General features: G+C 40.7%; 4 protein-coding genes, 1 long non-coding RNA gene and 1 pseudogene across 18 annotated transcripts; 2 read left to right on the top strand and 4 right to left on the bottom strand.

The window, feature by feature from the left end:
- Positions 1 to 258,425: 258,425 nt before the first annotated feature.
- Positions 258,426 to 733,449, bottom strand: sema4ba (sema domain, immunoglobulin domain (Ig), transmembrane domain (TM) and short cytoplasmic domain, (semaphorin) 4Ba). 7 transcript variants are annotated; one of them, XM_072564765.1, is made up of 17 exons: positions 733,206 to 733,449; positions 556,553 to 556,665; positions 449,866 to 449,963; positions 369,758 to 370,114; positions 310,068 to 310,228; positions 307,749 to 307,811; positions 307,572 to 307,670; positions 307,364 to 307,475; positions 304,867 to 304,983; positions 302,428 to 302,585; positions 292,386 to 292,567; positions 286,111 to 286,261; positions 277,795 to 278,005; positions 271,147 to 271,262; positions 269,066 to 269,223; positions 265,465 to 265,559; positions 258,426 to 263,560 (listed from the first exon to the last, which is right to left on the bottom strand). In XM_072564765.1, the coding sequence occupies exons 4-17, from the start codon at positions 369,873 to 369,875 to the stop codon at positions 262,758 to 262,760; spliced, it is 2,544 nt and encodes an 847-aa protein (XP_072420866.1). In that variant the 5' UTR covers positions 369,876 to 370,114; positions 449,866 to 449,963; positions 556,553 to 556,665; positions 733,206 to 733,449; the 3' UTR covers positions 258,426 to 262,757. The 7 variants fall into 7 exon arrangements, with proteins under 7 accessions (XP_072420866.1, XP_072420868.1, XP_072420867.1 ...); XM_072564767.1 differs by lacking the exon at positions 733,206 to 733,449 and adding an exon at positions 732,600 to 732,616; XM_072564766.1 differs by lacking the exon at positions 733,206 to 733,449 and adding an exon at positions 557,978 to 557,994.
- A 52,429-nt stretch (positions 733,450 to 785,878) lies between these two features.
- LOC140469187 (U6atac minor spliceosomal RNA) lies at positions 785,879 to 786,000 on the bottom strand (annotated as a pseudogene).
- A 6,319-nt stretch (positions 786,001 to 792,319) lies between these two features.
- znf710a (zinc finger protein 710a) lies at positions 792,320 to 830,103 on the top strand. Of its 5 annotated transcripts, XM_072564773.1 has the most exons (6): positions 792,322 to 792,504; positions 792,687 to 792,818; positions 808,125 to 809,573; positions 818,813 to 819,004; positions 827,001 to 827,175; positions 829,489 to 830,103. In XM_072564773.1, exons 3-6 carry the CDS (start codon positions 808,164 to 808,166, stop codon positions 829,701 to 829,703), a joined length of 1,992 nt encoding a protein of 663 aa, XP_072420874.1. In that variant the 5' UTR covers positions 792,322 to 792,504; positions 792,687 to 792,818; positions 808,125 to 808,163; the 3' UTR covers positions 829,704 to 830,103. The 5 variants fall into 5 exon arrangements, with proteins under 5 accessions (XP_072420877.1, XP_072420876.1, XP_072420874.1 ...); XM_072564772.1 differs by lacking the exon at positions 792,687 to 792,818 and having other exon boundaries at positions 792,323 to 792,504; XM_072564774.1 differs by lacking the exons at positions 792,322 to 792,504; positions 792,687 to 792,818 and adding an exon at positions 795,310 to 795,329.
- A 12,248-nt stretch (positions 830,104 to 842,351) lies between these two features.
- On the bottom strand, positions 842,352 to 871,909 carry idh2 (isocitrate dehydrogenase (NADP(+)) 2). Its single transcript, XM_072564777.1, has 11 exons — positions 871,740 to 871,909; positions 866,842 to 866,933; positions 859,930 to 860,095; positions 850,829 to 850,989; positions 849,114 to 849,257; positions 847,543 to 847,679; positions 847,031 to 847,182; positions 846,233 to 846,345; positions 844,744 to 844,841; positions 844,199 to 844,291; positions 842,352 to 842,704 (listed from the first exon to the last, which is right to left on the bottom strand). Exons 1-11 carry the CDS (start codon positions 871,852 to 871,854, stop codon positions 842,617 to 842,619), a joined length of 1,359 nt encoding a protein of 452 aa, XP_072420878.1. The 5' UTR covers positions 871,855 to 871,909; the 3' UTR covers positions 842,352 to 842,616.
- A 45,987-nt stretch (positions 871,910 to 917,896) lies between these two features.
- Positions 917,897 to 938,412, bottom strand: LOC140469151 (uncharacterized). The gene is made up of 3 exons (XR_011955987.1): positions 938,280 to 938,412; positions 929,260 to 929,411; positions 917,897 to 918,178 (listed from the first exon to the last, which is right to left on the bottom strand). It is a non-coding gene; the product is annotated as an uncharacterized lncRNA (long non-coding RNA).
- A 37,117-nt stretch (positions 938,413 to 975,529) lies between these two features.
- On the top strand, positions 975,530 to 1,040,686 carry LOC140468759 (transmembrane 6 superfamily member 1-like). Of its 4 annotated transcripts, none has more exons than XM_072564780.1 (10): positions 975,530 to 976,371; positions 984,264 to 984,367; positions 984,491 to 984,588; positions 995,115 to 995,218; positions 998,664 to 998,746; positions 999,136 to 999,254; positions 1,012,968 to 1,013,072; positions 1,014,743 to 1,014,835; positions 1,024,396 to 1,024,515; positions 1,040,180 to 1,040,686. In XM_072564780.1, exons 1-10 carry the CDS (start codon positions 976,280 to 976,282, stop codon positions 1,040,204 to 1,040,206), a joined length of 945 nt encoding a protein of 314 aa, XP_072420881.1. In that variant the 5' UTR covers positions 975,530 to 976,279; the 3' UTR covers positions 1,040,207 to 1,040,686. The 4 variants fall into 4 exon arrangements, with proteins under 4 accessions (XP_072420881.1, XP_072420880.1, XP_072420879.1 ...); XM_072564778.1 differs by lacking the exon at positions 1,040,180 to 1,040,686 and adding an exon at positions 1,038,578 to 1,040,124 and having other exon boundaries at positions 975,534 to 976,371; XM_072564779.1 differs by lacking the exons at positions 1,024,396 to 1,024,515; positions 1,040,180 to 1,040,686 and adding an exon at positions 1,038,578 to 1,040,124 and having other exon boundaries at positions 975,531 to 976,371.
- The last annotated feature ends 541 nt before the right edge of the window (positions 1,040,687 to 1,041,227 follow it).

Below are 1,041,227 nucleotides of genomic sequence, written 5' to 3' on the forward strand. Positions count from 1 at the left end.
TTCTTTCCTCTTCTTTTCTCTTTTGTCTTTTCTTTTCTCTTCTTTATTCTTCTTTTCTCATCTTTCCTCTTTTCTCATTTCTCTTTTCTCTGCTTTTCACTTCTTTTCGCTTCTTTACTCGTTTGCCTTTTCCCTTCTTTTCTCTTTTCTCTTCTTTCCTCTTTTCTCTTTTCTCTTCTTTTCTCTTCTTCCTTCATTTCACTTCTTTTCCCTTCTTTTCTCTTCTCTCTTCTTTCCTCTTCTTTTCACTTTTGTCTTTTCTTTTCGCTTCTTTATTCTTCTTTTCTCTTCTTTCCTGTCTTCTCTTTTCTCTTTTCTCTGCTTTTCACTTCTTTTCTCTTCTTTTCTCGTTTCCCTTTTCTCTTCTTTTCTCTTTTCTCTTCTTTTCTCTTTTCTCATTTCTCTTCTTTTCTATACTTTTCTCTTCTTTTCTCTTTTCTCTTCTGTTCTCTTCTTTGCTCTTTTCTCTTCTTTTCTCTTCTATTTCTTCTTTACTCTTATCTCTTTTCTTTTTAATCTCCTTTTCTCTTTTCTCCTATCTCTTTTTCTTTCATCATTTCTCTTCTTTTCTCTTTTTTTCCTTTCTCTTTTGTCTTCTTTTGTCTTCTTTTCTCTTTTCTCTCCTTTTATCTATTCTCTTCTTTTCTCTTCTTCTCTCTTCTATTTCTTCTTTACTCTTTTCTCTTTTCTCTTTAATCTTCTTTTCTCCTATCTCTTTTCTTTCCTCATTTCTCTTCTTGTCTCTTTCTTCTTTTCTCTTTTGTCTTCTTTTCTCTTCTTTTCTCTTTTCTCTTTTCTCTTTTCTCTCCTTTTCTCTTTTCTCGTCTTTTCTCTTCTTTTCTCTTCTTCCTTCATTTCACTTCTTTTCCCTTTTTTTCTCTTTTCTCTTCTTTCCTCTTCTTTTCTCTTTTGTCTTTTCTTTTCTCTTCTTTATTCTTCTTTTCTCTTCTTTCCTCTTTTCTCTTTTCTCTTTTCTCCGCTTTTCATTTCCTATCTCTTCTTTTCTCTTTTACCGTTTCTCTTCTTTTCACTTTTCTCTTCTTTTCTCTTCTCTCTTTTCTCTTATTTTCTATACTTTTCTCTTCTTTTCTCTTTTCTCTTCTGTTCTCTTCTTTGCTCTTTTCTCTTTTTTACTCTTCTTTTGTCTTTTCTCTTATATCTTCTTTTCTCTGCTGTTCTCTTCTTTTCTCTTCTTTCTCTTTTCTTTTCTCTTTTCTCTTTTTTCTTTTCTCTTCTTTTCTCTTCTTTTTGCTTTTCCCTTTTCTTTTCTCTTCTTTATTCTTCTTTTCTCTTCTTTCCTCTTTTCTCTTTTCTCTTTTCTCTGCTTTTCTTTTTTTTCTTCTTTTCTCGTTTCCCTTTTCTCTTCTTTTCTCTTTTCTCTTCTTTTCTCTTTCTCTTTTCTCTTCTTTTCTATACTTTTCTTTTCTCTTTTCTCTTCTGTTCTCTTCTTTGCTCTTTTCTCTTCTTTTCTCTGCTTTTCTCTTTTTTTCTCTTCTTTCTCTTTTCTTTCTCTTTTCTTTTTTCTTTTCTGTTCTTTTCTCATCTTTTTGCTTTTCCCTTTACACTTCTTTTCTCTTTTCTCTTTTCTCTTCTATTTCTTCTTTACTCGTTTCTCTTTTCTCTTTAATCTTCTTTTCTCCCATCTCTCTTTCTATCCTCATTTCTTTGCTTTTCTCTTTTCTCTTCTGTTCTCTTCTTTGCTCTTTTCTCTTCTTTTCTCTGCTTTTCTCTTTTGTTCTCTTCTTTCTCTTTTCTTTTCTCTTTTCTCTTTTTTCTTTTGTGTTCTTTTGTCATCCTGTTGCTTTTCCCTTTTCTCTTCTTTTCTCTTTTCTCTTTTCTCTTCCTTTTCTTCTTTACTCTTTTCTCTTTTCTCTTTAATCTTCTTTTCTCTTTTCTCCTATCTCTTTTTCTTTCCTCATTTCTCTTCTTTTGTCTTTTTTCTTTTCTCTTTTGTCTTCTTTTCTCTTCTTTTCTCTTGTCACTTTTCTCTTTTCTCTCCTTTTCTCTTTTCTCTTCTTTTCTCTTCTTTTCTCTTTTTTCTTTTCTCTTTTGTATTCTTTTCTCTTCTTTTCTCTTTTCTCTTTTCGCTTTTCTCTCCTTTTCTCTTTTCTCTTCTTTTCTCTTCTTTTCTCTTCTTTTCCCTTTTTTCTCTTTTCTCTTCTTTTCTCTTCTTCCTTCATTTCACTTCTTTTCCCTTCTTTTCTCTTTTCTCTTCTTTCCTCTTCTTTTCTCTTTTGTCTTTTCTTTTCTCTTCTTTATTCTTCTTTTCACTTCTTTCCTCTTTTCTCTTTTCTCTTTTCTCTGCTTTTCACTTCTTTTCTCGTTTCCCTTTTCTCTTCTTTTCTCTTTTCTCTTCTTTTCTCTTTTCTCTTCTGTTCTCTTCTTTGCTCTTTTCCCTTTTTTCTTTTCTGTTCTTTTCTCTTCTTTTTGCTTTTCCCTTTTCTTTTCTCTTCTTTAATCTTCCTTTCTCTTTTCTCTTTTCTCTTTTCTCTTTTCTCTTCTGTTCTCTTCTTTGCTCTTTTCTCTTTTCTCTTCATTTCTCTGCTGTTCTCTTCTTTTCTCTTCTTTCTCTTTAGTTTTCTCTTTTCTCTTTTTTCTTTTCTGTTCTTTTCTCTTCTTTTTGCTTTTCCCTTTTTTTCTCTTCTTTTCTCTTCTATTTCTTCTTTACTCTTTTCTCTTTTCTCTTTAATCTTCTTTTCTCTTTTCTCCTATCTCTTTTTCTTTCCTCATTTCTCTTCTTTTCTCTTTATTCTTGTCTCTTATGTCTTCTTTTCTCTTCTTTTCTCTTTTCTCTTCTTTTCTCTTCTTTTCCCTTTTTTCTCTTTTCTCTTCTTTTCTCTTCTTCCTTCATTTCACTTCTTTTCCCTTCTTTTCTCTTCTCTCTTCTTTCCTCTTCTTTTCACTTTTGTCTTTTCTTTTCGCTTCTTTATTCTTCTTTTCTCTTCTTTCCTGTCTTCTCTTTTCTCTTTTCTCTGCTTTTCACTTCTTTTCTCTTCTTTTCTCGTTTCCCTTTTCTCTTCTTTTCTCTTTTCTCTTCTTTTCTCTTTTCTCATTTCTCTTCTTTTCTATACTTTTCTCTTCTTTTCTCTTTTCTCTTCTGTTCTCTTCTTTGCTCTTTTCTCTTCTTTTCTCTTCTATTTCTTCTTTACTCTTATCTCTTTTCTTTTTAATCTCCTTTTCTCTTTTCTCCTATCTCTTTTTCTTTCATCATTTCTCTTCTTTTCTCTTTTTTTCCTTTCTCTTTTGTCTTCTTTTGTCTTCTTTTCTCTTTTCTCTCCTTTTATCTATTCTCTTCTTTTCTCTTCTTCTCTCTTCTATTTCTTCTTTACTCTTTTCTCTTTTCTCTTTAATCTTCTTTTCTCCTATCTCTTTTCTTTCCTCATTTCTCTTCTTGTCTCTTTCTTCTTTTCTCTTTTGTCTTCTTTTCTCTTCTTTTCTCTTTTCTCTTTTCTCTTTTCTCTCCTTTTCTCTTTTCTCGTCTTTTCTCTTCTTTTCTCTTCTTCCTTCATTTCACTTCTTTTCCCTTTTTTTCTCTTTTCTCTTCTTTCCTCTTCTTTTCTCTTTTGTCTTTTCTTTTCTCTTCTTTATTCTTCTTTTCTCTTCTTTCCTCTTTTCTCTTTTCTCTTTTCTCTGCTTTTCACTTCTTTTCTCTTCTTTTCTCGTTTCCCTTTTCTCTTCTTTTCACTTTTCTCTTCTTTTCTCTTTTCTCTTTTCTCTTATTTTCTATACTTTTCTCTTCTTTTTTCTCTTCTGTTCTCTTCTTTGCTCTTTTCTCTTCTTTTCTCTGCTTTTCTCTTTTTTCTCTTCTTTCTCTTTTCTTTTCTCTTTTCTCTTTTTTCTTTTCTGTTCTTTTCTCTTCTTTTTGCTTTTCCCTTTTCTCTTCTTTTCTCTTTTCTCTTTTCTCTTCTATTTCTTCTTTACTCTTTTCTCTTTTCTCTTTAATCTTGTTTTCTCCTATCTCTTTTTCTTTCCTCATTTCTCTTCTTTTCTCTTTTTTCTTTTCTCTTTTGTCTTCGTTTCTCTTCTTTTCTCTTTTCTCTTTTCACTTTTCTCTCCTTTTCTCTTTTCTCTTCTTTTCTCTTCTTTTCTCTTCTTTTCCCTTTTCTCTTCGTTTCTCTTTTCTCTTCTATTTCTTCTTTACTCTTTTCTCTTTTCTCTTTAATCTTCTTTTCTCCTATCTCTTTTCTATCCTCATTTCTCTTCTTTTCTCTTTTTTCTTTTCTCTTTTGTCTTCGTTTCTCTTCTTTTCTCTTTTCTCTTTTCACTTTTCTCTCTCTTTTTCTCTTTTCTCTTCTTTTCTCTTCTTTTCCCTTTTCTCTTCGTTTCTCTTTTCTCTTCTATTTCTTCTTTACTCTTTTCTCTTTTCTCTTTAATCTTCCTTTCTCCTATCTCTTTTCTATCCTCATTTCTCTTCTTGTCTCCTTCTTCTTTTCTCTTTTGTCTTCTTTTCTCTCCTTTTCTCTTTTCTCGTCTTTTCTCTTCTTTTCTCTTCTTCCTTCATTTCACTTCTTTTCCCTTTTTTTCTCTTTTCTCTTCTTTCCTCTTCTTTTCTCTTTTGTCTTTTCTTTTCTCTTCTTTATTCTTCTTTTCTCATCTTTCCTCTTTTCTCATTTCTCTTTTCTCTGCTTTTCACTTCTTTTCGCTTCTTTACTCGTTTGCCTTTTCCCTTCTTTTCTCTTTTCTCTTCTTTCCTCTTTTCTCTTTTCTCTTCTTTTCTCTTCTTCCTTCATTTCACTTCTTTTCCCTTCTTTTCTCTTCTCTCTTCTTTCCTCTTCTTTTCACTTTTGTCTTTTCTTTTCGCTTCTTTATTCTTCTTTTCTCTTCTTTCCTGTCTTCTCTTTTCTCTTTTCTCTGCTTTTCACTTCTTTTCTCTTCTTTTCTCGTTTCCCTTTTCTCTTCTTTTCTCTTTTCTCTTCTTTTCTCTTTTCTCATTTCTCTTCTTTTCTATACTTTTCTCTTCTTTTCTCTTTTCTCTTCTGTTCTCTTCTTTGCTCTTTTCTCTTCTTTTCTCTTCTATTTCTTCTTTACTCTTATCTCTTTTCTTTTTAATCTCCTTTTCTCTTTTCTCCTATCTCTTTTTCTTTCATCATTTCTCTTCTTTTCTCTTTTTTTCCTTTCTCTTTTGTCTTCTTTTGTCTTCTTTTCTCTTTTCTCTCCTTTTATCTATTCTCTTCTTTTCTCTTCTTCTCTCTTCTATTTCTTCTTTACTCTTTTCTCTTTTCTCTTTAATCTTCTTTTCTCCTATCTCTTTTCTTTCCTCATTTCTCTTCTTGTCTCTTTCTTCTTTTCTCTTTTGTCTTCTTTTCTCTTCTTTTCTCTTTTCTCTTTTCTCTTTTCTCTCCTTTTCTCTTTTCTCGTCTTTTCTCTTCTTTTCTCTTCTTCCTTCATTTCACTTCTTTTCCCTTTTTTTCTCTTTTCTCTTCTTTCCTCTTCTTTTCTCTTTTGTCTTTTCTTTTCTCTTCTTTATTCTTCTTTTCTCTTCTTTCCTCTTTTCTCTTTTCTCTTTTCTCCGCTTTTCATTTCCTATCTCTTCTTTTCTCTTTTACCGTTTCTCTTCTTTTCACTTTTCTCTTCTTTTCTCTTCTCTCTTTTCTCTTATTTTCTATACTTTTCTCTTCTTTTCTCTTTTCTCTTCTGTTCTCTTCTTTGCTCTTTTCTCTTTTTTACTCTTCTTTTGTCTTTTCTCTTATATCTTCTTTTCTCTGCTGTTCTCTTCTTTTCTCTTCTTTCTCTTTTCTTTTCTCTTTTCTCTTTTTTCTTTTCTCTTCTTTTCTCTTCTTTTTGCTTTTCCCTTTTCTTTTCTCTTCTTTATTCTTCTTTTCTCTTCTTTCCTCTTTTCTCTTTTCTCTTTTCTCTGCTTTTCTTTTTTTTCTTCTTTTCTCGTTTCCCTTTTCTCTTCTTTTCTCTTTTCTCTTCTTTTCTCTTTCTCTTTTCTCTTCTTTTCTATACTTTTCTTTTCTCTTTTCTCTTCTGTTCTCTTCTTTGCTCTTTTCTCTTCTTTTCTCTGCTTTTCTCTTTTTTTCTCTTCTTTCTCTTTTCTTTTCTCTTTTCTTTTTTCTTTTCTGTTCTTTTCTCATCTTTTTGCTTTTCCCTTTACACTTCTTTTCTCTTTTCTCTTTTCTCTTCTATTTCTTCTTTACTCGTTTCTCTTTTCTCTTTAATCTTCTTTTCTCCCATCTCTCTTTCTATCCTCATTTCTTTGCTTTTCTCTTTTCTCTTCTGTTCTCTTCTTTGCTCTTTTCTCTTCTTTTCTCTGCTTTTCTCTTTTGTTCTCTTCTTTCTCTTTTCTTTTCTCTTTTCTCTTTTTTCTTTTGTGTTCTTTTGTCATCCTGTTGCTTTTCCCTTTTCTCTTCTTTTCTCTTTTCTCTTTTCTCTTCCTTTTCTTCTTTACTCTTTTCTCTTTTCTCTTTAATCTTCTTTTCTCTTTTCTCCTATCTCTTTTTCTTTCCTCATTTCTCTTCTTTTGTCTTTTTTCTTTTCTCTTTTGTCTTCTTTTCTCTTCTTTTCTCTTGTCACTTTTCTCTTTTCTCTCCTTTTCTCTTTTCTCTTCTTTTCTCTTCTTTTCTCTTTTTTCTTTTCTCTTTTGTATTCTTTTCTCTTCTTTTCTCTTTTCTCTTTTCGCTTTTCTCTCCTTTTCTCTTTTCTCTTCTTTTCTCTTCTTTTCTCTTCTTTTCCCTTTTTTCTCTTTTCTCTTCTTTTCTCTTCTTCCTTCATTTCACTTCTTTTCCCTTCTTTTCTCTTTTCTCTTCTTTCCTCTTCTTTTCTCTTTTGTCTTTTCTTTTCTCTTCTTTATTCTTCTTTTCACTTCTTTCCTCTTTTCTCTTTTCTCTTTTCTCTGCTTTTCACTTCTTTTCTCGTTTCCCTTTTCTCTTCTTTTCTCTTTTCTCTTCTTTTCTCTTTTCTCTTCTGTTCTCTTCTTTGCTCTTTTCCCTTTTTTCTTTTCTGTTCTTTTCTCTTCTTTTTGCTTTTCCCTTTTCTTTTCTCTTCTTTAATCTTCCTTTCTCTTTTCTCTTTTCTCTTTTCTCTTTTCTCTTCTGTTCTCTTCTTTGCTCTTTTCTCTTTTCTCTTCATTTCTCTGCTGTTCTCTTCTTTTCTCTTCTTTCTCTTTAGTTTTCTCTTTTCTCTTTTTTCTTTTCTGTTCTTTTCTCTTCTTTTTGCTTTTCCCTTTTTTTCTCTTCTTTTCTCTTCTATTTCTTCTTTACTCTTTTCTCTTTTCTCTTTAATCTTCTTTTCTCTTTTCTCCTATCTCTTTTTCTTTCCTCATTTCTCTTCTTTTCTCTTTATTCTTGTCTCTTATGTCTTCTTTTCTCTTCTTTTCTCTTTTCTCTTCTTTTCTCTTCTTTTCCCTTTTTTCTCTTTTCTCTTCTTTTCTCTTCTTCCTTCATTTCACTTCTTTTCCCTTCTTTTCTCTTCTCTCTTCTTTCCTCTTCTTTTCACTTTTGTCTTTTCTTTTCGCTTCTTTATTCTTCTTTTCTCTTCTTTCCTGTCTTCTCTTTTCTCTTTTCTCTGCTTTTCACTTCTTTTCTCTTCTTTTCTCGTTTCCCTTTTCTCTTCTTTTCTCTTTTCTCTTCTTTTCTCTTTTCTCATTTCTCTTCTTTTCTATACTTTTCTCTTCTTTTCTCTTTTCTCTTCTGTTCTCTTCTTTGCTCTTTTCTCTTCTTTTCTCTTCTATTTCTTCTTTACTCTTATCTCTTTTCTTTTTAATCTCCTTTTCTCTTTTCTCCTATCTCTTTTTCTTTCATCATTTCTCTTCTTTTCTCTTTTTTTCCTTTCTCTTTTGTCTTCTTTTGTCTTCTTTTCTCTTTTCTCTCCTTTTATCTATTCTCTTCTTTTCTCTTCTTCTCTCTTCTATTTCTTCTTTACTCTTTTCTCTTTTCTCTTTAATCTTCTTTTCTCCTATCTCTTTTCTTTCCTCATTTCTCTTCTTGTCTCTTTCTTCTTTTCTCTTTTGTCTTCTTTTCTCTTCTTTTCTCTTTTCTCTTTTCTCTTTTCTCTCCTTTTCTCTTTTCTCGTCTTTTCTCTTCTTTTCTCTTCTTCCTTCATTTCACTTCTTTTCCCTTTTTTTCTCTTTTCTCTTCTTTCCTCTTCTTTTCTCTTTTGTCTTTTCTTTTCTCTTCTTTATTCTTCTTTTCTCTTCTTTCCTCTTTTCTCTTTTCTCTTTTCTCTGCTTTTCACTTCTTTTCTCTTCTTTTCTCGTTTCCCTTTTCTCTTCTTTTCACTTTTCTCTTCTTTTCTCTTTTCTCTTTTCTCTTATTTTCTATACTTTTCTCTTCTTTTTTCTCTTCTGTTCTCTTCTTTGCTCTTTTCTCTTCTTTTCTCTGCTTTTCTCTTCTTTTCTCTTCTTTCTCTTTTCTTTTCTCTTTTCTCTTTTTTCTTTTCTGTTCTTCTCTCTTCTTTTTGCTTTTCCCTTTTCTCTTCTTTACTCTTTTCTCTTTTCTCTTTAATCTTCTTTTCTCCCATCTCTCTTTCTTTCCTCATTTCTCTTATTTTCTCTTTTTTTCTTTTCTCTTTGTCTTCTTTTCTCATCTTTTCTCTTTTCTCATTTCTCTCCTTTTCTCTTTTTTCTTCTGTTCTCTTCTTTTCACTTTTCACTTTTCTCTCTTTCCTATACTTTTCTCTTCTTTTCTCTTTTCTCATTTCTCTTCTTTTCACTTCTTTTGTCTTTTCTCTTTTCTCTTCTTTTCTCTTTTCTCTTTTCCCTTTTTTCTTTTCTGTTCTTTACTCTTCTTTTTGCTTTTCACTTTTCTCTTCTTTTCTCTTCTATTTCTTCTTTACTCTTATCTCTTTTCTCTTTAGTCTTCTTTTCTCTTTTCGCGTATCTCTTTTTCTTTCATCATTTCTCTTCTCTTCTCTTTTTTCTTTTCTCTTTTGTCTTCTTATGTCTTCTTTTCTCTTTTCTCTCCTTTTATCTTTTCTCTTCTTTTCTCTTCTTCTCTCTTCTTTTCACATTTTCTCTTTTCTCTTTTCCCTTCTTATCTCTTCTTTTCTCTTCTTTACTCTTTTCTCTTTTCTCTTTTCTCTTCTTTTCTATACTTTTCTCTTCTTTTCCCTTTTCTCTTCTGTTCTCCTCTTTGCTCTTTTCTCTTTTTTACTCTTCTTTTGTCTTTTCTCTTATATCTTTGGGGGACACGGTGGCACAGTGGTTAGCACTGCTGCCTCACAGCGCCCGAGACCAGGGTTCAATTCCCGCCTCAGGCGACTCTCTGTGTGGAATTTGCACATTCTCCCCGTGTCTGCGTGGGTTTCCTCCGGGTGCTCCGGTTTCCTCCCACACTACAAAGATGTGCAGGTCAGGTGAATTGGCCATGCTAAATTGCCCGTAGTGTTAGGTAAGGGGTAGATGTAAGGGTATGGGTGGGTTGCGCTTCGGCGGGGCGGTGTGGACTTGTTGGGCCGAAGGGCCTGTTTCCACACTGTAAGTAATCTAATCTTCTTTTCTCTGCTTTTCTCTTCTTTTCTCTTCTTTCTCTTTTCTTTTCTCTTTTGTCTTTTTTCTTTTCTGTTCTTTTCTCTTCTTTTTGCTTTTCCCTTTTCTTATCTCTTCTTTATTCTTCTTTTCTCTTCTTTCCTCTTTTCTCTTTTCTCTTTTTTCTGCTTTTCATTTTTTTTCTTCTTTTCTCGTTTCCCTTTTCTCTTCTTTTCTCTTTTCTCTTTTCTCTTCTTTTCTATACCTTTCTCTTCTTTTCTCTTTTCTCTTCTTTTCTCTGCTTTTCTCTTTTTTTCTCTTCTTTTTCTTTTCTTTTCTCTTTTCTCTTTTTTCTTTTCTGTTCTTTTCTCTTCTTTTTGCTTTTCCCTTTTCTCTTCTTTTCTCTTTTCTCTTTTCTCTGCTTTTCTTCTTTACTCTTTTCTCTTTTCTCTTTAATCTTCTTTTCTCCCATCTCTCTTTCTTTCCTCATTTCTCTTCTTTTCTCTTTTCTCTTGGGTTCTCTTCTTTGCTCTTTTCTCTTCTTTTCTCTGCTTTTCTCTTCTTTTCTTTTCTTTCTCTTTTCTTTTCTCTTTTCTCTTTCTTCTTTTCTGTTCTTTTCTCTTCTTTTTGCTTTTCCCTTTTCTCTTCGTTTCTCTTTTCTCTTCTATTTCTTCTTTACTCTTTTCTCTTTTCTCTTTAATCTTCTTTTCTCCTATCTCTTTTCTTTCCTCATTTCTCTTCTTGTCTCTTTCTTCTTTTCTCTTCTTTTCTCTTTTCTCTTTTCTCTTTTCTCTCCTTTTCTCTTTTCTCGTCTTTTCTCTTCTTTTCTCTTCTTCCTTCATTTCACTTCTTTTCCCTTCTTTTCTCTTTTCTCTTCTTTCCTCTTCTTTTCTCTTTTGTCTTTTCTTTTCTCTTCTTTATTCTTCTTTTCTCTTCTTTCCTCTTTTCTCTTTTCTCTTTTCTCTGCTTTTCACTTCTTTTCTCTTCTTGTCTCGTTTCCCTTTTCTCTTCTTTTCTCTTTTCTCTTCTTTTCTCTGCTTTTCTCTTTTTTTCTCTTCTTTCTCTTTTCTTTTCTCTTTTCTCTTTTTTCTTTTCTGTTCTTTTCTCTTCTTTTTGCTTTTCCCTTTCTCTTCTTTTCTCTTTTCTCTTCTATTTCTTCTTTACTCTTTTCTCTTTAATCTTCTTTTCTCCCATCTCTCTTTCTTTCCTCATTTCTCTTCTTTTCTCTTTTCTCTTCTGTTCTCTTCTTTGCTCTTTTCTCTTCTTTTCTCTGCTTTTCTCTTTTTCTCTCTTCTTTCTCTTTTCTTTTCTCTTTTCTCTTTTTTCTTTTCTGTTCTTCTCTCTTCTTTTTGCTTTTCCCTTTTCTCTTCTTTTCTCTTTTCTCTTTTCTCTTCTATTTCTTCATTACTCTTTTCTCTTTTCTCTTTAATCTTCTTTTCTCCCATCTCTCTTTCTTTCCTCATTTCTCTTATTTTCTCTTTTTTCTTTTCTCTTTTGTCTTCTTTTTTCATCTTTTCTCTTTTCTGATTTCTCTCCTTTTCTCTTTTTTCTTCTGTTCTCTTCTTTTCACTTTTCACTTTTCTCTCTTTTCTATACTTTTCTCTTTTCTCATTTCTCTTCTTTTCTCTTCTTTTCTCTTTTGTCTTTTCTTTTCTCTTCTTTATCCTTCTATTCTCTTCTTTCCTCTTTTCTCTTTTCTCTTTTCTCTGCTTTTCACTTCTTTTCTCTTCTTGTCTCGTTTCCCTTTTCTCTTCTTTTCTCTTTTCTCTTCTGTTCTCTTCTTTGCTCTTTTCTCTTCTTTTCTCTGCTTTATTCTTTTTTTCTCTTCTTTCTCTTTTCTTTTCTCTTTTCTCTTTTTTCTTTTCTGTTCTTTTCTCTTCTTTTTGCTTTTCCCTTTTCTCTTCTTTTCTCTTTTCTCTTCTATTTCTTCTTTACTCTTTTCTCTTTTCTGTTTAATCTTCTTTTCTCCCATCTCTCTTTCTTTACTCATTTCTCTTCTTTTCTCTTTTCTCTTCTTTTCTCTTTTCTCTTTTCCCTTTTTTCGTTTCTGTTCTTTTCTCTTCTTTTTGCTTTTCACTTTTCTCTTCTTTTCTCTTCTATTTCTTCTTTGCTCTTATCTCTTTTCTCTTTAATCTTCTTTTCTCTTTTCTCCTATCTCTTTTTCTTTCATCATTTCTCTTCTTTTCTCTTTTTTCTTTTCTCTTTTGTCTTCTTTTGTCTTCTTTTCTCTTTTCTCTCCTTTTATCTTTTCTCTTCTTTTCTCTTCTTCTCTCTTCTTTCCACATTTTCTCTTTTCTCTTTTCCCTGCTTATCTCTTCTTTTCTCTTCTTTACTCTTTTCTCTTTTCTCTTCTTTTCTCTTTTCTCTTTTCTCTTCTTTTCTATACTTTTCTCTTCTTTTCTCTTTTCTCTTCTGTTCTCTTCTTTGCTCTTTTCTCTTTTTTACTCTTCTTTTGTCTTTTCTCTTATATCTTCTTTTCTCTGCTGTTCTCTTCTTTTCTCTTCTTTACTCTTTTCTCTTTACTCTTCTTTTCTATACTTTTCTCTTCTTTTCTCTTTTCTCTTCAGTTCTCTTCTTTGCTCTTTTCTCTTCTTTTCTCTTCTATTTCTTCTTTACTCTTATCTCTTTTCTCTTTAATCTTCTTTTCTCTTTTCTACTATCTCTTTTTCTTTCATCATTTCTCTTCTTTTCTCTTTTTTCTTTTCTCTTTTGTCTTCTTTTGTCTTCTTTTCTCTTTTCTCTCCTTTTATCTTTTCTCTTCTTTTCTCTTCTTCTCTCTTCTTTCCACATTTTCTCTTTTCTCTTTTCCCTTCTTATCTCTTCTTTTCTCTTCTTTACTCTTCTCTTTTCTCTTCTTTTCTTTTTTCTCTTTTCTCTTCTTTTCTATACTTTTCTCTTCTTTTCTCTTTTCTCTTCTGTTCTCTCCTTTGCTCTTTTCTCTTTTTTACTCTTCTTTTGTCTTTTCTCTTATATCTTCTTTTCTCTGCTGTTCTCTTCTTTTCTCTTCTTTCTCTTTTCTTTTCTCTTTTCTCTTTTTTCTTTTCTGTTCTTTTCTCTTCTTTTTGCTTTTCCCTTTTCTCTTCTCTTCTTTATTCTTCTTTTCTCTTCTTTCCTGTTTTCTCTTTTCTCTTTTCTCTGCTTTTCTTTTTTTTCTTCTTTTCTCGTTTCCCTTTTCTCTTCTTTTCTCTTTTCTCTTCTTTTCTCTTTCTCTTTTCTCTTCTTTTCTATACTTTTCTTTTCTCTTTTCTCTTCTGTTCTCTTCTTTGCTCTTTTCTCTTCTTTTCTCTGCTTTTCTCTTTTTTCTCTTCTTTCTCTTTTCTTTTCTCTTTTCTTTTTTCTTTTCTGTTCTTTTCTCATCTTTTTGCTTTTCCCTTTACACTTCTTTTCTCTTTTCTCTTTTCTCTTCTATTTCTTCTTTACTCTTTTCTCTTTTCTCTTTAATCTTCTTTTCTCCCATCTCTCTTTCTATCCTCATTTCTTTGCTTTTCTCTTTTCTCTTCTGTTCTCTTCTTTGCTCTTTTCTCTTCTTTTCTCTGCTTTTCTCTTTTTTTCTCTTCTTTCTCTTTTCTTTTCTCTTTTCTCTTTTTTCTTTTGTGTTCTTTTGTCATCTTGTTGCTTTTCCCTTTTCTCTTCTTTTCTCTTTTCTCTTTTCTCTTCCTTTTCTTCTTTACTCTTTTCTCTTTTCTCTTTAATCTTCTTTTCTCTTTTCTCCTATCTCTTTTTCTTTCCTCATTTCTCTTCTTTTGTCTTTTTTCTTTTCTCTTTTGTCTTCTTTTCTCTTCTTTTCTCTTGTCACTTTTCTCTTTTCTCTCCTTTTCTCTTTTCTCTTCTTTTCTCTTCTTTTCTCTTTTTTCTTTTCTCTTTTGTCTTCTTTTCTCTTCTTTTCTCTTTTCTCTTTTCACTTTTCTCTCCTTTTCTCTTTTCTCTTCTTTTCTCTTCTTTTCTCTTCTTTTCCCTTTTTTCTCTTTTCTCTTCTTTTCTCTTCTTCCTTCATTTCACTTCTTTTCTCTTCTTTTCTCTGCTTTTCTCTTTTTTTCTCTTCTTTCTCTTTTCTTTTCTCTTTTCTCTTTTTTCTTTTGTGTTCTTTTGTCATCTTGTTGCTTTTCCCTTTTCTCTTCTTTTCTCTTTTCTCTTTTCTCTTCCTTTTCTTCTTTACTCTTTTCTCTTTTCTCTTTAATCTTCTTTTCTCTTTTCTCCTATCTCTTTTTCTTTCCTCATTTCTCTTCTTTTGTCTTTTTTCTTTTCTCTTTTGTCTTCTTTTCTCTTCTTTTCTCTTGTCACTTTTCTCTTTTCTCTCCTTTTCTCTTTTCTCTTCTTTTCTCTTCTTTTCTCTTTTTTCTTTTCTCTTTTGTCTTCTTTTCTCTTCTTTTCTCTTTTCTCTTTTCGCTTTTCTCTCCTTTTCTCTTTTCTCTTCTTTTCTCTTCTTTTCTCTTCTTTTCCCTTTTTTCTCTTTTCTCTTCTTTTCTCTTCTTCCTTCATTTCACTTCTTTTCCCTTCTTTTCTCTTTTCTCTTCTTTCCTCTTCTTTTCTCTTTTGTCTTTTCTATTCTCTTCTTTATTCTTCTTTTCACTTCTTTCCTCTTTTCTCTTTTCTCTTTTCTCTGCTTTTCACTTCTTTTCTCGTTTCCCTTTTCTCTTCTTTTCTCTTTTCTCTTCTTTTCTCTTTTCTCTTCTGTTCTCTTCTTTGCTCTTTTCCCTTTTTTCTTTTCTGTTCTTTTCTCTTCTTTTTGCTTTTCCCTTTTCTTTTCTCTTCTTTATTCTTCTTTTCTCTTTTCTCTTTTCTCTTTTCTCTTTTCTCTTCTGTTCTCTTCTTTGCTCTTTTCTCTTTTCTCTTCATTTCTCTGCTGTTCTCTTCTTTTCTCTTCTTTCTCTTTAGTTTTCTCTTTTCTCTTTTTTCTTTTCTGTTCTTTTCTCTTCTTTTTGCTTTTCCCTTTTTTTCTCTTCTTTTCTCTTCTATTTCTTCTTTACTCTTTTCTCTTTTCTCTTTAATCTTCTTTTCTCTTTTCTCCTATCTCTTTTTCTTTCCTCATTTCTCTTCTTTTCTCTTTATTCTTGTCTCTTATGTCTTCTTTTCTCTTCTTTTCTCTTTTCTCTTCTTTTCTCTTCTTTTCCCTTTTTTCTCTTTTCTCTTCTTTTCTCTTCTTCCTTCATTTCACTTCTTTTCCCTTCTTTTCTCTTCTCTCTTCTTTCCTCTTCTTTTCACTTTTGTCTTTTCTTTTCGCTTCTTTATTCTTCTTTTCTCTTCTTTCCTGTCTTCTCTTTTCTCTTTTCTCTGCTTTTCACTTCTTTTCTCTTCTTTTCTCGTTTCCCTTTTCTCTTCTTTTCTCTTTTCTCTTCTTTTCTCTTTTCTCATTTCTCTTCTTTTCTATACTTTTCTCTTCTTTTCTCTTTTCTCTTCTGTTCTCTTCTTTGCTCTTTTCTCTTCTTTTCTCTTCTATTTCTTCTTTACTCTTATCTCTTTTCTTTTTAATCTCCTTTTCTCTTTTCTCCTATCTCTTTTTCTTTCATCATTTCTCTTCTTTTCTCTTTTTTTCCTTTCTCTTTTGTCTTCTTTTGTCTTCTTTTCTCTTTTCTCTCCTTTTATCTTTTCTCTTCTTTTCTCTTCTTCTCTCTTCTATTTCTTCTTTACTCTTTTCTCTTTTCTCTTTAATCTTCTTTTCTCCTATCTCTTTTCTTTCCTCATTTCTCTTCTTGTCTCTTTCTTCTTTTCTCTTTTGTCTTCTTTTCTCTTCTTTTCTCTTTTCTCTTTTCTCTTTTCTCTCCTTTTCTCTTTTCTCGTCTTTTCTCTTCTTTTCTCTTCTTCCTTCATTTCACTTCTTTTCCCTTTTTTTCTCTTTTCTCTTCTTTCCTCTTCTTTTCTCTTTTGTCTTTTCTTTTCTCTTCTTTATTCTTCTTTTCTCTTCTTTCCTCTTTTCCCTTTTCTATTTTCTCTGCTTTTCATTTCCTATCTCTTCTTTTCTCTTTTCCCTTTTCTCTTCTTTTCACTTTTCTCTTCTTTTCTCTTCTCTCTTTTCTCTTATTTTCTATACTTTTCTCTTCTTTTCTCTTTTCTCTTCTGTTCTCTTCTTTGCTCTTTTCTCTTTTTTACTCTTCTTTTGTCTTGTCTCTTATATCTTCTTTTCTCTGCTGTTCTCTTCTTTTCTCTTCTTTATCTTTTCTTTTCTCTTTTCTCTTTTTTCTTTTCTCTTCTTTTCTCTTCTTTTTGCTTTTCCCTTTTCTTTTCTCTTCTTTATTCTTCTTTTCTCTTCTTTCCTCTTTTCTCTTTTCTCTTTTCTCTGCTTTTCATTTTTTTTCTTCTTTTCTTGTTTCCCTTTTCTCTTCTTTTCTCTTTTCTCTTCTTTTCTCTTTTCTCTTCTTTTCTATACTTTTCTCTTCTTTTCTCTTTTCTCTTCTGTTCTCTTCTTTGCTCTTTTGTCTTCTTTTCTCTGCTTTTCTCTTTGTTCTATTCTTTCTCTTTTCTTTTCTCTTTTCTCTTTTTTCTTTTCTGTTCTTTTCTCTTCTTTTTGCTTTTCCCTTTTCTCTTCTTTTCTCTTTTCTCTTTTCTCTTCTATTTCTTCTTTACTCTTTTCTCTTTTCTCTTTAATCTTCTTTTCTCCTATCTCTTTTTCTTTCCTCATTTCTCTTCTTTTCTCTTTTTTCTTTTCTCTTTTGTCTTCTTTTCTCTTCTTTTCCCTTTTTTTCTCTTTTCTCTTCTTTTCCCTTTTTTCTCTTTTCTCTTCTTTTCTCTTCTACCTTCATTTCACTTCTTTTCCCTTTTTTTCTCTTTTCTCTTCTTTCCTCTTCTTTTCTCTTTTGTCTTTTCTTTTCTCTTCTTTATTCTTCTTTTCTCTTCTTTCCTCTTTTCTCTTTTCTCTTTTCTCTGCTTTTCACTTCTTTTCTCTTCTTTTCTCGTTTCCCTTTTCTCTTCTTTTCACTTTTCTCTTCTTTTCTCTTTTCTCTTTTCTCTTATTTTCTATACTTTTCTCTTCTTTTTTCTCTTCTGTTCTCTTCTTTGCTCTTTTCTCTTCTTTTCTCTGCTTTTCTCTTCTTTTCTCTTCTTTCTCTTTTCTTTTCTCTTTTCTCTTTTTTCTTTTCTGTTCTTCTCTCTTCTTTTTGCTTTTCCCTTTTCTCTTCTTTACTCTTTTCTCTTTTCTCTTTAATCTTCTTTTCTCCCATCTCTCTTTCTTTCCTCATTTCTCTTATTTTCTCTTTTTTTCTTTTCTCTTTGTCTTCTTTTCTCATCTTTTCTCTTTTCTCATTTCTCTCCTTTTCTCTTTTTTCTTCTGTTCTCTTCTTTTCACTTTTCACTTTTCTCTCTTTCCTATACTTTTCTCTTCTTTTCTCTTTTCTCATTTCTCTTCTTTTCACTTCTTTTGTCTTTTCTCTTTTCTCTTCTTTTCTCTTTTCTCTTTTCCCTTTTTTCTTTTCTGTTCTTTACTCTTCTTTTTGCTTTTCACTTTTCTCTTCTTTTCTCTTCTATTTCTTCTTTACTCTTATCTCTTTTCTCTTTAGTCTTCTTTTCTCTTTTCGCGTATCTCTTTTTCTTTCATCGTTTCTCTTCTCTTCTCTTTTTTCTTTTCTCTTTTGTCTTCTTATGTCTTCTTTTCTCTTTTCTCTCCTTTTATCTTTTCTCTTCTTTTCTCTTCTTCTCTCTTCTTTTCACATTTTCTCTTTTCTCTTTTCCCTTCTTATCTCTTCTTTTCTCTTCTTTACTCTTTTCTCTTTTCTCTTTTCTCTTCTTTTCTATACTTTTCTCTTCTTTTCCCTTTTCTCTTCTGTTCTCCTCTTTGCTCTTTTCTCTTTTTTACTCTTCTTTTATCTTTTCTCTTATATCTTTGGGGGACACGGTGGCACAGTGGTTAGCACTGCTGCCTCACAGCGCCCGAGACCAGGGTTCAATTCCCGCCTCAGGCGACTCTCTGTGTGGAATTTGCACATTCTCCCCGTGTCTGCGTGGGTTTCCTCCGGGTGCTCCGGTTTCCTCCCACACTACAAAGATGTGCAGGTCAGGTGAATTGGCCATGCTAAATTGCCCGTAGTGTTAGGTAAGGGGTAGATGTAGGGGTATGGGTGGGTTGCGCTTCGGCGGGGCGGTGTGGACTTGTTGGGCCGAAGGGCCTGTTTCCACACTGTAAGTAATCTAATCTAATCTTCTTTTCTCTGCTTTTCTCTTCTTTTCTCTTCTTTCTCTTTTCTTTTCTCTTTTCTCTTTTTTCTTTTCTGTTCTTTTCTCTTCTTTTTGCTTTTCCCTTTTCTTATCTCTTCTTTATTCTTCTTTTCTCTTCTTTCCTCTTTTCTCTTTTCTCTTTTTTCTGCTTTTCATTTTTTTTCTTCTTTTCTCGTTTCCCTTTTCTCTTCTTTTCTCTTTTCTCTTTTCTCTTCTTTTCTATACCTTTCTCTTCTTTTCTCTTTTCTCTTCTTTTCTCTGCTTTTCTCTTTTTTTCTCTTCTTTCTCTTTTCTTTTCTCTTTTCTCTTTTTTCTTTTCTGTTCTTTTATCTTCTTTTTGCTTTTCCCTTTTCTCTTCTTTTCTCTTTTCTCTTTTCTCTGCTTTTCTTCTTTACTCTTTTCTCTTTTCTCTTTAATCTTCTTTTCTCCCATCTCTCTTTCTTTCCTCATTTCTCTTCTTTTCTCTTTTCTCTTGGGTTCTCTTCTTTGCTCTTTTCTCTTCTTTTCTCTGCTTTTCTCTTCTTTTCTTTTCTTTCCCTTTTCTTTTCTCTTTTCTCTTTTTTCTTTTCTGTTCTTTTCTCTTCTTTTTGCTTTTCCCTTTTCTCTTCTTTTCTCTTTTCTCTTTTCTCTTCTATTTCTTCTTTACTCTTTTCTCTTTTCTCTTTAATCTTCTTTTCTCCTATCTCTTTTTCTTTCCTCATTTCTCTTCTTTTCTCTTTTTTCTTTTCTCTTTTGTCTTCTTTTCTCTTCTTTTCCCTTTTTTTCTCTTTTCTCTTCTTTTCCCTTTTTTCTCTTTTCTCTTCTTTTCTCTTCTACCTTCATTTCACTTCTTTTCCCTTTTTTTCTCTTTTCTCTTCTTTCCTCTTCTTTTCTCTTTTGTCTTTTCTTTTCTCTTCTTTATTCTTCTTTTCTCTTCTTTCCTCTTTTCTCTTTTCTCTTTTCTCTGCTTTTCACTTCTTTTCTCTTCTTTTCTCGTTTCCCTTTTCTCTTCTTTTCACTTTTCTCTTCTTTTCTCTTTTCTCTTTTCTCTTATTTTCTATACTTTTCTCTTCTTTTTTCTCTTCTGTTCTCTTCTTTGCTCTTTTCTCTTCTTTTCTCTGCTTTTCTCTTCTTTTCTCTTCTTTCTCTTTTCTTTTCTCTTTTCTCTTTTTTCTTTTCTGTTCTTCTCTCTTCTTTTTGCTTTTCCCTTTTCTCTTCTTTACTCTTTTCTCTTTTCTCTTTAATCTTCTTTTCTCCCATCTCTCTTTCTTTCCTCATTTCTCTTATTTTCTCTTTTTTTCTTTTCTCTTTGTCTTCTTTTCTCATCTTTTCTCTTTTCTCATTTCTCTCCTTTTCTCTTTTTTCTTCTGTTCTCTTCTTTTCACTTTTCACTTTTCTCTCTTTCCTATACTTTTCTCTTCTTTTCTCTTTTCTCATTTCTCTTCTTTTCACTTCTTTTGTCTTTTCTCTTTTCTCTTCTTTTCTCTTTTCTCTTTTCCCTTTTTTCTTTTCTGTTCTTTACTCTTCTTTTTGCTTTTCACTTTTCTCTTCTTTTCTCTTCTATTTCTTCTTTACTCTTATCTCTTTTCTCTTTAGTCTTCTTTTCTCTTTTCGCGTATCTCTTTTTCTTTCATCGTTTCTCTTCTCTTCTCTTTTTTCTTTTCTCTTTTGTCTTCTTATGTCTTCTTTTCTCTTTTCTCTCCTTTTATCTTTTCTCTTCTTTTCTCTTCTTCTCTCTTCTTTTCACATTTTCTCTTTTCTCTTTTCCCTTCTTATCTCTTCTTTTCTCTTCTTTACTCTTTTCTCTTTTCTCTTTTCTCTTCTTTTCTATACTTTTCTCTTCTTTTCCCTTTTCTCTTCTGTTCTCCTCTTTGCTCTTTTCTCTTTTTTACTCTTCTTTTATCTTTTCTCTTATATCTTTGGGGGACACGGTGGCACAGTGGTTAGCACTGCTGCCTCACAGCGCCCGAGACCAGGGTTCAATTCCCGCCTCAGGCGACTCTCTGTGTGGAATTTGCACATTCTCCCCGTGTCTGCGTGGGTTTCCTCCGGGTGCTCCGGTTTCCTCCCACACTACAAAGATGTGCAGGTCAGGTGAATTGGCCATGCTAAATTGCCCGTAGTGTTAGGTAAGGGGTAGATGTAGGGGTATGGGTGGGTTGCGCTTCGGCGGGGCGGTGTGGACTTGTTGGGCCGAAGGGCCTGTTTCCACACTGTAAGTAATCTAATCTAATCTTCTTTTCTCTGCTTTTCTCTTCTTTTCTCTTCTTTCTCTTTTCTTTTCTCTTTTCTCTTTTTTCTTTTCTGTTCTTTTCTCTTCTTTTTGCTTTTCCCTTTTCTTATCTCTTCTTTATTCTTCTTTTCTCTTCTTTCCTCTTTTCTCTTTTCTCTTTTTTCTGCTTTTCATTTTTTTTCTTCTTTTCTCGTTTCCCTTTTCTCTTCTTTTCTCTTTTCTCTTTTCTCTTCTTTTCTATACCTTTCTCTTCTTTTCTCTTTTCTCTTCTTTTCTCTGCTTTTCTCTTTTTTTCTCTTCTTTCTCTTTTCTTTTCTCTTTTCTCTTTTTTCTTTTCTGTTCTTTTGTCATCTTTTTGCTTTTCCCTTTTCTCTTCTTTTCTCTTTTCTCATTTCTCTTCTTTTCTCTTCTTTTCTCTTTTCTCTTTTCTCTTCTTTTCTCTTTTCTCTTTTTTCCCTTTTTTCTTTTCTGTTCTTTTCTCTTCTTTTTGCTTTTCACTTTTCTCTTCTTTTCTCTTCTATTTCTTCTTTGCTCTTATTTCTTTTCTCTTTTCTCTCCTTTTATGTTTTCTCTTCTTTTCTCTTCTTCTCTCTTCTTTCCACATTTTCTCTTTTCTCTTTTCCCTTCTTATCTCTTCTTTTCTCTTCTTTACTCTTTTCTCTTTTCTCTTCTTTTCTCTTTTCTCTTTACTCTTCTTTTCTATACTTTTCTCTTCTTTTCTCTTTTCTCTTCAGTTCTCTTCTTTGCTCTTTTCTCTTCTTTTCTCTTCTATTTCTTCTTTACTCTTATCTCTTTTCTCTTTAATCTTCTTTTCTCTTTTCTACTATCTCTTTTTCTTTCATCATTTCTCTTCTTTTCTCTTTTTTCTTTTCTCTTTTGTCTTCTTTTGTCTTCTTTTCTCTTTTCTCTCCTTTTATCTTTTCTCTTCTTTTCTCTTCTTCTCTCTTCTTTCCACATTTTCTCTTTTCTCTTTTCCCTTCTTATCTCTTCTTTTCTCTTCTTTACTCTTCTCTTTTCTCTTCTTTTCTTTTTTCTCTTTTCTCTTCTTTTCTATACTTTTCTCTTCTTTTCTCTTTTCTCTTCTGTTCTCTCCTTTGCTCTTTTCTCTTTTTTACTCTTCTTTTGTCTTTTCTCTTATATCTTCTTTTCTCTGCTGTTCTCTTCTTTTCTCTTCTTTCTCTTTTCTTTTCTCTTTTCTCTTTTTTCTTTTCTGTTCTTTTCTCTTCTTTTTGCTTTTCCCTTTTCTCTTCTCTTCTTTATTCTTTTTTTCTCTTCTTTCCTCTTTTCTCTTTTCTCTTTTCTCTGCTTTTCTTTTTTTTCTTCTTTTCTCGTTTCCCTTTTCTCTTCTTTTCTCTTTTCTCTTCTTTTCTCTTTCTCTTTTCTCTTCTTTTCTATACTTTTCTTTTCTCTTTTCTCTTCTGTTCTCTTCTTTGCTCTTTTCTCTTCTTTTCTCTGCTTTTCTCTTTTTTCTCTTCTTTCTCTTTTCTTTTCTCTTTTCTTTTTTCTTTTCTGTTCTTTTCTCATCTTTTTGCTTTTCCCTTTACACTTCTTTTCTCTTTTCTCTTTTCTCTTCTATTTCTTCTTTACTCTTTTCTCTTTTCTCTTTAATCTTCTTTTCTCCCATCTCTCTTTCTATCCTCATTTCTTTGCTTTTCTCTTTTCTCTTCTGTTCTCTTCTTTGCTCTTTTCTCTTCTTTTCTCTGCTTTTCTCTTTTTTTCTCTTCTTTCTCTTTTCTTTTCTCTTTTCTCTTTTTTCTTTTGTGTTCTTTTGTCATCTTGTTGCTTTTCCCTTTTCTCTTCTTTTCTCTTTTCTCTTTTCTCTTCCTTTTCTTCTTTACTCTTTTCTCTTTTCTCTTTAATCTTCTTTTCTCTTTTCTCCTATCTCTTTTTCTTTCCTCATTTCTCTTCTTTTGTCTTTTTTCTTTTCTCTTTTGTCTTCTTTTCTCTTCTTTTCTCTTGTCACTTTTCTCTTTTCTCTCCTTTTCTCTTTTCTCTTCTTTTCTCTTTTTTCTTTTCTCTTTTGTCTTCTTTTCTCTTCTTTTCTCTTTTCTCTTTTCGCTTTTCTCTCCTTTTCTCTTTTCTCTTCTTTTCTCTTCTTTTCTCTTCTTTTCCCTTTTTTCTCTTTTCTCTTCTTTTCTCTTCTTCCTTCATTTCACTTCTTTTCTCTTCTTTTCTCTGCTTTTCTCTTTTTTTCTCTTCTTTCTCTTTTCTTTTCTCTTTTCTCTTTTTTCTTTTGTGTTCTTTTGTCATCTTGTTGCTTTTCCCTTTTCTCTTCTTTTCTCTTTTCTCTTTTCTCTTCCTTTTCTTCTTTACACTTTTCTCTTTTCTCTTTAATCTTCTTTTCTCTTTTCTCCTATCTCTTTTTCTTTCCTCATTTCTCTTCTTTTGTCTTTTTTCTTTTCTCTTTTGTCTTCTTTTCTCTTCTTTTCTCTTGTCACTTTTCTCTTTTCTCTCCTTTTCTCTTTTCTCTTCTTTTCTCTTCTTTTCTCTTTTTTCTTTTCTCTTTTGTCTTCTTTTCTCTTCTTTTCTCTTTTCTCTTTTCGCTTTTCTCTCCTTTTCTCTTTTCTCTTCTTTTCTCTTCTTTTCTCTTCTTTTCCCTTTTTTCTCTTTTCTCTTCTTTTCTCTTCTTCCTTCATTTCACTTCTTTTCCCTTCTTTTCTCTTTTCTCTTCTTTCCTCTTCTTTTCTCTTTTGTCTTTTCTTTTCTCTTCTTTATTCTTCTTTTCACTTCTTTCCTCTTTTCTCTTTTCTCTTTTCTCTGCTTTTCACTTCTTTTCTCGTTTCCCTTTTCTCTTCTTTTCTCTTTTCTCTTCTTTTCTCTTTTCTCTTCTGTTCTCTTCTTTGCTCTTTTCTCTTTTCTCTTCATTTCTCTGCTGTTCTCTTCTTTTCTCTTCTTTCTCTTTAGTTTTCTCTTTTCTCTTTTTTCTTTTCTGTTCTTTTCTCTTCTTTTTGCTTTTCCCTTTTTTTCTCTTCTTTTCTCTTCTATTTCTTCTTTACTCTTTTCTCTTTTCTCTTTAATCTTCTTTTCTCTTTTCTCCTATCTCTTTTTCTTTCCTCATTTCTCTTCTTTTCTCTTTATTCTTGTCTCTTATGTCTTCTTTTCTCTTCTTTTCTCTTTTCTCTTCTTTTCTCTTCTTTTCCCTTTTTTCTCTTTTCTCTTCTTTTCTCTTCTTCCTTCATTTCACTTCTTTTCCCTTCTTTTCTCTTCTCTCTTCTTTCCTCTTCTTTTCACTTTTGTCTTTTCTTTTCGCTTCTTTATTCTTCTTTTCTCTTCTTTCCTGTCTTCTCTTTTCTCTTTTCTCTGCTTTTCACTTCTTTTCTCTTCTTTTCTCGTTTCCCTTTTCTCTTCTTTTCTCTTTTCTCTTCTTTTCTCTTTTCTCATTTCTCTTCTTTTCTATACTTTTCTCTTCTTTTCTCTTTTCTCTTCTGTTCTCTTCTTTGCTCTTTTCTCTTCTTTTCTCTTCTATTTCTTCTTTACTCTTATCTCTTTTCTTTTTAATCTCCTTTTCTCTTTTCTCCTATCTCTTTTTCTTTCATCATTTCTCTTCTTTTCTCTTTTTTTCCTTTCTCTTTTGTCTTCTTTTGTCTTCTTTTCTCTTTTCTCTCCTTTTATCTTTTCTCTTCTTTTCTCTTCTTCTCTCTTCTATTTCTTCTTTACTCTTTTCTCTTTTCTCTTTAATCTTCTTTTCTCCTATCTCTTTTCTTTCCTCATTTCTCTTCTTGTCTCTTTCTTCTTTTCTCTTTTGTCTTCTTTTCTCTTCTTTTCTCTTTTCTCTTTTCTCTTTTCTCTCCTTTTCTCTTTTCTCGTCTTTTCTCTTCTTTTCTCTTCTTCCTTCATTTCACTTCTTTTCCCTTTTTTTCTCTTTTCTCTTCTTTCCTCTTCTTTTCTCTTTTGTCTTTTCTTTTCTCTTCTTTATTCTTCTTTTCTCTTCTTTCCTCTTTTCTCTTTTCTATTTTCTCTGCTTTTCATTTCCTATCTCTTCTTTTCTCTTTTCCCTTTTCTCTTCTTTTCACTTTTCTCTTCTTTTCTCTTCTCTCTTTTCTCTTATTTTCTATACTTTTCTCTTCTTTTCTCTTTTCTCTTCTGTTCTCTTCTTTGCTCTTTTCTCTTTTTTACTCTTCTTTTGTCTTGTCTCTTATATCTTCTTTTCTCTGCTGTTCTCTTCTTTTCTCTTCTTTCTCTTTTCTTTTCTCTTTTCTCTTTTTTCTTTTCTCTTCTTTTCTCTTCTTTTTGCTTTTCCCTTTTCTTTTCTCTTCTTTATTCTTCTTTTCTCTTCTTTCCTCTTTTCTCTTTTCTCTTTTCTCTGCTTTTCATTTTTTTTCTTCTTTTCTTGTTTCCCTTTTCTCTTCTTTTCTCTTTTCTCTTCTTTTCTCTTTTCTCTTCTTTTCTATACTTTTCTCTTCTTTTCTCTTTTCTCTTCTGTTCTCTTCTTTGCTCTTTTGTCTTCTTTTCTCTGCTTTTCTCTTTTTTCTCTTCTTTCTCTTTTCTTTTCTCTTTTCTCTTTTTTCTTTTCTGTTCTTTTCTCTTCTTTTTGCTTTTCCCTTTTCTCTTCTTTTCTCTTTTCTCTTTTCTCTTCTATTTCTTCTTTACTCTTTTCTCTTTTCTCTTTAATCTTCTTTTCTCCTATCTCTTTTTCTTTCCTCATTTCTCTTCTTTTCTCTTTTTTCTTTTCTCTTTTGTCTTCTTTTCTCTTCTTTTCCCTTTTTTTCTCTTTTCTCTTCTTTTCCCTTTTTTCTCTTTTCTCTTCTTTTCTCTTCTACCTTCATTTCACTTCTTTTCCCTTTTTTTCTCTTTTCTCTTCTTTCCTCTTCTTTTCTCTTTTGTCTTTTCTTTTCTCTTCTTTATTCTTCTTTTCTCTTCTTTCCTCTTTTCTCTTTTCTCTTTTCTCTGCTTTTCACTTCTTTTCTCTTCTTTTCTCGTTTCCCTTTTCTCTTCTTTTCACTTTTCTCTTCTTTTCTCTTTTCTCTTTTCTCTTATTTTCTATACTTTTCTCTTCTTTTTTCTCTTCTGTTCTCTTCTTTGCTCTTTTCTCTTCTTTTCTCTGCTTTTCTCTTCTTTTCTCTTCTTTCTCTTTTCTTTTCTCTTTTCTCTTTTTTCTTTTCTGTTCTTCTCTCTTCTTTTTGCTTTTCCCTTTTCTCTTCTTTACTCTTTTCTCTTTTCTCTTTAATCTTCTTTTCTCCCATCTCTCTTTCTTTCCTCATTTCTCTTATTTTCTCTTTTTTTCTTTTCTCTTTGTCTTCTTTTCTCATCTTTTCTCTTTTCTCATTTCTCTCCTTTTCTCTTTTTTCTTCTGTTCTCTTCTTTTCACTTTTCACTTTTCTCTCTTTCCTATACTTTTCTCTTCTTTTCTCTTTTCTCATTTCTCTTCTTTTCACTTCTTTTGTCTTTTCTCTTTTCTCTTCTTTTCTCTTTTCTCTTTTCCCTTTTTTCTTTTCTGTTCTTTACTCTTCTTTTTGCTTTTCACTTTTCTCTTCTTTTCTCTTCTATTTCTTCTTTACTCTTATCTCTTTTCTCTTTAGTCTTCTTTTCTCTTTTCGCGTATCTCTTTTTCTTTCATCATTTCTCTTCTCTTCTCTTTTTTCTTTTCTCTTTTGTCTTCTTATGTCTTCTTTTCTCTTTTCTCTCCTTTTATCTTTTCTCTTCTTTTCTCTTCTTCTCTCTTCTTTTCACATTTTCTCTTTTCTCCTTTCCCTTCTTATCTCTTCTTTTCTCTTCTTTACTCTTTTCTCTTTTCTCTTTTCTCTTCTTTTCTATACTTTTCTCTTCTTTTCCCTTTTCTCTTCTGTTCTCCTCTTTGCTCTTTTCTCTTTTTTACTCTTCTTTTATCTTTTCTCTTATATCTTTGGGGGACACGGTGGCACAGTGGTTAGCACTGCTGCCTCACAGCGCCCGAGACCAGGGTTCAATTCCCGCCTCAGGCGACTCTCTGTGTGGAATTTGCACATTCTCCCCGTGTCTGCGTGGGTTTCCTCCGGGTGCTCCGGTTTCCTCCCACACTACAAAGATGTGCAGGTCAGGTGAATTGGCCATGCTAAATTGCCCGTAGTGTTAGGTAAGGGGTAGATGTAGGGGTATGGGTGGGTTGCGCTTCGGCGGGGCGGTGTGGACTTGTTGGGCCGAAGGGCCTGTTTCCACACTGTAAGTAATCTAATCTAATCTTCTTTTCTCTGCTTTTCTCTTCTTTTCTCTTCTTTCTCTTTTCTTTTCTCTTTTCTCTTTTTTCTTTTCTGTTCTTTTCTCTTCTTTTTGCTTTTCCCTTTTCTTATCTCTTCTTTATTCTTCTTTTCTCTTCTTTCCTCTTTTCTCTTTTCTCTTTTTTCTGCTTTTCATTTTTTTTCTTCTTTTCTCGTTTCCCTTTTCTCTTCTTTTCTCTTTTCTCTTTTCTCTTCTTTTCTATACCTTTCTCTTCTTTTCTCTTTTCTCTTCTTTTCTCTGCTTTTCTCTTTTTTTCTCTTCTTTCTCTTTTCTTTTCTCTTTTCTCTTTTTTCTTTTCTGTTCTTTTCTCTTCTTTTTGCTTTTCCCTTTTCTCTTCTTTTCTCTTTTCTCTTTTCTCTGCTTTTCTTCTTTACTCTTTTCTCTTTTCTCTTTAATCTTCTTTTCTCCCATCTCTCTTTCTTTCCTCATTTCTCTTCTTTTCTCTTTTCTCTTGGGTTCTCTTCTTTGCTCTTTTCTCTTCTTTTCTCTGCTTTTCTCTTCTTTTCTTTTCTTTCCCTTTTCTTTTCTCTTTTCTCTTTTTTCTTTTCTGTTCTTTTCTCTTCTTTTTGCTTTTCCCTTTTCTCTTCGTTTCTCTTTTCTCTTCTATTTCTTCTTTACTCTTTTCTCTTTTCTCTTTAATCTTCTTTTCTCCTATCTCTTTTCTTTCCTCATTTCTCTTCTTGTCTCTTTCTTCTTTTCTCTTCTTTTCTCTTTTCTCTTTTCTCTTTTTTCTCCTTTTCTCTTTTCTCGTCTTTTCTCTTCTTTTCTCTTCTTCCTTCATTTCACTTCTTTTCCCTTCTTTTCTCTTTTCTCTTCTTTCCTCTTCTTTTCTCTTTTGTCTTTTCTTTTCTCTTCTTTATTCTTCTTTTCTCTTCTTTCCTCTTTTCTCTTTTCTCTTTTCTCTGCTTTTCACTTCTTTTCTCTTCTTGTCTCGTTTCCCTTTTCTCTTCTTTTCTCTTTTCTCTTCTTTTCTCTTTTCTCTTCTGTTCTCTTCTTTGCTCTTTTCTCTTCTTTTCTCTGCTTTTCTCTTTTTTTCTCTTCTTTCTCTTTTCTTTTCTCTTTTCTCTTTTTTCTTTTCTGTTCTTTTCTCTTCTTTTTGCTTTTCCCTTTCTCTTCTTTTCTCTTTTCTCTTCTATTTCTTCTTTACTCTTTTCTCTTTAATCTTCTTTTCTCCCATCTCTCTTTCTTTCCTCATTTCTCTTCTTTTCTCTTTTCTCTTCTGTTCTCTTCTTTGCTCTTTTCTCTTCTTTTCTCTGCTTTTCTCTTTTTCTCTCTTCTTTCTCTTTTCTTTTCTCTTTTCTCTTTTTTCTTTTCTGTTCTTCTCTCTTCTTTTTGTTTTTCCCTTTTCTCTTCTTTTCTCTTTTCTCTTTTCTCTTCTATTTCTTCTTTACTCTTTTCTCTTTTCTCTTTAATCTTCTTTTCTCCCATCTCTCTTTCTTTCCTCATTTCTCTCATTTTCTCTTTTTTCTTTTCTCTTTTGTCTTCTTTTTTCATCTTTTCTCTTTTCTGATTTCTCTCCTTTTCTCTTTTTTCTTCTGTTCTCTTCTTTTCACTTTTCACTTTTCTCTCTTTTCTATACTTTTCTCTTCTTTTCTCTTTTCTCATTTCTCTTCTTTTCTCTTCTTTTCTCTTTTGTCTTTTCTTTTCTCCTCTTTATTCTTCTTTTCTCTTCTTTCCTCTTTTCTCTTTTCTCTTTTCTCTGCTTTTCACTTCTTTTCTCTTCTTGTCTCGTTTCCCTTTTCTCTTCTTTTCTCTTTTCTCTTCTGTTCTCTTCTTTGCTCTTTTCTCTTCTTTTCTCTGCTTTTCTCTTTTTTTCTCTTTTTTCTCTTTTCTTTTCTCTTTTCTCTTTTTTCTTTTCTGTTCTTTTCTCTTCTTTTTGCTTTTCCCTTTTCTCTTCTTTTCTTTTTTCTCTTCTATTTCTTCTTTACTCTTTTCTCTTTTCTGTTTAATCTTCTTTTCTCCCATCTCTCTTTCTTTACTCATTTCTCTTCTTTTCTCTTTTCTCTTCTTTTCTCTTTTCTCTTTTCCCTTTTTTCGTTTCTGTTCTTTTCTCTTCTTTTTGCTTTTCACTTTTCTCTTCTTTTCTCTTCTATTTCTTCTTTGCTCTTATCTCTTTTCTCTTTAATCTTCTTTTCTCTTTTCTCCTATCTCTTTTTCTTTCATCATTTCTCTTCTTTTCTCTTTTTTCTTTTCTCTTTTGTCTTCTTTTCTCTTTTCTCTCCTTTTATCTTTTCTCTTCTTTTCTCTTCTTCTCTCTTCTTTCCACATTTTCTCTTTTCTCTTTTCCCTGCTTATCTCTTCTTTTCTCTTCTTTACTCTTTTCTCTTTTCTCTTCTTTTCTCTTTTCTCTTTTCTCTTCTTTTCTATACTTTTCTCTTCTTTTCTCTTTTCTCTTCTGTTCTCTTCTTTGCTCTTTTCTCTTTTTTACTCTTCTTTTGTCTTTTCTCTTATATCTTCTTTTCTCTGATGTTCTCTTCTTTTCTCTTCTTTCTCTTTTGTTTTCTCTTTTCTCTTTTATCTTTTCTGTTCTTTTCTCCTCTTTTTGCTTTTCCCTTTTGTTTTCTCTTCTTTTCTCTTCTATGTCTTCTTTACTCTTTTCTCTTTTCTCTTTAATCTTCTTTTCTCTTTTCTCCTACCTCTCTTTCTTTCCTCATTTCTCTTCTTTTCTCTTTTTTCATTTCTCTTTTGTCTTCTTTTGTCTTCTTTTCTCTTTTCTCTTTTCGCTTTTCTCTCCTTTTCTCTTTTCTCTTCTTTTCTCTTCTTTTCCCTTTTTCTCTTTTCTCATTTCTCTTCTTTTCTCTTCTTTTCTCTTTTGTCTTTTCTTTTCTCTTCTTTATTCTTCTTTTCTCTTCTTTCCTCTTTTCTCTTTTCTCTTTTCTCTGCTTTTCACTTCTTTTCTCTTCTTTTCTCGTTTCCCTTTTCTCTTCTTTTCTCTTTTCTCTTCTTTTCTCTTTTCTCTTCTTTTCTATACTTTTCTCTTCTTTTCTCTTTTTTCTTCTGTTCTCTTCTTTGCTCTTTTCTCTTCTTTTCTCTGCTTTTCTCTTTTTTTCTCTTCTTTCTCTTTTCTTTTCTCTTTTCTCTTTTTTCTTTTCTGTTCTTTTGTCATCTTTTTGCTTTTCCCTTTTCTCTTCTTTTCTCTTTTCTCATTTCTCTTCTTTTCTCTTCTTTTCTCTTTTCTCTTTTCTCTTCTTTTCTCTTTTCTCTTTTTTCCCTTTTTTCTTTTCTGTTCTTTTCTCTTCTTTTTGCTTTTCACTTTTCTCTTCTTTTCTCTTCTATTTCTTCTTTGCTCTTATTTCTTTTCTCTTTTCTCTCCTTTTATGTTTTCTCTTCTTTTCTCTTCTTCTCTCTTCTTTCCACATTTTCTCTTTTCTCTTTTCCCTTCTTATCTCTTCTTTTCTCTTCTTTACTCTTTTCTCTTTTCTCTTCTTTTCTCTTTTCTCTTTACTCTTCTTTTCTATACTTTTCTCTTCTTTTCTCTTTTCTCTTCAGTTCTCTTCTTTGCTCTTTTCTCTTCTTTTCTCTTCTATTTCTTCTTTACTCTTATCTCTTTTCTCTTTAATCTTCTTTTCTCTTTTCTACTATCTCTTTTTCTTTCATCATTTCTCTTCTTTTCTCTTTTTTCTTTTCTCTTTTGTCTTCTTTTGTCTTCTTTTCTCTTTTCTCTCCTTTTATCTTTTCTCTTCTTTTCTCTTCTTCTCTCTTCTTTCCACATTTTCTCTTTTCTCTTTTCCCTTCTTATCTCTTCTTTTCTCTTCTTTACTCTTCTCTTTTCTCTTCTTTTCTTTTTTCTCTTTTCTCTTCTTTTCTATACTTTTCTCTTCTTTTCTCTTTTCTCTTCTGTTCTCTCCTTTGCTCTTTTCTCTTTTTTACTCTTCTTTTGTCTTTTCTCTTATATCTTCTTTTCTCTGCTGTTCTCTTCTTTTCTCTTCTTTCTCTTTTGTTTTCTCTTTTCTCTTTTTTCTTTTCTGTTCTTTTCTCTTCTTTTTGCTTTTCCCTTTTCTCTTCTCTTCTTTATTCTTTTTTTCTCTTCTTTCCTCTTTTCTCTTTTCTCTTTTCTCTGCTTTTCTTTTTTTTCTTCTTTTCTCGTTTCCCTTTTCTCTTCTTTTCTCTTTTCTCTTCTTTTCTCTTTCTCTTTTCTCTTCTTTTCTATACTTTTCTTTTCTCTTTTCTCTTCTGTTCTCTTCTTTGCTCTTTTCTCTTCTTTTCTCTGCTTTTCTCTTTTTTCTCTTCTTTCTCTTTTCTTTTCTCTTTTCTTTTTTCTTTTCTGTTCTTTTCTCATCTTTTTGCTTTTCCCTTTACACTTCTTTTCTCTTTTCTCTTTTCTCTTCTATTTCTTCTTTACTCTTTTCTCTTTTCTCTTTAATCTTCTTTTCTCCCATCTCTCTTTCTATCCTCATTTCTTTGCTTTTCTCTTTTCTCTTCTGTTCTCTTCTTTGCTCTTTTCTCTTCTTTTCTCTGCTTTTCTCTTTTTTTCTCTTCTTTCTCTTTTCTTTTCTCTTTTCTCTTTTTTCTTTTGTGTTCTTTTGTCATCTTGTTGCTTTTCCCTTTTCTCTTCTTTTCTCTTTTCTCTTTTCTCTTCCTTTTCTTCTTTACTCTTTTCTCTTTTCTCTTTAATCTTCTTTTCTCTTTTCTCCTATCTCTTTTTCTTTCCTCATTTCTCTTCTTTTGTCTTTTTTCTTTTCTCTTTTGTCTTCTTTTCTCTTCTTTTCTCTTGTCACTTTTCTCTTTTCTCTCCTTTTCTCTTTTCTCTTCTTTTCTCTTTTTTCTTTTCTCTTTTGTCTTCTTTTCTCTTCTTTTCTCTTTTCTCTTTTCGCTTTTCTCTCCTTTTCTCTTTTCTCTTCTTTTCTCTTCTTTTCTCTTCTTTTCCCTTTTTTCTCTTTTCTCTTCTTTTCTCTTCTTCCTTCATTTCACTTCTTTTCTCTTCTTTTCTCTGCTTTTCTCTTTTTTTCTCTTCTTTCTCTTTTCTTTTCTCTTTTCTCTTTTTTCTTTTGTGTTCTTTTGTCATCTTGTTGCTTTTCCCTTTTCTCTTCTTTTCTCTTTTCTCTTTTCTCTTCCTTTTCTTCTTTACACTTTTCTCTTTTCTCTTTAATCTTCTTTTCTCTTTTCTCCTATCTCTTTTTCTTTCCTCATTTCTCTTCTTTTGTCTTTTTTCTTTTCTCTTTTGTCTTCTTTTCTCTTCTTTTCTCTTGTCACTTTTCTCTTTTCTCTCCTTTTCTCTTTTCTCTTCTTTTCTCTTCTTTTCTCTTTTTTCTTTTCTCTTTTGTCTTCTTTTCTCTTCTTTTCTCTTTTCTCTTTTCGCTTTTCTCTCCTTTTCTCTTTTCTCTTCTTTTCTCTTCTTTTCTCTTCTTTTCCCTTTTTTCTCTTTTCTCTTCTTTTCTCTTCTTCCTTCATTTCACTTCTTTTCCCTTCTTTTCTCTTTTCTCTTCTTTCCTCTTCTTTTCTCTTTTGTCTTTTCTTTTCTCTTCTTTATTCTTCTTTTCACTTCTTTCCTCTTTTCTCTTTTCTCTTTTCTCTGCTTTTCACTTCTTTTCTCGTTTCCCTTTTCTCTTCTTTTCTCTTTTCTCTTCTTTTCTCTTTTCTCTTCTGTTCTCTTCTTTGCTCTTTTCTCTTTTCTCTTCATTTCTCTGCTGTTCTCTTCTTTTCTCTTCTTTCTCTTTAGTTTTCTCTTTTCTCTTTTTTCTTTTCTGTTCTTTTCTCTTCTTTTTGCTTTTCCCTTTTTTTCTCTTCTTTTCTCTTCTATTTCTTCTTTACTCTTTTCTCTTTTCTCTTTAATCTTCTTTTCTCTTTTCTCCTATCTCTTTTTCTTTCCTCATTTCTCTTCTTTTCTCTTTATTCTTGTCTCTTATGTCTTCTTTTCTCTTCTTTTCTCTTTTCTCTTCTTTTCTCTTCTTTTCCCTTTTTTCTCTTTTCTCTTCTTTTCTCTTCTTCCTTCATTTCACTTCTTTTCCCTTCTTTTCTCTTCTCTCTTCTTTCCTCTTCTTTTCACTTTTGTCTTTTCTTTTCGCTTCTTTATTCTTCTTTTCTCTTCTTTCCTGTCTTCTCTTTTCTCTTTTCTCTGCTTTTCACTTCTTTTCTCTTCTTTTCTCGTTTCCCTTTTCTCTTCTTTTCTCTTTTCTCTTCTTTTCTCTTTTCTCATTTCTCTTCTTTTCTATACTTTTCTCTTCTTTTCTCTTTTCTCTTCTGTTCTCTTCTTTGCTCTTTTCTCTTCTTTTCTCTTCTATTTCTTCTTTACTCTTATCTCTTTTCTTTTTAATCTCCTTTTCTCTTTTCTCCTATCTCTTTTTCTTTCATCATTTCTCTTCTTTTCTCTTTTTTTCCTTTCTCTTTTGTCTTCTTTTGTCTTCTTTTCTCTTTTCTCTCCTTTTATCTTTTCTCTTCTTTTCTCTTCTTCTCTCTTCTATTTCTTCTTTACTCTTTTCTCTTTTCTCTTTAATCTTCTTTTCTCCTATCTCTTTTCTTTCCTCATTTCTCTTCTTGTCTCTTTCTTCTTTTCTCTTTTGTCTTCTTTTCTCTTCTTTTCTCTTTTCTCTTTTCTCTTTTCTCTCCTTTTCTCTTTTCTCGTCTTTTCTCTTCTTTTCTCTTCTTCCTTCATTTCACTTCTTTTCCCTTTTTTTCTCTTTTCTCTTCTTTCCTCTTCTTTTCTCTTTTGTCTTTTCTTTTCTCTTCTTTATTCTTCTTTTCTCTTCTTTCCTCTTTTCTCTTTTCTATTTTCTCTGCTTTTCATTTCCTACCTCTTCTTTTCTCTTTTCCCTTTTCTCTTCTTTTCACTTTTCTCTTCTTTTCTCTTCTCTCTTTTCTCTTATTTTCTATACTTTTCTCTTCTTTTCTCTTTTCTCTTCTGTTCTCTTCTTTGCTCTTTTCTCTTTTTTACTCTTCTTTTGTCTTGTCTCTTATATCTTCTTTTCTCTGCTGTTCTCTTCTTTTCTCTTCTTTCTCTTTTCTTTTCTCTTTTCTCTTTTTTCTTTTCTCTTCTTTTCTCTTCTTTTTGCTTTTCCCTTTTCTTTTCTCTTCTTTATTCTTCTTTTCTCTTCTTTCCTCTTTTCTCTTTTCTCTTTTCTCTGCTTTTCATTTTTTTTCTTCTTTTCTTGTTTCCCTTTTCTCTTCTTTTCTCTTTTCTCTTCTTTTCTCTTTTCTCTTCTTTTCTATACTTTTCTCTTCTTTTCTCTTTTCTCTTCTGTTCTCTTCTTTGCTCTTTTGTCTTCTTTTCTCTGCTTTTCTCTTTTTTCTCTTCTTTCTCTTTTCTTTTCTCTTTTCTCTTTTTTCTTTTCTGTTCTTTTCTCTTCTTTTTGCTTTTCCCTTTTCTCTTCTTTTCTCTTTTCTCTTTTCTCTTCTATTTCTTCTTTACTCTTTTCTCTTTTCTCTTTAATCTTCTTTTCTCCTATCTCTTTTTCTTTCCTCATTTCTCTTCTTTTCTCTTTTTTCTTTTCTCTTTTGTCTTCTTTTCTCTTCTTTTCCCTTTTTTTCTCTTTTCTCTTCTTTTCCCTTTTTTCTCTTTTCTCTTCTTTTCTCTTCTACCTTCATTTCACTTCTTTTCCCTTTTTTTCTCTTTTCTCTTCTTTCCTCTTCTTTTCTCTTTTGTCTTTTCTTTTCTCTTCTTTATTCTTCTTTTCTCTTCTTTCCTCTTTTCTCTTTTCTCTTTTCTCTGCTTTTCACTTCTTTTCTCTTCTTTTCTCGTTTCCCTTTTCTCTTCTTTTCACTTTTCTCTTCTTTTCTCTTTTCTCTTTTCTCTTATTTTCTATACTTTTCTCTTCTTTTTTCTCTTCTGTTCTCTTCTTTGCTCTTTTCTCTTCTTTTCTCTGCTTTTCTCTTCTTTTCTCTTCTTTCTCTTTTCTTTTCTCTTTTCTCTTTTTTCTTTTCTGTTCTTCTCTCTTCTTTTTGCTTTTCCCTTTTCTCTTCTTTACTCTTTTCTCTTTTCTCTTTAATCTTCTTTTCTCCCATCTCTCTTTCTTTCCTCATTTCTCTTATTTTCTCTTTTTTTCTTTTCTCTTTGTCTTCTTTTCTCATCTTTTCTCTTTTCTCATTTCTCTCCTTTTCTCTTTTTTCTTCTGTTCTCTTCTTTTCACTTTTCACTTTTCTCTCTTTCCTATACTTTTCTCTTCTTTTCTCTTTTCTCATTTCTCTTCTTTTCACTTCTTTTGTCTTTTCTCTTTTCTCTTCTTTTCTCTTTTCTCTTTTCCCTTTTTTCTTTTCTGTTCTTTACTCTTCTTTTTGCTTTTCACTTTTCTCTTCTTTTCTCTTCTATTTCTTCTTTACTCTTATCTCTTTTCTCTTTAGTCTTCTTTTCTCTTTTCGCGTATCTCTTTTTCTTTCATCATTTCTCTTCTCTTCTCTTTTTTCTTTTCTCTTTTGTCTTCTTATGTCTTCTTTTCTCTTTTCTCTCCTTTTATCTTTTCTCTTCTTTTCTCTTCTTCTCTCTTCTTTTCACATTTTCTCTTTTCTCTTTTCCCTTCTTATCTCTTCTTTTCTCTTCTTTACTCTTTTCTCTTTTCTCTTTTCTCTTCTTTTCTATACTTTTCTCTTCTTTTCCCTTTTCTCTTCTGTTCTCCTCTTTGCTCTTTTCTCTTTTTTACTCTTCTTTTATCTTTTCTCTTATATCTTTGGGGGACACGGTGGCACAGTGGTTAGCACTGCTGCCTCACAGCGCCCGAGACCAGGGTTCAATTCCCGCCTCAGGCGACTCTCTGTGTGGAATTTGCACATTCTCCCCGTGTCTGCGTGGGTTTCCTCCGGGTGCTCCGGTTTCCTCCCACACTACAAAGATGTGCAGGTCAGGTGAATTGGCCATGCTAAATTGCCCGTAGTGTTAGGTAAGGGGTAGATGTAGGGGTATGGGTGGGTTGCGCTTCGGCGGGGCGGTGTGGACTTGTTGGGCCGAAGGGCCTGTTTCCACACTGTAAGTAATCTAATCTAATCTTCTTTTCTCTGCTTTTCTCTTCTTTTCTCTTCTTTCTCTTTTCTTTTCTCTTTTCTCTTTTTTCTTTTCTGTTCTTTTCTCTTCTTTTTGCTTTTCCCTTTTCTTATCTCTTCTTTATTCTTCTTTTCTCTTCTTTCCTCTTTTCTCTTTTCTCTTTTTTCTGCTTTTCATTTTTTTTCTTCTTTTCTCGTTTCCCTTTTCTCTTCTTTTCTCTTTTCTCTTTTCTCTTCTTTTCTATACCTTTCTCTTCTTTTCTCTTTTCTCTTCTTTTCTCTGCTTTTCTCTTTTTTTCTCTTCTTTCTCTTTTCTTTTCTCTTTTCTCTTTTTTCTTTTCTGTTCTTTTATCTTCTTTTTGCTTTTCCCTTTTCTCTTCTTTTCTCTTTTCTCTTTTCTCTGCTTTTCTTCTTTACTCTTTTCTCTTTTCTCTTTAATCTTCTTTTCTCCCATCTCTCTTTCTTTCCTCATTTCTCTTCTTTTCTCTTTTCTCTTGGGTTCTCTTCTTTGCTCTTTTCTCTTCTTTTCTCTGCTTTTCTCTTCTTTTCTTTTCTTTCCCTTTTCTTTTCTCTTTTCTCTTTTTTCTTTTCTGTTCTTTTCTCTTCTTTTTGCTTTTCCCTTTTCTCTTCGTTTCTCTTTTCTCTTCTATTTCTTCTTTACTCTTTTCTCTTTTCTCTTTAATCTTCTTTTCTCCTATCTCTTTTCTTTCCTCATTTCTCTTCTTGTCTCTTTCTTCTTTTCTCTTCTTTTCTCTTTTCTCTTTTCTCTTTTTTCTCCTTTTCTCTTTTCTCGTCTTTTCTCTTCTTTTCTCTTCTTCCTTCATTTCACTTCTTTTCCCTTCTTTTCTCTTTTCTCTTCTTTCCTCTTCTTTTCTCTTTTGTCTTTTCTTTTCTCTTCTTTATTCTTCTTTTCTCTTCTTTCCTCTTTTCTCTTTTCTCTTTTCTCTGCTTTTCACTTCTTTTCTCTTCTTGTCTCGTTTCCCTTTTCTCTTCTTTTCTCTTTTCTCTTCTTTTCTCTTTTCTCTTCTGTTCTCTTCTTTGCTCTTTTCTCTTCTTTTCTCTGCTTTTCTCTTTTTTTCTCTTCTTTCTCTTTTCTTTTCTCTTTTCTCTTTTTTCTTTTCTGTTCTTTTCTCTTCTTTTTGCTTTTCCCTTTCTCTTCTTTTCTCTTTTCTCTTCTATTTCTTCTTTACTCTTTTCTCTTTAATCTTCTTTTCTCCCATCTCTCTTTCTTTCCTCATTTCTCTTCTTTTCTCTTTTCTCTTCTGTTCTCTTCTTTGCTCTTTTCTCTTCTTTTCTCTGCTTTTCTCTTTTTCTCTCTTCTTTCTCTTTTCTTTTCTCTTTTCTCTTTTTTCTTTTCTGTTCTTCTCTCTTCTTTTTGCTTTTCCCTTTTCTCTTCTTTTCTCTTTTCTCTTCTATTTCTTCTTTACTCTTTTCTCTTTTCTGTTTAATCTTCTTTTCTCCCATCTCTCTTTCTTTACTCATTTCTCTTCTTTTCTCTTTTCTCTTCTTTTCTCTTTTCTCTTTTCCCTTTTTTCGTTTCTGTTCTTTTCTCTTCTTTTTGCTTTTCACTTTTCTCTTCTTTTCTCTTCTATTTCTTCTTTGCTCTTATCTCTTTTCTCTTTAATCTTCTTTTCTCTTTTCTCCTATCTCTTTTTCTTTCATCATTTCTCTTCTTTTCTCTTTTTTCTTTTCTCTTTTGTCTTCTTTTGTCTTCTTTTCTCTTTTCTCTCCTTTTATCTTTTCTCTTCTTTTCTCTTCTTCTCTCTTCTTTCCACATTTTCTCTTTTCTCTTTTCCCTGCTTATCTCTTCTTTTCTCTTCTTTACTCTTTTCTCTTTTCTCTTCTTTGCTCTTTTCTCTTCTTTTCTCTGCTTTTCTCTTTTTTTCTCTTCTTTCTCTTTTCTTTTCTCTTTTCTTTTTTCTTTTCTGTTCTTTTCTCATCTTTTTGCTTTTCCCTTTACGCTTCTTTTCTCTTTTCTCTTTTCTCTTCTATTTCTTCTTTACTCTTTTCTCTTTTCTCTTTAATCTTCTTTTCTCCCATCTCTCTTTCTATCCTCATTTCTTTGCTTTTCTCTTTTCTCTTCTGTTCTCTTCTTTGCTCTTTTCTCTTCTTTTCTCTGCTTTTCTCTTTTTTCTCTTCTTTCTCTTTTCTTTTCTCTTTTCTCTTTTTTCTTTTGTGTTCTTTTGTCATCTTGTTGCTTTTCCCTTTTCTCTTCTTTTCTCTTTTCTCTTTTCTCTTCTTTTTCTTCTTTACTCTTTTCTCTTTAATCATCTTTTCTCCCATCTCTCTTTCTTTCCTCATTTCTCTCATTTTCTCTTTTTTCTTTTCTCTTTTGTCTTCTTTTTTCATCTTTTCTCTTTTCTGATTTCTCTCCTTTTCTCTTTTCTCTTCTGTTCTCTTCTTTTCACTTTTCACTTTTCTCTCTTTTCTATACTTTTCTCTTCTTTTCTCTTTTCTCATTTCTCTTCTTTTCTCTTCTTTTCTCTTTTGTCTTTTCTTTTCTCTTCTTTATTCTTCTTTTCTCTTCTTTCCTCTTTTCTCTTTTCTCTTTTCTCTGCTTTTCACTTCTTTTCTCTTCTTGTCTCGTTTCCCTTTTCTCTTCTTTTCTCTTTTCTCTTCTGTTCTCTTCTTTGCTCTTTTCTCTTCTGTTCTCTGCTTTTCTCTTCTTTTCTCTTCTTTCTCTTTTCTTTTCTCTTTTCTCTTTTTTCTTTTCTGTTCTTTTCTCTTCTTTTTGCTTTTCCCTTTTCTCTTCTTTTCTCTTTTCTCTTCTATTTCTTCTTTACTCTTTTCTCTTTTCTCTTTAATCTTCTTTTCTCCCATCACTCTTTCTTTCCACATTTCTCTTATTTTCTCTTTTTTCTTTTCTCTTTCGTTTTCATTTCTCATCTTTTCTCTTTTCTCATTTCTCTCCTTTTCTCTTTTTTCTTCTGATCTCTTCTTTTCACTTTTCACTTTTCTCTCTTGTCTATACTTTTCTCTTCTTTTCTCTTTTCTTCTCTGGTCTCTTCTTTTCTCTTTTCTCATTTCTGTTCTTTTCTCTTCTTTTCTCTTTTCTCTTTTTTCTTTTCTATTCTTTTCTCTTCTTTTTGCTTTTCACTTTTCTCTTCTTTTCTCTTTTCGCTTGTCTCTTCTATTTCTTCTTTACTCTTATCTCTTTTCTCTTTAATCTTCTTTTCTCGTTTCTCCTATCTCTTTTTCTTTCATCATTTCTCTTCTTTTCTCTTTTTTCTTTTCTCTTTTGTCTTCTTTTGTCTTCTTTTCTCTTTGCTCTCCTTTTATCTTTTCACTTCTTTTCTCTTCTTCTCTCTTCTTTTCACATTTTCTCTTTTCTCTTTTCCCTTCTTTTCTCTTCTTTTCTCTTCTTTACTCTTTTCTCTTTTGTCTTCTTTTCTTGTCTCTTCTCTTTTCTCTTCTTCTCTCTTCTTTTCTCCTTTCTCATTTCTCTTCGTTTCTCTTTTCTCTTGTTACTCTTCTTTTCTCTTCTTTTCTCTGCTTTTCTCTTCTTTGTCCTTTCTCTTCCTTTCTATCTTTTCTCTTCTTTTCTCTTTTGTCTTTTCTCTGCTTTTCCCTTTTCTCTTTTCTCTTCTTTTCTCTTCATTTCTCATTTCTCTTCTCTCTTTTCTCTTCTTTACTCTTTTCTCTTTTGTCTTCTTTTCTTGTCTCTTTCTCTTTTCTCTTCTTCTCTCTTCTTTTCTCACTTCTCATTTCTCTTCTTTTACTCTTTTTTCTCTTCTTTTCACTTTTCTCTTCTTTTCACTTTTCTCTTTTCATCTATTTTCCCTTCTTTTCTCTTTTCTCTTTTCTCTTATTCTTTTCACTTCTTTTCTCTTCTTTTAACTTCTTTTCTCTTTTCCCTTTTCTCTTCTTTTCTCTTCTCTTCTCTTTTCTCATTTGTCTTCTTTTCTATTCTTCTCTCTTCTTTTCTCTTTTCCCTTTTCTCTTCTTTTCTCTTTTCTCTTCTTTTCTCTTTTGTCTTCTTTTCTTGTCTCTTTTCTCTTTTCTCTTCTTTTCTCTTCTTTTCTCTTTTCTCTTTTGTCTTCTCTTCTTGTCTCTTCTCTTTTCTCTTCTTCTCTCTTCTTTTCTCTTTTCTCATTTCTCTTCTTTTACTCTTTTTTTCTCTTCTTTTCTCTTTTCTCTTCTTTTCTCTTTGCTCTTCATTTTTCTTCTTTTCTCTTCTATTCTCTTTTTTCTTTTCTCTTCTTTTCCCTTTTCTCTTTTCTCTTCTTTTCTCTTCTTTTCTCATTTCTCTACTGTCTTTTCTCGTCTTTTCTCTTTTCTCTTTTCTCTTCTCTTTTCTCTTCTTTTCTCTTTATTCTTTTCCCTTCTTTTCTCTTTTCTCTTTTCTCTTTTAACTTATGTTCTCTACTGTCCCTTTTATATTCTTTTCTCTTTTGTCTTCTTTTCTCTTCTTTTCTCTTTTCTCTTTTCTCCTCTATTCTCTTCTTTTCTCATTTCTCTTCTTTTCTCTTCGTTTCTATTTCCTCTTATCTCTTTTCTCTTTCCTCTCTTTTTCACTACTTTTCGCTTTTCTTTTTTCTCTTTTCTCATTTTTTCTCTTGTTTTCTCATCTTTTCTCTTCATTGTCCTTTCTCATCTTTTCTACCTTTTCTCTTCTTTACTCTTTTCTCTTTTGTCTTCTTTTCTTGTCTCTTTTCTCTTTTCTCTTCTTTTCTCTTCTTTTCTCTTTTCTCATTTCTCTTATTCTTTTCACTTCTTTTCTCTTCTTTTATCTTCTTTTCTCTTTTCCTTTTTCTCTTCTTTTCTCTTCTGTTCTCTTCTTTTCTCTTTTCTCTTTTCTCTTTTCTCTTCTTTTCTCTTCTTTTCTCTTCTCTTCTCTTTTTTCTTTTCCCTTCATTTCTGTGTTCTATTTTAACTTATTTTCTCTTCTGTCCCTTTTATCTTCTTTTCTCTTCTCTTCTCTTTTCTCTTTTGTCTTCTTTTCTATTCTTCTCTCTTCTTTTCTCTTTTCCCTTTTCTCTTCTTTTCTCGTTTCTCTTCTTTTCTCTTGCTCTTCCTTTTTCTTTTCTCTTCTATTCTCTTTTTTCTTTTCTCTTCTTTTCCCTTTTCTCTTTTCTCTTCTTTTCTCTTCTTTTCTCATTTCTCTTAACTCCTCTTTTTTCTGCTTTTCTCTTCTTTTCTCTTCTTTCTCTTTTCTGTTCCCTTTTCTCTCTTCTCTTCCTTTCTCTTTTCTCTTCTTTTCTCTTCTTTTCTTTCTCTTCTCTCTTTTCTCTTCTTTTCTCTTTTCTCTTCTCTCTTCTTTTCTCTTTTCTCTTCTTTTCTCTTTTCCCTTTTCATCTATTTTCCCTTCTTTTCTCTTTTCTCTTTTCTCTTTTCTCTTATTCTTTTCACTTCTTTTCTCTTCTTTTATCTTCTTTTCTCTTTTCTCTTTTCTCTTTTCTCTTCTTTTCTCTTCCTGTCTCATTTCTCTGTTCTCTTCTTTTCTCTGCTTTTCTCTTCTTTCTCTTCTTTCTCTTTTCTGTTCTCTTTTCACTTCCTTTCTCTTTTCTCTTCTTTTCTCTTCTTTTCTTTCTCTTCTCCCTTTTCTCTTCTTTTCTCTTTGCTCTTTTCTCTTCTTTTTTCTTCTTTTCTCTTCTATTCTCTTTTTTTCTCTTCTTTTCTCTTTTCTCTTTTCTCTTCTTTTCCCTTTTCTCTTTTCTCTTCTTTTCTCTTCTTTTCTCATTTCTCTTCTCTCTTTTCTCTTCTTTTCCCTTCTTTTCTCTTTTCTCTTTTAATTTATTTTCTCTTCTGTCCCTTTTGATCTTCTTTTCTCTTCTCTTCTCTTTTCTCTTTTGTCTTTTTTTCTAGTCTTCTCTCTTCTTTTCTCTTTTCCCTTTTCTCTTCTTTTTTCTTTTCTCTTCTTTTCTCTTTGCCCTTCTTTTTTTCTTCTTTTCCCTTTTCTCTTTTCTCTTCTTTTCTCTTCTTTTCTCATTTCTCTTCTCTTTTCTCTTATTTTCTCTTTTCTCTTTTCTCTTCTCTTTTCTCTTCTTTTCTCTTTATTCTTTTCCCTTCTTTTCTCTTTTCTCTTTTCTCTTTAAACTTATTTTCTCTTCTGTCCCTTTTATATTCTTTTCTCTTTTGTCTTCTTTTCTCTTCTTTTCTCTTTTCTCTTTTCTCCTCTATTCTCTTCTTTTCTCATTTCTCTTCTTTTCTCTTCTTTTCTATTTCCTCTTATCTCTTTTCTCTTCCCTCTCTTTTTCTCTTCCTTCGCTTTTCTTTTTTCTCTTTTCTCATTTTTTCTCTTGTTTTCTCATCTTTTCTCTTCATTGTCCTTTCTCTTCTTTTCTACCTTTTCTCTTCTTTACTCTTTTCTCTTTTGTCTTCTTTTCTTGTCTCTTTTCTCTTTTCTCTTCTTTTCTCTTCTTTTCTCTTTTCTCATTTCTCTTATTCTTTTCACTTCTTTTCTCTTCTTTTCCCTTCTTTTCTCTTTTCTCTTTTCTCTTTAAACTTATTTTCTCTTCTGTCCCTTTTATATTCTTTTCTCTTTTGTCTTCTTTTCTCTTCTTTTCTCTTTTCTCTTTTCTCCTCTATTCTCTTCTTTTCTCATTTCTCTTCTTTTCTCTTCTTTTCTATTTCCTCTTATCTCTTTTCTCTTCCCTCTCTTTTTCTCTTCCTTCGCTTTTCTTTTTTCTCTTTTCTCATTTTTTCTCTTGTTTTCTCATCTTTTCTCTTCATTGTCCTTTCTCTTCTTTTCTACCTTTTCTCTTCTTTACTCTTTTCTCTTTTGTCTTCTTTTCTTGTCTCTTTTCTCTTTTCTCTTCTTTTCTCTTCTTTTCTCTTTTCTCATTTCTCTTATTCTTTTCACTTCTTTTCTCTTCTTTTATCTTCTTTTCTCTTTTCCTTTTTCTCTTCTTTTCTCTTCTGTTCTCTTCTTTTCTCTTTTCTCTTTTCTCTTTTCTCTTCTTTTCTCTTCTCTTCTCTTTTTTCTTTTCCCTTCATTTCTCTGTTCTCTTTTAACTTATTTTCTCTTCTGTCCCTTTTATCTTCTTTTCTCTTCTCTTCTCTTTTCTCTTTTGTCTTCTTTTCTCTACTTCTCTCTTCTTTTCTCTTTTCCCTTTTCTCTTCTTTTCTCGTTTCTCTTCTTTTCTCTTTGCTCTTCCTTTTTCTTCTTTTCTCTTCTATTCTCTTTTTTCTTTTCTCTTCTTTTCCCTTTTCTCTTTTCTCTTCTTTTCTCTTCTTTTCTCATTTCTCTACTGTCTTTTATCATCTTTTCTCTTTTCTCTTTTCTCTTCTCTTTTCTCTTCATTTCTCTTTATTCTTTTCCCTTCTTTTCTCTTTTCTCTTTTAACTTATTTTCTCTTCTGTCCCTTTTATCTTCTTTTCTCTTTTGTCTTCTTTTCTCTTCTTTTCTCTTTTCTCTTTTCTCCTCTATTCTCTTCTTTTCTCATTTCTCTTCTTATCTCTTCGTTTCTATTTCCTCTTATCTCTTTTCTCTTTCCTCTCTTTTTCACTACTTTTCGCTTTTCTTTTTTCTCTTTTCTCTTATTACTCTTCTTTTCTCTTCTTTTCTCAGCTTTTCTCTTCTTTGTCCTTTCTCTTCCTTTCTATCTTTTCTCTTCTTTTCTCTTTTGTCTTTTCTCTTCTTTTCCCTTTTCTCTTTTCTCTTCTTTTCTCTTCTTTTCTCATTTCTCTTCTCTCTTTTCTCTTCTTTTCTCTTTTCTCTTTTGTCTTCTTTTCTTGTCTCTTCTCTTTTCTCTTCTTCTCTCTTCTTTGCTCTTTTCTCATTTCTCTTCTTTTACTCCTTTTTTCTCTTCTTTTCTCATTTCTCTTCTTTTCTCTTCTTTTGTCTTTTGTCTTTTCTCTTCTTTTCTCTTTTCTCTTTTTTCTTTTCTGTTCTTTTCTCTTCTTTTTGCTTTTCACTTTTCTCTTCTTTTCTCTTCTATTTCTTCTTTGCTCTTACCTCTTTTCTCTTTTATCTTCTTTTCTCTTTTGTCTTCTTTTCTCTTCTTTTCCCTTTTTTCTCTTTTCTCTTCTTTTCTCTTCTTCCTTCATTTCACTTCTTTTCCCTTCTTTTCTTTTTTCTCTACTTTCCTCTTCTTTTCTCTTTTGTCTTTTCTTTTCTGTTCTTTATTCTTCTTTTCTCCTCTTTCCTCTTTTCTCTTTTCTCTTTTCTCTGCTTTTCACTTCTTTTCTCTTCTTTTCTCGTTTCCCTTTTCTCTTCTTTTCTCTTTTCTCTTCTTTTCTCTTTTCTCTTTTCTCTTCTTTTCTATACTTTTCTCTTCTTTTCTTTTTTCTCTTCTGTTCTCTTCTTTGCTCTTTTCTCTTCTTTTCTCTGCTTTTCTCTTTTTTTCTCTTCTTTCTCTTTTCTTTTGCTTTTCCCTTTTCTCTTCTTTTCTCTTTTCTCTTTTCTCTTCTATTTCTTCTTTACTCTTTTCTCTTTTCTCTTTAATCTTCTTTTCTCCCATCTCTCTTTCTTTCCTCATTTCTCTTCTTTTCTCTTTTCTCTTTTTTTCTCTTCTTGCTCTTTTCTTTTCTCTTTTCTCTATTTTCTTTTCTGTTCTTTTCTCTTCTTTTTGCTTTTCCCTTTTCTCTTCTTTTCTCTTTTCTCTTTTCTCTTCTATTTCTTCTTTACTCTTTTCTCTTCAATCTTCTTTTCTCCCATCTCTCTTTCTTTCCTCATTTCTCTTCTTTTCTCTTTTCTCTTCTGTTCTCTTCTTTGCTCTTTTGTCTTCTTTTCTCTGCTTTTCTCTTTTTTCTCTTCTTTCTCTTTTCTTTTCTCTTTTCTCTTTTTTCTTTTCTGTTCTTTTCTCTTCTTTTTGCTTTTCCCTTTTCTCTTCTTTTCTCTTTTCTCTTCTATTTCTTCTTTACTCTTTTCTCTTTTCTCTTTAATCTTGTTTTCTCATATCTCTTTTTCTTTCCTCATTTCTCTTCTTTTCTCTTTTTTCTTTTCTCTTTTGTCTTCGTTTCTCTTCTTTTCTCTTTTCTCTTTTCACTTTTCTCTCCTTTTCTCTTTTCTCTTCTTTTCTCTTCTTTTCTCTTCTTTTCCCTTTTCTCTTCGTTTCTCTTTTCTCTTCTTTTCCCTTTTCTCTTCGTTTCTCTTTTCTCTTCTATTTCTTCTTTACTCTTTTCTCTTTTCTCTTTAATCTTCTTTTCTCCTATCTCTTTTCTTTCCTCATTTCTCTTCTTGTCTCTTTCTTCTTTTCTCTTTTGTCTTCTTTTCTCTTCTTTTCTCTTTTCTCTTTTCTCTTTTCTCTCCTTTTCTCTTTTCTCGTCTTTTCTCTTCTTTTCTCTTCTTCCTTCATTTCACTTCTTTTCCCTTTTTTTCTCTTTTCTCTTCTTTCCTCTTCTTTTCTCTTTTGTCTTTTCTTTTCTCTTCTTTATTCTTCTTTTCTCTTCTTTCCTCTTTTCTCTTTTCTCTTTTCTCTGCTTTTCATTTCCTATCTCTTCTTTTCTCTTTTCCCTTTTCTCTTCTTTTCACTTTTCTCTTCTTTTCTCTTCTCTCTTTTCTCTTATTTTCTATACTTTTCTCTTCTTTTCTCTTTTCTCTTCTGTTCTCTTCTTTGCTCTTTTCTCTTTTTTACTCTTCTTTTGTCTTGTCTCTTATATCTTCTTTTCTCTGCTGTTCTCTTCTTTTCTCTTCTTTCTCTTTTCTTTTCTCTTTTCTCTTTTTTCTTTTCTCTTCTTTTCTCTTCTTTTTGCTTTTCCCTTTTCTTTTCTCTTCTTTATTCTTCTTTTCTCTTCTTTCCTCTTTTCTCTTTTCTCTTTTCTCTGCTTTTAATTTTTTTTCTTCTTTTCTTGTTTCCCTTTTCTCTTCTTTTCTCTTTTCTCTTCTTTTCTCTTTTCTCTTCTTTTCTATACTTTTCTCTTCTTTTCTCTTTTCTCTTCTGTTCTCTTCTTTGCTCTTTTGTCTTCTTTTCTCTGCTTTTCACTTTTTTCTCTTCTTTCTCTTTTCTTTTCTCTTTTCTCTTTTTTCTTTTCTGTTCTTTTCTCTTCTTTTTGCTTTTCCCTTTTCTCTTCTTTTCTCTTTTCTCTTTTCTCTTCTATTTCTTCTTTACTCTTTTCTCTTTTCTCTTTAATCTTCTTTTCTCCTATCTCTTTTTCTTTCCTCATTTCTCTTCTTTTCTCTTTTTTCTTTTCTCTTTTGTCTTCTTTTCTCTTCTTTTCCCTTTTTTTCTCTTTTCTCTTCTTTTCCCTTTTTTCTCTTTTCTCTTCTTTTCTCTTCTACCTTCATTTCACTTCTTTTCCCTTTTTTTCTCTTTTCTCTTCTTTCCTCTTCTTTTCTCTTTTGTCTTTTCTTTTCTCTTCTTTATTCTTCTTTTCTCTTCTTTTCTCTTTTGTCTTTTCTTTTCTCTTCTTTATTCTTCTTTTCTCTTCTTTCCTCTTTTCTCTTTTCTCTTTTCTCTGCTTTTCACTTCTTTTCTCTTCTTGTCTCGTTTCCCTTTTCTCTTCTTTTCTCTTTTCTCTTCTGTTCTCTTCTTTGCTCTTTTCTCTTCTTTTCTCTGCTTTTCTCTTTTTTCTCTTCTTTCTCTTTTCTTTTCTCTTTTCTCTTTTTTCTTTTCTGTTCTTTTCTCTTCTTTTTGCTTTTCCCTTTTCTCTTCTTTTCTCTTTTCTCTTCTATTTCTTCTTTACTCTTTTCTCTTTTCTGTTTAATCTTCTTTTCTCCCATCTCTCTTTCTTTACTCATTTCTCTTCTTTTCTCTTTTCTCTTCTTTTCTCTTTTCTCTTTTCCCTTTTTTCGTTTCTGTTCTTTTCTCTTCTTTTTGCTCATCACTTTTCTCTTCTTTTCTCTTCTATTTCTTCTTTGCTCTTATCTCTTTTCTCTTTAATCTTCTTTTCTCTTTTCTCCTATCTCTTTTTCTTTCATCATTTCTCTTCTTTTCTCTTTTTTCTTTTCTCTTTTGTCTTCTTTTCTCTTTTCTCTCCTTTTATCTTTTCTCTTCTTTTCTCTTCTTCTCTCTTCTTTCCACATTTTCTCTTTTCTCTTTTCCCTGCTTATCTCTTCTTTTCTCTTCTTTACTCTTTTCTCTTTTCTCTTCTTTTCTCTTTTCTCTTTTCTCTTCTTTTCTATACTTTTCTCTTCTTTTCTCTTTTCTCTTCTGTTCTCTTCTTTGCTCTTTTCTCTTTTTTACTCTTCTTTTGTCTTTTCTCTTATATCTTCTTTTCTCTGATGTTCTCTTCTTTTCTCTTCTTTCTCTTTTGTTTTCTCTTTTCTCTTTTATCTTTTCTGTTCTTTTCTCCTCTTTTTGCTTTTCCCTTTTGTTTTCTCTTCTTTTCTCTTCTATGTCTTCTTTACTCTTTTCTCTTTTCTCTTTAATCTTCTTTTCTCTTTTCTCCTATCTCTCTTTCTTTCCTCATTTCTCTTCTTTTCTCTTTTTTCATTTCTCTTTTGTCTTCTTTTGTCTTCTTTTCTCTTTTCTCTTTTCTCTTTTCTCTCCTTTTCTCTTTTCTCTTCTTTTCTCTTCTTTTCTCTTCTTTTCCCTTTTTCCTCTTTTCTCTTCTTTTCTCTTCTTCCTTCATTTCACCTCTTTTCCCTTCTTTTCTCTTTTCTCTACTTTCCTCTTCTTTTCTCTTTTGTCTTTTCTTTTCTCTTCTTTATTCTTCTTTTCTCTTCTTTCCTCTTTTCTCTTTTCTCTTTTCTCTGCTTTTCACTTCTTTTCTCTTCTTTTCTCGTTTCCCTTTTCTCTTCTTTTCTCTTTTCTCTTCTTTTCTCTTTTCTCTTTTCTCTTCTTTTCTATACTTTTCTCTTCTTTTCTCTTTTTTCTTCTGTTCTCTTCTTTGCTCTTTTCTCTTCTTTTCTCTGCTTTTCTCTTTTTTTCTCTTCTTTCTCTTTTCTTTTCTCTTTTCTCTTTTTTCTTTTCTGTTCTTTTGTCATCTTTTTGCTTTTCCCTTTTCTCTTCTTTTCTCTTTTCTCATTTCTCTTCTTTTCTCTTCTTTTGTCTTTTCCCTTTTCTCTTCTTTTCTCTTTTCTCTTTTCTCTTCTTTTCTCTTTTCTCTTTTTTCCCTTTTTTCTTTTCTGTTCTTTTCTCTTCTTTTTGCTTTTCACTTTTCTCTTCTTTTCTCTTCTATTTCTTCTTTGCTCTTATCTCTTTTCTCTTTTCTCTCCTTTTATCTTTTCTCTTCTTTTCTCTTCTTCTCTCTTCTTTCCACATTTTCTCTTTTCTCTTTTCCCTTCTTATCTCTTCTTTTCTCTTCTTTACTCTTTTCTCTTTTCTCTTCTTTTCTCTTTTCTCTTTACTCTTCTTTTCTATACTTTTCTCTTCTTTTCTCTTTTCTCTTCAGTTCTCTTCTTTGCTCTTTTCTCTTCTTTTCTCTTCTATTTCTTCTTTACTCTTATCTCTTTTCTCTTTAATCTTCTTATCTCTTTTCTACTATCTCTTTTTCTTTCATCATTTCTCTTCTTTTCTCTTTTTTCTTTTCTCTTTTGTCTTCTTTTGTCTTCTTTTCTCTTTTCTCTCCTTTTATCTTTTCTCTTCTTTTCTCTTCTTCTCTCTTCTTTCCACATTTTCTCTTTTCTCTTTTCCCTTCTTATCTCTTCTTTTCTCTTCTTTACTCTTTTCTCTTTTCTCTTCTTTTCTTTTTTCTCTTTTCTCTTCTTTTCTATACTTTTCTCTTCTTTTCTCTTTTACTTCTGTTCTCTCCTTTGCTCTTTTCTCTTTTTTACTCTTCTTTTGTCTTTTCTCTTATATCTTCTTTTCTCTGCTGTTCTCTTCTTTTCTCTTCTTTCTCTTTTCTTTTCTCTTTTCTCTTTTTTCTTTTCTGTTCTTTTCTCTTCTTTTTGCTTTTCCCTTTTCTCTTCTCTTCTTTATTCTTCTTTTCTCTTCTTTCCTCTTTTCTCTTTTCTCTTTTCTCTGCTTTTCTTTTTTTTCTTCTTTTCTCGTTTCCCTTTTCTCTTCTTTTCTCTTTTCTCTTCTTTTCTCTTTCTCTTTTCTCTTCTTTTCTATACTTTTCTTTTCTCTTTTCTCTTCTGTTCTCTTCTTTGCTCTTTTCTCTTCTTTTCTCTGCTTTTCTCTTTTTTTCTCTTCTTTCTCTTTTCTTTTCTCTTTTCTCTTTTTTCTTTTGTGTTCTTTTGTCATCTAGTTGCTTTTCCCTTTTCTCTTCTTTTCTCTTTTCTCTTTTCTCTTCCTTTTCTTCTTTACTCTTTTCTCTTTTCTCTTTAATCTTCTTTTCTCTTTTCTCCTATCTCTTTTTCTTTCCTCATTTCTCTTCTTTTGTCTTTTCTCTTTTCTCTTTTCTCTGCTTTTCACTTCTTTTCTCGTTTCCCTTTTCTCTTCTTTTCTCTTTTCTCTTCTTTTCTCTTTTCTCTTCTGTTCTCTTCTTTGCTCTTTTCCCTTTTTTCTTTTCTGTTCTTTTCTCTTCTTTTTGCTATTCCCTTTTCTTTTCTCTTCTTTATTCTTCTTTTCTCTTTTCTCTTTTCTCTTTTCTCTTCTGTTCTCTTCTTTGCTCTTTTCTCTTTTCTCTTCATTTCTCTGCTGTTCTCTTCTTTTCTCTTCTTTCTCTTTAGTTTTCTCTTTTCTCTTTTTTCTTTTCTGTTCTTTTCTCTTCTTTTTGCTTTTCCCTTTTTTTCTCTTCTTTTCTCTTCTATTTCTTCTTTACTCTTTTCTCTTTTCTCTTCAATCTTCTTTTCTCTTTTCTCCTATCTCTTATTCTTTCCTCATTTCTCTTCTTTTCTCTTTATTCTTGTCTCTTATGTCTTCTTTTCTCTTCTTTTCTCTTTTCTCTTCTTTTCTCTTCTTTTCCCTTTTTTCTCTTTTCTCTTCTTTTCTCTTCTTCCTTCATTTCACTTCTTTTCCCTTCTTTTCTCTTCTCTCTTCTTTCCTCTTCTTTTCACTTTTGTCTTTTCTTTTCGCTTCTTTATTCTTCTTTTCTCTTCTTTCCTGTCTTCTCTTTTCTCTTTTCTCTGCTTTTCACTTCTTTTCTCTTCTTTTCTCGTTTCCCTTTTCTCTTCTTTTCTCTTTTCTCTTCTTTTCTCTTTTCTCATTTCTCTTCTTTTCTATACTTTTCTCTTCTTTTCTCTTTTCTCTTCTGTTCTCTTCTTTGCTCTTTTCTCTTCTTTTCTCTTCTATTTCTTCTTTACTCTTATCTCTTTTCTTTTTAATCTCCTTTTCTCTTTTCTCCTATCTCTTTTTCTTTCATCATTTCTCTTCTTTTCTCTTTTTTTCCTTTCTCTTTTGTCTTCTTTTGTCTTCTTTTCTCTTTTCTCTCCTTTTATCTTTTCTCTTCTTTTCTCTTCTTCTCTCTTCTTTTCACATTTTCTCTTTTCTCTTTTCCCTTCTTATCTCTTCTTTTCTCTTCTTTACACTTTTCTCTTTTCTCTTCTTTTCTCTTTTCTCTTCTTTTCTATACTTTTCTCTTCTTTTCTCTTCTGTTCTCTTCTTTGCTCTTTTCTCTTTTTTACTCTTCTTTTGTCTTTTCTGTTTTCTCTTCTTTTCTCTGCTGTTCTCTTCTTTTCTCTTCTTTCTCTTTTGTTTTCTCTTTTCTCTTTTTTCTTTTCTGTTCTTTTCTCTTCTTTTTGCTTTTCCCTTTTCTTTTCCCTTCTTTTCTCTTCTATTTCTTCTTTACTCTTTTCTCTTTTCTCTTTAATCTTCTTTTCTCTTTTCTCCTATCTCTTTTTCTTTCCTCATTTCTCTTCTTTTCTCTTTTTCTTTTCTCTTTTGTCTTCTTTTCTCTCCTTTTCTCTTTTCTCTTCTTTTCTCTTCTTTTCTCTTCTTTTCCTTTTTTCTCTTTTCTCTTCTTTTCTCTTCTTTTCTCTTCTTCCTTCATTTCACTTCTTTTACCTTCTTTTCTCTTTTCTCTTCTTTCCTCTTCTTTTCTCTTTTGTCTTTTCTTTTCTATACTTTTCTCTTCTTTTCTTTTTTCTCTTCTGTTCTCTTCTTTGCTCTTTTCTCTTCTTTTCTCTGCTTTTCTCTTTTTTTCTCTTCTTTCTCTTTTCTTTTCTCTTTTCTCTTTTTTCTTTTCTGTTCTTTTGTCATCTTTTTGCTTTTCCCTTTTCTCTTCTTTTCTCTTTTCTCATTTCTCTTCTTTTCTCTTCTTTTGTCTTTTCCCTTTTCTCTTCTTTTCTCTTTTCTCTTTTCTCTTCTTTTCTCTTTTCTCTTTTTTCCCTTTTTTCTTTTCTGTTCTTTTCTCTTCTTTTTGCTTTTCACTTTTCTCTTCTTTTCTCTTCTATTTCTTCTTTGCTCTTATCTCTTTTCTCTTTTCTCTCCTTTTATCTTTTCTCTTCTTTTCTCTTCTTCTCTCTTCTTTCCACATTTTCTCTTTTCTCTTTTCCCTTCTTATCTCTTCTTTTCTCTTCTTTACTCTTTTCTCTTTTCTCTTCTTTTCTCTTTTCTCTTTACTCTTCTTTTCTATACTTTTCTCTTCTTTTCTCTTTTCTCTTCAGTTCTCTTCTTTGCTCTTTTCTCTTCTTTTCTCTTCTATTTCTTCTTTACTCTTATCTCTTTTCTCTTTAATCTTCTTATCTCTTTTCTACTATCTCTTTTTCTTTCATCATTTCTCTTCTTTTCTCTTTTTTCTTTTCTCTTTTGTCTTCTTTTGTCTTCTTTTCTCTTTTCTCTCCTTTTATCTTTTCTCTTCTTTTCTCTTCTTCTCTCTTCTTTCCACATTTTCTCTTTTCTCTTTTCCCTTCTTATCTCTTCTTTTCTCTTCTTTACTCTTTTCTCTTTTCTCTTCTTTTCTTTTTTCTCTTTTCTCTTCTTTTCTATACTTTTCTCTTCTTTTCTCTTTTACTTCTGTTCTCTCCTTTGCTCTTTTCTCTTTTTTACTCTTCTTTTGTCTTTTCTCTTATATCTTCTTTTCTCTGCTGTTCTCTTCTTTTCTCTTCTTTCTCTTTTCTTTTCTCTTTTCTCTTTTTTCTTTTCTGTTCTTTTCTCTTCTTTTTGCTTTTCCCTTTTCTCTTCTCTTCTTTATTCTTCTTTTCTCTTCTTTCCTCTTTTCTCTTTTCTCTTTTCTCTGCTTTTCTTTTTTTTCTTCTTTTCTCGTTTCCCTTTTCTCTTCTTTTCTCTTTTCTCTTCTTTTCTCTTTCTCTTTTCTCTTCTTTTCTATACTTTTCTTTTCTCTTTTCTCTTCTGTTCTCTTCTTTGCTCTTTTCTCTTCTTTTCTCTGCTTTTCTCTTTTTTTCTCTTCTTTCTCTTTTCTTTTCTCTTTTCTCTTTTTTCTTTTGTGTTCTTTTGTCATCTAGTTGCTTTTCCCTTTTCTCTTCTTTTCTCTTTTCTCTTTTCTCTTCCTTTTCTTCTTTACTCTTTTCTCTTTTCTCTTTAATCTTCTTTTCTCTTTTCTCCTATCTCTTTTTCTTTCCTCATTTCTCTTCTTTTGTCTTTTCTCTTTTCTCTTTTCTCTGCTTTTCACTTCTTTTCTCGTTTCCCTTTTCTCTTCTTTTCTCTTTTCTCTTCTTTTCTCTTTTCTCTTCTGTTCTCTTCTTTGCTCTTTTCCCTTTTTTCTTTTCTGTTCTTTTCTCTTCTTTTTGCTATTCCCTTTTCTTTTCTCTTCTTTATTCTTCTTTTCTCTTTTCTCTTTTCTCTTTTCTCTTCTGTTCTCTTCTTTGCTCTTTTCTCTTTTCTCTTCATTTCTCTGCTGTTCTCTTCTTTTCTCTTCTTTCTCTTTAGTTTTCTCTTTTCTCTTTTTTCTTTTCTGTTCTTTTCTCTTCTTTTTGCTTTTCCCTTTTTTTCTCTTCTTTTCTCTTCTATTTCTTCTTTACTCTTTTCTCTTTTCTCTTCAATCTTCTTTTCTCTTTTCTCCTATCTCTTATTCTTTCCTCATTTCTCTTCTTTTCTCTTTATTCTTGTCTCTTATGTCTTCTTTTCTCTTCTTTTCTCTTTTCTCTTCTTTTCTCTTCTTTTCCCTTTTTTCTCTTTTCTCTTCTTTTCTCTTCTTCCTTCATTTCACTTCTTTTCCCTTCTTTTCTCTTCTCTCTTCTTTCCTCTTCTTTTCACTTTTGTCTTTTCTTTTCGCTTCTTTATTCTTCTTTTCTCTTCTTTCCTGTCTTCTCTTTTCTCTTTTCTCTGCTTTTCACTTCTTTTCTCTTCTTTTCTCGTTTCCCTTTTCTCTTCTTTTCTCTTTTCTCTTCTTTTCTCTTTTCTCATTTCTCTTCTTTTCTATACTTTTCTCTTCTTTTCTCTTTTCTCTTCTGTTCTCTTCTTTGCTCTTTTCTCTTCTTTTCTCTTCTATTTCTTCTTTACTCTTATCTCTTTTCTTTTTAATCTCCTTTTCTCTTTTCTCCTATCTCTTTTTCTTTCATCATTTCTCTTCTTTTCTCTTTTTTTCCTTTCTCTTTTGTCTTCTTTTGTCTTCTTTTCTCTTTTCTCTCCTTTTATCTTTTCTCTTCTTTTCTCTTCTTCTCTCTTCTTTTCACATTTTCTCTTTTCTCTTTTCCCTTCTTATCTCTTCTTTTCTCTTCTTTACACTTTTCTCTTTTCTCTTCTTTTCTCTTTTCTCTTCTTTTCTATACTTTTCTCTTCTTTTCTCTTCTGTTCTCTTCTTTGCTCTTTTCTCTTTTTTACTCTTCTTTTGTCTTTTCTGTTTTCTCTTCTTTTCTCTGCTGTTCTCTTCTTTTCTCTTCTTTCTCTTTTGTTTTCTCTTTTCTCTTTTTTCTTTTCTGTTCTTTTCTCTTCTTTTTGCTTTTCCCTTTTCTTTTCCCTTCTTTTCTCTTCTATTTCTTCTTTACTCTTTTCTCTTTTCTCTTTAATCTTCTTTTCTCTTTTCTCCTATCTCTTTTTCTTTCCTCATTTCTCTTCTTTTCTCTTTTTCTTTTCTCTTTTGTCTTCTTTTCTCTCCTTTTCTCTTTTCTCTTCTTTTCTCTTCTTTTCTCTTCTTTTCCTTTTTTCTCTTTTCTCTTCTTTTCTCTTCTTTTCTCTTCTTCCTTCATTTCACTTCTTTTACCTTCTTTTCTCTTTTCTCTTCTTTCCTCTTCTTTTCTCTTTTGTCTTTTCTTTTCTATACTTTTCTCTTCTTTTCTTTTTTCTCTTCTGTTCTCTTCTTTGCTCTTTTCTCTTCTTTTCTCTGCTTTTCTCTTTTTTTCTCTTCTTTCTCTTTTCTTTTCTCTTTTCTCTTTTTTCTTTTCTGTTCTTTTCTCTTCTTTTTGCTTTTCCCTTTTCTCTTCTTTTTTCTGTTCTCTTCTATTTCTTCTTTACTCTTTTCTCTTTTCTCTTTAATCTTCTTTTCTCCCATATCTCTTTCTTTCCTCTTTTCTCTTCTGTTCTCTTCTTTGCTCTTTTCTCTTCTGTTCTCTGCTTTTCTCTTCTTTTCTCTTCTTTCTCTTTTCTTTTCTCTTTTCTCTTTTTTCTTTTCTGTTCTTTTCTCTTCTTTTTGCTTTTCCCTTTTCTCTTCTTTTCTCTTTTCTCTTTTCTCTTCTATTTCTTCTTTACTCTTTTCTCTTTTCTCTTTAATCTTCTTTTCTCCCATCACTCTTTCTTTCCTCATTTCTCTTATTTTCTCTTTTTACTTTTCTCTTTCGTTTTCATTTCTCATCTTTTCTCTTTTCTCATTTCTCTCCTTTTCTCTTTTTTCTTCTGATCTCTTCTTTTCACTTTTCACTTTTCTCTCTTTTCTATACTTTTCTCTTCTTTTCTCTTTTCTTCTCTGGTCTCTTCTTTTCTCTTTTCTCATTTCTGTTCTTTTCTCTTCTTTTCTCTTTTCTCTTTTTTCTTTTCTATTCTTTTCTCTTCTTTTTGCTTTTCACTTTTCTCTTCTTTTCTCTTTTCGCTTGTCTCTTCTATTTCTTCTTTACTCTTATCTCTTTTCTCTTTAATCTTCTTTTCTCGTTTCTCCTATCTCTTTTTCTTTCATCATTTCTCTTCTTTTCTCTTTTTTCTTTTCTCTTTTGTCTTCTTTTGTCTTCTTTTCTCTTTGCTCTCCTTTTATCTTTTCACTTCTTTTCTCTTCTTCTCTCTTCTTTTCACATTTTCTCTTTTCTCTTTTCCCTTCTTTTCTCTTCTTTTCTCTTCTTTACTCTTTTCTCTTTTCTCTTCTTTTCTCTTTTCTCTTTTCTCTTCTTTTCTATACTTTTCTCTTCTTTTGACTTTTCTCTTCTGTTCTCTTCTTTGCTCTTTTCTCTTCTTTTCTCTGCTTTTCTCTTCTTTTCTCTTCTTTTCTATACTTTTCTCTTCTTTTCTCTTTTCTCTTCTGTTCTCTTCTTTCCTCTTTTCTCTTTTCTATGCTTTTCGCTTCTTTTCTCTTCTTTTCTCGTTTCCCTTTTCTCTTCTTTTCTCTTTTCTCATCTTTTCTCTTCTTTTCTATACTTTTCTCCTCTTTTCTCTTCTGTTCTCTTCTTTGCTCTTTTCTCTTCTTTTCTCTGCTTTTCTCTTCTTTTCTATACTTTTCTCTTCTTTTCTCTTTTCTCTGCTGTTCTCTTCTTTGCTCTTTTCTCTTTTCTCTTCTTTTCTCTGCTGTTCTCTTCTTTTCTCTTCTTTCTCTTTAGTTTTCTCTTTTCTCTTCTTTTCTCTTTTCTCTTTTGTCTTCTTTTCTTGTCTCTTCTCTTTTCTCTTCTTCTCTCTTCTTTTCTCCTTTCTCATTTCTCTTCGATTCTCTTTTCTCTTGTTACTCTTCTTTTCTCTTCTTTTCTCTGCTTTTCTCTTCTTTGTCATTTCTCTTCCTTTCTATCTTTTCTCTTCTTTTCTCTTTTGTCTTTTCTCTTCTTTTCCCTTTTCTCTTTTCTCTTCTTTTCTCTTCTTTTCTCATTTCTCTTCTCTCTTTTCTCTTCTTTTCTCTTTTCTCTTTTGTCTTCTTTTCTTGTCTCATTTTCTTTTCTCTTCTTTTCTCTTCTTTTCTCTTTTCTCTTTTGTCTTCTCTTCTTGTATCTTCTCTTTTCTCTTCTTCTCTCTTCTTTTCTCACTTCTCATTTCTCTTCTTTTACTCTTTTTTCTCTTCTTTTCACTTTTCTCTTCTTTTCTCTTTTCTCTTTTCATCTATTTTCCCTTCTTTTCTCTTTTCTCTTTTCTCTTATTCTTTTCACTTCTTTTCTCTTCTTTTAACTTCTTTTCTCTTTTCCCTTTTCTCTTCTTTTCTCTTCTCTTCTCTTTTCTCATTTGTCTTCTTTTCTATTCTTCTCTCTTCTTTTCTCTTTTCCCTTTTCTCTTCTTTTCTCTTTTCTCTTCTTTTCTCTTTTGTCTTCTTTTCTTGTCTCTTTTCTCTTTTCTCTTCTTTTCTCTTCTTTTCTCTTTTCTCTTTTGTCTTCTCTTCTTGTCTCTTCTTTTTTCTCTTCTTCTCTCTTCTTTTCTCTTTTCTCATTTCTCTTCTTTTACTCTTTTTTTCTCTTCTTTTCTCTTTTCTCTTCTTTTCTCTTTGCTCTTCATTTTTCTTCTTTTCTCTTCTATTCTCTTTTTTCTTTCTTTTCTCTTCTTTTCCCTTTTCTCTTTTCTCTTCTTTTCTCTTCTTTTCTCATTTCTCTACTGTCTTTTCTCGTCTTTTCTCTTTTCTCTTTTCTCTTCTCTTTTCTCTTCTTTTCTCTTTATTCTTTTCCCTTCTTTTCTCTTTTCTCTTTTCTCTTTTAACTTATGTTCTCTACTGTCCCTTTTATCTTCTTTTCTCTTTTGTCTTCTTTTCTCTTCTTTTCTCTTTTCTCTTTTCTCCTCTATTCTCTTCTTTTCTCATTTCTCTTCTTTTCTCTTCGTTTCTATTTCCTCTTATCTCTTTTCTCTTTCCTCTCTTTTTCACTACTTTTCGCTTTTCTTTTTTCTCTTTTCTCATTTTTTCTCTTGTTTTCTCATCTTTTCTCTTCATTGTCCTTTCTCATCTTTTCTACCTTTTCTCTTCTTTACTCTTTTCTCTTTTGTCTTCTTTTCTTGTCTCTTTTCTCTTTTCTCTTCTTTTCTCTTCTTTTCTCTTTTCTCATTTCTCTTATTCTTTTCACTTCTTTTCTCTTCTTTTATCTTCTTTTCTCTTTTCTCTTTTCTCTTCTTTTCTCTTCCTGTCTCATTTCTCTGTTCTCTTCTTTTCTCTGCTTTTCTCTTCTTTCTCTTCTTTCTCTTTTCTGTTCTCTTTTCACTTCCTTTCTCTTTTCTCTTCTTTTCTCTTCTTTTCTTTCTCTTCTCCCTTTTCTCTTCTTTTCTCTTTGCTCTTTTCTCTTCTTTTTTCTTCTTTTCTCTTCTATTCTCTTTTTTTTCTCTTCTTTTCTCTTTTCTCTTTTCTCTTCTTTTCCCTTTTCTCTTTTCTCTTCTTTTCTCTTCTTTTCTCATTTCTCTTCTCTCTTTTCTCTTCTTTTCTCTTATTTTCTCTTTTCTCTTTTCTCTTCTCTTTTCTCTTCTTTTCTCTTTTTTCTTTTCCCTTCTTTTCTCTTTTCTCTTTTAATTTATTTTCTCTTCTGTCCCTTTTGATCTTCTTTTCTCTTCTCTTCTCTTTTCTCTTTTGTCTTCTTTTCTAGTCTTCTCTCTTCTTTTCTCTTTTCCCTTTTCTCTTCTTTTTTCTTTTCTCTTCTTTTCTCTTTGCCCTTCTTTTTTTCTTCTTTTCCCTTTTCTCTTTTCTCTTCTTTTCTCTTCTTTTCTCATTTCTCTTCTCTTTTCTCTTATTTTCTCTTTTCTCTTTTCTCTTCTCTTTTCTCTTCTTTTCTCTTTATTCTTTTCCCTTCTTTTCTCTTTTCTCTTTTCTCTTTAAACTTATTTTCTCTTCTGTCCCTTTTATATTCTTTTCTCTTTTGTCTTCTTTTCTCTTCTTTTCTCTTTTCTCTTTTCTCCTCTATTCTCTTCTTTTCTCATTTCTCTTCTTTTCTCTTCTTTTCTATTTCCTCTTATCTCTTTTCTCTTCCCTCTCTTTTTCTCTTCCTTCGCTTTTCTTTTTTCTCTTTTCTCATTTTTTCTCTTGTTTTCTCATCTTTTCTCTTCATTGTCCTTTCTCTTCTTTTCTACCTTTTCTCTTCTTTACTCTTTTCTCTTTTCTCTTCATTTCTCTTCTTTTCTCTTTTCTCATTTCTCTTATTCTTTTCACTTCTTTTCTCTTCTTTTATCTTCTTTTCTCTTTTCCTTTTTCTCTTCTTTTCTCTTCTGTTCTCTTCTTTTCTCTTTTCTCTTTTCTCTTTTCTCTTCTTTTCTCTTCTTTTCTCTTCTCTTCTCTTTTTTCTTCTACCTTCATTTCTCTATTCTCTTTCAACTTATTTTCTCTTCTGTCCCTTTTATCTTCTTTTCTCTTCTCTTCTCTTTTCTCTTTTGTCTTCTTTTCTCTACTTCTCTCTTCTTTTCTCTTTTCCCTTTTCTCTTCTTTTCTCGTTTCTCTTCTTTTCTCTTTGCTCTTCCTTTTTCTTCTTTTCTCTTCTATTCTCTTTTTTCTTTTCTCTTCTTTTCCCTTTTCTCTTTTCTCTTCTTTTCTCTTCTTTTCTCATTTCTCTACTGTCTTTTATCATCTTTTCTCTTTTCTCTTTTCTCTTCTCTTTTCTCTTCATTTCTCTTTATTCTTTTCCCTTCTTTTCTCTTTTCTCTTTTCTCTTTTAACTTATTTTCTCTTCTGTCCCTTTTATCTTCTTTTCTCTTTTGTCTTCTTTTCTCTTCTTTTCTCTTTTCTCTTTTCTCCTCTATTCTCTTCTTTTCTCATTTCGCTTCTTTTCACTTCGTTTCTATTTCTTCTTATCTCTTTTCTCTTTCCTCTCTTTTTCACTACTTTTCGCTTTTCTTTTTTCTCTTTTCTCTTATTACTCTTCTTTTCTCTTCTTTTCTCAGCTTTTCTCTTCTTTGTCCTTTCTCTTCCTTTCTATCTTTTCTCTTCTTTTCTCTTTAGTCTTTTCTGTTCTTTTCCCTTTTCTCTTTTCTCTTCTTTTCTCATTTCTCTTCTCTCTTTTCTCTTCTTTTCTCTTTTCTCTTTTCTCTTCTTTTCTCTTTTCTCTTTTCATCAAATTCCCTTCTTTTCTCTTTTCTCTTTTCTCTTATTCTTTTCACTTCTTTTCTCTTCTTTTAACTTCTTTTCTCTTTTCCCTTTTCTCTTCTTTTCTCTTCTTTTCTCATTTCTCTTCTCTCTTTTCTCTTCTCTTTTCTCTTCTTTCCTCTTTTTTCTTCTCCCTTCTTTTCTCTTTTCTCTTTTAATTTATTTTCTCTTCTGTCCCTTTTGATCTTCTTTTCTCTTCTCTTCTCTTTTCTCTTTTGTCTTTTTTTCTATTCTTCTCTCTTCTTTTCTCTTTTCCCTTTTCTCTTCTTTTCTCTTTTCTCTTCTTTTCTCTTTGCCCTTCTTTTTTCTTCTTTTCCCTTTTCTCTTTTCTCTTCTTTTCTCTTCTTTTCTCATGTCTCTTCTCTTTTCTCTTATTTTCTCTTTTCTCTTTTCTCTTCTCTTTTCTCTTCTTTTCTCTTTATTCTTTTCCCTTCTTTTCTCTTTTCTCTTTTCTCTTTTAACTTATTTTCTCTTCTGTCCCTTTTATATTCTTTTCTCTTTTGTCTTCTTTTCTCTTCTTTTCTCTTTTCTCTTTTCTCCTCTATTCTCTTCTTTTCTCATTTCTCTTCTTTTCTCTTCTTTTCTATTTCCTCTTATCTCTTTGCTCTTCCCTCTCTTTTTCTCTTCCTTCACTTTTCTTTTTTCTCTTTTCTCATTTTTTCTCTTGTTTTCTCATCTTTTCTCTTCATTGTCCTTTCTCTTCTTTTCTACCTGTTCTCTTCTTTACTCTTTTCTCTTTTGTCTTCTTTTCTTGTCTCTTTTCTCTTTTCTCTTCTTTTCTCTTCTTTTCTCTTTTCTCATTTCTCTTATTCTTTTCACTTCTTTTCTCTTCTTTTATCTTCTTTTCTCTTTTCCTTTTTCTCTTCTTTTCTCTTCTGTTCTCTTCTTTTCTCTTTTCTCTTTTCTCTTTTCTCTTCTTTTCTCTTCTTTTCTCTTTTCTTCTCTTTTTTCTTTTCCCTTCATTTCACTGTTCTCTTTTAACTTATTTTCTCTTCTGTCCCTTTTATCTTCTTTTCTCTTCTCTTCTCTGTTCTCTTTTGTCTTCTTTTCTATTCTTCTCTCTTCTTTTCTCTTTTCCCTTTTCTCGTCTTTTCTCATTTCTCTTCTTTTCTCTTTGTTCTTCCTTTTTCTTCTTTTCTCTTCTTTTCTCTTCTTTTCTCTTTTCTCTTTACTCTTCTTTTCTCTTCTTTTCTCATTTCTCTTTTCTCCTCTTTTTTCTGCTTTTCTCTTCTTTTCTCTTCTCTGTTCCCTTTTCTCTCTTCTCTTCCTTTCTCTTTTCTCTTCTTTTCTCTTCTTTTCTTTCTCTTCTCTCTTTTCTCTTCTTTTCTCTTTTCTCTTCTCTCTTCTTTTCTCTTTTCTCTTCTTTTTTCTTCTTTTCTCTTCTTTTCTCTTTTTTCTTTTCCCTTCATTTCTCTTTTCTCTTTTAACTTATTTTCTCTTCTGTCCCTTTTATCTTCTTTTCTCTTCTCTTCTCTGTTCTCTTTTGTCTTCTTTTCTATTCTTCTCTCTTCTTTTCTCTTTTCCCTTTTCTCTTCTTTTCTCGTTTCTCTTCTTTTCTCTTTGCTCTTCCTTTTTCTTCTTTTCTCTTCTATTCTCTTTTTTCTTTTCTCTTCTTTTCCCTTTTCTCTTTTCTCTTCTTTTCTCTTCTTTTCTCATTTCTCTACTGTCTTTTCCCATCTTTTCTCTTTTCTCTTTTCTCTTCTCTTTTCTCTTCTTTTCTCTTTATTCTTTTCCCTTCTTTTCTCTTTTCTCTTTTCTCTTTTAACTTATTTTCTCTTCTGTCCCTTTTATCTTCTTTTCTCTTTTGTCTTCTTTTCTCTTCTTTTCTCTTTTCTCTTTTCTCCTCTATTCTCTTCTTTTCTCATTTCTCTTCTTTTCTCTTCGTTTCTATTTCCTCTTATCTCTTTTCTCTTTCCTCTCTTTTTCACTACTTTTCGCTTTTCTTTTTTCTCTTTTCTCTTATTACTCTTCTTTTCTCTTCTTTTCTCAGCTTTTCTCTTCTTTGTCCTTTCTCTTCCTTTCTATCTTTTCTCTTCTTTTCTCTTTTGTCTTTTCTCTTCTTTTCCCTTTTCTCTTTTCTCTTCTTTTCTCTTCTTTTCTCATTTCTCTTCTCTCTTTTCTCTTCTTTTCTCTTTTCTCTTTTGTCTTCTTTTCTTGTCTCTTTTCTCTTTTCTCTTCTTTTCTCTTCTTTTCTCTTTTCTCTTTTGTCTTCTCTTCTTGTCTCTTCTCTTTTCTCTTCTTCTCTCTTCTTTTCTCTTTTCTCATTTCTCTGCTTTTCTCTTTTCTCTTCTTTTCTCTTTTCTCTTTTCATCAAATTCCCTTCTTTTCTCTTTTCTCTTTTCTCTTATTCTTTTCACTTCTTTTCTCTTCTTTTCTCTTTTCTCTTTTGTCTTCTCTTCTTGTCTCTTCTCTTTTCTCTTCTTCTCTCTTCTTTTCTCTTTTCTCATTTCTCTTCTTTTCTCTTTTCTCTTCTTTTCTCTTTTCTCTTTTCATCAAATTCCCTTCTTTTCTCTTTTCCCTTTTCTCTTCTTTTCTCTTCTTTTCTCATTTCTCTTCTCTCTTTTCTCTTCTCTTTTCTCTTCTTTCCTCTTTTTTCTTCTCCCTTCTTTTCTCTTTTCTCTTTGAACTTATTTTCTCTTCTGTCCCTTTTATCTTCTTTTCTCTTCTCTTCTCTTTTCTCTTTTGTCTTCTTTTCTATTCTTTTCTCTTCTTTTCTCTTTTCCCTTCTTTTCTCTTTTCTCTTTTCTCCTCTATTCTCTTCTTTTCTCTTTTCCCTTTTCTCATTTCTCTTCTTTTCTCTTCTTTTCTATTTCCTCTTATCTCTTTTCTCTTCCCTCTCTTTTTCTCTTCCTTCGCTTTTCTTTTTTCTCTTTTCTCATTTTTTCGCTTGTTTTTCAGCTTTTCTCTTCTTTGTCCTTTCTCTTCTTTTCTACCTTTTCTCTTCTTTTCTCTTTTCTCTTTTGTCTTCTTTTCTTGTCTCTTTTCTCTTTTCTCTTCTTTTCTCTTTTCTCATTTCTATTATTCTTTTCACTTCATTTCTCTTCTTTTATCTTCTTTTCTCTTTTCCTTTTTCTCTTCTTTTCTCTTCTTTTCTCTTCTTTTCTCTTTTCTCTTTTCTCTTTACTCTTCTTTTCTCTTCTTTTCTCATTTCTCTTTTCTCCTCGTGTTTCTGCTTTTCTCTTCTTTTCTCTTCTTTCTCTTTTCTCTTCCCTTTTCTCTCTTCTCTTCCTTTCTCTTTTCTCTTCTTTTCTTTCTCTTCTCTCTTCTCTCTTCTTTTCTCTTTTCTATTCTTTTTTCTTCTTTTCTCTTCTTTTCTCTTCTTTTCTCTTTACTCTTCTTTTCTCTTCTTTTCTCATTTCTCTTTTCTCCTCTTTTTTCTGCTTTTCTCTTCTTTTCTCTTCTTTCTCTTTTCTGTTCCCTTTTCTCTCTTCTCTTCCTTTCTCTTTTCTCTTCTTTTCTCTTCTTTTCTTTCTCTTCTCTCTTTTCTCTTCTTTTCTCTTTTCTCTTCTCTCTTCTTTTCTCTTTTCTCTTCTTTTTTCTTCTTTTCTCTTCTTTTCTCTTTTCTCTTTTCCCTTCATTTCTCTTTTCTCTTTTAACTTATTTTCTCTTCTGTCCCTTTTATCTTCTTTTCTCTTCTCTTCTCTGTTCTCTTTTGTCTTCTTTTCTATTCTTCTCTCTTCTTTTCTCTTTTCCCTTTTCTCTTCTTTTCTCGTTTCTCTTCTTTTCTCTTTGCTCTTCCTTTTTCTTCTTTTCTTTTCTATTCTCTTTTTTCTTTTCTCTTCTTTTCCCTTTTCTCTTTTCTCTTCTTTTCTCTTCTTTTCTCATTTCTCTACTGTCTTTTCCCATCTTTTCTCTTTTCTCTTTTCTCTTCTCTTTTCTCTTCTTTTCTCTTTATTCTTTTCCCTTCTTTTCTCTTTTCTCTTTTCTCTTTTAACTTATTTTCTCTTCTGTCCCTTTTATCTTCTTTTCTCTTTTGTCTTCTTTTCTCTTCTTTTCTCTTTTCTCTTTTCTCCTCTATTCTCTTCTTTTCTCATTTCTCTTCTTTTCTCTTCGTTTCTATTTCCTCTTATCTCTTTTCTCTTTCCTCTCTTTTTCACTACTTTTCGCTTTTCTTTTTTCTCTTTTCTCTTATTACTCTTCTTTTCTCTTCTTTTCTCAGCTTTTCTCTTCTTTGTCCTTTCTCTTCCTTTCTATCTTTTCTCTTCTTTTCTCTTTTGTCTTTTCTCTTCTTTTCCCTTTTCTCTTTTCTCTTCTTTTCTCTTCTTTTCTCATTTCTCTTCTCTCTTTTCTCTTCTTTTCTCTTTCTCTTTTGTCTTCTTTTCTTGTCTCTTTTCTCTTTTCTCTTCTTTTCTCTTCTTTTCTCTTTTCTCTTTTGTCTTCTCTTCTTGTCTCTTCTCTTTTCTCTTCTTCTCTCTTCTTTTCTCTTTTCTCATTTCTCTTCTTTTCTCTTTTCTCTTCTTTTCTCTTTTCTCTTTTCATCAAATTCCCTTCTTTTCTCTTTTCTCTTTTCTCTTATTCTTTTCACTTCTTTTCTCTTCTTTTAACTTCTTTTCTCTTTTCCCTTTTCTCTTCTTTTCTCTTCTTTTCTCATTTCTCTTCTCTCTTTTCTCTTCTCTTTTCTCTTCTTTCCTCTCTTTTCTTCTCCCTTCTTTTCTCTTTTCTCTTTGAACTTTTTTTCTCTTCTGTCCCTTTTATCTTCTTTTCTCTTCTCTTCTCTTTTCTCTTTTGTCTTCTTTTCTATTCTTTTCTCTTCTTTTCTCTTTTTCCTTCTTTTCTCTTTTCTCTTTTCTCCTCTATTCTCTTCTTTTCTCTTTTCCCTTTTCTCATTTCTCTTCTTTTCTCTTCTTTTCTATTTCCTCTTATCTCTTTTCTCTTCCCTCTCTTTTTCTCTTCCTTCGCTTTTCTTTTTTCTCTTTTCTCATTTTTTCTCTTGTTTTTCAGCTTTTCTCTTCTTTGTCCTTTCTCTTCTTTTCTACCTTTTCTCTTCTTTTTTCTTTTCTCTTTTGTCTTCTTTTCTTGTCTCTTTTCTCTTTTCTCTTCTTTTCTCTTTTCTCATTTCTATTATTCTTTTCACTTCATTTCTCTTCTTTTATCTTCTTTTCTCTTTTCCCTTTTCTCTTCTTTTCTCTTCTTTTCTCTTCTTTTCTCTTTTCTCTTTTCTCTTTACTCTTCTTTTCTCTTCTTTTCTCATTTCTCTTTTCTCCTCTTTTTTCTGCTTTTCTCTTCTTTTCTCTTCTTTCTCTTTTCTCTTCCCTTTTCTCTCTTCTCTTCCTTTCTCTTTTCTCTTCTTTTCTCTTCTTTTCTTTCTCTTCTCTCTTCTCTCTTCTTTTCTCTTTTCTCTTCTTTTTTCTTCTTTTCTCTTTTTTCTTTTCCCTTCATTTCTCTTTTCTCTTTTAACTTATTTTCTCTTCTGTCCCTTTTATCTTCTTTTCTCTTCTCTTCTCTTTTCTCTTTTGTCTTCTTTTCTATTCTTCTCTCTTCTTTTCTCTTTCCTCTTCTTTTCTCTTTTCCCTTTTCTCTTATTTTCTCTTCTTTTCTCTTTTCTCTTTTGTCTTCTCTTCTTGTCTCTTCTCTTTTCTCTACTTCTCTCGTCTTTTCTCTTTTCTCATTTCTCTTCTTTTGCTCTTTTTTTCTCTTCTTTTCTCTTTTCTCTTCTTTTCTCTTTTCCCTTTTCATCTATTTTCCCTTCTTTTCTCTTTTCTCTTTTCTCTTTTCTCTTATTCTTTTCACTTCTTTTCTCTTCTTTTCTCTTCCTGTCTCATTTCTCTGTTCTCTTCTTTTCTCTGCTTTTCTCTTCTTTCTCTTCTTTCTCTTTTCTGTTCTCTTTTCTCTTCCTTTCTCTTTTCTCTTCTTTTCACTTCTTTTCTTTCTCTTCTCCCTTTTCTCTTCTTTTCTCCTTGCTCTTTTCTCTTCTTTTTTCTTCTTTTCTCTTCTATTCTCTTTTTTTCTCTTCTTTTCTCTTTTCTCTTTTCTCTTCTTTTCCCTTTTCTCTTTTCTCTTCTTTTCTCTTCTTTTCTCATTTCTCTTCTCTCTTTTCTCTTCTCTTTTCTCTTCTTTTCTCTTTTTTCTTTTCCCTTCTTTTCTCTTTTCTCTTTTAATTTATTTTCTCTTCTGTCCCTTTTGATCTTCTTTTCTCTTCTCTTCTCTTTTCTCTTTTGTCTTTTTTTCTATTCTTCTCTCTTCTTTTCTCTTTTCCCTTTTCTCTTCTTTTCTCTTTTCTCTTCTTTTCTCTTTGCCCTTCTTTTTTCTTCTTTTCCCTTTTCTCTTTTCTCTTCTTTTCTCTTCTTTTCTCATTTCTCTTCTAGAACAATACAGCACAGAACAGGCCCTTCGGCCCACGATGTTGTGCCGAACTTCTATCCTAGATTAAGCACCCATCCATGTACCTATCCAAATGCCGCTTAAAGGTCGCCAATGAATCTGACTCTACCACTCCCTCGGGCAGCGCATTCCATGCCCCCACCACTCTCTGGGTAAAGAACCCACCCCTGACATCTCCCCTATACCTTCCACCCTTCACCTTAAATTTATGTCCCCTTGTAACACTCTGTTGTACCCGGGGAAAAACTTTCTGACTGTCTACTCTATCTATTCCTCTGATCATCTTATAAACCTCGATCAAGTCACCCCTCATCCTTCGCCGTTCCAACGAGAAAAGGCCGAGAACTCTCAACCTATCCTCGTACGACCTACTCTCCATTCCAGGCAACATCCTGGTAAATCTTCTCTGCACCCTCTCGAAAGCTTCCACATCTTTCCTAAAGTGAGGCGACCAGAACTGCACACAGTACTCCAAATGTGGCCTAACCAAAGTCCTGTACAGCTGCAACATCACCTCACGACTCTTGAATTCAATCCCTCTGCTAATGAACGATAATACTCCATAGGCCTTCTTACAAACTCTATCCACCTGAGTGGCAACCTTCAAAGATCTATGTACATAGACCTCAAGATCCCTCTGTTCCTCCACCTGACCAAGAACCCTACCATTAACCCTGTATTCCGCATTCTGATTTGTTCTTCCAAAATTTGTTCTTCTCTTTTCTCTTATTTTCTCTTTTCTCTTTTCTCTTCTCTTTTCTCTTCTTTTCTCTTTATTCTTTTCCCTTCTTTTCTCTTTTCTCTTTTCTTTTTTAACTTATTTTCTCTTCTGTCCCTTTTATATTCTTTTCTCTTTTGTCTTCTTTTCTCTTCTTTTCTCTTTTCTCTTTTCTCCTCTATTCTCTTCTTTTCTCATTTCTCTTCTTTTCTCTTCTTTTCTATTTCCTCTTATCTCTTTTCTCTTCCCTCTCTTTTTCTCTTCCTTCGCTTTTCTTTTTTCACTTTTCTCATTTTTTCTCTTGTTTTCTCATCTTTTCTCTTCATTGTCCTTTCTCTTCTTTTCTACCTTTTCTCTTCTTTACTCTTTTCTCTTTTGTCTTATTTTCTTGTCTCTTTTCTCTTTTCTCTTCTTTTCTCTTCTTTTCTCTTTTCTCATTTCTCTTATTCTTTTCACTTCTTTTCTCTTTTTTTATCTTCTTTTCTCTTTTCCTTTTTCTCTTCTTTTCTCTTCTGTTCTCTTTTCTCTTTTCTCTTTTCTCTACTTTTCTCTTCTTTTCTCTTCTCTTCTCTTTTCTCTTTTGTCTTCTTTTCTATTCTTCTCTCTTCTTTTCTCTTTTCCCTTTTCTCTTCTTTTCTCGTTTCTCTTCTTTTCTCTTTGCTCTTCCTTTTTCTTCTTTACTCTTCTATTCTCTTTTTTCTTTTCTCTTCTTTTCCCTTCTTATCTCTTCCTTTCTCATTTCTCTTTTCTCCTCTTTTTTCTGCTTTTCACTTCTTTTCTCTTCTTTCTCTTTTCTGTTCCCTTTTCTCTCTTCTCTTCCTTTCTCTTTTCTCTTCTTTTCTCTTCTTTTCTTTCTCTTCTCTCTTTTCTCTTCTTTTCTCTTTTCTCTTCTCTCTTCTTTTCTCTTTTCTCTTCATTTTTCTTCTTTTCTCTTCTTTTCTCTTTTTTCTTTTCCCTTCATTTCTCTTTTCTCTTTTAACTTATTTTCTCTTCTGTCCCTTTTATCTTCTTTTCTCTTCTCTTCTCTTTTCTCTTTTGTCTTCTTTTCTATTCTTCTCTCTTCTTTTCTCTTTTCCCTTTTCTCGTCTTTTCTCATTTCTCTTCTTTTCTCTTTGCTCTTCCTTTTTCTTCTTTTCTCTTCTTTTCTCTTCTATTCTCTTTTCTCTTTACTCTTCTTTTCTCTTCTTTTCTCATTTCTCTTTTCTCCTCTTTTTTCTGCTTTTCTCTTCTTTTCTCTTCTTTCTCTTTTCTGTTCCCTTTTCTCTCTTCTCTTCCTTTCTCTTTTCTCTTCTTTTCTCTTCTTTTCTTTCTCTTCTCTCTTTTCTCTTCTTTTCTCTTTTCTCTTCTCTCTTCTTTTCTCTTTTCTCTTCTTTTTTCTTCTTTTCTCTTCTTTTCTCTTTTCTCTTTTCCCTTCATTTCTCTTTTCTCTTTTAACTTATTTTCTCTTCTGTCCCTTTTATCTTCTTTTCTCTTCTCTTCTCTGTTCTCTTTTGTCTTCTTTTCTATTCTTCTCTCTTCTTTTCTCTTTTCCCTTTTCTCTTCTTTTCTCGTTTCTCTTCTTTTCTCTTTGCTCTTCCTTTTTCTTCTTTTCTTTTCTATTCTCTTTTTTCTTTTCTCTTCTTTTCCCTTTTCTCTTTTCTCTTCTTTTCTCTTCTTTTCTCATTTCTCTACTGTCTTTTCCCATCTTTTCTCTTTTCTCTTTTCTCTTCTCTTTTCTCTTCTTTTCTCTTTATTCTTTTCCCTTCTTTTCTCTTTTCTCTTTTCTCTTTTAACTTATTTTCTCTTCTGTCCCTTTTATCTTCTTTTCTCTTTTGTCTTCTTTTCTCTTCTTTTCTCTTTTCTCTTTTCTCCTCTATTCTCTTCTTTTCTCATTTCTCTTCTTTTCTCTTCGTTTCTATTTCCTCTTATCTCTTTTCTCTTTCCTCTCTTTTTCACTACTTTTCGCTTTTCTTTTTTCTCTTTTCTCTTATTACTCTTCTTTTCTCTTCTTTTCTCAGCTTTTCTCTTCTTTGTCCTTTCTCTTCCTTTCTATCTTTTCTCTTCTTTTCTCTTTTGTCTTTTCTCTTCTTTTCCCTTTTCTCTTTTCTCTTCTTTTCTCTTCTTTTCTCATTTCTCTTCTCTCTTTTCTCTTCTTTTCTCTTTCTCTTTTGTCTTCTTTTCTTGTCTCTTTTCTCTTTTCTCTTCTTTTCTCTTCTTTTCTCTTTTCTCATTTCTCTTCTTTTCTCTTTTCTCTTCTTTTCTCTTTTCTCTTTTCATCAAATTCCCTTCTTTTCTCTTTTCTCTTTTCTCTTATTCTTTTCACTTCTTTTCTCTTCTTTTAACTTCTTTTCTCTTTTCCCTTTTCTCTTCTTTTCTCTTCTTTTCTCATTTCTCTTCTCTCTTTTCTCTTCTCTTTTCTCTTCTTTCCTCTTTTTTCTTCTCCCTTCTTTTCACTTTTCTCTTCGAACTTTTTTTCTCTTCTGTCCCTTTTATCTTCTTTTCTCTTCTCTTCTCTTTTCTCTTTTGTCTTCTTTTCTATTCTTTTCTCTTCTTTTCTCTTTTTCCTTCTTTTCTCTTTTCTCTTTTCTCCTCTATTCTCTTCTTTTCTCTTTTCCCTTTTCTCATTTCTCTTCTTTTCTCTTCTTTTCTATTTCCTCTTATCTCTTTTCTCTTCCCTCTCTTTTTCTCTTCCTTCGCTTTTCTTTTTTCTCTTTTCTCATTTTTTCTCTTGTTTTTCAGCTTTTCTCTTCTTTGTCCTTTCTCTTCTTTTCTACCTTTTCTCTTCTTTTTTCTTTTCTCTTTTGTCTTCTTTTCTTGTCTCTTTTCTCTTTTCTCTTCTTTTCTCTTTTCTCATTTCTATTATTCTTTTCACTTCATTTCTCTTCTTTTATCTTCTTTTCTCTTTTCCCTTTTCTCTTCTTTTCTCTTCTTTTCTCTTCTTTTCTCTTTTCTCTTTTCTCTTTACTCTTCTTTTCTCTTCTTTTCTCATTTCTCTTTTCTCCTCTTTTTTCTGCTTTTCTCTTCTTTTCTCTTCTTTCTCTTTTCTCTTCCCTTTTCTCTCTTCTCTTCCTTTCTCTTTTCTCTTCTTTTCTCTTCTTTTCTTTCTCTTCTCTCTTCTCTCTTCTTTTCTCTTTTCTCTTCTTTTTTCTTCTTTTCTCTTTTTTCTTTTCCCTTCATTTCTCTTTTCTCTTTTAACTTATTTTCTCTTCTGTCCCTTTTATCTTCTTTTCTCTTCTCTTCTCTTTTCTCTTTTGTCTTCTTTTCTATTCTTCTCTCTTCTTTTCTCTTTCCTCTTCTTTTCTCTTTTCCCTTTTCTCTTATTTTCTCTTCTTTTCTCTTTTCTCTTTTGTCTTCTCTTCTTGTCTCTTCTCTTTTCTCTACTTCTCTCGTCTTTTCTCTTTTCTCATTTCTCTTCTTTTGCTCTTTTTTTCTCTTCTTTTCTCTTTTCTCTTCTTTTCTCTTTTCCCTTTTCATCTATTTTCCCTTCTTTTCTCTTTTCTCTTTTCTCTTTTCTCTTATTCTTTTCACTTCTTTTCTCTTCTTTTCTCTTCCTGTCTCATTTCTCTGTTCTCTTCTTTTCTCTGCTTTTCTCTTCTTTCTCTTCTTTCTCTTTTCTGTTCTCTTTTCTCTTCCTTTCTCTTTTCTCTTCTTTTCTCTTCTTTTCTTTCTCTTCTCCCTTTTCTCTTCTTTTCTCCTTGCTCTTTTCTCTTCTTTTTTCTTCTTTTCTCTTCTATTCTCTTTTTTTCTCTTCTTTTCTCTTTTCTCTTTTCTCTTCTTTTCCCTTTTCTCTTTTCTCTTCTTTTCTCTTCTTTTCTCATTTCTCTTCTCTCTTTTCTCTTCTCTTTTCTCTTCTTTTCTCTTTTTTCTTTTCCCTTCTTTTCTCTTTTCTCTTTTAATTTATTTTCTCTTCTGTCCCTTTTGATCTTCTTTTCTCTTCTCTTCTCTTTTCTCTTTTGTCTTTTTTTCTATTCTTCTCTCTTCTTTTCTCTTTTCCCTTTTCTCTTCTTTTCTCTTTTCTCTTCTTTTCTCTTTGCCCTTCTTTTTTCTTCTTTTCCCTTTTCTCTTTTCTCTTCTTTTCTCTTCTTTTCTCATTTCTCTTCTAGAACAATACAGCACAGAACAGGCCCTTCGGCCCACGATGTTGTGCCGAACTTCTATCCTAGATTAAGCACCCATCCATGTACCTATCCAAATGCCGCTTAAAGGTCGCCAATGAATCTGACTCTACCACTCCCTCGGGCAGCGCATTCCATGCCCCCACCACTCTCTGGGTAAAGAACCCACCCCTGACATCTCCCCTATACCTTCCACCCTTCACCTTAAATTTATGTCCCCTTGTAACACTCTGTTGTACCCGGGGAAAAACTTTCTGACTGTCTACTCTATCTATTCCTCTGATCAACTTATAAACCTCGATCAAGTCACCCCTCATCCTTCGCCGTTCCAACGAGAAAAGGCCGAGAACTCTCAACCTATCCTCGTACGACCTACTCTCCATTCCAGGCAACATCCTGGTAAATCTTCTCTGCACCCTCTCGAAAGCTTCCACATCTTTCCTAAAGTGAGGCGACCAGAACTGCACACAGTACTCCAAATGTGGCCTAACCAAAGTCCTGTACAGCTGCAACATCACCTCACGACTCTTGAATTCAATCCCTCTGCTAATGAACGATAATACTCCATAGGCCTTCTTACAAACTCTATCCACCTGAGTGGCAACCTTCAAAGATCTATGTACATAGACCTCAAGATCCCTCTGTTCCTCCACCTGACCAAGAACCCTACCATTAACCCTGTATTCCGCATTCTGATTTGTTCTTCCAAAATTTGTTCTTCTCTTTTCTCTTATTTTCTCTTTTCTCTTTTCTCTTCTCTTTTCTCTTCTTTTCTCTTTATTCTTTTCCCTTCTTTTCTCTTTTCTCTTTTCTCTTTTAACTTATTTTCTCTTCTGTCCCTTTTATATTCTTTTCTCTTTTGTCTTCTTTTCTCTTCTTTTCTCTTTTCTCTTTTCTCCTCTATTCTCTTCTTTTCTCATTTCTCTTCTTTTCTCTTCTTTTCTATTTCCTCTTATCTCTTTTCTCTTCCCTCTCTTTTTCTCTTCCTTCGCTTTTCTTTTTTCACTTTTCTCATTTTTTCTCTTGTTTTCTCATCTTTTCTCTTCATTGTCCTTTCTCTTCTTTTCTACCTTTTCTCTTCTTTACTCTTTTCTCTTTTGTCTTATTTTCTTGTCTCTTTTCTCTTTTCTCTTCTTTTCTCTTCTTTTCTCTTTTCTCATTTCTCTTATTCTTTTCACTTCTTTTCTCTTTTTTTATCTTCTTTTCTCTTTTCCTTTTTCTCTTCTTTTCTCTTCTGTTCTCTTTTCTCTTTTCTCTTTTCTCTACTTTTCTCTTCTTTTCTCTTCTCTTCTCTTTTCTCTTTTGTCTTCTTTTCTATTCTTCTCTCTTCTTTTCTCTTTTCCCTTTTCTCTTCTTTTCTCGTTTCTCTTCTTTTCTCTTTGCTCTTCCTTTTTCTTCTTTACTCTTCTATTCTCTTTTTGCTTTTCTCTTCTTTTCCCTTCTTATCTCTTCCTTTCTCATTTCTCTTTTCTCCTCTTTTTTCTGCTTTTCACTTCTTTTCTCTTCTTTCTCTTTTCTGTTCCCTTTTCTCTCTTCTCTTCCTTTCTCTTTTCTCTTCTTTTCTCTTCTTTTCTTTCTCTTCTCTCTTTTCTCTTCTTTTCTCTTTTCTCTTCTCTCTTCTTTTCTCTTTTCTCTTCATTTTTCTTCTTTTCTCTTCTTTTCTCTTTTTTCTTTTCCCTTCATTTCTCTTTTCTCTTTTAACTTATTTTCTCTTCTGTCCCTTTTATCTTCTTTTCTCTTCTCTTCTCTTTTCTCTTTTGTCTTCTTTTCTATTCTTCTCTCTTCTTTTCTCTTTTCTCGTCTTTTCTCATTTCTCTTCTTTTCTCTTTGCTCTTCCTTTTTCTTCCTTTCTCTTCTTTTCTCTTCTTTTCTCTTTTCTCTTTACTCTTCTTTTCTCTTCTTTTCTCATTTCTCTTTTCTCCTCTTTTTTCTGCTTTTCTCTTCTTTTCTCTTCTTTCTCTTTTCTGTTCCCTTTTCTCTCTTCTCTTCCTTTCTCTTTTCTCTTCTTTTCTCTTCTTTTCTTTCTCTTCTCTCTTTTCTCTTCTTTTCTCTTTTCTCTTCTCTCTTCTTTTCTCTTTTCTCTTCTTTTTTCTTCTTTTCTCTTCTTTTCTCTTTTTTCTTTTCCCTTCATTTCTCTTTTCTCTTTTAACTTATTTTCTCTTCTGTCCCTTTTATCTTCATTTCTCTTCTCTTCTCTTTTCTCTTTTGTCTTCTTTTCTATTCTTCTCTCTTCTTTTCTCTTTTCCCTTTTCTCTTCTTTTCTCTTTTCTCTTCTTTTCTCTTTTCTCTTTTGTCTTCTTTTCTTGTCTCTTTTCTCTTTTCTCTTCTTTTCTCTTCTTTTCTCTTTTCTCTTTTGTCTTCTCTTCTTGTCTCTTCTCTTTTCTCTTCTTCTCTCTTCTTTTCTCTTTTCTCATTTCTCTTCTTTTACTCTTCTTTTCTCTTCTTTTCTATTTCCTCTTATCTCTTTTCTCTTTTCTCTCTTTTTCACTACTTTTCGCTTTTCTTATTTCTCTTTTCTCTTATTACTCTTCTTTACTCTTCTTGTCTCAGCTTTTCTCTTCTTTGTCCTTTCTCTTCCTTTCTATCTTTTCTCTTCTTTTCTCTTTTGTCTTTTCTCTTTTCTCTTCTTTTCTCTTTTCTCTTTTGTCTTCTTTTCTTGTCTCTTCTCTTTTCTCTTCTTCTCTCTTCTTTTCTCTTTTCTCATTTCTCTTCTTTTACTCTTTTTTTCTCTTCTTTTCTCTTTTCTCTTCTTTTCTCTTTTCTCTTTTGTCTTCTTTTCTTGTCTCTTTTCCCTTTTCTCTTCTTTTCTCTTCTTTTCTCTTTTCTCTTTTGTCTTCTCTTCTTGTCTCTTCTCTTTTCTCTTCTTCTCTCTTCTTTTCTCTTTTATCATTTCTCTTCTTTTACTCTTTTTTCTCTTCTTTTCTCTTTTCTCTTCTTTTCCCTTTTCTATTTTCATCTATTTTCCCTTCTTTTCTCTTTTCTCTTTTCTCTTATTCTTTTCACTTCTTTTCTCATCTTTTAACTTCTTTTCTCTTTTCCCTTTTCTCTTCTTTTCTCTTCTTTTCTCATTTCTCTTCTCTCTTTTCTCTTCTCTTTTCTCTTCTTTTCTCTTTTCTCTTTTCTCTTTACTCTTCTTTTCTCTTCTTTTCTCATTTCTCTTTTCTCCTCTTTTTTCTGCTTTTCTCTTCTTTTCTCTTCTTTCTCTTTTCTGTTCCCTTTTCTCTCTTCTCTTCCTTTCTCTTTTCTCTTCTTTTCTCTTCTTTTCTTTCTCTTCTCTCTTTTCTCTTCTTTTCTCTTTTCTCTTCTCTCTTCTTTTCTCTTTTCTCTTCATTTTTCTTCTTTTCTCTTCTTTTCTCTTTTTTCTTTTCCCTTCATTTCTCTTTTCTCTTTTAACTTATTTTCTCTTCTGTCCCTTTTATCTTCTTTTCTCTTCTCTTCTCTGTTCTCTTTTGTCTTCTTTTCTATTCTTCTCTCTTCTTTTCTCTTTTCCCTTTTCTCGTCTTTTCTCATTTCTCGTCTTTTCTCTTTGCTCTTCCTTTTTCTTCTTTTCTCTTCTTTTCTCATCTTTCCTCTTTTCTCTTTTCTATTTACTCTTCTTTTCTCTTCTTTTCTCATTTCTCTTTTCTCCTCTTTTTTCTGCTTTTCTCTTCTTTTCTCTTCTTTCTCTTTTCTGTTCCCTTTTCTCTCTTCTCTTCCTTTCTCTTTTCTCTCCTTTTCACTTCTTTTCTTTCTCTTCTCTCTTTTCTCTTCTTTTCTCTTTTCTCTTCTCTCTTCTTTTCTCTTTTCTCTTCTTTTTTCTTCTTTTCTCTTCTTTTCTCTTTTTTCTTTTCCCTTCATTTCTCTTTTCTCTTTTAACTTATTTTCTCTTCTGTCCCTTTTATCTTCTTTTCTCTTCTCTTCTCTTTTCTCTTTTGTCTTCTTTTCTATTCTTCTCTCTTCTTTTCTCTTTTCCCTTTTCTCTTCTTTTCTCGTTTCTCTTCTTTTCTCTTTGCTCTTCCTTTTTCTTCTTTTCTCTTCTATTCTCTTTTTTCTTTTCTCTTCTTTTCCCTTTTCTCTTTTCTCTTTTTTCTCTTCTTTTCTTGTTTCTCTACTGTCTTTTCTCGTCTTTTCTCTTTTCTCTTCTTTTTTCTCTTCTTTTCTCTTTATTCTTTTCCCTTCTTTTCTCTTTTCTCTTTTCTCTTTTAACTTATTTTCTCTTCTGTCCCTTTTATCTTCTTTTCTCTTTTGTCTTCTTTTCTCTTCTTTTCTCTTTTCTCTTTTCTCCACTATTCTCTTCTTTTCTCATTTCTCTTCTTTTCTCTTCTTTTCTATTTCCTCTTATCTCTTTTCTCTTTCCTCTCTTTTTCACTACTTTTCGCTTTTCTTTTTTCTCTTTTCTCTTATTACTCTTCTTTTCTCTTCTTTTCTCAGCTTTTCTCTTCTTTGTCCTTTCTCTTCCTTTCTATCTTTTCTCTTCTTTTCTTTTTTGTCTTTTCTCTTCTATTCCCTTTTCTCTTTTCTCTTCTTTTCTCTTCTTTTCTCATTTCTCTTCTCTTTTCTCTTATTTTCTCTTTTCTCTTTTCTCTTCTCTTTTCTCTACTTTTCTCTTTATTCTTTTCCCTTCTTTTCTCTTTTCTCTTTTCTCTTTTAACTTATTTTCTCTTCTGTCCCTTTTATCTTCTTTTCTCTTTTGTCTTCTTTTCTCTTCTTTTCTCTTTTCTCTTTTCTCCTCTATTCTCTTCTTTTCTCATTTCTCTTCATTTCTCTTCGTTTCTATTTCCTCTTATCTCTTTTCTATTCCCTCTCTTTTTCTCTTCCTTCGCTTTTCTTTTTTCTCTTTTCTCATTTTTTCTCTTGTTTTCTCATCTTTTCTCTTCATTGTCCTTTCTCTTCTTTTCTACCTTTTCTCTTCTTTACTCTTTTCTCTTTTGTCTTCTTTTCTTGTCTCTTTTCTCTTTTCTCTTCTTTTCTCTTCTTTTCTCTTTTCTCATTTCTCTTATTCTTTTCACTTCTTTTCTCTTCTTTTATCTTCTTTTCTCTTTTCCTTTTTCTCTTCTTTTCTCTTCTGTTCTCTTCTTTTCTCTTTTCTCTTTTCTCTTCTTTTCTCTTCTTTTCTCTTCTCTTCTCTTTTTTCTTTTCCCTTCATTTCTCTGTTCTCTTTTAACTTATTTTCTCTTCTGTCCCTTTTATCTTCTTTTCTCTTCTCTTCTCTTTTCTCTTTTGTCTTCTTTTCTATTCTTCTCTCTTCTTTTCTCTTTTCCCTTTTCTCGTCTTTTCTCATTTCTCTTCTTTTCTCTTTGCTCTTCCTTTTTCTTCTTTTCTCTTCTTTTCTCTTCTTTTCTCTTTTCTCTTTTCTCTTTACTCTTCTTTTCTCTTCTTTTCTCATTTCTCTTTGCTCTTCCTTTTTCTTCTTTTCTCTTCTCTTCTCTTTTCTCTTTTGTCTTCTTTTCTATTCTTCTCTCTTCTTTTCTCTTTTCCCTTTTCTCTTCTTTTCTCGTTTCTCTTCTTTTCTCTTTGCTCTTCCTTTTTCTTCTTTTCTCTTCTATTCTCTTTTTTCTTTTCTCTTCTTTTCCCTTTTCTCTTTTCTCTTCTTTTCTCTTCTTTTCTCATTTCTCTACTGTCTTTTCTCATCTTTTCTCTTTTCTCTTTTCTCTTCTCTTTTCTCTTCTTTTCTCTTTATTCTTTTCCCTTCTTCTCTCTTTTCTCTTTTCTCTTTTAACTTATTTTCTCTTCTGTCCCTTTTATCTTCTTTTCTCTTTTGTCTTCTTTTCTCTTCTTTTCTCTTTTCTCTTTTCTCCTCTATTCTCTTCTTTTCTCATTTCTCTTCTTTTCTCTTCGTTTCTATTTCCTCTTATCTCTTTTCTCTTTCCTCTCTTTTTCACTACTTTTCGCTTTTCTTTTTTCTCTTTTCTCTTATTACTCTTCTTTTCTCTTCTTTTCTCAGCTTTTCTCTTCTTTGTCCTTTCTCTTCCTTTCTATCTTTTCTCTTCTTTTCTCTTTTGTCTTTTCTCTTCTTTTCCCTTTTCTCTTTTCTCTTCTTTTCTCTTCTTTTCTCATTTCTCTTCTCTCTTTTCTCTTCTTTTCTCTTTTCTCTTTTGTCTTCTTTTCTTGTCTCTTTTCTCTTTTCTCTTCTTTTCTCTTCTTTTCTCTTTTCTCTTTTGTCTTCTCTTCTTGTCTCTTCTCTTTTCTTTTCTTCTCTCTTCTTTTCTCTTTTCTCATTTCTCTTCTTTTCTCTTTTCTCTTCTTTTCTCTTTTCTCTTTTCATCAAATTCCCTTCTTTTCTCTTTTCTCTTTTCTCTTATTCTTTTCACTTCTTTTCTCTTCTTTTAACTTCTTTTCTCTTTTCCCTTTTCTCTTCTTTTCTCTTCATTTCTCATTTCTCTTCTCTCTTTTCTCTTCTCTTTTCTCTTCTTTCCTCTTTTTTCTTCTCCCTTCTTTTCTCTTTTCTCTTTGAACTTATTTTCTCTTCTGTCCCTTTTATCTTCTTTTCTCTTCTCTTCTCTTTTCTCTTTTGTCTTCTTTTCTCTTCTTTTCTCTTCTTTTCTCATTTCCCTTCTTTTCTCTTTTCTCTTTTCTCCTCTATTCTCTTCTTTTCTCTTTTCCCTTTTCTCATTTCTCTTCTTTTCTCTTCTTTTCTATTTCCTCTTATCTCTTTTCTCTTCCCTCTCTTTTTCTCTTCCTTCGCTTTTCTTTTTTCTCTTTTCTCATTTTTTCTCTTGTTTTTCAGCTTTTCTCTTCTTTGTCCTTTCTCTTCTTTTCTATCTTTTCTCTTCTTTTTTCTTTTCTCTTTTGTCTTCTTTTCTTGTCTCTTTTCTCTTTTCTCTTCTTTTCTCTTTTCTCATTTCTATTATTCTTTTCACTTCATTTCTCTTCTTTTATCTTCTTTTCTCTTTTCCTTTTTCTCTGCTTTTCTCTTCTTTTCTCTTCTTTCTCTTTTCTGTTCCCTTTTCTCTCTTCTAATCCTTTCTCTTTTCTCTTCTTTTCTCTTCTTTTCTTTCTCTTCTCTCTTTTCTCTTCTTTTCTCTTTTCTCTTCTCTCTTCTTTTCTCTTTTCTCTTCTTTTTTCTTCTTTTCTCTTCTCTTCTCTTTTTTCTTTTCCCTGTTCTCTTTTAACTTATTTTCTCTTCTGTCCCTTTTATCTTCTTTTCTCTTCTCTTCTCTTTTCTCTTTTGTCTTCTTTTCTATTCTTTTCTCTTCTTTTCTCTTTTTCCTTCTTTTCTCTTTTCTCTTTTCTCCTCTATTCTCTTCTTTTCTCTTTTCCCTTTTCTCATTTCTCTTCTTTTCTCTTCTTTTCTATTTCCTCTTATCTCTTTTCTCTTCCCTCTCTTTTTCTCTTCCTTCGCTTTTCTTTTTTCTCTTTTCTCATTTTTTCTCTTGTTTTTCAGCTTTTCTCTTCTTTGTCCTTTCTCTTCTTTTCTACCTTTTCTCTTCTTTTTTCTTTTCTCTTTTGTCTTCTTTTCTTGTCTCTTTTCTCTTTTCTCTTCTTTTCTCTTTTCTCATTTCTATTATTCTTTTCACTTCATTTCTCTTCTTTTATCTTCTTTTCTCTTTTCCCTTTTCTCTTCTTTTCTCTTCTTTTCTCTTCTTTTCTCTTTTCTCTTTTCTCTTTACTCTTCTTTTCTCTTCTTTTCTCATTTCTCTTTTCTCCTCTTTTTTCTGCTTTTCTCTTCTTTTCTCTTCTTTCTCTTTTCTCTTCCCTTTTCTCTCTTCTCTTCCTTTCTCTTTTCTCTTCTTTTCTCTTCTTTTCTTTCTCTTCTCTCTTCTCTCTTCTTTTCTCTTTTCTCTTCTTTTTTCTTCTTTTCTCTTTTTTCTTTTCCCTTCATTTCTCTTTTCTCTTTTAACTTATTTTCTCTTCTGTCCCTTTTATCTTCTTTTCTCTTCTCTTCTCTTTTCTCTTTTGTCTTCTTTTCTATTCTTCTCTCTTCTTTTCTCTTTTCCCTTTTCTCGTCTTTTCTCATTTCTCTTCTTTTCTCTTTGCTCTTCCTTTTTCTTCTTTTCTCTTCTATTCTCTTTTTTCTTTTCTCTTCTTTTCCCTTTTCTCTTTTCTCTTCTTTTCTCTTCTTTTCTCATTTCTCTACTGTCTTTTCTCCTCTTTTCTCTTTTCTCTTTTCTCTTCTCTTTTCTCTTCTTTTCTCTTTATTCTTTTCCCTTCTTTTCTCTTTTCTCTTTTCTCTTTTAACTTATGTTCTCTACTGTCCCTTTTATCTTCTTTTCTCTTTTGTCTTCTTTTCTCTTCTTTTCTCTTTTCTCTTTTCTCCTCTATTCTCTTCTTTTCTCATTTCTCTTCTTTTCTCTTCGTTTCTATTTCCTCTTATCTCTTTTCTCTTTCCTCTCTTTTTCACTACTTTTCGCTTTTCTTTTTTCTCTTTTCTCTTATTACTCTTCTTTTCTCTTCTTTTCTCAGCTTTTCTCTTCTTTGTCCTTTCTCTTCCTTTCTATCTTTTCTCTTCTTTTCTCTTTTGTCTTTTCTCTTCTTTTCCCTTTTCTCTTTTCTCTTCTTTTCTCATTTCTCGTCTTTTCTCTTTGCTCTTCCTTTTTCTTCTTTTCTCTTCTATTCTCTTTTTTCTTTTCTCTTCTTTTCCCTTTTCTCTTTTCTCTTCTTTTCTCTTCTGTTCTCTTCTTTTCTCTTTTCTCTTTTGTCTTCTCTTCTTGTCTCTTCTCTTTTCTCTACTTCTCTCTTCTTTTCTCTTTTCTCATTTCTCTTCTTTTACTTTTTTTCTCTTCTTTTCTCTTTTCTCTTCTTTTCTCTTTGCTCTTCCTTTTTCTTCTTTTCTCTTCTATTCTCTTTTTTCTTTTCTCTTCTTTTCCCTTTTCTCTTTTCTCTTCTTTTCTCTTCTGTTCTCTTCTTTTCTCTTTTCTCTTTTCTCTTTTCTCTTCTTTTCTCTTCTTTTCTCTTCTCTTCTCTTTTTTCTTTTCCCTTCATTTCTCTTTTCTCTTTTTACTTATTTTCTCTTCTGTCCCTTTTATCTTCTTTTCTCTTCTCTTCTCTTTTCTCTTTTGTCTTCTTTTCTATTCTTCTCTCTTCTTTTCTCTTTTCCCTTTTCTCTTCTTTTCTCGTTTCTCTTCTTTTCTCTTTGCTCTTCCTTTTTCTTCTTTTCTCTTCTATTCTCTTTTTTCTTTTCTCTTCTTTTCCCTTTTCTCTTTTCTCTTCTTTTCTCTTCTTTTCTCATTTCTCTACTGTCTTTTCTCATCTTTTCTCTTTTCTCTTTTCTCTTCTCTTTTCTCTTCTTTTCTCTTTATTCTTTTCCCTTCTTTTCTCTTTTCTCTTTTAACTTATTTTCTCTTCTGTCCCTTTTATCTTCTTTTCTCTTTTGTCTTCTTTTCTCTTCTTTTCTCTTTTCTCTTTTCTCCTCTATTCTCTTCTTTTCTCATTTCTCTTCTTTTCTCTTCGTTTCTATTTCCTCTTATCTCTTTTCTCTTTCCTCTCTTTTTCACTACTTTTCGCTTTTCTTTTTTCTCTTTTCTCTTATTACTCTTCTTTTCTCTTCTTTTCTCAGCTTTTCTCTTCTTTGTCCTTTCTCTTCCTTTCTATCTTTGCTCTTCTTTTCTCCTTTGTCTTTTCTCTTCTTTTCCATTTTCTCTTTTCTCTTCTTTTCTCTTCTTTTCTCATTTCTCTTCTCTCTTTTCTCTTCTTTTCTCTTTTCTCTTTTGTCTTCTTTTCTTGTCTCTTTTCTCTTTTCTCTTCTTTTCTCTTCTTTTCTCTTTTCTCTTTTGTCTTCTCTTCTTGTCTCTTCTCTTTTCTCTTCTTCTCTCTTCTTTTCTCTTTTCTCATTTCTCTTCTTTTCTCTTTTCTCTTCTTTTCTCTTTTCTCTTTTCATCAAATTCCCTTCTTTTCTCTTTTCTCTTTTCTCTTATTCTTTTCACTTCTTTTCTCTTCTTTTAACTTCTTTTCTCTTTTCCCTTTTCTCTTCTTTTCTCTTCTTTTCTCATTTCTCTTCTCTCTTTTCTCTTCTCTTTTCTCTTCTTTTCTCTTTTTTCTTCTCCCTTCTTTTCTCTTTTCTCTTTGAACTTATTTTCTCTTCTGTCCCTTTTATCTTCTTTTCTCTTCTCTTCTCTTTTCTCTTTTGTCTTCTTTTCTATTCTTTTCTCTTCTTTTCTCTTTTCCCTTCTTTTCTCTTTTCTCTTTTCTCCTCTATTCTCTTCTTTTCTCTTTTCCCTTTTCTCATTTCTCTTCCTTTCTCTTCTTTTCTATTTCCTCTTATCTCTTTTCTCTTCCCTCTCTTTTTCTCTTCCTTCGCTTTTCTTTTTTCTCTTTTCTCATTTTTTCTCTTGTTTTTCAGCTTTTCTCTTCTTTGTCCTTTCTCTTCTTTTCTACCTTTTCTCTTCTTTTTTCTTTTCTCTTTTGTCTTCTTTTCTTGTCTCTTTTCTCTTTTCTCTTCTTTTCTCTTTTCTCATTTCTATTATTCTTTTCACTTCATTTCTCTTCTTTTATCTTCTTTTCTCTTTTCCTTTTTCTCTTCTTTTCTCTTCTTTTCTCTTCTTTTCTCTTTTCTCTTTACTCTTCTTTTCTCATTTCTCTTTTCTCCTCTTTTTTCTGCTTTTCTCTTCTTTTCTCTTCTTTCTCTTTTCTCTTCCCTTTTCTCTCTTCTCTTCCTTTCTCTTTTCTCTTCTTTTCTCTTCTTTTCTTTCTCTTCTCTCTTCTCTCTTCTTTTCTCTTTTCTCTTCTTTTTTCTTCTTTTCTCTTCTTTTCTCTTTTTTCTTTTCCCTTCATTTCCCTTTTCTCTTTTAACTTATTTTCTCTTCTGTCCCTTTTATCTTCTTTTCTCTTCTCTTCTCTGTTCTCTTTTGTCTTCTTTTCTTTCTTCTCTCTTCTTTTCTCTTTTCTCTTTCCTCTTCTCTTTTCTCTTCTTTTCTCTTTATTCTTTTCCCTTCTTTTCTCTTTTCTCTTTTCTCTTTTAACTTATTTTCTCTTCTGTCCCTTTTATCTTCTTTTCTCTTTTGTCTTCTTTTCTCTTCTTTTCTCTTTTCTCTTTTCTCCTCTATTCTCTTCTTTTCTCATTTCTCTTCTTTTCTCTTCGTTTCTATTTCCTCTTATCTCTTTTCTCTTTCCTCTCTTTTTCACTACTTTTCGCTTTTCTTTTTTCTCTTTTCTCGTATTATTCTTCTTTTCTCTTCTTTTCTCAGCTTTTCTCTTCTTTGTCCTTTGTCTTCCTTTCTATCTTTTCTCTTCTTTTCTCCTTTGTCTTTTCTCTTCTTTTCCCTTTTCTCTTTTCTCTTCTTTTCTCTTCTTTTCTCATTTCTCTTCTCTCTTTTCTCTTCTTTTCTCTTTTCTCTTTTGTCTTCTTTTCTTGTCTCTTTTCTCTTTTCTCTTCTTTTCTCTTCTTTTCTCTTTTCTCTTTTCATCAAATTCCCTTCTTTTCTCTTTTCTCATTTCTCTTATTCTTTTCACTTCTTTTCTCTTCTTTTAACTTCTTTTCCCTTTTCCCTTTTCTCTTCTTTTCTCTTCTTTTCTCATTTCTCTTCTCTCTTTTCTCTCCTCTTTTCACTTCTTTTCTCTTTTTTCTTCTCCCTTCTTTTCTCTTTTCTCTTTGAACTTATTTTCTCTTCTGTCCCTTTTATCTTCTTTTCTCTTCTCTTCTCTGTTCTCTTTTGTCTTCTTTTCTATTCTTCTCTCTTCTTTTCTCTTTTCCCTTTTCTCGTCTTTTCTCATTTCTCTTCTTTTCTCTTTGCTCTTCCTTTTTCTTCTTTTCTCTTCTTTTCTCTTCTTTACTCTTTTCTCTTTTCTCTTTACTCTTCTTTTCTCTTCTTTTCTCATTTCTCTTTTCTCCTCTTTTTTCTGCTTTTCTCTTCTTTTCTCTTCTTTCTCTTTTCTGTTCCCTTTTCTCTCTTCTCTTCCTTTCTCTTTTCTCTTTTCTCTTCTTTTCTTTCTCTTCTCTCTTTTCTCTTCTTTTTTCTTTTCTCTTCTCTCTTCTTTTCTCTTTTCTCTTCTTTTATCTTCTTTTCTCTTCTTTTCTCTTTTTTCTTTTCCCTTCATTTCTCTTTTCGCTTTTAACTTATTTTCTCTTCTGTCCCTTTTATCTTCTTTTCTCTTCTCTTCTCTTTTCTCTTTTGTCTTCTTTTCTCTACTTCTCTCTTCTTTTCTCTTTTCCCTTTTCTCTTCTTTTCTCGTTTCTCTTCTTTTCTCTTTGCTCTTCCTTTTTCTTCTTTTCTCTTCTATTCTCTTTTTTCTTTTCTCTTCTTTTCCCTTTTCTCTTTTCTCTTCTTTTCTCTTCTTTTCTCATTTCTCCACTGTCTTTTCTCTTCTTTTCTCTTTTCTCTTTTCTCCTCTATTCGCTTCTTTTCTCATTTCTCTTCTTTTCTCGTCTTTTCTATTTCCTCTTATCTCTTTTCTCTTTCCTCTCTTTTTCACTACTTTTCGCTTTTCTTTTTTCTCTTTTCTCTTATTACTCTTCTTTTCTCAGCTTTTCTCTTCTTTGTCCTTTCTCTTCCTTTCTATCTTTTCTCTTCTTTTCTGTTTTGTCTTTTCTCTTCTATTCCCTTTTCTCTTTTCTCTTCTTTTCTCTTCTTTTCTCATTTCTCTTATCTCTTTTCGCTTCTTTTCTCTTTTCTCTTTTGTCTTCTTTTCTTGTCTCTTTTTCTTTTCTCTTCTTTTCTCTTTTCTCTTTTGTCTTCTCTTCTTGTCTCTTCTCTTTTCTCTTCTTCTCTCTTCTTTTCTCTTTTCTCATTTCTCTTCTTTTACTCTTTTTTCTCTTCTTTTCTCTTTTCTCTTCTTTTCTCTTTTCTCTTCTCTCTTCTTTTCTCTTTTCTCTTCTTTTTTCTTCTTTTCTCTTCTTTTCTCTTTTTTCTTTTCCCTTCATTTCTCTTTTCTCTTTTAACTTATTTTCTCTTCTGTCCCTTTTATCTTCTTTTCTCTTCTCTTCTCTGTTCTCTTTTGTCTTCTTTTCTATTCTTCTCTCTTCTTTTCTCTTTTCCCTTTTCTCGTCTTTTCTCATTTCTCTTCTTTTCTCTTTGCTCTTCCTTTTTCTTCTTTTGTCTTCTTTTCTCTTCTTTTCTCTTTTCTCTTTTCTCTTTACTCTTCTTTTCTCTTCTTTTCTCATTTCTCTTTTCTCCTCTTTTTTCTGCTTTTCTCTTCTTTTCTCTTCTTTCTCTTTTCTGTTCCCTTTTCTCTCTTCTCTTCCTTTCTCTTTTCTCTTCTTTTCTCTTCTTTTCTTTCTCTTCTCTCTTCTCTCTTCTTTTCTCTTTTCTCTTCTTTTTTCTTCTTTTCTCTTCTTTTCTCTTTTTTCTTTTCCCTTCATTTCTCTTTTCGCTTTTAACTTATTTTCTCTTCTGTCCCTTTTATCTTCTTTTCTCTTCTCTTCTCTTTTCTCTTTTGTCTTCTTTTCTATTCTTCTCTCTTCTTTTCTCTTTTCCCTTTTCTCTTCTTTTCTCATTTCTCTTCTTTTCTCTTTGCTCTTCCTTTTTCTTCTTTTCTCTTCTATTCTCTTTTTTCTTTTCTCTTCTTTTCCCTTTTCTCTTTTCTCTTCTTTTCTCTTCTTTTCTCATTTCTCTACTGTCTTTTCTCTTCTTTTCTCTTTTCTCTTTTCTCCTCTATTCTCTTCTTTTCTCATTTCTCTTCTTTTCTCTTCTTTTCTATTTCCTCTTATCTCTTTTCTCTTTCCTCTCTTTTTCACTACTTTTCGCTTTTCTTTTTTCTCTTTTCTCTTATTACTCTTCTTTTCTCAGCTTTTCTCTTCTTTGTCCTTTCTCTTCCTTTCTATCTTTTCTCTTCTATTCCCTTTTCCCTTTTCTCGTCTTTTCTCATTTCTCTTCTTTTCTCTTTGCTCTTCCTTTTTCTTTTTTCTCTTCTTTTCTCTTCTTTTCTCTTTTCTCTTTTCTCTTTACTCTTCTTTTCTCTTCTTTTCTCATTTCTCTTTTCTCCTCTTTTTTCTGCTTTTCTCTTCTTTTCTCTTCTTTCTCTTTTCTGTTCCCTTTTCTCTCTTCTCTTCCTTTCTCTTTTCTCTTCTTTTCTCTTCTTTTCTTTCTCTTCTCTCTTTTCTCTTCTTTTCTCTTTTCTCTTCTCTCTTCTTTTCTCTTCTTTTTTCTTCTTTTCTCTTCTTTTCTCTTTTTTCTTTTCCCTTCATTTCTCTTTTCTCTTTTAACTTATTTTCTCTTCTGTCCCTTTAATCTTCTTTTCTCTTCTCTTCTCTTTTCTCTTTTGTCTTCTTTTCTATTCTTCTCTCTTCTTTTCTCTTTTCCCTTTTCTCTTCTTTTCTCTTTTCTCTACTTTTCTCTTTTCTCTTTTGTCTTCTTTTCTTGTCTCTTTTCTCTTTTCTCTTCTTTTCTCTTCTTTTCTCTTTTCTCTTTTGTCTTCTCTTCTTGTCTCTTCTCTTTTCTCTTCTTCTCTCTTCTTTTCTCTTTTCTCATTTCTCTTCTTTTACTTTTTTTTGTCTTCTTTTCTCTTTTCTCTTCTTTTCTCTTTGCTCTTCCTTTTTCTTCTTTTCTCTTCTATTCACTTTTTTCTTTTCTCTTCTTTTCCCTTTTCTCTTTTCTCTTCTTTTCTCATTTCTCTACTGTCTTTTCTCGTCTTTTCTCTTTTCTCTTTTCTCTTCTCTTTTCTCTTCTTTTCTCTTTATTCTTTTCCCTTCTTTTCTCTTTTCTCTTTTCTCTTTTAACTTATGTTCTCTACTGTCCCTTTTATCTTCTTTTCTCTTCTCTTCTCTTTTCTCTTTTGTCTTCTTTTCTATTCTTCTCTCTTCTTTTCTCTTTTCCCTTTTCTCTTCTTTTCTCGTTTCTCTTCTTTTCTCTTTGCTCTTCCTTTTTCTTCTTTTCTCTTCTATTCTCTTTTTTCTTTTCTCTTCTTTTCCCTTTTCTCTTTTCTCTTCTTTTCTCTTCTTTTCTCATTTCTCTACTGTCTTTTCTCTTCTTTTCTCTTTTCTCTTTTCTCTTTACTCTTCTTTTCTCTTCTTTTCTCATTTCTCTTTTCTCCTCTTTTTTCTGCTTTTCTCTTCTTTTCTCTTCTTTCTCTTTTCTCTTCCCTTTTCTCTCTTCTCTTCCTTTCTCTTTTCTCTTCTTTTCTCTTCTTTTCTTTCTCTTCTCTCTTTTCTCTTCTTTTCTCTTTTCTCTTCTCTCTTCTTTTCTCTTCTTTTTTCTTCTTTTCTCTTCTTTTCTCTTTTTTCTTTTCCCTTCATTTCTCTTTTCTCTTTTAACTTATTTTCTCTTCTGTCCCTTTAATCTTCTTTTCTCTTCTCTTCTCTTTTCTCTTTTGTCTTCTTTTCTATTCTTCTCTCTTCTTTTCTCTTTTCCCTTTTCTCTTCTTTTCTCTTTTCTCTTCTTTTCTCTTTTCTCTTTTGTCTTCTTTTCTTGTCTCTTTTCTCTTTTCTCTTCTTTTCTCTTCTTTTCTCTTTTCTCTTTTGTCTTCTCTTCTTGTCTCTTCTCTTTTCTCTTCTTCTCTCTTCTTTTCTCTTTTCTCATTTCTCTTCTTTTACTTTTTTTTGTCTTCTTTTCTCTTTTCTCTTCTTTTCTCTTTGGTCTTCCTTTTTCTTCTTTTCTCTTCTATTCACTTTTTTCTTTTCTCTTCTTTTCCCTTTTCTCTTTTCTCTTCTTTTCTCTTCTTTTCTCATTTCTCTACTGTCTTTTCTCGTCTTTTCTCTTTTCTCTTTTCTCTTCTTTTCTCTTTATTCTTTTCCCTTCTTTTCTCTTTTCTCTTTTCTCTTTTAACTTATGTTCTCTACTGTCCCTTTTATCTTCTTTTCTCTTCTCTTCTCTTTTCTCTTTTGTCTTCTTTTCTATTCTTCTCTCTTCTTTTCTCTTTTCCCTTTTCTCTTCTTTTCTCGTTTCTCTTCTTTTCTCTTTGCTCTTCCTTTTTCTTCTTTTCTCTTCTATTCTCTTTTTTCTTTTCTCTTCTTTTCCCTTTTCTCTTTTCTCTTCTTTTCTCTTCTTTTCTCATTTCTCTACTGTCTTTTATCATCTTTTCTCTTTTCTCTTTTCTCTTCTCTTTTCTCTTCTTTTCTCTTTATTCTTTTCCCTTCTTTTCTCTTTTCTCTTTTCTCTTTTAACTTATTTTCTCTTCTGTCCCTTTTATCTTCTTTTCTCTTTTGTCTTCTTTTCTCTTCTTTTCTCTTTTCTCTTTTCTCCTCTATTCTCTTCTTTTCTCATTTCTCTTCTTTTCTCTTCGTTTCTATTTCCTCTTATCTCTTTTCTCTTTCCTCTTTTTTTCACTACTTTTCGCTTTTCTTTTTTCTCTTTTCTCTTATTACTCTTCTTTTCTCTTCTTTTCTCAGCTTTTCTCTTCTTTGTCCTTTCTCTTCCTTTCTATCTTTTCTCTTCTTTTCTCTTTTGTCTTTTCTCTTCTTTTCCCATTTCTCTTTTCTCTTCTTTTCTCTTCTTTTCTCATTTCTCTTCTCTCTTTTCACTTCTTTTCTCTTTTCTCTTTTGTCTTCTTTTCTTGTCTCTTTTCTCTTTTCTCTTCTTTTCTCTTCTTTTCTCTTTTCTCTTTTGTCTTTTCTCTTCTTTTCCCTTTTCTCTTTTCTCTTCTTCTCTCTTCTTTTCTCTTTTCTCATTTCTCTTCTTTTCTCTTTTCTCTTCTTTTCTCTTTTCTCTTTTCATCAAATTCCCTTCTTTTCTCTTTTCTCTTTTCTCTTATTCTTTTCACTTCTTTTCTCTTCTTTTAACTTCTTTTCTCTTTTCCCTTTTCTCTTCTTTTCTCTTCTTTTCTCATTTCTCTTCTCTCTTTTCTCTTCTCTTTTCTCTTCTTTCCTCTTTTTTCTTCTCCCTTCTTTTCTCTTTTCTCTTTGAACTTTTTTTCTCTTCTGTCCCTTTTATCTTCTTTTCTCTTCTCTTCTCTTTTCTCTTTTGTCTTCTTTTCTATTCTTTTCTCTTCTTTTCTCTTTTCCCTTCTTTTCTCTTTTCTCTTTTCTCCTCTATTCTCTTCTTTTCTCTTTTCCCTTTTCTCATTTCTCTTCTTTTCTCTTCTTTTCTCTTCCCTCTCTTTTTCTCTTCCTTCGCTTTTCTTTTTTCTCTTTTCTCATTTTTTCTCTTGTTTTTCAGCTTTTCTCTTCTTTGTCCTTTCTCTTCTTTTCTACCTTTTCTCTTCTTTTTTCTTTTCTCTTTTGTCTTCTTTTCTTGTCTCTTTTCTCTTTTCTCTTCTTTTCTCTTTTCTCATTTCTATTATTCTTTTCACTTCATTTCTCTTCTTTTATCTTCTTTTCTCTTTTCCTTTTTCTCTTCTTTTCTCTTCTTTTCTCTTCTTTTCTCTTTTCTCTTTTCTCTTTACTCTTCTTTTCTCTTCTTTTCTCATTTCTCTTTTCTCCTCTTTTTTCTGCTTTTCTCTTCTTTTCTCTTCTTTCTCTTTTCTCTTCCCTTTTTTCTCTTCTCTTCCTTTCTCTTTTCTCTTCTTTTCTCTTCTTTTCTTTCTCTTCTCTCTTCTCTCTTCTTTTCTCTTTTCTCTTCTTTTTTCTTCTTTTCTCTTTTTTCTTTTCCCTTCATTTCTCTTTTCTCTTTTAACTTATTTTCTCTTCTGTCCCTTTTATCTTCTTTTCTCTTCTCTTCTCTTTTCTCTTTTGTCTTCTTTTCTATTCTTCTCTCTTCTTTTCTCTTTTCCCTTTTCTCTTCTTTTCTCTTTTCTCTTCTTTTCTCTTTTCTCTTTTGTCTTCTTTTCTTGTCTCTTTTCTCTTTTCTCTTCTTTTCTCTTCTTTTCTCTTTTCTCTTTTGTCTTCTCTTCTTGTCTCTTCTCTTTTCTCTTCTTCTCTCTTCTTTTCTCTTCTTTCTCTTTTCTCTTCCCTTTTCTCTCTTCTCTTCCTTTCTCTTTTCTCTTCTTTTCTCTTCTTTTCTTTCTCTTCTCTCTTTTCTCTTCTTTTCTCTTTTCTCTTTTCTCTTCTTTTCTCTTTTCTCTTCTTTTTTCTTCTTTTCTCTTCTTTTCTCTTTTTTCTTTTCCCTTCATTTCTCTTTTCTCTTTTAACTTATTTTCTCTTCTGTCCCTTTAATCTTCTTTTCTCTTCTCTTCTCTTTTCTCTTTTGTCTTCTTTTCTATTCTTCTCTCTTCTTTTCTCTTTTCCCTTTTCTCTTCTTTTCTCTTTTCTCTTCTTTTCTCTTTTCTCTTTTGTCTTCTTTTCTTGTCTCTTTTCTCTTTTCTCTTCTTTTCTCTTCTTTTCTCTTTTCTCTTTTGTCTTCTCTTCTTGTCTCTTCTCTTTTCTCTTCTTCTCTCTTCTTTTCTCTTTTCTCATTTCTCTTCTTTTACTTTTTTTTGTCTTCTTTTCTCTTTTCTCTTCTTTTCTCTTTGCTCTTCCTTTTTCTTCTTTTCTCTTCTATTCACTTTTTTCTTTTCTCTTCTTTTCCCTTTTCTCTTTTCTCTTCTTTTCTCTTCTTTTCTCATTTCTCTACTGTCTTTTCTCGTCTTTTCTCTTTTCTCTTTTCTCTTCTTTTCTCTTTATTCTTTTCCCTTCTTTTCTCTTTTCTCTTTTCTCTTTTAACTTATGTTCTCTACTGTCCCTTTTATCTTCTTTTCTCTTCTCTTCTCTTTTCTCTTTTGTCTTCTTTTCTATTCTTCTCTCTTCTTTTCTCTTTTCCCTTTTCTCTTCTTTTCTCGTTTCTCTTCTTTTCTCTTTGCTCTTCCTTTTTCTTCTTTTCTCTTCTATTCTCTTTTTTCTTTTCTCTTCTTTTCCCTTTTCTCTTTTCTCTTCTTTTCTCTTCTTTTCTCATTTCTCTACTGTCTTTTATCATCTTTTCTCTTTTCTCTTTTCTCTTCTCTTTTCTCTTCTTTTCTCTTTATTCTTTTCCCTTCTTTTCTCTTTTCTCTTTTCTCTTTTAACTTATTTTCTCTTCTGTCCCTTTTATCTTCTTTTCTCTTTTGTCTTCTTTTCTCTTCTTTTCTCTTTTCTCTTTTCTCCTCTATTCTCTTCTTTTCTCATTTCTCTTCTTTTCTCTTCGTTTCTATTTCCTCTTATCTCTTTTCTCTTTCCTCTTTTTTTCACTACTTTTCGCTTTTCTTTTTTCTCTTTTCTCTTATTACTCTTCTTTTCTCTTCTTTTCTCAGCTTTTCTCTTCTTTGTCCTTTCTCTTCCTTTCTATCTTTTCTCTTCTTTTCTCTTTTGTCTTTTCTCTTCTTTTCCCATTTCTCTTTTCTCTTCTTTTCTCTTCTTTTCTCATTTCTCTTCTCTCTTTTCACTTCTTTTCTCTTTTCTCTTTTGTCTTCTTTTCTTGTCTCTTTTCTCTTTTCTCTTCTTTTCTCTTCTTTTCTCTTTTCTCTTTTGTCTTTTCTCTTCTTTTCCCTTTTCTCTTTTCTCTTCTTCTCTCTTCTTTTCTCTTTTCTCATTTCTCTTCTTTTCTCTTTTCTCTTCTTTTCTCTTTTCTCTTTTCATCAAATTCCCTTCTTTTCTCTTTTCTCTTTTCTCTTATTCTTTTCACTTCTTTTCTCTTCTTTTAACTTCTTTTCTCTTTTCCCTTTTCTCTTCTTTTCTCTTCTTTTCTCATTTCTCTTCTCTCTTTTCTCTTCTCTTTTCTCTTCTTTCCTCTTTTTTCTTCTCCCTTCTTTTCTCTTTTCTCTTTGAACTTTTTTTCTCTTCTGTCCCTTTTATCTTCTTTTCTCTTCTCTTCTCTTTTCTCTTTTGTCTTCTTTTCTATTCTTTTCTCTTCTTTTCTCTTTTCCCTTCTTTTCTCTTTTCTCTTTTCTCCTCTATTCTCTTCTTTTCTCTTTTCCCTTTTCTCATTTCTCTTCTTTTCTCTTCTTTTCTCTTCCCTCTCTTTTTCTCTTCCTTCGCTTTTCTTTTTTCTCTTTTCTCATTTTTTCTCTTGTTTTTCAGCTTTTCTCTTCTTTGTCCTTTCTCTTCTTTTCTACCTTTTCTCTTCTTTTTTCTTTTCTCTTTTGTCTTCTTTTCTTGTCTCTTTTCTCTTTTCTCTTCTTTTCTCTTTTCTCATTTCTATTATTCTTTTCACTTCATTTCTCTTCTTTTATCTTCTTTTCTCTTTTCCTTTTTCTCTTCTTTTCTCTTCTTTTCTCTTCTTTTCTCTTTTCTCTTTTCTCTTTACTCTTCTTTTCTCTTCTTTTCTCATTTCTCTTTTCTCCTCTTTTTTCTGCTTTTCTCTTCTTTTCTCTTCTTTCTCTTTTCTCTTCCCTTTTCTCTCTTCTCTTCCTTTCTCTTTTCTCTTCTTTTCTCTTCTTTTCTTTCTCTTCTCTCTTCTCTCTTCTTTTCTCTTTTCACTTCTTTTTTCTTCTTTTCTCTTTTTTCTTTTCCCTTCATTTCTCTTTTCTCTTTTAACTTATTTTCTCTTCTGTCCCTTTTATCTTCTTTTCTCTTCTCTTCTCTTTTCTCTTTTGTCTTCTTTTCTATTCTTCTCTCTTCTTTTCTCTTTTCCCTTTTCTCTTCTTTTCTCTTTTCTCTTCTTTTCTCTTTTCTCTTTTGTCTTCTTTTCTTGTCTCTTTTCTCTTTTCTCTTCTTTTCTCTTCTTTTCTCTTTTCTCTTTTGTCTTCTCTTCTTGTCTCTTCTCTTTTCTCTTCTTCTCTCTTCTTTTCTCTTCTTTCTCTTTTCTCTTCCCTTTTCTCTCTTCTCTTCCTTTCTCTTTTCTCTTCTTTTCTCTTCTTTTCTTTCTCTTCTCTCTTTTCTCTTCTTTTCTCTTTTCTCTTCTTTTCTCTTTTCTCTTCTTTTTTCTTCTTTTCTCTTCTTTTCTCTTTTTTCTTTTCCCTTCATTTCTCTTTTCTCTTTTAACTTATTTTCTCTTCTGTCCCTTTTATCTTCTTTTCTCTTCTCTTCTCTTTTCTCTTTTGTCTTCTTTTCTATTCTTCTCTCTTCTTTTCTCTTTTCCCTTTTCTCTTCTTTTCTCTTTTCTCTTCTTTTCTCTTTTCTCTTTTGTCTTCTTTTCTTGTCTCTTTTCTCTTTTCTCTTCTTTTCTCTTCTTTTCTCTTTTCTCTTTTGTCTTCTCTTCTTGTCTCTTCTCTTTTCTCTTCTTCTCTCTTCTTTTCTCTTTTCTCATTTCTCTTCTTTTACTTTTTTTTGTCTTCTTTTCTCTTTTCTCTTCTTTTCTCTTTGCTCTTCCTTTTTCTTCTTTTCTCTTCTATTCACTTTTTTCTTTTCTCTTCTTTTCCCTTTTCTCTTTTCTCTTCTTTTCTCTTCTTTTCTCATTTCTCTACTGTCTTTTCTCGTCTTTTCTCTTTTCTCTTTTCTCTTCTCTTTTCTCTTCTTTTCTCTTTATTCTTTTCCCTTCTTTTCTCTTTTCTCTTTTCTCTTTTAACTTATGTTCTCTACTGTCCCTTTTATCTTCTTTTCTCTTCTCTTCTCTTTTCTCTTTTGTCTTCTTTTCTATTCTTCTCTCTTCTTTTCTCTTTTCCCTTTTCTCTTCTTTTCTCTTTTCTCTTCTTTTCTCTTTTCTCTTTTGTCTTCTTTTCTTGTCTCTTTTCTCTTTTCTCTTCTTTTCTCTTCTTTTCTCTTTTCTCTTTTGTCTTCTCTTCTTGTCTCTTCTCTTTTCTCTTCTTCTCTCTTCTTTTCTCTTTTCTCATTTCTCTTCTTTTACTTTTTTTTGTCTTCTTTTCTCTTTTCTCTTCTTTTCTCTTTGCTCTTCCTTTTTCTTCTTTTCTCTTCTATTCACTTTTTTCTTTTCTCTTCTTTTCCCTTTTCTCTTTTCTCTTCTTTTCTCTTCTTTTCTCATTTCTCTACTGTCTTTTCTCGTCTTTTCTCTTTTCTCTTTTCTCTTCTCTTTTCTCTTCTTTTCTCTTTATTCTTTTCCCTTCTTTTCTCTTTTCTCTTTTCTCTTTTAACTTATGTTCTCTACTGTCCCTTTTATCTTCTTTTCTCTTCTCTTCTCTTTTCTCTTTTGTCTTCTTTTCTATTCTTCTCTCTTCTTTTCTCTTTTCCCTTTTCTCTTCTTTTCTCGTTTCTCTTCTTTTCTCTTTGCTCTTCCTTTTTCTTCTTTTCTCTTCTATTCTCTTTTTTCTTTTCTCTTCTTTTCCCTTTTCTCTTTTCTCTTCTTTTCTCTTCTTTTCTCATTTCTCTACTGTCTTTTATCATCTTTTCTCTTTTCTCTTTTCTCTTCTCTTTTCTCTTCTTTTCTCTTTATTCTTTTCCCTTCTTTTCTCTTTTCTCTTTTCTCTTTTAACTTATTTTCTCTTCTGTCCCTTTTATCTTCTTTTCTCTTTTGTCTTCTTTTCTCTTCTTTTCTCTTTTCTCTTTTCTCCTCTATTCTCTTCTTTTCTCATTTCTCTTCTTTTCTCTTCGTTTCTATTTCCTCTTATCTCTTTTCTCTTTCCTCTTTTTTTCACTACTTTTCGCTTTTCTTTTTTCTCTTTTCTCTTATTACTCTTCTTTTCTCTTCTTTTCTCAGCTTTTCTCTTCTTTGTCCTTTCTCTTCCTTTCTATCTTTTCTCTTCTTTTCTCTTTTGTCTTTTCTCTTCTTTTCCCATTTCTCTTTTCTCTTCTTTTCTCTTCTTTTCTCATTTCTCTTCTCTCTTTTCACTTCTTTTCTCTTTTCTCTTTTGTCTTCTTTTCTTGTCTCTTTTCTCTTTTCTCTTCTTTTCTCTTCTTTTCTCTTTTCTCTTTTGTCTTTTCTCTTCTTTTCCCTTTTCTCTTTTCTCTTCTTCTCTCTTCTTTTCTCTTTTCTCATTTCTCTTCTTTTCTCTTTTCTCTTCTTTTCTCTTTTCTCTTTTCATCAAATTCCCTTCTTTTCTCTTTTCTCTTTTCTCTTATTCTTTTCACTTCTTTTCTCTTCTTTTAACTTCTTTTCTCTTTTCCCTTTTCTCTTCTTTTCTCTTCTTTTCTCATTTCTCTTCTCTCTTTTCTCTTCTCTTTTCTCTTCTTTCCTCTTTTTTCTTCTCCCTTCTTTTCTCTTTTCTCTTTGAACTTTTTTTCTCTTCTGTCCCTTTTATCTTCTTTTCTCTTCTCTTCTCTTTTCTCTTTTGTCTTCTTTTCTATTCTTTTCTCTTCTTTTCTCTTTTCCCTTCTTTTCTCTTTTCTCTTTTCTCCTCTATTCTCTTCTTTTCTCTTTTCCCTTTTCTCATTTCTCTTCTTTTCTCTTCTTTTCTCTTCCCTCTCTTTTTCTCTTCCTTCGCTTTTCTTTTTTCTCTTTTCTCATTTTTTCTCTTGTTTTTCAGCTTTTCTCTTCTTTGTCCTTTCTCTTCTTTTCTACCTTTTCTCTTCTTTTTTCTTTTCTCTTTTGTCTTCTTTTCTTGTCTCTTTTCTCTTTTCTCTTCTTTTCTCTTTTCTCATTTCTATTATTCTTTTCACTTCATTTCTCTTCTTTTATCTTCTTTTCTCTTTTCCTTTTTCTCTTCTTTTCTCTTCTTTTCTCTTCTTTTCTCTTTTCTCTTTTCTCTTTACTCTTCTTTTCTCTTCTTTTCTCATTTCTCTTTTCTCCTCTTTTTTCTGCTTTTCTCTTCTTTTCTCTTCTTTCTCTTTTCTCTTCCCTTTTCTCTCTTCTCTTCCTTTCTCTTTTCTCTTCTTTTCTCTTCTTTTCTTTCTCTTCTCTCTTCTCTCTTCTTTTCTCTTTTCTCTTCTTTTTTCTTCTTTTCTCTTTTTTCTTTTCCCTTCATTTCTCTTTTCTCTTTTAACTTATTTTCTCTTCTGTCCCTTTTATCTTCTTTTCTCTTCTCTTCTCTGTTCTCTTTTGTCTTCTTTTCTATTCTTCTCTCTTCTTTTCTCTTTTCCCTTTTCTCTTCTTTTCTCGTTTCTCTTCTTTTCTCTTTGCTCTTCCTTTTTCTTCTTTTCTCTTCTATTCTCTTTTTTCTTTTCTCTTCTTTTCCCTTTTCTCTTTTCTCTTCTTTTCTCTTCTTTTCTCATTTCTCTACTGTCTTTTCTCGTCTTTTCTCTTTTCTCTTTTCTCTTCTCTTTTCTCTTCTTTTCTCTTTATTCTTTTCCCTTCTTTTCTCTTTTCTCTTTTCTCTTTTAACTTATGTTCTCTACTGTCCCTTTTATCTTCTTTTCTCTTTTGTCTTCTTTTCTCTTCTTTTCACTTTTCTCTTTTCTCCTCTATTCTCTTCTTTTCTCATTTCTCTTTTCTCTTCTCTTTTCTCTTCTTTTCTCTTTATTCTTTTCCCTTCTTTTCTCTTTTCTCTTTTCTCTTTTAACTTACGTTATCTACTGTCCATTTTATCTTCTTTTCTCTTTTGTCTTCTTTTCTCTTCTTTTCTCTTTTCTCTTTTCTCCTCTATTCTCTTCTTTTCTCATTTCTCTTCTTTTCTCTTCTTTTCTATTTCCTCTTATCTCTTTTCTCTTTTCTCTCTTTTTCACTACTTTTCGCTTTTCTTATTTCTCTTTTCTCTTATTTCTCTTCTTTTCTATTCTTTTCTCAGCTTTTCTCTTCTTTGTCCTTTCTCTTCCTTTCTATCTTTTCTCTTCTTTTCTCTTTTGTCTTTTCTCTTCTTTTCCCTTTTCTCTTTTCTCTTCTTTTCTCTTCTTTTCTCATTTCTCTTCTCTCTTTTCTCTTCTTTTCTCTTTTCTCTTTTCTCTTCTTTTCTTGTCTCTTCTCTTTTCTCTTCTTCTCTCTTCTTTGCTCTTTTCTCATTTCTCTTCTTTTACTCTTTTTTTCTCTTCTTTTCTCTTTTCTCTTTTCTCCTCTATTCTCTTCTTTTCTCATTTCTCTTCTTTTCTCTTCTTTTCTATTTCCTCTTATCTCTTTTCTCTTTTCTCTCTTTTTCACTACTTTTCGCTTTTCTTATTTCTCTTTTCTCTTATTTCTCTTCTTTTCTATTCTTTTCTCAGCTTTTCTCTTCTTTGTCCTTTCTCTTCCTTTCTATCTTTTCTCTTCTTTTCTCTTTTGTCTTTTCTCTTCTTTTCCCTTTTCTCTTTTCTCTTCTTTTCTCTTCTTTTCTCATTTCTCTTCTCTCTTTTCTCTTCTTTTCTCTTTTCTCTTTTCTCTTCTTTTCTTGTCTCTTCTCTTTTCTCTTCTTCTCTCTTCTTTGCTCTTTTCTCATTTCTCTTCTTTTACTCTTTTTTTCTCTTCTTTTCTCTTTTCTCTTCTTTTCTCTTTTCTCTTTTGTCTTCTTTTCTTGTCTCTTTTCCCTTTTCCCTTCTTTTCTCTTCTTTTCTCTTTTCTCTTTTGTCTTCTCTTCTTGTCTCTTCTCTTTTCTCTTCTTCTCTCTTCTTTTCTCTTTTATCATTTCTCTTCTTTTACTCTTTTTTCTCTTCTTTTCTCTTTTCTCTTCTTTTCTCTTTTCTCTTTTCTCTTTTCTCTTCTTTTCTCTTCTTTTCTCATTTCTCTTTTCTCTTCTTTTCTCTTCTTTCTCTTTTCTGTTCTCTTTTCTCTTTTCTCTTCCTTTCTCTTTTCTCTTCTTTTCTCTTCTTTTCTTTCTCTTCTCTCTTCTCTCTTCTTTTCTCTTTTCTCTTCTTTTTTCTTCTTTTCTCTTTTTTCTTTTCCCTTCATTTCTCTTTTCTCTTTTAACTTATTTTCTCTTCTGTCCCTTTTATCTTCTTTTCTCTTCTCTTCTCTTTTCTCTTTTGTCTTCTTTTCTATTCTTCTCTCTTCTTTTCTCTTTCCTCTTCTTTTCTCTTTTCCCTTTTCTCTTATTTTCTCTTCTTTTCTCTTTTCTCTTTTGTCTTCTCTTCTTGTCTCTTCTCTTTTCTCTACTTCTCTCGTCTTTTCTCTTTTCTCATTTCTCTTCTTTTGCTCTTTTTTTCTCTTCTTTTCTCTTTTCTCTTCTTTTCTCTTTTCCCTTTTCATCTATTTTCCCTTCTTTTCTCTTTTCTCTTTTCTCTTTTCTCTTATTCTTTTCACTTCTTTTCTCTTCTTTTCTCTTCCTGTCTCATTTCTCTGTTCTCTTCTTTTCTCTGCTTTTCTCTTCTTTCTCTTCTTTCTCTTTTCTGTTCTCTTTTCTCTTCCTTTCTCTTTTCTCTTCTTTTCTCTTCTTTTCTTTCCCTTCTCCCTTTTCTCTTCTTTTCTCCTTGCTCTTTTCTCTTCTTTTTTCTTCTTTTCTCCTCTATTCTCTTTTTTTCTCTTCTTTTCTCTTTTCTCTTTTCTCTTCTTTTCCCTTTTCTCTTTTCTCTTCTTTTCTCTTCTTTTCTCATTTCTCGTCTCTCTTTTCTCTTCTCTTTTCTCTTCTTTTCTCTTTTTTCTTTTCCCTTCTTTTCTCTTTTCTCTTTTAATTTATTTTCTCTTCTGTCCCTTTTATCTTCTTTTCTCTTCTCTTCTCTTTTCTCTTTTGTCTTCTTTTCTATTCTTCTCTCTTCTTTTCTCTTTTCCCTTTTCTCTTCTTTTCTCGTTTCTCTTCTTTTCTCTTTGCTCTTCCTTTTTCTTCTTTACTCTTCTATTCTCTTTTTGCTTTTCTCTTCTTTTCCCTTCTTATCTCTTCCTTTCTCATTTCTCTTTTCTCCTCTTTTTTCTGCTTTTCACTTCTTTTCTCTTCTTTCTCTTTTCTGTTCCCTTTTCTCTCTTCTCTTCCTTTCTCTTTTCTCTTCTTTTCTCTTCTTTTCTTTCTCTTCTCTCTTTTCTCTTCTTTTCTCTTTTCTCTTCTCTCTTCTTTTCTCTTTTCTCTTCATTTTTCTTCTTTTCTCTTCTTTTCTCTTTTTTCTTTTCCCTTCATTTCTCTTTTCTCTTTTAACTTATTTTCTCTTCTGTCCCTTTTATCTTCTTTTCTCTTCTCTTCTCTTTTCTCTTTTGTCTTCTTTTCTATTCTTCTCTCTTCTTTTCTCTTTTCCCTTTTCTCGTCTTTTCTCATTCCTCTTCTTTTCTCTTTGCTCTTCCTTTTTCTTCTTTTCTCTTCTTTTCTCTTCTTTTCTCTTTTCTCTTTACTCTTCTTTTCTCTTCTTTTCTCATTTCTCTTTTCTCCTCTTTTTTCTGCTTTTCTCTTCTTTTCTCTTCTTTCTCTTTTCTGTTCCCTTTTCTCTCTTCTCTTCCTTTCTCTTTTCTCTTCTTTTCTCTTCTTTTCTTTCTCTTCTCTCTTTTCTCTTCTTTTCTCTTTTCTCTTCTCTCTTCTTTTCTCTTTTCTCTTCTTTTTTCTTCTTTTCTCTTCTTTTCTCTTTTTTCTTTTCCCTTCATTTCTCTTTTCTCTTTTAACTTATTTTCTCTTCTGTCCCTTTTATCTTCATTTCTCTTCTCTTCTCTTTTCTCTTTTGTCTTCTTTTCTATTCTTCTCTCTTCTTTTCTCTTTTCCCTTTTCTCTTCTTTTCTCTTTTCTCTTCTTTTCTCTTTTCTCTTTTGTCTTCTTTTCTTGTCTCTTTTCTCTTTTCTCTTCTTTTCTCTTCTTTTCTCTTTTCTCTTTTGTCTTCTCTTCTTGTCTCTTCTCTTTTCTCTTCTTCTCTCTTCTTTTCTCTTTTCTCATTTCTCTTCTTTTACTCTTCTTTTCTCTTCTTTTCTATTTCCTCTTATCTCTTTTCTCTTTTCTCTCTTTTTCACTACTTTTCGCTTTTCTTATTTCTCTTTTCTCTTATTACTCTTCTTTACTCTTCTTGTCTCAGCTTTTCTCTTCTTTGTCCTTTCTCTTCCTTTCTATCTTTTCTCTTCTTTTCTCTTTTGTCTTTTCTCTTTTCTCTTCTTTTCTCTTTTCTCTTTTGTCTTCTTTTCTTGTCTCTTCTCTTTTCTCTTCTTCTCTCTTCTTTTCTCTTTTCTCATTTCTCTTCTTTTACTCTTTTTTTCTCTTCTTTTCTCTTTTCTCTTCTTTTCTCTTTTCTCTTTTGTCTTCTTTTCTTGTCTCTTCTCTTTTCTCTTCTTTTCTCTTCTTTTCTCTTTTCTCTTTTGTCTTCTCTTCTTGTCTCTTCTCTTTTCTCTTCTTCTCTCTTCTTTTCTCTTTTATCATTTCTCTTCTTTTACTCTTTTTTCTCTTCTTTTCTCTTTTCTCTTCTTTTCCCTTTTCTATTTTCATCTATTTTCCCTTCTTTTCTCTTTTCTCTTTTCTCTTATTCTTTTCACTTCTTTTCTCATCTTTTAACTTCTTTTCTCTTTTCCCTTTTCTCTTCTTTTCTCTTCTTTTCTCATTTCTCTTCTCTCTTTTCTCTTCTCTTTTCTCTTCTTTTCTCTTTTCTCTTTTCTCTTTACTCTTCTTTTCTCTTCTTTTCTCATTTCTCTTTTCTCCTCTTTTTTCTGCTTTTCTCTTCTTTTCTCTTCTTTCTCTTTTCTGTTCCCTTTTCTCTCTTCTCTTCCTTTCTCTTTTCTCTTCTTTTCTCTTCTTTTCTTTCTCTTCTCTCTTTTCTCTTCTTTTCTCTTTTCTCTTCTCTCTTCTTTTCTCTTTTCTCTTCATTTTTCTTCTTTTCTCTTCTTTTCTCTTTTTTCTTTTCCCTTCATTTCTCTTTTCTCTTTTAACTTATTTTCTCTTCTGTCCCTTTTATCTTCTTTTCTCTTCTCTTCTCTGTTCTCTTTTGTCTTCTTTTCTATTCTTCTCTCTTCTTTTCTCTTTTCCCTTTTCTCGTCTTTTCTCATTTCTCGTCTTTTCTCTTTGCTCTTCCTTTTTCTTCTTTTCTCTTCTTTTCTCATCTTTCCTCTTTTCTCTTTTCTCTTTACTCTTCTTTTCTCTTCTTTTCTCATTTCTCTTTTCTCCTCTTTTTTCTGCTTTTCTCTTCTTTTCTCTTCTTTCTCTTTTCTGTTCCCTTTTCTCTCTTCTCTTCCTTTCTCTTTTCTCTCCTTTTCACTTCTTTTCTTTCTCTTCTCTCTTTTCTCTTCTTTTCTCTTTTCTCTTCTCTCTTCTTTTCTCTTTTCTCTTCTTTTTTCTTCTTTTCTCTTCTTTTCTCTTTTTTCTTTTCCCTTCATTTCTCTTTTCTCTTTTAACTTATTTTCTCTTCTGTCCCTTTTATCTTCTTTTCTCTTCTCTTCTCTTTTCTCTTTTGTCTTCTTTTCTATTCTTCTCTCTTCTTTTCTCTTTTCCCTTTGCTCTTCTTTTCTCGTTTCTCTTCTTTTCTCTTTGCTCTTCCTTTTTCTTCTTTTCTCTTCTATTCTCTTTTTTCTTTTCTCTTCTTTTCCCTTTTCTCTTTTCTCTTTTTTCTCTTCTTTTCTTGTTTCTCTACTGTCTTTTCTCGTCTTTTCTCTTTTCTCTTCTTTTTTCTCTTCTTTTCTCTTTATTCTTTTCCCTTCTTTTCTCTTTTCTCTTTTAACTTATTTTCTCTTCTGTCCCTTTTATCTTCTTTTCTCTTTTGTCTTCTTTTCTCTTCTTTTCTCTTTTCTCTTTTCTCCACTATTCTCTTCTTTTCTCATTTCTCTTCTTTTCTCTTCTTTTCTATTTCCTCTTATCTCTTTTCTCTTTCCTCTCTTTTTCACTACTTTTCGCTTTTCTTTTTTCTCTTTTCTCTTATTACTCTTCTTTTCTCTTCTTTTCTCAGCTTTTCTCTTCTTTGTCCTTTCTCTTCCTTTCTATCTTTTCTCTTCTTTTCTTTTTTGTCTTTTCTCTTCTATTCCCTTTTCTCTTTTCTCTTCTTTTCTCTTCTTTTCTCATTTCTCTTCTCTTTTCTCTTATTTTCTCTTTTCTCTTTTCTCTTCTCTTTTCTCTACTTTTCTCTTTATTCTTTTCCCTTCTTTTCTCTTTTCTCTTTTCTCTTTTAACTTATTTTCTCTTCTGTCCCTTTTATCTTCTTTTCTCTTTTGTCTTCTTTTCTCTTCTTTTCTCTTTTCTCTTTTCTCCTCTATTCTCTTCTTTTCTCATTTCTCTTCATTTCTCTTCGTTTCTATTTCCTCTTATCTCTTTTCTATTCCCTCTCTTTTTCTCTTCCTTCGCTTTTCTTTTTTCTCTTTTCTCATTTTTTCTCTTGTTTTCTCATCTTTTCTCTTCATTGTCCTTTCTCTTCTTTTCTACCTTTTCTCTTCTTTACTCTTTTCTCTTTTGTCTTCTTTTCTTGTCTCTTTTCTCTTTTCTCTTCTTTTCTCTTCTTTTCTCTTTTCTCATTTCTCTTATTCTTTTCACTTCTTTTCTCTTCTTTTATCTTCTTTTCTCTTTTCCTTTTTCTCTTCTTTTCTCTTCTGTTCTCTTCTTTTCTCTTTTCTCTTTTCTCTTCTTTTCTCTTCTTTTCTCTTCTCTTCTCTTTTTTCTTTTCCCTTCATTTCTCTGTTCTCTTTTAACTTATTTTCTCTTCTGTCCCTTTTATCTTCTTTTCTCTTCTCTTCTCTTTTCTCTTTTGTCTTCTTTTCTATTCTTCTCTCTTCTTTTCTCTTTTCCCTTTTCTCGTCTTTTCTCATTTCTCTTCTTTTCTCTTTGCTCTTCCTTTTTCTTCTTTTCTCTTCTTTTCTCTTCTTTTCTCTTTTCTCTTTTCTCTTTACTCTTCTTTTCTCTTCTTTTCTCATTTCTCTTTGCTCTTCCTTTTTCTTCTTTTCTCTTCTCTTCTCTTTTCTCTTTTGTCTTCTTTTCTATTCTTCTCTCTTCTTTTCTCTTTTCCCTTTTCTCTTCTTTTCTCGTTTCTCTTCTTTTCTCTTTGCTCTTCCTTTTTCTTCTTTTCTCTTCTATTCTCTTTTTTCTTTTCTCTTCTTTTCCCTTTTCTCTTTTCTCTTCTTTTCTCTTCTTTTCTCATTTCTCTACTGTCTTTTCTCATCTTTTCTCTTTTCTCTTTTCTCTTCTCTTTTCTCTTCTTTTTTCTTTTCTCTTTTGTCTTCTTTTCTTGTCTCTTTTCTCTTTTCTCTTCTTTTCTCTTTTCTCATTTCTATTATTCTTTTCACTTCATTTCTCTTCTTTTATCTTCTTTTCTCTTTTCCCTTTTCTCTTCTTTTCTCTTCTTTTCTCTTCTTTTCTCTTTTCTCTTTTCTCTTTACTCTTCTTTTCTCTTCTTTTCTCATTTCTCTTTTCTCCTCTTTTTTCTGCTTTTCTCTTCTTTTCTCTTCTTTCTCTTTTCTCTTCCCTTTTCTCTCTTCTCTTCCTTTCTCTTTTCTCTTCTTTTCTCTTCTTTTCTTTCTCTTCTCTCTTCTCTCTTCTTTTCTCTTTTCTCTTCTTTTTTCTTCTTTTCTCTTTTTTCTTTTCCCTTCATTTCTCTTTTCTCTTTTAACTTATTTTCTCTTCTGTCCCTTTTATCTTCTTTTCTCTTCTCTTCTCTTTTCTCTTTTGTCTTCTTTTCTATTCTTCTCTCTTCTTTTCTCTTTTCCCTTTTCTCGTCTTTTCTCATTTCTCTTCTTTTCTCTTTGCTCTTCCTTTTTCTTCTTTTCTCTTCTATTCTCTTTTTTCTTTTCTCTTCTTTTCCCTTTTCTCTTTTCTCTTCTTTTCTCTTCTTTTCTCATTTCTCTACTGTCTTTTCTCCTCTTTTCTCTTTTCTCTTTTCTCTTCTCTTTTCTCTTCTTTTCTCTTTATTCTTTTCCCTTCTTTTCTCTTTTCTCTTTTCTCTTTTAACTTATGTTCTCTACTGTCCCTTTTATCTTCTTTTCTCTTTTGTCTTCTTTTCTCTTCTTTTCTCTTTTCTCTTTTCTCCTCTATTCTCTTCTTTTCTCATTTCTCTTCTTTTCTCTTCGTTTCTATTTCCTCTTATCTCTTTTCTCTTTCCTCTCTTTTTCACTACTTTTCGCTTTTCTTTTTTCTCTTTTCTCTTATTACTCTTCTTTTCTCTTCTTTTCTCAGCTTTTCTCTTCTTTGTCCTTTCTCTTCCTTTCTATCTTTTCTCTTCTTTTCTCTTTTGTCTTTTCTCTTCTTTTCCCTTTTCTCTTTTCTCTTCTTTTCTCATTTCTCGTCTTTTCTCTTTGCTCTTCCTTTTTCTTCTTTTCTCTTCTATTCTCTTTTTTCTTTTCTCTTCTTTTCCCTTTTCTCTTTTCTCTTCTTTTCTCTTCTGTTCTCTTCTTTTCTCTTTTCTCTTTTGTCTTCTCTTCTTGTCTCTTCTCTTTTCTCTACTTCTCTCTTCTTTTCTCTTTTCTCATTTCTCTTCTTTTACTTTTTTTTCTCTTCTTTTCTCTTTTCTCTTCTTTTCTCTTTGCTCTTCCTTTTTCTTCTTTTCTCTTCTATTCTCTTTTTTCTTTTCTCTTCTTTTCCCTTTTCTCTTTTCTCTTCTTTTCTCTTCTGTTCTCTTCTTTTCTCTTTTCTCTTTTCTCTTTTCTCTTCTTTTCTCTTCTTTTCTCTTCTCTTCTCTTTTTTCTTTTCCCTTCATTTCTCTTTTCTCTTTTAACTTATTTTCTCTTCTGTCCCTTTTATCTTCTTTTCTCTTCTCTTCTCTTTTCTCTTTTGTCTTCTTTTCTATTCTTCTCTCTTCTTTTCTCTTTTCCCTTTTCTCTTCTTTTCTCGTTTCTCTTCTTTTCTCTTTGCTCTTCCTTTTTCTTCTTTTCTCTTCTATTCTCTTTTTTCTTTTCTCTTCTTTTCCCTTTTCTCTTTTCTCTTCTTTTCTCTTCTTTTCTCATTTCTCTACTGTCTTTTCTCATCTTTTCTCTTTTCTCTTTTCTCTTCTCTTTTCTCTTCTTTTCTCTTTATTCTTTTCCCTTCTTTTCTCTTTTCTCCTTTAACTTATTTTCTCTTCTGTCCCTTTTATCTTCTTTTCTCTTCTCTTCTCTGTTCTCTTTTGTCTTCTTTTCTATTCTTCTCTCTTCTTTTCTCTTTTCCCTTTTCTCGTCTTTTCTCATTTCTCTTCTTTTCTCTTTGCTCTTCCTTTTTCTTCTTTTGTCTTCTTTTCTCTTCTTTTCTCTTTTCTCTTTTCTCTTTACTCTTCTTTTCTCTACTTTTCTCATTTCTCTTTTCTCCTCTTTTTTCTGCTTTTCTCTTCTTTTCTCTTCTTTCTCTTTTCTGTTCCCTTTTCTCTCTTCTCTTCCTTTCTCTTTTCTCTTCTTTTCTCTTCTTTTCTTTCTCTTCTCTCTTTTCTCTTCTTTTCTCTTTTCTCTTCTCTCTTCTTTTCTCTTCTTTTTTCTTCTTTTCTCTTCTTTTCTCTTTTTTCTCTTCCCTTCATTTCTCTTTTCTCTTTTAACTTATTTTCTCTTCTGTCCCTTTTATCTTCTTTTCTCTTCTCTTCTCTTTTCTCTTTTGTCTTCTTTTCTATTCTTCTCTCTTCTTTTCTCTTTTCCCTTTTCTCTTCTTTTCTCTTTTCTCTTCTTTTCTCTTTTCTCTTTTGTCTTCTTTTCTTGTCTCTTTTCTCTTTTCTCTTCTTTTCTCTTCTTTTCTCTTTTCTCTTTTGTCTTCTCTTCTTGTCTCTACTCTTTTCTCTTCTTTTCTCTTCTTTTCTCTTTTCTCATTTCTCTTCTTTTACTCTTTTTTTCTCTTCTTTTCTCTTTTCTCTTCTTTTCACTTTGCTCTTCCTTTTTCTTCTTTTCTCTTCTTTTCTCTTTATTCTTTTCCCTTCTTTTCTCTTTTCTCTTTTCTCTTTTAACTTATGTTCTCTACTGTCCCTTTTATCTTCTTTTCTCTTCTCTTCTCTTTTCTCTTTTGTCTTCTTTTCTATTCTTCTCTCTTCTTTTCTCTTTTCCCTTTCCTCTTCTTTTCTCGTTTCTCTTCTTTTCTCTTTGCTCTTCCTTTTTCTTCTTTTCTCTTCTATTCTCTTTTTTCTTTTCTCTTCTTTTCCCTTTTCTCTTTTCTCTTCTTTTCTCTTCTTTTCTCATTTCTCTACTGTCTTTTCTCCTCTTTTCTCTTTTCTCTTTTCTCTTCTCTTTTCTCTTCTTTTCTCTTTATTCTTTTCCCTTCTTTTCTCTTTTCTCTTTTCTCTTTTAATTTATTTTCTCTTCTGTCCCTTTTATCTTCTTTTCTCTTTTGTCTTCTTTTCTCTTCTTTTCTCTTTTCTCTTTTCTCCTCTATTCTCTTCTTTTCTCATTTCTCTTCTTTTCTCTTCGTTTCTATTTCCTCTTATCTCTTTTCTCTTTCCTCTCTTTTTCACTACTTTTCGCTTTTCTTTTTTCTCTTTTCTCTTATTACTCTTCTTTTCACTTCTTTTCTCAGCTTTTCTCTTCTTTGTCCTTTCTCTTCCTTTCTATCTTTTCTCTTCTTTTCTCTTTTGTCTTTTCTCTTCTTTTCCCTTTTCTCTTTTCTCTTCTTTTCTCATTTCTCGTCTTTTCCCTTTGCTCTTCCTTTTTCTTCTTTTCTCTTCTATTCTCTTTTTTCTTTTCTCTTCTTTTCCCTTTTCTCTTTTCTCTTCTTTTCTCTTCTGTTCTCTTCTTTTATCTTTTCTCTTTTCTCTTTTCTCTTCTTTTCTCTTCTTTTCTCTTCTCTTCTCTTTTTTCTTTTCCCTTCATTTCTCTGTTCTCTTTTAACTTATTTTCTCTTCTGTCCCTTTTATCTTCTTTTCTCTTCTCTTCTCTTTTCTCTTTTGTCTTCTTTTCTATTCTTCTCTCTTCTTTTCTCTTTTCCCTTTTCTCTTCTTTTCTCGTTTCTCTTCTTTTCTCTTTGCTCTTCCTTTTTCTTCTTTTCTCTTCTATTCTCTTTTTTCTTTTCTCTTCTTTTCCCTTTTCTCTTTTCTCTTCTTTTCTCTTCTTTTCTCATTTCTCTACTGTCTTTTCTCATCTTTTCTCTTTTCTCTTTTCTCTTCTCTTTTCTCTTCTTTTCTCTTTATTCTTTTCCCTTCTTTTCTCTTTTCTCTTTTAACTTATTTTCTCTTCTGTCCCTTTTATCTTCTTTTCTCTTTTGTCTTCTTTTCTCTTTTCTCTTTTCTCCTCTATTCTCTTCTTTTCTCATTTCTCTTCTTTTCTCTTCGTTTCTATTTCCTCTTATCTCTTTTCTCTTTCCTCTCTTTTTCACTACTTTTCGCTTTTCTTTTTTCTCTTTTCTCGTATTAATCTTCTTTTCTCTTCTTTTCTCAGCTTTTCTCTTCTTTGTCCTTTGTCTTCCTTTCTATCTTTGCTCTTCTTTTCTCCTTTGTCTTTTCTCTTCTTTTCCATTTTCTCTTTTCTCTTCTTTTCTCTTCTTTTCTCATTTCTCTTCTCTCTTTTCTCTTCTTTTCTCTTTTCTCTTTTGTCTTCTTTTCTTGTCTCTTTTCTCTTTTCTCTTCTTTTCTCTTCTTTTCTCTTTTCTCTTTTGTCTTCTCTTCTTGTCTCTTCTCTTTTCTCTTCTTCTCTCTTCTTTTCTCTTTTCTCATTTCTCTTCTTTTCTCTTTTCTCTTCTTTTCTCTTTTCTCTTTTCATCAAATTCCCTTCTTTTCTCTTTTCTCTTTTCTCTTATTCTTTTCACTTCTTTTCTCTTCTTTTAACTTCTTTTCTCTTTTCCCTTTTCTCTTCTTTTCTCTTCTTTTCTCATTTCTCTTCTCTCTTTTCTCTTCTCTTTTCTCTTCTTTTCTCTTTTTTCTTCTCCCTTCTTTTCTCTTTTCTCTTTGAACTTATTTTCTCTTCTGTCCCTTTTATCTTCTTTTCTCTTCTCTTCTCTTTTCTCTTTTGTCTTCTTTTCTATTCTTTTCTCTTCTTTTCTCTTTTCCCTTCTTTTCTCTTTTCTCTTTTCTCCTCTATTCTCTTCTTTTCTCTTTTCCCTTTTCTCATTTCTCTTCCTTTCTCTTCTTTTCTATTTCCTCTTATCTCTTTTCTCTTCCCTCTCTTTTTCTCTTCCTTCGCTTTTCTTTTTTCTCTTTTCTCATTTTTTCTCTTGTTTTTCAGCTTTTCTCTTCTTTGTCCTTTCTCTTCTTTTCTACCTTTTCTCTTCTTTTTTCTTTTCTCTTTTGTCTTCTTTTCTTGTCTCTTTTCTCTTTTCTCTTCTTTTCTCTTTTCTCATTTCTATTATTCTTTTCACTTCATTTCTCTTCTTTTATCTTCTTTTCTCTTTTCCTTTTTCTCTTCTTTTCTCTTCTTTTCTCTTCTTTTCTCTTTTCTCTTTACTCTTCTTTTCTCATTTCTCTTTTCTCCTCTTTTTTCTGCTTTTCTCTTCTTTTCTCTTCTTTCTCTTTTCTCTTCCCTTTTCTCTCTTCTCTTCCTTTCTCTTTTCTCTTCTTTTCTCTTCTTTTCTTTCTCTTCTCTCTTCTCTCTTCTTTTCTCTTTTCTCTTCTTTTTTCTTCTTTTCTCTTCTTTTCTCTTTTTTCTTTTCCCTTCATTTCCCTTTTCTCTTTTAACTTATTTTCTCTTCTGTCCCTTTTATCTTCTTTTCTCTTCTCTTCTCTGTTCTCTTTTGTCTTCTTTTCTTTCTTCTCTCTTCTTTTCTCTTTTCTCTTTTCTCTTCTCTTTTCTCTTCTTTTCTCTTTATTCTTTTCCCTTCTTTTCTCTTTTCTCTTTTCTCTTTTAACTTATTTTCTCTTCTGTCCCTTTTATCTTCTTTTCTCTTTTGTCTTCTTTTCTCTTCTTTTCTCTTTTCTCTTTTCTCCTCTATTCTCTTCTTTTCTCATTTCTCTTCTTTTCTCTTCGTTTCTATTTCCTCTTATCTCTTTTCTCTTTCCTCTCTTTTTCACTACTTTTCGCTTTTCTTTTTTCTCTTTTCTCGTATTATTCTTCTTTTCTCTTCTTTTCTCAGCTTTTCTCTTCTTTGTCCTTTGTCTTCCTTTCTATCTTTTCTCTTCTTTTCTCCTTTGTCTTTTCTCTTCTTTTCCCTTTTCTCTTTTCTCTTCTTTTCTCTTCTTTTCTCATTTCTCTTCTCTCTTTTCTCTTCTTTTCTCTTTTCTCTTTTGTCTTCTTTTCTTGTCTCTTTTCTCTTTTCTCTTCTTTTCTCTTCTTTTCTCTTTTCTCTTTTCATCAAATTCCCTTCTTTTCTCTTTTCTCATTTCTCTTATTCTTTTCACTTCTTTTCTCTTCTTTTAACTTCTTTTCCCTTTTCCCTTTTCTCTTCTTTTCTCTTCTTTTCTCATTTCTCTTCTCTCTTTTCTCTCCTCTTTTCACTTCTTTTCTCTTTTTTCTTCTCCCTTCTTTTCTCTTTTCTCTTTGAACTTATTTTCTCTTCTGTCCCTTTTGTCTTCTTTTCTCTTCTCTTCTCTGTTCTCTTTTGTCTTCTTTTCTATTCTTCTCTCTTCTTTTCTCTTTTCCCTTTTCTCGTCTTTTCTCATTTCTCTTCTTTTCTCTTTGCTCTTCCTTTTTCTTCTTTTCTCTTCTTTTCTCTTCTTTACTCTTTTCTCTTTTCTCTTTACTCTTCTTTTCTCTTCTTTTCTCATTTCTCTTTTCTCCTCTTTTTTCTGCTTTTCTCTTCTTTTCTCTTCTTTCTCTTTTCTGTTCCCTTTTCTCTCTTCTCTTCCTTTCTCTTTTCTCTTTTCTCTTCTTTTCTTTCTCTTCTCTCTTTTCTCTTCTTTTTTCTTTTCTCTTCTCTCTTCTTTTCTCTTTTCTCTTCTTTTATCTTCTTTTCTCTTCTTTTCTCTTTTTTCTTTTCCCTTCATTTCTCTTTTCGCTTTTAACTTATTTTCTCTTCTGTCCCTTTTATCTTCTTTTCTCTTCTCTTCTCTTTTCTCTTTTGTCTTCTTTTCTATTCTTCTCTCTTCTTTTCTCTTTTCCCTTTTCTCTTCTTTTCTCGTTTCTCTTCTTTTCTCTTCGCTCTTCCTTTTTCTTCTTTTCTCTTCTATTCTCTTTTTTCTTTTCTCTTCTTTTCCCTTTTCTCTTTTCTCTTCTTTTCTCTTCTTTTCTCATTTCTCCACTGTCTTTTCTCTTCTTTTCTCTTTTCTCTTTTCTCCTCTATTCGCTTCTTTTCTCATTTCTCTTCTTTTCTCGTCTTTTCTATTTCCTCTTATCTCTTTTCTCTTTCCTCTCTTTTTCACTACTTTTCGCTTTTCTTTTTTCTCTTTTCTCTTATTACTCTTCTTTTCTCAGCTTTTCTCTTCTTTGTCCTTTCTCTTCCTTTCTATCTTTTCTCTTCTTTTCTCTTTTGTCTTTTCTCTTCTATTCCCTTTTCTCTTTTCTCTTCTTTTCTCTTCTTTTCTCATTTCTCTTATCTCTTTTCGCTTCTTTTCTCTTTTCTCTTTTGTCTTCTTTTCTTGTCTCTTTTTCTTTTCTCTTCTTTTCTCTTCTTTTCTCTTTTCTCTTTTGTCTTCTCTTCTTGTCTCTTCTCTTTTCTCTTCTTCTCTCTTCTTTTCTCTTTTCTCATTTCTCTTCTTTTACTCTTTTTTCTCTTCTTTTCTCTTTTCTCTTCTTTTCTCTTTTCTCTTCTCTCTTCTTTTCTCTTTTCTCTTCTTTTTTCTTCTTTTCTCTTCTTTTCTCTTTTTTCTTTTCCCTTCATTTCTCTTTTCTCTTTTAACTTATTTTCTCTTCTGTCCCTTTTATCTTCTTTTCTCTTCTCTTCTCTGTTCTCTTTTGTCTTCTTTTCTATTCTTCTCTCTTCTTTTCTCTTTTCCCTTTTCTCGTCTTTTCTCATTTCTCTTCTTTTCTCTTTGCTCTTCCTTTTTCTTCTTTTGTCTTCTTTTCTCTTCTTTTCTCTTTTCTCTTTTCTCTTTACTCTTCTTTTCTCTTCTTTTCTCATTTCTCTTTTCTCCTCTTTTTTCTGCTTTTCTCTTCTTTTCTCTTCTTTCTCTTTTCTGTTCCCTTTTCTCTCTTCTCTTCCTTTCTCTTTTCTCTTCTTTTCTCTTCTTTTCTTTCTCTTCTCTCTTCTCTCTTCTTTTCTCTTTTCTCTTCTTTTTTCTTCTTTTCTCTTCTTTTCTCTTTTTTCTTTTCCCTTCATTTCTCTTTTCGCTTTTAACTTATTTTCTCTTCTGTCCCTTTTATCTTCTTTTCTCTTCTCTTCTCTTTTCTCTTTTGTCTTCTTTTCTATTCTTCTCTCTTCTTTTCTCTTTTCCCTTTTCTCTTCTTTTCTCATTTCTCTTCTTTTCTCTTTGCTCTTCCTTTTTCTTCTTTTCTCTTCTATTCTCTTTTTTCTTTTCTCTTCTTTTCCCTTTTCTCTTTTCTCTTCTTTTCTCTTCTTTTCTCATTTCTCTACTGTCTTTTCTCTTCTTTTCTCTTTTCTCTTTTCTCCTCTATTCTCTTCTTTTCTCATTTCTCTTCTTTTCTCTTCTTTTCTATTTCCTCTTATCTCTTTTCTCTTTCCTCTCTTTTTCACTACTTTTCGCTTTTCTTTTTTCTCTTTTCTCTTATTACTCTTCTTTTCTCAGCTTTTCTCTTCTTTGTCCTTTCTCTTCCTTTCTATCTTTTCTCTTCTATTCCCTTTTCCCTTTTCTCGTCTTTTCTCATTTCTCTTCTTTTCTCTTTGCTCTTCCTTTTTCTTTTTTCTCTTCTTTTCTCTTCTTTTCTCTTTTCTCTTTTCTCTTTACTCTTCTTTTCTCTTCTTTTCTCATTTCTCTTTTCTCCTCTTTTTTCTGCTTTTCTCTTCTTTTCTCTTCTTTCTCTTTTCTGTTCCCTTTTCTCTCTTCTCTTCCTTTCTCTTTTCTCTTCTTTTCTCTTCTTTTCTTTCTCTTCTCTCTTTTCTCTTCTTTTCTCTTTTCTCTTCTCTCTTCTTTTCTCTTCTTTTTTCTTCTTTTCTCTTCTTTTCTCTTTTTTCTTTTCCCTTCATTTCTCTTTTCTCTTTTAACTTATTTTCTCTTCTGTCCCTTTTATCTTCTTTTCTCTTCTCTTCTCTTTTCTCTTTTGTCTTCTTTTCTATTCTTCTCTCTTCTTTTCTCTTTTCCCTTTTCTCTTCTTTTCTCTTTTCTCTACTTTTCTCTTTTCTCTTTTGTCTTCTTTTCTTGTCTCTTTTCTCTTTTCTCTTCTTTTCTCTTCTTTTCTCTTTTCTCTTTTGTCTTCTCTTCTTGTCTCTTCTCTTTTCTCTTCTTCTCTCTTCTTTTCTCTTTTCTCATTTCTCTTCTTTTACTTTTTTTTGTCTTCTTTTCTCTTTTCTCTTCTTTTCTCTTTGCTCTTCCTTTTTCTTCTTTTCTCTTCTATTCACTTTTTTCTTTTCTCTTCTTTTCCCTTTTCTCTTTTCTCTTCTTTTCTCATTTCTCTACTGTCTTTTCTCGTCTTTTCTCTTTTCTCTTTTCTCTTCTCTTTTCTCTTCTTTTCTCTTTATTCTTTTCCCTTCTTTTCTCTTTTCTCTTTTCTCTTTTAACTTATGTTCTCTACTGTCCCTTTTCTCTTCTTTTCTCTTCTCTTCTCTTTTCTCTTTTGTCTTCTTTTCTATTCTTCTCTCTTCTTTTCTCTTTTCCCTTTTCTCTTCTTTTCTCGTTTCTCTTCTTTTCTCTTTGCTCTTCCTTTTTCTTCTTTTCTCTTCTATTCTCTTTTTTCTTTTCTCTTCTTTTCCCTTTTCTCTTTTCTCTTCTTTTCTCTTCTTTTCTCATTTCTCTACTGTCTTTTCTCTTCTTTTCTCTTTTCTCTTTTCTCTTTACTCTTCTTTTCTCTTCTTTTCTCATTTCTCTTTTCTCCTCTTTTTTCTGCTTTTCTCTTCTTTTCTCTTCTTTCTCTTTTCTGTTCCCTTTTCTCTCTTCTCTTCCTTTCTCTTTTCTCTTCTTTTCTCTTCTTTTCTTTCTCTTCTCTCTTTTCTCTTCTTTTCTCTTTTCTCTTCTCTCTTCTTTTCTCTTCTTTTTTCTTCTTTTCTCTTCTTTTCTCATTTTTCTTTTCCCTTCATTTCTCTTTTCTCTTTTAACTTATTTTCTCTTCTGTCCCTTTAATCTTCTTTTCTCTTCTCTTCTCTTTTCTCTTTTGTCTTCTTTTCTATTCTTCTCTCTTCTTTTCTCTTTTCCCTTTTCTCTTCTTTTCTCTTTTCTCTTCTTTTCTCTTTTCTCTTTTGTCTTCTTTTCTTGTCTCTTTTCTCTTTTCTCTTCTTTTCTCTTCTTTTCTCTTTTCTCTTTTGTCTTCTCTTCTTGTCTCTTCTCTTTTCTCTTCTTCTCTCTTCTTTTCTCTTTTCTCATTTCTCTTCTTTTACTTTTTTTTGTCTTCTTTTCTCTTTTCTCTTCTTTTCTCTTTGCTCTTCCTTTTTCTTCTTTTCTCTTCTATTCACTTTTTTCTTTTCTCTTCTTTTCCCTTTTCTCTTTTCTCTTCTTTTCTCTTCTTTTCTCATTTCTCTACTGTCTTTTCTCGTCTTTTCTCTTTTCTCTTTTCTCTTCTTTTCTCTTTATTCTTTTCCCTTCTTTTCTCTTTTCTCTTTTCTCTTTTAACTTATGTTCTCTACTGTCCCTTTTATCTTCTTTTCTCTTCTCTTCTCTTTTCTCTTTTGTCTTCTTTTCTATTCTTCTCTCTTCTTTTCTCTTTTCCCTTTTCTCTTCTTTTCTCGTTTCTCTTCTTTTCTCTTTGCTCTTCCTTTTTCTTCTTTTCTCTTCTATTCTCTTTTTTCTTTTCTCTTCTTTTCCCTTTTCTCTTTTCTCTTCTTTTCTCTTCTTTTCTCATTTCTCTACTGTCTTTTATCATCTTTTCTCTTTTCTCTTTTCTCTTCTCTTTTCTCTTCTTTTCTCTTTATTCTTTTCCCTTCTTTTCTCTTTTCTCTTTTCTCTTTTAACTTATTTTCTCTTCTGTCCCTTTTATCTTCTTTTCTCTTTTGTCTTCTTTTCTCTTCTTTTCTCTTTTCTCTTTTCTCCTCTATTCTCTTCTTTTCTCATTTCTCTTCTTTTCTCTTCGTTTCTATTTCCTCTTATCTCTTTTCTCTTTCCTCTTTTTTTCACTACTTTTCGCTTTTCTTTTTTCTCTTTTCTCTTATTACTCTTCTTTTCTCTTCTTTTCTCAGCTTTTCTCTTCTTTGTCCTTTCTCTTCCTTTCTATCTTTTCTCTTCTTTTCTCTTTTGTCTTTTCTCTTCTTTTCCCATTTCTCTTTTCTCTTCTTTTCTCTTCTTTTCTCATTTCTCTTCTCTCTTTTCACTTCTTTTCTCTTTTCTCTTTTGTCTTCTTTTCTTGTCTCTTTTCTCTTTTCTCTTCTTTTCTCTTCTTTTCTCTTTTCTCTTTTGTCTTTTCTCTTCTTTTCCCTTTTCTCTTTTCTCTTCTTCTCTCTTCTTTTCTCTTTTCTCATTTCTCTTCTTTTCTCTTTTCTCTTCTTTTCTCTTTTCTCTTTTCATCAAATTCCCTTCTTTTCTCTTTTCTCTTTTCTCTTATTCTTTTCACTTCTTTTCTCTTCTTTTAACTTCTTTTCTCTTTTCCCTTTTCTCTTCTTTTCTCTTCTTTTCTCATTTCTCTTCTCTCTTTTCTCTTCTCTTTTCTCTTCTTTCCTCTTTTTTCTTCTCCCTTCTTTTCTCTTTTCTCTTTGAACTTTTTTTCTCTTCTGTCCCTTTTATCTTCTTTTCTCTTCTCTTCTCTTTTCTCTTTTGTCTTCTTTTCTATTCTTTTCTCTTCTTTTCTCTTTTCCCTTCTTTTCTCTTTTCTCTTTTCTCCTCTATTCTCTTCTTTTCTCTTTTCCCTTTTCTCATTTCTCTTCTTTTCTCTTCTTTTCTCTTCCCTCTCTTTTTCTCTTCCTTCGCTTTTCTTTTTTCTCTTTTCTCATTTTTTCTCTTGTTTTTCAGCTTTTCTCTTCTTTGTCCTTTCTCTTCTTTTCTACCTTTTCTCTTCTTTTTTCTTTTCTCTTTTGTCTTCTTTTCTTGTCTCTTTTCTCTTTTCTCTTCTTTTCTCTTTTCTCATTTCTATTATTCTTTTCACTTCATTTCTCTTCTTTTATCTTCTTTTCTCTTTTCCTTTTTCTCTTCTTTTCTCTTCTTTTCTCTTCTTTTCTCTTTTCTCTTTTCTCTTTACTCTTCTTTTCTCTTCTTTTCTCATTTCTCTTTTCTCCTCTTTTTTCTGCTTTTCTCTTCTTTTCTCTTCTTTCTCTTTTCTCTTCCCTTTTCTCTCTTCTCTTCCTTTCTCTTTTCTCTTCTTTTCTCTTCTTTTCTTTCTCTTCTCTCTTCTCTCTTCTTTTCTCTTTTCTCTTCTTTTTTCTTCTTTTCTCTTTTTTCTTTTCCCTTCATTTCTCTTTTCTCTTTTAACTTATTTTCTCTTCTGTCCCTTTTATCTTCTTTTCTCTTCTCTTCTCTTTTCTCTTTTGTCTTCTTTTCTATTCTTCTCTCTTCTTTTCTCTTTTCCCTTTTCTCTTCTTTTCTCTTTTCTCTTCTTTTCTCTTTTCTCTTTTGTCTTCTTTTCTTGTCTCTTTTCTCTTTTCTCTTCTTTTCTCTTCTTTTCTCTTTTCTCTTTTGTCTTCTCTTCTTGTCTCTTCTCTTTTCTCTTCTTCTCTCTTCTTTTCTCTTCTTTCTCTTTTCTCTTCCCTTTTCTCTCTTCTCTTCCTTTCTCTTTTCTCTTCTTTTCTCTTCTTTTCTTTCTCTTCTCTCTTTTCTCTTCTTTTCTCTTTTCTCTTTTCTCTTCTTTTCTCTTTTCTCTTCTTTTTTCTTCTTTTCTCTTCTTTTCTCTTTTTTCTTTTCCCTTCATTTCTCTTTTCTCTTTTAACTTATTTTCTCTTCTGTCCCTTTTATCTTCTTTTCTCTTCTCTTCTCTTTTCTCTTTTGTCTTCTTTTCTATTCTTCTCTCTTCTTTTCTCTTTTCCCTTTTCTCTTCTTTTCTCTTTTCTCTTCTTTTCTCTTTTCTCTTTTGTCTTCTTTTCTTGTCTCTTTTCTCTTTTCTCTTCTTTTCTCTTCTTTTCTCTTTTCTCTTTTGTCTTCTCTTCTTGTCTCTTCTCTTTTCTCTTCTTCTCTCTTCTTTTCTCTTTTCTCATTTCTCTTCTTTTACTTTTTTTTGTCTTCTTTTCTCTTTTCTCTTCTTTTCTCTTTGCTCTTCCTTTTTCTTCTTTTCTCTTCTATTCACTTTTTTCTTTTCTCTTCTTTTCCCTTTTCTCTTTTCTCTTCTTTTCTCTTCTTTTCTCATTTCTCTACTGTCTTTTCTCGTCTTTTCTCTTTTCTCTTTTCTCTTCTTTTCTCTTTATTCTTTTCCCTTCTTTTCTCTTTTCTCTTTTCTCTTTTAACTTATGTTCTCTACTGTCCCTTTTATCTTCTTTTCTCTTCTCTTCTCTTTTCTCTTTTGTCTTCTTTTCTATTCTTCTCTCTTCTTTTCTCTTTTCCCTTTTCTCTTCTTTTCTCGTTTCTCTTCTTTTCTCTTTGCTCTTCCTTTTTCTTCTTTTCTCTTCTATTCTCTTTTTTCTTTTCTCTTCTTTTCCCTTTTCTCTTTTCTCTTCTTTTCTCTTCTTTTCTCATTTCTCTACTGTCTTTTATCATCTTTTCTCTTTTCTCTTTTCTCTTCTCTTTTCTCTTCTTTTCTCTTTATTCTTTTCCCTTCTTTTCTCTTTTCTCTTTTCTCTTTTAACTTATTTTCTCTTCTGTCCCTTTTATCTTCTTTTCTCTTTTGTCTTCTTTTCTCTTCTTTTCTCTTTTCTCTTTTCTCCTCTATTCTCTTCTTTTCTCATTTCTCTTCTTTTCTCTTCGTTTCTATTTCCTCTTATCTCTTTTCTCTTTCCTCTTTTTTTCACTACTTTTCGCTTTTCTTTTTTCTCTTTTCTCTTATTACTCTTCTTTTCTCTTCTTTTCTCAGCTTTTCTCTTCTTTGTCCTTTCTCTTCCTTTCTATCTTTTCTCTTCTTTTCTCTTTTGTCTTTTCTCTTCTTTTCCCATTTCTCTTTTCTCTTCTTTTCTCTTCTTTTCTCATTTCTCTTCTCTCTTTTCACTTCTTTTCTCTTTTCTCTTTTGTCTTCTTTTCTTGTCTCTTTTCTCTTTTCTCTTCTTTTCTCTTCTTTTCTCTTTTCTCTTTTGTCTTTTCTCTTCTTTTCCCTTTTCTCTTTTCTCTTCTTCTCTCTTCTTTTCTCTTTTCTCATTTCTCTTCTTTTCTCTTTTCTCTTCTTTTCTCTTTTCTCTTTTCATCAAATTCCCTTCTTTTCTCTTTTCTCTTTTCTCTTATTCTTTTCACTTCTTTTCTCTTCTTTTAACTTCTTTTCTCTTTTCCCTTTTCTCTTCTTTTCTCTTCTTTTCTCATTTCTCTTCTCTCTTTTCTCTTCTCTTTTCTCTTCTTTCCTCTTTTTTCTTCTCCCTTCTTTTCTCTTTTCTCTTTGAACTTTTTTTCTCTTCTGTCCCTTTTATCTTCTTTTCTCTTCTCTTCTCTTTTCTCTTTTGTCTTCTTTTCTATTCTTTTCTCTTCTTTTCTCTTTTCCCTTCTTTTCTCTTTTCTCTTTTCTCCTCTATTCTCTTCTTTTCTCTTTTCCCTTTTCTCATTTCTCTTCTTTTCTCTTCTTTTCTCTTCCCTCTCTTTTTCTCTTCCTTCGCTTTTCTTTTTTCTCTTTTCTCATTTTTTCTCTTGTTTTTCAGCTTTTCTCTTCTTTGTCCTTTCTCTTCTTTTCTACCTTTTCTCTTCTTTTTTCTTTTCTCTTTTGTCTTCTTTTCTTGTCTCTTTTCTCTTTTCTCTTCTTTTCTCTTTTCTCATTTCTATTATTCTTTTCACTTCATTTCTCTTCTTTTATCTTCTTTTCTCTTTTCCTTTTTCTCTTCTTTTCTCTTCTTTTCTCTTCTTTTCTCTTTTCTCTTTTCTCTTTACTCTTCTTTTCTCTTCTTTTCTCATTTCTCTTTTCTCCTCTTTTTTCTGCTTTTCTCTTCTTTTCTCTTCTTTCTCTTTTCTCTTCCCTTTTCTCTCTTCTCTTCCTTTCTCTTTTCTCTTCTTTTCTCTTCTTTTCTTTCTCTTCTCTCTTCTCTCTTCTTTTCTCTTTTCTCTTCTTTTTTCTTCTTTTCTCTTTTTTCTTTTCCCTTCATTTCTCTTTTCTCTTTTAACTTATTTTCTCTTCTGTCCCTTTTATCGTCTTTTCTCTTCTCTTCTCTTTTCTCTTTTGTCTTCTTTTCTATTCTTCTCTCTTCTTTTCTCTTTTCCCTTTTCTCTTCTTTTCTCTTTTCTCTTCTTTTCTCTTTTCTCTTTTGTCTTCTTTTCTTGTCTCTTTTCTCTTTTCTCTTCTTTTCTCTTCTTTTCTCTTTTCTCTTTTGTCTTCTCTTCTTGTCTCTTCTCTTTTCTCTTCTTCTCTCTTCTTTTCTCTTCTTTCTCTTTTCTCTTCCCTTTTCTCTCTTCTCTTCCTTTCTCTTTTCTCTTCTTTTCTCTTCTTTTCTTTCTCTTCTCTCTTTTCTCTTCTTTTCTCTTTTCTCTTTTCTCTTCTTTTCTCTTTTCTCTTCTTTTTTCTTCTTTTCTCTTCTTTTCTCTTTTTTCTTTTCCCTTCATTTCTCTTTTCTCTTTTAACTTATTTTCTCTTCTGTCCCTTTTATCTTCTTTTCTCTTCTCTTCTCTTTTCTCTTTTGTCTTCTTTTCTATTCTTCTCTCTTCTTTTCTCTTTTCCCTTTTCTCTTCTTTTCTCTTTTCTCTTCTTTTCTCTTTTCTCTTTTGTCTTCTTTTCTTGTCTCTTTTCTCTTTTCTCTTCTTTTCTCTTCTTTTCTCTTTTCTCTTTTGTCTTCTCTTCTTGTCTCTTCTCTTTTCTCTTCTTCTCTCTTCTTTTCTCTTTTCTCATTTCTCTTCTTTTACTTTTTTTTGTCTTCTTTTCTCTTTTCTCTTCTTTTCTCTTTGCTCTTCCTTTTTCTTCTTTTCTCTTCTATTCACTTTTTTCTTTTCTCTTCTTTTCCCTTTTCTCTTTTCTCTTCTTTTCTCTTCTTTTCTCATTTCTCTACTGTCTTTTCTCGTCTTTTCTCTTTTCTCTTTTCTCTTCTCTTTTCTCTTCTTTTCTCTTTATTCTTTTCCCTTCTTTTCTCTTTTCTCTTTTCTCTTTTAACTTATGTTCTCTACTGTCCCTTTTATCTTCTTTTCTCTTCTCTTCTCTTTTCTCTTTTGTCTTCTTTTCTATTCTTCTCTCTTCTTTTCTCTTTTCCCTTTTCTCTTCTTTTCTCTTTTCTCTTCTTTTCTCTTTTCTCTTTTGTCTTCTTTTCTTGTCTCTTTTCTCTTTTCTCTTCTTTTCTCTTCTTTTCTCTTTTCTCTTTTGTCTTCTCTTCTTGTCTCTTCTCTTTTCTCTTCTTCTCTCTTCTTTTCTCTTTTCTCATTTCTCTTCTTTTACTTTTTTTGGTCTTCTTTTCTCTTTTCTCTTCTTTTCTCTTTGCTCTTCCTTTTTCTTCTTTTCTCTTCTATTCACTTTTTTCTTTTCTCTTCTTTTCCCTTTTCTCTTTTCTCTTCTTTTCTCTTCTTTTCTCATTTCTCTACTGTCTTTTCTCGTCTTTTCTCTTTTCTCTTTTCTCTTCTCTTTTCTCTTCTTTTCTCTTTATTCTTTTCCCTTCTTTTCTCTTTTCTCTTTTCTCTTTTAACTTATGTTCTCTACTGTCCCTTTTCTCTTCTTTTCTCTTCTCTTCTCTTTTCTCTTTTGTCTTCTTTTCTATTCTTCTCTCTTCTTTTCTCTTTTCCCTTTTCTCTTCTTTTCTCGTTTCTCTTCTTTTCTCTTTGCTCTTCCTTTTTCTTCTTTTCTCTTCTATTCTCTTTTTTCTTTTCTCTTCTTTTCCCTTTTCTCTTTTCTCTTCTTTTCTCTTCTTTTCTCATTTCTCTACTGTCTTTTATCATCTTTTCTCTTTTCTCTTTTCTCTTCTCTTTTCTCTTCTTTTCTCTTTATTCTTTTCCCTTCTTTTCTCTTTTCTCTTTTCTCTTTTAACTTATTTTCTCTTCTGTCCCTTTTATCTTCTTTTCTCTTTTGTCTTCTTTTCTCTTCTTTTCTCTTTTCTCTTTTCTCCTCTATTCTCTTCTTTTCTCATTTCTCTTCTTTTCTCTTCGTTTCTATTTCCTCTTATCTCTTTTCTCTTTCCTCTTTTTTTCACTACTTTTCGCTTTTCTTTTTTCTCTTTTCTCTTATTACTCTTCTTTTCTCTTCTTTTCTCAGCTTTTCTCTTCTTTGTCCTTTCTCTTCCTTTCTATCTTTTCTCTTCTTTTCTCTTTTGTCTTTTCTCTTCTTTTCCCATTTCTCTTTTCTCTTCTTTTCTCTTCTTTTCTCATTTCTCTTCTCTCTTTTCACTTCTTTTCTCTTTTCTCTTTTGTCTTCTTTTCTTGTCTCTTTTCTCTTTTCTCTTCTTTTCTCTTCTTTTCTCTTTTCTCTTTTGTCTTTTCTCTTCTTTTCCCTTTTCTCTTTTCTCTTCTTCTCTCTTCTTTTCTCTTTTCTCATTTCTCTTCTTTTCTCTTTTCTCTTCTTTTCTCTTTTCTCTTTTCATCAAATTCCCTTCTTTTCTCTTTTCTCTTTTCTCTTATTCTTTTCACTTCTTTTCTCTTCTTTTAACTTCTTTTCTCTTTTCCCTTTTCTCTTCTTTTCTCTTCTTTTCTCATTTCTCTTCTCTCTTTTCTCTTCTCTTTTCTCTTCTTTCCTCTTTTTTCTTCTCCCTTCTTTTCTCTTTTCTCTTTGAACTTTTTTTCTCTTCTGTCCCTTTTATCTTCTTTTCTCTTCTCTTCTCTTTTCTCTTTTGTCTTCTTTTCTATTCTTTTCTCTTCTTTTCTCTTTTCCCTTCTTTTCTCTTTTCTCTTTTCTCCTCTATTCTCTTCTTTTCTCTTTTCCCTTTTCTCATTTCTCTTCTTTTCTCTTCTTTTCTCTTCCCTCTCTTTTTCTCTTCCTTCGCTTTTCTTTTTTCTCTTTTCTCATTTTTTCTCTTGTTTTTCAGCTTTTCTCTTCTTTGTCCTTTCTCTTCTTTTCTACCTTTTCTCTTCTTTTTTCTTTTCTCTTTTGTCTTCTTTTCTTGTCTCTTTTCTCTTTTCTCTTCTTTTCTCTTTTCTCATTTCTATTATTCTTTTCACTTCATTTCTCTTCTTTTATCTTCTTTTCTCTTTTCCTTTTTCTCTTCTTTTCTCTTCTTTTCTCTTCTTTTCTCTTTTCTCTTTTCTCTTTACTCTTCTTTTCTCTTCTTTTCTCATTTCTCTTTTCTCCTCTTTTTTCTGCTTTTCTCTTCTTTTCTCTTCTTTCTCTTTTCTCTTCCCTTTTCTCTCTTCTCTTCCTTTCTCTTTTCTCTTCTTTTCTCTTCTTTTCTTTCTCTTCTCTCTTCTCTCTTCTTTTCTCTTTTCTCTTCTTTTTTCTTCTTTTCTCTTTTTTCTTTTCCCTTCATTTCTCTTTTCTCTTTTAACTTATTTTCTCTTCTGTCCCTTTTATCTTCTTTTCTCTTCTCTTCTCTGTTCTCTTTTGTCTTCTTTTCTATTCTTCTCTCTTCTTTTCTCTTTTCCCTTTTCTCTTCTTTTCTCGTTTCTCTTCTTTTCTCTTTGCTCTTCCTTTTTCTTCTTTTCTCTTCTATTCTCTTTTTTCTTTTCTCTTCTTTTCCCTTTTCTCTTTTCTCTTCTTTTCTCTTCTTTTCTCATTTCTCTACTGTCTTTTCTCGTCTTTTCTCTTTTCTCTTTTCTCTTCTCTTTTCTCTTCTTTTCTCTTTATTCTTTTCCCTTCTTTTCTCTTTTCTCTTTTCTCTTTTAACTTATGTTCTCTACTGTCCCTTTTATCTTCTTTTCTCTTTTGTCTTCTTTTCTCTTCTTTTCACTTTTCTCTTTTCTCCTCTATTCTCTTCTTTTCTCATTTCTCTTTTCTCTTCTCTTTTCTCTTCTTTTCTCTTTATTCTTTTCCCTTCTTTTCTCTTTTCTCTTTTCTCTTTTAACTTACGTTATCTACTGTCCCTTTTATCTTCTTTTCTCTTTTGTCTTCTTTTCTCTTCTTTTCTCTTTTCTCTTTTCTCCTCTATTCTCTTCTTTTCTCATTTCTCTTCTTTTCTCTTCTTTTCTATTTCCTCTTATCTCTTTTCTCTTTTCTCTCTTTTTCACTACTTTTCGCTTTTCTTATTTCTCTTTTCTCTTATTTCTCTTCTTTTCTATTCTTTTCTCAGCTTTTCTCTTCTTTGTCCTTTCTCTTCCTTTCTATCTTTTCTCTTCTTTTCTCTTTTGTCTTTTCTCTTCTTTTCCCTTTTCTCTTTTCTCTTCTTTTCTCTTCTTTTCTCATTTCTCTTCTCTCTTTTCTCTTCTTTTCTCTTTTCTCTTTTCTCTTCTTTTCTTGTCTCTTCTCTTTTCTCTTCTTCTCTCTTCTTTGCTCTTTTCTCATTTCTCTTCTTTTACTCTTTTTTTCTCTTCTTTTCTCTTTTCTCTTCTTTTCTCTTTTCTCTTTTGTCTTCTTTTCTTGTCTCTTTTCCCTTTTCCCTTCTTTTCTCTTCTTTTCTCTTTTCTCTTTTGTCTTCTCTTCTTGTCTCTTCTCTTTTCTCTTCTTCTCTCTTCTTTTCTCTTTTATCATTTCTCTTCTTTTACTCTTTTTTCTCTTCTTTTCTCTTTTCTCTTCTTTTCTCTTTTCTCTTTTCTCTTTTCTCTTCTTTTCTCTTCTTTTCTCATTTCTCTTTTCTCTTCTTTTCTCTTCTTTCTCTTTTCTGTTCTCTTTTCTCTTTTCTCTTCCTTTCTCTTTTCTCTTCTTTTCTCTTCTTTTCTTTCTCTTCTCTCTTCTCTCTTCTTTTCTCTTTTCTCTTCTTTTTTCTTCTTTTCTCTTTTTTCTTTTCCCTTCATTTCTCTTTTCTCTTTTAACTTATTTTCTCTTCTGTCCCTTTTATCTTCTTTTCTCTTCTCTTCTCTTTTCTCTTTTGTCTTCTTTTCTATTCTTCTCTCTTCTTTTCTCTTTCCTCTTCTTTTCTCTTTTCCCTTTTCTCTTATTTTCTCTTCTTTTCTCTTTTCTCTTTTGTCTTCTCTTCTTGTCTCTTCTCTTTTCTCTACTTCTCTCGTCTTTTCTCTTTTCTCATTTCTCTTCTTTTGCTCTTTTTTTCTCTTCTTTTCTCTTTTCTCTTCTTTTCTCTTTTCCCTTTTCATCTATTTTCCCTTCTTTTCTCTTTTCTCTTTTCTCTTTTCTCTTATTCTTTTCACTTCTTTTCTCTTCTTTTCTCTTCCTGTCTCATTTCTCTGTTCTCTTCTTTTCTCTGCTTTTCTCTTCTTTCTCTTCTTTCTCTTTTCTGTTCTCTTTTCTCTTCCTTTTTCTTTTCTCTTCTTTTCTCTTCTTTTCTTTCTCTTCTCCCTTTTCTCTTCTTTTCTCCTTGCTCTTTTCTCTTCTTTTTTCTTCTTTTCTCTTCTATTCTCTTTTTTTCTCTTCTTTTCTCTTTTCTCTTTTCTCTTCTTTTCCCTTTTCTCTTTTCTCTTCTTTTCTCTTCTTTTCTCATTTCTCTTCTCTCTTTTCTCTTCTCTTTTCTCTTCTTTTCTCTTTTTTCTTTTCCCTTCTTTTCTCTTTTCTCTTTTAATTTATTTTCTCTTCTGTCCCTTTTGATCTTCTTTTCTCTTCTCTTCTCTTTTCTCTTTTGTCTTTTTTTCTATTCTTCTCTCTTCTTTTCTCTTTTCCCTTTTCTCTTCTTTTCTCTTTTCTCTTCTTTTCTCTTTGCCCTTCTTTTTTCTTCTTTTCCCTTTTCTCTTTTCTCTTCTTTTCTCTTCTTTTCTCATTTCTCTTCTAGAACAATACAGCACAGAACAGGCCCTTCGGCCCACGATGTTGTGCCGAACTTCTATCCTAGATTAAGCACCCATCCATGTACCTATCCAAATGCCGCTTAAAGGTCGCCAATGAATCTGACTCTACCACTCCCTCGGGCAGCGCATTCCATGCCCCCACCACTCTCTGGGTAAAGAACCCACCCCTGACATCTCCCCTATACCTTCCACCCTTCACCTTAAATTTATGTCCCCTTGTAACACTCTGTTGTACCCGGGGAAAAACTTTCTGACTGTCTACTCTATCTATTCCTCTGATCATCTTATAAACCTCGATCAAGTCACCCCTCATCCTTCGCCGTTCCAACGAGAAAAGGCCGAGAACTCTCAACCTATCCTCGTACGACCTACTCTCCATTCCAGGCAACATCCTGGTAAATCTTCTCTGCACCCTCTCGAAAGCTTCCACATCTTTCCTAAAGTGAGGCGACCAGAACTGCACACAGTACTCCAAATGTGGCCTAACCAAAGTCCTGTACAGCTGCAACATCACCTCACGACTCTTGAATTCAATCCCTCTGCTAATGAACGATAATACTCCATAGGCCTTCTTACAAACTCTATCCACCTGAGTGGCAACCTTCAAAGATCTATGTACATAGACCTCAAGATCCCTCTGTTCCTCCACCTGACCAAGAACCCTACCATTAACCCTGTATTCCGCATTCTGATTTGTTCTTCCAAAATTTGTTCTTCTCTTTTCTCTTATTTTCTCTTTTCTCTTTTCTCTTCTCTTTTCTCTTCTTTTCTCTTTATTCTTTTCCCTTCTTTTCTCTTTTCTCTTTTCTCTTTTAACTTATTTTCTCTTCTGTCCCTTTTATATTCTTTTCTCTTTTGTCTTCTTTTCTCTTCTTTTCTCTTTTCTCTTTTCTCCTCTATTCTCTTCTTTTCTCATTTCTCTTCTTTTCTCTTCTTTTCTATTTCCTCTTATCTCTTTTCTCTTCCCTCTCTTTTTCTCTTCCTTCGCTTTTCTTTTTTCACTTTTCTCATTTTTTCTCTTGTTTTCTCATCTTTTCTCTTCATTGTCCTTTCTCTTCTTTTCTACCTTTTCTCTTCTTTACTCTTTTCTCTTTTGTCTTATTTTCTTGTCTCTTTTCTCTTTTCTCTTCTTTTCTCTTCTTTTCTCTTTTCTCATTTCTCTTATTCTTTTCACTTCTTTTCTCTTTTTTTATCTTCTTTTCTCTTTTCCTTTTTCTCTTCTTTTCTCTTCTGTTCTCTTTTCTCTTTTCTCTTTTCTCTACTTTTCTCTTCTTTTCTCTTCTCTTCTCTTTTCTCTTTTGTCTTCTTTTCTATTCTTCTCTCTTCTTTTCTCTTTTCCCTTTTCTCTTCTTTTCTCGTTTCTCTTCTTTTCTCTTTGCTCTTCCTTTTTCTTCTTTACTCTTCTATTCTCTTTTTTCTTTTCTCTTCTTTTCCCTTTTCTCTTTTCCCTTCTTATCTCTTCCTTTCTCATTTCTCTTTTCTCCTCTTTTTTCTGCTTTTCACTTCTTTTCTCTTCTTTCTCTTTTCTGTTCCCTTTTCTCTCTTCTCTTCCTTTCTCTTTTCTCTTCTTTTCTCTTCTTTTCTTTCTCTTCTCTCTTTTCTCTTCTTTTCTCTTTTCTCTTCTCTCTTCTTTTCTCTTTTCTCTTCATTTTTCTTCTTTTCTCTTCTTTTCTCTTTTTTCTTTTCCCTTCATTTCTCTTTTCTCTTTTAACTTATTTTCTCTTCTGTCCCTTTTATCTTCTTTTCTCTTCTCTTCTCTTTTCTCTTTTGTCTTCTTTTCTATTCTTCTCTCTTCTTTTCTCTTTTCCCTTTTCTCGTCTTTTCTCATTTCTCTTCTTTTCTCTTTGCTCTTCCTTTTTCTTCTTTTCTCTTCTTTTCTCTTCTTTTCTCTTTTCTCTTTACTCTTCTTTTCTCTTCTTTTCTCATTTCTCTTTTCTCCTCTTTTTTCTGCTTTTCTCTTCTTTTCTCTTCTTTCTCTTTTCTGTTCCCTTTTCTCTCTTCTCTTCCTTTCTCTTTTCTCTTCTTTTCTCTTCTTTTCTTTCTCTTCTCTCTTTTCTCTTCTTTTCTCTTTTCTCTTCTCTCTTCTTTTCTCTTTTCTCTTCTTTTTTCTTCTTTTCTCTTCTTTTCTCTTTTTTCTTTTCCCTTCATTTCTCTTTTCTCTTTTAACTTATTTTCTCTTCTGTCCCTTTTATCTTCATTTCTCTTCTCTTCTCTTTTCTCTTTTGTCTTCTTTTCTATTCTTCTCTCTTCTTTTCTCTTTTCCCTTTTCTCTTCTTTTCTCTTTTCTCTTCTTTTCTCTTTTCTCTTTTGTCTTCTTTTCTTGTCTCTTTTCTCTTTTCTCTTCTTTTCTCTTCTTTTCTCTTTTCTCTTTTGTCTTCTCTTCTTGTCTCTTCTCTTTTCTCTTCTTCTCTCTTCTTTTCTCTTTTCTCATTTCTCTTCTTTTACTCTTTTTTTCTCTTCTTTTCTCTTTTCTCATCTTTTCTCTTTGCTCTTCCTTTTTCTTCTTTTCTCTTCTATTCTCTTTTTTCTTTTCTCTTCTTTTCCCTTTTCTCTTTTCTCTTCTTTTCTCTTTTCTCTTTTCTCCTCTATTCTCTTCTTTTCTCATTTCTCTTCTTTTCTCTTCTTTTCTATTTCCTCTTATCTCTTTTCTCTTTTCTCTCTTTTTCACTACTTTTCGCTTTTCTTATTTCTCTTTTCTCTTATTACTCTTCTTTACTCTTCTTTTCTCAGCTTTTCTCTTCTTTGTCCTTTCTCTTCCTTTCTATCTTTTCTCTTCTTTTCTCTTTTGTCTTTTCTCTTTTCTCTTCTTTTCTCTTTTCTCTTTTGTCTTCTTTTCTTGTCTCTTCTCTTTTCTCTTCTTCTCTCTTCTTTTCTCTTTTCTCATTTCTCTTCTTTTACTCTTTTTTTCTCTTCTTTTCTCTTTTCTCTTCTTTTCTCTTTTCTCTTTTGTCTTCTTTTCTTGTCTCTTTTCCCTTTTCTCTTCTTTTCTCTTCTTTTCTCTTTTCTCTTTTGTCTTCTCTTCTTGTCTCTTCTCTTTTCTCTTCTTCTCTCTTCTTTTCTCTTTTATCATTTCTCTTCTTTTACTCTTTTTTCTCTTCTTTTCTCTTTTCTCTTCTTTTCCCTTTTCTATTTTCATCTATTTTCCCTTCTTTTCTCTTTTCTCTTTTCTCTTATTCTTTTCACTTCTTTTCTCATCTTTTAACTTGTTTTCTCTTTTCCCTTTTCTCTTCTTTTCTCTTCTTTTCTCATTTCTCTTCTCTCTTTTCTCTTCTCTTTTCTCTTCTTTTCTCTTTTCTCTTTTCTCTTTACTCTTCTTTTCTCTTCTTTTCTCATTTCTCTTTTCTCCTCTTTTTTCTGCTTTTCTCTTCTTTTCTCTTCTTTCTCTTTTCTGTTCCCTTTTCTCTCTTCTCTTCCTTTCTCTTTTCTCTTCTTTTCTCTTCTTTTCTTTCTCTTCTCTCTTTTCTCTTCTTTTCTCTTTTCTCTTCTCTCTTCTTTTCTCTTTTCTCTTCATTTTTCTTCTTTTCTCTTCTTTTCTCTTTTTTCTTTTCCCTTCATTTCTCTTTTCTCTTTTAACTTATTTTCTCTTCTGTCCCTTTTATCTTCTTTTCTCTTCTCTTCTCTGTTCTCTTTTGTCTTCTTTTCTATTCTTCTCTCTTCTTTTCTCTTTTCCCTTTTCTCGTCTTTTCTCATTTCTCGTCTTTTCTCTTTGCTCTTCCTTTTTCTTCTTTTCTCTTCTTTTCTCATCTTTCCTCTTTTCTCTTTTCTCTTTACTCTTCTTTTCTCTTCTTTTCTCATTTCTCTTTTCTCCTCTTTTTTCTGCTTTTCTCTTCTTTTCTCTTCTTTCTCTTTTCTGTTCCCTTTTCTCTCTTCTCTTCCTTTCTCTTTTCTCTCCTTTTCACTTCTTTTCTTTCTCTTCTCTCTTTTCTCTTCTTTTCTCTTTTCTCTTCTCTCTTCTTTTCTCTTTTCTCTTCTTTTTTCTTCTTTTCTCTTCTTTTCTCTTTTTTCTTTTCCCTTCATTTCTCTTTTCTCTTTTAACTTATTTTCTCTTCTGTCCCTTTTATCTTCTTTTCTCTTCTCTTCTCTTTTCTCTTTTGTCTTCTTTTCTATTCTTCTCTCTTCTTTTCTCTTTTCCCTTTTCTCTTCTTTTCTCGTTTCTCTTCTTTTCTCTTTGCTCTTCCTTTTTCTTCTTTTCTCTTCTATTCTCTTTTTTCTTTTCTCTTCTTTTCCCTTTTCTCTTTTCTCTTTTTTCTCTTCTTTTCTTGTTTCTCTACTGTCTTTTCTCGTCTTTTCTCTTTTCTCTTCTTTTTTCTCTTCTTTTCTCTTTATTCTTTTCCCTTCTTTTCTCTTTTCTCTTTTCTCTTTTAACTTATTTTCTCTTCTGTCCCTTTTATCTTCTTTTCTCTTTTGTCTTCTTTTCTCTTCTTTTCTCTTTTCTCTTTTCTCCACTATTCTCTTCTTTTCTCATTTCTCTTCTTTTCTCTTCTTTTCTATTTCCTCTTATCTCTTTTCTCTTTCCTCTCTTTTTCACTACTTTTCGCTTTTCTTTTTTCTCTTTTCTCTTATTACTCTTCTTTTCTCTTCTTTTCTCAGCTTTTCTCTTCTTTGTCCTTTCTCTTCCTTTCTATCTTTTCTCTTCTTTTCTTTTTTGTCTTTTCTCTTCTATTCCCTTTTCTCTTTTCTCTTCTTTTCTCTTCTTTTCTCATTTCTCTTCTCTTTTCTCTTATTTTCTCTTTTCTCTTTTCTCTTCTCTTTTCTCTACTTTTCTCTTTATTCTTTTCCCTTCTTTTCTCTTTTCTCTTTTCTCTTTTAACTTATTTTCTCTTCTGTCCCTTTTATCTTCTTTTCTCTTTTGTCTTCTTTTCTCTTCTTTTCTCTTTTCTCTTTTCTCCTCTATTCTCTTCTTTTCTCATTTCTCTTCATTTCTCTTCGTTTCTATTTCCTCTTATCTCTTTTCTATTCCCTCTCTTTTTCTCTTCCTTCGCTTTTCTTTTTTCTCTTTTCTCATTTTTTCTCTTGTTTTCTCATCTTTTCTCTTCATTGTCCTTTCTCTTCTTTTCTACCTTTTCTCTTCTTTACTCTTTTCTCTTTTGTCTTCTTTTCTTGTCTCTTTTCTCTTTTCTCTTCTTTTCTCTTCTTTTCTCTTTTCTCATTTCTCTTATTCTTTTCACTTCTTTTCTCTTCTTTTATCTTCTTTTCTCTTTTCCTTTTTCTCTTCTTTTCTCTTCTGTTCTCTTCTTTTCTCTTTTCTCTTTTCTCTTCTTTTCTCTTCTTTTCTCTTCTCTTCTCTTTTTTCTTTTCCCTTCATTTCTCTGTTCTCTTTTAACTTATTTTCTCTTCTGTCCCTTTTATCTTCTTTTCTCTTCTCTTCTCTTTTCTCTTTTGTCTTCTTTTCTATTCTTCTCTCTTCTTTTCTCTTTTCCCTTTTCTCGTCTTTTCTCATTTCTCTTCTTTTCTCTTTGCTCTTCCTTTTTCTTCTTTTCTCTTCTTTTCTCTTCTTTTCTCTTTTCTCTTTTCTCTTTACTCTTCTTTTCTCTTCTTTTCTCATTTCTCTTTGCTCTTCCTTTTTCTTCTTTTCTCTTCTCTTCTCTTTTCTCTTTTGTCTTCTTTTCTATTCTTCTCTCTTCTTTTCTCTTTTCCCTTTTCTCTTCTTTTCTCGTTTCTCTTCTTTTCTCTTTGCTCTTCCTTTTTCTTCTTTTCTCTTCTATTCTCTTTTTTCTTTTCTCTTCTTTTCCCTTTTCTCTTTTCTCTTCTTTTCTCTTCTTTTCTCATTTCTCTACTGTCTTTTCTCATCTTTTCTCTTTTCTCTTTTCTCTTCTCTTTTCTCTTCTTTTCTCTTTATTCTTTTCCCTTCTTCTCTCTTTTCTCTTTTCTCTTTTAACTTATTTTCTCTTCTGTCCCTTTTATCTTCTTTTCTCTTTTGTCTTCTTTTCTCTTCTTTTCTCTTTTCTCTTTTCTCCTCTATTCTCTTCTTTTCTCATTTCTCTTCTTTTCTCTTCGTTTCTATTTCCTCTTATCTCTTTTCTCTTTCCTCTCTTTTTCACTACTTTTCGCTTTTCTTTTTTCTCTTTTCTCTTATTACTCTTCTTTTCTCTTCTTTTCTCAGCTTTTCTCTTCTTTGTCCTTTCTCTTCCTTTCTATCTTTTCTCTTCTTTTCTCTTTTGTCTTTTCTCTTCTTTTCCCTTTTCTCTTTTCTCTTCTTTTCTCATTTCTCGTCTTTTCTCTTTGCTCTTCCTTTTTCTTCTTTTCTCTTCTATTCTCTTTTTTCTTTTCTCTTCTTTTCCCTTTTCTCTTTTCTCTTCTTTTCTCTTCTGTTCTCTTCTTTTCTCTTTTCTCTTTTGTCTTCTCTTCTTGTCTCTTCTCTTTTCTCTACTTCTCTCTTCTTTTCTCTTTTCTCATTTCTCTTCTTTTACTTTTTTTTCTCTTCTTTTCTCTTTTCTCTTCTTTTCTCTTTGCTCTTCCTTTTTCTTCTTTTCTCTTCTATTCTCTTTTTTCTTTTCTCTTCTTTTCCCTTTTCTCTTTTCTCTTCTTTTCTCTTCTGTTCTCTTCTTTTCTCTTTTCTCTTTTCTCTTTTCTCTTCTTTTCTCTTCTTTTCTCTTCTCTTCTCTTTTTTCTTTTCCCTTCATTTCTCTTTTCTCTTTTAACTTATTTTCTCTTCTGTCCCTTTTATCTTCTTTTCTCTTCTCTTCTCTTTTCTCTTTTGTCTTCTTTTCTATTCTTCTCTCTTCTTTTCTCTTTTCCCTTTTCTCTTCTTTTCTCGTTTCTCTTCTTTTCTCTTTGCTCTTCCTTTTTCTTCTTTTCTCTTCTATTCTCTTTTTTCTTTTCTCTTCTTTTCCCTTTTCTCTTTTCTCTTCTTTTCTCTTCTTTTCTCATTTCTCTACTGTCTTTTCTCATCTTTTCTCTTTTCTCTTTTCTCTTCTCTTTTCTCTTCTTTTCTCTTTATTCTTTTCCCTTCTTTTCTCTTTTCTCCTTTAACTTATTTTCTCTTCTGTCCCTTTTATCTTCTTTTCTCTTCTCTTCTCTGTTCTCTTTTGTCTTCTTTTCTATTCTTCTCTCTTCTTTTCTCTTTTCCCTTTTCTCGTCTTTTCTCATTTCTCTTCTTTTCTCTTTGCTCTTCCTTTTTCTTCTTTTGTCTTCTTTTCTCTTCTTTTCTCTTTTCTCTTTTCTCTTTACTCTTCTTTTCTCTACTTTTCTCATTTCTCTTTTCTGCTCTTTTTTCTGCTTTTCTCTTCTTTTCTCTTCTTTCTCTTTTCTGTTCCCTTTTCTCTCTTCTCTTCCTTTCTCTTTTCTCTTCTTTTCTCTTCTTTTCTTTCTCTTCTCTCTTTTCTCTTCGTTTCTCTTTTCTCTTCTCTCTTCTTTTCTCTTCTTTTTTCTTCTTTTCTCTTCTTTTCTCTTTTTTCTCTTCCCTTCATTTCTCTTTTCTCTTTTAACTTATTTTCTCTTCTGTCCCTTTTATCTTCTTTTCTCTTCTCTTCTCTTTTCTCTTTTGTCTTCTTTTCTATTCTTCTCTCTTCTTTTCTCTTTTCCCTTTTCTCTTCTTTTCTCTTTTCTCTTCTTTTCTCTTTTCTCTTTTGTCTTCTTTTCTTGTCTCTTTTCTCTTTTCTCTTCTTTTCTCTTCTTTTCTCTTTTCTCTTTTGTCTTCTCTTCTTGTCTCTACTCTTTTCTCTTCTTTTCTCTTCTTTTCTCTTTTCTCATTTCTCTTCTTTTACTCTTTTTTTCTCTTCTTTTCTCTTTTCTCTTCTTTTCACTTTGCTCTTCCTTTTTCTTCTTTTCTCTTCTTTTCTCTTTATTCTTTTCCCTTCTTTTCTCTTTTCTCTTTTCTCTTTTAACTTATGTTCTCTACTGTCCCTTTTATCTTCTTTTCTCTTCTCTTCTCTTTTCTCTTTTGTCTTCTTTTCTATTCTTCTCTCTTCTTTTCTCTTTTCCCTTTTCTCTTCTTTTCTCGTTTCTCTTCTTTTCTCTTTGCTCTTCCTTTTTCTTCTTTTCTCTTCTATTCTCTTTTTTCTTTTCTCTTCTTTTCCCTTTTCTCTTTTCTCTTCTTTTCTCTTCTTTTCTCATTTCTCTACTGTCTTTTATCATCTTTTCTCTTTTCTCTTTTCTCTTCTCTTTTCTCTTCTTTTCTCTTTATTCTTTTCCCTTCTTTTCTCTTTTCTCTTTTCTCTTTTAACTTATTTTCTCTTCTGTCCCTTTTATCTTCTTTTCTCTTTTGTCTTCTTTTCTCTTCTTTTCTCTTTTCTCTTTTCTCCTCTATTCTCTTCTTTTCTCATTTCTCTTCTTTTCTCTTCGTTTCTATTTCCTCTTATCTCTTTTCTCTTTCCTCTTTTTTTCACTACTTTTCGCTTTTCTTTTTTCTCTTTTCTCTTATTACTCTTCTTTTCTCTTCTTTTCTCAGCTTTTCTCTTCTTTGTCCTTTCTCTTCCTTTCTATCTTTTCTCTTCTTTTCTCTTTTGTCTTTTCTCTTCTTTTCCCATTTCTCTTTTCTCTTCTTTTCTCTTCTTTTCTCATTTCTCTTCTCTCTTTTCACTTCTTTTCTCTTTTCTCTTTTGTCTTCTTTTCTTGTCTCTTTTCTCTTTTCTCTTCTTTTCTCTTCTTTTCTCTTTTCTCTTTTGTCTTTTCTCTTCTTTTCCCTTTTCTCTTTTCTCTTCTTCTCTCTTCTTTTCTCTTTTCTCATTTCTCTTCTTTTCTCTTTTCTCTTCTTTTCTCTTTTCTCTTTTCATCAAATTCCCTTCTTTTCTCTTTTCTCCTTTCTCTTATTCTTTTCACTTCTTTTCTCTTCTTTTAACTTCTTTTCTCTTTTCCCTTTTCTCTTCTTTTCTCTTCTTTTCTCATTTCTCTTCTCTCTTTTCTCTTCTCTTTTCTCTTCTTTCCTCTTTTTTCTTCTCCCTTCTTTTCTCTTTTCTCTTTGAACTTTTTTTCTCTTCTGTCCCTTTTATCTTCTTTTCTCTTCTCTTCTCTTTTCTCTTTTGTCTTCTTTTCTATTCTTTTCTCTTCTTTTCTCTTTTCCCTTCTTTTCTCTTTTCTCTTTTCTCCTCTATTCTCTTCTTTTCTCTTTTCCCTTTTCTCATTTCTCTTCTTTTCTCTTCTTTTCTCTTCCCTCTCTTTTTCTCTTCCTTCGCTTTTCTTTTTTCTCTTTTCTCATTTTTTCTCTTGTTTTTCAGCTTTTCTCTTCTTTGTCCTTTCTCTTCTTTTCTACCTTTTCTCTTCTTTTTTCTTTTCTCTTTTGTCTTCTTTTCTTGTCTCTTTTCTCTTTTCTCTTCTTTTCTCTTTTCTCATTTCTATTATTCTTTTCACTTCATTTCTCTTCTTTTATCTTCTTTTCTCTTTTCCTTTTTCTCTTCTTTTCTCTTCTTTTCTCTTCTTTTCTCTTTTCTCTTTTCTCTTTACTCTTCTTTTCTCTTCTTTTCTCATTTCTCTTTTCTCCTCTTTTTTCTGCTTTTCTCTTCTTTTCTCTTCTTTCTCTTTTCTCTTCCCTTTTCTCTCTTCTCTTCCTTTCTCTTTTCTCTTCTTTTCTCTTCTTTTCTTTCTCTTCTCTCTTCTCTCTTCTTTTCTCTTTTCTCTTCTTTTTTCTTCTTTTCTCTTTTTTCTTTTCCCTTCATTTCTCTTTTCTCTTTTAACTTATTTTCTCTTCTGTCCCTTTTATCTTCTTTTCTCTTCTCTTCTCTTTTCTCTTTTGTCTTCTTTTCTATTCTTCTCTCTTCTTTTCTCTTTTCCCTTTTCTCTTCTTTTCTCTTTTCTCTTCTTTTCTCTTTTCTCTTTTGTCTTCTTTTCTTGTCTCTTTTCTCTTTTCTCTTCTTTTCTCTTCTTTTCTCTTTTCTCTTTTGTCTTCTCTTCTTGTCTCTTCTCTTTTCTCTTCTTCTCTTTTCTTTTCTCTTCTTTCTCTTTTCTCTTCCCTTTTCTCTCTTCTCTTCCTTTCTCTTTTCTCTTCTTTTCTCTTCTTTTCTTTCTCTTCTCTCTTTTCTCTTCTTTTCTCTTTTCTCTTTTCTCTTCTTTTCTCTTTTCTCTTCTTTTTTCTTCTTTTCTCTTCTTTTCTCTTCCCTTCATTTCTCTTTTCTCTTTTAACTTATTTTCTCTTCTGTCCCTTTTATCTTCTTTTCTCTTCTCTTCTCTTTTCTCTTTTGTCTTCTTTTCTATTCTTCTCTCTTCTTTTCTCTTTTCCCTTTTCTCTTCTTTTCTCTTTTCTCTTCTTTTCTCTTTTCTCTTTTGTCTTCTTTTCTTGTCTCTTTTCTCTTTTCTCTTCTTTTCTCTTCTTTTCTCTTTTCTCTTTTGTCTTCTCTTCTTGTCTCTTCTCTTTTCTCTTCTTCTCTCTTCTTTTCTCTTTTCTCATTTCTCTTCTTTTACTTTTTTTGTCTTCTTTTCTCTTTTCTCTTCTTTTCTCTTTGCTCTTCCTTTTTCTTCTTTTCTCTTCTATTCACTTTTTTCTTTTCTCTTCTTTTCCCTTTTCTCTTTTCTCTTCTTTTCTCTTCTTTTCTCATTTCTCTACTGTCTTTTCTCGTCTTTTCTCTTTTCTCTTTTCTCTTCTCTTTTCTCTTCTTTTCCCTTCTTTTCTCTTTTCTCTTTTCTCTTTTAACTTATGTTCTCTACTGTCCCTTTTATCTTCTTTTCTCTTCTCTTCTCTTTTCTCTTTTGTCTTCTTTTCTATTCTTCTCTCTTCTTTTCTCTTTTCCCTTTTCTCTTCTTTTCTCTTTTCTCTTCTTTTCTCTTTTCTCTTTTGTCTTCTTTTCTTGTCTCTTTTCTCTTTTCTCTTCTTTTCTCTTCTTTTCTCTTTTCTCTTTTGTCTTCTCTTCTTGTCTCTTCTCTTTTCTCTTCTTCTCTCTTCTTTTCTCTTTTCTCATTTCTCTTCTTTTACTTTTTTTTGTCTTCTTTTCTCTTTTCTCTTCTTTTCTCTTTGCTCTTCCTTTTTCTTCTTTTCTCTTCTATTCACTTTTTTCTTTTCTCTTCTTTTCCCTTTTCTCTTTTCTCTTCTTTTCTCTTCTTTTCTCATTTCTCTACTGTCTTTTCTCGTCTTTTCTCTTTTCTCTTTTCTCTTCTCTTTTCTCTTCTTTTCTCTTTATTCTTTTCCCTTCTTTTCTCTTTTCTCTTTTCTCTTTTAACTTATGTTCTCTACTGTCCCTTTTATCTTCTTTTCTCTTCTCTTCTCTTTTCTCTTTTGTCTTCTTTTCTATTCTTCTCTCTTCTTTTCTCTTTTCCCTTTTCTCTTCTTTTCTCGTTTCTCTTCTTTTCTCTTTGCTCTTCCTTTTTCTTCTTTTCTCTTCTATTCTCTTTTTTCTTTTCTCTTCTTTTCCCTTTTCTCTTTTCTCTTCTTTTCTCTTCTTTTCTCATTTCTCTACTGTCTTTTATCATCTTTTCTCTTTTCTCTTCTCTTTTCTCTTCTTTTCTCTTTATTCTTTTCCCTTCTTTTCTCTTTTCTCTTTTCTCTTTTAACTTATTTTCTCTTCTGTCCCTTTTATCTTCTTTTCTCTTTTGTCTTCTTTTCTCTTCTTTTCTCTTTTCTCTTTTCTCCTCTATTCTCTTCTTTTCTCATTTCTCTTCTTTTCTCTTCGTTTCTATTTCCTCTTATCTCTTTTCTCTTTCCTCTTTTTTTCACTACTTTTCGCTTTTCTTTTTTCTCTTTTCTCTTATTACTCTTCTTTTCTCTTCTTTTCTCAGCTTTTCTCTTCTTTGTCCTTTCTCTTCCTTTCTATCTTTTCTCTTCTTTTCTCTTTTGTCTTTTCTCTTCTTTTCCCATTTCTCTTTTCTCTTCTTTTCTCTTCTTTTCTCATTTATCTTCTCTCTTTTCACTTCTTTTCTCTTTTCTCTTTTGTCTTCTTTTCTTGTCTCTTTTCTCTTTTCTCTTCTTTTCTCTTCTTTTCTCTTTTCTCTTTTGTCTTTTCTCTTCTTTTCCCTTTTCTCTTTTCTCTTCTTCTCTCTTCTTTTCTCTTTTCTCATTTCTCTTCTTTTCTCTTTTCTCTTCTTTTCTCTTTTCTCTTTTCATCAAATTCCCTTCTTTTCTCTTTTCTCTTTTCTCTTATTCTTTTCACTTCTTTTCTCTTCTTTTAACTTCTTTTCTCTTTTCCCTTTTCTCTTCTTTTCTCTTCTTTTCTCATTTCTCTTCTCTCTTTTCTCTTCTCTTTTCTCTTCTTTCCTCTTTTTTCTTCTCCCTTCTTTTCTCTTTTCTCTTTGAACTTTTTTTCTCTTCTGTCCCTTTTATCTTCTTTTCTCTTCTCTTCTCTTTTCTCTTTTGTCTTCTTTTCTATTCTTTTCTCTTCTTTTCTCTTTTCCCTTCTTTTCTCTTTTCTCTTTTCTCCTCTATTCTCTTCTTTTCTCTTTTCCCTTTTCTCATTTCTCTTCTTTTCTCTTCTTTTCTCTTCCCTCTCTTTTTCTCTTCCTTCGCTTTTCTTTTTTCTCTTTTCTCATTTTTTCTCTTGTTTTTCAGCTTTTCTCTTCTTTGTCCTTTCTCTTCTTTTCTACCTTTTCTCTTCTTTTTTCTTTTCTCTTTTGTCTTCTTTTCTTGTCTCTTTTCTCTTTTCTCTTCTTTTCTCTTTTCTCATTTCTATTATTCTTTTCACTTCATTTCTCTTCTTTTATCTTCTTTTCTCTTTTCCTTTTTCTCTTCTTTTCTCTTCTTTTCTCTTCTTTTCTCTTTTCTCTTTTCTCTTTACTCTTCTTTTCTCTTCTTTTCTCATTTCTCTTTTCTCCTCTTTTTTCTGCTTTTCTCTTCTTTTCTCTTCTTTCTCTTTTCTCTTCCCTTTTCTCTCTTCTCTTCCTTTCTCTTTTCTCTTCTTTTCTCTTCTTTTCTTTCTCTTCTCTCTTCTCTCTTCTTTTCTCTTTTCTCTTCTTTTTTCTTCTTTTCTCTTTTTTCTTTTCCCTTCATTTCTCTTTTCTCTTTTAACTTATTTTCTCTTCTGTCCCTTTTATCTTCTTTTCTCTTCTCTTCTCTGTTCTCTTTTGTCTTCTTTTCTATTCTTCTCTCTTCTTTTCTCTTTTCCCTTTTCTCTTCTTTTCTCGTTTCTCTTCTTTTCTCTTTGCTCTTCCTTTTTCTTCTTTTCTCTTCTATTCTCTTTTTTCTTTTCTCTTCTTTTCCCTTTTCTCTTTTCTCTTCTTTTCTCTTCTTTTCTCATTTCTCTACTGTCTTTTCTCGTCTTTTCTCTTTTCTCTTTTCTCTTCTCTTTTCTCTTCTTTTCTCTTTATTCTTTTCCCTTCTTTTCTCTTTTCTCTTTTCTCTTTTAACTTATGTTCTCTACTGTCCCTTTTATCTTCTTTTCTCTTTTGTCTTCTTTTCTCTTCTTTTCACTTTTCTCTTTTCTCCTCTATTCTCTTCTTTTCTCATTTCTCTTTTCTCTTCTCTTTTCTCTTCTTTTCTCTTTATTCTTTTCCCTTCTTTTCTCTTTTCTCTTTTCTCTTTTAACTTACGTTATCTACTGTCCCTTTTATCTTCTTTTCTCTTTTGTCTTCTTTTCTCTTCTTTTCTCTTTTCTCTTTTCTCCTCTATTCTCTTCTTTTCTCATTTCTCTTCTTTTCTCTTCTTTTCTATTTCCTCTTATCTCTTTTCTCTTTTCTCTCTTTTTCACTACTTTTCGCTTTTCTTATTTCTCTTTTCTCTTATTTCTCTTCTTTTCTATTCTTTTCTCAGCTTTTCTCTTCTTTGTCCTTTCTCTTCCTTTCTATCTTTTCTCTTCTTTTCTCTTTTGTCTTTTCTCTTCTTTTCCCTTTTCTCTTTTCTCTTCTTTTCTCTTCTTTTCTCATTTCTCTTCTCTCTTTTCTCTTCTTTTCTCTTTTCTCTTTTCTCTTCTTTTCTTGTCTCTTCTCTTTTCTCTTCTTCTCTCTTCTTTGCTCTTTTCTCATTTCTCTTCTTTTACTCTTTTTTCTCTTCTTTTCTCTTTTCTCTTCTTTTCTCTTTTGTCTTCTTTTCTTGTCTCTTTTCCCTTTTCCCTTCTTTTCTCTTCTTTTCTCTTTTCTCTTTTGTCTTCTCTTCTTGTCTCTTCTCTTTTCTCTTCTTCTCTCTTCTTTTCTCTTTTATCATTTCTCTTCTTTTACTCTTTTTTCTCTTCTTTTCTCTTTTCTCTTCTTTTCTCTTTTCTCTTTTCTCTTTTCTCTTCTTTTCTCTTCTTTTCTCATTTCTCTTTTCTCTTCTTTTCTCTTCTTTCTCTTTTCTGTTCTCTTTTCTCTTTTCTCTTCCTTTCTCTTTTCTCTTCTTTTCTCTTCTTTTCATTCTCTTCTGTCTTTTCTCTTCTTTTCTCTTTTCTCTTCTTTTCTCTTTTCTGTTTTTTTTCTTCTTTTCTCTTCTATTCTCTTTTTTCTTTTCTCTTCTTCTCTCTTTTCTCTTTTCTCTTCTATTCCCCTTTCTCTTTTCTCTTCTTCTCTCTCCTTTTCTCTTTTCTCATTTCTCTTCTTTTACTTTTTTTTCTCTTCTTTTCTCTTTTTTCTTCTTTTCTCTTTTCCCTTTTCTCTTCTTTTCTCTTCTTTTCTCTTTTCTCTTTTGTCTTCTCTTCTTGTCTCTTCTCTTTTCTCTACTTCTCTTGTCTTTTCTCTTTTCTCATTTCTCTTCTTTTGCTCTTTTTTTCTCTTCTTTTCTCTTCTTTTCTATTTCCTCTTAGCTCTTTTCTCTTTCCTCTCTTTTTCACTACTTTTCGCTTTTCTTTTTTCTCTTTTCTCTTATTACTCTTCTTTTCTCTTCTTTTCTCAGCTTTTCTCTTCTTTGTCCTTGCTCTTCCTTTCTATCTTTTCTCTTCTTTTCTTTTTTGTCTTTTCTCTTCTATTCCCTTTTCTCTTTTCTCTTCTTTTCTCTTTTCTCATTTCTATTATTCTTTTCACTTCATTTCTCTTCTTTTATCTTCTTTTCTCTTTTCCTTTTTCTCTTCTTTTCTCTTCTTTTCTCTTCTTTTCTCTTTTCTCTTTTCTCTTTACTCTTCTTTTCTCTTCTTTTCTCATTTCTCTTTTCTCCTCTTTTTTCTGCTTTTCTCTTCTTTTCTCTTCTTTCTCTTTTCTCTTCCCTTTTCTCTCTTCTCTTCCTTTCTCTTTTCTCTTCTTTTCTCTTCTTTTCTTTCTCTTCTCTCTTCTCTCTTCTTTTCTCTTTTCTCTTCTTTTTTCTTCTTTTCTCTTTTTTCTTTTCCCTTCATTTCTCTTTTCTCTTTTAACTTATTTTCTCTTCTGTCCCTTTTATCTTCTTTTCTCTTCTCTTCTCTGTTCTCTTTTGTCTTCTTTTCTATTCTTCTCTCTTCTTTTCTCTTTTCCCTTTTCTCTTCTTTTCTCGTTTCTCTTCTTTTCTCTTTTCCCTTTTCTCTTCTTTTCTCGTTTCTCTTCTTTTCTCTTTGCTCTTCCTTTTTCTTCTTTTCTCTTCTATTCTCTTTTTTCTTTTCTCTTCTTTTCCCTTTTCTCTTTTCTCTTCTTTTCTCTTCTTTTCTCATTTCTCTACTGTCTTTTCTCGTCTTTTCTCTTTTCTCTTTTCTCTTCTCTTTTCTCTTCTTTTCTCTTTATTCTTTTCCCTTCTTTTCTCTTTTCTCTTTTCTCTTTTAACTTATGTTCTCTACTGTCCCTTTTATCTTCTTTTCTCTTTTGTCTTCTTTTCTCTTCTTTTCCCTTTTCTCTTTTCTCTTCTTCTCTCTTCTTTTCTCTTTTCTCATTTCTCTTCTTTTCTCTTTTCTCTTCTTTTCTCTTTTCTCTTTTCATCAAATTCCCTTCTTTTCTCTTTTCACTTTTCTCTTATTCTTTTCACTTCTTTTCTCTTCTTTTAACTTCTTTTCTCTTTTCCCTTTTCTCTTCTTTTCTCTTCTTTTCTCATTTCTCTTCTCTCTTTTCTCTTCTCTTTTCTCTTCTTTCCTCTTTTTTCTTCTCCCTTCTTTTCTCTTTTCTCTTTGAACTTTTTTTCTCTTCTGTCCCTTTTATCTTCTTTTCTCTTCTCTTCTCTTTTCTCTTTTGTCTTCTTTTCTATTCTTTTCTCTTCTTTTCTCTTTTCCCTTCTTTTCTCTTTTCTCTTTTCTCCTCTATTCTCTTCTTTTCTCTTTTCCCTTTTCTCATTTCTCTTCTTTTCTCTTCTTTTCTCTTCCCTCTCTTTTTCTCTTCCTTCGCTTTTCTTTTTTCTCTTTTCTCATTTTTTCTCTTGTTTTTCAGCTTTTCTCTTCTTTGTCCTTTCTCTTCTTTTCTACCTTTTCTCTTCTTTTTTCTTTTCTCTTTTGTCTTCTTTTCTTGTCTCTTTTCTCTTTTCTCTTCTTTTCTCTTTTCTCATTTCTATTATTCTTTTCACTTCATTTCTCTTCTTTTATCTTCTTTTCCCTTTTCCTTTTTCTCTTCTTTTCTCTTCTTTTCTCTTCTTTTCTCTTTTCTCTTTTCTCTTTACTCTTCTTTTCTCTTCTTTTCTCATTTCTCTTTTCTCCTCTTTTTTCTGCTTTTCTCTTCTTTTCTCTTCTTTCTCTTTTCTCTTCCCTTTTCTCTCTTCTCTTCCTTTCTCTTTTCTCTTCTTTTCTCTTCTTTTCTTTCTCTTCTCTCTTCTCTCTTCTTTTCTCTTTTCTCTTCTTTTTTCTTCTTTTCTCTTTTTTCTTTTCCCTTCATTTCTCTTTTCTCTTTTAACTTATTTTCTCTTCTGTCCCTTTTATCTTCTTTTCTCTTCTCTTCTCTGTTCTCTTTTGTCTTCTTTTCTATTCTTCTCTCTTCTTTTCTCTTTTCCCTTTTCTCTTCTTTTCTCGTTTCTCTTCTTTTCTCTTTGCTCTTCCTTTTTCTTCTTTTCTCTTCTATTCTCTTTTTTCTTTTCTCTTCTTTTCCCTTTTCTCTTTTCTCTTCTTTTCTCTTCTTTTCTCATTTCTCTACTGTCTTTTCTCGTCTTTTCTCTTTTCTCTTTTCTCTTCTCTTTTCTCTTCTTTTCTCTTTATTCTTTTCCCTTCTTTTCTCTTTTCTCTTTTCTCTTTTAACTTATGTTCTCTACTGTCCCTTTTATCTTCTTTTCTCTTTTGTCTTCTTTTCTCTTCTTTTCACTTTTCTCTTTTCTCCTCTATTCTCTTCTTTTCTCATTTCTCTTTTCTCTTCTCTTTTCTCTTCTTTTCTCTTTATTCTTTTCCCTTCTTTTCTCTTTTCTCTTTTCTCTTTTAACTTACGTTATCTACTGTCCCTTTTATCTTCTTTTCTCTTTTGTCTTCTTTTCTCTTCTTTTCTCTTTTCTCTTTTCTCCTCTATTCTCTTCTTTTCTCATTTCTCTTCTTTTCTCTTCTTTTCTATTTCCTCTTATCTCCTTTCTCTTTTCTCTCTTTTTCACTACTTTTCGCTTTTCTTATTTCTCTTTTCTCTTATTTCTCTTCTTTTCTATTCTTTTCTCAGCTTTTCTCTTCTTTGTCCTTTCTCTTCCTTTCTATCTTTTCTCTTCTTTTCTCTTTTGTCTTTTCTCTTCTTTTCCCTTTTCTCTTTTCTCTTCTTTTCTCTTCTTTTCTCATTTCTCTTCTCTCTTTTCTCTTCTTTTCTCTTTTCTCTTTTCTCTTCTTTTCTATTCTTCTCTCTTCTTTTCTCTTTTCCCTTTTCTCTTCTTTTCTCTTTTCTCTTCTTTTCTCTTTTCTCTTTTGTCTTCTTTTCTTGTCTCTTTTCTCTTTTCTCTTCTTTTCTCTTCTTTTCTCTTTTCTCTTTTGTCTTCTCTTCTTGTCTCTTCTCTTTTCTCTTCTTCTCTCTTCTTTTCTCTTTTCTCATTTCTCTTCTTTTACTTTTTTTTGTCTTCTTTTCTCTTTTCTCTTCTTTTCTCTTTGCTCTTCCTTTTTCTTCTTTTCTCTTCTATTCACTTTTTTCTTTTCTCTTCTTTTCCCTTTTCTCTTTTCTCTTCTTTTCTCTTCTTTTCTCATTTCTCTACTGTCTTTTCTCGTCTTTTCTCTTTTCTCTTTTCTCTTCTCTTTTCTCTTCTTTTCTCTTTATTCTTTTCCCTTCTTTTCTCTTTTCTCTTTTCTCTTTTAACTTATGTTCTCTACTGTCCCTTTTATCTTCTTTTCTCTTCTCTTCTCTTTTCTCTTTTGTCTTCTTTTCTATTCTTCTCTCTTCTTTTCTCTTTTCCCTTTTCTCTTCTTTTCTCGTTTCTCTTCTTTTCTCTTTGCTCTTCCTTTTTCTTCTTTTCTCTTCTATTCTCTTTTTTCTTTTCTCTTCTTTTCCCTTTTCTCTTTTCTCTTCTTTTCTCTTCTTTTCTCATTTCTCTACTGTCTTTTATCATCTTTTCTCTTTTCTCTTTTCTCTTCTCTTTTCTCTTCTTTTCTCTTTATTCTTTTCCCTTCTTTTCTCTTTTCTCTTTTCTCTTTTAACTTATTTTCTCTTCTGTCCCTTTTATCTTCTTTTCTCTTTTGTCTTCTTTTCTCTTCTTTTCTCTTTTCTCTTTTCTCCTCTATTCTCTTCTTTTCTCATTTCTCTTCTTTTCTCTTCGTTTCTATTTCCTCTTATCTCTTTTCTCTTTCCTCTTTTTTTCACTACTTTTCGCTTTTCTTTTTTCTCTTTTCTCTTATTACTCTTCTTTTCTCTTCTTTTCTCAGCTTTTCTCTTCTTTGTCCTTTCTCTTCCTTTCTATCTTTTCTCTTCTTTTCTCTTTTGTCTTTTCTCTTCTTTTCCCATTTCTCTTTTCTCTTCTTTTCTCTTCTTTTCTCATTTCTCTTCTCTCTTTTCACTTCTTTTCTCTTTTCTCTTTTGTCTTCTTTTCTTGTCTCTTTTCTCTTTTCTCTTCTTTTCTCTTCTTTTCTCTTTTCTCTTTTGTCTTCTTTTCTTGTCTCTTTTCTCTTTTCTCTTCTTTTCTCTTCTTTTCTCTTTTCTCTTTTGTCTTTTCTCTTCTTTTCCCTTTTCTCTTTTCTCTTCTTCTCTCTTCTTTTCTCTTTTCTCATTTCTCTTCTTTTCTCTTTTCTCTTCTTTTCTCTTTTCTCTTTTCATCAAATTCCCTTCTTTTCTCTTTTCTCTTTTCTCTTATTCTTTTCACTTCTTTTCTCTTCTTTTAACTTCTTTTCTCTTTTCCCTTTTCTCTTCTTTTCTCTTCTTTTCTCATTTCTCTTCTCTCTTTTCTCTTCTCTTTTCTCTTCTTTCCTCTTTTTTCTTCTCCCTTCTTTTCTCTTTTCTCTTTGAACTTTTTTTCTCTTCTGTCCCTTTTATCTTCTTTTCTCTTCTCTTCTCTTTTCTCTTTTGTCTTCTTTTCTATTCTTTTCTCTTCTTTTCTCTTTTCCCTTCTTTTCTCTTTTCTCTTTTCTCCTCTATTCTCTTCTTTTCTCTTTTCCCTTTTCTCATTTCTCTTCTTTTCTCTTCTTTTCTCTTCCCTCTCTTTTTCTCTTCCTTCGCTTTTCTTTTTTCTCTTTTCTCATTTTTTCTCTTGTTTTTCAGCTTTTCTCTTCTTTGTCCTTTCTCTTGTTTTCTACCTTTTCTCTTCTTTTTTCTTTTCTCTTTTGTCTTCTTTTCTTGTCTCTTTTCTCTTTTCTCTTCTTTTCTCTTTTCTCATTTCTATTATTCTTTTCACTTCATTTCTCTTCTTTTATCTTCTTTTCTCTTTTCCTTTTTCTCTTCTTTTCTCTTCTTTTCTCTTCTTTTCTCTTTTCTCTTTTCTCTTTACTCTTCTTTTCTCTTCTTTTCTCATTTCTCTTTTCTCCTCTTTTTTCTGCTTTTCTCTTCTTTTCTCTTCTTTCTCTTTTCTCTTCCCTTTTCTCTCTTCTCTTCCTTTCTCTTTTCTCTTCTTTTCTCTTCTTTTCTTTCTCTTCTCTCTTCTCTCTTCTTTTCTCTTTTCTCTTCTTTTTTCTTCTTTTCTCTTTTTTCTTTTCCCTTCATTTCTCTTTTCTCTTTTAACTTATTTTCTCTTCTGTCCCTTTTATCTTCTTTTCTCTTCTCTTCTCTGTTCTCTTTTGTCTTCTTTTCTATTCTTCTCTCTTCTTTTCTCTTTTCCCTTTTCTCTTCTTTTCTCGTTTCTCTTCTTTTCTCTTTGCTCTTCCTTTTTCTTCTTTTCTCTTCTATTCTCTTTTTTCTTTTCTCTTCTTTTCCCTTTTCTCTTTTCTCTTCTTTTCTCTTCTTTTCTCATTTCTCTACTGTCTTTTCTCGTCTTTTCTCTTTTCTCTTTTCTCTTCTCTTTTTTCTTCTTTTCTCTTTTTTCTTTTCCCTTCATTTCTCTTTTCTCTTTTAACTTATTTTCTCTTCTGTCCCTTTTATCTTCTTTTCTCTTTTGTCTTCTTTTCTCTTCTTTTCTCTTTTCTCTTTTCTCCTCTATTCTCTTCTTTTCTCATTTCTCTTCTTTTCTCTTCGTTTCTATTTCCTCTTATCTCTTTTCTCTTTCCTCTTTTTTTCACTACTTTTCGCTTTTCTTTTTTCTCTTTTCTCTTATTACTCTTCTTTTCTCTTCTTTTCTCAGCTTTTCTCTTCTTTGTCCTTTCTCTTCCTTTCTATCTTTTCTCTTCTTTTCTCTTTTGTCTTTTCTCTTCTTTTCCCATTTCTCTTTTCTCTTCTTTTCTCTTCTTTTCTCATTTCTCTTCTCTCTTTTCACTTCTTTTCTCTTTTCTCTTTTGTCTTCTTTTCTTGTCTCTTTTCTCTTTTCTCTTCTTTTCTCTTCTTTTCTCTTTTCTCTTTTGTCTTCTTTTCTTGTCTCTTTTCTCTTTTCTCTTCTTTTCTCTTCTTTTCTCTTTTCTCTTTTGTCTTTTCTCTTCTTTTCCCTTTTCTCTTTTCTCTTCTTCTCTCTTCTTTTCTCTTTTCTCATTTCTCTTCTTTTCTCTTTTCTCTTCTTTTCTCTTTTCTCTTTTCATCAAATTCCCTTCTTTTCTCTTTTCTCTTTTCTCTTATTCTTTTCACTTCTTTTCTCTTCTTTTAACTTCTTTTCTCTTTTCCCTTTTCTCTTCTTTTCTCTTCTTTTCTCATTTCTCTTCTCTCTTTTCTCTTCTCTTTTCTCTTCTTTCCTCTTTTTTCTTCTCCCTTCTTTTCTCTTTTCTCTTTGAACTTTTTTTCTCTTCTGTCCCTTTTATCTTCTTTTCTCTTCTCTTCTCTTTTCTCTTTTGTCTTCTTTTCTATTCTTTTCTCTTCTTTTCTCTTTTCCCTTCTTTTCTCTTTTCTCTTTTCTCCTCTATTCTCTTCTTTTCTCTTTTCCCTTTTCTCATTTCTCTTCTTTTCTCTTCTTTTCTCTTCCCTCTCTTTTTCTCTTCCTTCGCTTTTCTTTTTTCTCTTTTCTCATTTTTTCTCTTGTTTTTCAGCTTTTCTCTTCTTTGTCCTTTCTCTTCTTTTCTACCTTTTCTCTTCTTTTTTCTTTTCTCTTTTGTCTTCTTTTCTTGTCTCTTTTCTCTTTTCTCTTCTTTTCTCTTTTCTCATTTCTATTATTCTTTTCACTTCATTTCTCTTCTTTTATCTTCTTTTCTCTTTTCCTTTTTCTCTTCTTTTCTCTTCTTTTCTCTTCTTTTCTCTTTTCTCTTTTCTCTTTACTCTTCTTTTCTCTTCTTTTCTCATTTCTCTTTTCTCCTCTTTTTTCTGCTTTTCTCTTCTTTTCTCTTCTTTCTCTTTTCTCTTCCCTTTTCTCTCTTCTCTTCCTTTCTCTTTTCTCTTCTTTTCTCTTCTTTTCTTTCTCTTCTCTCTTCTCTCTTCTTTTCTCTTTTCTCTTCTTTTTTCTTCTTTTCTCTTTTTTCTTTTCCCTTCATTTCTCTTTTCTCTTTTAACTTATTTTCTCTTCTGTCCCTTTTATCTTCTTTTCTCTTCTCTTCTCTGTTCTCTTTTGTCTTCTTTTCTATTCTTCTCTCTTCTTTTCTCTTTTCCCTTTTCTCTTCTTTTCTCGTTTCTCTTCTTTTCTCTTTGCTCTTCCTTTTTCTTCTTTTCTCTTCTATTCTCTTTTTTCTTTTCTCTTCTTTTCCCTTTTCTCTTTTCTCTTCTTTTCTCTTCTTTTCTCATTTCTCTACTGTCTTTTCTCGTCTTTTCTCTTTTCTCTTTTCTCTTCTCTTTTCTCTTCTTTTCTCTTTATTCTTTTCCCTTCTTTTCTCTTTTCTCTTTTCTCTTTTAACTTATGTTCTCTACTGTCCCTTTTATCTTCTTTTCTCTTTTGTCTTCTTTTCTCTTCTTTTCACTTTTCTCTTTTCTCCTCTATTCTCTTCTTTTCTCATTTCTCTTTTCTCTTCTCTTTTCTCTTCTTTTCTCTTTATTCTTTTCCCTTCTTTTCTCTTTTCTCTTTTCTCTTTTAACTTACGTTATCTACTGTCCCTTTTATCTTCTTTTCTCTTTTGTCTTCTTTTCTCTTCTTTTCTCTTTTCTCTTTTCTCCTCTATTCTCTTCTTTTCTCATTTCTCTTCTTTTCTCTTCTTTTCTATTTCCTCTTATCTCTTTTCTCTTTTCTCTCTTTTTCACTACTTTTCGCTTTTCTTATTTCTCTTTTCTCTTATTTCTCTTCTTTTCTATTCTTTTCTCAGCTTTTCTCTTCTTTGTCCTTTCTCTTCCTTTCTATCTTTTCTCTTCTTTTCTCTTTTGTCTTTTCTCTTCTTTTCCCTTTTCTCTTTTCTCTTCTTTTCTCTTCTTTTCTCATTTCTCTTCTCTCTTTTCTCTTCTTTTCTCTTTTCTCTTTTCTCTTCTTTTCTTGTCTCTTCTCTTTTCTCTTCTTCTCTCTTCTTTGCTCTTTTCTCATTTCTCTTCTTTTACTCTTTTTTTCTCTTCTTTTCTCTTTTCTCTTCTTTTCTCTTTTCTCTTTTGTCTTCTTTTCTTGTCTCTTTTCCCTTTTCTCTTCTTTTCTCTTCTTTTCTCTTTTCTCTTTTGTCTTCTCTTCTTGTCTCTTCTCTTTTCTCTTCTTCTCTCTTCTTTTCTCTTTTATCATTTCTCTTCTTTTACTCTTTTTTCTCTTCTTTTCTCTTTTCTCCTCTTTTCTCTTTTGTCTTTTCATCTATTTTCCCTTCTTTTCTCTTTTCTCTTTTCTCTTCTTTTCTCTTTTCTCTTTTCTCTTTTCTCTTCTTTTCTCTTCTTTTCTCATTTCTCTTTTCTCTTCTTTTCTCTTCTTTCTCTTTTCTGTTCTCTTTTCTCTTTTCTCTTCCTTTCTCTTTTCTCTTCTTTTCTCTTCTTTTCATTCTCTTCTGTCTTTTCTCTTCTTTTCTCTTTTCTCTTCTTTTCTCTTTTCTGTTTTTTTTCTTCTTTTCTCTTCTATTCTCTTTTTTCTTTTCTCTTCTTTTCTCTTTTCTCTTTTCTCTTCTATTCCCCTTTCTCTTTTCTCTTCTTCTCTCTCCTTTTCTCTTTTCTCATTTCTCTTCTTTTACTTTTTTTTCTCTTCTTTTCTCTTTTTTCTTCTTTTCTCTTTTCCCTTTTCTCTTCTTTTCTCTTCTTTTCTCTTTTCTCTTTTGTCTTCTCTTCTTGTCTCTTCTCTTTTCTCTACTTCTCTCGTCTTTTCTCTTTTCTCATTTCTCTTCTTTTGCTCTTTTTTTCTCTTCTTTTCTCTGCTTTTCTATTTCCTCTTAGCTCTTTTCTCTTTCCTCTCTTTTTCACTACTTTTCGCTTTTCTTTTTTCTCTTTTCTCTTATTACTCTTCTTTTCTCTTCTTTTCTCAGCTTTTCTCTTCTTTGTCCTTTCTCTTCCTTTCTATCTTTTCTCTTCTTTTCTTTTTTGTCTTTTCTCTTCTATTCCCTTTTCTCTTTTCTCTTCTTTTCTCTTCTTTTCTCATTTCTCTTCTCTCTTTTCTCTTCTTTTCTCTTTTCTCTTTTGTCTTCTTTTCTTGTCTCTTTTCTCTTTTCTCTTCTTTTCTCTTCTTTTCTCTTTTCTCTTTTGTCTTCTCTTCTTGTCTCTTCTCTTTTCTCTTCTTCTCTCTTCTTTTCTCTTTTCTCATTTCTCTTCTTTCTCTTTTCTCTTCTTTTCTCTTTTCTCTTTTCATCAAATTCCCTTCTTTTCTCTTTTCTCTTTTCTCTTATTCTTTTCACTTCTTTTCTCTTCTTTTAACTTCTTTTCTCTTTTCCCTTTTCTCTTCTTTTCTCTTCTTTTCTCATATCTCTTCTCTCTTTTCTCTTCTCTTTTCTCTTCTTTTCTCTTTTTTCTTCTCCCTTCTTTTCTCTTTTCTCTTTGAACTTATTTTCTCTTCTGTCCCTTTTATCTTCTTTTGTCTTCTCTTCTCTTTACTCTTTTGTCTTCTTTTCTATTCTTTTGTCTTCTTTTCTCTTTTCCCTTCTTTTCTCTTTTCTCTTTTCTCCTCTATTCTCTTCTTTTCTCTTTTCCCTTTTCTCATTTCTCTTCTTTTCTATTTGCTCTTATCTCTTTTCTCTTCCCTCTCTTTTTCTCTTCCTTCGCTTTTCTTTTTTCTCTTTTATCATTTTTTCTCTTGTTTTTCAGCTTTTCTCTTCTTTGTCCTTTCTCTTCTTTTCTACCTTTTCTCTTCTTTTTTCTTTTCTCTTTTGTCTTCTTTTCTTGTCTCTTTTCTCTTTTCTCTTCTTTTCTCTTTTCTCATTTCTATTATTCTTTTCACTTCATTTCGCTTCTTTTACCTTCTTTTCTCTTTTCCTTTTTCTCTTCTTTTCTCTTCTTTTCTCTTCTTTTCTCTTTTCTCTTTTCTCTTTACTCTTCTTTTCTCTTCTTTTCTCATTTCTCTTTTCTGCTCTTTTTTCTGCTTTTCTCTTCTTTTCTCTTCTCTTCTCTTTTCTCTTCCCTTTTCTCTCTTCTCTTCCTTTCTCTTTTCTCTTCTTTTCTCTTCTTTTCTTTCTCTTCTCTCTTCTCTCTTCTTTTCTCTTTTCTCTTCTTTTTTCTTCTTTTCTCTTCTTTTCTCTTTTTTCTTTTCCCTTCATTTCTCTTTTCTCTTTTAACTTATTTTCTCTTCTGTCCCTTTTATCTTCTTTTCTCTTCTCTTCTCTTTTCTCTTTTGTCTTCTTTTCTATTCTTCTCTCTTCTTTTCTCTTTTCCCTTTTCTCTTCTTTTCTCGTTTCTCTTCTTTTCTCTTTGCTCTTCCTTTTTCTTCTTTACTCTTCTTTTCTCTTCTTTTCTCATTTCTCTTTTCTCCTCTTTTTTCTGCTTTTCTCTTCTTTTCTCTTCTTTCTCTTTTCTGTTCCCTTTTCTCTCTTCTCTTCCTTTCTCTTTTCTCTTCTTTTCTCTTCTTTTCTTTCTCTTCTCTCTTTTCTCTTCTTTTCTCTTTTCTCTTCTCTCTTCTTTTCTCTTTTCTCTTCTTTTTTCTGCTTTTCTCTTCTTTTCTCTTTTTTCTTTTCCCTTCATTTCTCTTTTCTCTTTTAACTTATTTTCTCTTCTGTCCCTTTTATCTTCTTTTCTCTTCTCTTCTCTGTTCTCTTTTGTCTTCTTTTCTATTCTTCTCTCTTCTTTTCTCTTTTCCCTTTTCTCGTCTTTTCTCATTTCTCTTCTTTTCTCTTTGCTCTTCCTTTTTCTTCTTTTGTCTTCTTTTCTCTTCTTTTCTCTTTTCTCTTTTCTCTTTACTCTTCTTTTCTCTTCTTTTCTCATTTCTCTTTTCTCCTCTTTTTTCTGCTTTTCTCTTCTTTTCTCTTCTTTCTCTTTTCTGTTCCCTTTTCTCTCATCTCTTCCTTTCTCTTTTCTCTTCTTTTCTCTTCTTTTCTTTCTCTTCTCTCTTTTCTCTTCTTTTCTCTTTTCTCTTCTCTCTTCTTTTCTCTTTTCTCTTCTTTTTTCTTCTTTTCTCTTCTTTTCTCTTTTTTCTTTTCCCTTCATTTCTCTTTTCTCTTTTAACTTATTTTCTCTTCTGTCCCTTTTATCTTCTTTTCTCTTCTCTTTTCTCTTTTGTCTTCTTTTCTATTCTTCTCTCTTCTTTTCTCTTTTCCCTTTTCTCTTCTTTTCTCGTTTCTCTTCTTTTCTCTTTGCTCTTCCTTTTTCTTCTTTTCTCTTCTATTCTCTTTTTTCTTTTCTCTTCTTTTCCCTTTTCTCTTTTCTCTTCTTTTCTCTTCTTTTCTCATTTCTCTACTGTCTTTTCTCTTCTTTTCTCTTTTCTCTTTTCTCTTTACTCTTCTTTTCTCTTCTTTTCTCATTTCTCTTATCTCCTCTTTTTTCTGCTTTTCTCTTCTTTTCTCTTCTTTCTCTTTTCTGTTCCCTTTTCTCTCTTCTCTTCCTTTCTCTTTTCTCTTCTTTTCTCTTCTTTTCTTTCTCTTCTCTCTTTTCTCTTCTTTTCTCTTTTCTCTTCTCTCTTCTTTTCTCTTCTTTTTTCTTCTTTTCTCTTCTTTTCTCTTTTTTCTTTTCCCTTCATTTCTCTTTTCTCTTTTAACTTATTTTCTCTTCTGTCCCTTTAATCTTCTTTTCTCTTCTCTTCTCTTTTCTCTTTTGTCTTCTTTTCTATTCTTCTCTCTTCTTTTCTCTTTTCCCTTTTCTCTTCTTTTCTCTTTTCTCTTCTTTTCTCTTTTCTCTTTTGTCTTCTTTTCTTGTCTCTTTTCTCTTTTCTCTTCTTTTCTCTTCTTTTCTCTTTTCTCTTTTGTCTTGTCTTCTTGTCTCTTCTCTTTTCTCTTCTTCTCTCTTCTTTTCTCTTTTCTCATTTCTCTTCTTTTACTTTTTTTTGTCTTCTTTTCTCTTTTCTCTTCTTTTCTCTTTGCTCTTCCTTTTTCTTCTTTTCTCTTCTATTCACTTTTTTCTTTTCTCTTCTTTTCCCTTTTCTCTTTTCTCTTCTTTTCTCTTCTTTTCTCATTTCTCTACTGTCTTTTCTCGTCTTTTCTCTTTTCTCTTTTCTCTTCTCTTTTCTCTTCTTTTCTCTTTATTCTTTTCCCTTCTTTTCTCTTTTCTCTTTTCTCTTTTAACTTATGTTCTCTACTGTCCCTTTTATCTTCTTTTCTCTTCTCTTCTCTTTTCTCTTTTGTCTTCTTTTCTATTCTTCTCTCTTCTTTTCTCTTTTCCCTTTTCTCTTCTTTTCTCGTTTCTCTTCTTTTCTCTTTGCTCTTCCTTTTTCTTCTTTTCTCTTCTATTCTCTTTTTTCTTTTCTCTTCTTTTCCCTTTTCTCTTTTCTCTTCTTTTCTCTTCTTTTCTCATTTCTTTACTGTCTTTTATCATCTTTTCTCTTTTCTCTTTTCTCTTCTCTTTTCTCTTCTTTTCTCTTTATTCTTTTCCCTTCTTTTCTCTTTTCTCTTTTCTCTTTTAACTTATTTTCTCTTCTGTCCCTTTTATCTTCTTTTCTCTTTTGTCTTCTTTTCTCTTCTTTTCTCTTTTCTCTTTTCTCCTCTATTCTCTTCTTTTCTCATTTCTCTTCTTTTCTCTTCGTTTCTATTTCCTCTTATCTCTTTTCTCTTTCCTCTTTTTTTCACTACTTTTCGCTTTTCTTTTTTCTCTTTTCTCTTATTACTCTTCTTTTCTCTTCTTTTCTCAGCTTTTCTCTTCTTTGTCCTTTCTCTTCCTTTCTATCTTTTCTCTTCTTTTCTCTTTTGTCTTTTCTCTTCTTTTCCCATTTCTCTTTTCTCTTCTTTTCTCTTCTTTTCTCATTTCTCTTCTCTCTTTTCACTTCTTTTCTCTTTTCTCTTTTGTCTTCTTTTCTTGTCTCTTTTCTCTTTTCTCTTCTTTTCTCTTCTTTTCTCTTTTCTCTTTTGTCTTTTCTCTTCTTTTCCCTTTTCTCTTTTCTCTTCTTCTCTCTTCTTTTCTCTTTTCTCATTTCTCTTCTTTTCTCTTTTCTCTTCTTTTCTCTTTTCTCTTTTCATCAAATTCCCTTCTTTTCTCTTTTCTCTTTTCTCTTATTCTTTTCACTTCTTTTCTCTTCTTTTAACTTCTTTTCTCTTTTCCCTTTTCTCTTCTTTTCTCTTCTTTTCTCATTTCTCTTCTCTCTTTTCTCTTCTCTTTTCTCTTCTTTCCTCTTTTTTCTTCTCCCTTCTTTTCTCTTTTCTCTTTGAACTTTTTTTCTCGTCTGTCCCTTTTATCTTCTTTTCTCTTCTCTTCTCTTTTCTCTTTTGTCTTCTTTTCTATTCTTTTCTCTTCTTTTCTCTTTTCCCTTCTTTTCTCTTTTCTCTTTTCTCCTCTATTCTCTTCTTTTCTCTTTTCCCTTTTCTCATTTCTCTTCTTTTCTCTTCTTTTCTCTTCCCTCTCTTTTTCTCTTCCTTCGCTTTTCTTTTTTCTCTTTTCTCATTTTTTCTCTTGTTTTTCAGCTTTTCTCTTCTTTGTCCTTTCTCTTCTTTTCTACCTTTTCTCTTCTTTTTTCTTTTCTCTTTTGTCTTCTTTTCTTGTCTCTTTTCTCTTTTCTCTTCTTTTCTCTTTTCTCATTTCTATTATTCTTTTCACTTCATTTCTCTTCTTTTATCTTCTTTTCTCTTTTCCTTTTTCTCTTCTTTTCTCTTCTTTTCTCTTTTCTCTTTTCTCTTTACTCTTCTTTTCTCTTCTTTTCTCATTTCTCTTTTCTCCTCTTTTTTCTGCTTTTCTCTTCTTTTCTCTTCTTTCTCTTTTCTCTTCCCTTTTCTCTCTTCTCTTCCTTTCTCTTTTCTCTTCTTTTCTCTTCTTTTCTTTCTCTTCTCTCTTCTCTCTTCTTTTCTCTTTTCTCTTCTTTTTTCTTCTTTTCTCTTTTTTCTTTTCCCTTCATTTCTCTTTTCTCTTTTAACTTATTTTCTCTACTGTCCCTTTTATCTTCTTTTCTCTTCTCTTCTCTGTTCTCTTTTGTCTTCTTTTCTATTCTTCTCTCTTCTTTTCTCTTTGCCCTTTTCTCTTCTTTTCTCGTTTCTCTTCTTTTCTCTTTGCTCTTCCTTTTTCTTCTTTTCTCTTCTATTCTCTTTTTTCTTTTCTCTTCTTTTCCCTTTTCTCTTTTCTCTTCTTTTCTCTTCTTTTCTCATTTCTCTACTGTCTTTTCTCGTCTTTTCTCTTTTCTCTTTTCTCTTCTCTTTTCTCTTCTTTTCTCTTTATTCTTTTCCCTTCTTTTCTCTTTTCTCTTTTCTCTTTTAACTTATGTTCTCTACTGTCCCTTTTATCTTCTTTTCTCTTTTGTCTTCTTTTCTCTTCTTTTCACTTTTCTCTTTTCTCCTCTATTCTCTTCTTTTCTCATTTCTCTTTTCTCTTCTCTTTTCTCTTCTTTTCTCTTTATTCTTTTCCCTTCTTTTCTCTTTTCTCTTTTCTCTTTTAACTTACGTTATCTACTGTCCCTTTTATCTTCTTTTCTCTTTTGTCTTCTTTTCTCTTCTTTTCTCTTTTCTCTTTTCTCCTCTATTCTCTTCTTTTCTCATTTCTCTTCTTTTCTCTTCTTTTCTATTTCCTCTTATCTCTTTTCTCTTTTCTCTCTTTTTCACTACTTTTCGCTTTTCTTATTTCTCTTTTCTCTTATTTCTCTTCTTTTCTATTCTTTTCTCAGCTTTTCTCTTCTTTGTCCTTTCTCTTCCTTTCTATCTTTTCTCTTCTTTTCTCTTTTGTCTTTTCTCTTCTTTTCCCTTTTCTCTTTTCTCTTCTTTTCTCTTCTTTTCTCATTTCTCTTCTCTCTTTTCTCTTCTTTTCTCTTTTCTCTTTTCTCTTCTTTTCTATTCTTCTCTCTTCTTTTCTCTTTTCCCTTTTCTCTTCTTTTCTCTTTTCTCTTCTTTTCTCTTTTCTCTTTTGTCTTCTTTTCTTGTCTCTTTTCTCTTTTCTCTTCTTTTCTCTTCTTTTCTCTTTTCTCTTTTGTCTTCTCTTCTTGTCTCTTCTCTTTTCTCTTCTTCTCTCTTCTTTTCTCTTTTCTCATTTCTCTTCTTTTACTTTTTTTTGTCTTCTTTTCTCTTTTCTCTTCTTTTCTCTTTGCTCTTCCTTTTTCTTCTTTTCTCTTCTATTCACTTTTTTCTTTTCTCTTCTTTTCCCTTTTCTCTTTTCTCTTCTTTTCTCTTCTTTTATCATTTCTCTACTGTCTTTTCTCGTCTTTTCTCTTTTCTCTTTTCTCTTCTCTTTTCTCTTCTTTTCTCTTTATTCTTTTCCCTTCTTTTCTCTTTTCTCTTTTCTCTTTTAACTTATGTTCTCTACTGTCCCTTTTATCTTCTTTTCTCTTCTCTTCTCTTTTCTCTTTTGTCTTCTTTTCTATTCTTCTCTCTTCTTTTCTCTTTTCCCTTTTCTCTTCTTTTCTCGTTTCTCTTCTTTTCTCTTTGCTCTTCCTTTTTCTTCTTTTCTCTTCTATTCTCTTTTTTCTTTTCTCTTCTTTTCCCTTTTCTCTTTTCTCTTCTTTTCTCTTCTTTTCTCATTTCTCTACTGTCTTTTATCATCTTTTCTCTTTTCTCTTTTCTCTTCTCTTTTCTCTTCTTTTCTCTTTATTCTTTTCCCTTCTTTTCTCTTTTCTCTTTTCTCTTTTAACTTATTTTCTCTTCTGTCCCTTTTATCTTCTTTTCTCTTTTGTCTTCTTTTCTCTTCTTTTCTCTTTTCTCTTTTCTCCTCTATTCTCTTCTTTTCTCATTTCTCTTCTTTTCTCTTCGTTTCTATTTCCTCTTATCTCTTTTCTCTTTCCTCTTTTTTTCACTACTTTTCGCTTTTCTTTTTTCTCTTTTCTCTTATTACTCTTCTTTTCTCTTCTTTTCTCAGCTTTTCTCTTCTTTGTCCTTTCTCTTCCTTTCTATCTTTTCTCTTCTTTTCTCTTTTGTCTTTTCTCTTCTTTTCCCATTTCTCTTTTCTCTTCTTTTCTCTTCTTTTCTCATTTCTCTTCTCTCTTTTCACTTCTTTTCTCTTTTCTCTTTTGTCTTCTTTTCTTGTCTCTTTTCTCTTTTCTCTTCTTTTCTCTTCTTTTCTCTTTTCTCTTTTGTCTTCTTTTCTTGTCTCTTTTCTCTATTCTCTTCTTTTCTCTTCTTTTCTCTTTTCTCTTTTGTCTTTTCTCTTCTTTTCCCTTTTCTCTTTTCTCTTCTTCTCTCTTCTTTTCTCTTTTCTCATTTCTCTTCTTTTCTCTTTTCTCTTCTTTTCTCTTTTCTCTTTTCATCAAATTCCCTTCTTTTCTCTTTTCTCTTTTCTCTTATTCTTTTCACTTCTTTTCTCTTCTTTTAACTTCTTTTCTCTTTTCCCTTTTCTCTTCTTTTCTCTTCTTTTCTCATTTCTCTTCTCTCTTTTCTCTTCTCTTTTCTCTTCTTTCCTCTTTTTTCTTCTCCCTTCTTTTCTCTTTTCTCTTTGAACTTTTTTTCTCTTCTGTCCCTTTTATCTTCTTTTCTCTTCTCTTCTCTTTTCTCTTTTGTCTTCTTTTCTATTCTTTTCTCTTCTTTTCTCTTTTCCCTTCTTTTCTCTTTTCTCTTTTCTCCTCTATTCTCTTCTTTTCTCTTTTCCCTTTTCTCATTTCTCTTCTTTTCTCTTCTTTTCTCTTCCCTCTCTTTTTCTCTTCCTTCGCTTTTCTTTTTTCTCTTTTCTCATTTTTTCTCTTGTTTTTCAGCTTTTCTCTTCTTTGTCCTTTCTCTTCTTTTCTACCTTTTCTCTTCTTTTTTCTTTTCTCTTTTGTCTTCTTTTCTTGTCTCTTTTCTCTTTTCTCTTCTTTTCTCTTTTCTCATTTCTATTATTCTTTTCACTTCATTTCTCTTCTTTTATCTTCTTTTCTCTTTTCCTTTTTCTCTTCTTTTCTCTTCTTTTCTCTTTTCTCTTTTCTCTTTACTCTTCTTTTCTCTTCTTTTCTCATTTCTCTTTTCTCCTCTTTTTTCTGCTTTTCTCTTCTTTTCTCTTCTTTCTCTTTTCTCTTCCCTTTTCTCTCTTCTCTTCCTTTCTCTTTTCTCTTCTTTTCTCTTCTTTTCTTTCTCTTCTCTCTTCTCTCTTCTTTTCTCTTTTCTCTTCTTTTTTCTTCTTTTCTCTTTTTTCTTTTCCCTTCATTTCTCTTTTCTCTTTTAACTTATTTTCTCTTCTGTCCCTTTTATCTTCTTTTCTCTTCTCTTCTCTGTTCTCTTTTGTCTTCTTTTCTATTCTTCTCTCTTCTTTTCTCTTTTCCCTTTTCTCTTCTTTTCTCGTTTCTCTTCTTTTCTCTTTGCTCTTCCTTTTTCTTCTTTTCTCTTCTATTCTCTTTTTTCTTTTCTCTTCTTTTCCCTTTTCTCTTTTCTCTTCTTTTCTCTTCTTTTCTCATTTCTCTACTGTCTTTTCTCGTCTTTTCTCTTTTCTCTTTTCTCTTCTCTTTTCTCTTCTTTTCTCTTTATTCTTTTCCCTTCTTTTCTCTTTTCTCTTTTCTCTTTTAACTTATGTTCTCTACTGTCCCTTTTATCTTCTTTTCTCTTTTGTCTTCTTTTCTCTTCTTTTCACTTTTCTCTTTTCTCCTCTATTCTCTTCTTTTCTCATTTCTCTTTTCTCTTCTCTTTTCTCTTCTTTTCTCTTTATTCTTTTCCCTTCTTTTCTCTTTTCTCTTTTCTCTTTTAACTTACGTTATCTACTGTCCCTTTTATCTTCTTTTCTCTTTTGTCTTCTTTTCTCTTCTTTTCTCTTTTCTCTTTTCTCCTCTATTCTCTTCTTTTCTCATTTCTCTTCTTTTCTCTTCTTTTCTATTTCCTCTTATCTCTTTTCTCTTTTCTCTCTTTTTCACTACTTTTCGCTTTTCTTATTTCTCTTTTCTCTTATTTCTCTTCTTTTCTATTCTTTTCTCAGCTTTTCTCTTCTTTGTCCTTTCTCTTCCTTTCTATCTTTTCTCTTCTTTTCTCTTTTGTCTTTTCTCTTCTTTTCCCTTTTCTCTTTTCTCTTCTTTTCTCTTCTTTTCTCATTTCTCTTCTCTCTTTTCTCTTCTTTTCTCTTTTCTCTTTTGTCTTCTTTTCTTGTCTCTTCTCTTTTCTCTTCTTCTCTCTTCTTTTCTCTTTTCTCATTTCTCTTCTTTCTCTTTTCTCTTCTTTTCTCTTTTCTCTTTTCATCAAATTCCCTTCTTTTCTCTTTTCTCTTTTCTCTTATTCTTTTCACTTCTTTTCTCTTCTTTTAACTTCTTTTCTCTTTTCCCTTTTCTCTTCTTTTCTCATTTCTCTTCTCTCTTTTCTCTTCTCTTTTCTCTTCTTTTCTCTTTTTTCTTCTCCCTTCTTTTCTCTTTTCTCTTTGAACTTATTTTCTCTTCTGTCCCTTTTATCTTCTTTTCTCTTCTCTTCTCTTTACTCTTTTGTCTTCTTTTCTATTCTTTTGTCTTCTTTTCTCTTTTCCCTTCTTTTCTCTTTTCTCTTTTCTCCTCTATTCTCTTCTTTTCTCTTTTCCCTTTTCTCATTTCTCTTCTTTTCTATTTGCTCTTATCTCTTTTCTCTTCCCTCTCTTTTTCTCTTCCTTCGCTTTTCTTTTTTCTCTTTTATCATTTTTTCTCTTGTTTTTCAGCTTTTCTCTTCTTTGTCCTTTCTCTTCTTTTCTACCTTTTCTCTTCTTTTTTCCTTTCTCTTTTGTCTTCTTTTCTTGTCTCTTTTCTCTTTTCTCTTCTTTTCTCTTTTCTCATTTCTATTATTCTTTTCACTTCATTTCGCTTCTTTTACCTTCTTTTCTCTTTTCCTTTTTCTCTTCTTTTCTCTTCTTTTCTCTTCTTTTCTCTTTTCTCTTTTCTCTTTACTCTTCTTTTCTCTTCTTTTCTCATTTCTCTTTTCTGCTCTTTTTTCTGCTTTTCTCTTCTTTTCTCTTCTCTTCTCTTTTCTCTTCCCTTTTCTCTCTTCTCTTCCTTTCTCTTTTCTCTTCTTTTCTCTTCTTTTCTTTCTCTTCTCTCTTCTCTCTTCTTTTCTCTTTTCTCTTCTTTTTTCTTCTTTTCTCTTCTTTTCTCTTTTTTCTTTTCCCTTCATTTCTCTTTTCTCTTTTAACTTATTTTCTCTTCTGTCCCTTTTATCTTCTTTTCTCTTCTCTTCTCTTTTCTCTTTTGTCTTCTTTTCTATTCTTCTCTCTTCTTTTCTCTTTTCCCTTTTCTCTTCTTTTCTCGTTTCTCTTCTTTTCTCTTTGCTCTTCCTTTTTCTTCTTTACTCTTCTTTTCTCTTCTTTTCTCATTTCTCTTTTCTCCTCTTTTTTCTGCTTTTCTCTTCTTTTCTCTTCTTTCTCTTTTCTGTTCCCTTTTCTCTCTTCTCTTCCTTTCTCTTTTCTCTTCTTTTCTCTTCTTTTCTTTCTCTTCTCTCTTTTCTCTTCTTTTCTCTTTTCTCTTCTCTCTTCTTTTCTCTTTTCTCTTCTTTTTTCTGCTTTTCTCTTCTTTTCTCTTTTTTCTTTTCCCTTCATTTCTCTTTTCTCTTTTAACTTATTTTCTCTTCTGTCCCTTTTATCTTCTTTTCTCTTCTCTTCTCTGTTCTCTTTTGTCTTCTTTTCTATTCTTCTCTCTTCTTTTCTCTTTTCCCTTTTCTCGTCTTTTCTCATTTCTCTTCTTTTCTCTTTGCTCTTCCTTTTTCTTCTTTTGTCTTCTTTTCTCTTCTTTTCTCTTTTCTCTTTTCTCTTTACTCTTCTTTTCTCTTCTTTTCTCATTTCTCTTTTCTCCTCTTTTTTCTGCTTTTCTCTTCTTTTCTCTTCTTTCTCTTTTCTGTTCCCTTTTCTCTCTTCTCTTCCTTTCTCTTTTCTCTTCTTTTCTCTTCTTTTCTTTCTCTTCTCTCTTTTCTCTTCTTTTCTCTTTTCTCTTCTCTCTTCTTTTCTCTTTTCTCTTCTTTTTTCTTCTTTTCTCTTCTTTTCTCTTTTTTCTTTTCCCTTCATTTCTCTTTTCTCTTTTAACTTATTTTCTCTTCTGTCCCTTTTATCTTCTTTTCTCTTCTCTTTTCTCTTTTGTCTTCTTTTCTATTCTTCTCTCTTCTTTTCTCTTTTCCCTTTTCTCTTCTTTTCTCGTTTCTCTTCTTTTCTCTTTGCTCTTCCTTTTTCTTCTTTTCTCTTCTATTCTCTTTTTTCTTTTCTCTTCTTTTCCCTTTTCTCTTTTCTCTTCTTTTCTCTTCTTTTCTCATTTCTCTACTGTCTTTTCTCGTCTTTTCTCTTTTCTCTTTTCTCTTCTTTTTTCTCTTCTTTTCTCTTTATTCTTTTCCCTTCTTTTCTCTTTTCTCTTTTAACTTATTTTCTCTTCTGTCCCTTTTATCTTCTTTTCTCTTTTGTCTTCTGTTCTTATCTTTTCTCTTTTCTCTTTTCTCCTCTATTCTCTTCTTTTCTCATTTCTCTTCTTTTCTCTTCTCTTCTATTTTCTCTTTTGTCTTCTTTTCTATTCTTCTCTCTTCTTTTCTCTTTTCCCTTTTCTCTTCTTTTCTCTTTTCTCTTCTTTTCTCTTTTCTCTTTTGTCTTCTTTTCTTGTCTCTTTTCTCTTTTCTCTTCTTTTCTCTTCTTTTCTCTTTTCTCTTTTGTCTTCTCTTCTTGTCTCTTCTCTTTCCTCTTCTTCTCTCTTCTTTTCTCTTTTCTCATTTCTCTTCTTTTACTCTTTTTTTCTCTTCTTTTCTCTTTTCTCTTCTTTTCTCTTTGCTCTTCCTTTTTCTTCTTTTCTCTTCTATTCTCTTTTTTCTTTTCTCTTCTTTTCCCTTTTCTCTTTTCTCTTCTTTTCTCTTCTTTTCTCATTTCTCTACTGACTTTTCTCGTCTTTTCTCTTTTCTCTTTTCTCTTCACTTTTCTCTTCTTTTCTCTTTATTCTTTTCCCTTCTTTTCTCTTTTCTCTTTTCTCTTTTAACTTACGTTATCTACTGTCCCTTTTATCTTCTTTTCTCTTTTGTCTTCTTTTCTCTTCTTTTCTCTTTTCTCTTTTCTCCTCTATTCTCTTCTTTTCTCATTTCTCTTCTTTTCTCTTCTTTTCTATTTCCTCTTATCTCTTTTCTCTTTTCTCTCTTTTTCACTACTTTTCGCTTTTCTTATTTCTCTTTTCTCTTATTTCTCTTCTTTTCTATTCTTTTCTCAGCTTTTCTCTTCTTTGTCCTTTCTCTTCCTTTCTATCTTTTCTCTTCTTTTCTCTTTTGTCTTTTCTCTTCTTTTCCCTTTTCTCTTTTCTCTTCTTTTCTCTTCTTTTCTCATTTCTCTTCTCTCTTTTCTCTTCTTTTCTCTTTTCTCTTTTGTCTTCTTTTCTTGTCTCTTCTCTTTTCTCTTCTTCTCTCTTCTTTGCTCTTTTCTCATTTCTCTTCTTTTACTCTTTTTTTCTCTTCTTTTCTCTTTTCTCTTCTTTTCTCTTTTCTCTTTTGTCTTCTTTTCTTGTCTCTTTTCCCTTTTCCCTTCTTTTCTCTTCTTTTCTCTTTTCTCTTTTGTCTTCTCTTCTTGTCTCTTCTCTTTTCTCTTCTTCTCTCTTCTTTTCTCTTTTATCATTTCTCTTCTTTTACTCTTTTTTCTGTTCTTTTCTCTTTTCTCTTCTTTTCTCTTTTCTCTTTTCTCTTTTCTCTTCTTTTCTCTTCATTTCTCATTTCTCTTTTCTCTTCTTTTCTCTTCTTTCTCTTTTCTGTTCTCTTTTCTCTTTTCTCTTCCTTTCTCTTTTCTCTTCTTTTCTCTTCTTTTCATTCTCTTCTGTCTTTTCTCTTCTTTTCTCTTTTCTCTTCTTTTCTCTTTTCTGTTTTTTTTCTTCTTTTCTCTTCTATTCTCTTTTTTCTTTTCTCTTCTTCTCTCTTTTCTCTTTTCTCTTCTATTCCCCTTTCTCTTTTCTCTTCTTCTCTCTCCTTTTCTCTTTTCTCATTTCTCTTCTTTTACTTTTTTTTCTCTTCTTTTCTCTTTTTTCTTCTTTTCTCTTTTCCCTTTTCTCTTCTTTTCTCTTCTTTTCTCTTTTCTCTTTTGTCTTCTCTTCTTGTCTCTTCTCTTTTCTCTACTTCTCTTGTCTTTTCTCTTTTCTCATTTCTCTTCTTTTGCTCTTTTTTTCTCTTCTTTTCTCTTCTTTTCTATTTCCTCTTAGCTCTTTTCTCTTTCCTCTCTTTTTCACTACTTTTCGCTTTTCTTTTTTCTCTTTTCTCTTATTACTCTTCTTTTCTCTTCTTTTCTCAGCTTTTCTCTTCTTTGTCCTTTCTCTTCCTTTCTATCTTTTCTCTTCTTTTCTTTTTGGTCTTTTCTCTTCTATTCCCTTTTCTCTTTTCTCTTCTTTTCTCTTCTTTTCTCATTTCTCTTCTCTCTTTTCTCTTCTTTTCTCTTTTCTCTTTTGTCTTCTTTTCTTGTCTCTTTTCTCTTTTCTCTTCTTTTCTCTTCTTTTCTCTTTTCTCTTTTGTCTTCTCTTCTTGTCTCTTCTCTTTTCTCTTCTTCTCTCTTCTTTTCTCTTTTCTCATTTCTCTTCTTTCTCTTTTCTCTTCTTTTCTCTTTTCTCTTTTCATCAAATTCCCTTCTTTTCTCTTTTCTCTTTTCTCTTATTCTTTTCACTTCTTTTCTCTTCTTTTAACTTCTTTTCTCTTTTCCCTTTTCTCTTCTTTTCTCTTCTTTTCTCATTTCTCTTCTCTCTTTTCTCTTCTCTTTTCTCTTCTTTTCTCTTTTTTCTTCTCCCTTCTTTTCTCTTTTCTCTTTGAACTTATTTTCTCTTCTGTCCCTTTTATCTTCTTTTCTCTTCTCTTCTCTTTACTCTTTTGTCTTCTTTTCTATTCTTTTGTCTTCTTTTCTCTTTTCCCTTCTTTTCTCTTTTCTCTTTTCTCCTCTATTCTCTTCTTTTCTCTTTTCCCTTTTCTCATTTCTCTTCTTTTCTATTTGCTCTTATCTCTTTTCTCTTCCCTCTCTTTTTCTCTTCCTTCGCTTTTCTTTTTTCTCTTTTATCATTTTTTCTCTTGTTTTTCAGCTTTTCTCTTCTTTGTCCTTTCTCTTCTTTTCTACCTTTTCTCTTCTTTTTTCTTTTCTCTTTTGTCTTCTTTTCTTGTCTCTTTTCTCTTTTCTCTTCTTTTCTCTTTTCTCATTTCTATTATTCTTTTCACTTCATTTCGCTTCTTTTACCTTCTTTTCTCTTTTCCTTTTTCTCTTCTTTTCTCTTCTTTTCTCTTTTCTCTTTTCTCTTTACTCTTCTTTTCTCTTCTTTTCTCATTTCTCTTTTCTCCTCTTTTTTCTGCTTTTCTCTTCTTTTCTCTTCTCTTCTCTTTTCTCTTCCCTTTTCTCTCTTCTCTTCCTTTCTCTTTTCTCTTCTTTTCTCTTCTTTTCTTTCTCTTCTCTCTTCTCTCTTCTTTTCTCTTTTCTCTTCTTTTTTCTTCTTTTCTCTTCTTTTCTCTTTTTTCTTTTCCCTTCATTTCTCTTTTCTCTTTTAACTTATTTTCTCTTCTGTCCCTTTTATCTTCTTTTCTCTTCTCTTCTCTTTTCTCTTTTGTCTTCTTTTCTATTCTTCTCTCTTCTTTTCTCTTTTCCCTTTTCTCTTCTTTTCTCGTTTCTCTTCTTTTCTCTTTGCTCTTCCTTTTTCTTCTTTACTCTTCTTTTCTCTTCTTTTCTCATTTCTCTTTTCTCCTCGTTTTTCTGCTTTTCTCTTCTTTTCTCTTCTTTCTCTTTTCTCTTCCCTTTTCTCTCTTCTCTTCCTTTCTCTTTTCTCTTCTTTTCTCTTCTTTTCTTTCTCTTCTCTCTTTTCTCTTCTTTTCTCTTTTCTCTTCTCTCTTCTTTTCTCTTTTCTCTTCTTTTTTCTGCTTTTCTCTTCTTTTCTCTTTTTTCTTTTCCCTTCATTTCTCTTTTCTCTTTTAACTTATTTTCTCTTCTGTCCCTTTTATCTTCTTTTCTCTTCTCTTCTCTGTTCTCTTTTGTCTTCTTTTCTATTCTTCTCTCTTCTTTTCTCTTTTCCCTTTTCTCGTCTTTTCTCATTTCTCTTCTTTTCTCTTTGCTCTTCCTTTTTCTTCTTTTGTCTTCTTTTCTCTTCTTTTCTCTTTTCTCTTTTCTCTTTACTCTTCTTTTCTCTTCTTTTCTCATTTCTCTTTTCTCCTCTTTTTTCTGCTTTTCTCTTCTTTTCTCTTCTTTCTCTTTTCTGTTCCCTTTTCTCTCTTCTCTTCCTTTCTCTTTTCTCTTCTTTTCTCTTCTTTTCTTTCTCTTCTCTCTTTTCTCTTCTTTTCTCTTTTCTCTTCTCTCTTCTTTTCTCTTTTCTCTTTTTTTTTCTTCTTTTCTCTTCTTTTCTCTTTTTTCTTTTCCCTTCATTTCTCTTTTCTCTTTTAACTTATTTTCTCTTCTGTCCCTTTTATCTTCTTTTCTCTTCTCTTTTCTCTTTTGTCTTCTTTTCTATTCTTCTCTCTTCTTTTCTCTTTTCCCTTTTCTCTTCTTTTCTCGTTTCTCTTCTTTTCTCTTTGCTCTTCCTTTTTCTTCTTTTCTCTTCTATTCTCTTTTTTCTTTTCTCTTCTTTTCCCTTTTCTCTTTTCTCTTCTTTTCTCTTCTTTTCTCATTTCTCTACTGTCTTTTCTCGTCTTTTCTCTTTTCTCTTTTCTCTTCTTTTTTCTCTTCTTTTCTCTTTATTCTTTTCCCTTCTTTTCTCTTTTCTCTTTTAACTTATTTTCTCTTCTGTCCCTTTTATCTTCTTTTCTCTTTTGTCTTCTGTTCTTATCTTTTCTCTTTTCTCTTTTCTCCTCTATTCTCTTCTTTTCTCATTTCTCTTCTTTTCTCTTCTCTTCTATTTTCTCTTTTGTCTTCTTTTCTATTCTTCTCTCTTCTTTTCTCTTTTCCCTTTTCTCTTCTTTTCTCTTTTCTCTTCTTTTCTCTTTTCTCTTTTGTCTTCTTTTCTTGTCTCTTTTCTCTTTTCTCTTCTTTTCTCTTCTTTTCTCTTTTCTCTTTTGTCTTCTCTTCTTGTCTCTTCTCTTTCCTCTTCTTCTCTCTTCTTTTCTCTTTTCTCATTTCTCTTCTTTTACTCTTTTTTTCTCTTCTTTTCTCTTTTCTCTTCTTTTCTCTTTGCTCTTCCTTTTTCTTCTTTTCTCTTCTATTCTCTTTTTTCTTTTCTCTTCTTTTCCCTTTTCTCTTTTCTCTTCTTTTCTCTTCTTTTCTCATTTCTCTACTGACTTTTCTCGTCTTTTCTCTTTTCTCTTTTCTCTTCACTTTTCTCTTCTTTTCTCTTTATTCTTTTCCCTTCTTTTCTCTTTTCTCTTTTCTCTTTTAACTTACGTTATCTACTGTCCCTTTTATCTTCTTTTCTCTTTTGTCTTCTTTTCTCTTCTTTTCTCTTTTCTCTTTTCTCCTCTATTCTCTTCTTTTCTCATTTCTCTTCTTTTCTCTTCTTTTCTATTTCCTCTTATCTCTTTTCTCTTTTCTCTCTTTTTCACTACTTTTCGCTTTTCTTATTTCTCTTTTCTCTTATTTCTCTTCTTTTCTATTCTTTTCTCAGCTTTTCTCTTCTTTGTCCTTTCTCTTCCTTTCTATCTTTTCTCTTCTTTTCTCTTTTGTCTTTTCTCTTCTTTTCCCTTTTCTCTTTTCTCTTCTTTTCTCTTCTTTTCTCATTTCTCTTCTCTCTTTTCTCTTCTTTTCTCTTTTCTCTTTTGTCTTCTTTTCTTGTCTCTTCTCTTTTCTCTTCTTCTCTCTTCTTTTCTCTTTTCTCATTTCTCTTCTTTCTCTTTTCTCTTCTTTTCTCTTTTCTCTTTTCATCAAATTCCCTTCTTTTCTCTTTTCTCTTTTCTCTTATTCTTTTCACTTCTTTTCTCTTCTTTTAACTTCTTTTCTCTTTTCCCTTTTCTCTTCTTTTCTCATTTCTCTTCTCTCTTTTCTCTTCTCTTTTCTCTTCTTTTCTCTTTTTTCTTCTCCCTTCTTTTCTCTTTTCTCTTTGAACTTATTTTCTCTTCTGTCCCTTTTATCTTCTTTTCTCTTCTCTTCTCTTTACTCTTTTGTCTTCTTTTCTATTCTTTTGTCTTCTTTTCTCTTTTCCCTTCTTTTCTCTTTTCTCTTTTCTCCTCTATTCTCTTCTTTTCTCTTTTCCCTTTTCTCATTTCTCTTCTTTTCTATTTGCTCTTATCTCTTTTCTCTTCCCTCTCTTTTTCTCTTCCTTCGCTTTTCTTTTTTCTCTTTTATCATTTTTTCTCTTGTTTTTCAGCTTTTCTCTTCTTTGTCCTTTCTCTTCTTTTCTACCTTTTCTCTTCTTTTTTCCTTTCTCTTTTGTCTTCTTTTCTTGTCTCTTTTCTCTTTTCTCTTCTTTTCTCTTTTCTCATTTCTATTATTCTTTTCACTTCATTTCGCTTCTTTTACCTTCTTTTCTCTTTTCCTTTTTCTCTTCTTTTCTCTTCTTTTCTCTTCTTTTCTCTTTTCTCTTTTCTCTTTACTCTTCTTTTCTCTTCTTTTCTCATTTCTCTTTTCTGCTCTTTTTTCTGCTTTTCTCTTCTTTTCTCTTCTCTTCTCTTTTCTCTTCCCTTTTCTCTCTTCTCTTCCTTTCTCTTTTCTCTTCTTTTCTCTTCTTTTCTTTCTCTTCTCTCTTCTCTCTTCTTTTCTCTTTTCTCTTCTTTTTTCTTCTTTTCTCTTCTTTTCTCTTTTTTCTTTTCCCTTCATTTCTCTTTTCTCTTTTAACTTATTTTCTCTTCTGTCCCTTTTATCTTCTTTTCTCTTCTCTTCTCTTTTCTCTTTTGTCTTCTTTTCTATTCTTCTCTCTTCTTTTCTCTTTTCCCTTTTCTCTTCTTTTCTCGTTTCTCTTCTTTTCTCTTTGCTCTTCCTTTTTCTTCTTTACTCTTCTTTTCTCTTCTTTTCTCATTTCTCTTTTCTCCTCTTTTTTCTGCTTTTCTCTTCTTTTCTCTTCTTTCTCTTTTCTGTTCCCTTTTCTCTCTTCTCTTCCTTTCTCTTTTCTCTTCTTTTCTCTTCTTTTCTTTCTCTTCTCTCTTTTCTCTTCTTTTCTCTTTTCTCTTCTCTCTTCTTTTCTCTTTTCTCTTCTTTTTTCTGCTTTTCTCTTCTTTTCTCTTTTTTCTTTTCCCTTCATTTCTCTTTTCTCTTTTAACTTATTTTCTCTTCTGTCCCTTTTATCTTCTTTTCTCTTCTCTTCTCTGTTCTCTTTTGTCTTCTTTTCTATTCTTCTCTCTTCTTTTCTCTTTTCCCTTTTCTCGTCTTTTCTCATTTCTCTTCTTTTCTCTTTGCTCTTCCTTTTTCTTCTTTTGTCTTCTTTTCTCTTCTTTTCTCTTTTCTCTTTTCTCTTTACTCTTCTTTTCTCTTCTTTTCTCATTTCTCTTTTCTCCTCTTTTTTCTGCTTTTCTCTTCTTTTCTCTTCTTTCTCTTTTCTGTTCCCTTTTCTCTCTTCTCTTCCTTTCTCTTTTCTCTTCTTTTCTCTTCTTTTCTTTCTCTTCTCTCTTTTCTCTTCTTTTCTCTTTTCTCTTCTCTCTTCTTTTCTCTTTTCTCTTCTTTTTTCTTCTTTTCTCTTCTTTTCTCTTTTTTCTTTTCCCTTCATTTCTCTTTTCTCTTTTAACTTATTTTCTCTTCTGTCCCTTTTATCTTCTTTTCTCTTCTCTTTTCTCTTTTGTCTTCTTTTCTATTCTTCTCTCTTCTTTTCTCTTTTCCCTTTTCTCTTCTTTTCTCGTTTCTCTTCTTTTCTCTTTGCTCTTCCTTTTTCTTCTTTTCTCTTCTATTCTCTTTTTTCTTTTCTCTTCTTTTCCCTTTTCTCTTTTCTCTTCTTTTCTCTTCTTTTCTCATTTCTCTACTGTCTTTTCTCGTCTTTTCTCTTTTCTCTTTTCTCTTCTTTTTTCTCTTCTTTTCTCTTTATTCTTTTCCCTTCTTTTCTCTTTTCTCTTTTAACTTATTTTCTCTTCTGTCCCTTTTATCTTCTTTTCTCTTTTGTCTTCTGTTCTTATCTTTTCTCTTTTCTCTTTTCTCCTCTATTCTCTTCTTTTCTCATTTCTCTTCTTTTCTCTTCTCTTCTATTTTCTCTTTTGTCTTCTTTTCTATTCTTCTCTCTTCTTTTCTCTTTTCCCTTTTCTCTTCTTTTCTCTTTTCTCTTCTTTTCTCTTTTCTCTTTTGTCTTCTTTTCTTGTCTCTTTTCTCTTTTCTCTTCTTTTCTCTTCTTTTCTCTTTTCTCTTTTGTCTTCTCTTCTTGTCTCTTCTCTTTCCTCTTCTTCTCTCTTCTTTTCTCTTTTCTCATTTCTCTTCTTTTACTCTTTTTTTCTCTTCTTTTCTCTTTTCTCTTCTTTTCTCTTTGCTCTTCCTTTTTCTTCTTTTCTCTTCTATTCTCTTTTTTCTTTTCTCTTCTTTTCCCTTTTCTCTTTTCTCTTCTTTTCTCTTCTTTTCTCATTTCTCTACTGACTTTTCTCGTCTTTTCTCTTTTCTCTTTTCTCTTCACTTTTCTCTTCTTTTCTCTTTATTCTTTTCCCTTCTTTTCTCTTTTCTCTTTTCTCTTTTAACTTACGTTATCTACTGTCCCTTTTATCTTCTTTTCTCTTTTGTCTTCTTTTCTCTTCTTTTCTCTTTTCTCTTTTCTCCTCTATTCTCTTCTTTTCTCATTTCTCTTCTTTTCTCTTCTTTTCTATTTCCTCTTATCTCTTTTCTCTTTTCTCTCTTTTTCACTACTTTTCGCTTTTCTTATTTCTCTTTTCTCTTATTTCTCTTCTTTTCTATTCTTTTCTCAGCTTTTCTCTTCTTTGTCCTTTCTCTTCCTTTCTATCTTTTCTCTTCTTTTCTCTTTTGTCTTTTCTCTTCTTTTCCCTTTTCTCTTTTCTCTTCTTTTCTCTTCTTTTCTCATTTCTCTTCTCTCTTTTCTCTTCTTTTCTCTTTTCTCTTTTGTCTTCTTTTCTTGTCTCTTCTCTTTTCTCTTCTTCTCTCTTCTTTGCTCTTTTCTCATTTCTCTTCTTTTACTCTTTTTTTCTCTTCTTTTCTCTTTTCTCTTCTTTTCTCTTTTCTCTTTTGTCTTCTTTTCTTGTCTCTTTTCCCTTTTCCCTTCTTTTCTCTTCTTTTCTCTTTTCTCTTTTGTCTTCTCTTCTTGTCTCTTCTCTTTTCTCTTCTTCTCTCTTCTTTTCTCTTTTATCATTTCTCTTCTTTTACTCTTTTTTCTCTTCTTTTCTCTTTTCTCTTCTTTTCTCTTTTCTCTTTTCTCTTTTCTCTTCTTTTCTCTTCTTTTCTCATTTCTCTTTTCTCTTCTTTTCTCTTCTTTCTCTTTTCTGTTCTCTTTTCTCTTTTCTCTTCCTTTCTCTTTTCTCTTCTTTTCTCTTCTTTTCATTCTCTTCTGTCTTTTCTCTTCTTTTCTCTTTTCTCTTCTTTTCTCTTTTCTGTTTTTTTTCTTCTTTTCTCTTCTATTCTCTTTTTTCTTTTCTCTTCTTCTCTCTTTTCTCTTTTCTCTTCTATTCCCCTTTCTCTTTTCTCTTCTTCTCTCTCCTTTTCTCTTTTCTCATTTCTCTTCTTTTACTTTTTTTTCTCTTCTTTTCTCTTTTTTCTTCTTTTCTCTTTTCCCTTTTCTCTTCTTTTCTCTTCTTTTCTCTTTTCTCTTTTGTCTTCTCTTCTTGTCTCTTCTCTTTTCTCTACTTCTCTTGTCTTTTCTCTTTTCTCATTTCTCTTCTTTTGCTCTTTTTTTCTCTTCTTTTCTCTTCTTTTCTATTTCCTCTTAGCTCTTTTCTCTTTCCTCTCTTTTTCACTACTTTTCGCTTTTCTTTTTTCTCTTTTCTCTTATTACTCTTCTTTTCTCTTCTTTTCTCAGCTTTTCTCTTCTTTGTCCTTTCTCTTCCTTTCTATCTTTTCTCTTCTTTTCTTTTTTGTCTTTTCTCTTCTATTCCCTTTTCTCTTTTCTCTTCTTTTCTCTTCTTTTCTCATTTCTCTTCTCTCTTTTCTCTTCTTTTCTCTTTTCTCTTTTGTCTTCTTTTCTTGTCTCTTTTCTCTTTTCTCTTCTTTTCTCTTCTTTTCTCTTTTCTCTTTTGTCTTCTCTTCTTGTCTCTTCTCTTTTCTCTTCTTCTCTCTTCTTTTCTCTTTTCTCATTTCTCTTCTTTCTCTTTTCTCTTCTTTTCTCTTTTCTCTTTTCATCAAATTCCCTTCTTTTCTCTTTTCTCTTTTCTCTTATTCTTTTCACTTCTTTTCTCTTCTTTTAACTTCTTTTCTCTTTTCCCTTTTCTCTTCTTTTCTCTTCTTTTCTCATTTCTCTTCTCTCTTTTCTCTTCTCTTTTCTCTTCTTTTCTCTTTTTTCTTCTCCCTTCTTTTCTCTTTTCTCTTTGAACTTATTTTCTCTTCTGTCCCTTTTATCTTCTTTTCTCTTCTCTTCTCTTTACTCTTTTGTCTTCTTTTCTATTCTTTTGTCTTCTTTTCTCTTTTCCCTTCTTTTCTCTTTTCTCTTTTCTCCTCTATTCTCTTCTTTTCTCTTTTCCCTTTTCTCATTTCTCTTCTTTTCTATTTGCTCTTATCTCTTTTCTCTTCCCTCTCTTTTTCTCTTCCTTCGCTTTTCTTTTTTCTCTTTTATCATTTTTTCTCTTGTTTTTCAGCTTTTCTCTTCTTTGTCCTTTCTCTTCTTTTCTACCTTTTCTCTTCTTTTTTCTTTTCTCTTTTGTCTTCTTTTCTTGTCTCTTTTCTCTTTTCTCTTCTTTTCTCTTTTCTCATTTCTATTATTCTTTTCACTTCATTTCGCTTCTTTTACCTTCTTTTCTCTTTTCCTTTTTCTCTTCTTTTCTCTTCTTTTCTCTTTTCTCTTTTCTCTTTACTCTTCTTTTCTCTTCTTTTCTCATTTCTCTTTTCTCCTCTTTTTTCTGCTTTTCTCTTCTTTTCTCTTCTCTTCTCTTTTCTCTTCCCTTTTCTCTCTTCTCTTCCTTTCTCTTTTCTCTTCTTTTCTCTTCTTTTCTTTCTCTTCTCTCTTCTCTCTTCTTTTCTCTTTTCTCTTCTTTTTTCTTCTTTTCTCTTCTTTTCTCTTTTTTCTTTTCCCTTCATTTCTCTTTTCTCTTTTAACTTATTTTCTCTTCTGTCCCTTTTATCTTCTTTTCTCTTCTCTTCTCTTTTCTCTTTTGTCTTCTTTTCTATTCTTCTCTCTTCTTTTCTCTTTTCCCTTTTCTCTTCTTTTCTCGTTTCTCTTCTTTTCTCTTTGCTCTTCCTTTTTCTTCTTTACTCTTCTTTTCTCTTCTTTTCTCATTTCTCTTTTCTCCTCGTTTTTCTGCTTTTCTCTTCTTTTCTCTTCTTTCTCTTTTCTCTTCCCTTTTCTCTCTTCTCTTCCTTTCTCTTTTCTCTTCTTTTCTCTTCTTTTCTTTCTCTTCTCTCTTTTCTCTTCTTTTCTCTTTTCTCTTCTCTCTTCTTTTCTCTTTTCTCTTCTTTTTTCTGCTTTTCTCTTCTTTTCTCTTTTTTCTTTTCCCTTCATTTCTCTTTTCTCTTTTAACTTATTTTCTCTTCTGTCCCTTTTATCTTCTTTTCTCTTCTCTTCTCTGTTCTCTTTTGTCTTCTTTTCTATTCTTCTCTCTTCTTTTCTCTTTTCCCTTTTCTCGTCTTTTCTCATTTCTCTTCTTTTCTCTTTGCTCTTCCTTTTTCTTCTTTTGTCTTCTTTTCTCTTCTTTTCTCTTTTCTCTTTTCTCTTTACTCTTCTTTTCTCTTCTTTTCTCATTTCTCTTTTCTCCTCTTTTTTCTGCTTTTCTCTTCTTTTCTCTTCTTTCTCTTTTCTGTTCCCTTTTCTCTCTTCTCTTCCTTTCTCTTTTCTCTTCTTTTCTCTTCTTTTCTTTCTCTTCTCTCTTTTCTCTTCTTTTCTCTTTTCTCTTCTCTCTTCTTTTCTCTTTTCTCTTCTTTTTTCTTCTTTTCTCTTCTTTTCTCTTTATTCTTTTCCCTTCTTTTCTCATTTCTCTTCTTTTCTCTTCTTTTCTATTTCCTCTTATCTCTTTTCTCTTTTCTCTCTTTTTCACTACTTTTCGCTTTTCTTATTTCTCTTTTCTCTTATTTATCTTCTTTTCTCTTCTTTTCTCAGCTTTTCTCTTCTTTGTCCTTTCTCTTCCTTTCTATCTTTTCTCTTCTTTTCTCTTTTGTCTATTCTCTTCTTTTCCCTTTTCTCTTTTCTCTTCTTTTCTCTTCTTTTCTCATTTCTCTTCTCTCTTTTCTCTTCTTTTCTCTTTTCTCTTTTGTCTTCTTTTCTTGTCTCTTCTCTTTTCTCTTCTTCTCTCTTCTTTTCTCTTTTCTCATTTCTCTTCTTTTCTCTTCTTTTCTATTTCCTCTTATCTCTTTTCTCTTTTCTCTCTTTTTCACTACTTTTCGCTTTTCTTATTTCTCTTTTCTCTTATTACTCTTCTTTTCTCTTTTTTTCTCAGCTTTTCTCTTCTTTGTCCTTTCTCTTCCTTTCTATCTTTTCTCTTCTTTTCTCTTTTGTCTTTTCTCTTCTTTTCCCTTTTCTCTTTTCTCTTCTTTTCTCTTCTTTTCTCATTTCTCTTCTCTCTTTTCTCTTCTTTTCTCTTTTCTCTTTTGTCTTCTTTTCTTTCTCTTCTCTTTTCTCTTCTTCTCTCTTCTTTTCTCCTTTCTCATTTCTCTTCTTTTACTCTTTTTTTCTCTTCTTTTCTCTTTTCTCTTTTCTCTTCTTTTCTCTTCTTTCTCTTTTCTGTTCTCTTTTCTCTTTTCTCTTCCTTTCTCTTTTCTCTTCTTTTCTCTTCTTTTCTTTCTCTTACCTCTTTTCTCTAATTTTCTCTTTTCTCTTCTTTTTTCTTCTTTTCTCTTCTATTCTCTTTTTTCTTTTCTCTTCTTTTCCCTTTTCTCTTTTCTCTTCTTTTCTCTTCTTTTCTCATTTGTCTTCTCTCTTTTCTCTTCTCTTTTCTCTTCTTTTCTCTTTTTTCTTTTCCCTTCTTTTCTCTTTTCTCTTTTAACTTATTTTCTCTTCTGTCCCTTTTATCTTCTTTTCTCTTCTCTTCTCTTTTCTCTTTTGTCTTCTTTTCTATTATTTTCTCTTCTTTTCTCTTTTCCCTTTTCTCTTCTTTTCTCTTTTCTCTTTTCTCCTCTATTCTCTTCTTTTCTCTTTTCCCTTTTAACTTATTTTCTCTTCTGTCCCTTTTATCTTCTTTTCTCTTCTCTTCTCTTTTCTCTTTTGTCTTCTTTTCTATTATTTTCTCTTCTTTTATAGTTTCCCTTTACTCTTCTTTTCTCTTTTCTCTTTTCTCCTCTATTCTCTTCTTTTCTCTTTTCTCTTTTGACTTATTTTCTCATCTGTCCCTTTTATATTCTTTTCTCTTTTGTCTTCTTTTCTCTTCTTTTCTCTTTACTCTTTTCTCCTCTCTTCTCTTCTTTTCTCATTTCTCTTCTTTTCTCTTCTTTTCTATTTCCTCTTATCTCTTTTCTCTTCCCTCTCTTTTTCTCTTCCTTCGCTTTTCTTTTTTCTCTTTTCTCATTTTTTCTCTTGTTTTCTCATCTTTTCTCTTCTTTGTCCTTTCTCTTCTTTTCTACCTTTTCTCTTCTTTACTCTTTTCTCTTTTGTCTTCTTTTCTATTCTTTTCTCTTCTTTTCTCTTCTTTTCTCTTTTCTCTTTTCTCCTCTATTCTCTTCTTTTCTCTTTTCCCTTTTCTCATTTCTCTTCTTTTCTATTTCCTCTTATCTCTTTTCTCTTCCCTCTCTTTTTCTCTTCCTTCGCTTTTCTTTATTCTCTTTTCCCATTTTTTCTCTTGTTTTTCAGCTTTTCTCTTCTTTGTCCTTTCTCTTCTTTTCTACCTTTTCTCTTCTTTTTTCTTTTCTCTTTTGTCTTCTTTTCTTGTCTCTTTTCTCTTTTCTCTTCTTTTCTCTTTTCTCATTTCTATTATTCTTTTCACTTCATTTCTCTTCTTTTATCTTCTTTTCTCTTTTCCTTTTTCTCTTCTTTTCTCTTCTTTTCTCTTCTTTTCTCTTTTCTCTTTTCTCTTTACTCTTCTTTTCTCATTTCTCTTTTCTCCTCTTTTTTCTGCTTTTCTCTTCTTTTCTCTTCTTTCTCTTTTCTCTTCCCTTTTCTCTCTTCTCTTCCTTTCTCTTTTCTCTTCTTTTCTCTTCTTTTCTTTCTCTTCTCTCTTTTCTCTTCTTTTCTCTTTTCTCTTTTCTCTTCTTTTCTCTTTTCTCTTCTTTTTTCTTCTTTTCTCTTCTTTTCTCTTTTTTCTTTTCCCTTCATTTCTCTTTTCTCTTTTAACTTATTTTCTCTTCTGTCCCTTTTATCTTCTTTTCTCTTCTCTTCTCTTTTCTGTTTTGTCTTCCTTTCTATTCTTCTCTCTTCTTTTCTCTTTTCCCTTTTCTCTTCTTTTCTCGTTTCTCTTCTTTTCTCTTTTCTCTTTTGTCTTCTTTTCTTGTCTCTTTTCTCTTTTCTCTTCTTTTCTCTTCTTTTCTCTTTTCTCTTTTGTCTTCTCTTCTTGTCTCTTCTCTTTTCTCTTCTTCTCTCTTCTTTTCTCTTTTCTCATTTCTCTTCTTTTACTCTTTTTTCTCTTCTTTTCTCTTTTCTCTTCTTTTCTCTTTGCTCTTCCTTTTTCTTCTTTTCTCTTCTATTCTCTTTTTTCTTTTCTCGTCTTTTCCCTTTTCTCTTTTCTCTTCTTTTCTCTTCTTTTCTCATTTCTCTACTGTCTTTTCTCATCTTTTCTCTTTTCTCTTTTCTCTTCTCTTTTCTCTTCTTTTCTCTTTATTCTTTTCCCTTCTTTTCTCTTTTCTCTTTTCTCTTTTAACTTATGTTCTCTACTGTCCCTTTTATCTTCTTTTCTCTTTTGTCTTCTTTTCTCTTCTTTTCTCTTTTCGCTTTTCTCCTCTATTCTCTTCTTTTCTCATTTCTCTTCTTTTCTCTTCTTTTCTATTTCCTCTTATCTCTTTTCTCTTTTCTCTCTTTTTCACTACTTTTCGCTTTTCTTATTTCTCTTTTCTCTTATTTCTCTTCTTTTCTCTTCTTTTCTCAGCTTTTCTCTTCTTTGTCCTTTCTCTTCCTTTCTATCTTTTCTCTTCTTTTCTCTTTTGTCTTTTCTCTTCTTTTCCCTTTTCTCTTTTCTCTTCTTTTCTCATTTCTCTTCTCTCTTTTCTCTTCTTTTCTCTTTTCTCTTTTGTCTTCTTTTCTTGTCTCTTCTCTTTTCTCTTCTTCTCTCTTCTTTTCTCTTTTCTCATTTCTCTTCTTTTACTCTTTTTTTTCTCTTCTTTTCTCTTTTCTCTTCTTTTCTCTTTTCTCTTTTGTCTTCTTTTCTTGTCTCTTTTCCCTTTTCTCTTCTTTTCTCTTCTTTTCTCTTTTCTCTTTTGTCTTCTCTTCTTGTCTCTTCTCTTTTCTCTTCTTCTCTCTTCTTTTCTCTTTTATCATTTCTCTTCTTTTACGCTTTTTTCTCTTCTTTTCTCTTTTCTCTTCTTTTCTCTTTTCTCTTTTCATCTATTTTCCCTTCTTTTCTCTTTTCTCTTTTCTCTTATTCTTTTCACTTCTTTTCCCTTCTTTTAACTTCTTTTCTCTTTTCCCTTTTCTCTTCTTTTCTCTTCTTTTCTCTTTCCTCTTTTCTCTTCATTTCTCTTCTTTTCTCATTTCTCTTTTCTCTTCTTTTCTCTGCTTTTCTCTTCTTTTCTCTTCTTTCTCTTTTCTGTTCTCTTTTCTCTTTTCTCTTCCTTTCTCTTTTCTCTTCTTTTCTCTTCTTTTCTTTCTCTTCCCTCTTTTCTCTTCTTTTCTCTTTTCTCTTCTTTTCTCTTTTCTCTTTTCTCTTCTTTTCTTGTCTCTTTTCCCTTTTCTCTTCTTTTCTCTTTTTTCTTCTTTTCTTGTCTCTTTTCTCTTCTTTTCTCTTCTTTTCTCTTTTCTCTTTTGTCTTCTTTTCTTGTCTCTTCTCTTTTCTCTTCTTCTCTCTTCTTTTCTCTTTTCTCATTTCTCTTCTTTTACTCTTTTTTTCTCTTCTTTTCTCTTTTCTCTTCTTTTCTCTTTTCTCTTTTGTCTTCTTTTCTTGTCTCTTCTCTTTTCTCTTCTTCTCTCTTCTTTTCTCTTTTCTCATTTCTCTTCTTTTCTCTTCTTTTCTATTTCCTCTTATCTCTTTTCTCTTTTCTCTCTTTTTCACTACTTTTCGCTTTTCTTTTTTCTCTTTTCTCTTATTACTCTTCTTTTCTCTTTTTTTCTCAGCTTTTCTCTTCTTTGTCCTTTCTCTTCCTTTCTATCTTTTCTCTTCTATTCTCTTTTGTTTTTTCTCTTCTTTTCCCTTTTCTCTTTTCTCTTCTTTTCTCTTCTTTTCTCATTTCTCTTCTCTCTTTTCTCTTCTTTTCTCTTTTCTCTTTTGTCTTCTTTTCTTTCTCTTCTCTTTTCTCTTCTTCTCTCTTCTTTTCTCCTTTCTCATTTCTCTTCTTTTACTCTTTTTTCTCTTCTTTTCTCTTTTCTCTTTTCTCTTCTTTTCTCTTCTTTCTCTTTTCTGTTCTCTTTTCTCTTTTCTCTTCCTTTCTCTTTTCTCTTCTTTTCTCTTCTTTTCTTTCTCTTACCTCTTTTCTCTAATTTTCTCTTTTCTCTTCTTTTTTCTTCTTTTCTCTTCTATTCTCTTTTTTTCTTTTCTCTTCTTTTCCCTTTTCTCTTTTCTCTTCTTTTCTCTTCTTTTCTCATTTGTCTTCTCTCTTTTCTCTTCTCTTTTCTCTTCTTTTCTCTTTTTTCTTTTCCCTTCTTTTCTCTTTTCTCTTTTAACTTATTTTCTCTTCTGTCCCTTTTATCTTCTTTTCTCTTCTCTTCTCTTTTCTCTTTTGTCTTCTTTTCTATTATTTTCTCTTCTTTTCTCTTTTCCCTTTTCTCTTCTTTTCTCTTTTCTCTTTTCTCCTCTATTCTCTTCTTTTCTCTTTTCCCTTTTAACTTATTTTCTCTTCTGTCCCTTTTATCTTCTTTTCTCTTCTCTTCTCTTTTCTCTTTTGTCTTCTTTTCTATTATTTTCTCTTCTTTTATAGTTTCCCTTTACTCTTCTTTTCTCTTTTCTCTTTTCTCCTCTATTCTCTTCTTTTCTCTTTTCTCTTTTGACTTATTTTCTCATCTGTCCCTTTTATATTCTTTTCTCTTTTGTCTTCTTTTCTCTTCTTTTCTCTTTACTCTTTTCTCCTCTCTTCTCGTCTTTTCTCATTTCTCTTTTTTTCTCTTCTTTTCTCTTTTCTCTTTTCTCTTCTTTTCTCTTCTTTCTCTTTTCTGTTCTCTTTTCTCTTTTCTCTTCCTTTCTCTTTTCTCTTCTTTTCTTTCTCTTACCTCTTTTCTCTAATTTTCTCTTTTCTCTTCTTTTTTCTTCTTTTCTCTTCTATTCTCTTTTTTCTTTTCTCTTCTTTTCCCTTTTCTCTTTTCTCTTCTTTTCTCTTCTTTTCTCATTTGTCTTCTCTCTTTTCTCTTCTCTTTTCTCTTCTTTTCTCTTTTTTCTTTTCCCTTCTTTTCTCTTTTCTCTTTTAACTTATTTTCTCTTCTGTCCCTTTTATCTTCTTTTCTCTTCTCTTCTCTTTTCTCTTTTGTCTTCTTTTCTATTATTTTCTCTTCTTTTCTCTTTTCCCTTTTCTCTTCTTTTCTCTTTTCTCTTTTCTCCTCTATTCTCTTCTTTTCTCTTTTCCCTTTTAACTTATTTTCTCTTCTGTCCCTTTTATCTTCTTTTCTCTTCTCTTCTCTTTTCTCTTTTGTCTTCTTTTCTATTATTTTCTCTTCTTTTATAGTTTCCCTTTACTCTTCTTTTCTCTTTTCTCTTTTCTCCTCTATTCTCTTCTTTTCTCTTTTCTCTTTTGACTTATTTTCTCTTCTGTCCCTTTTATATTCTTTTCTCTTTTGTCTTCTTTTCTCTTCTTTTCTCTTTTCTCTTTTCTCCTCTCTTCTCTTCTTTTCTCATTTCTCTTCTTTTCTCTTCTTTTCTATTTCCCCTTATCTCTTTTCTCTTCCCTCTCTTTTTCTCTTCCTTCGCTTTTCTTTTTTCTCTTTTCTCATTTTTTCTCTTGTTTTCTCATCTTTTCTCTTCTTTGTCCTTTCTCTTCTTTTCTACCTTTTCTCTTCTTTACTCTTTTCTCTTTTGTCTTCTTTTCTATTCTTTTCTCTTCTTTTCTCTTTTCCCTTTTCTCTTCTTTTCTCTTTTCTCTTTTCTCCTCTATTCTCTTCTTTTCTCTTTTCCCTTTTCTCATTTCTCTTCTTTTCTATTTCCTCTTATCTCTTTTCTCTTCCCTCTCTTTTTCTCTTCCTTCGCTTTTCTTTTTTCTCTTTTCCCATTTTTTCTCTTGTTTTTCAGCTTTTCTCTTCTTTGTCCTTTCTCTTCTTTTCTACCTTTTCTCTTCTTTTTTCTTTTCTCTTTTGTCTTCTTTTCTTGTCTCTTTTCTCTTTTCTCTTCTTTTCTCTTTTCTCATTTCTATTATTCTTTTCACTTCATTTCTCTTCTTTTATCTTCTTTTCTCTTTTCCTTTTTCTCTTCTTTTCTCTTCTTTTCTCTTCTTTTCTCTTTTCTCTTTTCTCTTTACTCTTCTTTTCTCTTCTTTTCTCATTTCTCTTTTCTCCTCTTTTTTCTGCTTTTCTCTTCTTTTCTCTTCTTTCTCTTTTCTCTTCCCTTTTCTCTCTTCTCTTCCTTTCTCTTTTCTCTTCTTTTCTCTTCTTTTCTTTCTCTTCTCTCTTTTCTCTTCTTTTCTCTTTTCTCTTTTCTCTTCTTTTCTCTTTTCTCTTCTTTTTTCTTCTTTTCTCTTCTTTTCTCTTTTTTCTTTTCCCTTCATTTCTCTTTTCTCTTTTAACTTATTTTCTCTTCTGTCCCTTTTATCTTCTTTTCTCTTCTCTTCTCTTTTCTCTTTTGTCTTCTTTTCTATTCTTCTCTCTTCTTTTCTCTTTTCCCTTTTCTCTTCTTTTCTCGTTTCTCTTCTTTTCTCTTTTCTCTTTTGTCTTCTTTTCTTGTCTCTTTTCTCTTTTCTCTTCTTCTCTCTTCTTTTCTCTTTTCTCATTTCTCTTCTTTTACTCTTTTTTCTCTTCTTTTCTCTTTTCTCTTCTTTTCTCTTTGCTCTTCCTTTTTCTTCTTTTCTCTTCTATTCTCTTTTTTCTTTTCTCGTCTTTTCCCTTTTCTCTTTTCTCATCTTTTCTCTTCTTTTCTCATTTCTCTACTGTCTTTTCTCATCTTTTCTCTTTTCTCTTTTCTCTTCTCTTTTCTCTTCTTTTCTCTTTATTCTTTTCCCTTCTTTTCTCTTTTCTCTTTTCTCTTTTAACTTATGTTCTCTACTGTCCCTTTTATCTTCTTTTCTCTTTTGTCTTCTTTTCTCTTCTTTTCTCTTTTCGCTTTTCTCCTCTATTCTCTTCTTTTCTCATTTCTCTTCTTTTCTCTTCTTTTCTATTTCCTCTTATCTCTTTTCTCTTTTCTCTCTTTTTCACTACTTTTCGCTTTTCTTATTTCTCTTTTCTCTTATTTCTCTTCTTTTCTCCTCTTTTCTCAGCTTTTCTCTTCTTTGTCCTTTCTCTTCCTTTCTATCTTTTCTCTTCTTTTCTCTTTTGTCTTTTCTCTTCTTTTCCCTTTTCTCTTTTCTCTTCTTTTCTCATTTCTCTTCTCTCTTTTCTCTTCTTTTCTCTTTTCTCTTTTGTCTTCTTTTCTTGTCTCTTCTCTTTTCTCTTCTTCTCTCTTCTTTTCTCTTTTCTCATTTCTCTTCTTTTACTCTTTTTTTCTCTTCTTTTCTCTTTCCTCTTTTCTCTTCATTTCTCTTCTTTTCTCATTTCTCTTTTCTCTTCTTTTCTCTGCTTTTCTCTTCTTTTCTCTTCTTTCTCTTTTCTGTTCTCTTTTCTCTTTTCTCTTCCTTTCTCTTTTCTCTTCTTTTCTCTTCTTTTCTTTCTCTTCCCTCTTTTCTCTTCTTTTCTCTTTTCTCTTCTTTTCTCTTTTCTCTTTTGTCTTCTTTTCTTGTCTCTTTTCTCTTTTCTCTTCTTTTCTCTTTTTTCTTCTTTTCTTTTCTCTTTTCTCTTTTCTCTTCTTTTCTCTTCTTTTCTCTTTTCTCTTTTGTCTTCTTTTCTTGTCTCTTCTCTTTTCTCTTCTTCTCTCTTCTTTTCTCTTTTCTCATTTCTCTTCTTTTACTCTTTTTTTCTCTTCTTTTCTCTTTTCTCTTCTTTTCTCTTTTCTCTTTTGTCTTCTTTTCTTGTCTCTTCTCTTTTCTCTTCTTCTCTCTTCTTTTCTCTTTTCTCATTTCTCTTCTTTTCTCTTCTTTTCTATTTCCTCTTATCTCTTTTCTCTTTTCTCTCTTTTTCACTACTTTTCGCTTTTCTTATTTCTCTTTTCTCTTCTTTTCTCTTTTCTCTTCTTTTCTCTTTTCTCTTTTGTCTTCTTTTCTTGTCTCTTTTCTCTTTTCTCTTCTTTTCTCTTTTTTCTTCTTTTCTTGTCTCTTTTCTCTTTTCTCTTCTTTTCTCTTCTTTTCTCTTTTCTCTTTTGTCTTCTTTTCTTGTCTCTTCTCTTTTCTCTTCTTCTCTCTTCTTTTCTCTTTTCTCATTTCTCTTCTTTTACTCTTTTTTTCTCTTCTTTTCTCTTTTCTCTTCTTTTCTCTTTTCTCTTTTGTCTTCTTTTCTTGTCTCTTCTCTTTTCTCTTCTTCTCTCTTCTTTTCTCTTTTCTCATTTCTCTTCTTTTCTCTTCTTTTCTATTTCCTCTTATCTCTTTTCTCTTTTCTCTCTTTTTCACTACTTTTCGCTTTTCTTATTTCTCTTTTCTCTTATTACTCTTCTTTTCTCTTTTTTCTCAGCTTTTCTCTTCTTTGTCCTTTCTCTTCCTTTCTATCTTTTCTCTTCTTTTCTCTTTTGTCTTTTCTCTTCTTTTCCCTTTTCTCTTTTCTCTTCTTTTCTCTTCTTTTCTCATTTCTCTTCTCTCTTTTCTCTTCTTTTCTCTTTTCTCTTTTGTCTTCTTTTCTTTCTCTTCTCTTTTCTCTTCTTCTCTCTTCTTTTCTCCTTTCTCATTTCTCTTCTTTTACTCTTTTTTTCTCTTCTTTTCTCTTTTCTCTTTTCTCTTCTTTTCTCTTCTTTCTCTTTTCTGTTCTCTTTTCTCTTTTCTCTTCCTCTCTCTTTTCTCTTCTTTTCTTTCTCTTACCTCTTTTCTCTAATTTTCTCTTTTCTCTTCTTTTTTCTTCTTTTCTCTTCTATTCTCTTTTTTCTTTTCTCTTCTTTTCCCTTTTCTCTTTTCTCTTCTTTTCTCTTCTTTTCTCATTTGTCTTCTCTCTTTTCTCTTCTCTTTTCTCTTCTTTTCTCTTTTTTCTTTTCCCTTCTTTTCTCTTTTCTCTTTTAACTTATTTTCTCTTCTGTCCCTTTTATCTTCTTTTCTCTTCTCTTCTCTTTTCTCTTTTGTCTTCTTTTCTATTATTTTCTCTTCTTTTCTCTTTTCCCTTTTCTCTTCTTTTCTCTTTTCTCTTTTCTCCTCTATTCTCTTCTTTTCTCTTTTCCCTTTTAACTTATTTTCTCTTCTGTCCCTTTTATCTTCTTTTCTCTTCTCTTCTCTTTTCTCTTTTGTCTTCTTTTCTATTATTTTCTCTTCTTTTATAGTTTCCCTTTACTCTTCTTTTCTCTTTTCTCTTTTCTCCTCTATTCTCTTCTTTTCTCTTTTCTCTTTTGACTTATTTTCTCTTCTGTCCCTTTTATATTCTTTTCTCTTTTGTCTTCTTTTCTCTTCTTTTCTCTTTTCTCTTTTCTCCTCTCTTCTCTTCTTTTCTCATTTCTCTTCTTTTCTCTTCTTTTCTATTTCCCCTTATCTCTTTTCTCTTCCCTCTCTTTTTCTCTTCCTTCGCTTTTCTTTTTTCTCTTTTCTCATTTTTTCTCTTGTTTTCTCATCTTTTCTCTTCTTTGTCCTTTCTCTTCTTTTCTACCTTTTCTCTTCTTTACTCTTTTCTCTTTTGTCTTCTTTTCTATTCTTTTCTCTTCTTTTCTCTTTTCCCTTTTCTCTTCTTTTCTCTTTTCTCTTTTCTCCTCTATTCTCTTCTTTTCTCTTTTCCCTTTTCTCATTTCTCTTCTTTTCTATTTCCTCTTATCTCTTTTCTCTTCCCTCTCTTTTTCTCTTCCTTCGCTTTTCTTTTTTCTCTTTTCCCATTTTTTCTCTTGTTTTTCAGCTTTTCTCTTCTTTGTCCTTTCTCTTCTTTTCTACCTTTTCTCTTCTTTTTTCTTTTCTCTTTTGTCTTCTTTTCTTGTCTCTTTTCTCTTTTCTCTTCTTTTCTCTTTTCTCATTTCTATTATTCTTTTCACTTCATTTCTCTTCTTTTATCTTCTTTTCTCTTTTCCTTTTTCTCTTCTTTTCTCTTCTTTTCTCTTCTTTTCTCTTTTCTCTTTTCTCTTTACTCTTCTTTTCTCTTCTTTTCTCATTTCTCTTTTCTCCTCTTTTTTCTGCTTTTCTCTTCTTTTCTCTTCTTTCTCTTTTCTCTTCCCTTTTCTCTCTTCTCTTCCTTTCTCTTTTCTCTTCTTTTCTCTTCTTTTCTTTCTCTTCTCTCTTTTCTCTTCTTTTCTCTTTTCTCTTTTCTCTTCTTTTCTCTTTTCTCTTCTTTTTTCTTCTTTTCTCTTCTTTTCTCTTTTTTCTTTTCCCTTCATTTCTCTTTTCTCTTTTAACTTATTTTCTCTTCTGTCCCTTTTATCTTCTTTTCTCTTCTCTTCTCTTTTCTCTTTTGTCTTCTTTTCTATTCTTCTCTCTTCTTTTCTCTTTTCCCTTTTCTCTTCTTTTCTCGTTTCTCTTCTTTTCTCTTTTCTCTTTTGTCTTCTTTTCTTGTCTCTTTTCTCTTTTCTCTTCTTCTCTCTTCTTTTCTCTTTTCTCATTTCTCTTCTTTTACTCTTTTTTCTCTTCTTTTCTCTTTTCTCTTCTTTTCTCTTTGCTCTTCCTTTTTCTTCTTTTCTCTTCTATTCTCTTTTTTCTTTTCTCGTCTTTTCCCTTTTCTCTTTTCTCATCTTTTCTCTTCTTTTCTCATTTCTCTACTGTCTTTTCTCATCTTTTCTCTTTTCTCTTTTCTCTTCTCTTTTCTCTTCTTTTCTCTTTATTCTTTTCCCTTCTTTTCTCTTTTCTCTTTTCTCTTTTAACTTATGTTCTCTACTGTCCCTTTTATCTTCTTTTCTCTTTTGTCTTCTTTTCTCTTCTTTTCTCTTTTCGCTTTTCTCCTCTATTCTCTTCTTTTCTCATTTCTCTTCTTTTCTCTTCTTTTCTATTTCCTCTTATCTCTTTTCTCTTTTCTCTCTTTTTCACTACTTTTCGCTTTTCTTATTTCTCTTTTCTCTTATTTCTCTTCTTTTCTCCTCTTTTCTCAGCTTTTCTCTTCTTTGTCCTTTCTCTTCCTTTCTATCTTTTCTCTTCTTTTCTCTTTTCCCTTTTCTCTTCTTTTCTCTTTTCTCTTTTCTCCTCTATTCTCTTCTTTTCTCTTTTCCCTTTTCTCATTTCTCTTCTTTTCTATTTCCTCTTATCTCTTTTCTCTTCCCTCTCTTTTTCTCTTCCTTCGCTTTTCTTTTTTCTCTTTTCCCATTTTTTCTCTTGTTTTTCAGCTTTTCTCTTCTTTGTCCTGTCTCTTCTTTTCTACCTTTTCTCTTCTTTTTTCTTTTCTCTTTTGTCTTCTTTTCTTGTCTCTTTTCTCTTTTCTCTTCTTTTCTCTTTTCTCATTTCTATTATTCTTTTCACTTCATTTCTCTTCTTTTATCTTCTTTTCTCTTTTCCTTTTTCTCTTCTTTTCTCTTCTTTTCTCTTCTTTTCTCTTTTCTCTTTTCTCTTTACTCTTCTTTTCTCTTCTTTTCTCATTTCTCTTTTCTCCTCTTTTTTCTGCTTTTCTCTTCTTTTCTCTTCTTTCTCTTTTCTCTTCCCTTTTCTCTCTTCTCTTCCTTTCTCTTTTCTCTTCTTTTCTCTTCTTTTCTTTCTCTTCTCTCTTTTCTCTTCTTTTCTCTTTTCTCTTTTCTCTTTTAACTTATTTTCTCTTCTGTCCCTTTTATCTTCTTTTCTCTTCTCTTCTCTTTTCTCTTTTGTCTTCTTTTCTATTCTTCTCTCTTCTTTTCTCTTTTCCCTTTTCTCTTCTTTTCTCGTTTCTCTTCTTTTCTCTTTTCTCTTTTGTCTTCTTTTCTTGTCTCTTTTCTCTTTTCTCTTCTTCTCTCTTCTTTTCTCTTTTCTCATTTCTCTTCTTTTACTCTTTTTTCTCTTCTTTTCTCTTTTCTCTTCTTTTCTCTTTGCTCTTCCTTTTTCTTCTTTTCTCTTCTATTCTCTTTTTTCTTTTCTCGTCTTTTCCCTTTTCTCTTTTCTCATCTTTTCTCTTCTTTTCTCATTTCTCTACTGTCTTTTCTCATCTTTTCTCTTTTCTCTTTTCTCTTCTCTTTTCTCTTCTTTTCTCTTTATTCTTTTCCCTTCTTTTCTCTTTTCTCTTTTCTCTTTTAACTTATGTTCTCTACTGTCCCTTTTATCTTCTTTTCTCTTTTGTCTTCTTTTCTCTTCTTTTCTCTTTTCGCTTTTCTCCTCTATTCTCTTCTTTTCTCATTTCTCTTCTTTTCTCTTCTTTTCTATTTCCTCTTATCTCTTTTCTCTTTTCTCTCTTTTTCACTACTTTTCGCTTTTCTTATTTCTCTTTTCTCTTATTTCTCTTCTTTTCTCCTCTTTTCTCAGCTTTTCTCTTCTTTGTCCTTTCTCTTCCTTTCTATCTTTTCTCTTCTTTTCTCTTTTGTCTTTTCTCTTCTTTTCCCTTTTCTCTTTTCTCTTCTTTTCTCATTTCTCTTCTCTCTTTTCTCTTCTTTTCTCTTTTCTCTTTTGTCTTCTTTTCTTGTCTCTTCTCTTTTCTCTTCTTCTCTCTTCTTTTCTCTTTTCTCATTTCTCTTCTTTTACTCTTTTTTTCTCTTCTTTTCTCTTTTCTCTTCTTTTCTCTTTTCTCTTTTGTCTTCTTTTCTTGTCTCTTTTCCCTTTTCTCTTCTTTTCTCTTCTTTTCTCTTTTCTCTTTTGTCTTCTCTTCTTGTCTCTTCTCTTTTCTCTTCTTCTCTCTTCTTTTCTCTTTTATCATTTCTCTTCTTTTACGCTTTTTTCTCTTCTTTTCTCTTCTTTTCTCTTTTCTCTTCTTTTCTCTTTTCTCTTTTCATCTATTTTCCCTTCTTTTCTCTTTTCTCTTTTCTCTTATTCTTTTCACTTCTTTTCTCTTCTTTTAACTTCTTTTCTCTTTTCCCTTTTCTCTTCTTTTCTCTTCTTTTCTCTTTCCTCTTTTCTCTTCATTTCTCTTCTTTTCTCATTTCTCTTGTCTCTTCTTTTCTCTGCTTTTCTCTTCTTTTCTCTTCTTTCTCTTTTCTGTTCTCTTTTCTCTTTTCTCTTCCTTTCTCTTTTCTCTTCTTTTCTCTTCTTTTCTTTCTCTTCCCTCTTTTCTCTTCTTTTCTCTTTTCTCTTCTTTTCTCTTTTCTCTTTTGTCTTCTTTTCTTGTCTCTTTTCTCTTTTCTCTTCTTTTCTCTTTTTTCTTCTTTTCTTGTCTCTTTTCTCTTTTCTCTTCTTTTCTCTTCTTTTCTCTTTTCTCTTTTGTCTTCTTTTCTTGTCTCTTCTCTTTTCTCTTCTTCTCTCTTCTTTTCTCTTTTCTCATTTCTCTTCTTTTACTCTTTTTTTCTCTTCTTTTCTCTTTTCTCTTCTTTTCTCTTTTCTCTTTTGTCTTCTTTTCTTGTCTCTTTTCCCTTTTCTCTTCTTTTCTCTTCTTTTCTCTTTTCTCTTTTGTCTTCTCTTCTTGTCTCTTCTCTTTTCTCTTCTTCTCTCTTCTTTTCTCTTTTATCATTTCTCTTCTTTTACGCTTTTTTCTCTTCTTTTCTCTTTTCTCTTCTTTTCTCTTCTTTTCTTTCTCTTACCTCTTTTCTCTTCTTTTCTCTTTTCTCTTCTTTTTTCTTCTTTTCTCTTCTATTCTCTTTTTTCTTTTCTCTTCATTTCCCTTTTCTCTTTTCTCTTCTTTTCTCTTCTTTTCTCATTTGTCTTCTCTCTTTTCTCTTCTCTTTTCTCTTCTTTTCTCTTTTTTCTTTTCCCTTCTTTTCTCTTTTCTCTTTTAACTTATTTTCTCTTCTGTCCCTTTTATCTTCTTTTCTCTTCTCTTCTCTTTTCTCTTTTGTCTTCTTTTCTATTATTTTCTCTTCTTTTCTCTTTTCCCTTTTCTCTTCTTTTCTCTTTTCTATTTTCTCCTCTATTCTCTTCTTTTCTCTTTTCCCTTTTAACTTATTTCTTTTGTCTTCTTTTCCCTTTTCTCTTTTCTCTTCTTTTCGCTTTTCTCTTTTCTCTTCTTCTCTCTTCTTTTCTCTTTTCTCATTTCTCTTCTTTTACTCTTTTTTCTCTTCTTTTCTCTTTTCTCTTCTTTTCTCTTTTCTCTTTTGTCTTGTTTTCTTGTCTCTTTTCTCTTTTCTCTTCTTTTATCTTCTTTTCTCTTTTCTCTTTTGTCTTCTCTTCTTGTCTTTTCTCTTTTCTCTACTTCTCTCGTCTTTTCTCTTTTCTCATTTCTCTTCTTTTGCTCTTTTTTTCTCTTCTTTTCTCATTTCTCTTCTTTTCTCTTTTCCCTTTTCATCTATTTTCCCTTCTTTTCTCTTTTCTCTTTTCTCTTATTCTTTTCACTTCTTTTCTCTTCTTTTATCTTCTTTTCTCTTTTCCCTTTTCTCTTCTTTTCTCTTCTTTTCTCTTTTCTCTTTTCTCATTTCTCTTCTTTTCTCTTTTCTCTTTTCTCTTCTTTTCTTGTCTCTTTTCTCTTCTTTTCTCTTTTCTCTTCTTTTCTCTTCTGTCCCTTTTATCTTCTTTTCTCTTCTCTTCTCTTTTCTCTTTTGTCTTCTTTACTCTTCTTTTCTCTTTTTCTTTTCTCTTCTTTTCTCTTTTCTCTTTACTCATTTCTCTTCCTTTCTCTTCTTTTCTATTTCCTATTTTCTCTTTTGTCCTCTTTTCTCTTCTTTTCTCTTTTTCTTTTCTCTTCTTTTCTCTTCATTTCTCTTTTCACTTTTCTCTTCTTTTCTCTTTTCTCCTTTCTCATTTCTCTTCTTTTCTCTTCTTATCTATTTCCTCTTTTCTCTTTTCTCTCTTTTTCTCTTCTTTTCGCTTTTCTCTTTTCTCGTTTCTCTGCTTTTCTCTTCTTTTCTCTTCTTTCTCTTCCTTTCTCTTTTCTCTTCTTTTCTCTTCTATTCTTTCTCTTCTCTCTTTTCTCTTCTTTTCTCTTTTCTCTTTGCTCTTTTCACTTCCTTTCTCTTTTCTCTTCTTTTTTCTTCTTTTCTCTTCTATATTCTTTTTTCTTTTCTCTTCTTTTTTCTCTTTTCCCTTATCACTTCTTTTCCCTTTTCTCTTTTCTCTTCTTTTCTCATTTCTCTTCTCTCCTTTCTCTTCTTTTCTCTTCTTTTCTCTTTTCTCTTTTCTCATTTCTCTTCGTTTCTCTTTTCCCTTTTCTCTTCTTTTCTCTTTTCTCTTTTCTCAGTTCTCTTCTTTTCTATTTCCCCTTTTCTCTTTTCTCTCCTTTTCTCTTCTTTTCGCTTTTCTCTTTTCTCTTTTCTCTTATTTATCCTTTCTCTTTTCTCTTTTGTCTTCTTTTCTTGTCTCTTTTCTCTTTTCTCTTCTTATCTCTTCTTTTCTCTTTTCTCGTTTCTCTTCTTTACCCTTTTTCTCTTCTTTTCTATTTTCTCTTCTTTTCTCTTTTCTCTTTTCACCTATTTTCTCTTCTTTTCTCTTTTCTCTTTTCTCTTCTTTTTACTTCTTTTCTATTTTTTCTCTTCTTTTATCTTTTCCTATTTCTCTTCTTTTTTCTTTTCTCTTTTCTCTTATTCTTTTCACTTCTTTTGTCTTTTTTTCTCTTCTTTTCTCTTTTCCCTTTTCTCTTCTTTTCTCTATTCTCTTTTCTCTTCTCTTTCATCTTTACTTTTTTCTCTTTTCCCTTTTCTCTTTTTCTTTCCTCTTTCCTCTGCTTTTCTCTTTTCTCTTGTTTTCGTGAATTTTCTCTTTTGTCTTTTCTCTTCTTTTCTCTTCTGTCCCTTTTATCTTCCTTTCTGTTCTCTTCTCTTTTCTCTGTTGTCTTCTTTTCTCTTCTTTTCTCTTCTTTTCTTGTTTCTCTTCTCTCTTTTCTCTTGTTTTCTCTTTTCTTTTTTCTCTTCCTTTCTCTTTTCTCTTCTTTTCTCTTTTCTCTTTTCACCTATCCTCTCCTCTTTTCTCTTTTCTCTTTTCTCTTCTTTTAACTTCTTTTCTATTCTATTCTTTTCTTTTATCTTTTCCCATTTCTCTTCTTTTCTCTTTTCTCTTCTTTTGTCTTCTTTTCTCTTCTTTTCTCTTTTCCCTTTTTTCTTCTTTTCTCTTTTCTCTTTTCTCTTTTCTCTTCTTTTCTCTTTCGTCTTTACTCTTTTCTCTTTTCCCTTTTCTCTTCTTTACTCGTTTCTCTTTTCTCTTTTTGTCTTTCCTCATTCCTCTTCTGTTCTCTTTTCTCTTTTCTCTTTTCTCTTCTTTTCTCGACTTTTCTCTTTTCTCTTTTCTCTTCTTTTCAATTCTGTCCCTTTTATCTTCTTTTCTCTTCTCTTCTCTTTTCTCCTTTGTCTTAATTTCTCTTCTTTTCTCTTTTCTCTTTTCTCTTCTTGTCGCATTTTCTCTGTTCTCTTTTCTCTTCCTCTCTCTTCTTTTCTCTTTTCCCTTTTCTCTTCTTTTCTCTTCTTCTCTATTTTCTGTTCTTGTCACATTTTCTCATTTCTCTTTTCTCTTTTCTCCTCTTTTCACTTTTTTCTTTTTTGTTCTTTTCCTTCTTTTCTCTTTTCTCTTTTCTCTTCTTGTCACTTTTTCTCTTTTCTCTTTTCTCTTCTTTTCTCTTTTCACTTTTCTCTTCTTTTCTCTTTTCTTTTCTTTTCTCTTTTCAATTATCTCGTTTGTCTTTTTTTCTTCTTTTCTCTTCTTTTCTCTTTTCTCTTTTCTCTTCTTTTCTCTTTTTTCTTTTCTCTTCTTTTCTCTTTTCTTTTCTTTTCTCTTTTCAATTATCTCGTTTGTCTTTTTTTCTTCTTTTCTCTTCTTTTCTCTTTTCTCTTTTCTCTTCTTTTCTCTTTTCTCTTTTCTCCTCTATTCTCTTCTTTTCTCTTTTCCCTTTTCTCATTTCTCTTCTTTTCTATTTCCTCTTATCTCTTTTCTCTTCCCTCTCTTTTTCTCTTCCCTCTCTTTTTCTCTTCCTTCACTTTTCTTTTTTCTCTTTTCCCATTTTTTCTCTTGTTTTTCAGCTTTTCTCTTCTTTGTCCTTTCTCTTCTTTTCTACCTTTTCTCTTCTTTTTTCTTTTCTCTTTTGTCTTCTTTTCTTGTCTCTTTTCTCTTTTCTCTTCTTTTCTCTTTTCTCATTTCTATTATTCTTTTCACTTCATTTCTCTTCTTTTATCTTCTTTTCTCTTTTCCTTTTTCTCTTCTTTTCTCTTCTTTTCTCTTCTTTTCTCTTTTCTCTTTTCTCTTTACTCTTCTTTTCTCTTCTTTTCTCATTTCTCTTTTCTCCTCTTTTTTCTGCTTTTCTCTTCTTTTCTCTTCTTTCTCTTTTCTCTTCCCTTTTCTCTCTTCTCTTCCTTTCTCTTTTCTCATTTCTCTTCTTTTCTCTTCTTTTCTGTTTCCTCTTATCTCTTTTCTCTTTTCTCTCTTTTTCACTACTTTTCGCTTTTCTTATTTCTCTTTTCTCTTATTTCTCTTCTTTTCTCCTCTTTTCTCAGCTTTTCTCTTCTTTGTCCTTTCTCTTCCTTTCTATCTTTTCTCTTCTTTTCTCTTTTGTCTTTTCTCTTCTTTTCCCTTTTCTCTTTTCTCTTCTTTTCTCATTTCTCTTCTCTCTTTTCTCTTCTTTTCTCTTTTCTCTTTTGTCTTCTTTTCTTGTCTCTTCTCTTTTCTCTTCTTCTCTCTTCTTTTCTCTTTTCTCATTTCTCTTCTTTTACTCTTTTTTTCTCTTCTTTTCTCTTTTCTCTTCTTTTCTCTTTTCTCTTTTGTCTTCTTTTCTTGTCTCTTCTCTTTTCTCTTCTTCTCTCTTCTTTTCTCTTTTCTCATTTCTCTTCTTTTCTCTTCTTTTCTATTTCCTCTTATCTCTTTTCTCTTTTCTCTCTTTTTCACTACTTTTCGCTTTTCTTATTTCTCTTTTCTCTTCTTTTCTCTTTTCTCTTCTTTTCTCTTTTCTCTTTTGTCTTCTTTTCTTGTCTCTTTTCTCTTTTCTCTTCTTTTCTCTTTTTTCTTCTTTTCTTGTCTCTTTTCTCTTTTCTCTTCTTTTCTCTTCTTTTCTCTTTTCTCTTTTGTCTTCTTTTCTTGTCTCTTCTCTTTTCTCTTCTTCTCTCTTCTTTTCTCTTTTCTCATTTCTCTTCTTTTACTCTTTTTTTCTCTTCTTTTCTCTTTTCTCTTCTTTTCTCTTTTCTCTTTTGTCTTCTTTTCTTGTCTCTTCTCTTTTCTCTTCTTCTCTCTTCTTTTCTCTTTTCTCATTTCTCTTCTTTTCTCTTCTTTTCTATTTCCTCTTATCTCTTTTCTCTTTTCTCTCTTTTTCACTACTTTTCGCTTTTCTTATTTCTCTTTTCTCTTATTACTCTTCTTTTCTCTTTTTTTCTCAGCTTTTCTCTTCTTTGTCCTTTCTCTTCCTTTCTATCTTTTCTCTTCTTTTCTCTTTTGTCTTTTCTCTTCTTTTCCCTTTTCTCTTTTCTCTTCTTTTCTCTTCTTTTCTCATTTCTCTTCTCTCTTTTCTCTTCTTTTCTCTTTTCTCTTTTGTCTTCTTTTCTTTCTCTTCTCTTTTCTCTTCTTCTCTCTTCTTTTCTCCTTTCTCATTTCTCTTCTTTCACTCTTTTTTTCTCTTCTTTTCTCTTTTCTCTTTTCTCTTCTTTTCTCTTCTTTCTCTTTTCTGTTCTCTTTTCTCTTTTCTCTTCCTTTCTCTTTTCTCTTCTTTTCTCTTCTTTTCTTTCTCTTACCTCTTTTCTCTAATTTTCTCTTTTCTCTTCTTTTTTCTTCTTTTCTCTTCTATTCTCTTTTTTCTTTTCTCTTCTTTTCCCTTTTCTCTTTTATCTTCTTTTCTCTTCTTTTCTCATTTGTCTTCTCTCTTTTCTCTTCTCTTTTCTCTTCTTTTCTCTTTTTTCTTTTCCCTTCTTTTCTCTTTTCTCTTTTAACTTATTTTCTCTTCTGTCCCTTTTATCTTCTTTTCTCTTCTCTTCTCTTTTCTCTTTTGTCTTCTTTTCTATTATTTTCTCTTCTTTTCTCTTTTCCCTTTTCTCTTCTTTTCTCTTTTCTCTTTTCTCCTCTATTCTCTTCTTTTCTCTTTTCCCTTTTAACTTATTTTCTCTTCTGTCCCTTTTATCTTCTTTTCTCTTCTCTTCTCTTTTCTCTTTTGTCTTCTTTTCTATTATTTTCTCTTCTTTTATAGTTTCCCTTTACTCTTCTTTTCTCTTTTCTCTTTTCTCCTCTATTCTCTTCTTTTCTCTTTTCTCTTTTGACTTATTTTCTCTTCTGTCCCTTTTATATTCTTTTCTCTTTTGTCTTCTTTTCTCTTCTTTTCTCTTTTCTCTTTTCTCCTCTCTTCTCTTCTTTTCTCATTTCTCTTCTTTTCTCTTCTTTTCTATTTCCCCTTATCTCTTTTCTCTTCCCTCTCTTTTTCTCTTCCTTCGCTTTTCTTTTTTCTCTTTTCTCATTTTTTCTCTTGTTTTCTCATCTTTTCTCTTCTTTGTCCTTTCTCTTCTTTTCTACCTTTTCTCTTCTTTACTCTTTTCTCTTTTGTCTTCTTTTCTATTCTTTTCTCTTCTTTTCTCTTTTCCCTTTTCTCTTCTTTTCTCTTTTCTCTTTTCTCCTCTATTCTCTTCTTTTCTCTTTTCCCTTTTCTCATTTCTCTTCTTTTCTATTTCCTCTTATCTCTTTTCTCTTCCCTCTCTTTTTCTCTTCCTTCGCTTTTCTTTTTTCTCTTTTCCCATTTTTTCTCTTGTTTTTCAGCTTTTCTCTTCTTTGTCCTTTCTCTTCTTTTCTACCTTTTCTCTTCTTTTTTCTTTTCTCTTTTGTCTTCTTTTCTTGTCTCTTTTCTCTTTTCTCTTCTTTTCTCTTTTCTCATTTCTATTATTCTTTTCACTTCATTTCTCTTCTTTTATCTTCTTTTCTCTTTTCCTTTTTCTCTTCTTTTCTCTTCTTTTCTCTTCTTTTCTCTTTTCTCTTTTCTCTTTACTCTTCTTTTCTCTTCTTTTCTCATTTCTCTTTTCTCCTCTTTTTTCTGCTTTTCTCTTCTTTTCTCTTCTTTCTCTTTTCTCTTCCCTTTTCTCTCTTCTCTTCCTTTCTCTTTTCTCTTCTTTTCTCTTCTTTTCTTTCTCTTCTCTCTTTTCTCTTCTTTTCTCTTTTCTCTTTTCTCTTCTTTTCTCTTTTCTCTTCTTTTTTCTTCTTTTCTCTTCTTTTCTCTTTTTTCTTTTCCCTTCATTTCTCTTTTCTCTTTTAACTTATTTTCTCTTCTGTCCCTTTTATCTTCTTTTCTCTTCTCTTCTCTTTTCTCTTTTGTCTTCTTTTCTATTCTTCTCTCTTCTTTTCTCTTTTCCCTTTTCTCTTCTTTTCTCGTTTCTCTTCTTTTCTCTTTTCTCTTTTGTCTTCTTTTCTTGTCTCTTTTCTCTTTTCTCTTCTTCTCTCTTCTTTTCTCTTTTCTCATTTCTCTTCTTTTACTCTTTTTTCTCTTCTTTTCTCTTTTCTCTTCTTTTCTCTTTGCTCTTCCTTTTTCTTCTTTTCTCTTCTATTCTCTTTTTTCTTTTCTCGTCTTTTCCCTTTTCTCTTTTCTCATCTTTTCTCTTCTTTTCTCATTTCTCTACTGTCTTTTCTCATCTTTTCTCTTTTCTCTTTTCTCTTCTCTTTTCTCTTCTTTTCTCTTTATTCTTTTCCCTTCTTTTCTCTTTTCTCTTTTCTCTTTTAACTTATGTTCTCTACTGTCCCTTTTATCTTCTTTTCTCTTTTGTCTTCTTTTCTCTTCTTTTCTCTTTTCGCTTTTCTCCTCTATTCTCTTCTTTTCTCATTTCTCTTCTTTTCTCTTCTTTTCTATTTCCTCTTATCTCTTTTCTCTTTTCTCTCTTTTTCACTACTTTTCGCTTTTCTTATTTCTCTTTTCTCTTATTTCTCTTCTTTTCTCCTCTTTTCTCAGCTTTTCTCTTCTTTGTCCTTTCTCTTCCTTTCTATCTTTTCTCTTTTTTTCTCTTTTGTCTTTTCTCTTCTTTTCCCTTTTCTCTTTTCTCTTCTTTTCTCATTTCTCTTCTCTCTTTTCTCTTCTTTTCTCTTTTCTCTTTTGTCTTCTTTTCTTGTCTCTTCTCTTTTCTCTTCTTCTCTCTTCTTTTCTCTTTTCTCATTTCTCTTCTTTTACTCTTTTTTTCTCTTCTTTTCTCTTTCCTCTTTTCTCTTCATTTCTCTTCTTTTCTCATTTCTCTTTTCTCTTCTTTTCTCTGCTTTTCTCTTCTTTTCTCTTCTTTCTCTTTTCTGTTCTCTTTTCTCTTTTCTCTTCCTTTCTCTTTTCTCTTCTTTTCTCTTCTTTTCTTTCTCTTCCCTCTTTTCTCTTCTTTTCTCTTTTCTCTTCTTTTCTCTTTTCTCTTTTGTCTTCTTTTCTTGTCTCTTTTCTCTTTTCTCTTCTTTTCTCTTTTTTCTTCTTTTCTTTTCTCTTTTCTCTTTTCTCTTCTTTTCTCTTCTTTTCTCTTTTCTCTTTTGTCTTCTTTTCTTGTCTCTTCTCTTTTCTCTTCTTCTCTCTTCTTTTCTCTTTTCTCATTTCTCTTCTTTTACTCTTTTTTTCTCTTCTTTTCTCTTTTCTCTTCTTTTCTCTTTTCTCTTTTGTCTTCTTTTCTTGTCTCTTCTCTTTTCTCTTCTTCTCTCTTCTTTTCTCTTTTCTCATTTCTCTTCTTTTCTCTTCTTTTCTATTTCCTCTTATCTCTTTTCTCTTTTCTCTCTTTTTCACTACTTTTCGCTTTTCTTATTTCTCTTTTCTCTTCTTTTCTCTTTTCTCTTCTTTTCTCTTTTCTCTTTTGTCTTCTTTTCTTGTCTCTTTTCTCTTTTCTCTTCTTTTCTCTTTTTTCTTCTTTTCTTGTCTCTTTTCTCTTTTCTCTTCTTTTCTCTTCTTTTCTCTTTTCTCTTTTGTCTTCTTTTCTTGTCTCTTCTCTTTTCTCTTCTTCTCTCTTCTTTTCTCTTTTCTCATTTCTCTTCTTTTACTCTTTTTTTCTCTTCTTTTCTCTTTTCTCTTCTTTTCTCTTTTCTCTTTTGTCTTCTTTTCTTGTCTCTTCTCTTTTCTCTTCTTCTCTCTTCTTTTCTCTTTTCTCATTTCTCTTCTTTTCTCTTCTTTTCTATTTCCTCTTATCTCTTTTCTCTTTTCTCTCTTTTTCACTACTTTTCGCTTTTCTTATTTCTCTTTTCTCTTATTACTCTTCTTTTCTCTTTTTTTCTCAGCTTTTCTCTTCTTTGTCCTTTCTCTTCCTTTCTATCTTTTCTCTTCTTTTCTCTTTTGTCTTTTCTCTTCTTTTCCCTTTTCTCTTTTCTCTTCTTTTCTCTTCTTTTCTCATTTCTCTTCTCTCTTTTCTCTTCTTTTCTCTTTTCTCTTTTGTCTTCTTTTCTTTCTCTTCTCTTTTCTCTTCTTCTCTCTTCTTTTCTCCTTTCTCATTTCTCTTCTTTTACTCTTTTTTTCTCTTCTTTTCTCTTTTCTCTTTTCTCTTCTTTTCTCTTCTTTCTCTTTTCTGTTCTCTTTTCTCTTTTCTCTTCCTCTCTCTTTTCTCTTCTTTTCTTTCTCTTACCTCTTTTCTCTAATTTTCTCTTTTCTCTTCTTTTTTCTTCTTTTCTCTTCTATTCTCTTTTTTCTTTTCTCTTCTTTTCCCTTTTCTCTTTTCTCTTCTTTTCTCATTTGTCTTCTCTCTTTTCTCTTCTCTTTTCTCTTCTTTTCTCTTTTTTCTTTTCCCTTCTTTTCTCTTTTCTCTTTTAACTTATTTTCTCTTCTGTCCCTTTTATCTTCTTTTCTCTTCTCTTCTCTTTTCTCTTTTGTCTTCTTTTCTATTATTTTCTCTTCTTTTCTCTTTTCCCTTTTCTCTTCTTTTCTCTTTTCTCTTTTCTCCTCTATTCTCTTCTTTTCTCTTTTCCCTTTTAACTTATTTTCTCTTCTGTCCCTTTTATCTTCTTTTCTCTTCTCTTCTCTTTTCTCTTTTGTCTTCTTTTCTATTATTTTCTCTTCTTTTATAGTTTCCCTTTACTCTTCTTTTCTCTTTTCTCTTTTCTCCTCTATTCTCTTCTTTTCTCTTTTCTCTTTTGACTTATTTTCTCTTCTGTCCCTTTTATATTCTTTTCTCTTTTGTCTTCTTTTCTCTTCTTTTCTCTTTTCTCTTTTCTCCTCTCTTCTCTTCTTTTCTCATTTCTCTTCTTTTCTCTTCTTTTCTATTTCCCCTTATCTCTTTTCTCTTCCCTCTCTTTTTCTCTTCCTTCGCTTTTCTTTTTTCTCTTTTCTCATTTTTTCTCTTGTTTTCTCATCTTTTCTCTTCTTTGTCCTTTCTCTTCTTTTCTACCTTTTCTCTTCTTTACTCTTTTCTCTTTTGTCTTCTTTTCTATTCTTTTCTCTTCTTTTCTCTTTTCCCTTTTCTCTTCTTTTCTCTTTTCTCTTTTCTCCTCTATTCTCTTCTTTTCTCTTTTCCCTTTTCTCATTTCTCTTCTTTTCTATTTCCTCTTATCTCTTTTCTCTTCCCTCTCTTTTTCTCTTCCTTCACTTTTCTTTTTTCTCTTTTCCCATTTTTTCTCTTGTTTTTCAGCTTTTCTCTTCTTTGTCCTTTCTCTTCTTTTCTACCTTTTCTCTTCTTTTTTCTTTTCTCTTTTGTCTTCTTTTCTTGTCTCTTTTCTCTTTTCTCTTCTTTTCTCTTTTCTCATTTCTATTATTCTTTTCACTTCATTTCTCTTCTTTTATCTTCTTTTCTCTTTTCCTTTTTCTCTTCTTTTCTCTTCTTTTCTCTTCTTTTCTCTTTTCTCTTTTCTCTTTACTCTTCTTTTCTCTTCTTTTCTCATTTCTCTTTTCTCCTCTTTTTTCTGCTTTTCTCTTCTTTTCTCTTCTTTCTCTTTTCTCTTCCCTTTTCTCTCTTCTCTTCCTTTCTCTTTTCTCTTCTTTTCTCTTCTTTTCTTTCTCTTCTCTCTTTTCTCTTCTTTTCTCTTTTCTCTTTTCTCTTCTTTTCTCTTTTCTCTTCTTTTTTCTTCTTTTCTCTTCTTTTCTCTTTTTTCTTTTCCCTTCATTTCTCTTTTCTCTTTTAACTTATTTTCTCTTCTGTCCCTTTTATCTTCTTTTCTCTTCTCTTCTCTTTTCTCTTTTGTCTTCTTTTCTATTCTTCTCTCTTCTTTTCTCTTTTCCCTTTTCTCTTCTTTTCTCGTTTCTCTTCTTTTCTCTTTTCTCTTTTGTCTTCTTTTCTTGTCTCTTTTCTCTTTTCTCTTCTTCTCTCTTCTTTTCTCTTTTCTCATTTCTCTTCTTTTACTCTTTTTTCTCTTCTTTTCTCTTTTCTCTTCTTTTCTCTTTGCTCTTCCTTTTTCTTCTTTTCTCTTCTATTCTCTTTTTTCTTTTCTCGTCTTTTCCCTTTTCTCTTTTCTCATCTTTTCTCTTCTTTTCTCATTTCTCTACTGTCTTTTCTCATCTTTTCTCTTTTCTCTTTTCTCTTCTCTTTTCTCTTCTTTTCTCTTTATTCTTTTCCCTTCTTTTCTCTTTTCTCTTTTCTCTTTTAACTTATGTTCTCTACTGTCCCTTTTATCTTCTTTTCTCTTTTGTCTTCTTTTCTCTTCTTTTCTCTTTTCGCTTTTCTCCTCTATTCTCTTCTTTTCTCATTTCTCTTCTTTTCTCTTCTTTTCTATTTCCTCTTATCTCTTTTCTCTTTTCTCTCTTTTTCACTACTTTTCGCTTTTCTTATTTCTCTTTTCTCTTATTTCTCTTCTTTTCTCCTCTTTTCTCAGCTTTTCTCTTCTTTGTCCTTTCTCTTCCTTTCTATCTTTTCTCTTCTTTTCTCTTTTGTCTTTTCTCTTCTTTTCCCTTTTCTCTTTTCTCTTCTTTTCTCATTTCTCTTCTCTCTTTTCTCTTCTTTTCTCTTTTCTCTTTTGTCTTCTTTTCTTGTCTCTTCTCTTTTCTCTTCTTCTCTCTTCTTTTCTCTTTTCTCATTTCTCTTCTTTTACTCTTTTTTTCTCTTCTTTTCTCTTTTCTCTTCTTTTCTCTTTTCTCTTTTGTCTTCTTTTCTTGTCTCTTTTCCCTTTTCTCTTCTTTTCTCTTCTTTTCTCTTTTCTCTTTTGTCTTCTCTTCTTGTCTCTTCTCTTTTCTCTTCTTCTCTCTTCTTTTCTCTTTTATCATTTCTCTTCTTTTACGCTTTTTTCTCTTCTTTTCTCTTCTTTTCTCTTTTCTCTTCTTTTCTCTTTTCTCTTTTCATCTATTTTCCCTTCTTTTCTCTTTTCTCTTTTCTCTTATTCTTTTCACTTCTTTTCTCTTCTTTTAACTTCTTTTCTCTTTTCCCTTTTCTCTTCTTTTCTCTTCTTTTCTCTTTCCTCTTTTCTCTTCATTTCTCTTCTTTTCTCATTTCTCTTTTCTCTTCTTTTCTCTGCTTTTCTCTTCTTTCTCTTTTCTGTTCTCTTTTCTCTTTTCTCTTCCTTTCTCTTTTCTCTTTTGTCTTCTTTTCTTGTCTCTTTTCTCTTTTCTCTTCTTTTCTCTTTTTTCTTCTTTTCTTGTCTCTTTTCTCTTTTCTCTTCTTTTCTCTTCTTTTCTCTTTTCTCTTTTGTCTTTTCTTGTCTCTTCTCTTTTCTCTTCTTCTCTCTTCTTTTCTCTTTTCTCATTTCTCTTCTTTTACTCTTTTTTTCTCTTCTCTTCTCTTTTCTCTTCTTTTCTCTTTTCTCTTTTGTCTTCTTTTCTTGTCTCTTTTCCCTTTTCTCTTCTTTTCTCTTCTTTTCTCTTTTCTCTTTTGTCTTCTCTTCTTGTCTCTTCTCTTTTCTCTTCTTCTCTCTTCTTTTCTCTTTTATCATTTCTCTTCTTTTACGCTTTTTTCTCTTCTTTTCTCTTTTCTCTTCTTTTCTCTTCTTTTCTTTCTCTTACCTCTTTTCTCTTCTTTTCTCTTTTCTCTTCTTTTTTCTTCTTTTCTCTTCTATTCTCTTTTTTCTTTTCTCTTCATTTCCCTTTTCTCTTTTCTCTTCTTTTCTCTTCTTTTCTCATTTGTCTTCTCTCTTTTCTCTTCTCTTTTCTCTTCTTTTCTCTTTTTTCTTTTCCCTTCTTTTCTCTTTTCTCTTTTAACTTATTTTCTCTTCTGTCCCTTTTATCTTCTTTTCTCTTCTCTTCTCTTTTCTCTTTTGTCTTCTTTTCTATTATTTTCTCTTCTTTTCTCTTTTCCCTTTTCTCTTCTTTTCTCTTTTCTATTTTCTCCTCTATTCTCTTCTTTTCTCTTTTCCCTTTTAACTTATTTCTTTTGTCTTCTTTTCCCTTTTCTCTTTTCTCTTCTTTTCGCTTTTCTCTTTTCTCTTCTTCTCTCTTCTTTTCTCTTTTCTCATTTCTCTTCTTTTACTCTTTTTTCTCTTCTTTTCTCTTTTCTCTTCTTTTCTCTTTTCTCTTTTGTCTTGTTTTCTTGTCTCTTTTCTCTTTTCTCTTCTTTTATCTTCTTTTCTCTTTTCTCTTTTGTCTTCTCTTCTTGTCTCTTCTCTTTTCTCTACTTCTCTCGTCTTTTCTCTTTTCTCATTTCTCTTCTTTTGCTCTTTTTTTCTCTTCTTTTCTCATTTCTCTTCTTTTCTCTTTTCCCTTTTCATCTATTTTCCCTTCTTTTCTCTTTTCTCTTTTCTCTTATTCTTTTCACTTCTTTTCTCTTCTTTTATCTTCTTTTCTCTTTTCCCTTTTCTCTTCTTTTCTCTTCTTTTCTCTTTTCTCTTTTCTCATTTCTCTTCTTTTCTCTTTTCTCTTTTCTCTTCTTTTCTTGTCTCTTTTCTCTTCTTTTCTCTTTTCTCTTCTTTTCTCTTCTGTCCCTTTTATCTTCTTTTCTCTTCTCTTCTCTTTTCTCTTTTGTCTTCTTTACTCTTCTTTTCTCTTTTTCTTTTCTCTTCTTTTCTCTTTTCTCTTTACTCATTTCTCTTCCTTTCTCTTCTTTTCTATTTCCTATTTTCTCTTTTGTCCTCTTTTCTCTTCTTTTCTCTTTTTCTTTTCTCTTCTTTTCTCTTCATTTCTCTTTTCACTTTTCTCTTCTTTTCTCTTTTCTCCTTTCTCATTTCTCTTCTTTTCTCTTCTTATCTATTTCCTCTTTTCTCTTTTCTCTCTTTTTCTCTTCTTTTCGCTTTTCTCTTTTCTCGTTTCTCTGCTTTTCTCTTCTTTTCTCTTCTTTCTCTTCCTTTCTCTTTTCTCTTCTTTTCTCTTCTATTCTTTCTCTTCTCTCTTTTCTCTTCTTTTCTCTTTTCTCTTTGCTCTTTTCACTTCCTTTCTCTTTTCTCTTCTTTTTTCTTCTTTTCTCTTCTATATTCTTTTTTCTTTTCTCTTCTTTTTTCTCTTTTCCCTTATCACTTCTTTTCCCTTTTCTCTTTTCTCTTCTTTTCTCATTTCTCTTCTCTCCTTTCTCTTCTTTTCTCTTCTTTTCTCTTTTCTCTTTTCTCATTTCTCTTCGTTTCTCTTTTCCCTTTTCTCTTCTTTTCTCTTTTCTCTTTTCTCAGTTCTCTTCTTTTCTATTTCCCCTTTTCTCTTTTCTCTCCTTTTCTCTTCTTTTCGCTTTTCTCTTTTCTCTTTTCTCTTATTTATCCTTTCTCTTTTCTCTTTTGTCTTCTTTTCTTGTCTCTTTTCTCTTTTCTCTTCTTATCTCTTCTTTTCTCTTTTCTCGTTTCTCTTCTTTACCCTTTTTCTCTTCTTTTCTATTTTCTCTTCTTTTCTCTTTTCTCTTTTCACCTATTTTCTCTTCTTTTCTCTTTTCTCTTTTCTCTTCTTTTTACTTCTTTTCTATTTTTTCTCTTCTTTTATCTTTTCCTATTTCTCTTCTTTTCTCTTTTCTCTTCTTTTCTCTTTGCTCTTCCTTTTTCTTCTTTTCTCTTCTATTCTCTTTTTTCTTTTCTCGTCTTTTCCCTTTTCTCTTTTCTCATCTTTTCTCTTCTTTTCTCATTTCTCTACTGTCTTTTCTCATCTTTTCTCTTTTCTCTTTTCTCTTCTCTTTTCTCTTCTTTTCTCTTTATTCTTTTCCCTTCTTTTCTCTTTTCTCTTTTCTCTTTTAACTTATGTTCTCTACTGTCCCTTTTATCTTCTTTTCTCTTTTGTCTTCTTTTCTCTTCTTTTCTCTTTTCGCTTTTCTCCTCTATTCTCTTCTTTTCTCATTTCTCTTCTTTTCTCTTCTTTTCTATTTCCTCTTATCTCTTTTCTCTTTTCTCTCTTTTTCACTACTTTTCGCTTTTCTTATTTCTCTTTTCTCTTATTTCTCTTCTTTTCTCCTCTTTTCTCAGCTTTTCTCTTCTTTGTCCTTTCTCTTCCTTTCTATCTTTTCTCTTCTTTTCTCTTTTGTCTTTTCTCTTCTTTTCCCTTTTCTCTTTTCTCTTCTTTTCTCATTTCTCTTCTCTCTTTTCTCTTCTTTTCTCTTTTCTCTTTTGTCTTCTTTTCTTGTCTCTTCTCTTTTCTCTTCTTCTCTCTTCTTTTCTCTTTTCTCATTTCTCTTCTTTTACTCTTTTTTTCTCTTCTTTTCTCTTTTCTCTTCTTTTCTCTTTTCTCTTTTGTCTTCTTTTCTTGTCTCTTTTCCCTTTTCTCTTCTTTTCTCTTCTTTTCTCTTTTCTCTTTTGTCTTCTCTTCTTGTCTCTTCTCTTTTCTCTTCTTCTCTCTTCTTTTCTCTTTTATCATTTCTCTTCTTTTACGCTTTTTTCTCTTCTTTTCTCTTCTTTTCTCTTTTCTCTTCTTTTCTCTTTTCTCTTTTCATCTATTTTCCCTTCTTTTCTCTTTTCTCTTTTCTCTTATTCTTTTCACTTCTTTTCTCTTCTTTTAACTTCTTTTCTCTTTTCCCTTTTCTCTTCTTTTCTCTTCTTTTCTCTTTCCTCTTTTCTCTTCATTTCTCTTCTTTTCTCATTTCTCTTTTCTCTTCTTTTCTCTGCTTTTCTCTTCTTTCTCTTTTCTGTTCTCTTTTCTCTTTTCTCTTCCTTTCTCTTTTCTCTTTTGTCTTCTTTTCTTGTCTCTTTTCTCTTTTCTCTTCTTTTCTCTTTTTTCTTCTTTTCTTGTCTCTTTTCTCTTTTCTCTTCTTTTCTCTTCTTTTCTCTTTTCTCTTTTGTCTTTTCTTGTCTCTTCTCTTTTCTCTTCTTCTCTCTTCTTTTCTCTTTTCTCATTTCTCTTCTTTTACTCTTTTTTTCTCTTCTTTTCTCTTTTCTCTTCTTTTCTCTTTTCTCTTTTGTCTTCTTTTCTTGTCTCTTTTCCCTTTTCTCTTCTTTTCTCTTCTTTTCTCTTTTCTCTTTTGTCTTCTCTTCTTGTCTCTTCTCTTTTCTCTTCTTCTCTCTTCTTTTCTCTTTTATCATTTCTCTTCTTTTACGCTTTTTTCTCTTCTTTTCTCTTTTCTCTTCTTTTCTCTTCTTTTCTTTCTCTTACCTCTTTTCTCTTCTTTTCTCTTTTCTCTTCTTTTTTCTTCTTTTCTCTTCTATTCTCTTTTTTCTTTTCTCTTCATTTCCCTTTTCTCTTTTCTCTTCTTTTCTCTTCTTTTCTCATTTGTCTTCTCTCTTTTCTCTTCTCTTTTCTCTTCTTTTCTCTTTTTTCTTTTCCCTTCTTTTCTCTTTTCTCTTTTAACTTATTTTCTCTTCTGTCCCTTTTATCTTCTTTTCTCTTCTCTTCTCTTTTCTCTTTTGTCTTCTTTTCTATTATTTTCTCTTCTTTTCTCTTTTCCCTTTTCTCTTCTTTTCTCTTTTCTATTTTCTCCTCTATTCTCTTCTTTTCTCTTTTCCCTTTTAACTTATTTCTTTTGTCTTCTTTTCCCTTTTCTCTTTTCTCTTCTTTTCGCTTTTCTCTTTTCTCTTCTTCTCTCTTCTTTTCTCTTTTCTCATTTCTCTTCTTTTACTCTTTTTTCTCTTCTTTTCTCTTTTCTCTTCTTTTCTCTTTTCTCTTTTGTCTTGTTTTCTTGTCTCTTTTCTCTTTTCTCTTCTTTTATCTTCTTTTCTCTTTTCTCTTTTGTCTTCTCTTCTTGTCTCTTCTCTTTTCTCTACTTCTCTCGTCTTTTCTCTTTTCTCATTTCTCTTCTTTTGCTCTTTTTTTCTCTTCTTTTCTCATTTCTCTTCTTTTCTCTTTTCCCTTTTCATCTATTTTCCCTTCTTTTCTCTTTTCTCTTTTCTCTTATTCTTTTCACTTCTTTTCTCTTCTTTTATCTTCTTTTCTCTTTTCCCTTTTCTCTTCTTTTCTCTTCTTTTCTCTTTTCTCTTTTCTCATTTCTCTTCTTTTCTCTTTTCTCTTTTCTCTTCTTTTCTTGTCTCTTTTCTCTTCTTTTCTCTTTTCTCTTCTTTTCTCTTCTGTCCCTTTTATCTTCTTTTCTCTTCTCTTCTCTTTTCTCTTTTGTCTTCTTTACTCTTCTTTTCTCTTTTTCTTTTCTCTTCTTTTCTCTTTTCTCTTTACTCATTTCTCTTCCTTTCTCTTCTTTTCTATTTCCTATTTTCTCTTTTGTCCTCTTTTCTCTTCTTTTCTCTTTTTCTTTTCTCTTCTTTTCTCTTCATTTCTCTTTTCACTTTTCTCTTCTTTTCTCTTTTCTCCTTTCTCATTTCTCTTCTTTTCTCTTCTTATCTATTTCCTCTTTTCTCTTTTCTCTCTTTTTCTCTTCTTTTCGCTTTTCTCTTTTCTCGTTTCTCTGCTTTTCTCTTCTTTTCTCTTCTTTCTCTTCCTTTCTCTTTTCTCTTCTTTTCTCTTCTATTCTTTCTCTTCTCTCTTTTCTCTTCTTTTCTCTTTTCTCTTTGCTCTTTTCACTTCCTTTCTCTTTTCTCTTCTTTTTTCTTCTTTTCTCTTCTATATTCTTTTTTCTTTTCTCTTCTTTTTTCTCTTTTCCCTTATCACTTCTTTTCCCTTTTCTCTTTTCTCTTCTTTTCTCATTTCTCTTCTCTCCTTTCTCTTCTTTTCTCTTCTTTTCTCTTTTCTCTTTTCTCATTTCTCTTCGTTTCTCTTTTCCCTTTTCTCTTCTTTTCTCTTTTCTCTTTTCTCAGTTCTCTTCTTTTCTATTTCCCCTTTTCTCTTTTCTCTCCTTTTCTCTTCTTTTCGCTTTTCTCTTTTCTCTTTTCTCTTATTTATCCTTTCTCTTTTCTCTTTTGTCTTCTTTTCTTGTCTCTTTTCTCTTTTCTCTTCTTATCTCTTCTTTTCTCTTTTCTCGTTTCTCTTCTTTACCCTTTTTCTCTTCTTTTCTATTTTCTCTTCTTTTCTCTTTTCTCTTTTCACCTATTTTCTCTTCTTTTCTCTTTTCTCTTTTCTCTTCTTTTTACTTCTTTTCTATTTTTTCTCTTCTTTTATCTTTTCCTATTTCTCTTCTTTTTTCTTTTCTCTTTTCTCTTATTCTTTTCACTTCTTTTGTCTTTTTTTCTCTTCTTTTCTCTTTTCCCTTTTCTCTTCTTTTCTCTATTCTCTTTTCTCTTCTCTTTCATCTTTACTTTTTTCTCTTTTCCCTTTTCTCTTTTTCTTTCCTCTTTCCTCTGCTTTTCTCTTTTCTCTTGTTTTCGTGAATTTTCTCTTTTGTCTTTTCTCTTCTTTTCTCTTCTGTCCCTTTTATCTTCCTTTCTGTTCTCTTCTCTTTTCTCTGTTGTCTTCTTTTCTCTTCTTTTCTCTTCTTTTCTTGTTTCTCTTCTCTCTTTTCTCTTGTTTTCTCTTTTCTTTTTTCTCTTCCTTTCTCTTTTCTCTTCTTTTCTCTTTTCACCTATCCTCTCCTCTTTTCTCTTTTCTCTTTTCTCTTCTTTTAACTTCTTTTCTATTCTATTCTTTTCTTTTATCTTTTCCCATTTCTCTTCTTTTCTCTTTTCTCTTCTTTTGTCTTCTTTTCTCTTCTTTTCTCTTTTCCCTTTTTTCTTCTTTTCTCTTTTCTCTTTTCTCTTTTCTCTTCTTTTCTCTTTCGTCTTTACTCTTTTCTCTTTTCCCTTTTCTCTTCTTTACTCGTTTCTCTTTTCTCTTTTTGTCTTTCCTCATTCCTCTTCTGTTCTCTTTTCTCTTTTCTCTTTTCTCTTCTTTTCTCGACTTTTCTCTTTTCTCTTTTCTCTTCTTTTCAATTCTGTCCCTTTTATCTTCTTTTCTCTTCTCTTCTCTTTTCTCCTTTGTCTTAATTTCTCTTCTTTTCTCTTTTCTCTTTTCTCTTCTTGTCGCATTTTCTCTGTTCTCTTTTCTCTTCCTCTCTCTTCTTTTCTCTTTTCCCTTTTCTCTTCTTTTCTCTTCTTCTCTATTTTCTGTTCTTGTCACATTTTCTCATTTCTCTTTTCTCTTTTCTCCTCTTTTCACTTTTTTCTTTTTTGTTCTTTTCCTTCTTTTCTCTTTTCTCTTTTCTCTTCTTGTCACTTTTTCTCTTTTCTCTTTTCTCTTCTTTTCTCTTTTCACTTTTCTCTTCTTTTCTCTTTTCTTTTCTTTTCTCTTTTCAATTATCTCGTTTGTCTTTTTTTCTTCTTTTCTCTTCTTTTCTCTTTTCTCTTTTCTCTTCTTTTCTCTTTTTTCTTTTCTCTTCTTTTCTCTTTTCTTTTCTTTTCTCTTTTCAATTATCTCGTTTGTCTTTTTTTCTTCTTTTCTCTTCTTTTCTCTTTTCTCTTTTCTCTTCTTTTCTCTTTTCTCTTTTCTCCTCTATTCTCTTCTTTTCTCTTTTCCCTTTTCTCATTTCTCTTCTTTTCTATTTCCTCTTATCTCTTTTCTCTTCCCTCTCTTTTTCTCTTCCCTCTCTTTTTCTCTTCCTTCACTTTTCTTTTTTCTCTTTTCCCATTTTTTCTCTTGTTTTTCAGCTTTTCTCTTCTTTGTCCTTTCTCTTCTTTTCTACCTTTTCTCTTCTTTTTTCTTTTCTCTTTTGTCTTCTTTTCTTGTCTCTTTTCTCTTTTCTCTTCTTTTCTCTTTTCTCATTTCTATTATTCTTTTCACTTCATTTCTCTTCTTTTATCTTCTTTTCTCTTTTCCTTTTTCTCTTCTTTTCTCTTCTTTTCTCTTCTTTTCTCTTTTCTCTTTTCTCTTTACTCTTCTTTTCTCTTCTTTTCTCATTTCTCTTTTCTCCTCTTTTTTCTGCTTTTCTCTTCTTTTCTCTTCTTTCTCTTTTCTCTTCCCTTTTCTCTCTTCTCTTCCTTTCTCTTTTCTCTTTTCTCTTCTTTTCTCTTCTTTTCTCTTTTCTCATTTCTCTTATTCTTTTCTCTTCTTTTCTCTTCTTTTCTCTTTTTTTCTCTTTTCTCTTTTCTCTTTTCTCTTCTTTTCTCTTCTTTTCTCATTTCTCTTTACTCATTTCTCTTCCTTTCTCTTCTTTTCTATTTCCTATTTTCTCTTTTGTCCTCTTTTCTCTTCTTTTCAATTCTGTCCCTTTTATCTTCTTTTCTCTTCTCTTCTCTTTTCTCCTTTGTCTTAATTTCTCTTCTTTTCTCTTTTCTCTTTTCTCTTCTTGTCGCATTTTCTCTGTTCTCTTTTCTCTTCCTTTCTCTTCTTTTCTCTTTTCCCTTTTCTCTTCTTTTCTCTTCTTTTCGCTTTTCCCTTTTCTCTTCTTTTCTCCTTATTTTTCTTTTCTCTTTTATCTTCTTGTCTCTTCTTTTCACTTTTTTCTTTTTTCTTCTTTTCTCTTCTTCTCTATTTTCTGTTCTTGTCACATTTTCTCATTTCTCTTTTCTCTTTTCTCCTCTTTTCACTTTTTTCTTTTTTGTTCATTTCCTTCTTTTCTCTTTTCTCTTTTCTCTTCTTGTCACTTTTTCTCTTTTCTCTTATCTCTTCTTTTCTCTTTTCACTTTTCTCTTCTTTTCTCTTTTCTTTTCTTTTCTCTTTTCAATTATCTCGTTTGTCTTTTTTTCTTCTTTTCTCTTCTTTTCTCTTTTCTCTTTTCTCTTATTTTCTCTTTTTTCTTTTCTCTTCTTTTTTCTTTTCTCTTCTGTCCCTTTTATCTTCTTTTCTCTTCTCTTCTCTTTTCTCTTTTGTCTTCTTTTCTATTATTTTCTCTTCTTTTCTCTTTTCCCTTTTCTCTTCTTTTCTCTTTTCTCTTTTCTCCTCTATTCTCTTCTTTTCTCTTTTCTCTTTTAACTTATTTTCTCTTCTGTCCCTTTTATATTCTTTTCTCTTTTGTCTTCTTTTCTCTTCTTTTCTCTTTTCTCTATTCTCCTCTATTCTCTTCTTTTCTCATTTCTCTTCTTTTCTCTTCTTTTCTATTTCCTCTTATCTTTTCCCTTCATTTCTCTTTTCTCTTTTCTCTTTTAACTTATGTTCTCTTCTGTCCCTTTTATCTTCTTTTCTCTTTTGTCTTCTTTTCTCTTCTTTTCTCTTTTCTCTTTTCTCCTCTATTCTCTTCTTTTCTCATTTCTCTTCTTTTCTCTTCTTTTCTATTTCCTCTTATCTCTTTTCTCTTCCCTCTCTTTTTCTCTTCCTTCGCTTTTCTTTTTTCTCTTTTCTCCTTTTTTCTCTTGTTTTCTCATCTTTTCTCTTCTTTGTCCTTTCTCTTCTTTTCTACCTTTTCTCTTCTTTACTCTTTTCTCTTTTCTCTTCTTTTCTTGTCTCTTTTCTCTTTTCTCTTCTTTTCTCTTCTTTTCTCTTTTCTCATTTCTCTTATTCTTTTCTCTTCTTTTCTCTTCTTTTCTCTCTTTTTCTCTTTTCTCTTTTCTCTTTTCTCTTCTTTTCTCTTCTTTTCTCATTTCTCTTTACTCATTTCTCTTCCTTTCTCTTCTTTTCTATTTCCTATTTTCTCTTTTGTCCTCTTTTCTCTTCTTTTCTCTTTTTCTTTTCTCTTCTTTTCTCTTCATTTCTCTTTTCACTTTTCTCTTCTTTTCTCTTTTCTCCTTTCTCATTTCTCTTCTTTTCTCTTCTTATCTATTTCCTCTTTTCTCTTTACTCTCTTTTTCTCTTCTTTTCGCTTTTCTCTTTTCTCTTTTCTCTGCTTTTCTCTTCTTTTCTCTTCTTTCTCTTCCTTTCTCTTTTCTCTTCTTTTCTCTTTTCTTTGTCTTCTCTCTTTTCTCTTCTTTTCTCTTTTCTCTTTTCTCTTTTCACTTCCTTTCTCTTTTCTCGTCTTTTTTCTTCTTTTCTCTTCTATATTCTTTTTTCTTTTCTCCCCTTTTTTCTCTTTTCCCTTTTCACTTCTTTTCCCTTTTCTCTTTTCTCTTCTTTTCTCATTTCTCTTCTCTCCTTTCTCTTCTTTTCTCTTCTTTTCTCTTTTCTCTTTTCTCATTTCTCTTCGTTTCTCTTTTCCCTTTTCTCTTCTTTTCTCTTTTCTCTTTTCTCAGTTCTCTTCTTTTCTATTTCCTCTTTTCTCTTTTCTCTCCTTTTCTCTTCTTTTCGCTTTTCTCTTTTCTCTTTTCTCTTCTTTATCCTTTCTCTTTTCTCTTTTCTCTTCTTTTCTTGTATCTTTTCTCTTCTTATCTCTTCTTATCTCTTTTCTCGTTTCTCTTCTTTACCCGTTTTTCTCTTCTTTTCTCTTTTCACCTATTTTCTCTTCTTGTCTCTTTTCTCTTTTCTCTTCTTATCTCTTCTTTTCTCTTTTCTCTTCTTTTCTCTTCTTTTCTCTTTTCTCATTTCTCTTATTCTTTTCTCTTCTTTTCTCTTTTTTTCTCTTTTCTCTTTTCTCTTTTCTCTTCTTTTCTCTTCTTTTCTCATTTCTCTTTACTCATTTCTCTTCCTTTCTCTTCTTTTCTATTTCCTATTTTCTCTTTTGTCCTCTTTTCTCTTCTTTTCTCTTTTTCTTTTCTCTTCTTTTCTCTTCATTTCTCTTTTCACTTTTCTCTTCTTTTCTCTTTTCTCCTTTCTCATTTCTCTTCTTTTCTCTTCTTATCTATTTCCTCTTTTCTCTTTTCTCTCTTTTTCTCTTCTTTTCGCTTTTCTCTTTTCTCTTTTCTCTGCTTTTCTCTTCTTTTCTCTTCTTTCTCTTCCTTTCTCTTTTCTCTTCTTTTCTCTTCTTTTCTTTCTCTTCTCTCTTTTCTCTTCTTTTCTCTTTTCTCTTTTCTCTTTTCACTTCCTTTCTCTTTTCTCGTCTTTTTTCTTCTTTTCTCTTCTATATTCTTTTTTCTTTTCTCCCCTTTTTTCTCTTTTCCCTTTTCACTTCTTTTCCCTTTTCTCTTTTCTCTTCTTTTCTCATTTCTCTTCTCTCCTTTCTCTTCTTTTCTCTTCTTTTCTCTTTTCTCTTTTCTCATTTCTCTTCGTTTCTCTTTTCCCTTTTCTCTTCTTTTCTCTTTTCTCTTTTCTCAGTTCTCTTCTTTTCTATTTCCTCTTTTCTCTTTTCTCTCCTTTTCTCTTCTTTTCGCTTTTCTCTTTTCTCTTTTCTCTTCTTTATCCTTTCTCTTTTCTCTTTTCTCTTCTTTTCTTGTATCTTTTCTCTTCTTATCTCTTCTTATCTCTTTTCTCGTTTCTCTTCTTTACCCGTTTTTCTCTTCTTTTCTCTTTTCACCTATTTTCTCTTCTTGTCTCTTTTCTCTTTTCTCTTCTTATCTCTTCTTTTCTCTTTTCTCGTTTCTCTTCTTTACCCTTTTTTCTCTTCTTTTCTCTTTTCTCTTCTTTTCTCTTTTCTCTTTTCACCTATTTTCTATTCTTTTCTCTTTTCTCTTTTCTCTTTTTTTTACTTCTTTTCTATTTTTTCTCTTCTTTTATGTTTTCCTATTTCTCTTCTTTTTTCTTTTCTCTTTTCTCTTTTCTCATTTCTCTTCGTTTCTCTTTTCCCTTTTCTCTTCTTTTCTCTTTTCTCTTTTCTCAGTTCTCTTCTTTTCTATTTCCTCTTTTCTCTTTTCTCTCCTTTTCTCTTCTTTTCGCTTTTCTCTTTTCTCTTTTCTCTTCGTTATCCTTTCTCTTTTCTCTTTTCTCTTCTTTTCTTGTCTCTTTTCTCTTCTTATCTCTTCTTATCTCTTTTCTCGTTTCTCTTATTTACCCGTTTTTCTCTTCTTTTCTCTTTTCACCTATTTTCTCTTCTTGTCTCTTTTCTCTTTTCTCTTCTTATCTCTTCTTTTCTCTTTTCTCGTTTCTCTTCTTTACCCTTTTTTCTCTTCTTTTCTCTTTTCTCTTCTTTTCTCTTTTCTCTTTTCACCTATTTTCTATTCTTTTCTCTTTTCTCTTTTCTCTTTTTTTTACTTCTTTTCTATTTTTTCTCTTCTTTTATGTTTTCCTATTTCTCTTCTTTTTTCTTTTCTCTTTTCTCTTATTCTTTTCACTTCTTTTGTCCTCTTTTCTCTTTTCCCTTTTCTCTTCTATTCTCTATTCTCTTTTCTCTTCTCTTTCATCTTTACTTTTTTCTCTTTTCCCTTTTCTCTTTTTCTTTCCTCTTTCCTCTGCTTTTCTCTTTTCTCTTGTTTTCTTGAATTTTGTCTTTTCTCTTTTCTCTTATTTTCTCTTCTGTCCCTTTTATCTTCCTTTCTCTTCTCTTCTCTTTTCTCTGTTGTCTTCTTTTCTCTTCTTTTCTCTTTTTCTTTTCTCTTCTTTTCTCTTCTTTTCTCGTTTCTCTTCTCTCTTTTCTCTTGTTTTCACTTTTCTCTTTTCTCTTCTTTTCTCTTTTCTCTTCTTTTCTCTTTTCTCTTCTTTTCTCTTTTCTCTTTTCACCTATCTTCTCCTCTTTTCTCTTTTCTCTTTTCTCTTCTTTTAACTTCTTTTCTATTCTATTCTTTTCTTTTATCTTTTCCCATTTCTCTTCTTTTCTCTTTTCTCTTCTTTTGTCTTCTTTTCTCTTCTTTTCTCTTTTCCCTTTTTTCTTCTTTTCTCTTTTCTCTTTCCTCTTTTCTCTTCTTTTCTCTTTCATCTTTACTCTTTTCTCTTTTCCCTTTTCTCTTCTTTACTCGTTTCTCTTTTCTCTTTTTGTCTTTCCTCATTCCTCTTCTTTTCTCTTTTCTCTTTTCTCTGTTAAATTCTTTTCTCGACTTTTCTCTTTTCTCTTTTCTCTTATTTTCAATTCTGTCCCTTTTATCTTCTTTTCTCTTCTCTTCTCTTTTCTCCTTTGTCTTCTTTTCTCTTCTTTTCTCTTTTCTCTTTTCTCTTCTTGTCGCATTTTCTCTGTTCTCTTTTCTCTTCCTCTCTCTTCTTTTCTCTTTTCCCTTTTCTCTTCTTTTCTCTTCTTCTCTATTTTCTGTTCTTGTCACATTTTCTCATTTCTCTTTTCTCTTTTCTCCTCTTTTCACTTTTTTCTTTTTTGTTCTTTTCCTTCTTTTCTCTTTTCTCTTTTCTCTTCTTGTCACTTTTTCTCTTTTCTCTTTTCTCTTCTTTTCTCTTTTCACTTTTCTCTTCTTTTCTCTTTTCTTTTCTTTTCTCTTTTCAATTATCTCGTTTGTCTTTTTTTCTTCTTTTCTCTTCTTTTCTCTTTTCTCTTTTCTCTTCTTTTCTCTTTTTTCTTTTCTCTTCTTTTCTCTTTTCTTTTCTTTTCTCTTTTCAATTATCTCGTTTGTCTTTTTTTCTTCTTTTCTCTTCTTTTCTCTTTTCTCTTTTCTCTTCTTTTCTCTTTTCTCTTTTCTCCTCTATTCTCTTCTTTTCTCTTTTCCCTTTTCTCATTTCTCTTCTTTTCTATTTCCTCTTATCTCTTTTCTCTTCCCTCTCTTTTTCTCTTCCCTCTCTTTTTCTCTTCCTTCACTTTTCTTTTTTCTCTTTTCCCATTTTTTCTCTTGTTTTTCAGCTTTTCTCTTCTTTGTCCTTTCTCTTCTTTTCTACCTTTTCTCTTCTTTTTTCTTTTCTCTTTTGTCTTCTTTTCTTGTCTCTTTTCTCTTTTCTCTTCTTTTCTCTTTTCTCATTTCTATTATTCTTTTCACTTCATTTCTCTTCTTTTATCTTCTTTTCTCTTTTCCTTTTTCTCTTCTTTTCTCTTCTTTTCTCTTCTTTTCTCTTTTCTCTTTTCTCTTTACTCTTCTTTTCTCTTCTTTTCTCATTTCTCTTTTCTCCTCTTTTTTCTGCTTTTCTCTTCTTTTCTCTTCTTTCTCTTTTCTCTTCCCTTTTCTCTCTTCTCTTCCTTTCTCTTTTCTCTTTTCTCTTCTTTTCTCTTCTTTTCTCTTTTCTCATTTCTCTTATTCTTTTCTCTTCTTTTCTCTTCTTTTCTCTTTTTTTCTCTTTTCTCTTTTCTCTTTTCTCTTCTTTTCTCTTCTTTTCTCATTTCTCTTTACTCATTTCTCTTCCTTTCTCTTCTTTTCTATTTCCTATTTTCTCTTTTGTCCTCTTTTCTCTTCTTTTCAATTCTGTCCCTTTTATCTTCTTTTCTCTTCTCTTCTCTTTTCTCCTTTGTCTTAATTTCTCTTCTTTTCTCTTTTCTCTTTTCTCTTCTTGTCGCATTTTCTCTGTTCTCTTTTCTCTTCCTTTCTCTTCTTTTCTCTTTTCCCTTTTCTCTTCTTTTCTCTTCTTTTCGCTTTTCCCTTTTCTCTTCTTTTCTCCTTATTTTTCTTTTCTCTTTTATCTTCTTGTCTCTTCTTTTCACTTTTTTCTTTTTTCTTCTTTTCTCTTCTTCTCTATTTTCTGTTCTTGTCACATTTTCTCATTTCTCTTTTCTCTTTTCTCCTCTTTTCACTTTTTTCTTTTTTGTTCATTTCCTTCTTTTCTCTTTTCTCTTTTCTCTTCTTGTCACTTTTTCTCTTTTCTCTTATCTCTTCTTTTCTCTTTTCACTTTTCTCTTCTTTTCTCTTTTCTTTTCTTTTCTCTTTTCAATTATCTCGTTTGTCTTTTTTTCTTCTTTTCTCTTCTTTTCTCTTTTCTCTTTTCTCTTATTTTCTCTTTTTTCTTTTCTCTTCTTTTTTCTTTTCTCTTCTGTCCCTTTTATCTTCTTTTCTCTTCTCTTCTCTTTTCTCTTTTGTCTTCTTTTCTATTATTTTCTCTTCTTTTCTCTTTTCCCTTTTCTCTTCTTTTCTCTTTTCTCTTTTCTCCTCTATTCTCTTCTTTTCTCTTTTCTCTTTTAACTTATTTTCTCTTCTGTCCCTTTTATATTCTTTTCTCTTTTGTCTTCTTTTCTCTTCTTTTCTCTTTTCTCTATTCTCCTCTATTCTCTTCTTTTCTCATTTCTCTTCTTTTCTCTTCTTTTCTATTTCCTCTTATCTTTTCCCTTCTTTTCTCTTTTCTCTTTTCTCTTTTAACTTATGTTCTCTTCTGTCCCTTTTATCTTCTTTTCTCTTTTGTCTTCTTTTCTCTTCTTTTCTCTTTTCTCTTTTCTCCTCTATTCTCTTCTTTTCTCATTTCTCTTCTTTTCTCTTCTTTTCTATTTCCTCTTATCTCTTTTCTCTTCCCTCTCTTTTTCTCTTCCTTCGCTTTTCTTTTTTCTCTTTTCTCCTTTTTTCTCTTGTTTTCTCATCTTTTCTCTTCTTTGTCCTTTCTCTTCTTTTCTACCTTTTCTCTTCTTTACTCTTTTCTCTTTTCTCTTCTTTTCTTGTCTCTTTTCTCTTTTCTCTTCTTTTCTCTTCTTTTCTCTTTTCTCATTTCTCTTATTCTTTTCTCTTCTTTTCTCTTCTTTTCTCTTTTTTTCTCTTTTCTCTTTTCTCTTTTCTCTTCTTTTCTCTTCTTTTCTCATTTCTCTTTACTCATTTCTCTTCCTTTCTCTTCTTTTCTATTTCCTATTTTCTCTTTTGTCCTCTTTTCTCTTCTTTTCTCTTTTTCTTTTCTCTTCTTTTCTCTTCATTTCTCTTTTCACTTTTCTCTTCTTTTCTCTTTTCTCCTTTCTCATTTCTCTTCTTTTCTCTTCTTATCTATTTCCTCTTTTCTCTTTACTCTCTTTTTCTCTTCTTTTCGCTTTTCTCTTTTCTCTTTTCTCTGCTTTTCTCTTCTTTTCTCTTCTTTCTCTTCCTTTCTCTTTTCTCTTCTTTTCTCTTCTTTTCTTTGTCTTCTCTCTTTTCTCTTCTTTTCTCTTTTCTCTTTTCTCTTTTCACTTCCTTTCTCTTTTCTCGTCTTTTTTCTTCTTTTCTCTTCTATATTCTTTTTTCTTTTCTCCCCTTTTTTCTCTTTTCCCTTTTCACTTCTTTTCCCTTTTCTCTTTTCTCTTCTTTTCTCATTTCTCTTCTCTCCTTTCTCTTCTTTTCTCTTCTTTTCTCTTTTCTCTTTTCTCATTTCTCTTCGTTTCTCTTTTCCCTTTTCTCTTCTTTTCTCTTTTCTCTTTTCTCAGTTCTCTTCTTTTCTATTTCCTCTTTTCTCTTTTCTCTCCTTTTCTCTTCTTTTCGCTTTTCTCTTTTCTCTTTTCTCTTCTTTATCCTTTCTCTTTTCTCTTTTCTCTTCTTTTCTTGTATCTTTTCTCTTCTTATCTCTTCTTATCTCTTTTCTCGTTTCTCTTCTTTACCCGTTTTTCTCTTCTTTTCTCTTTTCACCTATTTTCTCTTCTTGTCTCTTTTCTCTTTTCTCTTCTTATCTCTTCTTTTCTCTTTTCTCTTCTTTTCTCTTCTTTTCTCTTTTCTCATTTCTCTTATTCTTTTCTCTTCTTTTCTCTTTTTTTCTCTTTTCTCTTTTCTCTTTTCTCTTCTTTTCTCTTCTTTTCTCATTTCTCTTTACTCATTTCTCTTCCTTTCTCTTCTTTTCTATTTCCTATTTTCTCTTTTGTCCTCTTTTCTCTTCTTTTCTCTTTTTCTTTTCTCTTCTTTTCTCTTCATTTCTCTTTTCACTTTTCTCTTCTTTTCTCTTTTCTCCTTTCTCATTTCTCTTCTTTTCTCTTCTTATCTATTTCCTCTTTTCTCTTTTCTCTCTTTTTCTCTTCTTTTCGCTTTTCTCTTTTCTCTTTTCTCTGCTTTTCTCTTCTTTTCTCTTCTTTCTCTTCCTTTCTCTTTTCTCTTCTTTTCTCTTCTTTTCTTTCTCTTCTCTCTTTTCTCTTCTTTTCTCTTTTCTCTTTTCTCTTTTCACTTCCTTTCTCTTTTCTCGTCTTTTTTCTTCTTTTCTCTTCTATATTCTTTTTTCTTTTCTCCCCTTTTTTCTCTTTTCCCTTTTCACTTCTTTTCCCTTTTCTCTTTTCTCTTCTTTTCTCATTTCTCTTCTCTCCTTTCTCTTCTTTTCTCTTCTTTTCTCTTTTCTCTTTTCTCATTTCTCTTCGTTTCTCTTTTCCCTTTTCTCTTCTTTTCTCTTTTCTCTTTTCTCAGTTCTCTTCTTTTCTATTTCCTCTTTTCTCTTTTCTCTCCTTTTCTCTTATTTTCGCTTTTCTCTTTTCTCTTTTCTCTTCTTTATCCTTTCTCTTTTCTCTTTTCTCTTCTTTTCTTGTATCTTTTCTCTTCTTATCTCTTCTTATCTCTTTTCTCGTTTCTCTTCTTTACCCGTTTTTCTCTTCTTTTCTCTTTTCACCTATTTTCTCTTCTTGTCTCTTTTCTCTTTTCTCTTCTTATCTCTTCTTTTCTCTTTTCTCGTTTCTCTTCTTTACCCTTTTTTCTCTTCTTTTCTCTTTTCTCTTCTTTTCTCTTTTCTCTTTTCACCTATTTTCTATTCTTTTCTCTTTTCTCTTTTCTCTTTTTTTTACTTCTTTTCTATTTTTTCTCTTCTTTTATGTTTTCCTATTTCTCTTCTTTTTTCTTTTCTCTTTTCTCTTTTCTCATTTCTCTTCGTTTCTCTTTTCCCTTTTCTCTTCTTTTCTCTTTTCTCTTTTCTCAGTTCTCTTCTTTTCTATTTCCTCTTTTCTCTTTTCTCTCCTTTTCTCTTCTTTTCGCTTTTCTCTTTTCTCTTTTCTCTTCGTTATCCTTTCTCTTTTCTCTTTTCTCTTCTTTTCTTGTCTCTTTTCTCTTCTTATCTCTTCTTATCTCTTTTCTCGTTTCTCTTATTTACCCGTTTTTCTCTTCTTTTCTCTTTTCACCTATTTTCTCTTCTTGTCTCTTTTCTCTTTTCTCTTCTTATCTCTTCTTTTCTCTTTTCTCGTTTCTCTTCTTTACCCTTTTTTCTCTTCTTTTCTCTTTTCTCTTCTTTTCTCTTTTCTCTTTTCACCTATTTTCTATTCTTTTCTCTTTTCTCTTTTCTCTTTTTTTTACTTCTTTTCTATTTTTTCTCTTCTTTTATGTTTTCCTATTTCTCTTCTTTTTTCTTTTCTCTTTTCTCTTATTCTTTTCACTTCTTTTGTCCTCTTTTCTCTTTTCCCTTTTCTCTTCTATTCTCTATTCTCTTTTCTCTTCTCTTTCATCTTTACTTTTTTCTCTTTTCCCTTTTCTCTTTTTCTTTCCTCTTTCCTCTGCTTTTCTCTTTTCTCTTGTTTTCTTGAATTTTGTCTTTTCTCTTTTCTCTTATTTTCTCTTCTGTCCCTTTTATCTTCCTTTCTCTTCTCTTCTCTTTTCTCTGTTGTCTTCTTTTCTCTTCTTTTCTCTTTTTCTTTTCTCTTCTTTTCTCTTCTTTTCTCGTTTCTCTTCTCTCTTTTCTCTTGTTTTCACTTTTCTCTTTTCTCTTCTTTTCTCTTTTCTCTTCTTTTCTCTTTTCTCTTCTTTTCTCTTTTCTCTTTTCACCTATCTTCTCCTCTTTTCTCTTTTCTCTTTTCTCTTCTTTTAACTTCTTTTCTATTCTATTCTTTTCTTTTATCTTTTCCCATTTCTCTTCTTTTCTCTTTTCTCTTCTTTTGTCTTCTTTTCTCTTCTTTTCTCTTTTCCCTTTTTTCTTCTTTTCTCTTTTCTCTTTCCTCTTTTCTCTTCTTTTCTCTTTCATCTTTACTCTTTTCTCTTTTCCCTTTTCTCTTCTTTACTCGTTTCTCTTTTCTCTTTTTGTCTTTCCTCATTCCTCTTCTTTTCTCTTTTCTCTTTTCTCTGTTAAATTCTTTTCTCGACTTTTCTCTTTTCTCTTTTCTCTTATTTTCAATTCTGTCCCTTTTATCTTCTTTTCTCTTCTCTTCTCTTTTCTCCTTTGTCTTCTTTTCTCTTCTTTTCTCTTTTCTCTTTTCTCTTCTTGTCGCATTTTCTCTGTTCTCTTTTCTCTTCCTTTCTCTTCTTTTCTCTTTTCCCTTTTCTCTTCTTTTCTCTTCATTTCGCTTTTCCCTTTTCACTTCTTTTCTCCTTATTTCTCTTTTCTCTTTTATCTTCTTGTGTCTTCTTTTCACTTTTTTCTTTTTTCTTCTTTTCTCTTCTTCTCTATTTTCTGTTCTTGTCACATTTTCTCATTTCTCTTTTCTCTTTTCTCCTCTTTTCACTTTTTTCTTTTTTCTTCTTTTCCTTCTTTTCTCTTTTCTCTTTTCTCTTCTTGTCACTTTTTCTCTTTTCTCTTTTCTCTTCTTTTCTCTTTTCCCTTTTCTCTTCTTTTCTCTTTTCTTTTCTCATCTTTTCTCTTTTCAATTATCTCGTTTGTCTTTTTTTCTTCTTTTCTCTTCTTTTCTCTTTTTCTTTTCTCTTCTTTTCTCTTTTCTCTTTTCTCATTTCACTTCTTTTCTCTTCTCTCTTTTCTTTTCTTTTCTCATCTTTTCTCTTTCCTCTTTTCAATTTTCTCTTTTGTCTTCTTTTCTCTTCTTTTCTCTTTTCTCTTTTTCTTTTCTCTTTTCTCTTCTTTTCTCTTTTCCCTTTTCTCTTCTTTTCTCTTTTCTCATTTCTCTTCTTTTCTCTTCTTTTCTCTTCTTTTCACTTCTTTTCTCTTCTTTTCTCTTCTTTTCTCTTTTCCTTTTGCTCTTCTTTTCTCTTTTCTCGTTTCTCTTCTTTTTCTGCTTTGCTCTTTTCTCTTTTCTCTTTGCTCTTCTTTACTCGTTTCTTTTTTATCTTTTTCTTTCCTCTTTCATCTTCTTTTCTTTTCTCTTCTTTTCTCCTTTCTCTTTTCTCATTTTGCTTTGTTTCTCTTCTTTTCTCTTTTCTCTTTTGTCTTCTTTTTCTGCTTTACTCTTTCCTCTTTTCTCTTTGCTCTTCTTTACTCATTTCTTTGTTCTCTTTTTCTTTCCTCTTTTCTCCTCTATCCTCTTCTTTTCTCTTCTTTTGTCTTCTTTTCTCTTTTCTCTTTTCTCATTTCACTTCTTTTCTCTTTTCTCTTTTCTTTTCTTTTCTCATCTTTTCTCTTTCCTCTTTTCAATTATCTCGTTTGTCTTTTTTTCTTCTTTTCTCTTCTTTTCTCTTTTTCTTTTCTCTTCTTTTCCCTTTTCTCTTTTCTCATTTCACTTCTTTTCTCTTTTTCTTTTCTCATCTTTTCTCTTTCCTCTTTTCAATTTTCTCTTTTGTCTTCTTTTCTCTTCTTTTCTCTTTTCTCTTTTTCTTTTCTCTTTTCTCTTCTTTTCTCTTTTCCCTTTTCACTTCTTTTCTCTTCTTTTCTCTTTTCTCTTTACTCTTCTTTTCTCTTCTTTTTCTTTTCCCTTTTCTCTTCTTTTCTCTTTTCTCGTTTCTCTTCTTTTTCTGCTTTGCTCTTTTCTCTTTTCTCTTTGCTCTTCTTTACTCGTTTCTTTTTTATCTTTTTCTTTCCTCTTTCATCTTCTTTTCTTTTCTCTTCTTTTCTCCTTTCTCTTTTCTCTTTTCGCTTTGTTTCTCTTCTTTTCTCTTTTCTCTTTTGTCTTCTTTTTCTGCTTTACTCTTTCCTCTTTTCTCTTTGCTCTTCTTTACTCATTTCTTTGTTCTCTTTTCCTTTCCTCTTTTCTCCTCTATCCTCTTCTTTTCTCTTCTTTTGTCTTCTTTTCTCTTTTCTCTTTTCTCATTTCACTTCTTTTCTCTTTTCTCTTTTCTTTTCTTTTCTCATCTTTTCTCTTTCCTCTTTTCAATTTTCTCTTTTGTCTTCTTTTCTCTTCTTTTCTCTTTTCTCTTTTTCTTTTCTCTTCTTTTCTCTTCTTTTTTTCTTCTTTTCTCTTTTCCCTTTTCTCTTCTTTTCTCTTTTCTCATTTCACTTCTTTTCTCTCATTTTCTCTTTTCTCTTTACTCTTCTTTACACTTCTTTTCTCTTTTTTTCTCTTCTTTTCTCTTTTCCCTTTTCTCTTCTTTTCTTTTTTCTCTTTTCTCTTCTTTTTCTGCTTTACTCTTTTCTCTTTGCTCTTCTTTACTTGTTTCTTTTTTCTCTTTTTCTTTCCTCTTTCGTCTTCTTTTCTCTTCTTTTCTCTTCTTTACTCCTTTCTCTTTTGTCTTCTTTTTCTGCTTTACTCTTTCCTCTTTTCTCTTTGCTCTTCTTTACTCGTTTCTTTTTTCTCTTTTTCTTTCCTCTTTCCTCTTCTATCCTCTTCTTTTCTCTTCTTTTATCTTCTTTTCTCTTCTTTTCTGTTTTCTCTTTTCTCTTCTTTTTCTGCTTTACTCTTTCCTCTTTTCTCTTTGCGCTTCTTTACTTGTTTCTCTTTTCTCTTTTTCTTTCCTCTTTCCTCTTCTTTTCTCTTTTCTCTCCGACTCTCTTCTTTTCTCTTTCCTCTTTTCTCTTCTTTTCTCTTCTTTTGTCTTTTCTCTTTTCTCTTCTTTTCTCTGCTTTTCTCTTCTTTCTCTTTTCTTTTCTCTTTTCTCTTTTTTCTTCTTTTCTCATTTCTCTTCTCTCTTTTCTCTTCTTTTCTCTTTTCGCTTTTCTCTTTTCTATTTTCTCTTCTTCTCTCTTCTTTTCTCTTTTTTCTTCTTTTCTCTTCTTTTGTCTTCTTTTCTCTTTTCTCTCTTCTCTCCTCTCTTCTTTTCTCTTTTTTCTCTACTCCCTTCTTTTATATTCTTTTCTCTTCTTTTTCTCTTTTCTCTTCTTTCCTCTTCTTTTCTCTTCTCTCTTTTGTCTTCTTTTCTCTTCTTTTGTCTTCTTTTCTCTTCTTTTTGATTTTCCCTTTTCCCTTCTTTTCTCTTTATTTCTCTTTTCTCTTTTCTCTTCTTTTCTCTTTTCTCTTTTCTCTTCTTTTCTGTTCTTTTCTCTTTTCCCTTTTCTCTTCTTTTCTCTTCTTTTCTCTTCTTTTCTCTTTTCTCTTCTGCTCTCTTCTTTTCTCTTTTCTCTTCTTTTCTGTTGTTTTCTCTTTTCTCTTCTTTTCTGTTGTTTTCTCTTTTCTCTTTTGTCTTCTTTTCTCTCCTTTTGTCTTCTTTTCTCTTCTTTTTGCTTTTCCCTTTTCCCTTCTTTTCTCTTTATTTCTCTTTTCTCTTCTTGTCACATTTTCTCTTTTCTCTTTTCTCTTTTCTCTTCTTTTCATTTTTCTCTTTTCTCTTCTTTTTTCTTCTTTTCTCTTTTCCCTTTTCTCATCTTTTCTCTTTTCTCATTTCAATTTTCTCTTTTGTCTTCTTTTCTCTTCTTTTCTCTTTTCTCTTTTCTCTTCTTTTCTCATCTTTTCTCTTTTCTCTTCTTTTCTCATTTCTCTTCTCTCTTTTCTCTTGTTTTCTCTTTTCTCTTCTTTTCTCGTATTCCTTTTCTCTTCTTTTCTCTTTTCTCTTTTCTCTTATTTTCTCTTCTTTTCTCTTTTCTCTTCTTTTCTGTTGTTTTCTCTTTTGTCTTCTTTTCTCTTCTTTTCGCTTTTCCCTTTTCCCTTCTTTTCTCTTTATTTCTCTTTTCTCTTTTATCTTCTTTTCTCTTCTTTTCAATTTTCTCTTTTTTCTACTTTTCTCTTCATTTCTCTTCATTTCTCTTTTCTCTTCTTGTCACATATTGTCTTTTCTCTTTTCTCTTCTTTTCGTTTTTCTCTTTTTTCTTCTTTTCTCTTCTTTTCTCTTTTCCCTTTTCTCATCTTTTCTCTTTTCTCATTTCAATTTTCTCTTTTGTCTTCTTTTCTCTTCTTTTCTCTTTTTCTTTTCTCTTCTTTTCTCTTCTTTTTCTTCTTTTCTCTTTTCTTTTCTCTTCCTTTCTCTTCTTTTCTCATTTCTCTTCTCTCTTTTCTCTTCTTTTCTCTTGTTTTCTCTTTTCTCTTTTCTCTTTTCTCTTTTCTCTTCTTTTCTTTTTTCTCTTATTTTCTCTTCTTTTCTCTTTTCTCTTTTCTCTTTTCTGTTCTTTTCTCTTCTTTTCTCTTTTCTCTTCTTTTCTGTTGTTTTCTCTTTTCTCTTCTTTTTTCCTTTCTCTTTTCTTATTTCTCTTCTTTTCTCTTCTTTTCTCTTTTCTCTTCTTTTTCTCTTCTTTTTTCTTCTTTTTTCTTCTTTTCTCCTTTCTCTTTTCTCTACTTTTCTCTTCTTTTCTCTTTTCTCTTTTCTCTTCTTTTCACTTCTTTTCTCTTCTTATCTCTTCATTTCTCTTTTCTCTTCTTTTCTCTTTTCTATGGGCCTCCGAATAGTTCCAGAGATGTAGACGAAAGGATAGCAACAATGATTCTCAATAGGAGTGAGAATGACAGGGTAGTTGTCATGAGGGTCTTCAACTTTCCAAGTATTGACTGGTAACACTATAGGGTAAAAACAATGACTGCAGATGCTGAAAATCAAATACTGGATTAGTGGTGGTGGAAGAGCACAGCAGTTCAGGCAGCATCCAACGAGCAGCGAAATCAACGTTTCGGGTCAAAGCTCGTTGGATGCTTCCTGAACTGCTGTGCTCTTCCACCACCACTAATCCAGTCTGGGAACACTATAGTACGTGTACTATATATCGGTCAGTTTTTGTCTAGTGTGTTCCGGAGGGCTTCCTGACACTGTATGTAGACAGGCCCATAAGGGTCGAGGCCACATTGGATTTGGTACTGGGTAATGAGCCCGGCCAGATGTTCGACTTGGAAGTAGGTGAGCACTTCGGTGATAGCGATCACAATTCTGTTATGTTTACTTTAGTGATACAATGGGATAGGGCACAGGTTACAGCTGGGGGAAAGGCAATTCTGATGTGATTCGGCAAGATTTAGGAAGCATAGGATGGAGAAGGAAACTCAAGGGGATAGGCACATTAGAAATGTGGAGCTTATTCAAGGAAAAGCTACTGTGTGTCCTCGCTAAGTATGTACCTGTCAGGCAGGGAGGAAGCTGTACAGTGTGGGAACCGTGGTTTATGAAGGAAGTGGAATCTTTGGTCAAGAGGAAGAAGCAGGCTTATGATCGGATGAGTTGTGAAAGCTCAGTTAGGGCACTTGAGGGTTACAAGGTAGCCAAGACCTGAAGAGAGAGCTCAGAAGAGCCAGGAGGAGACATGAGAAGTTGTTGGTGGATAGGATCAGGGTCAACCCTAAGGCTTTCTATAGGTATTTAAGGAATAAAAAAATGACGAGAGTAAGATTAGGGCCAATCAAGGATAGTAGTGGGAAGTTGTGTGTGGAGTCAGAGGAGATAGGAGAAGCACTAAATGAATATTTTTTGACAGTATTCACTCTAGAAAACGACAATGTCGTCACAGGCTACTAGACCAAGTGTGATTGAGGTTCACAAGGAAGAGGTATTAGAAATCCTGTAGAGTGTGAAAATAGATAAGTCCCCTGGGCCAGATGGGATTTATCCTAGGATCCTCTGGGAAGCCAGGGAGGAGATTCCTGAGCCTTTGGCATTGATCTTTAAATCGTCATTGTCCACAGGAATAATGTCAGAAGACTGGAGGATAGCAAATGTGGTTCCCCTGTTCAAGAAGGGGAGTAGAGACAATCCTGGCAATTATAGACCAGTGAGTCTCACTTCAGTTGTTGGTAATGTGTTGGAAAAGGTTATAAGAGATAGGATTTATAATCATCTAGAAAAGAATAATTTGATTAGGAATAGTCAGTATTGTTTTGTGAAGCGTAGGTCATGCCTCACAAACCTTATTGAGTTTTTTGAGAAGGTGACCAAACAGGTAGATGAGAGTAAACCGGTTGATGTGGTGTCTATGGATTTCAGCAAGGTGTTTGATAAGGTTCCCCACAGTAAGCTATTGTACAAAATGCGGAGGAATGGGATTGCGGGAGATATAGCAGTTTGGATCAGTGATTGGCTTGCTGAAAGAAGACAGAGGGTGATGGTTGAGGGAAATGTTCATCCTGGAGTCCAGTTACCAGTGGTGTACCACAAGGGTCGGTATTGGGTCCACTGCTGTTCGTCATTTTTATAAACGACCTGGATGAGGGTGTAGAAGGGTGGGTTAGTAAATTTGCAGATGACACTAAGGTCGGCAGAGTTATGTATAGTGACGAAGGATGTTGTAGGTTACAGAAAGACATACATAAGCTGCTGAGCTGGGTTGAGAGGTGGCAAATGGAGTTTAATGTGGACAAGTGTGAAAGTGTGAGGTGATTCACTTTGGTCGGAGTAACAGGAATGCAAAGTACTGGGCTAATGGTAATATTATTGGTAGTGTAGATGAGCAGAGAGATCTCATTGTCCAGGTACACAGATCCTTGAAAGTTGCCATCCAGGTTGACAGGGTTGTTAAGAAGGCATACAGTGTTTTAGCTTTTATTAACAGAGGGATCGAGTTCCAGAACCATGAGGTTATGCTACAGCTGTACAAAACTCTAGTGCGGCTGCACTTGGAGTATTGCGTACAGTTCTGGTCACCGCATTATAAGAAGGATGTGGAAGCTTTGGAATGGGTGTAGAGGAGATTTACTAGGATGTTGCCTGGTATGGAGGGAAGGTCTTATGAGGAAAGGCTGAGGGACTTGAGGCTGTTTTCGTTAGGGAGAAGAAGATGACTTAATAGAGGCATATAAGATAACCAGAGGGTTAGATAGGGTGGACAGGGAGAGCCTTTTTCCAAGAATGGTGACGGCGAGCACGAGGGGACATAGCTTTAAATTGAGGGGTGATAGATATAGGACAGTTTTCAGAGATAGTTTCTTTACTCAGAGAGTAGTAAGGATATGGAATGCTTTGCCTGCAACGGTAGTAGATTCACCAACTTTAAGTACACTTAAGTCATCATTGGACAAGCATATGGACATACATGGAATAGTGTAGGTTAGATGGGCTTCAGATTGGTATGACAGGTTGGTGCAACATCAACGGACGAAGGGCCTGTACTACGCTGTAATGTTCTATGTTCTATGTTCTATCTTCTATCTTCTATGTTCTATGTGAGAGCGATGGACCCATTAGTCAGATTGGACCTCTAACACTTTATCCCACCCAGACAAAATAAGTCCGACCAGAATCCTGTCTGTCATCAGTCAGAACACTATCTGTTTACAAAAGAAAATGATTAAAGTAAGTGCTTAAAACAAACATAACATCCCTGACCCACAGGATTTAACCACATTGGGAAGCTCGTGAAAACGAAGCAATAATTTATAGAAAATAGGTCCTGTCTTGTACTGACATTGCGGTGTTTCATTCTGTGTGTCACTTTACAGCTAAGTACTTTTATCATTATACATTACTCAAAACAATAAATTACTTTAAAGGAGACAAATAGAGAAGTAACCTGAACAGCAAGCTGGAGATGAGGAAAACTGCATGAGTAAAGTAACCTCCTCTTAAAAATAATACTTTGGGACTGCCAGATGAGACTTGCACACAATTCTTGTGAAGTCTCAGGGAAGTATTTGAGCCTTTCCACAATCCTCCCAAAAAACTGCATGAATTTGGGTTGGTTACATGATCTAAAGAAAATTTCACTCTGCATTTTGTCCATTTGAGGGCATCATACACACATGTACCAGCAGAGAGAGTCCGCTAATAAAAGCTCATGTTTAAGAACTTGTTCAACTTTTATTCTAGCCTCAGATTGAATATCTGTCCCCAAAACCTCACCAGGTTGGGATGTAAAAATATTTGAAGTCACAAAGCTGAACCCCACTTTAAATTTTGATAGAGTAAGAACAGTTTGAAGGAGATAGGCAACCAGACCCTTTTCGGAGTTTTGTTTCTCACAAGTATCTTAACGCAGTTGCATGCTTTATGTGTTTACTCCATTTTGATGTTACCCCTGGCCAGCTTGCTTTCTTAGGTGTCAGGAGACCTGGCAGCTATGGGGAGAAAAGGGCACTTTTAACAAAAGGAGTGCCTGACTGTACTTCCACAAGCAACTTCCTGCACTACCCATCCCTCAGGCTCCTGCTCCTTTTGTCATCATCAAGATCAGAAACACCCCTGTGATATCGCTGATCACCGATCTCCTCTGTGTGATCAGCTCCTCAATCACCCCATCTCAGCTTCCTATCTGTCTCTGAACCTTCACGATTTTCCCAAACCCTGGAGACCAATCTGCTCCCTCAGCCATTCCCGAGCTACAACTCAGCTCTGATTGTTAAGGTGCCCTCCTGCAGGATCTTCCCACAGGCATCCAACAGGCAGTCTGCTCTCCAATGGAAAGCTGTTTACATGTCCCAAAGGCTCCGTCTCAACCAGGATACTCAGCTCCAGAGGATTGGCAGCTTGTTGATAGAGATTGGGGTTTGGGTGAATGTGAAACTCCCTCCATGTTTAGTGCACTCTAAGGACTATGGAATAAAATTCAATCAATGGTGGCTAAGCTGGCAGAGGCTGGTGGTGTAGGGATGGGGTGGGCGTGGGATTAGAACATGATCCCGAGGCTGGCAAGTTTGGCAAGCCAACTGTTGGCACTTGCTGGGCTTGGCGTTCAATGGTAGCCCCTATCAGTCACTTCAAAGTAGGAAGCCTCTGCTGGTGCTCACCACCTCTTCACAGCGACCGGATGAAGGAGCAGTGCTCTGAAAGCTAGTGCTTCCAAATAAACCTGTTGGACTATAACCTGGTGTTGTGAGATTTTTAACTTTGTCCAGCTCTGGAGAGTACACCTAGAGACGAGAATCATCAAAGTGCATTACTCCGATTTGCGTCCGGGTCCAAACTTGAAGCTCCAGCCCCCACAAGATTGGGAAATGGTCATTTGACATCGCTGGATTAGGATTCTGGAGCCCAGGCTAATGTTCTGGAGTACAATCCACTAAAGGCAACTGGTTTGAAATAATTTTCTTTTTCAAACTTAGAAATTAAGAACTAGTATCAGAAATAGTGACCATGAAACTTTCATCAATTGTTATAAAAGCCAATCTTCCTGGTAATAAGGACATGTACTTGCTTGGTTAATGTGACTCCATATCCACAATAATGTGCTTGCCTGTTATGAAAGCAATATACTAAGAAAGCTGGAAGTCTAAAGGCAACACGGAAAACGTTGAAGTGTCTCAGCAGGTCTGACAGTATCTGTTAGTTCTGAAGAAGTCACATTGAAGGGTTAGGAGAAAGTGAGGACTGCAGATGCTGGAGATCAGAGTCAAGAGTGTGATGCTGGAAAAGCACAGCAGGTCAGGCAGCATTCCTGATAAAAAGCTTATGCCCGAAACATCAATACTCCTGCTCCTCAGATGCTGCCTGACCTTTTCAAGCACCACACTTTCGATATTGAAATGTTAACTCTTTTTCTCTCTCTCCCCACAGATGCTGCCAGACCTGCTGAGTTTCTCCAGCATTCATCTGTGTAAGACTCTTAACTGCCCTCTGAACATAGCATAAAGCCACTGAGTTCAAGGGCAATTGGAGATGAGAAACAAATGCCAGTAACACTTACATCCCGAAAAAGAACAAAGAAATAATTCTGACCAATCAGGAACAACAGTTTTTTTTAAATTGTAGAATTTTTAAAAACGCATGTATCAGGATCCTGTTGAATAGGATAGGAGAGCAATCAAGTCCAGAGGTGAGGAAGGCCAGAGTAGAAATCCCTACAGTGCAGCACTGAGTCTGCACTGACCCTCTAGGCAGCATCCCACCCAGGCCCACATTTAGTATGGCCAACCCACCTAACCTGGACAAGTTTGGACTGTGGGAGGAAACCAGAGCATCTGGAGGAAACCCACGCAGACACGGAGAGAATGTGCAAGTTCGACATAGAAGTCATCCAAGGCAGGTCCCTGGTGCTGTAAGGCAGCAGTGCTAACCACTAAGCCACTGTGCTGCTTTGTACCAACAATGGGGTGAGGTATGCATTGATGACATTATGAAAGTGGATGCAACAAGAGAGCGATGTGAGGTTTTAAACTCAGCACTGGGCTCATTAAACTGCGGAAATGGGTCATACACATGGACCTGAGCAAGCAGTCAGAGAAGGGATACTGAGAGGAGAGAGATGAGGGAATATAGAGTAGAACATTTGCTGGAAACAGTCTTTCTCAGAAGGTCACCTCTCAGTTTGAGAAAACACAATAAAATGGAGCTTCTCTCTCTCGCTGATTCTTCAGTGCACAGAGCCCTCCAATTGGTCCTTCAGCTGCCCACCCCTGATTGGACAGTGAGCCAACCCTTTGGCCACTAATTGGTCACACCAGGCAAGATCACTGCTGGGTGACCATCGCACACCCTGAATGGGAAGCTGCCATGGCACCCACCCCTTCTCCCAGTGACCCTGACATCTTGACCCAAAGCTTACAGAAATGTTGCCAGATTCATCCTCCCCCAAACCCCATTGACTCCTGATCATTACTCTTGCATCACTCCAAATCCTAGTCATTCTCCCTTTCATTGGCTCCCAGTATTGCTGCTTTCCCCAAACCTTTGGTCATTTCCCCTTCCCCCTTGTTCCCATCCATTTCCCCTTCCTCTCATCGGAATCCATAAGGAATTTAAGTTGAACGTCGTGTTCTCAAGAGTGGTTAGAATGTGGAATCCATGGTGATAGGAAACGGTCGAGGTGAATAGCATTTAAAGTAATTTTAAATAAGCAAGAGGGATATTGAAATAAGAAGGTGTGCTGATAGGTGACAGGCTTTGGGGGGGTCACAAGGTGAGTTACTCACTGCAGGATTCCTTGCTTCTGAACTGCTCCTGAAGCCATTGTATTTTCTCAGCTAGTCCAGTACAGTTCCTGGTCAAAGGTTTCCCTCAAGATGTTGAGAATGAAAGATTCAATGATGGTATTGTCTTTAAATATCAAGAGGTGATGGTTAGATTTCTTTCTTGTTGGGGGTCATTGCCTGGCATTTGTCTTACTGCATTTGAACATGGACTGCTTAATACCTGAGGAGTCGCAAAAGGAGATGAACATCATGAAAATATCAGTGAACACCCCACTTTCAACTTATGATGGAAAGAAGGTAATTGATGAAGCAACTGAAGATGGTTGGGCTGAGGACACCACCCTGAGGAACTCGTGCAGAGATGTCCTGGAGCTGAGATGTCCGACCTTCAGCAACCACAACCGTCTTCCTATGTGCCATATGTGACTCTAAACACCAGAGAGTTTTCCTTTTGAATCCCATTGATTCCAGTTTTACAAGGGCTCCTTGATGCCGCACTTAGTCAAATGCAAGGGCTGTCATTTTCCCCTCACCTCTGGAATTCAGCTCTTTTGTCCATGTTTGAACCAAGGCTGTAATGAGATCAGGAGCAGAGTGGCTCTGGCAGAACCCAACCTGGGTGTCACTGAGCAGGTGCTGCTCGGTAGCACTGTTGTTGATATTTTCCATCACTTTCCTGATGATTGAACGTAGTCTGTTTGGGGCAGTAACAGGCTGGGCTGGATTTGTCCTGCTTTTTGTATAGAGAATATCATCTGAGCAATTTTCCACATTGTCGGGTAGATGCCAGTGTTATAACTGTACTGGAACTGCTTGACCATGAGAGCGGCTAGTTCTGGAGCACAAGTCTTCAATACAATTGCCAGAATGCTGTCAGGGCCTATGGCTTTGGCAGTGTCCACTGTCTCCAATCATTTCTTGATATCACGTGGAGTGACTCAAATTAGCTGAAGATTGGCATCTGTGATGCTGGGGATCACTGGAGGACGCCGAGATGGATCACCCACTTGGCAATTCTGGTTGAAGATTATTGCAATTGCTTCAGTCTTATCTTCTACACCGATGTGCTGGGCTCCCTCATCATTGAGGATGGAATATTTGTGGAACCTCCTCCTCCAGTAAATTAGATTAGATTAGATTCCCTAAAGTGTGGAAACAGGCCCTTCGGCCCAACAAGTCCACACTGACCCTCCAAAGACCAACACATCCAGACTCATTCCCCTATGTTTTACCCCTGACTAATTCACCCAACACTATGGGCAATTTAGCATGGCCAATTCATCTAACTTGCACATCTTTGGATTGTGGGAGGAAACCGGAGCACCCGGAGGAAACCCACACAGACACGGGGAAAATGTGCAAACTCCACACAAACAGTTGCCCAAGGCAGGAATTGAACCCGGGTCCCTGGCACTGTGTAACAGCAGTGCTAACCACTGAGCCACCATGCTGCCCCATTAATTATCCACCACTATTCTCAACAGGATGTGGCAGGACTGCAGAGCTTAGATCAATTTGTTGATTTTGGGATTGCTTAGCTCTGTCTATCACCTGTTTCTTAATTCACTTGACACACTAGCAGTCCTGTGTTGTAGGTTCATCAGACTGGCACCTTATTTTCATGTATGCTTGGTGCTTGCTGCTGGCGTGCCCTCCTACACTCTCCATTGAACCAGGGTTGATCCCCTGGCTTGATGGTAATGGTTGAGTGGGGGATATGCCAGGCCATGAGGTTACAGATTGTGCTGGAGTACAATTCACCTGCTGTTGATGGCCCATAGCGCCTCATAGATGCTCAATCTTGATTTGCTAGATCTGTATGAAGTCTGTCCCATTTAGTATGGTGACAGTGCCACACAACATGATGGAGGTTATTATCAATGTGAAGAGAAACTTTGTCTCCACAATGACTGTGTGGTGGTCACTCTTACCGATAGTGTCAAGGACAGATGCATCTGCAGCTGGTAGATTGGTGAGGATGAGGTCAAGTATGTTTTTTCCTCTTGTTTGTTCCCTCACCGCCTACCGCAGACCCAGTCTAGCAGTTATGTCCTTTAGGACCCGACCATCGTGATCAGTAGTGCCGCTGTAGTGGTGGGCAATGAAATCCCCACACCCAGAGTACACTCTGTGCCCTTGCCACTCTCAGAGCTTCCTGTTAGTATTTTTCAACATGGAAGAGTACTGATTCATCAGCTGAGAGGGTGTGAGATGTGGTAATCAGCAGGAGGTTTCCTCGCCCATGTTTGACCTGAAGCTATGAGATTTCATGGGATCTGGAGTCAATGATAAGGCCTCCCTGGGCAACTCCCTCCTGACTGTGTGCCGTTGTGCCACCACCTCTGCTGGGTCTGTCCTGCCAGTGGGATAGGACATTCCTAGGGATGGTGATGGTGGTGTCCGGGACATTGTCTATCAGGTACGATTCTGTGAGACTCTCTGTGAGACAATTTTGGCACCAGCCCCAAGATGTTAGTCAGGAGGATTTAACACATCGTTGACAGGGCTGGTTTGCTATTGTCATTTCCACTGTCTTTGTTGACAACAGACAGCTTCTTCTCTTTTTAAATGTTTGTTACAACGGAGTGACATGATTGGCATTTCAGAGGGCAGTTAAGAGGTTGCTGTGTGTCTTGGGGTCACATGTCAGCCAGCAACCTTCCTAGCCTGAAAGGCATCAATGAATCATTTGGGTTTTTGTGACAATGATTTTGATGTCATCATTAAGCTGTTAATTCCAGATTTGATGCAGTTCAGATCCTGTGGTAAAATCAGAAGTTCGGTGCCCAGAACGTTATCTGGATTTCTATGGACAAGACCAAACACTCTCAAAATATGTCAAGGCGATAGCCTACACCTGTCTTTTATCTGACTTTGAGAGAAGTGTAAGGCACTGCATTCCAGATGTGATGTGATTGATCAAATTTGGCTTTAAGCAAAACGCACTTTATTCCTACGCCACAGTTCAAATACAAGCAAAAACAAAACCAAATTTAACATAAGGAGATATGAAATGGGAGCAGGAGTAGGCTGTCTGACCCACCGAGCCTGCTCCATCATTCAATAGGATCATGGCTGATCTTTTCATCGATTCAGCTCCACTTACCATATATACTCGAGTAATAGTCGAATTTTTTTGCCTACTTTTTAAGGTTAAATTCATGGGGTTGACTATTACATGGATATACTACTTTTGAGGGGCTGAATTTTATTCCTGTCAAGATTCGTACCGTACCATTAGCAGAAGCCTAAGTGATCACTAAACAAATAAAGAAATTAAGTGAATAATGGTAATTCTGAAAACCCAGAACGGAACACAACAGTCAGTGGACTGGAAGACCGGGAGCAGAGCAGAGCAACGAGCAGACTGGAATATTGGAACATGACGGCTGGCACACTGACTCATAACATTGATCTATTATTTGTGAGGAACGAGGGTTGACCTTTACATGAGATATGGCCAAAAATAGGGAGTCAACTTTTACATGAGATTGAGTACATACAGTATCCACCCACTCACCATAACCCTTAATTCCTTTACTGTTCAACAATCTATCTATCTTTACCTTAAAAACATTCAACAAAGTAGCCTCAACTGCTTCCCTGGGCAGCAAATTCCACCGATTCACAACTCTTTGGGTGAAGAAGCTCTTCCTCAACTGAGTCCTAACTGTTCCCCCGTATTTGGAGGCTATGCCCCCTCATTCTAGTTTCACTTGCCAGTGGAAACAACCTCCCTGCCTCTATCTTACCTATTCCCTTCATAATTTGATATGTTTATAAGATTCTCCCCCCTTTCATTCTTCTAAATTCCAATGACTATAGCCCCAGTCTACTCAATCTCTCCTCATAAGGCAATCTTCCCAATTCAGGAATCAACTAAGTGAACCCTCTTTGATGCCCCTTCCCTGCCATTACATCCCTTCTCAAGTAAGGAGACCAAAACTGTACACAGTACTCTAAACATGGCCTCACCAGCACCCTATACAGCTGCAGCATAACCTCCCCATTTTTAAATTCCATCCCTTCAGCAATGAAGGAGAATGTTCCATTTGCCTTCCAAATTACCTACTGCACCTGCAAACCAACCTTTTGTGATTACCACAACTTTAACTCTATTAAAATACTTCACATCATAATATATTACTTTACTACTGCTCATCAATTGTTCCAATATAACAGCATCCTACAAACACTCCCTTTGGCAAAGGCTAATTCAGCAAAACAGATTCCCCTCACTTGTGATCTGCTCCAGTCCAGGAGAAAGGAACAAAAAACCCAAAAGCATGAATCGAGAAGCAGGTAGAGACTTCACACTTCTTGCAGCAACAGAGAGAGATTAGAATCCCTACAGTGTGGAAACAGGCCCTTCAGCCCAACAAGTCCACACCGACCCTCCAAACAGCAATCTACCCAGACACATTCCCCTACATTTACCCCTAACGCTATGGGCAATTTAGCATGGTCAATTCACCTAACCTGCACATCTTTAGACTGTGGGAGGAAACCCACGCAGACACAGGGAGAATGTGCAAACCCCACACAGACAGTTGCCCGAGACAGGAATTGAATCTGGATCCCTGTCTCTGTGAGGCAGCAGTGCTAACCACTGAGCCACCATGCCGCCCTTAGACAGCGAGATAGAGAGAGCTGTAAGTAGCAGCTTCAACTCAAAGCCCCCCAACTTCAACCACTGAAAGCAAAACTAAAACCCTGGGTTTGTGTGAGCCTGCCTCCACTGATACTTCTTTAGTTTAATTTAAAACAAACCCAGATCTATTTACTCTGCTCACTGTCGAGCAGTCACCTCTGTACCAGCTTTACAATGCCAATCTTTAAGCGAAACAGGACAGACAAACGCCTCTTAAAGACCCATATCATCACAGAGTTAACTAGTTCAGCAATAATATGGAAAGGCCATCACCTCAATTTTATCAGAGACAAAAATAGAAACTGCTGGAAAAGCTGGCTGTAATCTGTGGAGAGAAATCAGAGTTAACATTTTGGCAGAAGTAAGGACTGCAGATGCTGGAAACCAGAGTTTAGATTAGAGTGGTGCTGGAAAAGCACAGCAGGTCAGGCAGCATCTGAGGAGCAGGAAAAGTTTGGGTCCAGTGAACTTTCTTTTAACCTGACGGTATCTAGAAAAAAGTTGAAGATAGGGTGGGGCAAGGGGGTAAGAAGTAAATAATAGGCGAGAGATAGAGCATGAAGAGAGAGAAGAGTTATAAAGAAAGGCTGGATAGGCTGGGACATTTTTCACTGGATTGTTGGAGGTTAAGAGACGACCTGATAGAGGTTTATAAAATCATGAGGGATATAGATAAGATTAACGGTAAGTGTCTTTTCCCTTGGATGGGGGATTTCAAGATTAGGGGGTATATTTTTAACATGAAAGGAGAGAGATTTATAAGACACGAGGGACAATTTTTTTTACATGGAGGGTGGCTAATGTGTGGAAGACTTTCCTGAGGAGGTAGTAGATGTGGCGCAGTTACAATATTTAAAAGACCCATAGATATGTACATGACTAGGAAAGGTTGGAGAGATATAGGTTAGGAGCAGGCAGGTGGGACTAGTATAGTTTGAGATTACATTTGACATGAATTGGTTGGACGAAGAGTCTGTTTCCGTGCTGTATGACTCTGATTCTGTGACTAAAACAGTTGGACAGACAATGGAATGGATAAAAGTCAGTCTAGGAGAATAAATGACTGTTACTGGGTACTATTAGTGGCTAATAATGGGCAGTGCGTAATAGCAGACTGTGTGATAACAAGGCCTGGTGTGTGGGGGTTTGGGGTAAGGACATGAGAGAAGGTGCCTTAAGCCCTAACATTGTTCAACGCCATATTGGGTAAGAAAGCTGTTGAGTTGCCAAGCAGAAAATGAGGTGCTGTTCTTCCAGCTAGTGTTGAGCTTCGCTGGCGCACTGCAGCAAGCCTGAGACAGAGATGTTGGCCAGGGACCAGGGTGGGGTGTTAAAGTGGCAGGGAACTGGAAGCTCACGTACAGTTAGTAAGTTTGCAGATGACACTAAAATTGGAGGTGTAGTGGACAGCGAAGAGGGTTACCTCAGATTACAACAGGATCTGGGCCAGATGGGCCAATGGGCTGAGAAGTGGCAGATGGAGTTTAATTTAGATAAATGTAAAGTGCTGCATTTTGGGAAACAAATCTTAGCAGGACATATACATTTAATGGTAAGGTCCTAGGGAGTGTTGCTGAACAAAGATACCCTGGAGTGCAGGTTCATAGCTCCTTGAAAATGGAGTCACAGGTAGACAGGATAGTGAAGAAGGCATTTGGTATGCTTTGACTTTGTTGGTCAGAGTATTGAGTACAGGAGTTGGGAGGTCATGTTGCGGCTGTACAGGACATTGATTAGGCCATTGTTGGAATATTGCATGCAATTCTGGTCTCCTTCCGATCAGAACGTTGTTGTGAGACTTGAAAGATTTACACGGTTCAGAAAAGATTTACAGGGATGTTGCCAGGTTTGGAGGATTTCAGCTATAGGGAGAGGCTGAATAAGCTGGGGCTGTTTTCCCTGGAGCATTGGAGGCTGAGGGGAGACCTTATAGAGGTTTACAAAATTATGAGGGGCATGGATAGGGTAAATAGGCAAAGTCTTTTCCCTGGGGTCAGGGAGTCCAGAACTAGAGGGCATAGGTTTAGGGTGAAAGGGGAAAGATATAAAAGAAACCTAAGGGGCAACTTTTTCACACAGAGGGTGGTATGTGTATGGAATGAGCTGCCAGAGGAAGTGGTGGAGGCTGGTGCAGTTACAACATTTAAGAGGCATTTGGGTAGGTATATGAATAGGAAGGGTTTGAAGGGATATGGGCTGGATGCTGGCAGGTGGGACTAGATTGGGTTGGGATATCTGTTCGGCATGGATAGGTTGGACCGAAGGATCTGTTTCCATGCTGTACATCTCTATGACTCTATGACTGTACGGCTCAGGGCCAAGAGTGTGGTGCTGGAAACGCACAGCAAGTCAGGCAGCATCTGAGGAGCAGGAAAATTGACATTTTGGCAAAAGCCCTTCATCAGAAAGGGCATTCCTGATGAAGGGCTTTTGCCCAAATCGCCGATTTTCCTGCTCCTTGGGTGCTGCCTGACCTGCTGTGCTTTTCCAGCACCACACTCTTGGCTCTAATCTCCAGCATCTGCAATACTCACTTTCACCCAACTGGAAGCTCAGGGTCTTTTTCGCAGACAGAACGTAGATGTTCTGTAAAGCAGTCCCCCAGTCTATGCTGCATCTCCCCAATGTAGAAGAGACCACATTGTGAGTAGTGGATGGGGTTGACTAGATTGTGTGAGGTGCAGGTAAAGCTTTTGATGGGCATGTTTAATGCTACTGGAATTATCTGCTTGCAATATTTACATTCAGCCACTTGATGGCGTGTTAGTGCCATACAGGAAGGTATAATATCTAGCCACCATGCGCCAGTATTTCCAGATTGTTGGACATTAAAACACTGTTTGCAGAATTGTTTTACATAGTTACCTCTGAGTCAACATCACTTGAAGTAAGAGAAGTGAAACTCTGGAGGGATGTATAACAGGCAGCTAATTTATATTAACTATTTCACACTGACACTCAAAGTGAAAATTAATAAGGCAGAAGTGGGTTCTGCAGATGCTAGCGATTAGTGTCTAGATTAGAGTGGTGCTGAATAAGCACAGCAAGTCAGGCAGCATCCGAAGAGCAGGAAAATCAATATTTCAGGCAAAAGCCCAAAACATCGATTTTCCTGCTCCTTGGGTGCTGCCTGACCGGCTGTGCTTTTCCAGCACCACACTCTTGGCTCTAATCTCCAGCATCTGCAATACTCACTTTCTCCGCCTCCGCCGTATCTGCTACCAGGAGGACCAGTTCCACCATAGGACACACCAGATGGCCTCCTTCTTTAGAGACCACAATTTCCTTTCCCACGTGGTTAAAGATGCCCTCCAACGCATCTCGTCCACATCCCGCACCTCCGCCCTCAGACCCCACCCCTCCAACCGTAACAAGGACAGAACGCCCCTGGTGCTCACCTTCCACCCTACAAACCTTCGCATCAACCAAATCATCCACTGACATTTCCGCCACCTCCAAAAAGACCCCACCACAAGGGATATATTTCCCTCCCCACCCCTTTCCGCCTTCCGCAAAGACCGTTCCCTCCGTGACTACCTGGTCAGGTCCACATCCCCCTACGACCCACCCTCCCATTCTGGCACTTTCCCCTGCCACCGCAGGAACTGTAAAACCTGTGCCCACACCTCCTCGCTCACCTCTATCCAAGGCCCTAAAGGAGCCTTCCACATCCATCAAAGTTTCACCTGCACATCCACCAATATCATTTATTGTATCCGTTGCTCCCGATGTGGTCTCCTCTACATTGGGGAGACTGGGCGCCTCCTAGTAGAGTGCTTTAGGGAACATCTCCGAGACACCCGCACCAATCAACCAAACCGCCCCGTGGCCCAACATTTCAACTCCCCCTCCCACTCTGCCGAGGACATGGAGGTCCTGGGCCTCCTTCACCGCCGCTCCCTCACCACCAGACGCCTGGAGGAAGAACGCCTCATCTTCCGCCTCGGAACACTTCAACCCCAGGGCATCAATGTGGACTTCAACAGCTTCCTCATTTCCCCTTCCCCCACCTCATCCTAGTTTCAAACTTCCAGCTCAGTTACTGTCTCCTTGACTTGTCCTACCTGCCTATCTTCTTTTCCACCTATCCACTCCACCCTCTCCTCCTTGACCTATCACCTTCATCTCCTCCCCCACTCACCCATTGTACTCTATGCTACTCTCTCCCCACCCCCACCCTCCTCTAGCTTATCTCTCCATGCTTCAGGCTCACTGCCTTTATTCCTGATGAAGGGCTTTTGCCCGAAACGTTGATTTCGCTGCTCGTTGGATGCTGCCTGAACTGCTGTGCTCTTCCAGCACCACTAAATTGTGTGAGGTGCAGGTAAAGCTTTTGATGGGCATGTTCAATGCTACTGGAATTATCTGCTTGCAATATTTACATTCAGCCACTTGATGGCGTGTTAGTGCCATACAGGAAGGTATAATATCTCGCCACCATGCACCAGTATTTCCAGATTGTTGGACATTAAAGCACTGTTTGGCAGAATTGTTTTACATAGTTACCTCTGAGTCAACATCACTTGAAGTAAGAGAAGTGAAACTCTGGAGGGATGTATAACAGGCAGCTGAATTTATATTAACTATTTCACACTGACACTCAAAGTGAAAATTAATAAGGCAGAAGTGGGTTCTGCAGATGCTGGAGATTAGTGTCTAGATTTGAGTGGTGCTGGAAAAGCACAGCAGGTCAGGCAGCATCCGAGGAGCAGGAAAATTAATGTTTCAGGCAAAAGCCCAAAACATCAATTTTCCTGGTCCTTGGATGCTGCCTGACCTGCTGTGCTTTTCCAGCACCACTCTAATCGTGAGAATTAATAACCCCACTCCTCATGATTGCTGAGGTTCTTTGTTGATGCACAGGTGGCAAGGATGTGCACTATATTATATATATTAAAATTCATATAAATATTGTATAGATACAAATGGAATTTAGAACTTAGAACATAGAACAGTACAGCACAGAACAGGCCCTTCAGCCCACGATGTTGTGCCGACCACTGATCCTCGTGCGAGGTAAACCTAATGTACGAACCCTCAAATGTCTGTGACCATATGCATGTCCAGCAGTCTCTTAAATATCCCCAATGACCTCACTTCCACAACTGCTGCTGGCAACGCATTTCATGCTCTCACACCTCTCTGCGTAAAGAACCCACCTCTGACATCCCCTCTATACTTTCCACCAAACAGCTTAAAACTATGACCCCCTCATGTTAACAATTTCTGCCCTGGGAAAAAGTCACTGGCTATCAACGCTATCTATGCCTCTCATTATCTTGTACACCTCAATTAGGTCCCCTCTCTTCCTTCTTTTTTCCAATTAAAAAAGACCGAGCTCAGTCAACCTCTCTTCGTAAGATAAGCCCTTCATTCCAGGCAGCATCCTGGTGAACCTCCTCTGAACCCTCTCCAAAGCATCCACATCTTTCTTATAATAGGGCAACCAGAACTGGACACAGTATTCCAAGTGCGGTCTAACCAAAGTTTTATAGAGCTACAAGAAGATCTCACGGCTCTTAAACTCAATCCCCTTGTTAATGAAAGCCAAAACATTATATGCTTTCTTAACAATCCTGTCCACTTGGGATCTATGTACCTGCACACCAAGATCTCGCTGTTCCTCCACATTGCCAAGAATACTGTCTTTAATCCTGTGCTCAACTTTCAAGTTTGACCTTCCAAAATGCAACACTTCACATTTATCCAGGTTGAACTCCATCTGCCACCTCTCAGCCCATCTCTGCATCCTGTCAATGTCATGCTGCAGCCTACAACAACCCTCTATACCGTCAACGTCACCTCCAACCTTTGTGTCATCTGCAAACTTGTTAACCCATCCTTCAATCTCCTCATCCAAGTCATTAATAAAAATTACAAAGAGTAGAGACCCAAGAACAGAGCCCTGTGGAACACCACTCACCACTGACTTCCAGGCAGAATACTTTCATTCCACTACCACTTGCTGTCATCTGACCAGCCAATTCTCTATCCAGATAGCTAAATTTCCCTGTATCCAATTCCTCCTGACCTTCTGAACGAGCTTACCTTGGGGAACCTTATCAAATGCTTTGCAGAAGCCCATATACACCACATCCACCGCTCAACCATCATCAACTTTTCTAGTCACATCCTCAAAGAACTCGATAAGGTTTGTGAGGCATGGCCTGCCCCTCATAAAGCCGCATTGACTGCACTTAATCAAGCCATACTCTTCCAGATGATCAAAAATCCCTCAGAATCCTTTCTAACACCTTGCAGACGAAAGACATGAGGCTGAGTGGTCTGTAATTGGCGGGGATTTCCCTATTTCATTTCTTGAAGAGAGGAATTACATTTGCCTCTCTCCAGTCCTCAGGTACGACTCTGGTGGAGAGCAAGGATGCAAAGATCTTTGCAAGCGGAGAAGCAATCACATTTCTCACTTCCCAAAGCAGCTGAGGACAAATCTGGTCTGGCCCTGGCGACTTGTCAATCTTAATGTTTGTCAAAAGTTTCAGCACATCAGCTTCCTCAATCTCTATCCGTTCCAGCATGCTTACCTGCTCCTCAATGGTTTCATTCACTACAAGGTCCTTTTTTTCAGTAAAGACAGAAGCAAAAAACTCATTTAGGGCTTCCCTACCTCCTCAGACTCTATATACAAGTTCCCTATGCTATCCCTGATCAGCCCCACTCTTTCTTTGATCATTCTCTTATTCCTCACATACATGTAAAATGCCTTTGGATTCTCCCTCATCCTTCCTGCCAAGCCTTTTTCATGCCCCCTCCTGGTTCTCCTCAGACCATTTTTGAGCTCCTTCCTCGCCCGCCTGTAATCCTCTCAAGTTGAGCAAGACCCTTGCTTCCTCCACCTTATGTAAACTGCCTTCTTTCTTTTGACAAGAAGCTCCTCTGCTCTCCAAGGTTCCTTTATCTTACCCCTTCTTGCCTGTCTCAGAGGAACACAGTTATGCATCACTCGCAACAACTGTTCCTTAAATAGTATCCACATGTCCATAGTGCCCTTTCCAAGGAACAATTGCTCCCAGTCCATGCTTCCCAACTCACGTCTGATAGCATCATAGTTTCCTTTTCCCCAATTAAATCTCCTCCCATTGTGCCTGCTTCTCTCCTTCTCCATAGCAGTTGTGGTCAAAGTTTTTCAGTGGTGAACTGCCAATCTTTACTGTCATTGATCTCTGCTTCTATTCCCATCTTCAGATGTAGTAACAAGTGTAGACTGCAGAGTGTAGATCTTAATATTTAATTTTGCTATTCACTGGCCTGCCACAGGCTACCCTGTGAACTCCAACCACCAACAAATTGGGAGTCAGTGAAATGAACTGACCTGTTGAGAATTTTTCCCGTTTCATTTTTATAACACTGTTAGAAACCTCATAAAATGTTAAGCCTTATACAATAATGTATAACTGGTTTTTTTATTAATAACAGAGTAATAACTACCTCTGAACAACAGATTTGGCTCTGAAAATGATTTTTCTACTAATGGGATGTTGTTAAATGTCCCTACTGTGATTAATTACTAGATTTTCTTTTAAAAAATGATTTTTTTATCAGAACATAGGAACATGAGTGGGTCATTCAGTCCTTCGATCCTGTTCAATGAGATCATGACTGATCTTGTTCGAACCCTTTGGCTCACATCCCTTAATATCTTTGCTTTAACAAAAAAAATCATCTCTCCCAGGTTTAAAATGAACAAATGATCCTGAACTGACTGCTGTGTGTGGAAGAGAGTTCCAAACCTCTCCCACCCTTTGTGTATAGAAGTTTTTCCGAACATTTCTCCTGATGGTCTGGCCCTAATCCTCAGGCTGTGCCCAATAGTTCTAAAAAGCCCAATCAATGGAAGAAGTTTATCTACCTGGTCCTTTCCTGTTAATATCTTGAAGACTTTGATTAGATCAACCCTTAACTTTCAAAATTCTAGAGAAGATAAGTCTAATTTATGTAATCTCTCCTCATAACATAGAACATTACAGCTCAGTACAGACCTTCAGCCCTCAATGTTGCACCGACCTGTGAAACCAATCTAAAGCCCATCTAACCGACACTGTTCCATTATCACCCATATGTTTATCAATGACCATTAAATACCTTTAATGTTGGCAAGTCCACCATTGCTGCAGGCAGGGCATTCCACACCCTTACTACTCTCTGAGTAAAGAACCTATCTCTGACATCTGTCCTATATCTATCACTACTCAATTTAAAGCTATGCACTCTCATGCTAGCCATCACCACCTGAGGAAAAAGGCTCTCAGTGTCCACCTTATCTAATCCTCTGAACACCTTGTATGCCTCTCTTAAGTCACCTCTTAACCTTCTTCTCTCTAATGAAAACAGCCTCAAATCCCTCAGCCTTTCCTCATAAGACCTTCCATCCACACCAGGCAACATCCTGGTAAATCTCCTCTAAACCTTTCCAATGCTTCCACATCCTTCCTATAATATAGCGACCAGAACTAAACGCAATACTCCAAGTGTGGTCGCAGCAGAGTTTTGTACAGCTGCAACATGACCTCATGGCTCCGAAAGTCGATCCCTTTACCAATAAAAGCTAACACACTGTACACCTTCTTAACAACCCTATCAACCTAGGTGGCAAATTTCAGGGTTCCATGCACATAGACATCGAGATCTCTCTGCTCATCTACTCCACCAGGAACCTTACCATTAGCCCAGTACTCTGTAAACCTGTTACTCCTTCCAAACTGAATCACCTCACACTTTTCCGCACTAAACTCCATTTGCCATCTCTCAGCCCAGCTCTACAGCTTATCTGTGTTCCTCTGTAACCTGCAACATCCTTCAGCACTGTCCACAACTCCACCAACCTTAGTGTCATCTGCAAATATACTAACCCATCCTTCTAAGCCCTCATCCAGGTCATTTATAAAACTGACAAACAGCAGTGGCCCAAAACAGATCCTTGCGGTATCCCACTAGTAACTGAACTCCAGGATGAACATTTCTCATCAACCACTACCCTCTGTGTTCTTACAGCTAGCCAATTTCTGATCCAAACCGCTAAATCACCCTTAATCCCATGCCTCCAAGTTTTCTGAAATAGCCTACCATAGGGAACCTTATCAAACACTTTACTGAAATCTATATACACCACATCAACCACTTTACCCTCATCCATCTGTTTGGTGACTTTCTCAATCAAGACAATAAGGTTTGTGAGGTACGACCCACCCTTCACAAAAACGTGTTGACTACCCTAATCAACTTATTCATCTCTTGATGATTATAAATCCTCTCTCTCATAACCTTTTCCAACACTTTATCCACAACCAAAGTAAGGCTTCCTGGTCTGTAACTATCAAGGTTGTCTCTACTCCCTTCTTGAACAAGGGGATAACATTTGCTATCCTCCAGTCTTCTGGCAGTATTCCTGTAGACAATGACAACATAAAGATCAAAGCCAAAGGCTCTGTAATCTCCTCCCTGGCTTCCCAGAGAATCCTAGGATAAATCCCATCCGGCCCAGGGGACTTATCGATTCTCACACTTTCCAGAATTGTTAACACCTCCTCCTTATGAACCTCAATCCCATCTAGTCTAATAGCCTGTATCTCAATATTCTCCTCAGCAACATTCTCTTTTTCCTGTGTGAATACTGATGAAAAATATTCATTTACTGCCTCTCCTATCTCTTCGGACTCCACGCCTAACTTCCCACTACTGTCCTTGACTGGCCCTAATCTTACCCTAGTCACTCTTTTATGTCCTCTGACCTATCATCATTACTCCCACCTCCATCCACCTATCGCACTCTTAGCTACCATCCCCCCCAGCCACACCTCCCTCCCATTTATCTCACAACTTCGGCTCACAGCCTGTTTCCTGATGAAGGGCTTTTGCCCAAAACGTTGATTTTCCAATTCCATGGATGCTGCCTGACCTGCTGTGCTTTTCCAGCACCACACTCACAACTCAAATCTCCAGCATCTGCAGTCCTCACTTTTGCCTATTCTTTTATTCCTGGCATACCTATAGAAAGGTGAGTCTAATGGTTTAAAAACTTTAGTTCAGGCGTCGGGGCCTCCATTTGCCGAGTGGTGTGAGGGAGGAGCGAAGGACTTCTGGGGAGTTTTTAAGTAGGTGAGATCTAAACCTGAGATCCTATACTGTAAGGCCTCCTTCCCACCCACCTCCTCTAACCTTAATAAGAGTCTGTAAACTAGGTAAGTTTTCAGGTTTCTCTTTATTTTTCTTCTCTTCCTTTGTTTAGTTCTGTGAGGGCCTTCAGAGTAGCGGGATATGGATGTTAGGGCAGTTGAATGTTCCTCTTGCAGAATGTGGCAGGTGAGAGACACTTCACATGTCTCTGCTGACTGCATCTGTGGGAAGTGCACCCAACTCCAGCTCTTTGAAAACCGAGTTAGGGAACTGGAGCTGGAGCTGGATGAACTACGGATCATCCGGGAGGTTGAGGGGGAAATTGAGAGGATGTACAGGTCACTGCCCACACACAGGATAAGGACAGCTGGGTTACTGTCAGGGGGAGGAAAGGGAACCGACGGTCAGGGCAGGGATCCCCTGTGGTCGTTCCCCTCAGCAATAAGTATACCGTTTTGGATACTGCTGGTGGGGACGGCCTACCAGAGGAAAGCCATAGTTGTCAGGTCTCTGGCACTGAGCCTGGCACTGTGGCTCAGAAGGGAAAGGGGGGGAAAATAGAAAAGCGCTAGTGGTAGGGGATTCAATAGTCAGACGGATTGACAGGGGATTTTGTGGTCAGGAACGGCACTCCCGGAAGGTATGTTGCCTTCCTGGTGCCAGGGTCCGGGATGTCTCCGGTCTCCGATCGGGTTTACTGGATTCTGAAGGGGGAGGGTGAGCAGCCAGAAATCGTGATACGTATTGGCACCAATGATATAGCCAGGAAAGGGATTGAGGATCTGAAAAGTGACTACAGAGAGTTAGGCTGGAAGCTGAAGAGCAGGACGAGTAGAGTAGTGATCTCGGGTTTGCTACCGGTGCCACGAGATAGTGAGGTGAGGAACAGTCAGCGAATGCAGCTTAACATGTGGCTGTGAGGCTGGTGCAGGAAGGAGGGCTTCAGATACCTAGACCATTGGGATACCTTCTGGGGAAGGTAGGACCTGCACATGAATTGGAGGGGTACAAATGTCCTGGGTGGGAGATTTGCTCATGCGATTCGGGAGGGTTCAAACTAGTTTGGCAGGGGGGTGGGAATTGGAACCACATGTCTGAGAGGGGGTCAGTTGCAGACAGGATAGTGACAGGATATATTGAATCTATCAGGAAGGTTTCTCACATGATGAATCAAAGGGATTGGTTAAAGTGTGTCTGCTTTAATACAAGGAGTGTCCGGAATAAGAGTGACGAACCTAGACCATGGATCAGTACTTGGGGCTACGATGTTGTGGCCATAACGGAGATCACTGGGGCAGGGATGTTTGCTTGATGTTCCAGGGTTTAGAATGTTTAAAAAGAACAGGGAGGGTGGAAAACGAGGAGGGGGTGTAGCATTGCTAATCAGGGAGTGCATCACAGCTACAGAATCCAAGGTTGTTGAGGAAGGTTTGTCTACTGATTCAGTATGGGTGGAAGTTAGGAACAGCAAGGGAGCAGCCACCGCATTGGTGGTTTACTACAGACCACCTAATAGTAGTAGAGAGATTGAAGATCTCACAGGTGGGCAGATTCTGGAAAAATGTAAAAGTAACAGTGTTGTAGTTATGGGTGATTTCAACTTTCCCAATATCGACTGGAACCTCCTAAGTGCAGATGGTTTGGATGAAGCCGTTTTTGTCAGGTGTGCTCAGGAGAGTTTACTTACTCAGTATGTAGACAGACCAATGAGGGGAGAGGCCGTTTTAGATTTGGTGCACGGCAACGAGCCAGGACAGTTGTCAGATCTCGCGGTGGGAGAGCACTTTGGTGAAAGTGATCACAACTGCCTCACATTTAGCATAGCCTTGGAGAGTGAAAGGTGCAGTTACAGAGGGAAGATATTTAATTGGGGAAAAGGAAACTATGACGCTGTCAGACAGCAGTTGGGAAGTACAGACTGGGAACAATTGTTCCACAGAAAGGGTACAGCGGACATGTGGAGACTGTTTAAGAAGCAGTTGCGAGTGATGCACAAATTTGTTCCTCTGAGACAGGTAAGAAGGGGTAAGATTAAGGAACCTTGGATGATGAGAACAGGGGTGCTTCTCGTCAAAAGGAAGAAGGCAGCTTACATAGGGTGAAGGAAGCATGGATCTAGCACAGCTTTAGAGGATTACAGGCTTGCTAGAAAGGAGCTCAGAAATGGACTGAGGAGAGCCAGCTGGTGGCATGAAAAAGGCTTGGCAGGAAGGATTAGGGAGAACCCAAAGGCGTTTTACTCATACATGAGGAATAAGAGAATGATCAGGGAGTTGTTGTCTCTGGTTTGTTACCCGTGCCACGTGATAGAGAGTCGAGGAATAGGGAGAGAGAAGAGTTAAATGCGTGGCTACAGGGATGGTGCAGGAGGGAGGGATTTCAGTATTTGGATAACTGGGGTTCTTTCTGGGGAAGGTGGGACCTCTATAGACAGGATGGTCTGCACCTGAACCTGAGGGGCACCAGTATCCTTGGGGGGAGGTTTGCTAGTGCTCTTGGGGGGGGTTTAAACTAACTCTGCAGGGGCATGGGAACCCAGACTGTAACTTTAGGGTGCAGGACCTGGAGTGTAGGGAGGGTAGGAATATGGTATCAATCTTAAAGGATCGTGCCTGTAAACAGAAGAGTGGCTTGAAGTGTGTATACTTTAATGCCAGAAGTATACGAAATAAGGTAGGTGAACTCGCAGCGTGGGTTGGTACCTGGGACTTCGATGTTGTGGCTATTACGGAGACATGGCTAGATCAGGGACAGGATTGGCTGTTGCAGGTTCCAGGGTTTAAATGTTTTAGTAGGGTCAGAGGTGGGGGTAAAAGAGGGGGGGGTGTGGCTTTGCTTGTCAAAGATAGTATTACAGCGGTGGAAAGGAAGATGGATGAAGATTTGCCATCTGAGGTAGTTTGGGTTGAGGTTAGGAATAGGAGAGGTGAGGTCACCCTGTTAGGAGTCTTTTACAGGCCTCCTAATAGTCCTAGAATCGTTGAAGAAAGGATTGCGAAGATGATTCAGGAGAAGAGTGACAGTAATAGGGTGATTGTTATGGGAGACTTTAACTTTCCTGATATTGATTGGGAAAGCTATAGCTCAAGTTCGTTAGATGGGTCAGTGTTTGTGCAATGTGTGCAGGAGAGTTTCCTGACACAATATGTAGATAAGCCAACAAGAGGTGAGGCCATACTGGATTTGGTTCTGGGTAACGAACCAGGCCAGGTATTAGAACTAGAGGTAGGTGAGCACTTTGGGGACAGTGACCACAATTCGGTGATTTTTAGTCTCGTGATGGGGAGGGATAAGTGTGTACTACAGGGCAAGAGTTATAGCTGGGGGCAGGGAAATTATGATGCGTTGAGGCATGACTTAGGATGTGTGGATTGGAAAAGTAGATTCCAAGGCAAGAGCGTAATTGATATGTGGAACTTGTTCAAGGAGCAACTATTGAGTGTCCTTGATAAGTACGTACCTATCAGGCAGGGAGGAAAGGGTCGTGTGAAGGAGCCGTGGTTTAATAAGGAGTTGGAATCCCTTGTTAAATGGAAGAGGGCGGCCTTTGTAAAGATGAGGCGTGAAGGTTCAATAGGGGCGATTGAGAGTTATAAGGTAGCCCGGAAGGACCTGAAGAGAGAGCTAAGAGCAGCAAGGAGGGGACATGAAAGGTCCTTAGTTGGTAGGATTAGGGAAAACCCTAAGGCTTTCTATAGGTATGTTAGGAATAAAAGAATGACTAGGGAAGGAATAGGTCCAATCAAGGATAGTAATGGGAAGTTGCGTGTGGAGGCTGAAGAGATTGGGGAGGCGCTGAATGAATACTTTTCGTCAGTATTCACTCAGGAACAGGACATTGTTGTCGATATGAATACTGAGGCACGAATAAGTAGAATGGATGGCTTTGAGATATGTAGAGAAGAGGTGTTGGAAATTCTGGCAAGGGTGAAAATAGATAAGTCCCCTGGGCCTGATTGCATTTATCCTAGGATTCTCTGGGAAGCAAGGGAGGAGATTGCAGAGCCATTGGCCTTGATTTTTGTGTCCTCTTTGTCTACAGGAGTAGTGCCAGAGGACTGGAGGCTAGCAAACGTGGTTCCCTTGTTCAAGAAGGGGAGTAGGGATAATCCTAGTAACTATAGGCCAGTGAGTCTCACTTCTGTTGTGGGCAAAGTCTTAGAGAGAATTATAAGGGATAGGATTTATGCACATCTGGATAAGAATGATGTGATCAAGGATAGTCAGCATGGTTTTGTGAAGGGCAGGTCGTGCCTCACAAACCTTATTGAATTCTTTGAGAAGGTGACGAAGGAGGTAGATGAGGGGAAAGCGGTAGATGTAGTATATATGGATTTTAGTAAGGCGTTTGATAAGGTCCCCCATGGTAGGCTACTGCAGAAAATACAGAGATATGGCATTGAGGGTGAGTTGGAGGTTTGGATTAGGAATTGGCTCTCTGGAAGAAGACAGAGGGTAGTAGTTGATGGCAAAGATTCATCTTGGAGTGCCGTCACTAGTGGTGTTCCGCAAGGATCTGTTTTGGGACCATTGCTGTTTGTCATTTTTATAAATGACCTGGAGGAAGGGTTAGAAGGTTGGGTGAGCAAGTTTGCGGATGATACGAAAGTCGGAGGAGTTGTAGACAGTGAGGAAGGATATGGCAGGTTACAGCGGGATATAGAGAAGCTGCAGAGCTGGGCAGAAAGGTGGCAAATGGAGTTCAATGTAGCTAAGTGTGAAGTGATTCACTTTGGTAAGAGTAATAAAAAGATGGATTACTGGGCTAATGGTAGACTACTTGGTAGTGTGGAAGAGCAGAGGGATCTTGGTGTCCATGTACACAGATCTCTGAAAGTTGCCACCCAGGTAAATAGTGCAGTGAAGAAGGCATATGGCGTACTGGCTTTTATTGGTAGAGGAATTGAGTTCCGGAGTCCTGAGGTCATGCTGCAGTTGTATAAGACTCTGGTGCGGCCGCTTCTGGAATATTGTGTGCAGTTTTGGTCGCCATACTATAGGAAGGATGTGGAGGCACTGGAACGGGTGCAGAGGAAGTTTACCAGGATGTTGCCTGGTATGGTAGGAAGATCCTATGAGGAAAGGCTGAGGCACTTGGGGTTGTTTTCTTTGGAGAAAAGAAGGTTTAGGGGTGATTTGATAGAGGTGTACAAGATGATTAGGGGGTTAGATAGGGTTGACAGTGAGAACCTTTTTCCGCGTATGGAGTCAGCTATTACAAGGGGGCATAGCTTTAAATTAAGGGGGGGTAGATATAGGACTGATGTTAGGGGTAGGTTCTTCACTCAGCGAGTCGTAAGATCATGGAATGCCCTGCCAGTAGCAGTAGTGGACTCTCCCTCTTTATGGGTATTTAAGCGGGCATTGGATAGGTATATGGAGGATAGTGGGTTAGTGTAGGTTAGGTGGGCTTTGATCGGCGCAACATCGAGGGCCGAAGGGCCTGTACTGCGCTGTATTGTTCTATGTTCTATGTTCTATGTTCTAAGGTAGGGCCAGTCAGGGATAGCGTAGGGAACCTGTGCGTGGAGTCTAAGCAGATAGGGGAAGCCCTAAATCAGTTTTTTGCTTCGGTTTTCACCAAGGAAAGGGAACTTGTTGTAAATGAAAACTTAGAGAAGCTGGGATACAGTCTTGACCAGATCAAGATTGATGAAGATGATGTGCTAGAAATTTTGGAAAACATTAAGATTGATAAGTCCCCAGGGCCAGACCAGATTTACCCTAGGCTGCTCCGGGAAGTGAGAAAGGAGGTTGCTGGCGAGGATATTTGCCTTCTCACTCTCCACAGGAGTTGTACCAGAGGATTAGAAGGAGGCAAATGTTGTTCCACTTTTCAAGAAGGGTAATAGGGAAATCCCTGGCAATTTCAGACCAGTCAGTTTCCCGTCTGTGGTCAGCAAAGTTCTGGAAAGAATTTTGAGGGATAGGATTTCTGACTATTTGGCAAAACATAGTGTGATTAAAGGCAGTTAGCATGGCTTTGTGAGGGGCAGGTCATGCCTTACAAATCTTATTGATTTCTTTGAGGAGGTGTCAAGACAGGATGAGGACAGTCGAGCAGTGGATGTTGTGTATATGGATTTCAGCAAGGCATTTGATAGGGTTCCCCATGGTAGGCTTATTCATAAAGTCAAGAAGTATGGGGTACAGGGAGATTTGGCTATCTGGATTCAGAATTGGCTGGCAGACAGAAAGCAGAGAGTGGTTGTAGATGGAAAGTATTCTGCCTGGAAGACAGTGTTGAGTGGGGTCCTGCAGGGCTCTGTTCTTGGGCCTCTGCTCTTTGTAGTTTTTATAAATGACTTGGATGAGGAGGTTGAGGGGTGGGGGTTAGAAAATTTGCAGATGACACAAAGGTTGGAGGTGTCGTCGTTAGTATCGAGGGCTACTGCAGGCTGCAGCACGACATATACAGGATGCAAAGCTGGGCTGAGAAATGGCAGATGGAGTTCAACCTGGATAAATGTGAAGTGATGCATTTTGGAAGGTCGAACTCGAATACTGAATATAGGATTAAAGACAGTATTCTTGGCAGTGTGGAGGAACAGAGGGATCTTGGTGTGCAAGTACATAGATCCCTCAAAGTTGCCACCCAAGTGGATAGGGTTGTTAAGAAAGCATATGGTGTTTTGGCTTTTATTAACAAGGGGATAGTGTTTAAGAGCCACGAGGTTTTGCTGCAGTTCTACAAGTCCCTGGTGAGACCACACTTGCAATATTGTGTCCAGTTCTGGTTGCCCTACTATAGGAAAGCTACAAAGGCTTTGGAGAGGGTGCAAAGAATGTTTACCAGGATGCTGCCTGGACTGGAGGGCTTGCCTTATGAAGAAAGGTTGAATAAGCTCAGACTTTTCTCTCTGGAGGGAAGGAGGAAGAGAGGAGACCTGATCGAGGTGTACAAAATAATGAGAGGAATAGGTACAGTCAATAGCCAGAGACTTTTCTCCAGGGCAGGATTGACTGGTACGAGAAGTCATAGTTTGAAGATATTAGGAGGAAGGTATAAAGGAGACATCAGAGGTAGGTTCTTTACGCAGAGAGTTGTGAATGCATGGACTGCGTTGCCAGCTGTGGTGGTGGAAGCGAAGTCATTGGGGACATTTAAGCGACTGCTGGACATGCACATGGATAGCAGTGAGTTGAGGGGTGCATAGGTTAAGTAACTACATTTTACATTAGGATTAATTCTCGGCACAACATCGTGGGCCTAAGGGCCTGTTCTGTGTTCTACTTTTCTTTGTTCTATGTTCTATGTAAAGCTCACCACCATCCAAACAGCACCTCCAGCCTGACCCTCATGGACGTCGAATACAACGGCCACAGCCTGACCCTCACTTCCGTCCAGCAACCGCCCCCAACCTGACCCCTGCCGCCACCCAGGAACCGCCCCCAGCCTGACCCCCACCGCCGTTCTATGTTCTATGTAAAGCTTTGAGGTTTTCCTTAATCCTACCTGCCAAAGCCTTCTTATGTCCCCTCCTGGCTCTTCTTAGCTCTCTCTTTAGGTCCTTCCTAGCTAACCTGTAATTCTCAAGCACCCTAACTGAGCCTTCATGTCTCATCTTTACATAAACCTCCTTCTTCCTCTTGACAAGAGATTCAAGTTCTTCAGTAAACCACAGTTCCTTCGCTCAACCACTTCCTCCCTGCCTGACAGGTACATAACTTTCAACGACATGCAGTACCTGTTGCTTGAACAAGCTCCACATTTTAATTGTGCCCATCCCCTGCAGTTTCCTTCCCCATCCTATGCATCCTGAATCTTGCCTAATCGCATCATATTGCTTTTCCCCCATCTATAACTCTTCCCCTCAGGTATATACCTAGCCCTTTCCATCGCATAACATAACCCCTGGATTCTAGGTATCATTTCTGTAAAGCTATATTGTCCTTCCAAGGCCAATATATACATCCTAATGTGCCTAGATCTACACAAGACTGCAATTAACGTCTACCCTGCAGCACAGCTTATGTATCCTTGGACTCTACTCCTCTCGATATAAGGTCCAGAATTCCATTACTTAATTATTTTCTGCACCTGTTTGTGGCATTTTAAAGATCTATGCACCTGACCTCTGAAATCTCTCTGGGCATCCAATGTATTTAACTTCATACCAGCTCAAAAGTACCCATCTAGAAAGGATCCATCTAAAAGACTCGTCAGATATTGAAGCAGTTACTCCCTGTCAGGGTGCAGCAGTGAGACTTGGGGTGATAAATGGTATGTGACATTTATGCCACATAAGTACCAGGCAATGAATTGCCTCAGCAAGACAGAATCTAACCATCTACCTATTTATCAATGGCATTCATCGTCACTCAATCATCACTGAAATAAGGCCACATGCAAACTGAAAGAACATCCCATCTTCCGTTTTAGGAGCTTATAACCATATGGCCTCAACATATACTTCACCAGCTTCCAGATGTCCCCACCACCCCCCACCTCACCCCAGATCCAGCCCTCCCATTCCATCCTGCCCCCCTATTCTGACCTAACCTGTCCATCTTCCTTCCCACCTATCTACTCCATCCTTCCCACTGACCTCCTATCTATATCCACTTATTGCCATCCCACCTACCTTTCCCCCAGGCCCACCTCCCTCCCTCTATTTATTGCTCAGCTTCCTTTCCCCTCTGCAGTCCTGATGAAGGGCCCTGCCTGAAACATTGACTCTCCTCTTCCACAGATATTGCCTGACCTGCAGTGCTTTGTCCAGTGCCACACTTTATCAACTCAGAAACTGACCTTAACCAGACACCCAAATGCTGTAGCTACAAGAGCAATTCAGTGGATCAGAACTCTGAGGGTGGACTAACTCACCTCCTAAATCCCCAAACACTGTCCACTATAGACATGGTACAAGTCAGGAGTATGATGGAACACTTATCCCCTGCCTGAATGAGTGCAGCTCTAGCAACATCGAGAGAGTTGATGTTCTTGTCCCAGAGCTCAATACATGTCTCAATGCAGCTTTCTTCAATAAAGGCCCTTTGCTTTGCCATTGACTGTGAAATCCAAGCCAATGTTTGTGTTCTTTCCATTGCCATAAGAGCAGTAAACCATAGTAATGACTAACAAGAGGTAGCAAACAGCCTGATTCTTTGATTGAGTATCTCATCGGTTCCATCCCTCCTCAATTGCTGAGCAAGTTTTGCTCGGGATCTGCCCTGATAGTGTGACTGACATCACAAAGTCTGTGCAGCATACATTAGTGCAAATCCGTATTATTCACTCATTGTATTGATGTGGTAATGTATTGTGTCACCTTGACAACAAGCCCAACTGTTTTGTTTAAGAAAATACAAAGCAAATCTCTTCGGCATTTATACATGGTCAGTATGGAGCTTGGTTAAATTTATGAGCCAGACACTGAAAAGCAATTTATGTCTTTGGAAAGATACTTCCAAAAATAATTTGAAGTATATTTCTGAATGATGTAGAAATTACATTTGAACAAACTCTGGACGGATTGGCCAACGACCTGTCAAAAGGCCAAGAGTTTGCCTCCCGAACATTTGATGTCATTCGATAATGGGTTTAGTGTCAGGGTGGGACTCAGAGTGGGAGGTAATTCTTTAAGAACAAAGGACCGGGAAGGTTTCTGGAGAAGGTAAATTAATATTTAATAGCTGTCGTGACAAGTATCCAGGAAATATTCTCTGGAACCCAGAGGAGAAGGGGATTAACACCTACGGATTGGAGTTGGCTGCTCTGCTTCACAGCTCACATTCGCAACAGTTGTGTGAAGTTCAACCTACTGTGAACATTTATTTTATGGGAAATCTGAATGAAGCCACTGCAACGCCTGCAGATGCATTTAAAAATTAGCTGCTGAATGAAAATTGGATCCATTCAGAACTCTATAAATCTGAGCAATATTTCAATCCTGACACAGCTGCAATACTAATGATATTCCATGTCTGCCGAAAAGAAATCCTTTTAATTGAGGTTTTCTTTGAAGAATGGGTTTTTAAAATGAAGAACATCGAACACCATCTGATGCACTATATTTGTAGAATCATAGAGTCAGACAGCATGGAAACAGATCCTTCAGTCCAACCAATCCAAGCTGACCATAATCCCAAACTAAACCAGTCCCATCTGCCTGCTCCTGGCCCATATCCCTCCAAACCTTTCCCATTCACATACTTATCTAAGTATCTTTTAAACATTGTAACTGTTGTATTATAAACAGTTTTATCAATTGTATTTTACCAATGTTACAGTACTGATTTTATTTGTCTATCTATTTATTTTTGTACCTTTCATTAGATTCGATTAGATTCCTTACAGTGTGGAAACAGGCCCTTCGGCCCAACAAGTCCACACCGCCCCGCCGAAGCGTAACCCACCCATACCCCTACATCTACATCTACATCTACCCCTTACCTAACACTACGGGCAATTTAGTATGGCCAATTCACCTGACCTGCACATCTTTGGACTGTGGGAGGAAACCGGAGCACCCGGAGGAAACCCACGCAGACACGGGGAGAATGTGCAAACTCCACACAGTCAGTCGCCTGAGGCGGGAATTGAACCCGGATCTCTGGCGCTGTGAGGCAGCAGTGCTAACCACTGTGCCACCGTACCTTTCATTAGATTCGATTAGATTCCTTACAGTGTGGAAACAGGCCCTTCGGCAATATTCATTTTGAGGAAAAATCAAGTCTATATTTGAGGTTGGAGATCAACAAGGATGAAATATATGGTTACATTTATAGAATGGATGCAGTGGTGACATCCTAATGTCATAGTCTAGTACTCCATGCTCAGGACATGGCTTCTAACCCCATCACGTCAGATGGTGAAAGCTGAATTCATTTAAAAAAATAAAGATCTGGACTAAGAAGTTATCCTAATGGTTGCCCATGTAACCACTGTTGATAGTTGTAAAAATCTATCTGAATAACTATTGCCCCTCAACTAAGGAAACTGCAGTCTACATGGAACCCCTGATCAGTACTAATGGGCAAGAAACGCTGACCCGGTCAGCAATACCTTGACTCAATGAATAAACAAATTTAAAAGTAACAGTTTTGTTCTGCTGCTTTGGCAATCATGAGAGTCTAGTCTCAGGGTAACAAGTTGACCATTTACGACAAGACAAAGAGAACCTATTTCACTCAAAGAGTTGTGTATCTGTGGAAAACTCTAGCCTGGAGGGCTACGAAAGGATATAACTTTACTCAACCTGTTTAGCCGAAGGCTAATAGCATGCTGGCCTTCATAACAAGAGGGATTGAGTATAGAAGCAAAGAGGTGCTTCTGCAGCTGTACAGGGCCCTGGTGAGACCACACCTGGAGTACTGTGTACAGTTCTGGTCTCCAAATTTGAGGAAAGACATTCTGGCTATTGAGGGAGTGCAGCGTAGGTTCACGAGGTCAATTCCTGGAATGGCAGGATTGCCTTACACGGAAAGACTGAAGCGACTGGGCTTGTATACCCTTGAGTTTAGAAGACTGAGAGGGGATCTGATTGAAACGTATAGGCTTATGAAAGGACTGGACACTCTGGCAGGAGGGAACATATTTCCGTTGATGGGGGAGTGCCGAACCAGAGGACACAACTTAAAAATACGGGGTAGACCATTTAGGACAGAGATGAGGAGAAACTACTTCACACAGAGAGTGGTGGCTGTGTGGAATGCTCTGCCCCAGAGGGCAGTGGAGGCCCAGTCTCTGGATTCTTTTAAGAAAGAATTGGATAGAGCTCTTAAAGATAGTGGAGTCAAGGGGTATGGAGATAAGGCTGGAACAGGATACTAATTAGGAATGATCAGCCATGATCATATTGAATGGCGGTGCAGGCTCGAAGGGCAGAATGGCCTACTCCTGCATCTATTGTCTATTGTCTATTGTCTATTGTCTATAGCCATATTATGGACACACCAGTGGGACATGTGGGTCTTAAAGTGGGGCATTGTGGGCTAGAAGCAGGGACATTACCACTGCTTCACAAGATCCTAAGTCTCAACAGTTACCATTGCTTCATCATTGAATATGTTCAAGACTGAGAGAGATATGGTTTTGGTCTCTCAGGATATCAAAGGATACTGAAATGAGAGGGAAACTGGAAGTGAAACCCAAGGTCATTTTGAATGATAGAACAAGGAGAGACTGGAGAGATTGGGACTTCTTTCCCTAGAGTGTAGGAGGTTGAGGAGTGACCGGATAGAGACTTATAAAATCATGAGGGGCATAGATAAGGTGAATAGCAAAAGTCTTTTCTGTGGGTTAGGGAGTTTGTAGGGGGCATAATTTTAAGGTGAGAGGAGAAAGATTTAAAAGGACCTGAAAGGCAACTTTCTTCACACAGAGGGTGGTTCACCAGAGGAAGTGGTAGAGGCAGGTAGAGTTACAACATTGAAAAGACATTTGGACAGGTACACGGATAGGAAAGGTTGGAGGGTTATGGGCCAAATTCAGGCAAATGGGACTACTTTAGTTTGGGAAACCTGGTCAGCATGGACGAGTTGGTAGCAAAGATTTGAGTGGGCATGGGGAATCAAGTTTAATTTTATTGTGTAAAGGAAGGGGGTGAAACTGCTAAGTGTGCAGAGTTGGAACTGTAATAATTGTCTGGAAAGTTGATGGCAGAAATAAGAGCTGAAAATGTGTTGCTGGAAAAGTGCAGCAGGTCAGGCAGCATCCAAGGAACAGGAGAATCGACGTTTCGGGCATAAGCCCTTCTTCAGGAATTCCTGAAGAAGGGTTTATGCCCGAAACATCGATTCTCCTGCTCCTTGGATGCTGCCTGACCTGCTGCGCTTTTCCAGCAACACATTTTCAGCTCTGATCTCCAACATCTGCAGTCCTCAGTTTCTCCTGGCAGAAATAAGAGGAAGAGTGTGACACGTGTGGGTCTTGTGGATGTTCACAATCACGACAGGAAGAACACCGCGAGCTTCTTCAGCGTTAGGATAAAGATAAAACTGAAACTTGCAATGTAAGGAGGCTTGATGTAGATTGTTGGTCATAGAGAAGCAGAGTCAAGAACCTTTAGCATCATCCTGAAGTAGCCATGGATCTGACAATAGAGAGGAAAGCCCATTCATGCTTGGAATGGTTTAACTAAATTTGCCAGTGAATGAACTCACTGGATACACTAAATATGGAAATGTATTCGCACAGGAATAAAGGACTAGATAGGATGACTTGGTGGAGATGAGAGCATTGAAGACAGAAATGTTGGAGCTAATGGGCATATCAACAGCAGGAGGAGCACTATGACAAGGAAAGGTCTGGAGGAGGGGAATTAAATTTGTGCTAAAGCTTGAAGGAAGATTTCCCAGGCATGTGGAATAGTGAAATCTGAGATGAGCAGAGAGGTTGGAGATGGTAAGAAAGATGAGGGAATATCCAAAGGTGGCTATATTATTACTTGAGACTTGGCAGGTATCAACATGAAGGGTCAGTTCAGTCATATGGAGATAGGCTATCTGGGAGTTCACCCTGGGTTTGGATTTGGGAGTGGATGTCTTGCCTCAATATTGCAGGGCCTCACCGGTCTCACCATTGTTTTTACTGATGTGAAACATTTTGAAAAGAAGCTGTTGTGCACAGAAGGAGCAACAGAAGCAATCAGATTGAGAAAGATGAACAGGATGGAGCAGAGCCTTGGAGGTTATTAAAGTCAGTGAGGCAGATGGGGTGATAGGAGAATAGCCAAAACAGCAGATGGTTATGCATGCAGCATCACTACAGAGGCAGCACAGGGAAGTCAGGTCAGAGTCTGCCATTTTTATTGTCCATATTGGGAAAATCTTGCGAAGAAAATAAGGGATGCCAGTGATATTATAAACTGTGGCGTGTGATCATGTCACGGTCAGTCAGCATTCTGCCTCTGTCAGATTGAGTTTAAACTCTTTGCCTATATGAAGATGTGATAGGAAAATAAATAATCATTGTCTCAAGGAACGACTTCTCCAACACACTGCTTATCCAATACGACATGTAATAATAATTACCTTACAAAATGCAGAGCTCTACATAAAGGGCTGAGGAGTGGGATTAGCTGGGCTGTCCTTGCAGAGGATATGATGGGCCAATTAAGCCTCTGTCAGTGATGTTGCCATTTTGTGATTCAATGAATCTGCAGAATGTAACCAGGGTAGTCCATAGGGTTTCCTTTAACATTATGAGTTATGAGAAAAATAGACAAAAATAAATAGATAGACAAATAAAATCAGTACTGTAACATTGGTTCCACAGCAGAATTGAATGTGGGATGCTTCTGTTAAAATTGGTCGGTTTGTGATTTACATATACATCGTCTTAGTGTCATTGTGAGTTGCTGCTTTAGTACTGGGACTGGGAGTCATCCTCTGGCAGTCACTTAAAGTGACAAGGAACATTGTGAAAGCATAATGACAGCAATGTACCCTTCACTAATCAGAATCTGCAAGAGATGCAACGGTCTCACTGCGCAATTGTAGATTGCAGACTATGAAAGTTTTCCACATGAAAAGAGACTTTCTGCTTTGTGTATCAATAGAAAATGTAAAACATGCTGGTAGCAATTAGGTTTGCTGCTCAAACACCACATAAACTGATTTACATCTGTGAATCATCTAATTCAAAACAGACTGCTAAATTTGAGTGATGTAAACAGGCTAAAAACAACAATATATATCTTTTCTCCATTGTCATCTTAAGGTAATTTCCTGTTGCCCACATTCCCACCTCTCCATCATTGAGTTATAGAGTTGTATGGCACGGAAACAGACCCTTCAGTCCAACTTGTCCATATGACCAGATATCCTAAATTAATTTAGTGCCATTTGCCAGTATTTGGCCCATATCCCTCGAAACCCTATCTACCTGTGACTCTACTTTCAATGAGCTATGAACCTGCACTCCAAGATCTCTTTAGAGTCATAGAGATGTACAGCATGGAAACAGACCCTTTGGTCCAACCCGTCCATGCCGACCAGATATCCCAACCCAATCTAGTCCCACCTGCCAGCACCTGGCCCATATCCCTCCAAACCCTTCCTATTCATATACCCATCCAGCTGCCTTTTAAATGTTGTAATTGTACCAGCCTCCACCACTTCCTCTGGCAGCTCATTCCATACCCATACCACCCTCTGTGTGAAAAGGTCGCCCTTTTTAAATCTTTCTCCTCTCAGTGGCCTCTAGTTTTGGACTCCCCATCCTGAGGAAAAGGCCTTGGCTATTCACCCAATCTGTACCCCTCATGATTTTACAAGTAATGAATATCTTTATTTTGACAACTCTTTGGAAATTGAGAAAGTGGGAGTACTTGTTCCCACTTACAACCCTAGAAATGCAGCAGCTCTTGGCAGCAGTTGTGGAGAGAGAAAGAGAGAGAGACAGAGTTAACATTTTGAGTCTAATATGACACTTCTTCAGAACTCAGAAACTCAGTAGCTTCTTTACATTCTCAATGTATGCTGAGTGAACTCTCCATGTAGTCAATCCTTGTTCTCTGTAGACTAGATCCATGTACTTGTCAGGTCAGCCCTAGATCAAGCCTATTTTTCACGGATTGACTTATTGGGTCTTATCATGTTGTACTTTGCAGTACATAGGAGATTTACATCGAAGCATACCCATGTGTTTTTTAAGCCTGGGGAAAAGCGATGGCCTAATGGTATATTATCGCTAGACTGTTAATCCAGAGACCCAGGTAATGTTCTGGGGAACCCGGATTCAAATCCTGCCACAGCAGATGGTGGAATTTGAATTCAGTAAAGTTCTGGAATTAAGAGTCTCACGATGACCATTGTCAGGAAAAAAATCTGCCGCAGCAGGTATAGATTAGATTAGATTACTTACAACGTGGAAACAGGCCCTTCGGCCCAACAAGTCCACACCGCCCCGCCGAAGCGTAATCCAACCATACCCCTACATCTACATCTACATCTACCCCTTACCTAACACTACGGGCAATTTAGCATGGCCAATTCACCTGACCTGCACATCTTTGGACTGTGGGAGGAAACCGGAGCACCCGGAGGAAACCCACGCAGACACAGGGAGAATGTGCAAACTCCACACAGTCAGTCGCCTGAGGCGGGAATTGAACCCGGGTCTCCGGCGCTGTGAGGCAGCAGTGCTAACCACTGTTCCACCGTGTTGGAATTTAAGTCCTATAATTAAAAAGAAATCTGGAATTAAGTGTCTAAAACCATGATTCCATTTTCTATGTCAGAAGAAAGCCCATCTCATTCAGTAATGCTATTTAGGGAAGGAAGTCTGCCAACTTTACTTGATCTGGCCTACATGTGACTCCAGACCCATAACAATGTAGTTGAATCTTAACTTGCCTCTGGGTAATTAGGGATGGGTAATAAATACTGACTTAGCCAATGATTCCCTCAAAAAAAGGGCCATGCCTCTAACCCCAGGGACAACAAAGATTTGGTATAGATTGGATACTTCCATCTAAACAATTCCTTCCTAACAAATAAAACATTATTGTTGCTGTGGTCACTGTCACTTCCTTTCCAAAGTGTCCTTTTCAAGAATTCAAGATATATGCGGGTAAAATCAATGCAATTATAAGTGAATATTTGGATTGTACAACTTCATAACACAATGGTATATGTTGAAATAATGAAGAATTGAGACAGCTGTGTTGTCATGTAATATTTATCAGACAGGAGGCTGTTTGATTACTCCTGTTCTTGCCAGCTCTCTCTATGAGCACTTTAGTCAGTCTAAACCCACCATTCTTTCACCGTAGCCTTGCAAATGTTGCATTTTCAAAATCACAGAATTTTTATTTTTAATTCACTTATGGGACACGGGCATGATTGGCTGACTAACATTTACTGCCTGTACCTAGCTGCCCTTGAACTGAATGGCTTGCTAGGCCATATCAGAGGGCAGGCCAGAACTGATAAGGATGGCAGACTTCCTTCCCTGAAGGATATTAGTGAACCAGATGGGGTTTTCCAACAATTTCCAATGGTTGAATAGTCATCAATAGATGCTTAATTCCATAATTTTTTCATTGAATTCAAATTCCACCATCTGCCATGGTCAAATCATACAGTACAGAAGATGACTTTAAGCATTGTATCTGCACTGCCAAAACTATGCTAACTCCACACTGGTCCCACTTTCCAGCACTTGGTCCATAGCCTTGAATGTTATGACATATAAGTGCTCATCTAGTATTTTTTAAAAGTTTTGTTCAGGTTCTTGTCAAACTCCCTTTTGAAATAATTGTATCTGCTTCCACACTCGCAGCCAATGAACTCCAGAACCTAACCATTTGCTGCTGAGAAAACATTTCCTTATGTCACTTTTGATTCCTTTGCCAATCACCTCAAGCAGATGTCCCCTGGATCTGTAACAGTAGGAACAGTCTCTAACTACCCAGCCCTCATTATTTTAAACACTCGGCAAAGTTTTGAGCTTGTCAAGGACAATTTTAGGGTTGATGCTAGGAAGGTTCACAATAAAAAGACAGTAAGAATGACCTTGTAAATCAGTGTGAAAGTGGCGATAGAGAGTTAGCAGCTCTTTGTTTTCTGCCAATTATCATTTTCTTTGGAGTAATAATGTAAAATGAGTGTCTGCCTTGTTATCATCTGCTTTACACTCACAAGGACAAAGTCCAACACATTCACTAATCATCATTTGGAATGGAAGATACTGCAACTTGGTGACAATCCTGGAATCAATAGAGGAATAATTGTACAGTGAACCAAGGGACTGAGACTTCCTGGTGGATGGATAAGCCAAGAGAAGCTTTCATCATCTATCATTCCCTTGTGATCTTATGATGATAAATACCATATGCATAAACTTTTTCACTTTTTGTGGTGAAAGCCAGGACTACACTGTTATAAAACAAAGAGTTGTGGATGTTGAAAGTCTGAAACAAAAACAGAAATTGCTGGAGAAACTCAGCAAGTCTTGTGGAGAGAAAGCAGAGTTAAAGTTTCCAGGCTAGTCACCCCACAGAATAAACTGTTACGTCTGGTTTGAAACAGTAAGAAAAATACATTTCAAAATCTGATTTCTCTGTCAAAATAGAAAGCACATTTTCTGAATCACCGTTATAAAGTGCTAAATTTATTTTCTCTGCCGGAAAAACCCCAAGATATTCTGCTCCTGTTTCATTATTGAACAACTGCCCCCTCCGTGAAGTTGGTATGAATTCTTTCAGATCGGTGCAATCCAGGTGCAATTAGTGGTCCTGCACTGAATGTGAGCACTGGGATCAAAAAACTACATTAAATCCTCGGCTGAATTTGAAAGGCATTCAACGTTAAATTGACAATTACTTTAACCTCGATAGTTCATTGAAATGTTGCATAAATAAATGAGGACTAATATAAGTGGAGAGATCCAATTCTGCGATTTAGTATTCCAGAGTATGACATTATTATTAATGGTGTGGGTGAAAAATGAACACGTGGAAAATTTGACTGCAACAGACTTCAGGACATCACCATTTGATTGAAAAATCGTGTGTGTGTGTGTGTTACCATGCATGCAGTTGACGTAGTGCTGTGCCATACATTGAGATGTCCTCCCGCTGACAGTTTGAGATGAATCTGCACCCAGGGGTGGCAGAGACAGGAGGTGAGGTGGCAATGAAACCTTAGGATTTGGAGGCATTGTGGGTGAAGGTACTAATATAGTACCAAAAACTAGTCTGAGAAAATGAGGGGGTGCAGGAGATCCAGGAAGTGAGGAAACTGGGAACATATTAAGGGGTGGGATAGTGGCCAGGAATGAGGTTGGATGTTGAGGCCCATGTGAAAGGATATTTGGCCTGTCTACAGAATAACCCAGACACTTCCCACCTGAACAGGAAACTTGGATTGGGGGTGACCCAATGGACGAAGAAGCTGTGGTAAATGACTGCATTGGTCCTCTGCCAGCAATTATGAATTGAAAAATCACATAACACCAGGTTACAGTCCATCATGTTTATTTGGAAGTAATAGCTGATGAAGGAGCAGCGCTCCAAAACCTTGTACTTCCAAATAAACCTGTTGGACTATAACCTGGTGTTGTGTGATGTTTAACTTTGTCCACCCCAGTCCAACACTGTCACCTCAACATCACAGCAACTATGAAGGCATTGCTGGTCCTGGGAGATAATTTCACAAAGTGGGTGGAAGATTTCTCCTGTAGTTAAGCTACGGTTCTGTGAACAGCAAGAACCCTTGTGAAAGAATTGTTTCCTAGATGGGATTAGCCTGATATAGTGGGATCAGGTCAGGGAAGTCCCTTTACCAAGGCAAAAAAGTGTGGCGCTGGAAAAGCACAACAGGTCAGGCAAAATACAACAGTCAATGACATTCCTGATGAAGCGCGTATGCCTGAAACGTCGAATCTTCTGCTCATCGGATGCTGCCTGAACTCCTGTCCTTTTCCCGTACCACACGTTTCGATTCTGACTCTCCAGCATCTGAAGTGCTCACTTTCTCCCACTTTACCTGGGCAGTTAATGCAAACCACCTTAAGGTGGTTATGGGTAGAGACTAAGTGACATATGTCCAACAATCTTCGGGAATATTGGAGCACATGAACAGAACTATTTGATCAACCTCATGGAAAGAACTTGTGGGTCAATTTTAGGAAAGGGATAAGGCGTTTCCCCAGTCCACTTGTACGGGGATATAAATCTAAGGGGCCAGGATACTCTCCCCAGGAGCTAGTAATGGACAGACTTATATGGCCTGCACCACACCTCCTAATACCGAAACTATTGGGGCCAGGTTTGAGGTGATCAAACATAAATTTACTCGTGATTTGTGGAAATGATTGCTGTGATTGTACAGACAGGCAGACTGTAACCTTGGGAAGGAACACCGGCAAATTTAATTATTGCTGATGCCAAGTGAAACAGAAAAGTGAGATCTCGGCAAGCAGGTGACGGTATGGCATTATGCAAGAGTGGGATTGGTTTGAGCCCTTTTATCGGGGCCTGTACAATATTGTGAACCAAGTTGGTCACAGGGTTTACACCGTAGCATTGCCCAAGCATTTCAAATGGCCCCATATTAATCAAATTCCAGAGAGGCAATTTTTTTTCACACAGAGGGTGGTGAGTGTCTGGAACAGGCTGCCTCAGGTAGTGGTGGAAGCGAATACAATTTCATCATTTAAGCAACATTTAGACAGGTGCATATCAGGCATGGAGGGATATGGATCAAATTCAGGCAAATGGGGTGAGGTTAATTGTGAAAACAGGACAGCGTGGACACATTGGGCTGAAGGGCCTGTTTTCATGCTGTAGACCTCAATGACAGTATAATTGAAGAGGGTGCCTGTGTCAGTCGGAAGGGTGACTGGCTGCACTTCCCGGCGGGAAACTGACTCCCCAATAAACACAATGATTTGGTATAAAGAGGAAATTGCCCCCAAAGCAGGAGGAAAAAGGGAATCCCGAAATGTACTCCCATTTGAAGGATTGCCCAGAAATGGAGACCCCCTCTGTTGTTCAGCTTATAGGTAAAAAATGAGCTATCAAGAGTCAATCATCTGATTCTAATGTCTGAGATCTTTCATGGACTGACATGTTTTTAAAAGGGACAAACACAGACTTAAAATGGCTGCCAAGGCCACAGATTGAAGCAAAGTCCAGGAAATAAATAAACAAACTGAAATTACCATCTTTACCTCAACCAGTCAACTGAGTTACATGCCAAGAAGCTCAGATCAGTAATCCTGCTTTTATTCATGTTTGTATGATAATTTCACAAGTTGAGACTGAAATACTGATCTGCCCCTTAACCAGCTTGGGAAGACACTGAAGCCAGAGTCAGGAATACACACAACACTCCATTTCAACACAACCATTTAACCAAGAGTTCAAATATATGTACAAGCTGTACCAATGTTGTTGGTGTGAGTCAACAATTCAGTAAGTGTAGTCTCAGGTTAAAAACCTCATGGCATCTATAAGGATTTTATAAGTCATATTTCTCCTGCCAGTTCTTTTTCTATACACTCTCCTTTGCTGAATGTATTACTTGTGTGATTGTGCAGGTTTACTTGTCACATTTTATTATTTTTTTCCTCAGGTAGAAATTGCCTCCTTCATTTTGATGTAGTTAACCACATTTTTAATTAATGTGTGACATGGTTGCGTGTAAAAAGGAAATCAAAATTTTTTTTGCAACTAATTGAGATGGTGTGAAAGAAGATAATAACTCACCCTTCCTCACCTGGTCGTAACATTGTCACCTTAGATTGTTAAACTCAATGTTGACTCTGGAAGGCTGCAAAATCATAAGATGGGATGCTATTTCCTGAGTTCCAATTGAGCTTCACTGTAACAGTACAGGAAGCAGAAGACAGAGAAGTCCGAGTGGAACTGAGAATTAATGTCTCAAATGACAAGAAGTTCAGCATCACACTTACAGACTGAACGGGACATGTTAAGCTAATTGTGTTTGGACTCCCAAGTGTAAGAGGATACCAAGATAACTGCCAATCCATTATACTAAGTTGAAAGTACAAATGAATTGTTTTGCTTACTGTCTGCACTAGTTGCAAATAAACCCATATCATCAAATAAAGGGAATCCAAATGTCTCATTAGTGTTACATTTAGATCGAATGAGAACACACAATGCCCTGGTAAAGAAGTGCATGTTCCAGGTGTTGGACAATTGTATTGAAGTATTACTGAGATGATATCTTCTTCAGAATGACAGAAAGGATGTGGAAGTCTTTTTTCATGATGGTATTGCACTGGTAGTGGTGGAAATGGTAGGGGATGATTTATTGGGTGTCGGATCTGGCTGAGGTGGAAACGGGAACACTGTCTTGATTCTGAGGGCTAAATACCAAGGGCAAAATTGCAGGAAATGGGACAGACACAGTTGAGGGGTTGGTCAACCATTGTGGGAAGGGACCCATGCTTCATGAAAAAAGGCTAATATTGATGCTGGCAACAGAGACAGAGAAACTGAGAGAATTCTTACAGTCATCAAGTTGGCTGGAGTCAAGTTTGAGAGTATCAGGAGATTCCGATCATATCACCAAGCGCATGAGATGGAACATTGAGAATACAATCAGTCCCAATAAATGTTCACAGGAAAGTGTAGTCATTTTGATTTAAAATGGACAATATTGATGCATCTGTCATATGCCAGTCTCAATTTTTATTTCCATTAACTTCAATCCAAGAGACATATAACAGGCAACAGAATCAATATAATCTTTTGTATGTTAAGACCAAGCTTCACGCAGTTAGAACCAGCATGATTCTGTTATTTCAATGAAATGTTAAAATATATTCATACTGCTGAGAAAGTGCCTTATTATGTATGTAATAATAGAAAATATAAAATGTGAATTTACATGGAAAAAGTAGAGACATCTTGAGACTGCTTTTTTTCAATTAGCAACATATCAAGAGAAAACTGGGGAAAGTGTCTTCAAGAGAAACATTATGGAAATGGACACAGTAATATATCAAAGTACTGCCGATGTTCGAGATCTGAACTAAAAATAACAAAAAAAAACTGAGTTTTGCAACAAGGCAAGGCAAACAAGTTAGAGGTTTAGGAATTTGAACTCATAGCATTTTACAGCATGGAGTGAGGTGGTTAGACCTGTCGTGGGTGGACCAGTTCCCTAAAAGGGTCTCTACAAGGAGCCACAGTTTCCTGTTCTTACCCCATGTCATTTCACTACCCTGTGATCTTTGTGTTTACAGACTAGGAATGTGGGGCAGAACTAGTTAGATTGAAGGAGAAAGGAACTAGAAGGTGATCATCAATAAATTAATAATGAAATGATTATGTCACTTATCTCAAATGCTTTAAGTATGGAGATCACGCTTCAATATTTGTGTAAGAACTATTATTCACATCATGTTCTTATAGTCAGCTGATACAATTCCAGCAAAACATCAAACTCAGAGCAGTTGATACTGCCGTGCAAGTTTTTTTATTTGTCTGTGGGATCTGGGTATTGCTGACTGGCCAGCATTTATTGCTTGTCCCTAGTTGTCCTTGAGAAGGTGGTGGTGAGCCGCCTTCCTGAACCGCTGCAGTCCACCTGCTGTAGGTAGGCCCACAGTCCTCTTAGGGAGGGAATTTGTTAATTTGTGTGGTGGCACTTCATGGCCCAAGCTGAACTGCAAGTGAAATGGATAAGCACAGCATTAGGAGTCAACGCAAAGGTAGCAGCTTCCAGTTAAAACTTACTCGAGCATCTCTCAGTTGGCCATTTTCTGACCTGTTCTATTGCAAGGGTGGGCAAAATAGGCAGTTGTTGCCTGGCTACCCATTTTACATCCTGCCCAAATTTCCTTTATGCTGTACAACTAGCCCCCACTATATGTAATGCACGCTGTCCAGAGCTAAACATCTCCTTCAATTCTATCTTCAGTCTTTTGTCATTTCAAAGCCATAGGACCATAACTCTGGGCCTTTGCATGCAGTATTGAGAATGTTAGTTAAAAGATCAAACACGCAAAATGCATTCACAAATCGCAGTACCAAAATACATTTGTTTTTATTGTGTTTTATTACAAAAAAAAAGGAAATAAAGTGCCTTTTTAATAACACCATACAGTTACAAGATTAACATACAAAACACTAACAGGCACGTTTGTTGCTTTGTGTAAGGCTTGGCAGTCTCTGGTACCATTTTTAATGAGTTTATTTGAATGCAGATTACAAAAAGTGTAGACTGTCATTTGTATCATATACTTTTCAAAGACAGACTTCGCCCTTTCCCTATGTTTTTATATTTTCATTGAGTGCACAATAGGCGGATTCATTCTGACAGATCCAACCATACAACTATTCAATGCTTAAGCACTGACCTAGACCTCTCAGTCCTCACCCTTAAATCTCTTCATAAAAAAAGGACACAGATCAGTGATAACGTTTTTTCCCCCTCGTTTAACAACTTGAATGTAACCAGTATAAACCACATGCTTCCAGGTCTCTGAACCCGTACAAGTCAGTCACATTATTATTCTGAATAATAAGTAACTTTGGTATTTCATAAAACATGCCTATGATAAATTCTTTAGACATTGCATTTATCTGGTCTCACAATGTCTTCAGGACATCTCAAAGCACTTTACAATAAAAAGATTACTTTGAAGTTCTTATGTAGATTGAAATTGATACTGTAGCTAAATGTTGATGTCTACATGGTTGGAATGTCTTGGAACATCATCTAGTGCTCAGATGGACTTTAAGCTTCCAAACCGAGCTATCTTGCTCTGACCTTATCCCCAACAATCCCAGATTCCTATATTCCACTTTAAATCAGAACTAACACTTACCATTATTACAGCCACACTAAAACACACAATGTTAAAAACGTCATTCATTTAAAAACATGCTATTACAGACTCCACAAGTATAAAGTACAATCATATTTTTATCCAACATTTAAAAACATTTTAAAATACACTTTGCGTTTGGTTGTTGCTTTCTGCAATCATTTGATTGTAAAAACACACACATAAAATGAGACACTTCAGGAGATAATTAGATTACTTTCCCCCCATCATAAATATTTAAGACTGCCAAGCCTACATCTAACTTAAGACTATCAAGCGTATTTATAACAGTGTAAAATGAAGTTTAAGACCATTTTCTCCTGAAATTATTACAGTTCTAGATCAATTCAGTTTACAAAAGGCAAAGGAACATTAGCAACAAAACAAGTAACAGCTTAAGAATTCCACCTACAGGGGGAAAACATCACATTTTACAGAAAATACACAAAATACAGTCAATACAATATTTACAAGATGTGTGCAAAAAGCCCAAGAATGTAAATGGCAATGTGCAGTCACTAGTACCCGACAGAAAGATTTTATACATAGTGCATAGGAATTCAGGTAACAACTATTACCAGTCGGAGATTTGTGGTTTGTGCTAACTGTATAAGACCATTGTACTTTAGACAATTATTACAAGTATTCCTTAGTAAAATTGTGTTTAGATGTGCCAACATAAAATCTTATTTTAATCTGCAGAAGGTAACATGAGTTTTTATATCTCTTTCAGAAAAAGCATTTACTATAAAACAAATGATAACATAGACTTTTGCATGCACATTGATTAAAAATGATACATTTGGGCCTAAGAAGAACAGATTTAATTGCCATTGCAGCTCGTTGTCACAGATGTATCGTTATTTGTCTGATAAAACTTCAATGTTTCTACTATTTCTATTGCGAATAATTGCTTGTGAGGAAATGCCACCTTTATACTAACAGCTCCTCAACCCTGTTGACAATAACATCACAGTTCTAACACACAAAACAAATTGCCTTTGGAACTGGGGTGGTTGCAGAGCCATTAATTGAGGTTGCTCTAAAACCTTCAAATTAAGTTTAGCTGTGGAAAGCTAGGTGGGTAGATAGGGGGAAAAGGAGCGCAAAGCTTTCCTGATGTGGTTGACTGGATTAGGTTGGGAGCAGACTTGTAAGGGGGATAAACAGCAGTATGGACCTGCTAACCAACAGGCTCACTGCATTGCATGGCTTCCTCTTTCATTAAAGTTCCTTTACTATAAGTCCTCTTTCGACTGACCAAGCTTTTCAGATTGTTTTTCAACTAACAATGTACACACAATATAAGACAATTTAAAATGCTATGTTTCAGAATGTAGCAGCTCCTTTACAATATGGGGTTTCCGCTGAGAAATTACATCTACAGCCTGGTTTCACAGCTTAAAAATGTACCTCTGGTGGAAAAAAAAGTCAGCACAATTCCCATCAATCTTAACTATTTGGCAAAAAATCTGTTTTCTTTCTCCCTGGGTGTATTTCCATACCACCTTTTAGCACAGCTTGCAGTAGTAGTTCTGTTGTTACCTATACCTACACAACCTCATTTTAAAAAGGAACTGAGAGAACATTTGCCTTAAACGATCTGTCCTATTAGTGAGAAACCAGAAACAAAATTGCGGATCTAAATGTAATGTCTGAAAAATAAATGTCAACTGGAGACAGACATTTCTCTGATATCATATGATATGTAGGAGAAAGTGAGGACTGCAGATGCTGGAGACCAGAGTTGAAAAAGGGCTTCCTGAAGAAGGGCTTACGCCCGAAACGTCGATTCTCCTGCTCCTCGGATGCTGCCTGGCCTGCTGTGTTTTTCCAGCATCACATTTTTCAACATCATATGATACGTACCTTCTTCATAAAACTTTATTCACAGAACCCTACTGTACATGTGCACATATTTCCAAGAACATAAGTTGGACCCTAAAAACTGCTCTAGCAATGTTGCTAGGTGTTTACAGATTTTTACCATGTGTCTAAAGTAAGTCTAATGTTTAAGAGTGCCATTTAGTTAGCCAAACTAATTTGTCTTAAAGTCCACATTTCTAACAAAAGCCTTATCCAATTACTTGAACTTTTCTTTCAATGAATACTGTTGAGTATGTGGACTTGTCCTTAAAATATCAAGAAATTGTGATTTTATCCAAAGGCAGAGCCTTAACCAATGAAAAACCAGGGTCCTAACAAAGTATTTTAAGATCAGGTCAACACGTATACTTCACCAGGGCTTTATATTTAATTGGTGTCACGTAAAATTATCAATGCATCTTAATTAGGCTCTTCCTGTCTTTGAAAATAATTGATTTTTATACTGACTGTGAACAGAAGACATACAGGGCTCACTATGCACACTTTCTGATTGCAAACTCAATAGTGACTGTTCATTTTATCAGATCTTTGACCATCTCTAACTCTTCTCCTACATTGCACCACAGTGAAATGCTTTGGGACATTTTTAAAAAAAATACAAACTGGTTAGTTGTAATTGTGGAACATTCCCAATGTATGCTGCCCTATCTCTGTCAGTGTTTTGCCTGTTCAAACTGCTATTTGAACATCACAAACAAACTATGGGCAGATATTCTAAACACTGGAGATTAAGTCTCCAAATATCCATTGACTAAACCGGCTGTTGTTATTAACTACATAAGGAACAACCAACTACACTATAACTAATGTCCGTTATAATTATTTGCTTTATCAATTCAACACAAAAAAAGTCATTTGATCAAGAACAATTTGTTAAATTTTCAAGTGTTTCCTTTAAAACAACAGGGTTGTGTTTTGTCACATCTTCCCCTCTTCTGAAAGATTTATTACAACCATTATATTATTGGAGAAATGTTTTATCTTTCTGTACATTACGTGTGTCTACTTTAATGTAGCTTTCTACAAAAAGACATCAGGTTTGGACATTTCACATGGAAGGGAAGAGTTTTCTACAGATTTCCTGTACTCTCAAGGTCACCATGGGGGATACAGTATGAAACAGCCACTACGGATATTTAGTGACTGCTGTTAAAGTAGTAATGCTTTATGCAATGTATGCTACATATATAATCAGCCCATAGTAAGGCTGCTTAGCAACAACCCCATTCACAAAACCTTACTGAGTTTTTCATCCGCCTCCGTCTTGTGATTATCTTTTCCCCCTGCCACCATGTCGCTCCCCCGGCCCCCCTACAAAAAAAAAATTGAATATCAACATCATGTACCATGAGCCTTAAATTGCAAACAGATTGGGAAAAGTTTCAAGCCAATAAGTCATGCGCTGTTGCATGCTGCTTGACTGATGGTCACAGACACACAGGTTTACTATAAGCTCAGTTTCCACACCAATAACCATCCATGCACGTGGTTTACATACAGAAGAGATAGTCTACATGGCACAGAATAACAATTTTAGTCTTGTAAGCTGCCAAGCTTTATGTTTGTCAATTTTGTGTGCCCGGTCCCATATAGGAAGGCTACAGTTGGTGCTATAGTCCAAACTCACTCTGCCATCTCACACTACAGAGTCTTTGATTTCAGATCCAATCCTCACCCTTGGTTGGGTGCAATGAGCAGAAATTTCCACATATAAGTTCTTTTGGTTCATTTGGTTGTTCGGTGATTCGGGGTACCCAGAGTCCTTGTCACTGACAGCATTTTCCAACACAGGGGTACTGCAGATATGGTTATCATTCAGACTCTGGTAGCCTTTGTGATGCTCTGAGGCTACCACTTGCACTGGGTTCCCATTCAAAGGCAGGCTTTCGTGTGGAATCTCAATCTTCCTTTGCTTCTTTTGCTGTATGTTCGAGCATTCGCCATCCTTAATCAGCGACTTCATTTTGTCTCTGTTCCTGTACAAGAAGACCAGGGACGAGACCGCAAGTGTTAACCCAAAGACCACGCTCACTACCACAAACTCCGTCCAGTAGGTCTTGCCACTGGTGAGCTGAGGGAACCGGCTCTCACTGCTGAGCGGATTGATAATGATCCCTTTCTCTCGTGGTCCCGGACCATCATTCAATCCCTGGATGGACTTCCTTGACGCATGCAAGGTCGTGGCCTCAGGAGAACCATCCAATCGTATGCAGTAGTTTGCGACCAGCAACCAAAAATCCTCCTCTATGGCCCAGCATTCGTAGACCCCCAGAGGTTCCGCTGTAGCAATGATCCCACCATCGGGAAGCACCATGAAACTGTCATCGACAGCCGCCCCATTGTGAGTCCACGTCCTGGTGGCCAAGTTTGACTGCACTTTGCACGACAACACCCTGAAACTGTTGGGTCTCACAGTGATCGTCTCACAGGAAGTGGTACCTGCTTGTCAGAGATAGAAGAAGTCAATACTGTGTCTCACAATGCACACTTCAAAGACAAAGACCTACAGAAATGCAATGTCAGCACATCCCACCTTCGCAGAGAAAGCTGAGACACAGGAATTACAAATAATATGTTTTTCCTTACACTTTGACTGTAACCACAGAGCAGCTGTAGTTCCTTGGTGTAGGATCTACTGATTGGGAAAGATTCTATAGAAATGCATTTCTTATCTTTTACACTAAGATAATGGGAAACACAGCGTTAAGTATCCATTCAAGCAGTGTTTGGCTTACTTTGAGTACAGTCAATTTTCTTGATTTCAAATACATTTGTTCTATTTACAAATGAATGATTATCTATTTAACAAGTTACGAACAGCGCATGGATTTATTATTAACCAAAAAACAGACAGGTCAACATCCTTGAGCCAGACAGCCTTATTACATTTCATGCAGCAAATTCCAACCCATTCATTTCTATTGCTCCAGACACTTATGGCACAGTGGTAATGTCCTTCTGGGCAAGTAGGTCTGGGTCCAAGTGCTCTGGAAGTGTACCATAGCATGCCCAAACAAGTTGATTAAAATAACCTGTAGTAAAATAAATGTGAGGGAAGTGAATCTGGCAGAACACATTTCGGGAGCTGAGTCACAGAGTTTACAATCTGAATGCTGGGTGCAGAGCCATTGGTTTCATGGAACTAAGGAACTATAAGGAAAAACAAAATGGGCTGGGGCTCTTTTATCAGAAGACTCAACATGATTTATTAGAAAACTGTAAAACTACAAAGGGATTTAATGTGGTAGATTTAGGCTTGCTTCCACACTGTAGGGATTCTATGATTCTTCTATGATTCCACGTGACGCAGTTTGCTGATGAAAAGCAACCTGCTTTAAGACTACTTTATCGCAATAATCCATCCCGAGGCCCTTCACAACGTGAACCCCCAACACACATGAAGAGATGATGGGATGCACGAACAAATGCTTCGACAGAAAGTTGGGTTATGAGAAGCACCTTAATGGAGAACGTTTGTAGACTGAGAGGTTCACAGAGGGAGTTCTAGAACTTCAGGAAGCTGAGGGCCTGCTAGTCAGTGGCTAATTGGAGCTGAACGCTGGAGTCACGACCTGTCGCCTAAAGCCAATAGAAACATAAAGGGACACTGCTTATGCTGTTGCTAACACTGTCTGCAACATTTTGTGTTTTCCACAAATTCCCTGTTTCTTTAGCACTTAGTCGGGTTTAGGACTTTAGTTGGAGATGTGTGGAGACTGAATAACCCTGGAAGAGTGTTGCTTGAGGGAGGGAAGACCACATCCTCAGCAATATTCCAAAGAGTGCTGCTTGGGCTAGACATTACAGGCCCCCACGATTGACCTATTTAACAGCCACCTTCGGGCCTCACTCTGGTTCTCTGCTGTTCCACATGGAGCATGGCAAGGTGGAGGCCAGGTTGGCTATCCCAGTTATTTCATGATTTTGCTGCATTCTACCAGCCAGGCCTATCCTGCGTCTGGCAGTCCTCACTTTCTCCAAAGCAGAATGACCAGGAGCTCACTAGGGGAGGGCCCCCTCCCAGAGGTAGTGAATGGTTGGACTGAAGTTGCATAACAATACAATTCAGGCAGTCCCTGAGTAAAATCGCTGCGGGGCGGTCAAGTTTCAGATACTCAGGCTCTTGACCAGCTTGCTGGCTGTGGGAAGGAGAGATTGTCAGGGTGCATAGCAATCTGTAAGTTCCAGCTCCACGCTATTCAAAATGGTTCCTCTCCAATGTGCTAACCTACACTGAGCACAAAATAAACAGCTGTACTCCAAACATTCTAAAAAAGTGCATAATTTAAACAATAACTTATTTTCCAGTGAACATTTCTCCTGGATGTGTAGGAATTACTTACGAGATGGTTGTAAAGCCCTGGGACCTAATGAGGAGCTGTCATGTTGCTGACACTGCTGCTCTGGTCGACCTCTCTCAATGTCCTGCTTCCAATGGCTGTAAATTAAACATTTGGCATGAGCAGTCGGTAGAAGGTCAGTGTGCTAATATCTCAATTACTCTGGGATTGCTGCTTCCAATTTTGAATGGCACTATTTCCCCAATTCTACTTGGGGCCGGTTGGAACCACTGTAGACATTGGAAGCCTTGGAAAATCTTTCCAAACCTGGGTGTTGACATATCCACGGAGGCTAAAAATGAACCATTTTGAAATGTCACCTGCATTTGGGAAAACATTTTGGTGCAATTTAAGCTCCTACATCACCTTTGTAATGCACCCCTAACTCCCACAGCACGGAAACAGACTCTTTGTTCCAATTCATCCATGCTGACCAGATATTCTAAATTAATCCATTTGCCAGCATTTGGCCCATATCACTCTCAAACTTTCCTGATGCCTTTTAAATGTAATTGTACCAGTCTCCACCACTTCCTCTGGCAGCTCATTCCATACACGCACTTCCCTCTGTGTGAAAAAGTTGCCCCTCAGGTTCTTTCTAAATCTTTGCCTTCTCACCTTAAACCTGTGTCCACTAGTTTGGGGACTCCCCTACCTTGGGGGAAATACCTTGACTATTCACCCTTTCTATGTGATTTGTTAAACCTCTGTAAGGTCACCCTCTAAACCTCTGATACTCCAGGGAAAATAGCCCCAGCCTATTCAGGCTGTCCCTATAGCTCAAACCCAACCCACCACTTAGTTGGTCAACCAGGTTCTAGTAAATATCATGCATTTGTGGAGTGAAAGATTGAGGCTAACTACTAACGCACACTGTGGATGAAAAGGGGAGCTGTCTCGACATCATTATATGTGACAATGTGTTCTTTTATTTGTTCATGGGATGCGGGCATCACTGGCCAAGCCAGTATTTATTGCCCAGAGAAGGTAATGACAGCAGATCTCCTACCCTGAAGAGCAACTGTGAACCAGATGGGTTTTTAACAACCACTGGCAGTATTTACATTTTCACTATTAGGCTTGCTTTTTAGTTCCAGATTTTAACTGAACTCGTATTGCACCATGTATCAAGGTGGGATTCGAAACCTTGTCGCAGACCATTAATATGAGGGTTGGGATTGCTCGTCCAATAACGTTCCCATAACACCACCACTGCCTATCACGTGTAATTATTGTGACTGGGAAAATGGGGTTTTACTATATGGTGGGTTGACTTAGACACTGTGATTTAGGCTAATGACAGGCTGAATATGGCCAGCAGACAGAGTGGTTGTGGTACTGCAGACAGCACAGGTCAGCTGGGCTAACTAATTTCCCATTGAAGAGAATGGACTACTCATCAGGCAGACAGCATAATGACCACACAATTCCTCTGCAATACTTCAACATCGTGCCTCCACTGTACTGCTTAGCACTGGGGGCTTACCAGGAAACAAAACGATGCCTCAATTCCTTCCTTCACAAAAAGCAAACCAATTTACGTGGAACGTCTATTAGTATTTCATCTGTGACAAATGTTGACACCTGACAAATGGCCTCAAGTTGTGGTTCATTGGGTCATGTTGGCTATGAGTCTGAAGGTACACATTGACGTCTCACTCCAGAGACTGGAGTACTAAAACCTCGGGCTGACAGCCCAATGCATTACCGAGGGAATGCTGCAATCTTTGAAATGCAGTCTTCCAGATGTGATGCTGAACTGGTGTGAGAGCGACTTTCCATCAGCTAGATACAAACGATTCCTTGGAATTACTTTGATAAAATCAGGGAAGGGCGGTGTATGTGAGGTGGAGGGGTTTTCCCGGGTCAATATCTGTCACTTGATCAATATCCGTGAAAAGAAGTTAACTGTCTTTATTATGTCACTTGTGTGTGAGGTTGCCGTGTGCAAATTAGTTGCTGTGCATGTAAATATAATTCATAAGCATTTTACTGGCTATAACTGATGGGAGATGGTCTTGAGGACAGGAAAGTTGCTACAAAAATGCAAGATTTTTAAATTAAATTCACTGATATGCTGTTTTCTATATTTTTTTAAAAATAGCAGTTCTTGCACAAAAAAAACTATTGTGCTCTTGCTGAGGCACAGCTTTATCTGTTAAATTGCTGTTTAATTAAATGGAGATGGAGGTCAATCAGAGATTAACTGCTGCTGTGTGGTGCTGAGTGTTGACAGATGGGAAGGTTACTGCACGTGTGATGTTGTGGGTCAGAAAGTGTAATTGCTTTGGGCAGTAAGGGGCTACTCACCCCAGTTCCAAAGTTACTGGGATATTTTCCATTGTTGTGCAAATTGCTTTGCACCTTGCAAGTAATGAAAGAATCACAGACTCCCTACAGTGTGGAAGCAGGCCATTTGGCCCATTGAGTCCGCACTGACCCACCAGAGAGTATCCCACCCAGACCCACCCCTCTACCCTCTCCCTGTAACCCTGCATTTCCCATGGCTAATCCACCTACCCTGCACATCTTTGAACTGTGGGAGGAAACTGGAGTAGCTGTAGGAACCTCAAACAGAACCAGAGAAAATGTGCAAACTCCACACAGTCACCCAAAGGTGTGAATCGAACCTGGGTCCCTGGTGCTGTGAGGCAGCAGTGCTAACCACTAAATCACCATGCAACCCCTAATTAGGTTTTGTTCCCTGTTTTACTCAATTACTATGTAAATGGGTGAGACTGATATTCACAGGTATGACAGAGAAAGGTAAGATGGCCAGTGTTTATATACTTCTGAACAATTTTGATGACTTCTACACACAACCAAATCAGCAACTTTTCTACTAAACTGTAAATGTCAAAATACATCCTTAAAGAGACGTTACCAAGCATAGTGGAAATCTGTAAGTGAAAACAAGAAATGATGGCAATACTTTGTAAGTCTAGTAGCAATGGAGGCAAAAGAAAACAGAGTTAACTGCTGGTTTGAGATGCCCCCTACCCCCACAGCTACTGGATTGGTTCAGTGACAAAAAAAAATAGCAGGTACCCATCCTCCCTCAGCCCCCACTGACTCCCACGTGTGAGAAGGCAGAAGTAAGTTGGTTTGCCACTGAAATCTTTTGGGCCTCTGTGTTGTCAGTCAGAAGGCCTGGGCCTCATAACGTCTGGCAGGTAAAAACTGATAAAGTCTGGATCCATCCTTTAGAGCACTGTTTGTGGGCTGAGAGACAGAGAGGTACAGATACTCTCGTCCCCACTACCAAACATGTAAACCCCTCAAGCCTCAAAAATCTCTCCTCGACTGATAACCCCAGCGTCAACATCAGGGACACACCATCTCTATTCACACCTCCTCACTGACAGTAAAGCAATCAGCCATTCACTGACCCCCAGCTGCAATCATTGATTCGTTTATTTCTAATCCTCTCTCCTGTGATCTCTCCCTAACTGCCCAGTGATAACTGGATTTGGAGCTTTTCTGAATATCTCCACTCTGTTCTGAAAGACAGTCACGGTAAATAATGAGGTCTTTCACTTGCCGAATCTTCACTAGAGATTTCTGTTTAACGAGTGAGCAGTGCTTTCATATGAAAACTACTTACAGTTCTAGTTGCAACCCTCGCATATCTCTGCACATGTTCCCGTCCCAGGCACAGTAAGGGTCTCTGGCCAGGACACACTCTCCGCAGCTTAGATAAATGTTGCAGTTTGAGACAGGTAGCTGAACCACTCCAGAGTATGATGATGCATACAACATGCCCTGTGGACAGAAGACAAAATGCTTTGCTTCAATCCAACACAGACTGATTAGCACCGCTCATGAATATAAGGTTACTAATATTGTAGAATAACTTACAAATCAGAACCACACAGCACTTGAACAAAGCCTTCAGTCCAACCAGTCTATACCAACCATGTTCCCAAACTAAACTAGTCCCACCTGCCTACACTTGGCCCATATCGCTCCAAACCTTTCCTATTCACGAACTCATCCAAATGTCTTTTAAACATTGGAACTCTACCTGCATCCTCCACATCCTCTAGCAGTTTATTTCACACACGAACCGCTCTCTGTGTAAAAAATGTTGCCCCTCATGTCCTTTTTAAATCTTGTTTCTCTCACCTTAAAAATATGCCCTCTAGTTTTGAACTCCTCCACCCAAGGGAATACACCCTTGTCATTCACCTTATCTCTGCTCTTCATGATTTTATAAACACCAATAAGGTCACCCCCCCGAACTTCCTACACTCCAGTGAAAGCTGTCCCAGCCTTTCCATCCTACTTTTACATCTCAAACCCTCATTCCCAGCAATATCCTGACAAATCTTTTCTAATCCCTCTCCAGTTTAATGATATCCTTCCTACAGCAGGTCAACCAGAATGGAAATGCATTTGAACTAAAATGCTGTTTGTGCACATGTCCTAAAAAGCTTTTCAAGCAATTTGAAAGTTAGAGAGAACTTTCTCCTTTGTTTTTCTTAGTGTGTTCGGTAGTGACTATGCGCCATCCCTAATGGTAGGACAACTCAGCAGATCACCCACCAATCAGCTCATTCAGAGCTGACAGCTGTGCAAGGGGGAGGATCCTGCCCTATCACAGCCCTTGACACTGGTGACCTGGCTCATTAGAAACTGTGGACCAATCAGAAACTGGTAGCTTTGGGTCCGAAAGCCTGCTGGTTGAGATGTACTTCTTGTGAGTTCCAGAATTTTCTTTTCTCTTTTCTTTTCATGGAAGGGGAAAGCGATTCAGGGGCAGGAGTGTTTAGATTAAAGAGTAGGAAGGTGGATTTCAGACAAATCCATCAGGCCGATCGCCATGGTTACCAGGTCAGAGAGCAATGAGTTGAGGCTTTTAACAGGCCATTAACTGAGCAATGAAAGACATTAATTGCTGACTACTCATTGAAATTTCTCACCACACACTTAATTGCTTGTGAAGAGGGACAACTTGGCCAATTATTTCCCTCTCGCCATCTCGAGGGAGTAGAAAAGCCTGGCCATAGATTCAAGATTAAAACCTTGGTCTTGGTACAATTCAAAATCTACTGTCTTCCCTAGAAAATCTTTCCATTAGTGTTAATAATATAACCTTTACTCTACTCCATTGAGCCAAAAGGTGTTGAGTTCAAAGTTCAATTCCAAGAAGTCTCTGCTCTCAATTCCAGTATATCTCCTAGATCCTCATCATGTAGATGGTGGGAGTCTATAAAACCATTCTGTATATAGGAGTAACCTAAATAGAATCCATAGGGCCCTATAATTGATTGTTATAGTTGAACTAATGGAAGAAGTATTCACGTTTCCAACTCTTAATCAGTCTGCAAATCTTTCTACTTTGCAATACCATTTTCAAAATGAAGAGTGGGAACTTACATGAACAACAGTCTTAAAAAATACTCTGTTTCCATCTTATTTTAATTTACCATTTCTTTCCTCATCAGCCTCTAGTGAGGATCCTTTTGTGGTTCAAAACCCAAATTCAATGAAAAGAATTGACAGGGGTTAGAGGAAGGAAGATGACCTTATTACTCTCCCCGTGATTGGCTGCTGGCAAAAAGATTGAAAGTAAATAGCTTTTTAGTAAATGAGCTGTGTCCCAGCATCTGTTATCGCTAAGGTGGGAGCTGTTTGTTTTGCCTTCTTCAGGAAAATAAGAGTGAATCGCAATGAAATTTGTACCTGTTTCGAATCCAATATCAGATTCTGCACGGGCTGTGGTTCAGCAAAGACAGTAATTTCCTCAATAATATGAACCTTATGATTCACATTTATAGCTTTGTGCAATATTCCATTTTCTGTCAAAAAAATAAACAATTTTTTTTAAAGTGCAATGTAATAAAATCCAACAGCAACATTACTATTTAATGTAAATAAATTTCACCTCCTGTGAACATAAGAAACATTCTGATTAAGAGATCTTATTCCTTTATGAATCCGACAGTATCCAACAAACTGACAGTCCCTCAGGATATTAGGAATCTAACTTCAAACACTGATTTTTCTTTCAACTACTGAATATTTTTAAATCACACATTATGTTTTTGGGTTATCAGCCTTAAAAGAGAGCTTTCTATGAAAATCCATCCATTGGTGGTGTGATGAAGTTGTTCTTTTAGCAAGGTTATGCTGTCCTTGGCTTTTTTGTAAGTGAGGTTGTAAATGACACAGACTCCGAAAAGTCTAGGTTGAAGGATTTTAAGGGCAATTTGATAGTAGCTAACAGATACTGCCTCAGGGAGAAGGCTTTCCAATTAAAAATAAAACCACTTGTACAATAAAAGGGGAGTTAAGATTAGAGTGGTGCTGGAAAAGCATAGCAGGTCAGGCAGCATCCGAGGAGCAGGAAAATCGACGTTTTGGGCAAAAGCCCTTCATCACCATATTCTACAAATATTAAACACTATGCAGCACGAGATTCTGCATTCTGCTGTATTACCCTGATGTAAGTATGTAAGGTATGATTTGTCTGGTTAGCACGCATACCAATACTTTTTGCTGTAAATCAGAAACAGACAGAAATTGCTAGAAAAGCTCAGCAGGTCTTGCAGCATCTGTGGAGAGAAATCAGAGTTAATGTTTCGGCTCGAGTGACCCTTCCTCCTTTTCACTATACGTCAGTACATGTGATGATGATAAATCAAATCAGCATCATCAGTGCCATCGTATTCAAATTCAGTCTCCCCATACTTTACCTCTAGCTCTGAGGAGGAGACCCCACTGGTCCCAATGCTGACCCCGGGTGGACATTAAACCTCAGACATCGAAGACCCAGGTGGGCTTAGTGTCTGTGAACACAGGAATGGGTCTCACTAACAGATGGCTAAAGTTGCAATTTAGGCTGAGAGATTAGACAAGATTCAGGGTGTGACTGTAGGGTGATCAGATTTTCCAAACCTTCCTGAGAATCCCTTTCCCTTTGTATGTTGTGCCTTTGTTTTACTTATTGTTGGTTTTGCTCCTGGGTGAGGTCTCTTACTTGAATGCTGTGTTTGCACAAAATACAACTCTGGTTTTGACTCATTGTGAAGCAGATAGAACACTGCATCAAATATAAATATATTTATACTGAGGACAAAAAGAGGTTCAGCCTGTAGCAATCCAGAATGCTTTTGTGATTATGTTCTGCTAAATGTCAACGTCAGAGGATCAAGCTTTGAGGGGAAAAGGTCAGAAAACTGTTCTTCTTGCTTAATTTGAAATCTGTTACACACTCTTCAATTTCTAGAATTATATTGCTCATGTCCAACTCCTATAGCAAGCAGCAAGACACAAGGTTAATGGCAAATGGGATCAGACACATTGTTTTATCAATCAATTATTGATTTTACACAATCAATTAAATTCATTCAGCACCGAAACAGACCATTTTGCCCAACTGGTCAATGCTGGTATTGATGTTCCATATCACTCACTTCCTACTTTGCTTTACCTCACTTTGTAAACATATAGATTAGATTCTCTACAGTGTGGAGCCCAACCAGTCCACACCGACCCTCTGAACAGTAACCCACCCAGACCCATTTCCCTCTGAGTAATAGAACATAGAACAATACAGCACAGAACAGGCCCTTCGGCCACGATGTTGTGCCGAACTTCTATCCTAGATTAAGCACCCATCCATGTACCTATCCAAATGCCGCTTAAAGGTCGCCAATGAATCTGACTCTACCACTCCCTCGGGCAGCGCATTCCATGCCCCCACCACTCTCTGGGTAAAGAACCCACCCCTGACATCTCCCCTATACCTTCCACCCTTCACCTTAAATTTATGTCCCCTTGTAACACTCTGTTGTACCCGGGGAAAAAGTTTCTGACTGTCTACTCTATCTATTCCTCTGATCATCTTATAAACCTCTATCAAGTCACCCCTCATCCTTCGCCGTTCCAACGAGAAAAGGCCGAGAACTCTCAACCTATCCTCGTACGACCTACTCTCCATTCCAGGCAACCTCCTGGTAAATCTTCTCTGCACCCTCTCCAAAGCTTCCACATCTTTCCTAAAGTGAGGCGACCAGAACTGCACACAGTACTCCAAATGTGGCCTAACCAAAGTCCTGTACAGCTGCAACATCACCTCACGACTCTTGAATTCAATCCCTCTGCTAATGAACGATAATACTCCATAGGCCTTCTTACAAACTCTATCCACCTGAGTGGCAACCTTCAAAGATCTATGTACATAGACCCCAAGATCCCTCTGTTCCTCCACCTGACCAAGAACCCTACCATTAACCCTGTATTCCGCATTCTTATTTGTTCTTCCAAAATGGACAACCTCACACTTGGCAGGGTTGAACTCCATCTGCCACTCCTCAGCCCAGCTCTGCATCATATCTAAGTCCCTCTGCAGCCGACAACAGCCCTCCTCACTGTCCACAACTCCACCTATCTTTGTATCATCTGCAAATTTACTGACCCACCCTTCGACTCCCTCATCTAAGTCATTAATAAAAATTACAAACAGCAGAGGACCCAGAACTGATCCCTGCGGAACTCCACTTGTAACTGGACTCCATGCTGAATATTTACCATCTACCACCACTCTCTGACTTCGACCGGTTAGCCAGTTTTCTATCCAATTGGCCAAATTTCCCTCTATCCCATGCCTCCTGACTTTCCGCATAAGCCTACCATGGGGAACCTTATCAAATGCCTTACTAAAATCCATGTACACTACATCCACTGCTCTACCCTCATCCACATGCTTGGTCACCTCCTCGAAGAATTCAATAAGACTTGTAAGGCAAGACCTGCCCTTCACAAATCCGTGCTGGCTGTCCCTAATCAAGCAGTGTCTTTCCAGATACTCGTAAATCCTATCCCTCAGTACCCTTTCCATTACTTTGCCTACCACAGAAGTAAGACTAACTGGCCTGTAATTCCCGGGGTTATCCCTATTCCTAATGCACCTAACGCTATGGGCAATTTAGCATGGCCAATTCACCTGACCCACACATCTTTGTGATTGTGGGAGAAAGCCCACACAGTCACAGGGAGAATGAGCAAACTCCACACAGACAGTCGTCCAAGGCTGGAATCGAACTCAGGTCCCTAGCACTGTGAGGCAGCAATACTAACCAAAGCCACCATGTCGTCCCAATCAAAAGAAAAACATTTTATTTCAATGGTGAGGGAATGCAGAGCTTTCAGGTGCAGAGAGATCTGGAAGTTTTGTTGAAGTCACATAGTTTGCAGGGTGTTCTAGCTAGGTGGATAAAGAACTGGTTGAGCAATTGGAGACAGAGAGTAATAGTTGAAGGGATTTTCTTGAAATGGAGAAAGGTGACCAGTGGTGTTCCACAGGGATCAGTGCTGGGGCCACTGTTTTTTTTAATATACATCAACGATCTAAAAGAGGGCATTGTTGGTCTGATCAGTAAGTTTGCAGATGACACGAAGATTGGTGGAGTAGCAGAAAGCATAGGGGACTGTCAAAGAGTATAGGAGAATATAGATAGACTGGAGAGTTGGGCGGAAAAGTGGCCGATGGAATTCAATCCAGGCAAACGTGAGGGGATGCATTTTGGGAAGTCTAATTCTAGAGCAAACTATACTATAAATGGAAGAGGCTTGGGTAACGTTGATGAGCAGAGAGATCCGGGAGTTGAGGTCCATTGTACCCTGAAGGTGGCTGCACAGGTGGATAGAGTGGTCAAGAAGGCATATGGTATGCTTGCATTCATCAGACAGGGTACTGAGTATAAGAGCTGGCAGCTCATGTTAAAATTGTACAAGGCATTGGTTCGGCTGCATTTAGAATACTGTGTACAGTTCTGGTCGCCACATTACCAAAAGGATGTGGACACTTTGGAGAGGGTGCAGAGAAGGTTTACAAGGATGGTGCCTGGTATAGAAGGTGATAACTATAAAGAGGCATTAAGTAGGCTGGGATTGTTTTCATTAGAAAAAAGGAGATTGGGAGGATCTGACTGAGGTCTACAAAATCATGAAGGGTATAGACAGGGTGGATAGAGATAAGCTTTTTCCCAGGGTGAAGGATTCAATAACGAGAGGTCACACATTCAAGGTGAGAGGTAAAAAGTTTAAGGAGGATGTACGTGGCAAATATTTTATACAGAGGGTGGTAGGTGCCTGTAACACGTTGCCAGCAGAGGTAGTAGAGGCAGGCACGGTAGATTCATTTAAGGTGTGTCTGGACAGATGCATGAGTAGGTGGGGAGCAGAGGGATACAGATGGTTAGGAATTGGGCAATCGGTTTAGTCAGTGGATTTGGATCAGCTCAGGCTTGGCGGGCCGAAGGGCCTGTTCCTGGGCTGTAAATTTTCTTTGTTCTTTGTTCTTTTTCATTACTGGCTAGAGTAGCATTGAGACACTAGGGTGTCCTCATGCATGAATTATAAAAGGTTGGTATGCCGATACAGCAAGTAATTGGGAAAGCTAATTGAAGGTAATGTTTATCGTGAAGAAAATTGAATACAGAAGTAGGGAGATCTTACTTTAATTATATAGTGCATTAGTGAGAGTACACCTGGAGTACTGAGTACAGTAATGTTCACTTTATTTAAGGAAAGATCTAAATGTATTGGAAGGTTTACAAGACTAATGTCTGGATGGGCTGGTTGTCTAATGAGGGGAGGCTGGACAGATCTAGGTTGTATCTACTGGAATTCAGAAGAATCAGAATCACTTGATTGGAACATGTAATATCCTGAGGGATCTTGACAGCATTCATGGAGAGTGGATGTTTCCTCTTGTGGAATAATCTAGAATTAAGGGTCACTTTTTAAAAACAAGGGGTTGCCCAATTTAAGATAGATATCAGAAGATTTTTTTTCTCTCTCACAGAGTGTCATGCATCTTTGAAACTCTCAAGTTCAAATGGCAGTGGGAGCAGAGTCTTGGAATATTTTGAGGATGGTGGTAGATGGATTTTCGATGAGCAAGCGGATGAACAGTTACCGGGTAAAGGAGTGGACATGCAGTATTCAAATCAGCCATGACTAGCTGATATATTGAGTGGAGGCGAGGTGAGTGTGAGTATTGCAGATTCTGGAGATTAGAGCCAAGAGTGTGGTGCTGGAAAAGCACAGCAAGTCAGGCAGCATCCGAGGAGCAGGAGAATCAACGTTTCGGGCAAAAGCCCTTCATCAGAAAGGCATTGAATGGTAGAGCAAGCTTGAATGGCTGAGTGGTCACTTCAGCTCTCACTTTGTATGCTTGTATCTATGTTCACATTCTTTATTCCTCATGTAGTTCACCCTTAAACACGTCTGGCCAGGCAGGATAAGTGTGTTTGAGAAAGGGTTAACAAGGCATTTGGCATTCTGTGTTTTATAAATAGACTCATGCAGTAAAATGGCAATAAAGGTACCTTTATGAAATTCTGGTCAGCCTCAAATGAAATATTGAGACCTATCCTGGGCACCACACATTAGAAAGATTCAAAAGCAGTAGAGAAGGTGCAAAACAGTTTCAGGAATGAGGAACTTAGATTAGATTAGATTCCCTACAGTGTGGAAACATTCCCTTCCACCCAACAAGTCCACACTGACCCTCCAAAGAGCAACCCACCCAGACGCATTCCCCTACACCTAACACTACAGGCAATTTAGAATGACCAATTCACCTAACCTGCACATCTTTAGACTGTGAGAGGAAACCGGAACACCCAGAGGAAGCTCACACAGACAGTGGGAGAATGTGCAAACTCCACACAAACAGTTACCCGAGACAGGAATTGAACCTGGGTCCCTGGCACTGTGAGGCAGCAGTACTAACCACTGAGCCACCGAACCTGTTCACCTGAGAGACACAATTGCAGAGATTTAAAAGACGTTTTAATAACCATGAGAGATCTTAACCAAATTATTTTCATTCTTGAAAAAGTAGAGAACCATAATTTATGCAAGTGATTGGGATCTGCTATATACTGCATTAGAGTGTAGTTGAGACAAATTCAAATGTGATTGGCAGGAACAAATGGGATACTGTAGCCACCGTCGGGTTTTCCTTGCTAGCATCCTAAACACTTCCTGGGCAAAGAGGGGTCTCACAAGTGGGGAAACATTTTCAACTATTGTAAAAACCCATCTGATTCACTAAAGTCCTTTGGGAAAGGAAATCCGCTATCTTTATTTGCTTTAGCCTATGTATAACTCCAGATCCACAGTGATATTGTTGACTTAACTAAATAGCCTAGCAGACCACACAGTTCAAAGAGGCAATAACCATGGGCTTCGTGAGCAATGTTATACATCCCATGGAAGAATAAACAAACAAACTTACTTTGTTTTCATCAAGGATTACATTTTCAAGAATTCCTCGTGAACTAACTGGTATAGAGAGAAGTATCAGATTCTCTTTACCTGTGCCCAGAAACAGTACGTCATAATAACCCGAGATAGTCTGCACTCTGTCCACAGTGATCTGGATGTACTTCATATGTTTCTTCATCAGCAAGGGCTGGCTCCTGACAATCTCTTCCATCAGAAAGTGATCTTTTGCAAAATTCAGCACCTTGTCTGGCATTTGGAATGAAGAATTTATGTTCATGGCTCTTGCTATATTTGTAATGCACTGTGAGGTATAACGCAAGAAAGGGTATTAGTTAACAATAAGCATGTCTAATGGATAGTAACAACAGCTGGATTACTGGGCAATGGAAATAGGTTATATCTAAACTTTGCTGAAAGCTGTTACAATCCCCAAAGATTTTGATAACTTTTCAAACTTCCAATGAATGACTGAAAGAACCACACAACATTTCATGTTTTAATGCTTTTACTATAACATGCAATCTTAAAGCAGCATTGACTCAAATCTATTCAGTAGGCAATGTATGCTGAAACATACAGAGGAGAACATGTACCTCCACATTTAACATTTTAAACAACTGAAAATTACCCTCCATGGTTATACTGTACATTGCCCCTTAAACAAAGATTCTAATCTCATGTCCAAAGTGATCGTTAGCTCCCAAGGACCATATTCCGCCCTTTTCCTTTCTCAGTCTGATAACTTCAAATTCCTCAAATGGTTTTTACAGCTACTTAGAGATTCATCCCTTCATCTAAAGCTAAGTGCATCTTCCATTTGATTCTTACAACTTCGGTCTCTTCAGTCTGAATACAGACTTTCACCAACTTTTGTGTGTGGTGAACTATAAAGATTTACCCCCTCTCTCCTTCTCTCCCTCTCTCTCAGAATCTTTCAGACTGCACCAGTCTGTTAAATGCAGTAATATTTTCAAGAAGATCTGTCACTGGATCCTACAATGGCTTCCTGTGGACGTTTATTTTCTCAAAGCCAAAAGGCAATGTGAATCTCACTGGCTTTGGAGAAATGATAATTAGGTATCTTCTAGATTTCTGACTTCAATTTATATTGGAGATGAACAGACAGTTTAAAGCCATAGAATTCCTACAGTGTGGAAAGAGGCCAGTGAATCTGCACCAATCCTCGAAAGATCATCCCACTCAGACCCAGGCCCTCAACCTTTCCCTGTAGCCCTTTTTTTTAGTAATGACTAACCCATGTCACCTACAAATTCCTTGGCACAATGGGGCAATTTAGCATGGCCCTTCCACCTAACCTGTACATCTTTGGACTGTGGGAGAAAACCAGAGCACCTGGAGGAAACCTACACAGACACAGAGAGAAAGTGCAAACTCAACACATTTTACTCCATTTTACCCATACAATACAGTCATAAAGTCAGAGAGAGGCAGAGCATGGAAACAGACCCTTCGGTCCAACTCATCCATGCCAACTAGGTATTTCAACCTAATCTAGTCCCATTTGTCAGCATTTGGCCCATATCCCTGGAAACCTTTCTTATTCCGAAACGTCACCATCTTATTTCAACAAAGACGATATAACTTTGAACATCTCTGTTAAAAGTCTCCCCTCAAACTTTTGTTCTTTCAAAATGAACAATGTCAGTGTCTCTAGTTTCTCTGCAAATTTATTGAACAATTACAGCCCAGGCAAAGGCCAATCAGCCCAGTGACCTCAAGCTTGCTCTCTAGAACAATCCACTTTGTCTATCTCCAGAACTCAGCAAGTTTATTTCACTCAAGTGTGTGGTCACGTGAGCTACTTACATGTCACAGACTTCCACAACCAATAGCCACCAAGACAAAGGAACTACTTATCACATTGATATCTTTGAGTGCTTACCATTTGCAAATCAGTGAACACTTACAGCTGACTAAACAACAACCTTTTCACTTCAGCAGAAGAAAGTTACTCTTTCGCTGTGCCAGGGCTCTGGGAAATCCTGAAGATGTGAAGGATATTCGATCCATGTGGCACAGTCTTTACCACAGAAATATTTGGAACAAAATTGCTCTGGTCTGTCTAATGCAGCGCAACTTCCAAAATATTTTGCTGCAAATTTTATTCATGTGCTGTACCAGCAGATGTTGACATGTTCAACATGTTGAAAGCAGTGCAGTTTACTTCTGTCAATGCTGAAAGAGGTGGATGAAAACTATAGTCACACAGCACAGAATAAACATAGTTTTAAAATCTGCTGCTGTAGCATACTCTTTTAAGTTGCAATATACATAAATGTTTCTGGCACTTATTTAGTCACCTGGAGCCAGTAGACCTCTCTCTCTCTCTCTCTCTCTCTCTCTTACCTCCCCCCCCCCACCCCCCACCCCTGGTTCTGTACAGTCATGGTATAGGTCCAATGATTATGATAAATGTTTTAAGATACATTTCAGTCATGATGTAACTGAATGGCAGAATGCAGTCAAGGGGCTGAATGGCCTCTTACTATTACGCTTCTGAATTGTAACATATCCATTCTGCTTGGGAAAGCTACTGCTGCCCCGAGTCTTACATTTTACATTTTTTTTGCTACTTTGACAGGGCTGGATTCGCAAATGAAGTTATAAGGTCATAGGTTATAGACAGTCTTATCCTTCGCCAGTAGAAACACAGATAAGAGCACTTATAGCGCCAGATGATTTAATGTACCATGACTTTGTTAATGGGAAATGATGGGAATTGGAGAGTTAATGACACATGGAAAAGAATATTTTCTTCACACCTTTCAAGCATTTAATGAGCTCCTTAAATGGAGGACAGCTCATTCATTCATTGGTAGACCAGTCAAAACTGTCTTCATGATGACTCAGTGTCAAAGTTCAAAACCTTGTCATCATTGATCTCCATGAGGAGGTGAATCTGATTGGTATAATGGGGAATTAGTCACGCCCACTCCACCATCGAGCTGAGTGGTCAATCCTGGTTTAATTAAGAGTGCAGATGAGCCTCCTAGGAGCTGCACCAGACTTATCTAGAAATGATGTGGCAACTTTCTGCACCAACAACAACTAGTGGAAGGAGCAAGCAATAGGCAGGGCTGATTGATTCCACAACCAATGAATCTGATTTAAGCTCAGCAATGCTGCCAACTCCAGCTATGAATAGTGCTGGGCAATTAAACAACTGGCAGGTGGCAGAGGCTTCACAAATATCCCTCATCCCCAAGGATGCAGGCACCCAGCACATCGATGCAAAACACAAGCTTCAAGTTTTTTTACCAATTTTTAGCCAAGGTTGTCAATTGTATGATCCATCTTGCAATCCTCCTCAGGCTCCAGGCAATATGGATGTCAGTCTTAAGCCACTCGGTGTGATTCTAAGAAAAGGCTGAAGACACTATAAACTATGAAGGCTATTGGCCCTGACAATATTCCGGCAAATCTGTGCTCCAGCTCCTTCTATTACAGCTCTTCTATTACAACCACAGCACTGGCATCTACGTAACAGTACGGAAAATTACTCAGGTATATTCCCGAAACAAATGCAGGACACATCCAACCCGACCAGACGATCTGTCCAATCTCTATCATCAGCAAAGTGACAGAATGGGTCATTGACAGTATCATTAAGTGCCACTTTCAAAACAATAACCTACTATTGATGCTCAATTTGGGTGTTACTAGGACCACTCAGATCCTGACCTCATTACAGCCATGGTCCAAACACGGACAAAAAACCTTACCTCTCACAGTGAGGGTGAGAGTGATGGCCCTTGACATCAAGGCAGCATATGATCAAGTACAGCGTCAAAGAACCCTCGTAAAACTTCAGGGAATCAGGGAAAACCCTTCACTAGTAGGAGTCATATATGGCACGGTGGCATAGTGGTTAGCACTGCTGCCTCACTACGCCAGGAAGTTAGGTTTGATTCCAGTCCTGGGTGACTGTCTATGTGGAGTTCGCACAACTTTCCGGCATCTGTGTGGGTTTTCTTCGATGCTCTGGTTTCCTTAATAAAGAAGGGTTCTGCTCTTTGCAGACAGAAAGAACTTCCATACATACAGCTCACATTTCAACACAACAAAATAGGTGGCAGCCACTCTCTGGTTTGTTGCTCAGGGCAATACCATGACCATTAAGAATCAACCTGCCTTATTTAAATTGTAACCAAAACCTTGGCAGTTAACTGCCAATCATATTGACTGGTGCACTCTCCATGATGAAATCTCTTCCAGTCAGAGTTCACTTTCCAAACAATCAGCACTCTCCTCTCATACAATATTTGTCTACCCATTTCTTTAGTATTTCTTGTAAATTGTCCTAATGACTGCAAAATGAAAAGATTTGACAAACTATACCTTTTTTCAGGAATACTCAAATTCTCTGCATCTACAAAACTATATTTTATTGGAGAAACATATTCACAATACTCTTAAAAGAAAGCAGGTTCACCTTAACTGGATCAATCAGTGTGACACTGTGTTGCTGTATGATAGGTATCAACAGCATATACACATGTTCCCTCTTAAAATGAATACAATTGTTAACGTGCTAATCAAACTGAAAAATGCCTAAATTAAAAGACTATTACAAAATTGAGAGACAAAGTCAGCTGTTCTACAGCTAAATCATGATGGGAGTGTTCATTTCTGATGTAGAAACACAATTGGCATGGACAAGGCTATATTTGTGACTTCCAACCAATAATTCATTGATAGAAAAACAGCTGAATGTGAGAGGTGTGACATACGGATGGTGTAGCTCTTAAATAACATATTCAGTATGAAAACTGTTCATGATCTAATTGACTATCAATACCACAGCCAATAAATTCAATACTCTTCTCGTTAAATCCACAATTCTTTTTTTTTCTCTGATGTTGGGGTCCCTCGGCAGATCTGCCTTTGCCCATTTTCCAACAGTCCCCTACTATTTGCATGTTTTATACAGTCTGCATGATGATGGGGTGATTTGTCAGAATCATTTTCATGTTTCATTCATTTTTAGGAAGTGAGCACCACTGCCCAAGCTAGGTTTATTCTGCATTCCTCATTGCCTTGTCAACATAGTGGCAAACTGTCCAATATGCACCCATTGTAGTCCATGAGGATGACTTTCTGCCACTTTGTTTTTGTAAGTGTTGTTGTTTTGAAAGTATCTCTACGATGCCCACCACTTCACTTCATAATGGCAGTCATGGTGCACTTGGTAGCTCCCTTGCCTCTGAGCTGCAAGGTCTGGTTTCAAGTCACCTTAAGCACAAAATTCATGCGTTATACTCCAGTATGAAAAAGTGCTACATTGTAGGTGTTTTTTCAGCTGAGGACCTTTCTGTCCCTTCTGGTGGATCCCACACTTGATTCTTGAAGAAGAGTTGGGGGGGGTTATCCCCATTGCCATGCCCTTTCTTTCTCTCTTAATGATTATCATGATTAGACAATGTGATCAGTTACTATTGTGCTGTTGGTAAAACCTTGTGGTATGCAATGTGGCTGCAGCACTTGCTTTAAATTGTTTTGAAATAAACCTGGCTTTACACCATAATCCCCATTATACCAATCAGATCCACCTCCACACAGGAATCAGTGATGACAAATTTTTGAAATTTGACACAGGGTCATCACAAAGACAGTTTTAACTGATCTGCCGATGGATGAATGAACTGTCCTCCATTTAAAGAGCTCATTAGATGCTTGAAAGGTGTGAAGGAAGTATTCTTTACCATGTGTCATTAACATTCCAATTCCCATCATTTCCCATTAACAAAGCCACGGTGCATTAAATCATCTGGTGCTATATGTGCTCTTCTCTGCGTTTCTACTGACAAAAGATAAGACTATTTATAACCTATGACCTTATAACTTGGGTTATAACTTCGCAAATGTGAATCCAGAGTTAATTGTCAAAGTAGCTAATAAATTGTAGGTCTTGGGGCAGCAGTAGCTTTCCCAAGAAAAATGGATATGTTACAGTTCAGAAGCATAATAATAAGAGTCCAGAGGTTTAGGGTGAGAGGGGAAGGATATAAAAGAGACATAAGGGGCAATATTTTCACACAGAGCATGATATGTGTATGGAATGAGCTGCCAGAGGAAGTGGTGGAGGCTGGTACGATTGCAACATTTAAGAGGCATTTGGATGGGTATATGAATAGGAAGGGTTTAGAGGGATATGGGCCAGGTGCTGGCAGGTGGGACTAGATTGGGTTGGGATATCCGGTCGGCATGGACGGGTTGGCCCGAAGGGTCTGTTTCCTTGCTGTACATCTCTATGACCCTATGACTCTAAGAGGCCATTCAGCCCCTTGATTGCATTCTGCCATTCAGTTAGATCATGACTGAAGTGTATCTTAATCCATTTATCACAATCATTGGACCTATATTACATGAGTGTGAATGATAGGGGGTGTGGATGGAGAGAAAAAGAGGGAGAGCGAGAGGTCAACTGGCTCCAGGTGACTAAATAAGTGCCAGAAACATTTATTTAAACTTAAAACAGTTTCCTACAGCAGCAGATCTTAAAACAATTTTTCATTCACAGTGATTATCCTGTGCTGTGTGAGTGTAGTTTTCATCCACCTCTTTAAGCATTGACAAAAGTAAACTGCACTGCTTTCAACAGTCATTCTTGATGAAATGCTTATGCCCGAAACGTCGTTTCTCCTGCTCCTCAGATGCTACCTGACCTGCTGTGCTTTTCCAGCACCAGACTCTCAACACTGCTTTCAACAAGTCAGACATGTCAACACGTCTGCAGCATATGAATAAAATTTGCAGCAAAATATTTTGGAGGTAGCACTGTATTAGACAGACCAGAGCAATTTTCTTCCAAATATTTCTGTGACAAGCAATGTACAACATGCATCGAATATCCTTCAGGATTTCTCAGAGCCCTGGCACAGCAAATGAATAACTTTCTTCTGCTGAAGTGAAAAGGTTATTGTTTAGTCAGCTAAATGTTCAATGATTTTCAAATGGTAAGCGTTCGAACGTATCAGTGGGACAAGCAGTTCCTTTGTTTTGGTGGTTATTGGTTAAGGGGATCTGTGTAGCCAAAGACAATTGAAGAACTACCATCCATTCAAAGAGGAAATCTGTATGGGATCAGCTTCATGCTGGGCCATTGGTGACAAATTAGGCTGTTGTTGATGATGGCCGATAGCACCTCGTTACTCAGTTCTGAGCTGCCGGATTTGTTCAACTTCTATCCCATTGAGTACAGTGGTGGTGCTACACAACACAATGGGGAGTATTCTCAATCTAAAGTTGGGACTTTGTCCACCAAAGGCTCTGCCTTGGTCACTCCTAATAATACTGTCACGGACTGATTCACCTACAACTGGTAGCTTGGTGAGGATGTGGTCAGGTAGTGCTTCCCTCGACACTTGACAACACAGACTTAGTCTAGCAGTTATGTCCTTTAATACTTGACCAGTTCTGTCAGTTGGAGAAAGTGAGGACTGCAGATGCTGGAGATCAGAGCTGAAAATATGTTGCTGGAAAAGCGCAGCAGGTCAGGCAGCATCCAAGGAGCAGGAGAATCGACGTTTCGGCCATGAGCCATTCCTGAAGAAGGGCTCATGCTCGAAACGTTGATTCTCCTGCTCCTTGGGTGCTACCTGACCTGCTGTGCTTTTCCAGCATCACATTTTCAGCTGTGTCAGTAATAGTGCTACCACTCCTGGTAAGGATGACCCACAGCACCTCATGGATGCCCAGTTTTGAGTTGCTAGATCTGGTTGAGGTTTATCCCATTTAGCACAAGATGATGCTTGTACATCCTCAACACGAAGGCAGGCTTTCCTCTCCACAAGGCCTGTGCCATGGTCACTGCCACCAATGATGCCATGGACAGATGCATCTGTGGCAGATAGATTGGTGGTCAATCCTAACTTTACTCATTCATCTACAACAGGTGGATTGGTAAGAACAGGTTTAAGTATGTTCTTGCCTCCTGTGGGCTCCTTCATGACCTCCTGCAGACCCAGTCTAGCAGCTAAGTCCTCAGGATCTGACCAGCTCGGTCAGTAGTGGTACTGACAAGCCACTTGGAGTGGTGGACATTGAAGACACCACACAGAGCACATTCTACACTTGGCCTCCATTAATGCTTCCTTCACGTGCTGTTCAATGTGGGAAGTACTGACATAGCTACTTACAGTAAGGAAAGAAATCCATGATGAGAAACCACTACAACAGGAAGTTAAGCTTTTGTCAGGAAATAGGGGCCCTTTGCAAGGTTTTAATTGATGAATAGAAAGATCATTGAATAACTTAGAACATAATCAGAACTAACTTTCACAATATACTTGGCACTAGATAAAGCATCAAGGCTTTTGTATTAAAATGTCAATTAATTCCTCCAAAACTCAACAAGGCACATTCCTAATTATCAGAGATACTTACAGCTCCTGGCCTTGGTTCAGGAACAACATGATTGTAAGGATACCATTGCTGTGTCTCCCGGTTCACTTCCATGTATCTTCCATTGAAGGCCTTCTTCATATCTTCCATAGAGTAGGCACAAACAGCAGAAGAGGCTGCCCCGCCCTTGTACCTGAGAATCAATAAAGAATAAATGTAATGGTCAACTCTCTATCTCTCCTTCCAGTTCATACAAATTCCAGTCTCCTCTGTCAAAGAGACCCATCAATCTTTCAGTGACTTCATTCAATGTGATCCTCTCATTCACACTGTGGTGTTTAGTACCAGCTACAGAGAAACAGTCTGATAGTTGTTACTACAAGTGACAGAAAACAACTGCTAATTTTGCAAGGTGTAACCAAACAGTAATACTGAAAGGTTCATTTCTCACTTGCTCCTTTTTTATTTAAACAGGATGTTGTAAATTTCATACACAGTTTCTGTATATCATCTTAACTGTATGAGAGAAAGATTCATAAAAGCAAAGTGAACAGTTACTGTAAGTCAGTAACAAGGAGATTCAGTGTAAAATCCCATAATTAGCTCCTAGTTAATCATATACATATATCTGAATCACAAATGAATGCCACGTTATTTCAGTGATGCAGTAAGGAGTAATCCAGCCGTATCCACATGCCAACACAAAAGCTGCATATTTCCACTTCTGTAACATTGTCCAGTTCTGTCTCTGCCTCCGCCCATCTGCTGCTGAAATGCCTATCCATGCTTTGTCTCGAAATCAAGACTATTCCTACACATTATTGGTCAGCTTTCAATATGAGAGCATCCAAATTTCTACTGCCTGTGTCCTGACTCATGCTCAGTTCCAAACAGATTTGCCTGGAATGGACAGGGAAAGAATTATTGGAGAAAAGGTGGTTGATGATCACTGAACAGCTGCTTATCAGAACATAGCTCATGACTCAAAACAAAGGACAAAGGCGTCTAGGAAGGGAATAAAATAATCTTGATTAGCTAAGGAAGTTCAGGATAGTATCCATGATTTGGAGATGCTGGTGTTGGACTGGGGTGTACAATGTTAAAAATCACACAACACCAGGTTATAGTTCAACAGGTTTATTTGAAAGCACTAGCTTTCGGAATGCTGCTCCTTCATCAGGTGGTTCTGGAGAGTCACAACTCTTTAACCACTTGACGAAGGAGCAGTGCTCCGACAGCTAGAGCTTCCAAATACAGAAGAACTTCAATTATCTAAATAAGATGGGCAGGCACTATTTCGTTTGGATAATGGATTATTCAATTAATTGATTTAATGCCTCTCCTCTGGGGCTTGGGGCTTTCTGTTAAGTCCGCTCCCCGTTCAGGAGAAACCCTGTCCAACACCAACACTGAACCACATCCGTCCCCACCCCCCAAAACCCCGTCCAACACTGTCCCCCATCTGCCCCCACCCCCCAAAACCCCATACAACACCATCCCCCATCTGCCCCCACCCCCCAAACCCCATCCAACACTGTCCCCCATCCGCCCCCACCCCCCCAAACCCCATCCAACACCGTCCCCCATCTGCCACCACCCCCCAAAACCCCGTCCAACACCGTCCCCCATCTGCCACCACCCCCCAAAACCCCGTCCAACACCGTCCCCATCTGCCCCCACACCCCAAACCCCATCCAACACTGTCCCCCATCTGCCCCCACCCGCCCCCACCCCCCCAAAACCCCATCCAACACCGTCCCCCATCCGCCCCCCACCCCCCCAAAACCCCATCCAACACCGTCCCCCATCTGCCCCAACCTCCAAACCCCATCCAACACTGCCCCCCATCTGCCCCCACCCCCCAAAACCCCATCCAACACCGTCCCTCATCCGCCACCACACCTCCAAAACCCCATCCAATACCGTCCCCATGCGCCCCATCCCCCCAAACCCCGTCCAACATCATCCCCCATCCGCCCCCACCCCCCAAAGCCCCATCCAACACCATCCCCCATCCGCTCCCACCCCCAAAACCCCATCCAACACCGTCCCCCATCCACCCCCACCCCCCCAAAACCCCATCCAACACCATCCCCCATCCGCCCGCCCCCCCCCCCCCCCAAAACCCCATTCAACACTGTCCCCCTTCAAGAACGAATCTGGGGAAATAATAATGTGAACTAGACAATGGCAGATGAGTTTAATAAATAGTTTGCATCAATCTTAATTGTAAGAGGTGTAAAAATAAAAATACTAAATAATAAAGGGGCAAAAGATAGTTAAAGGAAACAAAATAAATACAATATCTAACACTAGGGGGAAAGTAATAGGGATAATGATAAGGATTAAACCTCGTCACAACATCGTGGGCCAAAGGGCCTGTTCTGTGCTGTACTTTTCTATGATAAAGGCTGTTAAGTTCCCTGGACCTGTTAAATATTAAAACAACTAGCTACAAAGATAATGGAGGCATTGGGTGTAATAGGGGGGAAGGTGAGTGGTGAAGATGACATAAAAAATTATTGATGGATAATGTGAATTGGCAAAACTTGGAAGATTGAATAAAAGAGGAAAATGTGGTGTTATGCGCTTTGACCTGAAGAATGAAGGAGCTGAATATTATTTAAATAGAGAAAGTCTGTAGAAAGCTAGAAGGTTTTGGGGTCTTTGTCCATGAATCATAAATAGCTAGCACCCAAGTTCAATAGGTAATAGGGAAGGCAAATGGGAATATTGGCCTTTATTTCAAAGGGAGTGGAGAATAAATTGAGGAGTCCTGCTAAAACTATACAAGGTACTCATTAGACCACAACTAGAATACAATGAACAGTTTTGTTTCCCTTATCTTAGGAAAGAAATATTAGCATTGAAGACAGTTGGAGAAGATTCACTAAGTTGCTACAGAGGCACTTTCATTTGTAGAGAGATTGGGTAGGTTAGGCTTACACTCATTGCAATTTATGAGAACAAGAGATGACTTTGTTGAAACATTTAAGATTATAAGCAAGTTTGACAGGATAGATGTGGACAGGTTGTTTCACCTTGTGGGAGAGTCTAGAACCAGATGGCATAACCTGAGTAAGGAACCACTCATTTATACAGCCATAGAGTCATAGAGATGTACAGCACGGAAACAGACCCTTCGGTCCAACTTGTCCATGCCAACCAGATATCCCAACCCAATCTCGTCTCACCCGCCCCATATCCCTCTAAACCCTTCCTATTCATATACCCATCCAGATGCCTTTTAAATGTCGCTAAGGTACCAGCCTCCACCAGTTTATACTGAGAAGAGGAGGAATTTCTTCTCTCAGAGGAGAGTGAATCTGTAGAATTCTTTACTGCAGAGGGCCGCTGAGGCTGGGACATTAAGTATATTCAAGGTTGAGGTAGATTTTTAATCAATACTGAATGAAGAGTTATGGAGAAAAGCAGGAAAATGAAGTTAAGGATTATCAGGTCTGCCATGATCTCAATGAATAGTGGATTAAACTCAATAGATCTATCGATACCTTTGCTCCTAAGCCATATGGTCTTAACCCTCTACTTATTTATTTATTATGACTCCACTTTTTAAGTGATGCCATCATTTAAAATTTGTCATTCTGGTTTTCAAATTTCTCCATGGCCTTATCCCTCTCCCAATGCTATAGCCTCCTGCAGCCCTACAACTCTACAAAATATTTACCTTCCTCTAATTCTGGCCTCTTGGGGCATCCTTGATTTTCTTTGCTCCACTGACAAGTCCATTGCCTCATGTGCCAAGAGTCTAAGTTCTAGAATTTCAACTCTGTCTCAAAAGTGTGACAAACATGCGAGAACTGGATCCAAGATTGTGTAACCAGATGGCAGAGACAGAAGCGTTTTTTTTTTCTGATATGATACTTGGCTAGCAGATGAGCCAATCAGCTGAACAGATACTTTGCAGATGGTAGGATTCCACAAGCCTGCAGCCCTGGATTTTCTATCGAATTAGGTCAGTTGATGAAAAATCAGAAGCTACTATGCTCTTGACTACCCAGCCTAACTGAGCACTCTTCCATGCTGAGGTTGCCTGGAGATTTAGCCCCATGAATAAATCCAAACGTACAGTAACAGCTTCTTAAAATACATAAAAAGAGAGAAGTCAAAGTGAACATAGACTTCTTAAAAAATAAAGCTAGGGAAACATTAATGTAGAACCAGGCAATGGCAGATGAGCTTAATAAATAGTTTACATTAATTTTTACTGTAGATGACACAAAAATAAAAATACTAAATAATCAAGGGGCAAAAGATGATTAATGAAAACAAAATAAGTACAATAATTTACACTGGAGAAAAAGTAATAGGGATTTTCTCAGCTCACCTTTGTCTCCTACATTACAATTGTGACAATACATCATTAACTGGAGAGCACTTCAGGACATTCTGAGGTTATGAAAGGTGCTACATAAATGCAATGCTTCTTTATCATTTGTTTCTGGATGCTCTCTGTAGCATTCATATCCTGTCCATAAAGAGGTTCTAAAATCCTCCCACAGTGCTGTTCACTCTCTAGCCCTATCTGTTAAATGTGGGGAGGTGGAGGAGTGGTAAACTCATTGGGTCAGTAATTCAGCACCAAGCCTAACATCCAGGGGACATAGATTCCAATCTAACCATGGTAGACATTGAAATTTACAACAACAAAAGGGTAGGAGAAAAGTGAGGACTGCAGATGCTGGAGTACCAGAGTTGAAAAATGTGGTACTGGAAAAACACAGCAGGCCAGGCAACATCCAAGGAGCAGGAGAATCGACGTTTCGGTCATAAGCCCTTCTTCAGGAATGAGGCTGGTGTGCCAAGCAGGCTGAGATAAAAGGGAATTTGGGAGGGGGGGCCACTGGGAATATGATGGGTGGAAGGAGGTGAGGGTGAGGGTGATAGGCCAGAGAGGGGGTGAGGGTGGAGAGGTCTGGAAGATTGCAGATCAAGAGGGCAGTGCTGAATCCAAGGGTTGGGACTGAAATAAAGTGGGGGGAGGGGAAATGAGGAAGCTGGAGAAATCTACATTCATCCTGTGTGGTTGGAGGGTTCCTAGGCGGAAGATGAGGTGCTCTTCCTCCAGGCATCGTGTGGCCAGGGTCTGGCGATGGAGGAGACCAAGGACCTGCATGTCATTGCTGGAGTGGGAGGGGGAGTTAAAGTGTTCAGCCACGGGGCGGTTGGGTTGGTTGGTCCGGGTGTCCCTGAGGTGTTTCCTGAAACGTTCCACAAGTAGGCAGCCTGTCTCCCCAATGTAGAGAAGACCACATCGGGTGCAGAGGATACAGTAAGTGATGTGTGCGCAGGTGCAGGTGAATTTGCGACGGATATAGAAGGATCCACTGGGGCCTTGGAAGGAGGTGAGGGGGGAGGTGTGGGCGCAAGTTTTGCATTTCTTGCAGTTGCAGGGGAAAGTGCCGGGAGTGGAGGTTGGGTTGGTGGGGGGTGTGGACTTGACGAGGGAGTCGTGGAGGGAGTGGTCTCTCCTGAATGCTAATAGGGGTGGAGAGGGAAATATATCCCTGGTGGTGGGGTCTGTCTGGGGGTGGCGGAAATGACGGAGGATGATACGACGTATCCGGAGGTTGGCGGGGTGGAAGGTGAGGACCAGTGGGGTTCTGTCCTGTTGGCGATTGGAGGGGCGGGGTTCAAGGGCAGAGGAGCAGGAAGTGGAGGAGGTGCAGTGGAGAGTGTCGTCGACCAAGTCGGAGGGGAAATTGCGGTCTTTGAAGAAGGAGGCCATTTGAGTTGTTCAGTTGTGGTTCTTAAGGTTGTCTAACTGGATACTTGTACATAAGATGGCACCTTGTGTGTGCAGACATTATACACTTTTCACAGTTCTCCTGTACTTTGTGACAATCAAACCAAAATCTAGATCTAGGGAAATAGATCTAGGGAAATAGATCTACTACCCTTATCTGATTTGGCACATTCATAACTCCACAGCCAGAGCAGTTTTCATGACTCTTACCTTCCCATTGAGCAATAATGCAGCCCTAGCCTGTGATATCCATATCTCAAAATAAATGTTTTTAAAATATTCAGCTACATATCAAAATATAGTAAGTGTAAATCCCGCTGATTGAGAGTATATTTATTACAAATTAAACACACATCATGATTCCTGTATCTCCCACCCCCACTGTATCTTCAAGCAGAAGACAGGAAGGGTCTAACAATCCAGGGAACACTTCAGACATCAGGACATTATTGAAAAAGGTTCACAAGATCAGAAAGTCCTGGTTAAATTGTGAAAATTGAGAGGCTATGGCTTTGAGGCTTGAATAATAGCTAATGTTGAATTCACATACCACTGGGAAGTAAAAACTCCATAGAAGGTTATGTTTTCCCAATCCCCTTTTCGAGTGGAGAGAACAAACATGTCCTGAATAACATTAAATGGGAAACCATCATCCGGAAGTGAGCAGGATAGCTGGGCTTTCAGGAAAGTTGTCCACCTTTTCTGAAGCACACGTTCTCCTCCTATATCGCCCTGTGGAAACATTTCAGTCATTAATACTACCACCAGCCAGAATAAGCACTGTATAGTAGTTATTATCAAACATCACAACAGTGAAATCATCATAAAATAGCCGTAACCCAAAGCATTAGAAACAATATCTTCAGCCATTTTGTACATCACAATCTTCAAAACTGTTTAAGAGTAACTGCAAATCTTTTTGCATGGGACATATATGTGCACTCAATATTCAGGACCCACAACAAGATAATTTACCCCAGTAATGTACACTAGGACTGGTTTACCCCAGTAATGTACAAGACATGTTTTCATACTCATTCATGGGATGTGGGCGTGGCTGGCTGGATCAATATTTATTGTCCATCCCTAGGTACCCTTGATTAGATTAGATTCCCTACAGTGTGGAAACAGGCCCTTCGGCCCAACAAATCCACACCGACCCTCTGAAGAGTAACACACCCAGACCCATTTCCCCTCTGACTAACGCACCTAACTTGTGGGCAATTTAATATGGCCGATTCACCTGACCTGCACATCTTTGGACTGTGGGAGGAAACCAATGCACCAGGAGGAAACCCACACAGACACAGAGAGAATGTGCAAACTCCACACAGACAGACACCCAAGGCTGGAATTGAACCTGGGATCCTAGTGCTGTGAAGCAGTAGTGCTAACCACTGAGCCACCGTGCTACCACAAAGTGTTACTGAGAAGTGTTATCGAGCTTTTGTTTTGAACCGGTTCAGTCCACATGCTGTAGTTTGACCCATAGCACCTTTAAGGAGGGTATTCCAAGATTTGACCCCATAAAAGTAATGGAACGGTGATGTATTTCCAAGTCAAGATGGAGAGTGGCTTGGAGGAGAACTTGCAGGGGGGTGATGTTCCCATGTATCTGCTCCCCATGTCTTTCCAGATGGAAGTGGTTGTGGGTTTGGAAGGTGCTGTGTAAGGATCTATGATGAATTTCTGCAATGCACCTTGTAGATTGTGTATACTGCAGCTATTGAGTGTTGGTCTTGGAGGAACTGGGTATTTGTAAATGTGGTGCCAATCAGTGGGCTACTTTATTCTGGATAGTGTAAAGCTTCTTGAATGCTGTTGGCGCTGCACCATTCAGGCAGGTGGAGAGTATTCCAGCACACTCTTGACTTCCTGATGAAGACCTTATGCTCGAAGCATCTCCTGCTTCTCGGATACTGCCTGACTGTGCTTTTCCAGCACCACACTCTTCAACTCTGATCTCCAGCATCTGAAGTCCTCATTTGTGTCTTGTAGATTGTGGGCAGGCTTTAGGGAGTCAGGAGTTGAGTTATTCACCTCATTATTCCAAGCTGGGTTACTCTAGTAACATACATTGGGCCTAGTTTACTCCAGTAATGTACACTGGCACCAGTTTACTCCAGTAATGTATTTTGGGACTAGTTTCCTCTGGTAATTTACACTGAGACTGCATTACTCCAGTTGCTCCATGATATACACCACTTATTATTCCAGTAATTGAACTAAATTATTACAACTATTTAGTTGCACAATGAAACAAGAATGTAAGAAAAGGACATTTTTCTCGTCAATTCAATTCCCATTTTACTCACTAACGTCAGACAAAATGATGGACCCAAAAGTTCAGTGTTGTCTCCGTCAGCAGCTCTGGAGAATTTAATGGCAGCAGCAGCAGCCTGTCAATGTCTGGGCTGTAATCATCACATCAATGCATGATAATGCCCTATGTTTAAGGGGGAGCTTTATAACACCACTATTATCAAATTCGATTTTGTAGTTGGAAATGACATAGCTTATTGACATGAGGAGTAGTTGATAGGAGCAATTGGATTTGAATGGCTGATCTGACAAAAAAAAATGAAATCTTCAAGCTTTCGGCTTCCTGCTGAGCTTCATGTACAGCTCTAGAATTATGGGCACAGTGCATTTCTGGCACTTGGTTAACCACCGTATGGACTATTTAAAGACCATCAGAATTGAAAGAATCAAAGCTGATAGAAAAATGAGGCAATGTGATCAAGCCTTCATTTTCCAAATCGCTTATTGTCACAGAAACTGTTCAGTAAGTTTCAGTCTTCCTTACATTGATGTGAGCTGTTCAGAGACAAGGGTGGGATGGATTTTAACTGGGAACTGTCGTTCAGCAGAATGGCTGATGGTATGCAGAGTGGGTGCAAAACAGGGAGCAGGCAAACTATTTGCTTAAAATTGTGAGGCTTGTATGATGCTCCTTAAAATTCTTTGACAAAATCTTCGATCGTCTTACCCAAAATCACTTTGTATGGTTTGGCCTTTATGAAGAGTCTTGGAATAGATTGGGTTTTTAAAAAAATTCCTTATTAAAAAAGCTGTTGTCATGCCTCAGTCGAGTCACTGCCTCAGGGCAGATTTTAATGATTGCCACAAATTGGAAACCTTACTGCAGTCTAAATTATTAATGTACTTGTATCACCACGTCCACAAAGATGACTTCATTTCAAAACTGTACACCAGGACTGGAGCACTCAAGAGGGGGCATAATTTTAAAGGTAATTGGAGGAAGGTTTATGAGAGATGTCAGAGGTAGGTTCTTTCCTCAGCGACTGGTAGGTGCATAGAATGCACTGCTAGCAGTGGTAGTAGAGTGAGATACGTTAGGGACATTTAAGCGACTCTTGGATAGGCACATGAAAGATAGTACAATGAAGGGTATCCAGGTTAGTCTGAACTTAGAGTAGGATAAAAGGCCAGCACAACATCGAGGGCCAAAGGGCCTGTACTTTTAGATTACTTACAGTGTAGAAACAGGCCCTTCGGCCCAACAAGTCCACACCGACCCACCACCCATCCATTCCCCTACATTTACCCCTTTACCTAACACTACAGGCAATTTTAGCATGACCAATTCACCTAACCTGCACATCTTTGGACTGTGGGAGGAAACCAGAGCACCCGGAGGAAACCCATGCAGACACAGGGAGAATGTGCAAACTCCACACAGTCAGTCGCCTGAGTCGGGAATTGAACCCAGGTCTCTGGTGCTGTGAGGCAGCAGTGCTAACCACTGTGCCACCGTGTTCTATGTTCAGAGCTGTACACCAGGACTGAGCACTCCAGAATTGTACACCAGCACTGGGGACACTCCAGAATTGTACACCAGCACTGGGGACACTCCAGAATTGTACACCAGCACTGGGGACACTCCAGAATTGTACACCAGCACTGGGGACACTCCAGAATTGTACACCAGGATACTCCAGAAACACCCAGGAGGTTGGCCTTGTTCCAGGAGTGCATTCACCTTCCTGGATGGAAGATGCCTGCAACGGTCACGGTGAATCCCCTAGATTTTATTTGGGGAACAGGTTCTGATTTGATTCCTGATCATCTGGCTTTGGGAAGCTTCCAGTTTTTAGCCTGGGCATGTTAAAGTCTGACTAACTGCTTCTCGTTCGAGATTTACCACTGAGAAAGACTATCGTGTAACGAACATCTCGGCCAACTCTGAAACATATATAAGTATCTTTCCTGGATGCGCTTTAGCAAGTTCCCTTGAGGACTGCACAACTCTATTAATTTTCTTTGACATTCTCTTTACAACATTACAATTTATCATTTAAACCAATGAGGATCAAAAGGTAGGGCTTCCTTGTTAACATAAAGCATACGCTAGTATGGAGAGATTTAACAAAAATAAATGGTTTGTGTTTGTGATGGCTGCTGAACCAGGAACTTTGAAAATACAACTCAGTTTCAGGGTAGATTCAGAGTCAGATAAGCATGAGGGCAGGACGATTAAAGTGACAAAAGAAATGATACTCAGAAACACATAGAGACTCATACACACAGACATACATAAACAGAGACTCTCTCTCTCACACATAAACTCACAGACACACACACAGACTTCTCTCACACATTGACACAAACACAGACAGAGACTCTCTCTCTCACACACACACATATAGAGACTCGCTCACACAGAAATACCCACACAGACTCACACACACACACACACAAATACACAAAGACTTCTCTCATACACAGACACAGATACACAGAAACTCTCACACTCACACAGAAACTCATACATACACTGTCACACATATGCAGAGACACACACAAGTCAGACGCACATACATAGAAACTCTTACACACACAGAAACTCACACACTCACACAGAAACTCGCACACACAGAAACTCACACATACGCAGACACACATACGCCGACACACACAAGACAGACACACATACAGAGATTCTCTCACACACACACAGAAACTCTCACCCACAGACCCAGATACACAGAGACTCTCTCACACACACAGAAACTCACACACAGACACATATACGCAGAGACTCACGTACATGTGCAGGGACACACATTCAGGCACATACACAATCACTGAATCGGTTGAGGGGTATGTGGTTCACAAAACGTATTACAAAGCCTTGATTCTTCATCTGCCCCTGATTCCTGTGCCTGACAAGAACCTATCCAACTCTGTCTTAAAATAACCAATGATCCGCCTTCTGAGACAGTTCCAAAGACACACTATCCTTAGTGAGTTGGGCAAGTTAGTACAGATCAGACTTTAACCTCAGGCTCAACTTCAGCCTATCTATTTCTGGGAGTTAAGGTTCAGCTTGTAAATAGTCATCTCCCTGATCTGTTGACTGTTTCCCAGCATAGAATTCACCATTCTGAGTAACCAGTATCACCAAGCCAGTACGAACAATGAAACAGCCTGTCCTCCCATGATATGGAGATGCTAGTTCTCCCAGTTCACTTGTGGCTACATACCATCACCAGTCTTAACTGCAGGCTACAGATGGTGAAAGCAATAATCCTAATTACGGATTATTGTGTAGAGCTCAGTTTGTACAAGGATCATACATCAAACAGGAATGATATTTGATGTATAATAGGATGGCGTGCAGCTAATACTTAGAGAGGATATTCTTCAAGAGATGACTTTTATGTTTTTGGTGATGACAACCAAGGATTAGTATCACTAGCATAATGCTGTCGACTCTCTCTATGAGACACTGTGTGTTTGAAGATATTGCTGTCATTTTAGCCTGACAGGCAAATTCAGTGCCTCAGGTACGGCTTGTATTAGTGCTCTCCTACAAGTAAAATTGTACATAATGTGTATTAAGCTCAAAAGGAACTAACATCCGAGTGTCAAACTTACTTGTAATTCTAATCCCCATCAGTAAGTGACACCCTTCAATAGTGAGAGCCCACAGGCTGAATTTAATTGTCTTCTCCAAATACAATTGGACCTCAATGAGATTCTCTTTCATTTCAAATGTATTAATTCGGGTTTTCAAAATCCCACAGTTCGAGTGTAAGAACTGTGATATCTACAGACAGCATAGTTTACCAAACCTGTTTATTTTAAAATAGCAACCCCTTTGACAATAAGCTATACTTACAGAAAGGAATCATCTTTTTGTCACAAATCCTAAACATACACGTTTTGTACATTTTATTTGCAATTTCTCAGATTTGGACAAGCGGAATATTGCTCATCACCTGTAACAAATCAGCTGTAAAACGTACACTTGACAAGGCTATCAGATGTCCCACAATCTATGATACAGTTATAGAACTGTACAACCCAGAAACAGACCACTTGGTCCAAATCGTCCATGCCGACCAGATATCCTAAATTAATCTGGCCCCATTTGCCAACATTTGACTCATATCCATCTAAACCCTTCCTATTCTTGTAGGAGAAAGTGAGGATTGCAGATGCTGGAGATCACAGTCAAGAGTGTGGTGCTGGAAAAGCACAGCAGGTCAGGCTTATGAAGGGCTTATGCCCAAAACATCAATTCTCCTCTCCTACACCCCTCTCCCCCACAACCCTCTCCCTCACACCCCTCTCTCCCAAACCCCTCTCCCCCACACCCCTCTCCCCCACACCCCTCTCTCCCACACCCCTCTCACACACACTTCTCTCTCCCACATCATTCTCCCCACACCCGTCTCCCCCACACCCCTCTCACCGACACCCCTCTCTTCCACATCACTGTCCCCACACCCCTTTCCCCCACACCTCTCTCTCCGACACCCCTCTCTTCCACATCACTCTCCCCACACCCCTTTCCCCCACACCTCTCTCTCCCACACCCCTCTCTTCCACACCCCTCTCTCCCACACCCCTCTCTCCCACACCCCTCTCTCCCACACCCCTCTCTCCCACACCCCTCTCTCCCACACCCCTCTCTCCACAACCCTCTTCCCCACAACCCTCTCCCTTACACCCCTCTCTCCCACACCCCTTTCCGCCACACCCCTCTCTGCCACACCCCTCTCACACACACTTCTCTCTCCCACATCATTCTCCCCACACCCGTCTCCCCCACACCCCTCTCTCCGACACCCTTCTCTCCCACATCACTCTCCCCACAACCCTCTCTCACACCCTTCTCTCTCACACCCTTCTCTCTCACACCCCTCTCTCCCACAACCCTCTCTCCCACAACCCTCTCTCCCACAACCCTTTCTCCCACAACCCTCTCTCCCACAACCCTCTCTCCCACAACCCTCTCTCCCACAACCCTCTTCCCCACAACCCTCTTCCCCACACCCCTCTCCCCCACACCCCTCTCTCCCACAACCCTCTCCCCCACAACCCTCTCCCCCACATCACTCTCCCCACACCCCTCTCCCCCACACCCCTCTCTCACACAAAGAGGCGGTCACAAACTTCATTTTTGTCAGGAGCCTTTCAATGTTGTCCCTGACGATATTTGTCTGCCACTTGCCACATCAATGAGTTCTGCCCATTCCAATCAGCTGGGCCTCTCACCATGGGCAGCTGACAGATCCCATCAACCACCTCAAATCCACATTGCCTCCATCCCAAGTTTAAGCTAAACCCAAGATTCAGTGAATAAATCTTTGGCCCATTCTTTGAGAATCAAAGGGATCAAGGGTTACGGGGAGAAAGTGGGAGAATGGGATTGAGAAACTTATCAGCCATGATTGAATGGTGCAGCAAACTCAATGGGCTGAATGGCCTAATTTCTGCTCCTATGTCTTATGGTCTTCTTTGCCTCTGCATCAACCCTATTTCCCATGTTCATTCCTGACTCCGTTTTCAAAATCTAATGATTACTAATCAGAATGTTTTGAAGGGTCACTAGACTCGAAATGTTATTTTCTCTTCTGAAGAGTTTCTCCAGCAATTTCTGGTTTTGTGTGCTTCAGATCTCCAACATCCATTTTATTTGTTTATGGTGGAAAATCTAGAATTGTCTCACTTAAAAGACTGGGACAATTGGATTTTTTTCCAGACTGACACCTCACAGTTTTTTTGTGGGGTAAAGGTATGAAGGGATACAAAGCTGAAGGTGGGTACACCCAGGAGCAACAGATCAGCCAAGACTGAATGGACTGATGGAGAGACTTAAGAAACAAAATGACCTCCTCTTGATCATATTTCCTCATGTGATTCATTAAGAAGTTAACTCTTCAAATAAGGAGTGACATTTCTCCATGGACGTTCCTGCAAACCGTTAGGTAATTATGCAGCCTACACTATTTGCCTGAGACATGCAAAGATTTCTAGCTTGGCCTCTCTGAGTTCTGCAGTGTGAGCATGCGTTGTGCAAATCCAAACATCACGTTTTTATTGGCCAACTCCACAATCTTCACCAGTCAAGACAGATTTAAATTTTTAAAGAAATCACTGTTTCTATGTGAAATATTGAAAATGCATATAGTTCGCAACTCAAAAAGATTATCTGGTTAACTAGTACATGGGTTCAATTAATTCTAATATATTTTTTATATTAAAAATACATTTTTCTCTCCCAAGGAAGTACATTACACTACTTCTATGTCACAAAGGGAGTGTTTTATTATAACCTAAGTCATGGCAGTAAAAAAATTATCTTTATGGATGGCAAACTAGGAGGCATCTCTTTCCAACTTGCATTTATACAATACTTTTCTCAGTTATCAGATATCTCAAGGCATTTTACATACAATGAAATACATTCACAGTGTAGTCACAGTAGTAATGTAGCAAATGCAGCAACAAATTTCTGCATAGCAAGATCCTACACACAGCATGGGACCCAGCTTTGATTCCAGCCTCGGGCTACTGTCTACGTGGAGTTTGCACAGTTTCCCAATGTCTGTGTGGGTTTCTGAGGGCGGTGTTGGAAAAGCACAGCAGGTGAGGCAGCATCTGCTGAGCAGGAGAAGTGACATTTCAGGCAAGAGACCTCCTTCATCAGGAATGAGGCTGGGAGCTAACGGGGTGGTGAGATAAATGGGAGGGGAGTGGGGCTGGGGGGGAGAAGGTAGCTGAGACTGTGATAGGTGGATGGAGGTGGGGGTAATGGTGATAGGTTGGAGAGGAGGGTGGAAGGAAAATGGATAGGTAGGACAGGTCAGGAGGTTGGTGTCGAGTTGGAAAGTTGGAACTGGAATAAGGTGGGTGGAGGGGAAATGAGAAAACTGGTGAAATCCACACTGATGCTGTGTGGTTGGAGGATCCCAAGGCGGAAGGTGAGGTGTTCTTCCTCCAGGCATCGGGTAGTTAGGGAATGGCAATAGAGGAGGCCCAGGACCTGCATGTCCTTGGCAGAGTGAGACAGGGAGTTGAAGCGTTTGGCCATGAGGTGGTGGGGTTGGTTGGTGCAGGTGTCCTGTAGGTGTTCTCTGAAGCGCCCTGTGAGTAGGCATCCTGTCTCCCCAATGGAGACTACATCGGGAGCCACGGATACAGTAAATGATGTGTGTGGAAGTGCAGGTGAAACTCAGATGGGTGTGGAAGCTCCTTTGGGACCTTGGAAGGAGGTGAGGGGGGGAGGTGTGGGCACAGGTTTTGCAAGTCCTATGGTGGCAGGAGAAGGTGCCAGGAGGGGAGGGTGGATTGGTGGGGGGCGTAGACCTGACAAGAGAGTCATAGAGGGAATAATCTTTATGGAAAATGGATGGGGAGGGGAGGGAAATATATCTCTGGTGGTGGGGTCCATTTGTAGGTGGTGGAAATGACAGATGATGATGTGATATATCCAGAGGTTGGTGGGGTGGAAGGTGAAGACCAAGGGGTTCTGTCCTTGTTGCGGTTGATGGGGCAGAGCTGCGGGAAGTGGATGAGATGTGCTAGACCGCTCTGCGTAAAAAAAATTGCCCCTTGTGTCTTTTTAAAATCTTAAAAATATGCCTCCTAGTCTTGAAATCTCCCACTCTCAGGAAAAAAATCTCCCAGCCTCTCCTTATAACTCAAACCCTCCATTCCAGTGAACATCCTGGTAAATCTTTTCTGAACCCTTTCCTGCTCAATAATATCTTTCCTATAAGAGGGTGTTCAGAAATGGACACAGTACTTCAGAAGATGTCCCACCAATGTCCTGTGCAACCTCAACATAATGTCAATTTTATTCAAATTTATTGCCCAGTGCTACTTTGTCAGAGTTTGAGACAATAGATTAGCTTCATCACTACTTCAGAGGACAGTTAAAGATCAACCAAACTGGTGTGGGACTGGAGTCACATGGCATGGGAATCAATAAAGGCTGGAAGCTTTCTTCACGAAAGGAGATTAGTGAACAAGCTTGCTTTTATTGAGTCTTTGTGCATTTATTCAACAACTATTTTTGTTTTTAGATTTCAAATTGTCAAACTGCAAAGGCAACATTCAAACTCAATTCTCAGGCTTATGAGATTATTCCCAGGGAAACTTCTTTTTCTGAACTGAAGTGAATTAGATCGAGATCCTGAAAATGATGTCTTAGATTCTGAATTCCCAGAGGCTTTAATAAGAACGGAAAGTCAGTGTGTTTTCCACAAAAAAAAAATTCACTTGGAAAGAATGACCAGAAATGGGAGCCTCTCAGCTCTCCAGGCGTTTGTATTTACCGTACAGATTTGGGCTATCCGTGATACAATGGTGTTCTCAAAAAAGTCAAACTCTTTGCCAGTTTCGCTGAAGAAGAAGTAGACTTTTCCATCATCGCTGTCAGAATTCTTTGCAGACACTCCCTCCTGAATAAACTCCGAACCTACAAATGATGGATCTGTAAAACATGCCAAACAGTTTAAAATATGTCCATCCAGGAGTTTGATGTAAATCACGAGGATCCTTACCATGGAATACTAATGCTAAGTTTGACAAAGTGAATTAAATGGGGCTTTTGTATTTGAAGTGATTAGATGTTGCTTTAAATGCCGCCAAGCAAATGCTGTGTAGAATCAGAACGTTAGTGGCCTGGCTTTTACCCCTTGGCAGGGGTTGCTGTTCCGCCCACTGAAATGATCATGGGGTGAAATGCGAACATTAAATTCAGGCTGCTGAGAAGCTAGAATCTCATTAGCTCACAGCAAGCCTGGCACAACAGTCCATGATATGCAGGGGAATAAATGCACAGAATACATTCCTGTACTCCATAAAGCATCTTTCTGTCTGGACAACAACAAAACAGTCAAAGGCAAGACATCACTTGCTATTAGTGCTTTATTTCATCCTCACCAGGGTCAGCAAAGCAACGATGAGAAAAGTCTAATTGGAAAGTTTATTAAGCGCAACAATGTCAACAAAAGAGAAATGCCCCAAAACCCAGTGATCTGTGGTCAGGACCCACTGTCTTTTCAATCTAAGAGCATTTGGATCTTTGCCTCATGATTCAACCTTGAGTTTGCTGAATTAAGTGACAGTTCCACTCTATCAAGATTGCCCTGGGTGGCTGCTGCCAAGTTATAGAGTCATTCTTACATAATCCTATTATTTTCATGTTCATCCACTTTCAAAGATCTCTCTTGCTTGTCCAGAGGGAGGTTGGTGCATTATAGCTCTATAAAGTGAATGCTGGTATCCACGGTATTTATTAATAACCAACCTGGAGGGCCATGCTTTACGGGTTAAGGTAACATAGAATTACAGAGATTGGTTTTGTAGACACCCTTTACACTTATTTTAATGCATCAGATCAAGTGAGTGTCTTATGAGGAGAGATTGAGGAAACAGTTTCTGTATTCTCTCATTTCAAAGTATGACAGAGAATTTTACAGCATAGAATTTTTACAGTATAGTTAGAGATATTCTCCTGGCTGTTAACTCTAGCACATAATCTCAGGATAAGGGGCTGGTCATTAGTGTCTGAGATGAAGAATTTCATCACTCAGAGGATGGTGAATCTTTTGAATTCTCCACCAGAGAAAGCTGTGGAAACTCAATCATTGAGTTTGTTCAAGACAGAAATCAAGGATGGTGCAGTGACTCAGTAGATAGCACTGCTATCTCAAAGTGCCAGGGTCCTGGGTTCAATTCCTGCTTTTGGTAACTGTTTAAGTGGAGTTTGCACATTCTCCCTGAGTCTGCGTGGAGTCCTCCCATAGTTAGGTTGGCCATAGGAAACACAGGGTTATTGCCATAGGGTTGAGGGATAGATGTGGATGTAATGCTCTTCAGAGATTCAGGGCAGACTCTATGGGCCTCTTTCTTTAGGGAAGTGGTTCTATGAACATGTGTATAGAAACTTTTGGATTAAGGAATAGAGTGAGAAAATGAAATTGAGATGATCTAGAATGAGCTAAATTTCAATCTTTAATTTGTGTTCACATGCTGAAACAAACCTTATCTGAATATAGCCAATGTCAGCTATACTGAATGCTAAGTGTATTGTTTTGAGATTCAGTACTGGGACAGAAACAGCGATTTGGCACGATGGGGCAGGCGAGGGAGTAATATAGTGGTGATATTACTGGACTAGTAACTCGGCATCCTCAGGCTAACATGGTAAATTGTGAATTTGAATTTAATTTACAAATAAAATCTAGAAATAAAAACTCGTCTGATGGAAACCCTGTAATCACTGATTGTAAAAACCATGTGGTGTCCTCTCTTGTCCTTTAAGGATGGAAATCTGCTGTTCTTACCTGTTCTGGCCTATGTGTGACTCTAGACCCAGAACAAATATGGTTGAATCTCAAATATCTGATTAAATGGCCTTGCAAGCCACTCAGTTCAATACAGATGGGCATCGATATCCCACAAAAAAAGTTAAAAACTCTAGCCACGTGGAGGGAGGCAGAACTTTGGTTCCAGCTGCTTCTTACACTGTTTGCATGTGTTGATCCCCCTTTTGATCTTGTCTTTCACTTGTGGGCCAGCATCTCTCCTGAACTCCACGCCTCCCTGCAACGATGGAGCTCGGATCAGCAATCAACCCATGTCCCTGGGCTACCTTCACACACCAGCACTGCTGTCCTGGAAAGTCCACTCTGATAGGTGTAGTTAGCTATTTTAAAGACATTCATCTTTACAATGCATATCTCATGTGTTTGTTGCCTGTTACTTACCCTGAAGCCAATTGAGAGAGTTCTCAGTTTTTAAGGGAGGTTTGTTTCCCAGACTTCTTGAAATGATTGGCTCATTCCCTTGAAAATTGCTGACAGTTCCTGCATATAGTGCTCCATCTGGTAAAAGCAAAGACAAGCACAGATTAACGGCATCAATAGAATTCTTCAGGAGTTAATAATATCAGATTCAAAAAGTTAAAACACAGTTAATCAAAAAATGCAAGAGAACTGTGGCTTCAATGCCTTTTTCTTTATTCTTCCACGGGATTTGAGTATTGATAGAACAGACAATACTTATTGTCCATCCCTAATTGCCCTGGAGAGATGACAGTGAGCTATGTTATGAATTGCTGCAGTCCATCTGGTATAGGAGTACCCACAGTGCTGTTAGGATGGGAGCTCCAGAATTTAAACCCAGCAACAGTGAAGGAAAGGCAATATAGTTGCAAGTGAAGATGATGTATAGCTCAGTGGGGAAATACTCAGGTGAGGTGTTCCCATGTATTATCCTCCCTTGTGTTTCTGCATGGTAGGGGTCATGGGTTTGGAAAGTAATGTTTAGGTTAGATTAGATTCCCTACAGTATAGAAACAGGTCCTTTGGCCCAATAAGTCCACACCGACACTCCGAAGAGCAACCCACCCATTCCCCTACATCTTACCCATGACTAATCCACCTAACACTATGGGCTATATAGCATGGCCAATTGACCTGACCTGCACATTTTTCGAGTATGGGAGGAAACTGGAGTAACTGGGGGAAATCCACACAGACACGGGGAGAATGTGCAAACTCCACACAGACAGCTGGGAATCGAGCCCAGGTCCCTGGCGCTGTGAGGCAGTGGTGCTAACCACTCAGCCACTGTGACACCCAGTGTGTTGGTGAGTTGCTGCCACTGTGGTGAAGATTGACTATTTAACTTGTGGATTAGCAGGGTTGCTTTATCCTGGAATGTTTTGAGCTCCTTGAGCATTATTGGAGTTGCACTCATGTAGGCAAGTGGAGGGGGAGTTCATCGCACTCCTGGATTTTGCAAAATGTACAGCTTTGGGAAGTCAGAAAGTGAGTTACTTACTGTAGAATTACCAAGCTTTCACCCTGCACTTATAGCTACAGAACTGATGTAGTTCACCCCACTGTGTTGTTGGCCAACTTGACATCCAGAATGGTGACAGTGAAGGAATCAGTAATGGTAATGCTGTTGAACATCAAGGGAAGAGTTATGATCTCTTTTTTTTGTAAGTAATCACTGCCTGGCACTTCTGTGGCACAAATGTGTTTGCCATTTATCAGACTAAGTCTGAATGTTGTGCAAGTCTTACTTCATAGTGGCATTATCTGTTTATTTAAGGGATTAGAAATAGAACTGAACATTGTGCCGCCATTAGCAAACACGTGACCTTATGATTGAGGAAAGGTCCTTGAGTGAGCAGCTAAAGATGACTGGGAGTAGGACACTACCCAGAGGAAATTCTAAAGGCATATTATTGAAGAGATAATTAGGCCTCAGCAACTACAATCATCCTCTTTTACACTAGTTACGACTCCAGCGAATGAAGATTTGTCACTCCTGATTCCCATTGACTGAATCCAGTTACGCTTGGGCTCTGTCAAAGTATGATCACTCTCGCCACATCTCTGGAGATCAGCTCTTTTGTATATGCTTAGATTCAGGCTGCAACATGTGGCGCAGCGTTGAGTCTTGCTGATTGAGAGGGAACCGCAGAAACAGCAGTGGCCATTCAGCCTCTCGAGTCTGATCCACCATTCGTTTACATGATTGTTGACCTCAACACCATTAACCCACCTTTGCTCCATATCTCTTCTTACTCCAACATAACAAATATCTGTCAGTCTCAGTCTTGAATTGACCCAGTCCTCAGTCTTTTAGTCATAGAATCGTAAGCCCAACTCGTCCATGCCAACCAGGTTTCCTAAATTGAACTAGTCCCATTTGCCCATTTTCCCAGCATTTCTGCTTTTGTTTCTGATTTCCAGCATCAAAATTAATTTGCTTTTTTTTTGACCCACTTGCCTGCATTTGGTCCATGTCCCTCTGAATCCTTCTTATCCCTGGACCTGTCCAAAACTGACCCAAACTTCCTTCCAACCTATTTTTATAAGACAGTTTCTTGACTTACTTCTTAAATGGCATGGCTCTCATTTTAAGATTTCTACCTTAGTTCAGGAAATCAAAAAAAGATAGTTTCCCTTTGTGCACTGCGTGAATCCTGACATAATCTTCAATAACCCAATTCAGATCACTCAATCTTCCAAACTCCAGAGAAAGAAAAACTGAGCGAAACCGCTGGAAGAGTCAGGTTCACTGGCAGGAACAACATCTGGTCAGCAGAGCAAGCCTTTACTGGATTAAGATGTACGCTCCAACCAGCAACCCTGTAATCTGACAGTTAACTGGCTCAGGATACCGTCTCATTTACAGAATTATAATTACATACTGGGTAACCAGCACTTGAAACCCGCTTTTACCCACCAACCATAATTGCAGTCGATTTATAGGTCGGGTCAAAGGGACAGCGGCCTTTTCCATCTTCTGTTAAGAGATTACCAAAGCGACTTTTCTCAAGAGAGAAGTTTGCGATATGCTACGAGGAAAAGATAACAGGTTACACCTTGTGCTTGCAATTAGCTGGCAACATTTTAAATTCTTCACATCCAAAGACAGCAGTGACAACACTTACGATGTAGGCACAAGTTGGGCTGAAAGCATAAGTCCCACAAACATAAACGTGTGTGCTGTTCACCTGAAGGAGGATTTTGATGTAGTTGAAGCAATCACTCTGAAACCAGAGAAACCCATTAGAACCTCTGACTCGCCATTGCTCTTAAATGTACCTCAACCGTTAATTTTCACCTACCGACAGGCTCTTGCCCTTAAAGTGACACTCGTTCCTCTTCTGCTCTGGGACTTCCCAAATCACCTGTAAAAGGATATTCAGATTTGATTTAAGATCTTGCACTGACATCCATTAAACAACCAATAATCCATCTCAACTCTTCACTGTCAACAGCTTATCTTTGCCGTCAAAGCTGCTAAAGGTAGGGAATGCACAGTTTATGGTTCTAGCAGTAGGAATCACTAATAACCTATTGACAAATTTTAAACAGAAACTCACTGTCAACAGATTTCAGAAGTTGTGACTTTGGGTCGATATTATTAAGTTCAGGATGCTGCCAAAATGGTTCAGTCCAATGCTCAGTCAGACATTTTCCAGGTGTTCTTTGGATGTAGTGACATTAGACTTCCTCATTTACATAACAGGGGTGCCTAGAAAATAGCCTACCTCTATATTAGGTCAAATTGGTACAATCTCAGCCCTCTATATGGGGATTGGCTACTGTTGGTACAGAATGATGCCAACGAATGGGTTCAATCCCTTTCCTGTTTGTAGTAGTTCATATATACCTACCTACTTTCATTGTCCCATGCTTAATGTGCAGTGGAGCCCTTAATTTACATAACCACTTATCTCAACCTGTCTCTAACAAAGGTAGAAGCCTTTGGTTTCTAATGGACTATCACTAAGCAGCAATTTCTTTGTCTATCTGCACCCAATCCTGAATAGGCCCCTTTTATAGCCAAGTTAGCCTTCATGAATCAAATTAAGTGAGCAATGCTTCACTCAAGCACCACTGACAACATTTTTAAAAAGGGCAGTCATTATCCAGTCAGCCCTTCAGATTCACTGTGCTGTTCCACGACGTTAAGGTTGATCTTCTAACTGAGGCTCGATCATGTGATTCAATGAATTCCACGTGACAGGAGGGGCGAGTCAACATTGGAGTAACATTGTGGAATGAGGAGAAGGAGCCAATGACCATGTGGCACTTTGACTGCCTCCTATTATAATAGAGAGGCCACCCTTTTCAACAGTGCCTGTCATTAGTGGTTGGCAGTCACACAGTGGGATGCACATAGTCTCCTCTTCAAAACATTTCCAGACAGTTCCTATTCAAATGTTGGGAACAGTGAGAGATTTTCCAACTGTGGTTTGAACAATCTATTAAAGCAACTCCTTAAAAGTCAACTCATGCTCCACCACAGTTGAGTGTCTACAGCAGAAAGTCTTTAGTCGTTTACTGTAATAGTGCACTTGTGCCATTCGTCACAATAAGTAGAATAATCAAAATCAACCCCCCTCCGAGAGAATAAAGAAAAGACATAAAACATTCAATGCACAGAGAATCCCACTTACAATGTTGGAGACCAGTGAGGAAATGAACCTAACAAAGAATTGGAGAAACTGGATGCAATTCTCTGTCTAATGTTGTAAACCATCTCTCACTTTCTTTCCCTGACACACTAGAAATGCCACTTCCATTATAAATCAGTGATTTACTCCTGTCCTTTTCTCAAGAATTAACAGAATTTGGTGAATGGCTGATAGTCTATTCCCTCAATAAACTCGTACATTTCAACAAAACTCAGTGTACTTTGTATTTTCGTTCTTTGTTTCTAGAAATTCATTTGCTGCCACTAATAGTGTTCAGCACCCTGACAATAGTTGTAGTAGCAATATTCAGCGTGGGGTTCTAAGACTAACTGATGTTGATAACAGGATTAACGATGCCTCCAGGCAAGTGATTGTGTGAAATTTCAATGATAAATATTCAATTCAGGATTGTCAAGAAGGAGCCCCTAACTGGTTCACCACACATGACTGTCGCTGACCTCAATATCAAATTGGATTGCTTCTGTCAGATCTGGGCGGAGGCTCCCTCCAAATTGGGAGCCAGCAGAGGGTTAGTCTGCACAGGTTTTGGGAAGCTGGGCTCATCTTGGTTCAGTAATTACACGACATGAGTGACAGCAGGAGATATGCTGTCAGTCACTGCTTCAGGGAGAGGTGCCCAGCATCTAATGACAGAATTGGAGCTGGGGTGGAAGGAAATTTGGTGAAACAATGTGACTGAACTGTATCTCTGTGACCCTGTGCCTGTGTCTGGATGGATGCTCTGACAACTGACAGTGAAGTGTGCTTTGATAGTTCCCAATGGACTTGTATCGACAGTCAAGACATTCTTCTGCTTTATGCCATCGCACTAATTGTCCATTAAATCCCAAATGAATGACGTTTAAAAGAAATAAGGAAGAGAAATAGCCAAGTATGACAGTGCTTATTTGCTCTGCAGCAAGATAACGTCCCACCACCGTTCAGCTGGAAATAAGAATATACCTCATTTTTAAATTCATTGGGAGCAATATTGAAAACGTCCAAAGAGAAAATGGCATCTTTTGCACCAACATAGAGCAGCCCATGTTCGGGACTCAGCAGCAGCTTTGTGTAGTTTCGCACTCCGTCTCGATGGAAATGTTTGACAGGTCTGTCTGTGTTATCTGAAAGAGAAGAAATCCTTCTGATTAGAGCAAGTGGCAAAAGCTCTTTACTCCCAAAACAGATAGGCAGCTGACAGCAGCCTCTCGCTCCAGTTCGTCAGGCTTTCTGGAAGGTTTTACCTTGAATATATTTTGGGAGGGAATTTAGCAGGTCTGGCAGCGTCTGTGGAAAGAAAGCAGAGTTAATTTTGCCAGTCCAGTGACCCTACTTCAGGACTGGACTCGAATCATTAACTCTACTTTCTCACCACGGATACTGCCAGGCCTGCTGAGTTTCTCCAGCAATTTCTGTGCTTGCCTCAGATCTGCAGTATCCACAGTTCTTTGTTTTATTTGAGAAATAATTACCAGTTTAAATAGCTGAAGCTCAAATGGACAGTACAATACAGTACAGTGGGATGCTTACAGTACAGGAGGAGGCCATTCAACCCACTGTGTCTGTGCTAGTTCTCTGAAGGAGAAAGTCACATGCTGCCATTCTCGTGCCTTTAAGCTGCAACTGTTTCACCTTTTTCAGGTAATGAGCCAATTCCCTTTTGGTTGAACAAGCCTCTGCCACGTTCTCAGGCAGCGCATTTCAGATCCTAACTGGTCCATGTATGGAAGAGCTTCCTTTAAATTACCATTGCTTCCTTTGCTAAATTATCTTAAAGCTGTAATCCTCAAATTTTCCATGGTGGTTAACAATTTCTCTCTATCTGCTCTGTCCAGACCCTTCAGGATTTTGTGCATCTCTATCAAATCTCCACTCAACCATCTCTTTCCCAAAAAAAACAGTCCCAACTTCTCCAATCATCTGTATAAAATTCAAAAGCAAAATATGTCACTTTTTAAAAGAGATTCAGAGGAAGGGCTTCAAAAAGGAAGGTTTTGCATCTTTGTGGTGCCTCATTGATTTGTACCTCAATGTAACATACAACCTTTGAGGTGCAGACACTAAAATGACCAGATGGTCTTTTGATCTTGGTTGCAGTCATGGGAGCAACGTTGGTCTGGACACTGGAGAATTCCCTGTTTATATGGACAGGGCTATGGGATTGTCATGTCAACAGGTGAACTTTTAGTTTAACAGCTCATTTGCAAGATGGCACCTCTGACAATGAAGCACTGTCACATTACGGCACTGAACTTTCGGGTAGATCGTCCACTGTAGCCTGTGACTGGATGTCTAATCATCAGACTTAACAATCACGAGACTGCCATGATTAAAATGGGCAACATTTAAGGGATGGTATGTTTAAATAGGGACTGATTTACATCTCCACACCTTGGTTTAATTATCTACAATCTTCAAGCTCTTTTAGGCTGAAAACTGAACTGTCTTTGTGCATTGACGTAGGAAATAAATTTAAAATATCCTTCCTTAAACTGCACCATTGTGGTTGTTTTTATTCACTCACGGGATGAGGGTGTCACTGGCTAGGCCAGTATCTATTGCCCATCACAAATTGCCCAGAGGGCAGTTAAAAGTCAACCATGTTGCTGTGGTTCTGGAGTCACATTTAGGCCAGAATAGGTAAGGATGGCAGTTTCTTTCCCTAAAGAGTATTAGTCAACAAGATACATTTTTCTGACAATCGACAATGGATTCACTTAATTCCAGATTTTTTATTGAATTCAAATTCCACCATCTGCCATGTTGGAATTTGAGTTTAGTGTGGTGCTGAAAAAGCACAGGAGGTCAGGCAGTATCCAAGGAATTGGAGAATCGATATTTCGGGCAAAAGTCCTTCATCAGCCTCATTCCTGATGAAGGGCTTTTGCCCATATCATAGATTCCTCAGATGCTGCCTGACCACCTGTGCTTTTCCAGCACAACACTCTTGACTCTGACCTCCAGTCCTCACTTTTTCCATACTGGGATTTAAACCTGGGTCTCCAGGATATTAACTGGGTCTCTGTATTAACAGCCCAGCAACAATACCACTAGGCCATTACTTCCCCGTAAGAAAGGCTGCCTGGAGGCAGATTCAATGGTGGCTTTCAACAGAGAAATGGATAATTATCTGAAGAGAAAGGATTTAGGGCTGATGGGAAAAGGTAGGGGAGGGACACTGGGTGAGCTGTTCTTGCACAGAGTTGGGGACAATGGGCTGAATGATCTTCCATCTTGTCATAGCTCTCCTATGGAATTCTGATTCCACGAAGACAACTTTAATTCCATGAATGAGCCATTTGGATATTAAAGCGTCTTCTCTGGTAACATTGTATAAATGTTACTGGGAACATCGTGAATTTATATATTTACAAAATAATACATGCTACTCCAAATATCAGTCCCATCACTTTGTGTGTGTCTAATCATATTTTGATAGCTGCCAAAATGTCACACTTGTACTAAAGTTATGAAAGACACAGTAAACAGTCACCCTTGGATGCCATCAAATATGAACATGACAGACTCAATACTCTAGACAGGGAATAAACATGAATGGGAAGAAGAGGTTTTAATGAATACCACAAATGTATTAATTTTTCAAACACCTTTGGCTTCATTACTCAAGAGTGTAAATGCTGGAATTTTTAATAAAAAGTTATATGTGAAAATAAGACTGACTCAAGCAGTTGGCATCTAGTTGTTTATTTTCAAGAAACCATATTTTCAGTGCAGAGGATCAATTCACTGCACCTTGCTAAGTCAGGAAGCCACTATGCTGACACAAAACTAAACTACAATTTAATTTAAATCGATTAATAATTTAGCACGCTGATTTGTTTACAGGCTCCCATCAAATCCAATGACATTTTGTCGATAGCACATGACAGACCCAGAGTCCATGCAATTATGTTGGATGTCACTGGATTGCCCTGAGCTGGAGTACTGCATCACCCACACCTTCAGAAGGATACTGTGGCCTTGAAGATGGTGCTGAGGACACTTGTCTGAAAGAAGCCAGGGATAAAGGAGCTCAGCCATGGGGAGAGATTGGAGAATCTGATATTGTTCTCACTGCAGAGAAGGCTAAGAGGAAATTGAATGGACCTGTTCAAAACGATGAAGAATTTTGATGGAGTTGACGGGTTTCCATTGGCAAGATACAAGGGAAGACCACCAAGTTCCCCTCTAAGCCAATCACCATCCCAAATTGGAAATATATTACTGCTCTTTGCTGTCACTGGATTACACAGACAGCACAGTATTGTAGTGGTTCAAGAACGCAGCTCACCACCACCTTCCCAAGGGGTGACTAGACATGGGCAATGAATTCGGTGCTGACCAATGATGCCCATGTCCCTCAAGTGAGTAGAAATAAGACAGGTCACAGTAACCAGAAGTTACCGATTTGAAATTATCGTCTGAGGAACCCGACAGGAGAGGTTTTTTTTAACACTCACTTGTTTTTATCTGCATTACACTGACTAAAAGGGCTGTGGACACATTCAATTTTCATAGATGGAGGAAAGGTAGGGGAGGGACAAAGTTGAAAATGTGAAAAAGAAAAAATCTGGAGGCATAAGGGGAAAAACTGAAATCACTTGGTAGCTCTTCTGAAGAGGCGGCACATGTTAATATTCTTAATTAACATATTCAGACATATTATGACACACCTCTGGAGTAGATGGAACTTAGATCCCAGGCATCCTCAGAGAGAGATAAGGACCTTACTACTGTGCCATAAACAGATCTCTAGAATAGGAATGATGGGCTAAACAGCCTCTTGGCGAAAGTAAGGACCGCAAATGTGGGAGATTTGAGTCGAGAGTGTGATGCTGGTAAAACACAGCAGGTCAGCCAGCATCCGCACAGCAGGAGACTCAATGTTTCTGGCATAAGCCCTTCATCAGGAATGAGCCTGGGAGCCTCAGGGGTGGAGAGATAAATGGGAGGGGGGTGTGTGTGGGGGGGAAGGTAGCTGAGAGCGCGATAGGTGGATGGTGGGGGAAAAGGTGATAGGTCAGAGGGGAGGGAGGAATGGATAGGTGGAAAGGAAGATGGACAGGTGGGACAGGTCATGAGGGCGACGCTGAGCTGGAAGGTTGGAATTCAGATAAGGTGGGGGGAGGGGAAATGAGGAAACTGGTAAAATCCACATTGATGCCATAAGTTGGAGGGTCCCAAGGTGGAAGATGAGGCGTTTTTCCTCCAGACATCGGGTAGTTAGGGTGTGGCAGTGGAGGAGACCCAGGACATGCATGTCCTTGGCAGAGTGGGAGGGGGAAGTGAAGTGTTCAGCCACGGGGCGGTGGGGTTGATTGGTGCCCCGCAGATGTTCTCTGAAGCGCTCTGCAAGGAGACATCCTGTTTCCAGTGTAGAGGAGACTGCATCGGGAGCTCAATAAATGATATGTGTGGAAGAGCAAATAAAACTCTAATAAATGTGAAAGGCTCCTTTGGGGATTTGGATGGGGGTGAGGGGGGAAGTATGGGCACAGGTTCAGTAATTCCTGCAGTTGCTGGGGAAGGTGCCAGGAGGGGAGGGTGGGTTGGTGGAGGGGCGGGAAATGGATGAGATGCTCTGGAGGGCATCATCGACTATGTGAGAGGGGAAATTGTGGTCTTTAAAGAAGGAGGCCATTTGTATGTTCTATGGTGGAATTAGTCCTCCTGGGAGCATATGCAGCAGAGGCAGAGGAAGTGGGAATAAGGGATAGTGTTTTTCCAGGAGGCAGGGTCTCCTGGAGGTGTGGTCCAGGTAGCTGTGGGAGTCGGTGGGTTTGTAGAAAATGTCAGTGTTGAGTCGGTCACCATTGATGGAGATGGAGAGGTTGAGATAGAGGAGGGAGGTGTCTGAGATGGTGCAGGCGAATTTAAGGTCAGGGTGGAATGTGTTGGTAAAGTTGATGAACTGTTCAATTTCTTGCTCTGTTATAAGATTCTATTAAAAAAACTCCAAATATGTAATTAGAAAATGATCATTTACATTGCATGTCTTTGTTTCATTTCTTCCTGCTGTGTAAGACCACGTGCTCAATCATAATAAAACGCTTCTGGCTTCCTGACAGGTTATTCCAGAATGTGTTAAAAAATATTGCTATTTGAGCAGAATTCCCTTGAGCTTTCTGTTAGTGATAATGGATTCAGACTCAGAATATGATGGGAAGAAACTGACTGAGAGAATCCATTCAAACAGACTCTTCGCCTCTGGGACGTGGCTTTGAAACAGACCCAAAGCCTGAGATGAAATGGAAATCTCCTCTGGCTGCAGCAGTTGACTTCTGAAGAGACTCAGCTGACCACGGGTCCCCAGTGAAAAACATTCAGAATTCAGCGGTAATTATCCGAGGGAGCACTAGCTGGGAGTCATGGAGGATCTCACGCTGACACAACATTGATGGCATACTTCGAAATTCAAACTTATTTTTGGAGTGTAGTGAGGGGAGCATTATCCCCCATCCAGCCAATAATGTAACAATTCTAAAGTTCTCTCCTTAAACCTCTCTGCCTCTCTTTCTTTTGCTCTCTCCCCCTTTTGAGCTCTTCCTGAAATCCTTTGATGATGACAGGTTACTGGTCTTAAAGCTTTATTTTGTAGGTGGCTGGCTGCCCCAAAGTCTGGACGAACTCACTATAGTCGATGCAAACTGCCTCAGGACAAGCTAACCTTGTGCTTTGCTTGCAGGCGTTAGAATCCTTACTTGGAAATGATCAAACACCAGTTCCTTGACAGCTAGTTTCTCTCCTTTTGCCACACACCAGACTTCTGGATGGAAATGTGCCTACACTTTATACTTTGTTGTCAGTTGCACTCCCTTGGTAATGTTCTTTCCTCTAAACAACAAGGTATTAGGCTCCAGACCTAACCCAGTAGTTGAAGACAAGAATTAGTGCTGAGCTCTCTGCAGACGCTGGAGATCTGAAATACAAACAAAGTGCTGGAGAAAGTCTGCAGGTCTGGCAGTATCTGTGGAGAGAGTTAAGGTTTTGAGTTTGATATGGATTTTCTTTGGAAATGAGTTATACACTATCACCTGGCCAATATTCATCTCTCAGTCAACATAAGGAGAGCCCATTATCTGGGCAATTGTCACATTGTTGGATTATGGGAGTTTGGCTGAGTGGAAAGAGCAGCTGTTCTCATGCAGTACAACAGAGACTAGACTCGAAAATAGTCTGAGTCCAGTGATCGTTCTTCAAAACCCTTCTGTTGACTCTCACATCTGCTAGACTTTGAGTTTCTCTTTGTTTCAGGTCTCCTGCATCTGCACTTTGCTGTTTTACTCAAGAGTAATTTGTTAGCTGTGAAGACATCTATCCGGTGGTCATGGGAAGTGCTATTTCAATGCAAGCTTTTCATTCCCCTTTGGCTGGGATCTGGCCAGACGTAGTTATCTGATATATGGGCATTTCCAGGACAAGTTCAAAGACCAGAATGGCAAATTGTTCCATCAACCAGCTGTGAAACGCTATAGCAAAACCTCCGCACTGAGTACTGATGAATAAGAAACATCACTCATAAATACCCAACAAATTAAATATGGAAGCTACCTCCTAACAATCATCATAACACACAATTTAACATAATAAAAAATATATTTAAAGAAGCCTTTATCTTCTTGTTGAGCTAACTGGCTCCCAGTACAGCAAAACAAGAGATGTCAGATGATCCATTATCAGCCTTCCTGGAACAGTCTAAGCTTGGCTCCTGTCCAAATGCATGCCACTTGTGGTTTTTGTGGTACTGAGCTACTGAGCTGTGGTTATAGATCGGAATCCCAGATTGGGATGGTGCTTTAATCTGCTGCCTGTCAGCTGCCAACCAAGTGAATGTTCAGCTCTTGTCAGAACCAAGCACAGCTGGGTATCAAGTGTGGCCACATTCAAAAAGAAGCGTGCAGTCAAACCTTAGGAGGGAGGATTCTGATGCTGCAAAATAAACTGTAAATATTGATCAGCTTTTGAGTTCTGATGAAAGGGCATTGTCCTGACATGTTTTATTCTCAGATATGCTTGTGCTGCCTGAGTATTGACACCATTTTCGGATTTTCTTCCTGATTTCCAGCCTCTTAATTGGGGGAATAAAAGCAGGACTCCTCACACTTCATAATGGAACAGAAGGACCCATGGAGTCCACACCAGTCACTGTCTTGCAGTGTCTCAACCCTGGGAGAAATTGAGGACTGCAGATGCTGGAGATCAGAGTCAAAACGTGTGGCGCTGGAAAGGCACAGCCGGTCAGGCAGTATCTGAGGAGCAGGAGAGTCGATGTTTTGAGTAGAAGCTCTTCATCAGGAATGAAAGGCAGTTCATCAGAACTCAAAAGCTGATCAAGATTTACAGTTTATTCCTGATGAAGAGCTTATGTTTGAAATATCGACTGTCCTGCTCCTTGAATGCTGCCTGATCCGCTGTTAATTTCCAGCACCACACTTTTTGACTAATGTCTCAAGCATTCTTGCTTTTGACAGCTGGTGGCATCTTAATAACATTCTATACTTGATCTCAAATTTTGGGTGATAATGTCAATGATGTATTTATTTTTCATTCCTAGTTTTCCAAATGATAAATACCTGAGTCTGGTGCAAGTCTATTCAATGGCTTGCTCAGCCACCTCAGAGGATGCTACACCATCATCCCTCATCATTATCCAATGACAGTGGGGACCAGGAGCCAGGGATTCAGTACAACAGGAGTTCTCATTTCCTGTGGCCTCAGTGAAATATGGTCAATGGAGGTCAGTCTAAGAGTAGGCACAATGCAGAGGCCACTTTTCCTTGGCAGCAGTCTGATTCCAACTCAGAAAGTCAGAATTTGTTTAGACTGAAGTAGCAATGTTGAAAGAGCACAGCAGACAAAGGAAGTCATTCGGCCCCCTTAAGTCCGTGCTGCCATGAATTGAAACCATGGCCAATCTGTCATCCAAATCCATTTGCCTGAGGTGCTTCCAGTTAAGCAGATATTTCTTTACCCAGGGAATGGTGAGCCTGTGGAATTTTCTGTCTCAGAAAGCCAACTGAGGCCACAATGTTGAAGGTTTTCAAGAAGGAATTAGGTGTCGTTCTGAGGGCTAAAGGGATCAAAGAGTAAGGGAAGAAAGTAGGAACAGAGTACTGAGTTGGATGAACATCCATGATCATACTGAATGGCGGAACAGGCTCAAAGGGCAGAATTGCCTCGTCCTGCTCCTACTTTCCGTGTTTCTACCCTTTGGCAAACAGAAGAAGCACCTCGAAGTTTCTTCTTCAACACCACTCCCCCTACTCTCTCTCTGTCCCTCTTCCTCCAATTATGCAACTAAACCAGGTTACACTTCTTGGCAGCTTTACAAAAGTGAGTGTTGATTGAAGTAATAGCAGTGAAGGGGTTAATGTTCATGTTACACTGGCTCCAACCATTCTGCTGATCTCACACAGAGGTCTGGAGATGGAAAGAAAGAGTTTTATTCCAGCTTTCAGAGGAAGCAGATGTATCTGTACCAGTCCCTAAGGAGTGACCAATTATGCCTAACCAAATCAATTTGTAATTATTGCTCCAATGTAATTCAATTTTTTGTTATCTAATATCAGTGTCTCCATTTATAGATCCCTTTGAATGGGATAACTGCTATGGTTAATCACTAGATAGGTTCATGACAAAGAAGGATTGGTGTCAGCAAAGTACCTTAAACACCTCTTATCCAGTACCACATGGTAAAGGTGGCAAATACCACAAGATGCCAGCTGTGGTCATCTGGGAAGATGTCACAGTGCGGACACTCGATGCATCACAAACAGCACATGACCCAAAGCTGATAGGGACATTAGCGAATCTTCCTATGAGCCCAAACAATAATGGGGGCTCCAACACAGGTAAGACTCCCCATTATCCCAACAAACTCATGGACTTTGGGAGCCATAGCATTTTCTTATCCACTGCAGAACTTACCGCAAATAAAATCCATGAATGTGCATTTAATATGGAGAATCGGTTCATAATTTTTCATAAGAATGCTATTTACACTGAGGTTCAGCAATTTTTGTATTTTTGTTGAGTTTTATCCTTCTGCAAGATATTACAACTCACCCATACTAGAATATCAGCTTATTCATTATACTTGAACCAATAATCTTCAAACTCCAGGCTAGAGTGCTACACACTGAGCCACAGCTGACATCAAATAAGATTCTGATATCTTGGGAATTAGAAGCCATGAGTCATTCTAAGTACTTTCAGCTCAAAAGTGATAAATCTGGGGAAAATATTAACTTCAAATACCAGCTTTTGAGAGACTTAAATTAAATAGAATTTTGCATTTCCGCAAGGACTCTTACCAGTTTTTATAAATGCACCTAAGAAAGCATTCTATCTGGATGCATCATTGCTTGGTACACAACTGCTCTGCTCAAGACCAAAAGAAATAAGAGAGTTGTGAACACAGCTCAGTCCATAAGCCAGCCTTCCATCCACTGACTCCATCCATACTTGCTGCTACCTCAAGCAGCCAACATAATCAAAGACCCCTCCCACCTCAGCTTTACCCTCTTCCACCCTCCTCCACTGGCAGAAGGTACAAACATTTGAAAACACGTACCAACAGATTTAAGAATAGCTTCTTCTCCTCTGTTATCAGACCTGTGTTGGACCTCTCATATACAGAGCTGATCTTTCTCTGCACCTTCTCTGGAGCTGTAACACTGTATTTTGCATTCTATTCTATTACCCTACTGTACTTACATAAGGTATGAGTTACCTGGATGGCACACAGTACTATACTTTTCACTGCATCTTGGTACATGTGACAATAAAAATCAAATGAAATCAAATACTGTGACTAAGATATTGATACAAAGTGACATGATTTAATTAAACTTGATCAAATTATTGTTAAACAAGTAACTGTTTAAAGTTAAAAAAATATAATTGTGGAGTTTACAGTAAACTAAGTGGAAAAAGTTGATGACATTTTTTTAAAAAAGGATTTGCATTTCACTTTCGTTTCTCCGTTCTCCTGACCAGTAAAGGCCTTTCTTTAATATAAAAAAATCAGTTTGTTCGTTTGTAACTCATCTTTTTGCAGTGAGTACCTTCACTTTCAATATTCATGTTCTACCTGCCACCTTAGCTTTGACATCTCATATGTGCAAGATGAATGTGTGAGACAGAAAGTAGAAACCGGGGTCAAGAGGATTGCTGTTCTATTTGCAACAATGTACAGGACTATCAAGTTGCCCATGGGCCTGTGCAGAAAACGTCCTGCTGAATATATCTACTGGATTGGCCTGTGAAAGATGATAAGTCAACGAAAAAGAATGAAAGATCCACTTGTCCTGATCCTCACTGATCTCTGTCACATAGGTGTTTGTTCATGATTGTATTGATAGGAGTAACCACTGTGCTGTCATGGTGGAATGTAAGTCCCATCTTTTGCCTTCTCTTTTATGTTGGCTACATCTCCATCTATGTGATAGCGAAAGGTAGGGATGTGTGTGTACGCGCAATGTGTACACGCAAATGGATGCCTGGTCTAGAGTTGCTAGACCTGTTCTCAATCTATCCTATTTGGCATAGTGGTCATGCCATTGAAAGGAAAGATGATATGCTTAGGGCAAAGATGGAAGCTCATCGCTAGTTGGCACTGATAGGCACTCTGAGGGCAAATGGAGGTCATCATGGCAACACTACGCCACACAGCTGCAGCCAGGAGAGAAAGCCAAGTTCTTTTCCCTGCAGATCTTGCATGAACCAGGAGGGTCTTTGGGACAACACATCAGTGTCATGGTCACATTTCCTGAGAACAGTCTTTTTTTCCCCGATTTTGTTAAGAAACTGGATCTCAATTCTCTAACTGCCATACACAAACTCTGGAGTACTGGTCCAATTGTGTCACTGGTACTGTACCCATAAGACCGGAAGACATATCAGGCTAGACCATTCAGTCCAACAGCTCTGTTCCCCCATTTATTCAGATTGTTATTGACCTGATAACCCAGAATGTGCGAGATGTGAGAAGAGCAGAACACGCAGGCTATACCAGTCTTACATAACGAATGGACAGATAATTAATTCTGGAGCAACATGGTTACTAACCCTCTGGAATTATCCCACAGTCTCCAGCATTGACAGCACAAACATCTGGACACCGCGAGAAACTTTGATGGTAGACCATCATGGAGGTTGCGTTTCAGTTTCTTTGAATGCCTTTGTGATTTTGTTGTAATCTAAATGGATGTTGTGGGAGGGAGCGGGCATGTTGGAGGGGGCAGAGCTGTTGGAGGTGGCTGGCTATGTTCTGAGGTATTCAGGAATAAATGCAATCAGACTTGACACCCTATATGGAAGAGGTAATTTATCGGTCAGGCACCATTTCAAAGGTAAACTAGGTGGTGTCCCTTAGGATAGGGCTTAAAAGCATTTTAATTTCACATTGGTCAGAAAGAGTCCCCTTCAATGTAAATGGAGGAAACCTGCAGGCCAGCACTGCATGCTGAAATCTTTTGTGTCAAAACCATTCAACTGTACAGAGCTCCAATCTTTGTGGGAAAGCTTTCAGCTACTGGAGCTGTTCTCAAGCCAATATTTTCAACTCTTTTCATCCTTGAGTGGATTAACCATTCAGTCACCAGGTATCTATTCACATCTCCTATAAGTCTGATATGTATATTTTACTTAGCTGTCCAGAGATACACCTCTGGAGCAAATGGGTCTTGAACCCAGAGCTTATGTCCTGAGGTAGTGACAATACCAAATTGCTTCAAGTGCTTTAAGTCTAGTATTTAACAGAACAGTGCCACTAATTGGGCTTTAATCAGACATGTTCATGTAAACTTTACAGCATTAGCACTCAGGCAAGATGAATTTTGCTATCAACCATCTTTGAATTAGTGTAAACAATTTATCCTGCAGCGTTCCATCTCTGCTTATGCTCTGCACTGTTTTAACAAACATTCATTCGGTAATTGAACATCAAACATGACAAAAACCAGCAAACGTTTTCAGGAGACAAGCCAATTACACAGAGGCAGATTTTCTCTAATTGCTTCTTGTTGAATGAATTGCTCCCTGGGATAGAAACAGATAAAACTTTGGAGGAGGGAGGGAGAATTCTTTGTGCTTTCATGCCACTGTTGTCATGGTTACCAGCATGGAACAGGCTTAGCTTGTTTGCCTCAATTATGAATCCAATTCCATTTCAGCTGAAATAGGTGTACTGAGAAATATTGCTTTAAATGATTCATGTGTGACACATAGTTGTAGTACATGCAGACAGATTGCAAAGAGGCTTACACCCTCTCAGTTCAATTGAGTGTGGTGGACACTGTGGTCAGACAAAGTGCTCAATGAGGGGTCTGTTAATCATAACAGGCATGCATCGGGTTAGCTACTAACTCAGGAGAGGAATTTAATCCGAAAAAAAAAGGGTAGATTGACGTCAGGTGGGAGGTTGGAAGGGAGAGGGTCCCAGAAATCTGTTTCCTCTCCCAAATCCATCAACTGCTAGATTTAAATGGGGCTGAAATATGTTAACAATGACAGTGAGCCAAAGAGCTAGTGGGAAAACACTGGCCCAAAGCAGTGAAGCACTGAGATTAAGGTCAGACGCTGAGGGAGTGCTGCACTGTCATCATTCGGGGTGACATGTCAAATTGATGTGTCATCTGCACGCTCTAATTAATGGTAAAGATCCCATGGTTCCACTTCAGAAAAGGACGAAAGAACTCTTCCCGGTATTCTGGTCAATATTTATTCACAAATCAGCATCACAACACAGACCATTTGATTATAACTGCAATTATGTTGGTGAGAGCTTGCTGTGCAAAAACTGCCTGTCAGGTTTCCTGCATTAAAACAATGACTACTGTTTAAAAGCATGTATTTGGCTGTAAAGTGCATTGGAACATTACCTCTGGAGCAGGTGAGACCTGAACCCAGATCTCTCTGTTCAAGGGTAGGGACAATACCGAGTGGAAACATCGACTCTCCTGCTCCTCAGATGCTGTCTGACTGGCTGTGCTTTTCCAGAACCACACCTTTTGACAAAACTACTGCACCACAAGAAGGTCTCCCATTGCCTGTTTTTATTTTAAATTTAATGTGTTTTTCTAATCAATCAGTTCAGAGATGTCACTACATACCTCTGGAGCAAGAAGGAGTTGAACCAGGGCCTACTAGTTGAGGGGCAGGGACATCACCACTGTGCCACAAGAACCCTCAAAACTACCATTTATTCTTTTTTTCTTTATTCTAAAGAACTATCCTTTAAGTCTGGTTTAGTCAATCCTTTCAGCCAACATATATTATGAATCTTCATAGAGTCAATCTGCACCAGCCAATGTAATATAACGCCTATTCTTTGAATGTCCAAGTTTCCTATTTTAATGTAGAGAGACCAAGATTAATTCAGATAAAATCCATCTCTGTCATTCCTTAGCCCTGGGACTTAATTTGTTCTTTGATTGTGATCTTTGAGATATTATTCAGAACCTTATTAAAACTTTCAGATCTTCCAGAAATCCTTGTCATCTTTGCTTCATGTAAATTTAATTGAATGAAGATCAAAAGCTGAATGAAAAAGTCAACTGGTGGCTACATTTTCTCTGTTGTTTGGAATGTTTCTCATTTGAGTGAATTCCTACTTGACCATGTTCAGTTTTTATCTTTACTGAACCATGTGACGTGGGTGTTGCCAACATTTATTCCCCAATCTTAACTGCCCTTGGGAAGATGGTAATGAGTCACCCATCCTGAACACAACTGACCAGCTAGCTGGACCATTTCTGGGGCAGTTAAGAGTCAACTATACGACTGTGGATCTGGAATCACATGTAGACCAGACCAGGTAACATTGGTTGATTTCCTTCCCTTGAAGAACCTATACAGGATTTTATGTCATTCCCATAGTTTTATGGTCATTATTACTGATGCTAGCATCCTATCCTTCACTTATTTAATTAATTGAATGTAAATTCTCCAAGTTGCTGTGACAGGATTTGAATTTATGGTTCTGGAACATTCCCCCAAGAAACTGAGACGCCCCATGATTTGACACGCCAGTGTTGCTCATGGTACGGCTGTAAAATATTATAATTAGATTCCCTACAGTGTGGAAACAGGCCCTTCAGCCCAACCCGACCCTCCGAAGACTAACATACCCAGACCCATTTCCCTCTGACTAATTGACCTGATGCTATGGACAGTTTAGCATGGCTAATTCACCTGACCAGCACATCTTTGGATTGTGGGAGGAAACCCATGCAGACATGGGGAGAATGTGCAAACTCCACACAGACAGTCTCATAAAGCTGGAATTGAACCTAGGACGCTGGTGCTGTGAGGCAGCAGTGCTAACCACTGAGCCACCATGCCAACCAGATGAAAGCATATGTCAGAAATACAAAACAGTGGAAGTAAGCAGACCAATTAATTGATGGGTAGCAAGTGACCACACACTTTGTGCGACTTCAATAAGAGCAGACCCAGGCAGTGCATTATCCAGATACAAGGTAGAACCTGTAGCAATTACAGTTGGTTCTGATATAATGCGATAGTTCAGTTTCCATGCGATCCCACATTATAAGAAAATCGTGCAGTAGCAGCACCATTCAAACTAATGGGGCCGCAATCCCGTTATAGCCGTCACAGGTAAGGGAAAGTTCACCTTCTATGAACAACACTCTAAATTCTTCAATCACATTAAAGCCAATTCGCATTGATGAAACACGTGTTATAGCAGAACCAACTATACATAGATAAGGGGTTAGTGAGAAAACTTTGCTAAGTACCAGAACAATAATTGAAAACAAGTATAATCTGAGCATCATCTAGGGAGAACTAGATAATTAAATTGTAATTACATCCAGTAGGCTTGACTATTAAGTCAGACATTGGACGACTCTGCCTGTCAATTGTAATTCTGTCACAAGAAGCTGCACGTAGAAAGGATGGTAATTATTTCAGTTTGACATTCCACAGGCTTAACCGGCCAATTTGGTTTGGAATATATTAGCAACATAAGAGAGAGTAAGTAATTCAGCCAGTCAGGCCTGCTCCGCCTTACCAATTATGTGGCTATTATTTGTTTTTGAGGGCTTGCTGTGTGGAAATTGGCTGTCACCTTTCCTACGTTATAACTATAACAATGTCAAAATGAGTTAAATTGCTGTAAAGTGCTTTTGGGTGTCCTGAAATTGTGAGAGGCGCTACAATGGAAAATTAGTCCAGAGTAATTCTATACTACAATTCAGTTCTCCCTTGTCCACATCCTTTGCATTTTTATGTGATACAAATGTAGTGATTACATTTGTCCGGATGAGTGCAAGATGAAAAGCTTTGACACAATGTCTCTCTTTTCACCCACATCAGTGAACATACTGATATATCTTCCCTTTATAGGGAACGGATTTCCAAACTTCCACTATCCTCTACTTAGATCATAACAAGCTGCACCAGACAATATAGGGACATTGAGCTTTCCGATCACATTGTCATGGGTGGGTCGCATACAGAAGGCTGAGGATCACAAATGATTCATCTAAACTCATGCCATACACAAGATAACAGTGCTATGATTCAATGTTCATTTGTACTATACCTTATTATTGCCTCATGTCACAAATAAAATTGAATTCCAATGAACTTGTATCTACATGACACTAATCACAATTAACAGAATGTTCCAGAGTCCTTTCAAACCAATCAGTTACCTTTAAATGCAGAAAACACAGATCACATCGAAAGCTCCTGCAATGGCAATATAATAATGAGATCATGTTGTTTAAGTGATGTTGGTTAAAGTATAAATATTGACAAGGACACGAGGGAGAACTGTATTCAAAACTGTGCCATGGACTTCTCTACCTCCACTTTAGAGAGAAGAAGCCACCTTGATTTAATTTCTCACTTGAAGTATTGTCCCTCTGGCAGTCTGACACTCCGTCTGTGCTACGCTGTGGGGTGGCAACAAATGCTTAGATAGGACTGACTCTGGAGTAGGACTTTGGCCTCATGATTTTTGGCATTAGAGGTGAATATGTGAGCCACTGACAGAGGGTCTACTGCCCTCTTGTATGCACCTCTACAAAATATAGATTAGATTACCTACAGTATGGAAACAGGCCCTTCAGCCCAACAAGTCCACACCAACCCTCCAAAGAGTAACCTGCCCAGACCCATTCCCCTAACTGACACACCTAACACTCTAAGCAATTTAGCATGGCCAATTCACCTGACCTGCACATCTTTGGATTGTGGGAGGAAACCACGCAGATACAGAGAGAATGTGCAAAGTCCACAAAGACAGTTGCCCAAGCCAGGAATTGAACCCAGGTCCCTGGCACTAGGGGGCAGCAGTGCTAGCCACTGAGCCACCATGCCACCCTAGAAGTGATGCAGAAAACAGCATCTTATCCCTCCATCTTATCCCATTCTTCACCTTTATGAATGAGTGAAAGGCCATTTGCTGTTGTTCATCAGGAGAAATTAGTGCAAGGGCCCGATTCAGTGAGGCCTTTGCTGAAAGTATGGGTTGTCTGTCTGACAGTTGGTAACAAAGAAATCAGGGAATTTAAGACATCAATCAAGCAGCAGTACAAACCTTATGCATCAGACCTTCCTCACGTAAGAACTTCAAGTTGCTGTCAGATGAAAGCTGCATTTTTATCTCTGAATCTGTTGGGTTTGGCTTCGATTCTATGGCAGTGTATAATATATGAGGTCTCCGTACTGGCATATTTCCTGTGTTGCAACTGCGTCCACTGAAGTGCTTAACTGGCTGCAAGCCAAATTGAAACATCCAGTCCTCGTGAAAAACGATATATAAATGCAGGGGTTTATTTTCATTTATTTTCCTTTAAGATGTTCTGCCTGCTTGTAATCACTATGACAATGGGTCTGATGATCTACAAGAGTTAAATCTTCATAAAACTCAATCAAGTTTGTGAGACATGATTTCCCATGCTCAAAGCTGTGTTGACTATCCCTAATCAGTCCTTGCCTTTCCAAATACGTGTAGACACTGTCACTCGATTCCTCCAACAACTTATCCACCACCGACGTCAGGCTCACCAGTCTATAGTTCCATGGTTTTCATTACCAACTTTCTTAAATAGTGGCACCACGTTAGCCAATCTCCAGTCTTCTAGCACCTCGTCTATGGTTACGGCTGGGAAAATCTGGCTATCGGTGATACAAATATATCAGCAAGAGGCCCAGCAATCACTTCCCTAGCTTCGCACAGAGTTCTCGGGTACACCTGATCAGGTCCTGGGGATTTATCCACCTTTATGCATTTTAATAGGTCCAGAACGTTCTCCCCTGTAATACGGACATTTTTCAAGATGTCGCTATTTATTTTCCCACTTCCTCTATCTTCTATGGTGGGGAAGACCTAGTAGAGGGCGTAGGTTTAAGGTGAGAGGGAAAAGGTTTAAAAAGGATCTAAGGGGGCAACTTTTTCACGCAGAGGGTAGCACGTATATGGAATGAGCTGCCAGAGGAAGTGGTGGAGGCTGATATAACTATAACATTCAAAAGTCACCTGGATGAGTAATGAATGGGAAGGGTTTAGAGGGATACAGACCAAGTGCTGGCAAATGGAACTTGATTAAGGTCTGGTCAGCGTGGACGAGTTGCACTGAGGGGTCTGTTTCTCTAAGAGTTTATGTAACATTACATTAGAGGCTATGAGCTCCAGATAAGTCACAGAAAAATAGTTTTTCAGCTCTCATTTCAGGTAAAGCCTCCACAGAACTGAACCAAATGGAAAATCAAACCACAGAAGGTGATAGTGACTAAGAAAGCTGAGGCTATTGAGGTGTTTAGATACAACAATGATATATTTCAAGTTGAGGTGTTGAGGATCATGGACCTATATATATAGATCAAAGAGATCATAGATCCAAATCATAGACTCCCTACAGTGTGAAAGCAGGCCATTTGGCCCATCAAGTCCACACCGACCCTCTGAACAACATTTCACCCAGTCCCAATGCCCCCTACCCTATCCCTGTAACCCTGCATTTCCCATGGCTAACCACCTAACCTGCACATCCCTGAACACTATGGGCAATTTAGCACAGCTAATCCACCTAACCTGCACATCTTTGGACTGAGAGGAAACCGGAGCACCCGGAGGAAACCCACGCAGATACAGAAAGAATGTGCAAACTCAATACAGAAATCAAACCCGAGACCCTGCCATTGTGAGGAAGCAATGCAAATCACTGAACCACCACCATATTGTCCTCAGTATGGACCGTGAGGATCATTGAGGAGAGGCATGATGGGCCAGTGTTTGGAATGGGATGATGTATAGGCAACAGAACCTTGGAGGAGCCGAGGTTTATGGAGGTTGGAACGTAAGGAGGTCAACCTGGAGAGCAGTTTAGCAACTAAACCTGATGGAGGTGCAAGTGAAACCTGGGCAGAGGCTAGGGTTATGTTCCACAGGTAGGACTGGCCGGTTCATGGAGACAACATGGGGTCAGATATTCAGCTTGTGATTAAATAAGGCATTGAAGCTGGAAACAGTCTGACTCCACCTGAGACAGAGGGCAGAGTTCATTGCCAGCCGGGTGTGAAGGTGGTGCAGGGCATTTAAGTGGGTGGGAGAATGCTGGGTGGGTTGCCACCATTTTCTTCCAACTTCTCTGATGAAATCCAGGGTGGGAAGTCCAATGGATGGTCTGCCCACCCCATTACTAATTAATGCCCACAGCCTCATCCTACTGTCACTGGTACTCAAACCGCCAGGGCTGTGAGGGCAGATGAGGGCAAGGTTGGATCCTCGTCGTTCCCTGAAAATACACGTGGTGTTAAGAACAGAAATCATGGTTAGCAAGGATCTGGCTATGAGTGTACAAGTAGAACCAGATATAGAAAGCTGTGATGCAGGAAAGAGAGAGGGCAAGATGGATGGAGATGCTCAGTGGGTGGGGACAAACATTTGGGAGGTGTGAGAAAGAGAGAGCAAGAGAGGGAGATCAGGCAGGATTACAGAGTTGGGGTGTGGTGTGATTGGAGGGAGATTTGGTTAAATGGGGCCAGGGTGAAGAAGTAGAGTTTCTTAAATGGAACACAAAATCAACACTGGGTAAAAACAATGACTGCAGATGCTGGAAACCAGATTCTGGATTAGTGGTGCTGGAAGAGTACAGCAGTTCAGGCAGCATCTGAGGAGCAGTAAAATCGACATTTCGGGCAAAAACGTCGATTTTGTTGCTCCTCGGATGCTGCCTGAACTGCTGTGCTCTTCCAGCACCACTAATCCACAAAATCAAGACTGACATCCCAACACTGTACTCTCAGCCAACATCACTAAAAGTAACAAATCTGCTGATCATTGCTGTATGTGGAACCTTACTGGGCAAAGATTAATAGTTATACTTTGTACATCACAACAGTAAGTACAATCAAAAATACTTCACCCGATGTAAAGCATTTTGAGACACCATAAGGTAGTGAGCAGTATATGCATCCAAACTCTTTATTACTCAGTCGTGGAGGTCAACATAACATCCCTTGTGTTGGAATAATCAAGAAGCTTTTTGTGAGCTGTATACATGCCACAGTGTAGCTGGTAATCATTCAATCCCATATCAGTTTCATTGTAGTCAAACTGGTAAATCAGCAGTAGAAAAGGTAGAAGCAGAAAATGTTTTCATGACAGAAAGAAGCCACTCGACCCAATATGTCTGTGTTAACACATCCAGCTTTGACTGCTTTCCAGCAGATTTTGGTGGTAACCGGCAAATTTCAGCACTTCAGGTACAGATCCAGCTTGGTTTTGAAACACTTTGAGGGTTTCTACTTCTAACACCCTTTTAGGGAGTGAGTTCCAGACCTCTACCACCTCTAACTGAAAAGTAATGCATCTGACATGAGCAGAGAATTTCTTGTATCCATTCTACCGTCTTGTGTTTCTCTTGTCTAATTTTACTTGACAGTGCGAGACCATCAAGCTGAGGGATGTTCAAGCTTGAAATGGAATACTGTAACTTCCATTCGGACAGCCAGTGTCAGTTAACCAATAGAGACAGGACTGCATATACATCTCCTCTACTCAAACACCACACCTCGGTCTTGTTTCAAAAGTCTTTGTATTTCCCATACCAACTTGAGTGGGTGTACCAGCTGCTTTTATTTAAAGCTGTTTCTGCTTAGCTTAATTTACTACATTAAGTATGTGCCTATATTTAATTAAAGTTTACAGAAATACTGAATCAGGACCTGTTTACACTGCAAATTCTTCTGTTTGGCTCATTATGGTTCAATGTGCAAAAGAAATAAAACAAAGTATTAATTAGAATACAAATGATATAATGCAACTTGATCCAGAAAAAAACACTTCTTTGTTAAGATCAGCCATATGCTAATAAATCGGATTTGGCTTTTTCTCAAGAGTCAACTGACAAATTTGAGTTTCTTTTTTACAGTGGGAATACAAATGGGGTAGGCCGTTCAGCATCTTGAAGGAGAAAATCAGGACTGGAGATCAGAGTCAAGAGTGCAATGCAGGAAAAGCACAGCAGGTCAGACAGCATCCGAGGAGCAGGAGAATCAACATTTCGGACAAAAGCCTTTCATCAGGAATGAGGCTTGATTCAGGGCCTTGGACCTACTCAGCCATTCCATTAGATCACAGCTGATCAGCATCTCAGCTCCATTTTACTTGCCTTATCTCCATATCCATCCATTAAAAATCGATTCAGAAGCTTACTGTTGATATTCTATTGATTTCAGTCACCAATTATTTTCCAGCATCCGTTAGTTCAAGACATATCCAAGATGGCAGAAAGCAGAGGGTGATGGTTCAGGGGTGTTTTTCCAACTGAAAGTCTGTACTCAATGGGGTCGCACAGGAGTCAGTATTGGGGTCCTTGATGTTTGTGGTTTATATGAATGATCTAGACTTGAACCTAGGAGGGTTGATCAGTGAGTTCGCACATGATACCAAAATTTGGCTTTAGACTACTGGAGGTTATGGATGGGCTGATCAGTGGCAAATGGAACTCAATCTGGATAAATATGAGGTAACGTACTTGGGCAGGACAAGGCAAGGGAATATATGGTGAATGACAGGGCCCCAGGAATTACCGAGGATCAGAGAGACGCTGGTGTGCATGTCCACCGGTGCCTTATGTATCAGGGCAAGAATTTAAAGTGGTTAAGAAGGTCTATGAAATATCTGCTTTTATTAGGCAAGGCATAGAGTTTAAGAGAAGGGAGGTGATGCTGGAACTGTATAAAATGTTGGTTAGGTCACAGTTAGCATATTGTGCACAATTCTGGAATCCACATAAGAGGAGGGATGTGATTGTATTCAGAGGAGATTTACCAGGATGTTACCGAGACTGAAGAGTTTCAATTATGAAGAGAGATTGGACATACTGGGGTGTTTCCGTTAGAACAGAGGAGATTGAAAGGGGACATGATTGAGATGTATAAAATTATGAAGGGCATACACAAGGTAGACAGGAAGAAATCTTTCCCCTTGATGGAGGGCTCAATGACTTGGGGGCAAAGACTTAAGGTAAAGGACAGAAAGTTTAGTGAGGAGATAACAAAATGATTTTTCATCCAAAGGGTGGTGGGAATCTGGAGGTCACTGCCTGAAATAGTGTTAGAGGCAGAGACCCTCAGAACATTGAAGTAGCATTAGATGCGCACTACTTACAAGACTATGGGCCAAGTGTTGGAAAATGTGATTAGAATATTTAGGTACTTGTTTTTGACTGGTATGGATGCAATGGGCTGAAGATCCCTATGTCTGTATATGGTCGTGGAGCTGGGAATGAGGGATCAGAAGGGTGCGTCTATCCAACTAATGGTCGAGCCAGTAATTACACCATAAATGAGAAAACTTGATGTACCAATTTGTAAAACAGGGGCTCCCATTTTCCGAACACATGTACTTGCAAATGAAGTCCCATGCAGGTGTGTAACTTTAAAGATCTGACATATGAATGTTTCCTGTAATTATGGACAGCTACTGTATGTTGTCTTGCATTGTGTTTTGAGTTGTGCGCAAACTGACTTGCTATTGGACTCCAGAATGGAGCCCATTCACAAACCAGGTCCTGCCTGCAGTACACACTTCCAGATAGATTGAAAGGAAAACATGAACAAAAATTGTGAGAACAGGACATATGCTTGTGAGTATTAGAAAGTAAGTATCCTGCAAAGGTTCTTGAAAACACATTGCTTTATTAGGAGTAAGTTTCATCTTAACTATCCTTGATCCTAAATAGTGACGTTAGAATTGAAATGAATATATTGGCCATTGTAGCAACACACATTATTTCATTTGGTTAAGTCAAACAAGGACAAATCATTTTGCTGTTCTATTTTAGCAATTCAAACAGTTGCTTTAGCAGGGGGCTGTTTAAAATATGCCCCAGATCTGTTTGTGAATGACAATAATTTATTAATCATACTTTAAAAACCAATGAAATGCTCCCTCCCCCATCTGTGGTATCCAAATATCTGTGACAGAAAATCATGGAAAGAAGGTACTTAAAACATCATTAAAGTACTGGATAATGTTTTGATGATCTAAACTTTACACAAAACCTTTAATCATAAGTGATCCCATGTGGGTTTCTGTGCATCACTCACAACATATCTGGACAAGAGCTCCAAAGCTTTCATTCCCTTTCAATGATCATTAATCACTTTGAAGTTTTATGTGCATAATGAGCAACCTCTCCCACTGCCCCAATCTATAAGCAGGAAGCCCAGAAGCTCCTTAACTGATTTATGTTGAAATCTGTAGATGAATTTTAGACTCTTGATTATCGGAAACATATCTCAAATGGCAAAGAAAACAATACTGCCCTAAACTGGCCCTGACCTGCCTTATCCATTGATCCAAATTACATACCTGAGCTTTGTGCAGTGTTTTTTCAATGACTAATAACTTCGGTAAAAAGGAGGATTAGATCAGGACTTGTTGTGAGAACTGGTTTACATTTAGCTAGGAGACAAAATGGAATTCTGCAATGCTTCCTCAATTTTGAAACTTTTCCTTATTTGGGCAAAATTGGATCAAGTTGTTTCTTCCTTACTACTGATATGGAATGCTTATGTTTCTGGACTGGGATACCTCAGTTCAAATTCCTATAATGGTGGCTGTGTCATTAAATTCTATCAATTAAATCAATCTGGAATAAAAGCTATTATCAATAATGGGTCACATAGGCTACCATAAGGGGCAATGTTTTCACACAGAAGGTGGTGGTGGGTGTAAGGAATGAGCTGCCAGAGGAAGTGGTGGACGCTGGTATAATAACATTTAAAAGGCAGCTGGATGGGTACAGGACGGGTTTAGAAGGATATGGGCCAAATGCTGGCAAATGGGAATAGATTAATTTAGGATACCTGGTCCAAATGGATGAGTTGGACCGAAGGGTCTGTTTCTGTGCTGTATGATTCTATGACTTTACCAGATTGTTCTAAAAATCCATCTGATTCACTAACATTCTTCAAAGTAAAAAATCTGCCATCCTTGCTCAGTCAGGCTGCAGATCAACAACAATGTGGTTGATTTTTACGTGCCCTAAGAAATAGTTGAGTAATTCCCTCAGTTGTATCCAAGGAAATGTGCAGCATCAGGAGAAGGTTATTGGCCCTTCCAGCTTGCTTTGCCAGTTAATAAGATCACAGCCGATCTGATGATGGTCTCATTTTTCTACCCCTCCTACCTTTGACTCCCTTGTTATTCAATAATCTACCTACCTCTGGCACAGCAGCATTCAATCAACCCACTTCCCACTCCAAGGGCTTCAAAGACTCACGAGAGAAGAAAAGGTCTTCTTCCACGCCATCGTTAACAGGAGATGCCTTATTTTTAAACTGTGTCTACTAGTTCCAATCTCTCCCTCCTTTGCTGTCAAGGCCCCTTCAGGATCTTGTATTTTCAAATAGACCCCTCGCTCTTAAACTATATTTGAAATAGGGATGGGCTATCCCTGGGCAGCACAGAGTGGGGCTTCTTAGCCTTAGGCTGATTTACTTCCAGAGACAGATTTTCACTATCCAGGACAATGTTCAGCCCCACAATGACATCAGGGTGATCAGGACCAACACTTGGATGAAGAGCTCAGGGATACCACGGTTTCCAAGGTTACAGTCCTCACTGGGAATGGGCTTTTGAAGCTGACAGACATCAGTTGGTTCTACCTTTTGAAGGTTGTGACTTTGACTAAATGCTACTATTTTAGCATTTTTGTTTTAAACAAAATCTAGTTACACATTGAACAAGACCCCATGTTTATGAATCGGTCAGAAACTCCTCAGATTCAAGGATAAAATGCTTCCATTCTGGTTCATTGTGTTCTAACTGCTCTAATACATGATCTGCAGACTCTATTATACAGAGGGACAGCTGATATTTGAAGTATAAGGTAGAGGAGTTTCCTGGGCAGCTCAATTTCTTCTGCTGCTGAACCTGGTGAAAGTATCTCCAGTAAAAGTACCTGCAGTCAATGGACCTCAACGTACCCAGTGCCTTCCTGCGTGGTCTTTCTCCATTTTGAACAGTCACTGGCCAAGGATTCCAATGAGTGAATGAACGGCAGGGACCGTACCTAAAACGTTTCCACTGCCCTGCTGGGAGTTCATTGCCACGACCAAGTTCAGAGGGGAACAGTTGTGTCGGTAGCTCAGGGTCAGGGGTGACGTGACGCTCCCAGTAAAGCTGACTTTGCCTCATTAGACCCTCAATGCTGGGAATGCAGGCTTGGAAGAGGTTTGACCCGTCAACAAATGTGAAGCATTTTGTGGAGACAGATATTTCACCAAAGTCAAAAAGTGCCTTTTATAGGTTGATCAAGTCGCTGAAGCATATAGGAACACAAGGATCTCTGCTACCTGATAAAACTTGACCTTAGAAATGAGTTTGAGGACCTGCTTCATGACAGCTTTTCCTCAGTTGACCTAAAGCCACACCGCAGTGTTACAAATGGTGATGGTTTTCAAAGGCTTTCCTTTAAAGGCCTTTATCTAGGGCCTTGAATACACAAAATGTCCCACAGGTTTCTTATCAGAGAGAAAAAACACCTTGACACCAAGCCACATGTAATAGGAAATCAAGTTACACTTTCATTGAAGAAGTTAATCAGTCTTGACACCACAAACCTCACGAACTAAATGTCCTCTTAAGGGATAATCATTAAGTGTGTGTTCTAGTCTGATTGCCATCTAATTAAATTCCAGTCTCATTCTGGAAATGAATCATTGTTAGGCCACAGAATGACTCATTTGACGTCAAACAAGTTCCTGTGAGTGGCTGTGGTACTTATTTACCCTCGGACAGGCTTCCTGCTTCAAGTCGCTTTTAAGTACCATAACCTGGTCATGTCTCTGATGGAATTTGCCATAAAATAGACCAAGGATTTTCAGTACTTCAATACCTAGTTCTTTCTGCAACTTTCTTCTGTTTGCAAAATAGGTAGTCTCCCCAGGAGGAGAAAACAAGTGAGAAAGCAAACTATTTTTAAAACAAATTAGTAAAGTTAAAATGAAGGCCATTTAGGTTAGAGTCGGATTTTAACATATTAGATCATTAAAATTCAAATCTTAGGAGAACAAGAAAACAAGGGAAAACAAAGGTAAAGGGGGAAGGAGGGAGAACTTGCATTTATACAGACCATTTATACAGTCTTGGAGTCATAGAGATGTACAGCATGGAAACAGACTCTTCAGTCCAACCCATCCATGCCGACCAGATATCCTAACCCAATCTAGTCCCACCTGCCAACACCCGGCCCATATCCCTTCAAACCCTTCCTATTCATATACCCATCCAAATGCCTCTTAAATGTTGCAATTGTACCAGCCTCCACCACATCCTCTGGCAGCTCATTCCATACCCGTACCACCCTCTGCGTGAAAAAGTTGCCCCTTAGGTCTCTTTTACATCTTTCCGCTCTCATCCTAAACCTATGTCCTCTAGTTCTGGACTCCCTGACCCCAGGGAAAAGACTTTGCCTATTTACCCTATTCATGCCCCTCATAATTTTGTAAACCTCTAAAAGGTCACCCCTCAGTCTCCAACACTCCAGGGAAAACAGCCCCAGCCTGTTCAGCCTCTCCCTGTAGCTCAGACCCTCCAACCCTGGCAACATCCTTGTAAATCTTTTCTGAACCCTTTCAAGTTTCACAACATCTTTCCGATAGGAAGGAGACCAGAATTGCATGCAATACTCCAACAGTGGCCTAACCAATGTCCTGTACAGCCGCAACATGACCTCCCAACTCCTATACTCACTACTCTGACCAATAAAGGAAAGCATACCAAACGCCTTCCCCACTATCCCATCCATCTGCGACTCCACTTTCAAGGAGCTATGAACCTGCACTTCAAGGTCTTTTTGCTCAGCAACACTCCCTACGACCTGACCATTAAGTGGATAAGTCCTGCTAAGATTTGCTTTCCCAAAATGCAGCATTTTGGGAATTAAAATTCATTTATCTGAATTAAACTCCATCTGCCACTTCTCAGCCCATTGGCCCATCTGGTCAAGATCCTGTTGTAATCTGGGGTAACCCTCTTCGCTGTCCACTACACCTCCAATTTTGGTGTCATCTGCAAACTTACTAACTGTACCTCTTATGCTCGCATCCAAATCATTTATGTAAATGACAAAAAGTACAGGGCCCAGCACCAATCCTTGTGGCACTCCACTGGTCACAGGCCTCCAGTCTGAAAAACAACCCTCCACAACCACCCTCTGTCTTCTATCTTTCAGCCAGTTCTGTATCCAAATGGCTAGTTTTCCCCGTATTCCGTGAGATCTAATCTTGCTAATCAGTCTCCCATTGGGAACCTTGTCGAATGCCTTACTGAAGTCCATATAGATCACATCTACTGCTCTGCCCTCATCAATCTTCTTTGTTACTTCTTCAAAAAACTCAATCAAGTTTGTGTGACATGATTTCCCACGCACAAAGTCATGTTGACTATCCCGAATCAGTCCTTGCCTTTCCAAATACATATACATCCTGTCGCTCAGGATTCCCTCCAACAACTTGCCCACCACCGAGGTCAGACTCACCGGTCTATAGTTCCCTGGCTTGACTTTTCTGCCCTTCTTAAACAGTGGCACCACGTTAGCCAACCTCCAGTCTTCCGGCACCTCACCTGTGACTATCGATGATACAAATATCTCAGCAATTTCACCTTCTCCAGTTTTTCTAAGGGGCTTCTCTGAACTGTAGTCACTGAGAAACATGGCTGTCAGTTTACCCACAACAAGTAATGAGGTAATGAGTTGGTAGTCTGTTTTTTTTTGGTGCGAGGGGAGGGGTTCTTTTTGTTCCAGGGCATCAGGCAAACTCCTCTACTCTTCTTTGAATAGAGCTATGGGAACTTTCATGCTCAGACAGGCATGAGTTTGTGGTTATTGTAGGGTTTCGCTGCTGAGAACATGCTTGGGCAATCAGAAGTGCAATTTCCACAATCTTGCACCCATTAACATCAACAGATTTTTTTAAAAGGTCACGTAATTAGGTTGTGCAACTTAGATGAAATAATCTAAGTTGGATGTGTTCATAAGATCATAGAATCCCTACAGTGTGGAAACAGGCCATTAGGCCCAACAAGTCCACACCAACCCTCTGAAGAGTAACCCACCCAGACCCATTCCCCTACCCCATTTACCCCTGACTAACGCACCTTAACCAACACATCCCTGAACACTTTGGGCAATTTAGCATGGCCAATTCACCTAACCTGAGTTTTATTGTAGTGATTTGTCATAGGAATCTGTCCTTTAAAAATAGTTTGACCTTTTACACTGACCAACACTGTAGAGTTTTTCCAAAGGAGATATTACAGTAATGGATATTACACTTTCCATTATACTGCATGGAATCTAAGGAATGTACATATGCACACTGGGAGAGTGGCTTTGAAGGGAAACAGAGGTGGCATAGTGTAACACTGGTCGTCTGAAGGGACATGGGCTGGCATCGTGGATGGGAGAGGGAGGAGAGGAGGAAGGTTTAGGGGCACTCAAGTAATGTTGAGACTAAGGGTACTGTTTTCGCATAGTCTACTCCTGTTCTTGATGTTGGTTAGACAGATGTCAGCTTGGTGCTAATGTTCAGATGGTTCAGTACTTGCAGCTATAAAGTACATGTCAAGAGGTTTACAGTACAGAGTGGAATCTCTCCACTCTGAGTTGGCTGTGCCAAATGTATTTGCGATTGCCTTTTATGAAGATTCAGTTGAAACAAAAAGACAAATTCTATTTTTGCTCGGGGGAGGGTTTACTTGGAAGTTGTCAAAAACATGAAACATAACCATTTAACAGTTCAGAATCTCCAGTCTTTGTTGGTCTGTGCCGATATTCAATTGCCTGACAATGGATCCATTGTGTGATGGAAATTCTTAGAAAGGCCTAACCAGCAAGTATTGCCAACCAGATATTTAGGCTTCACTTCCTGTTGCTCGGTTTAAGGAAATCCAGTACAATTTAAAAATGAAACAAAACGATCTAAACTTCTCCTTTACACTGGAGAACAGAACTCCAGTTTACACCAATATCTTCATTTCCAAATTTTACTGCGCTTTCCTTCTAAAGCCAGTAAAATTGTACATTTGTAAAACCTAACAGAAACAGAAGACAGCACACAAGTTACACCTCATTACATCTTTACTGCCTTTTGTATACATGGAAATTAAAATTTGAAGGCATCAAATGATCAGTTAGTACATTAAGCACAGTGTTTTTAACTACAGAAACTTTTCATTATCTCTGAAGCCACAAAGAAAAACTAGCAATTCAGAGCAAGTTTCAGGTTTTTAAATTCATGTGTGGAATGTGAGCATCGCTGGCTGGGCCAGCATTTATTGCCCATCCCTAGCTGCCCCTTGAGAAGGTGGTGGTGAGCTGCCTTCTTGAACCACTGCAGTTCATGTGCTGTATGTTGATCCACAGTGCCATTGGAGAGGGAACTCCAGGATTTTGACCCAGTGATAGTGAAGAAATTGCGATATATTTCCAAGGCAGGATGGCGAGGACATTCTTCTGAGAAATGTTATAAACCAGCAGAAATGCGACTGACAGTTCTGTTTCACTTAAAAATTTCAGTGTAAATTTACAATGTGCTCAGAATTGCCATCAATGCAGGAAGCGAGTATCTTCTGATCTTCCACCTAGTGCACAGCTAGACAGGCAGGAGGCTGGGAGAACACAGCAAGCCAGACAGCAAAAGGAGTTGGAGAAGTCGATGTTTCGGGTGTAACCCTTCTTCAGGACTGGGGTGGGTTTAGGAGGAGCTGCTGCTAAGGGGGGAGGCAGGGGAAGGGTGGTCAACTGGGGATATGTAGAGGGTATGACCTGGTTCGTCAATGGGAGGAATGAATCCGGTTGGTGACAGGGAGGAGTGGAAGGGAGGGGAAGGGGCTGGGAAGGGAGTCGGGGCACGGGGAGGGAGGTTATTGGAAATTGGAGAACTCAATATTGAGTCCTCCGGGCTATAGGATGCCCAGGCAGAAGATAAAGATGTTGTTCCTCCAATAAGAGCTCCAGATTGTTTTGGCAATGGAGGAGGCCAAGGATGGTCATATCAGAGTGGTTGGGGAATTGACATGGGCGGTAACTGGGAGGTCTGGTCAGCCCCTACAGACCTGACTGCGATGCTCGGTGAGTCATTCCCTAAGTTTACGTTTGGTCTCCCCGATGTAGAGAAGGCCACTTCAGAGCACCTGATGCAATACATTAGATTGGAAGAGAGACAGGTGAACTTCTGACTCACCTGGAAGGACTGTTTGAGGCCCTGGATGGAGGTGAGGTGAGTAGTGTACTGGCAGAGTTTCAATTTTTTCTTGTGCAGGGGAAGGTAACTGGGGTTCAGTGGCAGGGGTGGTTGAACCAACGACTGTTGTAGGAATGGTGCTTGTGGGAGGTAGACAAGGGTGTGGAGGGGAAAATGTTCTTGCTGGTGGAGTCTATTTGGAGTGGAGAGAAGTGCTTGAGGATGAGACATTGGGTGCGGAGACTAGTGGAGAAGGGAGGACAACAGGGACTCTGTCCTTATTGCGTTGGGGGGGTGGGTTTAGAGCAGTGGAATGGGGAGAGGAGGTGATGCAGTGGAGGGCTGGCTGGATGACAGAGGGAGAAAAAACGCGTTGCTCAAAATAGTTGAACACCTGGGATGCTCGCGAGTGGGATGTCTTCTCGTCCGAGCAGCTGTGATGGAGGAATTGGGAGAATGTGATGGAGATTTTGCAGGATACTGGGTGGGAGGAGGTGTAATCCAGGTAGTTATGGGAGTCTGCAGCTCCCCCCACACCCACCCCTAGTCCTGAAGAGGGGTTACACCCAAAATGTTGAATTTTGCACCTCCTGATGCTGCCTGGCTTGCTGAGTTCTTCCAGCCTCCTGACTTTGGATTTCAGCATCTGCAGTTTTCTTGTCTCTATCCTAATGCACAACTAGGACAGAAATGGAGCAGTTGAAGGAAATGGCCTGTTTCTGTGTTGTACATGTATTGAAGATAAAACAAAGCACATTTATCATCCATCCATCATACATCTGGTAAATGGGGAAGGGCAATTGCTCATTTTACATCAATATTTAAATTTTCAATTTATTTGGAAAACTGCACAGATCTCACGATCCCAAATTAAGTCCAAACCCCCACCTTGGCAAGCCCTACTACAGAATCTTTTGTCAATCCATTCACAGGATGAGGGTGTCACTGGCTGTACCCAGTATTTATTGCTCAACCCTAATGGCCCAGTGGCTATTGAAAGTCAACTACATTGCTGTGGGACTGGAGTCACATAGAGGTGAGCAGTTTCCTTCCCTAGAGGGCATTTGTGAACCAGATAGGTTTTCCCAACAATCAACAATGGTCATCATTAGACTGTTAACTCTAGATTTTTGTTGAATTCAATCTTCACTACCTGCCCTTGTGGGGTTTGAACCCTGGGTCCCAGAATATTATCTGGTTCTCTGGATTGGTATTCTAGCAATAATACCAGTAGCCTAACCTCCCAAATATTACCTTGACTGCATTGGACTGTGTTGATTAAGAAAGCAGCTCACCCGAATCTTCTCAAGGGTAATAAGGACAGGCAAGAAATTATTGGCCCAGCCAGAGACATCGCATATCATTAATTTCTTTTTTCAAAACTTACACAATGAGCATGCGCAACTGGCCTTAAGTAGCTGAACTAGAAGTTTACATTCTGTGAAACAGCAAATATATTTAGAATTAAAATGTGGACGAACTGTTCAAGTGTAAAATAAAATCCGCAAAATGTAGATTTTCCTTGGTCAAAGATGGGTGATACAATCAATAAGACAAATTGTTGGTTTGCATAGCTGCACTTAAAGAATAAAGTCAAATGGCATGCATATTAATGATTACCCTATTTAACATAATCTGATGGATGGATATGGACCGCTGCATGAAGTTCTGACTGCACCTACTTTAAAGCAAAACAAAGTTTATCAAAACTCTCCATCTGCAATAGATCATGAGGCAGTGGAGGCTCTTGACTACTGGAGCACTGACAAGCCCTCTCTCCCGTGAACCTTTCAAACGCATTGTGTGTGTCATGTATCTTAAAACAATAGAGAACACTCTTTGAATGCTTGAAGATCATAAATAAATCAAATAAACCCAATCATAGGAATACACAGAAGCAAAGAAACTTTATAAAAAGTGAAAACATACTGCAAAATAGGGTCAATCCAAGCAGGTTACAGACTTGGAGATGCGTATGCACCTTCAATTAGAACTCGAATACATTATTCCCAATCATTGACCATTCTGAGTCAAATAGCAATCTATTTCAAACAGAGTTAAAAATCACACAACACCAGGTTACAGCTTAACAGGTTTATTTGGAAGCACTAGCTTTAGGAGCACTGCTCCTTCACCAGGTGGTTGTGGAGTATCAGATCATAGGACACAGAATTTATAGCAAAAGTTTACAGTGTGATGCAACTGAATGGATTGTTTGTTAAGTCTTATTTCATTCGATCATTATTTCAAACAGGACAGTTTTGGGAACAAAATGTGAGTAGTTATGTAAGATATAGTGGTGTTGTGTTGGACTTTGGTTGCAGTTATTGGTTCATTCTGAACGAATGGTAATCTCATTACCGTTAAAGATCATTTTATGCATTACTTTACTCACAGGTTCATTTCATATAAATGTAGTCATGTGAAGTGGAGAAGGGAAGGGGAGAGTGTGAGGTGGGGCTGCGGTTGACAGTGAGGGTGTAGTTTACAAATGTGCACACATTAAATGTATTTTCTGGAAAACAGGAAAAGAAAGTGCATATAGAGTTATACAGCACAGAAACAGACCCTTCACTCCTATTTGTCCATGCCATCCAGGTATTCTAAATTAACCTAGTCCCACCTGCCAGCACCCGGCCCATATCCCTCCAAACCTTTCCTATTCATGTACCCAGCCAGAAGCCTTTTAAATGATGCAATTGTACGAGCCTCCACCACTTCCTCTGACAGCTCATTCCACACACACACCATCTGCCTGAAAATGTTACGGTGGCTCAGTGGTTAGCACTGCTGCCTCACAGCACCAGGGTCCCAGGTTTGATTCCAGCCTCGGGTGACTGTCTGTGTGGAGTTTGTACATTCTCTGTATGGGTTTACTCCAGTTTCTCTCCACAGTCCAAAGATGTGCAGGTCAGGTGAATTGGCCATGCTAAATTGCATTAGTCAGGGGGAAATGGGTCTGGGTGGGTTTCTCTTCGGAGGGTCAGTGTGGACTTGTTGGGCCGAAGGGCCTGTTTCACACTGTTGGGAATCTAATCCAATTCCCTTTTAAATCTCTACTCTCTGACCATAAACATATGTCCTCTAGTTTTGGGCTTCCCCAGGGAAAAGACCTTGGCTAAACACCCTACCCATAGACCTCATGATTTTATAAACTTCTATCATGCTCAGCATCCAATGCTCCAGTGAAAATAGCCCCAGCCTATTCAGCTATGCCCTTCAAGCCCTCCAACCCTGGCAACATCCTTGTAATGTAAATCTTTTCTGGACTCTTTCAAGTTTCACAACATCTTTCCTATAGGAGGGAGACCAGAATTGAATGCAGTGCTCCAAAAGTGGCCTAATCAATGTCCTATACAGCCACAACATGACCTTCCAACTTCTATATTCAACACTCTAGCCAATAAAAGCTAGCATACCAAACACTTTCCCTGTCTACCTGCAACTCCATTTTCAACAATTGTGAACCTGCACCTCAAGATCTCTTTGTTCAGCAAAGAGCCTTACCATTTGGTGTATACGTCCCGCCCTGATTTGCCTTTCCAAAATGCAGCATCTCACATTTATCTAAACTAAACTCCATCTGCCACTCCTTGATCCATTTGCCCATCTGATGAAGATCCTGTTGTACTCTGAGGTAATCTTCTTGTTGTTAATTCCACAATCAGTATGAAGTAAAGAGTAACGTGTTTTAGGAAGTGTTAGACTTGCAATCAATGATTCATATCGTTAATTATAACTTGTCACTGGACCAGGATTCTGAAGCTCATCACCAAACACCATGAGGACCAGAGAGGTTCAACAAAACAATTCACTATCACCTTCTCAAAGATAATTATTGATGGGCAATAAATGCATGCATTGCCAAAGTCCAAGAGAATTTATCTTTTAAAACTAGAATATTTTTAGTTAAGGTGCTCGCAGGAGTACCGATGTCTATCATATTTTAAAAGCTTAAAAACTGAGGATTATAGAACATGGGGAGTATTTGAATGCAGAATTTAGGATCACAAACAGTTGGTGAAGCAAAGCCCATGCACTCCTAGAACATAGCAGCACAGGAACAGGCCCTTCCTGTTACAATTGTCTGTACAAGGAAGTTGGACGATTGTTAAAAAGATGAAAGGAGAGGAGGAGTGAGCAGGCAAGAGGACAAGATTAGATGATTGGTGGGGAAGAATACAGCCACTATTGGAATAAATGATCTGTTATGTGCTGGAAGGTTCTAGAATCGACTGAATGTGGCATCAAGGAGCCCAACAAAATTTGAATCAATTGCTATCAAAAAGCAAACTCTCTGCAGGTTGAAAACACACCCTCTACACAGAATGATTGTTAAGATTGTTGGAGATCAGTCATCTCTGTTCCAGGATATCTCTGCAGGAGTTCCACAGGGTAATGTCTTCCGCCCAACTATCTTCAGCTGCTTCATCAATAACCTTCCTTCCAACATAAGGTCAGAAATGGAGACATTTGTCAATGATTGCAAAATGTTCAGCACCATTCATGAATCCTCAGATACTGAAGCAGTCCATGTTCAAATGCAACAAGATTTGGACAATACTCAGGCTTGGGCTGACAAGTTGCAAGTCCGAAGATGTGCAGGTTAGGTTGATTGGCCATGCTAAATAGCCCATAGTGGCCAGGAATGCATAGGTTAGTTGGATTAGCCGTGGGAAATGCAGGGTTATAGCATTAGGATAGTGGGGTGAGTCTGGGTGGGAAGCTCTTCGGACAGTCAGTGTGGACGTTTTGGGCAGAATTGCCTGTTTCTACACTGTAGGGATTCTATGAACATCTGTACCCCACAAACGCCAGGCAATGACTATCTTCAATAAGAGACAGTCTAACCACCGCCCCATGTCATTCAATGGTGTTACCATCACTGAATCTCTTACTATCAGCATCCCGGGGGTTACCATTCACCAGAAACTTAGCCAGACCCACAGCATAAACACTGTGGTTACAAGAACATGTCAGTGGCTAGGAATACTGTAGTGCATAACTCATCTCCTGACTTGCCAAGCCTGTCCACCATCTATCAGGCACACGTCAGGAATGTGATGGAATACTCCCCACTTGCCTGGATGGGTACAGCTCCAACAACACTCAAGAAGCCTGACACCATCCAGGACAAAGCAGCCCTCTTGACTGGCATCACATCCACAAACATCCACTCCCTCCACAACCGATGCTCAGTAGCAGCAGTGTGTACTGTCTGTAAGATGCACTGCAGAAATTCAAAGGTCCTTAGAGGGCACGTTCCAAACCCATGATCACTTCCATATAGAGGGACAAGGGGAGCAGGTACATGGGAACATCACCACCTGCAGGTTCTCCTCCAAGCCATTCACCATCCTGACTTGGAAATATATCACAATTTCTTCACTTCACTAGGTCAATTTCCTTGAATTCCCTCCCTAATGGCATTGTGGGTCAACCTACAGCACATGGACCGCAGTTGTTCAGGAAGGCAATTTACCACCACTTCTCAAGGGCAACTAAGGACAGGCGATAAATGCTGGCCAGTTAGCAATGTCCACATCCAAAAAGTGAATATAAAAAATGCCACTCATATTGCCATTGGAATGAACCTTCACCATAATATAACCAAGTAATCAGTTAGTGAATTTAGCAGGAACATCATTCTTCAGAGTGCAGTGAGAATGTAGAACATACTATCAATAAATAATATACATACACATAAGTGAACGTTAGAAAAGCATCTGAGGGAGAAGCAGATGGAGGGCCCTGTTGTTCAGGTTAGAAAAGGAAGGATTGAGGAAGGCTCTGACAGAACACAAATGCTTGCAAGGACTGGTTGGATCTATTGACTAATTTCTTTGCTATCTATTCTGTGAATGTAATGTAAAAGATTCCTTCCTGTTACAATTGGTTGCAGTGAGCATCATAAGGACGTAAGAAACAGAAACAGAAGTTGGTCATTTAGCCCTCCATCGTTGCTGAACCATTCAATACTATCATGGCTGATTTCCAAATCAATTTCTTTATCATTCACTCTCCCCATATCTCTTAATATCTGAGACTCCACAAACCCAATGACCTTTGTGTCAAATATATTCAACTTCTAAGTATCTGTGTGCCACTGGGATGGAGAATTCCAAAGACCCACAATGCTTCAAGTGAAGAGATTGCCTTTACATATGTATCTAGACATTGTCTCCTTTATGAAATAACAAAGGATGGAGAAATTCCTTGTTGCATTCTTCAATCAATGTCAACTTGACAACTAATCAGCATCCCTTTTCATCCAGTCTAAATTATTATTCTCTTTGAAATATGATATTCTTGCATCTGTTCTGACGCATGCAAGATGAAACACTTCAACAGCAGTCCTCTTTTTCATCAAAACTCAAAAATGTGATTATTTATAAACATTAAAATTCTGAATGCAAGTTAAATCCTTAAAACAAAATATTGATGATATAAAAGCACTTTTATTGGCATGAGTTGACACGTTGAAATTGGCAAACTAGATTTCAGCTCTAACTTTCAATGCCTAGGTTTCCCGGATAGAGAGGACAATTGGGTCATCAAATGCTGTTTGAAGTAAAATCAGAAAAGAACAGGTGCAAAGACAGTGAAGACCACGCCAAATCTCATGTTTCTTTGACAGTCAACACAAAATCCCAGCATTTCCTCTGACTCAGAGGCCAACACATGTGACTAAGGGAGAAAACAAGGACTATTTTTGCCAAATTACGGAGTTAAGTACCTCGAACTCTATCTTACTTTATATCAGTTTCAGTTCACCCATCACCATAGAGTTTACTGAAATAAAATTGTTTTCCAGGACATTTTAACATCCATTTCAACCTTTTCATCCTGGTATTTAATCCTGCATGACCTCTCTCTCTCTCTCTCTCTCTTTGCTCTAATCTTGTCTGGCTCCACAATCCACTGCAATCTCTGCACATCTTCAACACTGGTCATAAGCATGCCCAGTTTTCACCAGTCCACTAGCCGTACCTTCAGCATTGGTATCATAGCTCTGGAATGTCATCTATGAAACTCTCCAACCTTCAACCTGTCATTACTCTTTTCACCAACCTTTTGCTCACCAGTCCAAACAACACCTGAGGTGGCTGTGACAATTCTTTTGACAACGCACCCATAAAGCACCTTAGAATCATTTGCTATTTAAAGGTGCTACATAAATGCACATTATTGTTGACTATTTTAGGAACTGTTGAATATTCCACCAACTGATTTCCTTCCTTGTTTGTGAAGCTGAACTGTGAAAGAATGCTGTGTTGGTCCATCATAGCTGAGACTTTCATACGTGATGTGTGGGTTTGACCCTGAACATTTGGATGATCATTATGATGCTCTGACTGAAATTGCCAGCAGCTAAATCAGTCCCTGGTGACAGCATTCCTTAGCAAGTGGGCAAAGGCGATGAGAAGGAAGAAATATAATTGACAGAAGAAGACTGAAATAATTGAAATGCTTTACAACAAATTAAATCTGCCCGGGGAGTCAATTAGCATCAAACCCAACAATCCCTCTTAACATTCAAAGTCCGTTTTGTGCTTCCTATCACATTACCAACATGAAAAGAATCTTTGGAAAAGTATAGCAGAATCATGGAAAATGACAAGTTGGTACAGGTTTTAGAAATTCAGAATCTATATATTATTAAATATCTTATGTTGAAGTTCCCTTTGTGTCTGCAAATCTTATTCCTTATTGTCATATTCTTTAGTCACATTTCTCTAGTCAATGTTTATTATTGTTATGTGAACAATTCCTCTTCAAAGTTGTCATGTCATGATGTAGTTGCAGGCTTTGGCCACAAACTGTCTCTCTGAAGTGATTTTCTGAATTCTCTCTCCCAAATTCAGCACCATTGTGTACATAGTCAACTGATTGGGAGCAATTCAACAAACAATTTACTTACATGAAATCCAACACCTAAGAGCCATTTGCTGTTGAAATACTACAATGGTTCTGAAAAAGATTTATTTGAGCGCAATATAAAAGTCTGATAAAGGAAACAACAAGTGTATGTATTTGAATACACTGCAATGACATTGATTGCGAGCTGCCCAGGATATAGAGTCATAGAGATGTATAGCATGGATCAGACTCTTTGGTCCAACATGTCCTTGCCGACCAGATATCCTAATTTAATCTAGGCCCATTTGCTAGCATTTGGCCAATATCCCTTTAAACCCTTCTTATTCATATAGCCATCTAGATATCTTTTAAATGTTGTAATTGTACCAGCCGCCACCACTTCCTCTGGCAGCTCATTCCATACACACATCACCCTCTGTGTGAAGAAGTTGCCCCTTAGGTCCCTTTTAAATCTTTCCCCTTTCACCTTAAACCTATGTCCTCTAGTTTTCGACTCCCCTAATCTGGGTAAAATCCTGAGTTAAGCTCTTGCCAATTGTAGCTATCTTCTCTAGGATTGACAAGTGCTGTGTACTTTAAAAATTAATGAAAAAAACTCCTTTGAAACTATAATGCTGGATGTACTAATGCATTATTATCTTGGCTATAAATTGGAATGTTATACATTTATAGACAGTAGGATAAAAAAGGACACACAATCAATTGATTATTCCCTCCAGGGAGTAGGTGGGTAGACTACTCCTATCCAACCTGTGTTGAATTTATCACAGACCAACCACCTGATGAAGGAGCGGCGCTCTGAAAGCTAGTGCTTCCAATTAAACCTGTTGATGTATAACCTGGTGTTGTTGATTTGTAACTTTGTACATCCCAGTCCAACACCAGCATCTGCAAATCATCACAGACCTCAACCTCAAAGAACCTCCTATTTGCAGCTTACTTGTACAAATTACTAAATCATGGGCAGCACACAGTATTCAGTAGGTCGATCTTTTCCAGTCAGGCTTTGGATTTAAACCCTGCTCCTGTATGACTCTCCAGTCCAGTGGAGGCAACACTGGCACTGTCAGAGGCATACTCTTTCAGGTGGAATGTTAAGCTGAAACAACACTCTGCTGAAGACATGCAGGTCCTGGGCCTCCTCCACTGCCGCTCCCTCACCACCCAACGCCTGAAGGAAGAACGCCTCATCTTCCGCCTCGGGACACTTCAACCCCAGGGCATCAATGTGGACTTCACCAGTTTCCTCATTTCCCCTCCCCCTCACCTTACCCTAGTTCCATCCTTCCAGCTCAGCACCGTCCCCATGACCTGTCCTACCTGCCAATCTCCCTTTGCACCTATCCACTCCACCCTCCCCTCTGACCTATCACCTCCATCCCTACCCCCATTCACCTATTGTACTCTTTGCTATCTTCCCCCACCCTCCTCTCTGACCTATCACGTCCATCCCCACCCTCATTCACCTATTGTACTCTTTGCTACCTTCTCCCCAACCTCACACCACATTTATCTCTCTACCCTGGAGGCTTCCTGCCTCTATTCTTGATGAAAAGCTTTTGCCCGAAACATCGATTTTCCTGCTCCTCGGATGCTGCCTGACCTGCTGTGCTTTTCCAGAACCACTCTGATCTAAATTCTGGTTTCCAGCATCTGCAGTCCTCACTTTTGCCAAGCTGAGATATCAGCTGAATGTTTAAATGAACTCACAAACGCCCCAGGCACCATTTGACGCAGAGCAGAGAAGGCTCCCCCTGAGTTTAGGCCATTAATCAGTATCACCAAACAAAAAGACTGATTGATGACTGTATTTATTGCCCTGTTATTTGTATGCAGAGAGGCTGTCTTATCTACCTTTATAACATTGAGTGCACTTTGAAAGTTATTAATTGCTAAATATTTTAAATGGCCTGAAGATATAAGGGCACTTTGCTAAAACAAGCTGTTCATTATCTTGCAAGGCCTGTGCACTTGGGAGTCACAACTGTGATCATGATGAAGATTATAATTCAGAAGAGAAATTGAAACATCAAACACTAGAGCAAATAGTAAAATATTGACTGAGCTCTAGGGAGTATTGTTAAAATGTATCTATTAGCATGTATTTGCACCAATATCCATTTGTTACTCCAACCAGAGTAGTCTATGAAGCTTATTATTATCTGTTATGAAATAATTTTATGCAAAGGTGGTCTGAAATGAAAGAGATTGTCAATGTGAGGGACACAGCAGCAGATGGCATGAGTTATTACTCTGAGAGATACAGTGCCGACTGGGTGGTGAGACAGCAGTCAAAGAGAGAACAAAAGGACAAGGCCAAATATTTCAAACACTTCCGCCAAACATGTCCAAGTAGTTATCATTTGGAAATAACTACAAAAAAACTTAAAGAAACATTCATGAATTGCTTCATGCTTGCATTCGTGATTATGTTAAACTGAATGCCTTTTCAAATTATGCAGCAGAATAAAGCCTCATTACTATCAAGTTCAAATTTCTCCTTAATGATAAGGTAAAGTAAACGCATTTGTTCTTTATAAAGCAGTTTTTACTCAGAAACTTCATGGATCCAGAGAACTCAAAGTTACCAAAGCAATCACCCTCACAGTCATTAGTCTCTTGTCATCTTTTAATTTAAAACCATTGGTATTTGGATAAAAACTGTATAATTGAATGTTCCTGTCTGTTGTTTTGCATTTTCCACAGGTTACAGATATGCAGACAAATCCGGACTAACTAATGAACACTCCACGGCCAAGCAGCAATGAATGAGCAAAGTCTTGTTAGACACAAGCAGTAATCTTGAATAAAAACTCTTGCGGACTGACAATATGGTCCTCTAAACAAAAATGACGTAGAAATTGATAACCTAAATTTTATTTAAAACTTCCAGCTGTTTTTGATATAGGATTTGATGCAATTATTTGTCATAGATAAATAATAGAAAGAGAGAAAGGACATTTGAGCTCTCTGGTGTTTCTGTTCCTCTTACCCTTGTGTCCAATCCTAGCATTCAATTCCCTCAGATACTTAACTAGCTTCCTTGTCCATCCATGCTATTCATATTACCTAAAGCAGACAAGCAGGAGGCTTGTCTCACCCATTCCTTGCAGCAGAGAACTCCACAACCAAACCATTTTCTGACAAAAGAAATTCCTCCTGACGTCCCCACTGGTCTTAGTATACTCATTAGTAACATCCACCCTGGGGCATTTTAATCTGTAAGTAGGTCTGTATAAATGAAAATTGTTGTTATTATTGCCTTCAATTTATGCTCCTCAGAAGTGGGAGCATCTTCTCAATTTCTACGCAATTAAATGCTTCCATAATCCTATAGGTGCCAAACAGTCACCCCCCTCAGCTTTATCTTTCCAAGAGAAAAGAGTCCCATCCTGTTCAGCCTCTGGGGAAGTTCGTGATGTGCTAATAACTCAGAGGTACAGGCTAATGCTCTGGGGATTTTGGTTCAAATCCCAGCACAGTGCTGGAATTTAAATTCAATTAATTCGTCCAGAGTTGATAGCTAATCTCAGTAATGGTGACAATGATAGCAATCATCAAATGGTGGGAAAACCCATCATGAAAGTAAATGTGCTGGCCTTACCTTGTCTAGCTGACATATCACTTCAAATGGGGTGTAAACCTACCCCTCAAAAGCCATTCATCTTAAGGAGAATGAGGGATAGATTACAAATTTGGAGCATATTAAATTTTATCTGGACTGGGCAAGACTTTGATGCAGGGAGATGTTTCCCCTGGTTGGGTGAGTCTAGAACCAGGGACCACAGTCTTAGGATACAGGGCAGACCATTTTGGACTGAGATGAGGAAATATTTCTTCAATCAAAGGGTATTGAACCTGTGAATTCTCTATCACAGAAGGCAGTGGAGGCCAAGTTACAAAGCATAGTCAAAGAAAGAGATAGATACATTTCTAGATTTTAAAAGCATCAAGGAGAACAGGAAGAAAGTGGGAATATTGCATCAAGATACAGGATCAGCAATGTTCCTGTTGAGTTGTGGAGCAGGCTAGAAGGGCCGATTGGCCTGCATCTACTCCTAGTTTCTTTTGTTTCTAAATGCTGGCCTTAGCCGTGTCACCCACATCTCATGCAAGTATAAGGCTCACTTCATGTTAAGAGTTCTGGTCGCATTCTGACAAATGTTTCTTTGCACATTTCCAGGGTTTCTACATTGCTTTTATAAAATGCAGTCCAGAACTGTGCAACGTACACCAATTGTTGTCGGACCAAACTCCTGCTCCACATCGCAATACAAGTAGCATGCAACCTACAGTCAGGCAGATTTAGGCACATCTCAAACCTCAAAAATCCAATCCCTTAAAGTCTCGGTGTCTCAATCCGATTTCTGTGTTGTTGCAGAGTTGATAGATTATTCAATCTTGAAACGCATCACCTTCCCAAGTATGTAACACAAGTTGGTACCAATAGTCCAACGAAAACTTGCAGCCCACAAATACAGTCTCCACATCCCCCCACATATATTCTCCATTTATGAGCACGGGAAAAAGAAATTTCAAAACAGGTTTCTCCAAAGTGCTGAAATGTAATGAAGAGCCATGCAGGCTTTTCAGTGTCCTAAAGCTGTTGGATGTGTGTATAAAGAATGTAAACAGATAAGGCTAAACTACTTTGGCCTTGGGCAACTGAAGCAAAACGATTGCAGGGAAGGTGAAGGTGTGCCAAGATATTGCTGCCTGTCAGTCTGGTAAATTTCTCCCATTGCTTCGTCACAACTGACAGCTGATGTTACGCAATAAGAATAGGATTTATGATAAGCTGTTAATGACTCCACCAAATAATGACTATGGAGCCTGGAGACACTGTTGGTTCTAAGGAGTAACCCTGAAGCAATGTGTAATGATCTGTCTGCGAAAATATATCAGTCACAAAAATACTGGTGCGCATGAAGCATGTTCCAGGAAAAAGTGCTGCTCCTGCAACACACACATTCATTGTCCAGTTGACTGATGCTTGGTACAATGGGCTTCCTGAAGAAGGGCTTATGCCTGAAACGTCGATTCTCCCGCTTCTTGGATGCTGCCTGACCTGCTGTGCTTTTCCAGCAACACATTTTTCAGCGCTGTTCTCCAGCATCTGCAGTCCTCATTTTCTCCCACTATGGGCTTTCTCAATGGATCCCCCAGCCAGATTCTATTTATTACCTCAATAGCTCCCCGGCTGCTGACAATTTGCTCCTTATCATTTTGGCAGCATCTGGAGGCCTATGAATTCCTCCAGGATGTTGAACTCTTACATAATTCATAGCCCAAAAGAACTCCGCTTCAAAAGAAATCTTCCAACGCAGTCCCTGTTTTTATTTGCTATTTCAGAAGCACTAACTCAACAACTTCTCATGATCAGACTTACCGCAGAGCTTGTCACCTGCAACATCTCTGCAAACATGAGCAGGGCAGGGCATGACTGTTCTCCCTCTGGGTGTGTTTTATGGCCTGTTAGCATAATTACTCAGCGAGGCACCACTGGGAGATTTATGTCGGTTTTGCTGCGTAAGGGGTTCACTGTAATAGTTAACACTCTTTCAGTGCACTCTCCTCCCTGGTCCTGTTCACAAAGCGCTACGCCTCAGTGTGACTGAAAGACATCTGGACCTTGATTCCAACCTTTCACCAAAATGAGATGGTAGGCGCTAGAAGTCGCTAGCTATGTATTTGACATGGGAAGAGAACAGCTGTAATTGTATGGAATAGAAAGTGCAAATGATAAGAGAAGGCTAAACATAAGCTGCAAAAATAGCAGAAGTTGGAATGCGAATGCAATCTCCACAGCTAGTGGTTTTACAATTGGATACATTCGAGTTAAATTAAGGGGAGAAAAGGCACAGTGAGCAGCATTCGATCCAAACCAAGGGGACTGAGAAAGTATCATTAACGGTGATAATGGTTTCTTAAATACCAGGAGTGAACTATTGTTGCCTGTAATCATCTACCACACACTTTGCGGTGTTTCTTAAGAGTACAAACTTTAACTGTGTTTCTCTCTCTTAAAATGCTGCCAGACCTGTTGAGTTTCTCCAGCATTTTTTGATTTTATTTCAGATTTCCACCATGAACGGCATTTTAATTTTATTAAAGGGGACAAAGTTTTCTTCTTACACCCATTAGGACGAGGAGGCAGGAAACAGACTTGTAAGAAGGGACGCCAATTTATAAAGCATGAGGCGAGAATGCTGATTGGTTGGGCCATTGTTGGAAGGAATAGTTAATTGTTAATCTTAGTACCAGTAGATAGACTTTGATTGGTCAGGGTGTTGCCATGGGAATGCAGCAGCGATTGGGAGAAAGGGGTCATGGGCACTGCCAATGAGAAAGATGCAATGTATGTAAGAATCCCTTTTACCCACATAAATTTCTGTTTATAGATGTAGCTTATAGCATATACATATGCATCAAATGACAAGCCCAACTATCATCTTAAATGGATGTATTTCTCCACCTGTACAATAACCTGCATTTCAGGAACACCCTCAGAGAAGAATAATGTCCCAAAGTACTTAGCCAAGCCATAATTAGAAAAATTATGCTAGCAAATAATGTCAATTCATAGTTTGAAGACAACAGATATTTCCCCCACATTTTTGTATTTATTTGCAAGAGGCGCTATTTCCCAATAAGTGGTGATCAGGAATGTGCTGGCTTGAACAGCCACATACAGTGCCATGCACTTTATCTTGAGGCTAGAATTTAAAGCCAGGTCCTTTTGTGCATGAGCTTAAATAGCTTTGAAACAGAGATTAATTCAGAGGTAGTGCTCTGGACTTAATGCAATACAATTAATATCATCAAAATACAGAAGCACTGGTGAAGGCACAGATCCTGCCCATCTTGGTCACACATAAGAAATTACAGAATCACAGAAATCTTAACATCTGGTAGCTGAGGACAATAATGACCAAGTAAGGTCAGTAAACTAATGAAGCCACTCCAATGCTACAACAGCAGTGAGAACAATGACCATATTTTAGAGGCAATGTGAAATGTTTATAAAGCAGGAGCTTGAAAATTAAACCCGAGACGCTCTAGAAAGCGAGTTATCAGAATGACTGCACGGGGAATTGTCATACAACAGAGGTGGGAAGGTGAAGATGAAATGAAAAGAAAAACAGAAAATGGAATTTGTATTTATATAATGTCTTTCTCAACCTCAAGATGTCCCATAATGCCTTACACACAATAAACTGTTCTTTAAAAGGTGGGGGGGGGGGGTTCTCTGAATGACAAGGCTGCCCTCTATTGCCCACTCACGGCTACCGTGGAGAAGATGGTGAGTGAGCATTATTTTTGAACCCAGCAGTGTGTGTGGTGGTGGTAGCCTTGCTGTTTGGTCAGATTACCATGACTTGGCCTCAATGATGTACAGGAGAGCTCAGAGATGCTGGCTATTGCTCTGAACCTGCATATCTTCCGACTGTGGAAGGAACCCAGAGGGAACCTGCACAGACACAGGGAGAATGTGCAATCCTCACACGGCCAGGCACCCAAGGCTGGGATTGAACCCACACCCCTGGCGCTGAAGGGCAGCAGTACTAACCACTGAGCCATATAGCTGTCCCTGGCAGCATTGCCACAAAACCTAAATAAATTGTTCAATTTATCCTTAGTATAATAAACTGGGATAACCTGCATTTAAAATGATGCCATATAAACAGGAAGGAGAAGGGGTTGGGGGATATGTAAGTAGTCTTCAGTGAGTTGGAGGAGTCTTGGAAAGAGTTTAGTGACAGCGTGCTTCCTGTGATTGGACTCTTTTGCAAAAACTGAACTCTCCTCCATCAGGGAGAGAGCATCGAAAGGAATGACGTCTCTTTCAAAGACCAAACGGGGGATAGAGAGGTTTCAGGCAAATGTGGTGTGATGGCATCACACAGAGCTGATGAAATCATGCATTTCATCACATTGACATAATTGAAAACAGGAGAAGAGAATGTATGTAGAACACTTCATTTTTAATAAGAATGAGATCCATGCCCTTTTAAGGAGCTAGCTGCCATTGGTCTGTCCTGGACATCAGGAAGCTCATTACAAAACAGCTGCAAGATATTTCAACTTCAATGAGAGGGTGTTTATTTATAACTTCAAACAGACACCCTGCCAGAACTTTAATATTAGGCACTCATCTGTGCTGAACAGCACAATGATTTCAGTACGTGATGAGGAGATTACTGCTTGTGCATCTGATTATTCCAACCAGAAACCTTGTGAATAATAGGAAGAAAGAACTTGCATTTACACAGCGCCTTTCACAATTTCAAGACAACCCAACGCATTTTCAATTATAATTAAGCTCTTTTCCAAATTAGTTCTGTGGGATTTTGATGTACACCAGTGAGGGCAGCCTTATGGCCAATCTCATGGATGGCATTTCCAACAGTGCAACGCTGACTCGGTCAGTGACTGCACTGGAACAGCACCCTGGATTATGTGCTGAAGTGTCGGGGTGTGGAACTTGAATCTATCCCGTGGACTAACCTCAACCCCTGCTCCATGAAATAGCAGCAGCAGCGGCTAATCCTGTTACCAAACTGGCATCAGAAGCTGTGATGAGAATGAAACAAGTTCCGGTTTTAACATCAAAAACATTCTAGGCATGAGGAGTCCAACCTCAAACCAAAACAATAAATATTTATTTAAAACAGTAGGTTGGAGCATAATTAACTGGTTTTACAGTCCTATTCCTTTTCTTAGTTTAAGCTTCTCTTTAAATGTTTCTCTCAATAGAGCAGTAATTCTTGATCGTGAAGTGTCACTATCCCAATATGCACAGCAGAGGTGAAAATCCCCTATCAAACTATGTAGAGACCAATCATAGTATGAGGAATTGTTGTATGTTTGTAGAACAAACTAGCCCCAGCTAATAACTGGGATAGAGTGGGATAGAGCTAAGAGCTGGGATAGAGTGCTGGTCACCAATTCTCCTGTCCGCTCTTTTAAACTGAAAGTAAATCACCCTTTCCACTGCCCCCATCAACCATTCCCAGGACAGGAATTGCACTGGATTAGAAGCAGAGTAGAAACCCCTCTACACTGTCCATATCAAATACTGTCAGGACAGGGATAACAGGGGATTAGACACATAGTAAAGTTTCCTCAACAGTATCCCCATCAGTCACTCCCAGGACGAAGTCAGATACAGAGTAAAGTTTGTTCTATTCTTTTATACTGAAAGTAAGCTGGACGTAAAGTTCCTTCCACACTGTCCCCATAGAGGGAGCTTTACTCTGTATCTGTCCCCATGTTGTGCCTGCCCTGGAGCGTTTGATGGGACTCTGTAAACCTTGCTCTATGCAGTCCCATCAAACGCTCCCAAGGCAGGCCCAACATGGGGACAGATACAGAGTAAAGGTCCCTCTACTCTTTTAAACTGAAAGTAAAGCTTCCTTAATGTGGCTACGTATCAAATACTCCCAGGACAAGAACAGCACAAGGTTAGATACAGAGTAGCAGAAAGGCAGCTTTCTCCTTGGTGTGCCTTTCTATACTAGCTCAAAGGTGCCTGTTTGATGAACATTGCGAAGGGATGAATCAGGAGTGAGTCCTAATGAGAAGAGGCATCTGTATCAACAATGATGTAGTCTACTGCATGATAGCAGTTTGGGTTCCACGAGGGTCACACAGCTTCTGATCTCATTACAGTCTTGGTTCAAACAAAGACAAAAGAGGTAGGGTGAAAGTGACAGCTCTTGGCATCAAGGCTGCCTAACCAAACTGGAATCAATGGGAACCAGAGGGAATACTCCCAGCTGGTTGGAGGCATACTGGTATAAAGGAAGGTAGTCATGGTTGTTAATGTCAGTCATCTCAGCTCTGGGACTGCAGAAGGCCCTCAAGTAGTGTCCTAGTCCCAAACACCTTCAGCTGCTTCATCAATGACATCCCCTCCATCATAAGATCAGAAGTGGTAATGTTTGCCAATGACTGCACAATGTTCAGCACCATTTGCAACTCCTCAGAAACCGGAGCAGTCCATATCCAAATGTAACAAGACTTGGTCAATGTCCAGGCTGGGGCTGAGAACACCTCTTCTCCTGCCTCCGCCTCCGAGCTTACTTTCACAATCAGGACTCCCGCCCACCTTCCGAGGACCCCTTCGCCCACCTCCAACACACTGCATCCACCTGGATACCCCGCGCTGGCCTATTACCTGCCCTCAACCTCTTCATTTCCAATTGCCGCCAAGACATTAACCGCCTCAAACTGTCTAACCCCCTCCCCCACTCCAACCTCACAACGCGCAGCCCTCCAATCCCTCTGATCCAATCCCAACCTCACCATCAAACCAGCAGATAAAGGGGGTGCAGTGCTAGTTTGGTGCACTGACCTCTACACCACTGAAGCCAGACGCCAACTCGAAGACACCTCCTCCTACTGCCCCCTCAACCATGACCCCACCACCCCATCACCAAACCATCATCTCCCAGACCATACAGAACCTCATCACCTCAGGAGATCTCCCACCCACAGCTTCCAACCTCATAGTCCATTATCCTGCACTGCCTGATTCTACCTCCTTCCCAAGATCCACAAGCCTGACCACCCTGGCCGACCCATTGTCTCAGCCTGCTCCTGCCCCATCAAACTCATCTCCACCTACCTTGATACTGACCTATCCCCCCTAGTCCAGGAACTCCCCACATACATTCAAGACACCACCCACGCCCTCCACCTCCTCCAAGACTTCTGTTTCCCCGGCCCACAACACCTCATCTTCACCATGGACATCCAATCCCTCTACACCTCTATCCGCCATGACCAGGGCCTCCAAGCCCTCCATTTCTTCCTCTCCCAATGACCCCAACTGCACCCTTCCACTGACATTCTCACTCGTTTGGCTGAACTGGTCCTCACCCTTAACAATTTCTCCTTGGAATCCTCCCACTTCCTCCAGACCAAAGGGGTAGCCATGGGCACCTGTATGGGCCCCAGCTATGCCTGTCTCTTTGTCAGCTATGTAGAACAGTCCATCTTCCGTAGTTACACTGGCACCACTCCCCATCTCTTCCTCCACTACATTGATGACTGCATTGGCGCCACCTCGTGCTCCTGCGAGGAGGCTGAGCACTTCATCAACTTCACCAACACATTCCACCCTGAACTTAAATTCACCTGGACCATCTCTGGCACCTCCCTCTCCTTCCTGGACCTCTCCATCTCCATTAATGACGACCGACTTGACACAGATTTTTTACAAACCCACCGACTCCCACAGCTACCTTGATTACACCTCTTCACACCCTATCTCCTGCAAAAATGCCATCCCGTATTCCCAATTCCTCCGCCTCCGCCGTATCTGCTCCCAGGAGGACCAGTTCCACCACAGAACACATCAGATGGCCTCCTTCTTTAGAGATCGCAATTTCCCTTCCCACATGGTTAAGGATGCCCTCCAAGGCATCTCATCCACATCCTGCACTTCCGCCCTCAAGCCCCACCCTTCCAACCATGACAAGGACAGAACGCCCCGGTGCTCACCTTCGACCCTACCAACATTCACATAAAACCACACCATCCGCCGACATTTCCGCCACCTCCAAACGGACCCCACCACCAGGGATATGTTTCCCTCCCCACCCCTTTCAGCTTTCCACAAAGACCGTTCCCTCTGTGACTACCTGGTCAGGTCCACGCCGCCAAACAAACCACCCTCCTGTCGTGGCACCTTCCCCTGCCACCACAGGAACTGCAAAACCTGCGCCAACACCTCCTCCCTCACATCTATCAATGTTTCACCTGCACATCCACCAATATCATTAATTGTATCCGTTGCTCCCGATGCGGTCTCCTCTACATTGGGGAGACTGGATGCCCCCTCGCAGAGCGCTTCAGGGAACATGTCCGGGACACCCGCACCAATCAACTCCAGCGCCCCGTGGCCCAACATTTCAACTCCCCCTCCCACTCTGCCAAGGACATGCAGGTCCTGGGCCTCCTCCACTGTCGCTCCCTCACCACCCGACGCCTGGAGGAAGAACGCCTCATCTTCCACCTCGGAACACTTCAACCCCAGGGCATCAATGTGGACTTCAACAGTTTCCTCATTTCCCCTCCCCCCCACCTTACCCCAGTTCCATCCTTCCAGCTCAGCACCGTCCCCATGGCCTGTCCTACCTGCCAATCTCCCTTCCCACCTATCCGTTCCACCCTCCCCTCTGACCTATAACCTCCATCCCCACCCCCATTCACCTATTGTACTCTTTGCTACCTTCCCCCACCCTCCCCTCTGACCTATCACCTCCATACCCACCCCCATTCACCCAGTGTACTGTTTGCTACCTTCTCCCCTGCCTCCTCCCACCCACCATATATCTCTCCACCTTGGAGGCACCCTGCCTGTACTCCTGATGAAGGGCTTTTGCCCGAAACGTCAATTTTCCTGCTAAAAACTGGGGCTGACAAATGACAAGTGACATCTGAACCACAGAAATGCAGACAATGATCATCTGTAATATGCAACAACCTAACCATCATTTCTTGGCATTCAATGGTGTTACATCACTGAATCTCCCACGATCAACATCCTAGGGTTGACCATAAAATGTGCTGGAATTGCCATATAAATAAGTGACTAACAGAGCAAGTCAGATGCTATGAATTTGCAGAGAGTAATTCATCTCCTGACTCCCCAAAGCCTGTCCACAATCTGCAAGGCATAATTCAGGGGTAATGATATACTCTCCAACAACACTCAAGGAGCTTGACATCATCCAGGTCAATGCAGCCTATTTGATTGGCACCACATCTATAAAAATCCATTCCTTCCACCGCTGATGCTCACTAGAAGCAATGTGTATCATCTACAAGATGCACTGCAGAAATTTTCCAAAGATCCTGAAAGAGCAGCTTCTAAACCCACCATCAGGAAGGACAAGGGCATCAGATACATGGGAACACCACTACCACACTAATTATCATCCTGACTTGGAAATATATCACCACTCCTTCAGTGTCACTAGGTCCAAATCCTGGAACTCCCTCCTCAACAACATTGTGTGTCTACCTGCAGTGGTTCAAGAGGACAGCTCACCACCACCTTCTCAAGGGCAACCAGGGATGGGCAATGAATGCTGGTCAGCCAGTGATGCCCACAGCACACAAGCTGATGAAATAAAATGTTATATTGGCCAGTTCCACATAATTACTAAGACTATCGGGAACCAGGGATGACATAGCTGACCCATTGGGATCTTAAGCTAAACTCTACTTTGTCCCCACTTAAGACTGTATGATATCATCAGATCATGTGGGGCTTAATGCAGAATCCAACATTAACTCTTTCAACAGGAATCACCATTTGTAGCTACTTGTGGATGAGGACAGGGGACTATCATTTGTCACACATTAATCTGAGAAAGAAAGACTTGTATTTTTATATTGCAGTAAAGTGCTTTATAACCAATAGGCTTGTCTATGTTGCCCAGGATCGTGTAATGTGTCTGGTCTGCACTAAAGCGAACACTGGACCAGTTACCCATACTGTCATGCTGCCCACCAGGACAGCACAGTGACATCTTGTGGACTCACTGCAGATGCTGCCAATTCTATTTTGAAAGCTGAATGCAACTGGTTGCTCATCGATCATCACAGCTCACAGACCCAATGGTGAGAACAGTGTGTGTCAGACTGCAGAGACGTGTTCCCTTATGTGACAGCAACAAAAAATGGTTGAGTCAGTTGGTATCATTGCAATTCTGGCCCAGTACATATCATTCCATTACTTTTAAAGTTATGACAGAAAACTGGGCTGTTCATTTAGCATGTTCAATTCCTTATTCTGCCAATTCTGTGCATCAATGACTAAGAACATAATATGTAAAAACAGCCAAATGGTGTAGTTTGAACAATGATCAGAATTCATTACCAATAAAAAAATAACAAAAAACAATTAGCAATAGAAGTAAACAAGGTTCATGTCTCAATCTGCTTCCTTCTTTGTATCTCCCTTTATCATGATATTTCCCACTACTTCATTATTCCTTAATTATTGCTGGATCAACTTGGCTTTCCATTTTTGTTCTTAAACTTCCTGATTGACCCTCACATTGAAAGTAATAATACTAGAGGCTGTGGGGGGGGGCCGGGGGGGGGGGGGGGGGGGGGGGCGGAGCGGGGTGTGGAGGTTCCATTGGCAATGACCAGCAAAGCCCAGTGATATTTGTTTGGGCAGCCATATATACAACCCACACCTGAAGTCCCCTTGTGCCTGGATAGCCACCCTGCTGGCTGGTCGACTTCCTATTCCCAGGCATGGATGTGCCAACTATAGCCCAAATACTACCTTCTGAAACATCTAACTCAATAAGTACCAAACATGACAGGATCCTGCGGGATGGCAGTACTGTTCTTGTCTCTAGGCTTGAAGATCTGGGTTTAAACCCCACCTGCTCCAAAGTTGTGTCACAACAAATCGGAACAGGTTGATTCGAAAATGTCTACACCAGACATGGAATGCTCTGCTTTTATCAGCCTCAGCTGACAGCAGGAGCTGCTGGAACACAAGGATAATGTCCCTATCTCTAGGTCAGCAATTCTGGGGTCAACTCCCACACAGGGACTTGTCAGACGTGGAGAAGTGCCTAAATATGTCAACTGTCAGCTGGTAATAGAGGGAGAATTTCCTGGTCAACCGTCTTGCAGAAATCAATTGCAGTAATTTTCTCACAAGTGAAAAGGAAATAAATTCAATGGAAATCTAAAGCCCAACCCGCAAAAAGAAGGACAGAAAAGAAAAGTAAATCAACTGTGCAATTAAAACTGGGAAGGTGATGGCCTTGTGGTATTATCGCTAGACTATTAACCCAGAAACTCAGCTAATATTCTGGAGACCAGGGTTGAAATTCCACTCTGGCAGATGGTGGGATTTGAATTCAACAAGATGATTCTGGAATTAAAGGTCTACTAATGACCATCAAGCCGCTGTCAATTATCAGAAAACAAATAATCCATCTAGTTTACTGATGTCCTTGAGGGATGGAAACTGTCTGTCCTACCTGACTCCAGACCCACATCAATGCGTTGACTCTTAACTGTTCTCTGGGCAATAAATGCTGGCCTAGCCAGAGATGCCCTCATCCCGCAACTGAGTAAAAACAAACGCATGAAACGACATAGCCATAAATGGAGCCAACAATTTCTCTCTGTCGCAGTTTGTTTTTTATTGTCCCTTTCTAATTCTTCCCTTTCCGTATCTCTTGGCTATGTGTTTCTTGACTTCTGTTTTGCCTAGTCCTGGACTGGGGAGACAGACACTTATCATTCATCCCTAACTGTCCTGAGAACATGACAATAAAGTTTCTTCAAACTGAGTCGTTTGTCAGGCTATTTCAGAGGGTGGGGTTAAGAGTTGGCGTGGGCTTTGAAGGCATGTACAGGCCGGGATGGGAGTGGGATGAGGCTTGCAGCTCTGGTGAACTGGCTAACATTTCTCTTTTCTGTACTTTCACGGTTACTTTTACTGACACTGGTCTTTCACAAAAAAGCATGTTAGAAAGAATTAAACTCTCAAACATCCAATGATGTGATTAATCTGGAATACTACTAACATAACCACTACACTGTGTTACTTTGTTTGACACTGTTGTAAGCTCCATATTCTACATGTACATAAACCTTCCTGTTTCTGTGAAAAATGTTGATGCCTGCCCAGTGTAAAACTGTGTCAAAGTTGATTACCCAGTGACCTAAGATTAATGTTTTGGCTCCTTGCCCTGACTTTGGGATGGAGTGCAACGTAGCAGTTCTGTGTCAATATGTGAGAATCTGCACAGACATGTTCCAAGAATCACTGACTGAGTTTTCTGCTTACACACCTTTAAGCAATCTGTTTATCCTTTAAGTAAGGGATACAGGAGCCAGCAGTGATTACTCATCGAGGCTTGAACACAGGTGAGGTGAAGACATCCCGGCCTCAGACTCAACAACCACATCCTCAATCATATCTCACTGCATCCGCCTTAGCAACAAAGGGAAAATTAGGGCATTGTCACGGGACGGGTAATCCAGAGGGCCAGGGGACACGGATTGAATTGAATTGAATTAAATTGAATTGAATTAAATTGAATTTATGGTCACGTGTACCAAGGCACAGTGAAAGCTTTGTGTTGTGAGCAATTCAGGCAGATCACAGAGTTGAGTAGCACAGATAAGTAAATAATAGGTAAACAGTGGCAAAAACAAAAACACAGGTACAGGCAAATGTTAAGAGTTTGTGAGTCCATTCAGTATTCGAACAACAGTAGGGTAGAAACTGTTATGAAACCAGCCTGGTGCGTGTGTTCAGGCTTCTGTACCTTCTCCCCTATGGTAGAGGTTGTAGAAAAACATTGCCAGGGTGGGATGGATCTTTGAGAATGCTGGCGGCCTTTCCTTGACAGTGGGCCTGGTAGATGGATTCTATAGATGGAAGGTTGGCCCTTGTGATTATCTGGGCTGGGTTCACCACTCTCTGTAACCATCTCCGATCTTAAGTGGTACAGTTGCCATACCAGGGTGGTGATACATCCAGACAGAATGCTCTCGATGGTGCACCTTTAAAAATTGGCAAGGGTATTCGCCGTCATGCCAAATTTCCTCAGCTGCCTGGATTTCTGTTTCGCCAATTCACTGCAGCCTGAAGGGGCAGTGGAAGCCAATTCAACGGTGACTTAGGCAGAAGGGGAAGCAGCAAGAGAACAGGACTGATCCAGTACAGCTTTCAAAATTTTGATGGGCTGAATGGCACTTTTAAAAATGTAACCTTTTCTGTGATAGGGATATAACCATTCACTGTTTGGCTTGTTATAGGTCATTTCAGAGGGCAGTTAAAAGTCAGTCACTGTGGTTAACAGGTTACATTATAGCATTATATATTGTGTACAGGTAGTTCTTTTGTAATGCAATGGCTGAGTTCTTGCGCAACCCCACTTACAGGAAAATCACACTTTAGAAACAACACTTAAAGTGTTGGTGATGTAATTGCATTCCATCCAACACACGTTTTAAAAGTTCAAACTTAAGAAACAGTGTTCCCAATTCATCGATCGCATAATAGTGAATTTGCGTTAATGAAACGCATGTTATAGCAGAATCTGTACATTATCTATATCGGCTGTGCTCCATCTGTAACAGGTTCCGCTCTCTCAGCTCTCACTGAGAGACTATGAAAAGTTTCAAGCCTCAAAATGGGGTCGCAGTGGGAAGAGGTTTCAGAAGCTTACCCTTTAGGGAAAGAAGTCAGTTACCCTTACCAGCCACCATAACTAGGCTGGAGCTCCATGGCAACCATTGCACCCACTTGGGCTTCTGACCATAACTTTACAAAGGCCTAGTGAAGACTGTGTTAAAACAGTGATCAATGATAGTTTCACTGTCACATGACTGGGATTAGCTTTCGATTTCAGATTTATTGAATTTAAATTCCACCAAAGGTTGGTGGAGTTGTGGATAGTGTGGAGGGCTGTTGGAAGTTGCAGCGGGACATTGACAGGATGCAGAATTGGGCTTAAAAGTGGCAGATGGAGTTTAACCTGGTAAAGTTTGAAGTGATTCATTTCGGAAGGTCGATTTTGAATGCTGAATGCAGAGTTAAAGGCAGGATTCTTGACAGTGTGGAGGAACAGAGGGATCTTAGGGTCCACGTCCACAGATCCCTCAAAGTTGCCACTCAATTTGGTAGGGTTGTTAAGAAGGTGTATGGCGTATTGGCTTTCATTAGCAGGGAGATTGAGTTTAAGAGCCGCGAGATTATGCTGCAGCTCTATAGACCACACTTGGAATATTACATTCAGTTCTGGCCGCCTCATCATAGGATGTGGAAGCTTTATAGAGGGTACAGAGGAGATTTACCAGGATGCTGCCTAGACTGCAGGGCATGCCTTATGAAGAAAAGTTGATGGAGCTCGGGCTTTTCTCATTGAAGTGAAGAAGGATGAGAGGTGGCTTGATAGAGGTGGACAAGATGATGAGTGACATGGATAGAGTGGATAGCCAGAGACTTTTTCCCAGGGCAGAAATGGCTATCACGAGGGGGCATAATTTTAAGGTGATTGGAGGAAGGTTTAGGGGAGATGTTAGAGATAGGTTCTTTACACAGAGTGTGGTGGGTGCATGGAATGCACTGCGAGCAGTGGTAGTAGAGTCAGAGACTTTAGGGACATTTAAGCGACTCTTGGATAGGCACATATAAGATAGTACAATGAAGGGTATGTAGATTAGTTTGATTTTAGAGTAGGATAAAAGGCCGGCATAACATCGATGGCCGAAGGGCCTGCACTGTGCTGTACTGTTCTATGTTCAAATGTCACGATGAGACTGGAATCCCCTGGCTCTCTGGAATACTGGCCTGGTGTTAACGGAATCCTTTTTCCCTTGCTGCTGTCTGATTCTGGAAAGGGTCACACATTACTTTGCTCCTGAGAAACTATCAAAGTACTCACTCATTATTTCCAGAAGTTGTAGCGTGTCGTGTATGTTTAAACTACTCACAGCATTATCACTAAAACTCTCTACAGACTGAATTTTACCATTTGTTTTGGCTACATACCTGTTATGTTTACTTCATTTTAGCCACATGGCCTGGAGTTTTCTTGCCGAACCTCACTAATCTCACTTCATTAACTATCTACTCTGCCCCTAGTGGCATCCCTCTGGTTTGACACCAAACCTCTCTGATTCCATGCACTGCTCCCAGAACAACTCACCACTGCCGGGATATTCCCAAATGTAGCTGCATCCCTGGAGCCCACACCAAATTTAGGAGACCATTGTGAACCTGGATAAACTCCCGGAGGTGCCCGGGTCAGTCTATGATAATTACCCTGCACATGGCAGGCAAGGCGTTCCCTTTCCCCAGACCTGGCCATCATATCGGACCATGCCAGCCTGGTCTGAGGTAGCCACCCAGATCAGTGCAGTATTAACCAACTGGAGGAATGCCCAGTACTTGTTGGAAGAAGTTCAATGACCTTCTCTCCTTCACCAGTGTAAATGCCACCATCTGCTCTCTGACACCTCATACACAGTCACCCTGTCTCTGACGTTGCACACACTGTCCATGCCGCAACATTGCAATGATAGGTGTCAGTGCAATATTGAAGTGCAGAAGTGAATTGGGACGAGCCATGAAGATTCTGAGATCTGTACATGTTGGATGCCAGTATCTGTGGACATGGGGTGCATGTAGCCAGTGTATCCTGAGAAGTCTGGTGTCTGGCACAGAGGGCTTTTAGAGCAACCAGTGAATTGATGTCGCCAGGGTACCCACTCTGACTGCCATGCCATGTCAATTCTTGATACTGTGTGGGGGGAGGGGGATGGTCTTCTCTTGCTTCCCTTATTACAGATTCATTGTCTACACGCAGGAGATGATAATGCATCCTGGAAACAGGTTTGGAGTTTTGGAGTCACCTGGACAAGGGTGAGAGGTCTCCTCATGTTCCAGCTGCCTCAGGAGACTTCCCTAATCATACCCTTGGCCTTTTCTAGAAACGTCTGCTCTTGGACTTGCTTCTGCTCCTTAAAGGTCTCTGCCCATCAGAGTCTTCTCCTTCCCACTGATTCCATTGAGAGTAAATCCTGGTACACTAGTCCCCAGGTACCCGTTGGGCATACGTTCCAAGGCCCACCGCAGAACCCCAGAACTGCGGGTAGGTGTGAGCCCATTCATTTAAGTGGGAAACGTATCTTCCTGGCAGCCTGCTGGTCCCTGGTTCTGGAACGTTCCCTATAATATGTTCGGGCTATGGTAAACCACGGGTAACTGAAACCGTGGAAACCGGACCCATGGATATGAGGGCTGCCCTGTATACACGCATGGTGGACTCAAGCCTAGAAAACAGATCAGGATTGGGGTGGAGTGAAAGGTCATGTTAGAAGTACTCAAAAGGGTGAAGGCTGTCCTCCCTACATTGGGAACAGTCTGTACTCGAGTTCCTGATATGAACTCTTAGGGAGTAGGTGTCCCAATGTTGGGGAGTTCCTGAACAAGGGGTCAGAGTCTAAGAATAAGGGATAAGCCATTCAGGACCCAGATGAGGAAGAATTTCTTCACCCAGAGAGTCATGAACCTGTGGAATTCTCTCCCACAGGAAGCTGTTGGGGCCAGTTCATTAGATTGATTCAAGAGGGAGCTGGACATGGCCCTTGCAGCTAAAGGGATGAAGGGGTATGGGGAGTGGGTGGGAATGGGATACTGAGATTGCATGATCAGCTGTTATCGTGTTAAATGGTGGTGCAGGCTCGAAGGGCCAAATGGCCTATTCCTGGTCCCATTGACTATGTTTCTATGTTTCCATGTCTCCACTGCCTATGCTCAGAAAATGACAATAACGTTTAATTGAACAGATCATTGATCAGTTGTGATGATAAGAAGAAGCTGAAATGCAGAGTCAATGCAGTTGCAAAAATGCCAAGTGTGCCCTCAATGTGGACTTACTGGAGTTTTCGATAGGAACACTAAACAGCCAATATCGCTTGGCATCCTGGGGCATGCACCAAAAATGCCACTTCTATTGGACTCGGTGGTATTGGCTGTCGGATGGCGAGGGCAACACCAGGTGAATTTGATAACACTAGTCAACAAGTTTCCACCTTTTAATTTCTTACAAAATAAGCAAATCTAAATAACACTGAAACTGAACTGGTAATTGGCAGCTTCGATCTGACTACAAACAATTATTGATTAAAGCTGCAGAATTCTCCAGCAAACACAAATTGGTCAATAAATGCACCAAACTCACTAAGAATGATCATCCTAATGGATTGAGATGATTCAGAAAGCATTTGGTAGCCCTATAGATTAAGAGTTCAGAACTTTAGTTTGTTCTGTAGAGCAGTGTAGCATGAATGCTCATTACTGAAGGCCTGGGGAAGCCGGCTTCCAAGCGATTCACTACTTTGATCAGAGTATGAAGCCAAGTCACAACTGGAAGATCGATCTCCCATGAAGCCTGTAATAATGAGCTCCAGCTGCACGTACAAAGAGCAAGCTGACCAATGTTAATCTTCCGTCACTAATGTGTGTCAAGCAAGAGGTGTGGAGACTGCAGAGATTGAGGGGAAAGAGAAATAGTTAACAATTCTTTGGGCGCAGCGTTTAAGTTGGCATGTGCTTTCTTGAAGAGAAATAAATACACCCTTTTTCCTCTCAACCTTACTCGTAACTGATCTCATGTGAAAAGAAGAGAAGTGGCCGATTTAAATAAAGCAGGCCAGAGGAGCTGATATGGGAGATGGTTTAGAAACAGGCCAATTGGCCCAAGTAATACATGTCAGGGTTTTTAAAACATTGTTTCACAGGATGTGGGTTTTATTGGTATTTACTCCCTATCTCTAATTGGCCTTAAACTGAGAAGCTTGCTCAGCCATTTCAGAATCAACCACATTGCTTTGGGTCTGAAGTCCCATGTAGGTCAGACCAGCTAAGAACAACAGATTTCCTTCCCTGAAGAATGGATTGTTAGCATGAGAAATGATAACTATCATGGTTACCACTGCTGAGAATAGCTTTCAATTCCAGATGTTTTAGTTGAATCTAAATTCCAACAGCTGCAGTGAGATTTGAACCCATATCCCCAGACTGTAAACCTGACCTTTCCAGGTCAGTAATCCAATGACATTATGCTTACGCCACCACTCTCTCTCTTGTCTCTTTCCACCCAAGTCTACCATTGTACAGGATTACACAACACCAAGTTACAGTCCAACAGGTTTAGTTGGAAGCACTAGCTTTCAGAGCCCTGCTCCTTCATCAGATGGACAACCACCTGATGAAGGAGCAGCATTCCGAAAGCTAGTGCTTCCAACTAAACCTGTTGGACCATAACCCAGTGTTGTGTGAATTTTAACTTTATCCACCCCCGTCCAACATCAGCACTTCCAAGTCATTGTACAGGATGGCACTGAAGGAAGCTAAGTGAGCTACTGAATAAACAAGGCAGCATCATCTTCTCCAGATTGCACACAGCAATTAACTGGTACATCACTTCACATTACCACACTTCACTATCTGGAGCAGATGTACTTACTGTAATCGAAAACAATCCTTGGAACAACATCATCCTCCCTAGAAAGGGACTGAGTAAATCCAATTGTACATAAAGTACTTGCTGCTAGCAACAGGTAACTCAGAAAGTCCAGGGTCATGGTGGCGACACACTTCGAGGTAGATCTTATTGATAGAATGCTTCCGTCGTCTTGTCCTCAAAGGTTCAGAATTGGTTTATAATCCACTGATTAAGTTACACAGTCTTCAGCAGCACTGCTGAGATATCAGAGGGCTGCAATGGATGCTGCATACTTAGCAGAACAGCGATGATTCTCCAAATTGGTTTCTGCAAGCCGAAGTGAATCCAAACAGGTTCCCTATTTCTTGAAAGCTGGATCTGTAACACAAAGAGTAAACAAGAACAAGTTAGAATTGACTGTTCGGATGAAGGGGCACTCGACCTGAAACGTTATCTCTGATTTCTCTCCAAAGATGCTGCCAGACCCACGGAAAATTTCCAGCAATTTCTGTTTTTCTTAGAAGTGAATCAATGACTGCAGAAAGTAAAGTTATTGAATATCAAGGTATGGATTGAATGAATGTTGTTGAAGCTGCTCAGAGATTACAGCCAGATTTCAATACGGCAAACCTTTTACTAACCAGCACAAATGGGACTAGGAATGTGCTGGTTGATCAAATATTCCAGATTATCAAGAGATCCACATAATCAACGCACACTAATTAAGAGAAATACAATGTATGGGGTATATATATCATTTTTATACTTTACTTATAGCAGAAAGCATTTCAATAATATTGCAACCTTGCCTTAAATAAAACTTACCAGCAGACAGCCTTCTCACTCACACCCTCAACTGACCACTGGGACATTGCGGTAGATTGCGTTATTTGAGGAGAAGTTGACTCAGAATTGAATCAACTGTTGATTTTCATGTGGCCATTCGAATGAACAAGTATATTTACATTGAGGTAAACAAATGAAAAATCTATAATAATTGGATAGTAAACTTTGTGAGGTATATATTTTTTGCCTGTTTATTGAGAATGCCAATTTCCCTTCCCCCCCCACCTTCTCGAAGTTCCAACCTACCAACTCGACACCACCCTCATGACCTGTCAAACTTTCTTCCCACCTATCCACCCCACCCTCCTCTCAGACCTATCACCTTTACCTCCACCTCCACCCACCGATTGCACTCCCCAGCCCTACCCCCCTCCCATTTATCTCTCCAACCCCTCGGTTCCCAACCTCATTCCTGATGAAACATTGATTCTCCTACTCCTCGGGTGCTACCTGACCCGCTGTGCTTTTCCAGCACCACACTCGCGACTCTAATCTCCAATAGCTGTAGTCCTCACTTTCGCCTGGTTCATAACATAAGATGCTGTTTGAAACAAAGTTTGCTGTACTGTCTTCTGATGCTTGATGACACCACATTTGAATATTGCTGGAAAGTTACACTGAACCTTGCCAAAATTCAACGAATCAAAAGCAAGAATGCCATGTTTCACACGATCGGAACAATTTCTCTCACAGGAGAAAAATGCTGGTGTGAGACAAAAGGAAGTTGGTGGATATCAATGTGTGAGTAGGAAGAGAAACCATTGCAACAGATTCTCGTCAGTTAACTGGATGGATAAAAGTGGAACCAGGAGATCATGGTCCCACCCAGCTGGATGACAAGGCAAGGCATTTCAAACAATCAGAGCAATCCAAACTCCAGGGAGTGTCAGTTGTTGTGATTCTTTGAACTTTGGCACTCTTGCATTTGTCCTGATAAAGCAAAATGAACAACGTGTTTCTTTCTCAGCAGTGTGCAGTCTCTTGCAGAGATCTATCACTCCACCATCCTCCCTCATAGCCTCACTGTGTGGGACTGGTTCCTCCTACTTCCATCCAGGCATAGCTGGAGAATCAAGTGGGATGCTTTCCATTAGTGCTCCCACACCACAACATCTGTTGTCCATCCGGTGTCCTCTCCTCGCACTTGACTACATTCCAACAGCATCGTCTGAAAACACATCAGTTTTCATAACCATGTTGTTGACACTCAGTTTGACCCCTGATCCATTTCCCTATGCTCCTCCACTACTTGATCTATGCTGCTCAACTAGCAAGTCCTTCCAAATTCAAACTGAATTAAACTCCATCTGCCACTTCTCAGCCCATTGGCCCATCTGGTCAAGATCCTGTTGTAATCTGAGGTAACCCTCTTCGCTGTCCACTACACCTCCAATATTGGTGTCATCTGCAAACTTACTAACTGTACCTCTTATGCTCACATCCAAATCATTTATGTAAATGACAAAAAGTAGAGGGCCCAGCACCAATCCTTGTGGCACTCCACTGGTCACAGGCCTCCAGTCTGAAAAACAACCTTCCACCACCACCCTCTGTCTTCTACCTTTGAGCCAGTTCTGTTTCCAACTGGCTAGTTCTCCCTGTATTCCATGAGATCTAACCTTGCTAATCAGTCTCCCATTGGGAACCTTGCCGAACACCTTACTGAAGTCCATATAGATCACATCTACTGCTCTGCCCTCATCAATCCTCTTTGGTACTTCTTCAAAAAACTCAGTCAAGTTTGTGAGACATGATTTCCCACGCACAATGTCATGTTGACTATCCAGAATCAGTCCTTGCCCTTCGAAATACACATACATCCTGTCCCTCAGGATTCCCTCCAACAACTTGCCCACCACTGAGGTCAGGCTCACCAGTCTATAGTTCCCTGGCTTGTCTTTACCGCCCTTCTTAAACAGTGGCCCCACGTTTGCCAACCTCCAGTCGTCCGGCAGCTCACCTGTGACTATCAATGAGACAAATACCTCAGCAAAAGGCCCAGCATTCACTTCTCTAGCTTCCCATAGAGTTCTCAGGTACACCTGATCAGGTCCTGGGGATTTATCCACCTTTAACCATTTCAAGGCATCCAGCACTTCCTCCTCTGTAATCTGGACATTTTGCAAGATGTTGACATCTATTTCCCTACAGTCTATATCTTCCATATCCTTTTCCACAGTAAATACTGATGCAAAATATTCATTTAGTATCTCCCCCATTTTCTGTGGCTCCACACAAAGGCCACCTTGCTGATCTTTGAGGGGCCCTATTCTCTCCCTAGTTACACTTTTGTCTTTAATATATTTGTAAAAACCCTTTATATTCTCCTTAATTCTATTTGCCAAAGCTATCTCATGTCCCCCTTTTTCCCTCCTGATTTCCCTCTTAAGTATACTCCTACTTCCTTTATACTCTTCTAAGGATTCACTCGATCTATCCTATCCAAACCTGACATATGCTTCCTTCCTTTTCTTAAACAAACCCTCAATTTCTTTAGTCATCCAGCATTCCCTATACCTACCAGCCTTCCCTTTCACCCTGACAGGAATATACTTTCTCTGGATTCTTGTTATCTCATTTCTGAAGGCTTCCCATTTTCCAGCCATCCCTTTACCTGCGAACATCTGCGTCCAATCAGCTTTCAAAAGCTCTTGCCTAATACTGTCAAAATTGGCCTTTCTCCAATTTAGAACTTCAACTTTTAGATCGGGTCTATCCTTTTCCATCACTATTTTAAAACGAATAGAATTATGGTCGCTGCCCCAAAGTGCTCCCCCACTGACACCTCAGTCACCTGCCCTGCCTTATTTCCCAAGAGTAGGTCAAGTTTTGCACCTTCTCTCGTAGGTACATCCACATATTGAATCAGAAAATTGTCTTGTACACACTTAAGAAATTCCTCTCCATCTAATCCTTTTAACACTATGGCAGTCCCAGTTGATGTTTGGAAAGTTAAAATCCCCTACCATAACCACCCAATTATTCTTACAGATAGCTGAGATCTCCTTACAAGTTTGTTTCTCAATTTCCCTCTGGCTATTAGGGGGTCTATAATACAATCTCAGTAAGGTGATCATCCTTTTCTTATTTCTCAGTTCCACCCAAATAACTTCCCTGGATGTATTTCCTGGAATATCCTTCCACAGCACAGCTGTAATGCTCTCCCTTATCAAAAAGGCCACACCCCCTTCTCTCTTGCCTCCCTTTCTATCCTTCCTGTAGCATTTATATCCTGGAACATTAAGATGCCAGAGCCATGTTTCTGTAATTGCTATGATATCCCAGTCCTATATTCCTAACCATGCCCTGGGTTCATCTGCCTTCCCTGTTAGGCCCCTTGCTTTGAAATAAATGCAGTTCAATTTATTAGTCCTACCTTGTCCCTGCCTGCCCTGACTGTTTGACTCACTTCTGTTCTCAGCTGTACCCTTCTCAGATCGATCTCTTTCCTCACTATCTCCCCAGGTCCCACCCCCCACCCCCCCCACCTTACTAGTTTAAATCCTCCCAAGCAGTTCTAGCAAATCTCCCTGCCAGTATATTAGTCCCCTTCCAATTTAGGTGCAAACCGTCCTTCTTGTACAGGTCATTTCTACCCCAAAAGAGATTCCAATGATCCAAAAATGTGAATCCTTCTCTCATACACCAGTTCCTCAGCCATGCATTCATCTGCTCTATCAAGTAAAGCAATTTAATGGACAGATTCTTGTAAGGGTGATGTGGGTATCTTGGCTGCTGGAGAGCTCCATGCCCCTTTTTTTGATTAAGACCTGCTGCATCTTGTAGCTCTCAGGTACTCTATGAGAGAGGGCGGGGGGGGTTTCTTCTCTCAGGATCAAGGATCCCATGGAACTCGAGCTCCCATCCACTTACAGACGCCAGTCCACCAGAGTACTGAGCAGTGCCACCAAACAGGTAGTGGCCACTTCTGGTATGGCATGCACCCACAGTTGAAGTTCAACGATGGCGCCAGGCCACAGGTGAGTGATGGCAAGAAGGGAGTTGTGGTATGGGCTGGGGCAGGGGCACAGGGTGAGTGGAAGGATCAGCAGCAAGTGTGGGGCACAGTTCCCAGCCAACCAACACCTCCTGACCCGAGGTGGCACAGTGACTCTGTGGTTAGCACTGCTGTCTCACAGCGCCAGAGACCCAGGTTCAATTCCAGTCCTGGGCGACTGTTGTGTGGAGTTTGCATGCTCTCCCAGTGTCTGGGTTTGCTCTGGGTTGTCCGGTTTCTTCCTACAGTCCAAAGATGTGCAGGTTAAATGGATTGGCCATGGGAAATGCAGTGTTATAGGGGTGGGTTGAGTCTGGGTGGGATGCTTTTCAGGTGGTCAGTGTGGACTTAATGGGTCAATTGGCCTGCTCCACACTGTAGGGATACTATGATGAGACACTGAGTTCCTCTGACCAGCTTCCCCCACCCCCCCAACTTCTTGGAGCCTGCAAGCAAAGATGACAATGTCTTGACCCCCGCCACCACCCCCCTCAACTTGCATTGAGGGGCTAGTACCAATAATAGTGGGTAGAAGCCCTGAAGTGGGTATCAATTGTCCGCTTATGGACTTCAGTTGACAGTGGGAAGATCTACCTTCCTGCCTGATTAAATCCCATCAAACCCACCATTGAGGGGGGGTACACAAGATTCCAACCAATGTTTGCAATTTTAGAAATACAAAGCATGTGCTCAGGGAGTTACAGCAACCATCAAAGAGACTCATATACAAGATGAACCAAAAACCAAAACTAAAAACTGTTAGTTCAATCACGCTGAGGTTGCATGTTCCTCGCTTTCCAACACACATCACTGTGAAGGGGAGATCACAGTGGATGCAGCAAGATATCTCCAATGTATCCAGCAGCTGCAAAAACAGCATGCAACTCGTGCAGCGTAGCACAACTGTATGTAATTGATAAAAGCTGTTAGACAGGTCTCTGCAGCTTAACTGCTGCTCCTTTTAGCTCACTAAGAGATACTATCATTCAGATCTGTTCCATCTCGTGCTGCATGAGAACTGGGAAACACGCAGCTCGTGTGGAGGCTTCCATCAGAATGGAGGCCATGCAGCTGTTTAAAGGATTAGTTCAACAGCAAGCAAGGATTTCCCTAAGTGGAGTGGAACCTGTCATCTTCAACAGCACTTCTGGCAAATTGGATAGTCAGAGACACCTGAGAAAATTAAAACTTTTGGTACTCCAAAATAAAATCAAGTTACCTAAAGAGAATGCAAGTCAGATAGAAAATGAAAAAGAGGTTCTAAGTATGAAACATGATAACACGTGGAACAGTTGTGGTGTTGCAGAGGTGAAAACCACTCTATATCCATATACAGCAAGGCCTGGATAACATTGAGGTTTGATAAGTAGCAAGTAACATTCAAGCCAAATATATGCCAGGTTGTGATATTTGGCATCATCCAGCACATAGCAGTGCACTTGACTGACATGCCATCACTAATGTCAACATTCACTCCCTCCACCACCAATGCACAATAGCAGCAGTGTGTACCATCTACAAGAAGCACTGCAGCAATTCACCAAAACTTCTTTGTCAGCACCTTCCAAACCAGTGATCTCTATCGCAGAGAAGATCATGGGCAGCAGATACATGATAACACCACCAACTGTGAGTTTCTGACTTGAAATTATATCACTGCTCCTTCACGGTCACTGGTGAAAGTCCAGAAAACCCATTCTCAACAACACTAAGTGTACCTACTTGGAAGTTCATGAAGGCAGCTCACCAGTGCCCTCTCAAAGGCAGTTAGTGCAATACAGAGGAACCTCAAATATGCGAATATCAATTTTCTGAATTTCAGATTATCCGAAGAAGGTCTCAAGGTCCCAATAGAAACACTACATCAAAGAAGTATTTCAACACTGATCACACCTTTTGCTTACAATGATTAAAAGTGAATTTGGCTTACTAAAGTGCTGCCGAGAACAGTCCTGGACATCGATGGGAACCCAGGCACCGTCTCCTAATGACTGAACTCCCACCCTCTCACTCCCTCCCCACACATTCCCTGGATTTTTACACAGATGTGTCCCCTGAACACACCCCCTTCCCCAGATAATCTCTCCAACATTGTCCTGGACAGGGCAAAGGTGGAACCTGTCAAAAAGTTGCAGTAAAAAGTTGTGTGTGTGTGTGTGTGTGTGTGTGTGTGTGTGCGCGCTATTTTGAGACTCACCCCCTCAAAGGCGGCAGCAAGTCTTGCTGTTGGTGTCTAGTCCAGCTGCTCTGGAGGGGGGCGTGGATAGGGGAGGGCACAGGGATGCAGGGCAGCCAGGTTGGACAGGAGTGGAAGGGCAGGAGCGCAGATGGGGGTGCGGGGTTTGGGGCGGGAACAGGGGTGTCTGTGCAGATGGGGGGGGGGGGGGTGGATGGGGCGTAGGGTTGGGGGGTGCGGATAGGGTCGGGGGAGGTGGGGTGGGGGTGAGGGCGGATGGTGTGCAGCGGCTCACATGCGGAGTGCTGCTGTCTCGTCTCCTGAATGGGGAGCTGTCTTAGCAAGTGCTCACTGTCTCAATCCCCTTTCCTGATGGGGAGGGGATTGGAGGCTTCAGCAATGCTGCAGGTCCCTTACACACAAGCATACGTTTGCTCAGAAACAAACCCTGAGACAGAGAGAGGGAGCAAGGCAGGCAGGCAAAGTGAAGAGAAAGGAAACTGCAGAAAACTCCAAGCCCGAGAGGAGAGTCATTGAATCAGTTATCTGAACAATCAATTATCCGAATGAAACAGTGCCCACCCATTTGAGGTTCCTCTGTACACAACCAGCAATACCCACAACTCAAGAATGATTAAAAGCAATCTCTAAGTGGGAGACTAGAAGCCTGTTCCTTAACTATGACTATTCCAAATTCAATGATTCTTAACTCTGATCTCCCAAAGCAATATGAACATTAGAGTCTATAATTGATTAGAATTCCCCCTTTTAATTAGCTGGATTAAGCCAGCTTTACGTTGCTTAATTTGCATTTTTCCCTTCGTTCAATGTGCTGGGTGTGCTATTTATTTTTAAATTGATTAATGAATGTCAAACTAGTGCGTGCAGGAATTTAATACAAATTCACCAACTGTCATGCAAAATAGACAAGAAATGGCCCTGTTCTTGTTCAAAAGGATTTGAGTTCAGCCAGCTGAACTATTACTAATGAACAGAATCACTAAACAATACACACATGCACACGTGTGGGTGATTATTCACTTTTATATTAACACAGCATTAAGCTGCCCAAAACGGTTATACTGCATACGCTGCAATATGCTGTATACTCTGCATGATGCTTCACACAGAAATCACTTCATTATGCTGCATACAGGATGCTGTACACAATGTGATATACTGTATACACAGACTGTACACACTGCAATATATTGTACACAAAGCAATAAGCTATACAGACCGCAGTATGCTGTGCACATAACAGGTTGTATACTGAAATAAGTGCACACTCCACAATGCACTGTAAACATCACAGCACGCTGTGCACAACATGCTGCATGCCTTTGCTATGGTGCACCCTCACAGCAATAGGTTGCGTGTGGGGTGGCACGGTGGCACAATGGTTAGCACTGCTTCCTCACAGCGCCAGAGACCGCCTCAGGCAACTGCCTGTGTGGAGTTTGCACATTCTCCCAGTGTCTGCATTGGTTTCCTCCGGGTGCTCCAGTTTCCTCCCACAGTCCAAAAATGTGCAGGTTAGGCAAATTGGCCATGCTAAATTGCCCGTAGTGTTAGGTGAAGGGGTAAATATAGGGGAATGGGTCTGGGTGGGTGCGCTTCGGCGGTTCGGTGTGGAACTGAAAGTAATCTAATCTAATTTAATCAATACACTGTACAGACGCAATAAGCTGCAGACTATATTCAAAACACACTATGATAAGCTGTGAATACTGCAGTATGTTGTAAAAATGCAAGAGAGTGCACAGACTTCAAGATAGTGCACCCATCATAGCATGCTGCATACACTGCAATAAGCTGTGTACGCTGCTATAACTACACACACATATATCGCAATATGCTGCACACACCACTGTATACTATAAACACTGCAATCTGTGATACATGTCACAGGATGTCAGACTCACTGCAACATACTGTACATATCAGTATGTATTGCACTATGCTACACGTCACACACTGCGATTTGCCGTACACAGAGCAATGCAGAATGCTGAACACAGTATGCTGTACACACTTCACTGCATGCTGCTGCACTATACTCTTTTATACTCGTAATCAACTCTTTCACGTAAGTATAATTGAGTCAAATACCCACTCCATTCACAGCCCAGTTTTTCATTGAGCTCTCCATACGTACCTCCTATCCACATGTGGGTCTTACTCATACCTCAACTCCTGTTTACAACACTGACACCGATCTGCTTCTCAGCACACGTGAAATAAACATCACTCCTGCAGTTCCAGCCAAAGTAATCCAGCTTCTCTTTGTGACTTCCTGCTTGATTCATTCACATAATATTCACCACACAGTAGTCGTTTCATTCCCAGTCAGCTGACTACAGTCAGCTTGAACAACAGTATGAAATAGTAATATAAAGAAAAAGTGGTTATGAACTCAAGCATCAACATTTGAACAGCTAGCTACCACTACCACAGAACAAAGTGAATTTTCTCAGTAATTTGCTGTCTCTGAAAGATGTCTTATTCACCTCTGTAAATAGCCACTCACTTGGATCTTAGTCACTGAGCTGATTCCACAATCTGGTTTTTGCAATGAGGTGACTAATGGGCCCTGTATCCCACAATATGGCCGATCCTACGTGGACAGATCTTGACCCAAAGCGCTGTATCTCTGCACACTGTGTACCTCTGCCCACTGTGGATCTCTGCCCGCTGTGGATCTCACCCTGCAGTGGATTCAACGCTAGCACAGTGGCACAGCAACAATCACCTGAATGAGCTGTTGAGTGAAATGCTGAAGGAAAACTGGCAGCACAAGGTCCGTGACTTTGCTCTGACACAGTCTCACTTCTCTTTTAGCAATAAGAAACTGGCAGCTCCAAACAAATGAGTCAGTCCTCATTAACTTGAACAGAAAAAGGGCCTGGAACAGTTACACTGACTGCTCCCTGGGTTAAGGAGTGAACCTTGACAAATCCCTTGCAGCAGTACTCCAGAAAGTAGCAGCAACACTAGATTAGACATGCTGTACATAACAGATGGGCACCAAAGTAGGTGTGATGCTTGCTCTGTCAAAGCACACAATGCTATTTGAACCTGGTTTCTTTATTCAGAGAGTGTTTTGGAGTTAGGATCATGACTGATATGCCGATCTAGAATGTGTGGTCTGACAAGAGTGGAGGTGGATTGGACTCTTAAAGTTGCAAAGGGAAATGGTGGAAAGCGAGACTTTAGCCAGGCTGAGCAGGGAAGTGGGGCTAATTGGACAGGAGGGTCAGCACAGGTAAGATGGACCATATGGCCTCTTTCTGTGCAATAGGCGAACATTTCTCTGCCAAATCCAAACTGAAGAGAGTCAGATCACAGATCTCCCTGTACAGAGATGTGATTTTCTGCCAAACGCTCTGCAGAGATTGATGCAAAGTTCAGTCTTTCTGGGAGACGCAGGCTGTGGAACAATCCCAAACACTCACAATTCGTAAACAGAATCGGCAGGCTGAAACTTTCCAGGTGTGTCCCCTTCTCCCAGAACCTGTTTGAATCAAGTTTACACACCCAGGGTGTCACAAGCTCACTTTTCCTTTTAGCAATTTAAAGTATTTTCCTGTTTGGCTTTCCATTTTGTTTTTCTTTCTCTACTTCAGTCTCTGAATCTACCACAACCAGGAGTTCTGTCCTGTTTAATCAATACACACTGTCTCATCGCCACTGGCATTCACAGGTCTGCACGCAATCAATTGCCACGCTCTGTGCAGTTATCTCTCCAGGACTTGGATTTAATCTTAATCCGTTTTTGTAAAGTGTGGTTAAATTGGAAAAGAGTGTGCAATTCATAAACTACTTCAAACCTTTACGTTCTCGGATAATGAGGCAGTGTATGCCCATGTGCAGCAAGACCTGCACAGTATTCACATTAGTGCCACAAAAGTGTCAAGCAATGACTCTCTCCATCAAAACCGAATCTAACCGTACAGTATTACAATCACTACATTCCCCATCAGAAACATCCTGGCAGTCACCATTGATCAGAAATTTAACCAGACCACCCATGTGAGAACGGGCCTGGCAATTCAGCAGCAAGTAACCCAAAGCCCATGCACTATCTCCAAGTCATAAGTCAAGAGTGTGATTGAATATTTGCCAGCCTCAAAGCGCAAAGCTCCAATAAAACTCAAGAGGTCCAACAAAGGACAAAGCAGCCTGCTTCAATAACACCACATCTACCAGCTTCAACATTCACTCCTTCCACCAGTGAGGCACCACGTCATCAGGCTTCAAAATCCTCCTCACTGACTATTACATTTCAGGGTTTTATGGCATCTTTGAGATTATGGCTGGTGTACCCAAGTCGTGAATATACATCAAAAGGATTAATGGTCCTAATAATGACCTTCGTCCTAATAATGACCTCCCTCCAGCCTGAGGAAAATACTCAACTAAACTGCTGCTTTGTTGGAAACATCTGCCAATGAACACATCCCAGGTTTGAATCAAATGAGTGAATTGCTTGCGTCCTACAGCGTCAAATCCTACAGCTTAAAAATATGTATCGAGTACTGGATTGTGCTTTGCATCTTTTATTATGTTGTACTTATATGAAGAAACTGGACAGTACCTTTGTGATCGCCTCAAGATGAAGAATAAACTGCAATGAAATGTATGTGTTAAACTGGGTAACAGATGTTTAGATCAGAGTGTTGCTGGAAAAGCACAGCAGGTCAGGCAGCATCCGAGGAGCAGGAAAATCAACGTTTCGGGCTTTTGCCCGAAACGTTGATTTTCCTGCTCCTCGGATACTGCCTGACCTGCTGTGCTTTTCCAGCAACACTCTGATCTAAACTCTGGTTTCCAGCATCTGCAGTCCTCACTTTTGCCTGGGTAACAGATGTGGTCAGTGACAGATAGCTGTGTCTGCTCACATGAAAAAGTTTAATTGAAAATAATAGTCAAGAGCTCTGTCTTCAGAATAATTACACATCATTTTCTTTTAAGGTTAATAAGCGCAATGAGCACAGCCTGTGAGTAAGAGATCATGTTACAGAATTTTGTCAAGAACAATGATGTTAAAAAAGGATATGTATTTAATGCCTGCGCGGATTCAAAATCACATGGTGAGTTCATTTCGGGTCTTAGGGCCTGAGTGTGTGTTTGATTTTCTGACACATCAAATTATAAATTCCCCTTAACAAATTGCATCCTGAAATGAGGTGATTGTACTTCATGACTTGAAGCATAATAGTGAGAATGATCTAATCACACTAGTCTAACAATCGCAACTTGTTCCATCCTAATGGACAGTCACTGTACTACATGCATTATGTCACCATAAACCTACAGCCATGATCACCACAAAACATTCAGTCAATCTTACACACGAGATCTTCATGGTCAAATACTCCTTTCCCTGAGCTCAGGTTTTCTGTTTTCTCAATCCCTTCAATTAGAACTGTCTCTGTTCCTGGTTCCCATAGCAACCTGAATGTTGATGAGGGGTGATTCTAAAACAAAGCCTGCACACTCCAGATAACTGGATGTTCAACTGGGTAGACTGGAGAAGTTGGGCTGTTTTTCTCAGAAAACCGATTCAATGGAGGTGTTCAAAATCTTGACATACACAAACAAAGGATCATTGTTCCCAACGGTGAACAGATTCCGAACAAATGGGCCCTCATTAAAGGTGATAGTCTGGCCTACATGTGACTCTGCACCAACGATGCATTGATTGATCCTGAACTGTGTTGAGGCCACACCTATTTATTTTGGAATGTAGTCTGAAACTGGGGAAAAAAAATTGATTTTAAATATAAAAGTGCATGCAGTGGCGCATATAAGACAACTACATTTTCGGAACAGTCAGTCCAGTCAATTTGGTCTAGCTGCAGTTTAAAATGTGCCCTAAGAGTGCAATGCAAACTGAAACTTCCAGGAACCGGGTGCAATATCAGCTGTCCATCCACTTTCAGTATATAGTTGCTCTCAACTCTTTTTGAAAGAGAAGGAGAAACTATATTCAGAGACACTGAAAAAAAGAGTCAAAATATAGAGAAAATGGAAGGACCCTGTGTCCAACTGATCAACCAATGAAGTTAAGGCAATCCACTGCTTTACAGACAACATTGTGTCATCATTGATAAATCAAGGGATTATGAGTACAGAGCTGAAAATGTGTTGCTGGAAAAGCGCAGCAGGTCAGGCAGCATCCAAGAAGCAGGGGAATCAATGTTTCGGGCATCAGCCCTTCTTCAGGAAAGGATTTCAGTGAGTTCCTCAATCACTGCACACCCCAGGTCATCTCCTCTGCCCAGAAGCTCTTCACTCTACCAAGGATTATGAGTACAGTCTATTCTACTTCTGTGGCCTGAACAGATGATACAGAACTGTGTGTTTCCTTGACTGTATTTCTTCCCCTGTCAAAGTATTTGTCTTAAATTGTTTGTCTTTTATTTATGTGTGCATGTGTAATTGGGGTAAAAGGGCTCTAAGCTTAGGTTTATTAGTCATAGTTTAGTCATAAATGTTTGAGTAAAGTACTTACTCTGTTTATGACAAACTTCTTCAGTATTACCTTTAGATTCTGAATTGCAGTTAGTCAATCAGCTAAATGGATTTTCATGATCTAATGCATTCATATTCATTTGTCACAGCTTGTGGAATAGTGCATCTCAATTATCAGCATACTCTTTTCAACTGGGTCATGATAACTGCTTTCTGAAATAGCCTCATAGCCTCAGTCAGATCAAAGCCAATTAAAGAAGGGCCTGGACCACAACATCGAAATCCCATGGAAGAATGAAAAACATTAAATATCCCTATTTTTCCAGTTCGAAAATCATACTTTGGCCTGTGGTTTGAAATCTCCCTTTTCAGTTATAAAATATTGGTTAGTTTCAATTTTTCAACTCAAAGCTGCATGTTTTACTATACTCTAAGTTGGTGGTGTATGGGCCAAGTGAGTGACAGAGGCTGTGTTGTGAAGAAAATGTTTAAAACAGTGGGGTGGGTGACAATCCAGTTGGCTGCTGTGTCATGCTTAGTGGTGAGCTTTTTAAGTGAATATAATCACAGTCACTGTCTGGGTTTGCTGGAGAGTGAGTCAGTGCGTGTGCATGTGTGTGCACGTGTGTGTGTGTGCACGTGTGTGTGTGTGCACGTGTGTGTGTGTGTGTGTGTATATACACGCGTGCCACGCTCTATCATGTACTTTTTCACAAGAAGCGTGATCACTTGGCGCCAATAGAGATTTATCCCAACAGCAAGACAGGAGGGGAGAAAAACAAGAAACAGCAGAAGACAGGGACTATTCTGTGTAAGGATGACATGCTCAGTTAAGTTTGGTTTGTTTAAATCCTTCCAATTAATATGTTAAGTAGAATATCACCTAGATTTCTGTGTACTCCCAATTTTGAGGAAGTGCCAAAAGTTTCTTAGAACCAAGGTTTAACTACATAACAGATTAGACTACTTACAGTGTGGAAATAGGCCTTTCGGCCCAACGAGACCACACCAACCCTCCAAAGAGCAACCTACTCAGACCCATTCCCCTACACCTAACACTACAGGCAATTTAGCATGGCCACTTCACCTAACCTGAGGAGGAAACCCACGCAGACATGGGGAAAACATGCAAATTCCACACAGGCAGTTGCCTGAGGTGGGAATTGAACCCAGGTCTCTGGCATTATAAGGCAGCAGTGCTAACCACTGTGCCACAGAGAACCCACTAATGTTTTAAATGTGCGGCACATCATATCTTCCTGACACAGGATGGACTGTTAGGATAAGAAACCAAGGGGCTTGTGCAACAAAAGATGGTAAAGAGAAATGAAAAATCAGTTGAAATGTAAAGAAAGTAATATTCTCGTATTGATGCCCCTGTGTATTGTTGCACTCTTGCAACTATGAGTTACTAAGCAATATGAACAATCTCAGCAAGAACACTATTTAATGTCTGAGACCAATTTCAATTCAATCCAAATTGCCTGAAACATCAATTAAGTGATGTCGCCATGTAGAGTACAAGCAGTTTCTTCTGCAATTAAAGCCAGATTTCACTGGCTGCTTTATTGCCTCTATCTTCATCTCTTCATTGATTCTTCAGTAACATCAAGGCAAAAAATGACAAGCTGATTGAGGCAACCTATTGGATTGTACAATTTGTGTACAATATATTACTTATCAATCATTCTTCCTGTGTACTTAAATTATCCTCCATTGAACTAGCAGTAAATAACCTCAAAATAGGCCACTCTGTTGTTGCAGTGCTCTGCTTAATAGTTCCTTTAGGTTGAGGAATTAATATCAGTCCTTCAGAGGTCACTGAAATCAGATTGGATCCCGTCTCATTCAGCAAAGCTCGGTTCCAGTTTTGGTATTAAAATATGCCAGTCCATAGAAGTCCATTCCATTTAACCAGCAAGTACCAAATAATCTTCTTTACCATCCCTCATAATTACCAAAGAAGAGTTCCTGCAAACTCTTCATAGAATTGCATACACAGTTGTAGTTAAAGAAGCTTTATGAATACAAGTCACGACTTAACTGTGCCAGAGGAAGTGGTAGAAGCTGGTACACCATTTAAAAGGCATCTGGATTGGTATATGAATAGGAAAGGTTTATAGGGATATGGGCCAAGTGCTGGCAAATGGGACTAGATTAATTTAGGATATCTGGTTGGCACGGACGAGTTGGACCGAAGGGTCTGTTTCCGTGCTGTATATCTCTATATGACTATACTGATAATCGAGTCTCACTGTTGCAGAGGTCATCACAAAATGGTACAAAAAACCTAATTAAACCACCAAAAGAACCAATTTGCCCAATGGACTGCTATTCAGAATAAAATCAGTTCACACTAGACTTCATCTGAAGCACACTTCATTTTAACAAATGGCAGAAATAGAAAGGATTATGAATCTTCTCTTGCATAACTCTCTTATAACCCCGAAATACACACACAAACTCATTCACAATGGAGGCAGACCAGCGACAGATGGTTTGACCCAGGTATTATGAGTGGGAAAAAAATTGGCTGAGAAATTCTGAAGACCCAAAGTCAAAAGCAGGTTAGATTGTCTGTCACAACTCTTTCTGATTTAAGTAAAGATGCCACACTGTTGTCTGGAAAGCAATGGTTGTTCTTCACTTCTGGTGAACCAATATATTTTCTTGTTAAAATTCCTTCTGAGGTTTTCTGCAATTTCACCCAAAGACTGAGTGGAGACAAAAAGTGATCTTTCCAGCTCACAGGCTCTGGATGTCTCTAGTTTCCCTCGCACTTAAGCTTTGTGACAAACTGCAGCTCAATCAGAATTTCTTTAAAGGGTGGCATGGTGGCTCATTGGTTAGCATTACTGCCTCACAATGCCAGGGACCCAGGTTCAATTCTAGCCTCAGGTGACTGTTTGGAGTTTGCATGTTCTCCCTGTGTCTGTGTGGGCTTCCTCCCATGGTCCAAAGATGTGCAAGTCAGGTGAATTGGCCATGCTAAAGTGCCCATAGTGTGAGGTACATTAGTCAGGGGAAATAGGTCTGGGTGGGTTACTCTTTGGAGAGTTGGTGTGGACTTGTTAGACCAAATGGTCTGTTTCCACACTGTAGGGAATCTAATCAAAGATTCTGTCTCAGTATCCTCTCACACTCCTTTGAAAAGCAACACTGCCTTTTGCAGCTAAAAGTGCACACCATTTTTTTCCAAGTTGCAAAGCTTTCCTGGTTTTTCAGCTATATACATTATAAAACCTATCCAAGATCAACAAGGCACAAGTCAGGAGTGTGATGGAATACTCTCCACTCGCCTGGATGGGTGCAATTCCAACAACACTCAGGAAGTTTGACACCATCCAGAACAAAGCAGCCCACTTGACTGGCACCATATCGACTCCCTCTAAACCTTAACTGCCTTCACCACCAATACCCAGTAATAACAGTGTGTACCATCAACAAGACGCACTACTGTAACTCACTAAGACTCCTTCGATAGCACCTTCCAAATGTTCCAAATACCGCCTCAAGGTATTTTTAGAAGATATCCTCAACCTTAACTTTTTCTTATTTTAAAGGCAATTTGTAAAGTGTGTGTTCCCAACGCAATGTGGCTGGTCAAACTAATCAAAATTAAGCAAAACAGAATTTATTTAAACGCTGTCCTTAAAATACAACCAAAGACAGAGAAACGTAGAATAACTTAACTCTACTGGAAACTTAACAGCATAATAGATACAGTACATATTACAGATTAACTTTTCCAATACAATAACATCCCAGAAACAAACCCCTTGGCAAAAAAGAAAAATTCAGAAGCAGATTCTCACATGCAGTGCTCCAATCCAGAAGGACAACATCAAGAGAAAATTCAGAGAGAGTAGCAGCCAGAAGATATTCACTGAGGCTTCCTACTCTCTTGAGACCCCAGAAGATTCTGATGCTACCCAGAAATCCTTATCTTTGAGAGCTGGACACACCCATTCAAGCTGCGTGGGCAAGACCTCTCGTGCTGTTTATACAAGGGGTCTTAACGAACCAGCTCTGCACCTCTGCCATACAACCTCTCTTTGAAAATGAAAACAGGACAAAACAACCTCTTTAAAAAGGTGACAGCATTGTCCGGCAAACTTCCACCACCTAGAAGAGCAAAGGCAGCATGGGCATTGAAACACCACACCTGCAAGTTCCCTTTCACACCACACAACATTCGGAGGTGGAATAATATCGCTGCTTTTCAGCATCACTGGGTCAGAATCCTGGAATTCCTGACACCACTATCAGTATTCCTGCGCCACACAGGTTGCATTAGTTCAAGAAAGCAGTTCACCACCATTTTCTCCGGGCGAATTAGGGCCAAGGAACAAATAATGGGCCAAACAATGATGCTCACATCCCATGATAGAACATTAAAGTTGTACTTATTTGTGGTTACTTTCTATGTAAAAAGCAGTTAGTTTCAGTGCCCTGCACAACTCTCTTCTACTGAACTCAACTTATATGGAAGCAAAGTCAAATTATCACTTAGTGCTTATCCTTCTGTAAACTAGCATCTAACCTCAATCCAGGAACCAGTTCATTTACTTTCACGCCCAGTTACTGTATTTCTGGGGCCGTTTTACTGCTACCAGAATCCAGGCATGAACATTTACCACAGTACATTTGCAGAGTCAAAAAGGAAAGGTGCCCCCAGTAGCTTGAGACTGATGCTGCAAAGAACCGGTATTCAGTATGTCTAGAATGCTGTCCTGTGTTACATCACACAATGATGGCGATTTCATCACATTCTGGTGTAAAGCACTATAAAAGAAACTTATGCATCCATGCTCTAGCTCTACATGTTCCCTATACCATAGGCAGCATGGTGGCTGAGTGGTTAGCTCGGCCGTCTCACAGCACCAGGGACTAGGTTTCAATTCCAGCCTTGGGTGACCATGGGGAGCTTGCATGTTCTCCCCACATCGTTGGTTTCCTCCCCCAGTCCAAAGATGTGTAGATTAAGATGCTGTCCTGTCGTGTCTATGGATGTGTGGGTTAGCTTTGGTCAAAGAAACCCCTACGGGGTTACAGAGATATGATGCTCTTCAGAGGGTCGATACAGACTCAATAGGCCAAATGGCCATTTCTGCACTGGTTCAGACTCTATACATAAAGTAGTTGTATTCCTGCAGTTTCAGTACGATCTAACAGGAGCTCCCTTGACTTGCTTCAAAGATGATGATCAATGTCTTTTAAAATATTTATTCCCGATCAACCACAAGGAACAGACCAGGTCCAATTTAGGAAACACTACTTTGGTAATGATGTGAAGCTATGTAGATGTAGTTTATAAAAATAATCCCCAAAACATGAACGTTCACTCATGCTAAAGAAGACTCATGATGATGGGGCTCATGTTCACTGGAGCAAAGAAGGTTAAGATTGTAAAAAGTGATTGAAATCATAAGAGATTTTGGTTGGATAACTTGGGGAAAGATTTTTTTCATTTAGTGAACCAGCACTGTAAGGACACAAATTTAAGAATATCCTACTAGGGATGAAAGAACATGTTTAGAGATTTTGTTTACATTGAGTGTTACAGGGGTAAGGAAGACCCCACTAAAATAGAAAACAGGGCTCACATTAGCATTTAAAAAGATAACTTTTTTTTACAATTGCACAGAAGAAAGGAACAGTAGAAAGGTACTTTCAGACTGTCAGCAGAAATATCATGGGCTGATTGGTCTCCATTTGTGAAACATCGCGACACAATCCCACAATCACATCTTGCAACTCCAAGGTTTTTTTTTAAATATATGTTTTTATAGAGGAGTCAATGTTTTAGGAACTTTGAATGAATCCAGCACATTACTGAAAACTGACATTAACCTTTACTGCTCTGTACATTTCAGCAAATTGTCAATTTAGAACATTGAATTCAGCCAGACTCTGAAATCACATTTGGCAACATTTCACGATTAAGAATGGATTCTCCTAGTTTAAAAAAAAAATCCATTTAAAAAAGCGTTTTGCTGTAATCCAGTTCAAAAGACGTTCCAAGAAATTACATGGTCTAAATTCTTCCTTGGCTGTGAAATGGAATGTTAGTATTTCCAATGCTGTCAGTTTAACCACATTCTCAGCTAGATCTGAGATATCTCAAAATCATGACCATGCAGGTTGCTAACGCCACAACTGTGCAATATCTGAGACGCATAAATAAATGCATTTAAAACTGCACCTTCAGCTACAAATAATCCTGTTACAATGCCTGGGTTTCACAGTCTATCCTGTAAATACCTTCATAATTTTATGTAATTGGAATAATAATGCGCATTATTATAAAATGTGGTTCCATCAAGCTGATAACCACAATGTTAATAAAACAAAACAAAAAATAAGAATTAACTTGCAATTTAAGACTTAAAATGGGATTATATTTAGATGTGAAAAAGAGCAGACAGCAACTTCCAAATCACTAAGGCAATGGACTCAGTTTCAATGTATCAACAAGTTAATCACCCAACATCAATTCCAAACAAAAAGCATGCTTCCTTCAATGGCAGTGCACTCAGACACATTCATCCTTCTTAGAATAAATTTAATTTACTTTATATTATGTTAGGCGATCCACTGCAAACTTCTTCTCAATTCATAATGTAGCACAGGCAAACCTGCATCAGCAGCAAAACTACACACTTTACACAGCAGCATGTAACAAGTTTGATACTTCAAGGTCTTAATAAGTTCATGAATCAAATAGAATCCTTTCCAGTCAGTGCGACAGAGTGGAGTGACAGGACTTCAATCCTCTTCCTCGTGATCTTAGTTGTACAAATATGAACATGCTGGCCACTTAATCTTCCTCACATTAATCTAGAAGGTGGATCTCTCGAATCCATCCTGGGGTGATAATGACAATTTGGTTCAGTGTCAGAAGATCGGAACTACGTTTGTGAAATGCTCAGAACCCAGCAGGACACTACCAGTCCTAGAATGTTTCTTTGTTTTGTGCTGCCTCAATCAGGTTGACACACAGCTCAAGCCAACAATTTGCTCTCAAATACCATCTCAAAACAAATATTTACCTCTCCAACATGAACTGAATAGCCTCATTCGGTGCCGTAATGGCTCTTACTGTGTATGGTTTGCCTCCCTATATAGCTGCATGTGTTCTGTCAGATAAATTGGCCTCACTTTGTCTCTATCCCCTTTCCCCACTTCAGGTCAGAGTTTCTCTCTGTATCGCATCCCCTTCTCCTGGGGCTGTCTGTCTTTTTCTCTCAGATTTCTCTGCCCCATTTTTTCCACTGGGTGCTGTGTCACAGTGGGGTGAAATGAGGAGCCTCTAGCAATCAATAAAGACCACTTTTGGGCAAAGGCGGTGGCAAAAATATGAGATTCAGTGGCTCACCACCCAAGCCCACCTCGCTGGTGCTTCGGAAATATCGGGATGAAGACTCCTGATGTTCCCCTCGAACGCCACCAAAACTCTGAGTCTTTCCTGGGTTCGAGAGAAGTAGAAGACTTCACTTATCCAGATTAAAGGTGCTGGTGGATTGGGCCATTAACCTGGTCTAGTCACCCCCTCTCTACCCACCCCCAGACATAAAATCAACTTGAAACTCTCAGAGATTGAAAGGAGTTGGAAGGAGGGGGACAGGACTGTCTAATAAAAGGGGTCTCTTTTTTCCTACTCCCCGCATCCTTTATCTCCTCCAACTCCAAGAGAAGCCAAGTTGTCACTCCACAATAGTCTCGTCCTAATATCCCTTTGTCTGGACATCTTCCAGCCCAAGATAATGAGATAGAGTGGCCTCCCATCACATTTCCATGGGAACGCACTAACATTGCATTCCAGCTCCTGTGCAGAATCACTGCAAATCTGACAACAACAGAAGGGGGACTCACGCTGGTGTTTTCTGTCCTCGGAAGGCAGGTTATTACTGTTTCTTGATCTTACTGGACAGGAAAACCTTTCTTACTTTTTCTTGTGATTCTTTGTTTTCTACTGTGCTTTAAATCATAGAGTCACACATCACAGAAATAGACCCTTTGGCCTAACCAGTCTACGCTGACCATAACTGCAAATTAAATTAGTCCCACCTCCCTGTGCTTGGCCCATATCCCTCCAAACATTTCTTATTTATATACTTCTCTAAATATTGTTTAAATGTTGTAACTATAACTGAATACACCACTTTGTCTGGAAGTTCATTCCACATGAACCATTCTCTGTGTAAAAGCATTGCCCCTCATGACTTTTTAAAATTTTTCTTCTCTCTTCCCAAAGGTATTCTTCACTTCCTAAATTGAGGGCTCACTTTACTGCTTCTTGGGATGATGGGGTTTTCTTATGAGGAAGCGATGAGCAGGTTGGTCCTAAACTCACTGCAGCTTAGAAGAATGAGAGATGATCTTATCGATATGTAGAAGACCCTGAGGGGATTTGACAAGGTGCATGCGAACAGCTAGGGGACATAGTTTAAAAATAAGACATCTCCCATTTAATTTTGAGATGAAGGGGCTTTTTTTTCCTTCTCACAGGTTTGTCAGTTTATGGAATTTTCTTGCCTGGAGAGGAATGGAAACTGGGTCATTGAAGATATTGAAGACTGAGTTGGAGCTTTCATCACCGTGGGACTCAAGGGCAGACAGTAAAGTGGAGTTGAGGTTACCACTAGATGATCCCTGATCTCATCCAAATCAGGAAGAAGACTTGGGGGGGTTGAATTAGTCATAGAGTCACAGAGCAGGGAAACAGGCCTTTTGGTCCAACTCATCCATGCCGACCAGATATCCGAAAGTAATCAGTTCCATTTGCCAGCATTTGGCCCATATCCCTCTGAACCCTTCCTATTCATGTACCCATCCAGCTATCTTTTAAATGTTGTAATTGTACCAGCCTCCAACACTTTCTCTGGCAACTCATTCCATACACACACCACCCTCTGCTTGAAAACTTTGCCCCTTAGGTCCATTTTAAACATTTCTCCTCTCAACTTAAACCCATGCCCTCTAATTTTGGACTTCCCTACTCTGGGGAAAAGACTTTGTCTGTTTATCCTATCCATGCCCCACATGAATTTACAAACTTCTATAAGGCCACTCCTCAGCCTCTGACGCTCCAGGGAAAACAGCCCCAGCCTATTCAGCCTCTCCCTATACCTCAAATCCTCCAACTCTGACAACATCCTTGTAAATCTTTTCTCAACGCTTTCAAGTTTAACAACATCTTCCTTATGGCAAGCAGACTAGAACTGAATGCAATATTCCAAAAGTGGCCTACCCGTGTCTTGTACAGCTGCACTATGAGCGCCCAACTCCTATACACTATGCTCTGACCAATAAAGGGAAGGCATACCAAATGCTTTCTTCACTATCCTGTCTATCTGCGACTCCACTGTCTAGGAACTATGAACCTGTACCCTAAGATTTCTTTGTTCAGCAACTCTCCCCAGGTCCTTGCCATTAAGTGTATGAGTCCAATCCTGATTTGCCTTTCCTAAATGCAGCACCTCACATTTATCTAAATTAAACTCTATCTGCCACTCCTCGGCCCACTGGCCCAGCTGATCAAGATCATGTTGTACTCTGAGGTAACCTTCTTCACTGTCCACTACACCCTTAATTTGGGTGTCATCTGCAACCATACCTCTTATACTCACATCCAAATCATTTAAATAAGTGACGAAAAGCAGTGGATTCAGCACCAAACCTTGCGGCACACCGCTGGGTCACAGGCCTCCAGTCCGAAAATCAACCCTCCACTACCAGCCTCTGTCTCCCACCTTTGAGCCAGTCCTGTATCCAAATTGTTGGCTCCTTCTCTGAATTCTTGCAATCTTGAGGAAATATAATGTTGTGGACTGATCACCGGAAAAGTAAAAAACCATTCACATTCATCACTCGCAGATTTACTACATACAATGGTTATTGTGATTTAATTGTTCACATATTGGGGTAGGAACTCAGAGTTCATGAGTTCACACTCAACCGCGACACGTTGTGAAAGCGAATAAAAACAAACCTGGTGGTTTATGAGCTAGTGCCAAAGACCACGAAAGGTGATAGACTGCACTTGAGGGAAAGGAACCTGCTCCCCTGACTCAAACCTATCCTCATTACGTGGTTGATGTTCTCAAGATATTGAGGATTGGGCAAGAAATGTTGCTTAGCTGGTGTCACCACATCCCACCCACAAATCATTTTGTAAAAGCTACATGACCACAGATAATTTCACTGACAGAAAGTGAATAAGCAACTGCTGTCAGGGTGTAACAATGACAATTAGAATTCTGAAATTTTAAGAAAGAAACATGACAAGTGAGATTTGGTTCTTAGTCTGAAGTGGGTATAAAGCTTTTGCGATGACGCATTGTCAGGTACTCAAACCAAAGGAGCTGAACACACAGATAACTGGTGGATACTTGGCATTATCTCACTCAGTTGATATGAAATAGAATTTACGGCAGCAAATACTTCATATGTATCCGTGACAGCCCAGTGACAAAGGTGACTCCCTATAACACCTGATACTTTGGCTGTTCTCATTCTCTTTAACAAATCACACCTTTTGATTAGGTTTCTGTTCCTCAAGTGTTATCATGTTAGATGTTCAAACTGTTATTTAAAGAAACTAACATGTTCACAATGTGCTTTCTCTGTCATTGAGCAACCTCCTGTAAATAACTCAGAGCATGTTACGGGTGTCGTGTGGGAGTGGGGAATTTGCTGCAGTATTTTTCTTTGGCAATCCTGGACTTCGTCTATCTCTAATGGAATTTCTGACTCCAGGTCAATGACATTATTGTCAAATACGCAACAGTAAAAACAAAAGAAAAGCCAACAACTTGCATTTCTATAGTGCCTTTAACACAACAACAACACTCCAAGATATTTGACAGAAGGTTAATTGCTCATGACCTCAATGATAGTCAGAAAATCAGAAATCTGGCAGAGTTTTCTGCCCTAATATAGTCTCTATCAATGACAGCATCACTGTTCACTCACATTGCATTGAAACTGAGAGTTTGTACCACAAACATCACTGCTTTTAGGGTGTAGGTTTGGTCACTGAGCTGTAGGTTTGATATCCAGACATTTCATTACCTGGCTAGGTAACATCATCAGTGGCGACCTCCAAGTGAAGCGAAGCTGTTGTTTCCTGCTTTCTATTTATATGTTTGTCCTGGATGGGGTTCCTGAGGTTTTGGTGATGTCATTTCCTGTTCGTTTTCTAACGTCTGGATATCAAACCTATAGCTCAGTGAGCAAACCTACACCCTAAAAGCAGTGGTTTGTGGTACAAACTCCCAGTTTCAATGCAATGTGAGTGAACAGTGATGCTGTCATTGCTAGAGACTATAATAGGGCAGAAAACTCTGCCAGATTTCTGATTTTCTGACTATCATTGAGGCTATGAGCAATTAACCTTCTGTCAAATATCTTGGAGTGTTTTTGTGTGTTAAAGGTATTATAGAAATGCAAGTTGTTGGTATCTAGATCTATGTGTTTGTTTATGGCATTGTGGTTGGAGTGCCAGGCCTCTAGGAATTCTCTGGCACGTCTTTGCTTAGCCTGTCCCAGGATAGATGTGTTGTCCCAGTCGAAATGGTGTGCAGAGCTATAAGGGAGAGAGGGTCGTGACATTTTGTGGCTAGCTGGTGTTCGTGTATCCTGGTGGCTAACTTTCTTCCTGTTTGTCCTATGTAGTGTTTGTGGCAGTCCTTGCATGGAATTTTGTAGATGACGTTGGTTTTGTCCATGGGGTGTACTGGGTCTTTTAAGTTTGTTAGTTTTTGGCCAACTTACAGGCTGGACAAAGAACTGCACACAAGACTGAAATACCTAGTAGAAGAGTCACAGCACTCCATCCACTCCACCCAGGAATTCCTAAAAATCATCAAAAACACCAAAATAGACGAAGACGAAACAATGATCTCATTCGACGTAACAGCACTGTTCACCTCCATCAACACTTACCACACTTTTAGAAGAGACCATCACACACCCCAACCACCACCAATCACATTACCAATGAAAACATTATGAAGCTAGTGGACCTGTGCCTCACCACCCACTTCACTTTCAACAACATAGTCTACAAACAAACCAACGGCACACCCATGGGATCTCCGCTATCAGGATTCATAGCAGAAGCGGTAATGCAAAGACTAGAACAAACAGCCCTACCAACCATCAAACCAAAAATCTGGGTCCGCTACGTAGATGACACCTTTGTCATCACAAAACAAAACAAGATAGAAGAGACATTTAACATCATCGACAACACCCTTACAGGCATAAAGTTCACCAAGGAGGAAGAAACCAACAACAAACTCGCATTCCTTGACGTCACAGTCGAAAGAACGGACAAGGGAGAACTACAAACCTGTGTATACAGAAAACCGACAAACACTGACTAAATACTTAACTACACCAGCAACCATCCCAACACACACAAACAAAGCTGTATCAGAACACTATTCCAACGAGCCACATCACACTACAGCACAGACGAACTTCGGAAAACAGAGGAGAACCACCTATACAACGTATTCAAGAAGAACGGATACTCAAAAAAGAATACAGTCCGCAGATTCCTCAAGAACAAACCACGACAAGCAGACCTAACACAGCCAGAAACCCTAACCACCTTACCATACATCAAAGAAGTTTCAGAAATGACAGCAGACTACTAAGACCCCTCGGAATCCTAGTAGCACACAAACCCACCAACACTCTCAAACAAAACTAACAAACTTAAAAGACCCAGTACAACCCATGGACAAAACCAACATCATCTACAAAATTCCATGCAAGGACTGCCACAAGCACTACTTAGGACAAACAGGAAGAAAGTTAGCCACCAGGATACACGAACACCAGCTAGCCACAAAAAGACATGACCGTCTCTCCCTCATAGCCCTACACATGGAGGAAAAAAAAACACCATTTTGACTGGGACAACACATCTATCCTGAAACAGGCTAAGCAAAGACATGCCAGGGAATCCCAGAGGCCTGGCACTCCAACCACAATGCCATAAACAAACACATAGATCTAGATGCCATCTATCAACCCCTCAGAAAATGAACAGGAAATGACATCACCACAAACCCCAGGAACCCCATCCTGGACAAACATATAAATAGAAAGCAGGAGACAACAGCTTCGATTCACTTGGAGGTTGCCACTGATGATGTTACCTAGCCAGGTAATGAAACGTCTGGATATCAAACCTACAGCTCAGTGAGCAAACCTACACCCTAAACCTCAACCTGAGCTACAAACCTTCACAAACCTTGCAAAAACGTCACTGCTGCTACAATTCTTTGCTCCCCTCATCAACCAACCAGTCTCTCTCCACCCAGTCCCCTATTCTCCATTCTCTTCTGATGTCGTTCCCTGGATCAACAATTACGGCCTGTATGATATAGTCTGTGTGCTGTCTGAAATGTTATCCAATATATCATACTGTACAAAGGTTGAGATAGATGTCTTGAAATTTATTGACACTACTAATTACACTTATAATATCACAGATTCATACACAATCTGGATTCTGCGGTTACTCTTGTTATGTTACATACACATAACTGACTGTGACTGAAAATACTAAACTGATTCCATGACATTGACAGAGTCAGTGAGAGTGAGATGGGTACCTTTACACCAGAATGTCACATGTCATGAAGAAATGTAACTGCCTTAAAGGTACACTGCCTGTCTGGTCTGGTATCTATGCACTAACACAACATCCTCACTGCATCATTCTCCACTCCCCTCACCTCATGGCAGCTTCCTGGCTTTGGGACTGGGGTAGACAGTGAAGGGATCAAGACTCACTCTGTAAGCTCCTCGGCATCAATGGCTTTGGAAACATTTAAAGAATCCTGAGCTTTGTCCGGAGGCTCACTGAAGATGTTACCTAGCATGGTGACAAACCATCTGAAAATGAACGTTCCAGCCCAGCAAGCAAACCTATATCCAGAACATTTAATGAATGTTTGTTTTTTTAGAAATCATTGAGGCTGGTTTATTGAACTTCCCAATGCAGAGATAGTGATAATGGGAAGGCAAGTTCTCTAGTGAATCTGAGTTGACTGCACGGAACATTTTCAGATGCAAGCAGCTGCCTACAGTATCTCTTGCGATGATATCAGTGGCACTGGGGCAGCTTGGACAGTGAATGCCCAAGAGCGTGCCCTGCAATTGTGGGACTAAATGCAACATATGTAAATGTAAATGATTCACTTTTTTTGTCGCAATGCAAGGTTAGCTTTGTTTTGATTTGATTTATTGTTGTCACATATACCTGAGTACAGTGAAAAGTTTTGTTTTGTGAGCAGTACAGGCGGATCATAGCCGACAAGGACATCCAGGTCATGGGGTGCTTAGACAGAGTGAGGCATACAATCTTACACAAATTTACCCGAGAAAATTGCACAGAAAAGTCCCGCAAAATGTAGAAAGCTGGCAGGCACATATGTTGTCTGCTAGTTGGGTGTGCGGTGATAAGAGGGCATTTGCCTATTTCCCGCAATCTCCATGGGGCAAGTCCTGAGGAAGGCAAGATGCACAAAAAGGAAGAACAGTGGCAAAAGGAACTGAAAACAGATTGCTCCTTGAAAGAAATGATGAGTCACATGGTGCTGTGAACAAGGCAGAAATGGTTAAATGTGAGGGTGAAAGAGTCCTTTGAAAGCGAGCCACTGTGCAGGAGTAATTAAATAAAGATATGCAACACTAAACGACAAATCAAATATTTCAATCAAGTTCATTAGGCACAAGCCACCATTAATAAATCCATCCTTGATTAACTCATGCCTTTCCAAGTTAAAGGAAAATAGAAAGGGAAGCAAAACAGATTATGGTCCCTTCCTGATACAGACGTTTTGAGCTAACAACAGAAATCGATATTCTCTTTAACATTTGGTATTTCTGCGATTCTGTCCTGATCAGTGTAAGACAAAAATCTCTTCCACTGTGTGTCTTCATTCAGCAATGCTAAAGGAGGTTATGTTGAAGCTACATTCTGATAGGGTTTCTGATGCAAAGCCAACGTCCTGAAACATTAACTCTTTTTCTTCATGTCACACACTGTTCAGCCTGGTGAGAATTTCCAGAATTTTCTGTTAATTATTTTAGTGTATCCACAATCCACTCTATAAAGAACTGCTCTGGTCCATCCCTCTGTGTTGTCATCAAGAAATAAATAGCAATAAACTCGTATGGGAATCCAAAACTAGGGGGCCATTTTTAAAAACCATAAATACATCCAAGTGGCAATTCAGGATTATCCAGAGAGAAAAAAAGACCTACATTTATGTAGTGCTTTCATGACAACTGGCTGTCTCAAAGTGATTTACAACCAATGAATTACTTTTCCCTTGAAGTGTAATTTGGAAAGTACAACAACCAATTTGCATAGAGAAAGCTCCCACAGGTATCAGTCAAAAGATGACTAAAGCAACTTTATTTTGTCTGGTGCTGATTTGAGAGCTAAGTTCTGGCGAGGACACTGACAATAACATGCCTCCCCTTCCTCACACCTGCCCGACAGAGATGGTTTAATGAGTTTTGAGAAGATTTGTAGCTCAAGTTGAGGTTCTGGATGTAGGTAGGTGGTAGGTTTGTTTTCAGATGTTCCGTTACCTAGTACAGAGACGAAACGTCTGAAAACAAACCTTTCAGCTCAGCGAGCAAACTTACATCCAGGTGGTTTAATACCTCATCCAACAAACAGCAACTCCAACAGGACAGTGCCCCCTCAGGACTGCATGGGAGCATCAGCCCTGAACTATGTGTTTACGACTTGAAGAGGAGCTTGAACCCACAGCTGGAAGCTTGTGTTCTTGTCCTTGGTTAGTTTGATGACATGGGAGCATTTAATCTGGTGGACACAATTGGGTGATGGATTAGTGGTGCTGGAAGAGCACAGCAGTTCAGGCAGCATCCAACGAGCAGCGAAATCGACGTTTCGGGCAAAAGCCCTTCAGATGAAGGGCTGGTATCAAGGCAGTGGTAGAATCATAGAATCCCTACAGTGCGGAAGGAGACTATTTAGCCCAACGAGTCTGCACCAACCCTCTGAAAAACATCTCATGCAGACCCACTCACTACCCTATATCATAACCCCCCATTTCCCATGGTTAATCCACCTAGCCTACACATCCTTGGACACGACAGGGAAACTTTTAAGCATTATCAATCCACCTACCTGCTCATCTTTGGACTGTGGGAGGAAACCAGAGCACCCAGAGGAAACCTGCACAGCCACGGGGAGAATGTTCAAACTCCACACAGACGGTCGTCTGAAGTTAGAATCAAACTCAAATCCATGGCACTGTGAGGCAGCAGTGCTAATCACTGTGCCGCCACGGGATGGTGCCCCTGGGATCGGTAGGGACTTACTACACAAGGAGTCCGACAAGCAAACTGTGCTCCTGTGGCACAAAACATAGGGGGCACTGCTGAAGACAGAAGCAACACTGACTCACCAGACAGCAGTCATAATCTCCATGAGCTCCACAAGAGTGTGACACCGACAGTGGACAAGACTGCACATTTCTCCACAGCTGAGAGTGGTTGAAGTTGGGACTTTTAACAATGCAACGGAGCAGATGCAAACAGTATTGCTGCATTTCAGGAGAAACCAGATGGAGTAAAGAATACAAGGACCCAGCAATTGGCTTAGATTGAGTTGGCTGAAAGGAGCCTTGTGTTGGGTATTAACATTGGCATGGACAGCTGTGTTCAATGGCTTGGTCCTGTGCCACGTATTCTGTTTAATCTAGAATAATACACTTTTCTTAAACTCTGGCAGAATCACCATGACAGGATGCATTATAAATACAAATGACACATTTCTGGCATTCGAAAGAATCTGCACCTCCTGCGAAGGTTAGCATGGCAATATGTGTTCACTTGGCTCATTAGAGTCAGGCATTTTGATTTCATATTCCATGGTTATTTGCCGGCACTGGTGTCAACAACAGCTTCACTGGCAGCTGTTTGACACTTATACCGTTTAAACAATTACCATCCTCCCTTTCCCTTTAATATCCATCTGCTTTGCTAATGTGTTACATCACCGCAAAGCCTTCACTTTGAATGTGACACTAGGCTTTAGGGAAAATGTAAATGGATTATTTGGAGCACAAGTTGCTCTAATCCCAGCCATTGTTAATAGATATAAAGGCATCACCGTCACTTTTGTGACAGTAGGACCTGGGGCTTCAGTGACATGTTTAATCACATGTCTAGCTCCTTCATTCCCAGGAAGAATGATGTGGTCTTTCTCAATTTCTCCAAAGCGTTGCATTGATTTTCGAAGCACAAAGCTGTCTGCCTGGTTTTTCTGTGCCATCGCTGCACTGCAATTGATGTGGAGCACAGCAAGATCCCACAAACAGCGATGCCATGACCCACCATGACGCTGGCAATGGGTTTCTCTGCCCCCTGCTGGACGTTTGATGGTGCAATGGTAGGCCTGGCCAACGCCAGGTTTCTGCCAGCTCAAGATGCCTCCTATCAGGCGATGCCATGCAAGGTTCTGATCTATCTGCCACCCTTCAACTCTTCACTCAAAGCGTGGTGAATCTTTGGAATTCTCTATCGCTGAGATAGGTGGATGCTTGGTCGTTATTTAAGGCAGATCTAGGGAGATGTTTGACCATTGAAGGAACTCAGGTGCGATTCCCTATTGTAGCAATAAGACGGGGAGGCTACTCAAGATGGTGGCTCAGTCGTGAAGGTGTTTGAAACAACTTTTGAAAGCGGCAGCCATCACTAAGTCAACCTTTATTTACACATGGAAAGCCCTTAACACTGACCCAGCTCCCTCAGAGCCAGCTCTCAGAGTGAACAATCTGACACTCCTGTTCATTTCAGTCAGCCAAGGCTCCCTGATTGGACCAGATCAACAGCCCCAATCAGGGAACTCATATTCTGTGAGGTCCACCTGGCTGACCTTGTTACAATCATTGCAGTGTTATTTGATCAAATGACCCAATTCCTGCTCCAATGTCTTATGGTACCTATTCCCAGTTGTCATACTCCACCTTCCTGCTCCTTACCACCCCCTCCTTCTGACCCTGCCCAGATCCTCTGGTTGGAAGGGACCCAGTGGACAAGTGATCAATGGAAGGAAATGGTTCCTGAGTAAGTGGTGGAGGTTGGGCCAATCACCTTCAGCAGAGGGAAACAGAAACCCAGGGTGACAGCTGCTGAAGATTTCCCTGTCCTGCCCCACAAGAATCTGAAGATCAGCTTGTCAGAACTTGGGCACCTGCTGATCTGGCACTCTGAGGCTCTACTCCCACCCCCATGCAGACCTCCAGTCTTTATGGCCCTCAAAAAGATGGTGGGATTGGAGGGTGTAATTTCTTGCCCCTCTCCCACATACCATTTCACAGGAGAATATTGAGGGAGTCTGAAGCCTTTCAGTAGATTTGTCCACCTCTGCTCTGTCAAAGTGATGCTTCCAGCCCAGGTAGCAAAGTTGCAAACCTGATGAAGGGTTTTTGCCTGAAACGTCGATTTTCCTGCTCCTCAAATGCTGCCTGACCTGTGGTGGTATTCCAGCACCACTCTAATCTTGAGCAAAGTTGAAAACCCAGTCCATCATCTGTCATTACCACTTTAATCAAAGAAACTGAAATGTACAGCACAGAAGGAGGCCCTTCAGCCAGCAGTGTCTGTATCAGCCAATGAGAAGCCATCCAGCCTAACCCCACTCTCCAGTTCTTGGGCTATAGCGTTCAGGTCATGTCACCTCAAGCACATATTGTACAACTTTTTTAATGTGATCAGGATTTCTGGCTCCCCACCTGTTGGGCAGTGAGTTCCAGACCCCCATCACCCTTTTGATGTAAACATTTCCCCTCAAATCCCTTTTAAACTTCCCACTTCTTTTTCCAAATCTATGCTTCAAACAAGAGATATAAGGCCTCCCTGTCCACACTAGCAAGGCCCCCCAAAACCTAATAGGCTTCAATTTCATCTCCCCTCAGCCTTCTCAGTTCCAAATAAAACTACCCAATCTTCCCTTGTAATGACATTCCCCAGTCCATGTGACATCCTTGGAAATCTCCTCCAGACCCTGTCCACTGCAATTCAATGTCTAAAAACAACAAGGGAAGAGTTGAATTTCATAATCTGACTCCACAACCTGAGCTGTACAAAGGGTTCCCAATTTACAAATGTCCAACTTAAATTGCTCATACTAATAAACGTAACCGCATACAGGGGTGTATTAATATTAATTTTAAAGATTCAACATACAAATGTTTCTTGGACTTGTAACAATTATTTTACATTGTGTTCCAACTTGCCTACAAATCAACTAGTAAACAGACTCCAGGACCTGTACTGTGTGAAGATCAGAATGCTAGAAAGCAAGGTACATGCACCTTAGGACATGTCACTAATTTCTATGTGCTTTTGATTCTGAAAAATAATACCCCAATTTCTGTTTTGATACTGGGAACAAAATCTGTTCAACTCACTCCAATTCTTTTGAACAAAACAAATGATTTTTAAAAATTCTCAATCCTTTCACTAAATTGCTCAGTTTCAGTTTCTCTGGTCTCTGTATCTCCAGACTTAGGCCATCTGGGGTATCTATGATACCTGTTTCTCTCGAACTAAGTGTCACAGTTGATAATTTCTCTTCCTACAGACTTCACAGTGTGAGAGTCTGTTCCAGATATGTGTGAATGGTGCCAAGGGAGAATGAGTCTCACAGGTTGAGTTTAACGGAATTATTCAGCCCAGAAACCTAGCAAGGCAAAAGGTTCTTAGCTGACAGAGCTTGAGCAGTGTTACAGCAAAATGACTTAGAGATTTGGACGAAGATGTAGCATCTGCCTAGAATCAGGGACTTGAGTAGATAGAAGGGTAGAATCAGACACTTTCGGGGATGTAGACTAAGAGGATAAGTCTGACTATGTGACATGTTAATGAGATATTCACAGGAAATAATGCAATGCCATAAGACCTTACTCTCTCCTGCAATCTTGTGTCAAGATTATTTTATAAGTGGAGGTGGATCCCCTTCTGAGAACTAAAAGCGAAACACCCAAAGAAGAGTGGCCTTCCCCTATAATCTGTAAAAAGTCTGAAAAGGGATGTAACCTGCTCTTCAGCAATTTCTAGTGGTTAAATAAAATAAATCGTTGACACTCAGTTTAAAATCAACAAGTACCAATTTATTTATCTAAATCCAGCAGTGAATAAATTAACTAAACTATGAATGAACTGAATAAATCGCTTCCTACTACTAACTATTCCTGAACAAAACAAGATTCTAATGGTATGCTGTTCCAATAAATTAACGTCCTACTCATATAACAAAAATAGAACTTAGTCTCTCAAAATTATAGGTAAAAATTATAGCCAGGTTACATATCTCCTGGAATGTTCTGTGGCTTTCCCATTGATTCCTCTGTCAGGAATGCCTTCTCCATGACTGGTACCGGTGTTGTTTAGGTAGTGCTTTCTCTAAGACATAGAGGAGGCTGTGAGAGCCAGCAAGTCTCTCAGGAGCGGAGGGCCATTTGCTCTGGGGTCTTGTCCAACTGCCCCCTACTCTTGATGACATATCAATATTTCTTACACTAAGATTGGTCCTACGTTGTCAGAGCCATCAGATTTACATTTAATAGTTTTTGGTATCAAATTACCTAGTTCAAGTTGATTGGCTAAATTCAAAAGACTGTTGTCTTGGTAAAAACTGCTGCTTGGCCTGCTAACTCTACAGCCTTTTGATACAAATGTTTCAGTCGAGTGCTCTCTGTGTACTTGCAAACTTTCAAGCTGCTGCCCACAGACATCCATTTTAATCTCTAAGCACTGAAAACATACTGTCTTTGAAGGGACCATGCAATGCATTCTCCCCAGCATTTTACAATTTTACAAATGCCAAATTCTAACTTCCTGCCTCCCAACCTATAATTATCCAACTTCACAACAATCACAAACAATGTGATGTTCCTTCAATAAAATTAATGTTCATTTTCTTTACCTTAGCAGGCTCTGTCGAAATATTCTTTGGTAATGCGACCAGGAATATTATACAGGTTAAGCAGGAACTACTTGAATGGTGGAGTAAATTTTAGGAGTTAAATAGCTTCCTTTTGCTGTTATGTTCTTATGAACACATCTTCTAAAGTATGACATAAAATGTAACTACAAATAATGCAGTGGAAAAAGAGCAAAAAGAGTGTCTAACAACCTTCAAATCTAGGATGGTAACATTAAAACACTAATGGATGCTGCTGTTGATAAACTATCAGGACTAAATGATATGCACTTCAGAGTATGAGGGAAACAAGGGAAAAAATAGGAGTGCATTGGGGAAACGGGAATAGGGTCAAAGGACTCATGAGTCGGGAATATCACATACCCTTTTCCAAATAGGGGAAATGATTGTGAAGAGTGACTTTTATGTTGACAGTGTCTGGAATGCAAATATGCCGAGATAAATCCTTGAAGAAATTAGGTGCTGAGCTAGGAGTGGCCTAATACTTGGTCAAAGAGATGGTGTTTGAAAAGCTGTTTGAGATAAAGGAGAGGTCAAAAGGTTACAGGATAGGGTAACATTCCAGAATGATGGACTGAATGGTTGAAGGTTCTGCCGCAAACTGAACAAGGGAAAAGAGAAGTCAACAAGAATGCCACATAAATGGTTGTGAAGTAGCAGAAATAAAACAACAGATGTTTCTTCCAAGGGGGTAACCACTGCTGAGCTAAAACATCATCAATACTTACGTGAGAAGATACATCATTGCACTCCTCACATCATTGCTGGAACCCATATGGGTTGGCGGGGTCTTTATCAATTGGGGTAGTTTCATGTTGATAACAGGTCCTATTTTTCTATAAATGTGCAGGACTCCAGAAAGACTACAGCTGAATTACTCTGTATGTTCTGGCCTTAATATCTATGGAAGGATATAACTGCATTGCAGTACAGTAAAGGTTCACTAGATTGGTCATAGAGTCATAGAGACGTACAGCATGGAAACAGACCCTGCGGTCCAACCCGTCCATGCCAACCCAATCTAGTCCCACCTGCCAGCACCCGGCCCATATCCCTCTAAACCCTTCCAATTCATATACCCATCCAAATGCCTCTTAAATGTTGCAATTGTACCAGCCTCCACCACTTCCTCTGGCAGCTCATTTCATACACAACCCCACGACCCCAGGCTTTAGCCTATTTACCCTGTCCGTGCCCCTCGTAATTTTGTAAACGTCTATAAGGTCACCCCTCAGCCTCCGACACTCCATGGAAAACAGCCCCAGCCTGTACAGCCTCTCCCTGTAGCTCAAATCCTCCAACACTGGCAACATCCTTGTAAATCCTCTCTGAACCCTTTCAAGTTTCACAACATCTTTCCGATAGGAAGGAGACCAGGATGACAGGAGTCTCACGCAATGACAGACTGAGTAAACTAGGCTGATCCTGTCTGGAATTTAGAAGAATGAGAGATGATTTCATTCCAATACCAACAATTCTGAAGGAGATTCACTACGATAGAAATGGAGGTTGTTCCCCCTGGGCTTAGGAATCTTGAACACTGGAGTACAGTCTCAGGAACAGGAGCAAATGATTTTGGACTGGCGTGCAGAGAATTTTTTTCACACACTCAGCAATAAAATGCTGGTCTGGCCAGCACTGCCCACATCCCATGAACGAACAGTTAAAAAAAGTGGACATCCACAAAGATCACAGATAATTCATAATGCCAAGAAGATGCCCTGAAGGAAGTCTAAAATGCTAATGAATAGCTGGCCTCTCCATTTAGAGAATGAAAATGTAACAGAGTAGCAGTTAAACTTCGGTAAGATCACATCTGTAGGACAGTGAGCATTTCTGGGTATCACATCAGTGGAAGAATATACAGTCAGTTCTGCTATAGCATGTGTGTTTTCAACGTAAATTAGCTACAACGCGAATGAAGAATTTAGACCATTATTTGCAGAATGCACACTTTCTATACCTGTATTGGCTATAAAGCAATTCCAATCGTTGAAATGGTGCTGCTACGACCTGATTTTCTTATCACGTGGGATTGCATGGGAAAGGAACTGTCGCGTTATATCAGAACAGACTGTATTGCTTTTGGAGGGAGTAGATCTTAGATTACGTATCTGAATTATACCTGGACTGGACTCCACAGATTAAACAAAGGTTGTATTCCCTGGAATTTAGAAAGCTAGGGACAATTTTATTGAAGTTTTTATGATATTAAAGGCACAGATAGGGTATCTCGGTAAAATTCTAGCCTGGGTGAGCTGGTCATAAATGGGGAGATGGTAGTGTACTACTCATGTCACTTGATTATTAATCCAAGGAGCCATGCTGCGAGGTCAAGGGTTCAAGTTTGACCATGGCTATAGTGGGATTAACATTCAGTTATTTTTTGAGAAACACAACTATCTGTAATTGAAAGCTCATATCAGTATCTACCATTGGCAATTGTTGTGAAAAAAAAGCATCTGGGACAATTATGTCTATTGGGAAAGGAAATCTGCTGCACTTACCCAGAGCTTATAAGCAATGGGGGGAGGGGGGGTCAAAAAGTGGGGTATTGGAAAAGCACAGCAGGTCAGGCAGCATCTGAGGAGCAGGAGAATTGGGCATTAGACCTTCTTCAGGAATGAAGGGCTTATGTCCGAAACGTCGATTCTCCAGCTCCTCGGATGCTGCCTGACCTACTGTGCTTTTCCAGCACCACTCTTTTCGAGTCTGATTCTCCAGCATCTGCAGTCCTCACTTTCTCCTGAGAACAATGTGGTTGACTCTTAACAGCCTTCTGAAATGGCACCATGAGCCATCAATGTCCATATCCCACTGTAGAATAATATTAACACCAGGTGTGAAATTATTAACCTTTCACACACAAAGTAAAGTGCAAGCTTAGAACCCTTCCACAAATGACAAATCAATTGAAAATCTGAAATCCAAGACTGATAGCTTTTTGTTAACCAAAGACTTTAAGCCACATACAGTCAGAGAGTCATAGAGATGTACAGCATGGAACAGACCCTTCGGTCCAACCCGTCCATGCCGACCAGATATCCCAACCCAATCTCGTCCCACCTGCCAACACCCGGCCCATATCCGTCCAAACCCTTCCATTTCATATATCCATCCAGATGCCTTTCAAATGTTGCAATTGTACCAGCCTCCACCACGTCTTCTGGCAGCTCATGGTTGAGGTTTTGTAGTGCAACAGTAGCTTCCTCACTTCCAGGCCAGAAACTCTGTGTTTAAGTCATCACCAGGCCTGGGCTGCAGAAGAAGCATTTATAGCACAGTTCAACAGACCAGTAACCTGTCCGCAAGTCCTCCCACCATTATGGCGCGATTCCACAAGCATGTCAGTGAAGATCTGATTTAAATCAAAAGGAAATGGAGCAAAGGCAGCTATATAGATTGAGAAGACATTTACCATGATCTCACTGATTAACAGAACAGTTTGAGGGACTAAACTTCTGCAGGAACAGGAATAGAGTCAATAGAGTCTGGCTTGCAATCCAATACAATTGTACATTTCAATGTCTTACCCATCCCATCCCAACAACCCTGGCAATCTGAAATCTATCAATCACCACCTTAAACATTCTTAAAAACTAAGCTTCCACATGTGGTAGAAACTTCCAAAGCTTCACAACCCTCTTGAGCAAACAAACTTTCTCCTCATCTCCTCCTTATTTTTAAATTGTGCAACCAGGCGAAACATCTTCTCTACCTATAAGTATTTTACAAGTTTCAATTACATCACTTCAAGTTAGAGACACAGAGTCATAGAGTTGTAGAGCATGGAAACAAACCCTTTGGTCCAACTTGTCCATACCTACCAAAAATCTTAAATTAATTTGCCAGCATTTGGCCTCCTGGGTGTCTTTTAAATGTTGTATTTGTACCAGCCTCCACCACTGCCTCTGGCAGCTCATTCCATACATGCACCACCCCCTGTGTGAAAAAGTTGCTCCTTAAGTCCCTTTTAAATCTTTTCCCTCTCACCTTAAACCCATGCCCTTTAGTTTTGGACTCCCCTACCCTGGGAAAAAGACTTGCTATTCATCCTATCCATGCCTCTCGTGATTTTATAAACTTTCATAACATCACTCCTCAGCCCCAAATGCATTAGGGGAAACAGCCCCAGCCTATTCAGCCTCTCCCTGTAGCTCAAACCTCCTAGCCCAACCCTGGCAGCATCCTTGTAAATATTTTCCGAATCCTTTCAAATTCTTGAAATGCTAGGTAACGCAGGCTCGGTTTGCCCAATCTCTCTTCATAGGACAGTCCTGCATTCTTAGGAACAAGTCTGGTTAACTTTTCCTGCATTCTCTCGAGAGCAATATTATCTGTCCTTGGATAAGGAGACTACAAACTGCACATAGTAATCCAGGTGCCTGCTGTGATCAAGATTAGTGTCGGTATTCCTGATGGCAATGCTAGCTCAGGTACAGAGGGTCTTCTGGATGGAAGCATCTGTCATTAATGGCAGTTAAATATGGAAAGTGGCTTAATGAAAGTAGTTATTCCTTTAAAAACACACACGCGATTTCACTTTTCCCGCAGAAGGAACGTAATGCAGTTTCACAAATTCCACAATAACAGTAATTATTGAAATGATATAGCTGCTCACCCCCTCTCCCCCACCAATTGTGGAATGTTCCATTTCCTCAGGCTGCAGAAAATTACAGTGACGAACCCTGACAGTCATTCCCCATCCCCCCTTCAAACACAAAGGCTTCCAAATTGAAGATCCTGTCTGTGTGGCCCGGTTCTACCACCTTCTAAAACACATCTTAAACCGCCAGCCCAAGACTGAATCTCGAAAATAAACACACAGCCCAGACCCCCTCACTCTGAACTGAACACCCTGCAGTATCGCAAGATCCACACCACTTAAACTGGGGACACAACTCAGTCTGTTCCCAACAGCATTGACATGGCTTGATTCAAAGTCCAAAGCAAGTTTTTTTTTAAATTCAGCCCTTACCAATTCCAAAACGCACTTAGAATAACTGTATTAAAACTCTAAATTCTGCACGGAATTAGCTTATTTGTTTGCAATTCTTTTGAATCCTGGATTCCACAATCGAATGATAAATAAGAAACAACATTGCATCACAGATTTAAGGATTTATAAAATTCATCTGGGTTAGACAGTAGTCAAGGTAAATTTGAATGCTGTATTCACTCACTGACAATTCACCTCCAGCACTTCCTGGAAAACTAGATTGATTCAGTAAACAGGATTGTTTTACCGTACAAAGCACGCGAGTTAACTTACAACTTAGCAAGAAATATCCACACGTAGATGCTGTGCCTGAAAAAGTTCACTCAGCAGCCAGCACAGTACTAACGTTCACAGCTCGCCACATGCCGTACAATGTGGTCTGAAGCTTCATATCAATGTGTGCTCTACAAACTGATAAGGAATCAAATGGGCAGCGACTCAAATTCTGCCTTCCGTGTTTTTACTACCGACTGAATTGGCCAATCCAGCGTGTGAATGCAACAAGAGAAGTCGGCGGGGGGACAAATTTAAAGCAAAATATTGTCCTTCCTCAGTAATTGATTCAACGCGATTATAATTTGCAAACATTCAAAATTGTTTTTGCACCAAAGGTTACGAGCAGAGGACACCATGAATGCAGGGAATAGTTCTGCACGGAAAAGGAATTTTGTTTACAATGTCTATTTGGAGACAACTTATTACAAGCATATTTCAGACGAGACGCTGAGAAAATTTGCATATCGAATTGTAAACTCAAGGCCCCTTCTAAACAGGCTCCTTTCTGATTTTTTTCAGAAGTAATTTTCTCTTGCAGACGGGAGTCTCCTGGAGCTTCCAGCACAAGAGACTTATCAACGACATGATATTCCACTTCAACCTTATGTGAAACACAATGGCAAACCGATAACCAAATCTACACATAAAACTAAATTGTCACTACATACTTACATTATTTATGAATCTCTTTGTTTCCTTGACAATACTGAGATAAATATCAAGGACAGAAGAGTCGTGAATCGCAAATTTATGCAATTTTTTCTATTGCTTTTAGAATGAATCCCCAAAAGGATTGAGTCAATAGACATAAAAGCCCTCCATAAAACGGCAGCGTTTTACAGGCTGGAACTGATGGAATGTTTACCAAAGACACAGTGCTTGGAAGAAGGATTTGTTTAATCTTTGTAATCGCAGCCAAAGAACACGCCCAAGCAAAACGAATGCTTTTAACTTTAATTGGCATGACAAACTCAAGAGAGAAAAAAAAACGAGCAGAATGGTTCACGTTACAGGCTCCTCACACACACAGATGCACGGCTGCAAGATTCCACTTCAAAGTCTCTTTAATTGACAGAAAATATTTCATCCACCAATTTCTGTTTTCCCCTGTTTCCTCCTGGCGATACTGCCATCAGCTCCCCGGAACCGTGCCCACTCCTTTCTGAGTGGTGGCTCGTTCAGTCTGTTGGGAAAGCCAAGCTGGGAGTCCCCAGTCTGCACTCGTGCCAGTGAACAGAGATCTTCATTAGCTTTCCCTGTTCAATTTTCTTCTCAGTTGTGCTGTGTCTGTTCCCAAATTAGAGTCAATACAGGCAGAGACAGAGGCCATTCAGACCACTGAGTTCATGCCAGCTCTCTGTAAAATGACCTACCTAGTCATAACCATTCTCTTGCTGTATTCCGGTGGTGCAGCAGTTTTATCTCCCTCCATTCAATGTCCTTCTGAAATCATTGTCCTTCTTGCAGCCAGTGAGTTTCAAGTCATTACCAGTTGGTGTGTAAATAGGTCCTTCCTCACATCTCTCCTGCATCATCTCATCCTTGTATGATCAGAAAATGGGACTAGCTTTGTCGGAGCAAATTGCTGCAGATTGCTGGGACCTGTACTGATAACAACAAATGCTGAGGTCATAGCGAGTCCGACAGCATCCATGGATTTGGAAAAGCTGGTGTTGGACTGGGCTGGACAAAGTTAAAAAAAAATCACACTTCACCAGGGTATAATCCAACAGGTTTATCTGGAAGCACTAGCTTTCGGAGCGCTGCTCCTTCAATAAGCATCCATGGAGAGAGTAACATTTCGAGTCAAGATGACGCTTCCTCAGAGCTGGTGAAATGTGGAGGGACAGAATTTATGCTACAGTTGGGGCTGGGGTGGGGTGGTGGTGTGTAGGGTTCTGGTGGAGAAAAGATGTTGATAGTTCAGATTAAGCGACAAGAAAATGAGAACATCAGAACAACAGCTTTCCTTTGTCTCCCTTTTGTCAAGCTGTCAGAACCTTGTACACAGACCAGATCCTCCTTCACTCTCCTTTGCTCCAATGTTAACAACCTGAACATCTTCATCTGAGTATTGGGTCAATCATTTTCATAGCTTCTGAAGCTCAAACGTTCATTTCACAAACCAAAGCTGTTTCTGAATCAGTGAAACACCTTAGAGGCTACCTCAGAAACTGAAGGTTGAGTATGATCAATGGAAATGCCAACAATTCCCAGCAATTCACCATTCAACAAAGATAATATTTTCTCCAGTAGTTCTGAAGAGGAGTCACACTAGCCTAGAAACTTTAACTCTGGTTCACTCTTCCTTCAGAAGCTGGCAGTGGCTGACCAGCGTCTGTGCTCTGGCCAATCTTTCAATCCCTCTCTGCCAGCCAGTCCAGAAGAGGTGACCACATGTCACCTTGTCAACAGGCTTCCCTTCCATCACAAAAGTGGTTGTCATATTTAAGTTTTAAATTTAAAAGTGTTAAAAGATATAGGGACATCCTAGATTCCTAAACTCGAAATGACAGCCTCCCTTTTGGGTCCTTTAGCTTTCAGAGCTGACTGAAAGACATGTCCACCCACTGCCTTTCACTGGAAGATATGTCTGCCCAATATCTTTCACTGGAAGACATGTCTATCTACTGTCCTTGACTGGAAGACATGTCTACCCACTGCCTTTCACTCAAAGACATGTCTATCCACTGCCCTTGACTGGAAGATATGTATATCCACTCCCTTTCACTAGAAAACATGTCTATCCACTGCCCTTGATTAGAAGACATATCGACCTATTGCCTTTCACTGGAAGACATGTCTATCCACTGCCTTTCACTGCCCTTCACTGGAAGATATAGAAAGTAGCGAAATAAACTGTGACACCTTGCAAGATGTCCATATTACAGAGGAAGAAGTGCTGGATGTCTTGAAATGTATAAGGGTGGATAAATCCCCAGGACCTGGGGAAGCTGGAGAAGTGATTGCTGGACCTCTTGCTGAGATATTTGTATCATTGATAGTCATAGGTGAGGTGCCGAAGATTGGAGGTTGGCTAATGTGGTGCCACTGTTTAAGAAGGGTAGTATGGACAAGCCAGGGAACTATAGACCAGTGAGCCTGACGTAGGTGGTGGGCAAGTTATTGGAGGGACAGGATGTACATATTTGGAAAGGCAAGGACTGATCAGGGATAGTCAACATGCATTTGTGCATGGGAAATCGTGTCTCACAAACTTGACTGAGTTTTTTGAAGAAGTAACAAAGAGGATTGATGAGGGCAGAGTGGTAGATGTGATCTATATGGACTTCAGTAAGGCTTTCGACAAGGTTCCCCATGGGAGACTGATTAGCAAGGTTAGATCTCATGGAATACAGGGAGAACTAGCCATTTGGATACAGAACTGGCTGAAAGATAGAAGACAGAGAGTGGTGGTGGAGGGTCGGTTTTCAGACTGGAGGCCTGTGACCAGTGGAGTGCCACAAGGATCGGTGCTGGGTCCTTTACTTTTTGTCATTTACATAAATGATTTGGATTCGAGCATAAGAGGTACAGTTAGTAAGTTTGCAGATGACACCAAAATTGGAGGTGTAGTGGACAGCGAAAAAGGTTACCTCAGATTACAACAGGATCTGGACCAGATGGGCCAATGGGCTGAGAAGTGGCAGATGGAGTTTAATTCAGATAAATGCGAGGTGCTGCATTTTGGGAAAGCAAATCTTAGCCGGACTTATACACTTAATGGTGAGGTCCAAGAGAGAGTGTTGCTGAACAAAGAGACCTTGGAGTGCAGGTTCATAGTTCCTTGAAAGTGGAGTCGCAGGTAGATAGGATAGTGAAGAAGGCGTTTGGTATGCTTTCTCTTATTGGTCAGAGTATTGAGTACAGGAGTTGGGAGGTCATGTTGCGGCTGTACAGGACATTGGTTAGGCCACTGTTGGAATATTGCGTGCAATTCTGGTCTCCTTCCTATCGGAAAGATGTTGTGAAACTTGAAAGGGTTCAGAAAAGATTTACAAGGATTTTGCCAGGGTTGGACGATTTGAGCTATAGGGAGAGGCTGAACAGGCTGGGGCTGTTTTCCCTGGAGCGTCAGAGGCTGAGGGGTGACCTTATAGAGGTTTACAAAATTATGAGGGGCATGGATAGGATAAATAGACAAAGTATTTTCCCTTAGGTGGGGGAGTCCAGAACTAGAGGGCACAGGTTTAGGGAGAGAGGGGAAAGATATAAAAGAGACCTAAGGGGCAACTTTTTCACGCAGAGGGTGGTACGTGGATGGAATGAGCTGCCAGAGGAAGTGATGGAGGCTGGTACAATTGCAACATTTAAAAGGCATCTGGATGGGTTTATGAATAGGAAGGGTTTGGAAGTATATGGGGTGGGTGCTAGCAGGTGGGACTAGATTGGGTTGGAATATCTGGTCGGCATGGACGGGTTGGACCGAAGGGTCTGTTTCCATGCTGTACATCTATATGACTCTATAAATTCAGGCCAGGTGGATTTTCCATTCAGTTTAAAGATGTTGAAACATGAGTCCTCATTGTTGTTGATTCATAAACCTGACAGACAAACAAAGTGAAATGAAAACATCGCCGTAGAGCAGGATCTTAAATCTTCAGCTTTAAGTTTGGAACTGTATTCTCAATATCTCAATTTTCAGAAGAAAGAAATGCTTTTTCACATAGTGAGTGACTAGGGTCCAAATGATGTGGAGACAGGATAAATAGATCCATTCAAATGTGAGTTTGATTTGAATTCGAAAAGGAATAAACTATGGGATTATGAAGAAAAATGGCAATCAGTGAAATACTCAATCACAGAACCAGAGCAAACAGATGGGCTGAATGGTCATCTACTGTGATGTCATGATTCTCTAATTCTAAACTATAAATATAAATCTAATGCTCTTTCAAGTCAGGGTTCACTATGGGATCTAAATTACCACCAGCAGAGAATATAACAAGCAACACAATAAATGTTATAATGTTTACTCAACAAGGATCTTTCAGTTAGACCAGAAGATTTGAAAGAACTCACAGTCACAGAAATATTGAAACTGCGAAGATCTGCCTGTGTTAAAGTTTAATACAAGGGTAAACACTGTTCAATATTACTCAAAGAGGAAGATTTCTTGACCAGCATTAAGATTAACAGACCAAAAGCTGGTTGACCTGTCATTTATCCCAAAACCTTTGGTGGGATTTGGCTGGTAGCAAGAGAGTTGCCATGTTTAGCATTTTAAAAATACTGACACTACAAGATCTAGAAATACAAGTTTGCTCGTTCTTACTCCTCAGCCACATGTCATTTGAAGAGCCCAGACAGCACCATTCGGACAGTAGTTCCAGAGCTCAGAGGTGAAGGTCTTACAGCAAGTCATCCATTGTCTAAATTCTGACAGAAATAAGAGTGAAACATGACACAAAACTTACATGCACACCCATGATTCACAGTTACACAAAGACACACATAAATTTCACATGCAGACAAATGCAAACATACAAAAGCACATATGGTTCATTTCCTTAGAGTGGTTTTCACTACCAACATTGGTGCAAAAGTAGTGGTTGCACTCTGGATTCCCAATTCTATCCTGCTTGTTACATTCCTGCACATTACACCCCTGTCCATTACACCGCTGCACATTACACCTCTGACCGTTACACCCATGCCCATTACATCCCTGCTCATAACACCCCTGCACGTCACACCCCTGCTCATTGCACCCCTGTCTATTACACCCCTGTCTATTACACCCCTGCTCATTAAACCCTTGCTCATTAAACCCTTGCTCATTAAACCCTTGCTCATTAAACCCTTGCTCTTTACACCCCTGCTCATTACCACCCTGTGCATACCACCCGTGCTCATCACACCCCAGCTCATTTTACCCCTGTCCATTACACCCTTGTTCATTACATCCCTGCTCAATACACCCTTGCTCATTGCACCCGTGTCCATTACACCCCTGCTCATTACGCCCTTGCACATTACACCCCTGCCCATTATACCCCTGCGCATTATACCACTGCCCATTACACACCTGTTCATTATATCCCTGCTCATTACATCCTTGTTCATTACATCCTTGTTCATTACACTCCTGCTCATTACATTCCTGCTCATTACACCCCTGGCCATTACACCCTGGTTCATTATCCCCTATCAATTACATTCCTGATTATTATACCCCTGCCCATAATACACCTGTTCATCACATCCCAGTCGATTACACTCCTGCTCATTGCACCATTGCTCATTCCACTCCTGCCCATTACACCCCTGCCCATTACACCCCTGCCCATTACACCCCTGCACATCACACCCCTGCACATCACACCCCTGCACATCACACCCCTGCCCATTATACCACAGCCCATTACACCACTGCTCATCACATCCCTGCTCATCATTCCCCTGCTCATCACACCCCTGCCCATCACACCCCAGCTCATTATACCCATGTCCATTACATCCCTGCTCAATACACCCTTGCTCATTGCACCCATGTCCATTACACCCCTGCTCATTACGCCCTTGCACATTACACCCCTGCCCATTAGACCCCTGTGCAATATAACCCTGCGCATTACATCCTTGTTCATTACACCCCTGGCCATTACACCCTGGTTCATTATCCCCTATCAATTACATTCCTGATTATTATACCCCTGCCCATAATACGCCTGTTCATCACATCCCTGTCGATTACACTCCTGCTCATTGCACCATTGCTCATTCTACTCCTACACATTACACCCCTGCACATTACACCCCTGCACATTACACCCCTGCTCATTACACCCCTGCTCATTACACCCCGGTCTAATACACCTCTGTCTATTACACCCCTGCTCATTAAGCCCTTGCTCATTAAACCCTTGCTCTTTACACCCCTGCTCATTACACCCCTGCTCATTACACCCCTGCTCATTACCACCCTGTGCATTACACCCTTGCCTGTCGCACCCCAGCTCATTATACCCACATCCATTACACACTTGTTCATTACATCCCTGCTCACTACATCCTTGCTCATTACCCCCGTCAATTACACTCCTGCTTATTATACCCATGCCCATTATACGCCTGTGCATTACTTCCCTGTTGATTACACCCCTGCTCATTGCACTATTGCTCATTACACCCCTGTTCATTACACCACTGCACGTTACACCCTTGTTCATTACACAACTGCTCGTTACACAACTGCTCATTACACCCCTGTCCAATACAACATAGCTCATTACACTCATGCCCATTACACCCCTGCTCATTATACCCCTGCTCATTACACCCCTGTCCAATACAACCCAGCTCATTACACCCATGCCCATTACACCCCTGTCCATTACACTCATGCCCATTACAGCCCTGCTCATTAGAGCCCTGCTAAATACACCCCTGATCATTACACCCCGCCCATTATATCCCTGCTCATTATACCCCTGCCCATCACATCCCTGCTTATTACACCCTGCCCATCACATCCCTACTCATTACACCCCTGCCCATTACATCCCTGCTCATTACACCCCTGCCCATTACACCCCTGCCCATTACACCCCTGCCCATTACACCCCTGCCCATTACACCCCTGCGCAATATAACCCTGCGCATTACATCCTTGTTCATTACACTCCTGCTCATTACACCCCTGGCCATTACACCCTGGTTCATTATCCCCTATCAATTACATTCCTGATTATTATACCCCTGCCCATAATACGCCTGTTCATCACATCCCTGTCGATTACACTCCTGCTCATTGCACCATTGCTCATTCTACTCCTGCACATTAAACCCCTGCACATTACACCCCTGCCCATCACATCTCTGCCCATCACATCCCTGCTGATTACACCACTGCCCATTACACACGTGCTCATTACACCCCGGTCTATTACACCCCGGTCTATTACACCCCGGTCCATTACACCCCGGTCCATTACACCCCGGTCCATTACACCCCTGCTCATTACACCCCTGCTCATTACACCCCTGCTCATTACACCCCAGTCTAATACACCTCTGTCTATTACACCCCTACTCATTAAGCCCTTGCTCATTAAACCCTTGCTCTTTACACCCCTGCTCATTACACCCCTGCTTATTACCACCCTGTGCATTACACCCTTGCCTGTCGCACCCCAGCTCATTATACCCACATCCATTACACACTTGTTCATTACATCCCTGCTCACTACATCCTTGCTCATTACCCCCATCAATTACACTCCTGCTTATTATACCCATGCCCATTATACGCCTGTGCATTACTTCCCTGTCGATTACACCCCTGCTCATTGCACTATTGCTCATTACACCCCTGTTCATTACACCACTGCACATTACACCCTTGTTCATTACACAACTGCTCGTTACACAACTGCTCATTACACCCCTGTCCAATACAACATAGCTCATTACACTCATGCCCATTACACCCCTGCTCATTACACCCCTGTCCAATACAACCCAGCTCATTACACCCATGCCCATTACACCCCTGTCCATTACACTCATGCCCATTACAGCCCTGCTCATTAGAGCCCTGCTAAATACACCCCTGATCATTACACCCCGCCCATTATATCCCTGCTCATTATACCCCTGCCCATCACATCCCTGCTTATTACACCCTGCCCATCACATCCCTACTCATTACACCCCTGCCCATTACACTCCTGCCCATTACACTCCTGCCCATTACACCCCATGCCCATTACACCCCTGCCCATTACACCCTGCATTACATCCCAGCTCATTACATCCCAGCTCATTACACCCCAGCTCATTACATCCCTGCTCATTACACCACTGGCGATTACATTCCTGCTATTTACACACATGCCTGCCACACCACACCACTGATTATTACACTTATCCGTTACTCCCCTGCTCATTACACCCCTGTCCATTACACCCATTTCCATTACATTCCTGCTGAGTACACCACTGCTCTTTACACCACTGCTCAGTTCACCACTGCTCATTACACCCCTGCCCATCACACCCCTGCCCATCACACCCCTGTCCATTACACCCCTGTCCATTACATACCTGCTATTTACACACATGCCTGCCACTCCTCTACCTGTCACACTACTGCCCACTTCAGCCTTATTCATTACACCCATGCCCAATACACCTCTGTCCATTTCACCCTGCTCATTACATCCCTGCTCACTATAGCCCTGCTAAATACACCCGTGATCATTACACCACTGCTCATTACATCCCTGCTCATTAGACCTCTGTCCATTACACATTTCTATTATAGCTGAAAATATGTTACTGGAAAAGTGCAGCAGGTCAGGCAGCATCCAAGGAGCAGAAGAATCGACGTTTCAGGCATGAGCCCTTCTTCAGGAATGAGGAAAGTGTGTCCAGTAGGCTAAGATAAAAGGTAGGGAGGAAGGACTCGGGGGAGGGGCGTTGGAAATGCGATAGGTGGAAGGAGCTCAAGGTGAGGGTGTCCCAGAGGTGTTCCATAAATAGGCGGCCTGTCTCCCCAATATAGAGGAGGCCACATCGGGTGCAGCGGATGCAATAAATGATGTGTGTGGAGGTGCAGGTGAATTTGTGGCAGATATGGAAGCATCCCTTGGGGCCTTGGAGGGAAGTAAGGGGGGAGGTGTGGGCGCAAGTTTTGCATTTCTTGCAGTTGCAGGGGAAGGTGCCGGGAGTGGAGGTTGGGTTGGTGGGGGGTGTGGATCTGACGAGGGAGTCACGGAGGGAGTGGTCTTTTTGGAATGCTGATAGGGGAGGGGAGGGAAATATATCCCTGGTGATGGGGTCCGTTTGGAGGTGGCGGAAATGACGACGGATGATACGCTGGACATGGAAGTTGGTGGGGTGGTAGGTGAGGACCAGTGGGGTTCTGTCCTGGTGGCGATTGAGGGGCGGGACTCAAGGGCGGAGGAGCAGGAAGTGGAGGAGATGTGGTGGAGGGCATCGTTGATCACGTCTGGGGGGAAATTGTGGTCTTTGAAGAAGGAGGCCATCTGGGTTGTATGGTATTGGAACTGGTCCTCCTGGGAGCAGATGCGGCAGAGACGAAGGAATTGGGAATATGGAATGGCGTTTTTACAGAGTGCAGGGTGGGAGAAGGTGTAGTCTAGGTAGCTGTGGGAGTCAGTTGGTTTATAGTAAATGTCCATGTTGATTTGGTCGCCCAAGATAGAAATGGAAAGGTCTAGGAAGGGGAGGGAGGAGTCTGAGACGGTCCAGGTGAATTTGAGGTCGGGGTGGAAGGTGTTAGTAAAGTGGATGAACTGTTCAACCTCCTCGTGGGAGTACGAGGTAGTGCCGATACAGTCATCGATGTAGCGGAGGAAAAGGTGGGGGGTGGTGCCAGTGTAGCTGCAGAAGATGGACTGTTCCACATATACGACGAAGAGGCAGGCATAGCTGGGGCCCATGCGGGTGCCCATGGCTATTCGTTTGGTTTGGAGGAAGTGGGAGCATTGGTAAGAGAAGTTGTTCAGGGTGAGGACCAGTTCAGTCAGTCGAAGGAGGGTGTCAGTGGAAAGGTACTGGTTGGTACGGCGGGAAAGGAAGAAGTGGAGGGCTTTGAGTCCTTCGTGATGGGGGATGGAGGTGTACAGGGACTGGATGTCCATGGTGAAGATAAGGTGTTGGGGACCAGGGAAACGAAAATCATGGAGGAGGTGGAGGGCGTGGGTGGTGTCCTGAGCGATACCCCTGCTCATTACATCCCTGCCCATTATACCCCTGCCCATTACATCCCTGCCCATTACATCCCTGCCCATTATACCCCTGCTCATTACATCCCTGCCCATTATACCCCTGCCCATTACATCAATGCCCTTTACACACCTGTCCATTACACCTCTACTCATTACACACATGTCCATTACACCCCTGCTTATTACACCCCTGCTCATTACACACTCACCCATTACACACCTGTCCATTATACCCCTGCTCATTACATCCCTACTTATTAAATCCTTGCTCATTACACCCCTGCACATTACACCCTGGCTCATTACCCCGTGTTAATTACACTCCTGCTTATTAAACCCCTGCTCATTACATCCCTGTCAATTACACCTCTGCTCATTGCACCGTTGCTCATTACACCCGTGTTCATTATGCCACTGCTCATTAAACCCCTGTCCATTACATCCCTGCCCATTACACTCATGCCCATTACACCCCTCCCCATTACACCCTTGCTCTTTCTTTTCCTGTTGAATACAGCCCTGCTCATTACACCCTTGCTCAGTACATTCCTGTCCATTACACCTCTGCTCATTACACTCCTGCTCATTACACCCTTGCCCAGTATATTCCTGTCCATCCCTGCTCACTACACCCCTGCTGATTACCCTCCTGCTCATTACACCATTGCTTATTACACGTGTCCATTACTCCCCTGCCCATTACACCCCTGCCCATTACACCCCTGCCCATTACACCCCTGCCCATTACACCCCTGCTGAGTACACCACTGCACATTACACCCCTGCTCATTTCATCACTGCTCATTACATCCCTGCTGAGTACAGCACTGCTCATTACACCCCTGCTCATTACACCCCTGCTCATTACACCCCTGCCCATTATACCCCTGCCCATGACACCCCTGCCCATGACACCCCTGCCCATTACATTCCTGCTATTTACACACATGCCTGTCACACCTCTACCTGTCACACGACTGCCCACTTCAGCCTTATTCATTACACCCATGCCCAATACACCTCTGTCCATTACACCCCTGTCCATTACATACTGCCTGTCACACCATTAGCTCTCACAGTCATGCCCACTTCGAGTCAGAGAGTCATCCAGCACAGAAACGGACCCTTCGGTCCAACCAGTCCATGACAAACATAATCCCAAACTAAACTAGTCCCACCTGCCTGCTCCTGGCCCATATCCCTCCAAACTGTTTCTATTCTTGTACTTATCCAATGTCTTTTAAACACTGTAATTGTATTCACATTCACCGCTTCCTCAGGAAATTTATTCCAGATGTGAAACACCCTCTGTAAAAAAATTGCTCTTCACGTCTTTTTAAAAATCTCTCTCCTCTCACCTTAAAAATATGTCCCTGGTCTTGAAATTCACCATCCGAGGGAAAAGACAACTACCATTAATTCTATCTATACCCCTTATTATTTTATAAACTTCTGTAAGGTCGCCTCTCAACCTCCTACACTTGAGTGAAAAGGTGCCAGCCAATTAAGCCCTTTTTTATAACTCAAACCTTCCGCACCTGGCAACGTCCTGGCAAATCTCTTCTGAACCCTCTCCAGCTTAATAATATCCTTTCTACAACTGGGTGACCAGAACTGGACACAGTATTCCAGATGAGGCTTCACCAACGTCCTGTACAACCTCAACATGTCTTCCAAATTACTATACTCAAAGGATTGAGCAATAATGGCAAGCGTGTCAAATACCTTTCTAACCACCCTGTCTTTATGTGACACAAACTTCACCCTTATTCATTACACCCTCTGCTCATTATATCCCTACTGCTATACCCTTATCCACTACACCTTGTCCATTACACCCCCTGCCCAGTACACCCTTGTCCATTACCCCAGTGTCTATTACACCAATGCCTATTATATTCACGCCGGCACCTAACCTCTCTCCAGTCAGCCCTGCCTCAGCTGAGGGCCACACTCTCTCAGAATTGCAAAGACCCACTCTGTACTACATCCTCAGCAGAATTCATTCTCTCAACAAACAGTATTTCAACTCCATCTCAAACATCAAAAACCATAAGTACAACAAACTTTTATCCACCCACCTCCATAACCAGCGCTCCTCAAACATTCCAGAAGATTCCCCTGGCCTTGGAACCTATTCCACCATTAGCCATGCGGCTGATGCAGCTGCCATCCCCACGCTGATTGATGATGTCACTTCCACCCCCATCATGGCCACTCCCACAACCACTTCCACCCCTCACAATTCCTCATGCATCACACGTGACATCACTTCTGCCCCTCACATCATCGCTGATGCCACATGCTCAGTGACGTCCGCCACCCCTACTGCCATGGTCACCACCACTTCCACCCCCACCAGCGCCACTCACCTGCATTCTGCTGACACACCCCCCACAGACCCCACTGTCACTATCCCCCCCCCACAGAACCCCAAGGGGAACACTACCCCTGCTCATGACTTCATCCCCATTCCCCCAACCATCACACCCACTCCAGTTACAGGTTCCGCCCCCACTCCCAGCTCTACACCCACACCAGATCCCAGCTCCCAGCCCTGCCGAGTTTTCACCATCCCCCCCAGACCTCCCCCTCACTGAGGACGAACGATCAGTCCTCAGCAAAGGACTCACCTTCATCCCACTCCGTCCACGCATCAATGAATTTAATACACGCCGTGAGGTCGAACAATTCTTCCGTCGCCTCTGCCTCTGAGCTTACTTTCACAATCAGGATTCCCGCCCACCTTCCGAGGACCCCTTCGTCCACCTCCAACACACTGCATCCATCTGGACACCCCGTGCTGGCCTATTACCTGCCCTCAACCTCTTCATTTCTAACTGCTGCCGGGATATTAACCACCTCAACCTGTCTACCTCCCTCCCCCACTCCAACCTCACCCTCACAACGCACAGCCCTCCAATCCCTCTGCTCCAATCCCAACCTCACCATCAAGCCAGCAGATAAAGGGGGCGCAGTGGTATTCTGGCGCACTGACCTCTACACCACTGAAGCCAAACGCCAACTCGAGGACACCTCTTCCTACTGCCCCCTCGACCATGACCCCACCCCCCATCACCAAACCATCATCTCCCAGACCATACAGAACCTCATCACCTCAGGAGATCTCCCACCCACAGCTTCCAACCTCATAGTCCGGGAACCCCGCACTGCCCGGTTCTACCTCCTTCCCAAGATCCACAAGCCTGACCACCCTGGCCAACCCATTGTCTCAGCATGCTCCTGCCCCACTGAACTCATCTCTACCTACCTCGACACTGTCCTATCCCCCCTAGTCCAGGAACTCCCCACATACGTTCGAGACACCACCCACGCCCTCCACCTCCTCCAAGACTTCCGTTTCCCTGGCCCCCAACGCCTCATCTTCACCATGGATATCCAATCCCTCTACACCTCCATCCACCATGACCAGGGCCTCCAATCCCTCCGTTTTTTCCTCTCCAGATGTCCCCAACAGTACCTTTCCACTGACACTCTCATTCGTTTGGCCAAACTGGTCCTCACCCTTAAAAATTTCTCCTTTGAATCCTCCCACTTCCTCCAGACCAAAGGGGTAGCCATGGGCACACGTATGGGCCCCAGCTATGCCTGTTTCTTTGTTGGCTACGTAGAGCAGTTGATCTTCCGTAATTACACCGGCACCACTCCCCACCTCTTCCTCCGCTACATTGATGACTGCATTGGCGCCACCTCGTGCTCCCGCGAGGAGATTGAGCAATTCATCAACTTCACCAACACATTCCACCCTGACCTTAAATTCACCTGGACCATCTCTGACACCTCGCTCCCCTTCCTGGACCTCTCCATCTCCGTTAATGATGACCGACTTGACACTGACATTTTTTACAAACCCACCGACTCCCATAGCTACCTGGATTACACCTCTTCCCACCCTACCTCTTGCAAAAATGCCATCCCGTATTCCCAATTCCTCCGCCTCCGCTGGATCTGCTCCCAGGAGGACCAGTTCCACTACAGAACACACCAGATGGCCTCCTTCTTTAGAGACCACAATTTCCCTTCCCATGTGGTTAAAGATGCCCTCCAATGCATCTTGTCTACATCCCGCACCTCCGCCCTCAGACCCCACCCCTCCAACTGTAACAAGTACAGAACGCCCCTGGTGCTCACCTTCCACCCTACCAACCTTCGCATAAACCAAATCATCCTCCGACATTTCCGCCACCTCCAAAAAGACCCCACCACCAGGGATATATTTCCCTCCCCACCCCTTTCTGCCTTCCGCAAAGACCGTTCCCTCTGCGACTACCTGGTCAGGTCCACGCCCCCAAACAACTCACCCTCCAATCCTGGCACTTTCCCCTGCCACTGCAGGAACTGTAAAACCTGCGCCCACACCTCCTCCCTCACCTCTATCCAAGGCCCTAAAGGAGCCTTCCACATCCATCAAAGTTTTACTTGCACATCCACTAATATCATTTATTGTATCCGTTGCTCCCAATGTGGTCTCCTCCTAGCAGAGCGCTTTAGGGAACATCTCCGGGACACCCGCACCAATCAACCACACCGCCCCGTGCCCAACATTTCAACTCCCCCTCCCACTCTGCCGAGGATATGGAGGTCCTGGGCCTCCTTCACCGCCGCTCCCTCACCACCAGACGCCTGGAGGAAGAACGCCTCATCTTCCGCCTCGGAACACTTCAACCCCAGGGCATCAATGTGGACTTCAACAGTTTCCTCATTTCCCCTTCCCCCACCTCACCCTAGTTCTAAACTTCCAGTTCAGCACTGTCCCCATGACTTGTTCGGACTTGTCCTACCTGCCTATCTCCTTTTCCACCTATCCACTCCACCCTCTCCTCCTTGACCTATCACCTTCATCCCCTCCCCCACTCACCCATTGTATTCTATGCTACTTTCTCCCCACCCCCACCCTCCTCTAGCTTATCTCTCCACGCTTCAGGCTCACTGCCTTTATTCCTGATGAAGGGCTTTTGCCCAAAACGTCGATTTCGAAGCTACTTGGATGCTGCCTGAACTGCTGTGCTCTTCCAGCACCACTAATCCAGAATATTCATGCTTGTTACATATCTAAGTGTTACACCGCTGCTAGTTATGACCTTGCCCATTACACCCCTGCCCATTACAGCCCTGCCCATTACAGCCCTGCCCATTGAATCCTCAGGAACCATAACATCCTTACATCCCCATTGATTACAAGACTGCTGGGTACACTCCCACCAATGACATCCTTGCTTTTTAAAATTTAAATAATATAGTTTATTCATAAACATTTTCTTTGGATATATACATAGTCACAAATGCAGTTTGGTTCTGTACAGTAGCATATCAAGGAAACAAACAAACATTGAAGTTTGACTCTATCCAAACAAACCAAAGATATCTCTTACATATATATGACTATATTTAGATGCCTTGATGCACTAGGACAGTTCGATAACTGAACCGACCCCCATTTAACCTCAGCAGGAAGACCTCAGGCTGTGGTCTTTTCCCCCTGCTTTAGTGCATGCCATGCCTCCAATCACATGCTATCCCAAAGCCCATTACAACCCCACTTAATACAACTCCACTTGTTACACCTCTTCAGCTGTTTGATTGCTCTGTCCTATTGTGTGTTTATTATCCAAAGAAACATTAGGTCTATTGCAGGAGGATCAGTCAGTGCACAACCCCCAATCCAACCTGATAATTACAGCCTGCCTTTAACAGAATTCCAACGCAGATCAGAGCAGAGATTTCAATTGCAAACATTCAGATTTCAGCAAGATTAAGAGGGCAGTGGAGGATGGGAGTAGATTGCCTTTTGCTTCTGACACTTTCTTAATATCATTTAGTCCTTCCAACAACATTCCTTGAATGCTGACAGTGGACTTTTCAGTGAAATCTCCCTGTGCTTAACAAAAGGAGGGGAAGTTGCTATTCCAAAACATTGTCAAAAAACATTACTTCATCTGTAAATTTTATTGATTATAGTATCCAAGACCCTGAGGGTCTTGAAGTGTGGATATGGAGAGTGTTTGCTCTTCTGGGGTCATTGCTTAAAAATAAAGCAGTTGCCCATTTAAGATAGAGATGAAGAGATTTTTTTCTCTCAAAAAAGGCTCATGAATCTTTGTAACTCGCTTCCTTCAAAGGTGGTGAAAGAAACGTCTTTGAATATTTTTAAGGCAATGTTGGATACAGTCTTGATAAGCAAGGCGGGACAGAGGATGAAAGGTTATCAGTGATAGGCAGGGAAAAACCTACTTTCTCATTAACCTGTTAAAGGCTCATACAGATGTACACAGGAAATAGACCCTTTGGTCCAACTCATCCATGCCAAACTTAACTAGTCCTATTTTCCAGCATTTGGCCCATGTCCCACTCAACCTTTCCTATTTATATTCCCATCCAGATGCCTTTTAAATGTTCATTGGTGTTATTGCACACCTCTGGAACAGATGGGGTTCAAACCTGGGTCTCCTGGCTCAGAAGGAGGGATGCTACCATGATGGCACAACAGTTTTGGTTTGGAATAATAAGCTCAGCCATGACTATGCTAAATGGCGGAGAAGGCTTGAGGGGCTGAGTGGCCTACACCTGTTCCCAATTCGCATGGTTGTAAGAATAATCCAAATTGGGAGACTGTGCTGCTGCATACAATCTGTGAAACCGAACTTTGTTCACGGAACTGTCTGAATGTTACCAGATTGGAACATGCAGTGTTACTCCTTGGGGAAAAGACCGTTGCCCGAAATGAGTGTGGGTCTTATTCCGGGTGTGGAGATGGTAGAGATACCTGTGCACCCTGACCTCAGAAGTATATCCTACACAGCCACTTGGTCTGGCCTACATGTGACTCCAGACCCACAACGAGGCTGACTCTTCATTGTCCTCTGAATTACCTTCAAGGCCCACTCAGCTGTCGAAGCATAGCAAACAGGAGCAGGAGTTGGCCATTCAGCCCATTGAGCCTGCTCCACCTTTCAATATAATCATCCGACTCAGTCCCCTGCTCCCACTGTCTCCCTATACCCTTTGATCCCTTTAGCCGTAAGAACTATATCTCACTCCTTTTTGAAAGCATTCAATGCATTGATCTCAACCACTTTCTATGGTAGAGAATGTCTGATACTAGGGGGTGTGCATTTAAGGTGACGAGGGGAAGTTCAAAGGAGATGGGAGGGGTTTTTTTACACCAAGTGTGGTGGGAGACTGGAATGGGCTGCCAGGAGTGGTGGTGGAGGCAGCTATAATAGGGACGTTTAAGAAATTTTTAGATAAGCACATGAATATGCAAGGAATGGAGTGATATGGACCAAGGGCAAGCAGAAGAGATTAGTTTCATTTGGCATCATGGTCAGCACAACACTGTGGGCCGAAGGGCCCGTTCCTATATTGTACTGTTCTATGCAATTCCACAGGCTCATCCCTTTCTGGGTGAAGACATTTCTCCTCATCTCAATCCTAAATGGCCTACCTTCTGTCCTTCAACTGTGACACCTGGTCATCGGGAACATCATTCCTGTGTCTACCTTGTCTAGTCCTTTTAGAATTTTAAAAGTGTCTATGAGATTCCCTGCTCATTTGTCGAGTGAATATCATCTTAACTGATCCAGTCTCTCGTCATATCTCAGTACTGCCTTTCCAGGAATCAGTTGGGTGACCAGCAAAGAGGGATGAGTGGAGAGATATATTTGCCTTGCCAGTGAAGGCCACATCCTGTGAAAGAATGAAAATAGGGGAAAACTGTTTTACAGCACATCATTGCAAACTCATGCTTATCTTAGTTAGAGACAAAATAACTGCAGATGCTGGAATCCAAGGTAGACAAGCAGCATCAAGAGATGGATGTGCTCACTTATTCCTACCTCAATACTCCGCACCCCAGCAAAACCATCCTCCACCTAACCCCCATCCCTCTCCTTTATCCGCAGCTCCCCTTACACCCACTCCCAGTCCTGAAGAACAGTACACCCAAAACGTTGACTTCTTCACCTCCTGATGCTGCCTGGCTTGCTGTGTTCTCCCAGCCTCCTGCTTGTCTAACATGCTTATCTTAAACAGCCTAGCATTTATGCAGTTCCATTGTAAATTTATATGTCCACATAGAAACTGGAAACGGATGATGAAAAATGGCCTCAACAATTACACTCCCTCATCAATGATGACTTTGTGTCACTCGTGGGAGGTATAAAAGTGGTTCTACCATAAATTCTATTGCAAAGTCAGCATACAGGAACATTTTTATTAAATAACGAGATATCCAGAGGAAACTCCCACACGTTATTAAAAATGAGAATTATTACCATTGAACATCAGGAGATAACTATCAAAATGAGAGTTGGAAACTTATTTTTGTTTGTAATGTTAATGGGCACTAATTTACCCATTGTGATTGCACAAATGCACTTACAGTGAGGTACAAGGGACGTGAAGTTAGAATGATGCATATAGTCAAGAAAATATTTTCAAAAAAAACATGGCTTTGTTTATCACTCACATATTTTATTAATAAACACTGCAAGCTATCAGTTTTATTACCCATGTTTAACCAGGAGATACATGTGCTGAATTACAAAAATAATTTTTTTCAGTATATTTTAAATAGAATAAACCAAATTAAACCCAATTAAATTTAATAGATTTTAACTACTCCAGCATTGGTGAATATACCTTCAGCTATGGACAGCCCATCCTAATCCTCTCCGTTTGATACTTCAGTCTTTGGCCAATTTATTTAGGTCATCTGCGATTAATATCGACTTATACATGGCTTGGTAACAAATTTTTTTTATTCATTCACGGGATGAGGGCATTACTGGCTAGGTCAGCATTTATTACCCAGAGCGCAATTAAGAGTCAACTACATTGCTGTGTCTGGAGTCACATGTAGGCCAGACCAGGTAAGGGTGGCAGCTTCCTTCCCGAAAGGGCATTAGTGAACCAGATGGGATTTTCCTGACAGTCAACATGAGTCTCATTATCATTAGAACCCATAATTCCAGATATTTGTTGAAATCAAATTCTCCCATCTGCCATGGCAGGATTCAAACGCGGGTCCACAGAACATTATTTGGATCTTGGGATTAACAGTCCAGCGATAACATGGGGAGGCCACTGGCTCCCTATGTTGCCTCCAACGTTCTTTTAGAATACATCCATGGTGTGGTACATTTCATCAGAGTCAGAGGGACCCTTCAGCCCAACCAGGCCATGTCGACCATAATCCCAAACTAATCTAGTCCCACCTGCCTACATTTGGCCCATATCTCTCCAACCCTTTTATGCTAACACTGCTATATTAATTCCAATTGTATGGGCTAAAGCAGCCCTGGAGGGGCTCAACAGGCTCAACAAGAAGGACATTTTACATAGGCTTCCCCTCCTCTCCATTCTACAGGTATCACAACAGTTTTAACATGATAATAGGGTAATTTCCGAAGCTATGTTAAATATGAGTTTTTGCATAAAGCCTGGAAATTTCTACAAAGCTATTTCAGCCAATGATGCTCAGTGAGATAATTGAGACTGAGCAATACCAAGAGTTCTGAAGCTGAGGGAAATCTGCCTGACGACAGCCCTTGAATTGGTTGGGCGGTTGTTTGTTGGTAATCTGCACAGCAACCAGAGACTTCCCGGAGCTGACAAACTGAAAACATCACTCACTCCCCCTTCTGACACAAGGGTGCGGAAAAAGAAAGAAAAAAGCTTAAAAGAACAAATTCTAACAAGACCCTATCACCACCACATCAACGATCAAAATGAAGAGCGACCATCACTTTACAGACAGCAGGGTGTCATCATCACTGAGATCAAATGGAATTAGGAGAGATAGTTTGATCCATACTTGTATTATGGATTTTTGACCTCCAGTATTTTGCTGTCTGTCCTTTTTCTCTGCCACCCATAACATGTGTCAAACTATCTATCTTTTGTCTATTTTAACCATAAATGAATGTCTGTGTACTTGAAAGTTTGAAAGGGGTTATAGTTTAAATTGCGATTAATAATTCTTTCTTTTCTCTGTCATTTGTTGAAGTGTGAAATCAGAAAGAGACTTGTTTTCTGTTACCTGGTGTGAATTGTTTGAAAGGTGTTACCTGGTATGAAAGGGGCAAAAATTCAGCCCTCAGCCATTATGATTGTGGATCAATCTACATTTTCTTTTACTCAGTATTATTTTAGCTCCAAAGGTAACCTATATGTAATAAATCAGATTAACAAAATTGTTAAAAAAAACTGCTGACAGGACGTTCTTACTCGTGTCTAATGAGGGGAACAGACCGCCAAAATTGGAACTGCTCCTCGCGTGTATATTCTGTAATTAAATTTACTCCAGAAATTTTTGATTTTACATTCCTATTGCTGGATGCATTTAAACCTGTCAAAACCTCACAATGGACGATTTGTCATAAGCGGCCAAGTGAAAATCATCATTTCAAACTTCCAGTTCTTGAGTTGAAGGTCCTGCAAGAACTTGAGCAAAGCAGCTAAAAACAAAAGGCAGTAATTATTGCCAGTTTAAATTGGAAGGACTACACAACACTGAAGCATTGTTTTGATATTCCTGCGTTAACCTAAAGCTTTCCCAAACGTTTGTGGCGATTAAACAGCAATGTTTGAAAACCTATTGCACTGGTGGATTTAACCTCGTGACTCTGTTCTCTGCAAATTATGGCAATTCTCAGAATCCATTGCATTCAGAATTCATCCCTAAACTAAATCATCCCTAATTCCAACCCAACAGTATTCAAAGTAAACTTACTCCTGATTGGTCTGTAATGAGGTTTTTGTGCTGTAATGAGGTTTACAATGTATTATTTGTTAACTTGAGTTATAAAGTAGAGCTAAATAGGTTTCTGATTTTTTAAAATTCTGCAAAGGCGACTTAGAGTTATTTCAACACGGAGAACCTTCAGCCCATCATGTCTGCACCAGCCAGCAAGCACCTATCTATTCTATTGGGTCACACAGTGGCTCAGTGCTTAGCACTGCTGCCTCACAGTAAGAGGGACCTGGGTTTAATCCCATCCTTCAGTGACTGTCTGTGTGGAGTTTGCACATTCTCCCCATGTCTGTGTGGGTTTCCTCCGAGTGCTCTGGTTTCCTCCCACAGTCCAAAGACATGCAGGTTAGGTGGATTGGCCATGCTAAATGGCTCATAGTGTCCAGAAATGTGCTGGCTAGGTGGGTTTACCATGGGACTGCAGGTATAGGGTAGGGGTTTGGGTGGGATGGTCTTTGGAGGGTCAATGGGCCAAATGGCCTGCTTCCACACTGCACATATTATATTCTAATCCAATTTCCCAGCACTTAGCACATAGCCTTATATGCTATGGCTTTTCAAATATTCATCTATATTTGAAATACTCTTGTGTCATCTCTCCCATTCTTTCAGGTAGTGAGTTCCAGACACCAGCGTTTGAGAGAAAAAAAATTAGTCAAGAACCAGAAACTTTTTTTCCAACAGTGGATCAAAATAGTTGTTCCAATAAATCATGTGTATTAAGTATTCTTTTTGGAATTGTAACTTAATAAAGATGATAGCTGAGATTTTTTCCAGCTAACGCATGAGGTGAGACAACAAAGGAAGATTAGCATTTACTACAACACCCTTCATGACAGCCTCATGAGCTTTATAGCCAATGAAGTGTGGTCAAGTTGTAGTCCTTGTATCTCATTATAATTCCATGACATTACAACCTTTCTGCTATAAATTCTGTGTCGTATGGTCTTGTTCCACAACCACCTGATGAAGGAGCGGTGCTCTGAAAGATAGTGCTTCCAATTAAACCTGTTGGACTATAACCTGGTGTTGTGTGATTTTTAACTTTGTCCACCCCAGTCCAACACCAGCACCTCCACATCCTCCTGTTCACCTGAGACAGAGTAGACAAGGCTTCACTTGATGGTCTCTTCTGAATGATGGCACCTCTAACCCTGCTGCACTGCCTCAGTAATGCTCAGAAATGTCAATTTATTGTTTTATTCAGTGTGTCGCCCGAACCCACAAACTTCTGACTCAGAGACAAGAACTTTAACTGACAGAAACATGAAGGTCAAATCATTATACATCTCAGTAATTCTATTCAAAGGGGCACAATATGAAATTGCAGTTCCATGAAGGCAATTTGTCAAGAGGAATGGAGTTTAAAAACCGGGAGATTATGCTGCAGTGGTATAGGGTGTTGGTGAAGGCCACACCTGGAGTAATGTGCATAGCTTTGATCTCCTGACTTGAGAAAGGATAGAGTGGAGGGGTGCAGAGGACGATCAGCAGGTTGTTTCCAGAATTGAGGGGTTCGGCTTATGAAGAGCGATTGAGTAGACTGGGATTATACTCTTTGGAATTTAGAAGAATGGGGGGGGGGCATCTTATAGAAACATAAAATGTGAAGCGAATAAATAAGATAAAAGCAGAGTGGTTGTTTCCACTGACGGGTGAAACTAGAAATAGTGGGCGGAGCCTCAAAACTAAGGGGAACAGGTTTAGGGCTGAGCTGAGAAGGAATTTCTTTTCCCAAAGAGTTGTGAATTTGTGGAATTTCCTGCCCAGTGAATCAGTTGAGGCTACCTCGTTGAATGTTTTTAAGGCAAAGAGATAGATTGCTGAACAGTAAAGAAATTAAGGGTTACAGTGAGCGGGCAGGTACATGGAGCTGAGTCCATGAAAAGATCTTATTGAATGGTGGAGCAGGCTCGACAGGCCACACAGCCTAATCCCACTCCTAGTCCTGACGTTCTTATGTAAACATGTTGCCTCCTCTTGCTAAATTTTAACAACTAGGATTCCAAAGTACTTCGCTGTTTGTAAAGTGCTTTGGAATATCTTGAAATCACCAGAAGGTACTACATAAATGCAAATTATTTCTTCGCAATCTTTCTTCCAAATCCCATTAGCTGACTGGCAGTCACTTATCCTAATCAGATTCAATTAGAATAAACCACATTGGCAGGCCTAATTTGCATTGTAGTAAGCTTTATCTCACTACATCTTTTTCAATTGTTATTCAATCCTCTTCCAATCAAATTTCTACATTGGACACTTTTAGACAGTTTTTTAAAAAATCCTTTTCAGGCAGATGGTAGATGTAGGCAGGAAATTAAGAATGACAAACATATTGCACATTTCAAAATGACACCTGTTATACCAGCCAACCACATATGCTGCTCAATAACACCAAGTTGGAAATACTTCTAAAAATCACTGATCTTTCTTTCTCATTTGCTTATAAAATGTTAATCTTGCCTAGTGGAATTGATCAATATTCTTCCTGAAATTTCCAGTAATCCTTGTAGGATTAAAAATATATGTCATTAGCAAAAAAAAAAGCAACAAAGAAACATACTGTAATTATATGGTGATGCAACAGTAGTTTGACAAGTTAAAGAGGAGGTTTAATAGTTGTAATAGATTCAACATATAAGCTCGATGCTGGCAATCAAAGCTATCCTATTTCACAATAGATACCCTGGTTGAATCATCTCTTGCTATATTTCACAAACTCACTGTGGTTATCATTGCTATCATGATTGGAACAGCATGGTGGCTCACAGCACAGCATGGGTTCAATTCCACCCTTGGGCAACTCTGTGAAGTTTGTACATTCTCCCCGTTTCTGTATGGGTGTCCTTCAGGTGCTCCAGTTTCCTCCCACAGACCAAAGATGTGCAGGTTAGGTGGATTCGCCATGCTAGATTGCCCCATAGTGTAGAGGGATCTGCAAGCTGGGTGGATTAGCCATGGGAAATCTGCAGGCTAGGTGGATTAGCCAGGGAGAGAATGAGTTACAGGGATGCTATTTGGACTTGATAGCCTGCTTCCACACTGTAAGGACTCCGTCATCTTTGGCTCTGACTAATGCCCGGTCTACTCCAGAGTATCTTGAAGGTGAAGCTATCCCAAAAAGTCTGAAAGACAGACGAAGCTAGCCGTCTCATGCTACTCCTTTACAGCAAACATGAGTAGTTTTCTTCATTAGCAGAATGATGCCATCAAGCTAAAAAGGGCATTTTTGTCTACCATGCAAATGAGTAATGTGGTATATGAGTTTCAGTGCTGATATGATGCCATACTTTCCAATGACTGGCCAACCATACTAAGCAGCTTTGACTGTTTGCAATGGCTAACATATGCTGATCATGCCGAAACAGCATGTGTTTGCAAACCTCAGAACACTATGTCCAAGATTAGATTTGACCTCACTATCGGGCAACATGATTAAATAACCTTCAGTGTATGAGTTGCAATGAAACCACCTTAAAACTTTGTGTGTGCTGGAAACTGAGCACATTAATACTGTTTTATTTAACTGAAAAGAATTCAACAATGCATTGCTCTGTTTTCATTGAGAAAAGGGTCATGGAGACTGATAGCCCCTGCCGAAATTCCCCATGGCAACAACCTGACCAACCAGAGTCTATCTGTCTGGTCTGAGTTTGTCAGCTAACTACGATTGACAGTTAACTCTTCTCACTACACTCACTACTATGCCAATCAATCAGCACACACTTGTGATGCTGTTTAAATTAGTGTTCCCTTCCAAGTGTGACTCAGTTCTGACATGTGCAAGATGAGAAACCTCTTTTCAGCAAAGTTTAAGCTCTGCACAACCAAACAATTATTTAGTGTGTTCTTAAAGATATCTCGCGTTCATTGCTATTCATCAATGTTATCCAATGTTTGGTAAATCATAGTATCCTGCTGTGCGGAAGGAGCCATCCACCTCATTGTGCCTGTGTCTGTTCCTCGAAGGAGCTCTCCAATTAGTCCTAGGCCCCTCTCCTTCCTTGTTGCCTTGCCCATTTTCCTTTCACAGATTGTTCTCTATATGTCTGGAGTCTGGCTTGTATTCCTTGTTTGAGATAATTAGGATTTTATGTGCAGTGGGTTAAGCAAGCCAGAATTTGAAGTGAATTGATGATTAACATATAAGAGGGAAGTAGGGTGGGAGTGTCCCCAGTGCCAAGATTATGTTTTTCTTGCTATGGATGGCAGTGAGAGTGTGAGAGAATGCACATAACATAAAGAAGATGGCTTGTTATTGTTATCTGTTACAGTGTACTGAAATAACAATGAGAGATGGAAGTGACTGATTTGATTTCTCAGTGAGTGTAAAAGCACCATACATGTCTTGGAATATCTCCAGTTAAATCCAGGAACCTTGTAGGAAGAGTGAGAGAGACTGAGGTTATGAAATCTGTCTGTTGATGCAGTTGTTAACCTGCTCTGGCACCATAAAGATAACAATGTTTTCGTAACTTGCCATTTGCATTTGTATCATGGATTGCTTCATAAACCATGTCCGTGCTAGAAAGTTGCACTGTGCCAGCTCCAAGGGCCATCAGAAATACAAGTCTGCTTTAACTCTGGTCATGGCAAATCCACATCAGCGAGGCTCACGATAATAAATAATCTACATCAAAGCGGCTATCAGTGACCTCGAGAGCTTCGCAACTCATTCACTGCAGGATATGCTCACCATGTACTGCTCACACCTGCAAGTACAAGATTATGGACTCCAGCTTCACCTGAGTTAGTAATCTAGGTGAAAGATGTGTGAATGCTCATTGCCAGAAGGAAAATAGGAAAACACAGAATGAGGCCATTTGTCCCAACAAGCCTGCATTGGTTCATTCAAACTGGTGGGCTCCCTTCCGCCATATCTCTGAAATGTCTTTTTCCTTCAAGAATTTATCCAACTTCCTTTCAAAAGTTAATATTGAATTGGTGTCCACTATTTAATCAGGCAGTGCATTCCAAATCCTCACCACTTGAACAAAGAAGATTGTCATCATGTCACCTCTGGCTCTTTTGCCAATCAGTTTAAATATGTAGTCATTGACATTTCAGCCACTGGAATCAGTCTGCCTTCATTTATTTGACTGAAGCCTCATACTCCTATTCCCATGGATGTTCAGAATCTCATGATGTCACTCATATTTAAAGCACCCATCGTTGAGGACCCTTTGCTGATCCTCACTCAATTCACATGGCTCAGAGTAACTGCCAGGAGTGACGACGACACATTGTCCAGGTTCTTACGCAAAAGACAGTCACCCATTGGTGTAAGTGAAGGATTGGCTGCCCTATTTTCAGACCTGCAAATTAGTTGTCATGAATTTGGTTCCTCTGCAGTTTGATTGGAGTAACAACAGAGTACGGCAGCAGAATAGATGTTTGAACATCTCCAGATTGTCTCCTGGAGGGTGTATACATATTGTCCATATCAACAATTTTGGCCAAATTACTACAACAAGTAGACATCAGAGGAGGCAAGACAAACAGAAATGAAAATGACTTATAAATGTGCCACAGAATGTCTACAACTTAACCTGTGAGAGATTGGCTGATCCACTGGTTAAAGGAATGTGGTTCACACCAGATTAACAGTCCCACCTTCAACCAAACAAGGCTTCCTGCCTGGTCTTAGATATATCACCGATTTTATCTTTCAACTTTTGTAAATTTTGTATTCTCTATCACTTTAAGCACGCTGTCCCTTCACAGTGAATTTGCAGAGTATATGATCGACAGAATGGACCAGAAACTTGTCAATGCATCTTCTGTGGCCACACCACCCAAACTAAACCTGTGTCCTTACTATCTGGGGAGATCGGGGCAGCACGCGCACGCAAACATTCAGATACCTTGGTGCAGCAAACCCAGAGAGAAAGGAGATGGTGTAATGATAATGTCACTGGACTAGCACTCCAAAGGCCAAAGTAGGTTTAAATACCACCATAGCAATTGGTGGAATTAACATTCGACAATTAAATCTGGAATCAAACCCACCTTTTGTAATGCAAGCCATGAACTAAATTGCCCATAGTGTTAGGTGTATTAGCCAGAGGGAAATGGGTCCGGGTGGGTTACTCTTCAGAGGGTCTGTGTGGACTGGTTGGGCCGAAGGGCCTGTTTCCACACTGTAGGGAATTTAATCAAAACCCATCTGGTTCATTAAAACTGTTGAGGGAAGGAAATCTATCGTCCTTACTCAGTCTGGAGTACATGCAATGTGAATGACTCTTCACCGCCCTCTGAAATGCCCCAGCAAGGCATTCAGTTCAAGAGCAATTAGTGATGGATGACAAATACTGACTTTGTCAGTGATGCCCACATCATGTGGAAAGTGTAAACGAAGAAAGTCTGCTTTCCTTCCAGTTTTGGGAGCCTTCCAATTGTGATTACAGATAATGGCAAGAGACAACCTGGAGATGCTTCTGTGATAATCCACTTCACACTACATTCCTGACATGGATTCTATGTTGACCAAGAAGACAAGGGAAACAAAAGCAGACACCACCAATTTCTCCTCCAGGTCACACCCACATTTTGAAAAGAAATTTCCATTTGAGGTGAGGTAAAAATGTGGAAAGGTTAAATGATCTCTTGTGACCTGTTTTGGATTTCTAACTGTGGCTATGCATTTTAACAATGCTCAAACTTTGCAACTCCCCAACTTATAAAATAAAATGTTCTAATGTGGTGCTGCACCCCAAGTTCCGCCTTCCTGAGCTCATGGGAACTTACAATGGATCATCAGGAGTAACAAATGAAGCTGGAAACATCTCCCATAAGCATGCAGATAATCTCAGGTTCCTAATACCACCAGACCCCACAGCTTCACTGAGGGAGCAACAATCGTTCAGAACCCTCTCGGCCTGTGAAATGTAAATAGATCTGACGGATAATTAGCTTTCAAGCTTGTTTACTGCTGCAGTGGTGTGTACCTTAACAAGCAACTGTTTCTGTGAAGCACTGTTAATGGCATGTTATTAGATAAATTATGATCTGAACAATTTATTATATGGAACTCTTGTGGTAAACAGGAATATCAGTTAATTGTTGTCTAATTAATCATCCAATGACCATCTGGTCACATCTAAATTAATTCCAGCTAAGCATCAGTTAGTTATTATTTAATTAATTCATTTAACTTGGAAACTCTGACAAAATCTCTAAATAAACATGGAAGACGACAAAATACTGATCTCAGCATTTGGCTGTGAAAGCAAAGACATAGCTAACAGTATTTTCAAATCAACCTGTTCAGGGATGTTATGACACACCTTTTGAGCAAGTGGGACCTTGAACATGGGACATTTTGCCTAGAGGTAGGGAGACTACCAACGCACCACAAAAGCCTAAAAGACATCAGGTTGCACAGTCTTAAGATTATGAGAATACTAAAAAACCATCATGTTGTTCTCTCCCACATCAAGCTGCACTGGCAACATCAAGACTCCAACAGAGGTAGACCCAAATGTCTTCAATTTATTTTGTGGTTAATGTTATATTCTTGCGCTTAATTTCTTATTGACCTACAGCTGTGAGAATTCATCCACCTACTCGTCCCGGCAAATTATATGTCACACTGCCTTCCAGCAAGCACGTTCTCATCACTACCATTTACCTGGGTAAACATCACTTTTTGAGCAACAGATCATGAAATCCTCAATATTACACAATGTAATTTTTAGTCGGGTGTGTCTGTTCTTTGCCCTGATTATCAGCATAGCACAGGAAAACAAGTTGGAACAAGTTGAAACATTCAAACAAAGTCAAAACAACCTTTTATTAACCAAACCTTCAGTAGGCTGAGCTCGCATGTGAAGAGATCTGCAGAATTAAAGGGACCTTGGCATTCCCTGTTGATAACTTTCCCAGGAAAATCTGCAACATAGGGACATGACACAAGGACTCAAAGCAATTTTTACAGATACCATCCTATCTAGATGCATCACAGTGTGGTACAGCAACTGCTCTGCGCAAGACTGCAAGAAATTACAGAGAATTGTGAATGCTGCTCAGTCCATCACAAAAACCAGCCTTCCTTCCATTGACTCTGTCTACACTTCCTGCTGCCTCAGGAAAGTAGCCAATATAATTAAAGATCCCTTCCCACCCCAGTTATACTCTGTTCCACCCTCTTCAAACAAGCAGAAGATATAAAACTTTGAAAACACGTACCAACAGATTCGAGAACAGTTTCTCCCCTGCTCTTATTGGACTTATTAATGGAATTGCTCATATATTAGAGCTGATCTTTCTCTGCACCTTCTCTGTAGCTGTAATGCTATATTCTATATGCTGTTCGATTACCCTCATGTACTTATGTAAGGTATGATTTGTCTGGTTAGCAAGCAAAACAATACTTTTCATTGTATTTCAGTACATGGGACAATAATAAATCAAATCAAATCAAACAAACAAGCTGTTTTCTGCATCTCCACAGTTTTGTGTCAAAGTTTTCAACGGGATGAATCTTAACATTTCAGGTTCAGCATGGGACCCTATCCAGAAAAAAAGACATATCACAAGGAATTAGAGGAAGAAACGGTGGTAAACGGCTCAAAATTTCACCCAAGGGGATATCTATATGCAAACATCAATCTCAAGCAGATCATGTGCAAGGCTCAACAATAACATCTTCTATTAACATGGCATGTTTAATAATGTAAAAAGCCCCAAACTGCTCATGGTGAAAGGCTGAAAAATAGGGGTGTGCAAAAGGGCTAGAATCGGAGCTGCACAGAAATCAGTGTTGCAGAGCTGGAAAAGGTTAGAGAAGTAGGATTGAGATGACAGATGGATTTGAAAATAAGAATGAGAAAGTTTAAAAGCAGTCAATATGGTCGGGGTGGGGTAGGGGAGCAGGAGTGGCGATGGGTGAAGATGATGTTACACAGATAAACCTTCAGATAAACACACACCATTAATGGAGGGTGAAAGACAAGAGACTGCTTACATCACAGTCAAAGCTCGAACAAATCTACATACATACTCCAACACCATAATACCCTGCTCCTGGGAGGGTAACTGTTAACATCTAACTAGGTTAAAAACAAGGACTGCAGATGCTGGAAACCAGAGTCTAGATTAGAATCCAGACTCTGTTAACATCTAACCCCAAGCCTGGTGAAGAACTTGTACAAATAGTGGTTTTACCTCTATGCAGGCACCCATTAAACAGAGAGAGGTTCAAGAGCATTTTATGACACGGCATCAGCTCAACCAAATTATTGCCATAAGAAATGGTGAGCATTGATTCAGAGGTAATCTGGTCGCATCTCACATCAACTGGAGTCCATTAAGCAGGAATCTTACTTTGGGAATCAAGTTCATAAAGTGCATGTTCCAATTCCTATCAGATGGCTATTGAAATAAAGTGACAACTTGTCGAATCTTACAGCATACAGAGAGGCCATTTGGCCCACGGTCATCATGCCAACCTTTTGAAAGAGCTATCAAATTAAGTCATTATCAAATTAAGAAATTATCAAATCAAAAAGCATTCAGTGCTGAAGAAGGGTCAGTGGGCCCAAAAGATTAACTTAGATTTCTCTCCACTGACGCTGCTAGACCAGCTGAGTTTTTCCAGCAATTTCTGTTTTTGATTCCCAGCATCTGCAGTTCTTGGGTTTATTTTTCCAATTAGTTCTTTCTCAGTAGCTCTGTAAACATTTGCTTTCCAAACACATTTCCCTTTTGAAAGTTACTGTTGAGTCTGTTTCCATCATTCATTCAGACAGTGCATTTTAGGTCATAAAGGTAAAGTCACTGCAGTCCTACCAGACCACAGGGCTGATCCCTCATAAGGGGTGGTGGTTTAATCTGAGGGTCACCACACCACAGGGGGGGTGGGGGGAGATTGAGAAGGAGAGCTTCTGCACTGCAACCATCTGTCCAGCCAACTGAGCTAACTGACCTCCACTATTCCTAATCATAATAACTACTGAGTAAAATTATCTCCTTCACTTCCTGCTGGTTTATATCTTAAACCTATGTCAGTGTTTGTCAGCCTCTTGCCAATAAAAACATTTTCTCCTCCTTTAATCTGCCGAAGTCCCTCTCCTCATTTTTGCTTAAGCTGCTCTGCTCCATGGAGAGCAAACCCAGCTTCTTCAATCTCTGTACTGAAGTTTCCCATAGAACCTCTACTTCAACAACAAGCCTGTTCAACCCCAGCCTCCACTCCAATGGAGACTACACACTTGTTAAGTCCTCCCACCTGGAAACCCCTGACCTGGAATCAGTGACAGAGAACCCCGAGCATTCATCTGCTTCCTGGCTGTGCTTTTCCAAAGGGCTTTGTCTGTCCTGGGAAGTGCCCACAACCAATTTGCCCAGGGAAGCTGTTTTCTCAATGTTGGCTCATGGATCCTCTTGCATTGTGTGTGTGTGTGTGTCTCTGTGCGTGTATGTGTGTATGCGTGTTTGCATGTGTGTGGGTGCACGTGTGCGCATTTGTGTGTGTGTTTGTGTGTATGTTCTGTTTGTCTGTTGTATATGTGCATTTGTATATTTGTATGTTGTGTGTTTGTTTGTGTGTTTGTATGTGTGTGCTTGTATATTTGTGTGTGGTGTGCGTGTGTGTTTGTGTGTGTTGTGCGTGTGCTTGCGTTTGTGTATTTGTGTGTGTGTCAGGGAGGTGGGCAGTGAAGAAGGTGTTTGGCACACTTGCCTTTATTCGTCCGTGCATTGAGCAGAGTTGTTAGAACATAGAACATAGAACATAGAACAATACAGCTCAGAACAGGCCCTTCGGCCCACGATGTTGTGCCGAACATTTGTCCTAGCTTAAGCACCTATCCATGTACCTATCCAATTGCCGCTTAAAGGTCACCAATGATTCTGACTCTGCCACTCCCACAGGCAGCGCATTCCATGCCCCCACCACTCTCTGGGTAAAGAACCTACCCCTGACATCCCCCCCTATACCTTCCACACTTCACCTTAAATTTATGTCCTCTTGTAACACTCTGTTGTACCCGGGGAAAAAGTCTCTGACTGTCTACTCTATCTATTCCTCTGATCATCTTAAACCTCTATCAAGTCACCCCTCATCCTTCGTCGTTCCAATGAGAAAAGGCCGAGCACTCTCAACTGATCCTCACATGACCTATTCTCCATTCCAGGCAACATCCTGGTAAATCTCCTCTGCACCCTCTCCAAAGCTTCCACATCTTTCCTAAAGTGAGGCAACCAGAACTGCACAGTACTCCAAATGTGGTCTTACCAAGGTCCTGTACAGCTGCAACATCACCTCACGACTCTTGAATTCAATCCCTCTGCTAATGAACGCTAATACACCATAGGCCTTCTTACAAGCTCTATCCACCTGAGTGGAAACTTTCAAAGAGCTATGAACATAGACCCCAAGATCCCTCTGCTCCTCCACCTTACTAAGAACCCTACCGTTAACCCTGTATTCTGCATTCTTATTTGTCCTTCCAAAATGGATAACCTCACACTTGACAGGGTTGAACTCCATCTGCCACTCCTCAGCCCAGCTCTGCATCATATCTAAGTCCCTTTGCAGCCAACAACAGCCCTCCTCACTGTCCACAACTCCAGCAATCTTTGTATCGTCTGCAAATTTACTGACCCACCCTTCGACTCCCTCTTCCAAGTCATTAATAAAAATTAATAAAACAGTGGAGGACCCAGAACTGATCCCTGTGGAACTCCACTTGTAACTGGGCTCCAGGCCGAATATTTACCATCTACCACCACTCTCTGACTTCAACCGGTTAGCCAGTTCTCTATCCAACTGACCAAATTTCCCACTATCCCATGCCTCCTGACTTTCTGCATAAGCCTACCATGGGGAACCTTATCAAATGCCTTACTAAAATCCATGTACACTACATCCACTGCTCTACCCTCATCCACATGTTTGGTCACCTCCTCAAAGAATCCAATAAGACTTGTAAGGCAAGACCTACCCCTCACAAATCCGTGCTGGCTGTCCCTAATCAAGCAGTGTCTTTCCAGATACTCATAAATCCTATCCCTCAGTACCCTTTCCATTACTTTGCCTACCACCGAAGTAAGACTAACTGGTCTGTAATTCCTGGGGTTATCCCTACTCCCTTTTTTGAACAGGGGCACAACATTCGCCACTCTCCAGTCCCCTGGTACCACCCCGTTGACAGTGAAGACGAAAAGATCATTGCCAACGGCTCTGCAATTTCCTCTCTTGCTTCCCACATAATTCTAGGATATATCCCGTCAGGCCCGGGGGACTTGTCTATCCTCAAGTTTTTCAAAGTGCCCAACGTATCTTCCTTCCTAACAAGTATCTCCTCTAGCTTACTAGTCCGTTTCACACTCTCCTCTTCAACAATACGGTCCCTCTCATTTGTAAATACTGAAGAAAAGTACTCATTCAAGACCTCTCCTATCTCTTCCGACTCAATACACAGTCTCCCACTACTGTCCTTGATCGGACCTACCCTCGTTCTTGTCATTCTCATGTTTCTCACATAAGCATAAAAGGCCTTGGGGTTATCCTTGATCCTACCCATCAAGATTTTCCATGCCCTCTCTTAGCTCTCCTAATCCCTTTCTTCAGCTCCCTCGTGGCTATCCTGTATCCCTCCAACAGTCTGTCTGAACCCTGTTTCCTCAGCCTTATGTAAGCCTCCTTCTTCCTCTTTACTAGATATTCAACCTCCCTCGTCAACCAAGGTTCCCTCACATGACCATCTCTTTCGTGCCTGACAGGACACGTCATATCTGTTCCTTGAAAAAGTTCCACATTTCAATGACATCCTTCCCTGACAGCCTATGCTCCCAACTTATGCTCCTCAGATCCTGTCTTGCAGCATCGTATTTACCCTTCCCCCAGTTGTAAAACCTGCCCTGTTGCATGCAACTATCTCTCTCCATAACCAAGGTGAAAGTCACAGAATTGTGGTCACCATAACCAAAATGCTCACCCTCTAACAAGCCCATCACTTGTCCCGGTTCGTTACCAAGTACCAAATCCAATATGGCCTCCCCTCTGGTCGGACAATCTACATACTGCGTTAGAAAAGCTTCCTGAACACACTGCACAAACACCGCCCCGTCCAATCTACTTGATCTAAAGAGCTTCCAATCAATATTTGGGAAGTTGAAATCGCCCATGACTACTACCCTGTGGCTTCTGCACCTTTCCAAAATCTGTTTCCCAATCTGTTTCTCCACATCTCTGCTGCTATTGGGGGCCTATAGTAAAGACCCAACAAGGTGACTGCTCCTTTCCTATTTCTGACTTCAGCCCATACTACCTCCAAAGGCAGATCCCCCTCAAACTGCCTTTCTGCAGCCATTATACCATTTCTAATTAACAACGCCACACCCCCTCCTTTTTTACCACCCTCCCCAATCTTACTGAAACATCTGTAACCAGGAACCTCCAACAACCATTCCTGACCCTCTTCTATCCACGTTTCTGTGATGGCCACAACATCGTAGTCCCAAGTACCAATCCACGCCTTAGGTTCACCCACCTTATTTCTGATACTCCTTGCATTGAAGTATACATACTTCAACCCATCTCTGTGTCTGCAAGTATTCCCTGTCGGTGCTACCTTCTCCACAGCCTCCCTACATTCTTGGACATCCTGAAAAACAGCTAACCTACTTGCTGGACTACAAGTCCGGATCCCATCCCCCTGCCAAATTAGGTTAAACCTCCCCGAAGAGTGCTAGCAAACCTACCTCCCAGGATATTGGTGCCCTTCTGGTTCAGGTGCAACCCGTCCTGCTTGTACAGGTCCCACCTTCCCCAGAATGCAGTCCAATTGTCCAAATACCTGAAGCCCTCCCTCCTACACCATCCTTGCAGCTACGTGTTCAACTGCACTCTCTCCCTATCGCTTGCCTCACTGTCAAGTGGCACCGGCAACAACCCAGAGATGAGAACTCTGTCTGTCCTAGATTTTAGCTTCCAGCCTAACTCCCTGAGCTCCTGAATGACCTCCCCACCCCTCTTCCTACCTATGTTGTTGGTGCCAATGTGTACCACGCTTCTGGCTGCACACCCTCCCCCTTAAGGATTCTGAAGACACGGTCCAAGACGTTGGGAGGTCATTTTTTGATATACAGGACATTGGTGAGACTGTTTTGGAATAGTGAGTCCAATTCTGGTCTCCCTGCCACAGGAAAGATGTGGTGAAACTTGAAAAAGTTCAAAAGAGATTTACATAATATTGCAGGGGCTTGAAGGTTTGAGATGTAGGGAGAGGCCAAATAGGCTGGGGCTATTTCCCCTGGAGACTGAGGGGTGACCTTATAGAGGTTCATAAAATCATGAGGGGCATGGTCAGGATGAATAAACAAGATCTTTTCCCCAGGTTAGGGGATTCCAAAACCAGCGGGCATACGTTTAAGGCGAAAGGGGAAAAATTTAAAAGGAACCTAAGGGGCAAGCTTTTTAGGCAGAGGGTGGTGCGTGTATTGAATGAGCTGCCAGAGGAAGTGGTGGAGGCTGGTGCAATTACAATGTTTAAAAGGCATCTGGATGGGTTTATGACTAAGAAGGGTTTGGAGGGATGTGGGCTGGATGCTGGCAGGTGGGACTAGATTGGGTTGGGATATCTGGTCGGCATGGATGGGTTGGACCGAAGGGTCTGTTTCCATGCTGTACATCTCTATGACTCTAAGTCCCTGAATCAAGGTATGATGTTCTGCAGCCTCTGTCCCAGGATTTAACATCTTTCCCAAAGGATGGAACCCAGAATTGGATACAAAAACCCAAGTGAGGCCTAACCAGTTACTTATAAAGCTTTGACATACCTTCATTTTTCTTTGTGATCCAGGCCACTATATTTAAAGTCAAGGACAAACTGATGGTATCCATGAAAATTAGAAGAGGTTTTATTTAAATACAGCCATAATGGTTCTAAAGGATGTTGAACAACTGGAGAGGTTAATAAAAGTATCAAGTAAATAAATATTGAGACAATGTTCATCAGTGTACTGCCTTGTTTCAGACTGCCAACTTGGATTTGAGAATACTCCTGCAGAATTAATCACAAAACATCTTCTCTCAAAATGCCCTGTGCATTCGTGGTGTGGGTATGTGTGTGCGTGTGTGTGTATGTACACGTGCATGTGTGTGTATGTACATGTGCATGTGTATATGCATGTGAGAGTGTGCGTATGTGTGAGTGCATGTGTGTGTTGTGTGCACGTGTATGTGTGCATGTGTGTTTGTGTGTGTGCACATGTGCATGCATGTATGCATGTGAGAGTGTGTGCATATGTGTGTGAGTGCATGTGAGTGTGTGTACGCGCGTGTGTGTGCACGCAAAAGGAAATATAAAACAATAACACATACATTGTGGATTTCAAACAACATTTGACGTTTTGAAAAATGGGTTTGGCTTATATGCCAAGTATGGAATGTGGCAGCATTTTGAAATGTGCAAACCTTTCTGTTTGTCAGTCACCAGGTGGGGCCCTTGTGGATCTGAAAGTCTCATGCATGTTCTTGGTAATGTGGCCCATATTACCGTCTTGAACCCAGGGTATGCTGCTCGCGCTGACCTCAGAGGCAAGAATGACCCGAAACATATTTTTCTGAGCTGAGAAGTTGAACAATCCCTCATTCTAGTGCTTGCATTCATTAGCTAAAGAAAGCGATGTCGATTTACATCCCAAGAATAGGCCTAAACATGTATTTTGGTACTGAAAACAGCAATGATCTTACACATCATTATTTATTTGTATTGGCCCACATGTTGTTTCTTCTGGGCGCCTCTTCCAGCAAAGTTGCAGCTAAACTTTAATTTCTGAAGATACAAGGACAAATCCAGAGGGCTGTTTCTGGTAGTTAGTGCTAGCGGTGGCTCAGTCGACAATACTTGTGCCTTTAAGTTACTAGACTGGATCATCAAGACTCACTCCAGGGCCCCAGCACAGCAGCTAAGTCTGACATGTCAGAGGTGTGTCACACAAATAAGACATTAAACTGATGCTACATTGACCTGCTTCTGTGGATATGGAAGACCACGTGGGGCATTGTTTCAAAGAAGAGTTATTGCTGCAGTCCTCTCCAATACTTAGCCCTCGATCATCAGCGCCAAAGATGATCTGGTCATTGTCTAGACTGGTGACTCTGGATGTGTGCTGAGTGGATCTTAGCTGCCATGTTTCCTACATTAAAACAATGTCCACCCTTCAAAGAATTATTTCATTTGTTGTGAGCTGTTTTGGAATGGCCTGAGGTTGTGCAGGGCGCTACATGAATGCAGCTTTTTTTTATACACAGATGTGGTTGGGGGGGTGTGGGGAGTGGTCACATTTTGGGGAGAGTCCTATTTTGTATGTTGCAAAAGCAGAAACATTACCCATAAAACACTTAAGTGTATATATAACGTACATATAAAATCACAATCCATGTAAATGGGAACGTGTGCAATTGCTGACAATTTCCTAGCCTGTATTGCTACACGCTGCAAGTTTTTGAGTCCTGGGAGACTTAGCTTCCTGGGTGGCCAAGTCTATTTAATGGGTTTTATTTGACTATTGCCTCGGGGGGGCGGGGGGATAACCCAACCCATTCACTGGCTTTTTCAAGCAGCCCTTGGCTTTCTGTACTATTGTGGATTGATGGGGAAAATTGAATGCCTTATTTGGACAATTAAAATGATTTGCTGTCGATACAGCATCCCAGAATTTTACCACAATCTCTTGCTGCTCCAGTTCGTTTTCTGATTAAAAACAAACGCACACCGTGACACTGGGGAAAAGGTCACGCAACTTCCCAGCTTGTGCCAATTTTGAGGCATTTTCTGCGTCATTAGCCTTTTCATTTTCACAAGGGAAAATGTCAACTTGAAGACAAAAATGGAATTGTCACGGCCCTCAGAAACAATGAAGTGTGCAAGAAAATGCTGATTTTGGGGACTAGCGGAGACCAGCAATGATGCACTGGAAGGGATCCAAAACTGGGATTCATTCCCATGTCCTCGTGTCAGATCCAGTAGAAAGAATAAACTGTGTCTTCTAGAAATCAAAAATAAACAAACCAGTGTCAATGCACTCCATTGTTGGTTTACAGCAAAATATACAGATTGGAACTTGTTGCTTGTTAAGAGTCTATTAACCAGGCTGTTTCTGCCTGTATGAATCCAATCAGATAATGATAGGTTTAGGTTGGCTAAGAGTCTAGCACACAAATGAGGCTTAACTAAATGCCTCCTGTGAGGAATACGGGATGGTTTGATCGCCTCTGGTTGAGCTTTTCATTGCCATTTCCATTTTCGAGATATGAAAATGACAGGAGGGAGCGATCCAGATAGTCCGTCAAGTCCGCCCCACTCTGTTGGCGACGCAAGCCCTTGGGAGGTTTGAAAGAGCAAAGTTGGGAAGGGATTAAAAAAGTACTGTGGGTAATTCCACTCTCTTCACCCCTCAACCCCCAACACCCCTAGCGCCCACCCGGCAGCAACCCCTCCCCGAAACGAGTCGAAAGCATCGTATCATTCTCTGCCCCATCTACAACCAGTCAAGCTGCTCTTCGAAACGATTAAGATGGGGAGAGAGTCAGGAATCATCGTGCCAGCTACAGGTAAATCTCGCTTCACATTTCTTCCTTCCCTCTCAATGCGCAGAGGTCATTGCAAAACATATCTTGATTTACTGATTGACTGATTTCGTTCTTCGGTCAGCCACCATGCAGGAGTGAGGTGAAGGGGGCCTGCAGTCCCATTTTCATCCAAGATTTGCAGCCTATGATCACTCCTAAATGCCTTTGTCCTGAGCAGCATCAGTGAACTTGTTAATTTAGAGCCAAAAGAGATTTTACTCCTAGCCCAGAAACGGTGCTTTGCTTTGTGGTTCTAACCTAGTGTGCTGACTGATAAATTGCTGCATTTCTTGTTTCAATGAATGTAATTTAACACAGAAATCATTACTAATACCGTCAGGGGCTTAATTCTCATGTTAACCCACTTACTTTAATTGAGATACCATCCCACGAAAATGACAGATATGTGAGAGTGCTATGCCTCCTTTTGCTCAACAATAACAATTTCTAGGCTGTTGCTATTAACAGTGATCCAGAGGAATGGTGACGTGCAGATGCAAGTGTACATATTATGTTACACCTCTTAATCAGTATGCTTTTAGGGGGCATTAAGAGTGGCACAGTGGCTCAGTGGTTGGCACTGTTGTCTCACAGCACCAGGGATCCAGGGTCGATTCCCACCTTGGGTGACTGTCTGTATGTAGTTTGCACTTCCTCCTCGTGTCTGTCTGAATTTCCTCCGTGTGCTCCAGTTTCCTCCCATAGTTCAATGATCTGCAGGTTAGGTGGACTGGCTGTGCTAAATTGCCCATAGGGCCTAGGGATGTGCAGGCTAGGTGGATTAGCTATGGGGAATGCAGGGTTACAGGTAAAGGCATGGGTCTGGGTGGGATGCTCTTTAGAAGGTTGGTGTGGGCTGAATGGCCTGTTTCCACACTGTAGGTATTCTATGATAGATATTCATGATATCACCACTGCAGCAAAGCATATGAAGTGAGGGTAGGTATAAAGATCTCACACTCCATATTACCCAGGGATCACTTGCAGCGTGACACTCTATTGTAAGTATGTTGCTCTGTTGTAACCGGGAAGAGTTGTTTTAGCCCAGACACTTATGTGTCTGAAGAATGTAAGTTTTTTTTGCATAATAGTTAGTTGTAATAAATTGGATTCTTCAACACCACACCCAGGTTCTGTTAGGGATATAGCATAAGCTTTGAGATCAGATTAAACACCCTGTTCTAGGCAAGCATGCAGAAACTAACATCACAGTTCCATTTACAACCATCAGTGAAACCAATGAGAAACGATGCAGCGTAAGAGCAATAGTAGGAAATATTTCCTGTTACTAACCTTTCCTGGACAGCTCTGTATTTCTTCCTATCTTGAATTACATGGCTCCCAAGATTGACTTTCTGCAGATCCTCATGTTGTTGCACACAGGGAAAAGTCTAAACAAAGATGAAAAAGTTGCAATTTTTAGAACAATTGGTTAACCATACAGTTATAATTGCTTTCTGCTTTCTCATGCTGTGTGAATGTGCATTACACATTGCCTTTTGTCTGTGCCTCAGCAAAACATTCAAGTTCCTTAAGCCAGCTGAGGCCAAGAGTTTGCTGTTTGTATAAAGATTCAACCTTCAAATTTCAAAGCTTCAATGAAACAATCTTTCCCAATGATTATTGAATTGCTAATGACCAGAGCACCAGATGATGTTTTCAGGGAGCAGGATTTTAGAATCCTCGCCCGTGTGAGGGCCATATGTTAAATACCATGCCATAAAAGGGTGGTGAGTGAAGGATAAGAAAAGCTAAATGCTTTACAGTTTTAGGCAAAGATCAGGACTACATTTATCTTGCACCATACATGACACAAAGCAGAGCACAGCTGATGAAGTACATTTGAGGGATAATCACTGCCAAATATAGGAAAACAAGACAGCCAGTTAATACACAGTTAACTCTCAAGAACATTGATGAGATACATGATCAGTTAGTGCATTAAATGATACAGATGAAGAGTAAGTATTGACCAGGACATCGGGGAGATCCAGCATCCATTCCTTTGTATGGTGCTGGGATCATCTCAGAAGGAAGCTGGGGCCTTGATTTAGCATCTCATCTGAAGGATGGTACCTCTGAATGTACAGTAGACAGGCAGGAGGCTGGAAGAACACAGCAAGCCGGCAGCATTAGGAGATGGAGAAGTTAATGTTTTGGGAGTAACCCTTCTTTAGTCCTGAAGAAAGGTTACACCCGAAACGTCAACTTCTCCACTTCCTGATGCTGCCTGTCTACTTTGGATTCCAGCATCTGCAGTTTTCTTGTCTTTAACTTCTGAATGTACTGCAATAAACTGTCAGCCTAAACAATTCTCTGGAATGGGGCTTGAACCCATGACTATCTGACTCGGAGATGGAAATGTTAGCTCTAAGCCAGTGCTGACGTCAGTCATAATAGCTAGCTCTGTACCAATGAAGTTCTACATTGGAGACTGAAAGAGTTCTCTCAACAGACCAAACATCCTTTGCTGCAGTGCTCTTTTGTATGCTGAGTCGTCAGATGCACTCAGAGGGAGTGAGTTTCCAACCGTATTGTCAGTGTGTTTTACCTACAAGCTCTGTGCATCTGGCAATCTCTTGGTAGGTGAGCACTTTCCCAGGACTGCCAGATAAATAATTGTAAAAACATCACTCACTAATAATTTCTACAGCTTATTGCTGAATTACACAGCATTTACAGCACTGGAAGAGGCCATTTAGCCCAACTGGTCCACACTGGTGTTCATGTACCACACAAGTCTCCTCTCAACCTATTTTATTTAAGCCCACTAACGAATCTTTCTTTTTTCTTCTCCCCCATGTACGTGTTTAGCTTCGCTTCAAAGGTATCAATGTCATTTGGCCAATGATTCCTTGTGGTGGTGTATAGTTATGGGGGCCACCCTTTGGAAGGATATGAATGTTCTGGACAGCAAATTTAGAAAAGGGTTTCAGGAATGGTTCCAGAGGTGAGAATCTTCAGCAATGAGGAAAGATTGGAGACGTCAGGGCGCTTTTCCTTGCTGGGAAGGCTAGAAAGAGATTCGGTAGAAGTTTTCAAAATCACAAAGGTCTGGATCGAGCGGATAGGGAGAAGCTGTTACCATTCATGAAAGGAACAAAAACAAGAAGCCACAGATTTAAAGTAGTTTGTAAACGTAGCAAATGTGACATGAGAAAATATTTTTTCACACAGCAAGGAGTTAGGGTTTGGAATGCAGTGCCTGGATATGTGGTGGAGGAAGTTTAAACTGAGGCATTCACAAGGGCATTGGATGGTTATTTAAACATAAACAATGTTATGGGGTTATGGGAAAACGGCAGGAGAATGGCGCTAAGTCGAAAAACCCAAGAGATCGAGTATAGATATAGTTTCCCCCACATTGTAACAATTCAGTGATGCTAACCATCCACTGGGCAAAGATTTTTTTCCCAATTTTGCTGTTGAATGTAATTTGATTTTGGACTGTCTAACGCACGGCAACTCATTACATAATTTTCAGACATCTACCAGGTCACCCCTCAACCTTCTCTTTTCTGGCCGGAAGGGCTGAAGCTTCATTATGCTTTCCTAAGAACTGCAATCACTTAGAATACACATTCATCTGGAAAACACCATGGATACATCCTTTGCTGCTGACATCAGTTCACGCTTCAACTCTGAAGGTCCAAGTATTTAAAGGAAACACATTTTGGAATGCTGCAGTTTTGTTTGCCTGTTTATTGCTGATTCCTGGAGGCTTCTGGGCAATCCTGGAAAATTGGCAACACAAAGAATGAAGAGTCACTTTCTTTTTCTTTGCAAATTGTTCAAACAAAGAAGAACAAAAAAAATTTACAGCCCTGGAACAGGCCCTTTGGCCGTCCAAGCCTGAGCCGATCCAAATCTACTGTCTAAACCCGTTGCCCAATTCTTAGGATCTGAATCTCTCTGCTCCCCACTTACTCATGCATCTGTCCAGGCGCATCTTAAATGAATCAACCATGCCTGCCTCTACCACCTCTGCTGGAAACACGTTCCAGGCACCTACCACCCTCTTCACCTTGAAAACATGACCTCTCATTATTGAATCCTTCACTCTGGGAAAAAGCTTATCTCTATCTACCCTGTCTATAGCTGAAAATGTGTTGCTGGAAAAGTGCAGCAGGTCAGGCAGCATCCAAGGACAGGAGAATCGACGTTTCGGGTATAAGCCCTTCTTCAGGAATATGCCTGAAACGTCGATTCTACCTGTTCCTCGGATGCTGCCTGACCTGCTGCGCTTTTCCAGCAACACATTTTCAGCTCTGATCTCCAGCATCTGCAGTCCTCACTTTCTCCCCTACCCTGTCTATACCCTTCATGATTTTGTAGACCTCAATCAGGTCCCCCCCTCAATCTCCTTTTTTCTAATGAAAACAATGCTATAACTACTCAACCTCTTGCACATCTGCAGCAAAGGGTGATATACTTGGGGCATCTAAAGTGGTCCTGAACTTATATGTCATAAATCACCAGTGATAGCCAGTAGTAAAACCTGGTAATTTACCATTATCCGATTCTTATACCCAGGACATTTCATAGATTGAAATGTTTTTTGAGCAAACATGAATCTAAAACCTGGTCACACAGGAAGCAAACCTGTATTATGAATCAATCTATCCTGGTACAGCTTCCACAGCCCATTGAACTATATTTCAACAACTGCTATTAACAGTACAGAAAAGAAAATATAGATTTGCAAGCAGGAACTGGAGTTCTCTCTCTCTCTTTTTCCCTGCCAATTTCTTTAATCATCTTGAAAAACAGCAAGTGAAGAACCCAATTGATGAAACAATCATTTACTGAAGAACACAGCGATGTCTGTAAATGTTTCCACTACTGAGGATACCATTCAATAAGCCATGAGCTGGGGGAAGCAGTGGTGTCATAATAATCAAGAGTGCGTGGTGCAGGAAAAACATAGCAGGTCATGCAGCATCCGAAATGGCTGATAACCATTTCAACTCCACTTACCCACACTCTCCCCCATACCCCTTAATTCCTTATGAGATCAAGAATTTATCAATCTCTGCCTTGGAGACATTTAAAGTTCCGGCCTCCACTGCTCTCCATGCAATGAATTCCACAGGCCCATCACTCTCTGGCTGAAGAAATGACTCCTCATTTCCATTCTAAATTGACCCCCTCTACTTTTGAGGCTGTGCCCATGGATCCTAGTCTCTCCACCTAATGGAAACAACTTACCAGTGTCCACCCTTTCTAAGCAATGCATTGTCTTGTAAGTTTCTATTAGATCTCCATTCAACTTTCTAAAGTCAAATGAATACAATCCCAGGATCCTCAGCCATTCATCGCATGTTAGGCCTACCATTCCAGGGATCATCTGTGTGAATCTCCACTGGAGAACTCATTGCTGCAACCCTAAGTACACCGTGTACTGCACATCTAGCAAGACTCAGCCCAGCTCATTTCCAAGGAGAGAGAGGTTTTTTCTGTTTGTTTGATGGGATTGAAATGATTAAAAGTTCAACTCATATACTGGAGGAACTGCAGATAACTCTTTTCTTAATTATTATGATATTCCTGATTAAGTTTCCTTCCCGTGCTCTATTGCCACTTGAGTTCATTTTTCTCTTTCCATTCAAACTTAAAAAAAACTTCTCTTCCACAGACTGTGTTCCCCCACTTTGGTCCAGGACTTCTAATAATTTATTTTCAGATCATTTCATTAAACTCCTTTTCTCAGGAAAGGTGCTGATCACGTTAGTCTATTGAAAGTCTTGGCAGCATTTTGGACCTTGATACACACTTCTCTCTTGAATGACTCCCCAGGAGACTCACTGAGTCTGGAACGCTCTTTCCCTGAGCTTTCTGGGTAATTCCCTAGAAATTCTGGGTAAATCCCTCTCATGTTGAATTATGGTATTGCATTTTCTTTCCCTCAAGTGCCAAGTGTCAACTCCAAACCCACACATTCAACCCAGGTCTCCAAGAACTCAAATCTATGCCAAATGGCATTCAATTACATATCCTAGCTTCATGACAACACTGAACTATATTTCAACAACTGCTGTTAACAGTACAGAAAAGAAAATATAGATTTGCAAGCAGGAACTGGAGTTCTCTCTCTCTCTTTTTCCCTGCCAATTTCTTTAATCATCTTGAAAAACAGCAAGTGAAGAACCCAATTGATGAAACAATCATTTACTGAAGAACACAGCGATGTCTGTAAATGTTTCCACTACTGAGGATACCATTCAAAAAGCCATGAGCTGGGGGAAGCAGTGGTGTCATAATAATCAAGAGTGCGTGGTGCAGGAAAAACATAGCAGGTCATGCAGCATCTGAGGAGCAGGAGAGTTGAGATTTTCGGCAGGAATCCTTTATCATGATAATGTCAATGGTCTAGCAATCCAACAATCCTTCTGGGGACAGGGTTTCAAATCCTGCCATGAGAGATGGCCAAACTGAAGTCAATTAAAGAATTCAGAAGTAAATTCTGCCCGAACGGCAATCACGCAAGCATTGTCAATGGTTGTAAAGGTCACCTAATTCACTAATGCCTTTTAGGGAAGGAAATCTGTCATCCTTAGTCGATCTGGCTTGAAGTCCCAAAGCAATGTGGTTGACTCTAAACTGCTCTTTGAAATGGCCGTGATAAGTTATTCACATCAAGGCCAGTTAGGGCTCAGCAATAAATTCTGGCCCAGCCAGGGACACCTACATCCTATGAGTGAATTAAAAAAACTGCGGTCTCAGATTATAACAGCTCAAAGTCTTTGAGACCGTTTAAACTGAAAAACCATTATTCTCTTGCCTGTACTAGATACTCTCTTCTATATTCATTACCTCTGGTGCAGTTTGATTATAATGTTGTTTATCTGTTAGAATTAATAGGCAATAAAATTCCTCTTCCCTTTACTCAAGAAAATTGCAGTAACTGGCTCCTTCATTTTCCATTTTAATTACTGAATGATACCTGTTTCCTGAAAATATTGGTTGTGATCGGGGGAGGGGGTGCAGTTGTTGGAAATAGGGGGAACAAATTCTACTATTTAGCTGTTTGTCACAATATACGTACAGCTGCAATTACCTAAGCATGTTCTGAGCTGCAACTGGATAAAGCAAATTTGCAGATAAAAGCCACAATCGTCCTCTTGACAACATGTGAAGGAAACCAAAGTAATGCCAGTTGTTCCCCCTGCAACGTTTCTGACACTAACTCTGCTTTGTGTACATATTCATCTCTTACAGCCACATCATAGAGTCATACAACACTGAAACAGACCCTTCCGTCCAACAGGTCCATGCTGGCCATGTTCCCAAAGCAAACTAGTCCAACCTGCCTGCGCTTGGCCCGTATTTTGTCAAACCTTTACTATTCATGAGCTTATGCAATCATTCCTTGAGGTCTCTCCCATACAAACTTCACTTTTAAAAAACTCTACTTCTTTGCGTTTTTTGGACTATAAGATAAAAATCTTATGATTATGAAATGCAAAACTCATAAAAATTATACAAGAATCTCCACAACATAGGAGCAACTACAATATTCATGCTTCTCTCAGTCCACCAATTTGTTTTTTTAATCATGCTGTCACAAAGCTAGGCCCTTTATTTTCTAAAAGCTGTTCCTTGGCTGAAGAATACTCTGTCCATGATTTTTTCAGAGGGGCAATAAACCAGGCCGTACTCCGATCAGTCTGGTTTGGTATATAGATGAAAAGGATTTTGTTTATATGTAAACAGATGAGACTCAGGCCAAAGTGGTCATGTTTTAGAAGTGACCTGTATAATGAAAGGGGAGTGGTCAGCTCTCTAGCTGAGCTGAGCAGTTTAATTCAGTCCAGAACTGGTTGGGAGTTCAACAGTGAGCTATGTGAAAATAAACTCTCTCTCTCTCTTTTTCTAATGTCAACCTGTAAGCATGAGTTCCATTTATACTGGTTTCTCAGGGGTTTGCTTATTGGGACTGTTGTGTATATTGAGAACAGCATAATTAAGTCTAGTTTGGATAGACTGAGTCCTGTAGGGGTTCTTTATTCTGTTCTTTGTGTTTCATTGCGTAATTTTGTGAATAACATTTTGTCTGTTTTAAAATCTAGTAGTCAACCTTACTTCGGGTAATTTTTACTGCAAACTTACTGAAACAAATTGCAAAGTTATGATCGGGGCTGCTTGCTTGAGAAAGTTTTGAGTGGTCTGGCCTAATCCATAGCAACACCTCTTTCGGTTTACTTTCAAATGAAATCTTTCTTGCAGTTTTGGTGGGTAAATTGACCATCACTGGCATAACACAAAGACAAGCGCCATTGGGTGACTGCTGTCCTATGGCTGCTCCCAGTCCAGTAACAGCTACATTTTAAAAAGGTTCAGCACAAGGGAAGAACAGCATCTCATTTTCCATTTGGGCACCCTGCAGCCCTCAGTTCGTAAAATCAAGTTCAATAATTTTGTAGAGCCTGAACACCTTCCACTCTGTCCTTTCCCCAATCCTCACACCCTGTCATCACTTGAGCTGCTTTCAGCACAGCCTACCCATTTTCACTTAGTTAAGGTTTCCATTAGCAGCTTTCATTTCACCTTGCAATTCTATCATCCATCCCTTTGTCCCCCTAACTGTCATTATTTCCCTTTCTGAGCTCCCTCTCTGCCTATCTGCTCACTCCTTTTTCCCCGTGCCCCCATCTTCAGTTACTAGTAATTCTGAAGAAGGGTCACTGGACGCGAGATATTAACTCGGCTTTCTTTCTACAGATGCTGCCAGAGCTGCTGAGCATCTCCAGCAATTTCTGACTTTGTTTTAGATTTCCAGCATCTGGAGTTCTTTGTTTTATTACATCGTTAAAATATTCATCTTTATTTTGAAGTTCTTCCATGGCCCTCCCCGCTCCTCAACTCTGTAGTCTCCTCCAGTTCTACAACCCTCTGAGATATCTGTGCTCCACCAATTCTGGCCTCTTGTGGTTCCCTGATCTTAATATTTCAATAGGGTCCCAGCACAAGGTTATGAAGTTGATTCCTCACACTCTCTGCCTCTTTCTACTCTTGCAGATGCTTCTTAAACTTAGTTTCCTGAGCATTATATTTGCTTGTGTGGCTCAGGGTCAATTTGATAACACTTCTACGAAGCACAATGGTGTATTTCACTACGTTAAAAGCATAAATGCAAATTGTTCTTGCATTAAAAAGCCAGGAAATAAAGGGGCACTTTCTTAAATTCAAGGCTGCCCAAATAGGAGAGATTCCATTGGATACAACAGGATATTTTACCATTGACACTGCCCAGTAAATCTTGCTCGCTTGTTGAAAAGGTGGGTAGAGATTCTTTCACCATATCTTCGGTATGCATCACAAACATTGATATAGCCCTATACAAAGAGAAGGGGAGTACTCCCTGGTGCCCTGGTTAATAGTTATCTCTTGGATAATACGTACAAAGTGGATATTCTGACTATAATCGGAGTGCTGTTTGTGAGAACTTACTGTGTGAAATTTTTTTACTGCCTTCGTAGCTTCACAATAGTGACAACACTCTTTGAAAGAAGTACTTGATTGGTTGTAAAGTACTTTGCAATTGGCCCAAAGTTGTAGAAGGTGCCATATAAATGCAAGTTCTTATGTTCGAATAGTGACCTGGAACAAGGCTACACTGAAGTGACCAAGGTTAAACTCTCATTTCTAAAAAAAAAACTACCATCACCAGGAGCCATCAAACAGGACGTTAGTTACAGACAGGACAGTTCACCATTTCCCTACAGCTTTAGACTGTTGTATTCCGTTCAGTAAACTCTCCTTTTAGATGTTAGTCACCCCGATCACTTTGCTGGAGCTTGTCCACTCCATCTGCGTCTTTTCTTCTCTTTCCTCTCTTTGCGTTTGTTTTTCTTTTCCAGTTTTTCTCTCTACTTATTCCATTTCTCAGAAAGACTCAATGGACCCCTGGCCTCAAGGTGGGATGCCCAGCATGAACTCTCTTCTTTACACCTTTAGGACTGTAATGCTGAACTTTTACCTTTATTTCTTTATTTTTCTAATTTATACCTAAGATTTTGTACCTAGGTATCTTTATGCCTAAGATGGCGCCTGGAATTAGTGACTTTGTACACTTTTCACTGTACCCCTGTATCCCAATATTTGTGCCCATGTGATAACAAACACAACTCTAATTCTTCTAATTCTAAAGTCCACAGAAACAAAGCACTTTCCCAACATGCACCACTGCAAGCATCCAAACCTGCAGATAGCAATGCACAATAATGTCTCTTGGATAACTTTGAAAAATTGTATGGAAACAGTATGACAGGCATTTCCCATTGAGTGGACTCAGCGCCTGTTTGAAACCATTCAGTGCGAACTGAGACATTCTGCCTGAATGTTACACGGGTTAACTTTCCTATTTCTCAAATTAATTTACTGCAGTTTGGATAAAGCATATCACCAACGCTATGCTTGCTATTTTTTTCATATTGCCCCAATATTGCCACTGATGTAAACTGACACAAAATGCTCTCATTTTCTTCCAACTTCTTGTTCTGGCCATCTATGCTGTCTCCTCCCCACTGATGGGCTGTCTTACAGATGATGTGGTGACAGCCAGGGTTTCAACTGGATGCTTAACCAACCACTGACCAGTTGCACACCGTGGTAATGAATGGGGAATGTCACCTTCAATGTGCAAGCATGTACGTTCAAAGCAGTTGACTGTTAACAACCTTCTAAAGTCCCAATCTTCCTTTAAGTCTGGTCTCTTGTCCATCCTCCACATCCTTTGTGATAACCACTCTCAGCTGCCAAACCCAAAACTTTAGAACTCTTTCCTAATTCTCATTTGCCTCTCCTTTTGCTTTGAAAACCCTCTTTCAAATCTACTTTGACCTAATGTTCAACAAGAGAGAATCTAGCAACTGCCGCTTGTCACTGAATGGGATTAATACAATTGATCTCCCACCATCCATATCCTGGAGGTTTCCATGAAAAAGAAACAGAACCAGACCAACCATATAAATACTGTGGCTGCAAGAGCAGGTCAGAGACTAAGAATTCTACAGTAAGTCACCCACTTCTAGTTTCCCCAAAGCCTGTCTACTATCTACAAGGCACAAATCAGAAGCGTGGTGGAATACTCACCACTTGCCTGAATTTGTGCAGCTCCAACAATACTCAAATGGTTAATCACTATCTTGGACAATGCAGCCCACTTGACTGGCACCACATCCACAAGCAACCACTCCCTCCACCAATGCTTGGTAGCAGCAGTGTGTGCGATCTACAAGATGCACTGCAGAAATTCACCAAAGATCCTCAGAGAGCACCTTGCAAACTCATGACCACTTCCATCTAGAAAGACATGGGAACACCACCACTTTCATGCTCGCCTCCAAGCCACTCACCATCCTGACTTGGAAATATGTCACTGTTCCTTCAATGTTGCTGAGCCAAAATCCTGGAATTCCCTCCCTAAGGCATTGTGGGTCAACCCACAGCACATTGGACTGCAGCACCACCAAATTATCAAGGGCAACTAGGAACGGGTAATAAATAGAGCTGGCCAGCCAGCGATGCCCACACCCTATGAGTGAATTTAAAAGACACCAGATCCACACATATGAATATAGTGCATTAATTTGATATTAAAAGAATTAATATCACTGTTTTAATTTTGTTAATATTTGTGCTTTTGTGTGACTCTCCAGAATCTTGCATCCCTTTGTATCTACGTGTTAATGACAGAAAACTGATTAATTCCAATATAACTCTTGGTAATGCAAGTTCACTCTTTTAACGTGGCTGTTTACTGAGGCAGTGAATAGCAGCAGCTGCAGAGTTCAAAATTGTTGGCCAAGAGCTGGTCAACCATGCCCTCTGAATAGGCTGACAGGACTCTGCCTGAACGCACAGCTCATTCCATCAAAATTCAACACCCACACAGCTCAACAGGAAACTGCGAAGAGGGCACAAACCCTTCCTTCCCTCACTGAACTCTGGGAAATGCATCAACCAATAATAATAATGAAGGGAAAACTCAACCATCAGGAGGGTGAGTAGGAACATTTTTTTTTCATTAAACTCATTAATCGGATCTGGGACACCTAAAATGGCGATGAAAGCAGATTCAATTTTTTTTGTTATGATTCTCATGGGAGAGCCATGAGCCAAAATAACCAAATTTACCAAATCTTCCCCAAATTAAGAAATTCCTAATAAAATCTGACCTCATGTAAGAAATCAGAATCGACACAAACTATACATATACTAACAGGCAATTTGGGTTTTATGCAATTGTGGGATGTGGGTGTCACTGGCTAGGCCAACATTTATCGCCTGTCCCTAGTTTAGCCTAAGAAGGTGGCGGTGAGATGCTGTCATGAACCTTGGAAATCCATGTGTAGAAGGTAGACTCATACTATGAATGGTACTTCAAGTTAAAAAAAGGATTAATTCAATGAAATAGTCAGTATAATGAGAATGCGTCTTACACAACTACAAGATCACACCTTGGACACTTGCAGCATTATGTGTAGTCCAAAGTTCTCTCACTCAATTTCTGGTTTCTGGAACTGCATACTTTCCCACTTACTTGATACACCTTGAGTCCATTCACCAGAATTCATATTCAACATATTACCCAGAAATTCCTGTCTGTGCCTTCTTTAATAAACCCTTTGGAATGCTCTGGTCAGCTCTCACAAAACTAAAGTAAAATCGTCCAATTTCTAATTCTTGTTCTATCCATATTTTTGGCTTTCTATCCTGTTTACTTATATCATACACACAAAGATCTTTGTAAACATATCTTCCTTACTCTCCCCTCAGCTACAGTTCATATTCATGAGTTTTGAAAGGATTTGTAGCTCAGATTGAGTTTATGGATATAGGATTGCTCGCTGAGCTGGAAGGTTCATTTTCAGACATTTCATCAACATACAAGGTAACATGTTCAGTGAGCCTCCGGACGAAGCACTGCTGATGATTCCTGCTTTCTATTTATATGTTTGGGGTTCTTTGGGTTGGTGATGCCTTTCCTGTGGTGATGCCATTTCTGATGGTGATGTCATTTCCTGTTATTTTCCTCAGGGGGTGGTAGATGGGGTCTAACTTGATATGTTTGTTGATAGAGTTCCGGTTGGAATGCCATGCTTCTAGGAATTCTCATGTGTGTCTCTGTTTGGCTTGTCCTAGAACGGATGTGTTGACCCAGTCAAAGTGGTGTCCTTTCTCCTTTGTATGTAAGGATACTAGTGAGAAAGGGTCATGTCGTTTTGTGGCTAGTTGATGTTCATGTATCCTAGTGGCTAGTTTTCTGCTTGTCCAATGTAGTGTTTGTTACAGTTCTTGCAAGGTATTTTGTAAATGACATTAGTTTTGCTTGTTGTCTGTATAGGGTCTTTCAAGTTCATTAGCTGCTGTTTTAGTGTGTTGATGGGTTTGTGGGCTACCATGACACCAAGGGGTCTGAGTAGTCTGGCAGTCATTTCTGAAATGTCTTTGATGTAGGGGAGAGTGGCTCAGGTTTCTGGATGCGTTTTGCCTGCTTGTTTGGATTTGTTGCTGAGAAATCTGCGGACTGTGTTCATTGGGAACCCATTCTTTTTGAATACACTGTATAGGTGATTTTTCTCTGCTCTGTGCAGTTCCTCTGTGCTGCAGTGTGTGGTGTCTCACTGGAATAATGTTCTGCTGCAGCTTCGTTTGTGGATGTTGGGATGATTGCTTCTGTAGTTCAATATTTGGTCCGTATGTGTTGTTTTCCTGTAGATGCTGGTTTGAAGTTCCCCATTGGCTGTTTGCTCTATTGTGACAGCTAGGAATGGCAGTTTGTTGTCAACTGGAACAATATCTATCTTAGCTTTAAAATGCTTACTGAAATAGCTACTTCACTGGGCAGGGAATTCCACAGATTCACAACCCTCTGGGTGAAGAAGTTCCTTCTCAATTCAGTCCGAAATCTGCTCCCCCTAATTTTGAGGCTATTCCCTCTTGTCCTAGTTTCATCTGACAATGGAAACTTCCTCTCTTCTGAATCAAGAGTTGCAAGATCACTTTGTTTAAAATTCACTCATGTGACATGGGCATTACTAGCTGGCCAGCATTTACACTCCTTAGTTGCCCCTGGGAAGCTGATGGTGAGTTACGATCTTGAATTGTCTGATCTATGTGCCGTAGGTGGACCTCCATGAGGGAGCAAATTGCAGGATTTTGAGCCAGCGACACTGAAGGAATAGCAATATATTTCCAAGTCAGGATGGTGAGTGACTTGGACGAGAACTTGTTCTCATGCACCAGTACTTCTTATTACTCAAGAAAGATATAATTGATTGCTGTAAGAAAATTCTTAAAAGTCCCTTTCAAACATTGTTGAAAACAATTGCAGATGTCAGTAACATTTTAAAGAAGCTATGAATGTCCCTTCCTGTGTTGCTTCCCAATCGAAGGTCATTGCACTTTCAACATATTACAGGACAGCCCAGGAAAGTGGGATTATATTGGACTAGTCTTTCAAAGTTACAATGGGCTAGCAGGTTCTCTTTCTGTGTTGTAAGATTACTATACCGCAGATACCTATGCTCATGAGGATTTCCTGCTGCTATCACCTAGGCTAGAAATGATGACAGATATAATTAATGTCCAAATTGGCTACAAACCATGGACAGATGTCTTGGGGAAAATAGACAATCTACTTGTCTATTCATACTTGTAAAACCACCCTAATGAAGGCATGTGACTTTCCGGAAACTGAGAGGAAGGCATTGCCGTCCAGTGTAGCACCACGTCTGGTACTGCATGATTGACAGCCGTGTTTGAATTTCTCTGCCCCTGTCCACTATTCACAGTAAGTGCATGAATGGCAAAAGTGTCACTGACTCGCCTCATGGAAAAAAAGCAGTTAGTTTCCCATTGCTGAGTTTCTTCAGCAATTTCTGTTTTTGTTGTGAGTGGTGATGTCATATTCCCCGAAGTGGCAATGATTTTCACACCCTTTGCCAATTCACTGTGGTGAAACTCTTAGCATGGGAGGATAGGTCAAATACACGGACTGGCTGTCGGAACGGTGGTTCAGTGCTGCTGCTCCTTTAGGGTAGATGACAGGTTAGTACCCACTATCTTAAAGTATTTAAAGCTTTCCCCATGCCAGACATGATACAGACATAGACAATGCTGTTTTCAGTGGTCAGGGATCTTCCAGAAGGATTCTGCTCCTCAGTCCCCTTCACTGGGAAACATAAACACTTTGGTGTTGCACTCCCAACCTGCAGTTCCCACAACCAAGCAGATCAGCTCCTCTGGATTCCCAGCATGACTTTAGTTAAAAATCACACAACACCAGGTTATAGTCCAACAGGTTTAATTAGAAGCATTAGCTTTCGGAGCGCCGCTCCTTCTTCAGGTGGTTGTGCTCAGAAGGAGCGGTGCTCCGAAAGCTAGTGCTTCCAATTAAACCTGTTGGACTATAACCTGGTGTTGTGTGATTTTTAACTTTGTACACCCCAGTCCAACACCGGCATCTCCAAATCACATGACTTTGTACATTAACATAAAACACACAGTAGCAGGTCAGCAGGCTGTCTTACACGTTTCCTGATTTTGATTTTGACCAAATTCATTGTGATTGGAAAAGGGAAGCCAGGTTAATCTGATGTGGCTGTTGCTGTTTTTACACAATCACAGAAAAGCAACATTTACTTCAATAACCAACAGGGACAGAATCTATTCCATCCCCTGAGAAAATCACACCAGTCTACATTAGAAGCTATCAACCAGTCCTTAATTGGCACTAAAGTAACACCAGCATTTTAGTGAGAAAATAAAAGTTCTTATTATGGCACAACAGAAAACTCCAGCTTGCACGAAGATCTCCAGTTAAAGTTACTCACAATTCACTCACAGATTTCCATGTCGGTTAACACCAATCTCCATTCAGAAAATTTACACAAATGAACAGTTCTGAGACTAAATTGATCAAAATCAGGCACTTTATTCACTCCTGAAGCTGAAAGCTGGTACTAGTGGAAGCTATTTAATAAAATATGTTTTGCAGTCTTACTCGTTTTTAGGTCACTTGTGACAATTAATGATGAAAAGTCAAGAAGCTCACATTTAATTGACTTCAATGAGGTATTTGACTTTTGGGAAAATGTTTGAGGTTCCAGTGTTGTTATAAACTTTGCAAGGAGTGACCTGGTTTGAGTTAATATACCTAGGTGTCTGATGAGCAGAATCATGTCTTTCTCATGGACTGAACTGAACAAATGTTCCATTGCTGATTTGGTTGTAACTATCGCACTTTTTTCTATGGAAGTTGAAGAATCAAGTCATCATAGCCTCACTTTGCGCTAGATAGAGATGACTGGGTCATCAGTCCTTGGGTGAGGAGGATAGCCCTTTATGGTAACCTCAGCCAGTACTGAAATTGAACCAGTGTTATTGACATGACTCAACATCGCAAACCAGCCATCCAACCAACTGAGCTATCTGATCCCTTAGCCAGGTAGCCAGGATATGATCTGTTAAACTGTTGCTTGATAGTTGGATCCTGAGCCTCACGCATAATTTTAAAATTTTGTTTTCCCTTTACATTCAGGCTGTGAAGTGTCGGTATGGTAATGAGATGTTTTTGAAAGTAAACATCAGTAATATGTTGATTTGAGATTTCCATGGAATTATCTGATTGTCATGATGGGGTCAGAGAGGGGCTCTTAAACTAGCTGATCATTATCTTCCTTCAGAGTTTTGTGCGAGAAAAGGAAGTGTCTACAAGTGAGGAACTCTGACATGAGTCATGAGTCCCGCCAGAAAGAGGGCTCACTCACACATTTAATGACAAAAAAAACCTGTAGATCACAGAACTAAGGGGCAAAGCAAGCAAAGTGTTCATTTATTTTTGCAAATTTGTTCTTAGGATGTGGGTATCACTGGCAGCATTGAAATGGATTACTCAGCTCTATCTGCCCTGAAAATACTATTGTTGGGTTTTCTTCATTCCCACTGCAGTCTCTGTGCTCCCATAGTGGGATCAAGAAAGGGGGTTCCAGGATTTTGACAGAGCCCTTGAAGTAATGACATAAAAATGTGCAAGTCAGGCTGCTGTGCAACTTGGTAAAGAGGTTGGAAGTGCTAGGGTTCCCATGACATCGCTGCCCTTCTGCTTGACATATGCAAGAGGTTCCGTCTTTTCAGCTGTTAGATCAGGGCAGCCTGCTTCTGGTGAATTGGTTAACATGTTATTTCTACTCAGATGGAAAAATGCCATGTAAACAGTTAAAACATTCTTAATCCAAACCACATGGCACTATTTCAACTCACTGGGGGTACAGATTAACTGGATTATTACTGTGTTGACACCAAATGCGATCCAGTACTTCATCAGTAGTAGCTTCGGTTTATTCAGCACCATAATGTGTGCCCCTGTGGATATTTTCAAACACATTTAAATCCATCTCCATGGCACGGATAGGTAAACATTTGGCTCATCTCTTCCATCACTCCAGGAACACAAATAATGCAGGAATGTGATAGATTTTCTTTTAGAAGAATTGCAATCTATGAGCAGCTCAAAGAGGCCCCGAATCTTGAGCCAAGATGTGGGCTGTGAGACAGGATGCCCAGTGAAGAGAATTAAATGAACATGGCAACAACTTCAAGTGGACCCATCGGCTTCATACCAGCACAGATGAGGAACCCAATACTACCAGTAAACAGTGTTAGTAACACAATCTGCATTTTGGTAAAACAAATAAGACAGGACTTACACAATAAAAAGTAGGGCCTTGCATAATGTAGAACAGAGAGACCTTGCTGTTTAGGTACATAGTTCTATGAAGCTTGTGTCACATGTGGACAGTGTGGGTAAGAAGGTGTATAGCACACTTGCATCACTTCTCAATCTTTTGAGTACAGGAGTTGGGACGTCATGTTGAGGTTGTGCAGGATATTGGTGAGACCTCTTCTGGAATACTGTGTCCGGTCTTGGTCATCCTATTATAGAAAGGCTATTATTAAGCTGCAGCAGTATCAGGATGTTCCCAGGAATGGAGGGTTTGAGTTTAAAAAATAGACTGGATAAGTTGACACCTTTTTCACTACAGCATAGGAGGTTGAAGGTTGACCTTATCGAGGTTTACAAAATCATGCGGGGCATAGATCAGGTGAATGGTAAGGGTCTTTACCCCACAATGTGGGAGTTCAAAACTAAAGGACATATTTTTAAGGTGAGAGGGGAAAGATTTTAAAAAGACGTGAGAGGTGATTATTTTTTACAATGAGAGTGGTTCGAGTGTGGAATGAACTTCCAGAGGAAGTGGAGGATGCAGGTACAGTTTGAATGTTTAAAAGACATTTGCTAAGTACACAAATAAGTATTATTTGGAAGGATATGGACCAAGCACAGGCAGATGGGCCAGCTTAGTTTGGGATATGGTCAATGTGGACTGGTTAGAGAGAAGAGGCTGTTTCTTATATGACTCTGACTCAATGACTCTTATCAGTGAAAATTTGGGTTTCAGTTCATTTGCCTAATATGAAATCCCATGGAATGGGTTCAAATCATTTGCTTATTTCTCAAAAATGTAATCATATTGTGAAATACATTTTAATGTCTCATTGTGTTTTTGCATTTATCATTGTATCAAATCCCTGTTTCTGCAGGGTGTGGAAAATTTAAACAGGTTACCCAAACCATTGCTAGCGTGACATCTTTGAAAGCCTGGTTATCTGTGTAGGTGCAGCTTACAGTACACTGGCAGTCAAAATAAACTAATAAGATGCGAGTGTATAAGATTAGAAAATAGTGCAATAATACATGCCGTTTTTAATCAAGTCAAAGTGCCTCCAAGCACTTTGTTGCACTGAATTGCTTTTGCTGCATGGCGAATGTTCTGGTTTTTATAGATAAAGGTTGTCGCGATGTTGGGATAAGGTTAGCTGGTGACAACTGAAATGTCCAGACTGCAAAGGCACAGATTGCCTGGTGAATGTTGAAGCGACTGATTTCAGGCAGGGCAACACTAAAAGAGCTGGAATTGGCTGGAAGACAAGATTGAGAGGGGATCAGTACCTGATCATTTGTACACCCATCTACTGAAGGTGGGGTGCAGGCAGGACTGGGACCAGGCTGTTGAAATCAGACCTCACCTGGATCAAGTCTATCAGGATGCAAACTGCTGCAGATTGGTTAACACTGACAGGCAGCAATGTTAAGAGAGCCGTACTCTCGCAGTCCAGGTCAGGAGAACGGTGGCTATAGGAGCGGGGACTTCTGCCACACTGGCAGTTGTAGCCAATATCTACCAAAGGCTGGGCTGCCAACCTGATTGGACAAAAAGGACTAAGCTAATGCTTCAGTCCCAAACCATGACCACTTCATGCAGCACCATCTCCACCTTGGCAGCTTATGACTGGAGTCTGGTGCTGACCTCTTATCCCTGTTATATTGCCCTTGTCCTGAATGCCTATACCTGTGTATCATAGCTTCCTCTCACATCATCATTGCCTTCAGTCATTTCAGCCTTTGCAAAAGGCTGACAATGGGCTGTTCCCAAAACTGTAAAGTCTGCTGTCCTCCTGTTCTCCCACTTACACTTTAATTGTTTGCCACCCTTCATAGAGTCATAGTCATAGAGATGTACAGCATGGAAACAGGCCCTTCGGTCCAACCCGCCCATGCCGACCAGATATCCCAACCCAGCCTAGACTGTGTGTTCAAATCTCTGAGGAGGATTAGCACTCCCAACCTTCAGCCAATGTTGATGCCCCAGGGTCTAGTTTCATTGCGGCACTGGGAGAGAATCTAAGGTTGGGCCAACTCCTGCCTTCTCCCTGGCTGGTGACACGGAATTGCTAGCATGAGAGGACATCAAAAACAGAAGTAAAAGGAAGTTTCATGAAAGAGAGAGCCAGCAGAATTCCTGCCTTCTCATTGCTGCAGCAATCCTGGGATATAGGCTCATAGGAATTCTTTTATTCTCTCATGGGACATTGGCAATGCTCGCTGGGCCAGCATTTATTGCCCACAGTGTTGACCCTTGAGAAGGTGGTGGTGAGCTGCCTTCTTGAACCGCTGCACTCCACCCTCTGTGAGTTGACCCACAATGTTGTTAGGAAGATTCCAGTGGAGATTCACTCAGATGATCCCTGGAATGGTAGGCTGAACATACAATGAACAGCTGAGGATCCTTGGATTGTACTCATTAGAGTTTAGAAGGTTGAGGGAAGATCTAAAAGAAATTTATAAGATAATGCATGGCTTTGAGAGTGGACGCTGGGAAGTTGTTTCCGTTAGGCGGGGAGACTAGGATCCGTGGGCACAGCCTTAGAATTAGAGGGGGTCAATTTAGAATGGAAATGAGGAGACATTTCTTCAGCCAGAGAGTGGTGGGCCCATGGAATTTATTGCCAAGGAGCGCAGTGGAGGCCAGAATGTTAAATGTCTTCAAGGCAGAGATTGATAAAATTCTTGATCTCGCAAGGAATTAAGGGCTTTGGGGAGAGTGCGGGTAAGTGGAGTTGAAATGGCCATCAGCCATGATTGAATGGCGGAGTGGACCCAATAGGCCGAATGGCCTTGCTTCCACTCTGATGTCTTATGGTCTTATGGAAGGGAACTCCAGGAGTTTGATCTAGTAACACTGAAGGAACGGCAACATGTTTCCAAGAGGAGACAGTGAGTGGCTTGGAGGGAAATTTGCATGTGGTGCAAATTTGCAGCTCCTGTCCTTCTAGTTGTAGTGATTACAGGCTTTTAAGGTGTTGTTACTGCAGAGCACCTTGGAGATTATACCCATGCTGCCACTGTGCATCTGCGGTGAAGGGGGTAAATGTTTAAGCTGGTGGGTAGGGCGTCAAAGCAACAAGCTCCTTCTCCCTGATAATGTTGAGCCTCTTGAGTGTTGTTAAAGCTGCACCCTTCCAGGCAAGTGGAAAGATTGCCATCGCACTCCCTAAATGCAGTCCATGTGTTTCAGAATTCAGGTATGGATTTCTTTATTGCCTAATAAATGGGACTAAGCTGTATGCAATCATCAGTGAACACCTCACCTATGATTAACAGAAGGGCACTGTTAGCATAGTTGTGTGTGGGAGCATGCTGTGCACAATTTGACTTCTGTGTTTCACTCTAGTTAAAACATGATAATGTTTCAGTAGCAATGTACACTTTGGGACTCACAGCGAGTTATGAAAGGTGCTGCATAAATGTAAATTCTTTCCAGCTATATGCAGTATGGAGTTACTTTGGCTTGGATTTTTCTCTTCTGCTTTCCTCATCTGGCTGGGGGAGATTTCTCACTCCAATATAACCACTGAGATGGAACACAAATCATCATATGGCAGAGAGTCCTAGATTTGAAGCCACTTATACACTTGCTACATTGCTACATAAATCTACACTTTCGTCTCACCCCTCTGAGTTACCAAAAACATCACCCTCCTGCACTCCAATCTCAATTCTTTCGTGTATTCATCCAAAATGGTTCAAGTCGTCCGTCAGTGTTCAACGCAGGCTGCTTTTCTTCTGCTGTGCTGACATTTCTTTATCGAAGGACTCAGAAGCAAAACAATGTGTGGACTTACCTCAGCACGACAGGGCCTGTGACAGGCTGCAGCAACTAGGGAACATAGTCACACACTTTGCCATTTGTCACGCCATTTGCTGCTGTTTTTAATCAAAGCCACACTTAATCCAATAACATCCAATCCACACCACATTTGGTCCTTGTCTCACATCCTAATGATGAGATGTAGCTCGATAGAAGCAAATGTTTTGGTCATTCATCTCAGTTCAGTTGATGATCTCATTACAGCAAATATGTGTTCTTGTAGCCTTCCTTGATAGTTCTTAAAACCAGTTGGGATTTGGCACTTCTGGCTGGTCTCCCAGAGTCTATCCTCTGAACTCCAAGTCATCCAAAACTCTGCTGCCTGTGTCTCAAAGCACAACAAGCCTCATCACCCCTGTGCTCACTGACCTACATTACCCCTCAGTTAGCAAAACCTTCATTTTAACAGTTTCACATTTTCTCAAATCACTCCCTATCTCTGTCATGACCTCCAGCCCCTCAAACCTTCAAAATATCCACACTTTGCTAGTTTTGGTCTCTTGTGCATCCTCAGTTTTAATTGCTTCATCACTGAATGGCTGCACCTTTAGTTAACAAGGCACCAAAGTCCGTCAAACTTGATAGGATTCAGAAAAAATTTGCACGTATGCTGCCAGGGTTGGAGGGTTTGAGCTATAGGAGAAACTGAATAGGCTGGGGCTGTTTTCCCTGGAGCGTTGAAGGCTGAGGGGTGAGCTTATAGAGGTTTACAAAATCATGAGGGGCATGGATAGGATGAAAAGCCAAGGTCTTTTTCCCAGGGTAGAGGAGTCCAAAACTAGAGGGCATAGGTTTATGTGAGAGGGGACAGATATAAGGGGCCTAAGGAGCAACTTTTTCACACAGAGGGTGGTGTGTGTATGGAATGAATTGCCAGAGGAAGTGGTGGAGGCTAGTATAATTATGACATTTAAAAGATAGCTGGATGGGTACATGAATAGGAAGGTTATATGGGCCAAATGCTGGCAAAAGGGACTAAACTAATTTAGGGTACCTGGTCAGCAAGGATGAGTTGGACTGAAGGGTCCGTTTCCGTTCTGTACAATTCTACAATTTTACTCCTTTAAGATACTTCATAAAATTGACCTGTCTGACATTTATGTGGCTCAATGGCATATATGGTGTACCTGTGACTTGAAATGTTTCATTATGGTAATAATAAATGTAAATTGTGTCCAATATTTCTCTAAAATCCTCAATTTCTTCTGCTCCCTGTATCTTTAAAAATCCATCACCGGGTTAGGGTTTTGGTCAATGGTCCGATCCTGGCTTGGTTCATCTCCTCTGCTCTCCCACATGGGATTCTTTCTTCTTTGTAAAGTGCCTTGAGAAATTGCCCACTTTAAAGGAACTAAATAAATAAACTGCTGTGGTTCTTTGCGATAAAGATTTTAAATAGCATCCTTCACATTTATGGTAATTGGGCCAAAAGCCAGATGGAAAAGAGGAAAGCTGTTTTGAACTCAACCAGTTGTTTCGATCTGGTATGCATGGCCTGAGTAAGTGGCAAAAAGTGAAGAGGATAGCCAGTAAAATGCAGCCCTATATTCACTTGCTGCATTTACAGAGTCCTCCCATGAGGCTTTTCCCGTGAGCTGGTTGATGATGCTAATTTACTTCTTGATTCTCTTCCCACGTCCAGTCCTGTGATTACAAATGCACAGATGAAATATGTCTGGTTCCAGAGCCAGTTGTATTTACAGGAGCAGGTTACCAAAGATATTAGCTTGTGAAGTGTCATTTCACATCAAACACGGCAGCTCAGTAGTAGTACTGCTGCCTCACAGTGCCAGGAATCCAGGTTTGATTCCAACCTTGGGTGGCTGTCTGTGTGCAGTTCGCACATTTTCCATGTGTCTGTGGGGGTTTCCTCCAGGAGCTCCAAGATGTTTGCTCTCTAAATGCAATTTAAAAATTAACTTTGTTTTTAATTACTGGTGAGACCTCAGGTGAATCACATCCAATGATCTGCTCTGAAAATTCTACTCACAGTTTGACAGAGATGGCAAATGCCACATCATCAGCTATTTCAATGCTACATTCTGAAACAATCAACAACATTGTAAAGAAACAACATTGGGGCGGCATGGTGGCTCAGTGGTTAGCATTGCTGCCTCACAGCGCCAGGGACACGAGTTCAATTCCTGCCTCGGGCAACTGTCTGTGTGGAGTTTGCACATTCTCCCCGTGTCTGCATGTGTTTCCTCCCACAGCACAAAGATGTGCAGGTTAGATGAATTGGCCATGCTAAATGGCCTGTGGTGTTAGATGGAGGGGTAAATGTAGCAGAATGGGTCTGGGTGGGTTGCTCTTCGGAGGGTTGGTGTGGACTTGTTGGGCTGAAGGGCCTGTTTCCATACTGTAAGTAATCTAAACTAATCTCAAAAGCAGTTACAATGAATTATTATAAAGACCATTGATAGTCATGTGAGACAAAGCCAGCACCCACAAATATTAAAGATGATGATGAACCCATTTCTTGGTGGTGATGAGTAAGAGATAGGCTGTAGAGAGGCATTCTTCTCTTTATGTAATGTCTGGGAAACATTAACCTACATGCAAATCTGTCGGGAATCAAAAACAGGCCTTGTTTTAATGTCTCATCTTAACAATGGGAGATGTGAGTACAGTATGCAGCTCTCACCATGTACTGCATTCAAGTCTCAGCCTTGATTATGTGCTCAAGTTCTGAAACAGGAACAAGGTCAAACTGACTTTATTGCCATATGTTGGTTTAATTCCTCACTCATCTCTGATTGTACAGATCTCATATCAATCAGTCTCAATTCAATTCATATTTAGTTGCATCACTGTGAAACAATTACTTATTTTAGCAATATGATCGCCCTTATCACAGGGCAATAACTAACAACAATAACTCTTACCTGTATAGCATTGCATAGCGCAACAGGGTGGCTCAGTGGTTAGCCTTGCTACCTCACAGTGCTGGCTGGATTTGATTCTACCCTTGAGCAACTGCCTGGAGTCTGCACATTGTCTGTGTGGGTTTCCTCCCACAGTCCAAAGATATGCAGGTTAGATGGATTGGCCACGCTAAATTGCCCAGGGATGTGCAAGCTTTAGCCAAGGGAAATGCAGAGTTACCGGTCTGGGCGGAATGTTCTTCAGAGGGTCAGTATGGGCTGAAGGGCCTGCTTCTGCACTGTGGGGATTCTATGATTAGCTTTTACATAACAAAATGCCTCAAGAATGCCTCCCAGAAAAAATCCAGAATAAAGTATGGCACCAAACCATATTAGGATGTTGGGTCAGATGATCAAAAACTTGTTTAAAGAGTTATGTTTTAAGGAGAGATTAAGGGAGGAAAGTGAGGCAGGGAGGTGGAAAGGTATAAGATGGGAATTGTGGAGCTGGAGATTTAAAAAAAAACTGGAGATGCACCAGAAGTTAGGATTGAAGGAAGGCAGACAACTGAGGATTGTGGAGATGGAGATGAGAGAGATAGGGAGGGTGAGGCCATGGAGGGATTTGAAAATAAGGATAATGAAATAACCCCATAGAGGTCGGTATCCCGTCACTAAGTCACCTTATATCTACACATGCATAGTACTTGACACTGGTCTGCTTACCTCAGAGCCAGCTCTCAGACTGGACAACAACTCTGACAGTCCTGTTTATATCTGTCAGCCAGGGGTCCCTGATCGGACCAGGTTAACAGTCCCAATATTCTATGAGGTCCACCTGGTTGACCTCATTACAATCACAACAGATGAAATTGGAAAATCAAGATGTTGTTTGACCAGGCACCAATATAGATTAGTGTTCAAAAAAAAATTGCTCAAATGTAAAGGAGAAATACAGAAAATGAATCAAGTTGAAATAATTTTTAATTCTGCTTGGGGACATATTTTAAACAAACAGAAGGTAACAATTTGCTTTAAATACTCTGCATTGAGTTTCTGCTCACTGTCAGCTGAATTTGAAATGAATCATAGTTATTCACAACAACCTCTGGACTTGAACAGTTAACATCAGCAAGTCCCATTGACTCATTTGTTCCAGAGAACTGGCATTCACATGAATCACATATAGATTCAGGTGATGGATCAGATTTTCTCCACAACAAGATTAGACACCACAAAGTGAAGATGGTGAAATGTGAGTCAGCCTGGATCTGCTGTTTATGTGACAGACAATTAAAAAACATGGCCCAATCAGAATGTAAGATTTGGGCACGATGTGGAGGAGCTGGTGTTGGACCGCGGCAGACAAAGTAAAAAAATCACACAACACCAGGTTATAGTCCAACAGGTTTATTTGGAAGCATTAGCTTTCAGAGCACTGCTCCTTCACCAGGTAACTAATGGAGCAGGATCACAAGACACAGAATTGAAAGCGAAGATCACAGTGTCATGCAATTAAAAAGATATATTGAACAAATTGAGATTGCTGTTCAGTCTTAAAAAGTCCTAGATTGTTACTAGTTAATTACTTGATGACAAACCTTCATCTCTGGACTCAATCTAGTGACGCTCCTCTGAACTGTCTTCAATGCAACTACAGCCCTCCGCAAGGAACTAAACGTACATACAATACTCCAGGGGTGGTCTCACTGATGCCATGTACAGTTGCAGTAACACTTCCCTACTTTTATACTCTATTCCTTCAGCAATAAATGGCAACATATCATTTGCCTGAATAAAGAATGAAGAAAACAAAGAAAATCTACAGCCCAGGAACAGGCCCTTTGGCCCTCCAAGCCTGTGCCAATCCAAATACACTGTCTAATACTATCGCCCAACTCATAAGGATCCGTATCCCTCTGCTCCCCACCTACTCATGCATCTGTCCAGATGCACCTTAAATGAGCCTACCATGCCTGCTTTTACTACCTCCGCAGGCAACACCTTCCAGTCACCTACCACCCTGTGTGTAAAGTACTATCCGCATGTATCTCCCTTAAACTCTTCTCCTCTCACCTTGAACATGTGACGTCTCGTTACTGAATCCATCACCCTGGGAAAAAAGCTTATCTCTATCCACCTTGTCTATACCCTTCAAGATGTTGTAGCCCTCAATCAGGTCCCCCCACCAATCTCCCTTTTGCTTATGAAAACAATCCTAACCTACTCAACCTCTCTTCATAGCTAGCACCTTCGATACCAGGCAACATCCTTGTAAACCTTTTTTGCACCCACTCCAAAGCGTCCACATCCTTTTGGTAATGTGGCAACCAGAACTGTACACAGTACTCTAGATGCAGCCGAACCAAAGTCTTGTACAACTTTAACATGACCTGCCAGCTCTTATATTCAATACCCCATCCAATAAATGCAAGCAAACTATATGCCTTCTTGACCACTCTGTCCACCTGTGCAGCAACCTTCAGGGTACAATGGACCTGAACTCCCAGATATCTCTGCTCATCAACGTTTCCTAAGGCTCTTCTATTTACAGTATAGTTTGGTCTAGAATTAGATCTTCCAAAATGCATCATCTCACATTTGTCCAGAATGAACTTCATCTGCCACTTGTCTGCCCAACTCTCCAGTCTGTTCATATTCTCCTATATTCTTTGATAGTCCCTTATGCTTTCTGCTACTCCACCAATCTTCGTGTCATCTGCAAACTTACTGTTCAGACAACCAATGCCCTCTTCCAAATCATGTATGTATATCACAAACAACAATGGCCCCAACACTGACCCCTGTGGAACACCACTGATCACCTTTCTCCATTTCGAGAAGCTCCCTTCAGCTACTACTCTCTGTCTCCTGTTGCTCAACCAGTTCTTTATCCACCTGACTAGAACACCCTGCACATCATGTGACTTCACTTTCTCCATTAGTTTACCATGGGGAACCTTGTCAAATGCTTTATTAAAGTCCATGTATATGACATCTACAGACCTTCATTCATCTATCAACTTGGTCACTTCCTCAAAGAACTCTATTAAGTTGGTAAGGCATGATCTCCCCCGCACAAAACCATGTTATCTCTCCCTGATAAGCCCATTCTCGTCCAAATATAAATGGATTCTATTCCTCAGTGCCTTCTCCAGCATCTTTCCCACCACTGACATCAGGCTCACTGGTCTGAAATTACCTGGATTATCCCTACTACCCTTCTTCAACAGGGAGAACAACATTAGCAACTCTCCAGTTCTCCGGCACTTCACCTGTGTTTAAGAATGCTACTAGGATATCTGTCAATGTCCCAGCTACTTCCTCCCTCACCTCCCTCAGCAACCTGGGATAGATCCCATCCAGTCCTGGGGATTTGTTCACCTTAATATCCTTTATCCTACCCAACACATCCTCCTCCCTATGTCAACGTGATCCAGAGTAAACAAACTTCTATCCCTAATCTCAACATTCATCATGTCCCTCTCCTCAGCGAACACTGATGCAAAGTAATCACTGAGAATCTCATCCATTTTCTCAGGTTTGAAACACAACTTTCCTTCCTTATCCATTGGTGGACCAACCCTGTCTCCAGTTACCCTCTTGCTTCTTATATATGAATAAAAGGCCTTGGGATTCTCCTTAATTCTGCTCCCTAAAGTTATTTCATGACCCCTTTTAGCCCGCTTGATTCCTCATTTAAGATTGGTCCTCCTCTCCCAATATTCCCCCACTGCCTGTTCTGTTCTTAGCTGCCTGGACCTTATGTATACTTCCCTTTTCCTCTTCATTGGTCACACAAATTCTCCTGTCATCCACGGTTCACAAATCTTGCCTTTCCTATTCCTTATTTTCAAAGGGACATGCCTATCCTGCACTATCTTCAACCTATCTTTGAAAGCCTCCCACATATCAAATGTGGACTTCCCTTCAAATAACTGCCCACAATCCAGATTTCCCAGTTCCTGCCGAATTTTGATTTGATTTGCCTTCCCCCCGTTTAGTATTCTTCCCTTAGGGCCACTCTCATCTTTGTCTATGAGTATTCTAAAACTCACAGAATTGTGGTCACTATTCCCAAAGAAATCCCCCACTGCAACTTCTACCACCTGGCTGGTCCAATATGGCCCGTTCCCTAGTTGGACTATTGACATACTGCTCTAGAAAACTTTCCTGGATCTCCTTACAAATTCTGCCCCATTCAGACCTCTGACACTCAGTGTATCCCAGGCAATGTTGGGAAAATTAAAATCTCCCATTACCACCACCCTGTTGCCTCTATACTTTTCCATAATCTGTTTACCTATTTGTTCTTCTACTTCACGCTCACTGTTGGGAGGCCCGTAATACAGCACCGACAATGTAACTGCACTCTTCTTATTTCTCAGTTCCACCCATAATGCCTCACTACTCAAGCCCTCCATTGTCCCCTCCTTTAGCACAACTGTGATATCACCCCTGACCAGCAATGCAAACTCCTTCCCCCCTTTTACTTCCCTCCCTGTCCTGTCTGAAGCATCTATATCCTGGAACATTTAGTTGCCAACCATGCCCTTCCTTCAACTAAGTCTCTGTGAACTGGTTAAAAAACTAGGTTACCAAGGGGTCACAATTATTTCCTGGTTTAAGCTTCTGTTTTACAGTAAACCAACTCAGAGGCATCTACGTACGTAGTGTTCCAGCGTTTGCTACACATTGGAATCCAAACATTGGACAGAATTTAATCGACCCACCACGAAGAGAAGCCAAGACCACCAAATTGCACAGAAGGCTGTTTGTCAGTCTGCACGTCATGGGGAAACCTCTGACAATTAATTCTGAGAAAGGACATCCTGTAAAAGGTGTTAAGTCTGACTGTGTGATATGTTGATAAGACACAATACATCACAGGATGTGATGCAATGTCACATGATCTTGCTTTCTCTTGCAGTCTGGTGGCAAGGTGAAGTCACAGTAAGATGTCCTTTAAATAAAGTGAATTTTTTCTTTACCTCAGCAAATTCTGTAAATATTCCTTGAAAGCACAAGACCAAGAATATCACAGGAAAAGGACCAAGTACACAACCCGACATTTTACGGTCCCAGCTTATATTACTACTGACAAATCAGATCCCAGATTGAAATCTCCTTTGATAGATCTTAGTAATGAGGTGGTCTCTCATTGAAACAAGCACATAATGTTGCAGGTTTGGTTTTCTATTTCAATAAAATAGGAATTTACTATGCAAAAGAAATGAGGATAAAATAGAATATTCTAACCAATTTACCTGTAACACAATTTATAGGGCTTCAAAATATATGGTAAAAATACAATCCCTTTTATCCCAACGCCATTACCTTACAATACTCAAGTAAGAGACAGTGTTCCCTCCCCTATAGTATCTATAGGTTTGACTTAACAGTTTCTTTCTGTTCCTGGTCTTCAGTTTGACTGACTCTTCCCTTTCATAATAGACGCAACTGAGCTTGGACTTTTTCGGTTTTAAATTACCCATTCAGAGTTCTAACTAAGCACTTCTGGTCTGGAATTTCAAACTAAAACCTTTACACTGAGATAACCTATTTCTTAACTATTCTGTACTAATTTCTTTCTTCAGGAAATACCCTGATTAATCCTTTTTCGGTCCAAAATGGATAACCTCAAACTTGCTTACATTGAACTCCATCTGCCACAGTATTGCCTATTCACCTTGTGTATCAATACTCTTTTGTCACCTACATTCCTTACAATGCTGCCTAACTTTGTCTCATCAGCAAATTTGGACATATGACTTTCAAGCCATTATCCAAGTCATTAATAAATAATGTGAATAATTGAAGCTATAACACTGATTACAATGATCTATATATCTCTGCCTTAAAAAGCAAGTCAAGGGCTCTGTTTACACCCACATTTTCAAGAATCCATTGATTCATAAGCCTCTGAGAGGCTAAAAATAAATCTTCATCTCCTGCCAATAATCCTACCCACAGATTGGCACCAGAAGTCCTACCCTGTCCCACATGCTGGTGACCGTCAGAAATCTCAAAAACTCTTTATCTGCTGTGACTTACTCTATTTGAGTGAATATTATGGAAGTTTTAAGACAGGTTACTCTATCTTCATGGGGTGCCGGTGTTGGCCTGGGGTGGATAAAGTTAAAAATCACACAAGCCCAGGTCATAGTCCAACAGGTTTATTTGGAGCACTGCTCCTTCATCAGGTAAGGAGCAGCAATCCGAAGGTGAGTGCTTCCAAATACACCTGTTGGACTATAACCTGGTGTTGTGTGATTTTTATCTCCATGTTGGACTTTGAAGAGGCCATTCTGGTTCAGAACTGTGAGACTGAAACCATCTGAAATTAATTGAATTGTGCTGAAACTAAATTGGCAATCAAGAAGCTGGTCACAAGTTTCACTCATCTTTTTTTTAATGTTCCTTTCGTGAAACTATACTAACTCTGTTTTTCCATTTCCTTTTGAGACCAGACAGCATCTCGGCTTTTCCATTCTGTCTGGCACATTGTGCTTGACAAGGTTGGTTGAGACAGATAAATCACAGAAGAGTTTGGTTTTGTAAGGGAGACGTTGAGAATTTAATCAGGGCTGACAGCTATTTAATGATTCTTTATGGCAGCTTGCCCAAGACTCAGCTGAATTAGAGTACTCAGAATATATAAATTATATCAAAAGGACAATCACTGTATTGCACTGGTTTGAACTACACTGTGATTAGAGACAGTTTATTACTTTCCAAAACTCTGGAATAAAATGGGAAGACCACAGTAGTTCTCTGAGCAGATCAATATTCTTGCTGGATGGAGCATCAATGCATGAGGCAGGAGGGTAAGATGTTCTGCACTTCTTTAGTCTACAGACTCAGTCTAATTTCACATATGAAAGGAAATATTTAGATAAAGCAACACAGCAGGAGAGGACACAGCATTCACCCTCAGATCATCTCATAGCTAAAGGAAAAAGTCTTCCTTTAAGTAGAGCAATGATAAACTCAGGACCTCCTGAAGCACTTTAATCTAGCTAATTGCATTTGACCTACTGTGACTATTATATTGGAGTTGGTAATTAAATTAATATGCCGTTTTTATTCATATTTCGGATTTGGACATTGCTGGCTGAGCCTAATTGCCTAATTGCCCCATGAGAAGGTGGTGGTGAGCCACCTACATGAACTGATGCCGTCTGCGTGCTGTAGGTAGACCCACAACGCTGTTATGGAGGGAATTCCAGGATTTTGACCAAGTGACAAGCAAGAGATGTCAGATGTATAAGTCAGGATGGTTAATTTGTACAAAGCTAATTCCCACAATCATGCACTGTTAGAATGACCAGATAGTCTATTTTGGAGATGTTTGTTGGGGATAAATATTGCGTTGGACACTAGGCTAAACTCCTGTTGGTCTTCAAATAGTTGTCATCTTTCTGAGAGAATTTGGGTTTTACAACTAAGAGATGGCACAGCCAATAGTGTAGCAACTCCCTCCACACTCTACAGGAATTCCAGACTAGTTTTGTAATAAAGGCACAGACACAATGAACCTTGAATCTACAACCTTCTGACACTGACAGGGAGTGTTACCCATTGGGCTAGTGCCATTGCCCAGATGGTGGCTCAAGGTGGAGGAAAATGTGAAAATGAGAGAAAAGGAATGACTTTCATTTATATAGTGTTTTTGATGATGTCAGGATGTCCCAATGCTTAAGTGCGGCAGGAGTTGAAAACAGACTGGAAACCCTGTCCACCATCTACAACGCACAACGAGTGTGATGGAATACTCCCCACCTGCCTGGATGGGTGCAGCTCCAACAACCCTCAAGAAAATTGACACCATGCAGGACAAAGCAGCCCACTTGATTGGCACCACATCCATAAACATCCACTCCTTCCACCACTAACGCTCAGTTGCAGTAGTGTGTGCTAGCTACAAGACGCACTGCAGAAATTCACCAAAGATCCGCAGACAGCTTTCCAAACCTATAACCACTTTTATCTAGAAGGACAGGGCATCAGATATATGGGAACACCATCCCCTTCAAGATCCCCCCCAGAGTCACTCACCTTCCTGACTTGGAAATACATCATCATTCTGTCACTGTCACTGGGTCAAAATCCCTCCCTAAGGGCACTGTGGGTCAACCTACAGGACATGGAGTGCAGCAGTTCAAGAAGACAGTTCACCACCATCTTCTCAAGGGCAACTAGGGACAGGTAATAAATGCTGGCTCAGCCAACAACACCCACGTCCTATGAGTGAATAAAGTTTAAAAATGTTCTTGTGACTTTGTACACCAAAGTGGTTTGTCAGATGGTTTTCAACTCTTGCCAGATACCTGGTACAGGCAACTGACGGCCCTTTTGAACAGAAAGAAAGTTGGGAGTGAAGTCTAAATTAGAAACAGATTTGAACAAATCTACTTAAGTGAAGCTAATAATTCTGACTTTATTCCCTTTCATCTATCCAGTACAGATTCCATGGGATGATGCTGTGCTGTAATGTACTATATTTCTATAATCTTACAGATCTGATTCTCATTACTGTGCAGAAGGTTTCTCTAATTTTGCAATGTATAACAAACTGTTGGCTTGCAGTCAGTTGTTGGAACTTAATTAGGGTGAAGAATATGCCATTAAGTTAAAACTTGTCAAACACGTGTGAACAGGTGTGACCTACTTCACTGCAAATGGAATCTTTATTTAAAGCAGAAACATGGTTCTGTAATGATAAAGTGGAATATAAAAGCATTAGTTATCCACAGTAAAACACATACAAAGAACAATTCAGATCGCGAGAACTGTCTTCACTATATCCTCACATTACTGCTACTTTCACTGTACCATTAATGTTGACATGTGCTTTGTTCTGAAGATGTGGTGACAGCCTACCTGAAATGAGAAGCAATGATAGAAAATTAAGACATAGTTTAAAGCTACATTTACTGGCCAAATGACTTGTGTTAGAAAAGCAAGTATTTGCTGATCTGGTGATGTACAGTGGATGAGAGCCAGCTGCTCCATAGCTCATCACAATTCCACTGATGGTTGCAGTTGCTGTCACCACCTTCGATTTGACGCTGTTACAATCTGCACAGCACACTGTCTTTTCAATGCACACCTCCCTGAATGAACTGGTGAGCTGGCTCTCCAGATGCCTGGGAAGGTGGTTACTATGGTTCGCAATACCAGACCCACTATCAGGATTCATCACAAGACAGCACCATTTATGTTGTTCATGCTGAACTGTAGGACTGCCTGGAAAGATGAATTATATACTGGATGAATTCAACTTAACCCAGAGGATAGCTAAAAAGTTGCAATTTACATTCCAAATATTCAATCTAAATGCAAATTGAGCTCCTTTCTTTACAGCTCACAGAAACAGAGACAGTTCTCCCTACACTTGTTAAAATTTAAGGAGGGAAAGGAATGTTGAATCCTTTCCAAGAAAACACACATCATCGCTACATTGCTGCTTATGACCCATTAGTGTCAACTGTTGTGCAGTTGGTAGCATGCTCCACTCCTAACATTTCAGCACATGGTCTAGACTAAAGGTCTAGTGCAGTGCAGATGGAATGCTACCCTGTTGGTGGTGCTTTTTTTTTCAGGTTAGATATTAAACTAACCCCTGATTGCCTGGTTCACAGTGTCCCCACAAATTACCCACAGCCCCACAGATAATTTCCCAAACACATCTTCTAGTTTTTCCTGTCCAGGAATTCTCTTCACTGTTATCATTGCCAAAGTCCCCTTCATTCTCCTGAGGCTGCTCCTTCTTCTTCAAGATCGAGGATGACTCACCTTTGCTTCAGTCTTGTGGTCTCTGAGGTGACAAAAGGATTCAATGCTATATCTAGCCAGCCTGCTGCAGCTCGGCCTGCAGCTTGGGTTTCTGCATGCTCCCTCTGCTGCTTGCACTTGGTCACCTCATAGGCCTCTTGAAGGTGATTGGCACCTCCGGGAATGCTTCTTCTGCAGTTTGGGCAGTTTGTAGGCAAGGGCTTCCCATGAGACCGTGGGGCTGAGCACATTTTCATGGAGCCTTCAAGGACATCCTGGAAGCATTTCCTCTGCTCAGGGACTGTTTAGAGTCTTGAGTCAGGTCATGCGGCAGGCATGTGACAGTAACTCGAGGTTCAATACTGAAAATGCTGGCCTGAGAGAGAACATAGAGATATTGGAGCCTATAGCCTGCCACTGGGTTTGCAGGGTTTTGTGGAAGCAGTGCTGGTGACTGTACTGCTATGTAGACCATGAGCTTGGTGCTGCTTTATAGGTGTTTGTTAGAGCACTCTCTGCTCCCCAGTTGATGTTGGCTCACTGGCGACAACATTGTCTTTCACTGACGCTGTCTACCCTTTCTGAAAAGGATGCTCCTGAGATAGGAAAATTGATCCACGTTGTCCAGTGGCTTGCCAAGGATCCTGATGGTTGAAGGGCAGTGTTGCATGGTGGGAGCGGGTCTTTAGAGAACCTTTGTCTTCAGTTGTCCGTTCTTTCATATGCCTCATGAAAGCATCAGCAATGGTTTGGAGCTCAGCTCTGAATGTGCACACACATATTCTTCATCTACTATTGCAGATGGAGGTTGGCATGGTCTTGGTTCTGGACTGGAACCAACAGAGATTGAACAGTTGTCCACTTATCCTATGGAGAACCTCAACTTCTGATGAAAGCTCCATGAAAATGGGGTGAAGGTTTGCTGTGTGAAAGATGGAGAAGAGTGTTAGTGCGATAACACACCTTCTGTTGGCCCCGGTTTGTGGACATATTGAATCTGTTTTGGATCCATTGGCGAGATTCAATGCTTGCATGCTGTCATGCAACATGCAGAGGATGGTGAGGAATTTCTGTGGCAGTCAAATTTGAGAGGGGCATTCCACAATCCCTCCTGGTCAACAAAGTCAACTGTCTTTGCGAGATCAAAGAAAGTCAAGCCACAGGTTATTGCTGCTCTCTGCATTTCTGTTGGACTTGTCTTGCTGTGAGGATTTGGTTCACTGTGCCTCACGATGGATGGAATCCACATTGTGATCCTGGTAGGAACTCTTCAGTCACAGGGAAGACACAGTTGAGGAGGATTATTGGAATGATATTCCATGGGGCAGACAGCAGGGAGACTCCCCTGTAGCTACTGTAATCCATTTTATCTCCTTTCTTGAAGATATTCAGAGTGACAATGTCTCAGAGATTCACTGGTGTACTTTCCTTCTTTCAGTTGAGGATGTGTGAAGATCGATTCCCTCCTCCCCCTCTCCCCCGCACCACCTCCCCCCACCCCCCCCCCCCCATCCCTGTATTTCAGCAGGGATTTCAGATGCTCAGGTGCTCTCTATCACACAGACAGAGCCAGAAAGGTTAAACATTTCATGAGACTATATCGAAGGAAAACAGGGAAGTTTGCCACTGAATGCTGGCCAATATTTATCCCTCAAGCAACATCATTAAAACAGATGATTTGGTTATTATCCACAATGCTGTTTGTGGGATTTTGGCTGCTATATGACATCAGTGGCTACATCTCAAGAGTATTTCATTGGTTGTAAAGTGCGTTGGGATGACCTTAACTTGTGAAAGAAACAATTATAAATGCAGGTTTTATTTTTGTGTTTCAGCTTTCCAACACCTGCCATATTCTGCTTTTCAATCATTCCTAGTTTCAATTAATCTATGAAGTGGCCCAGTAACTTTGATTCAGAGAGTGTGGTCACTGTGCTCGACACCAGGCTGTATATTGGCTCTACACCAGGCTGCATATTGGCATTCCTTACTCACACACTCTTTTTGACCAACACTGCTCATTTAATATGCCTCAGCCTTCACTTGTTACTTTGGCCGCAACTCAGCACTTACATAGGGTTCAGGAATACTGCAGGAGACAATGAGCGGCGAAGTGGCAGAAGGAACACAGATGACACTCAGGTTGAAAAGCAGTTAACGAAGCAGATACAAAGAAAGTGTAAGTGCAGTTCTTAATTTAATGCAGAACAATGGAAGGTTTATTTGTGGTTAAAGCAAGCCCTGGGTTTTTATTTAAAAAGACACCGTTTCCACATTCTTCCATAAGGATCAGCACTTAGCTTGGAAATCGCCCCCACCCACAGAGCTGTAAATTTGAACACTGCTGGAAACCAACATGACAGCACTCTACTGCAGCACAAAGCTTCTCAACGGGGTTTTGTTCATACTTTGGCTTGAAGTTTTTGTCAGTCACAAAAGGTTAAAAACACATTTTGCAGAGCCTGACTCAATCTGTTGTAAGACATTATCAGTGCAACAGCTATTGTGTCAGCCCTCATGGTTAAACATTAGACAGCATCTTGTCGGACAGATACTGCAGGTACGCTGCAATTGTAACACATTTAACATTACATCACCAACAAGTCCAAACTGGAGAAGATTTTGAAAAACATTTAATGATCCCTTTTTAAAGTAAAGTTGACATCGGTTACAACTCCTTGGCACTGGAAGATGTGCAGAACAGATTTATATGGATGCGCCAGCAATGTGTGGGCACACATATCAGGAAAGGCATTCAAGAGGGCATTTGATGATCATTTAAACTGAAACAATGTGCAGAATTAATGGGAAAAGGCAAGAGACACACTTCGCCAAAACACTCAGCGGGCCGGTGCAGATAGGATGGACAGAATGGCCTCTTTCTGAACCAAAACAATTCTGTATTCCTGAGAAAAGGATTGACAGGCTGTAGTCTCTTTTCTCTCAAACATTGATGATGAGGGGTTTCCTAACTGAGGTCTTTAAAATGAGGAAAGCTTTTGTTGAGAGAGTATGGAGGATGGTTTCCTTCCTTTTGTGGAGATGAACAAGAACACTGTTGTGATTGCAAAATCATACATTCAAATCTTTTGATACAGACACATGAATCCTAGCCAGCACATACATTACAGTGAAGAGTATGATCTGCCCAAGCCATTAATGTGAACACACGGCTGAATAACAGATATGAATGGGGATCATTACCCCTGGGGTTTCAGACTGCAGCAATAATGGTGTATGACCTACTGACTCCCTGTTGCTATGGTGAGGAATTCAGCCAAATGCAAATCAATCAACTGCAGCGTAAAGTGAGAACAATCCCGATATGTGGACAATATCAAGCTTTGCATTCACTGTCATTGTGCAGCAAACCTGCCCCATCATATCAATCTACAAAGGAGCTGTACTTCCTACGCTATTGTTCAATACCTTCTAGTTACATGTGGCAAAGTCAGAATCTCAACGCAGCTAAGTGAATGTGTGTGTGTGTGTGTTGTGGAGGAGGTTGGCTGACTCCACTAAAGTTCAGGATGTGCCAAAAATTATGGCATTGTTTCCATATCTGTGGCCAATCGGGAGTGCTTGTTGGACAATTTGTGACCACCACATTGTCAATAGTTGAACTGCTTGTGTACAGTTCAGTGTACAACATACAGTGTAGAGTGTACACAGCAGTTTTACTGTTTACGATGTAATGATCACAAGTTGTCTGTCAGGTTGTTCTATCAGGCCACAGATATGACCATTGGACTATAAGGCAAAGGAGCAGAAACTGGCCATTCAGCCCATCAAGTCTGCTCCACTGTTCAATCATGCCTGATAAGTTTCTCAACCCCATTCTCCCACTTTCTCCCTGCAGCCCTTGATCCCATAAGACCATAAGACCATAAGACATAGGAGTGGAAGTAAGGCCATTCGGCCCATCGAGTCCACTCCGCCATTCAATCATGGCTGATGCGCATTTCAGCTCCACTTGCCAGCGTTCTCCCCGTAGCCCTTAATTCCTCTAGACAACAAGAACCTATCAATCTCGGCCTTGAAGACATTTAGCGTCCCGGCTTCCACTGCACTCCGTGGCAATGAATTCCACAGGCCCACCACTCTCTGGCTGAAGAAATGTCTCCGCATTTCCGTTCTGAAATGACCCCCTCTAATTCTAAGGCTGTGTCCACGGGTCCTAGTCTCCTCGCCTAACAGAAACAATTTTCTAGCATCCACCTTTTCAAAGCCATGTATTATTTTATACGTCTCTATTAGATCTCCCCTTAATCTTCTAAACTCCAACGAATACAATCCCAGTATCCTCAGCCGTTCCTCATATGCTAGACCTGTCATTCCAGGGATCATCCGTGTGAATCTCCGCTGGACACGTTCCAGTGCCAGTATGTCCTTCCTGAGGTGTGGGGACCAAAACTGGACACAGTACTCCAAATGGGGCCTAACCAGAGCTTTATAAAGTCTTAGTAGTACATCTCTGCTTTTATATTCCAACCCTCTTGAGATAGGAGACAACATTGCATTCGCTTTCTTAATCACAGACTCAACCTGCATGTTAACCTTTAGAGAATCCTCGACTAGCACTCCCAGATCCCTTTGTGCTTTGGCTTTATTAAGTTTCTCACCATTTAGAAAGTAGTCCATTCCTATATTCTTTTTGCCAAAGTGCAAGACCTCGCACTTGCTCACGTTAAATTCCATCAGCCATTTCCTGGACCACTCTCCCAACCTGTCTAGATCCTTCTGTAGCCTCCCCACTTCCTCAGTACTACCTGCCTGTCTACCTAACTTTGTATCATCGGCAAACTTCGCTAGAATGCCCCCGGTTCCCTCATCCAAATCATTAATATATAATGCGAACAGCTGTGGCCCCAGCACCGAACCCTGCGGGACACCGCTCGTCACCGGCTGCCATTCTGAAAAAGAACCTTTTATCCCAACTCTCTGCCTTCTGTTAGATAGCCAATCCTCAATCCATCCCAGCAGCTCACCTCGAACACCATGGGCCCTCACCTTGCTCAGCAGTCTCCCGTGTGGCACCTTATTAAAGGCCTTTTGAAAGTCCAGATAGACCACATCCACTGGGTTCCCCTGGTCTAACCTACTTGTTACCTCTTCAAAAAATTCCAACAGGTTTGTCAGGCATGACCTCCCTTTACTAAATCCATGTTGACTTGTTCTAATCAGACTCTGCTCTTCCAAGAATTTAGAAACCTCATCCTTAATGATGGATTCTAGAATTTTACCAACAACCGAGGTTAAGCTGATTGGCCTATAATTTTCCATCTTTTGCCTTGATCCTTTCTTGAACAAGGGGGTTACTACAGCCATCTTCCAATCGTCCGGGACCTTTCCTGACTCCAGTGACTCTTGAAAGATCTCAACCAATGCCTCTGCTATTTCCTCAGCAACCTCTCTCAGAACTCTAGGGTGTATCCCATCGGGGCCAGGAGATTTATCAATTTTAAGACTTTTTAACTTTTCTAGCACTATCTCTTTCGTAATGGCAACCATACTCAACTCAGCCCCGTGACACCCTTTAATTTTTGGGATATTACTCCTGTCTTCCACTGTGAAAACTGACGCAAAGTACTTGTTAAGTTCTCCTGCTATTTCCTTATCTCCCATCACTAGGCTCCCTGCATCAGTTTGAAGTGGCCCAATATCTACTTTTGCCTGTCGTTTGTTTCTTATGTACTGAAAGAAACTTTTACTATTATTTCTAATATTACTGGCTAGCCTACCTTCATATTTGATCCTCTCATTTCTTATTACACTCTTTGTTATCCTCTGTTTGCTTTTGTATCCTTCCCAATCTTCTGATTTCCCACTGTTCTTAGCCACTTTATAGGATCTCTCTTTTTCTTTAATACATTTCCTGACTTCCTTTGTCAGCCAAGGTTGTCTAATCCCTCCCCGGTTAATCTTTCTTTTCTTGGGAATGAACCTCTGTACAGTGTCCTCAATTATACTTACAAACTCCTGCCATTTTTGCTCTAGTGTCTTCCCGGTTAGCCTCTGCTTCCAGTCTATTTTAGTCAGTTCCTCTCTCATGCCCTCATAATTACCTTTATTCAACTGTAACACCATTACATCAGATTTCGCCTTCTCCCTTTCAAACTCCAGACTGAACTCTACCATATTATGGTCGCTACTTCCTAAGGGTTCCCTTACTTTAAGATCTTTTATAGAGTCTGGTTCATTGCAAAGCACTAGGTCCAGAATAGCCTGCTCTCTTGTGGGCTCCATGACTAGCTGTTCCAAAAAGCCATCCTGTAAGCATTCCATGAATTCCCTTTCTTTAGATCCACTAGCAACATTATTTACCCAGTCCACCTGCATATTGAAGTCACCCATGATCAATGTAACCTTGCCTTTCTGACATGCCTTCTCTATTTCCCGTGAACCTCCTCTTTACAATCAAGAACCTATCTCTCTCAGTCCTAAATATACTCAATGGCCTGGCCTCCACAGCTTTCTGTGACAATGAATTCCATAGATTCACCATTCTCTGGCTGAAGACATTTCTCCTTAGCTCCATTCTAAAAGGTTTTCCTTTTACTCTAAGGCTGTGCACTTGGGTCCTCATCTTTCCTACCAATAGAAACATCTTCCCAGCATCTACTCTGTCCAGGCCATTCAGTATTCTGAAAGTTTCAATTAGATCCCCCTCCTTTCATCCTTCTAAACTCCATCGAGTATGGACACAGAGTCCTCAAACGTTCCTCATTCCTGGGACTATTCTCGTGAACCTCCTCTGAACATGCTCCAGGGCCAGTATATCCTTCCTGAGGTATGGGACCCAAATACCACCATTTTTGTCAGTTGTTCCCCAGCCATATTTACTGTCCCATTCTCCTTCCTCTCTGAACACATTTCAAGCCTCACCTGTTTTAACTACCTTATTGATCTGACAGAAGGTCAAAAACTGTTGAAGCTTTGTCCATTTTAGTCACAGAAATCCCATTTTGAACCCTGATGCTCACAGCTATTGATAATGGATTGCTTTCACCAGATCACTAAAGAAAGCAATCTGCAAGAAGAGCCAACTTGACATCTTTCAGAGCACGCACACTTCTGCAGCTGTCTGCAATGCTCTCCTGAAGTGACTCTACTTATTTCTTTCACATTGTTCAAAGGAATAAGTTCTTTCCTTTCAGAACAACGATAATTTTTGCTAACAGATTAAATACAATTTACTCTCCTCCCACAGACATTAAGGGAAAGTTGAGAACGCTAATTGGGAGATATAGAGTGCTTGGAGACACAACATTAGGAACAGACAAATAGCAGACTGTAAACAGGTCAGTGCTCATTAAATAAACATTTTTATAGTGACTGCGATTCTGAAGTCCCAGAGGGTAGTGAAAGATCTTAAGATGCCAACAACCTCAACACAGAGCATCGAAAGGAAAATGAGAACATAAGCATTAGCTCCTCCGGAGATGATTGAATTAAAATGAGTCATTCTAAGTATGCAGGAAAAACGGCCAATGGAGAGCACTTTATAGGGGTCTGCGTTTATAGGAAGCCAGATATAATTTATAAAGAAGACACACACACACATCTAATGGTGTCAGTCAGAGGAACATTTCACCTTTCCAGCCTGATCAATCATTCAAATAAACCGTGGCTGATCTGCAACTTAATCAGCGTGCCTTTGTTCTATTGCCCTTAAAATCCTTGCCAAACAAAAATCTATCAATCTCAGCTCTGAAATGTCGTTTAATGATTGCCCTACTTCTGCCTTTGCTGTCCTCTCTCTTGATACTGAAAGGATAAACATGCATGGGCTGGGGAGTCCAAGGCCAGAAAGCCAGGGCCCAAGGTGAGAGGCCAAGCAGACATAAGGCACTGCAGGAATTGTCGAGGTTGGAAGAACAGAAACAGAACCAGAAGACTGGATGGGTGTGCAACTAATGCTATGAAGAAGGAGAGACAGAGGGGAGTTAAATAGGGGTGCTGTGAAATACTTAGGGACAAGCACGGTCACCAGCACCACCCCAAGCTTCACCAACTATCTCCATAATATCTCCATACTCTCACCACAGGCAAATCTCCCACAGCACTTCATAAGAAAGTAGTCAAGCAAAAATCATCAGCAGGGTGAAGCAAATATGAGCAGATTTGGAAGGTTTGGGTAGAGAGCTGACTTTAACATAAGGTTAAAGCAACGAGAGTTCATAGGGAAACAGTTCCAGTGATGGTGGCCATGGTAACTGGAACAATGGCTGCCAATGAAGTAGCAAAGGGATGGGTATTCAGGTGTCCGGGGTGGGCAGAACACTGAGTTATGGTGCTCAAAGCGGTCACAGAAATAGGGAAGGAAAGGTCAGTGAGCAAATTGGATATATAGATGAACATATGAAAGTCAGGCGTGGGGGGAAGCGAGTCATTGTGAATTAATGAGCATGCAAGGTGATGTGAACAAGCAAATCTCTGGATCAGTTAAAGTTCAAGGACCATAAAATTATAGAATGCCCACAGTGTGGAAGCAGGCCTTTCAGCCCTGCAAAGAGCATCCGACGCAGATCCACTCGTCCTCTACCCTATCCTCAGGGAGAGGAAAATCTTTAATATGGTAAGAATGTGGAGTTGGAAGCTCAGTGTCGACACAGAAGTTTCACACGGTCCATAACACATGAGACATCGCTGGAGATGGAAATGGAGCAAGCCACGTGCAGATGGAGTCTATGGTAGGGGCTGTGAACAAGAGACTTTTGTCTTTTCAACATTTCACTGGATTCTTGGAGGGCCCCATTGGTCATGGAGTCAGGGTGGCAAGAGAAGCCATTGCTGGAGATGATCTGTACTTTGAAGGGGATCGAGACATTGGTGAACCCCAAGATCACAGCATCATCCAGCTTTAGATGCACTTGATAGTTAACCTTAATGCTAAACACATAAAATGTTGCCAGAATTTTCTGGGCACTTTTGGCATGGGTTGGGAGATGGGAAGGCCTCTCAAATTTGTAATATATATAAGATTACATTGCATTTAGAGTCATAGAGTCAGAGACTCAGAGATATACAGCATGGAAACAGACCCTTTGGTCCAACCCATCGATGCCGCCAGATATCCCAACCCAATCTAGTCCCACCTGCCAGCACACGACTTCCACCACGTCCTCTGGCAGCTCATTCCAAACACGTACCACCCTCTGCACGAAAAAGTTGCCTCTTAGGTCTCTTTTATATCTTTCCCTTCTCATCCTAAACCTATGCCCTCTAGTCCTGGATTCCATGACCCCAGGGAAAAGACTTTATCAATTTATCCTATCCATGCCCCTCATAATTTTGTAAACCTCTATAAAGTCACCCCTCAGCCTCCAACGCTCCAGGGAAAACAGCCCCAGCCTGTTCAGCCTCTCCCTGTAGCTCAGATCATCCAACCCTGGCAAAATCCTTGTAAATCTTTTCTGAACCCTTTCAAGTTTCACAACATCTTTCCAATAGGAAGGAGACCAGAATTGCACACAATATTCCAACAAGTGGCCTAACCAATGTCCTGTACAGCCGCAACATGACCTCCCAACTCCTGTACTCAATACTAATAAAGGAAAGCATACCAAATGCCTTCTTCACTATCCTATCTCCTGAGATTCCACTTTCAAGGAGCTATGAACCTGCACTCCAAGGTCTCTTTGTTCAGCAATGCTTCCCAGGACCTCACCATTAAGTGTATAAGTTCTGCTAAGATTTGCTTTCCCAAAATGCAGCACCTCGCATTTATCTGAATTAAACTCCACCTGCCACTTCTCAGCACATTGGCCCATCTAGTCCAAATCCTGTTGTAATCTGAGGTAACCCTCTTCACTGTCCACTACACCTCCAATTTTGGTGTCATCTGCAAACTTACTAACTGTACCTCTTATGCTCGCATCCAAATACTTTATGTAAATGACAAAAAGTAGAGGGCCCAGCACCGATCCTTGTGGCACTCCACTGGTCACAGGCATCCAGTCTGAAAAACAACCCTCCATAACCACCCTCTGTCTTCTACCTTTGAGCCAGTTCTGCATCCAAATGGCGAGTTCTCCCTGTATTCCATGAGATCTAACCTTGCTAATCAGTCTTCCATGGGGAACCTTGTCGAACTCCTTACTGAAGTCCATATAGATCACATCTACTGCTCTGCCCTCATCAATCCTCTTTGTTACTTCTTCAAAAAACTCAATCAAGTTTATGAGACATGATTTCCCATGCACAAAGCTATGTTGACTATCCTGAATCAGTCCTTGCCTTTCCAAATACATGTACATCCTGTCCCTCAGGATTCCCTCCAACAACTTGCCCACCACCAAGGTCAGGACATAGAGGTGTACAGCATGGAAACAGACCCTTCAGTTCAACTCATCCATCCCAACCCAGATATCCTAACCTAACCCATTTGCCAGCACTTGGCCCATATCCCTCTAAACTTCCTATTCATATACCCATCCAGATGCCTTTTAAATACTGCAATTGAACCAGCCTTCATCACTTCGACTGGCAGCTCATTCCATACACGCACCACCCTCTGCGTGAATAGGTTGCCCCTTAGGTCTCTTTTATATCTTTCCCCCCTCTCCAATTGGGGAACAAGTACTGCACTGAAGACAAAGCATTTTGAAGAATTAAACTTTCTACAGATGCAAAGCAAACCACTAAAAGGAATGAAAGTCCTTCATTTAGTGTGGGATCTGATGAGTTGGCAGGACCTAAATTCCCCTGAAGGGCAACTGGATGCAAATCCATATAGTGTGGCATTGGAATAGTGAGACCAAAGGAGGGAATATACCAGGTGAGGTGTGAGCACAAGTCTGGCAATGCTCACTTCAGGAATTACTCACCCAGCTCTGGTCAACGGTTCACAATCACAGATTTTGTTAACAACACCATTCAACCCCATGTACCTGCACCTTGAGAGACAAGGGCAGCATGGGAAAACCACAATTTGGACTCCATGTCACACACCATCCTGACTTGGAAATTTATCATCATTCCTTCGCTACCACTGGAGCTCTCTTTCAAATAACACTGTACTTTTCCCATATGATTGCAGCAGGAGAGACCTCTGCTTTCCTCCTGGAGACCAAAGGAGCTTTCCTGTTCCCCCTGGTCACATAAGGAAAATAAAAATGTTTAATATTCACCTTTCTCAACTAGTCCCCATCCTTTTCAGCCTGGTGCGAAAGGCATTGCCACTACCTGCTCAGACTATCACCTGTTCAGCAATCAAAGATGTCATCAGGACTCAAGACAAAGAGACCTTGGGGTACAGATTCACAGTTCCTTGAAAGTGGAGTCACAGATAGACAAAGAGATGGAAGGAGGCATTTGGTATGCTTGTCGCTATTGGTCAGTGCATTGAGTATAGGAATTGGGGGCCATATTGTGACTGTACAGGGCATTGGTTAGGCCACTATTGGAATACTACATTTAATCCTAGTCTCTCTGCTAAAGGAAGGATGTTGCAAAACTTGAAAGCATCCAGAAAAGACTTACAAGGATGTTACAAGGAGGATTTGAGCTATAGGGAGAGGCTGAATTGGCTGGGGCTGTTTTCCCTGGAGTGCCAGAGGCTGAGGGGTGACCTCATAGAGGTTTATAAAATCATAAGTGGCATGGATAGGATGAATAGACAAATTCTTTTCCCCAGGTTGGGGGAGTCCAGAACTAGAGGGCTTAGGTTTAGGGTGAGAGGGGAAAGATATAAAAGGGACCTAAGGAGCAGCTTTATCACACAAAGGGTGGTGCATGTATGGAATGGGCTGCCAGAGGAAGTGGTGGAGGACGGTACAAATACAGCATTTTAAAGGCATCTGGATGGGTATATGAATAGGAAGGGTTTAGAGGGATATGGGCCAAATGCTGGCAATTGGGACTAGATTAGTTTAGATTATCTGGTTGGCATGAATGAGTTGGATCAAAGTGTCTGTTTCCATGCTGTACATCTCTATGACCCTATGACTCTAAATGCAATGTAAAGATCTGGGGAAACAGGTGTGTTTGCATCAGGTGAGTTGTAATTAAAATCACTTGGTGTAAAATACTTCTGCTGTTTTTCTTGCTCTAAGAAATTTGAAAGGAGAAAGAAATTGGAGGGTAATGCGGAAAGAGCAATGGGGTGGGATTAATCAGACTCTCCAAGGGTCAGTTCAGGCACAATGCCAAAAGCCTCCTTCTGTGCAATGTAATCAAAGAAAATATTCAACAGAAGATTGGCTAAAATTTCTTGATATCAAAGATTAATCTCCTGTCAGAAATATCTTGGAGATATTAAAAAAATGGCTTATTTTTCTCCCCCATATTTTGAACCCTTTATGGTATTGGAGATGGTGGATGGTGTTCTGTTGGGGTGGGGTGTTCGGAGGTATGTAATGGAACCTTCAGGAATATGTCCAACCAGAGCTGACCAGTCTAGACTCAAATGTAACAGAGGTTAATACTATAGCCATTTAATACAGTCATTGATATACCCAGCACTGTAGGCCAATCAAGCACATTATTAGAGTAAATAAAATGGAGCTCAGCAGTTCACCACAATTAGCTTCATTTAATATCCCTTAATTGAACAAGAATAAAAAGCTCCTGGTCGGTTTGGCTCCATTTCATTCATTAATGATTAAGTTCCTCCAATCCATTAGAAGCTAAATGTATTATCAGTTTCCTCTCATACTCCACTCAATAACTCTTGAGGTGAGGGATATACTGCACTGTGCACTTTCAACTAATGGTACAGAAACAGGGAACAGAGGAAATTGGAGGAGGCAACTCAGCCCCTCAAATCTGCTTCACCATTTTATTACTTCATGGCTGATTTTCTATCTCACTGCCTGTTCTATTCGCCATATCAACAACTGCTTGGTGGGACAAAAAGAGACATGAAGTCAAACCTTTTTGTCTTGCACAGATCAGGATTGAAACTCAAGAAAGCCATGTTTATAAAGCAAGTGGTGTCGCGGGTAGATAGTGAAGAAGGCATTTGGTATGCTTTCCTTTATTGGTCAGAGCACTGAGTATAGGAGTTGGGAGGTCACCTTCTAGCTGTACTGGACATTGGTTAGGCCACTTTTGGAATATTATGTGCAATTCTAGTCTCCGTGCCATAGGAAGGATGTTTGAAACCAGAAATGATTCAGAAAAGATTTACAAGAGTGTTGCTGGGGTTGGAGGATTTGAGCTATAGGGAGCGGCTGAATAAGCTGGGGCTGTTTTCCCTGGAGCATCGGAGGTTGAGGGGTGATCTTATAGAGGTTTATAAAATCATGAGGGGCATGGGTAGGGTAAACATACAAGGTCTTTTCCTTGGGATGGAGGAGTCCAGAACTATCAGGCATATGTTTAAGGTGACAAGGGAAAGATTTAAAAGGGACCCAAGGGCCGGCTTTTTCATGCAGGGGGTGGTGAGTATGTGGAATGAGCTGCCAGAGAAAAGGGATGGAGGCTGGTACAATCACAACATTTAAAAGGCATTTGGATGGGTATGTGAATAAAAGGGTTTAGAGGGATATGAATCAAGTGCTGGCAAATGGCACTCGATTAATTTAGGATATCTGGTCGGCATGGATGAGTTGGACCGAAGGGTCTGTTTCTGTGCTGTACATCTGTGACTCCACCACTCAATAACTAACAATTTATTCAGCATGAGATCAGAGTTTATATTGGCTCATCTAGGCAGGAACCTATTGTCAGTCTTACTTAACTGATTAACTTCAAACCAGGCAAGTCAATATTGAGAAGTCAACAGGTAGAAGAGCAGACAAAGGAAGCACAGGGTGAGGACAGTGCAGGAGAGAAAGAGAGAGAGAGAGAGAGAACGAATGAACCTGCACAGTTACTGCCTTTGCTGTTTGAATTCATGTATTGCTGGACATCAGAGTGTATCTGGGAAAATTAACAGTGAAATTCACAACTCATCTTGGAGGAACTGTTGGGCGAAGTACACAGCACAGAATCAGATAGGTTAATTGTTGTTTTAAGTTTGTCCAAGAGAAAGGCTGTATTAGTCAGTATAGTGGGTTATTTCTTGATTATGTGTTTTTGGAGATAAATCTCTTTATTAAACTTAAAATATAAGCCATATCTATTAATTTATCCTGGGGCAGTGTTTGTACAGGAATAAGACGATGTTATTTTCTGGGTCTGTAGATTGTGAAGGAGCAAAAATGGCCTTTGCAGTGATATGTACTTCTTGTCAGATGTGGGAGTTTAAAGAGAGTTTAAGGGTTACTGCAGATTATATCTGCCATAAATGCTGTTGGATGCGAATCTTATCGGATCAAGTGGATCGGTTGGAGAAACAGATAGAAGCAATGAGGAATTTGCAACAGCAACAGTATTCGATGGATGGCAGTTATAAGAAGGGGGGAAAGTCATAGGTACAGTCACATAGATGGGTAAACTTCAGGAAGGGTAGGAGAGATAGGCAGCTAGTGCAGGAGTCTTTTGTGATTTACCCATTTCAAACAGGTATGCTGTTTTGGAAAATGTAGGGGGTCATGGATTCTCAGGGGAACGTAGCACGAACAGCCAAGTTTCTGGTATTGAGACTGGCTATAATGCAACGAGGGGTACGTCGGCTTCCAAGAGATCAATTGTGTTAGGGGATTCTGTAATCAAAGGTACAGACAGACGTTTCTGTGGCCAGCAGAATGGTGTGTTGTTTCCCTGGTGCCAGGATCAAGGATACCTCAGAAAGGGTGCAGAATGTTCTCACGGGGGAGAGGGGCTAGCAGGAGGTCATTGTCCACATTGGAACCAATGACATAGGAATGGAAAAGGTTGAGATTCTGAAGGGAGGTTACAGAGAGTTAGGCAAAAATTTAAAAAGGAGGTCCTCAAGGGTAGTAATATCTGGATTACTCCCAGTGCTACAAGCTAATGAGGGCAGGAATAGAAGTATAGAGCAGATGAATGCATGGCTGAGGAGCTGGTGTATGGGAGAAGGATTCACATTTTTGGATCATTGGAATCTCTTTTGGGGTAAAAGTGACCTGTACAAGAAGGACGGATTCCACCTAAGTTGGAAGGGGACTAATATACTGGCAGAGAAATTTGCTAGAGCTGCTTGGGAGGATTTAAACTAGTAAGGTGGGGGGGGGGGGGGGGGAGGGGGGGGGTGGGGGGTGGGACCTGGGGAGATAGTGAGGAAAGACATCGATCTGAGACGGGTACAGCTGAGAACAGAAGTGAGTCAAACAGTCAGGGCAGGCAGGGACCAGGTAGGACTAATAAATTAAACTGCATTTATTTCAATGTAAGGGGCGAAACAGGGAAGGCAGATGAACTCAGGGCATGGTTAGGAACATGCGACTGGGATATCATAGCAATTACAGAAACATGGCTCAGGGATGGACAGGACTGGCAGTTTAATGTTCCAGGATACAAATGCTACAGGAAGGATAGAAAGGGAGGCAAGAGAGGAGGGGGAGTGGCATTTTTGATAAGGGATAGCTGTACAGCTGTGCTGAGGGAGGATATTCCCAGAAGTATATCCAGGGAAGTTATTTGGGTGGAACTGAGAAATAAGAAAGGGATGATCACCTTATTGGGATTGTATTATAGCCCACCCAATAGTCAGAGGGAAACTGAGAAACAAACTTGTAAGGAGATCTCAGCTATCTGGAAGAATAATAGGGTAGTTATGGTAGGGGATTTTAACTTTCCAAACATCGACTGGGACTGCCATAGTGTTAAAGGTTTAGATGGAGATGAATTTCTTAAGTGTGTACAGGACAATTTTCTGATTCAATATGTGGATGTACCTACTAGAGAAGGTGCAAAACTTGACCTACTCTTGGGAAATAAGGCAGGGCAGGTGACTGAGGTGTCAGTGGGGGAGCACTTTGGGACAAGTGACCATAATTCTATTCGTTTTAAAATAATGATGGAAAAAGATAGACCAGATCTAAAAGTTGAAGTTCTAAATTGGAGAAAGGCCAATTTCAACGGTATTAGGCAAGAACTTTCAAAAGTTGATTGGAGGCAGATGTGCGCAGGGAAAGGGATGGCTGGAAAATGGGAAGCCTTCAGAAATGAGGTAACACGAATCCAGAGGAAGTACATTCCTGTCAGGGTGAAAGGGAAGGCTGGTAGGTATAGGGAATGCTGGATGACTAAAGAAATTGAGGGTTTGGTTAAGAAAAAGAAGGAAGCATATGTTAGGTATAGACAGGATAGATCGAGTGAATCCCAAGAAGAGTATAAAGGAAGTAGGTGTATACTTAAAAGGGAAATCTGGAGGGCAAAACGGGGACATGAGATAGCTTTGGCAAATAGAATTAAGGAAAATCCAAAAGGGATTTTACAAATATATTAAGGACAAAAGGATAACTCAGGAGAGAATAGGGCCCCTCAAAGATCAGCAAGGCGGCCTTTGTGTGGAGCCACAGAAAATGGGGGAGATACTAAATGGATATTTTGCATCAGTTTTTACTATGGAAAAGGATATGGAAGATATAGACTGTAGGGAAATAGATGGCGACATCTTGCAAAATGTCCAGATTACAGAGGAGGAAGTGCTGGATGCCTTGAAACGGGTAAAGGTGGATAAATCCCCAGGACCTGATCAGGCGTACCCGAGAACTCTGTGGGAAGCTAGAGAAGTGATTGCCAGGCCTCTTGCTGAGATATTTGTCTCATCGATAGTCACAGATGAGGTGCCGGAAGACTGGAGTTTGGCTAACGTTGTGCCACTGTTTAAGAAAGGCGGTAAAGACAAGCCAGGGAACTATAGACCGGTGAGCTTGACCTCAGTGGTGGGCAAGTTGTTGGAAGGAATCCTGACGGAAAGGATGTACATGTATTTGGAAAGGCAAGGACTGATTTGGGATAGTCAATATGGCTTTGTGCGTGGGAAATCATGTCTCACAAACTTGACTGAGTTTTTTGAAGAATTACCAAAGAGGATTGATGAGGGCAGAGCAGTAGATGTGATCTATATGGACTTCAGTAAGGTGTTCGACAAGGTTCCCAATGGGAGACTGGTTAGCAAGGTTAGATCTCATGGAATAAAGGGAGAACTAACCATTTGGATACAGAACTGGCTCAAAGGTAGAAGACAGAGGGTGGTGGTGGAGGGTTGTTTTTCAGACTGGAGGCCTGTGACCAGTGGAATGACACAAGGATCGGTGCTGGGTCCTCTACTTTTTGTCATTTACATAAATTATTTGGATGCGAGCATAAGAGATACAGTTAGTAAGTTTGCAGATGACACCAAAATAGGAGGTGTAGTGGACAGAGAAGAGGGTTACCTCAGATTACAACAGGATGTGGACCAGATGTGCCAATGGGCTGAGAAGTGGCCGATGGAGTTTAATTCAGATAAATGTGAGGTGCAGCATTTTGAGAAAGCAAATCTTAGCAGGACTTATACACTTAATAGTGAGGTCCTAGGAAGTGTTGCTAAGCAAAGAGACCTTGGAGTGCAGGCTCATAGCTCCTTGAAAGTGGAGTCGCAGGAAGATAGGATAGTGAAGAAGGCGTTTGGTATGCTTTCCTTTCTTGGTCAAGAGCATTGAGTACTGGAGTTGGGAGGTCATATTGCGGCTGTACAGGACATTGGTTAGGCCACTGTTGGAATATTGCGTGCAATTCTGGTCTCCTTCCTATTGGAAAGATGTGAAACTTGAATGGGTTCAGAAAGATTTACAAGGATGTCACCAGGGTTGGAGGATTTGAGCTATAGGGAGAGGTTGAATAGGCTGGGGCTGTTTGCCCTGGAGCATCGGAGGCTGAAGGGTGACCTTATAGATGTTTACAAAATTATGAGGGGCATGGATAGGATAAATAGACAAAGTATTTTCCCTGGGATCAAGGAGTCCAGAACTAGAGGGCATAGGTTTAGGGTGAGAGGGGAAAAATATAAAAGAGACCTAAGGGGCAACTTTTTCACATGGAGGGTGGTACGTGTATGGAATGAGCTGCCAGAGGAAGTGGTGTAAGCTGGTACAATTGCAACATTTAAGAGGCATTTGGATGGGTATATGAATAGGAAGGGTTTGGAGGGATATGGGCCAGGTGCTGGCAGGTGGGATATCTGGTCGGCATGGACAGGTTGGACCAAAGGGTCTGTTTCCATGCTGTATGTCTCTATGACTCTATGATTGGTCAGGTTATCCCTTGAAGTCTTTCATCTCTCAAAATATCTCAGTCTCTGCCGTGAACATGCTTAATTATGGAGTATTCACAGCCCTCTGTGACAAAGGATTCCAAAGATTCACCCAAGCTCCACATGAAGAGATTTCTCCTCATCTCAGACCTGAATGGACTGTCCCCTATTCTGAGAATGTGTCCCTATTACTCGCCATCCCAAGGGGCAACGTCCTTCCTGCAGCTACCCTGTTTAGCCTTGTACGAATTTTGCACATTCCAATGTGATTGCCTCTCATTCTTCCAAACTCTAGAGAATACAAGCTCAATCTCCTCCATCGCTCCTGTTTTTCATTCATGTGGATCATTGGCTGATAAAGGTTGTTGCCTTGAGAAGCTGGACCTGCTTACCCATTTTACAATGCTGCTGCTCATCCTATAGTTTGTTCCTCAAGTCTACTTGCTGCGTGTGTCTCAGTGGGGAACAGCTCTCATCTCTGAGTCAGAAGGCTACGAATTCAGTCCCCATTGCAGAGACTAGAACACAGAAAGAGGCTGCACCTTGAGTCCAGTATTGAGGGAGGCCTGCACTGTCTGTTTGGCCAAGTTGGTAATCTATGGTTGCACCTTCTCTTTCAGGTGGGGCCATAGGATCCAATCGTACCATTTTAAAGGATGGCGGGCCATTCCTCCAAGTGTTCTGGCCTGTATTTATCTCTCAACCAACATGGCTAAAACAGATTATGTGGTCAACATCGCACTGCGGTTCGGGAGAACTTATTGGCTGCTGTCTTTCTTACCTAATGATGTGGAGGTGCCAGTGTTGGTCTGGGGTGGACAAAGTCAAAAATCACATGACATCAGGTTACAGTCCAACAGGTTTACTTGAAATCACATGCTTTCAGAGCTTCACCTCATCGTCAGGTCAAGTGAGAAAGATGCACATAGAGCACAGAATTTATAGACAGAGAGGTCAAAAGATCATACAAATGGTGTGGGCGGACTGTCGAATAATATGTGGTGACCAAGGGTGTTAGACAGTGTGAGGGAAGTGTCAACAGCTGAATAACAAGCTGATCTATAATCTGATGAAATGAGGCAGAGAGATAATTACAAAAAAGTTAAAAATAAGTTGGTGCTGGAGACAAACCAACTGACTGGAATAACATGGAACAAGAACAGAAACTGCTGGAAAAAGCCAAGTAGGCCCGGCAGCAACTGCGAAGACAAACCAGAGAAAGAGTCCCCGGCCCTGAAACATTAACTCTGACCTATCTTCACAGATGCTGCCAGACCCGCTGAGCTCCCCCCTGCAACCCCTGCCCTTGTCCCTGATTTACAGTATCCGCAGTTCCTTCGGTTTTTATTTGACTGGAATAAGATGATGGGTGTAAGAGTCGCATGCTCAGGGTCTAACCAAAGTAATAAGTAATCCAAAACTGTACGAAATAATTATGGTAAAATAATTTATCAAGTGATGCTGTCAAAACCAGACAATAAAGAAGAGTTTACAGATACAGAACAATGTGGTGGAGTCACATGTAGCACCACATGAACCCAAGAGCACAGTTGGGGCCATCTTAATGGGCACAGAGCTTGGCTAGCAGTTTCTGCTCGGTGATTCTGCATTGTTGTGTATTTGGAAGGCCGCCTTATAGGACATTTACTCAAACATCAGAAGCTGCATGTTCTTGACCCACTGAAGTTCTCCCCAACTTCGAGGGAACATTCCTGTCTGGCAATTGTTTCATGGTGTCCATTCATCCGTTGTCATTGCATCCGCATGGTCTCGCCAATATACCATACCTGCAGTGTACAAGATAGACAACATGTAACCTGACCAATGTGGTCTATCTCATACGCTGCAGGCAGGGATGCCCTGAGGCATGGCACTCTTATGCCTATCATGTTATTCCAGTCAAATAAAACCCAAAAGAACTGTGGATACTGTAATTCAGGGGCAAGGGCAGAGATGGGGGGGGGGGGGGGAGGGTGGAGATGGTTTGCGGGGGGGGCAGCTCAGCAGGTCTGGCGGCATCTGTGAAGATAAATCAGAGTTAACATTTCAGGGCTGGTGACCCTTTCTCTGGTTTGTCTTCACAGATGCTGCCAGACCTGCTGGGCTTTTCCAGCAACTTCTGTTTTTGTTTCATCTTATTCCAGTCTCCAGCATCAATTTATTTTTAATCTTTTTGTAATTATCTCTCCGCCTCATTTAATCAGATTATAGATCAGCCCTTTGCTTGTTATTCAGCTGTTGACAATTTACTCACACTGTCTAACACCCTTGGTCACCTGCAGAGGCATATTATTCGACAGTCCACCCACACCATTTGATCTCACTGTCCATATATTCTGTTTTCTGTGTGCTTCCCTTTCACCTTACCTGACAAAGGGGCTATGCTCCAAAAGCTTGTGATTTCAAATAAATCTGTTGGACTAACCTTGTGTTGTGTGATTTCTGACTTTTCTCTGGCATTATAACAGCAACAACGCATCGACAAAGCTTCATTGGCTGTATCTTTGAGATATCATGAGGATATGAAAGGTGATATATAAATGCAAGTCTCTTATTTTATCCTGAAATCTTGTGTGTGGGACTGAAAATATTTTGAGATGGGTAAACCAACCTGAACTAATCAAAACCCTTCGATGCTCCATTCTCACTGGGCAAGAGTGGTTAAAATCCTTGCCCCATTTCAGATATAGACACAAGTCTTAACATTGTTGAAGATTGTTGAGAGAATCTGAAGTGGACAGAGGGCTCCGCAATTGCTTCAGAATCAGAATGAACAGTGAAAAGACAGTGAGACATCACTTCACCCCCTGAGATTTGTGACAGCCAAGGTATCTCTGCAATCTAGTCTGCCAGTGGGGAAGCTGTATTCATAGGAAGCGTATGTAGCCAAGTTGGGACTGCAGCACTGTATAGTCCCAATTCTCTAACCCTGAGAATGCCAGATCTCGAACCTCTGTGACAAAATGCTCCTGATGAATGAAACTGATACAGGTTATACAATAAATGTGTGGTACTAATCCTCTATTGTTCAGCTGAAAGAATAAACTGATTATACCTTCCAGAAAAAACTTCTCAAATTATTAAGCTCCTAACTGAGAGAAGCATTTGGGCTTGCAATTTGCGCTATCTCCAACTTAACATCCGACAATACAATCAGCCTCAGCTGGGAGCACACTCCTAAATTTCAAGAACTGCATGACATTCATCCTTTCCCTATTTGATGAGGGAATTCAGACACAGACGCACCCACTGAGGAACTCGAGGGCAAAATGAATTAAATTTTAATTAAACCCACAGCAACATCCTGCCTGAGTCAGTCTGTCGAAGCCACTACACCACACCAGCTGCTCTGCTGCTGTCACTCAAGGAGATCAGTTAAAAAAAGGATGGGTGCAGAGACCAATTTTATAAAGAGCTGTAGGCACCAGATTGCGCGCGCGCACACACACACACACACACACACACACACACACACACACACACACACACACACACACACACACACACACACCAACCAGCCATGGATACAAATATTAGAGCTCTCCACTTAACAGAGCAATGGTAGCATTTTGGCTACACAGACTGCGGAGGTTCAAGCAGAAGGGCCAACCATTACCCTGTCACGGGCAATCAGTAATGGGCAATTAATGCTGGCCTGGTCAAGGTCAGCCTCATCTCATTATTGAATGATTAAACAAGGATTCAGGTCCACAATTACTCCACCAATGCTCCCAGGGAGCACTGCTCCTTCTTATTCTTTCTCTTCAAAATTTCCTTTTTCTCTGCTTCCACAATGCTCAGGTCCATAGATCCATGCAGGTACTTGCTTCGATGTTTCTGCCAAGACTTGTTTGGCACAGTGGCTCAGTGGTTAGCTCTGCTGCCTCACAGAGCCAGGGACCCAGGTTCGATTCCCACCTCAGGGGACTGTCTCTGTGGAGTTTGCACATTCTCCCCCTGTCTGCGTGGGTTTCCTCCCACAATCCAAAGATGTGCAGGTTAAGTGAATTGGCCATGCTAAATTGCCCATAATGTTAGGTGCATTAGTCAGGTGTAAATAGAGGGGAGGGGAAGGGGTCTGGGTGCGTTACTCTTCAGAGGGTCGGTGTTGACTTGTTGGGCCGAAGGACCTGTTTCCATACTGTAAGGAATCTAATCTAAACACTTAGCAAATAAAACACTTAGCAAGTAAAACACTTAGCAAATGTCCACCGTAAGTGTTTCAAGTGGTGTGTTTCAGCAGACGCAAAGATCACACTACTACAGCAAGTCAGCTAGTATATTAATATATGACTGTATTTGTTTGAAAAAAAACCACAAAACATTGCATGCACGATCATTTGCTGTTACATGTTCTGCAAGTTACTCAACATATGGTCACAAAGAAAATAATCATTCATTAATAAAACGTTATGTAACTTATGTGATTCATGACTTTATTTTGCCGACAATATTTTTAGCTTTTTCTTGGTTAGTAAGGTGATCAAGGGTTTCAGAGAAAAGACAGGAGACTAGGGTTGAGAAAGATGTCAGCCATGATCAAATGGCGGAGCAGACTCGATGGGCCAAATAGCCTAATTCTGCTCTTTTACCTTATGGTCTTATTGTGTTAATTCTGGTCAGTCCCACTTTTGTCAGTCTCTAAGGGTACTTTGCATCCATTGTCTTTAATTGGGCAAGTCTACAGATAGCTTGCATGTTAATTGTTGTTGGCTACTCTTTTGGCATTTGCTTGATCCTAGGGTGATATTCCTCCTCTGAGGTGTATCATTCTGTGATGAGTGCTGTTGTCATGGTAACTGTTGCTGCTGATCTTTTTTTGTTGCTTGGGAACAGTGGAACTCTGTAATGGGGGCTTAATCTTCTTACTCAGATTGTTGCTTTCCTCAGACTTGACTCAATTCCTTGATATCTTGTATAAAAGAGATTCTGCATCTCTTTTCTCATCTCCTTTGTAAGAATGACTCTCTTGTCTTTTTACAAGATGCCATCATAGATAATTGTCTCTGTCAGGCCAATACTCTCTTACAGCAACAGGGGTGACCTTGATGTTTTCAGGCTACCCTCTCATCATTATTTCCTGTAGCACTTGAGAAGTCACACCTTCTTGTATAGTTCACTTGATTTAAACAAGACATTTGTCTCTTGGAGTCTGTAGGGTTGATGAACTCTGGAGAATTTTGAGCTGTTTCCTCCCATTGAATCTGGAAAATGTAACTTTCTGCCTTATCTCCATCAACTGACTTGATAGGCAGTACTACTCTTGACAGCATATCGACAATGTGCATCTGTTTCATTTGCTTATATGTCATGTGCAGATTATATCTTTGCAAATAAGGCAACACTCTTTGCCTTTGAGCAGTCTGAAACAATTTGAAGAACATGTTTTGAAGTGGCTTTCTCTTTGTCAAATAACCATCGGTTGACATGCTCATAAGGAAAGACAATAGACAGCTTTCCTTACTTATTGAAACAGCATCATTCAATGTAGGTTCATGCCCAGGATGCAAATGTAACTGATTATCCTTGCTACATAAGGATGACTCCATGTCCTGTTTTGTTGGTAAAATGTAGCATTGACATTGTAGCACTCACTGGTATAATCATCATCCATTAGTTTGACTGGAGTGATAGTTGTTTCTTATTCTGTGCTCCACTGCCTCTCCACATCCTTCGCAGTACTTACACAGTGGTCCACATTCTGATGCTAAATCAGTCAAGAATTTTGCTAAATTGTTCATGAATGCAACAAATAGTTGCATGGCTTTGCACAGTTGGTCACTCCATCTCCGATACAGCTATCATCTTGTCAGGATTCATGTACAGTCCTTTTGCTGTCACAACGTGATCTAAATACTTGAATTCTGTCATCCACAATTACATCTTTCTCTTGTTCAGATTCAGATTCATGTTTCCCTTGTTACTTCTCTCTACCTGTTGCATTAGGTTCTGATGGTAGTCTGTGTTGGCTCCTTTTTTTGTGTCTCCATATCCTTAGGATCTAGAATGATTTCAACTTTGGGAAGAGCACTCACTATCCCACTCTGTCTCCATTGATACTCTCCCAAAGCAGTCATCAGGGGCAACCATTTGCATCTCATGTAGATTGTAATTAGAAAACTGCTGCTTTCATCTGAAACTGCCAGTAACCGTCCTTCACATCAAAGACAGTAAGGCATTTTTCTTTAGATGCTGGCATGGGGTAGTGACACCTCTTCAGAGAGAGATTGAAATCCATCAGTGTAAACTCGCAGTTTTTCCAGTTTTTTTTCCCAATGCAAACATGCTGCTTATCCACTCTCTAGATTACTTCCTCTTTTCCAGCTCTCCCATCTTGTCTTTCAGACTGGAACTGAAGTCCAGGTAAGAAGGCTCCTCAGCAGATATTGAGCAGGTCTCAGTCTCTCATCTACAGTACTTTGACATAATAAAAACCAGCGAGATATCCACAACCTGCGAAAACTACACTGTAATCTTTAATGATCTGTTTGACAGTCAATGGCTTAGTGACCTTAAGACACTGCAAATCTTTTAATTTAGGGCTACAAGTTGATGTTTCAGACTTGCTTCAGCTGAGCTGAGTGGATTTTGTTTAACAAATGCGAGGTGGTATTCTAGATCTTCGTTCTTCCCATTGAATTGGGCTCTCAGCTTCAATTGTCTTCTTGAGATGAGTATCATTCCAGCACCTCACCCCAACCTTATCTCTGCAGACTTTCATTCTCAAGTCACTATCTTGAGTGACTTTGCATGGGTCTGCAACATCAACAAGCTTTTGCACCAAGCATCAGTAACTATTTAACACTTCCTGCTCTCCTTCTGCAATGACCATTCTAACAATCACAATCCACTAATCACTTTTAAACCTGACTAAGGCAGCCTGTTTCATGGTGTACTGTGATTCATCAGAATCATCAGTTGATTAGATTAGATTCCCTAGAGTGTGGAAACAGGCCCTTCAGCCCAACCAGTCCACACAGACCCTCCGAAGAGCATCCCACCCAGACCCATTTCCCCTCTCACTAAAGCACCTAACAGTATAGGCAATTTAGCATAGCCAATTCACCTTCCCTGCGCATCTTTGGACTGTGGGAGGAAACCGGAGCATCCAGAGGAAACCCACGCAGACACAGGGAGAATGTGCAAACTCCACACAGACAGTCACCCAAGGCTGGAATCGAATCTGGGACCCTGGTGATGTGAGCCACTGTGGGGCCCCAGAGAGAGTTAATATCTCTATAGCGGTTGCCTATGTAGACTTGTTTTGCTACTTTGTAGCTTACCTGCAATGTCACTTATAGAGTCATAGAGATGTACAGCATGGAAACAGACCCTTCGGTCCAACCCGTCCATGCCAACCAGATATCCCAACCCAATCTAGTCCCACCTGCCAGCACCCGGCCCATATCCGTCCAAACCCTTCCTATTCATATACCCATCCAAATGCCCTTTAAATGTTGCAATTGTACCAGCCTCCACCACATCCTCTGGCGGCTCATTCCATAAACGTACCACCCTCAGTGTGAAAAAGTTGCCCCTTATGTCTCTTTTATATCTTTCCCCTCTCATCCTAAACCTATGCCCTCTAGTTCTGGACTCCCCCGCCCCAGTGAAAAGACTTTGTCTATTTATCCTATCCATGCCCTCATAATTTTGTAAACCTCTATAAAGTCACCCCTCAGCCTCCGGCGCTGCAGGGAAAGCAGCTCCATCCTGTTCAGCCTCTCCCTATAGCTCAAATCCTCCAACCCCGGCAACATCTTTGTAAACCTGAACCCTTTCAAGTTTCACAACAACCTTCCGATAGGAAGGAGACCAGAATTGCATGCAATATTCCAACAGTGGCCTAACCAATGTCCTGTACAGCTGCAACATGACCTCCCAACTCCGTACTCAATACTCTGACCAATAAAGGAAAGCATATCAAATGCCTTCTTCACTATCCTATTTATCTGCGACTCTACTTTCAAGGAGCTATGAGCCTGCACTCCAAGGTCTCTTTGTTCAGCAACACACCCTAGGACCTTACCATTAAGTGTATAAGTCCTGCTAAGATTTGCTTTCCCAAAATGAAGCAACTTGCAATTATCTGAATTAAACTCCATCTGCCACTTCTCAGCCCATTGGCCCATCTGATCCAGATCCTGTTGTAATCTGAGGTAACCCTCTTTGCTGTCCACTACACCTCCAATTTTGGTGTCATCTGCAAACTTACTAACTGTACCTTTTATGCTCGCATCCAAATCATTTGTGTAAATGACAAAAAGTACAGGATCCAGCACCGATCCTTGTGGCACTCCACTGATCACAGGCCTCCAGTCTGAAAAACAACCCTCCACCACCACCCTCTGTCTTCTACCTTTGAGCCAGTTCTGTTTCCAACTGGCTAGTTTTCCCTGTCTTCCGTGAAATCTAACCTTGCTAATCAGTCTCCCATGGGGAACCTTGTCGAACGCCTTATTGAAGTCCATATAGATTACATCTACTGCTCTGCCCTCATCAATCCTCTTTGTTACTTCCTCAAAAAACTGAATCAAGTTGGTGATTGACAATCTCAGAACCTCTGCATATGGGCATTTAAACGGGCATTGGATAGGCATATGGAGGATAGTGGGCTAGTGTAGGTTAGGTGGGCTTGGATCAGCGCAACATCAAGGGCCAAAGGGCCTGTACTGCGCTCTATTCTTCTATGTTCTATGCCGGTTGCTCTTCCCTTCTCTCAGCTGATGTGCTCTCATGACAGAATTCTTTATATCTATGACAAGCATATTTCCAATGAAATTATTTTTCAGTTGGCTAAAAGCACAGAATTTAGCAAGATATCACGTACTGATCAATGTTTTCCTCTTTCTTTGATATCTGATTTTGAACAGATACCATTCATAAGTGACATTGATATGCTTCAAAATGTGTCTTCAAAGCCTATAAAATCTATTAATGGGGTCTGTCTTTTGTCTGCTCTTTAGTGAGATCTAGATTGTAATAAAACATTCTTTCCCCAGCACAGGTTTGCTACTCTTACTTGCTCTGGTTTTGGAAATTAATTTTGTTGCTATTTCAAATTTTTGTCCCTAAGGTGAAAGAAAATCCAATTCTGTCTCATATCTCTTTTCATTTCCATAACAGCAGGGTGTGGAAAATTCACAGCTACCTTGACTCATCCAGTAATTCAATTATCCAAACTGAATTTTATTTTTTAACTTCCTCTTTATTGTTTCTTTCTTGAGTTGGCTCTCCTACATCTCTAAAAATCCCCTTGCTTTAAGCAATGCGTTTTTAATGAATGGTCATTACCAATTGCACACAAAGACAAAGCAGAGTCATTTTGGACTTGAAACATTAACTCTGTTTCTCTCTCCACAAATGCTGCCAGAATTGCTGAGTTTCTCCAGCAATTTTTACTTTAATGTTTAATCAAGTTGAATTCATAGTACTGCTCTGTGCCACTTAATCTGTGTGAGTAACAAACTAATTTAATAACCGATATGAGGAAATAGTTTATGAACTTGGTTCCAATAGTTCATTGCACAACAACTTGTTTTAATGCATGATGCAGGTTGATCAACCTCAACTGTCAGCGATTCAATTCACAACAAGTAATTAACACTGGAGTTTTCACTCCTGTCACAGATCGTGATTATTCAAGGCATTCTGTGTCCTAAACTATCCGTAGCTCTAAGCTCACTAATAACGACCAGGGGATTGGGTTCGCTCAGTTGTTGGTTGTGAAGCAATGTGATGCTGGTGGGGTAGATTCAATTCTCATCATTGGCTGAGATTACCATGAAGGACTCTCCTTCTGAACCTTGCCTGAGCTATGCTGGCCCTCAGGTTAAATCACCACCAGTCATCTCTGTCTAATGAGAGAACAGCTCTATGGTCTGGTAAGACTATGGTGACACAACAGTTGGCGTGGAATGGCTGAATGACGTATTGTTTTACACATTTTCATCAATGATTTACAACTTGTACCGCTTATCCCACAAATCACACTATGAGTAAACATACAAGCTATGATCTCAACGTAAACTATTCCGTGTGGCTGAAAATATAACTGATATTTTCAAAACATGGTACAAAGAATTTGTAGCAGGAAACGTAAGGTGCTTCAGCCCAAGAATTCATTGTTCATTTTTATGCTCCACATGATCTCCCCTCCTTTATCTCATCTAATCTGTTAAGTATCTCCAATTCCTTCCTCCCTTACATACTGACCTATCTTGTTCTTAAATGCACCTAAGCTCAATGCCTGAAAACACGCTATTAGTTTGAGGACAGAGGACAAAAAAACCTGTCCTTTCACTTCCGTTTATATATTTTAAGCTTTGTCGGGGAAACATAATCAGGGCAAAATGAAACAAGAGGATGAGAGACAAATTGCCTCAGCACATCGCAGTCTTAAGTTCTCTTGTTACAGCCACACTGACGCCACTGTCTGGCCAGTCTGAAGAACTGGCTGTGGCTTCTAGTTAGTCTTACAAATCAAATTGGGAAAACAAGGCACTATAGAACAATGATTTCTTTGAAAATATCTGACAATTGGTCACAACGACGAGCAAAAGAAAATGCTGGAGTTTGGGTTTTCTTTTCCTGAACAGTTTCTGAAATCAAAATTCTGTGGAATGAGAGAAAGAAAATAAAAACACATAGCTGATTTTCCTCTAAGACTTGCAAATTTAGCAGTTCGGGGTACTTACATTTAACGGGCGGTTTTCCACTGCAATTCTAACAGGGGTTGTGCATCAGTGTTATCCAACTTCACTTGGAGCAGTTGCAGACCCATACCGTATAATAGTGGGTTATTAATGAAAGCAGCCTGATCATATCCACATGCTGACAGGATGACAGAAAGCCTGCTCATCAATCGTTAGCAGTTGCTGGAATCCTGCTCTCACCATGGTTACGGCACCTTACTACAACAGTAGGTGATCCAATCTATCGCCATGGTACCCAAAAAGGTTCCAGCAAAGGCTGATCTGTCTCAGCCTTGACAATGAACCAACACTTAAGCCCGTTTTAACACCGACAACATGCCCGGTCACAGCGGACAGTTCAGGGAGTGCACTCTTACCGAAAGCTGGCGGGGCTGGAGCTGGGCTTGAACTGTCTGATGAATACGAGCTGCCACTAAGAGCAAGGACTGAGAAAGGGGTGTACCCAGGAACAGAGGAAATTACTGACTGGGGGTCTTGCTTTATAGTCTGCCAGCGGTTTTCCATTGGTGAATCCCAGAGGAACATTAATGGGTCTGGTGCTATTGTAAATTACAGATGCTCTGACACTACGATCCTTGCTGCAAGGACAATTTTATTCAATGTCTTCGCAAAACACAAATGCACACACATATTCACTCGATATTATTCCTTCCATCAGTGAGCTCTTAATTCATTTACACAGCACTGATGCATTTGCAAGGTATAAAACAATGAATCTTGCAATTCATCATCAGGGCTGTTTTAAACATCAGGATCTCTCACTCAGGTTGGCTAACATGTATTTTACTCTTGTTGCTTCCTAGCAATACAATAAATCTTAAAACCTTGTCTGCAATCTTGAAATCAATCCCTCATTAAATTATGCTACAGTCGGTGGTCTATTGCTACTGCCATAAACCATAGACCATTAAGGTATCGGCATTACACAGCCTGATGTCAATTACTGAATGCATTAAGCTTGATATTCTGAAAGATACGCTTTCCTTTCACATTTACACCCCTCAGACAATTAGTGGACATATCCCGGGCTTGCAGTAACCTTCCAATGCAAAACCTTGTGTAAGTCCTCACTAACAGAGTGAAGGAGTGGAGCTGATGCAATATTAGTTGGTTTCTCCAACAAATATTAGAAATGAACAACTTCAGTAGAAAACTGTATCAAATGTGAACATTGTGCCCAACTCAACTGCAATTAGGACCATTATGTTCACATATCAACTAGAATGGGGAACAAAGGGATGGCAGACCAACTAAACACAATAAAAACTGAAAGAACTGCGTACGCTGCAAATCAGAAACAAAAACAGAAATTGCTGGAAAAGCTCAGCAGGTCTGGCTGCAACTTTGGAGAAAAATCAGAGGTTTCGGGTCCAGTGACTCTTCCTCAGAATGTAAAAGGGAGGAATGGAAGGAAATCAGTAGGGAAATGATGTTGGGGGAATTGATGAGATGAAAGTCTGACAAGTCGCACTGGGCCTGATTATCTGCATTCCAGAATACTTAGGAAGCAGCCCTAGAAATAGTGAATACAATGATGATCATCTTCCAAGACTTTATAGACTCTGAAGTGGTTCCTATATTTTGGAGGGTAGCTGATGTAACCTCACTATTTAAAAAGGAGGTAGAGAGAAAACAGGGAATTATAAATGGTTAGCCTGATATCATTAATGGGGAAAATGCTACCGTTTATCAAAAATGTAATGGCACAGCACGTGGAAAACAGTGACAAGATCAGACAGAGCCAGCTTGGGAGTTACAGCATAGAAATCATGCTTGACTAATCTACCAGAAATTTTGAGTTGAAAAAGGAAGCTGGAGGATGTGTTTTACTTGGACTTTTACAAGGCTTTCGATAAGGTTGCACACAAAAGATTACCATGTAAAATTTAAGCACTTGGTATTGGGGTAGTGGACTGACATAGAGAGAGAATTGGTTAGCAGACAGAAAACAAAGAGTAGGAATAAATAGCTCTTTAACTGAGTGAACAGGAAGTGTTCGGTGAGTTACTGCAGGGATCAATTCTCGGACCCCAATATATATTTACAATATATAATCATGAGTTAGATGAGGGAACTTCCATGTAATATGTCAAATTTTGCAGAAATCAAAAAGCTGGCTGGGAGGGTGAACTGTGAGGAGGAAGCAGAAATACACCAGTGTGATTTGGATAAGTTGAGTGACAGGGCAAGTATATGGCCGATGTAGTATAAAGAAGATAAATGGGAGGTTATTCACTTTGGTAGAAAAATCATGAAAGCAGGTTATTATCTGAATAGTGGTGGATGGGGAAAGAGGGTGGGGCTGCAGTGGGACCTGGGTGCCCTTGTACACCAGTCACTGAAAGTGCAGCAGGTGGTCAAGAAGGCAAATGGTGGCTTCCATACCGAGAGGATCCGAGTACAGGAGCAGGGATGTCTTGCTGCAATTGTACAGGGCCCTGGTGAGACCACATGTGGAGTACTGTGTGCAATTTTAGTCTCCCTGTCTGCAGAAGAATATTCTAGCAATGGACAAAATGCAGTGAAAGTTTACCAGCCTGATTGCTGGGATGGCAGGACTGAAAAGAGACTGGATCAGTGAGGAGTATATTCAATGGAGTTTAGAAAAATAAGGGGGAATCTCATAGAAATCTAGAAGATTCTAACAGGACTAAACAGTGTATATGCATGAAATAATTTTCTGATGACTGGAGAGTCCAGAACCAGGGGGTCACACAGTGTAAATGTATGGGACAGGCCATTTAAGACTGAGATAAGGAGAAATTTTGTCGCCCAGTGAATGGTGAGCCTGTGGAATTCTCTGCCACAGAAAGTAGTTAAAGCCAAAACACTGAATATTTTCAAGAAGGAGTTAGATATAGTTCTTAGGACTGAAGGGATCACAGGGTATAGGGAGAAAGCAGGAACAGGGGACAGAGGCGGATGATCAGCCATGAGCATATTGAATGACAGAGCAGGCTCGAAGGGCTGAATGGCCTCCTCCTAATCCTGTTTTCTGTGTTTCTGTGTATTATGGATCATTCATAGATTATTCAACTCACTGCTTCCACATCATTATGCAAACGCTGGAAGTTCTTTGACAAATAAGTGGATGAAAGAACCAAAGTAAGAATTCACATTGATAGATCGCCTTTCACATTCTTAGGGTGTCCCAAGGCACCTTCCAGCCAATTGAGTGCCTTTCAAATGTAGCCACTGTTCATCAAAATGTAGCAGCCAATCTGTGCACAGCATGTCCCTGAAAACCGGCAACTGATAGGGAGCAGACCAGTCCTTTTAATGACGACGGCTGAGTGATAAATTGTGGCCAGGAGTTTGGGAAAAGCTCTTCAAATAGCACTGTGAGATTCTTTACAGCATATGAGAATGCAAAGAGAGACCCTGGCTTAATGGTTCATTTGAAAATCAGCGCCTTTAAAAATGCTCACTCTTTGTGCACCATTGGAATATCAGCCTTGATTTAATAATGCAAGGTTTGAGAAAGTTTGTAGCTAAGGTTGAGGTTTAGGGTGTAGGTTTGCTCACTGAGCTGTAGGTTTGATATCCAGACGTTTCATTACCTGGCTAGGTAACATCATCAGTGGCGACCTCCAAGTGAAGCGAAGCTGTTGTCTCCTGTTTTCTATTTATATCTTTCTCCTGGATGGGGTTCCTGGGGTTTGTGGTGATGTCATTTCCTGTTCATTTTCAGAGGGGTTGATAGATGGCATCTAGATCTATTTAATAATCAAATCTCGGAAAGAGTCTTAACCCCACACCTTTCTGAATCAGAGGTCAAACAGCTCCCTATTAAGTAACCACATTAGACTGCAGGCACATTTTATACAATTAACAAATGATGTGGAAGGGAGCAGTACAGAAGGAGACTTTTCAGCCTGTTGCATCTCTGTAAAAACAGCTCAACTAGTCCTAATCCCTTGTCCTTTCCCCAGAGTTCTGTCATAGACTTATAGAATCACAGAGATGTACAGCACGGAAACAGACCCTTCGGTCCAACTCGTCCATGCTGACCAGGTATCCCAACCCAATCGAGTCCCACCTGCCAGCACCCGGCCCATATCCCTCCAAACCCTTCCTATTCATATACCCATCCAGATGCCTTTTAAATGTTGCAATTGTACCAGCCTCCACCAGTTTATACTGAGAAGAGGAGGAATTTCTTCTCTCAGAGGAGAATGAATCTGTAGAATTCTTTACTGCAGAGGGCCGCAAAGGCTGGGTCATTAAGTATATTCAAGGCTGGGGTAAATTTTTAATCAATACTAAATAAAGGGTTTTGGGGAAAAGGCTGTCATTTGTTTTCTTCAGATAATCATCAAATCCCTTTTGGAAACTACCAGTGGCACCACCTCTGCCACACTCTCAAGCAGAGCACTCTTGACCCTAACTCCATGCTTTGTGAGAGACATCTTCCTCATGTCACATTCGGTTCCTTTGTCATTTTCCTTATATCCTTTACCTTAACATGTGTAAACCAATGGGAACAGTTTCCCTCTAACTACTTTGTCTAGACTCCTCATGGTTTAAACACAGTCACATTATTCTCAGGTGCCACCACTGCCAGCATGTGGCATCCTGGTTTGGATCATTCTGTCACCAATCATCCTTTCTCTTGAATCCAGGGTCTCTCTAATTATCAGTGGTGGAGAACTGATTGCTAGTGAGTCTAGCCAGCAGAGGCATTTGGTTTACTTAACAAGACAGTTTTACAGCAGTAGATACTGTTTGCAATAAGTTGCTCGGTATAATTACTAAGGACTCCTTGGAGCTGTGCAGAATATATCTACTTCCTTTGAGTACTCCACGCAGAGGCTGTGTGTCTGGGTGGAGCATAATGTGACAGGAGCATTAATTCCTCTTGAACTATGACGTTCTACAATAACATGTCTGTCAAATTACCTCTAAAGCTTCTCAATGGAAAGCAACCTCAATTTCTCCCATCTATCCACAGAACTGGAATCTTTCCTGTCTAGAACCAGTTTTGTGAGTACTTTCTACACCCCTAATACTGCCATGTCCTTTATAAATTGTGGAGTCAAGAGTTGGACACAATATTCAAATTGAAACTGAACCAGAGTTTCAATAAATTTCACTGAAATTTGATGCTTTTGTATTCTTCACCTTTATTGATGAACCCCAGATACTCTGCCTTTTTAACCACTTTCTGAAACTGCCCTGTCCCCTTCAATAATCTGTATTCAGTTACTTTTAGATTCCTCTGTTCCTGCACCCTTTTAGAATGCTACTAAGGTTTGTGTCGTCCACACATGTTGAAATTGTGCCCTTCACACTCAGTCTAGATTTTCACTCTATCAAGAAAACCAATGGTCCTGGCTTTAAACGTTGGGGAACCCTATTGTATACCTTCTTCAAGTCCTAAACATCTGATTGCATTTAGCATATAATCTACTTTCCAAAACCTCGATCCTTTAACTCTGGTGACCCTTAATCCCAAAGTTCCCACCAGTAGTCCATTGACTGCCTTAGTCCCACTCTCTTAATCTCTCTAAGTTAAAAATGTCAAGATCCATCCCTTTAACCTTTACCACGAGCCCCTTCATGATTTGCTGCCCATTTTCTGTCATTCTTTCTAAAGTGGATTGGATTATTTGCTTGTATTTAAAAACATTGCACAAAGGTAAGCTGCTTGAAAGCCCAGTAATTTCTAGGCAGGCAAACACATTGAGAACAGACAATTCAGATTGCAACATGTGAATCCTCTGTTAGATCATCCAACAATTATGATTCTCACACTGATACTTAAATTAAATGAGCTCAATTAAGGTTGGAATGGGGTTACAGTATAGAGTACAGGGAAGATTAGATAATGTACAGCAATTATAATAATAAGATGATTACCTAGCAAACGTTGAGAGTTTGAGAATGTATAGGCAACTGTTGCATTTTCTTTTCAACAAAGGTAGCCAAAAAATATTGTTCTACCTAGGCATATTGAGTTTTCTTTCCCAATTCCACCCTGCCCATATTTACTCTTACTTAGAATAGAGAGGACAAACAATGGCTCTTGCCCCAGGATTGGGCGGAATTCACTCTGACACTCTTAATCAAATTCACTGAAATCGAAGTGCCAGCAAGGTCCTAATGAAAGGCTTATGCTCGAAACGTTGATTCTACTGCCCCTCGGATGTTGCCTGACCTGCTGTGTTTTTCCAGCACCACACTCTCAACTCTGATCTCCAGCATCTGCAGTCCTCACTTTCTACTGCATCTCAATGAACTACCCAGCACCTCAGACAGCATGCCATCAAGCCCATCCAAAAGTTACTCAGCTCTCTGGTCTGCCTTCCTCCTAGCTTTGAACTATGTACTCACCCCCAAGTCCAAGATGGAGAATGGGAAAAACAATTGTGGCTGTAACAGCTGCACATGTTTTGAGGTATTTTCGGTGTTGGAGGTGATTTCCTCGAATTCCAGGAGCAGCAATTATTGTTTTATAAGCTTTTGGGACTTTGAGGGAAAAAGACCAAAACAGCAGCACTTTAAAAAGGAGGAAGACAAACAAAGGCAGAGACCACATGATCAGAGATTGAAATCTACAGTGCTGTCTGACACAGCAGTGAATCTGCACAGTTCCTGCCTTTGCTGTTTGAGTTCAAGTATCTCTGGACACTGGAGTGTGTCTAGGAAATATTAACGAACAGGGAAATTCATAACTGACCTTGAGGAACCTGTGTGGGAGAGCTCACAGCACAGGAACAGGTAAGTGCATAGGAAAGGTCCTGGGGAGTGTTGCTGAACAGAGGGACCTTGAAATGCAGGTTAATAGTTCCTTGAAATTGGAGTCGCAGGTTGATACAATAGTGAAGAAGACATTTGGTATGCTTCCCTTTGTTTGTCAGAGCATTGAGTATAGGAGTTTAGAGGTCATGTGGCAGATGTACAGGACATTGGTTAGTTCATTTTTGGAATATTGTATGCAATTCTGGTCTCCCTCCTACTGGAAGGGTGTTGTGAAACTTGAAAGGGTTCAGAAAAGATTTGCAAAGATGTTGCCAGGGTTGGAGGGCTTGAGCTATAGGGAAAGGCTGAATAGGCTGAGGCTGTTTTCCCTGGAGCGTCGGAGGCCAAGGGGTGACCTTATAGAGGTTTATAAAATCATGAGGGGCAGGGATAGGGTAAATAGTGTCCAGAATTAGAGGGCATAGGTTTAGGGTGAGAGGGGAAAAATTTATATGTGATCTAAGGGGCAGCATTTTCAAACAAAGGGTGGTACGTGTATGGAATGAGCTGCCAGAGGAAGTGGTGGAGGCTAGTATAATTATAACATTTAAAAGGCATCTGGATAGGTATATGAATAGGAAGGGTTTAGAGAGATATGGGCCAAGTGCTGGCAAATCAGACTAGATTGGATTGAGATATCTGGTCGGCAAGGACACGTTAGACTGAAGGGTCTGTTTCTGTCCTGTACATCTCTATGAATCTATGAGTCAACTGTCGCATGGTTTGTCTCTTCACAAACAAGGCAAAGATAATTTTGCCTGCATTTGGCTCAGCCAGCACTGACAATGCATAACATTAATCCCCCACACTTATTTTCTGTACCTAATGTAGTCCTACATGTATAATGTATTATAAGTATGTATTCCTCTATGTATCCCTACATCAGCAAATACAGGTAATTGGGCATATCCTTCAATCTAGAAGCTCAAAGACAGCAGATAACTGGGAATACCACCACCTGCAAGTTCCCCTGCAAGCCACACACCATCCTGACTTGGAAATGTAATGCTGTTCCTTCAATGTCATTGGATAAAAATCCTGTGAGTCTTTCTTAAACAACACCATAGCAATATCTTTGCCATGTGGTCTGCAACAAATCACCCAGGCTTGTCACTACTAACTTCTCAAAGAAGGTAAAAGTTGGCTTAGCCAGCAACAGCCATATCCTACGGATGAAGGTAGACTTTAAAAAGCTGTTTCATCATTATCTTTGTGCATTCTTACATGTACGCACAGGAAGAACATGATATGACACAATACTTGGGATAAACCTAATATTCTTTTACTCTTTCCTGACATTACTCACTGCTGCTTAATTTCACTTTGTTCTTTTCTTCTACTGTATTCCTTTGCTACTCTAATTTTTTTTCCATTTCTTAGTGACTATGTGGCATTGTTTGATCCCTCATTGTGTCTTTGTCTATGTTTAGCTATTCTGTTTGCTGTGCCCCTTTGTACTTTGTCTTTTCTCATAGAGTGATAGAGATGTACAGCACAGAAACAGACCCTTTGGTCCAATTCATCCATGCCAACCAGATATCCTAACCACATTTGCCAGCATTTGGCCCATAACCCTCTAAACCCTTCCTATTCATATATTCATCCAGATTCCTTTTAAATGTTGCAATTGTACCAGTCTCCACCATTTCCTCTGGCAGCTCATTCCTTACACACACCACCCTTTGCATGAAAATGTTGCCCCTTAGGTCCCTTTTATATCTTTCCTCTCTCACCCTAAACCTAGCCCTCTAGTTCTGGACTCCCCCACCCCAGGGAAAAGACCTTGTCTATTTACCCTATCCATGCCCCTCATAATTTTGTAAACCTCTATAAGGTCACCCCTCAGCCTCCGACGCTCCAGGGAAAACAGCCCCAGCCAACTCAGCCTCTCCCTATAGCTCAAACCCTCCAACCCTGACAACATCCATATAAATCTTTTCTGAACCCTTTCAAGTTACACAACATCCTTCCTATAGGAGGGAACATGTACATAATATTCCAAAGTGGCCTAGCCAACATGTTGTACAGTTGCAACATGACTTCCAAACTCCTATACTCAATGCTCTGACCAATAAAGGAAAGCATACCAAACACCTTCGTCACTATCCTACCTACCTGAGACTCCACTTTCAAGGAACTATGGGCCTGCTCTCCGTGAGGTCTTTGTTCAGTAACACTCCTTCGCACCTTACCATTAAGTGTGTAAGTCCTGCCCTGATTTGCTTTTCCAAAATGCAGCACCTCACCTTTATCTAAATTAAACTCTCTCTGCCACTCCTTGGCCCATTGGCTAATCTGATCAAGATCCTGTTGTATTCCAAGGTAACCTTCTTCGCTGTCCACTATACCTCCATTAGGGATAGTCAACATGGCTTTGTGCGTGGGAAATCATGTTTCACTTATGTGATTGAGTTTTTTAATGAAATAATGAAGAAGTTTGATGAGGGCAGAGTGGTTGACGTGATCCTCATGGACTCCAGTAAGGCGTTTGATAAGGTTCCTCGTGGTAGACAGGTTAGCAAGGTTAGATCTCATGGAATACAGGGAGAACTAGCCATTTGGATACAGAACGGGCATGAAGGTAGAAGTTAGAGGGTGACAGTGGAGGGTTGCTTTTCAGACTGCAGACTTGTGATCAGTGGTGTGCCACAAGGATCGGTGCTGGGTCTGCTGCTTCTCATCATTTGTATAAATGATTTGGATGTGAGCAAAGGAGGTATAGTTAGTAAGCTTGCAGAAAGCACCAACTCTTTTCGGTTAAATCCTAATCATTATGGGTTAAACTCTTGAACACCAAACTCTAGGTTGGTGCTCTCTGTACCGACCACATCGCTGGGTCTGGAGTCACATGTAGTCCAGGATGGCAGTTTCCTTCCCTGAAGGGCATGAGTAAATCAAATGGGTTTTTCCAAACAATTGATTCATGGTCACCATTAGTCTCTTAATTCCTAACTTTGTTTTTAATTGAATTCAAATCGCACCATCTGCCATGGCAGGACTTGAACCCGGGCCCAGGGTACATTGCCTGGGAAAAAATCAGTCCAGCAATAATACCACTGAGCCATCACCTCCCCACTGAGATCTTGTATTCTCTCCCAATTGCTACAACAAACCCTGACAACATTTCAAAGTGGAGAATAGGAGTTTTCCTCTCATGCCCTGGCCAATATTTATCCCTGAACGAGTATCACAAGAACAGATCACGATCCATTGCTGCATTTGTCTTTGTGGGAGCTTGCTGTGTCCAAACTGGCAGCCGCATTTCCTGCGTTACAACTGTGAGTATACTTCATAAGGATTTTACTGGCTGCAAATTAATCTCTGGTGCTTGTAAAAGATGCTGTATCAATACTGGCCTTCCTTTCTTTGCATTAAAAATCACACAATACCAGATTATAGTCCAATAGGTTTAATTTGAAGCAAACTAGCTTTCAGAGTGCCACTCCTTACTCCGAAAGCCAGTGCTTCCAATTAAACCTGTTGGACTATAACCTGGTATTGTGTGATTTTTAACTTTATACACCCCAGTCCAACACCAACATCCCCACATCATTTCTTTGCAGTGGTATTGTGTTCATTTATTCCCATGCAGTTATTCAGTCACCTGGACTGTTTGTGTCTAGTTATTGTTCCTCCTTTTTCTGCTATCTCAGGAGACGCAGCAGTACTTCCATAATTCAGCATACTCACACATGTGCCTTATACTCGACATTAAACTAACAAGGAGAAAGACAGTATCAGACAAGGTTAATCCTCAAACAGAACATAATCTTACATCTCGCTATCTGTTTAATTATTTGTGTTCATTTATTGCTCCAGTATTATTTTGCTGTCTCTTTTCTTGTGTGTTTATCTGTTGTTCCTTTGTTATATTGCTTTGTTTCTTAATCTTATTCCTGCCTACACGATGGGGAAATCATGAGATCATTGATAATGGCATAACCTCTTTATCTCCCTTCCCCAAAGCTGAATGCGAAATGCTAACCAAACTTCCAAAAACCCCACCCATCCAGGAAGTAAAAATGTTTGCCTTACTTTAATAACTCAGGAAACCCAACTGGAAAGGACAATCCTGGGGCTGCTTTATACAGGGCTCAGGTGATGAGTTCCAGCTAGGTAGGGCATTGTCTGTTACCAAGGGAACTCATTCTCAACAAGCTCCACGAGGAAATTAATTAATGATTCTCCATGGGTCTTGTAGGGTTTATTACATCTGTCCCCTTCCAGGTCTGAGGGTTTCCCCTCACTCCTGTGGTAATAGGGATTTTGCATTCCCTCACCCATGGTCCCAGTCTTGTCACTTTCTGGGTCTGGTCAGGGGTTGTATAATAAACTGGTGCATGTCTCTTTCCTGAAGCTTATCCCCAGTAGTGACCTCCAACTGACTTTCTGCCCCCTCTGTTTCCACCTCCGAGTCCGGGTCCTCCTAGTCCTCAGGACTGGCTCTCCAGCTTTTCGTGGGCAGTGCGCCATGTGTTAGATGGTGTGAAGCATGGTGATGGTGGCATGTCCATAGAAATAATTATTTCTGAGGATGATTTCCACTGAGATAGATGTGTGTGCTTTTTGTGGTCTTCTCCCTGGTTTTAACCATGTATACCAGACCCATTTTCTTAAGGGTAACTCCCAGAATCCATGAAGACCATTACTGAGGTTCCTTACGGGAATGGTATCTCCTGGTTTAAAATCTCTGGCTGGCCTATGTCTATTGGGGCCCCTTTTCTGGGTTTGTTGTTTTAATTCAACTGTCTCATCCAATGTCAGGCTAAGCCTAGGCCGAAAGCATCAGCCCATCAATCATTCCACCAGGATTACTCCCGTCATTACATGCGGCATTGTCCTATTGTTGAACAGGAAAGGTGTAAGCTCAGTTTCCAAAGACCCTGTAGTTTGTTTTCACACAATTCTTCTGAATACCTGGACTGGCAGTTCGGTCAGACCATGAGGATGGGTGGTAGGGTGCCCTGTGTATGTGTCTTACCCTGTCTGCCTTCATAAATATTTAGATCAGATTCCCTACAGTGTGAAAACTAGCCCTTCGGCCCAACCAGTCCTCGCTGACCCTCCAAAGAGTAACCCATTTCCCTCTGACTAATGCACCTAATACTATGGGCAATTTAGCATGGCCAATTCACCTAACATGCACATCTTTGGACTGTGGGAGGAAACCCACACAGACACAGGGACAATGGGCAAACTCCACACAGACAGTCGCCCGAGGCTGGAATTGAACCTGGGACACTGACGCTGTGAGACAGCAGTGCTAACCACTGAGCCACCATGCTGAAACTCTTCCCTCCCCCAGCCGGGAAATGGGATCCTGTTGTCTGTTATAAGGATCTCGGGTATACTGTGTGTACTAAATGATTGGTGGAGATTTCCTGTGGTGTTGTAAGAAGTAGTAGAGACCACTAGGTTTGTGTTGATCCCTCTTGAATGGGCATCGATAAGGATTATGAATGTAATCCTGTGAAATCTGCATGTGCCCACACCCAACGTATGCCCACCCATTCCCAAGAGTGTACTGAGGCTGCTGGTGAGGCCTTCGAGTTTTCCTGGCAAGTTTTGCACCACTTGACCAGGTTTTCCATATCTGTGTCCCTGCCAGGCCACCAAACATGGCTCCTTGTCAGCACTTCCATTTTAGAAATTCCTGGGTGACCATTGTGTAATTTTTGGGAGTATCAGTTGCTGGCCTGGACATGGGACAACCACTCAGGCACTCCACAAGATAATGTCATCTTCTATGTTCAACCCCCAATATTTTGAGAGATAGGGTTTTGTACAACTTCATTGTGGTCCACTATTCAGGCCGGTACGATTTAGCTTCACCAATGTAGAGTCTTTTTGAGTCCAAGCCTGGATTTGATTGGCAGATACTGGTGGAGAGTCTTTGAAGCTCAAAGTCATGAAGACTTCATCCACGTTCAAAGGTGAAGGTAGGCTGGTAAGTAGCAGCTCAAGACATCCACATTGGTTACATGTCTCCCTGGATGATATTCCAAGGTACATTCCTAAGCACCTCCTAGCAGTGCCTGGCCTTGGATCTGAGCTGTTGCAATGGCAGGAATCACCTTGCCTTCTTTGAAGATGTTCAGCAGTGGTTTGTGATCAGTTGCTGACCATGGACATACTGGGGAGCTTCGTCACCTTGAATACCATGGTCAAACCTTCTTTCTCGATGTGGACATACTTCCTTTCTAGCTCTGCCAGGGTTCGTGATGCATACAGGATTGGATGTTCTGTCACATCATCCAAATAACACTACCCCTATCCCATAAAGGGTTACAACGAGTGACCTCAGGAGGTCAATATTTAGCTTCAGGTGTCATTGTTTTACATTTGCAATGGCTTTCTGTTGTGTGATTTGCCATAACCCTTTCTGATTCTTTTTTCAGTCGGGCATTGGGGGTGAGGTGTGTGTGTGTGTGTGTGTACGTGTGTGTTGGTGGGGGGGGGGGGAGGAGGGAGGGTGTAAGGGAGGGGTAGAGTGCCAGCAGATTTTCCAGGTTGGGTATGAATTTCCCCCAGTAATTTATGAGACAGAGAGAACACCCCAAGTCCACTGTGTTCCTTGGAAGCCCTTTTTATGGCTGTCAGCTTCGCTTCAGAAAGATGTAATCTGTCCTTGTCAACCCTGTACCCGAGGGCATTTTACCTCATTTACCAGGAACACACATTTTTCCCTTTTTAGTTGGATACCAGTCACAGAAAAATGCCACAAAACCTCCTCACACTCTCCACCTGTTTCCTTTGCAGTAGCTCCTGAGATTAAAGCACCACCCAGATAGACTGCTACTCTGGCTGTTCGCCATTCCCCTTTGAAAGATGGCACCAACCAAATATACCCCAAAGGCCAAGTGAGGGTACTCATTCAGTCTTTTGTGAGGATTTAAAATGATGCACTTCCTGGATGACACCCCACACTCCAGTTAGAGGTACGTGTTGCTCATATCCAATTGGTAAAGTATGTGACCTGCAACCAGCTTTCCACACAGGTCTTCTTATATGTGGTATCAGGCTGTGTGTCTAAGTGGCAAAGCTCTGATGACCATCACCTTATACTCCCCACAGAGGCGGACTGGGTTGTCAGGTTTTAAAACTGGGACTACTGGCCTGGCCCACTCAGCAAATTGTATGATGCCAAGTTCCTCTAAACACTCCAAGTTAGCCTCTACATTGACACCTGGGGTATAGTGAACCAGTTGTGTCTTGAGGTATTTAGGTCAGGTGCCTTGGTCCATATAGATTTTGACCCTTGAACCTCTCATCTTCCCAAGGTCCTTGTGGAAAACTTTGGGATACTACCCTATGACTTCATTTCCATTGCCGTACAGTCACAGAGACGTACAACACAGAAACAACTTGTTCGGCCCAAGTCATCCATGCCGACCAGATATGCTAAATTAATCTAGTCCCATTTGCCAGCACTTGGCCCATATCCCTCTAAACTCTTCCTATTCATGTATCCATCCAGATGTCTTTTAAATGTTGTAATTGTACTAGCCTCCACCATTTCCTCTGGCAGCTCATTCCATACACACACCACCTTCTGTGTGAAAATATGTTCCTTAGGCCCCTTTCATATCTTTCCCCTCTCACCCAAACCTGTGCCCTCGAGCTCAGGACACCCCCAACCCAGGAAAACGACATTGTCAATTTACCGAATCAATGCCCCTCATGATTTTATGAAACTCGATGAGGTCACTCCTCAGCCAGTGCCCATTTTAAAGATCTGTTGCCAATCCAGGTAGATTTTCCTTACACAGTCCCTTTGCAAAAGGTTGGGACCTGGCCCTAGTACCAACATTAAGGGGACTCAAACTGTCTGTTGCCCCTGGGTAACTGGGGTTACAGTGGTCCCAATAAACATCAGGTTTCCCAGTGAATGTGGCCAATATAGCCTTCATGTCACACAGGCTTAACAAGATGTCCCATCACAGATTCCTAAAGGTTTCCTCTCCAACAGTAGATACAGCTGTACCACTGTCTATCTCCATGTCTAGGGTTAGCCATTTCCCTGAAGTTTTATCTTAGTTGGAGCTGTATTGGGAGCAGTGATGTAATTGCGCTGTATCAATTCCTCACCCTCGGGCTGATTTATTTGCAAAGCCTTGTCTTGAGGTGACCTTGCCCTTCGGCCTGGGCAGTATGCATTTCACCTGTTTTGGTAGTCTTGTCCAGGGCGAACCTGATAACTGCAAACACAGTCTGGGCATTCTTGCTCCTCACTGTATGTGGAGAAACTTCCTGTCCTGTCCTGGGATGCTGTGTCCTCTGACTCCAGCTGTCTTTCCCTGGCAACCAACGGAGGTCACCCAAGGCTGAGGACGATGCTGCCCATGAATCCCCGAAGCCCCTGAGCCCCTTTTGCCACAGTTTCACGGGAAACGGTGAGTTCCACATTCAGATCTGGTTCTGTCAGGAGCCTCCTTTGGATCGTAGCATTAAGTGATTCCTTAGCAGTTCCTGAAGTGCTCACAATTTCCACGAGAATTCAGCAACTGATTCCCCAGGAAGCTGTGTTAAACTTGTACTACTGTTTTTTAAAATTTTAATCAGATATTTTATAACACACAGGTCACACTTGAACCCAGGCCTCCTAGCCTGAGGCAGGGACACTACCACCGCACCAAAAGATCCCCTCTAGGTCCTCTTTTTATTATATCCTGAAGTTCTGACCCACATAAGTAAGCAACTTACCCGCCACCAAATCACCACAACTTGTTTAGCTATTGACTACCACCAGTAATCACCCGAACCAGAGGACACAGTTTAAAAATAAGGGGTAGGCCATTCAGAACAGAGTTGAGGAGAAACCTCTTCACCCAGAGAGTGGTGGGTGTGTGGAATGCTCTGCCCCAGAGGGCTGTGGGGGCCAAGTCTCTGGATACTTTCAAGAAAGAGTTGAATAGAGCTCTTAAGGATAGTTGAATCAAGGGTTATGGGGAAAAGACAGGAACCGGATACTGTTTGAGGATGATCAGCCATGATCATAATAAATGGTGGTGCTGGTGAAGGGCAGTGCTTGTCACTGGCCACTCAGGTGTTTTTCATATATTCCTGGTGGTGGCAATTGAATAAAGATTCGTGCACTTTGTGTCTTTCACTGTGTCTCACACCTGCACACACACACCATGGGTGCTGGGGAAAAAATAAGCACTACCTCAGTTAGGCGGTAGTGTGGGGATAAAAAGAGGAAAAAAAAGAAGAACAGAAAAAAAAAGAAAAAAAAATAAACACCACCAAAAAAAGAAAAATAAAAGAAAAAAAAAGAAATGGTGGTGCTGGCTCGAAGGGCAGAATGGCCTACTCCTGAACCTATTGTCTATTGTCCATTGTGTAGCCAATTAAAAATCAACAAGCAAAGACGCTTATGGGCAAAGCAAACCATCAAAGTGAAGGAGGGTTTGTGAGAGAAGGAGGGGGCTAAATCAAAATGCAGTCAGAGGGGGAAAAATAGCACCAAGGGCATCGAGAGCATTGGTGGACACAGTGTGCTCTGTCCCCAAGGACACCTGGGCTCGAACGTAACCTTGGAGGAGGGGCAGCTTGTACCTTTTTATAGCCAGCATGCCCAGGCCCAGGAGCAGACCCACAAGGAGATCCTCTGATCTGCCCGCACCCCTCCACACCCAACTATCAGGAGTGTAGGGCTGAAGTGCAACTAAAAACACAGCACAATATTTCTCAAATAACTAAAAAGTGCGTGCAAACACTCACAACCTACACAAATATGGTTCACAGACTCCACAGTACCACAAAGTAAACAGTGGGGCTGGGAGTCTGTAAACAACTGCAGATTAAGTGACTGTTGTGTGCAACATCCTCTACCCCAGGTCCCCAAGGGAAAGAGAGAGGGCTCCCATGTAAAGAGCCCTCCACTGTGGATCTCTGCTGCCCAGAGGCGAAACAAAAGGCCCAATGACAGACATGAGAGTCAAGGTGGATGGTGTGCAGCAACAGCCCGTACTAAATCTGCCTGGTTGTGACACCAAAAGACACACTCAGCTTACTGAAGAGGCACATCAGGTTGTGGTCTCCTGAGGGAGGTTCAGAACACTTTAGTTTTTAACTGATATTTCTAAACAACCTGGTCAGAGATATTGTTACACACCTCTACAGCGGATGGGATTTGAAGCCAGGTCTCTTGGTCGAGTAGTCGGGACACAACCACAGCACCACAAGAGTCCCACTGGGTCTGCTTTATAAAGGATTTAGGTGATGAGTTCAGCATTGCCTGTTACCAAGGGAACTTATACTCAACGAACTCCACAAGGAGATTAAGTAGTGATTCCCCATGGGCCTTGTAAGGCTTATCCCATTCAGATCCGCACATGTAATGGTTTAAGGCCTCATCCTAAAGGCAACACTTCCTCCATCAGTGTAGCACTTCCTCAGAGTTGCACTGGAGCATCAGCCTTGGTTTTTACATGTGTCTAGTGGACCTGCAACGTTAATACTGAGGGAAGAGAGAGCTGCCAACCACAACAGAGCTGGCACGCTCCAGTGAAAGGTCTCGATGGATAACCATGTTAAAGACATCATAGATGTCTCTGTTGGAGTACCAGACAGCTAAAGTTCCAAAGCAGATTTCACTGACACTGCTGTCAGTGTGTCCTGAGAGCAAATGGATGTTGGTGTATACATTTGCAACATAGCAGCAGCACCACTCTCTCATCCAGCTTCAGACATTCAGTTTTCCTGTCGGAATGAAGCAGGGGGCCATGAGCCATTCAACATTGTCACTGTTATTGTGAATACTCAGAGCTTCTTTACATTTACATTGTGCAAACTGTTCCGTTGTCCCAATCACGCCAAAATAAAGTTGATGTTAGCCCTACCATATATTAGAAAGCCATTAGTCTGATAATAGTTAACAAATGAAGGTTATGTGGGAGAAGATTATAACATCAGCCACAATCTCATTGTATGGTAAGCTGACTCAATGGGGTGAATACCCTACTTCTGCTCTTATGCCTTATAGATCATGTTAGCACTGAACTATGTAAACATTGATGTCTTCGAATAAGAATAAATTGAGAAGTCACACTGCACCGGGTTATAGGCAAAAGTGAGGGCTGCAGATGCTGGAAACCAGAGTTTAGTTCAGAGTGGTGCTGGAAAAGCACAGCAGGTCAGGCAGCATCCGAGGAGCAGGAAAATCGATGTTTCGGGCAAAAACGCTTCATCAGGAATAGCATTGCACCAGGTTATAGTCAAACAGGTTTATTTGAAATCACAAACTTTCAGAGCACTGCTCCTTAATCAGAAGTTATTTTGATGAGGAGCATGCACCCTCTTAACATGGACCTACATTGCCATTCCTTCACTGTCACTGAGTCAAAATCCTGACAGTCCTCCCTAACAGCACTGTGGGTGGACCCTCACTTGAGGACTGCAGTGCGTCAAGAGGAAGGCTTGTTACCACCTGCACTATGCCAATTGGGATGGGCAATAAAAGCTGGCCTTGGCAGCAATGCCATCCCCACATCCCATAAACAAACCAAAATACTCCTGACCTTTACTACATGAATGTAGTTATACAAATACAAGTTATTACATGGTTTTAGATCCATTTAAACTCTGCATAGGGAGTGCCCACTTAGAAAATCCATCTTTTGTTTTCTGCTTGAGTTGCACAAGAAGTCTGTTGTTGCTGTACAAATACTAAAGCTTTTGCTGTCTGGCTCTGAATCATTGGTGAATAATTAATATTTGCAAGCCACACGATAAATGGCTACAATGTCCCTCCAGGTCACAGAGCTGGGGGAGGCATATATTTGCAAACCACCACACAATAATAATCAGAAATAAATGGGAGTGGAGGAGAGAGAGTCCACATGTGGAAATAAATGACTCTTCAGTGAAGTGTGATCCCTTTTGACTTGTCCTTGAATGAAGTAGTTTGCAGTTTAATGTTTAATGGTACTGAGGGCTACATTTCAGAATTCAATACGTGAGGAGTTGTATTTCTTCAACGCTCGATTGTGTCTCTCAGAAACACCCAAAATATCTCACAAGAACTTCTATTTATAAAGCACCTTTAATTTAAAGAAACACTCATTTTACAAAAGCTTTATGAAGCAAAATAGAACTCTATTCTTCATAAGGAGGTGTCAGGGAGAATGACCGGATCTTGCGCAGATGCAGCAGCTGTGTTACACGGAGAATGACTAGAAGCTTACTCATTAAAGAAAGGAGCATCCAAAAGAAAGGTGGTGAGATTTAGAGAGCAATTTGAAGAGTTTAGGACTTAGTGGTTAAAGTAACTGCCATCAATGGTCATGCAATTAAACTGGGATGCACAAGAGGCCAGAAATAGAACAGCACCCCCAGAGATCTCACAGGGTTGTGTGTTTGGTGATAGAGTAGGGTGAGGCCATGGAGGGATTTGAACATAAAGATAAGAATTTTAAAATCAAGGTTTTGCTTAACTAGGAGCCAATGTGGGTCAACCAGAATAAGCATAAATGGTACTAGCTAAAAGATGGGTAGTAGAGTTTTAAATAGCACAACAAAGAGAGGCAGGCCAAGAATTCCATTAAAGTAGTCATCTGAGAGAGAGTAATGGGTGATTCACCCAACATTGCAAATGAGTGCCAGCCTAGATATTGTAATGTGCATAATTTTTTGCCAAATGCACCGTAATCAGCTAACATCCATTGTTTTATTAACCTAGAAAAACCTGATGACATAAACAGTGCATTATGTGACTGACTGTAAGTGACACAAAGCAAGTTACTTTGGTTGATTTTACCTCAGGACGAAGTCATAAGTCACAGAATACCAGGTTATAGTCTAACAGGTTTATTTTAATTTCTGATTTGAAATAAATCTGTTGGACTGTAACCTGGTGCCGTACAATTTCTGACTTTGTCAACTCCAGCCCAACACTGGCATCTCCACATATCTCAGGATTGACACAATATTCAATTAATTCGGTGGGATTATTCCCATACTGTACTGCTAACGCAGAGATGACACAGTCATCATCCCATAATATCAGGCTGAGAATTTGAATCAAGTTTAATAGCATAAGGAAATAAAACACTGCATTCAACGAGGGTGACCGAGGAACTCCTGAAGGCTGTGAAAACCCAATTGATTCACTCATGACATTTAAAGAAAGGAAGCTGACATCCTTGCAACACTCTAGCCTCGATATCACTGTACTTTCACATGAAGGGCTTGCTCCAGACGGCCATTATGTATCAAGATATCTCTTTTTTCCTTACCACTTTGAGTGTATATGAGCTAGTACAGAGGCCTACAGGCAATCTTTCAAGAATCTAAGGAGGGAGCCTGGTCAAACGTACATTGGGTTTGAAAGGATCAAACAAAGTAATTTTGATAGGTGGATATGAACACTAAAAATAGATCAAATATGTGACGTTCATAGACGATTATTTTGGAGGAGATCAACAATTCACTTCCTGAAGTAGTGGGAACTCATGTGGAAGAGCATAGAGCTAAGAGTGCAAGATTAGCAGCAGAAATGGCAGATGATTATGAGTTGGTTCATAAATCAAAGTTTAGCTTCCAGCACAGAGTCATAGACATGTACAGCATGGAAACAGACCCTTCGGTCCAACCCATCCATGCCGACCAGATATCCCAACCCAATCTAGTCCCATCTGCCAGCACCCAGCCCATATCCCTCCAAACCCTTACTATTCATATACCCATCCAAATGTCTCTTAAATGTTGCAATTGTGCCAGCCTCCACCACTTCCTCTGGCAGCTCATTCCATACCCGTACCATCCTCTGTGTGAAAAAGTTGCCCCGTAGGTCTCTTTTATATCTTTCCCCTCTCACCCTAAGCCTATGCCTTCTAGTTCTGGACTCTACGACGCCAGGGAAAAGACTTTGTCTATTTACTCTATCCATGCCCCTCATAATTTTGTAAACCTCCAGAAGGTCACCGCTCAGCCTCCGATGCTCCAGGGAAAACAGCCCCAGCCTGTTCAGCCTCTGCCTATAGCTCAAATCCTCCAACCTTGGCAACATCCTTGTAAATCTTTTCTGAACCCTTTCAAGTTTCACAACATCTTTCCGATAGATAGAAATTACGGAAAAGGAGATATGGTGATATTTTCTTGCCCTCTGAAAGAACAAGCCATTCAGTTGTACTGACTCCCTTGCTCAGTGGCTCAACTGGGATTTCCACCATTACCTCTTAAAGCATCTCAGAGTGGCCTGCAAGTGATGGACCTTGAAAATAAACTAGAGCAGGAAAAGTTTAATTGTGGTGTCTCGATATCCTGAAGGGTTTGATGGAGCAAACATGGAGATATGTTTCTACTGGTAGGAGGTTTGGTAATCCAAGCTCAAAGATTTGAGATAATTTGTAAGAATGAGGTACATGGAGAGGATAAATAGACAAAGTCTTTTCCTTGGGGTGGGGAGTCCAAAACTAGAGGGAATAGAAGAATACAGCGCAGTACAGGCCCTTCGGCCCTCGATGTAGGTTTAGGATGAGAGGGGAAAGATATAAAAGGGACATAAGAGGCAACTTTTTCTCACAGAGGGTGGTGCATGTATGGAATGAGGTGCCAGAAGAAGTGGTGGAGACTGGTATAATTACAGCATTTAAAAGACAACTAGATGGATATACGAGTAGGAAGGGTTTAGAGGGATATGGGCCAAGTGCTGGCAAATGAGAATAGATTAGGTTAGCATATCTGGTTGGCATGGACGAGTTGGTCTAAAGGATCTCTTTCTGTGCTGTACATCTCTATGACTGTATGACTCTATAAAAACCATGAGGGAATGTGAGGGAACATTTGTTACACTGCAACTTTTTTCTGATCCTGTATTACTGATGGTGGAAGTAGATTCAATGGTACCATTCTGAAGGGGAATCAATAAATACTTAAATACTGAGCAACTATGGGGCTATGAGAAACAGCAGAAGATTGGGATGATGTAGGATCAGCCCCAGCCTGTTCAGCCTCTCCCTATAGCTCAAATCCTCCAACCCTGGCAACATCCTTGTAAATCTTTTCTGAACCCTTTCAAGTTTCACAACATCTTTCCGATGAATGGCCTCCAAGTGTGCTCTAATGATTAATAAAGGCATCAATTTCCTCCCAAAAATATATTCAATGAGAGTTAGACATTGTCTTAACCCAATCATCACATTCTCTTCCTCCCTCACCTCTCCTCAACAAAATTCAGTTCTCTTGCACTCCCATCAAATTCTCCCCACCCCACTCAAAGTTCCACCCACTGTCAACTCTTACCCTCCCCGGGGTTTCTCTCCTGTTGCCTAAGCCATGTTCACCCCTGGCAAGGGCTATATCTCCTGCTCCTGGAGTGGCTTTCCAATGAAGCTGGAAGTCAGGGCATCAGTAGTTAGGGTGAGATAAGGAGATTTGAGATTTAGATTTATCGTCTCATGTATCTTAAAGATACAGTGAAAAGTGTTTTTGATGATTATATGCAACGGGTCACCACTCTCCAGCATCATCTTAAAACTCTGTATATGATGTAAGATTTTACTGCAGTAGAGATTATCTTTCTTTCTTCCTCTTGTTCCTCCTCTCCTGCTCCGTTCCTCCTCTCCTGCTCCGTTCCACTGCATGGGGGTCTGGTTACAGGCTCCTGGGTCTCTGTTATTGGCTCTGGGGTCTGGTTACAGGCTCCTGGGTCTCTGTAATGGGCTCTGGGGGTCTTGGTTACAGGCTTTTGGGTCTCTGTAAAGCAGCTGCTGCATCTGAGCGAGATCCCTGGTCTGGGGACACACACATTCCAAATCTCCTGGTCTCATCCGGCGCTGCTCCAGACACTGCTGCCGGCCATCGGTTGTCAGGGTCCTCTGCCATCCTATTCAATGATGCTTCTGATCCTTCAGGCACCCCGGGCCTAGCTGCAGGCCTGAAGCCTCAGCTTAGCTGCGGATCTGGGCTAGGGGAATTCAGCCTGGGACATAGGACACTCTGGGCTAGGATGGAGCCATGTCCAGCCCCTCCTTCACCCGCCACTCTCCAGGCTCTGTAGTTTCTGTGGTTTAATCATTTCATCATTCTGTAATTTCCATATTTCCAAAATGTAGTGCAAATAGCACTGTTAAGTCAAAGTAGAGGAAGCAAATTGGAATATGAGGAGGGGGTGGTGTGGAGGAGGGTCGGGAGATCAGAAAAGGCTGGCACGGTGGCTCAATGGTTAGCATTGCTGCCCCGCAGCGCCAGGGACCGAGGTTCGATTCCAGCCTAGCCAACTGTCTATGAAGTTTGCATATTCTCTCCGTATTTGCGTAGGTTTCCGCTGGGTGCTCTAATTTCCTTTCACAGTCCAAAGATGTTTGCATGCAAAATTGCCCACAGTATTCAGGGATGTACAGGCTGGGTGGATTAGCCACTGGAAAAATGCAGGATTGCATGGATGTGTCTGGGTGGGATGATCTTCAGAGGATTGGTATGGACCTGTTGGGCCGAATGGCCAATTTCTACACTGTAGGAATTCTATGATCCCATGACTGGCTATGCTGTTACCATAACTGCTATGTTGAAGGAAGTCAATCAGAATTGATATCAGAGTCTCTTTTTATTTGCAAAGTGGTCCAAGGTTTTACCGATAATTTGGAAGAACAAGATTCAAAATGTATGAAGGAAAGACTGGCATTTCTATAGTGCCTTTGTGACTCTGGATTGCCCAAAGTGCTTTGTAGCTGATTGATTACTTCTGAAGTACAGTCACTGTGGTAATGTAAGAAATACTGCAGACAAGTTGTGTATAAACAGGCTCCCACAAACAGCAATGAAAGAATTACGAGATCATCTGTTTTAGTGTTGTCAACTGAGAGATAAATACTGACCAAAACACTGGGGTACACTTGCCTGGTCAAAAACAGAATTTCTGGTCATTCTCACATTGTTGTTTGTGAATGCTTGCTGTGTGAAAATCGACTTACCCTGGTGGGCCCTACATCAAAATGGTGGTAATAATTCAAAAATACTTCATTAGCTGAAAGGCTGTTGCAAGATTGTGACAGATGCTACAAAAATGGAAGTCCTTGCTCAGACTGTAAATTAAAGATATTTGTAAATGGGAAAAAAAAACAAAAGGGGAAGGTAAATCTGGTATGGAGCATCGTTTGGAAAATGTATTTTATCATGTCCATGGAATGTTCCACTGCTCTTTAGCTGACATAGATTACAGTACTTTTGAGGCGGATGCCATTATTATCTTCTCAACAGTTGTGTCAGCTATTGTGAGTACAGCAAGCTCTTAACATTCAGTTAGCCTTTTATGCTGGAGCGGTTGAGAAGGAAGAGGTACTAGCTCAGCTGGTAGTGAGGTGAAGCCCCAAAACAGACGTACCCAAACAAAGTGAGGGGAAATTAGTTTTTAACTACTTTGTGAGTTCATTTAACTGTACTGCTTGAGGATTGGGAGTAGATTATTATCTAAAATTCAAAAGGGAATTGGTTGAATACCTCGAAAGGAAAGATTTGCAGGGTGAAGGAATAGGAGAATAGAATTCATTGGTTTGCTCTTTCAAAGAGCTTGCACTAGCTCCATGGGCTAAATGGCCTCCTTCCATTGATGAATGACTTATTGAAAAGACCCTGGTCAGTCTCTACACCTGAGTTTCTGATACACAAGCTCAGTGCACAGAACCTAGTGTTGCCTGAAAGCAGTAGAGTCATAGAGTTATACAGCACAGAAAGAGACCCATCAGTACAGCCAGTCCATGCCAACCATAATCCCACACGAAACTAGCCCCACCTGAGTATTCAAACCTTTTACCCAGGTGTTCTTCTCTTGTGTGACAGTCAAAAGGCAGGGAGTTGATTCAGACTTTAATTAAACAAACTGTTCTTTATTTAACTCTTTAGGTACCAATACTCACTGTAAAACATGCAATCATTTGCAAATACCTCCTTCTTACTTCATCTAACTTAACGAACTTCAACCTTAACTCACTTCATTTAACTTCAACTTAATTCACACTTAACCCTAATTCGAACTTTAACTCTAAAAGTTTGGCTTGAAACAAGACCCTGATCTTGTCTCGTGATTCATTATCTTCTCTGGAGATGACTTCAGGGCACATACTCCTTTGTGGGCGGCATGGTGGCACAGTGGTTAGCACTGCTGCCTCACACCGCCAGAGACCCGGGTTCAATTCCTGACTCAGGCGAATGACTGTGTGGAGTTTGTACGTTCTCCCTGTGTCTGTGTGGGTTTCCTCCGGGTGCTCTGGATTCCTCCCACAGTCCAAAGATGTGCAGGTTAGGTGAATTGGTCATGCTAAATTGCCCGTAGTGTTGGGTAAATGTAGGGGAATGGGTGGGTTGCGGGTCGGTGTGGACTTGTTGGGCTGAAGAGCCTGTTTCCACACTGTAAGTAATCTAAAAAAAATGTTTGTCTCAAGAGTGCACTCCCAAGAAATGTTTTATTCTGTTACGTGCTCGCTTCTAGACGCTTCTCTTGAACTCAGCCAACAAACTGACCAAACCCTGATCACACCGTTCAATCCCAGACAATGAGAGTTTACTGATAAACAATTCACAAATATTTATATCAATTCATAAACAGCCACATACAATGCTTCATATAGGGTTATATGGTGCCAATCTCTCTAGCAGATAGTCATCAAACCTTATTTGGTAAATTCAGGACCCTGCAGGTCACGGCGTATAGGATGAGTCATGATATCTCCTGTTTGTAGCTGTAACCAAGATCAGAGTTTAAACTAGCTTGACCAGAATTCCCAACATGCTCTTAACCAGTATCATAGCCATTTCTGCTGCTGGCCAACTGACCACACTAGTATCAGGGATATTCATTTGTAAAGTCTTCCCTGATAGCTAATTCATAAGACCTGCTCTACTTAAATAGCTTCCAGAAATAAATGTGTTGGCCTCAGTTTGACATATGGGAGCCTAGTACATCAAAAACCTACATAAGTCAATCTCACCCTCAGGGGCCACGAGACCAGTTAACATGGGAAATGGAAAGGTTCTCACTGATGCAATAAGCGATGGTGTTCTGAGGTTGCTGCTAATGTATGTCATCAGGAGACAGTGAAGAAGGTTTTCCTGTCCCAGGACAATCTAATACCAAATGAGATAAGCAACGGAATGCCAGCTCTGACGTTCCTCACCTTCACTGTGTGCAAAAACATGCCAAAGAAATCTAAATTAGCCTTTTCCACTGCCGAGATCACAAACACTTAACCTGAGGAGAAAAGGAATGACATTTCCTGTATTCAAATCCATTAATAAAAGTGGGCATTGGCTGCAGAAAATGCCAGGTAAAACTGCCCCTTTATCATTGCTCCTTCCAATTCTGCCATTGTGAGGAATATTTATAGGCTGGGTTGTGGCACAATTGGTCAACCAGGCCTATCTGATGGCCACATCGATCACCAATGTCACTGCCTTTTCTGCCAGTCCCAATCTCCATCAGCATGCTAACCTGTCAGGGTCATTCAATGCCTGCCTGGTGTCTCATATGTTAACATTATCTTTGTGAGAGCCGTTGTACTGAGCAGATTAAAGGGTTTTATTGCCAGAAATTCAACCCTGATGCTTATCAAAAGATAGCAGCTTGCAAATGGTAATGTTTAGCAGCAAATTAACATAAGTTTTGCATACAGCACCTGTACTACTGCAGACAAAATACTGAATTTGCAGATGCAAATGAAATCTTCTTATAGTCTGTGTGAATGTTATTCCAGTCATCTGCACAAGTACACGTTATTGAGAGTTGGCTTATTAGTTTTTCTTCACATTAAATATTCAATGAAATGCATGATTTTCCAATATTGTAGACTGAGGTATTTAAGTGGAGAGCTCTGCAAAATTTAACCATGACCATGTTTCAGTGCTGTATATCATAGCCCACACTCTCACAGGGTGTAAGGTTCAAACATAAAATTGAAACACCCACTCTCCTGCAAGTGTGGGATCAGAGACTTAACTCTACTGAAATCAAGTCTACAACTATCTGATTACATTGCTTGTTACTACAGTCAGTTCTACTGTAACACGTGTTTCTTCAGTGTGAGTTAGCTGTAACACGATTGAAGAATTTAGACTGTTATTTGCAGAACGCAAAATTTCCTTACCTGCATTGGCTATAATGTGATTCTGACCCCCCATTAATTTAAATGGCGTGGCTGCTGTGCGATTTTCTGACAACACGAGATTGCAATAGAATGGAACTTTTGCGTTATACCTGAACCAACTGAAATAGAATGCTGCAATGCAGAAACAGGCCATTCAGCCTCTTGTACTTGTGCTGGTTTCTTTGAAAGAGTTGCCTAATTAGCCTCTGCAGTTTCACCATAACTCTGCAACCTTTCTCTTTGAAGGACACGTCTCATTCTGTTTTGAAATTTATTGGTCCCACCAACAGCACTTTCCAATTTGTTTCAAACCATCACGTAAAAAAAATTCATATTTCCCCAATTTTTCACCAATGATGTCTAATCCATGTCCCCAGGTGCACAGTGCACAGTAGGGATGGTTTTCCCTTGTTTACTCTACCAGAGCAATTTAATGTTTAGATGACCTCTGCTTCATCTTCCTCATAGTTCAGCAAGAAGCAGACTCCTATAAAAATATCCCTCCTCAATACTGATCCATAGTGATTGGCTTCCAGTCTACACCTCATCTTTGTTACAGCTTTAAAGTAAGAGATTTAAAAATGGTCAGGAAATCCATTACTTGCCAAAATCCACAAGCGTATTTGCTGTTCCCATTTTGTATCCTGCACAATTTTCCAGACAATCATGGAAAATGAACTTGTCATTACTTTCCTTCCCTGACATCTGAAAGCCTCTGCACCAGGCTGGTCATTCCTAAACCAGTTAAAAATTATTTCAATCCCATCACCATTTAAGTTTGACAATTTTTAATAATTAACTAATGAAGCAATGGATACAGGTAATGTGAGAGAGCCTCTTGTCTGATAACTGATCCCTTTCCCACCTTCAGTCACCAAATTTGCTGTCAACACCTTTCTAAAAAGAAAGGATATGCATTTACATAGAGCCCTTTTTATTCATTCATGGGATGTGAGCATTACTGGCGAGGCCAACATTAGTTGACCATCCTTAACTGCTCTTGAACTAAATGGCTTGCTTGGCCTCTCAGAGGGCAGTTAACATTCAACCACATTGTGGATCTGCAGTATATTTAGGCCAATGTAGAATGGCAGATTTCCTAAAGGCTATTACTGAATCAGATGAGAACACTCAGAACATCTCAAAGCACTTTATACAGAACAAAATTCCTACTAAACCTAGTACAGACATGCTTTGGAGATGCCGGTGTTGGACTGGGGTGTACAAAGTTAAAAATCACAGAACACCAGGTTATAGTCCAACAGGTTTATTTGGAAGCACTAGCTTTCGGAGCACCGCTCCTTCATCAAGTGGTCACAACCGGATTTTTAACCTAGTACAGACAGAGTGCAACAAAGTGACCAGATTGATCTCCTTGAATGACGGAATCGTCCTGTAGGAAGTGATTGAGGAGACTGGGTAGCACTATGGCTCAACGGTTAGCACTGCTGCCTCACAGCGCCAGGGATACAAGTTCATTTCCACCCTTGGGGTGACTGTTTGCAGAGTTTGGACATTCTCCCTGTGTCTGCACGCATTTTCTCTGGGCACTCCGGTTTCCTCCCATAGTTCAAAGATGTGCAGGTTGAGCGGATCATCCCTTGGAAATGCAGGATTACAGGGATAGGGCAGTGGTTCTGGGTGGGGTACTCTGTGGCGGGTCCGTGTGGACTCAATGAGCCGAATGGTCTGCTTCCACACTTTAAGGAAGCCATGACTGGGCTGAAATAAGGGGAACTGGAATTGTGTTTAGGTAGGGTCTGGCTGAGGGGTGTAGCTATGATTGTCATGGCTCCTGTGATGTCAGGGGAAGTCTAGTTGGCGGTGTCTGTGGTAAGTTGGACTGGTCAGTGTAACAGTTACCTAGGAGTTAAACTAGATTTCTCATTGCCTAACTTTACCTGAACAACTATTAACTGAAGCAGCAGCCCTGACCCATCTGGATTCTTTCAGAGGGTTCCATGTGTAGTGGAATTGCCAGTCGGAATCCCAGGCAATTCGCTCAAAGTTTGTTGTACCTGGAATTCCACAGGATCCCAATATGGCACTCCAGTCTGTATTGCTCCAGAGACTTTCTTAACCAGCACAGTATTGGGCCATGGCTTGATCATCGTCTTCCTGCCTCAAACATCCAAAACTATGTGTATTTCCTCCATCTTCTTTCTCAACAGAAGTTCTCCCAGAGAAAATTGCAAACAGATTGCCAAAATAAACTCCTCGGTTTTGCCAATTTTCTTGGGGATTTGGTGATAAATATTTATTAGCCTCAAATTCTTGTCATTTTTAAATTGATGCTCATTATTTACAAACAACTATTACATTAATCATGGCCGAGTTTAACTAGATAAAGTAATAGTATCTGAGAAGGTGCGTAATGCAAGTAAATTATTCATGCTGGGATCTACTTGGAGTCAGCCAAAGTTGTCATTGAATATATAAAGTGCCTTTTGTGACATATCATATTATTGTGATATTGTGTCGAGCTCTAGTCTTTTAATAGATTGAAAACTGTGCACTTAGTGCTTAAAATGGGTCTCACACAGAACTAGATAAGAGGTAACTGAGGATTAACTGTTGTAGTTGGATTACGGATTAGTTACTGAAATAGAAATAAAATACTGCAGACGCTGAAGATCTGTAATCAAAACAGATAATGTTGGAGAAACTCCACGGGTCTGGTAGCAACTGTGAAGAGAGAAACAGAGGTAACATTTCAAATCCAATTTCTCAGAATGGCAACATTTTGGGATTCAAAACATGAACTTTGTTTCTCTCTTCAGAGATGTTGCTAGACCAGCAATTTCCGTTTTTAATTACAGATTTGCAGCTCATAAGGCTTAATTTTTTAGTGTTATTGGAGAAAGAAGCAGAGTTACAGTCCAGACTGATTGTGACAGAACTCCTATTGGTTTTATTTTCACTTCTTTCAACTGAACAACTTCCCATGTATTTGATGGAAAGTAATTCGCATTAAACGCAGTAACACTCCTTTATTCTAGCTCATATTCAGAGTTGGCAACACTGCAGAAATGACAGGGACATTTCTGATTACTAAGAAGATGTAGGTTTTATCTCCATTTAAATATTTAAAGCTTTACTTTCAGCAGTTACATATATTAAATAGATTAGGCATTTAAATCAAGATGAAAGACTACCCATGCTAAAGAATGACATTTGACAAATTCTTTAATGTATTCTTGGGACTTGGGCTGTATCATTATGGTAATATTTATCACTATTCAGCAATTACATTGGAACTGTTGTGTGTGTGTGTGTGTGTGTGTGTGTGTGTGTGTGTGTGTGTGTGTGTGTGTGTGTGTGTGTGTTGGTGTGTGTGTGTTGGTGTGTGTGTGTTGGTGTGTGGATTAATCTGATTCATTGTAGTCACATGTACCTAAGTACAGTGAAAACTTTTGTTTAGCATGAAGTACAGGCAGATCATAACATACAAAGGCATACAGATCTTCGGGTGTTTATACAGGGCAAGGCATACAAGGTTATGGCTGCATAGGAGGTGCACAAAAACAAATGTGTATCTCTGTGTGTGGGTGTCTATGTATGTGTGCATGCATGTCTATATATGTGCACACGTGCCTCTGTGTGTATGCATGTATGCCTGTGTATGTGTGTGCATATTTCTGTGTGCGCGTGTATATCTGTGTGTGCGTGCACCTTGTGTGTGCATGCATGTGTGTGTGTGTGTGTGTGTGCGTGTGTGTCTGTGTGTGTATATGTGTGTGCAAGCATTAACATGTGTGTGCACATGTCTGTGTGTGGTATATGCAAGTGTCTGTGTGTGTGTATATGTCTGTGCATGCATGTCTCTGTGTGTGTGCGCCTCGTGTGTGCATGCCTATGTGTGTCTATGTGTACATGCATGTCTGTGTACATGAGTGTGTCTGTGTCTGTGTCTGTGTATGTGCGTGTACACAGGTTGGGGTGGGGTGATGATGGAGCATATCATGGTGTTCCTAGATTTGCAATCAAGAGGCTTGGACTAATGTTCCAGAAACATGGGTTTATGAAAGTGAGGAGCATTTAGATTCAATTCATGAATTCAGAATCAAACGCCAGTCTGATTAATAATGTTCTGCTTCATTTACTTCAGGATAGAAAATGTGCCATCCACATCTGGTCGGGGCTACATAGAATTTCAGGTTCACAGCAATGCAGGAAATGATTAATTACCCTCTGAGAAAACCATTACATTTTATCAAGCCACCACATGATGTCATGTGATCAGGTTGCTGACTGAAGATGGTTCACACACTCATGTCAGTGAACATCAAGAACCCTTTATTAAACTATACATAAGAAACGTTCAGAAAGTTTATCTCTGAAACCCTCCAGTCTAAGGACCCAGTTCCATACCATTGCTCAGCCCTTTGAATATAGGAGTTAGGAAGTCATGTTGAAGTTGTACAGGACATTGGTGAGGCCTCTTCTGGAATACTGTGTTCAGTTGTGGTCTCTCTGTTTGTAGGAAGGATATTATTAAGCTGGAGAGGGTTCAGAAGAGATTTACCAGGATGTTGCTGCGTATGGAGGGCTTGTGTTATAAAGAAAGACTGGACAGGCTGGGACTTTCTTCACCGTAGTGTAGGAGGTTGAGAAGTGACCTTACAGAGGTTTATAAAATCATGAGGATTATAGATAGGGTAAATCATAGGTGTCTTTTCCCTAGGATGGGCAAGTTCAAGACTTGGGGGGCATATTTTTAAGGTGAAAGGAGAGAGATTTAAAAAAGACATGAGGGGCAAATTTTTTACATAAAGGGTGGTTCGCGTGTGGAATGAATTTCCTGAGGAAGTGGTGGGTATGAGCACAGATACAATGTTTAAAAGACACTTAGTTAAGTACATGAATAGGAAACATTAGGAAGGATATGGGCCAGGAATAGGCAGGTAGGACTAGTTTAGTTTGGGATTAAGTTCAGCACGGTCTGGTTGGACCGAAGGTTCTGTTTCCATGTTGTATGACTCTATGTGATCTGACACAACTCCTTATTCACTTGCTCAGTAGCTATTCTTACAGTAAAGGCATCAATACCTTTATGCTACACAAGAAGGGGGCTGCTTTAGGTCAGTTGGCTGGACAGTTGGTTTGAGATACGCACTGATGCCACCTCAATTCCTGCACCAACTAACATTCCAATGATAGATTCTGCTTCTCAACCTTTCAGATTATACCATTGCCAGTCATCTCTCTCTCTAATGGGAGAACAGGATGAAGGCAACTTTTCCACACAGGAGAAAGGAAAAATCCCTGTGTGTACACCGACAATGGACTGCAATCATTTGACAAGGCAGATTGCCATCACTGTCTCAAGGACAATTTGAAAAGGTAGGTACATGTCAGCGATGCCATGCCATGGAGGAATATCTTTACAAAAGTCAATCAGAATGCTGAAATAAAAGAAACATAAAATGTTGGCAATATTCACAGTATTCTCCTCTGTGGACAGCGAATAAGAGGTAACATTTTAGTTCACTGGTCTTTCACCAGGACTGGAAAATACTGTAACAGTTTGAAGATAGTAGAGAGGCAAGGAGTAGGGGGAAGGTAGAATGGGGAAGCTCTGATGTAGGGTGGAGGACAGAAATGATCAATGGTGACAGGGAGGGCAAGGCAACACCAAACTGGGACAAGTAAAGAAACAAAAGCTGATGCGAGAGGAACAGCAGTGTTTTCATCTACAGCAACTGAAAACGGTTGAGGCAGAAGGTAGAGCCTGAAATCGTCAAACTCAATATTGATTCTGAGAGGTTATAAAAACCCTAATTACAGAATGAAGTGCCGTGCTTCAAGGTACAACTGAGCTTCACTGCAACTGTGTGGGAGGCTGAAGACTGAAAGGTGGGAGGAGGAATGGAGCACAGAATAATGAGCGTATCACCACATGATGTAGGACCAGACTTCCCAACCCAGTAGAACATCACTGAAGGAGTTTCCTAACCCAGCAGAATGTCACTGAAGGAGTTTCCTAACCCAGCCGAATGTCAGTGAAGGAGTTTCCTAACCCAGCAGAATGTCGGTGAAGGAGTTTCCTAACCCAGCAGAATGTCAGTGAAGGAGTTTCCTAACCCAGCCGAATGTCAGTGAAGGAGTTTCCTAACCCAGCAGAATGTCGGTGAAGGAGTTTCCTAACCCAGCAGAATGTCAGTGAAGGAGTTTCCTAACCCAGCAGAACGTCAGTGAAGGAGTTTCCTAGCCCAGCAGAATGTCAGTGAAGGAGTTTCCTAACCCAGCAGAATGTCAGTGAAGGAGTTTCCTAACCCAGCAAAATGTCGGTGAAAGAGTTTCCTAGCCCAGCAGAACGTCAGTAAAGGAGTTTCCTATCCAGCAGAACATCAGTGAAGGAGTTTCCTCACCCAACAGAATGTCAGCAAAGGAGTTTCCTATCCCAGCAGAACGTCAGTGAAGGAGTTTCCTAGCCCAGCAGAATAGTAGTGTAGGAGTTTCCTAACCCAGTAGAACATCAGTGAACCAACTGACTTTAATCAACATTAGTGACATAGAACCTTACCACACATTCAGAAAGCCATGTAGAATATCATGCCTCATGTCTGTGCTAGCCCGTTGAAAGAACTATCTGTGTGGATGAAAGATCATCATCAATCTGAAATGTTAACTCTGTTTTCTCCACTGATGTTGCCAGACCTTCTAGCATTGTCTGTTCTTATGTCAGATTTCCAGCATTTGTTTGTACCCAGTTAGCCCTATTCACCTATTTTCCCCAAAGCCACATACACCTCACCTTTACAAGTACACATTGTTATCATCCCTAAGGAGACTTAAAACCTAAAAGAACCAAACTTCTTAATCGACCCCAATAGAAAACACCTATGGGCAAGGTTTCACATTATAAAACTGCTCCTGTAATAACACAATCCAAAATCCACATGAGTTTTATCTGAAATAGCAACAGAAAATGCTGAGGTGGCTGCATTGTAGACAAGGGCCCTTATAGGAAATGGTAGTTTAAAAAAGTCATTTCATTTATCTGTATTCAAAAATGATTTGCAATTCAATAGTGAAGTAGCAGTACAAATAGAGAAATAAATGGTTGAAATCTAATCGCCACTACAGAGACATAGTTACAGGGGAAGCAAGATTGAGAAATAAATATTGAGGGAACACATTTTGAAATAGCAAGCAAAATGGAAACAGATGAAGTGTAGTCCTGGTGATAAAGAAGGATTAGGGACATCAGTATGAAAGGATCTTCAAAAATCATGAATGCTATTGCGTACGGTGATGGAGATTTGGAAAAGCAACAATGAAAAAATGCTGTTACAAGTACTTCACAGGCCCCGAGGAGAAGCTGTACCATTAGAAAGAACATTAAGCAAGAAATGACTGAGCCTGTCACAAAGGCAATGTATTGGTGTCAAGAAGTTTTAATTGTCTTGTAGATTGGGCCAAGGGAATTGGTAAAGATGTTTATGACAAAGGGTTTGTGAAGCACTTTTGTTACAGTTTCCTGGAGCAATACAAGGTGGAAGCAACTTGAGAAAAAGCCATTTTGTATTTTGTATTGTCTCATACAGTCACAGAGAGTCATCGAGTCATACAACATGAAAACAGACTCCTCGGTCCAACCTGTTCATGCCAACTAAGTTTTCCAAACTGATCTAGTCCCACTTGCCTGCATTTGGCTCATATTCCTCTAAACCTTTCCTAGTCATGTATCTATCCAAATATCTTTTAAATCTAGTGACTGTATCTGTATCTATCACTTCCTCTGGCAGTTCATTCCACATACCAACCACCCTCTGTGTGAAAAGATGCCCCTCAGGTCCCTTTCAAATATTTCTCTTCTCATCTTAAAATCATGCCCCCTAGTTTTGAACTCTGCCAACCGAGGGGAAAGATCTTTGCTACATACCTTATCTCTGCCCCTCATGATTTTATAAACCTCCATTCGGTCAGCCCTTAACCTCCAACACTCCAGTGGCAAAATGTTTTTGCTTATCCAGTCTCTCCATAGAGTTCAAGCCTTCCAGTCGCAGCAACCTCCTGGTAAATCTTTCCTTCCAATTTAATGGTCACCTTCTTACAGCAGGGTGACTAGAACTGTACACAGTATTGAAAAAGTGGCTTCACCAACGTCCTGTACAACTTCAACATGACGTCTCAAATCCTGTAATCAATGATCTGAGCAATGAAGTCAAGCACCTTCTGAACCACTCTGCCAGCTAGACTCTGTTCTCAACACCACAACATTTCACTTGATGCAGTGAAGAGCCCAAAAGGCTTTCTGATCACCCCATGGTATGTCATAACGCATTAAGGATGACATTGTCTTCTCCCAAGAATGAAACTACAATGGACTTGATCAGGTTTGAAGAAAACAGCGTATATAATCACCTGAAAAATTGACATTCTAAAGCAGCTGCCACAATTTTACAGGGTACCACACTGCTCAAGAGAATCATAGAACCCTGACATTGTGGCAGCAGGCTAGTTGGCCCATTGAATCCACAGCACCCCTCTGAAGAGCATCACATCCCCATCCCTGTAACCCTACATTTCCCATGGCCAATCCCCCTAACCTGCATATCTTTGGACTGTAGAAGGAAACCAGAGCACCCAGAGGAATCCCACATAGACATAGAGAGAATGTGCAAACTCCGCACAGAGAGTCTCCCAAGGATGGAATCAAACTCAGCTCCTTGGAGTTGTGAGGCAGCAGTGCCAGCCACTGTGCCAGCCTCTGTACCATAATAATCCCTGTAAACTGCAGAGCCAAGTAGTAACTTCTGTGACCACCATAAGTTGATCCTTTTAAATTGTTGCACATGCAGATGACTAAATCTGAACTGCTTTTTGCAAACTCAAGACAATAGCATGGGTGCAATCTTATTGAGGCCTGACCAATGTGGACTCTGGTAAAACCTATGGAAGAATCAGGTGAGAAGTCTGGTGAAGCCTATTTCAACATTGGGAGCTTTTTCTGCACCTTTTATGCATTTACTGAGTGGCAAGCCAAGTTTCTCACCAGGCATCAGTGAGTTGCCAATTAAGGGGATTATATCTTGGTAAAGGCCTTACTAACAGGCCAAGTTGTCATATTAATATTCAGCTTCATATCTTATCAAACACGGTGGGCAGTGAGAATTCTCAACATGTTGGTCAGACTGGATACCTGGCAACTTCAAGTGAAAGTGAGGACTGCAGATGCTGGAGATTCGAGTTGAGTATGTGGTGCTGGCAAAGCACAGCAGGTCAGACAGCATCCGAGGAGCAGAAAAGATCGATGTTTCGGGCAAAGCTGTCACCTGGCAACTTCAGCTCACCGCTCGCTCTGAAGGACTTCGATGTTGGACATCGGGTACCAATATCTCAGGACATACACCATGGGCATCGAGCACATACACCCGACATCCACAGACATTGGCATCGGACCCTTAAGGACCATAAGCCATAAGGACCCTTATCGAACATCTCCAGTCCACTTGCATGTCATTTCTGCACGTCGCTGCTGCACTGGCAACTATTATTGTAAGGCTGCAGGAAGGATACTTTGCACGCAGGGTTATATATCCAGCTCGTGGACTGGGTGAGGTTTCACCTCCAAGATCTTTGCTGTTGTCATTGTGCTGTACTCACTCGGAGGCCACCTTGATGCTCATAGTATCCCTGACTGCCTTGCATTGTCTTTCTGCCCTTTGTCCCATTAGCGATGGATGAATCTGATGAAGGGCTCCTGCCCGAAATGTTGATTTTCCTGCTCTTCGGAAGCTACCTGACCTGCTGTGCTTTTCCAGCACCATTCTCATCTTGACTCTGATCTCCAGCATCTGCAGTCCTCACATTCACCTGTTTGACTAAATGGCATAGCAATAAACAGTGGGAGTACAAAATAGTGGGGAGACAGTGGGTAAATGGCAATATCAGTGGACTGATAAAGCAAAGGCCCAGACTAATGCTCTGGCTTCAATGTTGGTTTCCACCAAGGTAGCTGGTGGAATTAAATTCAATCATAAATGTGGAATTAAAAATTAGGCACCTCTGGTTTATATGTGACTTCAGATCCACAAGCAATGTGGCTGAATCTTAAATGCCTTCCACATTTTAAAAATAAATTCATTCACAAGATCAGGGTGTCACTGGCTAGGCTAACATTTACTGGCCATCACTAATTGCCCGGTGGGTCGGGGGGAGTTAACCACGTTGCTGTGGATCTGGATTCACATATAGACTGGACCGAATAAGGATGGGAGTTTCCCTCCCTAAAGGATATTAGTGAACCAGATGGGGTTTTACTGAGAATTTGCAATGGATTCATGGTCAGCATTAGACACTTAGTTCCAGATTTTGATAGAATTCAAACTCCACCATCGGCCATGATGGGATTTGAACTTGGATCCCCAGAATATTACCTGGGTCTCTGGACTAACAGTCCCCAGCAATAACTCCTCCAGTTTTCCTCCAAAGTGCGTCACCTCACATTTTCCACTTTATATTCCATTTGCTACGTTTACGCCAACTTGTTTAACCTGACCGTACTTCTCTCCATAAACTCTTTGCATCATCCTCACCACTTGCCTTCCCTGCTATTTCTGTTTTATCTGCAAACTTGGTGATAGTACATTCACTTCTCTCACCTGAGTTGCTAATATACATTTGTCAATAATTGCAAACCCTGTGACACCCCATTCTGAAGTCACCATCCTGAAAATGTGTCCCTTCTCCTAACTCTGTCTTCCACTAGTTAGCAAATCCCCAATCCACACTAATATACTATGCCCCAACACTGTAGGCCTTTTTCTAATTAAGGTATGCTAGCTTATGAATGCCTTTTGGAGACCCAAAAATATTATAACTCTTTTATCTATACTCTTTGTCACCTCCTCAAAGGATTCTAATAAATTTGTCAGTGTCTATTTCTCCTTCAGCAAGCCAAATTCACTCTGCTTAATTATCTTATAAATTTTGAATTATTCTGCCATTACATCCTTTAGAATATTTTCCCAATAGCTGATGTTCAGCTAACTGGTCGATAGTTGCCTTTTTTTTGTGTCTCATTCCGTTTTGAATAAAGGTGTTACAATGGCAGTTTTACAATTGTCCAGGGCTTTCCCAGAATCTAAGGCTTCCTGGAAGATTCACTGCCAGTGCATCCATTATCTCCATCACTACCTCCTTTAATATCTTAGTCCCATGGATCTGATGGGATGCATCCTATCAGCTTGAAGCCTCATTGGTTTCCCTAGTACTTTTTCCTCTAGCAATGGTTATTGCCTTTATTTCTTCTCCCACTTTTGATGCTTGAATATTCTGTCATTTTGGAACATCATCAGTGTCTACCAGGAAGACTGATGCAAAGTATTCATTTCACTCCTCTGCTTTTTCCGAGCACCATCTTATTATTTCTCCAATCTCAAAGAGACCCAAGTTCACTGACTTCTTGCTTCCGTCTCTATAAATTCAAAGAAGTACTTATTGCCTGTCTTGATATTATTTGCATGTTTATTCTCTCCTTTCTTTATCATCTTTTGTTGGTCTTTCAGATTTTCTGTCCCTGGCTTGTCTTAGTCATAGAGTCATAGTGCTGTACACAGACCCTTCAGTCTGTTACGACTCAGGGTAAACTCTCCTGCATAATTTAAAACCAGCAACACAGAAAAGATTGATCCCATGCAGTAATCTGTGAAAATCTGATAGGCCAAGAACTATTTAAAGTAAAAATTAACAACTTTATTTCTTAAAGTATAAGGGAGAATAATTAACTAACAACTAATTACAATTCCTTCCTCTATCTTATTTTTTACATTCCCTTCTATAATACTAGTCTGTTAAAACTCCCAATTAAGATTTACAAAACAATGCTTTTTATCTCAAACCAGGTAGCTTTCAGTTTTCTCTGAATTCCTGTCTTCTTTTCTTCTTGGGGGTTCAGTTTCATAGTTACTGATTGATAAAGGTACTTTTTAAGAGAGCTATTTTTCGGGCAGTCTTTTTGCATGCAGGTGGTTTGGCAGTTCTCCTCTCAACTGTTCAATTTTCCCTGGTCTCATACTCCTCACCTACCCCCCCCCCCCCCCCCCCCTCCCAAGCACTGGATTGTGTCATTGGTTTTTAAGATTGTCAATATTCTCAATTTAAACTGGATTGGAGTTTGAGATTTTGCGGGGCATAATTTAAACTGATTGGCCAAATTCCAATCTGTTTTATTTTTCCAGGCAACCAGCTAATCAAGTTGTTCAACCAAATGTTATATTATATTTTTTTTCAGAACATTTGGTTCTGTCAGGTAGTTCCGTTGCTTTTAACTCTCTTAAAGGCACAGTACAGCCACAACTTCACAACCTCCCCCCCTTAAGAAAAAAATGAACCATCATTGTGGAAAGATGGCTTTACTTCTTTTCTCTACTTTTTAAAACCATTATCCTAACACACAGATAACCTTAATATTAGTTCACCTTAACTTCTTCCCATGTAACTGTATATATATAACTTGTCCATGGTGACCAGTTATCCTAAATTAATCTATTTCTATTTGCCAGCATTTGGCTCATATCCCTCATATTCCTATTCATGTACCCTTCCAAATGCCTTATAAATGCTGTAATTGTACCAGCCTCCTCCACTTCCACCAGCAGCACATTCCATACACGCACCACTTTCTGTGTGAAAATGTCGCCCCTCAGGTCTCTTTTAAATCTTTCCTATCTCGCCTTAAATCTATGTCCTCTAGTTTTCGGCTCCCCCACCCTAGGGAAAAAACCTTGGCTATCCACCCTATGCATGCCCCTCATGATTTTATAAACTTCTATAACATTACCCCTCAGTCTCTGATGCTCCAGGGAAAACAGCCTCAACATATTCAGCCTCTCCCTACAGCTCAAACCCCCCAACCCTAGCTATATCCTTCTAAGTCTTTTCTGAACACTTTCAAGTTTCACAGTAGGGAGACCAAAACTGAATACAGTATTCCAAAAGTGGCTTAACTAATATCTTGTACCTCCACAACGTGACCTCCCAGCTCCTTTACTGAATGCACTGATTAATGATGGCAAGCATACCAAACACATTCTTCATTATCCTATCTACCTGTGACTGCACTTTCAAGGAACTATGAACTGGCACTCCAAGGTCTCTTTGTTCAGCAACACTCCCCAGGACCTTACCATTAAGTGTATAAGTCCTCCCTGATTTGCCTTCCCAAAATGCATCACCTCACATTTATCTAAATTAAACTCGATCTGCCACTCCTCGGCCCATTGGCCCATCTGATCAAGATGCAGCTGCATTCTGAGATAACTTTCTTTGCTGTCCATTTCACCATCAATATTGGTGTCATTTGAAAACCATACTGACCATATATCCTATATAAGTTTGTTTAAGTGTTTTATTTTTCAGTTTGTTGCTGTCCTTTACTTCCCCAGTTAACTATGTTCAGACAGTGAGACATGGCTGTGCTTAAGGAACACAACATGGTAGCGTACAGGTACAGCAAGCTGCTCTACAAACAAATACAACATAGAACACAGAACATTACAGTGCAGTACAGGCTCTTCAGCCCTGGATGTTGCGCCAATCTGAAGCCCATCTAACCTACACTGTTCCATTTTCGTCCATATGTCTAACCAATGACCATGTAAATGCCCTAAACGTTGGTGAGTCTACTACTGTTGCAGGCAGTGCGTTTCACACCCTTACTACTCTCTGAATAAAGAAACAACCTCTGACATCTGTCCTATATCTAGCACCCCTCAATTTAAAGCTATGCCCCACCCCCCCCAACTAGTCATCACCATCCGAGGAAAAAGGCTCTCACTGTCCACCCTATCTAACCTTCTGATTATTTTATATGCTTCAATTAAATCACCTCTCAACCTTCTTCTCTGTAACGAAAACAGCCTCAAACCCCTCAGCCATTCCTCATAAGACCTTCCTTCCATATCGGTCAACAACTTGGTAAATCTCCTCTGAACCCTTTCCAATGCTTCTACATCCTTCCTGTAATGCGATGACCAGAACTCTACACAATACTCCAAGGGCGGCCGCAACAGAGATTTGTACAGATGCAGCATGATCTCATGGTTCCAAAATTTAGTCCCTCTACTAATAAAAGCTAACACGCTGCATGCCTTCTTAACAACTCTATCAACCTGGGTGGCACTTTTCAGGGATCTGTGCACATGAACACCAAGATCTCACTGTTCATCTGCACTATCAAGAACTTTACCATTAGCCCTGTTGCTCCTTCTAAAGTGAATCACTTCACACTTTTCAGCATTAAACTCCATTTTCCACTTCTCAGCCCAGCTCTGCAGCTTATCTATGTCCCTCTATAACCTACAACATCCTTCTGCACTATCCACAACTCTACTGGCCTTCGTGTCATCCACAAATGTACTAAACCCAACCTTCTACGCCCTCATCCAGGTCATTTATAAAAATGGCAAACAATGTTGGGCCCAAAATAGTAACTGAACTCCAGGATGAAATTTCCCATCAACCACTACCCTCTGTCTTCTTTCAGCTAACCAATTTATGATCCAAACTGCTACATCACCCTCAATCCCATGCCTCTGCATTTTGTGGCAATAGCCTACTGAGGGGAACTTTATCAAATGCTTTGCTGAAATCCATATACACCACATCAACCGTTTTACCCTGATCCACCTGTTTGGTCACCTTCTCAAAGAACTCAATAAGGTTTGTGAGGAAAGACCTACCTTTCGCAAAACCATGTTGACTATCCTTAATCAAATTATTCCTTTCTAGTTGATTATAAATCCTGTCTCTTATAAACTTTTCTAACACTTTACCCACAACCGAAGTAAGGCTCACTGGTCTATAATTACCTGGGTTGTCTCTACGCCCCTTCTTGAACAAGGGGAAAACATTTGCTATCCTCTAATCTTCTGTTACAATGATGACATAAAGATCAAAGCCAAAGGCTCAGCAATCTTCTCCTTGTCTTCCCAGAGGGTGCTAACACCTCCTCCTTGTGCGCCTCAAGCCTATCTAATTCAGTAGCCTGTATCTCAGTATTCTCAACGACATTGTCTTTCTCTAGTGTGAATGCTGACGAAAAATATTCATTTAGCAGTTCCTCATCTCCTCTGACTCCATGCACAACTTCCCACTACTGTCCTTGATTGACCTTAATTTTACTCTAGTCATTCTTTTATTCCTGATATAGCCTTAGGGCTTTCCCTGATCCTATCCACCAACAACTACTCATGTCCCCTCCTGGCTCTTCTTAATTCTTTCTTTAGATCTTTCCTGGCTGACCTATAACTCTCAAGTGCCCTAACTGAGCCACCACATCTCATCCTAACATAAGCCTTCTTCTTCCTCTTGACAATAGATTCAACTTCCTTCATAAACCATGGCTCCCTTATTCGACAATTTCCTCCTTGCCTGACTGGTACATACTTATCAAGGACCCGCAGTAGCTGTTCCTTGAATAAGCTCCACATTTCAATTATCCCCTGCAGTTTCCTTTCCCATCTTATGCGTCCTAACTGTTCCTAATTAGATCATAATTGCCTTTCCCCCAGCTATAACTCTTGCCTTGTGGTATATACCCATCCCTTTCCATCACTAAAGTAAACATAACCGAATTTTGCTGTCCTTTCCTCTACATCTCTGGAACTATTCAGAGTCTGATAGAAAACTCCCAATAGGGTGACCTCTCCTCTCCTGTTTCTAACCTCAGCCCATACTACCTCAGTAGATGAGTCCTCAAATATCCTTTCTGCCACCTAATACTGTCCTTGACTAACAATGCCACCCCCCCATTCACCCCTCTTTTACCACCTTCCCTGATCTTACTGAAACATCTAAATCCTGGAACCTGCAACAACCATTCCTGCCCCTGCTCCACCCATGTCTCCGAAATGGTCTGTTGAACACTATTGCAAGGGTTTGGAGGATAAGTGGTGGTTGCTGGTACAGTTACAATGTTTAAAAGACATTTGGACAAGTACATGAGTAAGAAAGGTTTGACAGAATATGGGCCAAGTACAGGCTGGTGGGCCTAGTTAGTTTGGGATTATGGTCAGCATAGACTGGTTGGACTGAAGGGTCTGTTTCCATGCTGTATGACTCTATGAGTGCATGATAAGAGTAAAGACATCTTGCTAGAATTGTATGGGACTTTATTAGGACAGCTTATGCAGCTTTGGTCTCCATATTTATGGAAAGGTATGCTTCCATTGGAATTGGCACAGCAAAGTATCACTAGAGTAGTACATGGGATGACAGGGTTGTCCTAATTTAAGAAACTGAACACATTCTTTGGAGTTTTGAAGAATAAGAGGTGATTCCAATAAGATATTAAAGATCTTAAAGGAGCTCGACAGGGTAAATACTGAAGGTTCCTTTTCCCAGCTGGGGAATCGAAAACAAAGGAGCTCTGTGTCTCGAGATGAGGGACGAGTCATTGAGACGAGGAGAACTTCACTCGAAGGCATGTGAACTTTGCGATTTCTGTAGCACAGAAGGTTATGAGTGCTGAATGGTCAAACATGTTTAAGCTTGAGATTGAGAATTTTGGCAATATGGGGAACAGTCAGCATCACTGACTCAATGGGCTGAAGGGTTTGTTTCTCTTCAGATTTCATATGTTCTTAGCTGGAACCAATGTGCTTCCTGATGTTTGCAGTTTCAGGACTGAATGAGGAAGCTCTTGTCTGTGTTGGGTTATCTGGCGTTGCAACAGACCACAGACATCAATAATAGTCATAGAGATCTACAGAACAGGAAAAGACCCTTCAGCCCAACCAGCTTGCGCTGGTCAAAAATAACCATTTAACTATATTAATCCCATTTCCAGCACCTGTACATACCTTCACACAGACAGAGTCTGCACACAGAGGACGTACTTTGAGTCATAGAGTCATACTGCATGCAAACATAGGCCAATCTAACTAGATCACATTTACAATGCAGTCAGCTTTACTGTGGTATTACTCGAATGAATTTCACGCCCCAAGTCCCTTCTTTGATGGGACTTGAATGAAGTAGTTTCTATTTATCTGAGTATGTCCTTTTAAATACATCAGGGCGGGTAAAAACAATGACTGCAGATGCTGGAAACCAGATTCTGGATTAGTGGTGCTGGAAGAGCACAGCAGTTCAGGCAGCATCCAACGAGCAGCGAAATCGAAGTTTCGGGCAAAAGCCCTTCATCAGGAATAAAGGCAGTGAGCCTGAAGCGAGGAGAGATAAACTAGAGGAGGGTGGGGGGTGGGAAGAAAGTAGCATAGAGTACAATGGGTGAGTGGGGGAGGGGATGACATGGAGGTCCTGGGCCTCATTCACCGCCGCTCCCTCACCACCAGACGCCTGGAGGAAGAACGTCTCATCTTCCGCCTCGGAACACTTCAACCCCAGGGCATCAATATGGACTTCAACAGTTTCCTCATTTCCCCTTCCCCCACCTCACCCTAGTTCCAAACTTCCAGTTCAGCACTGTCCCCATGACTTGTCCGGACTTGTCCTACCTGCCTATCTCCTTTTCCACCTATCCACTCCACCCTCTCCTTCCTGACCTATCACCTTCATCCCCTCCTCCACTCACCCATTGTACTCTATGCTACTTTCTCCCCACCCCCACCCTCCTCTAGCTTATCTCTCCACGCTTCAGGCTCACTGCCTTTATTCCTGATGAAGGGCTTTTGCCCGAAACGTCGATTTCGAAGCACTTTTAAATACATCACTCCACTCACTCCTCAATCTTACCCTCGATCAAATCAGAAGCCAAATTTATGGAAGTTGTTATCATAATTTCCAGTAGGAGAAAGTGAGGACTGCAGATGCTGGAGATCAGAGCTGGAAATGTGTTGCTGGAAAAGCGCAGCAGGTCAGGCAGCATCCAAGGAACAGGAGAATCGACGTTTCGGGCATAAGCCCTTCTTCAGGAATTCCTGCGCTTTACCAGCAACACATTTTCAGATCATAATTTCCAGTGTTTGAGATCATCTTAGCTGATCATGACATTTTATTTGAGTTTCTCTTACTGTGAGATATGATGTGCAAAACTGATTCATACGCTCCGCAGTCTCAGGAGGAACAAGGAAATAAATATATTCATGAAAAAAAGGAAATCTCTCATTGTCTCCTGGACGGCTTGCACGGAATGTGAATCAAACATAGGAAGACGTCACTGCAACAGAAACAAAACACTTACCCAAGTCGTTCATCAAAACCAATCTGTTCTACTCCACGTGGTTAGATTTCATTTCTCGATCTCACTCCTTCCCTTTAATCAGGCCAGTTGTGTTGATGACATGACCGCTTGCCCTTAAGGTGGGAAAATATAAAACATAGATCAACTTTGGAACAAGTCTCCTTGATTTTTGCACAGTAATTAACAATCACCACCAATTTCCCCATGAATTGCCTGAAACTGCATTTTGTTCTTACTCTTGACTGGACCAGCTCATCCGTGCCCTGAGCACTTTTCTGATCCAATTGCATCAACTCCCAATCCACTCCCATTGTACAGGGGCCCTGAACCGAGAGCAATCCCAATCCAAGCGGAACATTCCTTGGCAACATCGAGTTGTACTTGTCACAATTCAATACTGGTCATGTTCCGTGACAAAGTGTTGGACTTTTTTCCTCTATGCACCAAAATGCTTGCATTTATGTAGCCCCTTTAATGTGGTAATGCAGTCTGCAGGGTGAATATAACACTGAACCACAAGGTGTGATGCAAGAAAAAGTGACCAAAAGCTAGATACTTTTATAAGAGAGGAGGTGATTGAAGTGAGAAGGTTCAGGAAGGGAGTTTGAGATGTTAGGACCAATGAAAGCATGACCGTTAACAGGGTAGCAACCAAAAATTGGGGATGCACATGGGGCCAGGACTGAAGGAGCAGATTTCTGGGGGCTGTAGGAGGTTACAGCAATAAGGAGAGGAGAGCACATGAAAATATTCCCTATCTGCTGCACTGTATACTGCACTGACTGCATCTTGCAGTGCGGCAGTAGGGCCTTCTCCAGCTCCCCTCTTCTCAGCAGTATTTTTAATGAAATTCTCCATTTTCAATCCTTTGGTTTCCCAAAATGCCAAATGCAAAACTACGAATGGAACTTTTTGTATTAGAAATGTTGCGTACTTCATAGAATCCCTACAGTTTCAGAGCTGGCCATTTGACCCATCAAGTGACCCTCTGAACAGCGTCCTACCCAATCCCTGTAGTTCCCATGGCTAAACCTGCATATCCCTGGATGCTACTGGGCAATTTGGAATGACCAATTCACCTAGCCTGCACATCTTTGGATTGTGGAAGGAAACCGGAGCACCCGGAGGAAACCCATGCAGACACAGGGAGAATGTGCAAACTCTATACAGTCAACTGAGGGTGGAAATGAACCCGGGTCCCTGACGCCGTGAGGTAGCAGTGCTAACCACGGAGCCTATTGTAGTGTCCTACATGACATTTATGACTACACTTCAGAAGTACTTTATTGGCTGAAATGTCCTGAGTTTGCAAAAGGACACTATACAAATGCAAATCCTTCTTTCTTTATCTAAAACAGATTTTTAAAAACTGAGCAAATTTGACATTCCTAATAGTTCAAAGATACAAGCAGTGATAGTTCTTACCAGAAATTCAACTTGCTTCCGCTGCGAGATTGTTTACAGGCCTTAATGACAGAATATCAACCAGCAGTATTCAAGAAAACTCCTTCTCTAAATTCCTACTCACTACGTCAGCCGGCTGCCTGCTTGAATTACCTCTTTGACCTTGCTTCCCAGTGGTATAATATTCCACAGCTCCTTAGCAACAGCTATCAATGACCCCTCCCATGCAGTTCAACTTTGAATAAATCTGTTTACATAAAAGGAACTTCCTTTTTAATTCACACGCTCCTGTAATTAGTCAGTTTAGCCATAACAGAACTTCTGCTGACAAAATAATGTGAGAATGTACCCATACCTCAGAGTTACTCCCCAAGAATGGGTCAAAACTCTATTGTAATATGCTGAAGATAAGCACAGCAGCTACCTTGCTCACAATCTACAGATCTTCAAATCCTCTCAGGTCAGATGTAAAACAAGCCAAGAATAGCACACATGTGAACTAAATACTTCTCTACTGCTTTTCTAATGACATGTTCAGGAAATTTCAATGTGGCCTTTATTGCATGAATTTTATTTGACTCATTCCTCAGATGGCATGGAAACCACCATACAGGTGGTCCCACACTGTGAACCTGGAGAGTGTGGTCAAGTGTCATCTGCTTATAAATTGGTTAGAAATGTTACAATCAAAGACAATTTTGTTGTTTTATTCATTTGTGGGACATGGGTGTCACTGGGTGGGCCATCATTTATTGTCTATTCACATAGTCACGCCTTGAGAAGGTGGTGCTGAGCTGTCTTCTTAGGGAGAGAACTCCAGGATTTTGACCCCGCGACAGTGACGGAACAGTGATATATTTCCAAGTCAGGATGGTGAGTGGCTTGGAGGGAATTTAAAGGTGGTAGTGTTCCCATATTGTTACTGCCCTTGTCCTAGATGGATGTGGTTGTGAGTTTGGAAGGTGCTGTTTGAGGATCTTTGGTGAATTTCTTGTAGATAATATACACCGCTGGAACAGAATGTCGGTGGTGGAGGGAGTGGATGCTTGTGACTGTATAAAACTTTTCTTAATTATTATTGGGACATGGGCCAGCATTTATTTCCCAGCCCTCGTTGCCCTTGAGAAGGTGACTGTTTATGAAACATTGCAGTCCATGTGAAACATGTTCTTTCCCCAATGCTATTAGGGAGGGAGTTCCAGCATTTTGATCTATATCCAAGTCAGGATGGCAAGTTTCTCTTTCTCTTCCCTTCTTGTTCTTCCCTCTGCTACTCTGCTTGACATCGGCCAGGGTCTCTGTCACAGGCTCTGGGTATCGGTTACAGGCTCCCACCACTGCCACTCACGTGATGTCCATATTCAAGTTGGAGCCATAGGCCAACTTCGTACCACTGAAGCCCCAACCCATGCTCAACCAAGCAATACCACCATATATGGTCACAGTGGTCCTGCACTCATTCAGGTGGGCCTGGGGATTCAGCCTGGGATCTGCTCCTCACTCTCTGGGAGACGCTGGGCTGCCATGGAGCCATCTTCACCTCATCCTGGTGTTGTTCCCACTGCTGCCAGATGCCTCCTCCTTCATTGTTCATTCAGCCTGGGATCTGCTCCTCACTCTCTGGGAGACGCTGGGCTGCCATGTAGCCATCTTAGTCCACTATCTTGGACTCCACAATACCAACAAAACTATTGCTGCCTCAGATCCCTAAGAATCACCATTTGGGATTCTGATCCCATAATCCAAGTCTCAGGTTTGAAAGGTGCTGTCTCAGGAACTTTGTTGATTTGCTGCAGTGAAGGAAGTGGAGGTTGAAGTTAGTGGATGGCGTACCAATTAATCAGGCTGTTTTGTCCTGGATGGTGCTGAGCTTCTCAACTTTTGTGGGAACTGCACCCATCCAAAAAAGTGGAGAATGTTCTACTACACTCCAGACTTGTCGCTTGTAGATGTAGACGGTTTTCAGGAGAGGAGGTGAGTTACCTGCAGCAGAATTCCTAGCCTCTGACCCACTCTTGTAGGCACAATATTTATATGTCTAGTTGTGGTCAATGTTAACCTCCAGGATGTTGCTAGTGGGGATTCAGCCATGGTAATTACAATTTGTATCATGCAATGATGGTAAGATTTTCTCCTACTGCATACGATCATTTCCTGGCAATGGTGTGTGGAATAAATGCTGCTTACCACTTGTCAACCCAAGCTTGGATGTTGTCCAGATTTTGGTGCATTTAGATATGGACTGCTTCAGTATCTGGAAGTCATGAATGATGCTGAGCATTGTGCAATCATCAGCAAACATCTCCACTTCTGATCTTATGAAGGCAGGAAGGTCATTGATGAAGCAGCTGAAGATGGTTGGGCCTAGGACACTACCCTGAGGAACTCTTGTGGAGATGTGCTAGAGCTGACATGACTGACCTGGTGGTAAAATGATCGATGAGTTTCAGGACCAGTTAGACTGAAGTGGTGACATTCCAGAGATAGAGGTTGTAGGGATCTGAATATTCTGCCTCTGCTTTGGTTATATCAGTGTACAAACATTTGAATTTGGAGTAGAAAGCTGTACAGGACATTGGTTAGACCACATTTGGAATATCGCATGCTATCCTGGTCTCCCTCCTATAGGAAGGATGTTATGAAACTTGAAAGGGTTCAGAAAAGATTTACAAGGATGTTGCCAGGGCTGGAGGATTTGAGCTACAGGGAGAGGTGAACAGGCTGGGGCTGTTTTGCCTGGAATGTTGGAGGCTGAGGGGTGACCTTCCAAAACTACAGGGCATAAGCTTAAGGTGAGAAGGGAAAGATTTAAAAAGGACCTAAGGAGCAACTTTTTCACACAGAGGCTGGTGCGTGTATGGAATGAGCTGTCAGTGGAAGTGGTGGAGGCTGGTACAATTACAATATTTAAAAGGCATAGGAAGGGTTTCACGGGATATGAGTCAAATGCTAGTAAATGGGATGAGATTGGGTTGGGATATCTGGTTGACATGGACGGGTTGGACTGAAGGGTCTGTTTCCATGCTGTACAGCTCTATGACTCTATAAGTAGACCATTTGGCCACCACTCAATAAGATCATGACTAATTTGTTTGTTGTTTCAGATTCCACATTCCCATATGTTCTCGATAACTTTTGATTCCTCTGCCTAATAAGACTTTATCTCTCTCTGCCTTAATCAATGATCAATGCCTCCATTCCTTCTGAGGGAGAGATCCAAACACTAACATCCGTATTTCGTCAACTTTCTTTTAATTATGCATGTGGTCAACAATGTGACAATGACCAGATAATCTGTTTTGTCCTTAACTGAGGGATAGTTGTTGGTCAGAATGCTGTGGATCATTCCGTACTGGTCTTCAAAGTAGTGCCATGTGACTTATTTGAAAAGGCAGGTGGAGTCTCAGTTTAGTACTGCATCCAAATGACAGCACCTTTAACAGTGCAGCCCTCCCTCGGTGCTGCACTGGACTGGCAGCCTCACTACTTATGTGTTCAAGATCTGTAGTGAGGTTTGAATTCAGGATAAGACAGGGATGAAGCCCTGGGCGTGGATGGGTTGCAATGGAAAGTCATGGGAGTGATTCAGAGCAATTTCAAGAGCTGCTAAATTGTATGGAAGAGTTTTGTATGCATCTAAATAGGTGGCAATTTGCTTGAGGTACTTCTGATAAACCATAGAACCAGGAACAGTACGGCACCGTTGGCCCTCAATGTTGTGCTGACCTTTTATCCTACTCTAAAATCAAACTCACCCACATACATTCTACTATCATCCATGTGCCTATCCAAGAGTCGCTTAAATGTCCCTAACGTCTCTGACTCAACAGCCACTGCTGGCAGTGCATTCCACACACCCCCCACTCTCTGTGTAAAGAACCAACCTCTGACATCTCCCTGAAACCTTCCGCCAATCACCAATCATGGGTCAAACGACAAGATCTCAGAAGAGGTTCCCTGAAAAGACAAATAAGACAGAGCCTGCACCGGCACACACAATCTCAGCAAGGCCCAAAGCCCTTCCCAGAAAATGAATACTTCTTCTGAAGTCGAGACAGGTGAAATTCAGCTGCTAATTGATGCACAGTAAGCTCTGCTGAATCGATGTGCCAGGGATCGAACTCATCCATTTTGTTTTGAGTCATGCTGCCCAAGCAACAAATATTGTCCAGGGCACCAAGAGAACTGTCTGGCTTTTTCTTTTAGCCAAAATAGTGCTTGGACATTTTTCCCACCTGGTCAGAGCGACAGCACTTCCCACAGGGAATAATCAACCTGGATTAGACACAGACATGGTGCAGGCAGGAAGGTGGAACAGAGGTCCAGGTGAGATCATCCATGATTGTATAAAATGGTGGAGCAGGCCTGAGGGGCTGAATGGCCTCCTCCTGCTCCTGGCTCTTCTGTTCTACACCGATGGAATCAGGAACTCAACCCCAGAAATATCCATGGTGGGGGTGATTCCCACTGAGCCACAACAAGCGGGTTGAGGGAGGGGATTGCAGAGACTGAAGACCAGCTGGACACTGCCCCCCAAAATGAGAGGGAAGAGGGAAATGTATAGAAGACAGAGTCAGAGGAATGGAGAGACAGTGAGGAGGGAGTGAACACCATGGTTAAAGTAGGGGGGAAGCACAAGGCAAAATATGGAACACATCTGCCTGATGCTCCACATAGATGCAAAAGATCATGAAGTTGGGAGCCAGAGAGGACCAGGGCCCATCTGTTTGGGAGTGACGACAGAGAGCAGCTCTTTCTGCCAAGGGTAGACATGGTGGCTCAATGGTTAGCACTGCTGCCTCACAGTGCAACGAACAGCGGGCGACTGTCTATGTGGACTTTGCATGTGCTCCCCGTGTCTGTGTGGGTTTCCAAAGATGTGCAGGTTAGATGGATTGGCCATGGGAAATGTGAGATTTTGGGGATAGGATGGGATGTTCTTTGGAGGGTTGGTGTGGACTCAATGGGCTGAACAGCCTCTGTTTTCACTGGGGGATTCTAAGGTGAGAATGCTTTCCCTAAAAAGATATGGTTGATAAAGATCAGTTGAAAATGTCAAACCTGAGATCAATTGACTTTTACTCAGCTTATAACAGGCCGAGGAACTAAGGCTAACAGATCAGGTGTTTTCTAATTGAAGGAAAGACTAAGCTCTAGGGGCTGAATGGCCTCAGCCTATCCTGGTGTTCATCGCAAATTTTTTTTAAACTATTTGGGAGAGATGCCTTTGAGGAAAACAAATATGAGCAGAGGAGACACAAAAGTCAAACTCTCTCAGTTCAAACTAAGTTTACAAGGAGACACGCAGTTGGCATCATTCCTGGGATCACTTATAGATTAAACAAGGAGATTGGCCGAAAGAAATCACTGTTTTAAAAAGCATAGTTATCAGAATTTGTCACTTGCAATCCTTACAGCAGGGTAAACCTTCAATGCTAATTTGTAAACATGTGAATAGACCATAATTTTCATAATAACTATCTGGAATGTAATCTGTCACATGTGCCTCTATTTTGATGCACCTGGATTTGATCCATTTGACGGCAGTAATTTAGGGTTTTTCAACCTGAAATCTGTGCTGGTAATGCCCCTTTAAATGCTACTGTGTGGGGCAATCATAACTTTAGCATTGTGTAAGTGCAATTAATTTCAGTCAGTTCTGGAGGAGGTAGTATCAGTGTCAGCCATTTACGAGTTGTCACTTTAAAGAAACTATCTAACTACTCTCTGCTAAAGCATCTATGACCTAGTTCCACAATATAGTGCTATATTTTAACCCGTACTGAACACAGCTAAGCTTGCACATCCTGACTGGATGAACCATCTGTAAATATGTTTACATTTAATTTTGATTCAAACTTTTCTCAGAGCAGTAAACTATAATGTGAACAAATATTATGCAATACAAATTAAAGTCAGATTTTTGCTGTTTAACTGAGGAGAGGTCAGGACTAAAAGAACAATATTGCATTCACGAAAATAGCCAATTTGTGTCAAAGTGCATTTAGTGATAGAGTTTCACAAGAACTGTACAGCACTGAAACACAATACAGACGCATATTAGCTTTCTGTATTCTCAGAATTCCTTAATCTAGGGATACTGATCTAATGTGTAGCTTTGCAACTAGTTTGTCACCAACACTTAAAGCAGGGAGTCTCACAACTTTTGTATACATCTCTGAGCTAAAGCAAAATTGCGTGAGTTGGACAAAAAGGATCAGATTCGAATTAGTAAATGGAAAACTTTACACTAATAACAGGTTTTCGCAATTGATGAATGCAGTATAGACCTTCCTGTATGCAAATCGACTTCTGGAATTTTCCATATTAATGACAGGAGTGACGACATTTCAAAAGTACTTCACTGACTGTAAAGGGTATCTGAGGTTCTGAGAAGTCAGAGCAGGAAGTAAGCCATCATGTCAGCTCCACCACTGAATAAAATCATGGCTGATCCAATGGTGCCTTAACCACTCCCACACCCCACCTTCCCCTTTATCCTTGACTCCCTTGCAGATCAAATGACTTAGACTTGAACATAATTAATGACTTAGCCTCCACGGCTTGCTGTGGGAGATCATTGCCAAGTTGGATACTCCTCTGAGAGAGCAAACAAAACCTGCCCATCTCCATCTGACATTGGTGACCCTTTAAAATGAAGGTGTGGCTCCCCAGTTTAAGATTCTCCCTCAAGCAAAAACATCCTCCCAGTATCCTGTCAAGTCCCTTCTAAGTATCGATAGGGTCACTCCTTATTCATCTAAATTATAATGAGTATTGGCCCAACCGGCTCAAAGTTTTTGAATATATATTTCTTAACCAACCTCTTCAGGGATGTTATCACACATCTCTGAAGCAAAGTTAAAAATCACACACCACCAGGTTATAGTCCAGCAGGTTTAATTGGAAGCACTAGCTTTTGGAGCGCTGATCCAAACACCTAATGAAGGAGCAGCGCTCCAAAAGCAAGTGCTTCCAATTAAACCTGTTGGACTATAACCTGGTGGTGTGTGATTTTTAACTTTGTACACCCCACGCCAACAGCAGCATCTCCAAATCATGACCTCTGAAGCAAATGATACTCGTTCCTGGGCCTCCTGGCTCAGAGGTAGGGACACTACCAACATATCACAAGCAGACCCAGCAAGCTTTTCACTGAAGGGAAACCTCTCCATGAGCAATGCCTATCATTAGGCCATGAATATAATAAACTTTGCATATGATTCGAATCAATTTGACAAGGAGGATGAACTGGGAGGCCTCCAGTCTCTAGATTAACACAGTCAAGGGTTAGCACAGTTCTCTCTCTACTGAGAGATGGTCTCCTCAATTGGATACAGTATTGGCTTAACAGCAGGAAACAGAGTCTGGTGGCAGAGGGTTGCTTTTCAGACTGGAGGCCTGTCACCAACAGTGTTCCACAGGGATCACTTCTGGGTCCTCTTCTGTTTATCATTTATATAAATGACTTGGATGAGAATATAGAAGGCGTGGTCAGTAAGTTTGCAGATGACACCAAAACTGTTCGCATAATGGACAGTGAAGAAGGTTTTCGAAGATTACAGAGGGATCTTGATCAAATGGTCAATGGGCTGAAAAATGGCAGATGGAGTTCAATCTGGATAAATGTGAGGTATTGCATTTTGGTACAACAAACAAGGGTTAGGTTTATACAATTAATGGTAGGGCCTTGGGTAGTGTTGTCAAACTGAAGGACCTAGGGACGCAGGAACATAATTCTTTGAAGTTTGCATCACGTAAAGACAGGGGGTAGCGAAAAAGGCATTTTGGCATGCCTGCCTTCACTGCTCAGCCCTTTCAGTATAGGAATTTAGAAGTCATGTTGAGGTTTTCGAGGACATTGGTGAGGCCTCTTCTGCAATACTAGTTCTGGTCGCCCTGTTATAGGAAGGACATGATTAAGCTGGAGAGGTTTCAGAAGAGATGTACCAGGATGTTGCTGGGTGTGGAAGATTTGAGTTATAAAGAAAGGCTGAACAGGCTGGGATTTGTTTCACTGGAGTATAGGAGGTTGACAGGTGACCTTAAAGAAGTTTCTAAAACAATGAGGGGTACAGATAGAGTTAATGGCACTTGTCCTTACTCGAAGATAGGGGATTTCAAGACCAATGGACAAATTTTTAAGGTGAGGGGAGAAAGACTTTAAAAAATACATGCGGCGCAAATGTTTTACACAGAGGGTGCTTCACGTCCGGAATGAACTTCCTGAGGAAGTGGTGGATATGGGTAATGTTTATAAGAAATGTGATAAGTACATGAATAGGAAAGGGTTGGAGGATTATGAGCCAGGAGCAGGCAGATGGGGCTAGTTTAGTTTGTTTTGGGATTCCATCAAGCATGGACTGGTTGTATTGAAGGGTCTATTTCCATGCTGTACAACTCTATGACACTATCTCTTTTAAATTACTGAAATATGTATACATTAACAACCATGTTAAGGGCCTTAAACTAGTTATGGAATCAAGGACTCTGCTCTGTCATTGTGGCGCATCTAGTTGTCAACAAGGCACTGAGGCATTCCAATTTCTATCTGGAAGATTCTAAGTGTTTACAGTCTCAGACTGCAGAGCTTTGAAGTGGCAGACGAAATTTAATTTAGATGAATCTGAGGTGTTGCATTTTGGTAAGGCAATTTAAGGCAGGACTTATACTGCAATGGTATGGTCTTGGGGAGTGTTACTGAACAAAGAGACCTTGGGATACATGTTCATTGTTCCTTGAAAGTGGAGTCACAAGTAGACAGGATAGTTAAGAAGGTGTTTAGTACGCTTGCCTTTATTGGTAAGTGCATTGAGTGCAGGAGTTGGGAGGTCATGTTGCAGATGTACAGGACATCGATGAGGCCACTTTTGGAATACTGCATTTAGTTCAGGTCTCCCTGCTATAGGAAAGATGTTGTTAAACTTGAAAGGATTCAGAAAGATTTACAAGGACGTTTCTGGGATTGGAAGGTTTGAGCTATAAGGACAAGCTGATTAGGTTGGGGCTATTTTCTCTGTAACATTGGAGGCTGAGAGGTGACCTTATAGAGGTTCATAAAATCATAAAGGGCAGGCATAGGGTGAATAGACAGGATCTTTTTCCAAGGGTAGGTGAGTCCAAAATTAGAGGGCATAGATTTAAGGTGGAGAGGGGAAAAATACAAAGGGGACCTGAGGGGCAATGTTATCACGCATGTGGTGGTGTGTGTATGGAATGAGCTGTTAGACAAAGTTGTGGAGGCTGGTACAATTATAGGCATCTGGATGGGTGCATGAATAGGAAGGCTTTAGATGGATATGGACCAAACGCCAGTAAATGGGACTAGATTTATTTAGGATATCTGGTCAGCATGGATAAGTTGGACCGAAAGATCTGTTTCTGTGCTGTTCAACTCTATGACTCAAAAACACTTTACATTTTCCATCTGAGCATCCAATATCTACATCTGCCAAGGTTTGTGTAGATGTGGTTTGGGATTATGCATAACCTTTGTGGAGATCAAAGGAATCTTCTGCGTCATGTCTTTCACGCAATGTCCCTGGATTCTTCTGAACCCTGTTCAACTTTCCAAATTTCATCAGGGTTGACATTACTCTGCTAAAGGTTAAGCACAGGATTCCATTGAAACTAGTGCAATCTGTAAAAGTGCCACGGGACATCATGGGCTCCTGATGGATGGAACTGTAAAGCTTTGAGGGTGCTACTTCAATGGAAATCATTTTGTTTTGATGTGAATAATTAAACAGCTTCACAGATGACAGTGCTTTGCAAAATTGTTATCTATAATCATTGACAATAATCCATCTTCTCTGACAAAACTAAAATAAAACTGGTGCCTCAAATAACAAAGTCCGTCATGATTTGATGCTTCAGATCAGAGAGGGAGTCGCTAACACCATGTGATTCATGGTGTAACATCATTGGTTGAAGTTATCAGCAGCCAAGGGACATATCTCAATAGAAGATTCTAGCCAAATGCTGTCCACTGGGTATGAGAGAGGAGGATCATGGAAAGACTGGGAAATAAATAAAATATCATGTTGCTCAGTGCCATAACCAACCAAGGAAACAAGCAAAAACTAGCCAACGGCTTCAAAAAATATTGACAGCACCGAACACGGCTAATGGTACATGCAATTAAATGTCACAGGGTCATACAGCAAGGAAGGAGACTCTTAGGTCCAACTTGTCCATGCCAACCAAGTTTCAATGCCAACCAGGTTTCCCAAACTATGGCCTTGGTCAGAAAGAAAAAAGGAACCATAGCAGGATGGGAACCGATGAAGCCCTTGAAGTATATAACAAAAGCAGGAAAGAACTTCAACAAGGAATTAGAAGGGTGAAAAGGGGTCATGAAACGTCATTAGTGAACAGGATTAAGGAGAATCCCAAACCTTTTTATACATATATAAAGAGCTGAAAATGTGTTGCTGGAAAAGCGCAGCAGGTCAGGCAGCATCCAAGGAACAGGAGAATCGACGTTTCGGGCATCAGCCCTTCTTCAGGAATCTTCGGTGGTAGGGAAGTCATGGTCAAGATGGACTGCATGGGTTTTTGCAGGGAAGGTCCTGCCTCACTAACTTGATCGAGATTTTTGAGGAGCTGACGAAGGTGATTGATGAGGGAAAAGTGATTGGTGTTGTCTACATGGACTTCAGTAAAACCTTTGATAAGGTCCCTCATGACATGCTGGTACAAAAGGTGAAGTCACATGGTATGAGGTGTGAGCTGACAAGATGGATAGAGAACTGGCTTCGTCATAGGAGACAGAGGGTAGCGGTTGAAGGATGCTTTTTTGGATTGGAAGGTTGTGACCAGTGGTGTTCCACAGGGATCAGCCCTGGTACCTCAGCTGTTTATGATCTAGATAAATGATTTGGAGGAAATCATAACGGGTTTAATTAGTAAGTTTGCGGATGGTACAAAGATGGGTGGAATTGCAGATAGTGAGGAGGATTGTCAGACGATGCAGCAGGATATAGACCATTGGAGGCATGGGCAGAAAAATGGCAGGTGGAGTTTAATTCAGACAAACATGAGGTGACGTAATTTGAAAGGTCAAGTACAGGCGGAAATTATATAGTGAATAGCAGAACTCTTCGGAGTATTGATATACAGAGGGATGTGGGTGTGCAGGTCCACAGATCGCTGAAGGTGACAGTGCAGGTAGATAAGGTAGTAAAAAAGACCTGTCACATGTTTGCCTTCATTGGAAGGGGTATAAGATAGGCAAGTTATGCGACAGCTTTACTGAACTTTAGTTAGGCCACATTTGGAGTATTGCATAAAATTCTGGTCACCACACAACCAGGTGGATGTGGATACTTGGGAGAGGTATAGAAAAGGTGTACCGGGTATGGGGGATTTTAGCTATGAGGAAAGGTTGGATCGACTGGGTTATTTTCACTGGAATACAGGAGGTTCAGGGGCGACCTGATAGACGTTTATAAGATTGTGAATGGCATGGATAGAGTGGGAATATGAGGCTTTTTCCCAGGGTGGAGGGGTCAATTACCAGGGGGCACAGGTTCAAGGTGCGAGGGGGGGGATGTTTAAAAGAGATGTGCAAGGCTTGTTTTTTACACAAAGAGTGGTGAGTGCCTGGAACACATTGCCAGAGAAGGTGGTGGAAGCAGACACAGTGGCAGCATCCAAGAAGCACCTGGACGAGCACACAAATAGGAAGGGAATAGAGGGATACGGATCCTGTAAGTGAAGGCAGTTTTAGTATGGAAGGGTAAACTAGTCCCATTTGCCTGTATTTGGCTCACATTCCTATTCTTGCACCTGTCCAAATCTCTTTTAAATGTTGTAATTGTACCTGCATCTATCACTTCCTCTGGTAATTCATTCAACGTATGCACCACCTTTTGTCTGAAAAAGTTGCCCCTTAGGTCCCTTTTAAACCTTTCCCCTCTCGTGTTAAACCTATACCCTCTAGTTCTGGACTCCTCCAACCTGGGGAAAAAAACCTTTGCTATTTACCCTATCCATGCCCCTCATGATTTTATTAACCTTTATAAAGGTCACCCCTCAACCTCCTCCGCTCCAGGGAAACAAGTCCCTGCCTATCCAGCCTTTCCTTAGAAGTCAAACCCTCCAGACCCAGCAATAAGAATGCAGGATCAAAGGTACCATGAGAGACATTGGCCAAAGGCAGGCACGTGAAGCCAGGTCACAGAGCAGCCCAGATCCCACTGAATGGTGGAACAGGCTCAAGGGGCCAGCTCCCACTGTCCTACCTGCAGCACTCCCACATGACACAAGCGTAATCACCAACACTGACAAACTGCAGCACTGAGTGTCCCCATAACCACCACCAACCGCAATCCTCAACCACATCCCCTCAACCGAGGAGCAACATCTAAGCTTGTAAATCTTTTCTGAACCCTCTCCAGTTTAATAATATCCTTCCTATAACAGTCCGACCAGAACTGTACATAGTACTCCAAAAAAATGGCTTCAGCAATGCCCTCTACTACTGAAGCATGATGTCCCAACTACAGAGGGTTCGAAGTCAGCACATTCCTGCCACTGGTATCATGAACAATAGTCTTCTTCAACAGCACCTGCAACTTACAAAGCTAAAGGTTGAGAAACTGCCCTATCCCAGAGATGGAGCAGTGCAAGCATCCAATAGGGAGCTGTTTCCCTGCCCTTATGGATCTCGGTAAAAGAATCTTCTTGAAGGTAACAAATGTTGGCAGCCAGCTCGTGATGCCCACATCCCATGAAAGAATTAATTTTAGTAACTGTGGGTGGAATCTTCCAAGCCCGTCTGGAGTATGTGGATGGGTGTACAGGGGAACCTAACTGAAGGAGAGGCAAAAATTTAGTTTCCTGACAGTTGTTAAGTTCTCAGATCCTTTTCTGTGGACCATTAATGGTCAGGAACCTGTTTTGCATTTATTAGTAGCCCTTGCCAGTGCTGTCCCAGGAGGACAGCATAATGAACAAGGTATTTGGTATGATTACCTTAATTGGTCAGCATATTGAGTATAGGATTTGGGAGGTTGTGTGCAGCTGTACAGGATATTGATTAGGCCACTTTTGGAATATTGTGTGCAAGTCTGGTCTCCATCCTATAGGAAGGATGTTGTGAAACTTGAAAGGGTTCAGAAAAGATTTACAAAGATGTTGCCAGGATTGTAGAGTTTAAACTATAGGGAGAGGCTGAATAGGCTGGGGGCTGTTTTCCCTGGAGCATCGAAGGTTGAGGAGTGGCCTTGTAGAGGTTTATAAAATCATGAGGGCATAGATAGGGTAAATAGTCAAGGTCTTTCCCTGGGGTGGGGGAGTCCAAAAGTAGAGGGCATAGGTTTAAGGTAAAAGGAGAAATATATAAAAGGGACCTAAGGGGCAACTTTTTCACGCACAGGGCGGTGTGTGTGTATGGAATGAGCTACCAGAGGAAGTGGTGGAGGCTAGTACAATCACAGCAATTAAAAGGCATCTGGATGGGTACATGAATAGGAAGGGTTTAGAGGGATATGGGCCTCCAATTTATATCGGGTTTCTGGTTGGCATGGATGAGTTGGATTGAAGGGTCTGTTTCCATGCTGTATATCTCTATAACTCTATAACTCTATGTTATGAATGCTCTCTTAATACTCAAGTGCAATTCAAGGTCACAATATTATCAGACAACAATGAGAAAACTCAATGATGTAAGCCAGGTGTTGATGCAGTGGTAGTATCTCTGCCTCTGAGCCAGAAGGCCTAGACTCAAGTTCCACTTGCCCCAGGGGTATGTCACAGTATGTCTGAACAAGTTGATTAAGGTAACTACAAATCAGGCATGCTCCCGGTGGGATAGACTTGTTCTGGTAATTGCAAACATCTTTCCACTTTACATATAAAAGGAACTACAACTCTCAGCAGCTAATGTGCTGTCAGGTCACTGACCTTTCATCACAACTAGAAGAATGCACATATCTGATAACATCCCATCAAAGGCTTGCATGGCTCAAGGACACATTAGAAGCATGTGACAGAGATCCCTAACACACAATCTCCTCTGCAGGAGCAACCTTACAATGCTCACAGTCATAGGGAATATGTATTGCATAGACAGTGGCACACGCCCTTGTGGAGTTTCATTTTATTCATTCATGGGATAAGGGTGTTACCCATACCTAATTGCCCAAAGATAGTTGAGAGTCAACCACATTGCTGTGGGCCTGGATTCACATGTAGGTCAGACCAGGTAAGGATGGCAGTTTCCTTCCCTAAAGGGCATTAGTGAACCAGATGGATTTTTCCAACAATCAAATTCATGGTCCTCATTTGACTCTTAATTCCAGATATTTATTGAATTCAAATCCCAGCAATGGCTGTGATTGGATTTGAACTTGGGTCCCTAGCTCATTGCCAGGTCTCTGGATTAAGAGTCTAGCAATAATACTACTCAGCCACTGCATCCCCTGTGCAGATTATTCATCCTGATATGACACTGAAGGCAGGTCCTTTGGAGCCATCCACAGTGGCTGACCTTTGAAGCCTCCTCTGCCCATGCTGCCTCTGTCAGTTGGCATGGCCTCTTGCTGCTATCCCTGGGGAAAGAAACTTCCCTTTGCTCCTGAGCCGCCTTCCAGAGAATTTCCAGAGAGACCTTGCTATAGTGTGGCGCTGCCTTTTGCCAGCTCTCTCACATCTACAGGGGTGGATGGAGACCATGAGCAGACGCTGAGTGGTGTTTCTGGGTGACAAGAGAGTGAAGTTCTGTCTGAAAGCCTGTGGAATATATTGGAGCCTGGAAGGTCAAACTTCCTACCCCAAGATCTTTTACCTGCACATGCAATGAGCCAAAGAGATTGTAATCGTGCAAGAAACCCTGACGCTGGTCTCCACACGCGCCCCCTTGTGGGACAGTCTTGACCAAGCGGGCAAAGATAGAGAGTGAGAGAAGGTCGGTTCAAAACTGAGAGGTGGAGAAACTACTTCTCTCAGAGGGTTGTGAACCTGTGAAACTCACTGTCCCAGAGAGCAGTGCAGGCAGAATCAATCTACAGATTCAAGAAGGAAATGCATATAGTTCTAATGAAAAGCGAGACAAAAGGGGTATGGGGAACCGGCAGGAAAGTGGAGTTGAGACCAAAATAAGGTCAGCCATGATTGTGTTAAATGGTGTTTAGGGTTGAGAGGCTCCTGATTCTTCTGTTCCTATGTGCCACACTTAATCTCAGAACCATACTTCGACCATGTACCTCTGTCTCAGCGTCATTTATACCCAGACAATGTGTATATTAACCTTTGTAGAGCTAACCACTTTCCCTGTACTTATCAACCTTTTGCAGTTCTCTGGAATATATGCACTGCCTTTAATAAGATTTACTGAGGTGACTAATCTGTCCACTGCCTTAAGGTCATCCCTAATTAAATAGCCCAGCTGCACTTAAAATGACACAAACCTTCTTGCAATGGCTAAAAGTTAATCTAACTGCAATATAAAAATGAATCAAAACAAAATTAGGACTTTCGGATGAAATATTTTTTATTAGTGCCTCATATATCCTCTGACCTTTCTGATATTGCTTAAAACATGCTATTAAAAAGAGGAGTAAGAATCCATCACTTTGCATACATTCTTCCTTTACAGATTCTGAGCTCTGCCGTTTGATAAGCAGATTAGACAAAGTGTTGAGGTCTCAAACACTGTAAAGTGGTAAACCAGAAGTTCAATGGAAAGGCAGCCAATATCATCAAAGACCCCTTCCCACTCCAGTTCTAATCTCTTCCAATCTCTTCTGTCAGGCAGAAGATACAAAAGCTTAAACACATGTACTAACAGGTTTGAGAACAGCTTCTTCCCCGTTGTTATTAGACTGTTGAATGGACCTCTTGAATTTCAAATCTAATGCTGAACTTGCTTTTTGTGCACCTTCTCTGCAGCTGTATTCCTCACTCTGTGATCTTTGTGTGGTATGATCTGTCTGTTATGCACGGAAAAGAGAACTTTTCACCCCATTTAGGTATATAATAATTCAAATCAAATCAAGTTCACAAGACAGTTTCAGATAAGGAAGATGTTTTACTCTATATCACATCTCTGTTTGGACGGTACCCCCTGAGACATCCACCACTGTAGACATTCACACCCACCACCACCAGTACACAGCACCAACAGTGTGTACCATTTACAAAATGCACTGTAGCAATCTGCCAATGCTGAAATCAGTCAGTGCTGAGCTCAATTTCCACTGCAGCAAGAGCCATATCCCAGAGTGGAGGGGATGAGAGAACACGCAAATGCTCCTCATTATGGATCAGACTATCATGAAAGGCTGCCATAATTTATTGAATTTCAAGATGTTGAATTATTTAATAATTGAAAAGGCTGCCTGCCTGTGTCTGTGAGAGGCAAAGCAAATCTGTTCTACTATTTTCAATAGCTGTTTGTTGACGTAAACATATGCTCTAGCAATGTAACATTATTACTGCTTGACTGTTTCCCTTAATGTATTATTAACACAGTGGAAAGATGTACATTCACTGTTTGATTGGCAACTCATAGTGGTTGTTAAAGGATTAGTTTTCAAGGCTGTTGTGTTATGAATTAGGAATCAACTACCAAAGGAGATTTACATCTACTGAATACATTTTCATGATTTGGAGTGGGTTTTTTATTTACATACAGTGAAGTCTGTCATAAACATTTATAAATTTATTTCTTTTCAGCATGGTTGCTGAGGTCTGCCATTGGTGGATTCTGTGAGTTGGCATGCAGGACATAAGCTGAAAGGATGGTGAGTGTGGAGTATATTTGCATGAGTTGTCATTAATTTTGCATAGAAGCCACAAGGATCATTGAGGGTGGCTGGATGTAATGGATTAGCATGTATTGGCATGGGCTGGTGATGTTGGTGGGGGCATTTGATGGGGTAGGCAAAACAAGGGCTAAATGGCCTAAAGGACCTGGGATCTGAGTGAACCGATGTAGGCTTGGGGTCCCATGATAGGGTTAAGGTCAGGATTGCCTCCAATCTGCATCTGGGGAAGGCAAGGGAAGGGTAGCAGCAAGGAAAATCCCATGTCACAAACCCGCCTCCTCCCTGAACAAAGATCCTATTATTAGGTAGACTTTTTTCCTGAGGTAGAAACATAGTAACATAGGAACAGGAACAACCCATCAAACCTGCCCTACCATCCCATATGCCTGAATGCTGACTGAGTGTTATGCCACCTTTTACTCACTCCATTCCCATAACCTTGTAGACCATTGGTAATCAGAAATCTATCAATGGCAATCTCAAACATACTCAAAGGCTGAATTTCCACAACCTTCTGTGGTAGAAGTTCACAGCTTGATGAACCGGGAAGTTCCTCAATTCCCAATGTCTGACTCTCAAGTTAAAATCCATTCCATAAAGTAAAGAGGTAAACACCTCATTATGTATGGATATCAGGTTGCTCTCAGCCAAGGCCCAGTTGGTCGGATCAGGGTGGTTGTGGATTCAAGGTTCAGTCCAGTGATTTGTGCTGTCACTCCGAGGAACACTACAGATGAGATATTGAATTGTCTGCATCTATGGATGGATGTAGAGGTTTCCATGGCACTACTTGAAGATGAACAGGGATTAGCCAATATTCATGACTAAAGACACAAATTAGCAGGATTATCACATTGCTGTTCTGTGTGCTCTTCCTGTGAACTGATTGGTTGACACTCTTCCTTGTGCTTGCAGTGTTTACAAATCAAAAGGTGTTTTATCGGCAACAAAGCTTTCTGGGATATCCTGAGGTTGCAAAAGGTGCTGTTGAAATGCCAGCAGTGATCCAAACGTTGCAAAGCACCATGCTTGCACACTTGATTTTTTTTGTATTCACTCACAGGATATGGGCATCCCTGACTAGGCTACATCCCTAACTGACCACAGGGCTGTTAAGAGTTAACCATATTGCTGTCGAACTGGAGTCACACGTAGGTCAGATGAGGTAAGGATGACAGATTCCCTTCCCGAAAGGACATGAATGAACCACATCAGTTTTTCCCGACAATCAATAATGGGTTTCCTGAACATCATTAGAACCTTAATTTCAGATTCTTTACTAAATTCAAGTCCCACCATCTGCCATGGCAGGATTTGAACCTGGGTCCACAGAACATTAGCTGAGTTTCTGGGTTATACCAGAACATAAGAAAAAGGAGCAGGAGTAGGCCATCTGGCCCGTTGAGCCTGGTCCGCCAATCAATAAGAACATGGCTGATCTTTTCATTGCCTCAGCTCCACTCACCCGCCATTGCCTCCCCAAATGTTAGCTATCCCATGATGTAAAGTTTACTCGAAGCATCTATTAACAGCTGCAGTGTTCCATGAGGAACTACAACTTCCATCAGGAATGAATCTGGCCCCAGAATGAGAGATATTTCTCAGCAATGCTGCAATAGACATTTGCAGAACAATCGGCCAAACAATTGCGAGCCTTGCTCCCTGTCGAAGGAATTGGCTGTTATTTATCTCTGCTTTATCGCTGCTCCTCAGTTAATGAGAAAGTATAAAAAACAATATTTGCCAGCTGAATGATCATAATCACCCAATGTATTGTATAGACACAGGATGTTTCCAATGGTTCAGCTCAGTGTTTGCGACAGGAAGTCATTGTACCTGAATATATATCTTGCTCTCTGATGAAAGATGAACACATTATTTTCCTACACAGCATTAACTCATAGTTAATGTCTTCCACAAATCCATAATGTGTGAGCAAGTTAGGGTCATCTGTCTTCCACATAAGTCTTTTTTTCTCTTAAATCCCCTGAGAATTGCCAATGTCTTCATCAGAGCTTTTCACCTGAAGATTTGTGGAAATAACAGTTTTTGTTCTGCAGAAATTTATTTCAATAATGAAACTACAGTGGAGAAAGCAATCACTTCTGACTGACTAAACCCGAGCTTCTAATAATGTTACCGGGGTGGAGAGAGCTGACATGAGACTTTACTGTAGCTTAAACCTTAGTAACTCTCAGAATGCATTCTTCTATTTAGAGTGACAATTATAAACCATCACCCGCATCAGGATTTCACCATCATTTTATTTCTGAATATCTCCTCTCCTACTCCAAAAGCTACAGGACTATGTCCTCATGGGTCAGTGAGTGTAGGATGAATTACTTTCCCCTGTTTCCATTCAACCCCTATCTCACCATCTATTAGTGCCAGGGTGCTCTTGTGTAGAGTCATGCAGCTTGGAAACAGGTCCTTTGTCCTAACTCATCCATGCTGACCAGGTTCCTCAACTGAACTAGTTGAATTTGAGTTTAACCCTCTAAACCTTTCCTCGCCATGTACTTGTCCAAATGTCTTTTACATGTTGTAAATGTTGAAATTAATCCATTTCTAAAATGAGTGACTGTCATTCCAAGAGTAGATTATTATGCAGAGTATGCTTGGAAAAGCCAGAAAGTGCACAATATTACAAAGCACAAGCCACACTCAATGTGTTGATATGAAATATAAAATATTAGTAAGCAGGTGCACCAAGTAATTAAAAAGGCAAGTGCAATTTTGGCAAATGTTGCAAATTTGGCCTTTATTTGGGGCAGCATGGTGGCTCAGTGGTTAGCACTGCTGCTTCACAGCTCCAGGGTCCCAGCTCCGGGGTCCCAGGTTCGATTCCACCCTTGGTTTGCACATTCTCCCCGTGTCTGCGTGAGTTTCCTCTGGGTGTTCCGGTTTCCTCCCACAGTCCAAAAGTGTGCAGGTCAGGTGAATTGGCCATGCTAAATTGCCCACAGTGTTAGGTGCATTAGTCAGAGGGAAATGGGTCTGGGTGGGTTACTCTTCGGAGGGTCAGTGTGGACTGGTTGGGCCAAAGGGCCTGTTTCCACACTGTAGGGAATCTAATCTAAAAAAAAATTGCTCAGTGATTGGAGCCTAAGAATAGGGAAGACTTGTTATAACTGTACAGAGTGTAGGTGAGACTGCACCTGGAAGACTATCTCTGGTTTGACCCCAATACTAAAGAAAGAATAACTGGAGGTAGTTCAAAAGAGATTCATTCAGCTGGTAGCTGGAGTAAAGGGTTTCACCTGTCAAGAATGATTAAACAGGCTGGGCCTTTATTCATTCGAGGTTAGAAGAACGAAGGGTGATCTTATTGAAACAGTAAGATTCTGAAGGGTCTTGATGCATTAAACATTGAGAAGATGTTTCCACTCGTGAAGGATTCTCAAACTGGGTTAAAGATTAAGAGGACACTCTTTAAGAGGACACTCATCAAAGCCAAGGCGCAGAAGAATTTCTTCTTCCAGAGGGAAGTGAATGCCTGGAATTCTCAATCCCAGAGAGTTGTGGAGGCTAGATCACTGAAACTATTTAAACAGGCAGTAAATAGATTTCTTAAATATCAAGGAGCTGGTGTAAAGAGGACTTGAAGCCTGGGACAGCTCAAGCATGACCTTGTTGAATGGCAAGGCAAGTTTGAGGAGCTGAACTGCCTATTCCTACTTCTTTTGCTTATTTCCTTATGTTAAATGGCTTAAAGAGAGAGCCTTTTGCCCTTGTTCGTGCTCAATAAAACAAAATTTGAGGTGTTTTGCTTCTTCCAGTCGACAGCAATTTTGAAGTGTTCAATTACTTGTTATGACTGAGGTGTTAACTGAGAGGAAGGGAGCGGAACACATATTGGCTCTGACTGTCGTCAGCGCTGCTGGTTGTCAAGCAAGTTGCTGCACGTACTGATTGGGGTGGATTTTCGCAGCCTATATAGAGGATTCTCTCCCATTAAGGGTTGCAGTCTGGGTTAGTAGGGTGGAAATATCAGTTAATGATGGATGTGGGGATCAGTCACTGCACTGCAAGAACTGGAAAAATATTCACTACTTGGGAGTACTTCCACTTGCAAGTTCCCCTGCAAGTTAGCCGCCATCTTGACTTGGAAACATTTCGTCATTCCTTTAGTGTCGCTGGGGACACAGTTCTGGAACTCCTTCTCTGATAGCACTGTGGGTCTATCTATACCCCAAAACAACAGCTGTTTAAGAAGGCAGCTTCTTCTCAAGGGCTATTATGTTTGGGCAAAACATTACTGGCCTAACCAGTGATGCCCACATGAATTAATAATAAATTAAAAAGCTGTTAGGAAATCATATTTTGGTAGACAAAATTAATTCCATGAAATTAAACAGTCCAATATAATTTTACTGAATTAAAAATTTAACTATTTTTTCAAATTTAAAAATATAACCTTTTTTAATGTATAATAGGCTTGCTGAGATAAATCACTTTAAGACACCTAAATTAAAAATGTCTGATAACTCATAATAAAAATTCATAGATTTTACTTTAACAAGATTTATTAGAATTTTAAAAGAATTCATGTTTAAAAAAATTCAATCCATTTTAACTTTAAAACAGTGTGGACCTCCTCATTAAGTATTCACAAATTGAGAGAAAGCTCCTTCCATGTTTGAAATGTTAAAATTTAATTACATTGAGAATCAGTGGACAATTAGTCCACATTCATATTAATCCAGATTCAATTAGTCCAGCATTTTACTGGCTCCATGTTTTTGAATGGTAAATACTTGGGACTAGCTTTGTGTGTCCACTGACCAGAACCTGAACTGGATCATCCATATACATACTGTGACGACAAGAGCAGGTCAGAGGCTGGGAATCCTGCAGCAAGTAATTCACCTCCTGACTCCTCAAAGCTTGTCCACCACTTACAAGAGTTTTGATGGAACACTGGATGAGTGCAACTCCAACACACTCAAGAAGCTTGATGCCATCCAGGACAAAGCAATCTGCTTCATATTACCAAATTCACCACCTCCAACATTCATTCCTTCTACCACTGACACACAGTGGTAGCAGTGTACTGTTTATAAGCTGCATTACAATCAAAAGGTGCTTCCTCTCTTTGGAAGCACCTTCCAAATCTGCAACTTCTACCACCTAGGAGAATATGGGCAGCATATACATGGGAACACTACTGTCTACAAGTTCCCCTCCAAGCCACTCACCATCTTGACTTAGAAACATATTGCTGTTCAGTGTCACTGGTCAAAATAGTGGAACTCTCTCCTTAATACTACTGTGGGTCTAGGCTTTGGACGGCGAATTGAGAATTGAACTGCACCTTTGAAACAAAGATTCTCTACTTTTGTTTGCATAGCCAATGACAAAGTGGACAGTTCCTCAAAAACCTCACAAAGTGACGAGGCCACTGTTTCAGCTGACAGGAAGTAATAAGAAAGAGTCATAAATCTGCCTCTCTCTTGAGAGTGAATTGGAGAAACACATTAAGAGGGCAAAATAATAATCTTCTGTAAAGAGCCAGAGCCAATAATTTATCAAAAACCAAATGTGTCATTAAGATTGTCATTAGGAGACGGGGATGCTGCAGGAGGACTTGGACAGGTGAAGAGAGTTGCCAAAGAAGTGGCATATGGAATACCAGGTGAGGGAGTGTGAGGTTATGAACTTTGCAAGGAGGAATAGAGGCATAGACTATTTACTAAATGGGGAAAGGCTTCAGAAACCTGAAGCACAAAGGGACTTGGGAGTCCTCGTTCAAGATTCTCTTCTGGTTAACGTGCAAGTCCAGTTAGCAGTTAGGAAGGCAAATACAATGTTAGCATGCATTCCAGCCTCGGGTGACTGTCTGTGTGGAGTTTGTACATTCTCCCCATGTCTGTGTGAGTCTTGTCCGGGTGCTCAGGTTTTCTTCCACAATCCAAAGATGAATTGGTCATGGTGTTCAGGGATGTATAGGTTAGGTGCATTAGTCAGGCGTAAATAAAGGGTGGGGGAATGGGTCTGAGTGGGTTACTCTTCGGAGCGTTGGTGTGGACTTGTTGGGCCGAGGGGCCTATTTCCACACTGTAGGGACTCTATGAAAACGACAAAAGACTTGATGTCAGTCTTTGCATAACTAGATTCTAATCCTCCGCTGCTCAATAAATCTGCACACAAGTTATCCTGTGCTCTTTCAAAGTTTTTGTATCATCTTTGATCAGTTTTACTTTCAGCTGACATGAAAGATAATTTTGGAACTTGTGACGTTGTTCTGTGCTGTGTCTCATGGTGACTCACTATTCAAATCAATTGGTATTTGAGGTATTTGACCTTGTTCAAAGTCATAGAAATAGTATCAATAAAAATACACAAGGATCTCTCAGATAGAAAGCAGTCCCTCAGCGCATCACAACTGGAATTCAGTCTTGGAGACATTAGCAACAGTAGAAAAGGAAATTCAGACGTGAAATCATCACCTTTGCACACTTACTGGTTTCAGCCTTTCCTCATTGGGTAATAATCTTGTCTCTGCATCAGAAGACACATGGTTTAAGTCACAGTCTAGAAATGTGAGCAAGAATCCAGGCTGACCCTTCAGCAGTGTGCTGCTGGTGTGCTACGCTGCTCGAAGTGCCATCTTCTAAAGGAACATTAAACCAAGGTTACATCTGTGCTTTTGGGTTGGAGCAGAAAAATCCCCAGATACTTTGTGAAAACAAGCATAGGGCAGCATGGTGGCTCAGTGGTCAGCACTGCTGTCTTACAGCTCCAGGGACCCAGGTTCGATTCCACCTTTGGGTGACTGCGTGGACTCATAGAGTCCAACAGCACAGACTAGTGCCGATCAAAATGTCCATCCACGCTAACCCAATTTCCCTGCACTTGGCCCACAGCTTTCTAATCCTTCCCTACCCATGCATTTGTCCAAATGGCTTTTAAATGTTGTTTATGTACCCGCCTCAACCACTTCCGCTGGCAACTCATTCCACGTGCATACCACCTTCTGTGTAAAAACATTTCCCTTCAAGCTCCTTTTTATTCTTTCCCCTCTAACCTTACATTGATGCCCTCTAGTCCTCAATTCCCCAGCCCTGGGAAAAAGACTGAATGCCTTCACCCTATCCATGACTCTCATGACTCTGATACACCTCTATAAGGTGCCCCCTTGGTCTCCTACTGTCTAAAGTAAAAGGTCCTAGCTTGTCCAAACTCTCCCTGTAACTCATACCTGGCGACACCCTTGTAAATTTCATCTGCACTCTACCCTGTTTAATAGCATCCTTCCTATAACAAGGTGATTAAAACTGAACACAATACTCCAAGTGCGGCCTCACCAACTGCAACATAGCTTCCCAACTTCTAGACTGATGAAGGCCAGTGTGCCAAAAGCCGTCTTCATTGCCCTGTCTACCTGTGACTCCACTTTCAGAGAACTATGAATCTGAACTCCAAGGTCCCTCTGTTCCATTATACTCCTCAAGGCCCTACCATTCACCATGGAGCTCCTACCGTAATTTGACTTTCTAAAATGCAAGATCTCACACTTATCTATATTAAACTCCATTTGCCATTTCTCAGTGAAACTTCCCCAGCTGATGAAGGTCCTGCTGCAATTTCTGATTACCTTCCATGATACCACCTATTTTAATGTCATCTGCAAACTTACTAAGCATACCTTGTACATTCTCATCCAAATCATTGATTATAGGCAACAAACAGCAATGGGCCCAGCATCAACTCCTGAGGCACTCCACTAGTTACAAGCCTCCATTCCAACAAGAACCCTTTCACTATTCCTTTCTGCTTCTTACTATCAAGTCAATTGTGCATCCAATTTGTCAGCTCATTCTGGATTCCATGTGACCTAATCTTCAGGAGCAGCCTACTATGTGGAACCTTATCAAAGGCCTTACTGAAATCCATATAGACTACGTCTACTGCACTGCCCTTGTCAACCTTCCTGGTCACTTCCTCAAAGAACTCTAACAAATTTGTGAGGCATAATCTCCTACTCACAAAGCATGCTGACTACTCCTAATTAAACCAGTCTTTCCAAATGCATGTGTGTCTTATCTGTTAGAATCTTCTCAAGTACCTTACCCACCACAGATGTTGGGCTTACTGGTCTACAGTTCCCAGGCTTTTCTTTGTAGCCCTTTGCAGAATAATAACACAACATTCACTACCCTCTAGTCTTCTGGGACCTCACCTGTGGCTAAAGATGACACAAAAATATCAGCCAAGGCCCCTGCAATTTATTTTCTAGGTTTTTGCAGGGTTCTTGGACATATCTGGTTAGGACCAGGAGATTTATCCACCTTCATATATTCTATTACATCCAACATCTCCTCTATTTTGATATGGACTGTCCCCAAGATATCAGCACTAACTTCCCCAAGTTCCCAAGTCTTCATCTCCATGGTAAACAGAGAGGAGAAATATTAATTGAGAACCTTGCCCATCTCCTGCAGTTCTACACCTAATGTCCCACTTTGGTCATTGTAGAATCTTCAGGGCAGCATGGTGGCTCACAGCGGCAGGGAGCTGGGTTCAATTCCAGCCTCAGGCAACTGTCTGTGTGGAGTTTGCACATTACCCTCATGTCTGTGTGGGTTTCCTCCAGGTGCTCCGGTTTTCTCCCACAGTCCAAAGGTGTGCAGGTTAGGTGAATTGGCCATGATAAATTGCCCATAGTGTCCAGGGATGCGCAGGCTAGGTACATTAGTCAGGGGTAAATGTAGGGTAGGGGAGTGGGTATGTATGGATGGAGGGGTTGGTGTGGACTTGTTGGGCCTAACGGCTTGTTTCCACACTATAATTCTATCATTCTTGAGGGGTCCTATTCTCTTTCTAGTTATTCTTTTTCCTTTAATATACTTAATGTATCTCTTTGGATTCACCCTAATCTTCTCAGCCAAGGCTATCTCTTGCCCACTTTTCACCCTCATGACTTCCTCCTTCAGTAAACTCCTATATTCCCTGTATACCTCCAAGGATTCCCTTGATCTCAGCTGCTTGTACATGAGCCATGCCTCCTTCTTGCTGGTCAAAGCTTCAATATCCCTTGTCTTCCAGGCTTCCCTATTCCTGCCAGCCTTGCCCTTCATCCTCACAAGAACATACAGACCTTGAACTCTAGCGATCTCACTTTTAAAGGCCTCCCACTTGCTGGAGATCCCTTTGCCTGCAAACAAATTACTCCAATCAACCCTTGCAAGCTCCTGTCTAATTCCATCAACATTCCTTGCCCCAATTTTAGAACTTGAACATTGGACCAGTTTTGTCCCTCTCCAAAACTATTTTAAAATTAACGGAACGATGATCACTGGTCCCAAAGTGCTCCGCCACTGTCATCTGTCCTGCCTTATTTCCCAAGAGTAGGTCAGGATTTACCCCTTCCTGAATAGAATCCTCTTTATACTGTTTGAGGAAACTACCCTGAATGCACTTAAGAAATTCCAGCCCATCCAATCCTTTAATACTCTGGCAGTCCATGTTAGGAAAATTAAAATCTCCTACTATGACAACCCTATTACTCCTGCAAGTCTCCCCAGTCTACCTGCATATTTGCTCCTAATTCCCATTGACTATTTGGGGGCCTTAGTACAACCCCAACAACATCACTATCCCCTTTTCATTTCTTAATTCCACCCACAATGCCTCACTGGATCATCCTTCAGTTATTTCATCTCTGGTTACTGCTGTGCTACTTGCCTCAATCAAAAATACAACTCCTCCTTCCCCCTCCTCTCTGTCGAGCCTAAAGCATCGGTACCCTGGCACATTAAGCTGCCAGTCCTGTCCCTCTCTTAGCCATGTTTTGGTAATGGCTATAACATCCACGTACCTAGCCATGCCCTGAGTTCATCAGCCTTACCTGTCAGCCCTCTTGCATTGAAATAAATGCAATTTAGTCCAAGAGGCATTCCTTGCTCCCTGGTATGTTCCAGCCTTAGCTGTCTCTTCAACTTATTATTTCTGATTACTGTATCTCCTTCCAGCCTCCCACTTGCCTCCCTGCTGTTGAGGATCCCACTCCCCTGCAAATCTAATTTAAGCCCTCCCTTGCAGCACTAGCAAACCTGGCCACCAAGATATTGATCCCCCTTCAGTTCAGGTGCAACCAGTCACTCTTGAACAGGTCAGATCTACCCCAGAAAAGATCCCAATGATCTAAAAATCCCTGCCCCCTGCACCAGTTCTTTAACCACACATTCATCTGCCACATCCTCCTGTTCTTACCCTCAGTAGCATGTGACACTGGAAGTAATCCTGAGATTATCACCAACGAGGTCCTGGTTTTTAACCTTCTTCTTGGGTCTCTTTAATCACTCTGCAGGACCTCATCCCTGTTTCTATCTATGTCATTTGTGCCAACATGCACAATAACTTTGGCTGTTCACCCTCCCCCTGAGAATATTCTGCAACTGCTCTGAGACATCCTGGACCCTGACACCTGGGAGGCAACACACCATCCTGGATTCCCATTCGCAGCCACAGAATCTCCCGTCTGTCCCCCTCACTATCGAGTCTCCTATCACTAAGGTCATGTTTACCTTTACCCTTTCCCGCTGTGCCCCAGAGCCAGTCGTAGTGCCTCCAACCTGGCTACTGCCGCTTTCCCCTGAATGGTCATCCCCCCCCAACAGTTTCCAAAACAGGATATTTGCACATTCTCCCTATGTCTGCATGGGTTCCCTCCGGGTGCTCCAGTTTTCTCCCACACTCCAAAGGTGTGCAGGTTAGGCGGAAAGCCAGTGCTAAATTTCCCATAGTGTCTGGGAATGTGCAGGCTAGGTGTGTTCCACAGGAAATGCAGGGTTATAGGGTCAGGCGGCAGGCCTGAGTGATCTGCTGTTTGGAGGGTTGGTATGGACTCGATTGGCCCAATGGCCTGCTTCCACACTGTAGGGACCCTATGAAGAGTGTGGAGTTCACACACTTTTAACCAATGTCACTAAATGTGCAGACCATTGAGACTTTTATCTCACATGTCTAGGGGTCTTGGTGGTGTCTTTAACCTGGCTCAATCTCAGGATTTAGGTGTCACAACATACTGAGATTCAATGTCCATCACTGGCACTTCTCAGAACGGGCAAGAATCATCAACATTGATGTGGAACTGCATACAAATATCAACAAGATCAGCTAAGGATGGCGCGTTTCCTTTCTGTTAGTGAGCTAACAGGAGTCAGATTCTCAACCTGGCGTGGTTAAATGTGAACTCATGTTCTCTATATTACAGGTAATCAGCATGTGGACTATTAGCCCAGTATCCATTAATGACCATGACATACCTCAGCACGTGAGCTCTTCCTACACTTCAGAAATACTTCATTCGCTCTTACCATATATGCTCACATATATGTTGATCTCATGTTTAAGTTGACCCATTAGTTTTGGTCAAAAAGTCTTGTATTTTCCATCTATCTTGTGTATAAGTCGACACTAGTTTTTCACAGTTATAGATCAACATTTACGTGTCAGTGTGCCTGCCCGTTGCGTTCCGCTCCGGCTAACCAACCTGCTGGCCATACCGCTCTGTTCCGGGTCTTCCAGTCCACCAGCTGGCATGCTCCACTCCAGATTTTCAGAATTACTGTAATGGTATGACAGTACAGGGCGATTGCCGTATCCGTGGAGTCGGTTTCAGTTACCTGCGGTTTACCATGGCCTGAACATATTACAGGGAACATTCCAGAAACAGGGACCAGGGAGCTGCCAGGAAGATAAATTTCCCATTTTGTCTTTTTGTAGATAAATATACAACCCCTCAAAAACAATACCTCGCAAGTAAGTTGACCCCCTAATTTCAGATTTTAAAAACTGCCTTCAAAATTCGACCCTATACACCAGCATATACGGTAATCACTTTGTCACAGCTTTATTGTGTGAAAGGTACTGATTTAAAATACAAATTCTTAAAAAAGAATGATGGCATTTTAATCTTTCCCAGAGCTCATTGTCTCTTCTCCTATCCAAAGTGATGGTATTGGTGTGACAGGAAGATTTTTAAAAATGCAACTTAATAATGGAAACTTTATAAATACTGGCCCATGATTGTTTGAATGAGAGCAGCAAGCTCAGCAGATCTGGAGCCTCTGAATAGTCCTTCACTAAGTGAACAAATTCCTGCTGAGCTAACATAAGCCTTCATACGAAAGTGATCATACTTATGACAAGAAACCTCCATCTGCACGTTTCGTAATGGCATTGTAGCTTCCATTGCTTCCTCACATCAAGATTTGCCTCATGCACCAGATGTTCTCTGCCTGATAACAAATGCTGGCGCCCTGAGAGCTCCAGTCTGGGCCAAAAGGAAGAGATAATCAGATTTCTTTATGGAACGACTGCAGATTAAACAATGAATGATGTCTTGAGTAAAAAAGGAAAGATGGCCAACTTCAAGCGATAGCTTTCTGATAAGATCCTCAGCTAATATCATGTGGGTTGCTTTGGATCACTGGCTTGCACCATGGAGCCCACTTAATCCACTCAGGGATGCTTCATATGGAGGTGTTGTTCTTTAACTTTGCCTTCGCTCTGTTTGAAGTTCATTGCTGTTGGTGATTTGGATGACTGGGAAAGGTACTAATGCATGTCAAAAGCTCCCAATCAAACACTCCTGTATAAGGGACTTACGTAGACATGGAACAAAGATAAAAAAAATGGAAAGTTCTCACCTGTGAAGAGGTAAAGGCTTAGCTTAATGAACAATACAATGCCTATAAAAGAAAAGTTAACACTAAAGGCATACCTCAGTTGAAGTATAAAGATTACATTATAGTTCATAACAAAGCAGACGTAAAGGTCTAATGACGGGGGTCAGCAGCTTTGAAAGATAAAGCTTGTGAGGAACCACTCCACTTATGGGTTCATCAGGGAGACCAGCCTTCCTTCAACCTCTATAAATAAGTACAAATTTCTTGCTCTTTCTCTAGAATTAGACAAATGTTTTGCTTTTAAGTAATTGTCCACTTTTGAGGTGACTGTTAAATCGGTCTCCATCACTCAGACAGCACATTGCCAGTTACAATAGCTCACTAAGTAAATTTCCTTTGGTCCTCATGTCTATCCAATTCTTTTGTTAATTATCTTCAATCTGTATACTCTGGTTATGAACCCTCTTGCCAGTGGAAACAGCTTTTCCCTATCTACATGATCAAAATTCATAATTTCAAACATACTCCTGCAATAGTCCCAATGGGACACCATAACATGATCATTGAAGGAACTTGTATTTTCTGTGAAATGTTTTGTTCTGCTAAAAATGCCCAAAATCACATTCCTTCATTAATTTGTACAACAAGCTTTTTTGTTTTGTTTTGGAAGCTCAGTGTTCCCAATAATTTTGTTACGAGTTGGTCCAGATTAGGTCTGGGATCACAGTTGGGAGTGTAGACTATGTGTTAGTGAGGTGAGAGAGAGTTAGTGAGACAGTGGAAGAGGCAGGAGAAGGAATCACAAAGAGATATAGATAATAGTAAAGATTCAAATTATTTGCAAACAGCCCCAGATATGTACTCCCTAAGGCACTGCCCCCCAATCCCCTCATCAACCCTCCCCAACAACAAAAAAAATCACACTTCGAGCGTTAGTAGGCAAATTAAATTCCAACACTCTCAGTTGTGTGGAGTGTGCACACAGAAGCAACAGATAGAAGGGCAACTAAAATGGCCCACCAACTCACTGCTACCACATTTTCTGACCGACCAGAATACTAAAATTCAATGTTGCTTCAGGAATACCATTGCTCTGGGCTCTGCTGTGACATCTACAAGTTGGTCTTGCTGTATTGGCATCCAGGGTGTGGGATATAGGTAAATTAATGTTACTTCTGCAATTCCATTTTACAAAGTAAAATGAACTCACACCAGTGTGTAATTGTTTTAGCCAAGAGCTGAGTCAACAAGAATGGAAACGATGTGGAGGAAATATATAATTGTTTTTGTATTAGCTAAAATTGTATGCCAGAATGAAATGTGACTGCAAAACAATGGTAGACATTACAGGCAAGTAGATAAAATGTTGTGAGGGGATGAAGTTAAGCTAGATACGCCTGTACAAACAGTAGGTATAAACATCTGTTTCCCACTTTTACAGAGACAGAGGAACAAACCCCAATTAAAAGGGTCATAGGGATCAGAACAGCCTCGGGAAAGGCACAGATGGAGGGGGTAGATAATGATGAAGAAAGAATATGCCTAACAATGACCTACAGCAGGATGAGGTCAAACGGCCTTGTGAGGCCAGAAATAGGCATTTTGTCACAGACAAGGCCGGATAAGGCAAGAGATAAACAGGAGTAATGGGTGCCGGTCTTAGGGAAGTGGAGGATGTAAACAGGGGAGGAGCAATGTAAAACAAAAGAAACCAAATTATATAAATATTGTGTATGAATTGAATTTGGTGTGTATGTCCTCTGCCTTATAGACACTGGACATCACACCCACTTGCAAGCTTAAAATAAATGACACTACTGATTCAGATCTTGTCTCGGACTGAAATTATTGAAGTGAGTGAGCTTTGTTTTTCACACAGGGAAATCCAGAAATCACCTGAGGTGAAATGTTCTCATGCCTGTGTTCAGATCCCAAGGTGCAATTGTCTGCCCTGAGCTCCACCAGCCTCAGAACCCTCCCATTCTGGTCTCTTGCACATCTCTGACGTCCTTTGCTCCATCACTGGGGGCCATGCCTTCAGCTCTCTATGCCAGGGCTTCCCAAAATGAGAGTCAGAATGCAGAGGGTTGTGAACCACAAGTATGGAGTTACAAACACTGAGGGGGAGCCCCATCCTCTCCCTGCTCTAATAGATCTTCTGCCCCTTTGACATCACTCGTCAAGGGATCCCAACAGTTTACAACCTTCAAAATGGGGGTCACAATGGAAAAAGGTTTGGGAAGCCCTGATCTAGGCCCTAAACCCCAAAGTCACCTTTCTAAGCATCTCCACCTTGCCTTCCTTCTTTCATATGCTGCTTAAAGCCTACCTCAGCTTTTGGATACCTTTCATCTCCTTCTTGGTTCAGTGACATTATTTTTAAACTGGTAATCCTCCAATTCAGCACCATGGGGATATTTCAATACATTAAAGCCATGATCTTGCAGCTGCTGTTAATAAGAATCAAGTTACATTTTTCCTTGTTCCTAATTTATCAACCAGGATTAAAGACTGCAGAAATAAAGCTACTTTGCTCTTTGAAGCTTCAAATCTTAACGTTGTCAATCACAAAGTACTAGCAGCTTTACTTCAGATAGTGTCTTCAGCATAGACTCCTTGGTGATTCAAGTAAGTCCAAGCTGTGAATTATTTCACCACATTCTGTGAATCCTCTCATGACTGAAAAGTCTAATGCAGGATTGGCATGAATGCCAACAGACTTGACATTTTGCATTATTGTTATTGATCTGCAGCTCTGTCAGTTCTTCTGCCCTACCCCTGGGCATGGTAGATGATGCACATTTGGGGCTGATGTCCCTTGAATCATGTCAAGCCAAGTTTCAGTGCTCACTTTCACTTGAGACTGGTCATCGTAGTGTCGTCCCAAGGGGGGGTTTGTAGCAGACATTTGCAAAGCTTTTTTACTTGCACGGTGGTTCATTGCTAAGCACTGCTGCCTCACAGCACCAAGGACCCAGGTTCAATTCCAATACTGGGTGACTGCCTGTGTGGAGTTTGCACGTTCTCCCTGTATCTGCATGGGTGCTCCCGTTTCCTCCCACAATTCAAAGATATGCAGGTTAGGTGGATTAACTGTACTAAGTTGCCCATAGTGTGCAAGATTTGTGGATTAACATGGGAAATATAGGGTACAAGGATGGAGTGTATCTGGGTAGGATGTTCTTCGGAGGGTCAGTGTAGATTCAATGGGCTGAGTGGCCTGCTTCCATACTGTAGGGTTTCTATGATTCTACACCTCTTCAAGATAGTTAGGATCAGATTGATTTTTCAACTGAAGATCTCCTTGTGCTGGATGTCTTGAAATGCTTAAAAGTGGATAAATCCCCAGGACCTGATCAGGTGTACCCTAGAACTCTGTGGGAAGCTAGAGAAGTGATTGCTGGGCCTCTTGCTGAGATATTTGTATCATCGATAGTCACAGGTGAGGGTGCCGGAAGACTGGAGGTTGGCTAACGTGGTGCCACTGTTTGAGAAGGGCGGTAAAGACAAGCCAGGGAACTATAGACCAGTGAGCCTGACCTCAGTGGTGGGCAAGTTGTTGGAGGGAATCCTGAGGGACAGAATGCACATGTATTTGGAAAGGCAAGGACTGATTAGGAATAGCCAACATGGCTTTGTGCGTGGGAAATCATGTCTCACAAACTTGACTGAGTTTTTTGAAGAAGTAACGAAGAAGATTGATGAGGGCAGAGCAGTAGAGGTGATCTATATGGACTTCAGTAAGGCGTTCGACAAGGTTCCCCATGGGAGACTGATTAGCAAGGTTAGATCTCATGGAATACAGGGAGAACTAGCCACTTGGATACAGAACTGGCTGAAAGATAGAAGACAGAGGGTGGTGGTGGAGGGTTATTTTTCAGACTGGAGGCCTATGACCTGTGGAGTGGCACAAGGATCGGTGCTGGGTCCTCTACTTTTTGACATTTACATAAATGATTTGGATGCGAGCATAAGAGGTACAGTTAGTAAGTTTGCAGATGACACCAAAATTGGAAGTGTAGTGGACAGCGAATTACAGATTACAACAGGATCTGGACCAGATGGGCCAATGGGCTGAGAAATGACAGATGGAGTTTAATTCAGATAAATGCGAGGTGCTGCATTTTGGGAAAGCAAAGCTTAGCATGACTTATACACTTAATGGTAAGGTCCTAGGAGTGTTGCTGAACAAAGAGACCTTGGAGTGCAGGTTCATAGCTCCTTGAAAGTGGAGTCGCAGGTCGATAGGATAGTGTAGAAGGCATTTGGTATGCTTTCCTTTATTGGTCAGAGTATTGAGTACAGGATTTGGGATGTAAAAACAATGACTGCAGATGCTGGAAACCAGATTCTGGATTAGTGGTGCTGGAAGAGCACAGCAGTTCAGGCAGCATCCAAATAGCTTCGGGAGGTCATGTTGCGGCTGTACAGGACATTGGTTAGGCCACTGTTGAAAAATTGTGTGCAATTCTGGTCTCCTTCCTATTGGAAAGATGTTGTGAAACTTGAAAGGGTTCAGAAAAGATTGACAAGGATGTTGCCAGGGTTGGAGGATTTGAGCTATAGGGAGAGGCTGAATAGGCTGGGGTTGTTTTCCCTGGAGCGTCGGAGGCTGAGGGGTGACCTTATACAGGTTTGCAAAATTATGAAAGGCATGGATAGGATAAATAGATAAAGTCTTTTCCCTGGGGTCGGGGAGTCCAGAACTAGAGGGCATAGGTTTAGGGTGAGAGGGGAAAGATATAAAAGAGACCTACGGGGCAACATTTTCAGGTAGAGGGTGGTATGTGTATGGAATGAGCTGCCAGAGGAATTGTGGGGGCTGGTACAACTACAACATTTGAGAGGCATTTGGATGGGTATATGAATAGGAAGGGTTTGGAGGGATATGGGCCGGGCGCTGGCAGGTGAGACTAGATTGGGTTGGGATATCTGGTTGACATGGACAGGTTGGACCAAAGGGTCTGTTTCCATGCTGTACATCTCTATGAGTCTATGACCTCAGATACATAGCCCACTTGTGAAAGCTAAATATTTCTGGGAGGGATTTTCATGATCTTGAGCTCTCTGGCGGACCTCATTGTTGACACTAAAATATAAGTTACAATGCAGAAGTAAGAAATTTATAAGAAGATATGGATAGATTAGATGAATGGGCCAAAAACTGGTAGATGAATTGTAACAATAATGAGGGTGAGGTTGTCCATTTTGGTTGGAGGAATAGAAAGGCAACTTATTATCTCAATGGAGAAAAACCTCAGAGTGTTTAGGTGCAGAGGGGTCTGGGTGTCCTCATGCATGAATCATAGAACGCTAATACACAGGTCGATCAGGTATTTGGGAAGGCAAATAGAACTTTGGCATTTATTGCTAAAGGAGTCGAATATAAAAGTAAGCAAGTGTTGCTGCAATTACACAATGGGTTGGTGAAACTGCACCTACAGCACTGCACACAATTTTGGTCGAAAGCCAGAAATTGCTGGAGAAACTCTGGCAGCATCTGTGGAGAGAGAAACAGAGTCAATGTTTCAATCCAGTGATCCTTTTCAGACTTTACTTTTGTGAAGAAGGGTCACTGCACACAGAATATTAATACTATTTTTCCTCCATAGATTTTATTTTCATATCAGATTTCTAACATCCGCAATTCTTTATTGTATTTTAGTGTACAATTTAGTCTCCTCACTTGAAGAAGGATATAGCTGTATTGGAGACAGTTCAAAGGAGGTTCACTGGGTGGATTGCAGTGATGGAAGACTTGCCTTGTGAAGAATTGGAAATGCCAGTGTTGGACTGGGGTGTACAAAGTTAAAAACCACCCAACACCAGGTTATAGTCCAACAGGTTTAATTGGAAGCACACTAGCTTTCGGAGTGACGCTCCTTCATCAGGTAATAGTGGAGGGCTCAATTGTAAGGCACAGAATTTATAGCAAAAATTTCCAGTCTGATGTAACTGAAATTATACATTGAAAAATAAATTGATTGTCTGTTGAGTCTTTCATCTGTTCGAATACCATGATAGTTTCACTTCTTTCATGTGTAAATCACAAAACCTTTTTTAAAAGTTGCATTCTCAGGTTAACTGTAACAATTGGTGTTAGCGAGACAATATGTTGAAGGTAAAAACAACAAGGTAAAAACAATAACTACAGATGCTGGAAACCAAATTCTGGATTAGTGGTGCTGGAAGAGCACAGCAGTTCAGGCAGCATCCAACAAGCAGCGAAATCGATGTTTCGGGCAAAAGCCCTTCATCAGGAATAAAGGTAGTGAGCATGAAGCGTGGAGAAATAAGCTAGAGGAGGGTGGGGGTGGGGAGAGAGTAGCATAGAGTACAATGGGTGAGTGGGGGAGGAGATGAAGGTGATAGGTCAGGGAGGGGAGGGTGGAGTGGATAGGTGGAAAAGGAGCTAGGCAGATCGGACAAGTCAAGGGGACAGTGCTGAACTGGAAGTTTGAAACTAGGATGAGGTGGGGGAAGAGAAAATGAGGAAGCTGTTGAAGTCCCCATTGATGCCCTGGGGTTGAAGTGTTCTGAGGCGGAAGGTGAAGCATTCTTCCTCCAGGCATCTGGTGGTGAGGGAGCGGCGGTGAAGGAGACCCAGGACCTCCATGTCCTCGGTAGAGTGGGAGGGGGAGTTGAAATGTTGGGCCACGGGGCGGTTTAGTTGATTGGTGCGGGTGTCTCGGAGACTTTCCCTAAAGCGCTCTGCTAGGAGGCGCCCAGTCTCCCCAGTGTAGAGGAGACCACATCGGGAGCAACGGATACAATAAATGATATTAGTGGATGTGCTGGTAAAACTTTGATGGATGTGGAAGGCTCCTTTAGGACCTTGGATAGAGGTGAGCGAGGAGGTGTGGGCACAGGTTTTACAGTTCCTGCGGTGGCAGGGGAAAGTGCCAGAATGTGAGGGTGGGTCGTAGGGGGGTGTGGACCTGACCAGGTTGTCACGGAGGGAACGGTCTTTGCGGAAGGCAGAAAGGGGTGGGGAGGGAAATATATCCATGGTGGTGGCGTCTTTTTGGAGGTGGCGGAAATGTCGGCGGATGATTTGGTTTATGCGAAGGTTTGTAGGGTGGAAGGTGAGCACCAGAGGCATTCTGTCCTTGTTATGGTTGGAGGGGTGGGGTCTGAGGGCAGAGGTCCGGGATGTGGACGAGATGCTTTGGAGGATATCTTTAACCACGTGGAAAGGAAATTGCGGTCTCTAAAGAAGGAGGCCATCTGATGTGTTCTATGGTGGAACTGGTCCTCCTGGGAGCAGATACGGCGGAGGCGGAGAAATTGCGAATATGGGATGGTATTTTTGCAAGAGATAGGGTGGGAAGAGGTGTAATCCAGGTAGCTGTGGGAGTCGGTGGGTTTGAAAAAATGTCAGTGTCAAGTCAGTCGTCACTAATGGAGATGGAGAGGTCCAGGAAGGGGAGCGAGGTGTCAGAGATAGTCCAGGTGAATTTAAGGTCAGGGTGGAATGTGTTGGTGAAGTTGATGAATTGCTCAACCTCCTCGCGGGAGCACGAGGTGGCGCCAATGCAGTCATCAATGTAGCGGAGGAAGAGGTGGGGAGTGGTGCCGGTGTAATTACGGAAGATCAACTGTTCTACATAGCCAACAAAGAGACAGGCATAGTTGGGGTCCATACATGTGCCCATGGCTACCCCTTTGGTCTGGAGGAAGTGGGAGGATTCAAAGGAGAAATTGTTAAGGGTGAGGACCAGTTCAGCCAAACGAATGAGAGTGTCGGTGGAAGGGTACTGTTGGGGACGTCTGGAGAGGAAAAAACGGAGGGCTTGGAGGCCCTAGTCATAGCGGATGGAGGTGTAGAGGGATTGGATATCCATGGTGAAGATGAGGCGTTGGGGGCCAGGGAAACGGAAGTCTTGGAGGAGGTGGAGGGCGTGGGTGGTGGCTCGAATGTATGTGGGGAGTTTCTGGACTAGGGGGGATAGGACAGTGTTGAGGTAGGTAGTTATGGGTTCAGTAGGGCAGGAGCATGCTGAGACAATGGGTCGGCCAGGGTGGTCAGGCTTATGGATCTTGGGAAGGGGTAGAACCGGGCAGTGCGGGGTTCCGAGACAATGAGGTTGGAAGCTGTGGGTGGGAGATCTCCTGAGGTGATGTGGTTCTGTATGGTCTGGGAGATGATGGTTTGGTGATGGGGAGTGGGGTCATGGTCAAGGGGGCAGTAGGAAGAGGTGTCCTCGAGTTGGCGTTTGGCTTTAGCGGTGTAGAGATCAGTGTGCCAGACTACCACTGCGCCCCCTTTATCCACTGGCTTAATGGTGAGGTTGGGATTGGAGCAGAGGGATTGGAGGGCTGCGCGTTGTGAGGGCGAGAGGTTGGAGTGGGGGAGGGGGATCGACAGGTTGAGGCAGTTAATGTCCCGGGCGGCAATTGGAAATGAAGAGGTCGAGGGCAGGTAATAGGCCAGCGCGGGGTGTCCAGGTGGATGCAGTGTGTTGGAGATGGGCGAAGGGGTCCTCGGAAGGTGGGCGGGAGTCCTGATTGTGAAAGTAAGCTCGGAGGCGGAGGCGACAGAAGAATTGTTCAACGTCACTGCGTGTATTAAATTCATTGATGCGTGGATGGAGGGGGATGAAGGTGAGTCCTTTGCGGAGGACTGATCGTTCGTCCTCAGTGAGTGGGAGGTCTGGGGGGATGGTGAAAACTCGGCAGGGCTGGGAGCTGGGATCTGGTGTGGGGTTGGAGCTGGGAGTGGGGTCGGGGCCAGTCCCTGGAGTGGCACGTGTGATGGTGGGGGGAATGGGGGTGGAGTCATGAGCAGGGGTAATGTTGCCCTCGGGGTTCTGGGGGGTGGGGATAGTGACAATGGGGTCTGTGGGGGGCATGTCAGCAGAATGCAGGTGAGTGGCGCTGGTGGGGGCGGAAGTGGTGGTGATCGTGCCAGTAGGGGTGGCGGAAGTCACTGAGCGTGTGGCATCAGTGATGATGTGAGGGGTGGAAGTGGCTGTGGGAGTGGCCATGATGGGGGCGGAAGTGACATCATCACTCAGCGTGGGGGTGGTAGCTGCGTCAGCCGCATGGCTAATGGCGTTTCCAAGGCCAGGGGAATCTTCTGGAATGTTTGAGGAGCGCTGGTTATGGAGGTGGGTAGATAAAAGTTTGCTGTACTTACAGTTTTTGATGTTTGAGATGGAATTGAAATACTGTTTGTTGAGAGTATGAATTCTCCTGAGGATGTCGTACAGAGTGGGTCCTTTGCAATTCTGAGAGAGTGTGGCCCTCAGCTGGGGTAGGGCTGACTGTAGAGAGGTTAGGTGCCGGCGCATTGCTGCAAGCGTGGAGCGGAGGATCTTGAAGGAGAACTGTTGCTGGTGTTTTTGAATTTGTAGTCTGTACTGTTTGTCCTGTTCGGGTCCGAACTCTGCTGGTTTAAAGGTGGTCTGGAGTCCGTGTGGGATGAGTTGGTTACGGAGGAATGGACTGAGGAAGCAAATGTGCTCTTCCAGCACCACTAATCCAGAATATGTTGAAGGTGTTAGCCCCCTGTGTTCTGTCTATGCTATGATGTTTAGATTGATTCTAATCTAAAAAGTGATATAACAGCGTTTTACATGAATGCAAGCAGTTTTTGAGCAAAGTACAATGTAACTCTGCAAGTACAAATTCACCCCACAAAATATATGTGTACATGTGGGTCTTTGTGTCTGTGTGTGTGTCTGTTTGGGTTGGGGGTTGTGAGTGTGAGAGAGAGTGTATATGTGTGTGTAGTGAATGTAGAGTGTCTTAAGTCTGTGAGGGGGTGCATGTGTGAGTGTGGGAGTGTGTGTGTGTGTAAGGGTGTGTGTGTATAGGAGTGCATGTGTGTGTGACACAGACACAAAGACTCACATGCACACATATATTTTGTGGGGTGAATTTGTACTTTCAGGGTTACATTGTACTTTGCTCAAAAGCTGCATGAGTTCATGTAAAACTCTATTATCTCACTTTTTAGATTAGAATCAATCTAAACATCATGGCATAGACAGAACACAGGGGAACTAGCACCTTCACCATATAGTCTCGCTAACTCCATTCGTTACAGTTAACCTAAGAATGCAACTTTTAAAAAAAGGTTTTGTGATTTACACATGAGTGAAGTGAAACTATCATGGTATTCAAACAGATGAAAGACTCAACAGACAATCAAGGCATTTTTCAATGTATAATTTCAGTTACATCACACTGTAAACTTTTGCTATAAATTCTGTGCCTAACAATTGAGCCCTCCACAACCACCTGATGAAGGAGTGGCACTCCGAAAGCTAGTGCTTCCAATTAAACCTGTTGGACTATAACCTGGTGTGTGATTTTCACCTTTGCCTTGTGAAGAGAGATTGAGCAGTTTAGGCCGATACTCCTTTGAATTTAGAAGAATGAGAGGTGGTCTAATTGAGGTTAATAAGATGCTAAAGGGGATTGACATAGAAAGGATGTTTCCTCATGTGGGCCAATCTAAAATGACAGGTTTAGTTTTAGGATAAGGGCTGGCAGATTTGAAACAGAGATGAGGGGAAACAGTAAAAGGGAACATCAAGAGGTTCTTCATCCTCAAAGGTGTCCGGGAGGCGAGAGAGAGGCGGGAAAACTGTCCCAGCTCCAGGATAGTATGCAGAACCTGCTCCTGCTTCAATGTCACGGAGGACCTCAAGGAGGTGAAGGGCCAGCAAGCCTCACTCTTTGCCTCGGAGGCCTCCAAGATAATCTTCCGGTCCAGGGTCCGCTCGGTGGAGCAGGACGAGACGTGCTCACGTTTCTTCTTCCAGAAGGTGCACAAAGAGAGCTCCGTGCTCAGCAGCCTGAAGGAAGAAGATGGCTCGATAACGTCATCTCAGGCTGACATCATGAGGATCAGCAAATCCTTCTCTGCCAGTCTGTATGACGCGAAGCCAACTGACAGCGCAGCCTCCCAGTCATTCCTGTCCTCTATCACGGAGGTCTTAGACGACAGAACATGGGAGAGGTTGAACCAGTCGCTATCTCTGGATGAGCTGACCAAGGCCCTCGAGTCCTTCGAAAAGAATAAAACTCCCGGAAGTGACGGCTTACCGGTCGAGCTCTATTCCACTCTGTGGGACTTGATTGGCCAGGATCTGCTGGAGGTGTATGTTGGTATGCTTCGGGCAGGTACCAGGAGTGAATCCATGAGGAAAGGCATCATCACCCTCATCTACAAGTGGAAGGGGGAGAGGGAGGAACTCAGAAATTGGAGACCAATCTCACTGTTGAATGCGGATTACAAAATTCTGTCAAAGGTAATTGCCAACCGGGTCAGATCTGCTCTGGGGTCGGTGATTCACCCTGACCAAACCTGTGCTGTACCGGGATGGAAGATCGCTGAGAGTCTCACACTCCTCAGGGATACGATCGCCTACGTGCAGGACAGAGAGTTGGACACCTGCCTGATCAGCCTGGACCAGGAGAAAGCCTTTGACAGGATATCACACAGGTATATGAGAGGTGTTCTCTCCAAAATGGGCTTTGGGAGGGGGAATCCACAATTGGATCAGACTGCTCTACACCAACATTGTCAGTGCAGTCTCAATCAATGGGTGGGAATCAGACAGCTTCCCAGTCAGATCTGGAGTCAGGCAGGGCTGCCCTCTCTCTCTCCTGCCTTGTTTGTGTGCTGTATTGAGCCATTTGCCGAGTCCATCAGGAAGGATGCAAGCCTGAGAGGGGTGACTATTCCTGGCAGTGGGGGCCTGCAGGTTAAGGCCTCCCTGTACATGGATGACGTCGCTGTTTTCTGCTCGGATCCGCTGTCCATACACAGACTCATGTGCATATGTGACCAGTTCGAACAAGCCTCGGGGGCCAAGATAAACCGAGGCCAGAGCGAGGCCATGCTTTTCGGGAACTGGGCCGACCAATCCTCTATCCCCTTCACCATCAGGACCGACCACTTGAAGGTGCTGGGTATTTGGTTCGGGGGGGCTGGGGCGTGCGCTAAGTCTTGGGAGGAGCGGATCAGCAAAGTGAGGCAGAAACTGGACAGATGGAAGCTACGGTCGCTCTCCATCACGGGAAAAAACATGGTCATCAGGTGTGAGGCACTGTCATTGCTATTAAAAGTGGCACAGGTCTGGCCTATTCCCAGAACCTGTGCCGTTGCAGTCACTCGGGCCATCTTCCAGTTTATATGGAGGTCAAAGATGGACCAGGTCTAAGGGACTCACTGTACAAAGATCTGAGCAACAGGGGAAAAAGTACACCCAATGCCACCCTCGCCCTGATGGCCACCTTTGTGTGTGGCTGCATCAAGCTGTGCGTGGATCCCCGGTACGCAAACACCAAGTGTCACTACGTACTGAGGTTCTACCTGTCCCCGGTGTTGCGAAGGATGGGCCTGGCCTCGCTGCCGCGGAACGCTCCAAGTAGTTGGACCGTTCCGTATCACCTGTCCATCGTGGAGAAGTTTATGAAGAAAAACACCTTTGAGCACAAGTCCATCAGGAAGTGGTCAGCACGTAGTGTCCTTGAGACCCTTCAGGAAAAGGAGAGGGCGGATCCTATCGAGCAGTTCCCTGACCAGTCTGTCAAAGCTATTTGGCAGAATGCCTCATCGCCAGAACTTTCCAACAAGCACCAAGACATGGCTTGGCTGATGGTGAGAAGGGCTCTGCCTGTGAGATCCTTCATGCATGCCCGGACTCTTAGCCGCACCACACGCTGACCTCGAAGCGGCTGCGGGGGGGACAAGACTGTCACACACCTCCTTCTGGAATGGGCCTATGCAGAAGAAGTCTGGAGAGGAATGCAGTGGTGTATGTCGAGGTTCATCCCGAGCAGCACCGTGACGCGGGACTCCGTGCTCTACGGCCTATTCCCCGGGATACACACTGAGACAAACATCAACTGCGCCTGGAGGATCATCAACTCGGTGAAGGATGCTCTCTGGGCAGTCCAAAACCTGTTGATCTTCCAGCTGAAGGAGTTGACCCCGACTGAGTGTTGCAGACTGGCACATTCCAAGGTCCAGGACTACGTGTTGAGGGACACGCTGAAGCTTGGGGCAACTGCTGCCAAGGCGCGGTGGGGAAAGACCACCGTGTAACATCTGCCTGCCTAAAGAAGAACAGGGGGCCAACACAGTCATTTGGGCTCTGCTGACGCCTCAGCTAAAAATATAATCGTACAGACGTGTAAATAGGAATGATTACTCTGTTTCGGTATGCAAACAAATGGAATGTTTATATATGTATGGCATGTCCAGTTGTATAGATCATCAAAGTTTTTTATGAATAAAGTATATTTTTGAAATTTAAAAAAAATTTAAAACAAAGATGAGGAGATATCACTTCTCTCAAAGAGTCGTTAATCTGAAATTCACTACCCAAGAGTGTGGTGGATGCTGGGACACTGAGTAAATTTAAGGGGATAAGCAGATATTTAATTAGTAATGGGTTGAGGGCTGTGGAGAGCAGGCAGGAGAGTGGAGTTGAGGCCAAGATGAGATCAGCCATGATTGTATTAGATTGTGGAGCAGATACAAGGGGCTGAATTGCCTACACCTACTCCTAGTGTTCTTATGTTTGTGTCCTGCCACTGACTTCTCATGTGTATTTGGTGGAAGTGTGCTTGAGATCTGAAATGACACAATAGCAGACTCAGGAACTGTGCCGTACTGCAGGGTGGTAAGGACAATGGCCATATTGACTTTGGTTTTGGTCTTCATCTTAATACCATGTGGCTTCAAATCACAATCAGGTGTCAGCCACAGACATAGCATGCCTTAAAGGTGCCGATACTGATGGGACTATCTAGTCATGAATCCAGTTCATACTTTTTACGGTTGACATAAGAAGAACAAAGGGCACCAAATACTTCTGGTACTTCACTGACTCTCACCAAATCCAGTTTAACTCTGTTCCCTTAAAAATCGTGTGCGTTACAATATATTTCTCACATTCCTACAAACCTATCAGAAAATCTCGTGTTCTTTCATGTTTTGCCAAAAATAACTCTTTTAGTAGATTATTGTTACAGCGTAGAATGTTTCTGGAAACAGGTCATTCGGCCCATTGAGTCAATATCAACACTCTGCACAGCATTCCAACCAGACCCACACCTCTACCCTATACCTGTAATGCTGCATTTCCCATGGCTAATCCACCAAGCCTGCACATCCTTGGACTGTGGGGGGAAACCCAGGCGGATACAAGGAGAATGTACAAACTCCACACAAACAATTGCCTGAGGGTGGAATCAAATCCAGGTCCCTGGCACTGTGAGGCAGCAGTGTCAACCACTGAGCCAATGTGCCATCCTCACAATTCTAGCATAAAACATCACTGGCTATTGTACCTGAATGATTCAGTTCACAGGACCACAGATGTTAACACAAAGTTGGATTTTTTTGGGCTTCATGATAATATTACTCTTCTTCCCTAACCCCTGCTGGCTAATAGGTTTGTTGCCTGCTCAAGGACAGCAAGGCCAACTTCAGAGATGCTCAGTAGAGCCAGTGGGAGAATGGTGGCCACTGCTGGTTCTGCGTTCAGTAGATCAGGAGGCGAGGTACAAAAGATTGGAATTCTCTTGGTGCTTTCAGGATCAGCGAGAGAGTTAGACTGGGGGCTTCCAGGATTTGAAAGGCCCAAGCAGTTTGTCACCTTGGAAGGAAGGCAGGGTAACACCCTTGGCATTCCTGTCAGGGGCTCGATAGGCCAGTTAAAGAGGGATTTCCCTTGCCCAATAGAAGCCCGTGCAGCCTGACCAATTGGGTGGGCCTCTCCCGCTGCCCCATAAATGCCAACAGCTTTTGGATTAAACCCTTAAGTGGGTATTCATTACCGATTTAAGGGCCTCAATTGGCTCAATGATGGGTGTGGTTAGCTGGCACCACCCCCACTAATGGCACAATTGGAGTTGGGCCAATGCAAGTGAGTAGTTGGTGGGCAGACTTCCTGTGCATTGTACCTGTCAATCTTCAAACCAACCCATAACTGCAGCTCTGTGAATATCAAAATCTTTCAAACAGCCCCACCCGAGCAAGCATCTTTTAGGACTTCACAGGCTTGCAATGCTCTCGTCATCACAATTAGTCCACACCAATTCAAAAATGGTTGAAGCGAAGCGTTTTCACTGGTGTAATGTAGGATGAACTGCAGCCGATTTGGACACAGTAGCAACTAACCAACTTTGATTTATAAGGATGTTACTGAGACTGGAGGGTTTGAGTTATAAGGAGAGGCTGGATAGGCTGGGATCTTTCTCCCTTGGAACATTGTCAGCTGAGATTTATAAAATCATGACGGGCATAGATATGGAGAACAGTCATGGTCTTCCCCACGACAGGGGAGTCCAAAACTAGAGGGCAAAGGTTTAAGGTGAGAATTTAGAATACATTAGATTATCCACAGTATGGAAACATGCCCTTTGGCCCAACAAGTCTACACCGACCCACTGTACAGTAACCCACCCAGACCCATTCCCTTACCCTATATTTACCCCTGCCTAATGCACCTGACACTATGGGCAATTTAGCATGGCCAATTCACCTGACCTGCACATCTTTGGATTGTGGGAGGAAACCGGAGCACCCAGGGGAAACCCATACAGACACGGGGAGAATGTGCAAACTCCATGCAGTTGCCCAAGGCGGGAATTGAACCAGGGTCCCTGGTGCTGTGAGGCAGCAGTGCTAACCACTGAGCCGCCCTAACGTCACAGGATCCCTACAGTGTGGAAACAGGCCCTTCGGCCAAACGAGTCCACACCGACCGTCTGAACAGTAACCCACCCAGGCCCATTCCCCTACCCTATTATCCTACATTTACCCCTGACTAATGTAGATGAAAAATGTGATGCTGGAAAAACACAGCAGGCCAGGCAGCATCCGAGTAGCAAGAAAATTGACGTTGCGGATATAAGCCCTTCTTCAGGACTGAGGCTGGTGTGCCAGGCGGGCTGAGATAAAAGGTAGGGGGGAGAGGATTTGGGGGAGGGGTGCTGGGAAGGGCCTTGTGTGGGTTTCCTCTGGGTGCTCCAGTTTCCTCCCACAATCCAAAGATGTGCAGGTCAGGTGAAGTGGCCATGCTAATGTACACAGCCTACACATCCCTGAAAACTATGGGCAACTTGGCATAGCCAGTTCACCTAACCTGCACATCTTTGGATTGTGGGAGGAAACCAGAGCACATAGGGAGAATGTGCAAACTTCAGACAGACAGTCACCTGAGGCTGGAATTGAACCTGGCTAACCACTGAGCCACCATGCCATCCCCAAAAGTGAACTGAGGGGCAACTTCTTTACACAGAGGGTGGTGCGTGTATGGAATGAACTGTCGGTGGAAGTGGTAGAGGTAGGTACAGTTACAACATTTAAAAGACATTTGGATGGCTACATAAAGTTGAAAGGATTAGAAGGATATGGGCCAAATGCTGAAAATTGGGACTAGTTCAGTTTAGGAAGCCTGGTCGACATGGCTGAGTTGGGCTGAAAGGCTGTATAACTCTATAACTAGCAATGAAATACCAACCAGATAACTGACTTCCAGAATTGACCAGAACACCACTGGAATGACACTGTGGCTTTAAGAAATGCATGTTGTCCTGATTTATTTTTAAGAGAGAGATTGAACAAGAGGTAGTGATCAGTCTGTGGTAACGTAAACAGTTTGTAAGGCCTTGAGGATTTTTTTTTAAAGTTGGAACAATACAAGCAGCCTGGCTGGGTGTGGCCAGCTCTCACAAGCCTGAATTTATAGTATTTTTACTTTAATTTTTAGATTCAACAGAAGCTGCTGGAGTCTTGAAGAAGTAGAAGCTATTTTCCCCTTCTCTTGGGTACAGCTAGAAGCTGGAGTTTCTCTGCTCACTGTGGGTGTTGCATGTTTTCTGAACTTGCCTTTGTGCCTAAGGGGTGTGTTCATGGGATGCTACTATATTGGAACAGTTAATTAGTAATATTTACTGCATCTAATATGGAGTTAAGTTTTCCAATAGAATTAAGTTATTCTAAATTCTTTTCTCGTTTGTTATATTTTAACAGCAGTGTCTGAATGAAGTGTTTTGTTTTAAATCTGGTAGTTTGACTAGTTGAATTGCATCTGGAATGAAGCAGATTACATTGTCCTTTCAACTAAGAAGTTAGGGTCAAGGCTACCTTCTGAAAATATTATGACAAAGGGTCTGGTCAGGTCTGGTCTGATCTATAACACGAGAGAGGCCTCCCTTTTTCAGTTGATCTTCTTCATGCCCATCTGAGGGAGGAGGATGGAGGGTGGGGGGAGTCCATTTCACAAATTCTCAGAAATGGGGTACCCCTGACAGTGCAGGACTGCACTGAAGTGTCAGCTGATTTTGCTGCCTGGATTTTAGTCCATGGGTTGGGAGTGTAGATTCAGAAGAATTGCTAGCTGTACAAATGCAGCTTCTCAAACTGGAGGCTTGGAGTGGCGGGGGGAGGGGGGGTGGGGGGTGGGGGGAAAGAGGCACATTAGGACTTGGCCTGGCTGTCTCAGGCTATAAAACAGAGTGCAGAGGCAGGCTGAGTGAAGGGCTTATCTCCATGATTAGCACTATCGTCAAATTTCAAAATTGAATGCATAAGACATAAAACATCCTTCCAGTCCTCATCCATCACCACATCCCCAACACATCTCCTCTGGCTCATCCATGCCAAACCATTCCACCTCCCATAATCCTTCAGACCCTCTGAAATAACTCCACAAAGGCTGCTATCCCATCAGTAAGTCACCCTTTATTTACATGTGCATAATACATGACAATGACCCAGCTAGCACTGAGTGAACAGGACCCCTGACCCTCCTGTTTATATCTGTCAGCTAAGGTTCCCTAATCCAGGTTAACAGCCCCAATCTGGGAGCTCATATTCTATAAGGTCCACCTGGCTGATCTCGTTCCAATCACTACACTCTCCATTCTAATCTATGTCCTTGGATCCTTCCCAATGGGTCTTTATATAGAGTCATAGAGTTGTACAGCATGGAAATTCGTCCATGCCGACCAGATATTCAAACCCAATCTAGTCCCACCTGCCAGCACCCAGCCTATATCCGTCCAAACCCTTCCTATTCATATACCCATCCAGATGCCTTTTAAATGTTGCAATTGTACCAGCCTCCACCACTTCCTCTGGCAGCCCATTCCATACACGTACCACATGTGAAAAAGTTGCCCCTTAGGTCTCTTTTATATCTTTCCCCTCTCACCGTAAACCTATGCCCTCTAGTCCTGTAAAGTACAAAGTGTCTATTTCAGACTTCATTGAAAAGAAAACTTTCATTCAGAAAATGCATTTACTACATTTACATTCCTTCAATTAGGTAATGACTTACAAGAACAAGCATTTCAGTCAAGTGCACAATCCCTTATAACAACAAGCTTTAGAATTTATTTAAAGCCATACTCCAAATTTAGATAAACACCTGGAACTGTCAATCAAACTGGGAAATGGCAGGCAGCCTACTGTGGAAATAGGAAGTTGTAAAATTAGTCTTGCAGCATTAATTCAGCACAGGAAACCTTCAGTCATGCAGCAAGAGAAAGAATGAAGTCGTAAGCAATGCTTTATTTTTACACTCTAGAGATTTTCTTCAAAGATTTAAAGAGCTGGACATTTAAATGCTTCAGCAGAGTGATGGAGCTCCATTTGACAGTCGTTATTACAGATCCTCTTGGCAGGATTGACAGGGCCTCAGACTGTTACTTCTGATACTTTTGACAGTTGATGTTGGCAAGTGTGTTTTCATTTCCAATAAGCGTGATAGTTAATGAGTTTAGGCACTTTCTATATATGTTCATGCCTTTTAAACAGTACCAATGACGCAAGGGCTACACAGTGGGTCAATGGTCAGCGCTGCTGCCTCACAGCACCAGGGAACCTGGTTCAATTCCAGCCTTGGGCGATTGTCTATGTGAAGTTTGCACATTCTCCCTGTGCCAGTGTGGGTTTCCTCCGGGTTCTCCGGTTTCCTTCCACAGTCCAAAGATGAGCAAGTTAGGTGGATTGGTCATAGTGTCCAGGGATGTGCAGGCTAGGTGGATTAGCCATGGGAAATGTAGGGTTACAGTGATAGGGTAGGGAGATAGGTCTGGGGTAGGCTGGTCTTTGGAGGATTGGTACAGACTCAGGCTGAATGGCCTGTTTCCAGACTGTATGGATTCTATGATTTATCTCAACATGGGACCTAATCTTCAACAAATGTATCCCTTATCCCTATCCAAGGGGAATCTGACATCTCAGCCATCCAAACAAATGCACAAAGTTCTTTCCTGCTCTTCCCAGGTCTACCCTGCACCCCTTGGTTGTCACACTCCTGCATTACCAAAGTGAAAAGGGAATGGAGCTGGCTAGTAACTAAAATACCAGTTACCTCTGGGAACTATGCATTGTGACCCTGTGCAAGGACAGCAATTAGTTAGCAAATGGAATGATGACCTTTACTGGAAGGGGCAAAAATATAAATGAAGAGAAGTCTTGCTTCAGTTGCATAGGGTGGTGATGAAACCACACCCAGCACTGTGTATGGTTTTGGCCTTAGTTAATGATGAAGAGACTTGTTTGGGAGGCAGTTCAGAGAAGGCTCAAGTGGTTAACCCTTGGCATGAAGGGGTTATCTCACAAGGAAAGGTGACGTGGATCTATACTCAGTGTTTAGGAGGAAGAATGATGATGATATTGAAACATTAAATATTCTGAGAGGGTTTGACAGGGTAAACATTGACAGGATGTTTCCCCTTATGGGGGGGATCAAGAATGAAGCAGAAGTTTAAGAATAAGAGATCATCCATTTAAGATGGAGAGAAATTTACTCTCTTCAATCATTGTGAACGCAACAAGTTTCTTTCAGGATGGAGCTGGTAATGTGTGGAGTTCCACAGGAACGTTGTTTTGTGACTCGCAATATCAATTAATGATCGGAATGAATAAACTGAGGGCATTGTTGCTAGGTTTGCAGATGGCACAAAGATAGTTTGAGGGAGAGGTAGTGTTGAGGAAGAAGGGAGGCTGCAGAGGACTTAGGTTATGCATTTTGCTGGGAAGAAGAGGCCTAGGCTAAATTTAAAACAGGGAGGCTTTGGAAATCTGAAGCACAAGGGACTTGGGAGTCCTAGTTCAGGATTTACTTAAGATTAATAGTCAGGTTCAGCTGGCAGATAAGAAGACAAGTGCAATGTTAACATTCCTTTCGAGAGGGCTAGAATATAAGAGCTGAAATGCATTGCTGAGGCTGCATTAGGCTCTGGTCAAGTTGAGTTTGGAATATTGTGAGCAGTTTTGGGTCCCGTATCTAAAGAAAGATGTGCTGGTGTTGGAGGGGGTGCAGAGGAGGTTGACAAGAAAGATCCCCGGGATGAAGGGCTTGTCAATATGAGGAGCAGTTGAGGACTCTGGACTTGTACTCAATGGAGTTTAAAATGATGAGGGGGTATCTGATTGAAACTTATAGAAAACCAAGAGGTCTGGAGACAGTAGACATGGAGAAGATATTTTCATGAGTACGAGAGACTAGGACCTGAGGGCACAGCCACAGAGTGAAGGGATGACCCTTTGGAATGGAAATGAAGAGGAATTTCTTCAGCCAGAGGTGGGGAATCTGTGGAACTTATTGCTGCAGAGGGCTATAGAGGCCAAGTCACTGAGAGTATTTAAGACAGACATAGACAGGTTCTTAATGGGTAAGGGGATCAAGGGTTACAGGAAGAAGGCAGGAGAATGGGGGTTGTGAAATATATCAGCCACTATTGAATGGTGAAGCAGACTCGATGGGCCAAATGGCCTAATTCTGCTCTGATATCTTATGGTCCCTTCATTCAGATCATGAATATAAATCACAAATATTTGAGACCCCAGCATTGATCATTTACATCTTTCCTAATACAGAAGTGTATATAACATCAATGGGCTTTACCAGCAACTTTGGAGCAAAATTAAAATATCTTTTCAAATACATCTTCCAGTTACCTCTGTTCAGCTGACGACAGCATTTCCTTCCTTCCTTCCAGCCCCAGGTCAGTCATGCAATTTAAGGTGTGTGTCACTTTACTCAATCGATTTTTCCATATTTGTTAGCTGATGACACACCACTGCTTTTTTGATTTAAATGAATGTTCATTTGAGAAGTTAAAGGGAGGGAGCTGCTAAAAAAAACAAGTGTAATGTATCTGGATCTGCCCTTTACATGTTCAGACCCGACTATACAGTCCAACTACTATACCTTGGGTGGGGTAAGTGACGTGCGTGTTTTTACAATCAAACTGGGTTAATCACCCACTCAATCTACACCCCTGATATGAATTTAAAATGTTATCACTTTGCTTGCCAGAAAGTTGTCAGTTATCCCTAAATAATAAAAATCCAAACCTGTTTGAGGCTTGATTCAAGATCTCCACAGCCTGAAGAAAAGACTTTTCTTGGCACAAAGTGAGAAGCAGGTGAAGATAAAATAATCTATGCATTTTAGTCTCCCCCTTTAATCTTTCTCTCTTTTAGCCTCTTTTCCATCTTTCTTTAGTCTCTCTCTTGTCAGACTATAACCCGGTGTCATGTGATTTTCGACTTTGCGGACTCCAGTCCAACACCAGCATCTCCACATCACTGTTTGAGAAGACAAGCTTATGATTGACCTTTGCAAAAAATAATGAATTTTTAGTCTTGGTCCTTAAGACCATAAGAAATAGGAACAGGAGAAGTCCTTGAGCCTGCTCTGTCATTCAAAAGGATCATAGCTGATTTGATATACCTCCCATCCACGTTTCTGCCCTTTTTCTGTAACCTTCCTCAAATGATCAAGAATCTCAGCCTCAAATGTACAAAAGAACTCTGCCCCACACCCCTCTGGGGCAAGGAGTGCCAAGGCCTCACAAACCTTTGAGAGAAGAAATTCCTCCTCATTGTGAGTTCTAAATTGGTGCCCCTTTATTCTCCCCTAGACTCTCCCATGAAGGGAAACATCCTCTCAGCATTTGCTGTGTCAAGCCCCCTAAGAATCCTCTATGTTTCAATGCTATCGCCTCTTATCCTACTCTACTGAGTAGAGTTCCAAACTGCTTAGCCTTTGCTCATAAGACAATCCCTCCACACTAAGGCTTATTCTAGTGAGCTTTCTCAAGCCAAGCCAAACAGGTGCTCTACTCCTAGCTCCAACATGGCGGGCTAGCCCCAGGTGGACAGAGGAAGTGTTTTAGGGATACCCTCCAGGCCTCACTGCGGCATTCCCACAGAGACCTGGGAATCACTGGCCCAAGACCGTCCAAAGTAGTGGAGGAACATCCAGGAAGGCGTCAAACACTTTGCAAGACTTGCCGTCGGGAAGAAAAGGGAATTAGAGACAAATAAAGCTGCACATGTTGGAATTCAAAACAGACAGGCAGGAGGCTGGATGAACATAGCAAGCCAGGCAGCATCAGGAGTTGGAGAAGTCGATGTTTCGGGTGTAACCCTTCTTCAGGACTAGGGGTGGGTATGGGGGGAGCTGCAGAGAAAGGGGATGGCATGGCAGGGTGCTGAAATGGGGATAGGTGAAGACAGGTAGAGGGTACAACCTGTTTGGTCAATGGAAGTTGGTGACAGGGAAGAGTGGAACGGTGGAGGAGGGGCTGGGAAGGGAGTCGTGGGGTGGGAAGGGAGGTTATTTGAAATTGTAGAACTCAATGTTCAGTCCTCCGGGCTGTAGGCTGCCCAGGTGGAATATGAGATGTTGCTCCTCCAATTTGCAGTATGGTTCATTGTGGCAGTGGAGGAGGCTGATCATGTCGGAAAGGAAGTGGGAAGGGGAATTAAAATGGGTGGTGACAGGGAGCTCCAGTCGGCCCCTGAGGGCCCAGCTGAGAGGGAAAAAATGGAAGTCAGGCCAAAATAACGTAAGGGACGCACTGCCACATTAACACCCCACCCACCCCTTCCTGCGACTACCTTCTATCCCAAATGTGGCCGAGTCTGTAGAAACCACATCAGACTGTACAGCAACGTTCACACTCACTCTGAGAGTGGAAGAGCCATCCTCGTTTGCAAGGGACCACCAATGATGATGAACCTTCTCTGAACGGCCTCCAATGAACTGATATCTTTTATTAGATATTGGGACAAAAAAAGTGCTCACAGTGTTCAAGATGTGGTCTCACCAGTTCCTTGTCCAGTTGCTGGAAGACTTCCCTACTGCTAAATGCGTTGGGTCCATTTATGAGAAAGTAATTTTGACTGTTAGAATGTAGGGCCTATAGTTCCTCATTTCTTAAAACAACGTGTTTATAAGTTTTTCAAAGTCAAAGCAGATAATGGGAGTAATGAAAAGATGACATGACCATTATTCATTTCACTCATTAATTACATTAAAGTGTCTAAATTTGAAATTAGTACTTTCCAGGACAGAGATCACATCAGATAAAGGTAAGGAATTTTTAGAGATGACACAGGGACTGTGCAAAATCCCTGGACTGGTTGGGATTACCTGAGGGGGTTGCAGGGGAATTTTCAAGGCTTTTATTTCTCTATTTTCTGGGTTTCTCTTCCTTACTTTTCCCTGGGAATTAGACTGTGGGTGGTAATGGGGAGGGGGAGGAAGAAATGTTCAGTCATGATCTTGCCACCGTGAGTGAAAAGCAGACTGATGAGTCAGTGACTCTGTTGCTGGGATGGGATGCTTTAACCAATAAACCTGAAAACAGATAACATTCCTAAATTCCCAAACAGACCTGACTCACTTACAATGTAAGGCAATGCCTCTCCAATAAAGGAAAGGCTTGCATTTCTATAGCATCTCTCACAATCTTAAATATCTCCAGGTGCTTTCAGTAAGTTTTGAAGTGTAATCATTTGTAATGTAGGGCAGCAAATGGTACACAGCAAGCTCTTATGAACAACAATGCAATAATGACCACACAATCTGAATTTTGATTCTGATTGATCTGATTGAGGGATAAATACTGGCCAGGACTTCAGGAAGAACACCGTTGCTTTTGATCAAAATAGGGCCAGGGGATATTTCATATTAAACTGAACAAACCGACCATTTTGACATCTCATCCGAAAGACAACATCTCCAACAAAGCAGCATTCATTCCCTTTGGACCAGAACGTTGTGACTCAGAAGTCTGTCGACTGATCCCACATAATATATAAGACCATAAGACATAGGAGTGGAAGTAAGGCCATTCAGCCCATTGAATCATGGCTGATGGCCATTTCAACTCCACTTACCCGCACTCTCCCCATTAATTCCTTGCAAGATTAAGAATTTATAAATCTCTGTCTTGAAGACATTTAACGTCCTGGCCTCCACTGCACTCCACGTCAATGAATTCCACAAGCCCACCACTCTCTGGCTGAAGAAATGTGTCCTCATTTCCATTTTAAGTTCACCCCCCCCCAATTCTAAGGCTGTGCCCATGGGTCCTAGTATCCCTGCCTGACAGAAACAAATTCCCAGCATCCACCCTTTCTAAGCCATGCATTATCTTGTATGTTTCTATTAGATCTCCCCTCAACCTTCTAAACTCTAAAGAATACAATCCCAGGATCCTCATGTAGATGATGATCAGCAGTAATTATTATGCACTTGGGTGATTTTGTAGCTCAGTGGGTAGTGTCCTTCTCTCTGGGCCTGAAGCGACAGATTTGAGTTCCTTTTTAGGTGACAATCACAGGAAATGCATTTGTAATGTGGTCAAACTGTTGATTATGAACTTGTAAATCTCTTCAACACGTCAATAGCAGGCAGTAAAAGAGCAACAGTCTTCTGCTCATCCATGTTTGATGCAGTGTGGTGTTCTTCAATGCCTCTGACGATTGGCTGGTGCCCTACTCCAGGAAAATCCAGCGATGGAAGCAGACATAAGCACATACCCATGTCAACACACATGGAAATCCTCTATGACTGAATACTGAAATAATGAGTGCAGAGAACATTTTTTGAGGACAACAATCAGATATAATTTTACCTTTGCTGAAATGAGTAGTCATGAACATCATGTAATAGAATAAAGTGATTGAAAATAAAAAGATGTACAAGTTTTATTGCGCTATTTCCTTTTACAATCAGATTGTTGACCTTACTGCTCGCAATTAACCCCTCAGGAACACAAATCATGGAAACTTGTTACTAAATGCCTCAAATCTGACTGAGATCAGGGAAGAAGGTGAACCTTTCCACTGCCTGGTGAATACTGAACAGGGGTGAGGTGAAAAGTATTCAGAGAATTTAACCACCCCATGTCCCAATCTGGGTGACTTGAACTTTAAACTTTAAATTACATCTGGCTCTCCACTCTATGCTCTTATTGAGTTGATTCTGTGACGCAAAGACCAATGTATCATTATTACTAGTTAATTTGTTTGGACATATTATGGCATAGCTCCACGTAAGATGGCACTTGAACCTTGGACTTCTCACCCAGAGGTAGGAATGCTACCAGTGTCCCAGAGGAACTCTTAAAGACCAGTCAATATATTTACAGAAGAACCCCCTTAAGTTAGATGGAGGAGAGGTTAGCATGATGGGATCCTCACACAAAGATATTCAATGAGTTTCAAAGACATCACCAGGGGCTGGCATCTCTGATTCCTCATCTACGGTCTGAAAGGAACAAATCTGTCTTAAATTTTCTTTTCCCTGGACCATGGCGAGTAGGGGGGCGTCTCTGGATTTCAACTTGGCCTGCCATGATCTCTTTTGGAACTCCTTCCTGATCTTTAAACCTACTGAGGGGAGGGCAACCTGCTCCCTGCCAGATTTCAGAGGCAGGACCTCCAAGCGTATTTGTGATGAATTCACCGAGTCTTCAACACTTTGGTGGAGACTGTTTATTGCTTGCCACAGAACGTACATCTCTACTCCAATTAATGCCCCCTACTGCTGGATGGATCTTCTTTGTACACACATCTAAGTAGACCATAAGAAGTAGGAACAGAATTAGGCCATTCAGCCCACTGAGTCTGCTGTGCCATTCAAATGGCTGATATGTTTCTGAACCCCATTCTCCTGACCTCCCTCCATACTCCTTGATGCCCTAACTAATCAAGCACCTATCTATGTCGGTCTTAAAAAGATTTAATGATTTGGGCTCCTGAGCCTTCTGGGGCGATGAGTTCCACAGAGTCACCACCCTGTGACTGGAGGAATTCCTCCTCATCTCAGTTCTAAAGGGTCATCCTCAGTGCATATCCTCATCTCCCCAACTACTGGAAACATATCCTCCGTCTCCACTCTGTGCAAGCCTCTGTAAGTTTCAATCAGATCCACCCCCCATCTTTCTAAACGCCACCCAGTACAGATCCAGAGTCCTCAACTGCTCATCACATGACAAGCCCTTTATCCCTGGGATTATTCTTGTATTCCTCCTCTGGCTCCCTCCAAGGCCAACACATCCTTCCTTAGATATGGAGCTCCAACTTGCTCACAATATTCCAAATCCAGCTTCTGTAGTCGTGTGCAACACACTAAGTTACAAGAGTCCCAAGGAATTTCACTATTTATTTTATTTTTGTACGAAAGAAAGGAGCTTGCATTTATATGACACTTTTTACAAGGTGCTTCTTAACTGCAATCACTTTTGTAATGTAGGAAATAGGGCAGCCAGTTTATACACAGCATGCTCCCACAAGCAGAATTGTGGTAATGAGTAATTACTTTTGCAATGATGTTGGTCGACAACTGGGACATCACAGGGAACTCCCCTGCTCTTGTTCAAGTTAGGTGTCTTGAAAACTTTGTTTAAACTTATTATTCCAACACAACACTAAAGTCTGTCTACCCGCCTTCCTCCTGAGTTACATAAATCATGGGAAGTACTCATTAAATTACTCACATCTGACATGAGTTGTGTAACCGCAAACAGCCATGAATTGCAACAACAAAGTCTGTCAGTTAGTCTGTCAAGCTGGGTGAATGAGTTTACTAAAAGGTCCTCATCCTTGATGACTAATTCGTGAAAACATACCTCCATCCCACCATGCTGCTCACTGTAGCGTCCCAGCTGTTGAAACAAGAAATTGGTTTGTGACACAGGGTTACCATTGAATGAGCCCCGACACAAACAGTTGAGAGGCTAGGGGATAAGGCTGAACGGCTGACTGAGGCAGGGCAGGTTCAACCAGCAACCATGTTAAATTCTGATGGCTCCTTCCTTGGGGACAGGGGGCTCAATAACTTGTCCCTCCCAGCAATTGAGAAACCAGAGTCATGAACAACATTGTAATAACGCAGCACAGGAGGCCACAACTGATGGCCAATTGTCTTGAATTCTAATTGGGAGTGACATGCACTGTTAACAAATGACTTGTCCCCTCGTCACTGAAAAATCCAGAGCTGAACCACATCAACGGTTGATGGGAGTGTGAATGAATCGAATGTACCTTTGAGTGTACATTGTTGATTCTGTAAGAAATGAGCACGTGAGCTCTCTTCTGCCTGTTAATTCAGCTGAGATTGTAACTACTTAAAAATACACAGGGCTGCTAAATATTGTAAAGTCTTTAAGGTCAGGATATAAAAGAAGAATATGCTGGTAGGTGGAAAGGGTTGAGTTGGACGTAGGTCCTGGAGTATTAAATCCTGGTACAGATGAAATGAATTGTAAAGTTCATGGAATTCATATCAAAAATAATCTCATGAGTAGATTAAAAATTTGTTCACTAATATCAACAACATTCAAATCTGGATGACTGTTGCTATTGAACTTTGGATGCTTCATAGTTCAACTTCCCTTTCATTCCTCTGAATCCCCAATGTTATTAAAGAGTTTTTAAACTAGGGAAATTCAGCAGAAGATATGGTTCAAATCAGGCAAAATTTAGCCTTGTGTTTTCTGTATCTTGCAGCCAAAGAAAAACTAGGTTTTTTTTCAACACTGTTCAATTCACTCTTAACATCACTCATTAGGCCAAGGGCGATTATCACGGCTTTTACCAAAGAACATCTGTATGAGTTCCATCCGACAGCAAGAAGTTAATAACCAGCTTCATATTGCCTGAGAAAGGAACCTACAAGCCATGAAAAGACTGGATTAAATGCTAGGCAAAACCAAGAACCAACTTGTGGTCATTGCAGAGTCAGACTACCTGCAACTAACATCCTGAATCCTCCAAGGTTCGATGTCCAGCATATGCAGAATCAAAGCTGCTCTGGAGCCAGCAAGTCTTTGATCAAATAAGGTCCCAGCCTGTTACTCTGATGGCTGAAACTTCATAGAATCCCTGCAGTGTGGAAGCAGATTGGGTGGCATGGTGGCACAGTGGTTAGCACTGCTGTCTCACAGTGCCAGAGACCCGGGTTCAATTCCCGCCTCAGGCGACTGACTGTGTGGAGTTTGCACTTTCTCCCCGTGTATGCGTGGATTCCCTCCGGGTGCTCCAGTTTCCTCCCACAGTCCAAAGATGTGCAGGTCAGGTGAATTGGCTGTGTTAAATTGTCCGTAGTGTTAGGTAACGGATAAATGTAGGGGTATGGGTGGTTTGCGCTTCGGCGGGTCGGTGTGGACTTGTTGGGCCAAAGGGCCTGTTTCCACACTGTAAAGTAATCTAATCCTCTCAGACTATTCATCCCATCGAGTCCACACTGATCCTCTGAAGAGTATCCCACCCATCCCTGTAACCCTGCATTTCCTATGGTTAATCCACTTAAAATGCACATACCTAGACACTGGGCAATTTAGCATGGCCACTCCACCTAACCCACACGTCTTTGCACTGTGGGAGGAAACTGGAGCACCCAGAGGAAACCCACGCAGACACGGGGAGAATGTGTACTCAGACAGTCACCCGAATCCATGTCTGTTATGCTGTAGTGCTCACCACTGAGCTACTGTGCCACCATAAGGTCCTCCATTAATTCCACAGAAGCCAATAATACAATTACACAAAGAAAGCAGTCTGTATGATCAGTGCTGAGTCACTATTATCAATACTGCACAACTTTACTGTGCTGTGGTCAGCTACAGCTCCTCCCAGCATCTCATCCTGAAAAGGTGGTACCTTCAAGGGTTCCTCAAGGTTCACACAGAGCACCAACTCTTCCAAATCCAACATGAAAACTGTGTCGGGATCAAGATCTTTTGTCATCTTATTTCCATCTCGTCACAACTCTACAATTCTGTCACTGGATAAACTGAGTTTTATGACATCAACATCATGCATCAGCTAGACTTTCAATGACTCTAAAATGCTACTTTTAAAGAAGCATTGGCTTCTCTTGTTGGGAATGGGGGAACCCTGGAGGTTACCATGGCAATGGGGTTATCCCAACATGCCCAGTGGTAGCAAATATCCACCAGTAACAATACCAGCTCGACATGTTTTAGTGGACATTTACTATGCCTCAGGATGCTGGCTGGTCCCTAAAATTCAGTGATGATGAGCCTGTTTGGGAAAAAGGCAGGAAAGTGGAGTTGAGGATTATTAGAGCACTCATGATCTCATTGAATGGTGGAAATAACCTGATGAGCTGAATGGCCTATTCCTGCTTATATTTCTTACTAAGTCGAAGGAGGTAGCACGCGTTGCTGACCATTCCAGTCCTGGCCTTCCCTCTTCCACCAGTGAGGCTGGAGAAAGTTTGACATTGTGCTGTGCATCCTGTAATATACGCCACCAGGAACTGGTGGTCACTGCTGGCACTGCAGCCATCCTGGACCACCAACAAAGGAGGCGGCCCTGGATGAGAGGTAAGTGTGCAAGGCTCATGGAGGCCAGTCATGCAGGCTTTGGTAGCAGGATACCTCACTGAAGGTTGGGAAGGGGGTTCCTTTCCGATCAGATGGTCCTTACTGAAAGAGGATACAGTATGTGGGACACAAGGTGCCCAAACAGGATGGGCACCACCCTCACCAACATGCTAATTGGAATCTATCCCTCTGTGTTCCTTCCCAATTCTACAGTGCCCCAATTCCCAGACCCACTTGCTCACTGCCTGCTTCCAAAGGGCAGAATGACATTTCCCATTCAATTTGCAATCTAATGCTGTACCGAGGCACAGCTGAGCTGAAATGTTGCCTATGTGGGCAAACAGAAACTACCTCAGGGCACTGCTACCAAGATGAACATTGAGACCCACTGACCAACGGTGACACAAACTATCTGCCATGTTTGTACACAAAACAACCGCGACTTTGTCTCAGAAGTGGTTCATTGGCTGTGAAGCATTTTGCAATGACCTAAGGACAGGTTTGAAGGGGTAGCAGCTCTATCTCTACTTGGGGATTTTTCACAGGTTTGTATATCTGTCATTGTCAATCCTGGCTCGGTGGCAGATCCTGTTTCTCAATAAATCAGTCTTGTGTTTGAGTTCCTCTCCAAAAATTGAGCATGCAACTTTGGCTTACTCTTCACTGCAATACTGAGGCAGTGCTGCCCTGTCTGTTGTGCTGCCTTCTGGATGCCATGCCAAACTATGGCTCTCAATTGCCTACCCAGGGATACATAAACAATCAGGGCCATTCATACAGAGTCTTGGCCGATATCCAATTCCCCAAGGATAAACAGAATATCATCACTGCCTGTGGGATTTGCAGCTTGAGAACTGACTCTCTCATTAGCCTGCAGTGAGTGCCTGGGGGTGGGAAATGTGGTGCTTGGATAGTGATCTGGGGAGGACCACGTGCTCAGTGAGACTGACCTATATCCTGAGCTGCAGCAGGAGCATCTGAGCTGAGGTTCGGAAAGATGCTAAGTAACATGCCACTTTCAACACGTTAAAGATTAAAATTTTGTCAACCTTTAGCTTGGGTCAGTAACGTTCCTCAGAAGTTTGGTAATCTGATTGTATCATAGGGATGCATGTCTGAGAAGAATTGGGTCACAGTCGATAATAAAGCTGACTGGTTTAAACACAGTTATAAACCTCTCTTGTAGACCTCTGGCAATTGTGTTTTCATTTCATGCAACATAGCCATGAGATCTGAAAGGACTGATTCTCTGTTACACTTGGAAACTGCAGTCCCTGAATATCTAACCAGTTACTAACAATCAACAAATGATTACACAGAACTTTTCCTTAAGTAAATAAGAATATGGTCAAGTCCAATACTACATGGATTATATTTCGAGTGCAAAAGGGATGGAGGGATTGACTGGGAATTTTGTGGCTGCTGACTGAGTGAGGGGATGTGATGGGATAGAATCAAAGAATCCCTACAGAATGAAAGCAAGCCATTTGGCCCATCAAGTCCACACCAACCCTCTGAAAAGCATCCCCAGTCCTCTACTCTATTTCCACAATTCCTACCGTTAATCCAACCAGCTTGAATATCCCTGGATAAAATGGCCAATTTATCTTGGCCAATCCACCTAACCTGAACAACTTTGGACTGTGGGAGGGAACTAGAGCACCTGGAGGAAACTCACACAGACACTGAGAGAATGTGCAAACTCCACACGGACAGCTGCCCAAAGGTGGAATCAAACCTGTGCGGTAGCAGTGCTAACCATTGAGCTACCCAGATGTTTGGAAGATATATGTATGAGGGGACAAATAAGGCACTGACTACCAACATGTATGAGGCTGTTTGATCTGAACAAATTATGTTTAATTGAAACTTAACCTGAGAAAATGCTTGGAATTCATTCCATTAATAGTTAATTGTGGGATTTAATGAGATATGTGTGTGTAGACAATCTTTCGTATTTGTGCTCGATCATCTACTCAAAGGTGGAAATCTGCAAAAAAAATTCAATCAAATGCAGACGATAATGTGATGACACCTTTTAATGAAAGCGTTCCTGACAAATTAAAAGGAGTCCCCGAAAACCAAAAGGTAACCACCAGAAATATCTCAAAAAGAGACCTCAGAAAAAGAATAATTTCAGTTCTGGTCTGTGGATTCTAGGTATATTTAGAATGTTTAAAAGCTGAGAGCTATAGAACGTACATATATGCGCGAATTAAAAGTCTGTTCCTCATGTTATGATGACCCAACTCTTCTGCTGTGTTAAATGATTGTTACAACATCACTAAGTGAATGTTTTCTTCCAGCTACAAATAAGTTTACAATATACAATCCTCAAATCAAAATAGGTTAAACAGATGGACGGCATAGAGGCTCAATGGTTAGCATTGCTGCCTGACAGCGCCAGGGACCCAGATTCAATTCCAGCCTCACGTGACTGTCTGTGTGGAGTTTGCACATTTTCCCCATGTCTGCGTGGGTTTACTCCAGGTGCTCCAGTTTCCTCCCACAGTCCAAAGGTGTGCAGATTAGGTGGACTGATCACGGTAAATTGCCCATAGTGTCCAGAGATGAGCAGGCTAGGTGGATAAGCCATGGGAAATGCAGGGTTACAGGGACAGGAAAGGGGCCTAGTCTCAGTGTGATGCTCTTCCGAGTGTTGATGCAGACTTGATGGGCCAAATGGCTTCTTTCTGCACTGTAGGGATATTATGAGAAGGAGAGAAAGTGAGGACTACAGATGCTGGAGATCAGAGTCTAAAAGTGTGGCGCTGGAAAAGAGCAACAGGTCAGGCAGCATCTGAGAAGCAGGAGAGTCAACGGTTCAGGCATACGCCCCTCATCTGGAATGTGGTGGTGTGTGGTGGGGGGGGGGAATGAGAGATAAATAGGTGAGTGGGGGGGGGGTGAGGTAGCTGGGAAGGCATTAGGTAGATGCAGGTTGAGGGTGATAGTGGAAGGTTGGAGGGGAGGGTGGAGCAGTTTGGTGGGGAGGAAAATGGCCAGGTAGGACAGTTCAAGAGGACACTGCTGAGTTGAGGAGTTGGATCTGGGATGAGGTGGAGGGATATGTGTGTAGACAATCTTTCGTATTTGTGCTTGATCATCTACTCAAAGGTGGAAATCTACAAAAAAAATTCAACCAAATGCAGACGATAATGTGATGACACCTTTTAATGAAAGCGTTCCTGACAAATTAAAAGGAGTCCCTGAAAACCAAAAGGTAACCACCAGAAATATCTCAAAAAGAGATCTCAGAAAAAGAATTACTTCAGTTCTGGTCTGTGGATTCTAGGTATATTTAGAACGTTTCAAAGCTGAGAGCTATAGAACGTACATATATGCGCGAATTAAAAATTTGCGCTCCATCCTCCCCTCCAACCTATCACTATCACCCTCAACCTGCACATACCTATCGCCTGCCCAGCTACCTCATTCCTACCCTCCTATTTATCTCTCACCCCCCCCACCACCACCCGCCCTCCATCCCCCCCCCCCCCCCCCCACCCCACCCCCCCATACACATACACACACATTCCAGATGAGGGGCGTATGCCTAAAACGTTGACTCTCCTGCACCTTGGATGCTGCCTGACCTGCTGTGCTTTTCCAGCGCCACACTTTTCGACTTTAATAAGATGGAACCTGACAATGCCTGAAACTGTTAAAGACAGCTGTCTTGAAAGCAATGTCGATTGTAGCCATTTCAGTGGTTTCCCTCCGTTGTTCTTTGATCAGAACTTGAAACAAATTTGGCCTGAATTTGAAACCATAGGAACCAACCGGACGGTCTATCAAAACAATGTAACAGTTTCAGAGATTAATCAATAACACAATGAAACTGCAAGCAGCCACTAAAACGAGTTTATGACATTCTTCCTCTCAATATGTATTGTAATTTTCAGCTGGCCAATCTTAAGATAAGCAAGTTACATTCAGCTTGGCGTTCAGGGATACTGTTTTTCTAAACTGCAAATAAATTAATTTTTAAAATGCTAAAAGTAACAATAATCCAGCAAGGAAACTCACATTTGTTCTGGTAATTGATATTGATGGGAATCCACTGTGGTAAAACAAACACAATGAGAAAACTACTACATCACATTTCAGACGATACATTATTAATATCACAAATGCTGGAAACCGAGGGAAAGAGAATCATCTGCCTTTCACTCACTCGTTAATGTTAAATCCTTTCAAGGTTCCACAACCGAAAGGGAAATCAATCAGCAAAATCCCACTGAGACACTTTCTCTCATCGGTTCTTCCTATACATTGTGATTCCTGCTTAAAGATGACTGTTTCAGTCATAAATTCAGAGAAGTTATTTATTTTAAAATGCCAGTATAATTACACTGATTATTCACTGCCAATGTAGCCACATAAGTCTGAATGCAGGTCTATGTGAGTTTGCACATATTTGTGTGCATGTGTTTCTGTGTATCAGTGCTTGTATATGAAACAATGTGAGTGCAATTTAGGATTTTCACTGACTTAGGAACCTTTCAAAAATGGCTGTTTGGTCCCAACACTGGAATTCCCAAGCCCGTTCCCAAGGTATCTAATTTTCAAGATTGCCTTTTAGGTCACGAATCTTCATCGGGTATTCCTGCCTTGGTCAGCTCCTTTGCAGAAATGGGCATGTCCTGGCAATGCCTGTGGTTGGGCCAGCTTTTCAAAGAGTCACAGAACATAGAGCAATATAGCACAGTACAGGCCCTTTGGCTCTCAATGTTGTGGCAGCTTTCTATCATACTCTACAACCAGACTAACCTACATACCCTTCCTTTACTCATGGTCTGCAGAATCCCTGACCTGTCATGAACCAGAGTTTGGATGAGGGAATATCTTGAAAGGTGAGTTTAAAAGTTCCTCTTCAAATGCACCGCCCACACTCCATGCCATGCTTTACTTCCACCCAGCCCACAGGCTTTCCTCAGTTTGAAAAATGTGATGCTGGAAAAACACAGCAGGCCAGGCAGCATCCGAGGAGCAGGAGAATCGACGTTTCAGGCATATTGAAGAATGAGGTGATTTCAATCAAGAAGGGCTTTTGCCCGAAACGTCGATTTTCCTGCTCCTCGGATACTGCCTGGCCTGCTGTGTTTTTCCAGCATCACATTTTTCAACTCCGGTCTCCAGCATCTGCAGTCCTCACTTTCTCCACAGGCTTTCCTCACCAGACTATGCCCCCTCCAACACTCCCTTGGCTCCTAATGCCCCCCCCCGCCCCCCACCCCCCAACCCCACCCCCAAGCCAAGCTATGGCACTTCATTGCCTTTTTGCACAGCCTACAATATATGGAGCAAATAAACATCAGAAATAGGAACAACAGTAGGCCATTCAGCCTTCTGTGCCCTGCTCTCCAGTTCAATGAGATTGAGGCTGATCTTTTAAACCTACAAAATTCCACAAGATTAGATGGAGTAAACACAGGAAGGGCATTCCTGATGACCGGAAAGTCTAGAACCAGGGGTCACAGTCTAAGGATATGGGGTATGCCATTTAGACTGAGATGGAGAGAAATATCTTCACCCAGAGAGTGGGGAGCCTGTGGAATTCTCTACCAAGGAATGCAGTTGAGGCCAAAACATTAAACCCTTTCAAGAAGGAGTTAGTTATAGATCTCAGGGCTGAAGGGATCAAAGGGTAAGGGGGATAGTGGAACAGGCTACTGTGTTGGATCATTAGCCATAGTCATATTGAACGGAGGAGCAGGCTTGAAGGGCTGAACGGCCAACTCCTGCTAATATTTTCCATGTTTCAGTGTTTCTATATTTCTACATCAACACCATAATTCTTGCACTTACATTCATATTGCTTCATGCGTTCACTACCCAGCCGTTTATCACCCTTACTCCATGAGGAAGCCTCCATAGCCATCCGGGGTAGAAAAAACCAAACGTTCCTCACCCTCAGAATGAAGAAATTCCCTCTTCATCTCATTTATAAACCACTTTGCCCCTTGTTCTGAGATAGTGTCCCCTGAATCAAGACCCCACAAACAGGGGGAAATCATCCTTTCTACATTTATCCTGTTGAACACTGTAACAGCGGTGTATTTTTTAATGAAATCACCTCATTCTTCAATAGAAGAATACAGGCCTAGAATATCAACCCCAGTCTATTTAATCTTTCCTGGCAAGACAATCTCTCCATCCCAGGAAGTAGTTTAGTTGCACTTCCTCTATCTTTCCTTAAGTAAGGAGACCAGAATAGCACATGTTTAGATTGAGATTAGATTCTCTACAGTGTGGAAACAGGCCCTTCGGCCCAACATGTCCACATCCACCCTCCAAAGAGCGACCCACCCAGACCCATTCACCACCCTACATTTACCCCTGACTAATCCACCTAACACTACAGGCAATTTAGAATGGCTAATTCACCTAACCTGCACATGTTTGGACTGTAGGAGGAAACCCACGCAGACCCAGGGAGAATGTGCAAACTCCACACAGACAGTTGCCCAAGGCGGGAATTGAACCCTGGTCCCTGGCACTGTGAGGCAGCAATGCTAACCACTGAGCCACTGTGCACAAGAAGCTCTTTGTCATTGCAGTAAGGTATCTCTATTCCTGAACACAGATCCAGAGCAGGAGTAGGCCATATTGAATCCTTGAGCTTACTCTGCCACTCAGTAAGATTGGATTGGACTGCAACTTCAAACCCACCCGTGATTACCCGTGATAATCTTTACACCGGTCCCCCCCCCCCCCCACCCCCGACACCACCACCACCTTGTTTAACAAGGATTAATCTACCTCTGCCTTAAAAATATTCAAGGATGCTAATCATAAGAGATTAGAGCAATTCAGAGCATCAGACCTGTTCAGATGTTCAATGAGTTCGTGACTTATCCGATACCCTCCACCACTTTTTCAGGAAGAGAGTTCCAAAGATTCGTGACCTTCTGTCTGAAATGGGCAAGCCCTCTGACTTTGAAACAGTGACCCCCCTCGCTCTAGATTTGCCATAAGGGGAAACAACTTTCCATGTTTATCCTTCCAAGATCCCTTGGGATTTTATACATTTCAAACAAGCCCCTTTTGCTCTTCTAGACTCCAATGAATATGAGGCAAGGTTGTTTAACCTTCCTCATGAGAGAACTTGCCCATTCCTGGTACTAGTCTGGTAAACCTTCTCTGAACTGCCTTCAATGCATTTACGTCCTTAATTAAACAAGGTGACCAATACTGTGTGCAGTGCTCCAGATGCTGTCTCAGCAGTGCCCTCTATAAATGAAGCATAACCTCCCTGCAAATTGAATTCCCCTCACACTAAATTATAACTTTCTATTAGTCTTCCTAATTACTTGCTGTACTTGCATTATAACCTTTTGCTTTTCATGCACAAAGACACCCCAGATCCCTCTGCACCTTAGAGCTCTGAAATCGCTCAGCATGTAGATTATATGCTTCTTTATTATTCTTCCTGGACAATTTCACATTTTCCCACATCATAGACTCCATTTGTCACATTTTTGTTCACCACTTGGCCTATGAATATCTTCAAGTAACCTCCCTTCATCCTTGCCACAATCTATGTTCTTGGCTACTCTGTGATGTCAGCAAATTCGGAAACCAGATTTTAAGACTGTAGTTTCCTGATTTCTGGCTTTTTGCTTTGACTCAGAGCATTATATTCCCTACCTTCCACTCTAATGGGACTGTCTATGGTTCAAGGGAGCTTTGGAAAACTAAAACCAATATATCACTGTCTCACTGGCTACTTCTTTAAAGATCCTAACAGGAAGCCCCTCAGGATCTGGGTACTTTTCAGCACACAGCTCCAACAATTTCCGATCTACTCCGACAAATTGTCTTTTTCCTGAGTTTCTCCTTCCTATCTGCCTGCTAAGTTCTCACAGTTTATCAGCTATAATGTGTACCTTTAACATTTTTTTTCTTTTTGATTTTTTAACCCCCACCCTATCACCTAACTGCAGTAGTGCTTATTTTTTCCCCAGCACCCATGTTGTGTGTGTGTGCGGGTGTGAGACACAGTGAAAAACACAAGGTGCACAAATCTTTATTCAAATTTCTACCACCAGGAAGAAAGGAAACACCCGAGTGGCCAGTGACAAGCAGTGCCCTTCACATCAAAGGGCAAAGCTGTGTGATCGAACAGTGAAGGGGAGGGCAGGGATTAAATCAAAATAGAGTTAGAGGGGGAAATAATGCACACCACTCCCTGAACAACTCCAGGGTGTTGGTGGACACAGCATGCTTCTTCTCCAGAGATGCCCGGGCTCTAACGTAACCACGGAAGAGGGGCAGGAACTTGTACCTTTTATGGTGGAGACTGTTCCAAAATACCCATTCATGTATTTCAGGGTTAATTAAACAATTAATCTGATAATGACGAGTCAAACAAAGCTTTAAAAAGTAACTCGTTACTTTCGATCAATGAGAAGCCAACTGGCGTTAATTATTCAAACCTCTGAAAGCGTCAATAGCAAGGAGGAGAAAGTGAGGAATGTAGATGCTGAGAGTCAGAGTCGAAAAACGTAGTGCTGGAAATGAATCAATGTTTTGGGCACTAATCCTTTATTAGGAACACTGAAGGGGTAATGCCCAAAATGTCGACTCTCCTGCTACTCGGATGCTGCCTGACCTGCTGTGTTTTTTCTAGCGCCACACTTTTTGACTCAAACTTTTAATAGCAGAAATATAAAATCTATGCAAGTAAGCATTGTGCAATTGACAGGTGAAGTCCTGAGCTGTCAGTGAAACAATGTTTCCCCTGGGGATCCGCTGTTTCAACTCTCATGGATTGTTCAGCTCTCAACCAAGAATGCACATCAAGAAACTTCCCCATCTCCTGATACCTATCTGGCAGATGAAAATTCAATCATATGATTGTGGGTGGGTGGGAATATGAGTGTGTCCACATGGATATGTGAGTGTGCACGTACATGTGAGTATGTGAGTGTATGAGTGCTTTTGTGTGTGCATTCATGTGTTATTTTATGAAGTGAGCAAAGCCTCTAACCTGTTCTCATATTCACATAGCAGATAGTCCAATTCAGTGTCAGGTCAGTGGTTATTCCCAAGCTGTTAATGCATGGGACTAAAGGATTGCAATACCAGTGAATGTCAAGGGGTGATTGCTAATTGTCAGTCCAAAGCTGGATATCATTTAGGTCTTACTACATTTGGACATGGACAGCTCAGTGTCTGAGGAGTCACAGTATCTGAACATAGTGCAATCAGTGAAAATTCCCACTTCTGACCTCAACAGCATAAGATATAGGAGCGGAAATTATGCCATTCAGCCGATTGAGTCTGCTCCACCATTTAATTCTCAACCTCATTCTCCTGCTTTCTCCCTGTAACCCATGATATCAAAAACCTATCTGTCTCCTTAAATATACTGAATGACCTGGCCTCCACAGCCTTCTATGGCAATGAATTCCATAGATTCACTGCTCTCTGGCTGAACAAGTTTCTCCTTATCTCAGTTTTAAAAGGTGTTCCCTTTCCTCTAAGGTCCTAATCTCTCCTGCCAATGGAAACATCTTCTCAACATCTACTCTGTCCAGGCCATTCAGTATTCTGTATGTTTCAATTGGATCCCCCCCATCCTTCTAAACTCCATTGAGTATAGACCCAGAATCTTCAAACTTTCCTCATACGTTAAGCTCTTCATTCCTTGGACCACTCATGAACCTTCTCTGAACACGTTCCATCCTTCCTGAGATATGGGACCCAAAACTGCACACAATACTCCAAATGTGGTCTGACCAGAGCCTTATACAACCTCAGAAGTACATCCCTGCTTTTATATTCAAGTTCTCTCAAAATAAATGCCATCATTAGAAAATAGTCCATGCCTCTGTTCTTCCCAGCACAGTACATGACTTCACACTTTCCCACGTTGTACTCAATCTGCCATTTCTTTGCCCACTTTCCTAACCTGCCCAAATCCTTCTGCAGCCTTGCCACCTCCTCAATGCCACCTATTCCTCTACCTATCTTTGTATCATCTGCAAACTTAGCTAGAATGCCCTCAGTTCCTTCATCTTGATTGTTAATGTATAAAGTGAAAAGTTGTGGTGCCAACACTGAGCCTTGCGGAACACCACTTGTCACCAGCTGGCATCCTGAGATGGACCCATTTATCCCCACTCTCTGCTTCATGATGGAGGGCAGGTCATTGATGAACCAGCTGAAGATGGGTGGGCCTAGGGAACCACCATGAGGAACTCCTGCAGAGCTGTCCTGGAGATCTGCCTGGGCTGAGCTTGTCCTCACTTTGAACAACTTCTCATTTAAACTCCATTCACTTTTTGTGGTCAAAGGGGTGGCCTGGGGTATCTGCATGGGCCCCAGTTACACCTATCTCTTTGTGGGGTATGTGGAACACTCCTTATTCCAGTCCGACTCTCTCTGGTACATCAGTGATATCACCGGTACTGCTTCCCTCTTACGATCTGAACTGGAAACGTTTTATCAATTTCGCTTCCAATTTCCATCCTGGCCTCACCTTCACCTGGTCCATCTGACTCCTCCCTTCAACTCCTTGATATTCCTGCTTTCATTTCTGGGGATAGGCTGGCCACCAATATCTATTACAAACCAACTAACCCCCACAGTTACCTTGACTATTCATTCTCACATCCTGCTTCCTGTAAGGGTTTTATCTTATTCTCCCAGTCTCTCTGTTTCTGTCACATCTGTTCTGACAATGTCACTTTCCGCATGGGGTGGGATTCAGCGATATCTAGCATTTTTCCTCGACCAATGATTCCCTGCTACCATGGTTGACAGGGCCCTGAGCATCTCTCGTACTTTTGCCCTCACCCCTTCCCTTCCCTCCCACAACAGCTTATTCAGCTTTTCTTCTGTCCTGGCCTGCTATACACAGTGTCCTTGTTACCCCTCCACCTATACACTCACATCTCCTCTTCTACCACTCCCAACCCACTTTGGCTTCACCATAAATACCACTTTTCCCTTGCTGCTATCAATTCTGATTATGCCCACAACAGCTATAGAGTCCACCTGGTCCTCACCCACCAGAATCCTCAGCTGGAGGGCAGTTAGTTGCCATTTCCGTTGCATCCAATGGGATGCCATACCAGACACATATTCCCTCCCCTCCCTTATCAGCATTCCACACAGACTGTAGCCTCCAGGACACCCTAATCTATTCCTTCCCCGCTCCCAACGTCGCCCCACACCCTCACAGCACCTTCCCCAGCAATCACAAAAGGTGTCTCTCTCTCTCTCCTCACTCTCTGAGGCCCTAGACACACCTTCCAGGTGAAACACTGATTTACCTGCTCTTCACTCAATCCAGACTATTGTATTCACTACTCACCTTGTGGTCTTCTCTCTACTGGGGAGATGAAGTGCAGCCTGGGTGACCGTTTTGCAGAGCACTGATGCACTGTCCACAATAATGAGCTTCCCGATGTCTGCCACACCACCATGCTTCCACACCAACATCTCTGTCTCACTGTTCCAGCGAGCCTCAGCACAAGCTGGAAGAAAAATGTCTCATTTTCCACTTCTAGGACTTGAAATAAACCCACAGAGACCAATATTCCATCATTAAACCTACCTTTATTTACACATTAAGTGAATTGGCTGTGCTAAATTGCCCATAATGGTAGGTGCATTAGTCAGGGGTAAATATAGGGTAGGGGAATGGGTCTGGGTAGGTTACTCTTCGGAGGGTCGGTGTGGACTTGTTGGGCTGAAGGGCCTGTTTCCATGCTCTGGGGAATCTAATCTAGCCGCTGTCTGTTGCCCAGCCTCATACAGAATGTCAGTGTCTCTGAGACTCACCTTTTTTTACTTGTCAGCCTGGACTCCCTGATTGGACCAGATTAATCACCCCAATGAGGGAACTCATCTTCTATGAATTTCAGCTGGCTGACCTCATTACAATCACCAACATCAAATTCAATCTTTAGATCTTGATTCTATCCTTGCAAGTTTTTTTTTTACCCACTGTACACTCTGGCTCTGTTATGACATTGGTTGCTTTTAGCACAGTAACTCATTCTCACACTCCTAGACCCATTATCACATTTTAGGTTAAATACAAATGAAAAGAACTGTGGGTGCTGGAAATCAGAAACAAAAACAGAAATTGCTGGAAAAAAATCAGCAGGTCTGGCAGCACATGTGAAGAGAGATTAGGGTTAGTGTTTCAGCTCCTGTACCCTTCCTCATTTCCCATTTGGCTCACTGAGTCCACACTGACCCTCCGAAGAGCATGCCACCCAGACCCATCCCCCTGTGACCCCACATTTCCCAGGGCTAACTCACCTAGCCTGCACATCCTTAGACGCTATGAGCAATCTAGCATGGCTAATCCACTTAACATTTCTAAGGAAGGGTCACTCGACCTGAAATGTTAACTCTGATTTCTCTCCACAGATGTTGCCAGACCTGCTGAGCATTTTCAGCAATTTCTGTTTTTGTATCACATTATATGGGTTGCATTCAGTCCAGCTCACCCTTTTTCTTTCTCTTCGTTCTTATTATACTTATTCAGCTTTTCTTCTGTCCTGGCCTGCTATCACAGTCTCCTTGTTACCTCTTCACCTATACATTCATGTCTCCTCTTCCACCACTCCCAACCCACTTTGGCTTCACCATAAGTACCACTTTTCCCTGCTGCTATCAATTCTGATGATGCCCACACTCAAAACGTTAACTCTTTTTTTTAATCACAGATGCTATCAGACTCTGCTGAGTTTCTCCTATAATTTTAGTTTTTTATAGTCTGGAGTTGAGTTAACACACTTCCAACAACCACCACATTCTTCCCATGTGCCAGGTATGACTCCAATCAGCAGAAAGTGTTCCTCTAGGTTTCTATTGATTCTAATTTTTTTACTGCTTCTTGATGCCACACTCAGTCAAATGCAGCCTTGATGTCAAGGGTTATCACTCTAACTTCCCCTCTAGAATTCAACTCTTTTGGAATCCCTACAGTATGAAAGTAGGCCATTTGGCGCAGTGAGTCCACACTGACCCTCCGAAGAGCATGCCCCCCCAGACCCATCCCCCTGTAACCCCCACATTTCACATGGCTAACTCATCTAGCCTGCACATCCTTGCACGCTATGAGCAAGCTAGCATGACTAATCCACCTAATATGCACATCTTTGGACTGTGGGAAGAAACTGGAGCTCCTAGAGGAAACCAGCCCAGAGAGAGGTGAACGGTCAAAGTTCACACAGGGTGGAATCGAATCTGGGTCCCTGGAGCTGTGAGGCAGCAGTGCTAACCACCAAACCACTGAGCTGCCCATGTTCATGTTAGAACCACAGCTGTAATGAGGTCAGGAGCTGAGTGGCCCTGATGGAACCTAACCTGAGCATCAGTGAGCAAGTTAGTAGTAAGCTATAGTTGCTTGATTAACAAAGTCACTGTTGATGACACCATCATTTACTAATGATCGAGAGTAGACCAATGAAATGGTAGTTGTCTGGGTTGAATTTGTCTTCCTTTTCATGGACAGGATATACCCAGGCAATTCTCCACATTGTTGGGTGGATGCCGGTGTTGTAGCTGTAAGGGAACAGCTTGGTTCAGGGAGCAGCAAGTTCTGGAGCACAAGTCTTCAGTACCATTGTCTGAATATTGTCAGGGGTCACAGCTTTTGCAGTATCCAAGTGCCTTCAGTGTGTCTGTATTTGTATGAGTGTGTGTGTATGAGTGTGTGCATGAGTATCTTTGAGTGTGAAAGTGTGTGACACCTGTACTCATCTCACAGTTTAGTGCTCACGTGCAGCTGAGTGCTGTTTGCTGTGCTGATGTGTTTTATCGAGGCCAGCAGGGAGACTGAAAGCCATGAACTGTTATTTACAGATTGTGCTCACAATCAATAACAGAGTTCAACATTAAGACTGACTCAGAGAAAGTAATTCATATTTTAATTCTTCATGCAAACAATTGACCTGATGTCAATGACTGATCCATTAAGCATGAGGAAAGAAAACAATCCTGACTGAGATTTTGGACAATAATATTAACAATACACATCTGCTATAAATCCTGCGCCACTCTCTGAATGAATTAGCATGTGCAGATTGACAGAAAAGCTCTCATACTTGCAGCTGTGTGTACTGAATGGGCAAAAAGTAGTGTTTGTAATCAATAAGGAGTGGCAATGAGTGAGGGAGGGGAGGTAACCCATGATCAACAATACAAAGCAATTGGACTGTCCATCTACACCATATTAAGCTTTTAAAATTCAATAATGAACACAATAGAACTGCCAGGAGTGATTGGAATTAACCCATTGACAGTCTGTCCATATACATTCTTCCCAGAAGGAACACAATAGGGAAATGCTTTTAAGCAGCAGGAACAAGACAGCATTCACCAGGTTCAAAGCTTCAGCCTCCACATCTCTGAAACTGCAGAAATGCTAGAACTGCCCAGTCAACCTCAAAAGGTCTGCATTATGAACTGAGAGGTAGATTTGAACAAGTCTAATAGCGTCAGTCATTTACTAGTTTTATGCAAATAAACATGCTGGTAATTAGATGACTAATTATCCTCGTTTGTGTTAGTCCCGTTGTGATTGTGAAGTGTCTATTGGAGTGGGGAATAGCATGTGAACTAGATCGGTTCTACTCAGAGGAGCAATATCATCTATGTTCAAAATTACTGCTTCCAGATTACAATGTTCCACAGCAGAACCACAGAAGATTTTAACTGACGCTCTGATACATTGACGGGAGGGGAGTCTGAAATCAATTTATGTTGGCAAGTATCTTAAATACTTGACAGAGGTAGAATTTTGACAGCAAAGAGTCGAGTTGCCAAAGACAAGAAGAAAGATATACATTTATATAGTACCTTGCACAATCTCAGTACTGTACATCCTAAAGCATCTTACAGCCAATAAAGCTCTTTCCTCGTAATGTGCAAGGCTCAGCAGACAGATTGCACAGAGAAAGATCACACAATCAGCAATATAATCATGACCAGCTAATCGATTGTACTGACATTGATTGGGAGAAGTATTGGGCAGGGAGAACTTGAAATAGTGAAGAGGGGATAGGAGGAGAAATGACTCAAAAGCTTGGTTTTCAGGACAGTTTTCAAGGAAGGCAGAAAGATGGAGAGGCAGAGGAATTTAAACTGGGAATTTCAGTATAGGGGGCCTGGACAGCTGATGGAAAGGTTGCCAATAGTTGGAGGATGGAGACTTCTGGATAAAGTTGTAGGGCTAGATGGTTTTACAGGGATGGGTGATGTGTGGGATGAAAGGTTAACAAAAGTGATTAATGTTGGGGATACGTGCTGATAAAGAGGACTTATCTATTGAAAATTAACTTCTGTAACTAAATTTACTGAACTGCTTTCATAGGTGATAGTAATGAAGCTGCCTTCCTCACTTCCCCATTTAGTCTTTAGTTTAAAGACCCGAAGCATTAATGACCCGAATAAGGCTGTATGTATTTCTTGCAAGCTTTCATTTAATAAGAATTGATCGAACACAACTTTTTACTGAATTACTTTTCCTGCATCTTGCATATTTATGCTTAAGAATCTTGTGTAATATCAGCACATAGGCCTGTGTACATCCATTGCTGGTGTCAAAAGTTTATAGGTTCACAGAGAGTGGACATAAACCATCTCTACTTATAATATGTCATCACAGGCATCCAACAGGAAGGAAAACAAACCTTTCAAAATACCATGGAGCAGTGGGAGAATCCTGTGATGACATTTCCCAAAACTGGGGAGCTACAGAGTCACATATAAATCAGGCCAGGTAAGGATATCATGTTTCATTCTGTAAAGGACACAGGTTGAACTCCTATAACATTCCACTAGCTTCACAGTCACTTTTATTGATACAAGTCCTTAAACCATTTTCCGATTCTCAAAATTCTATGGGGGGATCTCAACTGGTGTTATCTGGGTCTCGATCTCTGCATTCACACATCAGAGATATAACCATTATGTTACCATCATCTTGACAGGTGTACACACTGTCTTCAATCTGAATCAGATGCTAGCAACAGTCTGGGAGCCAAGTCAGAATATGCAGAGAATAGTAGGGCAGAGAGGGATTGAAGTGGAGGAGGGTGGGTGGGGTGGGGGCGGTGGAGTAAACTCAGTTGGCTGTTTGGTTGGTTTGCATAGGATTAATTCCTGCAGTGACTGAGGTCACCATGAAGGATTCTTGATTTCTCCCTGACTGAGGGGTGATGATCTTCAGGTTAAACCACCACCAACCATCTCTCTCTCCCTCTCTCTAGTTAGACAGCAGTCCTCTGCTCCTTTGGGACTATGGCAAATTTACCTTTACTCTTAGCACAAGCAGAAATGATTTCTTCCAGAACAGGACACTTCCAGAGATCAAGAGTGAGCTTACAGAGACACTGGTATAAGTCTCTTCGTGTTTCCAAGATGCCAGTAAGTTTGTCTGTCCTTCCTATTTTGTTGCAATATCCATGAAATATCCTCAGGAACTTTTGGTTGCTTTACATCTCTGGATTAAATAAACTCTGCAAAGAGCCAGACAAATGCTGCATATTATTATTCTATCACCACAAGATGACTTTAGTAAATGCCAATGTTCAGTCAATGTTAAATGGCTGTAACTTCTTACAGCAAGTAAATCAATCGTGATTTTCATTCCTTTCTCTTGGTTTTCACTTTAAATCAATCATCTTACACATAGATTTGCAAATGTGGTGAGTTATTGGCTGTGATGACTATGTGGCTGACTCCAAAGCACATACACTCTTCTTATTTAGCTGTCCCAATCAATAAAGGTCATTCTTTTCAGTCCCACGATTTCCAAAGCCTTCTCTATAAATTGGATCTTTCTACGCCTTCTTCCTGCTCATTCAATTCATAATTAGTCACTCTACAAACACAGTCAAATAAGCTATTATGTCTCTCCTAGACAGGAGACAATATTCAGCAATGTCATTGTTTCTCTTTGTTGACGCTTCCATTGACTGTCGGTTGTGTTTTCACTGCAATAGGTTAGAATGATATGGTGAACAAATCTAACAATTCTATGTTTTTAAAGGTATGGAAAAACACTCATAAAATTAAATCAGAGGATTCTGACAGAAGTGTCACATAGTAAACTTAGTGAACATGATTATAGTCCATGGAATTATGGAGACATTGATTCTCTGGACTGTAACTTGATTAATACATTTGAATAAGCAGGAGTCTAGAAACAAAATGAAAATCACTGGGCTTGGTGCTGTCATTAGTGTTACCCTTGTCCTGAAATGGGTGGAAGAAAATAATGGGATAAATTTACTTGCTTTTGTTAATACCAGTCAAGGCCACCTTGTTAAAGGTCAGGGTAATAGGGTTCTGAAGGAGGTGGCTCTAGAAATCGTGGAAGCATTGGTGATTATTTTCCAGAGTTCGATAGATTCAGGATCAGTTCCTGCGGATTGGAGGGTGGCTAATGTTGTACCACTTTTTAAGAAAGGAGCGAGAGAGAAAGCAAGAAATTATAGACCAGTTAGTCTGACCTCAGTGGTGGGAAAGATGCTGGAGTCAATTATAAAGGATGAAATTACGACACATCTGGATAGTAGTAACAGGATAGGTCAGAGTCAGCATGGATTTATGAAGGGGAAATCATGCTTGACTAATCTTCTGGAATTTTTTGAGGATGTAAATCTGAAGATGGACAAGGGAGATCCAGTGGATGTAGTGTACCTGGACTTTCAGAAAGCTTTTGATAAAGTCCCACATAGGAGGTTAGTGAGAAAATTAGGGTGCATGGTATTGGGGGCAAAGTACTGACTTGGATTGAAAATTGGTTGGCTGACAGGAAACAAAGAGTAGTGATAAACGGCTCCCTTTCGGAATGGCAGGCAGTGACCAGTGGGGTACTGCAGGGATCAGTGCTGGGACTGCAACTTTTTACAATAGATATTAATGATATAGAAGATGGTATTAATAGTAACATTAACAAATTTGCTGATGATACAAAGCTGGGTGGCAGGGTGAAATGTGAGGAGGATGTTAGGAGATCACAGGGTGACCTGGACAGGTTAGGTGAGTGGACAGATGCATGGCAGATGTAGTTTAATGTGGATAAATGTATGGTGATCCACTTTGGTGGCAAGAACAGGAAGGCAGATTACTACCTAAATGGAGTCAAGTTAGGTAAAGGGGCAGTACAAAGAGATCTGGGTGTTCTTATACACCAGTCAATGAAGGTAAGCATGCAGGTACAGCAGGTAGTGAAGAAGGCTAATAGCATGCTGGCCTTCATAACAAGAGGAATTGAGTATAGAAGCAAAGAGGTTCTTCTGCAGCTGTACAGGGCCCTGGTGAGACCGCACCTGGAATATTGTGTGCAGTTCTGGTCTCCAAATTTGAGGAAAGACATTCTGGCTAATGAGGGAGTGCAGCGTAGGTTCACGAGGTCAATTCCTGGAATGGCGGGACTTTCTTATGTTGAAAGATTGGAGCGACTGGGCTTGTATACCCTTGAGTTTAGAAGACCGAGAGGGGATCTGATTGAGATGTATAAGATTATTAAAGGATTGGACACTCTGGAGGCAGGAAACATGTTTCCGCTGATGGGTGAGTCCCGAACCAGATGACACAGCTTAAAAATAAGGGGTAGGCCGTTTAGGACAGAGATGAGGAGAAACTTCTTCACCCAGAGAGTGGTGGGTGTGTGGAATGCTCTGCCCCAGAAGGCAGTGGAGGCCCAGTCTCTGGATTCATTTAAGGAAGAGTTGGATAGAGCTCTCAAGGATAGTGGAATCAAGGGTTATGGAGATAAGGCAGGAACAGGATACTGATTGAGGATGATCAGCCATGATCATAGTGAATGGTGGTGCAGGCTCAAAGGGCAGAATGGCCTACTCCTGCACCTATTGTCTATTGTCTATTGGTTACCCATTAGGAGAATCTGGATTGTTAGCCAAGGTGCCACAGTGGTTAGCACTGCTGCCTCACAGCACCAGGGGCCCAGGTTCAATTCCAGTCTTGGGTGACTGTCTGTGTGGAGTTTGCACATTCTCCCCCTGTTTGTGTGAGTCCTCTGTAGGTGCTCTGTTTCCTCTCACAATCCAAAAATGGGCAGGTTAGATGACTTGGCCATGCTAAATTACCCATGGTGTTCAGGGATGTGTAGGTTAGGTGCATAGTCAGAGCTAAATGCAAGTAGTAGGGGAATAGGTTTGGGAGGATTTACTCTTCGGAGGGTTGGTGTGGACTTGTTGGGCCAAAGGGCCTGTTTCCACACTGTACAGATTCTATTCTATCTGTCAGAAGACGAGACATGGCAGTACTGGAAAAAATATCACTTGCTGAATCCAACTGCAATAAATATGAGCATTCCTTGCAGATTGACATTTCTAAATGGTACAAACACAACATCGAGCTGCATTTCACTTCAGGACAAACCCCAGAAGAGCCTTTTTCCGATTAGATTGATCATTTGTTGATTGATGCAGTGAAAATTTCCAATTAGAATCCTATTCTTCTGTCACCTAACTTGACTTCAATTGTGTACAACATTGAATCAAGCATTGAGGTATAGAATGGAGGAATACACTACAATCAAAAGAAATCAATCCTCTATGCTGATTTGAACATTTATCTGCAGCACGTTCTGCAGATATTGTGGATGTAAAGTCTAGCAAAGTGCTACCATGTTTGAATTGCTGTTCAGTTAATGATCAGTATTTGAATAAGGATTGAACATAATAATTTCCAATCTTTTCAAAGATGTTTTCATGCCATTCAGAAGTAAAAGTATCATCCATGTTTGAATTCATCTATCCATTTGACTTTTTAACATTATTCCTGAATTTTACTCCGCAAATATGAGGAGCTCTCGGACTCTCAAAGCTTGAGTAACTTCCAATAACGAGAGATGTCCTGCCTAAATATTTCTCACATCTTTGCAATTATATTTAGTTTACTTTTAAGCAGGTAAAGTAAAAGTCCCTAAGCATTTCTGTAAATTATGCAACATTTGGCTATTTGAGAATATATCATACATTGTCCTGTTTCTACCCTGCATCCACTGTAATTATAAATACAGATGTTTAAGGCAGAAATAAGGACACAATGCATGATTTTAAAATGGGACGAACTAGGTCTATATTTCACAGTCCACCATGCCAGCATTGATGACACTGAGTCCCACTTCAGGGCTTGAGCCAAAGATCTAGGTAATCTATACATCAGTCCCAAGGGAGTGCTGAAATGTCAGAGGAATGATCTTTTGAACTGGCCATAATGGGAATACAGTGCTGCTAATGAACATTTTGAAGGACCAGGCTAACACCATTGGAACACTGGGTCAAATTCCACTGGTCGAATTTAAATTTTATAGAATCCCTACAATGCAGATCAAGGCCATTCAATCCAGCAAATCTACACTGACCCACCAAAAGGTATCTCACCCAGGCTCACCCCCGGAACCCCACATTTACCAAGGCTGATTCACCTAACCTGCACATCTCTGGGCATTAGGTACACAGCAGACGCCATCTCCTTGGCCCTACACTCATCCCTGGAACACCCAAATAACATGGACACCTATGTCAGACCCCTATTTAATGACTTTCGTTTCATCTTCAACAAAACAATTCCAACTAAACTCATCTCCAAACCCTAAGATATAGCACTCAGCAGCTCTCTGTGCAACTGGATCCCCAACTACCTGACCCGCCGACTGCAGACAGTAAGAATAGGCGATAATACCTTCCCCAACAATAATCCTCAACATCATTACCCTGTGAGGCTGTGTACTTAGCCCCTCTACAGTACTCCTTATACACTCACAACTGTGTAACCAAATTCAGCTGTAACTCCATTTCCAAATTTGTTGATGACACCACCATATAGTAGGTTGGGGTCTCAAACAACGATGAGACAGGGTACAGGATGGAAATAAGGAGATTAGAGGCATGGTGTAAAGACAACAATCACTCCCTCAATGTCAGTAAAATGAAGGAACTTCAGGAAGCAGAGTGGTGGACACCTGCCTGTCTAAATGAATGGTGTTGATGTGGAATGGTCGAAAAGCTTCAAGTTCCCAGGAATAATATATCACCAACAATCTGTCCTAGCCCATCCACGTTAATGCTACAGTCAAGAAAGCACACCAAGCACCTCTCCTTCCTCAGAAGGCTAAGGAAAGTTGGCATATCCACAAGGACTCTTACCAATTTTTACAGATGCACCATAGAAAGCATCTTATCTGGATGGGTGACAGTGTGGTATAGGAACTGCACTGCCCAAGACCACAAAAAACTAGGGAGTTGTGAACACAGCCCAGTCCATCATGAAAACCAGCCTTCCTTCCAATGGCTCCGTCACCACTTCCTGCTGTCTTGGGAAAGCAGTCAACATCATCAAGGAATCCTCCAACCCCAGTTATACTCTCCTCCACCCCCTTCCATCAGGCAGAAGATTTAGAAGTTTGAAAATCCATACCAACAGATTCAAGAACAGTTTCTTCCTTGTTGATCTTCTCTGCATCTTCTCTGTAGCTGTAGCACTATATTCTGCACTCTGTTCTGTTACCTGATGTACTTTTGTAAGGTATGATTTGTCTGGATAGCAGGCAAAATTATTCTTTTCATTGAATTTCGACAACAATAAATCAGGTACCTTACAATTTACCACATCCTATACACCTGACCTGCAAGCATGTGGGAGGAAATCAGAGCACCCTGCAGAAACAGGGAGAAGGTGCAAACTTCACATAGATAGTTTTTAGATTAGATTACTTTAGATTAGATTACTTACAGTGTGGAAACAGGCCCTTCAGCCCCACAAGTCCATACCGACCCTCCGAAGAGCAACCCACCCAGACCCATTCCCCTACATTTATCCCTTCACCTAACACTACGGGCAATTTAGCATGGCCAATTCACCTAACCTGCACATCTTTGGACTGTGGGTGGAAACTAGAGCACCCGGAGGAAACCCACGCAGACATGGGGAGAATGTGCAAACTCCACACAGACAGTTGCCTGAGGTTAGAATCAACCCTGGGTTCCTGACACTGTGAGTCAGTAATGCTAACCATTGAGCCATCATGTCAACCTTGGATAGGCATCTGAAGTCTGTGCATGGATGTTAATATTACAATCAGCGTACCGCTGCAGTACCTATGAGGGTTTGTAGAGAGACAGCTGTGCTGGAATGCTCTTTGGAGAGTTGGTATGGATGGGCTGAATGGCCTGCTTCCATGCTGTAGGGATTCTATGAATTTTACTGCTGCTAAAGCAAATGGATTTACAGTGAGTTAAAATGGGGTTCACATTTCTCTGAAACACCTTGCCCGTTTTTTATACGCTTCTGGTTTGAAAGATGGTTTTACTCATGAGATATGAGCGCAGCTGGTGAGGCCAGCATTTAGTGCCCATCCCTGGTTGCCCTCAAGAAGCTAATATGGAGCCATGTTTGGAATGGCTGTTTTCCAAATGATGTAGGGGTACCCACAGTGCTGTTAGGAAGGGATTTCCAGGTCTCTGACTCTCGCTGATATAGTTCCACATGAGAATAGATTGGGGTTTGTGGAGGCGACTTATATGGGGTGGTGCTCGAATGCATCTGCTGCCCTTGTCCTTGTAGGACAGGCTAGGTTGCTTAACTAAGTGGCTTTCCTTTATTGGTCAGAGTATTGAGTACAGGAGTTGGGAGGTCATGTTGCGGCTGTACAGGACATTGGTTAGGCCACTGTTGGAATATTGCGTGCAATTCTGGCCTCCTTCCTATCAGAAGGAATGTTGTGAAACTTAGAAAGGGTTCAGAAAAGATTTACAAGGGTGCTGCCAGGGTTGGAGGGTTTGAGCTATAGGGAGAGGCCGAATAGGCTGGGGCTATTTTCCCTGGAGCGTCAGAGGCTGAGGGGCGACCTTATAGAGGTTTATAAAATCATGAGGGGCATAGATAGGGTAAATAGATGACAAAGTCTTTTCCCTGGGGTGGGGTTGTCCAGACCTAGAGAGCATAGGTATAAAGCGAGAAGGAAAAGATACAAAAGGGACCTAAGGGGGAACTTTTTTACGCAGAGGTGGTACGAATATGGAATAAGCTACTAAAGGAAGTGGTGGAGGCTGATATAACTGTAACATTTAAAAGACATCTGGTTGCGTATATGAATAGGAAAGGTTTAGAGAGATATGGGCCAAGTGCTGACAAATGGGACTAGATTAGGTTAGGATATCTGGTTGTCATGGACAAGTTGGACCAAAGGGTCTGTTTCCACGCTGTACATCGCTACAACTCTATAACAATTTGAGCCAATAATTGTTTAGAACATGTTTTCTAAGGTGCATTTTTGCAGTACATGTTGTAGATGTCTGGGTGAAGGGAGTGACCATTGATTAGGAATCAATCAAGCAGATTGCTCTGGTTTGGATGGTGTTGGGCCTCTGGTCCTGCACCAGGTAATAGACATCACCTTTGACTTGTGGTGACAGTTGACAATGGTACTCACCATTGAATTTGCACCCTTTGACCTGCTCATGTAGCCACAGTATTTATATGGCTGGGCATATTGATTCTGGTCAATGGTAACACCCAAAATGGTGATGCAAGACTTTCAGCAAAGTCTTATTTTAAAAACATAATTTATTCATGAAAATATTTTTATATATGTACCATAGTCACTAAAACAGTTTGGTTCTGTACAGTAGTATATGAAAAAAACAAACAAATATTGGAGTTTGCCCCTATTAAACAAACAAACCAGACATTGCTTACTTGTACAAGACTATACTGACCTGTTTTTGAGACACTGAGAGAGTCTAATGGAAGAGACACCCATTTAACATTGGCATAAAGACAATCAGACCCTCCCCCTAGCTTATCCCTGCATTTTCCCTTTGTTAGTCCACCTAATATGCACATCCCTGAACACTGTGGGCTAATTTAGCATGGCCATTCCACTTAACCTGCATATCTTTAGACTGTGGGAGGAAACCCACATAGACACAGAGAGAATGTGCAAACTCCACACAGATAGCTGACTGAGGCTGGAATCAAACCCAGGTCCCTAGAAGAATGAGGAAGCAGTGCTAACCATTGAGCTACAGTACTGATCAATGGGATCTATGATCCCCTGCATCCCTATTTTCATGACCTCAACTCACTTATTGTATGCTGATACCATTGACCACAATAAATGAATAATCATTATCAAATAGATTGTTGGTTCAAATTGTACTTAAGCAACCCAACTTATCATACTGCCTGATTATCAAGCAGTATGTGCTCACCAGCAGATGGCAAGCAAACCCAGAATGCATTGGATGGGAACAGGGATTAGTTTGAAACGTTGGAAGGCTATCTAACTTAGATTGTATTGGAAAGAGCTCTAACTCTGATGCACCTTTATCTAAAATATTACCCCCTCCCTCGCCACCCAAAAACAGCGCAGGCAAAGGGTTCCCCTTTCAAAAAACAGAAAATGTAACCATGGTTTCAGTCAAAACAGCCCTCCAGCATTCTTTCCATCATAGAAATGGCAACTCAGGAATGAATTTATAAGGATCCCATTCTTCTGCCTTTCAGCACTTCAATTCCCACATTCCCATAATTAGTGCAGTTGGTAATTATTCTTGTGGTTCTCAACGATGTAACGCTCTGGAGTCCTTTTTGATCTAACACTTAATACCTTTGAGCTCAAACAATTACCTGTAGTTCAATCTAGCAAGAAGGTAACTTTGGAAGCAAAGTAACAAAGTCTTTCCCTTGAGGAGCTGGCAGCAGAAAATCTGAGATGCTACAGCACTGACACTGGTTGGAAGGTATAAAAACAGGAGACAAAGTTTACCAAAGTACAGGGGGTCCCCAATTTATGAACAACTGACTCACAAACATGTTTACCCACGAACACAATCTCATACAGGGGAGTAATTTTCAAATCCCCACATATGAACATTTTCTGAGCTTATGAACGGCTGCTTCAAATTGCCCTGCATTCTGTTCTGACGTGTACAAATCAACTTGCAAACGGACTCCAGAATGGAATCTCTTCCCAACCAGGGGACTGCCTGCATTCTATTATAAAAGTGCATGCAAGGGATTTATAGAAGTTGACAGTTGGCAGAAGAAAATACAGTTTTGTGAATGGGAGTGCAAATACGTTAAAAAGTTTCTTAAGTTATCATGCATCATTAATAACGAGAACAAAAAACCTTTGATCAGTGAACTTTAACTATAGAAGCCCATTGTACCAAATATCTACATCTCACCTATTTTACAGATATATCCGTCAAAAAGTAGCTCTGATTTGAACTGAAATGCCTAATTCATCATTTTAATTAGCATTAATGATTTATTTTGCAACTCACTAGCTTATGTAGCTACCAGAATCAATCCTGCTGAGACTGAATAGTTCTGACTGACCAAAATTCATTTCCAACATTCCATTATAAAATTTTACTTTTAATCAATGGATGCATTGATTTTCTTGGTGGATATTCAAGGTGAAAAGTAATACTCAACAATTGTTACTGGATATGATGCTCTGTTCCCTCACGCTTTCCACTTTCCTACCTCTCAGTGTCATTTTATCTCTAAAGGCATGGTGGAATTAATCTTTCAGGAGCAAATTATTGCAGATGCTGGAATCTGTACTGAAAACCAAAAATGCTGGAGATCAGAGTGGGTCAAGCAGCATCCATAGAGAGAAAGCAAGCTTACATTTTGAGTATAGATGACCCGAAATGTTTGCTTGCTCTCTCTCCATGGATGTTGCCTGACCCGCTGTGATGGCCAGCATTTTTTGTTTTCAGAATGAATCTTTCTGTAGTTTCACTCACAAAAATAACAGAATTTCTCACCGATAAACGGATATGCTGCGAGTGAGATGAAGTAGGGAGGGAAGAGGTTTGTGTGGAGTATAAACACCTGCAGAATAAATGACCTATTCTCATGCAGTAAATTCTATGCCGTTCTACATAAAACTAACTTGCAAATTGGCTTTTTGGAAAAGCTGAGTTTGTAATGGGAGCTCTGAATCAAAGCTCATTCGGATTTACATCTTCATCCTTTCTCACTTGTGTAATCAGCTTTTCCAGTTCAGATTTCACAGTCAACAAAGCTCCATTACTGGGATTAATTTGATGTGGCAAAGGCCTAATCTTTTGCTGTCTGTGTGAGATAATGATTACAGTCAACGAACGCTGCAACATAACAGTGAGAGCTCTATGACTCTGCTGTTCTCTGTCAACACAGTATCAATACTGTCTGCCCTTCATCAAAGGACCATCCTCTGGACTTCTTAAAGTGAATGCTCCCGAACCCTGTTAGATGATCTCAGTAGAAAGATAATGAAGCTGCAGTTAATGACTGCCCAAATTAGTATCTGCACTCTGAGGTTACACGGTCAACGCAATACATTGCAGTGCACAATAAAACCGCCATTCATTACACAACATTTCATTATATGCGCCTTACTCAATTATGTCATTGGTATTTGTCTGCAGGATGCTGTAGATGTTTTAATCCCTTCATCATTTTACTTCAAAACCCTTCCCAGATTGTTAGAGACTTCTATTTATGAGAATTACATCCTTTTTTCTTATGAAATGGTGAATTAAATACAGATCACCCGAAACTGAATGGAATTTGATATTTGCGTGGAGTATAGTGTACTGACCCTCCAGCTGGTCTGGACGTTAGACTATATTGTCTATAACTCAAGGAATGCACTATTTTGGATACTGCCAACACATACATTAATCGGGAGGAGCTTTGCTTGAATAAATGGACATACTTAGCAGTGAAGTCAACAACGACTTTTGTCCATTATGTTTCCGAGATGTTAATGTCCTCAAGTCCAATCAGACTCATTGTCTCCATACTGACTATCTGTACAGCAATCGCATAAGTCCAATTTACTTTCAAACTCATTCCTCAGTTCCACTTCTATCACCTTCATAGGCAACAAATTAATTATCCCCGCTGTGTAAAGCAAGCATTCTTAATATTCCCTTGCTTAAAAATTTCGGAACCCTCTCTAGCCCTTACACTATGAGCTAATGCTTTTCTTTGTCTACATTATCTAGAACTGTCATGATCCTATATTCCACTTCCAAATTCTCTCTCCAGCGTTTTTACTCCAAGCAGAACAATCCCAGCTTCTCCAGCCTAACCTTGTAGCTAAAATCCCTCATCTCTGCAACCATTCAAATATCTTGTACACTGCCAAGGACCTTCACATTCTTCTTGAAGTGCGGTGACCAGAATTGGGCACAGTATTGGACCGACCAGAGCACTATCCAGGTCTCTATCTCATGTGGTTCACATCTACTGCATCACTGTGCACACTCCCAAAGGGAACAAGTTAAACAGGCATCGGCAAAGATACTCAACCCCCATACTGCTTTATTCCTGATGAAGGGCTTTTGCCCGAAACGTCGATTTCGAAGCTATTTGCATGCTGCCTGAACTGCTGTGCTCTTCCAGCACCACTAATCCAGAATCTGGTTTCCAGCATCTGCAGTCATTGCCTTTACCCCATACTGCTATAACTTGGTAAATTATCAATACACAGATTTCCACTGAGTGTCCAACTACTTAGTTTGGGATTGATTTAGCTCAGTTGGCTGGAAGGTTGGTTTGCAAAACAATGTGACACTAATAGTTTCAGTTCAATTCCTGCACTGACTGGGTTACCAGGAAGAACTCTTCCCGTTGCCTGAGATGTGGTCCCCCTCAGGTTAAATCACCACCAGTTGTCTCTCCCTAACAATGGTCTGGTAAGACAAGGCGACGTGAGTTAGGGGTCTGTAGGAGAGACTTGAAATGACCCGGTTTTGACTGGAATTACAGTGGAGAGATATTGTCCTCCTTCACAAAAGGATCAAGAACCAGGTTGTGAACTTATAGTGATTTGCAAAAGGAGCAAATGCACCTTTTCACAGAGCGAGTAATTCAGGTATTGAATGCAATCCCTGGAAGTGTAGAGGAGGCAGGTTCAAATGAGATAGTACATGAGCACCAAGTAGCCACCAAAAGACATGACCAACTATCACTGGTATCCGTACACATAGATGAAGAGGGTCACCAGTTTGACTGGACAATACATCCATCTTGGGGCAGGCTAAACAAAGACATGCAAGGGAATTCCTAGAGACTTGGCATTTAAACCGGAGCTCCATTAACAAAGATATAGATTTGGACCCATTTACCAACATTTCAGAAACAGAATCAAAAATGATACCACCCTACAGCAAACTGAGACAGATCAACAGCAAGTGGAACAGAACACCAACGCTTCACTGAGGCTCACTGGTGATGCTACCGAACATGGTGACAAAACGTCTGAAAACAAACCCATTTGCTCAGTGAGCAAACTTACAACTGGATCCACAACCTGAGCTACAAATCTTTTCCAAAATCTCAAGCTTTCAGCTGAGGTCTATATGACGAGGTTTCAGCTGTGGCCCAGTTGCTAGTTCTCTGGCCCAGGTCAGAAAGTCATGGGTTCAAACCCCAATCTGGAATTGAGTTTTCTTCAGGCTTATCTTGAAGGAGTCAAATCTGCAGGTGGTTCCAGGATAAAAGGCTTTGAAAGCATTCCTGCTGTTCAGGGAATGGTTTTTGCTAACACATCCTCCACACCTCTAGACAGTTCAACAACCTTTTCCTATGAATATGGCTAATTGCTCTCTTTATGCATACCCATGGATATTGTTTACCAATCCTAACACCTTACACTTCACTGTGAAGCAGTTTCTAACCCTGTTCTTCCTCTCCTATTGATATTATTTGTTATCTAGCTCCAATCCTAGTTCACATTCTCTCCCCATTGTCTTCATCCCCCTCCTACTGCTTCCCATTCCACATCCTGTGCCCCACACAGGCAACAGGCAACTCTGAATGTGCTTCAACAGCCACATTTCTTTGGATACCAATTGTTGACTTGCTTCACTATCCCATGCCCCTCACTCCACATCGTGCCCATCCCCACACCTAGAAAGAAGTTCATTGAAGATAGAGATGTCTCAGTCCCTAAAGGCACCAAAACCGCCACACTGAACAATCCAAGTACATGTGCCTTGTGAATGAAAGCAGCATTTTAATAATGGCAACAGATTGGTTCACTCCCAGGGCCTAGCTCAGTTTGACTAGGCTCACATTATTTAGGAACAACAGCCTCTAGGCTGCTTGATCAGGACCACATGTTAAATCCCTTCAAACAATGAGAGACTGGCTATAGGAGAAGCATTTTACTGCACACACTCTCGAAAGCCAAGACACATAATTAGCTGAAAACAACAAATGCTGGACATCATAGCAATCAGGCAGCATCCATGGAGAGCAAGCAAGTTAATGTTTCGAGTCTAGATGATTCTTCATCATTCGTTCCTATACACAATCAGCTTTTTATCGAAAAAAGAAACTCCATAAATGTGCTTGTCTTCCCAGTTCTCAAACATTCTGAAAACAGCAGAGGTCTACCAGCTGAAAAATATATTGAATGAAGATAGAGAACCTTAGTTTACAACGCACAGCATGAATATACAAGATCATAATGCTGACAACAATTAGGTGTGAAGTCTCTCAATATTTTCCTACAGGGACTGTTTAAAATATCATGAACTGCACTCCATATTTCTTAAGTCTCAAATTTTTATTGCCCATTGCATATCCCAAAGTGTTCTGCTGCCAATAAAGGATTTTTCAAACAGTGGTTATGTCAGAAATCTGGCTGCTAGCTCATATAAAATAAATTCCCACAAAGTAACAGTGACCAAATAATGTCCATTTGTTCAGTAGGGGATACTGGACAGAACACCAAAACTAACTTTCCCATCCCTCCTCAGAATCTTCTTCTTAGGTGGTCTCCCCAGATCGAGGATGGACTTTTTAGTTGGGTTTATTGGATTCTAAGATGGTTGATGGATGATATCCAACTGTGATCTAGAGACTCTGCCATGTCTGGGACAGGTAGTACTTAGTGGTGGGAGGTTGGTAGTGAATGAGAGGTTTGGAGGTTTGCGCGCTCCCTTTGATACCTCAGCTTTGCCTCTGCATTTTCCCAAAGAAGCCTCTTAGTGTGTTCACAGTGCCTTCCTCAACCAATCACAGAATCACAAAGTATTACACCACAGAAGAAGGTCACTTAGAGCATTGTCTCTGCACGAGCTCTACAAACAATCATCATTACCCAGTGCCAATCTCCTGCTCTCAGCCCACACCCTTGTACATTATTACTATCCAAATGATCATTAAATGTTTCAATTGAATCTACCTCAACCACATTCCCAGGCAGTGCATTCCATATCCTAACCACTAACTTGCCCATCACATTTTATTCTTTTGCAAATCACTTCAGATCTGTGCCCCCTGGCTCTTGATCCTTTTATGAAAGGGAACAGCTTTTCCCTCTCAAGTCCACACATGATTTTGAAAATGTTTTGCCAGATCTCCTCTTAGCTTTCTTCTCTCCAACAAACGTGGGACTCCAATGACTCACTGGATCATGTAACAGGAGGTTCCACCTCAAAGAGTTGCTGAGCAGAGGTCAGCAGCTCTCCAGCACCAGCAGCGCCTCTGGGAATGGTGGCCACTGCTGGTACTGCAGCTGTGCTAGACACAGGGTCAGAGGTAAGTCAAAAGTGGGGACTGTTGCTGAGGCCAGACTAGCAGAGCTGGTGAATGGGGAAAGTGGTTTGAATGACTGGGACTGAGAATTGGTGAGGAAGGAGATAGTATGGGGAAGGGAGATTCTAGGGTTGCCTTCTGGTGGGCCAAGGGGTACTGGTAAGGTGGGTTCTCACATGTCTCTGCCCATGCAACAAAGACACCAGACTGGAGGCTTGGAATGGCCTCACCTGTAGTTGGTAAAATTCCAACTGGGCGGGGGTTGAAACGTAGGGAACACCATCCCCTGAACACACACTATGAAGAGCAGTGACGGGATGAAATTAAGGCCATTACACTTAAAACATGAAAAACTCATGATCATGATCTGAAAACTTCCCATTGTGAATCAGTTTAATTTCATTTCTCTACACTAGCAGTGGCTCAGGATTTGAGCAATATACTCCTGTGAGATACTGCGCTGTTGGAGATGCCAACTTGAGGAGGAGACATTAAACCATTTGCCCTCTCAGGTGGACATAGAAACATATTTTGAAGGGGGTCGCCCCATTCCCAGTCTCATCTTTATCAATCAACCATCATCACTTTCCATAGAATCCTACAGTGTGAGAGCAGGCCATTCAGCTCATTGAGTTCACATCAACCCTCCAAAGAGCATCCCATCCAGACCCACTCCATCCCTGTAACCCTGCATTAGCCTACACACTATGGGCAATTTAGCATGGCCAATCCATCTACCCTGCACATCGTTTGGACCATGGGAGGAAGCTGAGCATTCAGAAGGGAACCTGCACAGGCACAGGGAGTATGTACAAACAGCACACAGACAGTGCTTGAAGATGGGATTGAACCCAGTTCCCTGGTGCCATGCAGCAACAGCGTTAACTGCTGAGCTACCGTGCCACCCCTGCTTTTAGCTGAGTATTACCATATTGTGGCTTATGGAACCTCCCAGCGTCCAATGGTTGCTGCAGTTCAACATTAACTGTGGGAAACCAGAGAGCAATAATAATGATATATGATTCTGAAAAGTCAGATGATCAAAGAAGCTTATGACACATATACTGTTCAAAATGTCAAATAAAACAAAAATCCACACAGAACTGCAGCAACAAGAGAAGAGTATTTGGCCAAAATGTTATCCATCAGCCCTACACTTCAGGGATTTGAGCTCTTGCAGTTGACACTCCAGTGAAATACTGAAGGAGTATAACACGGTCAGACTGAATGTTAGACCAAGCTTTGTCTGTTTTTCTTGAGTGGTCAGAAATGATCTCATGGCACTATGTCAAAGAAAAGCTGTGGTGCTGTCCCAGAGCCCTGACCAATACTAATGCCTTTAATAACAGCTACAAACTGATCATTTGGACATTAGCACCTTGCCATTTATGGGATCTTGCTACGTTCACATCAGCCACTGCATTTCTGACACGGTCAAGTGACTGGATTTCGAGACAATGATTAATTGGCTGCAAAGTGTTTTTAGACATCCTGAGGTTGTGGAAGTTGCCAAATGTTGGCAAGGCTTTCTACAATTTTTGTGCAGCTGGGCTAATATCAACTCACTGTAATTAAGCTCAGATTGATTCCTAACAATGTTACTTTGAATCTTTTTGGATTATATTCGCCTCAGCCTTATTCTTTGCACAGATGGGAATATTATACAGTGACACAGATGACTGGCATCAAGCTTCCACCAATGAGACTTGTCTTTCCCTCTGCTTTATTTATGAAATGTGAAAATAACCAGAAATTATTCATCCTCTCCATGACAGAGACAGCAAAATAGCTTTGCAACCTTAAATACCTGATAGGAATATTAAGAAGGGCTGTACACATATATGTTTAAGCTTGCTTGCCTGATTGCTGTGTTAATCCATTCCTAATCACTTTACATCTATTCTCCAGAACTTTACCAACAGCCTGACAAAGAAGACAAATACATTGCTCTGTTACTACATCAGCTGAATCAAAATAGAAAAAAGATGTTTGCATTGTGTCTCTCCCAATCTCAGAATATCCCAAAGTGCTTCACAGTCGATGCAGTGCTTTCAAATTGCTGTGACTGGTGTACCATAGAAAACACAACAGCAACTTTGCACACATCAAGATCCCATAATTAACAAAGCTATTTAGTGAAATAAAATATAGAATGTGCTGGAGGAACTCAACAAGTCTGGCAGCCTTCATGAACAGGGTAACAGAATTAACGACTTGAGTCAAATATTAACTCTTCGTTGGAATGTGCTTTAGGCTTCAAACATTAACTGTTTCCCTCTCCGCAGAAACTGGCTTCTCCAGCACTTTTTCTTTGTATTTCAGAATTCCAGCACAGCAATATTTTGCTTTTATCTGTTTAATTTTGTGATGAAGGCTGCTGGAACAAACACCAGCCAGAACATCCTTTCACTCCTTTGAAATGGGATCATTTACTCCACAGGACAAGACAAAATGCTGCAGTTTAACAGTTCATCACACAAACAGCTGTGGTTGAGTGGCACTCCCTCATAGGGCAGCACGGTGGCACAGTGGTTAGCACTGCTGCCTCACAGCGCCAGAGACCTGGGTTCAATTCCTGCCTCAGGCAACTGTCTGAGTGGAGTTTGCACATTCTCCCCGTATCTGCGTGGGTTTCCTCCCACAGTCCAAAAATGTGCAGGTTAGGTGAACTGGCCATGCTAAATTGCCCGTAGTGATAGGTGAAGGGGTAAATGTAGGGGAATGGGTCTGGGTGGGTTGCTCTTGTTGGGCCGAAGGGCCTGTTTCCACACTGTAAGTAATCCAATCCAGTCACTACGCTGTGTCGTTTGCCTGGATTAAGCTGGTGGAGCAGGATTTGAACTACGAACCTCAGAAGCAAGAATTATAACACTGCGCCACAGCTAATAACAGCTTGCCTCATCTCTGGAAGCAATAGAAGGGTCTTAAAATTCATTTTATGACACTGGTTCAATTTGCACAGAAGAAAATGAATGGCAGGATTGAAAATGAAATTTGATTCTGTGAGACACTTTGCCAGGTCATTGCAAATTGATTATGCAGGAGGAGTATGAGCAAATCTCACTGCTGACCTCTCTCAGCAGGCTGCATATATTCTTTGTATAAACCAGTTCATGGGTTTGGAGTTCCTACTCAATGATATCATATGATATTATCAACACAATTGGGCTTGACTGGTCTAACAATGGGGTAACCCTATGGCTGAAAGACATCTTTGGAATATCAGATCGAGAGATTGTTCATCTTTTGCACAACACGCTGTTACGTTTCCTCTTTATTCCTTCATGGGGCGTGGCTGTCATTGTCAATCCCTAATTGCTCTTGAGCTAAGTGATGTTTTCCGGCCATTTCAAAGGGCAGGTAAGAGTCAACCACATTGCTGTGAATCCGTAGTTTATTTGTAACCCAGACCAGCTAAGGAAAGGGACATTAGTGAACCATTTTATGATAATTGATGGTAGCTGACTGAGATCAGCTCTTTAGTTTTTAAGTTCTTTGGGCTGCTCATAGAATCCCTACAGTGTAGAAGCAGGCCATTCAGCTCATCAAGTCCACATTGGCCTTCCAAAGGGCAACACACCCCGATTCACATCCCTGTAACCCTGCATTTTCCACGGCTAATCCATTTAGCCAACATATCCTTGAACACAATGAGTAGCATGGTCAATCCACCTAGCCTGCATATTTTTGGACTGTGGTAGGGAACCCAGAGCACCCGGAGGAAAATCATGCAGACATGAGGAGACTGTGCAAACTCCACACAGACAGCTGTCCGAGGATGGAATCGAACCTGGGACTCAGAAGCAACTTTGCCGTGATTTGAACTCAAATTCTCAGAGCAACAACCTGAACTCTGGATTGCTAGTCCAGTGGCATTAACCACCATGCCACCATCTGAAATGTCCATCGTATGTCTGGGATTTTGCTTCTCTTTAATTAAGAACATGATGGCCAAAGACATTTTATTTTAACTTCATTTTAACCTCAGCCACTGGCCAGTAAAGGAAACTGGAACTCCATTAGAACTCCAAGCATTGGGAGCAGTACGGTGGCTCAGTGGTTAGCACTGCTGCCTCACAGCACCAGGCATCTGGGTTCAATTCCAACCTTGGGCGACTGTCTGTGTGGAGTTTGCACATTCTCCCCATGTCTGCGTGGGTTTCCTCCATAATCCAAAGACGTGCATGTCAGGTGAATTGGCCATGTTAAATTGCCCATAGTGTTAGGTGCATTAGTGAAGGGCAAATATTGGGTAGGTGAATAGGTCTTCGGAGGGTCGGTGTGGACTTGTTGGGCCGAAGGGCCTGTTTCCATACTGTAGGTAATCGAATCTAATCTCAAGTAGGTAAATTATTTCTGATGGACACCCCCTCCTTAAATTACTGCGTCAGCAACAACTAGGGAGAGAAAATCGAGCATTATAGGCCAATACTCGTTAGAGTTTCAAAAAATGAGAGGCATCTAATCAAGATATGTAAGATGCTACAAGGAAGTGACAACATTGACGCAGAAAAGGGGTTTCCTCATGTGAGGTAATTCAAAACGAGATGTCGTAGCTTTAGAATAAGGGATAGCAAGTTTAAAAGACATCAGGTAGCTACCTGATGAAGGAGCAGTGCTCCAAAAGCTAAAACTTTCAGATAAACCTGTTGTTCCTCGTCAAATAATTTAGGGTCCGAGCTAACATTCTAAGATTCTGGTTCTTCAACCATTCCCAGCTACCTGCCTGCCTGCCTGCCTTGACAGAGGACAGTCAATGCTGCCGCTGCATGGAAACTGTAACAACCACCTGATGAAGGAGCATCGCTCCGAAAGCTAGTGTGCTTCCAATTAAACCTATTGGACTGTAACCTGGTGTTGTGAGATTTTTAACTTTGTCCACCCCAGTCCAACACCAGCATCTCCAAATCATGGTCTTCAATCAGCTTTAGCTCTCAGAGTAACCACTATGTGCAGCTTTAGAGAGCTGAAAGATCTGCCTTTGATGTTGGATCAGTCTCCCAGCAGCTTGCATGCAGGAGCAGTTAGTCCTGGAAGTTAGATTCAACATCCAGGCAATAAATAAATGGACAGCTACAGCCAGGAAGGCAGGCAACTTTGATCTAAATTTTTAGATTTTAACTTTCATTATCACATGCACAAGGTGCCATCTTAGGTAGCAAAGTCCTTAGATACAAAATAGTAAGAGAAACAGAGTTAAAACGTTAAGCATTACTTCATAGAATAAGTAGAAAATAAAGCAATAAGGTATTTGCTAACATTGAAATCTTTCTTAATTTAAACAAGGAAAATGAAGGAATAAATTAGAAGTTCAGCAGTCTTTGATGAGTCCTCCACTTATTTTGCTCTCCGAGAGACCTGAGCCACAGGAAAGCTTTACCAACAGTGTCCTCCAGTTGTGGGAAACCATTTCCCAATTTTTTGCTGGCTTAGTTTGGCTCACAGTACAGCAGTTACAAATTCTCACCTGTGTTTGTATGGCCTCATCCCTTCCTATTCCATACACTTGCCCAGCCCATAGCCCTCTGTGCCTCTGCATTCATCCAATTCTGGCCTCTTACACATCCACTGCTTTCACTTCCTGATGTAATTCCATCAGGCTGGGTTCTGGGCTCTGGAATTAATTCCCTCCCCATCTCTCTGTGCCTCTCTAAGTTCCTCCTTCGATCAGATTCCATGGTCCATTGACCAAACATCTACTCACAAGGGCTTGTGCCTGAAACATCGATTCTCCTGTTCCTCGGATGCTGCCTGACCAGCAGTGCTTTTCCAGCACCACACTCTCGCATCTACTCACCTGTCCCCACATCACTTTTTATGGACATATTTCCCAATCTTGTTTCATCTCACTGCTGCGTACCACATTAGGAGGCCTGACTATATTAACAGCTACATAAATGCAGCTTGTTGTTGCAGTCATCACCCAGGTAATAAATTCAGCCTCTCATTTGGAATTTCCTCTTTGGGCTTCTCCAAGGCAAAATTATTGGAACCATTCCATTACGAAAAGAGCTAACCGGCTAAGTGGCCATTTGCCCTGCCTTTCTGCCAAAGGTACAACTGAACATTGGAGCAAGAAGCACAGATATTCTCCCCCTCAGTTGTAGACATTACACTAAATTATCAATTAATCATCTATTGTGGTAGACACAGCAAGAAAAAGAAAGCTTTTTACTGTGCAGTCTCTGTTAAGATCTCATAACAATCCAAAGCACTTTACAGTCAATTAAATATCGTTGAAGGTCACTTGTAATGCAGGAAATACAGAAACCAACGTCCCCTTCCATAAGTCAGTGAGGAAATAAATGAGCAGCACCTCTCTTTAGTGATATTGGTCATGATTAGATTAGATTCTCTACAGCGTTGAAACAGGCCCTTCAGCCCAACAAGTCCACACTGCCCCTCCGAAGAGAAACCCACTCCCCTACCCTATATTTACCCCGACTATGCACCTAATCCTGTGGGCAATTTAGCATGGCCAATTCACCTAACCCACACATCTTTGGATTGTGGAAGAAAACCCATGCAGATACAGGGAGAATGTGCAAACTCCAAACAGACTGGCAGGAATCAAACCCAGGACCCTGGTGCTGTGAGGCAGCAGTGCTAACCACTGAGCCACCGTGCCGCCCATTTCCAAATATTGACTGGAAATAGATTAGATTAGATTAGATTAGATTCCCTACTGTGTGGAAACAGGCCCTTCGGCCCAACCAGTCCACACCGACCCTCTGAAGAGTAGTAGCAGCAAAAATTCTATTCACTCTTCCCAGAAACAGCGGCAGGGACTTCACAACAGTCAGGGATAGTTTTGTAGTTTTATATTCCAGAGATAGAGACGTGGCAATGCTATGAAGATAGATGGACAAAAAGGAAGCGGGACAGGGCAATCTGTGCTGAAATGCCTTGAGATGTATATCATTTATAATTATGGAAAATGTTTCGCGACACCAATGGTGGCTGTTCATTGTAAGGCCATTGTGAGGAATTTAACTTGCAAGCCAGTGTGTGTTTCTCCAGCAGTGAAACAATTCTAATCTACAGTCTGAGTTTAATTGACTGCATCTTTCTCTCCTCAGCCTGTCTAATACTCCATTAGGCTTCCAGCCAGTCACTGTAGACAGACACTAGCATTGTTTCAAATTAGCATTTGGATTAAACTGCCACTGAGCTCAGCACGAACTGACTGTACGAGCAGCTAGTTCACAGAAGAGGTCACATTTTTTCTCTGATTGCATTGCTGAGAAGTGTCTTGGGATGTTTGACTAAGCTAAAGGTGCAATATAAATGCAAATTATTGTTGCTCTTCTGGTTCACCGGAGGAAATAGTTTCTCTGCAACTACCTTATTGAATCCTATTAAATACATTGATCAGATCACCTCCCTACCTTCTAAACAGGTTTACACAGCACATTCACATATTCCTCTAATGCCCTGGTATAATACACATGAATCTGCGCTTAACCCCTTCCCTATTGGACTGTGTGGCCAGATGGGCTGCTCAAAACGATGGATTTATGAACATGGACAATAAATGGACACTTGGAAGTATTCAAGGAGGCCCACATAAGAACTGGGTACGATGCTCAACTCATCGACCGCCAGTTCCGACATGCCACAGCAAGAAACCGTAATGACCTCCTCAGGAGACAGACCCATGCAGAAACCGATAGGGTACCCTTCGTTGTCCAGTATTTCCCAGGAGCCGAAAAACTATACTATGTTCTTTGCAGTCTGCAACACATGATCAATTAGGATGAACACCTCGCCATGACCTTCCCCATACCTCCACTTCTCACCTTTAAACAACCACCAAACCTCAAACAGATCGTTGTTCACAGCAAACTGCCCAGCCTTTTGGAGAACACCATACAAACCAATCATGACACACGCTACAAAACATATCAGAGCGTCGACACGGACACCATCATTACATTGGAGACACCATCTACCATGTATGCGGCAGATATTCATGTGACTTAGCCAACGTTGTCCATCTCATACACTGTAGGCAAGGATGCCCGGAGGCATGGTACATTGGGGAAACCGAGCAAAGGCTACAGCAATGGATGAATGGACACTGCACAACAATCAACAGACAGGAATCTTCCCTCCCAGTCAGCGAACACTTCAGCGCTCCGGGACATTCAACCACGAACCTTCGGGTGACTGTCCTCCAAGGTGTACTGCAAGACAGGCAACAACACAGAGTGGCCGAGCAGAGGCTGATAGCCAAGCTCGGTACCCATGGGGATGGCCTCAGCCGGGACCTTGGGTTTATGTCACACCACAGGTGACCCCACTGCACCACACACACACACAGACATACACACACACACACACATACACACATACACACACATACACACACACACACACACACCCTTTCTCATATGCTCACACATACCTGCTCCCCACATTCACAAGCACACCGCACCCTCTCACAGACTTATACCCCTCTACACTCACACACATACATGTACATACACTCTCTCACAAAAACTCACACAACCCCCCACCCCAACACACACACCCACACATTTAAGTTTGTGGGGTGAATTTGTACTTGCAGAATCACATTTTATTTTGCTCAAAAACTGCATGAATCAATGTATGATTCTGTAAATCTTTTTGAAATTGAATCAGTCTAAATATTGCGGCACAGACAGACTTTAACCTCACACCTTCAATACATTATCTGAGCTGACATGGCACCTAATGATTAGGTTAGATTCCTTACAGTGTGGAAACAGGCCCTTCGGCCCAAGAAGTCCACACCGACCCTCCAAAGAGCAAACCAACCACACCCGTTCCCCTATATTCACCCCTGACAAATGCATCTAACACTACAGGTAATTCACCTCACCTGCACATCTTTGGACTGTGGGAGGAAACCAGAGCACCCAGAGGAAACCCATGCAGACACAGGGAGAACGTGCAAAGTTGCCCAAGGCAGGAATTGAACCTGGGTCCCTGGCACTGTGAGGCAGCAGTGCTAACCACTGAACCACCATGCCACCCTGAATGTTAGAGTTCACATGGAAATGTAACTTTAAAAATAAGTTCTGCGATTTACATATTGAAAGAACTGAAACCAACATGGTCATTCTAAAAGGTGAGACACTTAACGAACAATCCAGGTCTTTTTCAACATATAATTTCAGTTGTATCACACTTTCAACTTTTGCTATAAGTTCTGTGTCTTACGATTGTATACTTCACAACCACCTGATGAAGGAACAGCGCTCCGAAAGCTAGTGCTTCCAAATGGACCTGTTGGATATAATCTGGTGTTGTGTGATTTTAACATTGTACACCCCAGTCCAACACTGACACCTCCAAATTAAGACAATAAATGAGGCATACTGGGAAATTGAGACAGGCCTTGAACAAAGTGATTGCGCTAATAAACATGCTGCAGAATTAGACAGGCTGCAGCTATAGACAGACAGTATGCAATTGACCCAGCAGCTGCAGACAATACAATATACAACTGAATTTCTATTGAACAGAATCAACCCGAATGCCGTCCCCAGGATAATCAGAAATAAGAGTGATTAACTTAGAGAATGGATCAGTACTTGGGGCTATGACGTTGCGGCCATAGCAGAGACGTAGGTTTCACTGGGGCAGGAATGGTTTCTAGATGTTCCAGGGTTTAGAACATTTAAAAAGAACAGGGAGGGTGGAAAAAGAGGAGGGGATGTAGCATTGCTAATCAGAGAGTGCGGCGCTGAAAATGTGTTGCTGGAAAAGCGCAGCAGGTCAGGCAGCATCCAAGGAGCAAGAGAATCAACGTTTCGGGCATGAGCCCATCTTCAGGAATGAGGCAAGTGTGTCCAGCAGGCTAAGATAAAAGGTAGGGAGGAGGGACTTGGGGGAGGGGCGTTGGAAATGTGATAGGTGGAAGGAGGTCAACGTGAGGGTGATAGGCTGGAGTGGGGTGGGGGCGGAGAGGTCAGGAAGAAGATTGCAGGTTAGGAAGGTGGTGCTGAGTTCGAAGGTTGGGACTGAGACAAGGTTGGAGTAGGGGAAATGAGGAAACTGGAGAAATCTGAGTTCATCCCTTGTGGTTGGAGGGTTCCGAGGCGGAAGAGAGTGCATCGCAGCGACAGAAACGAAGGTTGTTGAGGAAGATTTGTCTGCTGAATCAGTATGGGTGGAAGTTAGGAACAGCAAAGGAGCAGCCACTGCATTGGGAGTTTTCTACAGACCCCCTAATAGCAGTAGGAAGATTGAAGAACTGATAGCTGGGCGCATTTCGGAAAAATGCAGATTTTGGAAAAATGCAGCAGGGTTGTTGTTATGGGTGACTTCAACTTTCCCAATATTCACTGGAACCTCCTTAGTACAGATGGTTTGGATGGAGCCGTTTTTGTCAGGTGTGTTCAGGAGTGTTTCCTTACTCAGTATGTAGACAGGCCACCAAGGGAAAGGTCATTTTGGATTTAGTGCTCGGCATTGAACCAGGACTGATGTCACATCTCGCGGTGGGAGAATACTTTGGTGACAGTGACCACAACTGCCTCACATATACAATAGCCTTGGAGAGGGAAAGGAGCAGTTACCGAGGGAAGATATTTAATTGGGGAAAAGGAAATTATGACGCTAACTGACAGAGGTTGGGAAGTACAGACTGGGAGCAATTGTTCTACAGAAAGGGCACAGCAGACATGTGGAGACTGTTTAAGAAGCAGTTGTTGAGAGTGATCCACAAATTTGTTCCTCTGACACAGGTAAGAAGGGGTAAGATTAAGAAACCTTGGATGACAAGAATAGAGGACAAAAAAAACGGCCCTAAAAGAAAAAATGGCCAAACTAACACACAACGAAGAGGACACCACAACACACACCTGGGTTAAAAACCTCTCCCACAGACAGCTCACAGACACGGAAAGAACAATACTGGCCAAGGGACTCAACTACAACCACAGGGACGCCAAGACAGCAGACTTCCTAGCAGCACTAGAATGCACACTCAGGAACAATGGACTGACATAAAAGACACAACAAACAGTGAGACAAAGTATCGTACCGCTGATAACAAGGAAAAGACAAACACATAACCTCAACACCAATGAGAGGGAAGCACTAAAATCACTAAGAAACGGTAAGAACATAATTATACTACCAGCAGACAAAGGCAGAATGACGGTCATCCTGGACAAAGCAGAGTACATCCAAAAAGCACAACTACTTGCAGGTACCAACACCAACCAAAAGAGGGAGTTTGACCCCACCCCACAGTTCACCAATAGGATAAACAACACACTGAGGAATCTACAAAAAAAAGACAGATAACCAGGTCTGACCTACAAAGAATGAAACCTGAAAGCAACAACACCCCCAGATTCTATGGACTACCCAAAGTGCACAAACCAGACATCCCACTCAGACCCATAGTATCACTACCAGGGACACCATCACACAAACTGGCTAAAGAACTACAGCAGAAACTGAAACACCTGATCAGCGGATCCAGACAATCGACACAGGAATTCTTGGACATCATCAGAAATATACACATAGACAAGGAAGAAACTATGGTCTCATTAAATGTAACGGCACTGTTCACCTCTATCGACAAAACCCTAGCCAGAGAAACAATAGCCAACCTGCTGGACAGACATAACAGACAACAGGACGTTGAATCTATCAACAAAGACGGCATACTTAAACTACTGGACTTGTGCCGCACAACACACTTCACATTCAACAACCAGATATACGAACAAATCAACGGAACACCCATGGGCTCACCGATCTCTGGACTCATAAGCGGAAGCAGTAATGCAAAAGTTAGAACAAACAGTCTTACCGCAAATTCAACCCAAACTCTGGGTCAGATATGTGGATGACACCTTTGTAATCATTAAAAACACAGAAATAGAGAACACACACCAGATCATCAACGCCATACTCACAGGAATCCGATTCACTAGAGAGGAAGAAAAGGACAACCAACTCCCATTCCTAGACGTGATGGTACAGAGAACACCGAACGGAGAATTCACCACAAAGGGACACAGGAAAGCCACACACACAGACCAAGTCCTAAACTATGAAAGCAACCACCCCAACACATACAAACGAAGTTGCATCAAGACACTATTCAAAAGGGCCACAACACACTGCAGCACACCAGAACTGCAAAAAGAGGAAGAGGAACACCTATACAAAGTATTCGCCAAAAACGGATACCCTCGCAATTTCAACAACAGATGCCTAAGGGAGAGACAGCAGAATGAGGACATGCCGCAACCCAAAGGACTAGCCACACTACCATACATCAGGAGCATTTCCGAACTGACAGCCAGACTACTGCGACCACAAGGACTCATAACAGCACACAAACCAACAGCCACGCTCAGACAACAACTCACCAGAACGAAGGATCCGATACCCAACATGAGCAAAACCAATGTAGTGTACAAAATCCCATGCAAGGACTGCACAAAACACTACATAGGACAAACAGGAAGACAGTTAATGATCCGCATCCATGAACACCAACTAGCCACGAAATGACACGACCAGTTATCCTTAGTAGCCATACACACAGATGACAAGCAACATGAATTCGACTGGGACAACACTACCATTATAGGGCAAGCCAAACAGAGAACAGCCAGGGAATTCCTAGAGGCATGGCACTCATCCACAGACTCTATCAACAAACACATCGACCTGGACCCAATATACCGGCCACTACAGTGGACAGCTGGAACTGACAACCGGAAGCGGCAGAGACAAACCACTATAAATGCCGGAGGAAACAGCACAGAAGCGCTTCACAGGAGGCTCCCAAGCACTGAGGATGTCACCTAGACAGGGAACGAAATGTTTGCAAGACAAATTCCCAGCTCGGCGAACAGAACCACAACAATAGAGGAGCTTCTCGTCAAAAGGAAGAAGGCAACTTAAGTAAAGCAGAGGAAGCAAGGATCTAGCACAGCTTTAGAGGATTAAAGGCTTGCTAGAAAGGAGCTCAGAAATGGACTGAGGAGAACCAGGTGGGGGCATGAGAAAGGTTTGGCAAGAAGGATTAGAGAGAACACAAAGGCGTTTTATTCATACATGAGGAATAAGAGAATGATCAGGGAGAAGGTAGGGCAGGTCAAGGATAGCGTAGGGAACCTGTGCGTGGAGTCTGAGCAGATAGGGGAAACCCTAAATGAGTTTTTTGCTTTGGTTTTCACAAGGAAAGGGACCTCATTGTGAATGAGAACTTTGAGGAGCTGGGATACAGTCTTGACTGGATCAAGATTGATGAAGTTGATCTGCTGGAAATTTTGAAAAACATTAAGATTGATAAGTCCCCAGGGTCAGACCAGATTTATCCTAGGTTGCTCCGGAAGCGAGAAGGGAGGTTGCTAAGCAGCTGGCAAGGATATTACCGGAGGATTGGAGGAAGGCGAATGTTGTTCCTCTTTTCAAGCAAGGTAATAGAGAAATCCCTTGCAATTACAGATCAGTCTTACATCAGTGGTCAGCAAGGATTTGGAAAGAATTCTGAGGGATAGGATTTATGACCATTTGGAAAAACATAGTGTGATTAAAGGCGGTCAGCATGGCTTTGTGAGGGACAGGTCATGTCTAACTAATCTTATTGAGTTATTTGAGGAGGTGACGAGATATGTCAACAAAGGTCGAACAGTGGATGTGGTGTATCTGGATTTCAGCAAGGCATTTGATAAGGTTCCCCATGGTAGGCTCAAGAATAAAGTCAGCAGGTATGGGATACTGGGAGATTTAGCTGTCTGGATTCAGAACTGACAGAAGGCAGAGAGTGGTTGTAGATGGAAAGTATTCTTGGGCCTCTGCTCTTTGTAGTTTTTATAAATGACTTGGATGAGGAGGTTGAGGGGTGGGTTAGTAAATTTGCAGATGACACAAAGGTTGGAGGTGCTGTCAATAGTATCTCTATACTAGTCGTGCTACTGTAGGCTGCAGCACGACATAGACAGGATGCAGAGCTGGGCTGAGAAATGGCAGATGGAGTTTAACCTGGATAAATGTGAAGTGATGTATTTTGGAAGGTCAAACTTGAATGCTGAATATAGGAATAAAGACAGGATTCTTGGCAGTGTGGAGGAACAGAGGGATCTTGGTGTTCAAGTGCATGAATCCCTCAAAGTTGCCACCCAAGTGGATAGGGTTGTTAAGAAAGCGTATGGTGTTTTAGCTTTCATTAATAGGGGGATAGAGTTTAAGAACTGTGAGGTTTTGCTACTGTTCTGCAAGTGTCTGGTGAGACCACACTTCAAATATTGTGTCCAGTTCTGGTTGCCCTACTATAGGAAAGATACAGAGGCTTTGGAGAGGGTGAAAATAAGGTTTACCTGGATACTGCCTGGACTGGAGGGCTTGTCTTATGAAGAGAGATTGACTAAGCTCGGATTTTTCTCTCTGGAGAGAAGGAGAAAGAGAGGTGACCTGTTCAAGGTATACAAGGTAATGAGAGGCATGGATAGAGTCAATAGCCAGAGACTTTTCCCCAGGGCAGGATTGACTGGCAGAAGGGGTCATAGTTTTAAGATATTAGGAGAGAGGTATAGAGGAGACATCAGAGGTAGTTTCTTTACACAGAGAGTTGTGAATGCATGGGATGCATTTTCAGTGGTGGTGGTGGAATCAGAGTCATTAGGGACATTTAAGCGACTGCTGGACATGCACATGGAGAGCAGTGAGTCGAGGGGTGCGTAGGTTAGGTTATTTTATTTTACATTAGGATTAATCCTCAGCACAACATCGTGGGCCGAAGGGCCTGTGTTGTGTTGTACTTTTCTATGTTCTATAATCGGGACCTCTGGTTGTTTGCTTGACACAGGGGTACCTCACGCCCTTATTTGGAGAGGGTTACCTGACCCATGTGCACCTAATACCTCCAGTAATGGATGCCTAAGGTCCACCCTGCCATAGACATGTCAACGCCTGTTTGGGTCCGATCGATCAGGGTGATCGAGCCTAATTGTTCTATTGGAGGACACTAAAGACCCTGCTGAAAGAACTGGAACAATTACTAATTTGAAAAAAAAGAGATCCCCGCTAGGTAGTTCATATTGCCGAGCTAACTGGTCAAATAACATAATTGTGTCCTCTTCAAATAAATCACCCATGCATGACCCACCCCTAGCTGCCCAAAGTTTAAACCCTGAGTCCACCACCCCAGGTTGAAAACCCGGCATACCCACGATAGGTGTAAAAAAAAGATGTTTTGGCAATATTGCCTTCATTCTGCTGCATTGCCCTCCACGCTTTAACAGTATTAATAACTATCGGGCTGTGGCAATATTCCTTAACTGTCCTCATTTTGTCCAGGAACAGCAAGCTGGTAAGGGGGCACCTTGCTTGAGAAGTTTCAATAACCAATCATATTGAATGAGAATCCCCCGAAGCCCAGTCACTCACATAAGATAAAGCAGAGCTTAGCTGACAGCTATCAATATCCGGGAGCTCCACTCCCCCCCAATCCATGAGGCATTTAGCTAACTTAATAAGGGGCCAGATAAAAGAGCTGAACCAGCCATTCAGTCTCCTAAATATTTGCCTAGTGAAAGTCAAGGGGAGCACTCGCATGGGGTGCAGTAGACGAGGGAGAATATTCATTTTAATGAGGGCCACCCGACCTAACCAAGAAACCAAAGTGCCTCCCATCTTTGAAGGGTTTGTTTGATATTGTCAATAAATGAACAAAATTAGCTTTAGTCGATCGAAAACTGGAGTAATGAATATACCCAAATAAAGAAAACCCCCTGTGACCACTTAAAAGGGAATTGAGATTTGTCCTCAAGACCTAGTATTTTCATAAGACTACCCATAGGCATAGCCTCTGATTTTGCAAAAATTGATCTTGTATCCCGAAAAGGTGCCAAACGAATTGATACATTGTATCAGGTGAGGCATCAAAACTGCTAGGTTTGACAAAAAGATGATGACATCATTCGTGTACAACAAAATCCTATATGATTTTGACCCCAATTCTGGAGCCGATATGTTAGGATCCCTACTAATGGCCTTCGCCAGCGGTTCAATCATTAATGTAAAAAGCAATGGAGAAAGGGGACAGCCCTGCTGGCTGCCCCTAAAGATATTAAATTTGCTTGATCGCACCCCATTGGTGAGACCGTGGCAAGCGGATCACTACAGAGAACCTTTACCCATCTTATAAAGACTTTGCCCAATCCAAACCGCTCAAGAGTATAAAAAAGTTATGGCCACTCAACCTGGCCAAATGCCTTCTCTGCATCTAGAGAAATCACCAATCCCTTTATTGACTGCTGTTGACATGCTTGAATTACATTAAGTAACCTTCTAACATTATTAGAGGATCTGCAGCCCTTTACAAAGCCCATCTGGTCCTCTTTAATAATAGAAGGTAACACAGTCTCCAGCCGTAATGCAACGAAAGGATTTTAAAATCAACATTTAAAAGTGAAGTGGGCCTACAGGAAGTACAGCCTTCTTGGGCCTTCCCTTTTTTAACAATAAGAGAAATATTGGCCTCTCTTGGAGATGGCAGGAGGTGATTATGACTGCATGACTCGTTAAACATGTTGAGCCTTGGACCTAACAATATGCCTAAAAATTCCTGATAAAATTCACTGGGAAGTCCATCAGGTCTGGCGCTTTTTCACAGTCTCCTGCACCTCTTACTCTGGTAAGAGAGCATTGAGAAAAAACTCTTATTCAGGGGTTGCACCGAGAAGCTCCAAATTCTTGAAAAAAGGCTCCATCCTAGCCTGTCCATCCTCACAACCTTCAGACTGGTATAACTCAGAGTAAAATCTCTGAAATGTCACATTGATATTTATAGAATCACAGGTTAGGTTTCCAGAACATTCCCTGATAGACCTAATGGATTAGGGTCTACTTTTTTTCCTGGCAAGATATGCTAAGTGCTTGTCTGGCTTGTCACCATGCTCAAACAGCCTTTGTTTTGCAAAAGTAAGCTCCTTCTTTGCTGTCTGCATGAGCATGGAATTCAATGCAGACCGCTGTGCCGTAATCCTCTGTAGCTTGTCCAACGAGGGCCTGTCAAAGTTAGCCTTCTCGGCTGCCTTCAACCGTTCATTGAGGAGACGTTGCTGCTCACCCTTCTGCCATTTCCTACTGGCACAGTAGGAGATAACTAACCCCCATGGCATAGGCTTTGGCAGTTTCCCTTCCTGAGTTCCAGTGGCCAGAACTGAACAGTGTAACTGTGGTGTAAAGGGTGAACTATCCTTTTACTCTGAGAATCATTACTGAACATCTGTGTCATAGTGCCATCAGATCACATGGAACTAGGACCTGAATCAACAGGGTTCCAGAGATTGGTCATCTCTCATCATCTGTTGTCTACAATCTTTAAAGCTTGTTAAGGTTCACTCTTTTGGTTAGCCTGCAGTAAGTAACAGATTTTTATAGATCAGGTATTTTAACATTAGTGGTGAAAGAAAGAGCACTCAGCAGTGGGAACATAATGAGGAAATGGGGCACAGCCCAATACCTTAAGGGACTCAAGCCACTGGAGTTCTGGCCAGCCAGTACTACAGAGAGTAGAGTCTATGCTGGAGCTGGATTAGCAGAACTAAACTTGTTCCACCTGCCTGTGATTGGCCCATATCCCTCCAAACATTTCCTATTCATGTACTTATCTATTGTGGGCAGCACGGTGACTCACAGCACCAGGGTCCCTGGTTCAATACAGCCTCGGGTGACTGTCTGTGTAGAGTTTGCACATTCTCCCCATGTATGTTTGGGTTTCCTCCGGGTGCTCCGGTTTCCTCCCACAGTCCAAAGATGTGTAGGTCAGGTGAATTAGCCATGCTAAACTGCCCATCGGGTTAGGTGCATTAGTCAGAGGGAAATGGTTCTGGGTGGGTTACTCTTCAGAGAGTCGGTGTGGACTGGTTGGGCTGAAGGGCCTGTTTCCACACTGTAGGGAATCGAATCGAATCTAATCTAAAAGTTTTTTAAACATTGTAACTGTACTCGCATCCACCACTTCCTCCGGACGTTCATTCCAGAACCACTCGGTGTAAAAAAATTGCCCCTCATGACTTTTTAAAATCTTTCTCCTCTCACCTTAAAAATATGTTCCCTAGTCTTGAAATCCTCCACTCTAGGGAAAAGACCTTTGCAATTCATTTCACCTATACCCCTCACGATTTTATAAACCTCTATCAGGTCATCCCTCAAGCTTCTATGCTCCATTGAAAAAGGTCTCAGCCTATCCAGCCTCTCCCCACAACTTAAACCCTTCATTCCTGGCAACACCCTGGTAAATTGCTTCTGAACACTAACTGTGGAATAAAGTAAAGATATCACGATTAATGGCAAGAAAACTAAATCTGCAACTGGATATGGGAGATGTTCTATCTTTTCTCTCAGTTGTAATACTATGATTGAGACCATAGATCCTCAGACTGTCTTCCACTGAAGGCTGGGGCACAAGAGATATTAAAGGCAAGGTGAGAGATGCAGCCTCACACCGAATCAAGTGTGGAACCGATGCAACTACCGAAAAAAAAAATGGAATTCCTATCCTAGGAGCAATAAAGAAGCCCTCACCCCTTTCATCTGTAAAATTGTCTTCAGACTCCTCTTTGTTCTTCTCCTTAAGGGCAGATGGGAGAGAGAGAATGTCAATTCATTGTCCTCCTCTTCAAGGGGCTGCAATAGCTTGAGTAAAGAAAGATTGCCCCTTCAATCGGGTTTTCCTCAACTGGTCTTCATTGCTGTACAACCCAGGGACCAGTCAATCCAATATACCTACCAAGATAAGGATAAGTAAGCACAGATGTCTTATATGTGGGCCAAATGGGCCAAGAGTATTGCTGGAGATTAATGCCTTGGTGAGACCAACTTGAGGGAGGGATCTGGGAATCAAAATCAAATCCTCATGGTTAAATGTTAATGATTAAACAGAGTATTGTGTAAGATTCTGGGAAGGTGTGGAGTAAAGTAAATTAGAACTTTTACTCAAAAAATAGCTATTGAACACGTGAATTCAGAACTGTCATAGCTAAATCATGGAATTGGAACTTGGGTTTGAAGAGTTCCAGTGTGATTACTTCTCTTACCCAACACTTATATACAATTACCTTCAAAAAGCCTGTTCATGTGGACTCTCATGACTTCTCGGACCAGACTAACTCTAACTTGAGTCTGAGCAAGATTCTGTCAAGCTGCAATTCTGCTGTAGAATCACAGAATTTTTCACAGCCTGGGGTACATACCACAGGATCTCTCTTTGTTCAAACAGTGAATTCTTTACTTGCTGTGCTCCCTCACAGTCCTTCATGTGAAAGGATGTGGAGAGTAGTTGGTTTCAAGACCATTAAAATATGATAAACATCAGAAAGGGCAGCAATGTAGTATGAAGCATTATTCCATGATCTCACTTATCCATCCCTGTTCTGTGTTCTCTCTAGATCACTTCTACTCCTTCTCTCTGTTGTAACTCATTAATTTTTTTTCCCATGAATGTTTTTTCAGCGTGATTTCATTTCTCTCCAGGACCTCAGTTTAAATCTACTCTAGAAAAGAGGGTGGGTGGCCTCTCTTTGGTCCTTCAGCATGTTTTTATCTTCAATTCTTTCTGACAATAAACAAAACTCTGATTGAAATTGGTCATTGTGAACCATTTCATTGTCACACCCAGTTTAACAATGCCTTTCACTGGCATGTGCACACACACACACACAGATATACACACAGGCACGCGTGCGTGCGCACACACACAGATATACACAGGCACGTGCACACACACAGATATACAGACAGACACGCGCGCGCACACACACACAGATATACACACAGGCACGCGTGCGTGCGCACACACACAGATATACACAAGCACGTGCACACACACAGATATAGACAGACACGCGCGCGCACACACACACAGATATACACACAGGCATGCACGTGCACACACAGATATACACACAGGCACACACGCACACACAGATATACAGACAGGCACGTGCGCACACACACAGATATACACACAGCCACGCACACACACACAGATATACACACAGATATACACACAGCCACGCACACACACACAGATATACACACAGGCAGACATGCACGCGCGCACACACACACACACACACACACACACAGATATATACATAGTCACGCACACACACACAGATATACACACACACACACGCACACACAGATATACAGACAGACATGCGCGCACGCACACAGGTATACCCACAGGCACGCACGTGCGCGCACACACAGATATACAGACAGACACGCGCGCACACACACAGATATACAGACACGCGCGCACACACACACAGATATACACACAGGCATGCGCGTGCACACACAGATATACACACAGGCACACACACACAGATATACACACATGCGCACGCACACACAGATATACACACAGGCATGCACGCGCACACACAGATATACACACAGGCACGCATGCACACACACAGATATACACACAGGCACGCACACACAGATATCCACACAGGCAGACGTGCACGTACACACACACACACACACACACACACACACAGATATACACATAGTCACGCACACACAGATATACACACGTGCGCGCACACACAGATATTCAGACAGGCACGCACGCACACACACAGATATACACACAGGCATGCGCGCGCACACACAGATATACACACAGGCACACACGCACACACAGATATATACACAGGCACGCACACACACAGAGATATACACACAGGCATGCATGCGCGCACACACAGACATGCGTGCGCGCACACACAGATATACTGACAGACACGCGCACACACACACAGATATACACACAGGCATTCGCGCGCACACACAGACATGCGCGCGCACACACACAGATATACTGACAGACACGCGCGCACACACACAGATATACACACAGGCATGTGCACGCACACACAGATATACACACAGGCATGCACGCACACACAGATATACACACAGGCATGCACGCGCACACACAGATATACACACAGGCACGCACGCACACACAGATATACACACAGGCACGCACACACACAGAGATATACACACAGGCATGCGCGCGCACACACAGACATGCGCACGCACAAACACAGATATACTGACAGACACGCGCGCACACACACAGATATACACACAGGCATGTGCGCGCACACACAGATATACACACAGGCACGCACGCACACACAGATATACACACAGGCACGCGCACACACACAGATATGCACACAGGCATGCACGCGCGCACACACAGATATACACACAGGCACGCACGCACACACACACACAGATATACACACAGGCAGACGTGCACGCGCACACACACACACACAGATATACACACATATATACACACATGCACACACACACACAGATATACACATAGTCACGCACACACACAGATATACACACAGGCACGCGCACGCACACACACACAGATATACACACAGGCACATGCGCACACACAGATGTACAGACAGGCGCGCCCGCACACACACACACAGATATACACACAGGCACGCACACACAGATATACACACAGGCAGACGTGTACACGCACACACACACAGATATACACACAGGCACGCACACACAGATATACACACAGGCAGACGTGCACACGCACACACACGCACACACACACAAAGATATACACACATGCACACACACAGATATACATAGTCACGCACACACACACAGATATACACACGGGCGCACACACACAGATATACAGACAGACATGCGCACACACACACAGATATACACATAGGCACGTGCGCGCACACACACAGATATACACACAGGCAGACATGCACGCGCAGACACACAGAGATATACACACACGCACGCACACACACACACAGATATACACATAGTCACGCACACACACAGATATACACACACGCATGCACACACACAGATATACACACAGTCACGCACACACACACACACACAGATATACACACAGTCACGCACACACACAGATATACACACAGGCACGCGCGTGCACGCACGCATACACACACACACAAAATACAATACAAGGAAATAGTAGGGGAGAATATTCCACCTTGAAAAACTTTTACAATCCACATCTTACCAAATGCACGCACAATAAAATAAAAACTTGAAAAGATTCATTGTTGGGAGTTCCAGTGGGCCCGCACGCACCTTTTAGCAGTGCAGACCTCTTAAGCCAAATAAGGGAATGTGAAGGAAATGTTGAGTAACTAAGGGGTTTGGCATTTTATTGTATACAACTACAGTGACATACAATATCTAATTAAGTGAGTGTTGCAGGTCTGGACACTTCCAGTAAGCACAGGGATCATTTATAAATGAATTCATCCACTCACGGTGCAGTGATATCCCTCTCTGAAAACACAAATATGCTCTGTGCATTCAATTAAAGGAAATATATTTTCAGCAGCTCCTGATTCTGATGGGAGTTCAACAAATGTAAAATGTTAACAGTTTTTCCACTCAATGTTGCCAGATAAACTGAGGTCTCAGTCACAGTATTTTCAGATTGCACGTCTGATGTTGACTCCCTGGCTGCGATGACTCTTTTTTGGGGAAGAAAGCAAATCGGCCTCCCCATCTCACACCTCACCTTTCTCTGCCAGCAACTGGAAAGTGCATCCGCTGCCAAATTCATTCCTGGGAATGTCACAGTCATAGAGACGTACAGCTCGGAAACAGACCCTTCAATCCAACTTATCCACACTGACTAGATATCTTAAACTAATCTAGTCCCATCTGCCAGCACTTGGCCCATATCCCTCTAAATCCTTCCTATTCATATACCCATCCACATACTTTTTAAATGTTGCAATTGTACCAGCCTGCACCACATCCTCCGTTAGAGCCAAAATAAACTGCAGATGCTGGAATCATTAGTAGACAAGTTGGAGGCTAGAAGAACACAACAAGCCAGGCAGCATCAGAAGGTGGAGAAGTCAAGTTACACCTGAAACATTGACGTCTCTACCTCCTGATGCTGGCTGTCTTATGGTGTTCTTCCAGCTTCCTGCTCGTCCACTACTTCCTCTGGCAGATCATTCCACACACACACCACCTTCAGCATGAAAATGTTGCCCCTTACTTCCCTTTTAAATTTTTCCCCTCTCACCCCAAATGTACACCCACTAGTTCTAGACTCTCCCACACCCAGGAAAAGACTTTGTCTATTTACCCTATCCATGCACCTCATGATTTTATAAACCTCTATAAGATCACCCCTCAGCGTCCAACATTCCAGGGAAAATAGACGCAGTCTGTTCAACCTTTCCCTATAGCTCAAACCCTCTACCCTAGCAACATCCTTGTAAATCTTTTCTGAATCCTTTCAAGTTTCACAACATCCTTCCGATAGGAGGGCGAGCAGAATTGCACACAGTATTCCAAAAGTTGCCGAACAAATGTCCTGCACAGCCGCAACATGACCTCCCAACGTCTATAGTCGATGCACTGACCAATAAAGGAGTGTAGCAAACGCCTTTTTCAATATTCTATCTGTCACGGACTTGATTTGATGGTTGCCAGAAGGAGGGATGGAGAGCAAGCGGTCTGTTCAGACCTGTCCCAGATTGACAAATCAAGTGTAAAACTGTGAAAACCAAGGCATACAGATCCTGCCACCTTCACTAGCAGCCTCTGGTAAAGCCCCAAAGCCAGCAGTAGGCCTCTCCTCTGCCCCATGTGCTGCCGCCTCTTACCTACCATAAAGGACTTGCTAACTTTTGTTCCAGTCCACAAGTGGAGTGGGTATTGAGAAATTGAGAACTCTTGGGTCTTTAACAGGTTCAATACCTAATTAACTGGTCATTTCAAAACTGACAGACTGACTTCTGATTTGGAAGTCTGCTCCCCTTCAATTAACACTGGAGACTGGTTTGATACTGGCAAATCGCCAAACTGATGGCGTCATGCCATTGAACACCCCCCCACAATGAAGGTTGGGGTGGGGGAGTTGCTTAGGCCACCCAATGGGCAGTGGTAAAATCCAAGCCACATGTTTCTATCTGTTTTCTGCCTCTCATGACTTATTAATCTCAAACATGATCGCCCATGTGACTGTGGCCAAAGTGAATGAGCCCATCCTCATTTGTCTTCACCTCAGATATGATCCAACACATCATTCTCCATCTCCATTCAGCTGGATGGCTCTGCACTCTCCTGCTTCCATTCTCAGTCATGTAGTCATAAGCTAACCCCCTGCAATAGCTTGTCTTGCTATCCCCTCATGGTTATCTCTGATATCTTCCAAGGATCTGTCCTCAATCTTTTCCTATCTCTCACCCATTTCCTGCCACTTGGCAACATCATCCCAAAACCAGTTTCCAAGTGTAATTTTGAACCCACATCTTCACCTCACCATCATGCCTTTCCGACCTACCTCGCTGGTTGTTAACTTACCCGATAGCTCAATCAACATCCAGAAATGGAGGAGCAGAAACAGCCTCCAACTAAACATTGAGGAAACCAAAGCTAGTGTCTTCAATCCCCATCACAAATTCTGTCCCCTACACATTGACTTAATCTTGCACCTTGTCTGATGATCAGTTCGCAAACTTGACGCCATAGTTGACTCAAGAGAAAGTGAGGACTGCAGATGTTGGAGGTCAGAGTTGAAAAGTGCAGTGCCAGGAAAGCATAGCCACTCAGGCAGCATCCGAGGAGTCGGAGAGTCAATGTTTCAAGCACAAGCTCATCATCAGGACACTGCACCATTGCTACCGGCACCTATTTCCATGTCACATCATCTGACTTCACTCCCGGACAGCTCCTCCACTGCTGAAAGCCTTTATCCACATCATTGTTCCCTCTAGGCTGGCTTGACTGGCCTCTACCTTTCCTAAACTTTTGATTACTTAAATCCATGCTGTCCAAACCAAATCCCATTTACAGGTTACTGCCACACCCACTGACCTACCCTGATCAGTAAATTTAACAATGTACCTTCTGCCCTTTGGTCTACATCATTTAAATAAATTGGAAACAGCTGAGGTCCCAACAGTGATCCCTGTGGCACATCAGCCATTATGTTGGCACGGTGGATCAGTGGTTAGCACTGCTGCCTCAGCACCTTAGGTGACTGTCTATGTGGAGTTTGCAAATTGTCCCTATGTCTGCGCCAGCTTCTACCAAAGATGTGCAGGCTAGGTCGATTAACCACTCTGCCGAGGACATGGAGGTCCTGGGCCTCCTTCACCGCCGCTCCCTCACCACCAGACGCCTGGAGGAAGAACGCCTCATCTTCCGCCTCGGAACACTTCAACCCCAGGGCATCAATGTGGACTTCAACAGCTTCCTCATTTCCCCTTCCCCCACCTCACCCTAGTTTCAAACTTCCAGCTCAGTTACTGTTTCCTTGACTTGTCCGACCTATCTCCTTTTCCACCTATCCACTCCACCCTCTCCTCCTTGACCTATCACCTTCATCTCCTCCCCCACTCACCCATTGTACTCTATGCTACTCTCTCCCCACCCCCACCCTCCTCTAGCTTATCTCTCCACGCTTCAGGCTCACTGCCTTTATTCCTGATGAAGGGCTTTTGCCCGAAACGTTGATTTCGCTGCTCGTTGGATGCTGCCTGAACTGCTGTGCTCTTCCAGCACCACTAATCCAGTATTTGATTTTCAGCATCTGCAGTCATTGTTTTTACCATATTAAATTGTACATAGTGTTCTGGGATGTATGGACTAGTTGGATTAGCCATGAGAAACAGCAGGGGGCTGGGTGTGGGTGGGATGCTCTTTGGAGGGTTGTTGCAGACTCAATGGGCTGAATGGCCTCTTTCTGCACTTTAGGGATTCCAGGATCTTCCCAACCTGCATGTTTATGGTAGAGGGAGTTTATAAGGAGATTTGAGTTTTAATAAGTGGATTTATTAATGTGCCAAATGGTTCACAGCTGCTTATCTATAGCTAGAATCTACATTTTTTGTCAAAAACCACAGCTTTTGTTAAATGCAAAAACATAGTCCATGCTTTCTGCTTACCTTGGTCTAAAAGACAGGTAAATTGAGGAAATTTGCATACTTTTAAAATATTTTTAACATTTGTGACGATTTTCGGAATATATTGAGAATTGATTATGTATGGAATGAGCTGCCAGAGGATGTGGTGGAGGCTGGTACAACTGCAACATTTAAGAGGCATTTGGATGGTTATATGAATAGGAAGGGTTTGGAGGGATATGGGCCGGATGCTGGTAGGTGGGACTAGATTGGGTTGGGATATCTGGTTGGCATGGACGGGTTGGACCGAAGGGTCTGTTTCCATGCTGTACATCTCTATGACTCTATGATTTCTGGAGCACTAGCCCAGTGAATTTGTGCTAACCAATGGTGCACCTTTCAATGTTTGATGTATTTGTATTCTATAAGTGTACACATTGATTTATGAGCCATTAGGATTGTACGCGACTGGACAGACTGAGCATAAAGATGCTTTTCTTCCCTGTCCACTATTGTCATGTGTTGGAGGTAGGATTGAGAGGCACATCATCTCACACATAATGAATAAAATATTACATTTGAGAGACCTCACCTCATTTACCTATCTTAGCTCAACATCATTTGATATTCTTGTCTAACAACAATCCAATTATCTGAGTCCGTAAAGCTTCAGTTGGACCAGCATCCACGTTGTTTTGGGGGAGTGAATTATTGGAGAGTGTTATCATCAGAGCTACATGACGATCATGTCATTACATCGCACCAAGTGGCTAGCTGCAGATCTTCTGGAAGTGAGCAGAATCTCTAAGTTTGCTTGAGAGTTCAATATGTATGCAACCTTGAAGAATGCTTGTAAAAGAGACCACAGACACATGCTTTTGTAAAACCAGACAGCTTCAGATAATGCTCTACACCCCAATGAAACATTTCTGATATCCACTACTCTTTACACGAAAAAGCACTTCCTTTATAGATGTAAACAGAAGTTACTGGACAAGCTCGGCAGGTCTGCCAGCATCTGAGGAGGGAAATCAGAGTTAACGTTTCAGGTCGAGTGACCCTTCCTTGGAACTGAACTGAGTTCTGACTGAATGCGTTAACTCGGATTTCTCTGCACAGATGCTGCTAGACACGCTGAGCTTTTCCAGCAATTTCTATTTTTGTTTCTGATTTACAGATGATCCGATTCTAACTTTGAAGAATATATTATCTTGTGCATCTCACAGATTCTTGATTTTGCAACTGGATGAAATCATTTCTCTGTATCCACCCTATCAAATCCCTTTTTAAAGAGTTTAAACACCTTAATCAGATCATTCTTCAATCTTCTATACTCAAGGGAACGCAGGCTGGGTATCTGCAGCTTGTTCTCATTACTGAACATGACTCTTGAAACCTTGAAACAGTATTATCGTTTGGCTAAGTCTACAATACACCTTCCCTGAGGCCAATATATCATTTCAGAGACACGGCCCTCACAATTGTACACAGAACACCAGAAGAAATGTGACTGAGACCCTGTCGAAATAAATCATTGTTTTTGTTACCTTGCATTCCAAAACAGGGGCTCGGGGGGGCGGCATTGGGAGCTGGAGGGGGAAGGAGGAGAAATCTGATGATTCGGGGAAGGACTGACAAAGTCCGTGAAGTAGACTGCTAGTCCAAGATATCATTGTCGGTGCAAGGATTAAAACAGAGATTTTACATCCTTAAAAGCAACATTTCTGTAATTATGTTCCATTGCTGGCAGATTTTATATATATAGATAAATCTGTCACTGAATTCTGAAGATATGTTTTTCATTTGTAAGGAAATTTCAGCAGCTCTGCAAACTGGAGATTTATACAATTTCAAAGACCTAATTACTGCACAACAAAGTGCAATGAATCCGATTCTGAAGCAGGGTGACAGCTAACGTCAAATCAGTAAAATACTGACGGCGAGAAGGGGGGAAGGAGTTCAGATGCTTTAATGAGAGGAAGAAGGAATTGAAATACAGGTCACTGAAGAATAGATCAAGGGAAACATAGGATTTTGAGATAAATTGAAGAAAAACCTCAAAGAAGGGCATCAAGGTTAATCAATTCATAAATGTACCAGAGAGAAGAACAGCACAAGATACAGCGAGAGAGAGAGAGAGAGAGAAGGGAAGAGGGAGAAAGCAAGAGAGATGGTAAAATAGAAAAGAACAAAGTGAAAATCAATTGGCACAAAAATACAACAATTGAGAAAGTCATTCCAGAATACATGAACATTTGATGTTGGAAGTGGACTAAAAATTATTAGAGTGCACTTTCGGGAAGAAGTAAATAAATTAAATACCATTGGTAGCCTTGTCATAATATTGATGGTTCTGGGAAACCAGACTGTAAATGCTGTTAAAATTAAACTGCTCATTAATCATTGTCATTGATTTTTTTTTGTTATCTACAGCTGTTCATTTACCATTGAAGAAACTCTTCAAACAAGAATTGTCACCTCTTTATCGATGTTAATCCTGCCCCTTCACCAAATCTGCTCTTTCAAGAAGTAAACTTTTGAGTACTATTCACAGAGAGTCTTATTGTGAAATTGTGGTAATTTCTCAGGATCAGAGTGGGTTGTAACTTCTGGTAGGGGACACACCTTGAAGAGTGCATTCTGCAGAAAATTTGGTTCTTTCACATTGTTCCTCGGTGCAAGTGTATTGTACAAAACAGATCAGTTCCTTCCAAAAACACTTTGAGTCCTAGATTCAGGACCAGGCTATGAGGAGCATTTCTGGTGAAATGGTTGCAAAAGGGGAAAATTCCTCACCATTTGTTCATTACAGAACCTAGCTGGGGCTGGGATCCAGATGTTTGTGAGGCCCCACACACTGGGATCAGTCCGTAGTTAGTACAATGTCAAGCTGGTATTGCAGCATTGGATTTGGACACCAACAAAGCCAAGGTAGCTGGCACAGGATACTTTTCTCTCCCATGTGTACTAGTCCACCTTGCCAAAGACAAGTGTTGACTAAGTAATGCAAGGGCAAGCTATAAATTATGATGAAGAGTGTGAGCAGACGTTGTCAGCAAATTGACTATATGGGGACGTGTTCACACCACAGCAACAACTTGCATTTAAATAGCACCTTTAAAGTTGTAAAACGTGGGGAGTTGACAGTATGGAGAGCAGACACGAAGATGGAGTTGAGACCAGCCACAAGCTTGCTGAATGCAGGATTGAAGGTCCAACTGGCTGCTCCCCATCCCAAGGCATTACTCAAGAGTGTCAAGAAACTGACAGGGAACCATGTAAGTGTGACTGATGGGTTGGCCAAAGTGGTAGATCTTGAAAAGTATCTTCAAGGGAACAGGTAGAAAGGTTTAAGGGAGGGACTTGCAGAGCTTAGGACATTGGTAACTGAAGACAAGGTGGGGCAAAGGAACTCAGGTTTGTGCAAGATCTCAGAACTGAAGCCAGATATCTCAGAGGCTTGCGGGTTGGAAGAGGTTCCTTGGATAAGGAAGGTAAGTCATGGAGAAACCTGCACATACATGAGAATTTTTAGAATAATTGACCACTTCTGACATAGAACATTAGTGATCCAAACACAATTTTACTTACGTACGTTAAATCTGTCAGACCTCCTGCTCGTCATGCACATTTCCAATTATTACAATTTAGTAACTCTTATGGTGATGCTCTGATGAACATTAAAATACATAATGGCCCTAAGCGAACTGATGGCTCTGACTGTAGCAATTCCAACATGAATAGACACTGAGCCTGGACTTCACTGGGCCTACTAGGAGGGCACCGCACTGTCACCAACAGGGGAATGGCAGCTGAGTTTGATGGCCTGTGGGATTAACACTGTGGCAAAATCTCCAGTGTTTACGATGACTGAGGATTTAATTGGGTAGACAGTTAAAAACTATTCCCTGTAGTGTAGGAATCCAGAATGAGGATGGTACAGTAGCTCAGTGGTTAGCACTGCTGCCTCACAGGGCCAGGGACCCTGAGTTCGGTTCCAGCCTCAGGCGACTCTCTGTGTGTAGTTTGCACGTTCTCCCCGTGTCTGTGTGGGTTTCCTCCCAAAGTCTAAAGATGTGTAGGTTTGGTGGATTGGCCATGTTAAATTTTCCATAGTGTCTAATGCTGTGCAGACCAGATGGGTCAGCCATGTAGATGGGAAATGCAGGGTTACAGGGAGAGGGTGCATCTGGGTAAGATGTTCTTCAGAAGGTCAGTGTGGACTCGATGGGCTGAATGGCCTGCTACCACACTGTTGGGATTCGATGGTAAACTTAAAATGTTAGGCTGTTGAAAGATCATGTCAGGAATCTCACAATGCTTACTCTGCGCCCTCAATGGGACACTGGTATTGTGGTAAATGTCACTGGACAGGTAATCCAGAAGGTAAGGCTAGTGCACTACGGTATCTGAGGTCAAATCCCCACGACAGGAGCTGGTGCAATTTGACATGAAATTAATAGATCTGGAATATAAGGGAGGTCTAACTGAGGTGACCATCACAACTACCATTGATGTTGCTGCTTATCACCCTTTTGGGTAGGAAATCCTTTGGCCTAAATATGACTGTTGGCTGCCCACAGAGATGGACAAATGCTGGCACTGCCAACATCCCATCATCAAATAAATAGCAGGGTACTAACTGAACACTTCAAAATCTAAACTGATCGACAGACAAGGAATATGGTACCAGAGCATAGAAATGAATATACAGATCAGGTAACATTTAATTGAGTGGTGGAATAGGTAAGAGGAGCTGAACAGCCTCCTCCTTCAGGGTTACAGAGATGGGGTAGGGGGTGGGTCTGGGTGGGATGTTCTTCAGAGGGTTGGTGTGGACTTGATGGGCTGAATGGCTGCTTCCACACTGTAGGGATTCTATGAAGCTGTGTCTACATGAGCATTCCACAGCTGATTCATCAGTTCTGGTTTTAAAGCTGTCAAAAAGTGTTACCAAATTCATTGTTGCATTAAAGCTGTGCTGACAGGCTGAGAATTCAGAAAGCAGCACAAGATTTGTCGTCGTGGGGATTCATGTTCTGCACAATACAGGCTAGAGAAGCTAATCACTGTGCAGCTAAAGGCAGCCTTTACAAGGAGCTGGTAAATTTTCAAAGCCTCGGTACAACAGAACTGGCAGGATCCTCCTGAATTAACTGGCGCTGTGGGTTTTATACTGCTGTGCTTGCTCTGTGTATTCAGCAGAGTTTTGGCTACAATTCTAATGTCCAGCTCGACACAACTCATCTCTTTAACTTGGTCACGGGTGATTTTTAAAAAATATATACTCCACCCAAAAAAAAGCTTATAGATTTACCATATAATACTTCCTTTGTGACCCTCCATTCTCCCAAGGGTTAAAGGGGACATGTGTGCTATTTTTGTCTGACTTAATACTGCCGCTGTTGTATGACGGATATCTTACTGTATCGGAGCAACAAAGGGAGTTTTCTTTAACTGACCGAGCTGACATATCATATTTTCAGACAGAGAGAAGATGTTAAAAATGAAAATGCTGGAAACATCGAGCAGCTCTCTGCGGAAAGCGAAAAAACAGTTAACATTTTAGCTCAATAACATTTTGACAGAACTCAGATACTGATATAAAAATATGTAAATGTTCTGGTGCAAAACCACTGACTAAAAATTTAACTCTGTCTCTTTCACTCTCTCTACAGAGGCCACCTGACTGGCTGAGCATTTCCAACACTTCATGTTTTTATTTCAGGTTTCCAGCATCTGCACTATTTTATTTTAACAAATGATAAGAAACTTGCATTTATATAGTGTCCTTCGCGACCTCAGGTTATCCAGAAATGTTTCATATCCCACCATTATTAGACTTCTGAATGGACCTCTCAAATTTCAAATATAATGTTGTTCTTGCTTTTTGTGCACCTTCTTTGCTTCCATAACTTTGCATTTTTTGTTGTGTTCAATTGCCCTGTAATCTTTGTGTGGTATGATCTGCCTGTACTGTGCGCCAAACAAAACTTTTCACTGTACTTAGGTACATGTGACAATAATGAGTCAAATCAAATCAAAATCCAAACAAGTACTTTTAAAGTGTAGTTATTTTATGATCTGGGAAATGTGGCAGGCAATTTGTACAAAGCCAACTCCCTCAAACAGCGATAAGGCAAATGACTGGATCAGCAGTGATTTGGATTGAGAGCAATAATGTCAGAGAAACTGTTACATCTGAGGTGAGCCTTGGCTTAACATCTTAACCAGAAGCTGGTATCTGGGACACAGTCACCTTCCCTCTACACCCAATCAGAATATCAGCCAGGATTTTGTGCTGAAGTTTCTAAAATAACATTTAAACCTGTGACCTTTTAACTTGGAGGTGAAAGTGCCAACACTGAGAATTAGCTGCCACAAAACAAAGGATTAAAGATGACACAACATATCCATCTAACAAGTGTACTGTGAACAATTGTCAAGCATTCGTGTCTGTAAGTGCAGAAACACTCTGGTTTACGCATAAAAAGGATTGTTTTTGGTTCAAAGCTAGGGAGGGTGTATTAGAATTATTTGTTTTTTCCTTAATATGTTATCCAGGTCAGGTGAACACACTAGACTCAAGCTCTGGTCAGTGTCACTCCACTCTTGAGTCAGCTGCTAGGAACTGATCAAGGAAGTTCTTTGACACTCCAATCTCTCTGACCTTCCTGTGGGAATCTGACCAATCCCTATGCTGTGGGAAGGTTAAAGAAAAAGTATGTAACTCCTGACTTGAGACAGGCAGTGGGTGCCATTTCCAGTCACATGGGGTGAGGTGCCATGCAGACCAACATCATGCAAGTTGTCAGTCCGGATTGGGCAGGTGCCCCCTGTACTTCCAAGTAGTGAGGGTGGGCAGCGAGGTGTGTGCCCCCACCATTGGCTGGATTAATGCCAGATCAAGTGGTGACACCGTGGAGGCAGGAGACATAATTAATGAGGTGAGCAGCAGAGGATTGTGTGAAAAGACTCACTGGGAATTACAGAGACAAATCCTCCAAGAAACTTCCCGAAATTGGCACATGGCCAAAATGTGGGAAAATTCAGACCTATACAACACAACTGCTCTTGTGCTCCAGTCAGTTCATTCCAAAGCATGTACACACATTTATGCCAATTGTTTGAATGATATCCAACACAACCCTGTCGATATCTGCTGTTGTTCCTTCAGAAATCGCCTCAGTCTCTAGGGACTGATTCAAAGATCCCCAAACAGCCACTATCATTCTCCTTATTCATTTACTTTGGATCTCTCTGATGTCTTCAGTAAGTTTTACACCACTGTTTTGAGGCTGACAGGGATTTAATCCTTACTTTCAACAATTTCAACACTTCCCTGCCCCTTGCACACACACACCCCCCCCTCCCATCCCACCCCCATCCCTCCCTATCCAACCCCTGTCATTCCTATCACTGCTTAGAGCTGAGCTATAATGTTTCTTGCCCTTGAGTCCTTCGGCACAGCTTTTCCATCTCTAGGGAAATAAGACATGATTATATCTCTGCTACCTCTTTCCTAACCTCCATCAGCAGCTTCAATCATGGCTTTATAACTTGACCTAGGTCAAAATTCCCCTAAACGGTAAATAACGCAGCTGTCCAAAAATATTACAGAATTGCTTCACGTATCTATAACGCAAAAACCGCCAGGAAAATAGCAAAATATGTTAAATTATTATCTGCTTCTGCTTCCTGAATTTCTATGAAAATTGTGACCTTCCACGGTTAAATGTACAAAGAGCCGACAGAGATGGGCTTGGCGCTGTAATTATAAATTCATCTTTAAAGAACATTCCTGGAATGAGGGTGTTGGTTTAAGAGGAAAGGATGGATAATTTAGGCTTGTACCACTGGAGTTTAGAACAATGAGAGAAGATCTTATTGATACTTATTGATCCTGAGGTGACTTGACAGGATGGATGTTGAGAGGATGTTTCTCCCTGTCGGAGAGGCTAGAACTAGGAGACACAGTTTAAAAATAAAGGGTCTTTCATTTCAAATGAAGGAGAGAAGAATGCTTTTTCTCTGAGGGTGATGTGATATTGTCCTCCCTGGTGTTGGAAATGGGGTCATTCAACATTTTTAAGACGAGAGATAGATATATTCTTGACTAACAAAGGAAGACTACGGAACGAACGAACACAGAAAACAATGTGTGAGAGTTAACTTCCATTCCCAGCCTCCTGCAGGGTACAAAAACTTACTGCCAACACACACTGAAATACACACAACAGAACCAGTCCAAGTCACTTGTTCCTTTTCTGGAACTGCACTCAAATGGTTCAAATTGTAGCCATGTATCCAAATATAACAGTGTTCAGTGTCCCTATGGCACGAACTGCCAGGGCTACCTCTAGATCCACATTAGCCCTAAAGTAGAATGGCCTGTCTTCTGGAGATAGATCAGAGCACAAACACCTCCCTCCACAGAGAAGGATGAATGACTGCATTCCCCCTAATGGCCAGCTGACAAATAGCTGACAAGGAGATTTCAAAGGTATTGCATTCACAATACAATAAGGTGCCTATTAAATGAGGGGCCTTTTGAAATAGTGCCTTATTGAAACGAGGGGCTTTATTGAAAGCAGCGATGCACTCAAGGAATAAATTTCAATGAGACAAATGGTTTTCTCACCCTTGAGTTTCTCCTCATATTGAAAAATGATATCACATTGAAAGGACTCACTGCTTGAAAGAAATAGAGATTAGAATCAAATTTACATCAAATCGCATTAATCTAAACTTTTTCAACACCCCATTGATTTTACTGTGATTGCTAGTCTTTCCTTTAGGTAGGTAAAAGCTAAAGATAATTAATACGACAGACACTTTCAGAGGCAGAAGGAAAATACAACTGCTACTGCCTTACATTTGCAATTATTTTTACAGTTTAATTTGATTTTAAACATATATTTCATGCATGGTGAATTGAACCCAGGTTATAAACCACCTGGAGTATTGTATTTAGTTTTGAATACTGCATCTCTGGAGGGATTTATTGAGTGCTGAGGGAGTGCAGCATAGGTCTTGTGAAATGAGGCTCAGAGCATTGAATTACAATTTATATTCCTTTGAACACAAGATTTGATCTGATCAAGGTATTCAAAGGATTTGAAAGCTTGGGTGTGGAGAAAGCAATATTCCTGCTGAGGGGGAATCAAAAACAAGGGACACAGAGTCATAGAGTGGTCCAGCACAGAAACAGACCCTTTGGTCCAACTCATCTGTGCCGACCAGATATCCTAAACTGATTTGCCAGCGCTTAGCCCATGTCCCTCTAACCCTTCTTATTCATGTATCCATCCAGATGCCTTTTAAATGTTGCAATTATACCAGCCTCCACCACTTCCTCTGGCAGCTCATTCCATACATGCACCACCCTCTGTGTGAAAACGTTGTCCCTTAGATCCCTTTTAAATCTTTCCCCTCTCACCCTAAACCTATGCCCTCTAGTTCTGGATTCATCTACCCTGGGAAAAAGACTATTCACTTTATCCATGCCCCTCATGCTTTTATAAACTTTTATAATAACCTTAAAAGAGACGGTTCAGGAATGAAACCAGGCATGATGTGTTTGAATACAAACAGCTCTGTACCCAAAGTTGGTAGACTTGAAATGCTTTGAGAGAACTTTCCCAGAGTAGTTTCCGCTTAAAGAATGAACTGTCTATTTGACTTTGACATCACAAGCTGACATTTAAAGCCGAGGTGGGAATGGGCACGGAGGTCAGTAGATGTAGATCAGCAGGTGGCACACCATGTTCCTGGACTCTACCCCCACCCTGGGCCTATTCCCAGGAGTTGGCATGTGAGCGCAGCAGTAACTCCATACCCGCTGGTGGTGGTACAACCAATTGGTTTCGTTTTGGGCCTACTGCAGTGGAGATGGACTGGAATTTTTCCATTGGCCTTTGGAGGCATGGGGAACAGGGCAGCTGAAGGACATGATCTCCAGACAGGTCTGTAGGGGGCTTTCTCCTCCACAATAGCAGCTTGTCTGCTCAGTCAATTTCGTTAACACTTTAAAAAGAGGGAAAGACTCCTCCATTTAAGGCAGGCCCCTGTCCCTCTCATAACCTGAAAGGCCACATCCACTCCTTCTGAGCTGCAGAGCCTCCTCCTAACTGCGGCCTCCATCTTCAAAGTCTTGATCGGATGCCAGCTGTTCATTAACTGTCCAATTTGGGAAAACTCACAAGGGCCTGACTGTTTCCACACTCCAGAGCCTGATCCTGATGGTTAGCTTAGATTAGATTAGATTCCCTACAGTGTGGAAACAGACCCTTCGGCCCAACTAGTCCACACCGATCCTCTGGAGAGTAACCCACCCAGACCCATTTCCCTCTGACTAATTAACCTAACACTATGGGGCAATTTAGCATGGCCAATTCATCTGATCTGCATATCTTTGGACTGTGGGAGGAAACCGGAGCACCCGGAGGAAACCCACGCAGACACAGGGAGAGTGTGCAAACTCCACACAGACAGTCACCCAAGGCTGGAATCGAACCTGGAACCACTGAGCCACTGTGCCACCCTTGAGCCGCTGTAGAGCCTGAGGTTTGTAACAACAATCCTGCCTGACAGCTCACTTGTTGTAGTAGAGCCCAAGCAGACAGTGAGACCACGTCTTCCTACTGCTGCCTTACAAAACGCAAACAGGACCTGATCTCGGAGTGACACAGCCACCGTGCCATCCCTATAACCCCTGGGATCAATGTAAAACTGTCAGATTGGCATCTGCTTTCAATCAAAAGAGACATGAGGTTGGTCCTGACTCAGGTTCATGGTTGAGAGAAGTCCTGAAACATGGGTGGGCAGAATTCTCTGGACTCATTGATGATTGACTGCTGGGGTTGGGAGGGGGTTTCAGGCTGGTAGAATAGCCTATGAAGGCATTGGTTTTGGGGTGCGGAGGAGTCTTCCTGCTGGCATTGCTACTTTCCTGGAAGTAGGTGGGGGGAGTGAGGTGGAGTGGAGGTGGTGGGTCATCTGTTGGAACTCCAACTCGAAAACTGAAATGGCCAGTTAAAGTTCTCTTCATACCTCCTGTGACATTTGACTAATGGCAGGAGGGGATAAATCCTGGAGGCCTCCTACTTGCGGAATGTTTCAGAGAACACCTCTGGGACACCCGGACCAACCAACCCAACTACCCCATGGCTCAACACTTCAACTCCCCCCCTCCTACTCCACCAAGGACATGCAGGCCCTTGGACTCCTCCATCCCTAGACCATAGCAACACGACAGTTGGAGGAAGAGCGCCTCATCTTCCGCCTAGGAACCCTCCAACCACAAGGGATGAACTCTGATTTCTCCAGTTTCCTCATTTCCCCTCCCCCCACCTTGTCTCAGTCAAATCCCTCGAACTCAGCACCGCCTTCCTAACCTGCAATCTTCTTCCTGACCTCTCCGATCCCACTCCCACTCCGGCCTATCACCCTCACCTTGACCTCCTTCCACCTATCGCATTTCCAACGCCCTTCCTCCAAGTCCCTCCTCCCTACCTTTTATCTTAGCCTGCTGGACACACTTTCCTCATTCCTGAAGAAGGGCTCATACTCAAAAAGTCGATTCTCCTGCTCCTTGGATGCTGCCTGACCTGCTGCGCTTTTCCAGCAACACATTTTCAGCTCCAATCTCCAGCATCTGCGAGTCCTCACTTACGGCCTCCTACTTGACTAAGCCAAAGCCCTGGAGCATTCCAGATGCTGACAATGGCCACACTCACTGGAACAGTGGACCTGTTCCTCTCGCTGGGGCCCTTCCTGGCTGGCCCTGACACCCCCAGACCCCAAGAACGTGGTTTCTCCGTCGCTCGCCATGTACACTCCATCAACATCCAGCTGCAGTCTCTGCAGCGGCCACAACTGAGTGGTGGCACTGTTGAGCTGCCAGCCTCTTGATTGCACCAGCAGCTCTGGAGGGAAGATGGTGGTCTGCTGACATTAATAATGACATTTAACTGGTTGCTGCTGGCACGATGCAGCCTCAGAAACCCCTGGAGAGGTTGATAGCCTCATATCAACTAGAAAAAGCTTCCTCAGGACAAAGAAAACCACGTCTTCGATTAGATAAATCTTGTGATGTGCTGTTTGTTTCAAAGGTATAAGGAATTGTGCTTTATTTTTAAAGTTATGGGATGCTGTTTACAGTGGGAATTTGGGGATGTATCTATTTCTTAGTTTGTTCTGGGGTTGCACAGAGTTGTCTCCTTCATTGCTCTGAGATGGTGCAGGTTCCATAAGTGATGGGACCTTTCAATACTGAACTTGAAAGAGGGTTTTCAGTAACTGGCACTCTTGCCAGTTTTCTTCAGAGGGCATCGAAGGATAACAATATTGGAGTGTGTGTTCCCAACGCAGACAAGAGCAAGCTGCCATTAAAAATGATCACCAAGATCCATCTGCACCTGCACAGATGCAATCACAGTGCAACCTGGACACACACACAATTCCTCAGATGGTAACCCCCATTGCTTAATGCACTGCCCAAATCTGGAAGTGGAAAACCAGTGCTGCCTCCGACTTGCTTGTGACATTGTGAGTTCTTTTACTGATCACATAAAACTTGGAAGTGAGAGAAAATGACATTTTGTCCAGCACAAATCTTGCTGAGTGGGGAAAGCAAACAGAGTTGGATCAGCCAGCCTCACTGCTTCCTCTTACAAGTTCCTTGCATGTATTGTAACAGTACTGAGCCTGAGATTAGTGTGGTCAGCTCTGTAGGAGAGTTCTAGTTTGAAGCAAAACTGAAGGAAGTTAATCGTCAGACAATGTCACACTGCAACGCTGCATTTCTGTGCATGCACCTCTGTTGACCTTAATTGTGGCATCCTCCATAATTACAACCGAATAACGTAGTGCGAGTGAGGACACATACATCATGAGTAAGCCATTCAGCTCCCCCCCATCCCATACTGCTCTACCATTCTAGATCATGGCTGATCACCTAACTTACAGCCATTTTAAACCAATATTCCTGTATCCCTGTCAATACAGAGTTGCATACAGGCCAAACCAAGTTGCCTTCCTTCCCTGAAAGGCATTAAGCAGTTACAGAGGAGGTGATGGCCTAGTGGTATTATTGATGGACTGTTAATCTAGAAACTCAGGTAATGTTCTGGGTACCTGGGTTCAAATCCCACCACGGCAGTTTATGGAATTTGAATTCAATAAAAATCTGGAATTCAGAGTCTGATGATGACCATTGTCGGGGGTGTGGGGGAGGAATAATTCATCTGGTTCATTAACATCCTTTAGGGAAGGAAACTACCATCCTTACCTAGTCTGGCCTACATGTGACTCTTTACTGCCCTCTGGGCAATTAGGGATGGGCAGTAAATGCTGGCCTGGCCAGTGCACCATCATAGATTAGACAATCGTCCAGCTCAGCACTGTCCTCATGACCTGTCCTACCTGCCTATCTTCCTTCCCACTTCTCCACTCCACCCTCCTATCTGACCTATCACCTCCATCCCCAGCCCCATTCACCTATTGTACTCTATGCTACTTTCTCCCCACCCCCACCCCCTTCTCATTTATCTCTCCACTCTGCAAGCAACCCGCCTCTATTCCTGATGAAGGGCTTTTGCCCAAAAGGTCGATTCTCCTGCTCCTCGGATGCTGCCTGACCTGCTGTGCTTTTCCAGCACCACTCTAATCTAGACTCTGGTTTCCAGCATCTGCAGCCCTTGTTTTTACCCAATGAACCATCATCCCATGAATGAGTTTCAAAAACAAAGGTGAATTCTTCACGATTCGGCCACAGTTACTAAATTGAAATTCATGGCTTGCACTGGCAAGTAAGATTAGATTACTTACAGTGTGGAAACAGGCCCTTCGGCCCAACAAGTCCACACCGCCCTGCCGAAGCGTAACCCACCCATACCCCTACATCTACATCTACCCCTTACCTAACACTATGGGCAATTTAGCATGGCCAATTCACCTGACCTGCACATCTTTGGACTGTGGGAGGAAACCAGAGCACCCGGAGGAAACCCACGCAGACACGGGGAGAACGTGCAAACTCCACACAGACAGTCACCTGAGGCGGGAATTGAACCCGGGTCTCTGGCGCTGTGAGGCAGCAGTGCTAACCACTGTGCCACCATGCCGCCCAAGTCTGAACTTAGTTCTCCAGTCTGGGAATGGTAACCATGAGGGATGCTATTCCCCTCCCTGGAGGATGCTGGAAGGATTTGGACACGGATTACACACACTCGTTATTTAAACCATAATTTTCCTGTTGAATGGCTCAAGGGGATTCACCGCTCCCCCACCTCCCCCTAACCTCCGCCTCCACCTCCCCCCACCAGCTCCCCCCACCGCCCCCCCCCACCCACCCTCCATGTGCAGGAACAGCATTTTGAGAGCAGTGTTAGAAAGAAGGAGGCCACATCTGAAAGCACTTTGCATGTTGAGATGAGCTTAATTCTGAGGGGACCCTGCTTTCCGACTGCAGAGCGAGAAAGTAAACACATCTCACAACCTCCCCCACATTAACCAGAAGGAATTTGCTCTTCTGTCAAACAAACAAGTTAGACCGACGCCTGACCCTAATAAGACACATTCCTTATCACAATGCTGCCAGCAGTTTGTTCGGTGTTTATCCCACCATACTAGCACGTGAGCGAGCTGTTTACATTGAAACCTCAGCCCACAGCATAATGATAACTTGCCTTGGCTTTACTGGTCTCTTTCATCTGGGTTTCAAATGGAGTTCAAGCTTGAATTCATGTAGCGCCTTTCATAACCTCAGGACATCCTAAAGTTCTTTGAAGCTAGTGAACTTCCTTAAAAACAAAGCAAAGGATGTTGGCACTTTTTTTTATTCGTTCATGGATGTGGGCATCACTAGCTGTGCCAAAATTTATTGCCCATCTCTAGTTGCCCTTGAGAAGGTGGGGGTGAGTTGTCTTTTTGAACCACTGCAGCCGATGTGCTGTAGGTGGACCCACAATGCCTTTAGGAAGGGAATGCCAGGATTTTGACCCAGTGACAGTGAAGGAACGACGATATATTTCTAAGTCAGATTTACAGGTGAAGTGGAACTTGCAGGTGATGGTTTTGTCATGTATCTGCTGCCCTTGTCCTTCTAAATCAGTGTTTCTCAACGGGGGCAGAAATGCCCCCTGAAGGGCGTTTGCCTTCCTTCAGTGGGCGTTGAAGTCAAAGGGGGCAGCAAGGGGGCACTGAACGACTTTGTAGAGAGCTTACCAATCACTTGGAAGACTGCTGTGTCCTTGAAGGACATTGCTGTGTGCAGATGGATAGTCGCATAACTCAAGCCTGTTACTTTCCCTGCACCCAAGGAGGCGTGCGCTCTGATTGGTTGCTGCACTATTATTGACAGTCTTCTCTATGAATGGCAAACCATTTGAACTTGTTCGCAGTTGGCACTGACTCTACTGCCAAGATCAATATCACCTAACTCGTGTCGCTTCTAGAAAGACAAAACGCAGCTTTTCAGCTGTTCTACCAGGTGACAGAATGAATGCACATTACAGCTAATTAGCCAATCAAATTTTGCCACTTGTCTGAGTGCCTTAAAATTATTGTGATCAAGTAATTCCCATGATTCCATCACAGTATTCGAGCGACAGTGTAAAAATGGCCTCATCGAGTAAGAAAAAGTGCAGACAGTATAGCATGGACTGTTTGCGATATGGCTTTATTCAATCTCCATCTAATAAGCAGTTATATCGCATGGATGTTGTTCAGCGTGGTGACCTGAGATTGCTTTTGACAAACATTGAACCAGATGTATATGATTTAGCAAGGCAACATGAACCACAAGGATCGCACTGACTATTTTGCTATCACAGAGAAATTTTATACAGAATGAGCCAAAGGTAGGTGGACAGTAAGAACAGTAATAAATGAAACATTTATTTTTTGTTGTATATAAAATATATTTCACGAACGTTTACCGTTTTTAGCACTGCAGTGTATTACAGTTACATGGTCAAAAACAGAGTTTGGCGTTGCATAATTTCAAGAATAAGAAGAGGGCATTGAATACGGAAAGGTTGAGAAACAATGTTCTAAATGATAGTAATTGTGGGTTTGGAAGATGCTATCTGAGGAGCCATGGTGAATTTCTGCAGTGCATCTTGTAGATAATATACACTGCTGCGACTGAGCGTCGGTGATGGACGGAGTTGATGCTTGTGGATATGGTGCCAATCAAGCGAGCCACTTTGTCCTGGATGATGTCAAGCTTCCTGAGTGTTGTTGGAGCTGCACCCATCCAGGCAAGTGAAGAGTATTCCATCACACTCCTGACTTGTGCCTTGGAGATGGTGGTCTGGCTTTGGGGAGTTAGGAGGTGAGTAACTTATCACAGGATTTTTCTGATCTGCTCTTGCAGCCACAGTCATAGAGTCATAGAGATGTACAGCATGGAAACAGACCCTTCGGTCCAACTCGTCCGTGCCAACCAGATATCCTAACCTGATCTAGTCCCATTTGCCAGCACTTGGCCCATATCCCTCTAATCCCTTCCTATTCATATACCCATCCAGATGCCTTCTGAAAGTTGTAATTGCATCAGCCTCCACCACTTCCTCTGGCAGCTCATTCCACACATGAACCACTCTCTGCATAAAAAAGTTGCCCCTTAGATCCATTTTATACCTTTTGTTCATCCTTGAGGAAGTTGGCACAGGAAATGGACCCAGGCTGGTCCAAAAACACCAGCATCGGTCAGGTGCCAATTCCTTTAACTGATCCCAATGCTGGGGGGGGCGGAGATACAATGCCAGCAGTTTTCCAACTGGGGGGGGGGGTTGGTGAGGAGCATGGGTAGAATGTAGGGCAGTTCAGCAGCCATGAGACTGGCACTCAACAGCAGGCTGGTGCTTTCCTGCCAACCAGGGTAGGGGGAATATTGTCAAAGACTATCCTGTGGGGGCAATCTTTCCTTAGCCCTTTCCAACCCATCAAGCTGGCAGTATCTTTTCTACTGTTTAATTCAATTATTTATTAAACATGTCAAGGCACCCACTTGATAACTTCACCTTTACACCAATCATTAATGCTTCAAGAGCCACCCACTCCCCTTAATGGATACTGAATCTGTATCTATCTGTCTGCCCAATTATGGGATACCACAGTCCAAAATGCCAAAATGCAATTGTTATCCAAGTCTTGGCTCCTGTCTCCTGGTCTCACAGGAGAGGTCAGCATCATCATCATAACACAGCAGTTAGCATGCATGGCAAGAGCCCACAACAATGCGATAATGACCCATTAGTGGCCAGCACATTCAAGGAAAATGGCCTTATTCTTGTTTGATTGCACCATGGGAACAGGGAAATATAGAGGGAAAAGTCAGCCTCAGATTAACCATTCATCCAATTACTGAACCCACTATGACCTCAGAATAGACCAATTCCAAATTTAATTGTTTCAGGGAATTCCAGAAACCCAGATACTTACTTAATGGATGAGACCACAAGGTTCACTGTGTTACAACAAGAACACATTGTTAGACAAAAATCGAATAACATGAATACAGGTAACCATATCTCAAAGTAGGCAGTTATTTTGTAGATATTATAGGAACAATGAACAACAAACTGAACATTCTAAATCAAATTTCCTTCTATACCCAACTGACCTGAAAAACATAAGTCTAATATTAATCAGAATTTAAACAATTATATACTTGGTCTGGCTGCCAGTTCAAAGATTCATACAAGTATTAAGATTTATTGATTTGATTTGATGTGTTATTACATGTACTGAGATACAGTGAAAAGTATTGCTTTGTGTGCCATCCAGACCAATCATACCTAAGTATAGCAGGGTAATAGAACAGAAGCTGAATAGAGTGTTAAAGCTGCAGAGATGATGTAGGGAAAGATCAACTCTAATATATGAGGGTCCATTCATAAATCTGATAACTGTTGAGAAGAAGCTGTTCTTGAATCTGTCAGAATGCATTTTTAAACTTTTGTATCTTCTGCCTGATGGAAGAGGGTGGATGGGAGTATAACCAGGGTGGGAGGGACCTTTGATTGTGTTGGTTGCTTTCCTGAGGCAGTGGGAAGTGTAGATAGAGTTAATGGATGGAAGGCTGGTTTTTGTGATGGACTCGGCTACGTTTACAATTCTTTGTAATTTCTTGCGGTCTTGGGCAGAGCAGTTGCCATACTACACTGTGATTCCTCCGGATAGACTGCTTTCTACGGCACATCTATAAAAATGGGGCTTCCATTTATTTCCAGCAAGGTTGTCCCTTCAAGTCTTGTCCCATGGTTGTCAACTAAAGTGACATCACCGTCATCTTAGTGCCTCGTCAGTTCAAACTTTCCTGATAGTAATGTTCTTTAACTTTGGAATCTTGCATCTAAGAACTCTCTCAGCTTGGCTAGCTCAGAAATCCCACTCACTGTTGGTTGCCTCCAGTTATCAATGTGTTTAAATCTGTTTAGCCAGCACACAAGACTTCAACTGAACTGTGCTTGAAAGAAATGCAGCCAGATTGTCCTAAGTTAAACTATTTTAATCTACTCTCCCCTGTAATAAACCTGTGGTTGACTCCTTGCGTTACTAATATCTCCCAGGCAGCCTGTCATATGATCAATTACCAGAGTAATCTAATTCTTAAAGGGACAATCACCCCATTACAAAACATAGCTCTTTTGGTATCCAAAAGCACACTGGGGTGTCTGCCTTACTTATGTGCCCTAGTCTTTGGGATGTTATTTGAATTCATCACCATCTGAGTAAGATGGTGGTGTTTAAATTGTCTCGAATTTAGTCACAAGTCAACTTTTGCAGATCGAACACTTTGAATTGGTTAGGCCATCTTTGGAATACTGCATTCAATTCTGGTCTGCCTGCTATAGGAAAGATGTTGTGAAACTTAACAGGGTTCAAAGAAGATTTACAAGAATGTTGCCAGGGTTGGAGGGTGTGAGCTATAGGGAATGGCTGAATAGGCTGGGACTGTTTTCCCTGGAGCGTCAGAGGCTGAAGTCTAAAAGTTATATACAGTTTAGAAGCATAGAAGTTTATAAAGAGAAGCACGGATAGGTGAATAGCTAAGGTCTTTTTCCCAGGATAGGGGAGTCCAAAAATAGAGTGTATAGGTTTAAGTTGAGAGGGGAAAGATTTAAAAGGGGCAACTGTTTTATGCACAGAGTCATGCATGTATGGAATGAGCTGCCACAGGAGATGGTAGAGGCTGTACAATTACAACATTTAAAAGGTATCTGGACGGATACATGAATTGGAAGTGTTGAGAGGGATAATGGGCCAAATGTTGACAAATGGGACTAGATTAAGGTAGAATATCTGGTTGGCAATGGATGAGTTAGAATGAAGGGTCTATTTCCATGCTATACATCTCTATGACTCCAAATGCTCACACACACCGATTATCAACAACACTGAAATAAAGTTGAATTTAGATTAGCATGTATTCTTTAAAATAAGTAAATTGTCAGCCTTGTGACTAAATGACCAGATGTCAGTAATACTGAATATGCTCACAATCAACAAGACTAACGTCGATACACGCCTCTTGGGAATGACAGTGATTTTGAGGTTCCAGCAAATTTAGACATAAATTTGTCTTTACATTCTTTTTACCTTGAGCAAGTTGGTTGGGAAAGGAAGGAGATAGATAATGCAAGACATGGAGAGATAGTTCAGTTTATTTTTAATCAAGGTCTCATTTACAAGCGTTTGTGTAATAATAGGTTTCATGCATCAGGGAAACTGGATACAAATTTAATTATGCAAGTGGATGGCTTTTGATTGTGGTATGGACCAGGCCAGACCCCATTTCAAGAATGTAGCCCAGCCCGTAACTTTGCTAATTGTTTTAAGCAGGTATATAGTAGATATTCCGGGAGCAATGCAGCTGGCCCACCTACCTAGTTGTAAACAAAACAGAATTCATTTGCAACATTACCAAATGAAACCACAAACAAGAGAGAACAGAATATGGAACAGCTTAACCTATCCAAAAACCCAACAGGCTATCCCAACTTAATGATGCTGTTCCAAATTCCTGCAACAATTCCCATAAACACCCCTTGGTTAAAAAAAAAGGTGAAATCAAACACAGGGTCTTACAGAAGAAAGAGAGAGATGGCAGTATGGAACATCCTCTTCCATATAGCTGTTTCTTGGACCAGCAGCCTCACTGACTTTTTGCTTTCAGTGGAATAGCCAAATAACCAAACCAAACAAAAGCTGAGCTGGGAGAACTGACCACTCCCCTTTCATTGTACAAGTGTTTCTTTTAAAATACTTGAAAGCCTTTTGCGAGGCAGGATCTGTTAGCTATAATCAAATTGGCCCTAAAACCCATCCAGTTTTGGAATCGCTGCTTTTACGACCTCTCTGACAAAAAAGCCAACCTTGTTAAAGGAGCAGCATCATCACAATTGAGTTAAAATATCTTTTACATGTTGCTTTTACCATTGAAGGTACAATCACAACGCCATGTACATATATAGTTGCTGAAGGTAAATAACGGGTCACAATGGGAGTTCCCATTAGTGGACAGTGAAATAGCAATATTGAATAAAGTACATAACCCATCTAAATCAATGAAAGTAGAATATATATCACTCAATATTTCCATCTTTGTATCATCTGGAGGACTGACCAGTGACAGTACTTTTCATTTAGCATCTTTTCAATTATGTGTCAACAATAGGAGGTAGAATTGGCATGGGATGGGCATGAATGGTGGCATGATAATAATGTCACCAGGCTAGTAACCCAAAGCCCAGCTCTAGGACATGGTTCAAATCTCACCGTGACAACTGGTAGAATTCAAAGTCAATAACTAAAGTTGACAACTAGTCTTAGTAATGGTGACCACAAAACTATCTCTGATTGTTACAGCAACATATCTCTTCATTCATGTCATAGAGATGTACAGCATGGAAACAGATCCTTCAGTACAGCCCATCAATGCTGATTAGATAGCCCAACCCAATCTAGTCCCATTTGCCAGCATTTGGTCCATATCCCTCTAAACCCTTCCTATTCACGCACCCATCTATATGCCTTTTAAATGTTGTAATTGTAACAGCCTTCACCACTTCCTCTGGCAGCTCATTCCATACATGCACCACCCTTTGCGTGAAAAAGTTGTCCCTTAAGTCCCTTTTAAATTTTTCCCCTCTCACCCTAAACCTATTGCCTCTAGTTCTGGACTCCCCCACTCCAGGACAAAGACCTTGTCTACCTACCCTATCCATGGAAGGAAACCAATCTCCTTACCTAGTCTGACCCACATGTAGAATGATAGAATGCCAACAGTGTGGAAGCTGGCCAACTGGCCAATCAGGTCCACAGCACCCCTCCGAAGAACAGCATCCCACCCAGACCCATCCCTGTAACCCTGTGTTTTTCATGGCCAATCCATTGAACCTGCACATCTTTGGACTGTGGGAAGAAATTGGAGCATCCAGAGGAAACCCACTCAGATACAGGGAGAACATGCAGACCCCACACAGACAGTCACCTGAGGGTGGATTCAAAGCCGGGTCCCTGGTGCTGTGAGATAGAAACGCTCACCACTGGGCCACCATGCCACCTCAGAGTTCAGATCTGCAGCAATATGACTGAATCTTAATTGCCCTTTAAAATGGCCTAGCATCCACTCAGTTTAAGGGTCCAATTTTAGTCAGGCAATAAATACTGACCTCGCCAATGCCACCCACATTTCATGAAAGAATACGTTTTTTAAAATGTAGCATTCTTGCTTCTGTGTTGTACGTTTCTGGGTTCAAGACAGACTTCAGGGTATGAGCATGTAGGGTAGAACCTTCCCAGCCCCTGAACAATGACGGCACTGGGGACTCAGTCGGGAAATTTGGGCATGATCAGCAGAAACCAGATGCATGATGTCAACATTGAGAGGAAACCGTTTGAGTCTCTGACCAAGATTTGAATGGTCAGATGAGAATCTCGTGAGTGAGTAGTAAGAACCTGTTTGCATTCATTTTCTTAGTCATTAGTATTTGATCATTTCCCAATCTCACCTCATTATTATGCAGTTTCCCATCTCCCACTCGCTGGATAAAAGCTGGGCAGCAACAATTCCCAATGTGAAAGTCCAAGCAGGTACATGGTAACTCCAGCTTATTGCCTGCTCACCCCGACCTCCATCTTGTTCACCAGTCCCCAACCTCTTAGGGGACACTCCATTGGCAGCAATCACCTACACCCCCCTATCCACACAAATCAGCATCAGAGTAGTAAGGGTATGGAACACCCTGCCTGCATAGTAGTGGACTCGAGAACTTTAAGGACATTTGAATGGTCATTGGATAAACATATGGATGATAATGGAATAGTGTAGGTTAGATGGGCTTCAGATTGGTTTCACAGGTCGGCACAACATCGAGGGTTGAAGGGCCTATACTGCGCTGTATTGTTCCATATTATATGAACCAGTCTCACACTCACGGCACGTTTCCAATCTAGGCTTCTGCATGTGAACACTGCACTTTGGAGCAGCCAGCACCCTCTATGGCAATGTTGCTGTCAAGACAATCTGTGCACAGGAACAGGCACCCTACCTATAGATCCCATCTCAGGGGTCTTCATGTGTTGTCTCTTTGCGCTGGTGCATTTTGCACCTCAATCTCTGCCTTGCCTTGCTTTTCTGTGTTTTTTTCCCCTTAGCCAAAGGTTAAAGATTCACTGTACCAAATACAGTCTCAGTCCAACATCAAACCTGAAAGAGACCATCTCCAACAGTGCAGTAATTCTCATTACTCTGTTCTCCATCAAAACCCCTCATTGTTTTGAATACCTCTATTCAATCTTCTCTTCTCTGCCCAAAGGAAACAATTCCTACTTCCTCCGTCGTCCAGATAATGGAAATCTGTCAATCCTGGTGTTACAGCAGAAAATCTTCTCCAGTATTTCCTCAAGGCTTTGAAATCCTTCCAAAAGCGTGCTAGCCAATGTTGTCCTCCATTATCTTCACAACATTCTTCCCGCCAACTCCACATCCCCCTAGTTTCTTATTCACATGGGTTTGGTCTCAGCCGACCAGATGTATTTTCTGGCATTAACACCTTCTCTTCTTCTATATTGCTTCTGCACCATCTTTTGCTTTTTACTGTGTGTACCCTTACTCCTGCACCACCTTCGCCCACTTTTTACAGCATAAACCCATTACTTTTCCAGACCCCTTTGGTCCCAAAGAGGGGTGAATCTGCAGATGTGAATCCAGCTCCAAAGAAGACTCAAAACATTAATTGCATTTCCCTCTCTGCAGATGCTGCCTGCCTTGCTCAGTTCTTCCAGCACTTTCTGTCTGTACACAAAACTCTGCCTCAAAATACTAAACTGCAACGTGTCGCTGCTTTTTATGACATTTGATCTGCATTGCAATGTTTTAAGTCTAGACTAAAGTGACATTTCAATGTTTGATTTCAGCAGCTGCTGTTTGCCATTTTTGGTTTGTTCAAACCGATTATTATAAGCAATGACCTTTGCCAATTCAGAGCACTGTTTGCTTAAGATGGAATGATATTGACAGTATTTGTCATCAACATTTGTATTAAACTCAAATTTATCATTGCTTTGATGCAATGTAATATATTAAACAAGTTTCAGAACATAGTGAAAATGACTTATATTCCTTACTTAATATTCCCGACAGTCAACATCCACATAGAAAGTTCTGGTAAGGATTTGACGCTCAACTTTTTTTAAAAAGTGATTAATTGTTGGGAATATGAATCTAGCTCTCAAGGACCTAGACTTTCACAAGCATGGAACAGCCTCTCTGTTGTAGTGATTGGAAATGACATGTCCCTCCTTCTAACATGGTAGTTCTCATATTTGCAGGGGGTGAGAAAGGTGTTAGCTCGGGATTGATGCATGCTAGGTTTATAGAGACAGCTTGCTGCTTAAATCATGAGGCTGCCTTCAAGTCTGGAGTGATTTTGGCCAAGTCGATGCCTGAATCCAAAGTCTGCAGACGAGACCAGGTTATGTCTGAAACTCTGTGAGTTTGTTTGGATAGCCAGGGTACCCAGAGCTTTGGAGATAGAAGATTGTGGCTCTTGCACATGTTTGCAGGAGTTAAACTGCTCATTTTGAGAGGGAAGGAACACTTTGGGAGAGATTAGGTGCCCTTTAGTGGCTTTTATTGTTAAAAATCCATAAATTCAATGGGCCTGTCAAACAATCAAAGAACCGCTAATCTGTCAAAGAATAGTCAAGCTGTTGTAGGGACCTGTCAAGGCATTCAGGATTAATGCAGTCCCTTCAACCTTGGGGAGAAAGGAAGACCACAGAGCTTTAAAAAATGATTGCTCTCTATCTCACTCCTTCTTTGAGGTAAACCTGAAAATTTCCATAACTGGATTAGTATTGCCTGATTGATTTCACAGTGATTCATTATCACAGTGGGATGCCTTCCATTTCACAATTTGATTGATGTGAGACTATAAGTTCCAATGCTTGCACTTAAACAAAATGTTTGTCTTTAATCAGAATTTATTGCAGTGAATTAACTTAAATGTGGTATATGTGTTTTTTATGAATGAGTGAGTGGTTTTCTTAATACACGCTGCAATACATTTACTTAATTGAATAGAACTTTATTCTTTCTCATCTACATATAGATACTGAGCTCTGCTGAAATGTCGATTTTCCTGCTCCTTGGATGCTGCATGACCTTGATAGTGGATACAATTTGGGTTGGCATGGTAGGATTGAGTGTGTACACATGCACTAGCGTGAGTTGGCACTAATTTGACATAAGGGCTATAAAAGGGCAGAGGATGGGTACAAAGAAAGAGGTTGGCATGGGGTTGCGACAGTCCTGTTTGAACAGGACAGGTGAGTGGTGGTTAGGAGGAGGTTACTGGTTGAGAGCTGGTGGGATGTTTTTTGTGCTAATCTTTATTTTTAAATTTTGGACAGCATTTATGGTCCATCCCTAATACCACAGAGTGGCCTTCTTGAATACAATCAAGCAGTATTACAGGGGAGTTCAAAATCAATTGCATTGCTATGGAACAGGAGTGATATATCAGCCAGACTTGGTAAGCGTGACTGACTGATGTTGAGAAAGGAGATTAATAAACCAGATTTCATTTAAAACAATTGGGCAAAATGCTAGCAAATGGGATGAGATTAATTTAAAATATCTGGTCAGCATGGATGAGTCTGACCAAAAGGTCTGTTTCTGTGCTGTTTCCAACTCTATAACTCTATCCAGTAGCTACATAGTACTGTTACAGATACTGGCTTTTTATATCAGACTTCCTTATTCAAATTGATATTCCCACAGCTGACATAGTGCGATTTGAATTTGTGCCAAATAGAAATAAAGAAAATAGGAGCAGGAGTAGGCTATTCGGCACTTCATACCTGCTCCTCCATTTAATAAGATCATGTCTGATCATCCAACGCAGCCCCCTGTTCCTCATACCCTCTGATCCTTTTAGGCCTAACAATTATAACTAGCCCTGGCTGTTTGCATGACTAGTTCTTTAATGTGGCGGAAGCTGGAGATTACCTTCAATGACCTTGATCAGGGCTTTTGCCCAAAACGTCGATATTCCTGCTCCTCGGATGCTGCATGACCTGCTGCGCTTTTCCAGCACCACTCTAATCTTGACCTTAGTTCTATAATGCATCTGGGGCTGGAACATCCAGGTTCAATCCTCACTCTAGGATTTGACAGCCAAGGACTGTGCATTCATAATGTGGCTGAACAGACTGTAAAGTCTTTCCTGCAAGTGGTAATGGAGGGTGGTGAGAGCAGGAGAGACAGAGAGGCTGTCAACCATGTGAAGGAATGACAGATGGAGTCTCTACCATCACTATTCATAGCTCTAGACTACATTGTGCACACAAAAATATACGCTGCCACGTTAACACAGTCTCTTTGGTGGAAAGGGGTGGTTGATCATCTGAACGGCTGGGGTAGAGCAGATTGGTACCAACAGTGTACAGTTTGATGGCTGCTTTGGCTGTAGTGGTCCTAATGAGCCATGCCCTGGGGTAGAGAAGTGAAGAAGGACATCGGCTCGATGTTCTGGTAGCTGTGTTATTAATGACATCCCCAGGGCTAAGGAGATCATCTGAAAAACCCTCAAACCTGGTGGAGGCGGGTAAAGAAGTCTGTGTTTTGTTTATGAATGGCGCAGGGAGAAGAGCGAGGACTATGTTTCGGAAAGGACTGAGTATCAACAAAACATCGGGTCAACATGTGTGCCAGAGCAGACGTGATTACATGAAATTACCAAATTGGATACAGCTTTGCAGATTGTTTGCATCTCATTCCTTCTTCACTTCTAATGAATAGGCTCATTGCTTTCAAGCACTGGGTGTTTTTCCAGCTATCTACATTCCTGGAAAAGAAGGGACCAGGGAATTTAAAACAAAGAGTTTTGTATGGTGCCTGCCAGATGCTCGCCTTCGATTATTGAGGCCAATAGACGAGGAGAACTTTAATGAGGGACACAGTTCAGGAAATGTGAGTGTGACAGTTTGTCAACTTGTAAATGAATCATTGAGGAAGATTGAGAGCTCACTTTGAGTCTGACTGTGTCAGGGCTGTTTATTACTCTGGTACTTACACTTACTCCTGAAAAAACACTGAGGCCTGAATCTTACATTTAACGGCAAATTGTGTCTGTTTTTTTCAGCGGGATCCTGCCATATTTTACACATGACAATTCAGTAACTACCTACCTTGCCCCTGTGGCACCTATCCTATGCAATTCTAGTCCCACACTGGCATGCACCTTCCCAGAATTCTCACCCCTCAGGGGATATCCACCAAAAGACCCTGGCACCCATGCCATGTCAATCCAGAGGAGATCTGGCATTCCAAAGGTGCCCTGCTCAGTGATGGACACTAGGCACTGGAGAAGGGGAAGATGGTGTCACAATTCTCCGACAGGGACTGGGACGTCCTGCTGCAGGGGCTAGAGGAGAGGTTTTCTCTGAGAGCAGGCAAAGGATGCCATGCCATCAGATTGTTGCAGCCTGGCCTGGATAATGTTGGCACCATTGCCCCTCATACTAAAACACCCCTACTCTTTCCTGGGCCTTTATGTCCAAAAGTGTTAATGCTGAATGAAGTGGTCAGCGATGTGTGGGGCAGGGAGATGTATAGCATACAGGGAGCTAGACCATTAGGATTACCATGGATTAGGGGGCCTGCAGGTCTGTGTCCAGCGTACAGAGTGGGTCTGAATGTAATGTTTTTGCCCTCTCAATGGGCTCAGTGTGTCCTGCAGCTCCCTCCCTCTCAGGCTGAGACACTTCCTCTGCCCACTCTAGGTATGGTCACTGCCATTTTCCTTCCCATTGCGTATTGTTGACTTTCTGCACAATGGAAGGTGCAGAGCTCTCTTTGGACAGTGGCTTCCAGCCTTCACCTCTCCATGTCAGTGAGGTCTGGATCATCCAAAGATTCCCTTCCTGAGAACACCATCGATTTCACAGCTCTCTGGTTCCTCACCCCAGCCCATCTTCATGAACTTGCATCTGCCCACCTGTCATCCATGCCAGCCCCCTGGCAAAAACAGTCACCGTGCCAGGTCCGGTCAAACACTGACCCCTTCCTTGATGCCAGGGTGCTCCTGACTGTGGATGAACCTGGCCCCTGCAATACCCTGTTCCCAACCATTGCGTGGCTCTGTGAACCCTTTGTGTCAGGCTCACATGAAAATCAGGACCACCATCAGGCAAAGCGAGGGTTACTGAAGCATTGCCTGGAACACAGCTTGCACAATGCCAGGTGCTTTTCTTTGCAGCTGAATCGCACAATGTGGTGGTGGCACCGTTCACATCCAGTGATTTACCCTCTGCTGCGTGGTGCAGACAAAATCTAATTTCCTGACCTCAAATCGGCCTGAGCACTGATGCAGCAAATTGGCAACAAACTGGTGTAATCAGCTGAAACAAAGCTCCAGTGTTCTTTGCTGGAGCGAGCTATTTCTGAGCGGCTCTGTCCAGCTGGTACACTCACACACTCCGTCTTGGGAACTCAACCTGTGGAGCACCAAGTCTAAGTGCTGGCAAACCACAGGCAGTTCAGAACATCTGGATCATGACTGGCCACACGAGGGGTTTGCAAGGTAGAATCCAACACTGTCGGAAGAAATGTGGAATTTTATTTAGGGCAAAGTGACTTTGAATCAGCTGAACTCAAAACCACAGGCAATGAATCAAATCTTTTCTGTGCGCAGTTTCACAACATATCAATAATTAAATGCTCATTAGCAGTCACAGCAGACTGAGGGGCATCTTTGAAGAAAGCAAGTCAATTTATTATGGCTGATTAAAAAAAGCACACTGGAGTCCAGGCATTTTAAGTACAGGTGCAAAGCTGGATTTTTCCAGAATTGAGGAGACTCTGCAGATCTTTATAAATGAGATTCCCAGCCACATTCCCATCACCCCCAATTTTCGCCAACTCTGGGATAAGGGTGCCAACTGGTTCAAGCCCAGAACCTGCACCCCTTTTCTGTTATACCTCACGGTCAATGTGTGAGTATGACTTTAGGAGATATGCTCATTATGTCATCTCTGTATGTGACCTCAGGATATCAGTGTCTCATACTCCATTTTATTCTGGAATCACTTGAAGCATGCGATGCTATCGACAGCATGCTGTTCTGTTGTAAGCGGTAGGCTTAACAATAGCCCGGATACATAGGTGTCTGAGAAAAAGAACGTTTGAAGATAGTATTTAGCTGTAAGATTCGCTGGTTGGATTCTTCTACATCACAACATCCAAGCCCAATTTGTCACATTACAGGGAGTGACATGAATAATGCTGCATCAGGTAAAGCACTCTGCTGAATGCAAAATGACATCACTCCCAACATGGCCAGCTCTATATGGTCTGCAATCCCCACAGGATGGGGCCAGCTTTTTAAGAGTCACCTCCAAGATGTCAAGAATCATAATCTCAATGAGGGAACATTTTGAATCAATCTCCCCCTACTCGTCTCCCTGTACCCTCCACATCAAAGGACTCCACTCTAGACACTTCACCACCCCAATCCCCGACCCCATGGACCCTCATATCCAACCCTCCTCCCCCTCCCCAAACAATTTATGGCATTCATCTTGTCCTTCCATCCAGGATGTAAACAACAAATGAACTGGAGAATGACAATGGTACGTGTGATTTTTTAAAAATATTCATTTGTTCATAACATTCTTTTAAATATTGCTTTTATACACCCCTATCTCTAGGATGAAAGTGCAGCCCTATTGAGTGGAAAATCAATGCAGTTATGCTAAGTCTTTCTAAAAAAAGTCACTGGCTATGCATATTTGGAGCATTGTGTCCCAATTCTGGGCATTACAAATCTTGGCATGACAAAGCCTTGACAAAGAATCATAGAAACCCTACAGTGTGGAAGCAGGCCATCCGGCCCATCAAGTCCATACTGACCCTCCGAAGAGCATCCCACCCAAACTCTATCCCTGTAACCCTGCATTCTGTATGGCTAATCCACCTAACCTACAATCTTTGGACTGTGGGAGGAAACCCGGGCACCCAGAGGAAACCCAAGGAGACACGGGAGAATGTGCAAACCACACAATTGCCTGAAACTGGAATCAATCCTGGAGCTGTGAGGAATCAGTGCTAACCACTGAGCCAACATGCCACCTTAAGGAGTGGCGATTTATCCGAATTACTCAAAATGCACAGCACAGAAACAGGGCATTCGGGCAACTGGTACTTCTACTCCACATTGAATCTCCTCATAACCCTCTTCATCTAACCTTGTCAAACATAACACTCTCCCTCCTGTATTTATCTATTTTCTCCATGTACGGATTTAATTGTGGTTGGGAGTGAGTAATTGCAATGTAATTTACTGCACAACTTATATTAAATAATAAAAAAACAAAGCTCTTGCATTTCATGGCTGGCGACTGTCAATTTTGAATCATAACCCTACACTCCTGCTCGAATTTAAGCTGCTTTATATCATCAATCCTTTTTAATAATCTGAACATCACTTGTAAAGATCACGACTAAAGCTACAATCAAAGGCTGCATGGTGTATTTTCTATCATCGCTACAGAATAAAATCCTGACTCACAGCAGGATATCACCAGGAAATTAGTTTTGAAGTTATAAAATCACATCATAAGAAAACAAAGAACTTAGCATGTGTGATACTGAAGTAAAATACACATAAAAGTACATCGGATTTGCAGTAAGTAGTCAGTCCATTTGGTTCATAATATTCATGGACCGCACGACTCCCCTTCCCCTAAATAGCTCTGTCATTACTTGTTAAACTAAAGGAAAGCCATTAAAAATAGTTGTCACTGCTCTTGGATATAGCTTATTTTTGATTATGTCCTTGATATTCAATGTAACCATTCAGATTTCATGTGGATTTACTCTTCCCTCTATTTCAGTTCCATAGTTGGGTGGCAGAGTTTATGTTTAACTCATTTAAATTAAGAATGCTTACTGCTTCCAACTGTCCCACATCGACTATTCTCAATTCGACGATTTTCCAGTTTATGTGAAAATTGCAGCAAAACACATGAGCAAAAGCTGCAATGAATTAAAGAGACAAACCCCTCTTCCTTTCTGTCTTGCCAAGGCAGTAACGAGTCCAGGGACAGACAGGAAATAAAGTGGGTTGCTGAGGAATTAAAAAGCAGAAGATGTGAAGCTGAGGGGGCAAAAACTTGTTTCAGAAGAAAAAAATCCAACAAAGCTGGCATTTTAATCAGCCGACCACAAAAATTTGCAGACCTAATGAACTGTTAGAAGAAATTAGAATGAAGTGGTTAAATCAACGATATTTTTTCAATAGCCCAACACTGAAAGGTCTAAGGAAATCTCCAATCCTTCTTCACATGTACAAGTTCAGCGTAGTATAGAGCAGCAATACTGACAGCTAAGCATTTTCACTTGCTCTCTCATTCACTGAAACTTGTATCTCAGATACTTCAGCATCTATTTCAATCCTGTAGGTAGCCAACCAGTAATGGAATTGCATCATTGAATGTGCGACTTCATATGGAGAGACTGGAGGAGTTGTGTTCGTTCTCCTTCGAACAAAAAAGTTTCCAGCAGGCTTCGGCAGAGGTGTTCAAAATCCAACATCTTTTGTCAGAGGAAAGAAGAAGAACCTGTTTCAACTAAAGAGAGAACAACCTCAGGGCAACGACTGAGAAATGAACCAGAGGAGGCGATGAGGGGTACTTTTTAGTTACACAGCATTTTATGATGATCGGGAATGCTCTGTCTGAAAGTGAGCAGGAGGTAATTCAACACCAACATTCAGTTTCCTTTATTGGTCAGTGCATTGACTAAGGAGTTGGGAGGTCATGTTGCGGCTGTACAGGACACTGGTTAGGCCACTACTGGAATATTGCGTGCAATTCTGGCCTCCCTCCTATTGGAAAGTTGTTGTGAAACTTGAATGGGTTCAGAAAAGATTTACAAAGGATGTTGCCAGGGTTAGAGGGTTTGAACTATCGGGAGAAGCTGAACAAGTTGGGGCTGTTTTCCCTGGAGCTCCGGAGATTGAGGGGTGACCTTATAGAGGTTTATAAAGTCATGAGGTGCACGGATAGGGTGAGTAGCCAAAGTTTTTTTTTCCCCCAGGGTAGGGGAGTCCAAAAATAGAGGGCAGAGATTTCAGGTAAGAGGAGAAGAATTTAAAAGGGATCTACACGATAACTTTTTCACGCAGAGGGTGTTACGTGTATGAAATCAGCTGCCAGAGGAAGTGGTAGAAGCAGGTACAATTACAACATTTAAAAGGTAGCTTTTAAATGTATGACTAGGAAGGGTCTAGAGGGATATGGGCCAAGTGCTGGCAAATAGGACTAGATTAACTTAGGATATTTGTTTGACATTTGTTTGAAGGGTCTGTTTCTGTGCTGTGCATCTCTCTGACTCTATAAGTAAGCACCAGAGCTATGGGGAACGATGAGAGGAGTGGGGCTAATTGGATGGTCAGCACAAGGATAATTGGCCAAATGATCTTCGCCTATCCTTCATAAATCTATGATTCTAAACTTGATTCAAATGCTTGATTCACCAATCTCCCTGATGCCTGAACATTTTGACTAAACGCTTGGCCAGGAGTGTTGATTTTATAAGCGTTGACCTTTAAGTGATGCCATTAAAGTGCATGTAACCTGGATTCTCATTATGTTATCAATTAATTCAGAACTGTTGAGAACAGAGAGGAGAGGAAACTATTGTGTTAAGTACTTCAACAGGTGAAAAATCTTGTCACAACCTTTTCTCTCATTCTTTATTAATTGAGCATGGAAATGCACAAAATAGTTAGAAGAGTCCAATGTATGTGTTTTGGGAAATCTGTTTCCAAGAAAGGTACTGATTGTCACTGGAATTTTATACTGCCGCCTTCTCCCTTCCAACAGAAAAACTGGCACCAACCCAGAGCTCAGAGCCTGGTTAAGCTTGGGGTAGTCCATAAGATTGCCCGGTTGAATAGCAATGCCAGTTGTGTTCAGTGGAAAGTAGTTAAAACCTCATCCAGACCCAGGCCATCCACCAAATCAGTGAAGAGACCTTCCCTCCCCTTCCCCCACCTCCCCCCCCCCCCCCACCCTCCCCTCACTGATTTAGGGCTCTGCTGTCAACAAAGATAATACTGACAATAATGGATAAAGAACATGCTCATTGTTTGTCACTTACATATAGAAAAGACTTATGTGGCATTTTCACACACCCTAGAAAGGCTACAGAACCAATTTCTTCAAGGCTCATCAACTCCACCCTCCCACTTTGCCTTGATCCAGTACAATTTGCCTCCTGTCACAACAGGTTCAGGTTCACAGCAGGTGCTATCTCCCTGACCCTACACCCATCCCTGGAACACCTGGATAACAAGGTCATCTATGTCTGACTCCTATTTATTGGCTTTAGCTCTGCCTTCAACACCACCATTCCAGCAAAACTCCTCTCCAAACTCCAAGATCTGCTACTCTACGCACCTCCTCTGCAACTAGGTTTCCTTCGGGGGCTTTGGTTTCCTCCCACAGTCCAAAGATGTGCAGGTTAGGTGGTTTGGACATGGGAAATTCCCCATAGTGTCCAGGGGTGTACAGGCTAGGTGGGCTAGCCATGGGAAATGGGGGGGTTACAGGAATAGGATGGGAGGGGTTGAGTTTCATTTGGATTGTTCGGAGGGTTGGTGTGCCAAATGACCTGTTTCTATGCTGTAGGAATTCAATAATTCTACTTACATTCAATGGATCCTCAACTTCTGGACCTATAAAGTGCAATCAGTAAGGATAGGTGACAATATCTCCCCACAACAATCCTCAACACTGGTGACCCACACCAGTCATACTCTATGACTGGACGGCCAAATTCAGCTCTCACTCCATTTACAGATTTGTTGATGTCACAACTGTAGTGGGTCGGATCTCAAACAACAACAAGATAGAGTACAAGGAAGGAGATAAACAGCTTAGAGGCATGATGGAAAAAAACAACAATCTCTCCCTCAATGTCACCACAAAATAAAGGAGATGGTTATCGACTTCAGGAAACAAAGGACATGACCCTGCCTGTATCAATGGCGCTGAGATTGATGTGGTTGAGGGCTTCAAGTGCCTGGGAATAAATATCACCAACAATCTATCCTGGTCCATCCGCATTGATGCTACAGTTGAGAAAGCACACCAACACTTCTACTTCCTCAGAAGGCTAAGGAAATTCAGCATGTCCACAATGACACTTACAAATATTTACAGATGTTCCACAGAAAGCACACTATCCAGATGCATCACAGCTTGGTAAGGCAACTGCTCTCACCAAGACCACAAGAAATTGCAAAGAGTTGTGCCCAGTCCATCACACAAACCAGCCTTTTAGACACTGACTCAGTCTACACTTCCCACTGCCTCGGGAGAGCAATCAACACAATCAAAGCTCCCTCCCATCCCAGTTATACTCTCTTCCACCCTCTTCCATCAGGCAGAAGCTACAGAGGTTTGAAAACACATATCAACAGATTTAAGAACAGTTTTCCCCCGACTATTATCAGACTTATGAACAGACCTCTCATATATTAGAGTTGATCTTTCTCTGCACTTTCTCTGCAGCCATAATGCTATATTCTACATTTGGTTCTATTACACTCATGTGCTTGCATAAGGTATGATTTGCCTGGTTAGCATGCAAAACAATACTTTTCATTGTACCTCAGTGCATGTGACAATAATAAATCAAATCAAATCAAGGCTCATCACTGTTGCTATGTAGATGTTGTAGCAACCAATCTGCAAACAAGGTCCTACAAACAGGAATGACCCATCCAATTGTTCTTGTGAGGTTGACTAACAGGGTATTGTTGGCCAGGATACTGGCTTGCTCAGTACTCTAGATGTTGTTAGTTTCTTAGCAATGCATACCTTGTCATTCTCCCAATACTATAAATCTCTCTACTACCATATGCAAAACATCGAGGGCCGAAGGGCCTGTACTGTGTTGTAATGTTCCACATTCTATTCCTTCCTCAACTTTGGGTCAAAGCCCCTGAAGCACCAATCAGCATCACGGCAGCAACTTAGCCAAATGAATTGCAATCGTTGAAGATGATTCACCACCTTCCCAAGGACAACAGGGGCAAGGTCAATAAAAGCCAGTTTGCAAGCCAAAATCACAGCCTAAACTGAATTCTTAAATAAATTTCCCAGTAATATATATGCTAATTGTTTTCCAACAGGGAATAATTTGACATGCCATTAGTTAGCTAATGAGCTAATGAGCTAGTTATGTGTAGCTATAAGCTATATGACCTGTTGAGCTGCAAAATGGTCAAAACACGAGATGTGCCACAATATAACCCTCAGTTCTTTCCATACCGTTCATGAGAACATTGCTGTGGGGTCACGTCATCACAGATTTGTAAGTCAACCACAGATACTGACCTCAATGCATATTCAGATCGAGCAAGCAACTGATGCAAAGTGAAGTTGAGAAAGCAACTGTGCTGAGCAATCCTTCACCAACTCTCATCCTGCTTGGGTTCTGGACAAAGTGATAGACAGTGCCTTACCTGCCTCTCAAAGCACACTTATACACTTCTGAATCTTAAAGTAGGGTATAATTTAATGCCCTCCTCAAAGGCAAGTTTGGAGGCATTATGAGAACGGGAGAGGCATTTATTCTTGCAAAGAGATGCCAGTTGGGTACCCTGCCTTTCTGCCTTCACTGCAAATACAAACAAAAGGCCAAAAGAGCTGTGGATGCTGGAAAACTGAAATAAAATCAGAAATTCCTGGAAAACCTCAACAGGTCTGCAGCATTTGTGGACAGAAATCTGAGTTAACATTTTGGGACTAGTGACCCTTCCTCAGAACTGATGGTAGCTAGGAAAAGGCTGGCATTTATGCAGAAGATAGGTTGGGGAGAAGGGGTGTGGGGGTGTGGGTGTGTGTGGGTATGTGGGGTGGGTGGGGGGGTGTAGGCAGGAGTGCACAATAGCTGGAGATAGAGCCCAAAAGAGAGAAGAACAGTTGCGCAGACAAAGGATTAGATAATGGTCAGCCTAGGAGAATGAATGGCTGTTAGTGGGGACTACTAGTACCTGACAATAAGTTGTGTGTGTTAGCCATCCATGTGATTGCAAGGTCTTGTCTATGGGGTTAGGGTAAAACAGGAGAAAAAGTGCTGAAGCCCAAAATTGTTGAACTCGATATAGAGTCAAGAAGGCTAAAGAGTTCCCAAGTAGAAAATGAGGTGCTGTTCTTCCAGTTTGCGCTGAGATTCGCTAGAATTACCTCAATTACAAATAGGGTCAAGGCTGGAATTCCAGTCCCAGCACGAATTACCCAACCTTTAAGTGAGTAACCAACACAGTCAGCATGAGGGAGCCCAGAACGCAAACCCCAACATACACAAGAAGGTGGTGGGGAGTGTCCCTCATACAAAAAACACTCAGTGAGACAGACATCAAGTAGTGGGGGTGAGCTTGCTGAGAGCCACCCCTTCTGCCCATACTGTCAGCCCCCTTTTAACCACACCTGCCCTGTAACTCCACATCACTCACTCACCTGTAAACTCGATCCCTTGGTGACATGGGTGCATTTCCAACAGCAGCCACTGCACTCCCAGTGGCATTGCCTGCAAGTGAATCCAGCCAGCCTCTGATTTGCCAGGATCTCTTTGGGTGGGATCTCTGCTGCCCAAGGGAAGGAGCACCTCTGGCCATTTAATCAGGCAGGCCTTCCCCTTTGGAGGTAATGCACTGGCAGGCAAGATGCCCATTGCCTTTTTAGAATTTATTCATGGGACATGGGTGTGGCTTGCCAGGCAAGCATTTATTGCCCATAACTAATTGTCCAGAGTGTTGTTAAGAGTCAACCACATTACTGTGGGTCTGGAGTCACATAGGACAGGCCTGCTTAAGGGCTAGGCGAAAATGAGGACTACAGATGCTGGAGATCAGAGTTAAGATTAGAGTGGTGTTGGAAATGCACAGCAAGTCAGGCAGCATTCGAGGACTAGGAAAATCGCTGTTTCGGGCAAAAGCCCATCATCAGGAATGAGGCAGGGAGCCTCCGAAATAGAGAGTTAAAGGGAAGGGGAGTGGGACTGGAGAGGAGGTAGCTCAGAGTGCAGTAGGTGGATGGAGGTGGGGATGAAGGTGATAGGTCAGAGAGGAGGGTGGAGCAGATAGGTGGGAAGGAAGATTGGCAGGTAGGACAGGTCATGGGGATGGTGCTGAACTGGAAGGTTGGAACTGGGGTAAGGTGGGGGGAAGGGAAATGAGGAAACTGATGAAATCCACATTGATGCCCTGGGGTTGAAGTGTTCCGAGTGGAAGATGAGGCGTTCTTCCTCCAGGGGTTGGGTGGTGAGGGAGTGGCGGTGAAGGAGGCCCAGGACCTGCATATCCTCGGCAGAGTGGGAGGGGGAGTTGAAATGTTCAGCCAAGGGGTGGTGGGGTTGATGCAGGTGTCCCGGAGATGTTCCCTGAAGCACTCTGCGAGAAGGCGTCCAGTCTCCCCAATGTAGAGGAGACCGCATCGGGAGCAACGGATACACTAAATGACATCCTCTTGATTATTTTGTCTCTTACACTTCAGTAAGATTGTTAATTCCAGCAATCAAAAATCAAATGATGGGAAACTTGATTTGAAATCATTTAATGATTTGATTTCCATGTGCACTTCAGTCTTTGGAAACTGGGGGGATGCATGTTTGATAACTAAATAGTTCAATATCTTTAAAGCTATTGTGATGATGAATCTGTGTCCTTTAAACAAATAGAGAGATAACATTATAATCATCCAACCACTCCTAACCCACACTCACCACAACCATGATCATAGGAAGCCCAAAGGTTGTATCTTATTCTGGAAACACCCTGTACAATAAAGTGAAAATTAGTCTGTGCTCAGTTAGTTAATCCCATTCAGGGCAGGAATGAGCACTTAACAATTAGCTTTAGCACTCTTGTGGAGCTTATCAAACAGGGATAGCTCCTTTTTCCCAGGATAGTTATCTGACCACCCCAACTGGAATGTGAGTCAGGATTAGCATTTGCTCTGATGGTCCTCATAATCAATTAACCAAAGGAAACCCTCAATCCAAGACCATGAGGGCACCTGAATGTTCAGTACATCAGGGATGTAGCAGTACTATATGGCAATAAGAAGCTCAAACATTTTAAAGGAAGAAAATCACAACATTAAAATAAATCCTCACAATTTGGACCGAAGGGTCTGTTTCCATGCTGCACCTCTCTATGAATCTATAATTTGAAACAACAACAGAAATTGCTGAAGAAACTCCGAGGACAGAAAGTAAAATTAATTTTTGAAGGCCAGTAACCCTTCTTCAGTTCTGAAGAAATGCTAGCTCTGCTTTGTTTCCACAGATGGCTCAGTGGTTAGCACTGCTGCCTCGCAGCGCCAGGGACCTGTGCTCGATTCCAGCCTTGGGTGACTGTCTGTGTAGAGTTTGCATATTCTCCCCCTTGTCTGCGTGGGTTTCCTTCCACAGTCCAAAGATGTGCAGGGTAAGTGGATTGGCCATGCTAAACTGCCCATAGTGTTACTCAGAGGGAAATGAGTCTGGGTGGGTTACTCTTCTGAGGGTTGATGTGGACTTGTTGGGCAGAAGGGCCTGTTTCCACACTGTAGGGAATCTAAAGATGCTGGGAGGCCCAGTGAGTTTCTCCAGTGATTTCTGTTTTTGGTTCAGATCTCCAGCATCTGCAGTACTTTCTTTGTTTACTCAGAGCTTGAATCCTAGTTCATTACTGGGAAATGCAGGAACATACAGTTGAGGTTAAACTCAGATCAGCCAGGTACTTATTGAATGGCAGAACAGGCTTGAAGGACCAAGTGACCTAGTCTTATTCCTTGTGCTTACCTTATTATTTTACTGGCACCATCATCTCTGTCGTATGTAACTGCCTGCTCTCCACCGTACTGCTGACCTTTCTTGTTCTTTCCAATCAGTTCTCTGACCATCTCTAAAATCTCCTCATTCTAGTGAAAGGCTACCGTTAAGGCTACATTAACCCTGTTTCCCTCTCCACTTTGGCTTCGGCCTGACTTGCCAAGTATTTCCAACATTCAGTGTTGATACTTTGCATTTGTGGCATCCACAGTATTTTGAGGTGGCTGAACCATACAACCACTGTGACAGAACATCCGTCCTAAACATTGATCATTAGTTCAAAGTTTGGTAGAAGATTTGTAGCTCATGTGCTCGTTGTTGTGGTTCTGTTCGCCGAGCTGGGAATTTGTCTTGCAAATGTTTTGTCGTTTGGAGGTTTTGTCGATTTCACCTCCATCGACAAAACACTAGCCAAAGAAACAATAGCCAACCTGCTGGACAGACATAACAGACAACAGGATGTTGAACCTATCAACAAAGACGGCATACTTAAACTACTGGACTTGTGCCTCACAACACACTTCACATTCAATAACCAAATATACGAACAAATCAACGGAACACCCATGGGCTCACCCATCTCTGGACTCATAGCGGAAGCAGTAATGCAAAAGTTAGAACAAACAGTCTTACCACAACTTCAACCCAAACTCTGGGTCAGATACGTGGATGACACCTTTGTAATAATTAAAAACACAGAAATAGAGAACACACACCAGATCATCAACACCACACTCACAGGAATCCGATTCACTAGAGAGGAAGAAAAGGACAACCAACTCCCATTCCTAGACGTGATGGTACAGAGAACACCGAACGGAGAATTCACCACAAAGGTTTACAGGAAAGCCACACACACAGACCAAGTCCTAAACTATGAAAGCAACCACCCCAACACACACAAACAAAGTTGCATCAGGACACTATTCAAAAGGGCCACAACACACTGCAGCACACCAGAACTACAAAAAGAGGAAGAGGAACACCTATACAAAGTATTCGCCAAAAACGGATACCCTCGCAATTTCATCAACAAATGCCTAAGGGAGAGACAACGGAATGAGGACATGCCGCAACCCAAAGGACTAGCCACACTACCATACATCAGGAGCATTTCTGAACTGACAGCCAGACTACTGCGACCACAAGGACTCATAACAGCACACAAACCAACAGCCACGCTCAGACAACAACTCACCAAAACAAAGGACCCAATACCCAACATGAGCAAAACCAATGTAGTGTACAAAATCCCATGCAAGGACTGCAGAAAACACTACATAGGACAAACAGGAAGACAGTTAACGATCCGTATACACGAACACCAACTAGCCACGAAACGACACGACCAGTTATCCTTAGTAGCCACACACACAGACGACAAGCAACATGAATTCGACTGGGACAACACTACCATTATAGGGCAAGCCAAACAGAGAACAGCCAGGGAATTCCTAGAGGCATGGCACTCATCCACAGACTCTATCAACAAACACATCGACCTGGACCCAATATACCGGCCACTACAGTGGACAGCTCGAACTGACAACCAGAAGCGGCAGAGACAGGCCACTATAAATACCGGAGAAAACAGCACAGAAGCGCTTCACAGGAGGCTCCCAAGCACTGAGGATGTCACCTAGACAGGGGACAAAACGTTTGCAAGACAAATTCCCAGCTCGGCGAACAGAACCACAACATTGATCATTAGTCTTAACTTACCAGCCTTACTAATGTGAAACTGTTCAAAGATGAAAATGTACCAACTTCCAATAGACGATACATGGAATTACATCAATGTCAGGGTATTTACAGCATAGTAGACGAGAGGGAAACTAATCACTGAGCTTCAGGAAGGAAATGCAGCTCAGCCACAATAACACTGTGGTGTTTGGCTAATTCACACTGACAGCACTTCTGTGAGATTCAAATTCAATTGTCAAAGGAGAGATTTAAATCAGTCAGAATAAGTGCAATAAAATATGATGTGGCATCAAATCTAAGTATGGCTTTGAAATGTACATGGCAGCTGTTTGGATGACTTTAATTACCGTACATACTCAAATAATGGTCGATCATGTGAGAGTGCTAACCATTGACCTTTGACTCTCAAAACCCTACCTTTTTGCATTTAGAAATATGAGTCTGACCCCTAATGTTTTGGCCAAATATAATTAATTCCTCTTATAGTTAGTCTTCGGTTTGGGGTTGTAGGGGCCAGTCTGGCAGGGCTTATCAAAGTGGGCATCAGGAGCCCAAGTGGGGCTATGAGCTCTGGGACAGCAATGGCCACCATAATGTTCTGACCAAGTTCGAAGAGTGGCCCCTTCTGCAGGAACAGACCTCAGCTCACACAGCTTTCCATCCCCCATCCCACCCCCATCCACACTTTCACGCTGAGGGGTCGGGACCATTTTTGAGCCTTGAAATGGGGTCATAGTGGGGAAAGGTTTGGGACACACAGGTTGACTGAGCCTTTTTCACAACTGATCCTTTCTCACTCAAATGTCAGGATTCCCGGTTTGCAGTCCAGGACAGTTGCTGGCCCTTGATGAGCTCAGAACCACGGCAATACTGGTTCTGCCAAATCCCCGTATGGATTGCAAACCCTGCAAGCTTTTACTCAGGTAAAAGTTGATCCCCTACTTTTCACTGATAAATTGCTCTAAAAATCTCAACTTTAACACAAGTGAAAAGGTATTTGGATCTGCACCTTAAGTCAAAACATGTGGTGCCAGAAAAGCACAGCAGGTCAGGCAGCATCCGAGGAGCAGCAGAGTCAATGTTCTGGGCATAAGCCCTTCAACAGCAATGTCACATTCCTGATGAATTGGAGATGCTGGTGTTGGACTGGGGTGTACAAAGTTAAAAATCACACAGCACCAAGTTATAGTCCAACAGGTTTAATTGGAAGCACACTAGCTTTTGCTCCAAAAGTGTGCTTCTAATTAAACCTGTTGGACTATAACCTGGTGTTTTGTGATTTTTAACTTCCTGATGAAGGATTTATGCCCGAAATGTCAACTCTCCTGCTCCTCGGATGCTGCCTGATCTGCTGTGCTTTTCCATCACCACACTTTTGAACTCTGACTCTCCAGCATCTGCAGTCCTCACTTGCTCCTCTGCAGGGCTATGGGCCATGTGCAGGATGATGGGATCAGGAAGAACACCTGGATGTCTTTGAGTTGGTATGGACAATATGGGCTGAATGGCCCCGTCCTGTGCTGTACCTTTTCTATGGTTCTATGGTATTGAGCTGGAATGTGCGGAAGAGTGAACAGAAATGTAAATGTAGGATATTATCAAAAGTGAAGAAATGTGATAAGATGAAATACTATCTTTGCTTCTCTCTCCATTGTTGTTGCCAGAGCTGCTGAGTATTTCCAATAAATTCCAGTTTTTATTGAAGACTTTTTTCTTTCTGCTTTACTCAACTATCTTCTTCCTATTTATCAAGCAAACTGCCTGCATAACGATTTTTAACACGGGCCCAGGCCAAATGAAGGTAAAGGTCCACCTAGTTAACAGAAAGGTCACCTCATACAAAGGAGAGCATTCACACAATGGTTTAATCTTCAAGATCGTGAAGAAACCCAGGAAAGCACAGAATGGGTTGCAGTTATACATACTGTTTGTGACAATGAAAGCATCAAAGCTTTCTCCACTGTTGAGATACTTTCGAAGTTCAAGTCACTGTTGCAACATCAGAAAAAACAGAAACTGACATCAGAGTAAGTGTTTTGACCATTTAAGCCTACTCCACCAGTTGACTTGATCATGGGCAAGCCACTACGTCAATGTCAATTGCCCCTTGATCTAAAAATATATCCATATCTTCTTTGCACATAGAGTTGTTGAGTCATACAGCACAGAAATAGACTCTTCGGTCCCACCAGTCCATGCTGACCATAATCCCAAACTAAACTAGTCGCACCTTCCTGCACTTGGCTCATATCCTTCCTAACATTTCTTTTTCATGCACTTACCCAAATGTCTTTTAAACGTTGTGACAGTACCTGCATAGCCCCCCTCCTTTGGAAGTTCATTCCATACACAAACCATTCCCTGTGTAAAAAGGTTGGCCCTCATGTCTTTTTAAAATCGTTCTCCCCTTACCTTAAAAATATGCCCCTTTGTCTTGAAATCCCCTTCTCTGCCATTCATCATATCTATGCCCCTCATGATTTTGTAAGACTATATAAGGTCACACCTCAACTTCCTATACTTCAGTGAAAAAAGTTCCGTATTGAGCAACATCCTGGTAAATCTTTCCTGAGCCCTCTCCAGCCTAATAATTCCCTTCATATAACAGGGTGACCAGTACTGGACACTACTCCAGAAGAGGCCTCACCATATATTCACTAACTTGGCCTTCACAGACGTTTGTAATAAAGAATTCCATGGTGCACTATCTACTGAGTACCGAATGCTTCCTTATCTCAGTCCTATATGGTCTACCTTGTATCCAGAGACTGTGATCCTTGGTTCTAGACTCCCCAAACCAGGGAAAACATCCTTCCTACATCTAGTTAAAAATCACACAACACCAGGTTATAGTCCGACAGGTTTGTTTGGAAGCACTAGCTTTCGGAGCTCTGCTCCTTCATCAGGTGGTTGTGGAGTGTAAGATCACAAGACACAGAATTTATAGCAAAAGGTTACAATGTCATGCAACTGAAATGATATATTGAACAAACCTAGATTGTTAAGTCTTTCATCTTTTAGAATGGGTTTCAAGTTTTGGTTCATTAATATGTAAATCCCAGAACTTCTTTTAAGTCATCTTCTCGAGATAACTTGAGGTTTTAAACCAAAAGGTGACATCTCAGTTCAGACAATGCATTAAAGGTGTAAGGTCTGTCTGTGTCCCAATCATGAGTCAGACTGGTTCTATTTCCAAAGTGGAATTTACTAAATATTGTATGGATTGACTGCCTGCAGATTGTGCACTTTTTGAGCCAAACAGAATGTATCTGCAAATATAATTCTGCAAATACAAATTCACCCCATAGAATTTTATGTGTGTGTGCATGAGAGAGAGAGAGAGAGCATGTGATTGTTTGCATCACGTGAGAGAGTGTGTGTTTGCGTGTGTGAAAGATTGGTAAAGTATATAGAACATAGAACATAGAAAAATACAGCGCAGTACAGGCCCTTCAGCCCTCGATGTTGCGCCAACCGAAGCCTACCTAACCTACACTAGCCCAATAACCTCCATATGCTTGTCCAATGCCCGCTTAAATGACCATAAAGAGGGAGAGTCCGCCACTGCTACTGGCAGGGCATTCCATGAACTCACAACCCGCTGAGTAAAAAATCTACCCCTAACATCTGTCCTATACCTACCACCCCTTAATTTAAAGCTGTGTCCCCTAGTAACAGCTGACTCCATACGCGGAAAAAGGTCCTCACTGTCAACCCTATCTAAACCCCTAATCATCTTGTACACCTCTATCAAATCTCCCCTAAACCTTCTTTTCTCCAATGAGAAAAGTCCCAAGTGCCTCAGCCTTTCCTCATATGATCTTCCTACCATGCCAGGCAACATCCTGGTAAACCTCCTCTGCACTCGTTCCAATGCCTCCACATCCTTCCTGTAGTATGGCGACCAAAACTGCACACAATACTCCAGATGAGGCCGCACCAGAGTCTTATACAACTGCAACATGACCTCAGGACTCCGGAACTCAAATTCCTCTACCAATAAAGCCCAGTATACCATATGCCTTCTTCACAGCACTATTTACCTGGGTGGCAACTTTCAAAGATCTGTGTACATGGACACCAAGATCCCTCTGCTCATCCACACTACCAAGTAGTCTACCATTAGCCCAGTAATCCATCTTCTTGTTACTCCTACCAAAGTGAATGACTTCACACTTAGCTACATTGAATTCCATTTGCCACCTTACTGCCCAGCTCTGCAACTTATCTATATCGCGCTGTAACCTGCCACATCCTTCTTCGCTGTCCACAACTCCACCGACTTTCGTGTCATCCTATCCAGATGTTCACAAATCCTATCCCTTACAATTCTCTCTAAGACTTTGCCCACAACAGAAGTGAGACTCACTGGCCTATAGTTACTCGGGTTATCCCTGCTCCCCTTCTTGAACAAGGGGACCACATTCGCTATCCTCCAGTCTTCTGGCACTATTCCCGAAGACAACGACGACCTAAAAATCAAGGCCAATGGCTCCGCTATCTCCTCCCTAGCTTCCCAGAGGATCCTAGGATAAATACCATCAGGCCCAGGGGACTTATCTATTTTCATCCTTTCCAGTATTCCCCAGACCTCTTCCCTACGTACCTCAAGGCCATCCATTCTAATCACTTGTGACTCAATATTCACATCAGCAACAGTGTCCTGTTCCTGAGTGAATACTGACGAAAAGTATTGATTTAGTGTCTCACCAATCTCCTCCGCCTCCACACACAACTTCCCACTACTATTCTTGACTGGACCGATACCTACCCTAGTCATCCTTTTATTCCTGACATACCTATAGAAAGCCTTTGGGTTTTCCCTAATCCTACCAACTAAGGACTTTTCATGTCCCCTTCTCGCTGCCCACATATATGTGGGTGTGATGGAGTATAAGCCTGTGAGAGAGTGTGCGCGTGAGTGTGAGTGTGGGAGGTGTATGTGTGTGTTTGTATGAGAGAGAGCATATGTATGAAAGAGGGTCTGCGTGAGTGTGTGAGTATGTAGGCGTGTGTGTGTGTGTGCGTATAGTGCAGGAGGGTCACCTGTAGTGTGACATGAACCCAAGGTCCTGGTGAGACCATCCCCATAGGTATCAAACTTGGTTATCAGATCTACTTGGCCACTTTGCATTGCTGCGTATCCTGAAGTCTGCCTTGGAGGACGGTCACCCGAAGATCTGTGGCCGAGTGTCCCTGACTGCAGAAGTGTTCCCCAACTGGGAGGGAACATCCCTGTCTGGTGATTGTTGTGCGGTGTCCATTCATCCGTTGTCATAGCGTCTGCTTGGTCTCGCCAAAGTACCATGCCTCAGGTGTTGTGTGATTTTTAACTTTGTTCACCCCAGTCCAACTCTGGCTTCTCCATATCATTCCTACATCCAGTCTATTCAACTCTGTTGGAATTTTATGTGTTTCAATCAAATCCCCTTTCTTCAGATCCCTTTCTTAAATCTAGTGAATACAGATCCAGTCGAATCAATGCCTCCTCATAGGACAGTGGTATCAGCCTAGAGTGTGTGGTGCTGGAAAAGCACAGCAGGTCAGGCAGCATCCGAGGAACAGGAGAATCAACATTTTGGGCACAAGCCCCTCATCCCTTTCCCAGCACCACACTTTCGACTCACCCTGTTTCTGAACTCAACTCCTCTTGCAATGACAGCTAATGGACCATTTGCCTTTATAATTGCTGGCTATACCTGCTATTATGTTTTCTCTGACTGCTAAACAAGGACACCTGGATTCCTTTGTACATCCACACTTCCCAATATGTCACCATCTAAATAACTATCCACCTTTCTGTTGATCACACTGAGGTGTACAACAATAAATGTAGGAAATGCAATCTCAGCTTATCAACCTCATCCTGTAAGATGTATGTGCACTGATTCCCAATGCTTAAACTTAAAAGCTGAAGCAAGAACCAGACACAAAGGAGCAAATACGCAGAATATGTGCAAAGGTTCACAATGTAATTGGTTTTGTAGCTTTGTCGAACTGCGACACTATACATTCACTGTAGCAATTTAAATAAATCCAGTGGCACAGTTTAATTAAGAACAGGATGATTTTTAAACATGTACATTCAAAATTTTGGATTATATCACATTTTGATTAAAATCCTGCTTTTGAAATCTCATTTCCGCCTATAATTTCGATGTGATTGTAAGAGTGGTTAGAAATCACAAACAGGCAACTGCTGATGCAAAAATCCTTGCCATAGTATCTGGCTCATTAATGGAGCCACTTTTACAGACAATCCTGCATTATAATGATTGACAGGACCCTCTCCAGTGCATTGTAACTCTCAGGCCTCTTCAGCTGTGAGTGGATATCAGTGTTACAAAATTATTTCATCCGTAGGTGTCAATGTAATGTTTTTCAGTGCATTTGTTGGTTTTTTTCCTTTGAAGTGACATCAATTTTATTGAAATTTACATTTTTTTTACTGATTTCTCTAAATCCATAAACTCTATGAAATTTAATCACAAGACTGTCACAATATTTTGATAGGACCATAAAGGCAAGAGGAAGTAATGAAAATAAAGCACGGGTTTTCAAAGGATTGGGTCAGTGGAAAATATGATCACGGTGGTCAGTCGATATGTGGATAAGTTGCTTTCACCAAAACAACACTGAGTTAATGTTTCAGGTGAGTGCGTAGATGGAGAAGTTTAGAAATCCAATGGGTTTTGAGCAAGTGAAAAGGAGGCTGGGGAAAGAACTTAAAGGGAATATCTGTGGTAGGGAAGGTAGGTAAATAGGTCTGTTACACCTCCTGCACTCTCGTGGAAATCTGTCATGGGAAAGCAAGGCAAGGAATGGACCAGAATATTTCATGGACGGAACTGTAAGAAGGAGATGCCTAAGGTGCATTAGTCAGAGGGAAATGGGTCTGGGTGGGTTACACTTTGGAGAGTCGGTGTGGACTGGTTGGGTTGAAGGGCCTGTTTCCACACTGTAAGGAATCGAATCTAAGGTCTGTTTGGTAGTAACACAATGCTGGAGATTGCAGAATCGGAAGAGGACACCACCTTCCGCACCTGCCGTTTCAAGATGAGAATCAAAGATGCCACCAAGTTGATACGGCCCTCCACCATGACCTATTTATGTCACACACTCCTTCTCTCACCCTTTGTCTTCCCTCCAAGAACCACTAGAGAATTCCTCTTGTCCTCCCGTTCCACCTCACCAACCTCCTTACTCAACTGACCACCGTCTGCTGGCGGAAGACTGCTAGCCAGACATTCACACCTCATCTAGACATCACACCTCATCGAGACATATCCTTTCTTTCTTGGCTTCAACTATTAGCCCTCCCTTTGGCTTTTGTACGATGAAATGATTCCTTGGTTCTGACGACATGGCACATTAACTCTGCTTCTCTCCACACACTTGCTGCCTGAGCTGCCAAGTATTTCCAGTGTTTCACTTCTATCATCTGCAGCTTTTGGCTTTTATCAATGAAAAGCATAGAGACTGACGAGGAGAGTTCATTTCTTTGCACACCTCGAATTGTTAGGAAGTGGAACATAAAATTGGAAACAGGGACAGAAGCAGAATCCAGAATAGAAAAGTGAAACTGCATAAACATGGCAAAGAAAATGAAACATTTTAAATAGCAATGCTCAGTGGGCCAGATTATGTAGAAAGAGAGATACACCATACATTTGATAGAAAAAAGAATTTCAGCATCAAAACCTGAAATTGCTGGAAAAGCTCAGTAGTTCTGGCAGCAGCTGTGGACAAAAATCAGAGCTAACATGTTGGGTCCAGTGACCCTTCCTCAGAACATGAAGAAGGGTCACTGGACCTGAAACCTTAACTGATTGCTCTCCACAGATGCTGCCTGACCTACTGAGCTTTTCCAGCAATTTCTGTTCTTGTTTCTGAATTACAGCATCTGCAAGTTTTTTGTCAGTTTTTACAGAGTCTGGAATTTGCCCATTATCTGGTGAACTTTGTCAATATTCTTGACAGTTTTTGGATCAGAGTAGGTATAGGAACATGCTGTGAGGTTCCGGAGTTAAGGTGTCAGGAGTGAAGGTGTCAGGAGTGAAGATTGTCCAGGTCTCAGGGCAACAGGGGTTTGAGGGTCAAAGGTTTGTGAACCCACAGGCCTCTCCTCCACTTTTGGCTCCCATGCCAATCCCATTCATGCTCTGAGTTTAAACTGGGTTTATGTGTGGCCAGCGAAGGTGTGATTTTTTTTCCCCTGTTGGCTTGGCTCAATAGCTGTCAGGATGGTGTGACATAAAACTGAAACGTGCAAATGCAAGTGAGCATCTGTCCAGCCGCAGACGCTCAACATGTTGCAGCTGTAATCCTCACAGGCTGCATTCACAATACTTTCTTTGTTGCCCTTAAAGTACTGATTATTTTGTTACAGCAGCAGCACAATTAGAGCTTTAATTACATAACAACATGACAAGCAAATAATCAAAACGGCCCATGTTTCCAAACCTCAAAAGATGTGTTGCGAAGATTACCTTTCAGCCAGGGACAATGAACATTGCTTTTTAAAATTAGTGCAAGCAAACACCTCCTTTGTGACTTTAATTTCACCTGATAACTGTACAAATTTATGTAGCGCTGTAGAGTTAACACATCATTATAGCACCGACTGAGACCATTCGGTCCATTAAGATGATGCCAGCTCACTGTGGAAAAATTCCAAAGGTTCTCATTCCTTATCTCTATCTCTGTAAACTGGCAAATTTATTTCCCTTGAGCAGGCAGACCTTATGAAAACATATAATATTATGAAGGGAAGAGACAGGATACGAGGAGGGAGGTTGTTTTAAATAAACCTAGAATGAGTTTTATTGCCACGTGCATTCAAATGAGTGCAATGAAAGGTTTGCAGTGTCGCCGATTATAGCGCCATCTTAGACACAGGATACCTTGGTACGGATACTTGTATTTGTTACAGAATTGACAGAATAATACATAAAAGTCCAGCATAAGAATAAAAAGTTCTTAATATGTACTTGAATTGCAGCCCCTTCACCCCAGTACATGCCAGCGCCAAACCCTCAGACTGTACCAGGCCAAACCTCCAAGCCACGCTGGGCTTCAAAACTCAAGGCCTCGTCTCCCCCACTGCAGAGCAGTCTCCAGTCCAGGCCTCGCAGCCCCATCCCACCTACCCCCCCAACAACTGCGGTCTCTAGTCTGGGACTTGTCTCCCCCACAGTGGTCTCCTGTCTGGGACTTGTCTCCCCCACGGTGGTCTCCAGTCTGGGACTTGTCTCCCCCACAGTGGTCTCCTGTCTGGGACTTGTCTCCCCCACGGTGGTCTCCAGTCTGGGACTTGTCTCCCCCAAGGTGGTCTCCAGTCTGGGACTTGTCTCCCCCACGGTGGTCTCCAGTCTGGGACTTGTCTCCCCCACGGTGGTCTCCAGTCTGGGACTTGTCTCCCCTACGGTGGTCTCCAGTCTGAGACTTGTCTCCCTCACTGCAGTCTCCAGTCTGGGACTTGTCTCCCTCACTGCAGTCTCCAGTCTGGGACTTGTCTCCCCCACAGGTTTCCAGTCTGAGACTTGTCTCCCTCACTGCATTCTCCAGTCTGGGACTTGTCTCCCCCACGGTGGTCTCCAGTCTGGGACTTGTCTCCCCCATGGTGGTCTCCAGTCTGGGACTTGTCTCCGTCACTGCAGTCTCCAGTGTGGGACTTGTCTCCCCCACGGCGGTCTCCAGTCTGGGACTTGTCTCCCCCACGGTGGTCTCCTGTCTGGGACTTGTCTCCCCCACGGTGGTCTCCTGTCTGGGACTTGTCTCCCCTACGGTGGTCTCCAGTCTGGGACTTGTCTCCCCCACGGTGGTCTCCAGTCTGGGACTTGTCTCCCCTACGGTGGTCTCCAGTCTGAGACTTGTCTCCCTCACTGCAGTCTCCAGTCTGGGACTTGTCTCCCTCACTGCAGTCTCCAGTCTGGGACTTGTCTCCCCCACAGGTTTCCAGTCTGAGACTTGTCTCCCTCACTGCATTCTCCAGTCTGGGACTTGTCTCCCCCACGGTGATCTCCAGTCTGGGACTTGTCTCCCCCATGGTGGTCTCCAGTCTGGGACTTGTCTCCGTCACTGCAGTCTCCAGTGTGGGACTTGTCTCCCCCACGGCGGTCTCCAGTCTGGGACTTGTCTCCCCCACGGTGGTCTCCTGTCTGGGACTTGTCTCCCCCACGGTGGTCTCCTGTCTGGGACTTGTCTCCCCTACGGTGGTCTCCAGTCTGGGACTTGTCTCCCCCACGGTGGTCTCCAGTCTGGGACTTGTCTCCCCCACGGTGGTCTCCTGTCTGGGACTTGTCTCCCCTACGGTGGTCTCCAGTCTGGGACTTGTCTCCCCCGTTGTGGTCTCTAGTCTGGGATTTGTCTCCCCCACGGTGGTCTCCAGTCTGGGACTTGTCTCCCCCACGGTGGTCTCCAGTCTGGGACTTGTCTCCCCCACGGTGGTCTCCAGTCTGGGACTTGTCTCCCCCACGGTGGTCTCCTGTCTGGGACTTGTCTCCCCCACGGTGGTCTCCAGTCTGGGACTTGTCTCCCCCACGGTGGTCTCCAGTCTGGGACTTGTCTCCCCCACGGTGGTCTCCAGTCTGGGACTTGTCTCCCTCACTGCAGTCTCCAGTCTGGGACTTGTCTCCCTCACTGCAGTCTTCAGTCTGGGACTTGTCTCCCTCACTGCAGTCTCCAGTCTGGGACTTGTCTCACTCACAGGTTTCCAGTCTGACACTTGTCTCCCTCACTGCAGTCTCCAGTCTGGGACTTGTCTCCGTCACTGCAGTCTCCAGTGTGGGACTTGTCTCCCCCACGGTGGTCTCCAGTCTGGGACTTGTCTCCCCATGGTGGTCTCCAGTCTGGGACTTGTCTCCCTCACTGAGTCTCCAGTCTGGGACTTGTCTCCCCCACAGGTTTCCAGTCTGAGACTTGTTTCCCTCACTGCAGTCTCCAGTCTGGGACTTGTCTCCCCCACGGTGGTCTCCAGTCTGGGACTTGTCTCCCCCACGGTGGTCTCCAGTCTGGGACTTGTCTCCCCCATGGTGGTCTCCAGTCTGGGACTTGTCTCCGTCACTGCAGTCTCCAGTGTGGGACCTGTCTCCCCCACGGTGGTCTCCAGTCTGGGACTTGACTCCCCCATGGTGGTCTCCAGTCTGGGCCTTGTCTCCCCCGTTGTGGTCTCCAGTCTGGAATTCCCCTTCCTCCGATGACCTCCCAATCCAGGACTTGCCTCCTTCCGTTGAGCCCCCCCAGTCCACGACTCATCTCCCAGGGGCCATTTCAGACTGAATTGAGGAGGAACATCTTCAGTCAAAGGGCTGTGCATCTGTGGAACTCCCTGCCCAGTGACACAGATGAGGCTATCTCATTGAATAGTTTCAAGACAAAGATAGATTTTTTGAACAGTAAAGGAATTAAGGGTTATGGTGTGTGGCTTGGTAAGTGGAGCTGAGTCCACGAAAAGATCAGCCATGATCTTATTGAATGGCAGAGCAGGCTCGATGGGTCAGACAGCCTACTCCTGCTCCTAGTTCTTATGTTCTTATGTTATGCCGATTCAATTTTCTTCTAAAATCATTGTTTCTACCAGTGTCATGGGTAGTGAGTTATTACTATCTGCATACACCTTGAATTTAAAGAAATACCACACTATCTGCAACAGATATGCATTGTTCTAAGGTTATCAACAGGTGGAAAGGTAAATCAACTGTGGTTAATGTAAGAAATTAAAGGCTGTATTAGATTGAAGGAAGTGGCTTCTGAGGTTGTCAGAAAACGGGGTAAGCCTAAGGACTGGAGCAATTTTGAGGAGGACCAGGGTACTGATTAAGAAAGTGAAAATGTAACATGAATTCAAATGAGCGAAGATCATAAATGTGGTCTGTAAAAGCTTCTTTAAGGTAGTGAAAAGGAAATGATTAGCTTCAGCAAATTATGCTCATTGCAGATGGCTACAGGAGAGTTTATGATGGAGAGCAGGGTTATGATAGAGAAACCCCTAAACAGTTACTTTGTGTCTGGTTTCATGGAAGAAAATACAGAATATCTCCCAGACATACGAAGTTGAGAAGTAAATGTAATTATTGTTTGTAAAGAGATAGTACTTAGCAAGTTAATTCAATTGAAGTCCCCGAATCAGGAAGGGTTCACAAAAAAGGTTGAAAGAGATGATTAGAGAAAAAGTGGATGCATTGTGACTACCTTCCAAAATTCTACAGATTCCGGAAAAGTTCCTGTGGACCACAAAGTTGAAAATGTAATTCCAAGATTTAAGAAAGAGGGAAGAGGGAGATTGGAGAACTCTGGACCTGTTAGTTTGATGTCAGAAATGATAACAGCAAACAATTTATTATCAAGAATATAATGACTGGAAAATTAGAAAAGAACGGCAGAATAGGGTGGAGTCGCCATGGATTTGTGAAAGGGAAATCATATTTGACAAACTTGAAGTTTCTGAAGATATTCCTCGCAGTATTGATGAAAGAGAACCAGTCAATGATGTGCATTTGGCATTTCAGAAGGGTTTTGAAGGAGACTAGAAAATAAAATGGAAGCACATGATGTTGGAGTAAATATACTTGTATGGAACTGACAGAAAACAGAAGATAGGAACAGGAGGACAGGCTGTTGCTAGTGGGGTATTGCAAAAGTCAGTGCTGGGATCGTAGCTATTCACATTTTACATCAACGATTTGAATGTGGGGACCAATTGTAACATTTTTGAATTTACCGATGACACCAAACTGAGCAGGAATGTACGTTGTGAGTATGATGCAAGAAGGATTCAAGACATCTTAGATATGTGCTGGAACATGCTAGAATGTAGAATCTATTCTCAGAAAAAAAAGCAGAAAGGTGGGAAATTTCCTCAATGGTGAGAAATTGAGAAATGTTAGTGTTCAAAGGGACCTGGGTGTCCTTGTTAATAAGTCACATTCAGGTGCAGAAAGCATTTAGGAAGACAAATGGGATGCTTGCTTTGGTTGCAAGGGAGACGGGTACAGAAGTGAAGGCATCTTGCTGCAGTTGTCTTGAGTCATGGTGAAACCTCACCTGGAGTATCATGAACAGGTTTGGTCATCTTACCTAAAGGAGGATATACTTGCGAAAGGGGGAGTGTGATGAAGGTTCTCCGATAAATCACAGGCATGGCAGTATTGCCTTATGAGGACAGATTGAGGAAATTAGGCCTGTATTCCTAGAGCTTTGAAGAATGAGGGGGGGCCTCAATGAAATCTAGAAAGTCTTAACAGGGCTTGGCAGAGTGGATATAGATGTTCTTCCCGGCCAGTGAGTCTAAATCCAGAGGATATAGTCTCAGGCTAAGGAGTAGACCCTTTTAAACTGAAATAGAGAGGAATTTCTTTACTCAGAGGGTAGTTAATCTTTATGTGGAGATGCCAGTGTTGGACTGAGGTGGACAAAACCAGACGTCACGCAACTTCACCTGATGCAAGAGCAGCACTCTAACAACTTGTGATTTTAAACAAACCTGTTGGACTACAGCCTGGTGTCATGTGACTTATGACTTAGTTAATCTTTGGAATTCTCTACCACAGCAGGTTGTGGAAGCTCAATCATTGAGAAAGATCAAAACAGAGACTGATAGATTTCTAGTTATTAATGACATCAAGGGATATGGAGATAGTGCTGGAAAGGGGAGGTGAGGTAGATGATCAGCCATAAACTAACTGGGGGAAGAACATTTGCTCACTGTCCTGATAGGTTTAGAGGCAAGAAGGGTATTAATTAGATGGAGCTATGGTGTACCTGAAGCCTGCTTCTTCCACACCTCCAGCAGAGGTGGGTTTGAGTGGGATGCTCTTCAGGGGATCAGTGTGTACTCAATGGGCCGAATGGCTTGCATCCACCCTGTAGGGATGCTATGATCCTATGGCTGGGTTGCTCCTTGACCGTAGCATTCTAGCACCTATCAATTCAGCAGCCATGATCAAATGGTAAAGCAGAATCGATGGGCCGAATATCCTAATTCTGCTCCTATATCCTATAAGCAGCGACCACAGCCTTTGCCATTTCTGCTGCTGAACATAGCAGTAGCCTGTGATTGGCTAGCACCTCTTGGTAGGTGAGATCTCTCATCTATTTAAGAGACAGATTCCTGAACTGCCACTCCATCCTAGGTATCCCTGCTTGCACTCTGCAATCTACAGCCATGGTGGCAATAATACTTTTGGTTTACTCACAGAATGTGGGCATCACTGGCTGAGCCAGCATTTATTGCTATCCCTAATTGCCAAGAGGGTAATTAGGAGCTAACCACATTGCTATGTGTCTAGTATCACTGCGAGGCCAGATTTCCTTCCCCAAACCACATGGGTTAGAGTGCTGATGGGTTTTCTTTCAACAATTGTCACTGTTAGACCATTAATTCCACATTTTTATTGAATTCAAATTCCACCATCTGCAGGAATTGAACTGAGTACCCAGAACATTAGCCAGGTATCTGGATTAATAGTTTAGAGATAATACCACTTGGCTGTCAGCTCCCCTGCGTGAGTTGGAATAACAGCAGCTGTATTTCTATTGGAGCCCTCAGACATAGAGTGTGGCTGTTGCTGGTGTTGCAACGCAAATGGGCACATTGATCAAACACTGTGTCAGGGTGGGTCCGGCCAATATACTGATGAAATTAGCTATCATTTTCACAATAGAGAGAAAGTCCAACAAGTATGGAATTGGCTAGACCCCTCTGGCAAAAGCTTTGATGAAAGAAGCATTTCATCATGTGCATCCATGAGCAGCTCACTCCAGCCTAGCACACTGAAACCCGCATTTGAGTCTTCCACAGCCAAATCCATACATGGCCTCACCCTCCAGCATAATGGCAGCAGGACAATTATGCCCATGGCTCCCAAATATAGATGCCATTTCCATGCTGTCTTTCAAGACAGACACAGAGTGAGTATTTGAACCTGTGGCTGTGAATGTGAAATCAAGTGACTATGTGTCTTCATCATCACTGTTGTCTTGGTCTTCCCCCACCGTCTGGCCAGGTTACAGTTCGGGGGTGTCTGAAATGAAAGCAGTACAAGTGTAAGGCTGTAATGTGAGGAGAGGGGAGTGTAGGTGGAGTATGCATAAACCACCCTCAGCTTCCAGTTAGGAAAGAGTGAGGGGGCATGGGATGAAAAGAGGATTTCATGTGAGGATATTATCATCGCCAATGGATTCAGCCATGCCATTGATCATAGTCTCAGGAATGGCCCTTTCTTTAATGACCTGTACCACCTCCTGCATCAAGTTAGAACAAGTAGCTGGAAATCTCGCCTTCAGTTGGACCCATGCCTCCACCCCTGGTTCAGTAAGAGAACTGAAGTCATGACATGGTTGAATAGTTGTCAGTATGTGAAAGTTGTGAAATGCGGGTGGGAAGCCTGCATTAGTGCTAAGTATGTGAAGCCACAACAGTCAGTTATGAGTTTTGATTAGAGAATGGTATTAGATAAGTGATGGGGGAAAGGAGAATGGTTGTGCTGACCTGAACAGGAGCTGAGGTTATTGGTGGAACTGGTGGGATATGGCACAGGGAGTTCCATTCACCAATTTAAACCACTTCTAAGCATTTTAAACATTTTTGCAAAATTATATCCTTGAGGGATTTGTGGGGAGCTGATAGCCTAGTGGCATTATTGCTGGACTGTTAATCGAGAGTCCCAGATAATGTTCTGGGGACCTGGGTTTAAATCCTGTCATGGTGGATGGTGGAATTTGAATCCAATAAATATCTGGAATTAAGAATCCAATTATTGGGAAAACCCATCTGGTTCACTAATGTCCTTTAGGAAAGGAAATCTGTCATCCTTACCTGATCTGGCCTACATGTGACTCTAGACTCACAGTAATGTGGTTAACTCTCAACTGCCCTCTGGGCAATTAGGGATGGGCAATAACTGCTGGCCTAGCCAGTGACGCCCTCATCCCGTGAATGAATAAAGAATAAAAACTCTTCTAGTATTAAATTCCACGGTGATCTGCTCCCCCTGTCTTCTTGTCATGCGCCTTTACGGACCATGAGTTTGTGCATATGGGATAGCTCTCTACAAGCAGTCACTTAGAGTAAAGAACTTGACGGACGCTGAAATGAGAGACATGCTGTTGAAGCTTTTCGTCTTTCATCAGGACAAATGCAGGAATTTCAAAGGGAACTATAATTTACACAGCAGGAGGAAAAGGGTGATGATTAATTGGTGAGTGGACTTGAGCCATTGTAATGAGGAATGCAGATGGGAATGGTTCTGCTCCCAAGCTTTATTTAAATTCAAAACAGCCAAGTTGACTCTGAATGGCTGAGCAATTCCCATGGATAATACACCCAGGGATAGTTGTCCCCTGTGCACTTGTCTATTTTAAAAGGATACAGTGGCCTGAATACAGGCATATCCTTTATGCATGAAGAGACCTGCGTCTGAATATAGGCAGCTTCCAGGAAGCTTAGGCAAGCCGTACCATTAGCCTGACTGATAATCTTAAACTGGCAGGTTAGCGCACTCAGGTTTGTTCAGTTAGTACTGTCAATCGCTGGATCACATCTCATGGTGGACACTATGTTGAGAAGTGTGCAAACAAAGACTGGTTGGCATCTCATCTCCTCTGTGTCTCTTCCATCAAGATGTCCAGAACGATGTTAGAAAAATGTCAGCGCACATTCACTCCCATGGTCAGCCACTGGTCTCGACTCACAGCAGCGCTCCCAATGTTGCCAACATCTCCAGGTGCCACAATTTTCCTTTACATTAGGAGGTGTTCACTAGCTTTAAGCTGCTAGCATGTCCTTACCAGCAAACACCCAGTTACAGCTATCTGCCTACAGCAGTTGGGACAATGGGCAGGTGATAGGAAGACAGAATGTTGTGTAGTCTGTAATGACATTGAACAGTCATGGGATAGTCACACGTCATGATTGCCATACCCCTTTTCAGGGGTTTTCCCAATTAGCCCCCAATGACCATGGAGTTAGAGTCACTTATATATCAGTGTCTCTTCATTCAGCAGAGGCTTAAGTCCATTATTTGAAATAAGTTAGCATCTTTTGAAGGGTTCTGGGGCTTAAATATAGGATTCCTTCTGGCTCGGTGTTTGGCTGCTCAAATTGGGAAATCACTCGGGAAAAAAGACAAAAGATGTATCACAACGAGCACCATGGTGAAAAATTCAGTGGGTTTTGAAAAGTTGAACATTTACAGAAATAATGACCGGATTTAATAATAAGAAATAGCATGATGGGATGGAACAGATGTCAGCACTATTCTAAAGTAGAACATGTGAAATATGAAATGTGAGTTAGACTGGAGCTGACCTGGTAGTTAACCCTTTCCATTCTTCACACACATCATTGATTATCTGGACTCAATGCTGTTGTTATGATGCTGCAGAAGATAAGTGTTTTCCAAAATGGTGAAGCACAAAAATGAGTTCAAAGCTCATGCCAGAAGCTGTGCTTCAGCAATTGCCACTGGCAAAGTCTAGTGAAGCTGCTCTAAGCATAGCATTTAGATCCAGGAGAGATGATCCAATTGAATGATGCAAAACTCACAAGTCTCAACTCAATCAGTGCAGGAAGGGGGTTTCCTCATACTGAGGATCAAGACTTGGGCAACACAGTGTCAGATTAAGGCACAGGCCACTTAGGACTGTGATAAGGAAAACTTCTTTACTTAGAAGGTGGTGAATCTTTGGAATTGTCTAAACCAGAGTTCTGTGAAAGTTCACTCATTCATTATATTCAAGATAGGAATCAATAGATTCCTAGATATTAACGATATTAAGGGATTTAATGGAAAAATGGCACAAATTAATTGGGAGAGAAGACTCAGAGAAGACTCAATTGCCAACCTCTGTATCTATTTCCTATGTGCTGAATATCCGAGGAGTCCAAAAGGTTAGCTTCATGAGAAACTAATCCTATTTAAAATAAAAATGGGAAGATATTTTTCCTTTAATTTGTGTAGTACAACACGAACTCAGAACTCATGTAATTTTATTAAAGGAAAGGTTTCCATTTCCATAGCACCTCCACAACATCTCAAAGTGTTTTAAAACCTCCAAAGTGCTGTGCTGCGGGAAACACAAGAGCTAATTTGCTCACAGAAAGCTCCAACACATAGCAGCAACCTGTTGGTCTGTTTTAAGTATTGGAGGAGGATTAATACTGGTCAGGATGTAGAAAGAACACTGCCATCTGTGTTCCTCTTTGGGTAGTACCAAAGGCTCTTTTACCTCCACCCAAGGGAGCAGGACAAGATTTGAGTTTAACATTCTTTTCACAACATGACATCTCCAGCAGAGTAGCAACCCCTCAAGAGCTTCCACACAGAGTTTGAGCTAAGTGTCTGGCGTGGGATTTCAGCCCACACTGTTTTGAAAGAAGAGGGTGTGATACCCACTCACCCATCACCAGCAGAACAAAGGCACCACTAGGAGGTGGCATGATGTCTCAGTGGTTAGCACTGCTGCCTCACTGTACCAGGGACCCAGGTTCAATTCCAGCCTTGGGTATCTGTGTGGATTTTACACATTCTTTCCATGTTTGTGTGGGTATCCTCTGAGTGCTCCAATTTCCTCCTACAGTCCAAGGTTGTGCAGGTTAGGTCAATGAGCCATGCTAAAGAGTCCAGTTATGTGCAGGCTAGGTGGATTAGCCATACAAAATGCAGAGTTACAGGGATAGGGTGGGTCTGGATGGGGTGCTCTGATCAGTGTGGACTCAATGGGCTGTGTAGGGTTCTATGACGACAATCTCTCTTTACGCAGAGTGTTAGTATCTGGAACAGCATTGCCTGAGAATTGGACACTCACCTAAAGAGAAAACAGTTCCAAGGCCTGGGAAAGTAAGTCTGCGAATAGAATCACTGGCACAATAGGCTGAATAGGTTCTTTCTCTTCTAGATCAGGCTATTACCCGAAGACTTACCTCGAACTTGAATCATTGATATTGTGAGTTAGCTGAAAGCTCACCTCTGCTCTATGATATACAAAGATGTACACTCTGTCAGACTGGTTTGAGTTACAACATATTCAGCTCCTTCACATGGCTCATTGCACAGGGTTTTGGTTTTGCTCTGGCCCTTACATCTCCTGAACGTTCTGTGATTCCATTGTCTGATATGTGTGTCCCTTGCTTTAGATAGCTCCCCAAGAGACTGGGATACCCAACAGTCAGAACATCTTAATGCTCTGTCATATCTTGTATTCTGAAGCCAAACACTTGGACCCAGACCTTTGTAGCTTCGGCTGCGACTCCAAACGATATTAATTTCAGTGCAGGGACTCTGCTTGCAATATGAATGTCGTGTTTGCAAATCGGTGCATTTGCGGAGAACCGTACAATCATTTCAAGAACAATGAATGCGAATCCATTCCAAAGCCAACTGCAACAAAAGTGCATGTCAAATTTTAAAAGATCGAGTCAGACATTGGGCGTGTTTCTAGTCGGTAACCCGTCGTTTTATATCCGCGATTGCATCTCATTTATTTATTGTGACGCTACCAGGAAATATCAGTGCAAATAAAATGAACACAGTCCACATGCAGGGCAAAGTTTGCAATTTCCCTTGTGCGTACCTCTCGCTTCTTGGCGGAGCGACTCTGCCCTCTTCTCCCAGCGGCTGGATGCTGAAGTGTTGTTCCCTTTTATTTTCTTGCACCGTCCAGCTTCGTAAAACTGTCGATCGCAAGCCAACCTTCAGCGATGATGAGAGAGAGGTGGGACAGGGCAGGTGAAGCTGCAGCAATCCACCTCTAGACCCAGAGCTAGGAACCACTGCCCCTCCGAGATTTCTATGATTTATCCACCTCCCCCCTCTTTCTCGACAGCAGTGTCTTCAACTAGACTGGAGCTCCCCTTGCTGTTCAAGCCTGGTCATAGCCACTGTAGCAAGCTGGACAGAAAGTGTAAGCATATGGAATCAAAATTACCTCAAGGAAACACTGAAAAAATAATATTTCCAGAAACATCAGGGCAGTTTCTACATTTTTTTGTCATCTATACAAACAAGCCAAAACAAAATCAACAACTTGCATTTGTATAACGCTGTTAACCTAGTAGAACGTCCTGAAGAGCGTTAGCAAGTTAAACTTGATCACCAGACCGAGAAGAAAATATTAGCACAGCTCACTATCATATTGGTCAAAGAGATAGGTTTTCATGATTAACTTAAAGAAGGAGAGAGAAAGTTGTAAGAGGGAATTCCAAAGTTTGGAGGTTCGAAGATGAAGGCGTTGCCGCCAAACATTCTGTAATTAAAATTGGAAATGATAAAGATAGAACTTAAGGAGTGCTGGATGGCTGGAGGAGGTGATGAAGAGAGGGAGGGTCATTTCATAGAGGGGTTTGAAAGTTTTAAAGAGGTTTTGAAGATTATTGGTGGAGGAGGGAGGCAATGTTGTTCAAACCTCACAGAGAAACCAGGTGGTTGGGTCTTGGCGTGAGTCAGGATGCAGGACACAGAAGTAATCAAATCAAGGAGAAAGCTACCTGTGAAATGGGGTAGGATGTAAAATGTTGGCTTTGCTTCAGTTAATTCAGGCAACTAAACAAGTCATTGTATATTTCAAATTAGATCCATTTGGGGCAGTCCTGAACAACACTTGTGGGTGTATCTACACCAAATCAATTGCTGCAGTGGGTCAAGAAGGCAGCTCAGCATCACCTTCTGAAGAGCAGTTCAGAATGGGTAATAAATGCTGGCCCAGTGAGTAACACCTACGAACCCAAAAATGAATTAAGAAAAAAAACTTTGCTACTCATGACATGGACAGCTTGTTGTATCCATCCATTTAACAAGGAAATAACAACACTGCACAGGAAAACAAAATATCCATCCCAGCTTTTTCTATTTTTGCCTAAACTTCTGTGAGTCTTTTGTTGGGGAAATAGCAGTTAAATGTTTAGAAATGCAAGAGCAAATTTAAAATTCTCTTTAGCGTTTAGCCAACTCCTATCAGTAAGTAATGCATGTAATGATGAATCTCATGTGGAAGATCCCATTCAATTGAGTTTCATCTTCTATTCGGCCAATAGTGACAGAATTATGCCATTTCATGATTGAATCTGAACTGTCGTTTCCGTACAGAAAATGTTTCCACCAGTAGGAGAGACTAGGACCTGTGGGCGCAGCCTCAGTGAAGGGATTACCCTTTAGAATTGAAATGAGACTGAATTTCTTCAAAGGGTGGTAAACCTGTGGAACTCATTGCCACAGAAGGCAGTGGAGCCCAAGTCATTGAGTGCGTTTAAGACAGCCACAGATAGGCTCTTCCTTGGTAAGGGATCAACGGTTATGAAGAGAAGGTAAGAGGATGGGATTGAGAAACACATCAACCATAATCGAACACCAGAGCAGATCTGATGAGCAGAATGACCTAGTGCTGTTCCTACATCTTATGGTCTATCATCTAATGGAAGAAACATGTAACTTTGTGAATGGTTTTCAGCTGTCAGTATTGGTTCATGACCACTGTCTTGGTTCTGAGTTCAGAAGATTGCACAGTCAAACCTCTCTTCCGGGCTTAAAGTACACATGCTTCAACATAGGACTGAAGAAGTGCTGCACCATCAAAGATGCACTGTCTCAGATGAAATCAAAGACTCTTCTATCCTATCAGGTGGCTGTAAAAAATTCTTCAAAATTATTTAGAGAGTATGAGAGTGGTTCTAGCGAACCTTACTTCATTAATGAAATACAATTCAAACTGTTAGGCAACATAGGAATAGGATGAGGCCATTCAGCCCATTTATCATATTCTGCCAATCAATTAGATCATGGCTGATCTTCAACCTTAAAGCTATTTTCCTACACTATCCCCATACCTCTGAAAGTCATTGGTCTCCAGCAACCTATTAGTTTCTATCTTGAACCTACTCAATAATTGAGCTTCCACAACTCTCTGGGGCAGAGAATCCCAAAGATCCACCACATTTGAGTCTTAATTGGCCTACTCCTAATCCTGACCTTGTTCTAGAGTCACCAGGCAGGGGAAACACTCTATCTGCGTCTACTCTGGAATGCCCTGGAAGAATTTTATAGGTTTCACAGAAATGATTTGGATGCGAGCATAAGAGGTACAGTTAGTAAGTTTGCAGATGACACCAAAATTGGAGGTGCAGTGGACAGCGAAGAGGGTTACCTCAGATTACAACAGGATCTTGACCAGATGGGCCAATGGGCTGAGAAGTGGCAGATGGAGTTTAATTCAAATTAATGCGAGGCGCTGCATTTTGGGAAAGCAAATCTTTGCAGGACTTATACACTTAATGGTAAGGTCCTAGGGAATGTTGCTGAACAAAGAAATCTTGGAGTGCAGGTTCATAGCTCCTTGAAAGTGGAGTCGCAGGTAGATAGGATAGTGAAGAAGGCATTTGGTATGCTTTCCTTTATTGGTCAGAGTATTGAGTACAGAAGTTGGGAGGTCATGTTGCAGCTGTACAGGACATTGGTTCAGCCAGTGTTGGAATATTGCATGCAATTCTGGTCTCCTTCCTATCGGAAAGATGTTGTGAAACTTGAAAGCGTTCAGAAAAGATTTACAAGGATGTTGCCAGGTTTGGAGGATTTGAGCTATAGGGAGAGGCTGAATAGGATGGGGCTGTTTTCCCTGGAGTGTTGAAGGTTGAGGGGTGACCTTAAAGAGGCTTACAAAATTATGAGGGGCATGGATAGGGTAAATAGGCAAAGTCTTTTCCCTGGGGTCGGGGAGTCCAAAACTAGAGGGCATAGGTTCAGGGTGAGAGGGGAAAGATATAAAAGAGACCGACGGGGCAACTTTTTCACACAGAGGGTGGTACGTGTATGGATTGAGCTGCCAGAGGATGTGGTGGAGGCTGGTACAATTGCAACATTTAAGAGGCATTTGCATGGGTGTATGAATAGGAAGGGTTTGGAGGGATATGGGCCGGGTGCTGGCAGGTGGAACTAGATTAGTTTGGGAGATCTGGTCGGTATGGATGGATTGAACCAAAGGGTCTCTTTCCATGCTGTACATCTCTATAACGCTATTACTCTAAATCACCTCTTATTCCTTAAAACTCCAGAAAATAAAGACACAATTTCGTCAATCTCTCTTTATTAAATAATCCTGCCATTTCAGAGTTTAATCTGGTGAACCTCAATTACATAGATAAGGAAACCAAAACTGTACACAATACTCCAAGTGACCATGGTCTCACCGTCATTCTCAATGTCCTGTGAGAGAAGGGAGTAGGTGATCCCATAATGCAGATACATTTATCTAGTCCTTGCCCCAACATGTGATACAGCGGTCTACCTTAATCTATGGTAATTATGAGAAGTTGGTCTAAATAGGATGCGTTGTTAATGTTGCTCCTAAAGAAGACCAAGTGTACAGGGTGGCACGGTGGCTCAGTGGTTAGCACTGCTGCCTCACTGTACCAGGGACCCAGGTTCGATTCCAGCCTCAGGTGACTTCCTTTGTGGAGTTTGTACATTCTCCCCATGTCTGTGTGGGCTTCCTCTGGGTGCTAGTCCAAAGATGTGCAGGTCAGGTGAATTGGCCATGCTAAATTGCCCATAGTGTTAGGGGAAATGGTTCTGGGTGGGTTACATGTCAGAGGGCTAGTGTGGACTTGTTGGGTTGAAGAGTCTGCTTCCACACTGTAGGAATCGAATGTACCATACCTGTGAAGAGTATTTCTTTCTGCCTACAATAAGGCACACAGGCAAGTCTGAGCCTCATTAGGAGGCATGTCAGAAAGGGCCTTGTTTTCCAGTGCATTGTGCTGCAATTGAACAGGCATTGTAAACAAGCTACTGGGTCCACACGCCACCTCCAAGTTAAATAACCATAGCTGTAGCCTATCTGATTTCCTGAAAGATTATCTGCACAGGTACAGCCTTGTACTTCACAAAGATTCAAGGTTTTCAAATCAGCTGGAGACTAAAACCATGTAGACAAGCAAGGTCCTAGGTTCAAGAGTTGGGCTGCATAGGATTGACTGATCTGAGTCAGGTTTATGGGAAGAACACAGTGGCAGTGAATATCCTGGGAACCACTCTTGTTTCACTGCCCTACAATTCTGAAATGTACAGTGGAAATCCTGTTCACATTTATAGATCCATCTTCACAGTACAATATTAATTTCTCAGGCAGACATGAAAGATCCCTCGATCACTACTAGAAAAAAGAGTGAAGGAGTTATTCTTAATGCTCTGCTTAATACGTATCCATCACCATGATGGTTTTTGCATTATAACTATGACCACGCTTCTAATGTATTCCATTGGAGTCATACTTGGCACATAGAAAGATGGTTGTGGTTGCTAGAGATCAGTCATCTCAGCTCTAGAACAACTCTGCAGGAGTTCCTTAGGGCAGTATCCTGGACCCAACCATCTTCAGCTGCTTCATCATTGACCACCATAAGATCAGAAGTGGGGATGTTAATTGATGTCCGCAAATACTGAAGCAGTCCAGTTCAAAACACAGCAAGACCTGAACAGTATCCAGGCTTAGACTGAAAAGCGGCAAGCAATATGTATGTCACACAAATGCCAGACAATGATCATTTACAATAAGAGACAGACTATGCATTGCCCCTTGACATTCAATGGCAATGCCTTCACTAAATCCCCCATTATCTACATCCTGAAGGTTAACCTTGATCAGGGCCAGTTGTACGAATATTGTGGCTACCCGAATGGCTCAACAACTGAGAATCCTGCAGCAAGTAACTTACTTCCTTACTGACCTAAGTGTACCCACTATCAAGAAGACACAAGTCAGGAGTGTGATGGAATATGCTCCACTTGCCTGGATGTGTGTAGTTCCAGCAACATTCAAGAAGCTCAACACCATCCAGGACAGTTCGATTAACACCACATCCACAAACATCCATTCCCTCCACCATCAAGGCACAGTGGTAACTCTGTTAATGAGATGCATGACAGTAATGTACCAAGATCCTTAGATAGCACCTTCCAAACCCAGGATTTATATCCGACTAGAGGGATAAGAGCAGGAGATACATGGAAATCACACCATTTAAAGATTTCCCTCAAACTACACAGTATCCTGATTTGGAAATGTATCACCATCCTACTGTCATTGGGTCAAACTCCTGGCATTTCCATATCAATAGCATGCAGATTGCAGCAGTTCTCCACCATCTTTACGATGGAAAACAAGATGGGCAATAAATGCTAGCCTATCCAGTGACCCTCACATTCCCTGAATTAATTTTCAAAAGTTTAGCTGTGAGTTTTTTTAACCATATGCTGTGGTGTAAAGGCTACCACTGTATATCGATACCAATTTTTTGTTGGTTTGAATAGAATCTCAATGCAGTTATGAGACATTATTGCAACATAGAGATGTACAGCATGGAAACAGACCACTCGATCCAACCCGTCCATGCCGACTAGATATCCCAACCCAATCAAGTCCCACCTGCCACCACCCGGCCCATATCCCTCCAAACCCTTCCTATTCATATACTCATCCAAATGCCTCTTAAATGTTGTAATTGTATCAGCCTCCACCACTTCCTCTGGAAGCTCATTTCATATCCGTACTACCCTCTGTGTGAAAAAGTAACCCCTTATGTCTCTTTTATATCTTTCCCCTCTCACCCTAAACCTATGCCCTCTAGTTCTGGACTCCCTGACTCCAGGGAAAAAACTTTGCCTATTTACCCTATCCATGCCCCTCATAATTTTGTAAACCTCTATAAGGTCACCCCTCAGCTTCCGATGTTCCAGGGAAAACAGCCCCAGCCTGTTCAGCCTCTCCCTGTAGCTCAAATCCTGCACCCCTGGCAACATCCTTGTAAATCCTCTCTGAACCCTTTCAAGTTTCACAACATCTTTCCGATAGGAAGGAGACCAGAATTGCATGCAATATTCCAACAGTGGCCTAACCAATGTCCTGTATGGATTTGGGTTAAATATTGAGTTGCAGTTAAATCAGACAATAAATGTATTTCTGTAGTGAAATGAGGAAAGGTCAATTTCCTGAAATTCCTCCCTGATAGCATTCTGTATGTACCTACACTGCAAGGACTGGAGAGGAACTAAAAGTGGCTCACTATTGCCTTCTGTGGGACAATTCGGGATGAAAATAAATGCTGAATCAGCCAGAAATGCCCACAGCATGTGAAAAAAATTATTTTACTTATGTTGCCCTGATGTACTCTTAATATGAATCCTTTTTTAATTGGCGTGACAAACATTTGCTGAGTCCATATTCACAACAAATTGGATTAAATATCAGATTTTATCCAGAATATTTTGTCAAGCTGCATGTTATTTAATTGTATATTTCTGTAATTATTAGTTGAGCCCAGTAATTGGTCTTTCTGTGAGTAGTCGGTATGGATCATCAATGTTGTGTTAAAGCAACCAAACATAGCTTAAAAATTAAAAATAGCAATACTGAAAATTAGTGACAGGTTAAAATGTCTTTTCACTTTACACAGGAGCAGCTGTGTGTCTCTAACATCTTCACATTTAAAACAAAAACAAATTTTTGTTTAACTGAGAGAACAATGAAGAAATGCCTTTTTCTGCTTCAGTTCACGTTGCTGAAGGGAGTACAAGTATACATTTGCACAATATCTTGCTGCTACAGCCTGACCCAGTTTCCATAACAACACTCACCATACTGTCAAATTTAATGGGCTCAGTATTAGAATTTAGATGCACATAGTGTAATGTTAGTAAGTACAGCTTTTATCCCAGACTTTGCTGTACAATGGAGGAATTGTGTTATAGGCAATAGATAAGAAATGTACTGATGATAAATAGTTAAAATGGATATAAAACGGGCTTCATTCGAAGGCTCACTGATGATGTGATGAAACGTATGGTGATGAAATATCTGAAAATGAACCTTCCAGCTCAGTGAGCAAACCTACATCCAGGATGTAAAATATATTATGTATAAAATGAACCCGCCTGATTGCTAACTTCAAATAGCCTACAAACACATGAATTTTCCATCTCACAGACATTTGCTTCTTAGGTGCAGTCCCATTGACTTTTCCAATTCCCATGATCCTGTCACTGGTAAGACATGTCTTCAGCTTGTCCAGGCCAGAAACGATTGAGTGGGAACCTGATTGAGGTAAGGGGTATAAGATTATGCAGGACATGGAAAGGGTGGATAGATAACAGCCATTCCCCTTAATTGAAGGGTGGGAGAAAGTGAGGACTGCAGATGCTGGAGAGTCAGAGTCGGAAAGGGTGGTGCTGGAAGTGCACAGCAGATCAGGTAGCATCCAAGGAGCAGGAGAGTCAACGTTTTGGGCTGAAGCCCTTCATCAAATGCTTTTCCAGCACTACCCTTTCAACTCTTAATTGAAGGGTCAATAATAAGGGGCATAATTTTAAGATGACAGGTAGGAAGTTTAGAGTGCATTTGAGGATGTGTAGGTTTCAGAATGCACTGTCTGATAGAGTATTCGAAACAGTCACTTCACAATATTTAAAAAATTTTTGGGTGAGCACTTGAAATGTTGTTGAATGTCAAAGGGAGATAGTTAGATTCTATCATTGTTGATTGCACCACACAAGTGACAAATATCACTTGAAAGTTATCAGCCCAAATCTGAACGTGGTTTAGTTTTATGGGCTGGACACAGATTGTTTCAGAATCTGAGGTGCCATGAGTGGTATTGAACATTGTGCAGTCTTCACCAAACATGCTTACTTCTGATCTTATGATGTTGGGAAGGTCATTAATGAAGCTCCTTGAGATGATTGGTCTTAGGACACTATCCAAAGGAATTCTTCAAGTGATGTCCCAGAGCTGAGATAATTGACTTCCAATAACTACAACTACGTTATTTTCTGCTAGTTATGACTCCAACCAATGGAGACCCTGATTTCAATTGATTTCAATTTTGATAGGACTCCTTGATGCCAAATTTGGTCAAATGCTGCTTTGCTATCAAGGGTTGTCAAACTCCCCACACCGCTGGGGTTCAGTTTTCGTAGAATTTTCATAGAATCCAACTGCTTTACCAATGATTGAGAGTAGATTAATGGAGTAGTAAATGGCCAAGTTGAATGTGTCTTGGTTTTGTGGACAGTATTTAATATGGGTGATGAGGCTCTGACTGCTGGAGAGCCAATGAGACACTTGACTGGGCACCTGAGGGCCTTACCCCATGATCAATGGCCCTGGGAACAGAGGTTGTACATATCAAGAGTTGATTGGTCACTGGGAACTGGCACCTCTTCATTGCCTGGCAGAGTCACTGGCCTGGGATTGTCGTGGTTCCCAGCACAAAGGTGATGGATGGCAGGAGTAGGAATCACAACGAGGTTCCCTAGGGATCGGGGGAATGACAGAAAGAGAAGATTGTGGTTCTTCAAATTGTGTATTCTCATTGAGCTCTTTTGATCTGACCATCCTTTAACACAGATACCAGTGAATGGTAGCACAGTCTTTGTCTTCTTCTGTCTTTGTTGAATTTGGTTAAGTATTTCTTGGCTTGCTGGCCACTGTTTCCTCTTGACCCTTTGAAACATTTCTTGTTTTGCAATTATGTTATCTTAGCAAATTCTTCCCTGTTTTGGGATTCGGCCATGAATCTAAGAAGATCAATTAGATCTTTTACTGATTGCCCCTTGACCAATTGGTTGATCACAGTTTGTTGTTCAATCAGTGTTTCAACAGCTGTTTGCTTCTTGTTACAATAATGTTAAATGTGAACAATTGAATTTTAACTTTGTTTATTTGATTGTTATATCTGAGATCTAGCATGGTCTAAAATAGTTTTTAAAAAGGACAGATACTTATTAGTTACTAGCTGTGATCATCAAACCACAAACTGAGGCAAGTTCAAGAGACCCATATGAAATAACAGAAGTATCTTTACTGAAATTACTGCCTTATCTATAGACAGCATCAAGAAATTAGTTATCTCCTATAGCAATTCATACTTGCATGAATGCAGGTATTTGACATAAAAGGTTGTCTTCAATGGAGCCCAACTTGGAAATATACAAATAAACTATATTTCAGTGGCTGCTTGGCAAAACAGCAGAGGGAAGAAAAAATTGACTTGGTAACATAAGCAAAAAGCCTCTCTACTTGTTTCTCCCTGTCCCTTTCAGCCTTGCAGAAGACAATATCTAGTGAAAAAGAAAAATGAGGAAACAATTATTTTTTGAGAACTCCGAGATATCTCCAAGCGTTTGCCATTGCTGAGGATATGAGTCAACAATTAAACAACTGTGGTCTCAAGTAAAAATATCTAACACTCAGACTCTGAAGAATTTGAAATCACATAGCCATTATTCTTCCTGTCAGTAACAGACAATGTCTCCTTGAATTAAACCTTGTATATGGCTCCATCATTTGGATAAAATTAACTACGTTTTTAATTATTGTACAATATATCTACATGTTAAAAGAAATATAGATATTTGTTGTGAATGACCAAAAGGGAGTTAAAAAGAGGGAAGCTTCACAACTTTGTTTCTGGACAAGTTGTTTTGTTAGAGTTAGTGGGATTTCTGCTGACCTCTTAAATAAGTTGAGGTGCAAATAGTTCTCTTGTCTCAAAAGTGAGGAGTATTGATTTTGAGCTATATAAACATTTTAAGTCTCTGTAACTTTTAGCACTCCTGTATGACTGACAGTCATGCCACCTGAGAGGGGAAAATTTTAAAAGGGACCTAAGGGGCAACTTTTTCACGCAGAGGGTGGTGTATGCATGGAATGAGCTGCTGGAGGGTGGTACAATTACAACATTTAAAAGGTATCTGAATGGGTATATGAATAGGAAGGGTTTAGAGGAATATGGGCTAGGTGCTGTTAAATGGGACTAGATTAGGCTAGGATATCTGGTCGGCATGAACGAGTTGGACCAAAGGGTCTGTTTCTGTGCTGTACGTCTCTATGACCCTACACCATTGGACTGATCTCTATTGTCAGTAGCTTCTGTTTGTTAAGGAATGGTATTTTGTCTGACAGGACAGGGACCTCAGCATTTGTACAGAGATTAAATTTTGCAAGGTATATATATTTCTGTGAAACTCAGATCATTGGGACCATCAATTTCCTCGAAAATGCCTTAGGTATTTTTTCTAACATAGACTGATATATTATATTGAGATCTTTGCATAAACAACTTTCCTCTTTCCTGCAGTTTCGTAAAGGTGTCTTACTTTGTATGCTTAGTAATTGATTTTGGCATGATACTGTGTCTTGATAACTTCATGGGGTGACAGTTGAGTGTTCTACATCTCTAACCCTGAATCTGCGAGGAAATATTAAATATTTTGCAATTTCTTCTTAATGTCCAGTAATCTTATTACTGGAAGGTATTTTAAATCAGTACAATTAAAATACTGCTTGTAATCTGCTGTTCCTTAAACTTATATTCACAAATGTTGTTTTAAACTGAATTACTGCAGGATGTGTTTCTCACAATGCAGCATTCTCTTTACTTGCCATTCTTTCCAGCCTCTGCATTAGGGCGGCACGGTGGCTCAGTGGTTAGCACTGTTACCTCACAGCACCAGGGCCCCAGATTCGATTCCAACCTCAGGTAACTGTCTGTATGGAGTTTGCACATTCTCCCTGTGTCTGCGTGGGTTTCCTCCAAGTGTTCCGGTTTCCTCCCATGGTCTAAAGATGTGCAGGTCAGGTGAATTGGCCATGCTAAATTGTCCCATAGTGTTAGGTCAATTCATTAGAGGGAAATGGATCTGGGTGGTTTACTCTTCGGAGGGTCGGTATGGACTAGTTGGGCTGAAGGGCCTGTTTCCACACCGTAGGGAATCTAATCTAATTACTGCATGACCATTATATTCTTCCATCAAATTTTAAATTATATTTACAGGCTTTTCTATACTGATTTACTGCTATTGGGCATTTTTTCAAATCTTTATATCTCTCGATTCCTTATTGGGTTTCCCCACACTTTTTTTTAAAAAAAAGTCTTCCTGCCTTTTTTAATGATCAAAATATGGATTCCTCCCTTCTGTTGTCAAGTTAGAATTTTTTCACTTCTTCCCAGTTAAATTGAACATTTTCTTTCATGAACACACAGCTCTTTCTTCGAGAAAATTCTTGAAATAAAGTTCTCTGGTTTCAACCTTTATAAACGTCCCACTGAAATTACAGCTTAATCAACTGAGTCCCAGTCCTTAATCATGAAATTTTCCTGAATTTTCTTCTTCAGCTGCTGAAATCTTTCATTACATTCCCTTGAATTTAACCATTTTCATCTCAAATAAATTCTGAGGCCTTCACTTGATTCTGTAGGCCCTTACATCATTCCTTGCAACTGAGCCCCGTGCAGCCCTATGCTGATTGTGACAATACTCTTTGCAAGAGGGAAGAACTCTTTTTGACATTCCCTTGCCTTCTCTTTCTGGTTGGTGTCTTTTTTTATATTAACTTATTGCCTTTCCCCTTAAGGATCTCTACTTTTACCTCTTGGAGCCTTCTGTTGCCCATTTCAGTGTCTCCTTCCCTGAGGCCTCTGTACTTTCAAAGAGTGGTTTGCTTCTGTCACTTCCACACCCATGACCCAGTACCACTGGCCAGCTTCCATAGTTGCTGCTATCCCTCTCCGTTTGCGATCACATTTCAACAGCTGGCTAGTTAAAGTGGAAATGTTCCTAAAATAATAAACTCCCTTGCTTGTCATTTTTCCTTTTCTTCTGAATTTTTTGAATTTTGTCCTCCTTCAGGTGGGGGTCAGATCTGCGTCACTGCAACCATGGGGTATTTTCTCTGATGACCACTTCTGACATATTGTGGTATTTTGCCACCTCTACTGTATGTAATACCGGGTAAGGGTTATTAAGTTGGATAGGGTTCACAAGTCTTTCTTTGGCTTTTCTTTGTCTTGGACATATTTAGTGACAAATGGTAGAGAATACACTGCCATAAAAAATCTACAAAAGAAGCTTTGTGTTTAGATTACAAGAAGTATGATAGCATAGGTACAGCTATATTTGTATAGACATAGTTATGAGCACCTTAGAGAGCTGGTAGAGATACATCTGCTCCCTCCAAAAGCTAAAGTAGAACTCCTTGTCTTCATCCACAGACTGTATGTGCCATCAGTAGAATGGGTGGAGATAATGTAACACAAACATTAACCCCTTCAGAACCCATATACAATGTAGACAATCCCCAGTTATCCAGTACAGAATGTTGCTCCAATTATTCCAGACTTTTTAACTCCATCACTCGTCTTGGAAGTCTTCATGTGAAGAACATCTTGATATCCATTTTAAATTTGCAGTTTGTGTTGAGTCTGTGTCCCCATGTCGCATAGTATTTGAGGTAGTTTTGAGATTTACCATTCTTATAGCATTTCTCTCCTGTGTGGCCTCCCAGCTAACACCCTCCTTGAGCTTGTCCAGAACTCTACTCCCCATATCATAACTACCACCAAATCCCATTCACACAGTATGGCTTGACTCACTAGCCTATATTGGCTTTCATTCCAAAAAGTAAACCTCAGTTTTAAAACTTCTTTGTTTACAAACACTTGCATTGCCTTATCCCTCCAAACCTCCCATAACCCTACAAGTGTCCGAGATATCTAGGTTCCTCTATTTCAAGCCTCTAGTGGATCCCCAATTTCCACTGTTAGTGATACATTAGCTGTTGGGTCTTTAAACTCTGGAATTCCAACCCAAACTCCTGGCTTTTCTCTTTAAAAGTTACCCTTTTTGTTCAGCAATCTGGTCCAGTGTCGCATTAAATAACATTGCTGTGAGGAGTTCTAAATTTTCCATCAGTCATTTCTAATTCCCCTCTCCTGGTTGAATTACCTTTACTTTGCTCTTCACCTGTAGTATAAAAATCACCACTTCTGTCTGTCTATTACTCCACCATCTTCCCTTTTATTTACTTTACAATATTATTTGTACAAGCTTGTTCAGTTGAGCCATCCCCTTTGTCTGCTCCCTGTCTAATCAGTGAGCAGCAAGTTAAATCTCCTGAAAATATTCTCAACTCCATCCTCATTGATTGCACATTTATTTCCTTCTGACGGTTAGCATTTGACACTGTTACATTTTTGTATGCTATTATTTTGTCACATACTCGTTACTTCAACTCACTTCAACTGCCACTGTAAACATTTACTCAAATTAACATATGACCTAGCTAGTTTGGGGAAACTTGCAAAGGAAAAGTTCACATCTGTGTTTAGGAACACTAAGCAAAGTGCATGATCACGAGATCAAATGGAAGGAGTGTTACAGCAGCTAGAGTGTATTGGCGCTGCATTATATGAACTGAGAAATTGCAACTCACTCTATTGAGGAGTGTATGGCAATGCGGTGGGTGATGTGTTCAGTGTAGCTCCACAATGAAAAGAAGGATCATGCTGCATCTACAACACACAGAAACAATGATTTACACAATGCCTTTCATAACCTCAGACTATGCCAAAGGCTGGGGCTCCGGTGCAGTACCAAGAAGGTCCTGTACTACTGGTGGTGCTGCCTTTGAGATGAGATCCAAAGCCAAAACCCCATCTGCTCTTCATGTGCAAGTGAAAGATCTCATGGCACTGAGCAGGGGATTTATTGAATTTACATTGCAAATTTTAAAAAATCTCTCATGGGGCATAATTGTCACTAGCAGGCCAGCATTTATTACTCATCTCTAATTGCCCTTGCGAACGTTTTGGTGAATTACCTTCTTGATCTGTTGCAGACCATATGCTGCAGGTAGAGCCACAGTGCCATTAGGGATGGAATTCCAGCATGTTGACCCAGTGACAGTGAAGGATTGGTGATAAATTTCCAAGTTCAGGTGGGGAGTGGCTTGGAGAGGACCATGTAGGTCGTGGTGCTTCCATGTATCTGCTGCCCTTGCCCTTCTAGATGTAAGAAGTTGAGCTGCCTACGAGTCTTGGATGAATTCTCACTGCTACTGAATATTAATGGCGGACGAACTGGATGCTTGTGGATGTGGTGCACAAAACATCCACTCCCTCCACCACCAAATGCTGAGTAGCAGCAAGGTGAATGATCTATAAGATGCACTGCAGAAATTTGCCCAAGATCCTTCAATCACTTATTTTGCATTTTCTGTATCTTGCTTATCACATGGTTTATCCTGATGCTGTGTTGTGGGATCTTGCTGTGTGCAAATCTGCTGCCAAATTTCCTGCTTTACAACAGTATCTGCTCTTCAAAAGCACTTCATTGGCTGCAAAGTGCTTTGAGGGAGTCTGCTCTAAAACCCACTCAATTTTAAGTCATTTCAGCATTTCAAAAACTGATTATGAATACATTTTAGCAAGGAGAGGTTAGTAAGCAATATAGAATCTATTTGGGGCAATGGAGTTAAAATATGGATCAGTCATGGTCTAACTGAAAGACAAAATGTGCTCAAACCGCTAAGTGGCATCTTCAAGCTCCTTGGAAGGACAGGCTACAGTAGGAGTCAGCAAGCTTGTCCATAGAATACAGTCCTGAAGAGAAATCTTGTTGCGCCTGGTCAGACATTAAATATTTTCCTACACTACACCAAGATACTGGAGAGAATCATAAACATTTAATATAGTAAACTTTTTATTTAAAAACCATCTGTGCACCTGCAGCACCATCTAGTGAACTGGTATTTGAAATGGCAACAGTGCCACCTAGGTAAAAACAATGACTGCAGATGCTGGAAACCAGAGTCTAGATTAGAATGGTGCTGGAAAAGCACAGCAGGTCAGGCAGCACCCAAGGAGCAGGAAAATCGACGTTTCGGGCAAAAGCCCTTCATCAGGAACAGTGCCACCTAGTCTTGGGAAGTCTAAAAGACAAGGAACAGTAGAGAACACAAGTAACAGCCTAAAAGAAGGAAGACTTGCATCAATAGAATTGTCAAATCACATCGCACAGAAGGAGGTCCTTTGGATCACTGTATCTTTAGTGGCTCTGTGAAAGAACTATCGAATTAGCCCCACGTCCCTCTTGATATCCCACACACTGCAAATATTTCCATTTCAACTATGTATCAAGTTACCATCAAACTTGTTTCCATCACCACTTTACAAGTCCGTTCCTGATCAGAACAGTTCATTTCAATTACTTGTTTTTCATGACTTCAGAATGTCCAAAGAACTCTACAACCAACATTAGAGAATGCTGTAATGTAAAAATACACAGTTTAAGAAAATTGGGAACATTTATCAACATTAACAAAGAGTGATACATGTGTCAAAACCAAATACATGGTTTAAAATTCTGACACAGGAACCAAATGTGAGATGTAGGAAATGTGTATGAAACACAAGAATCATGGTTCCCCTAGTAAAACTCCACAGAAACTCTCTCTCTTACCCGTTTCCAGATAGTCACACCACCATGTGGGTATCTCCATTCTCTCCAGCAGCTTCTCATCTTTTCTTTAAGTTTTATATTTCTTTCTTTGGAACGCTTTTTTCTGCTTTTCTCCTGCTTGCTCATATGCAAACCCCTCTTCATTCCAGCAGCTCTTTGCCCCATATAATGGAGATTTTTGGGATGACGAAGGGGCTTGACAGCAGATACATGTGCAGAAGATGCTGCCATTTATTGAATTGAGACTAGAATCAAGCTTGACAAGCAGGAGGCTGGAAGAACACAGCAAACCAGGCAGCATCAGGAGGTGGAGAGGTCAACGTTTTGGGTATAACCCTTCTTTAGGATGGTCAGAGCTAATCAATGTAATTGCTAATCAATCTAAAAGGGAAATATTGCCAGGTAGTGGTTAGAATGTGCAACTTGCTACAACAGGAGTCTGTGAGGCATGTAGCATTTAAGGGGAAGTTGGAAAAACACAGAGAGGGAAGGAATCAAAAAATATGTTAATCAGGTTAGGTGAAGAGGCATTGGAAGAGGGTCCAGCAGGGACCAATTGAGCTGAATATAACCCTTATTACTTGTGTTACCCCATTAGCCAATGTAACCTCCCCATTTCACTATCACCCACTTCATTCCTTTTTCCTTTTTACATTCCTTAAACCTGTATGGGCTGAAAGATCAACTTGGACCTTCTATTGGTCAGTAATCTACAAAAGTAAATCAATTTTCAAATCAAATTTACATGGCAGAAAGTATGAAAAGTTGGTCAACCTGCAGTAACAGTTGAGGAGTATTTGCACCACTTAGCTTTTAGAGGATAGAAAGGTCACCAGATGCAGGAGTCATCTTCATATATGACATTCTTGGAGGAGTTTATGAGAGTGGAATTGCTTTCTCTTTCCCACCATTTCCATTTTTAGGGTAACTTTTTATAGATGGTCAGCCTCGTAAAGTGGAGATTGGGGCAGGTTAGATATCCAGTTGGCATACCCTTGGGAAGTAAAGCACTCCACCATCCAGCAGGACCGGGAGTAGTAGTGCACAGGAACAGCAGGTTCTTCCTCAAATGACACAGCTTCCTGCCTTGGGACATCTATTGTTCCTTACCTGACAGCATAATGGGACTACCTCCACCCCATGAACTGTCATGGTTGAGAATAAAACCTCTCACTCCCTCTGGCAAGGCGAGTAGGCCAGTAATTGCTGAGCTCTTTGCTAGCCAGCTTCCTCTGTGACACCTGCTGAAAAAACACAAAGGCAAGTGTTACCAATGGACACATGTAATGATTACATTCTATCAAAGTAATGCCTAATGTTGAAAGGAAGCTCTGCACAGATTGAAATGCTGAGGAGGTATGCAATCTTCATCAGGCAACCATTGCAAATAGAGGCCCATGCCTGGCTGTTAACAGTGACCAACATTCCCTCTAAACTGTGCAGCAACCAAAGGATATTGTACAAAGGTATGAACAAACTGGTCCCTTAATATAACTGTATGCATAAAAGATTTTGGGGGCAATTGTTCTCACTAGAAAAAAAGGATCATTGATGGTGACTCCTCCATTCTAGGAGTGGTAAAATCATAAAATTGCAATTGGCTAACTACATTCAAACGTGTCCCCTTCTCCAGGGGGCAGTGACAGTATTGACTTAATACTCATTCACTGCAGAAACAGAAATTGCTGGAGAAACTCAGAAGAACTGGCATCGTCTGCGGAGAGAAATCAGGGTTAACATTTTGAAGCCAGTGAACCTTCTTCGGAGGGTCACTGGACTCGAAACATTAACTCTGCTGTCTCTCCAGAAAGGCTGCCAGACCTCTTGAGTTTCTCCAGCAATGTCTGTTTCTGTTTCAGATTTCCAGCATCTGCAGTTCTTTGTTTAATAACAAACTGGTCCACTGCCCTGCTTCAGTAAGCCTGTAATGAGTGAAATGATGGCAGAATCACAAGGGTTATTGGGAAAAAAAAGTGTGAACAAACATGGAACGGTACGGTCATAGAGTCATACAGCATGGAAACAGACACGCCTGTCCAACTCGTCCATGCTGACCAGACATCCCAAATAAATCTAGTCCCATTTGCCAGTATTTGGCCCACATCCCTTCTGATTCATATACTCATCCAGATGCCTTTTAAATGTTGTAACTGAACAAACTTCCACCACTTCCTCTGGCAGCTCATTCCATACATGCACCATCTTCCACATGAAAAAGTTCCCCTTAAATCCATTTTAAATCTTTCCCCTCTCACCTTAAACCTACGTCTTCTAGTTTTGGACTCTCCCACCCCTGAGAAAAGACCTTGTCTATTTACCCTATCTATGCCCCTCAAGATTTTGTAACAAGTGTCACTGTATTACAGTAACCCTAATGCTGATCTTAATCCTATCACACAGTTGAATGTGCTATCTCTTGCTTGACCTAAAGCACTGCCTGTTCTCTCAGGTGGATGTCAATAGTCCCATGGCACTACTTGAAGAGGAAATAGGGACTTGCACATTCTTTTGTTCAACCATCATCACTGAGAAAATTGATTATCCGGTCATTTGCCTATTGCTGATGCAGGAACTTGCTGTGCTAACTTTGGTTGCCATGTTTCCACATTAGAATAGTGATGACACTTGAAAAGTACAACATTGAATACACAGCACATTTGATTTTCCGAGGTCGTCTGATTTAAATGGAAACAATATTGTGCATGCTGTACGACATCACATAGAGAGGTTGCCTTTTCCACGTTCAATCAACAGGATTAAAAGGATCTTGTTGCTATAGCTACAGGTGACAAAGATGGCATGTCCTTAAAAGAGAAAAAAGAACATGATTATAGCTGTCATCAAACAGTCACACAATAGAAAGAGATGGATTCTGTCATTTTGGATGAATGGATATAGTGAACCTGCAGAAAGAAGCAGCTTATATGAGAATGATACAATAGTGAAATGGGCAAGGTCAGCTATATTTCCACTTTTCTGTAGGATTTGAACATGACTATAACTGACAAAACCTATGATATAATAACTTATAGTGTAGTTAACCAAAGAAACTAAATTAATGCAGAGTGTGGCTTATGTCAAATCTTTTGTTTGGCTGAATGGGTTGTGTTGTGTCAGAAGGCTATGGGTCCAGAGCTCTCGACTTGAGCAAGTTAATTATACTGGCATTTCAGTGCTGTGCTGAGGGATGTGCTGTTCTGTCCTTTGGATGAGAGATTAAATGGTGCATGTGTCTGTCATTTGAATGGCGATTCGTCACTAGGTGAAAGTATTAAAAAATTCCCATGATACTAACTCAAAAGGAAAGGAGTTTTCCTGATGCCCTGCTAACTATTTATTAGGGATTACTTATACCAAAAACAGATCATATGGTAAGCTATTGGTTGTGGGAGCCTGCTGCATGCAAATTGGTTGCTGTGTTTCCTGCATTGTAGTCACTACACTTTGACAGCACTGACAGTGTATGCTGGAAACAGACCTGTATTCACTGCACTACAAAAAACGTGCAGTGGGGATACTTTGTACAGATGCACCCAGCTCTCCAATTGGACCAGGCTCAATCTCAGAGCTGGTCACCTGCTGAAACCACTCACTTAGTACTGAGCTGCATGCTCCCAGCTTCCCTGATATTGACAATTAGCTCAGTCACACAACAGCCTTGATGTTCAGCAGTCTTCAGCCCTCAGCCTGGGGAATATATCACCTTGCTAACACAGCAGGGTGCTACATCAATCTCTGTACCATATGCTAGCAGAGTACACAGCAAGCACACTGCATATGGGGCAAGCAAGCAGCCATCTATCCATCTCTTAAGCACCATCAGTCAGGGGGTCCTGGTACAGTAAATCAAGGGCAGCCTTCCATACTAGTCCAGAGGTTGGTTGGGGATGCTCTCAGTCAGGGGGGAGTCTATATCTCTGCAGTCCAGGAAATGGGTTACATCAGTTCATTGACTCCCATAGCAGCCAGTCAGGGGAGTTAAGGTTATTGTGGTCAGAGAGATATAAAGGCACAATCCAGGGATCGATGCACATCTTGCCTGAGGATACTTTCCTGGCACTACCCTGTCCCCTTGTGTGGAGCAGGCACCTGCATTGGAGTAAAGCTTTCCCCACCCACTGTCACAGTACCTTCAGTCCTGAGGGCCAATGCCTGGGCAGTGGAGATTGGGGATGGGCCCCTCTCCTACAGCCCTTCAGGTTGCTGGACCTGTCTCTCCATGGCACTGCCAACCTGTACATGAAGGAAGCATTACTCACTGCATAGTTGCAGCCTCTGGGCAATGGGGGCCATTGTGTCCCACATCCCTACCTGCTGCTCCTGGTCCTCCCTGAGTGTGTGGACAAGATCCTTGAATACTCAGGGGGGGCTGCAGAAGACAACTTTGGCCAATGTTTCTTCTGAGGCCTCAAGATCCTAATCCTCAAAAGTCCAGGAGGCCCTTTTGGTGGAGCTGGCCATTTCTCTGCAGAGGCTATTGGCAGGTTCATGGAATCTGTATGACACAGGAGAGAGATGGCATTGCAGTCTGCATTTAGACATGTACAATGATTAAGTGTAATTTACCTGTTTGGCAGTAGAGTCAGCGAGCCATACAGGACAGAAACAGACCCTTTGGTCCAACCAGTCCATGCTGACTATAATCCCAAACTAAACTAGTCCCACCTTCTTGCAAACATTCCTCCAAACATTTCCAATTCATGTACTTACCTAAATGCCTTTTAAACATTATAACTGTACCTTCAACCATCACTTTCTCTGCAAGTTAATTCCACTGTATTAAAATGTTGCCCTTCATGTTTTTTGAAATCTTTCTCCTCTCACCTTAAAAATATGCCTCCTAGTCTTGAAATCCCCCACTTTAGGGAAACGACACCTGCCAATCACCTCATCTATACCCATCATAATTTTATAAACTTCAATAATAAGGTTACCTCTCAACCTTCTGTGCTCCAGTGAAAAAAAATTCCAGCCTATCCAGCCTCTCCTTATAACTCAAACTCTCCAATCCCACCAACATCTTGGTAAATCTATTAAGATGGAGAGGGTTCGGAAGAATGTCCTTCCTTTAACAGGGTGACCAGAACTGGACACAGTACTCCAGAATAGACCTCACAAACTATAACCTCAACATGACGTCCCAACTCCTATACTCAATAGTCTGAGAACAGACAACGCTCCACCACCACCGTCTCCTGCCATTGAACCAGTTTTATATCCAATTGGCAAGTTGTCCCTGAATCCAATGTGATCTAACTTTAGTTATTAGTCTACCATGTGGAACCTGGTCAAAGGCTTTACTAATGTCTCCCACTCTGCCCTCATTAATCTTTTTGGTTACTACCTCAAAAAAAAAACTCAATCAAGATTCTGAGACACGATTCCCCTCGCACAAAACCATGCTGACTATCCCTAATCATTCCTTGCCTCTCCAAATGCATATAAACCCTACCTTTCTGAATTACTTTCAACAACTTACCCACCACTGAAGTCAGACTGACAAGTCCATAATTCCCAGGCTTCTCCTTACATCTCTTCTTGAACAAAGACACAACATTACCCACTCTCCAGTCAATTGGCACCGTATGTATAGATGATACAAATATTTCTGCTAAGGGCCCACAATTTCCTCTTTAAGTACTTGCATGTCTCATCGCCCTAGTATGTACAGTTCCTGTTCTCTCCTGAAAGGACCAGGATTCTCTTCTTGTCGGCGGTGAGGACACACTCTCTCTGCCCTGTTATGGGTACATATCTCCTGTAAAGTAGGGGATTGAATGAGAGAATGGTGGGCAGTACGGCAGGTATTGCTCAGTGCAATGTGTGGGGGAAGGTGGTGAGGTATTCAAAAGGGCTGAATAAGCAGGTGCAAAATACATACAGTTAGTAGTGTGGGAATTTGGGAGTGAGAGCAGGTGAGGGAAGATGTTGCAGGTAGCAGAGCCTGAATCTTGGTGGTAGATGGATACAGGAGCAGAGACAGACTGAGTGAGGTGGTGAGTGTGGCATGTACCTTGGTGGAGTAGAGAAGGTCAATGACCTTCTGACAGCATTGCTGGCCTTTCCTCTGCATCCTGGAGATGACCCTGACCCTAATGGTCACCTCAGACCATGTTGGCACAGTCTGATAGCACAGTCTCTTCTAGTCCTCCAGGAAAAGAACCACCCCATCCACCAGGGAACTCCTCGTCCCCATACAACAATCACAGTGCCATCCTCCCCTTCTGTCAACGTGCCCTTGACTGTGCAGGACAGCCTCAGAATGTCAGAGCTGCACTGTGTAGAAAGACAATGGTGCGGATGCCAGTCATTTGTGGGCGGCACGGTGGCACAGTGGTTAGCACTGCTGCCTCACAGCACCTGAGACCTGAGTTCAATTCCTGCCTCAGGCGACTGACTGTGTGGAGTTTGCACACTCTCCCCGTGTCTGCGTGGGTTTCCTCCGGGTGCTCCGGTTTCCTCCCACACTCCAAAGATGTGCAGGTCAGGTGAATTGGCCATGCTAAATTGCCTGTAGTGTTAGGTGCAGGGATAAATGTAGGGAAATGGGTCTGGGTGGGTTGCGCTTGGGCGGGTCGGTGTGGACTTGTTGGGCCGAAGGGCCTGTTTCCACACTGTAAGTAATCTAATCTAATCTAATCTAATCATTTGGGCAGATGTCCATGGAGTGGTAAGTTGTTGTGGAAATGGCACACAGCAAAATGGTGTGGAAGCTGGTTGTGAGAAATGCCTTAGGGGTATGGTAGGTAATGAATGAGGCAAGTTTGGTAAGAAAACTCATTGAACCTTACCGAGAAAAAAACCTTCCAAGATACTCAAATCAATTCAGATCTAGCCAATAAAACATGAGAATCTGCTGGTTACGTTCTCACTTATCATGTGGAGAATTGAATACAAAAGAATGGAAGTTATACATCAGTTATACAAAGTACAGCTAAGATCACACAGAGTCAGACATATACAGCATGGAAACAGACCCTTTGGTCCACACAACATTGTCGACCAGAAATTTTAAACTAATCAAGCCCCAATTGCCAGCATTTGGCCCATAAGCCTCTAAACCCTTCCCATTCATATATCCATCCAGATGCCTTTTAAGATGTGGTAATTGTGCCCACCTCCACCTGTGAATCATATTAGTCACCTTATTCAAGGAAGGGTACAAACATATTGGAGGTGGTTCAGAGAAGATTTACTGGACGAAAACCTGGGATGGCAAGATGTCTTTTGAGAAAAGATCTAGACTTATAACTGCTGGAATTCAGAAAGAAGTGGATTGAGTGGAAAAGCAAGCATATTTGATTGAAACATACAAAATCTTTAAGATATTTTTAAAAATTTCCTAACCAATCTGCCCACACATATTACGATAGACCTCTGGAGCAGCTACGCCTCCTGGCTCCATAGATTTGAGGTTCTAATCAGATCATTGATCTGATTATATGGCAGATCAGGTTCAAGGGGCTGAATGGCCTAGTCCTAATTTGTACATTGGTGAGTCAGGAGGTGAAAAGGGAGAGCAGCAACACAGATAGTGAAGTAGGATAAATTTCTGCAAGGATTTCTCTTTAGTACACTTATGTGCTCTGTCACTGATGTAGGAACTGGAACCACCTTCATTTCAATTACTAGGGTTAAGGTGAAGAATAGTGCATTGAGTTAAATTCATTCCATTTTAGATTATGCCTTCCTATTATTGATGAGGAAAAGACAAAGCAGAAATCAAACAGCTGTTACTCCGGCATTAAGAGAGGGGCAGGAAATTCATACAGAATGTTATCTTTAGAGGTCAAGACCACATAAACAATATAGAAAATGGAATCAAAAGACAAAAAAAGTTTTGTGAGAAAAATCAAGAGAATAAAATGAGAAGTGAAGTGGAAACCAAAGTTTTGTACTTTTGTCAAAACCAAAAGTACAAGCACAAGAGCAAGGTGGGGGCAGGATAAATAAAGATTGAAAAGTCAGATAAAGAAACAAAGAAACTGGGCAATCAATTAATATTCATGTGATGGATATGAAAGGAATTGGCATCAGTATAAATAAATGGGCAGCAAGAGAAGAAACAGATGTTATACAATGCCAAACCCAGATGAAACCACCCTTGGGAAATAAGGAACCCCTGAGATAGAATCAGAGATATAGAGGAACTGAGAGAAGCACAAATCTGAGGGACAGGAACCGAAACAGAGAAGTAAAGTACTGAACAAAAACACCATTGAGAGATAGCTGTGCTCTGATTCAGATTTGATGTGGTCATGATACTGGATTGGCAATCCTGAGGAGATAAATTTGAATCCTCCCTCTGCAATTTCAGAATCTGACAAACTATCAGTTCCTTTGAACAAGGATAACATTTCCTCCTGGCAGTAACGTCCAAGTGGAATCTTCTAACACTGGGAGGCCATTGTGTTGCAACTATCACTTGCGGTAGCTCACTATGGTACATCAGAAGGATTTCTGGACTGATAATCAACCCACATTCCACCCTGACCTTAAATTTACCTGGACCATCTCTGACACCTCCCTCCCCTTCCTGGACCTCTCCATCTCCATTAAAGACGACCGACTTGACACTGACATTTTTTACAAACCCACCGACTCCCACAGCTACCTGGATTACACCTCTTCCCACCCTACCTCTTGCAAAAATGCCATCCCGTATTCCCAATTCCTCCACCGGATCTGCTCCCAGGAGGACCAATTCCACCACAGAACACACCAGATGGCCTCCTTCTTTAGAGACCGCAATTTCCCTTCCCACGTGGTTAAAGATGCCCTCCAACGCATCTCGTCCACATCCCGCACCTCCGCCCTCAGACCCCACCCCTCCAACCGTAACAAGGACAGAACGCCCCTAGTGCTCACCTTCCACCCTACCAACCTTCGCATAAACCAAATCATCAGCTGACATTTCCGCCACCTCCAAACAGACCCCACTAGCAGGGATATATTTCCCTCCCCACCCATTTCCGCCTTCCGCAAAGACCGTTCCCTCCGTGACTACCTGGTCAGGTCCACGCCCCCAAACAACCCACCCTCCAATCCTGGCACTTTCCCCTGTCACCGCAGGAACTGTAAAACCTGCGCTCACACCTCCTCCCTCACCTCTATCCAAGGCCCTAAAGGAGCCTTCCACATCCATCAAAGTTTTACTTGCACATCCACTAATATTATTTATTGTATCCGTTGCTCCCGATGCGGTCTCCTCTACATTGGGAGACTGGGCGCCTCCTAGCAGAGTGCTTTAGGGAACATCTCCGGGACACCCGCACCAATCAACCACACCGCCCCGTGGCCCAACATTTCAACTCCCCCTCCCACTCTGCCGAGAACATGGAGGTCCTGGGCCTCCATCACCGCAGCTCCCTCACCACCAGACGCCTGGAGGAAGAACGCCTCATCTTCCGCCTCGGAACACTTCAACCCCAAGGCATCAATGTAGACTTCAACAGTTTCCTCATTTCCCCTTCCCCCACCTCATCCTAGTTCTAAACTTCCAGCTCAATAACTGTCCCCTTGACTTGTCCAGACTTGTCCTACCTGCCTATCTTCTTTTCCACCTATCCACTCCACCCTCTCCTCCTTGACCTATCACCTTCATCCCCTCCCCCACTCACCCATTGTACTCTATGCTGCTTTCTCCCCACCCGCACCCTCCTCTAGCTTATCTCTCCACGCTTCAGGCTCACTGCCTTTATTCCTGATGAAGGGCTTTTGCCCGAAACATCGATTTCGAAGCTACTTGGATGCTGCCTGAACTGCTGTGCTCTTCTAGCACCACTAATTCAGAATCTGATAATCAACCTAGTTGACTGTTTTAAGACACAACTTCCAGGGCCTAAAGGTCTAAGGTGGGTCTTTCACACAGACCTTCTGCCTGGAGGTAGGGACACTACACCACAGCACAAGACTGCCATGAAACCTTTTGGAAGCTGTCAGATTGACAAAAATACACTGGACTATGCATCCTTTTAGAGCAACTAACAATGTGCAATAAATGCTAGCACCCACATTCTGTGAGTGAATATAAAGAACAACTTTCAAGTATGCATTGGGCAAGGCAGGTTAATACCACTGACTTCAATTCCTTTTGGCTGACCTTAAATAGGAAATGAGTGATCACATTGAAAGTTTTACTTAGAGAAACCATAAAAATATTATGTCACAGAAAGAGACAATTCAGACCATATTGTCTGTACAGCCAGAAACAAATCTAGCTGCCTATCTGCTCCCACTATCCAACACATGGTCCATTGTTGAAGAGTGTGGTGCTGGAAAAGCACAGCAGGTCAGGCAGCATCTGAGGAGCAGGAGAGTCAATGTTTTGGGCATAAGCCCTTCATCAGGAATGTGAACACGTGGCCCACAGTCTTGCAGGCTACAGCATTTTAGATGCAGGCCCAGGCACCTTCCAGACTGATTAAAGGTTCCTCCTCCACCACAAGCCAGGCAGCTATTTCCACTACCCTCTGAGTGAAGATGCTTTTCCTCATGTCTACTCTAATCCTTCAGCCATGCTTCACCTTAAATCTGTGTCCCCTGCTAATCGACTCTCCGTGAGGGGAAACAGGATTTTCCTGTCTCCTCTATCTAGGCCTCTCATATTTTTACGCACCTTAATTAAGTCACCCCTCAGTTTCTTCTATTCTCAGGAAAGCCACCCTGACCTATCCAATCTTCCCTCATTGCTCCAATGTTCAAGCTTTGGTGACATTCTTGTACATTGCCTCTGTATTCCATCCAGAGCAGTTACCTCTTTCCTATAATCTCATGATCAGAACTGTGCAGAAAATCTGAGCTGTGGCCTAAGAAATATTTTAAGCAGTTTCAACATTACAGACCTACCATTGCAATTGTATGTTGTCCAATGAAGGAAAGTATATACTTTCTTTGCCAGCTCATCGACCTGTCTTACCCCATTCAAACACTGTTGTGATGCACTTTCTAAGTCTCTCACTTTCTGTACTCTTCCTAAAACCCTCCTATTTATTGTGTATTCCTTTGTTAAGTATGTCTTTCCCTTCTAACATCCTTCAGGGGTTAAGAACAATCCTCTTCACTATCAACTACATAGCCAATTTGTGTGTCATATGCAAGTTTTCTAATCACTCCTTCCGTATTTAACTCCAATTCATTAATTTATTGAACAAATAGTGAGGGACTGAATGCAGAGCCTGTGGATGCCACTGGAAAATGCTTTCCATTCGCAAAGCATTTTTGTATTTGTTAATGGGATATAGGTGTGACTGCCAGGCCAACATTTATTGCCTATCCTTAATTTCCCAGGAGGCAGTTCAATCAAATTGCTGTGGCTCTGAAGTCACATGCAGACCAAACCAGATAAGGATGGTTAATTTTCTCCCCTAAAGAATATTGACGAACCAGACAGGTTTTTATGACAATTGACAGTGATCGCATTGTAGCTGTTAGGCTAGCTTTTAATTCCAGAGATTTTTAAAAATGAATTTAATTTCACCATCTGCCATGGTAGGATTGAAATCCTGTTCTCAGAACATTAACCTGGGATGGATCACTTGTCCAGTGACATTAACACAACGGCAGCACCTACCTCCATCCATTAACCATTATCCTTTATTCTATGTCACTGAGATAATTTTGTATCCAGCTCACCACATTCTCCTGTTTCCCAAACCCTGAACATCTCACCAAGTGACCTTTGTCACATGCTTGTTAAAATCCAATGTAGACCACATCCACTACACTACCCTTTTCAATCCTCCTTGTTATGGTCCCAAAGAAAGAATTAAGCAAGTAAGACACAAACTTCACTTTGCAAAACCATGCTGGAAACCCCTAATTAGTCCATGCCTTTCTAAGTAACAGCGTATCCAGTCTCTCTGAACAGATTCAAATAATTTATGTACCACCAATGTCAGACTGACCAATCTATCATTACTTGGCCTGTCCCGCTCAACCTTTTTGAATAATGGTGCAACATTCACAGAGCTCTAGTCCTCCAGTGCCTTGCCAATATCTAGTGAGGATTAGAAAATGATTCTCAGTATCTGTTACTTCCTCCGTGGCTTCCTTTAACAGCCTGTGATACAACCCTAGGATCCATTACCCTTGGTCCCTCTAGTAATTCCTCTTGCACTATACTTATTGCATCTAATACTTCACTGGAAGATCTGCATCATCCCTGTCCTTTGTGAACACTGAGACAAAGTACTGATCACATCTGTACTGTTCACATCTTCTGCTTCCAACATGTTACCATGTACACCTGTGATAGGTGCTATCCTATCCCTTGTTATCCTCTTGCTCTCATTGTATTGATAAAATGCATCTGGGATTGCCTTGATTTTACCTGCTAATATTTGTTCATGCTTTCTCTTTGCTTTCCTTATTTCCTTTTCTACTTTATTGTTCCACTTTCTATTCTCCTCTCGGTTTTCTACAGGATTAAATTTTGTGACTATCATAAACGTTCTTTTTCTGCTTCATCGTACCCTGCATTCTTCTGGATAATTAGACAGCTCTGAATTTATCTCCCTGGAGACCTGTCTACACAGTGCCCATAGAATTTTGCTTTTGAATGCCTCCAACCGTTTTGTCACTGGTAAGTAGCTGTATTCAGTCTACCCTCACCAGATCACCTCTCACCCTTGTAAAACTGCCTTGCCCCAGTTGAGAACTTTTACCTGAGTTTCTTCTTTGTTAAATCTAACCATAGGGTAGTCACATCTCCAAATGTTACCCACTGCTGCTTCATCTACTTGCCCAGCATTATTTCCTCAGATTAAATCTAGAAATGTGCCCCCTCTTGTTGTTACTTGTCAGCTAAAAACAGTTGTCTCAAAAGTAGTTCAAGAATTTGGTGCCCTTTGTGCCTTTCACATTGTTCATATCTCAATTGACAATGCCAACTATTATTGCCCTTTTTTCTTTGTATAATTAGAAATGTAATTACATACTTACCATCCTAACTCCCTCCCACTTGTGGGGATCTTTAGTAGTCTCATAGGAGTGTGGTCTGCCCCTTCATTTTTTAATTCTCAGCTCAATCCATATACCCTCATTTGGTGTTTCATTTTGCATAGTGCTGCCCAAACGTTTTCCGAATGTGACCATACTTAGAATCATAGAATCCCTACAGTACGGAAGCAGGCCATTTGGCCCACTGGGTCCACACCAACCCCTCTAAAGAGCATCCCACCCAGACCTACCCCCACCCGCCCTATCCCAGAACCCTGCATTGCCCATGGCCTATCCACCTGACCTGCACATCTTTGGATTGTGGGAGAAAACCAGAGCACCCAGACAAAACCCACGCAGACACAGGGAGAATATGCAAAGTCCACACAGACAGTTGCCCAAGGCTGGAATCAAACCCATGTCCCTGGCGCTGTGAGACAGCAGTGCTAACCACTGAGCCACTGAGCCGCCCACTTCAAGGCAGGCAATTTGCTACAACCCTCAGGGTGAACTATGAGACAGTGGTTCTCTAAATATGGGAGCACTGCTGTTGTATCTTGGTCTGAACTCCACAACAACCGATATTGTCTCAGATCACACAACCACAAAAGCTTTCATTTGTGAGCCCACTTGCAATCCCAAACCCCACTGGTTTAACATATCCTTCCTCACAGCTGTAGTTAATTCCTTAATCAATAAGTCTAGACTTTTTTTTTCATTCCACTCTGAAAACTCTATTCAGAGATGTTGAGTTGCCGTTTTTAACTCCTCTTTAAGCCATGTTTCTGTTACACGAATAATACTATACTGCCATGTTTCTATCTATGCCCTCACCTCAGGGCCTCTATTTATTACACATCTGTTGCACTTACATATGAGCTGCCACATTTTCTAAACTACTATTGCTATTAACTGGTTTGATAACATATCATTTGAGCAAGAAATTCATTAAAATTTCATTTATCTTGCAGTCCACTAACTTGATCATGAGCAGCTGTCGGTGTCTATTTGTCATTTTGAATTAAATTGTTTTGTCCTATTGCAGTAAAGGTTGCTGCAACCAGAGGCAGCACAATAATAGGAGGCTAAAAGCTCAAATCCCAAACAAAAGTCTTCAAATAAGCTAAAGTTATCACATAAACATGAGTGGAGAGTGACTGAGGTAGCTTAGGTTAATAGACTAAAAGTTAAAATGACAAATAAACAGGAAAACTTTTAAGGAAACCACAGTGGCTCAGTGGTTAGCACTGCTGCCTCAGAGCACCAGGGACCTAAGTTTGATTCCAGCCCTGGGTGACTGTCTGTGTGGAGTTTGTATAGTCTCCCTGTGTCTGCGTGGGTTTCCTCTGGGTGTTCTAGTTTCCTCCCACAGTCCAAAAATGTGCAGATTAGGTGGATTGGCCATGGGAAATGCAGGATTACAGGGATAGGCTGTTGGTGTGCACTCAAATTTCAATCTGGAATCTGACATGTCCAACTGAAATTGTAACAATAATATTGGCTAAAAAATGTTAGAATTATTCTTTGCAATATTGTAAGTTTGAGGAACAAAACATGGATAAAGAGGGAAAATGAATAGAATATTAAAGTAGACTAGCCGTGCTTTCACACTGTAGGGATTCTCTGAAACCACTTGAAAAAAAGAGCAAAATCGCATTACTCTTAAAAACAAATACTCACCAGGGAAGATCCATAAATGACAGAGTAAGAAAATTAAATGTAACGTGATGCAAATGTGATTTATATATATTTTAATGACATTTATTTTAGAGTTTAGACTTAAGCTAGTAGCCTGTGGATTTAGTTTGTGCATCTAAAGGAGTTCAATGATTAACTTGTATGTCTGTCTGTAGCCAGAGTGACACTTTTTTTAAACAAAGTTTGGAAGAGTGAGCTCCTGGTGTGGGGTGGAATTTTATTTCCATTGGGAGAGCTTTTATGAACAAACTAAATAAATAGTTGTGTATTAGATTTTCAGTTTAGAATGTCAGAGATTGATTTTCTTCCTTTAGATTAGGGGAAATGTCCATAGCTTGCAGAAAGCTTTCAGTTTGCACTTTTACAGAGGTCATAGCTGAAACGAATGTGTCAAACAGTGGCTTGTGATAATGGTTTCGCTTAGAAGTTCCAGGTCAGAAATGTTTGGTTACAACCCTAAAGAAATTACTTGAAGTTGAGACAATCTAAGCTCAGTTGTATGAAGACTCCTGGAAGACGCTATCAGATTCTCAAAATGGAGTTAAAGCCATGGTTAAATTAAACCCCACAGATGTGCAAAAGAAAGGCTGGTGTGAGTACTATAGATTAGATTAGATTCCCTATAGTGTGGAAACAAGCCCTTCAGCCCAACAAGTCCACACTGACCCTCCTAAGAGTAACCCACCCAGTCCCATCTCCCTCTGACTAACGCACCTAACACTTTGGGCAATTTAGCATGGCCGATTCACCTAACTTGCACATCTTTGTGTCTGTGGGAGGCAACCAGAGTATCTGGAGGAAACCCACGCAGACACAGGGAGAATGTGCAAACTCCACACAGACAGTTGCCCAAAGCTGGAATTGAACCTGGGACGCTGGTGCTGTGAGGCAGCAGTGCTAACCACTGGGCCACCATGCCACCCCGAAAAGGAGTGCTTTTCAGATTAATGGGATTGTATTTACTAGATGTTTGTACATTTTTAGAATTGTTTACATCTAAACAATTTGGGTTATTCTATTTTATCTTTATTTCTTTTGTAGAATAAACTTCCATTTTATTGTTAAAATCAAATCTGCAGCACTGAGATAATGTTTCTTTAAAACCAAACAAAAAACAATTCAATCCAAATTTCAATCTGGAATCTGACATGTCCAGCTGAAATCATAAGAATAATATCGGATAAAAAATGTTACAATATTGCAAAGAATAATTCTAAGTTTGAGGAACAAAAAGTTGATAAAGAGGGAAAATGAATAGAATATTAAAAGTAGACTAGCCGGCAGTATAAAAACAAATTGCAAGATCTGTTATAAGTATATACAAAGGGGAAGAGTAGCTACAGTATATTTAGATCCCTTAGAGACAACAGAAACTTATGCTGGGGAACGAGGAATCACCAGAAGCATTGAACTGGTATTTAAGTCTGCCGTTGCAGTAGAAATCACAAATTACATACCAGAAATAAAGATTAAAATGAGGAAGTAGTAAGTGTGAGGAGCAAGCAAGGCAATTAATATCAGTACAGGGCTTAAAGGCCTAAACTGACAACTCCAGTATTATTAACCTACATCCAAGTGTTCTAAAAGAGGTAGCTGCAGAGATTTGGATGCACTAGTTATGATTTTCCTAAATTCCAAAATGATTTCAATGGATTGGAAGTTAACAAATGAATGCCTACTATTCAAACAAAGGAGGGAGAGAAAGCACAGGGAACTGCAGACCAGCTAGCTATAAGGCTATAGTTGTCAGGAAATTGTAATCCAGTGTGTTATGAAAGGGATATCTTGTTTGACAAAGTTAATGGAATTTTTTTTAAGGAGACTTGTAGGATAGATAAAGAAGAACTAGTAAATAGAGCATACATAGATTACCAAATGGCTTTCAATAAGATGCTTTCTCTGCACTGCCTCCAACATCAGCATACTTATCCTTAGAGAGATTGAACAAAACTGTTCACTGTATTCCAGGTATGTTCCAACTAGTGTCATGCATTGTTTTAGCAAGTCTACTCTAATGTGCTATTCCTTTGAAACAAAGTCCAACATTCCATTTGTTGTCTCTATTACCTGCTGAACTTGTATACTAGCTTTTTATGGTTTATGTATGAGGACCCTGAAATCCCTGTGTGCTGTAGCTTTCAGCAGTTTTCTTCCCTTTAAATAATATCCCTTTTCTCAATTCTTCCTGCCACTGCAAAACCTCACATCTTCCAATATCATATTCCAACTGCCAAATTTTTGCCCATTTGCTCATCCTGTATATATCTCTCTGTGGACTGAGTCAATCTCAACATTTACCTTCCCATATATTTTCATGTCACCTACAAACTTGGCTATAGTACACCCACTTTTCTCATTCAAGTCATTAATACATATTGTTAATAATCTCAGACCGAGCACTGGCCCTTGTGGCACTCCACTAGTTATAGGTTGCCACCTTGAAAGTGCACCTTCATCTTTTCAACTCAAGGAATACAAATCAAAGTTTTTCTTTGTGGCATATACCTGTAAATTAGTAGGATTAGAGCCAAAGTAAATCTTGTCATCATTGAAAATGTCCATAAATGCACACAAACACCATACATTATATGTTTGCATAATGCACTGATTAGATAAATCCTTTCGCCAGTATATACATGCCGCACATTTACAAGTGTCTTAAATATACACAGCTCCATACACACAAAATTATCCAGATTTATACGTACACACAAAATAAATGCACTCACACAATCAAACAAACATACACTCAAAAAACCTGTATGTATGTATGTATATTAAAAACAAGAGGACAATAGGGAGAAGGTAGAACCATTCAAGGATAAAGAAGGGGACTTGTGCTTGGAGGCAGAGGATGTGGATGAGATCCTAAATTAGTACTTTGTATCAATATTCACCCAGGAGAAAGATATGGAATATAGTGAGATTTGTGTGGAGTATGCTAATATGCTGGGGCATTTTGAGATCAAGAAAGAAGTGGTGCTAGATCTCTTGAAGAGTATTAAGGTGGATAAGTCCCCAGGGCCCAATGGTATCTATCCCAGGTTATTGAGAAAGGCAAGAAAGGAGATTGCTGGGACCTTGACCAAGATCTTTGTATCCTCACTAGCCACTGAAGAGATCCTGGTGGACTGGCAAGTAACTAATGTTGTTCCTCAGTTCAGCAAGGGAAATAGGAATAATCCAGGAAACTGTAGACCAGGGAGTATATATCACATTGGTGGCTGGGAAGCTATTGGAGAGAGTTATTAGGTATAGGATTTATGCACAATTGGAAAAGGATAGCCTAATTAGGGACAGTCAGCATGGCTTTGTGCAGGGCAGGTAATATCTGACTAACTTGATTGATTTTTTTGAGGAGGTGACGAATGTGATAAATAAGGGTAGAGCAGTGGATGTTGCTGACATGGATTTTAGTAAGGCTTTTGACAAGGTCTCTCATGGTAGGCTCATCCAGAAGATTAAGATACATGGGATCCACTGTGACTTGGCCACTTGGATTCAGAATTGGCTTACCCATAGAAAGGTAAAAACAATGACTGCAGATGCTGAAAACCAAATACTGGATTAGTGGTGCTGGAAGAGCACAGCAGTTCAGGCAGCATCCAACGAGCAGCGAAATCAACGTTTAGGGCAAAAGCCCTTCATCAGGAATAAAGCCCATAGAAAGCAGAGGATAGTAGTGGAAAGTGTTTTTCAGGCTGAGGTCCATGACTAGTGGTGTTCCATAGGGATCTGTTCTGAGACCTCTGCTGTTTGTGACATATATATATATATAATGACATGGATGAAAAAAAAGAGTCAGAGTCATAGAGATGTACAGCATGGAAACAGACCCTTTGGTCCAACTAGTCCATGCCAACCAGATATGTAGGTGGGTGGGTTTGTAAATTTGTGAACAATACAAAGAGTAGTGGAGAATGGATAGTGTAGAAGGTTGTTAAAGAATATAGTGGGATATATATCAGTTACATATATGGGCAGAGAAATGACAGATGGAGTTTAATCTGCTTAAGTGTGATGTGCTGCACTTGGGAGATCAAATGTTAAGGAAAAGTAATCAGTTAATGGCAGGACTCTGAACAGCATTGATATACTGAAGGATCTTGGGGTTCAAGTCTATAACTCCCTGAAAGTGACCCATGAGTAGACAGGATGGTAAAGAAGGTATATGGTGTGCTTGCACTTATTGGTCAGGGAATTGAGTACAAGAGTCAGGTCGCCATGTTGCAGCTTTAAAAGACTTTGGTTCGGCCACACTTGGAGTATTGCATTGAATTCTGGTCACCACATTACAGGAAGGATGTGGAGGTTTTGGAGAGCGTGCAGAAGAGGTTTACCAGGATGCTGTCTGGATTAGAGAGTATAAACTATAAGGAGAAGATAGAGAAACTCAGATTGTTTTCTCTGGAACAGTGGATGCTGAGTGGAGACTTGACAGAAATCTATAAAATTAGGAGATGCATTGATAGATTTAGTGTCAGAATCTTTTTCCCAAATTTGAAATGTCTAAAACTAGGGAGCATGCATTTAAAGATGAGAGGAAGAAAGTTCAAAGGAAATATGAGGGGCAAATTTTTTTTAAAACACAGCGAGTCATGGAAGTCTGGTACGTGCTGCCAGGGATGGTGGTGGAACCACATACCATAGGGCATTTTAGGGACTTCTAGGTAAGGATATTAATATGCAAGGAATGGAGGGATATGAACCAAACGCAGGCAGAAGAGATTAGTTTCACTTGGCAGCATGGTTAGCACAACATCCCCTGTACAGTTCACACGCACTTCTAACAACAAGGAATCATTAGAAGATAGTTTTCACTCGGCTTTATATTTGAGTAACTTCAGGCTTCACAATTGATTTTAACTCCAGGTTTCATGACGCTTAGCTTCCAATGTCCACCATATTAATCTTGTGATGTAAAGTAACTGTCACAAAACTGGGTTTAAGTAAAGTTATCATTAAGCAATGGGTTTATACAAACTCTTGGGTTATTCCATAGATGAGCATTGCTTAATATTAGGCTGCTTACATCATAATGTCATCAATATATATTTGAATTATTAGCATTCTTTGAAAATTCAGAATGACTGCCACATGCTTCAGAATTGCTTTTTTCTATTAAATAACCTTCCTATGCTGATGTGAAACCACAGCTGGGGGAGAGACAGCAAGAGACAAGATTGAGAATCTGCAGATTGTGAGAAGGCAGAGACAGGTGTAATGAGATATGGAGACTTTCAAGCTGACAGAGAGAGACAGAGCAAAGCGTGTGACAAACAGATCGAAATCATGACAAAGAGATGCAGAAATCAGAAACCAAAGGAGACAAAAAAAATCAAATCCTGGTTTTCTTCTAGCCAATAAAAAAACTTAACATCATGAAAAACATCCATAAAATTATTTTTCACTTTACAATGCCCGGGGGAAATGTTCTGTTCAGTAATTAGAATCAAGTAACATTAATTGTCTGATAATAAAAATAGATGGTTTTTGATTCTGGTTTCTGTGTATTTTGGGTGTCTGGAACTCACTGCCTAAAATGGTAACATCAAGACATTTAAGAATCATTTAGATGTCATCTCACACAAGGCTATGGACCAAATGCTGGAAAATGTGATTAGAACAAATATGTCCTTGATTAACAGTGTGGACACAATGGGCTGAAGGGCCTTTTCTCATGCTGTAAAAACTCTGATTCTATGATTATAAATATGCACAAGTATTTACACAAGGCAAACAGAAATTACAAGCAAAGATTTTGAAGGGATAGATAAATTCAGAAGAGCCCATTTACAATATGGTAATGCTGCTTGGGACAGAGCAGTAATGTGGCTCACCATTAGTTTTAGAATCAAAAGCTTACACATAAAGCACATTGTGAATGGAACAGAATCAGGAAGATTTTGAATGATTGTCCCAATTTGAAGTGAGCCTGCAACTATGTAGGTGAAAGTGTAATAATGCTGATATTGTTCAGGATTTAATGGCAATTGTCTGTGAACCAGAGATGCTCAACATCAAACAAACAACAAACATCAGATTTAAGTAACTAAGTAATGTTCTGAAGCAGCTAATGATCATGATACATTGACACCATCTATTCAACTGATGTCATACACAATCAGGGGTGGACACAAACGGTTCTACTCTTCCAGAGGAAGTAGATGCATCTACATCAACTTCCTAAGGTCCTAGTTATTAAGACACAGCTGTGTCTTACAATCTTATACTCCACAACCACCTGAAGAAGGAGCGCCGCTCCGAAAGCTAGTGCTTCCAATTCAACCTGTTGGACTATAACCTGGTGTTGTGTGATTTTTAACTTTGCACGCCTCAGTCCAATACCAGCATGTCCAAATCATAACCCTTAACCAGTACTCCACAACGGTAAAGATGGCAAATAACTCAAGGTACTAGCAGCATTCATCTGGGAAAATATCACACATCCAGCACTGTGGCTCAGTGGTTAGCAATGCTGCTTCACAGCACCAGGGACCCAGGTTCGATTCGTGCCTCAGGTGATTGTCTGTGTGGAGCTTGCACAATCTCCCCGTGTCTGCGTGGATTTCCTCTGGGTGCTTTGGTTTCCTCCCACAGTCCAAAGACGTGCAGGTTAGGTGAATTGGCCATGCTAAATTGCCCGTAGAGTTAGGTGCATTAGTCAGAGGGAAATGGGTCTGGGTGGGTTACTCTTCAGAGGGTCGAGGTGGACTTGTTGGGCTGAAGGGCCTGTTTCCACACTGTAGGGGATCTAATCTCCAGAGCAGGCAGGACTGAATCCAGGATTTCTGGTGAAGAGGTAGGGACACTAGCACTCCAAGAACCCCACACATTGGAAACTAGCGAATGTATATCGGGTGTGGAAGATTTTATTTGCACCCAATGCTACAAGTGGGAAACCTTCCAATGTGTCAATGTGAAATATGAGTGAACATACTATGCTTCAAGAGAATTTGCCTACAATATTCCTCATGCTGCTTGATGGATTAGAGGTAGGTCATGTCCAATGACCTTTCCAAGTGCACTTTGAGATTGGCATACACTGCATCAATATGCTGTCATTACCCAGAGGCTGATTTGTCCCAGCTTCTAGGAGGTCAAGGGTGTATCTTGCTCACAGTAACTCACTCTTCACTAATCCCCAGTGTCAGTGCCACCTGGCTGGCAATTGTCTTTCCCAGATGCTCACTTGATATCCTCCGCTCTCTCACACATTCCATCACAGGCTTCTGCACTTTCACCCACTCCTTTGTTGGCCTCCTGCTCTCCCACCCATTCGCTTGCTTGTCTTCTGCTGTCCCATATTATTTCCCTCACTGTGATCTCACATCTGCCCCTCTACACTGCCTCTGCCCCCGCTATCATCTGACATTACTCCACTACCATCCAGCTTGCCTTCACTAGTCTCTAGCGCTGTCCCACTGGCTTCTTGTTCATCCTTGCTTTTGGTGACTCTCCTCTACTGATTTTCAGCTCTTCCTCTGGCGCTGTTCCAATTGAGACAGTCTTTAACTGTATCGTGCTGGAACCAGCATTCTGACTGGCCTTATAACTAGGGTGATAGACAGTTTCAAACTAAATAATGGTGGGGTGAGGGTTCAGTTTGGGAAGATACAATGAACTGGAACATAGAAACAGGAGTTGCGCATTCAACCCTTCAAAGCTGTTCCATCAGTCAAGGAGATAATGGCTGATCTGTGGCCTAACTCCATATGGACATCCATATCCCATAATACCTTTGCTTATCAAAATCTGTCTCAGATTTAAAATTAACAACTGAACCAGCATCCAGAGCTGTTTGTGGAAACGTAACTAATTCTTAATATTGACTCACATATTTTAGCTGTACAATAGTGTTTGTTAATAATATTATAAGTAATCAACTGTAAATCAACATTAAGCTTCCTTTTCATTCCAGAACTGCATTGAATTGAAATTGCAACAGCCGTCAATGTTGGATTTGAAGCCATGTCCCCAAAACATTAACCTGGCATTCTGCATTACAAATCCCATCATAGTAACACCATGCCACCATCTCCCCAATCTGCCTGAATAACAGCGTTAACATTCTTCTGAGGCACTTGGTGATGCTTTGTAATGTTAAATATGTTATACAAACGAAAAGCTGGTGTTGTTGCTGAAATATTGCTCCCATTTCTCGACCAGAATCGCATGCACATTTGCTTTCTGGTGCCCATATCTCTGGCATATTTAATAGGATTTTCAAATAGAAATCAGAAAGCACTCAAGGAAGTTCCCAAACTGATGTCAGGATAGAGGAAAGGAAGGGTGGAACAATATTTTCCCTCTCTTATTAAGATTTGCAACAATACTTTTCAAAGGATGGGAATACAGTACAGTTTGATCCCACCCAATTTCTAGCAAATTAACTCCCAGGCACCTGTCCTCCGCCTCACTAAGCAGCTGGAATTGAGTCCAATTAAAATTTAGGAATAGAACTCAATGACTCAACTTCTAATTAAGTAGCATTTGTAAGTATGACAGGGATTTATTGATATGCAGATTTATAATATTCAAGTGAAACCTTTTAATACGATCTTCATCTTCTTTCATTAAGCCAGCTTCACACAGTCTGCCCCATTTCCTTACCATTAATGGCCAAATCATCGGCTGACTTTGTAGTAAGTTGAACCACATAAATGCTTCCCAGAATAGAAAAGCTTTCCACAAAATGTTTAACTTCAGTTTTTTGCCTTAGTGTCAATAGTTTGGCCCTATAACCTTAGATGTAATGGCCACATTTACTTCTGCTTTAAGTTAGAAGTTATCAAATTACAAATTTCTAAAAAGACAGCTTTCATTAAGATGTGAGCAAAGGGACTCATGCTTCAGATGCTGCTTTGAATTGTTCTTACCTTACTTGGAATTTATGAAGTTAACTGGGAGGGAAAGGGCATTGAAAGTGTAACTGAAGCTCTCTTTAAAAGGAATCTTTTGATGTATAATTATTTAACTCCCACACTAGATAACATGAGAGAGGCCAGGCAACCAAACTGATTGCTTTAAAAAAAAAGGTAGTGAAAATTGTATTGTTTGCACGCTCCTGCTGCAATTTCATTTTCTGCTGGGGTTTGACATTGATCAATCGCATCAGGCGTACAGCACAGAAATAGGACGTGCATTCAAAGTGGTCTGTCAGGGATTTTGCTTCACATAAGCTTCCTCCCATTTCTTTATGCCTAACCGTAACAGCATAATCTTCAATTCAGCTGTCCTTTGTGCATTTATGTAGATTCCTCTTACATGTAGTAATGCTATTCATCCCAACTCTGTCATAAAGTAGCAAGTTCCACATTCGAACCATTTTCTGAGTAAATAGGGCGTGGTTCATTGGCACCTTGCACACTCCTTGCCAAATGTGTTGTTTGGCAATTTACATTTTATCACAAGTTTTCCTTAAAGCAGCATTGGAATTTTATGAAAGGAGATACAATTTCTTTCAAGCAAAATTTAAGATACTGCCATACAATCAATAAAATAAATCTATTTGTTTCTGTGACAAATGACAGGATTGCTGTTGATCTATTTAGGGACAACTTTCAATCGTGATGGCTAAAAAGTATATAAAACTTCAGTTCACTCTTTGCTTTTTCATTTTTGTCTTACCAAATGTGGACTTTAGGCACCTTAATTTTCCAACTGAATTTGCCTCATCTGTGCTCCGTTACTCTTGCACAGATATATTTCTTCTATCTGCTGCATTTATTCTATTTTCCAACCATAATTTTTCACTGGCTGCAGGAGTTCCCCTTTCATTTGTCAATAGTTCCACCCCAAGTGCTACCAAAACAACACTTGTCCCATTATTCATCATTTCTATCTTTCTTGTACCTTTCACTTTTTCTGGTCATGTTAGCTACCCTCCAGATAGTGGAAGTGACATTAGGATGCCAAAGATTGACATCTAGAACATGTGTTAGAAGTTCTGGCTTGTTGGTGAAGGGGAGTTTCACAGATTCAGAGAATGGTTACAACATAGAGGAGACTATTGGCCCATTGTCTGTGAAGGTTCTTGAAAGAAGCAATTCACTAATACCATTCCCTGACTTTGTTACGGTTTCCTTGAACATTCTTCCATTTTTGATCAATGTCAAACCCCAGCAGAAAATGAAATTGCAACAGGAGCGTGCAAACAATACAATTTTCACTACCTTTTTTTTTAAAGCAACCAGTTTGGTTGCCTGGCCTCTCTCATTTCCTTTTGAATAGGTCGATTGGACCCGCCCCCAGCATTTTAAACATACTTAAAGTTCACAAATGACACTAAAATGAGTGGTATTGCAAAGTCTACAAAGGGATATATGAGTGGGCAAGGGTCTGGCAGATGGAGTACAACAATGGTAAATGTGAGGTCATCATTTTGGTTGGAATAATTTAAAGTGAAAAGTTGTAGCATGCCACTGTGCAGAGGGGTCTGGGTGTTCTTGTGCACAAAATGTTGGTTTGCAGATGCAGCAGATAATTAAGAAGGCAAATGGAATATTGTCCTTCATTTGTACAGGGATGAAATTTAAAAATAAGGAGATTGTGCTACAGCTGTATAGGGTGCTTGCAAGGCCATACCTGGAATATGGTGTGTACAGTTTTGTTCTTCTTACTTGAGAAAGGACGTTCTGGCAGTGGAGGGGGTGCAGATGAGGTTCAGTGGGTTGAATCCAGAATTGAGAAGGTTGCCTTATGAAGAGAGATTAAGTAGACTGGAACTGTCCCCGCTGGAATGTAGAAGAATGAGGGGGAATCTTATAGAAACATTAAAATTATGAAGGGAATAGAAAGGATTGAAGCAGGGAGGTTGTTTTCACTGGTGGGTGAAACTAGAGCTAGAGGGCATAACCTCAAAATAAGAAGGAGCAGATTTATACCAGAGTCGTGAACACAAACAGTTGTGAATCTCTAGAATTCCCTGCCCAGTGAAGCAGTTGATGCTACCTCGTTGAATGTTCTTAAAAGACAAAGATAGATAAATTTTTGAACAGTAAAGGTATTAAGAATGAGAAGGTGGGTAAGTGGAGCTGAGTCCATGAAAAGATCAGCCATGATCTGACTGAATGGCGGGTAGTAGGCTGGATGAACACAGCGAGCCAGGCAGCGTCAGGAGGTGCAAAAGTACAAGCTTTGGGTGTAATCCTTCTTCAGGACAAGGGGTGGGTATGGGAGGAGCTGCAGATATAGGGAGAGGCAGGGACAGGGTGGTGAAGTGGGGATAGGTGAAGACAAGTAGAGGGTACAACCTGGTTAGTGAATGGGAGGAATGGGTGGCAGGGAGCAGTGTAAGGGAGGGAGGTTATTCAAAATTGGAGAACTTAATGTTGAATCCTCAAGGCTGTAGGGTGCCCAGGCAGAAGATAAGGCTTCTGCCTTATTGAACGGCGGAGCGGGTTTGATGGGCCAGATGGCCGACTCCTGCTCCTATTTCTTATGATCTTATATTCTTATTGTCAGGCAGCACACTCCAGATCCTAACCACACATTGCATGAAAAAGGTTTTTTTTTTGGCCAATAAGCTAAACCTACACCTGCTTGCTTTTGATCCCTCCACTCAATCTTTCCTCTATCTACCTCTGCCAGGTCCTTTATGATTCTAAATACCTTCAATAAATCTTCTCTCAGCTTTTCCTTTTCAAAGAAAAGCAGTTCCAACTTGTCAAAATTATCCACACCCAATGAAGTAATCAAATTATTTTTGGTCATAATGTTTCCATTGGTCCATTTCCTATAGGTATTGTCCTCAGTTCATAGTCGGTAAAAACAAAGACTGCAGATGCTGGAAACCAGAGTTTAGATTAGAATGGTGCTGGAAAAGCACAGTTCAGCAGCATCCGAGGAGCAGGAAAATCGGGCAAAAGCCCTTCATCAGGAATACTGGCAGAGAGCCTGAAGGGTGGAGAGATAAATGAGAGGAGGGTGGGGGCGGGGAGAAAGTAGATAGAGTACAATAGGTGAGTGGGGGAGGGGATGAAGGTGATAAGTCAGGGAGGAGGGTGGAGCGGATAGGTGGAAAAGGAGATAGGCAGGTAAGACGAGTCATGGGGACAGTGCTGAGCTGGAAGTTTGGAACTGGGGTGAGGTGTGGGAAGGGGAAATGAGGAAACTGGTGAAGTCCACATTGATGTCCTGGGGTTAAAGTGTTCCGAGGCAGAAGATGAGGTGTCCTTCCTCCAGGCGTCGGGTGGTGAGGGAGCGGCAGTGAAGGCCCAGTTCATACATGTTTTGTCCCCAATTTCAACGAATTATCATTGTAATTGCCTAGTATGTTGTTTTTGGAAGTAGGTAAGGCATATTTGATGGAAGCTGTGCAAAGATACCTCACCCTTGTGGTTCCATAGGGGAAGAGACCCTGACAGATGATGAAGCAACCAACAGGAGGAACAGTAATAGTCTGAAGAGGGATCAAAGGAAATACGTTTCATGCTGAAAAAGGGGATTTGTCCGTTCTCTTGCAGGAGATCTTCTCTTGGCTTCTGATCTGTTCTTTACATAAACAGACTTTCTCATCTGCCTCCCCTTCTTCAGTAACCATGAACAAAAACAGAAAAACAAAATTCTTGGATCAATTCACTCTGGACTTATGACTGGATTCTGCGCACAATTCTTTTTGTTGGTCTCGATTCAGCAGCAGAATCAAACTAAAGATGGAATAAGTAACATCTCAATTTAAAATAAAGCAGATAAACCATCTTTACATGGTCAGGTAGAAATATGATGTCATCAAGTTTAAGCGAATTTCTTACAAAACATAATCCATAAACTCCTAAGAGATCCCATTCAAAATCTTGATGAAGGTTTACAAGAACAGTGGGATTAAATTTACTCAGGCAAGAATTCTGGCCTTTATGTTAGTTCCTGTATCCTCCAGAATGTGTGAAGTCAATGAGGTTTTATTTTCATGGGGCATGTGGAACATCATGTGCATTAGAGACACCACTAAGGACACCACCTTCTCTCCTCCTGCCAGCTTTGGGGGTTTTGTGATTCCAGTTGCCCTCATATTGGCAGTCAGAAATTTGTAGCAATTTTCTGATAGTTTATCAGGTTTGTTGAGAAGCAGCAATTTAGATATGATAGGAGTTAATTAGTAATAGGCAAGTATATAACTGACAATTAGGGATGGTTCACTTTTCTTAATTGGAGATGCATTTTGAGTGGGGGGGGGACTTTAAAACTTGGCGCATATTTTTCAAGTGCGTGGAGAAAGATTTAAAAGGGGTCTGAGGGGCAACTTTTTTACAAAGAGGGTAATTCATATGTGGAATGAACTTTCAGAGGAAGTGATAGATGCAGTTACAACATCTAAGAGAGTTTTGGACAGGCACATGAATTGAAAATGTTCAGAGGGATATGGGCCAAATGCAGGAAAATGGGGCTAGTTTAGTTTGGGAAACTTGATTGGCATGGATGAGTTAGATCAAAGGGTCTGTTTCCATTCTGTACGGTTATGACTGGAACCAGAGGACAAACAGACTGTCGGCATGGGAATTTGTCAGTCTCGTTAAATTTGTGGGAGCAGCATCCCGCTATTTAGGCAAAGTGTTAGGGAACTCTTCCTGGGTCTTCCTCTTCTACTAGAGAATCTTCGATCTGGAGAAAACAGCAAGCTGAGGCCTACCTGAAGACTATCACCCAATGAAGGCCTTCCTCAGCCCCTGATATCTTGTCGATACAATTTATTTCTCAGGGCAGGTATCGAACACTGTGTCAATCAATTGTCTGAGATCTTTTGACCAATGACCATGGGACAGTTACACATGTGGCCACATGACCATGGTTCCTTTGTTCACCTCCATTCGAAAGTTAGTTTTTGTTCCTTCGAAGAACGAAATCATCTGATTTTTGAAAACATGGCAGTCAATATCGGAGCTATGTTTTTTATGCTGTAGAATGTCAGTTACTACTATCCACAGTTAAGAGCTGTCATGGTACACAGAAAATATGGAATACAGAATATTAAGTGAACACAGGCTTAAAGGGACCCCAATTTCCAGCACCTCCCACTAAATTATACAGGAGTGGAATATAAGGAGTTTGTGCATTATCCTGGAGATTCTCCCAGAACTGTGTTGCTTCCTACAATAGGGAATGTAGCCACCATCATAGCTGTTGGTGTTATCTCACAGATTGTACGTAATATACCTTTAAGAGACACACTTATGATATCATCACTGTATCATAACATGACAACAGTATTAAGGTCTCAGTCTCCATCTTGCTAAATCCTCTTGTGAAAGCTGCTGTGAAATGGAAGTGTTCCATTCTTTTAGATTGTCCTTTCTACTTATTGTTATTTAAAGAATGATACTGTAATTGCTGAGATCAATAGTAAAATACAGCTCAGAACTTGAGTTTTGTAACACTCATCTAGATTCCTGAAAGGTATTCTGGACTGAGTTTTTTTTAACATACTTCAATCATTCAGGCATGTACTAATGTTTACTTCGTAGCTCCTTGGCAAGATTTTGATCAAATTCAGATTCCACTGAAACACAGGAACTTGAAGGAAAACTTGAAAAAAAAAACAGGATTTCATTTAAACAAGAATGTAAAATGAGAAAGAACAGACTAGAGAGAAATGAAAAATGAGTCAAAGCTAAAACAAGTTGAGACAAAAGCAAACTGCTAGAGAGAAGGAAAGACTTAGAGAAGGATGTGTTGTATGCGCTGTAAAGGGAGCAAGGAGTGACAGGTAGAAATGCCAATCCCTTCAAGTCTCAATTATTTACCACCAAGTTTCAATAAAAAATAAACCAAAATGACATCAGCGTCATGTTTATAAAGTAGGGAAAACATGTTCAAAAGAGTATGAAAGTGCACCAGAAATAGATACAGCAGTAAGCCTGGCTTCCTAAACATTTTCCCACCGTGACCATGTTTCAAGATTTGAGATTTGTTGTGAATCCTCTGTGAGATCTGAGAGAATGGGGACTAAAGGTAGTAGGAATCCCTAAATGAAGCATATCACAAGCTAAATGGAACACTGATATTGGAAAACAGAAAAGCTACCAATGTTGGAAACAAATAGAGTCATAGAGATGTACAGCACAGAAACACCCTTCCATCCAACTTATTCATGCCAACCAGCTATCCTAAATTAATCCAGTCCCATTTGCCAGCATTTGGCCCATATCCTTCTAAACCCTATTCATGTACCATCCAGATGCCTTTCAAATGTTGTAATTGTACCAGCTGCCACCACTTCCTCTGGCAGCTCATTCCATACACACACTAACCTCCATATGAAAAAGTTGCCCCTTAGGTCCCTTTTAAATCTTTCCCCTCACCTTTAACCTATGCCCTCTACTTTTGGACTCCCCTAATCTGAGGAAAATAACTTGACTCTTCATTTTATCCATGCCCCTCATGAATTTGTAAATTTCTGTAAGATCACCCTTCAGCCTCTGACCCTCTAGGAAAAATAGCATCAGCCTATTCAACACCCTCTCCCCCCCATAGCTCCAACCATGGCAAGTAGCATGATCTCAACATCAAATAGAGTAAGATGAGGTCAATGTGTCAGTGTGGGGAAGTGTAGAACAGGGGAGAAGAAGTGGGTGGAGAAGTGTGGGTGCGGGATGAAGGGCAGTGAGATGGAGGGAGGTAACTTTGACAGCAGATGCCTGAACAAGCAGGAGCACAGTTATAGTAACTTGATCAGTGCTCCAAAGCTGCCAATTGATGCCTAGGAGCACAGGATACCAACAGTTTAGCTTGTGACCCACCCTGGGGTCGTGACCCCTACTTTGGGGAGCTCTGCCACACACCCTCGTTAGCCTGCACCAACATTCAATAAGATTATGGCTTAACTTCAACATCATCTCACTCTTCCTGCCCTATTCCCATTTTTCTTAATTCCCTCAGCACTCGAAAAAAATCTATCAATCTTAGTCATGAATCGTGTCAACTGAGCTTCATGGCTCTCAGTGGAGGTGAATCCCAAAGACATAGCACCTCGATCAAAGAAGTTGCTCCTCATCTCAAAAGGCATCCTCTTTTCCTCAGACAGTGAAAGGAAACAACCTCTCAGTCACCCTCTCATATCCTCTATGCATTTTACATATTTTAATGAGACCACCTCTAATTGTTTTAAATTCCAGAGAATTTATAACAAATTCAATCCCTCCCAAAATCACAGCTTTCCTCTCAAGGTTAAACATTTCCTTATTTATATAAGGAGTCCAATATTGTACATACTGCCCAGATCAGCTGCACAAAAGCCTAAAATAATTGCAGCAAGACTTTCTCATTCTTATGCAACAAAAACTACTAACAAGCCATTCGATGTCCTACTGCTTGTGACTGTCTGTCTGATTCATTTAGAGGTATCTCCAAATCTCCCTGGATAGCAACCTGTCATACATAGCACCTTAGAAAAGTTCCTGTTTACATGTTTTCTCTATAAAAGTGAATAACTCCTCACTTCCACACTTCCATCTGCCACCTTCTTGCCCAATCACTGAAATTGGTCTCTTATCATATTGTAGCTTTACTTTAGCACCTAGATTCCTGTCATCAGACAAGCATGAAGACAACAGAAACAGGAATAGGATATTCAGCTTCTCGAGACTGCTCATAGCTAATCAGACATTCCTCATATCCACTTTCCTGTGATCTCTTCATAATTCTTGATTTTTGGTCAAGAATCTATCGCAGCCTTAAATATACACAAGGACTCAGCCCCCATGCTCTGTGGCAAATATTTCCAGAAACACACACAACCCTCTGAGAGAAGAAATTCCTTCTTATCGGAGTCTTAAATTATTGCCCCTTTATTCTGATGCCCTCTGGTCCTAGACTCTCCCATCAGCTACTAAAAGCTATCAAATATGGCATTCTTCTAGTAATTCAATATGTAGCATGATCAACAGCATGTCGAGACTCTAATGTACAGATCTATCTGCACAAAAGTTTTGAATGCATCACTTCACTTGTTACAGTGCAGATGTTGTATTTCAGATATCACAATTTGCAGGACAGAAGTATGATGAAAAGGAAAATAATTTCCTCCATCGTTTTAGATTAGATTACTGACAGTGTGGAAACAGGCCCTTCAGCCCAACAAGTCCACATCGACCCTCCGAAGAGCAACCCACCCAGACCCATTCCCCTACATTTACCCATTCACCTAACATTACAGGCAATTTAACATGGCCAATTCACCTAACCTGCACATCTTTGGACTGTGGGAAGAAACCAGAGCACCCGGAAGAAACCCACACAGACACAGGGAGAATGTGCAAACTCCACACAGACAGTTGACCAAGGCAGGAATTGAACCCGGGTCTCTGGCGCTGTGAGGCAGCAATGCTAACCACTGTGCCACCGTGCCGCCCCAAAGAAATCTAGTTTTTTGGTGGAACATCTTTGGCTAGCATCACCCTTCTGCACCCCCGCCCCCATCCTCAGAAACCCCACCTGAGTCTTGCCACTATATACCCACCATCCCCCTCCCCCCAGACCTCAAACCCTGTGGCCGAGCTGTCCGTCCTCAGTAAAGGGACCACGTTCGTACTCCTCCACCCCCATCTCAACAAATTCCATACGTGCCATGACATGGAGCTCTTCTTCTGCCATATCAGTGTTTTCATCTTTGATAAAGACACCCAACCACCCTCTGAGGACCCCTTTTTCCACCTCCAACCTTCTTCTTCCACTTGCACACCCCCTCCCAGCCTCTTTATTGCCTTAGTTTCTCCTCTCCACACACACCCCCAACTCTAACTTCAACCCCTCCAAACGTGCAGCACTCCACTCTCTCCACACCAATACCTGTTTCATCATCAAACCCACTGACAAAGGCTGGGGGTGGGGGGTGCGGGGGGTGGGGGGGGGGGGGGAGGCGTGGTAGTCTGGAGGATGGACCTCTGTGTCAGAGGCCGAACACCAGCTCTCCGACACCACATCCTACCTCCCTCTTGACCACGACCCACCCATGGCCCATCAGGCCAAATTCACTCACACCATCTGTGACCTCATCGCCTCCAGTGATCTACCCTCCACTGCCTCCAACTTCAGTCCCCAAGCCCTGCACTGCGCAGTTCTACCTGCTCCCCAAGATCCACAAGCCCAACTACCCCTGCTGATGTATTGTCTCTGCATGTTCCTGGCCTCAGTTCCTCCCATCTCAATTCCATTCTCTCCTCCTTGGTCCAGGCACTTCCCATTCCATCCAGGACACAAACCACTCCCTCCACCTTTTTAGAAACTTCTAGTTCGATGGACCCCCAGCATTTCATCATCATTATGGACGTGCAGTCCCTATACACATCCATACCCCACAATGACGGCCTGCAGGCCCTCAGTTTCTTCCTCTCCTATAGGGCCATCCAGTCTCTCTCCACTAATATCCCCCTGCACTTCGCCGAATTAGTCCTCATTCTCAATAACTTTTTCCTTCAACTCTTCCCATTTCCTCCAACTCTTCCCATTTCCTCCAAATGCAGAGAGTGGCCCTGGGTCCTAGCTACGTCTGCTTCTTCGTCAGCCACGTCAAACAGTTCCTCGTCAGTCTTCACACAAGTATTGTTCCCCAACTCTTCCACCATACATCAATCACGGCATCGGCGCTTGCATCTCGCAGCCAGGCTGAACTGCAGCAAATCATTGATTTTATCAACAAATTCCACTCAGCCCTCGAATTCACTTGGTCTATCTCAGGCACCTCCCTCCCCTTTCTTAGCATCTCCGTTTTCATCTCCAGCAACAGTTTACAGACTGATGTTACTATAAACCCACAGACTCCCATAACAACCTGGACTATACCTCCTCCCACCTCATATTCTATAAAATCTCCAGATATTTTCCCAATTCCTCTGTTTCCGTCGCATCTGCTCTGATGATAAGATCTTCCATTCCCAAGCTTCCCAGATGTCCACCTACTCTATTTTTCCCCCTCTTATCCACCTCACCACCTTCATTCCCTGATCCATTGCTCCCTCCAAACATAAAGACAGGATGCCCATCATCCTCACCTTTCCACTTCTGGTCTCCACAGCCAATGTATCATCCTCAAACACTTCTTCCAACACCAATTAGACCCGACCACCCAGAACATCTTCCCTTCCCCAGCACACTAAGGACTATTCCCTCCATCACACTTTGGTTCATGTCAGTCTCCCCACCAACTCTCTCAGTACCTTCTCATATCCATAAAAGATGCAAAACCTGCTGGCACACCACCCCCATCACCTCTATCCAGGGCCCCAAACTGTCCTTCAATCTCTCCTGCAACCTAGTTTACTGCATCAGATGCTCCCAATGTGATCTTCTTTACATCAGTGAGAAGAAACAAACTTCGGAATGTTTCATCAAGCATCCCAGCCAGGCCCAGCCTGATTTCCCAGTCATCGCCCATTTCAATTCCCCCTCCAACTCCCTCTCAGACATGTCCATCCTCGGCCTCCTCCATTGCTACAATGAATCAGTCTGCAAATTGGAAGAACACCACCTTATCTTCTGCCTGGCCAGCCTACAGCCCACAGGACTCAACGTAGAATTCTCCAATTTCAATAACCATCCCACCCATTCCCTGAATCTTCCCAACCCTGCCTCCTCTCTTCCATTCCACCCACCGACCCCTTCCTTCCAGTTATCAATTGGATTCATTCCTCCCATCGACCAACCAGGTCGTACCCACCACCTGTGTTCAGCTCTCATTACCTCACCATTCTGCCCCTCTCCCTACCCAAAACCCTCCCTATCTGCAGCTCCTCCTACCTCCACTCCTGAAGAAGGGTTATATCCAAAATGTCAACTTCTCAAACTCATGACGCTGCCTGGCATGTTGCGTTCTTCCAGCCTGCTGGTCTACAAATATACAAGGCATTCAGAGATTCCCCATGACATAATTCACAGTACATTGCATGTTACTCTGTTTTAGCAGGACAACACGTCATGCCACAAAACATACAACTGCTACAAGAATCATTTTCTGATGAGTTGGATCAGTTTTCCAGTTCCTTTAAGATCCACAAAATCTAGTAAACTCAGCATTTAGCCAAGTAGTATTTAATTGCCACTTTGTAAGGGATTGGAATATGCCTGAATTTTTGTTTATTCAGAGTGCATCCAGCAAAGAGTGTTTCAAATGACAAAGAAAAACAATGACATGCATTCTCAGCATAGAAAACCTCTGCCGCTGGCTCACGCCATCTCTTACCTGGAAATGCTTTCATTGGGTGCCTGAAATCAGAAAAACAAAGAACGTACAATAGCAAATTAAGGAGTGGCAGGATAATCTGTTCAATCAGAGATTTGAAAGAGAGTGCAGTAGCAAATGTATCCATTTGTCAAGTTGCTGTTTTATTTTAGACTGTAGTGTCTGCCTTTATATATATATATATATAGCTTAAATAGTTTGATCTTGCTCATACATCAGCTACTAATACAAAATGTAAACAGATATAGAGAATGCTGGAATCAACTCACTCTGGTCTTATAAATTGATTCTGCACACTTTTTTTTTGCTGCTCTCAATTCTGTAGTAGAACCAAAATAACAATGGAATAAATAACCTGAAAGATTCAAACCAATCAGCAAAACCAGACAGAGCTCCCTTTAAAAACAAAACAAAAATCAGAAATTGCTGGAAGAACTCCACAGGCCTGGCAGCATCTTTGGAGAGACACTGGACCTGAAACTTTAACTCTTTGTTCTCCAAAAATGCTGCCAGACCTGTGGTGTTCTTCCAGCAGTTTCTGGTTTTGTTTGATTTACACCATCTGCAGTCCTTTGTTCTTTTGCTTGGATCTTTCTTTACACTGTCTAGTATGAATGTTATGTCATTACTATACCAAATCCGAAACACTGCAAGGTCAGCACTTTTCCCTCCTCAGAGGTGATTCCTACAGTGTGGAAACAGGCCCTTTGACCCAACAAGTCCACACCAACGCTCCAAACAGTAAACCACCCAGACTCATTCCCCTAGCCTACATTTTACCCCTGACTAATACACCTAACTTACACATGCCTAAACACTATTAGCAATTTAGCATAGCCAATTTACCCAACCTGCACATCTTTGGATTGTGGGAGGAAACAACACACAGATACGGGGAGAGTGTGCAAACACCACACAGACAGTCACCCGAGGCTGGAATCGAACCCGGGTCCCTGGTGCTGTGAGGCAGCAGTGCTAATCACTGAGTCACCATGCCACCCTGGGGCAGCTGTCAAAAAAGTGCAAATAATCAGTGGGATGACACTGCCAAGATGCTTACCCCTTTACCACCTCTGCAGCAATGAATGTCTGAGTGGGAAGGTGACCTTCCTGAACCACCATCAATGAAGACTTTTAAATGGTCAATTACTGACCATTTATTGGCCTCAACCCACCCTTCCCAGCAAGAGAGAAATGTGGTTACCTTACCTACAGGAAAATCAGAGAGGCCTGTCTGCCCACTTGGCGATAATGCCGCCATTTGCCCTAACCCAGAGGCAATTGGGAGCATGAATGAGAGCAGGTGAGTGGTAACTGAAGGCCAGCAACCCACCCTTGCCTCCAGCCCCCATAAACTCCACCTGAAATGAACAACATCTCCCCCAACAAAACAACCACCTTCTTTCTTGTATACTTTATAACTGCTCAGCACTTCAATTCCCAGAGACTTCCTGCCTCTGATTGGCTGGCAGCCACTGACTGGGCTGGACTTCAGATCAACGCATGTGACAGGCCGAGAAGCCCACCTGTCAGCTCTCTTGCTGATTGGGGTTTGGGTAAAGGTGTTACTCACTCCTGAAGACACCCACATCCACACTTAGCAGAAATCTTGGCCTGGACGTGAATGAATCTGGAATGCAGTAGCTCGGGGATATTTTGGTAAAACAGCACATAAATCTTGCATATACTAGGTCCAGACTGAATATTCAATATTGTTAAAACATAAAAAAAAGACTGAATGCACAACTAAATGAAATGACATTCAAATAAAGTTTTTGCAATTAATGTGACATTTTAAGCAAAGAATTCAAACAAAGGTATATTCCAGAAGTGATTTAGAATGGTACATACCTTTTTTTTTGCTGGGAGCCTGGAATATTTATGTTTTTCTGAATACTCAGCTCTTTTCAAAAAAATTTATTTTTGTTCACAAGAGTATATAGAGTTTATAGCGAGGTCAGCATTTATTGCCCAACCCAAAGGTGCTTGAGTGCCAAGAGAACATACCTTCCGTGGAATCAACAAGCTACTCACAAAATGTGGTCCTTTTAAGATTTATACATTTGCAGCCCTCTAGCAAATTTAAAGGAATCATGCAGCACAACAAATTGGTTGCCCACAACGAAGTGGCATTAGAGGGAACATTGTCTCTTTTTAAAACATCGTTAGATGCCACTAAGCAAACATCAGTGCCTTAACCACTTGTGTGGTTTAAGACGAATAAGATCCTTCCCATCCTTATCAACAGGAGTATTAATCTTCTCTCACACAACTTCCTTACCTGAGAAGGTTATACTGTACCTTGCATAGCTGCTTGGTAATAGCGGTCCACAATAACAGAGAATTCCAGGATATTGTCCAGTGATGATGAAGATCAGGTAATATACATAAAACCAAACATGGTATCTGATTCAGAGAGAATCTTTGAGCCCTTATTGGTCAAAATCGCTGTTTCTGAAGGTCCTGGGTTCCTGTGAAAGGTGATGGGATACAGATTGTTACCTCTGTCTTTCTCTGTCTCTCTAGATGTTGCCAGACCAGCTGAATGTTTCCAGCATTTTCCCTTTTTATTTTGCATTCCTAGCCTCTGGAGTATTTTCCTCCAGTATTGAGTCCCCGTATTCCATGCTCTAGAGAGGATAACTAACTGCCACAGGGGAGAGGAGGAAGTATAAATCCAAAAACACCAGAGTTAAACAAGCAAACATGCTGGATTATCTCAAGGTTCATGAATGTTACCATATTGGCAAGTGATGATTATCCCTTAGACTCCAAGCCAGGGACTTGGGGTGACCGTGATGCTCTGAGAAGTCACCATCATGACCTAAGAATTAGGAGTAAGACCAGACCATCACATTTTTCTGGAGAGTAGTTTTACATAGAGAGTAGTTTGTATGTGGAATGAACTTCCAGAGGGAGTTGTGGATGCAGATGCAGTTACAACATTTAAAAGACATTTGGAATAAGTACATGAATAAGAAAGGTTTGGAGGGATGTGGGCCAAGTGCAAGCAGGTGGGAGTAGTTTAGTTTAGGATTATGTTCAATGTGGACTAACTGGACTGAAGGGTGTATGACTCTATGACTGATCTCTACTGTCCTCTCTACCCCTATATCATCTGACTCCTTTGTCAGTCAGAAATCTAACTCAGCTTTAAAAATATTCAAGGACCAGTGCTTTGTAGGGAAAACAATTCCACAGTCTAATGACCCCCAGACAGAAAACACACATTCTCATCTCCTTCTTAACTGGGAAACTAATCCAGTTGACATCACTTACTTGAGGAACCACTGTAACAGTAATTCTGGGACTACTGTCATTGCCCTGTGATAACGACAACCAACTTCCTTTATGGCACTTCAGAATGTAGCCACTGAAAAGCTTCCCCACTAACCCATGTTATTCTCCTGTTTTTACAGGGTTACTTGACACCCTTTAATGCTCAGGCCTGATTGGTCCTTTGTCAGGGCTCTCTGGCTCCATTGCCACCTATTTGCTCACTCCTTCACCACCTCACTACTCCAACCCCCATTCCACCTGCGAATCCCTGTCATCCAGATAAATACCAGTGTCTTAGAAACATCAGTTCTGAAAAAGGATTATTGAACTCAAAACTTTAAACTTGTTTCTCTCGCCACAGATGCTCCAGACCTGCTGAGTTTCTCCAGCACTTTCTGTTTTTATTTTGGAATTCCAGCATTCGCAATTTTTTGTTTTGTTTTATTTAGTATTTCTTTTTAAAATTTTCTTTTTGCCACATAGTTTTTTCTGTATATTTCAAATTTATAGCCTACTATCAACCTATGTTAGTTTTGAAGCATACATATGCATTTGTGTCTAAGAAAATGTTGAGGGTATCAGATACTTAGACAAACACTAGCAAACAACTATCATAGATCATTAAAAATAATCAGACTACATCACAGGATTAAAGAATGGGAGTAAATGACAAAAACACAAGACATATTGAAAGAGTACTTGCATAAAACTTGCACATAAAACATGATCATGTTTGCTACATTTTCTTACTTCTTTTCAAAATAATTCATGAGATGAAAACAGCTATTTGTTTTGTGTGCAGTAGTATCCACAAGGTAGGTAGAAGGCACATAGAAAGCTGTTTTACTTTCAAACATTTAATTCAAATGGAAGGAGATTCCAAATCATATTGATAGTGTTTACATTTACCATTGTTCATTGGCTTTAGCGAATCTGAAAACATATCAATCTTGCAAATTATCTGTGAGATTTTGAGAAGGTTTGTAGCTCAAATTGAGGTTCTGAATGCAGGTTGCTCGCTAAGCTGGAAGGTTCATTTTCAGACATTTCGTCACCATACTAGGTAATATCTTCAGTGAGTCTCCAGATGAAGCACTGGTGGTATAGCCTGCTTTCTATTTATGTGCTTGGCTTTCTTTGGGTGAACCCAAGGAAATAGAAAGCGGGCTACACTACCAGTCCTTCATCCGGAGACTCACTGAAGATGTTACTTAGTAAGGTAACGAAACATCTGAAAAAGACCTTCCCGCTCAATGGGTTACTCTGTGTCCAGTACCTGTGAGATACTAAGGTAGAGATATTCCTTCCTGTTTTGGCAGATACATTAACCAGTCTCTGGTAAAATAATGCAGGAAGGAATTTCATTTGAGGCCATGGAGATCTTTACTTCTAGTATCTCACTGCATGATTTCCAAGACTATTATTTGTAAACATAATTGTGGATTAACTAAAGCTCTTTAAAAGTGGAAAAGGCAAAGACTTGGTGCTGATGCCTCTATGATTTATTAAATTGCCATATCATAGTTTACAAGTTAATAGTGCAGAGTGAACAGAAGTTCTGTGAATTTCCTTTTTAATTGAAGAAAGCTTGCAGAAGTCTAGTGAGGCTTTTAAACCACTGCAAATGAACATATTCTGCTTTCCATGTATGTCAAAGCTGTCATGTGGTAATGCCGACTATGCATTTCCTGTCAACATTTTCCGTTATAAATTCTTATGTCCTTATTTGTAATGGAAGTGCCTATGTAAACGTGTCACGCGATAATTACATTCCCCCTTCCACACTAACGAAGGCATGGTGGGGGTGGGGGTGAAGAGTATAATTACAAGATGTAGAGATGCAAATTACATTACAAACAAGAGAATATGAATTTACAATTGATCTATAAAATGTTGTGTGTTATAAATAGAATTAAGTTGAGCTTGCAAACGCAGCCAATAACCAATGTTTTCTAAACCTACTTTATTTGAAGGCTACGTGTGATCTTAATTCCCCTGTGCAACACCAGAAGAGATTGACTGGTATATTTCTTGAAGATATCTAGAGAGGCAGTCGAAAGAAAAATCTTTGGGGGAGTCTTCCAATTGTGAGAAAAAAAAACTGCAGAATGATACAGAATTTCCTTGCAAAGAAATTTCCCCAACACTAGAAAGAATAATAATGAAATTTTTATTGTCTCTAGCTATTTCTCTTGCTCGATCTCTCTCCCCCACTTAGATACAGAATTACCTCACAAAGGAATTCCATTATTCTCTCGAGAATAGTGGTAGTTTTTTTATATATTTTATCTCTCAGTCTCTCTCTCTCTCTCTCTTCCACTCACTGATACAGCATTTCCTCACAAAAATGCTCCTGAATGCTCCAGAGAATGTGACTGACTATTTTTTATTGTCTGTCTATCTCTGATCCAGAATTTTCTCATGGGAAAATCCTTTATGTATAGATCCTGGTTATAGCATTTTTAAAGTTGTTCCTCTTGGTTTTTTTTGATCTAGTTCTTTGACTGTGTTCCTTTTTTCCTGTCTTTCTCACTCGCTAACTCAGTCCCTCTCACTCTGAATGCCTTTGTCTCTTATTCTCTCTCTGCCTTAGTTTCTGTCTCTCCTGTTCTGTGTATGTCTTTCTCTCTTTGTCTCTTAATCTCTCTTTGTCACAGTCTCTTTCTTTCTATCTCAATTTATGTGTGTCTTTGTTTCTGACTTTCTCACCTCTCTGTTTTCCTGTCTGTCTTTCTGTCCCAGGCTCTCCCCCACTTTAAGTTTCTCTCTTACCTCTGTTTCTTTATCAATCTATCCTTCCTTTTGCCACAGTAACACTGGCTCTCTCTTGCTGTCTGTCTCTCCTTATCTTTCAGTCTCTCCTGCTCTCACTGTTTCAGTCTTTCCCTTTCTCTCAGTCTCTCCCTTCACCACTTCCCCCAACCCCCTTCTTCTCTCTCCCTCCCTCTCTCACTCACACACACAGTCTTGTTTTCTCTGTATCTCCCATTCTCTGTCTCTATAAATTGTGTGTGACACTTCAATGTCATCTAGAGTATTGAAACAGAGATCTTACAAATGGCAGCAAGGTAAATAGAACAATGTGAACATGACTGAGAGCAGACCGGGCTTGAATCAGGACTTTGTCTGGATCTGAGGGTCATGGCCGTCAGTTGGACTTGTGTTTTAAAGAGAAGGTATGTTTTGCAATGTAGGGTTACAGAAATATAAGCAACGTGAAGACAATTTACTCAAATACCGAAAACACGGACAAGTAAAATAGAGTAACCAAAATCCTGATAGATGGGGAAAAAGTCAGTGTAGTTTAAAAGAAAATAGGGAGAGAATCAGAACGAACAGTTCAAGGTCAGTGCGAACAGTTGGTAGTTAGAGAACTGAAATAAATTCTATCAATTTGGAAGATAAACAAAAGTTAAGCTCGCAGCATTAGGAAAGAAAAAAACAAAGGCCATGAAGAAAGTTTCAGCAGAAAAGAAACCATATTTATCTTGAAAGTTCACCCCTCAGACAAATCTAAGGATCTTAACTGCATGAGTCAACAGATGCAGATACAAGGGCAATCCTAGGGGCATCTCAGAGCTTTTAGACAACAGTTAATATCATAATGATTTACATTAAGTTCATTGTTTCATTACAACGTGTCAAGCAATGAGATTGTAAAGTATATATGAGCATAACTGTAGACAAAGCTTTTACTATCTTGTAACAATATAACATATGGTCTGTGCCAGAATTATTTAATTTTTAAATATGAAATATGGAAACAGATAAATATTTATTACAATGTGTCAATTTGTAATTTGAGTTCATTTGTACAATTTCAACAGGCAAAAATAGGAGTGATCAAAATTGCCAATTGCACTAAATGTGGACACCTTCCAATGTTATTTAGAATCAAACAAATCACATGATTTGAGTTTTGATCGAAGTATCAGTTTTTTGCACAAATTGCACTATAAGTAAATGTCATATATGTCATTGAATGGATTTCCTCACATTTTATTGAATCCACCTACTTGTTTTTTTTCTGATTAATTTAAATAGTGAACGCTGGAAATATTCTAAAGCATCTTCCAAAGAAGAGCTATATCAGACTTGAAAATGTTAACTCTGTTTTCCTCGAAACAGAATAATGCCGGACCTGCTGAGTTTCTCCAGCACTTTCTGTTTATATTTCTCACTATCCAGACCCCTCGAGATTTTGAGCACCCCATGTCAGATTCCCAATCAGTATTAGTGATAATTTTGTCAAGGGGGCATTGTGGCCTTTTCATTGGTGACCGTAAAATGTAGGAACAGAAGTGGGCCACTCAGCCCATTGAGTTTGCTGCACCATTCAATTAGATCATGGCTAATCTGATTTTCAATTCTGCCTTAACTTGTTAGTTCTCTTAGTGATTTTTAAAAAAATCTATCTCAGCCTTGAACATAATTAATGACACAAAAGTCCTCTGCGGTAAATAATTCAACAGTTTCACAAACCTGTGACAGAAGAAATTCCCCCCCAATCTCTGTCATGACCATCATCTGATTCTGAGATCACCTCTGAGTCTCTCCCACAAGAGGAAACAACCCTCGCAGCACATGCTGTGGTGTGTGATTCTCCACATGAAGTGTACCTTGAGAGGTTTGTGCACGATTCCAGCCCCCCTCCCCTCCCCTCCTCCCTGGTTGTGCTGGGCGCTGATGCACTGAGCTGTCACTGGGGAGCTGTCAGTGAGCACACACCAGGAGCCGCAGTCACACTCTCCCGCGCAACCCAACCTGACTGCAGCCTCCAAAAACCCCCGCCCCCTGCTGGGGCGGCCTGGCCCGTTGATTGGCTGGTGACGTCAGCGCGCCGGGCGCGAGGGCGGGTCGGCGCCGCGACGATTGGTCGACAGCGCTGTCGATTGGGGGAAGGGGAGGCGGGGTCTGACTGACAGGTTCGGTTGAGAGTGCGAACGGCTTTGAGTTGACGGCGGCGGTGACGGTGACGGGCCTGAGGCACCGACACAGACCGGGACGACGGGAGTTGGGAGGGCCGCTCCTCCCGCTATGCCGGCCGCGCCTCAGGGGAAGGTGCCGGTGGCCTCCGCGGCGCAAACCTCCTCGGTTTGTCCGTGAGGCCGGGCGGGAGCTGAGCTGTCGTTCACCCCCAACCCCCCCCCCCCCCCCCCCCAGGGGGCGGTGAGGAGGAGGGCGGCGGCGGTGGTAGAGTAGGAGGGGGGGGAGCCCGCGGGGCCTCCCGGGGGAGGGCAAAGGGAAGGCGGGGGCTATTTACATGGGCTGCCGGCTGCTGAGGTGAATCAGTCCCGGGGGGGGGGGGGGAAACAGACCCCATCGTTAACCCCCCCCCCCCCAGGAAGAAGGGTCCTCCCTCAGTCGGTGTCTTCACCCTCTCCCCCTCCCCCGGCAATCTCCCTGTCTCCTTCCGGCAGACGGTGTGGATCCTCCTTCACTCGGCTTCATAATTCAAGGCCAAGAGGACGGGGGTGTTTCCTGCGGCTGTGTTGACCAGGTCAGTGTGTGCCCTGTCTCCCCCCCATCTCCCTCTCCCTCTCTCTCTCTCTCTGTGTATCAGGCCTGGGAACTGCTTTAACTTAGGGGCAGTGTCTCTCTCTTTTCTCTCTCTCTCTCTCTCTCTGTTTCACTCCTCCTCGACATGTCTCATTCTTTCACTTCCACATTCCCTCCTGCCAGAGTCTGAATAAATGGCGTCTCCAAGTGAAAGAGGGGGAATGAAAAGAAAATCACCATCTCTACTTCACTGCAGAGGAGTGTGGGAGAAGAGAGAAGAAACCAACTTTTTGCAAGCGCTATAATAGCTAAAATGTACCATTATTAAGTGATTTTTAAAAATTGAGATGTTTTGTCTCTTCATGAAGATGTTTGCATTTTTTTTAAATTGTCACCATTAGTTTCTCTTTGTTAGGCTCAGATTGTGATGTGCTGTTACTCTTGAATCAGCCTTAAAAATGTTTTCATTTTCATTTCTGGCAGTTTTTTTTTATCTTCTACGTCTCTCTCTCTCCTCTTTCTTTTGTGCTCACTGTCTGCAAGCTGTCTGCCCTCTCTTTTCAAAGCTTCTCCTCTTTCATTCACCCCTGTTCTGTAGTTCTTTCTCTTTTGTTCCTATTCTGCTCTTTCCCTCTCTCTATTCAGGCTTTCCTTTTTATTTTCCTGAATAACATTGAGAATTTTTGGGATGGGGGGAGGGCTTGTGCTTAAATTGCTGCGGAAACTCCAGAAAAAGCTTTCCTGCATTCATTTAAAGCAGATGGGGTCCAGACGAGAGAGAGATTGTCAATTATTTGCATGTATATTGGCTGTAATTTGAATGTTTAAAGTATGTTACCTGTTGACAAAGATAATTTTTGTCTCAATTTAATAACTATCAAAATTTAGTTGTAATACATAGCCAAAAATCTTGTCCCTGGTTGTCTAGCCACAGATGTCACTTGTTCTTGCGACTGAAGCAAGGAACTAAGACAAAACGCAAATGCATGGATATTTGTTGGGATGACAAGCACCCTGTTATTTGAATTGAGGTTCTTTTATTTAAATAAAGGAAGCCTTGCAACTTTACGCAGCTGGAAGTTTTCAAATAACTGAAACCAGTAAAATTGGATTAATTTGTTGGAATTTTGAATTTAGAAAGTGTATAAGAAATCATTCTATTTTGCATACTAACTCATTTATAATATTATGCACCTTAAAATTTACTGTAAATGTTAGGTAAATATTCATTTTTGCATCAAAGTCTAATGCAACACTGCCTTTTTTAATATTGGCATGTCCATTATACTGAAATTTCACCTGGATTATTAGTGAAACTTGCAAATATATTCAGAAGTCTTAGAGTTGGGATTCACCTCAGATAAAAGCTGAGAACATGATGGTGAGAAGGGTGTCAAGACACATGCATAGCAACTCATGACTAGAGAAAACTAATTTGAGAAACTGATCCATCAAATGACTTCACTAAAGTAAGTTGGAGATACAACCTTCAACAGACATGTATGACATTCTAGATGAATTCACAGGCTTATAATTACATTAGATGTAAACTTCAGGTGTTTAAAAGATAAATAGCAGTCATTTGGGCTGTTAGTACTTTGAATTCAAAATTATCATTGTTTCAAATTCCTTGATGACCTTTCTTCTTCCTCTCTTGCAGTCCTTTTTTTTTGACAGACCTCCAAGATCTTTGCATTGCCCAAGTTTAATCTTTTGAGAGTTGAGGACTGCTGAAGTCTCAGTGCAGAATGTTTTTTTTAATCCTTTTTCTGCCCCTTCAGTGCTTGTTGAAATTTGATTCTTTGACCAATGTTTTGGTCACCTTTGCTTGCATCTCCTTTTGTGCCTCAGTGTTAAATTTTGTTTGATAATGCTCTTGTGAATTGCCTTGGGACGTGTACATTAATAGTGCTATGTATGTGCAAGTCAGTGATGGTATTGGCTTTATATACACTGATAACTATATCAAGCAATAACATAAGGTCCATATACTATTCCAAGGGAAGTATATTGAACTAAGATATGTAAGTGAGTTAAAGGTTGAAATTAACTGATTTGAATTGAACCTTTTATTCTTGATTTATGACGATACATTTTTCTAATGATCAGAGTTTTCAAATTTCAGTAGCAAACCAGTCTTCACCTGTAATTAAGAATAGTGCACTGTGAACCATTGCCTGTCAGAGGCAATATAATGGTGTCCTCAATCAAGTGACTCCAGACTATCTTTGTAATCAGAATGCAACATTGTCCACAGTATGAGCAAGCAAATAATGCATAATTACCTGTATGCGGCAGACACTTCAAGAATGGTGATTTCAGCCAAAGGTAGAGATTGCAGATTCATTCATCAACAATTCACTCCGTACTTAATAACTTGATAGCCTGGATGGAAAATTGCTCTTCTGTCAGTTGGTCCCATTCCGTAAAGCACTTTTTTTTTCTGTTTTGTTTTTATTGCGAGCATTTGAACAGCAGTAGTTACCTGTTTTGCTATTGCTTGTTGTTCTTGTATTCAAATATACAAACTATATTTTAATTAAATTCCCTCTCTCTTGTTCTTTAAAGGTACTTTTATATTTTATCTTAACTCAGCTGGAGTTAGGAATCCTCATGCACACTGGATAATGTTTTCCTTTTGGAAATCGCCTGTGGATTATCACTGTAGATGCACATCACTTACAATGTAGTCTTAATCCATTCATTGAGAACATTGGTAATAGTGCTTACCCTCAAAATTTTGGTGTTTTTAATCGACCTTTTCAGAGATGTTACGACACATGGCTGGAGCAAGTGGGTCTTCAACACTGGCTTCCTAGCTCAGAGGTAGGGACACTACCCTGCACCACAAAAATCATTCTATGATATTTATTCTCAGGATGCATATGAGTGACAAGGCCATTTTAATTTCTGTTCCATTTGGCTTGAGAAGGTGGTGATTAATGGACTGTGCTACTGAATCAGTTCTTGAGATTCTCTCGTAATAGATTTTTCACCCATTAGTGGAGAATGAATGGAAATGCATGGTCAAGACAGGGCGATCTTCGATTCAGAGGATGTTGTTTCCCATTGCCTTTCATTTTTGACTTTGATGATTGGGGTTGCAGTATTACTAAACTCTTATGTGTAGGAGAAGATTATAAAGGAGCAATCTTATCTTTATGATTGTGATGACCATCATTCTTTTTAGATTTTGTTTGTGCTCTGCTCCATAAACAAAAATGAAATTTCCTGTTTGATACATTTCTTCTTTTACACAACAGTTGGATGATCGTAGGTTCTTTCTGTTATGGCTGTTTGAGTCAAACAGGAATAAGCAAAGCTTTTTGTTTACATTTGTGAAGTAAATGTTGAAACAAACTTCCCTGATTAAGTTGGCTCATATCTGTAGATCCAAATGAGTGGGAATAATAGTTTTGATAGTGAAGTTAACTGTGTTCACAACCAGAACGATTTATGTGGACTGCTCTCTTGCACTGTTGCTAAATGTAGTAAACTAGGATGCAGTTGTATTTTGAAATTCATTTTGGTTGGCTTAAGCATTATTTTGAATTAATCCACATTGCTTGTTTCTTTTTGCTCTCTATTATTACTGGAATGGCCTTACTCCAATGATAGAATTCTAGGGGTATCTTCCTAAACATACTAAAAGACTTGTTTACCATTTAATGCTTTCAGATTCAGATTTTTTTGGCGTAAACACAACCAAGATAACAAACTTATTTTAACCTTTTTAAAATGGCAATCTCTCCTCTTCCAATTGAGTTGTATTAAAACAACTGCGGATGCTGGAGATCTGAAACAAAAACAGAAATTGCTGGTGAAACACTCTAGGTCTACCAGCATCTGTGGGAAGAAAGCAGAGTTAACGTTTTTGAATCCTGTGACTATTCATTTGAACTGTTCTGTTTCGAGGTTGATCTGAGAATGAACTAAAGTTAGCATTGTGAAAATCCATCTCTTGGTAGTCTGGTTCTATAACTATGGTGGAAAAAATCCTTTAGTGAGCAGAATTTTATAACTAATGGGTGCTTTTTGTAAATTGAGTAAACTACTTTTAAAAGAAAGCAGTGTGCTATCAAGTAGCAACTATTTTATTCTGTACGGGTGAGTTTAGGAAGATGTGGATAATATAGATTATGTTTCAAATCACCTTTTTTTTTAAAAGAAAAAAACAATAGTATCAATGGGAATCAAATTGGATTGGCAATTGCCAAGAATTCCACTCAGTTTTGATAACTGTCCTCTGCCCTGATGCATACATACTTTAGTATTTGGCATGTGGGGTGGGATAATTGACCATTACGATTGTGATACTTCGATCAAAGCAGTATAGAAGTGGAAATTGAGGAGGATAATGGAAAAGTTTGTCAAATTCTTCCTATTTTAAAATAGGTAAGTTTTAAGGCAACCCCATTTCCAGTTGAATGCTGTTTATAATACATCAAAAAGGAATTGCATTTGAAATTTTATTTTTAATTCTTTGTTCAAAATATGTGGACTTCTGGTTCATGAAATCTGCACCTTTTTATAAGGGCAATCAGATATTGATGAACGTTGGTTTTTTTTTCATGAATTAGCCGTGCAGCACTTGGGAGCAGGAGTAGGCCATTTGGTTCCCTCAAATATATTTCACCTCCTTTTCCGTAAGATAGTGACCAATCTCCAAGTCAACTTCATAGACATCTTAATGCTATACTTCGAAGTTGTAGACTTACTAGCTTTGGTTAACAATCTGTCATTGATCAAACAACAATTCCCATTTATGGAAGTTCCAAGCCTCTACTTTTTGCATGTAGAAGTGTTTTCCAGTTTCACTTCTGAAAGTCTGAATAAGAGCCAAATCTATGTTCCCTATCCTCGATTCCTACACAGAATCTGTTACACGGATGTAGGTTTGCTCGCTGAGCTGGAAGGTTTGTTTTCAGATGTTCCATCGCCATACTAGGTAACATCGTCAGTGAGCCTCCGGTTACATATTGTTCTGTTACATATTTTAAAAACTTTGACTATGTGACCCATCAATCTTCTAAATTCCAGAGAATACAGCCCCAGTTAGTGTGATCTCTCCTCAACAAACCCATTGGAGTCTAGATATCATTCTGATAAATCTGTCTGCACTGAATCATCATATCTTGTTTTATTTTCTCTTCTGTCAATTTCACAGCTTGACCATAGTCATAGCAATATCTCTGTACAACCTGTTAGGTTTTGAAAAGCAAAATACTGCAGATGTTTCAAATCTTGGGGGGGGAAAAGAAAAATGTTCGCTGGTAAAGGGATGGCTGTAAAATGGGAAGCCTTCACAAATGAGGTAACAAGAGTCCAGAGACACTATATTCTCCTGTTAGGGTGAAAGGAAAGGCTGGTAGGTGTGGGGAATGCTGGATGACTAAAGAAATTGGGGTTTTGGTTAAGAAAAGGAAGCAAATGTTGGATATAGACAGAAGAGTATAAAGGCAGTAGGAGTATACTTAAGAGGGAAATCAGGAGGGCAAAAAAGGGACATGAGATAGCTTTGGCAAATAGGGTTAAGGAAAATCCAAAAAGTTTTTACAAATACATTAAGGTCAAAAGAGTAACTAGGGATAGAATAGGGCCCCTCAAAGATCAGCAAGACAGCCTATGTGTGGAGCCGCAGGAAATGGGGGAGATACTAAATGAATATTTTACATAAATGTTTGCTGTGGAGAAGGACAAGGAAGATATAGAGTGTGGGGAAATAGATGGTGACATCTTGGAAAATGTCTGTAATCACAGAGGAAGATGTGCTGGATGTCTTCAAATGGTTAAAAGTGGATAAATCCCCAGGACCTCATCAGGTGTAGCAGCGAACTCTGTAGGAAGCTAGGGAAGTGATTGCTGGATCCCTTGCTGAGAAATTTGTATCATCAATAATCACAGGAGGGTTGCCAGAAGACTGGAGTTTGACTAAGGTGGTGCCACTATTTAAGAAAGGTGGTAAGGACAAGCCAGGGAACTATAGACTGGTGAGCAGGTTGTTGGAAGGAATCATGAGGGATAGGATTTACATGTATTTGGAAAGGCAAGGACTGATTAGGGAAATCATGTCTCTCAAACTTCATTTGAGTTTTTTTTTGAAGTAACAAAGAGGAATGAAAAGGGCAGAGCGGTAGATGTGATCTATATGGACTTCAGTAAGATGTTCAACAAGGTTCCCCATGGGGCATCAGTTAGCAAGGTTAGAGCTCATGGAATACAGGAAGAACTAGCCATTTGGAGACAGAACTGGCTCGAAGGCAGAAGACGTGGTGGTGGTGGAGGGTTGCTTGTCAGACTGGAAGCCTGTGCCACAAGGATCGATGCTGAGTCCACTACTTTTTGTTATTTATATAAATGATTTGGATGTGAACATAGGAAGAATAGTTAGTAAATTTTGCAAGTGACACCAAAATTAGAGGTGTAGTGGACAGTGAAGAAGGATACCTGAGTACAACAGAATCTTGATCAAATGGGCCAGTGGGCTGAGGAGTAGCAGATGAAGTTTAATTTAGAAAAATGCAAGGTGCTGCATTTTTGGAAAAGCAAGTCAGAGCAGGACTTGTACTCTTAATGGTAAGGTCCAAGGGTGTGTTGCTGAATAAGGAGATGTTGGAATGCAGGTTCATTGACAGTGGATAGGATAGTGAAGGAGGTGTTTAGTATCCATTATCAGTCAGAGCATTGAGCATACAAGTTGGGAGGCCATGTTGCAGCTATACAGGATGGTAGGCCAGTTTTGGAATATTGTGCGTGTTCTGGTCTCTTTTCTAGCAGAGGGATATTGTGAAACTTGAAACTGTTCAGAAAAGATTTACAAAGCCTTATCCAGGATTGGAGAATTTGAGCTGCAGGGAGAGGCTGAATAGGCTGTTCTCCCTGGAGCATTGGAGGCTGAGGATGACCTTTTATAGAAGTTTATAAAATGTTTTTTAGGAAGCATCAGCTTTTGGAGTGCTGTTCCTTCAGGTGATTCTGAAAGCTACAGCTTTCAAATAAACCTGTTGGACTATAGCCTGATGTTGTGATTTTTAACTTTGCACATCCCAGTCCAATACCAGCACCTCAAAATTATAAAGTCATGAGGGGCATGGATAGGGTAAATAGACAAGGTCTTTTCCGGGGTGGGGGAATCTAAATCTAGAAGCATAGATTTTGGGTGAGAGGGGAAAGATTAAAAAGTGACCTAAGGGGCAATGTTTTCACACAGAGGGTAGTGCACGTATGGAATGAGCTGCCAGAGGAAGTGGTGGAGGCTGGTACAATTACAACACTTCAAAGGCATCTGGATAGGTACGTGAATACGGAGGGTTTAGAAGGATATGGGCCAACTGGGAGTAGATTGGATTAGGATATCTGCTCTGCATGGACGAGTTGAACCGAAGGGTCTGTTTCCATGCTGTACATCTCTGACTTTGTACTGCCAGACCTCCTGAGCTTTGACAGAAATTTCACTTTGAAAGACCTGACCATATCATCACCCCTTTACAGATGCTGCCTGATCTTTTGAGAGCTTGTGTTAAGGCTGTGAGAAATGTCATGAGGTTTTCAATACTATGAGCACTGATTTTTGTTCATATGCAACAAGCTCTCGATGTACAATATCACAACATCACATGCTGTGATTTCAAGGGCATGCTTCCTGTTTAAAATAAAGTTGCATGAAATTCCTCCTTTCATTTCAAGGTGCACTACCTATTTGAAGTAAACCGGTTGCTTCTATTAATAACTTAGGCTTTGTAAGTTATTTTATCATGAAAGGTCCAAAGTTGTTTTACCATAGTATTATAAACAATTAACATTCTGAATGCACTAAAGGTTAACATTTGAAGAGCAAACACCTCTTGAGTGGTTGTCTGGCTTGGGGAGATCCTTTTTCTCAGGCCATTGTTGGTATTGAGGATAATTTGCTTCTTGGATTCTTTGTGTTCTGAAATTTTGATCATTCCAATCCACAGATTGCCATGCTTGAGAAACAAAATATATTTTAATAGTCAAATGTGAATCTATCAGTGGGAAAGAGAGAGGGAGGAACTTGATGAAATAACCTTCATCAGGGAAGTTGTGCTAAAGCAAATAGATGGAGCTGCAAGTTGACAAGTCCCTGGCTCCTGGTGAGCCTTCACTAGAGTCTTGAAAACAGCTGGCTAATTTACAGATTTATAAAATTCCTTTGATTTAGGAAAAATTCGATCAGCTTGGAAAAACCACATATTCAAGAAGAGAGAGAAGCAGAAAATAGGAAATGATAGGCTAGTTAACTTGATGTCTGTCATGAGGAAGTTGAGAATTGATCATTAAGGTTGCTTATAACTGGGCACTTAGAAAAGCTCAAGGTGATTGAAGAGTTGGTATATTTCTGTGAATGGGAAATCACAGTTAACTAATTTGGCATTCTTTTGAGTATTGCGTTGTGGATATAGAGCAGCCTCTATCTGTGCTGTGCTTAGATTTCCAGAAGGCATTTGACAAGGTGCCACATGAAAGGTTATTGTGCAAAGTAGGAGCACATGGTGTAAAGATAAAATCCCTTGACCTGATGGAATGCATCCTAGGAAGTAATGATAGACACATTGGTGTCTAGTAGTCAGAAAGGACTCTGAGGACAAGAAAGCTGTCATTATAACACCCTTATCCAAAAAAAAGGAGATACCAAATAAATAAGCTGGAACTGACAACCGGAAGCGGCAGATACAAATCACTATAAATGCCGGAGGAAACATCACAGAAGTGCTTCACAGGAGGCTCCCAAGCCCTGAGGATGTCACCGAGACAGGGGATGAAACGTCTGCAACACAAATTCCCAGCTCGGCGAACAGAACCACAACAACGAGCACCCAAGCTACAAATATTTGTTATGTTAATGATTTGAATGAGGTAAGTGAATGCATTACTGCCAAGTTTGTAGATGATTTAAAATGAAAGGCAAGTGGTGAATCTGTTACAAGAAATTTGCAGAGAGATTTAGACAGGTGAGTATAAAGTACAGAATATGATATGGAAAATTGAAGTTAAATTTATTCCTCTTATCTAAAGTGCATAAATTGAGAGACTGCAGAAAGTGACACCACATATGAGATTCCTCATCTATGGATCACAAAGCATTCAAGTTCAGTTGGTAATAAGGAAGGCATATGAACTCTGACCTTTATTCCAAAAAGCATGGAGTATGAAACTAGGAAAGTATTGATAGAGCAATAAAGGGCACTAATTAGATCATACCTGCAATGCTGAACAGCTTTGTCCCCTTTTTCTAAGGAAAGACATGGGCATTAGAGACAGTCCAATGGATACAGTAGTTTCAGTGAGGTGGGTGAAAATCTGGTAGATGAAATAAAACCGGGCAAACTAGCCATTTGGATACATAACTGGTATGAAGCTAGATTGTTGCTTTTCAGACTGGAGGCCTGTGACAAACAGTGTGCCATAAGTATCAGTGCTACATCCACTGCTTTTTGTCACTAATAAAAAAAAAAGTATGAATATAGAGGGTATGGTTAGTAAGTTTGCAGATGACATCAAAACTGTAGCTATAGTGGACAACCAAGAAGGTTACCTCCTGTGTACAACAGGACCTTGATCAGATGGTCCAATGGGCCGAGGAATGGCAGCTGGAATCTAATTTAGATAAATGTGAGGTGCTGCATTTTGGAAAGGCAAATCAGGGCAGGATGTATACACTTAATGGTAAGGTCCTGGGGAGTGTTGCTGAACAAAGACCTAGGAGTACAAATTCATAGTTCCTTGAAAGTGGAGTTCTAGGTAGAGAGGATAGTGAAGAAGGCATTTGGTATGCTTTTCTTTATTGGTCAGTGCATTGAGAATAGGAGTTGGGAGGTCATGTTGCATTTGTAAAGGATGTTGGTTGGGCCACTTTTGGAATATTGTGTGCAATTCTGGTCTCCTTCCTATCAGAAGGATGTTGTGAAACATTTACAAAGATGTTGCCAGGTTTGAAGGGAGAAGCTGAATAGGTGGGGGTTATTTTCCTTGAACTATTGGAAGTTGAGGGGTGAGCTTATACAGGTCTACAAAATCATGAGGGGTGTGGATAGGTTAAATAGACAAGGTACTTCTGGGGCGGGGGCAAAACTAGAGGGCATAGGTTTAAGTTATTGGGGAAAGATTTTAAGAGATCTAAGGGAATGTTTTCACGCAGAGTGGTGCATATGTGGAATGAGCTACCACAGGAAGTGGAGGAGACTGGTACAATTACAACATTCAAAAGGCACTTGGATGGGTATATGAATAGAAAGGGTTTAAAAGGATATGGGCCAAATGCTTGCAAGTGGGACAAGATTGATTTAGGATATTTGGTCAGTGTGGATGAGTTAGACCGAAGAGCATGGAAACAGATCCTATGTCTCTGACTCTGACTCTAAAATGTTTGAACATGTGAAGTACTCATTTTGGCAAAAAGTATTACATAAATGGAGAACTACAGAAATCCAAGTGCTAAATGTTCTGGTGCGTGAGTGACCACGAATTGATATGCAGGTCTGGCAAGTAATTAAGGCTAATGGGATGCTAACCTTTGAGAGGAACTAAACAGAAATGTACAAATATTATACTTCACTTATACAGGGCAATGGTGAGATTAAAGTGGTACACCAAATAGATCCTTTCAGGAAGAATTTTGAAGGTGGTTCAAAGAAGGCTTACTAGATGATGACTTGAATGAACAGGTGGTCTTGTGAGCAAACCTTGGATAAGCAAGACCAGTTTCCACTAGAATTTAGAGTGGGGTGACCTGTTTGAAGTGTATAAAATCCTGAACGCACTTGACCATGTAGATGTGCAAAAATGTTTCTTGTGGTAAGTCCAGAACTTGACGGTACTGCTCATAAACAAGAGGAGGCTTCCCTTTATAAGGTAAATATAAGAGCAGCTTCCCTCTGCGGATTATGAGACTGTGAAACTCCTTGTCTTAGGCAATGGAAAGTGGGATCATTGATCACTTCTAAGGTGGAGATTGATGGATTCTGATTAGATAATGGAATTAAAAGTTGTTGGGGTGGTAGATGAGAATGTAGAATTTGGAACACAACCAGGTCAGCCATAATCTTGAATGGCCGAACTGGCTAAGTGGGTAGAGTAGCTGAATGGCCTGCTTGTGTTTGATTTAGATGAGGTGCAGCAGATATCTTCATAAAATCATAGAATTCCTATGGTGTAGAAGCAGGCCACTTAGCCCAATAAGTCTGAACCGACCGTCTGAATATCCCACTCAGACCCATTCCCCTTCCCTATTACTCTACATTTTTCCCTGACTAATGCATCCCTGAAAACTATGGGCAATTTAGCATGGCCAGTTCACCTACCTTTCATGTGATTAAAGTGCTGTAGTTAACTTTGAGGGCATAATGAAGTCCAAGCCATTTTCTATTTGTGTGCAAAATAGCAAGTGCACGAAGGAAACCAGCAAATATTTGTTTGGTACAGGTGAGATGTATTGGAACTTGAAAGAATGCGGGGACAGTGAAAGCTGACCAACACTAGCTATTTGCAAACTAGCTGAAATTATGCCCTTGAATAGGAACTCCACTGTTAGGAATGCAGTGGAACACTGTTCCGCAATTCTAGAAGAAATTTTACTACCAGAGGTTGAGTGGTGGTTGAGACAATCTCTGATGTTTGAGAGAGTTTCAGTGCTGGATCTTCAAAATTGAATAAAGGGAAGAAACAATTTTAATGAGATTTGGTTATCCACAGTATCACTTATGTCTGGGGAGATAATGGGGGCAGCTGCTGCGAAATACCTGTGCTCTGCCTTGCTGCATCTGGTATTTTTTTGAGCTCTGAAATTTAAACCAGTTTGTCAATAATTTACCTTGTTAGTTCTGAAATATCAGTGTATAAGTTGTGTGTACCTACAGTAGATCAATTTGCTTTTTAAACTTTCTACAGTAAAGTTTATCTGCTCAAAACCAGAGAATCATGTGGCTTAATTTTCTTTTGGAAGCATCTGGGATCTGAGTGCCTGCAAAATTTATGTAGACAATCTGGATTGTGACAGATTTATTTAAATGATCCCTCTGGGAATAACAAAGCAAAGCATATTTTAGTTACATTGTAACATGCTTTTTTAGTGTTGGTTTCGACTGAGTCTGAATTTTCATTGTTTCAGTTTGTTGCGTCTGGTGATGTAGCAGTTACTGTCACCTACTTGTTTTGAAATTACATTGGTCTTTCAATTGCAGGGAGTAAAATCTGAACATTAGCTGATATGCAAGTGAATATTTGGCAACAATGAATCCTCCATTTTGAATGAATAATTTTCTTGGACAATATTAACACTATCAGCTGTCCTGTAAAAATAATTTGTAACACTTTCTCCTGCCATCTCCAGCAGCTTCCTTTGCGGTTTGAAACAATCTGGAATATAGGGGAGAGAGCAAGACAGTGAAATTTGTTGTGGATTGCTTCAGCAAAACACTGACACACAGAGTTAAATGGGCGCCTGTGTTATAAACTACCTATGGTTTTCTGTTTTTTTTCAATAGGGAAGATAACATCTTGAATTGAAGCACTTACCTCTTAATGGCCTCAGACATTCAACAGTATGCTGAAACCTTTACTTTAAATTTATTCTTTACAAGTTATTGGTAGTCATCATCATTGTGCTTTGGTCTGAAATTGCAGTGACTGTTGTAGCTGCTTCCTTTTTAATATATGCCCAGAAATCCACACTCGGACAGCATATCAATTGTCTTTACTTTTTTTTTGAACAGTTGTTCTTCTGTCAATTCCTCAGTTCCACTGTAGTCATAGTTTAGCTAGTTTAAATATTCTTATGTAACCTATTGTAAAGCTTAGAGACTTACTAAATTAGTATTTCTAAGTTGTGATCTATCTAAAGTACAAATGAATATACATACAGTAATATATTAAATCAAACCAGAATTTCAAGTGTTCTAATAAATCAAAGGTCCACTGAAGTATGAACTTTCTAGGGTTGTGCAAAGGAAGTGGAAGTTCACAAAGTCTTCCTGTTAGATCTTCATTTATGTCATTGCGGAGCTTTATTAAGCCATGCTGACGTGTATCTTTTTTGAAAGAGAACTTTTTAAATGCCTTTCTTGTTTCAGAAGAAATAAAGGTTTTTCAAAAAAGATGTGTAGTTAGAAATATTCAGATTTTTGTTAGTTACAATCAGTCTTTCAAAGTTAGTTTGAACAGCTGTTCACTAATCACTACTCTTGAATTCTTGTCAGTTGTTTACAATTAAGTCAATATGCAAACTGTCTGATATTAATCTTCAAGGTCAGGAATTTGAAACCAATACAGCATGTGGAAAGCTGAATTGATTATAGGTTCTTTTTCCTAGTTTTCCAGAATTACACTTTTCCATAAATTCACAAGCCACTCTCCCATCTCCATTGTCTTGTCTCTCTGCCACCCTGTTGACATCTCTTTTGCTTGGTACAGAACTTAAACACATCTTCTTTAAAAACAGGCAGGAAGTCAAAGCTTTGTCTTACTTTCATTGGGCTTAGGATGCAAGAAACTAACTTGTGTCCCGCCAAGTTTATGTAGCATGAGAAGAAGGTGCTAACAGTATAACGTACAGTGGACCCCCTGTATCTCGGGTTTTGGTTTCCATGCTTTATCAGTGGTTAACTGCATCCCAAAAATATTACGTTGTGTTCCAAGGGGCTGCAGGGGAGGTAAGTTTCCCACTTAAATGATAGGGTTCATGACTATTCATGGTTTGGGCATCTGCTGTGGGTCTTGGAACACATTACCCCACTGAGATGGAATGACACCTGTATTTGCCCATGTAGCAGCTACATATCTTAATGCACCACCCTGCTTTGTGTAGGTAAAAGAATTTCATACTTTTTTGTGTGGAATAAAGGGGTCATAGATACTGCCAGTCTCATTTCCATAGACTCTGGTCAGGGAATTGCTATCTGCCTGGTCTAAGAACTAAGATTGACAGTTAACTTATCTCCATGCCAATGATGGCCCAACCAATTGGCACCCTCTTGCTGCATAAATCAATGTCAGTTTCTTGCGTCCTACTCCTCATGAGTGCAAGATGAGAAGCTTTGACGATTGCTAAAAAAAAGACAATGTTTAATGCCTGTTTTTATTTAACCAGTGAAGTGGGTCACCAGGTCTTTCTAGTTTAGTCAGAGTACCTATTTAAGTACCAGTTCTAAATAGTGTTCAGTCTTCCATCAACTGGAGATGAATTTGCAGCTTTAATTGGTTCTGAACTAAGATGCTTCTCTTTGTGCATCCTACTATTTGGTATCTGAGTCGCCAGTAGTGAAACTGAATTACTAGACATGGATGGTATCAGGTATAACTTCATGATTTCAGCTGTATCACTTACTTTTATATTCTAGTATTGATTTTTCTCTGAATTGTATTCAATCACATTAGTATGAATGGAAACTTGTGCTTCGCCCAGATGTTAACGTGTATTGTTAGTAATGAGTAGTAAGCCAAGGTGTCCCTGTTGTTTGTAAATCATTTGCCACATGATGCAATAAAGGGAAATTGCCTGAGAAAGAGCTTTGTTTTAGAAAAAGCCTATGATGTGGGAGTGAGGTAGCTGACCTCTGGCAGCGTGGAGTAGGCTTTTCTTGTCTTCCTAACAGACTTTATTTTCATATCAGGTTCCCTTTCCCCAAATCAAATGGCTTGATATTTTTCCCCCATGCTAATACTTTGTTTAAATGATTTTCTCATAGGGTATGGGTATCACTGGCTAAGCCAGTACTTATTGTCAATCCCTAATTACCCTGGAGAAGGTGGTGGTAAACTACCTTGAACCACTGCAGTTCTTTGTGATAAATATGACATTCTGTTTTTCCTGCTGTAGTAGATAATGATAAAGTATTATTTAAATGGTGATAATTTGGGAAATGTTGATGTGTAAAAGAACCTAGGTGTCATTGTATACTAGTCATTGAAAGCAAACATATGGGTACATCAGACTGTTCAGAAGACTAATGGTCTGTTGGCCTTTGCCAGAGGGTTTGGGTATAAGGAAGCCTTGCTGCTGCTGAACAGGACTTTGGTGCAATATACTTGCTACTTGTGGGAGTGCAATGGGGATTACCAGACTACTTTCTCAGATTGCAGGTTTGTTGTATGAGGAGAGACTGCCTGTATTCATTCAGAAGAATAAGAGGATCTTGTTAAAATTCTGACAGGACTGGACAGACTGGATATTACCCATGGTGGGGGAATTCTAGAACACTGGATCAGTCTCAGGGCACATGTTAGGTACTTCCAGATAAGATGATGCAAACCTGCTTCACTCTGACGGTAAGTCTGGAATTCTCTACAACAGAAGGCTGTGGAGGCAAAGTCCAAAAAAAATTGAAAGTAACAGATTTCTGAAAGCTAAAGGTGTTGAGGGCTGTTATAAGAGTGCAAGGTCATAACATTGAGATGGATCATTCATAGTAGAGCAGGCTCAAAGGACTGACCACTGCTATTTTCCATGCATCTATACTTGGGTTTTGTATTACTAAATAGAGATTTTGAGATTATGTACATTTTAGACTAAAACCAAGGAATGCTTACTATTTTTAAAGTTAATTTGAAAGTAGAAAAAAAAATTAAATAACTTTTTTGGGCATATTTCTATTTTTAACCTTCTAGATATCTCTTTGTGGAGCTGTTGGTAATGAATTAAAAGTCATGGATCACCTTGTAAATACTGGAACTCAAACAGATCCTGTTGTGATATTATCCTTTGCACAAGCAGCGACTTTGGGACTTGTTGGCCAGAATGGCCCTTTTAATTTTCCATTCAGAGAAAATGGAATTTATCATATACCAGATGCATCGATAAATAAGAGCACTGCACTTGAACCCATGACAATAGAACAAAGCCCTAGACTGGATATGATTAACACATCTGAATGTTTTGAGCAACAAGAGGAGGAAAGTTTAGAAGCAGAAAATGGCTTTATAACTTTTGAAAGGCAAGCAAGGAGGAGGAAACGACAGCCTGTGAAGCTAGTGCATGCTGAAAAAAATGATGAAAATTGTAAGGAGGAAACAGTTGAAGCACAGTATGATGCAGAGAATCAGTCCAACAATGTTCTGTACAGACATGGAATGAAAATGATTGACATTAGCAACTTCAAAAGAAAACAAATGCATCGTCCTCTTCGTGAAAGGACTCAAGATGTTCACACAGTTAATTTTTCTCCTAACTATAAAGAAATCCTCCATTGTAATTCTGCTGATCTACAGGAGAGAGTTGATGCAGAAGGGGAAAAGTTGATAAACAACTATTTTGAAACTAATAAGTCGCCGACTTTAGTCCAAATTGAAGACCAGTTTCCAGAAGAGTCAGTGACAGGGGAAAACCGTAATTTTGTATGGCAACGTCAAGTGGCATACGAAACAGAGATGTCTCTCCCTCAGCAGGAGGATCGTAGCAGAAGAGCTCAAATAGATCGGTTGGATATTAATGTACAAATTGATGATTCCTATTGTATTGATGTTGGGGAAGGGCAAAAACGATGGCAGTGTCGGTTATGTGAAAAATCGTACACTTCCAAATATAACTTGGTCACTCACATATTGGGTCACAGTGGTATTAAGCCTCACGAATGTCAACACTGTCATAAGCTTTTTAAGCAGCCAAGTCATTTACAGATGCACCTCCTTACTCATGAAGGCATTCGACCACACAAATGCGAGGTGTGTGACAAAGCTTTCACGCAGACAAGCCATCTTAAACGGCACATGTTGTTGCATACTGACATAAAACCTTACAGCTGCAGAGTCTGTGGACGTGGTTTTGCCTATCCCAGTGAGTTGAAGGCCCATGAAGCAAAGCATGAAAATGGCAGGTGTCATATTTGTATTGAATGTGGGTTGGATTTTGTGTCACTCATTCAGCTAAAGAGACATCTTGTTGCACATCAAGGTCCCACACCATACGAATGCACACAGTGCAACAAAACTTTTAGCTACCGAAGTCAGCTTCAGAACCACATGATGAAACATCAGAATATCCGCCCATATGTCTGCACTGAATGTGGCATGGAATTTACTCAGCCTCATCACCTGAAACAGCACTCACTCACACACAAGGTAAGACTGCCCACCTGTTCTGTCTAGAGATCATATTTGTTGTTTTGAAGTTATTCCAGTTGATTAAAAATTGGCAGGACCTTTGGGGGGGGGGGGGGGGTGGGCGGCACGGGTGGAAAATCTGAAATTGGTGAGCCTTAAAACTTTTTTGTTTATTGTTGAGGCTGTCTGTCATCCTAATCTGGCTGGTTGCCTTTCAGAGAGTATTCAAGGGACCTTCTCATTGATTCAAGCTTTGACAATTACATTTTCATAGAAACAATGACAGGATTTATTTTTACATCGTCAGTTTGGAATGGTTGGATAATGCGATTTGACGACACAATAGCATGTTGGATTTTAAGCAGTTTTGTCAATTTTATACCTGGCTGAGTATACTCCAATTAAACCCAACTTCAGAGGATGCAACCAATGCAAAAGTGCAATTCTTCCTATTTTGGTCCTGATAGAGAATGCAATACTTAGTGATTTCATTGCCCCAGTAAAAACCTGGAATACAGTCAACTTAATTTGGTTATTACTTATGTTGATTATTTTTATTGCTTCTGTTTGAAATCAAGCCTAGCATTAACATAGGGTCATGTGATAAGTATACTATTGGAGTTGTGATACTCCATTGCTATACTAAACTTTATTTTGCATTACTTGCATATGAAATTGTATTTCAATATGTGCTAGCCATCTCATTGGATCAGGATTGGGAGAAATAAGGGGAAGAGCAAAATTTAAAGACTAAGACTTTAAACCTAGCTAACATCACCAATGGCACTAAATGAGTTTTAAATGCTGCAAGTCTGACATAGAAAATGTTGAAATGCAACTGAAGGAACATCCCCCCCCCCTAAGTATTTTGAAGACTTTGTCACACCTGGAAAAGGAAAGTTTTTTTTCATTGTTTGTTTGAAGAACATGACAGGGTGAGGGTGAAAGTCATTGCGCTGACTGAAGAAAATTGCGGCACTTGGCAGTGAGCAGCTGCTAATGTTCCTATTGTTTAGGAATAGATTTAAAGTAAACTAAAGGTGAAAATTCCTGGGTGATGTGCATATTCATCAACTTGTTTAGTCAAGCATGTCGAAGACAAAAGGTGAGTTTAAATAAAGATCAAATGAAAGGAAGCAAACTAAAAACCCATTAGGGAAATGAGACAGACTGTGTATCAATCATGGCTCAGATCAGAGGGCTATCGTTTGAAATCTTTTGTATAAGATTGTGTTGTGAGATTATAGCCTGAAAGTTAGAATTGGAGGTGAATTAAAGGGACAACCCAGGGATAACCAGAGTCAGAGTTGCAACAAGAATGGAGATATTTGGCAAACTCTGGATTTGTCTTCCCTATTTATAGAGATAACACTGAGCAGTAAGTAAGGCAGCTTTAGATTGGAGGAATTATGTGTAAATAGAGATAAAGTGGGGCAAAGCCAGAAATGGTTTGCAAAGAACATTTAGAATACAGCATGGAATTCTGGTCGCTCTCCAGTAGGAAGGATGTTAAATGTGAGAGGGTGCAGAATAGATTTGCAGGGACTGGAGAGGCTGAATAGGCTGTTTTTTTTTCCCTGGAGCATTGGAGGTTTAGGGGTGACCTTCCTAAGGTTTATAAAATCGTGAGGGGCATGGAAAGGGTAAATAGCTAAGGTCTTTCCCAGGGCAGGTGAGTCCAAAACTAGAGGGCACAGGTTTAAAGTGAGGGAAAGGATTTTAAAAAGGACCTGGAAGGGTAACTTTTTCACACAGGGTGGTGAGTGTACAGAAGGAAATGCTGGAAGTGGTGGAGTTGCAACATTTGGATGGGTATGCAAATAAGTATTTAGAGAGAGCGGCTAAATGCTGGCAATGGGACTAGGTAAGAATGGGATGTCAAGTTGGTGTGGGTGAGTTAGACCAAAGGATCTGTTTCGACGTTGTATGACTCTTGCTCTGTATGACCAGGTGTTGTATTTGCTTCCACTGAATTTTAATGTGTTAAGATAAACTACTAGGAATGCTGATAATGGAAGTCTGACAGGGGGAGCGGCCTGTGTGTTTCATGGGATCACATTTTAGATGGTGCAAGCAGAGGCCAGTAGAAAGGAAGGTCAAGTCCAACAAGTAGTTGAGGTGTATTATCTCTGAATAAGGTAAAGCCTTAGCAGAAGAAATTGGATATTTCAAAGCTTTGCTATGGAAAATATTGGAACAGATGTTATAAACAGATGGTTCACAAACTGAGCTACAAATCTTCAAAATCACAGCTGTTACAACGACTGAGAATCTGGAATAAAAGGATGAAATTGAGAGAATAAATGTAATATTTCGAAGTGGGAAAACTATTGACTAGCTTTCTGTTTATTGCCTTCACCATTTCAATTTATCTTTTGAGTGGAATGGCTGTACCTTATGTGAACAATTAATTTAGCTTGTCTCCAAACTCCAAAGTCAAGTCTGGGTAACAGAATTCCGTGCAATTATGTGAAAAAGATGGACTGGAAAAGACAAGCTGGTTCACCATCCTACTTTTGTAAATCTGATTTGGAGGTGCTGGAGTTGAACTGAGATGTACAAAATTAAAAATCTCAGCACCAGGTTATAGTCTAACAGGTTTATTTGGAAGCACTCGCTTTCGGAGCACTGCTCCTTCATCAAGTAGTTGTAGAGTCATAGAGATGTACAGCATGGAAACAGGCCCTTCGGTCCAACCCATCCATTCCGACCAAATATCCCAATCCAATCTCGTCCCACCTGCCAGCACCTGGCCCATATCCCTCCAAACCCTTCCTATTCATATACCTGTCCAAATGCCTCTTAAATGTCGCAATTGTACCAGCCTCCACCACTTTCTCTGGCAGCTCATTCCATACACGTACCACCCTCTGTGTGAAAAAGTTGCCTGTCTTTTCCCCCCTCACCCTAAACCTATGCCCTCTAGTTCTGGTCTCCCCGACCCCAGGGAAAAGATTTTGCCTATTTATCCTATGCATGCCCCTCATAATTTTGTAAACCTTTATAAGGTCACCCCTCAGCTTCTGACGCTCCAGGGAAAACAGCCCCAGCCTGCTCAGCCTCTGTCTATAGCTCAAATCCTGCAACCCTGGCAACAACACTGTAAATCTTTTCTGAACCCTTTCAAGTTTCACAACATCTTTCCAATAGGAAGGAGACCAGAATTGCACGCAATGTTCCAACAGTGGCCTAACCAATGTCCTGTATAGCCGTGACATGACCTCCCAACTCCTGTACTCAATACTCTGACCAATAAAGGAAAGCATACCAAACGCCGCCTTCACTTTCAAGGAACTATGAACCGGCACTCCAAGGTCTCTTTGTTCAGCAACACTCCCTAGGACCTTACTATTAAGTGCATAAGTCCTGCTAAGATTTGCTTTCCCAAAATGCAGCATCTTGCATTTATCTGAATTAAACTCCACCTGCCACTTCTCTGCCCATTGGCCCATCTGATCCAGATCCATCTGAGGTAACCCTCTTTGCTGTCCACTACACCTTCAATTTTCGTGTCATCTACAAACTTACTAACTGTACCTCTTATGCTCGCATCCAAATCAGTTATGTAAATGACAAAAAGTAGAGGGCCCAGCACTGATCCTTGTGGCACTCCACTGGTCACAGGCCTCAAGTCTGAAAAACAATCCTCCTCCACCACCCTCTGTCCTCTACCTTTTGAGCCAGTTCTGTATCTAAATGGTTCCCCCTGTATTCCACGAGATCTAACTTTGCTAACCAGTGTCCCATGGGGAACCTTGTTGAATGCCTTACTGAAGTCCATATAGATCACATCTACTGCTTTTGCCCTTATCAGTCCTCTTTGTTACTTCTTCAAAAAACTCAATCAAGTTCGAGAGACAGGATTTCCCACGCACAAAACCATGTTGACTAACATTAATCAGCCCTTGCCTTTCCAAGTACATGTACATCCTGTCCCTCAGGATTCCCTCCAACAACTTGCCCACCACCGAGGTCAGGTTCACTGGTCTATAGTTCCCTGGCTTGTCTTTACCGCCCTTCTCGAACAGTGGCACCACATTAGCCAACCTCCAGTCTTCCAGCACCTCACTTGTGACTATTGATGATACAAATATCTCAGCAAGAGGCCCAGCAATTACTTCTTTAGCTTCCCACAGAGTTCTCTGGTACAGCTGATCAGGTCCTGGGGATTTATCCACCTTGAAATGGTTAAAGACATCCAGCACTTCCTCCTCTGTAATCTGGACATTTTGCAAGATGTCACCATCTATTTCCCTACAGTCTATATCTTCCATATACTTTTCCACAGTAAATACTGATACTAAATGAATATTTTGCATCTCCCCCATTTTCTGTGGCTCCACGCAAAGGCTGCCTTGCTGATCTTTGAGGGACCCTGTTCTCTCCCTAGTTACCCTTTTTTGTCCTTTAATATATTTGTAAAATCTCTTTTGGATTTTCCTTAATTCTATTTGCCAAAGCTACCTCATGTCCCCTTTTTGCCTTCCTGATTTCCCTCTTAAGTATACTCCTTCCTTTATACTCTTCTTGGGATTCACTCTATCTATCCTGTCTATGCCTAACATATGCTTCCTTCTTTTTCTTAACCAAACCCTCAATTTCTTTAGTCATCCAGCATTCCCTATACCTACCAGCCTTCCCTTTCACCCTGACAGAAATGTACTTTCTCTGGATTCGTGTTACCTCATTTCTGAAGGCTTCCCATTTTCCAGCCATCCCTTTCCCTGAGCACATCCGCCTCCAATCAACTTTTGAAAGTTCTTGCCTAATACCGTTGAAATTGGCCTTTCTCCAATTTAGAACTTCATCCTTTAGATCTGGTCTATCCTTTTCCATCATTTTAAATCTAATAGAATTATGGTCACTTGCCCCAGAGTGCTCCCCCACTGAGGTTGTGGAGTATAAGATCGTAAGACAGAATTTATAGAAAAAGTTGACAGTGTAATGTAGCTGAAATTATATATTGTAGGAGACCTGGATTTTTTAAAGTCTCTCATCTTTTAGAATGACCATGTTGGTTTCAGTTTGTTCTTATGTAAAATCCAGGACATATTTTAAAGTTACATTCTCAAGTGAACTTTAACAAGAGGTGCCATGTCAACTCAGAATGCAGTGAAGGTGTGAGGTGTCCTGTGTGAGGCTGTCTGTCCGTCCCCCAATGTTGAGACTGATTCTATCTCTTTGCTTTGTTGCCAGACCCGAAGCCTTGTTGATTGTTGTGTGGTGTCCGCTTCATCCGTTGCCTTAGCCCCTCTTTGTCTTGTCCATGTACCATGCCTAGGTATCCTTGCCTGAAGCCTATGAGAGACTGTATTGGCCAAGTCACATGAGTACCTGCCACATACATGGTGAGGCTGGTGTCACCACGTGTAATGGTATCCATGTCGACACTGACTCATCTGCCGACAAACTGCCTGGTTTTCAGGACCACAATATAACCCTGTCATGGAAGATGCTGCAAGATGTCAGTATTGACATGAATACCATTACATGTGGGGACACCACCTACCATATACGTGGCAGGTACTCATGTGACTTGGCCAACATGGTCTATCTCATAGCTGCAGGCAAGAATGCCCTGAGGCATGGTACCTTGGCGAGTCCGAGCAGAGGCTATGGCAACGGATGAATGGACACCACACAACAATCAACAGACAGGAGTGTTCCCTCCCAGTTGGAGAGCACTTTAGTGATCCTGAACTTTTGACCTCGGACCTTTTGGGTTACCATTGTCCAAGGGGGTCTTCAGGGCAGGCAACAATACAAAGTGGTAAAAACAATGACTGCAGATGCTGGAAACCAGATTCTGGATTAGTGGTGCTGGAAGAGCACAGCAGTTCAGGCAGCATCCAAGGAGCAGCAAAACCGACGTTTTGGGCAAAAGCCCTTCATCAGGAATAAAGGCAGTGAGCCTGAAGCGTGGAGAGATAAGCTAGAGGAGGGTGGGGGTGGGGAGAAAGTAGCATGGAGTACAATAGGTGAGTGGGGGAGGGGATGAAGGTGATAGGTCAGGGAGGAGAGGGTGGAGTGGATAGGTGGAAAAGGAGATAGGCAGGTAGGACAAGGAGGTAGGCAGGAGGGAACGGTCTTTGCGGAAGCCACTCTACCAACCTTCGCATAAAGCAAATCATCCGCCGACATTTCCACCACCACCTCCAAACAGATCCCACCACCAGGGATATATTTCCCTCCCCACCCCTTTCCGCCTTCCGCAAAGACCGTTCCCTCCGTGATTACCTGGTCAGGTCCATGCCCCCCCCCACATCCCACCCTCCCATCCTGGCACTTTCCCCTGCCACCGCAGGAACTGTAAAACCTGCGCCCACACCACCTCCCTCACCTCTATCCAAGGCCCTAAAGGAGCCTTCCACACCCATCAAAGTTTTGCCTGCACATCCACTAATATCAATTACTGTATCCCAATGCGGTCCCCTCTACATTGGGGAGACTGACTTTAGGGAATATCTCCGGGACACCCGCACCAATCAACCACACTGCCCCGTGGCCCAACATTTCAACTCCCTCTCCCACTCTGCCGAGGACATGGAGGTCTTGGGCCTCCTTCACCGCAGCTCCCTCACCACCAGACGCCTGGAGGAAGAACGCCTCATCTTCCGCCTCGGAACACTTCAACCCCAGGGCATCAATGTGGACTTCAACAGTTTCCTCATTTCCCCTTCCCACACCTCGCCCTAGTTCCAAACTTCCAGCTCAGCACCGTCCCCATGACTTGTCCGGACTTGTCCTACCTGCCTATCTCCTTTTCCGCCTATCTCCTTTTCCACCTATCTACTCCACCCTCTCCTCCTTGACCTATCACCTTCATCCCCTCCCCCACTCACCCATTGTACTCTATGCTACTTTCTCCCCACCCCCACCCTCCTCTAGCTTATCTCTCCACGCTTCAGGCTCACTGCCTTTATTCCTGATGAAGGGCTTTTGCCCGAAACATCGATTTCGTTGCTCCTTGGATGCTGCCTGAACTGCTGTGCTCTTCCAGCACCACTAATCCAGAACAATACAAAGTGGCTGAGCAGAAGCTGATAGCCAAGTTTGGTACCCATGGTGATGGCCTCAACTGGGACCTTGGGTTCATGCCTCACTAGAGGTGACCCCACTGCACTACAAACCCTCTCTCATATGCTCACACTCTGTCATATTGACCCACACACAAGTTTGTGGGGTGAATTTGTACTTTCAGAATTATATATTATTTTGCTCATAAACTGCATGAATCCATGTAAGAGTCTGTGAATCCCTTTTTTTTTGAAAAGAGAATCAATCTGAACATTGGGGTACAGGCAGCCTCGCACCTTCAATGCATTATCTGAGCTGGCATGGCACCTATTGTTAAAGTTCACTTGAGAATGCAACTTTTCCAAAAACGTTCTGGGATTTGCATATGAAAGAACTGAAACCAACATGGTCATTCTAAAAGTTGAGCGATTTAACAAACAATTCAGGTCTCCTACAATGTATAATTTCACTTACATCACACTGTAAACTTTTGCTATAAATTCTGTGTCTTAAGATCTTGTACTCTACAACCACCTGATTTTAAAAAACAGCGTTCCGAAAGCTAATGCTTCCAAATAAACCTGTTGGACTATAACCTGGTGTTGTGATTTAACACTTTGCAATGAAGTTAGGGCTGCTATTTTGGCATTTCTGATGGTTGAAAGTAATCTCCTGAGAGGGCAAAATTTAAAAAGTGGCCAACTCAGGAAATTGATTCTCCCCCCCCCCCCCCCCCCCCCCCCCCCACCGGGCAAAAGAATCCTTTCTGCGCTGTGAATGTGAATCAGTGTGAAAACCAGAATACAATTCTAACCATGTGCACCGCAATGGCTTTAGTGAATCTGAACTTGCTGCGCAAGCTGGTAAATTGTTCCAGAGCCAATGATCCTTTGTAAAAATAATCACCTGATATAAAATCTAGTCCCTCTGTTTTGTGCATATTCCCTGTTTTTTTTTCTAAATTTAATTCAAAGTACAATAAAATTCACTCTAAGCAAGTACAGGGATCAGGTTGTGTTGGTAAGTCTAAAGTGCCAAATAGTGAAGATTATAAATATGGAATATGCTTTTAATATTCAAGTGCCATCTCTCCTATTAATAATGCACCTTATTATAGGTTATGAATATACTGACCTAAATCTACATTTGTAACTTGCATCAACATTTTTACATTAAGAAAGGGTGCTTGAGTGCTATTACTTTAGTAACCAGAAGACTTCCCAAGGGTATGTTTCGGTGTGGGAATTGGAGATGCTAGTTGAAGCATTCCAGTTTGTGAAAAGGCACATAATGTGAATTGTATTATTGTCTGTCCATTGATGTAGTCTGTTCCTTTTTTTAAAATGATATTTGATAATGTTGTTTTTTCTTTTTAAAAAAAGCTCCACTTTAAGTTTGTCATAACAAGTAACTTTTAAGATAGTTAGCAATCTAGAAGCTTTCCTCTTCACCTTTTTACCACTGTCCCTAATTATGTTGGGTGTCAAAATTGCCACCAGTAACCTAGATAAACAGTAGTTGTAAGGATGGTATTTTTCAGTCCTGGAACATCCAAAAAAAAGTCTGAGCTCTTGTTTAAATTTTCACAAAACAATTTGTTGGAAAGCCAAAGGAATTTTCTCACTAGACCTTTCTTTGAACTAATTAATTTTGTAGAAACCATCTGGTGGTGTTTTCACATTTGTCCATATCAAGAAGCTTTAATTTTCCAATGTCACCTCTATCTCTGAATTCAACTTAATGCTTGTACAATTTCAGTCTATTCTCTTGCAGGCAACTGGCTAAAATAAAGGCTGCATTCATTTCAGACTCCATTGTCTGTGCCTCCTTCTGGTGGTTAAGCAGCAAACACATTGTTTATATCTTTTTTTCACCAGTGAAGAAGAATCTTGTTTTTCAAGGAATTAGGTCACAGTTTGGTATGGTTGGCATCAGTGAATCTTTATAGGTGCATTCAAAAGATGATGTCACGCGCTGGAACAATATCTTTAACACCTTGCCCCCTATTCTATTCCTTCTACATTTTGGTCGCCTCTTTTAAAATTAAACCTTCTTCAAACGTATCAGTTTGCTTTTACTATCCCTTTGCTGTTTTGTAGCTCTGATTTTTAATGTATCTTTTTTTCATTTTCAGGAGTAACTTTATTGATTTCTCAAAATGACCCCAAGTTCACTGATTTGTTTTAAAGAAGTAACAAATGATTAAGTAATCTGAACCCTCCATCTTTCCCCTCCATCAGGGAGTAAAAGAATTTAAATGTGAAGTATGTGGACGCGAATTCACCCTTCAAGCAAACCTGAAGAGACATATGCTGATTCATACCAGTGTCCGTGCATATCAGTGCCACATCTGCTTTAAAACCTTTGTTCAAAAACAGACTTTAAAGACCCACATGATTGTTCATTCACCTGTCAAACCATTTAAATGTAAGGTAAGAGAAAAGGATACCAAACTGGCACTCAGAATTCTATCCATTCATGATGTTGAGTGGGAAATGTATAGTTGAGGCACACGTATAATCAATTGTAGTATTAAACCATGTTAATTATCTGGAGTTAATTATTTGTTAAAAGAACTACAATGATGAGAATTTGTAAATGTGCTGACAAGATGCAGGATCAGCTGTCCTTTCAGGGGAGCCAAGCAATATGGGGTACACTAAATGTTAGCCATCCATTTCAAAAAAGAGACACTTGATTTTGAGTCACTGGCTCAGTTTGAGTTGGGTATCTGGAACGGAATGCAACTGATTCACTCCACTCCACCCACTCACTCACTCCGCAATTGTCAAATTCAGCTAGATTAGATTCTGTACAGTATGGAAACAGGCCCTTTGGCCCAACAAGTCTACACTGACCCTCAGTAACCCACCCAGACTCATTCCCCTACCCGATAATTTACTCCTGACTTGGCAATTTAGCATGTCCAATTCACCTGACATGCACATCTTTTGGATTGTGGGAAGAAACCAGCGCACTCTGAGGAAACCCACACAGATACAAGGAGAATGTGCAAACACCACACAGTTGCCCAAGGTGGGGAATCAAACCTGGGTCCCTGGTGCTGAGAGGCTGCAGTGCTAACCAGTAAGCCACCGTGCTGCCCCTCTATTTTCCCTACACACAAATTCAGAGACTTCCTTTCCCACAATAACGTAAGAAATTATTTGTTGCAATTAAGCCCCTTTTATCTTGTTATATCTTTGGGTTCATTTGTGACTCTCTCTCCTGTTTTGTTCAAGTAGATCGGGTATATGTGAGCGCCTGACATTATTATTTTTGCTAGCCCTCGCTGTTCGCTGCTTCCACATTTTGTTCTTTTTCCTCTGTTATACATAATTTCCTTCTCTTGTCCTTCCCTGCCACTTCAAGCACTTTAATTTCTCCAAGTAATTTGAAACCCAGTTACAATAAACCTTTCCCACTAGCTTACATCTCTTCAACTGTAGTTTTAAGCTCAGGAACGTAACTGGTGTTAGCAAATCATTCCCTTTCCCAAATGTGAACAAAAGGTTACGGGGTGCTAGAAAAGCTGGCTTTGCATGTACAAAGGTATTGAGTAAACACAGCCATCTTTTAAATAAGAGCTAGTTACACTAGTAGAATTAGGATGTAGGTTTGCTTGCTGAGCTGGAAAGTTCAGATGTTTCGTCACCATACTCTAGCATCAGAGAGTCTCCAGGTGAAGTGCTGGTGGCATGGCCCACTTTCTATTTGTTTAGACTTCCTTGAGTTAGTGACATTTGCTGTGGTGATGTCATTTCCAGTTCTTTTTCTCAGGGGCTGCAAATGGGATCCAAGTCAAAGTCTTGATAAGAGTTCTAGTTAGAATGCCATGCTTTTAGGAATTCTCGTGCGTGTCTCTGTTTGGCTTGTCCTAGAATGGATGTGTTGTCCCAGTTGAAGTAAGGATACTAGTGAGAGAGGGTCATGTCGTTTTGTGGCTAGTTTTCTGCCAGTTTGTCCAATGTAGTGTTACAGTTCTTGCAAGGTACTTTGTAAATGATATCATTTTTTTGCTTGTAGTCTGTATAGGGTCTTTCAAGTTCATCATTAGCTGCTGTTTTAGTGTGTTGGTGGGTTTGTGGGTGACCATGATGGATTGTGTGGACTACCATACACTAGTATCCTTACTTACAGGTGAGGAAGGACACCATTTCAACTGGGACGCCACATCCATCCTAGGACAAGCCAAACAGACAAGCACGAGAATTCCTAGAAGCATGGCATTCCAACCAGAACTCTTAACAACAAACACATTGACTTGGATCCCATTTACCACCCCCTGGGGAAAAAGAACTGGAAATGATGTCACAGGATATGTCATCAACCCAGGGAAATCTAAACACCAATAGAAAGCAGGCCATGCAACCAGTGCTTCATCCGCAGGCTCACTGTTACCTCATATGGTGACAAAACGTCTAAAAACAAACCTTCCAGCTCAGCGAGCAAACCTACATCCAGAACCCCAACCTGAGCTACAAATCTTCTCAAAACTCACTAACTGGTAGAATCAGCTGAGTTTTCACTTGACTCCATTTTCTGTGATGCCAACCAGATGCTCCAAAGGCAGCTCAGCAATTTGGGTAAAAGTAGGCAGGTTATCCAGAAGTAAAGGATTGTGTTGGTTAGACGGAGAGAAAATGAGGGGCTTGTTTCATGAGGAAAGGATGGACAGGCTGGACCTTTTTTATCCACTGGAGTTTACAAGAATGAGATCTTATAGCAGTATATAAGGTGCAGTGGGGACTTGACTGAGAGGATGCTGAAAGATATTTGTCTTTTGTGGGAGACACTAGAGCTGGGTGCGAGAGTTTCAACATAAGGGGTCTTCCATTTAAGGTGGAAATAATGCAAAACGTTTTCTTTCAAGAGGTTGACTAGTCTGTAGAATGTTGATCCACAGAGAACAGTGAAGGTAGGATCACTGAGATTTTAATCTGTGCTTGACATCTTGTTGATCGAGAATCTAAGGGTACGGTGGACAGACAGGAAGATGGGATTGAGCCCCCCCACTGTGAGCTGGGCTGTGTTTGTATCAAAAGAAGGGCAGGCTCGAGGGGCTGAAATGACCACCTCTTCCTCCAAATGAGTATGCTCATATGTTGGTGTATGAGAAATGAACTGATTGTTAAATTTTTGGAGGGATTCTGACATTTTGTATACAAATATATGATACAGTTGAGATCTGATGTTCAATGTTTTTTTTGGAGATTTTATTTCAGTATGAACTTCAGCTGTAGATTCTTTTCCTGTGTTACAGGAAATATTAGCTGTTATATGGCCATTTGATTGTTTAAAAAGTAAAGCTGTTCTAAATGTTTTCTTGATTCAAATTCCCATAATTGCCCTTTGTTACTAAAGCAATATTTCATTCTATGATTTCTTAGCTCAATGTTTTGGATTATGAAATATGGGATCCAGGTAGTCCAGTGGTACAAAAGGTGGTGTTGAAGATATTTGAGATTAGATTGGAAGGTGAGGTTGAGAGGATTGGTGTTGGTTTTCAGCACTTACTTTATGTTCCTTGGTTATCTTTTGGTGAATTGGGTGAAATAAATTGGTGTAGTCTGGACTTGGCTGCTTGTGCATATCAAGCCAGTATATTCTGTACATTTTGTATTGATCAGTTTGGGGCAAATTTTAGATAGCAAGTGTGAGATTAGAGATGCAAGATTGGAATGTTGGATGATTTTCATTCAGGATTGATGCGGGGCCCATTGAATAGCTGAGTTGAGAACACCCACAAAGGATATGGAGTACTAAATACGGTCATCACAAACAAGACTTTATAACAATGGAAAATGTTCAGATTTTGATTCCAGTGCAGCAATATGTTGCTTAATTGGTGCAGAAACTTCCTAATCTATTACAAAGTCTTTAAACTTCAGATGACTTACAAAGGACTGTTTATGATTAGTAACCCCACATTAGTGAGTAAGAGCTGGGTACTTTTGAACTGTATCAATACAAAGAAGTGTTTCCAGTATGAAATTGTGTATTTTAACTGTTTTTTTAAGATTGAGGCTTTTGAAGTGAGGAACACTAAATTATAAAATTTTACATTACAAAAGGAGGTTGTTCTGCCCATGTCTGTACTGGCTCCTGAAAGAGCTACCCCGATAGCCCCCTCTTCATAGCCCTCTAAATTCATTCCTTTCAAATATATATCCGGGTCTCTCTTGAAACCATGTATAGAATTCACCTGCACTCCCCTAGGCAGCACATTCCAAATTCTAACCAGTTTTTTTTTAAAGTTACTCCTCACTCCTGGCTCTCCTGCTGAAAGTCTTGAAATTGATTACTGACATAATCAATAGAGTAAAGAAGAATATTGTCAAAAATAGTTGACGCTTTTGAGCACCTCAATAAGGTCACCTCTTAACATTCTCTGCTGCAAGGCGAATAATTGTTTCATAATTTTCTGCAGACTATTCGAGGGGTCTGTAGTACATTCCCAATTAGGTGACCATCCCTTTCTTCCAAATAACTTCCCTGGATGTATTCCCAGGTATATCACCTCTTAAGTACAGCCATAATGTTATCCCCAGTCAAGAACACCACTCCTTCCTTTTTGCCCTTTCTATCCTTCTTGTAGCATGTATACCCTGGAACATTAAGCTGTCAGTCCTGTACAACCCTGAACCATATCTCTCTCATTGCTATGATATCCCAGTCCCATGTCACTAACTATGCCCTGAGTTTATCTGCCTTGCCTGTTAACCTCTTTCATTGAAATAAATGTAGTTTAATTTATCAGTCTTGGCTCTTCTCTGCTTTGTTTCTGCCTGCCCAGGTTGAGTTTCTCCTTTTCTCAACTGTTCCAGTCTCAGACTGATCTTTCCTCATTTGCCCTGGATCTAAAAGTTGAAATTCTAAATTGGAGAGAGGCCAATTTTGACAGTATTAAGCAAGAACTTTCAAAAGCTGACTGGGGTGGATATTTATAGGTAAACCAATGGCTGGAAAATGAAAAGCTTTCAAAAATGAGATAACAAGAGTCCGTGGACAGTATCATCCCATTAGGATGAAGGGTAAGGCTGGTAGGTGTAAGGAAAGCTGTATGACTAGAGAAATTGAGGTTTTGGTCAAGAATAAGAAGGAAGCATATGTCAGGTATTGACAGCAGAAACTTATTAAATCCCTCGAGTACAAAGCCAGTAGGGGTATACTTAAGAAGGAAATCATACAGCATGGAAACAGACCCTTCGGTTCAACCCGTACAAAACAAGCCATGAGATCGCTTTAGCAGGGTAGGGTTAAGGAGAATCCAAAGACATTTAATAAACACATTTTAAGGACAAAAAGGGTAGCTGGGGAGAGATTAGAGCCCCTCCGAGATCAATAGGGCAGCCTGTGTATGAAACTGCAGGAGATAGGGGAGATAGTAAACTAGTATTTTGCATCGGTATTTACTGTGGAAAAGGATAGTGGAAAAGGATATAGAAGATAGAGAACATAAGGAAATAAGTAGTTACATATTGAAAAATGTCCATTTTACTGAGGATATAGTGCTGGATGACTTAAAATGCATAAAGGTGGATAAATCCTTGGGACCTGATCAGGTGTACCTTGGAACTCTGGGCCCCTTGCTGAGATATGAGTATCATCGATAGTCACAGGTGAGGTGTCAGAAGACAGGAGGTTGGCTGACGTGGTGCCACTGTTTAAGAAAGCTGGTAAAGACAACCCAGGGAACTATAGACAGGTGAGCCTGACATCGGTGGTGAGCAAGTTGTTGGAGGGAATCCTGAGGGACAGGATTTACATTTATTTGGAAAGGCAAGGACCGTTTAGGGGTAGACAGCATGGCTTTGTGCATGGGAAATAATTTCTCATTAACTCGATTGTTACTTTAAAAAAAAACCTCAGGATTGAGGGTAGAGCTGTAGGTATAATGTAATGGACTTCAGTAAAGCATTTGACAATGTTCCTCCTGGTAAACTGGTTAACAAGGTTAGATCACGTGGAATACAGGTAGTTTTGGCAAAACGCATGATTTGGCTATAATATTGTTGAAGAATTAGGGAATGGTATTTTCGAGCATGCTTTCCTCCATTTGCAATAGTGCGATTCCAGTGGGGATGGGTTTGTGTTCGTAGTTTCTCCACATGCACAGTGTCACTGCTGGTTTTCATGCCATACTGCACTTGCGCCAATGTCAGCCGCTGATAAAGCAGCTTTGAGAGGTACTGTACTGAGAGCAGCTTTCTTAGATTTTTTTTTAATGTACTGTTTAATTTTACATTTGCTAATAAATCATTTCAACCATCATTCTGGCTGTGCTTTACTTTCGCTTTAGACTTTTTGGGTGATTTTTGAGCAATTGAGTGATATTTTCTGCTGGTCTGCCCCCAACCCCACTTTTCCTACTGGCCCCATTATTTTTAATTGAGAGGTTTCACGGGAACACAGCTATGGCATTATAGGTAGTTCTCCTATACAGGGAGAACTAGCCGTTTGGATACAGAACTGGCTCAAAAGTAGGAGGTAAAGGATGATGGAGAATTGGCCACAGGCCTTCAGTCTGAAAAGCAATGGTATGCCACACGGATCTGTGATGGGTCCACCGCTATAAATAATTTAGATGTGCATATGGTTAGTAAGTTTGCGGATGACATCAATATTGGAAATGTAGTAGACTGCGAAGAAAGTTACCTCAGTATAATGGGATCTTGGTCAGATGGGCCAGTGGGCTGGGAAGTGACCGATGGAGTTTAATTTAGATAAATGAAAGGTGCTATATTTTGGAAAGGCAAATCAGAGCAGGGCTTAATGATAAGGTCCTGTGGAGAGTTGCTGAAATAAGAGACCTTGGAGTGTAGGTTTGTAGTTCCTTGAAAGTGGAGTTGCAGCTAGATAGGATAGTGAAGAAGGCATTTGGTATGCTTAGCTTTATTGGTCAGTCCAATTAGAATAAGAGGTGGGGAGTCACGTTGCAGCTGTATACAGGGCATTAGTTATGTCACTTTTGGAGTATTGTGTGCAATTCTGGTCTCCTTCCTATCGGAATATGAAACTTGAAAGGGTTCAGAAAAGATTTAGACAATAGGTGCAGGAGTGGGCCATTCAGCCCTCCCCGAGCCTGCACCGCCATTCAATATGATCATGGCTGATCATTCCTAATCAGTATCCTCTTCCTGCCTTATCTCCATAACCCGTGATTCCACTATCTTTGAGAGCTCTATCCAACTCTTTCTTAAATGAATCCAGAGACTGGGCCTCCACTGCCCTCTGGGGATATTGCCAGGGTTGGAGGATTTGAGCTATAGGGAGAGGCTGATTAGGGTGGGGTTGTTTTCCCCGGAGTGTCAGAGGATGAGGAGTGATCTTAAAGGTCTATAAAATCATGACTGGCATGGATAGGATAAATAGACAAAGTTATTTCCCTGGGGTTGGGGAGTCCAGAACTAGACCTCATAGGTGAGGGAGGAAAGATATAAAAGGGACCCTAAGGGGCAACCTTTCATGCAGAGACTGGTGTGTATGTAGAATGAGCTGCCAGAGGAAGTGGTTGGGGCTGGTACAATTGCAACACTTTATTAAGTGACAGCTGGTTGGTTAGATGAACAGGAGGGGTTTGGAGGGATATGTCAAATGGGACTAGATTTATCAATGATATCTGATCAATGTAGATAGTTGGACCGAAGAGTCTATTTCTGTGCTATGCATTTCCATAACTCTAAAGCCCGAATTCTCTTTTTTTTTCCCCTTGTGTGTAAAATCCCCTATTCCAGTTAACACTTTAAGAAAGTACCAGTACAGATGGTCCACGGACCAATCTTTTTTTAAGTAAACTGAGGACTATTCTGTCTCCTGCACATCCCAAGAATGGATTTTTTAAAAAACACTACTTTTAAAATTAAATTTTTAAAATGACATTTTCTTGAAATATTGGCTTGTGCAAGATTCCAGATTGATCTGTAGGTCAAGCTAAGTCCTAATAGTTTGCTATAGTGGCTATTCATTACCAGGACTTTGTCCCACTGGAAAAATCCACTGCCTTCAGTGTACAATGAGGAAAGAAAGGAAGCAAAATGATGGGACTAGTGAGACTTGAGATTTCTCTCCACCTCTATACATTGTTGGGTTCAGTTCTATTTTTCAACACCAAAAGTAATGTCCTTCATTTCAGAATACTCTTTATAACCTGTTCATAATTCTACTGTATATGATGCGGTTTATGATCAACATTACAACATGACTAAATTTAACCCCATCAGTTGATGCAATTCAACCTGCATTCATAACACTTAGTTCAACTCATTGGCTTAGGACAATGGCTTATACTGTTTGACACAAGCCAATAAACAGGAAAGTAAGTAAAGGTAGGAGGAAACCTTTATTGTAAACAAGATTAGTTCTCGATACAAATAGCCACTTTGGTCAGTAATTTGGCTTTTAATGGGAGTTTTCTTTGTCTTTTAGGTATGTGGAAAAGAATTCAATCGGATGTATAATTTGCTGGGTCACATGCACCTTCATTCAGACAGTAAGCCCTTCAAATGTCCATACTGTTCAAGCAAGTTTACCCTCAAAGGGAATTTAAGCCGGCACATGAAGGTCAAGCATGGTGTCATGGACATTGTTCTTGATGCTCAAGGTAGGTGCTCAGTCTTCCTCCTAAATATTGTACCAGTTAATTATGGGTGAGGCGCTTTATTACTTCAGGATGTTTAACTTAGCCATCTTCTCACAAAGCCGCAAGATCAGGGAATACAGTGTTAGATTGGAGTGCCCAGATTGTTGTCATTTGCATTCCCTATTTTGGTTCCCCATGTACAAATTATATTTGCACATAGACCTTTGAATCAAAAGGCTCTATTGCCGAATGTAGAACATTTTGTGTAATCTGGTACTTCAGGGCAGTTTGTAGTGAGTACTGCATTGGTTGGAAGTGTCATTCATCCTTCAAACAAAGCCAATCTCATGATAACTGGTTCCAGGTTGATTGGGATATTATTGATGGCTGCCCGGTTTCCTGTCAAAGTTCCTCTACTTGAGTAGTTATGAGGTGCTGAATCAGCCTCACTATCTGTCTTTCCTTCCTTCCTTTCCTTTAAACTAACCTTTTTCTTTTCGTTCCTCCTATTTTCCTATGCCCCAGTCTTCTCTGTCTAAATGTTTTCTATAGGCATACACCTAATGAAAGAGCAAAAGTGAAAGGTGGACTTGTTAACGGACCAAAAAAGAGAATTTACAGATGGAGGTGGGGGACAACTGGGGCACTGAATCAGCACTTAACGTCTGACTTTATCTCCTCTTTCAGAGTATCATGGGTAGTGTTGTCTTCATTGATAATTCAGGCTAGAAGGTGATTGGCATTGGATATGCTGTCTGTATTTAATTTTGATAAGGACCAGTACTGGATGATCTGCATCCAGAGATACTGAAAGAAGTGAAAATGGAAATTGCAGAGGCACTGGTATTAATTTGGAGTCTTCCTTGGACTCTAGGATAGTGTAGAGGACTAGATTTTTATACTCCTGATTAAAAAGTGTCTAATAAGCTCAACAACACACGCTGAGGAGCTTTTAGAACCAATAATGTGGGACATGTGCAGGTTACACATGCAAAAGATGGGATGGTGATAGTGACAAGAGGGGAGGTTGAGGGTGGATGTAGCTCTCGATGGTATGGGTGCAGACTTCAAAACCACACTGAGGTGGAACTGGAATGATGTCAGAATTCTCATCTCCGTGCAATGGCAGGAGGTGCACCAATATGCAAATCACTTGGCACAATTCAAAGTCTGCTGAAGATACAAAATTTGAAATATTACAGTGAGCAACATAGTATAGAACTTGGGTTTGTTGAATGGGCAGGCAGGTGAGACATGCAATGTATTGCATAGGAGTATAAAGGGTTTTGATTTTTCAATCTGCATAATTTTGCCTGTGTGGTCGAGGCAAGTTCATTCAAGAGTGATTTGCGTTATTATCTCTAGAGGAAGAATATGGAGGGCAGTGACACTAGCTGGCTTGTTCCTTGGAGAGCAGTTAACAATACGGCTGGCAGTATGTCCTCCTTCTGTGCTGTGATCATTCAGTAATTCTGTAACTCTTCCGTGCTATATTGCAGGTTTGCTGGATCATGCAAGATATTGGTGTATATTGACCCATTTTGCTGTGAAATGGTTTGTGGCTGTTTTAATATTTCATTGTAGTGCACAGTGCTAGGTGTGATTGTGTCTCTCTTCCAAGCCCCAAGTCTGGTTTCCTTGCTGAATTTAAATATTGACCAGAGTTTATTATTCAGTGTTTTCTTGTGGAATATGCGGATCGGTGCACCTGACTAATATTAGCTATTTTCTCTGGGTAAGTAATTTGTGGGATTCATCCACAGTATAGTTGTGAATAATATCAAATTCAGTGTGAATTGAGGCTGTAAAATGATAAAATATTATGAGATGGCACAGATTTTTTAATCCAAAAGTAATGTTACAGGCCCTTTCTCAGCGCAAAGCACTGCATCAATGCTGCCTGGTCAAATGGGCTGCATTAGTTGGTTACTTTAAGGACACAGTTTTATTTATATTCCTCTGGGAATTCAGAAAACATTCATTTGTAGATAAAGGAAAATATTCCCTTTTTGTTGCATCTTTTAACTGTAGCCTCTGCAATAAAATAAAATGGAAGTGGTTTTCTCCAGTCCCTGTTTTATCTTTTACTTGAAACTTTCCATCATTTCTAGTTGAGGGGAAAGGTGGCTAATTTGCCTTGGAAAGCTTGTCAGTTTGTGCTGACCTTCCTTCCTCTGGTTCTTTGTATAAGACCTTCTCTGATTAGTCTTTTGGTTTTGTTCTCAGCTGAACAATCCAGCCTGTAGTTGAAAGTGTTTATAAAATGCTTTCTCTGTAGAACTGAGATTCCACTCCTATTTCCATTACCTTATGAAACTTTCTCTCTCCCTACAGAGAGCTTGTTGGATATTGGGCATTCTGAGCGTATCGAAAATCAGCAAGCAGATATTGATGACTATGAAGAAAACTCTTTTGACTTCACAGGTGGACAAAAAGCTGCTGATGACACTTCAGACTCAACAAAAATGTCTGATGATGAAAGTATGAAAGACATCTACTTTAATTTTGAGAAGGAAGCTGAAAGATATGGGATGGACTTAAAACCATAGCTGAAGTGAAGCCAAAAAAAATTGTTCTGTGCTTTGACCATTGTTATTTGTGCATAGCTTTCTCTTAATGCTGCACTTGCAGATTTTAAATTAACATTCCAACTTTAAATGTATGTTTCACAAAAACATTGTAATGTGAATCCATTTTACACGTTACTAATCTCAGGGTTCTGTGCAAATTTTTTTTTAAGATGGTCTACTCTGGACCAAAACAGATGACTACTACCAAAATTTTGTTGGTCTTTACTGTGTAAAATATAACTTCAAAAAGAAAAGTTCTGTATATATCCAATTGGAGTAATTCATTGAATTACATTGTGGAGTGGCTTTTGTGGATTTATTTTCTTACTGGACTATATAATCATCTACAATAGCAATAAAATAACAAATCAGTTTAAAAGTTTGTGGCCAGAAGTGTTTTTCTTGCTTGACATTTACTATTTTAAAAAAGTTACTGGTTAAATTTCAGAGATCACTGCAGATTATAAAGTGCAAATTAAAGTGCTTGACTTGCACAGCAATGAGTTGGAAGAGGAAAGACCTTGTGTGTGAAGAGAAGAAGGAAAGTTTATCAAAAGAATCTGGAGTGAGGACAAAATGTGCGCTGGTCATCTGACAAGCTTCACAGCAGTGGCTGTGTCTATCGTACTGTTAAACAATGTGCACTAACAAAGCCTTGCTTTCTATTCTTGTAATATTTGTCTCTTTTAAAACTGCAATTCCTATGCCAATTTCCAATGGAAACCAGCGATATAAACTTGCCTGTCACTACACAGTCAAGTCATTGAATAGTGATCCACCCACAAGTTGTTCAAAATGCTTTCTAGAGAATTTTCACCTTCTTAGTAAATGAGATGTTTTAGTGATTAATATTCAAGCTAAAAAAAATTAGAATTTTAACAGGTATATTAAATTGCTCAATGTTTGCACCAGTAAGTATTGTTGGGTTTTTTTTTGAGGTTGAATCTGTGGGCTTTGAGTATGCTGTGCAACCAGAATTCATCTAACTGCACCCCTCAACTCCATATCTCCAGATACATCGGTAATCTGGGGAAAATAACTGGACCAAGGGTTTTTAAATATTATTCCGTCTCTATTTTAAGGTCATACTCTTCTGTAAAAAAAATGAAAGTACATGAGTATCTTTTCATTCTGTCTGGGTGCGTAACAGTCTGCAGAACAGCTGTCGTACCAGACTATCGTGAAAGCCAACCTCCCATCCGTGGACTCCCTTTACACTGTTCATGCTGCAGAAAGGCTGCGAATGTCAGAGACATCTTTGACCCCACTAATGCTGTCCTACAGCTTGTCTGTCAGGCCAAGACACGTGTGTGCACGCACACACAAGCGTGTACACAGCTTTTTCCCTGTTGATATTACACTCTTGAATGGACCTCTAATGTCAAACAATGTTACTTTGTGCAAATATTGATCTTGCTTTGTGTACTTACTGTGCAGCTGTAACCTTGTATGCCTGTCTGTCTCAGCATCCTATGATCTGCATGTCCTTGTTTACTATGATCTGAGTATGTGTTGGTAATAAATCAAATCAAAATCAATGCAATGGTATAAAACACTAAGATCTCTCAATCCCAGGATTGGAATATGATAAACAACAGAAAAGGGATACAAAAAAAAAAGTGAGGTACTGAAAGTGAATGAAAAAGAAAATTAAGGGATGTTAAGAGTATCCCTAAAGGTTCATACAGATATTCAAGTGTATTGTAGGCCCTTAAAGATAAATGAAAGTAATAGTTTAGAATTACAAATATCAGGCTTGTTAAACATTTAATATTAGTTAGCCCAGTTAGTCCAATATCCATATGGGGCAATACTAAATTCATCATTAAGGAGGTCATAGCAGAATGTTTAGAAAGCCATGGGCAGAGTCAGCATGGTTTATGACAAATTTATTGAATTCTTTAGAGGATGTAACAAGTAAGGTGCATAACCAGTAGTTCTAGTAGACTTTATTTCAAAAAGGCATAAAGATTACCCTACAAGATTAGTGTATTTAGGTTATGTATTAACATGGATAACCAACAGAAGAAAAGTCAGTGTGCATGGATCATATTCCAGTTGACAAGCTAATGATTGGAAAGCCACAGGGGCCAGTGTTGGGACATCAACTATACATAATTTATGATTTGAAGATGCTGGTGTTGGGCTGGGGTGTACAAAATTTTAAAATCGCACAAAGCCAGGTTATAGTCAAACAGGTTTTATTGGAAGCACTAGCTTTCTGAGTGCTGAGTGCTTCATCATGTGGATGAAGGAGCAGCGCTCCGAAAGCTAGTGCTTCCAATTAAACCTGTTGGAGTAAACTTGGTGTTGTGATTTTTATCTATTTATGATGTGTATAATTAACCTAAATAAAGGAATGAGTTGTATTTTAGCAAAAATTGCTTGTGATGCAAAGATAGGAAAACAAGTTGAAGACATGGAAACTGTACAGGGATTGTGGAATAGAACAGACTACTAACTTACTGTCACTTGTATTTCTACAAAAAAAAGCAATTAAAAAATGTTTGAGTTGCCAGACTCTGGCACCTGGATGTCTTGAAACGCATAAAAGTGGATAAATCCCTAGGACATGATCAGGTGTATCTTTGAGCTCTCTGGGAAGCTAGGGAAGTGATTGCTGGGCCCTTTGCTATTTGTATCATCGATAGTCACAGGTGAGGTGCCGGAAGACTCGAGGTTGGCTAACGTGGTGCCACTATTTAAGAAAGGTTGTAAGGAAAAGCCAGGGAACTATAGACCAGTGAGCCTGACATAGATGGTAGGCAAGTTGTTGGAGGGAAAGGATTTATATGTATTTAGAAAGGCAAGGACTGACTAGGGATAGTCAGCATAGCTTTGTGCATGGGGAAATCATGTCTCATGAATTTGATTCAGTTTTGTTTTTGAAGAAGTAACAAAGAGAATTAATGAGGCCAGAGTGGTGGATGTGGTCTATTGAACTTCTGTAAGGAGTTCAACAAGGTTCCTCATGATAGATTGGTTAGCAAGCTTAGATCTCAGGAAATACAGGGAGAACTAGCTAATTGGATACATAACTGACTCCAAGGTAGAAGATAGGGTGATAGTGGAGGGTTGGTTTTCAGACTGGTGGCTGGTGACCAGTGGTGTGCCACAAGGATCAGTGCTAGGTCCACTGCTTTTCACCTTTTATAGAAATGATTTGGATATGAATGTAGGTATAGTTAGTATGTTTGCGGATGACGCCAAAATTGGAGGTGTAGTGGACAGTGAAGAAGCTTACCCTAGTACAACAGGATCTTGATCGGATGGGCCAATGGGCTGAGGAGTGACAAATGCAGTTTAATTTAGAAAAATGTGAGGTGCTGCATTTTGGAAAGCAAATCAAAGCAGGACATATACGCTAATGGGAAGGTCCTGGGGAATGTTGCTGAGCAAAGAGACTGTGGAGTGCAGGTTCATAGTTTTTTGAAAGTGGAGTCTCTGGTAGATAGGATAGTCAGGAAGGTATTTGGTATGTTTTCTTTTATTGGTCAGAGCATTGAGTACAGGGGTTGGGAGGTCATGTGACTGTACAGGACATTGGTTAGGCCATATTTGGAATATTGTGTGCAGTTCTCGTCTCCCTTCTTTCAGAAGGATGTTGTGAAACTTGAAGGGTTCAGAAAAGACATACAAGAATGTTGCCAAGGTTAAAGGATTTGAGCTGTAAAGAGGCTGAATAGGCTGGGGCTGTTTTCCCTAGAATGTGGGAGATAGGGGTGATGTTATAAACCTTTATAACATAATGTGACAAGGTCTTTTTCCTGGGGTGGGCAAATCCAGAACTAGAGGGTATAGGTTTAGGGTGAGAGGGGAAAAATTTAAGTGACTTAGGGGCAATGTTTTCATGCAGCGGGTGGTGTGTGCATGGAATGCCAGAGGAAGTGGTGGAGGCTGGTACAAATACAACACTTAAAAGGCATCTGGATGGGTGTATGAATAGGAAGGGTTTGGAGGGATATGGGCTGGGTGCTGGCAAATGGGACTAGATTAGGTTGGGATATCTGGTCAGCATGGACTAGTTGGATCCAAGGGTCTCCTTCTGTGCTATACATCTCCGACTCTATTACTTAATTAATAACACATCATATGATTAAAACAATTAAGACAAAGTCCATCTTTGTTCAGTTCACGGCTACTGGGTTCCACAGGAAAAGACAGAAAGCCGACACCAAAGGTGCCAAATCTCAGGCTGAACCACTGTGCTGCTGCTGATGCTGCCTGCAGAAACTGCCTCAAACACACCCCTCGATGCTAAAGCCCCTGTTGGATCAGACCATTGGAATCTCGGGCCATAAGACTCCACACAGGAATCCAGAGCCATCCAAATCCAGGACTGAGCCCACCTCATTGGCGAAGACACCACTCACTCGGACCATTGGAATCCCAGGCCAGTTGTGATTATATGATCCACCATACTTTTGTTAATGTAGGGAAAATGTGAGGTTGTCCACTTTGGCAGGATGAATAGAAAAGCCATACACTTGTTTGGAGAGAGACTCCAGAATGGTCTAAATATTGGCAAACATGCAGTACAAATGTTTAGCCTATAGGCAATGACCTGAGTAAGCTGCAGCAGTTCTGATGGTCTGTGCACATCCATCAGCATGTCCATCCTGTTTGCAGTATTGACTTCTGATTCCAAAAGTTGCTACCATGCATGGAGCTCTTGTCAGAATAAAAATGATTAGTGGAAACATTGCATGCAAATACAGCAAGTAATTGAAAGGCAAATACAATGTTGGCCTGTATTACAAGGAATTTAGTATTTGATGTGAGATAACTGTAAAGGGCATTAGTGAGACTGCGTCTGGAGTTTTGAATAGAGATTTGGTCTCCAAGTGTGAGAAAGGATGCACTTGCCTTTGTAAGCTGTTCAAAGAAGGTTCATTAGACTAACTTTGAGGATGAAAGATTGAGCAGGTTGGGCCAATACTCATTTGAGTTTGCAGTGAAAGGTAGTTTTCATTCAAACGTCAGATTCTGAGAGGATAATTTTGGAAAGGATGCTTTCTCCTGAGGGGTTCTAGAACTTGAGGGGCAATTTAAAAGGAGTCTCCCAACCAAGAAGCGGAATTTCTTCTGAAAGTTCTTAGACTTTGGAATTCTCTTCAATAGACTGCAGTACAAGCAGGATTATTGAATACGTACAAGTGAGACAGGTTTTTGATAAATAAATTGAGGGTTATGTGAGCTAGGGAGAAGAATCAAATTAAAACCACAATCTGATCAATGATGGTCTTATTGAATAGTGGAGCAGGCTTGACAGACACAATGGCCTACTCCTCTTTCTTAGGAGAAAACAAGAGATTGCATCAAATGTACAAAGTACAGTTAAAATTATGGGGAGAAACTGGATTTAACTCTGTTTTTGGAAAAATACTGGAAGAAAATAAGATTGAAGATTTACAGATGTCCTGATCGTTTCTTCACATGTTGCCAAGGGGTAAATAGGTAGTAAGAGGCAGGTAAGGAATAATATCATTCCACTTTAGGAAGAGTGCGATTTAAAATAAAATTAGCTTAAACTAATCTGCTTTACCTAATATCTGTTATGGTGAATTGCATTTTAAAGACCAAGAGTAAATTATTATTTGCATATGAACTGATCAATGAGAACTTGTATGGATTTGTATATGTTAAACATGTTTAGTGGATCTAGTTGAGTTTTGAGGAACTATCTATCGTGATAACTGAAGTCTCTGGAAGTTTTTCTTCCCTAGGAGGCAATAGAAGAGATTGTAAAAATAAGGGGATATAGATTTGGAGGTAATCTTGTGACATGGATAGAAAATTGGTTAGGAGATTAAATGCAATGTGTGGAAGTTAGCTAGACAAAGCCTTAAGCAGGTGCTATTTTGCATTCAGGTCTGGGATCCACATTTCAGAGGATAGATATTTTTAATCAACTTGTTCAGATTAGACTTGAGGTCCACAGGAGGCCTCACTTCAGAGGATGCAGTGCCCTTGATCACGGTACGGTGCAGGTTCACTGGAACATGAATGAAACAGGTTTTGTGTACTGGAGTTGCAATCCCATGATTGTAGTTGATTAAGAGATAATCTAATTAAGGTATTTAAGATTAACGAATTTCAAAGAGTAAAGAAACTCTCTTCCAGTGGAAGCCTCTAGGAGAAGGGAAATTTAAGTTTCTAAGCCAGTCAGTTTGTCACCTTAGGGTCTCATTTGATCCCAAGATGACAAGCTGACCTCTGGGCATGCCAACAGTGCTTTTATAATTTCCAATCTTATTACCTATTTGACCCTGTTTCAACTCCTCTGCAGACAACCACCATTCTTTGAGACTTACAGTGGGTAATACATTCCTGGCTGGTCTTCCATGTCTTACCCCAAATAAATATAGGTTTTGAACAGGAACAGAACCAAATAAATTCCAGAAGACACAGTACTGCAGCACTTCACAGGAGGCTTCAAAGCCCTGAAGATGTCACTAAGACAGGGGACGAAACGTCTGCAAAGCAACTTTGTATGGCAACCCACAAGTACAGCAACTGGCTCCTGAGCTGCAAATGTTTACACAAACTTTGAGGACTTTAAGTGCTAAATTCAGACTTGCATGTTACAGTGGATTAGCACACTGGTCTCCAGAAATTTGCCTATAGCTTTGTTGAAGTCCACCCATGCAAGGAGCTCCACCTGATGACTATCACTTGCATGATTTATAATCTCAGTTTACACTCATTAAGATACCCTAACCATTTAAATATCCTTCACAGCTAACCCTGACATCCAGGCCACTGCTGCACCTCCCATTTGTGCTCTGCACAGTGATTTTGGGATGGCTATTTGTTTTTCCTAATGCAGTGATCTCCCCACTTGTAAATGATCTGAGCATCTTGCAATCAAAGATGAGCCTTTCTGCCTACATTTAACTTTGATAGCATTACCATTGTTGGAGTGCCAAATTCTTGCACCTAAAATGGTTAGCTGTTTCCCACATCTGCACCCGGCAGATCCAGATCAATGCATCTGGTTCATGAGCTAAAGGCATTATTAACAACAATAATGTAGCGATACCACTTGAACAGCACTTTTTCAAAAAAGTAGAATATTTTGTTCAAATCATTTCAAACTGTTATGCTGCATTGTAATCTGCACAATTAAACACTTAATTGGATCATGGAAACATGAAGAAAAACTATAAAGGTTGGGACCTCAAGTGATGTTTGCTGTAAGCATCTCTGGCACCAAAGATTTCTGAGTCCTGCCTAGTTCAATTTTTAATACACAAACAGAAATTGCTGGAGAAACTTGGCAGGTCTGGCTGTGTCTCTGGGGAGAAAGTAATACAATGTTTCCGATCCAGTGATCCTTCCTTCAGAAGTATTTGCCATTAGGAAAAAGTAGCCTTTATGCTGTGGAGGGGACAATGCGGTGGAGCCCAGAGAACAGAGAGTACAGCAGGCAAAGGAATGGATGCTGCCAGACTTGTTGAGTTTCTTTGGTTTGTTTTTGTTTCCGTTTTGATTTCCAGCATCCACAGAGCTTTGATTTTTGTCTAGTTTTTATTAGGTTGTCTTGACAATATTCAACATATAATTTAGTGCATTTTCCTTGGAAAATCCAATTAAACGGAACTCTTCGAAAATGCTGAGATATAACGATAAGGATTTCTATAGGCCAGCACAGTTTCTGTCTGCAAGTTTCTTCCCTCAATCAGATAACAATGTCCCAATGACGTCTGCTGCAATATTGGAGGAGTGTGTACTGCCAGTCTCTTGGAACAAAGTCATGAGGCTATGGGAGTGAAATAAAGAATCATTTCACACAGAGGGTGGTAGAAATATATATGTCTCCCCAGTGGCTGTAGCTCAGTTGAAATTTATAGACTAAAGATTGACAGATTTGTTTTTAACCAAGAGTATCAAGACATGAACTCAAGGCAAGTCAGGAGGTGGGAGGCAGCCATAATCTCTTTGAATGGACTACTCTTGTTACACTTCATCTGGAGAGTTGGTTTTAGTTGATGTTTGCAATTTTATTTTCAAAACTGTACATTTTTGGTATTATAATGGCAACATTGCCCTCATCATCATCCTGACAGCCAACTCATCCTGCCAGTCTTGGCTCACTCTTGGTACTTCAATTCCATTGTTTGAATGTGTCTCGTAGACCAACAACACACCCAAATCCAAAAATGGTTTAACTGTGGAGTTTTAGTCCTTTAAAGGATATCCTGTCTTTTATTGGAAATTCAGGCAGGAAGAGGAGCCAAGAGTGAGGATAAGCAGAGAAACCTACTCAGTAATTTCAGTGCCTTTTACTCAAGGAGAAGAGCATGCTTTAAAGACATGTTGGAATATGGAAGAAATAAAAGGACAGGAAATGACTCGCTCGTAACAGTGCCATGAAATGTCCTCAACCCAGAAATTGAAAAGCTTGTTACTCCAGCTTTGATGTTTCATGAGCAACCTGTCTGGACTGCAGAAGCACCAGGTAAATTAGTCAGCCTCGTGTTACCAAGTGAGATCAGTTAATTTGATAGGTAAGTAAAGATTCTGGTGAATAGTTCTCTGAAAAGTTTAGTGTTTCAAACGGAGGGGAAAAACAGAAACCCAAACATGATCAGTTATAGCCCATTCCATTTCTATAGAATTGAAAACAGAACAAAATATAAAAGCTTAGTCATTTTTCACATCAGTGTTGGGTCTAGATGGATATTTATCAACTTAAGGAGGTTTACAGTGTACTGTACAAAGCACCCTAATTAGCGCAGTGGCTGAAGGAAGGTTGGTGCTGGTTTGGAATGATGTCCAAACTGTAGTCTTTTCATTTACGCCATGTTGAAGCTGAGCTGTTCAGGCAAGACAATTGCTTTGATGTGCTGCAATTTGTTTTTAATTTATATTTTCTAAGTGGTCTATTAAAATTAGATTTATTCCACAGGGGTGATGGGACCAGAGTAAGATCTAGCCCATTATAGTTGTTCAAATAAACAGATGTAATTTTAATTCAATATAAACACAGAACCTGGTCTCTAAAGACTAAACTGTCTAACTTTAGCTACATCCTTCATTAAATAAGAGGTCTGCCTGCACGTATGAAAGAAACTCAAGTCATAAGTGTGTAGACATCTGCTACCAACAGACAGTTCCCCTCCCATTTGACATTTACAGTCAAATAATATGTAAGAGTGGCTCCCTTCTTTGCCCATCTTAGCTGCAAAAGGATATTAAAATGTGAAGCACTAAAAAGCAGCCATGTTAAGATTACAGAACTCTGAAAAAGGACTTCTCATCCATTTAATGCATAAACTTATTTAAAGTTGATATTAATTTGACAGACTAATTCTTTAAATCCTCCTTCCTCATCTCTCCTGCCCCTACTTTAAATGCAAGAACATGTAAGAAGTACTTTTGACTCCCATCCCTTCCAAGGTTGACTTAACAAAACAAGCTGCACTCACTCCATTGTCTGTGGCTTTAGATTAGGTTCCCTGCAGTGTGGAAACAGGCCTTTCGGCCCAACCAGTCCACACCAACCCTCCAAAGAGTAACTCACCCAGATCCATTTCCCTCTGACTAATGCACCTAACACTATTGGCAATTTAGCATGGCCAATTCACCTGACCAGCACATAATTGGACTGTGGGAGGAAACCGGAGCACCCAGAGAAACTGCACGCACACTTGGTGGGGGGAGTCGGTCAGTATGTGCAAACACCACACAGTCACCAGAGGCCAGAATCAAACCTGGGATTCTGGTGTTGTGAGGCAACAGTGCTAACCACTAAGCCAACATGCCACCCCAATATGGAAACAGCAAAGGACAAGGTGGGGGGGGGGGGCAGGGAAGAAGAGCAGAACAACCTACACGCCTCAACTTTCAGTCACTGGAAAATGCATACAAGAGCTCTTGTAAGAGGAATGAATGGGAAAGATGAGGACTCTTGCACAGCAATGGGCAAATGTGGCAGACCTGAGGAGCACTCTAATACAGAATTTACATCTAAAGTCTATACTAAAATAGGACTACAGGCAAAATAAAAGTAAGAGTCGATTCTCTATTTAGTTAAGCTTTGTTTGAAGAGCTCAGGCCTGATTTGCACATCCTTTACTATCCGTGTAACTCTAGATGCTCCAAGTGGAGTTCATTCTGGCTGGAGCACTGAGCTCTGTAGCAACAGGGGACCCTATAGTATCCATGAGGCTGAGGGTGTTCTGGATAGCATGTGGTCACCTTGAAAAAGCAGACACCATGCTTAGGGCTGATAAGATTAAAGGAGAGGAACCAGGTAGGCAGTAAGGGAACCTGGCTACATTGTAATCATTTTTTGGCCTTGGGAAAACAGATGAGAGTTCTTCTGTGAAGGCCAGCCAAAGCATGTGCACAGGTGGGTAGTCCAGCTGTATGAGGAAGAGAAAGTAGAATGTAAGGGCAATAGTGATAGGGGAAACTGGTACTGAGGGGAGTAGACAGGTACTTTTACAACTGTAGACATGATTCCAGGATGGCATTTTGCCTCAGTGCCAGAAGCAAGGATGTTTTGGGACAGTTGCAGAGATGGTGATTCATGTTGGGACTAATGACAAGAACGAATGAACAATAGCATCCTGCAAGCTGACTTCAGGAAGCTAGCTAAGAGATTGGAAGAGCACTGTTCTCAATGGCTATTGCATGTTGATCTTCATGGAGAAGGATGTAATACATGGACATCATGCTGAGAACTGTTGAGGTGGTAGAATTGGTTTTAACAGCAGAGTGACAAATCTGCAGAGCAGAATGAGATGTATCCCAGACTGTTGAGAGAGGAAGAAAAAGGCTCTGGCAATAGATTTTCAAATTCTCTGGCCACAGGACTATCAACATTCTCTTCTATTTTTAAGTAATAGGATAGACCAGGAAATTACAACCCAGTCTAGTAGGTAGGCTATTAGAGAAAAAAAGCTGAAGGATAGCATCTGCACTGGGAAAAAGGCATTGTTTAGTGTGGATTTAAGGGTATGACAAACTTGGGTGAATACTCAGAGGTAACCAGGAGTGTTGAGGGTAATGCATTTGATTATAATTAGCTTTGAGAAGATCCATCATAGCAGTCTGGTCAAATAAGAATTAACCCATGGGATCAAAGCAAATAGCACTTTGTGTCCAGCATTTTGGTCAGTTATGGATCCAGAAGGGTGTTTGTTATTTATATGTCTTTCCTGTTTGGTCATGCAGGGCTGACTGTTGCAGCACTGGCTGTTTGTGATGCATTTAATGATCTGGAATTAAATATAGAAGACATGGTCAAATTGGCAGCTCTTCCTTTTAAAAGAAAGGCTGTGTAAGGGGTCAGGAGAAAGAGCCAGGTGTGCTTGCATTTCACAAGTTTAAACTTAAACATGTGAATTTAACTTGGAGGGTAGTGGTAAATGTTGTTTCATTTCTATCGGTATCATTCACACCAGCACAGCACAGAGGCCAGAGTTCAACCAGCAACAGATTGTTGACAAATAATCCAGTTAGTGTCTCTCATTCTCAACAATTTTTGCAGCAAGCAAAAGTTAACTCCAAACTGCAATGACAATTACACTACCCTTGATAACCCAACTGGATCCTTCAAGTTAATCTATACTCCCACAGCTTAACATTTATAGCCTATTGTGGATGATTGTAGAGATATTCTCGCTCTGACAAGGATATGGATTCTGGGCATCAACCTCTTGCTCCTTAAACTGCTTTGACTAGTGTTCCACTACTGGTCCAGCCCAGAATGAGTTATGTGCATGGTTCAAAGTCCGAATTTAAAGATATGAGACAAGTTGGAGTCTTCACCTCAAGTTCTTGTCCCCCACCAACACTTCTTAATTTGTCTTTTGTCTCAAGCCACCCTGTCTGCATTCTTAAATGATTTTCAATTCTCTCTCCACATTCTAGCTTTAAAATTCACTTTCCTGCAATCTTAAAACCTTTTCCACCCAAATTTTGGCAAGCATACCATTTGAATGTGCTCAATTCAACAGCTGGAACAAAAACAGGATAGTGAAAATCAATGCAAGCATCTCAAGAGTTCAGGTAGATTTATAAAATCGTTGTCAGCCACCTGAAAGAAAATGTATATTCCTTTCAAACTTAAATGCTTATTGTTTGGATCTGCCTTTTGATTCACTGCACCTTAATTGAAAAACAATTAGGTACACAATGATATAAAACTAAAGTTATAATTTGGTATAGCAGAAGAGATTAGTTTTACAAGTCTTTAGTTTTGGTTAGAATGCACAGCATATGAACAAGTCATTCAATCTGTTCATGCTTCATTATGATTTTCTGTACTTTACTATGATTCTTTATCTCCACTTGTTCATTAATCCAGCTGTTCACTCCTCCTGGCAGCTCTCATTCAGGTTTGAAGAGGGTGACCACATTACTTGTCACTGCCCTTAAGTACACATGTAGCCACACAAACTTTAATGTTTAGCAAACTTGAAGCTGACACAGCAGACAGCTTTGGAACTGGAAAGGTTTCAGGCACTTTATGGACAGCAATGGTGCACATGTAACCAGTTTATAAATGCTCGATGTTAATGCTGGTTTACTTTAAAGATTAATCCATTCCTCGATAGGACGGAGGCTTTTTAATTTTGGGATTACTGAGAATTGAAAGTAGTACACAGGAAAATACACATTGAAGGTTTTTTTTTATTGCTCGTTAATGCCAACTTCATTCCTAGTGACAAATATATTACAGATTTCAATGAAATGTTTCACAATACAAAATCCACATCAGTCCAAACTCTCTGTACAATGTCCTCCCAGTACATGCTGGGTAATCTTAGCCTTAATAAATTTAAACTTAAAAAAATAAGTAAACTGACTGGCTTCTTCCTTCTTCTGATGTGACCTTCATCTTAAGTTAAAAATGAGGTAAAATAAAATTTTACACCGTCTATTTCTTGCCCAAAGCTTTATCCAAATTGTTCTTTATGGCATCCAGGAAGTCAGTAGTGTTGACATAATGCTCATTTAATCGTACACTGAAGAGAAAAAAAACAGAACACATCTAAACTTGGGGAGAGACAGGAATGAAGCAAAACTTTGCATCATACAAGTTTTAAAAAAAAACAAAGATAGGACTGGTATAAAGCAGATACGTGATCCCACTTAGTCAATGCAAAAAGCAGGCTTAAATCAATAATACCAGTTATCTGGTCTCCTGCTTACATGGCTCTCCCTCTTCCACATGTAATCTTAAACGTATTTCCAGATCAGAGAGACAGGGAGCTCCCATAACTCGTAACCGCTTTCAATCCAACCTCAATGCATGTTTGATACCAGCTCTTGCCCAGTTGCTTTAAGATTCCCCATGGTAGGCTGATGGAGTAGGTGAAGTTGCATGGGGTCCAGGGTGTACTAGCTAGATGGATACAGAACTGGCTGGGCAATAGGTAACAGTAGCAGTGGAAGGGAGTTTCTCAAAATGGAGACCTGTGACCAGTGGTGTTCCACAGGAATTCGTGCTGGGACCACTGTTGCTTGCGTTATACGTAAATGATTTGCGGCAAGGTATAGGTGGTTTGATTAGCAAGTTTACAGACGACATTAAAATTGGTAGAGTAGCAGATAGTGAAGGGGATTGTCAGAGTATACAGCAGAATATAGATATAGATTGCAGAGGTGGGCAGAAACTTGGCAGATTGAGTTCAATTAAGGCAATGAGAGGTGATGCATTTTGAAAGATCTAATTCAAAAGTAAACTATACAGTAAATGAAAAGTCCTGGGAATATTGATGTACAGAGATCTGGGTGTTCAAGTCTATTGTTTCTCAAAGGTGGCAAGAAGGGCCTTTGCCTGAAACAATTTTCCTGCTCCTCGAATGCTGCCTGATCTACTGTGCTTTTCCAGCACCGCTAAATCTGAACACAAGTGGTCAAGGAGGCATACTGTATGCTTTCCTTCATCAGACAGGGTATTGAGTACAAGAGTTGGCAGACCATGGTACAGATGTAAGAGACTTCGGATTGGCCACATTTGGAATACTACATACAATTCTGGTCACCACATTACCAAAAGGATGTGGATGCTTTGGAGGGGGTGCAGAGGAGATTCACCAGGATGTTGCCTGGTATGGAAGGCACTAGATATGAAGAGAGGTTGAGTAGATTAGGATTATTTTCATTAGAAAGAAGGTGGTTGAGGGGGGACGTAATTGATGCCTACAAAATCATAAGAGGTGTAGACAGGGTGAATAGCATGTCTAAACAGGTTGATTAAGAATTATTCTAACCTAGCTCCGTCTTTTTTTATAATCGGGATTTGTACCTAGAAATGCTGAACTGCCAACAGGAACGGACAGCTTGATTTGAGGCATTGTTAGGAGATGGAGATGGGAAGACAGCTCTTATTGGCTTGTGACCAGTGCAGATGAATTCATTCCAAACTATAACTCTGGATCACTAAACTAGGCATTAGGTTTCTTTGAAGTTCAGCACATGAAGAATATGTCAATTTTAAACAAAGTATAACTTACTGACTGAGACCATGGATACAACCAGCCAGATCTTTAGTCATGATGCCACACTCAACCGTTTCAACACACACCTGTTCCAATGTCTGGGAAAACCTTGAAAATAAAATCAAGGTTACGGTACATTTGAATTAATATTAAACAAAATTACCGTGACAGGACACAAAAGATGAATCACAGTATTAATATCTTCACCAGTCTATACTCAAAGTTAACTTCATCTTAGGTTCAGTATTCCTCCTGGCTAACTGTTAATGATTACAATATTCACAACCTCAAATCATTATACAGTGAGCTTGATCTCCTCTGTTCAGTAATGAGACAACACCAAAAAGAGAACAAGCGTTAAGTCAATACTTTTATACAAAGCCTCAGGAACAGAAGGTCCAGCGCAAATGTAACCAGGAGGGGTGCAGGATAAGCCTGTCAGTGTGGCTCAAGTTTTTCAACTAATCAGAACTGCACATAACATGTAAGTTTATGAGCTAACATTAAAAAGAATGCCCTTGGTCTGCATCATGAAATACCAACCCATGACCCTGCCTTACCTGATGAGTTCTTGATTGCCATCCAGCTTTCCACGGTGTTCAAGGCCTCGAGTCCAAGCAAAAATGCTCGCAATGGGGTTTGTACTGGTAGGATTGCCCTGCAACATTGGAAATGGTAAGACTAGCCAACTCCTACCAAGTGATTAGTACAGCACCCCTTCACTAAAACCGCAGAGTTTAAGACTTCACAATTTCAGGAGAGATGAAATCAGATACAACTAACCACTAAGATCTTGCAGAACAGTTTACCATCTAAATACAACTACAGAACATTTGGAAATGGGAAATGAGCAAAATGGTTAGTGTTTCAGTAACCAGATGGACTTGTGGTGACTGACTAAAGAACCAGAAGGCCTTGAACTAAGGTCTAGGACATTATGACAAAGTAGATTCAATAGTCAACTTTCAAAAAGAGAATTGGATATAAATAGGTGTGTGCTGGGGGAAAATCAGTAGGAAAAAAATAGAAGTCTAACTCAGTTAGTTCCAGAACCAGCACAGGCTCAAACCGTCTAATGTGCTGTGAAGATCTGTTATAAATATCCACATTAACAATTTTAAAGGAATGTATTAAGATGAAAGGATTCCAGATATAAAGCCCATTTTAAATTGGATCCAATTAGTCTGAAGGTAGTATATTTAACTGAACAAAACTAACTTAATCCATTCTACAATTAAAATTAAGCAAAATCTATAAGCACAGTTACATTGTTCCAAAAGTTGAGATGAACTCAAAACAAATTGACCTAAGTGATTCAGAGAAAGTACTTTTAAATCTGTATAATCTATTCACAAGTAGCAGAGAATAGCCATGACAACAGAAGGATTGTGCAGAACAACTAGTTAGAATGTATTTTGCTCCTTCAAGACCTTGATTCTGTGGTGGCACAATAAAATTGCACACTCACCAGGTGAACAGAGCATTGCAAAAGGCTAGAAAATGAAATTTGCTGCTGTATTAATTAATTACAGCACTAAAACAGGCCACTAAAAGCCAAAGTCTATATTAATAATTCCTCTAATGAGAAGCATTCAACTCAAATCTTCATTGTTCATTTCTTTAATTTTTTTGGATAAATTTGAAATGAAAATGAATTCTATTGTGGAGAGCCTTAACAGGTGGTTTCAGAGAATTGCTTACTTTAGCTTTCAAAGGGTAACTAAGAATGAACACTGACTAGAGTCAGATCTCTCCACCTCACAGTCGCAGTGTGATGAAGTATCAACTCTGAATCATTCATGACTGAGAGGAATTATAGGGAGGAAATGTTTCAAGACTAAATAAACAGACTATTGCAGACAAAGTGGGAGTAAAATGAAAGCATCTTGCTGCCCTACTCCTATAAACAATTGCTAATACTTGGGATAGCAGGCTCCCAATTACAAAAAATTTGATTAATCCATAATTTCTCTTGTAAGCATTGAGATTTGGTGCCACCTGAAACACTGTCTGCAATAGTCAAAACTTTGTTATGAGTCTCAATCTTGCCTTCTGGTGTTCTCTGTAGTGGCGTGTGACCGTGCCATGAGCTGCCTCTGCTTCAATCGTCTTTCCATCAGGGCAAACCAAAACAGAGGTCATTAAGCCAAGAGAGCCAAATCCTAAAGGAAAAGGAAACGTATATGAAGGGATGGGCATACAGTGTTCAGAATTCAGCTTGAAGATTCCCAACTGAATGCTTCAAGATATGATCAAGACCTGCTTCATCATTCAATATGATCACAGATGATCTTCTGTCTTGTTTTCTTGCCCATATCCCAGAAAACAAATAATTGGAAAAACTCAGCAGATCTGGCAGTATCAATGGAGAGAAAGCAAAGTCAATATTGAGTCCAGTGAAGATGACTCTTCAAAAGGCTTCCGAAGAGCGAAGATGAACGTTGACTCTGCTTTCTCTCTTGGGATACTGCCAGACCGGCTGAGTTTCTCCAACAACTTTTTTGTTTCAGATCTTCAGCATCCGGCTGTGATTTTTTTTAAGCCCACATCCTCCAATTCTGAGTGGCCAAAAACTTGTTAACCTTGAACACAGCTATTGGTTAAATTTGGGGTAGATAATACAATCTGATGAGTCAACACTGTTTTCTCATTTGGGAATAGCAGATGTTAGAAAACCTTGCCAAAAAATTCCCAATCTTACTTCAACTGAGGTAAGGTGGTATAGTCCAGCTAGTATGGTCAGGGCTGAGGGACTCCAGTAACAAGGGTCTAAATAAGATATATATTAATTTTTATTAATGTCTGCAGATAGCTTTCTCTTAAATGGAAGACAAAAAACAAAATCACCTTGAGCCAGAATGTCAGACTGTACATCACCATCATAGTTCTTGCAGGCCCAAACAAAACCACCAGAGGACTTCAGCACTTGAGCAACCATGTCATCAATAAGACGATGCTCATACCATATACCAGCCTTCTCAAAGTCTCCTTTGTACTTCCTGCAAAGAGGGTATAAAAAGCAGATCAGTGTAACCAGTGCTGTGGGCAATACGTTCAGGTGATAACCGTTGGTTCTTTGCTCCCATCTTTCCTACAGACCGCGCAATCCATATGTCATCCACCTCTGTGGAATTAGTGACAACGTTATCTATTTAAACATGGAGATGCTTCCACTCTTTCGCATTGGCTGCCTTTAAGTGAAAATCGCACTAGAACAGTTAAGATTACAGTTAAAACCTTCAAAAAAGAAGTATCCAATGCTACACCTCCAACACATGCAAAAATTAAATTTAAATTCTGATTCAGTGTCTTAAATTCTTGACTGATAAAAGAAAAAAAAAAAACAGGCAAGTACTTACTGCTGAAAAACCTCCTCAAAAATGTCTTTGAAGCGTCCATCATAGGCCTTTAGAATAGTATTCTTGGTGCTCATATAGAGAGGCCACTTCTTCTGCAAGGCATACTGAAAGCAGCTGTGTGCAAAACCATTGATGGACTGAAAAAACAGCCAGAGAAATGTTTAATTGGAACGTTTCAGAGCCACTCCTCAATTTGGAATCACATTTAAGGTCATTACCCACCCTTTGTTAGGGCACAGCTGGTGGAGAGAGATTGTCTGCCTCTATACTGTTTCCAGTTCACAGCTGCTAAACTTGCAGACTCACCCAGAAAATTCTCATCTTCACTCAGATAAGGCTCTACAAACTGTTTCATGCAGAAATTTGGTGTTCCTTTAATAACTTCTTTCAATGAGGCACTGATCAAAAATTTCCAACTACACAATTTCAAGTCATTCAACATCAGGTGCAGAGGTGTTCCATCTGTGGGAGATTCAAAATTAGGGGCCATAAGAATCTTGTTGACCCCAATAACTAAAATCATTCAAATTTTGTTATTGGTAAAAGGATAACAGCAAGATTCTACTTTAAGCTTTACTGTAACAAAAGAGGCTACGGCATCATTAACTAAACACTATGCAATTAAAAAAATGTTGCCTACAAACCACACTATTTTACAAAAACTATCCATTCTCCCTTTACAGATTCAATGTTTTAAGACCCTGTCCAAAAGGATTCTTGGTAAGAGGACCTGATTCATTTTCCCCAGCCCGATAACAGAATTCTGAGCTTTTTCAGTGAAGCCTTTCCTAGACATTCCTGGTCTAGCACAATACAGTAAATTATCCAGCCTGGTTTCAATCAAACTTTGTTTCTTAAACTCAAGATAAGCTTCCATCTACTTTCCCACTTGACAAACCATAGATGCCTTTGGTCTCCAGATATAACACACTAGAGTGAACATGTTTGGGGAACTGATATTTTAAAAGTCACTTAATGAATCACATGGTACTTCTAACCAGGAAGAAATTTGTGACCGGCTATTAGGCATCAACTCTCAAAAGGTAGACAATTTAAAATTTAAATCACTTATAACCCCGATCTTCTTGACCTCTTCCCAGGATACTGAGAATTAAATGCTGTTACTATAGTCTTCAAGGGTGAGCAACTTACAAACCAGGCCAGATAACAGGTAGATGACATAAGATCCCTTTATGTTTCATACAGTATATAAAAATCAACTCCAAAAATGTATATCCGCAACCATAAACATTAAACAAAGCCAATTACATTGGCATGGGATCTTAAAAAGGTCAAATGCAGAAAGTCTGTAAAGTGTATAAAACTGTTCCAACAAAAGCAAAAGACACATTCACTTGAAAGCCAAACTTTCATGATATTAAGAGGTGCACAATATCAAAGGACAGCAAATTTGAGAATTGGGGGTTTTAGGAAAAGGCAATGGCTCCATCTACTGAGGGACACAGCAATTAAAAAGCAAAAAAGGTGGAAACTCCCACCCTTACTCCAAAGTGAGTGAAAAAAAACAAAAAAACTTCCAATAATCGTGACTATACACAGGAATCACTTACCTCATCAGTGTTGTACATGCCCATTCCAACACCACCTCCAGGAAAGTTATACACCTCCCATTCCTTGGCAGCACCGGCATCCTTTGGAGTGAAGACCAACTTGAATTGACCAGGCTTGTCCACCACAAAATCTGTAGCTTTATACTGTAAGAAGAAAAATAAAGTAATGGGAGTTACAGGAGTACACATTCTTGAATAGTGTAACGGAAGGTGGCAGTAACACCTCAACATTAATGGAATGCTTCCCTCTGCTCAGATGGAAAGCAGAGAATGCTCAAGAAATACATTCAGAGGGACTATATTAAAAAGGAGTAACACCTTAAGATACCAAGCCCAAATATGAATCATAGAGCACAGTAATTTCTCATTTCAAAGACATAATATTTTCAAGTGCAAACATACATTAAAAAGGCAAGGATAGTCATGCTACATTATCAAAATGGAAAATCTCAAGTGGTCAAAGAGGTATTGATAAGCTGGTGTAATCAAAGCAGATTAGATTAAACAAAACACGCACATTTTAGTCTACACTCCCGTCATCACTTAGATAAAGCAGTTTCCCACTCCCTTTGAGCTGCAGGAGAAACAGATAAACACTTCTTAAATCACAAGGTTGATTATTTCATGGATCACAACTAATTTCTTTCTTCAGAAAAAGTTTGACTAATTCTACTTATACTAAGGCAGCATTCTGTATTAGCTCAGTCTTTAAGTCAGTGGTTACAGAACGGCTTCTTTACTGTTCTAATGAAGCCATTTGAATTTGGAAAGGCACCATGCACTGCTCTATGGATACAGTCAAAATGCCATCTCCCCAGGGAAGTCAGGTTAAAATGCTGCATTTACGTTGCTACTGTTAGAAACAACATTTCTTGGCATATCACACCCTTTTTAAACATCAGGCAGGTATAATCAGCCACGATGAATGATCACACTACCAATATCCACTGGTAGCAGCACTAAATGATTACTACTTCGGGTCGGCAGCATTCAATGAACTCTGACTGCCAAGAGTATCAAGCCATGAATGGTCCTTGGCAAAACCCAGCCGCTTCATGTGAATTCTAACTTATTGCAGCATCGACCTCTATACGGTTTATGGATGTTTTTGGGGCTAATATCACTTGTTCATTCTTTTCATTACTCGACAATTGAGGTAGCGTTGATACATCTGTTCCTTTCCAAGAATCCACCAAATCCCTTCAAAAGGAGTGAAAAAACTACAAAATGTAGGCATTGACCATGAAGAGATGGTTAACCTGTCACTTGACAGCAAACAAGCTAGAATTCACAAAAGCTTTTGCATCTAGCCACTAAAATAACTGATAAACAATGGAGAGCATTTCATTTTAATGCATCAGGTAAAGCAAGCACGTCAATAGGGAAAGAGCATAAGCAGCTTTTCCTGTGAAAGTGTGACTCACCCCCAGTATCAGTTCTCAGTATCATGAAATAGGGCACTTGCAATCAAATCCTGCTCCATAAGAACTGAATAGTTATCAATAAATTAGTCTCATTTACACGAATGGGCTCAAAACATACTTAAAAAAATCAACCTGTTTGGACATGTTGATGTCTCAAAGATAGACAGCTCTGGATTCAAATCGTATAAGAGTTAGGGATACCACCACTGCAGCACAAACCCTCCTTGCACAGCATTTAAAAGTGTACCCTAACTAAACCTAATTCTTAACCAAGAAATAAAGATAACACACCTGGTCACCATGTGCATGTCTGCCAATGGTGATGGGTTTAGACCAACCAGGAACAAGTCGAGGGATGTTGTTGCAGATAATAGGCTCACGGAAGACAGTACCACCCAAAATGTTTCTGATTGTACCATTCGGACTCTTCCACATTTTCTTCAGTTTAAATTCTGCGAAAGCCAGATTTTCAATAAGTTTTACAAAACAGGAAATACTGAAAGAGTTGCAATGCATTTACAATAACATTTTAAACTTAGCAAAACCATACCATGATGTCAAACTTGGGAGTATGAAGCAAGCTAAATTTAAAAGTTAAAATCATCCAGTTTTTTGTTCACGTAACGTTTGAAAGGACAGTATTTATTGTTCATCTTTAATTGCCCTGGCAGAGATGGTAATGCACTACCTTCCTAAACTACAGATAGAGCTGTAAACAAAGACTCTGGCCAGCATTTTGACCCAGTGTTGAATGATCAATACAGTAGTTCCAAGTCAGGATGGGTGGTCTTTGAGGGGAATTTGTATGTGGTGGCCCAATGCATTTGCTTCCCTTGCCCTTCTCAGCGGAGCCAGTGCAGGGACTTAAATTCAGAGTAAGTGAATTAAATGACAAACCAGTGCAATTTTATAGCCATAACAGATGTGCTTACAAACAGATCAAACTTGGGAATTAAATATCCAGGAGATCTGTGACTGATTAGGAAAGGGAGAAATTGTGTTGGCATGAGATGGAATAAAGATAGTAAGTGATCTTGGATCAGACGACAGAGAATTCATATAGGCGATACTAAGGGACAAGGGGAAGACACAGATAGGGGTCCTGTAGTTTGCTTCTATCAGAAGCTGTTTCACAGGACAGAAGATAAAACATCATGAGTTAATGAGGAACTGTAAAACAAAAAGGCACTGCTTTAATCACTAAAGTTTTAAAGATGCGTAGATTGGCAAGCCACAAGGAATAATTCAAAAATGTATTCAGGACATTGCCTGAGAACAGGAATCAAAGAGCACATAATGAGGTAGGTTTAATAAAAGTGGACAGAGTAAAAGACCCTAGGGAACAATGACCATAATACAATAGAATTTAGCATCCAGTGAGAGTGGAAACTGGAGTTGGAAATAACTGAGCTTAAATATTGGTAATTAATAGGAATGAAAGTTTATTTGGCCGGAGTGGTCTGGGAAAGGAGATTAGCAAAGACATTTCATGAACAACGGTAGATGCTTAGACAAGTTCACTGAGGGATTCAAGATGGCTGCAGTCTTCACAGTCTGCTGTGTTGGGCTCTGTGCCATACCTCAGGCAAGGTGGGCTTAAAACTTTGCCTCAGTGGGAGCCCCAGGATTTAGACCAGGGTCAATGGATGCCAACTTTAGAGCGTGACAGAAGGAGGGAATCCCCTGTCTGGGAGATCTAAGAGGGAGAGGTCATGATGTATTTTAGCCAATTAGGTCAGAAATACTGAATCCCTAATAGGGACCTTTTCCAATATTTCCAGATTAGGGATTACCGACAGAAGACGACCATGCTCTTGGCCCAGCCCTACAAGTCGGATACAGAACAAAAGCTGCTCTGGTGTGGGGGTGTTCTCTCAGTTAGCACCCTATATCATCTGCAGAGGGGGAATGCCTTGGGGGATATGGAGAGATTCCATGAGATTTGGAATCAGGAGTTGGGGGAAGAAATCTCATCAGAAATGTGGGAGAATATATGGGGGAATGTAAAGTAGATTTCAATATGCAATAAGGCACAAACTATGCAATTGAAGATCTTCTATAGGGCCCATATGGCACTAGAGAGGTGAGCAAAAGTTTAAGAAAGGATTTCCCAAATGTCCCAAAAGTAAAAACACAAACAGTACTGGCACCCTTACACGTTGCCTCTGGTCCTTTTACACGATCCGCAGATACTGGGGGGGGGCATAGTGAATGAGCTGGAGAGGATCCTGGGAGTGGACGTTAGAGAAGATCCGGTATCCCTCCTTTTGAGGCTACCAAATCTTCCCTCTTTGGGTGAGCATGGGAAGAGGTTATTCAACATTGCTACGCATTGTGCGAGGAAAAACACCCTAATGAATTGGATATCAGAAACGGCTCCAGGTTGGCGCAGACTTGTGACAGAGCACACTTGTGATGGAGCCCGTCCCTCAGGACAACCTGACAAGTATAGTGCACCACAAAACAGAGTAACTTTATAAGACGTGGCGGCCTTTTCTAAATACCAGAGGCCTGGTAAATACGGGTATAATCAGAGTCATAGACATGTACAGCAAGGAAACAGACCCTTCGGTCCTACTCGTCCATGCCAACCAGATATCCCAACTCCATCTAGTCCCACCTGCCAGCACCCAGCCCATATCCATCAAATCCCTCCTATTCATCTACCCATCCAGATGCCTTTTAAATGTTGCAATCATGTAAGCCTCCACCACTTCCTCTAGCAGCTCATTCCATATAAATACCACCCTCTGCGTGAAAATGTTGCCCCTTAGGTCTCTTTTATATCTTTCCACTCTCACCCTAAACCTATGCCCTCTAGTTCTGGACTCCCCACCCCAGAGAAGAGACTGTGTCTATTTATCCTAGCCAAGCCACTCATGATTTTGTAGACCTCTACAAGGTCATCTGTGGATGGGAGCCTTGATGGAGGTATGGCAAATGGAGCAATGCACTGTAGTACAATGTAGTGTAATTTAAGCTTACTGGATGAGATTTAATTTAATGTTGTTTTATTTTGAGTTTGTGCTAATTTGGTTTAAGTAAATGAGTTAACTTATCATAAGAATAAACTGCCTATTATTCATGTTAATGTAATGTAACAGTACAATATTTTTCTATTCCTCTGTACTTTTGTACAGAATGTTTTTGGGTTTGCGCCAATGGAAAAAAGTGAAAATGTTTCAATATATACATTAAAAACAAGTTCACTGAGCACAGACTTCTCTTAGTGAAGAAGGAAGATAGATTCTAGGACGGGGATAAACTATAGGGAAAGGAAGTTAAGGAGACCATCAAAATTGAAGGAAAAAACAAACTGAAATATTAGTACTAAACAAAAAGGAAACAGATTTTAATCTCAAAAAAAAACCCCAAAAGATAACAAGTAACATAAAACAAAATTCAGTAAGAGCTTTTTGAAAATACTTTGCAGTCTTCATAGCAGGACACACTGATATTATTCCACAATTCAAAGTGATGCGTCCTGGTAAACTGGAAATTCACAAGGGGGAAAAGAAGTTAAAAATAATTCAGATATTTTTGCTGTTGTAAAGTAGGTGACACAAAATCATTTGGGGTTTACAAAAAGCATTGGGAGGACAGATGTAGGAAAACTGGAGAAGCCAATGAGTTTTGATGAAGTGGTAAAAGGAAAGCCCAGTGGAAACTAAAAAGCTGCACAAAGTGCAACTTGGCCAGGGATTGGTTGAGAAGAAAGTGCTAGATCTTGCATGGGTAAAGCTTACTCATGTACACAGTAGCGAGTAAAGAAGTTATGCTTTTAACAGATACAGGAGCAAGTTAATCTTTGATGCTGAGATATATGTAATTCAGAAGGAGTACTGCAGAATAAAGTGGTAATATTTGGAATTCATAAGAAGAATGTTGCATTATAATAAAATAAGGTTGAAGTGTCCTGTGAAAAGTGAAGCTGTGGCTGGATTAATATAGAAATTCTCAGTTGCAGGAGTACAGTTTATCCTTGGGAATGATGTAGCTGGATCACAGGTGGGAGTGATGCACACTGTGGTTGAAAAGCCTGTAGAGAAAAAAAAAAATCAGGCAACTGAGGTATTACAGCAGGTATACCCTGTGATCTGCCCTCTGTGTGGTAACATCAAAGCCACAGTTAAAACTAGGAGAAATCAAAAAATACAGATAAGGAAACAACTTAAATGACCAGAAACTACATTTACTCAAACTGTTGAGGAAAACCAACAGGTGGGAGGACAAAGTTGATATTTTTGTTGAGAAATTAGCTGAATTACAATGAAAAGATGAAAAAGGTTATCAAAAAATATGTACAGAAGAATCTGAGTATATCCCAGAATATCATCTTAAAAAATGAAGCCTTGATGAGAAATGGAGACCATCACATTCAAGCAGATGAGAAAGGGACGGACATTCAACAAGTTGCATTCCCAGTGGGTAACAGAAAGGTGATGTGTGGATAACACATGAATTACTAATAGATGGGGATCATTTGAGAGTAAGAAAAATTCAAATCAAAATATAAAAACATGTTCATTTGATTGGACTGCATACAAAACGTGGCTGAATTTTGCTAACTATCATTTACGTCAAGTAATTAGAAAATCTTAGGCAGTGATAAAACCAGCACACTTAATACCCATTCCCACATTTGAGGAATCTTTTAAGGGTCAAAATTGTGTAGGACCCCTACCTAAACCAGTATTTTTCACCACAATCGGCATGTGTACAAAATTTTCAGAGGTCATTCTATCACAGCTAAAAAGGCTTGTAGAGAAATTGCTCAGTTCTTTTTAAAAACAAATGCTACATATTGGATCAAGGTAAAATTTTACAAAGTTATTCATGAAAGTTTTGAAAGCTTAGGCATAAGGTACTGTAATTCAAATTCACTCCATACCATCCAGAATCACAAAGCATTAAAACGGCATCAAACTTTAAAAAGACCACTTCGAGGGCTTATAGTCCAGACTATAGAGAGGATTGGGATAGAAGGAATGCCATGTTAATTTTTGCAGTTAGAAATGCACCTGACAAATCAACTAAATTCAACCCACTTGAAATAGTTTTTGGGCATGAAGTGAAAGCCACAAATTAATTTCAGATAAATTGGTGAGACAGAATTCAGAGAGCACATATTTGTCCTATGCCAAATTTTAGGGAAAGATTAAATACAGCAGGTGAATTGGTGGACAGCATTTGAAAGTAGCACAGCAGGTTATGAAACAGGAAGCAGACAGGTGAACAAAATTTGTACTTTTGCTAAAGGAGATAGTGTTAATGTTATTCCCCATGGTCACTGAATATTTAAAGACAAAGTTTAAGGGGCCTCAAAAGGAAATTGAGTGAGGGGCATTATTTGAGGCAAATGCCAGAGAAAAAAAAAGTGTCACGTGAATATGGTCAAAAGATATTTTGATAGGGAAAGAAAGATAGAGAGGTCCCCTTCCTAGAACTCGCCATCAACGACGACCGACTCTCAGACATCTTTTACAAACCCACTGACTCCCTGGATTACACCTCCCACCCTACCTCCTGCAAAAATGCTATTCCATATTCCAAACTCCCCACCCCACCCTCCTGGTACCTTCCCCTCCCACTGTAGGAATTGCAAAATCTGCATCCACACCTCCCTTCTCACCTCCATCCAAAGCCCCAAAGGAGCCTTCCACATCCAAAGTTTCACCTGCACTTCCACAAATGTCCTTTATTGCATGTGTTGATCCTGATGCGGTCTCCTTTACATTGGGGAGGCTGGACGCCTTTTCGCAGAACACTTCAGGGAACATCTCTTACACCCACACTAATCAACCCCACCACCTCATAGCCGAACATTTCAACACCCTCCTCCCACTCGGCTGACGACTTACGGGTCCTGGGCTGCTTCCACCAACACTCCCTCACCACCTGACACCTAGAGGAAGAACGCCTCATCTTCCACCTCAGAACCCTTCAACCCTAGGGCATCAATGTGGATTTCACCAGTTTCCTTATTTCCCCTCCCCTCCTACCTTACCCTAGTTTCAAACTTCCAGCTCAGCATCATCCTCATGACCTGTCCCACCCATCAATCTTCCTTCCCACCTATCCGTAGAACCCTCCTCTTGGACCTATCACCTATATGCCTTCCTCCATCCACCTACTGCACTCCCAGCTACCTTCTCCCTCGCCCCACTCCCTCCCACTTATCTCTCCACCCGAGGGTCCCAGCCTCATTCCTGATGAAGGGCTCCTGCCCGAAACATAGATTTTCCTGCTCCTTGGATGCTGCCTGACCTGCTGTGCATTTCCAGCACCACTTTAAACTTGGGCACTAATCTCCAGCATCTGCAGTCCTCACTTTCGCCCATACCAGTTTAAAGTCATGCCATGTGACATGAAGAAAAAAAATCACCAGCCACATTTCAAAGACTAACCAATAAAGTCATTTCAGGATTATTGTGTGCACATCGAAAATCTGGTGATCTTCAGTCACACATTGAAGGAACATTTGCAGCATTTATTGGAATTGTTTGATTGACTTCAAGAGACAGGCTTGGTGACGTGATACAGAGAGTTTGCAAAAGCCTAAGTCACATTTCTGGGCCATGTTATCAAACATGGTCAGTTGGCTCCACAGGATGTGAAAAGGTCACTGGGGAGTTTCCCATTGCATCAAAGAGGGAAGGACTACAACTCATGGGATTGAGTGGCTTTATTAGAAACTTACACTCCATTTTAGCAACATGGTTGCTCCACTGATTATCTTGAAATGCAGAAAATTTCAGAAGATATTTGACAGCCTGAAATCTGTGTTAACCACACCTAGTTACGCAAGCCATTCAAGATAGCTATGGGAGAGTGACAGAGGTGTCAGTGCTGTATTCTTGCAAGATGACGACAAGATCTATTGGGTATTTTTCCACAAAATTGAATCAAATATTCCACAACTGAGAAGGAGACCTTGCATTTGATGATGGCGTTGCAACATTTCAACATTTATATTACCAGTAATGCACCCGAGACCGTTGTCTATACTAATCGTAACCCATTAGGTTTTGATAAATTCCAAACTATATTGGAGCTTATTATGCAGTCATTCAACTTAGGCAATAGTGAGGACTGCAGAAGCTGGACAGAGTTGATAAAGTGTGATGCTGGAAGATGCGCAGATCAGGCAGCATCCGAGGAGGTCAGTCATTGTTTTTGGCAGGAACATTTCAATCAGCCATTCAATTTGAAAATCATGCATGGGCAGGAAGAGAGAAGGTAACTGCTAATTTGTTGTCAGTTTGATGGAGAGTGGAGGGGGAAAACAAAAGACTGAAATAGACTGTAGCAGTGAATAGATTAGAGTGATGCTGGAAAAGCACAGCAGGGCAGGCAGCATCGGAGGAGCAAGAAAATCCACATTTCGGGCAAAAGCCCATCATCATCAGGAACCAGTGAATGTTTGCATGCTTAGAGTTAATAGATTGTACTGTACTAATAATGTAAAACTAAAGGCTATCTTTCAATATTTTAAGGGGGAGTTGTGACGAAACTATGGCTTTAACAGGTATATTTTGTCCTTTACGAAGGAAGGTCGAGACAGAAGAAGTGACAAACAGTCTGCTCAAAGCCAAACTGAATGAGTGGGGTCAAGTTCTCACAAAACCAGGATTTTTAGTTTTAGATTTTAATAGCAGTTGCTGGTGTCTTGAAGCTGGATGTGGAAACTCTTCTCCATTTCAGCTAAAAGCAGAGTTCACTTCCAGCTGCTAGAATTGCTCATTGGACAACTTATTTTACTGAATTTGCCTTCGCCAAGTGTGTGTTTGTGCATTATGATACAGATCATTGTGCTATAATGCACGCTTTGTTAATGTGAATTCGCTATAACACATTAGCGAAATAGGGGACAATGTTTCTGTAGCGTGAACTTTTAAAGCATTATTGATAATACGATTCCAGTCCCATTAGTTTAAATTGTGCTGCTATTACGCAATTTTCTTATAATACAAGATTGCACAAGAACAAAATTACCAAATTATAGCAGAACTATCTGTACTAAAACACTTAATTAGTAGTCAATATATCGATTATTTTGTTAAGATTTTGACAGTTTCAGTTAAGACTTTTAAAAAATGTTGTCTATATTTTAACTGGAGTACAAAAATAAAGTGTTTTGCTTAACAGTAGTTGGACAAAATTGTATCAGGAACACAACGTCTTACACTTACTGATGTGGATGTAAGTTTGCTCGCTGAGCTGAAAAGGTTCATTTCCAGATGTTTCATTACCTTACCAGGTAACATCTTCAGTGGATCTCATGCAAAGCAATGCTGAAAATTCCTGCTTTCAATTGAAATTTTTGGGTTGGTGATGTTATTTCCTATGGCAAAGTCACTTCCTGTTCCTTTTCTCAGAGGGTGGTAGATGAGGTCTAACTCGATGTGTTTGTTGATAGAGTTCCAGTTGGAATGCCATGCTTCTAGGAATTCTTGTGCGTGTCTTTGTTTGACTTGTCCTAGGATGGATGTGTTGTCCCAGTTGAAGTGGTGTCCTTCCTCATCCGTATGTGAGAATACTAGTGAGAAAGGGTCATGTCTCTTTGTGGCTAGTTGGTGTTCATGTATCCTGGTGGCTAGTTTTCTGCCTGTTTGTCTAATATAGTGTTAGTTACAGTCCTTGCATGGTATTTTGTAGATGACGTTAGTTTTGCTCACTGTCTGTCACCAAACCCAAACAAGCAGACAAAACACATCCAGAAACCTGAGCCACTCTCCCCTACATCAAAGACATCTCAGAAATGACTGCCAGACTACTCAGACCCCTTGGCATCATGGTTGCCCACAAACCCACCAACACACTAAAACAGCAGCTAATGAACTTGAAAGACCCTAAACAATGAGGGAGATGGTGAGGCCAGAATTCTAACTTCAGGAATCTGCAACATTACAGCAATGAGAAATTGGGTAATGCACGTTTTGAAAAGGAAGTGATAAATATCGATCAAGAATTGGAGAACTTTCCTGTTGAAAAAGTGCCTTGTAAGAGTTTACATTTATTAAAAGTACAGAAGGCAGCTCACCATTTCATAAGACAACCCCTTTATAGTTGCAGACTCCCTCAACTGAAGAGTCTACCTAGATCTGCACTCGTCCAAGATCTTTCAGAGGTACGAACCCCACCACATCAAAGACACCCAAGTACAAAAACTGAAGTATAAATTTTAAAAAAGAAATAAAGTTAAAAGATCAGCATTATGGTCCTTATAAAACCCATTTGTAGTGAAATAAAATGAACTATAATTATCAACATAAGGCAAACCAATACCTTTAGCTTGTCATAAAGATGTATAGCATTGAAATAAATCTTAGCAGTGATTTTGATTTTACACATGAACACAGCTTAAAACGAAGGACAAAGGAAACATTTACCTATTACTCTGTCCTCATCTGGAGTGATAGTGGCACACTTGACTGCAACGTGATACTTCTGGGTTGCGAGTGCAGAGTCAATAGTAACTTGATCATCAGTGGCATCCCGATGTGGCAAACCCAAATCATAATACTTCATCTCCACATCAACGTTAGAAAGGATGAGCTGAAAAAGGTTTTACTATCAGCAATATTCAGGTTTGGAAGATATTAGAATAAAGAACCCTCCTGACTAAAACTAAAAAAAAAATCACAAATCATGATCTCTAGAGTACAACGTGCATTCCTTAAAAATCAGTGTCAGCCCTGTGACAATGGATTATCAAATACAGGTCATTCTACTATAACACACATTTCATTAACACAAATTCTCTATAACACTACTGATGAATTGGGGACACTTTCTAAAGCATGAAAGGTGCTCATTGATAAGCACCTCACCAAGACCTTCCCCAGACCTCCGCTACTTGCCTTTAAACAACCGCCAAACCTCAAACAGATCATTGTTCGTAGCAAACTACCCGGCTCTCAGGACAACTCCATACAACCCTGTCACGGTGGACGCTGCAAGACGTGTCAGATTGTGGACATAGATACCACTATTACGCGTGGGAACACCTCCCACCTTGTACATGGCAGATACTCATGTGACTCAGCCAACGTTGTCTATCTTATACGTTGCAGGCAAGGATGCCCGGAGGCATGGTACATTGGGGAAACCGAGCAATGGCTACGACAACGGATGAATGGGAACCACACAACAATCAACAGACAAGAGGGTTCCCTCCCAGTTGGGGAACACTTCAGTGGTCCAGGACATTCAGCCTCGGACCTTCGGGTGACCATCCTCCAAGGTGGTCTTCGGGACAGGCAGCAGGGGAAAGTGGCCGAGCAGAGGCTGATAGCTAAGTTCGGTACCCATAGGGAGGGCCTCAACCAGGACCTTGGGTTTATGTCACATTACAGGTGATCACCATTGCACCATACACGCACACCCCAGACAGACAAAGACGCGCATGCGCGCACACATATATTTTGTGTGGTGAATTTTTTTGTACCTGCAGAGTTACATTGCACTTTGCTCAAAAACTGCATACATTCATGTAGAACTCTGAGCTCAAAAACTGCATGAATTTATGTAAAACTCTTATCTCACTTTTTAGATTAGAATCAATCTAAACATCAGGTCATAGACAGAGAACACAGGGGGCTAACACCTTCAACATATTGTCTAGCTATCACCATTGTTAACAGCTAACCCGAGAATGCAACTTAAAAAAAGGGGTTTTGTGATTTACACATGAAAGAAGTGAAACAATCACTGTATTCTAACAGATGAAAGGCTTAACAGACAATCGATTCTTCAATGTATAATTTCAGTTACATCACACTGCAAATTTTTGCTATAAATTCTGTGTTACGATCGAGCCCTCCGCAATCACCTGATGAAGGAGCATCGCTCAGAAAGCTAGTGTGCTTCCAATTAAACCTGTTGGACTGTAACCTGGTGTTGTGCGATTTTTAACTTTGTACACCCCAGTCCAACACCGGCATCTCCGAATCATTATTCAATTTGATTAAGTTACCAAAGTCAAATAGGTGACCACAGCATCCCTATTCCAGGGATGCTTGATAAAAAAGTACTAAACTTCAGATTAACATTTTTACTGAGGCTACTGTAACATGCTGCCAATTACTGGCACCTTGCATCTTTCCTTACTATAGCATATTGAAACTGTTTGCCCAAAGTAGTGTTACAATAAAACTGTTTAAATACAAGCCCATCATCTGTGCTGCCAGTAACTTAATTCCAAGATAGCATGTTAAAACAAACTTTATCTAAAGTTTACGAAGTTTAACAAAAACCCAGATAATTATGGGTGTGTAAATAAGCAGCCTTTGTCTACCCATGGCCTTCACACAAGCTCTTGACTAAGGAAAGAGTCAAAGGATATAGTAGTAACCAGGAAAGTGGAATTCAGACCACAAGATCAGCCATGACCTAACTAATGCACATCTTCAGCTTTTAATAAAGGTATTGTTATGGCTGCCCCTGAATCAGCTGAACTCCATTTCCCTTTCTGCAGTCACTGGTTAAACAATATCAGTCTTCATATTGTGTTCCGGGCTGAGTTTTAAAGCTTGTGCAACCTATTCAGCCACGTATCACTGCAAAACATGCCCAAATCAGTTCCACTACAAACTTTAATCTGTATCCAAATTCTGAATGAGGACTATTTTAACTGCCCACCCTTGAATTGTTAATCTTTGTCAAAACTTGTGTCAAGTGTTTATGCAGCTCAATTTATACCCGGCCTGGGATCTACCCCGCCTATAATTTCCTTAACTGATACCCTTCCTAAGCCCTCCACTTGTACACGTCTCATTTACACTCAATATCAGCTGTCTTTTCTCCCCAAGCCCCTCCACTTTGAAAACATCTCAAATCTCTCTGACCAGGTTCTGTTACCTCGATCTGCTTTTGGTTATACTGGTTGAAAAGTACCTTGAAACATTCATGTGTCTAAAATATCAATTTCAGCTCATTTGTATTCAGCACTATTGGTGAAGTTTTTGGAGGAGCTTTGGAAGTATTCACAATTGTTGACACCAGGTGTTAATGTATTACATCAACCTTAAAGGCAGCTGGTGCAGCCTATTTATTTCAAGGTTGACTAATGTAGTGAAAACACTTTCACAACTTCAGGACATTCCAGGTACTACAAAACCAATAACATTTAGCAGTGTTTGAAATGCAAGGAATTACTTTGAAATACCAAAGACGTTGTAAGGAGAGAGGAGAGAGAATTTTTTTTTAAAAAAGAGAAGGGGCAATATTATTTAAAAGAGGGCAATTCGTGCATAGAATTAACTTCCTGAGGAAGTGGCTGATGTAGGAACAGTTACAACATTTAAAAGACATTTGGATAGGTACGTGAATGGGAAAGGTTTGGAGGGATATGGGCCATGAGCAGGCAGATGGGACTAGTTTAGTTTGGGATTATAGAGTCAGAGTCATCGAGATGTACAGCATGCAAACAGACCCTTCGTTCCAACCGGTCCATGCCAACCAGATATTGCAAGCAATATTCCAACAGTGGCCTAACCAATGTCCTGTACAGCGGCAACATGACCTCCCAACTCCTGTACTCAATACTCTGACCAATAAACAAAAGCATACCAAACACCTTCTTCACTATCCTATCTACCTGCGACCCCACTTTCAAGGAGCTATGAACCTGCACTCCAAGGTCTCTTTGTTCAGCAACACTCCCTAGGACCTTACCATTAAGTGTATAAGTCCTGCTAAGATTTGCTTTCCCAAAATGCAGCACCTTGCATTTATCGGAATTAAACTCCATCTGCCACTTCTCAGTACATTGGGGCCAGCATGGACTGGTTCAACTGAAGGGGCTATTTCCAAGTTCTATGGCAGACACAGATCAATTGCAGAGATTATATGCTTAAATTGAAAAAGTTTCATTGTTTATGCTCAAATCATTTTAATTGCGATGCACTGAAACAATGCCTCAACATTTATTGTATGTGTTTTCACATCTGCACAAGGTGTCATTTAGCTGAAGCTACCAGCTTAATGCCTTTGCCTACTTTCGCCACAGCCCAGCAAAAATTTTCATTTCTCCATTGCTTCATCCAGTTCCTGTTAAAAAGGACTATTGACTCTGCTTCCATTACCTTTCTGCCTGTATATTACACAGATGCTTTAGAATCTGAATTTCCTTGAATTCAATACTGCAGGATCAAAGACAGTGCCTGTGACAAATCTGAATCTGTCACCTCCTCAAAATAAAACAGTTTGTTACCTTGATATTTTGGTGACCCAGAGCTGAGGCCCCTATCTACATCTTCACTACTACACCAGTTTCTAAAACACACACTATTAGAATTAACTACTGTCAGGAAAACATGGTTGGATCACAACACCTTATCCTTACCTGCCAAACCAACCAAACATCCTTCTTCCATAAAACCCAGCTAAGGTACACTGCAGAAATTCACTAAAGAACCCACAACCACTTCCATCTAGTTAGCAGATACATGGCAAAAATACCAACTGCAAGTTACCACCTAGTCACTCACCATTCAGACTTGGAAATGTGTCTCAGACCCTTCGTTGTCACTCAAAATCTTGGAATTCTCTTCCAATGGTATTATGGGTCTATCTACAGCACATGGACTGCAGCAATTCAGAGGGTGGTTTGCACGTAGAATGAACTTCTTGACAAAGTTATGGATGCAGGCACAGTTAGAACATTTAAAAATATTTGGATAGGTACATGAATGAATGGTTTGAAGGGATATGGGCCAAGAGCAGGCATGTGGGACTAGGTTAGTTTGGGATTATGTTCAGTATGGATCTATATCTGTGCTGTATGTCTGACAGCTCACCACTCTCAAGGGCAACTAGGGACAAGCAATATCCTAATCCCATGAGAAATTTCAAAAATTCAGAATTATTGCTGGCAAGTTAATTGGAAGGGTTGAGGAATATGGGACAAATGTGACTAGATTAATTTCGGACATCTGGTTGGCGTTGGCATTGACAAGTTGGACTGAAGCGTGTTTCCATGCTGTACATCTATGACTGACTCTAAAATACTGCTCACTCATCACTTCTGTCCAAGTTTCAAACCCTCCATTAAAATCATCCAGAAGTGGATGCAATACTCTCATTATTTAGATCAGAGTGGTGCTGGAAAAAGCACAGCATGTCAAGCAGCAGCCGAGGAGCAGGAAAATCGACGTTTCAGGCAAACCCCCTTCATTTGTTAGTAGACATCATCTAAGCTCAAATCAGTTAACAGACGAAACAGCAGGAATAAGCAGGGCATTCTCAGGACGGCAAACTGCTGTTAGCCAGGTCCTACAGGGGTCAATGCTTGGACCACATCTGTTCACAACAGGTGATTCAGATGTGAAGACTCAAGCAAATCTGACTTGGGACAACTGAAACAGGAATAATTCCAGCAGGATGCAAATAGGCTTTAAACTGATTGGATACGCTGAATGAATTGACAAGAAATGGCAGATGACGAAGAATGTCAATAGCTGTGAAGTTAGCCAATTGGCAGAAAATAAAAATGTAGGGTATTTCTTAAATGGAAGGGGCTGGGAAATGTTGATATCCAAAAGAACTTTGCACCCTTGTTCATCAGTCATTGAAAATTAGCATGCAGTTGTGGCAATTAGGAAGTCAAATGGTATACTGGCCTTCATCACAAGGTGCTTGACGACAGAAGTAAAGACCTCTTGCTGAAATTATATAAGACATTGGTGGATGTCACCTGGCGTACAGTATGCCATTTTGGATTTGCTCTCCAAGGAGATACTTTTCAGGAAGGGAGTACAACAGAGGTGCACCAGGTTTGATCTGGTGGTGACAGGGCTTTGAGGACTTTCATTCTCGTGATGACAGAGTGGACACAAAGGGCTTGCTATCTAAAACCAAGATCAGAGGAATTGATTCAGTCCTACAGTGGTGAATTTTTAGAAGCTTAATCATTTAAAATGCTAAGCACAGAACTGAGGCTGATGGAGATTAGTGGTAGGTAAAACAAATGAAAGATAACGTGCCATGAACTATATGAATAACAGGGCAGGCTTGAGGGACTGAACCGCTTACTCTTGGTCTTATCGTATATTCCATGTTTAATTTCCTTCAATGCTTTACACCTTCTAAGACAACTTCCTCTTGCCCAAATATCAAACATACCCAGAACCCGGAAACATATTCACCAAGCTTTTACTGTATGGCAACAAAAACATTGGGAGGCGGCAGCCAAGGGTCAGCTGTTTTGCACACGCTCTGTAGCGGTTTACCTACCTGTTAGGAACAGTGTACAATGAACCATGCCATTGATTACGTGCTAGTGCTTTATTTCTTATTCACTCAGACGACATGGGCATCGCTGGCCTGCCAGCATTGTTAAATTGCCTGCTCTTAGTTGCCCTTGAGCTGGTGATGAACTGCCTTCTGGAGTAGCTGCAGTCCACATGCTGGAAGTTGACCCACAATGCCATTAGGGTGGGAATTTCAGGATTCTGGCCAAGCAACAGTGAAGGAACAGCATTATATTTCCAAGTCAGTCAGGATTGTCAGTGGCTCAGAGAACTTGCAGATGGTGTGCCCTTTTATTTGCTACCTTCACCCTTCCAGTTGGAAGTGATTGTGGGTTGGGGTTTGGAAGACGCTGCCTGATTATCTTTGGTGAATTTTTGCAGAGCATCTTGTACACAGTACATACTGCTGCGCAGGTGGAGGAGAGAATGGATGTTTGGGGATGTGGTGCCAGTCAAGCGGGCTGCTTTGTCCTGGATGGTGTCAAGCTTGAGTGGTATTGGAACCACACCCATCTAGGCAGGTGGGGAGTATTCCATCATACTCCTGACTTGTGCTTTATAGCTGGTGGACAAACTTTGGGGAGTCAGGTGGTGAGCTATCACCGCAGTATTCCTATCCTCTGAGCTGCTCCTGTAGCCAGTGTTTACATGGCAAGTCCAGTTGAAGCTCTGGTCAACGGTAACCCCAAGGAAATTGATAGTAGGGAATTCAGGGATAACTTCAGTTAATGACAAGGTGTGGTAATCAAATTGCCTCTTTTTGGAGATATTCATGCTATGAAAATACCAGACAATGACTGTTACTCACCACTAGTCAAGCCAAGCCTATGTTTGGTTACACTTAAACATGGGCTGCTTCAACATCTGAGAAGCTGTGAATAGTGCTGAATCTTACTTAATCATTAGCAACCATCCACACTGGCCTTATGATGGAGGGTTATCGATGAAGCAGTTCAAATCTTCAGAAAATTCAAAAGCTCTTCCCATCTAAAACTACTTTAATAGTGACTAAAGATGGCCATTTTAAAAACACTAAGCAATAGATCCTACCTTTTCTTTGATAAAAGCCCAGATGATGCGGGTCATCTCATCACCATCCATTTCGACCACAGGGTTAGCCACTTTAATGCGCTTGTCTGCATCTATTCAGATGAAAGCAGCTTAATCACAATCCAATAATTTACTTAAAACCCAAGGCTACCTATTAAAAGAGCTTATCTCAGATTGGTTTCAAAATTGTGGTTCAAAAGACTGCTCAATATTTCAGTTCATATGCAACTTGTCCGAGTTAAATATTTAAAAGGTTTAATGACTAACAATAAATGAGGTACAACAGTTACAGTGAAACATGCATATTAATGTAACTTTGAACAGTCTTAAAAACCAGTGCAATTTTATCTGCAGAAAGCACCAAGTACATTTGAAGAAATCAGTGATTTCTCACTTAACAATGAGGCAATTTAAGTAAAACAGAAATACGTAGGACACCATATTAGCTCAAGTACAATTTGGCCCTAGAGTACAGTACTAGCATACTATCCATATTGCAATAGCCCAACTTAATCAAGGACCCCATTTTGTATGGCCGAGGCACCAAAATCTTTCGCTTTAATGAGCGAAGAAAGTATACAGTGCAAGCATTTTTGAAATATTGTCCAAAATCTTCAAAAGTATAAAAGTTAAAAAAAAATAGGCTCTTGCACTTCCAACCGTAGCAATGGCACTCAAGCTTTTTTAAAAAACTTAAGCACCTAAAAATGCATCATTGGACAACTGAATTAAAGACTGCTCAATATAAATGCTACTGATTCAACTTGAAATTACTTAAAAACACTAGTAAATGTGCACCACACAATTTCTTTGGGGTCGGGGACATGAAATCTTAACAGTCCAACACGTAGCACATGTTCAGTTTTGTCACTGATCATTTCTACAGTACTGTACTTCTGCCATTAGAGGTCACTGAACAATACCAGGTGCACCCTGTAGGGACCACAAACTGCAAACGGCTTCTTTTTCATTTGATTATTTCTGCCCTCCATCGTCAGTAAAGATGAGTGACCTTGCTATTATGGGCATTCCAACTTCAAAATAAACCAATTTATGCAATGTTTAAAATGCCATTTACAAGTGAGAGTGTAGCAGAGCTTCTTCAATATTTAGACAGAAATTAAACCTTGCAGCAGGCTCAAGGTTATCATGAACCTTGAGCAATTTACTCAGTAAACACATGACTATTTTTGGAACAGAGCCAATTCTGGGTCCTCAGAATTCTACATTAATTCTCTAGATGTAAAACAGAAACTGCAAGTGTTTAGAATGTAAAACTTAATTGAAGGCTATTTTACGTCTGTGTTTGCAAAAAAAATCAGACTTATGCTAAATCGACTTGCTGCACTGCAGATGCTAATACAATGATTCCCTCTGCTATGGAGGAACATTTTCAATCAGCATGAAATTATCCACCTTCTCAGATGAGAGCACAGTACTTTGGAAATGACGAATGCCTAACTGCCATTAGAATTAGGCCATTCAGGGATAATGTCAAGAAGTACTGCTGCAAGCCACGTATAGTGGATATCTGGAACGCTCCTTCAGAGGCCAGGTTGTAAAAATTTCAATGCAGACTCAGTTGCTTCAGGAAAGAATGAAGGATTACAAACCAAGGCAAGGAGGTGCAAGGCAAAAATCAGTCACAATTTAATCAACCAGCAGAGACTCTTGGGGTTGAATGCCTATAACAGCCCCTATAGAATTGCAGGGATCTTTTCAGCAGATGTAACATTAAAGAACTTAGGTCAATTAGGTCACTATCCTGAACACATGCTGGAAGAACACCGATACAATGGAACTTATTAAATACCATTGTCAGTTTTATCTTATCTCCTATAATCCACTTTACTGGTTTCACAGATCCAGACTGGATACTAGAGAACATGCAGTATTAGTAAAGTGAAGTGCATAGACCAAACTTAACAGTTCAACTTTCTGCACTCTATCTACATGTGAAGTCACAGGGGTGTGCAGGAGAATTAGATTAGATTAGATTATTTACAGTGTGGAAACAGGCCCTTCGGCCCAACAAGTCCACACCGCCCCGCCGAAGCGCAACCCACCCATACCCCTACATCTACCCCTTACCTAACACTACGGGCAATTTAGCATGGCCAATTCACCTGGCCTGCACATCTTTGGACTGTGGGACGAAACCAGAGCACCCGGAGGAAACCCACGCAGACACTGGGAGAATGTGCAAACTCCACACAGTCAGTCGCCTGAGGCAGGAATTGAACCCAGGTCTCTGGCGCTGTGAGGCAGTAGTGCTAACCACTGTGCCAAGTTCCATTTGAAATACCATCTTGCAATGCAATTGAGTGAAGTAACACTACGAATCATCATACCACAATTAGTTGTAAGTATTCCTTTTTTGTAAGATTAATTGAATTGCTAAGTTATAACAAGGTTGCAAATTTAACCAAAGATTTCCTCAATGCTGTTACCCAAAGATGAAACCTGGTGTCAGTGTATTTAGACACCGAGGATCAATATTTTGCTGCAGAATGCAAAGATTTATTACAAAACCTTTAACTAACCATTAGAATTTCAAATCATATACATGAGTAGGCATGTGAAATTTTATCGTCTCCTCAGAGGTCTATTCGTCCTTTTGACCTTTGAAACTTTGAATGCCCTTCAGCAGTTCAATCCCATTGAAGGACAGTTAAATGAAAAACGATTAGATAAGAAAACAACTGACAGTAATGGGGTAATGCAACATGATCTAGAGTAACAGCAAGCTCAAACAAAAAGTGCAACACAACAAAGTATAGTTGTACTGCCATCACACCCCCACCCCCCAAAGATGGGCATGAATCTGGTCTGAAAATACTGTGGATGCATTATCATTTCAATTTTAATTGAGAGAATAAATTTTGATTAGGAAAGGGTATGGCAGAAAATAGAATAGGGCAAAATCTAATAGTTGCCATTCAGATCAATTAAGAGCTAACTGAATGGCAGAGCAAAAGCGGAATAGATGAATTGATTCTGCATGAAACAATGATCATTGAGATGAGTACTGCAGGAATATTTGCTACTTTGAATGATTTGCACCTATATATGCATCCAATTTTCTCATCATTTTTCTATATTGCTTTCCACAAATAGAGACTGCAGAATGCAAATATTTACTGTCCTAAAGCAGCTAAAACCAGAGAGTGTACAGAGTTAATTCAAGAATCACATTGGTCCAGTTTCATTCACCCCCACCCTCCAAACATAAACAAATCAGTGCTTTAGATTGTTAGCACTGCAAGCCTCCTTCTCTGAAAATAGTTTTATCAGTTCAGTTCCCAACTTTTAACACAAAAAAAGTAGCACAAATGCAAATTATTGGTTAAAAGAACACAATTCTATGCAGAATGCAGCAATACTGCTAGGCCACCATTTAATATGTAATCCACACTTGGGTGTAGAATTATCACTGCCCAACAATTTTAAAATAGAAACCTAGCCTACAGCAGGAAGATTTAAAACCACTGTGCCAACTAACAGTTGACTCAGGATAATTTCAGATTCGTTATTTTAATAAAATGAACACCCCCATCAAATATAATTAATGCACAGCACCATACATATAGCAGCAAGTGATTTTAAACAAAGACAATTTAGATACGGCCTCAGAAGATCACCACGTTCAACTGTTTGATTCCATTTCAGGAATCAGGTTATATATTCTGAAATTTAATCTGTAGTGTCCATTCACAGTACATTGTTTCAATGGCAGCGAAATTTGAAAGGAACTTTCTCCCGAATCCACTCCGAAACCAACCAGTCTGACATTGAATGCAAACCACACATGCATTCACAAGTGCTTTATTGAGGTCACACTAGTTTAACACTTGAAATACTGGTCAAGTCTCAGACAGGAGCCAATTTTAGCTCTTTACAAAAGAAAAGATGCAAAAGAGATTAGGCTACCGCTACACAGAAAATATCCTGCTCCCTTCTGCAACCACTGTGCTAGTGAAATCCAAACTAATTCACATTAAGAGGCCATGTGAAAGACAGGCAAGCCTGGGGGTGCTAAACACAGTGGAGCACTCTTGGTGAGCAGGCCACGTCAATGAACAGTGGGGAGGAAGGAGGGGGCTGGAATGGATGAAACAGGGAGGGAAGGAAGGAAGAAAATCAGAACAGAGGGGCCAACCACCTTTTTGAGAGAGAGAGACAGACATACGGGGAAAAGAAAGAGTAAAATAAGGGGATAAAGAAGAAGACGCTGTTTAATTGCATTCTGTGGAGGAGGACTGATGGGGAGGTGAAGGAGGAAGACGGTGAGGGTAAAAGAGAAGAATTAAGAATGAAAAAAAATGGGAAAAAAGAACGGGAGAGAGCAGGGGAAGGGACAAAGGATAAGAGGAAGGGAGGGGAAGAGGGAAGGAGATGAAAAGGAGGGGGCTGTAGGGGAGGGGGGTAAGAAGAGTAGCGGGGGGGGGGGGGGGAAGAGACAGAACTCAGTGACCTTGAGCTGACCTCCCTTTAACCACCATCACCTCAACCCCCCCCCCCCGCGGAGGTAAAGTTAACCCCATTCACCCCCCGGGGGGGGGGGGGGGGGTGAAGTTAACCCCATTCACCCCCCGGGGGAGGGGGGGGGGAAATTAACCCCACTCCCCCCCCGCGGGGGGTGAAATTAACCCCACTCCCCCCCCGCGGGGGGTGAAGTTAACCCCACTCCCCCCCGCGGGGGGTGAAGTTAACCCCACTCCCCCCCGCGGGGGGTGAAGTTAACCCCACTCCCCCCCGCGGGGGGTGAAATTTCCGGCAGTGCTGCGGCCTGGTCTGTGTGTGGGTCTGAGGGGCACCTCACTAACCGCCGGCCCCCACCCCCTCCTTCCCCCCCCCCCCGGGGGGAGGGAGAGGGGAAATAGGAAGGAGAGACTCACAGTGGCGTCGCTGCGCTGATGCCTGGCCAAAGGCCGGGGCCAAGGCCGCGGGGTTCCTAGCGGCTCCCAGACGGAGCCGGCTCCACACTCGGAGGTAACCCACCACTGCCGCCATCACTCAGGGGGGATCGTGCTCACTCCGGTCTAGATCCCGCCGCCCGCTCGCGCTCTCCCTTATATAGAGCCGGCCGGCAGATGCGTCTGACGTCAGACGCACCCCCCCTCCGACAGCGTGTACGTGCACGCACGCGACCTGCCACCATGTATCCACTCCCTGTGTATCTCCTGTTCAGCCAGAGCAGCACTGGGCACATGGATGGAACTGCTCCTTGCAAAGTCACTTCATGACCCACATCGTTCTCAAAGAGGCAGAATGTCGAATGCGTTGCTGGCTCATTATTAGACTGATGAATAGACCCTCTCGCCTTGTGCATGCCCAGAGTAATGTAACATGTATGCCTCTGTCTAAGTCTCTCTGATCTGGACATCCTTGCTTACTATGATCTGCCTGTACTACTGGTAAACAAAGCTTTTCAGTGTACTTCCGTACAAGTGGCAATAAATAAATCAATCAAGTTCTTCCAAAAGTCTTCACATTCCTACAATAGTTCCTGTGGATTGGAAGAAAGCAAATGTAACCCCATTATTTAGGACAGGAAGGAAAGAAAATAGAACTACAGACCTTTAGATGATACAAAAATATAAATTGCTGAAAAAGATCAGCAGTTCTGGCAGCATCTGTGGAGAGAAATCAAAATTAATGTTTAGGGTTGAGTGACCCTTCCTCAGATCCTATTTAACATCAAATTGACATAGCTGACCTATAACCTAATTCCATTTACCCAATTCTTGCATTTAAAAAAATCCATATCAGATTTTAATTCTTTTTGTTTAAAATGATTAATTGTGCAACTATTTATTGATGTTTGTGGGAGTATTTTCTGTACGTTGCTACTCATCAAGGACCTAGAGTCCCTCACTGTTGGAAAACTTTATCACCCTATCAATTCCTTTTAAAATTTTGAAAACCTCAGTCAAATCCATAACCTTCCATATTTCAGGGAACACAATCCTGGTTTGTATAGTTTTATCCTCAAAATCTAACCTTTGGACCATGTTGACTGTGTGTCGCAGTCCTTGCAACGTTAGTTTATCTTTCATAAGATGCAATGCCTGTAACTGAACAGATTATTTCAGATGCAGTCTCACCAGGGCAGAGTATGGCTGTACCAATGTTTCTGCTTTACAATTTAGCCACTGAGTTGTGCAGCTCAGAAACAGTCCAACCTTGCCAACCAGATATCCTAAATTAAGCTAGTCCCATTTAGAGTCATAGAAATGTACATTATGAAAACAGATCCTTCAATCCAACTTGTTCATGCTGACCAGTTAGAATAACCTAATCTAGTCCTATTTGCCAGCACATGGCCCATATCCCTCTAAACCCTTCCTATTCATATACCCATCCAGATGCCTTTTAAATGCTGTAATTGTACCAGTCTCCATGAGTTCCTCTGGCAGCCCATTCCTGATGAAGGGCTTTTGCCTGAAACATCGATTTTCCTGCTCCTCACATGCTGTGCTTTTCCAGCACCACACTCTTGACTTTAATCTCCAGCATCTACAGTACTCACTTTTGCCTAGCTCATTCCATACACGCACCATGCTCTGCACGAAAAAGCTGCCCCTTAGGTCCCTTTATATCTTTCCCCTCTCACCCTAAACCAATGCCCTCTATTTCTGGACTCCCCCACCCCAGGGAAAAGGCATTATCCATTTATCCTATCCCTACCCCTCAACCTCTGACACTCCAGGGAAAACAGCCCCAGCCAATTCAAGCCTCTCACTATAGCTCAAATCTTCCAATTCTGGCAACATCCTTGAAAATCTTTTCCGAACCATTTCAAGTTTCACAACATCCTTCCAACAGAAAGGAGACCAGATTTGCCAGCATTTGACCCATATCCCTCTAAACCTTTCCTAATTATGTACCCATCCAGAAGCTTTTTAAATGTTGTCATTGTACCAGCCTTTACCACTGCCTTTGGCAGCTCATTCCATACACTCTTCACCCTCTGCATAAAAAAGTTGCCCCTCAGGCCTCTCAAATTTTTCCCCCTCTCACATTAAACCTATGCTCACTATTTCTAGACTTCCCTACCCTGGGAAAAGACCATGGTTTTTCACCCTATCCATGCCCCTTATGATTTTATAAATGCTCCAGGGAAAATAGCCCCAGCCTATTCAGCTTCTCCCTATAGCTCAAATCCTCCAAACCTAACAACATCCTTGTAAATCTTTTCTGAATCCTTTCAAGTTTAACAACATTTTTCCATACCAGGGTGACCAGAGTTAAATGCAATATTCCAAAAATGGTCTAGTCAATGTCCTGTATAGCCATAACATGACATCCCAACTGCTAAACTCAATGCACTAACCAATAAAGACAAGTGTACCAAATGCCTTCTTCACTACCCTGTCTACCTGCGACTTCACTTTCCAGGAACTATGTTCGGCAACAATCCCTGGGACTCTCCCATTAATATATCAGTCCCGCCTTGATTTACCTAACCAAAATGCAACACCTCGCATTTATCTAAACTAAACTCCATCTGCCACTCCTCAGCCCATCAGCCTATCTGATCAAGGTCCCATTGTAGTCTGAGATCATCTCTTCACTGTCCACTAACCACCAATTTTGGTATCATCTACAAACTGACTAACCATACCTCCCATATTCACATTCAAAGCATTTATATAAATGACAAAAAGCAGTGGACCCAACACCTATCCTTGTAGCACCCTTGGTCACAGGCCTCCAGTCCAAAAAACAACCTTCCATCACTACCCACTGTCTCCTATCTTTGAGCCAATTTTGCTTCCAAATGCCTAGCTCTCCCGTATTCCATGTGATCTAAGCTCGCTAGTCAGGCTACCTTGCAGAACCTTGTCAAATGCCTTGTTTGAAGTCCATACAGACAACACCCACTGCTCTGGCATCATCAACCTTCTTTGTCACTTATAATGGCTAACACTCTACACCCAAGCACGCTGCTCCATCACACATTACCCTCAAAGTACCTGCACAGGGATAGAGACTATCACACACCTCCTGCTGGAATGGGTCTTTGGAAAGGGAGTCTGGAGAAAGATGCAATTTCTTTTGTTGAGATTCATCCTGAGCAGCTCCATGATGCAGAAGTCAAAGTAACTACTGAGCTAAAGCTGGCACCAAACTCCGCGCTCAACAGTTTGTTCCCCAGGATGCAGACCAAGACAAACATTGTCAGCACCTGGAGGATCATCAACTTGGTGAAAGACGCTCCTCGGGTGTGCCCAAAACACGTTGATCTTCCAGAGCAAGGAATTGATCCTGACTGAATGTTGCAGACTGGCAGATTCCTAGGTCCAGTACTATGTGCTGAAGGATGCACTAAAGTTTGGGGCAGCTGCCACAAAGGCACAGTGGGGGAAGACTGACTTTTCAGCTGAAGTTAAATGATTGAATGGCTCCCCATCGGACTCTCCCAGTGCCTCAAAATTATGTAAATATAGTCTTGTAGAAGTAAGAAATGCCTTTAACTGCTTCAGTGACTATGGATATAAAGACATTTTAATGAATAAAGTAAATTTTTGAAATAAAAAAGCTAACACTAATTACTCAGCCAGTGCAAATCTGTACAGTCTACATTCAGAGAGGGAAAAAAACATTGAATTTAACTTTCTCCTTAGTTACAACAAACCCAAAAGCATTTCTTAATTAAGCAGGTTCTATTTTACACCTAAGTACATTTATGCACATAAAGATTTTTATGAATGAAGTATATTTTTACAATAACACTCCAATAGCCCTCTTGTCTTTTTTACACCTGATTACGACATTTTAGTGGTACCTGCACCGTGACGCCCTGAGTCACCTTGAATGTTCCCACTCCTTTAAGGGGGGGGAGGGAAGAGGGTGAGGGGAGGTAATTCATTAAACGGGAAGGGGTAGGAAAGGAGAAAGGCCCATTTCTCTATCTCCCTTATCCTTTCTTTAGCTGGAAAAATGCTCGTTAAAAAACTCTTGCACCCCAAAACGATCCCCATTTCTTGTTTAACCTTGCCAACATTGCTTGTTTAACCTTGAATCCCGATCTAATTATTTTCAGGCTGGAAAACGTAGTGGATCCAGGGCAAAGTTCATTGTTTATAGTCAGGGGAACGTAATTCCTAAACGGAAACCTGGGTCACATTTCTAATGACGTGAGCTAATCTGCAGGTAGTCTGAAAATGTCTCATTCAGTAATTGCAGTAATCTTTCAACCAGTAGGTTCAGATGGAATTCTAAAGAGGAATTAACAAAATCAGGACAATCAGGTGAAGGCAAAGTTGAAGTATATCATTTCGCCCTCGATTGTATTGTGTGTGCTTCACTGGACTGACATTGCGCATTTACAGCAGCACAACAGAGGGGCGGTACTAAAATAAAACAAGTGACCTAGCAACCGAAAAGGCAGGCGTTTGTTAAATATAACGGCAGTTAATTCCTATTGTTCAGGGAACTGACAGAACGATCCAAACAAATCAATGTGCACCACATAATCTTGCTTGGGAAAAAAAGGACTGCACAATGCAACTAAGTAATTGGGAGAGGGGAACACGGTTACTTTACCCCACATGAAGTCCTGTCTTATTACAAAGTGAGATATGGAGGAGTAGTTCCGTAACTTTTTATGAATGTTCAAAGATGTGGGCGTCACTAGTAAAGGCACCTTTAATTGCTTTCGGCAAAGTCTCAAGTACAATGCCAGATCATTTCAGAGGACAAGAGTCGGTCAAGGTTATAGGTTTGATTGAGGTTTTCGAGACTTTGAAAGGAATTGTGAGGGTGATAAAGTGGCATGGTAGCTCAGTGGTTAACACTGATACTTCCAAGCGCGAGGGACTTGGGTTCGATTCCAGCCTCCGGCGACTGTCTCTATGGAGTTATACACGTTCTCGCCATGTCTATGAGGGTTTAATCCGGGTGTTCCAGTTTCCTCTCATTGTCCAAAGATATACAGGTAAAGTGGATTAGCCATGCTAAATTGCCTATATGCAGGTTAGCTGCATTAGTCAGGGGAATGAGTCTAGGTGGTTACTCTTCGAAGGGCCTGTTCCCACACTGTAGGGATTCAATGTTAAGAAAGGAACATTTTCCATCAGTAAAAGAGGCTAGGGCCTTAATAGAGCCAGGATAGTGGTAAAGTATAGAAAATACTCCCACAAATGTTGTCCCAGGAGCAATATTATTTGGGTGTTGCAAACACACAGCTTAACATTGACGAGCTAAACATTCCAGTCTTTGTTTTAACACAAGGGAATATCGTCAATGGAGTTACCATTCCCTGTGCGGACCACCAATCCCTAAAGGCATGTTTTTGGTGGACGCCGCATACACCCTCTCCAAGGAATCCCAGGCATGGATCACTGTGGAAAAGGGAACAGACATTTGGAAATTATGACTTCCACTGCTCTCTCCAGCTGATGGTTTACTCACGCAGGCCCAACAACAAACCCATGAGGGGGGTCCTCTGATTTTCCTGCCCTCCTCCCGACTGGGTGCCCAAAGGTGTGGGGCTGACATACAAACTTAAGGAATAAAATCTTAAAATAACTAACAAGGGATTGTGTTCTCCCACAGCCAATAAATACACAGACCACAGGCTCCACAGCAATGCAAAGTAAACAGTTGGGCTGGAGTACCTGAACCATCATGATTGATGATTGCACAGGAATGTTTTATGCAAGACCATCTATCCCAGGTTCCCAATGGGAAGCAGGAGGACCCCTGTATAGAGTGCCCTCTACTGGAGAACCCCACTGCCTGGTGGTAGAATGGAATGCTAAGACATGTCTAGGCTGTGGTCAAGTGGGTAAAATACATGGTGTGCAGCAGCAGCACTAGCGGCTGGTACAGGAAACTCTCCTGCAAGGACATGAGGACATTTCTAGTGGGCACCTTGGTTTGTGGGGCACAGGTATCTGAAGGAGATTTTGGAACCGAGGGCTAATATGGAATTCTGAACAAACAGGGAGACTGAGTCTCCACCATCAAATTGGATTTCTTGTCAGGTGAAGGTTGGCATTGCCCACGGGCTGGGCATTCCCGCCACTCTGTTTGCCAACTCCTGAGACAACATCCAGCCCAGTGCTCCGGCAACCAGCATGACCTCAAATCTGGTTACTTCTCTTTTCCACGACACGAACCCGCGATGGTGGAGGTGTGGATTCCTGACCAGTGGCTCCCTGATGCTCCTCCTGATGGTGGAACGTGAGTTGACCATGTTCCAGACATTGTATTCTAGTAAAAGACAGACAGCGTCCTAAGGGAGACTTGAAGACTCTCGTGGTTTATGAACAGAGGTTGTGTGCCGTAACGGAGAGTGGGCGCCCAGTGGAAAAATTCATCACCAGGTCACACCATCTGGAAGGAGGCTCGACGTAAAGGTATCAATGCAGGGTACGAATGTGGCAGGTCGCCACCTGGGTGTAGAGGTTTGCCAGCAACTGACTGCCCTCAATGGAGAGACTCCGAACCACTGCCATAACCAAGTGCATCTTCTTGCCCAAAATAAATTAAACAACATTCTCTGGACTTTTGTGACAAAACCAGACAGAAGGGACCAGCTGGTAGACCTCAGATAGAGGAGATGGTGGTGCTCCAGCTGAACCCCTGTAACTCCTCCGGCAAGGAATCCACCCATCATGGACTGACCAGGAGTCTGGAACATATGGCCCAGTTGATCCTGGTGGAAGACTCAACTGAATGCACTACCTGGCACTCGTGCAACCTGGTAAAAACAATGACTGCTGATGCTGGAAACCAGATTCTGAATTAGTGGCGCTGGAAGAGCACAGCAGTTCAGGCAGCATCCAAGGAGCATCTCCAGGACACCCGCACCAATCAATCACACCGCCCTGTGGCCCAACATTTCAACTCCCCCTCCCACTCTGCCGAGGACATGGAGGTTCTGGGCCTCCTTCACTGCCGCTCCCTCACCACTAGACGCCTGGAGGAAGAACGCCTCATCTTCCGCCTCGGAACACTTCAACCCCAGGGCATCAATGTGGACTTCAGCAGTTTCCTCATTTTCCCCTTTCCCCACCTCACCCTAGTTCCAAACTTCCAGCTCAGCACTGTCCCCATAACTTGTCTGGACTTGTCCTACCTGTCTATCTCCTTTTCCACCTATCCACTCCACCCTCTCCTCCCTGACCTATCACCTTCATCCCCTCCCCCACTCACCCATTGTACTCTATGCTACTTTCTCCCCACCCCCACCCTCCTCTAGCTTATCTCTCCACGCTTCAGGCTCACTGCCTTTATTCCTGATGAAGGGCTTTTGCCCGAAACATCGATTTCGCTGCTCCTTGGATGCTGCTTGAACTGCTGTGCTCTTCCAGCACCACTAATCCAGAAACTTGTGCATGCTTGCCAGGTCAGCTGGCTCAATGAACATGAGGAGCACGTTGTCGACAAAAGCCAAAAGCACAGCCAGCCCCAACAACCTCCTGTGCAAGAGGCACAGGGAATACAGCTGGACTGCTTTTCCAAAGTGAAGGGGTGCCATCAGGGACCTTCTCAGATACTCTGTGGGGTGTACAAAAGTTAGATCTGGGTGACAAACCTCATCCTGAACCTGAATGCTTGCAGAGTCCCAAGCAGATAGTCATGATCGATCCTGTTGAACACTTTTGCCGGATCAAGGGACAAGAAGGTGCTCGACAGACCAGTCCTCTGGGAAAAATGGATCAGGTCCTGCACTAAGTGTACGTTCCCGTAGATTCTCTGGTCCGGAACTGTGTACAGATTGGTCAGAGTGGATCATGCTAAATTGACCATTGTGTCCAGGGATATATGGGCGAGGTGGGTTAACTATGGGAAATGTGGATCGGTTGGGGGGGGGGGGTTGTCGGTCTGGGTGGGATGCTCTTCGAGGGTCGGTGTGAACTCCATGAGCCAAATGGCCTCTATCTGCACTGTTGGGATTCTATGATTCAAGGAGGGAACACCTCCCCTGTTACCTTCTCCAGCAGCACAGGACTGACGGAACGAATCCCTGAATCACTCCTCTTCCAGCAGCAGATTGTTAAAGTGCCAGTACACGGACAGGAGGCAGGCATGGAATGGGGTGAGCTCCAGCCAATAAACTCCCCCATTGGGACCCCCTCCCATGGTCACATACTCGGGGGGGGGGTGGGTGCTCCTTGGTAGACTCCATGAGGACGTCTGGGCCGTCGAGTGGCAGGGATTCTGGGGCCCTGTTCCCCTCCCAGCACAGGTCCTAACACCCAGCTCCTCACTGAAAAGCTTTCAGTGGGAGGGAGTTGGGGGTTCCTCACCCTCCTTGCCAACACCCGATGATGTCCAATACCTGGCACTGTGGCCCTCGGAAGGGGCCAGGATGCCCTGGGGGCGAATGAACGAGACATATTGTGGGCAGAGCATCCCCCCCGCCCAAGGCCTTTAGCTGGATAAATGATGATGAGAGACCCGGAGCAGGACGAAGAGGTACCTCGCTGTCATGAAAGGTGCAGTAACTTACCCTGCAAGTTATAAAATTAATGCTCTGCAAGGACTGGGAGCACATCTTCCCAGTCTCCCCCATTCCCCATCGCCTTCCCTCCTGTATCCCTTCTGCACCATTTCCCTTCCCTGAATAGACCTTTTCACTATGGGTGGCACGGTGGTTAGCACTGCTGCCTCACAGCGCCAGAGACCCGGGTTCTATTCCCACCTCAGGTGACTGACTGTGTGGAGTTTGCACATTCTCCCCGTTCTGCATGGGTTTCCTCCCACAGTCCAAAACTGTGCAGGTTAGGTGAATTGGCCATGGGAAAATTGCCCATAGTGTTAGGTGTAGGGGAATGGGTCTGGGTGGGTTGCGCTTCGGCGGGTTGGTGTAGACTTGTTGGGCCGAAGGGCCTGCTTCCACACTGTAAGCAATCTAATCTAATCTAAAGCCTAGCACGAGGCTAATTTGGGGGACTCACGACTAGCCCGAGAGGTTGATGGTCCAGATTCGGGAAGTACCCTGTGCTGGGACGGTGTGGATATAGCTGTGGACTCAGGGAGCCCGCCTGCACCCTGGTGGCACAGTCTCGGGTTCACCATACCACCCTGACATTGTCATGATGGAGTGATCCACCCAGGGGGCGATACAGGGGCATGATAGGCTCAGCACCTGAGGATGGTTTGGGGAGGTTGAGGCTTAATGCCTCACCTTCCATCTACAAGATGATTTCCCTCCCACACCTTTTCAGCCACTATGGTGGCACAGGGTCGTCAGTGTAGACCCCATACATGGAGAAGGTGTGGCAGAGCCCCTTCTGGCAGCCTGGGTGGCCTTCACACCCTTGGTGGTGAGGTAATTCTTGCGCAAAATACCTGTTCTTTTGTACAAATGGCACCGTGTTCTGTCTGCTTTCCAGAAGGGGGGAAGTAAGCAGTTCTGTCCCTCTTCCCTCCACCATTTCATTTAAGATCTTCCTAAAAACTATCACATCTCACCTTGCCCTGATGTTTCCTCCTGCAGCTTGGCATGAAACACCTCTATGAAGTCCCCCCTGGGGTGTTTTGCAATGCTGAAGATGAGTTATAAATATAGGTTGGCTTTGGTCTTATATTCACTGATGAAGTTTCTGAAATGAATGAAATAAAACATGCCAGGCTTATTGGCCAGGAATTCCTGAAGTAAACTTTAATTCCAATAAACCACTTGAGAATTGTGTCGGGTGCTTATCACATTTTAATTACGCATTCTAAAGTCAGGAAGCAACACATCACTGGATCAATGAATATGTATACTGTGACTATTTGTTCAGATCTGTTCAATGGTTAAATAAACAGAAGCTGCTCAGCAACAACTAACAGCGTTGTACAAGTGTTCTTGTGGTCCACTGGAAGTGTCCCTACCTCGAGGTGAGAAGGTCTGGGTTCAAGTCCTGCCTGCTCCATAACACATCTGAACATATAAATAAATGACACTGTTTCTTGAAAAGGAAAAACTGAGGTAACAGTTAGGGAGGATGTGCATAGGAAGTTTCTAAGTGTGAAGAATCTAATATGAACAGCCACATGTATAACATAGCTACTCATTACTTAAAGAGTGGTTAGAATGGTGGCGCTCACTACAATTTGAAGTGGTTGCAGTGAACAGTGTGGATGGAGGCAAAAACAGAATGTGCTGGAAAAGCTCAGCAGGTCAGGCAGCATCCGAGGAGCAGGAGAGCCGATGTTTCATGACGGGCTCTTGCCTAAAAAGTTGATTCTCCTGCTCCTCAGATGCTGCCTGACCTGCTGAGCTTTTCCAGCAAATTCTGTTTTTGCCTCCATTCACCCTTCATGAAGGGCTCCTGATGAAGGGCTCTTGCCCGAATCATCGATTCTCCTGTTCCTCAGATGCTGCCCTCACCTGCTGTGCTTTTCCAACACCACACTCTCGACTCTGATGTCCAGCATCTGCAGTCCTCACTTTCTCAGAGTTGATTTTAACTCTACTGCGAAGTCTCTTCCAAGGATGCCCATCTTGAAGAAATTCTCCTCCTCTCTCTACAAGGATCTCAGTGAGTCTCTCGCTTACTGCCCCCCTGCTCGAGGTCATCTTCTCTACCCTGAAGCCCTTCAGCAACGTCCTGAAGCAGACTTGCTACCACCACATCTCCTTCCTCAGTGCCTGCCTTCAGAACTGACATTCCTGATGAAGGGCTCTTTCCCAAAATGTTGATTCTCTTACTCATTGGATGCTGCCTGACCTGCTGTGCTTTTCCAACACCACACTCTCGACTCTGATTTCCAGCATCTGCAGTCCTCACTTTCTCCTCTGTGGAGAGAAAGCAGAGGTAACATTTTGGGACCGGTGACACTTCATCAGAACTCAAAACATTAATTCTGCTTTCTGTCCACAGATGCTGCCTGCCCTGCTGAGTTTTTCCAGCAATTTTTAATTCCAACAACCACAGTTCTTTGGTTTTTCTCCTTAGTGTAGATGGAGGAATCTGAACAAGTACATGAGGGAGAAGGAAATAGAAGGAGATGAGACAAGATTGGGAGGAGGTGACTTATGTGAAGCATAAACACTTGCGTAGACTGTCGGCCCAACCAACTAGTTCCTAATCTTTAACATGTTTATGTAAATTGCAACCGATTCTTAGATGCTGAGAGGTACATCATCCACCAATCATATATGCTTGAGTCATAGAGATGTACAGTATGGAAACAGACCCTTCAGTCCAACCCGTCCATGCCAACCAGATATCCCAACTCACTCTAGTCCCACCTGCCAGCACCTGGCCAATATCCCTCCAAACCCTTCCTATCCATATACCCATCCAAATGCCTCTTAAATGTTGCAATTGTACCAGCCTCCACCACTTCCTCTGGCAGCTCATTCCATACACATACCACACTCTGCATGAAAATGTTGCCTCTTAGGTCTCTTTTATATTTTTCCCCTCTCACCCTAAACCTATGCCCTCTAGTTCTGGACTCCCCCACCCCAGGGAAAAGACTTTGTCTATCCATGCCCCTCGTGATTTTATAAACCTCAGCCTCCGCTCCAGGGAAAACCGCCCTAGCTTATTCAACCTCTCCCTTTGCTCAAATCCTCCAACCCTGGCAACATCCTTGTAAATCTTTGCTGAACCCTTTCACGTTTCACAACATCTTTCCAATAGGAAGGAGACCAGAATTACACGCAATATTCCAACAGTGGCCTAACCAACATGACCTCCAAACTCCTACACTCAAGACTCTGACCAATAAAGGAAAACATACCAAACACCTTCTTTACTATTCTATCTACCTACGACTCCACTTACAAGGAGCTATGAACCTGCACTCCAAGGTCTCTTTGTTCAGCAGCACTCCCTAGGGGATCTTGACTAGAGTGTATTCAGTGAGCAGAGGTGATGAGAGACGTCTCACCCTGTGACATTTTGACTCCATAATGTGTGTCTTATCTTTCCAGCAGGTTTCAGTTTTGAAATAAGCCAGAACATAAAGGTTTTGAAAGGGTACATGTAGGAATAGAGAAGATTGCCAAATAGGCAGCTGCCAGACAAAAGCAACTTGGGAGCTGGCAGTTGGGTTAGTGGGAATGTAAGTCAGAAATCCTGACGTTGCGTGAGTGAAGTGAATTGAATTGAATTAGCTTTATTGTCACATGTACTCAAATAAGTACAGTGAAAAGTTGATAAGTCACCATTGATAGCGCCACCATAGGCACAAATATACCCAGGTAGAGCGTCTTCAGTTACAAGATTAGTTACAGTGTAACAATGACACCAACATGGTACAATTCTTAGTTGCAGAATAGAGAATAGAAGAAAAAAAGTTAGATTACAGCTATACACAATATAACCATAGGTCAGAAAAATAACAATTGAAAGAGACAAACATCACAGTCTGTCTCCAAAAGCTTGTCACAGCAGACCAACGTGGGGAGGCCTCCATGTGTTCTCATCGCTGGCTGCCATCATGCTCTGCATTCAGCTGCCTCCCCACGCTCCAACAACAGGCCACTGACCCCCCCTCTCCAACACCAGGCCACTGACCTTTGCCTCCCACCCCCCCCCCCCCCGCTTCAACACCAGGCCACTGACCTTTGCCTCCCACCCCCCAACCCCTCACTCCATCACCAGGCCACTGACCCCCCGCTCCATCACCAGGCCACTGACCTTCGCCTCCCACCCCTCCTCTCCAACACCAGGCCACTTACCATGTCCCCACCCTGCTCCAACACCAGGCCACTGACCCCCCCTCTCCAACACCAGGCTACTGACCCCGTCCCCACCCCGCTCCAACACCAGGCACCAGGCCACTGACCCTGTCCCCACCCCAACACCATGCCACTGACCCCATTCTCCCCCCCGCCACTCCAACACTAGGCCACTGACCCCGTCCCCACCCTGCTCCAACACCAGGCCACTGACCCCGTCCCCAACCTGCTCCAACACCAGGCCACTGACCCTGTCCCCACCCCCCTCCAACACCAGGTCACTGACCTTCGCCCCCTCCCCCACCCCCCCGATCCAACACCAGGCCACTGAACCCACCCCCAACCTGCTCCAAAACCAGGCTACTGACCCCGTCCCCACCCCGCTCCAATACTAGGCCACTGACCTTCGCCCCCCACCGCCCCCACTCCAACACCAGGCCACTAACCCTGTTCCCTCCCCGCTCCAACACCAGGCCACTGACCCCCCACCCCAACACCAGGCCACTGACCCCGTCCCCACACCGCTCCAACACCAGGCCACTGATCCTCTGGCCCAACACCAGGCAATTGATGCCCCCCCCTCCCCCCCTCACTCCAACACCAGGCCACTGCCCCTGCTTCGCATTGGGCCACAGGTCACTGTTGTCCCCACTTCTGGCTGCACCTGCTTTGCATAGCAGTAGTCAGAGGCTGAGAGAAGAGAGGACAAGAGGGAGAGAAAAAGCAAAAGAAGAAGAAGGATGGGCAGATCTGATGAGCTCCAGCTGGACCATCCTACTGGAAATGGTCACCAGTAGCTGGGGAATGATGGGTGCAGATCCTTAGAGGAAGCTGATACCAATTGATTGTGAAGGGAGGGTGTTGTCGATCAGCGGTTCCAGGAGGATTTTGCAACAATCTTGGATTGGGAAGGAGTCACCAACATCAAGGGTAAATGGTTTCATCTATTTGTCCAGGAGGTCAAATTGATTGGGAGTTGGGGCTTGCTTTGGATGAGGGTGGTGGAGGCTGAGGGTGTGGGCACGACAGATTTCAACTTCTGGGACTGGATGATGTGGTTCTGCTCCCTTGACCCAAAAGCAGTGCTGTAAAAACACTCAGCGTTTAAAAGTTTTATATTCCATTCAACTTCAACCCACCTGTTTGAAGGGTAAATTGGGGTCATTATCGAAGGGGCGGCACAGTGGCTCTGTGGTTAGCACTGCTGCCTCACAGCACCAGGGACCCCAGTTCAATTCCAGTTTTAATGAACTGTTTGAATGAAGTTTGCACATTCTCGCCATGTCTGCGTGTCTTCCAGTTTCCTCCCACAGTCCAGATGTTCGGTGAACAGGCCATGGGAAATTGCCCATAGTGCCAAGGAATGTATAGGCCAGGTGGATTAGCCATGGGAATACAGACTTACAGGGCTAGGGTGAGGGTTGGGTCTGGGTGCGAATCTCTTCAGAGAGGTCAGTGTCGACTCGAATGGCTTGTTTCTACACTTTCAAGGTTCTATAAGGGTGAAAGATTTGCAGGGCTGTGGGTAGTGGCATGAGGTAAATGGCTTTTACACAGTTGTCACAGACATAGTCATAGTCATACCCTTTGGTCCAACTCGTCCATGCCGACCACCTGCCAGCACCCGGCCCATAACCCTCCAAACCGTTCCCACTCATATACCCATCCTGAGCTGAATGGTCTCTTTACGTGCTATGTCCATTTTCTGATTCAATTATCCTATGTCTGGTCATGATCATAAGCAGGAAGCAATTTTCCCCTCTTTAGGAGAACCAAGGCCTCTAAATCCCTACACCAGCAGGTATCAACTCAGCCTAAACCAGGGATTAAACCTGATACCTTGTAAGTCCACCAACTCAATGACTAAATTTGATACACCATCAGGAGAGGTACTGCAAAATATAACAAATGAATCAACCACAAAACTCTTTGAAGATGGAAAAATGTGTCAACAAGGCTGTTTAAAAAGTCCAAAGAATCCTTAACTTTTATAGATAGAGGAATGTTGCAGCAAATGTTAGGCCTCAAGTCTGTGCAAATTCTCAAAGCATTGGAGAGGATCTGGAGGGGATTCACCAGAGTGGCATCAGAGGTGAGGGACTTCAATTCTATGGAGGGGCTAGCGAAGCTGGAATTGCTTTCCTTACAACCCGGCTGTTTACAAGAGATCAATAACCAGAATTTGCAGGAGATCAATAACCAGAATTTGGAATAAAGAGATCAGGGAAGAAATGAACTTCAGATCTGGCTTGCACGACCTGAGCAGGTGATGGAAGCATATACAATAGTAACTTGTAAAATAGAGTTGTAGCTGAACTGGACATAGATTCGTACAGCACAGAAACAGATCCTTTGGTCCAATCAGTCTATGCCAACCATAATTCCAAACTAAACTAGTCCCACCTCCCTGCTCCTGGCCCATATCCCTCCAAACCTTCCCTATTCATGTACTTATCCAAATGTCTTTTAAATGTTGTAATTATACCCGCATTCACCACTTCCTCAGAAAGATCATTCCACACACGGACCACCGTCTGTGTAAAAAATTTGCCCCCATGTCTTTTTAAATCTCTCTCCTCTCAGTTTAAAAATGTGCTCCCTCATCTTGAAGTCCCCGACCGAGGGTAAAGACAACTGCCATTAATTCTATCTATACCCCTCTTTATTTGATAAACGTCTATATGGTCACCTCCCAAACCTTCCATACCTGGCAACATCCTGGTAAACCTCTTGTGAACACTCTCCAGCTTAATAATACCCTTCCAATAGCTGATTGATTGGAACTGGACACAGTGCTCCAGAAGAGGCCTCCCCAGTGTCCTGTATAGCCTCAATATGACTTCCCAAATCATGGCCATGTATTGGAAAAGGAGGAACTTGAAAGGCTGTGGGGAAAAGAATTGAGTGAGACCAGTAGTCTGGGTGGGATGCTCTTTGGAGGATTGGTGCAGACTTGATAGGCTGAATGGTCTCTTTCCACACTGTAGGGATTCTATGATGATTGAATTAGTTCTTTAAGAGTTGGCATTGGCTGAATAGTCACTTCTGTACCATACAATGCCATGAACTGTAATAAACCTATCAAAATGGAGCAATTAAGAGAAGAATTGTGAGATCAGCAAAGTTTCTTCTTTTTCTAACTCAACAAAAATATTTTGTTGCAGTAGCATATCAGACTTTCAATGAAACCATGATAAAAGAGCAGCTGAGGTTTATCTTTTAGTACAATGTAATATCTTGAAAGTGCGACTATTAAAATTCCAAAATGTGGATTGATTTGTGTCATTGACATAAATTAATATCTCAAGTTTGGAAATACTTTCTTGCACTTGAAGTCTGCAATGGACGGTCAAATAATTACTAATGGAGTTGCTTGTGGTGAGATAATATTTTATAGCAGATAACATCTAATGTATGATTTCTGCTTATTTTACTTTGTATGATACTCTCAGTGTTCAGGAGCATTTCAAATCAAAACAGAATTTGGGGGAATACAGTTTTGAATGAGCTCAAACTCAGGGGAGAGTGGAAATCGGGAGCCAGGCTGGAAATAACAAAAAGGTTATCTTATTGAGATGTACTTGCCCTGCAAGCACTCGGCAGGATAACTGTTTGTCTTTTCCCCACAGCCTTTTGTCAGAGAGATTAGTACCAGGAAGCACAGTTTAAAAATAAGGGGTCTTCCCATTTAAGATGGAGACGAACTGAATTTATTTCTTTCAGATGGTTAAGAGTCTAAGGAACTCCCTTCCACAGTGAGCAGTGGAAGAAGAGTCATTGAATAATTTTAAAAGAAATGTAGATGTATTTTTCACTAACAGGGGACAATGGGAGTGTGGCATTGAGGCCACAATCATAGAATTATAGAGGTGTACAGCATGGAAACAGAACCAACTTGTCCATGTCAACCAGATATCTTAAATTAATCTAGTTCTATTTGCCAGCATTTGGTCCATTTCCTTCTGAATCCTTTCTATTCTTATACCCATCCAGATGCCTTTTAAATGTAGTAATTGTACCAGCCTCCACCATTTTCTCTGGCAGGTCATTCCATACACGCACCTGCACTGCGTGAAAACATTGTCCCTTAGGTCCCTTTTAAATTTTTCCCCTCTCACCTTAAACCTATGCTCTGTAGTTCTGGACTCCGCTGCCTTGGATAAAAGATCTTGGCTCTTTACCCTATCCATGCCCCTCATGATTTTATAAACCTCTTTCAGGTCACCCCCTCAGCCTCTGATGCTCCGGGAAATCAGGCATAATCTTTTGAATTGCAAAGCAGTCCCAAGCATTTGAATGGCTTACTGCTTTTAACTTGTACATTCATATGAAAAAGCATCCATCAAGTTTTGAGCAGCTGATGAGTTAAGGCAGGGAAGGAGAATGAATGATACTTTGCTGTTTGCTTTTCCCATCATGGATTTTATGCCTAGCTTTGTTCCATCAGTGAACTGGGTGCATTCTATGTTTAGTAAGATTGAAAACATGCATTCCATCACCCCCCCTCCGATCTTTCCCTCTTTTCTTTCCCAAACTGTTCCTAGCCCTACTGTCACATTCCTCAGATTCCACATTCCCTGTGATAGCCCAATTTGTGCATGACACCTACCTCCTCCACCCCGACCCCATTCCCTCTAAACTGCTGACCAGGTCATTTTCCTTCCTTGTCTCTTTTCTTTTCAAAATTGCCATCACTTTCTCCTCTCCTCACAAAAAAGAGTACAGGAATAGGAAGGGCTTAAAGGGAAAAGAGCCAAGTGCTATCAAATGGGATTAGATTAATTTCAGATATTTGGTTGGCATGGGCAAGTTGGATTGAAGGTTCTGGATTAGTGGTGCTGGAAGAGCACAGCAGTTCAGGCAGCATCCAAGTAGCTTCGAAATCGACGTTTCGGGCAAAAGCCCTTCATCAGGAATAAAGGCAGTGAGCCTGAAGCATGGAGAGATAAGCTAGAGGAGGGTGGGGGTGGGGAGAAAGCAGCATAGAGTACAATGGGTGAGTGGGGGAGGAGATGAAGGTGATAGGTCAAGGAGGAGAGGGTGGAGTGGATAGGTAGAAAAGGAGATAGGCAGGTAGGACAAGTCCGGACAAGTCAAGGGGAGAGTTACTGAGCTGGAAGTTTAGAACTAGGGTGAGGTGGGGGAAGGGGAAATGAGGAAACTGTTGAAGTCCACATTGATGCCCTGGGGTTGAAGTGTTCCGAGGCGGAAGATGAGGCGTTCTTCCTCCAGGCGTCTGGTGGTGAGGGAGCGGCAGTGAAGGAGGCCCAGGACCTCCATGTCCTCGGCAGAGTGGGAGGGGGAGTTGAAATGTTGGGCCATGGGGCGGTGTGGTTGATTGGTGCAGGTGTCCCTGAGATGTTCCCTAAAGCGCTCTGCTAGGAGGCGCCCAGTCTCCCCAATGTAGAGGAGACCGCATCGGGAGCAACGGATACAATAAATGATATTAGTGGATGTGCAAGTAAAACTTTGATGGATGTGGAACGCTCCTTTAGGGCCTTGGATAGAGGTGAGGGAGGAGGTGTGGGCACAGGTTTTACAGTTCCTGCGGTGGCAGGGGAAAGTGCCAGGATTGGAGGGTGGGTTGTTTGGGGGCGTGGACCTGACCAGGTAGTCACGGAGGGAACGGTCTTTGCGGAAGGCAGAAAGGGGTGGGGAGGGAAATATATCCCTGGTAGTGGGGTCTTTTTGGAGGTGGTGGAAATGTCGGCGGATGATTTGGTTTACGCGAAGGTTGGTAGGGTGGAAGGTGAGCACAAGGGGCGTTCTGTCATTGTTACGGTTGGAGGGGTCGGGTCTGAGGGCAGAGGTGCGGGATGTGGACGAGATGCATTGGAGGGCATCTTTAACCATGTGGGAAGGGAAATTGCGGTCTCTAAAGAAGGAGTCCATCTAGTGTGTTCTATGGTGGAACTGGTCCTCTGGGAGCAGATCCGGCGGAGGCGGAGGAATTGGGAATACGGGATGGCATTTTTGCAAGAGGTAGGGTGGGAAGAGGTGTAATCCAGGTAGCTGTGGGAGTTGGTGGGTTTGTAAAAAATGTCAGTGTCAAGTCGGTGGTCATTAATGGAGATGGAGAGGTCCAGGAAGGGGAGGGAGGTGTCAGAGATGGTCCAGGTAAATTTAAGGTCAGGGTGGAATGTGTTGGTGAAGTTGATGAATTGCTCAACCTCCTTGCGGGAGCATGAGGTGGCGCCAATGTAGCAGAGGAAGAGGTGGGGAGTGGTGCCGGTGTAATTACGGAAGATCAACTGCTCTACGTAGCAAACAAAGAGACAGGCATAGCTGGGGCCCATACGTGTGCCCATGGCTACCCCTTTGGTCTGGAGGAAGTGGGAGGATTCAAAGGAGAAATTGTTAAAGGTGAGGACCAGTTCGGCCAAACGAATGAGAGTGTCGGTGGAAGGGTACTGTTGGGGACGTCTGGAGAGGAAAAAACGGAGGGCTTGGAGGCCCTGGTCATGGCGGATGGAGGTGTAGAGGGATTGGATATCCATGGTGAAGATGAGGCATTGGGGGCCAGGGAAACGGAAGCCTTGGAGGAGGTGGAGGGCGTGGGTGGTGTCTCGAACGTATGTGGCGAGTTTCTGGACTAGGGGGGATAGGACAGTGTTGAGGTAGGTAGAGATGAGTTCAGTGGGGCAGGAGCATACTGAGACAATAGGTCGGCCAGGGTGGTCAGGCTTGTGGATCTTGGGAAGGAGGTAGAACCGGGCAGTGCGGGGTTCCCGAACTATGAGGTTGGAAGCTGTGGGTGGGAGATCTCCTGAGGTGATGAGGTTCTGTATGGTCTGGGAGATGATGGTTTGGTGATGGGGGATGGGGTCATGGTCGAGGGGGCAGTAGGAAGAGGTGTCCTCGAGTTGACGTTTGGCTTCAGCTGTGTAGAGGTCAGTGCGCCAGACTACCACTGCGCCCCCTTTATCCGCTGGTGACGTCCGCCACCCCTACTGTCGTGGTCACCACCACGTCCGCCCCCACCAGCGCCATTCACCTGCATTCTGCTGACACGCCCCCCACAGACCCCACTGTCACTATCCCCACCCCCCAGAACCCCAAAGGGAACACTACCCCTGCTCATGACTCCACCCCCATTCCCCCCACCATCACACCCACTCCAGTTACAGGTTCCGACCCCACTCCCAGCTCTACATCCACACCAGATCCCAGCTCCCAGCCCTGCCGAGTTTTCACCATCCCCCCAGACCTCCCCCTCACTGAGGACGAACGATCAGTCCTCAGCAAAGGACTCACCTTCATCCCCCTCCGTCCACACATCAATGAATTTAATACACGCCGTGAGGTCGAACAATTCTTCCGTCGCCTCCGCCTCCGAGCTTACTTTCACAATCAGGATTCCCGCCCACCTTCCGAGGACCCCTTCGCCGACCTCCAACACACTGCATCCACCTGGACACCCCGCGCTGGCCTATTACCTGCCCTCGACCTCTTCATTTCCAACTGCCGCCGGGACATTAACCGCCTCAACCTGTCTACCTCCCTCCCCCACTCCAACCTCTCACCCTCACAACGCGCAGCCCTCCAATCCCTCTGCTCTAATCCCAATCTCACCATCAAGCCAGCGGATAAAGGGGTAGGAATTGCCCTGAGGTAGGAATTGAACCTGGGTCTCTGGCACTGTGAGGCAGCAGTGCTAACCGCTGTGCCACCGTGCCACCCACAATATTAAGGGAACCTGCGAGTTCTCCTCCAAGCCACTGACCATTCTGATTTGGAAATATATCATCGTTCCTTCAGTGTCACTGGGTCAAAATCCTGGAATTCCCTCCCTTAGGGCATTGTGGGTCAACCCACAGCAGGTGGACTGCAGCGGTTCAAGAAGGCAGCTCACTACCGCCTTCTCAAGGGCAGATAGGGATGGTCTGTAAATGCTGTCCTGGCCAGTGATTCCCTCATCCCACAAGCAAATAGAAAATATATAAAAGTAAGTTACTGTTAACCTAAATATTAGGTATAATTTAGTCTGACTGTTTGGGCTCTTTAACTACTCTTACTTTGTTGCCTAAGTGAATGTATGAATGAATGAATTGAACTTATTGTCACATGTACCGAGGCACAGTGAAAAGCTTTGTTTTGCGAGCAATACAGGCAGATCACTTTGTTAAGTAGCACAGATAAGTAAATAATAGGTAAACAGCGGCAAAAACAAAAACACAGGTACAGGCGAATGGAGTTTGAGAGTCCATTCAGTATTCGAACAACAGTAGGGTAGAAACTGTTATGAAACCAGCCTGGTGCGTGTGTTCAGGCTTCTGTACCTTCTCCCCGATGGTAGAGGTTGTAGAAAAGCATTGCCAGGGTGGGATGGATCTTTGAGAATGCTGGCGGCCTTTCCTTGACAGTGGGCCTGGTAGATGGATTCTATAGATGGGAGGTTGGCCTTTGTGATTGTCCGTGACACGTTCACCACTCTCTGTAACTGTCTCAGATCTTGAATGGTACAGTTACCATTCCAGGTAGTGATACATCCAGACAGAATGCTCTCGATGGTGCACCTATAAAAATTGGTAAGGGTATATGCCATCATGCAAATTTCCTCAGATGCCTGAGGAAGAAGAGCCTAACATGTGCCTTAAGGGGATAGCAATGTTCCTATGACATTGTAAGAATCTTATATTTTGTTGGTACTAAACTTCAGCTGTAAAGAAATGAAATGGTAAATACTGTTCCTGCCAGGTATGTCCTCAAGCCAGGAATGAATTTTAAATAATTATTGAATGAAAATCAAGCCTATTTATGTATCTGGAATATTACCTATAATAAATTCAAAATATAGCAAAAATATTTGAATGCCATGTTTTGTTCAAGACTTTCCAAAACTTATTCATGTTTTGTGGGATTTATGCCACAGATGGTCATAAAAAGCAAATTGCTGCAGATGCTGGAATTCTGAAATAAAAATGCTAAGTGTTGGAGAAACCTAGTAGGACTGGCAGCATCTGTGGAGAGAGTAATTAATATGCAAATCTGATACTAGTTCTTCATAATCGCTGGATAAGAAAAATTAGCTTTCATAAAGGCATCCCTGAAATATCTCCACAGAGGCTGGTATCATGTCACCTGGTCATCCTTTACTTACAAATGAACAGTCCTTGACTTTAGTACTTCAGTATCTCTGACACTCCCCTTTATTTCTGTCAGCCAGAGCTCCCTGATCGGTTCAGATTAACAGCCCCTAAGAGGGGACTCATATTCTATTAAGTCCAGCTGGCTGACCTAGTTACATTCACCACAATCCCAAAGACCAAAGCCAGTTAAGTGTTGTCACTGTTGTAATATAGGAAACATGCAGCCAGTTTGCACACAGAAAGCTCACACATACAACAATGTGACAATAAACAAGTAGTCATGTTATTTGAGGGGGAGCCAGGCCACCTCAACACACCTTCAAAAATTGTATCATGGGATCTCATATTATAGCATCTCATCCAGAAGAGATCACCTTTGACATTAACAGATCTCCATTGACTGGAACCTAAACTCCCCACAGCCTTCTGACTCAGACATGAGAGTGATATCATTTGGTCACAACTAATACTTAATTTCTTGGTAATTCATAAGGTACAGTTGATTTAATATCACAACACTTTACTTCCAACAAGTCCAATTCTTGTTAGACTCAACAATGTGAATTTTTATGACTGAGGAGTTTATAATAGAATGTCTAATTTGGTTAAGCACTCGATGGGATGGGATGGGTTAAGCATGGGATGTCAACTGAAGAAGTAATGGATACGATTTGTGAGAAAATTAGGCCTAGAGTCTCCCCATAAGACATCAAGTGAGCGATGTTGTGTTCCATGATCACAATTGTACTTCCAGATAACTTTGAAAAATTCTTTCAAAGGATAAGGGCAGCAATTCCTTTTGAACTGAGGTCTTTTAAAAATAAGTCACATTCCATTCTGGAGCTAAGTGAAGGTAGACCAGGAAAGAAGAGCCGATTTATTTCCCTGAAGGACATTATTGAACAAGATTAGTCTTTATAGCAACTGATGATAGTTTTATGGTCACCATCACTGAGGCTAACTTTCAGCTTGAATTTAAATTACACCAGCTGCTGTGGTGGGATTTGAACCCATGTCTCCAAAGTGTTAGCCTGGGTCTTTGGATTACAATGGCATTACAATTGTGCAACCCTTTTCTAATTTTCTCTTTGGTTGAACAGGCTACCATTGGTCCAGACCCTTCACATGACTTGATTTGATTTGATTTATTACTGCCACAAGTACCTAGGTACAGTGAAAAGTTTTGTTTTGCTTGCAGTACAGGCAGGTCATACCATACAGAGATCATAGGGTGACTGAACAAAGAGAGGGATACAAAGTTACAGCAGCAAAGGAGGTGCACAAAAAGCAGGATCAACATTCGATTTGAAATTTGAGAGGCCTGTTCAAAAGTTTAGTAACAGTGGGGAAGGAGCTGATTTTGAATCTGTTGGTATGTGTGTTTAAACTTTAGTATCTTCTGTGAGACTGAAAAAGTTGGAAGAGATTATAACCAGGGTGGGAGAGATCTTTGATGATGTTGGCTGCCTTTCTGAGGCAGCGAGAAGTGTCAATGGATAGAAGGTTGGTTTGTTTGATTGAGTGGGCTGTGTTCTGCAATTTCTCACAGTTCTGGGCAGAGCATTTGCCATATCAAGCCGTTATGCATCCAGATAGAATGCTTTCTGTGGTGTGTAAATATATGGCTTACTTATAAGTATATGGCTGGCTGCCACTCGGCATTCGGAGGCCTTTGGGGACGCTCCGTTACGCGAGCGCGCAGGATAAGGTCACGTGATGCATCGCACCGTTCCAAAACGAGGTCACGTGACGCACTGTTTCACGCGCCGGAGGCGTGCAGGGAGATCACGTGGTCCTCCGTTTCGCGGGCAAAATGGGGTCACGTGGTACTCCGTTTCGCGCACAAAACAAGGTCACGTGGGGTCGAACATCTGGGAACGGAAGGAGGCGGAGAATGGAGTGAGACTAACAACCAATCAGAAGATAATCCCACCTCAGTGACTGCATGATGTTTTTTACTATATAAAAAGACTGGGTCAGGGACAAGGGTGTGGTATTTTTCTGAACTGACACACTGTATAGTTGGATTAGTGGTGCTGGAAGAGCACAGCAGTTCAGGCAGCTGTATAGTTTGTCAGGGACGGAAAGGTCTAGACCCAGAGCTCTGTATGCTTTATCCACTTACTGTAAAATAAAAAGTGTGAGACCGAATATCTTCTATTGCTTCATTTTAAAGAACATGCAGGACTTGGCTCACACATAGAAGAAAGTAAGTTAGTAGATTGAGCCAGAGTCCGACAATTAGTGACCCCGATGTGATGAAGACGGAGAAGTGACGGAAAAGAGAGCGAAATAGAAACAATGGACAACTGACGTTTGATGACAACAACAAGCGGCGCCGCATAAAAAAAAGGTGAGCAGACGCGTGTTTATATCGAAGTTCTGCAAGTGGAAATACTAAATTGATTGTTGTCATTATACTGCAAGTGTCCTAGTAAGAGTAAGTAGATAAAGTATTGATATAGTACGTACAGGTTTAAAGTCCCTTGGGGTTAGAGCCCCCATAAAAGCAACAAGGTACGTAAGTGTGAGGAGGTTTAAAGTCCATTGAGCAGAATCTCATAAAAGCAACGCTCACAAATTGTGGTTTATGATTGATGTGTATGATTGATGTGTTGTATGTTTTAAAACTTATATTGGGGAATGTAAAGAAGGTGGCAGGACAGCCAATAGTGTGTTGAAGTAAGGGACGGTGGTGTCTCGGCGAGAGAGAGAGTTGGCAGTGGGAATCTAACGGTGACAACAGCACTGCTGATAAATCTCGCTTAAAGGGTCAGTTGCTCGGGTGTACTCTATACAAACTGACTGGCCACCGGTGTTGTCTCTGATTGGGTTAGTTGTGCAAGTATATTACATCCAAACTAATTGACTGCTAATAAAATACGTAACATGAAAGGGGAATTTGATAAAGAGTGTGAGGAATACGGAGGATGTTCTTTTGACTTAATATTGCCCGTAAAACAGCAGTGGGCTAAAGCTAGAATTCAGTTAGTTAGTGGGGTTGCGAAGGATAAACAAAAAACAATGATGGAGAAATATGATAAGATTTGGGACGAATTACAACAACAGGATAAAGTCCCTAAAGATGAGGAGAGGGGAAAATTGTCATCGTTTTTAGGAAAAGCAGAAGAGCAAGCTAAATTAGAAGTTGAAGAGCACATGAAGGGAAATAAAGGGTCAATATTAGTTAGAAGAAAGTGGACAAAAGAAGGTGAGGAGAAAGAAGAGAGGAGGATTTATCTGCATAATATGACGTTAGCCTGTATGGCGGTAGAAACATTGCAAAAGAGGGTGGGTGGTACCTCTGCCCAAATCTGGCGAAGGATATAGAAAAGTCACGACCATCCACGTCATTATATCCTAAATTGCCTGGGGTACAACCACCGCCCCCATATCCTGTAACACAAATGCCACTTATGTATGTACAAGAAGGGGCGTTGGATGTGCAAGAAGTAGGAACAAGAGAGTACGAAGCAGTAAAAGAGAGACTTGCGGAGGCAGTAGAAGATAGAATTAGAAAGGTAGAAAAACTAACACTAGAAGCTGAACAGAGAGTTAAAGAAGCGGAGGAGGCAAGCAGGGGGATAATGACGCACAGCAGAAACAATGAACAGCCAAAACAAGGGAGACATTCATTATTGGCAGAGCCAGCTGCTCACTCGACACCGTATAGTGTTGAGGGCGAAAAGAAGGGAGGATTACCTAATTCTGGTCAGTTATTGGATGACAGGTTCTCAGACAGAAGAAGGAGAGATTTGAGGGAACAACGACATAGAGAAAAATTGGATGGGGGGGAATCTGAAAAAAGTACAGATATTGAGGATGCAGAATCCCTGACAGAGGATGACCCACACACCTACCCCGTCACTTTGAAAGGCTCACTCACAATGCATGCTGAACATGGCCCCCCAATGTAGCCCCTACCTGAACCAGGTTATAGCCTGCGTCCCAGAGACACATTTCGTACAGTCCGTACAGTTTCAGCACCACCAAATGCCATTAATTAACAGAGGCTCTTATTTGGGTGATGTTTATCAACCCTTCACATTTACTGACATGAACTGCATCCTGGATAAAATGCCCCCACCCATGGAGGGAGGTGGGCCTTGGATGATTAAATTTTGCCAATACACACTAGGGTACAAGTTAGCTATGGGCGATTGGAGAGCTTTGTTGGGCAAGCAATTGAATATGTGGGAAATACAGCAGATTGAAGCGTCTGCGGGGACCACCTTACTACCTGATTCAGAACCGTTTGTGCAGCATGCCACCTGTGTGGGTAGGGCAATGAGGGATAGATTTCCGATTCCACCGGGAGCGATGCACTCACTCACCTTCACAATGAAGGAGGGTGAGGATATGCCTGCCTTCTTGGCTCGGTGTAAGGGCACGTGGACAGATACTGCGGGGAGCCATCCAGAGTCAGGTCAGCTACAGACCATGTTATTTAGGAATGCCATTATGGCAGGGATGCCTAAGGAAATAAAAGAGGCAATGGAGAGTAATCCTGATATCCCAGGTTGTTCTACAGAACAGTGGGAGAAACATTGACGCACCACATTAAGCGTTACAGGACGAAACAGGGTGAAGGTAAACAGAGCAATGAGTCAGCTGAAGTGCAGTTGCTGAAGTTACAGCTCAATGAGGCTAGGAGGAAGGTTAATGATACAAGGAAGGCCTCACAAAAAAAGACTAATCAGATGGTTCAGTGGCCGTCGCCACAAAACATCCTGCCCAGTCTGGACTCAACACCTGATGGGATGCCTCCCTACTCCCAATATGGGGGCAAGCCTATAGGTGTTTCAGGAGGACTGCGTGGTAAAGGGAGGGGCCGCGGAGCACCAAGAGGTCAGCCACCCAACACCTGTTTTGTATGTGGCCAGCCCGGGCATTGGAGACGGAATATCCCATGCTGTGGGGACCCCAGGGAGGCCAGGGATTGATCCGAGGACAGTATGTCCACTCAAGTCTGCCTCCTTTTCAACAGGCTGCTCAGCCTTACCGAGCCCCAAATGTAGCTGCAGCCCCGGTGCAAGGACAGTACCCCCAGACAATGCCGGAAGGACAGGGGTACGAATATTGACGGGGCCCGAGAATCCAGGGGCATGTGGGGTTGGCAGACCCCTATATGCAAATGAGGGTCATGGACAAGACTCTATCTTTTTTGGTTGACACGAGTGCAAGATTTTCTACCATCACTTGTGATATACCTCGGTAAAATATGTCATCCTCCAGCGTCCAGTTGGTAGGGTTCTCGGGCAAACCAGAAAATCTGCCTTTGACATCGCCACTGATCACATCAGTGGCTGGACAGACGTTTCGTCACCGGTATATTTCAGCACCTGCATGCCCTGTGAATCTGATGGGTCGGGACTTGCTGGTGAGATGTGGGGTTTCGGTCCTGTGCGGACTAGACCGGCTGGTAGTGATCATTCCTAATGGCTATTCTGTCAACTGTTCTATGACAATGATTCATCTGGATCTCAAATGATGCTCTCACCGGACACATCACCAATGGCAGAAGGGCAGTGGGCAGATATATGCTGGGGACTCCTCGAACCCGAAAACAGGCAGAACAACAGCATACAGTCTTTATACAGCCAATGCGACCTTGGGTTCAGATGCTGCATCCCTATGCTCCTCCTACAGATCCGCTTCATGTTACCCTGTATTATGATCATGATGATAATGACATCTATCAGCATGCATTCTATCAGTATTTAGAAGGGACACAATGGGATATTTCCTCTAGTTGTATTCTGATAGGGAAAGAAGGTGTGGCGGGTGTTGTTGAACTGACTGCAGAACAGTTGAAATGGTATGAGATGTCTGAAGAAGCTATACCTCATCTCACATTGACTGTGCATGCTAAATATCAGGCCAAGGGTCTGGGACCTATGTCCAAATGTTTGATGGCGTTAACTGATTGGGGTTGGACTCAGCTACCCGGTTTACAATATTCACCATCAGAGGAAGCCTACAGAATTATGTACAGGACAACTGACAAGGTGCTGCTGGAACATAGGCAGATTGAAAGGTTTCATGGTCGAGAGAAGACAGACCATCCACAGGCTGCAGCGATGCTTGACACTCTACCAGATACCTTGTGGTCAGCAAGTTCAACAGACGTTGGTCACTGCAAACACATCACACCAATCACATTCGATTTGATTGACCACACTCCGATTTGGCAGAGACAATACTCGCACAAACCAGAGGCTGAAGCCGGCATTGCCGACACAATTGAAGGATTGTTAGCAGCAGGGGTGCTCGAACCCTCCCAGTCAGCCTGGAACACCCCTATCTTACCTGTAGAGAAGCAGAATACTGGAAAATATCGGATGGCCCATGATTTGAGGCGGATTAATAGCGTTGTTTCTACTCCAACAGTTCCAGTTCCAAACCCCTACACTGCAATGTCTGTGCTGACCCCTGACCATAAGTGGTTCTCGTGCATTGATCTGGCCAAGTCCTTCTTCTGTTTGCCCTTAGCTGATCATTTGAGGGACATTTTTTTGTTCACCTATAAAGGCCAACAACTACGTTATACAAGGGTCCCTCAAGGGTTCGTTTTGTTGCCGGGGGTGTTTAACCAGGTACTGAAACAGCAGCTGAAGGACCTGACACTCCCAAAGGGGGTGATATTGATCCAGTATGTGGATGACATTCTTTTGGCCGCACACGGCCATGTTTCTTGTCTGGCAGCCACAAAGACATTGCTGCTTCGCCTGTATGAAGTTGGTTTCAAAGTCTCACGGGCTAAATTACAATGCTGCAGACAAATGGTGTCTTTTTTGGGTAGAGTGATTTCCGCTAAGGGAACAGGTCTCTCTCCGTCCCATAGATCCTCCATTCTGTATCATGCCAAACCGATCACTGTAAAGGACATGCTCTCCTTTCTTGGGTTGGCAGGATACAGCAGACAATTCGTTGCATCATATGGGGAGCTCACTTTCCCTCTCAGAGCCATGGTTAATGAACAAGGCATGAGAAATCTGTCGGCCCATTTGCAGTGGACCACGGAGGCAGACGAAAGTTTCATCTCTCTTAAACAGGCCCTAACTCGGGCTGCTGATTTAGCGGTCCCGGATTACAAAGAGCCATTATTTCTTGATATTTCTGAATGATTACACACAGTAAATGATGTTCTTTTTCAGAAAAAAGGGGGAGGCAGGCAAGTGCTGATGTATGTAAGTGTTACCCTTGACCCAATAGAGGACAAACACCCACCATGTACAAGACATGCAGCAGGGGTAGCAAAAATTCTCCGAAAGGTAGCACATATAGTCATGGGTCATTCACTAACGGTACTGACGACACATAGTATAGTGGCCTATGGGAACTCAACAGCCTTTACAATGACGTCACTGCGGCAAACCAGGTTAGAGAAAATCCTGAATGCACCACATATAACGTTTACACACGAAGGAATTAACATGGCTGATAATATGGGAGAAGGAGAGCCAACATGTGTGAGGAAAGGATACAGAGAGATGTCAAAGTTAGGACAGACTTACAGGCAATTCCACTAGTAGACCCAGAAGAAGTGCTGTTCACAGATGGTTGCTGTTACAGACATCCAACTGAAGGACTTAAAGCAGCCTATGCAGTGGTGCGACGGAAAAGTGAGGGATTTGAGGAAGTGTTGACAGGAAAAGTGACAAGCAAAGAATCAGCCCAGTTGGCTGAACTACAGGCAATGATTACTGCGTTAGAATGGTCAGAGGGAAAAAGAGTAAATATTTACACTGACTCTGCATATGTGGTAGGGGCCATACAGGTAGAACTCAGTCAATGGATTAGAGCAGGATTCTTAACAGCAGCGAAAACCCCAATTAAACATGAAAAAGATATGAAAAGATTAGCGGAGGCCCTCATGAAACCTGCAGAAGTGGTGGTGGTCAAGTGTAGAGGACATGATAAAGCAGATACAGTCGTAGCGAAGGGCAATCAGGAAGCAGACTCGGCAGCAAAGAAAGCAGCAGGGTATACAGCACAGTATATAATGATGCAAACAGAGAGAACAGTGTATGACCTGCTGCCTGCCTGTGATGCAAATGTGTTAATCAAAGAGCAGCAGAAAGCCTCTCCTCAGGAACTGACAGTTTGGAGAGAGAGAGGGGCCACAGAGTCAGAAAGGATTTGGAGGTCACCGGACGGTAGACCAGTCCTACCCCCAGGTTTGATAGCTTCCATGCTCCAGGAAGCTCATGGGTTGACCCATTGTGGAAAAACACAGATGCAGAGGTATCTGACACATTGGTGGCATCTGTTCTTGCCAGCTATGACTGAAAATTATATCAGGGAATGTAGAACGTGTACACAATACAATGTGAGACCAACAGTGAAACCACACAAGGGAAAATTCCCTCTCCCAAGAATGCCAGGTCAGGAAATAGTAATCGACTACACTGACATGATAGAGAGAGGAAACGGATACCGGTACCTTTTGGTAGCCGTAGATGCATACACTGGTTGGCCAGAAGTTATACCTGCGAAAAAGGAAGACGCGAAAACAGTGATCAAATTTTTGATAAACCAATACATTCCAATGCATGGGTTTCCAAAGAGAGTCAGGTCAGATAATGGCACACAGTTCAAGAACAAAGACCTGCAAGAAGTTGAAGCAGCTTTAGGACTGAAACATGCACTTGGGACAGTGTACCATCCTCAGTCACAGGGAAAAGTGGAAAGAATGAATCAGTCCATAAAAGGGAAAATAGGAAAAGTGTGTGCCCTAACAAAGTTAAGTTGGGTGGAGGCCCTACCCTTAGCTTTACTGTCCATTAGAAGTTCAGTAAACTCCATCACAGGGTTTACCCCGTATGAGCTTACAACTGGGCAGCAGTTCCCGGGACCAGGAGCCGGAATACAAATCTTAGAGGGAGGAGAAACCTCCCTAAGTTACATACCTTATTGTGACCAACTAACAGCTTTGGTGTCAGCTTTCTCCAAACAGGTTGGATCGGAAAAGGGGGACCTACAGAGCCAACCGCCATCTACCACGGATTGGGTCCTGTTGAAAGTGATCAAACTGAAATGGTCGGAGCCAAGGTGGACAGGACCCTATAGGGTTGTGGAAAGGACATCTCATGCGGTCAGACCAGAGGGGAAAGGCGAAAGCTAGTACCATTGGAGTCAGTGTGCGGCTACGGAACCGCCAATGAGAACTCTAGAACAAATACGAACAGAAAATGAGTGAAAGGGTTTTACACTTTTGCCTCTTACATGAAGAGGATTCTGAACAGAAGGGGAGAGATTCTCGAGGTCTCTGAGGAAGGGCTTTTCTGGGGACCAGAAGCAAACACGGGGTCGGAAAGCAAAAGAAATTTGTTTTACATATACAGGCAGGTTGTGTAACGGATATAATGTTTATCTTTGTAAGAAGCCCACATTACCCTCTCCTGTGGAGTTTGGGAGTTTTTGCTATTCTGTTATGTATAAGTGTTATGTTGCTGCTAATAGGGGCATTAACCACGAGGGACACACACACAGACGAAGGAGAAGAGCAATGGGGCAAGGGGTGGACAAATGTTTAAGGGAGGCGGGGAGTCAGGTACACATCAGACATGATAAAAGCCATGGTATAACATACCAGTTTGACTTATGCGAAGGAATTCAATGTGGCCATAATCCAGGAAGCTGGAGGGGGTATGATGTATACCTTTACGTGCATACCAATTATTATAGATGGTGCCCGACGTGGCATCATGTATTAATTTGGACTGGGGTAAGATGGACGCCCATGAAGTCGCCATCCTCAGATAATAGATGGAAGACTCGAGACCATTTGAGCCTTATTAGGGGGCAACTTGATCATTCCTCAGAGATAAAAAATCCTCTTTTGTTAACTCTGACAAGATTCACCATTAGCCCTGGTCCCGAAGAAGTACGGAATCGCTGCGAAATCCAGGATAACAGCTTTTACTTTGTAATAGGGGTAGATCAATCAGGAAAGGATACCATAGGACTAGTGAAGGTAACCTTGGTACATCCTCCTGCCCACCAGCCAAAAATCGGAAACACTACAAGCGTGCAGTTAGAACAAAGTTCAGGAGTTGTGGTGATACATTCCAATAACATTACGAGAGATGACATTATTAGACTAGCTACCGGATATAGTGATAGGAACACTTGGCTGGACTGGATGACAGCTACCGCAACCTCAATGAACATGAGTAATTGTGTCGCGTGTTCCTCGGCTAGGCCAAGCCTATTTACTAGCCCAGCCCCATTGTTTCCTAAATTAGACCCAGCAGGATTTCATTGCATGATGGCCCTCACCATGCAGGCAGACCCTCCGAATTGTACCACCTTAAATGTTATTTTCCCACCTGTAAAGAATTCCATGTTACCTCCAGTCTTTAACCCAAGGGTCAACGGTTACACTTGTTTCACTTGCAGTTCTAATACAATCTTGGGAGACATCCCCGCTGACTGGTGTCAGGACACAATTGATGTAACTGGCTGGAAGAATGCTAGCTCCATGGTTTGAGCTAGAGCTGATCTTTTTTGGTACTGTGGAGATAGAACACTGCATATTAGTCTACCTCCAGATTGGTCTATGAACCTGTGCAATGGTCCAGCTAGGGGTACCCTGATTCCTCTTAGGAGAACGACAAAAGGGAATACATCCTCATGAACGAACACGTAGGGATTTGTTTGATGTCACTTCTGGATCAACTACTTACATAGATGCAATAGGTGTTCCCCGTGGCGTACCTGACGAATATAAATTGGTAGACCAGATAGCAGCAGGATTTGAGAACCTTCCACTTATTAGTGCTCTATTCCCAGTCACGCCGAATAAAAACGTTGACAGAATTAATTATGTACATTATAATGTACTCAGGCTAGCCAATAGAACTAGAGATGCGGTGGCGGGACATTCTGAACAATTGGCGGTGACCTCATTGATGACGGTACAAAATAGAATGGCCTTAGATATGTTGCTAGCAGAACAGGGGGGAGTGTGCTTTATGTTTGGAGATCAATGTTATATGTTCATCCCCAACAATACGGTGCCTGATGGTTCGGTTACCAGAGCCCTGGAAGGACCAAGAATCTTGTCTGAAGGAATGCATGAACATTCGGGTATTGACAACCCTCTAGGAGGACTGTTCGACTCATGGTTTGGGAAATGGAAAGGGTTAATTGTGTCTGTGTTTATGTCCCTCGTTGGTATGATCATTGCGTTAGTGTTGTGTGGATGTTGTTGTATCCCCTGCATTAGATCTTTGTTGAACAGGGTAATCATTACAGCAATTGAAGGGAAGGCTCCTCCGCCCTACCAGATTGCACAGATGGAGATGGAAATCATGGCTCTGGCAGGAAGGGATGACTATGCATCGGAGAGTGAATGTGATGTATAAAACTGGTTTGTTGGTCTCATTTTCATGAGACCAAAAGGGGGACTTGTAAATATATGACTTACTTGTAAATATATGGCTTACTCATAAGTATATGGCTGGCTGCCACTCGGCATTCGGAGGTCTTTGGGGACGCTCCGTTACATGCGTGTGCGGATAAGGTCACGTGGTGCATCCCACCGTTCCAAAATGAGGTCATGTGACGCACTGTTTCACATGCCAGAGGCGTGCAGGGAGGTCACGTGGTACTCCGTTTCACGCACAAAACAAGGTCACGTGGGGTCGAACATCCGGGAACGGAAGGAGGCGGAGAATGGAGTGAGACTAACAACCAATCAGAAGATAATCCCACCTCAGTGACTGCATGATGTTTTTTACTATATAAAAAGACTGGTTCAGGGACAAGGGTGTGGTATTTTTCTGAACTGACACACTGTATAGTTTGTCAGGGACGGAAAGGTCTAGACCCAGAGCTCTGTATGCTTTATCCATTTACTGTAAAATAAAAAGTGTGAATATCTTCTCCTATTGCTTCATTTTAAAGAACACGCAGGACTTGGCTCACACATATAAGAAAGTAAGTTAGTAGATTGAGCCAGAGTCCGACAGGTGCATCCACAAAAGTTGGTGAGAGTCCTTATGGTCTTGCCGAATTTTATTAGCCTCCTGAGGAAGAAAAAGTGATTCTTCTTGTGCCTCTTATTAGATGCATGTTGTCCACTGTCTTTGAAGTTGAGGGTAAGGACCATTCAACTCTTTTGTCCATGTTTGATCCAAAGTGGTAATGAAGTCAGGAGCTGAGTGGCCCTGGCAGACCCCAAACTGAGCACCAGTGAGCAGGGCATTGCTGAGCAGGTACTGCTTGACAGCACTGGAGACAATCTCTTTTGAACTAATGGGTTGGTATTTGGCTGGATTGGCTTTGTCCTGCTCTATTTTGTTGACAAGACATACTTGGGCAACTTTCCACATTGTTGGGTAGATGCCAGTGTTGTATGTGTGTTGAAACAGCTTGGGTAGGAGTGCAACAAATTCTGGAGCACAAGACTTCTGTACTAAAGCCAGAATGTTGTTAGGGTCTCTAGCTGCTGGCAGTATCTACTGTCTTCAGCTTCTTTGACTTTACTGCACCTGAGAGTGGGAGGATGTCTTCATTCTGGTTCAGTGACACTAGTTTTACAAGACCAACAGTAAGATGCAAACTGTTGCGCAACAAATATGTCAATTATGACTTCAGTGTCAGCTTGCTATCTGCACAGTACAAAGTGTAGAATTACACAAGGCAGAACCATTTTAAAACACCTGTACAATGCAATACTGCATTGTATTTTCTGATGGATTCCGGGTAGTAAGCAAAGCTGATCCTTGCAGTGCAGAATGCGACTCAACCCCTATGATAACACAGTGTGAGAACTTTGAGCTGCTCTGTCCTTGTTGAATCAAGTTGAACCCATTTCTTTATATTTACTAAAGCATGTTGAAACTGAACCAGACAGACAGACTGAGACACGTAATCCTCCTTGGTTGTTAAAGTATTAACCCATTTGGCTATCGTTGCAATTCAGGCGATGAAATGTAACACCGAAATCATTCTAACTCCCTTGGCATTTCTAAATGTTTTGATTCTATGTGAAAATACCAATGATGCTGAGTTCATCTATGTCTAGGAGCTGCTGTAGGAACAAACTGAAATTTGCTGCATTTGCTTCTTCCGGCAGTTTCTCCCCTACCCCCGCCTCCCCCACTCCACCTCCACATATGTCATTAGAAGGCAAGGGTAGGATCAGAATGGCGTCTGCTGTTAGACAGCTTGCTGCCAAGGATTGTACATTAATAATGGATCACCAATGCTTAAGTTACCATTGCAAGGAGCAGCTTGCTCCAGAAAACAGTTCATGCAAAGTGCAAATATAAATACCCTGTTCTTTTTGCTGAATTATGATCTGTATATGGGAAAATGAGACCTTTTATTTCAAAATTCTAGCATAATTGAAACACACAGAACTTCAGGTCCTTTGAAATGTGTCTTGTTTCCAACCATGTATCTATTATCTACCTGAGGTGATTCAAGCTCGATATTTGGAGAACAGCAATGAGTGGTATAGAAACATTGAATGACAGATGCAAGAAGCAGCGAGGAGCAAACAAAGGTGTGACTTTGTATCAAATTCTGATTACAAATGTAGCTACTAGTTTATATTGGCAGCAGCACTGACCTAAGCAATATTTTAACATGTGGAGTAACGTACCTTAGTACTGATCGCAAATTCAAGCATTCAGCAATCCTATTTCATAAACTTTCTTTTTGGAATGAAATAAGGAGGCAGTACAATGATAATGACAAAGAAAATCTGACAGGAAAAAGCATGCTTACGTAATCGCCTGCATACAGTTGTGATGTCTTATGCTTCTGTCAAAAGAACAGCTTTATCATTTGGAACCTTGCGAGAGATTGTAGCAAAATAGAGACCTGAGGGTCAACTATATATCATCCACAGTTACTCACTAACAAGTCTGATTGTCCACCTAGGAAATTCTGTGTCACTGGCTGAGTTCTGTCGGTCCTTGTGTGACTGATGAACCCAATCCTAGAACCCCATCTCTTATCACACATTTGGCAAGTGTTTCCAGAAGATGGAATTGGTTCTTGATCTCAAGACTGCTGGCATTCATTTCCCCGGTTCCTTTTCCGTACTTGCTGATGGGTGTTTTTAAATGATTGTGTCTCTTCATATAGGAGGTCCCATTCAATCAAGTGGATTTCTTCTGAACAAGGATCTCCCAGGTTTGACATCAATTATAGATAACAATTCATTTACAGCTCAGAAACAGACCATTTGACCTGGTCCATGCTGTATCTATACTCCAGAAGCCTTATTTCAGCCAACTCCAACAATACATCCTTTATTCTATCCTCCCACGTGATCAGTCAGCCCCACACCCACCAAAAATATCAATGCCACTTGTCTACTGCATTGCTGTAATAGCCACTTTCACATCCCTATCAATCCCAAAACAGTAAAATCTCTCCAGTGGTATTCAACACTCAAGATACTGTCGGACTTTGGCTCAATCTACCAGCTTACTTTCTTCGATGTGTGAGCCCAGTCTTGCATGTTCTTTAAATGAAGCAATAGGAGAAGATATTCGGTCTCACACTCTTAATTTATTTTAGCAGTAAATGGATAAAGCATACAGAGCTCTGGGTCTAGACCTTTCTGTCCCTGACAAACTATATAGTGTGTCAGTTCAGAAAGTACCACACCCTTCTGTACCTGACCCAGTCTTTTTATATAATAAAAAACGTCATGCAATCACTGAGGTGGGATTATCTTCTGATTGGCTGTTGATCTGACTCCATTCTCCGCCTCCTTGCATTCCCGGATGTCTGACCCCACGTGACCTTGTTTTGCCCGCGAAATGGAGTACCATGTGACTTTGTTTTGCGCGCGCCCATAACAGAGCATCTCCAAAGTCTTCCGAATGCCGAGTATATTTACACTCGCAGCCAGCCATATATTTACAAGTCCCCCTTTTGGTCTCGTGCAAATGAGACCAACAAACCAGTTTTATACATCACATTCGCTCTCCGATGCATAGTCATCCCTTCCTGCCAGAGCCATGATTTCCATCTCCATCTGTGCAATCTGGTAGGGCGGGGGAGCCTTCCCTTCAATTGCTGTAATGATTACCCTGTTCAACAAAGATCTAATGCAGGGGATACAACAACATCCACACAACACTAACACAATGATCATACCCACGAGGGACATAAACACAGACACAATTAATCCTTTCCGTTTCCCAAACCATGAGTCAAAAATGTCTCCTAGAGGGTTGTCAATACCTGAATGTTCATGCATTTCTTCAGACAAGATTCCTAGTCCTTCCAGGGCTCTGATTACCGAGCCATCAGGTGCCATATCGTTGGGGATGAACGTAGCTGAAAATGTGTTGCTGGAAAAGCGCAGCAGGTCAGGCAGCATCCAAGGAACAGGAGAATCGACGTTTCGGGCATAAGCCCTTCTTCAGGAATACCTCCTGTTCTCCTGTTCCTTGGATGCTGTCTGACCTGCTGTGCTTTTCCAGCAATGCATTTTCAGCTCTGATCTCCAGCATCTGCAGTCCTCACTTTCTCCTCGGGGATGAACGTACAACATTGATCTCCAAACATAGAGCACACTCCCCCCTTTTCTGCTAACAACATATCTAAGGCCATTCTATTTTGTACTGTCATCAATAAGGTCGCTGCCAATTGTTCAGAGAGTCCCGCCACCACGTCTCTAGTTCTATTGGCTAGCCTGAGTACATTGTAATGTACATAATTAATACGGTCGACGTTTTTATTCGGCAAGACTGGGAATAGAGCACCGATAAGTGGGAGATTCTCAAATCCTGCTGCTATCTGGTCTACCAATTTATATTCATCTGGTACACCACAAGGAACACCTACTGCATCTATGTAAGTGGTTGAGCCAGATGTGACATCAAACAAATCCCTGAGTGTTCGTACATGAGGATGTATTCCCTTTTGTCGTTCTCCTAAGAGGAATAATGGTACCCCTAGCTGGACCATTGCACAGGTTCCAGACCAATCTGGAGGTAGACTAATATGCAGTGTTCTATCTCCACAGTACCAAAATAGATCAGCTCTGGCCCAAACCATGGAGCTAGCATTCTGCCAGCCGGTTACATCAATTGTGTCCTGACACCAGTCAGTGGGGATGTCTCCCAAGATTGTAATAGAACTCCGAGTGAAACAAGTGTAATTGTTGGCCCTTGGGGTAAACACTGGAGGTAACGTGGAATTCTTTACGGGTGGCAAAATAACACTTAAGATGGTACAATTCGGAGGGTCTGCCTGCATGGTGAGGGCCATCATGCAGTGAAATCCTGCTGGGTCTATATTAGGGAACAATGGGGCTGGGGTAGTAAATAGGGTTGGCCTAGCCAAGAAACACGCGACGCAATTACTCATGTTCATTGAGGTTGCGGTAGCTGTCATCCAGTTCAGCCACATGTTCCTATCACTATATCCAGTAGCTAGTCTAATAATGTCATCTCTTGTAATGTTGTTGCAATCTATCACCACAACTCCTGAACTTTGTTCTAACTCCACGCTTGTTGTGTTTCCGGTTCTTGGCTGGTGCATAGGAGGATCTACCAAGGTTACCTTCACTAGTCCCATGGTATCCTTTCCTAATTGAACTACCCCTATTACAAAGTAAAAGCTGGTATCATCGATTTCGCAGCGATTCCGTACTTCTTCGGGACCAGGGCTAATGGTGAATCCTGTCAGAGTTAACAAAAGTGGATTTTTTTATCTCTGAGGAATGATCAAGTTGCCCCCTAGTGAGGCTCACATGGTCTCTAGCCTTCCATCTATTATCTGAGGATGGCGACTTCTTGGGTGTCCATCTTACCCCAGTCCATGTTAGAACATGATGCCACGTCGGGCACCATCTATAGTAATTGGTATGCACGTAAACGTATACATCATACCCTCTCTAGCTTCCTGGATTGTGGCCACAATTACTTCACATAAGTCAAAGTGGTGTGTTATACCATGGCTTTTATCATGTCTGATGTGTACCTGGCTCCCTGCCTCCCTTAAACATTTGTCCACCTCTTGCCCCATTGCTCTTTTGTACCTGGGATTGTCTCCCTCGCCCTGTGTGTTTGACCCTTGTGGCTAATACCCCTATTAACAGCGGCATAACACTTATACATAAAAGAATAGCAAAAACACCCAACCTCCACAGGAGAGGGTAATGTGGGCTTCTTACAAAGATAAACATTATATCCATTACACAACCTGCCTATATATTTTAAACTAATTCTTTTTGTGTTCCGGTCCTGTCCTCACTTCTGCCCTCCAGAAAAACCCTTCCTTAGAGATCTTGAGAACCTCTCCCCCTTTTGTCCAGAACCCTCTTCCTGCAAGAGTTAATAGTTTAAGACCCTTTTACTCGTTTTCTGTTCGTATTTGTTCTAGAGTTCTCGTTGGCGGTTCCGTAGCCGCACACTGACTCCAACGGTACCAGCTTTCGCCTTTCCCCTGTAGTCTGACTACACGAGATGTCCTCTCCATGACCTTATAAGGTCCTGTCCACCTTGGCTCCGACCATTTCCGTTTGATCACTTTCAACAGGACCTAATCCGTGGTAGATGGCAGTTGGCTCTGTAGGGCCCCCTTTTCCGATCCAACCTGTTTGGAGAAAGCTGACACCAAAGCTGTTAGTTGGTCATAGTAAGGTTTGTACCTTAGAGAGGCTCCTCCTCCCTCTAACATCTGTATTCCAGCTCCTGGTCCCGGGAACTGCTGCCCTGTTGTTAGCTCGTACGGGGTAAACCCTATGATGGAGTTTACTGAACTTCTAATGGACCGTAAAGCTAAGGGTAGGGCCTCCACCCAACTTAACTTTGTTAGGGCACACACTTTTCCTATTTTCCCTTTTATGGACTGATTCATTCTTTCCACTTTTCCCTGTGACTGAGGATGGTACACTGTTCCAAATGCATGTTTCAGTCCTAAAGCTGCTTCAACTTCTTGCAGGTCTTTGTTCTTGAACTGTGTGCCATTATCTGACCTGACTCTCTTTGGAAACCCATGCATTGGAATGTATTGGTTTATCAAAAATTTGATCACTGTTTTCGCGTCTTCCTTTTTCGCAGGTATAGCTTCTGGCCAACCAGTGTATGCATCTACGGCTACCAAAAGGTACCGGTATCCGTTTACTCTCTCTATCATGTCAGTGTAGTCGATTACTATTTCCTGACCTGGCATTCTTGGGAGAGGGAATTTTCCCTTGCGTGGTTTCACTGTTGGTCTCACATTGTATTCTGTACACGTTCTACATTCCCTGATATAATTTTCAGTCACTGCTGGCAAGAACGGATGCCACCAATGTGTCAGATGCCTCTGCATCTGTGTTTTTCCACAATGGGTCAACCCATGAGCTTCCTGGAGCATGGAAGCTATCAAACCTGGGGGTAGGACTGGTCTACCGTCCGGTGACCTCCAAATCCCTTCTGACTCTGTGGCCCCTCTCTCTCTCCAAATGGTCAGTTCATGAGGAGAGGCTTTCTGCTGCTCTTTGATTAACACATTTGCATCACAGGCAGGCAGCAGGTCATACACTGTTCTCTCTGTTTGCATCATTATACACTGTGCTGTATACCCTGCTGCTTTCTTTGCTGCCGAGTCTGCTTCCTGATTGCTCTTCGCTAAGACTGTATCTGCTTTATCATGTCCTCTACACTTGACCACCGCCACTTCTGCGGGTTTCATTAGGGCCTCCACTAATCTTTTCATATCTTTTTCATGTTTAATTGGGGTTTTCGCTGCTGTTAAGAATCCTGCTCTAACCCATTGACTGAGTTCTACCTGTATGGCCCCTACCACATATGCAGAGTTGGTGTAGATATTTACTCTTTTTCCCTCTGACCATTCTAACGCAGTAATCATTGCCTGTAGTTCAGCCAACAGGGCTGATTCTTTGCCTGTCACTTTTCCTGTCAACACTTCCTCAAATCCCTCACTTGTCTGTCGCACCACTGCATAGGCTGCTTTAAGTCCTTCAGTTGGATGTCTGCAACAGCAACCATCTGTGAACAGCACTTTTTCTGGGTCTACTAATGGAATTTCCTGTAAGTCTGTCCTAACTTTGACGTCTCTCTGTGTCCTTTCCTCACACATGTGTGGCTCTCCTTCTCCCATGTTGTCAGCCATGTTAATTCCTTCATGTGTAAAAGTTATATGTGTTGCATTCAGAATCTTCTCTCACCTGGTTTGCCGCAGTGACGTCATTGTGAAGGCTGTTGAGTTCCCATAGGCCACTATACTATGTGTCGTCAGTACTGTTAGTGAATGGCCCATGACTATATATGCTATCTTTTGGAGAATTTTTGCTACCCCTGCCGCATGTCTTGTACATGGCGGGTGTTTGTCCTCTATTGGGTCAAGGGTAACACCTACATACATCAGCACCTGCCTGCCTCCCCCTTTTTTCTGAAAAAGAACACCATTTATTGTGTGTAATTTTCAGAAATATCGAGAAATAATGGCTCTTTGTAATCCGGGACCGCTAAATCAGCAGCCCGAGTTAGGGCCTGTTTAAGAGAGATGAAACTTTCGTCTGCCTCCGTGGTCCACTGCAAATGGGCCGACAAATTTCTCATGCCTTGTTCATTAACCATGGCTCTGAGAGGGAAAGTGAGCTCCCCATATGATGCAACGAGTTGTCTGCTGTATCCTGCCAACCCAAGAAAGGAGAGCATGTCTTTTACAGTGATCGGTTTGGCATGATACAGAATGGAAGATCTATGGGACGGAGAGAGACCTGTTCCCTTAGCGGAAATCACTCTACCCAAAAAAGACACCGTTTGTCTGCAGCATTGTAATTTAGCCCGTGAGACTTTGAAACCAACTTCATACAGGTGAAGCAGCAATGTCTTTGTGGCTGCCAGACAAGAAACATGGCCGTGTGCGGCCAATAGAATGTCATCCACATACTGGATCAATACCACCCCCTTTGGGAGTGTCAGGTCCTTCAGCTGCTGTTTCAGTACCTGATTAAACACCCCCGGCAACAAAACAAACCCTTGAGGGACCCTTGTATAACGTAGTTGTTGGCCTTTATAGGTGAATGAAAAAATGTCCCTCAAATGATCAGCTAGGGGCAAACAGAAGAACGCGTTGGCCAGATCAATGCACGAGAACCACTTATGGTCAGGGGTCAGCACAGACATTGCAGTGTAGGGGTTTGAAACTGGAACTGTTGGAGTAGAAACGACGCTATTGATCCATCTAAGATTATGCGCCACCTGATATTTACCAGTATTCTGCTTCTCTACAGGTAAGATAGGGGTGTTCCAGGCTGACTGGGAGGGTTCGAGCACCCCTGCTGCTAACAATCCTTCAATTGTGTCGGCAATGCTGGCTTCAGCCTCTGGTTTGTGCAAGTATTGTCTCTGCCAAATCGGAGTGTGGTCAATCAAATCGAATGTGATTGGTGTGATGTGTTTGCAGTGACCAACGTCCGTTGAACTTGCTGACCACAAGGTATCTGGTAGAGTGCATCAAACATCGCTGCAGCCTGTGGATGGTCTGTTTTTTCCCTGCCATGAAACCTTTCAATCTGCCTATGTTCCAGCATCACCTTGTCAGTTATCCTGTACATAATTCTGTAGGCTTCCTCTGATGGTGAGTATTGTAAACCGGGTAACTGAGTCCAACCCCAATCAGTTAGCGCCATCAAACATTTGGACATAGGTCCCAGATCCTTGGCCTGATATTTAGCATGCACGGCCAATGTGAGATGAGGTATAGCTTTTTCAGACATCTCATACCATTCCAACTGTTCTGCAGTCAGTTTAACAACACCCGCCACACCTTCTTTCCCTATCAGAATACAACTAGAGGAAATATCCCATTGTGTCCCTTCTAAATGCTGATAGAATGCATGCTGATAGATGTCATTATCATCATGATCATAATACAGGGTAACGTGAAGGGGATCTGTAGGAGGAGCATAGGGATGCAGCATCTGAACCCAGGGTCGCCATTGGCTGTATAAGGACTGTATACCATTGTTCTGCCTGTTTTCGGGTTCTAGGAGTCCCCAGTATATATCTGCCCACTGCCCTTCTGCCATTGGTGATGTATCCGGTGACAGCATCATTTGGGATCCAGAGTGAATCATTGTCATAGAGGAGTTGACAGAATAGCCATTTGGAAAGGTCACTACAGGTCCTCACAGGACCGAAACCCCACATCTCACCAGCAAGTCACGACCCATCAGATTCACAGGGCATGAAGGTGATGAAATATACTGGTGACCGAAGGTCTGTCCGGCCACTGATGTGATCAGTGGCGATGTCAAAGGCAGATTTTCTGGTTTAATTTTGCTGTCCTTACCCGGTCTGGCCTACATGTGACTCCAGACACACAGCAATATGGCGGACTCCTAACTGCTCTCTGAAATGGCCAAGCAAGCCAATAAAACCAATGGTAATGAGGGAAAGGCAATAAATGCTGGCCCAGACAGTGAAGTCCAAATCCTATAACCGATACGCAAACTAGATGTTCCTAACTTCTGCAGGCAGGAGAACAACTAAATATATAGCCCCTGTTCCTTTCAACAATGTATATGCATCACTGCTAATCTGATTGAAATAATTTGTCATGTGATTAGAGCTGATGCTTTCATTACTTATGGAGGTTAATTAATTCTTTCAAGTTTATTCTCCTCTGGGCTAAATACTCTTCCTTGATCTATTGCATTTCAATCATTTTGTTACTAGACTGAATGGTGGCAATAAAATAATAACCACTCACTTTTCATTGTCATACTTTTCCTATTTATCAATTACTAGAAGTTTTACAGTGGTGACTATATTATCTATTCTTAACAATATTTTCAATATGTAAAATATATTTAATGCTACATTTCGGCAAATTGCCTCACAGCGCCAGAGACCGGGGTTCAATTTCCGCCTCAGGCGACTGACTGTGTGGAGTTTGCATATTCTCCCCGTGTCTGTGTGGATTTCCTCCCACAGTCCAAAAATGTGCAGGTCAGGTGAATTGGCCACGCTAAATTGTCTGTAGTGTTAGGTGAAGGGGTAATTGTAGGGGAATGGGTCTGGGTGGGTTGCGCTTCGGCGGGTCGGTGTGGACTTGTTGGGCCGAAGGGCCTATTTCCACACTGTAAGTAATCTTATCTAACCTAATCATCATCAAATTATTTGCAGAATATCAAACAACACTTTATATTTGCATAGCACTTGCAACTACTTGTAAAGTAGTTTGACAGGTGCATGTAAAACAAAGTATGAGATGTCATAAAGCCTGCTTAAAGAGGTAGATTCTAAGAAGGAAGGAAGTGAGGGAGCAGGGGAGAGGGGTTCAGAGAGGGTATTTCAGAGCTTAGACACTTGGCAGCTGCAGGCATGGGCAGCACTGATGGAACAATTAATGTGAAGGATACACAAGATCTTGGAATTAGAGGAATGTAGTTACATCAGAGGGTTGTGTGACTGGAGAGCAAGAGATAAGAACTAACACTTCATGAATAATCAACATCATTGGGCAGAACGAGTCCAACCGTCAGGACTAAACACAACTTCCTTCCCACCCCACTGCCCATCTTCCCATCTCTTTGTAGTGTTTGCCTACGTAGAAACTGAGACAGGACTTGAAGAATAATATGCAGTTCATGGAGTGTTTCTGGTAGTCTCACTAATAAATAAGACATACACATGCGATTTACCTTTAGACCTATTAATATCATATAAAAAGTGGACACTGAGAATTATATACCAACAATTATATTTGTATTGCCTACAAGTTTTGAACAATGTTAGAATTGCAAGGATACAATTACACAACATTTGGCAGATAATCTGGGCCCTGTTTTAGGCTCTCTCTCTCTTTCTATCTGTGGAATTTTGAAAATGCAAACTGAAATGAACAATGGCTCCTGACATTGTCACACTTTATTTCGATAGAGCATGACATCATGAAGGTATATTGTGTTAATACCTGCACCAGGCTGTGTTTCAGAGCATGTAAATTTAGCCAAAAAAAACATTGTCCAGCTAGACAGGACGGAGGAGATAAAGGGACTCAAACATAGAGGTAAAGAAATAAAATTGCATTCTTGTAGTAGTTTGCAGACAATGAATGATTTCAAAATGTAATGATTGTTGTTAAGTAAGCAAACCTGCAGTCAACACAGCAAAGTCCAATGTTTAGAAGTCAGGTAAATATCAGTTGGCCAAGACATTGAGGATCCAGTACGTGGATTCATTAATCCCTGTGATATTTTGGGCAGAGCTTTAACAGCTGATTTAACAGATCTTTTCCCCCCGGCTTTTTAATTCAGCCATGGGCATAAACAACCCACTTTTGTGTTTCTTTATCAACCAGAGAAGATGAGTGTGATCATAACCTGGACCTGATTGCTCAAGCCTCATGACTTAAAGGAGACCAGCAGAATGAGGCAGAATAGAATCCATGCTGTGATAACATCTCAATTTGGGAAATGTGCCCTCCTTGTGAGTTCACACTCTGGAATGTAAGACCCAGGGAGAGAGAAAGAGACTCCTCATAGCTGCTGAGTGGACAAGCTCAGCCTCTGAAATGCAACAGGACTGGCTAGAGGTGACTCAGCAAACAATGAAGGAGTGTCTCTTTTATGGATACGGTAACAAGAGTCGTTCAAAGATCTCCTCAGGGTAGTAAAGGTGAGTGATGCACCACATTCCAGTGTCAACTGGTGCCACTGCTACAATCTAGCAGGTTTGCTTTGACATCCACATCCAGGGAAAGAGTAGCAAGCTGCCTCAGATGGGGTAGGATATACTGGCCCCAAAAAAAGATCTGCCAGTCTGGTCCTTGGGATAGGATGGAGGATAGCTTTGACTTCACTGTTGAGTGCCTCACTGAAGTACTGCGAAGGTGTCTTCAGCTTTTGTCGAGTGAAGAAGGATGAGTGAACCATGAGAGGGAAGATGGAGAAGGAACACAAGGAAGTAAGGGCTCCTCCCTTGGCTCCACTCCTCCCCCATCTCCACTTAGTCAGAGTTCCAGAATGATGACGCCTCTCCCTAGTGCCCATATTTGTCTACATAGCAACCGTGACAGCACCTGAAGCATATTGACTTGCATGTCAACTATTTCCCGAGGCTACAGAGACACGTAAGACATCATTTAAATGTGGTTTGTTTTTGAACCAATTCAACATTGATGTAAAGCAGAGGTTGACTCACACCCCATCGAAAAATAAAACCAAAACTCCCAAAAGAAGAGCACCTAACCCTATAGCCTGTTGAAGGACCGTGAAAAGTGGTACAACCTGGCTATCAGCAACGTTTAGTGATTAAATAAAAATAAATTCCTGACATTCACTTCAAAATCAACAAGTAGCAATTTATTTATCCAACTCTAACAAATTAACTAAATGATCAACAAACTGAATAAATCCCTTCTAATTACTAACTATTCCCGAATTTAAAGAGACATTCTAATGGTATGCTGTTCAAACAAATACAATTCCCACTCATATACAAAGAAACAGAACATAGTCTCTCAAAAATTACAGCCAGGTTAGGTGTCTTCCAGAATGTTCTGTGCCTTCTTCCACTGAGTCTTCTGTCAGAAACACTTCCTCCAAATCTTCTGTCAGGAACATCTTTTGTCATCATTGATACCATTATCTTTTAGCTGATGCTTTCTGTAATACAGGTACATAGATGACCATGAGAGCCAATTTCTCTCTTGATAGCTGAGGGCTGTTCACTCTGGCAGATGGCAACTAGCTCGGAGATCTTTGTTCAACTGCCCCCTCTTGATGACACATCAATATTTCTTAATAGGATTGGTCCTATATTGTCAAAACCATCAGATTTAAATTTAATAGATTTTTGGTACCTAAGTGCCTGGTTCAAATTGATTGGTTAAATTCAAAAACATTTTGTTTTGGTAAAAGCTGCTGATTGGTGTGCTAACCAAATGGCCTTTTGATACAAATGTTTCAGTTTGGACTCTCTGTGTACCTGCAATTCCTCAAGCTGCTGCTCACAGATAACCACTTTAATCTCTAAACACCAAAAAAAAATCTTTTAAAGGGACCATTCAATGCTTTCTCCCCCTAGCGTTTTAGAATTTTACACACATTAAATTCTAACTTCCTGTCTCCCAACCTAAATTTACTTTACCCAACTTCGCAACAACATTTACATTGCCAAACATATTGCCAATAATTGCAAAGCGCTGGTAATGTTGCCAGCTTTCAACAATGGCAAACACCTGAAGCTTCAATAGCACAATAGTCGGAAAATCTAGATCCTAATTGAGGACCTTTGTCTTTCTGGAGGGTTATATTTTTGTTTAATTTATTTTTTTTTGAGGGGATGTGGTCAACAGTGGCTCGGCCAGCATTGATTGCCCTAGGAAAGGTGGTGGTGAGCTGCCTTCTTAATCCACTCAGACTGCTGCTGATTGATCGGAGGATAATGTGGCACTTGTGATTATGAGATTGGATTCCCTACAATATGGAAACAGACCCTTAAGCCCAACAAGTCCACATTAACCCCCCGAAGAGTAACCCATCCAGACCCATTCCATAAGACCATAAGACATAGGAGTGGAAGTAAGGCCATTCGGCCCATCGAGTCCACTCCGCCATTCAATCATGGCTGATGCGCATTTCAGCTCCACTTACCAGCGTTCTCCCCGTAGCCCTTAATTCCTCTAGACAACAAGAACCTATCAATCTCACTCTATATTTACCTCTGACTAATGCACCTAACACTATGGGCAATTTAGCATGACCAGTTCACCTTACCTACATATCTTTGGATTGTACAAGGAAACCAGAGCACCTGGAGGAAACCCACGCAGACACGGGGGAGAATGTGCAAACTCCATGCAGACAGTCGCCTGAGGCAAACTCAGGTCGCTGGTGCTGTGAGGCAGCATTGCTAACCACTGAGCCACGGTGCTGCCCAATAATGAGGATCACATAAGTGACGTGGCTGTGGCTGATCATATGACTCTGATGTCAGTCAGAAGGAAGACTCCAGTCTATGATGAGCATGAGGAGAGAAAGGTCATAGACACTACCCAGGAGAGCTGTATTTGAAAACCTACTATGTAGAGAAAAGACTTTTACAGTACATCAGGAATCAATGAGACTTCCTTATTGATAAGAAGCACACAGCCTCAAAACCAGCTTATGCATAACACCCACAGCTGATATACTCCTGACCAGTATCTCAATGTGCAGGTGTCAGTATTTACTTAAAGGACAAGATAAAGCAATAATAACCAGATTTGTCCTGCTTTTCATAGCCAGGGAAACCTAGTCAATTTTCCACACTGGATTAGTGGTGCTGGAAGAGCACAGCAGTTCAGGCAGCATCCAACGAGCAGCGAAATCAACGTTTCGGGCAAAAGCCCTTCATCAGGAATAAAGGCAGTGAGCCTGAAGCGTGGAGAGATAAGCTAGAGGAGGGTGGGGGTGGGGAGAGAGTAGCATAGAGTACAATGGGTGAGTGGGGGAGGAGATGAAGGTGATAGGTCAAGGAGGAGAGGGTGGAGTGGATAGGTGGAAAAGAAGATAGGCAGGTCGGACAAGTCAAGGAGACAGTAACTGAGCTGGAAGTTTGAAACTAGGATGAGGTGGGGGAAGGGGAAATGAGGAAGCTGTTGAAGTCCACATTGATGCCCTGGGGTTGAAGTGTTCCGGGGCGGAAGATGAGGCGTTCTTCCTCCAGGCGTCTGGTGGTGAGGGAGAGGCGGTGAAGGAGACCCAGGACCTCCATGTCCTCGGCAGAGTGGGAGGGGGAGTTGAAATGTTGGGCCACGGGGCGGTTTGGTTGATTGGTGCGGGTGTCTCGGAGATGTTCCCTAAAGCGCTCTGCTAGGAGGCGCCCAGTCTCCCCAATGTAGAGGAGACCACATTGGGAGCAACGGATACAATAAATGATATTGGTGGATGTGCAGGTGAAACGTTGATGGATGTGGAAGGCTCCTTTAGGGCCTTGGATAGAGGTGAGGGAGGAGGTGTGGGCACAGGTTTTACAGTTCCTGCGGTGGCAGGGGAAAGTGCCAGAATGAGAGGGTGGGTCGTAGGGGGGTGTGGACCTGACCAGGTAGTCACGGAGGGAACGGTTTTTGCGGAAGGCGGAAAGGGGTGGGGAGGGAAATATATCCCTGGTGGTGGGGTCTTTTTGGAGGTGGCGGAAATGTCGGTGGATGATTTGGTTGATGCGAAGGTTTGTAGGGTGGAAGGTGAGCACCAGGGACGTTCTGTCCTTGTTACGGTTGGAGGGGTGGGGTCTGAGGGCGGAGGTGCGGGATGTGGACGAGATGCGTTGGAGGGCATCTTTAACCACGTGGGAAGGGAAATTGCGGTCTCTAAAGAAGGAGGCCATCTGGTGTGTCCTATGGTAGAACTGGTCCTCCTGGGAGCAGATACAGCGGAGGCGGAGAAATTGGGAATACGGGGTGGCATTTTTGCAAGAGATAGGGTGAGAAGAGGTGTAATCCAGGTAGCTGTGGGAGTCAGTGGGTTTGTAAAAAATGTCAGTGTCAAGTCGGTGGTCACTAATGGAGATGGAGAGGTCCAGGAAGGGGAGCGAGGTGTCAGAGATAGTCCAGGTAAATTTAAGGTCAGGGTGGAATGTGTTGGTGAAGTTGATGAATTGCTCAACCTCCTCGCGGGAGCACGAGGTGGCGCCAATGCAGTCATCAATGTAGCGGAGGAAGAGGTGGGGAGTGGTGCCGGTGTAATTACGGAAGATCAACTGTTCTACATAGCCAACAAAGAGACAGGCATAGCTGGGGCCCATACGTGTGCCCATGGCTACGCCTTTGGTCTGGAGGAAGTGGGAGGATTCAAAGGAGAAATTGTTAAGGGTGAGGACCAGTTCAGCCAAACGAATGAGAGTGTCAGTGGAAGGGTACTGTTGGGGACGTCTGGAGAGGAAAAAACGGAGGGATTGGAGGCCCTGGTCATGGCGGATGGAGGTGTAGAGGGATTGGATATCCATGGTGAAGATAAGGCGTTGGGGGCCGGGGAAACGGAAGTCTTGGAGGAGATGGAGGGCATGGGTGGTGTCTTGAACGTATGTGGGGAGTTCCTGGACTAGGGGGGATAGGACAGTGTCGAGGTAGGTAGAGATGAGTTCAGTGGGGCAGGAGCATGCTGAGACAATGGGTCGGCCAGGGTGGTCAGGCTTGTGGATCTTGGGAAGGAGGTAGGACCGGGCAGTGCGGGGTTCCCGGACTATGAGGTTGGAAGTTGTGGGTGGGAGATCTCCGAGGTGATGAGGTTCTGTATGGTCTGGGAGATGATGGTTTGGTGATGGGGGGTGGGGTCATGGTCGAGGGAGCAGTAGGAAGAGGTGTCCTCGAGTTGGCGTTTGGCTTCAGCGGTGTAAAGGTCAGTGCGCCAGACTACCACTGCGCCCCCTTTATCCGCTGGCTTGATGGTGAGGTTGGGATTGGAGCAGAGGGATTGGAGGGCTGCGCGTTGTGAGGGTGAGAGGTTGGAGTGGGGGAGGGGGGACGACAGGTAGAGGCGGTTAATGTCCCGGCGGCAATTGGAAATGAAGAGGTCGAGGGCAGGTAATAGGCCAGCGCTGGGTGTCCAGGTGGATGCAGTGTGTTGGAGGTGGGCGAAGGGGTCCTCGGAAGGTGGGCGGGAGTCCTGATTGTGAAAGTAAGCTCGGAGGCGGAGGCGACGGAAGAATTGTTCGATGTCTTTACCTTTTTACCAATTTTCCACACTGCCAGGGCAACCTGGTGTTGCAGCTACAATCATCTCTACACTTTTGTCCTTCTCTCTGACCATCTTAAAACAGATTGTATAACGATCACTGTCTTGCTAAGATGTTCCTCCTCTTCTACTCTTATTTATTATAGGGCGGCACAATAGCTCAGTGGTGCTGCTTCCTCACAGCACCAGGGACCTGGGTTTGATTCCAGCCTCAGGTGACTGTCTGTGTGGAGTTTGCACATTTTCCTGTGTCTGCGTGGGTTTCCTCCGATTTCCTCCCACAATCCAAAGATGTGCAGGTTAGGCGAATTGGCCATGCTAAATTGCCCATAGTGTTCAGGGATGGGTAGATTAGGTAGTTCAGGGGTAAATATAGGATAATATGGGTCTGGGTGGGTTACTCTTTGGAGGGTTGGTGTGAACTTGTTTGCCCGAACGGTCTGTTTCCACACTGCAGGGATTCTATGATTCTGATTCTACATACATTTCTCATTACTGGATCCAATTGCAAATCTTCCCTCATTATAACATCAGGTTATAGTTCAACAGGTTTATTTGAAATCACAAACTGTTGGAGTGCTATTCCTTTGTCAGGTTCAAAGAAGGATTGACCAGACTTTAGAAAAATTGGGATACGATTCCCTGATTCCCACCAACTTGAAGCATCTATAAATTGCTACCATCCAATTTCCATGAAGTAATTAGCAGACTCTGACTTGGAAAAGCTAAATCACTTGAATTCTTGAAGATGGTGAGCAGAACAATGCAATTTGTGGTGAGCACTTTGGCACAGAGAATGAAGTATGATTAAATTACCATCCTAATATCACAACACAGATTCCCTTTCAAATCACACACCAGGAGAAAGTGAGGACTGCAGATGCTGGAGATCAGAGCTGAAAAATGTGTTGCTGGAAAAGCGCAGCAGGTCAGCCCTGAAGAAGGGCTTATGCCCGAAACGTCGATTCTCCTTCTCCTTTGATGCTGCCTGACCTGCTGCACTTTTCCAGCAAATCACACACCAGCTTAACTTAGAACTATATTGCCATCCACCAATGTCACTAAAACCAAATGAAGGTATGGACCCATCCAGAGGGGCCCCTTGGTTCGAGATCGGTCAAAAGAATCACTAGGAGTACACTCTGTTTAAAGCAAGGTTACCAGTTTAATAAACTAAGGCAGCCTGACGCAGATTTGTCCAGCAACACAGAGGTTCAAGCTTCTGCGTTCTGTGGAAATATGGTGCAATTACATTCGAAAATTACACATTATTTATATTTTATTTAAGAGACAGCACAGACGACAAGCAACATGAATTCGATTGGGACAACACTACCATCATAGGGCAAGCCAAACAGAGAACAGCCAGAGAATTCCTAGAGGCATGGCACTCATCCACAGACTCTATCAACAAACACATCGACCTGGACCCAATATACCGGCCACTACAGTGGACAGCTCAAACTGACAACCGGAAGCGGCAGAGACAGGCCACTATAAATGCCGGAGGAAACAGCACAGAAGCGCTTCACAGGAGGCTCCCAAGCACTGAGGATGTCACCTAGACAGGGGACGAAACGTTTGCAAGACAAATTCCCAGCTCGGCGAACAGAACCACAACAACGAGCACCCGAGCTACAAATCTTCTCCCAAACTTTGAAGACAGCACAGCCTTAATTAGATTGGATTAGATTAGATTAGATTCCCTACCGTGTGGAAACAGGCCCTTCGGCCCAGGCAGTCCACACCGACCCTCCGAAGAGTGACCCACCCAGACCCATTACCCTCTGACTAATGCACCTAACACTACGGGTAATTTAGCATGGCTAATTCACCTGACCTGCACATCTTTGGACTGTGGGAAGCAACCGGAGCACCCGGAACAAGAAAAATCCAATCTCCTGAAACACAGTGACATGATTTACAGCAGGTTAATCCAATGACATTTCCTGGGAAAGGGTTCTTAATTTACATAGCTCACCATGTCATGCTAGCAGTTCAAGGTTAGTTGGAATACCAAATCACTGTTTTATGATTTTGGGCATACCTTCACCATAAAATCTACAGCAGTTTTAACACAAGGCCCACCACCAGTTTCTGAAGGGCAACAAGAGATAGATAACCAGGCTTGCTGGCCCTTTCCACAACCCACCATGAAGTTGGAATATAAAATAGAAAAGCAATCACCAAATTTAAAAAAAAAACTTCTAGAATGTCTTTCACACCATCAAAACGAACCATAGCTCTTCACAAAAATGAAGTATTTTTGAAGTCACTCTACAGGGAGTGTGGCAGACTTTTCATTCAGACAAAGGACTTACAAACGGCAAATGAAGGATCTAATAAATCTAAAACCTTATTGGTTGGATTTTACAGATAAGTAATAGCAGGGTTCATAGTTCCTGAGGAAAAAGGATAAAAGGACAGATTGCACTTAGAAAACACTTTTCCTAACTTTGGGATATTCCAAAGTGCTTTACACACAATGAAGTGTTTTTGCAGTGAAAAATAGCAGACAGGAAGCACAGCAGTCAATTTGTGCACAGAAAGATCCCAGAAAAAGTAATGCTTTAATGCACAGGTGAAGAGGTAGGTGGGGGTGTAACAGTTTTGCCGTTAGACTCATAATCCAGTGTTTTGAAGACTGAGGTTTAAATCCCTCCATGGCAGATGGTGAAATTCAAATGCAATTAATAAATCTGGAATTAGAAGTTAATCTGATGTAACTTTTGTTGTAAAGATCCATCTGGTTCCATTTGATATCCTTTAGGGAAGGGAAATCTGCCACCTAGTGACTTATGTGACTCCAGACCCTGGCAATGTGATACACTCTCGATTGCCCACTTTAGTTTTTATCGTGTTGTTTAAGGCATAAATATCAACTCAGACTCTGGGGATAACTTAGCTCTTCTCTTACAAGACAATCCCACGCAAATTTTTATACACAAGTCAGTTAGGGCTCAGTTGAACACCTCAGTGCTGCACTAGAATGTCAGGCTTAAGTTTGTGCTAACATTCCAGGGCAGGACTTGAATCAACAACCTATTGCTCCAAGGGCAAATGTACTGGATTCTGAGCTACAACAGTTTCATATAAAGTAACAGAGTCATGTTGCTCCTGAATGCTGTTTCTGGTAGAAGTAATATTTTCTGTCCAGGGCTCGTCATGATACACTTCCCTGTTGACCCCAAGATCAAATAACCTTCCAAGATTTACTCTCGAGTGAGGTACATGAGCAACAGCAATGGGGAAAGGTACAAACAGGTTCAAACTGCTTGCGGAACATCTTCAGGATGAGAGGTGGAAAGTTGAAAGGAAGTGCTTAATGCAAGACGTGTTTCTTAACTTGTGCAGGGGAGGTGTTTAGAGAAATCACAAATTTCTGTCAGAATCTTAATTTACAGCATTCACAGTGTGCTTCGTTTTGATGTTGTACTCAGGGCAAAGTTCCAGTCCTGAAAAGAAAATAACCACAGTCACATTCCCTGCCTGTGTACACATTCCTATTTTTAGTGCCAGGGATAGGCTGTGCTGTACATGAAATGTCACTCCGCTGTCATCTGAAAGGCCTAAATCTTGGCAGCTTCTCCTTTCTCCTTGCAATTCATGTCAGAGATTCACCACATAAAATAGACCCAGCGTGGAATCTTATAAGGGCCTGAATAATATGAGCCATGGAGAGACATGAAGCAGAATTGCGTAAGAAGTCCAGCAAAGCCTGTTTTGACACTGGGAACAGCTCGCTGCAGTTTTTGGTTAAGTCCTGGACACCGAGGTGAGATTCTCACTAGGCAGCAGTGAGTTGCCTATTAAAGAGGATTATTGCTTCTGAACACCATTATTAACTATACATCCTGGCTCATTATATGCAGCTTCCTATCTTCCCACCCACTGCAAGCAAACTCACTCTGAAAATAGAACAATACAGCACAGGAACAGGCTCATCGGCCCTCAGTGTTGTGCTGGAAATGATGCCAAGTTAAACTAATCCCATTTTCCGACCTCTGGTCCGTATCCTCCTATTCCTTGCTTTTCCATGTACCTACCTAAAAGACCCTTAAATGCCCCTCTTGTATCTACCTCAACCGCAACCCCTGGCAGTGCGTTCCAGGAACCTACCACTCTCAGTGTAAAAAAACCTGTCCCTCACATCTCCTTTAAACTTTACCCCTCTCATCTTAAATGCCTTTAATATTAGGCATTTCAACTCTGAGAAAAAGATTCTGACTTTCAACCTTATCTGTGCCCCTCAGCCTCCGCCACGCCAGAGAAAACAGCCCCAGTTTGTCAAGCCTCTCCTTATTGCTCTAATCCAAGCAGCATCCTGGTAAGCCTCTTCTGCACCCTCTCCCCATCCTTCCTGTAACATGGTGTCCAGAATTGAACGCAATACTTCAAGTGCGGCCTAACCAAACTTCTATAAAGCGGCAACGTGACATGCTGACTGACACAGAGGTCAGAACAGGAACCGGCATCAAAGAGCTTCCGTGTTGGTCACCACACAACAGCATCTCAGGGCACAATCCCTGGCTATGAGCATTCACAGATACTGGCATCGGACAATTACCAACCCCTCAAGATCGTCATGGCACCTTTCCGATCCCCTTGCAGGATGATTAGGAAATAGAGTAGGTCAGAAGGAGTGCAGCTGGACGCCCCCTTCCAGCTGACCCTGAGCGTGCTGTACCTGTCTCTCCACGGCTCTGTCTGTAAAGGCTGGCAGGAGGCTGGAAGAACACGGCAAGCCCGGCAGCATCAGGAGGTGCAGGGGTCGATGTTTCAGGTGCAACCCTTCTCCAGGACCTGTCCGTGAAGGCAGCATGACTCACTGCATAGCTGCAGCCTCTGGGCAACGGGAGTCATTGTGTCCCACCTCCCTACCTGCTGTTCCAGACCTTCCTTGTGTGTATGGACAAGGTCCCTGAATACCCATACCACAGGGGGCTCTCCTGAAAGGTACACCAGCAACAAACATTAAAAGGCTGTAGCAGGAACAGGCACACAGCTCACACATTGGCCCAGGGTAGTAGGGCTGCTCACTCGCTGTCTTAGCACTCAACTGCTTAGTGCCTACCTGCGCGTACCCAGGATCCTGCTTTCTACATCAGTGTAGACACAGTACCCGGCACTGGCCTTTCTGCTAAGCTATTCAAATGGGCGGATATCCCACTATATAAGCAGTGTGCTCCACCAACTCATAGCAGCACCATGTGCCCAGCAGCTTACACAGTAAACACACAACATGGGCAGCAAACAGGCATCCAAGTCTCAAAGTCCCAGGGTGGAGTCCTCACTGAAGTCCATTGAGGCACCTGTCAGTCACAGGGACCTGGCACAGTAAGTCAAAGACAGCCTCTGATACCAGTCCAGTAACTGGTTGGGGAGGGTCTCGATTGGGGAACCCATGCTTCTCTAGTCTGGGGAATGGGCCATGATTAATCCTGTGGCTCTGTAGTGACATGTCCAGGAGAGTAGGATTATTGCAGTTCAGGAGAAGTGGGATCACTCAGCAAAATGGATGCTTCCAGTCCAGGACTGCACAGTTAGGTCACTCACTCAAATCACGTGGCACCAGCTAATGGACAAGGGATGAGCAGATATGGGAGAGTGGACCTTTGACACAGGAATGGGTCTCAGGAACCTATTTTTGGGGCTGCAGGGTGGGGGAACAAATGGGTGACTCTTGTGGGGGAGGGTGAAGCAACTGTAATGTTGGCGGGGGAGGGGAATTCAGCAAAGCATGATGGGAACAGGGTCTTGTGGCAATGGGGTTTCTCCATGGTCAGAAGCTTCAAGGGGAGGGATACAGTGTATGACTGCACCTGGCACAGTCGGCTCATATGCCAGCGGCTGGGGTGTTGGAGCAGTGTTGGGCAGGTGAAGGCTCGTGTCAATGGGTTGGGTGGGGACCTGGAGAGATGTGAAGCCAGTTGGATTCTGGGAAAGAGCTAACAGGAAAGGGATCTGGATGTTTGGGGCCATGTAGAGGGGGAGGCTGGAAACCACCGTGTGCAGTGAGCTCATCATCCATCATGCTGAAAATCACTAGAACGAATGAGGAAGGAAAATGGCAGTGATCATATCCAGAGTGGGCAGGGGAGGTGTCTCCCCCTATGAGGGAGGGGGCTGTAGGATGCACTGATGTGAGTCCCTTGAAGGGGCAAAAATATTACACACAGACCCACAATGTGTAAAGGACATGAACCTGCAGGCTCCCTGTTCCCTGGTGATCCTAATGCATTGGCTCCCAGTGTACTGTACATCTCCCTGCCCCACACATTGCTGACTTCTCTACCAACACATCCTCACAGAGGATAAGGAAAGAGTGGGGATGTTTGATGAAGACAGGCCACAAGAACACATTGCTCAATATCCATCGTGTTCCTCTCGCTTCCACATGCTTTAGTGAGCTCTCACCACAGTGACTGGTCCCTGGTACATCCTGCATGGACATGATGTTGAACATCATGGTGGCACAGTTATATTCAAGGCTACACACCGACCCAAACAAACAGACATATTGCAAATCCCATGAACATTTATGGAAATGTGAGACTTTATATACAATGCAATGTCACCGATGTCATCAGTGTGTCCTCGAAAGGATTATTGCTTTCCTTTCCTCCCATTGACATCTCAGTGTTATCTCACATTCTGCAGCTACGGCCAAGGAAGCTTGCTTCACAGTGCAGCCTATTGTCTTTGGAGGTTTGGTAAAGCCCACTGATTGGGTCTGCTTGGCCCAGGCATACTGAGGGTCTCCTTACCAGAGGCAAGCTAATTCTCTTCAGCTTGAATTTCAAAGGAGGAAGACAGGACAGTGTTCTGACGAGCCTGTGAGTGGTCTTTCTCCCTCTGCCAGTTGCGGAGCTGTCACAGTGAGGTACCCACCAGGTTGGGCTCCCAAATGTTCTGAACTCGATGTCCCTGTTAAGGTGTTAGTGTCTGAGCTGGTATAAGACAGCCTTGTTAATGCTTGCTGACAGTGGGGTTAAGGTAAGAGTTGCAGTGGAATGATGAATGGTACTTACTTGGTTAGCAGGACATGGATGTCTCAGCATCCCTTCAGGAGTGGGCCTGGTCATCTACTGAGAGGGACAGATTGCACTCCTTGCTGTGTATGCTGTTGGACACCCCTCCATCTGGTCCTGGCTCTTTCCACCATAGTATAGGTTGTTCTATCCTGTAATGGGAGAGAGGAAGGGATTAAGTGAGGTGAAAGTGGGTGGCACACCTGTTGGTGCTGGTGGGCAAAAGGTGGTTAGGTGTCCTAGGTGAGTGCGCAGGTATAACAGAGGGCATGGAGGGTCAGTGGTTTGGAGGGGAAACAAGAGGGAATGAGGGAATAGTAAGAGTGACCGAACGTGAGCCTTGGTGGGAGGTGGGTGGTGTAGTGGAGATAGAGTGAGTGATGTGGCAAAGAGAAGTATGTGACACTTACACTGGAGTCATGGAGAAGGTCATTGATACTGTTGGCCATCTCTCTAGGCCATGGCCTAGATTGTGGCCACTCCTAAGCTGCCAGGGTCTGGTGGCATGACTGCCTCTGGTGCTGCTCTGGAAAGAGGACAGACCGCATCCCCACTTCCCTGGACCACCCTCTCCACCAGGACCTCCAGGTCCACGTCGGAGAATCATGGTGCTATATTGTTCTTCTTAGATATCTTCATACAGACTGTCCTTCAATGAGCAACACAGCTTCAGAATGTGAATGGTCAGCTGGCAGACTCATTGCAGTCCTATAAGGTTGGCGCTGGCACTAATAATGCTGGTCTTCTGCCAGCACAGTCACCCAGGACACCTCGCCACCTTTCAGCTATCTGCCCAAGAACAAAAGCTGTGTCATCCACTTTCACCTCACTCATCCAATGAGTGGTGCATTCTTCTGGGAACGGTGCTGTCAGAATGGGGCTCAAATCAGCAATAGGGGCAATGGAGGCACTTAATGAGGTGAGTCTAGGAAGATATATGCATTGGGAGATCTCTGCTGACCTTGTGGAGAGAAACTGTCTGTGAAACTCAACAAAACTCACATTCAGCCAAAGAAGACCTCAGCCCACAGTACAAGTCACATACATGGGTCCAGAGATTTCAGCACCGTGTCTCAGCAGCTGTGTGGTATGGCAAAGTGAAAACATTTATTATTCGATTGCCTTGGATGATTGCCACTGACATTACTGACTCAGCGCAGATGTTATTTTTTATTTGCGCTATAACTGTGCAGATTTTCATTGCCATGAGGGTGCCCTTACAGAGAGGGCAGGTAGAATTGACATCTTCACTCCCTTCAAAGACAAATGATGTGAAGCAAATCGGAATTTATGCAATTTAGTAAATGTATGCACAGACAGTGCATCTTCTGTGAAAGGAAAAGGTGAAGGATATGTTGCCAGATCCAGATACTTTTATTTCCTTTCAATGTCTTTTGCATCGGTAGTGCCAACTCTACTGTTTTAAGTGACACATTAAAGTAAGTTACAGTATTGTAAACTGCATTGAAGCGAATGCATCATGACATTGCCAATTTTGTAACATGCTTCAGGTTAATGATGAAACATTCAGTGTGGATCTGCCACATCATTCTAAAGTGTGCTGGTTTTCACAAGGACAAATACGTGTGAAACTTTTATCTTTGTGAAAACAAATCACAAGATTTTTTTTTAAGGAACTGAATGAACCATGTGAATTGTCAAAAGAGGATTTCTGCAGAAAAGCTGCATTTTTGTACGATATGATGTCAAAGCAAAATGATCTGAATTTTTTGTTGCAAGGTAAAACTAAATCGATATATAAAAATGCGGCTAAAAATTTTGGAAAAAGCGGACATTTTTCAAACCTCTCCTTACCTGATCGGAACTTTTAGCTGAACACTTTCCTGAGCTGGCAACGATAATTAATGAGCAGGAGCAAACCATTGAGGGAATAAGATGTGAAAGAATACTCAGCTGTTCCAGACTCCCCGATGAAAGAATGCAATGAAACTGTTTGCAGATTTTGAGAAGCACGATCTCACACTGAAACTAGCTTTTCAACCACACCTGGTTGATGCCTCCAGAGCACCTGATGACTTACAGATGGAACTGATTCAGCTCTCGGAAGATAATAGTCTGAAGTCTGTATTTGATGCTAAGGAGGATTAAATGCCACTGAATACCCAAGTCTCATTAACGTGCCCGTCAAACGCTGCCCTGTTTTGGCACAACTTATTCTTGTGAATCAATATTTTCACATGTGACACAAATTAAAATGTCCTCAAGGTCTCGGAGGATGGATATTCACCTGGAGGACCAATTAAAGCCATGCTCAGCGATGTTGGAACCAAATGACCGATTCCTATCCCACAATAAGCAATCACAAAAAAGTCATGAAATGGTTTGTTGTCTATGTTTTTCACTTATTATCAGTTCTGTTGTTAACTTTGCCAAAATAAATGTACCTTTGCTGAATTTTTATTTTGTTTAAACTCCTCATATAATAGCAGGCTTTAATTAAAATCAATAAATATGACATTTTGTTGTTTCAATTCTCAGCATGCAGTCATATAGACTTTCGGTGTCCCAGACTCCCGGCCCCAGCATAGATGCAGACTCCTGGTTTCGGCATAGACCCAGACTCCTGGCCTCAGCGTGGACCCAGACTCCCAACCTCAGTGTGAACCCAGACTCCCGGCCTTGGTATAGACCCAGACTCCTGGCCTCAGTGTGAACCCAGACTCCCGGCCTCGGCATGGACCCAGACTCCCGGCCTCAGCATAGATGCAGACTCCTGGTTTCGGCATAGACCCAGACTCCTGGCCTCAGCGTGGACCCAGACTCCTGGCCTCAGTGTGAACCCAGACTCCCGGCCTTGGTATAGACCCAGACTCCCGGCCTCGGCGTGGACCCAGACTCCCGGCCTCGGCATGGACCCAGACTCCTGGCCTCAGCGTGGACCCAGACTCCCGGCCTCGGCGTGGACCCAGATTTCTGGCCTCGGCGTAGGCCCAGACTCCCGGCATCGGCGTAGGCTCAGACTCCCAGCTTCGGTGTGGACCCAGACTCCCAGCTTCGGCGTGGACCTGAATCTCAGCTTTGGCGTGGACCCAGACTCCTGGCCTCAGCCTGGATCCAGACTCCCGGCCTCAGTGTTGACCCGGACTCCTGGCCTCAGTGTGGACCCGGACTTCGAGCACGGACCCAGACTCCTGGTCCCAGCATTCCCAGCCTCGAGATGAAGGCCAGTGCACCATGAGTTGGAAGGATTTTATTCTGAACTCTTCTTTCTCTATTTTTCTGATTTATTGCTGGACTTCCTCTTTTTTTTCCCACAAGAATCTGTACCTCGGTACCTTGGTACCTAAGATGGCGCTGTAAGAGGCGACGTGTAAAATTGTCATTGTACTCATGTGAGTACATGTGACAATAAAGCTAATTATTCTTGTATAATATACAGCAACATCAATGAGGACAAAATCTTGACTATGCACACATTTTTGCAATGAAAATGGTTAGTGCTGTTAATGTCAGGACTTCTGCCTCAATAAAATCTTGATTTTTGTCATACATGTCAGATGAGCTTACCTATCGGGCAGCTCTCAGATCATAGTCAGATATTGATTGTGGTACTTAACCCAAGAAAGCACCCTCAAGGACATAGCAAGATCTCACAATCAACAATGTAACAAAGGCTGGAGAATCTTGACTGAGGGATAAATGTAGGTCAGGACACAAAGGTGAACGTCCCTGTGCTTTATTGAAACTGCGCCATCAGATCTCTTATGTCCACCTTAGAGGATAGACAGGCCTTGGTTTAACATCATATCGAAAGATATGTTTTTCCATGTCAGGTGTTTTTATAACAATAAGCAAAACCCATAGAAAATGAGTATAAAAGCAACCATTTTCTGGCCACTCCAATGCTGGAAGATTGGTAAATCAACCTGCCATTCAGAAAGCAGAATCGGTTTGTTTTTCTTCCCCAGTGATCATGTGGCATATAGACATGCCAGCTAGAATATCCACCCTACCATATTTACATAGAACATAGAACAGGTCAGCACAGAAACAGGTCTTTAAGCCCATGATGTTGTGCCAAACATGTCGCCAAATTAAACTAACCCCTTCTGCTTACCGTTGGGCCATATCACTCCATTCCTTACATACGTGTGTATGTAGTGATTGGAACCAGGTGGATCTTGAAAAGCACAGCAGCATCTGAGGAGCAGGAACGTCAACGTTTGGAGCATAAGCTCTTTATCAGGAATGTTCATCAGAGTTTATACTCAAAATGTCAACTCTCCTGCTCCTCGGATGCTGCCTGACCTGCTGTGCTTTCCCAGCACCACACTTTTTGACTCTGGTCTCCAGCATCTGCAGTCCCCACTTTCTCCTACCAGGTGGATGACTATGAAATACTTGATCGGGGTTGTTAACCTGGGCCAATCAGGAAAGCCTAGGTCGACCAATATTACCAGGTGATTTAGAATCCCCTCAGTTTGGGGACTGACTCTGAGCTGACTGGGTACAGCTACTGTAGTGTGCACACATAAATGAAGGGTGGGTTGGTGACAGGATACCAACCTCTGTGCAGTTATCTCAGTGGTGACGGAAGACAACAGTACACGCCTAAAGAACATTCACTTGCAACAGTCATCTTGGACTTGGGGTAAGCATTTCTGGCACCATGCCTTTACTTGGGAAGCTTGACTCATTTGATCCTGTTGTCGAAGACTGGGCCCAATATGTGGACAGAATGAGATATCTTTTCTGGGCAAATGACATTGGGACAGATGAAACATAATGGGTCATTGTTCTGAGTGCTGGTGGACCTGCAGCATCTTGGTTATACAGTGATAGAGTCATGGAGCTATCTGGCACAGAAACAGACCCTCCAGTCTAACTCATCCATGCCAACCAGAAATCCTAAATTAATCTAGTCCCATTTGGCTCATATCCCTCCAAGCACTTCCTATTCATATACCCATCCAGATCCATTTGAAATGTAACTGTACCAGCCTCGACCACTTCCACTGGCAGCTCATTCCATAAACACACCATCCTCCGCATGGAAAACTTAGTCCCTTAAGTCCCTTTTAAATCTTTACCCTCTCACCATAAACCTATACCCTCTAGTTTTGGACTCCTCCACCCCAGGGAAAAGACCTTTGCTATTCATCCTATCCATGCCCCTCATGATTTTATAAACCTCTATAAGGTTACCTCTCAGCCTCTGACGGTCCAGGTAAAACGGCCCCAGCCTATTTAGTCTCTTTCTATAGCTCAAATCTTCCAACCCTGACAACATCCTTGTAAATCTTTTCTGAACCCTCTCAAGTTTCACAACATGCTTCCTATAGCAGGGAGACCAGAATTGAGTGCAATATTCCAAAAATAGCCGCAACATGACCTCCTAACTCCTATACTCAATGCTCTGACCAATAAAAGCAAGCGTACTAAACACTTTCTTCATTATCCTGTCTACCTGCAACTTTAATTTCAAGGAATTATGAACCTGTACTCCAAGGTATTTTTGTTCAGCAACACTCCTCAGGACTTTACCATTAAGCATATAAGTCTTGCCCTGATTTGATTTTCCAAATTTTTAAGTTTATAAGGGAGTTAACTTTCCCAGAGGCACCAGACACTAAAACCTTCCAAGAGTTTGACGGAGTTGGTTAAGGAATATTATGACCCCACAACCCCCTCTAATCCTGAGATGTTATCAGTTTTATTTGGCTGTTAGAGGACTGGGGGAATCTGTATCAGGATTTTATGAGGCTAAGATGATTGGCAGAGGGATGTGATTTTGGATTAACTCTGAATGAGAAGCTGAGAGACCATTTGTTATGTGGGATTAATGATGTAACCATGCAGAAGTGCCTTCTAGCTGATGCCCAACTGGAGTTCAAACAGGCACTGCAACCGGCTTTGTCATTAGAAAATGTGGCAAGTGGAACAAGGTAACAACATGGCATCCTAATGGAAGTGGATGTCCTCACCTCTCCAACTGAGCTTGAGGAACACCACTTGAGTGTAGGCAATTGCAGAACCTTACGCAGGGCATACAATGACCTGAGGGACCTAGAACTGTCTAAAGCAGAATCCCACAACAAAGCCGAGTCTTGGCCAAGTGGGTAAAAAGTTCTTCAGGATCTGGGCCAGCAAGCCATTTTAGTTGCTTCCAGTATGCAGTCTTGAGACAGCAAAGGAGTCTAACAAGGCCTGACTTGAGTAAGAAAACTTGTCGGCCGGTAGCCAGGAGAGTGCACACCCTGGAAAGTCCCCCTACATGTGGGTTGGAATGATTAAATTGCTTAGTGACATTCAAATTGGAACCACCTACAAATAGTGTCTGGTTAAATAGTCACCCAGTTCCCATAGAGGTCAATACCGGTGCAGATGTATCTGTGGTTGCAGAACCTGTCTTTAACAAGACTTGAATCTCCAATTTGCGCAAGACCTCAGCCAGACTGAGAACACATACCGGGGAACTAATGCAAATTAAGGGTATGGCTCTATGAGAAGCAGTTAGTGCCGTTACCTCTGATGATAGTAAGAGTCTCAGGCCCAAACCTATTGGGGTGGAATTAGTTGAGAAAGAATCACCTAAATTGGCTCAACATTTTTCAATTAGAAATGGCTGCCTCAGTGAAATCCTAGTGAAACACCCCGGAGCTTTTCAGGAAGGGCTTGGGACTATCAAAGGACCTACAAGGCCTGACATGAGTAAGAAAACTTGTAGGCCGGTACCTAGGAGAGAGCACTCCCTGGAAAGTTCCCCCTAATTGTAGGCAATTCTGTGATTTTGCAAGGCCCACCCTGTGCCATTTGACTTGCAGGCAAAAGTAGAGGTGGAGAGCAAAGGAATCATCAAACCAGTGCAGCTTGTGGAATGGGCATCACTGGTTGTACCGATGGTGAAGCCAGATGGCTGTTTGTCTTTGTGGGGACTTTAAGCAAACAGTAAACAGCTTCTCACAGCTGGATAAATAACCAATCCCTCGCAAAGAGAACTTGTAGGCAATATTGGTGGGGGGGGGGGGGGGGGGAGGGGGGAGCTGTTCAATATGAAGCTGGGCATGAGCCACACTGACCCGCAATCGCGATTGGATGAGGAGTCCCAGAAGAACTGGGGAATCAACCTGTGGCCTTTTCCAGCAAACCATGGAGAACATTTTAGAAGGGCTACCCCAGTTTGCCATTTATCTGGATGCTGTATCAATAACAGGGAAGACCAATAAAGAGTGCTTGGACAACTTGGACAAAATGTTTAAACGTTTCTCCCAGGCAGACATATGCCTTAGAAGGGAAACGTGGGTGTTCCTGGCACCTCAAGTGACCTCCTTGGGTTAGAGAGTCAATAAAACCGAGATACACCTTTTGGAAGATAAAATGAGGGCACTCATGTCTGTACCACAGCTTAGGTTTTTCCTTGGGTAGTAAATTATTACGGAAAATTAATATGTAAACTGTCCTCCACCTTGGCACCCTTACTCCTGCTGTTGAGAAAGGGTGAGCCTTGGAAATGGTTGCATAGCCAAGAAGTAGCCTTTAGGGAAGTGAAAAAACAGCTGTTGTCATCTAAAAGTGTTGGCCCAAAATGGTCCGAAGCGGGAGTTAGTACTGACATTCGATACCTCCCCGTATGGTATTCGCATAGTGTTGGCTCACCGGTGGTCCAACAGAGAGGAATGCCTCATGGCATATGCTTCCCAGACTTTGGCTGATGATGAATGCAAATATGCCCAGAGAGAGAAGGAAGGTTGGGCAGTTATCTTTGGTGTGAGGAAGTTCCACCAGTACCTTTATGGATAGGAATTTGTCATAGTAACAGAACACAAACCCCTGCTAGGGCTACTGAAGAAAGACAAGGCAGTGTCACCCTTAGCTTGTGGTAGATTCAGAGATGGGCCCTTATTCTCAGCACATGCAAGTTACAACACCATCCAGGAAGCCAAATGGCTCATGGGGATGCCCTGAGCTGCCTGCCTAGCAGATACCTCACTGATGGTGTCTCCCCTGCAAGAGTCCATTTTAGTTTTGAAATTCCTGGACACCCTTCTGGTCACTGCGGACGATATCTAACTGTGGACATAAGAAGATCCTGTCCTAGCAAGACTAAAAATGCTCGTGGTAATGGGGGAGATGGAAGGACTCACAACCAGGACTGAACCCTTTCTGGACCCAGTGAGACCAGAGGACGGCATTTACTCAGGACAGCAAGCGTGATTATCCTGAATAAAGGTCACCGCCACCAGGGTCATCCAAGGGTTTCCAAGAGGTAAAATGCTCACAAGACGCTATGTCTGGTGACCAGGGTTGGATGCCAGCATAGCTGCTGTATTGGGGCAGTGCCCAGAGTGCCAAAAGGACAACGCTTGCCACCAGGACAGCCCCACATTAATGGCAATGTCAAGGGAAACCTTGGACTCAGTTACACATCAATTATGCCAGACCTTTCATGGGCTCAATGTTCCAGGGCTTTGTAGAAACCCATTCAAAGTGATTGGACGAGCATAATGTTTGTTCAGTAAATTGAGGGATGACAATTGAGAAACGGTGACCATTGCTCATGATTCACTGATTCCTGGAAGTATTGGTCATGGACAATGGGACATCATTTACCAGCAGGGAATTTGAATATTTCTTGAAGTCAAATGGCATTTGGCACATCAGAACATTGTCCAATGGTCTGGCAGAAAGAGTGGTCCAAATATTGAAGCCAGGCGTAAAGAAGCAGTCTATAGTGTCACTCAATACCAAACTGTCCCAGTTCCTGTTTGATTATGGGACCACCTCACATGCAACAACAGGGACAGCTCTAGCAGAGTTGCTGATGAGGAGAAGACTCCACACCAGGTTAAACCAGATGTTCCCAGAGCTGGGGGGAGGGTGAAACAGCAGCAGGAATGTCTCCTCCAAGCGAGAGAGACCGTTGGATTTGGGGGAACAAAGCTTGGTGCCAGAACCATGGGTATGAGGCGATGTGGATGCAAGGTACATCCCATGACTTATAAAGTTCCAGGCAGTGATACAATTCTGAACAAACATATGAATCATTGGAAAACTGTTACCTCGCAAATGGGGCAGGAGCAAAACAAACGTGACCCGTCAGAACAGCCAGAAGGCCCGTCAGAAACCGTAGGTTTTCTCCCTGTGTGTAGTGTTGAGGAAGTCTCCAAGTCTGAGATGGATGAAGCCTTGATACCATTACTGTGGAAGAAGAGGAGGAAACTCCACTGAGATGCTCTGGGAGTAAGAGATGGGCCACAGTCCGGTACACACCGCTCAGGTCAGAGTCTGAATGAGAGGAAGGGGACCTGGGCTGAAAGTGTTGCAGAGAAAGACCAAACCTACATCCCCAGACTTTGGGGGGGGGGGGGGGGGGGGGGCGAGGGGGGAGATGGAGTGATTGGAACCGGATGGACCTTGTCGACTATGAGGTCCTTGATTGTGTTGTTAACCTGGGCCAATCAGGAAGCCCTGGCTGACCAATATGAACAGGAGATTTTTCCTGGTGGTGGAAATTGAATAAAGATTCGTGCACTTTGTGTCTCTCACTGTATCTCACACCTGCGCACACAGCATAGGTGCTGGAGAAAAAAATAAGCACTACTGCACTTAGGCGGTAGTGTGGGGGTTAAATTTTAAAAAGAAGAAAAAAAGAAGAAAAAAAATATTAAAAAAAAGGAAAAAAAAATAAAAGAGAGAGAAAAAAATATAAACAGGAGATCAAAATAAGCAAAAAAAAAGAAAGAAAAAAAGAAAAAAAAAGAAAAAAATGAACAGGAGATTTTTCCTGGTGGTGGAAATTGAATAAAGATTCGTGCATCTTGTGTCTCTCACTGTATCTCACACCTGCACACACAGCATAGGTGCTGGAGAAAAAAATAAGCACTACCGCAGTTAGGCAGTCGTGTGGGGGTTAAATTTAAAAAAAAAGAAAAAAAAAAGAAAAAAAATGAACAGGAGATTTCACGCAGCATTGCCCTTTGATGTAAAGGGCAGTACTTGTCACTGGCCACTCGGATGGTTTCCTATCTTCCTGGTGGTGGAAATTGAATAAAGGTTCGTACACCTTGTGTCTCTCACTGTGTCTCACACCTGCACACACACACTATGGGTGCTGGGGAAAAAGATAAGCACTACTGCAGTTAGGCGGGAGTGTGGGGGTTAAAAAAAAGGGAAAAAAAATGAACAGGAGATTTAGAATCTCTTCAGGTCAGGGTACTGACTCTGAGCTGGCTGGCTACAGTCAGTGTACTGTACACAAGTAAATAAAGGCTGACTTGGTGATGGGATACCAGCCTCTGTACAGTTATCTCAATGTGCCTATCTAAAAGCTCCTCAAATACCCCTATTGTATTTGCCTCCATCAACACCTCTGGCAGCACGTTCCAACCTCCTACCACTCTCTGTGTAAAAATATTTCCCCTTCATGTCTCCTTTCTCACTTTAAATGCATGCCGCCTAGTGTTAGAGATTTCAACTCGAGGAATAAGGTTCTGACTGTCAACCCTGGCTGCGCATCTTATCATTTTATAGATTTCTATCAAGTTCACCTCCAGCCCCTGTCATTCCAGAGAAAACATCCTGAGTTTTTCTAACGTCTCCTTATAGCTCATACCCTCTAATCCAGGCAGCATCCTGGTAAACCTCTTCTGTACCCATTCCACATCCTTCCTGTAATATGGCAACCAGAATTGAACACAGTACTCTTAAGTGTGGCCTAATTAAAGTCTTATAAAGCTGCAACATGATGTCCTGACTGTTGTACTCAATGCCTTGACCAATAAAGGCAAGCATGCTGTATGCCTTCATTACCACTCTAGCTACTTGTGTGAGCACTTTTAGGGAGCTTTGGACCTGAACCCAAGATCCCTCAGTACGTCATTGTTGATCAGGGTTCTGCCATTAACTGTATACTTTTCCATAACATATTTGACATATCACACTTACTTTCCTGTCATTTCTTTTCTGTCTTCATTCATCAAAATGGATCTGCTAAAGTGCAACGGAAGTTGCTGGTTTTGTCTTGTTAATTATATCAGATTTTTACAACTGCCGGAACTTCCCTTTCTGGCACATATGTAAATGTTTGCACATCTTGCAGAAAATAGCCCCCACGTTCTCACCACCAACTCAGTCGGCCAAAGGTGAAAGCAGCACTCATCTAACCCACAGCCGAACTGACTAGATGAAAAGAGGCTGCAATGCAGAATAATGCTGAGGCAGGAAGCTGCAAATTGCTGCCAAATCGTTTGACAACTGCATATAGACTGATTCACTGATCTCAGTCCTGGGAGACATCAAGCAGAAACTGAGCACTTCCTTTTTTTTCCCGCAACCATCTCAGCTGCTAATTAGAGAGGAAAGAAAAAGAAGAATAAAGGGAGGAATCCGGTCTAGGTCAAGCACTGAACAGGGCAAAATGACCTGAATGTGTTCTTGAAATACAAGGCTACTGTCAACAAGGCTGAGCTGGTAGACTTCTCACACCAAGGTCAGGAGAAGGAAGGAAACAACCAGATGTCCCAAAGTGCTTTACAACAAGTCAAGTAGTTGCTGTCTCTGTTGTAACATGGTGCTTAATGGGATGGCCAATTTGCACACAGCAAGTCTCCTTTCTCAAAGAGCACAAATGACCAGATAATCTATTCCTTCATTTAGTAATGCTGATTAAGGGTTAATGTTCTTCAGCCTGTCTTCTATGTCCACATGACCTCGATTCCCACCTCAGCTGAAAGATATCCAGAGTTTTCACTCAGTGGACTCCAGTGTAGATGGGAATGACATGTGCAGGGGTGGGGGGATGCTGCAGAATCCCCATCAGAGCAGACTTCTTAAGAATTGCCCGTAAAATTGATGACTTCGTTCGGTTATTTCCCTATGCCTGGGACTGTCCGAAAGTCTACATTTAAGTCAGAGAATTTGGAACATTGTATTGAAGTTAAGTAATTAGATACACTGGAAAACTTAGACCATTAAATACATTGTCTAATTCCTGACTAATTATTTAACTGACCACATAGTGACCTCATGCACCCCAACCATACTTCACCCAGATCCCCTACACCTCCAGACCCTGACCTGACACTCTCTACGACCCCCTCCCCCCACCCCAACCTCACCAGCTCCAGATGCAAAACCCTCTTCCTCAGTTTTGGACCTGACACCCTTTCACTCCTCAGATATCAATCTACCTTCACAAACCCCTGACCAAACCTCCCATTTCATGCCCTGGCAGTTTATTCCCCTCCACCTGCTCTAGAACTGTTCCCCCTTACCCCAACCCAGACCTTGTCCCGTACTCCCTTTCCAAACTGTGTATGTGATCAGTCCCCATCCTTCCTCAAGGGATCCAGCCCAAAGCGCCTCTTCCCTTTCTGTGTCCAATCTGCCTCCACACAATCCACCAGAGGTCCCAACTCCCCAACCTCTGGACGTGACTCTCCTCAACCTTCCCACCCCCACCTCCAACCACCCCAAGCCCTATAGCCAACCATTCCCACTGGACCCGATTACTTGACCAAGGCCAAGCTACCCTAAACACTGCATCATTTACCTGGCTCCCTTGCCATCTTGCACCCTGGCCCTCTACCCCGGCACCTTTCCCCTTGGCACCCTACCCGCGCCCCCCGCCCTCCTCTATCTCACACTTACCTGATGTATTTACTGTTTGACAGCAGCTGACTGGACTTTACATTCGGGTGGTTGATTGTTGTGTAAAGGTTTGCCTTCCTTTGACAGTAGACAGTGTGGTTCTGGAAAAGCACAGCAGGTCAGGCAGCATCCGAGGAGCAGGAAAATCAACGTTTCAGGCATCCTTTGACAGCTCCACGCTACAAAACACCAGTCAGAATGGGAGTATAGCTCTGCATTCTCAAGGTAGATCTGGGCACAATCTGCTCTCGGGAGAAAGTGAGGACTGCAGATGCTGGAGATCAGAGCTGAAAAATGTGTTGCTGGAAACGCCCAGCAGGTCAGGCAGCATCCGAGGAGCAGGAGAATCGACGTTTCGGGCATAAACCCTTCTTCAGGAATTAGGAGGGTGTGCCAAGCAGGCTAAGATAAAAGGTAGGGAGGAGGGACTTGGGGGAGGGGCATTGGGAATGTGATAGGTGGAAGGAGGTTAAGGTGAGGGTGATAGGCTGGAGAGGGGGTGGGGGCGGAGAGGTCGGGAAGAAGATTGCAGGTCAAGAAGGCGGTGCTGAGCCCGAGGGTTGGGAGTGAGATAAGGTGGGGGGAGGGGAAATGAGGAAGCTGGAGAAATCTGCATTCATCCCTTGTGGTTGGAGGGTTCCTAGGCGGAAAATGAGCTGCTCTTCCTCCAGGGCATCGTGTTGCTATGGTCGAAGCGTATTACTTCCCTCTCCAACTCTGATTTGATGTAATCCCTGCCCTCTGAGAAGGACACTGCCTGTCACTGGCCACCCTGGTGTTTTCCTTCTTCCTGGTGGTGGAAATTGAATAAAGATTTGTACGCCTGTTGTTCTTCACTGTGTCTCACACCTGCGCACACACAACATGGGTGCTGGGGAAATTATAAGCACTACCGCAGTTAGTTGGTAGTGTGGGGGTGAAAAAAAAGGAAGGAAAAATAAAGGAACGAAAGAAACCTCCCTGGAACCCGGTGCAGCAGGGGAGGGCAGGTCAGAGGATCTCCTTGTGGGTCTACTCCTGAACCTGGCCAAATTGGCTATAAACAGGTCCAGGCATGGGCCATGGAGGGGGTCATTAAGGCCGATTGCCTGCCCCACTTCTGGTTATGTCTGTGCCCGGGTGTCCCTGGAGAAGGAACATTCGGTGTCTGCCAACATCCTTGAGGTTTTCAGGGAGAGGTGGGCACTGCAGGGAGTGGGGTGTTTTATTTCCCCCTCCAACTCTATTTTGATTTAATCCCTGCCCTCCCCTTCACTTTTTTGATCACTCAGCATTTTCCTTTGTTGAGAAGGACACTGCTTGTCACTGGCCACTTGGTGTTTCCTTTCCTCCTGGTGGTGGAATATAAATAAAGATTTATGTCCTTGGGTTGTTCTTCACTGCGTCCTAGACCTGCACACACACGCCATGGGTGCTGGGGAATAAATAAGCACTATTGCTGTTTGGCGATAGTGTGGGGGTTTTAGAATAAAAAAGAGAAAAAGGAAAAGGACAAAAAAACCTCCTTGGACTCCTCATATGATTCCGCCATATTTCTTTCCGGAGCTCCCATTGTTCCGGCCTGTGTAAGATTTTGCGAGTAACGTCCTCCAACGTCCTGATCAAAATTTTTCTATCAACAACCATCACTAAACAAAATCATTTGTACATTTCTGAGATTGTTATTTGTGGAAGTGTGTGTGTGTGTGTAGAATGATTGCTGAGCCTGTGAAAGGCAAATAAATGTGAATAATTTCTCCTTCCTGTGACACGGGTAATCTCTTAAAGAAAGAAAAAAAAAAATCCCTTACCGTGTAAGAATTTGATGGGAGATTATGTTGTTTTTCTGTGGGAAACAAGTGAAGCTTTTCCTCCTGTCCACTCACTGGCTCCTTGATTCAGTTTCCAGGCCAGCTGTTGAGACTGACAGCAGTGATCCTGACTCCAAAAGGCAGAACCTTATTAAAATATTCAAACATTCACACAGCAGAGTTGAGTAATTAATGGTTGAACAAATGCACTCACTGCATCCACAAATCATCCCACCCACTGCTCCCTGTTCCCAATTTCCGGATCCCATTCCAGAACAGATCTGCAAAGGATCTTCGAATTATCCTGACAATCCCATCACCCCAACCCCATTGAGAATTTGACTTTATCAATTATTTCCGCTGAAGTGGCAGCTCAACTGAAAGCATTAAATGAAGCACTCGGAAGAAATGAAGCAATCAAATGTTAGTCAATTGGCCCAGAAAGTGATTTAAAAGGCAAATGTGTTGGTGTTTATTGTGAAGGGGAGTTGTGTATAAAATAGAGCTACAGCTGTTACAGGGTCTTAGTGAGACTATGTCTGGAAAGCCGAGCACAGATTTGACCTCTTTTACTGAAGAAAGGATGAAAGAAGTTTCAAGCAACTGATTCATGGGATGAAGATCTCACAAGGAAATGTTGAGCAATTTGTGCCTCTGGAGTTCTGAAGAATGGGAAGGGATGATATTGAAACAATAAGGGTGGTTGGGAGAATGGGGCAAAGTGTTCTGTTCAGATATCTGGGTTAATGGTCTGGTTTAAATCCCATCATGGCTGAAAGTGAAATTTGAACTGAGTTAATAAATCTGGAATTAAAAGCCAGTTTCACAGCAATCATGAAATCATTGTCAATAAATACTCATATTGTTCACTCAATCCCTTTAGGGATGTAAATCTGCCATCCTTAGCTAGTCTGGCTGACATGCAGATCTAGATATGCAACAGTAGGGTTGACTCTCAGCTGCCCTGTGAAATGGCTGAGCAAATCACTTGGTTGTATCAACAGGCTACAATATCTGAAGAAAGTCTCAGCTGTCATTGGTCTAGGCGCTGACGATGGCATCGGAAAATCCAGGCCGATCAACCCTGTTTCCTCACTAACACCTGGGCTAGAATTGGGAGAACTATTCCCCAGACAAGTCAAGCAACAAGCTGATATGGTCAAAGTCAAGGAATCATACCATACAGATACAGCCACCCTCCCACTTTGGTAAATTCTGCCCCATCAGCTGATAGGCCCACCATCTGGGCATTTGAAGTTCCATAGCTTAAAACAGGGGCAAGGAAACCTACTGTCCACTGCCACCTATTGCATTCCTCAGCTGATGAATCAACGCTCCCCTTTCTCACCACCTGAAAGAAGCACAGATGGTGCCAAGGATACAGATGAGGAACATTAATGCTTTCAGAAACAGTGGCTTGATAGTACCACCTACTGAGTGAGTCTTAGAGGACATTACTGCTAGACTGGGTCTGCAGGGGAAGGTGAGGGAACCACCTAGAGGGGAAAATGTACTTGATCTCATCTTTCCCAATCAGCTTGTTGTACGTCCATGTACTGGTAGAAGTGACCATTGCACAGTCCTTTTGGAAACAAATCCTTTCTTCACATTGTGAATGTCCTCAGAACTCCTCAGATTCAGAGCTGTCCATGTCCAAATGCAAGGAGACCTGGAAAATATCCAGGGTTGGGCTGACAAAGGGCAAGTAACATTCACAAATGACAAGCAATGACCATCTCAAACAAGGTGAATCTAACCACATCCCAATGATATTTAATGTCATTATCACCCCTGAAACCTCCACTATCAAGATTCTGTGGGCTACCATTGACCAGAAACTCAACTGAACCAGTCATATAAATATGGTGGCTACAAAAGCAGGTCAGAGATGAGGAATTCTGAAGACAAACAAGTTATCTCCTGACTCCCCAAAGCCTTCCATCATTTACAAGGCACAGATCAGGAGTGTTATGGAATGCTGTCCACTCGCCTGGATGAGTGCGACAACACTCAAGAAGCCTGACACCGCCCTGGACAAAGCAGCTATCTTAATAGGTACTCCATTTAATACTGTCAACATTCGTTCTCTTCACACTCATGCCCAGTAATAGCAGCACCTTCAAGATACACTGTGAAATTTCACCAACGCTCTATGGACAGCACGATGGCTTAGTGGTTAGCACTGCTGCCTCACAGTGCTAGGGACCTGGGTTCAATTCCCGTCTCGGGCAACTATCTGTGTGGATTTTGCACATTCTCCCCGTATCTGCGTGGGTTTCCTCCGGGTGCTCCGGTTTCCTCCCACAGTCCAAAAATGTGCAGGTTAGGTGAATTGGCCATGGGAAATTGCCCGTAGTGTTAGGTGAAGGGGTAAATGTTGGGGAATGGGTCTGGGTGGGTTGCTCTTTGGCAGGTTGGAGTGGACTTGTTGGGCCGAAGGGCCTGTTTCCACACTGTAAGAAATCTAAACCTGTAATGTCCACCATCTAGAAGGACAAGGGCAGCAGATGCAGAGAAACACGTGCAAGCTCTCATCCAAGCCATTTATCATCCTATCTTGGAAATACATTGTCAAGCTTTCACCAACAGATAGGTCAAGATCTTGGAACCTCCTCCCTAACGGCACTGTGGATGTCCAAACTGCTCAAGGGCAGTTAGGGGGTGGGCAATAAATATTGGCTTAGCCACTGGTGCCCACATCCATTGACAATGCCACGTACTTGACTTTCAGAGTCATTTACATTATTGCTGTGTATGGGGGTTTACTACATGCAATTGTACCTCATAAAACCATTTACAGAGATCATTTTGGCAAATTGATCATTGTAACTGCACTCTGTAACCACAATATAATTGTGGATCATCTCTATGTGTCCCTGAACCATTCTCTGTCTGTGAATAGCCCTTAATGTGCAGTTTCTTGATTTTGATGTATTTATGTTTGACGTCTTTTACAGTAATGAATGGAAGTTGCACAATCACTGGATTTGAAATCCTGAATGTTCTCGTAAAGTGGGTCAAAGGGAATGCAAGGAAGGGAGCACCTCCAGATGGAATATTGCCAAAGTTTCAGCAGGAATTGCAGCTCATTTATTTCCACTCTTACATGACCAAAAAACAGAGAGCAGCAAGTTGGCTGGGGCAAAGGGCACAGTTTGGATGGGTAGAGTGTGTAGACTGTGTTGCAAGTGTTTTAAACAGAGAGACAGCTCTGGAGGATCAGAGTTGTGATTTTGGAGGCAACATGTGTTTTCATGTCAAGTAAACAAACCCAGAGACATTGCCCTGGATGATATGGTCTAGTTAGTACAAACAAAATGATGCAAACCAGCCCATGGAGATGATCTCATATATTCCACTGCGGTCAACATTGGTGATAGCAGGGCAAACAAAAATGTATGTTTTTTCATAGGATATGGGCGTCATTGGCAAGGCCAACGTGTGTTTCCCCCAGTCAGCCTTGAACTGAATGGCTTGGGGCAGTTCAGTGTCTACCACATTGCTATGTGTCTGGAGTTGCATGTAGACCAGATCCCATTAGGATGGCAGATTTCATACGATCCCTATAGTGCAGAAAAAGGCCATTCAGCCCACCTGCAACAACCCTCCAAGAACCCCATCTGTCCCAGTAACCCTGCATGGAGTTTTTAAAACCATGGCCAATGCACTTAACCTGCACAGCTTTGGACTGTGGGAGCAAGCCCACACAGACACGGGGAGAATGTGCAAACTCCACACAGACAGTCAGCCAAGGCGGGAATCAAAACTAGATCCCTGATGCATGTGGCAGCAGTGCTAACCACTGAGCCACTGTGCCGCCCAAAGAATTAAAGTTTCCATTGGAAGCTAGCAACATTGGCTTGTATGTGGCTTGAGCCTATGCCCTTGGCACTGTTAGCACCACTCTCTAACCATGTACACTAACCGGCCAACAAGGAGCTGTTTTATGTAATAAAGACAGACAGCCTTCCCTCCCTGTTGGACATTAGTGAACCAGAAGAGATTTTAAAACAATCAATGATAGCTTTCACAGTTACCTTTATTGAGATTAGTTTTCAATTGCAGATTTAATTAAAGTTTAATTCCACCAACTGCCTTTGTTGGAATTGAAACTATTTTTTCAAAGCTTTTGTCTGGCCCTTTTGATTATTAAGCCAGTGATACTGTCTCTAATTTGGTCAGGCTATCTGTACCATGTGCAGCTGACAGCACTGTCCTAGATTTGCTAATACACAGTGTAGGAGGAGAGGGCTGCTGGCGTCAGGCTTATTAGGCAATCTTCACAAACATATAATTGAACAAAAAAAAGGGGTATTTGGAAGAGTGACCAAATGATTAAGGTAGAGTGGTGGGTTTCAGGGAACATCTGACAGAAGGAGAGAGATGCAGGGAGGAAAGGTTGGGAGGGAGAGGTGATGAGGCTGAGGTGAGAGAGAGGGAATGAGGCAGAGCTTGGGGAGAGAGAGAAAGAAAGGTGGGGGGAGTAAAGGGAATGAGGAAGAGAGGAGAGAGGGAATGAGGTGAGGGCAGAGGGAACGAGGCAGGGGGGAGACAGGAAATGAGGCAGAGGGGGAGGAGAGAGGGAATGAGGCAGGGATGGGACAGAAAGATGTGGGGAAGGTGAGTTTGAGCTGTAGTTTACGGAGTGTACCACATGACAGCTTAGAAATGGAATAGTCAGGACTGTACATGATAATTCTGGGGGAGCAAATCTTAGATTGACTTCAGTCGGTCAAGGAGTACCATCACAGTCAACCAAGGATATTGTCTGATCCCAGTCCAGGTTGAGCCCCAGTCAGTGACTTGCCTGCTGGGATGAGCCTGCTCTGTAGTGGAGCCTATTGCCTGGACGATTTGAATGGATGACCCGGTGGATGTTTGTGGCGAGAGGGCCTCAGAGCTGCTGAGAGTCTCCTGTCCAGATGCAGGCTCACCCTCCTCCGCTGCATCTTCCACACAGATCTGGAGGGGAGGCATCTGGCACCTCTGAAGTTTCCTGAGAGGAGACCTCGCCAGTGGAGGGAGCCTGGGAATGGTTCCTCCTCCATCTGGCAGTCCACTGGCAACATTCTGTCTCCTTGAGAGCAAGGGCTGCCAGGAGTAAGGTCAAGGTCCCTTATCCCTCTTGTTGCCTTGCTGTTGATACTGGGCTGGAATGGCTGGTGTGATGGAGCTATGCGCATGTCTAACAGCCACTGAGTGTTCTGTCAGACTTGGCTGTCTGTCCATGGAGGCAGCCAAGCACACATTAACCACAGCCAGCATGATACTGAGAAGATCAGTGCTCCAGTATACTGAGCGTCTCCGACAAACCTCCCTGCTCACCATTTGCCAAGTAATTTTTGGCTGACACCACTTCCTGTCTGAATCTGACCATGTGCATGCTTTCTGGCAGTCCTCTGAGTGCCAATCATCTCAGATGCTTCTTCCCAGGCCAACTGTGGAGATGTGCCAGTGATGTCCTCTTGGGTCTTAATGTAGATAAAGCCCCCACCGTGATGCAAATCTTTGAGTTGGTGGAAGGTTCCGTTAGAAAGCCCAGCTGGTGTTTCCTCTGAGGGCTCTGTGATTTATTTCTCAGAGAAAGAGGAGATGGACAAAGGGACTGGCCTTTTAAGGACAGAGACTACCTGGGTACCTGTGGTGTCTGTGGAAGGTAAGGGAGGGAATTAGTTATGCGATAAAGGGAGAACACTGAGAATGTTATGAATATACTTACTGTGGTGGTAACAGGAGTGCAACACAATGAAGGTTACCTGGGTTACCAGTTCATTGTGAGCTTTTTAAGCGGGTTAGAGTTGTATGGCAACGGTTCATAAGTTTTTTTTCTCTGTTGCTAGCATCTATTTATTTGTAATAAATAACCATTGTTGTTCAGTGCAATGTTGTTAAGTGTTGTGGAAATTTTAATATCTTTGCATGGATAATCTCAAAACCCTTTTACTATCTCAATGATCTTCTCCTCACAAGGGGGGGGTGGGGGGGATGGAGGAGTTGAACATCAACTGCCCTGCCATTCATCATAGCCCTTTCTGGCTCATTCTAAGATACTTTCCCCAGCATTGAGACAAAAGGGATTGAGTGAGATGGAAGTGGTTGAAGGAGCGATTAGTTATGAGTCAGGAGCAGGAAAAGGTGGCGAGAGATTCTCAATGAGCTAGTAGGAAGCACAGAGGGCAGGAAGGGTTAGCCATTTGGGAGGCTGAAGTGGGTGAGAGCATTGAGGGAAGATGCGACATACAACAGTGAGAGTGGTAGAGCATGAGCCTGTTTGGGAGGTGGTTGTAGGGTAGGGTTAGAGTGAGTCTGAGGAAGCAGAAAGCAAATGGAGACACTTTTGAAAAACGTGGAAAGTCATTGACTTTCTCACGGAACTGCTGTGCATTTCTTCTGTTGGAATAGCAATGACCCGAATGACTATTTCCATCTGTACTTGATGTCATGGTCTTCAATGGCCATACCGCAGTTTGGTGATAACCCTCTTTTCCATCACACCATCCACCAGGAAAATTCCACTCTTTTTTAATATAGCAACATGGATGCCAGTCTGCTGAAAGACAGTACAGGTCTTCCATATAGGTGCCTGGATTATGTGCTTAGATCTCTACAGAGGGAGTTGATCCACAATTCTCTGCCCCATAGGACTATCACTGAATCTCAGCTGACACTGAGATGACTGAGCTGAAAATGTGTTGCTGGAAAAGCACAGCATCCAAGGAGCAGGAGAATCGACGTTTCGGGCACGATGCCCTTCTTCAGCCCTCACTGACATGACTGAGTGAACATGGTTGACTGAGGAAATTCATTTGATACAGACCCAGAAATAAAATCAGCATATCGCAATAATTCAGCCTCAGCTGGGCTCTGTTTATCATAGAATAAGATACAATTCATTGTCCAAGATCTTTTGAGTCAGCAAGACTGTTGGTGAGATTTCCTGTGTAATTAACAGCTTTGAACAGCAAGTACATCCCAACATATTTCACGGTGAATGCTGACAAATGTGACTTCATGTCTGGATTTGTACAATCCTGTGATTGGGCTGCAGAGTTGAACACAACTGCTCATTCATTCTGACGTCTTGTGCAGGTCTCTAATTTGCCTGCAGACTTAGTGCCATCCCTAGCAGTAACATTGCTTCAATCTTAGTATGTCCATCTCTCTCTCTCTGGGAAATCCTAGCTTGTCATAGAGTCATACAGCACAGAAACGGACCTTCCTGTCCAATGTGTCAAAGCTGACCAAAGAACAAGGAGAACAAAGAACAATACAGCACAGGAACAGGCCCTTTGGCTCTCCAAGCCTGCGTCCAACACATTTTGCCCTTCCATTTAAAACTATCTTCATTTACAGGATCCATATCTCTCCATTTCCTCCCTATTCATGTATTCATCCATGTGCCTCTTGAATGCTGCTATTGTGTCTGCTTCCACCAGCTCCTCTTTGTGTGAAAAACATGCCTCGTACATCTCTTTTAAATATCCCCCCTCACCCCTTGAACCTGTGCCCCCTGGTAATTGACCCCTCCACCCTGGGAAAAAGCCTCATACTTTCCACTCTATCCATGCCATTCACAATCTCATAAACTTCTATCAGGTCACCCTGCAACTTCCTGCATTCCAGTGAAAGCAAATCCAGTCTATCCAACCTTTCCTCATAGCTAAAGTCCCCCATACCAGGCAACATCCTGGTAAACCTTTTCTGCACCCTCTCCAAAGCATGCATATCCTTCTGGTAGTGTGGTGACCAGAAACGTATACAATATTCCAAGTGTGGCCGAACTAAAATTCTGTAAAACTGCAGCATAACTTGTCCATCTTTGTACTCAATGCCCCTTCCAATGAAGGCAAGCATGCCATAAGCCTTTTCCACTACATTATCTATCTGTGCTGCCACCTTCTGTGCCATAACTACACAAGCAGATCCCTCTGTATATCAATACACCAAAGGGTTCTGCCATTCACTATATAATGTCCACCTGTACGTGACCTTCCAAATGCATCAGATAATTTCTCAAAGTGAACTAGTTGCACTTGCCTGTGTTTGGCCTATATCTCACTAAACCTTTCCTCTTCATGTGCCTGCCCAAATGTCTTTTAAATGATGTGACTGTACCTGCATCACCCACTTCATCTGGCAGTTTATTCCACATACAAACCACCCTCTGTGTGGAAATGTTGCCCCTCAGGTCTCTTTTAAATCTTTCTCCTCTCACCTTAAAAATATGTCTCCTAGTTTTGAATTCCCCCACCCTAGAGAAAAGACCTTGGCCATTTACCCTATCCATGTTCCCTCATGATTTTGTAAAGCTGTATAAACTCATGGTCCATGGAAAAATGTCCAACCTCTCCTTATAACTCAAACAATCCAGTCCTGACAACATCCTAGCAAATCTTTTCTGAACCCTCTCCACTTGACAAGACCTGTTCACAGTACTCCAAAAGTGGCCTCACCAATATCCTGTACACCGTCAACATGATGTCCCAATTCTGATACTCAACTGTCAGAACAATTATCATCGTGACTTAAACATAATCTTATGCTCTCCATTCTCGAAGATACAAATCCTTGCATTTTGTTTTGTAAATATATTTATTAGCAATTTTTTTAAACTTTACAAACATATAAAATTATTGAAAAGAACAGTCAATCACAAATATCAGTATAATAAAAAGAAAAAAACCACAAATTACAATACAACTACTATCTACTTACTACTAACCTACTCTATAATACAAAGCAAACCCTAACACTGTGCAAAGCAACACCAAGAAAAGAAAGAAAAGCAAAAAAACCCAAAAAAACCCCACAAAATACAGACCAGCTATGCTCAGCGCAAGGCTTCCAAATAAAGGAACAGGAGCATTGTATACATACCTGTATTAACTCAGGAGACCCCCTCCAGGGCCCAGGGCTTGACAAATCTAACCATCCTGGTTAAACAAATGCCCTAGTTAAGATAACTGATAAATCTATATCCAAATAACTCAAGTAGGGCTGCCATGTCTTATAAAAATGGTCTGTTATGTGGTGCACCATGTTTGTGAAAAAGTCCATGGGAATGTGCTCCATAATTAATGATTGCCATCCCAGCAAGCCCGGCAGGTTTTCAGACACCCAATTCATCAGAATATTCTTCCGTGCACAGTATGCAAGAATATTAAATAGTTCCTTCCCATGCCCGCCTAAAGATGGTAAATTCGGTAGACCTAAGAGGAGAGATGTCGGGTCTACTTTGACTTCAGTCCTCAATCCCCTCCCTATCTCTCCTGTCACAGTGCTCCAGTAAACACGGAGCCTGTGGCATGTCCAGAAGCAATGGGTAAGAGTACCTACACTTATTTTACATTTGGGGCACACTGGAGATGCCCCCTTTTTAAACTTCGACAGATGATCTGGTGCCAGATGAGCCCTGTGCAGAACTTTTAACTGCGTAGCGCATGTCCTGTTACAGATTGAGATCTTTCAAGTATTCTCCCATGTTTCAGAAGAGATCTCCACTCCCAGACCTCACATAACCGGTTAATATCCTGCCAGGCCCTGCCACCCAGCAGGTGATAGAGGGCACTAACCGAAAGGGTGCTTGTGGAGCGTAGCAACATCCTCTCTGTATCGGGCTGATAGGGCTTAGTGAGAAGCGTAGTCTTCTTCTGGATGAAATCCCTAACCTGAAAAAAACAGAAAAGATCTCTGCTGGGTAACCCGTATTTGTGGCTCAGTTACTCAAACGACATCATCACCTCCCCCTGAAACAAGTCTCCCAAACTAGAAACTCCTCTCGCTGCTCATAGTTTGAACCCTGAGTCCATCATCAGATCCTTGCATTTTAACCAACATTAAACAGTCACCTCTTTTTGTTTGTCACTCCAACAGAATTGACATCTATTAATTTCTCATATATGTGTATCTTCACCAATAACTGTGCTGTCTATCATACCTGATTTTGGATTGAAGCTAATTTGTTCCTCATGTCATTTTCTTATGCAGGATTTTACTAAATATTTTTCTTGGACAGAGTAATTCCTCAAAGAATGATTCTTTTACTCGGAATTTGAACCCAGATCCTCCGGGTAAAAACCTGGAATTTTAGCTTTTTGACAAGTGAGAGGCAATCTGAAGATGTTAACCCTTAACTTCTTCTCAGTTTTAAAGTTTGATTTCTCAAACTCTTAATCTTCCTCCTGAAATCTCCCTCAGGTTTATTTCTTCCCTTCTGCATGTGTGTTAAAAGTTTGGTCTTTTTATGTGCATTATTTCATAAAGGAAGATTACTTTTTTTCATCTGTTTTGATGTTTAGCCATTCATTTTATTGCAAGGATTCACTCTTAAATGTCTTTAATAGAATATAAGGTAAATTAGAGGCAAGAGTAGGCCATTCAGCCCCTTGTTCCACCATTTGATAAGATCATGGAAGATCTGATTGCGTTGTCAATTCCACTTGTCTGTTTGGAAGCCCCCTGCCCATACTCTTGACTCTGTTGCTAACCAAGAATCGGTCTAACTCATCCCTCAACATGATTAATAACCTTGCCTCACTTGCTCTCTGAAGGAGAAATCATAGATCCAATGATTATCTGAGGAAAACATAACCCCTTTACCTCATTCATAGAATCCCTACAGTGTGGAAACAGGCCCTTTGGCCCAACAAGTCCACACTGACCCTCCAAAGAGTAACCTAATCAGGCCCATTCCCCTACCCTATTACTCCACATTTACCCCTGACTAATGCACCTAACCTACACATCCCTGAACACTATGGACAATTTGGCATGGCCAATTCACCTTACCTGCATACCTTTGGATTGTGAGAGGAAACTGGAACACCTGGAGGAAATCCACGCAGACCCGGGGAGAATGTGCAAACTCCACAGACTGGAATCGAACCTGGGTCTCTGGCTCTGTGAGCCACCATGCTACCCTATTCTTAAGCCCTTAATATATAAACTATATTCCCTAACTCCAGGATCCCTCAGGAAACAATTACAGTTCCTTAACTAGACACATCAAGGATTTAGGATGAAGACATTTTAAATATTTGGTAAAAATTAGAATAATAAATAGTTTTTCAAATAGGGAAGGACTTCCTTTCCAGTTTTTAATCAAGCTGAGTGCTTTGCAACAACATAACCTTTAATTCTCCATGAGCAATAGAAAGTGGGTTACAGACTTTTATGTGGTACATGCAAAGCAGGTAGGAATGTAATGATCAGACTTACAATAGCGACTACACTTCCAAAGTGTTTATTTTCACTATAAATAACTTTGGGACATTGTTAGGCTGTAAAAGCTGTAAGCCAATCTACACGGCTCCTTAGATGCAGTGGTAGTGTCCCTGCCTCTGTGCCTGAGTTGAAGTCTCACCTGCTCCAGAGGTGTGCAATAACATGTTGATTAGAAAATATATCTAAGTGCAAGAATTGAACCTCAGCAAATCTTGCCCATGACAAAAGATACAGAAGCACTGTCTATATTCTCTAAGAGGCTGGGAATCATCAATCAGTCAGTCAGCTCAGGACAACCCGCCTCTGGAGACATGAGATGCTGAGGGTACACAAGAGGAAACACCAAGAGGGAGTTCGGATAGTTTCAAATTGTAGGAAGTTTGTCAGATTTGTGGTCAACGAAATGTTCTTGTCACTGATGAACAGAATGATTTTGTGCAAGATAGTGAGTAAATGTCTGCAAGGAGGTGCAACATAATTGATCATAACTTCCATATCTGTCACAGCTTCCAGCTTATGTCAGTAAATGAGTTCAGGCTGTTGCCAATGGGGAATAATGATGACAAGTCATATCACCCTGAACTAGAACGATGTACTGTGGCAAAGCAGGCACATAACGGTTCATTCTGTTTCACTTTTAACATGTTTGGGGTAAGCCAGAGTCCAACCCATCCTTGCAATTGAGTTGGTTATTATAAGATGATTCAGAGCTAAATTATAGGCCACATACATTACCATCCTAGTACTAAACTAGGTCTCAGTTCATTATTCCTGTGGCATCACTCAGCTGATTCACTGCCTAATACAGAGCCAAAGAAACGGCATTTGTAATTTTGTGGTAGATTATTAATCATAGTGTTTTTGAAAGGCCAGAGCTTTTCTCTGCTCCTAGTTTTAAAATATCACAAATGTAAAGACGTGGCTTTTGTTTCTTATACTGGTCACTAAGTTCCAAGCAACACAATAAGATATAAGTTTACTATCACTAAGCTTTACTTATTTTAGTCAAGTCGTGTAACAGGAAGGAAATGAGAACAGCAGAAGCCTGTGACTGTGTTAGAAACACTGCAGACAGCAAAAAGCTGAGCATTGAAATGAAGTGAAAATAGTCCACAAGATGGCACTGTGTTCATATCTCAATGGTGTGTGCGGGGAAAGGTGGAGTCATGTATTCAGATCAATTAAAATACAATCATGTTAATATGCGATAGAATCACTATAGTGTGGAAACAGGCCCTTTGGCACAACAAGTTCACACTGACCCTTCAAAGAGTAACCTAATCAGGCCCATTCCCCTACTCCATTACTCCACATTTACCCCTGACTAATGCACCTAACCTACACATCCCTGAATACTATGGACAATTTAGCGTGGCCAATTCATGTTACCTGCATACCTTTGGATTGTGAGAGGAAACTGGAACACCTGGAGGAAATCCATGCAGACATTTCCTTCCTGATACGTGTTACATGTTAAAAGTGAAACAGAATGAACCGTTATGTGCCTGCTTTGTCACAGTACATCGTTCCAGTTCAGGGGATATTGCTTGTCATCATTACTCCCCACTGGCAACAGCCTGAACTCATTGAGGCAGATGTGCGCAGGTAAAGGGACGGCTGGAAAATGGGAAGCCTTTAGAAATGAGGTAACAAGAATCCAGAGAAAGTATATTCCTGTCAGGGTGGAAGGGAAGGCTGGTAGGTATAGGGAATGCTGGATGACTAAAGAAACTGAGGAGAAAGTGAGGACTGCAGATGCTGGAGATCAGAGCTGAAAATGTGTTGCTGGAAAAGCGCAGCAGGTCAGGCAGCATCCAAGGAACAGGAGAATCGACGTTTCGGGCATCAGCCCTGAGTAAGGGCTGATGCCCGAAACATCGATTCTCCTGTTCCTTGGATGCTGCCTGACCTGCTGCGCTTTTCCAGCAACACATTTTCAGTAAAGAAATTGAGGTTTTGGTTAAGCAAAAGAAGGAAGCATATGTTAGGTACAGACAGGATAGATCGAGTGAATCCTTAGAAGAGTATAAAGAAAATAGGAGTATACTTAAGAGGGAAATCAGGAGGGCAAAACAGGGACATGAGATAGCTTTGGCAAATAGAATTAAGGAGAATCCAAAGGGTTTTTACAAATTATTAAGGACAAAAGGGTAACTAGGGAGAGAATAGGGCCCCTCAAAGATCAGCAAGGCGGCCTTTGTGTGGAGCCACAGAAAATGGGGGAGATACTAAATGAATATTTTGCATCAGTATTTACTGTGAAAAAGGATATGGAAGATATAGACTGTAGGGAAATAGACGGTGACATCTTGCAAAATGTCCAGATTACAGAGGAGGAAGTGCTGGATGCCTTGAAATGGTTAAAAGTGGATAAATCCCCAGGACCTGATCAGGTGTAGCCGAGAACTCTGTGGGAAGCTAGAGAAGTGATTGCTGGGCCTCTTGCTGAGATATTTGTACCATCGATAGTCACAGGTGAGGCGCCGGAAGACTGAAGGTTGGCAAATGTGGTGCCACTGTTTAAGAAGGGCGGTAAAGACAAGCCAGGGAAATATAGACCGGTGAGCCTGACCTCGGTGGTGGGCAAGTTGTTGGAGGGAATCCTGAGGGACAGGATGTACATGTATTTGGAAAGGCAAGGACTGATTCGGGATAGTCAATATGGCTTTGTGCGTGGGAAATCATGTCTCACAAACTTGATTGAGTTTTTTGAAGAAGTAACAAAGAAGATTGATGAGGGCAGAGCAGTAGATGTGATCTATATGGACTTCAGTAAGGCATTCAACAAGGTTCCCCATGGGAGACTGATTAGCAAGGTTAGATCTCATGGAATACAGGGAGTACTAGCCACTTGGATACAGAACTGGCTGAAAGATAGAAGACAGAGGGTGGTGATGGAGGGTTGTTTTTTAGACTGGAGGCCTGTGACCAGTGGAGTGCCACAAGGATCGGTGCTGGGCCCTTTACTTTTTGTCATTTACATAAATGATTTGGATGCGAGCATAAGACGTACAGTTAGTAAGTTTGCAGATGACATCAAAATTGGAGGTGTAGTGGACAGCGAAGAGGGTTACCTCAGATTACAACAGAATCTGGACCAGATGGGCCAATGGGCTGAGAAGTGGCAGATGGAGTTTAATTCAGATAAATGAGAGGTGCTGCATTTTGGGAAAGCAAATCTTAGCAGGACTTATACACTTGATGGTAAGGTCCTAGGGAATGTTGCTGAACAAAAAGACCTTGGAGTGCAGGTTCATAGCTCCTTGAAAATGGAGTCGCAGGTAGATAGGATAGTGAAGAAGGCGTTTGGTATGCTTTCCTTTATTGGTCAGAGTTGGGAGGTCATGTTGCAGCTGTACAGGACATTGGTTCGGCCACTGTTGGAATATTGCATGTAATTCTGGTCTCCTTCCTATCGGAAAGATGTTGTGAAACTTGAAAGGGTTCAGAAAAGATTTAAAAGGATGTTGCCAGGGTTGCAGGATCTGAGCAACAGGGAGCAGCTGAATAGGCTGGGGCTGTTTTCACTGGAGCGTCGGAGGCTGAGGGGTGACCTTATAGAGGTTTACAAAATTATGAGGGGCATGGATAGGATAAATAGGCAAAGTCTTTTCCCTGGGGTCGGGGAGTCCACAGCTAGAGGGCATAGGTTTAGGGTGAGAGGGGAAAGATATAAAAGAGACCTAAGGGGCAACTTTTTCACGCAGAGGGTGGTACGTGTATGGAATGAACTGCCAGAGGATGTGGTGGAGGCTGGTACAATTGCAACATTTAAGAGGCATTTGGATGGGTATATGAATAGGAAGGGTTTGGAGGGATATGGGCCAGGTGCTGGCAGGTGGGACTAGATTGGGTTGGGATATCTGGTCGGCATGGACGGATTGGACCGAAGGGTCTATTTCCATGCTGTACATCTCTATGAATCTATGCGTAATAACCTTTCTTAAATAGAAACTGAAATTAATCCACAGAGGCTGGTACCCTGTCACCAAATCACCCTTTACTCACATGTGAAGAGTCCTTGACACTGACCCTGCTCCCTCAGAGTAAACAGGGCCTTTGACACTCCTGTTTATATCTGTCAGCCAGGGCTCCCTGATTGGACCAGGTTAATAGCCCCAATGAGGGAACTCATATTCTATGCGGAATGGGACTATTTGGTGCTGCCTTTTTGGCGCCAATCATTTGGCCCCGCTGTTTTGGCTCTAAACTGTTTTGGTGCTCATTACTTTGGTGCTGAGCTGTTTTGGTGGCAATACTTATAGATAACCATGAAAATTTTGGTTTGTCTCTCTGGTATGGGCTCTACAAGAAAATAGAAATAAAATTGTATCACAGCTTTCCAACATGAAGACAGACGGTCTTAAGTATCATCAAGGCAGTAAATGACTATTAACAATTGTTAAATGAGAAAATGATGACAAAACGAGATTTGAATCTACAGCGGGTCATTACAGCTTTGACTATCAACTCTTGCTAGTTGAGAAAATTACATCGAGTCGTTAGTCATGCTCTCTTCTTTAACCAAACAAGACTTTTTTTATTCTGAACTGGCGCCAAAACAGCTCAGCACCAAAGTAATGAGCGCCAAAACAGTTTAGAGCCAAAACAGCGGGGCCAAATGATCGGCGCCAAAAGGGCGGTGCCAAAACATACCCGACTCTATTCTATGAAGCTCACCTGGCTGACCCCGCTATAATCACCACAGAAGGTATGAGAAATTGCCCTTGAGGAGGTTTAACTGTTACACAGCACCCATCAATTTTAACATCGGAAGAGGAGTTGGCCATTCAGCCCCATGAGCCTGTTCACTCTTTCAATTAAATCATGGCTGATTTGTACCTTGCTCTATTTACCCAGCTTAGCTCCAAACACCTCAACTGTTACCACAGCAAAATATGTTGACTGTGGTCTGAGCTAATTATGCTTAAACATTGGAAATAGGAGCGGAAGTAGGCCATTCGGCCCCTTGAAGCTTTCCCACCATTGAATAAGAGTAGGCCTGAGGCTCTGACTCAGTTCCACTTTCCTGCACTACTCCCATGAGAAGGAAATGTTGGCATTATGGCAACATATCTAGAATATTAATCCAGGGTGTTGAGGTGCCAGTGTTGGACTGGGATGAACAAGGTCAAAAGTCACAAGACACCAGGTTATAGTCCAACAAGTTTATTTGAAATCACAAGCTTTTGGAGCGCTGCTTCTTCACCTGTGGGACTAAACCCTGATGTTATGTGACTTTTGACCATTAATCCAAGGGACCATGCTAATATTCTGGGGTTCAAATCCCACCATGGCAACAAGTGGAATTTAGATTTCAATTGATATGTTTGGAAATATAAAATTAGTAATGATGACCATGAAACTGTTGTCTGATTCACTCATGTCCTTCAGAGAAGAAAGTCTGCCAGCCTCACCCAGTCTGGCCTACATGTGCCTCCAGCCTCACAATAATGTGGTTGACTCTTAACTGCTGTCTGAAGTAGCTTAGCAAGCTACTTAATTTAAGGGTAATTAAAGACTAGCAACAAATCCTGCCTGGCCACTGACTGCAATAAAAGAACCCACTTCCCTCAATATCCAAAACACCTGTTGGTCTCTGATGAGTGTATACAGAATGAATAAGCATTGACAATTCTGAAGTAACAATTCCAAAGGTTTACGACCCTTTGTGTAGAGACATTTCTACCTGTCTGAGTCCAAAATGGCTGATCCCTGAAACTCCAATTCTTTGTTCGAGACTCTCCAGCTGGGAAACATCATGTATTCTGTCAAGTTTGCATCAATTCTCCAAAGTGCAGCCTACCCCCATACCCTATCTCTATATTTCCCTTGGATAACCCACTGAGCCTTCCCATCCCTGGACACTATAGGCAACTTAGTATGGCCAATCCACCTAAACTGCACATCTTTGGACTTGGGGAGGAAATCAGAGCACCCGGAGGAAACCCACACAGACTTGGGGAGAATGTACAAACTCCACACAGACAGTTGCTGAAGCTGGAATTGAACCTGGGTCTCTGGTGTTATGTGGTCACTTGTGCCACCCTGCTGTCCCCATGCCAGTCTGTAAGAACCCTCATAGTGCATCTCTGATCCATTTACAGTTTATTTCTTCACTTCAAAGCTGCACTTCAGGATATACCAGTAACTCTCATTGTCACACTGCAGCCAGGATGTTTTGTGCTCAGGGACACACACCCAGCTCATGGAGCAGACCAAGCTGTGTCTCTGGCCTCTTAACTCACTCACATTATACTCATATAGATGCACCATGGAAAGCATCCTGTCTGGATGCACCACAATATGTGTGGCAACTGCTCTTCGTAAGACTGCAAGAAACTATAGAGAGTTGTGAACACAACCCAGTTCATCATGCAAACTAGCTTCCATCCATGGACTCCATCTGTACTTCCCACTGCCTCTGGAGAGCAACCAACTTCATCAAAGATCCCTCCCAACTGGCTAGACTCTCTTCCACCCTCTACCTTCAAGTAGAAGATATTGACGTTTGTAAACAGGCAGAAACAGATTCAAGAACAGCTTTTTCCCCGTTGCTATCAGATTTTTGAACATGCCTCTTTAAGGTTAATGTTGATCTCTCTCTGTACCTTCTTGGCAGCTGTAACATTGTACCCTGCACTCTGTTTTGTTCCTACCCCGTCGGCTCACAAGTCTCATTCCTGATAAAGGGCTTATGCCCGAAATGTCCTCGGATACTGCCTGACTGGCTGTGCTTTTCCAGCACCACACTCTCGACTCTTACCTTGTATAGTATGATGTGCCTGTAAAGCATGTACCTTGGTACATGTGACAATAATAAATCAAATTTAATCACTCACTCTGAGCCTACCTGGATGCTCACATCATCCCTGCACTGATATTGCATTATCATTCTGCATTTTGCCCCCTCAGTCAGTGATACCAGTCTCATATTACTTTTGTCTTGCCTTGCCATTTACTGCAGACACAAAGCCAGGAAGCTTCTCAGCATTGTCAGCAGACCTCAATCAATACAAGGGAGATAGCCTTTGTTCGGAGGTCTAAGTCAAGGACAGTCTCGGATACCAGTCCAGAGGCTCGGATGTGGTTAGTCAGCTGTTCAGGTTGGTTAGTGTCAAGATGGTTTCCACATAAAGGGTGAGGAGCTGATTGATGGGCAGCCATTTGACTCTTTTTACTCCATTGTGCATTGATTTCCTAAGAGAGAAGCAGTTGCTAATAGGGGTGAAAGTGTGAGGAAGAGCTCTTACTGTTGGTGGAGACAGGGAGATGTCCTGAGGGAGTGAGTGGGCAGCGCAGAGGGAATGCAGGGTCAGTGGTCAGGCTGGGTGAGAGCGAGTGAGTGAAGGTGTTGCAGGCAACAGTGATGGACTCTGAGCCTCAGTGGAGACGGATACAGCAGCAGAGATAAAAAGAGGGTGAGACATCAGAGAGAAGATGGCACCGGAGTAGTGAAGATCATTGATCGTTTCCTGCAGTGCTGGGCATTCCTCCCAATGGCTGTTGGTCCTGGGGGAAGATCATCTTCCTGGCTCCATTCACAGGAGTCCCTGTCTGCAAAATGGGGCAACAATCTCCCCTGGTCTGCCCTGGGACCAGTACAGGACAGCTCTATATCGACAGTGCTTGTCCAGGAGTACATTGGGCTTCTATAGATGGTGCAGGTAGAAGGGTTTCTGGTCTCTTGGCAGATATCCAGTCAATGCCACGTTGTTCTAGGAACGGCACATGGTAAGATGGTGCTGGCACTGGATGTGGGTGATATCATAGAGATGGGGTGACTAGTTAATGAAGTGAGTTTTGTAAGAAATGGTGAGAAACCTCATTGGGTCTTAGTGTGGGAATCCTTCCAAAAACACACGGAACAGGCAATTAGCTAAAAAAAAATCGAAGATTCCGTCCAACATTCCAGGTCATGACCTTTCCTCGTTATGATATACACCAAACTCTGGCTTAAACTCAACTAGAGTATTATGCCCAGTTCTGGCTACTGCACGTTTGAAAAGTTACGAAGGCAGTAAAGAGCTTGCAGAAAAGATTCGTAAGAATGGTTCCAGGGAAAAGGAACACCAGTTACATGGATAGCTTTGTGACTCTGAGGTTGTCCTCAGAAAAGAGAAGATGGCAAAGATATTCAGTAGAGATGTGAAAATCATGAGAGGGATCCAGAACTACGATACACTGCTTTAATGTGTTCGGCTAAAGAAAAAAATAACAACATGAGGAAAATTTTTTTTGACAGCAATTAAGTGGACTGTGTGATCTAACAGCATGGTGATGGCGGCTTCGTTGAGTGCTTCAAATAACAATAGGATAATTACCTGAAGAAAAAACAAATCTGCAGGGCTACAGGGAGAGAAGTAATACTGATGGGCTGAATGGTCTCCTTTTATTCAATATCCTTTTTACCAAAAGTTGGCTTATTCAGCCTCTCCTCATAGGACAATACACTCATCTCAGGAATCAATCAAGTGACCTTTTGTTGCACTCTTGCTAAGGCAATTATATCCTTTGGGAAAGAAACCAAAACTCTTGGCAATTTGAACACTCCAATTACACAGGAAATGTTCATGTTCCCCATACTAATAGGCTAGAATTCATGACCCAGTGCAAGTCACTTTTGAGAAGGTGGTGGTGAGCTGACTTCTTGATCCACAATGCTGTTAAGGAGGGAGCTCCAGGATTTTGAGCCAGTGATACTGAAGGAATGGTGATATATTTCCAAGTCAGGATGATGAATGGCCTGGAGGGGGGACCTTGCTGGAGGTGGTGTGCCCGTGTATCTGCTGCCCTCGTCCTTCCAGATGGAAGTAGGTTTGGAAGGTGCTGTCTCAGGAGTGAAAAAAAGCTGAAATCTTAAAGGGCTACAGAACAATTTTAGGCAATATTTGGTTACCCCCTAAGTGGTCAGTTTAGGATGAATACAGGTTAATTGGATCCCAGTCTCACTTGGCACTGATCAGCTTTAATGGGCTCACTCCCCTGTAGGACTGTGCCAATTAAAACTCATAATCAGTTTTATTGCTATTTGCCATGGCAACCATCCCATGCCAATACTTCTCCACTTCCTTGTCTGGTCTCTACGGTATGTGATCAGTCATTGATTGCTTCAGATTGTATTTAACTTTAATAGAAAATGTTTTATGGAAATGGCTGTTTCCCATGGTCTGTTTATCCTGGCATGTTTAGCCACAGGTTTGTCTAATAGGCTTGGTGAACATTTCTGATTCCCTTAAAGATCAGTTTGTTTTGGCAAGAGACCCAAGTTCTGAGTATGATACAACATTTGTGGAGTGTTCAATCATTTGGTGTTTGACTATTTGGGTCTGTTGTTTCTTGGTACTGTGGGTGATAGTGAAGTCTGAATGTGATGATTGAGAAAGGGAAATTAAGTCAAAGCAAGCAGCTATAAGAATGAGAACAGATGTTTTAAAATATTGAATAAAATATAGAAATGGTTGAGTCATTATGTCTGAGGCATAAATCAAAATGGCAGGGATGATGAAGACAAACAATTTAAATTTACTGATTAAATTTAGACCAATTCTGGTATAACATACATCCTTACTTTTCTTGGGTCGGATGTGTTTATCAAGGCACTTGCTGCCACATTAAGCATCAACATGTCTTTTGTCAGTTTTGCAAATCCTCATCAGCCTTTTGCTCTGAAACTATACATGATTATTGATTCTTTTCGGTCATTGCTACATTTAGATTGTCCATCCCCACAGTGAGAATATTAGTCTTGTATCATAGAATCCATCAATTCCACTGTTTGGGAGGAGTAAAGAACAGGAAGGTGCATGGGTCAGTAAATTTAAATTGTTTGTCTTCATCATGCCTGCCATTTTGATTTATGCCTCAGACATAATGACTCACCCATTTCTATATTTTATTCAATATGTTAAAACATCTGCTGTCATTCTTACAGCTGCTTCCTTTGACTTAATTTCCCTTTCTCAATCATCACATTCAGACTTCACTATCACCCACAGTACCAAGAAACAACAGACCCACATAGTCAAACACCAAATGATTGAACACTCAACAAATGTTATATGATACTCAGAACTTGGGTCTCTTGCCAAAACAAACTGATCTTTAAGGGAATCAGAAATGTTCACCAAGCCTATTAGACAAACCTGTGGCTAAACATGCCAGGATAAACAGACCACGGGAAACCGCCATTTCCGTAAAACATTTTAAATTAAAGTTCAATTCAATCTGAAGCAATCAATGACTGATCACATACCGTAGAGACCAGACAAGGAGGTGGAGAAGTAGTGGCATGGGATGGTTGCCATGGCAAACAGCAATAAAACTGATTATGAGTTTTAATTGGCACAGTCCTACAGGGGAGTGAGCCCATTAAAGCTGATCAGTGCCAAGTGAGACTGGGATCCAATTAACCTGTATTCATCCTAAACTGACCACTTAGGGGGTAACCAAATATTGCCTAAAATTGTTTTGTAACACTTTAAGATTTTTCACTCCTGAGACAGCACCTTCCAAACCTACTTCCATCTGGAAGGACGAGGGCAGCAGATACACGGGCACACCACCTCCAGCAAGGTCCCCCCTCCAGGCCACTCACCAACCTGACTTGGAAATATATCACCATTCCTTCAGTATCGCTGGCTCAAAATCCTGGACCTCCCTATAGAAAGAAACCAGAGCATCCAGAGGAAACGTATGCAGACATGGGGAGAATGTCCAAACCCCTTACAGACAGTCTCCCGAGGGTGGAATCAAACCCAGGGCCCTGCTGCTGTGAGGCAACAATGCTAACCACTGATCCTGCAGTCGTCATAGGTTTGAAGAGTGTCTGTTGCAGGAGTGTGAAAGAGTTGTGCAAAGTACCAACGGTAGTGTATACCTCTCAATTTAGATCCTTTCACGTTGGCCTTAATAAGAAGTGACACTGTGATCTCAATCGTTCATTCATTAAAAAGGCAGACTGCTTCACCCATGCCATACCTCATTCTCAGGAAGAACTCCTGTTTGTGTGGAAACAATGATAACAGCTGAAGTCAAGCCAAACCACAACAACATCCATGCCAACCATCCACATTGGATGACAACTAAAGTGAAAGAGTTGACATTGTTATCGCAAATTCTTTCCGAAACATGCAGAGATCATGAAGCCTCTTCAGAAGATACTGCCCCAACTGTATAAATTGAGAATGGACAATCACAGAATAAACCACATTTGAGATGTTAAAGGGGAAGATAGAGTCTCCATCAGTCCTCATGCATTTCAGGGGAATGTTGGGAAACAAACACCACAACACATTACATCAGGTAGTGCAATCAGAGCCATACTCTCACTGTAGATTAAAAGAAGCACACAACCCTTTGCAGAGGAGGAAGCATTTACACATGGGAACATCAATACTTTACCTCTACACTCTGTACTGTTCACCAAACACTGGCCACATTACTAGAGTTATAGTCATACAGCATGGAAGCAGACCCTTTGGTCCAACCAGTCTAATCCAACCATAATTCCAAACTAAACTGATCCCACCTGCCTGCACTTGGCCCATATCCCTTCAAACGTTTCTTATGTCTTTTAAACATTGTAACTGCACCTGCATCCACCACTTCCTCTGGAAGTTCATTCCACATACATAGAGTCATAGAGATATACAGCACAGAAACAGACCCTTCGGTCCAACTTATCCATGCTGACCAGACATCCCACCCCAACCTAGTCCCACCTGCCAGCACTGGCCCATATCCCTCTAAACCCTTCCTATTCATATACCCATTCAGATGCCTTTTAAATGTTACAGTTGTACTAGCCTCCACCACTTCCTCTGGCAGTTCATTCCACACACACACACATCTTCTGAGTGAAAAAGTTGCCCCTTTAGTCTCTTTTATATCTGTCTCCTCTTACCCTAAATCTATGCCCTCTAGTTCTGGACTCCCCCACCCCAGGGAAAAGACCTTGTCTATTTACCTTATCCATGTCCAAAGTGACCCCCTCTCTGTGTAAAAAAGTTGACCCTTGTGTCTTTTTTTAATCTTTCCCCTCTCATCTTAAAAATGTGCCCCCCAGTGTTGAAATCCCCACCTTGGGGAAAAGACACCCGGTACTCACCTTAGCTCTGCCCTTCATGATTTTATAAATCTCGATGAGGTCACCCTCAGTCTCCTATCCTCCAGTGAAAGGTGTCTCAACCTGTCCAGCCTCACCTTATAATTCAAACCCTCCATTCCAGGTAGCATCAAGCCACATCAAGATCTAGTTTTTGATCTGACAGTGGGCTAAGTACCTGAGTCAGGGATGGATAATATAGGGTTTGGGTGGATTACTCTTTGGAGGGTCAGTGTGGACTTGTTGGGCTGAAGGGCCTATTTCCACACTGTAGGGATTCTACGATTATGATTTTGGAGCAGTGCAAGTAGCCCCTCGAATTCAACAATTTTTGCTGTTTGTTCATGACCTATGTAGCAAATGGCCAGAAATTGCTATAGCAAACACCATAACCACTCTGATCATTGAATTTACAGACTGGGGATTGCTGGAGACTATCAATGCAGATAATGAACCACAGTTTGTTTCTATCAGATTGTAGAGATCCTAGTAAGCAATGGAAATCATCACCATCTGGCATTGTGATAAAACCAGTAATGGAATGGTAGCGTTGAACAATTCAACAGAGTGACATAGTATAGTGTGAAAGGAGAATATCAGAGGAAAAATGCATTTGTATATCACCTTGCATAGATCTGTTCTCTTGCCTGGACAAGTTCAGATTCTTCAGCATTCAAAATGCTTAACAACATCCAGACAAAGCCACCCATTCATTGGCATCCCATCAGATTGATATCCCATCCACCACATTCAGCATTCACTCCCTCTACCATTAATGTACAGTAGTAGCAGGGCATATCACCAACAAGAGGCACTGAGTAAAGTAGAGTAGCTCTTTATTTGTCATGTCTACCATATACAACTGAGACAGTAAAAATGAGACAGCGTTCCTCCAGGTCGACCGAGGCTGCTACCAATGGACAGTACAAACTACACAATCGCACACAGCATAAAGTGCGCTAGAAGTGCAAAATATGCAAGAATGATAAATAATAGACATTTTTCTAGCAGCAATTTGAAGTCGTACAAAGAATTTCAGACGGGAAAGAGTCTGATCATACGGGATCCTGATGGCTTGGGGGATAAAACTGTTGCACAGTCTGTCCATGAGGGACTGAATGTTCCGGTATCTTCTGCCAGATGGCAGGAGGGAGAAGAGCACCAACTCACCAAGGTTCCTTCGACACCAATTCCCAAACCTGACGACCCAGCCACCCAGGAAACCACACAGGAACATTACCAACTGCAAGTTCCCCTCCAAACCACAAACCGTCCTCATTTTGCCGTTCCTTCACAACTGCCAAAGCTCCTTTCTAACTGCTCTGTCTGCGTACCCGAATGTGGTGCTTCATGACAGTGGCTCACAATCAACCTCTCGAGGGCAATTAAGAATGGGCAACAAATGCTGGCCATGCCGACACTCACATCCCATGAAATAATGAAAAGAAAGGGCTGTGCAGTGGTCATTTCTGCCAATACTGTCATAGACAAATGCATCTGTGACAGGTAGGGCAAGGTCAGGTAGATTATTCATTGCGTTCATTTTTCTTGTTCTATGCCTAGTCTTGCAAATATTCTCTTCAGGACTCAGCCAGGTTAGACATTAGAGGTGTTACTGAGTCACCTTTAATGATGGATATTACAGTCCTCACTCTGAATACATTCTGAGCCTTCAGTGCTCTCAGTGCTTCTTTGAAGTAGCATTCAAATGGAGAAGTACTGACTCATCAACTGTGGGAGGTGATATGTGGTTCCTCTTAAAAGTTAAGATTTGGGCTTTCTCCCAAGACGTGGGGACTACAGTTTCCAAAGCGCCCATAAATCAAATCCTGCATAGTCCTTGTTATCACACAGTCTGCTATTACACCCAACAGATCGTTAGCCACAAACAGTCCACATTAATAGCTATTCACCCTCCCAGCCAGATTGTTATCCCCTTCTTTGTCTGTCCAACTGTTCTCTCTGTTTGGGTTCTATCTCCACCAATCATTTACTCCTTAACTCCAACCCGTACCCTGACATTTTCCGAGCTACCATCAGCTCTGAGGAATGTTACCTCTAATTTCTCTCCACAGATGCTGCCAGACCTGCTGAGCTTTTCAAGCAATTTCTGTTTTTGCTTCTAATTTACAGCATCCACTGTTCTTTCGGTTTTTATCTTGTAGACTCTTGCTTGCCTTAGTTTTCTGAAAGAGCTATCCAATTGATGTCACTCTCTGCCTTTCTACCCATTGCCTGTGGATTTTGCCTTTATACAAATTCTGAATGAGATGACATGTCACAGTGCTGATTACTTGTCTTCAACTTTGGCTTTGGCTGATTACACTGGAGAACTGCATGGGGTAGCTCTCAGAACCTCCAGACGCAATCATGGGAAACACTACACTGTCAGATGATTATGTTCAGGCTAAAAGTAGGAAGATTTGTTCAAAAAATAAGTTAATTACAGAGAAATAAGGAAAAGAAACATCCCAAGTAAATAATGGGACAAATTGTCAGAGTACAATGAGGACTGACTCTGTGAAGATCCACATTTGTGACTCTCTGATGGAGGAAGGGTCGCTGACAAAGCAGGTCCAGGGGTGAACATGGACAATGCCAGCTTGCAATCAGGTCATATGGCTGAGGAATGCTTCCTATATTGGCTCAGGGCACACCCAATACAGATCTCAATCCAAATATAGCAGCTTGTAGACAATTGTTGCACATCCTCAGATGAAGTGGAAGTGGGTGCACATTTACATTGCTGACAGGGATCCCGAGGGAGATCTTGGTGCAAGGTGATTTAGAGAGAAGAGGTGATCTAGAGAGATTGGGTGTTCTAGAAAAAAGGCTGAAATTAAGAAAGAAGCAAGACCTAGAGTAAAGGAGTGATCGAGAGGACAGGGACAATCAATAGTGAAGGATCATTGACAGGGAGGGTGAGGTGATCATGAGGGTTGTTTGGAAGGACAGCACAATCAAGAGGAGGTAGCTAAGTGCTGGAAGTGGTACTCAGGATTGGAGAACACTCCTGCTCTCCAAGCTTAATACCCTCTGTTTCATCAGTACAACCTTACATGCAATCAGCACCATAAATCTTTATCAATCCTGCCGAACTCAACAAGCCCAAGATTACTGTAGCCTGAATAACTGTATTGCTGACTCTTTGTTGCTTCACATGAATCCACACTGACCATTGGCCAATTGCTGAGCATCTTTATAATGTTACAATCGAACTACCTGCTGTTGTTGTTACATCTACACATGGGTGTCCCTGCAAAGGGGGATTATGGAAGATAAAGAGCATGAAAGCATGGTGTGAGAAACAAAGCTCACACACTTCAATAATTTCAGTCCGAGACAAGATCTGAATCAGTAGTGCCATTTATTTTACACTTGCAAGTGGGTGTGCTGTCCAGTGTCTAAAAAGGCAGCGGACATACACACACTAAATTCAATTCATACATAACATTTATATGATTTGATGTCTATTGTTTTACACTGCTCCCTCCCCTGCTTACATCGTCCACTTCCCTAAGACCAGCCCCCATTACCCCTGTTTACCTCTTGCCTTATCCGGCCTTGTCTGTGATAAAATGCTTATTTCAGGTCTCACAAGACTGTTTGACCTTACCCTGCTATAGGTCATTGTTAGGCATATTCTTTCTTCATCATTATCTACCCCCTTCATCTGTGCCTTTCCCGAGGCCGTTCTGATCCCTATGACCCTTTTAATTGGGGTTTGTTCCTGTGTTTTTGTAAAAGTGGGAAGCACATGTTTATACCTACTGTTTGTACAGGCATATCTAGCTTAACTTCATCCCCTCACAACATCTTATCTACTTGCCCATAATGTCTACCTTCTGACATACAGTTTTAGCTAATACAAAAACAATTATATATTTCCTCCACATTGTTTCCATTCTTGTTGACTCAGCTCTTGGCTAAAACAATTACCCACTGGTGTGAGTTCACCTCCTTTGTAAAATGGAATTGCAGAAGTAACACTAATCCACCTATATCCCACAATGGGAAGGGTTAAAGCATGAAGACCACTGGCAATCTGTGGTCTATGGAAGACAGGATGGAAGAATAGTGGAATACTCTTACACCGATTAGCAGAGTAAGGTTAACACTGAAAGGTCACTAAAGCAAGATGAGGTAACAGTTAGTCGAGGTAGTTTCCCTGTCAAGAGTCATTATGACAAGATTGGGATCATAAATATTTGGGACATGACATTAAATATCTAATTAATAGTTGGTAGAGTTAGCTTGAGACAGAAGACTATTGTAATAGATGGAATAGCTAACTATCTCATAATGACAGGTTAGTTTGGAATGGAAGATCACTGTAGCAGAGGTGATAATAAATATCTAATCATGACATTAGGAAAATATTAAGTAGGTTCTGGAATGAAAAGCCATTGTTGCAAAAGTTAGCTCTAAATATCTAACCGTGACATTAGAATAACATTAAGTAGAATGTACACCTAGAGAGATAATGGGAACAAACATCTCTAGTTTATTGTGTAGCTAGAGTGAGGTACTTTGATTAATATAGTTGGACATGCTGATAAGCTAACAGAAACATGATAAAAAAAACACGGACCCTGAGGTTTGTGGGCATTCGAGAATCTGCTTTCTCTGTGTCACGGTTTTTTGTTTGCAAATAAAAGACCTACTTCTTGAAGAACTCTCTGCATCTCCTGGTGATTCTCTACATTTTGTCCATGACAAGATCTGCTGGCACACTTGAGGCCTTCTGTGATTAGGTCCAGAAAGAAAGACAACTTGAGAGAGCAAAAGGACTGGGATTCAGAGAGAGAGAGAAAAGAGAAGAAAATTAAGATGGCCATTAAAAATTTTAAATGTTGCACTTTTAGAATCTTAAGTAATTTACTATAAGTGGAACTTAGACTCTATAGTTTAAATCATTCCTTGTTTTAGAATTTCATATTAGCAATTAATATGTCATTATAAAGGTATTTACATTATTAATTCTGAGCCTAGTTTTCTGTAGCAATCTTAATGAGGAATTAACATACAAATTCTGCAGAATAATTAAAGGTGAAATGCTGTTGTTGAAAAGCAAATAGAGGAATTGCATAAAGCAACCAGTAAGTTCTTCATCTCAATCCCTTCATCTATTCCATTTGTTGGCTAAGTTGCACATTAATAGCAACAAGTCCCACTAATGTGCCATAATATTTCCAGGAAGATTTGCTCCATTAACATTGAAACCATTCCTTTCCGGTGAATTATTCAGCAAGTTTTGAAGGTCTGCTTCTTCTCACAAATCTATAACAGACTCTAGCCAAAAACATATCACTCATCCAGAGAATATGATGAATGTCCCTTAGAAACACCAAGTGTTATGCATATGCGTTAAACTTGGATTGATTATTGCCAGGATGTGGGCATTGCTGGCATTTAATATTAATATTCTAAATTAATACACTTTAATATTAATATAATACTCATAATTATTCCTGAGAAAGTATTGGACAGACACCTTTTCACATTACTGTAATCCATGCAGTGAAAGTTCAGCCATTGTACTGTTAGGGAAGTGCATGGTTTTGACTCAAACATTGATATAGGAATCGCAAACAGAGGAAAAAAAAGTTTATCTATCCTTATTTTCCTCATTTGGTCATGGGATGTACCACATGTACTCGATAAAAGTTGAATTTTTTTAGCTTTTTTTCAGGTTAGGTTTAAGGCGTCAATTATGACATGGATACTACTTTTGAGGGGCTAAAGTTCATGCTACAGTCCAAAATACCAAATCATTAGCAGAGGCACAACTGATTTCTAAACGAATAAAAAAAAAACACAACGAATTATGGTAATTCATCAATACTGTTTTTTAACCTTTTTGGTTCACATTTCAATTCTCTAGCATGTCAAGAGTAATAGGCATTTTGTCCATGTTTCCAATGGACGATAACTTGTAGCCTTCCATCTGCCTATTTCTGATTACAAATTCTTGAAACTGTAATATCTTATTTACTAGTTCAGCAGGCAGCTTTTGTGCAATCTTAGTTCTCTGCCGAAGTACTAAGTCATGCCTTCCCATGAATCTTATATCCACAAGTGCTACAAGGGAACTGTGCTCAGCTCAGCTGCACATAATAAAAGGTTGTCACCTGATTCTGACCTGATCTGTCTTAAACTTTTGCACCAAATTGGTGTGAATTGTACATCAAAACACATAATAGCACAAAAACCAAATTCATTTCCTCATTGTAACACTTACATACAGGATAATACCTTGATCTGTTATCTGTGAACAAACAGGGTCGACTTTTACATGAGATATATGGAAAATTCTAGATGTTTTGACCAAAAATAGAGGATTGAATTTTACATGAGATTGACTTTAACTTGGGTATATAATGTAAGTGCCACTAGCTGGTCCGGAGTTTATGGCTCACTCCTAACTGCCCTTGAGAAGGTGATGGTGAATCATCTTCACAAACATTGCAGTCCATGTGGTGTAAGTTGACCCACAATACTTTTGGAGAGGGAGTACCAAGATATTGACATGACAACAGCTTGTTTTGTATCTTCATGCACATACTTCTGTCTTTGGGGAAGCACGGGGAAATATTGGAATGGTTAGCAAGTTGATTGTCAATCATTTGAATTGTATCATTCATTCCTTTGAATTCCTCCTTCTGTTGCCAACAAATCCTGGTATGGGAGAAAGTGAGGACTGCAGATGCCGGAGATCAGAGTCAAAAAGTGTGGTGCTGGAAAAGTACAGCCGGTCAGGCAGCATCTGAGGAGCAGGACAGTCAACGTTTTGAGCATAAGGTCTTCATCCTGGAATGGGATTGGAACCTAGAGTTTCTGGTTCAGAGATTGTGTTGCTACCACCTGAACCACAAGTTATCCAATGATAATGAAAGAGTAGCAATAATAGTCCACGACAGTTTGGTGATTTAGTAGGAATATACATACTTTATCAAACCCTTTTCCTTATCTTATGCAGTTCAATTGGATTTCCCCTTTTGTGTGTATTACAGGAAGTGTTTTATACCTCTGTTGTAATCTGGGGCTATGAGTACTGGTAGAGGCTGTGTCTTTCTTTTCATGGCAGAACAGGAATCTTGCCCACTCTTATCAAGGCTGGCATATGGTGGAAGGATTTGCAGGTTGCTAATCAGCTGGCGTGGCTGCGTTATGCAATTGGGATAACCTTCTTTAACCCCCAACTCCTGAAGTGGGATGTGAACTTAGAGTCCCGAACTGGTGCAGGGGCAGGGATAGGGGTAGAGGCAACATCACTAGCCAAGGCTTCCACAGATTGCCTCTTCATCTTTCAGAATGCGTTAGGAGTATTGATATGCAGGGGATCTGGTTGTGTAGGTCCAGAGGCCACTGAAGGCGGCAGCACAGAGAGATAAGGTTGTTAAAAAAGGCTTATGATATGCTTGACTTCATTGGAAAGAGCATTGAGTGTAAGAATAGACAAGCTATGCTACAGGTTTAGAGAACGTTAGTTAGGCCACACTTAGAATATTGAGTACAGTTCTGGTCATCACACTACCAAAAGGATGTGGATGCTTGGGAGAGGGTACAGAAAAGGTTTACCAGGATGTTGCCTGGTATGGGGAATTTTAGTTATGAAGTAAGGTTGGATAGGCTGGGTTTGTTTTCACTGGAACGCAGGAGGTTGAGGGGTGACCTAATAGACGTTTACAAGATTGTGAATGGCATGGATAAAGTGAAATGAGTGAATCTTTTTCCCAGGGTGGAGGGCTCAATTACCAGGGGGCACAGGTTCAAGGTGAGGGGCGCGAGATTAAAAGCCATATGAGAAGTACATTTTTCACACAAAGGGTGGTGAGGGCCTGGAATGCACTGACAGAGGAGGTGGTGGAAGCAGACACAATAGCAGCATTCAAGAAGCACATGGGCGAATACATGAACAGGAAGGAAATAGAGGGACCCATCCTGTAAGTGAAGACAGTTTCAGTATGGAAGAGCAAAACATATTTCCAGAGAGGCTTAGAGGGCCGAAGGGCCTGTTCCTGTGCTGTATTGTTCTTTTCTTTGGAAAGGAACTACAATCTAGTCCTGGTACTTCGGAGAACCCGTGCACCCAGAGTGAATATATATTTCCAAACATTGTCCTCAGAAGTAGAGCTGGACTGTTCAGGGGTAAGGACAGGAAACCCTTATTTGCTCAAAGCGAGATAGAAATCTGAAATTTTTTCTCTCACCTTTTGAGGCCGTGGGTCAATTGAAAACATTAACTCTGAGATTGTTAGATTTTGTTCTGAAAGATCTGGAACGAAGTTAAATACTTAAATAGGTTTAACGTACAGATCAGACTTAAAAAAAAATCAAGCTCCTAAAGGATGTGGCCACCTCCTCTTCCTGTATAATGCAAATTAATTCCCTCCAACTGTACCAATTCCTTGAGGAATTTCACTATTTGAAGTACATCTCTATGTTGCTTATTGTTCAAAACGCACCATCAGAATTGCATGCCAATCGCCATCTCCCTCGCCGTCATGTTCCTTAATTTAGTCTGCATTTTGACACATGCAGAATGGAAACATGACTTTGAAGGGTCAGACAATTAGACACCGGTGCCCAGATATGGGGGCGCCTCACTCGACCTTCAAGCAGTACCTGCAGTCACAATCACAGAGGGAGAGACAGATAAGAGCTAATTATAGCTTTAATTGTACATTGGCTGCAAATCTGTAAAAGATGATGGTGGCGCTGTGCAGCTGGAACTAAAATGAACGTACAAAATCTCCCTGTCAAATGCACTGTGCTTTTTGATCCTCTTAACTGCACTTTGCCACAAAACACAGAGAAACGGTCACCCAAAAGGGTTTCAGTGTGCTATATATCCTCGGCTCTGACTGACAGCTGGCCCATGTGCTGACGCTGGGGATTTTGGAGAGCTTCCCAGAACCCCGAAGTGGAATGTAATTGTGCTCTGGGATCCGGGCCAGGAGCCCTTTGTGTGTTTCAGTGCAGAAACCTTCATCCCTTCAGAGAACCGGTCCCCAGGACAACTACTAGGCTTTCATCACTGTTAATGCTGCAATTATTTTGGAGCTTGCTGGTTGAGAGTGAGAGAAAGAGGAGGGAAAGACAAGAGGAAGTTACAGTTCTCTTTGGAAGGAGCGACACACTGCTTTCCCTTTGTTATAACCTTGTCAGGAGCTGGGATCAGAGCGAGTACAAATCCTGGAGTACCATATAACGGAGTCGAAGGAGAGTAGTTTTGTCAATTATAGCAGCAACGTGACACACAATAATTTCAATTTCTCAAAAGAAAAAAATGACTGCTTCCTCCGCCACAAGGGTCTTCATGTTATCTCTGGTGTCAATTCCAGTGAGCTATCTCTTTAATTTCTTATCTGCGAACTGCAGGTAAGTCAATGTTAATGTTCGGCCTGTCTTCTTTCTGTTTCGCCTATGTGCAGTGTTGAAGGGCAGCAAAACAGAGGAAGTCAGTATTGTTGGGAATCCGTTGAGGTCGCGGTTGCAGGAAGGGTGGGTAGTCCAGGGCAAAACATCTAACAGGCTGCTGAACATTGCTAAAGCAGCCACTGGAAGTTGTTAGGCAGCTGTAGTGAAAGCTGTGCGTTCTGCCTGGTGCACAATTACCATCTGGGCTGGCATGTGTCATCTGTGTTTGATTAAGTAAACACTGGGTCAAAATAAGCCGGTTTAGTACTTCTTAAATTAACATCTTTTTACAAAACTGAGTCCCATGAAGGACGTTCATTGTACTTTATTAGAGCCTCTGTCAATTGGAACTGAAGGATCTGTATATTGTGTGTCAGATAAATATACCCAATCTGGAAAATTAATCATTACCAAGAAGCTGTTTCAATTGAGGAGAGCTATTTGTTATGAGTCTTTTAAAAAATGAAGTGCTTGCTACTTGGTCAGCTCCTGTACTGTCACGACCGTAGATATCATGAATATAGCTGAAAATGTGTTGCTGGAAAAGTGCAGCAGGTCAGGCAGCATCCAAGGAGCAGGAGAATCGACGTTTCGGGCATCAGCCCTTCTTCAGGAATATAGGCCATTTATATTCTACGTATCACTGACCTAATTGTCGTTGTGTTAAATTTGAATGCAGTCACATTTTTCACCAATGAGTTTATTCTCCATAGTTTCTGGAGCCTTCGCTTTTCAGGACAACCCACCCTCTGCAGGCAGGAGAAAGAGGGGCTAAACTCATGGGTGGTACAATGGTTAGCACTCCTGCCTCATAGTGCTAGGGATCTGGGTTCCATTCCAGCCTTGGACGACTGTGTGCGCGGTTTGCACATTCTCCCTGTGTCTGTGTGGATTCCCTCTGGGTGCTCTTGTTTCCTCCCACAGTCCATAAAGATGTGCAGGCTAGGTGGATTATCCATGGGAAATGTAGGGGTTGGGTCTGGGTGAGATGCTCTTTGGAGGATTGAATGGCCTGCTTCCATACTGTAGGAATTTTATGAAAAGATTATCTGGGTTTTTTTTTATTGGTGTGTGGGATCTTGTACAAATTGTAAAAGTGAGTATTCTTTAAAATTATTTCACTGGCTGCAATATGGTTTGAGATTGTGGGTGATTCTAATTAATTCAAGTTCTCTCTCTCTGTGTCCCTCAAACTGTGCTTCCCAAATGGTTTCCCATTCTGACCCCAGACTGAGGGCAGGGAAGAAGCGGGGAGTTATTGTGCAGAGATGCTTTTATTTTTGTCCATGATAGTTTTGAAGAGTGAAGGGGCCTTGGAGCTGACAACTGGGTGCGTGCCTGTCATGGAGTTTCAGTGCTGCTTCCAGGATTGTTCCCACAACATGTGTCAGAGCATGTGAGCACACTCTGCATTACAAACAATTTTCACACCTTCACTGGCTAGGCCTGCATTTATTGCCCTTCCCCAGTGGCCTAGAGGGCAGTTAGGAATCAACCACGTTGCTAGCTAGGCCAGACAAAGATGGCAGATTTCCTACCTCGAGCGGGTAATTAATGAATCAGATGGTTTTACTGCAAAGTTTACATAATCACTGAAATTTGTAATTCCAGATTTTCTTTGAAATTAAAAATCACCATCTGCCATGGCACCCATGATTTGAACCCATGTTCCCAGACATTCAGCCTGGGGCTCTGAACCAATGTCATTATCACTACACCACTGCCTTCTGTTAGTAAGGTTAAGGAAAACCCTAAATTAGTCAATTGGAGCCCAGAACCAAAAAGCTGAATCAGAGTAGTGAGAAAAGGACTAATCAGAGAATTCCTACAGAGCCGAAAGAGGCCAACTGGTCCATCGAGTCTGGACCAACCCTCTGAAGGGCATCCCATCCAAATCGAGCCCCTACCCCATTCCCGTAAATCTGGATTTCCTCTGGCCAATCCACCTAACCTGCAAATCTTTGGACTATGGGAGGAAACTGGAGCACCCAGAAGAAATCCATGCAGGCATGGGGAGAATGTGCAACCTCCACACAGACAGTCACCCGAGGCGGGGATCAAACCCAGGTCCCTGGTGTCGCGAGGCAGCAGCGCTAACCACTGTGCTGCCAATCAGGGCAGTGAAAAAGTTGTCCCATTGATGAAACATTTAGAAAAAATAATCAATGTCCATGCCAGGGTGTCTACCTGAAATCACAATTACTGCCTGGGAGCTTACATTGCCAAATGATTGGCTATTGCAATTGATGGTGAGGGATGATGTTGGACTGGGATGGACAAGGTCAGAAGTCAATTGACACCACGTTATAGTCCAATAAGTTTGTCTGAAATCACAAGCTTTTGGAGTGCTGCTCCTTCATTATGGTGAGGGACCCCTTGCTTTAGAAGGTATTGGCTTCTTGCCATGGTATTGTTCAACAGGTGTTAGCTGTCTTCCATTGTCTTACCCCAGTGGACGTTGAGCGATGGCAGTCAGCTCACAGAAGCAGCAAAACCTGTCCATATCTTTCAGCAGACTTCATTAGGTAATGATCTGACATGGGACGCCTGGCTCATTTTCCTAACATTAGCTGAGGGGCACTGGGTCAAACTGCAGTGGCCTCATCACTTCCCTGCTGAAATGAACTAATAATAACCAGGGAATGAGTTTGGAATGACAAAATTCTTAGGTTCCGCTGAAGAAGCAGGAGCATTGCTGAGACTTTAAAATAACTAATTGTCGACCTTCAATTTGGCAGGGGCTTCGAGGGCTTCAGTCCCGAAACCTTCCTGCCTCATCACTTTTCTTTGAACTTGCTCTCTTAAAATGGCATTTTGGATCAACTCTCTTATTCTACAGTCTGCTATGTGGTTTAATGCTGAAGGTCCTAACTTCTGAATTAGATAGTGAGTTAAAGGGGGAAATGTGATGTTTAGTTTCAGTTATTGCAGAATATGGAAGCTGATGTGTGAAGAGTTCAATTCTTATGAACTCATCCCTCAAATATAGTCCCGTGATACAAGGAAATTGGAAGCAAGTTTGCATCAGCTGGTTTAATAAGCCCTTCAGTTTGAAATCAGACTGTAATTCAGTTTGCAGGTCACAATCTTCAGTGGAATAACTGAGTGAGTGCTGCATTACTGGAGGTGCATGCCACAACAAGTATTATCAAACACGGTACAATTGATGAAGACCATACAGGTTCTGATCTGATTTTCATTCTGCCAGTTTTGGATATCATACATCTGGAGTATTTATTTGAGAAAGAAGTTTGGAATTAAAGTGTCCCTTTTTGTATTGCAACTCCAAAGATATTCAATTAGATTGTGAATAAGATCGTTGGTGTTTATTTTTCTTTATTATTCAATTATGTGTGCAGCACTATCAAAGCCAGATTTTGTTGTCCATCTCTAATTGCCCTTGAATTGAGGGGCTTACAAGGCCATTTCAGAGCACAGTTAAGAGTCTGTCGGCTGAGGGCTTACAGGCCAGACCAGATAAGGATGGTACATCTCCACTCTTAATTAATTAATTATATGAACTTCCACAACAAATCAGTTATGGTTGGCATTATTGAGACTAGCTTGACATTCTAAGTATATTAAATACATTTAGATTCCCACCTAACCACTGTCGTGAGATTTGAACCCATGTTCCTACAGTATTAGTTTTCTTAGTGCAGTCACAGTACCCTTAAGCCACTGCCTCTCTCAGTGAAAAGCATTGGGATACTTTGCTGTGTTACATACACTGTATTTATACAAATTCATAGATTTATTTAATCATTCTGTTTAGAAATGTTATTATTCACCACTGGAACAGGTGGGACTTGAACCCAGGCTTCCTTGGTCAGGGACAGGGACACTACCACTGCACCACCAGACCTTTTAAAATGCAAATTGATATGTTGTCTTAAAAAGTACTGAAAATGAATACCGTCAGTTATGCTGCTTCACTCTAATTTTGACAAAGTCTTCAGTTTATGTAGGCAGGGTTTGTGCCACACTTGTGTCAAAACTATATCAAACATGCATGAAAAATCTTGACAGAAGTCTTAGTACCGGATGTTTTCAACAGAAGTCTGACCCATTGCACAAGCAGTGTACAATAGATCGAAATGTTTTTAATCAGAAAGTCGTAGAATCATAGAGTCGTGAGTGTGGTGCTGGAAAAGCACAGCAGGTCAGGCAGCATCCCAAGAGGAGGAAAATTGACGTTTCGGGCAAAAGCTCTTCATCAGGAATTTTCCTGCTCCTCGGATACTGCTTGACCTGCTGTGCTTTTCCAGCACCACAGTCTTGACTCTAATCTCCAGCACCTGCAATGCTCACTTTCACCTATAGAATCATAGTCATACAGCACAGAAACAGACCTTTTGGTCCAACTAGTCCATGTTGACCATAATCCCAAATTTAACAATCCCACTTGCCTGCATGCGCTTGGCCCATATCCCTTCAAGCATTTCTTATTCATTTACTTATCCAAATGTCTTTTAAATGTTGTATATATACCTGCATCCACTAGTTCTTCTGGAAGTACATTCCCACATGAACCATTCTATGTATCTGAAAATAGTCCTTTAAGTTGATTCTTTACCTTATTTAGGGGAGTTTTGAATTTGACACAAACAAACACATTCTTCACATGAAGATTTTGATGTCCAATTACAGATATACCTCTGTTACCAAGCAGCCTCCGAATTATGTCCATGCTGGAGTAGAGAACATGCCAGGTCACGGGAGGTCGTGTGCATTAAGGCTCTGCTCAGAGCTGAGGGCTGCTGCCCTGGTTCTCAATGTGAGCATATTAGCCTTGCACTGGCCTGACCATTGCCACCCCCACCTCCCTCCCATTGGGTCACAGTGGGTGCCAGACCATAAAAGTTGTCAGACCAGAGGATAAGGGAGGAATAGCCTGTTTTGAAGGACCTGGCAACTTGACTTTATTTAGTGGTTTTCATGGTTCAATGACGTCCCAAAGCCAATAATGTACTACATACTTACAAAGTGCAGTCACTATTAGTAAGTAACATGGCACCCAATTGGCATACAGTAAACTCCCAGATTGACATTGTGATAATTACCAGATAATCCGTTTTAATTCTGAAGAAGGGTCACGGGACCTGTAAAGTTAATTCTGCTTCCTCTCCACAGGCCTGCTGAGCTTCTCCAGCGATGTCTGTTTTTGAATCCGTTTTAGTGATTGTGGCTGAATAAGAAATGTTAGCCAAGCTGAGGTCAACTCATCACCTCAGCTTGGAAGCATTGCAGTGGGATCTTTTGCATCCATTTGAAAGACCTTGGTTTTAAGTCTCACCTGAAAAGTAGCAACACTAATTCAGAACCGCACTGAAATTTCTGACTGACAAATGAAATACAAACCTTTTGCAATATGAAGGGATTGTGAAATCAATCGATGCAAACTGACTTCCTTTTCCCTGTACCACTGGTCTATGTTTAATGATTTGAGTTTATAAGAACTCAACTCTCCACACATTAACTTCCAAATTCTTCGGTAACTGATTTTTAGCATCACATGTTCCCTTTGAAGTGCCTACCTGTGATAGCTTTCTGAAGGTAGTGCATACAGGAATATAGTCCCACAGAGAGGGTTCCCAGATCATTTTTTTGGCTAGGCATTATGAGTGACACTGAGCAATTTGGAACAGTCAGAGCATAACTGTCTTAATACTGATATATAATGGTTGCGATGTCCCAGATAACATTGTAGTCAAGATGATAGCTTGTCCAGTAGTGGCAAATACTTCACCCCTGGTGTGTGAGAGAATTAGGCTAGTATTGGATGAGTGGAGTGCTGTTAAGGGTGTGATGCATGGTTCATTAGGTGAGTATGGAACAACAGCCTGGGAACAGTCACTTGGCCTCACAAAGACAAACATTCCATGACACTCAACAACAATGACAGAGCCAGTTTCAGGTATGATTCAGCCCTGGGGCTTTAACTTAGAGTAAAATCGAGGAGTGAAGGGGATCATGAGGCCTGTTTTGAATCCTCCCCAACAACATGGATGGGTTGCTGAGTTATTAAAGGTTAAAGAGGGGCCCAAGCTGTTTTATTGGGAAAAAAAGGTGCAAGATATTTGTACCTGTAAATGGTGACCAAGACAGCTCTGCTGATTGTGGACATTTGGTTCATCTCTGACTCCTTGGGAGGTGTTAGTAATTTCAGGTTTATAAATAGTTCTATTTTAAATCCTTACAGTGTGGAAACAGGCTCTTCAGCCCAACAAGTCCACACTGACCCTCCAAAGGGTATCTCACCCAAACCCATTATTCTACATTTACCCTTGACTAATGCACCTAACCTACACATTCCTGAACACTATGGGCAACTTAGTATGGCCAATTCACCTAACCTGCACATCTTTGGATTGTGGGAGGAAACCAGGACATCCAGAGGAAACCCATGCAGATGAGGGGAGAATGTGCAAACACCACACAGTCACCTGAGGTTGGAATCAAATGTGGGTCCCTGGTGCTGTGAGGCAGCAGTGCTAACCACTGAGCCACCCTTGTCTAATGCCAAGTTAAATGCTATTGGGTGACTTAACAATAGATAATTATCACTTCTACCTGGATACAAGGCCCATGTGACTCTTAATGCCATTGAGATAGGCTCTGAGAGGGAAAGAACACATAGGAAGCCATAGTAGAATTAGGTTGCAGGCTTTCCGAAATGAAAGGGAGAGCAGAGCATTAGAGACAGCAAGTGTTTTGTGTCATGGAGGATATAGGTAGGAGCTTGTTCTTGGATTGAAGAATCTGAATTCATGAGGGTTAAACAAAGCTGAAGAACTGCCCAGTTTGCCCAGATGGGAGAATTTCCAATTCATCCCTCACCATATAGCAGTCATTTCTGGGATCGGGAGTTACTCGATTTGGAAAGGAAAAGAAAGAAAACAAGTCATTGGGATCTAAGAAGCACATTGGAACAGTTCCAGGAGAATGCAATGTTCATTTCAGAGACAAAGTATAAGAATGGGAGGAGCATTGTTTGGTTATTTTCAACATTAAATCTGGATCCTTTCTGTTGTTTAGAATACAAGTGGCCTTCTGTCAATGTTGCTGTGTTTTTTTTTCATTACAATAAAAGCTTTAAAACTTGAAGTCTTGCCATCTGATCCTTTAAACCTCTCATTTAAAGTTTGAACTTCTGTTTAAAGGCTGCTGGTCACTGTGGGGATCATCATATCGAAGCACAAGTCTGAATTAAATTCAAATTTACTGTGGCAGATCTTAAAATGGTGGTAATTGTGAAGTTGTCTTAATTCAGAATGTAAAATAAATTAATCACAAGAGACCATGACTGAAACAATAAGGCTTAGAATGTGAAACTTGCATGGTTGGGGAAAAGAAAGGACTGGTGTATTTAAAGAAAATGAGCCAAGCACATGAGGGAGAAAGGTTTTGCTGATAGGTTCAATGAAAAAGGGTGAACGCATCCTGTGGGGCATAACCACAGTGTGGTCCACTTGGTCTTAGTAACGTGCTTTAATGATATAAATTCTATTAAATTCTACGTTGTGTCACATTTAACACCTTCATTTAACTGGGTGCCCCACTGGTTCAACTGTTTTGGTCTGCAACTTTCCCCCGAAATCTTTTTTTCTGTCTAGCTAGCATCTCTTCCTCTCCCTCACTGATCATGCTTTTCTCAACTATTTTCAGTATGTCTTGGTGCCAAATGTTGCTCTCTAATGCTCCTGTGAAGTTCCTTGGGTATTTTACTATGTCACAAGCACACCATGTTGCATTTTCTTTCTGCAGTAAATGTCAGAATTTTTAACAAAGTGTCAAATAATGAAATGGAGCTTCTGTTTAAAGGTAGGTGACTTTCATTTGTACTTTGGCAGCCCCTGGACCATCCTCGTTGTTGGATTCTTGATCTTGATCTCGGTTGCAACAATTGCGTTTTTTCTGGCGAGAAAGAAACCACCGAAGGATCCATTATTCTACCGTGAGTTTTGTTGAATGATGTTGAAAATAATCACATGAAAATCCAATTATTCTGTACAATTTATAATCTGGGAAAACCCAAAACACATTCCCTGATAATGGTGTGCTGTTATCTTCATGGCAGTTTATGCAGTCTTTGCGTTTACCAGTGTGGTGGACCTTATAGTTGGACTTGAACAAGATGGACTTATTGATGGATTCATGACTCTTTACTTGAAGGAGGTAGGCAAAAGCACTATCAGTCCCCTACTAATGGATTTGGGGCTAATTTTGTCTTGGGCGATAATGTGAAACAACATTGACTTCCTGCCTGAAAGTGCGCAAGTATTAGGAACAGGAATATTCCATTCCACCCCTCAAGCCTGCCCTGTCATTCACTAAGACCTTGGCTGATCTGCTTGTTCCCTCAACTGCAATTTTTTTATGTGTCCCCTTTCACTGTCAACTTCCTTATCAGTCAAAAAATCTATCTCGACTAGATTCATTTGTCCTCCACTTCTCTCTGAGGAAGAGGGTGCCGTAGATTAATAATTTTGAGAGGGGAAAAAAAAATCTCCCCATCTCAGTATTAATTAGGATTCTTAAATTGTTTCGCCTAGCTCTAGACTTCCCTGTAAGGGAAAACAGCCTCTCAGCATCCATCCCGTCAAGCTTCCTCACCACCTTGGATGTTTCAATAAGATAGCCTCTCATTCTTCTAACCTTCAATGAGTATAGGTTCACCCTACCTGAAAATGAAAACAATATTTCCCAAAGTGAAAATGAGCCTGAGAATTTAGGATATCAGTTTTAGCAGCTGAAGAATCCCTAACTGGTGGATTGTGTCAGAGAAGAATCTTATTCTTAGGGAATACTATTTTGGGATTGCTGAGCTATGATAGCACAATGAAAACTAAGATTAAAGAGGCAAAATTGCTGAATAAAGATGCAATTATGTTCAGATGCCGCATATAATTCCCTATTTAAACTGTATTCAGTGTATCAATTAGGTCAAATCATCTTAAGTAGCTTTCTTCCAGGAATGAGAGGAGCTAATGACAGGCTTTCAGCAAATGACATCTCCAGAAAGTGACATCTCTCTCTGCTCCCTGAGACTAGGCAGAGATAATATTTGTCTTCTTTAGCCCTTGAATAACTTTGGGTGAAGATTTCCTTTTGGTTATTTTTAGTGAGATCATAAATCCAAATCAAAAAAGATTGCATTTTATATTTTGCCAGAAGTAATGAGTGAGGAAACCTTCCCAAACTTTCAAGTTTTGTTCAAAGAGATCTTGTTTAAGAAGATTTTGGAAATGTAGGATGGTGGTTTAGCAATTCTGGATGGCAACGTTTCAGTTGCTCAAGGGCATCAATGGTTGGTTGCAGAATGAGCCCAATAGACCGATCAGAGTAGAATTCTGGATGTGGTTCTTGGGAATCAGGGGAATCACAGATATACAAGGACATCAAGTAATCTAAATGTGAGAATGAGTATTTATAAATATAAGACCTTCACTTCCCTCCCCCTCTCTATATCTCATTCTACCTCTTTCTCTCCCTTCTTATACTGATCTCTCCACTTGCTATCCCTCATTCACTTTCAATGTTTAATTTCCCTGCTGGAGAGAATTGCATAAAGGTCCATTTTATGGACATAGTTATGTTGCAGCTAGCTTGAGTCCAGTATTTAAAGGGAAAGTTGTGCTCTTCATGATAACTCTGATGAACCCGAGGATGAGATATTTGAGACAATGTGAAACCCAGGAATAGCAAACCTTTTATTTTAAACAGGTTCACTACAATTTCAATTAAAAAATAATTTTTTAATATGCTAATTAAGATCTACCTTTGATAAACATTCAAAGCAGAGTAAGATACAGAGTAGTGGAAGAAAGACCGTCAATTTAACGTACACAGGATTGTGCTAGCAAAGATCTGGCCCAGAAACAATGGGCCGAGTAGCCTCCTTCTGCGCTGTAATGTAGTAAATAGTAATAAGGAAATAATAATAATTCACCACATGACCTGCACATCCAAGTTTATGAAGTATTCTTCAGAAAATAAAATTTGTAGTTAGGTGATTTCTTCCTGAAGCTGAACTAAATTAGCTGCTGTTGAAATAGCTGATGAAGCGATTAATCCCATCAACATTTTCAAGTTGCGCTCTGATTTCATTCAGATGGTAGGAATGAAAACTTGATGTCATGTTTGCGATCTAATTCTATAATGGAAACGTTGGACACTGTTCAACTTTGAAATCAGAGCACTTTCCTTTTATAAGGGCCAACAGTTTATAGGAAATGAAAATAATGAATTGACTTTAGAACCTGCTGTTTTCAGACTAGATTTATAAATGAAGCAAAAAATAGAAAGTGAAAGTTATGTGAATTTTGAAAGCTAAATCTTTAAGAGTTGGTGTTTGTGAAATTATTCTTTGTTGTAGAGTGTATAATTTTGTGTATACATTTCTGTTGGTTCTATGGGATATCCGTTTTCATCTACATATTTAACTATTCCAATTTAATTTAGAGCAGATCCCCATCCTTCAGCCCTGAGAAACTCAACAAAAACTCTGCTGTCTGTCCTACACCAAGGGGGCAATTTTACCACACCTTTAGTAATGGGCTGGAGGCCATGTAAACGGGTGCCGTGGTGACAGTATCCTGCCCATTGGCTACCTGACTCCACTGGTACTTTACTGTTGGTTGGGCAGACATAAGGCAGCCTGCCCTACTATTCTAGCCACTTAAAGGTGTCTTCCCACTGCTATGATCCAACCCAATCTAGTCCCACCTGCCAGCACCCAGCCCATATCCCTCCAAACCCTTCCTATTCATATTCCCATCCAAATGCCTCTTAAATGTTGCAATTGTACCAGCCTCCATCACATCCTCTGGCAGCTCATTCCATACACGTAATCTCCTTCAGCATTGCTATATCAGCTCCTGGAACTCATCATCTTGCACTTGCTCCTCTGTGTCCAGCCTGGCCAAGCTTCCACAGTGACTACACTACGGGATACCCCAAATTGTCTAGTTCATGAGTAAGGCGGGATGAATGAGCTTCCCTCCTTCATTCATCCGCCTCTTTGTTGGACACAGCAAGATTAAATTAAAAAGTGTCCTTGTGGACAATTTTCTGCCAGACTAAATTAATTTGTTTCTATAGGAACCAGTTTACCCAGGCTTTCTTGAATATACAAAAAAATGTGTTTAATAATTCATAAATTTGGGAAGAAATAACACAATGCATATTTTAGATTTAAGAAGCGAGAAAGTAAGAAATAAGAAGTGAGTCTAAGAAAAGTAAAAGTTAAAAAATATATTGTTAAGTCACTGGGTCGTTAGTGGAATAGAGATTTTGAGATTCTTGGCTTTGGATGTTAGTTGAAGTTCTTTATCCTGTCTCTTTTTGACTGGCTTGCTGGCGAATTGGCTTCCAGTGTTGAAGGTTGAGCTTCCATGTTAGTCCACTTCCTTTGAGTGATTCCCCCACTGCTTTCTGTTTTCTGCACCTGAATTTGGACCCCTACACCTCTCTGTGAATCCTGCCAGGCTGGCCTCACTGAATACCCATACTTCCCTGGATCTGGAGATCCATTACAGCTCTTCTTCGGGGATTCCAGCAGTGGCCACTGCTCCTGGTGCCACTCCTGTGACTTGCTGACCATGTGATTGGCTGGCATCTCTGGGAGGCGGGACTTCCTCCCAGATGGAGGTGATGTCTCAGTCTAAACCAATTAACAGTATTGCAGCCATTTACTCGCAGTAGGATGGTCTACCCAAGAGATGGTGGGATTGCCACAATTTTGAAAACCTGTTGTGAGGTACCACATCCATATAAAATTCAAGTCAAAATTCAAAACATCTCAAGTCTTATTCAGCCATTACGTTTTGTGTTTACACAGCTAGAATAGCTGCAGGCCCTACATTTTGGATTTATTATTGTCTAAAACCCAATGGACTCATGCCTTCCGTAATCCTGTAATTCCCTTCTTGTAAGGGATGCAATGGCCCAGTGATATTATAGCTAAACTATTAATCTAGAAACCCAGGTAATGTTCTGGGGACCTGCGTTTAAATTTGAATTCAATAAAAAAAATCTGAAATGAAGAGTTTAAGGATTGTTGGAAAAACTCATCTGGTTCATCAATAACATTTAGGGAAGGAAACTGACTTCCTTTAAAAGGTCTGTTCTTCATGTGACCCCAGACCCACAGCAAGATGCCTCTAGGCAATTAGGAATGGGCAGTAAATGCTGGCCTAGTCAGTGATGCCCACATTCAGTGAATACATGAAAACATCCTCTTCAAGCATCACAACATCTTCTCCAGAGGACTCATTACCTCTCAACTTCCTCCTCTTTACAAAGCTTCCTTCATCCTTCCCCACATTATTGGCGCCTGTGCCCTCAGCTGTCAGGCCCCTCCCGAAATCTCTGCACCTTCCACTCCTTCTTAAAGCAACAACAACTTTCATTTATCTTAGGCATCTAAAGGTGTGCTCTCTCAAACAAACATTTGACCACTTGGAACACAATTCACATCTCCTCCTAATATGCCACTTTCCCAATCATTTTATTAATTATGCCTTTGTAAAACAACTTGAGCCCTAGTTTTATATTAGAGGTGCTATCTAAATGCAGTTTTGATGCCATTGTTTAATCCAGAGTGTGCATTGTTTATCTTGGATGTGGTCAATAGCTCCTGCCTCCTGTAGTACAGTGTAGCTTTTATTTTGAGTGCAGAACTGATTAAAAGAAAACTGGATCAAAACCAATCAGATTTGGAAAATACAAAACTTTAAATGAATGGACAATGATTGTTTTTCCATCCTTCTGCACCATAAATAGATTAGGATCTTTTAATCCTTGCAAACTTAGGTTTTTGTGAATTGATGGCGATAAACATAAATGTTCAACAGGCAGCAATTCTTCAAGTCTTTTTTTTAAAATGCCACCTTCCAATAAAATGAGTGGGTTGGTCTGGGACAAACTCAGCCTCATGAAGCTAGTACTGGACACATAGCTCTGCCTACAACAGCATGGTGGCTCAGTGGTTAGCACTGCTGCCTCATAGTATGAGGGACCCAGGTTCAATTCCCTCCTTCAGTGATTGTCTGTGTGGAGTTTGCACATGCTTCCTATGTCTTTGTGGGTTTTCTCCTGGTGCTCTGGTTTCCTCCTACAGTTCAAAGATGTACAAATTAGGTGAATTGGCTGTGCTAAATTGCCCATAGTGTTAGGTGCATTGTCAGGGGTAAATATAGGGTAGGGGAATGGGTCTGGGTGGGTTACTCTTCAGAGGTTCAGTGTGGACTTGTTGGGTTGAATGACCTGTTTCCACACTGTAGGGAATCTAATCTACCCTTAAAAACAGCTTACTTTTACATTGCGTTTTTAAGGATGATACAACTTCCTATGGCACTTCACAGAAACACCATGCGACATTATGTAACAACAAGCCACATCAGGAAACATTAGGAGAGGTTTGATTTAAGCTTTATTGTCATGTGTACTCAAGTACAGGAGTACAGTGAGAAGTGGACAGAGGTAAATTGAACACAGTATTTTTAAGGAGACATAGGCTGAGAGTCGGTGAGAATTCTACTGCTTTGGGCCTGGACAAAAAATTACCATCAATCGAAGCGTGAAAAAGTACAAGTGTTCAAGAGCTGGAATTGGAGGGATGACAAGTCACAGGGGTAGTAAGGCTGGAGGCTGTTACTGAAATGGATGGTAAGACGGACTCAAACCCAAGAATGCCCGATTTAAATTTGAGACATTGCTGTACCAGGACGCAGATTCTAACTCCACTATCGAAAGCCAAGTCTAACTTGGACAGTAAATGGCTTGAACCTTTAGGCAGATAGAGAAGTTGCGATGGCACTTTTAAGTGATATAGCTGGTGTCCTGTATCTGTCCCACAACCGGGTTAATGGGAGATATGAGACTATGCACTTGGGCAGAGAGAAGCACAGAGTATTATTGAAGTAGGGAAAGTCTGAAGGAAGCTGCAGCACAGATGGGTTTGGGGATCCCTTCTGCATGAATCACAAATTGCCAACATCCAAATTCAACAAAAAACAAGGAAATAAATGGATTGTTGACCTTTAGTTCAAAAGGAATGGACTTCTGGACATCTATAACTGAGAAGAAGACCATTCAACCCATTGTCTGGACTGGCCAACAAAGATTTGATGACAACTAATTCCAATTTCCAGCTTTTAGCCCAGACTCCTGGAGGCTATGGCAAAACAACTTAATGTCTAAGTATTACTTAAATGCTAGGAAAGTTTCTGACTCAGCCACTCTATCAGGCAGTGAGTTCCAGCTCTGCAGCACCCTCCTGGTTATCGAGTCTACTATGAATGGAGGAAATGCCTTCTCATCCATTATATCCATGCCCCTTGTAATCTCATCCATCTAAGTCAAGTCTGCTCTCAACCTTTGCTGCTCTGAGGAAAGGAACTCCAGGCTGACCAATCTGTCCTCATATCTCAGACCCTTCAGCCCAGGCACCATCCTGGTCAGTCTCCTCTGTGCCCTCTCTAGTGCAATCTTTTCTTTCGCACAATGTGGTGACCAGAACTCTTATGCACCCTCTGCATTTTGTCTCTCACCCCATGGGGCTTTTATCTTTTGCACCAGATGAGAGTATAATGGAGCATAGAAATAGAGAGGTCTTGCTGAAACTGTGCAAACCACTAGTCAGGCCACACTTTGAATGTGGTTTGTTCTCATTACCTGAGGAAAGATGTACTGCAGGCAGTACTTAGAAGTTTCATGAGGTTGATTCCATGTGCAAAGAGATTTTCTCATGAGAAGTAAGTAGTTCGGGCATGTGCTCATTGGAATATAGAAGAATGAGACGTGACGTTAGTGAAAGATGCAAAAATCTTAGGGAGCTTGACAGGGTAGATGTGGAAACTCGATTTCCACTTGTGGGAGAGTTGAGGAGCAGAGAACATCATCTTGGAATAAGGGGCCTCCCATTTAAGACAGAAGAGAATATTTCTTTCCTCACATAGGCATGTGAATCTGTGGAATTCTTTGCTGCAGAGGGCTGTTGAGGCTGGGTCATTATTTAAGGCTGAGATTGACAGATTGTTAATCAGGAAGGGAATCAAGCATCATTGAGCAGAGGCAGGAAAGTGGAGTTGCGAATTATTGGATCAGCCATGATCTCATTAAATGGTGGAGCAGACATGATGGGCCAAATGGCCTCCTTCTGCTCCTACAGTTTATGGTGTCTCTAGTCACTTTCTGACCTGCTTCTATTGATGATCTAAATGACCAAAAGTTGTGTTACTTGACTTTGTTAAATAATCTATGCAGGGTTAAAGAATTCCAGAATAATCACAGCATTTAGGGTGAAGAAATCCCTCAGTCCTAAATGAACAGCCCCAAATTCAGAAACTATGCTTCATTATTGGAGATTTCCCTGCCATGGGAAACAATTCCTGTCAAACCCCTTCAGAATATTGACTGTTTCAATGAGGTCGCCTCTCAATCTATTCAATTCCAGACCAATTTATTCAGGCTGGCAGGACAGGACAATCATCTGATCCCAGGGACCACTCGAGTGAACATTTGTATTGCCTTCAATGGACAGATATCCTTCATTAAAATGGAGAACAAAACAGCCCACATTATTCAAAGCTTGTCTCACAAAGTTCTGTACAATTGCAGCAAAGACATTTTTATTCTTCTACTCCAATCCCCTGACAATAAATTAAGACTTTAAGGCTTCCTTAATAAAAGTGGTCAGAGACTAGAAATATTGCAGGGAGTAACTCATCTCCTGACTCCCCAAAGCCTGTCCACCATCTCCAAGGCACAAGTCAGGAGTGTGATGGAATATTCCCCTCTTGCCTGGATGGGTGCAGCTCCAACAACACTCAAGATGTTTGACACCATCCAGGTCAAAGCAATCTACTTGATTGGCACCACATCCACAAGCATCCACTCCCTCCCCTGCCTATGCTTAGTAGAGCAGTGTGTATTATCTACAAGACACACTGCAGAAATCCACCAAGACTCCTCAGACTGCACCAACCAAACCCATGATCCTGATAATCTAGAAGGACTACAGCAGCTGATATACACCCTCTGCAAGTTCCTCTCCAAGCCACTCCCCATCCTGATTTGGAAGTATATCGTTGTTCCTTCACTGTTGCTGGGTTAAAATCCTGGAATTCCCTCCTTAACAGCATTGTGAATCAGCACAATAGACTATAGTGGATCAAGGAGGCAGCTCATCACCACCTTATCAAAGACACTGAGATATGGGCAATAAATGCTGGCCAGCCAGTGACGCCCATGTCCCATGAGAGAATAAAAAGAATAAAAACCAATTCATATATTTTCCCAATGACTGATGTCAAGCTCCCTATTTTCTCCCTCACATCTTTCTTGAACATTGATGTTTCGTTTGCTGACTCCCAATCTGCTGGGACCATTCTAAAATCCAGTGAAGTTTGGAAAATCTCTGGGACACCCATACCCATCAACTCCACCACCCTGTGGCTGAACATTTCAACTCCCCCTCCCACTCTGCCAAGGACATGCAGGTCCTGGGCCTCCTCCACCACCACTCCCTCACCAACCGACACCAGGAGGAAGAACGCCTTATCTTCTGCCATGGTACCCTTCAACCCCAGGGCATCAATGTGGATTTCACCAATTTCCTCATTTCCCCCGTCCCCACCTTACCCCAGTTACAAACTTCCAGCTCAGCGCCATCCTCATGACCTGTCCCACCTGTCAATCCCCCTTCCCTCCTATCCGCTCCACCCTCCTCTCTGACCTATCACCTTTACCCTCACCTCCATCCACCTATTGCACTCTCAGCCACCTTGCCCCCAGCCCCACCCCCTCCCATTTATCTCACCACCCCCGAGGCTCCCAGCCTCACTCCTGATGAAGGGCTTTTGCCTGAAACATTGACTCTCCTGCTCTTCGGATGCTGCCTGACCTGCTGTGCTTTTCCAGCAACACACTCTCGACTTAGCCAGCACATACACTATCTCTACCCTTACATCTTTTGGAACTCTAGAATGTAGGCTATCAGGCCCTGGGATTTGTCTAGTTTTATCCCTTAAGTATCCCTGCAACATATACTCTCTTCTGATATTAAACGTCAATGGCCAGCCGATCACCATGGTCTACAGTGCAACTGGGACTGGCGTCAGCTGCCGGTAACACATGGAGGTCCCACACTGGGATCTACACTGGATCCCAGGGACAGCCGAGGTGATGGTGGAGTTGAGGGAGGGGAGTGTTGTTTAAGGACGAGGATGTCTTTCAGCGGGCCACCTTCTTCCTGGTTTTGGCTGAGTCAATTTGACACTGAGTGGAACACACCTGACCACATATCGGGGAAAAGGACAGCCTTCAGGAGACCCAGTAGTGCCATCGTGAAGCACCAGTAAGTTCAGGGATAATTAGCTTTGATTCATAAATGAGCCTAATAACCTTCTGACTGGCCGGATCCCCCACAGAGGGCCATCCCCACCCCAATTTAACTGGGCACTGTTAACCTGACATTGGGAATCCAGTGCAGATACCCTGAATGGATTGTTCCTGGTCCACTGCCATTATGTTCATTTTGGAAGCTTTTGTGAAATCCAGTCCAGGAAACACTTCAGTACACAAAGGTTGACTTTGGAACTCTCTAGGGTGTAGGTTTGCTCACTGAGCTGTAGGTTTGATATCCAAATGTTTCATTACCTGGCTAGGTAACATCATCAGTGGCAACCTCCAAGTGAACTCTCTTTTCACTAACTGCAGTTCCATGATTAATGGTAAATCAATTGTTTTCCAACTAAGATTTATATTATCCAAAGGTGTGAAGGTATTAAGAGACCGTTAATGTAAAAGGCGGGTGTCAGGATATGGGTTACAGGTCAGGCATAATCTTGTCCGAAGATGGAGTAGACTTGAGGGGTAAATGATCTATTCCTATTTCCTGTGTTCTCAACTCAAATTCTACAACCTGTCTAGTTTTCATCGTTATACTGTGGAGGTAATGTTAGAAACAGAATGGTGAAATAAGCAAAGTTTTATACTGTTAGAAACCTTACAATGTGGAAGCAGGCCATTTGGCCCATCAAGTCCACATGAACCCTGCAAAGACCATCCCACCCAGACCCAACCCCCTATTTCCTATGGCTGATCCACCTAGCCTGCACATCCCTGGATGCCATGAGCCAATTAGCATGGCCAATTTACCTAACCAGCATGCCTTTGGACTGTGAGAGGAAACCCACACAGACAAAGGGAGAATGTGCAAACTCCAGCAGACGCTTCCCAAGGCTGGGCTGGAATCCAGGTCCCTGGCTCTGTGAGGCAGCAGTGTTAACCACTGAGCCACCCACTGCAACATTAGTGAAAGATCTTAATGCAATTAATGCGCGATATGAAAAAATTACCAGTGACCTTGGTGATGGTTTTGTAGATCAATTTTCAACTTGTCCAATTTCCTGCTATCAGATTTATTTATAATTTGGTTTGGGACTGGAAGTTTAATAGGAATATATATATAACAAGTTCCAAGAATAGCTTTCAAGCACTTACTGTGTAATTGGTAGGTTAATTAGTTTAAAATTTGACAGGACAGTGAAGGCTGAAAGTTATGATCTTTTCTTGAATTTATGAATAGTGTCATGTATGAAGAATATTTTAAATAACCAAGTAATAATTTCAGACTCTCTAATGCTCACTGTTGTTTGACTCCTGCAAATAAAATGTTTGTTGTTTTCATGATGCAGGGTGAACCTTACCTGAGCACAGGCCATGGACATATGATTTGCTACTGGGATGGTTCAGCACATTACTTAATGTATCTCCTGATGGTAGCAGCTATTGCATGGGAGTAAGTTTCAGAGGAAATATCTTCCTAAAAGAGAGCATGCAAATATCCATCTGTACAGCATTTCTTCTGGACCAGGCTAGACCCCCTCAAAGTATTTTAAGAAGGAAGCTTAGATGCTAAGTTTTTCTTATTTTAAAGGTAAATGTGAGGTGCTGTATTGATTGGTCAAACTACTTGACCTTAAGCTAAATACAATTTCTTCAGACACTATAGTTAAAGTACAACAAAAGGAAGAAGAACTTAACTCGATTGGAAAACTTAACAGGATAACAGCTGCAGTAACTATTACTAATTAACTGTTCCAATATAGTAACATCCTACACGCACACCTGTGGCAAAAGGCAAATTCAGAAAACAGATTGTCTGACATGCAGTTCTCCAATCTGGGAGGCAAGAACATCAAACAACAATTTTGAGAGAGAGTGTGTGTGTAGCAGTTGGGAGAAATTCACTGTCTACCAACCCTGCTGTGACTCCAGCAACAACATCCTGGATCTGTGAGAGATTGACCACACCCACTCAGGCTGCTTCTATTGTTCGAACTTAAAAAAAAACCCCAAGGCCTCAAAAGTTGTTTTTCTTCTCGTGGACTGCTCGCCATCTATTCCCCAATCTGTTTCTAAAAGAAACCAAGACAAAACACACCGCTTAAAGCCAAGAGTGTCATCACACAAGACATGTGAAGTAATGGGTTCATTGATTTCTTGGCATGTTTTCAAAACTAGGACACTGAAAAGGCCCTCAATTTTAACTGCCCAAGTGAAAGAGTTAAGATCTCATTCTGTCAGTACACAAAACCACTTAAACATCCATACACGGCATGCTCTATGTTTTCAGTGCACTTCATGTTATGCCAGTTCCAAGTTTATGAGGAATGGGTGATAAGTGGCAGCCTCTCCAAAGATGCCTCCGTCCTGAAAATTAATGAAACAACCATTCTAGACATAGCCAGTTTCACAAAGTGACCATATTCCACTTTAGCTCCACAGACTTGATGAACTCTGTTTCCTTCAGTCAGTTTGCAATTTGACCACTATCTTCTCAATGCTGGTCCAGCCATTGACATCCACGTCCCACAAGAGAGTGACAAAAACACCTTTTTTCTAATTTCTAAAATTCTTTTGTGGGATTTTGCTGTTGCTGGCAAAGCCAGTATTTGTTTGCCATTCATAATTGCCCTTCAACTGAGTGGCTTGCAAATCTATTTTGGAGAGAGCCAGCCACATTGCTGAGAGTCTGGAATCACACGTTGGCTATATCAGCTGTGAAGGCAGATTTCCTTCCTTTAAGAGCATTTAATGAACCAGATGGATTTTCATGCCAACCCTTAATGGTCACGATGAAACTAGCTTCCAAAGTCCAGATTGAGTTTAGATTCCACCAATTGCCATTTGACCCATTGTCTCCCGAAGATTAGCCTGGGTGCCTCCATTACTAGCCTAATGATATTACTACTGAAAATGTGTTGCTGGAAAAGCGCAGCAGGTCAGGCAGCATCCAAGGAGCAGGAGAATCGACGTTTCGGGCATGAGCCCTTCTTCCTGACTTTCTCCTAATGATATTACTACTCTACCAATGCTTGTCCATCCTTGACAGTGCATGGGAGAGGTTGAAAAGATGGAACTATGTTGATTTGACAAAAGGTATCATTCCATATCTTTAAATGTGACATTCCTAAAGCTTAGCCAATTGTTCCTACTTCCTAAAATCTAAGCCTTTCTGCAGTCCAATTAAATACTGAACCCTGAATTAATGGGAACTGACCTTCAAAGGATATAATTAGCCTGCTCGCTTCTAATAATTAATGCACGCCTCATGGTTCAGTAATAGGTTTTTGTTCCAAACCCTCTGCATATTCTCCACTGATGCAGCATAGAAATATAGAGCAGACTTTGTTTGCAATTTGACCTGATTTGTTGTAATGTTTGACATTGCATTCATCACAATGAAAACCTATTAACTGGCTGCAGGTTATTCAACGCACCTATGACTTTATTGAGCCATGGGTCCTAGAAAAGTAGTACTCGATCAAAGGTTCTTGCTCTTTAAACCAAGAGAATGTGCCTCATAAAAGATTAGAACATTTTAATTTTTATTAGATGGCTTTTGAAAAACCTTTGGTGAAGTAAGTTCCATGTTCTCTGATAACCTGGTCTATCCAGAGCACTGAGCAGTGGTAAATATATTGCTTGGTAAGTTAATGAAGGGCAGGTCCCTATTTGATCTGGGAGATACATTATTCTCCTTGGCAAAAATCAAACCGCTAATTTCTCTCAAATAAAAACAAAAAGTGCTGGAGAAACTCAGTAGCTCTTGCAGCAGCTGTGGAGAGAGAAACAGTTAATGTTTCAAATCCAGTAACTCCAATTCTAAGGAAGAGCCATGTTGGACTTGCAGTCATAGAGTTGTACAGCAAGAAACAGACCCTTCAGTCCAACTTGTCCATGCTGGCCAGCTATCGTAAATTAACCTGTCCCATTTGACAGCATTTGGCTCATAATCTCTCTAAACCTTTCCTATTCACATACCCACCCAGATCCCTTTAAAATGTTGTAATTGTACCAGCTTCCACCACTTCCTCTCATTCCATGCATGCACCACCCTCTGCGTGAAACAGTTGCCCCTTACTTTCCCTTTAAAGCTTTCTTCGCTCACCTTAAACCTATGCCCTATAGTTTTTGACTTTCCTACCCTGGGAAAAAGGCTCAAGACATTAATACTGTTTCCCTCTCCACAGATGTTGCCAGTCCTGCTGAGTTTGTCCAGCACTGTCTATTGTTATTTCAGGTTTACAGCATGCAGAGCACTTTGCTATTATTTGACTAATTTCTCTCAAGCCCTCTTGGAAATCTGCTTGGGTGTTTGCCATCAGAAGCAGTCTGGGCTGAGAGCAGTCCATGTTTGAATAACATCCTGACACTTCCTGTTCAAGGATACAAAAAAGAAATGGGCACTTCGGGAGGAACTGGGAGAATTAAAATCCAACTTGAGTTAGCACCTTCAAGGAATAAGAAGACTGCAGAATTGGGTGGGTATGAGAAAGGAAAGTTGAAGAGAACATGTTGCAAGAAAATGATCTTTGTTAGAAATTTCCCAAAGTTATACAGGAAAGTATGACTGTTAATGTTCTGATTAAAGATACATAGTGATTTGCAATAGTGGAGGAACATCGATATAGCTCCAAGTCAGGATTTGTTTGTCTTGGAGGGAAATACTGGTGGTGTTCCCATGTTTCATTTTCTTTGTTCTTCTAGATGGTAGAGGGGGTGGGTTTGGAAGGTGCTGTCTGAGGAACCTATAGTGAATTACTGCAGTGCAGCTTGTATATGTTACACATTGCGCATTGGTGGTGAAGATAATGACTGTTGAAGGCGGTGGTTTTAACTTGTGTTGTATAAGACTGTTGATGATGCTACATGTAAGTAACCTAGTTTATATTTTGCAGGCAGAGTTACAGAACCATTGGTTTATACTGGGTTGGATCAATTCTAATGAGTACCTTTGTATTCTTATCGGGAAACCTTGTTGGTAGGTTCAACTTTATTCTATCTCTGCCTTCATGTGTCTTTTGCCTTTCTTTGACTATCATGGGAATTCTCTTTACATTTTGCATACATATTCTCTGATCATGTTTTTTTGAAAGTATACATGCACATTGTGCATTTATATATCTCCCTCTTACTCACTCTGTTTCTTCAGTCATTTTATAAAGTTTCAATAACAGGTCTTAAATAATAGAAAACATTAGTATGATAATGTGTTGATTTAAAGTCATTTAATCTGTAAGTATCCAAGGCTAGATTGAGAAGAATATGCGCAGAAAGGACTTGATGTAATTCTTCTTAATGCTTCTCAGTGGAAATTTGTTGGCTACAAGGCCTAGTTCTGAATCTTCCTTGTTTTGAAATATTCACTAGGGAAGTATGGCAGCAAACTTGGTCCAGTCAGCCTCCTGATTATACCGTACCTGGTCCTCCCCATGTGGGCTGTTCTCCAGATTTATCACCAGCCTCTTGAGAATGAATCTGCACCTAAGGTCAGTACCTCACATTAATCGTCGACTGTTTACTTTAAAAAATTGACTTTTATGCTGAGGATAAAGTTGGGAAGGATCCCAACTATGAGTGCCGGATCAGAGTTTGTTTAATTGACATGATCAGGAGAAAAAGGAGTGCTTTTGCCCGAAACGTTGATTTCGAAGCTCCTTGGATGCTGCCTGAACTGCTGTGCTCTTCCAGCACCACGAATCCATGATCAGTAGAAGCCAACATGTTATTTTTTCCATACTTCATTTTTTTTACATTAAGGATAACATTAGTTGCTCAATATGAGTTTCTCTTGAGAAAGTGGTGGTGTCTCCAGTGCTGAAGTACCTGAAGTGTAGGTATACCCACAAGGCTGTCAGGTAGGGAATTCCAGACTATTGACTTAGCAACCATGTGGGGAAGCCAAGTTTGAATGGTGTGCTGCTTGGAGAGATAAACAAACTCAATGGTGCTTCCGAGTACCAGTTACCCTTGCTGTTCCAGGTTGTGGCTTTGGGGTGGTAAAGCTGAAGAAGCCTTGACATAGCTCTTGTTGCCACTGTCCTCCAGTGATAGCTGGTGTTCACATTTCATGTTGGATGGTGTTGACTTTCTTGACTGTCTTTGCTGTTGCAGCCATCCAAGAAATTGGGGCATTCTAACACACAGCCTGCAGTTGTCTTTAGCATCCTGTGAGTGGGGTGGGGGAGAGGGTGGGATCCTGATGATTTGTATTCATTCTGTAGCCCTTATTGGAAGGTGCATAGGATGCTATGGCCATGACATTGTTCTTTGCCAGTAGGATCTCAGCAGTCTTGATATCTAAAATCAGGCAAAGAGCACATTAAAGTAGCAGAGGCTGCTGAATCAATGAAATAACATTCCAACATGTTGAATGGAGAAGGGAAAGATTTGGGGAGGGGAAAATGGGCTGGGTAGATTAATAATGAATTAAAACTTTACCTATTGTATAGTCATTTATTTCTTGTGTATTTGGAATCTTTGATGTAGAGGAACTTCCTAAAATATTTCAGACTGAACAAACACAATGGAGAAACAAGTTTTGGAAGTTTGGTTAGTCCTCTCGAGGTGTGGTTTTGTCCTTGGTACTAAGTAAATTTCACACATGGAATCCAAATGAATTAAATCAGCGTGGTGTCTCCTTGTTCCTGTATCAGCTCCTTGCCTGATTCTATCCACTCCTGTAAGTGGTCAAGGGAACATTGTGCACATTAGAGAATCAGTACATTAGTAACAAGACCAGAATGTGGTCTTGAAGGATTTTGGTATCCAGTCTTGAATATTATTTTTACTTCGTAATTTGGTTGGTTATCTCAGTTGGCTACAGTGTGATGCTGAATGATGCCAACAGATTCAATCCAATGCCAGGTGCAGTATCTGGCTACCTCATCTTTCCCCATGCTTGCAGAGTTGTGCCCCTCAACCCATATAAGGCCAGTTGTCAGTCTCTGTTCAGAAGAGTTAGTGGTGATGTTAGAGTCACAGAGTTTAGAGTTGTACAGCAGGGAAACAGAGCCTTTGGTTCAACTTGTCCATGCTGACCAGATATCCTAAATTAATCTAGTACCATTTTCCAGCAATTGGCCAGTATCCCTCTAAACGCTTCCTATCCATATACCCTCCAGATGCCTTTTAAAAGTTGTAATTTTATCAGCATCCACCACTTCCTCTGGCAGCTGATTCCAAACATACACCACCCTCTGTGTGAAAAAGTTGCCCCTTAAATCCGTTTTAAATGTTACCCCTCTCACCTTAAACCTATGCCCTCTAGTTTTGGATTCCCATACCCCTGGGAAAACATCTCAACTATTCACCCTATCCATGTCCCTCATGATTTTATGAACCTCTACAAGATACAACTCAGCCTCCAAACCTTCAGAGAAAATAGTCCCAGCCTATGCAGCCTCTCCCTATAGCTCAAACCCTCCAACTCCAGCAACATCTTTGTAAATCTTTTATGAATGTTTTCAAATTTAACAACATCTTTGCTATACTCCATGTACCAACCAATAAAGGCAAACCCACCAAATGCCTTCTTCACTTAATGAAATGTGTCAGACTTTGGGGAAAGTGCTGAGTGGATGTTTGCTTTAGTGGGCAGCGATTGGAAATTCTTCTCTCATTCCTTCATTCTTCTTTGGAATTCTCTTCCATTTGAGAGCAGTGCAGGCTCGGTCATTGATTTATTAAGGCTGAGTTAGACAGATATGCGATTGACAAGGGAGTCAGACTATGGTTGATACAAGGAAGTGGGGTAAATACAACATGGATCCGCCATGGTCCTATTTATTGGCAGAGAAGCTTCAATAGGCCAAACAGTCCACTCCTGCCCCAATTCCTTATGATTTTATGATCCCTATTGGGGAAAAAGATAGTCTCTCATCCTTTGTGGATTATTGCTAACTACCATTATCACTACTTAATATAACTCAATATTCATCCCAAAATGAAAGTAGACAATAGTGCAATGATGAGAATGATGAACAAGCTACAATTATATACTGCTCTTAAATTCCCCTTTAGCATGCACTTATTCTAGCTTGGACAATCCTAAGAGTGATTTGTTCCCCACTACACCTTCATGAACTGGTTCATATTTGCACAGCCTATTTTTAACAGGGAGAGTGTACGGTTTGCTAAGAATTTGAACATTGCTTAGTGTTGATGGAGGAGAGCCATATTTAGCTGAACTACCCTGTGTAACTTGACCAACTTACAGTGTGTATGTATATAGAACATTTATCCATTTATATATAATTAAAAGGCTTTGCTTCTTGTCACCCGACTTGCGATGTGGTAAATTTTTCACATATTTGATCATGCCCATGGTATCTGTATGTATTATGTAGCCCTAAACCAGCTTTTCCAATCTTATCAAACAAAACCTTGGCCATTTGACCTCCCATCCATATGTGTTGCAGTGATTTCTTGGAATCCCAGTTTCAGGTTGACTTGGTAAAATCACCAGTAGATAGTACAGTCTCTTGGGGAGAGGTTATTTCTAAGCCATGCATAGCCCATCATTTTTTTTCCCCACCTTTGTGTGTTACCATAGTTTCTTTATTGCCTTTCCCTGTCTGACCATGGCAGCCATCTTTATCCTGGCACACATTGGTTACAATGCTTTTGTGTGTCCAAACCTTTAACAGAATAAGAAGAAAAAAGCAGTAAAGGGGACAGAGACAAGAGCTATACTGAGGGAGCAGATGGAAGAACGAATGGAAAAGATAGAACAGGAGGAAGAAAAGTAGATGAGCATAAATACAGAGTTAAGCAACGGTGTGAAAGGTCTAAAGAAAGGCTGAGGGACATTCTTTAAGAAAAAATGATTATGCAAGAAGCAGGGATGATTGCTGCTCTGAAATATCATCCAATTTGGGACATTAAACTGAGTAAACTCTGTCTAAAGGTGTTTTGTATGTAGTCATGATTTGGAGGTGCTGGTGTTGGACTGGGGTGTATAAAGTTAAAAATCACACACCAGATTATAGTCCAACAGCTTTATTTGGAAGCACTAGCTTTCGGAGCTCTGCAACCACCTGTTGAAGGAGCTGAGCTCTGAAAGCTAGTGTTTCCAAATAAACCTGTTGGATTATAACTTGGTGTTGTGTGATTTTTAATTTTGTATGTAATGTTACAATCTCTGCAGAGACAATTAGCTTGTTAAAAGAAATTGGTAAGCGACTGGAGGAATTGCACAAGACTTGTATATAACAAACAAACTAAAAGCAATATTGCCTAAACTTTATTCAATACATAACTTATATTCAACTACAGAAAAAATATTCTCTTTAATTTTTCAAATTACCGAAAAAGCTTGCCACAGATATTCCCTACTCTGCCCCATTCTCCAGGAACCACTTCAGTGCTATTCTCAGCTCCAGAAACATTCCTTCCTTTTTCCTTTTCCAGGTGGATTACCTCTAACTCTGCCCTGACAGTTGCAGAGATTCCTCCCCGTAGCCAAAGCTTGGCAAATCTTCCAGTCTTGTTTAGATCCTGTTAAACCTGGTCACGTCTGAATTGAGCTCCACCTCTCATTCTGCATTGAGAACGATTGTTTCTATCTTTCTGGTCCCTCTTTTTCTTGCAGACTTATTTTCTGGAAAGTTTAGGAAAACCTAGGAAAACCTGTAATCCAATTCTACAATGGCTTCCTGTGCACTACTCTCTCCGAAATTCCATCTCCCTGGCAATACTATTCACACGTGCACTATAATGTCGTAGAAATGTGGATTATCTGTCCTTTAGCTTAATCAGTTCCATTCTGTCTTGAAATTAAATGGACAGTTTAAAGTATGACTTCATAAAACCTACAATCCCTAACATTTTCCTATGAGAATTGGAGACAACAGCCTACTCAAAGTCACTGCCATTGTTTTGACAATTGTTTACATATGTCAACGTCTGGCACATTCTTCATTATAAAATACCTTGCACTTCACTACACCGTTTAAAGAACCTAGCCACGAGTATTCTGACTGGGTAAATTCAGAACAAGACTTATGACTGCATGTTTAATTCTACAGTTTACATTTTATCTGAAATTAAAGAGACAATCATGAAGAACGAACAATCTTTTAAACTTTGTGTTTGTGTGGTTGTCTTAATTGAGCTCTTTAAATGAAAGGCTTTTTTTCTCTGTATCCATGGTGACTGTTTATCTTATTTCCAACATTTTCTGTTATTTTTCATTATAGAGACTGATTGAAATCATTATGAGCAGGGGCACCCATCCTCTGAGAGTACCCTGGAAGCTTCATCAAAGATTGGTAAATGATGGTAGTCAGAGGAACCTGGGAGTCTTTGTACTTAAATCAAATCAAGTTAGCGTGGAGTACAGCAAGCAATAAGGAAAGCAAATGGCATGTGGAATTTGGATCATCAAAATAAAGATGTTTTATGAAAGTGTTTAAGTCCTTAGAGAGGCCACATTTAGAATATTGTTTTAGTTTCCTTACCTCAGGAAGGGTGTTTTAGAAACCCTACAATGTGGAAGCAGGCCATTCAGCCCATCAAGTCCACAACAAGGAGCATCCCAGACCAACCCCATCCCTGTAACCCTGCATTTCCCATGGACAATCCACCTAATCTACACATCCCTGAACACTATGGGCAATTTAACATGGGTCAAGATTAGAGTGGTGCTGGTAAAGCACAGCAGCTCAGGCAGCATCCGAGGAGCAGGAAAATTGACATTTCGGGCAAAAGCCCTTCAGGAATTTAGCATGGCCTATCCACCTAAACTGCGCCTTTTTGGACCGTGGAATGAAAGCAGAGCACCCAGAGGAAATCCATGTAGACACGGAGAGAACATACAAACTCCACACACAGTCACTCAGGGCTGGAATTGAACTCAGGTCCCTGGTACTGTGAGGCAGCATTACTAACCACTGTGCCACCTCTGCCAGGTGTAGAGGAGGAGGGTTGTGTGGACAAATCCGAGAAATCAGGTCAGTGTGCTGCATTTGGCAATTTGAACCTCAGTTTTGGCTTTCAGGCCATGCTTTGCCATGCTCTGTAGTGTGAGGGGATATTGCACCCAAATGAGATATTCTCAACTTTATTGAAAAGACCAATGTGAGTGTGGAACTGAGAGAAGCAGGTGCTTACGGATGCTGGGAGATTGTGTGCAATACTCTGATATGACAATGATTCCCTTGAGTTTCTGCCCAGCCCTGTAGGGAGCAGGGGCTATACCATTCCCCAGTAATGGGAGGAAGAAAATTGAAATGCTTACAAAGATGATACAGTTGGAGGAGGCCTAGGGCATCCAGCATGGTAGGCAGAATGTCCCATCTGCCAGATTGGTACAGGCAGCAAGAGGTGCATCTAGGTCTCAGGTGTTTGTGTGTGTAAAGCAGGGGTCTAACACATTTCCTTTATCGTGCTGGTTTGTCCTCAATACGGCTGGTGCCAGCTACTTGGCAGATGTGCACCCTGGGTGATATCACTCAGATCCTCCCTTCGCCCTGTCCTGCTGCTGCCTACCCACTTTTTGGCTGCTTGAAATGAGCCAGTGGCTCAAAACCTGAGTGACAGAGAGACCTAGAGGCTCAGGTACATGGTTCTTTGAAAGTTGCATCACAGGTTGACAAGGTGGTTAAAAGGTGTTGCTCAGATTTTTGAGTTCAGGTTTGAGACATTGTGTTCAGGTTGTACAGGACAGTGGTAAGGCCTGTTCAGGAGTATTGTGTCCAGTTCTGGTTGTCCTGCCATAGGAAGGATATTATTAAGCTGAAGAGGGTTCAGAAGAGATTTACGAGGATGTTTGCCAGGACTGGAGGGTTTGAGTTATAAGGAGAGGCTGCATGTGTTAGGACTTTTTTTTTACTGGAGCATAGGAGGTTGAGGGGTGACTTCAGAGAGGTTTATAAAATCATGAGTGACATTGAATAGCAAAGGTTCTGTCGCTAGATCAGGGACTTCAAAGCTAGGCGACATATTTTTAAGGTAAGGGGAGAAAGATTTAAAAGGGCCGTGAGGGTAATTTGCATGTAGAATGAACAGCCAGAGGAAATGTTAGAAGTTGGGGCAGATACAACTTGGATAGGTACATAAATAGGAAAGGTTTCGAGGGATATGGGCCAAATGCAGGCAAGTGGGACTAGTTTAGTTTGGGAAACTTGTTCAGCATGGACAGGTTGGACCGAGGGTCTGTATCAGCACTATATGACTCTATGACGAGGAGTCTATGTCAATCCTGACATGAGATCTTCATGTGGACAGTGGAACAGCTCTCTCTGGTAAAAGTCACTTCTCCCATTCGGAGCTTGGTGCATCTGTGCATCTTGTAATTTTCTTATGGATAGTGGAGTAATATCTTAAATGCTACATCCTTCTCAAATGTCATTCTCCTCTACTATCGTCCATATTGTGTTCCTCCTCTTCTATTAAAGTAGGGAGAATAAAGAAATTTCCATGAGGAGTCCTATAGATGTTGCTCCCAACCTCTTCCTATGGATGCAGGGCTAACACAAATGTCTCTGTGGTTTCACAGGCCACAAGGCTCCAACTCAACTTAAAGTTGAAAACTCGAGAAGTCATTTCTCCAGGCGGCAGGCTTCAAGATCAAACACGTTTGCCAGTGTGAGCTGCAGTGAGCAGTGCACTTCATCTCCTTCCCTTGGAGCCTTGGGACATGATCCCAGATATAGCGATGATCTGTTAGGGCACTGACGTACAGTAGATAGTGAGGACTGCAGATGCTGGAGAGGCAGAGTCAGTAAAGTGTGGAGCTGGAAAAGGCACAGCAGGTCAGGCAGCGTCTGAGGAGCAAGAGAGTCAACATTTTGGGCATAAGCTCTTCATCAGGACTGACGAAGGGTTAAGCCTGAAACATCGACTCTATTGCTCCTCAGATGCTACCTGACCTTCTGTGCCTTTTTCAGCACCATATTTTATTGAGTTCACTGACGTGTTACATGTGGAAGACATCAGTTCTGAAAGGAAGTACTAAGGCAACTATTTTCAGGTGCAGCAGGTAATTAAGAAGGTAGTTGGACTATTGTCGTTCATTGCTAGAGGGATGGAGTTTAAAAACAGGAAGGTTATGCTGCAGCGGTATAGGGTGCTGGTGAGTCCACACCTGGAGTACTGTGTACAGTTTAAGTCTCTTGGGAAAGGGTGTACTGGCATTGAAGGGGGTGCACAGGAGGTTCACTAGGTTGATCCCGGACTCAATAGGGTTGGCTCATGAGGAAAGATTGAGTAAATGGGACTATACTCATTGGATTTAGAAGAATGAGGGGAGATCTTCTAGAAACATATAAAATTATGAAGGGAATAGATAAGATAGAAGCAGGGAGGTCATTTCCACTGGTAGGTGAAACTAAAACGAGGGGGGCACAGCCTCCAAATAAAGGGGAGCAGATTGAGGACTGAGTGGAGGAGGAACTTCTGCACCCAAAAGAGTTGTGAATCTATAGAATTTCCTGCCTAATGAAGCAGTTGAGGCTACCTCACGGAATATTTTAAAGACAAAGATAGTTGGAGTTTTGAACAATAAAGGAGATAAGGGTTGTGGTGAGAGGACAGGTAAGTGGAGGTGAGTCCATCGAAAGATCAGCCGTGATCTTATTGAATGGTGGAGCAGGCTCAATGGGCCAGAAGGCCTACTCTTGCTCTTATTTCTTATGTTCTTAGGTTCTAACTATTATCAGGTGAAAACATGGTGGAAATGCAATCCATTTGTACAAAGCAGTGCTGCTGGATATGGTTTATGCAAATCCATCACTGAACAGACGGATGGTATCAAATTGTTTGTTTGTTTTCAGCTTCCCCACTGCAGTTTTCCATCAGTATAACATGCCACAAGGCACTAAGCTCAGATCTAGTGCAGTAGATGAATTGCAGGTCTGTTCCTGTGTGTTCTGCTGGTGGGATGTGGAGTTGAGACAGAGAAGGTAAAGGAGAAGACCTTGATACACCTTCGGATGGTGGACCTGCTGTGGGGGGGTTCAGCAGCTTTCTCAAAATGCCCAAATTTTAGATTCTTGTCTCAAATGATTCCCAACAGAAATGTTTTGGTGATTTGTCAGGTTATAAAAATGTGAATGAACAAAAATGATATTCCAGTTTTGTTGGTATTCAGACTTTCTGATTGAGAGATATGTGATAAGCAAAGTGTGCTGTGTGTGTGTTTTTAGCTTGATTTTCTGTATGTTGGAATCAAATACACAAATAGACCCGAGGTTAGGCATTCAGTTTAAATCACTGCAGAAGAGTAAATAGTGGGAGGCTCTGATAAGAATTGTACTGAGTAACCGATTCCTTCATAGATTTGTATAGATTGAGAATCTTTTCGACACTGATTTACAGGACAATATTGTTTGCTTTCGGAACTCTCTTTTTGTCAGCCTTAATTAGATATATTAAAGCTTCATTTTACCGAAGTCGTTTATCTTGCCAGGATTAGTTTCGAATGTTAGAATGTTTGTGAAACCTTTTCCCATAAACATGTGTCTAATTTTGGTAGTTTTGTGTTTAAAGTATGATAAATATTTAGAGTCTGTGATATTTTTACAGGTGCAGAAAATGGTGTTAGTTTCTGGGGGACATTCAGCATTTATTATTATCTGTTTTAATTTATCACTTAAATAGCTTGAGACAAACAGGAACAGGGATGTTTAGCTCCACCATTGCAGTTAGTCATGATTGATCTGTACCTCCATTCCATTAATCCACCTTCACGCCACATCCCTTATTGATGAAGAATCTATCAATTTCTGTTTTGAAACAATCTCCATGGCCTTGGATGGAAAGTTCCAGATTTCTGCCACCCATTACATGGAAGAATGTTTCCTAATTTCCCTCCAAAATGGCTTCTCTCTAATTGAGAGAGGATGCTCTCAACACAGGAAGTATCATTTAATATTTAATATTAAATATTTTAAACGTCTTGATTAGATCACCCCCTCAATCTGTAAAACTCAAGGACGCACGAGACAGGTTTATGTAACCTATGTCCATAAAACCTGTGTCCTTAAAGAAACATCATTCTTTTTATTCATGGGATTAGGGCATCACTGGCTGGGCCAGTGTTTATTGCCCATCCCTAATTGCCCAGAGGGAGTTAGGAGTTAAGAATCAACCACTTCGCTGTTGGTCTGGAGTCACATGAAGGCCAGACCAGGTGGCATTTTCAGATGGCCGCATTCCTGATGAAGGGCTTATGCCTGAAACATCGATTTTCTTGCTCCTCAGCTGCTGCCTGACTGGCTGTGCTTTTCCAGTACCACACTCTCGGCTCTAATCTCCAGTATCTGCAGTGCTCACTTTCACCTGGCATTTTCATATGACCTTTGAAACTGCAATGGCAGTCTTCTTCCCTAAAGGACATTCGTGAACTAGATGGGTTTTCAGACAGTCAGCTACAGACTCATGGTCATCACTCAACTCTTAATTCCAATTTTTAAAAAAAATTGAATTCAAATTTCACCATCTCCCAGGGCAGGATTTGAACCTGTACCCCCAGAACATTATCTGGGTTACTTAATTAATAGTTTGGCAATAATACCACTAGACTATCACCCAATCTTGTACAAGATTGTATTGGTTTTTTTTACAAATATTAATGTCCCAATGGCGTTATTCACCCACAACATATGAAAAGTACCTTCCTCCCTAATTTATGTTTTGTTTAATCTTCATTATTAATTAATTTTGCAAACTTCAAAAACAGAGAATTTTTATTCAATTGGAAAATCTCCTTCCATGATTTGTTTTATCATTTGAAAAATATTTGCACGTGTGAGATCACATTTGTTTTTCTGCTCAACAGCTCTTGCATGTTTTGGAATTAACAATTTAACCATAAGTGGATAACTTGCATTTGAATGCAAGTTGAATAAAGCACTCAAGGTGTTCAGTGTGATACATCCAAGTGCTGATGGACTGCAATGAATTATCTGCTCTATCCAGTCCCATACAAGTTGAATGCATTGTGCACATGCTTCCTACCCCATCCTGCATTCCTTTTAAAGGTAAACAGAACAACCTTGAGGTGCACAAAATTTTGGAAAATTCATACCATTCCCTTGATATTGAATGCAAACTGACTGGAGGACCCATCCTACTCCTTGAAACCTTTCTGCCTCTTGTGAAAAATAAGCCCAGGTCTTGCTCGGGGAAATTCAGCGAATCAGTATCTGCTGCACAGGCTGACACCCTACAGAGTGGGATCGCCAGTCACTGGGACAAGAGGAACGTACTCCCAGGATTTCACCTCGTCCTGTCATTGCACTACTTTTAAGACTGTTGTCGATCCTCCCTAAACTACTCAGTTGAAAAAATTGGTGATGTATGCAAAATCAATGCAGTCACTTCATGTTCTAGATCTTGACGGAGTCAGTCCATATCTGCAATTTTTTAAAGACTTGACTCTGACTATCTAGGCAACTTAAAGACTTTCCTTGTCCTGGGAATTTATTTAGTGTCCCTCTTCAGCATCCTTTCAAAAATCTCAATATGACTCACTGTGTGAGGGGCACCATAACTGAACAAAGATAAAAATCACACAACACCAGGTTATAGTCCAACAGGTTTAGTTGGAAGCACACTAGCTTTGGAGCAACGCTCCTTCATCAGGTGGTTGTGAAGGAGTAGCGCTCCGGAAGCTAATGTGCTTCCAATTAAACCTGTTGGACTATAACCTGGTGTTGTGTGATTTTTTACTTTGTCCACCCCAGTCCAACACCGGCATCTCCAAATCATAACTGAACAAAGTATTCTAACTGAGACCTAACTAAGATCTTGCAAAAAGGCAAAACATTTTAGCATGAATAGTTCTGTTAATACATCCTAGCACCTGATTTGCTACAATGTCCCTGCATTGGTCATTAACCTTTTGAGATCGATGCACTGTCAAACCCAGGTTCCTTTTCTTCTAAATCAGTTTTAGTGTTTTATTTGAAAATTGTCCTTGATCACCATTCACCCTGTCCATGCACATAACAGCAGACTTTTGTACATTAAACCTTATTTGTTAATCATAGACCCAATGCCTCAACACATCTTGATCTGAGTCTTAGTCATGGCTTTTGCACGTATCTCTCTACCTTGTGCAAATTTACAAATCATTTCCCCTTAACAGTTATGCTTTGATCATTTGTTTTGGTAGCAAATATCCAAAGAGCTATTCCATTGTGAAACCAGAGGTGATCAGCTTCCAAGCAAAGTGAAGACAAGATTAGTGGTTGGGTTGGAAGGTGTTATTGATGAACAAGAATGGGAGATTTAGGACTGAAGTGAAAGCATTGTGTGGGTGTGAGGGGACCAATGCATGGGGATGGAGAAGGATAGAAAAGTCCTGCCTCTTGTAATGGTTATGTAAGTGATAACGGGTCAGGTCTGAGTCCTGTTGTCCTGCTGCATTCAGTCCTGAATGGTGGGGGAACCAGTAAAAAACTCACATGAGGATGATGTGTCGCAAAAGTCTCCATTAATAGTGGTGCACATTAGTGCAAAAGATAAGACTGAAGCATTTTAATCCAACGGTGCAGAGTGGATCACCCATCCTGGACTCCTGCTGAGACTTCCAGCATTACAGATGCTAACCTTCAACCAACTTGATTCATTTCATGTGATATAAATAGCTGAAAGCACTGGAGATTGCAAAGACTTGGACCCTGACAACATTCCAGCAATAGCATGAAGCCCTATGCTCTAGAACTAGCATCAGCCCTAGCCAAGCAGTGCAGCTACAACACTGTGGAAAATTGCCCAGCTATTCCTGCTCACAAAAGCAGGAGAAATCCAACCCGCCTGTTACCACCCCATCAGTCTATTCTTAGTCATCAGCAGAATGATAGAAGGGATCGTTGACAGTGAGATCGGATTGCTCTTACTCAGCAATAAGCTGCTGACTGATTCTCTGTTCGGGATTGGCAGGACCAATCAGCTCTGTCATCATTACAGGTAACAGAGCTGAATTCCAGAGGTGAGGTGAGAGCGACTTTTCCCAACATTAAAGCCATGTCTGACAGAGTGCGGTGTCGAGGAGCCCCTGCAAGACATGGCTCTGGGGAAATCTGGGGAAAACTGAGGAGCAGGTGAAGTGAGGACCCTTACAAAGAAGCAGAAAGTCTGGTATGGGACCTGTGTGGGACTTAGGAATGGAGCAGTGAGAAGGAGCGGGGCAAATATTTTCCCACAAAGACCAAGGGTAGAACCTTGACCAGAGAACACCAGATCTCAAAGGACATAAAGGTTGGTATTAAGAAAAAAATTGAGGCTCATGACAGATACTGAATACAAATATCATCTCCCTTTGATGCTAAACAGCATAACCATAATTGAATCCCCCCCATTGTCAATATCCTGGGGGTTACCTTTGTTCAGAAAATGAACTAACTACCGTTTTAAATATTCTGGCTACAAAAGCAAGTCGGAGGCTGGGAATTTGGCGGTGAATAAATCACCTGTATCAACAAAGTCTGCCCACCATCCACACACAGCAGAGATCAGGCATTTGGTGAAATGTTCTCCATTTGCTTGACTGTTGGTTGGACAACATTCAAAAAACTTGAACATCACCTAGGACAAAGCAACTTGTTTAAATGGCACCCAATCTACCACTTTGAACCTTTACTCCCTAAAGTACCAACGTACAGTGGTGTCAGCATGTACTATGTAAAAGATACATTGCAGTAACTCAACGCAGGTCTTTAGACAACACTTACTAAATCTGTTGCCTATTTAATGAGGCTGTTTAAAAAAATGCATGGTATATAGTGGCTTTCACAACTTTAGGTTGCATCAAAATGCTTTACAGCAAACAGTGAGCTTATGTTATACATAGCCACTGTTACAATGTTGGAAATAGAGAGCCTGAAGAAAGCCATGTGACTGTGAACAGGTAATTGATTTTTCTGACATCCTAGGACCCTATTCTTGGAAATTGTGTTATGAGATCCTTTGCACCCACTGAAAGCACAGCCTTGCTTATATATCTCACCCGTGAGCCATCACCTCCTCCAACAATACTCAGGGTATCAGTGTGGGTTTTTGCGATGGAGATTCTGAGGGAGGGATCTTCTGATTCAGAAGTAAGAGAGCTATAAGCAAGACATGACTAACAGTTTCCCTCATTAATGAACTGGTTATCTCTAGCAAAGCAGCAGAATTACATATTAATTCACAGATATTTTCAGGCTTAGATTAATTTGAAGCAAAGCTGTTATTTTATTGCTCCATTATTTCAGGCTGTTGAAATCGTTCAAAAGAAGAACCTGCTACAGAGACCTCTTGATCTGTTGTTGACCATATCCCTCTTTTTTGCGATTGGATTCAGCCTCTTCAGAGGATTGGTAAGAGAACTTTAAAAGATACTTTTTTTCTGAACTACCATAACCACTGCAATGTCACGAGGAGTTGTAGCTTGAGAGGTTCAGTGGGGTTTTCTCAGGTTTGTTTTCCCTGAATCAGCAGCTTTCTGACCTGGATATTCCCAGCGAAATTGGGAACGCTGAGGCGGCTCCACAGGCCTGCTCCGGGCAAATGCGCCCTGAAGTTGGAATTGTGGTTTTCAGGCAGCCAGTTTTGCAGAGAGTCAGGCTGGTGATCCTGGGAATGCACGTGGAGTGTACTGGAGTGTGGACGCAGGGCTGGGTGATAGGCCTACCTCAGTGCTCTAGCATTGTACTGAGTTTTATCTTTTAAAAGTGATTAAAGTAGAAAACAGCCCCCTCTCCTCAACACATGCCAACCTACAACTCTGTCCACTTTCCAGCCCCTCATCAACTCATGCCAACCTGTTCCCCAGCCCACCAACCTTGTAAAAGCCAGACCTTCGCCCTACTATTGAGATGAATTCAAATTTTTAATGCAGACTTTTCTAAAAAAAACTTTCATTCATAAAATTCCACTCACTATATTGACATTCCTTAGTTTACACTACCCCACTTAACAACAAGTATTTCACTCCAGGGTATAATTCCTTTTAATTGATAGTCTCGCTTCAAAGGGTCTGTAACCTCATCAGGTTGTCAACAAAACTATCAAATGGCAGGCTTCCTGTCGTGATAATGAAAGGTTGTGAATCAGTTATACAGAGCTAATATAGTAACGGATGTCCTGAGGCTTAAGTGAGTCAATGGTATGAGTGTTTTTACTACTCTAGACCTTAACAGAATTTTTATTTGCAATGTTTCAAAGGGCAAAAGTTTTAAATACCTTGGAATGCCTGACAGTTCCTTTTGACCGTTTCTGTTGACAGGCCTTTTTTACATGTTTTCGCACTTCCCTTTGGCAGGTCCACTTGACAGTTTTGACAGTTTCCTTTGACAAATTTATTAATGTTTTCAATGATCTTCACAGTTATATGCAGTTGTTACACAATATTCATGTCTACTTCCTACAATACCAGTGTGGGCCTTTACCTCTGCCAAGGGACAGTTCACCTCTTGCAAAGGGCAGCTTACCTTCCCAGATAAGTCCCAGGGCCAGATACAAAGTGCTACCTTAACTGTCATTAACCCACTGACCTCAGAATGGTTCCTGGCAGGTCTAACCTGCACATGCCATATTTTACACACCTGGGTCACCAAGAACCAGACACAACCGGGCGACCTCTATGAGGAACTTGCTCCGCAATCCCACAGCTATGAAACGGGACCTGCCCTTATAAAAATGGTTGGTGCTGTGTTGGGAACCTGCTCCTTCTGCCATTTCCACTGCCTTTCCCTTGTTGTGAAAATCCAGACCAGAGTCTTTATTCCTTTCAATATTCCACTCTGTAACTGGTGGCTATCTATCCACTGGTTTCAGGAACTCACAAATTCATTTCGTCTTGCTGCATTGAAACTGATCCTAGGTAGTTGCTTTGTTGCAAATGTTACAGTGAAGGAGTGTCTGAAAAGTCCATATTATTTTGAGTGTGTTGAGTGTACAACTGAACTTGGAGAGACCGTGCAGTTCACTCACCGTGTTTTCACAGTTATCGCAGTGGGCTGTACTAATTACATATTAATGGCCATAGGTGGCTTTGGATTGTCCGATCAAGGTGTGTCGACAATACCTGCAGCTCCAGGAGCCGTACCTGCGAGACCCTGCAGCCTACCCAAAGATACAGGTAGGATTGGACCATGGCTTTGGTTAGCCAGTCGGATTAAATATTGTGATATATAGGAGTTAGAGGGAAAGATTATTCTTTGGAGCTTTATTCACTTGCAGAGAAATTGATCATCACGGAACCCATTTATAAACCTTGTGGGTACTAAAATTTGGGCTCCCTCTCTTCCCTTGGGCTATGCCAGCCACTAAATAGGAAGCTGGTGTCTTTTACCTGAAACCGGAGTTAGGTGCTTTGCAAACTAATTTTAGGCTTCAATGCTGGTTATAGCATCCAGTGCCAAATTCAGAGTGGCACGGTGGTTCTGTGGTTAGGACTGCTGCCTCACAGCACCATGGACCCGGGTTCAACCTCGGGTGACTGTGTGGAGTTTGCACGTTCTCCCCGTGTCTGCGTGGGTTTCCTCCCACAGTCCAAAGATGTGCAGGTTAGGTGGGTTGGCCATGCTAAACTGTCTCATAGAATCCAGTGATGTGCAGGATGGGTGGATTAGCCGTGGGAAAATGCAGGGTTACAAGGATAGGGTAGGGGGATGGCTCTGGGTATGATGCCATTCAGAAGGTTGGTGTGGATTTGATAGGCTGAATGGCCTGCTTCCACACGGTAGAGATTCTAAGAAATAAGTCAGAGTGGAATGGTAGGAATGTCCCTGAACCACGCTTTTACAGAGGCGAAAGTGGGGACTGCAGATGCTTGAGATCAGAGTTGAGAGTGTGGCGCTGGAAAAGCACAGCAGGACAGGCAGCATCCGAGGAGCAGGAAAATCAACGTTTTGAGCAAAAGCCCTTCATCGGGAATGATTCCTGATGAAGGGCTTTTGCCCAAATCGTCAATTTTCTTGCTTCTCGGATGCTGCCTGACCTGCTGTGCTTTTCCAGCGCCACACTCACAACTCTTCTGCAGACCCAGGCTATAATTTTGTGGGAGAAAGTGAGGACTGCAGATGCTGGAGTACCAGGGTTGAAAAATGTGGTGCTGGAAAAACACAGCAGGCCAGGCAGCAACCGAGGAGCAGGAGAATCGATGTTTCGGGCATAAGCCCTTCTTCACGAATGAGGCTGGTGTGCCAAGCAGGCTGAGATAAAAGGGAATTTGGGCGGCGGGGGCGGGGGTTTGCTGGGAATATGATAGGTGGAAGGAGGTTAAGGTGAGGGTGATAGGCCGGAGAGGGGGTGGGGGCGGAGAGGTCTGGAAGAAGATTGCAGGTCAAGAGGGCGGTGCTGAATCTGGGGGTTGGGACTGAGATAAGGTGGGGGGGAGGGGAAATGAGGAAGCTGGAGAAATCTACATTCATCCCTTGTGGTTGGTGGGTTCCTAGGCAGAAGATGAGGCGCTCTTCCTCCAGGCATCGTGTGGCCAGGTTCTGGCGAGGGAGGAGGCCAAGGACCTGCATGTCATTGGCGGAGTGGTCATGAGTGGACATAATTTTGTGGGCATGAGTTTGAATCCCACTGAGTTAGTTGGTGAAATTTAAATTCTGTTGATTAAAAGTCTGGAATCTAAGGCTAGTCTCAGTAAGGGTGAACCACAAACATATTGTTGATTGTTAGAAAAACCATTCGGTTCACTCATTTCCTTTATGGAGTGAAATCTGCCGTCCTTACCTGGTCTGGCCTTTATATGATTCCAGGTCCTCAATTCATTTTGAATTGCTCTCTGAAAGGGTATAGCAAGCCACAAATTTCGAGGGCAATAAAGACTGGTCAACAAATGCTGTCCCCACCAGTAAGCCCATGCCATGGAAGGATTAAATAAAAACTACTGCGAATGCTGTGCCCAGTCATTCGGTCTTCACTGTTTGAACCAGCACAATTTGTATTTCTTTCCCACTTGCTGTTGTCATTTATCAATTGGGACCACATCAGTCAGGAGTTACTAAGCTCTCCCAGAAATGATTAGTGAAGATCAGTTGTACATTTATGGGTTACCGAGATTGTAAGAGTTATGTCACTTCAAAAGTCCTTCATTGGCTCTGAAGAGCTTGGGCACATCCTGAGGTAAGGGAAGGTGCTATAGAAATCCAAGTGTGATCTCTCTTTTTTAGCCTCAACATCCACTATTAGTGCTAGGCAGGAGGTATTCATGTTGGCCTGGAAAAGGAAAGGAATGAATGAATGAACAAAGAGAATCCAATGATAGTAGATAAGTCTGAAATACACCCATCAATGACACGTGTTACTGGCTGGGCCAATATTTATTGCTTATCCCAAATTGCTACCTTCAGGGTGTGGTGGTGGGGCATCTTGAATTGTTGTAATCCGTGGGGCATGGCGACCCTCACGGTGCTGTTTGGAAGGGAGTTCCAACTTTTTGAACCAGTGACAGTGAAGGAATGGCGATATTGTTCCAAGTCAGTGTCTTGGAGGGGTACTTGCAGGTGATGGTGTTCTTAGTAGCAGCTGCCCTTGTCCTTCTAGAAGATAGGATAAAGAGACTTAAAATGGGTACAACTACAGGGAAATAAACCAGGGTTGTGTTTCCTTGTGTTTTAAAGACAGATCTAATCAAAGTGTGACTTTGAAGGGGATAAATCCAGGTCAATAATTATCTTTGGTAGAGAATATAAAAGTAAAAGCTATGTTCTTAAAATTATAGAGTCACACAGTATGGAAACAGCCATATCCAACTCACCCATGTTGACCAAATATCCCAAACTGAACTAGTCCCATTTTCCTGTGTTTGGTCCATATCCCTCTAACCTGTTCCTATTCATGTACCTGTCCAAAAGTCTTTTTATTATTGTAATTGTCCCCACTTCCTTTGGTAGCTCATTGCATACATACACCACCATCTGTGTGAAAACATTACCCCTCACCTCCCTTTTGAATCTTTCCCCTCTCATGTTAAACCCATGCTGTCTAGTTCTGGACTCCCCTACCCTTGGAAAAAGACCGTGGCTATTCAACTTATCCATGCCCCTCATGATTTTATAAATCTCTATATGATCACCCCTCAGACTCCAATGCTCCCAGGCAAAAATAGCCCAGCCTATCCAGCTTCTCCTTTGTAAATTAAACGTTCCATTCCCGATAACACCAGTCCCGGCAACATCATTGTAAATTTTTTTCTGCACCCTTTCTCATTTAACAATATCCTTCCTATAGCAGGTTGACCAGATTGTGCACAGTATTCCAAAAGTAGCCTCACCAATGCCTTGTACAGATGCAACATGATGTCCCAATTCTTATACTCAATGCTCTGACCAATGAAGGCAAGCATGCCAAATGCCACCTTCACCACCCTGTCTACATGCAGTGCCACTTCCAAGGAACTATGAACTTGCACCTCTAGCCCCCCCCGCCCCGTTCAAACACTTCCCACGGCCTACCATTAAATGGATTAGTCCTACCCTGGTTTGCCTTACCAAAATGCATTTATCTAATGTAAACTCCATCTGCCACCTCTTGGCCCATTGGCCCATCTGTTCAAGATCTCTTTGTACTCTTAGATAACCTTCTTCACTGTCCACTGTACCACCAATTTTGGTACCATTCACAAACTTACTAATCTTACCTCCAATATCTTTGATATAAATGAAGAACAACAGTGGAACAAACCCTTGCAGCACACCTCTGGTCACAAACCTTCAGTCTGAATAACAAGCCTCTACCAACACCTTCTGTCTTCTACTATCAGGCCAATTTTGTATCCAATTGGCTACTTCTCCCTGGATCACGTGATCTAACTTTACTAATCCATCTACAATAGGAGACCTTGTCAAAGCCTTGTTAAAGTCAATGTAGATGATGTCTACTGCTCTGCCTTCATCTATTTTCTTGGTAACCTGTTCCAAAATGCTAATCAAATTTGTGAGACATGAGCTCCCACACACAAAGCCATGCTGACTATCCCTAATCAATCCTTGCCTTTCCAAATACACACAAATCCTGTCTTTTCGGAATCCCATCCAACAACTTATCCATCACTGGTGTCAGGCTTACCGGTTCCTTGGCTTTTCCTTGCAACCTTTCTTAAATAATTGCACAACATTAGTCACCCTGCAGTCTTCCGGCACCTCATTTGTGCACATCAATGATACAAATATATCAGCAAGGGGCCCAGCAATCTCTTCCCTTCTTGTGTACAATGAGTCAACACCACACCGTTCTACTCTTGAATCAAATTGTAAGAAAAACAACTTGTTTTGCAACATCACAGTCCAAACTTCCATTTTCAGTTATTTTTCAAACAAAATACATGTCCTTACATGCCCCTAACTTTTCAAGTGATAAATGTGCTTCCTGACAATGTAAGCATGAGACATATCCAATTAACAACAAAAAATTATGTCATCCTTACATTCATTCATTTTTGCTGAGCCATTTATAGGTAAATGGAAGCAATTTTTCACTTTTTCATTCAAGGGACAGTGGAAATTTTGAATTCTATAAATGATTAAGATCATTAAGATCAAGAATGAGATTTACTCTAAAAGAAAGAGGGATCCAGCGTTTGGCAAGCCTATCACCTAATATCTAACAGTTGCTTGGTGACACAACTTTGAGAGGGATGGTACTACTTGTTGACTATGAGATCATTGGTTGGGAAGGCCTGGCTGACCAATGTAAACAGGAGATGGGGCCCTCTTGTGGCACAGAGGTAGTGTCCCTACCCCTGACCAAAAGACCTGAGTTCAAGTCCAACCTGCTCTGGAGGTGTGTAACAACATGGCTGAACAGGTTGATTAGGAAAATAGGCTTACTTAAAAAAAGACAAAACTTTGGTTATGAAAAAGCTATACAGGGGATTTAGAATCTCCTCAGTTTGGGGACTGACTCTGAGCTGGCTGGCCACAGCCAGTGTACTGGGCACAAGAAAATAAAGTGTGAGTTGGTGATAGGATGCCAGCCTCTGTGCAGTTATTTCAAACACTTTCCCCCTCCTCCACAACTCAGGACTGTGCTGGCAGTTGGTGAGGATGTGGTGAAGATGAAAAGGGGTGTGAAGTGATGAAGTGTCTCATGCCTCATGTCAAATGGCCTCCCAGTGAATGTGGAGGTGGGCTCTATACCACCCAGTGATGGTGGACGTGGGCTCTATACCACCCAGTGATGGTGGACGTGGGCTCTATACCACCCAGTGATGGTGGACGTGGGCTCTATACCACCCAGTGATGGTGGACGTGGGCTCTATACCACCCAGTGAATGTAGAGGTGGGCTCTATACCACCCAGTGATGGTGGACGTGGGCTCTATACCACCCAGTGAATGTGGAGGTGGGCTCTATACCACCCAGTGATGGTGGACGTGGGCTCTATACCACCCAGTGATGGTGGACGTGGGCTCTATACCACCCAGTGATGGTGGACGTGGGCTCTATACCACCCAGTGATGGTGGACGTGGGCTCTATACCACCCAGTGATGGTGGACGTGGGCTCTATACCACCCAGTGAATGTGGAGGTGGGCTCTATACCACCCAGTGATGGTGGACGTGGGCTCTATACCACCCAGTGATGGTGGATGTGGGTTTTCTGATACCCAGTGAGGTTGGATGTGGGCTCTATACCACCCAGTGATGGTGGATGTGGGTTCTCTGATACCCAGTGAGGGTGGATGTGGGCTCTATACCACCCAGTGATGGTGGATGTGGGTTCTCTGATACCCAGTGAGGGTGGATGTGGGCTCTATACCACCCAGTGATGGTGGACGTGGGCTCTATACCACCCAGTGATGGTGGATGTGGGTTCTCTGATACCCAGTGAGGGTGGATGTGGGCTCTATACCACCCAGTGATGGTGGATGTGGGTTCTCTGATACCCAGTGAGAGTGGATGTGGGCTCTATACCACCCAGTGATGGTGGATGTGGGCTCTCTGACACCCAGTGATGGTGGATGTGGGCTCTCTGATACCCAGTGAGGGTGTCAGGTATAAGCTAGTCCCTACAATTGGGCTTATGAGGCTCCCTGTACCTAACCGAACCCCTTTACCCTCAACATAGAGAGCACCCTGGCTTGAGGAACCTTTTTAATCCACTCAATAGTGCCCCCACTTGCTCCCACTGGAACCTGCTGAATAAACCTGCCCACTTATTTCACACAGGAGCACAGAAACAAGAGCAGGCCATTTGCAAATGGTGCATCATTTTAAAGATCAAATTTCCCCAATTGTGCTCTTATAGTGATTGTAACAGGGTCAGCCAGGTGGACCTCATAGAATATGAGATCCCTGATTGGGGCCGTTAACCTGGTCCAATCAGGGAGCCCTGGCTGACAGATATAATCAGGAGTGTCAGAGGATCTGTTCACTCAGAGAGGGCTGGATCAGCGTCAAGGACTTTCCATGTGTAAATAAAGGGTGACTTGGTGACAGGATGCCGTCCTCTGTGGAGTTATTTCAGGTATCAACTCCAATTTCCTGCCTGCTCCTTATAATTCTTCCCTCCCTTTCAGAGTCTGTCAAACTCAGCCAAGAAAAATTCAATGACCCAGCCTCTGGGAAGAGAATTCCAAAGACTAACCACCCTCTTGAAAGAAAATCAGTTTTCCTTGTCTCGGTCTTAAAGGAAAGTCCACTTATTTTTAAACCACAATCACAAGTTCTCATCTCCTCAGAAGAGAAAATATTCTCTGCTACTACCCTATCATCTCCCCCTACTATGTCAGAGTCTTATATGTTTTGATAACATCACCTGTATTCTTCTAAACTCTAAGGGATATAAGCTTAACTTGTTCAACTTTTCTTCGTAAGATACTTTCTTCATCCCAGGAATTAGTCAAGTGAACCTTCTGTGGACTGCTTCGAATGCAGTTATATGCTTTTTCAGATGAAGAGATCAAAGCTACACAGAAACCTGGAAGTGGTCTTACGAGCATCCTCTATGATTACAGTAAAACTTCCTTCTTTCCGAATCAAGCAATTCCAACATTTCATTTGTCATCTTACTTGTTTGCTATACCTGCATGCTATTCTCTCTGTGTAGCAGGACTCTCAGGTCCTTCTGTATCACTCAGCCCTGCAATCTCTTTCCATTTCAATGTTACGCTGCTTTTATGTTCTTTCTACCCAAGGGGACATGTTCACATTTTTTCTGTGTTATACTCCATCTTCATGTTTCCCCACTCAATTGGCCAGCCTATACCTCTATGCAATCGCTTTCCATCCTCTTGATAACTCATTGTCCTGCCCATCTTGATGCTGTTAGTATAGTTAACTGCTATATCCTTCACTCACATCATTGATATAGATTTTAAATAACTGATGTCCCAGCACTGATCCTATGCTACTAGCTATTTGTGTATCCAAGAAAAAAAAATACCCTGACTCTATTTCTTGTCAGCTAACCAATTCTTTATCCATACTAATAGCTTACCCTCCAACATCATGCTTTTGGAAATCCAAATACAGGTTCTGCTTTATCCAACTTACATATTACTTCCTCAAAGAATGGTGATAAAATTAATTAAACATGACCTTTCACCAAACCATGAGGAATTCCTGGTACCTTGTCAGTCAGCTTGATCCAAGATCTTAATTTGGAATGTATTAGTGAGTTATTGTACACATCTCCAGTCTATGGATTCAAAACTCAGGCATTTCTTAGATACATAGATGCATAGAACAAATCAGCACAGGAACAGGCCCTTCGGCCCACTATGTCTGTGCCAACCATGATGCCATTCTAAGATAATCCGATCTGCCCACACATGGTCCATATTTCTCTAATCTCTGCCTGTTCTCTTGTCTGTCTAAATGCCTCTTAAACTTTGCTAATGTATCTGCTTCTCCCCTGGCAGTAACTACTATCATGTATAAAGAAATTGCCTTACACATCTCCTTTAAACTTTCCCCTTCTCAATTTAAAACTATGCCCCTGAATATTTGGCATTAAGAGATTCTGACTGGCCACCTTATCCATGCATTTCATAATTTTATGTATCAGGTCACCCCTCACCCTCCAATTCACTAATGAAAATAATCCAAGTTCGTCCAATCTCTTCCTTATAGCTAATACACTCAATCCAAACAGCATCCTGATAAACTTCTTTTGCTCTCTCTTCAGAGGCTCCCCATCCTTCTTATAGTGCGGTGACCAGAACTGTACACAGTAGTTCAAATGTGGCTGAACCACATTTGTTCAAATGTCTTATACAGCCATGACTTGCCAACCTTTTCACTCATTGACCTGATTAATGACGGCAAGTAGGTCATACAACTTCTTTGCCACCTTATTCACTTCTGTTGTGACTTTCAGGGAGCTGAGGACTTGCACTCCAAGATCCCTCTGTTTATTAATATTTCTAAGGGTCCTGTCATTTAATGTATATTTCCCTCTTGCATTTGACCTCCTAAAATGCATCAACTCAACCTTGTCTGGATTGAATACCATCTGTTGAACTTTCCATTCCTGCATTAACCTTCCTCACTATCCACAACTCCACCAATTTTTGTGCCATTTGCAAACTCACCAATTAGATCACCTATATTTTCATCCAAATCATTTATACATATTACAAATAACAGGTCCCAGCACAGATCCTACTGGAATACCACTGGTTACGGACCTCCAGTCATAAACACACTTGGCCACAGCTACCTTCTGTCTTCTAAGACCAAGCCAATTTTATATCCAACATGCTAAGTCACCATGGATTCCATGTGACTTAATCTTCTGAACCAGCCTATCATGAGGGACCTTGTCAAATGCTTTAGTTAAGTCAATGTCTCTTGTTATCCAAGGCTCCTGAATCTTGAAATCCTTATTTGGAAAGTGCCCTTTCAGCTCAAGAGCAGGGTTCACAGTAAGGTGATAGACTAGTGCTGAAGTAAGCATTAGGAATGGGTTGACCATTGCAGAATGGGAAGTGCTGGATTTAGATATTAGAGATGGGAAATTTCTGGAAAAATGGGGAAGTCCTTCGACACCTTCTTCTGAAGTGGTGACCCATAGCATCATAAATTACAAGGACAGCAGATACACCACCACCTGCAAGTTCCCCTCCAAGCCACACTCCATCCTGAATTGGAAATATATCATCATTAACCTCAGTGTCATTGTGAGAAAACTCTGGAATTCCCTTCCTAACAGCACTGTGGGTGTATCTACCCTCCAAGGATCACAGTGGTTCAGGCAGTGGCTTCACTTTCTTCAGGGCAATTAGAGATTGACAAGAAATGATGGCCCAGCAAGAAACAGCGAGATGTTATTTTTAAAGAAATAGCTGAACCCATGCACTGGGGCCAAATACACATTCTTCTTGTCTCCTGTTCATTACTTTGGGACTAGTCTCTGACATTCTGTAATAATTCTAAAGCTGGGTTCCACGAAATGTAGAATGAATTCCATATATGTGCAAACACTGCTGTTTGTCATTGACAGAAGTCACCCGACACCAGGTTATAGTCCAACAGGCTTATTTGGAAGCACTAGCTTTAGGAGTATTCTGAAAGCTTGGGATTGCAAATAAACCTGTTGGACTAAACCCTGATGTGGTGTGCCTTCTGACTTTGTCCACCCCAATCCAACATGGGCATCTCCTCATCATATTTTTCATTGAAACCTGTCCATTTGGAAGATACTGAGATTGCTGGCTGAATTTTACCTATTTGTCTTTCTCCTAGATGTTGGTATACATGTTTTACTCTGTCCCATTCTGCATCATAACACTTTATGGTCTCTTTATTCCTGGATGTTCCTGGCTTCCTGACTTGGCATTGCTTCATGCAGGTGGTCTTGCACAGGTAAAACGAAACTGCGGCGGATTATGTCTAGACTTATTGATAGGAACTTTCTTTGGTATTGTCTAGTGTTTTTGAAGTGCCCTTTGCAAACTTTTACACCGAAGGTAGAGAGGAGCTATCAATTTCCTTGGTTAGGCCACCATCCTTCATGTATAAGGTAAGTGATAGTTGACCATTTAACCACAGAAGCCATCCCATTTGTTGGGCATGACTGGAAGGGAAAGTGATGCCAGTCGTGTGAAGTCTTCTATAACCGACACTTGCATTGAATTTACAGCAAAGCAGAGGCCTTCAATCTCTTGTGATAAAGCCTTGGAGTTGAAATCTGTCTTCCAGAAACCCTTTTCATCTCAGTTGGGAAATAAGTTGGCAACTGTTTAGGGCACACACATTGGGATAAACAGGGCTCCCTTCCACCTTTACAAAGCTTACTATTTTTCTTAAAATGCAATAAATTGCTCAATATTCAGGACCCAAGCCTTGACCTCCTACAACCACCTCCCTGTCATAGCTATCAGAATGTATTTATTTACTTTATTATGTGCTATCAATTACTTTACGAATGTTGTACACATTCAGAAACAGAGCCTTTGGTTTTGTGTTCTGGTTGTCGATATACTTGTCATTATCCCTGCCCTGCCATTCCCTGCCACTACTTTCCCACATTTCTACTTATAGGGTAAACCAGAGAGGAAGGCTATTTTCATATGGGACATTGAAATAAATAAATGTGTAAGAGACTGTCCATGGCAGAACTCTCTGAAAATATCTGACATCAGAGGCCAAGCAAATTCATTCCTGGTGAGTATGGGGTGGGAAAAAAAACAAGGATCTTGTGCTGTGGGAGTAGAATGTACCTCAGAATGTGATGGCTATGGATGTAGTGGGAGGGGACCATCCAATGTTCACCATACATGTAGGTACCAACAACATTGGACATTGTTTATCTCTCCTCATTGATACACCACATTTTACCACATTTTAATCACTTGCCCCCACTGTTTTGTTTTGAATCCTGGATACTTCCCCAGTTTTCCTCAGGTGTACGCTGGTGGAGTGTCCATTGTCCCCCAGTACTGCAAGCTGCCCACACACTCGAACCCATTTCATCCACACCAGTTTTTCAGCCACTTATTCGTTTGTTGAATTTAATGTGGTGTTTGCCAAGTGTTTGCAACTCAGGCAATAATCCAGAGTTTGTAACCTTTTGAGGTTTTGCTTTTTAAATTTCTTGTCTAGCTCCTCATACTCCCCACCTAGACCTCTTTCCTGGTTCTTCCTATGTCATTGGTATTTACATGGACTATGAACATTTGATGCTCCCTTCCCACTACATCCATGGCTATCACATTCTGAGGTACATTCTACTCCCACAGGACAAAACTCTTGTTTCTCCCATCCCAGTACTGACTAGGCCTGGGTTTACTTGGCTTCCGATGTCAGGCGAGTATGGCCATAGCCTGTGTCCTGTACATTTGCTTATTTTGAAGCACTGTTTTAACACAGGACATTATCGCCTTCCATTCTGCTTACAAGAAGCAACATTCCTTTCAATTCTCAATCGTTTTGCAACATTTGGAATGTTTTTGTAATTAGCTGCATCCGTGATCTTGGAGAGTTTGTTTAACCCTTCGCAATCAATGACTCCGAGATTAATTAGTGCAGTTGGGTTAATGGGTTTCCGACTGACTAGCTCACCAGGTTTGTGTGGAATATTTTTGCAAGTTTTTCTTAATGTATCAAGGTAGTTTGCCATACTTATCCCACAGTCATCAATTTACTCCTGTCCATTGTATAAAATTGGACTTGGTATGACACCAAATTACTCGATGCTGATCATTTTTGCTGACTCATACAATTAAGAGTTCACAGTGAAGTAGGTGCAAGGAGGCCCTTCTCAAATTGGTTACATTACCTTGACTTATCGAAACAAGGTCAGAAGTCACATGACACCAGGTTATAGGGCAACAGGTTTATTTAAAATCATAAGCTTTCAGAGTGCTGCTCCTTTGTTGGGTGAAACAGAGAGAAACACAGAGTGAACATTTTGAGTCCGATATAACTTTTGGAGAAGGGTTCTGATGAAGAATCATACTGGGTTTGAAATGTTAGCTCTGTTTCTCTCTGTCCACAGATGCTGTCAGATCAGTTGAGTTTCGGCAGCATTCTCTGTTTTTATTTCAGATTTCCAGCGGCTGCAGTATTTTGCTTTCATTTGCTTTGACACCTGGGAGATGGTTTGGGTGTTCTGACCCATCAAGTGTCAAGCAAGGACAATGATCCGATTGGAACTATTGCTTGACAGAATTAACCTTTTCCCCACTATCCAATCAAACCAACCTCAGTAGACCACAAAAGAAATAGCTTCAACTTTAAGCTTGTAATGCCTCCTACCCACTTTGGAAGGCCCAATGCATTCCTCCTTTAATTAAAACCGATATTACTTTCTTTAAATACATACAGTCAAGCTCTTTATAGTTCAAGAGATCTGTAAAACCTTAACTGCACAGTTTAGGAGACCTGTTACCAAATGTGGTTTGAGAAGTGCATGTAATTTTGCCTGAGATATTTTTGTATCAGAAATATGCACACCAATGAGACAATGGCTAATCTCTCCCTTATCTGAGTTTTCGATCCACTGGGCGGATTCTTAGCTTGCTCCCTGCCATGGGATTTTTTTTTTTCTCATGCTCTGAAAGAATCTTAACTATGCAGACGCCATGATGACATACCCACAAATAAACCTTCTTAGTCTGATGAAAAGATATATAAAGCATGTTTTGGGAGAAGTGATGTTGTAAAGAGTTTTCTCCCTCTGTAGTTAAGCTAGACCATGTCAATCCTCTGAGCTATTTCTTGTCTGTTTCTATATAATAAGTCTGATGGTTTCATTTTTGCTGTTGACTCCTTTCCCCATATTTGGGGTCCATTATGCAGTTACATTTTGCTGTCGGATTTCTTCCTTCTCTGGGAGTTAAAAACAGACAGGGCTGTGATTAACTGTGGAGAATCTAGAATGACAGTTGGCTGGACTGAATAATGTATTGGTGGTAAATTCATTAATGCAGCTTGCTGTGGGACTATATAGGGGAGTGACTCTGATGTCAGGAAGCCCTTCATTAAGGACCATGCTGAGCAAGCACTGTCAGTATTATAAAACAGTGTTGATCAGAACAGCTCCAGAGTTGGTAAAGATTGGGTGATGTGCTGGGTTCTCTGTGTTTGTGCCAGGGTGTCCATGGAGAGGGAGCACACAGTGCCCACTAATCCTCTCGATTCCTTTAGAGAGAGTGGGCACCACACAGGATTCAGTGCTTCATTTCCCCCTCCAACTCCATTTACGGTTTATTCCCCAACCTTTCACAGTGGACTGTGTTTGTAACTTGCTATTTTATTTAAGAAAGTCACAAAGAAGAGCTCAGTGGATCAACAAGAAGACCATTTGTCAGTTCAGTGATGACGTACGTAAAGTTTAGCATTTGTGGAGAGTGCTCTGGTGTCGTTACCTCTTGTCACCTTTGTTCCAGCTTCAAGATGATGTGGGGCGGGGCCAAACATTTGGGGAACATGGCAATTGTGGGTATGAAAGTGCTGTGATAGCTCCCTGAACACCGAGTACAAATGAACTGAACATTGTTCAGGAATCGGGCTGGATGATGCCAGAGAGATGTTAGCATCGATAGCCCCCTGTACCTGAAGGAAACCAGTGCTGGCTGTGAATCCAGTGGCTTGGGCTCCTTCACTCACTGGGACCACAGTGAAGTGGTCAGACTGTATTGCTTTCCTGTAAAGGGCATTGGTGAACCCCTAAGTAGTCTGCTGATTGTGAGATGCCACACGCGTGTTCCCAGTAGTGGTTTGTAAAGAGCCAAGGGTGAGGAAGTTCAATGCCACTGTGATTTTCAGGCCCCAGGACCCAGTGCTTCCTCCCTAGCCGCATAACCTTCCGATGCCAACTTCCCCTCAGCACTCTGAGTCACCTCGGGCCCTGCCTTTCACTTATTTGCAGGGAGCTGCTGTGTCTTCAGCTCTCTGTCCCTGTGCACACCGCCTGACAGCACTGAAGGCTGAACTCCTTCCTTATTCATCGCTGAACCTAATGTCTTTGGGCCCACTGGAATTGGTCACCCTTCCTCCTTATTTCTCCAACTCCAGTGAAGATAACAGCTGCAGGGGTAGATTGATCCAAAACCATCTGGCATGGAAGTACTGATCAGTCTCAAAACTTTAAGAATGAAATGTATATTTTCCATTTAGACATTTTGAGATAATCAATCAGCTCTCTGGGCTCTTAGCAGGCTGCTCATCAAAGCTTGCCCTGAAGCCCCTTGCCGTGGTGTGGCACATCCTCCATACCTTCCTAACGCTGCCGTGTGCAAGATATTTATAGCCTTGATGTTTACATCACTTTGTATGCATGTGGCTATTAGCATTAGCTGACTCCAGCCTTTATTGTACCTGGCAGAACAGCCCTACAACCTTGTAATCTATAACAGTCTCATCCCAATGGCCTTCACTTTTAGAGACATGGGACCTGTGATCACTGTGACCTGTCTGGAGGTCCCTCCACCTTCCTTTCTAAACACACTGGGACGTCCCAATAGATTCTATTCCAGGGCAAATGTTGCAGGCCTTTGAAGTGCTGAGTGGCACCAATAATGCTGATACAAACAGATAGGTTAGTGGTGCAGTGGTAGTGCCCCTGCCTCTAGGCCAGCAGGTCTGTGCTCACATCCTACCTGCTTCGGAGGTCTGTAATAACATTTCAGATCTTGAAAATATCTAAACAGGCTACATGGTTATGAGTAGGTCAGCTCATCGAACTTGTTCCATCATTCACTTTGAACATGTTGCAACCTAGGAGTTGTGGCAACCAATTTGTGCTCATGCATTTGATATTTGATATTGTAGGATCAAATATTGTGCAGACAAGAATCAGTTTGCTTGTATTGTTCTTTCTTTATTCTGTGATGTCAAAACAAATGTGGGTCATGAATCTTGGTCCAGGCTATTTCGGAAGACTATGACACTAATCAGTTTGTGTCGAGACCTCACTGATTCGATAACAACACTTCTGCACAATAATGGGTGACATATCTAACTGCTAGTTTCAATTCCTGTCTTTTCCTAGGTATGTTATTTTGCGCAGAGTGATGTTCCCTGCTCCAGGGAAGACAATATTGTTTAACATTAAATAACCACGCTCTTAATAAGGAAGCAGCTGCCAGCGTATTGTTTAACTGCTGCAACCAACAAAATAATTTTTGGTTTAAAACATAACTCCCACAGCTCTATACAGTATATAAAGAGACTAATTATGGCCAGGAATTGGTTACTATCCAATAGCAGATTAAACTCCAAAATTTGTGTTTTAATTTCCATTGACAGTTTAAAATAAAAGCTTGATTTATTTGATAAAACATCTTCATTTACAGCCTGTGAGGATACACCAGTATATTCGACCCATCTATAATTGCACTAAAAGGACTTGCCCACAAATCCCTAGGACCAGTTAATACAACTATGTCACTGCAGGAGGAAGCAAACAAACACTTGCATTTATATAGCCTCTGACGTTGTTCTGGGGCACCTCAAAATATATTACAGTCAGTGATGTACTTTTCAAAGTGAAATTGTTGCAGCACTGCAGGATATGTGGCAATCAGTTTGTGCACAGCAAGATCCCACAAACAACGATCTGACAATGGCCAGTAAATCTTTTTTTCTTAAGGGACTGGGCAATAAATATTGTTCCAGAAATTGAGGAAGACTCTCTCAACTTCACCAAAAAAACCCCATGCTTTACCCTGAGAGGACTAATTGAGTGTTGCATTTCAAGACAGTGAATCACGTTGCTTCCCACAGAAACTTCCAGAGCAGCTGAGCATTTCCACGATTTTACATGTTTGTTTCAGATTTGCAGCAACTGAAATTAGTAGCTTTTGTGTCCTTAATGAATCTCTTCAGCAATCTTGAAAGATTCATTGATCAAAACCAGACACTAAGAAGTGGATTAAAGACTGAACGTAATTATTTTTAATCAACCTGTTTGAACATGGTAAGACAGATCCTGTGATGGTAGGTGACATCTGAACCAAGTCCTTCTGGATCAGAGATAGGGACATTACCACTACAGCACAAGACCAAGAATCAGACAAATCATTTTCAGGTCAGAGTTTTATTTAAACTTGCACATCAAAAAACTCTGACACATAGATCACTTGTTCTCATATGTATATAAACATATCATATATATTTGTCTTACACATATTTATATAACCATCTCTCACCCAATTATTCCTTAGTTCAATCAACAGACCCTTAGTTCCGCTGGTTCTCAGACATCCCTGTCAAAACCATATTATGTGTTAACATTCAGTTACCTTCACTGGTCCTGGCATTTTATTTCTGGGGTTTTCAAACTGGATTTGAATTATCCTGCAATCATGGGGGTCGTCCATCTCAGGGTCTGTGTGTGTTATTAAGCTTCTTAATAACCTGTTCAGTCACATAACCATTGCACCCCACAACTCAACTGCCAGCTGATATCTTCTTCCTTTATTAAGACTTGGTTGTGTTTTTGAAGCAAGTTGCTTAACTTGTGTTGGAAACAAAACTGAGTTAAGTCTTTGGCAACCAGAAGATTGGCAGATTTTCAAAATGGAAAAATCAATTTAACAATTGACTCTTATCGAATAGTCAGGATAGACACAATCAGTCCTTACCTTAAGGAGTCTCTTGGGTTATTCCATGCGATTGAGTAGAATGATCTGGTATTTTTCTGGGCTTGGATCTAACACTCTCGATTCATGGTCAGTAGGTCATAGGTTATGGTCTGATAATAAAGACTTAAGAATGAATTTTACCTCCTATTATTGTGTCAGATGTGAATGTATTAAACATGCCAAACCTACCTCTGAACTACCCAGGTAGCAGATTGCCAGTTTAATAATGAGGCTGGCAGCCTCTGTATTAGGTAAAAACAATGACTGCAGATGCTGAAAACCAAATACTGGATTAGTGGTGCTGGAAGAGTACAGCAGTTCAGGCAGCATCCAACGAGCAGCGAAATCAACGTTTCGGGCAAAAGCCCTTCCGATGAAGGGCTTTTGCCCGAAAACGTCGATTTCGCTGCTCGTTGGATGCTGCCTGAACTGCTGTGCTCTTCCAGCACCACTAATCCAGCCTCTGTATTAACCTAGCTTGCAGGTCCAGTTGGTCTTTGGCTGGTTTTACTAGGCTTTCGGTAACCAGACAGTAGAGGGAGGAAAGAACAGCTTTATGGAGGAGCTTCTCTTACATCACTATTTGTCATCTAGGACGACGAAGACTGAACCCTCCCCGCTAAAAACACACCCCAACCCACCAGGGCTAATAAAGCTCCCCCTTCAGAACCTGACCCTCCCCTCGCAAAAAGTTCTATCAGGAACCAAACTCCCCTCCCCTCCGGACCAGGGATTGGACTGGCCCTTTACTGGGGTCAGGGGTCAGCTCCATGTTCTCAGTAGCTGCTCTGAGTACAACCTGTTGCTCAGTTATTTTTGAGGGAAGGTACCAACAAAGATGAATGTTTAGGGTATCCTCCCCTAATAGCCTGAGGACCAGATTTTTAAAACATTATGCTAAAACCGTAGGTTAATATAACTCCCAAGTCTGATTTAAATCTACCAGATTTTCTTTCCACTTATTTCAGGCAAACAACAATGGAATTCTTTCTTAAGTCATCCATTTTGTGTACTCTGAAGTCAATGAGAGTTGGGGGGGGGCAAACTTTCTGCGGTTAGAGTCATACCTGGCAAATAGGAAGATAGTTGTGACTGTTGGGGCGGTCAGTCATCTCAACTCCAGGACATCTCTGTAGGAGTTCTTCAGAGTAGTATCCTAGGCCCAACCATCTTCAGCTGCTTAATCAATGACCTTCACTCCATCATAAGGGCAGATGTGGGGTCATTTGCTTGAGATTGCACAATGTTTACCACCATTTGTGACTCCCTAGATACTAAAATAGCCGGTGTTTATGTACAACAGAACCTCAACAATATTTTGCCTTGGAGTGAAGTATCATTCATGCCACATTCACAATCAACCATCTCCAATAAGAGAGAATCAAAACATTGTCACTGAACATTACAGGCATTATCGTCACTGAATCCCTGACTATAATGACATCTTGGAGGTCACCACTGACTATAAACTGAACTGAACGTATAAACAAAAGGAGGCTACAAAAGGAGGTCAGGGGCTAGGAATCCTACAGTGAGTAACTCACTCCTGACTCCCCAAAGCCTGTCCCCCATCAACAAGATACAAGTGATAGAATATTTCCCACTTGCCTGAAGAAGGGCTCATGCCCGAAACGTCGATTCTCCTGTTCCTTGGATGATGCCTGACCTGCTGCGCTTTTCCAGCAACACAATTTCAGCTCTGATCTCCAGCATCTGCAGTCCTCACTTTCTCCTGGATGAATGCATTTCCAACAATGCTCAAGAGCAACTTAGCCTGCTTTATGGACACCACATCCACCAACATTCATTCCGTCCACCACCAATCCATTGAAGCATCTCACCAAGGGTCTGTTAACAACACCTTTCAGACCCGTGAAGTTCTCTTGCAAGCCACACTTCCGTCCTGACTTGGAACAAGAAGACTGTTCCTTCACTGTCTTTGAGTCAAAAACCTGGATGGCCCTGTGTGGCCGCACATTCTGGGTTTATAGACACCACATGGACTGCAGTGGTTTAAGAAGGCAGCTGACTGACAACTTCTCAAGGTCAGTTATGGACGGTCAATAAATACTGGTCCAGCAAGCGACAGCCACATCACTTGAACAAATACAACACAATGCATCAAATTAAATTTCAGAATTTATCACAGTGGATTTGAACCCTGGTTGCCAGACTACCAGACCTGGTAGATGAGTTAAGGAACAATGGAAATGTTTAACCTTTACTAATGGTTTATTTATTTTTTAGCATTCACTAAAATAGCCCCAATCTAAACAGATGGTGCACAAAAGCAGTGAGCTAACCGTCTCTACTGCATTTATTTATCAACTGACTGTATTGTGCAGTGACAGGAGAAAGCTCAATTATGTCTTTCCACAGCAAATCATAGAATCCCTGCAATGTGAAAGCAGCCCATTTAGTCTATTGAGTCCACACTGATCCTTGAAGAGCATCCCACTCGGACCCACTCCTCTATCCCTGCATTTCCCATGCCTAACTCACTTAGCCTGTACACCCCTGGACACATGGGCAATTTAGCCTGGCTAATCCACCTAACCTGTACATCCTTGGACTGTGGGAGGAAACTGGAGCACCCACAGGAAACCCACGCAGACATAGGGAGAATGTGCAAATTCCACACAGACTGTTGCCTGAGGCTGGAATCGAACCTGGGTTCCTAGTGCTGTTGGCAGCAGTGCTAACCACTGAGCCAACATGCCACCCACCACCAATGCACACAGTGTTAGCAGTGTGTACCATCTTTAAGACGCACTGGAACATCTCCCCAGGGCAAGTAATTGAAACAATTTTAAAGGAGGTCTTGTACAAAGTTCATTCTAATTCTTATCTTGACAATATGCATCACTTCCTTACCGCCCACCATAAAACATCAATATTTTCTCATCAGCGTTCAGAGGTGGGGCAGGTGGGACCCAGATGTCCTTGCTCTGCACCCAAGAGCTCCTCAAACTGTATTTATGTAATATCCTACACTTCCCAAGTGCTTTACTGCCAGTCGAGTGTCTGTATTCTTGATAAATGCACTGTTTGTAGGAGCTAATGATCATCTGTTTCTAAGAGGGATGGCATGTAGATGACCCATTCAGGTTTGAAGGTCCAAGTGTAGTTGATAGATAAAAGAGATATGAAAATAAGAATGACAGCGAGGGTTGTTGTGGAGGAGTGCAGAGCCTTTCTCTTATGTTACGTTTTTATTTCAAGTAAATCAGCAAGTGCTGGAGAAACTCAGCAGGTCTGGCAGCATCTACAGAGACAGGGTCAACATTTCAAGTCGAATGACTCTGGTTTCGAGGAATTGTCATACCAGACTTGAAAGCTTAACTCTATTTCTTTCTCCACAGCTGTGGAGCAGTCTAGCTCCAGTCCAGCGTTTCCTTTGCTTATTTCACATTTCCAGCATCTGCACTATATTTTGTCTGTGTACTTATTTTATCTTTAACAAAACCCGGGTCCCTGGCATTGTGAGGCAGCACTGCTAACCTTTTGAAAAGTGCCACTGGATTTTTTTGGCATTACCTGGGAAAGATGACTGCGCCTCAGCTGTACATCTGACTAGTAATTCAGATAGCACAGGGGAGGTGATGGTCTAGTGGTATCATTGCTGGTCTGTTCATCCCAGACACCCAGACAGTGTTCAGGGAGGATTGAGCTTGAATGGTGGAATTTGAATTCAATTTTTAAAAATTTGGCATTAAGTGTCTAATGTTGACCATGAATCCATTGTCAGGAAAAACCCATCTGATTCACTAATGTCCTTTGGGAAAGAAACTGCCATCCTTAGCTGGGCTGGCCTACATGTGACTCCAGACCCACAACAATGGGGTTGACTCTTAACTGCCCTCTGGGCAATTAGGGATGGGCAATAAATGTTGGCCTAGCCAGTTACACCTTCATCCTGTGAATGAATTTAAAAAGAATCCAGTCCCGCTGTGAAGTTGGACTTGAAATCAGCCAAACCTATCCACTGAGCCATCTTATTATGGTTACTCATTCATATTCATGAATGTAATAGGGTAACTGCTGCTACTCTGTTAAAAGGTTTAAAGTCCTCTTGGCTTAACATGCCTCGAAGCATCAGTTAACTAATACTGGTCAATAGTGTATATTGCTGGAGTTGGTATATATGAAAACTTGTTACTTAGACCCCTACAGTTTCAAAGCCTATTAAGTCCACAACGACCCTCTGAACAGCATACCACCCAGACCCACCCCGTCTCTGTAAGTTTGCACTCTGTAACCCACCTAGCGTGCACATCTTTGCAGTGCGGGAAGAAACCCACACAGACACAGAGAGAATGTGCAAATTCCACACAGACAGTCACCCGAGGCTAGAATTGAACTGGGGTTCCTGGTGCAGTGAGGCAGCAGTACTAGTCACTCAGCCACTGTGCCACCATTTGACTCTACTGGGAGGCATATTACTTGTTTCTTGTTAAAAGTCCTATTTATAAGAGCTAGCTGTTGAGAGGAGGATGCTATGTAAATAGCAGATTCTTGTTTGAAGATCTATCTATGGTAGATGAAGAAAGGGAGCTGGGAGCAGGACTGAAAGTGAAGAGTATTGTGCAACAACAGAACGTTAGAATGTGAGGAAAAAAATAGATTGGTGTGGACGGAATGTGAAAGCTTCAGTGGTCATCCTAGTGTCTCCCAGAATGGACAGGAGTGTGGAGCCTTGCTGCACTCTTAATTTAAGCTTTTATTTGATCTCATCCTTGACCTCAGTTGGTGATACCGAGAAACATTATGACCAAGCCCAATTCCAGCTACAATGATGCTATTTTAAATATCAGCTGCCTGTACTAAAAATATCCACAGAACTGTGTAGACCTTAGACTTTGGTGTGTGATGTTTCTGTGGTGATCAGACTGTTTATTCACCCTCTCTGTGCCTTTAGAGTCAATCGAACAAAATTAACCCAAAGCTGTTTTGAGGAATTTACACATTCCTGCACGAGATTTTCCAACAGCTAAAGGGTTTTTGGAGACAGGGAATCGCCTGATGTTTTTTGGGTAGAGAAATTTTAGCTGTGTGATTAACTGTTCACTGGATTTAACATGAAGATCTGTGATTGGATGGCTGCAAGTGTGCCTTTAATGGTTCAAGATGATAATTTTCGAAATGGGCGTGTTTGTTTGATGTGTATTCGCAATGACGCGATGATTTGCAGGTGTAGAATTTCCATGGGTATCCTCGGGTGACTGCTAACTTTTGAGAAAAAGCGTCTGCGTCTATTCGTGCCTCATTTCACTTCTGGCAGAATTATGGTGGAAGAACACTCCAGGAATTTGAAGGCAAGATCTGTCCAACTCTAATTCTCCTGGAAGATGCCCCTTAAAGCCTGCTGTTTGACCATGATGTTTTTTGATATCTGAAACAGAAACAAATGTGGAATTCTAGTTCAGGATTCATTTAAGGTTAATTATGCAGTTCTTTTTTTAAACAAAATCCTTTAGGAGATGTTGAAGTTGCTGACCATATCCACAGCAGTGTGTAGACCTTAGACTTTGGTGTGTGATGTTTCCATAGAGACCAGACTGTTTATCCACCCTCTCAATGTCTTTAGAGTCAATCAAACAATATTAACTCAAAGGTGTTTTGAGGAATTGACACATTCTGCATTTATTACCCATCCCTAATGCCGAGACAGCAGTTAAGTGTCAACCACATTGCTGTGGGTCTGGAGTCACATGTAGGCCAGATCAGGTAAGGACGGCAGTTTCCTTCTCTAAAGGACTTCCGTGAGCCTGAAATAACTGCACAGAGGCTGGTGTCCCCCTCACAAGTCACCCTTTATTTACACATGGAGAGTCCTTGACACTGACCCAGCTCCCTCAGGGCCAGCTCTCACAGTGACCAGAACCTCTGACACTCCTGTTTATACCTGTCTTAGATTAGACCAGGTTAACAACCCCAGTCGGGGAACTTATATTCTTTGAGGTCCACCTAGCTGGCCTCACTACAATCAGTACAGAACGAGATGGGTTTTTCGTGACAATTGACAGTGGTTTCACTGTCATCATTAGATCTTGAATTCCAGATAGTTATTGAATTTAAATTCCACCATCTGCTATGGCAAGATTTAACCCCTGGTCCCAGAACATTAAAAGGGTCTCTAGATTAATAGTCTAACAATAACTAGGCTGTCATCTTCACAGAAAGGTTCAGTAGATAGTTGGGAAGGCAAATTAGCATTCATTTCAAGAGGGCTAGAATACAAGAGCAGGAATGTACTGCTGAAGCTGTAAAAGACTCTGTTCAGACTGTATTTGGAATATTGTGAACAGTTTTAGGTCCCATATCTAAAGAAGGATACTTAGAAGCTGGCTTTGAAGGTGGGGTGCAGAGGAGGCTTACACGAATGTTTCTGGGGATGAAGGACCTGTTATATGAGGAGCAGTTGAGGACTCTGGGTTTGTACTCAATCGAGTTTAGATGGATGAAAAGGGGATCTGATTGAAACTTACAGAATACTGAGAGGCCTGGATAGAGTGGATGTGGAGAAAATGTTCCTACTTGTAGAAGAAACTGGGACTCAGGGGCACAGCTCCAGAGAGAAAGGATGGCCCTTCAGAACTGAAATGAGTAGTTTCTTCAGCAGTGAATCTGTGGAACTTAATGCTGCAAAGGGCTGTGGAAGCCAAGTCATTGAATGTGTTTAAGAGAGAGATAGTTGGTTCTTGATTTCTAAGGGGATCAAGGGTTATGGGGAGAAAGCAGAAGAGTGGATTGAGAAACATATCAGCCATGATCGAATGATGCAGCAGTATCAATGGGCTGAATAGCCTAATTGTGCTCCTATATCTTATGGCTTTATGGGTATCTGCCCTTATATGGCTCAGAGCCAAATTGAGTTTTACAATGTTCCTGTGAAACACCGTGGGACTTTTGGTATGTTATATTAAAGGTGCAATGTAAGTTGCTGGAACTAAGTAGAGACTGTTATTCTCCAGTGTCAGATTGGATCTCCACTCCTTTTGAACTATATTCACTGTAGTGATGCAGAAGGTTAAGCTATACTGTACATGCTTCTATATTAACATGCCATTCTGTTTAATAACTACAACATTGCTGGATAGCTTAGGCAATTCCTCACCTCCTGACCTAGAGTCACCAGTGCTCTTTGCTGCGATTTTTGAGAAGAAACTTTCTCCCAAAGGTATGGCAAGAAATATACATCACCTAGATCTTTTGGGAGCTCTGAATACAAATAAATAAAAACCTAATCTGTCTATTAAAAGCTCCACTGCTTGGTGTTTGGTATCGCTCAGGATTTTAACCATCCTTTTCTCCTCTCCCCTGCCCAATTATAACAGGCACAATTTTCACATATTGGAGCATCCCTTCATTCTAGAACTCCATATATGTACAGAGTACCAGAAGAGGCTCAGCTGATTTTTCTAATAACAAATGGACTCTATGGCATCGTGCCACAATTACTTGCCTACAGATGTGTGAATAAACCCGAGTTTTTCTTGAAGAGAAAAGAAGACGCAAAGACAAAGTAAAAAGCAAATTCAGTCATCTAAATGTTTTATTTTTCTGTCCAAAGTTGCATTTTTTGTTATGCAGATTTAATATTAGAGTAAATTTCTTATTAAACAAGTTGTATCGGTGCTTTGCAAATGATTTCTTTTTTCTATTTTGGTATTGGTACTGTATTATTCCTCCAAGGTTGTTCTTGTGTGAAGTTAGGGAACTATGTGCATAAGAAAAAAAAAGTGAAATAATTACCAAGAACAAATGCATTCATTTTGCTTTGGGATGAGAGATTTCTGGTCTGAGGTAGATGCCAAGTCCAGTCAATATCCGTGCTTACAGTCTGTGTGTGCAATTTATTGAAGTATCAGTTTTGTATAATGACAACCAGACAGGAGTGGAGGAGACTTTTTTTTCAGTAAATTCACAGGAATTCAATACAGGCATTTATTGCATTTCTAAAATTGCCCTTGTGAAGGTGGCAAGCTGTCTACATGAATACAGCTGTTTCTCTTCATAAACCATTTTCATGGGGTGGTTAAGAATAAACCATGTTGTTATTAATCTGGAGTCACTTGTAGCCCAGACTGGGGAAAGGATGACCGATTTCATTCCCTGAAGGATGTTAGTGAACCAGACATAGTTTTATAACAATCTAGTCATTTCAGGTCACCGTTATGGAGACTGTTTTTTAATTCAGCCTTATTTAATTAAATCCCTAGCTGACATGATGAGTTTTGAACTCTGGATCGCTGTAATGTAACCAGTCTATGTCTTTACCACGTTTTAATGCTGTTATTTGTTACAATTTTGAATGCACTTCCTGAAAGGGGTGGTGGAAGCAGATTCAATTCTAACTGGAGTTGGATAAATACTTGAACTGAGAATGTTTGCAGGACTGTAGGAAAAGAGCAAGGCCGTGTTGGACAAATTGGAAGCTCTTTCCAAGAACCATTCCCAGGTACAATGGGCCGATGGATAACCAGTCTCATTAGATTCTGCAAACTTCCCAAAACAGTGCAGATGCTGATATTGCAGTGGCATTTAATGAATTATTGCAATACAATCTACAGCTTTGAGTGTGTGCTGCATGCACTAATATAGGTCACTTCTGTGATAATTCACATAGTCAACGTGAAAGCAATTATCTGTTTACAAAAGCTGAATTGTATGGACAGCCCTTCTTTATTAAACAGAACTGAAGTGAGACTTTGTCTACTATTTCTCATCAAATATAACAAACTGATGAAGGAAATTCTTGATGTTTTGAGTGTTATATGGGGGGGAATTGGACTTTGAGGATATCTCTAGCTGGGTGTCCTTGCTTGTACAAGTGGTTTATACTGTTGCTGCCTTTGCCTAGAATTAAAGACTATTTAAAGTTTTTAGCCTGAACCGAAGTATGTTTTACTATAATTGGCTCCTGCTTTTTCCAACAGATCTCTGTGTTCAGTCAATTCTGTTGAGTTCAATGGCAGCTTTTATTACACGAGGGAGAAACAGTTGCACAGATATTGAAGAAAAGGTGAGAATGGGACTTTGACAGAGTCCCTGCATTTTCAATGGACTGAACACTATCCTTGAGTATTGTATTACACGATCAGCTGCCTAACTTCCATTGTTCCATGATTTTTGGCTTTGCTTCCAGCCAGAGATCTTAAACTCTGGAATTCTGTCCCTAAAACTCTTACCATTTTCATACCCCACTTCCTTTAAGATCCATTTTTAAAAAAAAATCTACCCATTTGACAAACTTTTGATTACCTGTACATCTTCGTGTGACTTAACTGTCAAATTCTGTCCAGTGACACTGCTCTGAAGTGCCTCAGGACATTAACAACACATTCAGATATCCAACTGGCTAAAAGTGTAAGTTGTTGTTGCCTAGTGCGGGGTAGAGGGAAGAAATGTCACACAAGGCTGGAATGCTTGAAATTAAAAATCACTGGAGCTGTTTCAACTTCCTGTTTTTTTCTTATTTTGCTAAACAAGAAAGAATTATAAATGAATTTCAGTCTGCCATTTTGTTTTCTCTTGCTGTAAATGCGTTGGCAAGAAACTGACCAGATCTGAGTGAAAGAATTGACTCATTAGAATATTAGAGCAGCTTGGGTGAATTCACACATTGGATTTCAGAGCAAAATAGCTCCGTAGACTCAGGGCTGTTGCCCTGCACCACAAAAGCACCTTCAGAAGGTGTATCCGTCACTGACCCCTGCTGTCTCCTTGGTAAAATTATTTTACAGACAGCAAGAGAGGCTGTTGACGCAGCACAATTAACGAGCAACACCTCTAGCTGTGGGTGTGCAGCTTTATAATGAGTGAGAGCTCAGGCAAACGTACCTTTCAGCTCCCTCGTGTGGTGCGGTTCAGCCTACCCCATAACATCGTCATTCCGTCCACGTTGCAGATTTAGATCAGTAGATTCTTTAATCTGATCGGGGGGACGGTGCATGACCAGGATATGTTTAATTGAACAGAGGAAGA

Source organism: Chiloscyllium punctatum, chromosome 48 (genome assembly GCF_047496795.1).
Source record: "Chiloscyllium punctatum isolate Juve2018m chromosome 48, sChiPun1.3, whole genome shotgun sequence".
Lineage (NCBI taxonomy): Eukaryota > Metazoa > Chordata > Chondrichthyes > Orectolobiformes > Hemiscylliidae > Chiloscyllium > Chiloscyllium punctatum.

What these genes read in the sequence shown, in the direction of transcription:
- sema4ba (XM_072564765.1), bottom strand. Translation starts at nt 369,875, where the DNA reads ATGACCCTGGACTTTCTGAGTTACCTGTTGCTAGCAGCAAGTACTTTA. An exon ending in GCCCAACTTGTGCCTACATC is followed by an intron (nt 307,476 to 307,571) that starts GTAAGTGTTGTC and finishes TTTTCCTCGTAG; the next exon opens with CATATCGCAAACTTCTCTCT. An exon ending in CAGGGCTTTACAACCATCTC is followed by an intron (nt 263,561 to 265,464) that starts GTAAGTAATTCC and finishes TCTGACAAGCAG; the next exon opens with GTACCACTTCCTGTGAGACG.
- znf710a (XM_072564773.1), top strand. Translation starts at nt 808,164, where the DNA reads ATGGATCACCTTGTAAATACTGGAACTCAAACAGATCCTGTTGTGATA. An exon ending in AGCACTCACTCACACACAAG is followed by an intron (nt 809,574 to 818,812) that starts GTAAGACTGCCC and finishes CCCCTCCATCAG; the next exon opens with GGAGTAAAAGAATTTAAATG. An exon ending in CATTGTTCTTGATGCTCAAG is followed by an intron (nt 827,176 to 829,488) that starts GTAGGTGCTCAG and finishes CTCTCCCTACAG; the next exon opens with AGAGCTTGTTGGATATTGGG.
- idh2 (XM_072564777.1), bottom strand. Translation starts at nt 871,854, where the DNA reads ATGGCGGCAGTGGTGGGTTACCTCCGAGTGTGGAGCCGGCTCCGTCTG. An exon ending in GGGCTTTTATCAAAGAAAAG is followed by an intron (nt 860,096 to 866,841) that starts GTAGGATCTATT and finishes AACCTTTTTCAG; the next exon opens with CTCATCCTTTCTAACGTTGA. An exon ending in AGATGAGGACAGAGTAATAG is followed by an intron (nt 850,990 to 859,929) that starts GTAAATGTTTCC and finishes TGGCTTTCGCAG; the next exon opens with AATTTAAACTGAAGAAAATG.
- LOC140468759 (XM_072564778.1), top strand. Translation starts at nt 976,280, where the DNA reads ATGACTGCTTCCTCCGCCACAAGGGTCTTCATGTTATCTCTGGTGTCA. An exon ending in GAAGGATCCATTATTCTACC is followed by an intron (nt 984,368 to 984,490) that starts GTGAGTTTTGTT and finishes TCTTCATGGCAG; the next exon opens with TTTATGCAGTCTTTGCGTTT. An exon ending in AGAATGAATCTGCACCTAAG is followed by an intron (nt 999,255 to 1,012,967) that starts GTCAGTACCTCA and finishes CCATTATTTCAG; the next exon opens with GCTGTTGAAATCGTTCAAAA.